A 1153433-nucleotide genomic window follows, 5' to 3' on the forward strand; every position below is an offset into this window, starting at 1 on the left:
GGAAGAAAAATGTGGAGGTTTCAGTTGATCTTATTGCCGAAGGAGGAACTAACAATATGTCTGATAAAGTGAGAGGTTGAAGGAGATTTCACACAGAAGAATGATAGAACATGGCTGGTTGTCTATTACAACGTGTTATACCATGCATGGTGTTTTTCGGTAAAGGATGGGCATGTTTTCTGCCTTCCCTGATGCACTGAGATATTTGTTTCCAGGATTTAAAGGACCTTTCGGGAGGAAGGAAATTATGGGAGTGCCGAGTTTGTGGGTTAGCCTTTCACTGGTGCCCACTGAAGACAATTGTAAAACTCCCATTGACTTCTTGGGTACAGAATTAGACCAATGCGGAGCTCTCTTAAAAATCCCACCTTTAATTGTTAAGAAAGATACTTAATAAGAGTCAGCTACTGAAAAACGTTAGGTGTACAGGCACACACTTAATTTGCACTTGTAGTTACCATGTAAATTGAGTAACTGCAACGGCCAATTGAGGTCATTTATGAGCTTGGTTGCCTGTTTTGCATACACAGCTATCCATTCCATCTTCACACTTACTTGGGCTGCACATCAATCACTCTGACGCGCTGTACAATTTAGTCATGCACTTGCACACATAATGTTCTTGAAGTTCTTCTTTGGAATGATTTCCATTCTCATCAGCAGGAATTCTCATGACACATACTAACCACGGCTTGTCTGTCTTTTAAGCAAATTTTGCCTTATTGATCATGATCCCTCATTTCCTTTTTTAGAGTGCAGTGTCGTACCAGTGAAAGTGGCCAGATTGAGAGCCCTCCAGTCTAGTTTCAATGAATCTATGGCCTTCTATATAGCCAGGGAATAAGCCCAACAGGGTCCATGTAAAGTTGCTTTATATTCCCAAACCGATATAATCCAGCCCTGATGGATTATCTCTGGGAGTTGGGAAGTTCTCTTAAGGTCTCACTCATTCCTCAGTGTCTCCTTTGACAATATAAACAAGGGGGCCAAATGGGCTCATCCATTTGTTATAGGGATCCCTCTGCATGAGGAACTATAATGAGACCATCAAATGATTGCACGTACAGCCGTTTAATTAAGTGCATTCAGATGATAACTTCATTACTACCAACTTGGGTTACAAGCAAAACTGTGACCTGTTGGGGAAAGGCTGTGTCCCGATACCATTTCCGCAAATGCAATCCAGTGTGGACAGGTGATTCTAAAACCTGACCCTCTCTGAGTCTTTGGGCTTTTTCTCCATGAACAGTATAATCCTGCACATAGCTTGGTTTTCACAGGAAAGAAGGCAGAACAAGGCGACCTTCTGCGTGACGTAGATTAAATGTGAACACTATCAATATGAAATGCGATGAAAAAGTACCCAAGTTAACCTCTTAAATTCATATTTACCCTGATTTTCAGAAGTGTGCAGCCCTAGAAATTCTTCACATGATATATTTTTGGGTGAAAAGTGCAAATTTGGCAAAACCAAAACATTTTTGTGAATTTGTCTCAGTTTGCTGCATTGTTTAAATAAATAAATAAATAATAAAAAACTTTTTAAAAAATGGAAATTTTTCATTTTCACATTTTCTGAATGAAATGTTTCAATTTTTCCATTCAAAATGACTTTTTTGTTTCAAAATTTCCTTTGATTTATTTTTAAAAAATCCACAAGCATTTAAAAATGGTCTGAATTGAAACAAAACATTTTGTTTGACCCTCAGATAATTTGTTTTGATGAATTTTTTTAAAAAGGGGTGGTTTTGATTTGATTTGAAGCAATTCCCTTCCCTGCCCCACACCTCACCAGTTTTTGGGACTTGCCAGTACACTGAAAAATCCGTTATTTGCAGAGCTCTACTCGGCACCCAGGAGCCAATAGAGGCAATCCTGTCCCGACTGCCAGGAACAATGGGAAAATAGACCCCCAAAGGTCACAACATGGACTTAGACTGGGGCTGAGTTTGATTCATAGTGACCATCTACACTGTCAGTGGAGTGACACAGTAACAGTTTTACTCCTCAGATGTTGGTGGCTCCCAAGGTCTTGATTTAGAAAAAAAAACAACCACTAGCTTGTTGTTAATGGTAACACTTTATGATCAGATGCTGCCCCAATGCCACCATGCTCATTGACTTCCTGAAGTGTCCCTTTGTTATAATCGGATACAGGTGCCCTTTTCTTTAAGAGCCATTAGGAAGAACTAGACACAAGGTGCTTTCTGACAATCCTTTCAAACCCAGGAATATGTGCTGTGATTCACTGGAGTGTTGCCATCTACTTTATGCTCATGCTTTCTTGTTTTTGGTCTGTCATGGTAAAAGTCCCCACTCTGAACCTTAGCGTCCAAAAGATGGGGTACCAGCATGAATTCCTCTAAGCTCAATTACCAGCTTAGTACTTGTAGCGCTGCCACCAACCAGGAATTCCAGTGCCTGGTACTCTCTGGTCCCCCCAAAACCTTGCCCGGGGACCCCCAAGACCCAGTCCCTCTGGATCTTAACACAAGGAAAGTAAACCCTTTCCCTCACCGTTGCCTCTCCCAGGTTTCCCCTCCCTGGGTTACCCTGGAAGATTATTGTGATTCAAACTCCTTGAATCTTAAAACAGAGAGGAAAATCCACCTTCCCCCTCCTTCTCTCTCCCCCTCCCAGACTCTCCCTGAGAGAGAAAGTAATCCTGGCACAGAGAGAAATTAACCTTTCTCTCCCCTTCCCTCCTTTCTCCCCACCAATTCCCTGGTGGATCCAGACTCAGTCCCCTGGGGTCTCATCAAAATAAAAAAACAATCAGGTTCTTAAACAAGAAAAGCTTTTAATAAAAGAAAGGAAAAACAGTAAAAATTATCTTTGTAAATTTAAGATGGAATATGTTACAGGGTCTTTCAGCTATAGACACTGGGGATACCCTCCCAACCTAAGTATACAAGTACAAATTAAAATCTTTCCAGCCAAATACACATTTGAACTCCTCCCAGCCAAATACACATTTGCAAATAAAGAAAACAAACATAAGCCTAACTCGCCTTATCACCTAGTACTTACTATTTTGAATCTATAAGAACCTGTATCAGGGAAATCGGAGAGAAACCTGGTTGCATGTCTGGTCACTCTCAGAACCCAGAGAGAACAACAACCAAACACTAACAGCACACACAAAAACTTCCCTTCCTTAAGATTTGAAAGTATCCTGTCCCCTGATTGGTCCTCTGGTCAGGTGACAGCCAGGCTCACTGATCTTGTTAACCCTTTCCAGGCAAAAGAAATATGAAGTACTTTTGTTCTGTTAACTCTTACTTATCTGTTTATGACATGGTCCCTGTCAGCTGAATTTTTTTTCTGGTTTGCAAATGCTTAAGGATGGCCAATAATAGGAAGCCGCTATGGAAAAGGTAACCTGGCTTCGGAGTTGCTGTTAGCCAGGATGGCCAGAAAAGCAATGCAGAGCCAAAGCTACCGGCACAACAGCACCTTAGTCTGTGACCTTGTCATAGCTTGTGCTGAGCAGGGTTGGGAGACTTGTGATGGGAGTCAGGTGGGAGAGGCAGTGATGTTAGCAATGATGGATAAGTGCCGTTCTTCCCTCTGACCCAGTATATAGCCAGCGTGTGCTGTCAGGAGTTGCAGTGGTTATTAAACGACCTGTGGGAATGTTTGCCGTCCTTCCCAAGTTCCAGTGTGGGGGGAGGGAATGACATTCTGCCTGCCTACAGAGCTCTGGCGAGGTGATGCAGTCTCACAGTGTGAGGTACCAGAGCGTAGGCTTGTTCATGGCACAGGCCACATCTTAAGAGACAGCTCATCTCATGGACGCCTGGCCAGGATCACTTCCCCTTTCATTTGCAAGCAGATAGCAACTCTAGCAAGTGCTCATTTGGACGAGTAACATTCGGCATGCGGTTAGGGCATTCTTCGCTTCTTTCAGTGTGATTTAGCACTTAAGGAGAAGGAGCTAGCACCATGTGCCAGCCAGCTCTCTGCAGAACAAAAGTTTGGACCCTCTAGGCTAGTTGTATGCTCCCTGTTGCTTTATTAACGTGAATGTTTGAAGCGTGTGACACCCTTACAGTCAAGCTAGGCCTCTGTCTTCTCTCTTGGTCTCTCAGATCCATGCAGGTGCAGGGACCTTTTGCCACTCACCTTTCACTGCAGTGGAATCCTGTGATTCTTCTGCTCTTAGGCTGAGACCAGATTATGCTGCCTTAAGTGAACAGACCCCTTTTCACGTACAGGACCCTTTCTGATGGTTCCTGTGTCGATTTTCTAAGCAACGAGCAGTTGACAACAAGTTTTATTTAGTAGATTTAGAAAGCATACAGAGAAAAAAAAGCAATTGACCAAAGAAACATATAGGTATTTTGGTACTTCCCTCCACGCTATCTTAGATGGGCTGTGTTCTCTTCAATTGCAGGAGAAGAACGGAACCGACTCACCTGCCCTGCAAAAATGTAAAGGTCTCTCCTGGTCAGTCTCAGCCTGTCTTACTGCTGCCCTCCTTACTCCCCCCACCCCCATTTCTCTTGCCAAAGAAGCCCTGCCTTCATGACAATTCTGGACATGATTCCATTAACATAGTCATCATCTCAGTTACATCTCTGGCAAGTGTCTTCCGGAAATTCAGTCTGGGCCATCAAAGTGAGTGGTCTTGGTATTGTTTTATGGCTCTTGTCCATTGCCCAACTTCTTCATCTCTAGCGGTGATCAGTCTTTCTCTGCTCTTTGCGGTACGCCTCAGACAGGACACAGGAATCAGAGGTCGGTTTCACGCCCAAATGACAATGAATTTACTCACTTTGTCCCAAAGGCCAATTCTTGTTGTGGGTTAGACCAGGGTGCACAAACTTTTTGGCCCGAAGGCCACATAGGGGAGTAGAAATTGTATGGCAGGCCATGAATGCTCACAAAGTTGGGGTTGGTGTGTGGGAGGAGGTGAGGGCTCTGGTTGGGGGTGCGGGCTCCAGGGAGGGGCCAGAAATGAGGAGTTCAGGGTATGGAAGGGGGCTCTGGGCTGGGGCAGAGGAGTAGGGTGTGTGTGTGTGTGGGGGTGAGATCTCTGGCTGAGGGTGTGGGCTCTGGGGTGGGGCTGGGAATGAGTAGTTTGCGGTGTAGGAGGGTGCTCTGGGCTGGGATTTAGAGGTTTGGAGGGCGGGAAGGGAATCAGGGCTGGGGCAGGGGTTGGGGTGCTGGAAGAGGTGCAGGATCCAGCTGGGGTTGTGGGCTCTGGATGGGACTGGGGATGAGTGGTGTGGGGTGTAGGAGGGTGCTCCGGTCTGGGATCAAGGGGTTCGGATGGTGAAAGGGGGATCAGGGCTGGGGCAGAGGTGTGGGGAGAGGCTTGGCGGTGCAGGCTCTGTGCAGCGCTTACCTCAAGCGGCTCCCGGAAGCAGTGGCATGTCTCTTCTTGGGCTCCTATGCGGCGGTGCGGCCAGGCGGCTCTGCACACTGCCCCTTCTGCAGACATCGCCCCTGCAGTTCACATTGGCTGTGGTTCCCAGCCAATGGGAACTGCGGGGGCCGTGCTTGGGGCAGGTGCAGCATGCAGAGTGGAGCCCCCTAGCTGCCCTTGTGTGTAGGAGCTGGAGCAGGGCCATGCTGCTGCTTCTGGGAACTACGTGGAGCGCCCTCCCCCCCAAACTCTGCTCCCCAGTTGGAGCGTGGCAAACCCCAGACCCCACTTCTAAGTGGGAGCTTGAGGGCCAGATTAAAATGGCTGGTTGGCCAGATCCAGCCCGTGGGCTGTAGTTTGTCCACCTCTGGCTTAGGCACTCCGGGATAAAGAGATTGAGTGACTTGGGTGGAGCTGTTATATAATTACATAACATGCAGCACCCAAAGTAGGCCCAAGTGACATGAGGGGTGTGTGCACGGGTAAGAGAGAGTAGGAGACTGGGAAGTCACAGAGGTGGGGTTGGTGGCAGAGGTGATCCATAGCATTGGAAAGATCATGGAATATCAAGGTTGGAAGGGCCCTCGGGAGGTCATCTAGTCCAATCTCCTGCTCAAAGCAGGACCAATCCCCAGACAGATTTTTGACCCAGATCCCTAAATGGACCCCTCAAGGATTGAACTCACAACCTTGGATTTAGCAGGTTAATGCTCAAACCACTGAGCTATCCCCAGGGCCAGCTTGGGCTTTTTTGCTGCCTCAAGCAAGCAAACCACCCCCGCCCCAAAACCCCACACCAGTGGGGCGGCTGGAGCGGCGAAGCAAAAAAAACAAGAACAAAAAAAAAAACCTGCTAGGTGTCCGGACCCAGGGTGCAAACTTTCAGCTAGCGGGAATCCCTGGGCTGCAGATGTGCCCTGGCTAGCAGGGGGAAGCGGGAGGGAGTGGGGGAGAGAGTGACAAGGGGGTGGCCAGGGCTTCCTTCAGCCAGGGCGCTCACCACTCAGCCCCTCCTGCCGTGTCACCTGCCAGGCGGGCTCTGTGCCACTCCGGTTGGCTGGGAGGGAAGGACATGGGCTGCCGGGCTTGCTGCAGATGGAGCGCGCAGCCGGCTCCCAGCAGGGCACTCCCCTCCTCCATGGCACCGCCCCCTACAGGGCGGCCAGAGCGGCGAACCAAAAAAACCAAAGGGTGGCCGTGCCACTCTAGGATTGGGTGGAAGCCACCCCGTAGAATCTGCGGCCCCAAGCCCGAGCTTGCTTGGCTGGTGCCTGAAGCCGGCCCTGGCTATCCGTCCCCTGAGGAAAAAGGGATGGAAGAGGGGCAATGATCTGTAGTGCCTCCTTTGTTGTTCCAGGTCTCACCAGCTGCACTAAAGTTTCCCCAAGTTTGTTAATAGCATGTTTCAGAGTTTGTGCGATTCCCCCCTTCCATTCTCAGACTGGTCAGTGTCTGAAGGTGAGGCGGCCAGCTGCTGATTATGGATAGGAACCTGCTTCCGTTTCCCATCTGCATCCGCACAGCTGTGCAGCGGTGAAGACAACCGGGTGCAGGCCTTTAAGCAGGAAAAGGGAGAAGAAGCTGATTGCCAAAGGGCCCTTCCTTGAGTGTCCCACACTAGGGCCAATCACAAGCAAGTGTCACCTACTGGTGAGTGTGTCTTACAGGTCCCACTCTGAGCTGAGCCACAGAGGATATGAATTGTCACAGCCTCAGTTGCAGAGCCTTGGCTCTGGGGGCCATCACATAAGGACTTATACCATTGAGCCCAGGCTGGGATCTTCTCTCTCTCTCTCTCTCTCTGAGTCAAGCTTGCCGGTTGCACTGATGGGCTCTCTAATGCAGCCACTGTCTCACTAGAGACTGAGTCCCACCCACGTACTTCCCACCTGAATTGGTTTTGCGCCAGTGATCAGGGTGGTGAAAGGCTTCATAGCTTATTACCCCGACCCAGCCTGCCGTAGCATGATGTCCTCTGCACCAGGAGGCAGAGCTGGAACCTGTGTGTGTTCTAATGTGCTGTGCATTCATCTTCATCTGAGGAGAAAATAACCAACCCTTTCCACATCCCTGAATAGATCTCTCATCTCCCTCCAGTTTCATTTGTTTCTTTCCTGTAAATAACTGGACCCATCAATAGCTATCAGTGGTGAAAAACACCACTTTCTACTTACACATTCTCATTGCCTCCACAGAGCACAAAGCCTGCGTAAGCCGCACGAGTCCCATTTATAAATGGAGCCATCAGGGTGCAACTTGCCGAAGTCCACAGGCCACTGGGAGAGCCAGGAAAAGAATGCAGATTTCCCGAGACTCTGCTGTGTGCTGGTCTGTAACTAGCATTAAAAATCATTTAAAAGCAGAGATGTGAGGGCTGCTCTGAGAAAAACTGAGCCTCATTCCCAGAGCCTGGTAAGTTTCACACTGTTATCCCAAGGCAGCGAAAGGAGCAAAGTCCTGAGCTTTAGCCCCTGTCCTCATCAGCATGAAAAAACCATAAGTGTGAATCAAACAACAGGCTTCAAATAGGAACGGCGATGCCTCTAATTTGTATGTACCATTATTTAATGTTCTAACCTACCAGGTTTAAAGTAAACCACCGTGGAATATCAAGGAGACATTAAATGAAACCATGTCATTAATTCAATCCAATGAGATATGTTTTATATAACAAAGGGATTTGTTCTGATACTCAAACAATGTATATTAATGAAAAAGTCGAAATAGATTCATTTTGTTCTCAACGCAAACACATTAAGGAAAGCCATCAAGAAGTAAAGAACATGGCTTTTTTTTTTTAAACTGTGCTTTATTTAGGGCTAAGCTGGAAAGCGTCATTCAATAATTACAGAAGATTACAAGGAGTTTTAGGGAATTGAGAGTGAAAGAGCAGTTGTATGGAACTGCAGCTGCATTACACATCTGTACGTCCTGGCTGTGGGCTCGTTTCTGCTGTCCTTACTCAGATGAAACACCTGCTGTCACCCAGTGGGAGTTTTGCCAGAGTAAGGGCAGTAAGATCAGACCCAATAAGGTGTTAAAAAAAGGCCAAGATAACAATAACATTGTTATTTAAAAAACAAACAAAAACCAACCCAAAACCAATTAAAACAAAGTAAGATTCAAATGAAGAATCAGAAATAATCATCACACTCTTCTTAGTTCAACTAAAACGAGCGAGAATGATGCAAATCAAGTCTGAATCCAGTGGAAATAAATTATAATAAATATGATATACTTTAAAATATATGTGTTCTTAAATAATTCATTGTTTTTTCTGATTCAGTTTTTTAAAGCAATGTCTTATTTTTTAACTGATCTAAAGTCATTTACCAAAGATAAATATCGTGCTTTCATTAAATAGTTTTCCTTGTTTTTTTCTCTATCATTACAATTAAAAGTCCTACAAAATATGCAAATTTATTTACAGAAAAACAGAGCCAGCATCTTTTTTTAAACATCCCCCTGTTTTTCAAAATTCCTTGTAAACAGTTTCAGAAATTCTTCAAAGAGATTGTTTTTTTATGTTATTTTTTATTTTTTTTAATATTATTTTTCTTTTTTAAGATTAAGGTTCTAGGCTAACCCCTTGCTCTGAAGGTTTCTAGAGCAAATATGGAAGCTACTGAAGCATAGGATGATGGGAATTTGCAGACAGCAGATCATGAAGACATGAAGCGTATAGCTGTGTTTTGTTGTTCAAGTTAGAACTACATCTGATAAAAAGACAGCTGTTTTGTTTCCCGTTTGCATTGTCTACAAGAATGGAGTTTCGTTTGTTTATTTTTGTTAATAGCTGGAATGCTTGCAGTTAAAAAAGCTGCCAAAATAGCCATTTCTCTTCTTTTTCTCCTCGATAAATAACAGCATCCAACAGCAATTGGCAGAGAGTAGGAATTTATGCTCAGTCTAAACTCTACAAAAATTACAATTCTACAACATCTTTGTTTTTAGCATTAACGCTAACTTCTATGTAGTATTTTTTTTTTTGCTTTTTGTTGTCTAATTTTTTTTTCTATTATATAGGTATTTTAAAGGTTTTTTCTTTTTTTTAAATTCTGTACAACTATTAGGATTTTAAACAGGGAGAGTTAGAAGCATTTACAAACCTTTTTTTTTTGTTTTTTACTATCAACCATCTTTCTTTTCTCTTGGCTATGCCTTTTTATTTATTTACTTTACTTTTTTTTTTTTTGCTTTTCACAGACATCATCTTACCTGCTTTGAGCAGCGCGATCCTTACGTATTATACAGAAAACCATATGAAAGTTTCATAGATTCTAATTAATGTATAACCAAAGAACCTCCCAAAGTATCAAAGAACTATTATCTTGCCATTTTAAAAGCATTTAAGCATTTTTTTTTAATTTTTACATATTTCATATAATTGCTCTCAAAAACTGTTTTAGGAACAGCTCAGAGAAAAGCAAAGAACTTCCATATTTTACATACAGCTACAAGTCTGCGATAAAAAGTTTTGTCCTTTGGTCCCTATATAGCTAAGGAATGACAGATAAAGATGCTCAGTGACCATTACCATGGGGTCAACATGGTAGCCGCATCCTTGGTGGCAAACAGGCACTCCTTTGTCCATATCCAGGTTTGCATTTCCTGTTTGGAGAAAAGCCGCTGTGGTGATATCAATGTCTCTTCAGAAATCCGGGTTGATCTTGTTCCTGTTCTGATTCATTTATTAATTTTTGTTTGTTTCCAGCCTGTGTCCTTCGAAGTCAGCAGACGTGATACTTTTCTTGAAGAAATGTTACGGTCTAAACAATCAAAGAGAGAATAAGTCTGAAGTCTTCAGCTTGATTGATATTTGCTGATATGTCAAAGGTGTAATCCAACAGTTCCTGTTTTTTTAAAATATATATATATTTTTTTCTAAGTGTGGCCCATTCAGCTGCTGCCCTAAAAAAATGAAGAAGATCATTGCAAATTAAACTAAAAAGGCAAAGTAAACGAATAAAAAAAGGCCTTTGGAAAAAAAAGCCTGTTCTTTTGGGCCTAATCCTACTCCCTTTGAAAGTGAATGTGTTTTGTTCTCAGATTCAACGGAAACAGAACTGAGCTCTTGCTCTGGAGTTTGCTTTTGAGGTGTGCTCCCACTAAAGTCAATGCAAAATTCTCATGGACTTCACTGGGAATTGGCTCAGACCCAAAGCGAGCAAGGCAGTCAAGATCATGATAAAAAAAATACAATTGCTCCTTCTGCATTTTTAATAATAGTGATATATATCTATATAAATATATATACTCACATCTATAGCTATGTGCAGATATATACTTTGTAAAGTGGCACTTAAAAGAAAAAGCCAGATCACAATCTTGCTTGGCTGGACTTTCTAGCGTGTGAAGCCTCTAGGAAAAATTGCTCTAAATTTTAACCGTGTGCTGTATATGACGATATATGAACTTTCCTTGGAGAAATAGCTGTCATTAATGTATATTCCTTTGTGAATGTCAGAAAGTAACACTTTGAACAGGCAATTCATGGGAGGTAAAAGAAAAAAAAATCAGTTGGAATGAACTTTTTGAAAAAACTAGTAAAGCTAACATTTCTTAAATAAAAAAGTTATTTAAAAAAATTTAATCATGATCCGACTAGACTTGACATTTAAGTAGGATGCTTAATCATTACGGATTAGCTCTTATCTCTTTCTAGCAAGCAGGTTCTTCTTATACACTCAGTGATTTATTACATCAAGAAACTTAGAATCTGCAAAAGGTCCACTCTGGTGGAAAAGTGTCATGCGGAATATCAATCCATGCTGGCAGGTTTTTCACACTGTTGGTTCAACAAACAGCAAACCGTACACAGCAGTCTAAACAATTACAACACCAAAAATAATAAGAATAATAGAATAAAAAATAAAAAAACACTCGTCAAGGACCCTTTTTCAGTTGTAAACAAAAAGATGCATTTTGCTTTTTGATCAGGATTATTTTTTTCCCCTCAAAACAATCCCTCCCTTACCCCAAACAAATAATTTGTCAGGAGTGGCTGTAATGTGGAACCTTAGAATTAGGAATTCTTGAAAAGGCACACAAGAGGCCGCAGGCTTTTCTCTAGGTTGCGTTTTGGTTGGACAGCTATAGTTTTTAAACTACTGTTACTATTATTACTTTTTTTTTTAATTTTGGAGAGTGATTTGAAATATCCTAAGGGAAAAAAAAAAAGCATCAATTGAAAAAGGCCCCCAATTCTCCGGAAAAAAATAAATAAAAATCACAATATTTTTCAAGTGCAAAAAAATCAACCACGCATTTTCTTTTTTCATTTTTTTTGTAAAATATCTGTACAGTTATAACAATCCCATTTTCTAAAGAATTAGGAATCCATCTTTTTTTTTCCTTCTATGTGACATCTAAAGAAGCATAAAACGCTGACAAGAAATTAAACGACAAATAAAGAAACCACTGCAAGCACCAAACAAAACGAAAATGAGCACAGCAAGAAATTGTGGCAGCACAAAGTCAAAAAAGGCACATGTGATCATGACTGGCCAATCATCAACTGATACAACATCCAAGAAAAATGCTTCAATCACGGCACCTGCACGAAACTTGACGGCATGTCATGCAACCAATTCTTAGCTTGTTACATGACGCCATCATGTCACACTTTCAACTTCGAGTTGATTTGAACTTACGGACTGGGGGACTGTATTCTCCACTTTCATGTCATTACGTGAACTTTTTTCCTAGCTCAGCTCGAGACTGTGGTGGATTTGACTGGCTCTTGGTTGGTTTTGTTGGAATTTGATTGAATGACAAAAGAAGAAAAGATTTTTTTTATATATATATATATTTATATATAGTGTGGAAAAAGGGAAAGGTGGGGGAAGAAGATATATATAAAAATAATAATAGTAATAATAATAAAAAGTACCAAACAGCATCAGTCAAAAAGCTCTAGTGAAAATACTTGCAATTAAACGATAAAAACAAAAGAAGAAAGAAAATGAAACGAAAGAAAGAGGAAAAAAAATCATGGTGGAGGCCTAGCAAAGTACAAAGACATACTACACACAGTTTATGTGGACACATGAACAACAGTGAACAGTAACAAAATGTTATGCAGTGGCTGCTGAGGAGAGCATGCACTGAATGGATGAGAGCACACATAGGTCGGTTTGCGTCTGGAAAATACATTTGCTGCCAACCGCAGTGGTTTTGTTCTTTCCCTGTGCCACCCCTCCCCACAAACTCCTGGGAAGTGGCTCTTCAGTAAGGGGTTGATTCAAAGAACATTGGAGCCTTTCTGTTGACTTCAATGGGCTCTGGATCAGGTTCTCAGCTGCTCTGTTTGCATCTGAAAAGCTGAAGGGGTGCTGGAGTAAAAGAAGAGGCACTGCTTTGGTTATTGAGAAAAAAGTAACTAGTGTCTGTCCCTTTAAGAGGTTGTAGGATGAGATGCTCAGAACAGCAGCCCAACTGGTGTGGTATGTGAATTTACTTCCCTGTTCTGATATGACCTAAAAAATTCAAAATTCTACCTACAGGCCTGATCCCACATCTTCCCTCAGGCAAAATGCCCCTGGACTGCCCATATCCTCCTGACTCTGCAGTCCTCACCAGGCAAAACTGCCTTTAACTTGCTCTGAGAGTTTTGCCTGAATGAACACTGCAAGGATCAAGTCCCTAAAAGTCATTGCACACAATGAAACATAAAGTAGTGGGCTCAGCCAACAGCTAGAACTACTGTACTTCAGGTGTTTGCTTCCCATCCCATCGGCGGGTTGATTTCTCACCAGCATGCCTAGTCCTGAAAAGTCACTGCACATCATTGAAATTTCACTGCACATTGGTTTGTCACAAGAACATTGTGTTAGACTCTAGTTCTGAAGTCACGCAAACAGGCTAGAGAGGCTTCTTTCCATTGGCTTTCGTTCAAAGCCAAACTATGTGTGCTGGCAAGGGGAAGGGTTTATGTTATCCAGCAGAGAGATGGCCCTGAACAAAACCCAGGATCCGAACTCTGGATTTGGCTCCAGCAGCCAGACTCTGCTCTCTTTTACAGCAAGGTAAATCTGGAGTAACTACATGGATTGCTGCTGTTACACTGGATTTATCTAGTCTGTGTCACTACCATCGGCCGACCAAAACCCCTGGATTTTGCATGCTCAAAATTTGAATCTGAACTTGTGTTTGGATGATGCCTGGTACAGAGGTGAATGTATGCACCCAGACGGGATTGTGGTTCAGCTCTGTTTGTGCTACAGAAAGAGACTGTAGCACTATAATAAACCTCCACTTAGTGCTGGTGAATGAGACCTCACCCTAAGAGGATTGTAGTACGGCTGCTGAATCTCACGCTCCACAGTCACCATTAAAAAGTCAGCGCTAGTTACACTGGGCCAGCTGGTGAATTCTGATAGACGTGCAGCAGAATAAAAAGCTGTAAGGAGTCACTGTATCTCTTAGGGCTTGCACCTGTATTGTGAGTAACACCAGTAGGGGAGAGCAGGTACTGCAAGGTCAGGAGTGCTGAACTGAGGCTTAGCCCTGGTCTACACTGGTGTGGGGGGGAAGGGGAGGATCGATCTAAGTTATGCAACTTCAGCTATGTGAATAATGTAGCTGAAGTCAACGTACTTAGATCGACTTACCATGGTATCTTCACCGCGGTGAGTCGATTGCTGCCGCTCCCCCGTCGCCTGCGCCTCTCATGGTCCTGGAGTACAGGAGTCGACGGGAGAGTGCTTGGGGGGGTCAATTTATTGCATCTAAACTAGACACAATAAATTGATCCCCGCTGGATGGATCGCTGTCTGCCGATCCAGCGAGTAGTGAAGACATACCCTTACATCTCCTTTCGTCCACCAAACATGCTGGACAGTGTGGCTAAGCTGGAGCAGATGGGAAAGGCTGACCTAACACAGCCCACACGCAGCAGCAGGGGCTGGACTGGGACTCTGAGAAGCCGGTCAATGCCTGGGATTAGCCTGTCCTCTTTGCAGGGCTACTCTAGTCAAACATGTTAGCTGAGAAGTTTCCCCTAATATACAGCGAGACCTGGTGGGTGATGTAAGATCTTTTATTGGTCCAGAGTCTGTTGGTGAAAGAGCCAAGCATTCGAGCTTATACAGGGTGCTTCTTCAGGTCTGGGATAGGTACTCGGAGTGCCAGACCCGAAGACAAGTTCTGTGTATGCTCAAAAGCTTGTCTCGTTTACCAACAGAAGTTGAACCAATAAAAGCTAGTACCTCTCCCATGTTGTCTCTCTAGTAACCTGGGCCGGACATGACCACACCAACCTACCCTAATGCATGGAATAGGCAGCAACTGTGTGTCAACTTTGGAATGGCAAGCACAGTACCTCTGCCTTTAGACTAAAATTTCAGACATTGTGAATGTGACAACAAATATATACATATATATATATATACACACACACATACCTATACATATATATGTATACACACACCTAGACATGTATAAATGATTAAAACTCACTGAAAAAACAAACAAATGCATTCAAATAAAAATCAACCAAATCTATTTAATAAGCAGTTCACTTCTCTGGGAGCAGATAAAAGCATTGAGTATGGCTCAGAGATAAGCCATCCCATTCATGAATAAAGATGTTAGGGTTATGAAGACAGGGATACAGCCTGATACAGAAATGGGGTCTTTGGGACTTGTGAGACTTAGTTACAAAGCGAGAGGGAGTGCACACCTTGCGTCCTTGGAGACGGGCTACAAGGAGTGATGGTGCAACTCGTCTCTGAGAGCTAGAATGCTGAGCCAGAGTGTGCCTCCACGCAACAGGCTAAGGCCAATGACGCCCTGTAATCTCACACCTGCCAAGCCTCTACTGTGAAGTCTTTTCCAGCAGCCCTTTGGCAATATTCTCATCGACTGTTGAGTCCCTAGTTACTGAGGATGTCTTTAATCAGGGCCCTGAGCCACAGCTGGACTGTGCGTGATTACAGCGGTGACCCTAAAAACATTTCCAGCTCTCTTTGTTATGGCAGCTTCCCCCCAGTATTGCCTGGACTCTGCTGTGGGAGAGAACACAGCACATTAAAGGCACCACTGGAGAACTTTCAAGGGTGGCCACTGGCTACGCTTTATTGTCCACAGCCGCACTATTAGGTGAAATTCACGCCCAGCAAAGACAGTGTGACAGCTATTCCAACCCCAGGCAGTATCTTTGGAGACCACGTTGTATTGTATGTGGGAATGTTCTGTGTAGCGTTGTGGGTTAGGGAGTTGCATTCTACTCCATGAAGGAGTTACCACAGCTTCCTTTTGATACAAGAAATGGCCCTTACCTTTGATCTCGGGGGGACCCAACCCTACAGGAGGGTCGGAAGGACTAGAACCTATCAGGGTTCCCATAGGAATGATGGGCAACTTCTGGTATGAGGGCTCAAGGAGCATTTAGACCCCATTATTGTTTTACATGTTTCCTTGATATCCTTGAATACATATGCGCTGCTTTGAAAGAGCTGGATGGGCCCTGGCACAGCACTGTCATTGGAGGTCAGGTCCCTGCCCAGAGAAAGGTGATGGCTAGGGTAGGCTTGAGATCCGAGTGGGTGTTTCTGCAGCAGACCACAGGGGCAGCAGGGCGGGGAGGCGGAAAGGGGGTTTAAAAGTCCAGTTTCCCACTGAAATGGTGCATGGCCCCTGCAGTGGGCGAATCTCACCTGGGCTGAGTCCTTATGCAGCCCACACAAAATGCCCCAAGTCCTGTCCCAGCATGCATGGGGGCTCAGTGTGCAACCTGCGAGGGAGACTCTGAAGCTGCACTCATTGGTCCTGATAGTGAGGGGAAGTCATGGTGGGTGTTATGTTCAACTCAGTGGGAGTTTTGCCTGAGTAAAGACTGCAGGATGTTAAAGTTGATGGAGGAAGTCTCTTGTATCTGAACAGCCCCCTCTCCTCCCCACCCCTTCCTCGCTTTTTATGCAGATTCCTTCAACCCAGTAGTAACACAAAAGCACTCTGCAGTTCTTATTCTCGGGGATGGTCAAGCACTTTTACTCCACACAATGCACTTGGCTTTCTTGCCATGGCAGACTCATATTGGCCTGGATGTAGAACCAGGACCCCCCTGCCATGCCCGTGCTTAGGACTATCCCATCTCCTATGGACTGCTGTTAAATCCAGGTTTATGACTTGCTCCCTTTGAAGTCAAGGGCAAAACTCCCACTGACTTCAATGGAGGAGGACCGTTCTTGTCAGTATTGAATATTTATGACCGAGGTGGGGGCCCTATTATGCTAGGTGCTGTACAAACAGAGAGGTAGACATGGTCTTTGCCCCCACAGCGTTTACCATCTAAGGAAGATCAGCTCTCACTTTTGCCATGCTGGAGAGGCCAGCTGGCCCCCTTTGGTCATCGCCTCAGACAAATCTCTCCACCTGCTGCTTTCACACTGTCCGAGCTGCAAGGGGCCCCTTCCCTGAACTGATGCACAGGCTGCTAGCATCTCCTCTACCAAACAGAGAACACCCTATGGCTGGCACCACGCTGCTTTATTAGCACTGGGCCCATCCCAAGCACTGCTGCTACAACTTCTATACCACCCCATAAGCACACAGCTAAACATCACACAGCCAGCTACACAGCCCCATTCAGATATACAGGGTCCCAAGCCTGCAATGCAAGCCCGTAGCTTTTGGAAATGAGAGTTGTGTGTGTGCATGAGAGAGACAGAGAGAGAGACGTACATGCTATATGTGTAAATACAATATATGCAAATATTGACTGCCTGTGAGGCTGTAGCTATAAAATATTGTCCGGGGTAGGGTTGGGGGTGGGGGAAGACAAACCAACAACCCAAGCGCTGGTGTGTTGCATGTTCAAGCAGGGAGAAATTACATTTTCTCCTGAGTGATGGTTCTTTATAGCTGTTGCTTGGGGGGGCGAGGGTGGGGGGAGGCAATATTTGTTTTATTACATCCCAAGATCTCGCACTCGCCTGGCCTATCGCTACACCTGTTTTGTCTTTTCTCTGATTTCCTGTAGCAATTTCGCTCTCCCGGGCCGTTTCTTTCTGGTGCTGGTGCCCTATTGTCACCCTCCCATCCCCCAACCTCGGCTTGACCAGGCTAGCTGTGCTCTACTCCTTGTCTTGCCACCGGCAAAGCAGCTGAGGTGTTACACGCTTGCCACAAGCTCTTGAATGGCCATAGCACAGCGTGGGCCAAAGCAGGTGTGTCTGATTGGGGGTAGGCTGGTGTGGCAGAAGGGTCCCAATCCCAGTGTTAAGTCCTGGGTCACCATTTCATGGCGACTGGCCATTTCTGCCAGACAATAAAGAATGTTAGCGCCTCACCTGGTCTTGTGTGCAAGGTGAGCGCTTTGTTATTTAAAAACACAATAGGTTTTTTTTTTTTGACATAAGATTCATTTTTAACAAATTAAGGACAAGGCTACAATAAAGCTGGGGTGTGTGTACATTTATATACCTGTATATGCACATGTATGCAAAATATATATGTACACCCTCCCCCCATAGGGCTACAGTCTACCATATATATTAGAGATGGTCAGAAAAATGCCAATGAAATGTTGTTTTCTTTGGAATTTGCTGATTTTGATGAACGTCACATGGAACGTGGGCAGGATTCCATGCTGGACAGGCTGTTGGCAATCCCCAGCTTTCCAGGGCAGCCCTCCATGCAGAGTGCGTTGGTGTCAGGGACCTCAGGGCTTCCAGGCCAGCGGGCTCCCGGGCTGGTGCCTTGGCTCCCCAACTTTGGTGAGTTGGGCAAGCTGGGAAGCGAGCTGCCTTGGGCTTCGGCCAGCCCAGGAAACAAACCGGCCTAGGAGTTGGGGAAGTGTGCGAGTCCCAGCTCCCAGCCTGGCTGCGTCAGGGGGCATATTTTGCTTTGACACGCCATCTTTTAGTGTTTTCAGAACCACATATTGAGGGATTCCAGACCTGTGAACATTTCATCTTGTCTGAAAACAATCTCCAAAACCTGGAAAATTGACACTGAAATGTTTCCTGGTCAGCGCCATAGCGAGACAGACAATTACACAGATACAGCCACACATGAACGTTAATGCTAAATCTAGTGCGCTTAGTCAGGTGATGAAAACCCAACCCTCTGGCGTTCTAATACTACCGCTCTGTGTCCTTGGGCAAGACAGTTGCCCTCTTTGCCTCAGTTTCCCCATCAATAAATTAAAGCTGATAATATCTATAACGTCTTTCATCCACAGATCTCAAGTAACCCTACATCTTTTGTGGGGATGTTGTGGGCATTTTTTTTTTACTTAATTATGTTACACTTAGAGATGGTCAAAAAAATTACAATAACTGTCCTTGGTCAACCTGCTTTGTTGGTGTGGGAGGGCATCACGGTCGGCTGTTTCATTGGTGTGGAGAGGCATTTAGAAGAAGGACTATGCAGAGGTAGGGCTTGAACCTGTCACCAGTAGGGGGAGTAGAGAGGCCTCCTGAACCCAGAGCCAGGACAGGCTGAAGAAGCCTGGCTGTGAGAGACCTCAGCTAAGCTCCATGCAGGCCTGACAGGCCTGTCCAATGTATGAGTGTCATGCCATGTGCGGGCACTTCCAGATGAGGAAGCAGGAGCTTAGGAGTGCCACGTACCCCAGTCACTCCCCTGTGGAATGGCCCAGCAGTGGGAACAACGTCCCGGCCCACAGCCAGCATTCCCCATCTCATGCAAAATCAGTCGGTGTGGAAGGCAGCGCATGTTTCCTCACTCATGGTTTCCCCAAGTGCCCCACAGATGCTACTTACGCATGGCCCACAGAGACCGTCGCAATTGTATGCGGCAGCATGTCAGCAGTGACCGTACAGGCAAAAGGAAGTGTAGCGGCTGCATGGACTGCCTAGGTGAATGGTACTGGAGGGCCTGGGAAGCAGGCAGCACTCAGCAGCTGGCCTCACCCAGCCTTAGTCATGTGGGCTGGGACAGCTCCTATTTTTGCAAAGTACCACAGATCTTGAATGTCCATCCGGGTAGCCTGGTGGGGACGGGTAGAAAGGGTTCTGCTTTTGTGTCTCATGGCAAACAGAGAGTTTGGTCCCAGGGCAATGCCTCCATTCATGGCTGCTGAGTGCTAGGCAGGAGATGAAATGTAGAAGCTGCTCTGCCACACCTAATAAGGGTTCTTTATTATGCCGGGGTGTTAGATCAAGGTGGCATCAGGGAGTTCATTAGCTCCCAAGCACCATGACAACATTTTAATTTAAAAAAGCTGCACACGCTTGAAAAGCAGTTCTAATTGGGAAGCTGGACGTGTGGCTCAGCACCTGCTCTCGATTTGTTTGTTCTGGATTGACACAAAATGCTGCAAATCCTGATGCTTTAATATTCTATTGTCGTTGCTAAGGGAGAGGCAGAGATGCTGCACCGCAGCTTTACCGCTCCGAGGATTTCAAGGAACTTGATACAGATCCGTTCATTGACCGCAGGAACCCCAGCTAGGGATGTGTGGCCACAGGTGTGGTCCTTGGACAAGCTGGGGCACTCTGGCTTTCATTCAGTTACATGGAATACAGTGGCCCAAAGCAGCTTGCCAGCCATGAAAGGGGAAGTGATTTACACAAGGGGACCCCCATCCTCCAAGCTTGCAGGGGAGGAGCTCTCTGTGGCTCACACTGCAGAGGTAGTGGAAAGGACATGTGGACGTGTCATGAGTGTTGCTGGTGGGTCTCTGCACGGCGTTGGATGTACAAGTCCACAATGAAGAAAAGCAGCAGCTTTGCCTGCAGTTCCTGCCCTAAACCTATACAGCTGCCCCCGACCTTGTGCCTCTCCTCCAAGCTCTCATATGCAGTATCCATGCGCAATGGTCTTTTGCCTGTGCTGTCCTTGCAGACTCGGGGCTTTACAGGGCCTCTGCCCTGGGGCTGAGGGATGGTAGGGTTGAGTGCAGAGGAAAGGGATTCCATTGTCTCCAATGGGAGCAGGTATAGGACCAATTCTCTTCCTATGTGAATGTCAAAACTCCCATTGACTTCAACGGGGCACAAATGGACCCAGTCCTGCCAGTGCTGGAGTCAGGGAACAGGAACAGGCCCATTAGTAATTGTCTTGCCTTCTTTGGGGGTGACACTTTGCTCTTCACTCATCCAGGACTCTCTGAACAGGGAACAATGGGCTGTCATCTGAGTGACTTTGCCAAGATTGGCCAGTAGCAGGGCTAGGAAAGGACCACATAATGCCTAGTTACCTGCCCTATCAGCCCAGTCCAGTACACACAGACTCTCTTGTCTGTGAGACACAAGGGAATCTTTCCCAGAGCATGAGGACTTCCGGAGCACCCAAACCTGAGCTATCCAGGTTTGGTCAGCTAAGCAGCCCCCCCGCCCGAACCATCACAGAGCCAGGAATATGCTACTGCTTGCAACACCCCATTACGGCATCTGATATTTTATTTTTCTGCCTGCAGCTTCAATTTACCTTCAAGGGGCACAGTGCAATTACCTAAAAATATTTCCTGCTTCGTTTTAATTGCTCTAAGACCGGAAGGCACCTCCAGCTACAAACAGTAAGGTGAAAATTAGTGCCCCAAATATTTCAAATTGATGAATGCGTGAGATGGCTCAACGAGCATTCACAGTCCTGTTAATTACTAAAGGGTACTCATTTTGGGGTTAAAAACACAAGAAAACAAAACCTCAAAGCCCCACTCTGTGATGTGTCACAAACATAGTCATTCACCCATGAGGCTTAAACTCCAACATGGGCTTGAGAAGAATATAACAAGAATCCTTCCTACTTCTGGAGCACCTTCCATCCCATCCTGTACAAATGGCCATGAATTAGGGCCTGATGCCAAACACACTTACCTATGTGAATAACTTTACTGATCTATCTAGGGTGACCAGACAGCAAATGTGAAAAATCGGGACAGGGGGTGGGGGGTAAAGGTGCCTATATAAGAAGACGACCCCAAAATTGGGACTGTCCCTATAAAATCAGGACAGCTGGTCACCCTAGATCTCTCTATGGTACTTATCTGGCCCCCATGACCGTTGGTCTCTGAAAGCCTCATGATCTTTACTGTATTTGCCCTTACAAACTCCCTGTGAGGTATGACAGTGCTACTATTTTGAGGCTGAAAGAAACTAGAGTTGTAAAGCTAGGTAGGCACCTAACACCCACTGATTTCAATGGGCATTAGGCACCTAAAGAGGATCTGGGTCTAACTCTATACTTATCCCGTGAGCTGCGGACTATGTGTTTTCCCGAGGCTGGTGGTTGTGTGCTTCTCATGCACTTTCACTGCCTATGGAGCTCCCAGAGAGTGAACTCTGTGAGCTTATCGGCTACTGCGGATGAAGTCCCACAGTAACTGTACAGAGGTACAATTTTACTTCTTTGTCACCACAATGAATCTCATCTACACTCAGACAGGAACCGCTTGTGTCAGAGAACTGACTGGTCTCAGAAAGGGCTTGCGCCTGCAAGGCTCCTCGGCTATTCCTGGGGAATTCAGAAGTGCTCTCCTGCTACTGTTGCAGGGACAAGCTGCAGAACAAAGAGCCTCACTGATGGTGTACAAGCTTATTCGCTCCATTACTAGACCTACCGCAAGGCAGTCATCGGCTCCTCCTTCCTCTATAAAAGCCTGCACTGCGCTTCTCTAGAACACACCGAAGAACATTCAAATAGCTATGGGCATGCTCAAGTGTGGCCCATCCGTCCTCCTGGAAAGCTCACCTCCAGCTGGCCAGCAGTGGGTGAGGCGTTGGTCTCCGCTAAGAGCATCGGGTTTCGCCATTTCAGAGAAAGGTTATGGGCGAGAATGTTAAGTTACTTGCCAAGTATGCACCACTTTCCCTCAGGGCCGACCCGACAGCTTCAGCTGCCTCCATCCCTCCACTTGCTTAGAGAAATGGCTCTCAATCTGTTTGGGTTCATGACCAGAAAAGGGCCGAAAACTTGCCCCTTGACCCACAGCTGAGACGAGGTCAAGGTTTTGCATCCCCAGCTCTGTGTGCAAATCGGAATCCTGCTGTGCACAGGTATCCTGGAGAGGTAAAGAGGGAGGGCCAAGGTGCTGAGAGGATAAATAACTTCTGATGACTCCTGAATGGTGAACATTATAGGCTGGAGTAGCCATTGTCCTGCTCAGAGTTTAGACCAATGCAAGTGCATCTGCAACATTACCAAGTCAGAATGGGAGCCTTTCACACACACTTTGCATTGATGTAAATGATTGACAAGGAATCAGGTTCTATCTACCCATGAATGCTGGTTACTGAGCTGCAGGAGAGGACTAGAGTCTCCATGATAATGCATTGGCTCTGCTATCTGTGCTGTAGCACATGCAACGCTGCTAAGCAGATTTTTAGTGGCAAAGAGACCATTCATTTAATCCATCTGTCCAGATCTTGGGATCTTTGTCTGGATTTCACGGTCGTGAGGATATGGCTCCCCTGCGTTGTTGGTCATGGGTATGGCACCCGGGGTAGTCTAGCCTGGGCGTGACTGTCCCTTCAGCAAAGCCCTACCTGCATTACTGTGTCCTCACTATTTCTGCTCTCCTCCCTGTGTGTCTGGAGGTATATCCCACAGTTTTTCATGCTGAGAGGTTTTAGGCTTCTTTCCCAGTCAATGTCCTCAATTGTGAGCGAACTTGTCCATCGAACTGTGGGAAGACGGTGGAAGACTGAGTAATTTAGCCTGTGTTCTCACTGCAAAGTGGGTAGGTTCTTGACTGTGTGAAAGCAGAGCCTAGGTTCTAACCCATATCTCCAGCCTGATAAGCTAGCCAGGGTTTAAGGCATCTCTAATCTCAGGTCACAGGGTTTTGTGTGTGGACGGGAGGGGGTCTGGGCTAAAACCTGGCTAAGTGCCTGGGTTGACTCTGCAGTGAAGATGTAGCTTCCATCTTCAAACAGCCCTCTTCTGTCCATCCTAACCTGGAGGTCATCTTTCTGAAATTAGGAAAAAGAAAAATGCTCTGTTCTCCACTGGGGCCTGAGAAACAGCAGGCAGAGCGGCAGCCTGTGCCTCTCTGATGGATTCCGCCTCAGCTAAATGAAATTAAGATTTCAGCAAACAAGCCCCAGTTCCACTGTACCAGGAGAACAAATGACATCTGATAATTGCTAACTCCTTTTGCTCATTCTTTGCTCTGTTCACCCCATCAGTCTCTGCAGATTATATTTTCAGCTGCGTTTAATGAACGTCATTTATTAAAATAACACCGGGGTTCTGCTCTGGCCTCAGACAGATGGGCTCGCTAATATGAATCATTTTGGTCAATTGGATTATTTTGATAGGGAACGGATCCCTGCCACTCTGTGGAACACAACACAAACAAACACGGATGCCTTGCCTCTGGTCGTGACTATACTCGGTTGGTGCTTGTTCGGCGGCAGCTTTGTTGCCCGCATTCGAGGTGGCATCATGGTGTTGCTATCGCTTCCTTTCTGCTATCTCAGGTAAAAATAATAATAAAGATGCACAACTCATTTTGTTCCTGATTGTTTAGATGGAGAGTAAATGCCTGGCTCACCCTGGGGTTCAGCAGGGGGACATGCATCATCACTGTCTTTTGTGTGCTTAACAGACGCACAGTCAACCAGATTCGTCTTCTCCTTTGTCACTGCAAATAGCACTTATTCTAATGTGTAACAAAGCAATCAAAATAAAATCCCCCCTCCCATTCTCTTCACACTGACTCCAGAAAAGACAGGCAAAGTTATTTGGCGAGTGGCCTTACGTCTCCCCTATTCCTGGTCAAATTAATTGGGGAAGGTAAAGGGACATTGTTTACAACAGCTATGTGTTGTAAAGGCGTTTGGTGCCATTTTAATAAAAGGAAACAGAGATAAAATCCCTCTGAAATCTTCCACATGGAGATGCGCCCAGCCTTTGTTTCAGGATTTTAGTGCTAAGAGCTTTTTAAACTTTAGAATAAAGTGTTATGTTCAGGGATCTATCTATCTATCTATCTATCTATCTATCTATCTATCTATCTATCTATCTATCTAACTATCTATCTATCTATCTATCTATCTAATCTAAACACACAACCCAATTTATAAAGAACAAACAAGCCAGTGGGGTTACATTACCAGTCTCCAATCCACCAAAGGATGTATCATGTGTGTTGACAGAAATCAGACAGGCAATAAGGTATACTAACACATAACCATGTGTGACTTCAACTACCTGCATATAAACTGGTCAAATGATGCAACAGGAAAGGTTTAGAAATACACCGGGCCAGGTCATCAGCTGGTGAAAATCAGCATAGCTCCATTAAGGGCTGATTTATACTCGTTGATGATCTGGCCCAACATATACCGGCACCTTCAATGGTTGCTATTCAGACCAGCAAATTCTAGTGCACATGCGTGGAGCGATTCTCCTCAGTTTAGTTCTCAGTTACACACAGGAGTTGGTTCAAGAAGTCACCACAGTGGAGTGCCTATATAACAGTGACCACAATATAATTAAGTTGAGCAGTCTTGAGAGAGGAAAGGTACCACATACAAGCGTGGTGTCACCAAACTTTCAAAAGAGGAACTTGACAAAAATAAATCACAAGGATGCTCAATTACAAAGGCTCTAAAAGCAGCAAAGAGTCCTGTGGCACCTTATAGGCTAACAGACGTATTGGAGCATGAGCATGCATCTGATGAAGTGGCTATTCACCCACGAAAGCTCATGCTCCAATACGCCTGTTAGTCTATGGGTACGTCTTCACTACCTGCCGTATCGGCGGGTAGCAATCGATTGCTCGGGGATCGATATATCGCGTAGACACGATATATTGATCCCCGAACGTGCTTATATCGATTCCTTAACTCCACCAACCCGAATGGAGTTGCGGAATCAACAGGGGGAGCCGCGGACATTGATCCTGCGCCGTGAGGACGATGAGTAATTCGATCTTAGATACTTCGACTTCAGCTACTTTATTCACGTAGCTGAAGTTGCGTATCTAAGATCGATTTTCCCCAGTAGTGTAGACCAGCCCTATAAGGTGCCACAGGACTTGTTGCTGCTTTTACAGATCCAGACTAGCATGGCTACCCCTCTGATAAAAGGCTCTAAAGCCAAATCAAAAGAAATTAAAATCCCTAGATTTGACTACAGAAATGGAAGGGCCCTCCTGGTTATAGAGTCTAGTTCCCTGCTAGCACAGGCAACCTCCATCATATAATAGGAACCCTGTTTGGAATGTTACAGACATTTCAAGAATTTACTCCCCAAAAGCTAATTTCCAAAACATTTGAAGAAAAAGGGGGAAAAAAAGGCTTTTTTGCCCTGCTTCCTCCCACCCCAACATACAGTCTGCTATGAAACAGCAACGTGTGACATGTAAGGAGGAAAGGAGCTTTCTCATGTAAGCACAGAGGAGAAAACAGAGCATGAAAAGCACATACTTATTGTATTTCACAGACAACAATGAAATGCAAAGTTTCAACATGAGTGGAGCGCTTCCTCAGAGATGGGTGAAGAAAAAGTTTTATCCAGCAACCTGAGTTAAATTTTAGCTGACTTACAGCCCATGCTTTGCATGGGCTACAAAACAATCTGGCCCACTCTGTTTGACAGTGCTTAAAAATCAGGAATAGTCTAGTCTCTTTCTTTTGGGGGGGGGGGAATGCAGCCTTTTAAAAAAGTTTTTGTTTTTTTTTACAGAATTCTACAGCCATGATCTGATGACCTGATCCAAAACTCACTGAACTCAATGACATGATGTCTGTTGGCTTAACTGGGCAATGAATCAGGCCTTAAAGATCACAACAGTGATCACATTATTGCTGTAGTGATTTTAATAAGGGTGGGACAGCCTTGAAAAATTCTGTGCCTGAACTCACTATGGGAGAAGGGTTTTTTTGGTTGTTTTTTTGTTTTTTTTTTTTTAATGAGCGATTTAAATATCATTTGTTTTTCATTGCTGGGGTAAAATACAGGGTAGCTGGTAGATGTCCACCACAACTTTGCCAGGACCTGTGGTCAGTTTATGTCATGTGTGTGTGGTGGAGAAGATCTCTAATTTTATTGGTTTGGTCCTATACTCGCAATAGGAGGGGGAACTCCACCCAGCAATGAACAGGGAAACCTGATTTCCAGCCATTGCCAGCTGAGTGTCTGGAGGAGCTCCAGGGATGGCCAAGGACGGAGCTCACACTTCAGAAATGGGTATATCACCTCTGTTAAAAGTGTGTTTCACTTAATCGCAGGAATCCATTGGGATGTAAAAATGTCAGTGCAGAGATGTTTTGGAAAGCCCATAGAATGGCTAGAACCCTGATGTTACATCCCAGTTAACTTTAGTAAATAACTAAAATACCCTTTAGCGTAATTTAGAATTGAAATGATAATTGGGCCAAGCTGGGCCTCAACTGGTGTAAACTGGTGTAGCTCCATTGACTTCACCCCCCCATTGACTTAGTGGAGTTGCCAGTTTACTCTAGCTGAGGAGATGGTTCCATTATCGAAATGGCTATTAATTTTCCGGGGCACGTGCACTCTGCTCTTATTCATTGTGCTGCTCAGTTGGGAACTACTTAACGGCTGCCATTCCAGTTCCCCCCTCTTGTTTACGGTTTGAGCCAGTCTTACAGGACGGTTGGGTGAAGCTCTGCTGAGTGTAAGAATGGAACCACTTGAAATAAAAGCTACCTTTTCCCCAACTATAGAAGGAAAGATATCTGGGAGACCCTGTTCACCCTGAAGTCTTCAGGTGTTTGCTACATCTGAATCAAATACTTCAGAGCCTTGAATATTGATATTCACTTGTAACCTGTCAAAGTTACCACCTTCATGAATAATTCAAATATGCAATTATTGCATTTGATATACCACTGGAAGCCACTGTGCGAATGAGAAACGGTTCTAGTGCAGCTGATTGTATGTGCCTTCCAAAACCATAAGGGCATCAGATGCTTATGTTGATGGAGGCTTCATTGCACCATCTTATTAAGATTCTTGCCAGTTCCCAGAGCAGAGTAAATTTCATGGAGTTTGTTACCCTCCTTTCCTTTGTAGCTACTTTTTAAGCACTAGCAACTACAGCTCTGCAGTGGGACTGGGACCTGTGGCACAGCCTGCCAAAATGTGCTGTGAATTGACTGGAGCGACGTAAATCACAAGTGGACCTGGAATCCTTTAAACGTCGACTTTATTATGAGTTTCAGGTTGTCCGCATTACTGCCCCTGCTAACTCACTTTTCTTTAGGACCAGCGCACAGTGCCCTGACCTTGGCATGTATTGTCAATATCACATTTTAGCTGACAAAAATAATGTTTGTGATGGAGATACTGTTATATTTCTGGAACCAGCAGAGAAGGAGATAGACAGGCAGAGGGAACTGATAGATATACAGCTGTCTGCTGTGGTGGATTTACGGTTCCGGCTGCAATACTAACATGAAAGTGAGGCTTTGCACTGGGGAGGGGCTCAAACTTTTAAAGGGACAGGACATCATATTCCTAAACCTTACTTTAAAAAACTTTCCAAACACATATACATTATCGTTTACATGGCTAACACGGAACACTATATAACCCAACTGAAAGTTGCGTGGACTACTGCAGACTCTTAAATTGCAAGATATTATTCTGTCCTGGAATAGCAACTCACTAACTAAACAATTTTTAATTTCAGGCACACAACTGATTTTCTCACTCTTTTGGGCTACATATGGTGATGCAGCAGTGTTATGAACAACAGGACAAGTTGGTGGCAAGAAATCAGCTGGAGCTGGTGTAGAATCAACTGGATCTGATACCAATGTTTCTTCCACAAACTCATCAAAATTAGGAGTTGTAATGGAAGGAGACTCAATTGGAGGAACAGAAAGTCCTACTGGACCATCCCCAGAGTCCGGTACTAGTTGAGGCTGCAACTAGTCCATATGTTATTTCCAGAAAGAACCAGGTCCTGTTCATTTTACAAGTTTTCCAGGTACCCCGTTTACTCCACAACCATAGCTCCAAGTCCACACTAAGTCTCCAACTTGAAAAGAACGATGACAAGTCTCATGTTGACAATCCGCTTGCATAGCTTGGGATTTGGCTACCTGTGAGGCAACATCAGGATGTAGCAAGTTTCAACAGGTACACAAAGATTGCTCCAAGAAAAGAATTGCAGGTGACTCTTAGATGTTAGCATGTGGTGTGTTTGTGTAGACAAGCAAGAAATTGTCCAATTTCTGCTGATGACTCAGAATAGACTTGTTAACTTTTAAGGCACTTTTAAGTGTTTGTACAAAGAATTCCACTAGTCTGTTTGCAGCAGCATGGAAAGGAGCTGAGCATATATGCTGAATTCCATTTGAAGCTAGGACCCTCTACAATTCTTCAGAACACAGTTGAGGTCCATTGTCACTCAGCAACTGTAACAGTAAGCCAAACTGGCCAAACAAGGTCTGAAGATGTCCAGTAGTAGCTGTAGGAGAAGTCATTCTGAAAACTTCTGGCCATTTTGACTATGACCAAAAACATATAATCTTCCAAAGGTCCAGCAAAGTCCACGTGAATACGTGTCTAAGGAAACTGAGGCCACAGCCCTGAGCTGGACCATGATCATGCTGAATTTGCTGACACTTAGCATAGCACTTCACCTTCCTCTCAGTCTCTTTGTCAATCTCCAGCTACCAGACATGACTCTTGGCTATGGCCTTCATTGGCATAATGCCAAGATAACCTTAGTGAAAAGCTTCGAAAACCTGCGATTGAAGTGATTTTGGAATGATCACTCAAATTCACAGATAATTCATGTTGACACGACATTAATTGTGTAAACTGGGGATTTTTTTGATCCAACACTGTACCCTGTAGTACCATCCCCTTCACAAGAGAAAGTACATTAAACATAGTAGTTTCATTGTTGATGTCAGTACTAGTGATGGGAACCCTACCCATCAAATTCAGATAAAACACTTTTTCTGAAGTTTCTTTGGGTCAATGACAAGTTTACCATGGTCGGCATGAAAGCCCATAATCATTCTCATGCTGAATCCTTTTATGGCACTGAAGAGTATAGGAATGAGCTGAAAATAGCGGTGCCCATTGTTGCATATGAGCAGCAGCTAACAATGAAATTCCATGTTTCAGTTCAAAAATTGAAAGTAATGGATGATGCTCCATCAGCAAGATAAAATGTCTACTACACAGATAGCTATGCAACTTCCAAATTCTGAAGCTAATGCTGAGACAGCTTCTTGCTCTATTTGTGCATAGTTCTTCTCTGGAATAGTGAGTGTTCATGGGGTAAAGGCAATTGATTTCTCCATGTCATTAGAAAAAACTGTGAGAAAGATACACACCCACTCCATATGGTGAAGCACCACAAGCCAATTCCAACGGTAGAGAAGCATCAACATGCATAAGAACTTCAGCTGATGTCAACAGTTTCTTGGCTTCCTTAAATGTACACTCTTCAGCAGGGCTGGATTTACACCTTACACAGCAACTTTAGCAACTGGATTTACACCAAGGCACATCAACTTTGGCGCCCCCACTCCTGCCTACAGTTGACCTTTGTGTTTTCTGTAAAATATGAGAACTTTTAAGCCACTTTTAACTTTTAGGCGCCTCTAGGCATGTGCTTACTGTGCCTAAATGGCAATCCAGCCTTGCTCTTCAGATAATTTCCATTTTTAATTTGCTTGTAGGAATTCATGTAAAGGTGCCAATACCGTCACCAGATTAGGCAGAAAATCACCATAGTAAAGTAGTCCTAAGAATGAATGTATCTGGTGATAGCACTTAAAGAACAACCTTCTCTTTCTCTGGTGATTTCCTTAAACCCAAGGCATCCATTACACGTACAAGGTGTTCAACTAAAGGCTTGAAAAATGTCACATTTGTCTGACGTACTCTGTCTATGGTCTTCCAAATGCTGCAAGACAGGATACAAATTTTGAAGATGATCCTCTTGATCATTCCCTTTAACAAGGATGTCATCCAAATTGCACTTTGAACTCCATTCAGTCCCTTCAGAATCTCATCCATGACTTTCTGGAACATGGCAGGTGCTGATGCAATACTGAAAGGCAACCTTTTGAAACAAAATACGCCTTTTCGTCTGTTGATTTGAGATATTTGTGAGATGCTGAATCAATCTCCATTTGTAGGTATGCATTGAGCATATCCACTTTACTGGAACACTGTCCACAGCTAAGAATATCAAACAAATCTTCAATATTAGGTGGTGGATACTGATCTGCACATAAAACTGGATTCAGCATCACTTTAAATCTCCACAATTTCGGAATGACCCATCCTTCTTGATCAGTGGTACGATGTGTATAGCCCACTCACTGTGTGAACCCAGTGACAAGACTCCAATGTTCACTAAGAGGTCTAAAGCAGCTGCCCGCAGAGGCTTCAGAGCATAAGGCACAACTCTGGGCTTCCAATACTTTGGCTGGCTCTCAGAGAACAGTGAGTTTTGCTGACATGTTGCTCATCTGTTCATATCCTTTTTCAAAAACTTTGGATGTACAGTATTTCTTGAAGAGTTGGCAGTGCTTTCATGATTGCCTTGATCTAGGTCCAGTTCACCTTGACTTTCTCAGGCTAAGATCTGCCAAATAATAGTGGATGCTTCCCTTCAATCATATGCAAGGGTAAAACAACTGACTGTCCATCTAGTTGAACTTTCACCTGCAATATTCCTTTTGGGACTAACTTTTCTTCTGTATAAGTCTTCAAAACTGTGACGATTCCTTCTAGGTGAACTTGAGACAAAGTCTAGTGATAGGTAGATGCATAAATCAGTGAACCAGCAGCTCCAGTATCAAGCTTCATGCTTGTAGGACATTCTTCGATCATGGATATATCCCAGATGACTCTGACTCCAGCTTCTGATAACATGTGTAGTGTTAGGACTTGGTGAATTTTCAGAGTGGTAGCCGTGTTAGTCTATATCAGCAAAAAGAATGAGGAGTACTTGTGGCACCTTAGAGACTAACAAATTTATTTGAACATAAAGCTTTCATGAAAGCTTATGCTCAAATAAATTTGTTAGTCTGTAAGGTGCCACAAGTACTCCTCCTTCTTTTGACTTGGTCAGTGTCACTAGAGCACTTGTACTTTCCCACATTATGAATTCCTGACTTTGATCCTTTCTTAGGTTCAGTCATCACAGGTGTTGTCTTGGATATATGGTTATTCCATGTTGCTGGTTGCTGAACTGTGTCTTTTCTTCTGGCACTTTCTTCAAATAATCTGACAAGCCCAGCGATTCTCCTCAGAGTGCGTAGTTTGCACACAACAGCCACATAGAAATTCCCCACATTTCCATGGTCTTCTGTCTCATTGATGTAGGAGGTAAACTCAGTTCACACTAAATTCCAGAGAATCCTTCTCTGTGGTCTCCATCACAACTGCCACTTCAGCAGCCTTCGTGAATGTGAGCACTGATACAGTCAGTAACTTCTTCTGGACCTGATCATTGCGTAATCCGTAGACTAATCAGTCATGCAGGGCGTCACTTAATGTTTGTCTGTTGATTATTTGTTAATGTGGTTCTGGGTGAATTAATAAATTGTTGGTTGGTTAAGAATAAGCAAGTGTCCTGATTTGAGCAATACTGTTCATGTTGAAAGATGATCTGGAAAGAACCCAGTGTTAGACTAGTAAGCGAATGCTTCCTGGACCCAATCCTTTTAGATTTTGTTATACATTAGCAAGCCTAGTTTGTTAGATTTCAGCTTTAAAATCTAATGGGCACCCTGGAAAATTCATAAATTGACCCCCTTTTTCATGCTTATGCGCTCTAGTGGCTGGACCACATAGAAATTTGCTTCTGCCTTCAAGCTAATGGATCTGATCTGAGGCAGTAGAAGCTCATGTTTTTTAGATCTAGTGGCATTGGGTTCAATTCATGCAGACGATCCCTCCAATCAGAGGCAATGTTACAAGTTTTGGCCCATATGAGAATTTGGATGAACTTCCTCAGTTTCTTGCCTGTGACTAAACCCTCTTGGGGAGCCACTACCATTGGGGTTTTGTGGCTGTTCTTGAAAGTTTGTTAAGAGGTATTCATGTCTATAGCAAGACCCTTGCCCAATTTCGCTTGGGGTGACCAGTTGTGAAATGTACTAGCGAGCCTGAGAGAGCTTATTTCAGGGTATCAGTGCCAACTGGATCACAAGAGGGTGAGAACTGGGAAGCTGCTTTCATATCTATTGTTTACCTCTGTATTATCTAATATGGACACATTGAAAGACACAGTTTTTAATGAGGAACTCTCTATAAAATAAAATGTTTGTTGTATTGCTTTATGTTGTTGTAGCACTCCCAAGACGAACAATATAGATGCTTTAGCAACCTAGCTGGGCTCATTTAGGTGCAAACACAGCAATGCTTCTGAATAGCTGCCCTGTTTTTAAGAGGAACCAGTTCTAAATATTGCTGAATGGAATTTAGCCTTGACGCTGTAATTACTGATTGTAATTTTTGAGCGAATGCAGCAATTAATTATTGTAGCTTTCCATCAGTGCATTATATTGTGTGCTAATTTTAATATAAGATTGGTATTGAATTTGCAGCTTGCAAAACAGAAATTAGTATTTTAAAATAATAAAGTGATTAGTAATTTGAAAGGACAGTTGGGTTAAAAAATGATAGGCCAAAAGAGAAAACATATTTCTTTACCACTTTTACTAGCACCTTAGATAATTAAAACAGAGAGAATTAGTCCCTCTTAGTTAATTTCACTTTCAGGTTCTCATGTGTTAACACAAAGCTTGGCTTGCAAACACACCGGGAGGGAATGTTTAATCCCAGTCATCACTGGAATTAGAAAAAGGAAGGAATTCCTGGAAACATTTTCATTGATCTAAGATTTTTCCAATGCCCAATGTTAGGCCTTTCCGAATGAAGCTTCATTGAAATAAGCTTTGCTCAACTGCATTGAGATTGGAGTTATTGCATTAACATAATCACACCAGTACACTTTATGTAATTTAGGCAAATCTTAAATGGTGACTAAGGGATGGATAAGATAACAGTCTGTACAGGAGGGAAAGGAATTGGTTATTATGGGCCTAGGCGGTATAACTACAAGTAATGGGATTAGATTGTACTAAGCAACTTTTAGGTGGATTATCATGATTAACATCCTAACAAACAGCAGTAAGATCAATGAGAGTGTGGAATACTCTCTTAAAGGAAGTGGTACAAGCCTCATCACTTGGGACATTTAAAGGTAGATTGGACAAATGAAAATTCAGTCAAAACTGCAGTTTCATGGAATCATAGAATCGTAGGACTGGAAGGAAACTCGAGAGGTCATCTGATCCAGTCACCAGCACTGAGGCAGGATTTAATATTATTTAGACCATCCCTTACAGGTGTTTGTCCAACCTGCTCTTAAAAACCTCCAACGATGGAGATTCCACAGCCTCCCTAGGTAATTTGTTCTGGTGCTTAACTATCCTGACTGTTAGGAAGTTTTCCTAATGTCTAACCTAAATCGCCCTTGTCGCAATTTAAACCCATTGCTTCTTGGCCTGTCCTCTGGGGTTAAGAAGAACAATTTATCACTCTCCTCTTTACAACTGAAGTAATCTGAAGTGACAAACAGAGTTGGTCAAAAATTTTCCATCAAAACTTTTTTTCAATGGAAAAATTGGGTTTTTGACTAAACAAACATTTCTGCAGATAGCGTCTGCTTTCCTCAAACTGTTCTTCCTGGAGAAGTGAAAACTGAACAGTTTTGTCTGGACACCAAAACATTTTGTTGGGGGGTGTGTGTGTTGGTTTTTTGATAAAAAGTTGAAGTTTCCTGCAGAATGCCCCCCTTTTCTGCCTAGCTCTGACCACAAGCATCAACTAGACAGTTTGCGAGTCTGAACCGTCCCAGCCATCTGTATATCCCCTGGTATATCAGATGGGGCAGAATGATCCCAACAGTGCATTTGCCAATGCTTTGCTGACAGGGTTCTTCTTCACTTCCCTCTGGAGACTACTCCACTACCAACACAGTATCAGCATCAGTAAGTTTTTTTCTTGCTACTCCATCAGCACTTACTTTTGCTCAGTTTCACTGTGTTACTCCTGGCTGGCCCACTCTAATCAAACCCTTTTAATCTTGGGCATTAATAATATTCCCAGCAGAGGAGGCTATAAGATGGTCAATAACAGTTTGCTGATGATTAATCATCACAATGAAGCCACGCTGTGGTAATGGACAGGTTCTCCAGTCATATGTACAGCTCTGGGTAACTGCTTTGCTGAGTTAGGGTAAAATTCACCCCCGCGCAGAGGGCCAGCATGAGACCTATGCACCAATTAATCAACCCTGGTCTAATTTGGGACTTAAGAGGTAAAATGGTTGTGTGTTAGTTCTTTACACAGAGCTGAGTATCACCACTAGTGTCCCGACAGGGCTGCTACACTAGGGCTGTATGAATGAGGGAGACTTACCAAAAACCCAAATCTTGGTGACATATAAAATATCCCATAGAAAAAAAACAGAGAGCAAAATGCTGCTTCACAAGAGGAAGATGCTGTACTTTAAAAACTGCCTGTGAATTAAGTGAGACATCCCTGTCCATACAAAGGTTACATGGCAGGTCTGATGGGTTCACCTTGTAGTGTGATGGGTATAATACGGGGGATATCAAGACTTCCTTTCTCCCCACCCTTTGTCTGTCTTGTCTATTTAGACAGTAAGTTCTTGGGGCAGGAATGGTCTCTTACTATGTATTTGTACAGAGCCTAGCACAACTGGGCCCTGATCTCAGTTGAGGTCTCCTGTATTGCCAACTTCAAGTGATTAAAAATTGCAACTCAGGCCTCAAAAATCATAAGTTTTTTTTACAATGACACATTTTGGGTACTTTTTCTTTGCCTTCAGGTTTCTAAGCCTGTAGGGTACACTCTGCTGAAGTTTCTTAGCTTTTCTCTGCAACTATGAGGGCTAGAAATGTACTTAAAAACAATACAACCCCCCCAACACACAAACAAACAAACAAATGAACAATCTCCATCCCCCAAAATGGAGATTCTCATATAATCACAGGACTCCCGGAGCTGGGGCTTTACCTAAGACCAAATATTGTAAGATTTGTGATGCAATTATGAGTGATGGTAACCTTGAGGATCAGGCCTCTAGGCAGTGTTGAACTGTTACTATTTCTCCTAACTTACTATGGCAGGGCTAGGGCAATGGGAGGTGCAGGTGAGGCTAGTCTGTGTCCACATGTCTGTGGCTGGATAATATGGAGCAGACACTGCTCTCACTATTATCAATGTGCCAGCAATGGCTATGTAGAGTTATATTCTAGCTCATACACTTGTCCCTTAGGTACTGTTATTTGCACCTATAATTTTGCGGTAATCTACAGTACACTGGTGCTCCTAACAATGGGCACCCATGTGAGTAGCAGATTCTACTACTTATTTTTTCATTATTTCATGCATTTACTATCTGACAGACACATAAAGTATCTCAGCCTCCCATTCCGAAGGGGAGATTTGTAATATAATATATTGATTTTGGCCTCAAATGATCCTCTTTTATTTCTTTTGCTTTCTTTCCCCTCTTCCTCTTGGTACACCCTTTTGTAATTAGAAAGAAATGAGAGACCAGAAGGCAGCCATTTTGGAAGTATTCCGCCATATGAATCCTTCTGGGTTTTGCTCACTGCAGCTTGTGATTTTATCTGCCACAGCAGAGCAATTTTTTTTCGTGTTTGACAGCTAGTTTAGAGCATTAGTGAGGAAAACCAAGGACTTTAAATCAATGTGGCCTAAACCAAACTGGGTCATAAAAGGGAGATTAGATAAAACATGAATCCAGAATGAAAGAGAGGATTTTTTTTTTTTGGAGGGGAGGGGGAAAAAAGAAAAGATTCTTCTGTTATCCTATAAGGCTGGATTTAGCTCACATGTCTTCTGGCAACCTCCTGATTTCATAAAGGAGGCTAATAAAACAAATGTTTCCCCTGGAAAGGTGCCAATTCAGAAAGGTTCTTAAGCACATGCCCAATTTAAAGCACGTGTAGCTGCACTGAAGTCAATGAGCTGACTTATGCGCTTAAAGCTAGGTGTAAAATTAAGTATCTTAATGAACTGAGTCTGAAAACACCCATTACCCAGGCTATTATATAATTTTCTGTCAGTTCAGTGTGTTGGTTACCTCACAACTTTGCAGTATCTATCTATCTTTGCCTCCCTGGCTTTTGGTCCCCATCATGGATGTCTTTAGGAACCTTGTTTCTACGTACGGATTGACCTCCAATGAGTATGCTTAACTGATGGTATCTCTTATTCCCCCTGTAGCAGAGATGGGCCGAAAACAGGATCTGAATGCCTCTCAATCTCCACGACACCTCCTGGTCTTCATGACAGCTCCTGGTCTTCCCCATTCTAGCTTGCCAAATTACCACCTTCATTTCATTCCAATCCCTCCCCAAGATGCACTTCTTCAATGATCACAAGGGGCCCCATTCTCAGAAAGGCAGCCTTCCTTTCCACCTGCGCCCACCTGCAATTCAACCACAGCTGCATATGAGGCAGACAGAGGCGCAAGTCACTCATATCTGCACCTGCTTTTCTTTCTGTTACACTTGCAATTTTACACCTAAACTGTGCCAGCGCAAACTTCTCCTGCTACAAGGGAGCTGGCCCTCAGCTCTGTCAACATGTACACCAAGGAATGATGCAATTAGAAAATAATGGTTGTTTGTTTATTTAGGAGGCATCCAATCAGGATGAGGACCCCACTGTGCTGGGCACCACACACCCCTATAATTACAGGCACTATAGGCAGAGGGTGGAGCAGATTGGATGGTGCTGGAATGGGTTCCCGAGGGCGGTGGTGGAATCTCCATCCTTAGAGGTTTTTAAGATCAGGCTTGACGAAGCCCTGGCTGGGATGATTTAGTTGGAGATTGGTCCTGCTTTGAGCAGGGGATGGGACTAGATGACCTCCTGAGGTCCCTTCCAACCCTGATATTCCATGATTCTATGATTCTAACAGCTGACTCTGTTTTACTGAAAAACCTAAGAGAAGCTCAGTTAAAACCTGTACTGCTTGGGAGGCTAAGGTACTCAGCAATTAGAATACTCTGTGCAGAATAGTTGCTTCTGCTCCACAGAAGCTAGGGCAGAAAATAAGCTCTGAAGGACAAGCAGATTTCTGACACCGGCTTGTTTCTCATGACTAGACAATTACTTTTTGTATAATTTATTAGTAAAAACCACTTGCCATACCCAGGAGCAGCCCTCTTATAATAAGTCAATGTATGCAGCTCAGCGCTCATGATTAGCCTTATCACAACAAACCAATGTATGCTTAAGAGCCACCCTACAATAACAAGCCAGCGTGTACAGCCCAGGGCTCATGATTCACCTATAACAAAGAAGTGTGTACAGCTCAGCACTCGGAGATACCCTACAATTCTAAGCCAGTGTGCAGCGCTCAGCATTCAAGGCGAGATTTTCAAAACTCAGCGACACTTGCACTCCTAAATCTCTTCGATGCAATGGAAAATCTCTTAGGAGCACGGGTGTACTGTGTTAAGAAATTAGCCTGCATGCCTCCAGCACCTGCAATAAGAAGCCAGCATGTGCACAGGATGATGAAGCAAAAAAGCATTTGGATATGGAAACATATTTCAGTTTCAAGCTTCCAAGAGGCCTTGTCATAAGCAAGGAAAAGAAAAGGTATTTTAAAAAGGGTGGAAGAATACTTTGGCTATCATCTGTGTCTAAAAGTATGCAAAGGAGATCCTAGATTACTGAGACTGCATCTTTCTTGAGCCATTATTGCTCTGAGAGATTCAAATGACCAGTGTGAAATTAGCATGTTCAACTAATGCATTTATGGAGAGGGAGTTCCTTAATCCACTTCATGTCTTGCCTCCAGTGCATTGATTGTAGAAGGAACAGAGTTTTGCCGCAAAGATTAGAATCGTGTACTTTCAGTGATAATCTACATATCAATTAAAGATGGGAAACTGGGACTAGAACACCCTGGAAGGTTGAGGAAGGTCAAATCTGGGCAAATGATGGATGACCCCTAATTCTGTGATGGCCTGAATCATAATCTTAGATCCTCAAACCCCCAAATGTTGGAAAAGTTTGGAAATCCAAAACGAATCTTTGCAGTCCAAGTACATCTCTGGTACTGGCCTTCTAACAGAACTTGCATATAGCTGTAACTATGGAATGGCTGGCTACCCCATCTCCATAATAAGCCACTCATCCATATATATTTTCCTAGGAACTGGGAAACCAGCCAAAGTATAACATTTTCGGACCAGCGGGAGAGGGGCTGAGTGGAGATATGTACGGTCATCAGGAAGAAGAGCAATATCCACTCACTAGATTGAGGACAATGGTTTCTACCTTACTGTGTGCTGACACACTGTAACTTGTTAAACCATACACCATGCCATGCCCTTTTTGGAAAGGGATGCCTCTGGCTTTTGAAGATAGGAACTGAACTATCATCAGTGATGTCTCAATGCCACCATGCTATGCAGTAGCCATCAGAAATACCAGTGTTCTACCAATGCAGAACTAGACTGGCTGCTTCTGCACCACCTATCAGCATGCGTTTCACCCTCGGTAGCTAAATGGTAGGGCACTATTAGTGTAGTAATGGCATCACTTTGCATTGGAGATGAGAACCAGCTGTTGCAGGAACAGAATGTATAAATTTTCAAAAGCACCTAAGTGACTTAGGATCTACTTCCCATTTTCAAAAACCACGTAAGGCTCAGATCCTTCTATATTTAGGTGCCTAACTCCCACTGAAATAAATAAATGGGAATTAGGTGCCCAAATACCCTTGAGGGTCTTGGTCTTAGAAACCTCCGTCACATTAAAAATTCTCAGCACGTATGGGTATAGCTACACTGCACACTGGGGTATGGTGATACAGGGATAAGAGCCCTGCAGCATGGCCACCGTTGACTCAGGTCAGCTGACTCAGGCTCATGGGGACTGGGCTGAGGCTAAAAATTGCTGGCAGTCATCTGGGCTCAGGCTGGATCCCAAGCTATGGGACTCCCCACTCTCACAGGGTCCCAGAGCTCAGTCTCCAGGCCAAGCCTGAATGTCTACACATCAATTTTTAGCCCCATGGCCCAATTCCATGTCAGCTGACCCGGGCCAGCTGGGTTTTTTTTATCCCTGTGTAGATGAAACCTAAGCCTGGGTTCTGACTCAGGTTTGAACCCAAGCCCTGCATCCATACACACACAAATTAGTCTAACTCAGGTCAGCAAGCACTCAGGACCCAAGTCATATAACCTCCACTGAGGGGGTGGTTCAGAACCCAAGTCCTGCTGTGACTTAGGTCCATGCCTGAGTGGACACAGCTCAAGCCAGAAGGTCTGCTTAGAGCAGTGTGGAGGTGTTAACATGGCTCTGAGACCCCCGGGTCCAGCAGTTGTAAATCCAAGTTTACAATGCAAAGTGGATGACCACGTGCAGGCTTGGAAGAGGACAGTCCACTAGCCTGGGTCCCATAGATCCATGTTTACGAGGCAGTGTAGACATATCCTACATGACTTTTGAAAATGGGACTCTTAGGATCTTTTGAAAAGTTTACCCAAAGCCTAGACTCCATTTTGCTGCAAGGGGCAGGCTTAAATTCCACCAAAACAAGTGAGTTGTGCTGATATTTTGGGCACTGCTGTATGTACTTAGAAATTCCCTTAGAGTACCAAGTTTGCTGCCTCCCAACAGCAAACAATTTACTGTCCATGAGGCTAAGCTTGACGTCATTATTCCGTTTTTAACCAAGTCCTCACTCCAGCAAAGCTCCTGTTGGCTTCAGTGGGAGTTTTATCCAAGTAAGGAATTAACAGAAGCTGAGTGAGAACATGAGCATTAATTCCTTTATCCATTTCTCTAGTTTAGCAAGGAGGATATTAGGGGATATTTAGGTGTCAAGGAGACCTATTTACAGGAACTTGTCATGCTGAGTGAAACTGGGTATGAACTATACCATATGAAGAATGCTTTGGAACATTTGTAACACAGAGCTACTGCTCTATACGCCAGACTGGTCTAACTGCCTGGAATTAAGCTGCAGCCTGATTCCCAACTCTTAATTACAGGTCTTCTTTGGCCTCAGAATCCTTTCTGTGGCTGAGCAGGTGATGGGAACAACTTCTATTCTCCATAGTGGTCAGGAAGACTCATCACGGTCACATGATGCCACCGGGAGGAGAAAATTGGCCCTTCCCCCATTTAGCCTCTTTCTGCCTCTCTTTCTACCAAAGTGCACACACAACCAGTTCCTATTTTGTGTGTGTGTGTGGTGGTGGTGGTGGTGTGTGTGTGTGTGTGTGTGTGGTGGTGTGGCTCTAGCAGAGATCTAGTGGAAAAGATAGAAGCCAGAGAATCGCAGAACTAATCTTTAGGGTCCACAACACAGACTCTGTACGACAACAAGTGACATCCCCTCGCCCGTGCAGTTACCTGTGCTAGTCATGTGTATCCAGCGGTTCCCACAACTCTTCAGTAGGGGCGGTTAGCATCCTTCGGCCTCTTCAGCTGCACCTTCAGCCTCTTCATGCCAATCTGGAAACCATTCATAGCCTGGATGGCAGCCTGGGCACTGGCGGGGTTGTCAAAACTCACAAACCCTGTCAAAACACGAGGCAATGCAGGGGGTTTAATGAACTGAAGAGGGCTGCAGAACTACATGCAAGACCACTTAGAATGAACGTGGGGTGGGGGCGAGGAAAGGCTTGGGGAGGTGGGTGGGAGGGAGGGTGAGGGGAAGATGGTTGCCAATGGGGTGGGTTGTTACAGATCACAGTGTCGGATCCAAAAGCAGTTCCAGACATCACACCACACAACGTCCAGGGTCCTGAGTGTTTGCACCCCAGCATTAATGCACGCAGCTCTGAGGCCAGGCCAGCTCTAACTGCGAGTTGGCACTTGTCATGAGTCATTTTCAAGGCACTTATTCTGTGTGTCTCTCTCCCAAGGCTGGGGTAAATCTGCTTCTACCACCCTTGATATTTCCCTCTTATCTTCTCTGCAGCGCCTTCTCCTCTCCCCGCTGCATTTATGAATGAGGGAACTTGATATGTCCATAACTACTTGCTTATAATGCCAAATTAAATACGGGGGAAACCCAATGACCTTCCCAGGCCAACCTGAGCTGGCTCATACCCTAGACCATCAGCACTAAAACCTTGAACAGTTACCACTTGAAGTGAAGGAGCAGCTCCATTAACTCCTAGCAGTAGTGGACTCTTATTCACACCTTTGAGGGAGGCAAATACCCCCAATTCCCTAATGGGGGTTACATGCGTAGCTCGGGTTACTTTGCACAGCAGCTGGACAGCACTGCGCTGTGCGAGCAGGCATGTAGAGCTCACTGGGATGGGATCACACTTAGTGACAGGACATGGAAATGGGGCAATTATAAGCGGCTCAGGGGACCACTTTGGGACCAGACGAGGGAGGGCAGGTCAGTTCCCAGCATGTTGAGACAGAGTCCGAGTGGAGATGCCACTAGCACAAGTCCATAGTGTGCTGGAAAAGCCAGATTAGTTTGCATACTTGGAAATGAGTCTTATTTATTATTTTTTAGTGGTGGAGGGTGGAGCTTGTCATCGTGGTCTCACCCCCAATGGCTGGAGGCCATTATAACAACATGGATGCTAACGGGATTAGCTACTACTTGGGGTCCTACTTTAGATCTAGCAATAGAAACCCATGCTTCTGAAGACTGCTGGGAGTTCTGTCCTTCCATCCGAGTGTGCATTTAGCTAGTGACTGTACTGTTCAGAAAAGCATGAGGCCACCGCAACATGCAAGAAATGTCCCTCATGCTCCAGCAGTGAGAATCCTCACGTGATGACCACCTCCCCTGGGTCTGTGCATGGATGCTGTGGAACAACAGCCTGTGCTTCAGACAAAACCTTTTAGCCCTCTGTGGTCATCCTCCTACACAGGGCTCTGCCAGCACAACCATTCCTCGGAGTCCAGGGTCTGCTGACAAATAGGGTGAGCAAAGAAGCAGTTTTAGAACCCCCAAAAGCTAAGGCTGAGCCCTTCTGACAGACACATGCCTGCCCCTGACAATGGAATGGAACTTGGTTGCAGCCCTGCACCTCCATATGCTCGGAGTCCTCATCAGTGTCTCATCTCTGATCTAATCCCAGGTTATCAGCAAGTCTCACACGCTACAGGACTGAGTTCTTTCATGAATCACATACAGACGCGCACACACAAACCAGTCTTAAACCCTCATGCTCTGCCTTTGGGTGTTAATGCAGCTCTGTGAGAGGCCAGGAAATGAAGTTACGGGTTACATCAAGGTGAGACGATATCCTAAATCAGTGTGGTAGTCACATCTTCAAGTGGTTATGCTGGGTCAGCACATGGAAGTAAGCTGGGCTCTCTTCCTCCGCACTGAAGTCAGTAATCACGTCTTTGTGGAGTTGTCCTTAGAGCATAGCACAGATGAGGGGGGTTCTGGTATTACGGTGGTGAAGATGAGAGCAAAGACCTTTGCTTGCCTCACATGGTAGGTCTCATTTTCTTGGCAGAAAACTGGAGCGCGATGGTAGGTGAAACTCATGAAAGAGTCAATCAGATCTTGGATGTTTTGTTAGATAACAATTATCCTGCCCCTGGGCTCATGGATCAGCCAATAAGAGGTCTGATAATGTGATGATCCTAGGTTGTGTTTGATTGGTTGACTGACTTGTCACTCAATAGGGCCCTGATCCTGCCGCCAATGAAGCAGCTAGCAAAGCTCTCATGGACTTCAGTGGAGCAGGAGCAGGCCCTGGGAGCTCCAGTGGGTGTATTTCCCAAGATCCCCAAGTTGAAATTGCTATTCACCTGGCCCATATCTTTGAATGCAGCTCTTAATAAGAGCTGTTTCCCCCCAACTCTCTTCTAGACTCTCAAGGCTTTTACTCCAGTCATGAGAAGAACATGCCTCATTCAGAGATGGGCTGGTTTCAGCTGGGTAACTACCAACAGTCATGTGCTGACCTACTTCTGAATGTGGGGTTCCATCCCCCCAGCTGTCTCCCTTGCAAAATACTGTGTGCCCACCTTTTCCACAGCCCAGGACCCATCTGTCTAGGACTTACATCATGATGTTACAGGGGTACTAATTAGTGGATGCCTGGTTAGGCACTCCTGAAGGTGGTGCCACAGGTGGGAACTTAAACTCTCAAAGACAAGAAACTCCAGCTGCGTGTCAGCAAGATGCTGTATTGTGCTGCTTTTCTACAGAGGCAGTGGGATTTAGTGGGATTTGTTTTGTACCAGTACATCTATGCTAGGGCTTTACACTGGAGTAACGACACTGATGTAGTTACTCCACCGACAGTTTCTCTATTCTGGACAAGCTCAAAGACTTATGATGGTGCTACTAAGCCATAGCTTTTACAGGAGATATCTAAGGGTGACTGCTCTGTGCAACACCACATGGAATACCAAATTATAACAGGTGGCACTTCCAAAGATGATAGAAAAGGTGGTCACCCACCATGTTGCACAGAGAGCTTAGGGAAGAAAAGCAGGGAGAGGTACCTGGATGTTCTTTGGTATTGGGTATGTACCCTGGGCCAGGCTTAGGCTCTTTAGAATGTCCTTTTTTCAGACTTCTTTCATCATGGCACGAAAAATGCTCTGCTAGCCAGCAGCTGGTGTGGTATTTCCCAGGAGCAGAGAGCCAGCCTCTCCAGTCTGAAGGTGATCGTTTTGGCTGTGAGTGGCCTGATGTGCCTTGGAGGCTCTGATACATTCAGCTCTACAAACCCTGTATTATTCCTGGGAGATGCTTTGCAGGCTGGTAAGGCAGTTACCTGGACTCCAAAGAGCAGAGATGCTCCGGTTCAACTTGAAAACTGAGATGCCACAGTGCTAGGCAATCGATTGTCAGACAGCAGTGACTACAGTGTCAAATCCTTTTCTCTTTTCAGGTCAGATGCCTGCTAGTGGATTAGATAACTGCCACCTCATGCCATTTTTCTTCTAAGGAGACTTTGCAAGCAGGATAATGACAATGAGCAACATTTTGCTCTCCATTATTCAAGGGTGAATCCAGAGTCACTCCACCAACTTCAGCAGATCTACTCCAGTTTTATACTGGCATCACTAAGAGGACAATTTCGCACAAAAATACAACTTAAACATTTTACTGAATGTCTTTAATTCTGGGCTTTTTTGCTATTGACTTTAAAGCACAACTTTAATGCACCACCCATTCCGGTAACACCTCCTATTTTTAACATCTCCCCTGCATTGTGGTATCCACTCTTGAAGGACAAAGAAAGAGAGGGAGAGGTTAAAAAGCTTAAAGCAGTTTCTGTGCATCAGTTAATTAATAATCAGAGAAATATATGTACCAGTCTGTAGATGGTTGGTAGGAGGACAAGATTTTGTGATAAATCTATTTTATGTTTTTTTCAGAGATTATGTAAAAAGGCTGCTCTAATAAATGATTTACCAAAGTAGTGAAGGATCAAGAAATTTGCTAGGACTGCAGCTTGGGGTGTTTAATCTCCCTTGTTCTGCACTTCTTCTTAGCATATGTGCAACGTGCCTCAAGTGGCACGTGATCAGGATTCATCACTAAATTTGATCTGCTGGTTGGATCATTAGCCCGGCCCAGACTGGGTACTGACGGGGAGTGCGATGTGAACACTGATCCATGCCTCCCTGTTTTGCACTGCACTTCCAAAAAGTTGTCAACAACAAAGTCCATGGCTTCTCCTGACCCACCTCTCCCGCCCTGACTGTGACATGAACAGTGGGCAGCAACAAGGCCAGAATAATGAGGAGCTGGATTTTGCCAATCCCCCATTTCTTCCCCTGGCTGCTGCTTCAGGCTGCAGAAAGCTGCGACTCTTAGGCGCTCTCAGGGCACAGCATGCCTTTCCCACCACAGAAACATGGTCTTGGATGGGTTGCATCACCGTGGGGTGCTAAGAAGGTTGCTTCCTGACTGCTCTTTCATTTAAACCACCCCAGATGGGGAGTGAGGAGAATGGGGAAGAGCAGATCACATGGCTACGTCAAAGGTGTACTTGAAGGCTGCTTGGCACCCCAGAAAAATTCAGCCTTGATCCTGTAGGTCTTTGCAAGGTGCTGACAAGCACCAGAGTAGATGTGGCCCTGTGTGGGCATGAGTCAGGATAAGCATTCAGCCCAGTCCTCAGTGGTTGTATGGTAAGTCTCAAAGTCTTGTGTGCCTGCTCTCTTAGTGACAGGGTGCAAGGAGAATGGGTGGTGTGAGGAGATACAGCCTCAGGCATAATCATCAACCCTCAAAGGAGCCTCTTGCCTATCTAGGGCCACTCCTAGGTTGCACTCTTCTGCTAGTCTGGATTACCATGGCGGCCATCGCAGCAGGCTCTCTTTAGCACGTGATCCTCTGGGCTTCCTGCTCAGCACCAGGCTTAGTGACTGCACAGGGCAGGATCAAGTCCAACATGTATGTTGCCATACAAACAATGAGACATCGCTCAGTTGCTATTAGAGATAGGCCCAAACCCAAACCAGTCCCATTGCTAGAGATCTCAGCAGAGAAGCTGAGGATGGAATGGAAATGGAGAGTGACCGAACTCATGCCTACAGATGAACCTTCCAGGACATAGCTGTAACATCGTCAGGGTGACATTTGGGGGTGGCTTGTACTTCTCATTGCTCAAGCTGTGTCTGTTTTGTGGCTAAGAGAGGACTTCAGTCTCTCAGGCTCGGCACTCTTGTCAACCACACTAAATTCGCTGCAATGAGCTGAGTGGGAAAGAAAAATACAGAACATATCCACTCTCTCAGCAGAGCCGATTCATTCAGCGTGGATAACTTCCAGGAGGTTTCTGCAGTTCTTTGTAAGCATATTGCTCCAGGGATGGCCGCTCCCTTAAGACCTTCATTTTCTCGCACTCTGTAGGCAGGAACTCAAGTGATTTCTGGAGCATGATTGTGTTACCTTAATATTTCCAACAAAGAGAAACAGGAAGCTAAAATGAGAACCAAAGTTGTGAAGGAAACATTCTGCAAGGGCCCGTGTTACACTGGCTGAGGAATGGACTGGATTTCTTAGCAGGCCTTTTCCATCTTCATTTACAGTTATTCAAATTTGGGTTTGTCATACCAATGAGCCAATGACCAGTGTTTGTCCTTTTTTCCTTCCAGTACTGGAAGCGTCTTCCATCAGCAGATGCAAGTTCTGCACATACTACCACTGAGCTGGGCACTGCCAAGAATCTAATCCAAGTCTGGGCAGCTCGGGAAATATTCTGTTGCCCTTAATTTCTTGGTGCTGGGATGGCCTCTGGAGAAAGCTTAGTCACAATGTAAGCAGCCCTTAGCTGTTCTCTGTCAGAAGAACATCTTGTGTCTAAGAAATTGTTTATCTCATGGTTAAAAGTGCTTTAAAAACCAAACCATGAATGAGTCACTATAAAAAAAATAGTGACCCCAATTCGATTTACATCCCTTTGTTTTCCGTGCATCACAACCAAGCATTTTTAAGAACTCTGTGTGCAGAGACAGAGATAGCAGCCTTTAGCCTCACATCAAAGTGGTTTTAGACTGAAAGCACATGGCTACACTTTGTGTGTTGGGGAAAAAAAATGTAACCTTCCTGTTCTCCAGCTCCATGTTCTTTCTTCCCCAAGGAGTGTCTCTGTTTCATCATGAGGTGGTCCACAGCTTCAGACTGATCTTGGTGACACTTCTCTTCACTCCAGTCCCCTGTTGAGTATGTTCTGACTTTTCCCATGTGACATCAGTGGCTAACTTGAACTGGCTGAGTCCAGCTAAAGTCAAAAGCTATTTGGGTTGAAATAATGCCCAATATGTAGATAATTCATCCCACACACTTTTCTGACAGCCATGCCAGAAAACAATGGTTGTTAACCTATTGTAGGTGGTTGTCAGAAGTAAATGGGAACTGGAACCCATTGTCATCTTTTGTTCCCTTTCCCTCTCCCTAATAATATGTTTGATTCACAGGTGAGGAGGTAGCAGCCTCATTGGAAGTGGGAAGCAACTCTAGTAGTTCAGGAAGGTTTGGGATTGGATATTTATCACAGTAGCACCTAGATACCCCAACTGAGACCAGGGCCTCACTCTGCGGGGTGCTGTAAATAGTCGTAATCATAAACCGTCCCCTGCCCCCAAGGGCTTACAGTCTAAATAGACAAGACAGACTGGAACACAGTGGCAATGTGACTTGCCCAATGGCATACAGCAGGCCAGCGACAGAACCAGGAACACAACCCATGTCTTCTGACCATGCATCCCATAACCAATCAACTCAAAGCTCCTCTGTCGGTCAATAAAAAATGATCAAGTAATTGCATGCTGTCCACAAAATACAATAGCTCGTTGGAGGGTCCCATGCTAAATTCCTTCCATCAGTGCTAAATGGACGGCATCATCTAGATGACTAAAAGCACAGAGCTACCATAGTCAGGACTGTCCAAATAGTGTTCTACATCAATCCTAGATGACCAAACGACCACACCCTCTGCCACTGAGCAGATGCACATCTATTGTCCTTTTAATGGAATACTCACAGGAAACCCACACTCAGAAACCTTGCAGCTTCAACTCACACGGCTGAATCATGAGGTCCAACTGTTGTATATTTCATTAGCACAGAATGACTACCACAGTCCAGACAAGTACTTTTGTTTAGGAAAATAAACCCAGATAGTCACATAATTTTTTGTTTTTGATTTTTGTGGTTCTTCCCTTTTGCTTCTTTCTTCCTTTCTCCCTTTCATTTGCTGTCTTCATGTTCTGCATCTGACCAGACTGTAACCTCTTTACAGTGGCCCAAATTTCAGAAGTGATGAGTGATTTTGGGTGCTCAACTTAAGACACCTGACAGGACCCTTATTTTCATAAAGATGCTGAGCCATTAAAAAATCAGGCCACTTTTTCGTCTCTTAAGCTGGGCATGCAGCAAAATGAGGCAATGAAAATCACTAGTCACTTTTGAAAAATTAGGCCTGTGTGTTATTTAGCGTCTATTATGTACCATCCAAAAGGTATGGCTGAATGTTATTTATTGATAATTAATTAAGAATAATAAGGAAAGATATATATATAGGCTGCCATTCCGTGTGTCTAGATTTGCTCTGAGAAAATAACAGGTCAGGTGTCAAGAAAACTAGATGTGAAAAATGAGGGAAGGTTAAGGACAGTGCATGACTACTGGCTACTGTGTACCTTTCCCTGACCCAAGTGGAGGGTGGATTGAGCCAGTTGCACAAGGACTTTTAAAACTGCAGGCAAAAATGTGCATGTAATTGGGTGCTTTATTTGCACATGCAGTTAACATCACTGAATGCATGATTGGTGTATATTGCACACACAAGTGACCTATTGGACACATAACTGCCCATTTACATGAGCAACTGCCTGACTTGTGCATGCTGTGCTGGTAATTGCACATGAAAATTAGGCGCTCACTTTTAAAAACACAATAACCAATGTCATGCTGACCATGCCAATGTTAACTAGAGCCAGTTTCCCACCCCTCAGTGAAGGGGAGACCCAGAGAATCATATCTCCTGCACTGTAGGGCTGGCACAGGTAGCAGGGTACCCTACCTGTCTTAAGTCCTTATATGGCCCCCATTACTCTAGTATCTGAGAACCTCACAATTGTCATGTATTATCCATACAGCACCCCCATGAAGGAGGAAAGTACGGTTATCCTCATGTTATGTATGAGGGTTCAAAGAGCAACTAAGTGACTTGCCCAAGGTCACACAGGAAGTCTGTGGCAAAGCAGGGAAATGAACCAGGGTAACACTCCAATCACTGGCCCATCCTTCCATCACTGGCCCTCTGCTGCATCTCTGCAAGTTCACCTGGATTTCAGGAGATCCATGGGTTTAGGGGGATAAACCCTCCCCATTCCCCAGGAGAGAGCACATCAATCCTTGCCTGCCCACATAATCATTAGGTGGGCTCTCCCTGCAGTACAAACTCAGGGAGTTTCCTGTTCCCTGGATGAGAAAGCCCTGCTTAGGGGACAATGTGCCCTGAGTGAAGATATACTGCTCCTAACGTTCTGACAGCTCTTTACAAAAAGTAAATAATAATGAAGAATAATAACATGCAATTGTCTGGCTGCTGGCCCACCTGCTGGGGAGAAAGTGCATTGCTTTGCCCTTGGTCTGTCTCAGAACATGCCTTACTTTGATTGCTAAAGCTGCCAAATTGTGAGGCACCAAAGTGGGAAGAATTTTCTGTGGGGGAGGAAATAGTCTGCCTCAAAACAGCTTCTTGTGTCAGTGTCGGAGCCTGCCCCTCTGCAGCCTGTCCCCTCCGCCTCCGCATTACCTCAGCCCCTTTCATTTCTCATCTCTTCTATTTACTGATGTCCCTTAATTTCTCTCTGCCCTCGTTTATTAATCCTATCGATGAATGGAGGGTTTAATTATTTTGCAAGGTCTTTACTTGGCCATGTTCCTTAAACCATGCACTAGTTGCTGTCTTGCAAATTTTTAGCACTGTAAAGAATTTCAGGATACACTTTGTATGAAAGTAGCTCTATAATGTACATGTGTATTTGAAGGCATTGTATTATAATGTGATTTATGGCTACTGAAGTCCTCAGTAATGGAGTCTGTCTGAAGACCAAGGACATCATTTCGGCTATTTTTCAGTGTCTAATGGAGTTGGATGACTTTTGGAATATTTAACCTTGTGCTGGAGTTTTACCATCTCTTGGTGCAATAGCTATATAGGTAAGAAATATTTCTGCTCTGCATTTGGAAAGAAGCAAGATGATGTATTCATATCTTAAAGTGATAATAAAATACATCTCTATTCCATCAGTTACTAGGGAGGATGCACAGCAACGATTAAAGTTAAACATGTTTAAATCTGCAGGACCAGCGAATTTTCATCCAAGAGTATTAAAAGAAGTGGCCAAGGAGTTCTCTGAACCATTAACTTTGATTTTTAACAAATCTTGGTACACGGGAAAGTTTCCGAGGACTGAGAAAAAGCTAACGTTGTGTCAAGATTGATAAAGAATAACAGGCTCACGTAGGAAACTATAGGCTGGTTAGTTGGACAGTGATATGGGGCAATGTTATGTAAAGGCTGATATGGAATGCAGTCAGTAAAGAATGAAGAGATAATAGCATAATTAATGCCAATCAACACAGCTTTATGGAAAATGGATCTTGTCAAACAAACTCAATTTTTTTCCTGAGATCACAAGTCTGGTTGATAAAGGTAACTGTATTGACATAGTACACGTAGCCTTCTGTAAGGCATTAGTCCCACATGACACTCTGATAAAAAAGAGCACTACAGAAAGTCAATGCAGCCTATATTAAAGAGACAACAAATGGGGCATGTTAGAGGGCTTTCCCTTCATGCTCTCCCCTGGTACTTGGCGAGAAGACAGAGAGCAAAAGGCCAGAAGTCCAAAGTGCAGGCACTGCAATGTTTATTGGGGTTTAGGTCCAAGCAAACATATTCTGAAGATCTTCACACTAGTCGGGCTTATCTTTATACGCCGATAGAGTTTTCACCTTCCCTTCTCCCAACTACAGTTCTATACGCCAACCCCCTAGCTCTGCACACCAATGGAGCCCCATCTTCCTAGTGTTCTGTTCCCAGCTCTGATGCCGCAGAGCATTTACCCTTGTCCACCTTCCCAGCTCTGACGCTGCAGAGCCTTGCCTGTGTCCCTATTCCCAGTCCTCCATTTTCCCATTCCCATTATCATTCCTCTTCCCACTCCCATTCCTCCTCAACAGGACCAAACATACCTGCAATGCACGCCCCTAGTCACACCCTTTATAACTTATGGTCATGGTCCATTCTGGAGGGTCATGAGTGGGGTCTTCATCCAACTTCTTTTGGGATGGGAGGGGTAAGGAGTGAGGTTGTGCTCTGGTCAGGGGCAGGCATTTTTCTGGTCTTCTAGTGTTTTACTTCCCCCCCCACAACCCGTCCCCACCTTGCCCCTCCAAATTGGTAGCCTGACCTTCCTTTCAGATAAGGAGTTGAGTGTGCGCTCATATATTACATTCCCACCATGCCCAGTAACACTTTAACTGGTCTATCTCTTATCTCTTCCCATTGTACGGAAAGCCCCATCTGGTTGTGGGAAATGCAACACGCAGTGTCTTTGTTCATTGTTATTCACACATATTAGTATAAGACATGGGTAGGCAACCTATGGCAAGAGAGCTGAGTTTTAGTGGCACGCACACTGTCCGGGTCCTGGCCACCAGTCTGGAGGACTCTGCAGTTTAATTTAATTTTAAATGAAGCTTCTTAAACATTTTAAAAACTTTATTTACTTTAAATACAACAATAGTTTAGTTATATATTATAGACTTATAGAAAGAGACCTTCTAAAAACATTAAAATGTTTTACTGGCACGCAAAACCTTAAATTAGAGTGAATAAATGAAAACTCGGCACAGCACATCTGAAAGGTTGCCGACCCCTGCACTAAACTATCCTTTCTCTTGCTAGACTGCAAGCTTTTGTGATGGGATATCCATCTTGCTCTATTTAATAATCCCACCTAATCCTAGGGAAAGCAGTAGCGGTCCCCATCACTTGAGAACGGACACATGTGACTGGACTAAGGCCTGAATGCACAAGGATTTAGGCATTCTAAAAACATTAAAATATATTACTAGCACGCAAAACCTTAAATTAGAATGAATAAATGAAGACTCGGCACACCACTTCTGAAAGGTTGCTGACCCCTGGTATAAGATATAAAAGTATCAAAAAGTCAAACCCAAAATTCTGACAGACAATCCTATATGTTAACAGACAGGCTGACAGACAATCCTATATGCTAACAGGGCATATGATAGAGGTCTATAATGTCACGAATGGTGTGGAGAAAGTGACTAGGAAAGCATTATTTACCCTTTCACATAACACAAGAACCAGGAGTCACCCAATTAAATTAACAGGCAGTAGACACAACACACAGTCAACCTGCGGAACTCATTGCCATGGGATGCTGTGAAGGCCAAAAGTGTTAACAGGATTAACAAAAGAACTAGATAAGTTCCTGGAGGATAGGTCCATCAGTGGCTATTGGCCAAGATGGTCAGGGACAAAACCCATGTTATGGATGTCCTTAAACTTCTGACTGCCAGAAGCTGGTATTGGACGACAGGGAATGGATCAATCAATAATTACCAAGTTCTGTTCTTCCCTCTGAAGCAACTGGCACCACCCACTGTTGAAAGGCAGGATACTGAACTAGATGGACACTTGCTCTGACCTAGTATGGCCATTCTTATGTTCTTCTTATTAAAACCCAGTTACCCGAGAGACCACAAAAAGTAATTATAAATGAGGAATTGCCATCCAATCAGGATATTTGTAGTAGGGTCCTGAAAGGATCTATTCTAGATCCAATGCTGTTCAATACCTTTATCAATGATCTGGAAAAAAATATAAAATCAATGCTGGAAAAATTTTCAGATGACACAAAAATTGGCGGAGTGGTAAATAATGATATAGATAGGTGAGCTATACAGGCCAATCTGGATCGCTTTCTAAGGTACATGCCATTTGAACAATATGCATTTGAACACAGTCAAATTCAAGGTCATACATCTTGGAACAAAGAGCGCTGGTCCTACTTATAAAGTGAGGGACTGTATCCAGGAAAGCAGTGACTCTGAAAACGAGTTAAGATGCACAATCTATTTATTTTATCCATGGAAAGGTTAAGTGGGACTTTCCCACAGTCTACAAGCACCTACATGGGGAAGAGATTTCTAATAGTGGAAGCCTACTCCAATGCTTGGAAGCTGAAGTCAGACAAATTTGGACTGCAAATGAGGCACAATTTCATAACCGTGAGGGTAATTATCCATTGGAATAACTTCTTTCGGGATGAGGTGGCATCTCTGGTACTTGAAGTCTGTGTCTTTCTAAAAGGTATGCTATGGCTCAAACAGAGGTTATGGGCCGGATATAGAAAATATTGATTTTTTTGGCCTATTGAGTTCTTTTGTCAGACTCAATGATCAAAATGGTCCCCTTTGCCCTGACACTCAGTCTATCTGCCTGTCTATCATTCATTCAGATACAGCACATGGTAACGGAGGTATCTAGCATAATAGCTCTTGCCTATTGATGTGGCATAAGTTGGTGTAGAATTCAGGGTGTCACTGATAACTGATGTCAGTGCCTCAGAACAGAAGGTCCTAATGTGTGGGCTGGGGACTACTGAGAGAGCTGGCTTCTAACATGATAACGGCTTTTCATCTTGTTGAAGCTGAGACAGGTAGAAAGGGGAGACTGAATGAAGAGTAAAAATAGACAGTATGATTAACTTCCTTCAAAAGGTCAAAATGCTTAGTGCACAAGCAGGCAGCTAAAATTGGATGAACATCTTCCTAATGTTACTTTCCCATGTCAGCAATTGCTCTGCTTGCCACATGGACACAGTGTGATCACAAAATAGAGGGGAAGTGGTCCGTACAGAGTAGATGTTCACCAGACACTCTCTCTAAGAAGCGGTCCTGTTAGGAAGAAGTTAGAGAACCCTGCTTGAGGCAGATGACCTGAATCCTGATGGTACAAGTGAGGAGGAATTTTTCCTCTTACAGCATCTTATTCTTCTCTTTCAGGACAAACTTTGTTATGTAGGAAGTGACAGCTTGGCAAGTAGGGAAGCCATTCAGACTCATGTACAAGTCTTAAGGTTTGGATTCAACATTGGATCAGAACCTGAACATTAACTAAATTTGGGCATGTTCAGATTACAGAGCAAGCCCTCAGCTGTGAAGTTTGGATACAAGGTTCTTGGTCAGGATCATCTTGAATATAACAAGAAACAAAAGAACTAGAAATCTGATATGGATGATTATAACAAAGGTCTCATTCTAGATGTGGTGTTCAGATTACTAGCGTTCCCCCTACCCCTGACTAATATGCATCTTTGCATTGAACATGGAGCATCACATGGTTCAGCATGCCCAAGATAGCTGATGTCTAGTGCACTTCTTTGAGAAAACTCACCAATCAGGAATCATTTATGCTCACAAGAGAGGAACTTGGTGGTTCCTGTGAAGGTCCAAGTCTATACTCATATCAGTCTATACTAAGATCAACAGAGGGAGTTTGACTTGCCATCTGAAAGCATGGCTCTTCTGCGGGTCTTTTCACAAGCTGTGGCTAGTGCTTGAGGCTGTGATTCAATAAATTGCTCAAAATGTGCATGAATCCACCCTTATTCAGCACAGCATTTTGGCACAAGGCTAACTTTAATGCAAATGGGATGTAAGCACATGCTTAAAATTAAGGCTGTGCATAAGGGCTTTGCCAAATCCATGGCTGAGTTTGCTTTGTAGGAGTAGCGTAATATTATCAAGATGCCAATAGCTTCTGTAACTCCCACCACCTGTCTTCAGCCTCCTGATCAAACTCCGACCTTCATCTATGCCACTGTTAGTTTCTCACTAGTGCTACTGGATTTCTGGATAATTGCAGAAGAGTCTAAATAAGATCATCATCATTTCCATGTCCAAACAGATCAATAGGCCATCTATATTGTCTCTGTCAATGGCCGGTACTGGACCCAAGGCACCAAATCATAATAATGATGCACGCAAAAGTGCAAGAAGATACCAAGGGGTGGGGCATTGCTTCCTGATTAATAAATAAAATGAATTAATAAACAAAAGCCAGAAAACATGAACTAAGGATGCAGTAAGGCCTAGGTTAAAAAATGGTGTCTAATTTTCACTGGCTCCTTAATGCTCCAGAGAGACTCTTAAATAGTTTGTGGGCATTAAAAAGCCAGTGAAAAATAAACAAATCCCCATCATACTGCTACACTAGATGCTGATCACAAGCTATCTGAAAGCTCCCCATTGTTATCCTATTGCCTTGTGCTTCATTACTGCCAGGTTGGGGCATCTCTTAATAAATGGATTAAAAGAGTCAAAGCTGCTTGTGGGGGTAGTTTAAAAGTTTCTGCTCAGAAGCTAGAAATATTGATTAATAGCTTTCGGTGAAACTTTCCAGCCCAATAAATAATTCTACATGTAGGTCACTGTGTGAAACACAGCAATTAATGCTAACAGTGTAATTGATGAGAAAAAAAAATCCCTGTAACGTAATGAACCATTAAAAAATTAAAAATGATCTTGGTTTTGGGATCAAGAGGTTCTCTATTGGCACTGAACTTCATTTAGTACCAATGGGAAAGATGGGAAGGGGGAACAAACAGAACCTCAAATGGAAAAGTCCCCAAATAATCCACACCGATCCCTGATCCAACCTGCTGTAGTTAGATTCCATCCTTTTAGTGTTGCTTGATATCCCTGTGCTTTCAAAGAGCTGTAATGGACAGAAAGATGATCTGTTTACTTCTTCCATAGTGAACACCAACTGAAGCTTAACTTCTCTTATGTCATAACCTAGCTGCGGATACACATACATGGATCAGACAATCATGTGCTGTCCACAAATGTCTCCTGTGTGATAAAGCCTGAATACCAGTGGTGTCCGTGATCCCAGGACTTGCCTAAAAGCCCATTGCAGTCAATGGGCATCTATCTGTTGCAGTGGGCTTTGGGTCAGGTCATCGGTGACAGACTGGGAATATGTTTGTTTGTTGTGCCTTTTAAACATAAATATTTTCTTAGACCCAGAGCCAAGGACAGCGGAAACACCACTGGACAAAGAGAAGTATAGGATGCTCCCTTTGCTCAAAATGTTGATACTTAGTAGCCAAGGAACGTACTGTGGCTATTGATAGTATAGAACAGAGATTCTGATCCAAGGGGACAGGATGGAGATAACCTCGTAGGGGGATTCCATAAGAGGCACCGAAAATCCCCTAATGCTCTCTGGAAGTGGGTGGCAGAATAGTATATGGGTTCTCGGAAATATGACTAATAATTATCACTCATGTAAATTCACCTGTACATGATCTGATTAGTCAAATCAGGATCACTTGACCAAAACTTAGATTAGTCCTGTTGTCCCAGAGCTAGTCAGTTGTGGCAGCTATTGACTGGCGAGCAGGTGATAGAAACAGGGTCCTCTTTCCTCTCTCCTTTTGTAATGATAAACACACCTGGGCTAAGGTTCTAAGGGCCAGATCCTCATTTGATGCAAGACAGTATAGTTCTATTGTCTTCAGTAGTGCTAGGCCAATTTACACCAGTTGAGGATCTAGCCCTAACTGTATATGGAGAAATACTGGCCAGCAGGGCCGGTGCAACCATTTGGGCGACCTAGGCAGTCGTCTAGGGTGCTAGGATTTGCGGGGTGGCATTTTCTTCGGCAGCGACCACGGCGGCCGGATCTGCGGCCACCCCGGTCGCCGCTGGCATTTAGGCAGAGGGAGCTGGGGCAGAGGAGCGCGGGGAGGGCCACCTGCAGCAAGCAGGGCGGGGGTGGCATGCAGGGGAACTCCCCACCCCAGCTCACCCCTGCCCCACCTCCTCCCTGAGCACGCCGTGGCTGCTTCACTTCTCCTGCCTCTCAGGCTTGTGGCGCTTGATTGGTGGAGGGCGGGGAGCTGCCATGGGCGGGGTGCCTCAGAGTGGGGGTGCGGGAGGTGGGGGAGGTCACAAGGTGAATGTTTCACCTAGAGCACGAAACATCCTTGCACCGGCCCTGCTGGCCAGTAGGCAATAAAGCCTTTTAATTACGGCTATAGCCACTAGTCACAATTGCGAGGTAACAGCCTTCAACTAAAACACTCACATTCTGAGAACAAGGCTGCAGCAAAATACTCTAGTGCTTGGAGGACTTTTCACTGTTCTATTCTGGCGCAGGGTGATGCAGGCCCAAGGGGCCTCCAGACCTAGGCTGTTCTGCCACAGGTGTCAATAGGATGCCACATGATGGAGTTTCTGTTTTATTTCAGTTTACTTTTTAAAAAACCTAAGAACTCATGCACCCCCTACACGAAAAGAACAGTAAGGTTGCAAAGTCATGCACTCCAAATTCAGGAAATGACAGAGTCAAGGTTTGGTTCCCTCCTTTGTATGCAGTATGATATGGTGTTTAATTACATTATCACATATTAGTTTTGATTCTTTCAGGGCCCACAAAGGACCAGCTCTGTGAATGAATTAGGATTGTATAGTGGAGGAGACTCTGGTTGGCAGGAAGTTGGAAGATGTGTAGCGAATGAGGTAGGGGACTGCAGGAAGAGAAGGTCTCAAGGCTCTGCCACCCTGGAGAACTGGAATCTATCCTTGCCTCTGGCAGAGTTCCTGTGTGATTCTGGGTATGCCACTTAAACCAAACTTTTCACAGGTTGTCACTAATCATTTAGTTCCTCATTTTCTGGGTGCCCAACCTGGGACCCTGGGGTCCAATTTGCAGATGTGCTGAACATTCACAACTGCAACTGAAGTCAAAGGAAACTGTGCTTTGAACACATGAAGTGCTATATAATGCTAAGGACTCTGAAAAATGAGGCCCTAGGCACCCGAAATTGGGCATTCAAAATTGGTGGATATTTTTTACTTTAATGTCCCCGTGCCTCAGTTCCTCGTGGGTAAAAAAAAGGAGGAAATCCCTTCGCTTCACAGAGGTGCTGTGGAGATACATTCATGAATGTCCGTGAAGCAAGCAGATCCTGTATCGATGGGGGCCACAGAAAAGTCCATGAGGACATTAAGAGTTTTGTCTTCAGAGCAGGGTTTGAATAGTGGGCAGTTAATGAGGCCGAGGGCCCCACAGCGAACAATAAGGATAAAACCAAGTATTGAATAACTGCTCATTAACTGAGCACCAACCCTCCTGTGCATGGGATGAAATGGGGGTTCTGTGGGAAAACCTTTTTTTTACATTAGTTGTTATAACGCTGGAATTTTTGTTATCCACATAAATGACCTTTTCACTCTCCCTGAATTCTTGTGGCTCCAAAGTTACCATGTGGCAATGAGTCCCCTAGTGCAGTGACTCTCAATCTATCCAGATTACTGTATCCCTTTCAGGAGTCTGATTTGTCCTGCATACCCCCAAGTTTCATCTCACTTAAAAACTACTTGCTTATGAAAATCAGATATAAAAATACAAACGTGTCACAGCACATTATTACTGGGAAATTGCTGACTTTCTAATTTCTACCATATAATTATAAAATAAAACAATTGGAATATAGTATCAGAGGGGTAGCCGTGTTAGTCTGGATCTGTAAAAGCAGCAAAGAGTCCTGTGGCACCTTATAGTCTAACAGACGTAGTGGAGCATGAGCTTTTGTGGGTGAACACTCACTTCGTCGGATGCATGCAATATAAATATTGTACTTACATTTCAGTGTATAGTATAGAAAGCAGTATAAACAAGTCATTGTCTGTATGAAATTTTCATTTGTCCTGACTTCGCTACTGCTTTTTATGTCGCCCGTTGTAAAACTAGTCAGCTATCTAGATGAGTTGATGTACCCTCTGGAAGACCTCTACGTACGCCTGCTTGAGAACCACTGCCTTAGTGTAATAACATATTAAGTGAAAATATTTTTAAGGTATGTGTTTTATACATAAGTATGTATCTCTGTGTGCACAAATATATAAATGGTATCTACAGTTATTTTGTATATGGTTTTTCCATATAGATTAACGTGTCTGTCATTTGTCTGTCTCGACAGAGATAGAAACAGACAAAGAGAAACAGATTGTTTGCGTATTCTCTTTTAATAGATTCTTAAACTACACAAGAAAGAAAAAGTCACGGCTTACAGCGTATAGATTTTCCTTAATAGGAGTTATTGTGGAAAGATACAGCTGTCCCTTTAACTGGGGAGCTGCACACAGCTGTTCCTTGTCCATACATGCTTGCTTGGTCTGAAAGTTTTGGTAAGTCAGTGCATAACTGACAGTTAGATTTATCTCCTCAATAAGCAATCAACATTATAATAAAGGAAAAATGCTTTCAGTGCACCTTTGAGAGTGCATCAGAAATTAATCTAAACATCACATTAATTATAGTTTGTAAATGAAAAGTGGCTCACAGCCCTAACACTTCTACTGCTCCTCTCCCTTACCGCCCCCTCCTTCCGAAACCTCCCCTGACCAACTGCAATGGCTGGGGAGGTCAGTGGGGTACAATATGTTTTCCGGGCGACTCTCTCATTCACACAGTCCACTCTCTATCAACTGGAGGGTGTTCTAAGCACACCACAACCTAGTGCTCTGTGATGGAACCTGAATTCAGATTTTGAGTGGGTGACAAAAAAATCCTCCTCGGCTCTGACCTGTAAGATCTTTCCTTCAGAGCTGCTGGTGCTGTATTTCCGCAGGCTTGTGTCACCTGCTGCAGCCCACATGACATCAGAATCCTTTCTTTCCCTCCAGTCCCCTTGGGCAGGCCCCTGAGCTACTCTCAGAGCATTCTGTTCCTGCCTCACCTTGCTTACTGCCTTCCATAAAATAGGTCTCCTGGGCACCCTTCCTCTGAGCATCCATGACATTCTTCCATCTGGCCAGAGCGTCACATGGGGTGCACCTTGCTCAGTGGGGCTGTCTGCTGACTCCCCGGCCTACGTTCTCAGATGTGTCCTGTCCTTCTAGGTGTCTTGATTTTGGGGATCTGACTTGATATGCTGAGAAGCTGATCTGCAGAGGCGCTTGTCGCTTGCAACTCATGCTAATGTCAGCTGGAGCAGTGGCTGCTCAGTGTCCCTGAAAATCAGGCCTGAAGCATTTAGGTTCAAACTCCAACATGATCCAGAGGAATAGGGGCTTAAAAATGTAAGTCCACAGGCTGAGGTACAATGAGAATTTTCCTAAGGAGGTGACCTGCCAAGTAGCTGAGGTCACAGCATGTGCTTCATTCCCAATTTCCCTGTTGGTGAGATCCTGCTTCATGCATGTGTTATATTCTGAGAGGCATCTGTGTGCGTATGGGGTTGCCTTGCCCCCGCCCTTCACCTTGTCAAATGTGTCCTTGCCGAGTTGTCATCTCTCCTTCCAGGGGGGGCCCAGAAGCAGAAGAGATGGAGGAGACAGCATGAGGAGATGGTGGCCCAGGGTTGTAGGATGCAAGGAGCTGGGTCTGGGACCTCTCTCCCCACTTCTCCCGTCAGAGAGAACAGGACTATGAATTTGTGGTGGCATCAGTCTGTGGCAAAGCAGGGGTTGGTTGGGGTCCCTGGGTCCCCACCTTCATTAGGTCCCTGCCCATAGGCACTCTGATTCCCTGTTGGCCTGGGAGTCTGGTCAGGACCTGAACTTGGATCACCTGTGCAGCCAAAGCCCAGTCTGCTGACACTGAGAGATTTGGGCTAAAGAGAGAAGGAGTATAAGGGGTGGGTTGGGACTTTACCAATGAAATCTGAAAGCAAGGTAAAGTATGATAAGCTTAATAAGAGTGGGGAGGTTGTTTCACATGTGTGGGACCTGAGGAGAGATGAAGTGACTCTCGCCCAACCCAGTGTGGGAGGGGGGATGAGAAATCGCCATTCCCCTAGACTGCACTGCCTGTGCCAGCTCTCAATTTCCTTTGTCAGTATGTGCAGGCAGAGCTGGATTCTGCTTAAATGGAGCGCCTGGGTGGAGGCACAGTGCAAACAGGTGCTGAGCAAAATTTTTCCACGCAGCTCTGCCCCTGTTGTTCCAGTCACAGGTCTCATGGAACTCCGTGAATGTGAGTCACTCCTGACCTACACTGCCCTCTGTTCTGGGCCCCCACATAGTTCTGCTAGTGCATCCCTCATCCTGATATGCTGCACTCACTGCTATTTCGGTTCTGGCCTTTCCAATTCCCCCGCTGAAACTTTGCCAATACATCTCAGCCATGCCCTGCATCTCCCGCTGCTGTTCCAGCCCTGGTTCCAGCCCACAACGCTGCAATAACGTTCTGTAAATAGAACCACTGAACCATAGTATCATAGAACTGGAAGGGTTCTCGAGAGGTCATCAAGCCCAGACCGTCCTTGACAGGTGATTGTCTAACCTGTTCTTAAATAATATACTAGCATTTAGCACCCCTCAAACTGTCCCCTGGGACCCAGAACCTCTTGTTCTCACCTTTAGCTCCCTTCCTCTCCTTTATCTTTAACTGGTCTCTTTCCTCTGGCTACTTTCCGTCTGCTCACAAACCTCTCCAGTATCTCTTGAGCCACCTCCTCTTGTCTGCTTATCATTTTGCTGCCTTCCTTTTTCTCTCCCGTATTCCAGAATGCTGTCCACTCCCTTCTCCCGCTCTTTCCTTGATCCCCTGCAATCTGGCGTGCACCACCTCCACTCCTCCATAACTGTCCTCACCAGTCACCAATGATAGATGCGATTTTCCTAGATACAGCAAAGCAGCACATCACTGTTCTTACTCTCCTTGTTTTCTCTGGTACCTTCAACATAGCCAATCAGTCTCATCTCCTTTGCTTTCTCTCCTCTTTTGGCATCCATGATTCGGTGTGCTCCTGGTCTGCCTCCCACCTCGCTGACTTGGTCCTTCCATATTTCCATTGATGGCTCTTCATCCTCCTCTCCTGCTCCAGAAATTGGATTTTCATCTGCAATCCCATCCTCTCCTCTCCTCATCAGCTCCCATAGTTTCAGGGAAGGGGCTCAAAGAAAAGCTACAAGGATGATTCATGGCATGGAAAACATGCCTTAAAACGATAAACTAAAGGAGCTTTACCTATTTAGAGATGGTGTAGATATCCGGTAAAATTTTCAAATGCACCTATGTGATGTGGGCCCTTTTCAAAAGCAACTTAGGGCCGTGGAGCCTACAGTTCATTGACTTTCAATGAGACTTGAGTTCACTTTTGACAAGAAACTAAGGTTCCTACATCACTTAGGGGCTTTTGAATCTAGCAAACAAAGGCATAATAAGATCCAGTGTGTGGAAATGGAAGCCATCAAATTTCAAATTGGAAATAAGATGCAGATGTTTAGCAGTGAGGATGACTAACCACTGAAACAGATTACCAAGGGATGTGATGGATTCCACCAAATGAAGACTGGATGTCTTTGTAAATTGTATGCTTCAGTTCGACCAGAAGAGGGGCTACTCACAGGAATCACTTGGTAAGATTTTCAGGCCTGTGTTTTACAGAGGGTCAGACTAGATGGTCATAATGGTCCCTTTACAATCTAGGAAACTTTCACAATGCATTAGCAAACCCACAAAACTCATTGCCACAGGATATTGAGTTTAGGATTCAAAACAGCATTAGCCATTCCTATGGATAATAACAGACTCCATCGATATATAGAATCGAATAAAAATTGATAGAGATAAACCCTCATATTTCAGAGCACAAGTCTACACCTAACTTCTTTGGGGCAGGGACTGTCTTTTTGTCCTGTGTTTGTACAGTACCTAGCATGGTGAGGTCCTGGGCCATGAATGGGACTCCTAGGCACTACAGATAAATAGATAATAAAAGAAAGGCATTAGGAAGGTAGTTTCTCTATGGTCTGGAGTGTCCAGGAGCAGGCTACTGGACTAGATGGATTCCTGGTTGGACCTGCTATGGCAGTTCATACGTTCCTCATTTTCTGTGTCTTATTTTATACCCCAAAATACTAATGCTTTCTTTGCTGCCCCATCCGTATCCATTGTCATGTATTCCTCATTCATATTGCCAAAATCTATCTGTTTTTCACAGTCTCCACTGCTAAAACATTAATCTAGAACATGACCATCTCTCAATTTTGTTACTGTAACCTCCTCGTCTGTGCACTGAAGGAGGCAGGAGTTCTGTGCAACAAATAGTATGTCATCATGTAATTAAGGGCTGTATCATAATACACACACACAAGATGTTTAATCGATGTAGCCAGTCTTTTTATCCTTCAATAGTTGTGCCGCCACATATTTTGAGATGTCGTCGTATACTACTGTCAAATACTGATTTCTAGCTGATGTTTCTGGGAATGGACATTCCAAGTGAATCTGTATGAATTCCCAGGGCTTACTGGGTTGGGCATTTCCCCTAAAGTAGTTCCTCTTCTTGCTAGCAGTTTCCTTTCTTGACTGGTAAGACAGTAAAGAATCCAGTCCTTAATTTCTGCAGTCATGCCCAATCAAAAACATCTGTCAGATACCCAGCTCAGTGTCTTCCCTGGTGGCCTGCCACTTTATTATCATGAAGACACTCCAGTGCCATTCCATATAATCTTGCTGGCAAGACAATCCTGTTACTTTCATACACCAGCAAGTTGGCAGTCAGATCAATGGATAATTGTTCCTGAACTGTGTTGAATCTCCCCAGTGTGGATCTCCTTCTGTAGATCTGTTGCCATCTTGAACACAACTCAGGTTCCTTGGACTGTTCTTGCCAGTTGTTCTCACAAGAGCAGGCTGAGTCTATTCTCACTGCTCTCACCAAGCTGACAGCATCCACAACCACACTTTGCTTGCCAGGCTTATGGTGACTGGTGAACGTTTATTCAGACAGTTTGCAAATCCACTTCCCCAGGTGTCCTTCTGGGTGGTGCTTCATTACACGGCACTGTGATCTGTGTATACTGTGAATTCTGTACCTAGTAACTAGGGATGATAGGACTCAAGGCCTCTCTGATAGCCAGGCACTCCAGTTCTGCAGCTGAATACTTGGTTTCCCTCTTATATAACCTGTGACCTCCACAAGCTTCCAGGCTGCACCTACCAAGCTCATCATTTTTTTCCAGTGCAAATTTGATAGCAGCCTTTGAGGCATCACAGGTTTTTATGAATGGCTAGGGCACATCTGGGAATTTAAGCACAGAATAGTGAAGAAGTCCTTCCTTCAGTGACTCAAATGCTTTCTAGTATTTCTCTGTCCAGACAAAACTGCTTTTTTTTTTTTTTTTTTTTTTTTTTTTTTTTTTTTTTTTTTACAAATTTCTTGAAGAATCTGCAGTGGACTACAAACCATTGTATGTCCTTCAAGTCTGTAGGAACCTTCCAGTACTTTATAACATTCAATTCCAACCCATTCTTACTGACTATATGTCCTAGGAAAGTGATGCGACTCCTTGCAAACTGACATTGGTTTCCTGCACATTTAAATCCTGACTTCTTAAAAAGTTTTAGAACCCTTTCCACTCCTACCAGAGGTTCCTCCTGTGTTTTATGGACACAAATTAAGTCATCTAAATATAAGGGGATGTCTTCAATTCCCAAAATTTGGGTTCAGTGATTTACTACCCTCTGAAACATGCCTGGCACCTTCATGCATCCAAAAGACATTCTGCAGAATTGAAACAGTTCATAGGGCGTCACAAAGGCAGTTTTCTCTTCATCCTCAAGTGTCTGTTTAATCTGATGGTATCCAGATATCACATCAAAACTACTAAAATATTTTTCTCCTAACATTTTATCTTGTGGGTCTGCTATGTGCAGATGTGGGTAGCTATCTGGAAACATCTGTGTATTAAGTCTCCTGTAGCCAGTGCATATCCTCAAGTCTCCGTTTGGCTTTTTCACAGTTACAACTGTCAGGCTATTCTCCAGCATGCAAATTTAGCTTCTCTTTCACTGTGGCCTGGTACACCAGGGGAATCCAGTGTAGGGGCTACTTCACAGGAACACTCTCTGGCCTAAACACAATCTGATGTTGCACCCCATCAGATCTGCCAAGCTCGTCATTATTCCTGGAAGAGCGGCTGTTCTAATTGCTCACTTTAATTGCCTTCTATGGCTGCTTCTGTCAAGTCAATTCCCAGCTCTTTTACTGATTGGGCTGCTTCACAGCTCTTGATCTCTGTCCCTCTGAAAGGCTTTGAAACACTAGTTACACTCTCCCCATGGTCTGATCTTTCACTAATTGAACTTCCTGGTCAGTCACATTAATTGGTCTTACTCCAGAACTCCCTCTTTGGTCCGGCTTGAAACAGAGTCCCACTACACAGCCATCCTGACTGCATATTTGTAGCTTCAAACACTCCTATAGGTTCACCACAGCAGTCCTTTATCCTTAGGGGTATTATTGCATGATGACCCGGCTTCACCACAAATTTATTCTGAGAGACCACCAGGAGCAGTTCATCTCTGTCATCCTGAAGGCATGGCGGAGACACCTCTAAGGCCGCAAAAGTTGCTTCCCAGAGTCCACACTTCCTCCTACTCACCTCCTGCAGGAGTATCTGAATATTGTCCAGGGACAAGTGTGTTCTGTTGACACCTGTGACAGGGTGGAACTCATCACTCTGGTGCCACCTGCTAGCTGTCATGGGAATTAGCTCATCTTGCTAGAGCATCCTCTTCTGGTGGTGCGTTGCTGCCGTCGCTTCTCCTCTAGGAGCCATGTGGTTCCCAGGACCACGGTGACATGACCCTCCATCTGTGCTGTACTCTGTGCTCCCCGCTTCCGGGGGAATGTCACAGTCCCTTAGTCCAGCCACTTCCTCAGTGGCAAGTGAAGGCGGCAGGTGGGAGGGGAGTGATTGAAGCTGCTCTGCTCTGTAGCCCTTCTTATATGGATCATTCCACCTCTGATTGGCTGCTCCTCGCAGCCCCTCTCTAATTGGCTGCCTCCTGTGCAGCCTCCCTAGGGCTCTAATAACCCCGTATGGGCCAGTGTGGGGCACATGCCCTATCATGACATCCCAGGACTTCTTATGATGCTCTCAGATGAAATCCACTTCCAGTACAACATCACTAGAAATATTGGTCACTACAACAAAAAATCCTTTTAGGATTCAGAGACCCCAAATTCAAAGAGATTTGAGTTTCTCTTGATATCAGCAGTGGCTGATTATTAATAGTCACTAATTTAACTCCTAGAGTACAAATTTTCTTCCCTTCAGCACTGGGTGTTCCCATGGATCAGACTTATCTCAGATCCCGAGTCCAACAGCATTGTGGTTTTTCTAGCTGTTGATGTCCCCAGACCCAGACTAACCAGCAGCTCTTCACATTTGCCATTCTAATAGCTGCTGATGGTGGCCCTACTGCTTCAGCAACTTCTAGTTTCCCAGGTGTAGCTTCCCTCTCCTCAGGCAAATCTGTCTCCATTGACCGCTCCCCTCAGCATCATGCCCCCAAATGTCATAGAATCATAGAATACCAGGGTTGGAAGGGACCTCAGGAGGTCATCGAGTCCCACCCCCTGCTCAAATCAGGACGAATCCCCAGTCAGATTTTTGCCCCAGATCCCTAAATGGCCCCCTCAAGGACTGACCTCACAACCCTGGGTTTAGCAGGCCAATGCTCAAACCACTGAGCTATTCCTCCCCTCCCCAGGTGTCACCTGGCTTGGGACCCACTCAGGAAACAGTCTCTCGCTTCTGACCCATTGGTTGCCTGTGAATAACTTGGGTCTCCTCCAATTTTTTACTCACTTCACAAGCTGTCATTTTTTGAAGTGCTGCATTTGGTATAAAGGAATCACCCTGAGGCTGGGAATTAACAGCTGATACCTTTTAGGAAACCTCAAATTCTGCTTCCACATTTTGAACTCTGTGTATAACCTAGTCCATAGTACATTATCCTCCTTCACCAGGAGGTTATTAAACTACATGAAGCTGTTCAATGTCTTCATCAATGATTTAGATCAGAGCTGGGCAAACTACAGCCCACGGGCCACATCCAACCCACGGGACCATCCTGCCCAGCCCCCGAGCTCCTGGCCTGGGAGCTTAGCCCCTGGCCCCTCCCCTGCTGTCCCCTCTACCCCACAGCCTCAGCTTGCTCGCTCCACTGCCGGTGCAATGCTCTGGGTGGTGGGGCTATGAGTTCCTGGGGCAGTGCAGCTGCAGAGCCCTGCTTGACCTGGTGCTCTGTGCTGCGTGGCGGTGGCCGTGTGGCCTGGCTCCAGCCAGGTGGCACAGCTGTAGTGCCACCAGCAAGGGCGGCTCTAGACATTTCGCTACCCCAAGCATGGCGTCATGCCGCGGGGGGCACTCTGCCGGTTGCTGGTCCCGCTGCTCCGGTGGACCTCCCACAGGCACACCTGTGGGAGGTCCTCTGAAGCCGCGGGACCAGAGGACCCTTCGCAGGCATGCCGCTGAACGCACTGTGCCTGCCACCCTCCCAGCAACCGGCAGAGCGCCTCCCATGGCACGCTGCCCCAAGCACGCGCTTGACGTGCTGGGGCCTGGAGCCGCCCCTGGCCACCAGCCACTGGTGCTCAGGCAATGAGGTAAGGGGGCAGGGATCAGGGGAGGTTGGATAGAGGGCAGGAGAGTTTGGGGTGGTGGTCAGGGGTCGGGGATGTGGGTAGGGGTCGGGGTGTTTGGGGGGAACATGGGGTTGAATGGGGCCAGGGTCCTGGGGGGGCAGTCAGGAAGGGGGGAGTTGGCTGTGGTGGCAGGGAGCAGTCAGGGGCAGGGTTCTGGGGGAAGTTAGGGGACAGGGAGAAGGGGTGGTTGGATGGGACAGGAGTCCCGGGGGGGGGGCTGTCAGGAATTAGAGGAGGGTTTGGATGGGGTGGTGAGGGTCTGGGGGTGCTCAGGGGACAGGGAATGGGTGTGTGTGGATGGAGCAGGGGTCCCAGAGGGGCCATCTGGGAACGGGGTGTGGGGGGTTGGATGGGGCAGGAGTGCTGGGGAGGGCAGACAGGAAGTGGGAGCCGGGCCACGACTCCTTCCCCTAACCAGCCCTCCATACAATTTATGAAACCCAGTGCGGCCCTCAGGCCAAAAAGTTTGCCCGCCACTGATTTAGATAATGGCTTAGAGTACACTTATAAAGTTTGTGGACGATACCAAGCTGGGAGGGGTTGCAAGTACTTTGGAGGATAGGATTAGAATTCAAAATGATCTCAACAAACTGGAGCAATGGTCTGAAGTAAATAGGATGAAATTTAATAAGGACAAATGCAAAGTGCTCCACTTAGGAAGGAACAATCAGTTGCACACACACAAAATGGGCAATGACTGCCTAGGAAGTAGCACTGTGGAAAGGGATCTGGGGGTCATAGTGGACCATAAACTAAATATGAGTCAACAGTGTAACACTGTTGCAAAAAAAGCGAACATCATTCTGGGATGTGTTAGCAGGAGTGTTGTAAACAAGACACAAGAAGTAATTCTTCCACTGTACTCCGCACTGATTAGGCCTCAACTGGAGTATTGTGTCCATTTCTGGGTGCCACATTTCAAGAAAGATATGGACAAATTGGAGAAAGTCCAGAGAAGAGCAACAAAAATGATTCAAGGTCCAGAAAACATGAGCTATGAGAGATTAAAAAAACTGGGTTTGTTTAGTCTGGAAAAGAGAAGACTGAGCGGGGACCTGATGACAATTTTCAAGTACATAAAAGGTTGTTACAAGGAGGAGGGAGAAAAATAGTTTTTCTTAACCTCTGAGGATAGGGCAAGAAGCAATGGGCTTAAATTGCAGCAAGGGAGGTTTAGGTTGGACATTAGGAAAAACTTCCTAACTGTCAGAGTGGTTAAGCACTGGAATAAATTGCCTAGGGGGGTTGTGGAATCTCTGTCACTGGAAATTTTTAAGAGCAGGTTAGACAAACACGTGTCAGGGATGGTCTAGAAAATACTTAGTCCTGCCTTGAGTGCAGGAGACTGGACTAGATGACCTCTCAAGGTCCCTTCCAGTCCTATGATTCTATGATTCTACACTTATAAATTGAGGTTTCACATAGGATTCTCTCATAGCAGACGGCAGGGGCAGTCCGTGTGCTGTTAGGGTTGCATGTGCGTTTGCGTGGTGGCGGCAATTCGGCGGTAGCTTCTGTCTTCAGCTGGAAGACAGAAGCTGCTGAATTGCTGCCGCAAGCAGCTGAACATAGAAGCTGCCACTGAATTGCCACTGACGCGGAAATGCTCGTGCTGCCCTAATGGCACACGGACTGCCCGCGTCGTCTGTGGTGGCAATTCGGCGCACTGCTTGGGGCAGCAAAAACACAGGGACTGCCGCCCCTTGCTGATTGTTGCCTGAAGCACCTGCTTGGAATGCTGGTGCCTGCAGCCAGCCCTGCTTATAGATTGTAATCAAGTCACCCCTTACTCTTCTCTTTGTTAAGGTCAATAGATGGAGCTCCTTGAGTCTATCACTATAAAGGTTTGTTTTCTAATCCTTTAATCATTTCTGTGGCTCTTCTCCGAACCTCTCCAATTTATTAACATCCTTCTTGAATTGTAGGCACCAGAGCTGGACACAGGATGCCAGCACAAGTGCCAAGTATAGAGGTAAAATAACCTATCTACTTCTACTTGAGATTTCCCTCTTTAAGCATCCAAGGATTTGCATTAGCCCTTTTGCCCGTAGCATCACCCCGGGAGCTCATGTTCAGCTGATTGTCCACCATGACTGATTAGCCACCTTTGGTTGCTGGGTTTAGTGCGTGGGTGCCGGGTGGGGTTGGTGGCCTGTGATATGCAAGCGGTTATACTCGGTGAGTTGCTGGTCCCTTCTGGCCTTACACTCCATGACATAACGAACAGGAGTTCTTGTGGCACCTCACAAGTACTCCTGTTCTTTTTGCAGATAAAGACTAACACGGCTGCTACTCTGAAACTCCATGACATGACCCCCAAAGCTTTTTCAGAGTCACTGCTTCCCAGGATTGAGTCCCCAACCTGTAAGTGTGGCCTACAGTCTTTGTTCCTCAATGTATATATTTACATTTAGCTGTATTAAAATGCATATTGATATGAAAGACCCCAGCATCCTTCTTCCCCCCACTCCAATGACTCTATTTATTCACAATGGAAGAGCTTCATCAGGAGCGATTGAGAAAGGCCCTCCCCCATCAGAATATCCAATAGCTCAGGGTTAGGCACTCACCTGAAATATAGCAGATCCTTGTTCAAATCCCTTTTTCCTACTTAGGTGGAGGGGGCATTTGAACCAGGGGTCTTTCACATCCTAAGTCAATAAACTAACCACTAGGCTAAACGTTATAGAAATGTAGGACTGGAAGTGACCTCAGAAGGTCATCTAATTCAGTTCCCTGCTCTGAGGCAGGACTACATACAATCTAGATCATCCTTGCAGGTGTTTGTCTAATCTGTTCTTTAAAACCTTCAATGATGGAGATTCAACAACCTCCCCTAGGTAATTTGTTCCAGTGTTTAACCACCCTGACAGTTAGGAAGTTTTTCCTCATGTCTAACCTAAATCTCCCTTGCTGCAATTTAAGCCCATTACGTCTTGTCCTGTGCTCAGTGGATAAGAAGAACAATTTATCACGCTCCTCGTTATAACAACCTTTTACATACTTGAAAACTGCTATCATGCCCCGCTTCTTCAGACTAAAAAAAAAACAACAACATTTTTTTCAATTTAGATCTTTAATCATTTTTGTTTCTCTCCTCTGGACTTCTATTTGTCCACATCTTTTCCAAAGTGTGGTGCCCAGAAGTGGACACAATACTCTAGATGAGGATTTATCAGCGTGGCATAGAGTGGAAGAATTATTTCTTGTGTCTTGCTTACAGCACTCCTGCTAATCCAGCCCAGAATGATGTTTGCATTTTTTGAAACAGTGTCACATTCTTGAGTCATTTAGTTTATGATCCACTATGATACCCCGATCCTTTTCGGCAATACTCCTTCCTAGACACTCATTTCCCATTTTGTATTTGTGCAATTGATTGTCCCTTCCTAAGTGGAGTACTTTGAATTTGTCCTAATTGAATTCCTCCTATTTATTTCAGACCATTTCTGCAGGTTGTCAAGATCATTTTGAGTTCTAATCCTGTCCTCCAAAGCGCTTGCAACCCCCACTGCCTGATATCATCTGCAAACTTTATAAAGGAAGTAGGGTGACCAGATAGCAAGTGTGAAAAATCAGGATGGGGCTGGAGGGTAATAGGAGCCTATATAAGAAAAAGACCCAAAAATCGGGACTGTCTCTATAAAATTGGGTCATCTGGTCAACCTAGAGGGAAGTTTATATAAGGGAAGTCCTCCTCCTTCCCCTGTAATTCATCCCAGCTCTTTCGTGGGACCTCACCTGAGGAGCCCGACTTGGTAAGCAGCTCAATGTCTATTTCCCCCTGGTTTGTGAATTGCTCTTAGGTGGGAGTTAGGCTCCTGGATATTGACAAGGATGCTGCTGTGTGCATGCTCAGAAACAGAAACTTAGGTGCCTAGGGAACTTTTACTGCAAAAAAGTAGGTGGCAATTGAGTTTAGGCACCTACAGGATTTCAGTGGGAGTTTTGTGCAACACCATGGCCCTGAAACGGGAACGTTGTGCATTCAGGCCTAAGTACTGAGGAATGTACACTGTGCACTGGTTACACTGGGTGACAGGGGAGGCAACCTAAGGGCATCAATCTCTATCTTCGGTGACAAGTATCAGAGGGGTAGCTGTGTTAGTCTGGATCTGTAAAAGCAGCAAAGAGTCCTGTCTTTTACTCTATGAGGTGCCACAGGACTCTTTGCTAGCTTCGGTGAATCTATGAAAAAGATGTAAACTGCTGTCTAGTGTTTCTTATTCATAGAGTATAAGGCCAGACGGGTCCACTGTGATCACCTAGTCTGACCTCTTCTATAATACAAGCCCTAGGACTTCCCTGAATTAATTCTTCTTTGAACTAATGCACAGCTTTTAGAAAAAGATCCAATGGGCTGAACAAATCTTGGCTCACCTCTGATCTGCTAAGATGCATTTCAGTTGTTTGATAAATGTTCCCTGCTTCTCACTTTGTCTCCTCTCCCTATGCCCAACATTGTCCCTTCTGCCAGCCCACATCTAACACTCGAGTTAGCCTCTCAACTAATTTTCACCAACTGCTCTTGAAAAAAAAAGAAGCTCCTGATGTCTCAAATGTTGCATGCAGTATTTCTGCCATCACGGTGATCTCCTCCCACCTTATATCCCTTCTGCTGTGCAGTGCTCTGGAAAGTTCTAAGCTACTCTGGGCAGGATGTCTGCTCTTTGTTCAGTTCATTTACGTCCTGCGCATCACTGCTCATCTGTATACTGCAACATACATATAATAATCATAGAGATGATGACAGATTTGCCTCTTCTATGCCAAACCTTGTGAAAAATACTGAATGATCTTACAGCAACAATAACTAGAACTGGTTGAGAAATGAAAAAAAATGTTGCTTTTTTTTTTTAAACTTTTCATAAAAAACGTAATCACAATTTTGTTTTTTTGATAAATTTAATCATTCTATAAACTGGTTAAACAGGACATTTTTTCATGCAAAATAAAATAAATTAAAAAAAAAAACCAACCCATTGGTCTCAATTTCAATTTTTTTGACCAGATTGAGGAATGACATTTTTGTCATATAAGCACTGAGTATTTATTATTATTTGTTTGATCTGGTCCCAGCAGAATCATATTTTTATTACAAGTGGAGATTTGAGAACCTCTTCATTCACAGGGAAAGGTCTGTTCTTGTTCATTGCACCATAAGAAGTATGGAGGGGCAAGGTAAAAAGAGATGGGTGAATGATCCCATATAGAACTCTGCTGGAAAAACACAACTGAGATTTGAGCAGGCATGTTTTTGCTTGGTGCACAGTAAAGAGCACAAAGCTGCTGCAATCCAATGCAAGTGGATACTATGGGAGAAATGTTGAGTGCTAGGCATAGCATCTTGAACTATAAAGTTAAACCCTCTCCACAGCCACTCTATGGCTTGTAAAAACACAGGGTAAAAAACGGGACACGGAGTGGCTGTTGCTGAGATATGGAGATAAATCAACATAGCAGCATGCAAATTCAATGGAAATTTTAATTTTTCAGTTTGGTTTTAATTAAAAAAAATCAGTTTTTGGCATCAAAAGATCAAAGATGTTTACCGAAAACCAAAATTTTAGTTAACCTAAAAAGGATTTTTTAAATAATAATCTTTCTCTCTTTCTTTCTTTGGAAACAGTTTTTGAAAAGCAAAAATGTTTTATTTTTTGTTTGATGAAAAAGTAAAAAAAAAATTCTCAGAAAGTATAAAAAACAAAAAAAATTCAGTGCAAAATAATTGTCATTTTCAACCATTTCTAATTATCATATCTAAATACTCACTACTCCCATATCTGTGTAACAACAAACTGCAAATCAGAGACCAGCAGAACTGCCAACTGCAAACATTCAAAAATCAAGAGGTTTGCTTAAAATCATGAGACTTTTAAAAATAACTATTGAATACTTTTTTTATTATGTCTGCTGTGGTCATGTTTTCAAGCTTTTCTCTGCAATGATGAGGATAAAAACTTACTTTAAAAAAAAAGAAAGTGGAGACATTCCTAATCACATGCCTCCAGGAGCTGGAACTTTAAGAAAAGCACCCAATATTCTGAGACTCATAATTAAATCACCAGGTTTGGCAACACTATAAGCATGGAAGCAAATTATCCATCTTGCAAAGACAGTGTGGGGGATACTAGGTATTTATCACCATGCACCAACTGTTTCTGACCAGCACTCTTCATGCTGCAGTTTTCCTCACCTGCATACCACTGGCTCCCACAAAAGATTAACATTCTTTCCCACCCTTACAGAAACAAAGGAAATCAAAGAAATCCCTTTCCAGTTAGTGCCTGATTTACTGTCTTGGTAACTTTCACTGCTGTACACTCCTCTTTATCACTACCCACCTCGCAAATGTTAGCGGGCTGACAACTTGCTCCAGGGATGTTTCTTCACATTGCTTCTTTCATCCAGGCGTACCTACGCAGGTTGGTTTTGTTGCTCTCTTACTACACATTGTGTTCACATACTATTAAAAGGATCAGGGTAGATGATCTAAGGCAAATTTTCACTACTAGCTTTCCAAGTAAACTGCCCTGATATCATATCCTATGGGTACAGCACAGGAGGATCTGGGATTTGGCTGTTGAGTCTTTCATGCAGTTGGGCTGTAATGAAAGTGCCCTGTACGTGTGTGTAACTTTAAGGTAAACCAATCCCTCTCCTTAGCATAGTGACCTCTGGCCTCTTGAGCTGGGTGTAGCAAGAAGAACTAAAAATCCAACCCAAAAAAACTTGGCCTACATGAAGTCTGCAGCAGGGGTGGAGTCTGAATAGCCCAGCCATTGGTTGCTGTTGTTTCCTATATCCCTTATCACCTAGATGTGCTGTTAAATTTAGAGGCCATTTCTGAATGGTGAATGTGATAAGCCTCAAGACCATAACCTGCTCTTTTCTGAGCATGACTATACAGGCAGCACATTGTTTTCTTGCTCTCTCTCTCTCATTTGGGTGCTAGGCCAGGAAATCAGCAGAAAGGGTGGCAACTGATGCCCTGTTCTTCATGACATGCACAAAAGTACCTTGCACACCTTGCGCTGTCATCACTGGACAAATCAGATAAAGCAACTGCCTTCAGCTGCTCTAGGCAACAAGTTGGAGAATTCAAAACTTTCAGTCCTAAAAGGTGAAGACCAAAAGTTTGATGCCACGGACCTAATTCACTGTGTCTCGTGTGGCTACGAAGATTTTCTCCATCACTGCAGGTGGTTTCAAGAGACCTGGCAAGGCGTCTTTCCTCCCCCAAGGCCCATAAGAGGGGGAATTAAAGGAAAAAAGGCTTGGTGACTTGCTGTGTACTCACCATATGTAAAAACGGCAAAAGGGCCAGCTCCCAGTAAGTAAGCGCTAAGCAGAGCTGTTTGGGAAGTGGGTTTTGTTCCCATGAGAACACTTGGATGATTTTTTTTTAACCAAAGTTTTTGGGCTTTTGTTGGGAAAAACAAACAAAACAAAATGCATACGTTGATTTGTTTTGCTTTTGTTTTTGGTATCTGAAAAGTGAAATGTTCTGTCAGAAAACCAAGAATTTTTCAATCAAATATAGTCAAAATTGGACATTTCCTGTAGGAAAACCAATGTTCTGTTGAAAAAAATGTTGCATGAAAAATATGGTCCAGCTCTAGGTCTACTGAAAGCAGCAAATAGACTGAGGACCTGATTCTCTGGACTTTTGCATTGCTGTAAAACTGGCAGATTTGGAAAGCTGGAAGTTCCCTATATATAGGGGCAAACCTTGTGTGGTACAGACCAAATGCAACTGCTGTATGCCAATGCCATACCCCCAGTTCCTGGGCTAAGGGGCAAGGCCCAGGGAATGGTGAAAATCCCTCTTTTTTGGCTATCACTGGCTACTAGAATGGCCTCTCTTGGCTACCTAGGCAGCTAAGTTTAATTTAGAGAGGATGTTCTAACTTATCCCAGCATTGTCTGGAGCTGAGAATTGGGTCCTGAGAGCCTAAATGAAGTTACCAAGCTTCTCTCCTTGTTTTTTGCTGGACTTGGGGACTAAACACCTGAGTGGAACCTTTTACTTGTAGGCTGGGAGAACCTCGTTACCCACAAGTATTTTGGTGGTTACTGTGCCAGTGGATTGCTAAGTGGGTTGTGGTTTTAGGTTTCATCCTCTCTATAACATACCATAAATAAATATTTGCATTCTCCTCCTATTGCATTGCAGTATCATCTTTTTCATCCTGCGATCTCCAAGCACTGCATAAATATCAGTGAATACCGGCACGTGAGCTAGGTGTGTGTGACTATCCCCATGTTACAGATTAGTGACTAAATCACAGTGCCAAGACTGGGTAGAGATGAGAAGAGAACAGAGAGAAATCTGAACTCTGCACTCTAGACCCCCAGATGATCCTCCCACCTCACTGGGCCTGATTCTTATCTCACTTACTCCACTGCCACACTTCCATTAACATCAACTAAGTTCCCTCTGCTCTACACTTCTGTCAGTAGGAGGAGAACCAGGTCCATTATTTCTCTATATAGAAGAGCATGGAGACAGCCATCTCACTGCCAGAGGCTCCAACTTGACCGTCCCATGCTATGGATACCATCAGAACGTTATCTATCGTTGACTCCTAGAAGTAAGCTGGTCCTCCCATTTGGGCATGACACCACTGGGGCTGTAAAACAAGAAGGAACTGGGACTGAGTCACAAGTGTAATGCTTATTTGAAATCCTCCAAGACGAATCCTCATATTGGGCCTCTCCAAGCTCCGTGCCCAAGAGTTCATGAAAGCAGAAGGGCGTGAAGCTAACAATTACTGGCTGAGATAAACACTGTGTTCCCTCCCATTGTGAGGCGCTCAATGGTCTGTCCAAAGTCGCATTCAGATGCTCTTTGGATGGCCAGGAAGAACTGTATAGACTAGCGGATGTTGGGGCCACGAACTCCTGGTAGCTAGTCAGTCCAAGCCAGCTGACTGCTATCAGCATGGCGCTGATTTCCAGTGGGAAACCGGCCAAGAGAAGTTGCCAGGATTGTCTGAGGGGGAAAGGTGGAGGAGACAAAGGAGAAAACGGGAAAGGGAGGCATGGTGTGGAGATTGACAGTAGCATCAAAACCAAAAGAAAATAAAATCTGACATGTGGAAGGATCCCCCAGAAGCTGGCTCCAGACCAGCGGCAGGCAGAGAATCCTCTGAGTCAGGGCAATTAAAAAAAATAGTTTGCCCCATTGCTCCTCTCAAAGGGCATGTGTGCAAAGAGCAAGGGACAGCAGGGAACCACATGGCAGATACCAGTGGTGAGTCCGGTGACATCAGAGAGAAAGTGCACCCCGAGAGACACGCACCACCCCTGGAAACTGCGGTTCGGAGGGAGGGGAACTGGTGAGGAGAGGTACATGGATGAACGTGGACAGTGTCCCTCTCTGCCCCACAACAGCACTGGAGTGTGACATTTACAGCAGCATGATAAGAATTTGAGATGGGGAGGGGAGATCCTGCAGAGAATTCAAACAGATATCACATGTCTGTCTGCTGGCAGGGCCCTGAAGCAAACCTCTCTTAGTGGCTTACACTCAGAAGGTCAGATCTTTAGCTAAGAGAAATAAGCATGGCTCCCCCACAGTCTAATGCATTACACCAGCCGGGGATCTGGCCCAGAGAGCCTTTTATTCCCCCCAGTGCCTGATTTTCCTCCCCCTAAGGCACTGTACTCTCTCGCCCAACCAACCCCGCTGCCACAAACCCATCCCCCGACCCCACCAGCTTCTCTCCAAACGCTCATTTATTTTCCCGATGCCACCCGGTGGGTGGGATTTTTCTCCCCTGTAGCCAGCAGCCAAAGCATCCACCTGCTAGCCACCTTCCAAACCTTTGTCTCTGAGCCGTGCACACAGTTCTGAGCATGAGACGATTAAGGGGAGGGGAAAGGGAGAAAATAGTATCGACAGAAGTAAATCGAGAAATCAAAAAACGTAAGCAAAGAGAAAGCAGTTCGAAAGGCAAAGTGTTCAGAGAAAGCCCTTTCCTGGATGAATCTAATTGTTTTGTTATCTTTACCCACCAAAGCATTTACTTTGGTTTGTCGCCCGATCCACAAACACTTTCGAGGAGATGACATTACCGAAAGGCAGGAACATCTGCATCAGCTCAGCATCCCCAAACTCCTGGGGCAGATGGTAGATAAACAGGTTACAGCCCTCTGGTCCTGCAGGTGAGATGGGAAAGAGAAGAAGGGAGGAGATTTGAATAAAGAGTACCTGGATTGGACACGCCTCTCTCTCTCCTCTCACCTACCCTCTGCTGGGGTGAAAGGCTCCATAGCAGCATATTCTCTAGCAGTACTTCTGTACAGTCTATGTTTTAAATGCTTCCACCACTTCCTTTGGCAGACTGCTAAGATCTTGCCACTAGACTTCCTCAGCAGAGGGGATCAGGCAGTGGGGATCAACTTCCACAGGGGTTTTGGCTAATCCAGGCTCTGACCCACCAAATGACCAAAGTGATATTTACAACAGCTGCCTACCCTCCCTCCAAAAAAAACCTCACCCCAAGCCAAGATTTTTATAACCAGAGAAGGGAGGAGACCAGGAGACCCCCATGGGGACCTTGCTATGCCAATCTAAGCAACATGCCAGGTGATCAAATACTACAGCCATGGCATTAGCATAGAACTGATAGCTAGGTAGCTAGATAGAGTGGCATGTATGGAGATGGAAAGAAAGCAGCTTTTCCCAGTATTCCGTTCAGAATTTTTCTTTGTTTCGTTCATTCTCATTAATCTTAGTTTCACCTCCCCCCCGCATCCATCTCCTTGGACCACTCTGAATGGTCCCCCTTCCTCTGTCCATCCCTCCCTGGTGTTCATAGGCGGAAGGTTGGTCATCGTTCTCAAACAGCTATTAAGGCGATTGGTGATGATGAGTGGGGACAGACACACAAACACATGGAATTCTATATTCAGCCACCTGACTCTCTGCCCAAACTCAGACAGAACCTGGCCAAGGCTGAAACCCTGAAGCATGACCCCCTGCCCAATACAGACATTCATATTCTACACATTGTTTCCAGGCAGGGACCCGCCATTCTCTTCCTGGGGCTGCAATAGATGCTAGAGCAAGAATTCCCGCAGCCTTTTGCAGTATGCAGTAGACTCTAACCTGGAGCTGGTTGGGAAAATCGTGATAGAGCAGTTTTCCATTGGAAAACGCAGTTCAGTCAAAATGAAAATGCTTTGAAAAATCACATAGATTTCGCTGAAATGTTGTTTCAGAAAAAAAGGAGGGGTGGGGGTGGAAAAGCTCCAACAGTGTCGAAACTTCATGTTGATTTTTCTCTTCAAAATGACTTTTCATTTCAAGTTATGTAATGTATTGTACTTTATATGATAGAATTAAAAAAATCAAAATGGAAACAAAACAGAAAATTTCATTTTGGATCGATCAAGACATTTCAGTTTTGTCAAAATGGAAAGTTTTGATTGATCTCAAATGAATTGAGTATTTTGGTATTTTCTTTCATGGACCATTTTGAAATGTTCAGGTTTAGTCCTGACTTGGAACCAAAATGTCGCAATCCCGAACTCCTCCATGAAATAGAATTTCTTGTTTCTGCCCTGTTCTACTCTTAAGAACATAAGAACAGCCGTATCGGGTCAGACTGATTGTCTATCTAGCCCTGTTTTCTGTCTTCCAACAGTGGCCAATGCCAGGAGCTTCAGAAGGAATGACCACAACGGGGAAATAACTGAGTGATCCATCTCCTGTTGTCCAGGCCCAGCTTCTGGCAATCAGAGGTTTAAGGACAGTGAGAGCACGGGGTTGTATCCCTGACCATCTGCTAAAGCCATTGATGGACCTATCCTCCATGAACTTATCTAGTTCTTATTTGAACCCCGTTATACTTTTGACCTTAACAAAGGTAGTTCAGTTTTGCTAATCAGTGTATGAGAGGGCCAATTCCTTTGCATGCTTCTGGGGATGCTCTCCTAGCACCCAGCTGAGCTCTCATTCCTGACTGTGAGAAAGACACAAAGGGTGAGGGGGAAGATCCGTGTGTCTCCCTTTACCACCACCACACACCTATCTGACCTAGCAAAGCAGGGCTTCTGTCATTTATTGCTGGAGCACAGTGCAAGTGGGGAAAGAAAAGGATTTTAATGCTCTCGCTTTCTTCATCAGGGCATAATTATAGTGTCATAACACAGCAAATTACAACTTTGCCTTTCCTGTTAGGGAGGGGAGTTCGCCTAGGAGCTCCCACCTTTTATTGGCCATTACTCATTCCCCTGGCTGGCAGGATAAGTACGGTGAAGTCAGGATTCTGACAGATGCCCATTTAAAGCTCATTAAAATTCCTGGGCCTCAGCATGATTGAAGTCACAGGCTCTCCACATTTCCTTTTGGATTAATGGAAAATGAAGCCCTAATGAATATTTGCTAAGCACAATTTTCCCCACTAATTTGCTAAAAGGACTGTCAGGAAGGAACAGCTGATCCTTTGCATTTCGTGCATTTCCTAGAGGTTGCTGCAGAGTTTATTCCATATGGGGGGATGCCAGTGCACCAGGGTAATTAACTAATTAGGCCCCCGGTCGTCTGCTTAGCTAAATTACTTTTGAACCTGAGTGGCCACCCTAATTCATACAAAGATTTACCCTACATCTGTACCTTCTTCAGGGTTATCCCCTCCCTTCTGCAGTGACTGCTGTTCAATCTCCAGGAAAGAGAGATGCAATTCAGTTCAGTTCAATAAAACTTTATTGTAGAGGTGGGCAAAAAAAAAAATAAATCAATTCAGTGTTTTTTGAAAAATGCATTTTTTAAGACTTGAAACTGGGTCACATTTGACAAATAGCTTTGGTTGAAATTTGTTTTTTGAAACAGTCGAAACCATGTCTTAACCTTTGTTTTGAAACATTTCGTTTTAACTTTTGGTTTCAAATATGACCAATTTTAAAAAGCCCATGCACGCCCCCAAAAGAGGGTGAAAAACACCCAAAATGGCTGAATCAAAATGAAGAACAAAAAAAAAATGTCAACTTGAAATCAATTTTAAAAACCTAAATAAACAAAAACAAAAACTAGTTTCAGTTCAACTTGAAATGTTTCAGCTCACTGGAAATACATATTTTTTTATTTGATGAAAAAAATTTTAAAAATTATTTTGGTTTAAATTGAACTGGATTTTTTTGAGCTCTATTTGCTCAGGAATCTATAAATGTTGCCAAAGCATGAGATGAAGACAGACCTCTTGGGTATCTGTTAGAGGTGGGTGAGACCTCCCAGGAGAGAGATATGGACAGATGCATTTCCTGAAGTCTTGGATATATTGTACTTGAGCGGGAATCCTATCCTGTTGTAATCTGACCTGGGATGTACCTAGCGAAACCTATGAAGTCTCAGAAATAGTTGGTTGAAACAGGGAATGTGGTCCTGAACATTAAACTTCCCCAGGTTTGAAAGTTGGACCCATGGTGTGAAAACCTTTATAAGTTAGGCCTGAAATCAGCATTGTCTGATTCTACTGCGGGATCAAGCACAAAAGAGGAAGATGGAAGGAAGCAAAGCCCCTGCTTAAAGTGCAGCCGTGTTCTGAACTGTGACTGTGACTGTGATACCGTGGAGGTCCACATAGAATCATAGGACTTGAAGGGACCTCGAGAAGTCTTCTAGTCCAGTCCCCTGCACTCACTGATTCTATCTCAGTGAATAAGATCCAATTTGCTCAGTTCTCAAGTCAAAAGAGTCTTTTCTAATTGCCAGCCCTGCAAACTGAAAAAAACTCAGCTGGGATTGTTTGGCTTGTTATACCATCACCAGCAATAACGATGTGGCAATCAGAATTTAAGTGACAAGCCATTTTTTATCCACCTGTCTGTCTATCTACCCATTTATCTATATGTCTTCCATCACAAATAGTAGTTAACCGCCTCCTTGTTGTTAAAGAGATAACAAAACCACCCCTCTCTCCTTTGCCTTATCTGCAGGAGTAAAACTGAAGTGTGTGTGTGTGTGTGTGTGTGTGTGTGTGTGTGAGAGAGAGAGAGAGAGAGAGAGAGAAGAACGTACTGAGAGCAAGCTAAATCAAAGAAATGAGTTATATGTTTATTTCTGAATGCTGTTAAGTCCATGGTCTTTATCATCTCTTGTGGCAATGAGTTCCACAGTCTAGGCCCAGCCACTTGGGAAGTTGTATCTCCCATAATCATGAGTTTCCTTCTTAATAGTCAAGAGTTCCATGGTTTCTATGGAAGGTAGCTATCATGGGAAATCAGGCCACGGAGAGAGAGAGAGGGAGAGAGAGGGAGAGAGAGGAGTTCTCTCCATTAGTTAAGGCCACTCTCATGGAGAGCTTTGAATATCAGGACAAAGAGCTTGAGATGGACTTTGTATTCAGTGGAGAACTAGTGCAGAGAGACACTGGGTTGTTGTGTTCCTGGAGACCTGTGTAGTTGCACTGAGAGTTTAGGGCCACAGAGCAGCTGTCAATGGCTCACCGTTATACTGGGAGGGTAAATCTGGTGGAATCCCGCAGGGGTCCCTCCTGGGTCCTGTGCTAGCCAATATTTTCATTAATGACTTGGATAATGGCTTGAAGAGCATGCTTGTAACATTTGCAGATGATACCAAGATGGGATGGGTTGCAATTACTTTGGAGAACAGGATTAGAATTCAAAATTACCTAGACAAATTGGATGATTAGTCTGAAATCAACAAGATGAAATTCAGTAAACATAAGTGCAAAGTATTACACTTAGGAAGGAAAAGGCAAGTGCACAGATGCAAAATAGGGAACAACGGGCTAGGCAGTAGCACTGCTCAAAAGGGCTTGGAGGAGACAGTAGATTACAAATTGCATAGGAGCCAACAATAGGTTGCAAAAAAGATGAATATCATTCTGAGTGTATTAACAGGAATGTCGTACGTAAGTCATGGGAGGTAATTGTCCGGCTCCACTCAGCACTGATGAGATCTCAGCTGGAGTGCTATGTCTAGCTCTGAGTTGCTAGAAAAGATGTGGATAAATTGGAGTGAGTCCAGAAGAGGGCAACAAAAATAATAAAAGGTTTAGAAAACCTGATCTATGAGGAAAAGTTAAAAAGCTGGGTATGTTTAGTCTTGAGAAAAGCAGACGGAGGGGACAATCTGATAACAGTCTTCAAATCTGTTAAAGGCTTTATAAAGAGGACGGTGATTAATTGTTCTTCGCGTCCACTGAAGGTAGGACAAGAAGTAATGGGCTTAATCTGCAGTGAGCGAGATTTAGATTAAACATTAAGAAAACTTTCTAACGGTAAGCGTAGTTAAGCTCTGGAATAGGCTTCCAAGGGAGGCTGTGGATTTCCTGTTATTCCTCTGGCTTTTTTGCTGCCCCAGGCAAAAAACAACAAAAAAACCCCATGCGGCATGGCTGGAGTGGCAAAGCAGGGGGAAAAAAATGGTGCAACCGGAGCGGCAAAGCAGGGGGGAAAAAAAAAACCTGTGGTGTGGCCGGAGTGGTAAAGCAGGGGGAAAAAAAACAAAAATGGTGCGGCTGGAGCAGCAAAGAAGGGAAAAAAAAACAAAACAAAAAAACCTGCGGCACGGCCAGAGTCAGGGTGCAGGGGGACTCCCTGTGCTGCAGACATGCCCCGGCTAGTGGAGGGGAGGGGAAGGGAGCGGGGGGGGGAGAGAGAAGAGGAGGATCCAGGGCTCCAGCGGGGCGCTTGCCACGCGGCCCGACCGCCGCGCTGCCTGCTGGGCAGGCTTCACGCCGCTCCGGTCAGCGGGGAGGGAAGGACGGAGCACGCAGCCGGCTCCCAGCAGGGCGCTCCCCTCCTCTGCGCTGCCAACCCCTACAGGGCGGCCGGCTTGGTGAACCAAAAAAAAGCGGCCGTGCTGCCCTAGCATTGGGCGGAAGCCGCCCGGTAGAATCTGCCACCCCTAGCACGAGCTTGTCGGTGCCTGGAGCTGGCCCTGTCTTGAAGTCCCTTCCAGCCCTTTATGTCTATGATTCTATGAATACTACCTTAGACCTTACACCCCAGTTGTTCCTATTCAGTTCAGTGAGGTTGCAAGTCAGTTCCTGGCAGTGTTAATGATATTTTACCAAGCTGACAGAATCAAGTTCACTTTCCCGTAGCTGCCCTGGCTCTGCTGTACTAAAACCTAAATGAGCCGATGTGACTCAAAGACACAGAGGGTGTGATTCTGATCTCACATTGGCGTAACTCCATGGACTTCAAAATTCTTAATTTATCTCTGCGTAAGTGAGCGGCAAATCAACCCCTCAGGGGGTAGAGATGCTGACATTTATACAAAGTCACTGTTATGACCATCAATGCACTTTAAGCAGAAATATCCATGATCCAGGCAAAAGGGAAAGCAATAGGACATAGTGGGAGATGAACGGATTCCATATCATATGCCAATATTTTCTTCAGTATGGAAACCTCCTCTTCTCATACAAATTCCACTTGTAGGGCATGCAGCAGTGGAAATTGCATATAGTTTAGAACTGCCTGATTGCAATGCTCCCCCAAAATGCATCCATGTCAAATGTTCTCATGAAATGAAAATGCCAAAGAACTTACATTTGAGACCATCAGAATGTTTCATTTTGATATTGTCATTTCGATTCGTTTTGTCTTGACTTTCATATTACGTTAAAATATTTACTGGTGTTTGTTATAGACAATGTTAAATGTAATATATAAAATGAAAGATTAAAATTAACATTTTAATATAGAATGCACGTTGACATGGAATGAAGCAGAACGATATCGTTGATACCAAATATTTTGACACTATTGAAATGAAATGTTTCAAATTTTGTCAGAATTGGCACATTCCCATGAAATGTTTTTGATTTGGATGAAACGGGACTTTTCAATGAACACTTTTCTCGACCCACCACTGCTGGCCTCTTCTGTACACAACGTAATCAAACCTTATGCATTATGCTGCCCTCTAGTGGCTGCAGCCCAGACAGGACCTAAGCACGTATCCCACAAGCGTGAACATTTCCATAGGTTACCAGTAACGCCTGATGATGTTACACAACAGATGGACAGTGGATGAGCAGAGGGTCCAAAGTGATGAGGCATCTTCTGGCTCTATGTAACTGGGGGGTTGGTGAAACACAATGTAATGGGGTGACTTGCTAGGTATGGAACAGGGAACAGTCTGTTTACTTACCTTCTCTCTGTTGCTGTGGGATCATGGGAGGCGGCTGTGGAAACGCTTGGCTAATCTGGCCATAAGCAGCAGGATAAGCAGCTATAGAGAAAGAAGGGGAGAGAAGAAAGATCGAAAGATTTCAGCAATGGGGAGTCCAGACCTTTCATCCCAATAACCACACCAAGCTGTATTTATGCTCAGACCATTCACTTTGGCTGCAATAGCCATATGGGGGAGAAGCATGTACTCAAATGGCAGGGATATCACAGGGCAGGTTAAAATGTCAGGCTTTGGCAGGTCTGGGAGTCCTTTGCTTTGGGCACTGAAAGTCACTTGGACTTAATCAACTGCAACACTTCAGGCCAGATCCTCAGCTTATATAAACAGGTGGAACCCTGTAAAGGTGAATGGAGCTCCCCCAGTTAAAGATCCGGCCTCTTGTTTGATTCAGGAGTAGACTGGTGAAGTTCTGGATTTACAACAGAGAGTCTCAAAACAACCTGCTCTGAAGAGCTCACAAGAAAACGAGGCACTTCTGCAGCCCCTTTAACATGATTGTCCTAATGCACATTACAAACATGAGCTAATTCATCCTGACTCAAGCACCAGTAGGTATTGTGTGTCCTCTTGTTTCCCAGATGGAGAGACTAAAGCACAAACAGGCTAAACTCGAGGTATCTCCTGTGGGATCACATGGATAGGACAGTCTTGCACTACAGCCCATGTTTGACACCTGAGACCCCTGAACAGTGGGACAAGATACACATGAAGATGCCTCCGAATTCTGACCTACATTGAGCCTGCTGACTCCATCAGGAGCTGTGTGCACATGTGTGTGTGTCTGTGGGGCAGATATGAAAGAAGAAATTGCCCCACATTGGGGCACTGCAGAGGGGGATGTATATTAAGAAGCATCAAGGATAGATCCCATTTCATTGTTAAAGCTTGAAGGAATCAGTTGTTAATGATATTAACCAAAACACCATTTTAAGAGACAGGAAGTGAATTCCAGGTAGATAGTGCCATGTAGCAGAGAATTTTCTAGGGTTGGATGGCAGGGGACCAGCTGGAGAACGCTAGGCTGGGGAGGAGGGACAACTTCTAGACAACAGGAGATGGAGACAGGTCGGGATTCTTAGCAGGAGTCAGCCCCATCTTCTTTCTACCTGGCCTGCCCTCCTGATATGACCCATCTCCCACTACAGCTGGTTCAGGTGGCTGACATCTCCCACCACAAAGTTCTGCTTTGCTCTCCCTATATTTTACTTTGAGTTTCCGGTCCAGGATGAGGGGATGCAAATCCTGTTTGCCCAGACAACAGGCATGCCCTCATCTACTGTTCCTTTGCCATGACATGCTCTGCATGCGAGAGAGGATGGATGGGTCGAGGACAAGCTGTTTGAGACTGGCCCATGAGGACTAGCTTGGAAAAGGAGCCTGAACCCATCACACGGATTTGCTGGAATCCTAGCAGTGAGGAGGCAGATTGGCTATGGGACTTTGAAGAATGTGCCCTATATTGTCTGCCGTGTTATCTCATCACTTCAAGCTCTTCCTACCATCTGATCAGTAGACTCCAGCCACTGAAAGGGAAAGGGTTGGTTCAGACACTTGTGGGGAGGATCTGGGGTGAGTATCTGGGGCTGTGGGCTTCCTAACACAGGGAAGGTGATTGCAGGATGGGGTTTGTTGCCTAAGCAGACAAGAGCAGCTCAGCAGGGAAAGGTTCGGACACAAAGAGGTCCCTCCTGCTGGGACCCCAGACTGACCTTCTCACACAGCACAACCACTGCTCAGGCTTTTGGGGCCTCATTTTGTCCTTTCGCACATTACACTGCCATGGTGATGGGGCCCCCGTCTGGCTAAGCCTCATGGACTGGCTGATGCTGCATTCCCCAAACTCCCCTTGGCATTCTAAGGGCATAAAGGTGGCAGGATGGGGCCACTCAAACACCCTTTCTACAAAGAGAGAGACTCACGCATTAACTCACACACATGCAGACACTCCCCCTCCCCCGGCTTTTTCACACAAACACATCCACTAGCCCAGCACGTTGACTCTCATGCCACTACACACTCACCCCACCCCCCGATGGTCTCTCGCACACTCACTCAGATCCTTTTACACTCTCAGACAGAAGACTAGCTCACATCTACTCCCCTCTAGCTCCACAGTGTGGAAGCAGTGCCTAGCCGAGGAACAATTTTGCCACGCTCAGCTCCCCCCCGAGAGGGCAAGGGGAGCCATTTGGCACTACAGTCGGCAGATTACATGCCTGGCTCTTGGAAACACAGCGTAAGGGCTGCCTGAGTCCCAGAGAGAGGGGGAAAGGGTATACTGTGTGCATAGGGGTTAATTAACAGCTCAAAGGGTTGAGCTGCTGCCCATCCATCAAACTTGACGAGCAATAAATGATAATAACTAAAACACCAGCAAATGAAGCTTTACATGGAGAATTAAATTAAGTTCCCAGATACAGCCCTGACATGAGATAATAGCCATTCCTCAGCGGGAGGCCGCAGCTGCCCTAGTTACCACAGGAAATAATGACTTCGGGGCTGCGGCTTCCTCATGGTGTTAGCTTGGGTCACCTCATGAGGGGATGTTGAACACGCTCTGCGCCCAGTCATCCCGGCTGGTGTCAGTCCATCAGTTTCAAAGGAGTGACTTTGCATTGACACTGGTGTGACAGGGAGCAGAGGCTGGCCTTGTTGGGGAGCTGCTGGGAAATGTAAACCAATTTCTCAGTGGGGGAAAGGCTGGGAGAGGTTGTGTGGTACTCTGCCATTGGCTTCCTCCTCCGGTCATGACACAAGGGAGAAATTTGCACAGTGACCACAGAAAGCAGGAAGCGGAGGGGCTTACGGGCCTGATTTTCCTCTTGCTAACAGCAGTGTAAATCTGCAATGATTCCACCACACTAATGTAAGGGCCTGATCCGTCTCCCACGGAAGTCAACTGAAGTCTTTCTTGGCCTCTCAAGGGGAGCTGGATTGGGCCGTAGAAGTGAAGCTAGGCCCGTATGTTTTGTTTTGGGAGGAATGCAATCTCAGACCGCTCTGCCCCAGCCTGGTGCTGTCCCTGGGAATGGCTCCTTTCACCCAACTCCCTCAGGAACGTTCAGAGGTTAAAGGCTTTGGGGAACTGAAAGGTTTATTGGGAGAAAGTGTTAATACTAACGACCTGCGTACTGCTGCACTCCAGCGTAGGCTTGTTGCAAGGGGTCTGCTGCAGTGGGGCTCTGTGCTGTGGAGACAGAAGAGAGAGAGAGAATAAAGGCATTAAAATATCACGTTCACACGGGCTTTCTCTCTGCTCAAGTGTTTTGGGTGCGGGATGGATTAACCAGGAGACAGAAACCCACAAAACAGGTGCGGCATGTGCATCCCACACAATAAATTACACCACGTTTGTTTTACCTATCCATGAAAGAAAAAAGATTTTGTCAGCCTTTTGTGGGGGAAAGGGAGGGAATGGGGGTCTGAAACGGAACAGAGCTAAATAGCTTTTGGTCCTGAAAGTGGGATGGACTTTTCATAAGAGATGTTTCTCCAGAGAGTTCTGCTATTTATGCATTCCTACCATGAGAACCCATCTTGTGGGATTTTGGGACTTCTACCTTGTGCTGCCTGGCAAAACGTGACTCCAGATATGCGTAGGTATACATGATTTATCTAGTTTGCAGCAACACTGCACACATCAATTGTTCTTAGGCTCAGCCCCACTCCCTGATCCTCGAGAGACAAACCTTTCTTCATTCCCCTCTGGAACGTCTCTCATTCCTCTCCCGGAAGTGGAGAGAGGTACAATAATAAAAGAAAAAACAAAGAAAGGAAGAGAATCCTTTCACAACCAGGCCTGTCCTTAATTTGTGGCCTCTAGCTTTAATGTTACTCAACCATAAGGGTCACAAGACAGACACCCGGGGGGTGGGGGGGTAGTGCACTGAGGCAAGAACCAAGGACTTGATGAGTCTCTACTTTTTCTTACATACAATGCATGTGTCAGGGTGAGGAGCTGTACGTGGGAGACAGAAGGTGTGAAATGAAAGGAAGAGCCTGGATTTGGAGGACACGTCATTATTTTCCTTCTAATAGTCAGCACTAGAGATGGTCCTGAACCAATCCCAAACTTGGGAGACAAATTTAGAGTCCTGGAATTTGTGCCCTTCTCTAACTACACCATTTATCCAACTTATTATTACTACTATTTATTTGTGTTATTTAGCACCTCAGGGCCTCACTGTGCCAGGAGTTGTACAAGCACAGCACAAAAAGTCCTTGCCCCAACAAGCTTATAATCTTAGCACAGAACAAGAGATAACTGCTGGACAAGGACAGATGGGGAGCAGAGAGAAACAAAAACTCATTTGCTCTCTGAAGCCTCCCAGGGCCCTTTTCAAAATTTTGCTTAACCCGCTGTGGAAATGTAACCACCTCTGTGGCAGAATACAGTGGCTGTTTCAAAAGGCACAGCAAGGCTGGCCAACAGTTTTAGAAGAGGAAGCAGCCAGTCTCTGGGTAAGCCAACTAGTCCCCTTCCTGGCTTCAAAGGGCATTTTCTTTCTACATAAACCTCCCTCATGCTCTCCTAAAAGTGTTTGTTTTTGTGAAACTTTGAAGTTTAGTTCAAGTACAGCCAGAGCTGGTAGGTTTTTTTTTTTTCTCCCTTTCCCCTCTGGTTGATGAAAAAAAATGTTGGATAAGCTCTTTCTTTATCTGCAGCCATAAAATATTTAAAGCAAAGCTTGACTGAACCTCCAGTCTAAATGTCACCTTGGCCCTAATATTTCACTTCTTGTTATGAGTTTAATTTGTATTTATTGGTGCTGTACAGTTTTACATTTATGTGGCCCCTCCAGGCTTTGTACTTTTAAGACAATCCCTTAGGAGCAGCTACTTCCACCCTCCCCTGTCTCCTTTCACTGAGAATGGAGGTGTGGCTGCAGGCAAGGGCTCAGATGGCGCAGTCGACATGGAGGTCTCGCAAGAAAGTCTGGTTGCCCCTGCTAAGGCTAAGGAGAGACACTGAATGTGTGATAGGGAGGAGTACAGGCCGGCTCTTATCGACCCACTGAATTTTGAGAGAGTGCAGTAGCTGCCCCGTGTGTCGCCCTTGCCATCTGATTTGAGCCTAAGTGTCGAAGAACAATATTAACCATAATGGAAGTCATCCTATTTGACTCGCCTCACCAGGGCTTGGGACAAGGGCAGAGGCAAATTGCACATCTCTTAGAGGGTAGAAACGGACTCTGGCCAGCTCTCAGAGTGAGTTTGAAGGATTTCTTTGACTGGTTGGGCTGCAAGAATGGGTCATGTGAGTAATGGCTTAGCGCAGGGACCAGTGTCAAGATTTACGGGAGCCAGCTTTGCCACAGACTGACTGAGGACAAGTTTCTAGGATGGGTCTACATTGAGATGTAAGGCAAGGGTTAGCATAGCTTGAGTTAGCAGACCCAGGTTTGATAACCTAGGGCTTGAGCAGCTACACTCATTTATAACCCCATCTTAGGAATTGCTGAACCCTGGGTCTCAACTGGGGGCTCCAGGGTCTATAGTGCATTATGGGGCCCAACTCCAACCATCTATGTAGCAGACTTCCTCGCGCTGTCCCAAAATGTGTCCACTTCAGCCCTTTGTTTGTGGTGCAGTGTAGGAAAACTTCTTGACTGCCCACCAAACTTGACTGTCCAGAGGACAAAGAAAGTCGGCCTGTGGGATTCTTTTGGTGGACTCCCAGCCCATGAGTCCAGTGGGGCTGTGTCTACATTGCAAAGCAATAGGGCTGGAACCCTGGATCCCCGATTGACTCAGGCTTAGGCCCGTGGGGTCCTTGGAACCCTGAGTCCAAGCCCCAGTTAGCCCAATTTATGTGTAGACAGAATGGGGGTTAGGCTTGAGGCTAAGTTCAAATCCGGGGCTTACATCGCAGTAAGTTCATACAGTACACTGTAGTCTTAGACTAGGCTTCTGCACATGGTTTTGCCCAACCCTCCTACCATCCACACACAACTTTCAAGAACATGCTAGTTTGTGCTTTGAACCCATGCTCAACTACATGGCTGAAGGTAGGGTTAAAGTCCGAGTTGTGCTTTAGCTTGGGCTGGAACCATCCCATTTTGCAGTGAGGACACAGGCAAGATCACGCGAGTCCTGATGGTCCTCCACTGCCTTCCCACAATTCCCCCTGAGGGAACAGACAAGCTCTCCTGTAATTGACAGAATTGCCTGGGAAAGAATCCTAGAGTGTTTCAGCATAAAGAACCAAGGGCTATGCCCCGTGGCATGCCCTGGGCGAGTATAGAGGGCACAGTTGTGGGACTGTGCCTAGCTGTGGGGATGCTCACACCTGGGCTAAGTTAACCTGAGTGCTTAGCTGCAGGTTTCGATCACCCAGGCTAATGGTGCAGTGCAGAAGTACCCTTAATTTATACATACCTGAGTTTATCTATATGTAAAACGGGTAAGTACTGTGTTATCATAACATTCATTTCCCCTTCCAAATATAGTTTAGTCCATGCCTTGAGTGCTAGGTGAAACCTCCCAGTAATAACAAAGCCTTGTGACCACCAGAAGATCTCAAGGTGCCAATTACAACACCATCTCCCCTCCTGTGTGCTGGATAAATATTTGGAGTACAGCTAGCTGGAAAAATTCCAGAGAAACATTTTTTTTGTCGGAATTTGCTGATGAATCAAAATAGAAACACTTTGCAGAGATGGCTCAGTTCTGACAACATTCCTTCAGATACCAGGCAAAGCTCTGATAAAACCTGCTGTCTTGCCCAGCAGGCTGCTGGAAGGAGGTGGGGGGGGGCATAGGCTTCCATTTATATGGACTTCTCTGTGTTGGGGACCCTAGAGCTTCCAGGATCTGTGGATCCAGGGCAGCTGGCCAGGGACCCTACATCTCCATCCCCTTTCATGGAGAACTTTGAAATTTGTAGTTTGGTTCCTAATCGGAACAAAATCAGACTTCGAGCTACCTAAATCCTCAGCTCCATGGAATTATCTTTCTCTACCCTACTGTAATTTGGAGCCTCCTTTTATAAAAGTACTAAGGCACAGAGAGGCTCATGATGGCTGGCTCTTGCAGAGATGACAAACTCTGGCAGCCTTACTGAATCTCATCCTCATCTCTGACAATTAGACTTTGTCCACTACTCAGTGGCGGAGGTAGGAACACTAGCAGGCTTCCGGAGTCCTAGGTCCCTCGGTCTGTCTCTAGCATCCGTGGGAAGCCCACCTAGCCTATAAGCCACATTCTCATCATCAGGGCCACAGCAATCCACTTAGGAAATTTAATTTTAAATTACTTTTAACCTTTTAAGATTAAATATTAAAAAACAGCAACATGTTTTATTTAAAGGGTTTGGAACAACAGGCCCCTAAATGTAGCTCTGGGCCCTTCCACGCAAAGCTTTTACAGCTTGTAATTTCCCTCTGCCTTTAGGAGACTTGTCACATGGGCGTTATCTAACCGTAAAGCTGTGGGTTTCTCACTTGATGCTGATCTCTCCATGGATCATGTGGAGAATTCCCCCTGGCCCATGGGAAGTTTCCCTATCTATTAAAGTAGGCTTTGGATCAGGCCCTGGAACGTTACTGACAGGTAAGGACAGGGCCGGCTCCAGGCCCCAGCACGCCAAGCGCGTGCTTGGGGCGGCATGCCGCGGGGGGCGCTTTGCCGGTTGCTGGGAGGACGGCAGGCAGCTCTGGTGGACCTCCCGCAGGCGTGCCTGCGGAGGGTCCGCTAGTCCCGCAGCTCCGGTGGAGCATCCACAGGCAGGCCTGCAGGAGGTCCACCGGAGCCGTGGGACCGGCGAGCGGCAGAGCGCCCCCCGCAGCGTGTCGCCGTGCTTGGGGCAGCGAAATGGCTAGAGCTGGCCCTGGGTAAGGAAGTTACAGGATTCTAATGCTTTTGCCTTACTGCTGGCACCTGGGCATAAGCTCATCTCCAGCCATTCTGTACAGACCTGCCAGGCAGGGAGTGGTGTCACAGTGAGAGCCAATGCCCTGTATCTCCACACTAGCAAAGCTTGGGGCTCCGGTAACCATAAAACCAGCTTCATTCAGTACCTCATTCCTTGCTCAGACCCTTGGGAAAAGATGATGAGGCTGAAGATTGGTAGTGTAATGATTCCCCTTGCTGAATCCTAATCTGTGGGGTTGAACCTGTGACTGGTGGATCTGAAAGCTTCTAGTGCTTGAGCTAAAGGACTCAGCTTCCTTAGCTCAAAAGCTGTAGCAGATTCATAAAGCTCTCAGCACAGAGTAGGCACTAGAGGGAGACAGAGTCATGCTGTGTTAATGTGTGTTGCAGCCAGCTTGTATCTCAATTTACCTAGAAGTGAAATGAAACAGGAGTTAGGATTTAAGATGGGCCTGAGCGACACAGTTGAGATCCAGATCCAAACTTTCCCAGAGTTTGGTTGTGTTTGGATCCTGGGTTTTGGCTGGGGTTCACAGCGCTAGTTAAAGTTCAAAGTGAAGGGGATGTCAATTAATTCTCTGTGTCCTAACATAGAAGTGGGTGCAGGGATTTGTTTTATCACTCACCACATACGTGCCCATTAATACATGATACACATTTTACAGGGGCTAGTCCCAGGGCATCCAGCATCCTTTCGTACTGGCAGGGTTCAGCTGTGGTAATTCGTGGCATTTCCCCTTCCCTTTCTGCATGACCCTCTTCTCTTTTCTGTAGCGCTATCTTCTCCTTTAAAAGCAAACTTAAGCTGAAGTGAGCCTGGCGCAAGGCGTTGGACTGACAGCACTGGAAAATGAGAGGCCAAATTCAGAGATGTTGCACACAAAAGTGTAAGTTAGACACCCTTGCAAACAAACTCCATTGCTGTCAGACTCGCATAGCTCTTACACCCATTCTGCCGATGTGCCAGGGCAACTTACATGCTGAGGATCTGGAAGGTGGTGTCAGAACAGGAGAGAGGCTACTGTTTACAGCTGATCTCAAAAGGCCAGATTGCTGGTGGAGGTCGCTTTAGCTCTGCTGAAGCCTCTAGAGCTACGCTGATGTACAGCGGCTGAGGATCCAGCCCAGTCAATGCAAGAGAAAGGTGCACTGTGCAAACAGATGTTAGTAGTAACTTTGGCTGGCAGCTCAGGGCAAGAGCCTTATCCCTGGACAGGAGACTGCAGGAAGAAGATTGCCTCGATATTAATTTGATCATTTCCATATCTCTACGGGAAAAGTCCTGCTCAGATACAATCATCTCTTTGCAAGATGACCCTGGCCAAGATGACACAAGGTGACCACAGCAGATAACCTTCCATAAACCTGGAGACATAAAGCAAGCCAACGACCTACTTTACGACCATAAATATAAATTTAACGAAGGCAGCACTTATTCATTAGGCAGAAGTCAAGAAACGACTCCCAAGTCCTTCAAAGAAGTAGATCTGTTAATGTCACTTTCTGAATCCTCTGCCCAATGCCAAAAAAACCCAAGGATGACTTCCCAAAGTCAGCATGAAATCCCAGCACTTTAAAATAAAGGCCAGGAAGCTTTCATACTAGTGTAACATTTATCTGCTTTTTAAAGGGACACCCAGCTGCTTTTAGGCCCAATATTTAGCTTCCCTAGGAACATTCGGGGATGATGGTTACAGAATCTAAAATGTTTTCTTAAAAAGAAATTCAGTGAAAATAGTGCTTTGAAAAAGATGTAATAAATGTCCCATTCCTCCTGGGACATCAGCAACTCAAACACAACAGCTGCAATTTAGCCAGTGTCTGGGTAACCAAAAGGTGAAACTGACTACATACAAAAAGGGCTGTATACTGCTCTCTTATATATCAGGGTAAATCAGCAGGAGCTGAACTGAAGTCAATAGAGTTACACTGGTGCAGATGAGATGATGACGATTAGGGCCTGATCCAGCTCCCATTGAAGTCAATAGGAGTCTCTCCAGCTCCCATCTTCAGTGGGATTTGGATTGGGCCCTGAGGTCCAAAGTATCCAGAGTATTGTAGTTTCACTGTCCTAGCTCAAGTTTAAACACATACAGCATACAGGCTACCAAGCAAATGTTATTGCTGAAATCCATTCAGTTTGATTTAAGAGAGGTCTTTGCGCCTGAGATGTGGAGCAGAATTCAGCAAAGAACTGATTTTTCAGTTCAGGGACTGAATTGAAATATCTGAAAAAAAAATTGGTTTAGTTCAAAATAAAACAGGTTTTTCTGTTTTCCCCCAAAATGAAAAAAAAATGGTTTTGAGTGGAATGAAACATTTTGTTTCACCCCAAATGATTCCCTCCCCCCCTTTGTTTCATTTTGAGATTTTTTGGGTTTTTTTCCCTCACACTTTTTTGGGAGATTGTTATAAATTAGCTACATATCTATATGAAATGCCGTTGCCAAACGAAAAGTCAAAATGTTTCATTTCAATAGGGCTAAAATGAATCCTTTTGACTTAAAAAAAAAATCCTATTCTGTTTTTGTCTGAAACTAATTGCTGAATCTGACCCGAACTGATGACTAGTTTTTCTGCCCCAAAAAATTCATTTTTCAATGAATTTACTATTTCTCAAAAAAAAATAAAATTCCCCCGGCTGTATTGCTGAGCACCGTTAGGTTGCCCTAACAGAGCTAGTGATTTCCCTTCCATGGACCTAGGGCAACTTTCTCTGATATCGCCGTTCTCTGCCTCAAAATGGCCAACAACATCAAGCACCAGGAATTCATTTCATTCAGTCTGTTTTTCTGTCCTTTGCACTGTCATGCCTTATCTATATTATGAGGTGCTATTGCCTCCGTCTGTGGCTTTGAGACCTTTCGTACAGCCTTGTCGAAACTTGTCAAATAACTCAGCGAGCAGAGCTAAGACAGTGTCACCTCTCACAGGGTTCTAGAAAGGTGGCTACTGAAAGTGTGTATTTGGGGTTGAGTATGGTGAAGCATGCGGGTAGGGTCAGAAAAGAAGGCCACACTGTTACCCACTTTTCAGTTTAGAAGGAAATAAAATAATCACAAAAAGAAAACCCTCTGCAAGGTCAGGATCAAAATAAATAAATAAATAAACGAGTGGGAGGACTCTAGTCACCTTCTCCTTAAATCCAATTTAAATCACTCTCTACAGCCCTAATCTATATCCATAATTATATCATTTCGTACAACAAGCTTGCGAGAGGTCTTAAGAAATTTATGTAGATTAAAATTCATGGGTGCCATAGTACGGATTCCATATTATTAAGATTGATTAGGACAGCTGATGCTGTGATTAAAGAAGCCAGCGTTTACTGTTGTAATTAATTAGGTATTCAGACACAACAATAACTGCAATAACAGAAAAAATGTGCTGATCCGGCAGAAAACAATGACCGATCCTGTGCTCTCTGGTCTCGTTTCGCCTTACAGGGGCAGGATGCCGTGCTGTCAAATGCATGCTATCCCATCTGCCATGCCCTCCACACCACGAAACTCCTCACGAGACCCAGGGGACCTATTCTTTTGGCTTTTCTCCTGCAGGGATGAGAATCCTTGTCACTATTCACATGGCAAGTTCAGAGTATGGTCACGTATGTTCAAAATAGAAAAATGAAGGGGTAAGAGGCCCCCACCTGCTCTAAATTAATAACTTGCCTCTGGGAATTCTTATCTTTACTCGCTGTTTGACTTATGGCAAAGCCTGTGTGCCCTAACTGAGATCAGGGCCCCACTGTGGAATATGCTTTTCAAACACACCATGAGCCCCACACTAAACAGACACAGCCCTACAGGGTCTGTCTACACAGCCCACGGCAGGATCCTCTGACTGTGGGTCAACAGATTTGGGTAGGCAGGGCTTGTGCTACAAGGCTAAAAATGACAGTGTGGCTTGGGCTGGAGCTCGGGTTCTGAAGGCGAAGGGGGAGAGGAGTGTGCTTCAGAGCCCCACATTCAGCCTGAGACACAACTTAAAAGCACTGTCCATGCAGCTGTTTTTAGCATAAGCCCCCACTAGTCGACTTGGGCTCGGAGACCCACTGCGGCAGGCGGCTACTGGCTAGGATGACCAGACAGCAAGTGTGAAAAATCGGGACAGGGATGGGGGGTAATAGGTGCCTATATAAGAAAAAGACCCCAAAATCGGGACTGTTCCTATAAAATCGGGACATCTGGTCACCCTACTACTGGCTGTGCTGACATACCTAAGGAGTCTAAAAGACACGCCTTGACTGGTGGATGAGAGACACAAGCAGGCCTGGGCACAGGGCGGGAGAGACAGGGTAAGAGATATCCCAGGATGGGGGCAAATCTGAACCAATCAGGAGCAGTGAGCCCAGCTTGTCACCTGCCTAACCATTATTAGGCTGCAGTTTCCTGTAGAGGAGAGTGCTGATGAGGGACTGGAAGGAGGACAAAGTGAGGGCTTTTTCCAGATTCTGACTGGGAGCTTTTCGCAAGTGTAAGAGGTGGGGTAGGAGAGAATGCCAGAGAACCTGGTGGAAAATGAGAGAATCAAGAGAGCCAGGATGACACCCTAGGCAGAGCACAGCAGGGAATCAACCTGGCAGTGAGATATGAGGGTGGATATGTGTGGCTGTAGCCAAGGTACAAGATGATCTTGGGTGACAATTTTGGCAGGTGTGAGCAGATTTGGGCTGCATTCTCCTGGGAAAGGTTTAAAAGTGCCCTCTTAACAACTGTGTGAGTGAAGGAACCATGAAGGGTGCTAGTTGTGATATCCTTTCCCTGCATGGTGATCCTGCCAGGTTCACAACACGCCTCCAAAGAAATCCTGCTGGAGTCATACTCTGAATCTCCATGCTTTTTTCCCCATGCCACAGGGTGTCCCATGTAGCTGGTGACCATCCTGCCTGTGTGTTTAATCCCACCCCTCCAGGGCTTGCCCTCAAGGCTTTTTATGTTGATTTCATTCTGCCATGTGGCTTTAATGCATTTATAGATTGACAGATTCTGAGGCCATAAGGGATTACTGTGATCATCTGGCCTCCTATATAACACAGGCCATAGAATCTGGAGATATTTAAGAGTAGGTTAGATAAATGTCTATTAGGGATGGTCTAGACAGTATTTGGTCCTGCCATGAGGGCAGGGGACTGGACTCGATGACCTCTCGAGGTCCCTTCCAGTCCTAGAGTCTATGAGAACATCCCCAAAATAATTCCCAGAGCAGATCTTTTAGAAAAAACATCCAATCCGGTTTTAAAATGTGTCGGTCATGGAGAATCCACCATGACCCTTGGCAAATTGTTCCAAGGTTAATTACCCCCTCTGTCAAAAATGTAGGCCTTATTTCCAGTCTAAATCTGTCTCTTTTCAACTTCCAGCCTGGCATCAAACCCACAAAAGCTTATGCCCAAATAAATCTGTTAGGGTATGGCTACACTTGCAAGTGCACAGCGCTGCCGCGGCAGCGCTTTGAAGTGTGAGTGTGGTCGCAGCGCCAGCGTTGGGAGAGAGCTCTCCCCTCCCAAGTGCTGCATGTACTCCACCTCCCCGTGGGGATTAGCTTACAGCGTCCCTGCGCTGGGGCAGTGTTTACACTGGCGCTTTACAGCACTGTAACTTGCTGTGCTCAGGGGGGTGTTTTTTCACACCCCTTAGTCTTTAAGGTGCCTCTGGACTCCTCGTTGTTTTCGTGGATACAGACTAACAGGGCTACCCCTCTGATCTCTGTGTTATGTAAGAATGTGTTTAAGACCAGAGAGCCTATCCTAGATAAAGGGGATAAACAGGTTTGTCCTAGACAAAGGAATGGCAGTTTCCTTCAATTTACATATTAGCAGTAAACAAAGCCATCAAGCTAAAAGCAGAGGGGGCTATCCTGAGAATGCACTGGAAAGACAAGAATTAACATGCCTCCTGCACCCAACAGAAGGACAGGAGACTGAATACCCATGAGGCCTTCCTGACTTTTAGAACAATGATAATTCCTTTGGGAATATAAGGGCCAGAGGGAGCTGTCATCTTTTTCCTACACCTTAAGGAGACAAAGAAACCAAGTGATTTGTTCACTGTGATGGGTCCTGGCCAGTAAAAAGCCAGAAAGGATACTGTGGGTGAGAGAAACTATCTTGAACAAAGCCTCTATCTTGCTAGATTAGGTTTTAGACCTTTAGGGGGCGTGTTTTCATTTATTTGTAACCATCTCTACCTTTATCCCTTTTACCTGGTATCACTTAATCCATGCTCTTTTGTTAATAAACTTGTATTGCTTTCATTAGAAATCACCAGTGCTGGGTAAGTTGAGTAACCCGTGTGTCCTTCCAGGAAGCTGACAGGTTGGAATGTTTTACTGTCTCTGGAGAGGCAGGGCCGGCTTTATGAGCTGCAGGGCCTGATTCGAATACCCAGCGGCGGTCCGGGGCTTCGGCAGCACTTCAGCAGTGGGGGGTCCGCTCCGGGGCTTCTGTGGCAGCGAAGGACTCCCTGCCACTGAAAGGCTGCCGAAGACCCCCTGGAGCGGGGCCCTCTTAGGTGCAGGCATGGGGCCCTCTTAGGCGTAGGGCCTGATTCCAGGGAATCGGTCTAAAGCCGGCCCTGTGGAGAGGCAGCAACTTTCTCTGTGAGGGCCCAGTGAGAGGGCCTGGTCCCTGCAGTAGGATGCTTTTGGGGTGGATTCAGAGCTGCAAGAGTACTAGCAGCAGCCTGCCAGGAGTAACCAGGTTGGGCAAAGCCAGGGTGAGGTTTGTGGGTTGCTGGCAGACTGCTGGGGTCAGAGCTCTGGACCAAAGCTGCACAGCTACAAGACACCCAGGGTTACAAGGCAGATGGCTACTGACCCCCTTACAGGCCTGGGTGAATCCCCAAACATCATGCATGGAGACTTTCCTTTGCATCATATGGGGAAAGCATGGGTTGTGAGAGACAAAGTGCATGATTTCTAGCCCCACTGTCATCCATTCAGCTGTAGCCTAACCAGTAACAATGGCATCTACGTGGTTCAGTAGCAATGGATCAGAATGGCTGCCTAAAGTAGGTTTGAAGGGCTCATTTGAATAATTCATGGGTCCATAACATGTTCCCCCTACGTATTGTCCTTGAGTATAAACGCTATCTAGCCCAGAAAGGGGGCAAGCAGAAACTTGATCACTAAGATGCAGGGCAAGAGGCCTATGATAAAATTTTCAAAAGCAGTTATGTGAGTCAGGAGCCTCGGTCCCATTTTCCAAAGTGACACCGTATTTGTGCATGAGAACTAGTGACAGAACGTGACCTGTCTGGATTTACTGTATACAGCAGAGCTATTAGTAACAGAGGAAAAGGGATTAATGGTCACTACCCGAGGCCAACTTCTGCTGTCCATTACGCGGTATAAATCCAGAGTAATTCCACTAGGGTCACAGGCTGCAATGGAGAACAGAATCTAGCCCATAAAGTGGTCAGTATCTTTCTTATTACATTTCTTACACGCCTGTAAATGAAGCATTGAGCCCTCAGCTCTCATCTCAGCTGGTAAGGCTTTGCCGGCCGACTGCAGTCCCTGTCACCACTGTTAACCCAGAGCCGGTGAGCACGCTGCGGTTGCTGTGACGTTGCTCACAATGTTGTGGTACAAAGGATTAGGCTTTTGCTCCTGCTATAAGTTATGAAACACCGCCGTGTTCAGTGGCGCTCTGAACTGAGATGCCGAAAGGCCAAAGGGCTGTCAGATAAAATTAATGCAACTCCCCAAATGGCCTGAGGTTAGTGTAAAGGGAAGGAAAATATTAGTTCCCTGGATGGAATCCCTAAGGGTATGTCTACATCTACAATTTTGCAGCGCTGGTTGTTACAGCTGTATTAGTACAGCTGTATAGGGCCAGCACTGCAGAGTGGCCACACTTACAGCAACCAGCGCTGCAAGTGGTGTTAGATGTGGCCACACTGCAGCACTGTTGGGCGGCTTCAAGGGGGGTTCGGGGAACGCGAGAGCAAACCGCGGGGAAGGAGACCTGCTTGCGTGGAGGGGGTTCGGGGAACGCGAGAGCAAACCGCGGGGAAGGAGACCTGCTTGCGGGGAGGGGGTTCGGGGAACGCGAGAGAAAACCGCGGGGAAGGAGACCTGCTTCCCCGCGGTTTGCTCTCGCGTTCCCCGAACCCCCCTGCAAACCGTGGGGAAGGAGACCCGCTTGGGGAGGGATTCGGAGAACACCGGAGCAAACCGGGGAGAAGGAGACCTGCTTGATTACCAGAGAGGTATCCTCAGGTATGCTGGGATACCTGCTTATTCCACGGAGGTCAAGAAAAGCGCTGGTAAGTGTCTACACTTGATTACCAGCGCTGGATCACCAGCGCTGGATCCTCTACACCCGAGACAAAATGGGAGTACGGCCAGCGCTGCAAACAGGGAGTTGCAGCGCTGGTGATGCCCTGCAGATGTGTACACCTCCTAAGTTGCAGCGCTGTAACCCCCTCACCAGCGCTGCAACTTTGTGATGTAGACAAGCCCTAACTGTGAGAGAATCTCAGAACAGTGAATTCTGGCCAGGCTTGGCAGGTGTGAGAGCAGGGCAAGCTTGCCTGCAGCTGACAGATCTGCAGTGGTATTGCCTGGGATCCGTTGGTAGGTCACAACAGCACAGTGCTGTGCAGCTGCAGGCACGGAGGCTGAGAACACACCCTTGACAAGCAGTATTTTCAAAACCATCTCAAACACGGTGGGTTCAAAAGTTCGACCTGAACTTGAATGATATTGGGTTTCTGTCCTCTGCCTGCCCAGGAGGAGAGAATGGTAAAAAGGAGCAAGGGAGGAGAAAGAAAAAGAAAGAGGTTTTCTTTCCAGATGTGTGTGCTGCACCTACTGTGGCTGCAATCTCTGGGTTTTGTTTTTCAGTTTTTATTTAATAAAAATGAACAGAGAAAAAAATTCAATGAAAAATCAAAGGAAGGCAAATACATGATGCCTTTGTGTTTCAAAGAGAGTGGTTTTTTGGTGGAATCATAGAATATGAGGGTTGGAAAGACCCTCAGGAGGCCATCTAGTCCAATGCAGGACTAATCCCCAGACAGATTTTTTGCCCCAAATCTCTAAACAGCCCTCTCAGGAATTGAACTCATGACTCTGGGTTTAGCAAGTGAATGCTCAAACCACTGAGCCATCCCTCCCCCTAGTTTATGTGTGACAGACAGATAGAGGAGGTGTCTGGGGATAGAGAGTGTGACAAAGTTCCTCCTCTACCTTGGTGGGTCCTGCACCTTTTGGCAGATTTGCTCACCTCAGTGATCTTTCCCACAGTCTGGATGAACTCCTCCTGTGTCTGATCAGGAGTTGGAAGGTTTGGAGGGAACCCAGGCCCACCCTCTACTCCAGGTTCCAACCCAGGGCCCTGTGGACTGCAGCTGTCTATAGTGCCTCCTGCAACAGCTGCATGACAGCTGCAACTCCCTGGGCTACTTCCCCATGGCCTCCTCCAAACACCTTCTTTATCCTCACCACAGGACCTTCCTCCTGGTGTCTGATAATGCTTGTCCTCCTCAGTCCTCCAGCAGCACACCCTCTCACTCTCAGCTTCTTGTGCCTCTTGCTCCCAGCTCCTCACACGCACTTCCTCTCCTCTGGCTCCTCCTCACCTGACTGGAATGAGCTCCTGTTTAAACTCAGGTGCCCTGATTAGCCTGCCTTGATCGGCTGCAGGTGATCTAATCAGCCTGTCTGCCTGAATTGGTTCTAGCAGGTTCCTGATTACTCTAGTGCAGCCCCTGCTCTGGTCACTCAGGGAACAGAAAACTACTCATCCAGTGACCAGTATATTTGCCCTCTACCAGACTCCTGTACCTCACTGGTCTGGGTCTGTCACAATAGATAGATGGGGTGTCTGGGGATAGATAGATAGGCTTCATGAGTAATGGAATTTACATTGATTCTGACACTCCGGACCACATGTATCTAAAGATAGCGGTTGTTCTCTGTTTTGCTATTTTCATGCAAGGAAGGCAGTGGGTCAAATTCTGCCAGATGTTACAATGGTATAAACCCACAATGGAATTGTTCAGCATTTACAGAAGAGTAACTGAGAGCTGAATTGGGTAACAAAGTGCTATATACGCTGCTAAATAAATAATAAATGTTCCTGGACATTTTTGTGCCAGACTTGTACTGTAAACCAGAAGCCGTGAAAGCTGGGAGGCGAGATGTTTGGGGCTGTGAACATATGTATCAGGGGAGATTGTGTTTGTTTCCTGTGCAATCTATGGGTGTAGAGGTGGTTACATACGCTGTTTTAGAATTTTATTACAATTGTTGTATATGGAACCATAGAACCACAGTGCCAATATCAGATATTTCAGAGGAGGGTGGAAGTTATCTCTTAATGGATAACGATAGAATAAACTGCTGAACTCTGAAAGTTTCTTCCTAACCTAGGCAGCTGGCTTCAGGCATGAGGGTTTGTGTCCTTCCTACGTTTTTATCCAGTCTAATATAACTGTAGATGTTCTCATTATCCATATAAGTGTCTAATCCTCTTTTGAGTCCTGCTAAGCTCTTGGCCTCAATAATACCTCATGGCAATGACTAAAGTTTTAGAAATTGCACAGAGCCTGAGACAAGTACAGAGAGGAAGTTGGAAGCAATACACACAATAAAATAAATCAATCCTATTTTGGGAATGCTTGGATCCAGGCTTGTTCTCTGGGCCCATCTCAAGCTGAGACAAGAAGCACTGAAACCGTAGGCTAGGATTTGACCCACTGAGATCTCTGGAGAAATGTCTGATTGACTTCAATGAGAGCAGGGTTAGGCAAAGGCAGATTGGTAATATTCTGCAATTTCCATAGCAAAGAGATCCACAGAGCACAGATAGTGTTCAAAGTTTTTCCATATCATATTGTTTGAATGTCGCTCCTCACTAGCTGGAATTGGCCAGCCTGGGAGCGATTTTGGTTTCTAAAATATCTCCAGCCGAAAATATTTTCATCTTTTAAATAGAGCTGGTGGGAAAACAAGAAGTCAGTTTCGTGAAAAATGTGCAGGTTTTGGAATGTGATTTCTTTCCCCATTGGAATGAAACTGAGACCCTTTTGAAATATTTTAGCAAAAAACAAACAAACAAACAAAAAATAACTCTCTCTTGCTCGCTGTCTCCTGATTTGACCAGAAATTCCAACCTGGAGCTGAGAAATCCTTCCCAATGAAAGTTTCATGGACACTGATATGTTTCTGCGAAACATTTCGGTTTTGATAAATGCATTTTCTGATGCAAAATGTTTTGTCGAAAAATTCATGGCTAGATCTAGCTTTAAGCTTTGGATTTTGTGAAACTTGGTTGAGTTCCAGAAAACTATTTTCCCTTAATGTAAGCCCTGAGTTTTCCCAGGTAAAAGAAATTAGAAATCTATTTCTCTAAGTAGCCAGAGGCCTGGGCTAGGCAAACAGTAAAGATCCTGATTTGAAAGGAATTCTTACCAGGGAATAAAACAATATTAATAAAAACCCGCCATGAAGCAGTTATGCCAGGGTTGATCACAAAGGCCTGATCCTGAAAACCTTCCTTGTTAGTCCAGTTGGACTAACGTGGGGAATGGTGGTAGGTTGGACCCCTTTAGTATTTATAACTCAAAAGGCCTAATCAAATCATTAGTCCAATTATTGAAGTTAAATGAAGGTGAATTTCACCTAGTACTACTAGGAATTGTAACTAAAAGTGAGTGGCATGCACTGCCTCAGATTTTAGGTGTTTGTGCAATCATTCCCTTTGCCTGGATTCACATATCTTGAGCTTCAGTTTGAGGGTTTGAATAAGCCCCCAAACTTACACAAAATTGGACAGATGGATGCCACCAACTTTTACCCAGTCTCACACATAGGTGGCAAGTTTGTAGAAATTTTGGTGGTCCCCAGAACCCACCCCCCAACTCCGCCCCCCAACTCCGCCCCCACCTGCCTAAGGGTCTGGGAGGAGGCGTGGGGGAGGAGGTCTGGGGTGCAGATCTGGGCTGGGGATTAGGGTGCAGGAGGGGTGCAGGGTGCAGGCTTTAGGATGGAGTTTGGGTGCTGGGTGCAGGCTCCGGGCTGGGGCAGGGGGTGGATGTGCAGGAGGGGGTGAGGGGTGCAGGCTTTGGGATGGAGTTTGGGTGCAGGCTCTGGGCTGGGGGTGGGGGCAAAGGAAGGGGTGAGAGGTGCAGGTTATGGGAGGGAGTTTGGGGGTGGGAAGGGGTGTGTGGGAAGGGGGAGGGAGTGCACCCTCTGGGAGGGTGTTTGGGGATAGGAGGGAGTGCAGGGCTGAGGGCTATGGGGCTGAGGATGAGGGATTCAGGAGGGGGCTCAGGGCTGGGGCTGAGGATTAGGGTGTGGGGGGATGAGGGATCTGGCTGAGGATGAGGATTAGGGTTCAGGGAGATGAAGGGTTCATGATGCGGGGGCGCTCAGGGCTGGGGCTGAGGATTAGGGTTCGAGGGGATGAAGGTTCTGGCTGGGGCTGGGGATGAGGGGTTCATGCTGCGGGGGGGCGCTCAGGGCTGGGACTGAGGATTAAGGTGCGGGGGGATGAGGGCTGTGGCTGGGGCAGAGGATCAGGGTGTGGGGGGATGAGGGCTCTGGCTGGGGCAGAGGATCAGGGTGCGGGGGGATGAGGGCTCTGGCTGGGGCAGAGGATCAGGGTGTGGAGGGATGAGGGCTCTGGCTGAGGATGAGGATTAGGGTTCAGGGAGATGAAGGGTTCATGATGCGGGGGCGCTCAGGGCTGGGGCTGAGGATTAGGGCACGGGGGGATGAAGGCTCTGTCTGGGGATGAGGATTAGGGGCGTTGGAGAGGCTCAGGGCTAGGGCAGAGGGTTGGGGCGTGAGGTGAGGGCTGTGGGGCTGAGGATGAGGGGTTCATGCTGCGGGGGGGCGCTCAGGGCTGGGACTGAGGATTAAGGTGCGGGGGGATGAGGGTTGTGGCTGGGGCAGAGGATCAGGGTGTGGGGGGATGAGGGCTCTGGCTGGGGCAGAGGATCAGGGTGCGGGGGGATGAGGGCTCTGGCTGGGGCAGAGGATCAGGGTGTGGAGGGATGAGGGCTCTGGCTGAGGATGAGGATTAGGGTTCAGGGAGATGAAGGGTTCATGATGCGGGGGCGCTCAGGGCTGGGGCTGAGGATTAGGGCACGGGGGGATGAAGGCTCTGTCTGGGGATGAGGATTAGGGGCGTTGGAGAGGCTCAGGGCTAGGGCAGGGTAAGGGCAGCCTGCCTTGCCATTAGTGCAGGGCAGGCAGTAGGACCCCGGGGCAGCAGACAGCAGTTCTGCCGGGAATCGCTCTACTCCGGCAGCACGAGCAGGCAGGTCGGGCAGGGACGCGGAGCGGCGGGGTGGGGACACGCAGGGGGAGCGGTGGCAGGCGGGGGCTGGGACCTGCTCCAGGCAGGGACGCGGCGGGACAAAGGGGAGACCCGTGGCGGCCGGGGCTCGATCCAGGCAGGGCCAAGGGAGAGACCCAGTTCCAAATATTGCTGGAGCAGGGCACCCGGCCCTGAATATTCCTGGAGCCCGAGCACCGCAAATGTGTATAATCCGCCACCTATGGTCTCACATCAAAACCATAACCGAGCTTGGAGACCTTTAGAAGCTTTCCTGGGGCTTGGGCTGAGACTGGAGTTGGGAACGAGATTTGGAGACAGACAGATTTCAGGTACGTGAGTACAGAAAGGTTTCAACTGCTCCAGACATGACAGTGAGGGGACGACATAAATACACAGACTACCTAAAATGAGCAGTTAGACAGCTAGATCACCTCACCAAACTATTTCAAAATGACATTTTGTTTTGAAATTTAGCTAGATTTGAGAAAGCCAAAAAACAACAACAAAAAGAGTGTGTGTGTGTGTGTGATAGAAAAATCAGAAAAAGGAACAAAATGAAGCCCCAAATATTTTCATTTGACTCCAAATAAAAACATTTTTTGGATTTTTCAGTTCAGCCACTGAACTGAAATAACTGATTATTTGCTCAGCTCTGCTTATATCACCTAAGTCTTCTCCTCTCTCCAGCACATCAGTAAAGTTCCCTGCAAGGATAAGCTCACCTAGTCCAAGGGAATCGCCAAAATGGAAGGAGTGCTTTTTGCATCGCATGAGGCAAACTCATTGGCTGAAGTACTGACTCAGTGCTCAACTTTCTAATGGGATACATTAATCGCCACACACTGTAGGATAAAACATTTCTACACCAGCTGGTGCTTAGCGTTAATTAGTAACATTTATTTAAATCTTTTTTTTATTGTGTATAAAATGGCAAGAAATATGCAGCTTGAAGAGGGATGGATGGTTATGCCGAGATAACCGCACCTCAGAGAAATCTAGGTGCACAGGTGGGCCTCGTGAGATGTTGCTGCATCCTTGGCTTGGATGCGCCTAGTAAAACACCACCTCACATCTGGCGCCCTTTGTGCCAGCCATAGCACACAGGCCATATGCTGAATGCCTGTGGAAACTGGTCTAATGCCTCAACCCTAGGGGCGGTTTCTGCAGTGCAGGGTTGAGGCATATTTGTGGTGTGGAGCTGGACCTGTTCTGTGGATACATAAAGGATTTCTGTCTCCAGGGCTGTTAAGTGAGTTGAGCAGGGATACCGCTGGTGGATCAGTGAATGGCACTGATCCACCACGTGAAAGGCCTTGTGTAGGCTACTGCTACAGCACATGGGTTGCAACACAAGATGGACAGGGCAGGCTAGCTGAGTGCTGATCACACCCCATCCCATCAAGGCAGACTCCTACAGTGTCCTCCTTCCACAGTCACTCTTCTGCCCATAACTCAATTCAGGGAGGAGATCCAGAAGTGGGTGTGGTAAGAGACGTAGCTGATGACCTTCAGCTGAGCTAGGCTCAGCACAGCTCCTACAAGATCATCCAGGAACAAGCCCCCTTTTGTTGCATCTGGGAGAACTACCACACGTGCACCATGTTGGTTTCAGCTTGACCTGGCCGCACGTATGTGCAGGGTGGACACACGTGCCTGGGGCCGGCTCACCAGGTAAGATCTCCTGACCTTAGTGTTCAGCTACAAGGTAGCTCCCATGGCAGAGAGAAACACAATGGAGCAGGAAATTGTCGCTCAGAGAGAGAGGACGTATCAGATAAAGTTCTCAGGACTGGACCGTCTTAATAGGACGGAAACCAGCTGGGTCTTAGAATCAGGATGGTTTGGCTTACCTGGGTAAGGGTGGATGCCATTAGCGAACACAGCTTCTGCGGTGGGCTGCCCATTAGCCTGCGGTGGGAGGCCAGTGAAACCATTCACCCCGATTGGGGACGGGATGCTAGGCACAGCCGGTGCAGTGATGCCAGGAGGTGTGCTCCCACCTACAGGAAGGAAGTAAACAGAAGAAACAGCCTTAGGATGATGAATTCCACAGGTGCTGACCACACACAGTAAACCCAGATACTACTGTGATGAACACCAGAGGGACACCTATAGATAACATAATGAATGAAGGTCAAAATCATCTCACAATGCAATGGGGAGTTGGCATCATCACGGGTAAGACTGTGCAACAGTTGCTCATGCTGGGGAGCGCTTAACATGAGAAAGGTTTGCCCAAGTTTGTTTAACCCCAGGAGTGGGCTTCTCCTCCAGTGATTACAACCTTTAAACTAGATCCTCAGCTGGTGTCAACTGGCATAGCTCCAATGATGCTAAGGTCTGGCCTAATTTACTGGCAAACTATCAAGGCATTTTTTTCTAACCATTGTTTGGCCTCAGAGGAGAATTCTGAGTCCCACCTTCATACAGCAACTCATGTAATTTTGGTTTAATCTTGGAGACGTCAGCCTTCTGATCTTATTGAATCCAATGACTGGCCTATGGGCATGACTATCATATGATGGCTCTCCAGTTTCAGAACATGCTGGGTAGATGGCTAGTCCAAGATGGAAAAAAGAACAGCTACAGTTGGTAGCATTATAACAGTTACCCCCACAAGGACAGCGTTTCATTGGTGCAGTTTCACCCAACCCTGCCATGCATCTTGCAGTTCCGGCTGCACTGAGAGAGGCAGAAAGACCAATGGCTAAATTCAGGGGTGAGTCTTGCGTGCTGCCTACATTAGAGAAATAGGTGTACCAGTGATGAGCCCAATGCGGGTATGCAGCACCTATGTAAAACAAATTCAGCACTGCTAAGATTTAATCTCATAATTTAACAGAATAAGATGCATGGTTCTCATCTCTTCTTGACATCACTACATCAGTGTATTTGCACCAGATTAAGTTTTGCTAATGGAAACAGGACCTAAGGAAGTCCAGGGGAAGTTTAAATCTCAGCAGCCCCCACAACATGTAAATTACTCCAGCAGATGCCTTCCAGACTTTGCAAGACTCACACCCACTTAATGTGACCAGGTGGGTGAGGTAATATCTTTTACCTCTGAAAAAAAGCTCTGTGTGGCTTGAAAGCTTGTCTCGCTCTCTACCATGTACATTGGCCAAACCAGATAGTCTCTACACAAAGAATAAATGGACAGAAATCTGACATCAGGAATCAAAACATTCAAAAACCAGTAGGAGAACACTTCAGGCTCCCTGGTCACTCAATAACAGACTCCAACGTGAAGCTGCAGAACTGGAATTAATTTGCAAACTGGATATCACCAGATTAGGCCTGAATAAAGACTGGGAGTGGTTGGGTCATTACAAAACCTAAACTTAATTTCCCCAGTACTAATTTCTCCCTACTGTTACTCACACCTTTTTGTCAACTGTCTGTAATAGGCCACTCTCTTACCACTTCAAAAGCTTTTTTTCGTTCCTTGGTATCCTGCTGTTAATTGATTTATCTCATAAGACTGACCTCACACTTGGTAAAGCAACCCCCATCCTTTCATGTATTTATACCTGCTCCTGTATTTTCCACTGCATGCAGACGATGAAGGGGGTTCTAGCCCACGAAAGCTTATGCCCAAATAAATTTGTTAGTCTCTAAGGTGCCACAAGGACTCCTCATTGTTTTCACCAACAGAAGTTGGTCCAATAAAATATATTCCCTCACTCACCTTGTCTCTCGAATATCCTGGGACCGACATGGCTACTGCTATACTGCGTACCCACTTAATGTGTCATTCACCCCTCCTTTTGTATAGACTCCAAGGCCAGGAGGGACTATTAGATTATCACATCTGACCTCCTGTACAGCACATGCCATAGAACTTCCCCAAAGTATTTCCTTTTGAACTAGAGCATATATTTTTCATTAAATATATTATATCTGAATTAGGATATTGACTCTAATGGCATGTAAGAGGTTTTAACTCATGTACCACATGTAATTTGCTCCAATGTAGACATTCTTACACAGCAGTAGGTGGGAATAAGTAAGGCTAACAGAATATAATTGAGTCTAGTTCCCTCTGCCTCACACATCACATCTGAATTTATTATCATGGTATTTTATTAAGGCAATGCTTAGAAGTCTGATCTGAGACCAGTGCCCAGTGGTGCTAGTCATGGCATAGACACATAGTGAGAAGACCCAAAGATTTTACAAAATAAATAGAGAAAGGGTGAGGGGGAAACTGAGGCACAGAGAGACAACACGACTTGCCCACGGTCATGCAGCAGAGACAGGAACAGCACTCATCTCCCCAGAGCTGCAATCCAGTGCTGTAATCACAGAGAACCCTGCCTCTGGGAAGCTGATCTTCAATAGCAATACCGAGCTAAGTGATAACCATCCACCCAGCAGCCATGCTCTGACGGAGGCTCCTTGCATGTTCTCAGGAGACCTTAGGTACAATTCCACCACCAAAGTGCTGTGAAAGTTATGGTGGGCTCCCTGCTTCTGACAGAGACACCCTCTATCGCACCCCTGCCAGAAGTGGCTCATTACAAATATATCTGGAAAGCAATTTTCTTTTTCCTTTAGGAAGGGATCAGCTTGTCCGGGTGACAGGTATTTTCAAAATATTTCCTGGGGCAAGAGTGATTGGTTAATCAGTTAACTGGCTGGCTAGAGGAAGCATCTGCATGAATTTCAACTGAAGATTCCTACAAGCAAGTGGAGGGAAGATGTTGTTTTAGACTCAGCAGACTGCATAGATTTGGTGATCAAAGACTAACCAAGATGACAAAATATAAGCTTTTGGGAACTCTCCGTTTCTTCTTACTGTATTTCTGTGGGAACTGAACTGTTTAGATTTTAATTTGTTTCCTTTATTTATGTTTATAACCGTGAAGGTAATGTCTGTGCATTATAAAATAGTCATGTTATGTTGTAAAAATTAGATTATTATTTGTTTCTTTATCATAAGATTTTATAAAGTTATTTAATTAAATTCATGTCTTTAATTCCTTCTGGGACTTGAATGTGGGGAGGCTGACCCTGTGCAATCCCTGCTGAAAATCCATAGAGACTGGACTCTGGGTCTCCAGTGACTTTCTACGGGAGTTCGGTTTTTTTTTTTTAAGGCACTGGAGATGGGAAATGAAGTGAACACTAGTCCACCCAAAGGTTACACAGACACTCCGCTTTCACTATATCATAGTGGATGCTATTTCAGTGCCTTCCCGCTGCCCAGAACAGACACGTTGCTTCTTCTCCTTTGCTTCAGATGTCGCTGGCCTGAAGAAATTCCCTCTATGCAGTCTGTGGGGCCCAGGGAACAAGAGGTGACATCCTGAGGTTCAAGGGCAATACTCTTTGCACACATCATCAGTCTGAATGTCACAAAACCTAGTTAGCATTTCAGTCGCTTTTCTTGATCTCTCCTCTATTTGCACAGGAAATGTGATTTCTTTACTTAAAATTGCAGTGAGGATTTTTTTTTGTTGAGGTTTATTTCCCTCAATTCTTTAATTTTCCTTTGCATAAACCCAGTGGGGCCAGATCCCGAGCTGGAGTAAGTCAGCGTAGTGCCGCTGAAGTGAGTGGAAGGAAACCACTTTACATCAGCGGAGGATTTGGTCCTATATGTGGACATATTTTAATGTGATTATACAGATGGTGAGAGATGCAAAACTCGCATAGAGCAAACAGTAGAAAGGTTCGGGGGCGGGGAGGAAAAAATGGCAAATTCTGTACAGCAGGGTGATCAAGGTGTGGCCTGTAAGTCCAAGGCCACAAGGATCAAGATGGAGCACTGCTATCTAGTTATCTACCATGCTAGCATAACACTGACAGACCTCAGTTGTCGGTGGGTGGGATTGAACCTGGGACCTCTGGAGCTAAATGCATGAGCCTTTACTGCAAGGTTTCTCAAACTGGGGATGCCGCTTCTGCAGGGAAAGCCCGTGGCGGGCTGGGCTGGGCTGGGCTGGGCCGGTGTGTTTACCTGCCCGTCCACAGGTCTGGCCGATCGTGGCTCCCACTGGCCACGGATCGCTGCTCCGGGCCAATGGGAGTTGCTGGAAGTGGTGGGCAGTAAGTCCCTCGGCCTGTGCCACTTCCAGCAGCTCCCATTGGCCCAAAGCAGCAATCCGTGGCCAGGAGGAGCCATGATCGGCTGGACCTGTGGATGGGGCAGATAAACACACCGTCCCGTCCCGTCAGGAGCTTTCCCTACAGAAGCAGTGACCCCTGTTTGAGAACCCTGCTCTACTGCATGAGCTAAAAGCCACATGGCTGTTAGCTAAGCCTGTAGCAGACTCCTTAATCTCTCTGTAAGTGGTCTTGGTACCACCAGAGGGCCAGAGCACCACACCCAGGAGGTGCATGGGTTACAGTAACCACATTAGCAGTACCATTGACAGACAGAAAATTAGATGCAGGGGCACATATGTCAGAAAATGGATACATGTACGTCTCTGTTTTCCCTCCCAGCTTTTGTCTGTCTTGCCTATTCAGACAGCAACCTGTGTGAGGTCAGGTCTATGTGTCTACACAACACCTAGAACAATGGACCTTGAGCTCAGTTGGGAAGTCTAATGCAGATAATAAATGATGATAATTAGAAGGGGTCAGAAATGTTCTGGCTGCCATCCCCATCGTTTCCTGGGACCCCCGTCCTTCTTCATCTTAATCCTGAAAATGGACCTGACCAGACTAGGCCAGAGAGAGGGACTCAGATGGCATCACCACCTCCACCGGCTCCAGCTGATTCCCGAACACCACCTGGTACGTGAGACTTTCTCACCCCCACTTCCCGTGTGTCGTTTTCCTTATTTCTTCTCTTTCCTAGCCTCCTTTTGCCCTCTCGCTAATAAGAATCTGGCTTAGCTGGTCAAGACTGTAGATTTTGCAACCCTGCTGTAAGCCTGTGACCAGGAAGAGGAAGTTAAATGGAATGTCCTAAGCCTGCTGCTAGTACAAGTTTGCCAGGACTCTGAGTGGCTGATAAGACCATGTGGTGTGCCTGCGTTTTCCAGCAGTGAGGTTGCAAATGAAAGCCAACACCAGAGACAGAAGGTGCATTTTTTATCTTTGCTGTTCTCTTCTTTTCCCTTTTGCGTGCGTTTGTCTTGCTTTGTCTTCCTGGAAACGTGATTGAACAGCAGCAGTTACAACATAGCCCCAGCCCATCTCAACTAACTTTTCCTCTTTTTGCCAAAAAGGACAGGTATTATCCTGCAAGAGATGAGACAGACAAGGTGGGGGAGGTGATCTCTTTTATTGGACCAACTTCCGTTGATGAAAGAGACATGCTTTCAAGCAGGTCTCTGTGTAGCTCAAAAGCAGAGCCGGCTCCAGGCACCAGCCCAGCAAGCAGGTGCTTGGGGCAGCCAAGGGAAGGGGCAGCACGTTGGGCTCTTCGGCCGCCAATTCGGAGGGAAGGGCCTGCCACCGAATTGCTGCCGAAGAAGAAAGCGGCATGGTGGAGCTGCCGCCGATTGCGGCTTTATTTTTTTTCCGCTGCTTGGGGTGGCAAAAACCCTGGAGCCAGCCCTGCTCAAAAATTTGTCTCTTTCACCAACAGAAGTTGGTCCAATAGACGATATTACCTCATCCACCTTGTCTCTCTAATATCCTGGGACCAACACGGCTACAACAACACCGCAAACATCCAACAGACTGTCAAACAAGAGTTTTTGCCTTTATAGACTCTCTCCGGCTAAAGAGAAAGGGAATAAGGGATGGTGTTAAAAAGAAAGCCTGGCTTAATGCTTTATGTTTCAAATGCATTAACTGTTTCCCCTTCTTTTCTGTATCTTTAAGAAAAAGCTAAAAGGCTGTTTAATGATGTGTTTGCCATAGTACTAAGCAGACTGAGGTCTTTGTGTACCAAACTCCAAATCTTGTTTAAAACTATTTAATGTTGGACAGCTTCAGAGTCTTGTTAACATCTTTGAGTCTCTGAGCCAATTTATTCCATCTAGATTGATACAACTTTTCCCTGGGCTGCCTATAGCCTGAAGATACAGATCCCCATTAGCCCACCTGGTAGAATTTTGCCTAGAATTTATCAAAATGAAATCTTTCGGTTTTTCAAAACCATTTTTCTCCAGGTTTCTGTTTCAAAATTTGTGGCTGGGATGGGAGGGGTTGTTTCAAATCAGAAAGAAAATAAAATATTATAATTTCAAAATCCTCCCTGAAGCAGAATCCCCATTCTTCTCCTAATAACAGCAGCCCAGCTGCACCGATAACGCATGTTGGGTCTGCAGTACCTCCTGGATGTGGTGGCTTGGATGTGAAAGTCATCCTCTACATTTCTTCCTAGCAAGTTTTGTGCCTGTTACACAATGCTGCGTTACTGGGTGGGAACATTTCCAAAGCTAGGCTTGTTGTAAATGAATATTAATTGGCTATTCATGAATGAATATTTTCATGGGATGGTCTAGGTTTACTTGGTCTTGCCTCAGCACAAAGGGCTGGACTTGATGATCTCTTGAGGTCCCTTCCAGCCCTCCATTGCTATGATTCTATGAATGGCTGTATAAGGTTTTCATGAACGGAGATACATAATCAGTGTGAAATTGGAGTAACACCTTAGTGGACTAGGCCCTAGAGTTGGAAATGTCTTCCCAAGGGTATACTGTATTACAGATGCTTGCACAGAAGTGGTGCAGGGTTATAGTTCATACACTGTATATCATGGCAGCCAAAGCATTTGGCTGTTATACTGGTATTTACACAACTAAGTTGCAGAACTCATTCAGTTTCAAGCCTTATTTATATGCAAAAGAGCTTGTGTTCTTTTGTGCCAGGGCCACCAAGCACCACACTGGATGGATTCAGTGCTTTTCAGGCCCTGAGAGCATTTGAATTCTAGGCATTTGCTGTTTGATGCTCTCTCCGCTCCCACCAACACAAAACAAATCTAGCTAATACAAATATGATAATCTTGTCAGCCGTGGGTTTAAAGGGTGCAGATATAATTAAGCCACTTTTCTATTTGGTTTTGCAGTAGCTCCATTGACTTGTTTATATATTTACCGTTGTGTAAACACATATTTTGAAATGCATGGGGTAAGATTTCCAAGTCCAGCGTTTCCTTGGCTTTCCGTAAACCAGCTTGGAATGAGATTTTTTTTTCTATAACAAGAGAAGCAAGGGGAGAGATAGGTAAAAAGGCCCTTGACTGAATCAGTAACTGCTGACATTGTCCCCAGATACAGCTGCAAGGAGATTTTAGGGTTTGTGTGAGCCAGTGGATTCTCACAGGCCCAAGGAGTTCAGCAGACAAATGCTAAGGCAACTTAGCTCTCTACTAAGTCCTAAAGGTCTACTCTTAGTTCTTGGGTTTCTTATCTTCTCCTTGCCACCGCACTTTCAAGACAGCACACCCTAGCTTAGGTCTTAAACAGCATGCCCCTTCCTGCTCCAGCCAGGAAGGGGGCACAGGCTCACCAACCACCATTAGCCTCCAGCTCCCTCTCTTCTTTCCCCAATTTTTATCCCCTAGCAGGCTGGCCTGGCTCCAGGGCACTTGACTCCTCATTAGATGACTTCGCTCATTGCCTTCATTGGGAGAGGCAGGCCCAAACTGGCACAGGTGCAGCTGAGCCCTCATGTCTCTTGAAGGGCCAGTTCACCCTGTGACCGGCTGCTTCTTCGAGTCCGGGTCAGGGCCTTGTCACCCTATGTCATTCTCAACCCTAGCTCGCCCACCGGCAGTCCCAGCTTTACTGCTTTTCCTTTTCATTCACACAGTGAGACTGTCATAGATCATGGCTGGGCTTCCCAGCCTTTCCAGTGCCAACTGGTCATTCAGAATCCTTTGCGCAGTGCTTTCGGGGCAGCACTGGGTTGCTTGGTGCCTTGACGATGACACTGGGGGAATTGGTACAATGGTTTGCAGGGTACTCCTGGTGTCTGAGTTACTGGAAATGGAAGGAAGGTCTCAACCCTCTTGGCCACCACAATTCACAGGCCAAGATTCCCTCTCTTGGGGGGTGCTCTGTGTACTTTGGCCATGAGAAAAACCAGGCAGGCCAGATGCAGGACACCAGACAATACTGCATTCATTATCTCACCTCCTTCCACCTGTCCCCATCGCCCACCTCTTCAGGAGAACTATGGAGAACATTAAACTGATATTGTGCTTCGGCCCGGATTTCAAACAGCACCTGCAGTTCCCACTGAAGTCAATGGGAGCTGAAGGGCATTGGTACCTTTGAAAACATAAGGCACTTTTGCTAATAAGAGCTGGAGCTCTCAGGGAACAAGTCAGAAATCATGCTCCCAAGACCGTGATTGCTGTGGGTACACTAGGCCAGTATGACAGATCTGGCAGAGTAAATGCCATCCAAGGATGATGCCCCCATGAACCAGAGGATATAATAAGCTAAGATGCCTCTGGCTAGTCCTGTTATAACTATAGATGGTCAAAAGTTTATATTTAAAAGTGGCTTTTCAAATTATATGAAAATCTCTGAGCATTTTTTTTAGTCTATCTAAATACTTATCTGGCTGCCATTACCATAGTATCTGAGCACCTCTCAATCTTTAATGTATATTTTACTTACAATACTCCTAACAGGAGGGCAGTGCTAGTGTGACCATAGTACAGATTGGAAACTGAGGCACAGAGAGACTAAGTGACTTGACCAAGTTCACTCAGGAAGCCTATGGTAGAGCAAGGAATTGGCCCCTGGTTTCTCAAGTCCTGTGGTAATGCCCTAGCCACTAGACAGTCCTTCCTCTCCACCAGGGTAGAGTTCAGAATTATCATGTTTTTAATCAAAATGAAAAAAAATAGTTTTGGTTCAATTTTATTCAAATCTAAATGAAAGATGTTCGGGTGTCAGTTTCCTTTCCCTTGCCTTCTTTCCGGAGGAAAAAAAGGGAATGAAAGGAGTGAAAACCAATCCTCCCTCCCCCCCCAAAAAACCCCAAACAAACATTTTTTGTTTTGATTCAGATCAAGTTGAACAAAAATGAAAATTGTAATTTCAGTGAAAAACCCGGAAAATTACAAACCTAAAAAAACGAGTGTCACTTCTCTCCAAACTTTCCAGGGGATGTCATTACTGTTTGCCAACCAGATCTATTCTGGACAATGACAGCCTGTGAGGAGGCAAATGGAGTCTATGACAGACATTGATCTCCACCGGAGATGTCTGGGAAGACGAATTCAGACTGGAACAGGTGCAGAGAAGGACTAATAGGAAAATCAGGGCGATGGAGGGCCTATCTGACAAGAGAAGACAAAGACCAGGGCTTGTTTAGTCTAGCAAAAAGAAGACTGAGAGAGGGTCTGATTCCCCTCTATAAATACACACTAGGTAAATACCAGGATGGGGGAAGTGCTGTTGAAACTAAAGGACAATGTTGGTGCAAGACAAAGGAAAAGCCAGTGGAGGTGGCAGAGTGGTGAGCAGAGGCAAAACGCCAGATTCAGAAGTGAGTCTAAAAGAGGAGTCCTGAGTTCCGTGTAAATGTGGAGTTAGTGCACAGTGGTGGGTTGTGTTGTGAGCATGCAAGCATGTTCAAACCAGATTAAGTCAATATGACTCATTTTAAAACCAGCGTGTAGACAAGTCCTACCTGACACCTTTTTGAAGCCCCTTCCCTCAAATGCATTTCACACACCTCCTAATTCAGCCCAAACTCTGGAAGATTGGAGTCAGGTTCATGGGACATTTTAAAAAATGAAGAGGATGATTGTGAAGTCAAATTAAAAAAGATGCAAGAATGGGCTTAACAAGTGCACACATGGTATTGCTGGGAACATAGTGGGTCCTGTCAAATGGAGTTGGGTGAATAATAGATTTGTTGGTTCACTGGCAATTCCAACTTTTTTTTTTTTAATTCCATTTTGGGGGTTGAAACAAACATGAAACTTTTTGAAAATTTTCATCAAATGGAAAAGTAAAAGAATAGAAAGAAAGTCTGAGTCAGGTTGAAATGAAAGATTTTATTTTGGCTCGACTTTATAAATGTCATTTTGATTTCAGCCAATGTGACAAAAGCAAAAGATGGCTAGCTTCACAAACCAACCAGTGGCAGTGGTGGTGATGCCATCACCCTTAGGAGTGTTAGCCCACTGGGTAGGCGCTCATCTGGGATTTAGGAGATCTGAGTTCAATTCTCCCCTCTCCCTGATGTAGAGAAGGGATTCTAATGTGGGTCTCTGAAAATCGTAGGAGCATGCCCTACACTGTGAGTGATGTGAAAACCCATAACTGCATATCCTAGTGTCTCCTGTTAAAGTTGTTCCACTTTGTATAATAAGTCATTGGAGCAGGGACTTGAACTCAAGCCACTCCCTCTCAAGGGAGTGTCCTGACTATAGGGTCATTCTCACCCTTTTCCCTGGACTCAATGAATGACTAGACTTGTCACTATGAATGACAATGAATAGTCATTGGGTAATGGAAAGGGAGTGGGAATAACTCTCCACTGGCTTCCCATGGACCTTCCATACACCTATATCTCACATCTATCTGATGTCTAGATTCTCTGGTGATACAGAGTGGGTATAACTATCATATGTGGCCAAGAAAAGAGGGTCATGGCTGGGATTCCACTGTGCCCTAGCAATCCTCCACTGTTGTACTCGCAGCAGGTGTAACTTAGAACAGCCTCCAGGCTGCTCTGCCATGTGCTTCTCAGAAGAACTGTGACCGCCTTAGCCAGACTTCCTGCTAGGTAGCAGCCCTCTGCAGCTGCACCCCTGCACACTCCTCACTCAACATGGGCAGCAGCTGAAAGCCTCCATATACCTCCTTAAGCTCCCTGCCTCAGTTTCCCCTCCCTTCCACAGCAGTCATGAGACCAGATTGACTAATATTTGCTCAGCACTTTAAACTGGAAAAGTTTGACCAGAGCCTCACCAGCCTCCGCAGGGGAGCAATCTCACACCACTGAGTGTGTGAAATCTAGATCCAAATTGTACACGTATTCCCCAACACCGTCTAAATAAGGCGGCTGCACTCAACACAAAGTGGCTCATGCCCATCATCTCCCCTTCCTGCTCACCACCCCTCCTTACACAACTCACAGCATTTGGCTTGTTCCTCTGAGCCAGAGAGCTCTCATTCTCTTTGCTGGGCAGCCAGAAGTGCTTCAGTGTAATGGTGCTGGCCGAAGGGCCTGGGGCAGGAATGCTCTTTGTTAAAATGTGTGTGTGCTGAAGGCCAGGAGAGCACTGCACTCCTACAGCCCAGTGATCTCCCAAATAACAGAGATGCCTACGGCAGGAACTGTGCCCCCCGTGAACTCCCTACTGAGCATTGTTTGTTCCCAGTTCCTCCCTGATAACCCTGCCATGCAGCTGTAACCTGCACGTGTCCTGATCTGATATCATTGCAGCAGTTATCATTTTGTGATGATGTCACTTGACCTCTCTGTCCTTGGCCAAGTCCCTCCCTCCTGCTCCAGTCTGGCCCTGCTCTGAAATGGACAGTAGTGGATGGTTCTTTGTTCTTCAATCTCCTCCCTTTCTTCCTTTGCCCTATCACACTGTGCTACCATTAGCATCTCTCCCCCAATGCCCTTTACAAACACACATCCAGACTTGCAATGCCCCTGCAAGCCACACTGAGTCTTATCCCCATTCACACTAGCGGGGAACTGAGGCACAGAAAGGCCATATTGAGGCCGGTATTGTCAAGCTCAGCTATAGGCATCTATGCCCACTTAAACAAGCGACCTGCCTCTGAGAGGCACTGACCACCCACAGTGCCTGCTAAAGTCAACGGGAAATGAAAAGAGCCTAGCGCTGCTCAGGATCTGGCCTGCTACATTCATGGCTTTTCTTTGAAAAATGGTGGCCCTCACCATTAAGGCCAGAGTATTAAAAAAACCCACAGAGGGGTGCAGGTGAGTTGCTGGGGCCGAGGTGTCTGTTCCTACATGCTCTGCTTGAAGCTACCCTGCTGGTGTGGAAGATCATGCTTCCTTGCGGTGTTATCCCCTCTGATGTCAGGCCTCTCCTGCAAATCAGTGCCACCCTCTGGCATATTTTTCCATTCATCCGTTCTCTTGGAGCATAGAGGAGCATGGGATGTGGGGTACAGGGGGGTGTTTTCTCTGGTTTGCCCCAGTCTGCCCCACATGCTGGCATTGCTTATGGTTTTCGATAGGCCAGGCCAAACCCATCCTGTTGTGTTTCCAGCAGTCACAGTAGCAGGGTTCCTGCTGTAGCTCTTCCCTGACATCTTAAAAGAGAAGCTGCGGCTTCGGGGGAGCAAGAAGATGGCTCCTTGCCTATGGCACGACAAAGGACGGCATGGACTTTGCTGACAGAGAAGGGCCTCAAACTGAAGCCCCCTCTTTCTCCCTGGATTGGTTCAGCTCCAGAACTGAACACCACGGCTCCAGTCTCTCTCTAGACTGTCTCAGACTGGAACACCACACGAGAGGGGGCGCAAAACTTTGGGCAAGTTCTGAATTGACTGCAACTCCAGATCTGGGACCTCTGCCACCCAATCTCACCAGGGCTCCCCCTCACTGCTGTCAGATTTAGGTTGGCCTGAGCGGGGTGACTCCCTGCAGATGACAGGACAATCCATGAAGAATGCTTTCTGTGTTGTTCTGCTACCCTCTGGGCCCGCCCTGTGACATTCCTTCCTTTCTCTGCTCTCTAGCACAGCTACCTCTGCCTGGGAAACTCCCTCCCTAGTCCTCTGCGTCCGACTCCCCCTTGCTGCCCTGTGGGCTCCTTACCTGAGGTTGGCGTCATGGGAGCTGCAGCAAGGCCGTTCATGTTCAGCGCTGCCATCTGCTGCATCTGGGCTGCGGCGAAGGCTGCCATGGGATTCAGGTAGCCCCCTTGCGCCACGGATGCCATGATAGCCGCCTGCTGCTGCATCAGCTGGAACAAAGAGAACAGGGAAAAAATATCACGCATTCACCAGCAGGGCAACTCCAGAGAGGAGCCGCTGCAGTCACAGAGTGGTCACTCGGGCTCTTCCACGGTATCGGCTCGACCAGAGGCAGTGATACTGCTGTCCATAGGGCCAGTGCTACCCGTGGCGCTCTGTAATGCAGCCCGTGCCTTGCTCCTTCTTGGTCTAAGGGGGTGGCTTCTCTCTGTTGCCAGCGTGGTTCTGTGCTAGACTTTGTTTTGTCCAAAGCCAGAAAAAGCCACCGGCAACCTACCAGACAGCCCAATTTGCAGGTCTTCAATAAGTATCTGAGGGCTTTGGATCGGCAACACCTTGCTATATGCGTGAGATGGGGTGATTTCCATTGGTCTTAAGTCACTGAAGTTAATACATGTATGGCCTAGGACAGGGGTTCTCAAACTTCTTTGCACTGCGACCCTCTTCTGACAACAAAAATTACTACACAACCCCAGGAGGGGGAACTGAAGCGTGAGCCCACCCGAGCCCTGCTGCTCCGGGTGGAGGGCCCAAAGTTGAAGTCGAAGGGCTTCATCCCCAGGCATGGGGCCTGTAAACTGAGCCCCGCCACCCTGGGCTGAAATTGAAGCATGAGCCCAGGCAGTGGGGCTCAGGCTTCAAGTTTGGCCCCAGGCGGTGGGGCTTGGGCTTTGGCCAGTCTATCACCAGCCTGGCAACCCCATTAAAATGGGGTCGTGACCCACTTTGGGGTCCTGGCCCACAGTCTGAGAAGTGCTGTCCTAGGAAAATCATAGGCTGAGGAGTCAAGTACTCCAGTCTCCGCTCCACCACTCATTCACTCTGCAAGCATGGGCTAGTCATTTTAAAGGAAACCTGCAGTGATTAAGTTACATGTCATAGGACATCTCTCGCTCTGTCTCAAATGCTAAGATGCTACATGGTCATCTTTCGACCTATATCAATAATTTCGTGATGGACAGTTTTCCACTGAAAAATTCAGTCTAACTGAAATGTATCATGGGAACGTGTCAATTTAGATGAATTTCTGATAGGCCAAAGTCAAAATATTTCGTTTCGAAAGTGTCTAAATGTTTCGCTTTGGCTTTATCATTTTGATTCATTTTGTTTAGACTTCTATGCTGTAGCAAATTGTTAATTTAATAGTCTCTGATGTGCATTATAGTTAATGTTACCTAGGTAACATTATTTAATGTTTTTGTATAATATAGAAGTCTAAACAAAATGAAATGCTTCAATGGTCCCAAATCACTTTTTTTTTTAAGAATTTTCATTTCATGGAAAATTTTACCTTTTCATTCTGATTCAGAATGATTTTTGCCCCCAAAATGTCAGAAATTCCAGTTCCCAACCAGGTCTAGTCATTGCTTCTCGCAATGAGCTGGTTCCCCACTTGTGCTGTTCATGAACTCTTATGCAGCAGGAGTGCAAAATGCATGTCAAATGTTACCGTTCAGGCGAGTAAGAGGAGAATTTTGATTGGGCAGCATTTTACTTTCTCTCTGCACAGATGTAAATGAGGACACAAGGAGCAGGGCAGGGCAAAGCCAGCACCTCTTGCATTATGAAATGTCTCTCGCTGCTTCACTCACTTCAGAGCTGTGGGGGGCGCTACTGACTCAAGCTGATAATTTGTTGCCTTCTCCGTCAGAACATGACAGCCTGAGGATGTAGTTTAGCATGTCGACCATGCATCTCAGCATAAGAATGGAAGGACGCTTTCAAAGCCATTGCAAGGGAAGGTTTGTTGTTGTTTACTGGTTAAATTTAACAGTTAAGTGGCTGCTAAATAAACCACAAACATAAAAAAAAATAGCAATCACTTTACAATGTTTCAAGCGTCCTCCCCAGGCATTCAAACACAGAGGCAGTCTGGACCAATGGACAAACAGTGACCTAGGAGCTAGACAATCTCAGCTCTGCTACTGGTGTGTGGTGTGACCTTGGCAAGCCATTTCAATTCTCTGTGCCTTAGTTTCCCCTGCTGTAAAATGGGGATAATAATATTTGCCTTCTTTGGTAAAAGTGCCTGAGATCAATGGATTAAAAATGCTGTAGAGAACCTGAATATTATTATTTCTTGCATCTTAACACATAGCATCTCAGTGCCAAGGCGGAGGCTTCCCTTATGACTGTTAATTACCCTTCCTTATTATATACTGCGTAAGACACTTTCACATTTTAATTAGTGATTTACTCTTCTTTGTAATTACTGATGGAGTGATTAGATGAGCTTTTTATATTACAGCACAATGCTGGTCCCCTTTAAGGAGCAAATTTGTTAGTAGGCATCAATTGGATTTATTCTCCAGATCAGGCATGGAGCAGGTGATTTTATTAAGTATTCCAATAAAGTGAGGAAGAGAGAGGGAATGCATTCATCTTTAAATAGGGATTGACTCTAGCTTTGGGTGTCTACTGACCCATAACTCATTTCCTATGCCAGATATTTATACTTCTGGCTGGCTGAGGACAAAGAGCTTGCTCCATGGCTGGTTATGTAAGTGATGGCTGAGGTCCAGGATCTGCTTAATACTGCTGATCAAATTAGTATTTCTCGGAGGTAAGGAGTGCTTCAAGGGCTGGGAGGGAGCTGAGTCTAGGCTGACTGAGTTAGACTTTCCTCTTATTCCTCCAAAGTATGTCAGAGATGGAAACACTTGTGTGATCTGCTTGTAAAGTGTTTATGGTGGTTAGTCTGCAGAGAGGCTAACAGTCTACTACTGGTTTCAGCTACTGGAGCTAATCCTTCTGCTCAAGTGATACGGCTTTGTGTTTTCGTGCTGACGGTTTCCAGTTCAGACACTACTTGTGACCTATGATGGGGATAGCATAACATTTGCTTATAACAGTGGTTAAGACACTGGACTGTGACTCTGCAGTCGCGCTCTGCACTGAAACTCTGCCACAGACACCATGGATGACCTTGGTCAAGTCATTTAATTTCTTTGGGCAGCAGTTCCCCATCTGTAAAATGGGAATGATAATTCTTCCTTTTCTTATTATCTAGACTGTATGATTTTCAGGCCAAGGACTATACACAATGGGGCCCTGATCTTGACTGGGGTATCTCACTGATACCATAATACAATAAATAATCATATTGTTCCAATTAGTTATCAGAGCCCAGAAAATTGTGTAAAGTATCAGAGTGGTAGCTGTGTTAGTTTGGATCTGTAAAAGAGGCTTGTGGCACCTCCGTCTGTTAGTCTATAAGGTGCTACAAGACTCTGCTGCTTTTACAGAAAATTGTGTGTAGCATTTAACTGACTGGATGATGTAACTTCTTGTCCTGCTCATGACACATCCGGGAGCTGTTTGCAATTGTTTCAGACATATCAGGGTGTTCAAAATGATCTGCTGAATCACGCTTAGAATAGGTTCTTGGTCTGTCAACAAGTATGCAGTGGGAAATGCACATGAAGTGGTGGCCTGATACAGCCCGGGGTTGAGGCATGCAGAGTTTTGCAACATACTGTGATTATTCCATCTGTTACATCTGTCCAGAGATACAAATGGCATTTTCCTCTCTGTGTTCATGCAAAAACCAAGGCTGCTCCTAACCTGCCGATTATGGCTGAATGCACTGTAGACATCCTAAAGTCCCACTGATTTCAGTGGAATGGCCATGTAAAATTGACTGTTTGGCTGGTAGTGGGAGTGGAGTAGGCTAGGAAGAGAGTAGGTTACATTTAACTTACATTTAGACAGGAAGGGTGGACCGGGGGTTAGAGCACTAGTGTAGCACTCAGAAGGGCTATGTTCAAATTTCTGCTCTGCCACAGACTGCCTAGGTGACCTTGAGCAAGTCACTTAGGACATGGCTACACTACATCTTTGGCTCTGCAGCTGTGCAGACATGGCCAATGTTGATGGAAGGGTTTTTTCCGTTGAGGTAGGTAATCCACCTCTCCGAGAGGCAGTAGCTAGGTCAATGAAAGAATTCTTTTGTTGACCTAGCTGTGGCTACATAGGTAGCCCTGACTACAGCACTCAGGCGGAGAGTGACATAGCTAGGTTGGTCTAAACTGTAAGTGCAGACTAGGCCCAAGTCTCTCTGTGCCTTAGTTCCCCACCTGTACAATGGAGATCATAGCACTGCTCTACCTCAGAGGGGTGGTTGTGAGGAGAAATGCACTGAAGACCGTCACACGCTCAGATTAGAACATGAGGACAGTGGGAATTTTCCTTCCTGAGACATTTTGGAGGAAAAAAAGTTCCGTGTCAGAAAAAAAAATCGAAACGTACATTGGCCAAACTGGACAATCCCTACGTAAAAGGATAAATGGACATATGTCAGATATTAGGAAGGGTAATATACAAAAACCTGTAGGAGAACACTTCAACCTCCCTGGACACACAATAGCAGATTTAAAAATAGTCATCCTGCAGCAAAAAAAACCTTCAGGACCAGACTCCAAAGAGAAACTGCTGAACTTCAGTTCATTTGCAAATGTGACACCATCAGCTCAGGATTAAACAAAGACTGTGGATGGCTAGTCAACTACAAAAGCAGTTTCTCTTCCCTTGGTGTTCACAGCTCAACTGCTAGAAGAGGACCTCATCCTCCCTGATTGAACTAACCTCGTTATCTCTAGACTGATTCCTGCCTGCATATTTATACCTGCCCCTGGAAATTTCCACTACATGTGTCTGACAAAGCGGGTATTCATCCATGAAAGCTCATGCTCCAATACTTCTGTTAGTCTATAAGATGCCACAGGACTCTTTGTAGCATTTTAAATTCGATGAATCTGTCTTTTCTGCCAGAAAATCTCTGAGCAGCTCAGATCCTATGGCAATGGAGGCTTTCTTCGAAAGTCACAGCACTGTAAGAGTAGAACTATACCATTGGAAAGAGAACTTGGTAACCTTGAAACAAGCGAACAGAATAGATGCATCTCCCCTCCCCTATGGTGAGTCAAAGGAGATTTATGAAAGGAGGGCAAGTGCTGCAAAGGTCATCAGTCTGTCTTACAAAATCCCTGGAGCGTTGCCTGGGGCATTCAAATAAGTCTTCCCACTCCTTCCCAGCCACCTCCTGAAGACAAATGTCCCATCTACCCTCCTTTCATTTAAAAGAGGCCCAATGTGTGAGTGAGCTTTTTCCTTTCTTGGCCAAAGGAGGCATTTCTTTTTTCTATTGTTCCTTCCTTGGAACGACCTCTGCCTGAGCAATTAAGGAGCTTTAGCCCATCCTATTTCCAGTAGAGATAAGGAGGTGTTAGTACCATTATACAAGGCACTAGTGAGACCTCATCTGGAATATTGTGTGCAGTTCTGGTCTCCCATGTTTAAGAAGGATGAATTCAAACTGGAACAGGTTCAGAGACAGGCTACTAGGATGATCCGAGGGATGGAAAACCTGTCTTATGAAAGGAGACTCAAAGAGCCTGCCTTGTTTAGCCTAACCAAAAGAAGGTTGAGGGGAGATATGATTGCTCTCTATAAATATATCAGAAGGATAAATACCAGGGAGGGAGAGGAATTTTTAAGCTCAGTACCAATGTGGACACAAGAACAAATGGATATAAACTGGCCATCAGGAAGTTTAGACTTGAAATTAGATGAAGGTTTCTAACCGTCAGAGGAGTGAAGTTCTGGAACAGCCTTCCAAGGGGAGCAGTGGGGGCAAAAGACATCTGGCTTCAAGACTAAGCTTGTCAAGTTATGGAGGGGATGGTATGATGGGATAGCTTAATTTTGGCAATTAATCTTTGACTATTAGTTGTAAATATGCCCAATGGCCTGTGATGGGATGTTAGATGGGGTGGGATCTGAGTTACTACAGAGAATTCTTTCCTGGGTGCTGGCTGGTGAGTCTTGCCCACACGCTCAGGGTTTAGCTGATCGCCATATTTGGGGTCAGAAAGGAATTTTCCTGCAGGGCAGATTGGTAGAGGTCCTGGGGGGTTTTCGCCTTCCTCTGCAGCGTGGGGCACGGGTCATTTGCTGGAGGATTCTCTGAATCTTGACGTCTTTAAACCATGATATGAGGACTTCAGTAGCTGAGACATAGATCAGGGGTTTATTACAGGAGTGGATGGGTGAGATTCTGTGGCCTGCGTTGTGCAGGAGGTCAGACTAGATGATTATAATGGTCCCTTCTGACCTTAAAGTCTATGACTCTATCCTTATTTGCTAGACAATTCCCTCCTCTCCCAGCCCTGTCATTGTCAGTATTCAAAGCCTGGGGTTATGGCGACCGGCAGATGGTTCCAGGGTGGTATATGCCCATGGAAAGCATCTGCTGAGCTATCTCCTATCTTCTGAGCCCTAGCTCCCAGTCTCTGAGCAGGAGGATCTGCTAAAGAGTCGCTTACATAGGGAAGGGTTGGTGGCAAATACCTGCCAGGAGGACAGCAAAGTGATTGGGATGGGATGGGGGAAGGGAGATGGATGGTGGGGAAAGGAAGGTAGATGGTTGGGCAGTGGAGACCGGCCACCCATCTTTTCCTCTGAAACCGCTGATCCTGTGAACCCACTGAAGGTTCCTCAAGGGGCTGAGCATGCCTCATCACCCACTGACTTCAGTGGCAGGGGAGAGGGTCCTTGCAGTCAAACATGAAGCACTTGGGCCTGGCTCCTAAATGAGAGCAGAATGTGTCTTCTGGACAGAGCTGAAATGCAGAGTCTCCCAGGAGCCTTTGCTTCCACTTCGTTTCATTCAACCCTGCAGCTCCGGAGTTGAACCTCGTATAGACCTCCTCTCACCAGTTTGCTTTGGGCATCAAAAATACTACAGTCAGCAGCGAGCAGACCCAGGAAAGCTCCCCCAGGCTGCCACTCATGCTTGGGAGAAACTCCCCATCAACAGCCGCAAAACAAAGTCATTGTCCTCCTTCAAACCCCTCCTCGAAACTCTCCTTTGCTCTGATGCCTACAGAAGCTTGACAATGGCCAGGCTGCTGGTGTGCTGAGACCACCATCTATCACGCTGACCAATATCGGCTTGTTGTTTCCTTGCATTCTGCCATCTGTATGTCTCCTGTCTTACACGTAGACTGTAAACTCTTTGGGGCAGGTGCTCTCTTTTCATTATCTGTTTGTACGGTGCCTGGAACAACGGGGCCTGGGCCATGACTGGAGCTCCTAGGCACTGTGATCATGCAACTAAATAGTAATAATAATTAATAAGTTGAATTTCCTGCATGATTCACTTCACTCTTCACTTCCTGTCCTAAGCCATTGTGTAGTGTGACTGGCTGCTGTTAAACAGCTTCTGTGGTTCCAGTTCAGCGATGGCGACATCATACGCTGGTTGAAACCATTCCTCTGCCCAGTGAATGATTATGGGTGAAGCAACTCTTACAGAGGAGATTGCACAGAATTTTCTCTTCTAGTCACTTGTTTATAACTTTTTGTTTTTTACTTTCCTGGCTGTGGGCAGATTTGTTCTCCACCCAGGAGCACAATTTCCAAGTAAGTCTAAGCCAAAATGGTTGAGAGGGACAAAGCAGGTGAGGTAATATCCTCTCACCAGCAGAAGTTGGCCCAATAAAAGATATTACTCCACCCACCTTGTCTCTCTAATATCTTGGGCCCGACACAGCTACCATAACACTGCATATAGCAGGACTCATAGACTCATAGACTCTAGGACTGGAAGGGACCTCGAGAGGTCGTCGAGTCCAGTCCCCTGCCCTCATGGCAGGACCAAATACTGTCTAGACCATCCCTAATAGACATTTATCTAACCTACTCTTAAATATCTCCAGAGATGGAGATTCCACAACTTCCCTAGGCAATCTATTCCAGTGTTTAACTACCCTGACAGTTAGGAACTTTTTCCTAATGTCCAACCTAAATCTCCCTTGCTGCAGTTTAAGCCCATTGCTTCTTGTTCTATCATTGGAGGCTAAGGTGAACAAGTTTTCTCCCTCCTCCTGATGACACCCTTTTAGATACCTGAACACTGCTATCATGTCCCCTCTCAGTCTTCTCTTTTCCAAACTAAACAAACCCAATTCCTTCAGCCTTCATTCATAGGTCATGTTCTCAAGACCTTTAATCATTCTTGTTGCTCTTCTCTGGACCCTCTTCAATTTCTCCACATCTTTCTTGAAATGCGGTGCCCAGAACTGGACACAATAGTCCAGTTGAGGCCTAACCAGCGCAGAGTAAAGCGGAAGAATGACTTCTCGTGTCTTGTTTACAACACACCTGTTAATGCATCCCAGAATCATGTTTGCTTTTTTTGCAACAGTATCACACTGTTGACTCATATTAAGCTTGTGGTCTACTATGACCCCTAGATCTCTTTCTGCCATACTCCTTCCTAGACAGTCTCTTCCCATTCTGTATGTGTGAAACTGATTGTTCCTTCCTAAGTGGAGCACTTTGCATTTATCTTTATTGAACTTCATCCTGTTTACCTCAGACCATTTCTCCAATTTGTCCAGATCGTTTTGAATTTTGACCCTGTCTTCCAAAGCAGTTGCAATCCCTCCCAGTTTGGTATCGTCTGCAAACTTAATAAGCGTACTTTCTATGCCAACTTCTAAATCGTTGATGAAGATATTGAACAGAGCCGGTCCCAAAACAGACCCCTGCGGAACCCCACTTGTTATACCTTTCCAGCAGGATTGGGAGCCATTTATAACTACTCTCTGAGTACGGTTATCCAGCCAGTTATGCACCCACCTTATAGTATAGGACGGTTCAGATATTTTCAAGAGTGAAAGAGGCAACAATAATACACTCTTCCATTCAGTGGAATATATATACACTCTTCCCTCTGAGGGAAGATTGAAAAAATTGGGTTTATTTAGTCTGGAGGAAGAAGATTGAGAGGGGACATGATAACAGTTTTCAAGTACATAAAAGGCTGGTACAAGGAAGAGGGAGAAAAATTGTTCTTCTGAACCTTTGAGTATAGGACAAGAAGCAATGGGCTAAAATTGCAGCAAGGGAGGTTTAGGTTGGACATTAGGAAAAACTAACTGTTGGGGTGGTTAAGCACTGGAATAAATTGCCCAGGGAGGTTGTGGAATGACCATCATTGGAGGCTTTTAAGAGCAAGATAGACAAACACCTGCAGGGATGGTCTAGATAATACTTAGTCCTGCCATGAATGCAGGGGACAGGACTAGATGACCTCTTGAGGTCCCTTCCAGCCCTATGATTCTATGCAATAATGACTCACAACTTATTTTGAACTCCCCTAGCTTGACAGTGGTAGATGGGAGACACTTGAATTTGGACAGTGAGAGATTCCTTTGATCGCAGATGCACCTTTCAGGTGTTCTGGTGAAAATTGCTTGCGATTTGTCTGAATTAAAAGATATATTTTGCAGATGCCAGATGGATTTTGTAATACAATCTGCTAACAGTTTGTCAGGGTTCTATTAGGGCACGCACAGAACCCCTCACTAATGCACTATGTAAACATGGCTGAGTCTGTGTGAGTACTATTATTTGTATTACAATAGCACCTACAGGCTGGAGCTGAGATCAGGGCTTTATTATACTAAGCACTGGATAAGCCCATGGTGAGAGACAGTGCCTGACCCAAAGAGAGTACAAAACAGACAAGACAGACAAAGAGTGAGAGAAAGGAAGTATATTATTCCTGTTTTCCAGGTTGGGAACCGAGACACAGAGAGGTTGAATGCCTGGCCCAAGGCACACAAAATGGCCTTCCTAGCCAATGTGGGAATTGACTGAGGGAAGGGTGCTATAGAAAAACATATCATGGGCTCATGAAATAAACATATTATTGTCTATCCCAGTCTTTGCACAGCCTAACATTTTGCTTGCTTTGTCTTCTTATTCTTTTGCTAACAATAATACCAGCCAGCGCTTTCCGCCTCCAAAGCGCTACCAAACACTTTGCTAATTAATTCACACAGCGCCTCCTATGGGAGAGCCAGGGAGGCAGTAATATCAGGATCTAGCTAGTTTTTATGGCTAAAGATCGGAACCCCCTGCTGGAGGGAATCAGAACAGCAGAACTGTGATACATGGGCAACTCTGGAGAAATAAAATTCATCAAATAATTTGACCCATTTTTCTGATTTTATATATATATATATATATATTAGAGAGTTTCCCCCTATTCCACAGAGCTAGCAGGATAATGAGTGAAAGTTGTGCTTGATTAATTTCACAAAATCTACTCTTGGTGGAGTAATTTCCCCTGTTATTCACCTAGTTCATGTCATGGATCCGACACCCTTAACCATGATTCTCCTGCAGATCAACTGGGTCGGGACGGAGCTTCTAGAGCAAAGGGATAAAAGTTCCAGCTCTGCTTCTGCCCTAACACTGCACTGCCCACAGCCTGTTGAGATCCAGGTAGTCCTGGGTGACCGGAGATTTGTTGCAATTCAATAATTGCCATTATTATCGCCACAGCGCAGCCAGGGGAACGGTGAGTCACTGACAGTAAATGACTCACCCAAGGCCAAACAGCAAAGTCAAAGTGCCCCTCCTAACCCCCAACCCCTTCCTTGGCCTGCAATCCCATGCTTTTTGCTGCAGAATCTAGTTACTACCCCCATCTGGAATTAAGCCAGGACACCGTGGCTAACACTCGCATGTTGTTTTTATGCAAACTTGATAGATGGCTTTGATCTCATCTTAAATAATTAAATAATTTATTCCATGGCTGTTACTTTCCAGGGGCTCCTTCCTTGTGGCTTGCTTTTCTTGTCTGTATTTTCCTACCTCTTCTGGTTTACCCTCAAATGATTTCTATTCTACCTGGCGGGCGGCAGCAATATAAGGGAATTGCTAAGGACTCAGTGGCCTCTTCATGAAGAAAAATAGGAGCTAAACAAACTTTGTTACGGTGGCTTACCTGGACCTGATCTCTAGCAGTGAGTTTAATATTCTGTGCTGGGTTTTATCACACATGGCTTAGATGCTGCTTGTTATGTATGCTTCTGAGTGTATTACATAAAATAAATAACTTCCCATTAATTTGTGTGTGTGTGGGGGGGTTAAATGGGGTGAGAAGATTCAGTTGGGAGACAAACACCCCTTAGGTCTCTGGAGTAAGAGATTTTATCACGCTGTGAAACTTGGCTCTCACTATATTGAGAGCAAATTGGGGTTGATACAACCTTCTGCCTCTTGAGTGACAGCGGCAACATCTATGTCATGAGGACCAGATCCACTGTCATGCACATGCCTGGTGCCCCACGTGGGTTGAGATGCAAAGGCCAGGTGTAGAAGAGAGGTTGAACCTTCACGTCTCAGCCCAGAGGACATAGAAAGGTGGCATGTTGGCTCAATGATGTGTCCCACTTCCCCTGACCCTTCAGAAGACTCTCCCTAGGGGCTTAAGCCAGCTCCCTTGAAGCTAGTGGAAAATCTCCCATTGACTTCAACAGTGCAGAATAAGGCCCTGGGTTTGCTATGGGGGTTGGACACTGCCAATGGGAAAGGGTGGGGCTGAGGGATTGGCCCTGTTTCTCTGCCTTCTCTCTGATCAGCCAGGGGATGGGCGGTCAGTGTTGAGGTGTAGGATTGCTGCATCAATTGGTTTGGCCTCTTGGAGCGTGCACAGGCCAAAACAGACCTGCAGTGGAATAGCTAGGAGGCAAGGCTGTGAGTACAAACTCAGTGTGGAGTCCCTTATGTAGGTCATGCTCTAGATGGGTATTAGTCATTGAGCCATTCGTATTGTCTGTTTAATGGTAGCATCTCGAGGTCCCAACTTAGATGGCGGCCCCACTGCGCTGTCCCTACCCCAGGGGTCTTTCGGTCTGAATAAGGATTATCGTTGTTTTGTAGAGGGGGGAAATGAGGAATAGAGGGAGATTAAGTGATGTGCCGAAGGTCACACAGGAAGTTGGTGGCAGAGCTGGAAAATGAACCCCTGTCCCCTGAGTGCTGGACACTTTAGGCCAAGCTTCTTCTCCCTTTAGCTGGGGCCTTACATCCAGGCAGCAGGCTGAGCTCTTAAATGTACATTGCATCTTCATGTGAAAAGAAAATGCCTCCTTCCGCTTTTTTCCTCTATCAGTCTCTTCATCTCTCTCTGGTATTTCTAAGGTGCCAATCACCCCTGGTATCTAAGAGCTGGCAGTCCAAGGCGGATTAACCGGGACCGACGGGACACCGCACAGCCTGAGTGCTTCACTCCCTTTCTTTTGTGGGCGATTCAGAGATGAAACAGATAGGAAGAGGCACAGATACCTCAACTGATTGAGAGACAGGCTCCGAGCCCGTCTTGGATATGCAGGCACCACACAGAAATGTGATCCCGTCACTTAGACAGCTCTGAAGTCTCCAGGGTAATTGGTGTCACCAGCCTGTCATATCAGAGGGCTTGAGTTCTAAAACATATCCCCACCTCCGTTAACATATTTATCAGCCAAAGATGGTGGGACCAAATCCAACTTCCACTAAAGTAGATGGAAAAATACCCACTGGGGTCACTGGAAGCAGGAGCAGGCTCAGTAATAGTTCTTCCTCTTTCTTCAGAGATGAATCCTCACTCAAGCGTCTTCCCACCCTGATTTCCTTTGCTTACTACAGAGGAAAACAGATTTAGGGGAACATTTGCGGTTAAACGTAAAGGGCTAGAATCTGCTGCTGTCAGTAACTTTGGTGTAAATCCGGAGGGATTCAATCACCATTGCAGTCAGTGCCTTTACAGCTACGGCAGAGCAAGTTTAGTGAGACCCCAGGACCATGGAAATCATCAGTTACATTGACGCTGGTGTAAATATAGACTCCACTGCTGTTGCAGTCAATAGAGTTACAGCAGGATTTGGTCTAGAGGGTCGATGCAGCAGAGTGGGCACCTCCCAAACTGGCTGCACTTCTGCTTGGCATGTTTTGTGCAATACAAAGCATTGGAATGTTTTCAGAGAGGGAGAGAAAGAAAGTGTGGGTATTAGGAAAGAAGGTGAGAAGAAAACAATAGAAAGAAAGAAAATGTGTGTAAATAGGGAGAGCAGAGAATAGGTTCCGCTTTGACTTTCCTTGCAGGATTTCTGCCTCGGAAGTAACAATTGAATCTCTCTGCCTATCCGCCCTTAGAGATGCTCCTCTTCGTCCCACATTTCTTGTGGTCCTGCATGTTCCACAGTTGATACCTCTACACAAGGGGGCATTAAGGCAGCATTCCTCAGCTGGGATGCCCCTGAGGTGCTGAGTGCAGCTTGACCTCCCTGCGGACTGGCAGCATGGAGTGTCAGTCTGCTCCCCTGCTGACTGCTGGGGAGGCTGGATAAATGCAGCCAGGCTGGGGGAAGGATGTTTCATTCATCACGTGGGGAGAGGAGTTGGGAAGGGTGGCTGAGGGCTCCTCTCCTATCAACTAGGGAGTAAAACAAACAGGAGGCTGGGAAAAAAAGATGAGCTTGCTTGATGGAGAAGAAATGAAAAAGCACAGCTATGTGGTTCTGGGGCTAGGGGGGCAATTTCTTGGGGCTCCCAGGATGTTTATAGAATGCTAAACTGTATTGTACTATTCTGCCCTTAGGTCTCACTGTATGTAAAATACCTTATTTAAAGCTAACCTTAACCCTACCTGGCAGAGCACTAAAGGATCTTATGATGAATGCATCTGGTCTGTACAAGCAAGCGCTGTAACCACTCCATATCTGAAACAGAAGTACATGACATGGTGTCAGGAGTAAACTAAGGGCAGGTCTATACTTAAAACATCGCAGCAGCACATCTGCACTGGTGCAGCTGTGACACAGTAGTGTTTCACTGAAGACGCTCCTACACCAATGGAACACCTTCTCCCAGCAGCATAGTTAATTCACCACCGTGAGAGGTGGTAACTATGCTATAGCGCTGTCTACACCAGAGGGATAGATTGGTTTAATTGCATTGCTCAGGGGTGTTGATCCAGACTAAGAACAGAAACAGAAGGAATAAAGTAACAAAGGTTGCAGACAGAAGGATCAGCAACCAATGTTGCAAACAGAAGGAACAAGGCAACAAAGGTTGCAGGATCTCATCAATATGTCATTCTTCAATGCCCCGGAGAATTTCAGCTTAGATAAAGCTTCGGCGTGGACAGACTGGAAACAGTACTTTGCTGGATTTCACATTGCTACCAAGTTGCACAAAGAAACTGTGGATATACAGGTGTCTTCTTTAATTTATGCGATGGGGAAGCAAGCAGAGCATATCTTTAAATGGGGGAAGAGATAGCTCAGTGGTTTGAGCATTAGCCTGCTAAACCCAGAGTTGTGAGTTCAATCCTTGAGGGGGCCACTTTGGGACCTGGGGCAAAAATTGGTCCTGCTAGTGAAGGCAGGGGGCTGGACTCCATGACCTTTCTCCCTTCCAATTCTAGGAGACTGGTATACCTCCAATTATTACCTTTGATTTACTGTAGACAGGAACAAAGATAACTAGGAAAGGATTCTGGCTATGTTTGATACCTTGGAGAAATGTAGTTTAAGAAAGAGCGTGTTTCCACCAGAGAATTCAATAACCAGGAGGCAAAGTGAAATGTTTTATAAGAATACTACATACATTGGCTAAAAACTGTGATTTTGGGAATGCAAAACTTGAAAATAGCAGAGACAGACTGGTTATTGGGTCAACAGATAAACTTAACCCAGATAAACCCATTCACAGCAACTACAACTGAAGAGAGATTTAACCCTAGCCATGGGTATACAGAACACAAAGCGGTCTGAACTAGTGAGACAGCAACACCCAGAGCAACTTGACACACTTGAAAAACCTGAATACAGCTTAGAAACAGTAAACAGACACTTGAATTAAAAGTCATTATCATAAAACCCCTGAGGCAAGGAGAGAGACCTCTCAGGCTAAGAGGGACAAATTCCAGTCTACACGCACAAGGTGTGGAAAAAGTACTATCCCAAGAGATGGTGCATGTTAAGCCAGAGGCACATAGCATAACTAATGAACGAAATATGGACATTTTGCTGTTGTTTCCCGCACCAAAGCAGCCAGGTAGTTAACTCACATTATAATCAAGACCTATTTTTTTCTGGGATCTATCACTTGTGATGACATAGACTCTGCCTGGAAAGTGAAATTGACTATGTATGGCAAGACTATTGACTTTAAAACTGAGACAGGACCTGACATCACAGTCATCTCAGAAGGGACTTACAATCATCTTCAACCTCTCCCAGCACTGAAGTCACCTGAAACTGACTATCCCCAGAGGGATTCTGAACTGTATGGGCCAGTTCACCACAGAAACAACTTACAAAGACAAAAGCTTTGCATTCAGAGTGCGAGTGATGAAAGGACCACAGCTCAACAGACCTCCTCAGTCACAGTGTGGTAGCCATGATGGGTCTAGTGAGAAAAGTGGAAGAACAACTCAGTGGAATATTTGATGAAATAGGACTTTTGAAAGGAGATCCAGTACAAATCACCTTAAGAGACAATGCTGAACCATACCACATACATACACCTTGCAAGATTCTTATCCCATTACTTCACAAAGTGGAAACTGAGTTTAGGAGAATGTAATGGGATTGACATAATCGAGAAAATCTCAATGCCCACAGCATGATGTGCCCTAGTGATACTGGTGAAAAAGAAAAATGGGAAAATACGAATATGTGTGGATCTTAAAAGACTTAATGAAACACTTGTGAGAGAAAAATATATCCTCCCAACTCCAGATGATTTCCTTCCTAAAGTGAAAGGAAGCACAATATTCTGCAAGCTGGATGCCTCAAGTGGATTCTGGGAAATTGTTTTAGCCAAAGAAAGTGCTAAACTGACTATATTTATCACACCCCTGGAGAGGTTTTGCTTTTGAAGATTAGCATTTGAGTTTGCTAATGCACCTGAAAATTTCCAAAGAAGGATGGCAGTATTGTTAATAAATACAGATGGAGTTGTAGTTTTCATGGACGATATTCTGATATATGGATCTTCAATGGAAGAACACACGAAAACCCTCAATGAAGTCCTAAGACTAATTAGTCATTCTGGATTGAAGCAACACAAGGAAAAATGTGTTTTCCACCTATCCCAAACTGATTTTTTTGGGAGAGACAATAAACAAAGATGGAATCAGTTCTAGCCGTGAGAAAGTACAAGCAATTTGAGAATTGAATGTACCAACTAATGTGCAGAGATGTATGTTGGAGAAGGTAAATTATCTTGGTCGATACCTACAAGACCTTTCCACAGTGAGAAAACCACTGAATGAACTGTTAGTGTCCAAAACATCTTGGCTATGGAGGCCAAATCAAGACATTGCCTTCAGAAAGGCACAATAAAAGGTACAGTACCAAAAGTGAAATCCCTGCAAGCTGTGTGGAAACTTTTTAAAGACACCATAATAGAGGTTCAACTTAACTGTATACCCCAATTTAAAAAACATAGTAAGAGAACCAAAAAAGAGCCACTGTGGTTAAACAACAAAGTAAAAGAAGCAGTGAGAGGCAAAAAGGCATCCTTTAAAAAGTGGATGATAAATCCTAATGAGGAAAATAGAAAAGAGCATAAAGTCTGGCAAAGGAAGTACAAAATATAATTAGAAAGACCAAAAATGAATTTGAAGAACAGCTAGCCAAAGACTCCAAAAGTAATAGCAATTTTTTTTTAAATACTTCAGAAGCAGAAAGCCTGCTAAACAACCAGTGAGTCCATTGGATCATCAAGATGCTAAAGGAGCACTCAAAGACAATAAGGCCATTGCAGAGAAACTAAATGAATTCTTTGCATCGGTCTTCACTGTTGAGGATGTGAGGGAGATTCCCAAACCTGAGCCATTCTCTTGGGGTGACAGATCTGAGGAACTGTCCCAAACAGAGGTGTCGTTAGAGGAGGTTTTGGAACAAATTGATAAACTAAACAGTAATAAGTCTCCAGGACCTGATGGTATTCACCCAAGAGTTCTGAAGGAACTCAAATGAGAAATTGCAGGACTACTAACTGTCATCCGTAACCTATCATTTAAATCAGCTTCTGTACCAAATGACTGGAGGATAGCTAATGTGATGCCAATTTTTAAAAAGGTCTCCAGAAGTGACCCTGGCAACTACAGGCCAGTAAGCCTCACTTCAGTACTGGGAAAATTGGTTGAAACTATGATAAAGAACAAAATTGGCAGACACATAGATGAACATAATTTGTTGGGAAATAGTCAACATGGTTTTTGTAAAGGGAAATCATGCCGTATCAATCCACTAGAATTCTTTGAGGGGGTCAACAAGCATGCGGACAAAGGAGATCCAGTGGATATAGTGTATTTAGATTTTCAGAAAGCCTTCGACAAGGTCCCTCACCAAAGGCTCTTAAGCAAAATAAGCTGTCATGGGATAAGAGGGAAGGTTCTCTCATGGATTGGTAACTGGGTAAAAGGAAACAAAGGGTAGGAATAAATGGTCAATTTTCAGAATGGAGAGAGGTAAATGGTGGTGTCCCCCAGGGGTCTGTATTGAGACCAGTCCTATTTAACATATTCATAAACAATCTGGAAAAATGGGTAAACAGTGAGGTGGCAAAATTTGCAGATGATACAAAACTGCTCAAGATAGTTAAGTCCCAGGCAGACTGTGAAGAGCTATAAAAGGATCTCACAAAACTGGGTGACTGGGCAACAAAATAGCAGATGAAAGTTAATGTTGATAAATGCAAAATAATGCACATTGGAAAACATAATCCTAACTATACATATACAATGACGGGGTCTAAATTAGCTGTTACCGCTCAAGAAAGAGATCTTGGAGTCACTGTGGATAGTTCTCTGAAATCATCCACTCAGTGTGCAGTGGCAGTCAAAAAAGTGAACAGAATAATGTTGGGAACCATCAAGAAAAGGATAGATAATAAGACAGAAAATATCATATTGCCTCAACATAATTCCATGGTATGCCCACACCTTGAATACTGCGTACAGATGTGGTCACCCCATCTCAAAAAAGATATACTGGAATTGGAAAAGGATCAGAAAAGGGCAACAAAAATGATTAGGGGTATAGAATGGTTTCTATATGAGGAGAGATTAATAAAACTGGGACTTTTCAGCTTGGAGAAGAGGCGACGGGGGATATGACAGAGGTCTATAAGATCATGAGTGGTATAGAGAAAGTAAATAAGGAAGTGTTATTTACTCCTTCTCATAATACAAGAACAAGGGGCCACCAAATGAAATTAACAGGTAAATAGCAGGTTTAAAACAAACACAATAAAGTATTTTTTTTGTGCAACGCACTGTCAACCTCTGGAACTCCTTGCCAGAGGGTGTTGTGATGGCTAATACTATAATAGGGTTCAAAAGGGAGCTAGATAGATTCATGGAAGATAGGTCCATCAATGGCTATTAGCCAGGATGGGCAGGGATGGTGTCCCTAGCCTCTGTTTGCCAGAAGCTGAGAAGGAGAGACAGGGGATGGATCACTTGATGATAACCTGTCTGTTCATTCTCTTTGGGGCACCTGTCATTGGCCACTGGCAGTAGACTGGATACTGGTCTTGATGGACCTTTGATCTGACCCAGTATGGCCGTTCTTATGTTCTAAAGGTAAAGGAAATGACCTCAACAGCATCAGTTCTGAAATACGACAATGTGAACAAACCTACAAAGGTCAGTGTGGAGCAAGCAGCTATAGCCTGGGTGATGGATTGTTGCAACAACATGACTCTGAGTGGAAGCCAGTTACATTTTGCTCTCGCACATTCACTGAAGCAGAAAAATGACATGCACGTGGTGAAAAGGAGTGCTTGGCAAATGTATGGGCACATGAGAACTTTTACCACTATCTGGGTGGACTGGATTCATTTACACTGGTAATAGACCATAAATGGCTTGTAACCCTCATCAATGGAAAAGATCTGGATCAAGCAATGCAGAGATGCCAACATCTATTGTTAAGGTTAATGTGACTAACCCAGTTACTAAACATGTTCCAGGGAAAAATGTAGTAGTAGCAGGCACTGTGTCATGGAGCCCAACATCACACTCAATTACCTAGGAGCTCGAAGACGACATAAAAGCATATGTGGGATGCTGTGGACACACACAGCCCAGAGACTACACCGGCTACAAAAAGCAACCTTGACAGACATACAACTTCAGGAATGTCTAAGTTACATTGGGGTGGCTGGCCCAAGTATCTAATAGACACTAAGGACGTGACAAGACACTATTTTATGGTGCATGAAAAATTGAGCAGTTCAGATGGACTCATGATTAAACGCAACTGCATCATAATTCCAAATGAAATGAGAGGGGAAATCCTAAATCTCTTCTATGAAAGACATTAAGGGCTTAACTAAATGCGGTGAAGGGGCCAACCAGTCAGTGCGGTGGTCGGGCATCAGCAAGGACATAAAGAGTAAATATCTGCATGTGAACATTGCAGAACTAACAGACTAATACAACAAGAAGTAACTTTAATAACAACACCTCTACCAGACAGACCTTGGAAGAGACAAGCTGCAGTTTTATGCAAATTCAGAGGACGTCATTACCTAGTCACAATGGACTGTTTTTCCAGATGTATAGAAATAATGTACTTGGAAGACATAACATGTTGAAGTGTAATCGAGAAACTCAAGTTCACTTTTGCTCATTTCAATATTTCAGACCAGCTAGTGACAGACAACAGACCACAATTTACTGTAGCAGAATTTAAGCTATTCTGAATGAAATATGATTTTGATCATATTCATAGCAGCCCGCATAACCCACAAGTTAATGAAGAGGCTGAGAGAGCTGTACAGACAGCCAAGAAAATCTTACAGCAGGAAAATCCATTCTTTGCTTTTCTCAGTTACAGAGCAGCACCAATACAAGCTAATGAATATAGTTCTAAACAACTCTTGATGAGAAGACAACTCAGAACTACTATTGCAACTTTGGAAAAGAATCTAGCTCCAAAGTGGCCAGACATTCAGAATGCAGCCAAAAAGGCTAAAAGAGCCTATGAACACTTTTACAACAGGCATCACTCAGAGAACTGTTGGGTCTAAAATCTGGTGACTGTGTACATGTCAAATGAATGGAGAAAAAGGATACACAACTCCAGCTGTCATGAAGAAAAGGAATTCAGCACCCAGATCATATGTGACTGAGACCAACAATGGAGAATTCAACAGAAACCATGAACATCTACAGTTTGTTCATCAAAAAGAAGGATCAACAGAGCAAACGCGACAGATGTCAGATGCAGACCAAAAAGAAGACTCAAGGATTCCAGACTGACTACACCCAGTCGTTGCAATTAATGGACTGCCAGATGACCAAGTTGTTATGTGTTTGGGATGTGTAATTAGAAAGCAAGTATGATTCAGAGACACTTAATAGACTGATACATACTGAACTTCAGTGATAGCATGATCATATAAATATTGTAAATGGCAGGAAAGTAGAATGTAAAAGGGGGAGATGTGATGGAACGCTAAATTGTATTATACTGTTCTGCCACGAGGTGGCACTGTGTAAAATACTTTATTAAAGGATCTTACGGCGATGCGAACGCAAGCTCTGTAGCCAGTCCATATCTGGTCCAGAAGTACACGATAGGATGTGTCCTCACAAACTCGTAGCTCCATGCATGCTGGGGAGGGAGTTCCCCAAAGGAGCAGGCGATTTGAGATAGACTGGGGTATGCATGATTCTCCAGGGCATTCAGTTACACTGAGAGCACTTAGGAGAGGCTGGAGTGAGTCAAGACGGGGGACAGAGATACTCTAGCTGATGAGTGTGAACATACTAGAGGAAGCTGATAGGGTAGAAAGCATGGTCTAGTGAATAGGGTACCAGGGTAGTATACAAATACACCTGATTTCAACTGCTAGCTCAGCAACGGCCTCCGGATATAACCTTGGGCACATCTGCCCCAAGTTCCCATCTAGAAAATGGAAGGAGTAGCCTCGCCTCACCTCACAGAATGTAAGGATCAAAGCCATTAACGACTGTGAGGAGCTCCCTTGCAATGGCACCGAGGGCTAGCTATGTGGCTAGTGGGATCTGTGCGGTTGTGTCTACACGTCGTGCCTGGGTTCACCCAATGTCGAGGCACCCAGAATCACCAGTCACTTTTACATCTGCCTACAGCAGGGTTCTTACACCTTCCTCTGAAGCATTTGGTAACAGCCACTCTCAGCGATGCAATACTGGACTAGATGGACTATGAGTCCAGTTCAGCACGGCAGCTCCTGTGTTCCTGTGTAGATACATCTCAACTGTTTTGCCTCTTTGTGACCCAGATTTAAGCTCCTTGGGGCAGGGACCATGTGTGAGTCTGCGCGTGTACATGTGTGTGTTACCTGGCATCTTTTGACGACCCTGAAGATGCAAAGACTAAGGATGCCGTTTTCTACACTGACCACTGATTTGGGGTTCCTGAATATGGGGGCTCACAGTGTGTTGAAAATATGGGCCTAGCTGAATAGATTTGAGAGCCATCTTACCGGTCAATCCGATGCAGTTTAGGGGTGAGAGCCTGGGAAGGCCAGAGGGCTAAACCAGGATGGTTTCCATTTCCTGAAACCAATCTGGGGTTGGATGTTGGTGACAGAAAACTAAAAACTGGTGTGGAATTGGATTTGGGCCCCATTTTATCCAAATCCTTGATGCTTGGTGGTGTCTGGCTTTGGTGGTTATGGTTTGGACCAACTGATCGTAGCTTAGTGGTGGCTGGATGCATGGTGATGGTTTGGTCATAACTGGAAGCCTCTGTTTTGCCTTCTGCACTGTCTGGGAAATATCCCAGCCTACAGCAAGCTGAGTGGCTTAGTGGCTCAGACTTGTCTCTGATATATCCTTGCAGAGCCGGTTTAATGAAGGAATCACGCAGTCCTCCTTTACTTTCCTCCCTGCATACTGTGCCACTGGCTGGCTGGTATCTGGCAACGCAATTCTCCTTAAAATGCAGAGAACAGTACCTATACTTACTGCCTGTGCGTAGGCGCCGTACGCTCCAAACTGGATAGCCATGGGGTTGAACATGCCCATCTGTCCTGCCATTTGCTGCATGCGCCTCATGGTACGCTCCTTGTCCGTGTCTGCAAACTTCACCACCAGGCTCGAGGAGGCCCCCTGGAGGTAGGGAAACAAAAAGAGAGAACACAACCGGGGTATTTTCCCATTAGTGCCCAGTGGGACCAATTCGCATCCACACATATCACAGAGACTGGCTGAGATTCGGCTTCATTTGGGCTTTGAAGACAACCCTGGGCTTCCTCCCGTGACCTTTAAGTTCCACACTGTTCTCAGCCTGCGGCAGGCTGGAGAGAGCAGCAGCAAAGAGGAAAAGGAATCTGTACCACGAGGGTGGGGTGAGTGGGCCATCTGGCCAACTCTCATTCTTCTCCGAGCGCCTCCTTTCTTTGCTTTGGTTTAAATTCTCTCTGCAGAGAGGTGGGCCTTGTTCTTTTCCACCTAGCAAAACTGCTGGTCTATTAGGGATTTAAACTGAGAGCTGGTGCCATCGCACTGCATGCTAGTAACTTCTGCACTCCACTTGGCCTGATTTATTTGTTGGACAGTGCAATGGGTTAGTTCTATCCCTGATAGATCCTGCCTGTGGGACCCCTGCCTCCTGCAATTGCTCGGCACTCACTATTTTTATGCTTGGGTGTGGTGAGAACACATTGGTCAGTTTTGGCTCCAGAACTTAGCACCTCACACTCTGAAGATGTTTAAGCATCCTGCAGCATCACCAGGTAAGTCAGGGAAGGGAAAGTGGTGATAATTGGATCAGAGTTTCCTCCTCTATCTCAAGAACTGTAAGAAGTTGAGAGGTTACCTCAGGAGCGGTCACGGGAAGATGAGCCCTGCCGTGAATGCAGAGTTTGTTAGCTGCAGTTAGGAAAGCTCTACTCATTTGGAGCAATGGAATTTCTCAGAAAGGAAAACAAGAACACAGCCCTTTTGTATAAACTGGCACAGATGGCATGCTCTAATGACAGTGGAAATGCAATAATTAGAGATGGGCAAACTCTTTGTGTCAAACTTTGAACCCACTTGGGTTCACATTCAAGAGACACTGACTTGACCGTTGTTGGGTAGGGATTTTCCAAAACACTCAGAATTGCCTTTTCCTTCTGCTCCTGCTGACACCAGGGGAAGTTCTCAGTCAGAGCAGAGATAAACCAACTCTGAGCACTTTGGAAAATCTCACCTAGTTGGACTTATTTCCCACTTATGAGAGAGTACATGGTAGGCACATTGATATTTTTCATGCACATTGTAACAGAACCACAGTATGGTTAACATATGGGATTTTCTGGTAAGCACATGTAATATATGAGTCATAACTACAGTAATTAATATACCTTTTTAACACATGCAAACTCAAACTTATCATGCAGCTAGACTTTCTTCCACTTGTTCCCTTGATGGAACCATGTTTTCTTCTCACTCCTAAGGCCTTGATCTTCTATCCAAATGAGGAAACCCAGCTCACCCTAGCGAGTGACTGGTAGGTAGCAATCAGCTGTGAAATGGGACAAGGTGCAGTGTTTTCCCTCTCACTCACTCTTCTGTCTTAAGCTCAACAGCCTGGCTTTAATTCACCTTGACTCTTGAGCCTCAGTCCAGCAACAGCCAGCAATCTGCAGCTATATCCATGGTAGAAGCAATGCCAACCTGCTCGGGCCCCTGTCTACAATAGCGACTCAGCATTGCTGCAGATGCCCAGGTGGTCCCATTTCCCTCCCATGGAAAATTTTGAAAAAATATTCATCCTGGCTTGGGATGTTTTGTGGGAGAGAAAGTTTAAAAAAATCTAGTTATGGGCGAACCAAAGCAGAATTTTCCCAAGGAGTCAGGCAGCCCAGGTAACTGGGGAGCCAGCTGTCCAAGTAGTCGGGATGTTTGGCAGCCTGGACAGCCTTCTGTTTGGAGAGCCCAGCTGCTGCAGAGTCAGCCTGGGAGCCTGGGAAGGCAGGTGAGCTGTTAGGAAACCAGGCAGATCTCCATGGGCAACCTGCCCGGTTTCCATCCAAATGGACCCATTCCCATGGAAAGGTCACTTTCGTCAAATCAGTCTTTAGCCACAGAAAACCATTCCATCCGGAAATGTCTGAACTGCTCCAGTGGGAGCAACGCTCTGGCCCCAGTTTAGCACCAGAACAGTTGCACTGTTGCTGGCTATTGCTGCAATGTGGGCACTAATTGTTCCAGTATAGATGCACCCTTAAGGAGACGGGGACTATAATTAACTGGCTTTCATTCCCGCCCCTCCCCCTCAACTGGGGAATACTATCCATTCCACTGAAGGCAGAGTTGCTTTGCTGCTAGTTAGAAATATCTTAACAAAATACTTTAAAGCACATACAATGCCTAGCACTGCAGGGTCCTGGTCTATGACTCCTGGGCACAACAATAATACAAATAAATAAATAATAATAATAATGATAATAGATATATCTGTAGGAGTCCCAGCATATGCATATGCAGCATCTTCTGCAGATCCCCGTAAGGATTAAAGAGACGAGGAATTAACTTGATAAAGAAACAGTTTGAGGCCACACAATGAGCGATGTTCCCCTGGATTAGTAGCACAGGAAGCGATTTTCATTGGTGAGGAATCTTTCTTTTTGACCTGTCACTCTCTCTCTCTCTCCCTCTTTCTAATAAATCTATAACCTGCTTGAACAATGTGGTGAAGAACAAGGGAGTGAAACAAATGGCTTAGCAAAACAAAGCGAGGGAGAGATGAATGCCCTATTCAAGGATGTAGAGTGGGATCCAGGAGTTATTAAAAGAGCAAAGCAGAATAAAATCCACATTTACCAGGGTTTCTGCTCAAGGCTGGGCAACTTCCCATTTTTTTTTAATCACATGATGTAGCTATTGATCCTTCCCCAAATCACATTCTTAATTGCAGCTCATCGACAAATGAATATTTTAATGCATACATTTCCTGCTAATTGTCGCCCAGACCATTCCTTAATTAGATTTCAACACTCATTTAATTAACTCTGATCCAAGAGGCTGTTTGGTAACCTGGATCTAATGATCTGAACCTATTTGCAGCCACACTGGAGAGAGGCTTTGGCCAGGGTAGACTGGGTGGCTCAGTGCAGCTCCAGTCTTTTGCTTGTCTTGTCTGTTCAGCCTTTGGGACTGTCTCACTGTGTTTTTGGACAGCCTAGTATAACTGGGTCCTGATCTTGGTTTGCCCCTTTAGGTACTACCATAATACAGAGGTAGAAACACACCAATCTACAAATAGTGGGGGATTTGGTATAGTAAATGTTATCCAAATTTTGAAAGAGCAGGAAGAAGGAAGTCTACTGGATGCCGCCAAACAGAAGAAGCATGTTACAAGATTGCTCTGTAAAACAGAGATGTCTGTATATATGCAAATATATATAGTATATATGCAAATATAGTTAATAGACAAAGTGCCAGTAGATGGCGCTCACCAATATGCAGTACTGTTGGTTTTATAGGTCCAATCAAATTGATCGCTGTGCACTGCAAATGGTGCAACTCTTCACACGCAGTGCTGAACAAACATAGTGGTGGAATCAAACAGGGCTTTGATCTGAGGATTATCAGGAAGAAAATGCCATGCAATATAAAGGAGACTTATCCTCCACGGTTGTTGCTTCATTTGCAACACAGAGTAACTTGGCATCTACACCTCTGTTTATTCAGACATTTAGAATTCTGTTAATTCTGAGAACTGAGTGTCGTTGTGAGTTGATGTGGCTGGTGCGGAAAAATGAGGCCTTTATCTGACATATCTAATGCTTGCCAAGGCAGGTAAGACCTTGGCAGCAGCGGATGGTTAGTTGGCAGATGTTTTCCTCCACCACAGCTAGATTTTGCCTTTAAACCTCAGAAAGAACAAAATTAATGCCAATGGGAATTTTCCACAAGGATCCCACTGTGTCATAAGTAATAGATGGCTGCTGTGTGAAAGGGAGGGTGTTGGACAAGTGGTTAGAGCAAAGGCCTGGAAGTCTGGATTCCTGAGTGACATTATTAGTAGAAGTATTACAAGTAGTGCTTAGAAGCCTCAAATGACATCAGCACCCCAGTGCACTACATGCTGTACGTGCACCAGCAAGAGACAGCTCTTGCCCTTCACAGTTTACATTAAAAAAGACCCCAATAAGACAGAGAGAGAACTGAGAGTCATTGTTGTTATATCCATTTTATAGCTAAGGAACTGAGGCCCAGAATAATTGGACCACCTACAGTTTACGTGTGGCAGAGTCAGGAATTGAACTCAGCTATTCTAAATTACAGGCTCATATACTAAGCATAAGACCACACTTTACCCCCAGCATCTGCCACTAATTCATCATGTGGGAGCATGAAGGTCATTAAATTATAGGCCATTGATTTAGTTGGGGTTGGTCCTGCTTTGAGCAGGAGGTTGGACTAGATGATCTCCTGAGGTTTCTTCCAACCCTAATCTTAAGAACATAAGAATAGCCCTTCTGGGTCAGACTAAGGGTCCATCTAGCCCCATATTCTGTCTTCTGACAGTTGCCAATGCCAGGTGCCCCAGAGGGAATGAACAGAACAGGTGATCCTCAAGTGATTCTATGATTAAATGGGTCAGATTCCCAATGGACATAGGTAGGGAATTATGTAGGGCGTTTGTGTGAAATATATATCACTTCCCAAGGCAGTTAAAACCTGAGTTGGTGTAAACTGGTGTAGCTACCAGCTGAGAATCTGACCTTAGTCTTCTGCAAAATGAGGATAATAGGACTGGCCCTCTGCCTACTGTTATCTACGGACAGGCTCCCACTGGACTCCCTAGGATTGGGCCCCCTCAGTACTTCCTGAGCCCACAGGGTGTTATGAGGCTTAAATCATTAATCTGTGAAAAGTGCTTTGAGATCCATGAGTGAAAGCTGCTGCATACTATGGATGGGGAAAGCTTATTTATGTCTCCACCTCATGGATTCATTGCTTTTAAGGCCAGAAGGACCATGATGAAGATCTAGCCTGACCTCCTCATCTCTCTGTCTGATTATTCCACACAAAGTATTATTATAGGCACACCCTAGTGCCGTTCGGAAAGGAGAATGTTGGAACATGAAGGACCACATGTGGGCCTCATCCAAATCTCATGGAAGTCACTGACTTCCACTGGTTTTGAATCAGGCCCTTAGTGAACATGAGGCAGTGCCATATAATTCCTTTGCAACAAGCTGGCTAAAATTGGAGCTCATCTCCTTTCTTCCTGACCTCCTTTATTAAGTGCTATGAGATCTACTGCTGAGAAGCACTATATAAGAGGTAGATATTATTTCCCATTTGCTCCTAGGCTGGTAAGTCTACTTAACATGACTATCCTTGTTTGTTCCTCTGGTGCAGCTGGTAATATATTGCTCCCCTTAGTCAGCACTGGAAGACATTCTGCAGCTTGGCGCTCTGAGGGAAAGAAAAAAATGGAGGTAAAAATACCTCTCCACTACACTCACTTTGTAATCCCTAATCAGAGTCCTCTGTGGAAAAAAACTAATTTCCCAGCCTGTCTTGACGTGTGAAATAAAGTCATACTTGAAAATGGGTGCTTGACAGGTTGCTTGTGAAATTTCATATTCAACTAAAAATAAAATATCCATCCATTGATATTTCATTAAAAGGGCACGAAAACAAATCTTTTCCCTGGATGTCTGGAGTGCTTCCCATTAGTTATGGCCCTTCAAATGGAGTGTATACACAAATTAAGCATAAACTTTACAGAAGACTAAATAATACTGTACTGCCCCAGGTAAACCTATGTCTTCTAGCACAATTTTCAATGAAAAAGTCTTGAGAAATTATGTCACTGCAAAGTACAATGCCGTATATATATATATTTAGTGGGACCTATAAGTGTAAGGACCTCTGGGCTCAGTGAGGCAACTCGCCCTAGTAATATTTAGATTATTTTTATAAACTCATGAATTACAGCCCTGATTCAGCAAAGCATTTAAGCACATTCTTAATTTTAATTATCTGAGTGGCCCCACCGGAGTTAAGCAAGGGTGATAGTGCTTTGCCGAACTGGGTCCTATATCTGGTATGACTGCAGTCAGCTCACTGGCTAGATCAAGGGCTGGGGAGTCAAAAGTTTATGGCTGCTGAAAGTTAGGCTGTGAGGCTGGGATTTAAATGTGTCCAAGAGATTTAGGTGCCCAAGTTCAATTAGGGTCCTTTTGAACTCTCAGCCTTGTGTCCATATTGAGGCACCTACGTCAGTGGAAACTGCTGGGTGTTCAGCACTTTTGAAAATCAGGCTACTTATTTAGATGCCACAATATGAATTTAGGTGCCCACGTTTGAAAATCTTGGCCTGCAGTTTTATTCCCAGCTGTGAAACTGATTTGGATAGGTGCCTTTGGGCAACCCATGAAGAGCAATATTTCCAAACCAGCATGCCTGAAGTTAGGCACTGAGCATCAATGGGAGAAGCTGGTTGCCAAGACTGAAAACAGAGCTACATCGGCTGATGTAAATCTGTGTAGCTCCACTGAAATCAAGGCTGCTGTATAACATCAGCTGAGGATCTGGCCCCAGTTTGTAAAGAAACTTGGGTATCCTTGAAGTTTTGGACAGGAAGTGAAAAAGAACAGTGTACCCAATTAGACCTTGAGGAGGACAGGGAACGTTAGATAGGCAGAATGTAATTACACAAGCTGGAATTAGGCCAGGACATCAGGATGAACTATCCTGCTCTTGTGAAATATGCCATTTTTTTTCATACTCAGGGCTTCAACTTCATGTCTCATCTGAAAGATGGAAGGCAGCCACAAGGAGCGATTTAACTTTAGAGTCCTGAGAACCAGTTTAGACATGCTCAAGCCATGGGTGACAGAGTTGGAAGGAGATAGGAGACATTCATCCAGCACTTGAGCGACAGAGGCTTTTGATAATGCTACTCCCTTGGTAAGGGAATGTCTAAGCAGAGATAGTAGCTGCAGGTACTTCCATCTACAGGTCTCCTGCGTTGTAATTGACTTGGAGTAGATTCTTGATTTAGGTCTTATTTCCCCACACACTTGTGAGTTGGTACCACTCTGAGCTAAAGTAATTGCTTCCTGCAGGGTAACTGAAGTTTTAACTAGTGGAGAAACTGCACCTGATTTTAACAAGGAATAAGTAGATACAAACCTCAGATATTAAAGAATCAAAACCCCAAGTCCAGATAACTCAACACTTTGGGAAAGGCTGGATCCCAATCCAGAGCTGGATTTTGTGGTTCAATCTATTTATAATAAATTCACACACGCCAGAGCTATTCCCATTGCTTCATGCGCTACTGGAAGGTGATTATTGTTTAATAATGGTCAAAATGTATTTTTTTCCATGAAAAATTTTGACAAAAAAGAAAAAAAAAGGTTTTCATTTAATTTTATTGGATTTTCATAGAAAAACTGAAAACTCCCAAACATTTTTTCTTTTCATTAGGTTTTTTTTGTAAGGTTTTATTTTTTCAAGAACCTTTAAAAAAAATGGATAATCTGAAAATAAACCTTGTTACTGTGAAAAAAACATTTTTCATGAGCAGCTCAATTATTTATTTTATGGGAGACCCAGCTAAGATCAGGACCCTTTGCACTAGGCATGGTACAAACACATAGTAGAGACAGTCGCTGACCTACAATCTAAATAGGCAAGATGGACAAAAAATGGGAGGGGACATAGTCACTGATAGGAGAAGTGAATTGTCTAAATGTAAACAGCAGGTCAAAAGCTCAGCCGGGAATAGACCCTAGGTCACTCCAGCACCCTATCCATTGGATGATACTTCTGCTCAGATACCGAAGTGATAGTTTGGTTTAAGAATTTCAGTAGACTAGATGAGAATGATTTTAAAAAGAAATAAAATTAAAGAGGGGCCAGCAAATTAGGGAGATATACAATTTTTAAATAGCTTGTTTTAAAATTGGAATAGTGCACAGGCTAAGGAATACTGCATTAACATTAGTTAGTTAGAAGTATACTGCCCATTAAAGCATATTACAAATCACTTCGATACTGTATCCATTCTGTATTAACACATTTCACTATGATAGCCTAAATAATAATAAGTCTTTGCACTTACACAGCACGTTCCATTTCAGGATCACAAAACTATGGACAACCATCACGCTGTTAATTAACCTGATGTCACCTTTGCATTATCATTTCCATTTTACGTATGGGGAAACTGAGGCACCGCAAGATGACAGCCATATGGTGCTATACCCTCAGGTGGTGTAAAATCAGTGTAGCTCCATTTACTTCAGTGGAGTGATGCTGATTTATATTAGCTGAGGATCTGGCCCTTTATATGCCAAAGAATCCGCTTCCATTTGGACTGAAACAAATGGGAATGAGGCATACATTGTTAATGGGGAGAGTAATTAACCATTGGAACAATTTACCCAGGGTTGTGGTGGATTCTCCATCACTGACAATTTTTAAATCAAGATTGAATGTTTTTCTAAAACACCTGATCTAGGAATTATTTTGGGGGCAGGTCTCTAGCCTGGGCTATACAGGAGGTCAGACTAGATAATCACACTGCTTCCTTCTGTCCTTGGAATCTATGAATGAAACATGGCAACTGCTGAACCGTGTACCACAGCACAGTGCAAGAGTTTAGGGCAGCAAATGAAGCAGAATATCATAGCTGATTGAAACTGCCAGGGGATTTTAGGAACCCAGAATGTCATTACTCACTGGCATTTGGCTGGGCCACCTGGGTTAATAAATCTAATTTTGCCAAAAATATTGTGGGATCTTTCACAACCACAAATTGCAAAGGTCTCAGCTTAATATCTCATCTGAGAGTTGGTGTTATGATCTTGACCTTTAAAAACGATCTCGGTCACTATTTGACCGCTTTGGCCAAAACCAACCAAGTCACCTACAACTAAAGGCCGTTCTGGAATGGGTAATCACATGCAGATTCCTGAGGATTATCTGTGTAGGCTATGGGAAAGGGGTTCATTCATTCCCGAAGAGACTTCATGGGAACTTCTTTGTTCCATCCAGTGAAGATATCGTGCTTTAAGAGTGAGCTGGCTGGAAGACAGGATTCAAGGAAAATAGGTGGAAGCATCCTGAGTGATTCAAACCTGGTCAAAAGCCCATGGAAAGGTCCCACTGACTTCAGTGGGCTTTGGAGCAGGATGCTAGTGAGAAAGAGGTGCAAGAAAGGAAAAGAAAACCATCAAAGTGATAAAGATCCAGTCCTGGGACTGTAATACCTTCTCTTCTACAGGAAGAAGGTGTTCTTAATACAGGATCTCCGTGTTATCCAATGGAATTCCCTCTATTGGGCTAGAAATCCCCCTGTGAGAGAGGGAATATTTGTCTCCAGGACCACAGGTTTATAAATGGTTGTGGTCCCTCAGGAAAGGTCAGTGCTTGGAAATTATTTTAGCCCTCCTAGGTTCTAATTTCATCCAAAAGAGACAGGTGTTGAGCATGGAATACCCTGTGGGGGATACTTCTGATGGCATTGAGACCTCTACAACGTTCCACTGCTGTGTCTTTCTTCCCCAACCCCCTGGCAACCTCCTCCTGTTGTTGATTTAGTTCCTTCCTCCCTTTGGAGCCATAAAAGGACATTATAGCGCCAATTAGCTCCTTTTGTCTAAAGTAAAGATGTGAGGCTCACTATCGCTTATCCCTCTTAGCCCATTTGGAGGTAATGAATTCTGCAGCGCAGAACAGTTTGAAGGGAAGAAAGAGAGAGAAAGACTGCAACTGAAGCCTATCAACTCCCCTGGGCCTCTTAGCTGTCCTGCCAGATGCCTGCACTGCTATGGAGATGTGACTAGAGAGGAAATGCAGCTCAGCTGAGTGCTTAGGCCCCAAAAGGCCATCTTCGGTGCCGGTATGATTCATACCCCTGTCAGGCAGCCGGTCTGCCTGGCATTCTATTTCGGGGCCTAGAAACAGCTGATTTATTAGTTCATTTATGAAACAATAGGGAAGGAAGGGAACGTTGCCCTGGGATTTGATTTGATTTTATTGCAGGACATAAGGGATATTATTGCTGGGGGGCCTACCAGAACCTCTGGCTAAGGAAGTGGAAGAAGTGATGATGGTGGCAGGAGTGGGGTGGGCCAAACTCTGAAGGTCTATCCCCTCTTAGGGGACCTGGTGACTGAGGGAAAACTGACTCTAAGTATTAGGCTGTGGTAACTTTTGATAGCAAACAGAGACTGGGGAACACATAAGTCTTTGGATGGGATTTTTCGACCAAAGGTTATTGTCAGAAAATGCTGATTCTTCAAAACGGAAACTTTTTGTGGGAACATATCAGTTTCGACAAAACTTTAATTGGGAAGGATTTCTCAGGAATTTGAGAGTGAAAGAATGAGACCAGTTCCTCCCAGATACAATAGTCCAGCAGCTTGGTCAACTACTGAGAGATGGGAAATTCAAGCTCTAAATTCCTTCTCTTTATCAGATACAGAGGAAAATTGACCCAGGGTCTCCTACATCCTGGGTAAATACCCTAACTACTGGACTAAAGGGTACATGGCAGAGGCCCACCTCCTTCTCTCTCCCTTTTGGTTTGGAGTTAGGCAAGTGCTACCACCTTTCTTGCAAGAAATGGCTTAGGTGCCTACCCACAGTTCCTGGCTGAGAATCCCAACTGGAGATAGGTGCCTCACTCCTAGAGAGAGGTGGGGCTGAGGCCACACTCCTGTCTTCAGCATCTCCCATTGACTAGCTTAGGTGGCTTCCCTCTCTGCACGCTGGCTTTTGTGGCTCCCATTCTTAGGCGCCTCACTCAGAGCTGTGGATTCCACGAGGCTGCAAGGGGCTATGATGCTGAATTCTGATGCACCTAAGTCTCTTTGTGGATTTAGCCCCAAGCTCTTTGGGACAGCACAGTGCCAAGCCCACTGCTGGCATTCAACAAATAATATGAAGTGCAAATGGTTCCCTTGAAGCACTTGATGATGCCGATGATTTACTCATCCGGCACCAGCAGCCCACTAAGTCCTTTACTCACAGGGGTAACGACAAGATGCCAGCCCTGAAGAGCTTGCAATCCAGAGAGATGACATATGAACACAAGCACTGGAAGGCGAGGGGGTGGAAGGGTGTTGCCATTCAACTTGTCTCTTGTTAATGCCATGATTTCTTTCTAATCACCCTCACTGTGTTATTAACCGTAATATTTTAGACATTCAAGGGTCCTTGAGTTAACTCTTCTCTGCTGGGGCTAGGGTGTGCAGCTGCTGTGACCATTTTTATCGATTGGCTTATTACATCTGTGAATTGTGCACAATGATCCTCTAGTTCAAACCATGCTGTTCTCACTGCCATCCTCCCTCCCACCTGTTTGTTTCACCTACATACTATGTCTTGCCTTTTAGCCTGTAAGCTTGGGGGACAGGGGCTCTCTTTTATGGTGTCTACCCAGTGCCCAGTAAAAAGAGGCAGCAGCTTAGCTGAAGTCTCTTGTGGTTACCACAATACAGTTAGTAGAAACCATCGGAGCCTAGTTGTGGAGAAGGAATCTGCTAGGGTGAATCCAACCCTGCTCCCACTGAAGTCAGAACATCTCTCGGCATCTAAAGGAGCGGGCCACATCCCTTGAGGCCGCATGCACTTGGGACCCACACCTGCCAAACTTACTCAAGTGAGGAGCTCTGCTGACTTCCCATGGGTGAGTCTTCCTGGCATGACTGGAATATGGCAGGATTTGGGTTTGGGTCAAATGCTCCCCAACTTTGCAGAAAATAACACAACTGCCTTTAAAAATATTAAAAACCAGGTAGCTGCCAGGATCTCACAATGGGAAGTGGAGTGTGTGTGTGTGGGGGGGAGGGGGGTCTGGGGAGGGAAGAGACAAGGAAAGTTTCTCCTACGAAAGAAATGATCCAATTTGAAGTAAGTCCCTTATGGGAAAAGCTGTGACAGAGGCTGCTCTGTTCCTGTTAATTTTCACAGTGCAGCTGTCAGCGGGTCTGTAAATAGTACTCCATGAAGCCAGCACTTCCTATCCACACATCAACCGTTCAATTAACAGAAGAACAGAAGAAAGAAATAAAGTGCACCACAGCCTTCTATCACGGCTTTGATGTTTCCCAGCAATTTATGAAAGTGTACACAAACCTAATTACAAGCCCCACTGCTTCCCATTTACATGGAGCTTCTCAAGTTCAGAGCTGTTTATATCAAAATAATTGTTAAAAATATCTCAGCTGATGTATGGCATTGTGGGCCTCTGCTCACCGCAGCCACCACGCCCCTCCTCCTGGGGAACTTCTGCCTACCCAGCACTTTGGCACAATAAAAGTAGCTTCCTCACCGCTGTGCATGCAAGTTGCGCAAGATACAACTTCATCAGGACCTCAGTAGCTTGTTTCCTCTCCTCCCTCTACTTGACCATCTCCTCCCACTTTCCTTCCACCTCTCTTGTAGTCTTTCTCTGCATTTGTCCCCATCCCGAACTTGGCTGAATGTTCCTCTGCTATGCTATGGTGGAATGACAACAGCTCTTTGTTCCCCTCTCCTCCCCACCACACTGTAAAGGAACTGTCTCAGCCTATGCTTTGTAAAGCACTGTACAGGTTAGTTGCACTGTAGGAATATATAATTAAAAAAAAACAATAGTACTAATACTGTAGATTACAGGTTAGTATTTTTTGGTATCACTGCCCTCTACTGGTTGGATGCAGAATCACTCAGCTGTGTGTTGTAATGCAGCATCTCCATGAGTTTACATGGTAGGGACCTGTGCTTGGGAGCGGGGATCTGAGTTTTATCGCCACTCTGACCATCAAGTGCCAGGTGGCTACTGACTGCAGGAGCATGACAACTAGGATGGCCCCAGGTGCAGCATGAATTTATTACACTAATAAATATTTTAGTAACTCCAATCCACTGACCTACATGATCTGATCCAGAGTTTTCGTCCCACCAGTCTAGTGAACAACAAAATCTGTTCCAGCCTGAAGAGAGAATTTCCACGTTGAGTGCAGTTGAGACTTCTGCAATGGGCTGCTTCTCTGGGTTATTGAATTCAGTAAAAGCTAGGAAGACCTCAGAATTTTCAGGGTCATGGCTGGGGTAAAGAGCAATGGGACACATGGTTGACAGTGCTGAATCAATACTTTTCTGGTTGTTTAAAAAACTCAAGTAAATAAAACCCATTGCAGAAGTCTCAACTGACTGTCAAGCTAGTTATAAGCAACTGGGAATTTCCCATTGCCTTCCTGGGAGAGAGGGGATACTGAGAAAGGATCTGGAGGAAGAGAGAGTGATGACTAAAGCTGGTTGAAAACTGTTTTTATTTTCAGCAGAAAAAAATTGGCTCTGTCAACATCCCCCCAAACTCAAAAGTTTTCAAGCTTTAAACAATTCCAATGTCAGCTTTGCCAAAAAAAGTTGACTGCTTTTGTGAAGAGGAGACTCTTTCCTCAAAGTGCAGCTGAAAAGCCAATTTTTTTCTTTCCTTGTAAGCGCCTTGGGGCAGGGACTGTCTTTTTGTTCTGTCTTTGTACAGCACCTAGCGCAATGGGGCTGTGACTGGGGCTCCTAGACACCATGGTTTTAATAGTATAGTAAAAAAAAACCAACCTAACTGTGTGACCTTGGGCATGTTACTTGTTCTCTGTACATCCTCTGAAGGGATGCTGAGGGAGCAAGCAGAGAGTTAGGAGGAGAACCAGGAAAGAACAAAGTGACAGAAGCCATGGATCCTAGGCTAACGGGGGCCATATAAGTACTACAGGCAGAGAAATGTGGATGAAACTGTTGGCCTCATATAGAATGAAAGGATTTAGAGTCAGTAAAATAAACTCAGAAAAAGATTGTGAGGTGCTTAGATACTATGGTAAAAGAGGCTGTAAAAACACCATCAGTCAACAGCTGTGGATGAAACTGTTGACCTAATACAGAAGCAAAGGACTTACGGGCAGTAATGCCCCAAGTCAGCTGCTTTGGAACAAAGAATGGAGCTTTTGTACCATCATTGCTTGCACTTTGCTGGTTTTTCTAAGGAAGAAAACAAATTCTTGCAGAGGTACAGGGTGCGTGATGAATAGCAGCCAGGCGTCTATCCGAGGAAAGGGTTTAAAAAAAAAAACTTTCACAAAAGAAAGTTGCTTTTTGAAACTATTAGGTAGCATATGTTGTGTGAACAGGAAGTCACAGCGGAGCAATAATCCTGGCAGCTGTGCAGAAACAGGAGCCTGCTGCAAGAATGAATGACTCGAGACCTGACAAGAATGATGATGGATGCCCTGTTGGTTGTACATGAGGATGAGGCACGAGCCATTTAAACTGGCTGAACCACAGGGACAACTTTGAGTTGGCATTGCAGCCAGACAAGCTGGCCTAGTGCTAATGGTGCTGAGGCAGAGGGGTAGCACAGGGACTGCCGGTTTTGGGTGTCCTGAGCAGAGAGTCACAACTGGACCTGCAGCCATTACGCAGCTGATTAGTTTCAGTGGCACTGATCTCGCAAAGAACCAGCCCAAGGCCCTAGCCATTTGGGTCATTAATGACTATTTTGCACCTTTGGTAAGAGCAGGAGTGATAATTCTGTGGCACTGGTCAAATTGCAGTCTGGTCATTTGGAAATGTATTGTTCCTTGCTTCCTACTTCAAAAGAAAGATTCCGAGAAAAAACAGGACACAGCAAGAAAACAGATGAGCTGTCTCCAAGGGATCTATGCTCATTAACACCAGCTGAGGATCTGGTCTTTGATCCATATCGTTCTCCCAGGAATGCTTTCTGCTGACCCTTTGCTCTCTGTTCACCTTCTCTCATGGTCCGCTTTCCTTTCTCATTGTGTTACCCATCTCATTCTGACTAAGCTTAGTGGGGTGAAATCCTGCATCCACTGAAATCAATGGCAAAACTCCCATGGACCAGAATGGGGCCAGGATCGAACCCCTGATGTTCTCATTTGCCTGAAAAATACATTATCCTCACCCCCCAACAATGCCATACAAATAATAAAGGCTAATTTTTCCTCCACTTTCAAGAGGTTGCAGTATACTTCTCCACTTCCTGTCCAATTTTTCAGTGTAGTATTGCTGTGTGCTGTTCAATAGCTGCTGCATTCTACCCCTGAGGTGCCTGTATTCTCTCTCTCTATGGCCCAATCCTGAGAGATGCTGAGTGTCCTTCAACTCCATTGAAATGGATGGGTGCTGAGGTTGCTTGTAGGCTTGATCCTGTGGGACTATGCGGTTGCTTGTGGGACTTACAAAGACTTCAGAGTCCTTGTGGATGCAGAGCACTGTACAGAGTAAAGCTAAAGTTATGATGCCTTCTAAGTAGCCACAGGTTTGGTTATTCAAGGATATTTCAATCACAAGTAGTTAACAGAAATGGTAATAACCATCTGGTAGAAGTGAACAGGAAAAATGATTGAGGCAAGGGTCCAAATTCTGTACTGACCTTCACCCTGAGAAACTCAGCTGATTCACTGGGGTGGCAGAGGAGCAATTCAGTGCAAATTCTGACCCCTAATGCACAGGAGATAGATCTGAGTGGTGAGGGATGGTGAGGAAAAAGGAAGATGGCAGGATAACAGCTGGACTGGTGGTGAACCATATTTTGTGCACAGTTCATCTACATGACAACATGTTTATATTACCCTTACTTCACCTTCCTCCTTTCCCCCAGCCCCCACCAGTGGTTCCCCCCACCCACCTCTTGCATCTTGTCTTTAACAAAGATTGTAAGGCCCTTGGGGACTGCCTCTTTGCTACATGTCTGTACAATTCCGAGCCCAGTGAGGCCCTGATCCCTGACTGGGGTCGAGGAGCGCTATCTTCAGAGATTCGTAGATTTTAAGACCAGAAGGGGACATTATGATCAACTAGTCTGACCTTCTGCATAACACAGATCAGAGAATTTCATCCAGTGGTTCTTTCATCAAGCCCATAACTTTTGGTTGAGCTACAGCAGGGCTTTTAGAAAGAGACGGCAAATCTTGATTTAAAGACTTCAAATGATAGAGAATCCACCACATCCCTGGGCAAGCTGTTCCAATGATTAATTACCCTCACTGTTAAAAATGTGCACTTAATTTCTTTTCTGAAGTTGTCGAGCTTCAGCCTCCAGCTATCGGATCTTGTTCTGCCTTTGTCTACTACACGAAAGAGCTCTCTACTTTCTAAAATCTTCTCTCCTCGTAGATACTTGTAGACCATGATCCAGCCACTTCTTAACATTCTCTTGGATAGACAAAAGAGATTAAGCTTTTTAAGACTCTCATTCTAAGGCAGGTTTTCTAGACCTCAAATCATTCTTGTCACTCTTTCCTGAACCCTTTCCAATTTCTCAATATATTTTTTTATCCTCGTAGTATTTATCCTGCTGGTAATTAGTAATAAAAGTCATAAACCAATAATAATAAAGCAAAAAATGTTAGGACACATCTCTCCCTAAGGTTAATTGTGCATTCTCCTCTGTGTGAGGCAGGTGTGTGTGTGTGTGTGTGTGTGAGAGAGAAAGAGACAGAGAACGAGCAAAATAAGCCTTCTAGATTTTACCCAAATATCAGGCTGGAACCTCAACTCTACTGGGCATTTGTCCAAATGGAGTGATCTGAGGTTGATGGCCAGGAAGACTCTCTAAATATCTTCACAGCTCTTTTAATTCTAAGCTGTTGAGATGAGGATAAGAACTGCATTTTGCACTTTTCGGTGGTTGCACGGAGGTGCAAATCACAGTACTGCTTGGCTCTAAATTCTGCTTCCATCATATTTGTGTGCTTTTCTCTGCTGAACACCAAAAAGGTTCCTCATTGTTCCCATACAGACCGTTATTCCTTGGCAAAGAAAAAGCATTTAGACACTGGCAACAAGCCTGAATCATTCCTGTGCAACCAGTGGGGTTACCCCAGGGATAAATCTGGCCCAGCTGGTACAACATTTGTGACTGTGTGTCTTTGCAGACAATCAAAACTCTATCAGTACTGCTCATGGGACACTGTGCCTCTTGAGCTCAAATATATGTGAAACGATATATTTGGCCTTTTAATTGAGTAGCTAAACAAACCCGAGGCCCCACACGCCTCAGCTGCTATCCATTTTTCCTGGAAGAAGATTCAGAAAGCACTAATAAATCATCAGCCCTTCCTCCCATCACCCCTTCATCAGGCCTCTGGGCAGTGTGGGCAGAATAGACCCGCAAGGCGTTCTCCTCCATTAGCCTGCTACTCACCGGCATTGTCTGGCTGCCATGCAAGGCGTTGATGGCTGCTTGGGCCTCTGCATGCGAGGAGTATTTCACAAATGCACACCCTGCAAGAGGAGGGAGAGGAGAGAGAAGGGTTTTTAAAAACAGAGATCCGAAAGCAGCAGGCGGCTAACATGGGCAACTGTGGCCAGCCACGTGAAAGGGATTTAGTCTATTGAAAACCCACATGGCTCTCCTAGCTACACAAATGATTTGCTATTTGTAGAGTGCTACAGATGGGAATCACCCATTACAGTCCATAAGTGCTCGTCTCTGCCCCAAAGAGCTTGCTGTGATGACTTTTGGCACGAGAGGTGAGAACAGGAATTGTATTTATGGAATGGCCACCACCTTGGCCAAGGCCAGTTATAGAACCATGGACATCCAGCACTAAACAGCAAGGGTCATGACAACTTGAGCTGGAGAGCCATTCCTTGGAGCTGTGGGCTGCAACCGAGTCATATCCCCTGTGTGTTAGACACAGCAAGGACACACAACACAGACAGGTCTTAGGGTTACATTTAGGCATTCAGAGGTCATTTCTCTTAGCCTCTGCTAGCCAGGTTTGGGGGCTGAGCAGTAAATTTGTATGTGCGCACATCAGGTTTTAGTGTGATGAGCACCATATCATAATTTTACCGAAGAGTAAGCCCTATGTCAGGGGCAGGGAGTCTCACATCATCAGTATGGAGAAGGTATCACTATAATTATTTGAATTGACACAGAAGAAGATAAGAAATGTGCTGACTTTCACATAAACAGTGACCGAGGTGAGAAAACCCCCAGAAGTCCTGGCTTTCAAACTTTTCTCATACTACCTGGCTATCCTCCCACACATACCCCTGAGGATTACAAAAGAGGCTATTGAAAGCACGGGAGTTAAAAACACTGTTTTTTTTTGGGGGGGGGGGAGGAGGGAACAAGTCCAACCCTAAAATGTAATTGGGAACCTGTACATTTCCCCCCCAAAGCTCAGACTGCCTCTCGGGGAAGTGTAGCAATTGTTATTAGAGGGATCTAACTTATAAGGGGCTAAGGGGAGACTATCATGAGAAAGTGAAGTAGATAAACCTCAGCTGGAAACAATAAGGATCGATTATCAAATAATCACAGACCAGCATTCCTGGACTCCTGAGATACTTCACCTTCCTCTTCACTAATCAGAGATAATTCAGAATCAGGGTGTTTAAGTATTTGCAGAGATTCTTTTGCACTTTCTGCCTCTAAAAAGAGGATGATTAGCAAGTATACAAAAGCTTTCCAGGTCCAATAGCCCCGAATTTTGGCTGCAGCTATCAAACTGTGTTCCTTTGTCTCTTGGAGTGAAATCCACCCTCTCTGCATAAAGCCTCCATCAGTGGGATCTTTGCACGAGTTGGAGGAGATGGAATTTACCCTGTTCAACCCACAGGGTGTCAACACAACCCCTGTGCCACTGTCATTCCCTGTTGGGTTTTGAGGTAAGGGTTAGCTGAAATTCTTGCTCTGGACAAAGGACCAGTGGTAGTTAGGCACCTGGAATGCAGATAGACATCTAGATGCATTTTCAAAAAGCAGCTCTGCACCCACCTCCCATTGAAATAAATAAGAGTTAGGCACCGAAGGCGCTTTTAAAGTTTGCTGCCTGCAAATTCAGGTGCCCAAATGTCTTAAAAGGTGCCTGATTTTTAGTTTATCACTTCCTAAAAAATCAAGGTCCCCCTCAAAGGTGTTGAGATCCTCTGCTAGTCCCTCAGAGGCACCCAATACCATTAAACACTTGAAAATGTAGGGCCAGCTACTCAGCCGGGGCTACACTGATTCAATGAAGCTGAGGATTTGGTTCCTAATATCTAAGCAGTATAAGAAACCACAAAGACTAGACTAGACTAGACTAGACTAGAACAGAACAGAACAGAAAAACAGCCAAAGCCAAAAGTACACCATAGGCGTCGTCAGATGGGTGACAGCAGCAGCGCACGTCCCATGGGTATCACCACTGGAGGTCTCTGCTGGGACAGCTCACCCTGACATGCGAGTGGGGAAGAAATGGAACAACATGCAGGAATTGTGGGTGGGGGAGATATTATGTACTCTTTGCCAAATGGGGTGAAATCTGCAGTGTGCAAAAAACTGCAACAACGCAATAGACCTTATATGTGGTGGTGTTTAAAAACATAAAATCAAATAAATACGATGATTAAATGCATAAAAATTTAACGGAGAAAAAGGCCCAGCGTATTGATTATTTGTCTTCCTGTAGCACCTTGAGAGTCCAGAGAAGATCAGGGCCAATGAGATGATTGCTAGACACCGTACTAACCCCTAGGAAGACTCAGTCCCTCCCCCGAAGGGGTGCACTCTAAATAAATGGGACAAGCAACAGGTGGGAGAAAGAAAGTATCATCAACTGCATTTACAAATATTGTTTACAGATGAGACCCTGAGGCCCAGAGAAATTAAGGGTCATGCTCAAGGTCACACAAAAACCCAGTGATAAACTGAAGCCAGATCTCCTGAGTCTGAGCCAAATGCCTTAATTATAAGCTCATCCATCTACTCTTAGGCCTTGTCTGTTACTAAGGGCTGGTCTACACTGAGGGGGGGTGGGGGTGGGGGTGGAGGGGTTCAAACTAAGATACGCAACTTCAGTTATGCTATTTGCGTAGCTGAAGTTGAAGTATCTTAGTTCGACCTGCCTGGCCGTCCCCACAGTGGTGAGTCGACTGCAGCGGCGCCCCCATCCACTGCACTTACTCCTCCTGCCGAGGTGGAGTACGGGCGTCGATTAGCGGCTCGACTGATAGCGTCCAGACGAGACGAGAGCAATCGATCCCCGATACATCGAACACTATGGGTACAGACGTACCCTTAGTATGCAGCAAGCGGGGATGTAAATCTCGGCACACTAGCTCACTGCACAGAACTGTCCATGTGGTCATGGACCCTGCTACTGCACATTAAGAGTTCACTGTGCGGTTTGACGTTCTGCTGTTGTCATAAACAGATAGCTAAGGGTTAATGTCTCTTTCACCTGGAAAGGGGTAACAAACAACACCTGACCAGAGGACTAATCAGAAAACAAGACTTTTTCAAATCTAGGTGGAGGGAAGTTTTGGGTGTGAGTCCTTTGTTCTTGGTCTGTTCTCTTTCTGGGCTTGAGAGTGACCACAGGAATCTCCAGGCTTTCTAATCTTCTGTTTCCAAGTTGTAAGTACAAGGATAGTAAGACAATAGGTTTATATTGTTTTTTTTTACATGTGTGTAGTTGCTGGAATGTTTTAAATTGTATTCTTTTTGGATAAGGCTGTTTATTCATTTTTTCCTTTAAGCAATTGACCTTGTATATTGTCACCTTGATACAGAGACCAATTTTATGTCTTTTTCTTTCTTTTTATATAAAGCTTTCTTTTTAAGACCTGTTTAAGTGTTTTTCACTGGTTAAGGCTAAGAAACGAAGGGAGGGGGAAAATCTCTTTGTGTTAGATTTACTAAGCCTGACTTTGCATACCCTCTGGGTGAGGGGGGAGAGAGATTAGATCTCTCGGTACTTATATTTCAAGGACTTGAAGCAGGGAATCTCCTAGGGAACCTAGGGCGGGGAAATCTGGGAGGAGGGGGAAGGGAAATGGCTTATTCCCCTTTGTTGTGAGACTCAAGGAATCTGGGTCTTGGGGTCCCCTAGGAAGGTTTGGGGGGACCAGAGGGTATCAGGCCCTAAAATTCCTGATTGGTGGCAGCGCTATCAGATCTAAGCTGGTAATTAAGCTTTGGAGGTCTCATGCTAGTTTCTCATGTTCTGAACTCTAAGGTTCAGATCTGAGTAGGAGAGTTATGACATGGTGGCAGAGGTGGGATAAGACAAGAATCTAGAAGCCAGTAGGAATATTATTTTCTTTTTCTCTGCTAGGGCTTTTAAGCAGAGAGAGAAAGAGTTTGGTTTTAAAAAGGAACCAGAGAGAATTTTTTTTTCTGTTCTCTGGTTGCAGTTTGGCTTGCATATTAAGCAAGGAACTATTAAGGGTCTTTTGTTAAACTATAGCACTCCCATTGAGAGTCAAGTACCCAGCACAATACACATGCAAATAAAGTGGTTTTTCTGGTTTACTTTACATTTAAAAGATTAGCTAGAGGAAGAAAAAAAAGGCACTGTTGCTAGGCAGACCCCAGGAGGCAACAGAGAGCCAGCAGTTCCAACAATAAACACCAGAGGGCACCCCAACACAAGAAAACAGGAACCATGACTTCTAAGGCAAAAATGGGGGCTGAGAAACAAATCAAAGACGCAGAGCACAAGTGAGATATGGAAAAAAAACAATAGAAACCTATTGTCTTACTATCCTTGTACTTACAACTTGGAAACAGAAGATTAGAAAGCCTGGAGATTCCTGTGGTCACTCTGAGAGCCCAGAAAGAGAACAGACCAAGAACAAAGGACTCACACCCAAAACTTCCCTCCACCTAGATTTGAAAAAGTCTTGTTTCCTGATTGGTCCTCTGGTCAGGTGTTGTTTGTTACCCCTTTCCAGGTGAAAGAGACATTAACCCTTAGCTGTCTGTTTATGACAGCTGTGAGGCCTTGTCTGGGTTAGACTAGAAGGCATGTTGGCATGTTTTAGCTCACATGTGCTAACCAAAAGTCTAGCGTGATCAGGGCCGTGTATTCTTTGACATGTGCTGAGCTGGTTGAGATAGAGCCCCGGCTCTCTTGATGACCTTGACCCGCTAACATGTGTTAAAACTACAGCTGCCTTGTCTAGCCTCTTTTTTCCCTAGGGTAGACATGGCCAAAATCCTACTCTAGACAAGGCCGTAGAAGAAGAGAACACTGTGAATGATTATGTACTGAAATAACTAGTTCTTCCAGGGAGATGTGCCACATTGGCAGCTGGCACGTGGAGTAGCAGTTTACCTGGAGTTCCTGCTAGCTCTTCCCCACATCTAACTGTCAGTTACCCTTCGCTTCCCTGTTGGCTGGCTGCTCTGTGTGTGCAAATCAGGAGCTTCCGTAAATAGCACCCGCAAATGGAACCTGGTAATATTAACTCTGTCAAGGCTCAGTATTGATCCTGAATAGCTTTTTGAAAAGCAAGGCTGAGACTTCAGCTCACTCGTGCTAATAATTAAACTGGTTAGCAATATGGAGCTGCCACTCAAGTTCAGGTTGTAAAAAGAGAGCCAGAGAGAGAGCAGGAGAGACTAACTCTCTGGGGCTGTGTCCTCCTTGGAACCAGCTGCTGACAGATCTCAGTGATTATTGCCTTTATTATTACTGAGGTTTGATTCCTTTGTGGTTATCTTTTATGCTTGACAGCTTTGGGTGAGTGCAGAGAGGCACTCAAATTTCCTGCTTTCCCTTATCCCAACTGTTTTTTCCAATTAATGAAGTGTTTAACCTCATAAGATCAGTAGGGGTGGAACCCTTCCAGGTTAGCTAAGTGGTCCGGCTGGCTTTTCCTTCCCACTTTATATAACATAGTTAGTTGAAAAATATATTCCCATTTTTTCCCTATTGAAATTCAAAACTTTGATGACATTTTTCATTGACATTTGAAATTTTTCAGCTGCCACTAGTGTGGGTCATATAACAGGGTGGAGTTTGTCCACGAATATTTATGTGAAAAAGGACTCCCAAACTTTCTGTTTTGGTCAAAACTTCAATGAAAAATTGAATTAGAAAATTGAAATTCAGAAAATCTTGATCGGCTGTATTTGTCAACCACCCATAAAAAACTGAACAATGGGATTGTCGGCACTTCGCTGCCTTGTCCTTTGGCATCTCCAAGCATGCAGTGACTGAGGTGATTTTTCAGCTTTCTCCACCTACACTAACCAACTCTGTTTGCTAAAGCAATAGACAAGAAAGCACTCATTTTCTATCTGTCAGCAAAACAAACCGTGCACTGAAGAAAAGCACTGTCATTCTTGGGATACCTGGGTTCAATCCCCTGCTCTGCCCAGACTCCCTGTGTGACCATGGGTATGTCACTTAGCTTCTCTCTGCCTCAGTTCCTCATCTGTAAAATGGGGGTGACAGCACTACCCTGCCTCACAAGGGTGTTATGATGCAGAGACAAAGGCCTGAGTCCAGTACCCTATTATCACAAGAAACTACTACATGCCTTACTGTATATCCTCGTAGGCCGCCTCTGCCCCAGCTTTCAATAGCTCCGCCAGTGGGGCTTCTTCAGAGGACTTTCCTTATTGCCAGGAAGTGTTTTCCTGAATTCCAGAAGAAATTTCCTCTTTGTTCCATTTCATCCCCAAGTTCCTCAACTAACTCACCCTAAAAACTTCTGCCACATACAGACTGTCAAGTACAGAGGGTCAAAAAAATGGAAACAAAAATTTTGACATGGAGAATTTCAAGCCAATTTATTTCAAACTTGTGAAAATGTCCAACCAGTTCTGCTGTTTGGCATTCTTTGGATATTTGTCACCAGGGATTACCATGTGTAGTTAACTTCACAGACATCGGACATACCATGTCACATGGCTGCTTGGACATCATCAGGAGGGAAAGAACTTAGAAAGAACCTTCCATTCTGCAACCACAGGCTCTTACTATCTGAGCAAATGGGAAATTATTTCAGCTGTATTCGTGTTCTGTGCTTTGTGGACCTCCAGCCACGAGACGGTGACGTCATCACATATTATTGATTAGTTCTGACATTTCATGAGAAATTGAAAACCTGTGGCACTTTCTCAGGAAGGGGGTATCTATGACAAGTCAATGCAGTACTGCCAATCTCACACATTTGAAAAACTCATGAATCGGCCCTAAAAATTCATAAGACTGGCTTAAATCATAGTATTTAAAAATAATAAATGTGTGGTTCTTTTTGCTTTCTGGGTTTTGAGCATCTAGATTACAGCTGAGTCATGTTTTTAAGCCTTTCCCTGTAATAGTGAGGACCAGAAACTGACTTGTTTTTTTAAAAAAGCGAAAGCGGAGATCCTCATGACTCCAGGAGTCAGGACTTTAAGAGAAGCACCAAACTTTCCAAGACTCAAATTATGAGAGCTGGCAATACCCTCAGATATATATTTACTCTGTCTTCCCCCTCACCACCCACCACCCCAATTCTATGGCCTTATATGATTAAAATATTGGAATGGCTCTGTGGTAAAGGGCAGAAAACCGGACAGAATCCGCCTCAGTCTTCCTGCTGTTCTTATTATGCCAGGTGAATCTTCAGAACTAGGAATGGGGAGCAACTGAGAGAAAGGGTGAGAACGTTCTTGTTTCTTCCTCAAATGAAGTGGTTCACTTCATACACACAGAAAAAGGCTAGAAGAGACGGGCTCTTTGCTTCTTTTTTCATTAGGACCTTCAGGAGTCTGGTGCCTCTTGTTCTTGCCAATGTGCTTAAGCAAGCGTTTAAAGTTAACCATAGGGCCAGATTTTTTAAAGGTATTTAGGTGCCCAACTCTCATTGATTTCAATAGGAGTTAAGCCCCTAAACACCTTTAAAAATCTGGCCTCACATATTTAAGTGCATTCCTGGTTAGAGATGGATTTCTAAACAGGAGCCTAAAATGCTGGGGGCTCGTGGCCATCTGACTGCCTTTTGGCGAACTCTGAGAAATAAATTGGTAGGTCTCAAGTTAATTCTAATGGACAAACATCCACAACCCATGGCTGGACTGAATTACCTCTAACCCCTAGAGCAGTGGTTCTTAACGTGGGGTGCACCTCCCCCCTGGGGGTGCGAGATGCCCTTTCTGGGGTTGCGAGACATGCCAGATTTTTTTAGAAGGTAAATCATCAAAAACACAAATTAAGCACAGGCACGTAAGTACAACTACTTTGTTTCATCAAACCTGTGTATTTATTAACATTATACATTTTTAACTATTACTGTAATATACAAACAAAAAAAATTTTTCAAGTTTTTAAGCTAATTGTAGTGAAATTATCTCACTAGAAAATACAGGGTATCACCATGTTGTGGAGTATTTCTTGACACATGCGCAGATGATGATGTGGTAGCTTCGCGGCTTTGTTTGAATTCAGTTAGCTGCTAACTATTAGCGCGTTGGTTACAGTTTACTTCCACAGCATACTAGATCCATTTCTTTTTGACCTGGATTCCATCAGCGATAGTGATTTAATGAAAGATGATCTCATTGAATTATGAGCCAATGGCCATATCGGAATGCAGTTTGAGACCATGACACTTGAGAATTTCTACAACTGGTGCCATTTGCAACTACATACTTGTGTGAGATAGGATTCTCATCATTCTTACACATCAAAACAAAGGCCAGAAGCCTCCTAAACATGAGCAATGACATGCTTGTGGTTATTTCAAAAAAAGTTCCTCGTTTTTTGAACATCTTTGAACAAAAGCAACAGCAGAAGAGTCACTGAGCTGGTAAACTTATAAAAAGTGTGTAATTTTTCATGTATTCTTAATTTTACTGCAGAATTAAAATAAATGTATAATTCTATCTCTTTCATTTGATAGTTATGATATATCTGGGTTTAAAGAACTGACCTACTTCAACGAATTTTGATAAGGGGCATGAGAATGTATTTTGAGAACCAAAGGGGTGCAGGCTGCAGTAAAGGTTAAGAACCACTGCCCTAGAGACTGGCCCTCTCTGGGAAGATACTGGCAGAATGGCAGGGAGGTGGGCAAGCAGTGGTGGAGATTATTGTTCTGTCAATCCAGCCCCATTCACTGGCACTACACTCGTTTAATTTGCTTTACAGTGATGGAGCAACAGAAGGATCAAACAGAACAGTAGGAGGAGCTACAAGGACAGAGGGAGACCAAGAAAATACTTTATCGAACAACACAAAATTAATCCAGGGAACTCATTGCCACGGCATGTTGTGATGGTCGAAAATATAACTGAGTTCCAAAAAAGAACTAGGTAAATTCATGGAGGATAGATCCATCAATGGTTATTAGCCTGGATGGGAAGGGATGCAAAACCATGCTTGGGGTGACCTCAAACCTCTAACTGCCAGAAGCCGGGAGGGGAAGATGGGATGGATCTCTCCAATATTGCCCTGTTCTGTACATTCCCCTGGAAGCTCTGGTACTGGACTTTGTGGGAGACAGGACACTGGGCTAGATTGACCATTAGTCTGACTCATTATGGCAGCTGTTATGTTCTTAAGTCGCAGCCGTTCAGGAGATGAAGCTGTAACTTACAGGCAAACCTTTCCAGCTCACCATGGGTCTGCAAAAGAGGTGGAAAAAGTACAAGAAGACACAGGCTGGCATTTGTGAGTGTGTGTGTGTCTTCTTCTCTAGCTACCATCAGGCTAATACTTCCATAATGAGTAACAGGGGGAGCAATGATGCATCACATGGGACTGTGAAAATGCTGAAAAGTGAGCCCTATGGAATAAGAGCTGGAGTCAACAGACATTCAGATCAGTGGATAGTATCCCATTAATTTCAATGTGCATTGGATCAAACCCTTAAAAAGTAGGTGGCTTGGAGGGAATCGTGGCTGGGAGAAAGCTGAGATCCTCTGGTGTGGAACAACCCCCCCATTCTGCTGTGATTGCTACCTCCCTGCACGGCGTTAGCGTCCAATTTCTGCTCTTGCTGTTAGACTTTCCCAGACACTCACCCCCAGAGCAGAGAGTATATCGGATGGCACACTCCCTTTCCCCTGGCTGTTTCCTACCACCTTGACAAGCTGAGGTCTGTCTGAAGATGAAGAATCTTTGCTGGCTGAGAGTGATTTTACAGGCATAGCAGTGTCTTTCTCAAATATGTCACTGTGGTTAGGATCCTTGGTCTTTGTGTTGCAGAAATATGCCCGTCAATGTTGTCACATGTCAAAATATCTGGTGACATATGAACTGCAACAACAGGACTGGTGCCTTCTTCACAGACGCCAGCACATTTGATGAACTATTACATGCTGATCAATATTTAATGGATGCATTTCACTGTCAAGAGAGAAGGGCTTCCTGTTTAAATTGAAGATACTTTTCTAGGAAATGGTTGGAAGAATGACCCTGATATTAGATGGAAAATTCTTGTTCAAATGCTGATGCTGGAGAAAAGGCTGTGATGTGCCACGCTTCAAGGACAGAACTCCCCCAGCTCCAGGCATCCAGGTGATAAGTACTGTCTCAAAAGGGCCAACAACTGGCTAGTCAATCCAATGAGATCAATTTTCAAATTTTAAGTATTTGTCTGTGAAACCCGATATAAGAGCTTTTAAATTGGGGAGGGCAAATACGGACAAGGCACACTGTTTAAATCAGGGCGCGACAGTGCACACTCAAAAATGTATGTGCATTTGTTTCCCTGCAGTTTGTGCAAGCTAGTGGGTATATGCACATGCAAAATGGCCCTTCTGTGTGTATTTACCTATCTTACAAGTGCAGGTTCCTATTTGTATGCAATTGTGAATCTTCGCATTGTGCACACCCATTATGCCTTGCTGCGAAAGTTAGGTCCATGGGATTATCCATTCCATTCTTCTGGGGAAAAATGCAAGATCATTTCCTTCGTCCTATACATTCTTCACCACCTTGCCCAGGCCATCTTTAAGTGACGGGCCTTCTACCATTTCCAGTGAGGAAAAGCACAGTACAAGGAGTTGAGAAATCTGGTTTCTCGGTTCAGCTGCACCAGTCTGCCTCCTTGGACACTGCTGGCTTCACTGATTTTAGACTCTGCCAATGGTGGGGTAAATTTTATTTTTAAATGTCCAAAAATCAAATAAGGAAACAAGTTCAGAAGTTCATCTCCATACTCAGAAGTCAGCATGCTTCCTGGAACCTGCAACACTGGTCTGCATTTTACAGCTCGTTGAAACATTTGGCTTTTTGATCATAGACTATTTTTATTTTGGTCAAAATTACCTGGCTTTTCTCAGGGGGTGCAGGGCACAAGCAAGCACTCTCCCTCCAATTTTTTGAGTAAAAGATTTTGGGTTTTGAAATTTTATTTCCCTTTGTAACTGAATCTCTGTCTCCAGATTGCCTCTTTGTGGCCAAGGGCGGCTTTGGCTCAGTTCCCCTCTGAGGTTCCTGGAACTAGTCCACAAAGGCTTTCCCTTGGCTAATAACACCTCTGTTTGGGGCTGGACTAATAATGAACAAGTTGAAACAAGGCTCAAAATTCCACAGTAAAGTCCATCAACCCACAACACAACAGTTCATTCACAGCTCTAGCTCTTCTTCAGGCCCAGTCTGCTCTTCATCAAGCAGCAAGTCCCAACCATTTCTAGCTGGAGTCCTTCCCTGCTCTCCAAGCAGCCACTCACAGGCTTTCCTACCTGGAGTCCTTCCTTTCCCAAGAAGAGGATCCAAAACTCTTCTCGAGTTGTCTTCTCTGTCATTCAGAGAGACCAGCAGGCAAACCTTTTCGGTTGCTCTGCTCTTTTGACTCTCAGCCTTTCCCAACTCTCTCTGACTCAGAGACCAGCAGGTGCCCATTTGCTCCACGCCTGGTCCTGGCTATTTCACGGTCTCCTGTAGGACACTTGCTGCTCTCTGCAGCCCTCAGTAACCTTCTCCAGACCTTTGCTGACCTTTCTCGCTCCCTCTCCCAGGCCTCAACCTTATTTATCCGGGAAGCCTGATGGAATCACATGATCCATCTTTATATTCCCCACCTGGGTAGAGGAGTTAATCATCTCGCAGATGAGGCTGAGACCCATTTCCCATTAAAGGTCCAGCCAAGAGTGACACCCCCAAATTTAACATTTTAACCAAACCTCTTTTGTGAAAATTGACATCTTGTCCGTTTTTGATTTCTTTGGAAATGTAGGGGAAAAGAACCATTTTAAAAACATGTTTTTCATGAAGAATAATAGGGATTTTCTGACCAGCTCTACTGAACATGCTACAAGAACGGCCATTCTTTTGATGTTTCGTTACTCTTGCAGAGACTGGGCCAAACTCGGCTGGTATACATGTTCTTCAATGGACCTTGGCCCATTTACAGCAGCAGAGAGTTTGACCCACTCCTTAGGGACCTTAATTTGAAAGTTTGGCCCTAACCAACCCAAGCGGCGACATTCATCTAGCCACCGAGTCACCTTAGTCTAATAGATACTGTTGTACAGAGGTTGGGACTGGCTGGAGGGGCCATGCACTGTGCATCATGAGCTGTCTTACCTTTGCTGTTGCCATCGGGTCCCCGGAGGATCGTGCACTCCTCAATGTTCCCGAACGCCTCGAATAGCCTGCGCACGTCATCTTCTGACTGCTGCTTGTTGAGCATCCCCACAAAGAGTTTTCTGTCTTCTGGAACAAAATAAAGAGATGCTTACCATATTTCAGGAGGAGTGTGAAAGCCAATATGACTCCACACAACATGCAAAAGAAAGAGGTGGGAGGGAGACGCCCCTCTCCCCTCCCTACCAAGGCAAAAATTTTCAGAAGCGGCTACGGATTTTGGATGCCAAGCTGGAAATGCCTTAAAGGGGCCTGGTTTTCAGAAAGGGCCAAGTATCATGTTGAGCCCTGGAAAACCAAAGCACCTAAAACCAATTAGTCACCTCTGAAAATTGATGCCCCAAGCCTCATGAGTCAGTTCTCTCTGCTCAGTCTTTGCAGGCGAGTCCCCGGAAATAAAACACTGGTATTTTCTAGACTGCCATTCAAAGGGAATGCATACAAGAATGGCATTTAGAACCAACCTTCAATTAGGCAGTGCCCTTTTTAGTAGCCGCCACTTTACCCTATAAGCTGCAGGAGAAAATAATTAAGTTGAACAGAAGCGGCACTGTTTTGAATTGGTCTTTGATTTAAAGCAGTGAGAGAAGTAATTAAACGAAATGGAAGCCCTGACTTGTAAATGAAGGCTTTGGTTTTATATAAATATATATAAACGCTCACATACACATTATACATATAAACACATTTATGTATCCACACAGATCTCTACATATACACACAGACAAATATGTATTCAGACTATTTTTGGAGATCAGCTGATTGAAGCCAACTGAATGGATTTTGCCCAAACTTTCCCAAACTTGCAGTGGTCACCATTTAAAGCCAAAATTTACTAATACAAGTATCCGAGATAGGACAGGTCCATACTATTTCAACTAAGGGGAGACCCGCTAGCATCTCTGATCCCACTGTGCTCTGTTGGTAGATGTTGGTTTTTTAATGGCAAGCATTGTATTTACCTTTGGGCTTATGATACGGCAATGTTTACACTACAGGCATGTCAATCAGGGGTGTGAAAAGGTCTGATCCCTGATCAACACAGCTGTGCCTGCATAACCCCCTAATGTAGACGCAATTATATTGGAAAAACTGCACTTTTACTGGTATAGCTTGGGTGTGGAATATGAATAATCACACCAGTGAAAACCCAGCTTTGCCAGGATAAGCAGCGTTCACACTAAAAACATTTTGTCATTATACTATACTGTTATACCTATATCGGTAAACAGCTCCTAATGTAGACCCGACTGTTAAAAGGAACCAACTTTGATAAAGCACCCAAAGACAGGGCCCAATCCAATGGCCACCAAAGTCAGCAGAAAGACTCTCATGGACTTGAGTGGGCACTGGATCTACTGTTAGAATGGATTTCTATTCATAGCACTGTGACTGGCCGCACCAGACAATATCACTGCATGAAGGGGAAAAAAGGAAATTTACATGGTTTACATTGTGTATGTAAATAGGCCATTTACACACACTTCATAAATGTGTAACTCATCATTCATTAAATACTATGTAAATGTGTGTGAACCAAAATGGGTTTTTTTCTCAAAGCAGTTTACAGAACAGATGCAAGCAATTTGAATAAATGCATGTTAGTAAATATATAAATACTTTGACTTTTTTTTAAACTTGCATGTTAATAACCTGAACCTGACCAGAATGCCCGTTTACAAAACCCCTTTTCTGGCTGAGAACATGAGTGATTTGCACCAGTTTTACTCCTTGAGAAAGTTGTGATTTAGGCAAACTGCGCCTCTTAAACTGGTTTGATCAATGTTCACATACCCAAGGGTCATCTGTAAATTAGCAAATTGCCTTAGAAATGGAGGTAAAAGTAATTTTTCATGCAGTGGATTAGAACTCTACCCCTACCCCGTTAGGGTGAGCCTGATGAACCAAGGGCACTCTGTGTATACAAAATGCACAGATGGCTAGAGTAGGAAGATGACCAGCCTTTATATCACCTTTAACTGCGTAGTGAGTGCTGAAATAGTAGGAACACAACACACTGGGTTATCCCCATTCTTTCTTTTTTCCCCATCTCAACTGGAGTAGCTAAAGTAATGGACAGTGCAAAGGCTTGTTTTCTAGAGGCATGCATCATGAAAGTGATAGCTTTGATGACTGTCTTAACCACATCTACTGTGAACTCTGGAAATAGGAGCTAGGAAGATTGGTTAGTGTAGTGTTGGACTTCCCCACTGTACGTTTTTCAGTGCTTTGTCTAGACTATTTTTCAAGTAATTGAGTCATTTAATACTCCACTGGCAAAGAATGGAGTAAATATTATAAATGTTCTCGATAGCCCTATGAGTCCAAGGAGCTTTCAGCATCCTCCTTGGTCACATCTCTGTGATGAACTGCATGTATCAGCCAATGAAAGAACATTTCCTAACAATTGGGTGGGCACAGGGAGAAAGGCAAAGATTCAACTGTAGAAAAGTCTTCCTCACAGCCAGATGAAACCAACTTCTTGGAGATGCAATGTGTATGGTCCATCAGAAAAACTTTACTCCCTGGGCAAATTGCTCTGTGCAATGGAATCTCTGTGATGGAGTATTAAACCTTTGAAAGGTAGCTAGTAACGCTAGTCTTATCCTCAATGAAGCACCTTTTTAGGCGTTGGCTAGACAAAGTCTTAGAGAAAGCAGTAAGTCCAAAACCCCACTGTGTGTGTAGGTGTCTGGGGAAGACTGGTTTGGAGAAGAAGGAGCTGCCCCAGATGGAGATGAGGTGCAGGGGAAAGAAAGATCTTTGAGCACAACTGAAGCCAAGTCTCCACTAGAAGAAAACTTGCTGGTGTAACTACACTGGCATGGGTATGCAAGCAAACCTTCCCGGTGTTGACATAGCTAATACTGGTAAAAAAGTGCATTTGCCAGTAAAGCCTATACTGCCTCCCTAGAAAAGCACTTTTACCAAGAAAAACACTTTTATACTGGTATAACTGTGTCTGCTCTAGGGTTTTTACCGGTATCGATGTGTCAGATAAAATTCTCACCCCTAATCAATGTTATAATACCAGCAAAAGTTCCTAGTGAGGACCTGGCCTGAGACTGCCTTGCCTAGTTTAGTTTATGCAAAGCATAAATATAGGTATGTTACACAAACCTTTAATTTTTTGGTTTTACACCCTTTTCTCTGACATTCAGTCATCCGCGTCTCACTGAAGACTGCGAGCAAACGGTGCCCATCTCTGCCAATTTTGTGACATGTCCACCAGATGGCCACATGACCACCAGCCACTGGACTGAGACCCTCTGCTCACTTACCCATGGCTTTAGGGCCAAGATTTTCAAAAGTGGCGTGTGACTTTGGGGCCCAAGTTGACCCACCTCAACATGACCTGATTTTCAGAAAGGGCTAAGCACCCGTCCCGCTGAAAATTAGGCCCCTTTAAGGTGACTTCAATTTGGGCACTGCAAATCACTTTTGAAAATCTTTGCCTAGTGTTTTTTATAACAGTTATTTATGGCAACTGCTATCTCAGACACCTAAATGTTCACACAACCGGCTGGTGAAATGAGTCGCTTTAACAACCAATGGCTCCCAGGCAGTGTTTGCATTCCAGACCTGCAAGAAAGCTCATTGCGACATTATAATAATGTTTCCCGTGCACTGAATGGGAAGAGCAGAGGTACACGGCAGCAGCTGGGAACATTCAGTGGGTTCCCGATCTCGACGTGCACCTGGATTCATTTGCATACGACTGAAATTACAGCACCATAATCCACTAACGAGCTCACATTGAACCTTTCACACCACCAGTGCCCCCAGATGCTTTGTCAAGTCCCAAACAAAAGGCTGACATGCCGAGCGCCACGGTAACTCGGCTCAACTTCATCAAATATGTCTGAGAGAGCACGAGTAAGGCCATTAGGCCACCAGAGCAAAATGGAGAGGGATTGCATTGGACACAGTGTGTTGTGCACAGGGATGAATGTACGCTATATACTCTCTCTATCGGCGACGCTTCCAGAGCATCCTGTTATGAGACTTCACTGCACTGGGTTACTGCCCCATCATGCAGATCATGCTGATTTTGCTGCTGCAAAGGGAAAGGCAATGTCTGCACAGTGGAAGTTTAACAGAAAGGGAGAGACATGTCTGGGCATGGACTTAAACCAATCCCCTGGATCAAACCATTCCGGAACATTGTGTGTGTGTTACTTTCCAAAATTGGATCTCAATTCCATGCTGGCATCTGTTTCTGGACTGGACCATGCAAGACTCTGGGGAGGGATAGCTCAGGGGTTTGAGCATTGGCCTACTAAACCCAGGGTTGTGAGTTTAATCCCTGAGAGGGTCATTAAGGGAACTGGGGTAAAAATCTGGGGATTGGTCCTGCTTGGAGCAGGGGGTTGGACTAGATGACCTCCTGAGGTCCCTTCCAACCCTAATAGTCTATGAAACTCTGAACTTGCCACATGCAGAGCGCTTTGCAAGCAGGGGCTAAGTCATTCTCAGAACAGCCCTTTGAAGAAGACAGATATCATCATCCCGATTGACAGAGCTGGAGAAAGAGTGGGGGGTTATGCTCTGAAAAGTGTCTCCCTACAAACAGCTCCACTGAGCCCCACGGTTATTATGTCTCAGTGATTTCAGATCAGTTAAGTTCGGTTTACAAGTAAAAGCTGCCAGTAGAAAAAACCCAAACTTGGAATCTGAGAGTCAAGCTGGTTTCTTTCCTTCTTAGGCGCTCTCAACAGAAATAAAGCTGGCACTGATGGACATTGGTAATATTTTCTACACCTTTGACTGTGATTTCTCTGCTCAGTGCTGATTGGCTGTTTGCTCCAGCCTCCTTTTCCTGCCCTCAGTCTTGCGGTCTCATTACCTCAGCCTCATTCTACGCCTGACTCTCAGACATTCCTCCCTCCCTCTTTTTGCCTGTTATATCATCCTTACCCCACTCCCTTCCCTTTGTCTTTCTGCTTAGCTGATCCCCTTCTATCTACTCTTCCCTAACAGGTCATTTTCAGCCACCACATTGATTGCTCTGCTCGACCAGCTGCAGCTATCATGTTGATTGGTCCTTTCCCCTATTCTGTGTCTGCCTTGCCTATTTAGATTGTAAGTCTTTGGGGAAGAGACTGTCTAGGGCTCTGTGTTTGTACAGCACCTAGCACAATGGGGCCCCAATCTTGGTTGGTCCCTAGGCATTACAGTAATAAACATGACGAATAAATTAAAATATATATTAACCACAAGGCCTCTCTGTAGAGTAACCGTAGGTAGCCTACATTTCCCATCCATTCCAGCAACAGTGCAAGGTACTTGGGTCTCTGCTGGGACACCAAAAGCTGGAGAAATGAAACCAAAAAAATAATATAGAAGATGTACCCTTAATGACACCTCTGATATTACAATGTAACAAGGGTTCCCACCTGCAGGCTCCTCTGCCAGCCCTGCTAGGGCTCGCTTGAGTCAGTGGCACTGGCTACAAGCCACCCGGGTGAAGAAATGTATCTTGTTAGCTAAATATCCAGTGTCTATAAATCTCCCGGGCTGTGTTTATATGAAGGCCTGGCACCTCCCTTGGTGTGAATAGGGGTTAAATTATTCCCTGTTCTATTTGTACTTAAATGTTATGTTTCTGTGATAAGCTTAAGGCAGAGGTGTCAGACAGGCCTAGGGAAGGAGACGGCAGGCAAGAGAGGTGCAATAATAGAATGTTATACACCAAGTGTTGAGTGAGGGGAAGTGCTAATTCAAGAGACAGAAAGGACAATGAGATGCAGGATGCCTGACCCTCTGCAGGGCAAAAGATGTGTATGATACTCGCCGAGACTGTGAAGGGCCTAGGGGAAAAATCAGGGTCACACATACATATATGTGTGCTAGCTTTCTCTCGCTCTCTCTCTCTGTATGCATTCTTCATACTAAACAAAGAGGTTGAATCCCTGCTCTAGCAGAAAAACAGACTCCGACCATATCTGTGAAATCGCAGCTAGCACCTCCATAATACAGAGAGAGATCTGGCTGTCTTCTGTGGCCTGTGTCATGCAGGAAAACAGAGATGATCACAACCATGCCTTTGGGCCTTAAAAGCTATGAGTTTGTGTATCTGTGTAACAAGCTCATTGCCATGGCATATGATATAAGTGGGTAGATTATGAGTGTGTATTCTATAGGCAGGTACAATACAGATGTGTGTACAGTCTGTGGTCAGGTACAATACAGGTGTGTGTGTATGCAATAGCTGGCACAATACAGATGTGTGTACATTCTATAGACAGGTACAATATATACCTTTTCAGATCCTGCCAAAGGCAAATGCATGAGGAAAAGCGATAAGGCAACTGCTGACTTTTTAACCGTCAGGCCTCAGCCTGCTGCATACCTTCATTTTAGCAATGAATCCACATATGAATTAATTTCTTATTAGTATTATTCATCCGTTTGTCTCACTACTATTTTTTTCTGCTTCTAAATGTTACCAGTTGTGACAGGGATTGCACATACAACTAGTGACTGGCTTCAGAGCTCAGATACATCTGCAGGGTGTGTGAGCCTGTGTCCTCCAGCACCATGGAAAAATGCTTCTGCACCCGTGCTTAGCTAAACAGATGATGACCGCCTGTTAAACTTGGTGTATCACAATGAGCAGAGAGGGCGCAAGAGATAGAGTGGCTCTCCCTGGCTATCTGCTACCCACTGCAGCAGGCTATGCACTTGGCAGTGAGGAGGGGCCCTGCTGCATTCAATGTGTCCTGGGAAGGCAGCTCCTGTTTTGCTCTCCTAGGCAGCCGCTAACACAGGCACCAAGGGCTAGTTTCTCCTCTTTGTTCCCAGAGGGTTGCATAGGTCTCCAGGTTCTTCTCTGCAGTGAGCAGCCTACAGGCCAATGGCAGCAGCTGGAAGGGCGGGTGTGTGTGGGGGAAGCTAGTGTCCTGTGACCAGCCAGCTCGCTGCAAAGTTCCCCGCAGATCATGAGTGACCCACATGCCAGTTTGGGAACCTCTGGATTACATCACAGGAAGCAAAAATAGCCCTCAACTGTGTTAGTTTTCAGAACAAAGGCAGTATCTACCATAGAATCATAGAATATCAGGGTTGGAAGGGACCTCAGGAGGTATCTAGTCCAACGCCCTGCTCAAAGCAGGACCAATTCCTAACTAATTCATCCCATCCAGGGCTTTGTCAAGCCTGATCTTAAAAACCTCTAAGGAAGGAGATTCTACCGCCTCCCTAGGTAACCCATTCCATTGCTTCTCCACTCTCTGAGTGAAAAAGTTTTTCCTCATATCCAAAGCATAGGGAGGGAACTCCAGATCTGAGCTACTGAACTCTGGGGAAGTTTGGAACCAGCTCCAGGTCTGAATCTCAATTTGCTGGCTCAGGCTACATCCCTCATCCTGAGTCTCTGTGTAGGAGCCCCCCTACCAACTCTCCCCCTCCTCACATTTGCTAATCAGGCAGCTTAGTAGGCTAAAAGCAGGGCATTTCCTGTGGTCCGAGCTGCGTGCTCCTACTGCCATTTTCACAGCAGTCCTACGGCTGCGTGATGATGATTATGTCCCTTTCCACAGGGGAAGCAATTACGAATTCTGTGGTAGCTAATTGTAAATTAGCTAATTAACTTCTCCGTGGTACCTTGCTGAAAAACACATGAACCTTGTAAAATGGAGCGGTTTCGGAAATTAGGACAGAAAACCCCAATCACTCCCATCAACTTAACTCAAAACAACAAGAACAAAATCTACCCTTCTCCTGCCTAGCCCCCTTCAAACAACACATCCTCAGGGGCTAATTCTGCTGCAGGCTTTAAAATGTTTGCTGAGTTCACCTGCTCATCACAACCCAGTGGCTTTTGGGAGCCCTAATCATATCTCAGCTGGAGCATTTCCTTGGGTGTAACTCTCCTCTTTCTCCCTTTTTTGTTCTGTTTAACAGATTCTTTATATCCCATACATTAGGAGTTATGATTGCACAGATGCCAGTCTCCTGGTGCTGGAGACAGAAGCTTCAGAGACAACCGGCTAGAGAAAATACCAGCAAATCCGAACAGCTGTGTGATGGGGACAGCTGCAAATGGGTATAAGCCTAGACGTGGGCTTTAATTCTCCCATGGAAGGGAGAGTAGATCCATCTTCCTGTAAGCATGCTACTCCCCAGTTACCCCCTTGAAAAACTTCTTTTGCAAGTTTTTTTTTAAACTGTGCTATACACTCCAAGTCCTGAATTTTAAAGGGATCCTGGCTATGCTGTACAAAGTCAGAGAGTTCCTATAAAATAATCACCATCGGAAATGCTAAAGGAAAGAAACAAGAGATGAAATGCCTCTCATCTTCACCTGAGCCTATAAACTCCCTTCTCTTCTTTTAGGTCAGGGAGTCAGGGTTCTATCCCGAGTTTTGCCGCAGACTTGCTGTGTTCTATTAGGCAAATTCATGTAACCTCTGTGTGTTTCATTATTCTTATTAAGGAGGAGGGATGGTCTTGTGGTGAGCTATTTACCATTACTCTTACAGTACAACTGAGGGACCCCAGTCAAGGATCAGGGCCCCATTCTGCTAAGCACCCTACAAGCAATGGAATAAAAGAGATAGGCTCTGTTTCCCCATTGTAAAATGAAGATGGGGGTGCTTCAGCCAGTCTGACAGGGACGTGCTGAGGATCTATTCATGTCCTTGCTCCTGGGACAAAGAGACCCATCTCTTTCTGTAAAGATCATGGGCACCTATGGAGCAGCAACAACAGTACTGACAAAGCCCTCAGAAGCTGAGAAGTTCAGAGCTCCGTGCTGTTATTAAAGCTTTCAATGCCACGTGCTACCCCAGCGGAGTCAAAGGATGTATAGCAGAGGTGAGTCAAGGAAGACTCTGGCTCCTCGTGTAAAGCCTTGTTGAACAATAGTCAGCAAAGCCCAGCTTCTCAAAGGTGATTAACTCCCCTGAGAGGGCTGGGACCAAGTACTGACTTCAGCGTGACTCTTGGGAAAAGGTCGTTGAGTGGTTGTGCATCTGCATCCTTCACTACTCGCAGCCTACCAGTGGTACGCAAGGATAACTGCAAACATAGTGATCTCACCTGGAGGTCAAGGCCTGGATCACTCAGAGCAGGCTATTGTGACGTTGCGCTCCATATGCTTTCTAAGAATATTTTATAAGTGTGAATATGATGTAACTGGAATATGCTTTATTCAAAAGATCTCTTGTAAGGTATCATTACAAAGCCTATAATTTACTGAGTGTGTTCATCCTATTTGTATGAATGTATCATTCTTGTATCTGAAATTAGGAATATGAAATATAATTCTGAGGTCCTACTGTAGTTATGCAAAGTGTGGGCCATTAATTGTGGTTTAGAATCTTGATGGCTCCCATTAACCAGGACAATTGGTTGTAAATGATTCTATTTACTTGTAAGCCTTCCTGTATATGTGTGTGCCAGCCAGGGAGTAATGAAGTCTAGCAGCATATGTGAAAATGTCACATGATACTGGAATCCATCTTAAACTTGGTGCTTTTTCAGTTAGAAGGAGGGATGGGGACCCAGAGAGAGACAAAGGATTCCCGCCTTGTGCCAAAGCTATAAAAGGGGGTGGAACAGAACGAAGGGAGTTTCCAGTCGTGAGAAAACCCCTAGTTTCCACCTAAGATGCCTGCTGGAACTAACAAGGACTGTACCGGGGAAAGGATTGGGCCCAGACTAGGAAGAATTCTAGTGAAAGAAGGTTATTGAAACATCTCTGGGGGTGAGATTTTATCTGTAATCAGTTTCTTAATGTATTAGGCTTAGATGTGTGTGTTTTGTTTTATTTTGCTTGGTAACTTACTTTGTGCTGTTTGTTATTACTTGGAACCACTTAAATCCTACTTTTTATGCTTAATAAAATCACGTTTGTTCATTTATTAACCCAAAGTAAGTGATTAATACCTGGGGGAACAAACAGCTGTGCACATCTCTCTATCAGTGTTATAGAGGGTGGACAATTTATGAGTTTACCCTGTTTAAGCTTTATACAGAGTAAAACAGATTTAGTTGGGGTTTGGATCCCATTGGGAGCTGGGTGCTGGAGACAGGAGCACTTGCTGAGCTGTTTTCAGTTTAGTCTGCAGCTCTGGGGGAGTGGTTCAGACCCTGGGTCTGTGTTGCAGCAGACTTGCATGTCTGGCTCAGCAAGACAGGGTTCTGGAGCCCCAAGCTAGCAAAGAAAATGAGCTCAGAGGTACTTTCAGCACATCAGGTGACTGTGCCAAGGGGATCTCTGTGACCGAACCCATCACAGCTATGATACCTTTACCCATATTGACAAGTAACTCACCCCAGTAGCTCACCTTCAGTACCCGCTTTGGTCAGCGAGGCGACTTTGGAGTACGGCACTGCTCAGTGTGAGTAAGGGTGTCACAATCTGGTGCTAAAGACTTGATCCAGCGCCCAATGCTGATGACGGAAAAATACCCAGTGACTGCAACAGAAAATGGATCAGGACCCAAGCCAAAACTCAGTATGTTCCTCTGGGCAAGATCGTGAGTTCAAGCCAAACTGCAAAACAGGCCCTTTTCTAGCTTTGTATTCACTTCGATCCAAAACCTAGCAAGTGAATTTGGAACTGGGGATTTAAGTCCGGAGACCTTCAGGACTTGGAGGGCCGGGTGAGGTTCCAGTTTGTCCTCTAGTAACAGCCATTTGTTCACTCCTTATCATCCTCTGGACAGGCTATGTCAGAGATGCAGCTTGTCATCTCTGAGCAACCTTCAGCAGAGACAGCCTACTGAAATAGCCCTCCCACCTGTCTGTAATAAACACAGCTGACAATCTCCTCGGCAATCCTGCTCTGCCCTGGGAATACAGCTGTCATTTCTTTCAGCACTTGGATCATATCAATATGACCTCTCACTAGTACATCACAGTGCTATTTTAATTGCATGCCTGGAATTGGTAATCTAATTAGTTGCTTTAATGTCAATAACCCGTTCCTTGCCCACAGTAAGTTTAACCCACCATGGCTCCCAGTGGACCATCTCAGTGCTTATCATAAGTCTGGTCTAGGCGAAACAAGAGGTAGTTTCAGTTCACCTCCTGTTCGGCAGATGTCTGTCTCCCAAAGCAACTCCACCACTGCTGACCTTAGGTGGTGCCTTTCTTGGAAGTGTCACAGAGAGGGACACGGAGTGTGTGGGCAATGGAGAAAGAGTTCCGCTCTCATGCCTAGAAGTGCTTTCACCCGGCTACACTCTGCCATTTTTAGGGATCAAGAGAAATCTTTGACCTCCAGAGCTTTCAGACCCAGTACCTTTCATCACTCCTGCAATCACTGAAATACCCTTTTAAAAGGAGTATCAACTCCCCTGTCCTCAGGTACTAAACAGAGCTGGGGGAATAACTGATTTCTCAGTTTGGTGGCAGCCCTGAAAAATCAGAGAAAAACATTAGTTCAAGTTGAACCATATCTGAATGTTTGGGGGCATTTTTTACTGAATCAAAAAAGCCCAGTTCAGGTCTGATCCAGAGCAAGGATTTGAACTTAGCTTCCCACATCCCTGGTGAGTCCCCTAAGCACTGGGCTAAAGATTCTTGGGTGGGGAGAGAAGAAGCAGAAAGACACCCTGGCACTTCCTCCTCTGGCCATTTTGTGAATGGCCGAAACTATTCATGTCAAATTTGCAGATAGTTTCAGATTGAAACTGCATTTTTTAGCAAATAAACTATTTTTCCGACAAATTTTGCCCAGCTCTAGTTATAGCTTCAAGGCAAATACCAGCCATTCCGAGTGGTTGAACCATGGCTTTAGGGCGGCAAAGAGGGGCAATTCCACATTTACGTTTTAAATGACAGGTTTCTTTATGGCCATCCGGGTGTTCACTATACAGCTGGGAAAAATAGTTCACCACAAATATTTTCTAAGGTGAATTTCAATCCTATTCCCCATTGATTCCTTCACAATAGAGTACAACACAGTTTCCCCTTGTCTGAATTGTCCACAAACAAATCAGGATTCTCCCCAGTTCATTTATTATCTGAAATTCTTCGCTAGAAAATTTCTGTGAATGGCTCTTGGCGTGTAGCTTTTTGGTGAGTATTTAAAATCTGATCTGATTTTCGATTCAATGTGCAGATCATGTGGCCTGTTTTTCTTCCTACCATCACACTTCAAATCAGTTTTCTGATTTTTAAAATCAATTTTCATTTTTTTGAATAGTCAGCAGCATTTGCCTACAATTCACTATTCCATGACCATCCCCGCTGGTAAACCAGTTCACTAGACTATTCATGGAAAGCAAACACAAAAAGAGGTGTGAACACCTTAGAAGTGATGTGTGCAAGTAGATATATTTTTCTCACTACTGAACTTTTTATGACTCTCTTAAAAAGTTGTGGGTTCAGTATTTTTATTTATCGGAATCTTTTCACCAATCCCAAATATAACAGAGCAGATTTCCCAATCAGAGAGATAAAGCCATCACAGCTTTAACTATGTTATTAACGTCGGATCCAGTTACCTCTGGATTGCATCAGTACACATAAGTGCAGCTTGGAGAGAGAGCTCAAAGACCAAATTCTGCTCCTGTGATCCAGTTCTGATATAGAACTTGGATGCGATGAATTTAGCGCATTTTAATTCTTATACTCTTCTGCACTGATGTAGCATGAACTGAGCCTACAGGGCAGTTCAGTTTTCGTGCTTGTTCAGTGCAAATCTTAAAAGATTCTTGACAAACGTTGCAGGGTCAGTGGTGTGAAGGCTGGTAGGTCAAGAAAAAAAGTTTAAATCCCTAAACTCATTTCTCAGGTAACCTGTAGAGTTTGAAACCCTCTCCAGAAGCCTAAGAGCCAGGATATTAATCCATTGCACCACTCAAGCCTTGAATTGCTGTAACAGCACAGACATGGGAAGCGGAGGCGAAAGGACATATTTTCTCTTGCAAGAGCTGTGACGGCATTTCAGATCAAATTAAACTTCAGTTTTTAAAGACTTCAGTGGAGGTAATTGAAACACTTCCTCACAATCGCCTGAACCTAAGTGTTATCTCTCTTTTCCTCTGTATATCATCCCTTTTCCTCCAAGCCTGAGACAGCCCTGCCTGGCTGTAGCCTCCTTAATATTAAAGACGGTGATTAAATGGGATTCGCCAAAAGACAAAGGGCTGAAAACCTGCCAATTGTTAATCCCTCTTTCGCCGTGCTTAAAAATTCCATTTCCTTCATTTGAAGAAAGGGGAGGAAAAAAAAAAAAGAATTATACGCCTATGTCTAATTTAAATTCTGGCATCGCGGGTCCTGTTCCCTTCTCCCTCTCTTGACGTCTGAATATATTCCTTTATTACCATTATTACAGCTTTCTGATTGCATTAAAATTCATCCACACGCTTCTCTCCACATTCCACTTTTCTTTTGCCAGTTTTTTTGCTAATTCCCTTTTTCTCCCCCTCCCCACTTTCAAATTATACAGAATGTCATTAAAGAGCTCCAGAAAATGCCTCAACTCCTTTCTCCCTCGCTTTTATAAACTCACCGGCTTCCTCTCTCTCACTACATCTACAAACAAAGAAGAAGAAGGAAAAGAAGAAAACAAAACAAACACAGCAGCACATCTCATCATTTTAAGTAAATCTTTCCTGCATAAAATGGCTGAGGACCCAGCGCTGATTTCACAAACAAAAGTGCAACTCCTACTAAAGTTATCAGCATTATTTGTATCAGGGTAGCACCTAGATGGACCAACTGAGATCAGGCCTCCCTTGTGCTAGGCTCTGTACATACACACAGGGTTTGTCTACACTACCCGCCAGATCGGTGGGCAGCAATTGTTCCAGTGGGGGTCGATTTATCACATCTAGTCTAGACACGATAAATTGACCACTGAGCGCTCTCCCGTTGACCCTGGTACTCCACCAGAATGAGAAATGCAAGCGGAGTTGATGGGGGAGCGCCAGCTGTCGACTTACTGCAGTGGAGACACCACGGTAAGTAGATCTAAGTACGTCGACTTCAGCTATGCTATTCACGCAGCTGAAGTTCTGTAGCTTAGATCGATCCCACATGGTAGTGTAGACAAGCTCACCGAGAGAGACAGATGCTGCTCCAAAGAGCTTGCACTGTAAGTAGAAACAAGACACACAAAAGAAGTTTTATTTTCACCCCCATTTTATAGATGGGGAGCTGACACAAAGGGAGATTAAAAGACCTGGTAACACAACAGGTCAGTGGCAAAGCTGGGAATAGAATCCAGAGAGCTGGTCCAATGTCTCACCCATTCTTCCTCTCAGCTCTTGGAAATCCATTGGAATTGTCTATTTGTAAATGAGGACAGACTTGGGCTGCTAGCCTCCTTTCTAACACTACATTGGTTTGCTTGTTACATAATCTAAACTATCTGTCTACTGCCTCGCTGTCCATTTTTCACCCTGCATCTCTTTCTTTTGTTACCCTCAGTTACACAGGTGCAATCAAATACCTACAGCTGGGCAGAAAACAGAATTTCTGTCCCATGGGAAATTCCAACATTCTAAATTTGTTTTCACTCTGAATGGGAACAAAGCATCAAATTTACATTTATTGTGGCATAGAAATTCCAGAAGATTTCAATTTGGAAACATCAATAATGTTTTCTTTTGATAATGTTGAATCATTTCATTTCAAGAGTGTCAATGCATTTTGTTTCAACAAGGCAAAACCATTTATTTTTGATAACCTAGAAATATGGTAATATAATATAAACTATTAAATGTAATATATAACAATAAATATATAACATATTATTAAAATTCACATTTTAGTATAATAATAAATTCAGAACTAAATGAATCAGAACAATAAAGTCAACACTAAACAGTTTTACCTTATGAAAACAAAATATTTTGACATTTTCAAAACAAAATGAGAAGGTCAAAATTATTTATTTTGAATTTTTTTTCTGGCAGAAGTTTCGTGGAACTCCACACATTCCCACAAATATGTTTAGATTTTGATGGAAGTGCATTTTCTGATGGAAGTTTACGGTGCTGCGGCCATATAATAGAGAGACAAGGTGGATGAGATAATAATAACTTTGTTGGTGAAAGAGAGAAGCTCCCGAGCCACACAGAGCTATTTCTTTGGGTCTTTCTTTCTTTCTGATGGAAAACTGTTTTGTCAAAAATGTTTGGACCAACTCTGCAAATGACCCACGAAATAAGTGGGATGGCATGAAGGAAGAACCTGGCCCAACATATCCACATACCCAGAGAGTACATATGAAAAGCAACATTCTATCCAAGGGACATTATACCAGTACTTGAAATAACACCAGGGATTCAGGGCTGGATCCAAAATGCATTGAAGTCAATGGAAAGACTCCCACTAGCTCCCATGTGCTATGGATCAGACCCTTAGCTTACATGTGTTGTTATTTGGTATATTAATTGTAGCTGATATTGCGTCCCTCCACCCTTCACCACTCTGATTGCCTTCCTCCTGCAGAATGCTCTATCGCACCTAGGCCAGCGGTGTTTGTTGAGGTCACACAGCAGTGAGGGGAAGGATGGCAGGAGGCTTTTTTCCCCCTAGGAGCAATGCTATTTTTATCATTGACGTGCACGGGTTCTGGAGTAGGGCGTGTGCTTGCCTCTTTCATGGACTTTGTTAATGTGTTAAGGAACCAGACAGAATAACAGCTCTATTCTTACCCTCGGTGCCTCAGGTCCGGGAGGCTGGATCAACCCAATCACCCACCCACCCAGCCAGTTGTCATTATTTAGCTTCACAAATGTCACAAACAAATGAACCCAAAGCAAGAATAAAAGCCTTTGGACCCTCAAACACAAGCACAACTAGCAAGGTGTCATAAGCCAGGGACGGCATCATGGGATTTTAATGAGAGAAAACATAAGAACATAAGAATGGCCATACTGGGTCAGACCAAAGGTACTTCTAGCCCAGCATCCTTTCTTCTGACAGCAGCCAATGCCAGGTGCCCCACAGGGAATGAACAGAGCAGGGAATCATCAAGTGATCCAACCCCTGTCACCTATTCCCAGCTTCTGGCAAACAGAGGCCAGGGACACCATCCCTGCCCATCCTGGCTAATAGCCATTGATGGACCTATCCTCCATGAATTTATCTAACTCTTTTTTGAACCCTGTTATATTTTATGTATAGAAATCATGCACACAGACACAATGGAATCCCTCTATAGTGAAATCACACATGGGGCCCTCATCCAAAGCCAACTGAAGTCAGTGGAAACACATACTGCATTGGATTTTGGATCAGGCCAATGTCTCTGAGGGCCTGCTGTTCCCATTCCACACCCCACCAGGATTGGAAGTGATCCTAAAATCAGGGCAGACCTTTCCCACTGTACTTTTTTTTTTGGCTAGGAAAGGCAAGATTTCTTTGATGCTACTTAGCATCCCCCTCACCCCATGACCATTTTATTAAAGATGATTTCCTTCTTCTCCCCTCCCCAACCAGCTTTAAATGCCACTGTCATTTCCAGCCGCTGACAGAGTTCTCTAACTGCTGCGTCGAATGGCATTCGCTAAAACCAACTAATAGAGGGAAATGAGGTTAACCTTTAAGAAAGGTGAAGACGAGCGGGGTGCTAGTCTGGCAGTAAAGAAGAGTTCATAAACAGGCCTCTCGCTGCCAAGACAGTTTAGCTCGGGTGCTGCTGTTCCTGATAGCCGAGTGTGCAGATTTTCACAGGTCAGTTTTGTGAGGGAGAAGCAAGAGCTGTTACGAGAGTGCTCTACAAAAAAAGACGTCTATAGGCACATCTTTAGTTAATGGCTAAGTGGTCGGAAAATTTTGGTCAAAACTGTTTTGACAAAACTTTCTTTCTTTCTTTCTTTCTTTTTGCTGCAGCATAGCGGTTTTGATCCAATTTTGTGTAGGGAACAAAAACTGAAAACAAACAAAAATCCCGACAGTGTCAACATGTCCTGGTTTCACATTTTTGGAACAAAAAAGCTTTGAATGTTTGGTTTGCAATTGACTTCTTTTTCTCAAGTTACTTTATTTTACATTAAAAGTTAAAATCTAAACGAAACAGTTCAATTGATGTGAAACTACTTTTAAAAATGTTTGTTTTGTGAAAAATGTTAAAGTATCACAATTCCTTGGTGAGATGAACAATCCCTTTTTGGACCAGCTCTATGGAGTAGGATAGATTTTAATTTTCAAAGGTCTCCACTAATCCCCCGATAAGCCTAAAATTCAGAGAGCACAGGAAAGATCTGCTCTAGGAATTATCTAGGGGAAGTTCTATGGCCTGTGTTATATAGGTCAGATTAGATGATCACATTGGTCCCTTCTGGTCTTGGAATCTGAATAAACTATGCTCCACCAGGACAGCGCCCCCTAATGCGGCTCATATGCTCAGGTTTTGTATAGCGTGCCTGACTGTTGACATGAGTAGGAGAAAAGAAGAGCTGGGAGCAAGGAATTAGGTTGCGTTTTCTTGCAGCAACTCAGGGAGAGGGACCCCTGACAGAAAGGACAGAGAGCAGCTGGCGGGAGCTCAGCATCTCACAGGCTCAGGCTCAGAAGGAGCTGAAGCCATGAGAGCAGTGCAAATGTTCGAACGAGGAGAGGATGCCCTGACATCAGATCTCATCCTCAAAGCCCAAATTTAATTTTACAGTTGGGTCCTAAGGAACCTGCAGAATGAATCTGCTGTTATCAACTGCATTAGCAGCAGCTACCATTGTAGCAGCAGGATGTGACTGTGTGTGTTAGGGAGGAATTTCGCTCTCCTATTCTCTCCATGTGGCCTGCATGTATACATCTCATCCTGCCCTTTTTACAAGCAGACATCTCCCATTTTAACCCTGTTGCCCCCCATTCCATGGGAACATGCTGGTATCTGGCATTTACTATGGCAAATTATTCACTCTAGAAATGCTGAAATTGATCTAATAGCCAATGGGCCAAATCCTCAACGGGTATAAATTGGTATAGTTCTCATTGAAGGAAATGGGCCAGCTCCCCAGCTGGTGTAAAATAGTGGCACTCTATTGACATCAATGGGCCAGATCCTCAGCTGGTGTAAATCAGTGGAGCTTCACTGAAGTCAATAGGTTAGATACTCTGCTGGTGCAAATCGGAGAAGCACCAATATTACCTTATGGGGATGTGACCTAATGAACCTTGTACTGGTGATGAAATTATTTCCTTCCCCAATAGGTCCCTAGCCAGACCAGCAAGTATAAAAACAACCACATTCACCCTGCCTCCGTGAAGTGTCTGATCAAAGTCACTTTTTTTGCTTGCTCCAGATCAGAATCTGAAAGTGCCTGTTTCTACCTGCCAGAGCTTCCCAATCCACATGGGCTCTCCAAGCCTGGCGGGGCTCTTTCCACCTCTCACCTCCTCACCATTAAGAAAGGGTCTGAGCTGAGGATGTTTTGGGGATGCAGGATGGGTGACCTGGACTAGAATCCAGCTCACGTTTCCTGGAACTGAACCAGCCGTGGCACTGCTGCAAGCAGGGCCATCCTTAGCCATAGGGAGAATAGGCAGCCGCCTAGGGCACCACTAGGTCTGGGGGCACCGCTCTGCCGGGAGCCCGGACAGATGGGAAGCAGTGGAGAATGTAAGAGCAGGGCTGCTGGGTCCTAGAGAGAGCCAAATGCAGCACAGTCTGAGGGAGGGGATTGGCTGCTGGGGTCTCTGGGAAGGGATGGGGGAAGGAACTCACCTGTGAGTCTGACTCTTTCCCCAGGCGTGAGGTGAGGCAGGCTTGGCAGCTCTGGCAGTATCCTTTGTTGTCTCCCATAACATCCATTCTTCTCTCCCCTGCCCCACAGAGCACCCCTCGTTTTCTCCCCCCCCCACAGAGCACCCCTCTCTCCCCCCTTCCCTCTGTCAGGACTGGGTTGGGTGGGAGGGGAGGCTGGCTGCCTGCCTGCTGAGGAATGACAGTGAAAGTAACTCACTTCCTCACAGGCAGCCAGGATTGGAATGGTCACAGAGGGCTGGGCTGGGGATAGCCAGATAGCATGTGTGAAAAATCAGGACAGGGGGTTGGGGTAGGGTGAGCAGATGTCCCACTTTTATAGGGCCAGTCCCAATTTTTGGGTCTTTTTCTTATATAGGCTCCTATCCCGCCCCCCCACCTCCTATCCTGATTTTTCACACTTGCTGTCTGGTCACCCTAGGTGGGGGTAATTGGTATCTATATAAGACAAGGAAAGCCCCAAATGTCGGGACTGGCCCTTTAAAATTAGGACATCTGGATCTGATCACCCCAGCTGGGGAGTGCATCTCTCCCCTGGGCTCACAGTGATCCATGTCATCCGGGGGGAGCTGCACAGGGCAGGATGAGCTGCTGTGGCTCCGTGGGTGCCCCGTCCCTGAGATCAGATGTTGTGCTAACTTCACCATGGTAAGTTGGGCTGGTGGTGGTGCCCATTGGTGTGTGATCAGACCTGAGGGTTTGCTGCTGCTGTTGCCACTCTGCACCCCAAGAGGTGGATTTTGGGGTCCTGCAGTTTTCCACCTATCTCCTCCTCTACTGCAGCTGTTGAACCAGCAGCCTGGGGGGTGAGCCAAGCATGAAAGCAGTACTGTGTTGCCATTTACATTGTCATTTAACAAATTTGTTCACCAAAAATGCTTGCTAACAATCCTGAATTCAATTTCAATATTTTTTAAATCAATATCTTAGTCAAAAACAGAAAATTAAGTTGTTGACAATTATTTGTGACAAGTTTGGAATGGGGAAGGGAGTGGACCAGTTTTCATCAGAGGAACAAAAAATGTTGACTGACTTTCCTATAACCCTGTTACTGCTAAATAGAGCCCTCCAATAACTGTAATATGCTTATCTCCTTACTAGTGTGTAGAGCAGGGGTCGGCAACCTATGGCACATGTGCCAAAGGTGGCACGCGAGCTGATTTTTGATGGTAGGCAGTGGCAGGCTGAGCGGCTCAGCCCGCCGCTGCTCTGGGGTTCCGGCTGCTGCCCCATTGCCACCCAGGGTCTTGGCCGCCAGCCCCACTCAGCACCCACTGCTGGCCTGGGGACCCCCAAGGAATCCCAGGCTGGCAGGGGGCTGAGCAGGCTGGCGGCTGATACCCTGACTGAGCCACTCAACCCGCTGTCGGCCTGGAGTTCCATTCACTCAGCTGGTAGTGGGCTGAGCAGGAATAAATTCAATGGTATAGGAAAACAAGAGCAACTAATGACAAAGTGCAAGAACCTAGAGCAGTGGTCCCCAACCTTACTATGGCGGCGGATGAGCATTCGCTGAAATTTGGTGGCATTTCAGTGGCGACGCCTCTGGATGACGCTGCTTGTCAGCGGCAAGCGGCGTCATCCAGAGGTGTCGCCACCGAAATGCTGCCGAATTTCGACAGCATTTCGGCGGATGCTCGTCTGCCGGCCAGTACGCAGGCGTACTGAGAGGCCCCTGCGGGCGCCATGGCACCCACAGACACTGCATTGGGAACCCCTGACCTAGAGAGCCTTCTGAAGCACGGCGATCATTTTGATTTAAATGGACTTGAACTGTATAAAGAATTGAGTACACTGTCATCAATGTTGCCACATGCAAAATCGATGACGGACATTGTACAGTTTATTAATACCAGTAAACTTGTTGATATATATATCCTAATGTGCACATTGCCACTCGTATTCTACTGACAATTCCTTTAACAGTAGCATCAGGAGAAGGGAGTTTCTCAAAACTAAAGCTCATTAAAAACTATCTCTGCTCTACAAGGAGTCAGGAACACTTGACTGGTCTTGCTATTCTTGCAATCAAACAAGACATCGCTTTGTCTTTGTCATACGATGACATTATTCCTGATTTTGCAGCCAAAAAAGCCAGCAAGATTGCTTTTAATTAAAAACAAATCCTTGTTTCAATACCTCTTCATATAAATTTCCAATAAAATGTTGACAAATTAAAAAAAAATATTATTTGCATCATTCTGTCAAATCAGAATTTTTTCTATAGTGCTACTTCTTTAGCGCTAGTCCATCAGCATTACAGCGTGCTTCATTAAGTTAAACTGGTTTTAATAACATGCATGTGGCAAATTTTCCAATACTGTAAGCTTATGTTTGTGTTGCTAAGAGCAAGACAGGCCCAGGGGCACCAGTTTAATAATCCCGCCTAGGGCACCATAAATCCTAAGGACTGCCCTGGTTGCAAGGAGCCATATCTTTGTTTTGTCAGTGAACAGCCACCAGTTACAACTCAGACACACACCTGGGGGGAAGGGGTTGTTTTACAGAGCCCCTTTTTTGTGCTATTATTTTCCCCATTTCCCATCTTTTGGGCCTTTTTGGTCCTGGGCAGGCTGAGAGATGTGTAGGTTGTAACTCTCACTCTGCTTCGCAAAGGCTTTGTTCTTTGCACACATGGCAGCAGCATACGTCTTTTCATGAAACGGGACAGCGAGTGGTAACACTGACGCAGAAACCCCGGCAATGGTATTGGCACGCTTCCTCTGGGAAAGACCCTTTCTAGTGATCTGCCATATCAGGAGGCAGGTAAAAATGAGCATTGGCCATAAAAACTGATAAGGACTAATAGATTTTAAGGCCTACATGGATCATTAGACCATCTAGTCATCTATTCCACAGGCCATTACACTTCCCCCAGTTATCCCTGTACTGAACCCAATAACTTCTTTGACTGAAGCAGACCTTCCAGAAAGGAGTCATAAGAATGACCATACTGGGTCAAACCAAAGGTCCATTTAGCCCAGTATCCTGTCTTCCAACAGTGGCAAAAGCCAGGTGCTCCAGAGGGAATGAACAGAACAGGTAATCATCAAGTGACCCATCCCCTGTCACCCATTCCCAGTTTCTGGCAAACAGAGGCTAGAGACACCATCCCTGGCCATCCTGGCTAATACCCATTGATAAACCTAATCTCCATGAATTTATCTAGCTCTTTTTTTGAACCCTGTTATAGTCTCGGCCTTCACAACATCCTCTGGCAAAGGATCCAGTCTTGATCTGAAGACATCAGAAGAAGGTGAATCCAACACTTCCCTTGGTAGTTTGTTCCAATTGTGCCTAATTTCTAATTTGAATATGTCTGGCTTCAGTTTCCAGGCAGTGGCTCTTGTTATGCCTTTCTATGCTAGATTATAGTTCCTGGTGTGTTCTCCCCATGATGGTACTTATGTTCAGGAGCTCATGCTCAGCTGCTTGTCCACTTTGTCCTCTAATACTTTGCAGAGTCACTCCTTTCCAGGACATAGCCCATCATTCTGGCTGGGTATATACCCTGGAGTTCAGGCACGTAGATCACTCTAATGTTCTTGTCTAAGCCGCACCTCACCATCTACACTGCTATTGATACCTGTGCTAGATGCCATCCTAACTGTAAACATCCCTTGAAGGCCAACATGCAGTACGGAAAGAATTACTCTAACTACAGGCGGCATACAAACTGCCAACATTTCAGCTGCTTATTCGACACTTTTTGGGACACACTTGGATCACGGAAATCAGTTGCTCTGGAATTCCCACGGGAACGTGGTTTTGCCTGAGATTTCTGACATTCCGTGAGGTTAGCAGTACAGAAAATGTCTGGAGAATGTGGTGGCTTTTGACCTGTTTGCATCTGGCCTCAGCTGATTGCATGAAGTGCAGGGTTGGTCAGTTAAACAAAAAACGGGGCTCTGAGGTTCAGGGTTCAGCCTAGGCTGAGATTTGTATGGGAGGGGAATATATATGCCTGTGCATGCATGCTGTGCCAGGCTGAGACTACCTGAATGCAGTGCAAAGTGTGTGGTGCAGTGAATACACAGTAAACAGGTTTATGGGCTGTAAGAAAGAAATCAAGACTAGGACAACCCCCCACCCCACAACCGCCAAAATTACAGAGCAATTGTGCGTGTAAGGAAAATAAAGCTTTGGCAATAAAGGGCTAAATGACATTTGTTTTTAGAGAACTCCCCCTCCCCCAAGTGATTAGAAAACGAGTTGGACTCGGCATGAACTCGGAGTTGGATTGAGGCAGTCAAAACATTTTCAGTTCAAGCTTGATTTGGCAGTGGCATGATTACCCCTCATTAAGCAACACTGGAGAACAGCCCTGATGCTGCTCCACAGCAGGACAGGGACCCATGGCGGCCAGTGGGGCACTAGGCGGGGGCCGACAGGCTATCCTTAAGATTCACCGACAAAATGGCACCCCCCATCCCAAAATGCAGCCCCCTAAATCAGAGCCAGACCCTGAGATCTTAATGCTGGTTAATTTCATCCTCCGAGAACCTGGAGCTGCTGTCAGCAGAACAAACTGGTAGAAGAGTTTAGCAGAGAAGAGAAATGATCAGAAATAGGAAAGCATGTGCTTCTATCAGTGAAGGCCCCTAGGAGCCAGCAGATGCTCTGATTTGTTTTGCAGCAGACCAAAGGGACAAAGGGGGAGGAGAGGGTCATCAGCTAGAACCAAGGGGTAGCTGAACCTCATCAAATAGATGTTGCATGGATTGAAAGAGTGCCATCAATGAGCTACGTTGCCACAACGGTGGGTGTCGAGTATGGGTAGCATGAACCAACCAAAGTATTTAACATGACACAGATCGACTTTTCCCCCATTCCTGGATATTTAACACAGTTTAGTGGAGTTCAAGGTTCAGCATCTCTTCTCTGTTCACATCATCTGTCCATCCTGACACAGCTGGATCCTGCCCGGTGCTGAGTGCCTCTCAAGAATGATAAGCAGCTCGTAGGACCAGTGCCCCTGAGTGAGGCTGGTTTTCCTCCCCGCAGCCGCTTGGGGTGGGGAAGATGGAATGATTGAGAGGAGTGGGGAGAGAAGAGGGGAAAAAAGACAGTCAGAAAAGCCCTGCTGCCCTCTGTTATTGTGCTGCTCGCTGCAAGGCTCCCGAACAGAATCATGGTGTCGCTTTGCAAGGCATACTGTAATAACTGAAAACACAGTGTCAAAAGGAATTTTTCAGGCTTTGACATCTCATAAATTACAGTTCGTTGACTTCTTCCTGGGCCTAGATTTAAATTAATTGGCAGTCAGGGATCTGTTTATTTCCCTCCCTCCTCTTGTGCAGTGGAAATGAGGGACAGTGCTAGATCCTGCCCTGCGGCTGTCTCCCCATAACCCCGAGCAGTGAAACTCCCATTCCAACTTTCATTCTCAGAGTTTGGGCATCATCCCCCAAGCCAGGCAAGGAAAGCCCCGGGGTGGGACATCGTTATCTGTTATGCCAGGAGACAGTTTTTCCAAGTTGGACCTTCCAGATGGGGCATGACAGAAGAGAAAATAGCAGGTCATAGGCAAGTAGTGGGTACCAGTGCCAGGGTGGTGGGGGCTGTATATGATACTACATAGAACAAAGCCTGTCTTTTAAATGAAGTGAAAATTCAAGGTCCTGAATGCATGTGGTCAAAGACCTGTTGCACTTTTCCAAAGAGTAGGGGTGTTCAAAGGCTGTTTATGGTGAGACGTATGATATAAACGCCTGGATGGACTGATGACTAGATAGACAGACAAATGGTGGTAACCCAAGTGCTTGACCAAATGCCAACAGGGTGATTTGGCCTTCCTGAAATTCCTTTTGTGCAGTTTTAGCTGGATACAGTATTAATCTGAGCTATTTTGTAGCATTACTGAGTCTTATTGAACAGCTGCCATGATCCATCTAAATAGTGGCCGTGTTTTGGTGCTGGGTGAAATGCTCCCAGGATACAGGAGTTTATAAGTTATATGTAATGCTCTGGCTAGCAAGCATGTGCACTGCTGCCTCTTCTGGATAGTCTCAAATGTCTCAATGGTGTGTCATAGAACCTACACAGGAAAGCTCTAATGGAGATTCTCCTTTATCTTAAGCAGTAAGGGGACTTGTGCTTTTGGGGCAGGAGGATCTGAGTTCTGTCTCTGCTGTTGCTATGAAGTTGCAACTGGTGTAGCACACAGCTGTGAAATTCCTTGGTGGCCAAGGGTTTTCCACATGTGTGGTTTGTAAAATGTGACAGATGCTTCTGGGACTTTCAGACTGAAAGGAACTCACATAAAAAGAAGCTATTAATAGTATTTTAAGTTCATCTTGCAGGTCACAATGCTGTAGGACCCCAGGAAGCATTGGCGAATCCCAGGTGCTGTGTGAGGCGCTCCTTTGAAAGAGAATTCCAGAGGCACATTTATGTCTGGGAAGGCTGAAGTGGTCAGAGAACTGGAAACGGAAACCATTTTCTCATTTGATACAACTAGGCGGTGCCTGGAAGTGATAAGAGACAAACCAGAGGAAACTTGTCTCTTAGCAGCCTTTATGGAGCTGCGCAAGGGGGAAGCCTCAGATAATCTCACATTTGAGCCATTTGCAATGTCTTTACTCTCAGTGCAGGAGACGTTCATAATGGGGTAGTAGGGGCAGTGCTGGTAGAGGTCCTTTGAGAAAGCAATTCCTTGCAAATCTCTGTCGGCTCCCGATTATAGAGTTAGACAACTAGCAGGTCACGCCCTGCTCACTTTCAGATTACCTCGGCTTTTCAGTGGTGCATCCATGTGAGCTGCACAGTGGTGCTCTCCATGGTAAGGCAGGGACAGGAATGACAGGATTGTCAAGGACGCCAGATGATGTTGCACCAGGCGCAACGCTGGATTGCAGCACAGCGCTAGTCAGCAGGATCTTTGGACATCTTCCGAGGGGGCTCAGCCTGAAAAGAGGCCATGCCCAGAAAGATACTGGGTGAAAGCAGCCCCACTTCTCAGAGTTACACCCACAAAAAGTCATCCAGTTATGCCTTTGGGCCCCAATCTCATAAGCCTGAGCATAACTTTTTGCAGGGTTCAGGCTTTAGGGTGCAATCTTGCTTTACTTAAGCCAACGGCAATTTTTGCCATTGAGCTGAATGGGAGAAAGATCAGGCATGAAATCCTGGTTCTATTCAGGTGAATGGCAAAATTCCCATTGACTTCAATGGGGCCAAGGTTTCACCTCAGCTCTTTAGGCTGTAAACTGCATTGGAGAGGGGCTGTTTCTTGCTCCTGGCTTTGTGATGCATCAAGCACAGCAATGATCATCCTCAAATAAAAAGATTATCACCAGTGAATATTTGTAACAATGTATTAAACAGGGCTATCCATAGTTGTTGTTTGCTGTAGCTAGTTAGTGGGTTAGTATTAAGAGAGGATTGATTATTCCATAGAGTGGCACAGACATCTGTGACAACAATATGCTCCCACTACTGGAAAAAGAGAGAAGAGTCTTGACTCCAGGAGATGCCCTGTGATGAACAATCTCAAGTCCTGCTGAATTCACAAGGAATTGAGGGAGGTCTGCAAGTCACAGGACGGAACCCCTGATCTACTGGTCTTGCATGTGGAGTAGGGAACCACAGAGATTAGGTACAGGAAAGATCTTTTAGCTGTGATTTATCTAGTCCATTTCCCTGCCAGTGCAAGATTGTTCCCTACAGTGCATTGTCCATGGGAGTATTAAATATCCCCAGTAATATGGTTTGGGCTTTTCAGTCTAGCAGCAAAAAGTCTAACTAAAATCAATGGCGGGAAGGTGAAGCTAGACAAATTCAGAGAGGAAACAAGGGGCAAGTTTTTAACAGTGAGAGTAATTAACCACTGGAACAATTTACCAAGGGTTGTGGTGGATTCTCCATCCCTGGAGATTGTTGAATCAAGACTGGATGTTTCTCTAAAAGATCTGCTCTAGTTCTAACTGGAATTAATTCAGGAAAGTTCGCTGGCCTGTGTTCTAAAGGAGGTCATGCTTGATGGTCACAGTGGTCCCTTGTGGCTTTAGAATCTATGAATCCTTAGGGGGAGCACTCTCTAATTCAACAGATCTCTCAGCCAGGAAGAATTATCTGATATTCAGCCTAATTTCCCCATGTCTTTATAGCAGGTCATTACTCCTAGTCGCACCCGGTGGTACCACCCCTAAACTGCCTCATTGGTGACCCCACATTTGGAATATCTGTAATCTGTTATGTCCACCTCTGTGTCCCAGCTCTTCAGTCTGATTAATATTTACTGCAATCCAGTGCTTTAGGATTACAAAAAAGCTTTGCTGCAAAGGGCACAGCAGCAGATGCGACAGTGAAATGAGACAACCTTTCAATCCATTTATCAACGTACTTGAAGTTCCTATTTCAAGGAAACAATAATAAATAGGAAGCAGAGAAATTGAATCCAAAATCCAGAGCATTTTAAATAAATGGAAAGGTTAAAAAAAAAACCCACAACAACCCAGCTCTACAGTAATAAAAGAAAATCAGTGCTGCGTCCTGTTGAGTCTGGCCGGATCTTACTTATTAGAGGGAACCAATTGAATGAGTCAGTCCAATAAAACATGGAAATATAATGTTTATTCATCTCCTGTTTCTGCTCCCTTAATTGAATGTTTTGCCTTGCAAAGTGTGAAAATGTTTCTAATGTTGTGTTGTAGCCAAGTGAAACCCATTTAATCACACTCAACAGGTCATACTCAACATTAGGCCATGCGCTATTGAGTGGCACCTGTATTCCCCTGGCAAATGCATCATTAGCTGGTGAAGCTCAGCCTGCAGTTACTGGAGACAGAGCGACAAAATGAAGCCGTGCCACCCCCGCCTCGGAAATGGCAATCGTTAATGGAACATTTAGACCGGAGGCTCCCAACTGGACTTGGTGCCTAGCCCATGCTGCTGTTAATTTACCGCTTATCTGATAAAGGGAATCAGGCCATGTTCATGGAGAAACAAAGTTATTTCAAGGCCATTTCTTCGGAGCAATTATTTTCAGACAAGAGACATTTAAATAATGAAGCTGGGAAAATGGAAAGCTCAGGGAATCGGGAATGGGGTCTGATCTCCCTATCTAGGTGTTTACACCATGCTCATCACTGTGATAGCTGTTTGTGGATCAGTGCACCCATGAGACCTTTGTGAGGACAGGTTATTCCATGTCTGCCCCACGGGGAGGTTTCTTGCACTTTGCTCTGAAGCAGCTGATGCTAGCCATTTGTTTGCAGGATACTGCACTAGCTGGACAATGGGCCTGATCCAGTCTGGGGATTCCTTGTTCTACCCCTGGAGATACGCAGGATTAGGGTGCTGCCAGGAGTGAATGGAACAAAGTTTTATCCCATCTGGATACCAAGCTGATTAAAAGCCAGCCAGGCCAGCAGTGAACAAAATTGTTGTTAATGCTTACAATTTCCACAGGAACAATAAGGGAATGATTGGCTCAGTGTCAACAGAAGTTGGTCATCTAACTCTCCTAGGCACCTTTGAAAATCCCAGCCTTTATTATTAATGAAGGGTGGAATTTTCAAAAGTGCCTAAGTGACTTAGGAACACGAGTGACTTTCAGTGGGACTTTGTGATCCTAACTGCCTTTGGCTTCTTTGAAAATCCAACCCACTTATTACTATTATGGTAGTGTGGCCTACTGGATAAGAATTAGAGGTTTCAGTCCAGTTCCAAGTGGACAGGTGTGCCCATTGCAGAAGACACCACCCAAGTCAGCACAGAGGGGCCGCCTTGTTGCAGGCTTCAGCTGAGAAGCCAAAGATGGGATGGGTCAAGGGAACTGAGCTCTCTTTCACCTCCTAGTCAGGGCTGGAGTAGGCTGTTCTGTGACTAAGCAGAGGGCCTGGGCTTCATCTGACATCTCTCACCATTGTGATGTCAGCTAATGGGGATTTTGGGTATTTTTAGCAGATGGTCCTTTAAGACTGAACCTGCTTTATGATCAGTCTGACCAGCCGAGGACGTGGGGAGTGAGGCTCAGCTGGACGTTGCTGCCAAAGGCCATGATAGCTCAGCGTAGTCAGTATGCTGTTTCCATCAAAATGCTTTGAAAGCTCAGAACACCTTCTGCGTGAGGGACAGGGATCTCTTTACCATGCAGGAGGCAATGCGGGAAAGCAAGCAGGAAGCTTTTAACCCCTGTCAGTCATCTGTCTGATTTACAAGCCTAGTCCCAGGGAAGCTCCCCTTCCAGCTGATGGTATGCCTTCACCATGACATAGCCCTGACAGCTCTTCTCTCTCCCAGCACTGAAACTCTTAAATGTGTGTGTGTGTAAATCCAGGCTGCTCAAAGGCAATCTGGCACTATTTACTCTGGTCCCTTTCGTTAATCATATCACAAAAACTGACCCCCATTTGCTCCAATAGACTCATGGAACATAGGAATGCAAAACACATGATAAATCTAAACCAGTCCCCCTGGGACCCTGTGCGTGATGGCTTCCTACAGGATCTGATTTAAAAAAGGACCAGGAATTTAGATGGGTAACGAGGACAACCAAAATTACAATACTCAGTGATAATAGGATACACGTTTGGGAAGAGATATAAATCCTGTTGCATCAGGACAAAAACCAACCTGTAATTAATGGAACCTAGCAAGGGGATTCCTTTATGGTCAGGTTATTCTCTCATTGCTGCTGCTGGATTTCTTGCACCTTCCTCAAAAACATTTGGTACTGGCTACTGTCAGAGACAGGTAACTGGAATAGATGGAGCATGGGTCTGATCCAGTCTGGCAATTCCTCTGCTCTATTGTTTCATCCAGTAGAGTCTTAACTGTCTCAGGTAATGGGGTCACCACCATTTTTCTTGCAAGGTTTTCCCACAGTCCAATAGAACACACATGGTTTGAAAAGGGACCTAATTACATTACCCGACCACAAAGTGTTTTGATCTTGGTGCCAGTCAAGCAAGGATGAGGGCAATGCGCCAGGTGAGCAGGAGGACGTCCCAAGCTGCACTTCTCCAAGAGTCAAGAGGAAACAAACAAAGCGTTTCATGCAAATTCACTAGAGTAGCCAAAGAACTGGTACAAAAGTAGAAAGAAGGAAAGAAAGAAAGAAAGAAAGAAAGAAAGAAAGAAAACTGAATGCAGGGGTTGGCAGATGAGACCTTTTTTCACCCCTGCGTTTTCAGTGCACCAGAGCAATTTTGGGCTGTAGATATCGGGGCAACATAGACAGAAACAGGCTCATACAGGCCCTCTCTCCTAAAGTTTAGATGAGACTAGTCAGCACCTAGGGTATGGTGTTGGCATCATATTGGTCCACATTAATTTACACATCATCCATGGTGATGATAGTAATGGAGAGCTGGAGATTCGGGTTCAGATAAGCAATTAAGAGTAAGGCTAAATTACCCATAACTAGCAAAGTATGCAAAACAGAGGTGGAAATGATACCACATGATTTTTCCTGCAATTATTATGCAAAGAGCCTCTTATACAATATACTGCTGGCTGGAAGCAGGAAGTGCTGATACAGGAGTAAATGGAAAGTGGTTATTGTAGGGGAAATGCCATCAGAACTCTTTCAAACCTCAGGAAAGGTTCAGCTGGAGTTTCAGGTGAAGGTTCATATCAACTCTGAATTTATCCAGACAGGTTTGACAGTTCACTCATGCCTAATTCATAGTAGTATATCCTGCAGCTACTTAGAAAGCTGGGATTGTCGGTATGGGTGGGACATCTTGAACTGATGCTTCATAGGTGTGTTAATGATTTCAGACAACCTGGGTTCTCTAATTGCTCTTTGATTTGGAATGTGAACTTTTAGACATCGTATCTATTTTGATGACTAACAGCAAGTCCTAAAAGAGAGCGAATACTTCCACCTATATTTGGTGTGCTGATGACAATGTGGAGAATTCACATCCACCAATGAAAATGTTTAGAAGATTAGAGTTTTCATTTTCCTTTCTGAGTCATGTGGTTCACATAAGCATTCCTGGGGCACCTAGATTGAACAGGTCTGCAGTAGGGCTGTCGATTCATTGCAGTTAACTCACGTGATTAACTAAAAAAAAAATTAATCGTGATAAAAAAAATTAATCACAATTAATTGCAATTTTAATAGCCCTGTTAAACAATAGAATACCAATTGAAATGTATTAAATATTTTTGGTTTTTCCTACATTTTCATATACATTCTATTCTGTGTTGTAATTGAAAGCAAAGTTTATATTATTTTAGATTACAAATATTTGCACTGTAAAAATGATATACAAATGAAATAGTATTTTTCAATTCACCTCATACAAGTACCGTTGTGCAATTTCTTTGTTGTGAATGTGCAACTTACAAATGTAGATTTTTTTTTGTTACGGAACTGCACTCAAAAACAAAATAATATAAATCTTTAGGGCCTACAAGTCCACTTAGTCCTACTTTTTCTTCAGCCAGTCACTAACACAAACAATTTTGTTTACATTTACAGGAGATAATGCTGCCCTCTTTTTGTTTACAATGTCACCAGAAAATGAGAACAGGCATTTACATGGCACTTTTGTAGTCAGCATTGCAAGGTATTTTCATGCCAGATATGCTAAACATTCATATGCCCCTTCATGCTTCGGCTACCATTCCAGAGGACATGCTTCCATGCTGATGACACTTGTTAAAAAAAGTACATTAATTAAATTTGTGGCTCCTTGGGGGAGAATTGTATGTCCCCTGCTCTGTTTTACTCATATTATGCCATATCTTTCATGTTATAGCAGTCTCGGATGATGACCCAGCACATGTTCGTTTTAAGAACAGTTTCAGTGCAGATTTGACAAAACGCAAAGAAGGTACCAATGTGAGATATCTAAAGATACAGCACTCAACCCAAGGTTTAAGAATTTGAAGTGCCTTCCAAAATCTGAGCGGGACAGGGTGTGGAGCTTTCAGAAGACTTAAAAGAGCAACTCCGATGCGGAAACCACAGAACCCGAACGACTAAAAAAGAAAATTGACCTTCTGCTGGTGGCATCTGACTCAGATAATGAAAATGAACATGCATCGATCTGCACTGCTTTGGATTGTTATCGAGCAGAAACCGTCATCAGCATGGACGCATGTCCCCTGGAATGGTGGTTGGAGAATGAAGGGACACATGAATCTTTAACACATCTGGCACGTAAATATCTTCCAATGCCAGCTACAAAAGTGCCATGTAAATACCTGTTCTCACTTTCAGGTGACGTAAACAAGAAGCAGGCAGCATTATCTCCTGCAAATATAAACAAACTTGTTTATCTGAGCGATTGGCTGTACAAGAAGTAGGACTGAGTGGACTTGCAGGCTCTAAAATTGTACATTGTTTTATTTTTGAAGGCAGTTATTTTGTACATAACTCCACATGTGTAAGTTCAACTTTCATGATAAAGAGATCACACTACAGTACTTGTATTAGGTGAATTGAAAAATACTATTTCTTTTGTTTTTTTACAGTGCAAACACTTGTAATAAAAATAAATATAAAGTAAGCATTGTACACTTTGTAGTCTGTGTATTAATTGAAATCGATATATTTGAAAATGTAGAAAACACCCAAAATATTTAAATAAATGGTATTCTATTATTGTTTAACAAGTGTGATTAATCACGAATAATTTTTTTAATTGCTTGACAGGCCTAGTCTGCAGAACTGCTGAGCATTCTGGGTGCATCCATGTAGAATTCACCTGCACAGCTGCTGAGTTCTCCAGGTGTATGTAGTGTGACAAAGTTCCTCCTGTACCTTGGTGGGTCCTGCACTTATTGGCAGATTTGCTCACCTCAGTGATCTTCCCCACAGTCTGGATCAGCTCCTCCTGTGTCTGATCAGAAGTTGGGAGGTTTGGGGGGAACCCGGGCCCACCCTCTACTCTGGGTTCCAGTCCAGGGCCCTGTGGATTACAGCTGTCTATAGTGCCTCTTGTAACAGCTGCATGACAGCTACAACTTCCTGGGCTACTTCCCCATGTCCTCCTCCAAACACCTTCTTTATCCTCATCACAGGACCTTCCTCCTGGTGTCTGATAACGCTTGTACTCCTTAGTCCTCCAGAAGCACACCCTCTCACTCTCAGCTCCTTGTGTCTCTTGCTCCCAGCTCCTCACACGCATTTCCTCTCCTCTGGCTCCTCCTCACCTGACTGGAGTGAGCTCCTTTTTAAACCCAGGTGCCCTGATTAGCCTGCCTTGATTGGCTGCAGGTGATCTAATCAGCCTGTCTGCCTTAATTGGTTCTAGCAGGTTCCTGATTACTCTAGTGCAGCCCCTGCTCTGGTCACTCAGGGAACAGAAAACTACTCATCCAGTGACCAGTATATTTGCCCTCTACCAGACTCCTGTACCCCACTGGTCTGAGTCTGTCACATAGGTATTATGCACGTGCAGGACTGCTGAACAGTCCAGGTGCATCCAAGTAGTCTGCACCCCTAGTGCTGCTCAATGTTCCCAGAATGTCTGGAACACTCTGATGCCTCCAGTCAAAACACAGCTGCATATTCCAAAATGTCACACTGAATGGAATAGAAAGAAATGGGACAGCATGAACTAGAAGGAAAAGGTTTGTTTGTTTGTTTTTTTAAAGACAACTAACAGCAATCATATTGAAAATACTCTCATTAGAAATAAGCTCCAATTTGCCACTCACTGCAGGGTTACAAATCTATCCCAGTTGGTCCAAGATACAGCCTGAGGAAGACCCTACCCCAGGACTTCTGCCATCCTGTAAATGCACTGGAAGGAATTAAGTACAGTGCAGTGTTCGGGTTTAGATTTGACAGATCTGGCACATTGTGCGGCATGATGGTGATTTCCCCCACAGATCTTGGAGGGTCAGAACCAATTAGCATAGCCCTGCCTATCCCCCCTCCTCCCACAGGGCAGGAAACAGTGTAATGTAGACAAGGAGTAATCTTGCCATGCAATAGCATTGGGGGTGACACAGCTGAGCCCCTGATGAGATGCTTGTTGACATCTGTCAGGATGGATCATGGCATGCTTCCCTACACACCCAGGTGAAATGTGGGTATGCCAAGAGACAGGGGACCTCGTAACATTTTGTAATATGGCATTTAAGACAACAAGGAATGAGCTGAGGCAAATTAATGCATGATGACAACTGCCTTAAGGACCATCAGATGTCTAGAGAGAACCAAGAAAATTCTTTCCAACTAGTCCCCAATGTAAATTCTGTCTTTCTGTCTCTCTCTCTCTCTCTCTCTCTGTATATGTGGGTATATATATAATGGGCCAGATCCTCAGCTGGTGTATATTGATGAAATTCCATTGAAAGTCAATAGAGTTTATGGCCCTATGTGTATGTGTGCGTGCATAAACTCACACACTACACACATGCATTCCATGCTTTCATATATGTATATATTATACATATATACCTGTCATGTACATGTGTGTGCATAAATACATGTATAATAAAAGTACCAATAAGTGATTGGGAAGAACAATTATAAGGAACAAGAACTGTAGTAAAGAAGCATCCAGGTAGGAATGTGGTAACCCTCTGTAGCTGCCTGAATGGTACAAGAACCAAGTAGGTGGAGGAATTGACTGGTGTCAGTCATAGGTCTACAGTTAGGGATGATGGGATGAACTTAAGGAAAGAAAAGCTTAGGCTGAAAGATTTCCTGACAGCGAGATGTATTACACTATGGAATTGTCTGAGAAAGGAAGAGGTAGAAGCCCCATTGTCCGAGACTTTTAGAATCAGACATGACTACACTAAACGATGTACAGTAAGGAACAACCCTACATCACCAGAGAGATGGATTGGATAGGCTGCTAATAATGTTTTCTATCTCTAACTCTTGTGATTCTTTGAAACTAGTACAAATACTGTGATGCTTCCATTATTAGACTAGATTAGTTAATATTGGCTTGCAGGAGCCATGTGGGTGCAACGGGACACAAACAGTGAGAACTCCTGAGCCTTTCTGATTTCAAATAGGTCAATATTCATCTTCTACATGAAATTAGATTTAGCCCACAAATGAACCATTTGCTGCTGCCAGGGCAAGAAGAGTCACTAGAATGGGATCCAGCCTCTTAAGCAGAGGTGGGTATATAGGTCAAAAAATGATACTTGTTTGGGTAGATGGATACATGGATACTTGTTTGAATATTTCAAGGGTTTAGAAAGAGATGTGGCTAAGAGGATCGTATACTGAACTGGGACTTAGTAGAGATAGGTTCTGTTTTTGGCTCCACCACTGGGTGACCATGGACAAGTCACTTCATCTCTCTGTGCCTCCGATTCCCCATCTGTAAAATGGGATACTACTACTGACCTGCTTTATAATGTGCTTTGAGATCTATAGGTGCAATGTGCTATATAAAACTGGGTATCGTTATTATATCACAGTCTGTTTGAATTCACTACCCGCAAACATTCATGTGATGGTGTTTAATTGGCACTAATGTTCACAGAACAGGAATTTCAAGGTTCCATTCATGGCAGCAATCTTCAGCTGATTTACACCGTCGACTTCAATGGAACTACTCACAATGCGTAAAGCTAAAGCGAATGTGTAATCATTTGCAGGATCGGGCCTACATTTGCCTGTATATGTATTCTGGCTGGAGGTGCTTGCTTGTGTGTTCACTCAGTCAGGGTACAGATAAAATAGTTTGTGTCTTAACTAACTAATCACTGTGAACCAACACGGCTTGGCTAGCTAACAGCAGATAACTATACTCCTGTATGCAAGATAAAATCTATAGAGGTTTAAAAAAAATTGTCCTCCACCCCAACATGCATCAAATAATAAACATCTGAACATTAATACATTTGAGAACACTCCAGTCTGCTTGCAGGTAATGCATAAGGAGAAAAATGAGGCAAAGCTAATCAGAACGAAATATTAATGGCAAATTATTTTATTCTTAATGCTGTATTCTGCTGTAAGCCTACAAAGAAAATTCCTAGCTTGAGGGCTGAATGATTCTAAACATGGTGACATTCTAGATAATTCTGCAGCTCTGAAGTTTTCAAAATAAGCCTACTTGATGGTAATAATACTTTTCATTGATACAGAATCTGCCACCTGATAAGCTCCAAACACTTTGCAAATATATATACAGGTTAATTATGCCTCACAACTCTTTGAGATGTGTACTGTTCATAGCACTGGTTGAAATACAGAATTTCCATTTCACGGGAAATTTCAACATTTCATTTGTGACTCAGAACAAAAACAAATATTTTCAAAATTTCCTATGCAATGGAACTTCCATTTTTTCCCCATTTCAGTAAGTTTTTCTTTTGTGGGAAATTGAATCAAAATCAGCAGGAATTCACAAAGCATTATAGTGTCTTCAAAACAGCTTTTTCTGATGAAAAACTCTGTTGCCGAAAACTTTCCAAAATCACTTCTAAATGTAAGTATCATTTTACAGCTGAGGACCCTAAGTCACAGAGCAGTGAAAACATTTCCCTATGTTCACATAGTGAATCAATGCAGTGGTGGGATGAGAACCCAGCTGTTCCGACTGCCACTCCCCTGGTTCAATCCCCCAGACAACAGTCCCTTAGGAAAATCTAAAAGTAAGTTGCACAAGGAGGAATGGAGTGGTTTGGGGCCTAATTAATGAATTTCTATAAAGGATTTTGAACTCCTTGAATAGATGACATGATGTATGTGTCCACTATTATTTGTTATTAATTGTTAATTGGTATTAGCATTATTATTACTGGAGGAATCTGATCAATAGATGTTGTTAGTTGTCAGGTCAGATCATATCACTAGTATCTAATGCTTATGGCTAAGACAGCAATCACGCTGCCTGCACATCTTTCGTCTTCATTTAGTCTGACGTCTGTGTTGTATTTTGTAAATAATCTGAGGCTGTCCCCCACTGGGTAGAAACACAGTTTGATATAATGTCAGCGCAGGATGAAATTGAGAAAGCTGAGCCTGGAGTGTGGGGGGAAGCTGCCTCCGATATTAAATCTGAAATCTTTAACCTACTCTTACCTTCGTAAAAGTCAACTTGCCAACATGTAAATGGCAATAAACAATAGGGAATGACATCTGACAAACATGAGCAATATTCAGAGGAAATGTTTATGTACAGTAGAGTAGCTTGTATTATCAGATCTGAGAGTTTCATGAGGAATGCCTGCTTCCCCACTGCCCTCCAAAGGAATAATAAAGCATCATGTTTATATGGTGGTACCTTTCATTGGAGGATCCCAAAGCATTTTACTATCATCTCTCTCTCTCTTTCTCTCAGTGTTTTCTAGCGTGCCTACACATCACAATAGTATCTAAAGATTTAAAGGGACATTGTCAATTTGAATTACATTTTTTTTATTTAAATTAACTACTCAGATGATTCCAGTTTCTATTCTATTCTATTCTATCCTATTCTAGTACTTATGCCAAGTACAATCAGTATCTGTATACATGAATTTCAGATAATTCTTTAACATTATGTCCTGATTTTTTCATTTGTATTTAATAAATCTTCCTTCCTTCCTTCCTGTTTGTTTTGCTCCCCTGGGGTTCACCAAGGTATTTTAACCAAGGAGGATACTGACTAAGACCCCCCAATTCTGCCATTAACTTGGCCTGGATAGACTTCAGTTGGAAAACCTGACCTAGTCTCTATAGTTAGTCCTGCTGGATCTGGAATTCTGTCAGGGAAGCCCACAAGTTCAGGCTGTCTCAGGAGATTCACAGTGTATCCCCATCAGGGCATGCTGGAAATACTGTGGGCCTAATCTCTTGTCTTCAATGGGCTTTTCAGACTGTATGAGAATAATGTTGGTACTGCTGCTTTCTCTCTTGGCTGAGAACAGGAAGGACAGTGGTGAACATGAATTCCATTAAACAAACTCAGAGATAATGGAAACTTTCAGAACCTTAAAGGTTCATTTCAGGCTCTGAGTCAGTTCTTATTTCACCCCAGCCCAACGGCTCAGCCCTAGTTCACAGGTGGATTGGATGCCTGGAGATCACAATAGGCCAATTCTGTTCTCAGTTATGTCCACACAACACCACTAGGGTGACCAGACAGCATATGTGAAAAATCGGGATGGGGTGGGTGGTAATAGGAGCCTATATAAGAAAAAGATCCCAAAATCATGACTGTCCCTATAAAATTGGGACATCTGGTGTCGACATTCTTCATTGGCTCTTCGTTTGGAAGTCCGTGGGGTTGTACTGAGGACAGAATTTGTCTTTTGATTTAGGCTTGTTGGGGCAAAGAGAAGAGACCTTTGAGACTCTCTTTGGGGTGCCTCTTTCAGGTCTTAATCTCTGTCTTCTGCAATGACTCCTTCACTCTCCCTTATAGTTACAAAGTCTACTTGAATGTGGCTGGTGGCTGGAATCGAGGAACAGACACACAGAGACTGTGGGCTGGTCTACACTAGGGGAGGGGATCGATCTAAGATATGCAACTTCAGCTACGTGAATAGCATAGCTGAAGTCAAAGTATCTTAGATCGAGTTACCTACCGTCCTCACGGCGTGGGATCGACGTCCGCGGCTCCCCCTGTCAACTCCACTACCGCCGTTCGCGTTGGTGGAGTTCTGGAGTCGACGGGAGCGTGCTTGGGGATCGATATATCACGTCTAGATGAGACGCGATATATTGATCCCCTAGAAATCGATTGCTACCTGCCGATACGGCCGGTAGTGAAGACGTACCCTGTGACAGGCACTGAGGGGCCAGACCTGGCCTTGGGTAATACCCATCCAGCTCTCTTAAAGTTGTGTAACTCCAGGACCGCTGTAGTTCCAGAAATAGTACTTTTTAAAATAGACATTTTCAAATTCAGCTCTCAGATGCACTTTCAGGGAAATCCCTACCGAAGCCAATAACAGATGTGCATGAACATCTGAAAGCAGAACTTGTCCCTTGTCTCTCTCCTGCACTCTGTCTCTCTGAGGCATTGACTCCTGCTGCTAGGCTGCCATTCAGGGTCTCTGCATGCAGCACATGTCCTTTCTGCTCAGTTACCTTTCTGTACATATCTCTAAAGGTGGGGTGAGGGAAAGAAGCCAAGTGAAGGGAAGCATATATCCTCAAAAGTCAAGCAAGAGATCTCCGGCAGCACTGTTTGCAGCATAATGAAGTTCCTTTCCTGCCATTTCTTCCTTAGGTTAGAAAGCTGCCAATGCCCGGAGGTGGATTTGCGGTATTTGCATGGATTTACTTGCAAAGGGAAAACAGTGCTACAGTGCAGACCTATGTTGCTTGCCACATTGTTATGGGCACCCAGGGGGCCCACAAAGAATGAAAAAAAATAATGCAAAAGTAAAAAATAATAAATTACAAACAACAAAAGCCATACTGTATTTCCCAGAGAGCCCCTGATATAAGACTGCCTCTGAGAAAAAGCACAGGAGTAAACTTGACACACAAACATAACTCTTGTTCTAGCAGACAACCCCGGACCTGCATCATATTCCAATTACCACCTTTATGTACCAGGCATTTGGTTCTGTAGCTGTGCAGATCCTTCCAACCACTTTAGCATCATTTCATTTTAGGGCAAATGCTGATAATCTGAAATCTGACCATGGGAAAAGATCTATTTAACCCTGAAAAGACAGCATCACTTTCCTAGTGATAGATCAGAACAAATACAGTACAGGAAGCACACAGACCACCTATAGTATGTGTTTCGGAGATGCTGTGTTTTGGATGAGACAAAATCAGAGAGGCTGACCATTTATAGCCATCAAAGATACCCCTGGACTTTTTTTCTAAAATAGGGCTGGTGTCTTACCCATACCTTTCAGCATTTTGAACGGAATTATGGCTCCATCCTGCCATTCCAGCCAATGCCATGGTCCATGGTGTCCAATTGTTCTGGGCATGAATAATGGAGCTATCATATCAAGGCCCTTTAAGTGTAATCTTAACCTTTGATTGGTTGATACTGGATCCAACCCCAGAGGTTCTTTTCAACACTGTTATGGGCTGTCAGCGCAACTTATAATATGTATAATATGTCCCCAGAGGTGAAATGAATTTTCTTGTCTTTAGGATAAATACATATACAAGTAATTTCTTAATTTTTGTCATCTCCTGATTTCATTGAACTCAGTGGTAGGTTTGCCAATGTCTTCAATAGCAAGCGGACTGGTTCCTGCATAACTCTACTAAACCAGTTGGATGGCTAAATATCTCTCGTTGCTGTTTCTGAAGGATATAAAGGGTACAATTCTGCTTCCATTAAACTCCAAAAGGAGTTTTGCTGGTGGGTTCAATAGCAGCAGGACTGAGCCCACCACAGATCCCTACAGCCACTGTATTCTGTCAGACACTTTACATTTTAGTTTATAGTTCGTCCCCAAGACACCCAAACCACTTCAAATAAGGAAGAAGAGAAATGCTGCAAACTTCTTCCCAAGACTCAACGTAAATGCAAATCAAACCTTTTTTTCAAGATTCTTGAAATGTTTTTTGTTATTTTTCACATCCATGGGTCTTTGCTTGCCCCATTTCCAAAGGGAACAAGGAACAGAGAAGTGGCAATACTTTGAATAAATTGGTTCTTGCGGTGTTCTATCTGAAAAGAAGTACCAGAAGAGAAGGAAGTCCCCGAAATACCCACAGAGTCTCTTCTCAGGAGACTCAGCTATGGCTGGTCCAAAAATTGTCATCAAAACTGATTTTCAACAGAAAATTGGGTTTTAGATTAAGCTAAATATTTCATGGAAAGTATCTGCTTTCATAGAAAAGTTTGACTTTTTTGACCAAAACCCCAAAACTTTTCTTCCGAAAATGTATTTGTTTGTTTTATCCTAAATTTTCTGTGGGAAAAAACACCATTTTTTGACCCATTCTACTCACAGCCCATGTTTGAATACTAAAGAATGTCAAGACTTCAGATGAGCATCTGAGTGAAAAATGTTGAGGTTCACCATTGTTAGCCTATACATGTATTAAAAGATGCTCAGCTACTATGACGTTTTATAGATTAGATAAGTACATAGATAGGGATTTTTATTCTTTGTATATTTTATACAGCAACCTTTTAAAGTAGATTAATATCCTGGCCATATATTTATTTATTTTGGCCCCCAAAATAAAATTAAAAAGAAAACCCTATTTCATTTATTTTCTAGCAAATTTCAGACAATGGTAGGTCGTTCTAATGCCTGAGACAGATCTTCCAGACAAACCAAATCCTACATTGAACTGCAGCAGCAACCACAAAGAAATCAGTTAAAATATTCACCCAACAGAATAAATAAGTAAATGTGTAATAAAATAAATGGATTTGATTTAAAAAATCCAAGCATAAACTGAACATTTAAGCATGGGGGATGGGTCAGCAAAGGGAGGTGAACTGAAAGATATGTCTATAGCGGTGGGGCTGATGGGATGATGTGGAATCAAGGAGCAGCACAGATGAAGCCTGACTTTTGAAGTCAATAACTAGGTACAGACTTAGCACTGTAGACAATTACTAAGATAAGATGCAGTTTTACCAATTGTACATCTGGATGTCAAGCAGAACAAACGAAATCCTTGACAGCCTCTTACAGGATTTCAATCCAATTTAAAGCACATGGTACAAGGATGAGCACGGTAGTCACAGGTTAAGATAAATTTCACCATTTTGCTGTAGTCTCCCAGCTAATTTATTCTGTCTTGTTGGGGGAAAAAATACAGAAAAAAGAAAAAGGAAAGAGTTTCTGGGTGTGCAGCTTCAACCATAAACCCAGGCAGGCAGGCAGGCTATAACAGAGCAAAGAATTGGTTCCACTTTTTGGGGAGAGTTTTTAAGATCAAAACAAAATTTGGTGGAGTGCCGAAGCATTGCTAATTTTAAATTAATATCCACCAGCAACATGATCTCTGGAAAGATCAAATTATTTGAGCAAAGAGCAGCCTGCCTGGACAAGCTGCTAGTACTGGTGCATTTGTACATGCCTCTGGGAGATGACCAATGCTGCCCAGTGATGAGGTCCTAGAAGTGGACATACAGCATAATCAGGGCTAAGCTAAATTCTCATCTCATGCTGGTGCAAACTTGGGCCTGATTCCAACATTACATATAGAAATGTAAACCTGGAGGAATTGCACTGATTCAAGTGAAGTTGCTTAGGTGCAATGGGAGGATAACCAGGTCTCATGTCAATGGAGTCACTCCAGATTTACATTGGTGTAAGCGAAAGAAGGAGGAAGCCCTCTGAGTCTGGTTTCACTTTGACATGAGATCAGAATTTAGCCTGGTGTAAACCCCAGGCTCTGAGTGCTTGTGATCATGCCAGATGATGGAACCTAGGCCAAGCATCAGGGTGTTAGTCCTCATATCTTTAACAAATGCCAAATGGGTGACTCCATTCTGTCCCCATAGCTTCCACCTGCAATATGACTTGGACCCAAGCATCTCAGAACTCTGGGGAAGTTCAGCTACAAACTCATAGGTTGCAGCTCCAGCTAGGGCCAGTGCAAGGATGTTTCACGCCCTAGGCAAAACTTCCACCTTGCGCCTCCCCCGTCCCCGAGCCCCCACCCTGAGGCACTCCCCCACGGCAGCTCCCCCCCTCCGCCCTGAGGCGCCCCCCCTGCCCCAGCTCACCCCTGCTCCGCCTCCACCCCAAGCATGTCATTGCTGCTTCACTTCTCCCACTTCCCTGGCTTGTGGTGCCTAAGCTGATTGGTGCCGCAAGCCTGGGAGGTGGGAGAAGTGAAGCAGCGACGGCGTGCTCGAGGTAGAGGTGGAGCAGGGGTGAGCTGGGGCGGGGAGTTTCCCTGCGTGCCGCTTACCCCCTTACTTGCTGCAGGTGGTCCTTCCCACGCTCCCCTGCCCCAGCTCTCTCCGCCTAAATGTTGGCAGCTACCAGGGCAGCCGAAGATCCGGCCACCGCGGTCGCTGCCAAAGAAAATGCCACCCCCCCAAATCCTAGTGCCCTAGGCAACCGCCTAGGTTGCCTAAATGGTTGCACTGACCCTGGCTCCAGCTCATCTTTCTTATAAACAATGGTTGGGTGAACATCCCAAGGGTTTAAATACCTGGAAAATCTCTTGGCCAAATCCACTAATGATGTAAGTTAGCGTGGCTTCATTGAGGTCAACACAGCTTAAAGAAATGGCCCCAGTTTCCTGCAAGAGTCAGGAAGTCATTTTTTCCCTGATGAATATTTGTGATTTGGGGCTTGTGGAGGAGTTCACTTTCCCCGGAGCACCAGAGATAGCCATGCCCACAAATGGGTTACCGGTTGGGGTGAACTGGTGCTCTGAAGTAGTACAGAGAATCCTCTTTCTCAATAGCTTGGTTGATGTGTCTGTCTCATGTGCTCAGAGTCTAACTGATCTCCAGATTTAAGCTCAGGAAAGAATCCCCCCCCACCCCCAAATCAGATTGATAGGGACCTTGGAGGTTTTTTGCCTTCTTTTGCAGCATAGGGCATGGGTCGCTTGCTGGGATCATCTGGACATATCCTACCTAATCAATTCCCTGCCATTGCAAGGGACTCGGGGATTGGTGGCACTGCAGTCTCCTGTTTGCTTGTGGCACACAATGGTTTGTTTTCCTGAGGACTAAAATGCTTTAGTTTAACCAAGTCCTTGGGCTCAACATAGGGGTAATCTGGGTGAAATTTAGGGTGACCAGATGTCCTGATTTTATAGGGACAGTCCAGATATTCAGGGCTTTTTCTTATATAAACGCCTATTACCGCCACCCCTATCCTGATTTTTCATATATGCTATCTGGTCACCCTAGTGAAATGTAATGGCCTGTGACATACAGGAGGTCAGACTAGATGATATGATTGTCCCTTCTGGCCCCAAACATTATGAAAGAGAGAGTTTTCTCCCCACATTGACTTTTCAAGAAGTGGGAGTCCCCTGTATTTTGATGACTAAAGACACCCGCTGCTGCCTTTCATTGAGACAAAAGACATATCTCATTTAGCTGCTTCCAAATTTTAATACATCTTCCACCTCAGAAATATTTTGGGCTGCCATCCCTCCATACATCACATATCCTAGGGCTTCACCATTCCTTTCCCTCATCTCTGCCTGGGAGTGTAGGCACAGGTCGGGGACTTTGGCTCAGAGGGACCACCATGGCTCTGGATAACTGCCGACCCACTGCCCAGCCTTGCCTGCTCTGACTGTTCAGTTTTACAATACCAAAAGCCTCCACCCCGACCCCCCATGCCCCTGTCTTGTAGATCCCCAGACACACTGCAGTGATAGATGACAAAGCGGTCAGATTAGATAAGTTGGCAGCCACCAATCATTGCAGGCCTCAGCTCCTGCTGCCCAGTGTGACCTGTTGGTATTGGCTGCCCACGTGCCAAATGCTGGACCTTTGCTTTAATGTTTAATTCCATGTTTAATTTTTAAAATTTGATTTGATCATTACCATAAACATTTAACAATATTTCCTGTTTAAATATGAATGGGCTGCATTATTTGATTGAAACGAGTGTTCAGATGGCTAATGTGTTTTATTACAGCCATAGAATTTTACTGTTATTTCCTTTCCAGCTGCTGCTGTTTCAGGGAGCTCGGAGGGGTTGAGTTTTCAATAGGCTGGGTCCCATCTGATGGCATGGAGAGGGAAACAAACTGCCAAGGGGAGACCTTCCTTATCTGGAGATGCCCCTGCTGGCAACAGTCAGCATGATTTTATAACCCAGAGCAGTCGCTGTCATGGTTCAGTGTCCAGACAGGAGCTCAGAAAGGCCCTTCACAACCTATCCCAACCTGTTGTCTCTCATTCACTGTTAGTGTGTCAACGGCCACCTCTGACCGGTGCATGGTGCCAGCTCCGAGCACCCGCTTTCTCTCCTGTGGCTCGCTTGCATTTCTGAAGCGCGCCCCGGCAAACATCCACAAATCTCACTCATGAGCCTCCTTCAGAAACTCTCCTTTGCCATGCTGCCAACATACAACATGGCGACACTTTGGCTAATAGTGTACTGGGACCACTGAGTGTGCTGACCGATATTGGCTCATTGTTTCCTTGCACTCCCCCATCTGTCTGCATCCATCTGGTGTCTCTGGTCTTCTATATAAAGGGGGAGTGCTTTGTGGTGGGGGCTTTTTTGTTGTGTTTGTACAGCGTCTGGCACAATGAGGTCCTAGTCCATGGGGGTAGGGTAGGAAAAATAGTGAATGCACAATTCTTCTGGCAGCATGCTGGATACATGCAGATGGAGCGTGTTGGGAAGATGGTGAGTGACGGGATTACAAACCAAGGGCTGCTCTTCCTGAGAACACAGTTGGCATATTCCATCCCTGGCAGGGGGAGGTATATTCTTGTTGGGCTAGCCCACTCTTTGTTTGCTGAGAACAGTTCACCATCTCAAAGCATGCCAGAAAGGCTCCATCATCCTCCATGTTTTACACAGGGGATGACCAAGGCAGAGAGCATCTCTTCAGTTTCCTGTTGAAGTCTATGGGAGTCCTGCCATTGACTTCAAGGGCAGCAGGGTCCTAAGTGATATGGCCCTGGTTGCACAGCTAATCAGTGGCAGAATCAAGACTAGAACTCTGATCTCCCAGCTCTCAGCCCCATGCTGACTCACTACCCCACCCTCAGTGGCTGTGCTAAGTTTCCCTCAGGAAATTCTGGACTGTCTATGGGTTTTCATTCTGGCATTTTGCAGCCACTTCCCTGTGATGGCATCTATCTATGACATTATGCTGATGCCTTGTAAAATGCATCTATAGTCTTCTTTTTAATGCACAAAGATAGAAAAGGTGTCAGATTCAGGGTGGGGAGGAGGCTGGGTTATGGGAGAGAAGTGTCAAGGTAAATCATAGACACCAGAGATGGAAAAGACCTATTAGGATATGCAGTCCTCTCCCTGCCAAGGTAGGATTGTTTCCTACTGAGCATTCATAAGTGTTTTGTCCATTCTCATTTTAAGTAATTCAAATAATGGAGTTACTGCTACTTCCCTTGGGATACTCTTCCACAGTCTGATAGATTTCACCATTAGGACATTATTCCCAATATCCCAGCCTAAATTGCTTTTTGCTTGATTTCAAGCACATGGTAGAGCTTCTACCACTTCCCTTGAGAGACTAATTATACAGTCTAACAGAGCTCCTCATTACAAAAATCTGAACATCACATATGTCCTGGCCCACCTGCATTTGCCAGCCGTGAACATCAGGCATTTCTTTAAGCAAATGCAGAAGAAAGGCAGATGTTGAATCTGGGGTGTGGTGGTCCACTTGTGAGTCTTTAATGCCACCATATTCTTCTACGGTAGCATGTGACAAAATCTGACCCAAACAAAAGCCCAAGTCCAGGCTTTGCAAGAGTTTAAATCAGGACCCAATGTCCCAGCTTGGGCCTGTCTAACTATGCATCCACTCACCCTCCGATCTGCCTCTATGGACAACATAGATAATACTCTGTATAAATAGATTTATTGCTAAGTGGGGATGGTTTCATTACTCCTGAAAGGTGCAGCCATGAGTGAGTTGCCAGGTCCTCTCTGAATCATTGCTAAAGCTTGCCCACCACATCACCACCCATTTTCCCTCTCTTCTAGACAGATATATACGGTTAGCACTTACATACCGACATTAACAGGACTGATGGAGTGTAAACACAGATCCACTCAGACACTGTCAGGCTGAGAATTCAGAGCAATACAAGAAACAAAGCAACTATTTTCTTAAGGCATATCCTGGATTCCTCGGTGAACCCCACTCAAAACACCTGAGCTAACAGTCAGTTTGTATTATTCCGTAAGCACTCAGTGAGTCAAGATACTTATATTAATATATAAAAATAGAAATAGGATTATCAATCCTGCTCGCACTCTGAAACGATCTTCTCCTTCATCTCAACAGTAGCAGCTGAAAAAAACCTGATTTCCATCCCACTCCAGTTTTTCTTTCTTCCTTCCTGTGTCTCTTACAAGGAGTTTAATGGAAAGACATTCAAATTGTAACCCTCAGCAGCCCATGAGAATCAATTATATCTTTTTCTTCAGTTGCTGGTTAACATATTATTTTGTATAATTTTTTTTGTATGTCTGGCACCTAAATTAGCTCTCAGGAAAGCGATTGTGAGCACATCTCTAAATAAAAGCGTCCCCCACACTCCAGCCCCAACCTTGAAAAAACATTCAGCCAGTTCCTCTGCCCAGAAAATGCTTGTGTATGGCGGATAAGATAGGTTTGATGGCAGGTGATCAAGGGTCAGGGTCTTGCACACTCTGAAAGGGTTTTGATGATTGCAATTACTCGCCCATGCTTTGACACAGAATACAATAAAGCACTACAATTAGACAACCATTATTCCTAACTGCTGATATCAACCATGTCCATAAAAATGAAGCTCACTATATCTTTGCATTATTCATACTTAGGGTACGTGTGTGTGGGGGGGGGAGATAGAAAAAAAAAGATTGGTATTTGTACTTATGGTACTGTGTAAATTATATATCCATCCACCAATCTATACATACACACACATTTGCACATTCTCTTTCTCTCTCCCTTTATATCAGTGGTTTTCAACCTATTTACTATTGTGGGCTGCATATACAGCTCTCTGAGAGTCATGTGGGCTGCATCCACACAAGATATATACTACCTGTTTGGCCCTGAGGATGTCACATGAACCGCAGCTGTGTGTTAATTGGGCTGCAAGCGGCCTGTGGGCTGCACATTGAGAACCACTGCTCAATACACACACATGACTTGATCCTTTGGCGTGCAAGTGTGTTGAGTTCCATGTATAAGCACAAAGGTCCTGATCACAGATGAGTGAAGTCAACGGAATGACTCCCATTGACTTGATTAGGCTTTGGATTAGGTCCAACTAGAGTGGAGAGAGGACATGGGGTACAGAGAAAGCAGATGCTTGATGTAACATGGTGGCTCTCAACCTGTCCAGTCTGATTTGTCTTGCGTACCCTCAAGTTTCAACTCACAAACGACTTGCTTACAAAATCAGACATGAAAATACAGAAGTGTCATAGCATACTATCACTGAAAAAATACTTATTTTTTTCATTTTTATCATATAGTTATAAAATAAATCAATTGGAATATAAATATTGTATTTACTTTTCAGCCTATAGTATATAGAACAACAAGTCATTGTGTGAAATTTTAGTGTGTACTGACTTAGCAGTGCTTTTTATGTAGCTTGTTGTAAAACTATGCAAATATCTAGATGAGTTGATGTATCCCATGGAAGATCTCTGCATATCCCCAAGGGTATGTGTACCTCTGGTTGAGAACCACTGACATAACACACTTAGCACATGTCTTCAGGTGATCCCATCCTCTGCTTGTACCACACATCTCCTTCACCCTGTGCTCTTGTGTAAAAAGGAGTAGGTGACCAAGAGTCTCATGATTTACACCCTCTCTGTGTACAAGGTTCTGTCCTGAACTACACTTTCCTCGTAACCTCCATTTGCCACAGGCCCTACTTGATATAGTATGTGCATGGGACCAGGCATGTCTTTTATTTTCCCTGCATGCAGAGATTCACTTTAACTGGAATACAAGTGCAATCCCTCAATCATTTACACTGGAGATACTTTGACTAACTCTTGCCCTGTATCCCACCAAAGCAGCAGAGAAGAGATAGCTTGGCTTTGTTCTCTGTCCTATGGGTCCATTGTGATTAAGTGGGGCTATTCTTTGGAATGGCCTTCAGTCTTTACGATTGCCAATCTAACACTTGTCACTAGTGCTAAGGCCTTGATCTGCTGAAATCAATAGAAGCTAGCAGCCTAAACACTTTTGTGGATGTGGGCCTAAATTCTTATGAACATAATTCACACCTGCCCACTACACACAACCTAGTGCTGTCTAAAGCCTTTTCTCAACCAGAAACACCAGGATTATCACCGAAGGCCTGATACAATAGTCACTGAAACCTAGTTAAGTCTTTCCCATGTAGTTAGATTTGTTTTATTCCCCAGTAAGATGTAGTAAAGGGAACTCTTAACAAATATTACCCAAGAGAGTTGAATCTTCCATGGCTCACAGGTTCATAGATTCCAAAGCCAGAAGGGATAATTTGTGATCATCTGGTCCGACCTCCTGCATAACACAGGCCATAGAACTTCCCCAAACTAATTCCCAGAGCAGACCTTTCAAAAAAACGTCCAATCTTGGTTTAAAAATTGCCAGTGATGGAGAACCTGCCACAACTCTTGGTGAATTGTTCCAATGGCTAATTACTCTCATCATTAAAAATTTATGCCGTATTTCCAGTCTGAATTTGTCTAGCTTCAACTTCCAGCAACTGGATCATATTATACCTTTCTCTGCTAGACTGAAGAGCCCATTATTAAATATTGTTCCCTATGTAGCTATTTATAGACTGTAATCAAGTCACCTCTTAACCTTAGAATCATAGAATCATAAGGTTAGAAGGGACCGCAAAGGGCATTTAGTCTAACCTTCTGCCAAGGTGCAAGATTTCTTGTGTCTAAATCATCCAAGACAGATGGTTATCCAGCCTCCATTTGAAAACCTTGAGTTGAAGGAGCTTCCACAATCTCCCTAGGCAGTCTGTTCCATTGTCCTACCATTCTTACTGTTAGGAAGTTTTCTCTGAGAATTAAACTAAATGTGCTCTGCTGTAGTTTGAACTCATTGCCTCTTGTCCTGCCCTTTGTGGCAAAAGAGAACAACTTCCCTCCATTTTTTGTATGGCAGCCTTTCAAATATTTGAAGACTGCTATCATGTCCCTCTCCTCTTTTCCAAAGTAAACATATCCAATTCCTCCAGCCTTTGCTCATATGGCTGCATTCCATTGTAGCTCGCCTCTGGGTCCCTTCCAGTGTCTCTACATCTTTCTAAACATTGGTGACCAAAACTGGACAGAGTACCGCAGCAGAAGCCTAACCAGTACTGAGTAGAACGGTACTATCACCTTTGTTAATGCAACCTAAAATTGCATTTGTTTTTTTTTTTTGTAATAGCATCGCATTGCTGACTCATGTTGACGTTGTGATCCACCACAACTTCCAGATCCTTTCTTGGCAGTGCGGCTGCTGCCAAGCCCGTTTCCCCCATTCTGTATTTGTGCAATTGGTTATCCTTTCCTAAGCATGTCACCTTTCGTTTGTCTTTGCTGAATTTCATTTAGTTGTCTATAGCCCCTTTCTCCAATTTATCAAGATCCCTCTGAATTTTAGCTCTATCTTCCAAAGTGTTGGCCACTCCTCCAGCTTTGTCTTGTCTGCAAACTTGATCAGTAAGCTCTCTATTCCTACATCCAGGTAATTAATAAAGATGTTAAATAACACCAGACCCCAAACAGATCCCTGTGGAATCCCACGTGAAACACCCCTCCAATTGGACATCATTCCATTAATAGTTACTCTTTGCGATTTTTTAACCAATTATGTATCCACTTCATGGTAGTTCTGTCGAGCCCATATATCTCCAGCCTACTTATCAGAATGTCAGTGGGACTGTGTCTAAAGCCTTGTTGAAGTCCATATATATTATGTCCACCGCATTCCCCCATCCACCAAATCAGTTACCTTCTCTTTGTTTAGCTCAATAGATCAAGCTCTTTGCATCTATCACTGTAAGGCAGGTTTTCTAATCCTTTATTAATTCTTGTTGCTCTTCTCCGAACCCTCTCTAATTTGCCATCATCCTTTTTGAACTGTAGGCACCAGAACTGGATGCAATCCAACCATGGTTACACCAATGACAAATAAAGAGGTAAAATAACCTCTTTACCCCCACCTGAGATTCTCCTCTTTATGCATATGGCTTTAGCTCTTTTGGCAACAGCGTCATATCGGGACCTCATGTTCAGCTGGTATCTGGATGCTCTTGTCTGTGCAGGCACTTGAAGGGCAGAGGCTTAGGAAAAACACAAGTCCTTGATTTAGGCCCTGATCCTGGAGTATATGTGTAACACTACTCACTGTTAACCCCAATGGGACTCCTTGTGTGAATAAATTTACACAGATGAGTAAAGCTACTAAGTGTTTGTAGAACCAGAGTGTTTACAGAATCAACAGCCACTTTCCCCACATTTTACAATGATGATTTTATGACGCTGGACTACTATTTTATCTTCAAGCTGAAAGGAAGCTCTTTGCTGACATTGTTCATGAACCTTTGGAATGAGACCTGTCATTCCTTTCAAGAAAGTGAGTGATGCCAAAATGAAGCGTAGAGGTAATTATTAATGATACAATGAAATAATAAAATACAATCCACGAATAATAAACCTCTCATAGGGATTTCATCATTGTTAATGAAGCATATAATCAATAGGTCATTGTTAGAAAGTATTGCTTACTGCATAATAGCATTGAGTGTCCTAAAAGAGATGGGCTGGTATGGAAAATTAGGCTCAAGAGATTATACTACAGTGAGGTGGGGGCATAACTGCTGAGATGGAGACAGAGGCAGAGGAACAGTAGCACTGAGAAAAAATTTGAACCCCTGCTAAAAGCAGACAGAGTGAGAGGTACTTGGGGATTATCCTGTAAAGTCTATTTGAAAGTCTAGAAAGGTGCATTGGTGACACTCGGCTGACTATATGCACCTGTGTCCTCAAACAGGGCACCTGGAAAAGGTTTAAATTAGGGCTGTCAGTTAGTTGCAGTTAACTCATGCAATTAACTCAAAAAAAATTATCACGATTAATCGCAGCTTTAATCGCACTGTTAAAAGAATACCAATTGAAATTTATTACATATTTTTGGATGTTTTTCTACATTTTCAAATATATTGATTTAAATTACAACACAGATTACAAAGGATACAGTGCTCACTTTATATTATTATTTTTATGACAAATATTTGCACTGTAAAAATGATAAAAGAAATCGTATTTTTCAGTTCACCTCATACAGGTACTATAATGCAATCTCTTTATCATGATAGTGCAACTTACAAATGTAGATTTTTTTTGTTACATAACTGCTCTCAAAAACAAAGCAATGTAAAACTTTAGGGCCTACAAGTCCACTCAGTCTTACTTCTTATTCAGCCAATCGCTAAGACAAACAAGTTTGTTTACATTTATGGGAGATAATGCTACCCGCTTCTTATTTACAGTGTCACCAGAAAGTGAAAACAGGAGTTCGTATGGCACTTTTGCAGCCAGCATTGCAAGGTATTTACGTGCCAGATATGCTAAACATTCATATGCCCCTTCATGCTTTGGCCACCATTCCGGAGGACATGCTTCTATGCTGATGATGCTCATTAAAAAATAATGCATTAATTAAATTTTGACAGAACTCCTTGTGGGAAAGTAGTATATCTCCTGCTCTGTTTTACCTGCATTCTGACATATATTCATATTATAGCAGTATCGGATGATGACCCAGCACATATTCAGTTTAAGAAAATGTTCACTGCAGATTTGACAAAATGCAAAGAAGGTACCAATGTGAAATTTCTGAAGATAGCTACAGTACTTGACCCAAAGTTCAAGAATTTGAAGTGCATTCCAAAATCTGAGAGGGACAAGGCGTGTAGCAGGCTTTCAAAAAATTTAAGAGAGCAACATTCTGATGCGGAAACTACAGAATCTGAACCACCAAAAAAGAAAATCAACCTTCTGCTGGTGGCATCTGACTCAGATGATGAAAGTGAACATGCATCGATGTGCACTGCTCTGGATTGTTATGGAGCAGAACCCATCATCAGCATGGATGTATGTCCTCTGGAATGGTGGTTGAAGATGAAAGGACATATGAAACTTTAGTGCATCTGGCATGTCATTATCTTGCTCCACTGACTACAACAGTGCCATGCAAACGCCTGTTCTCCCTTTCAGGTGACATTTGTAAACAACAAGCGGGCAGCATTATCTCTTGCTAGCAATGACTGGGCAAGATTGCAGTGGAATGATTGCTTATACACACTGATGCTTGAAGACAGTGGTTCCCAAACTTTTTCACTTGCATCCTCCCCCTCTTACCTCGACTGCGTCCCCTCTGGAAGCCGTGGTTGGGAGCCAGGGCCAGAGCCACAGTGGGGAGCTGGGCCTGGGAGTGGGGCTGTGACCGGGAACTGGGCCGTGGTTGGGGCCAAAGCCAGAGCTGCAGCTGGAGCTGGGGATGGGAATGGGATCATAGTCAGGGCCGAGGCCAGGAGCAGAGCAGGGGGCAGACTGGGGCTGGATGGTTCAACCATGGGGGCTGATCTGGGCCCTGCATGCCTGCCCGAACTTTCCTCCACACCCCTGCAGGGGCACATGCCTCACAGTTTGGGGACCACTGCTCTAAGATGTCTTCTGTGTCCTACCCATCCATCCATTGATATGGCTGCATGCCTCTCTGCCTACCTTTTGTCAGACTCTCCATTCAGCAGAGCCAGCCCACCGCGCAGATTTCCTAAATCACACACATTTGGCATGAGTCACAGCCGTTACATGTCATTCGTCTCTGGGGCTTTTTTCTGGAATGCTGAAGTTGCTAATAGCGTGTCTGGTTTGCCAGCTTTCAGCTTGGTTGTGTCGGTGGCACGTGACTGGGTTTGTCATTGCTGGTAAATGTCAATTCTGTGTGTGACCGAGAAGCAGGAGGGGGCTGTGCTATGCTGCCTACTCCGCTGCCTGCTCCAAAATTCAATTGGCCGCAACCAATTCAGGTTCGTTGAAAAAGTCGAAACATTTTTGTTTTGGCTCATCTCGACATGAATTTTGTTTTTTAGTTTGGCCATGGAACCAAAACTCATTTATTCACCCAGCTCTAATAACAATACTGTCAGAGGTCCCAGTCGGGACCAGACCTAGTATGTATGTGCACCACTCTACTGCATGGAATATAAACTGTTCAACTATGTGTGTCATGGGATCTATATTGCTATTGTCCAGTGGAGATTTTCCTTAAGCTCAAGTGGCAGAGAGGCTGTGCTGTGTGGGTCGGAGGTTCTATTCCTGCTGTTGCTGTGAAGTTCAGGGTAGCATGGCGCGTGATATAGCAACAACTATGAGATCCTATGCGGTCGCTGATTAATTATTGTATGTTTTTTGCATGAGTGCAGTGTGGATAATAATGTAGGCCTTTGTGGGTCTCTCTGAACTACGCAGGTCAGTTTTCCATTAAGCCAAAATCAAGGCTCTTGCTATGAATCTGCTCACAAATAAATCCTCACCTTTAATGCTGTTCTTACATGTTGGGAAAACTTCAGCAGCTTTGGAAGGAAGATGCACAACTTTATGGGTCAGCCTGTGCATGGAAGCGCCTCTGCATGTAACTGCTTTTGTGATGCCTTCCGTCAGTATATTAGCCTGCGTGCGCTCACAGATCACTGGGCTTGTCTCCTCCAGAGGATGTATTTCTCAAATCCACCTCACAGGGTCCTGGAGTCCGAGCTCCAACCTGAGCCTGAATAAACCTGCAATGAAACAGCCCTGCAGCGTGTGCGCAAGTTATCTTGCACTGGCCAGCTGCAGGTCTTCAATTGCAGTGTAGACAGACCCATTGACTTCCCTGGGCTTAATCTCAATTTCCTTAAGTTTATAGCCTTTGACCCTTGCTATAAATTCATCTAGCCTGCGAGCTGAATATTTTACTATGCTGTGCTTGAAATATTGCCAGGATAGAGCAGATTGGGTTTAACCCATGTTAGGCGCGCGCGCGCGTGCGTGCGTGCGTGTGTGAGAGAGAGAGAGAGAGATGCACACTGGAGTCTACAATTAAATGTAGCAGGAAGGAACCTCCTGCTGGACTTTCCTAAAATGTGGCATTCCTCCTCCCTAACCACTTTACATTTTAAGCACTGACTTTCCTAATCCAGAATAAAATTATGGGCAACGTGTAATAGTCAGAGTAGAAGGCAATTTCTCCCCTATGGTGTTCCATGCTTGTGAGCCCTGAAATTCAGGAGGACTAAGTAGGAAAGAAAGAATAAGAATACAAAAAAAAAAAAAAAAAAGCACATAGGCCACTTCCTACAACTGTTTCCTTCATCCCCCCTTCAGCTAATAACCCTCCCTAACCTCAGAGGTTGGCAGTAAAGAAAGATGAAGTTTGTCACATTGTTCCTGGGCAGTAAGTCATACATCCAGGTCACCTCCAATTTTTAGTCAGTCATTTGAGGCTCCCTTTCCATGAACAGTGCACGGCTGCCATCCCCCAAATACTGAGGCTATGAGTCTGTGTCACAGTGGAGGACACCATCTAAACTCCTACTGTCCCCTTCAATGCAGTAATATAATGGGCGAAGACAGAGACATGAAACTGGGGCTGATACAAGCATATAATCTTCTGAATAAGGACCCTACAGAAGGCAGTGAGGGGATGATCTCTGGACATCTCAGAGACAGAGAGGGCTGTGAAGAGGTTGAGGGTCACATCTGAGAGATGCTGGTTCGGAGGTTGGGGCTGGAAGATGGAGGCTGAGAGTTATTAGACATGAGAGTATGAGGAAAGAGAAGCTGCTTCTCAAACTGGAGGAGATCCAGGAGACACCTTCTGGACATCTCGCTTGCTGAATGTACCAGCTTGTGCTGTGTCTAGCTGGCAGATGAGAGACAGAAAAAGAAAGATCTCATAGACTCAGATTTTGGTGGCGAAATTTATAAAATCTACCTATGGCTTGTTACAAAACCCAAGAAACTTTGCCAGACTTTCTATTTCAAGACAATTCTGTTGTAAAATGGGTCAAACTTGGCCTACTAGAAATACCACTTCTATTGACTGCACTGTGGGTTGCGGCTTCTCACCAGGAGCAGAGTTCGGTCTCATATTTCTAGCTTTGATTCCAGGTCCACTGTTTTTTATCAGCAGTATCACGGACACCTGCAAGAAAACTGGATCTTGGCTACCCATATCAGTTTGCCTGCCCCTGCTGTTTGACCTTGACCAGGAGCTGTAATCCTGTTTGTGATGTCAAAACTGGCTGCTGTGTGAATCCTATTATACAAAGAGGCAGTTACAGCTGCATGGGGTGGATGAGGCAGTAGAAGCCAATGGAAGGGTAATTTCTGGAACTGGCTCTCAGGAAATATGGACTCAACTCTCTGTCCTTCCATAGACTCTGTGGTCCTGGAAAGTTGCTTAATATCTCTTTCTTGTAAAATGGGGACAGTATTAATTATTATTATTAATTATTTATGTTACCATAGCACCTGGGAGATATAGTCCCCGTTGTGCTAGGAGTTGTGCAAACACAGAACACAAGATGATCCCTTACCCTTCCTTTCTCCCACCCTTTGTCTGCCTTATCTATTTAGAATGCAGGTCCTTTGGGGACAGGACTCTCTCTTATATGTGTATGTACAGCTCCTAGCACAATGGGCCCTGATCTTGGTTGGGGCCTCTATATAAATATAAATAATAATAAATGGCCTCTCCATGTCAAAGATTCCTGTGTCATGAGACTCTCTTTCCCTGGTAATAAAGAACAATGGAAAGAGAATGATAGAGTCTTGATGATGGAAGCTGGAGATAATCCACAACGGAACTTCTGCAGCTTTGCACAGCTGCGCTTTGGGAATATTTATGCGTCCACCTAGATCTGAAGTTTGAGGCTCAGACTCATCTTTAGAATGAACACTCAGCATGTCTGCACTCAAGAGGTTTTCCGTGAATCCTCAGTGGCCTTTATTTTCCCTTTGGTGTGCAGGGGATTCAGTGCGGATCGTTTGAGCTGGCTTTAATGGGAGTCACCCAAGGAACTTGGTGGGTGAATCAAGCCTTTGATCATTCCACAGTGCCACTGAGCTGCAACCCTGGCTCTCACCTTTAATGTGGTCACGGTTTGCTTACTCCCCTCTTCACCTTGACTGACAATTAGCAAAGAAAGAGCAGCTGTTGTCTCCTCTGCTTTTACACCTTGTCCTGCTTTAAGCAGAGGGATGTGAGTTTGCCTGGAGCCTGTCAAAGCTGTTTTTGTTCATTTTACCCCTTAACGGTAATTGAGGAAAAGCTGTTGGCAGCGCTGGGCAAAACTTTTGCAACTAATTATGTTTTTTGCCAAAAAAAATGCATTTTTCGGGGACCAAAATTATTAGCTGAATTTGGGTTAAATTTGGCAATTAGTTTCAGTTGGAAATGTTTGTTTTCTGAAAGGGCCAAAATGTTGCATTTCAATTTTTTTATTCAAGACACTTATTCAAATTAGGCCAATTGAAACAAATAACAGAAAAAGAGTAAAATGCATCTTAAACAGCCAACACGAAATGAAAAAAAATGTTTTGAGTCAATGGAATCATTTTGTTTGACTCAAAACAAGTTGAACCCCCCCCAATCATTTTGAGTTGACTCAATCCACTTAGGTTGATTAGAAACTATTACTTTTTCTGTGTTTTTCAATTCAGTGTAAACATTTGTTTCTGGTTCAAATCATACCAGACTTTTTTTTCCTGATCTTTCAGATCAACCCTTTGCCCCTAGCAAGTGTGTTTCATCTAGCTGGTCAAACCATAGACTCACAGATTCCAAGGCCAGAACGGACCAGTGTGATCATCTAGTCTATAACAGCCCATAGGACTTCCCCAAAATAATTCAGGTTTGAACTACAGCATCTGTGTTAAGTTAGACATTTGCTAAGTACAGCATATCTGCCAGTTATGGAGAATGCACCACAACTCTTGGTAAAGTTGCTTCACTTGATAAAGACTCAACAGTTCTTCCAACGCCCATCTTAGGCAGGTATTATGCAATCTACCGATGAAGAAGTATTATACAGAAGCCAGCAATTAATTATTATTATCATATGCTCAAGATCAGTGGGAATAGGATTCCGGGACCCTTGGTGCTCTGCGCTAACCAGTAGCTTAACACTCCCTGTGCCTAAAGAACCTTTTCTACTTTATTCTGAGATTTTCTTTTTAGCAAGAAAAGAATTCCCCTTGCTCTGAATCCAATCTGGGAATAATACCTTATACAGCATCTTCCCATTAGTGACATTATCAGATCACAGGAAGGAGAGCATGAGAGGAAAGGGAGGCAGGCGTGGGGTGTGAGCTCAAGAATCGGAAATTGTGGGAGCAGTAAAGCAAATGAGTCAGATTGATTTCTTCCAGTTTATTTTTGTTAAGGATTGACCTTAAGTTGAGCTGTAATCAGAAAATCCACAACTAGAATCTCTCTGGTGGTTAACTCCACTTATTTCTTGGTGTGGAATTCTATGCGCTCAATAGTCTCCCACCTGCAGCCCATGAGAGCTGCTTGCGAATGTGGGGTAAGTCACGATGGCTGCAGGACAGTCTTTGAAAGTGGATTGAGTTCTGGATGCTGGAGAATTAGCAAAGTGGAAGTCCCCGGGGGATGCTTATGGGAAACAAGGAAGAGAGGGTGTGAAATAAAAGTCTGCCGCATGCTTCCTATGCATCTCCTCTGTTTCCTATCTCTCTAGGCCTGGATGCACAAAAGGAGTAGGGCATTATGATGCTGAGGGTCGGAACACCTAACCTTTAGGCGCCTAGAAAACCACGGTGATTCACAAAGCCCAGTTAGGTGCCTCGGCTACAATGAATGGTGAGAGATAGGTGCCTTAGCCTGCAAGTCACAAAAGCCAGCACACTAGACTGGAAGCTGCCTAAGCCAGCCAATGGAACACACCAACCACAGTGGTGTGTGTTACACCCTGCCTCATCACAAAGACCAGCACCAAAATGAGTGGTATAGCTGGGTAGAGCATTTGTGGGGATGCATGAAATATACAGTGTTGTTGGCTCTCACGGTTTTATTAAATGCTTTGTGACATTTGATGTTTCTTAAAGTCCCAGTTCTTGGAGTCATAGGATTATACAAGAATCTCAGCTCTCAGTAAAAAGAAATATAGGTTTCTAGCCCTAGCAGTTGCCAGAGAAAAGATTGTAAACATGATCCAAGGATGCCCTAAAGGCTCTGAAAGCAGAAAACAGATACCTCTCCTCCTCCAAAATCCACTATTAAAACACAAACATGATTTTCTGAGGCCTGGCTCATGAGTTTTGAATGCTTGAGACTGGCCATACTGACTGCATGATCACAGGAGTCTGAGCACAGGACAGGATTGGTTCTGCATGACGATATTTAAGAGACATGCTCAGGAAGAAGAGTGTTTCTCAGACTACTATTAGATAGTGCTGAACCCATCCAAACTCCCAGATTTGACCAACTTTGGGTACATCCAAAACAAGGATGTATTTACTGTTTCTTTAAATCTATAGAAAGCAGTCAGTGAGGAGGAGAGGCTGAGAAAGGTCCTAGGGAGAAGTTCTACAGTGAAGCAGAGAGAGTAGCTTTAGGAATCAGACTGTTTTCCATACTATTATTCTTATTTTAATAAAGTGCCTTGGAGAGAGATAGAAGAAAGCCACTTTTTCTGTGATACTCTCCCATTATCACATGGCTGGAACATCCTCTGAACCGTAAGACATTCAAAAGGTAGCTCCAGATCAGAACTTAGCATCTCTAGTGCTAACTAAACATGCTCAAGGAAAGCTTCTGGACTGGCCCTGAATAAAATGACTCCCATTCCTCTCCCTGCACATCATAAGGGGCAGACATTGTAAAACAGACGCAAGTCATTTTGTGCAGCTGCCACTGTTACCTTACAATTATGCAGTGTCTTTCAGAGATTCTCTGAGTATTTTGCAAATGTTAATTAAGCCACAAAATACCTCAGCTAAGTCGGGTATAGCATTTTTTATACCCACTTTTGAAAAAGGGTACATTGAGATGCAAAGAGTCTTGCCTACAGTAACACAGAAAGTCAGCTGTAGAGCCCGGAATAGAATCCAGGAGTCCTGACTCCTAGTCCCTGTAGACTACATTATCCTTCAGAACCAGGAATAGTACCCAGTGGTCCTGGCTTCCAGAAATTAAGTCTCCTACTCAAACTACTAGCCAACATCCCCTCCCCATGTGCATTGGACACAAAGCTTTTCAAACCTGAAAAAAACTGCTCTATGGTCAAAGGAAGTAAAATCCTGAAGTGTTTGAAGGTCTCTCTGTCTTAGCAGATTTGCATGGGCAGTCTGGGTAGCAATCACACATTTCCTGCATGCTGGATAGTTAGATGCTCTTCAAAGATTTGCAGTGGGCAGTTTTAGCCAGGCATCCTCTCATCTTTTATAGCCACACTCCTTATGTTGAAGCCATTAGCAATATCTCCAAACTCCCTTTCAATCATGTTTTCTAGTGGCTGTTCAGTGCATTGAGGTACCTTTTATGGTTGAGATGACACTTTCATTATCCGCGGCTATTTTCAGTGGTTTATCACTTTCCCCCAAAATTACCTTTGTGGGCTGAAATTTTCTCACGCTTTCTTATTCACAGTCCAAAAGTGAATTTATTTGGAAAGTTGGAAGATAATCTCGTAGGCCATTTTTGAATTCTCTGAGTTTGAAAAACCACTGGGGTTTTGCCATTAAAAAGAGAGTCAGCTGCTTATTTTTGTGCTCAGATCATTCAAACATTGTTTGGATGGAAGACTGTGTGCTTACCATGTACACGGGCCTCAGTGAGATATGCCTGCTAGATGTGCTACAAATTGGTTGAGAAATGAAAATGTTAGACAGGATGGGAACCAACAGACTGGCCATGCACAATGGGATCATATTAGTCAGAGATAGAAAATATCCTTCTAGATATGAATGTGAAAACACATCGCACTTGCTGTTGGCGCTGTTGCTTTGAATTTCCTGACTTTTCTGCACTTAACATTCCATCCGTAATACTGCATCAACCAATGTATTCTTTTTTGGTATTTAACAAACTAAGTAATCAAGTACAAAACAAGAATAATCAAATATGTAGGCAAAAGTAATACAGATATTTTTGAAATGTTCTAAACATGTTTCAGAGTTTTTCAGCTTGTCTCCTTTCAAATAATATATTCAATACTAATAATCATCCAGTTTATTTTGGCTGATTGACTACAGGAATAGCTGAAACTATGACATTTCCAATCACCTTTTCATTTAATTTTTAAGCAAAGAAAACACATATTGACATGTTTCTCATCTCAGTAGTTAAGCCAGTTAATCTTCACAACGAGTGTGCAGGCATTATCATGCCGGCCGAAAATCCTGTCTGGTTTATGATTTTGTACCTATCAAGAGGAAAATAAACATTCAGATTTATTCAGTTTAGGTTAGTCTCTATTAGCCTGATGCAAAGCCATTGAATGGATCTCTTTCTGTTAGCTTCAGTGGATTTTCAATCAGGCGCTAGGGGCTGATTTTATGTTCAGTGACCATGCTGCTTAGGTTATTGATGACAAGGTTTCAGATACTTTCAAGTAACTTGAGTTGCCAAATCCTTTAGGACACAAAATGATCACCTTAGCTCATAAACTTTTGTAAAACATTCAGCATCCAAAATAATGGCTAGAGTTAAGTGGATCCTTTAAAAGATGTTGAATATTCCCTTGGAACGTCTAAATGGATTTGCTTTAGCCCATCCTAAGGGCTTTGGCTACACAGAGAGCTAATGCGTGGCAAGCCTCTGTAATCTAGATTGCCGTGCACTAACTGGCTACACGGACACTAAAAGTTCTGTAGTGTACTTTGCTGGGTGAAAAGCAAATACATTAAAGTGCACTGCTGTCATAAACAGATAGTTAAGGGTTAATGTCTCTTTTACCTGTAAAGGGTTAACAAACAGGGAACCAAACACCCGACCAGGGGACCAATCAGGAGACAAGATACTTTCAAATCTCGGTGGAGGGAAGCCTTTGTTTGTGTTTTTTGGGTTTTGCTTTGTTCTCTCTGGGCTCTGAGAGTGACCACACGTACCTACAGGCTCTCTAATCTTCTATTCCAATTTTGTGATTACAAAGGTAAAAAGGTGGTATAGTCTTTTTATTTGTTTTCCTTTATTTGCAAATGTGTAGTTTACTGGAAGTATTTTAAATTGTATTTTGCCGCGGGGGAGGCTTCTTTCTAGTTTCTATAAGCTGACAGACCCTGTAACTTTTTACAATCTAAATTGCAGAGATAAACTTTTACCTTTTTTCTTTCTTTTTATTAAAAGCTTTGCTTTAAGACCTGTCTGATTTTTTTCTCCTAGTTAAGGCTCAAAGGAACTGAGTCTGTGTACACCAGGGAATTGGTGGGGAGAAGGGAAAGAGAGACAGGGGGAGAAGGGAAAAGTGAATTTCCTCTTTGTTTTAGATTCACGAAGTTTGAATCTGGATTGCCTCTGGGTGAAGGGAAAAGAGGAAGGGGGAAGGCATCATTCCTCTCTGTGTGGTGATTCAAGGAGTTTGAATCACAGTGATCTCCTAGTGTACCCAGGGTGGAAAGGAGCTGGGAGGAAGAAAGGAGGGGGAAGGGAAATGGTTTATTCCCCTTTGTTGTGAGACTCAAGGAATTTGGGTCTTGGGGGTCCCCAGGGAAGGGTTTGGGGGAGACCAGAGTTTATCAGGCACTCTACACTAAGTCCTGATTGGTGGCAGCACTAGAGGATCTAAGCTGGTAATTAAGCTTAGGGGAATTCATGCTAGTACCCATATTTTGGACGCTAAGGTTCAGAATTGGGAATTATATTATGACAACTGCAGACTTTCAGTGTGCGGAAGCAGGATCTGCTCGTGTGCTACAGAGTCACATCCCGGCTTGCTGTGCATGAAACCTCCACATAGACAAGCCATCAGTTTTATGCTGCATTCAGTGGAGGCCTCTCCTGATTTACAACAACATAAATGAGACAAGGATGAAGCCCTAAACCTACATACTGTGGATCAAGACCTGAGTTCAGCCAGGTTAGGGTGACCAGATGTCCCGTTTTGGGCAGGACGGTCCCTTTTTTAAAGGCCCTGTCCCGGCTGTCCTGACTTTTTTGACAAAACTGGGCATTTGTCCCATTTGCTCTTGCTAGCTGATGGGGTGGGGTGGGACCTCTAGGGGGGCACGGAGGAACATGCAGGGGGAGGAGCGAGTGGCAACGCCAGCCTTGCGCTGGAGGGAGGGCTAGGGAGAGCGGCTCTGGCCAGCCGGCCCATTCCGTGTGCAGGGAAGAGAGGGGGACCTCGGGAGGCCCCACGCATGGGCAGGGGGCTCAGATGTCTAGTCCTGCACACGAGCAGGTGGTCTTGGATGACCAGCCCTGTGTGCAGGCAGGCAGCAAGGGGACTCAGAGGACCAGCTCTGTGTGCAGGGGGAAAAAGGGCCATGTGGGATGGAGGGAGGAAGGGTCATGGGGGCAGAGGGAGGGCTTTGAGGACCAGCCCCCCACACGAGAGGATGGTGGGGTGGGCTGGGGCCAGCCCTGAGGGAAGGAGAACCTCAGTCCAGCTCTGTGCCAGTGGAAGGCAGGGAGGGCTTGGGCCTAGGGTTGGCAACTCTCCAGAATTGTCCTGGAGTCTCCAGGAATTACAGATTAATCTTTAATTAAATATTATATCCTGTGATGAAACCTCCAGGAATACATCCAACCAAAATTGGCAACAGTACTTGGGCTGGCTCTGTGTGTGAAGGGGGAGGGGGTATGGTTCAGGCTGGCCCAGGGGTGTCCCATTTTCCCTTTGGGAAAATATGATCACCCTAAGCAAGGTACTTGAACATGTACTTAACTATAGCCCTCTTCAACAAATCACCTAAGGATGTGCAAAAAGAAGGAGGAGTGCTTGTGGCACCTTAGAGACGAACAAATTTATTTGGGCATAAGCTTTTGTGGGCTAAAACCCGCTTCATCAGATGCATGGAGTGGAAAATACAGTAGAGAGGTGTGCATTTTAATTTTAAATCCATGGAACTTAAATGCTTGGCTGAATGGGGATGTTGGCTGAACTGGGGTCATAAGGGCCTTTTCCAAATCCCTGTAAAGTACAGAAAGTCTTTCTACTAACTTCAGTGGGCTCTGGATTAGGTTCTAAATTAGATGTCAGCTTACTCCATCCTGTAGTACGATATGGTGTATTTAACGCTTCCTTTTAAGAGGCTCTGAGCTCAAATGAATATAAATACCCAGTGGTCATTCTCTTTATTAAACAGGATCTACACAAAGGACTAATCATCTGGTTGTCTTGTTGTCCATTCTAATTATGGTGTCTGGTATGAGGAATCCCTGGTACCTCCTAGCTTGGGTTGAAAACAATTAGTCCACAGGTTTCTGTTTGTCCTTTTATTGTTATCATTACTGCAATTAATAAACTTTGCTTCCCTGTCGTGACACTCTACAGACGTGTGTGTTACAAGACAAAGGAGAGTAAAGGGGAATGGTGCATTTTATCTATATCACACCACTCTGCTGTTACCTCTTGGATGGGATTTGTTTTGTATATCAGGGCAGGGAGCTCAAAGATTGTAAAGCGGGGAAGGAGATTAAAAAAAAATGCTCAAAAATGTTTGTGGTAATAGAGGCTGCTGTCAACATTTCTCAAGAACAGGCCACGTAGAAACCTAGGAGAGGGGCCCTGGGGAGTGATTTATAGTACAGACTGATACAGTAAACGCAATTTGTTTTAATTAAGGCAATGGGTTATTGCATAATTCACACTGCGCCAGCTAAAATGACCGCACACGGCAGTTTTGGAGAATTACAAGTCGTTCTCATAAATTCCATTAACTGTAATGCAGCAAATGTTGCAGGAAATAGAGAGACACACACACACACACAGAATATTCCATGAAGAAGCATAAATGAAGCATTCTGGGTTCTCACAAGTTTACATTAAAACGAACTGTGCCATGTTTGTCTTCGCTGTTCAGCCACCTTATATTGCTAAACATATTCTCTCATTCGCCAACCCCAACCGTCCTACCAAACTCACAAATGTGATTAGTGGTTGAGACCCTAGACCAAGACTACAATGACAACACACTGCCTACCTCAAAGAATGGGTGGGGAAAAAAACCCCACAAGCTGGATTTCTATAGGTTCTAATTCTGAAGCCTGCCACCAGCAGACCATGTAATCCAACAAGATCGTCAAATGTTGATCAGTGGTTTTGGGTGCCCAGTTTGAGACACCTGTGCTTTTCAGAATGAATGTGCCAAATCTTTGTGCTTGTCTTTTTGTCTGTAACCAATAGTCTAATCAGTAGAGGAAAATGTTATGTGGTCATGTAATTAAAGACTGCATCATAACACATACATACATACAACTGGGCAAAGTTGCCTGAGTCACCTTAATTCTGGCATTACCTAATTTTTCCACCCTGACTTTGCAACATTATCTTTCTTTTTATGTAGGTTTCTTTCTTCCTTCCTTCCTTCCTTTCTTTTACAAAATATTTATCTGTGTAATGTTCTTTGGGATCCTTCAAATAAAAGATACCATTTCTCTCTAATCAGTTATCATTTAGAAATGGGCATTCAATGCTTTTGAACTACTGTTGTCCCAGAAAACTGAAAGATGAAATCAAATGCTTAAAAAAAATGACACCACAGAAAGAAAGAAAGAAAGAAAGCAAGAAAGAAAGGCTGTTTGAAATCTCAGATCAGGAGTGGAATTCATGAGTAGGTTTAACAATTCAACATGTTCAGTAGTGAATCAATAACCACCTAGGTGTTTGTTAGTGTCTGACTCCTAAGACAAATGGGCCAGTAGATAAGGGAGGATGGGTATAGCTGTACGTGGGGCTGTAAAGTGTCACAAATATTATATGGAGGCTGCTGATGTGTTGCTGCACACAACGGCAGCATCCTGTCAGGTATGTTCTAAGCTCTATGGGTCTGACCCAATACCCTCCGAAGTCAGTAGAAAGATTCCCACTGGGAGAATGAAAACATAGGACGGTTTCCTGCTGTAATTTGGATCAGACCCTAAATGCACTCACTGCTCCTGCTATAGAAGTACTAACGTAGTTGTCATGTTCTGCCAATACCCTCCATTTCTGGCAGTGTTGTGGAGTGGTGCAAAGGGACCATAGTGAGTAGGAAGATGATTGGGCAGGATCTGGCCATAATAATTTATATTATGAATGTCTTCATGATTTTTAGATTTCAGAGGGACAAATCCCACAGTCCTTACCCCGTCCGCTTGAGTTACAGTGGGACTGCAGAATGTGGACCAGATATGGATGGATGGAGTTTGCAGTGGTGTAGCTGTGTTGGAGGGAGTGTAAGGCTATGGCTACACTTGAAACTTCAAAGCGCTGCCATGGCAGAGCTGCCGTGGCAGTGCTTTGAAGTGCGAGTGTGGTCGCAGCGCCAGAGCTCTCCCAGCGCTGCACGTAAACCACCTCCTCATCGGGTGTAGCTTGCAGCGCTGGGAGCCGCGCTCCCAGTGCTGAGGCACTGTTTACACTGGTGCTTTGCAGCGCTGAATCTTGCAGCGCTCAGGGGGGTGTTTTTTTCACACCCCTAAGCGAGAAAGTTGCAGCGCTGTAAAGCGCCAGTGTAGCCAAGGCCTTAGTGACATGTTGGTAAGTGGGTGAGAGTCTAAGTAAGTCTGGGGGACTCTAAGTAAGTTTAAGTGAGTCTAGAGGATACCTTGCTGGTGTGAAATGTTTGCTGAGAGGGCTGCAAGAAGTGTTGATTCTCTCTAGACTGACTGTTATCTTTAGCGTCTGTCACTTCCCCTCCCTGTGCCTCTGTTCCCATGTTACCAATTGATTTAGACCAGGCTGGGCAAACTTTTTGGCCTGAGGGCCGCATCTGGGTATGGAAATTGTATGGTGGGCCATGAATGCTCTGTGGGGGAGGGGGTTTCTATGGGGTGTAACATGGGGAGGAGGGCTCTATGAGGGATGTTACTGAGGTAGGGAGAGGGGAGACTCATAAGGTGTGAGGCGGGAGAGTTGAGCTCTACAGTGAGGGTACTGGGGACTCCTAGGGGCCCTGCCGGCAGTGACACGAAAATGGCCATACTCAGCACTGCCACAGGCAAAGGCACCCTAACTGGGACAGGTCAGGCCCCTGGGTGGTTTCCAGGCTCTCGAGGCCATAGGAGACCAGGAGGGGACTGGGCGTGGCTGCTGCATGGGGGCGGGGTGGGACTGCTGCCTCCGGGCGGGGTCCTGCTCCTAGAAACAGCACAGTGAAGTCACGCCTGCACAGTGTGGCTCTGCGTGCCGGAAGATGGTGCTCATCAAGGGAATTGTGAGTCGGAGGCTGGGGAGTGCTGGGCAGGTGGAGCGGGGCAAGCCCCTGACCTCGCACCCCAGCCGGAGTGCTCGAGCAGGGCAAGCTCCTGAACCCGCTCCCCAGCTGGAGCACTGGAGTGGGGCAAGCTCCCGAGCCTGCTCTCCTGTGGGAGCTTGAGGGCCAGACAAAAACGTCTGACGGACTGGAAGCGGCCCGCGGGCTGTAGTTTGCCCATCCCTGATTTAGACTGTCAGCTCTTGGGGATATGGACTGTCTTTCAGTCTGAGTTTGCACAACGCTTACCACAATGGGGTCCTGATCATGACTGGGGCTTCTAATGCTACCATACAAAAATGGATAATAATAATAATAATAAATAAAAAGTAAACTCTGTGTTCTTTTCTCTCCTACCCCAGCCTCTCTTTGCTGCACTGTCAGTTTTCCCCTTGCCGTTGCTCTTCCCTTTTGGAATGTCCAAGCTGCAGCTGCCTTTGAGCAAAGTCCCCTTGCTGCATTATACATGAGTTTGGAAACAAGACGAGTTTGTTCTGAATTCCATTTAGCCTCGTGAACTTTTGCCGGTGAATTTCAGGCCGATTTGGCGGAATAAAGCTGAAGTTTGAATTATTGAAACTACAGGGGGGCACTTTGGATCTCCACTGCTGTAAAAGGCAGATAGAGAGAGAGCGAGTATTTTATTTTCAGCCTTATTAAAACTTGTCTATCGAGGGGAAGTCGATCTTTTCAATTGCTCCAAATCCCCAGAGAAATCTCCCTCTGATCCTTAACATGCCAAACTTGCAATCCTGGAACAGTTTTAAACCTGCAACATCTGAACGTTTCAAACTCCTCAGATGCCACTTAAAGGCAGTACAGTCCACACACTACCCTGCTAGGAGTGGACTCCCTGCAAAATCACATGGCACCACTACCCATACCACACAGACCTACATATTGGTACTGAGGGAGAAAGGCTATGCCAGCCGGAGGCCACCTCCCCATTGGTCATGGTTCAGTTCTAAAACTGCCTTGCGTTCTCAGTTGATGACTAGAAATGGGGTCTTGGGCTTCCCATGTTTTCCAATTGCAAGCCTGATATACCTGATGCTCAGGGGATAGGCTGATGATTACCAGCTCTTTTCTATGGGTCAGCTGAGGACAGGCAACAATGGAAATACTACTAAGGTTCCTGCTCTTAATTCTTAGATATCCTTAACTTCCCCATCTCCACTTCCTCACACAGCCCCCTGAAGAGCTCACTGTGGGGCCCAGTTCTTTGGGTGGACTCTCCACACTGTCCTACAAGCCTTTTAGCATGATGCATTTCTGGGATCCATACTGGTTCTGTCTTGGCTACTGAGATGGCTAGGAGATGCCCTCCCCTGTTTATTCCTGATGCCAGGCAAACGGTTGCAGCTGGAGGATGCAGGTTGAAGAAGTGGGGCTTAATGGCTGGGGAGGCAGCAAGGTAGGCTGAGATAGCTCCACCCTTAAGGCCCAGCCTGACTCCTCCTTCCTTACCTCCACGTGCTTCTCCAGTCCTTTGAAAACTGGCCAGTCCTGATGCTTTGCTTTAAAACACTGCAAGCTTTGGCCGCTGCCCTGAAACTTGATGCAGCCTGAGCAGAGAGAATGCCTGTGGACACAACTTCTGGCATGACTCATGGGTGTAAGCCAGCATTGCCTGCTTGCCTAGCAAAGTGGGTGCTTCTGAATGCACAATATGGGAATCTGAACAAAGCTCTTGGTCTGTAGGGGACAATCCTACCCAAGCTGATGATGAGTTAGATGGGACCTTGTACCAAATTCAGGGCCCCATTGCACTAAGGGCAATCCAAAGACACAGTGGGAGATAGCCCCTACCCCGAATAGCTTAACAGTCTAAATAGACAAGAAAGATAAATGGTGGGAGAAATTCCCATACAGGTGGGAATTGAAAAAAGAGATTAAGCAGCTCGCCCAAAACCACACAAGCACAATCAGGAATGAAATCCATTTCCCTGGACTCCCAGTCTAGCAACTTAGCCACAAGCACAATCCTTTGCTGGAGAGGTGAACAAGGCTGCTGTGTCGACTTAATTGTGATGGGGCCTTTCCTTTGGGTGAGTCATCTCATGGTTTGGGCAGGCAACTCCAGACATTTTGCAGCTGAAGTGCAGTGTGAGTTTTGAATCCCTCTGGATTCAACCCAGGGCAGAGGAAAAGGTTGGGACTCGGAGACGTGAGGAAACAGCCCTCTCTAGCGGGATCCACCAGGAAACTCTCAGCGGTTCGAAAGGAATTCTCTACCTATCTAAGCAATTCCTGTACAGACAAAAACACTCTGCTGGGCTGAAACACTCTCTCTAAGCCCAAGGGGACAGAAATGAATCAAGGAGGGGAATGCTGGAGGAGGTGCAGCCTGAGAGCCACAGAGACAAAAGACAACATGGAGTTCAGCAATCAGAAGGCATCAACTAAGTCTTACCTGGACTTTAGCATTAGCTGTTCAAAGATGATGAGCGCAAGATTAGCAGCCTTTGTTTTCAGATCTTAGCGGCCTCCATTCCCTGGCCTGGAGTTATTCTTTATCTCAATTGCCAGCTTTGCATGTCATTCAGTTCAACTTAATCGCAAGGATCCACAAATCAAGTGATTTCAGGCTGAGGGCTCTGGCTTACAAAGCCTTTTGCACGTCAGCAAATAGGATTTTCTTGCACTTCCTCCTGGACTTAACAAAGACATTTGCTCTGAGTTTACAGCATTTACATAGTGCAGCTTGGCCATTCCACAGGGCTGTTTGCATGCACATCTCTTTGATGTTAAAAGGCCCACATGAACATGTATGGATTAGTACTGCAAATGCAAACTACGCCCAGGTCAGAGGCTCAGCTGATTAAATTGCCAAGCAGTTAGAGAGTCACAGCCAGAGTCTCAGCTGGTACAAACGACTGTCACCCCAAAGAATGCCGATTTATAGCAGCTGCGGATCTGTCCCTCACAATCAGCTCTAAAATAGAAGGGAGCTCTGGTGAAACATTCACCTCACTCACTTAGCTTTCTGCATTGTCTCCGCTATACTCCATACTCATCGAAGAGCTGAGTAAAGGGGGGGCGGGGTCCAGCCATAGTGTTTAAATCTGGATGCAAATCCAGATTTTGAGCTCCTCCCTTCCCCCCAGAATTTGGAGTGTGTTTGGGTTTAGGTTTTTGTTCAGCCCATTATAAAGAAATGCACCGCTTCCGAACTTCAGATCTGGAAACACATCTAAGCACCCTCAGAATCCAGAGGGTTTGGGGATTTGGGATTTTGTTCTGGGATCCTCTCTACTGTTAAGTGAGTTCATGTCATGTTAGCACGGATAAGTAGTGAGACGCAAGCCTCAAAAGATTTGTTTTGTGTATGAAGCTAGAATATCAGCAGAACAATGGCCCTTCCAGTACAGTATTCTTATATCTCTAGCGGAAATTAATGCATCAGAGGAACGTGTAAGATTCCACAAAATGCACCATTAAGACCTTCACTTTTAACAGTGAGAGCTGAGATTCACCAGTGTTTCTACATATTTGCCATGTCTGAGGTACCACATGGCACCTGCTTGCTTTGCAGTGGTGACCTTTGTAAATGTGAAATACTGCATTAGGGAGAGGTGGGGCAGATGATTTACATAGCTGCCGGCATACTGTCCAACTGACTGGCTGTCTTTCTTTTAGAATTAATTACCCACCACTAAAATTCAGCCACTTCTGGGGTGGATTGTGGCAGCTGTTTACCACCTCACACTAACAAGACATGAGAGCTTAGGGCAACAAGCGAGGCAGGATTCTGTATCCAGTTGCCATGGCCACATGACAAAAAGGGAAATATAGGCCGGCAGGATAGACTCATCAAACTGGAATTTGGCCAGGACACGGGAGCTAACTCTCTTACAGTTCCCCAAAGTGCTATGATATTTTTAATGGCCACAAGCCCCTGTTTATGTGCTATAGTCCATTCCAACAAGTTGGGGATTGAGCTGCTACACGATATCTCTGAAAACTGCCTTCTACAAAGTTGGAAGCTTCATTTGTTGCCACCATTTGAGATTAAAAAGACAGAAGATGAGTTGTCATTGCTTCTGGCTGTCTTTGGAGAACGATAGCATTTTATTCTAATAGATCGGTTTGTCTGGTTCTGGTGATGTGTGCAAACAGCTCATCGGGAGCAATGCAACCCTGGGTAAATGAATGAATGACTGATTTAGAAACCCTCTGTCATGAACTAGAAAAGCCAACTGTTGCTGAACGTCACCGCTTCAGCCTCAGTAACTCAACCCAGCAGATGCACAGGCGAATCGGAGACTGAAGAAGAAACACGTCAGCGAAACTTGTTCACGTGACTCTCTGCAAACTGAAACTTCTCTGTTCCAGCCACCTCTAAAAGCTACCTCTGAATATTGTCCAGTGGCAACACATAGAACCCGAGGCCACAGATTGCTCGGGGTAAAAGCTGGTTTAAAAAAAACACCCTGATTGTCTTCATTTTCTATTCGCCTGCAATTCAAAGGGATGGTCAGCGGTTTGGAGGCTGAGGGTTCAGCGGTCAAACTGAAAGGAAGGAAACAAAAGCAATTGTATTTTAATAAAAGCTAAAGAGGAGTTCGAGGATCCGCTTCTCTTTGTGCCTCTGAAAATCTTACCCTGAATGGTTACATGCAGAGGGAGGGGTGTATGGACTAAGGAAGTGTTAATAGTTGATTCCTCTTAAAGAACGATTCTACGAGAAAACCAACCCATCCCTTTTATACCATGCTCATCACCATGTATGAAGAAGAATCAGTTGATTATCTCCTCTGAGCTCTCCTGCCCACTTATCTATTGGGAAGAATGAATTACAACAGACAAAATAGCTGATTAGTTTGTTGGGATTCATGTATATTCCCATCATTGAACTCCTTCTTCTTGTAACGCCCAAAGGCCAGAATCAGGGCCCATTGCGCTGGAGACAAGCCCTGCCCTGGAGAATTTACTACAAGGTACAGAGATCAGGTGTCTTGGCTGTATGCATGAGGAGATGCCTATGATCTCTTTAAAACGGCAAAGCAGGAAGCTGCCTGGGGAAGGTTCTAACCGAGTGAAGCAAAGAGAGCGAGACAGAGCAGCTTTAACAATCACACAGTTTTCTGCACACTAATAAAACTCCTTGTTCAGTGTGAGAAGAGAATACTTTCTGTGATTCTTTACCACTGCCACATGTTGCTTTCTCCCTTGATGCAGTGACTCCCTCTCCTAACCCATTGATGTCAGTCTGCGAAGCAGTCAGTTACAGAATGACATAGGTGCTAAGTGCAAACTGCCAGCCCTGATGCCTAAGTGTGTGTGTGCTTGAGATGAGGGTGGGACCAGGATAGCAATGCAGCACAATGCTGCAGACAAGTTCTGCTGCAACCCAGAACACTGCTGCAGACAGGTCAGATCTGGTAATGGAGGATTTCTCTTTTAATAGGAAAGATCTGTAGTTATATGAGATTAAAGCTGAAGTGATTAAAGCTGGAACTAAGAAGAAACCTCACTTGTATACAACTCTGTCCCATGCTCCTGGTCAGAACCTCCTGTTAGCAGACTAGATTCTAAGACATGCAGCTGAGCAGCTCTTTCCCCCTCCAGTAGGGGGCGGTGTCACACACACGTGTTTGCAATACGCATATCACACCATGTCACTTCAAAGTGGACCACTTTTACAAGTTGCATCCCTTCCTTTCCAGTCTGCAAAGGGAAGCGCTATTAAACATAATACAAGCTGCGCACACCCACTTATCGACCCACGCCCATTTATCCATACATCCGTGTAAACATCCCCACTAATACAGTAGTTGCCATACAGCGCTCCCACAGAAAGTGGTGGGAAAGAAAGTTTTGTGAGGGATTCATTTCTCTCCTGGCGAGAAGTCGGTTTTGGCGTTGAGAAAAGTTGCTTTTCTTTTACAAATAGGGCCCATTCGTTTAGGCTGGTTTTTGAGGAGTCAAACATAAAAATGAGAAGAGATGTCAGTCGGGTGCCCTGGGGGACGAGAGAGACAGAGAGCCTGAAAAATGCTCCCAACACAAGCGGCTTGGTTAAGCATGGAGAGCTTTGCAGCCAACCGGCTCTTCAGAGAGAAAGATGAATTTCTATCCATTTAAACGTGAATAAGGTGAGATGGTGGGGGGGGAGGAGGAAATCCATGAAGGTGAAGAGCTCCCCCACACTCTCCCCAGTCATGATGGATGGTTTTTGCTTAAAGTCCTGAGTCTCCCTCTGAAGAAAATATCTACAGTGATTCTGATGAATAAACATCGAGATCTTCCCATCAGTGGCTTGGTGCTTGAGAGGAAGAGCTTTGCAATTTAAAGTAACTCTTTGGCTGATGTCTCAGAATGCTGGATTGGACGTCCCACTCCCACTCTCTGCAACAAACCTGGGGTTCTGCAGAGGCAGGGAAGGTACAAATCCAGGCCTGCTGGGGCAAATCACCCCATGCTGGGGACAATAATAGAGTCTGAACTTGGGACCTATATTAGTATCAGCGTGAGCCTCCGCAACTTCCCCTACAGCCCTCCTAAAATTGTTGTGGACCAGCCACTATAGGGAGAGAAAGACACACTCTCTCCTCACGCTGGTTTAGATTGCAGGGCACCAGGTATCGAGGCTGTGGTAGTGTCTTAGTGCTATTGTGTCTCCTTGCTCTATGGGGGGTAAATGGCTGAGGGGGTGATGTCAGGAAAGATGCTTGAACCTGCCACAACACATCCCCGGTTCTGCCTCTCAAACTCCACGGGGAAATGCCGGGAGACCCTTTGGAACAGGGCTGCCCAGTGCACAGCTGGTGTGGGGACCCTACGCAACAGAAAAGGAAAGGTTCTACTATACATAGGGCCTTGGCTGTAAGCAGAGGAGGGAGGAAGTTTTAGCGGTATGAAATCAAACTATTCCAAGTTAATGTTCCATTGGGAGCGATCGTTAATCATGATGAATATACACTGGTATTGTCCCCATAGACCTTTACATCCTTTACTCGCTGTTTGTACACATTATATACTGAGGAATCCCTGAGCATTCGATAATTGCCTGGTTCTGGCCATTCCCTCTGAAGCACCTGGCACTGACCACCATTGGAAGACAGGCCACTGGACCATTGGACTGACCCAGTATGGCCATTCTTATGTTATGTTCTGAAGTGCAGCTGCCTCAGGGGTATAACAAGACCAACAGTGTTGGCAGTGCACAGTATCACTGCACCAACGATTAGGACAGTATGTGAAGAAAAATACTGTATCCAACTGGAACTTGGGTTGACAGAACATAATGGCTCAAATTGGATTATAGCCAGTACTGTAAAAAAAAACAACAAATGACTGATGCAGAACTGTAAAGGTATTTTTTTAATGCACACACAGAGTCAGGACTTCTGTTTTACATCTCATCGGAGAGATAGCATCTCCAGCTGCACATCGCCTCCTAACTCCACACCAGAGCGCTAGCTGAGTAGCCTAGAGGTGACTAATGAATCACCAGCACGGGTTTCTGCAGCAACCTGGTTTTCCCCTGCAACTCCCCCATTCCAGGCCTGGCCTGACTTGACATTGCTTAAGCTGACGAGATCTGACTGGCTCAGAGCTTGTGAAACTGTGCCATGGAAAAGCCAGGATTTGGTATTTCCATACACATCATAGACCTAAAATTAGACCTAAGATTTTCTTGATTTCCAAATCAACTTTCAGCAAGAAATACACCCTATAGTTGTTGGCATACTGGATATCTGCCATTCCTAAGGCTGGCTAGGACCCATGGCCACAATATTCCATTTCACATGAAGAGAATTTCATGTCAATTCAACAGGAAATGTCTTCGGAATGTCACGCATACTCTACGAGAGCAAACCACACTAGTCCTTCGAGTCTCATTTCCCAGCGGTGGTGAATACCTGATGGCTTGGGGGACATCTTACCAGTTATCACTTATATTTGTTTCTGAGGAATTTAGTCCTGGTTCCTCCATTTGTACTATAATTCTCACCTATCCATCACCGATCTTGTCCAGCAGAGTTGTGGAATGTTCCATATACAAGTGGAGGGAAAAGAAAGATGAGCTGATGGGAAGTATCGGGGCAATCTCAACTCTGCTTTAACAAGAACTTGCCAACCTGTTACACTTTTCTAGCAGCAAGAGCAACATCTAAGGAAGGAGGACACAGCTAGACACCTTATTAGCATGAGGTTCTAGCTTTCTGTGCATTTTGGCTCCAACTATGACCTAACTGTGAATCCAAATCTGAGTTTCATGATTGGCCCCTCTGTCCACACTGGACAGCATCAAAATCCTGGATGTAACCTCCCCTGAACTGTAGAAGAGGTGAGCGCCGCATCCAAACTTTGCAGCTTGGGCCTGTGTCTAGTTCAGCGAAAGCATCTGAACATCTGGATGAAGTTTGCTTTGTTTGAAGTTTGCTCAATGCGATCAGTAACCACAGAGTTCAGAGATTCTACAGATGCGCCAAAGCCACAGGATGAAAAAATGGTGGGGAGGAGAACTATAAACAAGATCTATATTCTATTTGCCCCCCTCTTCCCCCGCCCAGCAAATGGTGGCAGAGGCAGCAGCAGGTAAGGATGCAGATGTCCATGTCATTTGCTCCCCAGTATATCAGGAGAGTGACAAGTCAGCTCTTGGGTTTGAAATGATTTACATTTCCGAGCCGAGCAGGGTGACAGTTTGAGTCAGTGCGACAGCAGAAAACATTTGTAGCCATATTGGCCCTTGAGAAAACATGCACAGGACAGAAAATGTGTCATCTCTTATTGGAGCCAGTGGAGAGACACCCCTGCCAACACCTGCACAAGGTGTAGGGTATCTTCTTGTCTGTGAGTGGAATGGGTTAGAATAGCAAAGAAAGGAACAGAAAAAAGAATTTCACTTAATCTTGTCTGTCTATCCCTCCGCCCCATCACATCCCCTCTCTCAGTCTCTGTGGATGTGTATATTATACACACACTATTCAGTACAGTATGTTCTGAATTGATACAGACCCATGAAGACAGAGAGACATGTCAATTAAGCAACCATCCCAGGAGACTCATGGGAACACACTGTGCAGGGAGATATCCTTTTAAAAATTCCCTTTTCCTTCCAGAAGAAGCTGATTTGCACATTAGGGTCAAGCCATTGTTTCCATCAGCACTGGCGGCAGAGGAAACTTGTTGCACTAGCATTTTAAAAGGATATTATTTGGAAAAAAACAAAGGGAAGCAGGAAACAGGATTAATTCAGGACCCCTCCCCTTTTTTTCTTGCAGCTTCTTCTTATGTCTAATGCTGGTTTACAACAATAAAATTTGTTTTCCCACCTACTGCTTGTGTACACAGAGAGACTTGAACTGAGTGTGTGGGATGGGAAGATGGGAGGATAAAATTTAACTCTTCATGGGCCTGTTTTTTTTCTCAGCCCAAGCACATAGCTGGTTAAAAAAGGGTCAACATTTTTGTGAACGTTCCTCCAAAACGTCAACCACTTTTTTTTCTTTAAAATTCAAAATGCTGATGAAAAATTTCATCCAAATTTTGAAACTTTTCTACCAGCTCTACTCAAGAAAGACCCCCGATGTGAAAGAGTAAGTCCACAAGGAAGCAGATGGATGGCTGAATGACCAAGGGCCTTCTGGTTGGTCTTCAGGGTTGGTGCATTGTCAGCCAACATAACATAGTCTAAAAGAATGTCATTAGTCTGGTTGGAAAGACTTTCCCACTTCGATGTTCTTCACTTCCTGTTCAAGGGATAAATCTATTGCCTAGTGAAGTCAATGGGAATATCTCCATTGACTTCAGCGGACATTATATCAGGTCCTTGACCTGATGTGTAGCATTGACATGCTCACTTAAACTGCTGATGCATTTCAACCCAGAAGAAACCACCTCTGAGTATGGGATGACATAAATTCTGTAGATACATAGGGTCATATTTTGGAGAAGATTTAACTCAGGCAAAAATCCCATTGCAGTCAGTCAGAGTTTTGCCTGAATAAGAACAGGGAACTAGCTTTGTGAAACTCTTTGGGAAGCTCTGGAATGAAAAGAAGACAGATAGCAAAATACCTTCAAAAAAGGTGCTATGATGAATTTTGGGGCCAGTAAAGCAGAATGATGTGTGGAGAAGAAGATCTAATAAGGAACTGCAGGAGATCTATGAAGAACCAAGAAGAGTAAATGTAGAGAAATCCCAACAATTTCAGTAGGCAGATAGGTGTTTAGAATGACAGAAGACAGATCAGCTAAGCATCTCCTGATAGGAGCAGGGGGTTGGACTAGATGACCTCCTGAGGTGCCTTCCAACCCTGATATTCTATGATTCTATGATAGGACATCCTTTATGGTGTCTGATGTCACAGCTGACCAAGGAAATGAAGGAGGGATAGTACTGAGCAGGATTTAAGAGCTTTAAATTTGAAATACTATCTCTGGGGAAAATATGTCTCTGGCAGAAAGAGGTAGGTGCAAATTGTGAGAGCAGTGAAGCACCTCTATGTTCTACAGAGCCAGGCAGGAGAAGAAGAGGAGAAGTAATTTTAGTTTATTTAACTGTGGGGCAATTGCCAATGAAGCAGCAGACTGTAAGCTGGAAAGATGCATTTAATTGGAGGTGAATTGTTGAAGGTGTTGCAAAGCTTTGGGGAGTTTTGTGATGTTTTCTTAGCGTGGCTTTCGTCTTCTGAATTTGGAGAGGAAGAAAAAGGAAAAACAAGAGTTGAGGCTGCACGGAGCAGAGTGTGATCTAAACAGGGTCAGTGTCTTCTGAGCCATAGTCTCTTGGACCTGAGAGGTAGGCTGCAGCAACTTGAGACTGTAATGTCACATTTTGATGCAAACATCCTATCAGGTCCTAACCATTACAATAACACTACCGGTATGTCTACACTGTAAATGGGAGAAGTAATTGTAGCATATGTAGACATAAATGAGCTAGCAGCTGCTTGGATATATCCCCAGGGTCCTGGACGGTAGGGGCTAGCCTGTGCAGCCTTCCATTCTGCCATAGCTTCACTGCTATTGTTATTCAAGCCAGCTTTAATCTAGCTAGATCAAAGCCAGTTTGAGTCTGTCTACATGTACTGCAATCACACCTCCCAGTTGCAGCGTAGTCATACCCTAATCAATGGTCATCTTTGTCCATGATATTGAGGTATCAGTCTATGCAATCAGTTGGCTCTATCGATACAGGTGTGAGTGTGTCACAAACATTAAGTAAATTATCCTCACAACACCCAGCGAGGAAGGGCAATATTTTCTTCCTCCAGGTTTTACAGATGGAGTAACAGAGACAGAGTGAAATCTCTCCATCTGTCCTACACATTTCTATCTATGGTACCTGTTGCCAGAGTATCTAAGCTCATATATGAGGCTATAAAGACACTAAAACCCCATCTACAGCTTCTCATATTTCACCTCAGAGCCAAATTCTGAGCTTAGGTGCACCAGTGGAAATGCACAGCAACCCCACTGACCTCAGCAGTGTTCCTCTGGATTTACACCTGTGCAGCTGACATGTTCCATGGAGCGAAGCTCTTTTAAAGAGCCAATTTTGTGCTATTTAAAAATGCATTTTCCATAATGTCACCTAGTTAATTAGGCAGGTGACAGCTGCACAAGGCAGTGCCAAACCCTGCCAGCTACCTCCATGCAGGAGAGCACAGAGAACAACGTGGGTCTACTCTGACCTCCTCTGACAGTGCATAGGTAGCCTGAGATAGAGGGAATGGGAATAATGACAAACATACACTACCTCATTGACTTCAGTCCAGTGGGGCTGTGCAAATGCCTCTGCAAGAAGAATTCAGCTCTTAGATGAATCTACATTCCCAAAAGACCCATCATCATAATGGACATTCACAGTGCAGAGGCCAAGGGCTGAATGGCCAGAAAATTTACCTATCCAGAGGAGATTGTCAAAGTCAGGGTGACAGGCAGCAGTATGGGGGAGTTTGCACTGCCACTGTCCAGGATGTAGCTCAATAGAGGCCTTCTGTCTCTGGGACTGTCAGTCCAACACTTTCCACTAACTCTGAATTCACTGATCAAAACTGTATGGAAAGAAAATGTGCAGGCTATAAAATGTCCCCCCTTGTTCCTGCAAACAGGGGAAGGAGATTCAGATCCTGCTAATTCCACTCTCTCTCATTTGCAAAGCAAAAACATATACAGGCTTTTTCTCTCATCCAGTGGCAGCTATTTTTGTGTGAATCAATTTTATATTCCAAAAGGGAGAGAGAGAGAGCGAGAGAGAGAGAGAGAGAGCAGAAAGCTGAGTGCCAGTGGCCATCATCCAGATATTTTTGGCTTGCTCTTTCCCCCTATTCCAAGAAAGTCAAAGTAAAACAGCTTGTCAGCTCCTGGCCTCAGACTCCCCTTATATTCTGAGACTGGCTTGCTGGGAAATATGACTAGGAAGGGGATTAGCATCTGCAATGTCCATCTACTCTCCAGGGAAAGAGGTGGATTTTGCTTGGGAGAGGTAATGGTAGATAGGCCAATGTTTGTCTCCATCTCCATCTTCTCTGTGATCTGTCCTTTCAATGCTATCACTGAGTGGGATTTTCAAAACCCTGACGCTGATCCCTTGGAAGTCAATGGTAAAACTCTTGTTAACGTCAATGAGAGCAGAGTTAGGCCAGCATTGCTGAGTGCTGTTGAAAATCCTGCCTGCTTTCAAAATGAATGTCCCATTGCACATTTCCCTCTCCTGTCTGTTGAAGATGGGCAAGACAAAAAGCAATTCATATCCATACCCAACCACTGTAACTTGGACCCATCTATCCTGTTCCTCCAACCATCTTGTCATAGGAGTAAGACCCAAATACCGAGCCATAGACAAATCAATCTATTTTAGGCTTAGCCAACAACTCCAGAGGTAACAGTGCCTGAGGTTTAATGATGGCTCCTAGGAATAACAATTTTGATATGAAAAATATCTTCCTTCCTGGACTGATATGTGTGAAGCAAGTGGGGAAATTCCAGAAGTTAGAAGATTTAGGATACAATTGGACTTGACATCTTCATTTAGCCACATCTTGATTAACGAATTAGGGCCTGATAAAACAAAAGGTTACTTTTCCTTTGAAGTCAATGGGAGAACGCACATTCAAAATTAAGCATGGGCTTAAGAGCTTGGATGGATCAGGGACTAGAGAGCTCAATATCTTGCAGGCTTTCACTGCAATTGGAGGTGTGAAAAAATAGCAATGAAGACACGGCAGTCTGGGCTTCAGTGCAGGCTGTACAAGCCCAGCTGAAACCCTGGGTACGTACTTTATTTCTTTTAGCCCATGCTGAGATCTGTTTCATCTTGTCAGCTGTGCTAGCTAGATTAAAGCTAGAGAGGATTTGCCAGCCCATGCTGCAATCACATCTTCCAGTTGTGGGGAAGACAAACCTTCCGTTAGCAATGGCCTCCCAGCAGCTGATGAATGGAGAAGTGATGTTTGTTTGAAATTATTTCAGAAAGAAGAACTTGCTCAGAATTTAGTACAGCAAAGAGTTTCCCTAGGAAATGAAATATAATAGTCTCGGCTTTCAATATACTCATGCGCTCACACCAGTAGTCCTTGCTCACTATTCATTTTAATGAGACTGTTGCAGTACTCAAGTGAACAAGGGTTGAAGGACTGGGCCCTACAACTCTCTCTAAGAATGTGTTGGGGTTCCCTTGAGATCTCTTCCACTTGATTCTCCAAGAACTCAGTTCAAGTCCAAACTCGTCACGCAGGTTGCTTTGTTTGGCATAAAGCAAAGCAATGCTGAGTTGATCAGACTCAAGCATAGGCGATGGGGATGGGGTGTACCACACAGCCACATTTACATAGCAAATCTCTTCTTTTATATACGTTTACATATTATACTGCATTTACTATACATTACATAACACGTTTTGGGATTGGCTTTGTCACTTTGTAAGAACCAATCCCAGTACAGCACGTACTGTCCATCCATGACTTACTCGTTACCTCATCTTACGCTCCAGGCTTCTCTTACCTATTGTTATCTTGTCCATTGTCAATTATTCCCTGGATGTTCCCCCTTAGCTTAGCTAGTACAGACATTCTGTCTCCAGCCTGCTGATCCCTGTCTCCCAAGGAATGAGACCTCACTCATGGCCAATGACTCATGTCAAACAAGGCCTATACAATGCAGTGTATACTCAGTGCAAAGTTCATTAATGTAAATTTTCATGCAGCATAAAAGATCTCTGAAATGGCCAAACAACAGGAGGCTGAAAACATCTCTAGGGCTATACATAATCCTATAGTTCATGTGTATGTATTATGTATATGTGTGTGTATCTATAAAATACCTGGATGGCAAGCAGGATTTTCCTTTATACTTCTCCCACAAGTACTTTTTAAAATGTCCTTTGAAAACACCTCTAGCGACAGCACCTCAACCACCCCTTTAAACAGGTCATTCCTATGCCTAATTGGCCTTACCATGAAGATGGTTTTTTTTAAACGAATGTCTAACCAAAATGATTCTTTGTTAAGATTCAAGGCATTGCTTCTTGTTATGCCTCTCTCATGATGTCTACATAATATGGATTGATACAATATCCAGTAACGGCTTCAAGGAAAGAAAATACCATCCACTAAGGAGAGGGGACATAGAAATGAGTCACACACACACACACACACTCACTCAGTCACTCACTCTAATGGTTAGGCAGCTAATATGATGTGACTGCTGCTTTTCATAGATTCATAGAGTTTAAGGCCAGAAGGGACCATTAGATCATCTAGTCTGACTTCCTCTATATCACAGGCCAGTAGATTTCACCCAGTTACTCTTGCACAGAGTTTAATACCTTGTGTCTGATTAAAGCATATTTTGTATGCTGCTTATCATGCTGATCAGAATCATCTCGCAACTTTGTGCTTCCTGTCTCACCATAATAAATTATTTGCAAGGCTTTGGATTGAGGACTATTGTTTTGGGTGTATAGAACTTAGCATAATGGGTCGGGGGGAGCAGTTGCAATTGCAATAACAACAACAATTGGATCCGTGGTAAGCAATACACAAGACAAGTCCTGGCAGCACATATTATCAAAGCCCATCAAGTGTGCAGTATGTATAATGTCAGACTGTGGTGCTTTAATATTTGCCAAGTGCTTTGAGATCCTTGAGCGAACGGTGTTAGGGGAAGTGAATTATCATTATTGCTTCATCGGTGCCATGCGTGTTTTCTCTTTTCCTTAACACGGCTCCAAAACACTGATTTGTTCCATGGCAAGTGATGAATCTCCATCTCTGGAGATATTTAAGAGTAGGTTAGATAAATGTCTATCGGGGATGGTCTAGACAGTATTTGGTCCTGCCATGGGGGCAGGGGACTGGACTCGATAACTCGAGGTCCCTTCCAGTCCTAGAATCTATGAATCTATGACCCAACCATGCCAGCAGCCTTTGCTCAGATCAGCTGTGGTTTCATAAGAGCACAGTATGTGTGAAGTAGCTGCTACTGTTAGGAGGCACACTGGAGCTGCAGAGACCCCAGGTTATCTTCCCTTTTGGAAGGTGGGGTTTTGGAGTGCAGGGGACAGAACAGACAATGGCAGGCTGCCTCCTCTGCTAGGCTGTGTTATGCAAGGCTTAAGTAAAAATCACATTGTCACTAAATACAAGCTGTTGGTGTCATGCAAAACAGAGCATACAGTGAAGTCCAAACTAAACCACTGTTATCATTCCTGCTGTCCACCCCCTCTATCCATTCCTAAAACCCATTAGAATTACTAGTCCCACCTGAAACTGCAATACAAGATTGTTCTTAAAGGAAATTAGCTGGGGTTTTTGTCCAGTCCAGTTTTAAATCAGAGAACACAATCAATGGGGTTTCTGCCACATCATTTGAAGGATCATTCTATCATCAAAAATATCTCATCTTTCCTGATACTTATCCTAAAGTATCCTTTGCTTTCTGATTCCTCATTATAGTCTGCTTGGCCCTTAATAAAGTTACACTTTCGATTTATATACCCTTGAAATACTTGGACACTTATGTGCCCGCATTAGTCATTGTTTGCTCAAGTGATAAATACTTAAGTCTTTGCATCCTTCCTACTCTTTCTCTTTGATTATGTTTGCTGCTTTTCTCCGAGTTGCTTCCATCTTTTTCAGATGCCCAGACAGAAATATAGTCTTCTAAGTATGGCCTCACCACGCCAATATATAGATGAATGAACACTAAACAGTTCTATGGCCTGTTGCCTCTTGCAGGGGAATGTTAAACTTGAAACCACTGCCACTTTTACATTCAAGTGCTACAACTGACCTCAGTATAAGGAGCGGTGTGCAAAGCAACCCTCAAAAGTAAACCAGAACAAAATAAGATCTACATCTTTTCCTTTTAATCTGAGCCTCCTACAGGCCTTGCTACCAGCTGCTTCATCTCCTCCTTGAGCGCCTCGCAAGAGGGCTTAGAAATGAACTTTCGACAAATTACATTTCTGTAGATTACGTCCGCATACATCTGAATTTTAGATCTTAACATCGGGGCCATAAATTGATTAAAAATCCCTGAACTCTCGAGCCATATCTGCTGCCGTTGTAGTGAGTACTATAAAGTCAAGCAAAAAGGGTGACAATAGAGCAGAACCGCGGGGTGAATTTAACGCAGTTGGGTCTAGCAAACTGCACTTGTCATCAGGGCAATAATCTCTAAATAAACTAAGACAGAGACAAGCAGATTTATGGGAATCTAGAAAAGCAGGGAAGCTGAGATTCTGTGAAAGGCTACAGCTTTATTCCCTCTGCTGTCCTACATCCCTTCAGACATAACTCAGGCATGTGAAGCCATGTATTTGGCTGCTATCAATGAAGCACGTTGGGCTTTTTGATGGAGAATTATTTATCTAATATTGGAAAGAGGAGCAAGAAAAGCTAGCCTTGATCCTTTAGTATATTATATCTACCCATCAGGAGTCCAGCTTGTACGGCTGCATCATTGGTACCTGACAGATGCAACGGGCTGAAATACGTTTATCTCAGTGGCAGTGTTAATACTAAGAATGGCCTATAAAGCTAGAAGATGGAACCCATCTACCTCTGAATCCAAAGTCTGGTGCATTAACCACAGCTTCATCAGCTGGGTTTTTCTGTTCCTCTACCAAACCTGCTTTGGCCAGTTTCGCAAATTCCACCAGACCAGTGACATCAGTGGATTTAAAGCCAGGGGTAATCTGACCCTTTGCAATGCCTAGGAAAGATGTTTGGATGACTTTGGATGACTTTAGAAAAGATATGCTCTAGCTCCAGCACAAGGAATTCGGCTTGACACAGCACTCACTGGGTGAGATTCTATGGCCTGTGTCCCTCAGCAGGTGAGACTAGATGATCCGAATGAATTCTTCTGACCTTAAAATCTATGAATCTATGGGGAGAAGTCATTAAGAAGAATATCACTTTTAAATGGGAGGAATGTGTATGAGAAAAAGGAAGGAAGGGGGAACTAATGCTTTTTAATCAATGTGTCCCGTGGAAACCATTCTGCCTCTTCCATTAAATGAACTCCAGGCAGGATTTTCACAGCCTGGAAACAGCCCAAATAAAGCTTTTGCCTAATTAAAACAAGCAGTTGAAAGTACCAAGCGGCGTATGAAGAGGGAGAATGGAAAGCCTGTAAATGTCCCTTTTATGGCCTACTAGCTAAACTTCACTGGTCCTCCAGTATTTCTGGGATATTTATGCAGCAACAAACTTCCCTTCCTGTTTAATTTTTGTACGTATCTGAGGTTACTGCTCGTGAACGAGACTGATGACTGCCATTTTCTGCTGAGGCAGAGAGAAAGTCCTCACATTGCTCAAACAATGTGCCTCAGGGTGCTATGCTGAGGGGGGAAATATATGAACCTCGGTGGACAGTTAGCCAGACAGGTCGACTGATCTGGTTCACTTCCAAACATGAAGGATCATCATCTTTCTGTGTGGCCATTCACACCGTAGCCACTGGATTGGGACTGCAGGCAAAGCTGCCAATGAGTGGTAGTTCTTTTGTTTTGGACCCTTGTCAACTGGAAACTAGCCGGAGCTGACCCAAAATCACTTCACAAGCAGCTATCTTTCTAACCTCATCATGTGGGGCTGTCGCATCCCAGAGGCTATGCAAAAGCTGGGATCCTGGCCAGGGCTTAGGCTGTGCATCTGAGGCCTGACCCAAAGCCCACTGAAGTCAGTGGGAGCCTAGCCAATGATCAAACCACAGGTGCTGGGGGAGCAATGCTATAGGTAAAGAACATAAGCAATTTCCCTGACACAAAAGTTACCTGTGCATGCTGCCATGCAGATCCTGATGCCTGGATGTCCCCAGTAAGCTGGGTGCAAACCCAAATCACAGTACAGCGCCCACCAACAGCAGCGGATCAAAAGCGGAAAGAAGCGAGGAACTCAAATGTCCCTCTTCCAGTTCAACAGCAGACAGGCTTCCTGCAGTCCAGACTGAGGCATAACCCTCAACACAGAACAGATTGCTACAGCCGCATGTACACATTAAATAAGCAGCAGAGTCACTGCAGATGTAACAGCCATTTCCATGTAGCAGGCCAAACCTCGAGGAGCCCCATCATTGCTGGGGAGCAGTGAAACTGCTGTTAGTGGAAGGCAAAGGGGGAACAAATTGAAAGGGAGAAGCAGGACTTTGCTAATGCAAGCATTGAGTGTTGTCTATTCCCATGCTATTAATGCAGCATCTTTCAGATGGTAAAAATCTCCTCCGATCTGCACAACAAATTTCATCTCTCATCGTCTGTTCTCTCTCCACGCACATGTTCTGCTAAGCACTCTTGACATACAAGTAGTTCAGGACACCAGAGTCCACATGGGTCTGAGAGAAAAACTCTCCTGAGGACAGAAGAAAATGGGAGGGGAGAAGGAATAGCGGGAACAGAGGAATACTTTTTTCAAAGACATTTGGTCCCGCTCTGAAAATGAAGAGCCCAGTGTGATATGCATGGGCCAGCCTAACAGCCATGAAATGCGAATACAGCCCTAGCAAATCATTCTGGGTTGGCCGTTTTCATTGAATGCCATGTTCTGTCTGACTCCTTCCTGTTCAAATCTTGGCACCTTTTGGGTCTAGACAATATTTCTGTTGGGTAGACAGTCATCACAACTATTGAGATGATGGGCCACTGATTGAGGATGAAATGCCTTACTGATGGGAGCTTAGATGAGCACAAGAGGTCATGACGAGATGTTTTTCTTTAAACTACCTCTTGCTCTTCAGACTGAAGGGAGTCTTCACTGCTGACACCAAACGGAGCGCAGGACCCTGCTGAATGGTGCTGGACTGAAGGAAAATGCTAGAGTAAGACACCATCAGCAGCAGTGGACGCTCCCCAGCTTCCCACCCTGTTCCTGACTTGAAGGCGTCACTTGTAGGGGAGAGACACTTTGATGACAATTTGAACCTTAGCCTCTCCCCAGTTGGAGCCAATTGCTTGTCACACACCTTGTGAGGTGATGAGTAGCTACCTCACCCCAGAGGGTAGATCAGGGAAGGACTGTAGTCCTCATAGACTCCCTCTAGGATGCTGCAGCACGCTGGCCCAATGGGAAGACCTGGACCACAGTCCTTCCTCCTCCTCCTCGGGGATGCTGTACAAGGTCTGCAATTGCGACTGGCTCTGTGAAGGCCGCACCAGGAGCAGGAAGGCTCCTTGTTCCCGCCTCCCCACGTACATACCCAGCTAAGGCTACGTGGACCCTTACAGCGATGTGTCGAGTACTGGCGCTACCCACGTTGCTACACACCGCGATGAATGGCAGGCTGCATCCACGCTTGTCACGTGGCAGAGAGGGGAAAGGGTCTGGTAGGGGGAAGGCAATGGCGAAAGGCTCCGCTGACAGGGAGCAGAGGGGAAAGGCTCCGGACCCTTTCCACACCGCCTCTTCCTGCCAGAGCCTTTCCATGCTACTGGAGTTTTTCCGGTGGGTGGTGGGGAAAGGCTCCAGCAGCGGGGAGGCAGCGGGACACTACACTGTTAAAAGTAACGGTGTAGACATGGGAGGCATGGCTTGGGTGTGCAGAGAGCCTGTGTAGGGTATATAACCTAGGGGTCAGAGGTGCAGGGAACTTTACTCTACTCTATTTGCTATGTACACTGTTATTTTTATCCATGCTTACTGAGTGTGCAATGTCTGTACTCTGCACCCTCCCATAAATATACACATACCCTAAGGGATGATCAAAGCCTTGACTGTTGAATGTCACGCAGAACTTTGACTGCATGCTACTCTGTTGTGTATGTGACAAGGACTACTCTCGAGGCCATTAACAGCAAAACATTGCCCATCAATAGTACAAGTTCCTGTGATTTAGTAGATTGCCTTGTACTTCCCTGTCTGTATCTGTCGCTTGTACTTAGATTGTAAGCTCTTTGGGGCAGGATCTGTCTTTTGTTCCATGTTTGTGTAGCAGTGGTCCATGAGTAGGGCTCTGAGGAACTTAGATAATATAAATAACATTCACAATCGAATTACCGAAGGGTTATTCAAGGGCATGTGCTATTTGTTATTTGAGCATACTGGGATTCCCACATGGTTTGGGTGGAAATATTAACAAATCCCCCCTGCAAATTTCAAGAATATATATTGGAATATGCATCATTCACCATTCGATAGTCTCCTGTTAAAAAGAACGGATCCTGCACCAGGGAGCAAAAACAGTACCATGTGGCCAATCACACACCACAACTAATAGTCACTCAATGGCTAAGATGGAAAGTTTGCAAAGAGCCAAGGATTTAGTGAAGGGAAAATAAAGTTCACTTGACCTACTCTGCAAATGCTCATGGACACAGGATGCATTTGCAGTTAATGGGACTGCTTTGTAAGTGATTCATGTATCAAAACCATTGCATTGTGGGTTTGATTCACATTATTCAATCAACTCTAATAGACGGCTACAGGATAGATTAATTCTGTTTTTAAAGCTCGCTATAATTTATCTAATATGTTAGTATGTAGAGGAATCTATCTATTTTGGGTCCAGCCTGGCTTGCCTGGCAGAAGCAGTCCTAGTTAAGTGGCATGGGTAAGGTGAGTAGGACGTGGCTCAAACTTCCCATATTTCCATATGATGTTCACTCATTGTATGGAATAAACAGTTTTTGTTAACTTCATTAGCACCTTACACTGACTACAGAATGTCCTGTCATTTTCACTAGTATGTTACACTGGCTATCTCGGCGCTTGCCATCCTCACACTGAGTTAATATACTTGATTTATTTATACAATTAATTTTTCTTTATTTGTAGGGGTTTGCTGTGACCACACTGTGATGCAGCTACTGTGATAGCGATTGCAATACATAAATGCACTGGTCAATTATCTCCAGAATACTTCTTCATTGACACATTTCAATGCACCATGGTTCTTCTCTTACACTTTACAGCCTGTGGTCATGTACAGACTTTTAGGCTTGACCACCAAACTGACAGGAAGAACAATCAACCCACTTGTGATCAAAGCAGTAGAGAAACAGTGCCACTAGTAGTAAATCAGATGAAAGTCAGTTTTGTGGTGTGGGGCTGTGTGTAAACAATCTTTAGGGATATCTCTCTCTATATATATTCTTCCTGTTACATGGTGCCTAAATTCTACAATGACAGCTATCTATCTATTGTGACAAAGTTCCTCCTCTACCTTGGTGGGTCCTGCACTTATTGGCAGATTTGCTCACCTCAGTGATCTTCCCCACAGTCTGGGTCAACTCCTCCTGTGTCTGATCAGGAGTTGGGAGGTTTGGGGGGAACCCAGGCCCGTCCTCTGCTCCAGGTTCCAGCCCAGGGCCCTGTGGATTGCAGCTGTCTATAGTGCCTCCTGTAACAGCTGCATGACAGCTACAACTCCCAGGGCTACTTCCCCCTTCCAAACACCTTCTTTCTCCTCACCACAGGACCTTTCTCCTGGTGTTTGATAACGCTTGTACTCCTTAGTCCTCCAGCAGCACAGCCTCTCACTCTCAGCTCCTTGTGCCTCTTGCTCCAAGCTCCTCACACGCACTTCCTCTCCTCTGGCTCCCCCCTGCCTGACTGGAGTGAGCTCCTTTTTAAACCCAGGTGCCCTGATTAGCCTGCCTTGATTGGCTGCAGGTGTTCTAATTATCCTGTCTGCCTTAATTGGTTCTAGCAGGTTCCTGATTACTCTAGTGCAGCCCCTGCTCTGGTCACTCAGGGAACAGAAAACTACTCATCCAGTGACCAGTATATTTGCCCTCTACCAGACTCCTATACCCCACTGGTTTGGGTCTGTTACACGATCTATCTATCTAGCTAGCTAGCTAGATTTTAGCAAAGGGAAAATTGTTCTCTTGAAATCCTGTATCTCAAGTGAAAAGCTGCCTATTCCACTGGCTAACAGAAAATATTTGTTTCTTTCTGTCAATAAACTTCCTTTTTCACTGGGTGAAATTTCAGCCTCTGCTGATTTTATTTTGCTAATTCTTGCTGTGAAAAACTGTACTTGCTGGTTGAAGTGACTGCATTCTGGCAGTGATTGAATTGGCAAATTCCTGCAAATACTGGAGTACTCAAGTATCACTGAACAAAATTGTATACAAAAATAGGATTTGCCATATTGGATCAGGTTCCTGCTCCTGCTAGTCCAATATCCTGTCACTGTCAGATAGATAGTGTAACAGACCAGATACTTCAGAGGAAGGTGTGAGAAACCGGAAGGTGATGCTTATGTATATGGAGAAGTTTCGTGCTAACCCCATCAATCAGTGATTGGTTTATAATCTGAAGCCAAATGGATTATAACTTGAATGGGTTTTACCATGACTATATATTAATGGCTAGAAGCCAATGGCTTTGATAGCAAAAGTGATCCAAAATCCTGAAATTCCTAATCTTGCCCAGAGACCTTCCTGTCATCTTGACCTCTGTGTTCTGAACCATTTAATTCACACCATTGTGCCCAGCTGTTGTAGACGACTTTCTGAAAGAATGAGACTGTCCACTGGTCATTAGAGAGAGGGAGCTAGAAGTATTAGCTGACCTTTGTATAAGCTGGACTCTGTCTTCTGCTATGCACCTGCCAAAATGTTTGCAGTTATATTAATCTCTGGCCTACAAAAGAGATAAAAGACCTAACGCTACTATTGGCAGTGAATGGAGAATTTTCAGTTGGTGGAGGTTTTGGAGCAGAACATCTTCAGTTGTGTTCCCCATGCTGCTGTGCATGCAGTTAGCTTTGTGTGCAATTTTGCTGAAGACTGGTGTGGGTGCAGGAAAGTGAACACAGATTGATCACGGTGGCCCATGCATACCATATCTACTGCAATACCAATGCATACCAGGGCGCAGGGCGAGAGGATGAGATTTCAAACTGATCTCTGAGTTGCCTCGCTTTCCTGGGTTTATGTCAGGGCCTTACCGTGATTTGAACATAGTTTTTGTGGTTTAATTTGCATAATTGATGAGATGGAAAATTATCTCTATGATTGATGGATGTTCTGAACGCACCATAGTTTGTCACGAAATATAATGCAGCTGTAGATGAGTGAGCTGCTCCTGCCATGTTATTTCCCAGCAGGGCTATAAAATGCAAACTTAACCCTACTGGGTTGTTTTTTTTTTGTTTTTAATTTGTTTCCAGCATAACATGCAGCACAGTAAGCAAACACAGCATCAGCTAAAGTTGCCACCTTCCTTCATTGACCTGCAAGGACGTGGTTGAGGCAGAAGAACAAAAGATGTATTTCTGGAGCTGTTCCATGGCATCCCTGTCACACTCAATGAGCTGCCCACTGGAAATTGTTTAACTATATCACTGGGTTGTATTTTGTATCCACCTGCTTTGAACACACTCCTGTCTTACTTACACAGGCAAAACACCTCTTTGAATTCCAGGATTCTCTTTCAGTGATTCCATTGTCATTTGTCCCAGCATGGGCCTGATTTGGCAGTCCATACCCATACAGTGAAGCGCTTAAGTGCATGTGACTTAACAACATGCGTAAGTGCTTTGCTGTACCTCAGTATGCACTCAAATGATCTGCTGAACTGTGGCCTTGAGGAGGAGGCGTACCATGAGTGAGCTGGTGAATTGGAAGATATCTGTGATGTTCTGTTTGCCAGCCGGTGGCCAGACACGGGAAATCTCTTTAGACCTCAACCCCAACTGGCGACTGGACTCACTTTTCAGCATATGTCTTCCACATTAGCCTCAGCTGAGACTTGGACTGGGGACCTCCTGGTAAGCCAGCAGAAGATTTATCACATAAGCTAAGGTACTTGAGAGATCTGAGAACATGTGACTCCCGTTTCACCCCACTGGCCACAAGAGGAGCAGACATGTTCTGAACCTGTGATCCACAATTCAAGGGCAACCTGAGAGCAGGATTTGTGGTGAACAACAGCATGGGTCAAGTTGACAACCCTATCCTGCCATTTGAGGCATGATTGTGTTTGCGTCTTGCTGGAGAGCTGAGCACAAATTCGACTTTGATAAAAATGGGCACAACTCTGCTGAAGTCAATGGAGTTATGGGAGCTGAATATCACCTAGTTTTCCCCCACCCAGAACCTTAGAAAAATCAGAAGAATGAAGGGTTAACTCTTGAGTGCCTTGTTATAACAACTCTTTACACTGGGCCAAACTGGTCTCATCTGGAGATCACTCATATGCTCTTTCAAGGGATAGCTCAGTGGTTTGAGCATTGGCCTGCTAAATCCATGGTTGTGAGTTCAAGCCATGAGGGGGCCATTTAGGGATCTGGGACAAAAATCTGTCTGGGGATTAGTCCTGCTTTGAGCAGGGGGTTGGACTAGATGATCTCCTGAGGTCCCTTCCAACCCTGATATTCTATGAAGTGAAAAACACACTGAAATTTGGTCCTACCCTGTAGCATCCTTTGGAAGTAATTGAGTCAGGGACCTTCCCTTTCATCAGAGATACTCTGTTAGGTGTTTACTGAGGGGAAAAAATCAGGCCATCAGGCCAGAAGAGGAAAATAATGAAGAATTCAAGGTAAATCGTGATCATGTCTTATCTACTCCAAAGGCAACTCCCATGGCTCTTTTCCAACAAAGAAAATGAAAGATATTCTCTCTCTTCCCCCACCCCACAGCAATGCTTGCTGCAGTCTGAAGTGACAAAGGGTTGATTAGTTATGATTGGCTGCTAAAGCTGAAGCGATAGACTGCTCCGATCAATTTCTCTACAATCAATTTGTTACACTGAACTCCCTTTTCCTACGTCCTCAGCTGCCTGACAGCCATCAGTTCTTCTCTTTCCCGCCTCGTAAGTTTCAGCGAGCATCCGAAGAAAACTCACTGAGCTGAATTGGAGATCGCTTGGATTGCATGCTATTGGACAGTCACATTAACTGCCTGAACCCTCCGGAGCTGAGCAGCTCAGCTGCACACTTCAAGCTTCCAGTACGATATTATATTTGACATTCAATTTGAAACCCTGAACTCCTTTAATGTAATATCTCAGCACAATGATAGTAATAAGGCAGTAAGGCCTGCTTTCTATTTAACCACCCAAAGGAAAGTAAATAAATAAATAAAACCACTCCAATTATGTTAACCCCTTAACTGCTTTGCTGCTATCGTATGGGTACAGTCAATCATATTTAAATAAACTGGACATTAGTGAAAAAAGCATGGTTTCTGGGTAGCCTCAAGGTGTGGTCTTTCCCTGCCAAATTCCAGGTGTTGGATGTGTAAAATCTGCAGAAGCCGTTTCCATGTCCCATGAAACTTTTCAGAACTCTACAGGAACTACGCTGGTTGCTGGTGAGCCTGTGTCCATATTGCACATTTGGCAGAAGTTAAAGGATTTAAGAAATGTTAGCCCTCCTGTATAATGTTCAAAGCATTGCTTGTGCTATTAGTGCCATGGTTTCCATTAAAATGACATGGCTAAGCTTCCATTGATGCTGCAAAAATGTACTTGTGTGGGACTATCATAAATCCATCCCCACATTCAGATGATGATAATATTTATCGTTCTTGGCACCTCTTTAGTGCTTTTCATCCAGAAGTCTGAAAGTGCTTTACAGTGGTAGGTCTCATGATCTCCTGTTTTACAGATAGAGGAAGTAAAGCATAGAGAGATGAAATGACACACAAAGGAGAATTATGGTTCTGGTTGAAAATCATGCAAAACTAGGAAGATTTTTCATACAATCGAAGTGTAGGACTGGAAGGGACCTTGAAGGGTCTTCTAGTCCAGTCCCCTGCATTCATGGCCGGACTAAGTATTATCTAGACCATCCCTGACAGATGTTTGTCTAATCTGCTCTTAAAAATCTCCAATCATGGAGATTCCACAACCTCCTGAGGCAATTTATTCCAGCACTTAACCACCCTGGCATTTGGGAAGTTTTTCCTAACGTCCAACCTAAACCGCCCTTGCTGCAATTTAAGCCCATTGCTTCTTGTCCTAGAGAGAGTTCCAGCCTGAAACCTGGATCCAAACACCTTCCAGGTGTAGGATTTAGTGGCCTGTGATATACAGAAAGTTAGACTAGATGAGCTGATGGTTCCTTCTGACCTTAAACTCTAAGGTTTGGATCTGGTTCCATGGACTCCACAATGGTTTGAACTGCCCACCTCTCATCCAAACATTCCTCCGAACTTTGGGGACTTTAGGATTGGGACCTGAGCTTTGCAGAACAGACTCGTGTCTATTTTGTAGCCTGAGACAAGGCAAAACTTAGCGTTTTGCTTTGATTTTCCAAACTCTTAAGTAAGACTCAGGGAAGCACGGATTCTCATGAGTCAAAGCCAGAAAAAAGCATTTCCATGGCTCCCTTGGAATAAAAGCCACAGAGCCCAACTCTTCCCCCTCTGACAGGATCTCTCAGGGTATGTCTACACTTTGAGCTGGAGGTGTGAATTCCAGCTTGAGCAGACATACCCACGCCAGCTGTGCTTGAGCCAGCTGGCATGCTAAAAATAGAGTGTGGCTGCAATGATGTGAGCAGTGGGCGAGGCTATCCTCTTGACTATGTATCCAACGTCTCAGACAGGATTGTAATTGAGTGACTAGCCCCTCCCAGTGCTTGCATCACTACAACTACGCTCTATTTTTAGCATGCTAGTTTGAGCAGAGGGAGTGTGGGTATGTCTCTTCAAGCTGGAATTATGCCTCCAGCTTGATGTATAGACATGCCCCACTGAAGTCAATGGGAATTATTTGTACCTTGTGGGATTGGAGGGGAGCCAACTCCTGTTAGTATCAATCAAATGTTTTCAGTTAACTTTAGCAGTAGTTTGACTGGACCCTACATCAACACATATCCATACTCTTGTGGTAGGAGTGGGGGTTGCAGGGGGGAGGTCTAGGTTGGATATTAGGAAACACTGTTTCACTACGAGGGTGGTGAAGCACTGGAATGGGTTACCTAGGGAGGTGATGGATTCTCCATCCTTAGAGGTTTTTAAGGTCCGGCTTGACAAAGCCCTGGCTGGTATGATTTAGCTGGTGCTGGTCCTGCTTTGAGCAGGGGGTTGGACTAGATGACCTACTGAGGTCCCTTCCACCCCTGATATTCTATGATTCTAGGATAGACAACTTTCTTTTGCTGTGTCTCTTTCTGTTTATTCTCTTTGTTTTTTGCCTTTCCTTCCCTCTCTCTTCTATTAGTAAAGCAGGCGTTAAGTATAAATTTTTCTTTTGATGTACATTTCAGTAACTATACTACATGTGCGGCAGTGTTTAAATATAAAGCTTTCTCTCTAGGTACGTTCCTATCCTTATTCAACATGTACTGTGGTGAGTGGGTATAAAACTTCTCTGGCTCCCTCTTCCTGGATTATCCTCAGAAACGGACTGAATGCCAGAGATGTAGGCTCAAACTATTTAAAAGCATTTAGACAGCTTTACTTGGCAACTCTCCGGTCAAACTTTCCCCACTTTAGGAAAGGATATATCGCCCCTCTTGACGAATCAATTATTCAGGCGCTGTGATAGTCCAAGGCATCGGATCAGTAATAAAGTGGTGAATTATTAATCATGGCTTGTGCCATTTCGATTAGATTTGGGAAATTCAGGATTAAATTTCCGGCACCCTGTGTCTCGGACTGAGCACAGCCCAGCTGGGCTGACAGGCGTGAGATGGCTTTGTACTTCGTAGGAGGCTGCTGGATGAAAAATTACTTGAAAAGCCTGAGAACTGCAATTATTATTAGTAGTGTTTTAGTTGGCGTTGGAATGACTGAAAATAGATTTGCAATCTGCAGGGCAGTTTCAGTTTTGTGAAAATCTTGTGCTTTAATAGCTCAGTTTTTTTCCTCTTTATTACCTACAGACTCACTGACATGCTGCTAGAACCATGGCGTCAAAGACTAGCCACTCTCGTGAGTACTGTGTGTCTGTGTATACAGTATTTACACTTCCCACATTTTATCTCAGCTCCGAGAATACTCAGGGAGGCTGAAATCATATTAATTGGGAACACAGGGCCAGAGCTAAAGTTGCTAAGGCGCTACTGGTTTGGAGAGGGGAAGATGGAGAAGTGCGGAGGGAGCTTAATGGAGGTAACAAGAGCCTTGCAGTCCATCAGACCATGCCTGGAGCCCACTCGAGGTCCAGAGGAAAATGATTCTGGTATCCTCTATTCAGTCCCCAGCTGACTGTCATGCCCTCTAACAAACCACCACATAAATTCAACCTAATTTTGCCCAATTGATTTTGTTTAGCTTTCTCTTGCAGCTGCTGTATACTGCAGAGAATGTGCCTTGTGGTGCTGCAGACCTGCTTTTTGCAGGCAGAGAGGCTCTTGCAAGCCCGCTGCCATTTATGATGATGATAGTAAAAGCAGGTTTAAATCACAGTTCGCAACCGGGAGATCTGGGAGGAGAGAATGGGGGAGGAGAGGGATTTACAGACTTTGGTTCTTCCAAGTGGAATCCGACCTGCTGCCATCCATATAGTTGTGTCTCTTTAAAACTGGTTTTGATGGGGGAAAGGAGCATAAATATCAGTTCACTCTCCCTTCTATAACCAAGTGTCATGGATGGACTAAGGCCGGGGAAGAAGAGTGAGGGGATGGGGTGGCATAGCTGGGACTGCAGAGGGTGACTGCAATGACTGCTGGCATCTCGAGTAGAGGAGATTGGTTCTGGAGTTGAGTCAGCATGGGCTAATGGGCACCATTCCACCCACAACCCTGAATCCTCTTAAAACCCCGGAAGGGTCAGCGGGAAGGGCCAGTGTGCTGTCAGAACGGCTGTTTCCCAGCCCGAGGAGAACAAATGTGTGACGAAAACCCATTTCCACACCAGATGAAATTCAGCCCTGATGCACAAGGCCACACCCACAACTTAATTCTATTTAGAGCCTTAACATGGGGTATAGAAGGACTGGAGCCTTCACAGTTCTGGCCCAAGCTCTCCTGCCTTAGAGGTGGACTTGCCTTGAGTTACACTGATTCCCCGTAAAAAGAAGAACCCTTCCTTCCTACAGTACAGAAGGTATTTGAAGGCCTCAGGACTCAGAGAGTGGTGCAAACAGTGCACAGAGTGTTCTAAGGGGCCCTCTGAATGTCACCCAAGACTGTAAATTTACCAGATGTAAAAAGTGAGAAATGGAGACTCAAAGAGGTTAGGGGACTTGGTGAGGCAGCAGCAGACACATGATTAGAAACCAGGGTCCCCCGACGCTGACTCCCACCTTGTGATCAATGAGAAAAGGCAACTAAGGTTTAAAATCAAACCTGTCCTGTGTCTATTTGTGTCTATTGAACAAATAGTTCAATGGCTGATGGAAGAACGATCACCTCAAATAAAGCTCCGTACAAATGCTGAAGAGGACTTCACAGTGACGAGGAGGAAAATCCCGGATATGAAGGCAATAACATTACTTTCGGTGCCCTTTTCATTTCATCCATCTCCTCTGAAGTCAGAGGTTCTCAGCTGAACAGGGAGTATGACAATATTGGGGGAGGGGGCTGAGGTATTGCATACAGAGAGTTTCTTACCCATGGAAGCCTTCATGACTTTGGGGGAAAGGAAAGGGGAAAAAAAGATTTTAAAAGAATTATTTTTGAAAGAGGAGCTGAAAAAGACATCAAAACAGATCAAAGAAACTCATGGAAGTTAAGGGGGGGGGCAGAAGGAAAAGCTCCTGCAGTAACATAGGATGAAAATTGAGCTTCTCAGATCTGTTTAAAAGATATTCTGTTTGATCTTTTCTATCTTCTGCTCTGATTATCCAGGTTCCTTTTGATGTTGCTGAGCCCTATAGAACTGATATGTAAAAATACACATACATATGTATTAACACAGATGGCACACACGTGCGCTCACGCATGGATGTGCTAGCCGGCTACAAAGGGGAGGTAATGAACCAGTAGAGAGGCAGCATCACAAAGGACGGATTTCCTCACTCTGGTTCCTAAACTAAACTTTGGCCGCTTTCATGTTATTAGTTAACGAGAAGCCCCCATGGCAGGAGTGAGAGAATAAATTATTTTGATGGCAAAATTCTTGCGATGAGTCACAAAATGTTCCAAAGGTATTGCTGGGGATTTTGAATTGGGAAACTAAAGGTTTTAATATCTCACAAGTAAAGATGCCTTTTTTCCCCTCTCTGCTTCATCCCTGTCATATATCTTGGTGTCCCTTCAGAGACTGGAGCTCTTGAAAACATCTAGATCGACAATCCTGAAGACCAAAGTCCTCTATTAACCCACAGAACAGATAACGGCACTGGGAGCAGCAACATAAGAATCCTCAATGCTACCCTTTGTCAATGTGCCACATAGGATGGACGTGGCAGGTAAACTCAGTCTTTCTGAGTGCAGACCGTTAGCTTCATGGTCAGTGGGTATTTGTGATGTTGACACGTAGCCAATAGGAAATGGACTATGCTCACTAATACATTTGACATAGGCTGCTAAATTGCCATTGGTTACTATTGACCTGAGCAGATTCAAACTGATAGCACCCATCCATTCAGTAGTAGGAAATAAATTTAACACATAAATACTGTTGTTTCCATCACTGAAGGTATACATTCATTTTCTATCAATACTTATGTCCAAATTGCTTCTTTAAACAAGCTGTCTCCTCAATCTCTCCCCAACTACCAGCTTTGGCTTTGTGTAAATTTACCTTTTAAAAAAGATGCCTTCAGAAGAATTTGCAAATATGAGCTGGGACAAAATGCTGCTCTGTCCACCAGCAAATACAACTTCTCGGGGGTTCCACCTATGACATCACATCTAAGAATAGACCTAAGACTTCTGTGGAGATCACAAATGTGGCTGGTTGTTCCCTGAAAGCCTGTTCCAAAGCCCCTGGAGTCCATGAAAGAGATCCAACTGCCTTCAGTGAGCTTTAGATTAGACCTCAATATTCATATGATTTCTACAGTAGTAGCAGATACTGACCCCAATGAAGGATCAGGGCACTGTGTAGACAGTCACTGCCCCAGAGAACTCACAATGCACATTACAGGATGCAACAGGTGCATGAAACAAACAAATCCAATGGGAGTGGATTAGGAGCACAAAACAACAAAATGAACAAAATTTGGCAGAAATGCAGAAGGCAGAGTTCATCCCTGGCCTAACCAATGCCAGATAGGAGTGATTTATAGACACCACAGAAGAGGGAGGTGTTCTTTCTGGCTGTTTCTCAACATCTGCCCCCCATTTAAAAAAACACCCAACAACAACTATCCCTGTTTCTGCTCAGCCAGGTGCAGCAGCTGCTTCCAGATCTCAAGTCTACCCCCGATCAATTGCATCACCTCTTCCAAAGCACTGTCCAACTGGTGAGAAGGATTCCAGGCATATATGTGGGAACTGAACGCACCTCCTTCATACGGCTATCCAGAAAGTGCAGCCTTATTTAGAAGGAAATTATACAGAAGGGAAGAGGTGTAAATAGTGGAGAGTTAAAGATAAAACTTTCAAAAGTACTTAAGTAATTTAGGAGCCTCAGACCCACTGGACTTAGGTATCTAAGCATCAGAGTGACTTATGAAAGTGGGTCACAGGTGCTTAGGTCACTTAAGCACTTTTGAAAAGTTTACCCCAGAGCTGTTGACATTTTTCAAAATTTCAAAAAAGCCAGTAAAACATTTTCAAGCCATTCTGATTATTTTTAACAAGCTGTAGTGGATAACATCAAACCTCATGGTGTCCTAGGAAACAGCACACCTCAGATTCCAACCCTTATTCAAATACTGTGAATTTTCATTAATTCATCTCAAGGAGCTTGGCTGCTTTTTCATTGCAAAAATTAGTTTTTTAATGAAAAAAGGTAATTTGTTGGAGAGAATGAAAACACTTTTTCTTGAAAGCCACAACATTGTGTTGATTTGTCTCTGGTTTTGCAACTTCTTTTCCTCTTCAGAATGCTAACTGTACAGAGGCAGACACTATTTACTCATCTGAAGATACTAGTCACATCACTCAATGCACTACTGGAAGGTACTGTGATACAACAATGGTGAGTGTGGTATAAGAACCAATTATAGAATAGAACAGAATGCACTGACTGAACTATTGCAAAAAGTGATCAAGTGGTGGGAATGCCAGATTTGGTTTGACAGGGATCATGAAACAATTTTCACAGAGTTTCACTGATAGGGGTTAACAAGATTAGCTTGGAACTGGGTTTTTTAATTGACCCTCTAAACTCAAAGCAAAACTCTTCCTGAAACTACCAAATTGGATTTCACCCTTAAACCATGAGCTATTGGGAATTCTGATATAAAACCATATGTACGTATATAGGTCAATGTGCAGCTGACATGAGTGAATAGATGCCACCCAGGACAGCCCATGCTCCAATATTCCATACCCAAGGCATAGCTAGCAGCAAAGGGGGGGTTGTCTGAAGAGATAGCCAGCTGGGAAGACTTCATAACCTCTGGGAGACCATCTTCTTAGAGGATAAGAGGTGGTCAGCCTCTTCCACAGGTGGCTGTCTCTCTTTGGCTACCTCCAGCTCCATTCCTGGAGCACAAGCTATTCTGGGACACATATCGAGGATACAAACAACAACATTTTGAATGTCCTTGTTCATCCTTGTTTGCAGCTTATATCACTAACTGTGAAGTCTGCACCTTTCTAGAAGAAGGCTTTTCTGAGCTGCAAAGTTTGGATTCGGATCTGGATCCAAGCTTCACCAAAGGCTTGTGAGTGTTCACGCGTGAGGTGTTGGGTTTGTTTCATGATAGAGAAAGGAGCTGAGCTGTGAAGAGGCACCTCCCTTTTACCCCAGGCAAAACTTCTGTCAAGATCGATGAGAGTTGTGCCTGAGCAAAGATGAGAGGCTTTGGGCTGCCGTTTACGTGAGCTTAACAGGACCTAATCACAAAGTTTAACTAAAAGCATCGTTTGAGAGACACATTTCCTGACCTCTCCTGGCTGCCATTAAATTACCCTGCGCTGACATGCACAAGGTGAAACTGAGGCGATAGATGTCTTTCTCTCATGGAATAGTGGGTGACAGAGGAAACGTGATACGGTGGATTGAACCTTGTGAATATTTAATCTCTGATTCAGGAAAGCCCTGAAGTACATGTTTAGTCCATCTTTACTTAGCAAAGTATGCAAGCACATTCATGAGTCCTATTGATATCAATCAGGTCTTAAGCACATGGTCAGATTTCAGTACATGGTTAAGTGTGTTTCTGAATTGGGCTCTGGGTCTCGTTCTGACCTAGTTCTCTATGCCCTGGAAAGGTGATTTTCTTTGCCTCAGTGTCACCATCTGCAATACTTCTCAGGGTGTCTGGAAGTTTAATTACTTACAATCTAGAGGGCCAGGTCCTCAGCAGGTGCAAATCAGCATAGCACCATTTAAGTCACCCGATGTACAGCAAATGACACCAGCTGAATATCCAGCGCACGCTATCAATCATAACTACTTATCAGGGCCCCGTTATCAGAGTACCTGAGAACCTCACAATGCCCCTGTGAAGAGGGCAGTTCTGTTATCTCCATTTCACTGATGGGGAACTGAGGCACGGAGAATCCAAGTCATTTCTACGGTCACGTAGGAAGCCTGTGGCAGAGGAGGGACTTGAGCCCACTGGGCCATCCTTCTCTTTCTGTATTGTGCTGTATATTATTCTACCACTGGAGGAGGAGAGGAGACGTGCACGCTCCTGGTGAATACTAGTTTGCGGGTTTGTGCATGTGCTTTAGTGCAATTTTAATAGGGTAAAATGCTTGTAATTGTTACACATGTTTGGAGGGGAATTCAGTATGGCTGGGAGCCGCTTGTACGGTATTTTTTTCCCAGGCTTAGGCCTGTGCACTTGGTCCTTACAGCCTGCGGGCACCGATAGTCTGTTTTTTTCACCAGCTGTGATTTTGTATTTATTTTCTCCTCTCTCTCGCCCTCCCCTCGTTTTTCTAACGTTTCTATTGTGCTTTGTCACCCAGAAGTCCAGCCCTCCTCCCAATTCCCATGTTTGCAAAAAGACAAAACCTAGTCAATTATTTTATTTTCCTAGACAGCAGTCAAATGATCAAAGGCTTATTTGGAACTAAGAGCCCACACACACATGCCATGCAATGAACTGGGGCAGGGGGAATCATTTTCTTCATTATCTTTCAAACGTGTTCCTTTAAAAAAAAAATCAATGGAAGTAGATTTTTAATTAAAGCAGATGCTGATCCATCCCCAGCCCTAGCGCCGTTAAATAGTTTTTGGTTGTGGTTATCTAATCTAGGATTTGTATCGCGAACAGTGGGAAAGCATGGCTTTGATTTCCCGGCTAGAATAAGGGGAGCAAGGGGGAGGAGACAGGTTGTCAAGAGGAAAGCGATTTTGTTTTGTCTCAGGCTGCATTGCTACGCAAGTGAGGGTCAACAAATACAGCACCAGTGACAGCTACAAAAGCTTAGCTTGGCTGTCTCCTTCTCGCTGTCCTTTTTACAGATGCAAATCCCCAACGCTGGGGCTCAAACGTGTCTTGGGGAATGAAATGTGCGGTCCGGAAATGCCTTCATGTGAAAGCACTATGGAGCCGTGGAATTGAACCACTGAATGGCCAGCTTGTCTTCCAAAGAAATAGCCAATTTAGAAGTCTGAGGCAACAGCCAAGAAAATACAAATGTAAAGCATTTGCCCGTCTGCCTAATCCAAGAGAACTGAGTCGCCGTGTCCCCGCCTCCCTTCACAACTGTGTGGAGATCAAAGGGTTTAGTTATGAGTCATCAAGACAAACAAGTTTGCTCTGGATGTGCCGGAGTGAGGAGCAGGGCCTCATTCTGCATTACAGACCAAGGATGTTCTGCAGTTTATGCTCCCCAAAAACTAAAAGAGGGATGAATCCTCGGCTGGTGTAAATCAACATTACTACATTGACTTCGATGGAACATGATGATTTACACCAGCCGAGGGCCAGTCCCAGGTGTTTTTCCCCTCAGGACATGAGAGGACCACCACCGAGTCTGTGATGGAATTCCCCGCCCAACTTCATCACTGCACAGTTGTCCAGGGGCTATATGGGTGGGTTATCTCATTCCTCTTAAGCACCAGGCACAGACCACTGCTGGAGGCAAGATACTGGATTGAATGGATCATTGGTCCCATCTGTTATGACAAATTGTAGGCTTGTATGTGGAAAGAAACTGATAAATAGAACTGTTCATAGTCTTCTTCATCTTATGCATGTCCATCTATCATCTACCTACATGCCTGATCAATTGACATGCCTAGTTTTAAAAGGTGCTGAGCATCCACAACTTTCATTGACTTCAGTGGGAGCTGTAGGTGCTGAGCACTTTTGAAAACGCACGGACCACATTTTGATACCCATACTCATCTACTGAGCAGTAGTTTAGTTATCAGGCAATTCCATTGATTTCAATAGAATCATTCACAGGGTAAGGTACTACTTAGCGTGAGAAAGGGTGGCAGAATCTAGTCCTGTGTCTGTGTCTACATATTAGGCACATACACAAGTAAAAACAAAAATGGGTTCAGGACTTCATGCCAGAATCCCAGTGTCCTAGAATGTCCCAGAATTTGGGAGGTTTGAGATCTAGGGATTTGGATTTGGTTTTGGTATTAATAATACCAATTGTTTTGTAAAGTTCTTTCCTCAAAGTTCTCAGGACACTACACAGGAAATTAGGACCTGATTTTCCTAAGTGTTAGGTCCACGGCATCAAATTGCACATGTAATTTCTGCAAGCAGAGGACCTCGACTGTACACACAAATTTAAACATTTCTCATTTAAAATTTAAACATGCAAATTCCCACTTTGCACACAGAATCATGTTACCTCCAATTAGATGTGCAATTGTGAGCACAATTTTTCCACACACAATTGTACACTTTATTTTTTTTTTTTAATAATCAGGCCCTGGAAATACAGTGATAAATTAGAATAAGTGAGGTATACATAGCCACGTGCTTACTTACATAAGCACACACACTGAAAAGGGGTAAAAAAATAAAAAAGATCAAATCAATTAAAAAAGCTAGCATATAACCCTGTTCCAGCTTTTGCCTTTATCAGATGGTGAGTAAAGTCTTCATGCCAGTGGAGTGTAAATTCTGTTAATAAATTCTGCTACAGTATCTTTGAAAGTGCAGCCCAGATAAAATGTTATACAAGGAGACTAAATTATACCCAGTTTCAGCAGAAAAGCACAGAGCTCCTTTCAGTCAACTTTGGCTAGGATAAGGAATTTTAGGCATCTTTCTTTCCCTTTCAAAGGGAGCCGGGGAAGAACACTTTATCTACAGCACCCTGGGATAGATGCATCACATCACTACAACCCCTTAACTATCCATGTGCAGTTGTCACCCTGGGACTACCGTGCTCAGTGTATGCATCTTTTCTCAGTTGTGCAGTTTCAACTGATGGTCTAGCAAAGTTTTTGAGTGATAGCTCAACACTGGAAAAGTTCCAGCATCTCTGTTTCAGTACAGGGGAAAACACTTTATCCTCATCTCCAATCTAAATATATTGAGCATGAGCCTGCAATGAAATCCATGCAGCATCAGACTCATTCACCACATTCCAACCTTCATAGCCCCTCATTGACTGTATCTGTATTGCGTTCAGAAATGCTGGGTAAATACTCATACTTACTGCACAGAAGTCAGTCAAAGCCTTTGGCCCTTCTATAAAATACGTGGACCTGATCTTCACATAGATACTACATGTAGGTCTGTTGAAGTCAGTGGAATTGCACCAATTTACACCATCTGAGGGTCTGCTCTTGCAAAGAGTGATTTCCAGCTGAGACAGGCTAAGTCCCTTTTGGCTCACCGGAAAGTCCTGCTGTCCATGCCCCATTGGGTCACCAGTTCAGCTCTTAGATTCACTAATGTGCAGTCACTCGCTTGTGCTCCAGGCCTCACTTTGCTGTTGTGCACCAGCTTCGGTGGGAATTTTGTCTGTCTAAGAGATTGCAGGGTGGGGCCGATATTGCCTACTGGATGGGGTATACTGTCACATGTTCCAGTCCACTCTAGTGTCTGGCCATCAGTCGGCAGACCCCAAACTGCCACTCCCTACCCTCTGGTTCTGCTTTCAAGCTTCTGCCCATATTGCCAATTAGAGACCCATTCTTGCCTTCATTGACTTCAATGGGAGCAGCATGGAGTCCTAAAGGGCAACCATGAGTGCAGGAGACTGGACTAGATGACTGTTCTCTTCAAGAGCTGTTCAATAGCAAACACGATACACCGTGCTCAACACAGAACCTGCCTTCCTGACGGCATGCTCCCAGTGGTCCCTGTCTACAGAGACTGCACTGAGAATTCTTGGGTTATTTTCTTTGCGTTCACCAACCCATCTTTGCCTTTAAGGATAAAGCATTTCCTGCTGCCCCCTCCCCCCCACAGTTGTGTGCTTATACATGCCTGTTTGATCAACCCTTTCTAACCACAACAGCATTTATTTCCCTGACATGCTGAAAATCAGAGTTGACCTTGAACGAACAGCACAATTGGAAGAGTGTCTGCAGGGAGAGAAGATGTTGGGTTGTTTTTCCTTCACAGACTGTGCAAGAGGGTAAAAGCGGCACAAGTTACTGGGCAAAATAATACCTACAAAGGGAGAACCTCTTCTTAGGACGTTCTCGTTCACATCCCACTTGCAATAACAACCATGGCCTCAGTCTGATTTTGAAAAGGAGAATGGTTAAGATGTGAGGATGGGAAGGGCATGAATTACAGCCTTGTATTAATCAGATGGAAATGCTCTGTCTCCTAGAATTCCTTCATTAGCCTGCAAGGCAGGTGACCTTTAACCTCCAATATCACATACTTCCTTGGTAACAACTACTGCTGGCAGATCATCCCTCTTGTAGGCTTCATCCATATTCAAAGAGTTGTCACATCCAACCAGAGCTAACAGGCTAATCAAGTGGAATTTTCTTTTTCTTTCTGTTTCTCTTTCCCCCTTCTGCATCTCCCTTCCAGCTCAGCAGGATACCTTCACTACATGCAGTCACATTCTTTTCAAACCTGGGCAAGGGGCAGATACAGGGGGAAGGGAAGAAGCTACCCATTATTCAGTGCCTCAAAAATCTGCTGATTTTCCTTTTTCCTTTCATGTTGCAGAAGAATGTGTCTCACTCCTGTTAATAGAAATGATGACTGGCCACAACAAGAGGGTTGACTGAACCAGTTAAAATATTCCAACCTTTTCTCCTAGGACTGAGTGAATTTTTAATTTTTTGAATGGAACATTAGGTTTTTGACAATATGATTTTTTTTGTTGACAGAAGTGTCTGCTTTACTCCAAAATTGTTGATGTTTCACACCCTCCACTACCATTTTCTGACCAGTTCTGCTCCCCACACATTTTCAGAACCAGATATTTTCTTGAGGTTCTGAAATTTCATACCACCACTGGAACTAAAATAGCTGAGATACATCAGATTCCCTTAATATGACAATTGCCGGTATAGGACACAGACTCCTCCTGTCCTAACTGTAGGTGGGGGGAAAGCATGGCAATTTCAGATACCACTGCAGACAAAAGATGACTTCGGGATGGTGACCACTGGTGCATGAGAAAATCTTCCCATGTTTATCCTAATGGGACAGGAAGTATTGGAAATCTAGTGAAGAAACTATTTCTCACATTGTTTCCATCCCAATTTGAAAGATTTCTAACACAGTAGTTTAGCTATACATCTGGGGGAAGTCCATGTCTCAGTGAAGTCAATGGAAAAACTCCTTTTGACTTGGATAGGGCTTGGATTTCACTTCTAAACCTCTATATGGTTATCTGAACAGGACTTGAATTCTGAACCCAGGATGGGCATTGCTATCCAGGTTTGAATTCAGATTCTGTAGTCTGAGGGTGTCTGAATACAAATAGATTGTTTCTGCACCCTCTCTCCCCTAAGCCTTTTGAGCTTTGTCCATCTGTTCAGAAGACCTTAACTCCAGAAGTCAATGGAGACAAACTTCAGCTACTTATTGACTCTTTGTGGGTCTCTGCACTAAGTTAAACCAGCTGGCAGCCAATTGTGGATATTTAAGCAATATCTCTGGATGTTTACGCAACATGGCTTGAATATAATTCATATTTTTTAGCCAGAATTCTCCAATAGGGTCAGTAAGATACTTCCCCCCAGAGGCATGTTGTTTCAAAGATATCCATAGACCTCTGAAGGATTTGGAACTAACTATTCTCAAAGATGGGATACTGGAATAGCTGGACCATGGGTTTCCTACATTCCTATTTCTGTTTCAGGTAGGTAATGAATCACTGGCCACAGACTTAAACAGAGATAACCATCAGCGAGGCTGCACACATACAGCAAAGGAAACAGAAGTCTGGACCTTTGGCTCTGAAGACACAGGAATCCACAATTTGAGTTCAATAAGAAACTCCAAAATAACTCAATAGATATACTTCAGATTTCTGAGAACAATTCACTTCTGGGCAGAGAATAATCACAAAAACCACCAGGGATTTTCCTGAGGAAATTTTTACTCCACTAAATAGAAAAAACTTATGATAAACAGTGTCATCTGAAGTATAATCCCAGTCCTGTGCCACCGATTAATTTAGGGAAAATACATACCCTCTCCATTAAAGCTTTGGTTCCAAGCCAATGAAAAGTCTGAATTTTTGAACTGAAGGGGAATAGATATGAGAGAGAGAAGCAGGGGCAGGAGAAGGAGAAAGAAAGAAAAGAAGAAAGCAAGTCACTGTGGTACCCACTGTTACGTACCAGCACAATAAATCTACTTATTTCCACTGGCCTCTGCTAGGGTTCTCTTTGAAATGTGAGACCCATAATTTACTTCCCATGTCCTTCCTTTTCTAAAAAAATTCTGTACAGACTTCCACAAGTATCTTAGGTATTATTGGAATGCCAGTCACCGGTGTAACCTGATGTTGGATGGTTAGCTCATGGGTCTGTTGATATAAATATGCTCTCTGTGTGATTGCTGCGGCTCCTGCTTCTCAGCAGCCTCTGTCTTTACCTCGCTATTTTTGGACCCTCCATCTCACTCTCTCTCATTTAGCAGTGCCTCATCTCATGGAGAACAGAGAGCAACATTCATTAAAATGGAATTTTGTGGGTTATCACACAAAATTAACTCTATTTACATCTGCTGCCTGTCACTTTCAACGCTCTTCTCCTTTGATCACTTTATTCTTCCACTAACTGCCCAGGCCAGCTTCCCAGTGGGCAGCAGTTGTATGCTCGAGTTAGCATTGTTTGCTGCATTACTCCCTCCTACACAGACTACATGAGCTTTCCTCGTGGCCAAGCATATTTCTTCATTGGTAAGAGAGCTGCAGCTGCGCTGTTATCTAGAAAGACCAGTAATGTCCACAAGGATTTTACAAGGCTGAAATAAAAATCCCTACACCTTTTTAAACTCCTCAACTGCTGCAAAACATACTAGGTGAATCCAGCTAAAATAAAATAAAATAAAATAAAATATCTGTTGCGGGGACTGAACCTGGGTCTTTCCCATCCACACCAAACCACTAGGTCTCTGATTTTGCAGTAAATCCGTTAGCTGGTCACAGAACAAGGTTGTTATCAAGTGATGAACCTGACAGGACATACAAAAGCTACATGTTACATAAACCTTGCATAAGATCCTGGTTGTCCTGCACTGCTCAATGTACCAGAGAAGCCTGGTAGAAAACACCCATTGTAGTGCCCAATGTCCCATGTACTTATCAAGTCCATGATCCTGCAAGCATCTATGCACTGCTTACCTTTGCTCATGTAAATAGTCCTGTTGAGATTCTCAAATGGAAGGTGCCCTAAATACCTTATCCGATGCCCACTGAAGTCACTGGGAATCTTTCCACGGATCTCAGTGGATGCTGGCTTATGCCCTAGGCATAGGCTATCAATATCAATACATTTTCTTCTCCAATGCTGTTCAAAAGCATTAGGGAATTTTTTGTCTACATTACATTTTTGCATACACCAGCTCTTATGCAGCTCAGTCCTGGGGGTGCTGATTTGAAACTGTGTTTTTAAAAGCTTCCTTTTCATGCAAACTTCGCGTCCTTTTGTCAGTGAATTAACACAGCATCAAAGTGCCTGCTTCCCTGATCTCCGACCTGGAGGCTATTAAAATTGCATTTGAGGTTAACAATGGAGACTGAAAACAAAGATCAAATGAATAATACATAAACAAAGCACTTCAAATAGATATTGGGGTAAATAATATAAATATATTAAGTGGCAAAATCCCTTGAATTATAAATTAGATAAAAATGCTTTTATTATAAAGGAAAACAAAGAAATCCTGGACTTTGATTGGTTATTAGCAGAAATTGTCAGTATATTTATACATTCTGGCTGCTCAGGCTTAATAATTTCATGTGTTCTTGCAAGATAACACTTAGGTCATGTGATTTCATCAACCAATCAAGCTTCCAGGCTCTTACTTGACACTTGGTAATGAATTGATATGGTAGCGTAGGACACATTCACCTTATCTTTTTATAAATGCATTGAGTGGCATTTGGGATGCCTTCCACTTCTCTGGTTCATTTGCATTACATAAGAAACCTCTAAATGTTAAAGCTTTCACTCCCAGCTAAAGTTTGAGTCTCCCAACCTCATTTCAAGGATATCTGTCTTGGGCTGGCACGGAAATAATCAGGTGTGGTTGTGAGTGAGTGAGTGTGTGTGTGTGTATGCATGTAGCAGCCAGATGAAAAGCGACGGAGCTGTCTCCTGCACCCAGGCACACACATGGGCCCCATCAGAACTGACAGGCCTACCCAACCTGAAATCATCTGAGTGCAGTTTTTGAAATCATTTGAAAGTGGAGTGTCAGGAAGATGTTTGCATGGAGGATGACATCTCCTCTCGGCATGGTTTAATGACATCCCTCGCTTGTCATCATTTTCTTCATGCTTCACAAATAACAACAGTGGAAGAAATTCTTGGCAAGGCAGAGGCAGGGGCCAGAGGCGTTGGAGGTGGGGGAGGGTAGAAGTAAAGTGTAAATAGCCATGCACAAAGCCAGCTGGAAGAATTCAGAGGGGTCCAGAAATTACTATCAAGAAGAATCAGGGGCATTTGAAGCCTCCTGGATCATTCTACAATGTTGTTAAACAGGGAATAAGGATTAACCTCCGTTAGGTCACTCAGCCCATTTAGAGAAGTAGGACATAATGGAATCTTTACCTTGGTCTATCAATGCATTCATAGAAGGGCCAATCATCGTGACACAATTTACATGTGTTGCTGGCATGAGAGGACATGGAGGTTCATGCCACAACTTTCAGCTGGGGTAGTTCGGAGTAGCTCCTCTGAAGTCAGTAGTGATGTCCCAGTTTACACTGGCACAGGGAGATTGGCAGGTGGCATATTTTGGGAGAGAGATGGGTAATGAAAGTCAGAGGCAAGGGGATCGAATGGATTGAGTTTGGAGCTAGAACTCCAGAGTTCGAAGACCAGCTCCCGCCACAAGGCTGCTGTCTGACCTTGAGCAAGTTGCTTCACATCTCTTTGTCTCAGCTTCCCCATCCGTAAAATAGGAATAATAATATAATTCCTGACTCAAAATGGTAGTGTGAGGGTTAATTAATGAAGGGACCATGTTTATCCCCACAACCCAATTGACATAAAAACATTGTACCTAGGAGAAACTCATTGTGTGTAAAGATCTATCAGTGCTAAGTGTTCTTAATAAAGTCTGGTATAGCCAGAAAAATATCTTTGAGGTTCTACATTGATTTCCTATTGCAAAGAAATAGGGTCATTTTAGACTTGTTGTCTAACTTCTAATGCCTCATACTCAGCCTAAGAGTTGAAAGCCAAACTCTGCTCTCTCTGCCTCTTAGGCTACCACTAGCAGGGAAGACCCTGGATCTGGAATTCTGCTGGTGAGTGGTGACACAGGCAATATAATACACACCGTCACATGCTCCCATAGTTTCAGTGTCTATGCACTGCCAGCTGAAGACGTGTTCTTTTTTGTTTTTTTGTTAGGCTTGAAGGCATGCAGAGAGCAGAGAAGTTGAGTCACAAGTTACACAGTCGCTGGATGGCTGGATGAGCCATCTCTTCAGCAGGGAGAGAGAAGTTGTGGGCTAAATCCTGAAAGGTGCTGAGAATCTGCAATTGCTGCTAAATCAGTGGGATTTTGGGGGTGCTTAGCTTCTCAGGATCTGGCTGAATGACAATTAATAATAATGGGTCAAATTGTGAGGCCTTTACTCAAGGCAAAACTCCCTTTTACTTGGGCAAAACTCCCTTTTAAATTAGAGAGAATTGTGCCTCTGCAAGAACTGAGTTAAAAAACCAAACAATAACCTCAGGATCTGGCTCAATATTATCAATTGTATACATTATTCATCTGCAAAGACCCACCACTCCTGAGCAAATAGATTAGATACACGAGTTGCTTATCTCCTGTAAAATGTACTGAGTGAAATTTGTCCCCGCTGTAACTCTCCTGACCTCATTCAAGCTATGTGGAGAAACATGGCCCACTGTGGCTGGATTGCCATGGGCATCGCAGGAAACACACACACACACTCTCCACATCTGGAGAAATGTCATAAGCCCATTTTTTCTCTAGGTTTGGCCATAGGCCAACTGATGTACAGTGGGTACATTTCTCTAAGGATGAAGGGCCTTTCCCAAAGGGCTTGAACAGGCGTTTATGACTTAGGTTCTGATGACCGACATTGTGGTAGACTCTCAGCCTTACATGTGCTTTTCCAGCCCTCTGGGAGCGTATTTACAAATTAAACAAAACAGTCAACAGATGCTTTCACATTACTTTACAGGGAGCTGAATGGCAAGGTCAAGGAAGAGGAAGAGAAGAAAACAGCTTTATCAAAAGGAATGAATACCTTGGTGGCCAGAATTATGTTAAATGGGCTCAGACCAAAGGCAAGCCAGTATCCTTCTGCTTGTCTCTGTAGGCTCTCCAGCTGGAAGATAAAACGTCCCATGGCACTTTTCAAAAGGACTCAGAGCCCTATTGTCCCAGTCATTATTCCGTAGTTCAGTAAAGCAGCTTCCAGTGTTCAAGGTGGTGTATAGACGAATGTTTCAGCATATAGTGATTGGCATATTTTCCCAACCTAGTCACTGCCTGTCCAGCAGCCAGACTTTATATAGAGCTTTGAGATACTTTAAGGAAAGGAGCTACACAGAAACAAATTCAAATGTATCTCAGATTAGACCTCTATGCTTAATGGAGGCAAAAGATACCCCCGAAAAACTGTGTGCATGGTGAGGGCACTCCAATGTTATTTTGTAGAACTTAGAGTAGAAGAGATTCCTAAGAATGATGAGCTCCCAATGTGATGCCATGGTCAAAAGAGTCAATGTCATCCTGGGATGCATAAACAGAGGAATCTCCAACAGGAGTGGAGAGGTTATTTTACCTCTATATTTGGCACTGCTGTTATCACTGCTGAAATACTGTGTTTGGTTTTGGTGTCCACAATTCAAGAGGGGTATTAAAAAACTGGAGTGGGTTCAGAGAAGAGACACAAGAACGCTTAAAGGCTTAGAAAACATACCTTATTGTGATAGACGTAAGGAGTTCAGTCTATTGAGCTTAACAAAGAGATGGTTAAGGGGGGACTTGATTACAGTCCAGAGGTGAAAGTGGGCTGGTACAGCGTACTGGTAAGAGGGGGCCGCCGGTACGGGCCCAAACACAGCTGATGCTGAAGCGCTGCTGCAGCCATGACAGCGCTTTAACATTGCTGCTCCTTTTGCCCCACCCCCAGGGCCGCTGCGGGAGGTGGGGGGAAGAGGAAGCTGCTGTGGGGCCCGGCGATTTAAAAGGCCCGGGGCTCCCGCCACTACCACAGCAGCAGCTGGAGCCCCGGGCCCTTTAAATCACTGCTGGAACCGAGTGGTGCTGAAGAGCTGGATAGGGGAGGCTGACCCTCAGCCCCACCCCTTCTACCTGACGCCCTGCCCCTTCCAGGGGCCCGGAGCCAGGCCCTCATACCAGTAAGACTTTTAAGTTACTTTCACTCCTGTTACAGTCAATCAGTATCTACATGGGCAACAAATATTTAACAATAAGTGTGTCAGTTTACCAGAGAAAGGTATAACACAAGCCAATGGTAGGAAGTTGAAGCTACACCTTCATGAAAAAGGCCATGGGATCTTTAATGACCAGAGAGTAGTCAGGATGTCTGGTTTATGTCTCAGCTGAAAGACAATGGGAGAATGGCAATGTGAGAAAGGCAGTCAGCAGTGAAGAGAAATTTTCAGACTTTTGAGCCCCTGGGTTTTTTCTTCCTTGAGACAGAGGCTTATAATGGTATGTTCCTAAGCAAAGCAAAGAGCCCTGTGTAATGGAAGAGAACGGCTGTTCACGAAGCTCGTCTGAATCAGGCAGGGCCGTGGGGACGGTTCCTCCTGCTCATAAGGTCTGTGCTGGCACTAATGAATTTCTCAGCGATTGATTATGGAATCCAAGCTCATCGTTTCTCCTCAGTGGGCCTCAATATCATTGTGTATGTGTGTTAAAGAAGCGACTCATCTTTGTTGATACAGATTAGGATTAAAACACACAAGGGGAGGTGGGCAGGAAGGGGGGCTTTAAGCTTCCACCTGTATCTTCTCATCTTTGGAGCTTACTCTAATAAACAAAGAAAACAGATGCAGGTGGCTGGCTCATAAATGCTCTGCCAGAATAGGATCTGCTGAAAAGCTTCCAAAAGCTCAAGATGTTTACGAACCAGGGAAAATATCCATCTCCCTACCACCACCACCCACACTGCTGTACCCAGTCCCTCAACTAAGAAAACAAACCAACAAAGAGCACTGCATTTGGATGAAGTTAGAGGGCCTGCCCTGCTCTCACTATTACACCATTCACTCTAGGGGAGTTATTCCAGATTTCTGCTGGCATGACAGAAAGATCAGGGCCTATCAGATAAGTATCTTGATCTTGCTTTCCTTTCTCAAAAGCAATTATAGAGGGCTAGATTGAGGCTTTAGGAGCTCAGATGCAGTGGTGATGGGCACAGCATAAGAACCCAAACAGAGCAGAGTAGCCCTGAGTATGAGGCTTCCAGCCAAAGCCCACTTCCTCCAGAGGTCTTCTTTCCCACTAGCCCCACACAGCCCTGAGATAGCCAGCCTTTTGCAAGAGACAGGAGCCATGATTCTACTGACAGGTTCCTACCAGCATATCTCTGCCTACTCCCCATCTTGTCCCTGCTCACTTGCTTGTAGTGGGGAGTATCAGCCAAGTAGCACTTCTGCTGTGTCCAGAGCTGCTGTAGTCCATGTTGATCTTATGCAGCCATGCAGTGGGGAGGGTCTTATCACCCTGTATCGCTATGTGGCATGAGGGAACAATCTGGTCTATGATTTTCATCTATACAGATATCTGTAAAATGAGAGAATGTCACATAATAAAAAAAATCGGAAGAAATATCCTGAAGCTCTCTCTCTCTCTCTCTCTCTCTCTCTCTCTTTCTATCTATCTGTCTAGTTATAGCACTATAGGATATTTCTTCTGGGTTTTTTTCTGCCTGGTATTCTCTCATTTCCTTCAAAACTTTTCAAAACTCTTCCCCTTTGCAGAGAAAATAGATAAATAAACCTCCAGAACCCAAAGAGTTCTTATTAAAGTCCTGAACATATGCTACTTAGGAAAAAAAATGAAAAATGAATTTAAAGTGAAACTGGCTGATAAAGAAAGAGTTCCACAAAGGGCTGGTCTTCCAATCATCCTGTATTTCTCCTTTAATTTCCTCAGAGATTGTGGAATGATTTTCCAGATGTCTCTGTTTCTTCCAGGTGGCATGTTCAACATGATTTGGAGCATGGCCAACGTTATGCTGCTTCTTCCTTTTTTTTTTAAAAAAAGTGTGCACGAACGTGTGTATATACACACACACACACACAAAATTTTCACCCAGAAAACCCAATATTTGGCTGACCCGAGCAACTCAAAGGAGAAGATTTTTTTTTTATTTAGTAATTTACTTATGGTTAAATAGACCACCATGATTCCAAGCCCTCAAGAGGGGTGGTCACTTTTTCTGCACAAGTATGAGAAAAGTCAAAGGGGGTTATTATTAGAGTCATAGACTCATAGACTTTAAGGTCAGAAGGGACCATTATGGTCATCTAATCTGACCTCCTGCACAACACCACAGGATCTCACCCATCCACTCCTGTAATAAACCCCTAACCTATGTCTGAGCTATTGAAATCCTCAAATCATGGTTTAAAGACTTCAAGGTGCAGAGAATCGTCCAGCAAGTCACCCGTGCCCCATGCTGCAGAGGAAGGCAAAAAAACCTCAGGGCCTCTGCCAATCTACCCTGGAGGAAAATTCCTTCCTGACCACAAATGTGATCAGCTAAACCCTGGGCATGTGGGCAAGACTCACCAGCCAGACGCCCAGGAAAGAATTCTCTGTAGTAACTCAGATCCCACCCCATCTAACATCCCATCACAGGCCATTGGGCATATTTACCGCTAATAGTCAAAGATCAATTAATTGCCAAAATTAGGCTATTCCATCATACAATCCCCTCCATAAACTTGTCAGGCTTAGTCTTGAAGCCAGATATGTCTTTTGCCTTCACTGCTCTCTTTGGAAGGCTGTTCCAGAACTTCACTCCTCTGATGGCTAGAAACCTTTGTCTAATTTCAAGTCTAAACTTCCTGATGGCCAGTTTATATCCATTTGTTCTTGCGTCCACACTGATACTGAGCTTAAATAATTCCTCTCCCTCCTTGGTATTTATCCCTCTGATATATTTACATAGAGCAATCATATCTCCTCTCATCCTTCTTCGGTTAGGCTAAACAAGCCAAGCTCTTTGAGTCTCCTTTCATAAGACAGGTTTTCCATTCCTCAGATCATCCTAGTAGCCCTTCTCTGTACCTGTTCCAGTTGAATTCATCCTTCTTAAACATGGGAAACTAGAACTGCACACAGCATGCCAGATGAGGTCTCACCAGTGCCTCATATAATGGTACTAACACCTCCTTATCTCTACTGGAAATGCCTTCCCTGATGCATCCCAAGACCGCATCAACTTTTTTCACTGTCATATCATATTGGTGGCTTATAGTCATCCTGTGATCAACCAATATTCTGAGGTCCTTATCCTCCTTTGTTACTTCCAACTGATGAGTCCCGAGTTTATAACAAAAATTCTTGTTATTAATCCCTAAATGCATGACCTTGCACTTGTAAAAATTATGGGAGGCTGAGGTTACTAGGGACATAGCTAGTGGCATGGATCTCAACTGTCCTTCATTTTGAAATATAACATTCATTTTTCTGTCTCAGAGTAACCAATGTTCTACACAAATTTTAACACCCTCCTCCCACACACACTTTTATTGTTCAAAATTATTGACAAGAGAAATGCAGCATCATGGAGTTGAGGCTACAGGGAGAGTGACTTATGCTAGAGGAAGGAAACCCACAGGAATTTTAAGTTTCTTGCATGAATAATTTTTGAGTGTGCCCCCCTCATTTTAAGTCTCTATCACATACTATGTCCCATGTTTGGACCATGGCAGGATGAGAGGCCTGGATGATGATACTACAAAATTTCTTATTAAAGTCAGAGAGAGGAAGAAAGAGAAGGATCTGCTGGTTCTGACCTTTTGGTCATCAAACACGGCATATCCTGCCTCTGGCATATCACTACCTGACGATTCAAAGCAAGGAGATTTACTTATGTCTCTCTTAGGGGGCATGATCCTGTGAAGTGTTCAGAGCTTCCTGCAAGGTGCTGAGTGTCTTTGACTGCTACTGACTTCCATGGGAGTTGAAGGCACTCAACACCCAAGAGGTGGCATGATCCACTCAATGCCTGGCATGCTCATGGAGAAGGACAAACGTGTTTTATCATAAAATTAGTTATCCTGATCTAAAAGTATAGTGCCAGCATTTGCCTAGGACTCTATTGTTCCCTGTCCGCAATTTAACTGCTACATTGTAAATGAGAAATGTCTTGATTTTTTAACTGCCCAGAGGCTCTTCACTGAAATAACAATGATATCAAGACCACCAAAGCCATTAACGTCAGACTATTTGAGATTGTAGGAAGTGGTGTTTCCTGTGTTTTGGGTGGTGTATCTAATACTGATGACTCTCAAGTGATAAAGATAGCTCCTCAGTGGTAAGAGAGAATAAATCAAAACTCACTGATAGCTCAGTTCACAGACTCAGCATTGACTGGAGGAGGAGAAAGATTGGACTGTAGGTTCTTTGAGTGAGGAAGACGGGCAGATGTTTCCTATGTTGTTCTCTATGTTACATCCAAAAGCCTCCCGCTTGCCATGATCATAAGTCAAGCACGAGTACTGGGGCTTGGTTCTACAGTGGTCCAGCTCCATATTTAGCTGTTGCAGTTCCCCAAGCACAATTCTCATATACAGTACATGCTTTTGTCATTTTCACTTATGTTCCACAATAAGCCCACCATTTTAATGTAAACATTTGCTAGCAGAAAACAACTGGATGTACTTGAAAAGGCATTTTTCAGCAAATGACTTTTTTTTCAATGAAACTGCTAAGTCATTCATTCAATGAAAACTTTTATCACCTGGGAAAGCAGAATATCCATCAAAGGGGTGGATCATAGGAAGTATTCTAAATACCAGTGATCTGATCATGCTATGGGGTTTTACTGGGAACTGCCAAATAGATCCATAGACATTAGGCATGAAAAAGACGCGTTACATAAAGCTGTGTGGGAAATTTTCTCTCTCAAATCAGAACAAGTTGAAATCTTGTAAATGCTCATGAACTGATAAGTCAAAAACTTTTTGGATTGGGTCAATCAAAAAGTTCTGTTTTGATAACTTCAGATGAGTTTGCTTTGATTTTCATCTTTGTAATTTGTTAACCCTTGTTATTGTTATTTAGAATAATCTACCTACAATTTAAAACAAAAAGTTATTTTGAATAAGAAAATTAAAATGTTCATTTTGAAAATGTCAAAACGGGATGCTTTGACAATTTCAAAACATTTTTGTCAAAAAATTTTTCAAATTGGGAGATTCATCCAAACCAACACTTTCTTGCAAACAGTTTTGTTTTCAATAAATCAGCATTTTCTGATGAAAAAACATTGTCAGAAGATTCCTGACTGGCTCCATTATTAGGCCATCGAGTTCATCTCTCTTCCCTAGAGGGTATCACCAAATCATCAAAACATTTGCCTCTGAAAATCTCTTTTTTATAACCACAATTTATTCCCTGTGAATTTGCACAGGGTTCTGGTTAGTGTCCATCTCTTCCTGAGACAGTGAGCAAGAACATGCAACTGACAATGACTTTTTGGGTACAGGGATCTGCAAAAATTACATTTTTGAAAGTAATTTTGAACAGTGCTGAATGCTGCAAACACTTTTGCCTGAATTGAGACAGCCTTGTAAATAAAAACACCAGCCTTGAAGAAAAGGACCTTCTCTGACTGGAGGTTGACTGGGTGGCTGAGTATAGCAGTAAGCATTATGGGTAAAAATATGTATGGCTTGGATAACAAGAGAGATGTTTCATGGTTGGGGGTGGGTGGGCGGTGACACAGGGATATCTGAGTTATCCTAGGACACTGAGATCTTAAAGGAAAATGGAGAAGATGTTCAGAAAGATGAGGGAAGAGCTCATAAAACACATTGAGTTTGACCTCAGTGAACTCAGCTCATTGGTCTTATGAGAAGATTCTGAAGGCTGACTGAAGACTGGATATTTCCAGATCTCCCCCATCCCATACTGCAGGGCAGAGAAGGAAGAATAGTATGCAGGGTGGGTGTAAGGATGTTTCGTGCCCTAGAAGAAACTTCCACCTTGTGCCCCGCCCCCGAGCCCTGTGGCAGCTCTCCGCCCCCTGTGCCCTAAGATGCCTGCCCCGCACCTGCTCCCCCCCTCCGCCCTGAGGGACCTCTCCCCCGCGGCAGCTCCCCCCAGCCCAGGGAGCTGTGCGGCAGCTCCCCGCCCCAGCTCACCTCTGCTCCACCTCCTCCCCGAGCACGCCATCACCGCTCCACTTCTCCTGCCTCCCAGGCTTGTGGCGCCAACCAGATGTTTGGAGCCGCAAGCCTGGGAAGGAGAGAAGCGGAGCACGGCGACGTGCTCAGGGTAGGAGGAGGAGCAGAGGTGAGCTAGGGTGGGGAGCAGTTCATCATGCGTGTTGCGCCCCCGTTACATGCTGCAGGCGGCCCTCCCCACGCCTCCCTGCCCCACGTCCCTACGCCTAAATGCCGATGATGACCGGGGCAGCCGCCATCACCGCCGAAGGACCTGAAATGCCGCCCCCTCAAATGCTAGTGCTCTAGGCGACTGCCTAGGTCACCTAATGGGCTGATAATATGATTGGTGTTTTCGCCCCCTTGTTTTACTTCTCCAAAATATTCTTTTCCTCCTGCACACAATAGTAAAATCCTTAATCTCTCTCCCCTTCAGCTTGGATATTCTGTAGCTTTAGAATCATTCCTTTCTAGCAGGACTAGGGTTACCAGATAGGAACTGAGAAAAAACAGGACAGGGGGTGGGGGGATAATAGGCGCCTATATAAGAAAAAGTTCCAAAAAATGGGACTGTCCCTTTAAAATCGGAGCGTCTGGTCACCCTAAGCAGGACTCAGATAGGGATGACCTTACGGCCTTGGGGCCTTTATGGGAGGATTTCCCCACCTTAACCTAAATCTGCTCCCCTTGGAGTGAATGGTTAACACTCCCATTGACTTCAGTCAGGGCAGAATTAGGCCACGGCTCAGCTCTATTGAAAATACCACCTTACTTACAATGCAGTTACCCTGCAGGAAAGGAATATCTTCTGGCATGAAAAGACGGTTACTCACCTTTGTAACTGTTGTTCTTCGAGATGTGTTGCTCATATCCATTCCAGTTAGGTGTGCGCGCCGCGCGTGCACGTTCGTCGGAAGACTTTTACCCTAGCAACTCCAGTGGGCCGGCAGGTCGCCCCCTAGAGTGGTGCCGCCATGGCGCTCGATATATACCCCTGCCGGCCCACCCGCTCCTCAGTTCCTTCTTGCCAGCTACTCCGACAGTGAGGAAGGAGGGCGTGTGTGGAGTGGATATGAGCAACACATCTCGAAGAACAATAGTTACAAAGGTGAGTAACCGTCTTTTCTTCTTCGAGTGATTGCTCTTATCCATTCCAGTTAGGTGAATCCCAAGCCTTACCTAGGCGGTGGGGTGTTAGTGAGAAGTCGCGGCATCGAGCACTGCGGAGCCGAAGGCCGCGTCATCTCTGGACTGCTGGACCAGGGCATAATGGGAAGAGAAGGTGTGGACGGAGGACCAGGTCGCCGCCCTACAAATCTCCTGGATGTGCACGCGGGCGAGGAAAGCCATCGATGATGCTTGTGCCCTGGTGGAGTGCGCAGTCACATGGCCTGTAGGGGTGTGAGCCAAGTCATAACAGGCCCTGATACAGGGCGTCACCCACGAGGAGATCCTCTGTGAGGAAATGAGTAGTCCCTTGATTCGGTCCGCTACCGCCACGAAGAGCTGGGGGGATTTGCGGAACGGTTTGGTCCTCTCCACATAAAACGCGAGTGCCAGGTGGACATCAAGCGAGTGGAGTTGTTGCTCCCTGCTGGACGAATGGGGCTTTGGGAAGAAGACGGGGAGAAAGATCTCCTGGTTGATGTGAAAGGCTGAGACCACCTTGAGGAGAAAGGCAGGGTGTGGCCTCAGCTGCACCTTGTCTTTATGGAAGACCGTATACCGGTGATCTACCGTGAGGGCCCGGAGCTCTGACACCCGTCTGGCTGAGGTGATGGCCACCAGGAAAGCAGTCTTCCAGGAGAGATAGAGCAGGGAGCAAGTCGCTAACGGCTCAAATGGAGGGCCCATGAGTCGTGTCAGAACCAGGTTGAGATCCCAGGTAGGGGCAGGGGGTCGAACCTGGGGGTAGAGACATTCTAGTCCTTTTAGGAATCTAGTCACCATAGGGTGAGAGAAAACCGAATGGCCATCTCCCCCCGGATGAAAGGTGGAGATAGCCGCCAGGTGAACCCGAAGGGACGATATCTCCAGGCCCTGCTGCTTGAGGGACCAGATGTAATCGAGAATACTGGTGATAGAAACCTCCATAGGGAGGGAACCCCTCTCCGTGCACCAACAGGAGAAACGCTTCCACTTGGCTGAGTACGTCGCTCTAGTGGAAGGTTTCCTGCTGCCCAGTAGTACTTGACGTACAGGGGTAGAGCACCGCAGTTCCGACCTGGTCAGCCACTCAGGAGCCACGCTGTGTAGAAACTGGAGGTCCGGGTGACGGAGCCTGCCGTGGTCCTGGGTGATCAGGTTCAGGTAAAGGGGCAGGGGAACTGGGTCGGCCAGAGACAGGTCCAGCAACATCGGATACCAATGTTGTCTGGGACACGCTGGAGCTATCATAATCAAGCTGGCCCTGTCCCTGCGCACCTTCAGAAGGACTTTGTGGATAAGCGGGCACGGAGTGAACGCATAGAGCAGGTGCGTCGTCCACGGGATAAGGAAGGCATCCGCTACCGACCCTGGTTCCCGCCCTTGAAAGGAGCAGAACATCTGGCATTTCCTGTTCCCTCTGGATGAGAAGAGGTCCAGCCGGGGACAACCCCTCCTCTGGAAGAGTGAGAGGGCGACGTCCGGGCGAAGGGACCATTCGTGCGAAAGGAAGGATCTGCTCAGGCGGTCCGCCAGCGTGTTCCGTACTCCAGGGAGAAAGGAAGCCATGAGGTGAATGGAGTGGGCTATACAAAAGTCCCAGAGCCGCATTGCCTCCTGACATAGGGGAGAGGATCTCGTGCCGCCCTGCTTATTGATATAGTACATGGTCGTCGTGTTGTTGGTGAATACCGAGACACAGCGACCTTGAAGCTGATGGGAGAACGCTTGGCAAGCAAGGCGGACCGCTCTCAACTCCCGTATGTTGATGTGGAGGACCACTTCCTGAGGAGACCACTGGCCCTGCGTCCTCAGGGTTCCGAGGTGGGCCCCCCAGCCCAGGTCTGAGGCATCCGTTGTTAGGGATACCGAGGGCTGGGGTGGATGAAACGGGAGCCCCGCACACACTACAGACTGGTCTAGCCACCACCGGAGGGAATCCAGTACCTCCTGAGGGATGGTGATAACCGTGTCCAGTAGATGCCTGGCCGGACGGTATTGAGTGATAAGCCAGGACTGGAGGGGCCTCATGCGAAGCCGTGCATAACCCGTAACAAAGGTGCAGGCCGCCATGTGGCCTAAGAGGGTTAGGCACGTCCTTATAGAGGTCAAGGGAGCCGTCTGTAGACGCCGAATGATGGCCGACAGCGTCTGGAACCTGGACAGCGGCAGAACGGCCCTGGCCAAGGTGGAGTTCAGAATGGCCCCGATGAACTCTATCCTCTGCGTGGGGAGCAGAGTGGACTTGTCCACGTTGATAATGAGGCCCAAAGCTCCAAAGAGTCTGCTGATCTTGCGGATGTGGTTGCGGACCTGAGACTCTGACGTGCCTCGAATCAGCCAGTCGTCGAGGTAGGGGAATACGTGTATGCGACTGCGTCAAAGATATGCAACGACGACAGCCATGCATTTCGTGAATACCCTTGAGGCCGTGGAGAGGCCAAACAGGAGGACCGCAAATTGATAATGGCGGCGGTCGACCACGAACCAAAGGAAGCGTCTGTGTTGCGGAAAAATGGCTATATGAAAATAAGCGTCCTGCATGTCGAGGGCGACGTACCAGTTTCCAGGATCCAGAGATGGGATAATGGTCCCCAGGGATACCATGCGGAACTTCAACTTCACCATATGTTTGTTGAGTTCCCGCAGGTCGAGGATGGGTCTGAGGCCTCCCTTGGCCTTGGGGATCAGAAAGTAGCAGGAATAAAACCCCTTGCCCTTCTCGTTCTCCGGAACCGCCTCTATGGCTCCTTTGTCGAAGAGCGTCTGCACCTCCTGAAGGAGGAATTGCTCTTGAGAGGGGTCCCTGAAGAGGGACAAGGGTGGGGGGCGGGAGGGAGGGTGTGAAATAAATTGCAGACGGTATCCCGTTTGCACAGTGCGTAAGACCCAACGGTTGGAAGTTATCTGAGTCCACGCCGGGAGGAAGAACGAAAGGCGGTTGGAAAACGGGGGGGACGGATCCGTGGGGGAAACTGGTACAGCGTCCTCGGGCACACCTTCAAAACGAAGGTTTTGGGCCAGGTGGGGCTTTAGAGGAGCCCTGATTCTGCCCCCCTTGGTTGCCCGATTGTCTGCGCCGGCCATTCCTGCTTCGGCGTCTACTAAAGTCTTGCCGCTGGCGGTACTGGGGATAGGGCCGGCACTGCTGTTGCTGTTGCGGCTGGAAGGGTCTGCGCTGCGTCCTGGGCGTGTGCATCCCTAGAGATCGCATGATGACCCTATTGTCTTTCAGGCTTTTCAGCCTGGGGTCAGTCTTTTCTGGAAACAGGCCCTGACCTTCAAACGGGAGGTCCTGGATGGTGTGTTGGAGCTCCGGAGGAAGGCCAGACACCTGTAGCCAGGAGATGCAGCGCATTGTAACCCCCGAAGCCAGAGTTCTGGCGGCCGAGTCTGCCGCTTCCAAGGATGCCTGCAATGAAGTTCTTGCGACCTTCTTGCCTTTATCAAGAATTGCCGCGAATTCTGGAAGCGCATCCTGAGGCAACAACTCCTTGAACTTATCCGCTGCTACCCAGGAGTTATAGGCATAGCGGCTAAGGAGTGCCTGTTGGTTAGAGACCCTGAGTTGGAGGGCGCTTGCTGAGTAGACCTTCCGGCCTAGCAGTTCCATGCGCCTCGCCTCCTAGGACTTCGGTGCTGGGGCCTGCTGCCCGTGGCGCTCCCTCTCATTCACAGACTGCACGACGAGGGAGCACGGGGTTGGGTGGACATGCAGGTATTCATATCCTTTGGAGGGTGCCATATACTTGCACTCCACCCCGCGTGCAGCAGGAGGGATGGAGGCCGGTGATTGCCAGATGGTATTAGCATTGGCTTGAATAGCCCTGATAAAGGGAAGGGCGACTCTGGTGGGAGCATCCGCTGAGAGAATGCTCACCACAGGATCTTCGATTTCCGAAACCTCCTCAGCCTGCAAGTTCAAGTTTTGTGCTACACGCCTGAGGAGGTCCTGGTGCGCCCTGAGGTCGAGTGGGGGAGGACTGGAGGATGACGTTCCCGTCACTGCCTCATTGGAGGAGGACGATGAGGAAACCCCTGGTAGGAGCGGGTCCACGGGGGGCTCCGTCTGTACCAGCGCCTCTGATTCTGGAGGGAGCTCAGGGTCCCGCTGGTTAGATCGGTCTTCCCCCGCTGGAGAGGGGGGAGGGCGAGACAACGAGGCCTCTGGAGCCCTGCACTCAGATGCCACTGGTTGAGGTGGAATGTGTTGAGGGCCCTGGGCTTGATGGTACGCCCAGGGTGTCCAGAAACCCCACTGCTGCGGTACCTGATCCTGAAGAGGAGGGTCATGTAAGAGGGCCGCGGGTCTGTCCGCGTCCAAGGCATACATGCTGTCTGCCTGCGATGAGACAGACGGCTGCCAGGAAGGCCATGGTGGGGCCGAACATGGCTGATAGGGCTCCCTCGGTCTCGACGTCGACGATCTTCTCAGTGCCAGGGACCAGTACTGGGAATCGAACCGGTGCCGGGATCGGGACCGGGACCTGCTGCTGGCGCGGTGCCGGGAGGTCGACCGGGACCGGGACCTGCCACCAGCTCTGTGCCGGGAGGTCGACCGAGGTGCTGACCGCCGACGGGAACGACTCCTGGAGTCTCGGTGCCGGTAGCGGCGACTCGATCCAGATCGGTGCCGGGAGTAGTGAGACCGTCTGGAAGATGACCGGCGCCCCGAGTGCGACTGGTACCGTCGAGGGGAGCGGTGCTGGGACTGCAAGCGGCACCTGGAGCGAGAACGTCCACGGTGCCGGGACCTCGAAGGGGATCAGTGCCGGCTGGGCGAGTCCGAAGACAGCACTCGCATTGTCGCAGGCTTGCCTCTAGATATAACCCGCACCGGGGGTGCCGGGGGTTGAGGCTGGGTAGGCTCCATGAGAGCAATTAGGTCCCGCGCCGAAGTGAATGTCTCTGGCGTCGAAGGAACCAACAGTTCAACCCCAGATCTTATAGGGGAGCTAGGAGGGACCGGACTCGACGGACCTCCGGGACCCAGAGTCAACGGAATCCCTGCTGGTGGTGCCACGGCAGAGGTAGGTGCCAGGCGCTCTGCTCGAGTCTGCGAGGATGGAGTCGCAGACGTCGAGGGCCTTGCATCGGGTCCCGGTGCCGGGGAAGGTCGGTGCCGGGGCGTCTTTCCGGTGCCAGCGCGGTCCGGTGCCGGTGCGGAGCCGGTGTTCTGCGTCGGGGCAACAGGGTTAAGTGCCGCTTCCATCAGGAGAGTCCTTAACCTCTGGTCCCTCTCCTTTTTTGTCCAAGGCTTAAAAGCCTTACAGATGTGGCACTTATCTGAAATATGCGATTCCCCCAGGCACTTCAGACAGGCGTCGTGGGGATCGCTGGTTGGCATCGGCTTTTTGCAGGCCGAGCACTGTTTGAACCCCAGCGAACCAGGCATGGGCCCGGTGCCGGGTGCAGGGAAGGGCTACAGCCCAAACCCGCTAATAAGTATATACAGCTATACTACAATTAACAATAACTAACTACAATTTACAACTATCTACAACTATCTACAACTATGAGAACAGTGAAACGAAGGAGAGCTAGGGATGTGGAGGACAGCTATGCCGTGCTCCACAGTTCCAACGACCGACACGGCGGTAAGAAGGAACTGAGGAGCGGGTGGGCCGGCAGGGGTATATATCGAGCGCCATGGCGGCGCCACTCTAGAGGGCGACCTGCCGGCCCACTGGAGTTGCTAGGGTAAAAAGTCTTCCGACGAACGTGCGCACACCTAACTGGAATGGATATGAGCAATCACTCGAAGAAGAACGCAGTGTTATTCAATGGCACCCAGCTTACAAAGTAGAACTTCCCCCAGTATGGCAGGTAGAATTTTAAGACCATTTGTTCATAAATCTGCCCTTCATAAAGATGCAAAGCCAAATGTGTCGGTGAAGGAAGAGAGGATTTACTGCAATGGCTCAGACCTTTGGTCCATCAAGTAAGATATCCTGGCTGTGACAGTGGAAACTACCTAGCCAATTTGATTGTGCTGCACACAAGGGAATTAAAATCAGCCCTGACCTCTGCAGACAGCCTACTTATGCAACAGAGCCTGAATTAAAACCTACCTCTGCTTTGATGCCTGCAAATCACTGCTGTCTGGCATTGGCCAGGGAAGTGAGGACACAAGATTCCATTTTCCGCCTAAACTTTATTCATTGAGTTATTTTATCCATCCCGTTTGTATACACTCTCTGTGGAAAGCACTGTCTTCATTACCTGTCTGGACAGCCACCAGCACAATGGGGTCCTGAATGGTGCTCCTCCACGCTACCCTAATAACCTAAGGAACTGATATGATCCCACCCATTACCACAGCATTGGAGCACCTCATACTCTTTAATGCATTCATCCTCTCAACACCCTGGGAGGCAGAGCAGTTAGCCCAATTGTATAGAAGGGGAACTGAGGCACAGAGCAGCTAAGTGACTTGCCCAAGATGCATAGGAAGCCTGTGGCAGAGCAGGGACTTGAACCCAGGTCTTCCAAGACCTAGTCTAGTGGCCTAAATACTGGTCCATCCATCTCTGATATACTGCTACTACTAGAAATTTTGAATGCTGGCTACTGAACTCTCTCACAGAACTGTCTCCGATCAATCAATTGAGTGAAAAAATATGAGGGAGTGAGCGGGAAATGTATCAAATAAATTCAAATAATAAATAAACCAGAGGAAATCAGGATTTGCTCATGGATATTCAGCAAGCCCGAAAAGAATCAAAATCTCTCAGATGAATTATTCATTCCCAATTATTTGCTACAGTCATAAAATTATACAGTCCATTTAAAAAGCCCAGTCACAGTATTCGATTCAATTGCACAAAATGATGGTCCACTACCAACCTAATGCTATAGTCTTTGCTCAGGCAAGACTCCCAATGGGTCAGCTCCTATAGGGAGTGGCAAACCCTCAACTCCTTCTGGTACTGATGGGAAGTGAGGGTGCTCAGTGCCTTACTAGATCAGGCTGTGAATGAGGAGTACTGTGGAACTGCATAAGTACTGCCTACAAAGCAGATGGTTCTCTTTGAGACACTCCTTCCCTAACTAGAGGGCTTAGGAGACTCAATGCCCCTAAACTTTTGACATACTGAAGTTACACAAACTGTTAGATCTGAGGACAAGGGGAGCAAAGTTGGGTCAGAATATAGAATATTGTATGTGATTATATAATACCCTGAAAAGTCATGGTGGGGTGGAGGTGGGAAGTAGGGAAATTAGACCCATGAAAAGTCCGCGGGCGGCTGAGGGGGCAAACTAAGGTCTTTGGTGGGTTGCAACTGCCCCCCTTGCTCCACAGCAAATGATGCCCCGTCTGAGAATTGGAATGAAATTGCCGGCCGTGACTCACGGGCTATATCCAGGGTTGGGAGTGTTCTGGTGTTACAGTACCTGCCTCTTGGGCACATCCAAGCATCTTTGTCTCTCTCCTATTCTGGGGCTAGCTGGGGAATGAATTGACCCTGACGCAGATTGCAGTAACCTCAGGACCGCAAGAACTTATGTCTGGCTGCCTATGGCCATGAAGGGCTGCTCCAGCAGTCAAGAAAAGGCAGCGCACAGAGCCAGACCAATCACACCTGGACATGCCCCATACATGCCCCCTACATCCGGAGGTGGCATAGGGCCATGACTACAGCTCTAAGACATACTGGGACTGTCCCTATACTGGCCTGTAGGTCTATGGCCCCTTTTTGCGGTGCTGCCAAGCGTGGGTGGCTTGGACCCAGGGTGATAAACGCTGATCAAGTGCCTCCCATCACCCTTCTGTAATTCATCCTACCTGGAACCACCCTGCAGAGTCCTTCACACTGCATAGAGAGACAAGCAATGCAGCCCTTATCAACATACAGCAAAGCCAGATCCTAGGAGCACGTGCTTTGACTCCAGCCAGTCTCGTACTGGGCTGTTATGACATGCCAGGCAGAGTGTGAAACAAGCAGAGATGCCTTTGATTACATGCACCCACCCACACATATATATTTAAACAAAGGACAGTGAGAGCTGACTAGCAGCGGGAAAAGATGCAGACCTCAGAGTGAAAAATGCCAGTTACAAAAACAAATAGAGAATAATAGAGTTTCTATTCAGGATCTTATATCAACCTCATCACCTTGGTATCCCTCTCTCCCTCTCTCTCTGTGTGCTTTTCTTCTTTTTAAGGCTTGATCTGAGGCCAGGTTTTCTAATGAGTTTAGAGAGAGGATTAAAGGACCAGAATCACCATCTGCCTAAAGAAAACAATAGTATTTCCAATTGCATGATGGTATCTGGCAGGGAAAAGAGGGTATTAGGCTTCTTAACTGTATCATAGGAGAAAGAGAGTAAGGGAGAAAGAGCAAGGGAGAAGGAAACCTTATCTAACCAGACACCACAAGATTTCAAGTCTTTCCTAGCGCCTATTGATTATTTTCTTTTGGCATCGGGAAAGAGAGAAAATACACTTGTGATTAAACAGAACCCAAACAAAGCTCCCAACGCACATGTAGCAGGGCAAGGAGCGAATGCATTTACCTACCTTCCAAAGTGAGCATCAGAGGTGCAGGGAGGGGAATCCAGGCAGGAGAGAGATAGAGAGCTTATTGGAATGAACTTGTATGTTTCTTTCCATACCTTGTTTGTTGCATCTCTTGACAGTTCCCATTAAGCCAAATGGTGAGCTAACTGGTTTGCAGAGGGAGCGGCCAAAAGCGATCATTTGCTTTCTTATAGCACCTTCTTTTTGGGAATCTCAGAATACTTTTGCAATCAGCAATGAAATGACAGGCCGAGATGCTCAAAAGAGGCAAGTGATTTCATACGCCCCACTGGAGATGCCATGAAGGGGCTTGGTTCTCTTGACGTGACGAGATCTCTCCTTCAGAGAAGCAGGCCCCTTTACAGCATCTCAAACTTGACACTCCAAATCACTTGTCACCTTTGGAAATCTTGGCCTAAGCCTCAAACTCCGACCCTGCGCTCTGGGGATTATCATCATTCCCATTTTAGAGATGGGCAAACAGAGACTATGAGCTGGATTTTCAAAGGTATTTAGGTGCCTACGGGTGCAGATCTGAAAATCCCACAAGGCACCTATCTCCATCTTTATATGCCTACCTAACTTTGAAAAACTGGTCTCAAGGGATTTGCATGAGGTGGCCCATCAAGTCGGCATCTGAACGGGGAATAGGAGTCCTGACTAAAACTCACGGCACTAATCAATGGATCTCAACCTACCCACAGCTATTGCAAGCTGGAGTCTTTTGGACCAGTCTTCTTTCATAAGAGAAAGAAAATGAGCGTCTCATCGAGGATCAGTCTGGTTCTGCGTGTGGGGTAGTACTGTAGCTGCAAGGCGTCAAGAGGTTGTTTACGAAGGGTCTGATCCTAAACACTTTGAAGAAAATGGGAGTCTTTCCACTCACCTCAGGGGGGACTGGATCAGGCCCTAAAATAATCCTGGGTCCATTTTTACATAGATAATCTTTCCCTGTATTTATAAGAGCTTGTGCTGGGTTCTAAATATACAAATATTAAGTATGGTCTATACATCCAACCACTGGATAACACTGCATCAACACCCGTATGCTAACTTCAGTTAAAAGCAGTGCAGTTTCCCTCCACTCCAGCAGTTTGTTTCATTCTAGTATCATGCTCTTATGCCTGTGCGGCTCACCCATGAAGGTGTGTAGACAAGCTGTAGGGCAACGGAGTGAGACTAAATCCACCAGACAACCCATGCAAGCTAAGCAAAGAGCGACACACCCGGGTCTCAGGAGCAGCTCCATGATTGGCCACTCCACATTCCAAAGGGGCTGGTTAATCCTCTGCCTTTGATTAATCTTTAATCTCAGCACCTCTGACTGAAGCCCGCACTAACTAGCAGATCCTGACTATCAAAGTCAGGCACTTAAATATTTCATTTATAAATAAAAAAACTAAGGACTTCAATAAGGGCAATAAGGCAACTCCAGGGGTGTAGTTATCACCAATTAATCGCTCTCCTGGGAGAGCAAAGGAGATCTGCGGCTCCTTGTACCTTCTAATTTCCCTATGGGTGCAATTATCCCCTGATAACCATAACTCCTCCTTTATCCCCCTCCCATCCACCCATCCCTTACAGTGTAATTCAACATCATACTTCCTGGGCTTTTTTCTCCTTCATTTCTCTCCGCAATCCCTAAGGATAGTTTTCCCCTCCACATTTCAGGTTGGACATATACAACGATAAGAGCGACTGATCATTTTTCCTTGTGTATTCATTCATATGGACTGGCTGCAGAGGGTGATTCTGCAGTGGATTCTTCAACTCCTCTGCACATGAATGCACACACTGTACACACACAAGGGTCATAGAAATCTTAGAAATGTAGAACCAGAAGGGACCTTGGTAAGTCATCTAATTCAGTCCCCTACACAGAGATAGGACTAAGTATTATCTAGACCATCTTTGATGGGTGTTTGTCAAACCTGTTTTTAAAACCTCCAATGATGGAGATTCCACAACTTCCCCAGATAATTTGCTCCAGTGTTTAATTACCCTTACAGTTAGGAAGATTTTCCTAATGTCTGAACTAAATCTCCCTTGCTGCAAGTTAAGCTCATTTTTTCCTATCCTGCCCACAGTGGACAAGGAGAACAATTTATCACCCTCTTTACAGCAACCTTTTATGTACTTGAAGACTGTTATCATGTCCCGCCTCGGTCTTCTCTTCTTCAGACTAAGCAAATTCAATTTTTTCAGTCTTTCCTGGTAGGTCATGTTTTCTAGAACTTTAATAATTTTTGATGCTCTTCTCTGGACTTTCTCCAGTTTGTCCACCTCTTTCCCAAAGTGTAGTGCCCAGAACTGGACACAACACTCCACTTGAGGCCTTATCAGTGCTAATTAGTGTAGAAGAATTACTTCTCGTGTCTTAGGACTTGTCTTCACTACCAGGAGATCTACTGAAGACCCTCTAAATTATAGACTCATAGACTCATAGACTCATAGGTCAGAAGGGACCAATCTGATCATCTAGTCTGACCTCCTGCACAAGGCAGGCCACAGAACCCCACTCATCCAATTTTATAACAACCCCTATTCCAGGGGACAGCAGAGCACTCTCCAGTTGACTCTGGAACTCCAGCTCCCGGAGAAGAGTAAGGTAAGTCGACCAGAGAGCATCTCCTGTCGACGCAGCACAGTGAAGACACCAGGGTAAGTCGACCTAAGCTATGTCGGCTCCAGCTACATTATTCACATAGCTGGAGTAGAGTAACTTAGGTCAATTTACCCAGGTAGTGAAGACAAGCCCTTGCTTACAACACTCCAACCAATACATCCCAGAATGATCACTTTTTTTGCAACAGTATCACACTGTTGACTCATATTTAGTTTGTGATCCACCATAACCCCAGATCCTTTTCTGGGGTACTCCTTCCTAGGCAGTCATTTCCCATTTTGTATGTGTGCAATGTGTAATTGATTGTTCCTTCCTAAGTGTAGTACTTTGCATTTGTCCTTATTGGATTTTATTCTATTTATTTCAGACCATTTCTCCACTTTGTCAAGATCATTTGGAATTCTAATCCTGTCCTCCAAAGCACTTGCAACCCCTCCCTGCCTTTATCATCTGTAAACTTTATAAGTGTACTCACTATGGCTATGCCATTATCCAAATTGTTCATGAATATATTGGATAGAATCAAGAGTACTCATGGCAACTACCACTCTGCACATCATCTGAGCGTGTTCTGAATATCCAATGGTACCCGACATGGTTATAGACTAGAATCCATGTCATGCTCCTTGTACACCTTTGAGTATTCAGCAAAAGCTAGAACTAAACCTTTCCAAATGTTCTGATCCTTTGTTTAAACAATTATTTATTTTTGCATACTTCTGTGCTTCTTGGATCCAGCCTTGGACCAGAGTGAAAGATGCCTAAACCTGGGGGGAAATGGCTCAGGGCATTTCATAGATTCCAAGGTCAGAAGGGGCCATTAGATCATCTGGTCTGACCTCCTGTGTAGCTCAGACCAGATAATTTAACCCACTTACCTCTACTGAACCTGGAAGCAGGGATTACCAGAAAACTTAAGTTGCAACCTGCTCATGAGATGTCCAGCCTTCACAGTTTAGGGGAGTAAGATTAGGGAAGTTATATTGCATCTGTATCTGGCAATGGTGCAACTGCTGCTGGAATACCGTGTCAAGTTCTGGTGTTCAAACTTCAAGAAAGGTTGAAAAATTTGAAATGGGTCAGAGAAGAGCCATGAAAATGATTAAAAGATTGGAAAACCTGCCTTATAGCGAGAGATTCATGGAGCTCAATGTATTTCACTTATTAAAGAGAAAGTGAAGGGATGGTTTACTCATAGTCTATAAGTACCTACAGGGGGAACTAATATTTGATAATGGGCTCTTCAATCTAGCAGACAAAGCTATATAACAGTATTCCAAAGGCTGAAAGTTGAAACTGGACAAATTCAGGCTAGAAATAAGGAACCCATTGTTTAACAGAGAGGGTCATTAACCACTGAAACAATTTACCAAGAGCTGTGGTGGGTTTTCCATCACTGGACATTTTAAAATCAAGAATAGATGTTGTTCTAACAGATCTGCTCCATTTCAACTCCAGCTATTGGATTTGAATAAGGAATTAATTCAGGGAATTCTATGGCTAGAGTTACACAGGAGGCCAGGCAAGGTGACCATGGTGGTTCCTTCTGGCCTTAGAATCTGTCCAGACACTAAACCTCCGTGACTCCTGAAGCATGTCTGAACTGAGGGCCAAGTTTTAAAAGGTTCACAATTACTTGCAGGGTTGATCACCTTTGACAGAAGAAACAAAAGACTCCTAATTCAACTCTTATAAAAAAAGGGCTAGACTGTGAACCCCTCACTCACATTGGTGAGTACTTAACTAAGTAGCTGGTTCCATTGACTTTCTTGGAACTAATGGAATGAGTAACTCCACAGGAGCGTGACTAAGTGGGGAGGGGCAGCCTGGCCCAAAGTAATTACTCAAATATAACAATAATAAGAACAATAGCAACAATGATAATCAGACTCAAACTTGAATGCTGGAGCCAACAATTGAGGGCATTAAATTTGTTTCCAGATCCTGACCCAAACTTTACAACTTGGTCCCAGCTCTATAAGTGACATGAAATGGAACCCTGAATCCAAACTCATCAACCTGGACAAGAGCTTGGATATTAATTCAAACTCCAAGGGAAGCAGAATCCCTAATCTGAAAGCCTTCCGAGCCATGGGGAAATCCAACCATTGATCCAGGTTTGAATATCGTGGTGTAGACCAGTAACTGTTAATTATACTTAGCGGTTTTTATAGAATGTGGTTTTCAACTTCATAGCAGAGCTCCATTGAGTTCAGTAAAACTATGCCAGTTTACACCAGTTGACAATCTGTCTCCATTCATCTCTCCCTTCACTTGATGGGACCATATTCAGGCGCAACAATGATTGCCAATCACACACAGACACACACTTACAGAATCTCCGAAGCTCTCCTATGAAGAATATGGCCCATCTTTCATAAAACACACATATTGAACTCCTTCTGTGCCTTGTACTTCCCTGAAGAAGAGCTCTGTGTAGCTCGAAAGCTTCTCTTTCACCATCAGAAGCTGGTCCAATAAAAGATATTACCTCACCCACCCTGCACTTTCCTTTAGCAGTTAAGGCATGACAAGCTTGCTGCTTGTGTTGTAATCTTATCCAGCTACAGGATATGTGACTGTGTTGCTTATTCCTCCCCTGCGTAATGTAGACCTCCATGCTTCACATGAGCCGGAGTTTTGTATGAGTTATATGGCTATTATGTTATAAGTAGGACTGATGTATTACAGAACGCTGCCATAGATCCTATTAATGGCACTTGGGTTCCATTTTTTTCCCCTTGTAGTAAATTCAGAGTTTTTTGGCTATGGATAGATGCACAAGGAGGCAGGGAGACCTGTGTCTGGGAGGGGATTAGGGAAAGTTAGAGGCTTATCAAGTAAGATGGATCTGCTAGTACAGCATCTAGCCTAAAGCCCTTCCTCTATGCAGTGACATAATTTACGTCATTATCCTCAAACCTCTTCTGACAAACTGGTGCCTTGGCCAGCCTTGAATACTTCCGCTGACTGTGATTCTACCACTTCCCTGGGCATTTTATTCCATTGCTTGGATTGCTGTTACGGTGACAAAGTTTTCTCTGATTCTGAATGTGCATGTATCCCTGCCCATCACTACCTGTTCTAAGACCAATGACCTATGAATTGCTCTCTTTATAACATCCTTTCACCAGGGACTGAGAAACAGCCTGATATTCAGATCCAGATGCTGTTCACACTTGGTGGGCTTGGTTAGAGATGAGCCTACACTTCAGAACACAGACATGTGTCCAGGGTCAGCTCCTCCCTCTACCAAAGTCTGAACCCAAACCCAGCTTCTGTGCAGCTGTTGGGTTTCAAAATCTGTATCTGAATTTGGATATTGGGGACTGGCTCTGCTCTTAATATTCAGCTCCCCCCACCCACAGTGTAACTCAAATCATTTCCCATCATCAAAATGTCATCCCATAACTTCTGGGCTCCTCCCCAGTTTAGGACTATCTGCTGGGGTGGTGAGGATGTAACCAGATGAGGGCTTTCATTGCTTTCCCATCCTGTGACATGGGCCCTAGGGGCATTTTAGAGGGCTTAATGAGCAATAAAATCCTGAGTGTGTCTTTGGGGGTCAGAATCAATTGTTTGTCAACTACTGTACTCAGAGGGTACACACAGTGATGAGCTGCCAAAATCTTAACAACCAGTTCCCTAGAAAAAGTTCTGATTTAAGGGGGGAGGGAAGTGGGGGAGGGGCAGAGGGAGACATACTCATGGGGCCAGGGGCCCCTGCAGGGACTGGGGAAAATTGTCCCCCCACAGCAGTCCTGGAGCACACAGCCCCTGCCCCTTACCTTGCCTGCAGCTCAAAGCAGCAGGACGACTCAGGAGCTCAGCTGACCTGTCCAGCTGGTGCCGGTGGCTGGCCAAGCTACAGCTGGGGGGAAACAGGGGAGGGGCCAGGGGAACCTCAGCCTCCCCAGCTGGGAAACCTGGGAGCAGCAGGATGGTCCGGCCTGCGGACCAGCATTCTTTGCCCACCCCCTGGCCCTTTAACAACCGGTTCTCCACGGAGGTCTAATTTTAGCAACCAGTTATTGGGAACTGGTGGGAACTGGCTCCAGCTCACCAGTGGGTATACAGCCACTAGCACTTCGGGGGGGGGGGAGGGATATATCTGCCCCACGTGATTATCCTACTAATGGCCTCTTCAGTGAGACTGCAAATATCCTGCAGTCTCACACCTCATTCCCTCGACCCCTCCTCCCATCTCAAACCCAGTCAACAGGTCCTGTAGCTACAATACATCATTTCTCTTTGAACTCTGCCATTTCCACGGTGTGTTTGAAAAGGGCTCAGTTATTTGCTTGGAGGGTTTGGGGTCATAGGGGAAGGGGATCTAGCTAATGTGGTCTCTGTTCAGCACAACCAAACATTCCAAAAGGAAGGGAGTGAGTGAATAAACCCATGATGCAATCCCTGCCTGTCACTTCTGATTTAGTAAATGAAGTCGGATGATCTTACAAAAAAGAAAAACAAGTTAGCGTAACGGGTGCTTTAATTCATCCGCATGCTGCCGTGCTGTAGCTGAGGCATTAGCAGTCAGGGGAAAGTACTGAAGCTGTACAGAATGCACATCAATCTTTGCCGCATCAGACCAAATGGAAATCCACAGCCAGCAGATACAAGAAGTCTAAATACCTAGAGGTGGGTGAGACAGACTCGCCCTGACTATAGAGAGCCAAATCAGGTGCCAATCTGGAACTGCAAATCTGAACTGTGCAGCTTGATGAGTGGAACTGGTTTAAGGAGGGGGTTAGGTTTGTGTAGTGCCAGGGGCTCAGATTCACAAGCCAGGGTTCTGTCTTATTCCACGTAACATTGGCCTCTAACCATTCTTAATAAAGATCTCTTTCCTGCAACTTTGGCTGGCCTGCCCCTTCACTTACTGCTAGTGAAACAAATTACATTTTGCAGCGAGTGGGGTGGAAGGGAATTTGCATTCACATACCCTGAGCCATACTCACCCTTATGGTTTGGGTCAATGGTAGAACAAAGCACCCAGAGCCTAAGATGGGGCCTAAAATAAATGAATCAGAGAAACAAAAATGACCAAGAGGCCTATATTCTGGTTCCAGTTTGCCTCAAGGTGGCATAAATCTGAAAAGAAGAGCTGATCTCAGGAAGTTGCCACCATGATCTCAAGACATCTCTGCAACTTTTAAGATTTCAGTGATGCCAAATCCTGCTGTGAAACCCTTTCCTTAAATCCAGGTTCAGCTTCAACCCTGAACCCTGTACCAATGTCTAATTTAGATCAAGACACAGTTTTCTTTGCCCTTTGAATGAACTGAGGATTCTTTTCAGCCTTGCACTTGTATAATAACCAAGTGCCTTACACTGCATTACAGATATGACCACATGAAGCTTCACAACACGCTTTTGAAAACAATCAATATCATTATGATTTTGTCTTACAACACATTTTCTAGTCTTTCATCTATATTAGTATTAAAGAAACACAAATTCAAAGCAGGAATTCATATGAATTTAGTTTCAATTTTAGTCCCTGGGCTAAATCCTCAACTGGTGTAGATCAGTATTGTTCTAGTATGTTCAATGCTGCTACACTGACCTACACCAGCTGATTAGAGACTGTTGCCTAGTGTTGTTGTGAATCATTAAAATTGCTGCTGGCTACTCTCTCAGGCTGGTTGTATTTCAGAGTTGGGAAAACTTATCCCTTTCTAAACAGTCCCAATACACTATAGGAATCTTCCATGTGTAAGACGTTACATGAATGTAATATTAATTCAGACATCAGGAATTATGTTGCCGATTGTCCATTGGCCAACCCTCTTAAACCATGTCTCATAATATTCAGTGTTATTTCTTACAGCCCCAGCTCCCAGAGTCATGTGATTATGTGAGAATCTCAGTTTCTTTTTTTTTCTAAGTAAGTTGCTAGCCCTCGCAATTGCAGAGAACATTTGAAAATGTGAAGCCTGCTGGTGGTAGGGAGTGTTTAGAAAAACAGAAGGCAAATAAAAAAGAATCCCAAACATATTATTTAAAAATACCTCATGATTTTTAAGCCACTCTTATGAACCTACGCAGCCTGACTCCTGATTTTTGAACACTTGAAGAATTCCCATAGAAGCTGGGAATGAGTGACAGCGGATAGATCACTTCATGATGATTTGTTCTGTTCATTCCTTCTGGGGCACCTGGCACTGGCCACTGTTGGAAGACAGGACACTGGGCTAGATGGACCCCTGGTCTGACCCGATAGGACCATTCTTATGTTCGTATATAATACTGCCATAGTGTCATTAAATGGATGCAGATTGGAGGGAAAAAACTAGTGTTATCTTTCTTCTTTCAGATGCAAAATGTGAAACAAACATAAAAACCCAAATTCTCTCTCCAATGAGCATGCACAGCTTCTGCTGAAATGGTTGGCAGCCCCATGGATGCATTTGAGGGCAGAATTTGAAGCTCATTTTCTAGCACCGGAGAAAAAAGAAAGGAGAAGGTTAATAGTAAAGCAGGAAACAAGAAAGCCTTCTGCTCACATCTGACATTCTTTGTCAGTTTTATTTCACTTGATAACATGACACGGCTTTGGGAAAAAAAAATGATTAACTTTGCCATTTTTAAACCTCAGTTGCTATGACTGTGAATGTTGCTCCTGAAATGCATGTCCTTAACTTTCCTTGATTCTTAACACACTCCTTAGTTTTATCTCTGTGAACGTGTGTCTTGGGAAGGAGGGAGAGCAGTGCATGGGGAGGTGGTAATGGAAGGCACAGTTTGGGAATTTAGTGCAAAGTAGATTGTGTCACTGATTAGCCTGGTTAAAAGAAAGAAAAAAGTGTATTGAAAATGAGTTAAGGAAGAGTATTGTAATCCCTCTTATTGCATTCCCGAGATGCTTGACTTAGCCTCATTATAACAGCAGGATGATGTGTACCCTACGAGTGTATAAAAATATATGAACTCCCGGGACAATATAGCTCAATCTGCTCTGCTATTACCCATCATGCACATCTGCACACTACTGCTATTAGATCTGTTTGTGGAACAGCTGAGCCCATGGTTGGATCTCCTAAAAACAGAGCCTGAATATACAATTGAGACAGGCCCTGCATGTAAAATATATGAAGGGAGAGGCACAGTGGAAATGAATGTACAATGAGGCGGATGCCACAATGGGAGGGACAATAGGGATGAATCTACTCTGGCTGTGTATGTATGATGATAAAACACAGACAGGTTGCCATCTATAATTCATGGTGTTTGCTTCCCCCTTCCCCTGGCCGAGATAACTGGGACTCAGTTTCAGTTGGGGAAGCTATTCTTCCTTGCTGTGTGGTGTTAAAAAGCTGGTTGCTGCCCCAGAGATAGCTGCATTTCAGAAGTGGGTGAGTTGGATTCTATATAAACATGACATCACTGCCTTACCACTAACATGCAGCTACCTCGCAGGAGGATATCAGCAACTGTCTAACAATTCACAGCATGCAACAAAGAATGGCACGCCCAGAGAGCTTTAAAATGGAGTTAAAGGTGAGAATATCTATCAGGAACAAAGTTTAAAATCATTACAGGGATGTTATAACTCAATTGGACATGCACATTAAAGGTGCCAAAAAATATTAATTTTCGATAATGACAATGCACAATAACTGTAGGATTACAATATGTGGAATGTGTGTAATCCCAGATTAGAATAAACTAATTCTTAAAAACATATTTGTTTTCTTTTTCCACATCATTTTGCCCCTTGTGGTGACACCATGAGACAAAACTAAGGTTGTTTGAGTTACAAGGCAGTTTTAACGTTGTTTGGGCACCTTAACTAAGTATTTCTATGTCTTAACATGTTTGAATTTCTTTTAAGCGTAATCGTAACTTTGAATTTAATAGATTCATAAATTCCAAGATCAGAAGGGACCACTTGTGATTTAGTCCCGGATATGTAATGTTTGGGTTTGGAATACTGACAACATTCCTGCAGTGTTCTTACCATGAAGTTACTGATATAGACTCTCCTCTTTAACAAATTTGTTGTGTCTTGGAATTTCCTTCTTTGTTTTTTAAAGTAAAATTTTCGCTCTTTAACACCTATCAAGAAACTTAAAGAGAAGGCTACTGTACACCTTTTCTAATGTTTTGAAGCTATGTTGGGTGAAATCCTGGCTCTATTGAAGCCCAGGTGAGTTTTGCCAACGATTTCACCTTTTCATGACAAATTTGCTGGTACATCAGATCACCACAAAGCAGCTAGAGTACACCACCTCTTTACAGGGCCGGCTCCAGGGGTTTTGCTGCCCCAAGCTGCCAAAAAATAAAAAAAGCCGTGATCGCGATCTGCAGCAATTCAGTGGGAGGTCCTTCGCTCTGAGCAGAAGTGAGGGACCCACCACTGAATACCTGAAAGTGCCGCCCGGCTTCGGAGTGGCTGCCCCAAACACCTGCTTGATAAGCTGGTGCCTGGAGTCGGCCCTGCCCCTTTAGCTGCTTTTCATTATCGGAGCAGTGCAAAGAAGCTGACTTGTCCTGGTAAAACTGGTCCTTAATTTGCAGTTGATTGATTGATTTGGACAGCTATGATTGTGAGACCAGTGTTATGTAAAGGGTGGAGAGAGTCCAGTCCATGAACCTCAGTGTCCTTCTGCTTTAAGACACTTGTCTTAGCTTTTCTGGTAATGCTACTTTAACGCACAGTGGATCTGAGGCAGCAACAGTATGGGGACTGATGGCCAAGCTAACAGGCAACCCAGCAGTGTTTAAAGAGCAGTGATGTTGGATCAGGTAATCTACCAATGAGAACTCTTGAAACATGTCCAGTCCACCTCATACTATCAAGGCATTACAATCATTTGAATGGTTGTGTGCAAATTAGCTTTAGAGGAAAGGTTATGGTTTGTAGAGTTACCTCCGATGTCACCACAACCCTACTTAAGAGTGAAATGAGCTGTAGACCTCACATTTGTGGCTTATATAATCATGGCAATTAGATATAACAATTGTTAATAAGTTAGCTTAATTATATCCTAACTTCTTCATGTGCAGCCTATGCACAGGAAAGACATTAATGTTAACTGTATGGAAAGCCTGTATTACTCTGTTCTTACGATCATTTGGGACAAAGGAAAGGCGAGCACAGACACTATGTTTCTTAAAAGACCGTTTTAAATTAATTTAAACTCAACCTAATTAAGGGCTGTCCTTGTAAACACTCAGAAAATTCCTTCTGTGCTCAAAGGCAATGGCTACACCTGGGGCTATGGGTGTGATTCCCGGCTTGGGTAGACACACTCACACTACCTGTCACTGAACTACTGCCCTAAACATAGTGCGGGTACGGGAGCATGGGCTGCAATGCGTGGTGGCAGGGGCTGGCTGCCTTGAGTACAGATCTATGGAATCCAGGCAGACTTGTACTAAATTAGTCCTACAGGCATAGGTGCCTAGCTATTGGTAATATAATCTCTGGCACATCTAGCACTGACCCTGGCTACTATTTTATGCACAAACTGGGTCACTAGAATTCAGGAGCTGGCAAACTGATCCTAACTGGATAAGTCTCTGTACACACACAAACACGCAGCTATCTTTACATCCCTTCACTGCCTGTTTGTGACAGCCTGATAGGGTCTCTGAGGAGGTATCTACACTCCAGTAAATAACCCATGGCACTGAGTCTCAGGGCCTGGGGCAGCTGACTCAGCTTCGCAGGCCTTGGGCTGCAGGGCTAAAAATAGCAGCATAGATGTTTGGGCTCAGGCTGGAGCCTGGGCTTTGAGAGTCCCCCCGCTTCACAGGGATTTCAGAGCCTGGTTCCACTCCCAAACCCGATTGTTTACATTGCATTTTTCAGCCCCGCAGTCTGACACCCACTAGCCCAAGTCAGCTGCCCCGGACCAGCCACGGTTGTGCCACGGGGCTTTTATTGCAATATAGACATACCCTGAGAGCGAGTTTTGATAACTGGGTGGCTGAAGACTCATATAATTACAGTCAGCTTCACTTTCAGTTCGATAACAGGGAGCTGGCTTCAAATTAAATATGGGGGAAAGAACAAAAGGAGAGCAGAGAAATAATAAACGGTGCTCTAATTTCAGGGAGACAGCAGAAGAGGGCCATAAAAACTGACTGGGGGCTTGAAACTGACCCCCTCACGAGATTGCTTGGTTAAACACTGCATTAACATCTGGTTTCTTTGAACACAGCATTGCTTAAAAATACAAACACACACACACACATACACACACATATACAGAACCATTTAAGAACCATACTAGCTGCTATATTCAAGCCTGACTTCTAACTTTCACTTTCCTCTCCCTTTTTAAGGTGTATGTGTAGACACACATAGGATATTTTAAAATGCCTACAGCACGGTCTACGCACACTTTTCTTATACCAGGGTAACTGTGTTGGTTACTAACACGGCTACCCCTCTGATATATGCTGGTTAGGAATGTGATTTTTTTAACAATATAGTTATATAGGTGCCTTATATATAATGCACCGATGTTGTTACATGGGTATCAAAGTTCCTTATGCTGGTACAACTTATTTCCCATCACTTATGGGAATAAGCTATAGCATATTAAGCACATTTATACTGGTATAACTACGTCCACCCTAGGGGTTGTACTGCTTTAACTATGCCTGGTAAAAGCAGCAAAGAGTCCTGTGGCACCTTATAGACTAACAGATGTATCGGAGCATGAGCTTTCGTGGGTGAATACCCACTTCGTCGGATGCATGCATGGGTGGGTATTCACCCACGAAAGCTCATGCTCCAATATGTCTGTTAGCCTATAAGGTGCCACAGGACTCCTTGATGCTTTTGCAGATCCAGACTAACACGGCTGCCCCTCTGATACTTTATGCCTGGTAAGGCAACACAACTTTTGTGAGCAGACAGGGCCATAATGACTTAGGAGCACAATGCTAACTGGAAGTCAAAGTTGCACTCCTAAATCACATAGGCACTTGTAAAAATTACACCCATGTATATTTGTAGCCTACTAGCTCTGTTAAGACTTAGAACAGTTTCCTTTCTAACCCCCAGTCTCATACATACAAAACATTCTAAACAGTCATGTTTTGCATAATTATTTTCCATGCTTGGAGCTCGATCCTGAAAGGTCCTGAGTATTTCAGTACTGAGTAGAGATGGGTGAGAAACGGTTTTCCCATATTGCAAATTTCTTTTGAGAGTTCAGAAAATTTTCCTGCCCCAAATGGAGACAAACATTTTTGTGAACCAAAAATCTTAATTTTTTTTTGAGGCTTGAATCAATTGAAACATTTTTTTCCAAAAATTTTAAGACATTTCATTTTGATTTCAACTATTTTACTTTTTTTAATATAATTTAAGTTTCAAAACAAAAAATCATTTTGAATTGGAAAAATTAGAAATTTTCATTTAAAAAATGCTGAAACAAAATATTTTGACAGTTGGGGCGGGGGCAGGGAGGAATCCACATTGAAAATTTGTTGAAACAGAGACTTTCCCACTCAAAGCTTTGGTTTGGACAAATGGGCATTTTCCAGGAAAAAATGTTTCATTGAAAAATTCCTGACCAGCTTCAGTGCTGACCACCTTTGACTCTTATCAATTTAAATGAAGAGAACATGCAGTGTTCAGCATCTTGCAGGATTGAGCTCATAGGTTCTCTCCAAGGGTGGTAGTTGTTTCAAGTATAATGAAGGGTTGTTTGAAAACTGCTAACCATTATTTTTAAACATGGATACAGAGAAAACAACTTGTTATTTTCACTGCATTCACACAAAGAAGTTTGATAAATACATAAATACTCTTGTTGGAAGGTTCCAACGTAATACAACTTTATTTCTTAGCATTCAGAATGATAACACACAAGAATCTCAAAACAAAGAGAGATAAAGCAGGCTGCTCTCTAAGACAGAGAGAAGCACAACTCACCTCACCTTACAAGAGGCTGGCTGTCTACTGACTGATGGTTGCTTGGCCCAGATCACACATTCCCCCTAGACCCCTAGTCTGCAAGCAGGACCAGGAAAACACCCTGAAATGTAAAGGGACAGTCTACAGTTTTAACACGTGTTCAATACACTACACAACTACTCTTTGAAACTTGGCATGGATATATTTCTCACTGAGGCCTAGCTAGTGCCTTTGGTAGCCAAAAACAAAGGAGCAGAGGAGAGGGTTGATTTAACCAACTTACAAGCATTTCAAAATTGTATACAGAGAATGCTCAGAAAATGCATGTTAGAGCAATAAATGTACACTAAAAAGGCATTTACACTCATTGAATGCTTCCTTTATCCTGTTAAAATGGTATAAAGGGGCTTTAATATAAATGAGAATTGGGCCTATGCGTGTATGTGGACACACACATTTAAGTCCAGATCCTCAGCTGGTGTAAATTGGTATAATTCCACTGAAGACAATGTAGCCACCATATGCCTGTGGCACGTGTACACACACACACACACACACACACACACACACACAGTCTTTAAAAATAGTAAGCTTTTTTTCTGGGCGCCACTTTCCATTACAGAGGACTTATAGCCTATGAAAATTCATAAACTCTGCAGGCGTTTCCACGGCGATTTGACAGCGTAATCTCCTGTCATCTCAGCTTCTCAGTGACAATGACAAGAGGAAGATGGATTTATCAAATACACAGTGACATGTTTATGACCCTGTTTTGCATAAGCAGGAGCCTGAGCCAAAGGCTGTGGAGCTTGCGATAGCAAGAGGGTTTTTATAAATATTGTGACAAGCAGGAGTGATATTTGGAAAAACATGAAAAAAAAGAAGATATATTCTTCCCGTTTCTTTGAGCCAGGCTGCATTTGAAGGGAAAAAAAGCTTTTCTCCTCTGCTTCGCTACAGGGAGAACGAAAGCTTATTCTGCTCTCTCGCACACTGAAAAGTTTCCTATTAACCCTTCTTTTCTCTGCCAGTGAAATTCCTACCCTGAAATTCACTTTTAGGAAGAGAAAACAAAAATACCCTCTCTCTAGTGTGGTGCCTTTTGCTCTTTACATACCAGATAACACGAAAAAACCAACAGGAGCACAGCTGGATTCCAAATAATCATATTACTAAATAGATAAAATCACACCATGCCTAGCTACATATATATTGCTGCTCTCACTGGTTTCTGTTGGCTTCTGACTCATAGAACACAGTGAGCGCTACTAGAGGGTTCACAAACTGTTTAAAAGTGATGCTACCCTATTCCGATACACTACAGTGTATTGTTGTTATTACATTACATTAGCCACTAGAAGCACCAGTTAAAATCAGGGTCCCATTATGCTGAGCACAGTATAGAGCCATAAGTATGAGACAAACTTCCCACTAACTACTTTTAATGTAAATAGACCAGACAGGGAAAAGTTATCCTCCCATTATATGGATGAGAAACTGAGGCACTAACTGGTCAAGGACCAAATTTTCAAGTCCTCAGCCGTCACAGGCAGATTTTCATAAGAACTCATCACCTAATGCACTTTTGAAAACCAGGCCCAAAGCAACCCAAGGTCACTCAGTGAACATCAGAATGACCATACTGGGTCAGACCAATGGTCCATCTAACCCAGGATCTTGTTTTTCTGACAGTGGCCAATGGCAGATGCTTCAGAGGGAATGAACAGAACTGGGCAAATATCGAGGGATCCATCCTGTCATCTAGTCCCAGCATCTGGCAGAGCTGGGAATGGACCTCAGGCTAGTATCTTACCTCTAATTCATCTCAAAGAAAGTATAGAAGAATTCTGCAAATACTATGGATAGATTATGTAACCAAGAAAGAAGTACTGGAGGTGACTGGAACTCAGCAAATGATAGTCAGAGATCGTATGAAAGGAAAGATTGGATGTGCAGGATTCAGTAAGCAACGCATATTCACAGACACTGGAAGGGACAGTTGTGGGCAGAAAAAGATGTTGGATGAATGATGGGGTATCCTGGGTGGATCAGAAGGAGTGGTGAGCTGAGGATTACACAGTTGCAAACCTCCGGTCATGGTTGCAAAATTCCGGTTATGGAGATGCCACATAAGAAGAAGAAAGTATTCATGTCTTTATATTGTAGCACTCGGAGGAATCATCCATAATCCAAGGCTTCACTGTTGTGCCAACACCCAGAAGATACAGGTCTCATGCCATACATCTTACAATCTATTTCCTGGTGCTCTATTTATCCTATTTTTTTGTGTATCCAATCCTACAGTACCTTCCTCTGGTTTGCATGAAAATGATACTTTGCACTTTTGTGGTGCCTTACACCTCAGCATCTCAAACTGCTATCCCGACTTTTAATTGTAGAGTGGGGAATCTGAGAGGCTACCCTGCACTTGGAGGTGGGACTGCATCTCAGGTAGGCAAAGTTGTGCTAGCTTTAATTTAGTGAGTATGGCTAAAAATAGCAGTGAAGGCCTAGTGCAACGGGCTTCACTGCAGGCTGTACGAGACGGTCTGGAACTCTGGTGTTATTAGCTTTCACTGGGGTCCAAGTTACAATCTCACCTCTGGTTACCATGTAGAAATACCCCCAGAGGCTGATTCTGCTCTGACACCAGTGTGAATCAGGAGTAACTCCAGTGAAGTCAGTGGAATTGCAGTGACGTAAAACCATGGTGAAAGCAGGCCGCTGGTCCCGTGACTTCCCCTCCCTCTTCCGGGTTCTGTCATTAGTTGACCCATGGTAAGAAACAGAGATGCGTAAAACACAGTGAAGCCAGTATAAATCCAAAAGTGACCTTGGAATGTGTCCTGGATATGGTCTAAAGACACTGATGGAGAAGAGCATATGATGTGTGTACAGATGTGTTTGTACCATACATGATCATCCCATAAAATTATGAGGACCAAGTTAGAAACACATACAGTATGGGAATAACAGGAGCTCAAGGAGAGAAAAACAGAAAGAGAGAGTGTAAGCAGTGCCTTGAATGTGTCTCTTTTCTCTCTGATTCCATATTTTTTACCATTATTATTCATTACATACACCACTAGAAAGAGAGAATAAAAAAGCAAATGTGTGGGTGGGAAGGAAGGATAGATAGATGGATAGCTAGATAGATAGATCTGGAATGCTGAACATGAACTACGATCTTTGTTTTAAGTTTGTTCTGTTTTTATTCCTCCAGATATATGTATTAATTAAATGACCCTTCTTTAGAATTACATAGAAAGGAGAGTTCAGGCACCTTTATTGAACCAGCCTGTAAAACTAGAGCAAAATCAGCTTCTCTGTTGTTCTCTCTAAATGATTTTTCCATTGCATTTCACATCTTATCGAGGACTTGTTTGGGCTTGAAGCTCTATAGCTTTTCCTGTAGGTCAGTTCAATAAGGTGCTCAAAGCTGCTTTTCTCCTCCCTTGATTGGGTTTTTGGGGATTTTTTTTTTTGGTAGCAAACGTTATACATGCACACACAATTATTTATTTAAGGGGAAACAGAAATGGTCTCATTCTGAGTCCATCAGGAGAATGCTCTCTCTTACACAGGATCCAGTCTGTTGTATAATTTAACATAATACAAATAAATAAAACAACAGCTATATCCAGAACTGGTCCCATCTTCTCCAGTGAACTTAGATTGGACTGGGGTAAAGGTTTGGGTGAATATTTAATCTTTGTTGTGGTATCAATGAGAAACTTGCTTACTGACAAAATTACACAGGAGGGGTAAACTTGAGTAGAATTTACATGTCTGACACCTGCCCGTTGTTCTACCTCTTCTCTTTTGGCTTATTCTTTTGTTTGTTTTCAGACTGTGAGCTCCTTAGAGGAGGGTTCATGCTTCTTTTGTGTTTGGAATTCTCCATGCACACTGTGGTTGCTGTTTTATTACTATGACTTATTCTTAGCTTATGGTAGCACCTACAATGCCCTGGATGCTTCCAGACATTCAGGGTGTGCCTACACTGCAGCTGGGATCACACATCCTGGATAAACAGACTTAAGCTAGCGTGCTAAAAATAACGGTGTGGATTTTACAGCATGAGCAGCACGCATGGTGTCTCGGACTAGCTACCTGAGCTCAGACCGAGGGGTCGGCTGGGCTTGTACTCAGGTGACTAGCTCAAACTGCCACCTGTGCCTTAATGTCCACACTGCTGTTTTCAATGTGCTAGCTCCAGTGAAAAGAGAATGCATCTGTCTAGCCAGGCTGGGAGGCACTCTCCTAGCTGCAGTATAGACATTACACAAGGAGCTCAGAAATAAGGACAGACAGGCGGCCAGAGGTTGGGTGACAGGGAACAGCAGGTGCAGACTTTTATACAGGTGAATTAGATTAACTGTGGGCACCACCGGGAAATTAATAAAAAATACCGAAGATGAAATATCGGATCAAGCGCATCCCAAAAGTTCAAATTTAGACCCAAGCTTCCCATTGAGCTCTTCTTTCTAAAATGATCCAAGCCAAATTTTTGGCTCCACGCATACCAAGATCTTAACCCAAGCTTTACAGCTGGGACACATTTTGAACCAGTTTGTGGCATTTTCCTATTCAATGCCTCCCATCCTCCGGCCCCTGTTCTCATGTAGGATCCACCAAGCTTGCCATTGCTTCAGGCCCTGAAGCAACGGGTTGGATTGCGCAAGACAGCCACGCAGGTGGGAATGGAATCTCCCATCAGGATGAAATCCCAGAGTTCCGTATGCAACATTTGCTTCCCCTTGCCTTTACATTGCGGACTTTTTTTTTCCCATTCAAGTTGGAGCCGGCATTAAAATATCCCAAGTGACCAAATCTGAAATTGCTGTAGCTCTAAATGGAAGTCACCTTTCTTTTTAGGCATTTGTAAAAATTTCATATCTCCAGTTGACTGATTATACATTTTATCTGTTACATTATATTCCCCCCCCCACCCAACTGCTTTATTCAAGACCCCTAAGATTTCTGTGGGGAATGCTTTTGCAATAGAACTCTGTTGTCTAATGGGATTTCCACCAGCATTTGGCATATTTCCTGGCATTTCACCCTTCATATTATAATTTATAGTGTAATGTATTTTTTTCATATTGCGCTATAACATAAATTATTGCCAGTTTGTCCTTAGCTCTCAAGGAGACAATCTAGGGCTGCAAAAAGAGAAAGGAAGCTCCCAATGTATTGAAACAGCAGAGTGGGGAGCTGGGGAAGGGAGAATGATTACAAGCACCATTAGCAGGTAAAGGAAATCCATTTACAGGACTAAAAAGTCTGCCCAGAGCAAAATAAATAAAGAAAAATAAAAAAGAGCAGAATTTGTCCTATTCAGTGTGTAACTTGGTTGAATGCATTGCTTCAGCCTAAGATATATTGGTGAGGCTCAAATGCCTGAGACATTCAGGAAAGTCTGAAAAGGAGCCAAAAATATTACATTTTAAAGTTTCCTTATCTGTGCTGCTAATAACCTCTCCAGTGATTAAGAAATTAAAGCAATTTAAATATCGCTTTGGGGCTCTTTGTCCCATTTCGAATCTCACTCAGCCCGGAGGTGAAATTATCCTGGACAGTTTCAGCCACGTGATCAATATAATGGTAGTACCTGGATGACCATCATACTGATCATATCTATGACCAGGGTGCCAGATGCTTCACATGTACTAAGGGACAGTCCCTGCCCCAAAGAGTTCACAATCAAGCATTATTTCTTCCATTTTGCAGGTGGGACACTGAGGCTCAGAGAGATCAGGAGGCAGACCCTCAGCTGGTGTGAATTGTAATAGCACTTCTGAGTCGAGTGGAGTCTGATAATTTCCACCAGCCGAGGATCTGCTCCTAAATGGGCTGCCACTTCCCCTGAGTCTGCGGCGCCCTCGCTTCTCCCTCCCCCCTCCCAGAGCCTCCTGCATGCTGTGAAACAGCTGATTGTGGTGGGCAGGAGGCACGGTGAGGGAGGGGGTGGCGCTGATCGGTGGGGCTGCTGACATATTACTGTGGCTCTTTGGAAATGTACATTGGTAAATTCTGGTTCCTTCTCAGGCTCAGGTTGACCACCGCTGCTTTATAGGTTTAAAACACATATGACTGTAGGAGTAAAAACCTATGTTCGAAAACTCTTTCCATTAACCAACAGGGGTAGCCAGTGCGGATGACATAAGTACTAGTGGTGTGTTCTTCCGGAATGAAATGCCATGCACTAGGTGACCATTTTGCACTAAGATGGTTTTGCGATGTAACCTCAAGAAGAGAACAATAGAATAATCTAGTCTCCAGGGGTCCGTCTTCACTGAAGAGTTAGTACAGGTGATTGGCACGCAGGTTAGCCCAGTCTAGGTTTGAGCTAAGCTCTACCTTGTGTCCTCACTGGTGCTGCAATCCTGTGTGTGTGGTGCTGGCGCTTCTGAGGGCACATCCCATGGTTCTTTATGCTGCACTCAGCTGAACCACTCTAGGATGGTTTCCCACGGAATTGTGGGAGAACTTTATCTGCCTTTCTGGGCACAGATGGGAGGAATTGTGGGACGGCACTGGAGGATTATCAGCACGCAGGTGGTTTAGCCTGTGTCCTCATTGCAAAATAGATGGGCATCAGCCTGAGGGAAAGGAGAGCTGGGGCTCTAACCTATACTCACAGCTGGGCTAGCTAGCCAGGTCTGAAAGCACCACCAAATGTGGATCAGAAGTTTTTGTGTGCAGACAGGAGAGCGGTTAGGGGCAACACCCGGGCTAACTCTGCAGTGACAAGATACCCAAGGTGACTGAGGCTTATGGTCAGCCGAACGGAGGTCCTGAACAGCTGGTCTGGCCTGCGTGGAGAATCAACATAAACAGGTCATGCATTCCCATAAGGGCCCCATCCAATTCCCACCCAAAGCAATGGGAGTCTTTCCATTGGCTCCACTGGGAGCTGGACTGAGCTGACATACAGGAATGCTCCCCCTCCACCCGCAATGGCACGATAGTCGGCCTAGGGGGTTGGTTTGTTAAGGAGGTGTCCTAACATCTCATGTGATGGGAGGTCAGAGTAAGTGACGGCCCCTTCCTCCATTCCAAAGAGGCCAGACGGTCGTGCCATCTGCCTCTGCAGATGATGCACAATTAGGACCTGACCCATAGCTCATTGAAATTAATGGAATGAGTCCCATTGACTTCAAAGGCTTTGGGAAGGTCCTTTCCGAGCAGGTTTCCCACTTCACCCCCCTCCCCTTCTGCAGCTGAAGTGAAACCAAGAGGTTAAAATATATCAGAAACCTTCCAGCTGCAATAATCTCTGCCACTTGTGTAGGATTTACACTCTGCAGTCGCTGGATTACTCCTATAATCAGCTCAGAGAAAATAAAATAAAAACAAACAGGCGTTTTCCCTTCCTTCTCCCCATGCTCTCGCATTTCACTCCCCTGTTGCCACTCTACTTCCTCCTGGACTACTCAACTGTTCCTAATCTCCAGCATCCCTCTAACCCTCCTGCCATTTCGCCCCCTGCCGAGTGCCACTCATTCCATTTAGCAATGGTGCTCTGTGCCTTCTGGAACTGTGACTGTTTGACACTTTGCACTGGGCCTGCTCTGGTGTCCCCCCCCTTCCTGCCCTCCCCTACATCCTTTACCTCTATATTTCCACTTCAAACCATTTTCCATTTTAGGGGATCTCTTTCAGCCTGAAAACCCCAGATCCAAATTCTGGGTGGATTCAAAATACGAAGCCAGATCATTTCAACTGCAAGTGTCTCAGGGAGAGACTGTACTTGGCTGTGTGTTCTTATATACAGGCTGGGCATGTCTGTGCTTAACAAACAGAGGTAAAAAAATAACAATATAATAATCCGCCAGATACACATATTGCCGGTGACATCTTTCTTTTATGATGGATTGACCCAATTTCCCCAGATCCAAACACCTCCAATAATAATAAGCACCAGTTCTTATATAGCACTTGTCATCAGTAGGTCTCACAGCACTTTACAAGGGAAGACTCATTATACCCATTTTACAGATGCTGGAAACTGAGGCACAGGTCAGTGCAGCAACTTGCCCCAGATCACCCAACAGCAGAGCCAGCGACAGAATTTAGGTCTCATGAACCCCCGCTTAGTCCTCTAGCCCCAAGGCCATGCTGCTTTCAAAATGGTGAAGCGTTCACATTCGGAGTGTGAAGATTGCTGCTTTCAGTCACAGAAGGCAATACAGTCTCCTGGTTAGGACTCTGTTCCTGGGCAAGTCACTTAGGTTTGCTCTGTGCCTCCGTTTCTCTCTCTGTAAAATTCAGACAGACAGCGCTTATCTATGCACGGGGTGGCTGGTGAGATTTAATGAACATTGGTAAAATGCTTTGAGATCCACGGAGGAGAGAAGGACTTTCGACGCAGGGAGTGGAACTTCCTTTTAATTTCTGCTATGGTCAATTATTTAAATGGATGCGACAACATTAGTTACGCTACAGAAAGAAATCTCACAGTGGTTTTCCTCGGCTGGCCCATCTTTGTGGACTGGAGTGAAATCTACCTTATTTCGTAGGTGCCAACTCCATGGGTGCTCTGGGGCTGGAGCACCCACAAAAAAAACAGTGCATGGTCAGCACCCACTGGCAGCTCTGCTAATCAGCTCCCTCCTCAACACCTCCTACCTGCTGGTGGGCCCCGCCCATCAGCTTCTCTCCATCTCTCCCAGTGCTTTCCACTCACTGGCGATGAGCTGTTCAGTGGTGTGCAGGAGGTACTGGGGGGAGAGAAGGGGAGCAGGGGCAGGAAGAGGTGGGCGGCGGAGGCAAAGCAGGGGGTGGGAAGAGGTGGGTGGGGGTGAAGGCTTGGGGGAAGGGGTGGAGTGGGGGCAGACCAGGGGTCAAGCACCCCCCGGAAACTCAGAAAGTCAGCGCTTCTGCCTTATTTCCTTCTTCTCCTACCCATTGGCCCATTACCCCAGATTCTTCACCATCCCCATAGTCCTCACTCCAAGTTTTTCCATCTGCCCTCATCTGTCTTCAGACTCTGAGTGGTATTTAACGCAGTGTGTTTGCTTATACTGTTTTCGTCAGCCAGCCGAGCAGAACGCATGGCATTACAGGGATGAGCGTCGGCCCTGCTCGGTCTCAGCCCACTCTCCGTGTTTTTGACTTGACGGCTTCAAATCCAATCGATCGGTAAATGGCTAAATAGTGAGAGAAATTGCTTTCTCTCATTACTCCGCGTGGCTGTGTCATTACCCTTTAATATTGCATCGTTATTGACTGCTGCAGCCTGTCAAGGCATGGCTAGTGGGATATAATGCAGCTGAGAGATGTGCGAAATATTTCATTGGAAGTTAACTCCTCTATTGGGTGGATGGTGTATGGGTGATCTGAGCAGAGGTATAAAACTTCAGCTACCTGGAATGGAGACACTGGTTCTAAGGATCTTTTGTCTTGAGCTGGGTTTGTAATAAGAAACTCAGTGGAGGGACACTTGTCACAACCGGGGGGATTGCGTGGGGGTTTTGAAGCACTGATCAATACTGCCTCCAAGATGGAACAATTTCTCCACTACTGCCTGGCTGCAGAAAAGCACACACTACCCCATAGCCACCCCGTGATCTTTCCCTTTGAATAATACCCTGGTTGGAGTGATATCAGATGGATTGGGGCCAAGAGATAAAGGCCAGCTGAGCAGGATGGTTTACTCCTGTTGCTGAGACTCTCATTTCCCAGGGATCATTTTTTTTGCCCCTAATCTTTCTTCCTGTTTAAAAGTGCTTCTTGTGCACATCCCAGTGGCCAGCACCACTCCATTGCACTCTGGGACAGACCTTGGCAAGGTTGTCAGAGGGTTTGACTCTCCCCGCACACAATGCTGATGGTGCCAACTACTCCCTCACCAGACAGATATGGTCTGGGTCAGCTTCTTGCATGGTAGGGCGATCCACAGAGGATGGAAGAGAGAAAGAGCTGAAAGAAGGCAATGGGTAAAAGCAGGAGGGACAGAAAGAAAGAGCATGTATATGAGAGAAGAAAGGAAACCGAAGAAGGTGGAGAGTAAGAAAGAGACAGAGAAGAGCAGATCAGTAAACAAATGAAAGAATAGAAAGAACAGAATGAGAAAGATGTAGGCAACCCTTTTAGGCTTTAAACTAGGAAGTTGGGGGAGATGGTTGGGAGATGTTCGGGAGATCTCCACGCCAGAACATAACCTGGAGAGGGAAGTAAACAAAGTGAGCGGGGATACCCTTGTGGCCCCAAGATTTGATCCAAGGAGGAATAGTGGAGTAGAAACCAGAGTAATGGGTGATGCTGGTGGCAGACAGTTTGTGCACGACGGGGGAAAGAATGTCACTGACGGCCAACGCCGAAAATTAAAAGGTTTGTACACTAATGCGAGGAGCCTAGGTAACAAGATGTTGGAACTGGAGTTACTCGTGCAGGAAGTCAAGCCGGATATTATAGGGATTACCGAAACCTGGTGGAATAGTACTCATGACTGGAGCACGGGTATTGAAGGCTATGTGCTGTTCAGAAAAGACAGGAAGAAAGGCAAAGGTGGGGGAGTAGCCTTGTACATCAATGATGAAATTAAATGTAGCGAAATAAGGTGCGATGGAATGGATAACACGGAGTCCGTCTGGGCAAAAATCACGCTGGGTAAAAAAGCAACTAGAGCTTCCCCTGAGATAGTGCTTGGGGTGTGCTACAGACCGCCGGGATCGGATTGGGATATGGATAGAGACCTCTTTAATGTCTTTAATGAAGTAAACACCAAGGGGAAATGTGTGATTATGGGGGACTTCAACTTCCCGGACATAGACTGGAGGACGAGTACTTGCACGAATAATAGGGGTCGGATTTTTCTGGATGTGATAGCGGATGGATTTCTTCATCAAGTAGTTGAAGCACCTACGAGAGGGGATGCCATTCTAGACTTGGTGTTGGTGAGCAGTGAGGACCTCGTAGAAGAAATGGTGGTAGGGGACAACCTTGGTTCGAGTGATCATGAGCTGATTCAGTTCAAACTAGATGGAAGGATAAACAAATGTAGATCTGCGATTAGGGTTTTTGACTTCTCGAGGGCTAATTTTAAAGAGTTAAGGAAATTAGTTAGGGAAGTGGATTGGACGGAGGAATTAGTGGATTTAAATGTGGAGGAGGCCTGGAATTACTTTAAGTCACAGCTGCGGAGACTGTCGGAAGCCTGCATCCCGAGAAAGGGGAAAAGAACCATGGGCAGGAGTTGCAGGCCAAACTGGATGAGCAAGCAACTCAGAGAGGGGATTAGACAAAAGCAGAAAGCTTACAGGGAGTGGAAGGAAGGCAGGATCAGTAAAGAAAGCTACCTTGCTGAGGTCAGAACATGTAGGGATAAAGTGAGGAAGGCTAAAAGCCGCATTGAACTGGAACTTGCGAAGGGAATCAAAACCAATAGTAAAAGGTTCTACAGCCACATAAATAAGAAGAAAACAAAGAAAGAAGAAGTGGGGCCGCTATACACTGAGGATGGAATGGAGGTTAAGGATAACCTAGGCATGGCCCAACATCTAAACAAGTACTTTGCCTCGGTTTTTAATAAGACTAGTGAGGAACCTTGCGATGATGGAGGGATGATAAACGGGAATGTGGATGTGGAAGTGGATATTACTGCAACTGAGGTAGAGGCCGTACTTGAACAGCTTGATGGGTCGAAGTCGGAGGGCCCGGACAATCTCCACCCGAGGATATTAAAGGAACTGGCGCGTGAAATTGCGAGCCCGTTAGCGAGAATTTTTAAGCAATCGATAATCTCGGGTGTTGTGCCGTATGACTGGAGGATTGCTAATGTAGTTCCTATTTTTAAGAAAGGGAAAAAGAGTGATCCGGGTAATTATAGGCCTGTTAGCTTGACGTCTGTAGTATGTAAGGTCTTGGAAAAAATTTTAAGGGAGAAAGTAGTCAAGGACATAGAGGTCAATGGTAATTGGGACGAACTGCAACACGGATTTACTAAAGGTAGATCGTGCCAAACCAATCTGATCTCCTTCTTTGAGAAGGTGACGGATTACTTAGATAAAGGAAATGCGGTAGATATAATTTACCTAGATTTCAGTAAGGCGTTCGACACGGTTCCGCACGGGGAGCTGTTAGTTAAATTGGAAAAGCTGGGAGTGAATATGAAAGTTGTAAGGTGGATAAGGAACTGGTTAAAGGGGAGACTCCAGAGGGTCGTATTGAAAGGTGAACTGTCGGACTGGAAGGAGGTCACCAGTGGAGTCCCTCAAGGATCGGTCTTGGGACCGATCTTATTTAACCTTTTTATTACTGACCTTGGCACAAAGAGCGGGAATGTGCTAATAAAGTTCGCGGATGACACGAAGCTGGGGGGTATTGCTAACACTGAGAAGGACAGGGATACTATTCAAGAAGATCTGAACCACCTTGTAAACTGGAGTAATAGAAATAGGATGAAATACAATAGTGAAAAGTGCAAGGTCATGCATTTAGGAATTAATAATAAGAATTTTGGATATACGTTGGGGGCGCATCAGTTGGAAGCGACGGAGGAAGAGAAGGACCTTGGGGTACTGGTTGATAGCAGGATGACTATGAGTCGCCAATGTGATACGGCTGTTAAAAAAGCAAATGCGATTTTGGGATGCATCAGGCGGGGTATTTCCTGCAAGGATAAGGAGGTGTTAGTACCGTTGTATACGGCGTTGGTGAGACCCCATCTGGAATACTGTGTGCAGTTCTGGTGTCCCATGTTCAAGAAGGATGAATTCAAACTGGAACAGGTTCAGAGACGGGCTACGAGGATGATCCGAGGAATGGAAAAACTGCCTTATGAAAGGAGACTCAAAGAGCTTGGCTTGTTTAGCCTGGCCAAAAGAAGGCTGAGGGGGGATATGCTTGCACTATATAAATATATCAAGGGGGTTAACGTTAGGGAGGGAGAGGAATTATTTAAGCTTAGTACTAATGTAGCCACGAGGACGAATGGGTATAAACTGGATATTAGGAAGTTTAGACTTGAAATTAGACGAAGGTTTCTGACCATTAGGGGAGTGAAGTTCTGGAATAGCCTTCCGAGGGAAGTAGTAGGGGCAAAAGACTTTCCTGGCTTTAAGACAAAGCTTGATAAGTATATGGAGGGGATGTTATGATAGGATTGTTAATTTGGGCAATTGATCTTGAATTACCACCAGACAGGTCTGCTCAGTGGTCTGCGGGGAGATGTTGCATGCGATGGGTACTGAGTTGCTGCGGAGAACTCCTTCTTGGGTGCTGGCTGGTGACTCTTGCCCACATGCTCAGGGTTTAGCTGATCGCCATATTTGGGGTCGGGAAGGAATTTTCCTCCAGGGCGGATTGGCAGGTGCCCTGGAGGTTTTTCGCCTTCCCCTGCAGCGTGGGGCACGGGTCGCTTGCTGGTGGTGTCTCTGCAGCTTGAGGTCTTCAAACCATTTTTGAGGATTTCAATAACTCGGTCCTGGGATAGGGGTTGTATAAAATTGGATGGGTGGGGTTCTGTGGCCTGCCTTGTGCAGGAGGTCAGACTAGATGATCAGATTGGTCCCTTCTGACCTATGAGTCTATGAGTCTATGAGACAGCAGGAAAGAAAGGAAGAGGGACAACGTGTGATGGACAAAGGAAGATCAAGACAAGGAGGGACTCAGCTCAGCAATCCCTGGTCTGTGCCATATTTCTCTGTCTCCACTCCCTGTGCCATCCCAGCCACAGGAACACAAACCTTTACCCTCACTTGGGAAAGAAGACCCGTCAAATTAAAGATGAATAAAAACTAATTAGGGAGCAACAGGTTTAGTCAAAACTGCTGCTAGGATTACACCAATCATCCGTCCGTCCGTCTGTCCATTCTTTCTTTCTAAGACTGCAAAACACTTTATCCTCCGAAGCCTTTTGCTCCACGCTGGCCCTGGCTAGCTTCACTCATAAATGAACCCGTGAGGAGAAAGGGGTACGCCTGTGTGTTAGGATAGCAGTTTAAGATTCTGCCTTTTGTTTTTAATTAACCTCCAGTTCTTTGTTTGCCTGAAGAGATCTATGCGTCTTTCTTTGCCTGATTTTTTTTACACATGCCTGCACTCGGACAGAGGGGGAAGAAAGAACAGGCAAGAGAAAGAGGTGAAAAGTGCTTCTCCATGAAAAGACAGAGCGTTATGGGGAGGGAATTGTGGTCTGTGAAGCTTTCCCAAGATGCCCTGTAATTACAAATCCAGCTTTCTTCATTGCACGGAGGTTATGTCTTTTCACACCCTCGGTTGAAAGGGGAATGCAGCCGCAAACAGATCGTCACAGGGAGCACAGTATATTTCACAAGAGCTTTTGGATTGGACTTTAAATTCTTTGGGCCACTGACTGTCTTCCCTTGTGTCTTGCTCACAGCATTAAGCCCATCATTGGCATGCAACAAGCCAAACAAAGATAGATGAATAAATGAATAGATCAATAATAATAATAATAATAATAACAACAACAACGGGGAGTTGCCTGAAGGCCAGACTTCTCCTGACCACAGTGCTTGCAGCATACTACACTGGGGATAGTCCCTGCCAGGGAAATCAGACTCACTTGCCTCAGACTTTAAGAGAAAAAGTCATAACATGACCCAAGCATTTCTATTGCCCAGATGATGGGTGCGTCTCCGACGTTCTAGCCCAGGCACTTCCGAAGAGAGACTAAGTCTCACAGCAAACCCCAACAACATAAAATCCTCACTTAAACAGATGGGAAAATGCTGTGGCATGTTCATAAATGAACACCGAGGCAGGTAGGGGTAGCTGTGTCCGTCTCCCATCATGCTCTGTGACAAGATGGCCTGAGACGGCCCACAGAATATCATGTCAGAACCCAGAATAGCAGGCAAGGGCAGAAAGTACGTCAAGATATAGCACAGGGTACCAAAAGAGAGGAAGCAGAATGCCACTGTAAATCATAGAATAGCAAGACAGGTGCCCCTAGCTCCATTATACCAAACGGAGCGGAGCTCCTGTGAGAAATAATAATCATTTGTGATCGACAGCATCATTACTGGTTATGTTTCATATGTCTAGATCACCAAAGGAGCCCTGGGCACTAAACATACAATGCCACAAATGCAGTAGCTTGGAAGGAGTTAATCTGAGCTGGCCAATCTTTTCCCACCAGTACTTGCAAAAAGCACACACCATCTATAGGTGGCTCAAATGGAAAGCAAGAAGGGGCTAGCACAGTGTTATAAAATCCTCCTGTTATTTTACCAGCCCAGGCACAAAGTCTGCTCACCCATCTCTGACTCTGAAGCTTTCGAATAAAACAAAGGCATATTTTGCTTGCCCATCAAAAGAGTTTATTGCCGAGATGACTGGGCGGGTAGTAGTTTGCATGGCTGGTCTAAAAATGAAATCAGCCTCATCTTTATTTTTCAAACCTTCATTCCATGCAAATGGAATCTGAGAGTCTCTACAGAAACCAAAGGACAGATTTACCTTTATTTGCATGGACTTGTTCAATAACAGCACAGTCTAGTGTTATGGGGAGATTGCTCAATTCAGCACCCTGAACCTTTCCCTTTGCATTAGCCTCCTCATCTTTTCTGGTCTCTGTGCTTTGTTAACAGTGCCGTTACATAAGAAAAACAACCTACTGGGCAACAGCACTGCTGTGAAAAGCGTTATCTTTCCAAAAGAAAGCAAGTCCAGGAAAAGCTTTCTGTCATTTTTAACACAGATTTGGGGTTAGATCTTCAACTGATGTAAATTCACCCAGCTCCACTGAACTTCAGTGGTGCTAATCTGATTTACACCGAGGTTCAGTCCACCATTTCGATGGGAAACTTTACCCTATAAGGCTATGAATTTCTTTTTAAATACAAATAGAGTTTGCTAAGGGGCTGTTTGAAAGCCAAGTGCTATAGGAAAATCTAGGGGTTTTTCACATTCAAAAGTGGGCTCCTTTCTGTGAAAAATACATCACTAATTTCACCATTTTTGGAATTAAAAAAAAGAGGCTTGTTTCAGAGCAAAGCAAACTCTTCATTATAACGAGAAGGAAAGTCAAAGGCTCACATTTTCTCTGAGCAAATAGCCATTTCAGTGCCATTTTGCAAATATATATATATATACACACACATAATTTGGGGTTGGGTTAAACTGGACATTCCATTGAAGGGAAATAACAGAAATGTTCCCATGAAATTCCCTGAAATGAACATTTCAGATTTTGGACAACTCTGCTTGAAACATGGCTGCAGACTCAGGACTCAGACTGATCTGGCAAATCCACATTGCACAGATAACAAAGAGAATGAATGTAACAATCACAACCCATCTCATGGGGAACTGGTGCTCTGGGACTCTTGTTCGTCAATTCTCAAATCCCAGGCTTCTACTAGCTCAGTTCAAGGAGCGCGCCTGTAGGTACTGTACTAACATTTCTTTATCTTTTCTGTGGGACAGCCACTGCGGATGATGTCACTCACACACCAATTCAGAAAATCAGTACGTTTCACCAGCGTTGCCTGCAGGGGCGGCTCCAGGCCCTAGCACACCAAGCGCGTGCTTGGGGCGGCATGCCGCGTGGGGTGCTCTGCTGGTCGCCGGGAGGGTGGCAGGCAGGGTGCCTTCGGGGCATGCCTGAGGAGGGTCCTCTGGTCCTGTGGCTCCAGTGGATCTCCCGCAGGCGTGCCTGTGAAGGGTCCACTGTTCCCGCGGCTTCAGTGGAGCTGCGGGACCAGCGGACCCTGCGCAGGCACGCCTGCGGGAGGTCCACCGGAGCCGCGGGACAGGTGACCGGCAGAGCGCCCCCCACGTCATGCCGCTGTGCTTGGGGCGGCGAAATGTCTAGAGCCGCCCCTGGTTGCCTGAAATTTTCCGAGGGGCATCAGATTCACATACCTTAATAAGCAAGGCCCAAATTCCAGTTTTATAATGAAAACAGAAATAAGGCAAGTTTCATCAGGTCCCTGGTTTCATTAATGGAAGTTTTATGCAGCTCTATCTCCTTTGCTCTTTGAATATGAAGCAAGCCCCCAAAACTGCATGAGTAACTAACTCCTTTAATAAAACATTGTGCACGATTAGCATCAGTGAAGACATTTTGAGCCCAAATTCCATGTCATCTCATAAACGGAGTCACTTGTTAAGTACGGCACTCTACCAGCCAAACAACTGGTGTCCTACTACCACAATACACAGATACAAGACCAAGGTGCAAAGTTAGGATGATGGGTATAGCATAAAAAAACACCTAGGCCTCCCACCTGCAAATCAATTTTTCTGAGAATCAAAAGTGGAATATTCAACATTCGTTTTGAGCCCCTGCTCATAAACTTGGCAGACCAGGCTATTTTTTTTTAAACCATGCTGTTCACTTTCTCTTTTCATTCTTAATTGGCCCATCTAAAAGCAATCAAGTGCACATTTAGCTGCAATGTAAAGAACTCCGGGAGACCTCTCATTCAGACTCCATTATTCAGGAGCTCACAGGGGTGTGCATAAGGGCGGGAGGCACTTTGCGAACAACCTCTCAGGATTTGGTGAGGGCTCAGTTCTGCAAGGTGCTGAGTGCCCTTCACTCCTCTTGACATCAATGGGAGATGAGGGTATGCCTCTTCTTGCAGGATCAAGGGGGCTGAGACTCAGCTGGCATAACACCACTGAAATCAACGGAACTCAAGACAATTTACCCCTGCTGAGGATCTGAACCAGAAAGGTTAACTGGCACTGAACTGTTCTGGCTTCATCCTCTGACCATTTGTGTGGGTTTGAAATTCTCTTGAACTCTCCCCCATATTTAAATTTTTAATTTTAATTGCTCATCAAAGACATGGACTGACAACCCCAGAGGCTGAAGCTCTGTTTATCCATTGAGTAGGGGCAGTATGGCTAGCGCAAGGGGATACCGCCAATGAGCCGCAACCTTCCACCTCTAAGGGTATGTCAACACTACCCGCCGGATCAGTGGGCAGCGATCGATCCAGTGAGGATTGATTTATTGTGTCTAATCTAGACATGATAAATTAACCCCTGAGTGCTCTCCCGTCGACTCCGGTACTCCAGCGCCGCGAGAGGCACAGGCAGAGTCGATGGGGGAGCGGCAGCAGTCGACTCACCATGGCGAAGACACCATGGTAAGTCGATCTAAGTACGTTGCTGAAGTTGCATAACTTAGATCGATCCACCCCCGCTACTGTAGTCCAGGGCTAAGAGTGAGAGGGTGGTTCTAGCCACATGTCCAGTTCAATCCTTGTCCTCCCTGTTGCACCTGCCAGCAGGGGGATCAATTAGCATTAACAGCTATGGGGCCAATGCTGTACTGACTTTGGTCAGTGGAAGTTTGGCTGGTGACTTTGTGCCCATCAAAGTCAATGGCAAAACTCCTTTTGCATTCAAGGAAGTGCAGGGTCTGGGTCTTAAGTGGAATAGCAGTGGGACCCTAAGACTTTAAGAGGTGGGGCACTTATCCACTGGGGACACTTAACCCATTTCACATGGACAACGAAGTTGCGTTGTTTGGGTTTGGTCCATAGTGTGGAAAGTATCAGGTGTCCATGTCCCGTGAATACTCCAGAGCTTTTCACAGCAGCTAAAACAATTTCGAGGAATACACACACACACACACACACACACACACACACACACACACACACACAAATAAATGTGGGCGAGGGCAAGAATGGGATTTCAGTACAAGATCCATACCGAGAGCATAATTATATTTTGCATTTTTAATAGACCATATTAGCATAATAATGCATTAATCTAATAGAATATTAATGCGATGCGGAAATATTAGCATATTACAGATCCTTATTCATTAATATATTAGACCCTTACTGTATTAGTGGCACAATCTAGCAGACAAAATGCAGCTTTGTGTCTGATATTGCAGTCTAAGAATAACACTAGCAGGCAAATTGAGAGACTAATTGTGCCATTGGCCTGTATGGGTTCTGTTGTTATGAATGCCAACAGTTCTTATATGGACATATTTCCCATTGATTTCAGCAGGAGTTCTGTCTAAACAACATTTGAGCAAACATTAGAGACCTTGGTCCTTAAAGGTGGCCTGTGAAGGAATTTTTAAAGAAAATGGGACTCTGCCTAGATTTTGCTCCGTTGTATTGTAGTGGAGGCAGCGTGGCCTATCGATAGGGGGCTGGACTGGACCTCAGGAGAGTTGTGTTCTCTTATTAGATCTGACCTGCTGAGCTGTCATTTTTCCTCCCATCCTTTGTCTGTTTAGATTGTATGTTGTTCATGGCAGGAACTGCTTCTCACTCTGGGGCCATGGATGGCAGGTATCAATGGCCAGGACAGGTTAAGCCTCCTTTAACCCAGGCCATGGACAGGTCCATATACTGTCCCTAGGCCCCATCTTCCCTCTCACTCTCCTCTGAAGTCTTCAGGTGCTCAGCTCCAGCCAGTGGCCTGGAGCTTGGGCCTACTAGTGGCTGGGGCAGCCATTGGGCTAGCCCGGGGTGATCTGGGGCCAGCAGCTTAGCCCGATGCTGGTGCCGGCCAGCAGATCAGTGCTGGGGCCAGCAAGGCGTGGCTGAGGCCAGTGGGCTGGGCTCCTCCGGCCACGGGGTTTGTGTCTCTCGGGGCTCCTCCGGCCACTGGGGGTTGGGGGTGGCTCAGGGCTCCAGCAGATGGTGGTGGGGCCTTGTGCAGAAGGGGGAGGGCCAGTGGGCTAGGCTTCCCAAGTGGGGGATTCACCCACTGCCCGTGTCTTGGTTCTGCGAGAAAATGGTTTCAGAAAATGTATGTTGTGAGCTACCGCGCCTTTTTTTTTTTATGTGGTTGGAAGTGCTGCAATTTTAAAATGAAGGCTCCCTGTCTCCAAAATGCTTGTTAGCCAGTGAAGTCAATAGGTATTCATAAGACACAAAGAATTTGGGGCCACCTGTCTCAGAACCTCTGTCCCATTCAATCACTCAACTTGTACTCTTGTGATATCACCATTCTACTTTGAGATTCGTCTGCACACAAAAGATGTACCAGCTTAGCTAAAGTTGTGGGTTTGAATCAATGTGACAACTGCGAGCCATGCTGACCAACAGTGCCTCACTGGTTCCTTGTCCTCCCCAGTCTGTCTGTATCCATCTGTCATCTCCTGTCACATACTTGACTGCAAACTCTTTGGGGAAGGGACCATCTTTCTGTTCTGTGTTGTATAGTGCCTGGCACAAACGGGTTCTGGTCTATACATAGGGATCCTAGGTACTACAGTAATAAAATAGTAATAATAATATAATTAAACTTATGCAAAGCCCTGTGTGGACTCTCTTCAATCAATTTAAATCTGGCTTAAATTGGTAAGAAATTATTTGACGATAAGTTGATACATGAGGTTTAAAAGTGATGTGCAAAGAAAAATGATTTTTTAAAGACTTTAAAGGCTTGTGAGGGATAGTAACAGCTGATTCTCCAGAGATTCTGAACAAGCCTCAGTAAAGAAATACAATCTATCTGTCTAAGCTTACACCTATCACTCTCAGGCTATATCTGCATAGGACCCCTGTACCATCCAGGAAAACTGATATAATATACTGGCAGAGCACTCAATTGCAGCTATCTTGGCAAAGCTCCCACCCACTTCCCTACCCACCTCCAAAGAGAGAAACAAGTTATACCAGTAACAGCGCAGTGTTACCAGTATAACCGTGTCTATACCGGGGGGTTTCTGTTAAGATGCATATGTCAGTCAGGGATCACACCTCTTCACACCCCTGCCCAACATAGCTATGGTGGCAGGATCTGCAGTGTAAACATCGTGACAGACAGACAGAAAGAAAGAAAGAAAGAAAGAAAAGAAAGAAAGAAAGAAAGAAAGAAAGAAAGAAAAAGAGAGAAAGAAAGAAAGAGAGAAAGGCAACATTCCACAATTTTTTTTTTTTTTTTGCTGTAAACATTTGTGCTCATTGAAATCACTCATGGGCTGGGTTATTTATTTCCTTTAAATGGAGGCGAAATCATGTGTCAGGAAGGAAAGAAAGCAAACAGAGAGAAGGAAAAAGAATTTCATTAAAGAATTGCTATGGACTGAAGGTTTTTTTTTTTCTTAAGGGATAACCGGAACTTATGAAAGCGTAAGTTCTTTCAGAGGGGGATTTCACATGTCTCCAGGTAACCCTCTACAGTAAGAAGCACAAAGGAAGTGTGAAACTCACATTGTTTGGTCTCCAGAAGCAGCATCTGCATCCACCGGGCAGCTTCATGACATAAGGATTGTTTGAAAATCCTGTTAAGAAGCTCAGCAAAGTGAATATTTTGCTTTTCAAAATGTTTTACCAGATCCTGGGTAAACAAAGCTCTTGAACTGAACTGATCCATCCCTAGTGTGATTTCCCTTGGTCTGTCATTAGATCCTGTGGGCTGATTCTCTTTTTCCTTGATGCACTTAAACAGCAGCTTTTCTCTTTTCCTTACAATCATGTTAAATGTTTAATTGCTCTTTGCATTTGCTTGTGGCACAACATAAGCCACTGCAGTAAAAGAGATTTGTGCTAAAACGCCAGTGCTCAAGACAGAAGGAGAGAGGTTATTTTGAGTCAGTTCAATTATCTCTGTATTTTTTTATATTATGTATTAATTTTAATATACGTTTCTGCCTAGAAGCGCAATTAGTATTCATACAATGCAAAGAAGTCTGGCATGAAGTTAAGCCATGTGTACATTCCAGGCAAGGGATTCAGCAAAGCAGATCACCACCAGAGCACAACCCAGCCAAGTCCTCAGCTGCTGTAAATTCGTGTAGCTTCACTGACTTCAAATGGAGATACGCAGATTTATACCCATTGAGGATCTGGCTCAGCCTCCATGCTTGGAATTGAGATGACTGAACAGGTATCAGCATAAGAAAATCAGGCCTCGTCTATGCACTGACTTGCACTCAGTTTAATGTAACTGGTTTGGTTAACTCAGGTTAGTGAAACCTCTGCAAACCCCCGTGTGGACACTTACTTTGAGTACGTCTATACTATCTGCCTGGATTGGCGGGTAGTGTTTGATGTATCGGGGATTGATTTATCACGTCTTGTCTGGATGCAATAAATCGATCCGCTAATCGACGCCCATACTCCACCTCGGCAGGAGGAGTAAGCAGAGTCCACAGGGGAGCTGCGGCAGTCGACTCGGCGCCGTGAGGACGGCCAAGTAAGTCGAACTAAGATACTTCGACTTCAGCTACGCGTGTCTTAGTGTGAACCCCCCTGCTAGTGTAGCCCAGGCCTTTGGCTTAGTTTGAACCTACTCCAAATCGACTGCAGGTGAAGTAAAATATGCCAGGTTTAAACTGGTGTGAGTGTCTCCACCACCTTTTGCAGCACATTAACTAAACTGGTTTAAAACCACAGGTTAGATGTAAACTCTGCATGAGGACAGACCCGTTAGGCTAAAATGTCACCTGGTGCCTAGACATCACACTTTACCAGACGCCCTGGGTGGCCCCTAATTTTGGGTTAAAAGTTCTCCCTTACTCCCAAGTGTGGAAGACCATACACACAGCAGAGCCCTGAATTAAAATCTCAGGGGCTAAAAGTGGCGCTACACAGAACAGCTGCACCCTTCACACATTATTGTATTGTATGGTGTCCTCTGAGTCAGATGAAGTAGCATAACTGGAGGAAGGAGATTGGAAGAGGAGGGAGCGCTCTCTCCACAGGAGAAATGGAGCTGTGGGACAGCACTGCTTGAGACCTGTGCTACTCCCCACTCCCCTTACTGTAATGCCTGGGGATGACGGAGATGCTACCACATGCAGTTTCTATCCCTCCTGCCCTTGATGGCAAAGGGGCTGAGATGGCGATTTCCTTGCAGATCGTTGAAACGTGTTTGTTCTCTATGTCATTTGGAGATTTGAATGCCAATGGACGATGGATGCCCATTAACTATTTTAAGAACATAGGAAAGGTCAAGCTGGGTCAGACCAATGGTCCATCTAGACCAGGATCCTGTCTTCCAACAGTGGCCAGTGCCAGGTGCTTCAGAGGGAATGAACAGAACAGGGCAATTATCAAGTGATCCATCCCTGGTGTCCACTTCCAGCCTCTGGCAAACAGAGGCTAGGGAACTCGGAGCATGGGACTCCAAATGTCCCGTGCTTTTATAGAAAGTAATATGCATGCTCCCTGTTTACTACCCCGAGCTGATACTTGATACCCTACACTGAATGAACAGCAGAAGCAACATCAACTCTCCTTTTAAGCAGCAGGCGGTGGGACTTTGCAGTCAATATGGATTGGTAGGCAGGGACGGCTCCAGGCCCCAGCATGCCAAGCGCGTGCTTGGGGTGGCAAGCTGCAGGGGGCGCTCTGCCGGCGCCGCGAGGGCGGCAGGCAGGCTACCTCCTGCAGCAGGTCCACCGAAGCCGTGGGACCAGTGGACCCTCTGCAGGCAAACCGCTGGAGGCAGCCTGCCTGCCGTGCATGGGCAGCAAAATCCCTAGAGCCGCCCCTGTTGGTAGGCAAAGACTTCTGGCTTGCAAAGCCCTTCCCTGGATCTCATCCTGTAGTTGGAGCCACTCCTGCACCTGTGCCGCTCCCCTTTCCCCCCTCCTGGGCCCATGAGAAGCCCTGTTGAAGTCATAGAGTGCAGGGGCTAGCACTGGCCAATCTGATTGCAGGAGTGAAGCCCTGGCTTGCAAAACATATAGCAGGTGTGGGCAAACTTACCTACCCTTGGAGCCGCATATGACAATCTTCAGAAGTTCAAGAGCCAGGGCTTGGGGCTTCAGCCCCGTAGGAGGCATCTGCTGAGGCTCGGGGCTCCAGCCGCACTCCTGCCGAAACCCCAAGCCCTGGCAGGAGCGCCCTGCAGGGCTGAAGCCCCTACCCCACCACCCTGCTGCAAGGCAGATATCCCAAGCTCCCCCCTAGTCTGGAGAGTCGGGGGTATTGGGGCTCCACAAGCCACGCTTTATCGATAAAAGAGCCCATGCAGCTTGCAAGACACAACCTGGTCACCCCTGTCATATAGCAAAGAAATGGCTGCATCTATTGATTGAACCATCTTTCCCTCGCAGCAGAAAAGGCAGTGCTGTCTAGAAGACAGAGCACCTAGATATGACAGTGATGGGTGCTATGGAAAACCATAAGATAGGTAAATAGATAGATCAAGACACAGGGAGGTTGCAGTCCTGTTTTTTTTCCCTCCTGGGTCTGCAGCTGACACACCGTGATATCATAAATATACCCCTTAATAACAATACCTAGCTCTAATACCGATTTTCACCAGCAGTTATCAAAGCGCTTCACAATTTCTAATGCATTTATCCTCCCAACACCACTGTGAGGCAGGGCAGTGCTAATACCCCATTGGACTGAAGCACAGAAAGGTTAAGTGACATACCCAAGGTCACACAGGAAATTTGTGGTGGAGAAAGGAACTGAACCTCTTAACTTCTATTGACCAATACTTTGCATTTATAGGGGCTCCATCATCCTAGGATCTCAAAGAACTTTCCCACACAATTAACCCTAACCCCTCCCAATTTTCCCCATCTGTAAAATGGAAGAATAAGAAGGGAGGGGCACATAATTAATTGTTTGTGCAAAGTGCTTGGAGATCTTTGGATAAGAGGGCCCCTATAAATGCAAAGGATTAATTAGTTGACATTTTTGTAAAGTGTTTTGAGGATAACAACTGAGATATAAACTCTCGGTATCAGCATTATCATAAATTATAAGTCATCTTTTCGTTCACGGCACCTAACACACTGGGGTTCTGGGCTAGAGCTCTTCAGCGCTGTGGTAATATAAATAATAAATAACTTGGACCAACCATAGTAATTTATTGTCAACATCTTCCTCGTTTGTAATCCTGAATTATAGCCATTCATCTTCCAAAAGACAGGTTTCTCCTTTACCCACTGCTAGAAGGACCCACTATTAGCACGATGCTTTTGCTTCCAAAGCCCCGTTCAGGGAGTGTTTTCTAGAACAAAACAAGGTCAGATCATCAGCAAAATCGGAAAGTTTCACAGGGTCCAAGACTGCCGCAATCTATGGAATTACTTTTTAACACGTTGCGAGTTAAAATTACCCTCTTGGAGCCAAATGCAGATTGACAGCCAAACACCAAACAATCACATTTTGTTAATCCATTTACAGAGGTGCAAATGGCTAATCCAACTCCATTGCCGGTGCCGGCTTGTTCTGATGCCGCAGCAGCTCTGAATTTCACACCAGCTGGTTTTTATACAGACTTTGGAAAGATATATTCATTGCTAACACAAAAAAAAAACAATAAAAATTTCAGTAACCCCCCGAAGCTGTGGAATCGCTCGTCAGCACCTCAACCCTGCCATGGCTGTTTATAGTTCAGAACACGGTTTTCCGTCAAAAACTGAAGCCTTTAGCATTTTCAAAGCCTGCCTACCTCTCGGCTTTGGTGCGCACACCGATAGAGAAAACAAGGGCACCCAGAGTTCAGGTTGTTCTCATAATTGGACCTAATCAATTTTTTTAAGGTCAATTTGAATATTAGGCGGCAGGTGCCATTCAGGAATGACATGGTGGCCCTTTGGGAGCACACAACATTGCAGAGATAAAGAGCAGTAATGTAGCAATGATCAGGCAGCTTTGATAGCGGAAATGTGCATTCTGGATTGCGTAGCTCTAGAATAAATGATTGATCTAGATCATAAATAAAAGACAGGGAGACCCTAACCCTCTAGATAAATGTGAGAAAGGGTGTAGAATTCCATTTCAGATACAATTACATCCTTTTGAACAATTTTCTATTTTGTCTGGTTTTCTCTTATTTGTGTGTGTCTAGCTACAAAGTTGCCTATAACTTTGATCTCTAAATACTGGAAACCAGAAATTAGACTAATCTCAAATAATAGAGATAGATAGATAGATAGATAGATAGATAGATAGATAGATAGATAGATAGATAGATAGATAGATAGATACTATTTTTGTCTCTCTACCCATACTTCTTAGATGATTTAGTGTTGGTGAAATTTGGCAGATAGAAATTGGAGTCCTGTACCCAGACAACGTGCACAGCATTGCTAGTATTAGTTCAAGCTTCTCTCATTCACTGTCCTCACTAGTATCTCTAAACTCTGAATCTTCATGCTTATTCAGTTCCTGGCCTGCGACTGAAGATGTCAATGAAGGTGGCTTTTCGTGGTACGAAGATTTCTCTGCAAACTGGACAGAGGCGACCCATCACCCAATTTAATATAAGAACATAAGAGCTGCCATACTGGGGAAGATCATGGTCCATCTTGCCCAGTATCCTGTTTCTTATAAAAATACAGGTTGGTGAGCAAATGACAATCAAACAACACTGATTTCATGTGCTGCCAGCCTCTTCTGAATTTGAAACAGAAAAAAACTGGATGGGTTTTTATCTTGAATCTCAAGTAAAGATACTTTGTTCTCAGGCTTGCTCCGGAGATCTGATGAAAATAGGTTTTCTTAGTGAGAATTCCAATCCTTTCTGGGGATTTTTTTGTTCAGCCTTGAAATTCTCCTGAGACTGGGATGATTTACCTAGTGTTCGTCCTGCTTTGAGCAGGGGATTGGACTACATGACCTCCTGAGGTCTCTTCCAACCCTAATATTCTATGATTCTAACCTTTCCTGTGGCATTTTAATGCTTCTTTTTCTGTTCCTGGCCAAATCCAAAAGTGCTAAAGAATGAGATTTTTTTAAAAAGTAACATTGTATAGATAAAAAACCTCCACAAAGTTTCAGACTTGAGTCTGTAAAAGCAGCAAAGAATCCTGTGGCACCTTATAGACTAACAGACGTTTTGGAGCATGAGCTTTCGTGGGTGAATACCCACTTCCTCAGATGCATGGACATGCATCTGAGGAAGTGGGTATTCACCCACGAAAGCTCATGCTCCAAAACGTCTGTTAGTCTATAAGGTGCCACAGGATTCTTTGCTGCTTTTACAGATCCAGACTAACACGGCTACCCTCTGAGACTTGAGTCTGTGTTTTGGGTGAAGATAATAATTTAACCACATAGGTTCACCCCCAACCTTTTTTGTCTCTATGGCCCTACTGCTATAAAATACAAGCACCTCCAAAATGTGTATCCCCACAAAGCCCTCTGTGAAGGAGGGAGGTTTCATTAGACCCATTTCACAGATGGGGAACCAAGGCATGGAGAGATGAAGGCCAACATTTTCAAACGTGGCCACTGATTTTAGGTGCCCAAAGTGAGACACTCTGGGCTTGTTCTGTCAAGCATTCATGACTGTGGTTTCTCAGCATCTCTGGAATGGAGCACCCAAGTGTATCAAGTTGGCCATTCAAAATCAGTGACCACTTTTGAAAATTTAGCTTGACCCAGGTCACATAGAGGAAGCCACAAATTGAGCCCCAATCTGCTGAACCTCATACCAGCATCTGAACCACAAGACCACCCTTCCTCCTTAATTAACCAACCCTCAAAGGATAAAATCCTCATAAGGCATTTGGACCTACCCACTGTCCCAAGGATTCAGACGCTGAGCTAATCTCATCACACTAACAGAACATAACAATGCGCGTAGAAAGTACTTAGTACATTCCTTGAAATTGAGGAAAGTTGCCTTGGTTATTAGTAGCTCTTAATGATATTTGCATAGATTAACAGACTTTAATGCAATCACGAATGCTCCAATCCTGGGGAAAATAATGAAGAAATCCATTACAAAGTAATAAAGTAACTAAGTCAATACAGTAATAATTTGATCCCATATTAGTAATAATTTCATCTCCTGCTGCAAGCAATTTTAATGCACATACCATTTCTGGGCAGTTTTATAAATATCACCTTTGTCTGAGATAATTAATTAGCAAAATCAAAAAATATATTGCTGGTATTTTATACAATAAATTAGTCATTAGGTTTAAACTGGCAGGCTGTAATAAAAGTTATTAAGATAAATGTGTTGGGATTCTTAACACTTCAGAGGAGCTGTTCTCCTCCATCTTAAGGCACTTCTGGTGCAAAGCTATTATCACTGCTGGGTAGTTTCTATGTATGTTAAAACCCAATTATGAAAATCATGGTTATAACCCTGACTAGCTTTGCAACAGGAGCCAAATGCATTACCCAGGCCTGCCCACTGGACAAGGCTGAGGTGAGGGTCAGGCGCTGAGGGCCCTATTACCTTTCTTCCCATAGTCATTTAAAGCTCAGTGACTCCTGGAAAGCTTAAGTGAAATAATTTACCTATGGGGAACTCATGGGTTAGGTCACTGAGGGGAGGTGGGGGGAATTCTTACTCCAGGAGGAGGGCAAGTGGTGTTTCCACTGCAACCCAACCTGAGGATCTCCTGAGAGAAGGCAGCTGTTATTCTGTGGCTGGGGAGGCTGCTGAGGGGATGTGCCGAGCCATTCTTTGTATTACAGTAGTGCCTAGAGGCCTTGACTGACCTGGATTCTCGCCTCACTTCAGCGCACAAAACAAATAGCCCCATGGCTGCTTTCTCTCCTGGCTGGCTGTTATGAAATGTCTGCTGGCAATGCCGGGCTCCATCACTGTGGGGCTCTGCAGAGTTCAGGAAAGGCTCTGTTGTGGGCATGGAGAGAGATTCCAACCAGATGGCACATGCTGGCTGAGCCAAGACAGAACTGGACGGGGATCAGCATCTTGTAAGGAGCATAAATCTTGCCACATAATGAGCTTGTCGTCAGAGACTCTGTGAGGCACTGGCCAAGGCAAAGGCTGCAGACCTGGGATTTGTGACACCACCTTCCAGCAGTAGCATAAACGCATAGATCACCTCCACCTAGGGCAATCGTGCTCGCTTGGGAGCCCCCCACAGCCTGCACATTCTCACCATCCCAAGGCATTGCATTTCTGCATTAAATACAACAAACCATTTCATTTCAGGCAGGTTCCCTGCAATTCCCATCTAGCCGAGGCTTCCAAAACTGTGTCAGTTCAAATTTGGAGCTACAGAAAACGACGCAAGGCGCTGAACTGATGATCCAGCACTTGTCAGTTCTTAATGTGAAGTGGTAACGTTCCCAGGATCCCCCCTTGATTTATCAAGAAATCATCAGAGAGCTTTACAGTTTTGTTGGTAACAGGCCAACAGCACTGCTGCTAACAGCTATGAAACTTGCATTACAGCTAATCAACCCAGCAACTCAGAGAGAAATTGCGACAATACTTTGATACCCCATCCAAAGCATCAGCATTTAAGACTTGTGCAGTATGGCCAGGGCATGCAATAAGGACATTACTTAACCGGAATTCTTGACGTGCTCCTTGTTCTCATATTCCATAACTTGTGGGCATCATACAGATGAGCAGATGGACAGATTGGTCACACTCCTTTAACCGCTTTGTGGGAGAGGCTGCTGCTAACCAACCAGCCATGGCGTCACCCCAGGGTTAGTTCATACCCTGGTTTTCTGTTCAGTCGCATGCTACCCCTCCAATTTCATATGATGATCTATCACTTAATTTAGCAGAGAGAAGTCACACCCACATTTTCATTTAGGCCTTGTCTAAACTTGATTTGTCAGTCTTGGTGTAACACATGGCAACTGGCAATCAATTAACAAGTGTCACAACAAGAATTAAAATTCAAGTCTAGGCAAGGCCTGATGGATTTTAAAATCAGCCTTTTATTTTGGGAAATTTCCAAGCCCCCTCTCCCTACCCCCGGTGTCCTTCCCTTCACTGGCTTGGCAGTTCGTATGATATCATGTGTCCTCTTTAATTGCTTAGAAGAGGCGGTGGTGCAGGGATTCTGGAACGTGGAGGCCTTTCTAATTACTCGTTTAGGCTAATCCCATTGCCGCTGGTTTCTGCCATGTCTTCTGTGTGGCAGAAACAAGTTGTAATATTCTTCTAAGTTTTGATGTTCCATTAGCACATTGGCACCTCCAAGGTGATGCATCAAGTAAATGTGGCTTTTGTCACCTGATGTCCCATATACAATGAACATATTCTATGCATCCAAAGAAGTGAGCTGTAGCCCACGAAAGCTTATGCTGAAATAAATTTGTTAGTCTCTAATGTGCCACAAGTACTCCTGTTCTTTTTGCATATACATAAAAGCATTCTGTGAGTACTCCTGTAGGGAGGATTATTTACCATCTCTTAGACTTCTTGCCCTGCCTCTGAGGTCTAAAAAAGTCAGGCAGAGTCATGCGCCCTTGGCAGTCCCATGACTTCTCTTGATTCCCACAACAGCTTCCAAGCCATGCAGAATGAGGCAGCGGCTAATTCAGTATTCACTGAACAGGGTCCAAAAGCAGGACTCAGAACTCAGCACCGTTATGCCCTGATTCTCAGTTCGACCCAGAAAAACACCTCCAGGCTGGGCTGATTTCAGTTTCAACTCAAGCTGCTCAAGAGGCTATTTATCAGGTCAGAGAGTGGCTGCATCGTTACTCAGGCTTCTCTTATGCCAGGGAGTCTCAGCAGCTTGGACAGACCTTAGCAGCAGTTAAATCAAGACACCCAAGGGGGCAGGGGCAGGAGGCATGAATGTGATGTCTTCAGAACATTCACTTCAGACCTCCCGGGTAAGCGGTGTTTGGTGACAGGCATCTTGCAAAAGACACATCCTCATGATCGTTCCCCTTGTCAATACGATGACCTTTCAGAGGTGGAAGAGCCTTTTTATTACTCTGTGCACTGGGGTAAGCCAGACCAAGGCTGTGTTATCTACCCAATTTATCAACACTCTATTTACAGCCAGTCCATTCCACTGTCTGGCTTAACTGAGCGCCCAGAGACCCAGCATTGAGAGAGGAGGCGGCTTGTGAAAGGAAAAAATGTCAATTTCAGCTTGGTCCCCTAAAGTGAAATAAAAGAAACAAAGTAAATATGGAAGAAGTAAATACAATACCACCAGGGTGACTATCTTTATCTGTCCAATACAGGCCAGTGTGAAAGCCAGTGGAAGTATAGCCTTATCCATCACACACACACACACACACACACACACACACACACACACACACACACACACACACACACACACACACACACACACACACACACACACACACACACACACCCACCCACCCCCTGCTGGTGGTCTAGGAAGAAAACAGGATCCAGCATCCATTCTTAATGATTATAACAACATAGCTTGCACCATCTCATGTTATTGCCAACCTCACAAGGTTAAAAAATAGGAGTCAGCTCCAACCGCAAAATCCTAGGAATGGCTTAAAAATCATCAGATTTTTAAAAACAATAAATTTTGGGTTGTTTGATTTGCCTTCTGGTGTTTGAGATTTATGGGTTCATGTTTTCTAGCTTTTCACCACAAACATGAGGCCTGGAAACTTATTTAAAAAAAAAAAAGAATGTTCTCACATATTCACATGATTCCAGGAGCTGGGACTCTCAGAGAAAAGCATCAACTATTGCAAGACTTTCAAAAATATTGAAAGAACTGGCCACGCTGTTCACATTGTCTGGTTTAAATCACCTGAACTGTGACCGCTTTCTCCATTAGGGTCCATAATAATCTTTTTCAAACTCCTTTTATCCTGCAAACTACACTGTGTGCATTCACTTACTACCCAGATACCTTGTTCTCTCTTTACCCCGGATTAGTATCTGTCCCTGATAACTATAACTACATGGAAACACCGAGTTCTTCTTCGAGTGCTTGCTCATATCCATTCCAATTAGGAATGGATATGAGCAACACATCTCGAAGAACAACAGTTACAAAGGTAAGTAACCGTCTTTTCTGATTTTGCCTCCTTTATTTGTTAGCTTTCCCTGGGCTTGTATGGATGACCTAGGGTGAGCCTGAAGAACTGCAAACTTAATTGCTCCCCCAATGTCAAAACAATGCCATCAAGAACGTAAAGCAGGCATGGCCTGATGGCTGAGTCTGGCAAGAGTTCTAAATGAGACCTATTTTGGGCATTTCACAAACAACGGAAGTAAACAAAGACATGATCAGGAGACCAGAAGACTGTTTTATTTATGATATTAAAGAAGTCCAAAACATGAGACTGGACGACAGGGGATGGAGCACTTGATAAATTGCCCTGTTCTGTTAATTCCCTCTTAAGCACCTGGAACAGGCCACTGGGCTAGATGGTCTCATTCAGCATGGCTATTCTGATGTTCTTATATGAAATTAAAAACCATGTGGCAACATTTTTCTCTTGATGAAAGAAAGGATTTCAGGTACTAAGAGTAATCGACAAAGATTCAACAGCACACATGAAAATTCTGCTTGCACATGTCTTTGAACCAATCTCTCCCAGTCACAATCAGGCACTTCCATAAAGGTGCCTTCAGTTCCGAGGGCTGGAAAGGCAACTTATGATCAGGAAGAAGCCAATAGAGAACAGGTCTTGCTTACGCTCCTAGTAGTATCTCCTCCAGCAAAGACCTGAGGATCAACCTTTACCACTGTCAGCTTACACAGGTCAAGTGACAATGGAGCTAGGATGCTAGAAAGAGTCCCTGAAATTCTTCTCTGGCTCATTCACTACGTGGGAATAAACTCTGCTGTCAGATGCCTGGCCTGGGATTCCAAGTGATTTCAGTGGATGCATCCAAAGGAAGCATATTTGGCATTTAACGGGGTAATTTGGCAAAGGTTCTAAGTTAATCATCCTGTGTATGATCTCACTTACACCATTATAACTCCATCAACTTCAGTGGAGTCACTCCTGATTTCCCCTACATGTGAGAGCAGAATCGTGTGCATCCAAAGGAAGAATATTTGGCGTTTAATGGGGTAATGTTTTATAGGTTCCTGGGATATATTTGGAGCCCCTCTCTGACCAGACTTGCACTGGCACTGAGGCATAACCTGGCTAGTACTGAATTTTCTGTGGTGTCTGTTGGAGATAAGAAAAAAAAAATTGAATAATTTATGCAGTTAATTTAATTTAAATAATTTATATGCTAAGCATTGCAAACAGAGCTGGAGTTGATAATGAGTCCAAAAAGCACATTCTGAACTCAGTTGCAACTTCAATGGTATTGTAATTCTTACAGGATACAGGGTTTCGTAGGACTGTAAAGGAAGGGGAATGTAAACAAGGTATTTTCTGGGAGAAGACATCTGTACAGACTCCTTTTATTTTTTATTTTTTTTTAACTAATTATCACGAGTATCATCTTAAGCTCTCAACGGCTTGTTCATTTGGAACCGTCTTAAATTATCAAGACTGGCATGCATTTCCCGGGGCGGCAGGGAGGACGCCTGTTCCATTGTTCAACAAATAAGAGTTTGTAACTTGTGTAATCTGTAATCAGGAATCAATTAAAGAGATATCAACAGGGAAGGAAAGATAAGGGAGAACCAGGGAAAAAAAATCAATGAACAACGTCAGGGAATTGATCATTCAAAAGGTCTTTCTTAAGCTATGGGGGCCCTTTAGGATGGTTCTTTACTTCAGCGCCCCACAGGCTTTGGTTTTTCTCCCTTACCGTCTTTCTGACTCTTGTAAATGAAAAAGTCCTTCTGTTTGGGAAGAGCACAGGGTTCATTCAGCTGCTGCTGCTTTTCATGCTACTTAGATGCCAACGAAATAAGTTTTACATGTTGTGTAAAGCTACCTGAAGTCATGCTCATCTCTTTGTGACTATTCCTAACCCCAAAGCTGAGCTCCAGGAGCCTTTATGCTGCCAGACCTGACCTCTGTGAGCAACTGGAGTGACAAAACTCATCATCGGGTCATACGTTCTACAAAAATCTTCCATGATTACTTGCACAGACCAGACCATCTCTTGTTCCCACGTGATCTCTGACACTGTTCACCAGTTTTCTCTATTTTTCCTTTTTGCAGTGATTGGTTCATTTTTAAAATCTACCTGTTTGTTTCAAAGAAGCCAACAAAACAGTAGGTACGGATGGCGTAACCCTGACGACCTCATCATGAGTCTCTGGCTACTGGGGAGTCTCTGGCTACTGGGGAGTTATAGGTGAGAATCCCAGCTTTCAGTTAAAGAAGGGAAAAAAAAGTTGGTGCTCTGTGGGGTGCAGAGATAATATTGAAAATGTGAACTGAGTGCACCCCAATGGCTCAAAAACCAAGACGCAAAGACAATGAAATCCAAATGTATTCTTTTTTTAAATCTCATGACTTTTAGAATCAGAGAAGATTAGGGTTAGAATTATAGAATATCAGGGCTGAAAGAATATCAGGAGGTCAGCTAGTCCAACCCCCTGCTCAAAGTAGGACCAATCCCCAACTAAATCATTCCAGCCAGGGCTTTGTCAAGCTGCCCTTAAAAACTTTGAAGGAAGGAGATTCCACCACTGGCCAGGATAACCCATTCCAGTGCATCACCACCCTCCTAGTGAAAAAGTTTTTCCTAATATCCAACCTAAACCTCCCCCACTGAAACTTGAGACCATTACTCCTTGTTCTGTCATCTGCTACCACTGAGAACAGTCTAGATCCATCCTCTTTGGAACCAAACCCCCATTCAAGTAGTTGAAAGCAGCTATCAAATCCCCCCTCATTCTTCTTTTCTGCAGATTAAACAATCCCAGTTCCCTCACCCTCTTCTCATAAATCATGTGCTCCAGCCCCCTAATCATTTTTTGGAAGAGACGTCAGGAGATCATCTAGTCCAATCCCCTGCTCAAGGAAGGACCAACGACAACTAAATCAACCCAGCCAGGGCTTTGTCAAGCCGGACCTTAAAAACCTCTAAGAAAGGAGATTCCACCACCTCCCTAGGTAACCCATTCCAGTGCTTCACCACCCTCCTAGTGAAATAGTGTTTCCTAATATCCAACCTAGACCTCCCCCACTGCAACTTGAGACCATTGCTCCTTGTTCTGTCATCTGCCACCACTGAGAACAGCCGAGCTCCATCCTCTTTGGAATCCCCTTTCAGATAGTTGAATTCTATGTTTCTTCTGTCTAGCTTACAACACTCCTACTAATACATCCCAGAATTACATTTGCTTTTTTTGCAACAGTGTTACACTGTTGGCTCATACTTAGTATGTGATCCCCTATGACCCCCAGATCCGTGCTCTGCCCCAGTCCATACTCCACTCAATCGGAGCCAAAAGGCATCATGTCTAGTTGCAGGAGGATCTCTGCAGGCCAGACTTGAATACCATCATTGGGACTTTGCATTCCCTGAGCTCTTCTTGGAAAAAAAGACAGACTACTTCAATGTCAAATCCATTCATTTCACTGCCATCTGCCACTTCCAATCTGAGAAGCATTCATGCAAGGGATGAGGTAGCAGAGGGAGCATTTATTTTTTTTTTATTTTTAGAGCGAGCCTATTCTATAGCTACCTCAACATGCTGCTGGATATGAGACGTTGAAGCTAATACGATACCAAGCTGCAAACCAAAACAGGTAAGCGTAACTAGGTTTCAGTACCCTAGTTATGGTGGTTTATCTTTGACATCAAAGACACACCCCTATAATAATCGACCCCTTTGCATTGTCTGTAGGAGCTCAGGAGAAAAAAAAAAGGAAAAACATCCAGATGTAGCTCACTAAGCATATCCCACAGCATGCTGCAAATATGGCTAGTAGTAACATAATAGCTAAAGATGAAAAAGACTTATTGGGCCAGAGTCTACTGTCACCCACTGGTGTAAAATCTGAAGGAATTCCATTAGGCGCCTGGATTTACAGCAGCGTAAGTGTAATTAGAATCTGGCCCACTCTGTCTGGCCCTTTACAAGGGTGAGATACAGTCCATCAAAGGAGAAAAGATATTAAAATTCAATGGACAGGGCATTTTATCCCAGAGGGTTGTTTTAGTTTGCTAGCTCAGTGCCCCAGTCTATTGCAGTGAAAGAGATGTCAGTAGTAAAATAAGAGAATAGGATTTGCAGCGCCAGATCAGATGACTTTGGTCCAGCATGTCTGACATCCTGTCTGGACAACATCCTACCCTATAACCTGGCCAGTTGCATAAAGCTATACATAAATGTAGCTAGAAATTCCCTCCTGGCCCCATGAATGAACAGTTTATGCCTTGAAGCATGATCCCTTTGCTGTTAGCTAACAATGAAATCAATACGGACCAGAAGCTATTATCATTGTGGGTAAAACAAAGTGTTATAAATCTACTACAGTGAGAATTTAATGGGTTTTCTTTACAACAAGGTCTCTTTGTTCTGTACAAAACACAAACTGGAGTGAGACATTCTCCAAAGGGAGGGTGGGAGCAGTCTGAGGGTCCTTGACCTCCTTGCATCTGACAACTCTCTCCCTCTGCTCTTTAGGGAGCAGGAGGTTAGATGTCACCAATGTCTTTCTTGTTTCCTTCCTTTTTGCTCTTTGAGAAGAAAAATTCCCGAATTCATATCTGTGACATCAAGTATGGGCTCTGCTGTACTGGTCTGAAGCCGCTGCACTGTCAAATTAACACAGAATCAAAGAACTCTGCTTTCACTACTTCTTGGCCTTGCCCTGAGGCATGAGAGTGGGCATTTTGGTAGCTGCCCAGTCCCCATCACCCACAGGTGCCTTTCCTTCTCAAAGCCAAGCCTGACCAGGGCTTTGCTCTGGTGGTTTTCACCCAAGGTTGGAGTGCACCATCTAACTGCCTCAAAGCATGTTCACCCACTGCCAATAGGGTATTAGGGATGGGGCAGAAACTGAGGGTGTATAGGAAACACACTCACATCTATTTGAGATGCTGCTTAGACACAGACATAGACACACTCACACACCAACTGCACCTCATGCCACTCAGACTCATTCTCCTTCCAACGTCCTCCTCCTATACAGATGACACCTTCCCACCTCAACCCTTTACACACACATATCTCCCTAGACACATTCGTATAAACATACACACTACCTACTCCTCCCTCCCAACATCCTCCTTTGCCACACAGCCCCTCAGACACCACAGCTGTCGCTCTAGACACCTCACACAAGTCAACGGTATGCTCCTCCTTAAAACACACAGACATATCCCACAGCCTTCCCCACACACAACTCACCTCCACAATCAGCCGTCCCCCTGGCAGATCTACCATGTAACTCTTTTGAGTCACAACACACCCCTACCATTACACCCACATGCCCCGAGACTGTGCACCCCCCGGCTTTTTCCCCTTCCCCCTCAGCCAGCTCCCCTACACTGCTGCTAGGGGTTGCTTTGAAGTCAAGATGGAGCTAGCCTGTCACAGAAACCAGGAACTGTATACCCCCATCCCCAAGCCATGACTTTTTGGGACTATTGTCACTTCTCCGCCAGTGCATCACCAGAGCCCTGGGTCAGCAAAGGAAAATGAACAGGGAGGAAAGGAGACAGGAAGGATGGAGAAAGGTTCTTCACGCTCAAGAAATCAGGGCTTGCTAAGCTAAACAGCTGGGGCTCCTCTTCTGCGAGGGATTCAAGGACTCCCCAGTCATAAAGTTTAGCCTCTCTGTTTTTCCTGAAGTGGAATGTGAAATGAAGTTCAGGGGTGACTAATGCATTTCAAGGCCAGCTGATTGTGCGTAATTTACATATGCAATTGTGAAGGGACAGTTTTGAGAAAGCACAGTCATCTCTGTTCTCATCTGCACTTGATCCTCATCACTTGACGTGTGGAATGAGGTGGTCTACTCTCCCTCCTTCCTTTTTCCCGCCTCACCCCACAAGCTATTTCAGAATCCTAAATTAGTTTTTCACAAGATTTATACAGGGACTCTAACCCAAGTAACTAGAGCGGCTAGTCATTGAATTCACTCCAGCCTGAGGACTGCATTAATAATTATTTTGGCATTTAATTAATAATAATAATAAATTCAGTAGTACTAAATAAGTCATGGTCCTTGCCAGGCACCGCTCATAATCTAACGCAGGCTGGACAAAACAGACAGCAGCTTTTGAATGGAAGCATAATCGTAGAGCTGGTTGAAAAAGGCATATACTTTTCACAAAAGAAGTTTTGTTTTGTCCAAAAATTTGCACAAAATACTTTGTTTTTAACTTAAAAAATAGTCTTGTTTTGGTGTGAAGGACCTCATTTCACTTAAAATTGTCTTCCCCTTTAAATTTTTTCTACAGTTTGAAAAGTATGAATATATTTTAAAAAATGGACTCTTTTGGTCAAAACTTTCCATTTCAAAACATCATCAAAAATTGAAATTTTCAATGAAAATGAAATTTCCCCACAAAAAATTTATTGTTATCTTCCATTTCTCATGGGAGTTATAGTTGAACTGCATCATGCCAACATTCTTTTCTATAAGCTGGGCTTCCTGCCTGAAGAGCATCTGAAGCACTGTGATAGGTTGGACATTACGAAAAACTTCCTGTCAGGGTGGTGAAGCACTGGAATAAATTGCCAAGGGATGTTGTGGAATCTCCATCATTGGAGATTTTTAAGAGCAGGTTAGACAAACATCTGTCAGGGCTGGTCTAAATAATACTTAGTCCTGCCATGCGTGCAGGGGATTGGACTAGAAGACCTCTCGAGGTCCCTTCCTGTTCTATGATTCTATAATCAGGAAGTTTTTGTTTAATGTCAAATTAAATGGTTCAACTGGGAATGTTTAAACATTTTTGGCTCAACTGGAAAATGTCAAAATGAAATGTTTAAAACATTTCTGAATCGACATTTTTTGGAACTTTTTCTTTCTATGAAAAGTTTCCATATTTTGACTTTTAACTTCTGATTCATGATAAAAAAAAGAAATATTGAAATATTGGCTTGAAATTCATATTGTAGCTCAGCTCTATTAAAAATGGATTGAGTCAAAACAAAGCAAAGGGCCTTGTGGATGCTCTAATTTCTGTTTAGCTTATGTTATTTAGGAACAGATTTAAGCTAAATGGAACTAAGCCACTCACATGGAAATAAGAGTGTCTGGGTAGGGGTTTGCACTGGTTTAACTAAACCAGTCTAACTAACCAGTGCAAATTTCTTGGGGACAAGGTCTTAGATTCACCTCTGAATTTGGCCCGATGTGCAATAATGGCCAGAAAAGTGCCTCTATTACAGTGAAATTGAGGGCTTCCTAGTTACAGTCAGTCAATGTTGATTTTTCTAACTGTCAACCCTGCAAAACCCACCTCTGATCTGGGCTAACCTGGGCTCTTACTGCCTTTTACATCATCTGTAATAATAAAGGTGCTGTGTTGGGAACTTTCCTGATTATTGTGTTGATGTTGCGCTCAGCAGAATGGAATCCATTTCCATTTTTCTTAAAGGGAAAGCATCAAATTTAACCACTGTACTTCTGTCAGTTTTTCACGTGGCGACAGAGGAGAAAAAACATGAAAATATTAGGAAAATGTGCTTGTAGGACAACAAAAGTCAGCAGAGAGACTCAAGGGCAGGCACAGTGCCTGAAACTACTTGTAATTCATGTTTTGTAACGGACTAAATTGGAAGTGTGGCCATGCCTATTTAGCTGCATTGACTCTGCAGTGCTAACAGGGATAACAACCTTTTCCCACCAGTAGATAATCAGCTGTGACACCAAGATGCACAGGGATCAGACTGTGTTGAGTAAGAATGTACTGTTCTTCCTTCCTTTTCTGAGCATTCCTCCACTTTAATAATGCCTTGCCCTTCTGTGGCACCTTACAGCTCAGATCACTTTCTAAACATCAGTCATTTTCACCACAGCCCCCCTCAGAAGTAGGGAAGTTCTACCCCATTTCCAAATGGGGAAACTAAAGCAAAGAGATTTACCCAAAGTCACAAAGTTACCTGTGGCACCAACAGAAATACAACCCAGATCACCTGATTTAACCAGGAGCTAAACTACACAAGCATTCTTCCTCTCAGTTAAGAACAATCCCATTGCAACTGAAGTCATTCCACCTTGTGTTACCAACTCTTTTAGTTGATCCTGACAGACGAGAGCTGCTCAATAAGCAAACAGCAAGAGAACTAACATTGATAGGGTTTTAAAATAGACTATTTAAGGCAGGTGTGTAAGACTGTCCCCATTTTACAGATTGTCAAATTAAGGGACAGCTACATTGTCAGAGTCACACAACAAGTCAATATCAGAGACTGGGATTAGAACTCCTGATCCCTTGACTCATGTGACAAACACTAGATGATCCTCTTGCCCATATAGGGATTGATGTAAAAGCCACTGAAGTTAAAGGGAGTCTTCCCATTTACTTCAGGAGACTTTGGATCAGGCCCATGGCGAAGAGCAAAAAGCGTACTTCATAGACCTTGAGGTTTCAGCATTAGTTCTCCTTTCACATTGTGCAGATCTCAATACTCTGGCACTATTTATTATACTTATCTTATTGTTTGAAATACCATATGTCTAAGAGGCAAGAATTATCAGCTGGATCCAGCTGCAATCTGAAGGATAGGCTAGCTCAAAGAAGACCACCAGATTAATCTCACATCAGTGGTGGAAAGTTCGTTTTATGAGAAAGTATCCACAGAGGCATGTTCGATGTAATTGACAGAAGTTATGGCACTTCCTCCTCTTACCCAGCGGCATCACTATGAGAACTACATATTGGCAACTTGTCATGAGGCTGTCATGATCACTGCTGATTTGCTCGAACATGAACATCATCACATGACCAACCTATCTGCTTACACTTGGCTTGAGATATGAACTCCTCCTTGAACTTAAATGGCTCATGGGTTGAATTAAACTGTAACCTAAAAGCATACAAGTGGATCAATCTTGTCCTCATGCCACAGGTAGTGTATGGAGGGCAACCATACTTCAGCTAGGCTGCATTTAAATAGGACTTGTGGGCATCCTGTCCAGTCATGTATACTTTGGAAGAAGCTTTGGTTAACTTCTCCTGAGAGACCCGATGGACGATGAAGCTTCACTAACTTTAAAAGTAACCCTTGAAGCAAACAGTGGGGTCTACATTCTACCTGGAGATGGAAATGGCTAGATATATGTTGGGGGAGAAAAAGAAAGAGTTTTAGAGAGACCAGGGTGCCCATCAACACCTCTTTCTTTCTTTCTTTCTTTCTTTCTCTTCCCCAAGTTGCAGAGAAGCAAGATACATTCTCGGTTGAATGTATGTTGTTCCCACTAGGAAAATCAGTGCTCTGATTGACAAAACAGGGAGAAGGATGCAGAGCCAGAGCACAGTGGCTTTTTCTTTCATCCCCTCAGCTCCTGAACTGAAATACCACAAGTGTTGCAAGGCACATGGGCTCAGAGGAAAATAGCTGTAATTTGTGCGAAGAAGGCATTTGCAGCAACTCATTATAATTCCTTGCTTGCTGTCACCCATCTCTAAAGTCACTGGCAATGCAGTACTTGTGTGAAGTTATTAAGGCCAGCCTCTTTTTAGATTCATGGCAAGTGCCGAGTGACAAGGTGAGAGCCCAGACTGTGATAAAGTGAACTGACATGCTATACTAACCCCTACCACACACACATCACCATCATACCAAGGATGAGAACACTTGATTTCATAAATGATATCTACTTCCTCAGCCCATACCCCCTACACTTGGTCTGCCTGTCATAATAATAAAAGGGTAGTATGTTTGTGTGTATGTGGGGTTGATTTCCCGCTCCTTACTCTCACTATATACTTGTATATTTCCCAAGCTGCTTAAAGGGATAAAGAATGCATTCTTTCAGATCAGACAGAGTTCTGTCAAAGGGTGCCCAGTCATATAACAGCTTCCATGCTGTCTGTGTGTGTGTGTGTGTGTGTGTGTGTGTGTGTGTGTGTGTGTGTGAAAGAGAGAGAGAGAGAGAGAGAGAGGGAAGGAGAGCTGATGCTTAGAACTTTTCAGCCATCCCAGATAAATGTTCCTCTTAAAAAAATTGATCGCTAACTTATCTAAGGCTCAGTTTATCCCTCTAGCTATGTTTTTCTATTCAGTCCAGTAACCCCAAAGACTAGAAAGAGAGAAAAGAATTTCTTGCACCTGGCTGGACTTTTGCAGGATAGAATGTTTAGGTCACAGATGATAACTCTAGAGATCAGGGGGCCTCTAATTCTATTTCTTCTTTTACCTTCCTCTTCCCTTTTGCCTCTCTGACTTCTACTACATTTTTCCCCCTCTTCCCTTCTCTTCCTAAGCTGGGCAGAAAAATCAGCTTAAAGGATAGTACTGCTCAGCTTTCAGTGGGATAATACAGCCAGCCCACAGGGAAGAGAAAACCTCAAAACCCACCAGTACGATGAAAACAAGCAGGTTGTCGCTCAGCAGCAAGGATTCGGGGTGCAAATCCGAGCACTGGTGCACAGCAGAGATTCCAATGGAATGACCATCCCCCTTTGCACAAGCGCATCCAGACACCATTCAAGAACACCCGTCCTTCTCCAAAGCCCCTGCAAATGAAGTAACAACCTCCAAACAGCTCAGGTACATGATGAGTTCAATCAGTGGCAAAATCCACATTAGTAAGATTCAAGGTGAGGAAGATGATGAAGGCAGTTTGATGGACAACACTATTTTGGTGCAGTTATGGGATTAGATATTTAACCACAGCAATTCCTGATGACATGCGCAAGGTGGAGTTGATCACCGTATCACCTAAACTAGCCTTCACACTCCCACCCCTCTGCCTATGGCCATCTCAGCCTCCCTTAATGCCTCGGAAAAAATGTGTGTGTTTGCAGTGTGCCCAGAAGGTTAGCAAATCTGGACTCTAGGCAGTACAGGGATGGATGAGAATTCCAGAATCAAGGACTCCTCCCAGATAAGGCCCTGCAGGCAGCACACTTGTATCCAGTGGGGACACAATCTCAAGTGTCTTTGCTGATCACAGCTGTGGCTATGCCACATGAGGAGAGAAGTATCTTTTGGGTAGCCATGTCCTGCATAACTTACACTTTTGGGGGCTAACACCAGCACCTTGAGCTCGGCCCATTTTATCAAAAGCCAGTGCAGCTGTCTGGATAAGGGTGCTATATGCTGCCTACATGATGTACCACTCCACATCCACTCAGTAACAGCTGTGCCTGAAGGAGGATGTCAGTACTGGGCCTACAGAGGTACGCAAACGCTCTGACATCAAGGGCCATACTGGAGGCCTGAGGAGATGCATTCAATGCGTCTGGCGCAAATCCTCGCACTGGGCCTTGCTCCATCATTATCGCAGATGAAATTCACATTGAAGTCAATGAGAATGTAGGCCATGCAAGGACCCCGTTAACAGAGAGTATCCGGATTCGGACCCATACGAATGTCCACGGTTTAATTTCAAATGGCCCATAACCGTACATGATGGGATGCAGCGGGTATTTGCTGCCCCCTACTGGAAGATATGCTGCCTTGGTGCACCCCACCCTATGAAGTTGTCCTGGAAGAGAAGGGCAGCTGATGCTGGCAGCCCTTGCTTGGTCTGAGCTCACTGCTCTTCTCTTTCAAAAGGAGAGCTTCATAGGGTGGGGTGTGCCAAGGCAGTGGAGCCTCTAATAGGGAGCAGCAAATGCCTGGTGCACCCCATCACACCCTATTATTTCCTCGAACCTGATTTGTCCGTGTTAGCTGACAAGAAATTGCTAGTGGTTTGGGTGTTACTTGCAATGAAAAGCCACAGTCAAACAAGTTTTCTCCTGATTCTGCAACTACAGGGAGAGAGGGTGACTCTAGGTTATATTTTTCAGACTTCACAAGTTGCATTTAGCCCACACTGGGTGCTCCCCCATGCTATAAAAGATCAGGTCTCTCTCTTATAAAACTGTTCTGGCATTTCTATTATCACATGCGCCTGAGAACAGGGATGCGATTGTACTGAATGGTGTGAAAAGAAGACAAAAAAAGAAAAAGAAATCAAAGCACAGCCGAGTTGATTATTTAAAGAGCTGGGTGAAATTTAACATCCTTTTAAGGCATTCTGGGTTCTGGAATATCACTGTGTCACTTAATGTTTGCAGTTAAGTATTTACAGATCTGTTTCTATGGCAACCAATTTTTCAAAGTTACTTTTACAATTCTGTTTTCTAAAATGTGTTTCTTTGGTTGATTGCACAGGGATATCTGGAAAGCAGCCAGGTCTAAATCATGATTTTTTTCCCATTAAGGAGAGGTCCTTTCTAATCATGTTTAGTTAGTTCTTTGATGGCTTTATCTTGATTCGACAATGTATTTTATTTTTGTTAACAGTGAGAGAAGGGAGAGAAAAAAACATGATCAAGCATCGTAGGGCTTTAAAAAAGTGTGTTGGAAATGAGGGATGTGAAATAACCTTGTCTGGGTTGATTTTATTTATCTTTTATTGTTTGGAAGAGTAGACCTTTAACCATGCCAAAAAAAAAATTAAAAAAACCCACTGACAGTTTGAATGCACTTAGCGGCCATCGGAGAGGATGATACACTTATTAATTAGGTGAGGAGCTGAAGGGGAAAGAACAGAAATTGGAGGCAAATGGATAATATAGAAACAAATGTGGGATGGTCTGAGATGTGTTAATCACTGCCCTCCTGCAATCCCAAGAAATGATCATGAAGGATGGTCCTGTGATTTGAGAAACCTGGCTTCAACCCTTTGCTCTGCCAGACTTCCTTGGAGAAGTCACACAGGCTGTGTCTGCACTGCACACTAAGCCCAGGTAAGTCAGACGCGTACTTCTGGGCTCAGGGTTACCAAGCCCATGCTTGATCGGACTCACACTGTATCAAAAAACTGGTTTACATTTTCTACACCCAGGTCTCACAGCTGCGCTAACACGTCCATATCGTACTATGCAAAGATTCTGCCTCAGGTCTGCACCTTGCCATGTGTCCACACTGCCAAATGAGAGGGCTTGGACCCAAGTCTCAGCAGGGCTCAGGCTGTGACCCAATCCATTAGCAGGTCCTAGGACTCAGGTCTTGAGTCCTTGCTGACCTGCAGCAGATTGATTTGTGTGTGGACAGATGTGGGGCTTCAGCTAAAATCTGAGTCAGAGCCTAGGCTTAGGGTGCTGTGTAGACATATCCTTGGTTTCTCTGTTCCTCATCCTGAAAATGGAGAGAATAGCACTTCCTGAGGATAAACACATTTGAGGCTGTGAGGTGCACAGATACCACGGTATCGAGGGTCATGTAATACCTAAAATAGATAGGGATGTGGCATATATGCGCCTAATCCCAATACATTAGCCCCGCTCATAGCGTCAAAGGAAGGTTTAAGAAACCCAGAGTCCGTGGGGGGAAATTGCTTGCTGATGCTGATCTGGAAAGCAGTTCAACGTTGTGAATGAGATTCAGTGTGATTAAGCATCTTATCTCACATACAGCTCTAGACAGGAGTGATGTCCACACACAGTAAATCACCAGTTTTTTTTTTTTAATTTTGGGAAAAGAGGTTCTGCTGGAACCTATGGGCAGAGAATGACAAATGCTGATCATCCGCTGGATACAGGTGCCCATCTGGGTATATAACCTCAAAGTGTGGCAAAAGAGAAGAGTGCTGAGCTCCGTTGTTCAGCACCTGTCAGAGAGCATCCTAAATGTTACCCATTAAACCAGTGCCTGGACAAAGGGCCCTTGCAAGTGAAATGAAAGAGCCCTTTTCCATCATTGTCAGAATGACATCTACAACCTCTGCAACCCACTTCCATCCTCCGGGTCCACCAAATAGCAATTCCTAGAAACAGGGAAAGATAAAGAGCAGACGACTCCATGAAGTCTAGTGGGGAGCTCACTAAGCCAGTGTATTAACCTGGGAGAAGCTATGGGTGACTAGTGTTAGATTAAATGAAATGAGATTAGATTAGATAAACACTCTACTTCAGTGCTTTTTTTTACCTGGCAGGTGATTCAGTGGAGCCAAAGGTTCAGCACAGGGAACTGAAAGTCAGGACTCCAGGTTCTATGCCTGGCACTGAGTTGACATGCAACCACTTGGCCACCCTGTGCCTCAGATGACCTAAAACCACATGAGTGCTGTGAGGCTTAGTTATTTAATGTCTGTAAAGAGCTCATAGGTGCACATAGAGAAGTGCAAAACATTGTCATAAGCAGAAGTCTGGATCTGAAACTGAACTAGCAAAAGCACAAGTGATCCAATAAAATGAAATACAGATGGAGCAGGAGGAATAAAGGCAAGACAATGAAGAATGCCAGGTAACTGAGTGGAAGGAGAATTTCAACTGGCTAAGATAAGATAACACTTTTTAAACTTTCTCACTCTTCCTCCCCCTCCGCCCCTTGCTGCAGAAATGCTCCATTAACTCTCAAGAAGATGATTTACCATTTGCCCTTTGTAGACAAAATTGAAGTAGTGGGAACGTCATAACAAAACATATGATCCAGCTTTAGGCTCACCCTGTGGCTGCAAACCTTTAATGCACAACACAGGGAGATCCTTTGAATCTGAATGGGAGATGGTGGAGAGGCAATGCCCTACTATGATACTTATTAAAACCACAACAACAAAATAACAGGACTTGGGGAAAATGGAGGACAGATTCCTTAGCTACTGGCGGTAGCAGTAGCTAAAAGGCAAACCTTGTTCTGATGAGACCCTTCTGGCCAATTTAGCAGGAAAGTTGATGGGTTCTGAAGGAAGCTCCCTTCAATCTGTTGTATAAAGAATAATCATCCTGATATATGGCCTTGAGAATGGTGTGGAAGAAGGAGAAATCAGGAGGCAGGAATGCTTCCCAGAAGGCTTTCAAAGAGAGAAAGAAAGTGAAGTTGGCAGTGACCAAAAGTTGCCGCTACCTGGTGTCTATTTGGTAGCCTGTGTGGGATGTGCCGGTGGTCTTAGCTAGGGTCCCAGTGAAAATGGTGCCCACATTACTAAGGTCATTGGCAACAGCTTCAGCCCTTCTTGGCGATCATAGTTGAGAGGCCAAGTTGTGAAGGGCCCATGGAACTGAGGATTTGTCCAACTCCAGTGGGAAGATCCCTCCAGTGTAGGGTTGAGGCATGCAGTTGGAGGAGTCGGGGAAAGCTTGCAGTGACCTGTTCTATGGATATTAACAGAGATGGGGCCGGATTGTCAGTGGAAACAGTCCATTGAAGTCAATGGAGATACACTGATTTATGTCAGCTGAGAATCCAGATCATTGGCTACACATCCAGCAGTTTTCATCAGCACTAAATTCAACTGAAAACCCCAATGGGACGAGTAGCTAGAATTTGTCAAATGTGAGATTTGGGGAGATCATTGCGAAGTTGTGTATTATTATTTCATTAGGATACAAGTAAGAGCTTTTATTCTAATTTGTATGGGAAATATGTCAGAAAAGAGTGGAGACGAACTGTACTACTTCTCATAATCTATACTGTATAACATGTTCATTAGCACTGTACAGCCATCCTGGCAAGAAAAATTTCTAAGACAGCAACTGTTTAAGAGTTTCATAAGGCAATAAGTCTTTGTCTAATCCTTCTGGAATGAAACAAGCTGACTTCACTAATAGTCTATTGAGTTCTTGCATCTCTTATAAATGATTTCAGTTGCAGACATTTAATGAATAGTATCAGCACAATATTGGTGAGATAGTATGGGAAGTGACAATATTTTATTAATAAACATCATGTTTTGGTTTATTATTGTACTTTGGATTGGCTCTTGTGGCCAGGTATCTTACAGAATCCATTACACAGATAGCACAGGCTAAATGCTCAAGATGGGAGCTGTCTCGTGTGGTGCTGTTGGGATTCTCAAAGGAACCTAAAGGAGTTAAGAACTTTGACTGGATGATAGTGCCTATCATCATTGGGTGCTGCTGAAAATTTCCACCGACATCTTCTAAATAAACTCATTTGGGTGGTGGGTTTATTTCACATGCTGGATTTCATACAAGAAGAAAGATTACAGCAGCCAGTCACCTAATGATTTTTATCCAAGGATCAAAAGGCACTTTGAAAACATTATTTCAGCCTTAAAACACCCAGATGAGGGAACAGAGCAATAGTATTATTTTCAGTTTTATGGATGGGTAAACTGAGGCACAGAACGTTTAAATGACATTTTGAGGGCCCTATGAGACCTTGGCTGAGTTGGAAATAAAACCAATAGATAAAGGATGATCTTGTGGTTAAGGCTCCGGACTGAGAATCAAAAAATTCATGATCAGTTTCCCGCTCTTCCACAGACTTCCCATGTGACCTTGAGCACGTAATTTAATCTCATTACACCTCTGTTCCAATCTGTAAAATGGTGACAATACTCCTCCCTTTGTCTTGTCTGCATAGGTCTGATCTGGCAAAGCATGTAAGCATTTGTTTAACTTTAAGCATGAGTAGTCCCACTGGCCTTACTTTGTATCCCTACAGTACCTAGCACATGGTCTTCAGAGAAGCCTCTAAGAGTTCTGTAATTCAAAGTAATCATATTAAAAAAAATAAAAACAATCATGAAATCCCTATCCTAGGCTAACAACACTAGAGCATACTTAATGCACACATCCGTTGATATCAGTGGAAACTCTATCCATGTGAAAAGGATAGCAGATTGCCTCTACACTTGTGAAAACTGTTCTGATACAATGATGAGTGCTCTGAAGTTTCACTTACAAACACTATGGCACACACACACGCATGCACACACACACACACACAAAGATGGAGGCTTCTGCCACTTTCCATCTGGTAACATATTAATCTTGTGTTTGGCATTCTCAAAGAGCTTCACCATTATAACATAATTACTGTTGAAATTGACCTTTAACTATATATTTCAAATTTCAGTGTCTTTAAACCCCTCAGTGAGCACCATTTTTTAATTTCACATATTGTTTTTTCTTTCTTTCTTATGTGTGGACAAGATAGGGAGGGAAATTAACAAAATAACTGTTTAATAGGTTCAAGTAATGATAAAGCAAAACATTGCTAACTGTGTATCTTAAACGCCAACCATCAGGCATTTACAGTTTCTAGAAAGGTAAATGAAAGTTGTGTCTCACACTTCCTCAAAGTAACTCAATTAATTCATTTAGCTTCACTAATATTCAAATATTAGGAGGGATAGCTCAGTGGTTTGAGCATTGGCCTCCTAAACCCCGAGTTGTCAGCTCAATCCTTGAGAGGCCCATTAAGGAAACTGGGGTGAAAATCTATCTGGGGATTGGTCCTGCTTTGAGCAGGGGTTTGGACTAGATAACCTCCTGAGGTCCCTTCCAACCTTGATATTTTATGATTCTAAATAAGTTCCTCAGCTTCCAAATAAATTTCAGTCATATTTATTAGAACATTCACTTCTCTAAATTTACACTGGGACCATTAACTGACTTGTGTTTCCAACTCTTCTTAAAAGAAAACATAACCTTGCCTGCAAATGAGATGTCAAACTGTGTTGGGAGACAGATTTCTATATCACTATGTCTAAGACTGCATAAATGTTGATATAATAAACAGATGATCTTGTGCATACTTACATTATTGTGCAAATCAGGAAGCATAAAAGCATGTGGTATAACTTCCATCCAGAAATACTTTCAGCCACCTAATAATGCAGTTCTGCTGTCCATGGTGCTGAAATGGCGGGCACTAAAAGCACTGTTCTTTACCACATACCATGTAAATGCTCTGATTTCTGGTGAGAAACCAAAAGGTTTCGGAAAGGATATATGTAGCATACACTGGGGTCTTTCCACTTTGTTTGGTCAGTGAAAACTATGCAATGGTTTATTCTTAGAGCCTAGAGACATTTATTATATATGTGTTTTTACCATAAAATTTGAGATGGAAAAGACCTGTTAGGTCATTTATGTCTATCCTCCCCCGCCCTCCCACACAAGGAAGGGTATGACATATATGCTTGCATTCATGCACACACACACACATACACACACTCACAGAGTTATATCATGCCAGTCTGCAATCCCATGCTGATAAGCCCTAACAGAGTGAACTGCGTCTATGGTTGCATTTGGTCTGGGTAAGCCCTACTACACTTTGAAAGCTAGATTGTGTGACAGCAATGGACCAAGAATTTGAAGCCAAGTAAAGCTTTGTCTCTAAATTTTACAGCTCAACAGCCAGAATGCACTAGCAGATCGCAGCTCCTTCATAGCAGCACGGCTGTCTGAGTTCCATGAACAATGTGAGAGGTTTGGCCAGTGTTGGTTGATTAGATGAGTTTTTTCATGTATGCTCTCAAATCTTTCCTTGTGTTTAGTCTTCAGACCTTTACTGAATGCAGGCTACATACCTAAAAGAACCCTAACATTGAAGAGAAAATATTTTAGAGGGTGAACTCAGATACTGGGGTACACTTAGATACCTATATGATAGATAGATAGATAGATAGATAGATATGAAGTTGAAATATGTGTATTCAATATATATAGTGGGCTAGATCCTAAGTGGATATAAATTGCTTTAGCATAATTGAAGATAATAGTTCTATGTCAGTTTACACCAATTGAGGATCAGGTCCATTATTTCCAATTAAGTTTGAAGGGAGGATTAATCTGAACTCAGGTGTCAATTTTCTGCCCCATGACAGCTGTTTGTGGCATGAAGTGTGTGAAATAACCTGCTGGCCCACCTCTAGATTTCTCTTCATGAAATAATGCCCTGCAGAGAGAGCCACGCTGGCTAGAAATGAAGACAAATGAAAATAATCCACAGTCTCATTAGAGATGATCCAACAGCATTGATGATAGGTAGAAGGGTTTCCTCTCCCCTGTTGTCCCAACACCATTTTAGCTTTTCTCTGCAACACAACTAGATAATGCAAATAGATCACTTAGTCTTTTCCATACAAAGGTTTACATATTGTTCTTTCATACCATTACTGGTACACGAAATAGATGTAAGACAAAAATATCTGACTGCATCACTTCTAAAGTTTTTCATTCTCTAACAAGCTTATACTGCTTTAGAGGTTTTAAGCCCTACAAAAGAAGTCCTTTGCTTGTGACTCTTTTATGTTATACCTAGGTGTCCTCATTATATGGGCTCTACTGTTTGACAGCAATGCTTGTTCCCACAGTCGGTGATGAACACAGCATGACAGGCAATGTGTGCCTCTGTCCAAGGCACTGAATCACAATAAAATGGTAAATTAATGTCTGTCATTGCTAGAAACTGCTGTGACTAATGTTCAATTCCCTATTCTACATGAGGGTGTGTGGTGGGGGGGAGAAGAGAGTGTGGGGGTGTGGGTGAGTGAATGAATGAAGGGAAAGCTAATGTCAGAATAATTTCCACAGAACCCACGTTGTAGGAAGATCAGGGGCATCGAAAGCCAAAGACTGAAAAGGGGATCGAGTGGGAGGCGATGGAACAAAATGACAGCAAATAATGTTATGCTTGAAATATTTTTGGAAGGTTTGGGATTTTTCTTGTTTCATACCTGCAAAGGTGATTTATTAATTTCAGTCTGTGGCATAAACAGTGAATTTGGTTTTCATTTTTAAAAAAACATGGTGTGGAATGTGTGCTTTAGCCATTTCGAGAGACTCCCCATTAATGCAGACTACATTTGAAACCATACCATTCATCACTGGAGTATAATTTCCAGTAAACATATTGTTTATTCCACAGTAATGCTAGGAATAATGTTTAAAATTCTCCACTCACATCTCATTATGAAGTAATTGATAACAGCATGGGCATTTCTTTTCATTCTTGGTTTGCCTGGTTTTTTCCCCCTCTTCCTTTAAGGCAATCTCTTGAAAGAATCAATATCAGCAGTTTCAAAAGTGAGATACAATAAATAAATCTCTCAGACATTGACAAAGAACATCCTTATTATAAATTTACCATAAATAAAACTGTGGTATTCCTAAGAGCCATTTTTACACTAAAGCCTCCTAAGTTGGCGAAAGAAAGAAAGAAAAAGAAAGAAACTTGTATTCTAACAAATTGCTTCATTCTTAAGATGCATTAAATTTAGCATGGAATAAATAGCACACAGAGAACATCCTCTTCCCTGTAAAAAAAATAATCTTGCCCATGTACAGCTTGGGGAATTTTTCAGAACTTCTGTTAATTTCAGTTTTGATGTCACTTGAACTTTCTGTGTTCCTTTTTTTTAATGAAGGGCTGAATTCCTACAGCAGAGCTCAGAACTCATTGGTTGTTTCACAGACCACTTCAGGAATCTTTTGGTTATGACATTTTTAACGCATTTCACTTAGGTAAGGACTTGAGCCAAAGCCATGTAAGCCTTTCCATAGATTTCATTCAACTTTGGATCAGGTCCTAAGAGATTCATCAAGGATTTAACAATATTATCCTAAAAATCAGTGCAGCCTTAAACTAAATTTAGTCAAGACTTTTCTTGGTATAACAGGTGACCCCATTCTTGTGCTTTTCTTTCATTATATTGGCCATGAGTCTACAAAGCACTTAGCTAAGAATTTTCCAAAGAAATCCAGAAGAATTAAGAATCCTGTTCCCATTGAAGTCCAATGGGAGATTGGCACTTATCTCTCTTCGGTTTTGTTGGAAATCCCAGCCTTAAGTGCATGCTCAACTTTAAGCGCATACTTAACTCAATTCCTGTTCAGCAACACAAATACCTTGAAAAGGAGGTATGGGCTGGAGGAGGCTTGAGGATCTGGGACAGTGTAAGGGAGCCCAGGCTGGTGGAAGAGGTGGGCTCAGTGGTACCCTAGTGGCACCCCGGGGCAGGGGTGAGGCAACCCATCACAACCCTCTCCTCTGGGCTTCCCAGTGTGCCCTGTTAAAACAATGAGGAGCCCGGTGACACCTTAAAGACTAACAGATTTATTTGTTGATGTGTCCTATGTACTCTGTATCTATCTTGCTGAGATGGTAAGCTCTAAGGGGCCAGTCCTGCAATTGTATCTGCATGCATGGCTCCTTACAGCAGTGAAGGCCCCACACTGACTTTCCTGTTTGCATGGATCTGATTGAAGGATCAAGGCCTTAGATAGCCCTTTGCAAAGACTGTCTTCATTGTGTATTTCATACAGCACCAAGCATCTTTCCAATTCTTACCAATCACAAGAGTGACAATGGGAAATATGTAGGTTTAGTTAGCAACCGTATTTCCTGACATGATTTCTTTTTCCTAGGGAACAAGGAAACTGCATTTCCTTAGGGCCTGATCCAAAGCCAACTATGATCAGGGGGTCTTTCTTCTGTCTCCAATCCAGTCTTAAGGGCCCAATGTAACCACCCCATCTCTGCTTGAAATACACTTACTGAGCTGAACAGTCCCATTCAAGACAAAGGATTTGATACATAAGCAGGGCTGGGTGGGAAACCTTTTTCCATCCTGTAGCAGGGTGGACCCCTGCTCTTGCTCTGAAGAGGTAAAACAGCCCAGGAGAGGGCTGTGGCTGGGGCAAGAAGCCTGGGCTGATTGGGGAAAGGAGGCTCAGGTGTGGCCATGCCCCAATCAGGCCCAGCTGGCTCCTATAAGAGGCTGTGAGCCAGAAGTTCAAACAGTCTCCCTCTGTTTGTAGAGGGAGAAGGGCCTGGCTGCCGGGAGCTAGACACAAGGTACCTGAGTGAAGCAGGGCTGGGGAAAGGCAGAGGAGCTGGGGAGCTCCAGCCTGGAAAACCCCAGGCTGCAGCCTAGCATTGGGCTAATAGGTACTGGGGGTTGCAGAGGGCAGCCCAGGGGTAGGCCAAGGCAGCAGGTCCAAACCCTTCTTGTCAGTGATGAGTAGGATGATACTGCAGTCTGCCCCAGGACGTGGGGCTAGACAATGACTGGCAGTAGCCATATACCGAGGCAAAGTGGGGATAGAGGATGGGGGTTCCCTGGGGAGGGGAGACCTTGAGAAAAAGGGGTTACTGCCAGGATGCAGCAACCCAAGTAAAAGGGCACCGGGTCCAGGGAGAGACATGGGGGCCAGAGGACAGGCAGATCACCAGCCTGCAGCGGGTGCTCCGGAGCTGAATCGAGCTAATTCGCAGAAGTCACCAGCAGGAGGCACCGCAGGGGTGAGTCCGCTCGTCTACACATCCAATAAGAATTTTTCCCATCTCAAATTAAAAAAAAGTCAATATCTCATATTTTCACAAGCTGAAAATTGAAAAAAAAAGATGTTTGGTTTGGGTCAATCAAAATGTTTCATACTGATAATTCCAAAATGTTTCATTTTGATTTTGACCTCCTCTCCCCACTCCCTTTTAAAACCTATTTTTAGTGTAAATTTACTAGAATTTCTAAATTTCATTTTGACTTAAACATCAGAAGATTTCTGGTTCAACTATGTTGATACGGGCCATTGTGACACGCTCAAGACTATTACTTAAGAACAATTTTTCAAGTAGGGTGTTTCATCTAACCTGCTGCTAATTCATAAACAGTTTTGGCTTGGAACAATTGGCATTTTTGGGGTGAAAAATGTTTCATCGAAAAATTCCTGACCAGCTCTACACATAAATGGTACTCAGGTGGAATAAAGGTCCTGAGGGGCTTATGCTATACCATACATACTGATGGGAGTTTTGCCTTTAACTTTAATCGAGTCCATAGGCCCAAATTCAGGAAAACATTTAAAGCATGTGCTTAACTTTAAGAACCTGCTTAAGTCCTGTTGAATTCAATGGGACTTTAGAACATGCTTACAAGCTTTGCTGAACAGTGATGGAGTGTTGAACTTGAGAATTAACAAGGACATAATTAGCACTTACTTTTCTCTTGTGCATATGCATGCGCATATGCATAGGGGAGGGGACATGTAGTGGAAGGGCATTTGTTAGAACTTGCTATGAAAGTCAAACTGTGCAATTAGAGGAAGTTACTATATGTAAGAGAGAGATGTAGAACATCCCAACACTGGCTGGGATTTATCATATTGAAAGAACATAGTCCTATTTATACGCAGTTGCAGTTTTTGATAAACGGCCTACATTAAGACACCTCAAAGGTGTGCTGCATCATTAACTATGAGGGTATATGCTGAAAAGGAAGTTAATAAAACTTGTCTCCTGCATGGAAGTGAGCAATCTTGCTACCTGATGATTCCTGATGGAAGAAGATGTTTCTGAAGCCACATGTGCAACCGTGCACAGGTAATAACAGCAAAACACTCAGGGGAGTCTTTTAAGTTTAAGGATGTAATTTTTCTTTTTGATTTATAGGATACTAATGGCTTTTTTTTTCTGGAGCCATGGCAAAAATCATGTGATGATACTCAGATCTGAAGACAAAACAGAAAATAATAAATAATAATAATAATAATAAAAAATAATAAACAAATAGAAGGGACAAATACATGGCTTCCTTTGAGGAACGCTAGCTGCTAGCTTCGGGATCATTGAACTGGAGAATCTTATAAAATTCCAGCCATTAATAGTGGGCTGCTGCCAGATATTGATAATTTATTCCAGTGGTAGGTCTGGATTTGAGGGAGCAGATGTTCTTCAGGCAGACACTGTCATGAAATGAATTCCAGAAAAACATCAGTAAAGAGGAAAGGCAGCCTTTCCTTACACACTGTCAACATCTGAGGCTTCCTCTACTTTTACTGTCCAGCCTCTTCTCTTTGTCAACTGCTGCACTGGATGATTCTGGTGCTATTCTCTTTGCTTAGATGTCAAAAAACCCAAGGCCCTGGTTCTGGTCCTCCTTACATTAGTGTAAATCAGGAGTGGCTCCACTGACTTCAATGAAATTACACTGAGGTAGAACCACTGTGAATGAGAGGAAACTCCAGCTAAAGGGTTTTGTGAGGAGGGATTGCTGTGGAGGTAATTTTTGATTGACAATCAATTCCTTAAGCTGCTTCTATATTTTGAACTCTCCACCAAAGAGTACTTAGCATTTCCTTTCTGCAAAGAGACACACATTCTCTCTCTTACTCTCTCTCTTCCAAAACCTTTGCCGTGCTGGAAGAAGAATGGGCTTTCTGACTTCAAAAACGGCACTGGAACTGAAGCTCAGAAATGAACCGAGTTGTTATGTCATCCTCTCTGTTTGCTCAATACGGGAGTGCACCAGACTGTATAAACACATTGCCATGGCCACAGTGACTCCTGCTGGTGAAGGCAAAGTCTACCTCTCTCCATCTTTAACCCCAGCTAAGAAGCCTGAGGTCAAGAACCAAATTCAGAGGTGATATATACAGTACCGTAGGTCAAGCCCTGCCCCTTTGCTTTCACTTGGCTTCCCACAGATCTACCTGCTACTACTCTGCTGATAGATAAGAGAGTCTAAGTGAGAGTAGCCTCCCTGATATATCGACAATGAGGGTGTAAGGAGGTCAAGGGACTCTGCATGAATGGAAGAGGGTCTAGGCTGGTGATTTAACTCAGTGGCTCTCAATCTTTCCAAACTACTGTACCCCTTTTAGGAATCTGGTTTGTCTTGCGTACCCCCAAGATTCACCTCCATTAAAAACTACTTGCTCACAAAATCAATCACACATTTTTACCACAGCATTATAAATAAATAAATATTGTACTTACATTTCAGTGTATAGCATCCAAAGCAGTGTAAACAAGCTATTGTCTGTATGACATTTTAGCTTGTACTGACTTTGCTCGAGCTTTTTATGTCGCCTGTTGTAGAATTAGGCAAATATCTAGATGAGCTGATGTACCCCCCTGGAAAACCTCTTTGTACCCCTGGTTGAGAACCACTGGTGAAACTTGTACCATCTTATGCAGGACTTCTGAATCTGGCCCTCCATCTGCATCCAACATTCACTGCACTGACACACCACAGAATCTTCTTTCCCTTTCCCTGGTGTCGCAAGGATTGCCTGCAAACAACCGGCATAACCCTGCCAAATGGATCAGTCCATAGAACTGTCAAGCAGAACCAACTTTGTCCAAAGATTTGGAATAGTCACCTTAGGGGAAGAGAGCAGCTGAAAGCAATTTGATGATGAGGGATACAAAGGATGTATTCCTGTGCAGCTGCACAAATCCCATGGTCCTAAGGGTAGTTCTGACCCCCACACCCATTCTTGACTCTCTAGCACCGTCCTCTGGGTAACAGCGTGCATAAAACAAAGGTTCTTATATAGAGAAGGGGACTGGGCTAAAACGGTCAGAGAGCAATGCCATCTAATTTACCCCAAAGGTCCTGGCTTGACCCTGAACGATGAACTCTCACTAACTTCAAGGATGCGGGGCTTGTAGGATGGTTCATTTGTGCAACAAACACCAGCTTCTGGGAATTTTCATACAGCTCTCTGGGCCAGCTTCTGTTCCCCTGTTGGTTTAAACAGGTGCAGGTGAGAATAGCATTTGGCTTGATCCTCTGAGTTTCATTTGGCCTTTGGCAGCATTTTATGGCTAAATATTGGAAAGTGAATTTGATCATTAGATGATTTCTAGCCCTTTCTGTTTGCTTCACTCCTCAAAGCTGCAACTGGTGCTGCAGGGGTAGCTGTGTGCAGGAACAGGGATCTCTCCACCCAGAGCTAGTGAAAAGATCAGGGCTACCATTTTTGCAAAGCTCATTTACTGGATGCTATTAACTTCGGAAACTTCACTGAACCATGTTCCTTCCACTCAGTGCTAAGTAACTTTAGACTTCATTCCAAGTAAAGGAAAAAAAATCGAGGAGCAATCAGCTAGTTCCATGATGAATGAAGCCCATGCCACTCAGAGAAAATTAATATTTCTTTGCAATAATGACCAGATGGTAGAAAGACTCAGATCCAAATTAAAACATGCATGATAAATGCCAAGAAAACACAGAAAGACAAAAACCCAAACTGGAGTGAAATCTCTCTATAAATCTTTTCCCCCTACAACACAGGCACTTCTAATGGGAATTAAATTATTAAGAGATGCTGCAAGGAGAATACAAATGTCAGAGACTTCCTCCTTCTTGGAACTCTTTTGAAAGAGTATTGCAGCGCAAACAGCTGTCCTTTCTTCTACTGATAAGGCAGGGCTGGCTGAACAGGACCTTTTCATGCAGAAGCACAGGGAAAAAGTACGCATCTAGCAAATAAGTGGTGCCCTGTAGTTTATGGCAGAATACCTTTTTACCTGCTGCACAATCAAGTTGTGGAACTCATTGCCACAAGAAATTGAGGCCAAGAGCTCAGCAGGATTTAGGAAAGAAACCCTCAAGCCACACAATAGAAGCCAGCCACTAACTAAGAGGGCTAGGAAGAAACTCCTCCTCCGAGCAAGTTACCCTCTGCACGTTTCTTCCATCTTCTTGAAGCATTTAGTCCTGGACAATATTGGGAGAATGGACTTTGTGGACCATAGTGACTGTTCTAGTTCTTATGCTCTGTTCCAGACATCAGACCCAGCCTCTGGAACTGCTTACAAAACATCAAAACAAAAGACTACAAATATACTTTGACTTGGTGATCAAGAATCCAGTTATAGTTCCAAAGGTCCAAAAGAGGGGATGTGCGATCCAAAATGAAGGACGCTAGAAAAAGAATATTGCAAAAAAGTGAGAATGGTAAGGGAGTCCCCACTTTTCTAGCAGGACTAACATTTTTAATTACCCCATATTCCTGATGTCAGAATGAATGGAACCCATCTGTAGCAAAAGTCATTCCTTTCCACAGAAAAAAGAAAACATCAATAGTATAAACAGAGGCTCCAATGAGGCCCAAAACCAACGTCAGTGGTTCTCGTATGGCGCCAGTCCAGCAAAGCACTTTAACCACAGCTTCGAGCACATGAGTAATCACATTGACTTCAATGTGCTCTGCTGGATGGAGGATGAAAAGTGGAACTAAAATATTCACACGATGAAGCACAGAAGTAACTTTCAGCCAAAGTCACTGTAAATTGGGTCTACTGTACTTTACAGTGATTTAAAGTGAGATAACACCAAGGCCTCTGTGAGATGGAATTTATTATAGATCTACAGGGTTAAACCTGGACCCACAGAAGTCAAGATTTCAGTGGGTGCAGGATCTGACCCCAAATGAGAGCCAACTGAAAGGTGCAAGGATTGTGTCTTTTGCAGAAATTACAAACAGCCTAGTTTGCTTATTTTAAAAATAAAATGAAACAAAGATTTGATGACACCACACACACAGGGATTTGTGGCCAAATCCCTCAGCTAGTTTAAATTGGCAGAGCTTCCCTGAAGTCAAGGGATAGCATGTCGATTTACACCAGCTAAGGATCCGGGCCTTTTATTTGTGTCAATGCATATTGGTTTCCACTGGATGGCTAAAGGAATTGGCAAGGGTCTATGGAGTCTTGTTGCCCTAGGTAAGTTTTTTCGATCCAGCCCAGCCATGGGGTAACTATGCCAGCTGGTAACTTTATACACATCAGCAGTCCCATTGACGTCAACAGGGCTTCTCATATGCACAAAATTGCCCATCAGGGCATGTGTTTGCAAGAATGAGACCCATGTGGTTAGAAACCAAAAGCCATTATTATCTGAAGGGTGTACAGTGGCATGCTGGGAATGAAGGGATGCTCTCCGGTCAGTTTCCAATGGCTGGCAATCTACCACATGCAGCCATCTCATCTCTGGGTGCTGTTGTTGGCAGGAGAAAGGCCACTGAGACAGAACTGCTCTCTGAGCCCATAAAGGTGGGTCATGGGTGGAGAATGGTGGGCAAGGACAGTGTGAAGGAAACCTACAGTGCTGCTGTACACATTCTACCTGCTTGGTGGATAAACAGAGAATGGCACCCTACCCAACAGCCAGTCCAGCACCTTTCACTTCACTGGCCCTCCCATTGGCCCTCTCCTTTTGATCCTTCTTATTGACCATGCCCCTTTTTGCCCTCCGTTGACCGCATTTCCTTTCAGGCCCCTCTACTCTAATCGAGAGTGTTGTCATAGTTACACAAAAGCACAAGACCTCTTGAGAGTGTTGCCGATTCCTCCCTCTGGTTAAACAGATCGTTACTTTTCATGGGCCCTAAATTAATGAGAAATATTAAATCACACACATCTACTTCAAATGACACTCGATGCTCCCCTCCACTCCAAATCTGTCAAGCTCTACTTAAAACCTACCAGAAATGTTCTTCCCTGGCAAGATGTGATTAGCTTTTATACCTGTGCAGATTGTGCAAACACACAAGAGGGAGCTTTTAAATATCATTGATTTGCCTATTTGAAATTATTAATTTCAAATTCTACTGGAACAACCTTTGCTAAATTACACTGTGCCAGTGGGAGTTGGAAGAACCACAAGTCTAAACTTAACTTAATAGGGAGGGAGAGGGGTGTTTGAAGAAAAAAAAAGAGAGAAAAAAAAAGAAACAACTAAAAGTCCATTTAAACTCCACAGGTTTTTAGTTAATTACATTTTCACACCTATCCCAGTAGCTACAGATGTATTTATAATGTACGCCTGCCTCTGTGGATACAAAATGCTGCATTCTCCATGGACTCTGTGAGCTGGAATTTCTTTCCTACATCTACAAGACCTTCTGTTTTAATTGCAGTCACATCCAAATACTGTCTCGGTTCAATTGTGCTGGCTCAAAGTAATTTCCCCCTCCTCCCCCCCACGCACTCTGTGTAAAAGAAACAACTGGTTGTGGTGCACGGAGGCATCTTTCACATACAGGGAAGCTTGTTCGAGGGCATGCCAACCAGTCGGTGGCCTGGTGGAACAGTCTCACTTCACTGATCCCATCAGCACGACACCACTTTGCAGTGCAATGTCCCCACAGGGCGCCTTGACCAATGGCAAGTGCAGCATCCACTGATTCAAAAATATAGCATGGCTCTCTCAGATAAATACTTGTCCTCTGTTACCATAGTAGCTGACAACCTCACAATTTTTAATGAATTTATCCTCGCCCCTGTGAGGTAAGGCTAATTATCCCCATTTTACAGATGGGGAACTGAGGCACAGTGAGGTTGACCACAGTTCCACAAGGGGCTGATGGGAGAGCAGAGGATTAAACTCAGGTCTCCCATGTCCTAGACGAGCACCCTATCCACTGTACCCCACTCTTCTGGGAGGCACTCTAAAGAAAAATTATCTTATTTTTGTGCAACTCTGATTCACTGTGCAATTTCATGAGGAAAATGCCCACTCCTGCCCCACTGTATCTCCTCTCCCTATCTCTGCCACACAGCTCTGTATAGCCTGATCTAATCCGCAAGGACCCTATCCTGTCCACATGTAGGACCCTCTTAAAAACACACTTGACTTCAATGAGATTATTCGTGTCAAGGTTACGCAAAATGAGTAAGCGAAGCAGGATCCTTCCCCTCAGTAGCACAGCAATGTTTTTTCAATAACCAAAGAGGATACAGCTTTGTCTATTACTAAATGTGGGCTGTAAAAAAGGAAACACAGAAGCGAAGCATTACCCCAAAGGATGACGCTTTGGGGCCCCAACAGGCAGATTCTTCTCGGCAGCCTGTCCAGCACTGGTTGAGGCTATGCAGTGCATGAACAGATAAGAAAAAAACATACCTGCATCAGGCAGCTTGCCTGTCAGAACTCCCGGAGAGGCCGTATGGTACACGAGCTACAGGCACTGGCTAAGGAGTCCTGAGTTGTAGCTTCTCACCTTTGCCATTGACCTACTGGGCTGCATTGGTATCTTGCTTCACCTCTACTTCCCCTCCTAATTTTTGTCAGCTTAGGCAGCAAATGGTATTTTTTAATGATTTTTTTCAGAATGGCTAGTGAGTCAAAAAAAAATTCGTTATTTGCCCTTCTAATTGTAAGCTCTTCAGGGAAAGAACTCTCTTTCCGTATGCGTGTGTAGAGCCCTTAGCATAAGAAGGCCCTGATATCAGCTGAGGCCTGTGGATACCATGATAATAAAAACTGCAGAGCCCCTACATGATTTACAACTGGTCTACTGAAAATATTGAATGTGATGGGCCCATTCTTAGCATCTTGGTGCCTAAAGTTTCCCACAGCAATCTGGTTTCAGTTCCAGTGGCTTCCCTTCATCTCGCCCAAAGCTTCCTCTGTTTCTGGGCTGCCCGACTGGGCCAGGAGTCTCCAGGTCTGCTAAGAAGCACAGGAGAGGAGCCCGGCTCCTGTACTCCTTGGCCGGCGTGTGTTTGGCATAGATGACTGCCCTGCAGATCTCCTGTGATCTATGGGAGCAGGTGCTTTCCTCTGGTCGAGTTAGAGGCTCTGAATCACCTTGTCAAACTCTGTAGCAACTAAGGTTCATAACAGGAGCTGGGGCTTTCTCTGGGGCTCATCTGGGTCTGTGGAACACTCCCCTGGCTGGAACCAGGGAGCATCACAAACCTCACCATCTTCCATTCCAACACTTCTCCAACCCACCTTCTTTAATATAAACACAGAGCAGCGTGTGCAAAACAAAACCCTCCCCAAACACTCCACAGCGCGCACAATTCTCCCCCCAGAGGAGAGAATGAATCATACATGACTGAAGTTAGTCATGTCACTTAATAAACTACTGGACGGTGCTCAGATACTACAGTAATGAGGATGCCATAAGACCCTATACAGAATAGAACAGTGCACAACACATTACGTAGAGCAGCAACATAAAATGATAATTAAAATTTACTGGTGTACATAGGCCACCTAAATGTGCAGCTGTATGAGCTTTGAAGTAATGGAGCTGTCATATTCCCCTAAGTAAAGTTGCCCTGCTAGTTAAAACAGTAAACACAACCTACATGGTAGCAGCCCAGATTATTAAAATACAAACCATAGGAAGAAGATAAAGTGTCTAAGTTAATGACAACCAACTGGACGAATACCACAGTAAAATAATGTAAGTACAGGAGGCATGTGTATGAAAGTTTGTAGAGACAATTATATGAAGTTATACTGTATTACCTAAGAGACTGTCTGGGGTCAGCTCCCCAGCTGGTATCTATCTGCATCGCCTTCAATGTCCTTTAATTGTACTGTTGCTTCGATAATACAATACAATGCAATATAATTTCTTTTCAACTTCAGTGGGACTACATCGATTTACACCAGCTGAGGATTTGCTCTAAACTGTTCATTGTGATGCATACTAAGAAGAGGGTACAGTTAAAGTTACAAAGCCTTACCCTCATGTCTTGCCACTTGGGTGTTTAACTGCCACAAGCTTATTCCAAAGCGGTTTTTTTCTTCCTAGAATTCATAAAAATGTACTTTCCACCTGATAACTGTCTTCCACCCAAGATCTGAAAGGGCTTAATAAACATTAACAAATGAAGCCCCAGAACACCTCTGTGAGTTAGGGAAGTGTTGTTATGGCCAGTTTACAGGTGGGGAAACAGAGGCACTGAGAGGGTAAGTGACTTGCCTAAGATCATACAGGTTCCTTCATCTATTCTACTCAGGCCTTGTGTCAAAAACCCAAGCCTAGAATCCAGATTTTCTGATTCCCAGCCCTCAGCCTTAACCACTAGTGCTGGGTGAAATTTTTCATCCAAAACGTTTATTGAAAAATGCTAAAATCGACGACAGAGAAACATTTTGCAAAATTGGGAAAACCCACCCTGAAAGAGTGAAAATATCTCAGTAGTTGGTTTGAAATGACTTTTTGTTTCAAAGTTGCCTTTAATTTTTGTATTTAAAAAAAGATCCCAAACCATTTTGAAATGTTGGAAATCAAACCAAAGTGTATGCATTTTGTCAAAATGAAATGTATAATTCCAACCAAAGCAACTTTTTTCAACTTTCTGACTCACCAAACATTTCAAAATGTTTCTTTTCAGTCTGACCCCAAACAATTCTTTAGTTTTACTTTTTGAAACTGTCAATGAACTGAAATTATTCACCCCGCTCAATTAACCACCCTTCCTCTCTGCTCATTGCCTTTCTGTTCCCACAGTCCTTCCCTGTGTTCGGAGCTGCTAAAGAAGCTCACACAGAAATGCAAAAAGTTTGGATATTGATTTGGGGGGGAGTCACCACATTCTTTCCTATATGCTGTTGCATCCAGAAGAAAGCTTTCCCAAGGCATGACCTCTGCTCCCTTACCGGGTTTTGTTAATGCACTTTGTATCCCCTCTGTGAAATTCAGTTTTGCTGATATCAGACAATATTTCAGCCTCCTATATATATTTTAACACCTCTTGTCAGTATCTGATGGGGGCACACTGGGTCTCTTTCACTATGCACAGGTTGTTATTATAACACTGTTTCTTACAACAGCATCTACAGGCCCCATCTGAGATCAGGACCTCGTTTTGCTAGGAGCTACATGCACAGAGAGTTGAGAGACAGTCCCAGTTTACAAACTAAATAGACAAAGCAGACACAGGGTGGGAGGAGAAAGAGGTGCACACAGAGGGGCAATGCTCAAAGTCACACTGAAGTTCAATGGCAGAGCCGAGAAGAGAAACCAGGTCTCTGAGTCTTGGCCTCTGCCTGCCTGACATTCCTCTAGTCTGTCTCCTCTTGGAAGTGGAGCGGCCTGAGTGGTGACAATATTCTCTTGCACGTGCTTTCAGATAAGCACCTCCAGCCCAGATGCTCATTGCGTTCAGTGGATTTTAATGACTGTCGTTTGTGAGCGCCAAGCATACACCAGGCCTGAATGCTTTCCAGAAGACTGGGCAGTGGGCACCATCTCTCAGAATAAAAACAAATCAATGGGCGAAGCATGGGCCCTGGGAAAAGACAGAGGGTTGATCTTCCCCAGTTTCCTTTGCTCAGTGAGAGAGTTTGGGAGCTGCAGCGAAGTTGGGGATGAGGCCTCCATGGATGTGTCTATACTGCATTGTAAATCTGGGTCTGTGGGACCCGGGCTCGTGAGCTCAGTGTTTCCAAGGCCATGTGTGAGCATCGACACTGCATTGTAAACCCAGGTCTCACAGCCATGCTAACGCGTCCATACTGCACTAAGCAGACCCTCTAACTCAGGTCTGTGGCTTGAGCTGTGTCCACACTACAAAATGACAGGGCTTGGACCAAAATAGTGTTGGGACTCGGCTCTGATCTACATAGCAGGGCCCTAAAAACCCAGATCCCGAGTGCTTGCTGACCCGAGTCAGACTGTTTTGTGTGTGCATGGTAGGGGGCTTGGGCTCAAACCAGAGTCAGAGCCTGGGCTTAGTGTGCAGTCTAGACATACTTAAATGTCCTGGAACCTGGAGGGACAAAGCACTAAACATCTCTGCAGTGCTGCCCAGCCTCCTGTCTCCCATGGACATCATGGCTTCCAGGCTGGGACTGGCTCCTCCACCCCTGCCCAGCCCAGAGGGATGCAGTGGAAGAGAACAGCTGCAGCAAGCTGCACCCTTTCCCTCCTCCCCCAGCCAGACACAGAGAAAGCTGCACTGGACCCATCCAGACCCAGCTGCCAAACCCGGATCCCCAAGGGGTCCTGTTTCACCGTGGTGGGAGGCGTCTCAGAAGCTGGCAGGGCTCTGACTCCCTCATGGCTCCAGTGCTTGATGCTGGCTGAGAGCCCTGTGGGCAGGGCCGGCTCCAGGCCCCAGCGCGCCAAGCGCGTGCTTGGGGCGGCATGCAGCGGGGGGCGCTCTGTCGGTTGCTGGGAGGGTGGCAGGTGGCTCTGGTGGAGCTGCCGCAGGCGTGGCTGCGGACGGTCCGCTGCTCCCTTGGCTCCGGTGGACCTCCCACAGACACGCCTGCGGCAGCTCCACCGGAGCCGCGGGACCATCGGACCCTCCACAGACAAGCCTGCGGCAGGTCCACCGGAGCCGCGGGACCAACGGACCCTCCACAGACACGCCTGCGGCAGGTCCACCGGAGCTGCGGGACCGGCGAGCGGCAGAGCGCCCCCCGCGGCGTGCAACTGTGCTTGGGGAGGCGAAATTGCTAGAACCGGCCCTGCCTGTGGGGAGAATAACTGGGGTCCCCGGGCATCTCTGTCTTCACTCAGGCCTGCCTGGGGCCACAGTGTAGGTCAGGAGGGCTGGGAAGAGCAAAGGTGGTAGCAGGTTACCTTTGTGGCCCTTGTATGTTAGTGCTGGCCAGGGACTGCTCTGGTTCCTGGTAAAGTCATGCCCAGTTTCCCATAGTCTCAAGAGTTTGTTCCAGCAGCAGAGAATAGCCACAGCCCAGGGATGCTGTAGCATTCTCCTCTCGGGTGGAGTTGCAGGGTTGCAAGCCCTTATGTCATCTCTGGGCTACCAGGAGCTCCCTGTTGTGCCAGGGAATTCCATGGAGGCCAGTTAAACTGGCATTCTGGCTGCTTCACATTGCAGGAGCCCCTGAACTGGATTGCATTCTGACCTCAGTTATACCAACATCAATTCAGAGTAACTCCATGGGAATAAACAGATTCACTCCAGATTTATGCTGGCATAAACCAGGGCACAATCTGTTTCCCTCCTTGATGTGGTGCTGTGAATTCAGTATATGCATATTCAACAGAAAAAGGGGCGGGGAAAAAAACACCCTCCCCTCCCCGGAATGTTCAGCCCCTGTCAGATTGATAATGACACAGAGTGACCATTCATTGATTGTCTTCTGTCATGGCCATAAAGTAGGTCCTTCCAACCCTTCATGCTTTAAAGTTGCGTGGGCTTCTTAACATAAGGTCCCTGGGCTATCCTCCCAGTTCTTCTTCTTTTTATTTTATTTTTAAAATAAATAACAGTTGTTTTCACATTAAATAACATAGGAGGCAAGCCTGCCACAGTCAAAAGAATGAAACTGTCTTCTCTAATTTGCCTAGCAGAAGCTGCATTGACAGGAAGTTGTCTGTGGCTGTTTAGAAATAAAATAATGCTCTGAGGAGAAGGGGAGAAACTTAATAGGACTTTAAAAACAACAGGAGCCAAGGGGACTGCAGATGGTTCCTGGGCCTAAGGACTAAATAAACAATGATTTTATAGGCAAGAATGTTGCCGACGGGAGATAGCCTCTAAAGAGATGTTCACACATATTGTGTCCAACATCATTAGTCTGCCCAGTGGGAGTGAGCGCTCGGCAGTTAAAGACATTTTGAAAAGGAAAAATAAGCCTCAAAAGATCCTTTAACCGAACAGGAGGTGGAAAAGCAAACTGTTTGAAGAACTTCGTGCAGCTAAATGACTCACCAAACATCTGTCTCTGGGACCAATAATTTGAAACTGATTGACTTACTGGATATATTAAAAAAAAAAGCGGGCGAGTGGGAATTACTGGGGAAAAAACGGAGGGGGAGGAATTGATAGTTAATAGTGGTAGGGGTGTGAGAGAAGAGCAGTTTCAAAGATCCGGAGCACTGTTCTCTCTGAGGTCTCATTTAAGCTCTGGCACAGCCGAATGCAGAGATAGAAAGAGACAACCTGACATTTGCTGATTGAAAAAGCAAACACAGGGACCGGTTTGAGAAGGCTCCAGAGCTGTAATTTCCAACATCAGCACCATGGTGCACCAAGTGCAATCTTCTACGTGGGGCTACTAAACCTTTTCTCCCAAGCCAGAGACATTTATAAGGCCTTCACTCATGGATTTTGCTTCCCTCTTCTCCTTTCTTTTCGTGCCGCAGAGCACTCGTTTCGTTTGCTCTCTTTGGTTACTCCAGTTGGTGAGCTGATATTTTAGCGTTCATGCTGGCTGGCTTCTTTGGGGGGATTTCAGTGCACCGCAGAGCTGGAGCGCTGCCTGAAGTTGTGTGTTGAGTTTTCTTTCAAGCTTTCAAGAGCCACTATGGCAGGGCACACTCACCCCTGGAGTGTCCCCTTGTAACTGGGCCTAATGTTGCCGGTACCTTCGGCTTCAGTGCCTTCTGCTGGGTGGCTGCCTCTGGCTCCAGGTCTTCTGTAGCTCAGCCCCCCATCCCAGTCAACTTTTATGGTATGATGAACAATTAAAATGAGTCTGCATAATTTGGCTGCCCCTTTGTGCTACTGAAGTCATAGAATCATAGAATATCAGGGTTGGAAGAGACCTCAGGAGGTACCTAGTCCAAAGCAGGACCAACACCAACTAAATCATCCCAGCCAGGGCTTTGTCTAGCCATACAAGTACAAGTCCTCTCCTTGTACTTGCAAAACCCTATCTTGGGGCTTCCCCTACGCAGCCCCTGTAGCACACTGCCCCCCTTTGCTCTCTCTCTTACCCTAACCCTGGGCTTCTCACAGTCACAGAGACCTGTTTCCTCTGCAGTATCTCCCCAAACTGAGTTTCTTTAGTCTGCTTATTATGGCTTAGTTCCATCCCCTTTGGCTAGGAGCCAATTAGATACAGATGCAGGTGCAAGTAATTGGGTGCATCTGCAAGCCTTGCAGGTGACTGGGGTTAAGCCCCATCCAACAACCTCCCTGGGACTTTAATAGTGAGATCCTTCCTTTTGAATCTCATTAATAATAATAATTATTATTAGAGATATACCTATCTCTTAGAACTGGAAGGGACCTTGAAAGGTCATTGAGGCTAGCCCCTGGCCTTCACTAGCAGGACCAAGTACTGATTTTTGCCCCAGATGGCCCCCTCAAGGATTGAGCTCACAACCTTGGGTTTAGCAGGCCAATGCTCAAACCACTGAGCTATCCCTCCCTCTCTTGCTATCAAGCACATTATTATTATGGTTACAGCACAGGATTGGCACCTCTGTGTGTTAGGTGCTGTACATACAGAGAGAGAGAGTTCCTGCTGTAATGCAGATTCAGTCTAAATTGACAAGACAAAGGGAGTGACAGGAAACAGGCACAGAGCGGTGAATGACTTGATTGAAGTCATGCAGTCTGCCAATGGCAGAGCCAGGAATAGTACCCAAAGCTTCTGAGTCGCAGTCCAGTGCTTTATCCAAAGGATCAAATGTAAGTGCTGCTCCATTGTCTCTCACTTACACCAAGTTTGAATCTGGCCAGTTGAGTCATTGAACTTTTATAGGTACTTGGCTGCTATGGAGACAGATAGGGGCATCTAAGTACCTAGATGGCAAGAGATTCGTCTTACTGAGAGTGTTTCAGGGCAGTCCTACATTACTGCTTAAGTCGATCTAACTTACGTCACTCAGGCCTTGTCTACACCACAAAGTTGCAGCGCTGGTGAGGGGGTTACAGCGCTGCAACTTAGGAGGTGTACACATCTGCAGGGCATTACCAGCGCTGCAACTCCCTGTTTGCAGCGCTGGCCGTACACCCGGTCGAACCTTGGGTGTAGAGGATCCAGCGCTGGTGATCCAGCGCTGGTCATCAGGTGTAGACACTCACCAGCGTTTTTCTTGACCTCCGTGGAATAAGCAGGTATCCCAGCATACCTGAGGAAGCCTCTCTGGTAATCAAGCAGGTATCCTTCCCCGCGGTGTGCTCTTGCGTTCCCTGAACTCCCCCCCCCGCAAGCTGGTCTCCTTCCCCGCGGTTTGCTCTCGCATTCCCCGAACCCCCCTGCAAACCGTGGAGAAGGAGACCTGCTTGCAGGGGGGTTCGGGGAACGCGAGAGCAAACCGCGGGGAAGGAGACCTGCTTGCGGGGGGGTTCGGGGAACACCGGAGCAAACCGCGGGGAAGGAGACCTGCTTGCAGGGGGGTTCGGGGAACGCGAGAGCACACCGCGGGGAAGGAGACCTGCTTCCCCGTGGTGTGCTCTCACGTTCCCCGAACCCCCCTGCAAGCAGGTCTCCTTCCCCGCGGTTTGCTCTCGCGTTCCCCGAACCCCTCTGCAAGCCGCCCAATAGCGCTGCAGTGTGGCCACATCTAACACCACTTGCAGCGCTGGTTGCTGTAAGTGTGGCCACTCTGCAGCGCTGGCCCTATACAGCTGTACTAATACAGCTGTAACAACCAGCGCTGCAAAATTGTAGATGTAGACATACCCTCAGAGATATGAAGAAGACACCCCCTGAGCGACAGAAGTTACAGGAACCTAAGCACTGTCCACACCGCTGCTAAGTCAGGGGGAGACATTCTCCTGCTGACACAGCTTCCGCCACTCGTGGAGGTGGAGTAATTATGCCGACGGGAGAGCGCTCTCCCGTTAGCACAGAGTGTCTTCACCAGATGCACTACAGTGGCACAACTGCATTGATGAAACTGCACTGATGTACGGCTTCTAGCGTAGACCTGCCCATAAATTGCATCCATTTCTGGACAGTTGAACAAGTGTGTGTTCCCAAGTCTGTCTCTCTCTCTCAAACCCATACACACAACTCAGAAAAGAAATAATCCCAAACCGAACCTTGAGGTTGTAACATACCCAGGCATTGAAAACCTGAATACAGAGCTGTATTCAGATTTGAACCAAGTCGTGTGAGAAATTATACAGACATGATAAATTATATACTTCGTACATCTCACCTGCCCTATGCCTGAATATTCTGCTTTCACCAGGACACTTTCAAACCTCTGACCCTTCTTAGCAGCCTTGACTAGCCGCCTTTTAATAAATAAATAAATACCCGTTGCCAGAGAAGCGTTTCTGCAATTCCTCTAATTCCATTGAAATAACTTTGGTGTGAAATGCAGGACGGACAACATTCTGATTAGGACCATTGATGGGTTTAAGGTCCTACAATCATAATAATACCTTGAGACCCTGCAGGGATAACAGAGGGATCAGAGAGTACATAACTGGAAAGGTAGATTCCCAGCTTCCCAGTAGAACATCCAACATTTACTTCTTCCCCTGGAGGGTCTTGAGTTAGTGAACCTTAAAATGGTGATGTTATTATCTGTGTGAAAGCTATTTGAGGTCATTTCTACAGGTTTCTCAAATGTTGTTAATTATAGTGTTTTACTCCCTCCAAGCCCTGCATGCCTGGACTCTGTACTCACATTAAGGGTCACTGCACATTACAATTGCATTCGTCGTTAGATATCTTTATCTTAACTGCAAAGCACATGGTACTCTTCCTCCCAGGCAAGCCTTAAACTCTTTCTTGTCCTACCTTAAGTGTCAGCATCCTTAATTAAATACCTTAATATTGATGTAGGAGCTTATCTTTAGGTTCCTGAGTGTGAACTTTTTGCCCTGATCTGTGCCTTGTTTTACGCTTCCGTGAAATGGGCATTGTGTCACAGGGGACCATGAATCTTTAATGCATTCACATCTATAAAACACTTGGACAGCCTCAGTTGAAAGGTGCTACAGGAGTGCAAAGGTCAAGGAGAGCAATGAAATTAAAAGTGTTACACCATGACATACATCTTATATGGTGCCAGGCCCTCGCAGGGCCTATGTTGGTTTCCTCTTATAAGACTACAAACATATAATTGAATTCTAATAATAGGAAATGACACCACCCATGCAGAGCAAAGATAATACAATCTAGCCATGCAGTGCATTTGAAAGGCCAGGCATAGCAGGTGCCATGCACTGATTCATGATTTAAGGCCAAAAAGGACCATTGTGATAATCTAGTCTGACCTCTGGAATCACCCAGATCGCAGAACTTCACTGATTAATTTCTGTATCAAGCCCATAACTTCTGTTCGATCTATTCAAGTGCTTCTCCTTGAGATAGAGCTCCAGTCCTGACAGATCTGGGGTCTGCTCACAGAGGGTGGCTAGGTGCCCGGTTTTCAACTGGAAAGTCTAGTAAAAAAGGGGACCTGATTTACAAAAGTCCAGTTGCTGGTGGCGGGGAGGCACCAGGTCATCACCCATGCCAGCCCCTACAGAGCCAGAGCAGCCTCTTACCTGCGTCAGGCAGCTGCAGATCCCAGCCCCAGCTCCACAGGCAAGTCCCTCCTGTCCCAGGCAGTGCATGGGGGAGAGCAGCAAGTCACAGGGGCAGGAGGGAAGAGGAGCAAACAGAGGGCAGGGTGACGGGGGAAGAGGTGGGGCAGAGGCGCAGCCTCGGGGGAGAAGAGGTGGGCTTAGGAGGTTCCAGAACTCCTGCTGGAGTGTCCGGTTTTTAAATACTACAGAGTTGGCAGCCCTGTGCCCATAGCACCTTACATGTGACGATCCCAAAGTGCTTTTACAGACGCTGCTGAATTGAGCCTCCCAGCCCCACCCCCTTCTCCCGTGAGGTTGTTAACTCTCACAATAACCATTTCACAGATGGGGAAATGGTCCCAGGATGGCTCAGCGCTCAGCCCAAGCTCAGCAGAGCCAGGAACAGAATTCAGATCTGCAGATTCTCAGTCGTGTGGTTTGACCATTAACGTTTCTCTGGTGGGTGAAACTGACCCCTGTGCAGACGGCCAGCACATGGTCTATAAAGCTCCTGAACCTTATGATGGAACTCATAGTGCACATGACTTGGTGCTTGCCATCTGCGTCTTGATCAATTTCATCCCTATATTACCCTGGCTGCATTAATCTACACTGGAGAAGCTAACAACAGACCATATATGACCAGCAGCACACAAACCTCCAAAGGGTCAGAATTCTGGTCCCATTCAAAGGCCCATCTTAAAGCTTGGACCCATATCCAAACCAGTTGGCCGAAGTTCTGGCTTCCTCTTTGTATACCCCATACTGCTCCCAACCCCAGAGAAAAAAATGCCTTTTCTTGCTGTCTCTGGATCTGACTGAACCCAACAAGTGAAGAGACCTGCAATGTGGAAATAAATAAATACACAATTTTATTCTGATAGATTTGAAATGGTGGGGAGGGGGAGTCTGATTTGGGGTAAATTCTTATTCTAGCCCCATTCCCACTCAGGCCCATGAAGGAAATTGTATCCTGTCCATGCTTCCCGTCCTCCACTCATTTCCCACCCCACACGAAGATCCTTTCTCAGATTATAAAAAGTGTCCTTTTGATGAGCAGAGAGGGTATGAAATTGCTGCATGTCAAATGGCTGCTTCCACCAGGCTTTGCGGTTTGCACAAACACACACCTACTCCCTTCCCTGTTTAAAATCTTCCCCAGCCCATGAAAAGAGAGAGCGAGAAAGCAGGCCCTTCCTGGAAGCCGTAAGCAGACTAGGCATTTTCAGTGTGGTTCTTTCCAATCCCATTCAAAGCAAAACTTGTGCTAAATTATTTACCAGTCAATTGTGAGAAGGAATCAAATCTGGTGGCACCCACATGCAGCACACACACACAAGCCCACTAACCGTATTAATGCTTCTGAGGTTTAGAGGAGATTTGAATCAATGTCAGGGAAAGAAATCATGTGCTGAAGTATTTCGATGTTGCCACTTTCCATGCTGCCTTGATGCCTACAGGCCCTTCTTCTCCCAACCAGAGAAGTGGCCGCAGGCCGGCACCAATGGCCGGATCTAAAGACTTGGACTGTGCCAAGCTTCCGTTTTGCATACAAAATTGCAGATATTCAGCTGGGATCTGAAAAGCCACCAGGGAGTGTCTGGAACTGACCAATTCTTGCTGCAAGGAGAGACAGACTCACTTATTGTGTACGTGCAGGTGTGTGTGTACATATACATGCATGCATATGATTATTTATCTGTGTGTGTAATAGATGTCTGTGTGTATATATGTACAGGTAAATACACATACGGTGCACTCCCCATTATCCGAATAGCAGGGGGGATGTGGATTTTATTTGGCTAATCAGGAGTTTGGATAATCAGGAGAGCGGGAGCCATTCAGCACTCGGATGGCCTCCTCCATGGCAGGGGTTCAGCCTCCTCTGCCTCGCAGCCCCGTCTCTGCTCAGCCCCGCTTGCTCATTCCTGCAGCAGCCCAAAGTGCAGAGAGGAAGCCCTGGTCCTGGTGGGGCAGAGCAGAGACCCTCAACCAGGACTCTACTTTGCCCTGCCAAGGCCGCAGCCTTCCCTGCACCTTGCGCTGGCAGGCACGGAGTGTCGCCGGCCCTGCAGCAGTGCAAGGAGGCCGGGGCAGCCTGGCTGTCACAGCCATCCTCACTCCGGTCCTGCTCGCTCCCGTGACAGCGGGCTCCCTGTGCCGCTACACCAGCCATACAGCGGCAGGGTGGCCTGCCACATAGCCAGGAGCTCGCCTCCTCCTTGCAGTCCTGGCTGGGGGGTCTCTGCTCTATTATACTAGCCTCTGCATGATCCAAATGCCATCCTTGCCCCCCACCTCCCAGCATGAGACATGCTGCAGAGGTCATGTATCTATCTCATGCTGGGGGACAAGGAAGGCTTTGGCTAATGCAGAGGTTCGGATCCTAGGGTTTTGGATAAATGGGAGTTTATTGTATAGCAACAAAAATTCCACATATCTGCCCCACACCTGGCCAAATCCTGTTTCAAGACTTTAGCCTCCAGTATACTGCTGTTGATATCAATTATTACTAGCAACGCTTTCATGCTTTCAGCTCCAGAACATTCCATTCTCAGACAAGGGCTCACAAAGATTTTAAATATCTGGAGGTCTTGGACTGTTTGTCCGATGTCAATGAATGTGCAAATGCCACGGCATCTCAGCACAGCCTGCCTCTAAAGAGCTTATGTCAGTGGAGCTCTTCCTTAACCCAGCCAGCCACAGATTCGCCCTTCGTAAGTGGTTAATCACTTACTTAGCAGCTCTCCTCGTTTGGGATTCTTTTTTAATAGTTTTAAGTGTTATCAAAACAGGAGTCCAGAATAAAATTCCTCCTGATAACCACCTGTTCTGGAAAGGACAGACGGTGATGTGAGGCAGATAAAGCACATCCCTGTTTTTTAGAGATGGCTTTGCACTGATAAAAAACTCATTGGGTATTTAAAATCCCAGCTCCTTGTGCTTTCTCCTTACAGACAATCTGATCAAGATTTTACTCTAATTCATACATAAAATACTGATGACAAAAGGAGGCCAGTTCAATTAGTAATATTTTTTTTAAAAGCATTTGCGGATATCTTCTTACCCAAAAGAGACACTTGACTTCACACAGAAATTGATACATTCCACTAACCTCACCCCTTCCAACTCAGGCTATAAGAGAAACTTTTTTTTTTTTTTTTTTAAAGGCAGAACAACATTGTCCTTTATCCTGGCTTTTAATCACCCCATCCGACTGATTAAACAAACGCAGGAGGCAGAGATTTAGTGGTTGGAGTGAGGAGGGGACAGCGAAACTTCAAAAGCATTCAGGAATCTGGTGCCATCAGGAGCCCAGACTGTCAGAGTGAAGGCTCTGCAGCGTAAATTCACCATGCTACATGCCTGAGGGGCTGTATTGGTCTAGTGCGAGAGGTGGCTTGGCCTATGCGTGCAGTGAACGTTGGTGCATTAGGAGTGGTTAGGGTGACCAGACAGCAAGTGTGGAAAATTGAGACTGGAGTGGGGTGTAATAGAAGCCTATATAAGGAAAAAGCCCCAAATATCAGCACTGTCTCTATAAAATCTGGACATCTGGTCACCCTAGGAGCGGTGCATGGTGGGGTAATTTTTCCTGCTTAATGCCTGGACTCTTCCATTGCTACATGTGTATATTGAATCGAAGTGGCATCCACTCCCTGCCCCTTGCTAGTTTCTAACCCAAATTATGCTAAGGTCTGCCAATGGCCTAGGGCGAACATGCCAGGAACAGGGAAATTTTTGGCAGTGAGCATGCAGGATGGGTTGAGAATCCTCCATGTAAGAATCCTGATCTGACCTGCTGACATAACTTGTCTTTTCTCCCCAGACTAATGCCACCAACAGAGCCAGCTGCAAACTCTAGAAATAGCCAGTTCCCCAGCCCAGTCATGGAAACTTTTGGGTTAACTAGATTCAGTCCAGCAGAAGCTACAAAAACTGTGGAAGGCCACCAATTTTAGAGCCACCTTGCCTTCCCTTCAAACTGCAGGTCTGTTTTCACAGCATGGACTTCCTCCAGGATGTCTCACATTCAGGCACCCTGTCTCTCCTCCATTCCTCTGCCAGCCCTTTCCCACTTATTTAACGTCAACCTCCTCTCCTTCCCTCATCCCAATTTAAAAAAATGTTTTCCCTCTGCATCTCCTGCCATCTGGAACAGCCCTGCTGTGCAACAGCTCTTTACTTGACACTGGCTCCAGACCAAAACCTGGATCCAAACCCAGATTCTGCATTCACAGCTGAGTTCAGGGCCCCAGCCTATGTCTGTGAGGCCCAAATCCTGAACTCTGGGACAGTGTGGAACCGGATCCAGATGAAGGGCCTACCTGAGCTCTCAACGTGGTCAAATTTCCATCTGTTTTCAGATCTCATCTTTTCTAGTTTAATCCTAGGATTTGAGGGATTCAGTTTATATAACAGATGTTACACAAAATAAAAATGCATTGAAGGGGTTGGGTTATGGGTAGGAAACTCCAGGTATCAGTCATAGAAGCTTGAAGAACAAGCATTGGTGCATTCTTTGCCACTGGTTGGAAAGAAAGTGGTTGGTAAGAAAGCTAGTCCATGAGGCTGATTAAAATAATGTATTTTTAGATTTATTTGTGCTAAGGTCACTCGATCATTACCTGTTAGATTCACTCCCTCTGGGGTACCTGGCATTGGCCACTGTCGGCAGACAGATACTGGGCTGGATGGACCTTTGGTCTGACCCAGTATGGCCATTCTTTTGTTCTTAAGGGAGACAGTGTGATCTAGTGAATAGTGCACTAGATGGAGACTGAGGATTCTTTTTGTGACCCTGCCACTGATCTACATTATGTTCCTGGGCTAGTCACTTCACATCTCTCTGCTTTTGTTTTCAAAGGATCAGGAGCTGTCTCTGACTATGCATATATGCAGCACCTAGCACAATGGCTCCCCAACCTCAGTTTCAGCCTCTAGTGATACTAGAACACAAATAATAATGCCAAACATTTCCATGGGCATGTGTATTACATGTGATCATGGAAGTCACAAGGCTAATTTATGTTTTACCTTTGAGCAAGTAAAAACAAAACAAAATCTCTTTTAGAGAAATTTCACTGAGCTTAATTTCAAAGATCCACTTTTGGTGGAGGGAATAAGACCAGGTACATCAACCTGGAGAAGGAGAGAGGGGGAAAAGATTACCAAACAACCGCCCTTGCCGCCTACTGGGAAGCAAATACCATTCCAACTAGTCACGGGACTTGGGACAAAATGTCTTGGACTTGCAAACTGGTAGTAACTACACGTGATGGGGACTGAATACAAAAGGAAGGCCAGAAGCAAGAAGCTCATTAAGCCGTAAGTGTAAACTAAAAGAGTCAAATCAATACTCTTTCAAGTACCCATCTTATCAACCCTGGCGTGTGATTTCAGCCCAGGAAAAATGACCTGCTGTGAACGGTTCCAATCCCCTGCCTTTTGGTTTATTATTATTATTACTGTCCTCAGATAATCCTTTGTTGATATGATTTAGCACTTTTAGCCCAGTGCTGCAGGGATAATGGGCTTACATTGCTTCATTGGCAATGTCACAGTCAGGGCACGTGTGTCCGGTCTACCAACAATATAGATACACGAAGCCTGGGGTTATCAAAGGAGTTTAAGGGAATGAGCTGCCAAATCCCATGTACTTTCAACAGGAGTGGGGTGCCTAAGTCTCAGAAAATAAAATTTAGCCTTTGAAAATATCAGGCCAAACAGTGACCTTTATCGAGTACAGGTGTATACCTCAGGAGGTCAGATTAGATGGTCACAGTGGTTCCTTCCAGCCTTATAATTTATGCATCTTTTTGCGCATACACCAATGCAACTTATTTTGACCAACTATTAAAGTACTACAGCACTGGTGAGAGGAGGCTTTTTCAGAGATGTTAAGCCACATTCTGTCCTCAGGTGCCTGCCTGGAATTATGGCCATGATGCTCCTTGTTCCTGGAAGTCTCTCCTGATCCTAGTGCACCAGGCACTCCCCTCCTTTTCTGTCCCTACTCATCACTATTTATTTTTTAAAGATGCTCTAACACACAATCTCTCCATGCATCTGATCTGCAGCGCCTGCCTATTTCAATATGAGGTGCCTTTCGTGGGTGGGGGAACCTATTCTTTGGGTTACTCACCACTGTGCCAGCACTTACTTACCCCACGAGCTAACATTACGCTGAACAAATCCTGCTTAAATGGAGGGACTTGTCTCTCCAACGTGAAGTAAAAGAGATGGAACTGAGTCTGGATTGAAAGGCTCCAAGTGCCTGGGCATGGTAACACAGGGGTAAGTAAGCTGGGAAATGGGACAAGGATATTAGCAGCTTCCTTTTCTCAGTGTGGGATAATCTTGGAAGGAACTAGTAGGCCTTTCTAGTAAGGTCACTAGAAGGAAACCAAAGGGCCCTAAAAGTGCCTGAGAGGCATTTAGAAGATGCTGGAGGAAGAACTTTTGGGAGAGGCATATAAATACAGCTGGGTGGCTTGCTAATGCACCTTAAAGAGGGGGTGTCTTTTGGCCAAGAGCCAGCCAGACCAGTCTTGAGAGGCAGGCAGATTGATTGCAGTAGAGCCAAAGGATGCACTCTTTGGGAAGAGAAACAAGGAGAGTTTGGGACCAGATCTGGTGCCATTACATGGAGATAGACATAGGCACTGCACAGAACTCACACTGCTAGCTACACCTCTGCCCGAGGTGGACACTTGGAGAAGGCAGGAAAGGCCCAACAAGAGGTACACTCCACAGACTGTGGATCTTAAACTAAGTCAACAACATCCCTTTAAACAGCTATAAACACCATCCAGCTGTCAAGTGCATTCAGCGAGGACAGGACATGGGCACAGAGCTTTGAATCATCCCCGACTGAGGTGGTATCATCCTCAGGCTGTCGTCATTCCAAATATAGACTGGGATTCACTGGCAGCCTCGAATTCTTATCTCCGATGCTAACCTTTGCCACATTATGCTACTGGCTCCCAGCGCTGACCAGAGAGGACCAGGGCTTATGGTTTACCATGCGCCGGCTGTCTCCACTTTTATGGTTTGCACTTTTACATTATTATCTTTAATTTTCTTCTTTCAGCTCTGGAGTGGGTATTAGAAAGTCAATACAAAACCTATTCTGGCCTTTTATTCTAAAATAACAGCATTAAGCTTGTTTATTTACAGTGAGACAAGGAGATATTTGTGACAGCCTTGTCAATAGTTCAATGGGAGGATGCTAACTTTTTCTTTTTAAACTCAAATGCACTTTATTTGTATGTGTTTGTCTGTCTCTTCAGATTAACTCTTGTTTCCCACAATCAATATTCTCCCAACTGCCTGAAGAGCAGGAGACGGGTGTATGACTTGAGTTACTCAACAGGGTGGATGCAGGTATAAGATTCCCAAACCCTCATCCAATCTGGAACTGCATATTTATGCTCGGCTATTTGGAGACTGAGTTCAGAGTTCTCCACTCACTTAGCTCAGGAATGTCTCTGGCACAGTTAGCCATGACCAGTAACCCAGCTAGGGAGAGTCCTGGATACCTCATGGAGGTAAGGCGATACAATTGCTTCTCATTCCCAGTAGGGTTGCCGCAAATGCCATCTTAGGCCAGTTAGCCTTTCAGTGCCTCAGTTTCCCACCTGTAAATGATGAATTCATTGGTTAATGAAGTTTAATTCATTCTGCCAAAGTTTTCAAAGTTGGTTGCTTAAAGTTAGGTGCCTAAATACATACGTAAGCACCAGAGTGAGTGGCCTGACTCAAATGCTGACACTCACTGCTCTCATTTAAACTAATGAGAAAGATCCTGAAGTCAACAAGATCTGTGGGTGGATAACAACCTCCCACAACAAGTTGTCATTAGATTTGAACCTTGGGCCTGTAGCGCAGACTTCTACTCCTTGACCTAGAAGGGTAACTCCACCATCTGGTTGCAGCAAGAGACTGTTATCCTCAGTAAACCAGCCACTAGGAGAGGGATGAAACACCCACTCAGCAAGTGTCCTAGAGGTGCGCAGCACCTACAGGAATCCCAGCATTGACTGAAGTGCCTAGATATGGATGTCAGTGCCTAACTTTAGGTGTGCAAGTTTGGAAGATTCTGCACAATGTTTGTGAAGGAATGTAAGTTCTTTGGGTGGAAAGCCCAGTGCCCTTTGTAAGATCAGATGCCCTTTCTGAACCTTTCCTGTTGGGGGTAACAAACACAGCACAGCCTACAACATTCTACAAAAAACATAAGGGGAAAAAAGCAACCCAGAATAAGATGCGCACGGCTGCTCTTGCTATTCCTGATGGAGGTGAGTCACTATCTGTGCTCCACTCACCAGGACGTTTATAAAGTGGAAGCTCAAGACCCTGGTTTAAACAGATTAGCAGAATCAGAACAAAGGAATATAAATTGCACTTCAGCAAGTCCTTGTTTTGGCTGTTGAAATAGTGTCCGTCAGCCCATGTCCGCTGTCATAGAGTTAACTGGGCAGTGTCAGTGCTTGTGTAACCTAGTGGTTACACCTTCCCAAGAGGCTGTATTTCTGGAGATGATTAAAGAAAGTGAGACTCAAGATCCCTTCTCCCAAACGTGTGAGTAATTTCAAACTGGCTAGTTTCATAAAGTTATTCTACCCTAAAGTCGTGGCAGGCACAGAAGGATGAGAGCTATGAGATTATTCAGCCAGCTGCTTGCCAAAGCCAACCACCCCTGACAGCCCACAAAGAAGAGAAAATGGATATAGTACCATGGGCTTGCTCCATATAAGCAGCCAAATGTTAGGCTGCTCATCTGAAATAGCCAAACCTCTGGGATCTGCAGAACTGGAATGGGAGTCTCTGAGTCTAGGTTGCCCTAGAAACTTCCTGCTTTCACTCAGGCTAGGGAATCTCCTGAGAAAGCTGCTGATAAATAGTATAATCAATTGCTTGACCACACTTTGGTTTGTTATGAAATAGACTCAAGAGGCCAAATAACCAGCGACCGTCAGGTTCATTAATACGGTGCAGGGAAAGGGTTCTATTCAATACCCATCTCCTACAAGCAGTCCCATTACATTCACCTCATGCAGGAACTGTGCTCCCCAAGTTACACATTTCAGCTGGTATTATTGGTACGATTTTACTAGTTACGCATCTCTTTACATGGCACTAAAATCCAACCCATCAATTTGTCCCAGTTCCCCAACTTCTTGTTCTGTTCCTTATCTTAACTCTGGGTATATGAATCCCAGGTACTAAGAGGCATGAAGACACTTCCTAGGCCTGTACTCAAATAAACAGGATTGTGAGAGTAACTCTTTTTCTGTTGCTAGGAGGATACAATTATGTCCAGATATGACAGTTTTCCTATCTACTTAAGCCGAAGCTTACTGCCAGGTGTTTTGGTATACTCAGCAGATGTGAACACGATGATAATAAAGGTATAGGCTCATTTGGGATATAGAACTGCTATGTTAATCCTTTATATAGCTACTTAATGCTTAATATATGTGTATGCTATCCAGAGTATATTAGATTCTTTCTCCAAGCACCGAGATGCTGCACTTGGATACTAAGCTACACTGGGATGCGGTTTCAGTTTCCCAAAACCTGGATTTATTCTTATTTTTTACCAAATAGGCAAAATCAACCCCCCAGGGGAATGGCTTGTTTATAGGCTTGGAAGGGTTAGATTTGTATTGCAGAATGTTGATAAACAGCGATTTCACTGCACACATACAAACTGATGAAAAAAATTTTCCCATCGATGATAATGGAAATTTGTAGATAGGCAAACTAAGAGAAATGCTGCTTGAGAACTTATGAGAGGCTGATTTAAGGATATATGTTTTGATGTGATGTTGACAATTTGTGTTTTATCAGTTATAAAGCTTTGCCTTTTTGGATCTCAACATCTGTGGTCATTAAATAATTATTGTGTGATTCCCCCATGTTTGATGCCCCCCATAATTTCTGAAACTGAAAATTTAAACCAATGAAAACTTTAAAAAAAATTCTTAAAAATAAAGTAGCATTATCCATTCAAATGATAAAAGATCATCAAATTCTGCCAAGCCTACCCATTTGAGAGTAGAAGGGAAAGGTTTGAAACCAGACCTGCATGGGCTTGGAGAATGAGCCTAGTGCTGATGCATCTGTTGGGGTACTACCCTCAGTGCCGTGAGCAAATTACTGCTAAGGCCTCACGCGCTTGTGCACGTACTTAACTTTACTCATGTGTGTAGCCCCATTGAAGCCAATGGTTCTGTCTGCATTAGTCATGTTATCCATGTATTTAAGTGTTTCCAGAATCTGGCCCTGAAGCTACGGGAAACAGCAGGTTTGGCTCCCAGTGGGCTAGGCAGCAATGGTTCAATCTTCGACTCCCACTCACACATGCTCCCCATACTGAGCTTGGGTTTTCATGAACTCACAGTCCCAAAGCAAAACACATGCATCAAAGTCATCAAGCTTTGCCTGATCTGGGGGCAGAACATGAAACCAAGTGTAACTACCACATTTTACGTGGCTCCAACCCAAAATTTAAAATCTTTCCCTAGAAATCATAGGAAAGTCATGGCTTGTACCTAAAGCCCAGTGCCCTTGCCTTTTGGTCCAGATCATGGACCTTGCCTGCAATTGGGGTTTGAAACAGTACTCAATGGACTTTACTTTCTTCAGCAAATGTTTCACACAGCTGCTGTGTTCCACCTCATAGCTGGCTGCAATTCGGACGTAGTTTGCTAAGTGCTTTGGGATCACGTGGGGGTAGGAGGGAGTTATGCAAGTGCAAAGGTATATCATTAAATAATACCGTGAGTGATGATTAATGATAAAGTGGTTCCCTGGAACCAGTGGTGAGCTGGAGCTGGTTCGCACCGGTTCACGCAAACCTGTTGTTAAATTTAGAAGCCGGTTTAGAACCAGTTGTTAAAGGGGTGGGTAAACTATGTGGCCCGTGGGACTGTCCTGTCCAGCCCACCTGAGCTCTTGGCTGGGGAGGATCCCCTGTCCCCTCCGTCGCCTTCCCTCCTCTTGCAGAGCTTTGAGTAGCATGGTAAGGGGGTGGGACTGTGAGCTCCAGAGGGCCGCATGACATCCATACACGCTGCCCTGAGCAGCATGGTAAGGGGGCTGGGCTGGGGCTGGGAGGAGGGGTTGGATAAGGGGCAGGGAGTGGTTGGAGGGGGCAGAGGTTCTGGGGGGGGGGCAGTCAGGGAATGGGGAGGGTTGGGTAGGCGTGGGAGTTCTGGGAGTCTGTTGGGGTAGTGGTGGATGGGGTTGGGGCAGTCAGGGGTCAGGGAGCGGGGCAAGTTGGGTAGGGGGTGGAGTCCTGGGGGGCAGTTAGGAGTGCGGGGGTCTCAGGAGGGGGTGGTCAGGGGGACAAGGAGCGAGGGGGTTGGGTAGCAGGTTCTGAGGGGGGCAGTCGGGGGCAGGATATGGGGGGGAGGACAGGCTGTTGGGAAGACACGTGGGGCTTGTACTCACCGGGCGGTTCCCTAGTGGGTCGTCATCGGCACTTTGGCAGCGGGTCCTTCACTCGCTCTGGGTCTTCGGGCAGCACTGAAGGACCCGCTGCCGAAGTGCCGCCAAAAACCCAGAGTGAGTGAAGACTCCTTGCCGCTGAAGACCCAGTAGTGAAGCGGTTATTAGGATTTTGGGATGCAAAATAAGGAAATTTAGGTCTGGCGTGCTGAATGGTTCCTTTATCCTGTTTCCCTGATGAAAAAATAACACACCCACACACCCCATATCTCAGATTTCTGTTACCATCAGATCACATTGTGACTGAAATGCCCGCTCTCAGCCCCAGACGTTACAGAGTATTATTTCAGTGGTGGCGCTCACCCCTTCCCCATGGATTTCTTGGCTTTGGCTGTCAGCCAGTCAAGGCTTCAGCAATCTGATTAGCTGTATAATTTAATGAACCCTTTTTTCCTGGGGAAGGTCCCATTCCTTTATAAATGCTGGAGAGATATCACATTTCACAGGATGATCTCTGCTTTTATAAGATGATGGGAGAAAATTGGTTTTGGAAATCGAGGAAGATTGCATCTTGTGAAACAGAATCTGGAGAGTGACCCAGAGACCACCTTTCCATTCCGGTCCATTTCATTTCAGTTTTTGGTTTTGATGAGTAACTAAAAATATCGAGGGTCGCTTGACCAAATGTGCAAATAATTAGCCAGCAAAATAACACCCCTTCTGTCCTCCAACTCCAGTGCATGGCACTGTGGACTGGAGAGCTAAGAATCACTTGTCCACCATGAAAATGCAGCCATCTCTGGAGTGGAGCGGGGCCACTTGTTCAACAACACACTGCTGTACTTCTACACACCGATTGAGGATTTGAAATAAATAAATGCTCTCTCCAACTGAAAACACAAAGGGTAAATTGAGGCGGGAGCATGCAGTGAATGGAATTAGGGTTTGGCCAAGACAGTGTGGTTAACACACTTATGAAAAGAAGCATGGGATTTTTAATGTCTGGGACAGATGGAGAATAACTCCTAGAGATATGCAGATAACTTGAGAACTGTTCCCTTTTAGGAGGTAATAACCACTATGCCCCAAATAAGCTCTGCCACGCCCAGGATACCTTTCTTACTGAGTGACCAGGAAGCCAGCCTGTTTACTGTCATGAAACGCTTTATACTGAAAGAGCAGAATGAATGAAACAAGAGATTTAAGTGGTAGAAGGAGCTGAGCAGCAGCCTAGTTTGTTGCGGGAACATGGTGGTGAGTTGGGCCTGAGGTATTCTGGGAGTTGTATGCTGTGTGTTTGCTGAAAGCTGTGCTGCAGTTGTTAGGCATCATCTGCAGAGCATTTCTCCCTGCACATGTGTGTAACAGACTGGCAAAGGGCACTGATCCAGTGAGGCATGGAGTGCCTTCAGCTCTTAAGAGATCCAACCGCAGTGCAGTCATGTAATGGAGTACGTGCGAGCAGCTCAAGCATGTGTTGCTGTCACCCTCTAGTAGTTGGCTTGTAACCCCTAACTCTCTCCAGGAATCTCCCTTAGTTCGGTGCTGCTGGAGCTGAAGTGAGATCCTAGCTCCATTGTAAGCAGTGGCAAAGCACCCACTGACTTCACAGGGGCCAGAATTTCTGGTTTCTTCCCCTAATGCTACGTACGTGCAGATTCGCTGACTGCCGTGATACCATCATTCCCGAGAGTTGGGTCAGAGGCTTAGCTAGTGTAATGCGGTGTGGCGCCACTGAGGTCAATATGCCAATTTACACCTGCTGGGGGACGGGAAAAGGGAGAGCTGGCCCATTTTGTGGGGTTGGGTACATTGCTTTTGACTGAGTCTCCAGGAAGAAGAGGTGCACACATTTCATCTTGAAAAGCTTCATATTCCGTGTCCCCGTCTCATCCACTCTCCTGACCTTCCATCTCTTTCCCACTTGGCATCTTCACTCAGGACATTACGGCACGAGGATCTTTTCCCTTCTATACTACAGTAATCAGCACAGAATGGTAAAAAGAACCGATGGCAAATCTTTGAAGGGAGCAACACCAAGAAGTGAGAGGAATTGCTTAGGGTGGTTCAAGGAGGTCACCACTAGGAGTATTGGGATGACACTGAAAGAGGAGGAAAATTAAAGGGCCAGATCCTCAGCTGATGTAAATCACTCTCTCTCCTCCTCTGTTCCTTAGGATGGATATCAGGAAAAACTTTTCAACAGTGAGATTTACCAGCACATGCAATAAGGAAAGTAGTGGATGTTCCACTGAGTGGCACATTTAAACACTAGGATACACAATATAATATACTAGTCTAGGGGATGGGTTAGACATCCTAATTTGTCTATCCCACTTCTAAAATCAGTTCCCCTGATAATATTCCCCCCCCCTTTGTCCTTTTCTCCAGTGAAAGCAGAGAGCGCTCTGATTACAAATGGGACTGAAAAGAAAAACCCAGCCAAAAAAATCAGCCTCCATGGGTCCTTTCACCTGGAAACTCTTCTTTGTGTTTGTACATGGCTACATGCGCTGCAATTTTATAACAGTTCTGGGTCCCCCCTGGGAGTGTCAAACCCTCTTCATGCTTAAGACAGCAGGTCAATTTCCATCCAGAAATATCTGCCACAGAAGAGATGCACAAGAGGAAAGGGGAAAACATATATTCATTGTACTGGGAGTTAAAAGAGCATCAAATCGATTGTACATGTGTAAAAGGCCAATAAATTGAAAGCAATGCTCGTATTGATATTGTGAGATGTGGCCCAAAACAACATGTGAGATGTGCCCCAAAACAACATGCCATATGGAGCGATGGGCTATGTTTGGGCTTAAAATACATTGCTTTCCCCACTCTTCCTCCAAAAAAAAGGATACTCCTGTTTTTTGTATGGTAATGACTAAATAACAGAAAACTGAAAAGCAAGAGACATTAGGCAGTAGGAGGAATAAATAAGGAACATCACTGGTGGCTGTAAATAACCAGCGCTGGTTTGAGCACAAAGCAATACATCTGGTAATTATTCTCAATTCTGCTCCAATTGCTTTGATTCACCAATGAAGGGGGGTACAATGAATTCCACTTTTATTTATTTATTTTTTTGCAAATCAGTGTTTAATTGTAAATTGCCTTGGAGGAATCAATGGGATGCATTACTCCTGCCATGTGAGGTGTGAAGCGTTTGTCATTATTACACAATGGATTATTTTTTAATAATCTTTGCCTGAGTGTCCCATTTCCTTGTAATAGGGTTGGTTTGGGACTGGGAGAAGTTGCTGTAGGTTGTTTTTATTCTCTGTTTATAGTTTTATTGTGGCTGTTACTTCATTATATCATTACGACTTCTTTCTTTTTTAAAAGCATAGTTAAAGCAAGGTAAACTGAGCCCCGTGGTTTCATAATAGACTTGTTGGAGAGCAGGGATGCGTTTGTGGGTAAGGACTGGACTGGACTAAGGACCTGGCTTCACTTCCTTGTTCCACCACAGCCACCCACTGTGACTCTGTGTGAACTCCTTTGACCCAGAGATTTGCAGAAGTGCTTTCCAGAGCTACTCAACAAAAGGGAAGTACACCTCCACCCTGATATAACGCTGTCCTCGGGAGCCAAAAAATCTTACCACGTTAGAGGTGAAACAGCGTTATATTGAACTTGCTTTGATCTGCTGGAGTGCGCAGCCCTTCCCCCCTGGACCGCTGCTTTTCCACATTATATCTGAATTCGTGTTATATCGGGTCACGTTATTTCGGGGTAGAGGTGTATATTTCATAACAAGTTTAGAAAAGATGGTAAAAATGGGTGTGGGGTGACATTTTTTAAATTTTTCAATGAAAAATGACACGGTTTCCTTAGGAAAATAACATCTTCCTTAGGAATATGTTAAAAGGCCAGGACCCATGATCCCATTATGTTGATATTAATTTCTATATGTCTACATCGCCATGATGTATAGCTGTCCAGTCCAAAATAGAGTATTGTCAGAGAAAGTGATTCCACATTTCTCCATGGGAGCTTCTCTTGTTGCACATATTCTTTTAACAGCAATAACATTTTTTTTCTGAATAGTTACCCTGAATTTTGCTATGGTTCAACCTAGGGCTGTCGATTAATCACAGCTAACTCACATGATTAACTAAAAAAAATTAATTGTGATTAAAAATTATTCGCGATTAATCTCAGTTTTCATCGCACTGTTAAACAATAGACTACCAATAGAAATTTATGAAATATTTTGGATGTTTTTCTACATTTTCAAATATATTGATTTCAATTACAACACAGAATACAAAGTGTACACTGTTCACTTTACATTATTTTTTATTACAAATATTTGCACTGTAAAAATGATAAAAAAATAGTATTTTTCAATACACCTCATACAAGTACTGTAGTGCAATCTCTTTATTTAGAAAGTGCAACTTACGAATGTACACGTTTTTGTTACATAACTGCACTCAAAAACAAAACAATACAAAACATTAGACCTACAAGTCCACTCAGTCCTACTTCTTGTTCAGCCAATCACTAAGACAAACAAATTTGTTTACATTTACAGGAAATAATGCTGCACGCTTCTTATTTACAATGTCACTGGAAAGCAAGAACAGGCATTTGCATGGGACTTTTGTAGCCAGCATTGTAAGGTATTAACGTGCCAGATATGCTAAACATTTGTATGATCCTTCATGCTTCAGTCACCATTCCAGAGGATATGTTTCCATGATGATGACATTCATTAAAAAAAACGCTTTATTTAAATTTATGACTGAATTCCTTCGGGGAGAATTGTATGTCTCCTGTTCTGTTTTACCTGCATTCTGTCATATATTCCATGTTACAGAAGTCTCAGATGATGACCTAGCACATGTTGTTCATTTTAAGAACACTTTCACTGCAGATTTGACAAAACACAAAGAAGGTACCAATGTGAGATTTCCAGAGATAGCTAAAGCACTTGACCCAAGGTTTAAGAATCTGAAGTGCATTCCAAAATCTGAGAGAGATGAGGTGTGGAGCACACTTTCAGAAGTCTTAAAAGAGCAACACTCCGATGAAGAAACTACATAACCCAAACCACCAAAAAAGAAAATCAGCCTTTTGCTGATGGCATCTGACTCAAATGATGATGATGAACATGAGTCAGTTTGCACTGCTTTGAACTGTTATCGAGCAGAACCCGTCATCAGCATGGACACATGTCCTCTGGAATGGTAGTTGAAGCATGAAGGGACATAGGAATCTTTAGCATATCTGACATGTAAATACCTTGTGACTCCGGCTACAACAGTGTCATGCGAATGCTCGTTCTCACTTTCAGAGGACATTGTAAATTAGAAGCGGGCAGCATTATCTCCTGCAAATGTGAACAAACTTGTTTGTCTGAGTGATTGGCTTAACAAGAAATAGCATTGAGTGGACTTGTAGGCGCTAAAGTTTTACATTGTTTTATTTTGAATGCAGTTATTTTTAAATATAATCCTACATTTGTAAGTTCAACTTTCATGATAAAGAGATCACACTGCAGTACTTGTATTAGGTGAATTGAAAAATACTATTTCTTTTGGTTTTATACAGTGTGAATATTTGTAATACAAATAAAGTGAGCACAGTACACTTTGAATTCTATGTTGTAATTTAAATCAATATATTTGAAAATGTAGAAAACATCCAAAATATTTAAATAAATGATATTCTATTATTGTTTAACAGTGCGGTTATTTGCCATTAATTTTTTTAATCACACAATTAATAACAATTAATTTTTTTAATCACTTGAAAGCTCTAGTTTAAGCCCATTGCTCTTGTGCTTAGTGGCCTGAAGAGCTGGAACAGCACTGGAAATAACTGACCCCTGTCCTGTCTATTTTTATAGTGTTCATTTTATTTACCTATTTGGATTATTATAAATATTGAGCCAACTTTTCATACTTCAACATAAAGAGGCAGAGGCCCTTATTCAATCAGTTTCTGTTGTATTCAGTACTTTTGAGCTCTGGCCCAAAGAGACAGGTTTCAGAGTAGCAGCCGTGTTAGTCTGTATCCGTAAAAAGTACAGGAGTACTTGTGGCACCTTAGAGACTAAATAAATTTGTTAGTCTCTAAGGTGCCACAAGTAGCCCAAAGAGAGAATCCTTCTGTCCCATGTGCAGTGCAGCCTCTGTTTGCCCAAGGATAACTGGAAGGCTGCTGCCTAGAAAGCCAGAGTCTTTTGAAGAACAGCAAAGTCACTGGGGCCAGTCTCTGCTCCTTCGATGACAATCATCACAGATTTAGCTCTGCTGAGTGGAGCAGGAGAGCTAATTAACACAAAAAGTCATAAAGAGATTGTGCCAACGGGGAGAAATAGACTCATGCGAGCTGTCTGTGTCGGTATCCTTTATAGCCCAAGTGTCAGAGGATTCTCACAGTATGATTAAGAATGACAAATGTTAACCCTCCCCATCAGCGGGTTTCTCAGCTCTCCTGTTGCACTGGCCTTATCACATTTTCTTTCATGGAATGAAAGCAATTAGAGATAGAAAAGACACATTAGTTCATCTAGTCCATATGCTCACTCTTCTAGGCCAGTGCAAAATTATCCACGATATTTTGCAGTGCATTGTCCAATTTTTAAATGACTCGAACACTAGGGGTTCCATCACTTCTCGTATGGAGCCATTTCACTGACTAATGTGTCTCTCGGGGTCTGACTCTCCCCTTTACACACTACCACAATCCCTGCTATTTGGGGGAAAGGAACCTCTTCCTGGAGCAAGTTCTACCAGATCATTTGGCAATACCCTGGCAATGATATGTTCACTTGTAGTATATAATTAAATCACTACACGTCTCTGTGTGCTGCAGAACGATCCAGACAGGAATCTCTGTGTCATCTCTCATCCAAGACTCACTTTTTCATCATCTCTTTGCAAGGTCTTCAGTGGAGAGGGATTGATGGCATATAAGACCCGTGAGCAGAGTCCCTGCCACTAGGGCTATGTTTCTTGACACAACAGAGGAAACCCTTTTCCCTGCTTCCATTGTTAGTTCAGTTCCACTACCCTCACCAGTTCAGAGTTCTTGTGGAGTTCTGGTGACTCCCCAGAATGTCACCTGGGGGATTTCTGAATAGAAACCTTATGCAAATGAACTCTTTCTTTAGCCATTTCACTTATAGATGATAGCAGAGATCGCCTTCCCCTATGGAGCTTCTGTCTTTTTTTTTTTTCCTGGTTTATGAACAGATGGCAGTAGCAAGCTCCTTACCCTATACAGCTTCAGGCCAGAGGTCTTACATAAGAAAACTTCTCTGGCTGGAGTCTCTATACTAGATTCTGCTTTCATTTACCCTAGGGTACATCCAGAATGACTTTTTAAAATTTATTGGTTAGATACGTTTATTTAACTGAGAACAACAAAACCTGACTGTTCCTTCACTTGCTTGATATAATAACATCTAGATGACAGTTAAAAGAAAGAAAGCTGGATTAACCAGCAAGTTGGAAATAGAAATCTGGAAAAATTGTCATTGATTTTTTAACAGCAGCACAGAAGTATGGAGGTTGAGAACACACATACAATAGGGGTTTTATATGACGAAGGGAATAAAACGGAGTTATTCAGAACAGCTCATAGTAAAATTCTAAACTGTAACTACATATATTTTAAAAAAATACCCGAAAGAAATAAAGAGTAAAAGAAACCCTTACATTTTCTGATATCCATGAAAAGCAATAACACTGACTTGACCTTGGTTTCTAGTAGCCACTCTCTGAAATACTGGTTGCAGTAGCATTGGTGCCAATTGGTGGGCGTATTCCAGTTGTCATTCCATGCCGTCCTTGAAAGAATAGGGTTTTTTTTTTTTAACTTCACTGATTCTCTGAGGTTTGTAGCCAAGGTATATCAGCTCTCTATCAAAGAGCTGTGACAGAAAGCTTCGCCCATATATGAAACCCTACACTGTACACACCCACACCCAAACCCATGCACAGGATTTGACTTCTGTGCGGAACAGCAAAGGGATTTCAGAATTAAAGATGAAACTCCATTCCTCTGGTGCCTAGAGATAATGCCAAGTATTTGGATTTTTAAAAGCCACTTCAGAACGTGCTGCCCACACTCTTAGAATAATGGCAGAAATGCTCTGATTCCACATGACAAGCCTCTGAACTACCAGGGCAAAAGGCCAGTTGGAGTATGAAGTTTCATGGTAGATGCTGGATCCTGTGAATAGAATGAAGACATCTTGGCACCGGCTTATATAGTAATTAAGGAAGCTAACTTTTTCTATTCACTGCAAAGCGCTGTTGATAACATGACATAAAGACTGTTACATATCTTACAGTTAGTAGCACCTTTCATACTCCAGGCTCCAAACGCACTTTACGCACGAAATAGATATCACTTCCACTCTCCAACAGATTCATCTCTTCTCCCACGGTATGCAGCTACACTTCCCCTTGGTTCTGGACAGGAAGTGAAGAAGAAAACAAGTGGGCCAAATTCCCTGATGGGTGAAGCTCTGTCAAAGCCACTGGAGATGAGTCTATTTACAACAGCTGAGACTTTAGTCCAATATCCAGTTAAAACGACGAGAAATCAGAAGGAAACCGACAGTGGGATTCTGCCCTGACATCAGGACTAACCACCTCTACTCAAAAAGTGCCATTGGATCTTCACAGGTGGGATGTTGCACCAGATAGTCAGCACCTCTGCTGGCCCAATATCCCCTAGCACCATGTGGAAGTAATACTCCAATGACATCTGACAAGGCAGAGCACCAGACTGTAGGATTTACAGGACTCCCTTCCAAAGACTGGCCCTGCTGAGCTGATGTCATCTCTGCCCAGGGAGTTGATAGCAAAGGCCTAGCAGAGGAAAAGTGCTTTTCCTAAGTGTGCCCTTCATTGTAACGAACAAGGATGAGGCTTCAAGGCACTGAACAATCTCTCTAAAGCAAGTGTGTGTTTGCGCTGTCGGGGTATTCCCTGTTCTGACGCTTGCTGGCATCTTGGTGCTGGAGGTAAAAAGGAAAACCCAAGCCTTCAAAGGAGCTTTGAAAGGACGAAATCCCGACCCAACATTTGTTTGTGGGATCTGAGCTGGCTTGAGCTAATGCTGAGACTTCTGTGACCACCAGGCAGCTGTAAGCGTTTTATGAGGCATTTCCATGGCAGCATTAAGGAGAGAATAGTATTGGGGGGTAGCCGTGTTAGTCTGTATCCTAAAAAACAACAAGGAGTCCGGTGGCACCTTAAAGCCTAACATTTATTTAGGCATAAGTTTTGTGGGTAAAAAACCCACTTCTTCAGATGCACGGAGTGAAAATGACAGATGCAGGCACTGTTATACTGACACACGAAGAGAAAGGAGTTACCTCACAAGTGAAGAACCAGTGTTGACAGGGCCAATTGGATCAGGGTGGATGTGGTCCACTCCCAGTAATAGATGAGGAGGTGTCAATGCCAGGAGAGGCAAAGCTGCTTTCGTAATGAGCCAGCCACTCCCAGTAATAGATGAGGAGGTGTCAATGCCAGGAGAGGCAAATGAGCCAGCCACTCCCAGTCCCTCTTTAGGAGAGAATGTAACTGACTGGCTAGCGGCGACAGCATCTCGTCGCACAGAGTTGGCATGGAGGTCAGGATTGGGGCCTGCGCCTGTTCAACATTATAAGGGGGTCTTTTCCCTAGCAGAGGCAGCGGAGAAGTGATCCTCTGCCACAGTGACAATGTCCTAACGGTCAGGAGAGGTCAGGCTAGATGGGACATCTTTTTGCGCCCATCAGGGCTGTTCCAAGTTCGTCCAAAGAAGCAGCTACTGAGCAATATGAGGCATATTCTAATGCATGAAGAGAGGCTGAGTGCACTCTCTTTGCATGTTCCTATTAGAACCACAAGCCCAAGGGTAGGGGAGAAAGGAGTACAATTGAGCAGCACTGGAAGTCAAAGGCAGCATGCCCTAGGGGCTAAAGGAATGACTTAAGACTCAAAAGACCTGGGGTCTAGTCCTGGATCTACTACTAGCTTCTGACCGACCGTGGGCAAGTCTTTGTGCCTCAGTTTTCCCATCTCTAAAATGGGGGATAACAATAGTGATCCTCCTTTATGAGGCAGATTGAGATCTACTAATGACATATGCTGGATAAGTGCTAGGTATTATCATCTCCCATATGGCAGTGTCATGGCTAGCTGATCAGTTCTATTCTATCCTAACTGCAGCCCTGGAAATGCACAGTCAAATGCTCAGCATGCAGCTCATTCCAAATAAAACCCCACAAAGACTGGATTGGGCTAGTCTCCTTTTACACGCCATTTAAAAAATATTTGTGACCTTTCTTAACCAGTGGCGCACCGCTGTGATGGTAGAAGGACTCTGATTTTCTATATTGTACACCAGACCAGATGCATTGTATGAAATCAACCTCTCTTCTGCCCTTTGCCAGGGGCCTGGCAAGGGATCGGAAGGTCGGGTTTGCTGCTACGGTTTAACATTTGAAGATCATTCAAAGTTGGGAGTCTCTCGCTGTGGAGATCACCATGACTTCAAAATTTAAAATAAACAAATAGCGCCTGGTGGGCATTGCATCTCTCTCAAAGGAAAGGGCAGGATGGATTCCTTTTGTAAAACCTGGACTCAGCCCTCCGCAGCCCTGGGCTAATTCTTCAGACAGTCTTGTTAACACCGAGTCACCAAAACAACTCCCAGTTTGCATATGCAGTGGCCACGCTTTCAGAGGGTAATCTGCCTCAGCTCACATCTCGGTTCCAACTAAATTAGCAGGTGGTAGGTTCCCCGGTGAAACGAATGGATACATTCAATGGTAAAACGTGCTAATTGTCTGTACGTCTCAGCTGGCCCTGCTAAGGCACGCATGACAGCCTTTGTGCCCGGAAAAACTGTCTAGAATAAATCTTCCCATTTGCTCACTTTGTAACCATTTTGAATCCCTTTGTGTTATTTCGATGGTTTCACATTGCAGACGATGCCTCAGGCTTTTTAAACATTTGGCTTGACACCTGGCAAAGTGACTATAAGCAAATCTGTATCACGCTGATGGATATTTGAAGGGTCCTTTCCTTGTGTTTCTCCAAAGCAAATCTTCAGTAGGGGGCCAGATCCAGCCCCCATTAAAGTCACTGGGAGGCTCTACATTGACTCTCAATGGTTTCATATGCCGAGATTGTTTTCAGTTCTACACCCTGATCATCTCTGTACCCATTCCATTCATGGTCATGCAGAGTACTTTCCCCTGCCATTCTTGATCACAAAATGTTCCCTGGGTAATTACAGCACTTGCCATGGAAAGGATACTGTTAGGACAGGGGTCCCCAATGTAGTGCCTGGCAGGCATCATCGAGATGCTCCACTGCCACCAAGGTCCTTTGTCTGGCGCCCACCAGACGAAAAGGTTGGGGACCACTGCGTTAGGAGACTATTGAATGTAGTTTAGCTATTTGTCATGGAAGGCTGACGAGCCATGACCAGATAGTCACAGGGCTCTCTGCTGGTCACCAGCAAGTGTTCCATGGTTTGAGAACCCCGGGTCCAATCTAATCCATCTAGGCATGTATAGTATGCTTATCACTGTGGTTATAAATAAATGGAGATATACCTATCTCCTAGAACTAGAAGGGACCTTGAAAGGTCATTGAGTCCAACCCCTTGCCTTCACTAGCAGGACCAAGTACTGATTTTGTCCCAGATCCCTAAGTGGCCACCTCAAGGATTGAACTCACAACCCTGGGGTTAGTAGGCCAATGCACAAACCACTGAGCAATCAGAGTGCCCAAAGTTTGTCCAACTTGACATGACTTCCTTTTGCAGCATTTAACTGGCAAATGGCAGCAGCTTCCATCTTCAATATAAATGTACAGCCCATGCAGACTGCAGGCTACAATGTCTAATACAAAGATGCTTGGATCAACATGAAACATGGTCTGTAGTCTGCATGGCAAGATTCTCATTCCCTGAAGCTGGGAAGGGATGACAGGGAATGGATCACCTGATGATGACCTGTTAGGTTCACTCCCTCTGGGGCACCTGGCATTGGCCACTGTTGGAAGACAGGATACTGGGCTGGATAGACCTTTGGTCTGACCCAGTGTGACCGTTCTTATGTTATGATCTGACTATAACTAGCCCCAGAAAATTCCATTCAGCAGTTGGGAATTATTTGTCGACATAAAGCCAACAGAGCTGCCTCCTGTGCATACACCTCTCTCCCTAGCAAAGGGCACCATTAAGGCAGGATGAGGTTGTGTGGCAACTCAGTTACACCTGCTGATCACCAATCTAACATATGTTAGAGCAGTCCTAAGGCTGCTCTAACTCATCCTGGGGCTGGAGCCAACATAGACCAGGATCAAGGACCCATAACCAGCTTGTTGACACTCCCCTACTCTGCAATGACTGTGGCTCAGATGCAAAGGAAAATCTGGCTCTCCTTGGGTTGTGTCTGTAAACTATAGATAAGGGAACTCTTAGAAATCTGTAGGATGCAATTGTCTAATAGACCACACCAGTGAATTAGAAGGACCAGCTTATCACAGTGTGGGTTGTGTTCAGAGCCAGTACATTTTAGCATCCTGTCTTTTCACTAATAAACAGTGGGAACAAAGTTAATTACAGCAAACCCCGTGAGCTATTTTATTTCCCTCTTATTTACAAACTACAGCAATGGATTTTCAATCATAATTGTTTATAAAAGCCCTTAACTAACAAACATCCAAGAAGCAGAAATGTGCACACCTTGGCGTCTGCATTCCCCTTCCTATTCATCAAGGGATACTGACGCTAATGGTAGCTACAGTGGCGTATCTATCCATTAATACAACACAATACAATATTTGTACTGCAGCGTTACCATAGTATCAAAACATTCCATATCCAGGGAAGAATATGCCAAGCAAAATGACTCTCTCTTTTAATCTTCAGAAACCAACGTGTTGACTAGAGAAGGGCCAGAAAGAAATTTTTTTTATCTGAATAGCCTCTGAATACTGAGAAATTCCTCATGACCTCCATTTCCCATTTTACAACTGACTGAAAGAAAAGGCCAGATTTAAACATCCTCTAACTTGGGGAAAGTTTGCAGCCAGGCCTGGATCCTAAATTGGCAGCTGTGTCCCATCTTAAGTTCTTTACATAATTACAGTACAATAGAATCAGGGATGAATGAAATGACTTTGGAGAAAAAAGCAGCCACTTTTTCTATTATACCTGAGCATTAGACCTGGGTAGGAGCAACAACAGCAACAACAAAAAAGATAAATAATCCCCATTATTCCCGGACTTTCTAACCAACATACATAACTGAGGTACAGTCACATTCAAATAGCAGCCCATAAGTGCCACATGCTCTATGGCCAGTTTGTTTTATACACACTGAACCAAAATTTCAGGTCTCTGAAACTTGGGGTGTCCGAAGTCCAAGCTCAAAACCAAATCCAAGTTTTGTGGATCCGTTTTCAATAGACCTGTCCCTCTTCTAACAGACCCATCAAGCTACATCTGTGCCTTCTGAGTCACTTGATCAGACAACAAGGACTTGGCCATAATATTGTTCTCTGTCCCTTCTTTTCCCTCTTATTGTTATTATGTGTATTACAATCGCGCCTAGAGTCCCCAGCTAGCACCAGAGCACCACTGCACTCGGTGCTGTACGAATGTACAGAAAATGCTTCATAAGTACATAGAACGGGAAGGGAGCTGCTGGGCCATCAAGTCCAGCCTCCTGCTATTGCAGTAATCCCCATGCATCATTCTGCAGACACTAGTGACACACGGTCCTTCACCAATGTCCCAACGCGTACCAACTCAAGGTATATTCACACCAATGGGTTGGGTTCTTGGCCAAATTGGGTCAATTTCTCTGGTCCCTCCTCTCTCCACTTGATTTCTTGTGACTCATGCTTGTTGCATTGGGTTCGATTTAGATCACAGGCCAGGAAGTGCATTTTGACATGGTTTCTGAGCTGCCTAGCGTGTTTCTTGGCACGCAAGCCAAAAATAACTATTCTTATGAATCCTGAGCTGGGTTTCCATGTCGCAGATGAATTGGATTTTGGGTACATCTCTGATAGAGCTATCTGCCATGAATGAGGAAGGCTAACTCGTCTGTATATAAAGTAGAGAAGTGGACAGGGATAAGTATTGGTAGCTCAATCTTGTCTATCTAAGGTACTTATATGGATGGCTCCCATTTCCACAGCATCTCAGAGTCCTTATCCTGACAACACCCCTGTGAGGTAGGGAAGTTTCCCCTTTCTCAGTCACACAAGAAGCATGTGGTAAAGTCCAAGGTAAGTTCCCGAAACACTAGGCCATCCTCCTTCGTGAGTCTTAGTGAAGGGAAGGTGAGGTAGAAAGGTAAGAATAGCAGCAAGTCATGCAACAGCTTAATCAAAATCATTACGATGCCAGGAGACTGGATGGATAATGCACTCCCAAAGCATGGGCATGGATTAATGTCATCAGCATTGATATAAATAAGGTGTCTGCCTTTTTAATTAATAAATAATAGGCTGCAAAGCTAATCCCCTTCTGCTCACTCCTTTCTAAAGGTGCAATCTGTTAATCACATGTCACTGCCAGCCTGGTCACTTCTTTTTTTAGATTTGAGATTTTTTTTTTTAAAAAGGCTAGACATAAATGGATCCTAAATCAGTCAAGGCAATTGAATAGCATAGCCAGCCTTGTGAGCCACTGCTGATGTCAACCCTTAGCCACGTGCTTTTTCCCCAAGGAAAAATATAATGCTTTAAAGAGAGTGAAGGCTTGTGATGTTGTTAAAGGTCAGTTTGTTACTAACGTCTGAGAAATGAAGCCTTTCCTGGTTAGATGGCCAGGTAGAGCTCAATGCGATGCAGGATTTCTTCGTCATGGTTCCTTTCTGCACCTGTGGGCCCAGGCTAACCTTGGCCAGAAATTGCAGTGGGAAGTGATGGGGACACCACACCTGTCTCAGGGTACGTCTTCACTACCGGCCTTACCAGCGGGTAGCAATTGATTTCTTGGGGATCAATATATCATGTCTCATCTAGACGCGATCTATCGATCCCTGAACATGCTCCTGTCGACTCCGAAACTCCACCAACCCGAATGGCGGTAGTGGAATTGACAGGGGGAGCCTCAGATGTAGATCCCGCACCGTGAGGACAGTAGGTAACTCGATCTAAGATACTTCAACTTCAGCTATGCTATTCATGTAGCTGAAGTTGCGTATCTTAGATCAATCCCCCCGTCCAGTGTAGACCAGCCCTCAGCTGAGTTTGTAAAGGAGGCAGGAAAAGCACTGCCCAGATGTTATCATTGGCAAGTGGAGTGAGGGTGAGCACATCTGTGTTGTTAGCTTTTGAGCATGCAGAACAAACTGTGTAAACTGATGCATGCAGCTATAGAAATCAGGGTTCAGTGGAGTTGCTATATTCATGGTGATTCATACAAATCACAGATATTAGACATGGAAAAAATCATCCTTGGTCTGTCCCCATATGCCAGCCCAGGATTATTCCCCTACAGTACATTTTCTGGTGCTTTGTCCAGGTTAGCTTTAACACAGCAGCCCACACTGGATACCCCTACTGCTACTTAGCCCTATTCTTCATCTGTGTTGACCTGCTATAGAGCTAAAAAGACAAGATCATTTATAGTGGTGGAGCATGTCAGCCATTAGTCATACATTTCCATCACTTTCTATGGTTGGAGTCAGAAGAATCATAGAAATTAGAGATCAAAAAGACCTGCTGGTTTGCTTAGCAAATAGAATTTCCCCTACATTGTCTGTTCACCAATTTTAAATACTCTGGTGGTGTCGAGAAGGTGTTAGTTCTCTTAATATAGTAACAGTGCCATTCTATGGAGGGGAGGGAGGAGGCAAAAGAATGGTTCTGTGTTTACAGCACAAGAGTGGGAGATGCGATCTGGGTTGTATTTTCTGCTCTGCTCACAGACTTCCTGTGTAACCATAGAGAAGTCCCTTAATATGTTTGTGCCTTAGTTTTCCTATCTATAAAATGGGAATAATACTTCCCTTCCCTAGCATATAAGCATATTGTTGAGTTTAATTCACCAGTGTCTGTAAAGCCCTTTGAGATCATCAGATGGGAAGGCTAAAGGATTATTTTTAGGGCTGGTAGAAAAATACCAATTATTTTTCACAGGAACTTCTGGAAAATGTTGGGTTCTAAATTTTCCCTTTGCTTATTTGTTGAAAAACTGAAACTGAAAAAAATTATGTTTGTTTTCGAGAACCATTTTTGATAAAATGTTCAGTTTTTGAAAACTAAAGACCAAACATTTTGAATGACGGCTGAACCCAAACCTGAATATTTATACTGGAAACTCACAATTTTCACTGAAAACATATTCCTGTTTCCACTTTCTGGACTTTTTTTGTTTGTTTGTTTTATGAAAACCTGGACAAATTTTGACCAAAATAAAGATTTGGAGAGAAAAAATGCTACCGGCTCTAATTGTTATTCAGCTTTCATCACTAAAAAAAGCTCGTGATTAATCAAAATGTGTGCTAGGTGCGATGAGTGTGAGGAAAAGCTTTCGAGAGATGGTTCAAAGAAGCAACCAAACTTCAGCTAAAGTTCATCTAAACTTATTTCAAACTATGTGATCTCCTAGTTGAGCAGGAAACCTCAGAAGAGTAGTTTTCTAACTAGATTTCTTTATGCTTTAGTCAAATGCAAATTTGACTATGTAATGCAGGAAGTCTGACTACATGATCTACAACGTTTGTCAACATTTTTTATACCAGGAACCGGCTTGCTGCCTTCCTAAACTGTCTCAGGGAGATCTCAGGGACTGGATAAGAAACACTGATCTACAGATTCCTTCTGGCCTTAAAAGCTATTAATCTAGGAATTCTGTGTTCCTCCAGTCCAGAGAATAGCAATGTTCTGGCCCTTCCGCTTAGAAACATAGACAATTAGGGCTGGAAGAGACATCAGGAGGTCATCTAGTCCAACCCCCTGCTCAAAGCAGGAAAAACCCCAACTAAATCATCCCAGCCAGGGCTTTGTCAAGCCGGGCCTTAAAAAACCTCTAAGGATGGAGATTCCATCCACTTATAGTACTGGCCAAGAGCAGAAAGCACAGAGTTATGTGAACACAAATGTGGAGGAAACCAAACTGCTTTGAACTTCAAGAAACACTTTTGTTCCGGCCTGGTGGTGGTAGAAGTTCCCAATCAGTTATTGCCTGAGCCAAACCATCTCTTGATCCTCCCTAATCAAAAATCTGGTTTCCTATAATGTCTAGAGACAGGTCCTTGATCCCAGGTTTAGTTCAGGATCTCAAGCCAAATATTCCAGGGGAAAAGGATAAATTCAGCTCATCACAGACATAGAGAAAATGACCACACTTGGATCAGGTTTTGAACTTCGCCATAGTTCTAAGGTGTTCTTGTATTTTGTGCCTTCGCCCAAGCTGCTTCAGACCTCACACTTGAGTGGAGCTCCCTGTAAATATTCACTACACTGCCTCAGTATCCTCCTTCACAGCCCTTCTTAAAACTCTCCTTTGCCATGACACGTACACAAACATGACAAAGGCTAGGTACATGGTGTGTTGAGACCACTGCCTCTCCCACTGACAGTTCCTGACTCACTGTCTCGTGTTCCCTCATCTGTCCGTCTCCACCTATTGTTTCTTTTCTTAGACTTAGATTGTAAACTCTTTAAAGCAAAGACCAACTTTTTATTCTGTGTTTGTACAGAGCCTTGCACAATAGGGTCCTGCTCCATGTCTGGGGCTGCTAGGCATTACTGCAATACAAATAATACAGAACAATAATTCTGATGCAGAGCATGGGAATAGTAGTCTGGTTTAGACCCATCTCTAATGAGGCCTTATTTAAATCATATCATTTTCATTCCATCTGGCTGGGATACCTGGGCTGGTCTCCCACCCCTTGTCCTTGTTATTCATACTTAAAATAAAACAAAATAATGAGCATCAGGAGAAACAAATCAAATGTGTCTTACATTGTGGCAGCATAATTTCAACTTAATTGAATGGCTACTTGCAAGCTTCATTGTTTGTGGTTTACAATCAATGCATCTGGCCGTTCTTCAGTGACTCATGAGATGGATAAAATAAAGATTTGGGGAATTAATTACCAGTTAGACAACATTTTCATGGGCAGGAGGAACTGTGCAGGTCATGCATTCCTACAAAAACCATTCAGCGCTACAAAAGCCCCCCACTAAGGGTTCAGTCCTGACGCATGTGAGTAACTTTACTTATCTGAGTAGTTCCACCGGGCTATATTCTAGTCTCAGTTATGCCAGCAGCAGCTCCCACTGGAGTTACTGGGATTTTACATTTCCAAAGTGACAACGTGGCATAAGACATTAAAAATAATGGAACAGAAAAAAAATAGAAATTGCAACTGACTTTAAAGGGAAACTGACCAGTTTACTTTCATTGCTCAAGCTGAATGGGATGCAAAAATTACACATCACTAAATAAAAGCATTGATAGTGAAAATAAATATGATTATTATGATTTTTTCAGCTTGGATAATGCAAGGTGCTTTGTAAGTAACACAGCTGAGCATTTCTTATAAACAAGATGTGATTCTTTGTGTCAAGAACTCAATGTCTCTAATGATACCTAGCTCACTCAATGAATTTGTATTGGCAGGAAGAACGGGTAAGATCACCCCTTAGTTAAGGCTAACCTAACTTATTCTCTACCTGCTTTTTAAAGCTGTGGACCATCTGCAGATCTCAAAGCACTTCACACAGATCAGTATCATTACCTTCATTCTATAGGTGGGGATACTGAGGCACAGAAAGAAGTCACTTGTCCAGAGGCACCCAGCAGGCATGTGACAGAAGCAGGAATAAGAACCCAGGTTTCATGATTCCCAGTGCATTAGGGATCTGTAAAGCCCAGACTGTCTTTGGGTAAAAGTAATACATGATGCTCATAAAACTATCCAATTTATCAAGGAGCTAGGAGGGATACATTCTAAAAATCTGCCCCAAAATAAGTTCACATACACTCTGCAGATTATAGAGCAACTGAGATCTGCAGTGCAGACCATGGGGGAGGGGGGGAGTATTTTTGTCCTATGGCACCTTGTGAGTCTCAAAATTTGTTATAAGCCCTGATCCTGTAATCTAGGATCTGAACAGGTATCTGTCATTTGTAGCGAAGGGGAAAGACTCTTCAGTCATCACACAGTAAAACCCTTATTCAAATTAATGACAGTTTAGCCTGCTTTAAGGTTGCAGGACTGAGACAGTCTTATTTTAAATTGCTCAATTCTAAATCTCTTTGCAAACAACAGAGGGCACCAAGTACTGTTCAGATATTTCCTGGTGTCTGCACCATATTAAAATGCACTTTTAAAAAAGAATGTGGATTACCCAGGAAAGTTAAAGGTTTGCACCCAAGCAATGGCTCCAGGAAGAGCTCAGCACCTGGTACAATGGCCTGAATTTCAGAACTGTCTATACACAGCTTGAATGAAGGCTTGAATATCTGTAAAGTGCCAGATTCTACAAGGTTATGTTTATTTAAGGCTCAGTAAAACAATTCTGAGTCCTTCCCACTCAGTTGCACTGGAAGACAGAAGCATGGAAATCACAGCACCATCCAGGTTCAAGCAGGCACATCTCCCTGGTTTCCATCTAACAGACTTGTGACCAGGCCCTACAAGTTCTCACTATGGAGAGGACTCAATCCTCCTCATCAAGACCCCACTTCTGCAAAGTTCTTAGACACAAGCCTAACCGTAAGCATGTGAGTGGTCCCATTGACTTCAGTGAGACTACTCAGGTGCTTAAAGGCAGGCCCATGCTTAAGTACCTTACTGAATCAGGGTCCAAAAGCACATGCTCCTTAGTACTTGACTTTAACTTTATAAGCGGTGAGCATCAGGCTCTTGGAGTTATAGGAGCAAGACACTAGAGAGAGACATAACCGTGTGCGCTAAGCCAGGGTGTGACTTTCAGACTTGGGATCTGGGTTCAGGCCCTTCTTTAACGATGTCCACGTTAAACTCACATCATTGTCAAACCTGCCTAGCAAGGAACAGGCTGGTGCTTCCAGAGAATGCACAAAGCGCTGGCTACTTAGCTTAGTCAGATACTGGATTGGAGGGGCAGACTGCACTACACCATTTTGCTGTGTCGGAGAAGTGTTGGGGGGGAAAAACCACACACCTTCTCCAGCATAGTGATACCAACAGAACCCCTATTGTGGACACAACTAGGCGGACTGAAGAGAGTTTCTGTGGAGGTGGTGTAGCTATGGCAACAGAACGGCTACTGTCAGCTTACACTGCATCTCTACTAGGGGGCTCCGCTGGCAAAGCTGTACTGACAAAGGTTCTGTACCCAGATAAGGTCAGTTTCCCTGATGAGTTAGGGGAAGCCATATGTATGCCAAGGAGGAAACACGATTACATATAGAGTCAAAACCAAGCAGCTATGAATGACAGGGGCTATAAATCAGTTGTGGGGCCCTGGTGCTGTCAACTGCGAGAGAGAAGCATGAGTGCTTCACTAGAGCTTCCTGAAGGAATTAGAGCCCCATAATTAATGCTTCAGTTGGTGGGTACTTTTTAAAAACATGGATCCAAAGTCAAAATGGATTGTCATTTTGAGAGCTAAGATATCTTCTTGGGAGAAAAACCAGATGGTGGAACTGCTTGCGTTACCTTTGGATTTGCATGCGTAGAACTACACCACACCCTCTGCTGTGTCATCGTTAAGAAATCAGCCCACCATCAAACTGGTTTGTTCTCCAGGATGGTGCACAAAGTTTGCTTTGCATAGAGTTCAACAATATTATCTATATTGATTAGTGAATGGGTTAGGCATGAACATAGCCTCTGAGGGCAAATATGGGGCATTCATTACCTAAAAATCCTTCAGCGCAAAAAGCTGACTTTTTCAGTGAATATGCTACTGTTTCCGAATTGTTCCTGTTTTAATTAATGTATTCAGCTCATGCCTAGAGGGGAGAGTGCTACGTATTCCATATTCATGTTCAGAAAAAAAGAAATTAACTGTCAGGTAAATTAAAGATTTACTTTAAATAGCTACCTCAAAATAAATAATACACAAAAGTAAAACAACATTTGGTCATCTTTTTAAAATTTTTTTTAAAAATAACTCTCTTTTTTCTGAACTGTGTTTTCAAAAGTTTTAATATGACCACCCATTGGAGATGATAGCTTCATGCTGTTGGTGAAAATTATATTTACCAAAATATTTTGTGGATGCAAAATCGTTTTTTTTTTTAAACTGTAAAAATTTTTTTGCAGAAGATGTTCAAAGTAAACATTTTCCAGTTTTTTGATTAAAAAAAAACTAAAAATGATTCACGAAAAAAATAATTTTTTTTCAGATTTTTTTCAGTTTTCAAAACAGTTGAAAATCAAAAAATTTAGCTGACAAATCAAAAAATACTGTAGAAGTTTTGGATGGAATGCTGATCTTTCATGTCATTCATTTTTGTTAATGGAAAATGTATAGCATTTTTCTACTAGTTCTACGGTTGTGGTTTATACCATGGCAATGAAAGAGACTGTATGTGAGAAAGTATAACACAGGAAGTGTGTATCTGCATTTCTGCCCCTTATTAAGTGGAATGTCTGGTCTGCTGTAGTGTTTGTGGTTGTATCACGTCCTAGTGGCTGGTGAACCACAAAGGCTATGAGCCTCAACACTACTAAAGCGAACAGAGATTCTCCTTCAGCTCAAGTGTCAAAGTTGTATTTTGGAGATTAGAGATCCTGGATTCTATCTCTCACTGTGGATCACCACCTCTTGTGCAGGTATAAAAGAATACATTAATGATAGATATACATATATGCCTAAATGACCCAGTTCCTATGAAGATGCTTTGAAAATTTCAACCCTAGTCTTGTATTTGTAAATTACAAGGAAAAGCCAAACAAACCCTCTCTCTTGAGCACTGAAAAGAAAAAAAACTACACCCTCCATTGTGCCTTTTCATTTTTAAGGGAAGACTGCTGTAACCATAACTACAATTATACCTCAGATAGCAAAATATATAATAACAGGTTTGCTTTTTCAACTGTTTAGGCAGCCAATTCATTAGCAACCTCATTCATCTACAAGGATTGCACTTATTTGGCTATATTATAATAAAACACACATCACTTCCAATAAAGGGAATGCGTTTGCTATTGATGTGCTATAAACAACTATGCAGAGAGGGGTTATTACATCTCTGTGTAATAACAAGCCAATTAGAATGAGGAGCAAAGCCCTTGCAATAAAGCCAATGCACTCGGAGTGATTATACTAATGCATTCTAACTGTTCTGTGCCATAAATACTTTGCAAATTAATTGTATATAATGCATTATTAATGCTGAATAATAACTCATTGACAAACAACCTTTACATTACAAAGTTACCAGGATTGTAATGTGTCCCCAAGTTCAACTGTGGTGTTGAGTTGTGTTTACAGAGGTGGAATTTTATAAGGTTACACTTTTTTTTCACTTGAACCTCTGTTTTCGCCACCCTCAGTAGTTTGTTATTGTCCTATTGTTAAAAAGACCTCAAATGTCACTGTATGAATTGCTGGCCCACATTGCTCCACAGATCTGAAAAGCTGGCCATTCACAGTCCCTAACTCCTAGTCCTATGGCCATTATTTTCAATATTATTTGTATTATGGTAACACCTAAATGCTTCCGCCAACCCTGTGGTGCTGGGAGCTATGCATCCATGAAGTATGAGGCAATCCCTACCCGTCAAAACATTATAATAAAAATAGACAAGAAATCCACAGGGTAGGAGGTTACGTGACTTGCTGAAGGTCACTCAGCAAGTCAGTGGCAGAGCCAGGAATAGGATCCTGGTCTCTTAAGCATGTAATACCCTGGACCATGCTGCCTCCGTAAGTTCTCTTATGCAGACTGAGAGTATGTTTACACTGCAAGTAAAAACCCACAGTTGACCTGTGTCAGCTGACTCGAGCTCACAGGGCTCAGGTTAAGGGGGGCTTTTTAATTGCAGTCTAGATGTTCAGGCTTGAGCTGGAGCTGAGGCTCTAAGACCCTGGGAGGTGGGAGAGTCCCAGAGTTTGGGCTGCAGATCGATCTCAAATGTCTACACTGCAATTAAACTGTCCCTTAGCCGGAGCCCCTCAGCTGACATGGGCCAGCCACGGGTGTATAATTGCAATGTAGACATACTCTATGTTCCCTCTTATAAAGCTACTTAAAATTCATGAAAAATGTTTTTATTCCTTTATTCCTTTAATATTTGGTTAAAAAATACACTCCTTAGTACACACAACTTTAATGTACAGAAATGTATGTGCTATGGGTCTGATTCAGTCACCATTGGTAAAAACATCGAGGAGTCCTTGTGGCACCTTAGAGACTAACATTTATTTGGGCATAAGCTTTTGTGGGCTAAAACCCACTTCATCAGATGCATGGAGTGAAAAATACAGCCCACAAAAGCCTATGCCCAAATAAATGTGTTAGTCTCTAAGGTGCCACAAGGACTCCTCATTGTTTTTTCTGATACAGACTAACATGGCTACCACTCTGAAACCTGTTACCATTGGTAAGAATCGATCTAACAATTTCCGTGGTGATAGAATGCACCCATATGAACAAAACTGCTGTGTCTCAAGACATAGCTTGATAGGTGAAGGTGGAATGCAACGCACTGACCATTACAATAATCCAAACTGCATCAAAATATCAGAGCTCTGCATATAACGCTTTTCAGGGCCTGCTATCTCAGACACGCATATGACGTTGAGGAGGTTGTGAAGGCTAGGACTATAACAGCGTTTAAAAGAGAACTGGATACATTCATGGAGATTAAATCCAATAATGGCTATTAGCCAGGATGGATAAGGAATGGTGTCCCTATCCTCTGTTTGTCAGAGGGTGGAGATGGATGGCAGGAGAGAGATCACTTGATCATTACCTGTCATTCACTCCCTCTGGGGCAGCTGGCATTGGCCACTGTCGGTAGACAGGATACTGGGCTAGATGGACCTTTGGTCTGAGCCAGTACGGCCGTTCTTATGTTCTTATGTTTTAACTAGCAGAGAGGCAACTGGAGGCACCAAAAAGAATCATCCAGAGGCATCCTGAGCCAGCTGAATAATACGCATACACAGGTACCTGTTTGCTCTTGTGTTCAGCCTGGTTTTGAGAATTCGGTCCTGTGTGTTTAGCAATAGCTCCTTCCCAGCCACGAGGATCTACTCTTAGGTTTCTACAGCAAGAAGGGAGATGTTTGTTGCCAAAGGACCTTAATCAAAGTCCCACGGAAAGCCACGGGCCACTAGAAATAATTTCTGTGCAAAATGGGATACTGGGTCTGGGTTATCCTAACTCTACAGGGAAAATACCACAGAATCTCTGAACTTCTCTTAGGCAAAGCGAGTCTCCTCCATAGCTCAATGACATCAAAAGAAAGATTCCCTTTGATTTCAGTGAGTTTCAGATCCAGAAGTTTCAGTCATTTTTAGTGGCATGATCAAGCAATCTAGGGTCTAATCCTGGTTCTACCTTTGGCTATGTCTACATTGCAACTGGGAGGTCTGATTGCAGCACATGTAGACATATCTCCAGCTAATTCTGATCTAGTAGCAATAGCAGTGAAACCACGGCAGCATGGGTGGCAGCATGGGCTAGCCCCGCTCACTCAGGGTTGTGGGTACATAGACACATGCTGCTGCAGTTTCACTACTGTTGTTAATTGAGGTAATTGATCTCACTAAATCAAACTAGTCTGGGTGTGTCTACACGCGATGTCCTCACAACTCCCAACTGCAGTGTCCACAGAGCCTTGGGCGAGTCACTTAGCCTTTCTCACTACGGGATAATGTGGCTGAAAAACCTGATGGCCCGTCACAGCACTCAACAGCGGCCAAACACTGAGGGCAGGGACCTTGGTTTAAACTCTCTGCAGAGTGACACCTCCGCACTGCCACAATCCCCATTAGTGCTGTCTCCACTGTCCCCACCTTGCAAATGGGGTTTGGCCCATGCCCTACACTAGAGACCGGATTGCTGCCCACTCAATCGCACCCAGAGCCTAGTATAAGGCTCCTTTTCCCCTGTGACTCATTATTTTATCTTCTCCCTTCATCCCACTGGATTTCTTTAAGCAGTTTATTAGATTATTTTTAAATAGCTTTTTCTTTGTCTTGTTTTCTCCCCATTATGCAGTGATACTGCAACTCAGCACCATGCTATTGTTTAATATTGAATATGCAATTAATAGATGTTTGGGTTTGGACTTTTCTTTTTTCTTTGCTTCCTCCTGTAAGAAAGTCTTGGTTGGGGCAAATGTCAGGAGGAGGAGATATATGGGAAAAAGTAGATGCCATTTGCAAAGAGCTGGGAAATCATCTTTCAAAGCAGTGAGCATAAGAGAGTCAATTAGATTTTGTTTACACTGATATAGCCTGTGATGAGGATCCAGGGCACACTGAGGCCCAGGGATGTTACGTGTCCAGGGTCAGACAGCAAGTGGTTGGCAAAAGCAGGCATGGAATCCAGGAGTCCTGATTACCAGCCCCAGAGCTATTACCAGTTCTTCATACGTGTACAAAGCTGATGGTAATATTGCTCCTCAATGAAAGTCACTCTACTGGTAAGAGCAAGAGACAGGGAGGCCCTAACTCACTGGATGGCCATAGGCAAGTCACACTGTGCCTCAGTTCCTCTAGATGTAAAAGGACTGTGAGGACTCTTACTGAGCTTATGGGGGTGTCATGAGATCTGCTCAGCATGGATCTCCCTCACCATGCATGAAAAGGAGGCGTAGCTAGCTCCCGCGTCAGAGCTTCCTCTCTTCCCCCAGATGGCTCTGTGTGAGTGTGGGGATCAGTGTGAGAGGAGTGAGTGGTCAGTCTAGGAAAGAAGTCTGTAAGCCAGGTACTAGAATTGGAAGGCTTGCCCCTCTGTGTTCACTGGCATTATGGGACAGTGCTGAAACTTCCACAGCCTCCTACCCAGTTTGCCAAGTGGCTTCTCCTTAAGGAAGTCCAGTGGGAAGGTGCACATAGGCACCACTCACCCTCAACAGAACAGAAGATTTGCCCTGAGATTTCCTCCTCTTTATCTCTTATTTCACTGGGTTTCCCATGGCATGGGGCAATCAGGTCCATAAGTTTTGCCAAGTGGTTGAGATCCATGAGTGAAATTGCACGAACAAGTGCAAATTATTCTTCAATGTTATGGTAATATTCCACCTGCATGCTCAAAACTGTACTGCTTACCTGGAATGAACATGGGTAGCTGTAAAGACATCTCATCCAAGAACTAGGATGAATCAGAACAAAGTATAAGGAAAACTAAATAGTTCATAACCAGGCTGCTTCAAAACTAGTTTATGGAAAGGAATCTACACCCCCCACCCCTATTTTCCAGCAGCTGTTTACAGGGAAACCATTCTGATTAGAGGGGCATTTGCCTCCCCAAATAATGAAATCATGCAAGTCGTTGGAAATTCATGACAAGCAAAACTTTACAGCAGCTGCCATCACATCTTTCATCCAGGAAAGCCAGAGAGAGGGAGGGGTGGTGGTGGTGTTTGTTCTGTGATGCCTTGCCTGCAGAAAACACTGTAATGGAATTAAATGGAGACTGTCTTGCAAAACCCTCTAATCCCTCTCTGCAGGGCATAGCTACCTTTCAACTCTCAACCACCTTTGGACTTTATTTAACATGCTTTTTGTTTTGTTTAGTCTAGCAATTTCCTGTGAATCTTACATAAGGCCCGGGAGATCTCCTGACTTCACTCTCAGGGTCTTTGCATTAAGAGATTAACATTGCGTCAGTGTATCCCATTGTGTATGTATCTCTTAGCACATCTTCCTATATGGATCTTCTCTGTTAGCTCTGGGAGGGAACAATCCATCTAAACCTCACTAACAGAACAACTGGAGTGGAAGAAGAGTCCTTTGTGTATAAAAATCTTTTGCCCAATACAAGCCAGGGGAATCTAGAAGCTGGGTTTATTCCAAGTTAACAGCAAATGCTGCAGCCAAAGTGTCTAGTCAGTGCTAGAGATGGGGGGGGGGGGATGGTCAGGATACAACAAGAACTGATTCAAAATGTTTGCCCCAACTCACTTACCAAACCTAAAACCTTTCCTGAGATTTGGAAAACTCTGGTTAACTTTGCCATTTGAACCACAATCTCCTGTCTTAACAGAAAAGTCCCATAGAAATGAATAGAAAATACTAACACTTCAGTAGGGATGTTTTCACAATGACAGAACTTAGCAAGTAATTATACCTTTTCTCTGGAGAATTACTTAAGCTATGATGATGATCTCCTATTACAATCTCTACTATGGGGTGAAATCATGACATCACGGCTATAAAGGTGAGTTTTGCAATTGACTTCTATGAAACCAGAGTTTTGTGCTAAGTTTTTACAATAATGTCTAGCCCGACTAATTTCCTACAGAGATCTATTGATTTTATCCTGGATAAAACCTGATAGAGAATGTAATAAAAATGATAACCTTTCAATTAGTTATTTGACCCCTCATTAAGAATTCTATAGAAAGGATTCCACTCTCTGTTAAATTGTGAATGGCAGGAATTTCTTAAAACTCACGTGAAATTGGCAAAACACTTTCCCCCTGTAATGTAAACCATTGCTTTCCCCAGAAAAATAGAATTTAAAAAACTCATGTATTTCTAATTCAGTGGGCACTTAGGCTAATGAAAATAACAAATAGTACTGAAAAGTGCTGTCATCTTCCAAACCAGACACCAAAATATTTTAGTGGGAGTTTTTTTTTTGAACACAGCCAAATAAAGGAACACGAAACAAAGAGGCACAGAGGTTGGAATGAAAAATGCAAAACGGACGCAATACGGTAAGAACCAGACTTCTTCCTCTCTCAGAGCAGATTCTGGGTTCAGATTTGTTTCAATTTTGGGGTGAAGATTTGGGGGAAATCTGGGGCTTCTTATTTGATCTGAACTTGTGTGTCCATCACTACAAAGGACAAGATCTCATTTCACAGGGATCGCCTTCAACGACCTGGTAAGACAGCACTTAGTGCTCCCTGTAGTGCTGTGACAGGGCATCAAACGCTTCCCCACAGGCAGGGGAAGAGGGAGTGGCATGTATCTGGCGGACTTTGGGAAAGCCAGGGGCTTTTGGTATCCATCTGTGGCTTAGAGCCAGTCCCTCCTCCTCAAATAGGACACACGTGCTGTGTATAATAGCTACAACTTAAGTTTCTTTGTCGTTGAAGTTGACCTTTATCTTGCAGCCCTAAAGAAGTCTTTTGATGTGCTCCTAAGATACACGGACTCCTCTTTAGCATTCTGCTTGCTGTGCCTGCTTTAACCAGTGGGCTCTCGAGGAGGGGAAGTTTTCACACAATGCCTCCCCTGGGTGCCAATTGCTCTTTTTTCCCCATAGTTGCCCTTGAGTCATGCTGCCCTGCAACTTCCCCAGTCCAGAAGCAGCTCCCCAGCGGGGAATTGGGACAACGTGGCTTTCATTTCAATGCCACACGCTTGGGCCCCGTCTTGTGATCCTGGCAGAGAGACGCAATAAACAAGGATAGTGGGTGGGAGAGGGGAGATAATTAGCTAAAATACAGCGGGGAGGCGAGTGTCGGTGTGCTGGGGAAAGATGATTTTAAACAGCCACCGATGAGCTTTGCAGTTCAAACCCACCTTCCTGAAAGCAGCTGCTGGCAAGAGAGGCTTAAAACCCATTCTAGAAAGCCAGGCACGTGTCTGCTATTAGCGATCTGCATAAAAGGGAGTGATTTGGAGGCACTAAGCAAACTATCTGGCCTAATTATTATTTGTTGGTGTGTCTAATTAAGCAGACAAAAAAACACCCCTTCATGCATGCTGCCATCATGGGCTGTGCCTGGTATGTGCGGCTGGCCCCAGCTGTCTGTGAGGCAGACCTATGGGGTAATCATTTCACAAGTGCCCTGGGCGATTCAGACAGAGATATGGGCCCAGATCGTCAGCTGGGGCATAAATCGATGTCTCCATTGAAAATCATGGAATTCCATTGTGCTACACTAGCTGAGGATCTGAGCTGTGGTTTTTAAATTTGCCTTTGCTGAATGAAGGAAACGTGACATGATCATTCCTAATCGATACCATCAGAACACGCCATTCCCAAATCTTGCTTGGGTCATATGAGTAGCCCCTCAGACTTCAGTAGTGCAAGGCTGATCCCTGAATTTGATTACAAAGTAGAGGAGCTATTCCAGAGACCCCCGGCCTACACAAATACACCTAATAACCAACCTTATGGAATCTCGGTCAATGCACCAGTTCCACCCTTTCATAATGCCAGGTCTTCATCTATACCTTCCAACTGAATCCAGACACCAGTGAATTTCAGCTGCTGGTTATATTTGATCAAACCACTGGATCTCTCAATCTTTTGACTAAAAAAGAAAACCACCTCTGTTCTTTTACTGTGATTTGCTTCATTCACTCAAGACAACTGTTGTTGGATAATTCAGCCGTTGCCCATAGAAAGATGCAATTCACATTAATGAAAAAGAGTTTTTACCCAGAGAAGAACCAGATTATTATTAACAGAAAACTCTGGCCTGTTCAGACACTGATACTGATTCTATAAGCATGAGCACGCGCTGTGAAGCTGTCCTTGACACACTTATTGGTAGTGTGATCAACAATACCCACCTCTTATTTCAATCAAAGGACTAGGAAGGGATTTCACTGGAATATGAAGAAACCACCATGTAGATAGAAACATAGAGATGCAGCCACACCATAGAATCTGATAAATAAATAATACTGGATAACAGAGTCCTTGGCCTACATAAAACTCCAGTATAGGGACCACATCTGACAGACAACGTCCTGTTTCAGGGAAGCCCACTGAAGCATCTCCACGCTTTCCAACACAATTTTGTTTGAAAACCACCTAATGGAGGCAGCCCACTTGGGGTGACCCATTGAGTGGTCTCTAAATAAGGGGCTTCAACATCTGTGTCTCTAGGCATATGGATACGGGGGTGCGGGGTGCAGATTCTGATCTCAGTTGTGTGCAAATCCAGAGTAACTCCGTGTCGCTGAGATGAGAATCTAGTTAATATGGTATGTTCATCGGGCTATACGGGTACAGATACAGGAAATATCCTAGAGCAAGTTTGCTTTCTCCAAAGGCAGAGAAGCTTCAATCCACGTTTAGTCGCTGCAATGAAACATGAGGGCTGGAGATACAGTAAAACATCCCCCCTGAGTTCTAACCCAACTGAACCATCACTACAGTTTGGCCTACTGGCGGCACATGGTCTGCAAGAGACAAGGTGCTGTCAATGCTGTTAAACTTTGATAAGTCAGTGCCTGATGCTTCATTTCTTAACAAGGCAGTTATTTGTTTCTCAGGCAATCGCTGGCACCTGCCTGCCTTTTAAAATCAAATAATAATTGAATATGAGGAAAGTGAGACGAAGGAAAGGAGATTTAATAAAGAGAATCTTTGCTGCAGAGGGAATTTCTTTGGCAGTGATTACGCTGCTAATTGATCAGTGCATTGCCTGAGAGAAGCCAGAGACAACAATTAAACTTAGCGCAGTGGCTGAGAGCAATGTAGTCAACTACCTCCTCGGCTTTCGCTGTCCGCTGGCTTCACCTGGATCGGTCTGTTCATCTGCAAGGAAAAACAAAGAGAGATGGGCAATTAACAACGGATCCCACAGATCCCCTACTTGTACTGCTGGGTTTTTAGCGTGCACCTTTTAGCAGCAGGGTTTTCTGCATGTGCAGAACACAGTAGCTATTTAAGAGCAGGCAACAAGAATGCAGAACAGTTAAGAGAAGGAAGTAATAGGGGTGGGGTGGGGACACGGAGCAAGGAACCCTCGCCCCCTTATTTCCCGACCAGGGGCCAACAACCATGTGGTTGAGGGGTGCAGTGCTGGTGGAAGCCCAAGGGGGGCGGAGGTGAGCCCTACACACTTTGCACCCAGCCAGCAGAGGTCCCCAGGCAGGCCCAGAGAAGAACCTGCTGTGACAGTAGCATGACTGCTATTGTAGCTTTTTGCTCCCAGGGAGAACAAAGGACAATGTCTGAGATAGCCAGAATTCCTCCTAAAGGCTCTGCTGCAAAGAACAGCCACTGCTGCTTCCTTCCTCTCTCACGCGCACTGTGGCATACAGAGAGAGAGATACTGCTAGCATCAAACAGGTTAATGTTAAATCATCTGACCTTGTAAGAGGGACATACAGCATGCTCCTTTGTTTGTCTCTTATATGGCTAGCGCTCCCCGTTCTTGTCACTCCACCCACCAGTGGCTTGAGTAGTTGTATATTTAGGAGCTCCATAACCCTTTCCTCTAACCCACCCTGGTCTCCTTTTACCCTGCAGTCCAGCCGGGCTGAGCCCCTCCCCCGTTATTTTTGGTTAATCTCGGTTGAACAGCAAAGTAGGCCCCATTCCCCCACGTTCGGAAAGTATTTCATAACTATCTAGATTTATTCTAATTGCTCCGCAAACATATTTAGTATTAAAAAGCTATCAAAGTGGCTGACAAGTAGGTTAACATGATGGAGGGCCTAGAGGATCCTGCCGCATTGTTGTCTCCAGGGGGAAATGTACTTAGACATAAAGAGACTACAGTTATTATCACACTCACATTCAACAGAAGAGAGGTCTGTCTTGCAGCTCAGTGCCTCCAGACCCTAGAGGACAATATCTGCCCACTCTTATGCCCATGCAAGGCCAGTGAAGTTAGGGGATTTGAACCAGCAAAACTAGCAGCAGAATTTGGCCATGGGAGGTTACTCGGTCATTCGCCATTCTCTGGTTTTGGAGTTGTGAGTAACCTTGGCCATGTCTATATACTGACACATTAGCTGGGACTAAGCCCAGGATCTTCAACAGCCAAATCACAGGACTGACTTTAAGGGGAGTAAGTTGTTGCAGTCGGTGAGGCTAGCCACTGGAGAAAGACCTGATCGAACATTGGTGGGGGATGATCCAAAGCCCATTGAAATCAACGTAAAGACACCTGTCAATTCGACTGTGGGCTCTTGGAGAGCCATGACAGCTGGAGTGAAAACTCCTTCCTATCACTCTGAGAGAAGGGTCTGATGTGATCAACTGCAAGGAGTGTAGGGAAGTAGCCAGAGTCCCGGACAATGGGGAAGGAAACTGACCCCACTGGTCACTACTTTCTGAAAATGGGCAATCAGGCAGGATGGAGAGAGAGGGGAAGGAAGAGAGAGAGAAGAGACGATGAGCATAGGAGAGAAAGAGGGAGGGAAGAAGCATCCAGTGGAGGGGAAAAAACTGGGGAAATTAATAAGTAAAAGGCTAGTGTAATTTAATGTGCACTATGATTTATACACTTGACAATTTCTTTATAGACCAAAGAGAAAGTGCTGTGTGCATGGAGCCCATAATACAAATTGAGATTATCTTGACATGAAAGACACCAATTATAGGGAGACACATTGAGAGGGAAATAATTGAGTTTCCTCTCTCCATTCATAAAACTTTCTTCTAGTGGAGAAAGTCTGGGAGCAGGGAGGCAGCTTAGGGAAAGAGGAGGGGGGATAAAGGCAGAGGGGCTCTTCCCTAATGGAGGAATAACCTACCTAGAGGGAAGGGAATTCAGAGAGCTGCACCACTCAGAGTTTCCTATGCAGCGTCTACCTGGGGAGAGAGATGCAGACAGGCTTTTCTAGGGAGGAAGCCAGGGTGCAGATCCTAATCCAGGGATCTCAGGGGGGTCTGCCAGTGGCAACAGGCATCTTCAAGGAGCCCCCTTGTCTCTGCACCTATTAGTTGGCTTTGTTGACCCCTGGAGAGCATGGTACCTTCAGGAGATATACTTCCATGGCTCTCTGTGTTGTAACAACTTGCAATGAACTCAGAGGAAGGATCGCAGGTTGCAGGAGGGAAGAGTTTGGAGTGGGTCCCAGGAAGCCAGTCTGTGTGCACATGGCTGGAATGCTAGCTGCAGCACCTCTGCAATGAGCTGTTTTACTAGAGAGCCAGTTTAGTTTTAGAAACATGGAGTCCAGTCACAGCTAGCACACGGGGTACATGAAACAGCTGTCCAGTGAGCCCTCTAAAGGAGGAGAGCCCATGGAATGGAAAGGGAAGAGTATATTAAATCAGCTTTATTAACTTATAATCAGCTGCCTCCCGCCGAGCACTGGGAGGGTTTGAGATTCAGAGGTGGCAGCCTGGGTCCTTTGACTCCCAACCTCCCAGGTCACCCTGTGGGGCCCTCCTGGAGCATCTTCCATGGGGGTCAAGTGACTTCACTCCATGTGCAGAGAGGACCATGGGCCTGGAACGTGTGGGCTGCTTTTCAGGGGAGATCTTGTGGCCCTTTAGGCTCACATCCCAGTGTACTCGGGTTACAGCTGGAGAGACTCTGTGCCTTGAAGCCTGGATCTGAGATTCTCCAAAGTATGTAGATGATCAGATCGGACATTTCCATTTAGCATGTGACAGAGATGGGCATGAGCTGAGAACCTCCAGTTGATATCTGAATCCAACAGGATCCAAATGGGTCTGGTTTTCCACCCACTTATACTAGTGTGAGGGGGAGTAACTCCACTGCAGTTAATGTAATGATGCCCAGGCATAATCAGTATAAAATTGGATGTAGGACTAAAGCTCCAGCAGGACATCACTACAACATTCATGTAACCACGGGACTGCCAGAAGCCATCAGACAGCACAGATGAGTTACCCAGATAGTTTTCCATGGACATCTCACTAGCCCATCACATTTTCCTTCAAAGATACAGATGAGATTCAGGTTCTGTTTCACCCCTCTCCATCTGCCCCAGAACATCCTGGGCAGTTGCTACTGTGTTTCCTGATAATGCCCACCTCCTAGGCAAAAATCCTTTGAGATGCAACCTGATTCCTAACACATCTGCGCCAGAAGTGGGCTCAGTGGCAGGGGAATTTTGTCTCCTAATCAAACATGAAATTTCAACTGGGATTCGCCATGTGAACAGCAGAGGGATCGTGGTGCTGAGCAGGAAAAGAAACGTCCAGCACCGGAGAAAATAAAACCATAATGTTGTTAATCCAATTAACAGTTGCCTTTACTCACTAAAGGAAAGAAGTTGGTAAAGAACTGATAGAAGCTAGTGAGAAACAATCAAATGTAAAAGTCTCATTTAAGTATAACACACAAAGGCAAACAGCTGAACATTGACAACATGTACAAGTGCTTATATACAAACACTAGAAGTCTAAATACTAAGATGGATGAACTAGAGTGCCTGGCATGAAATGAGGATACTGATATATAAGGCATTATGTAAACTTGGTGGAATGAGGCTAATCCATGGGGATGATAATACTAGGGTACCAACTATCGGGGGATGACAGAATAGGTTGCACTTGTTGGGGAGTGGCGCTATATGTGAAAGGAAACGTACTGATTACTCCAGTTGTACCACAGAACCTCAACGGATGGAAATTTCATGTCTGAACAATCGGTGTATAGTAGCAGGAATATCCTACCAACCACCTGACCAGGATGGTGACAGTGAATGTGAAATGCTTGGGGAGATTAGAGAGGCCACCAAGGCAGAAAACATAATAATGGGAGATTTCAACTATCCTCATATTGACTAGGCACATGTCACCTGAGGACGGGATGCAGAGATAAAATGTCTAGACACCATAAATGACTGTTCCTTGGAGCAGCGAGTCCTGGAACACATAAGGGGAGGGACAATTCTTGATTTAGTCCTAAGTGAAGCACAGGATCTGGTCCAAGAGGTGATACAGCTGAACCGCTCAGTACTAGCGACCAGGAGGTAATTAGATGTAACATCTCATGGGTGGGGAGGGGAGAATACCAAAGAAACCCATCACAGAAGCATTTAACTTCAAAAAGGGAACTACATAAAATGAGGAATCTAGATGACAAAGGATGGATCGAAATTGCCCTGTTCTGTTCATTCCCTCTGAAGCATCTGGCACCAGCCATTGTCAGAAGACAGGATCCTGGGCTAGATGGACCATTGGTCTGACCCAGTGTGGCCGTTCGTATGTTCTAATAACACAGAGCAGCAGCATTTATAGAATCACTGGACCACAAGAATTAGGGATGGGAATGACCTGTTCATACTACGAATCCAATTCGCCTTTGCCCAGGCGGCGTTAGTTTCCTGCAGTGTTTGTGGCTCTTTATTCTAGATGATCCTTGTTGGGCTGACACTAGTGAAAGAAATGATTTCATCTCAGCAGTGAACTCACCACAGACTAGCAAACACATGGATTTATCCCAAACTCATTCGGCGACATGTTTCAAAGACAGAATGGCTCCCTTTGATCTGATTCATTGAGAAAGGACCTCTTACAATCCACCTGTTTGGGGTACTTATATGGCCCCAGATAAGCAGCATCTGCGTGTCTCGCAATCTTCAGTGTACTTCTCCTCTCCCAATCCCTGTGAATGAGGGCAGGGCTTTTATGTCCCTTTCACAGATGCATCGAGTGTAAGGCCAGAAGGGACCCTAGTGATCACCTAGTCTGACCACATTGGCTGCTCTGGGCTCCCACTCTGTGAGGCTGTCATGACAGCGCTTTGTTGTAGATGGAGACTGTGGTGCAGAGAGATTAAGTGACTTGACTAAGGTCACACAAGAAGTCTGTGGGAGGAAAGAGAACTGAACCCAGGTCTGAAGCGATCGCTCTAACCACTAGGCCATCTTTCCTCATCCAGAAACATTGCACCTGAACACCTGCATATTACAGACTGATGTATATCACACCGTGCAATCCTCCTTATTGCAGGCTTTATTCCTAACTCTTTCTCCAGGCAGGAGACCCAAGGCGTATTCCCAGCTCTGCCCCGGCCTCAGGCAAGTCACGTCAGTGCCCCGGGCCTCAGTTTCCCCACCTGAGTTGGGACTTCTGTGGGTGCTGTTGTTTTCCAACTCCCATGCCCATTTGATCTGGCTCCATTACAGGAGGGAGCATTGGGCTCACTAATAAATAAAACATGTAAACAGGCAGATGGGTGATTTGAGAGTTTTTACCTTGCTCATACAAATAAACTCCCATGGTACAACTCTGAGTAAAGTTTTCTGTCTCCCATGATCCTTTGCACCTTGCAGTTTCAGCCTCACCTGAGAGATTGCACTGCAGGTGCTACTAACACTTCTGCATATCTGGGTCCACAGGCAGATGCCCCCCAGCCATTCCCATCCCCCGCATTGCTAATACTGACACCTTAAATACCAGCCAGAACTGCCATCCCACTTTAGCCCACAACTCGCCCCACCCAGCCTCCAGCTGAATCTTCCCCGCACGTACAGACACGACATCATTTTTCATGTCCAATTACAGCAGCAGCGGTGCCACTGTTAAAAGACAGTGCAGGTACTCCTGTCAGAAAGGGTTTGAGTTACAAGAAGCGATGAATTACAGCAAGCCCTTTTTCAATTCTCTGCAGAAATGAAATGTCAGAGCTTGCTGCTGTATATTTCACAGCACCATCGGCTACAGGCCAGCGCAGGAATTAGACAGGGGACAGACGCTTCTCTGCATTGTGATTTTTTTTTAAGGTTCTTTCCCCCATTCCACTCCCCTTTCTGCTCCCTCTGGCTTTGAAATTAATTTAGAGCAAGTAGAAGGATCGCCTGGGAATGGAAGGTGGAAAGAGAGAAAGCTGATTTCTTACTGATTCCATCTCTCTCCATTTTCTCTCTTCCTCTCTGTCTCTTCCACCTTCTTCTTCCCCAGCCTCATTCATTCATATTTCTATTGCCATGGTGTCCAGAGGCCTCAGTTGGGATGGATGCCTCATTGTGCAAGGTGCTGTACGACACCACAGAAAAAAATTCAGACCCTGTCCCAAGCACCTGGCAAACTGATTTGAGACAGGACACAAAGAGCAAGAGTGACAAGCGCCAGGAAAGGAAGGGGAGGACAAGAAGATTATTGGAATTTGATTAATAATTATATTGATGATGCACAAGCCAGAACAGAATCCAGCTCCTTCACCCAGAGCTGGGCTGCAACCAGCCTGATAACTAGCAGTATAGGGCCAAGTTGTTGGACTCAATGCAGAAAACTTTGGGTGGAATCCTATGGCCTGAATTGTGCAGAACATTAAAGAAGATGATCTCAGAGGTCCCCTTTGGGCTTAAAAATCAATCAAAGATTTATAGACACTAGTTAGAGCTTTGAAGGCACAGGGGGAGTGGATCGGACAAGTAAGAAGGCGTCGTTTCTATCTAGTCACTTTTCTGCCCAAAGCTTCACTTTTAAACCTAGGAGGAAGAAAAGCCTTCATTCTTCACATCCTGTTAGGCTTAGAGGAAGGCAGTGTGGCCTAGTGGGCAAAGTACTAACCTGGGGCTCAGGAAACTCCCAGCTCTCCAACTAGTCTGCTGGGCAAGCCACTTCTTACTGCTCTGTGCCTCAGTGTCTCTAAACATAAAATGGGTATAATGCTACTGACCTCCGTGGAACAGCGCTTTGAGATCTGCTGATGAAAAGTGCTAGATAAGAGGTAATAGGTATGATGATGATTATAATAATTTATAATAATTATTATAGTTTCCTGTGAACAAGTAACAAGCCTGAATCTGTAATTTTCACTTCATGCATCTGAAGAACTAGGTTTTTTTAACCCATGAAAGCTTATGCTCAAATAAATCTGTTAGTCTTTAAGGTGCCACTGGACTCCTTGTTTTTGTGGATAAAGACGAACACAGCTATGCCTCTGAGAGTTGAGAACAACTCGTCATTTCCACCCCTGAAGTAGATTCACAAAGTGGAAATTAGCAGCTTTCCCTGCTCAAGTAGAAGCAAAGCCTCAATTCCCCCAACATGGCTTCAGTTAACACACAATAGATCACCTCAGTACAGCTAGCTCTGTCCTTTCCAACCACTTCTGACTGGTGAACAATTAGGGGAGCTTGCAGCTTGAGGTATCCATCGAATGGAACTTGGAGTTATGTGAACGCACAATGTCATGGTAAAGACTAATTGGGAGGGTACAAGACAGACAGACTGAGGCAGAAAGTTGCCCAGCAAACAGCATGGACCCCACTGCAGAGTAGGGTTAAGGCAGGTCAGTGCTTGGTATCTGATCCTGAGCCCACTGAAATTGATGGAAAGATTCCCATTGACTCCAGTGGGCTTTGGATCCTGCCTTTTCAAGAGACCTCCAGAAACACTCAGATGCTGTGTGAAGTGGAGTTTATGGTTCAGCAGGTAGCCCTCTGCCTTCTTAGACAGCACTGAACCAATGCCCCAGCCATTAATAGGCAAGAGACACTTGCCTTTGGAAACAATGTATTGTCAAATGCTTTATGGCTGTATGTTCATTGCTAATAGTGAGGCCCAGGTTGAACTCCATGTTTTGCCACAGACATTGTGTGTGACCACGGGCAAGTCACTTAGTCTCTTTGTGCCTCAGTGCCCCATCTGCAAAATGGGGATAATGGCACAGCCCTACCTCGCAGAGGCGTTGCAAGGAGAAATATAATAACGATTGTGAAGAGCTTTGAGATCTACTGGAGAAAATGGCTATATAAGAGGTTAGTGTCATTACTATAAAAATCACTTGTGGTTATTAAAGGTCTCATGGCATTTTGCAAGAACTGGGGTGTTAACTGAGAGCCAAGACCAATTCCAATGTTTGGGTAACTACCCTGCGTTTCCACCAGATGCATTATTTACCTTCACTTCCTGTTCCAAATGGTTGTATGGTGCTGCTGGGTGCAATTCAACTGCGACTACATCACTGTGACGAACTGGGAATGTTTGCTCTGAATACTGTGTTGGTGCCTCAGTGTCCCCCCTGCAGTTCTTAAGTATCTAGGCGGTGGAATAAGGGTGTGTGATTGCTACAGAGCAAAGGGCTAGTGCACCTAAATGCCTGGCACTCTGTCTCCTAGCAACTGATGGCCTGGGCCCCTCCCCTGCAAAGGTGCCAACTAAAGGTGTTGGAGACAAAGATCAGGTGACCTTCTGGCCCGGGAAAGGAGCTGAGCAGAGAGGAGGAGCTGGAGGGGGTTGTTAGTCTGGAGCTGGCTGGGGACGAGGAGTGAAGTGCAGACGTGGGGGTCTGGCTCACTGCCCCCCAGAATGGACCCGGCCGAGGGGTCCCGTTCGCTGTATCTACAAGCTCTGTTTTAGACCGTGTTCCTATCATGGAATAAGCCTCTGTTTTACTGGCTGGCTGAGAGTCACGTCTGACTGAAAAGTGGGGGTGCAGGACCCTGTGGCTTCCCCAGGACCCTGCTGGGATGGGCTGGCTGTGGGAAGCGCAAGGAGGGGCAGAGGATGCTGAATGCTCCAAGGAGAGACCCAGGAGGTGAAGACGTGTGAGCTTCTTGCCTTGAACAAGTCTGCTCCAAGGGAGAGGAGGCTTCCCAAAGTTCTGACTGGCTTCGTGGGGAATAGTTCCAGAGCATCGCCCGGTGACTCCGTGACAATCACCCCACAGAGTTGGCTTCATTTCACTAGTGGGCAAATGGCAGCTCTCCAGCGATCAGCAGGAATGAAGCCCAGGGGACGACTCATGTGCTTAAAGTTAAGAATGTGCCTAAGTGCTCTGCTGGATCTGGGCCAGCGTGCTCAGCACCTCTAAAGATTGGTGAGTGAGCCCATAACATGCAAAGCATTTGGGGATTCAGGGCCCAACATTGAACTTGTATATGTGAGTAACTTTACTCCCATGGATAGTCCCATTAAAATCAACAAGACTACTCAGGTGAGCAATGTTACTCACATTGCTAAGTGTTTGTAGCATTGGGCCCATAGCTATTGTGTGATCTTTCAGGATTAAAGGCACCAATGTAAACTATATTAATGTCAAGGTTGGAAAGGACTGGAAATTAACTTGCAATTTTACTGTATTTCATATCTGACTGCAAAGTTCTGGGCCTGATTCTGACTTACACTAGTAACTCCACTGACGCGAATAGAATTGCAGTAGCATGAACCTGCTGTCAGTGCCAGCAGATTCAAGCCAATCCTTTTATCCTTTTACCGAAATCAGATTTAGGATCAGATCTTCAGCAGGTGTGAATTGCCGTTGCTCTCTTAAAATCGTCAGAGCTACATTGATTTCCACCAGCTGGGATCTGACCCTTAACTTTCTGATCTTTTAGCTACAACTCAGTGAAAAAAATAACAACTCCAACGGTATTGGAAGAAATTGGCCTGACTGTACCAGCAGCCTTACGACAAACTGGCAAGTGTGCGGATACTTGCTTGCAAAGTAAAACAGTTCGAGCTGCCTCGGTTAATTAAACAACAGTGAAAGGCAACGTGATAAAACAGTTATGGAAAATACCATGGCAGCATCCAGGGGGTAAGTGCTGGTAATGAAGAATGTTTCTGAGATTATTCTATCCCAAACCTTATCTGTCTAGCATGGACTCTTAATTCCATTCTCCCCCTCCTAGATGAGACATGTGTCAGAGCCGTGTACACAAATAGATGAGAAGATCTGAAATGGGATTGCATGAGATATGAAAAAAAATATCTTGAAGGGTTTGACCTTTACAAATCACTCACTGCTCTGGCGCCTACCTTCGAGAATGATTGCTACTGGCCATCCCTGCACTCCAAAAGTATTTTCTATATATCATATAAAACACATTATAATCCATCCATCTAACTATCGATTCATCTTCCCACCTGTCTTGTATATATAGATGAACCTAGAGGGGCTTTAGGTTCAGGGCGGGTTCATGCACAGAAACCTTTGGCTTGAAATCCCCAACTTCTCAACTGAGAAGTGTTTTGGGCTGGGTTGGGAGCACTTGCTGACCTGGTTCATACCAATATAAAGTCTTTACAATTCAAAACATGCTACGATATGCTCCTTGGAATGTTAAGCTGCCGGGGCTCAACTATTGAGCGCATCAACACCTAAATGAAGCCGAAGGGCATTGGAAGGCTTTCAGCACCTCACTGGAGCACTCAGTGCCTGGCAGAATTAAGCCCTGTATCGCCGCAGGCCTGGAACAATAAAGTCCGATTTTTTAGAGCGAGAGGGATGTCACCAGCTTTGCTTAGCAAGAGATGGTCACCGAACATGCCGCTAGTTTATAGGCAAATCCATCTCTGAAAGAGCCAAGGATCAGCTCATTCTGTGAAACAGCCTCACAGCACTGTGCAGTTACCTGGCACAAATGACTTGGGGGCTGCGCCTGAAAACGCCCTCTCATGCCAGCAGTCCCTTGGAGGCCGATGAAGCTACTCCGACAGAGTCAGGAACTGCAGGATCAGGCTCTTAATGGTCAATTACAAAATCCCATTTGTTTTAAGATTCCAACTGTACTGCAGTTAAATGGCAATTGTGTTCTATGCTATTCTATTCAGATCCATAGTTTGCACCTGTGACCCTGTGCAGAACCACTGGCAAACCCCTTGCCCACGTGTAAGTATTTTGCATGGCCACACTGCTTAACAATCAGCCGTGCAATTAGAGTAGTGTAAATTATTTAGTCAATTTCACCCAGGGCCAGACGCAGCAGGTAAAATTCTGTTCTCCCATTGGAGAACATCCTTCTTGGAGAGCACTTTATGCCTGTGTCCCATTTCCAAGATGTGCTCTCCTTTATGCCAGGACAACTCCATTGCAAGCCATGCCCTAGGACTTCCCCTGTGCCTTCACACCCTCTTTTGGGAGGCTAACATTGCTGGCAGTGCCATTGCCCTGAGCATGTTTGCATTCTCTTACTTCTGCCGCATCATGCCCCTCTGCAGGGCCAAGCAAAACCTTGACCCATCTTTGCTCGATTTACAGTTAGAAGATAATGGGCCATGTCATTGGTTCTGCAACGTCCTCTTTGCACTGCTCTGGCAGAACAAAGGGGACGTAAGGTCACCCTAAGGGAGTGGGGATGGTGGTGAATGGCAGCTTGTGTAGATGTACTCATGCTGGCCATAGTCAGAGAAGAGAAGGGAAGACACTGTGGTGCACAAGTGAGTACATACCCAGGGGTGTCAGGCAGGTTTGGGTGCTGATGCCCATGTCACCCCATCCTCACTTCTATTTTTATCAAGCTAGCTAGAGTACAGCGAGCACAGGTAAGTCTACGGGAGCTGCCATTCACACGCTCGGTTGCAATGCCAACAGACCGTAAGTGAGCGAACCACGGTGGGAGAGGTAATATCTTTTATTGGACCAACTTCTGTTGGTGAACGAGACAAGCATTCGAGCTACAAGGAGCTCTTCTTCAGGTCTGGAAAAGGTAAGCAGAGTGTCAGAGCTAATTACAACGTGGGACAGACTGTTTAGCACGAAGGTTAAGCACATGTTCTAGGAGACCATTTAAGATGAAGAGGCCAATTAACACCTCTGCAGTCTTAAGACATAGGACGGTTAGTGGGTTACAGAGTGTTATTATGAGTCATCAAGCCAATATCTCTGTTGAGTCCATGGTAGTCCATGGTTTTTAGTGTCTAGCAGAGCTATGAATTGAAACTCCCAGGCTCGCCAGGTGTTGTGTACGTTTCCTTTGAGGATGAGGACTGTTAGGTCAGATATGGAGTGATTGTTTTGTGAAAAATAGTTGCCCATGGGTGCGAAGATGTTTTTGTCTTTCATTCAAGAGCATAACGAGTGTCTAGTTTCACCCACATAGTTGCTGTTGAGGCATTTAATGCGCTGGATGAGGCACATCACATTTTGTGAGAGGCATGTGTAAGACTCATGGATCTTGAAAGGTGTGTTGCAGTGGGAATTGATCACCATAACAGTGGAGACATGTCTGCAGGTTTTGCATCTGTTGTTCTGGCCGGGTCTGGTGCTGCTTTGAGTTGTTGTGTCCTGGTGTGCGGGGTGCTTGCTTCTGAGAATGAGCTTGGCCAGGGTGGATGGCTGTTTGAAGGCCAGAAGAGGGGGTACCACAAGAGGGCAGCTGACTGTTCCCATGACACAAAGGAATCCTTGGCTGAAGTATGCCACGTCCTGGCATAGATGGCATGGCTGGGCACATGGCATTCCAGTAATTCCCACCCACAGAACAGGAAGTAGATGCAAGTTGTATCAGTACAGAGCCACACTTAAAACCACACCTTTAGTTAAATCTGGGGAACTTTCTCATGTGCACAAGGCCTAACTGACATCAGCTAAACTGAAATACGCCTGGTTTGAACTGAAATAAGCCTCCTCACAGTCTATTACTCTGTGATTTCAAACCACACCTTAAATTAAACCAGCGGAACTGCACATAGACAAACCCCTTAGCAAAGCACAGCATCGGGCCTCTGGTTACTGAAGGTGTGAGCAGTAAAACAAGAAAATCTTATTTTTATAAAATATCCGCTCTTGATGGTATCCCTTTAGTGGAAGGACTCTGAGCACTAACTCAAATTTCCTCATCTCTTGCAGGATGGAAGAGCTTATTGAAATCCATCATGTGTCCAGAGAATGGCCCGCTCTCGCCCACCAGGTAATGTTTGTGCCTACTTTTATATAATTATAAGAGCCTTTGTCAAATGAATGTTACCAAAGCAACCCAAGTGCTTCTTTCTTCAGTTGGTGAGGGAGTAAGGGGGGAGGTTTTAAAAAGCTCTACAAAGTCCAGTGTAAAAGAGCATCTATCCTGATCTCAGTCGATGCTAGGCCTAATCTTCAGCTAGGGTAGACTGGCATAGTTCCAGTAAAGTCAATAGAGTGATGTCGATTTACATCAACTGAGGATCAGACCCATTGATCTGCAAGGAGCTATTCCCCATTTGCACCACTGTGTAACATCAGGTCCTATGTTTTGATAGTGAACAATGCCAGAATGACTACAGTGATGAGTAACCCCAAAGGATTATACCATCCTTCGAAGCTGATCTGAGTAAACAAACACCTGATTGAGGAACAAAGGAGGCTCTTTGATCCTGCCCCAGCCAGCAAAGGGTTTACTGTTGCATGCTAAAGATTTTGTTGTGCCAAACAAATGGACAGATAGGGCGATATTCAAGGCTAATGGGGATTTTTTTCTGATCTGTCATTTGCAGGGCTGGCTCTGCTGCTGGTTTGAGGCCACACCCCATTCCCCCGCCTCCACCCCCTAAATAAGAAATATTTCCTATAATAACTCCACTGAGAGCCATCCAGCATGCTCTTATCCCCAAGATTAATGCATCCCTGATGCTTCCCTCTTCTGTCTAATTATACCCAAACATTGCCTTTCTTTCTTTTTTCTGAACACCACGTTTTTTTCCCCCTTGCATCAACATGTACCAATGCATTAAACAAGACATTCCATTAATTTCTTCATCATCATAACTTAAACCCAGGACATACCCTTTAAATATTCATTCAGCTATGAAAACTGGGCATTAAAATTTTAATAATGTCAAGCTCATTTGAACTGAGCTCCTGGGGGACTATTACGACACAATTAGAATAAATATGATGATTGATTTGGTGTAAAGGTTCACCTGTCCACGTCGGCTAATGGCCGGAATCCACCAGACACCCTAGCATCACAGCCGAGAGCTCAGAGTTATTTACTCCCTTCTCCCTAACTCCCACTGGCTTTTCACTAGGTCACTGGCTCAAACCATTAGTTTGCTGTGTAACATTTTCATCTCTGGTGATGCCCCAGAGTAATGCTGGGGTAAACGAATGGGCAAGATCTCATCAAGAAGAGAAAACTCATTGGCAGCATATATATGTATATTTTGCCATAGCATTTGATCAAAGATCAGAGACAGTAGAAGTTCAGCAATAAACTTTCAGGCAGTATCAGCCATTAACCTTTTAATGGTACATGTCTGAACTCACAGGGTCTGATTCTCCTCTCACATGAACCAGAAGTAACTCCAGCTGAAGTCAATGAGTTTGAACCAGCATAGAGGTGAATGAAGTCCATGGAACAGCAACGTTTGTTCTAAACAGCAGCAAAAATGGCTTGATAAAAATACACAGCATGATGTTTGAAAGAGTGCTGGCAGGATCAACACCATTACAGGAAACCCTATGCAAGAGCTCACTCTTTTAAAATGACATCTGTTTCAGTCCCAGTGAGTCCTAAACATACAGTGAGATTTTCAAAGCAGCTTAGTACGCTGTGTGTTTTTGAAAATCTGGGCCTGATTCTACATATGCCAGTGTAGATTAGGGGTAGCTGGGGTAAAACTGGAATGAAAGAGATCAGAACCAGACTCACTGAGTACAATTATATTTTGGGAGACCACCTCCTTTTAGACAACAATGTTTGTCAGTCTCTTGTATAATTAACACGGGTTGATGTGTATTTAAAAGCTGTCCTGACCAGGGCATATTTATAAGCATTTTCAATGCTGCCAACTCTTATGATTTTATTGTGACACACACAGAAAACAAGCTTGAAAGCACAAACTCTAAAGGCTTCAACCCCACAAGGCAAATAGAAGACCCCCAAAGTTTACATTTTAAAATTCCCCTGATTTTTAAGACAATTTTGTGAGTTTTGCATGCTTGGAGTTGGTAAAATTAATTCTGAAAGTCTAATTAGCTTTTCACTCTTTATGTAGTTTCAGAGTAGCAGCCGTGTTAGTCTGTATCCACAAAAAGAACAGGAGTACTCGTGGCACCTTAGAGACTAACAAATTTATTTCAGCATGCGCTTTCGTGAGCTACAGCAAGAAGTGAACTGTAGCTCACGAAAGCGCATGCTGAAATAAATTTGTTACTCTCTAAGGTGCCACGAGTACTCCTGTTCTTTTTATGTGGTTTGTTTCCTCTTTGGACTTTGCTTAGCTTTGATGGGGAATCTAGTCTAGCCAGTTTCATTTTCCATTTCCTGTGTCTGACCTCACAAGATCCTAGAGTTTATGGGCTCAGGCTGCTCAAGAAAATGTTTAAACTCGCCCCCAAACCTGTTTTTGCTGAAGATAAAAAACCAATAGTATGGAAATATTTTGACTCATATTGTTTGATAAAATACGTTTGTTTGTTTTTAAATCAACTCCCCCTAAACATAGGGTCCAATCTACTTCACATCAACTCACTGATGCTAAAATTTGGTAGGAGCCTAAAAGCCAGATGCTGCAAATGAAAGTAAATGTGATATTTTATGATACTTTATTATATCCTCTCTCCTTGTTTTAATATTATGTAGTCACTGCCATAGTTGTTCCCGGTGCCTTATTTACCAAGGAAACAAACAAAAGAAGTGAACTCAGTGTTGCTAATAGTTACACTAATTTGATGAAGATGGATCAGCATAAGGCTCGGTAATGGAATATTGCATTCCAGACAGTTATTTTTTGTTACCAAAATACTTTCAACAATAATGCTTCGCATTTATAAGTGGGCTTTTCAAATAGTAACCAATTAAACCCTGCAAGTCTTGTGGGAAGGATGTTTATCACTATTCTACCAATGACAGAAATTGAGGTAGAAGGGTTAGGCCCGAATTGTTAAAGGAGCCATTTATGGGTACCCAACATGAGGCACCAGTTGCTTGATTCTGTGAGAATTCTATAAGCTTAGTTCCCATTTAGGGACCAAAACATGTGGCCAGATTTTAAGAAAAGCTCAGCGTGCTGGGTGGGAGTTGCTCAGTTCTGAGCACTCCTTAAAATTTGGTTCTAGTTTACCTGAAATCTTTTGAAAATTTGCCCCTGACTATGGGTTTTAAGTATTTAAAAATCTGGCCATGGTCTGGGATAATTTTTTTTTTGGAAAATCTGGGCTATAGTCACCTCCCTGCCTCAATTTTCCTAGCTGTAAACTGGGGATACTAATTCTTACCTCACAGGGGTGTTGCGAAGATTAATTTGACAGCATTTGTATAGGATTTTGAAGTTGTCAAGTGCTATATAAACACTGAGTGTTGTTATAATGTAACATACTCTGCATAATGTATATTGTTGGAATATTACACCTCAGGTGTACAAGACTACAGAGTTACTTCTTCTAAGTGAGTTAATGGTTTCATAGGTTGGTAATGTAATAAAACAGACTGTTTAAACAAGCAAGGTTTTGATTAAATGGGGTGTGTGCAAAGGGGAACTGATATTAATTAGAAGCATTATAAATCCAAGATATCTAGACACAGATAATGCCGGTATGATAGTCCATTGTACAGAGTGGAAGAAAGGATTAAGTGAGGATTCATTTGGGGAATGTGTGTCACCTACAGCTGTTGTTGGATATGATGGACTGGACTGAGGAGCATATTATATACACACCAGCCACTGCACTGCCCACAGTGCACCGCAGTTCCTCAGAACAAAGGAAGCTACTGTGTAAAGGTTATCACCTACTATAATGAGAAACTGAAAAGCCAGAGAAGTTCCTTTCAACTGACCCTATGTCTGGGGTTTCTCTCTGGCACCTGAAGGGGGAAAGAAACCCAACACGACAGAAATAACACATCATCTTTCTGCAATGAATGTAGACATTGATGGTGGCTCAAGAACTATGGGCCTGATCTAACATCCACTGAGGTCAGGGCAAAGACAGCTGCTGACTTCAGTGTGCATTGGAGGGAGGCCTGTAGCCTTCTTGCGCAGCGCCCAATTTCTGTTGTATAAATGCCACATTCATGGGTACTTTACCTTCTTCAGCACCCATGGCCCAGCACCAGTGGAAGCTCAGACATTTTAGAAGCACCAATCCTGTGATATCCCTGAGGTTAGGCAGCCATTGAGCTCTATGTCAACACTCTCCACTGGGCTCCACGGCAGCAGGAACAGGTGCTGAATGCTGCTAGAAAGAAGCCAGACATACGTAACCTAGCATTGTGCCTGATTAAGAGCAAACAAATACAAGCGAATGAGAGGCCATACCGCTATTTGTCATGAGCCCAAGCTGCGAAGTTCAGATCTGTTGAAAGATGGACCCAAAGGTTCCAGCTGCCAAAGGATGAGGGCATATGGCATCTGGATTTGTGGCTGGGCTCATCTGAGAAGTCTGGCTCAGCTGAAGAGCCATGCATTTGGATGCTTATCTAAACCAGCCAAGCTTACTAGTCCTGAACAACGCACCTGTGCAGAGTGCCACTGAAATAATCAGTCGCCAGGGTTCCACATGGATCTACGGATGCCCCTGTTAGCAGATCCAATCAGGATCTTACACTGGCTATATGGTGAGAACAGGCTTTTGGCATGGGAACCAGTATTTCCTGCTTCCAGAAAGGTGAAGGCAGCATTTCCACTTGCGAGTGGAACTAGGAAGTGATGAGCTGGCTGAGCTGACATGAAAAATAACAGTGGTAAAGGGGTCAAGTTTGGATCTTTTTCTAAAAGACACACTCTAAGTTCGACTACCCTTATTGGACCATATGAAGGAATTCTTGGTTCTATGATGTGTGTGAAATATGAGGTCAGACTAGATGATCACAATGGTCCCCTGTAGCCTTAAAAATCTATGACTTGATGAGCTCTTCCAAAGTTTAGAGAAGGCTTGAGCTCACATAGGCTGTTGGGTAAAGGTTCAGGTCACTTACTCCAAATAGTTTGCTTAGTTCCCCAAAAGAACCTTACCTGGGCATCATCACAAATGTTGCCTTGATGAACTCTAAAATGCCCCACCTGGGCATAATGCCCATCTCCCCATCTGACTGATGCTTGACAATGAGAATTCAAGATTCAGTTCATTCACTTGAGATGCTGTGTGTGTGTTTAACCAAACCATTTATGGTCAATAATACCATGTTATCATATGACAATAACTTTCAGTTATTCACTTATTATTATTCAATTATTCCTTACGTCACGTAGTACATAGGTCAGCTGGTCTTCGAGGAGTGAACAGTTCGTGAAGGGAGCTTTGGAAAAGCAAGTACGAACACAGCTTGTCCAGAGAAAGGAAGAAGGAGATCAAGAAGTTATGGTAGCTCAGTAGGATTATCATTAGAGGAAGCATAGCTCATCTCATCTCTTATAATCTACAGTTACTGGAAAATGGAACCTCTCAAAGAAACAAAAGTGAGTGAGGAACAAAAAATATAATTGTGTGGTTAAATATCTGAAGGAACGGTAACCAACAAACCCATTGAGTCATCTGCAAGAAAACCTTTCCACCCTCTGCTGGGAAGACCATTAGATATTACTCCTCATGGGGAACTAGGCAGGATTCCAATCCACTCTCCATGGAGTAGCACTGCACAATTCACTGCATGAGTGGGATCAAGAAGAGGGGAGAGAGATGTTGCCTTCTTCTGCAGCATCAGCTATTGGCTACTGCCATGTCAGACTTGGCTTGATCAATTCCTGCGTTCTGTCTGGTCTCTTCAGCCACTGTGGGCAATAAGGAGTTAAAAGGAGTTCTGAAGAGCCAGTGGGTTTTGAATGTGAATGGGAATGCTCGCCTTTAATCATGTATTCAGCACAAGAATGTACAAAGGTATAAAGTTAATCACTAGCTGGGCCACCCCTATTTCCAGAAAAAGAAGTTTAATACCTCCTTTATCCAATGAAGTACCATTGTTATACCTGCATATTATGAAGGGTTTATTAAACCTGTGATAATCTATTCAAGATAAAGTGATCTGTATGGCCAACTGAGCACAGATCAGACAGAATGATGGGAGGTTATTGTTAAAATATGCAAATTCACATCCTATTGAAATGCAAACCCTCCAGATAAGATTTTTTAATAAATCTGGTCTTTTTTCACTGCATGAAGGTAACCTAATGTTTATTGACTTCAAGATCATATAATGGAACGTAATATCTATTAGTCAGATCCTTGCCTCTCTTTCCATTACTGGAGGTACATGTGGCTTACACAGAATTTTTGTTTTATGGTTTTGTACAAAAGAAAAGAGATTAAAAAACCTGAAATTAATTAACTCGCCTCGAACCCCGCACCCCCAACCAATCCTCACCACTGTCATTAGTTCCTCAAGTAAAAAGAAGCATTTCCCTTTAACTAGGAAGCTTATCAAAAGAGTCCAAAGGAGAACATATCAGTAATATACAACAGTCCTGTATGTCATCGAGCGGAAGTATGGACTAATGGTTAGAGTAGTGTACTGAGAGTCAGGGTTCCTGGTTTCATCCTTGGGTTTATTTCTTGCTTACTCTGAGAACTTGCTTGCTATCTCTCATTTTATGCCTCTGTAAAATGGGAATAAAAATAATATTCATCTCCATCACAGGGACTGCCAGACTTCATTAATGTATATCTGGAAGTGCTTAAAGATACAGTGGGTTGGGAATTTTCTGTTGAAGTGTTTTCTCCTCAGAAAATGCTGTTTTGTTGAAAACAAAATGGTTCTCTGGAAATGGCTGGTTTCAACAAATTTCTCATTTCAAAACTTTTTTCAAAAACGTTTTGAAATTGTCACAATTCCCCTGCTTTGACATTTGCTAAAGGAAAAAGGCATTTTTGTTTGTTTGAAACAACTTTTCATTTAGAAATTTAAGTTAATTTATTACAAAATTCAATGAATAAAAAATGTCAAATTATCAAAACAAAATGTTTCAATTGACTGCATAGAGACGGGAAAGAATTATGGCCATGAAAGTTTTATGACTCTTACAACTATATTTTGGCTTTGGAGTAGTTCAGGTTGAACTTTAAGTTTATACCTTTGAGTCTATTGCAAACTGAGATAAAACAGCAAATTTTTTGGGTTTAATTGTAGGCTTTCAGAATTCACAAGAGCTCCCCCCACACCTCCTCGAATTCTAGCACTTCTGCTTCTGGATAGAACTAGGAAGTGTGTCTAGCCATCAGCTCACACTCAAGGTGGATAAAACAGAGCTCTTAATCTTTCCCTCTGCCCCCAAGTCCTCCTCCTCACCGCCTTTCTCAATCACTGTGGACAATACCATGGTTCTACCTGCAACTCAGCTCCCTGTAACCTGGGACCTCTTGCTAAATCCTCACAGCCAGGCTGTGTCTAAGTCCTGCAGCTTCTTTCTGCACAACATGGCTAAGATATGACCTGACCTATCCATCCACCCAGCTAAAACTCTCATCCAGGCTACAGTTAGTGTTGAACTCGAGCTGCAAATCACAGTCAAAAGCCAAGTTGCAGCATCTTCACTGCTATTTGAAGCCAAATCAGCTTATGAGGGATAATAGCCAACACCAGTTAAAGCCACATTTTTTTTTTTTTTGCAATGCAGACATACGCCATAAGCTCCAACTCTGCAAACCCTGACACACATCGAACTGAAGTGAACTACTTCTGTGTGCGAAGTGGAGCACATGGGTAAATGTTTACGAATTCAGGACCCTCTCAAATGTCTCCGCCCCAGTGCAGGCAGACTCAGTGTCTAGAGAGCGAGCAGTGCCAGTGTGAAGTCCACTGCACGAGATGGCATCCTTACCCCAGATCCTCCATATATGCAGCCAGGTAACTTCCTCTGCATTTTGTAGAGCACAGAGAACACTGCTAGCGCTCAGTAACGAACGGCAGCACTCAATTAGCTTATGAATAAGGAGGAAGCTTTTCTGAGCTTCATTTTTTACTTTAAGTGTATTTGGGGTGTTGCTCTGCTCTGTTCTGTCCTCTTCAGACATCGCTTCCTTCCTGTAGCGCAAACCAGGTACCAGTAAGTGGAGCTCTCGGCCAACCAATCTAGTTTACTAACTTACACCTCCCGCTTGCCTCCCCCTTCTCCATAGTCCAGTCTCCTAAATGTCAAAACTTGCTGCTTCTGATCATTCTTCCCTTGTTTTTTACCCCCGTTATCTGCCTTGATCTGATAAAAATCAGCCCACTTATTAACCCAAAATCAAAACAGAGATGGCAGCAGGGGGGAGTTTGTCCATGAAGAACAACTAGACAGCAAGAGAAAGTGGCTGTATATGGTCATCCCCCTCTGCCCCTTTCTCTTGTTTAGGGGGTTGGTGATATGATTCAACCAGCCACAATCAAAAATAGAATTCTAGCCAGGGATGCACACTAATGAACCAGCTAGGAACTACCGAAGCAGAGGTGAGCTTATCATCACTATGACTTTTTCGCTGCTAGACAGCCCTTTAAGTCACACATCAATAACAGGACGGCTTGTGCGTGACTTATATAAGGGTCCCATGAATCTTTATTTACCTCACCTCTAAGATAACAGGCCAGCCACTGCCAATTCACCAGAAAGAAGTTTGCTTTGTGATTAGGGATTGAGATTAAACTGGTTTATGGTAGTTAATGGTGCTAGTTCTGGAGATCCATATTGCATTGAGGGAATAGTGTGTGTGCAGAACACGTCTAGATTTATTGCAAATCTACTTGAGCACCGTGGATTTGAAAGTTTGACCCAAACACAATTGTGTTCCTGTTACACTTAGAAGAGACTGTAGGAAAAAAATTGCAGAGAGAGGAAATAAGGCAAAATCTGGAACGAGAACAAGAGAGTAAAAATCAGAAAGTGGATGAATAATGGAGCTGGAAGAGGGAGGGTGAAAAATTCTCATGAAAATATAATAAGTCCTATCATAGATCGTTATCAGGGTTAGAACCTGTTACCTTAATTAGGAAAAGCATATAGGGTGACCAGATGTTCCGATTTTATAGGGACAGTCCTTTTTGAGGTCTTTTCTTATATAGGCTCCTATTACTCCCCACTCCCGTCCTGATTTTTCAAATTTTCTGTCTGGTCACCCTAAAAGCATAGGCCTTTACTACTTGAGTGACATTGCTCAGAAGGGAATGGGTTTCTCACTAAATATGTGGCAAAAGATTGGACCAAGATATTTTGCTTATCTGTTCATTATGCTTATTTCCCTCATATGAAAATAAAATAAATGGATCCCATTTAAAAAGAAGGCATTATCTAATGCACATGAATGGGAGTTAAGAACTAGAGCTGTTTAAAAAATGCTAATAATTTTTTGGGTAAATTTCTGTTGTTTTTTTTTGTTTTTAATTCTCAGATTTTCAACAAAAGTCTGACACCAAAAGACAAAAAAAAATCAGTTTTAAATTGACTCACGCTCTACATCTGCAAGTGTAGCCCTCAGATTTGCAGTGGGTCTGTCTATTTCTAGCACCATAGCCATGGCTCCATAGAAAAGCATCCCTGGCTCCCTCCCCAGGTTAGAAGCAACTATCCTGAAGGAAAGTGACAGACAAATCTGCCTTTCTCTTAAAGAGTTAGCCAAACAAATCACCTCTTTGGCAGGTGACCCTCTCCCCTTTCCCCAGTGCTGCTCTTTTGTCTCTCTCACTTCGTGCTGTAGTTAGGAGCCAACATTTTGGCACATTAATTAAAAATAGTAATAGCTGCAACAGAAGAAAGAAGGGGAGGGAAAAGCTGAAGGGGGAAGTTTGCAGCAGCCCTAATTAATAGAATTACTCTCAGCTAAAAGCCTGTCTGATGAGGACTGTTGTCCCTGGATAGAAAACACAGCTACTCTGTTGCTTAGCAGCCAGCAATGTCCTTTCATGAGGAGGGGGGGGAAAAAGTTATGTGACAAACCATCTCAAACAAAGTCCCATGAAAATATTTCTTTATCACAACCTATTCAGCCTAGGCAAAGAGTGGCCCTGAAATGAATGTTTCATCTAATGGCTGAAGGAATAAATAAGCTAATTGGATTTCCATCTGTTCCAAAACATACTGCACAATAACAGCAAATCATATGGTAATTATTACTAATAATGCATCTTTTCTTTTAGGGTTTGTTGGTTTGTTTTTCAAAAGGGGTAGGTTGGATGGATTTGGAGTGGTGTGTCATTTACGGATCAGAGACAAGACATTTCTGACTTGCCGCAGCTTATGGATGAGAGGGAAAATAGTAGCCCAGGCTAGAGCTAGTGAAACTTTTTATCAAAAACATTTTTGTTGAGCAAAAAATGTAGATTCACTGCACCAAAACGTTTCACAAATTCATGTCAGTTTTGCCAAACTGGTGTCAGTTGGGAGAGACGGGGGGTGGGGGGGACTCAAAATGTTTTCTTTTGACCTTTTTGAAATGAAATGTTTATACTTTTCAGTTCAAAATGACATTTCATTTAAAAATTCCCTTTAATATTTTTTTTAAAATCACACTGTTTTAAAATGCTCAAAATAAAAATGTTTTGATTGACCTGAAGCTATTTTTTTCTTTTCAATTTGCCAAAAAAATCATAAAAGTGTTTTCAGTTCACCCTGAAACCAAGTCGTTTTGACTTTTCAGAATTGCCAGTGAACTTAAACACCGATGATTCACCCAGCTGTAGTTCTTACAACACAGGGTCATTAAAGATCTTCTAGCTCATTATCAAGGAGTAGGAGCTGGTCTATGTAAATTCTAACTTCAGGTTACCTGCCTAAAATCTCACCTGCATAGCATGCTTCATTTAAGGATTTTCAGATGCTAGGTAGGTTGATCAAGTGCAAATACCCCTGTTTTACCAAGGAGAGGTGGAAGACGGATGCTTATCACACTGTTCATAATGGTCTGATTCCCCTGCATGTTGAACTATGTGGTTGTGAATAGTGGGGTAATTGCCCATTATGATGCTGTGAGCATGAACTAAGGAGTTCCTAGTTCACATTAATGTAGCCAGACCGGTGGGGCAGTGACTAGCCCCTTGTCACCTTGTGCTCCTTCTGTCTGTCTGTCTGTTATATCTGCCTGTTAGAGAAACAAGGTGGATGAGGTAATATTTTTCACTGGACCAAGTTCTGTTGGTGAGAGAGACTAGCTTTCGAATGACACAAAGATCTTGAGGCCTAGATCTGAAAAAGAGCTCTGTGTCGCTCTAAACCTAGTCTCTCTCATCAACAGAAGTTGGTCCAATGCAAAATATTACTTCATTTGCCTTCCTTCTCTAACATCCTGGGACCAACAACTAGCACAACACTGCAAACATCTACTTGTTGTCTCTTGTCACATGCTTAGATTGTAAGCTAGTCAGCTCAAGTACCATCTCGTTGTGTGGGCATACAATGCATAGCACAATGGGGCCCTGATTCTCTGACTGGGGTGTCTAGGAAGTACTACAGTACGAACAAACAAATGAAAAAGGCAGCCCAGTTACTTACCCAATGACACATAGCTAGTCAATGGCAAAGGTGATTCAGAACCTATGTCAAGTGACTCCCCCTTGTTTATCATCACCACTGGGAAACCAATCCTCTGGCTATTATTTATTTATATTACGGGATCATATCAAAGTCCCAACCAAGATCAGTGCCCCATTGTGTTAGGTATTGTACATGGGCATAGTAACCACTAAAAATCCCTACCTCAAAGAGCTCTCACATCAGTCAAAGTGGGGAAATGTTTTATGATGCTGTTCGTTAGCACTGTTGTGTGCTGTTAAACACCTGCTATGTCCCAGCTCAGAGTTGGCTGCTCGTCAGCGGTAAGGACAGTTCTCTAAAGCTCGCGATAGATACGAATGGATGGATAGATACAGGTGATATATAGAGTTTGAACGCTCAGCTATTGAAGTTACAAAGTACTTTGGAATGGGGTCCTTCTGGATGGAGAGTGCTATATAAATGGAAGATCATTATGAGTCCATCCTAACAGTATCACTCACCACATCCTGGATGGACAGCTAAAGTAAAAGAAAATACTTAAAATATATGCTTCAGTGGATATTTTATCCCAACACTTTTACATGCAGTGGAGGAGCTTTCGGCTTTCACTTGCACAGCACATCCCCATTTGCAGGCAGGGGGGAAAAGTCTGCAACAGTTCAACTGATGAAGTTGCTGATTTTGACATGTGTGAACAAGGGTGCTTTCCAGCCCCTAACACAAACGAGTGGTTAGGAACACACTAGAGACAGGTCTTGAAACTGTGACGGATTGGCTTGCCAAGAGGATAACAACAGGAGTGACAGGGTGGTAGGATGCTGCTTGGAATTGGTGAAATATTATTACCTTCTTCTAGTGCTGATGTGAGTCTGTGTGTGAACTGAGTTGGTGAGACTCAGTCCAGAGTCTGCTGAGGTAGGTGTCCACTTTACAAAACCCAATATCTTCACTGGTAACAAATGTCCCTTTCTTGGTAGCCTCAGCTGTGAGGCGGTTTGATGATCCCTTGTAGTACGAAGGGTGGAACTGGAGAAAGAGGATCAAGTTTCAGAAGGGACATATACGGGGGTGGGACTAGAGGCTGGAGATTAAATGCAAAACCCCAGCATGCATTGGCTCAGTTTGGGTACTGAACCCCTGTCTTAGAGCCTCGCTTGTCGCTAATGAGACAGTCCTTCTCGAGGAGCAGTGGGACACTCTGAGGGAAGGTTACCTTGCAGCTGCACCTATTTTCTTACTAATCAGTAACTTCAGTCATGAGCACTAGAGTTAGGATGGTTCATACATTTTCCACTGGAATAGTTTTTTGGCAGAAAACTGAATTTTTGACTAAATGATTTTTTTTTTTGGCAAAAAGTGTCTGCTTTCTGAGGGGAAAAACAGGTGGGGTTTTTTGGTTAAAAATCAAATGCCCCCAAATCAAAATATTTCCAGTGATATGTTCCACCTGGGTGCCTCAAAGGAGGTGCAGTTCTGGATCTTTACATTTCCACTCTTCTTCATGAGCTGTACTACATCTCCCAGGCTACATCATGCCCAGAGTCTCCCATGCTGCATATTCTCCCTTCCCCAAAAGGGAGACCATGATGCATCACGAAGACACAGTCCAGTCAAGGATCCCAGCTAACTGAGGACAATGGGAGCATGAATATTCCAAACTGCAATGCCCATGAGACACTAAGGTGGAATTTCCAAACTGAAATATCCATTTTGATTTTTCACTGGAAAGTAAAAATAGTCCATGGAAAAATTTGAAAAAAAACAAAAACTTTTTTCTCAAAATTTTCCATGGAAAAAAATCAGTTCTAGGTGGAATAACTTACACATTTTTTTTTTTTTACAAAACCAAATACTCTGCCTTTATGCTGCTATTGAGTTTCAAGTCCTAGTTAATAGATATTATTGGAATAAGTCCTTCCTTACTCAGGCTGACCTCCCATTCACACAGGACCTAGGGACTGATTAAGGACTTGGTCCTCAATTCTAAAGCCCTCCTGAAGAGGTAGGACCAATCTGCTTAAAGCACCACCTTCTGCCCCAAGCCACCCCTAGAATACTATAATCAACAGTATGAGGCAGCCCCCAGAACTCTGGATGAAGCTCATTGGAACTTCACCACGAAGAGTTTGTGGGTGTGGAACTCACCATGAGGGGAGACCGGGATGAACTGATCCCTTGCCTCCTTAAGAGCTATCCATTTCTCTTTCCTTACCAGTGAGTGGGAAGAGGGAGAAGGGGTTATAAGTCCCCTGAGGATGGGGGAGAGAACACGGTCCTGCTGGGTCAATGCTGAGACTTATAGGTCCCATGCTTGGCACCCAGATACCAATGGGAGTGATACTGTATAGACAGATGGCTAGATGGGTGACAAGCAGCTTCACGATTTGGCCCATTTCATTATTCTAGTGTTGTAGATGCATTTGCTCTAGGTAATGAAATGGTAGATGGGGAGTGGGTAGATACAAGTATGACTGATTTTGCCCACAATCCCATCGGATGGGCCAGGGAGAATTCTCTTTCAGCTGCTTGGCTGGCAGGTCTGGCTCGTGTCCTCAGCATCTAACTCATCACCTTGGTCAGGAACAGGAAGGAATTTTCCTCCTTAGTTAGATGGGCAGAGAACTTGGATTTTTTCACCATCTTCTGTAGCCTGGCTCACTTGCTGGGATCATCTGGCCTTATCTCACTGAATCAATTTCTTGCCATTGCAGGGGATTCAGGCATTAGTGCCACCTCAGTCCCTCCTGTTTTCTGCCAGTCACAGGCAGGGGTGGCTCCAGGCACCAGCACGTCAAGTGCGTGTCTGGGGCAGCAAGCTGCGGTGGGGGCTCTGCCGGTCGCTGCAAGGGCGACAGGCAGGTTGCCTTTGGCGGCATGCCTGCGGAGGGTCTGCTGGTCTCACGGCTTCGGCAGACCTCCCACAGGCGTGCCGCTGAATCCGCGGGAGCGGGGACCTCCCGCAGGCAAGCCGCCGAAGGCAGCCTGCATGCCGTGCTTGGGGCGGCAAAATATCTAGAGCCGCCCCTGGTCACAGATAACAGTTTAGTTTCCTGAGGGCTGCAATATTTTGATCCAATTTTGGTTGATGGGCTTGATGTGGGGTGGTTAGTGGCCTGTGACCTACAGACGGCCAGATTAGATAATCTGGTGGTAGGGTTGCCAATTTGGTTGGACATATTCCTGGAGATTTAATCACATCAGATCATTTAAAATTAAAGATTCATTTTTAATTCCTGGAGACTCCTGGCCAATCCTGGAGGGTTGGCAACCCTATCCGTGGTCCTTACAGGAGATGGTAAAACCCAGTGAGGTTATATTGCTCCCCTAACTGCTGCAAGCAGGAGGAGGAGTGGCAGCCTGTATACAGGACGTCTGTTGTATCAGCAATTGCCTTCAAACAGGACTAGGATGGAGAGATGGACGAGGACATCAAGGTCAAAGTATTATTATTTTTTTTGACAACAGCAGCCAGGCGGCTCTCAAGTGGTGGATTCGAACAGCTTTAATAGAACAATGTCATTAAAACCCAACAGTCAGTGCTTGGGGAATGACATTGTTGAATGGCTACCGAAGTTCATACCGTTAATGTCTAGCATTTGTAATGACTGTTCTATTCCATTTCAACAAATGCTCTGGTTCCAGAGGAGCCCTGAGACAAGGACAGGGAATTGAATCAACATCCATTTCAGGCTCCTACAAGCCAGCAGCCTTTAGCTAAGTCACAGGAAGATCGAGAAGAGACCCCCTTCTGCATTATCATTAACCAGCTCCTTAATGCTGCTCTTTCTAAGGATACAGCATACGCTCTGTTAGTATCACAATATTAATCACAGTCTGATCCCTAGCGTGCAAGGCTCTACATAAACCACAGGTGTGGAGACAGCCCTTGCCCCACATAACTTACAGCCTATGACCCTGATTCAGCAAACCACTTAAGCACATGCTTGACTGGCTGAACACGGCTGGTTTGCTGAGTTGGGGCCTGAAGGACAGAAGGACAGACTGTGGTTTGGGGTGGGGATATAGTAGATGGCAAATGGACATGGTGGTGCTGGCTGTAGCAATGTGCTTACTAGGGATGGCGGTGGTGTGAGAGGGTAGCAGGAATGAGACAGGTACTAAGGAATGGGGAAAGGAAAGAAGGGGAGGAGGGGAAGTCACAGGTTGCCACATGCCCGGGCAGAATGATTGAGAATGGCTCCTTGAAGGAACAGATTCTCGTATCAGATTCTGGCCTCTTTGAGCCACTCCAGTATAAAGAGGCCTGGAATTTGGTTGCAACTGAGCAGAAAGGAATTTCCCCATCAGAGGGGGACTCCCTGCGGATGCAGATGTCCTGGTCCCGGCCGCAATGCAAAGGGGAAGAAGTGGGTGTTTTGGGGCATGTCAGAGTGGGCTAAATTGCTTTGAGCATCAGTACGTTGGATCTGTTCCTTCCTGCTTTTTCTCCTTTCTTGCATTGACCTATACAGGGCTGACCAGAGGAAACAGGGGGCCTGGGGCAAAGCGGGGGAGCTGCAGCGCTTGTACTCACCCAGTGGTGGTCTGGGTCTTCGGCGGCATTTCGGGGGTGGGGGGCCATTCAGTCGCTCCACGTCTTCAGCGGCATTTCGGCAGCAGGGGGCCGTTAAGTCGCTCCACATCTTTGGAGCCATTTCGGCAGTGGGGCGCCCTTCAGTGCTGCCGAATACATGGAGTAACTGAAGGGCCCCCCGCCGCCGAAATGCTGCCAAAGACCTGGACCGCCGCTGGGCATTTCAGTCGCTCAGTGTATTCGGCAGCACTGAAGGGCGCCCTGCTGCCGAAATGCCAGCCAAAGATCCGGACCGCTGCCGGGCCAAGGCTCACGGGGTCCCTGGCAAATTTCCCCACTTGCCCTCCCAGGCAGCCCTGGACTTATCCTAGGTATAGGAGAGAATCTAGCCCTAAGTGGTCCCTTCTGCAAGGCATGCCCATTGACTTCAAGACACTCAGCAGATTGCCCTTTTGCACCAAGGCTAGGAGAGTGCAGGTTAGAATCCCACATCCCCAGATGTGGGCAGTGCATGGGCCCCCACCAAGAACTGTCCTACACAGGGCATTGTCACTGGCATCCCTTCTGCATTACTATTACTTGCATGACAGTGGTGGATAAGACAACCAAGATCAGGGCCTCATTGTGCTAGGTGTCTCCACACACCACAAGAGACAGTCCCTGCCCCAAAGAACATACAGTCGTGTGTGTGGTGGGAATAGAGGCACAGAGAGGTGACATGACTTGTTCAGAGTCACACAGCAGCTCAGTGGCAGAGCCAGGAATTGAAACCACGTCTCCCAACTCCCCAGCCAGTGCTCTATCCTTTAAGCCATGCTGCAGCTTGCAAAGCACGCCCCATAAAGAGCTGGGCAATGGAAGCCATTCGCAGAATGCAACAACTCTAGTGCTAGAACACCTATGGAAAATGCTGCAGATTCTTGAGTGCCATCTACTGGCACATCATCCATTAACTATCAGCCTATATACAGACATCTCTCTTGCAGAGCACTCTCATAACACCTCTTGCGGCTACAGACCCTGTGGCTCTTTCAGAACAGACTACAAGCGAATCCCCCCAGACAAAGGAAATGTGTTATTTTACTCAAACAGATTTTAATGACTGGACATGAGCCGCCGCTCAGGGCGTAGTCACTCAGCTACCAGCCTCTCACTCATTGCTCTGCATTGCCCTGGGCGATTCAAAAGCCCCAGTCCTAGACTGTAAAATTCCAGTGCCTCTTTTTAGAGATGTGAATATTTCCAGGGTGAAAACCTGCCTGACATTGATCACCTCCATAAACATCATGCCACCAAGCTCATTCAATAAATAAATAAATGCAGATTAACTCCTAATGCCCAGAAGCCATGCAATTCACACCTCTTCCTAAATATTATGTTGGCTGAAATAGACCAGCGTGCTAATGGTTACGAAACAATATGGAGCTCAGATTCTGAGCTCCATGTCCTACTCTGTGGGGTCTATAATAAGAGGCAGGGGAAGGGAACACTGCCTGGAAACAGCTTGTCTCCACTTTGTTTAGCTGCTGTCAGATGCTGCAGCTGCAGTTATCCCATGCAGCGGAAGTGAAAAGAGCTTTCAGTTAGATGTTTGGCTTTTAAATTCCGTGTACTGGATTCCCTGATGCAAAAGCTTGCCAGTGTGATATCAGGGGACCAAGCCCCAGATGCAAAGCCTGGGCTACCGAATGTGGGACTCTGAGCATATTCAGATTGCCTAGAAGCTTTGGATAACTCCAGCAAACCTGCAAATAATCAGTAACCAGGGGTGCATTATATATGGACTCCACACCAATAGGTTAACAGGCAAGAATTTGCTGACATCATAATTTTGAATGTGATTCAAACTAGAGGTGCAGTTCCAAGCTCCCTTTCCTTCCTGTCAGAACTCTGGACAGCACAATCCCAGCCCACATGTCTGCTTTCTCATCTCATCTGACACCCCTAGCAATAGCTCGATAGCCCAGGGGGTCCTTCCAGTCCTTTGCTCCCCTGCCATTCCCTGTACTCCTCCATATTACCTTTCCTTACTGTTCCCTTTAGCCCCTTCTCTCTTCTGTATCCTCTACTGGGAAAAGCTTCTCATTTCTTATTCCTTCCTACCTAGGTTCTTATCTGGCTCCCATCACTGCAGTCTCGGAGTGCTTCACAGGCAGTCATGCATTTACCCTCCCTGTCCAATTGAGAAGCACTATTATGCCTACTTTGCAAAGAGGGAAACTGAGGCACAGAGTGTTTAAATGACTTGGCTTGTGGGTTACTAGCAGCAATGGAAATTGAATCCAGTTCTTCTGTGTCTCAATCCAGTGCCTTAACCACAGGACTAGCTGTCCTCCACCATGTGCCACGTACAATTGCCTTCTCTCCCCTGCTTTCATAAAGCCTCTCTATGCTGATCTCCTCACTGACAAAGCTTCTGCAGCTCCAAGCACCTGGAGAGTTGTGCCCTGTGCAGCATGTGTCCAAGTAAGAACCGGATCCTGCGAGGTGCCGAATGCAGTCAATTGCCGGTGCAGTATGGAGCGTTGATGGCATTCAGTCCCTCTCAGGAACTGCTCAGCAGAACACACAGGTTTTTCTCAGGGCTTGATTTCCCACTGTGTTCCCCACGGCTCCACTTTGGGGCTACATGAAGACCATTATTTCTTATTTGTCTTATCGTAGTGTTGGTAGTGGAAACCCCAGTCCTGGACCAGGACCTCATTCTACAAGCAAAGAACAGAATCAGTCTGTGGGGCAGGGACGGTGTACTACATGCTAGTACAAGCGGGCTGTGGTCTCTCTCTTCTCTACCACAATGCAAAGGACAAGCAATAATCATCAAACTAATGGGACTTAGCATTATAGAAATAAAGAACAATAAATAAATAAGTTACACAGCTTTCAGTGCTTGCCATATCCCAACACAACCAGTTCAATGTTATTTGAGAGAATCCCACATGGCAAGTAAGGGGAATAAGGTAAATATCGGTAAAAGCAGCTGGTGTATAAGGGCACCTGCCTTGAGTACAATATACATTGTGGCTCCTTCATTGCTTAAATTCTGTTGCATTGTGTGTGGCTTGGGAAGTTGTTAAATGGACCTGGCCAAGTGATCTTAAGGCTTTGGCCATGGATTTGATAAAAAGAAGGGAAAACAGGGGGGAGAAGGTAGGAAATGGAACATGATGAGAAATGTTTTCTTTTTTTTTTTAAAAGACACATGCCCATCCCCGCATAATACACTGAGGGCAAAATTTTCAGACCGAAGTCCAGAGAAGTTACAGTCCAAAATCCTGCTTTGAAATACCGAGCATCCTCCAATCCCTTTGAAATCAGACCAGGTTCAGGTTCTCAGGGGGCTGAGTGGCTAGAGAGTTTAGTATGAACGTTTGGGCCCCAGCTCATTTGCGCTGCCGCACACCAGCAGAGAAAAGCTCCTTCCTGGCCCCGGGGAGATCAAACACGCTCCCAGGCATGACCCACCATTGTGAGATGTTGTCTCCTAATGCAAGGAACTGCATGCTTTCTTATAGGTCTGATCCTGAGAACTGCTGGAGACCTGAATCTCTTCTCACCCCAATAGGGCTTACGGGTACTCAGCAGAACCTATTCGTAGAGGTTTGGCCCTCTGGACAGGGCCTTGGGCTAGGTCTCCAAAGATATGGGCTCTGTTCCAGTATCTGCCAGTGTATTGCTAATGTAAACTTAAGGAAGCTACTTTGCCTTTCTTTTCCCTTCCCACCTGTGGTCTGTCTTGTCTCTTTAGGCTGTAAACTCTTCAGGGTAAGGATTGCTCTCACTAAGTGTATGCCCAGGGCATACTCTAATATAAATAATCATGAAATAACAGTAACTATGAAGCATTGAAGGGGCAGCTCTACAAGGCTCTGGGGATGATAGTCCAGGCTAGATATGGGAAGACCTAGATTCAAGTCCCTGCCTCACTCCATGTGTCTTGCATCACCTTGAGCCACATCATGTAGCCGTTCTGTGCCTCATTTCTCCATCTGTACAATGGGGATAGGGCCGCTTACGAGGATAAATACATTAGAAATTGGGTGATACTATGGTAATGGATTAAATGACCTAGAAAGGTGTGAGGATCTAGCTCTTTTTTTTTTTTTTAGGGGAGAGCGCAAACACAGTCCCCCACTTCCACAAATTATGAAGTTGAGTTTCCCGCGTTTGGGGAAATCGCAGGGGTCAGCACACCCGCAGTGCAATGGATGAACCTCACTCGGGGAAAACTGCCTTCGTGATCATGGTATCTCCCCTGCCAGGTAGAACAAACAGCCACTGGAAATAGAGAGAGAATGCAAGAAACCCCGGAAAAATGCAGCTGTTCGCCTCACATCCTACATTGCCGCCACGTATTTAAATTGTTATTAAATGAACTTTAAGTAAGGCATTCTCCATTTGTCATCTTCCCCCTGGGGAATTCAGCTACCAACATTGATTTTTTTTTTAATCTGAAAACTTGGCTATTAACTTTTCAAAACTTATTAATCTGTTTTCACTCCATTCCTAGCAACTCCCCCCCCCAACCTTCTTCTTGGCTTGTTAAAACTCAGAGTTGATTAAATATGACACAACAGTAAAATATTGCATAAGCTCACGAGCAAATTTTTATTTCATTATCAGCACAAAGTGAGTCATCTTGAAAACAACACTGACTTAGGCTCTATTTTCTCTTACTTTTTTGTTCTCTTTTTTTAATTTAATCACCCCCCCTTTTTTTTTGCCTTCGCTCCTGTGATTTTTCTCCCCCAAATCCACAGCAGAACGAACCAATTTTGTTCTTGAGCTATTAATTAACACCACGCTCTAGCCTCCAACATACTTAAATGATGAATAAGGTTAAATTCCAGACAGTGTTCTGTACATGGCCATCAATTAACAATTTTCGAGGTACCGCTTCATTAATAAACATTGATCAGCAGGGCCTTTGCATGGAATGCACCAGGGCTGTGAGTTTTTCAAGACACTGTTTTGTGTGTGTGTGTGCGCACGCGGGTGTGGGTGAAAGAAATCAATGAGATATCCTAGGAAACTCATCAGCACATCATATCCTTAAAGGTTAATTAAGAATTTGAGGAAGAACGTAGGGCTGAAGTAGAGGTGATGGACATCCGTGTCTCTCCAGATCATTAAGTACTAATTAGGTTTGGAAAGTCTATCGAGCTCTCTTGGTCTCATCAAGACATGTGATGGTCCCAGGGTACCTCAGTGTGAAATGCCACTAGCACTATATCTTTCTTTATGAACATGAGACACTTTCATCTCAGGTGTGTGTGTGTGATTCTCGGTATGTGTCTGATTAAGTTATTTTATACACTTCATAAAAACAGCATGGAGGAGAAAGCTTATTTCAGACTCCTGTTTAATGCAGCGTTTTCATTGACAGAGCAAAGAGAAACTCAGGGAAAGCTAAAGCAGGTCCCTGCAAGGCCTGAAATGAGAATGAGCCAGGGAGAAAAGCTGGAGATTTCATGTGGATCCTTTTGTTCTTGCTGGAGGTTTGTTTGCTTTGAGAGATGGCTCCACACTGGCTTCCTTTCCTTCTGAGCTGTGGGTTCAGGCTGGAGGTGGGAGATGACGACGACCTTGGGAGGCAACTGACTGCTGCATGAAACTTATAATCAGACCAAGGGCCTGCCATACAGCTTTAAAAAGCTGTCCTCACACCGACTGCCCCAAGTTTATGAGAGGACTGCAGAAGGTATGAAAAACCGGGTCCTTTGAGGAATTTAATCAGCTGGGTTCTGCTGAGAGAACCATCTGGAGAGACGAAAAGCATTAGAAGGAGCACCATGCACTTCTTCCAAGAGACTCCTGGCAGAGCCGGGAAAGGGTCTGGGGAAGGAATAGAGCGAGGGCTACTACAAGTCCCGACTGAAGCACTTTGGCGGAGTTGTGACTGGAATAGCAGGGGAGGACGTAGGTCAGAATTGGGGAGCACTGGCAAAAAACAGATGGGGTCAGGACTGAAATGCCTGGATCTGGGACTGTAATAGCAGGGGGTGTTCCATGTCAGGCAGAGGGGTGTATGTCAAGATTGCACTGCTTCTGCTGGCACTGTGCCTGGCTGGTGAAGAATGCCAAGGCTCTTGGAGACACACAGCAGACCGAAGGGAAGAGAAACCCCTGCTATGCTATTATGATTATCACGGTAGGATCAAAATATTTCAACTGGAATCAAGGACCCATTATGCTAGGCACTGTGCTTCCCCCCCACCCCCCAGTCCGTGGCTATGGTGCAACATACTGGGGACATGGGCCCAAAGAGTCTACAATCCAAATAGATAAGGGATGAGGAGAAAAAGAGGACGTGACTTGCCCAAGGTCACCTGGCAGGCCAGTGGCAGAGCTGGGAATAGAACTCAGGGTGCCTGACTCTCAGATTAGTGCCCCAATCACTGGAGTCAACAACATTGACTGGAAGTATCACAGGGAGAGGCTTTTGCTCAAGATGTTGCATTTCCCAGTCAGGCTGGGAACACTGGATCCTTAGCTGTGGCCCAGGAGCATTCAGTGCAGTTCAGGAGGAGGGGAGCAGTGGTGCCTTTAAGCCATTTTTGCAATCCCCAGCTCTGGGGCCGAGCCAGCCTACACCATAAATGGGTGCTCTGATTTACACTGGTTGGCCCCCAGTGGCCCATACGGTTTGGTCTGGCAGACTGGGATAAAGAACTCTTGGCCAGGCCCAGATGCCATTTCAGCGCTGCCGGTCCAAACTGGTCCAATTTTGGAGTGTAAGTCTGCAGGGGTGGAGGGCTGATTTTACCCAGAATAGTTGTCCCAGACCAGAGCCGTACAGCCATTCCCTCTAACGGGGAGGGGAAATGAGCAATGGGCAGTAAGCAGCAGCCACACCTGTCAGAATAACAGCGCCGGGGAAGAGGGGCTATGATTGGAGCTGGCAGTTTCAGCGGTTGCGCCGATATAATTAAACGTGTTGGCTACAGGGACAGTATCTCCTGCCCTTTTAAGTCTGCGTCGCACCTTGACTTGATTGCACTTGATGGGACTGATGATGTTAATGGCTCACTGGCTCAGAATGTTGCCTTCCCACCAGTGCACTATTAGCACTTCTAACTTTAAAGGCAAGCCTGGTTTCATTGGAAGAATAAAGGAGGTGAGGGGTGCAGCTTGGGGAAGGAACGGCTCAGCTTTGGGCTCATTTAGATGCCTCCAGAATGAAAATCAACAGCATGCCACCACCGCCACCAAACCCTTGGCTGGAGATGGAAGGGCAGAAAGGAAAGCTGTTGATAATGTCGCATTCCGCACGTCTGCTCTGGACTATGAAGGACCCTTTTCAATGCCTGGAGCACTTCATCTGCGGGCGACTTGCTCCCTGCAATATGGAGAGGATTGCCACTAATCCTGTTGCATTACTGTTCGCTTGACAGAAGTCGCCTGAAACAACTTGCGTCTGTTCTTGTCCTGATTTGCTGTCGGTGTTTATTAAGAGCACTGTCTTTAAAAATGGCACACAACGTAGCCTGAAGATAACATCTTAAGCTTCAAGCATTTAAAAAAGAAAAAAAAATACAAAGTTGTCCCTCATCTCCCTCTTTGGCCATGTCACAACCACGGCCTGCTCCCCAGTTGGTCCCTGCGAAAACAAAAGTGGCACTGGGAGATTGCAAATCAGAGGCCATCTTGTCTTGAGGGCATCACAGATGTACGCCAACAAGAGAGGGTTTCCGTTGGTTTAGCTAACATTGCTCAGAACGTTCCTACACAGGGCAGAACAAATCCTCCTCTCTGTGTATGTTTGGTCTACACTAGTGGACTATGTTGGCATAGATGTGGTAGATCAGACAGGCCCCAGTTGCTTGAAAACAACTTTTAAAATCTTTGTGCCACATGCTGAATAGGATCCAGCAATTAATAACCTGGATTTATTGGGTATGGTTGTAATGACTTTCTTATTAGTGAAAGGTGCTGGATTGATAGCACTGGAGACTGAAAGCCTCTATTAATCAACAGACGCTGCAAGTCTCCCCACACTTTTCCTTGTTGGCAGATCTCAACATTAACCTCCAATGATGGAACAATAGTTTGGCTTTCATGGCTGCTTCAGCTTCACCTTTTTGCTGAGATGCCAAGAAGAGTCACCAGTCGGTGCCATTTGTGGTGGTGGTTTTGTGCTGTGGACACTTGCTAACTAGGAACCAGGTTGAAACCATTGGCTAATTTGACAAAGAGCAATTGGATGGCAGCGGCTTATCAACCTAGCTGGATTCATATCTTTTCAGGCAGAAGGAACCATTATGATCATCTAGTCTGCACAATACAGGCCAGAGACCTTCCACAGTAAATTCCTGCAACATGCCCACTCGTTTTGTTGAATTAGAGTCTGTCCTCTTGGAAGAAAACTAGTGACCTAAAAGTGAAAGGCTCAGAAACCCAGTATCAATTTCCTGGCCATGCAGTCTCCCAGTCTGGCAATACTGAAAGTGTTTCAGCTGGTGCCACTTTGTGAATGCTGCTCCTCCACTTGGGAGGTGCTCCTCATAAACATCAGCGAAGCTACCTCATTATCTATCTTCAAAACCCTTCTCAAAACTTTTCTTTGCCATGATGCCTACCAAAAAACCCCACAACTTGACAATAACTGGGCTGCTGGTGTGCAGAGACCCCCATCTATCACACTGACCAATACTATCTGACCGTCTGCATCCATCTGTTGTCTCATCTTATACTTCGATTGTAAACTCTAAGGGGAAGGAACTGTGTCTTTTTGTTCTTTGTTTGTGTGGTGCCTAGACCACTAGGTCCTGGATGCTATGGTAATACACATAAGAAATGATACCACAAATCACCAGCTGTCTGAACAACAAGAGACAGCTCTCAAGACCACCAGTGGAGAGAATTTGATGTTTCAAACTCCTCCCGTGGATTACAAACATGTGGTTCCTTCTGAACCTGAATCAAACCAACTCATGGCAAAGGTACCATAGAGCAAGTAAGACTCACAATGGCTGTTCAGTCAATGTAAAGTTATAGGACAGTAAATGAAATGCCATTCAGCTGCCTGGAATATTTCTCTTGCTAAATTAAGAAATTACTTCTGAGATTTGATCCTTAACAGCAGAGATTTTCATCCCCGGTCCATGCATTGCTGATTAACTATTAGATCCACAGAGGCCTATTTCCTGAGCTCTCAACTGGCAGCTATGGACTGTACTTAAAAAGTTAGCGTCAGTCAGGCTATATAATAGGATTTTTTCCCCCCTGCTAAGGAACTTTTCGTAACTTATGTGTGTGCACGCACAAGCGTGCATGGCAGGAGGACTGAGGTTGTAGGCATGTGTGTTTGTATGTGGGGTTTGTACATTTGTGTGGTGTTTAAATGTGGTGACGTGTCTGGGGAATATGTACTTGTTTGCCTTCTAGGTGAGGTAGTTTTGGGTTGCATGTGGTATGGCAAATGGTACATGTATGTATGGGTGTGGTGTGCATCCCCAGCATCTGAGACTTTTAATTCTGGATTCGTTCATCAGACCTCTTTCTTCCCAGCCTCCCTGGAGCCGCTGTTAAACTTTTCTAGATGCAAGAATGGTGACACGTTGTTGGAGTTCCTTACGGTGATGGTGTCGTTTGTGAATGCATCTGGCAAGTCTAAACAACATCCAAGTGCACAGAGTAAATCTCTCTAGGAAATGAGTGCTTTGTTTTTATTCCATTGGTATTGTTTATTAATTTTTCCAAATACAACGAATATATGAAAATACCAGCTTCATCACAGCACTCAAAGTAAATAAAGATGGTTAGAATAAAGGAAGGGGAGGGGAGCGACGTATCTATCGTCAGGGTCTACATTAATCATAGACCTCTACAAAATCAGGCCAAATTGCTTTGAATTTTCCAGGTATTCTTTTGTGGTGGTGGCTGGGATTTTATTTTTGGGGGGAGAGAGAGTCTTGCGTGCATTGGGGAGCGAGGGGAGAGGAAGCTTTGCAGGACTGAAAATGCCACCCAACCCCTGACATGAGATCACAGAGCGTCCTAAAGAGAAAGACCCAATGACTGACCAAGACCCACCTCCTGCAGAATACAGGTGAAAATGCCAAATCAGAGAGGGAAACAGGTTCTTCACAATCACTGAGCCTCATTCATCACGGTCCTGTGAGGACCTGGGGGATACAGTGGAGAGGAATGATGTGGCGTCTCCCCCTTTCTTTTACCTCTTTAACCATCCTTGCAGCTAGCGCAATGCAGGGATCCTTTATAAGTTGAGTATTGCAGCAAGGGGCATTCCTGCAAGCTGAACACAAAGACCTTGGAGATAAGCCCCACCCTTACACAACTAGCACAGGCTCCGTTGTACATTTTTGAGCACTGCTCCTCCCTTCTTGGGAAGCCCCATCATGAGGGCCCAACCCAGCAAGTTGCTGAACGTTCTGAGATCCCACTGAGACAAGGGGAGCCTCTTCCTTTGGGTCCCCCCTTGCCTAACATGAGGACAGGGGCAAAATCATCTCACAAATATTTTCTGCTCTGCTAGTTCTAAGCTGGAAGCATCGGTGGAAACAATGCAATCCAGGTGGAGTTATTCACGGATGGAGTGAAAAGAGGAGACTTACTCAATTCCATCTGGTCCATCCTGCCTGCACTGGATTGTTCTTTATAGTATAGTCCCCAGGCTGATCACTCGGCTGCATCAGGTACTGCTGAAAAGTCATCCGGCTTGAAAGCAGACTGAGTCTTTTGGTGCAGCCATTCAGATGAATTCAGATTCAGGCAGAACAACATGAAAATAACCCCACTTGCTTCTGAACTACCTGCCCTGTACTACAGCAGCCACGTAATCACTCTTTCCCAAGATATCTCTCTCCTTTTTTGTCCAAAGGCAACTGAAAACACACACCTCAAATCCAGTCCATGAACATTGGTAGGGAGGGGGGAGAGAAAGTGAGAGATATCTTTGTGTATCTACTTTATAATTGCTTGGGGAGCTCTCTTCTTCTTAGGTCCCTATAGATTTGATGCAGAAATTACTGGGTGCAGTTCTATGGCCCATTTTATGCTGGAGGTCAGAAGAGATAATCATAATGGTCCCTACTGGCCTTAAAATCTATGACTCAATTAATGTATTAGAGCACATTGATCCACATGGGCTTGGAGCTCAAATCCTAAGGTGTTGGTTGAACGTTGCATATGAATCCAGATAGCAAGACAGTCCTATCTTATAGTGGAAAGGAAGAATGTATATGGGTATCCTGCCTTACCCCAGCCATGGAAGAGCAAAAGGCAATTGACACAATCAAGCAGTTCTCAATATGTGGCTTTTCAACATAACCCTACATGTGACTATAAGAAAATGGAGGTGATTTTTATTAAGAGGTTTGAGTTTAGAGACCTGATTCTGTGTGAATTATCTTACTCATTATTCCCCTCTGTTGCCCAAAACTTCAGCTGGACCCAACTAATTTTTTTTTTAATTATTTTGAAGTTTAGATGGAATTGGTTGAAAAATGCCTTTTTCCCTGGAAATTTGAAAAGACCCCTTCCCCAAATCATCCTATGATGTTTTTGTTTGTTTTTTATGAAAAGACATAACTCAAAACTGGTTTTCAGATTTTGATTTTTTCATTGGACAATCAGACAATTTCAAAGGAAACAAAAAATTTCCGGTGAAAATATTTTCAGCTTGAAAAGACATTTTTAATAAAAAAAAGTCTCTGTGATAATTTTTTGGCCATTTCTAGGTTTGAATGAACTAATTCCCCTCCCTGCCCTTCATTGAATCACAAGCTTTGTCTTTAAAGTACCTCACATGCTGTGGTGTGATACAAATAATAACTAAATATTCTTCTTCATTTCCCCTAAGAGAGACTGCACCATATGGAAGGGTTTTTGCCAGTATCTCCTCCATCATTAGCTATAGGAAGAACTGTGGTGACATTTCCATCCATACCAGCAGAACTGCAAGATACACATCTGTGTGCGTCAAGGATCATGCATGAAAAATGTAAGAGAAACTTCAAAAGTCATGCTTCTTGCATGAAAGCTCAAATGATCAATCTGTGCATGGAGTCTTGCATCATGCATGCATGGGCTTTGCACTTTTGCTAATGCAAGCAGCCCGATTTTGCAGGACTAGAGATCCTGTTACATTAGAAGAACATCTCAGCTTTCAGGGACCAGAACCCAAACCTCCCAGCCTTCTGACGTTTGCCCATCACTAAATTAGAATGATGGGCGAATTCAAATCTTAACTGGTATAACTCCACTGACTTCAGTGAGATACTCCAGATTTAAAACTGAGTCAATTAGTAGAGAACCACTTCCATTGTTTCTTTCACCTTTCCACTGGGAATACTGCTCCCTGCAGGAACTTGCTCTTCTCACTGCAACCAATTTTGGCTTTCCTATCTTCTCTCCTCCTTCCCTCTCTTACTGTTCCACCATCGTTCAGCAGTGGGCAGGAGAACATTCCCAAATTGTCCTGTAGACTCAGACTTCAGGACGTGCATGATGTCACCCTGCAGGGACCTGAGGGTAGACAGGCCACAGCAATCAAAATGTGCCCCCATCCACCTCCCAAATTGGGGCCTAATCTCACTGCAGGGCCCCTCCACGTATCTTGCCACAATTTTTTGGTGGAAAGTCACCTACGCGATCCACGAACATTGTTGGAACAGCCCAATTTTACAAGCATAAAGTATTATGATTGCATTGATTTCTGTCATAAATCATACTTTCCATCCTCTGTCTCTTTCCCCGCACTGACTGAATTAAGCCTTGGTGTCTTCTTTAGCTGCTGCTCCAGCTGAGGCTTGAGATGATATTAGGGTAATGATGATAAATTTTACCCTCAAGCCAACCCATTTCCACATTACTGATAATGTTTTTTTCCAAAGAAGTCCTGTTATTGGACTCTGGGACTGGCCACATCTGCAGGCTCGGAGCACTGGCTCTTTGCTGTAATGGGTTTATAGCTTTGAAAATTTGCTCTAAACAAATACAAGAGAAGAGAGAAGAATGAATGAATGAAAGAAAAGAAAAATGAACAAATAAACTAAGGGGGAGAGGAGAGAAAGCAGAACAAAAGAAAAATGACAAGAAGAAAGGATGGACTAAGGGAAGAGAGAGGAAAGAGAAAGCAAAAGAAGAGACCAAAATCTGAGAAAGGCAGCGAGTGAAAGAATAAAGAGAGCGAGAGGAGTAGCAGAGCACAGCAGAGTATTTGTTTGCTGGATCCAGCCAGCAGTGTGTGTCTCTAAGGAGGCTTGGAGCTATCTGAGGACAAGCACATGTACCATACACCCATGAACGCATGCAGCTCTCCAGTTGCATGCGTCTGAGTCATGGATTCCCCTCTCCCCAGCAGCACAATCCCCAGCATAAAAACAACCAGGAGTCCGGTAGCACCTTAAAGACTAATATTTATTTGGGCATAAGCTTTCGTGGGTAAAATCCCTCACTTCTTCAGATGCGTGGAGTGAAAGTTACTGATACAGGCATTATATAATGACACATGAAGAGAGTACACACATCAGGTACTCACAAGTGAGGTACTCCCTTCTCTTCATGTGTCATTATATAATGCCTGCAGCTGTAACTTTCACTCCATGCATCTGAAGAAAGCTTATGCCCAAATAAATCTGTTAGTCTTTAAGGTGCCACCAGACTCCTGGTTGTTTTTCTGGATACAGACTAACACGACTACTCCCTGATACTTAACCCACTAGCATGTCATCTTGGGCGACGGAGTGAGAGCATTCCTGTGCCATACTCAGTGAATTCTGGACTCGCGACAGGGTGGGAAGGAGAAGGAGAGGCCACGGGATAGTCACCCCAGGGGACTGAATCGATATATTCTCCTCCTTTCTCCATATTCGGCCTGTTTAACTCATTCTCCTCAAGCCACTGTGGCAGGCGAGATGACGGCAGATGGTGAGACTTGGACAGATGCGCTTCTTTCTCTCGCATTGATTGCCCACTTCTGAACACAGCTCAATCAATCCCACCTCTCCTCTGCTGCCTGTAACCAGCTCGCTGTCTCCTTAGACAGCTCCTGACAATTACCAACCCTTCCTGCTTCTCCTCTTCATCTTAACTGCCTTCTCCTATCCCGACGCCTGCTTCTTGTAACCCTGTCTTCCCTCAGCGGTAGCTGCTGTGGTCCCTTTGCTGGATCCAGTGAAAACCCCCCTGGCTTTTTTGCAAACCCTCCCTGGACCATCATCTGCATCTTGTCCCTACCTTCTCCATTTTCCTCCCCACTCCCTCAGCATCTCCTTCCACCTCCTCTTGGGGGAGGGACAGCTCAGTGGTCTGAGCATTGGCCTGCTAAACCCAGGGTTGTGAGTTCAGTCCCTGAAGGGGCCACTTAGGGATCTGGGGCAAAAATCAGTACTTGGTCCTGCTAGTGAAGGCAGGGGGCTGGACTCGATGACCTTTCAAAGTCCCTTCCAGTTCTAGGAGATTGGTATATCTGAATTTTTTTTCCCCCTTCTTTGCAGCTAGTGCCAGCTCTGTGGCCGCAGACTTCAACCCCTCCAGCTTATCAGCTCCCCCGATCAGTGTTTTCATTGCATTAGGTTACTCCCCCATGGGCAGAGTGGATGTAAGCACCTACAAAGCCTGCCTTTTAGACCTGCTTTGCATGGGGGCAAATGACCACAGAAAGGCAAGGCAAAGGGAGAACGATGGTCTCCAGCTCATTTCAGCCCCCCTTGGGAAACCTCCCTTTCCCCCCTTCACCTACTCTTATTCTTTTGGATTCCACACTAGCATCAATTTTATCTGTGGGCTGTACTTTGGGATACAGGGTTTCATAGAGGATTTTATGTGAAGCAGAGCTGTGTCATTAAGTGACTTTGGAAGGCATCCTATTGTAGTATACAATGGACTAGATGGGGATAGATACAGTACAAAAAATTAAGAAATATTGTAACAAAAGAAATCTGTGGCCATGCTGGACTTTGTGGCTGCTGCTCTTTCATACACATGAAACATCCCAGGGGCAGCAGGGATACAGCTCAGACACCTCTGCTTTAGAAGCACAAGCCCCTAACTTTTTAGGACAAGGTGGATCTCCACAGTCAATAGAGGGGCTACGACACAATGTAGCCATTCTGAAACCATCCAGTCGGAGGCATCAAGTGCCCATAGGCACACCCACCCACCAATTCATTGCACTCAATCTCAATTCAGGGGGGTTGGATTCGGCCCATGGTAAAACAAAGGTTTGAGTTGTCAATCAGGATCTGAACTGGATGGCGATGCTGGGTTTTGAATCTCTCGGGGGCATGTACGGGTCTATGCACGCATGCATTCTGAGTGTGTTTAAGTGCATGGCTGTGTGGTTGGCTAATGACAGCTAGGCAGTAAAGGGCAGAGCTCTGCCCATCCCAGCATTTCCTTACTGGCACAGAGAGGTCTAGGTCTCTGACTGGTCCTGTCTAGTCAAGCCATCCCTTACCTGCATCATTTTGTGTCCTACCTCTCTGCCCTTGTCCCTAGCTTCAAGGTTCTTTTTCTTCTTTTTAAGAGTGTTTTGGGTTCTTCTGCATTTCATTCAAGGGACTGAACAGGCTCTCAATAAATGCCGCACCAAGAACGACATGAGACACGCACCAAAAACTTTCTTCTGTTGCCGCTGCTGCTAACACGCCCTATTGCTTCGCAGCCTGTGTTTGGTTTCCCCGCCGTATAATCTGCCAGCTGCAAATGAGAGCAGGACAGCTATGACTAGCAATCCCTATAAATGATTTTGTCCTTGATGTTTGTTCTCACTGGAGAGGTGCCAAATTCCCTGCAGCGAATTTAGGTACAGGTGGTAAATAGGCTTCTTGGCCACTGTGCAGGTAATTCACAGGTAATTTGCTGCTCATGCCAGATTTCTACCCATGGAGAAAACAAAACTGCTCTAAAAAAATGGTCAGTGGCTGGGTATGTTTGATTATGACGCAAAGTGGACAAATGAGCTATGTTCCTCATTCGAGACATATTTGATGCCTCCAAAATATTTCATTGCTTTCTGTTGAACAACAACAAAAAGGTGTGTTTCTTTAAGCATGGACCTGGGCTACATTGCATCCACTTGCATCAGGGTAGGGGTGACTCCTGAAACCTCACTGGGTGCTTCCCAGTGAAATCAGTTGCATTTCTTTAGTTCAACAGCGTTTGCTGATACTTGGAACAAAGACATGGTCCAGAGCCAACTGAGGTCAATGGACTTCAGCTGGCTTTGGGTCAGTCCTATGCTACTGGCTGATCACATCTGGCCCCATTCCTGCAGGCCTTACTGAAGGAAAAAGTCCATTGGGATAGACTCTGCTCACAGCTCCAGTGGTTAAACCCAGAGCTACTCCACTGAAGTTATTAGAGTATCTTTGAGCATCTGCTGGTGTAATGGAGAGCAGAATGTACCCCAGTGATTTGAATGGGAGTCCTGCCTGAGTAAGGACTGCATGACTGGGCCTTGTTTGCATATTTATACTTCCTAGTTGCATCATTTTTATTTAATGATTTAATGGATTATTATTAATTAGAGATATAGACTTAGGTTAGCTGGGCTTCAGCACTGAGGATGAATGAGGACAGAGGATTCTTCCCAAACTGTTCTCACAAGGTTTTGGCCCTGAACAGTGTTTTTCGAGAGTCCCACCAGCCCAGATAGGAGACATCTCAGCAGTTCAGCTGTGCTCATGAGACTCAGCTGACAGCTCATGAGAAAAGCTTTTCTTGAGAGATCTCAGTCACTTCCAAATGGGAAATGGGTAGAGGGGGTGCTTCTAGTTTTGGAGCTGACCCTCCAGAAAGGAGAGGGGCAGGTGTAGATCCAGGGGATCTGAGTCTGAACCTATGTGAAATACAGACAACCACAATCCATTATTCGCACGGCTCTACCTCCAACAAAGGGCCAGGAGATTCTAAGCCTGGTTCACCTCTCACTGCCACCCGGGTTACACAGGTGACATCACACTGGCTTCAGCTGAGCTGCTCCTGATTTAGAGCAGTGCGAGTGAAACCAGAATCAGGTTGCTACCTCTTCAATTCCTGAGGCCATGTCTAAACAGCCAGGGTGTGAATCTAGTGCGTACCAGCTTGGCGTGCACTAACATTCCATGTGGACGCTGCTCCAGCTCAGCTTACCATAGTGCATTTTCAAGAAATAGTAGTATACGAAGCGGCACTTTCACTGCACTGGAGCAGTGTCCACATGGGATGTTTCTGCACTGGAAGCTGGTGTGCTGTAGATTCACACTGTGGCATGCCATGCAATCATTGGCTCATAGACACGCCTGTAAAAAACAATTGCTCTGCTTTTTCATCTGACATGAGAGCTAATCCACTGCCAGAAAGCAGATAATATTCCAGGGCCCGATCTTTCATAAAATACAACCACAAACTCATGTGTCTGAGGTTGGATTCCTGATGACCCCACAATTTCTTTTGGAGGGTCTGATGAGGTTGGTACTAGAACTGGTCAGGAATTTTTCCAACACAACTTTTTCTTCATCAGAAGATGCCAAGCCATCAAAACTGAAACATCATGGGAAAAGGCTGATTTTGACATGTTTTTGGACTCAAAAAAGTATAGGAAAAGAAAAACGGGTTCGAAATTGTCAAAACAGGTAGTTTTTTTGACATTTTCAAAGTGAAAAAATTACAGTTTACTGGTTCAGAATGACTTTTGAAATTTAAGCTAATTATAAGTAAACAAAAACCAAAATAGAAATATTTCATTCTGAAACAAAACAAAACTTTTCAATAATGAATGCAAGTTTTTTTTTTGGAGCAGGGGAGGAGGGTTTTCAGTTTGTGAAAATTCTCAAGATTTGGACTTTTCATCCCAATTTGGGATGGGAATTTCTTTTTTCAAATTTTCACAACTGTTCAGGGGGTGGGAAAGCTGTTTCCTGCCCAGCTCTGGTAAGCTCTGCTTTGTGGCTGGTGAATGCCAGTAGATGCATGTCATTGCCAGCACCTATCCAGAGCTTAGCAATGGCAGCTAAGGAGAAACTCCACCCCTCCTCCGATATCCCCCTCGCTCTGCTCCTTCTCTGATTTCTTTCCTGTGCAGATTGCATGATAATTGCCTCATTTGGAGAGTAATGTGACAAAGAGGGAAAGATTAGATGCATGTGTCTAAAAGCCACAAGATGGCATCATAGAGCAATTAAACTCAGAGCCTGTGCTGTAATTTTTTTTCACCCCCCCACGAACGAAGGAGAGAACCCCAGAAGCTGATTTGTGCTCCCTAGCAAAGGGGACACATGCTTTGGAGCAGATTTCAGTACATCCACTATCTCGTCTGTTGATGGTCTCACCTGTTAACTGTTATTTAACATTTCCAAGACTTCAGAGCCCATCAGGACACTGAACAGGGAACTCACCGTTTCATCTTGAGTTTTGTTTTCTTTAAATCCATCCCTCTTCTTTTTCCTTCTTTGTGTGTGTTGCGTATAAGCTTATTGTGTGTGTGTGGGTGTCGTGCAGCGGCCGCCTGATGAGTGGCTCAGGGGTGTAATGTATTCACATGCATGGGATAGTTAAGCCCTGCATGTGGTAAGTTGTGTGTGTGTGTGGTGTGTATAGTTCATGTGTATAATACAGGTGTGTGCAACAAGCACTGTGTGTAAGTGTGTGTGTGTGGGGAAGGGATCAAGTAAACAAACTGTCAGTGGAAAGCTGTGTGTAGTGTACTGTTGTTTAGGAATTTGTACAATGTATTATTTTGTCTCTTGTGTGGTGACTCACAAATATGTAAGTGTCCCTGTGTTGTGGTTCGCCGTGTGTGTCAGGGAAGATGTGTGTACTCTGTGCGTGTCTGTGGTGGGGTGGTATTTGGGCCTGTGATGGGATGGGGTGCGTCTGTGTTTCAATCTTTTGTGTGGTAAGCCGTGTGCCTGTGTCTGTGACATGGTGGGGGGCATGTGTGTGTCAACGCGTGTGTGTGTTTTTTCCAAGTGTCCATGGTGTGTATGCTTGTGCACATGTTACAGTGATTGTGGGGCAGGCTACGTTTTTTTTAAGCACTCTATTTGCAAAATCATGGGACACTGCGACAGCGAGGAAAAACAACAACAAAATACATTCGGTTGTTATGGCAACTAATGGCCTAAAGGGGAAAAAAATAAGGAAAAATCAACCCCCTACTTGACTTTCCCTGAAGCTCTGAAGAGCCGGCTGCACTCACCAGCATCACTGGGCCACTACTGAAATGTGACATATGCTGGTGCATTTTGGTAAATAGTATAATCAGGCCTCTTTATTTAACACCTCGCATTGTTACAAACTAGTGCAGGGAATGAATCAAGACTGATTCCTCGGCCTCCTGCAAATGAGACAAAACACAGACCAAGTGCACTTTAGAATCTGATTGCTCTGAAATAAAGGCTGCGGATCGCCATCTCTCTCTCAAGCATACGCATCTTTTCTCTTTCTAATCGTCTGAGCCGCTCTCTGTGGGTTGCCACTGAACAAAGACATGAAAAATTACTAATGTGCTATTTATTTTGGGGTGGTTATTGTAAGGTATGTGTGGAAGAAGCCATCTTTATTAATTTATTATTATTATTAGCTTAGTATAATGGAATTAGTGAATCATAGGTTTTTGAAATGGAAAAGACCTATTAAGTCACTTCATCCATGCCCCCAAGATTGTTCCCTATCAGATAGTTTCTAGTGCTGCATCATTTTAATATTATTATGTATTCTTTGTATTGTAGTAGCACTTACAGGGCCCAATAAAGGATCAACACCCCACTGTGCTAGAAGCTGTACACACCTTCAAGTAAAAAGCTGCCCTTCTCCAAGAACACTTAAAATCATTGCACATAAAAAACATGACCATGGTTAGGCTGCTGAGACCACTGACTGTTGTGTCACTGATTCCTTGTACCCCCCGTGTGTCTCGACATGTTGTCATAGGTTCTGGAATTAGAGGGGCCGGGGGTGCTGCCACACCCCCTGGCTTGAAGTGGGTTCCATCATAGACAGGGTTTACAGTTTGGTTTAATGGCTCTGAGCACCCCCACTATACACATTGTTCCAGCGCCTGTTGTCTCGTCTTACATTTTGTTTGCAAGCTCCTTGAGGCAGGGTCCATCTTTTTGTTCTGTGTTTCTACCGTACCCATCACAATGGGGCGTAGGTCTGTGTGGCTCCTAGGCACTAGGAAAAACAACAGTACCATCCCTAAATGCAGTACTGCACCTACAGTACCATCCCTAAATAATAATAAGCAATAATAGTGTAACGATGAGTGACAGAGCAAATCAGCAAAGGTAGGATGGCACAGTCACAGTAATACGATTGCTTGGTAGATGTTAGTGGGTGTTGGGCAAGAAACTTCTAACACTTCCCTTGAGCGATCCAAAAAGCAAAGAACACAAACCGTACCATTGTGAGGTGTGTGACTTGACTAGAGAGAGAGAGATGGAAAGAACACTTAGCCAGCAGGTAGGAAGGCAGAGTATTGCAGGCGATTGTTGTGGAATACTGTAATACTAGAGGAGGACAGATTAGAGAGATGGAAAATCCTGAGATAGTGTGGGGAAGGAAACATACTATATAATTCAGGATGCAGCCAAGCATCCAAAGGATGGTTGAGTGGGTTAATAATGTCACAGCGACATAATCAAATTAGTAATGCTACCTTGGCTATGTGGTCTGGTCTATCAAGGCATTTACCTGGTTACGTTGTTAGAAACAATGCATATTGAAAAAAAAAAACCCTTCACAGCCTGGCGCTATTATGTAAACTTCGTCACTGCGGGGAGATGGGAATTAATGGGGCAGAAATTAAGCCCTCCTAATTGCCACACTGCTTAACTGCCACATTGTCAGAGCCCTGACGGCCTTTATAGCACGACGCACAGATCAGGGTTTACTTGTTCTGATCTACATCCTAACGGCGGGAGTGAAATCCACGGCTTGCTGCCTGTGACAGCCTGTCTCGCATTCAGCAGTACAGGGACTGCTCGACAGTGGAATGCACTTGTGAGGACAGTTTCACTAAGTGATGCTTATTTGAATGAAACATAATCAGCCCTGTGCCTACCCCAAGCGACAAATAAAGCCATGCCACTAGAAAGGACTATCCTTTCTGGAATCCAGAGATTTAAATGCAGGGACGGTCGGGGAAGATCCTACCACAGTCCTGGGATGTAAATTCCCTACCGCAGGAGACCAGTTTGTGTCCCCTACCCGCCTACTCTTTCAGAGCACAAAAAAAAGGCACAGCTCTTTGCAAGATAAAGGCAGCTAAGGAACGGTCAGCAAGATTATCCCCTTTCTTAAAGAAGCCGTGTAGAGAGAGGGGGTAGGAAGATGTAGAAAATATCCTGTTCTTGGACGGTGATAGTGACTGCACTTAAATGATACATTTAGAGCCTAGGCACCCAAACGGACATAAGAGAGAGAGCGAGAGAGAGAGAGAGAAATGGTAGATGGGTAGGAAGGTAGGGAGATTAGATTAGATTAGATTAAAGGACAGACAGATTTCTTGTACAAGACCAGAAGTCCAGAATAAAACCAGAACCTCTCTTGTAACACTAACAAATATTGTAGGAAAGGAAACGAAACAGAAACAGAAACAGAAACAGAAAAAAAAAAAGCAAGCACTTCCTCTAGGGCAGCTGGCATTGGCCACTGTCAGTAGACAGGATACTGGGCTGGATGGACCTTTGGTCTGACTCAATATGGCTGTCGTTATGGCATTGATTCCCTAAGGAGATGCTTGACCATGGATATTCTTATAGTTTCAGCTAGCTCCTGAAGCTGATACCTGGGATGAAATTCCCATATTGTGTCCTAGTGATATTAAAAATAATACTTAAAAGAGAATGGAGGGGAAGGGGGAGAGAGAGACTGTGGGAGTTATAACTTCAAATTCACCTCACCCTGAACACAATTTATGGCAGGCAGTGGAATGAGATGGGGTGTTAGAATGACTGCTCTGCTCAGCAAGGAAGACCCTGTGGTCCATCCCCTCCCTTCAGGACAGCAGGAGGAGAATGAAAGAAATGCAATTCTCACCGTTCCACTTCAGTGAGGAGGGATGGCAGAGATTCCCCCTGTCCGTCTGCAGCCTGTGGAGCTCGAAGACGGGTCGGGGAAAGAAATGAAATGGAAAAATAAAATGAAACGAGGCTTAATCCAAAAAGCAAATGTTTGCTGGGACAAAGGCACTGCAGGGGTTATTATTTCATAAATTGTATTAATCTGGGCAAACAGTGCTTCAGAAACAGGACCCACTTTGTTTATGTTCAACCCCGGCCTTTTCTCGTCGCCCCTACCCCCAACCCCTGATGCGATCCAATCCTCACATTAACAGCCCGTGATTAGAGAAGGAAATTTGGAATTTTCAAATGAATATGAATTAAAACGAGAAGTTGCAAAATGTACTGTGTTGCTTCAAGTGCCATGCCAGGTGAATTAGAGGCAATTCCTCCTGGGCTGCTAGTCGGTGTTTGGGGTGCTGATCAATTCCCCCGCAGTCCTTGCTTGCATGAGTAATCCTCACTCACTCCAGGTGTGCTGCTGAAGCCGGCTGGGCTAGGTGGAGTGCAGATTACTAAGGGAGGGTTGCAGGACAGGGCCCATGCTTTGTAAGAGGATGGCAGACTTAGAGTTAGCCTATGAGTTGGGATACCTCACTACACCTCTGCATGGGCTGCCTGGATCTTGGGCTCAGGCATGATGAAGCGAGTGAGTGATAGGTGCCCACTGACTCTCTCTCCACAGCAGATGGGTGGTATCTTGGCTCAGCTCCAACCCTGAACTCACTGACCTTGGTTGCTGAGCCATCAGATGAGGGCAGGGGAGTGCATCATCATCTGCCACAGGAATAAACCAGGAGTGAATTACCAGCTCCCCCCGCCATTCCTTGGAGCAAGGAGGAAGCAGAGAAAGAACTGGGACTGCTCCTGGGATAGTGCTATTTACCCCTCTGGGCTGTGCCCCAAGTCACTCTCCATCCCACATCCAGGGGAGCCCCTCACTCCAGCCCCTGCCTGTTCCATCCCAGCTGAGAAGTAGGGTGAGAGCATGTTTTTTTCCAAGCACAGTCACAGGAATTAGCACAGTCAGAAGGGTTCCGGCCCCCTCCAGCCATCTGCCTGTTGTTAGTGCTCCCTGTGATCACCATGGTATCAAGGCACCTTAGGTTCCAGGTGTCAAGGTGCCGATTGTCATTATATGGCCACTTGTCAGACTATGCCTTGCAGTAAAAGAACGTGCTCCTTGCATTGTAACTCTGTGTTTTATCTTTGTAGTGATGATGCTGTAACAGGAACAACCAGGTGAAAGCAGCCCCGTCTCCTACAAATTCTGAGTCAGGACAAGTCCGGGGGAAGAAAGCTTTATGGCTTGTTATCCGATGAAATCTGCAAGACCTATTCATGAGCTGAGCTGGTGGGGGAAATTCTTCTGCCTAATTTCAGAGTCACCAGAACATCACGGACTCGAAAATTTCAACTCTCATGTTATTGAGTTCATGTTCCTATTCAGAGAGGCAGTGAACAAAGGAACAGAGAAGTGTGTGTGGAGAGGGACACAAAAACAACAGGGTGAAAAACAGAGACTGTGAAAGGTACTAGAGCGGAGAGAGAAAAATCCTAATGAAAAAATACCCACAGTACTTACCTATGCATCCATCCAAATCTCATCCAGCCTACCAATTACCAGAGTTTGCTGTCTATAAATTATACAAAGAGGTAGGGGTTTCTGCCAATCCATATACAGCACACATAGTTCCCTCTTTAGCTGGGGAAACATATTTTTCAATTTCAGCAGCCTCAAAATGAGCTAAATTGCAGGAAAGAAAGGTTGGCAAACTCCATCTGGTTTTTGAGAAGAAAATAGAAAAGGTTCCCCAAACCCTAGAACTCTGGGCAATGTATGCAAAAACCCTGATTTGTGCTTACTAAGCCCCCTGCCCCCACATGAAGGGTTTACCTTCACTGCATCATTAGCTTTAGCTATAACTTGAGTGTTGCCCCTAACCCGACACCCATCCACACACACAAATCTCCAGCTCAAGTTACGTGGTGCTTTAAGCTCGCACTGACTGGCTCATGTGTCTCGGGCTGTAGGGGGTGGTTGTGTTTGAACAATCGGAATGCAGCAATTTGAGTTTCAACTCATCGACTGCTAATCCAATCACTCTGCTAACCCAGCTACTTTGTGTAGCTCCAGTGTTGTTTCATAGCGTGGTCACACTCAGGCCTGGTCTATACTGGAGGTGGAGTGGGGGTCGATGTAAGATACACAACTTCAGCTATGGGAATAGCGTGGCTGAAGTCCACGTATCTTATTTCGACTTACCTCCCGTCCTCACGGAGCAGGATCGACGGCCGTGGCTCCCATGTCGACTCCGCTTCCGCCGCTAACCCTGGTGGAGTTCCGGAGTCAACGGTAGCGCGTTTGGGGATTGATATATCGCATCTCGATGAGACGTGATATACTGATCCCCGATAGATCAATCGGTATCAGCCAATCCGGCGGGTAGTCTGAACGCACTCTTAGGTATAACTGCTTTGCATGTGAAGGGGTGCCTGCGTTGTGGGCATGCTAGCTTTAATCTACCTAGCGTGGGTAACAATAGCAGTGAAGACACAGCAGAATGGATCCTTGCACGGGCCAGCAACCTGAATACGAACTCAAGGTCCCCATCGGGCTTGCACTTGGGTGGCTAGTCTAGGCTGAGTCCTGTGCCACCGCGTCTTCACTGCCATTACCCGCACTAGCTAAATTATTGGTAGCGCGAATATGACTGTCCATAATATTGTTATACCTAAAGCTACATCTACGTTTGGAGCTGGGGGTGTGAGTCCCAGGTTGTGCAGATGTGTTCATGCTAGCTCTCATCGGGCCATTGTGCTAGGAACAATCGTGCAGCTGCAGTAACAGGCAGCACTGAGGAGGGGCATGGGTTGGCTGCCCTGAGCACATACCCACACAACCAGGACAGGGTGGTACTCAAGGTGACTGACCTGTACCACCACTCGTCTCTGCCTGTGCTAGCATGGCGACACCACTATGCTATGAGCTAGCTCAATCAGAGCTCTGTGTGTGTGTGTCCATGTGATCGGGGAATCGGACCCCTAGCTCCATGTGTAGAAGTAGCCTTCTTTTGTGGTGTAGATGTACCCCAAATCCACTCTCGCTGCCTCACAGAGCTGAGAGAACAAATGCTTTTTTTGGTTCGGTGACTGAACTAAAAAATCCAAGGGCAGGGGATCGTTTAGAACCCAACCTTCTTTCTTTCTTTTTTCCTCGATGAAAGGCAAAACGGGAACATTTTCACTTGGGTTGGACAAAATGGTTCAAAAGTCCCTTCACAATGACATTTTCAACACAAAGTGTCCACCTGAGAACAATATTTTCTCAATAAAACCGTGTCCACATTTCCAAAATGTTTGTTTTCAGGCTTTTTCCTGGCTGAAACTAGTCACTGAATTCAACCCAAATTTATGAATCATTTCAGGGCCCTGGAAAATGCCAGTTTCGGCAAATGTACTATTTGCAGGAAAAAAAGTTACCCCGCTCTACTCCCTAGGTTAGCTGCAGTGCAGCAGCTCACTGGCGCAGTGACATAAGCTCATAGTCTTCACCTCCTTCAATGGTCTAGTTACAGGAGATTCAGTTGTAGGATCGAGGCCGGTCTATGTGGTAAAAGCTTTGATTTCATCAAGACCAACATAGGACACTTACAGTGAAATTAGAAATCCAGAACCCAGGGCATTCTTTTAGAGTCTTTGCAATGTCCCAGGCAGTGACCCTCTGCTTAGCTCATTTTTGGCTCTGTGGATATGTTGCTGGGGTGGCAGGAAGGAGTTAAACCGTCCCTTTCTCCCTAGCGCCTCTGCTCTGTTCAGTAAGTTGCAATCCATAACTGAAATTTTAGCAGCTGCATCAATATCTCTATTGTGCCTTCATTAGCTTGTGATCTCTAAATAAGAGGCAGCCGGGCCCATAATGCATTATGCAGCATTGTTCTGCCTGACATAAACCACGGAAGTGCCATTTCCAGGAGAGGCACCAGGCTCTCCTCACCCTGCTTCAACCACAAAACCCACTGCAGTTTAGTTTGAAATGGGTGTTTCCACTCCTCAAGCACACCTGGCTCCAAACATACAGGAGGTGGCTGATTCATCCTGCGTGCGTTAGACTACAATATTACATTGCTGGAAGCAAAGAAACCCCTTCATCATAGTGCTGGTTATGCCAGTGGTCTGTTTTCTCTCCAGTACATCCCATAAAGAGCAATCTCTGAGCTCCAGCGTCATCCCGCATTATTGTTCGGGTCACAGCACCGCACACGGGTGGTTTGGTTCGGTTTTTAGTGTCTGGTCTCCAGACCAGCTGTAATTAACCTTCAAAGACCCATTGATACCTTCTGCGAGAAGACCGGCAGATCACAGTTGCAGGATGGAGAGGAGAGCTGGGGATACATGGTCCCCTGTTCTACCCCGGCCCAGCAAAAGGTGCCCCACTGCTGGAGATGGCTGTTCTCAGCATCATCATGCTCCTCCAAGCCCTTCAGGGACACGGTTTAACTCTAACCATGTGATCATTAATGTATGTTACCTCTCCTCACTCCACTGCACTATGGAACTGCTTAAAGGCAGGGAGCCCATGGCAGGCATGGGCAGCATGGCTCCCATCACACGGTCTTAGCTCAGGGGAACTGAAAGTTCTGGAATCCAAACATCCTTCCCCAGGGAACGTGTTCAGAGGGAGGCCAGGACAAACTCTGCCCTCCTGCTGAATGTGTCTCTACACAGGGAAAGCCTGTGTGTATGGAAAAGAGAATCTCCTACTCCCAAACCCTCTGCATGGCAACAGCAGTAGCACTATTGACACTAGATTTCGCCTGGCGCCCCAGGCAGTCTCCTTATGCCCCCTTACTGCTCTGCAGGGCTGCAAAGTGGGGCTCGTCACTGAGCTTCTGTGAAAAGATCCTCAAACCCTCCCCGGCCAAACAACCAAATAAAATAATCCCACCTGCATGGGAAATGCTGCCAGTCTACAGGACAGTTACAGAGACGCAGACAGCTCTGGTGACAATAAAGAATGTGCCATAAAACACAAAATAAACAGGGAACAGAAAAGTCTAGGGAAGCCTGATTATTCCACCCAACATGGGAGGGGAGGACAGGGAAGAAGGAAAAGGGACTGGGTTTGTATGAGCTGTTTTGGACTTTCCCTTTGAACACATCCCTGGGAAAAGGGGCCACTGAACCTGTCGGCCTTTTCATGGGAGCATGTGCTCTGGCTCCTTTCCCAGCCGGGTGGTGTCTATGTACATTTGTTGAGTTGAGATGTGCCATGGGGAGGAAGGCAGGCTAGGCAGGGAGCACAGTGCATGGCATAGAGGACTTAACACCACATCGACAGCAGCAGCTTTAGCTTTTGCATGGCTGTTTGTTCAGCCCTAGCAGTTGCTTCAGGGTGGTAGCCTCATTTTTCACCTTCTATGGAAATCCCAAATGCATTTGGTTCTAAAATGTGAACACGATGTAATGGGAGTTTCAGGGGGCATAAATTGGTATTTTCAATTTTATGGTATTCTTCTTTTCCCACAAGCATCTGGAAATCAGAGCTGAACAGCACTGGCCAACACTAGGTTTTGGTGGGTTTCACAGCACATTATACAGCTTGGAGTTCATAAATACCCCCTACTCCTGATACCCCCTAGATACCCATTCCCCACAACTTGTTATGGAATCCTCCCACACCATTATCCTTAAGAGTTCCCCTAGTTTCTATGTCTTCTGGGTAAGATGGTGCAGTGGGAAGAGTTCCCACCACATCATCCCTGCAAGGAAGTTCAAGGGACACATGGAGACCTCTGCTGCCTCCATGCCTGCAACCAACCAGGGGAGGATTAATTGAATAGCCCCATCTGCTACCCATGCCCACTAAGGCTACGTCCAGACTACCCGCCATATCAGCGGGTTAAAATCGATTGCTCGGGGATCAATATATCGCGTCTAATCTAGATGCGATATATCGATCCCCGAGTGCGCTTATATCGATTCCAGAACTCCATCAACCCCAACGGAGTTCCGGAATCGACAGGGAGAGCCGCGAACATCGATCCCGCGTGGTGTGGACGGGTGAGTAATCCGATCTTAGATGTTCAACTTCAGCTACGTTATTCACGTAGCTGAAGTTGCGTATCTAAGATTGATTTCCCCTCCGTAGTGTGGACCAGCCCTAAGAGACCTTAAAATACTCCAGCTCCTGAAAACAAGTGGAGTCCAGACTTTGCAAACATTACCCTATGTAGTGACTATTACTGGACCTACTCCTGTTGATTTGGACTTTAGACCCAGTTTTGAGCAGTACCCTCAGCAGGATCATCCTCTAAGGTTGGAGTGTGAGACACTGAGAACCCGGAGAGAGTTACAGAGGTTGGTGTGAGTGGTCTGCACAGTTCTGCAGGACACAGTGATGGTAATGGGGCTGAGGGGATAGAGCACTGGAAAACAGCAGCAGCACATACAAGTCAAACCCTTTAGGCTGGAGAGACAGAAAGGTGCTGCTAATCCATCTGAGGTCGCATACAAGCCAGTGGATTGGCTTAGCACAGGCTGAGAAATACACTGGGATAGCTAAGATAGAGTTACAGTAATGTTCTTTCCACTTTCCCCATTTTATGCTCGCTGCATGTGAAATCCTCCTGAAGGACAAGTGGGGCATGCTCTGTCCATGGTGCTGAACAACCAAAAAACTAAGGCTGGCGCACACAGACTCTCCATGGTGTTGAATGATGCAAGATGGAACCTAGCCACATTCAGATCTAATTGGTGTGATTTACAATTATCATAGGTTTAGCTCCAAAAGTTGACTAAAGTGTCACTTTCTTTTGAATAAGAACCAAAGGAACCATGGAGTGTGTGGACGTGTGTCAGGGCATGGTAACAAAGATAGTAAGAAACTGGCACTGCCAGATCACTTGCATATCTGACTTGCAACCTGATCATTGCTAGGCAGATGGCAGAATCTATGCCCCATGGGAAGTGGAAGGGGAGGAGAAAGAAAAAACTGGTACAGAAAGGAAGTGATAGCTCATCACACTGGAAAAGTGCAGATTACTTGGGAAACCCAGCCGGAGAATCGTCAAAGGATCAGGAGGGAGACAGAAGACCTGAGTTGGCATCTGCAACTTTCTCCCAGGCCTTATCTGTTGCTTACTTGATTCTGATTGTAATGATCTCATTTGGATGAGAACATATCCTTAGAAAGGAGAGAAAAGGAGACCAGAGATTTCAAGAGTGTGTGCGCATGCGCACGCGTGTCTGTGTGTGTGAGAGAGAGAGAGCTATTTTTCTAAACTTCTTGGAACAAAACACACACAAGGCAATGCCAAAAACTTGAGAAGGAGAGTGGTTACACACTAATTTAATTCCCTAATCCCCCTACTCCTGTCACTGTTTACTCACTGATAAATGTGCAGTAGCTCAGCGAGACAGGCACATTTGCAGAAACTGACAGCCTAACACAGAGACTATTTACCTAAAGACCATGAATATTAAAACAGGTTTCCGAAAAGGCCCCATCTTGAAGGAGAAGATTAGCATGGGGCCTTTTGCTGACAACCCTCCTCCCCTTTCCCTCTCCATGATGCACTGCTTGTGCAAACACTCCAGAAGTAGCACATAGCTGAAGAACCGAAATGTTGGAGCCAGGCCCTGAAGCTTGAAATTCAGCTTGAACTTGACAAAAAACACACTCAGCCATGCGAGGAGGCAGTTTTGGGAGGAGGGTGTAAATGACAGACAAGCGTGTCCACTGATGAAAACATCTGGGGAGCATGAGGTGCCTGAATTTCATTACTGAGGTGGTAAAACTGTGCCACAAAATTATGATGGTTAAATGAAGATCGTTATTGGGGGCTGGAGGTGACATGTGTGCTTAATCACAGACCCAGAGTGGGCATTGTCATGAGGGACTGTGGTACAATGGACAGGCCTGAGTTGTGGGAGTCAGCAATACTGGGACTACATTTTCAAAAAGGATTTGCTTTTGGGCACCCATTCTCTGAAATTTTGGTCCTCTCTAAATTGCCTCAATCTGGGCCTCCAAAAACAGAGGCATCCAAAATGATTAAGTACTTTTGATTAAGTACATATATCTGCGCAATTGCATAGGCCAACATTTCAAAAGCAATGGGAGATGTTCAGAAACCATCAAAAGTAGGCCTTATTGAGAGATTCATTTTGGATTTACGGGGATAATTTTAAACATTCAAGGTTGACATTTTGGGCCTTAGTTTCTCTGAGCCTCAGTTTCTCATCCTGTAAAGCGAGAATAATAATGATCACCTCCCAGAGCTGGGAGAAGTTGTAAAGTCTTATTTCATTAACATTTATAAAGTGGTCCTGAGCAACTCCTTGCTCAGGCAAAACTCCCACTGATTTCCTACCTGAGACCAGAGATCTAATTCTTCCCCTAGTTACACCCAGGCAATCCCCTTGACCTCTTGATGCTGCACTCAGTACAGGCTTCAGGTCTGAGCCTATTGTTGGAAGGAGCTAAAGACTCAGGACAAAACCCCACCATTTTGTCACACATTTCTCCCCCTTAAGCCTGCCTAGGCTTGTTTCCATCTGTATAACATCTACTTCCCAGTTCGAAACAACAGAGCTGCTATCTTTTCCCTTGAGTGATTACCCCATAGTCTATTGGAGTAGAATTTCTGTCTCCTGAGTCAGTAAGTTGCTTTTGGAAAATGTTCCCCTATACTAAAAGAATTGTTTCCCTGGTAACCTATCTGAAAGCAGATTTTTATGAACCTGGGTTTCACTGACTTTCAATGAGACTTAGATTCCTAAGTGCCCAGGTCACTTTTGAAAATGGGATTTTTAAAAATGTTACCCTTAGTTAATTTCCCTGGCAGGGCTTGTCATGTAAGAAGAATTATTCACACGAATATATAGTGCCCTGCCTCTTCGAAGAGCTGCCCAGACCCTTGAGAATCCCCACAGCTCTCCGCTGAGGCAGGTTTCACACACGGGGATCTGAGGCTCTGGCTAAGGTGAGTCACTGAAACAGATGGGATTAGAACTCCCTCTCTGGGCCAGATCCTCAGTTGGTGTCAAATAGCAGCACCCCAATGAAGCTATGCTGATTTACGCCAGCTGGGGATGCGGTCCCTCGTTTGCCAGTGTCTGGGGATTATTCATGCCTGCAGTGCAAGTGGAGCAGGGACTAGGCTGGGACAAGGAGGAGCACCTCCTGCTGATCGCCTTCCTGTGCGCACTCCTCCAGCATCCCCAGAGGGACTCCATCTGTCATAGGCCCCTCCATGGGAGCTGTCCCCTGGCATGGCCTGGAGCAGAATATTGGGTTTCCAAAGCCATAACAGAGGGAGGCCCTGTTGTCTGAAAAGCACTTGAAGATCCTCATGGGGAAGTCCACAAAAGGGTTATATCCACTCACAAATCTAGCCATCAGCTCCTTGTTGGCGATTATCAGGACAGCACATCCTCGCCAACCATAGAAATGACCCTCTTCCCATCCTCATTCAATCTTCCCTGATTCCACTAGGCTAAAAATACATCTAACTAATCATCAGAGATGCAGATTAAGTCCCCCTGTGAAGACACTGAAGGCTAGTGAAAGACACCTCACACCAAGATTTCAGGAGGGGGCGGGAGACAGGGGAAGACGAGGGTGGAAATGTCTCCTGGCACAGATAAAAATCCTGATTGAGCCTTCCTTGTAGGCTGGATTTAGTATCTCATTAAAAGAAGGGTTTAATTATAACAGGAGTTGCCATTATGAACGGCCTATGATGGGGCACTAAGTGGAATTTCGCTAGAGAACATTTCAGACTAAGCTCAGCTTCCCATGGTACCACAGTGCCCTGCTGACCCGTACCACAGCGCCTCCCTCTGGCTCCGCACCACAGCACCTCCCTCTAGGCCCTACAGTGCCTTCCCTCGTCCCTACATCAGAGTGGCTCTCACATAGTCTCATCTAAGATGGCTCACTGAGCTCTGCCCCACATAGATAGATAGATAGATAGATAGATAGATAGATAGATAGATAGATAGATAGATAGATAGATAGATAGAGCGAGTGATCCTGCAAGGAAATGGTATTTCCATACAAAAGAACTGACAAGGAAAGAGAGGTCGAGAGGGAGAGAAAGACTTATTCACAACAGCATAGGCAATTTTTCACACTCCACACCCCTCTAGCACTGGAAAATGCATGCCTACATCCCTAAACATACTGTGTGTGTGTGTGTGTGTGTGTGTGTGTGTGTGTGCGCGCGCGCATGTGCGCGTGTGCATGCAGCTCAGAACTGCTGCAGAACTAATACTACATACATGTTTTTAGCAATAAGTCAGAGGTTAAGGAGACACAGCTATAAGGTGGTGTGCATTTCTGTTTGTTTTCCATGGACAGTAAAGTGTGCTCAGGTGTCCATAGTTGTCCTTTTTGGACACACTGGGCTCTTTGTGGCAACTTAGACTCTACCCCGTTACGAAACCACGTAGCCTTTTCTGTGTCATTTTCTCTGCTCCTCTCAGCACGCTTTTGACTAAATGCAAAACTCACGTCTCGGCATAGCTTTCCCTCAATAAATCTTTCACAGAGAAAGAGCTAGAGAACCACCCCCCATCACTCTGCAAAGACACAGCCACTCTATCTAAGGCACTTATATGTCTCTCCCTATCCTAGTATCTGAGCATCCCCAATCTTCACCTAGGAGATGAAACAGTGCTATTATTCCCCACATTCCAGAAGGGGAAACTGGTCACACAGAAAGTCTGTAGAAGAGTATGGAATTGAATCCAGATGTCTAGAGTCCCAGACTAGCATCATAACCACTGGGCCATCTTCTCACTAACACAAGTATCACCCCCCCCCAACACACCCACACACACATATCCCACCATGACAAAACCTAGAAGCTCACCAAACTTCTCTTCTTACAGTCTGAGAAGTAGAGAGATTGTTACTGTAATTTTTACTTTTAAATACTGGGGATGACTTTGATATAAGGGTAGAGTGGCCATATAAGTAGGTTGGTCAGCAGAGATCATTTTTAAGAAAAGACACAGCATTAAAGATGACTTGGTTATTTAGAAATAGCTAAATACCAAAGAGGAAAAGGGATACTGTATTTCATAATCTATTTGTAATCACCCGGGGCTCTGTTTCCTTTGACATTACATCCCTGCCCCAGCGCATCTCATAGAGAATTGCTCAGTGGCCAGTGTTCAGGTGGTGTTGGACAAGGCAGCAGAGATCAACCCGACCCAGCCCCTTGCAGGAGTCACTCAGAGAGGGAACATGTGATGCCCACTCTACTGAAGAGGATCATACAGTGTTTGTAGTGGTGGTATGACTGAGCAGTAAGAGAACTCGAAAACTGACTGCTGTCATCTGAACAGTGCTTGCTCTCCACGATTCATACACAAAAGCAAACCCCAGAATCACACACCTGCCACATACACTGTACAGGCAGCATGGGGGTGTGTCTGGATTTGTATGACTGTTTGTTTGTGCAGTGTATTTTTTGGTGTAGCATTTTACACCCACTATGCATAGGGGATGACAACACCACCTAGCTGTTACATGGCACTTTTCCTCAGTAGATCTCAAACCACTTGCAAAGGAGATCAGTGTCATTATTGTGATTTTGTGCGCCGGAGGGTGGGGTGGTGCTGAGGTAAGTGACTTGCCCATGGTCATCCAGCAAGCCAGTGGCGGAGCTAGGGAATAGAATCAAGTTCTCTTGAGACCCAGTCCAGTGCTCTATCCGCTAAGACACACTGCCTTCCATGGTCTGGTTCAAGAGGCTGGTGGGTATTCAAACTGAGCAAATCATCCAGAGAATCATTTATTGGAGTATTTTGCTGCATTTAAATATATCCATATGTTATTCATGAATCATCCTTGAGCAGCTTCTAATTCTCCCAAATGTATTATTATTTGAAATAATTCACTGAGCAATATATGGGAATGATTTCTGGCCCTCAGAGGAATACATATCCCAACTTCAAGTTGCATTGGCTAGTGTTGATCGGATCCAAGACTTTTGCTATTTTACTAGTATTTGGTTGGAAGGATGGATTGGGGAGCAGACTCAGGTTTGATTTCCAGCTCAGCCACGTAATCCATGTGTGACCTTGGTCAAGGCATCTAATCTCGCCGTGAGCTTAGTCCTGGCTCTTTGCAATGGAAATATTTCCCTCTTTCCTGGGGGAAGAGGTAGGTGTTGAGAGGATATATTTAATCATGATGGTGAGGCACTCGCATAGCATGAAGAGGAAGGCCATGCAAATATCTACATAGATCTATTGTTTCTGTTCCCTGACTGAATGAGCGCAAGCTCTGAAGTCGTGTTTCCAGTGTGAATGCTCGTGATTAGGAATTCAAAAATTCACCGACCTGTGTATATTCCACAATCGTTCACTATTTCTGTGAATGCTCCTGATGACTAGCACGTTCACTGCAATAGCCATGGAAAGTGAATGCAAAATGGGCATCAAGACAATCAAAGCAAGTTCAATCCAAGAGTCACAGAATTTCCATGATGCACCCAGTTCCCTTTTCACGGAGCTCTGCACAACATTCAGATACACGGGCAGGTGTCTACAAAATGATTATGCTTTTCTTTTTTTCTCTTAAGCTTTCCTGGGTAAGTGGATGGAGTTTATGGTCGCTTCCCCCTCCCAATGTCAAATAAAATATTTATGAATACATTGAGATGGTCTGGTCAAGCCAGGGGATTTAGACATACATCTTCCATTTGGTTTAATGGTGAACATGTGTCTAAATGCCCTAGTCTGATTTGAAAACCTCCGCTCAAGGTGCTGTCCTGCAATGCTGAGATTTTGCATTGTACTCTCATCCAATTGTGGCCCTAAACTGAATTAACCAGCCATGGGATCATTAGCCAACTTTGGGGAATCCTAGAATAATGTATTTCCTATGCCACCCCCCATGCCCTTGCTATCCCTGCATCATGCTGAACCAATGGCCGTTTGTTCCTGGTACAAGCTATAGCTGGCATCTCCACCCTTACCACACCCCCCAGAGAAATTCAGTGCACCCCTCAGCCTCAAAATGGGCTAGTTCAGTGGTTAGAGTGCTGGCCTGTGACTTAGAAAACCCAGGTTCAGATTCCTACACTGATCACAGACAAGTCATTTGAAGGTACGTCTTCACTGCAGCTGGAGGTGTAATTTCCAGGTTGAGTAGAAGTACTCACACTAGCTCTGATCCAACTAGTGTGCTAAAAATAGTAGCGCACCCAGGCTGGGACAGGCTTGCTGCCCTGAGTACGTACCTAGGGTTTCAGATAGGATCATACTTCGGGTGGCTTGGACACCCTGCTGCAGCTACATTGCTCTTTTTAGCATGTTAGGGCCATCAGAAATGATGCATCCAGCTTATACATACCCTAAATCTCTCTGTGCCTCAGTTTCTGCTCTCTGCAATGTGGATACAAGCACTACCCTTCCTCCCACAGGGGTGGTAAGGATCCAGTGATTGTGAGGGGCTCACTAGGTTAGCCATCAAAAGTTTCTATTATAGATTGTCCTCCCTTCCCCATGAGACAAAACTCACAGAGGGGCCAAGCTGCCCAGGCCAGAACCTCAGCTGGTGTAAATCAGTGTAATCCACAGAGATCTGATCATTTACAACAGCTGAGAATCTGGTCCCCCCTGATTCTAAGATAAAAAGAGGTAAGCAGGCACAGATCTCTTTCCTCATTTTCCTCTTTTCCTTTCCAGTACTCAGCCAAGACCTGGGATTAAGGGCAACACGTGCAAATATTTTCTTAATAATAATTAAGACGTGGCTGATAGAAATGGATTCTGAAAATAAATGATGATAAGATGCCTCGCTCACCTGCGTGGGGATAAAAGATGCTGAGGCACCTGAAAGTTGAGAGTCCATTACTAAGCATTTATAAAGTAGAGTGCATGCAAATATTTATCCACGTCACCCTAAAACATGCTCTAATGTGTCTTAGAGCAACTTATCTGCTAAAAACCAATTTTCATTAATCACGTATTAATTATTAATAAAGTGTTTGTAAGTGTCACCTTGATTTAAAGTGTTTCTGACTCGATATGCGCTCAGACATTATCCAGGGAGGAGAGCACGACTTCCAGAGTTGAGTCTTTCAGGAGCTGGTGACCTTGGTACACCCCCGTTCACCCTTCCCTCCCCAGGCTTCTGCCTGTTAGGCTTGCAAATGGACTAAATCATATTTTTGGAAATCACAATTTGTCATTTCGGAAGGAAACTTGATCAGATCCTCTTTCTCCACTCACAAAACCAGGCGCTGGGACTTGGGAACGCAACATTCAGATGTTTCCATTTATCATTACAGTAGAACCCTGAAGAGATCACATCTGCTAGGACTAGAAATTGGACAAGATCCTAATTCATAAGGCACAGGCTCTGCTAGCTATCCCATTCTTAAACCAGGGACCAATTAGCTAGTCTTATTTACCTGTCAGAAAATGAGATGCTGGCTGGTGGTGGAACTCACGTAAGGACAACACTACAAAAAGTCTCTCTCATCTTTCTGTTAGAAATGGCCTATTCTAGAAAAATAATCACATCCAGGCATCCTTCCTTCCTTCTCTTTCTCATCTTCATTCCTCCCTTTCTTTCTCCTTTTAGCATCCCCCTATTTTCTCTTATCATTCTTCTTCCCCTCTCTGTCTCTGCTCTCTCTCCTTTTTCTTTTCCTGGTCTTTTCTCTACGTCTTCTTTTCATCTCTCTCTCTCTTTCTGGTCCGATACAAGATTTAATTTTCATCCAGGATGTCTTAATGGTTTTTTAAATTCTAGATGCTCATGACCCACATCTCAGAACAGGACCCAGGTTACAAGGACACATTTTTTCCTTTGCAAACTCTACACTCCAAGTTAGGGTTTACTACTTGGCAAAGACTAAGTTCAGACCCCTTGAAAGGGGAAAAACTTGAGATTTAAAGCAGACATTATCTGCCTCTTCATGTAGCTTGAATGCACCTGCTAAGCTCTCCCAGACAGATAACGTGAGGGCTCCCGAATCGGAAGCAGGGTAAATTGCCTCCATGATCTAGAGTTTGTTTATATAAATAAATAATAATCAAATTCTTCTGAAGAATAAATAGCCTGTGGATTGACTAGTGGAATGACTCCCTTCCCCCACATCTATCCCAGCCTTAATTTGAAATCCAGAGATGGGATCTCTCAGGGTTAATCCCTATCCAGACCTAATCCATTTCAGACACCCGCACAGCAAAGGAATTAAGGAATAAAGCTGATTCATCTCTTCATTATAAGCGAGGGAATGGTGTGGGAGGGGGGATCTGAAAGGCTATTTCTACTCTCTCCTTCCATTGAAAGGACTGCCAGGAATCGAAATCTTGTGCTGATTGTCTGTAGCAGCCCCTGATTTTTCGATATTCTCTCTCTTCCAGTGTAACTGGGATAAAATCCTACCTTCACTTACAGACAGTGACCACCCCCCTGGCAGGGTTGCATGGGTGTAATCCCTCTCCCTGTTGATGATTGGTATTTCCAGTAGAACCAAATTACCCCTTCAGCAATCACCTGTTCAACTTCTGGCATGTGCCTAAATTCCACTGACTTCAATTGGATTTATGTATAGATTTAATCACTTTACTAGATATGGACGTAAACATGGGCATAATAGCATTGATGAATTGGGGTCCAAAGGAAGGGAGGGGAATAGTGGGCAGGAAGTGGGAGGAGAGAAAAAGCAGGAAGAAGAAAAACAGATGGAGTGGAAGAAAACGTAAAAGATACTTCCTGTCCCAACATACCCCATGCAGAGCCGCTCTACAACTTGGAAGGAAAGTGAGCGTACGATGTACAAATTCCACTAGAACCCTGCCATGCAATCCTTACGTCCATGGAAGATGTTCAGATAATACAGTGATGGATGTAAACTGATGGATGGACAGAGAGATGTGACCCTCTTCTAATCTTCCTGCCTTTGTTTTCCTTAAAGGGATCGTTTCCATTGCAGACTGGGAAATACAAAGCAGTACATGGGTTTGGTTTTCTTATAATTTCTTGGTCTACTGGAAAAGTCCTATAGAATCTAAGGTAAGAGGAAAAATCATTCAGCTTCTATAGAATTTGATTGGGTGCAATAGACATCCCTGTAAAATCCAACAGAATATATGGAATGGTCCAGTAGGACTGCTGCAGCTTTGATGCTGACCACTACTGTCTCCTGGTACTCCTCCATCTGTCTGTCTGCCTATCCATCTCTAGTCTCTTTTCTTATACTGGTAAGTCTCTGGGCAGGGGTAGTCTTTTTGTTCTGCTTTCAGAGTGGTAGCCGTGTTAGTCTGTATCAGCAAAAAGAATGAGGAGTAAGTGTGGCACCTTAGAGACTAACACAAGTACTCCTCGTTCTTTTGGTTCTGTGTTTGTGTAGCACTGAACAGAATGTGGTCCTGGTCCAGGTCTGAAGATTTTAGAATCATAGAATCAGCATATTAGGGTCAGAAGAGACCTCAGGACGTCATCTAGTCCAACCCCCTGCTCAAAGCAGGGCCACTATGGAAATAGAAATAATAAATAAAAATAGACAATTTAACAGAAACACACACACCCCATTTTTTTAAAAAATGGAACAGGGATATATTTTTCTACAGAAGGGATCTAATTCTTAACAAATGTTATAGGAGGACTTAAAAACAATGACGCATCCCTAACATTCTCTATCCAACCTTCATGGACTTTTACCGGTCATTCTACTATTTCCTCCTTTATTTTCTCAGCAGCTCGCCAGCATTCTCCATGCTTTTCCTTCACTTCCTTTTCGTCTCTAACACAAAGACCGGGTTGATCCCAGCTTTGGCCCTGGAAATGTCAGGCTGGAAATGTTACTCTTGGAGTGATTTGCATGCATTACGAAGTGACAGGTGACAGGAGCACACAAGCTCGGCTAATAGATGATTAATGATGTGATCTTAGCCAGCACTGTTGACTCGTTTGCCTGCTCTTCGGGAACCTTCAAATGCAGCTGGCATTTCAGTTGCCTTATGACAGGTGTGTGTGTGTGTGTAATTGTTTACTCGATATGTGCATTGCATAGGTGGAGGTCGAGTGAACAGGTCAGTGTGCGCGAATTCATGGGGGCATGTTTGCGGGGCTATGAGTGTGTATATATGTGGGTGTATGAGTGATCACATGTATCTTTGCGTGTGCATGTGAGCACCTCATAAATAAATCTGGTTCCAACGTGTTACTCAGATCATCTCAGGAATCTATATTCTGTATAAAAGATTTACTAAGCCCCATTCGAGGTTATGGTCTATAGGAATGAAGCAAACTGTCTGGAATTTTAATCTGGATCGAGAGAAACTACCCCAAATGCAAACAGTATGTTTGGAAGGGAGCCCAGTAGCTAGCAACCAGAACAGGAAACAGAGACAAGGCAGGGCTGCAAAACTGGGCTCTGGATTTCAAGTCCCCTCTCCCTCTTCCCTCACAAAGCTTGGGAGGGTGTTGATTTGGGCTGTTATAGAGGTAAGAGTTAGTGGTGAAATCTGGATTTGGATTCCAAACTCACTCAAAGTTAAAGGCACCATCTCTAATTGATATGTCATCAGTCTGGAGATTAAATGGAATCCAGGTGAAGAAGTGTACTGGGAAAATATCCCTAGACCGATATCCCACAACACACAGACATTCCAACCTCTTATGTCTCCAATGTTTGACTCTAAAATCTTTGCGCCGCGTGAAAACATCAAGAAAACCCTACCCTGTACATTTTCATTTTCCCTTCGGCAAACATGAATCAACCAAAGACCCTGAATATGAGAAGTTTGCTTACAAATAAAAGTTGTGGCCGGCAGTTTTGAGGATGGATGCATCAAATGGGTCAGTTATAGTAAGAACTGGTTCCGCCTCAGTCATGAAACAACTTTTTTGCAGTAGTTCAAAAATGTTTGGATTAGGATCTCTCCTTGTACCAGATCAAATACAGGTTCCCAAGTCAGATCACCTAAGGAGACAGCACTGCATGATCCTGTTAAGCTACCATCCATTTCACAGAGGACCTGAGTATGCCAGAACACTTTGATATTACTCTTGTGATGGCTGCCATTTTGGCTTATACACCAGAGATGGAACTGGGTATCTCCAGAGCTAAATCTACACAGACTCACATCCTCTATTGATCAGGCACAAAGGGGTACCTGTAACGCTCATTGACCAGTGGCTTCCATGCTTCCTCTGGACAAAGGAAGCTTGCTGAAAGCACCTGAGGTCTATATGAATTTGAAACCCAGCCAAGCCTCCACTTATGTGATGGATGCCATTTTGACTGCTATCTGAGACTCAGCTGAGGACCTCCACAGCTAAATACATGAAGCTGTAGAGCTTGAACTAAAGAAGCAGCCTCTACCATGACAGACTATAACAGATTGACATCGGAAAGTCAGTTACACAGCAAAGAGGATTAGCCTTGGGTCTGAAACCATCCTTTCTCGCATTGTCCTTCCCCTAAGCCCACTCAGTTTTTTGAACCAATTTAAAGACTTCAAAGAATCATAGAATATCAGGGTTGGAAGGGACCTCAGGAGGTCATCTAGTCCAACCCCCTGCTCAAAGCAGGGCCAGTCCCCAACTAAATCATCCTAGCCAGGGCTTTGCCAAGCCTGACCTTAAAAACCTCTAAGGAAGGAGATTCCACCACCTCCCTAGGTAACCCATTCCACTGCTTCACCACCCTCCTAGTGAAAAAGTTTTTTCTAATGTCCAACCTAAACCTCCCCCACTGCAACTTGAGACCATTGCACCTTGTTCTGTCATCTGCTACCACTGAGAACAGTCTAGATCTACCCTCTTTGGAACCCCCTTTCAGGTAGTTGAAAGCAGCTATCAAATCCCCCTTCATTCTTCTCTTCTGCAGACTAAACTATCCCAGTTCCCTCAGCCTCTCCTCATAAGTCATGTACCCCAGCCCCCTAATCATTTTTTTTGCCCTCCGCTGGACTCTCTCCAATTTTTCCACATCCTTCTTGGAGTGTGGGTGCATAAGGGGATTTTATTCAAGGCAGAGCTCATGGGCTACTTGCTGGTCTGGACTGGGCAGGACTGGGCAACATTACTACATTCTGAAGCTGCCTGTGCTTGAAAATCCAACAGGCTCCTCAATATTCAGCTCTCCTGCCCAGTCCCCTTTCTAATTGACAGCCGGTGTACAAGGTGGTGTTTTGTTCAATCAACATTTTCAAATCATACTCTCTCTTTATCTGATTGTAGTTTACAGTTTCTGCATGTTTATTGGCCAAACATGTTGAGCTTCCCAGATTGACCGCAGCAGGAAGATCTGGCTGTCTCTAAACCAGCTGGTTGGGACCTAGGAGAAAGGCTTTCTTATGCAATCGAATAACAGTTTAGTTTTCTGACAATGAGCTGGGTGCAGCAGAAACTGGATCTGGACTAATTTGGGGAGGGACTAACAGGCTCACAAGCATTGATGCAAACCCTTATTTCTGTTTTCATTACACGTGGATTTTCTCCACCCCACTCCCGGTGCCGAGTTGTGCCTGGTGTTGACCCAAAATCACATCAGCCCACATTCCGTCAAAGTTCATGCCACAGGCTCTTTCAAGTCCAGTGGCAAAGGAAGCCTCCATGGAACTTCTGGTGATGCTGGCCCGATTTGCAAGTTTGTGACAAAATCTGAACCCTGGTTTTGCTACAAAAGTTTCACAGAGCTCAAACAGAAACCAGTTCCACAAGTGTCTCTTCTAAAGATATGTCTAAACTGCAACCATGGGGAGCAATGGCAGCTCCTGCAGACATACCTGAGCTAGCTGTCATCTAGCTATCTCAGTGTAGTGGGGCGGTTGCCCCACACCAGGAACAGGAAGGGTTAAAGCAGGCCAGAGGGAGCCTGCACAGAACCCTCCAATTAGAGGAGGGCTCACTAAGCAAGCCAGTCGGGAAGTGGCTTGTTGCAGTGGCCAATCAGGCCAGCAGGGGCCATATATAAAGGGCTGCTCAACAGAGCAGAAGGCAGTCTCTCCCTGGCCTGCTAGGGAGAAGGACTAGCTGCCTAGAAGCAGCAGAGCTAGAACAGTATGGGGTGGGGTACCAGAGCAGAAGGAGTTTCTGGCTGACCGCTGCCAGACCAAGGTCCTGGAGGAAGGGCAGATAAAATGCTAGGGCTGCCCGCACTTGCCCTGAGAGAGGTGGCCAACACAGACTGCAGTTTGTCCTGGAGCAAGGGCCTAGACTGGTGACTGCAGGAGTCCATTGAGATGAGCAGCTGGACTATAGACTACTGGTTGCCCCAAAAGCGGGGGTGTGTGTGGGGGAGAGCAGAGCGGGGCACAGCCAGAGGGCTGTGCCGAATAAAGGACACCACAGTCTGGGCAGTGATGCCGGTCCCAGAGTGGTGGAGACAGCAAAGCAGGAGTAACGGCGCACGAGACACCACTGGAGAAGGGCGTCCTGCGGGAGGACTTGAGCTAATTTCAGAACAGCCAGCAGGAGACACCACAGCAGCGAGTCCTGTGCTCCGTCACACTCAGGGACCAGTAGCAGCAAAGTTAAAGCAGCATCATGGGTTTCAGAACAGGCTGAAGAAGCCCACAAGGAACTCTGGGTAATTATTCTGGATGTTCGCCCACACCGAAGCGCAAGCTGCTGCAGCTTCACGGCTATCAGTACCCAAGCTAACGAGATGAAAACTAGTTTGAGTATGTCCACATAAACTGAAATCACACTTGGTGACTGCAGTGTATTACCTAAAAGCAACAGGTTTCAGAGTGGTAGCCGTGTTAGTCTGTACCAGCAAAAACAATGAGGAGTCCTTCTGGCACCTTGGAGACTCTTCAGATTGTTTTGCAAATATGTAACATTGGAAAAGAGTGTATTGTTTTCTTCACAGGACTTGCATAGTTCAAATGTGGCAGATCTGAATTTGCTCAGTCCTCCTGGAGGACACCAAGAATGGAAATATTCAGTAAAAAAGAAAATTGAGAAAGTTTTGGGTAAGTGTAAAAGGGAGATTGTATGATGACACTAGAATTCAACCTCTGCAATAGTGATTGCTACTGACACTTGCTATAATATTGGAATCAGTTCTCATCCCCCACCAAAATGCAACTGCTTCAGAGTGAAGTTAAACTGCTCTAATTGGAATGAATGGGAGCAAGATTGGTTCCTAACCTTGCACAGAACAGTTTAGGACAGAAAGTGAAGAACAATCTCTGTCTCATTATTTTAGGATTTCTAATTCGGGTCCTGACTGAAAAAAATGAGATGGAGAAAGGTGCTTGAAATTTAAAAACTTGAATTAAAAAAAAAAGTTCTTTTGACTTTTGCAAACCCAGTCAAAGTTCCGGGTTCAATTCATTTCATGAGCAGAGTGAATGTTTTTGTTTTATCTAAGGCAAGTAGCCCAACCTGGAAACAAGATAGGGAACACCTCCAAATATGACAAAATCTGCACACAGATCCTGGTGGAGTATAAGTTGGTCAATTCCACAGGGCTCCACTGGTAAGGCCTACTATGTAAAAGGTGTAACTGTAAATAAATAGCAGTAATTTCATGGCGTGTCATAAGACTCAAAAACCTTACAGTCTGCTGCACTGGACACTCCCAAGAGCAGATGGTCTCTCCATCACTGGCATGGTTTCAAGAGCAAAAGTGGCACCACTGTTAAGTAATATAACTAATCATCTGCTTCTTAAATAAACAGGCAGGGAGAGATGTCATATCCCAGAAAGATCCATTCTATGCTTTGGACCAAAGCATAGTCCCTTCCATAATCCTGCCCAGGTCTTTCAATGAGCCCCTCATGCAATCTAGGAACTTCAGGAGTTGTAGTTCGTTTCAGGCAGGGGGTTTTTCCCAGGGGTCGGCAACCTTTCAGAAGTGCTGTGCCGAGTCTTCATTTATTCACTCTACTTTAAGGTTTTGCGTGCCAGTCATACATTTTAATGTTTTTAGAAGGTCTCTTTCTAAGTTTATAATATAGAATTAACTATTGTTGTATGTAAAGTAAATAAGGTTTTTAAAATGTTTAGAAAGCTTCATCTAAAATTAAATGCAGACTCTCCCCACCCGACAGGTGGCCAGAACCCAGGCAGTGTGAGTGCCACTGAAAATCAGCTTGCAAGCCGACTTCGGCACCCGTGCCATAGGTTGCCTACCCCTGGTGTATCCAATCGACCTATTCGATCTGTATGTTAATACCAAAGCTCAGAGCCAAATTCTGATTTCAGTTTTGCTAGTATGAATTCAGAGTACCTTGACTGAAGTCAGTGGAGTTGCTCTCAATTTGCATATATAACCAAGAGCAGATATTAGATTTTCTTGTATTAATTAAAAAGGTCCCAGTAACCTAGGGGATACAACAAAATTCTTGCAAGATCTCTGTGTGATCGACCTTCTCATTTGGGGTGTTGTATCTGTCATGGTGAGAAACTTCAGCCCCACAACTGGATCTACCTTTTGCTACCTTTCCCTCTACTTTGGAGTCTGGTCAGGCGATTACCATTATCTCCTTTCATTAATATTATATTATCAAAATTGGGAAAGGGGAGAGGTGTTGGCGTATGCTGAATAATTAGCCCATCATCTCCTCCAAACTGTCAATGATTTCTGCTCATTGACAGTTTACTTTAAGTGGCCCAATTAGCATAACAAATGATTCACCAAAAGTTCTGAAGGCATCCTGTTGATTAATGTCATTTATTTTGTGAGCCGGCAGCAGACGGCTGAGTCGCTCCTAACGATTATTGTATACCTTTATACACATTATGTATCATTCTTGGAGAAGTGATACAGTTTATGAGTTACCTGCAAGACTTGACAAGCAAGAAAGAGCTTCAACACGTACATAGACAGAAGGAGGACCACTTCCTGACCAAGGATGAAATGTGTTAGAGAGACAGGTGTCTTTTTCTCTTTCTCTCAAAGACAGAAATATTATGGGCGGACCTAGGATGACCAGACAGCAAATGTGAAAAATCGGGACAAGGGGTTGGGGGGTAATAGGATCCTATATAAGAAAAAGACCCAAATTCGGGACTGTCCCTATAAAATCAGGACATCTGGGCACCCTAGGCGGACCTTTTAAAGACTGTGTCTACACCATGAGGTAGAGGGTGCGATTCCCTGCTTATCATGGGAGGTAGCACAAGCATAAATAGCAGTGCAGCCACAATATCACAGGCTGCAACAGTGGGGGCACAGCTACGCACCCTTAGGGTTCAGGCGGGTTGGTACTTGGCCTAGCTGCACTCCACTGCTATTTAAACTCATGCTAGTTCTCATCACCTACCACGAAGCGTACACAAGCAAGGGAATCACATCCCTCATTAACAGCGTGGGTGTAGCTCTAGAGGGTGTGGCCTGGCTTTTCAGAAAGAGGCACCGGGGCTGATCTAAAGCCCACTGGAGCCTTTTCATTGACTCTTGTGGGCTTCGGGTCATGGAAGAACAATGCTGTACCTTGACCTAGCCTGTTGCCAGAACAGTCTCTGCTCATGCGTCACCTGTTCGGTGGCTATCACTAGGAATTTGTGGTGGAAGTTGCAAAAGTGCCTGAGTGACCTAGAAGCACAAGTCTTGGGGCCTTTTGATGAGACCTGTGTTCCTAAGTCACTTAGGCAATTCTGAATACCCTACCCTCAAGTCCTCCAGGACAGCTTCATAAGTACTGGAAGGAGTTACATAAATACAGAGGGCTATGAGTGTTGATTTCGTATTAAAAATAGAGAGCCCTGAATGAGAAGTCATATGACCCAAGGGACTTGGGTTTTATGTTCAGTTTTGCCACTCGTCTGTCACGTGACCTTTGGCAAATCACTTTATTTCTCTGTGTTTCTGCTTCCCTACTCATCCTTTCTCTGTCCTGTTATTAAGACTGTAGGGCCCATGGGGCAAGGGCTCTCTCTTCCTATGTGTCTACACACTGTTTAGCACAACGAGGCCCCGATCTCAGCTCGGGCCTCTAGGTAATACCATAATATGCATAATAAAGTTTCAACTGAGACCAAATTCTAGGTATTTGTCACTATGGGATATTGGAGAAGATGGATTTAAATCAGACCCACTCTGAGATTGGCTATGATCAGATCAGATCATATGCTAAATCTTTGCAGGTAGAGGTTTGCTATTGATGAAATCGCCAATGGCGAGAAAACTGGGCAGGAAATGGTTTTGCCATCCTGTGAAAATTTTTTGAGATTTCAAATATTTTCTCATTCTGCATCAGGATAAAACCGAGACCTTTTCAAGCTTTTCATGGTGGGAAGGGGAGGGAAGGAGATGATGAGAGAGACTCATCCATCCAGAATAGACCAGTGGGTAGAACACTCATGTGGGACCTTTGACAAGGTCCCTTACCACAGGCTCTTAAGGAAAGTAAATAATGATAAAGAGGTATCAGAGGGGTAGCTATGTTAGTCGGATCTGTAAAAGCAGCAAAGAATCCTGTGGCACCTTATAGACTAACAGACGTTTTGGAGCATGAGCTTTCGTGGGTGAATACCCACTTCGTCAGATGCATGTCATGTTCAGTTTTGCCACTGACATGCATCTGACAAAGTGAGTATTCACCCTCGAAAGCTCATGCTCCAAAATGTCTGTTAGTCTATAAGGAGCCACAGGATTCTTTGCTGCTTTTAATGATAAAGAGGAAATGTTCTCTTGTGGCTCAGTAACCGATTAAAAGAAGGAAGCAAAGGGTAGGAAGAAATGGTCAGTTTTCACAATGGAGAGAGGTAAACAACAGGGTCCCCCAAGGATCTGCACTGGGACCTGTGCTGTTCAACATATTTATTAATGATCTGGAAAAGAGAATGAATAGTGAAGTGACAAAGTTTGCAGATGATATGAAATTATTCAAGACAGTTAAGTACAAAGCTGGCTGCAAAGAGTCACAAAACTAGATTAACTGGACAAAAAAAAAGGCAAATGAAATTCAGCACCGATAAGTGTAAGGCAAAGCACATTGGAAAAAATAATCCCAACTCCACAAACATAATGATAGGTTCTAAATTAGCTGTTACCACAGGGGCGGGCAGACTTTTTGGCCCGATGGCAGCATCGGGTTTCTGAAATTGTATGGAGGGCTGGTTAGGGGAGGCTGTGCCTCCCCAAACAGCCAGGCATGGCCAGGACCTCGCCCTCTATCTGGCCCCACCTGCTTCTTGCCCCCTGATGGCCCCCTCCGGTACTCCTGCCCCATCCACCCGCCCCTGCTCTCTGTCCCCTCATTGCCCCCAGACCCCCCACCCCTAACTGCCCCCCACCACGCCATCCATCCCCCCCTCTCAATCCTGATGGCCCTTCTGGAACCCCTGCCCCAATTCAACCACCCCTTCTCCCTGTCCTCTGACCGCCTCCAGAACCCCCAGCCCTGACTGCCCCCTGCCACCCCATCCAAACCCCCCTCTTCCTGACTGCCTCCCCGGTACCCCTTCCCCCATTCAACCCCCCTGCTCCCTGCCCTCTGACTGCCCTCTATCCACACCCCCCAACCCTGACCACCCCCCAAACTCCCCTGCCCTCTATCCAACCCCCCCTGCTCCCTGCCCCCTTATTGCACTTCCTGGAGCCCTGGTGGCTGGCGACACTACAGCCATGCTGCCCAGCTGGAGCCAGCCATGCCACCGTGCAGCACAGAGCACTGGGTGGAGCTGCTCTTCCCCACCACCCAGAGCCTTGCGCCGGAGGAGTGACGAGCTCAGGTTGCAGGGAAGGGGGCAAGTCTTCTGGGCCAGGAGCTCAGGGGCCGGGCAGGAGGGTCCCATGGGCCGTAGTTTCCCCACCTCCGTGTTACCACATAAGAAACAGATGTTGGAGTCACCATGGCTAGTTCTCTGCAAACTTCATCTCCGTATGCAGTAGTGGTCAATAAGGCTAACAGAATGCTAAGAACTATTGAGAAAGGAATAGAAAATAAGAGAAGAAAATACACTAATGCCACTATTTAAACTGATGGTGCATTAACACCTTGAATACGATGTCCAGTTCTGGTTGCCTCTTCTCTATAAGGATAGAGCGGAATTGGAAAAGGTTCAGAGAAGGGCAACAAAGATGATCAAGGATATGGAATGGCTCCCATATAAGGAGAGACAAAAAAGATGAGTGTTGTTCAACTTAAAAAAACAACAACAGATGACGGGGGGAGAATATGATAAAGGTCTATAAGGAAAATGTGAATAAAGAAGTTTTATTTACTTTTTCCCACAACACAAAAACCAGGGGGTCACTAAATGAAATTGATGAGTAATAGGTTTAACACACAAGAACTTTTTCCACACAATGCACAATTCACCTGTGGAACTCATTACCTTGGGATGTTGTGATTGCCGAAGGTATAACTGGGTTCAAAAAGGAACTGCAGGTTCATGGTGCATAGATGAGTCAGTGGTGTTAGCCAAGGTGGTCAGGGATGCAACTTCATGCTCAAGGTGACCATAAACCTCTGACTGACAGAAGGAGAATACAGGGGTGGATCACTCTAGCTACCCTGGACTCTCCCCCTGAAGATCTGGTACTGACCACTGTCAGAGACAGGCTGCTGGACTCAATGGACCATTGGGCTTATCAAGTAGAGCAGTTCTTAATGGGGCAACTGAGTCTCAGCTTGCTAGCCTGAATCAGACAGAGCAGAGACTCGAACCTGCATTACCCACAACATAAATGTGTGCCTAACCCATAGTGCTATTGTCTGTTCTGGGGCAAATACTATTCTCTTTCTGTGACCTTCACCAGAAAATCCATACTGGACCTGGGAAGCCTTTCACAATGAAAGTTGCACCAACCCGGTATGTTCCTGCAAAAAGTTTTGGTTTCAATAAATCACCGTTTTCCAATTGAAAAATATTTCACCATGAAATTCCCGATCAATGCTACTGATGACCCTTTCTATCCCTGAAAGGCACTGGTATGCAGGCCTCTATAATCATTATGAAAAGTATATGTGTGTATTTCTGTTGTTTCAGAGTAATTCTCTGGCAGCAATAGGCTTTTAACACTGAACTCTTTAATAAGGGCTCTTCCCCAAGCCCCAAGAGGCAAGCTTTAAAGAAAGTACAGCAAGCGCTTTCACCACTGAAGCCACTAGAAATATATTTCATAACACAATATTAAAGAAATACTCAGAGCCAAATAATTTAATCAGATTCATGAAATCAAATACCCCCAAGGCAGCGATGAAGATGCAGCTCAACAAGTGCCGGCATTTTTGTTCTATGGGAAAGCAAAATTCATCACCTGCTTATTTATTTTTTTCATAGAAATAAAATGTGATACTAAACAAAACTAAAGTCGATGTTCCCTGGGATCTGATGAACATACCCTACCCACCCTACAAAAGACAGCTCAGCCCTCCTTTTTGGTCATATTTTGTCCTCTGTTATTTTCCTTTACGGGAAGCAGGAGTTAGTAACTATCTGGGAGCCAGTGTGATCTGGGAGCTAGGCTACCAGGCTGGAATTTAGAAGGTGTGGGTTATACACACAGTCCTGACACTCATCTGTTGTGTGACTTTGTGTAAATCAATTCATTTATTTCCCTTGCCTCTGTCCTATCGATTTAAATAATAATCTCTTACATGTACGTACAACGGGCCCTGATCTTGGTGTGAGGTCTACAAGAACCCAAAACAATAATAATACCTGGAAACCAGATAAAAATCCAGGAGCACAGGGGCTTCTTACTCTTCACACAGAGAGGGCAGTATCTACTGAGAGTCAAAACACCTCTGTGAACTGAGATTTTAGTTCATCGATTATCTCTGATGTTTACTGACCGATCAGTGGATACTGATGCTTATTGAGTCAATTCTTGATTTGCAGAGTCATATCTAGAAAGCAGCATCCCAGAGGCCATGTGGCTTCCACAATGGGTAGTAAGAAAGTAGCAGCTAAAGAGGGCAGGAGGAGAGCATTATTTCCAAAGAAACTTTGCCCTACTGAGCACAGAGTGTAAATATATTTATGGGTGTAAAATATTGGGTGTGATTAGGTGGGTGAATGGATTTCGAGGGAAGCCAGTGGTCACTACCCAAGCTGTAAAATTAACTGTGTGTGTCTGGAGGGTGGCATTTGAGGGGACTTCTCTTTCTGAGTATAAAAAGATAGGCAGCAGGTTTAAAACAAATAAAAGGAAGTATTTTTTCACACAACATCAACCTGTGGAACTCTTTGCCAGAGGACGTTGTGAAGGCCAAGACTATAACAAGATTCAAAAAAGAGCTAGATAAGTTCATGGAGGAGCCAATGGTTATTAGCCAGGATGGGCAGGGATGCAAAACCGTGCTTTGAAGTGCTGGGAATGAGTGATGGAGCATGGATCACTTGATGATAACCTGTCCTGTTCATTCCCTCTGAAGCACCTGGCATTGGCCACTGTCAAAACACAGGATACTGGGCTGGATGGACCATTGGTTTGACCCAGTATGGCCCTTCTTATGTACCTAAGACCCCATTATTGTTGAATCTGAGCACCTTATAGTGTATTTCAATGTATTTATCCTCAAACATTCCCTGGGAGATAAAGGAAATGTTTGTATCCCTTTGTACAGATGAGGAGCTGTGATTTGCCTGGAGTCATACTGGAAGTCGGTAGTGGAGTAGGGAATTGAACCCAAATCCCACATCAGCACCCTAACCACTAGACTATCCTTCTTCATAACAGAACACAAACTATTTCCTCAGAATACGGACGGGGGAAGCATATTGTTTAACCATACCCAAGCTCTCGAAGAATGCAGCCCACAAGCATGCATGTATTTTGGAGCAGGTGACAGATTGCACTGGAATAAAATAAAATGCATAGGCAATATATGATCCTGACAGGTGGCAAGGATGTAACCCATGAGACAGAGTGACACAAAGAACATGTAGTAAATCTCTCCGTTTATGATACAGGTGAAACAGTCTGGACATCAAAGCATGCTATCTTTGGCCCCCTCCCTCCCTGCTACCCTCCCTGTGCCCTCCCATTTCTATCCCTACCAGCAAGGCCATCATAAATTCTGCTTTGGGCAAGGCAGCGCTGGTTGGTCTCAATTCATTCTTCTTTAAAACACAGACACACCCCGCAGCAGAGAAAGGACACAAAAGTTCTAGGAAAAGCCATAACTCACTAGCCATTGTAGAATAGAACAATAATTAAGGAAAGGTTGGCAAAGAATAGCATCAAACAAGCCTCGCTGAATTGGCTCTGTTTTACTTTGCCCTTTCCAGAGGTGGCTCCTCCTTCTCCATGTTCCCCTGCCCTAAAGCACTTTGGATTGCTCTGCTTTTCTCTCATTGTGGATGCTTGTACCGCTTCTGCTGGTGGCCAGTGGGACAGGTCACGGAAGCCAGCAGTTAACCCTTCTGCAACCAGCTGCTTGCAACTTTGGAGAAGTCAGGCACTTAGATGGTATAGCTTGGATCGGAGATTAGTGACTGCGGACAGCACAGGCAGACATACTCAAGCTACCTTTGATGTAGCTCAAGTCACAAAAGCAGTGAAGCTACAGCAGCACTGAAGGCTGCATTGGCCAGCCCCACTCTTCCAAGCCCCTGAGTGCATACTTGTGCATCCATGCACCTCACAACTGCAGTGTGGACAGAATCACTCACATCTACAACTGAGAGTATCAAAGGGACTATGCAAAAATGATGATGCATTAGAAATGTGCAGGCAGTCCAGGAATCTAACTGGCTACTGCTCATCTCCTAGTGCTTTGTGACAGGAAAAAGCAGGATATTTTCCAGGTGCCTAGTAAACTTCAATTATACTCGGAATATTTTCATTATGGTTACATTGTGGCACTAAATGTCATTTATGACCCTGAGTAAATGCAATTCCCTCATACCCCCTGCCCCGTGCTTTTCCAAGGATCTTTTTTTTACCAGACATGCATCTGACGAAGTGGGTATTCACCCATGAAAGCTCATGCTCCAAAACATCTGTTAGTCTATAAGGTGCCACAGGATTCTTTGCTGCTTTTTTACCATAGATATTATAAAACCAAAGGCCCTGGGGCCAGAGCTCTGGATTGTTAGGGAGACACTAGCGACCGCTAAGTAACAGCTCTCTGTTTTTCATTTGTCCCAAGCGGTGATCCATTGTGTTTGTGGAGTTTGGCGTGGTTTATGTTTGGAATTTATCATGTGGGTTATCGCTGACCAATAAGTTAACAGAAAATAACAATAAGAAAAAAATGGTGAATCTTGTACAATCATGAATTAGGATGAGAAAGAGGAGAAGAGCAAATCTAAGAGATAAACGTTGCATCAATGAGGCCTGATCCAAAGTTCATTGAAGTTAGTTGGAGTTGGTCCTGCTTTGAGCAGGGGGTTGGACTAGATGACCTCCTGAGGTCTCTTCCAGCCCTAATCTTCTATGATTCTATGACTTGCAGTGGAAAGACTCACAACTGACTTTAGATCATATCTATGGACCTTTCTGGGCACTTCTTTCCGCTCACTATAACAGACACAGAGAGAATGACAATCACATACTTTTTTACATACATCCTTTTCACATCTTCATAGAAACAGAGCTGGAGTTATCTGCCAGTACAGGTCATCCAAACTGTCCATGCAGGATCATTCCCTACAGTATATTCTCCAGAGCTTTGTCCAGTCTGGCTTCTTTTTGAATTAGTCCAAAGTATTTTATAGAGTGCAGATATAGAATTATGAACTAACCAATGAAATGCAGCTACTTCTCGGGTGGAAAACAGCTGATGTCTGTCAGCAACACGCTGCTTTTTAGGATGATGACAATCAATTTGTCACTTCCTCTGATACCTCTCATCAATTGAATTTTAATGTATTTAATGCACACTAATGACTTTAACCTCATAGCACCCCTGTGAGGGAGGAAAGTGTTGCTGGGCCTCTTTGCAGGGGAAAATTAACACAAGCAAGAAATTTGTTCAAGGCCAGGACTAGAACCAGTCTCCTGATTCCTATTCACTATAAGACCATCTACTTTGTTTGCACAAGAAACATATAATTAAGGATACGACCTCTGTAAAGGGATCTTTAGGTGAGCAGAAGGCAACGATCTGAGTTAGGCTATTCCCAGGACCCTGGATTGATATACTTACTGTTGCACAAAGTGTCATAGGATATTTTATGATCGCTTGAGTCAACCTCAACAGGTTTCATGTCTTATCTAAAACACAATCTGCAGCCACACAGCTCTCTCCTCTTGTATTGAGATGGAAAACGGGCTCAGTTAGAAGAGCGCTTCCTACTGAATCACCACCAACACTTCCTACAGCCTCTGAATCTTCCTTGGAGGTCTCCTATCCAAGCAAAGACCAGCCGCTAAGAGGCAAGATGAGACCTCAGCCTGAAGTGGAAGGTGTAAATAGATAAAGGAAACAAGAATGTTTCTGAAATTCAATGGTCCCATTTACAGAGGGGGACCTGAAGTGCAGAAACATTAAGTGACTTGTCTAAGGTTAGACAGAACATCTGTACTACGGGGTGATCTTGGGACTAATTGGGGTAGCTACTGGGGTATACAATAAGGAAAGCAATATAAAGGTAACGTACAGATTGCTGCCTCCCCATATCAATGGCAATACTGATTTACTTCCCTACATCTTCCTTCACCTTGAGACAGCTGCACTGCAACCTTCTTTGCTACTGTGGCAAAACACGTCACCAGAGAAACGTCTTTGGCTGCCAAGTGACACGTTAGCTTCCTAATAACAAGGCCCTCTAGGCATACGTTTCATAGTAATAAGGTAAGCTAGAGAACAGGTGAGACTTTGCCCAAATAAAGAGCACCTGTCACCCAGTAGAAGAGTATGAAGCCCATTCTGATGAGGAGCCATTCTTTCAGGCTGGAATTTAATTTGTAATCTGCTGTTTCATTTTATCTATCTCCTTAAAGCATTTGGGGACACAGTCCACATAGAAGGCTACCTGGGAGGTAGAGTGGTGGAGTGATTAGAGCATTGAGCTGCATTGTGTCCCTTGCTTTGCAACTGGTACATCAGATTTGCAGTATTAACAGCACAGTGTGGAAGCCACTTCATCTCTCCGTGCCTCCATTTTCACATCTGCATATGGGGTTAATGAGTCATAGAATCATAGAAGTTTAGGGTTGGAAGAGAATTCAGGAGGTCAGCTAGTCCAACCCCCTGCTCAAAGCAGGACCAACCCCGACTAAATCATCCCTGCCAGGGCTTTGTCAAACTGGACCTTAAAAACCTCTTAAGGGTGGAGATTCCACCACATCCCTAGGTAACCCATTCCAGTGTTTCACCACTCTCCTAGTGGAATAGTGTTTCCTGATATCCAACCTAGACCTCCTCCTCTGCAACTTGAGACCATTGCTCCTTGTTCTGTCATCTGCCACCACTGAGTCCTTCCCTTGTAAAGCACTTACAAAGACCCATACCTTGTAACATGATATACAAAGCAGACATGCATCTGATCCCACAAAGCCACGGGTTTGGAGCTGAACTTTCCCAAAGCCCAAGGGCATTTGGCTCATGGATGCTAGTCCAGGCCCATCTCTAGTGCGAATAAAGATCCTAATTCAGGAAAGCATTTAAGCATCCACTGAAATCTGATTGCTTCTGCCCCATCCATCCTGACTTTCCTGTCGCTCATTGTGATCCACTTTTGTGACATCAGACTCCCTGTCCCCATCTTTTCTAAATAAGTTTTGGGCAACCACATCTGCCCCACACTCCCAGGCTTCCTCTTGGAGTTGTGAGCTGCAGACTTCAGTGTGTACCAGCCTAATTAAGCACCAGAAAAAAATCGAGGAAGTGCCTGGGTTTAGCACAGAAGCAAGTGCATCTCACAATCTGTCCTCAAAATTCTCAGGTGCAGAAGATAAATATGTGAGCGATGAGAGTGGGGAAAGAGACTTACGATAGAATCGTAGACATTTAAGATATATGAGAAATGAGATACTTTCAATAGTGGACAACTGACCAGTCAATGGTGGATTGGAGAGCGGGACAGTTGGGCACAGCACTGGATTGAAACTGACACTGAGAGAACGTGATAGGTAGATGGATATTTTCACAGGCTGGCTAAGCTTAGCATAACCATCCAGTGGATGGATAGAACCAGATACAGGGGGTGAAATGATGGTCCACTGAAGTATGGGATTTTTTGCCATTTACTTCAATGGAGCCAAGCTTTTCTGCAGAATGTCTAAGCTTTGGATGTTGCCACTGCAGGTTATCTAGTTTGGGATGGGCACCCAAAGGCTGAATAAGATCTCCACAAGGGGTCTAAGCCTCAGATGAGCCCCAGTAGGTGCTTTCTAGTGGTGAATCTCTGAATCTGAGGCGCATTCATCACATTTTCTTAGTAAAGAAGAAACAAGGGAAAAGATTTGCCAGAAATCTAAATGATTGATCAGCCAAATTGTTTCTAAATGGTACCTTAGTCAGAGTTCTCCACGGGGGGTCAACAGCCAGCTGCACTACAGTATAGAGTAAATGCTATTGCATTGGGGGAAAAAATCACTGGCAAGTGATTTGCATTAAACATTTTTGTCTTCTTCTTTTGTTGTTGTTATTGATGCTATTTTTGGCTAACACAGAACTGCATCAGCATGTGAAATTCAGAGAGAAAGTGCCCAATTGCTGATTTCCAGTATTTTTTTTGCCTGTGTGTTTCGAGATTTCACTGCCAACGAAAAGGGGGGTAGGGAGATATTCAAAAACACAAACAACCAGAGACCATCCACAGCCAGAAACAGCTTCTGTTTTCCAACATTTTCTTTCGAGCTTGTGAATAAACAGAAATCTGTGATTTCTGAACACCTGCAGTCAGCTAGCCTTGGAAAGAGAGCAGGAAAGAGAAAACCAGACCCATACCGAGAGCCATTGAACTCATGTATATGAAGTGGAGACACTGTGTAAATAAAGTCCATTTACTCAGAGATATGTTCATGCTCTAGAAATATTTTAAGCATGTGGCAGTTTGTTTGCAGCATATTTTAGTCACTTGCTCTCAATGCAGTCTGCTTATACAGTGCTGCTCCACTATATTTCTCAATTTAGAAGGGGCATGTGTAAATTATATTATATATTATATACAATCAAACACACACAACATACATTTGTGTGTGTGTGTGTGTGCGTGTGCATACACACATACATATGGTACAGCTGAGCAAATAATGGATTTTTTAATTCAATGGATTTATTTATTCAGGCTGAACCGAAAAATCCGGGTAAAATATGGTTTGATTTTAAACAATTTTTTTAATTGTTCATCAAAGCGAATAAATTGAGAAACTTTCATTTCTAAGCTTCCAAAACATTTCAGATCAACTTGAAACAAGTTTATCTTTGAGGTTTGCTGAGGTTTTTTTATTTGATTTAACCATTTTTGTGTGTTGTATTTTTGTTTGTTTGTTTAGTTTGGCCAAATTTGAAAAAGAAATTCTGTTTTGAAATTAAAACTTGAAATATTTCAACTTTTTTGGATTTTTTTTTCAAATGAAACTATTTGTCAAATTCAAATAGTTCCAGAGCCCTGGAAAATGCATTTTCCAGCCAAAAAAAAAAATATCTATTTTTTGGAAATTGTTTTCCCAGCACTAATATACACATCTATATATAATATATACACACACATAAATATAGCTATACAAATACATATTTCAGACATGCACACACATACATATATAGCAATATACATAAACTCATATGTATGTATGTTGTAAATGTAAACTATTTTAATGGAATGTCAATAGATTAATAGATTTCAAGCCAGAAAGGATTATAAGATTCTCTAGTCTGACCTTCTGTGTAGCACAGGCTAGAGAATCTGACCCACTAATTTCTACATCAAGTCTTTAACTTGTGTTTGAGCTATAGCGTATTATTTAGAAAGAAAATCCAGTCTTGTTGCACAGCATAACAAAAACAAACAATGGAAAAATAAAGTTCTATAGTGACATTAACTCAGGCTTGAGGTACAGGTAAAGCCATATTTGAAACCTGTTGCACCCATGAACACACCTAACGCAAGTGGCTGGATTTTGACAATGCAAGATGCTGGGTGTTGACCATTTTCAAAAATATTGTATGGTCAGATTTTCTAATCCTGTTTATACAATTAAGGGCCTCATCCTGCCCCCTTTTCCAATGTAAGTAGTTTCACTGCAGTCAGCATGATTCCTTGCATACTAAACTTCAACAGGATTTGGGCTTAAATGTGCAGTTTAAAATATCACTGTTTATGTTGCAATGTGCACAGCATATCCTAGATGGGCTGTACAGTACGGCTGAGCTAATCTTGCACCTGGAATGTATAGATTTCCTCACCTTTTTGGGTTATGCACTGTGCAACCATATCCTATTGCTCATACAATAGAACGATTTGCAATTAATTTAATTTTTTTGTTTTAGAAAAAAAATAGTTATATTATTTAAAACTTCCCAGTTAGTCCTCGATGTTCTCTCCTCAAAGAGGGGAGCAAAGAGGGTGAGAATGGCGCAAATGCCAAATTTAGCTGTGGCTTTTGGCCCCAGTTCAGCAAAGCATTAAGCATAAATAATAATAAATAATTATCCAGTCCCTACACAGCAAAGCACTTAAGCAGATGCTTAAGTCCCATTGAGGCAACATGCACTTAAGTGCTATGCTGAATCAGGGCCTTTGCCTGGAAAGGTTTCTGTAGGACAGTTTACTGAAAGGGGTAGCACATATTTTACCCTTGGGATGATTGTATTTGGGCAAAGGCAAAAGAGACACTTTAGGATTTGCAGAACTTCTAGGGCGCAGCACAATTAAGTTGAACTTGTGAGATCTGCCTTTTTTTCTCCCACACTCCTTATTTTCTTGCATCCTCCAGATCAGGTCAGTTCTATGCTGTGTGTTTCACTGATGTCTTTCACAATTTCCTTCATGCCAAGGGCAGCCCTGGGACCTGTCGATCCCTGGTTCAGTTCACAAAAGGAAAATAATGTCAGAAAGAGGAAGGGACTTGGGCCTCTCACATAAACACACATCTCTCCAGGCTCCATATTCCTGCAGCTCTAGGTGAGTGGGATTTTCCCCCCCCCAATAGTCCTCAATGGAACCCACCCAAAGAGCAAGAATCCAGCATAGAACAGGGAGACATTTAAAATTCCAGGACTATAATTCCTAGCGGAATATAATCCCCCCTCTGTACTTGCATTTGAATATTTTCCTGATGACAGAACCAAGTCCTCTGGTACTCACCCTAATCAGACCTAATGCAGGCTCAGTTCTGGCTTTTTTCTTGGTGTCAGCATTGTGTGTGTGTGTGTTTCATCGTGTTAATTAAGCCCTTGAAGTGAAATACATCAAGTGTCTTGATGGCACATGCCATTGACCCATTGTCGGATATGGCTAATATGCAGATACGGGGCCTTTATGGCAGGGTTGTCATCAAACACTTCAAGCTCAAAGCATCTTTTGCAAAAGAACTCCAGTGCTTAGATTGCAAGCTGCAGCCAGGGGCAGGAAGCCACAGGGGACGGCCTGCCGGTCGCTGTGAGGGTGGCAGTCAGGCTGCCTTTGGCGGCATGCCTACGGGAGGTCTGCCGGTCCCGCAGCTTTGGTGGCAATTCAGCAGTGGGTGCGCCAAAGGCGTGGGACCAGCGGACCTCCTGCAGGGATGCCACCAAAGCCGCCTGACTGCCATGCTTAGGGCGGCAAAATACATAGAGCTGCCCCTGGCTGCAGCCATGTCTTCCTCTGCTGGTTAGGAAATGGATAAGGTATGTAGAAAGCCGACTGAGCCAAAGGGAGAGAGAGACACAGAAATACAAATAGGTTCCTTTCTAAATAGGCCGTGCGGTTCAGCAAATAGGCCATCAACATTAGAGTCAAGGGATGTGGGTTCTTGTGCCTTTGATTTGCCTCCTACCCTTTGTCTATTTTGATTGTAAGTTCTCTGAGGGCAGGGTCTGCTAATGTGTTTCTACGGTGCCTAGCAGGACAGGGCCTTGATTTCAGCTGGAGCCTACAGGTGCAACCGTCAAAGAAATAATTAATAAATTCATATATGAAGCTGATTCCATTTTAAACTCAACAGTTTTGGAAGAGGAGTGTTTTCCCCTTAATCCCTAAAATAGTGTTGGGAAGGGAGCTTCTGCCCTTAACCATGCTCCTAAATTCAATGATTTCCCACCTGGAATTACTCTACCAGTCCTCAGCTGAAGTATAAGGGTGGTACCACGATGTACCAAAATACCACGTTTACCAGGCCACCTTTTCAGTCTGTGTTTGTTCAGAACAAATGTATTCAAATGGAGGGGAAAGGCAGTGACAGCACAAACTCTGTCATACCCGTCCAAGGGAACATCTCTAGAGGGAAAGAGTTGTTGAGATTACCTTAGATTCTGTGGCCCCTTCAGCCGCAGCTTCTCTGCAAAGATTATCAACAAGGCCAATTATGCTGGAGTTTTGAGGTGGTATTGACATCTCACAGGAACCGGCCTGTGATCACTATTGCTAGGGGCCACTGAACAGCTACCAGATGGCAATGAGTCAGAACTGATGACCTAGACAATTGTGTCTTTGTAGCCAGTCAACAAACCTCTGAACCATTTGATTTCCCAGCCTTGTCTTCTCCCCTTTCTTTGGTGACTTGCCTGATGAAGTTGTGGCAGATCCTCAACTTGGGTAAATTGTCCTAAACCTTTCAATTTCAGCAAAACTATGACAATTAAGGATCTCCCCCTACATTACCCGTTGCAACATTCTGACATTGATGGAGTAGGAATTCATCAGTCATGCCTACAGCACAGCTAGGATGGAAAGGAGGCACGTCAAAGTCAGACTACACTTATCTGGATACGTTCCCTCAATCACTGCATTAGCTTGTCCTGATCCCATAGTTAAAAACAGCTATTTATGCTATCACTACATGCTGGCGAAGATATATTGCACCAAGTCAGCACCTACAATTATTATAGTACAGAAAAGCTTTGCTGTAGCACGTTTAGTGCTGCTATTTATCACACACAAGGCTATTACATCTTGGCTCCCAACAAGGCTATACAATTCTGGCACCCAGGAAGACAGCAGGTGCTCTGAATTAAACCAAAGCCCAAAGACTTTCTCTCCCCCGCTCCCCCGCCTGGCTTTTGTAAAAAGGCTAACATTGCCGGTGGCCCAGCAGAACAAAGGGTTTGCAGGGGAGCATTCTGCTCCTCTGTGTCATGTCTCTACAGGGAAAGGTGTTGGAAAAAAAGAGTTTGCACTCATTCCCTGGAGATCCTAGAATTCATCAACATCAGAGATAGAGAAGCTCTGCTAGGATACACTGTTCATCCTCATGCCAAATGCACAGTAATAAATGACCCAAGGGACTGAGTTTCCGTCATTTTCCTTTGGGAGACTATTCCACAAGGAAATAAATCTCACCATTAGGAAGTCCCTACATCCCATTTGTCTTAAGGTTCCATATAACACTCATTGCTGCTGTACTTAAGCACCAAACAGAGCCATTTCTAAATGGTCCCTCTGGCCACCCCCTTCATATTCTCTGGTTCCTGGTGTTTTCAGCACCAGCATACATTAAAGGCAAGCTTGTTTTTTGTTTTGCTCTCTTTAAATCAAGTCTTTTTTCTTACTCTTCTGTGAATTCTGTCCAGTTTGTCAATACGGGGGTTGGTCGAAAACAACAATCCCATTCCATGAAAAGACCGAGGTTTCTAAATTTGCGTCTGATTTGATGCACAATGAAAACCCTTCCAAAAGTGAGAGACATCCTAAAATAACCAAGTGTTTAGGATTTTCTGAAGGGATGTTGGAGTCAAAGATTCCCAAGTTCCTGATCTGAACCACCAAGGGAATAGAACCTGGGTCTTGTACATGGCATGTGAGCAGCCTAACTGCTAAGCTTTTCTACGTGTCTCTAAGTGCTTCCTGGTGTTGACCAGAAATTTTATCCAGGACCTGAGGAAACTTCCAAATGAAATCTTCATCAGAATCGATACGTTTCTTGGAAATGTTTTTATTTTGAAGAGATGGAATTTTTCATTTGGGAAAAAAAAAAGTTTTGTCTAATTTTTTCCACCAGCTCTTATTAACATTTTTCCAATACCAAATGTTCCCATAGTTACACACTGCATTCTAGCTCTGGTCTAACCACATCTGTCCAGAGAAGAACTATCACTCTTCATCACATCTGCTCAAACCTCCACAAGACAGTTCTGGGATGTCAGTCTGCCAATCCATCAATCAGGTGAGTCCAAAGCTTTATAACCAATAGAAGCCAATGAAAAGGACTTTTGATTTCTAATAGGGATCAAAATCGAGGAGGATCTCTGGCAGGAATATGTAGCAATATAGAATAGGCAAATGAAGATATGTCTAGATATAGTAGGTGATATAATAATCTTCACTATGGGCTAGATCCAAAGCCCACGGAAGTCAGTGGGAACCCTTCCATTGACTTCAGCATGCTTTGGATCAGGTCCATTATGGACATTTCCATGACACTTTTTTTGGCCACTTTGAGACGAGTCTGATTCAGCGTGATTCTCACCACATTCCAATCGGAGGCACTTTTGCAAAGTGGCTCCTGAAGGCTGCAGGATCCGAGGCCCCTCTAAGCAGCAAGATCATCGTCTGAAGCAGTGTCTCCTCGTATCATGGAGCCTCTAACAATGGTCACTGGTTGATTGATTTGGCTGCATAACATGATACACCGGTAGCAGTGGTGGGGTGTTTATGGTGGGGCTTATTTATTTATGTATGGTTCTCCTGGGCAGCAGTATCATCATGATGACAAAGAAAACAGTAGATCAAATCAAAGTGACAGAGGAGTTTTAAAAAAAGAAGTGCAAATATTTCTCATAAACAGTACAATAAAAGAAACCTCTTGCTTCTGGCAATCCCCTGGATGCATGAGACATCATTGGATGGTTCGAATGACCTGGTATTCTTGCTTCCTGTTGAGGTGCGGTTTATGTTAGGATGACTAAATTAAAGAGACAGAACCCTGGAGGAGGCATCATCTCATGGAGCTGCAGACACCACCAATGGTTCATGGTATAGATTATGGGAGGGACAGTGCCGGTGGAAATAATTTGCTTAAAAGCACATTGACTTGGACATCTCCATTCTAAGCATTGATCTCTGCCAGTATTAATGTTGCTGTTAAAGCAAAAAACTAAAGCTGGGACAGCCACTAGTTTTATAGCTACAAAATAGGGCATTGTCCTTGGCTTCAAGACCTCAGTTGATTTAGCTCCTGCCAACTGCTCATGGATTTTTTTTCTTTTTCACTCCTCCTTTCCCCTGGCCCAAGATACATGCTTTCTCCCCCATAGGCAAGTGGGCCTGGAATATCTTTAATCTGCCTCCATCCTCTTTCTCTTTGAAATACCTCCTCTTCTATAAGGCCTTTACAATCCCAGCTGCACACCTGAATGAAGTGAGGAGAATGAGACTCAGAGACCAGGAAATCAAAACCCAACAACAGCCAAATGCACAAAGACTTCAGATCACACTTACGGGGCGGGGAAACAAGGACTCTGAAAAGGACGTCAGGGCCATAGTGGATAATAGACTGAACATGAGCTCCCAGTGCAACGTTGTGGCTCAGAAGGCCAACGCTGTCCTGGGACGTATAAGCAGGGGAATGTTGCGTAGTAAAGAGGGGGTATATAAGCCTATACCTATATATATAGCATTAGTGAGATTGTTAGTGGAACATGGATGTCTCGTTCATAGAATCATAGAAATGTGGGTGTCACAGGGTGCACCACTCATCATGGGTCTGATGCCTCCTCCTGGTCACTCTGGGGATTAGCTCTTGAGTTCACTGCCCCCACTTCCACGCCTTGCATGCCGTCATTCTCTCTCTCTCTCTTTGGTCTGCGGTCCCCCTCTTGCTCCAGGAACCACAGCATCCTCTTTCTGACTCAGCCCTCCGAGTCAGAGGGTCACTCATTTTTCTCCCCCCTTCCAGATCACAAAGTCCTTTCCTCCCTAGCAGTCCTAGGCAGTCTTCCCTCTCACTGTCCCATGATACCACTCCTTGAGTGGCTGCCAGTGGAACACAGGCCTGCCCTCTATTCCAAGATCCAGTTCAGGGACCCTCAACTCAGCAGTTCCGGGCTTTCCTGCCTTAGCCTTCACTGCTCCTTCCCTGGACTGCTTCCTACCATACCTGGTTCTCCTTCTCTCTCTGGGTGTATCAGCTCTCAAACCTTCCTTCCTTTTCCAGGGGAGTAACTGCTGTCTGCATTCCTGAAGCCTTTCCAAACAGCCCCGGTCTATTGCCAGCTACCTTGCTTCATACACTCCCTGTTTGTTCCTGCATAGCTGTACATGCTTCCAGTTAGTTCTCTGCTCCCTGGCTCTTCCCCCAGGTGCAGCCTGCCAGGCCATCTTAACCCCCTTTCAATCCTCTGTGGGGTAGACAACCCATCACAGAAGGGTCTGTCTGAGTGCTGGTGTCCATACTTCAGAAAGGATATTGAAAAATTGGAATGTTCAGAAGAGAGCTACAAGAATGATTTGAGGCCTGTCTCACAGAGAAAGACTTAGGAAGCTTGTCAAAGAGAAGGTTAAGAGATAACTTGATCACAGTGTATACCTCAATGGAGAGAAGAATTATGATAGCAGAGGGTTCTTTAGTATAGGAAGCAAAGGCAGAACAGGACCCCACGCTCAAGCTAGACAAACAGACTAGAAATAAGGCAAAAAAACAACAACAACAGGAAGAAGGAACTTCTGACTTGAAGTCTTTGAACCAAGACCTAGGTGTCTTTCTAAAAGTGATGCTCTAGAACTGAATCTGGAAGATAAAGGAAAACAGCAGGAGCAGCATTTCAGACAATAAGTTAAGTAATGGAAGAGTGCTTAACTTGCCATCTGGAGGATGGTTTACAATGCCTAGCCTTCCTTACTACAGAGGCTATCCTATGGTTACGGGCCGGGGACATTATGCTGTGATGTCTGCATACGAGAAGAAAAACAGGCCTGGAGAAGCAGGGGGGGAGTAGGGTCCCATTGTGCTAGGGGCGGTACAAACATAAATGTAATCACAGTCCCAAAGACTTTACAGTCTAAAAAGACAAGTGACGTGATGGGTGAAGGGAGCAGAATGCAATCAAATATACAAGTATTATTTAATAACAAAGTAAGCACCAACTAATCTCATCTACCTTGGAAGCCAACATTAATTGACTGGGTTGGTTTATGGTCATCGTAGCAGAAGTGGGTCTAGAGAGATCTAATTGAGCGAGGGCTTACTAATGGATTTGGGGAAGATCTCCCATGGATAAGCGGGAGCATGGAAAGGAGAACACATCGGAGACATCCCACCTGCCGACCTGTCATAATTTACTTGGGAATGGGGCTGTTGGCTGTGTGAAACACAGTAAGTGATGAGAAAACCAGAGGCAGAGCCTCTGGAACCTAATGCATCATGGGACTTTTTAAGGAGGACACCCCATGAGAAAGCTGGGACAACGTGAGTGTGAGCATTCCATTGCCATCTCCTCGTCAGAAAGTCCTCAGTAGAAATTCCACTGCAAGAAACAGCGACTCATCCCCCTGTTCCTCAATTAATGTCTGAATTATAATCAACCACAATGCAGCTGAAGGATCGTCAGATAGACAAGAAAATGAATGTTGTTTTTCAAGCTCAACATGAAAATACAGTAAAGATAGCTGGATTATAATGGGAATACATGTCCAATAGGGAACTTAGAGGGACTTGTTCTATTCCAAATCCAAATCCCTTTTGGTTTCTTAATCCAGAAAGCTTACTACAGAAGTATATTATTGCTAAATTGGTGCATTTAGGATTTGCAGCTGGATTTCCATATACAGTTGTCTATCAACATGAATCTGTCAAAGCATCCTCAGTAATTACTTTGCATTTCTACAGTGCTTTTCTTTATTTAAAACAATGATGTATATATTAACTAATTTCTCTGCACACGAGCCTAGTGACCAAGGGACTGTTATTAACCCATTTTACAGATAGGAAAACCAAGACACAGATAGGTTAACTGGGCCCACATTTTCAAAAGTGACCTTGTTCCTTTGATCCACCCCATTTGGTCTTTTGTTTATAGGTTGTCTACTTTGGTCCTCATCATCAATTTTTAATGTTCAATTTGAGATGCTTTGGACCTGATTTTTCAGAGGTGCTGAGCATGCAATATTCCCATTACACTTCACTTGGAGTTGCAGATGCTCAGCCATTCTGAAAATCAAGCCCACGGTGTCTTAAACTCGGCACCCAAAATGTGAGATCACTCCTGAAAGCATGGGCCTTTGTGACTTGCTCTGGGCCAGAGAGGACACAGAAGAACTGGGATTAGAATGCAGGAATTCCCACTATCAGGTCCTATGTGCAGACTGCTAGATTATGACTAACTAATAACATCGTTTGGCCAAGTAGCTTGTATAAAAGTATCTGGGCACACATACTGTAAGCCATGCATATGTATTCAATCACCATTTTTATATTTATTTTCCTACATGAGTGTGCACAACTGACTAAATATATGCCTATTGAGAGTATGCTGTGTGAAATGTTATAAAAACGGCTCTCTCGATCCAAGTTTCTACAGGTAGGTAATCTTTGCTGTTTACCATAATTTCTATTTCAGTCATGAAACTAGCTAACGACAACTTACTTTTTCAGTCAATTACTTTATAATTGTGTTTTTCAATGTGTGTGCCTGTGCCTGATTTTAGAAAATCTCTTGCTTTTAGCATTGCTAAATGAGAGAAAGAGTGCATCATTAAATTGTAATCATTAAAGCGAAAAGGTAGCCACATACAAGGAAGGTCAGAACCTGAGGGTGTCAGTCCATGCTTAACTCATCCTGTTTGGCCAATGTGCGACTCTCATTCATATAAGAGTGGCTGTAGCACATTGCTCAGTCACACTAAGGTGCATGTTAAGGACTGAGGTCTTAGCTCTGAACTTGCTCTCTGGTTTTTTAAATAGGTCTGGATCAGACCCTGAAGCATTTGTTTCCAAAGTGGTGCATGCTGGTTAACCCATGTGTATCTCCATTTACCGGGCATTCATGTACTCCTGTTCACTGCTTTGAAAATTTACCCCGATGTTATTCTAATGTTGCTGTTTGTCTCCTCATGAACGTATAATGATAATAATGATAGTAATAATCACTGACATTCATATAGTGCCTTTCAGCCAGAAGGATCCCAAAGTGCTTTGCAAACTGATTTACAAACGACTGCATATCCATATTAAATGCGGAGCCCTACGTTAATGCAATGTTAATGTTGCAAATCTGAAGCCACAACATGCCAGGAAATGCAAAGGTTAAGGTTTCAGTAGTGTCGCTAATGCAGACACATTGTGCCTCGTGCATATTAAGTTAAACGTTTCACAACATAACTGAGCAGATATTTTGCAGCAAAAACCACTCCGTGGGCTGTGATAAAAGTAATCAAAATCTCATGCTTCTGGGCAGAAATGTAATTGCTTGTGTGGGTCAGGCAGAAATTCCACCCCACCACATTGTCACACAGCATTATGCAAATACTTGGCTGCATTATGAGATATTTCATCTTCTGCTGTTATTTGCCACTACTGAAAGGAAGATGTCGGGGCAGTTGATAAATGGTCTAAACCAATATGACAAATCCTGCTTACTTAGGGGTTTGATGAAATGCCCATTGAAAATAAAAAAAAGACTCCTATTGCATTCAGTGTATGTCGGATCAGGCACTCGTTGAGTTACATGAACACTTACTATTGATATTTTGGGCTGCTGCCACTTTACAGAGTGGGGAAACCAATTCTTTCTTCTTCAAAGGAGGAAAGGTCTATTTTGGACTCAGACGGCAAGTTTCAGTGGCAAGGTGCATCATATCTATTTGAGCCACATGCCTCTTTTTATATGACAGACAAGCCAAACTTCAGGGGTGCAAATGGTGCCACTTTGCATGAATAATTAACAAATTCAGGGCCTCCCTGAATAAAAAATAAAACCAGCATAGGTGGGGGGAATCCTACAAATCAATCAGGTAAGGATCCATCATCCCCCAAACGGGCTGATTTCTAAATAGTCTTGACAACCCCACTTCTTCACATGAGATGAAATGACCTGGATCAAAAGGCTGAAGCAGAAGAGAGAGTTTGAAGAAGGAAACGTTGCTACAGGAGCGTGAGAAGTTTTAAATAAAGCAAAACCATAACACACACACACACGACAACCAAGCAAACAAATAAAAACCTCCCTGATTCCAACCAGTTGTGAGTTTGATTTTGATTTTTCTGCAGGATGGTCTAGTGTGCTGAAGGAAATCTCTCTCTCTCTCTCTCTCTCACACACACACACACACGACTGCAAATATCTCCAATTCTTTGCGGCTTCTTCTTAACATATATATAAAGTCCAGTCATCTGTTGCTACTATGGCCATTTCCCGCAAGATGGGAGGAGGATTCCAGTTATGCAAATCATCTGTTTTGATGAGCTGCTACAGCAGGGAAATATGCTGTGTCTGTGATGACCGCGTATGACTGATGGACAGACAGACAGACGGATTTCCTCTCTTTCCTTTATGAGAGATGGCCTGAGCTACCATATCAACTTTGCTCATCACTGATCTATTCCTGTGCTTAAATGGGCCAATGGATTGCAACAACATAGACTGTCCATCAAGAGAGCCAATTCCCTCCTCCGACTCTCTGTCCCCTGGACAAACACGTTGCATTGAATCTCAAGGAATCAACATTCTTTATCAGCATGTCTCCCATCTGTTTAAAGAACCCCACCCTTTACCCTAGCTCCCAGTTAAGCTACTGCCCAATCTCGCTTCTCTTCCAAAGACCTGGAGTGAACCCTCTACAACCACTGGCTGAAGTCCCTTTCTTCCACTTCTGTTCTTGGCTCTCTCCAATCCAGATTCCACCCTTTGCTCTCCATTGAAACCAGACCTTCCAGATCCTTCGCATCTTAGCCCCACCCAACATAGCTAACCTAGTAACCTACAGCAACCTCAGGCCTCATCTTCACTTTGTCACCATTCCCAGCCCAGCTTCTCTCTGCAACACATGCATGCTTTCCCCTATTCTGCCCCTTTCACAGAGGAAACACTCTGTGATAAATCCAGACAGCTACTAATTTATCTTCCTCCAAAGCCCTCCTTAAAGCTTACCTCTGAACTGAGAGGGCCAGGACTCCGAGATGGAATGAAGCATTCTCTCTCCCTCTCTCAGGCACTTAGCTGGATGGTTCTTGCTCACATGCTTGGGTCTAACTGATCACCAGGAAAGAATCTCCCCCCCAGTAACATTGGCAGTGACCTTTGGTTTTTTTCGCTTTCCTCTGCAGTGTGTGGGTCACTTGCTGGGATTATCTGGGTATATCTCACTGGGTCATTTCTTTGCTACTGCAGGGGCCTCAGGTATTGGTAATCTCGACTCCTCCTCTTCTCTACCTGTGGCACCTAATAGTCTAGCGTCAAGTGGGCAGTAATATTCTCATCTCTTTTTGGTTGTTGGGTTTCAGGTGTGGGCGCTGGTAGCCTGTGAAACACAGAGTCAGACTGGATGATCTGCGAGTCCCTCCTGGCTTTAAACTCGATGACTCTGCCATGATGTCAACAGAACCCAGCCTGCCAATCCTAGTTAAGCCGGTGAAAAACTGTAATTGTTACTCTTCTCTTCTTCATCCTAGTCCCTACCTCTGCCTCAAATAAAATCAACAAACAAAACCCAATTATAACATCCGTACCTACCAAAGCCGAGCCACTCCATCATTATATTCATTTGCTTGTATGTTGTACCCTCTCGCCTACCTTCCCTTTGTGTGTGTCTTTAAATTGTAAACTCTTCAGAGCAGGAGATTTTTTTGATGACCGTACAGTACCGAGCACAATGAGACACCAATCCCAGTTGAAGCTTTTGGGGCACTTCCAGAAAGGTTGACTATTACTACTGCTATGATCACTGGACCCTGCTGCCAACTACCAGGTTTGATTCTAGTAAATGTTTCTGTAATAAGCAGTGACAGTAAATAGAAGGTTTTAAATTGTAATGATTAAATTCTTGTATTACAGTTCTGAGCTCAGGGGCTCCTTTACTCTATGGGCTTGTATCTACATCCTCTCTTCCCTACTTCTTGCATCGATGGAGCTCATGGCTAATTCACCTAACCTGAGGGTGTGAAAAGAATGTGGTGCTGCTTAGGATATAGATAGTGGGGCTGGGATGGTTAGGTCCCTAAGGGAAAGCAGGAAACCCGATTTCAGGTCACAGAGTAAGCTGGAGAAAAAAAAAATCAAGCTGTGCCTCCCAAAAGCTCCCCCCACCCTGCCCTTGGAAGGATCATTAATGTCAACTCCGCCCACTTCCCTACTATGGTGATGTGAGCCATAAGGCATTGCCTTGGCCCAGGGCGTGCTTCATAATCAATCTCAGCACACGATGGGCCCATTGGAACTCCACGGCAGTCAGCCTAGGTACTTTTATGGTTCTCCAACAGCATCGCATGAGACACTGGCGTTAGCCTGGGGATGATTTTAGCCCATTGTTTCAACATTCCATCGGTATTAACTTCAGCCTCTGTCCTGCCTATGGTAGTGCTTCGGATTTGTATCGCTTAGCTCAGCTCCTGGAGGAGAGTGGTTAAACATGTCATTTTGGGACTTCTTATTAACAGGCCAGCAAAACTGCAAGGTTGACAGCACTATTAAATATGACAAAGTCTTCTTTAAAACACTGACTGTTTGACTGGTGGGAGGGAAAAAAAAGTGGCGTGATTTATATACGGCTGCACGAGTCACGGGCTAGGCTCTATATCTTGTGTCCAAGGAATGATCGTTCAACCGCTGTCTGCAGTGTCCTCAAGCAGCTTGTCTAGAGTCTCCTTTGTTCACAGATGGCTCATCTTGACTTTCTAACATTGAAATACAAGCTGCTGCTCATTCCCACCTTGCAGCTTCCCCAGACACACTTTCCCTGAGTGAGGACGCTCTCCCAAAATACAAGAAAAATGCTGAAATTAATAATTCTCTGCCAGCCTTAGCCCTGGCAGGGCAGTGGAGCTTTTGAATGAGCAGAGCTGTGCAAGGCAGCACAGTGGATATGACAATGTCATAGTAATATAGCACTTTTCATTCAAGATGATTCCAAAGGACAGAAGGATCCTTTAAAATGAGATTCACATTTTTTCCAGGACTTTATGCACATGACTACTGGATGCGAGAAGCATTTGAAAAATTCATTAGATAGATAGATGGATACTGGATTAGACCAGCAGTTTGTCTAGCCCAGTAACCTACCAGCTCATTCTCTGGAATTTGCAAGACACCCTTCAAGTTGGAAGATCTGGGATAACATACTCATAGGGCATCATCTTCTTAAACCCCAGCTCTATGTGCTAAGCAGGAAAGCTTACATCCCTTGCAAAGAGCTGATTTTTTAAAAAATTCTTATTACTGTAACTCTGGATGTTCTTGTAACCCAATAAAGGTCTAACCTATTCTTTCCCTCACCCCACCCCTTGATTCTGCTCAGTTCTTGGTCTAGATAAGGCTACATTAGGATCAAAGTGTTTTCACACCTGGGGCAGAACGTGGAAACTGGTCAACAGCAACACGGCACAAACATTTAGGAAAAGTGAAGACAAATGCCATAAGCAACTGAAAGTAAGGTAAAGGGAGATGTCACATTTTTAGTAGGCAGAATGTAATGACTAAAACAGACTGGAAACTTCTTATCTCTTCCCATACATTTCAAGGAAAAATCCATACCAATTTTCACAAATAGTTCTAGTTATTGCCCAGGGCATGGAGGCTAACTCCCTGCTTCTTAGATGTATTATGTAGCCAAAGGTTCTTTAATGATGAGTGGCTGGGACATCAGTCTTATGTCTTGTTTGAATGGTGTAGGGGTTTATTAGGAGGATGAGGAACAGGCATTTTCCATGTGGGGAAAGAAAGATTTCAGTTCCGGCTCATTTCCAATGCAGACTGCTTTCTCTTTTTACTGGATAAGTTGTACCAGGTCATGAATACAACCTCAGGACCAAGGGAGCATAGAATGCTGGTTATACTTCCACAACTATTCTCAGTGGTATTTGATGACAGAACAAGGAGTAATGGTCTCAAGTTGCAGTGGGGGAGGTTTAGCTGGATATTAGGAAAAACTTTTTCACTAGGGGGGTGGTGAAGCACTGGAATGGGTTCCCTAGGGAGGTGGTGGAATCTCCTTCCTTAGAGGTTTTTAAGGTCAGGCTTGACAAAGCCCTGGCTGAAATGATTCAGTTGGGAATTGGTCCTGCTTTGAGCAGGGGGTTGGACTAGATGACCTCCTGAGGTTCCTTCCAACTCTGATATTCTATGATAACTGCAGGGAGGTTCAGATTATGTTGGTTCTTTTTTATAATCAGGGTTGGAAGGGACCTCAGGAGATCATCTAGTCCAACCTGCTTCTTAAAGCAGGACCAATCCCCAGACAGATTTTTGCCCCAAACTGGGTCCTCCAAGGATTAAACTCACTACCCTGGGTTTAGCAGGCCAATGCTCAAACCACTGAGCTATCTGTTCCTGCCCCCCTCCAGTTTAGGTGTGACAGACAGATAGATAGAGGGGGTGTCTGGGGATAGATAGATAGATAGGCTTCATGATTTCTGTTTCTTCATTTGCTGTTTGCACTGCATCAGATCCATGCAATGGGGTATTTAGTGATTGGTGCAAGGGATGAAGAATCACAACTATCATATGGCATTCCCAACTCTGGCACTGAGTCAACATGTGGCTGTGGGCAAGTCATTTAACCTCTCTAGGCCTTGGTTTGCCCTTCTGTAAAATGGGTATAATACATCACTGGATTTTGACATTGTTTTCCCGAAAAAGCATTTTTCCATGGGAAATTTTGACTTGGAATGTCTGTCAATGAAAAATATAAATATGGTAATTCAGGTATGCCACCAAGGCACTCCCTGGGAATTGTAGTTTGGTTGCATCATGTCCCCATAGTCCTCTATGGGCTGTGCTCCCCAGATGGACTTCAACTCCCATGATACACCACTGCCCTTCACCAGGAAGGGAAGCTATGATGCATCATAAGTAACTAGTCTGAGCACAGAGCATGCAGCACCTGGACTACAACACCCATGAGGCACCACAGAGGCATTTCCGAATAAGAAATTTTTCAGTTTTCAATTGTAATACTTCTCTTTTTGATATTTCACCCAAAAGTCATTGTTTTCCATGGGAAAAAAAAAACTTTTCCATTAGCTCTTCTTATAATGTTAGCATGCTAAGTCCCAGCTTTTGGAGGTTGTATTTCCTGGGCAGTCATAAAAGTGTGGTGGTGGGTGGGGGGGTTCTAGTACCTCTCCATGAAGGCATTAGGAGGGAGTTGAATACTTTACATCCAACAGGTCTCTGAACCACAGTTCTTCTCTACTTACCTATGTGTGGCTTTTTTTAACAAGATCTACTGAATAAGTGAGAGCATTCTATTAAGGACAAAAGCCTGGGTAAAGCCAGCAAACTATTCACTGCCAAAATCTGCCCAGAAGTATCTGTGTAATTGAATTTGGCTGGCTCTAGCAGGTTATTTGATTTTCGATAATTGGATTGGCTAATGGGAGAGCAGGGTGCAGAGAAAAAAGAACGAGAATGATATCTGTCTCTCTTGACCAAATGATGCAGCAACTTGGGAAATTTCTCATCCCACAGGGAAACATAAACCCAACAAACAGATTCCCCCCGCCCCCCCAAGGGTATGTCTACACAGGGATAAAGGACCTGCAGCACGGCTGTGGCTGGCCGGGATCAGCTGATTCATGCTCGGGTTGCAGGCTAAGTGCAGACATTCAGGCTCGGGCTGGAGCCTCAGCTTGGAGACCCTCCCACCTTGCAGGATCCCAGAGCCCTGGCTCCAGCCCGAGCTTGGGTGTCTACACTGCATTTTATAGTTCCGCAGACTGGGCCTTGAGAGTCTGCATCAGCTGACACAGGCCAGCTGCGGGTGTTCAGTCGCAGTGTAGACAACCTTACATATATATACGCCTTTTGAACAACCAGGTAGCCATGGCAGGAGCTGTGCCTCTCCAAGCTGCGCACTGCCCTTCATTCAGGGCTGGGCTGCACACAACCTCGCCCTAAATAAATAGCAAAAATCACGTTTTGCTCCTTGTATTATCTAAATCCATAACTCAAACTGGGGTGCATTTTTTTCAAAAGAAGATCTGCAGGCCCGTGCGGTAGAGCCCAAAGCCAAACCCTGGATTCGAGCGTCAGATCTAAAGGTCTCATCACTACCGGGTCGCTTGGACCTACACTGTGGAAGGCTTTACTTGGCTGCATAAAGGAATACAGCTCCCCTTAGCCCCCTGCTCAGGTTTGCTCAGATTATAACTCCACCTGCTGAACAGGGAGTGCAGGGCTCCTTTCCCCAAATTCCTAGACTGGGGCAGGACAAAGCGTTGTAAAACACTGGCTCTGCTCTCTCATCTGGCAGCTTGAGTGGCAGGCCAAGTCCACAAGAAGGAGAGTAAATTGCCTCCCACAAAAGGGGAAAGAATGTATTCCTCCTTTCAGAGTAAAATATAACAGTGATTCTCTAAAGCACGGTCTGCTCCTGGGGCAGCCCACCCTCATGTTCCTCCTGACTCAGGATGGAGTGCAAAACTACCCTCTAGCCCCTCAATATTACAATAACGGGGAAAGACATGGCTTAGATCACAAAGAAAACCCCAAATGCTCAGATTTGGGATTTCAGCTATCCAGATCCCAAACTAGACTGCCTGAGATTTAGGGGTAATTCAAACTGCAAATTTACATGTGAACAGAGATACAGACCAGGGATTTCCCTCCGGAATGTTTCTAGTGAAAGTCGTCCCATATTTTTTCTGCCTGGCTTGTAGAAGACATCAGATTCTTCTCAGCTCTATTACATAAGCTAGGTTGCTGACGTGAAGCACACAGCAGAAGTTTGAAATGAAAATGTTGCTTTTTCGCTGTATAGATGGATGAGCTATTGCTGAGGCTTGTAACACTTTGTTTTATTAAAAAAAAGATAAACAAGCAACCCCCCTCCCCAAACCTTTCCCTTAAGATTTAACAATGACTTATTTCTTGGAGCAACTTGTTACAAGATCTTGTTTTATAGTCCTTGCAAACTAATAGTCTGGACTACCATTTACCTACTCTTCCTTGGCGACTGGTTGCTTTGTGTAGGAAAATGTACCAGTACAATTTCAATATACATGAAGTAGACTCCCTTAATCAGTTTAAAAGCCTTTTGAAAATGTATTTTGCGGGTGTCTCACTAGCTAGATCTTTATTTATGGGCTTGTACCGAGATGGTTATTTGAATTTTTGTTGTGAGTCCATATTTTATCAGGCATTTTATTTGGTTTGTATGGAAAGCTTTTTGAAGCGCCGTGAAGGATGCTGGCTGTGCGATTAAATAAAAGCAAACTCATTTTGAAATCCCTCACTGACCCCACTCTTTCCCTGGATCCCAACATGAGCACACACAAACTTTTGCTCTCCGTTATGTGACATGTCCCAAAATGTTTCCTCTGTCCCTGGACAACCAGAGGTTCTTGTTCTGTTTTCATGAATTAGAAACCTCAAAAATGCAGAAGCATGAGCTAGAGGTTCAGCAATGCTATTTTGAAGGAATCCTACAGAATCTAGTAAGGCCCCTCATTTTTCCTACAGCTGTTTGAAAATTTTCCATCAAAACTGGTTTTCGATAAAAAACAGCCTTTTTTTCCCCCCTAAATGAACATTTCATGGATTTTATTCTTGTTTCATTCAAAATTCCCTTTATTTGGTAAAAACTGAAACCCAACATTCTGTTTTTTTTGAGAAACAAAACATTTTCAATATATTTATTTTCAAAAACTAAATGCTGAATAATTTTACTGACCAAATGTTTACTTTTTGTCAAAAACTCTAAAAAATTACACTTAAAAAAACTCCAATCTAACACACACACATAAAAAGATTAAAAAAATATGGAAAATATGTACACTTTTCTAGTTAGCATTATATTTTCCTGTGTGATCCCCTGTGTCACAGCATGCGGCCAATACGGTCCAATTCCCTTGGTGTGAATCTGAAGTAACTCCAACCAAGTCAACAGTGTAACTCCATATTCACATTGGTGGGATATGGTCTACCTTCCTCCCCACTTTTAGCTATGGCAGATTCATAGAAACATAGAATATCAGCATTGTAAGGGGACCTCAGGTGGCCATTTAGTCCAACCCCCTACTCAAAGCAGGACAAATCCCCAATTAAATCATCCCAGCCAGGGCTTTGTCAAGCCTGACCTTAAAACCTCTAAGGATGGAGATTCCACCACCTCCCTAGGTAACCCATTCCAGTGCTTCACCACCCTCCTAGTGAAAAAGTTTTTCCTAATATCCAACCTATACCTCCGTGAAAGGTAGAAAGCTGATGGATGTGCTAAAGGACCCATTACTCTTAGGGAAGAATGATACAGGACGATAATTTTATGTAGAGTACAATTTGCCCTCAGCTCTTGTACAAAATGTCCACATGCTGATCATGTTATATCTATATGGAAATATGCAAAGTAAATTGTAGGCTTAATATCAGGGAGAATTTTCCTAAGAAGAAAAATACATTAGCTAGTACCTACCAAAGGAAATGGGAAAACTTCATTGCTTTTGAGATTAGATCATACAGAACAACGGAAAATGTACATCAGAGGATGCTCTTGCATTGGTAGGCTCATGAGGTAGACCGTCCGTTCCAGCTCTGTCTTCAGTGATGTTGAGATCATGGAGTTATCCCAGGCATGGATACCGATTTGGCTACAGTATCGGACTTTTACTTATCGCAAGCCCCCTTCCTCCCACAAAATGATCATTATTCAAGATCATCCAGCTTAGAAATGAAAGAATCTCCTTATGTCTGGATTTTGCTTAAAAGGTTTAGTCAACATTACTTGGCAGGAAGTATATGTGTATATATGTGTATATCCAACTCAAACACCCGAACAAAAAATGAACATGCTTTTCAGGTTTCTGACCTTATTACCCCGAGTGTGTGGATGTTTGTGTATAGATTTACGGTGGTGATGTGATAAATTGCAGCCCCACATGATAAACAGCAGAATGGTGTGATAAATCGCATCTATCATGTACCTTTGACCACGTCACCTGCACTCTGCCCACTGATCCATCTCCTCTAGGTGGAAAAAACAAGGCTGAGATCACAGGAGAGTAATATAATTGCTGGTGGGCTAACTGACAAGTATATTCAGAAATGAATACTTCATTCAGCACGTTGTGATGAAGGTGCACATACCAAACGTATGCAGATTAAACCCTTACACCATCTTCCCCCGTCACGTGTTCCAGGCAGGCGTAGATAACACCCAGATGTCACACACATGACTCCAACACAGATAGATTGAAAGGCATTATAGTGATGAGCAGCCAGGGACAGGCTTGACCCCTGGATTCGATTCAGTTGAACACTGGAAAGCGCTGAGGAAAAGTGGTTAAGGTACTAACCCGGGATACCTGGGCTTGCTTCCCATAGCTTGCCTGTGTGATCACGGAAGTGTATTTAAAAGGTATATAGGCACCTAATTCCATGCAACCAGTGGCAGTTAGGACCTAAATGCCTTTAAACATCTGACCCTTAGCTTCCCTGTGCCTCAGTTCCCCAGCTGCAAATGGAGAGAGTACACTGCCCTCCTCCACAAGGGTGTGTGAGGATAAATACATTTCAAGACGGTCAAGAGCTCATGTAGTACAGTGAGGGAGTCCATACAAATACCTTAGATCAGGGTTTCTCAAATGGGGGCCCACAAGGGTACTCCAGGGGATCCGCAAGTCATGTCCAGGGCTGCCAGCCCCATTGATCAACTCTTCCCCCTCCCTCTCAGGGCCTCCTGCACACCACAGAACAGCTGGGGCACGCTCGGGGGAAGGGGCAGAAAAAGCCAGGGAAGAGGTGGAGCAGGGGCTGGGGCTGAGCAGGGGGCTGGAGGGTCCGAGAAAAAATAAAATAAAATGGGGCTTCTCGGGTTGCTAAAGTCTGGGAAACGCTGCCTTAAATAGACCAAAGTCTGCAGAACCACCCAAGAGACCCAAACCTTTTAGTCCCACTGAGCTGGAAATTTTGCAAGAACAGAGTTCCCTGCAAGCTGCGTGCTTGCGCCAGGGTCAGCAGCAGCCTTTCCTCAGGCTATAATGTAAAGGTCTGAAGAAGAGGAATCCTAAGGCAGAGCAAGTGCAACACAGAACGTAAGCATGCTCTGCCTAAGAGAGGGGAATGCCCACTGTCCACTCCCAGCAGGAAGGGGAAGGAGAGAAATAGCTAGTGGGAAACCCACTTGGAAGAGGCGAGACAATGGAGTAGCTGAAAATATAATACATCTCATCAACCTTTGCTCAGAAACTGAATATTGTAACTTTGTAAAGTGACTGAGCAACAACCATACACAGAATTAAGGAGACAGTGGGGAAAAAAAAACCCCACAACCCTGCTCTGAACACAAGTCCTGAGTCCAGTGTATAAGGATTCTGCTGTGTAAAATGTGCAATGTCAAATTGACATAATTTGAAGGAGACAGTGGGCATTATCCGGGGGGCGGGGGGGAAAGAAGCCTATTTGTAATTTGCATATTCATATTTATTTATCAGCTATAGCAGAAAATTCTGTTGTTCTCTGAGCAGCACCTTTGCAACTTACACATTCCTCCCCATTTGCACAATTAGTGCTGGCTGAGAAATGCCTTGGTTGGCAAAGCATTCTCTTTTATCCTCTCCCCTGCCAAGATCTCTCCCTGGGATGCAAAGCAGGGAAATATTAGAGATAGGTTTGCCTGCAAAACTCAGATCTGGTTCGGGATTTCAAACATCCTTGAAGTTCAAGGGTCTCCACAGGCTCAAAACTGTATGATACACTGAATACTATTCCCCCAAATGGTGGGAATGTAAAAGAAACACATTAGGAAAGAAGATACAAGTGAATTAGCATCATTGTTTGCGGGGCGGGGGGGGGGGGCGGCTTTGGAAAAGGATGAGGATTTAGAAAATCTGAGTTCTCTTACACTTCTGTTTAACCCTGGGAAACACTTTCATCCTGATCTTGCAAACTCTATGCATATGTTTGGCTTTTGTATGGACTCCAATGATATTTCATTAAAGCACATGCATAAACGTTTGCAGAATTGGAGACTTAACCACTTTATCAGTCTTGTCAGTTTAGATCGTGAACTCTTTGGGGCAAGGAATAAAGCTTTCATGCTAAACTCATAACGTTATTGTGGACACGTCTCGGAACCAAACGTAAGAACGGAGGATTGGGAGGGACGCCCTCAGCCACTGAGTCTAGCTTTCCTGCTTTCACAAGCAGCCCCCTCCTATAAACTCATCAGAAATGTATCAAGCTTGAACATACAGACATTTTGAAGGTTCAGCCATTACTAATTAATGCTATCTTTTCACTATTTGGGGTTCGGGTTCATTATGATCATGGAGATTTGGGGATTATTATTTCCACTACATGAACTGGATTTCTTTCTTTCTTTCTTTCTTTCTTTCTTTCTTTCTAAAAAGGCCCTGATATGGCAAAGCATTTAAGCACATGCAGAACTTTCAGCAGTAACAGCTCAAATGAAATCAGCAGGATTACTCACGTGCTTAGAATTATGCACATGATCAAGTGCTTTGCTTGATCAGGCACTATCTGTCATGTGCTGGGCTGGGGCCTTGTGAAATAGCCACATTTGCGTGGAGGGTTCATAATTAAAGACTGGGCTGAGGGGGGAAGTTTGGATCCAAATTTTGATCTGACTCTTAACTGTTCCCAAATTCAGATACAAATACATTGCTCTCCTTGGAGACCATGATGCTTTCTGCATGGTCCTTGATGGCTGAGGACTCCTGAGTTCTGTTCCTGGATCTGGCTCTGATCTGGTACGTGAACAGGAAATTTACTTAATGCCTCAGTTTCCCCTTTTTGGATTCTGTGAATCTACTGTACACCATGCCATGAGGCTTAATTAACGTTTGCAGATTACTGCTCAATTTTTGCTTCATAGAGAGTTCTCTAGAAGTGCAAATCCTAAACATTTTTGTTTCCCAGGCACACTCATCCCTTTAACAATACCTTTCCCTCCCACTCACTCCTGTATCATTGACCCTGAAATAAAATAAAGGAAGCTTGGCTTAATTGTGATATCACCTGTAAGGGCCATGAGTTACCACTTCCCAAGCTCTCCACCCACGCGCGCACACAAATCTCATAGCCCCCTTTGACCTCCCAGGAATAAAGGAAGGATTTTCAATTAGGCATCAAATTAATAAGGCACTTCTGATGCTTCATTCCTGCAGGAAGACATTAGTAATTTGTTTGTTCCAAAGGCACCACTCATATTCACACAAAATGGCATTTAAATGTTAATCGAGTCAGGGGATGGGGAGCGCTTGCCAATCACTATGCAACTTAAGGTCAAGGTTTTTGTCTTAAAGGAGGACTCAATGTTAATTTTAAATTTAAAATTCTTGACAGATAGCAGGTTTTCAAATGCCTGCTACAATCTGGCTTGTTTGATTCATTTTAATGAGTAAGTAACTACTGGCAAAATGAAGGTTTCCCATGTCTTCAAGGAAATGGAAGGGCAAAGAGGCACAGTGGACTAATCCTGCATCCACTACAGGGAACAGGAAGCAAAACCAATTTAGACTCCTATTCATCTCCTTGCTCTGCATATAGAGACCAAAAAAGAGTAATTTACATTCCCACAAACGTGAGGCAATTATTGGAGGTTTCAGTTAAAAAAAAAAAGTTCTGAATATGGAATTCAGCTTTGACTTTTAGTGCAGGAGGAACATTTTGTGTGTGTGTTTCTTTCAGCTCCTTTGATGCATTTCTTTTTAACCTTCAGAGTCTTTCTTAGAAACGGGATAAGGAACCTGTGATCTCTCAATGCCTTGATTCCAAACTCATGAGCCAAAGAGAAGATAGATCTCAATGCATCAGCTAGCAGCGCACAGAATGAAATTGTCATTAACATATATGTGTGTGTGTGTACATATATACACACATACGCACAAGGAACTAGGCTGTCCCAATCTTTATGCAGTCAGGAAGGCTGCCCTTTACTCTCTTGTGGAGATTGTGATTTGAAGCATGGAAGGGAGAGCAGGGGCTGCTCACCTGATAATCGTTATTGCAAGTATCTGGATAAGGAAGGGGTGAAGAGGGATGGAAAGAAGCCAAAGGGGCCATCCGGACAAATATTAAGGAACAAAGTAATTTACTCTCTCCACAGAGTTATGGGAGAGGTAATAAAGAACTGTGCTTCTGATCTGCTCCTAGATCAGTGCAGTTATGTTCTGTCCCTTACTCAGAGCAGATTGTAGAATTACAATCTACCCCATGGTAATTTTCAGAGTGTGCATGTGTGTGTGAGAGAGAGAGAGAGTGTATAAAACAGGCCTATGTTACCATTTAATTTTAATGAATTGTTACCCTTCATAATAAGAGAAGATAACATTTTATAAAGGCTAATCATCATTATAAGAACTCTACATTGATCGTTACAGTCTTTCATCTGAGATCTCCAAGCACTAGCAAACACTAGTCCAAGAAGGTTCCCGATCCTAATCTCTCCCCCGAAAGCACTTTGACAGACAATCAAAGTGTCAGTGAACCCTCAGTTCAGAGCACGTCATTGAAGCTACACAGACGTCCACATTTAGACATACTCTACTTTAACACTGGCTTTAGAGCATGCTAACCTTGGAGGTGGGGGAAGGCAGGAGAAAATGGAAATAAGGAGAGCAGAATCCAGACTGAGCCAGGATTTTAGATTCCAACAAGTCCGCTGTTCCATATGCTGTGTCAAACACCCCTGCAGTGCAGAACAGATTAAGGATAGTCATATGCCTATAATAAATGTTTAAGAAAGGTAGAAGTTAAACCTAGATTTGTTATGAATCAATGTCTATATCCACAGGGATAACCCATGTAACTAGAGATGGCCTTTAGCTGCATAATTTATATTCTGGTGACTCCCAGAAGCCCCAGGCAGGGTAGAGGCTCCATTGCGCTAGGTGCTGTACAAATATGCAGGAAAACAAAGTCCCTACCTCCAAAAGATGATCATTCAAGATAAATAGAAAAAGGTTTATTAGTTAGGCCCCGGTGGGACATCACTGGGACCACTCCTGGCAGTACAGTTGAGCAGGTTAATAAAAAGGAAGGGTGTTCTCATGGTCAAAGCACTAATGTAGGACTTGGGGAACTGGGGTCCAATTCTCAGCTCCATCAGAGACTTCCCATGTGACCTTATACAAACCATGTAGTCTCTCTGTGCCTCGGTTCCCCATGTAAAAAGGAATAATAACACAGCCCTGCATAGGGGCTTGGTGAGGATAAATATATTTAAAGATTATGAGGCGCTCAGGTACTCTGGTGATAAAGCCCCTGTACGTACCATAGTGTTTGCAGGACTGGAGTCTGAGATTGTTAGCTTCTGGGGAAACAAACTACAGCCCCAGCACAATGGCACTTGACCCAGAACCAGAGCCTCTACATGCTACTACTAATAATTTGATCATAAACCAGCATCTTCAATAGAGGCGGGTGTTCCATTCACACTTCACCACCACCACAGAACAGACACGTGCCATTTCAATGATCAAACCGTACATTAGCAGCACTCTGTAGGGCAATATTAAATGACGTCATTTAAGACTCTGTGATGCTGAACATCCATATAACTGCCACTGATTCAGTGAAGGTACTAAGCATCCCACAGACCTTGTAAGGTCAAGTAAATCAAGTCATAAGGAATCATAGAAAGAAGAGACAGCAGATACCTGCTAAGTTAGCTAGTCCAGCCCTTTCCTAGTACACAATGGTTCGCTACTGTGTATTTCCCAGCTTTGTGTCCTCTATAGTTCTACAATGAATCAAGCGATAGAGCTTTGATACTTTCCTTGGGAGATGGTTTCAGAATCAAATTGACTCCAATGATCGGGAATTTTTCCTGCGATTCAGCCTAAGCCTCTTTTTCAATTTTATCTCGTTGCCCCTGTTTATGGAGTTTATCCTAAATGCTGGCCAGTTATTAATCTGTAATGAAGTTGGCAACTTGAGCTATTCTTGCATTTGTCCATGTTAGGAAATCATGAAGGTAGTAAGTCGCTGAGTTCCTTTCTTCTGTATAACACTCTCTCCCTCTCTCTCTCTCACACACACACACACACGTATGTCACAGCGGGTGTGACAGCGCGAAATTGATACAGAGCGGGTATGTGACATAGTAACTTTTTTTTAACCTACCAGAACAGACCGAGTTGATTACAGAAGAGTATCCCATAAGGTCAACCTTCCAAGGAATGGCACCAAATTCTGTGATTAATTGGGAATGGGAAAAATAGCCCCAAACCATCAGACTGGAAACAAATCTAAACTTTTAGGTTTGATGACATTTAACATAACACAGTGACTGGCACACAATGGACACAATGGGGCCACGGTCTTGATTGTGGCCTCTTGGTACTACTGCAATACTAATAAATAATAATAGCAATAACAGTTGTCCCCTTGCAATAGAAACAAAAAACAAACAAACAAAAAAACACCCCAAGCACAGCTTCTTATTGTTGCAGAAGAGCCAAAGACTGGGGCTGGCTGGAAAACAACATCTCTATTTTGTGAAAGATTTCAAGGTTTTGGAATTTATTTCCACTCTGATATGGAATGAGCTGAACCTGGGTCTACTCCATCCCAGGGTAATGCCCTCACCACCAGGCTGTACTGTGGTGGGTGGGTCTGTTGGTCTGTCTAGCCAATTCCACATTAGACCTGAGAAAACTTCCCAAAGGAAATGTTGTTGCAACCGACATGTTTCCACTAAATGTTTTGGTTTCCGTGAAATGGAATTTTCCAAGGGGGGGGGAGAGGTTTGTTGAAAGTTTTTCAGCCTGCTCTACAAAGGCCTTTTAACGTGGGACTTGTTCAGGTATTGTGGGGATGGACACCCATAGAAAACCCAAAGACAGAAAGATTTCCAACCTATCCATAAGAAAGAAATATTGGCCATTAGAATTCCAACCTGACAAAAGATGCTCGGTTGAGTTTGGGTAACCATTGGATAAGCATCAATCCATTGCCTTTTGTGGTTTATGCATTTTTATGAGTCCCCTACTGTGCAACAACATGAATTGAAACTATACCATTGACCAGAGAAGCAAAATACAATGGCCCTTCCATTGACGTGGAAGAGCATTCATTTCTATCCTGTCTCTTTCTGGAAAGGCCAGGGAAGGAGTTACAGTTCAGACGAACCAAGCACACAAATGCACTGTGCATGCCGGGGTCTGGCCATATATTCATTATATTATTCGCTTCCATTCCTCTTTGCGCAATTTGGATAAAGTCACCACACAAAGCATGACCTTTCCATGGGACAAGCTCACTGCCTCCTGACACGTGGCAGTAAATGGGTGTGTAATTAAACACAGTGTTCTGACAGGCTAGGTCTTCGCAGTGACCTGGCCTCCCCCCTCTGGCTGACCTTTCAGACTGAATTCGGCACGGACCACCGAAGCCGGGAAATGGCTAGTGCTGCAGCACAACACAACAAAGGAGGACAGATCTGAGTAAATTAAAACGCATTCCCCCATCCCCATCCCTTTGTGGCAGCACAGACCAGCGGAGGCTGCAGTCTGCCAGGTCACTCTATGTTTGAAACAGAGTCCGAATATGTAGCATTTGTTTATTCTTTAAATAGAACCTAAGCTGTTCCTAAGGAAACTATATTTATATGGTGGCAAACAAAGGCCTCGCGAACAATCAGCACCCATTGTGCTTGGCACCGTGCAGACATATAGTAAAGGAGAGTCTCCACCCCCAGAGAGTTCACAGACAAAGGCTGGGAAACAGGGGTTGTTGTTATTTTACAGATGAGGAACTGAGGTACAAGGACGACACATTAGGTGCTTGTAGCACACCAAGGAATTAAACCCAGGTCTCCCGAGTCAGAACCGGATGCCTTAACCACAAGACCATCCTTCCTTTTTAGAGTAACTTTGATTTTGAATAGGTTTAAGCTGCTTGGTTCTCAGGGTCGGGTGGTGAGGTAGGGAACTGCTCTGTTCCTCCTTCCCCCCACACCGAAATAATCAGACAATCGACACACCAAGCAATTAGATTGAAGGTTGCATCTTGGTCTTCTCCCAGTTTCAGCATCTACAGGATATTCTGCGTGTATTACTTACATCACCTTTAAAGCACAACTTTAGCATATGCTGTTCAACGTTAGCTCTGGGAGGCATCCGTGTTCTGATCGGAAATAATTACCCCAGACTTGGGGTTACAATAGGCCCGTGTAACTCCCACAAACTCTGCGTGAGGCAGCGCTGGGTTATCAATAGGGCAGCAGGTTCAGGGGTGTAATGATAAAATACAGTAGGCGACAATCTGTGGAGATCCAGGCTGAAAGTGAGATTTGTGTATAGGGAAGCTCCACAATACATCTGAATGAAAAACAAAATCTCAATTAAATGTCTCTTATTCTTTATGCCTTTCCTTGCCAAGTATGTTAATTACTGTTCAAGGGACCCTAGTAACAGAAGTGTTGTCTCCTGGGTAAAGCAAGGGACTGGTGGACAGGACTCTGAGATAATGGGCCAGATTCTCATTTAAACTTTGGTACATTTACACCATCCTAATAGTGGAGAGGGGCCTTAAAATGTAATGTGACTGACACCCACATTAAGGCCCCTTTACACTGTGGTAAAGGAATTTCAGTGGAAATGAGAATCAGGCCTTTAATTCCCAACTCTGTCATGGACTCACTGTGGCACCTTTGGCAAATGATCAAACCTCTTAGTGCCTTCTCTCCTCCATTATAATAGCAGCATAGGAATTACCACACTGGATTAGAACAGTGGTCCATCTAATCTGCTGCATTCTGCTGACACCAGATGTGTCCAGTACCAGAAGATGCAAGGAACTCCCTAATGGACAGTTTTGAAATAACCTGCCCTTAAAGAAATGCTCTGCCATTATAACAATCTTTCTAGGTTCCTGTGTGCTAGATCCTGTCTTAGCGAGTGTTCAGAACTCTGCTTAATTTAGTATAGAATCATAGATCAGGAGGTCACCTTGTCCAACCCCCAGCTCAAAGCAGGACCAATCCCCAACTAAATCATCCCAGTCAGGGCTTTGTCAAGCTTGACCTTAAAACCTCTAAGGATGGAGAGTCTACCACCTCTCAAGGTAACCCATTCCAGTGCTTCACCATCCATCTAGTGAAATAGTGTTTTCTAGTAGTATCAACTATCAATAGTATCAACTACAAATGTCATAACCAGTCTGTTTACTTCCTCTTCCACATCACGGATGAAGACATGAAGACAGATAGACTGCAGTCTTTCTGTAGACACTTCTTCTCAGTTGGATACTCAGTGGTTGATCATTACCCTTGTCCTGGTCCTTCAATGGAAGTGACAGTATCTAAGTCAATTTAAATGTCCTTTTGAGGGAAAGATTTTGAGATGCCGCACATCAAATTCTTTACTCAAATCGCAATGGATTATCTTTCCTGCATTCCTTCATCCACTTATCGGATTGTGGTTAAGACCATCCTGTTAATGGCTCGTAATTCTATTGACCACTAGAAGTTTAGGGATTTTGTCTCTCTTTATATTCCATTATTTGACTTTGATAGAAGTTAGATTTATAGGACAGTAGTTGACAGGATCAGAAAGAAGAAACAAAAATGATCTATTTCTGCAGGTTATCCAGTCATTTTTCTCACCGATGCCTGAACTTTCCTCCCTGTATATATTTTACTATTTTATCTAATACACTTGTGAATAGACCAAGCTGTGGCTCTTCCACAATTGGGAGATTGTTCCATGGTCTTATATACTTCACTAACAAGTAGCTTTTTATTGCTGATCTTCATCTTAATATTTCCTTTGTTTAATTGTATCCCATTCCTCTTAGACATGTCCCCATAGATCATGTTAAAGCAGGGCTGCCGGGGGGGCAGAGGGGAAGTGGAGCAATTTGCCCCAGGCCCCAAGCCCTGCAGGAGCCCCCATGAGAATATAGTATTCTATAGTATTGCAACTTTTTTTTTATGGAAGGGGCCCTCAAAATTGCTTTGCCCCAGGCCCCCTGAATTCTCTGGGCAGCTCTGCATTAAAGAAGTCCCCTCAGTCATTGATGCCCATACTCCTCACATGGTGTGTTTAATTCTCAGCCCCTTAGTCATCTCTCAGCCAAACAAAGACCTTTTATTGAGATCCTGATTCAGCAAAGTTCTTATACACATGGGTCCTCAAAGAACATGGACACTCCCATTCAAGTTAATAAGATTATTAGCATTCTTAAAGTTCCATGTGTGTTTAAGTACCTTAGTCCTTATAAAGAGAATGTGTGTGTGTGTTTGTGTGTGTGTGTGGGGAACATCCAATCTTGATTTTAAAATGGTCAGTAATGAAGAATCCACCATGTCCCTTGCTAAATTGTTCCAATGGTAAATTAATCTCATCATTAAAAACGGATGGCTTATTTGCATCTGAATTGATCTAGCTTCAACTTCCAGCCATGGGATCATGCTGCTAGACCTTCTCTGCTAGACTAGAGTCCATTATTAAATATTTGTTCCCTAGGTAGGCACTTATAGACTGTGATCAAGTCACCTCTTAACATTCTTTTTGTTAGGCTAAATAGATTGTGCTCTTTGAGTCTCTCACAATAAGGCAGGTTTTCTAATCCTTTTATCATTCTTGTGTCTCTTCTCTGATTCCCCTCCCATTTCTCAACATCTTGCTTGAATTCTGGGCACCAGAACTGGACCCAATATTCCAGCAGTGGTCTCCAGTATCGAGTGCTGAATATACAGAGGTAAGATAACCTCCCTACTCCTACAAAAGGGTCCCTTGTTAATGCACCACATTAGCTCTTCTGGCCACAGCATTGCACAGGGAACTCATATTCCCCTAACTTTCCATCATGACCCCCAAATCTTTCTCAGAGTCACTGCTTCCCAGGATATAGTACCCTGCCCTGAAAGTATGGCCTGTATTCTTTGCTCCTAGATGTATACATTTATATTTAGCCATATTAAAATGCATGTTGCTTGCTTGTCCTCAGTTTACCATGTTATCTGGATCGCTCTGAATCACTGGCCTGTCCTCTTTGTTATTTACCACTCCCCCAGTTTGTGCATCATATGCAGATTTTTTCAGGGGTGATTTTATATTTTCTTCAACGTCATTGGTAAAAATGTTAATTAGTGTAGGGCCAAGAACAGATCCTTGGGGTACCCCACTGAAACACACTGGATCAATGATGATTCCCCATTTGCAATTACATTTTGAGATCTATCAGTTAGCCAGCTTTCGATCCACTTACTGCATGCCACGTTAATTTTATATCATTATAGTTTTTTAATCAAAATGTCATGCAGCACCAAGTCAAACATCTTACAGAAATCTAAGTGTATTATATCAACATTATTACCTTTAACAACAAAACTTGTAATCTCATCAAAAATATAGCAAATTAGTTTGACAGCATCTATTTAACATAAACCCATGTTGATTGGCATTAATTATATAACCCTACTTTAATTCTTATTATTCAAGTACATGATCAGCTGCACCATTATCTTGCTGAGATTGATGTCAGCCTGACAGGACTATAATTACTCAGTTCATCCCATTTACCCTTTTTAAATATTGGCACAGCATTAACTTTCTTCCAGTCTTCTAGAACTTCCCTAGTGGTCCAAGACTCCTTGAAAATTGACATAAGCAGTCCAGCTATCTCCTTAGCCAGCTCTTTTAAAACTCTTGGATGCAGGGTATCTAGACCTACTAATTTAAAAATGCTGAACTTTAGTAGCTGCTGTTTTACAGCCTCCTGAGATACTAGTGAAATGGGAAAAGTGTTGTGAGACACCATCATCTATTTTCCCCCCAAATACAGAACAGAAATATTTATCAAACATTTCTGCTTTTTCTATTATTATTATTAATAATATTCCATTTTTATCTACCAATGGACCAATACCATTGTCAGTATTATTTTTGTTCTTAATATACTTTAAAAAGACCTCCTTTTCATTGTTTCATTGATTAATCTTGTTCTCAACATCGTGATTCTGTGCTAAATGAGTCCTCATATCTTCCCTCTTTGAACCCTCCCCTTTAATGGCTTGAGAGCTGGAGTCTCCAGACTTCTACACCTGGCTCTGTCATTGATTCTTTGTTTGATCGTGAGCTAGTAAATTAAATTCTCTACCTTACAGAACAGGCCCTTTCAAATTCCTTCTGCTCTGGAGAGTGACTTCCATTCAGCAACACTTACAATAAAGAAAGGAAAAAAGACACCTCCTTTCATAGGGACTATGACACATTTTAAAGGGTCAGGTTTGCAGCCTTCCTGGATGTAGAGATGAGTCTGAGCTAGATCCGGCTGGGATTTTGCTGATGTTTATTTTTAACTGGAAAATGTTGATTTGTCCAAACCAAAATGGTTGGCATGACACTGGTTTTGTCAACCCTCCTGTTTCGCAACCTTTTGTGAAAAAACCCTTTCCAAATAGTCGATGTCTCGTTTTGACACATTCAAAACAAAAAATAGTTCTGCTTTTTGATTCGCAATGACTTTTTGTTTTGAAAAGTTTGTTAAGTTATACTAAAGAAAACATTAAAACAATTCAAAATGGTCCGAATCAGAGCAAAATGTTTTGACTGGCCTTTTCCTTTCCCCTTTGTTTATTATTTACTTATTCAAGTACTGGATTATGGGGCCGGTGAACATTTTCAACATTAACCTTCTGTCCCATTCTGGGATGAGGGAAAATGTCAAAATCTCCAAAACTCTCCCGGGATGGGAAAAACATTTCCTATTCAGCGGCAGTCTAAATGATAGACCTAGCCCAAACTTTCTAAAGATCTGGGATTGTTCAAATCCAGGGTTTCAGTTCAGCTCATTATAGAGGAAGGAGCCAGCTTCATGACACTGGAACACTGAAGTCAGTGGGTTCAGTTCTGACCCACCTATAGCCAAACAGAGACCATGCTGCCTATGCCATCAGGGCACCATGCAGATTACTTAGTAAGGGTTTGGGAGAACGGTATAAATGTTATGCTTATGAGCCTTTCCAATTCCTTGGGCTGGTGTCGGTCAGCTGAAATTGTTGCTAATGCTTTTTTGATCTTTCTGCACAGCAACCTTTTTAGCAACTAACCTCCCTTTGCAGACTGCTGCTACGTGATCCGTTTGACCCACCCCAAGCCTGGAGCAGGGTTATTTACAATCAGAATGAAAGCAGGAGACAAAGGGCCAGAGAGTTGGTTCTGAAGCCCGGGACAGGGATCAGTGACATGAAAACCAACAAGAGAGAGAGACCCACTTTCCAGCAGCCTCTTTCTGCAGCTCTCAGCGTAAGAGGCGGGGATGGAGGGGGAAATGTAAATCAAATCAAAAGGAGTTCTAGATAGAGCAGAAGTGACATTTGGAGCTGTAAAACCTTAAAGTCAATATCATTACCTCTGATATTTACTGTAGCATACAATGCTCAGATGAAATGGTAAAGTTCATCTATCTTCCAATATGTACTACATCAGCATGTGCGCTGTTTTCTGTTGGACTTAACTTAATTGTCCTGTGTGATTGTCCACCTACATTCCAGTGAGTGCTCATGACAATTCAAACCCACTTCATTGGTGGGGGGCACATTTTTGCTAGAACCCAGCCTATGGACTGGTAACCTCGTTCAGCAGCCTTCTTTCAGGAAGATAATTATACCTGGCACTAAGAGGGGAAAACTAGAATGTGTGGGGTCAGATTTAGAGTTGAGGGGCAGGGGGAGTGGGAGTCAGGATGAAGGAAGGCAGTTTAGTTTCACGCTTAGATAGGGAAACTGGGAATCAGGGCTTCCTAGGGTGAATTGCTAATTCTGGAAGGAAGTGTTCTCTAGTGCTTAGGGCAGGTTGGGCTGGCAGTCAGGATGCCTGGATTCTAATCGTAGCTTTAAAAAGGAGTGGGGTCTAGTGGTTAGAGCAGGAAAGGACTGGGAGGAAGGATAACTGGGTTCTTCTCTTGGAAGGAGTTCAGAGCAGGGAACTCCTAGGGACAGTCATACAGAACTGTGTATTCTGAGTGCTCTGAGCATGTTTTTTTTAACTTGGCATCATACCCTTGACAACCCTCCTGAGTTTGGGACTCCTTTGTAAAGCCTAACCTGAACTGGGACAAAAAGCCAAAACTTTGAAATTTGTCATAAACACAAAACTTGGGGGAAAAAATTGTTTGGGGTTAATCAACAATGTTTCATTTTTGAGCCTTTTGATTTTTAACATAAAATACATTTCAAAATGAAAAATCAAAACGTTTCATTCCGAAAATGCCAACATGGGAAGTTTCACCATTTTTTAAAGCCATTTTTCATTTTTTTGCCCCCTAATCCAAATGCTGTGGAAATCAATGTGCTTTCATGGAAAATTTTGGCTTCATTGAAATGGCATTTTCTGGTACGAAACTGTTTTGACAAAAATGTTCCAACCTGCTCTGGTACAGATCACATTACAATGATCCTCCCCTCCTCCAGGAAGGAATATGTAGGAGACTAAAAAGCACATTTGCCTAGTGGTTAAAACACAGGACTGGAAGCCAAGAACAGCTAGGGGCACATCTCTCTTGTGGAACTATGATAATTTACACCAGGGGAGGATCTGCACCGATATTTCTAATTACATCTCAGATACTGACTTGCTCTGCGGCCTGGGTCAAGTTACATAACTTCCCTTCCTCAGTTTCCCCATCTTTAAATAGGGATAATACTACTGACTGACCTCATAGGGGTGCTGAATGCATCAGTTACTGTTTAAGTGCCACTTTCATGATGAAAGGAACCATCCAAGTGCTCCATTTTATTATTAATAAAGATGGAGTCACTTCCATAAGAAATGACCAGCAAGATGACTCCAATTGTCTTGACTTCAAAGGGGTCCCTGCTCATTTTCATGCCTTTGTAATTTTACCCGAATGAACCCCTTTGATGTGATCAAGGGATGTGTTTGCCAGGTATGGCATTATCTTAAGCAGGAGATCAAAGCACTTCCTTTCTCTGGTCTCTCTCTTTGGAAAACTGTCATCTGATGACTTGGCCTTTGAGAATGATTACGGTTATTACTGCAGCACATACTAATGCAGGAGTAAGTGAGACCAAGACAGAATATGGAAGTTAACACTAGTGCTTTCTTCCGAGCGGAATGCAGGGCAAAGCGTCTAAAGTTCCTTAAAGGAGAATTGAAAAGCTGTCACTTTCCTGCCAAGATCTAATCTCATTGTTTCACATTCCCCCGGCAACTGCTAATTATAATCATAATGATGCTTTCCGCATGTTACTAACTGTTCCTAGGCGGTCAAGCACCTTAGAAGGCTGCCTAGGTTTGGTTGGGTTGCTGCTTCCTTTCTCTTCTTCACCCAGGGTTCATTTCACAAGGTTAGGCCCAAAGATGTGCACCTGGAAGGCAAGAGTTAATGCTATTGTAATGCCAACAGACCCCAGCCATTGGTGGGCAGGATTGAACCTGGGGCCTCGGGAGCTTAATGCACGAATCTACTGCATGAGCTAAAAGCCAACTGGCTGTTAGATAAGGCTGTAGAGCAAACTCATTTTCTCTTTCTCTTTAAGTGGTCTCAGTGCTACTAGAGGGGACAGGACACCACACCCAGTAGGTACGTGGGTTACACTATCACAGCACTTTTCAATCTAGATCACAATGCCATCACCCCCTTTAACAGACAAGAAAACTGAGGCATAGGGCGGGAAGTGACTTGCTCAAGGTGACATAGCAGGCCAGTGGCAGAGCTCTGAACTGAATGGCGCTCTCCTGAGTCCCACTCCAGTGGCTTACCACCCTTACACGATACTTAAAGAGAAATTGTGGAACTGATGCCTCTTTTGTAGCAGGGAGCCAGGCAGGTGCTGAAATGATGTGCTCCTCCCAGGCCGGGAGTGGGAAGAGGAGGGGAAGTTCAGGCCCAGCTCGGCTCCTGGTCTAGTCTTTCCCTTTGCCTAAAAACTGGCTGCCCTGCCTTTGTCTACATCCTCTGAAATGTACAAGGCTCGTCCCCATCAGCCACCTCCACTGACTCCCCTCTTCAGATCTCAGGGCTCTGCTCAGAATGGGGCTGTTTTGCATTCCATATTTGCCACCGGCCTGCTGCCACTTATTCTACTATCTCTCTTCCTTCCCCTCTAGCACCAAGTCCAACTCTCTGCTGGCACTGATGGTGAGAGAGCCTTCTCCGCAGCAGATTTCCTCACCCTCTTCATCTCAGAGACTGTCTTCTAAAACCTCCCCTGACCAATATGCTCTTTTCACTCTTGCACACACCTCTCAAACAATAGACAAGTAGGCATTGGGGTGGGAGCAAGTGTTCCTGGGGCTGGGTTCTCTGTTCAGCCCACCAGCTTTAACAGCAGCAGCAGAAGGAAATTGACACTGACTCTGCAGAGGTTTGAACTCTGTTAATTATTTGCAGATGCTGTGTTTGTGCAAGGCCCTGTACAAAGTATGGGCATTAGAATGGTTCTCTCCCAAATCAGGTCCCATTCTGTAGATACGTAGCCAGATTCTGATCTCAGGTACACTGAAGTGAATCGACTGGGCTCAGTTATTAGTGACACTCAGGCCTTTTAATGCCACTTCAAGAGCACAAAGGGGCCTTAAACTGAGTGGAAACATCTGCCCAGGAATAGCTCCCCAGTGTCCGGGATTTACGTCAGCCCTGCCCCCATCCCCCAGGGTAGGGTTAGAGCAGGAGGCACTAGGGGCGTGACCAGTGTGTTCTACTCTACAGCTATTTCTCTGCTGCCCTGGGGGACGTAGGAAGCAGAGGACAAGTTAGAGCAGACCAGAGGTGTCTCTAAAATACACAGACTCCGAACTCAGGAAACACAAAGGTGGCTGAAATCCTGCCCTCCCCCTCATCCCTGTCCCAAGTACAGGAATGGAGGAACCAAGAACTGGGCTGATGAAGGTCAGTGGAGTTGCTCTGATTTACATTGGTGTAACAAGGCCAGAATCAGGCCCACCATACCAAGCTGTCTGGAATCTCCCTTACAAAATATTTCCATGGAGTTTTCTCAGGAATCTCTCAAAGCCACTGACACCTGATCTGAAAGTCCAGTATGTGGATTACGGGTCCAAAAACAGACCGTATTAACTCCTCCCAGGCTGGCCCCTAAGGAACTGGGTTGAAAGCTTCGTGTCTGGGCTTGCCAGAGAAGATCTAAGTGGTGCAATTACAAGGCACTCACTTGGTGTCCATTCAGGCATCCAAATGAGAATCAACTCCCTTCTGAAGCCAGGGGGGAGCTGAATGGGAGAGAATGCCCGGTCCATCCAGCTGCTCCTTGCTGCTGGAATCTCCCCCAAAGGAGAGCAAAGGGGAGCTAAGGTGACACACTAATACATCAGGTATTTCAATACCAACAGGTCCACTCACCCAGCCCACACCCGCAGAGTCTGAGATGGATCTGAGCCCTCAGAAAGCGAAAAATGCTCTCTCTCTCTCTCCGGTAAAGCTGTAAAGTTCAGGTAAGGGCATTAGAGATCATTTGTACAGACAGTTTTCCATGGGCTGGAAGGAAAGTGGATGGAGCTGATTGCATCTGGCAGGCAGGGTGTGCCTTTGTAAACTAGAATCAAACCTTTGATGTGTTGCTACCTTTAAAAGATTCTCTCTCCTCCCACCACCCCCACCGGCACCCCCAATCTTGTTTTAGGCACAGTCCCCTTCTCTCAAGATTCTGCTGGAAGAAGACAGCATCATTTTTTGTATCGCTCTAGCACTCAAATCAGAGCACTTGTTGGGTGAGGTGCTGTGCAAACACAAAGGATAAACAAATGTGATTGTGATAGTAGACATATATATATATAGACCTTTTGATCCATAGGTCTCAAATGCACATTACAAAGGAAAAATCATTAGACACATTTTACAGGTGGGGAAACTGAGGTGCAAAAAGGGGAAGTAACTTTCCTAAGGGAGGCAGAGTGGCATAGCAGAATGAGCACTGGACTCAGGAGATCCACATGCTATTCCCGGCTCTGACACTGGCCTACTGGGTGACCTCAGGCAAGTCACTTCACTTTGCAGTGCCTCGGTTTCCCCATCTGTGAAATGGGGATAATGCTACCTCCTTTGTAAAGCACTTTGTAAAGTGAGACCTATATATTTTTGTCAGCAAATCATGGGCAGAGCTGGGACTGGAAACACTGGCCCTCTGAATCCTCAGCCTGGAATTTAATCATTGGACTATGCTATCTCCCTCAGATACGATGCTAGTTTTGGGATCCCGTTGACCAACCTTTTTCTGCTCAGGCATTCACATAAAGGCAGATTCTGGCCACAGCTAAACCTTTATCCTATGAAATTCAATGGGAATTTCACAGTTTGAAGGGAGAGCTGAATTTGACTCATGTGTCTATTTTCCTAATACTACTAATAAATTATATTAAAAACTATAAGGGATATTTTCTTTTGAACAGCAAGAAAGAGTGTGACTGAAGGAACTAATTATCATTCACAGCCTGAGAAAGACCCTAAACAAATTCCAGGTTTTCCGCTCTGGTGGCTACACAAAAGGAGATTTAGGTGAAAAACAAACAAACAAAAAAAACCCCATCCTTAGCAGCACTTTATTTACCCATTTAATTGATATTTCCTCTCAAAACCAAGCTGGTTTTATTGTCCAAGCTGGGTGATCTATTACTCAGCAAATGGAATGATCTAAGCTAGAGATGGGAGAGATCTTTGGGGACAGATTTCCAGGCAATTTATAGGCACAATTACACAAAACGGGAGCACTGTTGCACACCTAATTTGCACATGCAGTTAACAAAGCAGGTAACTCTGCAGGGTAAATACCCAATCAGCTATTTGTGCAACCAGTTCCTAGCCCCAACTACAGTAACTGGGGATGCAAATTAGTGCAATCGCACTAGTTTTGCACTAGCACTCCTGCGGCAAACTGCTTTGTAAATCTGGCCTGTTCCAATTCCAATATCCAGTTCAGATCAGTGCACAATTGTGGTATACTTGAAAGTACAGAACACAGCACTGAAAGCATATTTTCTCCCCCTTGTTTTAAATACCACAAGCAACACGGTTCCACCACTGCCCTCAGAATGGCCATTGACATTCACAGAGTAACTGTTCTCAAAATCAGGAAGAAATTTCTCTTGGTAGTCAGCCTAATTTTTTTCTTTGCTTAACTTAATCACATTTCTCTTAGTCATAGTCTCACCCTGAACATAATTTCTTGCTGCATCATAAAGCTGCTGCTGTGTTTTCCTAACACAATCACTGCATTGCCAGTAGATGTCTTACTGCTGCATGATGAACTCAGAGCGAGCACAAGCAAGGAAGGGGGGAAATTCTATTATGCTTCCCCCCACAGAGTGTGTGGAAATGTAAAGGTTAGTGTAAGTGTCCACTGTTCCACAAGCCTGGGAGGGGACAAAGAAAGGAAGTTATCAGTAGATTGCAAAGTACTTTACAAGGAAGACAAGGATCATTATGCCCATTTTACAGATGGGGAAACCGAGACACAGAGCACTGAGGTGACCAGCCAGAGCTCTCATCCCCTCCTGCACCCCAACCCACTGCCCCAGGTCAGAAATCCTCCTGCACCCTAACTCTCTCCCAGAGCCCATACACTCCCTGCACTCCAACCCTATGCCCCATCCCCGAGCCCCCTTCTGCACCCAAATTCCCTTCTGGAGCCTGCACTCCGCACCCCTTCCCATGCCCCAACCCCCTGCCCCATCCCTGAGCCCCCTCCTCCACCGCAAACCCTTCATCCCCAGCCCCACCCCAGAGCCTGCACCCCCATTCAGAGCCCCCACCCCCTCCTGCACCCCAACCTCCTGCCCCAGGTTGGAGCCCCCTCCCGCACTCTAACTCCCTCCCAGAGCCCGCACGCCAGGGCCGGCTTTAGGAAGTGCGGGGCCCAATTTGAACATTTTTGGCGGGGCCCTGTCAGGAATGACTAAAAAAAAAAAAAATGTAAAAAAAAGCCTTTCATTTCTTCCATGTATTATTTACTTTCCATAACTATATAAATAATACAATTATATATTATGTACATTGCGTCATATATGCTGTTGATTGCTTATTAATGACCGCCATTTCACATGTGTGGGTCCCTGCCACTCTCTGCAGGTGTGCACATGTGTGGGTCCCAGCTGCTCCCTGCCCCCCTCATTGAAGCAGGTGTGCAGGGTTACTGCCCTGGGAACTGCAGGGGAGCAGTGGACATGGGGCTGGCTGGAGGCAGAGCAGGGGCTGACTGGAGGTAGGGTCTAGCTGCAGGCAGGGCAAGGGCTGCAGGGCTGGCTGGAGACGGGGATGTGGGGTGGGCTGGCTTCAGGCAGGGCCGCAGGGGGATGCAGCAGGGGTTGAGAGGGCTGGAGACAGAGGAGTGCAGAATTGGCTGGCTTCAGGCAGGGGAGTGCAGCGGGGTTGGCTGGAGACAGGGCAGGGGGTTTGGGGCTGGGTGTGGGCAGGGTGTGCAGGGCTGGTGCGGGCAGGGTTGTGTGGGGGCTGGCTGGCTTTGGGCAGGGCCATAGGGGTGTGTGGCAGGGGGTGGCTGGAGACAGGGCACGGGGTTTGGCAGAGGCTGGCTGTGGGCATGGAGTGCAGAGCTGGCTGGCGGCAGGGCAGGGGGTGCAGCAGAGGCAGCTGGAGCCCCTGCCCTTTAAATGGCCCCTGGAGCCCCCCGCTATCCCAGGGCTATGGGGGCTATTTAAAGGGCCCGGAGCTCCAGCAGGGGGAGCGGGGCTGCGGGGCAGCTTGCCGCTCTCCGACCGCGGCTCCGGCCAGGAGAGCAGGGCTGCAGGGTGGCTTGCCGCACTCCGGCAGGGAGAGCGGGGCTGCTTGCTGCGCTCCAGCCGGGGCTCCTGCCGGGAGAGCGGGGCTGCTTGCTGCGCTCCGGCCGGGGCTCCGGCCGGGAGAGCGGGGCTGCTTGCTGCGCTCCGGCCGGGGCTCCTGCCGGGAGAGCGGGGCTGCGGGGCTGCTTGCTGCGCTCTGGCCAGAGCTCCCGCTCTCGGCACGGGGCCCTCTTAGGCACGGGGCCCGATTCCTGGGAATCGGTTGAATCGGCCTAAAGCCGGCCCTGCCGCATGCTGCACTTGATCCCACACCTAACCCCCTGCCCCATCCGTGAGCCCCATCCCACACTCTGAGCCACTCTGCCCCAGCCCAGACTCCCCTGCTGTACCCCAAGCCCCTCATCCCCAGCCCTACCCCAGAGCCCACACCCTCAGCTGCAGCCTTCACTCCAAGCCCCTACCCCAGCCCATTGAAAATTAGGCTGGGGAAGAGTGAGCGATGGAGCGTGGGGGGATGGAGTGAGCGGGGGTAGGACCTCCGAGAAGGGGCAAGGCAGGCGTGTCTGTTTTTTTGCGATTAGAAAGTTGGCAACCCTACATATTGGTACCAGTGAGGCTACACCAGGGAACTGTGCCCACCTGCTGTAGGGTTTGATTCTGGCTTAACCCAGCCCAGTGCTAGGCCTGCTTTGGCCTGAGGTTTCTATGCAGCAGACTCTGTTATACTTATATAATATTGTGTGTTCTGGATTGCATCTCTTACAGCTATTCTCGGAGTACTTATCCCATACTCAAGGTCCCCTTTCCAATATATCAAAAACCACAATAGTCAAGAATTACACTGAACTGCTAAAATATTAGAGAGAGAGAGAACACTTTTTTGCAATGTTTTGAGCCTCCTGTCACTGGGAATTTTTAATGCATAAGAGGCAGAGTAATTTTCCTCCAGCTCCACATTAATTCCTACACAATATGCACTGGGGATATTTTTTTTACAAGACATTTTAAAACTAGGCCTGGAAACAAGCAAAATCCATTACTGAGTTGCAGTAAATTCCTAGAGGATTCTACTCACTTCTGCTTCTACTTCAAAATGGCTACACACACACACACACACGTTCTTTGAACGTGGCTGTCGGTGTATTTGAAGAGCCACAATTTTGAAGAAAGGAAAAGAGGTGCAAGAAAGCTTACTCAGCAAATTTATTTTACCTCTAGCTTCACACTCTAGAAGCAGAAACGGACATTTATGGCACATCCTCGTTTTTAAGACCTAGAAATTGACTTCAAATGTGGACGCTCCGAAGAGAATGGCACCCTTAATATAATGCCAAGCCCAGCTTTATTCTCAGAATTGCAGCCACTAGAAAGACTCTGGGTCCACCAGATTTCTCTCTTCGAGATGTGCCTAAATCAGATCCCTAGATCCAGCCCGTGCCCAGAACTTTGGTAAAGTTAGCCTCCAGATCCATAATGATCTGAAACAAAACCCTAAACCTGAATAGACCCGTAAACTTCGAAATTCAGATGCCAGACAGGCTCAATTTTCTGTCTCTTTATGATATCCTTTTCTTCTTAACAGAGAGAAAAAAAATTAAAATGATTGAAGGTTCTTGTGATTGTTTAGAGTAAAAATATGCTACATAATATTGCAATAATAGAAAAGATGAGTGATCGATCGGGTCATCTCTAATGGAAAAGGGAGAGGGAAATAAGGAAAGAGATGTAGTGTTACAACTATCTGTAATTAGATAGACAGATCAGATAGCTGGACGGTAGTACATAATAAGGCATGGTCCAACGCTCACTGAAGTTAACAGAAGCCTTTCTATTGACTTCCAAGGGCTCTGAACCCGATCCCAAGCAACCAAAAATCAGTGAGGGTTGAACATCAAACTCTTTAAAGGTTTAGATCCGGCATTTGTTCAATCTGCTGAGTTTGCAACAGTGGCATGGAACTCTCATAAATTGGTATTTCCCACTTCCAAGTAGGGTAGAAATACCTCAAGAGTTCAGATTATACAATACTTCCCAATTCTTTAATAGCCCAGAAATGCATAGGCAGGTGAGGATGAAAAGTTGCAAAATATATCCAGATATTGTCTTAAAGGTTTGACTCAGGTTCAAAGACCAGCCAGAGAACTGGACTGGTTCTGATGTTCTCGAGGGATTCCCCAGACATCCTTACCCATAACAACAGTAAATAAATAACACTGCTTAGGACTTTCCATGTTCACAGGGCTGCACACACATTAATGAACTCCTCACACGGCCTCTGGGAAGGAGAAGTGGGGTGTATTCCCATTGTATAGTTGGAAAAACAGCCTGAAAAGTTAAAGCCAACATTTTCAAGAGAGCCAGTGGCTGTAGCTACCCCACTCAATCCATGCTGGATCTGAATTTTCAGAAGCTGCTGCACTGACTTCTGTTTGGAGTTCGAGATGCTCATCACCTCCCAAAATCCAACACTTGGTGTGTCAGGTCAAAGCACTTCCAAACGGAGGCACCTAAAATCAGAAGCCACTTGGGGAGACTTTGTCATAAGTAACTTACCCTGGCCACCTCTTGAGTCTGTGGCAAAGCTCGGATTAGAACTCAGAACTTTGTGACTCTCACCTCAACACTCCAGTTGCATGCAGCTTCCTGGATGATCAGGCATCATTTAGGGTTGTGGCAACTAGGGTGACCAGATAGCACGTGTGAAAAATCGGGATGGGGTGGGGGGTTAGAGGCCTCTATATAAGAAAAAGCCCCAAATATCAGGACTGTCCCTGTAAAATCAGGATACCTGGTCACCCTAGTGGCAACAATTTGGCTGGGCAACAGGTAGGATGGGATTCCTGCATCACATCAGTCCTTTTACTGGAGAAAAAATACACCCTACATGCTCACATGACCTCTTTGCTGCTTTCTTTCCTCCGTATATGCTGTTCAAGCCAGCACGCGTCAAGATCAGGAAGAGCAGCAGTGAATTCAAGTGGCAAGTGTGGAATGGCAAGGCACTTTGTTGTCACAGCTGAGGTTTTTGGTCTCTTTCCCACAACTTCCTTGTGATGTTTTATTAACGCATACGTACAAAGTCTAAACAGACACCGAGACTCCCCATCAACACAGAAGGCGAAGGCATCCGCTAGCAGGAGGGGGGTGGAGGAGGAGATTTCATCTCTGTTCTATTTTTAAGGCCAAAATAATGATTTTATTTTTAGACTTTCAAACAAAACCAGAGGAAAGAGAGCTAGCGGTATGTGTACCTTACAAGCGTGGTTTGGGTTAATGACTGCTGAGAAAGCACGTCCTGGGCCTCGGGAAAATAAAAGATCCATTCTCCTCCAATAAATTGCTCCTGTCTTTAACATATAAATGACCCCCCGCCCCCCCCCTTCTCTTTCCCTTTGGACTTTGTATCATTGTCATCTATTCTGCCAGACAACAAAACAGCTGAACTCATCAGCAAAATTTATAGGCCAAGTATTTGCGCTGGTCATCAGTCTGGGCCGATGCTACAAAAGGGGAAGTAGGGCTGTGGGGTGGGGGAGAGGAGGGGCGAGGGCAGAGAAACTCTCTCGTCTTGTGTGAGAATCTGTCCATGTGCGTTTGTAAGTTTGCCGGTATGTGATTAATAAAAATCTGTATCTGACTGTAGGAGGTATGACTGAATCTTGCCTTGCGTGAGTGTGGGAGTGATTCTAACTTGCTTGAGAAATTGCATGAGAATGTGCGTATGTAAGCAATGGCTTGTTTGACTGAGTGTGTGCGTGTGTGTTTTCATTGTAGACGTAAAGGTCTGCTTGTATGTGCTAGATCAGGAGCAGGCGACCTATGGCACAAGTGCCGAAGGCAGAACGTGAGCTGATTTTCAGAGGCACTCGCACTGCCCGTGTCCTGGCCACCAGTCCGGGGGGCCTCTGCATTTTCATTCAATTTTAAATGAAGCTTTTTAAACATTTTAAAAACCTTTTTTACTTTACATACAACAATAGTTTAGTTATATATTATAGACTTATAGAAAGAGATCTTCTACAAACGTTAAAATGTATTACTGGCAAGCAAAACCTTAAATTAATGTGAATAAATGAAGACTAGGCACAGCACTTCTGAAAGGTTGCTGACCCCTTTGCTAGATTATTGGACGGTCTTGGTGAAAGGCAGCATGTGTTACTGGGATTATAAAGGTGTGTACACGCTTGCTTCAGAGCGTGTCTGTGTTCTGGCCTGACTGCCTGCGTATGTTTGTGGGAGGTTATGTTTGTGCTGGTTCATTTGAAAGTCTAGATGTGTCTCTAAAAGTTGCATATATGTGTGTTATGGTTTGAGTGTCTCTCTCTGTGGGTCTGGTGCATGTGAATGTGTAATATATGTGTAATGTGTGTTTAACAGTCTGCATGTGTATGTTAAAGCGCAAGAGTGTGTGTGAGCGCACACGCGTGTGCACAGACATGGACTTGCGTTAGAATACGTTAAAGGGCGTGCAAGAGCCTCATTTGAAGAGGCTCCATGTGATTGTGTATATCTGCCCTTAAAAATTGCATTGCCGCAGCATATAAATATTTATATATGTAACTGTCATAAATCTGTCAGCTTGGCAAACGTATGAGTCGCCAAGGTAACTTTGGGAGATTTTTATTGAAGAACTCATAAGCTGGAGTTGAGGAATAGCTGAAAGAAATGAGAATTAATGGCTACTCAGCATCACTATCATAAAGTTAGTTATCCCGAGTTTCAGAAGATGAAACAGACAGGATGTTGGCCAATGTAGGTGTAGCTTCAGTATGCCAGACTCACTTAAAGCTTAATACTCTGATTAAAATGGAATCACGATAGCGGGTCAATATGTTCCCTGGGCAGTCAGCATTGGGAGGCTGCCTACTGAAGTCCTGACTTACACTGTGTGGTTTTAGTTGATGCTAAAAAACTTCAGAATTTTCTAAGTGACAGCTTATAACTGCCCTCTTGAAATGAAAACCAGTTCCCTCAGTGAGATGTCCCTGCCTTTCAACTGTGCACAAGCACAGGTTTGTTATTGTAGGGTGCACTGGATTGCACGCACCAGTTTGTTATTGTAGAGTTAAGATGGAGCTTAATAGCTTTACCAATGGGATTATATGATGAGGTTGCCAGCAGTAGCAGTGGGCTGGACCCAATGATCCAGGATCTCCCTTCTAGTCCTAGTTTTATGGGGAATCAGAGTGCATGGTGGTTGATGACCGTAGAGCTGGTGAAGGGGACCAGAAGGCATGCCTGGTTTTCTTAGTGCAGTTGTTTATGCGGGTCACACCAAGTGATTTATTATTGCAGGGTTGCTCTTGTGCCCTGGGCTTTACCCACTGGTTTGTTATTGCAGGGTTGCCCACAGGCACTACACGACATGCTCTGCTTTATTAGCACTGGCTGCTTATGAGTGCTAAGTGGCAAGCGCGGTTTTCTTTTTGTAGGGTTGTTCACAAGCCCTGAGATGCATACAGCACTTTACCAGTGAGGGCTACAAAGGGGCAATGGGCAGCATGCTCTGTTTTGTTAATTTAGGGTTGCTCGCGTGCGACGGGTTTCCAGTGTTTGGTGGTTTATTTGCTTCCCAACAAAAACCACTGTTATTTGCTTTGAACCGAAAAATGAGTCAGATGAATTTGACAAAGAACAAAACTGAGTCATATGTTGGGCTTGCGAAACATGCCAGTGTCCCTTTAAATGTGGCACAGTGGATGATGTCATTTCTAAGTGAGCCTGGCTTAAAGGAACATACACACCATTTTGATCTCAGTTGCATTAGTGCAAATCAGTAGCTCTTCTGGACTACGTGGAGATATCTGAGTTACACACATGTAAAGCCAGAGTCAGTCCCATTCACATGCTGGGACTGAGTGGAAATTGTCACTTCACCTGAGGGCTTGTCTCCACTTACCATGGATTGACACTGCGGCGATCGATCCACCGGGGGTCGATTTAGCAGGTCTAGTGAAGTCTACAGCCTACACTTAAAGTGATGGCAACATAATGCAGGGGTTGGACTAGATGATCTCCTGAGGTCCCTTCCAACCCTAATAATCTATGATTCTATGATAATTATGGCACTCAGGGATGTTAAAAATCCCTACTACTCGAGCACTCTAGCTATGCTGATCTATCCCATGGTGCAGATACAGCTAGGGCAACAGAAAATACTTCCATCAATCTAGCCACTGTCACTCGGGGAGGTGGTGCTCCTACGGCAATACATAAACTGCTTCCCTCACTATAGGCTACATCTACACTATCTGGTAACGCCAATGTAGCTGTGCTGGGACAACCTCTATAGTGTAGACAGAGTTTCGTTACACACAAGTTTAGAACTATATAATTTCACAGACACAAGTGTAATTAAATTTAACTCAATTTACATCTCTCCTTCTTTCCATTTTTTCTTAAGCTATTTCATATTCAAACCAAACTCCCATTTTGAAATACAAGTCTATAGGCCACTTCCTTTTTTGAAGACATTCTCCTCTTCATTTACCTTGCAATCACTGTGGAAAGAGTCCTAAACTCTCTGAGGTTAAGTTTAATTATTTAGGCTCTGCCTTGTATGTCATCACTTTGAAAATAGAGAGATAGGATTCCTAAATTTCAGTGCCGGGATTTAAAACTGAAGCAGAGGTTCTGGGTTGGGTGAAATGGTTACCTGCTATAAGGAAGGGGTTAATTTAATATAATCTACAGATTCAGCGGCAGGAGAAGCTGGAGAGCAACCTCATTTCTCCCGCAGCAACAGAAGAGCTTTTCGTTTCAGAAGCCAGACAGACTCTCACCCTAGTCTTAGCAGTGACTCATATCTCCTGCACCCCTCCAGAATGAGCTCAGAACAGCTTTGGCCTTTCAGGAGGATGCATCACTGGTCTTCTCTGCCCTACCACAGACAATGGGTTTACACCAGTATAAATGAGAACAATATCCGCTATCCAAGGATCTGGTGATGGGGGAAACTCATGTAGAAACATAAATTGAATTTGAAGACCAAATCCCACCTTCCTGTCTGCCCTGCTGGACTTTTTCACACGTTTGTAAGTATCACGTTTCTGTTCCCATCCCACCCTTTGTCTAGTTAAAAAGTGAGCTCTTGTGGCAAGGCCTTTCTCATGCAGGGTAGGTCTACCCTGCAGCTGGAAGGTGTAATCCTACGTTGGGTAGACCTGCTAAGAATAGCAGTGTGGCCGCAATCCTACATATGTACTCAGGGTTGCCCTGCCCTGGTGATACTACTGCCGTATAGATGTACCCGCTACACTTTGTACAGCCCCAAGCACAATGTGGCCCCGATCTTGTTCAGAGCACCTAGCTGCAATAACTGTGTCTAAAGGGCATCGGAGCATTTGTCGGTATTCCCAGGTAGGAAGCAACTTTTGTTTACTATTCATCACCCCCCCCTCCCTTTTTCCTTGGGGATAATTGGCCTCTATTTATTTGCACATCGGCAATTTCTAACTTCTTTGAAATAGTGGCAACATCCCTGTGCACTCCTGTTCTGTCTCTCCACACTGCAGCCAGGGGTGGGAATGGCAGCTCATGGAGACGGATCCACACTAGTTGTAGTCTAGCTAACTTGCTAAACATCCAAGCAAGGATACCGCAGTGCTTGTTCAGTGTCTGTTTCAAGAGTGAGTCTGTATCCAGGGGGGTCAGGTAGTGCCTGCGCTGCCACAACCTCACTTCTGTCTTCAGCAAGCTAGCTGGAGTACAGCTAGCCTAGCATGGGTTCGATAATGCGAACTGCTCTTCGCAAGCTGCTCCTCTTTGGTTACAGTGGAAGCCAACAAACAAAAGCAGAAGAGGCGTGTTTCAGCCAGCTATTGAGCAGTGCAGCTCTGCATCAGGCAGAACTGACCACATCCCGGAAATGCAGGACGCTTCCTTAAGATGCACTTGCGGCCAGGAAAGCCACTCAGACTAAAATGCCATCGTGGGGTTTTGATATTTCATTCGCTCACTCTGTTTACAACTCCAGGTCAAATTTGTTCAAGTCTAGAAGAATGTTTTTCCTAACTGCTAACCCCAGCAAATTCCCCCGGGACACGTTGTATGTTATCTGCCTCTTGTATCATCACCAGTTGTAAAGATTCCTCAGTCAGAACTTAGCTGTCCTGTTTTCACTCCACTAGGCCACCATGCCCCCTTCATCAAATCCTAGTGGACGGTCTGTCCCTGCATCTTCCTGTTGCAACCTTGTAATGCTTGGGACTGGCACTTTACCAGGAAAACAAACAAACCCTTCTGTGCAGCCCAATGGAAAAAAAATCCCATTTCTTAATTAAAAATTATGAATGTGACTTTTGTTGTGCAGAATTCCCAGCAGAATAGCTGAGATCTTCCTCGCAGTGTCTTCCATTAGCTGCTTAGAAAGCTGGCCCTGACATCAGTACAATTATGATCATGCTGGCTAGCTAAAGTGAAGTGAGAGGCATCTCTTTGTGCATGGAGCCTTTAATTAAGCAATAATAAATGAGATCTACCCATAGTTCCCTGTGTCAAGCTCTGGCTTAGGAAATACAAAGACCAAGGAGCTGTGATTCATGTTCAAATATAATGCATGGTTAGGTAACATCCAAAGTGATCGAAGAGTGGGGCCAAGGTCCTGATATAACCCCCCCTACATATTACATATCAGCTCTAACTTCTCAACAAACAGGGCTCCCCTTCCGCTTCGGTAATAGGTTAATTAATTACCAATTTAGAAGCAATCTTACAAATCAGCTGTTGGCCTTGATAAGAATTAATTCCAAATACTTAAAAAAAACATATTAAATGGACCTTTCTTTAAAAGGAAATAGCATTAGAAAAGAGCAAGGAAAAGGACTTTCTCAGAGCACCCCAAGAGTCAGAAGAACGGCTGAGATCCTATTCATTAGGACCACAACGAGTGCAGGCATTTACTAGAGGGCTACTTTTATTTATTCTGGAGGCCCCATGGACCACCATGCTACTTCTATGCCTTCTTAAATGTTGCACCTTGTCCATTGCATGATACAATCACCTTTTTCTCATTCCCCAGTCCCCAGCCCTAGCGGCATTTAAATCTCTCTCAACACTTTTGCCATTGTGTGTACAGTGCCTTCTGCTGACTTTGACATATGTTGCCTGTTGTTTTCCCTTTCCTCTAGCCTGTCTGCTTGCCTGTCCCTATATGGAGAGTTCCTCAAAAAATGAACCCAACGCCTTGTTTGGAAAGTGCTTAGGACACAGCGACTGCTACTGCATATACTATTCCACTGAATGTAGGCAACCCTTATGAGAAATACTGTGGACACTTACACTGAACAAGCAGGGCCTTGCCCTGGGGGGCATGACCTGATTTCAGCACAGCGTATAGCTTCACGTTCATTCCGAACAAAGCAGTGGTCAAGCTGCACAATTCAGATCCAAGGTTGGATCTTGAAATCTGCTTCCAGCTCCCTCCAGATTTCAGATCTGTGATAAAAATAGTGGCCAGCTGTGAAGTTTGGATCCAGGTCCAAACTTCCCTGCTGTGAGGAGGTTTCCAGTTCTGAGGTAGGTGCATCTTTCATAAGAATCAAACTTATCCAGAACTACCTGACGTTTCTCCATCACTAGAAAACGTATGCCCTGTTTCCAGCCTCCACTGACGTGACTCCATGGAACAAAGGAGTACTGGAACCAGTGGATTTATGGATTTGCAGCCATATAAATCAAATTCTTTGAGGGTGAAATTTACTCCTATGCATAGAGCTAGCCCAAAGTCCTCTGCAAACTCCCGGTAGGGCCCCTCTCGTTGCCAAAGCAAAGAGATTAGAATGCACAATGAGTAAACCTCAGAAGGTCCTGGCTTGAGGTTTGAGTGATCACCCAGAAACCTGGATGATTATGCAAAGTTTATCCAAACTATTAAGTCTACAAAACTGGGTTAAATACCTGAAGAGTTGTGCAGAGCTCCCTGATTCCAATCAGGCTGGGAGTATGATGGGGACCCTCACATTATCTCAGCATTTCTAATACTGATCCCCTGCATGAAAATGCCATCATGTGCCAACAATGCCATGTACATGGGCCAAACCGCACAGTCTCTAGTGAAAGGATAAATGGTCACAAATCAGACATCAAGAATGGTAAAATACAAAAGCCAGTAGAACAACACTTCAATCTCCCTGGACACTCAATAACAGATTTAAAAGTTGCTATTCTTCAACAAAGAAACTTCAAAAACAGACTTCCAAGAGAAACTGAAGAGCTACAATTCATTTGTAAACTTAACACCATCAATTTGGGCTTGAATAGCGACTGGGAGTGGCTGGCTCACTACAAAAGCAATTTTCCCTCTCCTGGGATTGACACCTCCTCATCAATTATTGGGAGTGGACCAAATCCACCCTAACTGAATTGGCCTGGTTAACACTGGTTCTCCCTTGTAAGGTAATTCCCTTCTCTTCATGTGCCAGTATATATTTATGCTTGTATCTGTAATTTTCACTCCATGCATCTGAAGAAGTGGGTTTTTACCCACAAAAGCTTATGCCCAAATAAATCAGTTAGTCTTTGAGGTGCCACTGAACTCCTCATTGTTTTTGCATGAAAATGAAATGTAGTCATAGTTGGGGCAGGGGAAGGTGGAGTCAACCATTTGTTCCCAAAACAGCCAAAAAAGTTTTGTTCAAGATTTGGACAAAAGTTTGGAGAGAAACAGCTCTTATTTTACCTGTACCTGTTTGCTCATCCTTAGTTTAACATGGTGTATGTCGGAGACCTAATTATAGTTGAACATGGTATTTCCTAACTGGAAACATATTGTAATAGACTGAGAAGTGTGGGTGTGTGAGGCTGCCCACTACTGAAAGGAATCAGAACTGTCCAACTGTGTTTCATAGACCCTCTACTGCTAAAGGTGATTCTCCTTGAGCTCAAATGCTAGGGGCCTATGTTTGTGAAGCAGAGGCCTGTCTTTGTGGAGCAGGAAGATCCAAATTTTATCCTTGCTGTCATCATGAAATTCTACGCGGCCACAGAATGCAGCATACCAATACTCATGAAGCACTAGGCAGCCATGGATTTGTAGCAATATGATTTGTTGTTAAGCACACAAACACTGTAGTCTCTATTTCCAACTACAGCAGAGTTCCTAAAGAGGCTTTCCCTGACATCATACAAACCTGTTTGCAAAGACAATGTGCACAGGCTTGGTTGTGTTTACTTGTTTTGGCTGGTCATGCTACAAATCTGAGACTCGGGCCCAGCTTGTTTAAAGGGACGGATTCATCATTCCATTTCGAACCAGCTAAACTCTGTCAACTCGGCTGAATTTCACTTCAAGTTTCGGAGACAATCAGAATGTGAAATGCAACGTGAATCTTCTTCTGGGAATGGATCCAAACAAAATATTGGCCTGTCTCCTCACTAAAGTTCAGTCTGTCACCACCATCCCTTCACCTCCATGTTCCTCACCAAACAGAGTCCATACATCACACCAGAAATCCAGAAAGCAACCAGGAATACCCAGCTGAGAATGATCACTTCCTGCCATCAGGGGTACATTACTCACATAGCATCTACACCGCACCCACCACATCTTATGCTTCTCTTTTACCCTGAAGAATCCCCAAGAGACGGCTAAAATCCCACAGAACAAGCCAGAGAATGCATCTTTAATTGGGTCCAGAAGAAACTTTATTACCCGGTAGCTAGCTCCCTTGTTTTTTTTTTTCTATAACAAATTATCCTAATGATCTGACCCAGGACCAGATGTTAATTGCAATGGAAAGTAATCAATTTCCTTTACTGAGCATGAACTGATTTGCAAGGTTAGTCAGTGAGCAGATATGGAGTTCTTAATGAAGCAAGGGTATAGCAGACCTTCTGGGTTCCTTGCATCGATTCCAGGTTTACTGCATTGCACCCATTTTCACCCTACCCATCTTTCGTGAGGCCACCCTCTGAAAAAAGAGAAAATACTCAGTCTACCGAAAATTGCTCATAAAGGGGGACAGTAAACACACACACACACCAACATAGGCATACGAGCATGGTTGATTCTCAGACAAAGAAATCGCTCTCTGTTTATATGTGCATAAAATACAAATCATAAATACGTAAATAACTTTGGAAATTATGGCTAATGGCGTGTTGTTTAATAGAGGGCATTATTATAAATACGGGAGATGCTCCAACAACAAAGTAAGCCTGCAGTATTTCAAGAAAGAACTCAGAGGACATAACCTAAATTCTAACCTGGCTGCTGCCTTCTGCGCTTCCGTCTGGGTTTTATATCACCATCGACACAGCGTTAAGAGGGAAAGGCTGGGCCATCCAGAGAGATAAAAATGTAAAGAGGGGAGGATGGGAGCAGAAGAAGGTATTAATCTTCCAGAGAACATCTTGATAGTTTTCCAAGAAAAGAAAAGAGCCCTTGCTGGTAGATGTCTAGATGTGGATACCAGCCCTATCACCACCACCATAGCTGCAAATCCCTAGTGTAGACAGGCCACTCTGCAATATGAACTGGTGGAGTTGAAAACGGGAGTGAGCACCACCAATGCAGAGAGTGGTGTTGCCTGTCTACCTAGTGTTGCAATGATGCAGTTACACCGATGACTGATCGGGGCAAGTCCCCAGTCTACACAAGGCTTATAAAGTGTCTGTCTATTGTGATGCGGTCTACTCTTGGCCAGTGGGCGGAGCGTGCATCAACTATTTCCTTTGATCATTTCTCCAAACAGCCACCTCAGTCTGGCCTGAGTGTGGTGCTTCGAGGAATGACAGTACAGCATGGTCTGAAACTAATTTCCTGATTTCATGCCTCGGGATCACGGCTTCTCCAGAGATGACCCTTCTGAAAACAGTTTCAAGGCATGGTTGCCCTCAGAGTGAACCCCAATACTTTCAGGGGTGCCAGCCAAGCCTCTTGGTGTTTATCTTTGCCCTTGCCTGTTGGAGTTGACAAAGCCCTGATTGGATGACTTGGGAAATTGCATTAATGGACAAAGCAGCCAATGTAATAAGTAGAGGTAGTGTGGCCTAGTGGATTGAGCACTAGACTGGGATTCAGGAGACTATGGGTCTATTCCCAGCTTGGCTGCTGGGCACCCTTGGGCAAGTCATGTCCCCTCTTTCTGCCTCAGTTTCCCCAGCTGTAAAAAGGGATAATGATACTGTCCACCTTTGTGAAGCACTTTGAGATGCACAGATAAAAAGCTACAAGGTGGATGACATACCGTAATTGCTTTTATTGAACCAACTTCTGTTGGTGAGAGCGCTTTGGAAATTGCATTAATGGACAAAGCATTAATGGATAAGAGCTAGGCATTATTAAATGAAGGATATTCCCTGGTCTATTGGAGCCTTGTGCTTACAGCTATGGTTTGGGGTTCCTGGGCCTATCACAGATTTCCTACAACTTTGGGCAAGTCACATTGCCTCAGCTCGTCTTTAAAATGGGGATGATCATAGGGGCACAGGGAACAGCTACTCAGGGATGTCTGTGAGGTGCTTGGGTACCACTATCCTGAGGTCAGGGGCCATATACATATCTAACCAGACAGCAGAAGGGTCCCTCTCGCCCTTTCCCAGCTCCAAGTGGGAATGACTCCTCGAGCCATGTTGGGCAAACAGGTCTTAGGAACACACACGCACTAAGAACTTCAGTGTGGCAGGTCGGCCCATCAGCTCTTAGACTGGGGGCACAATCCAAGCTTTGCCTGGGAGTTGGATAAAAAGAATAAAGATGCACCTCATGGAACTGTCTGACTGAAGAAGTGATACACTGAGAGGTGACACCTCCAACCCCTTTTCTGAGTACACAGTGTCCCACATCGCTGCTTGAATTTACAATGTGGGCACTCGATGCAGTGCTGCACTGCCAGACAAGCGGGCATGGGGCCATGCAAATGGTGGCGAGGAGTCCAAGGAAGGGGAAGGAAGCAGGGATTAATTAAGGAAGGGAATCTTACCTCCCCAAAAAACCCTTCTCCACAATATTTTTTTCCAAAGTATTATAGCAGCTAATTGCAAGACAGAAATCTCTGTGGCCCTGTCATAACATTTTTCCCAGATCTGGACCTTAGCGTCCAAAATATGGGCGTTAGCATGAAAACCTCCAAGCTTAGTTACCAGCTTGGACCTGGTAAAGCTGCCACCAGCCAGGAATCTATACAGTGCCTGGCGCACTGTGGTCTCCCCAAAACCTTCCCTGGGGGACCCCTAGACTCAGATTCCTTGAGTCTCACAACAAAGGGGAATAAAACATTTCCCTTCCCCCTCCTCCCCTCCAGCTGTTCCCTCCCTGGGTTCCTGGAGAGATATACAGAAGCAAGCTCTGTGAATCTAAACAGAGGGACTCCACCCTCCCTGTTTCCAGTCCTGGAAAACACATGTTCCGAGATAGCTAATCTCCCTTCCCCCTTACCCAGAGGGTATGCAAAGTCAGGTTTAGTAAATCTAACACAAAGAGATTTTCCCCCTGACTTCTTCCTCCCACCAATTCCCTGGTGAGCTGCAGACTCAATTCCCTGGAGTCCCCACTAAAGAAAAACTCCAACAGGTCTTAAAAAGAAAGCTTTATAAAAGAAAGAAAAATACATAAAAATGGTCTCTCTGTATTAAGGTGACAAATACAGGGTCATTTGCTTAAAAGAAAAAAATGAATAAACAGCCTTATCCAAAAAAGAATACAATTTAAACATTCCAGCAACTACATACATGTAAATACAAAAGAAAACAATATAAACCTATTATTGTCTTACTATTCTTGTACTTACAACTTGGAAACAGAGATTAGAAAGCCAGGAGACAGAAAAATCACTCTCAGAGCCGAGAGGGTCAGACACAAGACAAAGGACAAAGAACTCACACTCAAAACTTCCCTCCACCCAGATTTGAAAAAGTTTTGTTTCCTGATTGGTCCTCTGGTCAGGTGTTCAGGTTACTGGTGTTACCCCTTTACAGGCAAAAGAACATGAACCCTTAGCTATCTGTTTATGACAGGCCCCCAGCAGGGTCACAGAAAGCACTGGGGATTTCCCGTGCATTCGGTAGCAAGAGTATTGGAAGGGGCGTTCTGCATCTGTCTACATTAATAAAGAGAGGTTCAGTAAAAGGCTCCGCCAGTGAAGAGGTCACTCCCAGGTAGTGCCTTTCAAAGCGCACACCACAGGTTGTTCTGCTACATTAAGCACAGGTCTCCACGGAGCTTCCCAATTTGTCTAAGTTTGATACAAATTTCAGAGGCGAGAGAGGGGAGGAACGTGTTTGTCTCGTCGTCGTACTGCGCACGCTTCTGGGGGGAGAGTGGGAAACGAGGATCAAATTCAAATGGAGGTGTTAGTGGTGTGGATGATAGGCTACCATAGGACGGGGGGAAATTACCAGGTCCCAGTGTCAGAGACCAGGATGTGGCTGGTCATCCCAGTGGTTAGAGCGGGAGTCAATCATCAGGGATCAGAACCCAGGATCAGAGGCCAGATACCAGAGCCATGGGCCAGATATGCAGTCAGAAGCCAGGAATTGGAGTGGAGGATCAGAGCCAGGTTACCTGGAGTGAAGCCAATGCAGGAGCAAGGCTGGAAACAAGCAAAGCACAGGAGCAATCGGAGCCACGGGCAAATGCTTTGAGCATTTGAGCAACTGCTGCTATAGGGCTTCAGAGCTGGTCTGCTGCCTCTTCCCACCAATCAGGTAAGTGACTATCCACCAGCTGCATTTGTTAGGGTGTCCGGACACCAATTCTGCTGCACCCCAATTCCTGACACCCAACAGGTACGGGATGAGAAAAGACCATCTGAGGGGGAGAGAAAGATGGGTGTGTCATCCCTGGCAGTGGCACAATTAAGGATGCTCCTTCGGTAGCCTACAAGCAGAAATAGCCTGGATCAAAGTAATAAATCCAAACTCACTTGAAAAGCTATCCCGATTTTTCTCTTCTCCAGCTCATTTCTGCTTTTAAAGCAGAGGCAGCAGACCAGTACTCATCATTAGGCTCAAGAAAAATGACTCTTCAGAATGAGGAGCAGCAGAAACTGAGCTGGTTGGGAATCTCTCAACACAACTTTTCTGGTCAAAAAATGCCAATTTGTCAAAAATGAAACTTCTCAAGAAAGGGAGAGTTTGACCTGATTTCCAGTTTGGAAATAATTACGGGGACAAAAAGGTTTAAAATAGTCAAAACATCGCATTTCAATATTTTTTAAATGAAAAGTTCTATCGGTTCCAAAAGGCTATTCTTTTTTAAATGAAAGTTAATATTTAGTAAAATATATTCACCTCTACCTCAATATAACGCTGTCCTCAGGAGCCAAAAAATCTTACCACGTTATAGGTGAAACTGCGTTATATCAAACTTGCTTTGATCCGCCGGAGCGCACGCTGCTTTACCGCGTTATATCTGAATTCATGTTCTATCGGGTGGCGTTATATTGGGGTAGAGGTGTATCAATAAGTGGTCAAAATCAAAAAAGAAATATTTCAGAATGAAAAGTTTGGAGCGACCCATTCCATATTTATTTCAGATTTTTGGTTTGTGAAAGCTTCTGAGCATTTCATCCTGAGTTGGAATAGGAAAGGGATCTGAAACTCATTTCTCACCCAGCTCTAATCAGAAGGCTTGAGTTCTGCTTCTTCCTCTTCTGCCTCATTAGACCACTGCTCCCTCAAGATCTGGTAGCCTGCCCCACCAGTTGTCAGTGCTCTGATGCTCCAAAGAAAGGTGAAAAATCCCTTCACACAGCATTTAGCCAAGTGTACAGTGCTGTGCATGAGGAAAAGAATGGTCTTCCTGACCCCTGAAGGCAATAAGCTTGTGCCCTGAAGCATGAAATTTGATTAGCCTCATCATCTCAGTTTATATAACTGTACATGTTATTGATGGTACTAAAATTATCTAACTTGTTTTAATAATCCAGCCACAGTTTTTCTCTCAATGACCTCCTGTGGCTGTGAATCCCACAGGGGACCGGTACATGGCATAGTGTATCTTTTCATTCATTCTACTTCAGGGTTGGCAACCTACGACACGCATGCCAAAGGTGGCACGCAAGCTGATTTTCAGTGGCACTCACATTGCCCGGGTCCTGGCCACCGGTCCAAGGGGCTCTACATTTTAATTTCATTTTAAATTAAGCTTCTTAAACATTTTAAAAACCTTATTTACTTTACATACAACAATAGTTTAGTTATATATTATAGACTTATAGAAAGACACCTTCTAAAAACATTACAATGAATTACTGGCACGTGAAATCTTAAATCAGAGTGAATAAATAAAGACTCGGCACAGCACTTCGGAAAGGTTGCCTACCCCTGTTCTACTTTTACCAGCCATTAATTTCATCAAGTCATCCCTTGTTCCCCCATTACTGGATGCAGTAAGAAGGAGGAACAGATTAAGTCTCACTCTATTCTTCATAATGCTGAACACAAACAACTCCCAACACCCATTAATAAGCTCAGTAGGAAACATGACTGGACTTTAGAGGTTTGGAATTAATCCTCTGCCCCTTGCTGTCACCTAGCTGCTCTCCATGGTATTGTGGGACTTGGCCTAGGCTCTTTAAAACCAACCTCGGGAGATTTAGCAGATTAACTCGAACTCTCCAGCCTCCAGCAAGCTGAGCTAGAATTCTGGCTGAAATGAATACACACACCTGACCTGATCTCCTCAGGGAGGTCCCATCATACAAATCATTCACTCCACCAGAGAACATCCAACCCACTCTCAGATGGTCAACTCCTCTCTCCCTCCCCTAAGTTCCCCCCTCTTCCAGCTCTATGAGGGGAGGAGGGATAGCTCAGTGGTTTGAGCATTGACCTTCTAAACCCAGGGTTATGAGTTCAGCCCTTGAAGGGGCTATCTGGGGCAAAATCAGTACTTGGTCCTGCTAGTGAAGGCAGGGGGCTTGACTCAACATCCCTTCCAGTTCTGTGAGATAGGTGAGCAGATCTAAAGTCTCCCTTCATCCAGAAGACATCACTCTACTGGAGTTTCCACAGCATCCCTTTACATGAGGAAAAAGGAAAGAATGGGGTGTCAGAGGTGGATTGGATCTGAAATGTCCAAAGGGCTAGATGCCCTTTCCCCATCTGCATATGGCAAACAGTAATCCCCTCCCGCTTTGTTTTGTGCAGAGAGATGAGATAAAGAACAATAACCAATTGCTCTGCCAATAGTAGTTAGAAAGTGGTAGTGGCAGGAGGTGTGACCTACTCAATGTAAGTGCAGGGGCATGTTCTGATTCTGTTTCCTGTGTACTGCACCTTTAAATGTACGATGTTTCAGAGCAGGGTGTGGAGTGGATTTCTGAGCATCAGTTCTAGATGTCTGGTAACAACTGAGTAACAAACACACAATGATTTTTCTCTTTGGGACTTGGTCTCATTTACATGGCACAATTGTATCAATTTAACTGAACCAGTTTGAGTTCATAGCTTAGGTTTAAAGCAGTGCTACTTTCTCATGTGGACAAGCCCTTACATTGGTTCTTTCTTGATTCCTTGCTTTTTCTTAATCAGAGTAAAAATCAGTGAGACGCAGAGCAAGTAATTGGTTACTGGTAAATGGTCACCATAACGCACAGGATCCCATCCCATCCCTAAGCTCCCGCTGAAGTCAATGTGAGCTGAGGGTATTCAGCACATTACAGGATCAGGCCCGCATCAAAACCATATGCTCCACCGTAACAAAATAGATGATAGGGTCACCAGTCTATGGATCCTGCCTTCAGCAGTGGCAGAGGTGTAGGGTCTCATTCGTTGTTGTCCAGCCCTTAGTGTAGCTGATTCTTCCAGTGCAAAGCTGATCTAAAATGCCACCAAATCCTTATGGAAGCATTTGAATTTGCACCGGCATGAGAGGACAAAGTGACGGTCAGTCAGGCCACTAATGCTTCCTGAGAGCCAGTCTGCCTTTGGAAAGGGGCCAGGGGCTTTGTAGGCTTTCTTAAGAGCACCCGCATTCCCAGCTCCTTCCCCGGCGCAAATGCCACTCCTGGTGACTGCCATGACAGCATAAGTCTGTGCAGATAAACTCTCCGCACTGATGGCAGAGCTGAATTCCCAGGCCACCCCATTGACCTACTAGTTAAGCACCGCAGAGCCGGCTGCTTGATTCCCAACGCAAACATATGCTTTCAAACACAAATTGGGATTCTTCTCGCAGATTAAAGCTGTTTTCCTTCCCTGGAAAACAGCCTGTGAGGAGAGTTTAAAGGCTCCCGAACTTCTCGACACTCTGTGGCTCAAGAGGGTTTGATATTCATGTCTGGCAGCATCCCCCCTCCCCACCACTGTCTCCATGTCTGGTGCTTTCCTCCTGCCGATTTCCCTCAGGTCAGAGGAGCTCTGTCATCAATCCCCCACTGAGACTTATTTCCAAAGATCAGCACTGACCCAGAAGTCACTTGGCACAGCACCATTAGAACAGTATGTGCTGCCGTGTCTGAGAGGAGCCTCTCGCAGAGACCCGATTCAGGATGTCGGGGCGTCTGCTAAGCACTTGTCAGGCTCTCGTATTTCAGAGACAAGTCTTTATGCTGCTGACCCAGTGACTGGAGGACGTATTTCTAAAACAACACACAAGGGCTGGCTTGTTGATCCCTGCTGCTAGACAGAGGCGCCCGCGTGGGATTCTTAATCCCGATGGCTCAGCCCAGTAAACGGCTGTGGGGCAGAAGGCCATTCCTGCCTGGATGTGAGCAGGAGATGGGGTACCCCATGCAGAGAAAGATACAGTGGCGCTGGAAGAGTTTTCAAACTGGGGGTGCTGAGCTGCACATCCCCCCCCGTCCATGCCCCCTCTACTCCCTAGAGCTGGGGCCAGGAGCAGGCCTGTGGCTCCAGAAGTGGGGGACGTGGGCAGGTGTGAGGTGTCTGAGGCTGTGGTCAGAGCTGGGGGGGGGTGGGAGCCTGAGGACAAGGCTGGCAGCCAGGACACCAGGTGCAGGGCTGGCAGCAGAGCCCCTGGGTGCAGAGCTGGGACCCTGTGCAAAACCTGGGGTTACTGCAGCATCGCCCCATGCCCCTAGTTCCCACGCCTCTGAGCAGGGGTGAGTGCTGACAAGGACGGGGCTGGGTGCCTCTCTGATCAGAGGAGTTATTAGAGTAGACAAGCCACATAAACATTACTCTGGGCTCTCAGGAGCACACAAAGCTAGCACAGGCCCTGCGAGAACACAGGTGAAAGGAGGCAGGAGAAAACCCTGTGCTGCGAACTGAGGCTAGAAGAGCTGCTTCCCCCAAACTAGCTCAACACAAGAGGGTTGGGATTTTAGTTTCGATCTGCAGACAGTTTGCTGATCATTCCAGCCATCAATTAAAACAACATTAGCTCTTGCATATAAAATAACTCCCTCTTCCCCACCAAACCAATGAAAGTTTCCCGTCATCCCTCGTACAATCTCCCCGGTAAAAGTGTGACCAAACAGATACCTTCTTCAGCAGCACCTACATTTGCATACACGCAGGGGTGGCTCTAGACATTTCGCCGCCCTAAGCACGACGGCATGCTGCAGGGGGCGCTCTGCCAGTCGCCGGTCCCATGGCTCCGGTGGACCTTCCACAGGCGTCCACTGGTCCCGCGGCTTCACCTGTGGGAGGTCCACCGGAGCCGCGGGATCAGCTAACCCTCAGCAGGCATGCCGCCGAAGGCAACCTGCTTACCGCCCTCCTGGCGACCGGCAGAGCACCCCCCACAGCATGCCGCCCCAAGCACGTGCTTGGCGTGCTGAGGCCTGGAGCTGCCCCTGCATACACGGCCTCTGTTGACCTAAGGGGCATGGTGATTTCCTGAGTCAAAGCCTTTACCCTGCCTCCTTCGTACCGACCTCGGGGCTGCTAGCACAAATATCCCAGCTGAGCCCAACTATCAGAGCAAGGTCTGTAGAGAAAGGGGCCAGCTCTAAGACACACAAAACCCAAACCATAAAGGGATCTATAGATCTAAACCAATGCCTTGAATTGCATTGAGAAGCCTGCTGGAAGTATGTAGAATCTCTGGAGCACAAGTATAACATACACTAGGTGAGAAGTATCACCACATTCAGGGACGCCTCCAGGCACCAACATCCCAAGCAGGTGGTTGGGGTGGAAATCTGCAAGGGGCAGCAGTCCCTGTGTTTTTGCCCCCAAGCAGCGTGCCGAATTGCAGCAGCAGATGGCGGCGGCAGTCCGTGTGCTGTTTGGGCGGCTTGCACGTTTCCATGGTGGCACAATTCGGCGTCAGCTTCTATGTTCACCTGTCCTGTTCAGCTGGTTGAAGACAGAAGCTGCTGCCGAATTGCCACCACCGCAGAAACGCACGAGCCACCCTAACGGCGCACGGACTGCCCCTGCACTCCGCTGCGGCAATTTGGCGCACTGCTTGGGGCGGCAAAAACAGTAGATCCGTCCCTGACCACGTTTTGCATATGCTAGCTGCAGTCTCTGAGTGTGCAGGTGTGGAAGAACATCAACATCTAGTTGACCAATTTTCAAATTCTTCACCCTATGGACTGATGGCAAATATTTGAAATTCAAACTACATTGTTTAATTGTGACTGGGCACATTAAGTCACATGGTATTGTTCCTGCGCTCGGGTTGGGTGAGTGGCACACATTTTTGCATGAGAATCTCCAAGTCAGTTTCCACAAATGGTCAGGCACGTGGCTTTGAAATTTGCTTTCTGTGAATATTCCTGCCAGTAACCCCCAAGGGCATAAATGTTAATGAAACGTGAACATAAAAGGGTTATTAACATGGGAGACAGAATGAACTTAAAAACCTATTAAAAGAAGCCAAAAGAAAAGTCACCAAAATAATATTTGCTCAGTTCTAGTGTTAATGAACAACAATCCTTTCCACCACAGAACTGGCTGGGTGAAATTCTCTGGTTTGTGCTATGGAGGAGATCAGACTAGATCATCATAGTGATTCCCCTGACCTTAACTTCTAGAAGACACCACTAGAGCCCTGAGCTGCGCTTTAAATGACTAGCTGTCCTGCATGCTTACACAGGGTGGCTTTAGGTCCTGGTTTAACGGCTGGACCACATTTATGAGTCCGCCAGCGGCTTTGAGTTCACACGGCTGGGACATTTTAGCTCAGGCATTAGAGATTCACGCTTTTAGATCCAAGACTTTCCAGGCTCAATGCTAACTGCAGATGACCCATCCAGGGGTGTTCAGCTCAGTCTCATTGTGAGGAGACAACAATGCAGTGCAGAAGCACTACTGCCTAGTGGTTAGAGCACTGGAGGAGGCCTCTGTTCTGTTCATCTCACACTGATCTATTAGGTGACCTTGGGCAAGTCCCTTCATCCCTCTCTGCCTCAGTTTCCCCATATGCCAAATGAGGACAATGCTATTGACCTCCTTTGTAAAATACATTGAGAGTGAGGGATGAAATTTGTTATGTAAGCACTATTATTAATCAGTCCTTACCCAGAAAAAGTTCCCATTTATTTTCATGGAAGTTTGGTCCAAGCAAGGACTGAGTTAAAAGAATCTCAGTACTTATCTCACAGTGCAGATATAATCTATCAAGCTAACATTAATTCCCCGTTATCCTGATTCAATGCTTCTATTTAAGGAGCTCACAGTAACCTGGGATCCAGGTCTTACACAGTGAATTTAACCCATAGAGAAATACTGTGCATGAACTCACTTTGCCCATCTCTCTTTAAAAATATCTCTCAATCCTCACATCAGTATGCAAAGAAAGCCAAATTATACAGGGCATTAAGCATGCAGTATAAATGAGGCTACAGGAAGAGGAGAGTGGATGGTGAATGTTTATGGAATAACTTAATAACTTGGAATGATGCTGCATTTTCCATGCAAGCAGACAGACAAATATAACATGGTCCCAACAGGGAAGAGTAAATCCCTGTAGTTTGTGGCCTACTTTCAGCTTCATTAATGGAATAAAGGCCAAGAGGCACGATGTCATGAAATTAGCATCCTAATTAAACATTGCCTCTGACTCTGTTTCTCTCCCTCGGCCCCTTCTTTCCTCTCTGGATGAAGTCCGTGGCTTTGCTGGCTCAGTGCACTGCTGTTTGCAGAGGGCTGCAACTTCTTCGGAGTTGTGTGTTATAAGGCTGTGCCAGCACGTCGACAGCAGCTTGGTCTGTTGGTGGCAGCCAGGGGTCAGGCGACCTGGCTTCTCTTGCTATGAGAGCCTACAGCAGGAGGTTTACCTCTCAATACCTGGAAGACGGTGAATACTGCCTCACCCTTGCAAAGCATTTTGAGATCTTCAGAGGGTGGGATCTATGTACATGCAACCACCGAGGGGGCATGAAGCAAGCTCCGTGAGCTGCACATGTCAAAACTTTGGTGTGTCTGTGTGGGGTTCAGATCTGAACTTGCATCCCAAATTTGCAAATGGGTCCTGCCTTTTGGGCAGGACCAACACACCAGATAACAAACAGTCCTGGACTTGAGAACACAGAATCATAGACTATCAGAGTTGGAAGGGACCTCAGGAGGTCATCTAGTCTCACCCCTTGCTCAAAGCAGGACCAATTGCCAACTAAATCGAGAGCCAGACATCTAGAGCCAGAGTCCAATTTGGCACTTGAGCCTGCCTCTATTAATACAACACACTGTTGTCTTTCCTCCCATTGTACCATTGTCGTCGTCATAAAACCACAGCCCGTTGTAAAGAGGAGGGGAGGGTTAACAGTACTTTCCTTCTAGGACAAGGGGCCTGCAACATTGTGGCTGGAGAGCCAAGGCTGTGGTGCCTCTGCCTCACTCCAAGCGAGGCAGCAAAGCAGAGGTCAGATACAGTGGGGGAGCACATGCGGTACCCATTTAAAGGGTGGCAGAGCTATCATCGCACTCTTTGGGGAGTCCCCCAAAGGAATTCTAGCTGAGTCAGCTACAGCTGCCCCACTTCCTTGTGCATCTCAGCAGGCCTGCCCCGCGAAGCCAGGCAGCACCTGAAGGGGACCATGCAGCCTATAACTTGTACAGCATTTTGGGATCCCCGACGGATGAAAGAATGTAAGATCTCATCGTAAAGATTTAATAAATGAATAAAGACACCCAAGAAACAATGCTAGGGAAAGGCCTTGTCGTGAAAGACCATTAAAAGCCAGACCCAGGAAGAGGCGGAGCAAAGGGAAATGATATGTCAGTTTCAGAGCAACCTTTTATGTACTCTGCATTATCACTAGAGACAAGCCAAATGCAGAACTCCTAACTCCACCCCCTTTGGATTTCACGAGGAAGGATGGTGGGATCTGAGTCCTCAGACACTGACCTGTCCCCAGACACTGTTTTTCATGTCAAGTTTCATCCAGAAATGGAAGGAGCCTCTAGCTCAGCTCTGTTTTGGCTGTGCACGAGAACACAGCTGGATTTTCATGAGATTTCAGCCCAACATTCTGGAAAACTCCTGGGAAGAGCTGATCTCATGAGATTTCCACCATTCAGGATGTCTGACGGATGACAAGATCCACTTGCACATAATTTCAGCTTCGATCCGGCTTCACACTCCAGCATTGGCCTACCATCCAAACTAGGCGCATCTCTGCCTGGTGCCATATTCCACACCAGCAGGGATGGACACGAACTGCAGGCGTGCACTGGAAGTTCCCTAGCGCCCATTCCTGTAGTCCCATTTCAAATAGTGCCACATTCAGGCACACCAGCAGGGCCCACAATGAACACTAACCCCAGGGTCTGACTCAGGCTGGAGCCCAAGCCCTGCTTCCATCCACACACGAGTCAGTCTGACTCAGGTCAGCAAGCACTCAGCAGCTGGGTCCTAGGACCCTGCTAGCGGGCGTGGATCAGAGCCTAGTCCCGCTATGACTCAGATCCAAGCTCCATCATTTTGCAGCATGACTACAGGTCAAGCTGCATACCCAAGTCAGAGGGGCTGAGTATCACAAACTGGGTATGTTAAGGCGGCTGTGAGACCCGGTCCAGTGACTGTAAACCTGTTTCCGTTGCAGTGTGGATGCTCAAGCACAATCATGGGAGCACCAAGCCCACAAACCCTGATCCCGCACAGACCCGCACTTAGTGTGCAGTGTAGACACACCCCTTGGTGCACCACATGTGTCTGTGCATTAAAATTTACACTTCAGCTTGTGCAGACCAATGCAACCTGTAGACAAACCCACATTTGGATATATTGCTAGTATTTACCATTTTTATTACGGTAGGGATCAAGGTACCATTGTGCTGGTGCTGTACACGGGAGAAGGAAAAGAGAATCCCTGCCTCCCAAGTGTTTATCCCCAGCAGAGATGGAGAACTGAGACAGAGAGAGACAGAGGCCCAGATTTTTAAAGATATTTAGGTGCCTGACTCCCATTGATTTCAATAGGAACTAGGCACCTAAATACTTTTAAATATTTGGGCCTAAGTGACTTGCCCAAGGTCACATAGGAGACCTGTGGCAGAGCTGGAAATCGAAGCCAGTCGAGTGTCTTAACCACAGACCAGTCTTCCTCTCTAACTCATTCAGTTCCTTTCCCCGTGGCTTTCCATACAACTCCCTGGTGAAGCTACACCGGGTCATCCCTGTAATGTCCGTGTCTCCGTGTGCGTTTGTCTCCAATAAAGATGGAGCGATTTCCCTCGCTCTGCATCTTTTGTGCAGGTGCACGTTTTAAAAACACAACATCAGCACTCTGCAAAAGTGTTTCTGTTAACATTTATCACCCTTTCCCTTAGTCATCACTGCCGTTGCCCTCCCTGGGGAACGGGGATGCTAATTCAGAGGAAGATTTAACGCCGGCCCACGGGAAGCCCTCGCATTAAAACACCACCACCACCTGCAGAAGAGAGTGGGAAAAGAGACAGAAAGGGAGAAAGAGCCCTCTAAGAAAGAAAGAATGGGAATCTCAATCGCCTTTTATTGCAGCCCCATGCTTTTTAATTGTTCCGCCTGAGCAAGCCCTTTCTTTGCGAGACCGTTGTTAATGAAAAAGTCCATTGCGGTCATTCTGCCAGCTATAAGTTTATTCTTGTCCAGTAGTTTCTTGGAATCCCAGAGCTGTTAATATACCTAGAGTGGAGCAGCTGCAGGGCAACCTATTTCTATGATAATGTGTCTACAGAGTTTTTATTGTCCTTTTTTTTGATGCCTAACTGCTATCCTTGCCTCCCCTGCCCCGACACACTTCTCCCCTAAATTCTTCCATAAGGTCTTCCCGGTGGTCCAGATGGGACAATACAACTTCTATTTAGATTGCCAGCTTTTGAGGGCCAAGAATGTATCTTCAGCAGAGTCAGTGCTTCTCTGGCGGCTTTTAAACATAAATACTGTTTACAGGCAATGGAAGCTGCTTGTAGGGAATTGCTGCTCGTAGAAAGTCATTTCAAAGCATTGTCCAGTTGCAATGAAACCCTGATCCTAGGTACTAAGGAGAAAATGATTTTGCCCACAAAAGCTTATGCCCAAATAAATCTGTTAGTCTTTAAGGTGCTACCGGACTTCTTGTTGTTTTTGTGGTTACAGGCTAACATGGCTACCCCCGATACATTGACCTCATGAGGTTCCAATGTATATATCTACAGGGCTCAGCTCTATGCCTGCTTCTATGCTGTGTAGCATTTGGTCAAAAACTTTCAATCCAAATTTTTCCTCCTGATTGAAAATTGTGGTTTCAATTAAATGATCGCACTTTCCTCAATATTGTTCATTTTTTGTCAAAAGAACAGAAAACCTGGAAATGTTTCTATACAACACTCTATCAAAAAAAAAATTAAAGAAAAAATCCAAACTTTTTTTCTGGGAGAAAAACAAGAAACAACATCTGACCAGCTCTAATACTGTACAATTCCACTGATTTTAGCAGAGTACCCATTAGAGGGAGAATTTCCCAGTAAAGCTGGAGATGATTGAGGATAAATAATCAAAACATCCAGAAGAAACAAAAGCCTCACAGTGTAGAAGCTAACAGAGACATTAAACTCCATACAGTGAGAGTCTGATTCTGTCTTCAGTTACACCCATGAAGCTATATCGAAAGAGATAATAAACCCTAAATCTTCAGAAAGGTGGCACAGAATGTTAGCCCCATGACTTCTGTTAGTGGGAAACGGTGTTTGCACTCAACATAGTTCATATCAAAGCAGTTCGATTATTGATGAATCAAGGGTTGGCATCACAAGTTCAACCTGGAATCTGGGGGTGGGGTTTCTTTCTCTCTTCTGGCTTCTCTATCACACTAAAAAGAAAGATCCTGCAATGACAGGGCAGCTGACAAGGCTGCCGCTAAAGGAGTAAGCTAAAAAGAACCCACCTCACTCTCCTGTTGTTATGTTGGCGCTGCAGAGCTGACAACCATAAAAACTTTCTTGGGTCAGTAAAGTGCTCAGATGTGACTCAGACAGGTGGAGACCAGAAAGGGTTATTCTTAGTCACTTCTCTAACTAAAATTGCAGTCTAGATTTCCTATACCTAGAAGGGAGACATTTCTTCTTAGTGCATCTGGAAAATTGGATACTAAATTCTAAATATCATGGCCCTTTAAACTTGATCATTATTTCCTTTCTTTAACGGGAATATGGAGAGGGGGCTGGTTTAGCAGCTGTGGAGTCTAGAATTTTGTGTCTATCCACAGAACAGGAGAACTCACCCCCCTGCCAACGGGATCCACTCTAAAGGTGAGAGCAGATTTCAGCCTCCAAGCCTGTTCAAATCCTTGGCCTCAATGCTAAGGACAGCAGTGACTCTTTTTAATCTTGTGAAATTGACCTGTTTGGTCTCGTTGCGGCCAACTAACGATCCTGAAGAGGCTTCTACCTGGCCAGCTGTTGCAGATTGTACTCCACTAATCATTCCCCATATTGAATGAAACTCAGATTCCACTTGCCGTTAAAAAAAAAAACATGGAGAAAGGAAACTATGAAAGGGAACTATTGGGGAGCAGTTGTAGCCAAGTGGTTAAGGTGCTAGACTAGAAATCAATTGGGGTCCCCCTGCACAGGTTTGAATCCTGTCAATTACAGAGGAACTTGTCATTCTTTAAAAAGGGGGAGGGATAGCTTAGTGGTTTGAGCATTGACTTGCTAAACCCAGGGTTGTGAGCTCAATTCTTGAGGGGCCATTTGGGGCAAAAATCTGTTTGGGGATTGGTCCTGCTTTGAGCAGCAGGTTGACTAGATAACCTCCTGAGGTCCCTTCCAACCCTGATATTCTATGATCAGTAGGTATCCCAAAATTCCGCCATGTCAGGCACATCTGCTTTATACATGAGAACAGTAGTTCTTTGGAAATGATTTGTCCAGGTCCCTTTTCTATTATTATTTGTATTATGGGAACACATAGAGCATCTCCACTGAGATCAGGGCCCCATTGTGTTAGGCACTGGACAAACCCATAGTAAGAAACAGTGCCTGAGCCAGGGAGCTTAAAATCTAAATAGACAAGACAGCCAGAGAGTGGCAGGGGAAAATGAGCCACAGAGCGGTGAAGGATAAAATGTTTAACGGTGCCTAAGTCCAATTTTTAAATGGGATAGGGAATACATCAAGGCTGCAAACAAAGGTTTGCAACAGTGAGTCTCAGAGCCCTGGGTCTACAGACTTGGGCTCGTGCTACATGGCTGAAAATAGCAGGGTAGATGCTCCCACTTGGGCTCTGAGCCCCTCCTATATTGCTGTTTTCAGCTCCACGCCATGAGCCCAGGTCTGTAGACCTTGGCTCTGAGACTCACTGCTTTGGGGTATTTTGCAGCATAGACATACCCTTACATGTTTAAGAGCCTAAGACCCATTGACTTCCCATAAGACTTGGGCTGCAAAGTGCCTGAATCACTTTTGAGAATAGAATTTAGGCTCCTAAGTCACTTATATGCTTTTGAAAATTTTACCCAGAATGATCACCAAAGTTCACAGTCTGAGACAAGATTAGAACCCAGCTCTCTTTAGCTTCAGACCAATGCCCTAGCTACCAGACCACATTTCCTCTCTAAAAAGAGTCTCAGTCAAAACTGCCATATTTGACTTCATTTTGTGTCAAAGCCATGAACTTTGCATGGTTTTCATTAGGGATGGATCTGAACCTTCTGTTAGTAAGTTCTGCTCTGCATTTGCATCTCAAGACTATGTAATAGGATGAACATTCTGAAGTTTGGGATCCTTAGGATTCAGATCTTCATTTTGAAGCCAAAATTCAAGGCATGTTTTGATCTTGGGTTTGTTCTGCTCCTTGGGAAGATACAGATCTAGACCCAAGGAGTTTTAACCTGAGTTTTGAAACAACACCATGAATCTGTCCCTCTTTTGCTCAAGGCTGGTACAGATTGGCCACCCTGAGTGCATCTGGGCTGAGCAAGACCAAAAGCCTTTGACAGGATTTGGCAATGAATTTTTGCCTCACTCTGCATGGGTCTTTCATGAGAATAACTCTGCACACCTGAAAAGTGCAGCTCTGCATAGGAGTATATGGCTGAGAGCATGGAGTGCTCAGACTTAATGGCCCGTACCTTTTCCCCGACCATCCCCCAACAAGGTCTAGTGACTCAGGCAAAACAGAAGTTGGATCCAAGCTTGGTTTCATCAAACTCCCCACCAGAGAAATGACAGAACAGCTCCCTCTCCAAGGAGTGCTAGCAGTTCATATCACAGTGGTATCAACCAAGCTGTAGATGCTCTGCCGTGAGCATCCCTCAAGGATCTGTGAATCCAGCCCACCTGCTTATTGAGCCGTTACCTATTCTGTAAACATTACATTTACCAATCACATTCCTAGCAGAGACCCGGCTATTACTTCCTTGGCCCTGAGGTACAAGTGATTTCTGCCAGCCTCTCTGCTTTGGGGTTTTTGCCCTCATTGTGTTTGAGTTTCTTGGCAGAGGGGAACAGAGGAATTTACTCTTCCAAGCCTGGCACAGCCTCGCCATCAGCGCAAAGCTGCTCAAGGAAGCTGTTTTCACGTGTCAACTCTGGATGAAGAAAGGGAGACCTGGTCACTTCCAATGGTAAACTCTGAAACTGGATTAAGGCAGGGAATTCACACTTTGCCTTTACAGTCTGTGGGTGTCATTTACCCCTGTCATAAACAGATAAGTAAGAGTTAATAGAACAGAAGTACTTCATATCTCTTTTGCCTGTAAAGGGTTAACAAGATCAGTGAACCTGGTTGTCACCTGACCAGAGGACCAATCAGGGGACAGGATACTTTCAAATCTTGAGGGAGGGAAGTTTGTGTGTGTGCTGTTAGTTTTTGGTTGTTGTTCTCTCTGGGTTCCGAGAGTGACCAGATGTGCAAACAGGTTTCTCTCCAATCTCCCTGATACAAGTTCTTATAGATTCAAAATAGTAAGTACTAGGTGATAAGGCGAGTTAGGCTTATGTTTGTTTTCTTTATTTGCAAATGTATATTTGGCTGGGAGGAGTTCAAATGTGTATTTGGCTGGAAGGATTTTAATTTGTACTTGTATACTTAGGCTGGGAGGGTGTTCCCAGTGTCTATAGCTGAAAGACCCTGTAACATATTCCATCTTAAATTTACAAAGATAATTTTTACTGTTTTTTCTTTCTTTAATTAAAAACTTTTCTTGTTAAAGAACCTGATTGTTTTTTTATTCTGGTGAGACCCCAGGGGACTGGGTCTGGATCCACCAGGGAATTGGTGGGGAGAAGGGAGGGAAGGGGGAGAGAAAGGTTAATTTCTCTCTGTGTTAGGATTACTTTCTCTCTCAGGGAGAGTCTGGGAGGGGGAGAGAGAAGGAGGGGGGAAGGTGGATTTTCCTCTCTGTTTTAAGATTCAAGGAGTTTGAATCACAGTGATTTTCCAGGGTAACCCAGGGAGGGGAAGCCTGGGAGAGGCAACGGTGAGGGAAAGGGTTTACTTTCCTTGTGTTAAGATCCAGATGGACTGGGTCTTGGGGGTCCCTGGGCAAGGTTTTGGGGGGACCAGTGTACCAGGCGCTGGAATTCCTGGTTGGTGGCAGCGCTACAAGTACTAAGCTGGTAATTGAGCTTAGAGGAATTCATGCTGGTACCCCATCTTTTGGACGCTAAGGTTCAGAGTGGGGAATTATACCATGACAACCCCTCACATCAAAGCTTCCCTGAGTCTTGGCAGGCCTTCTAGGCGTTGCAAAGAACAGCTAATCAAATGGTCTTACAAATTATGAGTAGTATTATTGTTTAATACAGTTGCTGCTAGCTCAGACAAAGTGAGTAGGGGAAGGGAGGAAAGGAACCTAAAAGGATGCTGGGTATTTTTTTCCTTTTACTTCATTAAGCTTTGCTTCCAATTACATTTTAATGATTCTTGATGTGTTCTGTACGCTAGCATTTACCGCAGTCTCTTTACATTTAATTGTCTTGATAATGGGTAACTCTGACACTGCAAATTAGAGGCTGAAAGAAACCTTTTGCCATTTACAGAAAAGATTCTGTGTGTCCACACTACAGCTTGTTGCTGTACTCAGCAGGTTCACACATTCCTTCTGGCTACGGGATTCCTAAGAAAGCAGCCTAGGGCTCAGCAAACCAGCTGGGAGAAAACAAGATGCTCCCCTTCAACCACAAGTTATTGGCTTGAGGCAGGAATGATGGGATAAAATGCGATGGCGTGTATTATGCATAAAGTCAGACTAGATGATCCCAACAGTCCTTCCTAGCCTTATGAAGCTATAAGAACCCATCAAACTTCAAACCCAAGCTGATATTTTGCAGGATCAAAGTATTCAGTATCTAACTCCCTTCCCATCCTTTCATTATTTTTTCATTTTACATCCCTCCGACCTTCCTTTTCACAGCAGAGATAGGCAACACTGACATATCTTAACCGTGGTGGCTGTTTTTTTGATATTTCCAGCCAAACAAGCCTGTTCTTGTGACTTTTACAGTCAAATGTTTATGGCAGACCAAAGAAGTTCCAATCCATCTTTAGAACCAATTTCTCAAAGGCCCCAAGGACCATCCCAGTTGAATCTCCAAAAGTCTCAGCAATGGGATGGAAATCCCGGAGGATCAGACTTCCTCAAGTGGTTTCAAGGAGAGTTAAATGAATAACTGTTTTTTCTGTCCACTGGCAGTCCCAAAAAATCTTTTGAAAATTATTTTGGATCAATCCAAAATTTTTTTTTTTTGAAATTCTCAGACCCCCGAGAAGTTGAAAAAAATTGCTCTGAATTGAATGAAACACTTCATGTTTCTGTTTTGATATGAGACTGTTTCCGAAAAAAAAATTTCTTGAAATAAAATGGAATGAAAATTTGAAACAAGTTTTTTTTTCAGATCATAAATTTTTTTTTTCATTTTTTTTTCAGAATTTTTGGAGGCTTTTTCCAGTTAAAGCAATTTGGTAAATTTGACAAAAATTTGCAAAATGTTGCAGCTGAACTGAATTTGCATTTTTTGCAAAAAAATTTAAAAGTTTTCAGCCAAAAAATATTCACTCAACTTTGGTGTCAAGTACCCACTGATTTAGGCTGGCTCAGAGTTACTGGGAAAGTTGGTTCTTCTCCTGGGGTACACTTCAGGGCAATACCAAAGTGGCATGAAATTTAACACTCTCCACCCCTATGCACACACTTAAAAATAAATTGCTTTTTTTCTAGCCAATCGGTCAGCTGGCTAGCTGCACAGTCTGTGAGAATGGTGAATGCTGCTTCTATGTGGGCTGATACAAGTGGGTGAAACCACACTTAACTCAAGACAGGTGAGCCTCCATACACCAGCAGAGAACTTGGGCCCATGTGAACTTTTCATCTGCATTTCTCTAAGGCAAATAAGCATTCTCATCCTGCAGGTAGGGAAAGCAAGATGCAAGGAATTAAGTGATTTGCCAAAGGACACATAAGAAATCAGTGACAAAGCCGGGACTAGAACTCAATCTGCCCATCTTGCTCTCTATCCACTGAACCATGTTGGTAATAAACCAATCTCCTGCCACTTGATAGAAGGTTTTAATCCGCTTACCACATGAGTCAGGTCTAAAATTAATAAATAAAGAGGAAAAGATCTGCTTTTCCCCCCACCCCTCCTGCACATTTATCATCCAGGGAACATAAATAATTGAGAAGAATAGTACATAAAATTAATTGTCGAAAATAGAGGCTTTTAAAGTCTCATCTGCATTAAAAAATAAAACAGGGAACCCTGAACACTCTATTTTGTAAAGTCACTTCCAGCAGACTTTCTGCATCTGCATAGAATTAGCCGCAAGACTGAGCAGCACCATTCATCCTGCTAGGATGTGCTTATCTGGCACCCATAGATCTTTATCATATGAAAACATTAATTGAATATTTATTGACGAACACTAGAGAGAGGCAAGAGAGAGATGCACACTGGGTGGGGGTGGGAGGAGGGAAGTTGGAAAGATGGTGACTGCGGGTTTGTACTGTTGCTGTAACTATAGATCGTCCTTGCTGGTTTCCTCATTCGCCCCCACTGTAATCATGCATTAAATCATAGCAAAAGAAAAAAAATGAATTAATGAATACAGAGAGCTTCCCTTCTCTCATCAAGAACCTTCTGCAGGCACGACAACTCAGAAGACATGACATAACAAATAAGAGAGCTCAGGCCCTGCCGCACAGAGATAGAAACCACAAGCTCTTGCTGTGAAGGACTTTAATAGCTTGAATACTGCTTTCAGCAAATCCAGGAAGAACGTCCCCCAATGGGATGCACTGCAAACATGACCACGGTCCATGGTAGCCTACTCCATCTCCCCTCCAGCTGAGGGATATGTGCAGGGGACAAACAAGACATGAGTTTGCCAGGCAATGTCAGCTTCCAAAAATTAGCCCAATGCAAGACTGGGTTGCACCCTGTTCACTTCTGGTCCTTTATACTGTCTATAAGAACATAAGAACGGCCATACTGAGTCAGACCAAAGGTCTGTCAAGCCCAACATCCTGTCTTCCAACAGTGGCCAATGCTGTGATCTTGGGATTACTGCCATGACCTCCCTTCTGAAGCTGCCTGCATTTTCAGAGGTGACAGAGGCTAGGTTGGGTTTATACACTTTGTTCCACCATGCACACTGGAAGGAACATTTGTCCTTGAAGTTGTTCATCAGGGTTGTGTAAGATTCATTCCTGGGCTGACCCTTGTTAATCTGCCATTGTACTTAGCCATGGGACAGAACAAATCTGACAATACACACCAAGACTGCAACAGAAGACAGACATAGATGTTGACATAAAGAGCCCCTTTAAGGGCTCAGCCAAAGATGGCACTAAAAATTGTTAGTTTCATTGTGGGGGGATTTTCTGCAAAGAAGATGGACAATCTATCTGGCAGGAAAGCAGACATCATGTGCTTTCAATGGACACATGCAGAGAGAACAGCACCAAACATTCCTAGCATGTGCATATTGTTGCAGACATTAAGAGTAACATCTACAGCTGCATGACACTTGTATGTGACAAAAGACTGGTGAAAGACACTGCTATGAAACACCCTGGTGCAATGGAACTTAGAATGATTGAACTCAAATAGTAATAGTTTCTGTTTACAAACCACCAGGTGAACAGTTTGCACTGCCAACCAACTTTTCCCTACCAGGAAAAACTGCTTTATTACAGAATCACAGAACTGAAATTGAGCCTCGAAGAGTCATCTAGTCAGTCCCCTGCACTCATGGCAGGACTAAGTATTATCTTGATTTAGTTGGGGATTGGTCCTGCTTTGAGCATGGGGTTGGACTAGATGACCTCCTGAGGTCCCTTCCAACCCTGATAGTCTATGATTCTATGATCTAGACCATTCCTGACAGGTGTTTGTCTAACCTGCTCTTAAAAAATCTCCAGTGATGGAGATTCCACAACCTCCCTAGGCTGTCATTATAGGTGACTTCAAAACCATCTGGGGATACTCCAACGATGGGGAAGAAGTTGGCAGCAGCAATTCGACTGCTCTACTTGGGGATAATGCTACAGATCTGCCTCTCAAGCAGGGGGAAATGCCTTCAGATCCTCGGATGGAAGCAGTGTCATTGCACATACTGACAGCAAAAGCTCTCACTCAAGGAGATGCTCAGAACTGAGCAGCTATAGAATCAGTTAGGCTAATGCAGGAATATAACTGGAAGTAATGGGATGAAATTAAGAAAGATAAAATATAGACAGTGAGATGAACCTGGTTGTAAATAGCATCTCAAGGAACATCATGGATGCTCCTTCAGTTGAGACATTAAAAATTAGACTGAACAAAGCACTAGAAAATGGATGTTAGTGGACAGTCTTGCATTGGCCCCAGGGATAGGGACTAGATTGGATCATAGTTTAGGCTGTCTCATTACCCAACTCCAATGAGTCTAAGAATTCAGCCTCCCCATCCCTTCTTTTACTGGACTAGCTCCCAAACTTCCTTTCAGAAGAAATTGTTATTCTCAGCTCACGCGCTGCTATTGACAGAAGACATCAGGCTTGTTTGCAGCTTGACTGGGAGTCAGATAATCCTGACACAAACATTGCAGAGACATGGCGGCTTCACTCTTGCCAGCAAACTCACTGGTGTATGGCCCCAGTGGTGTCTGTGCTTCCGCTATGCTTCTTTTAAATCTCTGTTTTGTTAATTGAGGAAGAGAAAAGACACGCCGTCCTAATGCTTACCCAGGGGCCAGCTAACTCCCCTCTGTCCCTCCTGCCCTCAGTGTCTGCAAGAAAATGAGGTCCTCTCTTCTAGAACCCCCCCAGAAAGTAGCACCATCCCTGTGGTTGCTGTCTACAGGTAAAATGCTGCAGCGCGTGTGGTGAAGACACTGCATGCTGATGGGAGAGAGCTCTCCTGGCAGCATAAAAACACACCCCTGCGAGTGACAGAAGCTGAGAAGTTCTCCCACTGATGTAGCATTGTGCACACGAATGCTTATGCTGGCATAATGTATGTCACTCGGGGTACGGTTTATTCATACCCCTGAGTGACATAAGTTACAACATCATAAGCTGTAATGTAAAAATAGCCTCAGTTTCTATTCAGTATTATTACAGATTTCCTATAGGTTGCTTGGAGGAAGGAGGCTCTAAGTAGCTAAAGACCCAGAAGACCTCAGTTCAATTCCTTGTGTGACCTTGGGCAGCTCAGTTAGTCTCTCTGTGTGCCATCTGTCAAATGGGGATAAACAGCCCCCTATGCCAGGGGAGTTGGGAGGATCAACACACGGCAGATGGTGAGTATTACGATCACGGCATACCCACAAAGAAGTCAGGTGAAAATACTCTTACTGGAAGGTTGCAATGGAACTAATTCACAATCCTAACCCGCAAAACCCCCAAAGAAGGGACAGGGTGAGGATCCACAGGTCTTTAACCTGTGTCTGCAGGTTACTGTTCTGTTCCAGCTGCTGTCTAGTATGGAGTGAGGTGAGTGGGTTATGAAGCCCCTGCCCCACCCTGGAGCAGCGCCCGGCCCCACTGATTGTTCCGTCTGCGCAATTTATGCCAGAAAGAGAGACAGGAAGTTGTCCATAAAAGTGGGTGAGCAGCTGGCTGTTACATCAGACCCGGCCTGTTGGCCTGACTCCTGAGCCCTGCTTCCCTGCCTTGTCCTGGTTCCTGGCTTCCTGCCGGGTTCCTGACCCCTGCCTCCAACTTCAGTCCTGACCCTTGGCCCTGGCATCCAGCCTCTGACTCTGGTTCCGACCCTTGGCTCCAAGTCCCAGCTGCTGGTTCCAGCTCCGACCTCTAGGTCAGACCATCCACGGCCCAGTCCTGAAGAGACACTCCAAGCAGGCTGTGCTCTAACACAGAGAGAAACAACTCATCACACCTTACTCTAGGCTGGCTCTTTGCAGACTGCCTGCTGAAAGAGACAGATCTGATGCTTCACTGCAGAGTTCCCTAGCCTAAATGCCGCACTAGGGGACCCTTTACAGACTAAAGCGATAGCTTCACTTTTTAATGCACTTTTTCAATACGCCACGGTGAGGTGCTCAGATAAGACAGGCCACATGAGGACCTTGGAGAGAGAGAATGCTTGTGTCCTTGCCAGTTTCACTGCTCGGCCACTTCTTACACAAGTCTGGATCCACCATAAGGTTTCTAGGGCTAGGGGACATGGTTCCACTCATCATGTGGATCTATGGGGCATGATCTGGATCCAAGTTAGTGAATGGGTCAGTGCTCAGCCCCTAATTAAATCCCCCACAATAGATGGAAGCTGGTCTTGAGCCCCCACTGCAGCATGTTTCATATACAGAGATTTCTTTGGTTGAGAAATCATGGGGGGCCGTGGCTTTCCCGCTCCCCTGCATAGCCCTTTTTAAACAATGATTTTAGGGTGAATGTAGTGGTGGTGAAAGATGAAGCCAGACTGACAGCCCTGGAGACCAATGGCAGCCATTTATTCACAGGATGTGTACACCGGCAGCAAGAGCTGCCCATGGCTGTGCCAGGCTCAGCAGTGGTTTGATGGAACAATTTTATGGTGGAGTGGGCTTTTTGGAGCAAATGGTCAATGTAACAGAGTCTCAGTGATGCCTGGCGCTGCCAGCCTTGTTCCCTGGGAAATGGACTGAGAGCACCACATTTATTCCATGTGGGACACCGAACAACTTTTGATCAGCACTTAGAGATGGGTTTGCATCAAAACGTAGGCCGCAAGTCCCCCTGAACTTTGTAGTGGCTGAGCCCACGGATGCCCCCTATTGGTGTAATAAGTTGAACCACAATTTCCACATTAGCACCCCCCGGAGATTTGGAGCAGTTGGGATCCCGACCCAAACCCTGCAGTTTAGGTCCAGCTTGTTCTTGATTCCAAACAGTGACCTGGGATTAAAAACGGTTCCATCCTATTATGGCTCATTGAACCGATCGTTCTCCTGAGAATAACGTATCTCGGCCAATCTCCTCCCCTCCCACACGCCAGTGCCACCAGCGAGGCTCTGAGGAGAAACAGAGAATGTGAGGACCTGAGAATGCTGCTCAGGGATATCTTCTGGTGCTAACTGGTGATACAAGTCCTGACTGATCATACCAACCTGATACAAGCGGGATGGGGGAACAAATTCCAAAGGGGCTTTTCATTTTTATTCAGTTTCTTAGTGTGTGGAGACAGCCGCAGCTGGATTTGCAACGGTGCAGAGAGCACTCACTGCTCCCATCGGCTTCCGCTGGAGTTGTGAGTACCCGGCATCTCTGAGACCAGGTAAATACCTGAATCACCAGATAAAAGCACCTTCAGTGTGCAGGAGGCAGCGAGGGCTCTAGTGGTTTGCACTGGGGGAATGGGAGAGAATTCCAAGTTGTTTTTTAGCTGCTGTTGTTTTTAAATCACAGATACATGAAAGTTAATCGGGAAGACAAATCTCCTAGGGCTGAGTCCCTCTGAACGAACATGCACGGCAGAGATTTCTGAAATAAAAGTGTCTGGCAATCAGCCAGCTTGCTCTCCCCCAAGACAGATGTGACAAGTAATTAACCGAGAAGGGGAATATATCCTTAGTGCGGCGGTTATGTATGAGTTGCCCTGTTTATGTATCTGACTTTTTCATTTTCTAACCACGTGCCCGTGAGACAGTTAGAAAGTCCATCAGCTGGGAAAGGTTTTGATCGCAACTTTCCTGGGATGGTGAAGAGCCTGGGAAGGCCATCTGCATTTGCTACACTAAGCATCTGAAGAAAGAGGAGGAAAAGAGAACGACAGAAAGGGAGAAGTAAGGAATTCAGAAGAATGCATTATTCAGCACACTGGGAAATAACTCTTTTCACTGACTCTGCTAAGCCCAAATGCCCTGGAGGTTTACACTATCTCCCTTTTTCCAGCGCAGCTCAGAAAAGGCTCACGTCTGTCAAGATCATAGTTCCAAGAGTCCTAGTTTATTCAGTTGAACAGGATAAAAGCGCCTATTGGAAAAGATTTGAAAGAGAGGGAAAAATGTCCGGTTCCTATACACCTCCTCCCTCCACACACACACCCCTCATTCAAATGCACACACACAAAATCAAATCTGCTGAACTCCTGCCAGCACAGAGCTGTTCGTCCGTCTTCATGCAGGGCTGTTCTGCAAAAGCTCACATCTGTCAAGCGCTGGGTAGATTTATATGCATTGACCTATACATATGCAGCTTAAGCACATATGGATATGGTATAAGCAGATATGGATAGATTTGGGAGGGTGGGAGTAGGAATATAGGGAAATATAAGGGAAAAGCTTAAAAATCTTGTCTCTTTTTTAAATCTCTGTCTTTTTTGATTTGCTAAATGCTGTCACAAAAACATTTATTAATATGCAAATTCTAAGTAGCAATCTGGAGCCAGTCAGGTTGCGCTAATTTGCACATTAATATCCTTCTTCTGGTTTGTCTTTGCTCTCCAGAGGAGGACAGGAGACGAAGGAACAGCGTGCCATATCCCTTTAAAGGCTGCCACGACGGTGGCCCAAAGTTTGATCTGAAATGCTGATGCAGATTTGGAGCGGAGCAATAAGAACGTATCTAATGGGGCTGTGAAGAACTGCACAAGGAGATTGAATGGAAATGGGGGAGGGAGAGATTGTGTCTATCAAATGCTTTCCTTCAAGATACCGGAGCTCCATAATTGCAAGCAGCTAAGACAGAACCAGAAGGAAATCACTCTCTGAAACTGGCTTTGGCGATTCGGTTGCTTTCCTTTTGTAGGCGGATTGGTTCTTGCTATGGTTAGAATCGCCTGAGGGGCTGGATTCTCCATAGAGTTTAGGTTCTGCTTAGACTACAGAGAACACAGGCTGCGGTCTTTAGAGAACCCGGCCATTTCCCAGTGACAGCTGCTCCCCTCCTTGAAAATCTGGCCTTTATTTCAGGGGCTAAATGACAACTGAGGCCTTTTGAAAAGTTAACCCCAATCATTAGAGATGAACCCTGGATTGAAAATCTGGCTTCCCATTTGAGGGATCAATCTTGCAACTCACTCAAGTAATCTTTACTTGTACTGAGCATACTGCAGTCTCATTGACTTCCATGGGGCTCCTCAGTTGAATAAAGATCCCTTGTGCAAGGAAGGGTTGGTTGCAGTTTGTTCATGTGCTGTAGTTTGTTTATGTCATTTTATTAAGGCATCCGGCAGCCTTGGGGTAGTTGGTGCTGGGAATTTTTGTATGTAGAGCTTGTTCTAGTAGCCTCACAGACAAGACTGGAGACAACAAAGATCAGGTTTTCATGTGCTCACCACCCCCAACCTGGGGAACAGATTTTCCAAAATTGCTCCGCTTCCATTTGGGCATCTAGATTGTGACACTTATGGTGAGGTCAGATTTTCAAAAAAGCTCAGCAGCCAATGTGCAGTTCTGGTCTCTACTGACTTGTGTCAGATTCACGCCAGCGAACCAGAGGCAAAAGAATTGTTTCTGTCTTGCTTTTCTCAATGTCCTAAGCCTGGTTTCAAAATTGTCATGGAGGTTTCCCAGCCAGGCCACCACATTTGTGTCCCCAGCCCTTCACCTATGTTGATTGTAAATAAAAAATAATAATAATAATAATGATATTTTATTTACTGATTACAAAGAGTGGTGAGTGGATGAGAATTTTGCAAAACTGCCTGATGCCATTAAGCCGCTCCTGGCAGAGCCCTGCATGGGACTGGGATCCTGTGGGTCCCACTGGACCCACTGCCATGTTAGCAGGAGCAGGTGGGAGTGGGATTGAAGAACAATCCCACACAGGGCTCTACCTTCTGGCTGAGGGTTTGCACTCCCCAGGACTACCTGGAATTCTGTTAAATAGCTACAGTTTCTCTAAGTATTTATGTAGCCCCATCCCAACAGTATCTATCATCAATGAGTTTATTCTGGGAGGCAGAGAAATATTGTTTTCCCCCATTTTACAGGCAGGGAAACTGAGGCACAGAGAAAAAAAAACCCTATCTTGCCCAGGATCACAGAGTAAGTCTGTAGTAGAGGTGGGAGTAAACCCAGGTCCCTGAGTCCCAGGCCAGTGCCTAACCCACAAGGCAATTCTTCAACCTCTGGATCACCCTTTCGCTCCAGTGATTATGTGAGTGTGTGCATGAGTTTCAGGGAAAACTATACTGCGGCAATGGAGAAAGTAGCTTGGAAGTAAGCTACATCCAGCCAAGTAAGCAATCTGAGAGTCATCCTCATGCTGTTCTCTGCCCATACAGGGCCAACTTATCCACCCCCCTGCACCTTGGGTCGATATAGACATCAGTGCAAAGTCAATCGGACTGGTAGCTTACAACCACTCTGCAACGGAGCTGCACAAGTCATAGGGCAATGAAGAATCCAGCCCATTCTCTCCATCTCCGGGGCAGGGTGCTGAGGTGGAAAGCGGGACAAGACACTTCAAGCTGGGCCTCTTGATAACAATCGCAGACAAGTCGAGGAAGGTGCAAGGTCAACCTGCAGATCACTGAAAACTAAGCACTTCCAATCCATTAATTAATTACACAGCTGGAAAGAGGGGACCGTGAAAAAGGTGAACGCAATGACATTGCTGACGACGGGAGCCCTCTATTTATCAGTCATAATGAGCTTCCTTTCTCCCCCTATATCCTCCCTCCCCCAGCACGGCAGCTGCACTGATGTGACTGAGCACTGGACTACCCTCTCCCAGCCCCTCCACCCTCCCCAGTCAGTCCCCCTTCTTGCTGACATGAAGGTGACTCAATCATTTAGCATCATTTAGTCCTGGGGTGCTTCAGGCTGTACCAGGCTGGTGGTATAACACGCAGCGTTCCGCCAATGCATCACTTCTGCTCATCACTTCACTCCTGATTTTGCACTAAACATCTCCTTCCTCCTCTTCCTCTCCATCCCAGCATGCTTTGCAATCAGCCCCTCAGCAAGAGATGGGACATACAGAGCAAAAAGCACAATGACTTGCTCCAGCACTGGAAACTAACCACTGAGTGACCTGACACTTTAGACTCTTTATGCAAAACCACTGAATACAAGATATACAGACCAGGGCCTTCAATCTGAGACAAGCCCAGCATGGCTCCTACCGCCACGTTAGCCTGCGGGAGGATTTTGTGTGGATCTCTTTTCTGTAGACCTCAGGAGTCCTGGTTCTCAGCTGTGGCAATGCACAAAATCCACCCTCCAGATTCTATCCTCCTTTTCACACAGGGAATGGATAAATCTCAGGGAATGGACAATTCTAAGAGGGCTGTCTCTCCAAACGAATGTGCATGACAGAGATTCCAAAAGAGATTAGAGAGCAGAGTCTATTTGCCAATGAGTAAAGAGTGTCTCTCGAATGGGTGAGGAGTTTTCTGTCATGTTCCCCCTCCCACTGCAATGGAAAATGTGGTTTTTGCAAAATCAAAATTTTCAATGGGAAAATTTCAATTTGGCTGAAAATTTTCAATTTTCTGTTGGGGAAACTGAAACGAAATGTTTCATTTTTGATCAGTTCAACATTAATCTGGAAGTAGGAGGCACTTGAACTACAACTCCCAACTTGCATTCTGGGGGGGGAAATGGTATTTAGGCTTTTTGTACCGATTCATGACGATTATCAAAATATTGGAACTTCCCACAGGATGGAAATTCTTATTTTCAACCAACTCTAGTTCTTTCTGATGCCTGGCCTTTGCATTTGCTGTAGCTCCTTTCACCCAAAGGTCTCCAAAACCCTTGGTGAACATTACTTAACCTTCAAAATTACCCTGTTGTCGCATTATCCCCATGTTATGGCTGGGAAAACTGACACAGAGAGTATTTACATGACTTGGCAAAGGTCAGTAGCAGAGAATCTTGAGCCTTAAAGTGACCAGTGAGTTTGGATGCCAAGCCCGAGACATATCAAGGGTTGTTTTCAGAACGTGGGTGCTTAGCATTTTCTGAAAATCAGGCAATTCAAGTCGGGCATCCTTAATCATTAACCACTTTGGAAAGTGTAAGCCCTGGTCCCTGTCCTCTCCTCTAAATACTAGACATGACTCCACAGATATGACAAAACACTGGTTTTAAAACACCTACAAATTCCACCATCTCTGCCATTTAGATGCTGCTACCTGAGACTATCATTGAGAATGCTTCTCCCTCTCCTTCTTTCATGGCACTTTTAACTGAGGGGGAGGCAACACCGGATCACATGCATCATGGTCTACATAGCAATTAACTACACTTTGAGTAGCCAAGGGAGAAACTTCTACGTTTGGCAGGTTCTGAAAAAATTTCCCCAAAGGTCATATGTATCTCAGGACTCATTTGGTCAGGTTAGATAAATCACAAGATCAGGTTTTCTTGATGGGGTTTATAGACTCTCCTCCTTTTGTTAAGAAATTCAGGGTCTAGAGGCAGGAAATATTTCATGAGACAATCTGCTTGCATGAGTTTTTCAGCTCACCTGTACTAGAACCAATGGATTTTGGAGAGTTCAGGGAAGGATCCAGATCAAACCTCCAAACTTTTCACACCCATTAGCAGCAATGGGACAGCAGGAGAGAGTGCTGCTGACCCTTTAAAATTCATCCTTTCTTTTAGGGTGAACTCCAGTGGATAACACTAAGTTTCTATTTTTTTGTATAGATAGTGCTGGACAGGAGAATTTTTTCTCCAAAAGCAGGTTTATGTGGTAGTGCTTCGGGAGAAGGGAACTTCAGTCTATAATGAGTGGTATCTCTTATGATCAGTTAGAGCTGGGAGGTGTGAACCTGTCATTTGGGAGGAAAGAATAAGGAGGAAGTTGTTGCACCTTAAACAACATGCTCCCAATTTGCAAAGAAAGGAACAATGCCCATTACTGTTTCCTGCCTTACTCCACACTAATGGTTGCCTGTGAACTAGTAGAAGTCATTCTCATTAAATTCCTGCATTATCAGGCCATTACTTGACAGTGCAAAGATTAATCGCAAACTTTCCAGGGACCATTTATTCCATTTGCCAATCTCTCTCTCCCCGTTCTGCTACTTTGGTCACATTGTCAATTTTTAAAGCGCGAACAAGTTTGGTCAGATCCAGCTTTCTGTCCATCCATCTGTCACACAGCTGTCAATCTGGTTCGATCGGAACGCGCTGGTTTCTTTGGAAGAGGGGGAGGGGAAGAGTAGGTTGGTTAGATGGAGTGTTGAGTAAGACGTGAAAGGACCATGTTCGAAAAATAAACAGAGAACAGATCAGCTGAAAATGTAATGTATAGACAGGAGAATTTAAAGGAGCAGCACTAGTGATGCTGACAATATAATGTCCTTGTCCTCCAGTGATGTGGTCTGAGTCATATCCCTTGGCTAATAGCTTGTGAACCAAGAACCTCAAAAGATGCCCAGCTTTATGGTTGATGCGAGTTTCACTTAAAGCTTGGTCTAAGGCAGACAAGATTGTGCAACAGACTGTGTGTGAGAGCATGAGTGTGCAAGAGGAGATTTTTTTAACGTCATCTTTTAACAATCATCTAAATCATCATTTATCATCTTTAGTACGAAATTCTGAGCAAGCTCAGGAAACCTAGTGAAGGCAAAGGGAAACGTACAAACACCCAAGAGCAGAGTTAATTATGCTGTACACTTTCAATTGAATAAGAACTCTTTATGATCATGAGCTTGTCTGCTATTACGCTGTCTATAGACTGAATTAAACAAAATCACTTAACCTGCTTTTTGACTGTTCTCCTCCTCTGCCCCTGATGCATTAGCCAATCACTTCAATTGCACTTACAGGAGGGAGAGTATCTTGCAGTTTGGCCCAGTTAGCCTCTGCACCCAAAGTCCTGGAGGTGCGACCTTAATAAAAATGTGGCAAGGAGATAGGATTTGGATCTGAATTAAGGTCAAGGTGAGATTCAGGAATTGGTTTCAAGGTTGAATGAGGGGAAGGATTTGGATTAGATAGCACCAAACTCTAGCAAGCTATTCTCATGACATACTGGGGTCAAAACTTGCAAAAATCACCACAGAGGCCAGACAACCTCTCATCTCGAGACAGCATCTGAGGATAACAGTGGGTCTCATGCATCTGATTCAGAACCAGAAGAAATTGGAGCTTTCCAGTTTGGGATCGGACCAAGAACTAGAATGGTATAAGTGGATTCAGAGGATACAAATCTGAATGCTGCATGGTCCCAATAGGTTTGGACTCAAAAGTTCCAGTAGCCCAAATGATGCAAACCTCCTACAAGACATGAAATCATAGCAATCCCATGATTTCAGGCTGTCTTGAGATATTTGCAGAACAGCTGGAAATACAGCAAGCAGACCTCTGGTGTTTCCTACTAATTCTCTCCCCTTCTTGCACCAGTATCATGAAGAAATCAGACCTGAAGGTACATGTGAAAATGAAAAATAACTTTCCCCCTTCCTCTCCCTTAAGTTAACCAAACTTTTCAAATACCAACAAATTTCAGCCAAGTCAGGAGTGATGACGGACATATCTCTAGTGGACTCTCTCATCCCGGAATGGCAGCAGCAGCAGCATTTTGGCTGTCTCTGCACCAGGGTCACCGAAAAGGATGGAGATGCCTGCAGCCCAGTCATTGATTCTGAACCCTTGACACCTCAGGCCTGGGCTTTTCCAAAGTGCTAGGAGATGCACAACACCAAATCAAGACAACAAGACTCAGCACTTTAGGGGAAAAAAACCTGGCCCAAGGTGTCTCCTGGTGAGCAGCTAGTATTGAAATCAGACCACTTTTGAAATATTGGCCACAGCGTATTTATTCCAAGATACTAGTGGTCTTGGACATGAAAATTTTCCTGACTCTTTTGCAGAGCTTGTTGTGATTCCCACAGCATGCACTTGGGGGTGCCATTTGGTTACGCTTTCCTCCTCCCTCATCCGCATGCAGAAGTGCAGGCGACAGAACTTTGATTTAAAACCTGCCTAACAGTAAATGACCTCCACAGAGTTTATGCTTATGAAGATCACTGTAGCAAAATTAGCCATTAAACATCTTTATTCTCCCCCTACACCCCTGTCTTTTAAACTGAAGGTTAAAGCTGAGATGCGGCAGAACGGCATTCTTGGACAAATATGAAAAATCAGAATGGCCAGGGTTCTCCCATAGTGCTGCAGAGCCAATTCCCGCCTCAACAGCCTGCGTTAGAATCCTCTCCTCCTCCTCTCATTCCATCAGGAGACAGCAGGGCATGCAGGGCTAGCAGCACAGACTACCCAGTAGCCACAGCACTGAAAGGGAGAGTTCTTTTCTAATTAAGCCACAGGAAAAAAAAAGAAGAGGCATCCTCACTAATAACCACCCAATCCTCCCCCATCATCCATGTACAGCGTTTGTGCTGAGGAAGAAGGTGGCATGTCCACTCTTTTCTTCTTGCACCCCTGTTTCTCCTGTTCTCTGCCTGTGGCACACAAGAGCGTAGTCTCTTGAGGATTGAAATGCTTGGGCCTAACCCAAGTTACTGGGCTCACCACAGGGGTGACTGGGTGAAATTTAATGTCCTGTGTTACACAAGATGTCAGAGTAGATGATTTAATGGTGGTCTTAACTCTATAAAATCTAGGAGAAAAGAACCACGTGAAACACAGCAAGTGGGCCAGGGACAATGGGTCTTCAACTTGAGATACCTCGGACTTCCTGTTGAATCTTTCACCTGTAGGTCACTGGTTCAACTGCAGTCTAGATCGGTAAATACGGCAAGAGACGTGACGTCTGTTCAGGTGGCCTCTCCAGAATGAGTTGGTGGATTTCAGTGCAGTTTCTAATGGAGAGCAGACTGCACGCCCCAACCACCCACAATAGTTCTAAGTAACTGGCCACCTTGTTGGGAGTCACAGCAGAGACAGGGTGAATTGGTGTGGAGAAGCAGATTGATATATTGTCTGTGCTACACGTGGCCCCACCAAGACAGGATTCTGACATTGCCCAGGGCAGCATGGGAAGCTTGGCATGGTTACTGTCCATGCTATGCTTGTTTGATGAGGGGGGACATCAGCCTCTGGGACTGAAGATTCTGCATCTTTGATTGACAAGAAAGATAGATAGATAGATAGATAGATTGTTTAGGCAGGTAATGGTCTGTCTCTTGACAAACCATTGGTGCGGCAAACATGTTATTGGCACCATATACAGGTAAGCTTTGCATTGTTGCCTGACCACAAGCTGTGTGTGTCCCTCTTTCTCTGTCCTACACTCAGGGATGCAACCAACCATGCACCATATTGGACAAGACTCTCAAACACACACATGCTTGCATAGGTCTCTCTCTCTCTTTCCCTCTCTACAACTCTTCTCTTTTTACACTTCCTGCTGAGTTTCCCCCCCTTCCCAGACAGCTTTTCTTAAGAATATTTTCTTCAAAACAAAAGAGTCTGCTTCTGATGTCTGACTACCCCCACTACTCCCTTTCATTGGAGACCGTCATACTGTACCTTTCACTCAGACAGATCTTTTAAAGCCTTTAACTCATCTCCAAGCTATTTCACGCCTTTGTTTCTCCAGGAGCCGCTCTACTCCTCTCCATCTAGCTTTCTGAGCTTTTGTTATTTCAGCAGAGATGTTAAAACTTTTGCATTGGAAAAAGAAATCCCGAAGGGGACAGTACAATGGTAATCTGAGAAGAAAGTCCAGAACAAGAGTGTAACATAGAACACCCCGTTAGTATAAAGATAGGAGATTCAAATTCCTTCCCCTATCCAAAATCTAACAATGCCTTGTAATGGAAACCTCTATCCATTGTAGCTTCCCATACTGTCGTAAAACTCTGTAAGTGGTAGCGCTTAGAGCCGAGCGTCTAAAAAAAGCAACACATTTTCTGATCCAATAGTCTCTCTCTTGTTATTTATATTCTGACAGAGCCTAAAGACCCCAGCCTACTTGGGTCCTCATTGCACTATATGGAAATGAGGACCAAAAGGCAGATGAGAGTAGGGCGAACCACTGGGGTGTGCTCATGGCTCTAGAATGTCCCTGAAATCCGGCAGAAGAGGAGAGCTCCTCCTCCTCCTCTCACCTCCTGAGAGGCCCCTGTTACAGGGGAAGAGGGAATGAGATTCCCTCAAGTGAACAAACAAGGATGATGATGCAGATTTGGCTGTAAACTGAACCATCGCTGGGCTGGTCTCATTTTCCAGCTGTTGTGGTGGGTCATGGCATGTGGGGGTGGACCCGCTAGACCTGCAGCCCTGAGGAGAGGCATCACACAGAGCCAAAGAGAGAGAGGTGGACAGATGGACACAGAGAAGAGGGGCCAGGGCTGCTCCATAGTGGAAGACTCAGAAGCAGGAGTTCGGAGCAGCAGCTCCCATACGCCATATCATGTACTCACAGTAGCGCTGCTTCAGTCTCAGCAGCTGGAGAATTCAAGCAGCTGAACCACAGCCTTGCTAACGTTGCCTGTTTTCCATCTGCCCACCCGGTCGCAGTAGCACTGGCCATGGTGGATAGGGTGAACGGAGAGCAGGTCACTCTTCGCCAGTGCAATGCTGTTTGTCCTGCTTAGCCATAAAGTAATGTAAATCAAGCATGCCATCTGATCTAATTGCATGTTCATATAGGGCTTAATTGGTAATATTCCTGCAACTGAGATCCTCAACCTTCATGTTGCACTGAGCCCCTCTCAGAAACTAATGAGCTTTATATAACAACAAACATTTAGGGCTGTTGTTCTAATTCATTAGCATAATGGGCAATACAATGAGCAGTTATGATAATAAACACTAATAAGAGGAACAAGCAACACTTATCCTCAGCAATGCCAGGCCATACAGTGTATGGTTATACAGGCTGCAGGGATGGTAAAAAGGGTCAGGGAATCCTTTTTAGGGAAATTCTCTGGCCTGTGTTATGCAGGACTAGATGGTCTTTTTCGGCCATTGAATCTGAATCTTTTTTGAGATCTCCCCCTATGATATTAACAAGTCTCTCACCACTGAGCTCATGTGAGAAAGGGCAGTGGCTCCCATTCACCTGCTTCTTCCCACTGTAGAACGTCCCATGATACATAACGAAGGAGTGGTGTCTAGTGGCTAAATCACAGGACTGGGGCTCAGGACCCTTGGATCTGCTGCTGACCATGGGCTGTGGGACCTACTTGAGTCATGTACCCTCCCTTTGCTTCAGTTCCCCTTCTGAAAAATATTCATGATAATACTTCTTTCCACAGCAGCGTCAACACATTTTTGAAGCACTTTGTGACCCCAGATGGACAACAAGTGCAAAGCATCATTATTGCATGGTTTGTCCTCCATGGATTTGAAAGCAAAAAATTCCCAAACCCTCCAAAGCTGGTATCCCATGTACTGAGATTTCAGTGATCTATGGCTTGATTGTTCATAGCCAAGAGGAATGCTGCTCTTCATGGGACAGGTTTTTAGAAATTTGCCATCACAGCTCAATGACAGTAGGTTGGTGCCCTTCGCTGCTGCACAAGAGTTCAGCTCTGAGCTCTTGCTGCCGGAGATGGAGAGGGAACCTTGGTGCTCGCAAAGGAAGACAGGGTAATCTGAAAAAGCCCACTTTGGGGATGTCCACACTGCAATATAAGCCCAGCATTGCAGAACTCGAGTGAGCAGACCCAGGTTTGTTAACCTAGAGCTTGAGCATCTATGCTCATTTGGAACCCCAGGTTAGGAATTGTTGAATCCTGAGTCCCAACCAGGGGCTTCCATTTCTACATTGGATGATGCAGGCCCACATCCAACCATAAATATCCCAGATGACCTCATGCCCTCCCAAAATGTGGCTGCTCTAACTCTTTGTGCTGCAGTGTGGGAAAAGTTGACTGTCCCCCAAACATCATTGTCCAGATGGCAAAGAAAGTTGGGCCACATGTGATTGTGGGATACTTTTGGCAGACTCCCAGAGCTCGAGGCTAGTGGGGCTGGGTCTACACTGTAAAGCAGTAGGGCTTAAACCCTGGGTCCCGGTTTGACTGAGGCTTGGACCCTCCACCCCTGAGAGGTCCTGGGACCCTGAGTCCGAGCCTGGGTTAAGTGCATTTGTGTGTAGACAGAAGGGGGGTTGGATTTGCTCCTGAATTTGAACCCTGGGCTTCTATTGCAGTGTAGACATACCCTTTGTGACCACAGAAGCCAGTCTACCAAATTTTCAGTAAACACCAGGGATTCCTCTAACCATTCATGGCTGAGCACTGCAAATGTTTCCCCCAAAGCTGGTGCATTTTCTAAGTGCCTCACTGCATGTGTCTAAGGTCCTGTACAAAGCCTATCACATCCACTGAAAGTTAAGGGGTGTAATTCTTGGGGAGCATTATATTACTTAGATGTAGTAAGAGCAGACTCAAGCCTTCATCTACCAGGGCCGGCTCTATAAATTTCGCTGCCCCAAGCACGGCGGCACGCTGCGGGGGGCAATCTGCCGTTCGCCGGTCCTGTGGCTCCGGTGGACTTCCCACAGGCATTTCTGCAGACGGTCAACTGGTCCGGCGGCTCCAGTGGAGCTGCCGCAGGCATGTCTGCAGGAGGACCACCGGAGCCGCGGGACCAGCAGACTGTCCACAGCCACGCCTGCGGCAGCTCCACCGGAACTGCCTGCTGCCCTCACAGCAACCAGCAGAGTGCCCCCTGTGGCGTGCCGCCCCAAGCATGTGCTTGGCGCGCTGTGGCCTGGAGCCGGCCCTGTCATCTACTCGTTTTCCAGAGGTCAAGTTTCTTTGCAATTTTTTCCATACATGTGTTGACTTCCTGATTTTAGCTGAAGTTGGCAGTGGAAACCTCAGCCCACCACCAGAAAAATTCACCCATGTACTTAATTCCAGCCCAGCTGAAGGCAGAAAGTACTGGAATCCTCTTGGAAAAGCCTGTTACATGATTTTCAGAGCAGGGATCTGAAGAAGGTGAATGCTTATGCCGGCTGAATCTTCCAAAAATTGCCCATCTCTGCTTTATTCCCTGTTTTTGTGATGTGCATAGACCTGGTTTAATCTAATGGAGATAATGCAGATGGGCTGTAGGAAAGATAGGTACAGTATATAGGATAATGCTCCACCCTCAATTACACCAAAACAACCATACTGACTTTAATAGGATCAGGTAAGCGTGAATGAGGGCAGAATAAAGTCTGTATCCTTTCACTTTAGTTGACTGCAATACCAAATCTCTTGGTTAGGTGAGGAGTATTTTTCCCTATTAGTTCTCCTAGCAATGGAAGCACGTTCTTTCACCCACAAAACCACAAGCATGCACATTGAGTGATAAGCATTCCACAGGCTGAGAATTATAAGGCCACAAAAACGTATGATTTCTAAAATTTATGGCCAACTTTCCTACAATGGAAATATTTTTCTAATTGAGGTTTACACTGCCATTACGCTGCTAATTTAATTATCCCCTATATTTCATCCATCATAATCTGATCTTCTTGAAGAAGGAAGTAGTTCATCCCCTTGACAAGAGCTGAATTGACTAAGAAGGGAATGGAGGAATTTGCAGCTCTAACGGGATCATGCCGTAATAAAGAATGTATAAAGGGGGTGTGCAACTGGGCAGCATCACCCCCGCGGCACCTCCTACTGGTCATCCTCAGGAATTAGCTCAAACTCCAGTTCAGAGAGCCCTCTGCAGGCTGGTGATCCGCCTTGTTCTCAGCTACTGGCCCCGTGTCCCTCCATGGACCCCGGTGCCCCTTTTACATGGTGTTCTGCCCCTCTGGCAGTGACCCCTTTCTCTTTGGGGTTTCCCCCTCCTGGGAACCCCCCACCCTCTATCTCTGCTTTGCTTCAGTATTGGCTACTGCCAGTCATTGTCTAGACCCACGCCCTGGGGCAGACTGCAGTATCAGTCACTCATCATCAGCAAAGGGGTTTGGACCTGCTGCCTTGGCCTACCCCTGGGTTGCACCCTGCAACCCCAGTACCTCCTGGCCTAATCCTAGGCCGCAGCCTGGGGCTTTCCAGGCAGGAGCTCCCCAGCTCCTCTGCCTTTCCCCAGCCCTGCTCCACGCTAGGTACCTTGTCTGTTTTCTCAGCAGTCAGGCCCTTCTCCCTCTACAGGCAGAGGGAGACTGTCTGTGCTCCTGGCTTCTCTACCTTATATAAGGGCCTGTTGCTCAGTTTGAGGCATGGCCCCAGCTGCTGCCACTTCCCCCAATCAGCCCAGCCTAAAAGGCTGCTTTCTCCAGCCCCAGCCCCTTATCCAGGGCTATTTTAACCCCTTCAGGGCCTGAGGAGAGATCCACTCTGGTACAAGGTGTTTAAAAAAAAAAAAAAGAATCTACTGGGATAAATACAGTGAGGTAGCCCAAGTCAGGCAATAAGCAAGAGCCATACAGAAAGCAGGCGTATATGGCATCTGTGAAATCCTGTGCAGTTTGTTCTCATGCAAGAGACTATAAGAAATTTGCAAGGGACAAAAACAGAAAAGATAGCAACATTCTAGGCTGTTTGTGAGTTAATGCAACAAACAAGGAACCATTCCCTCTTTCAGTGGGGTTAGTAGCTGAGGTCCACACTGTCCTTGGGGACCCTATGCCTCAGATTCCCTCCCGGGCAGCCAAGTAAAGCAATCGGCCTTTTGTTTACATAACCAGCAGATGTAGACCAAGACCCACCAATTTGTTTCACTTTGGATAATAAAGATCCACTTAGGCCAGCACTTTCCTCTGGGTCTCTCAATAAGTCCTAGTATTCGTCTGATAGACTATCAGCTCCCCAGGGTAAGAGTTATCTTATTATGTGCACTGTACAGCACCAAGCACAGTGTTAGCACATCACAAACAAACAGCAACCACCAGCAGCATGCTCTGGATTGGACTGGGTGACTCAGCAGATACTCAAAAACAAAGTGGAGTCTGGTGGCACCTTAAAGATTAAGGCCATGTCTACACTACCCGCCAGATTGGCGGGTAGTAATCGATCTATTGGGGATCAATTTATCGCATGTCTTCTAGACGCGATAAATTGATCACCGAATCGACGCCCATACTCCATCTTGGCAGAGTCAACGGGGCAGCTGCGGCAGTCAACATGCCTCCATGAGGATGGCCAGGTAAGTCAAACTAAGATACTTCAACTTCAGCTACGCGAATAGCGTAGCTGAAGTTGCGTATCTTAGATCGATCACACCCCCTTCCCAGTGTAGACCAGCCCTAACAGATTTATTTGGGCATAAGCTTTTGTGGGTAAAAAACCCTCACTTCTTCAGATGCATGTGAAGAAGTGGGTTTTTCACTCACGAAAGCTTATGGCCAAATAAATCTGTTAGTCTTTAAAGTGCTACCAGACTCCTCGTTGTTTTTGTGGATATAGACTAACATGGTTACCCCTCTGATACTTGGTACCGGCAGATTCTGTATCCCATTCACACTGTCTCTGCAGCTAGCGAAATGACCACACCACCTTCCCCCACACACACCAGCAGCAGGGAGTCATCAAAACATAGGCACCAATCTGTCAGGAAGGTTGCCTGTAATCCCTTAGTCGGAGTGTGTATTTGGTGACCTACAGTGGTAGCAGTACCACGATTCAGGAAGAGAGAGAGCAATCTCCAGCTGCTTTCAATGAATGGGATATCACGATGGGGGAAGACATGGTCATTTGAAGCCTACCTGAACCTAGGGATCAATACCACTGGTGCTGAGACAATCTGGACCACAATGGGTATCACGTGCCAAACAATGCTTCTCTGTTTTCTTTCTTTCAGGCCTAGTCTCTCACACCAGGGGCTGCTAAAAGTCTCATCATGTTTGAACTCTCCTCCACTCACTAAGGCAATACATATTAAAAGCTTGATATGGTGCTATTCTTCTTTCTCCTTGTCTCTGCTGGCTTTTTGATCCACTAAAACTTACACTTCCAAACCTCCAACTATTGGATTAAAAGCAACCGATTGGATGAAAAGCAATGACTATTAGTTTCGAAAGGAAAGGTGGGAAGGAAATGGGCAGGGGTCTCATTGACAACCATGTGTCCCCCCCATCAGCAGACAGCTCCATCCATTTATTTACAGCTCGTCTGTGCAAGATGGAATGATGGAGCCTCACTTAATGACTTCAGAACTAGTGCTACTGTTACTCCAAATCAATTTGCCATTAAATAGCAACGACTTGGAGCATTTCCACTGCACAGTCTGATTTTCTGAAAGGAGAGGAGACAGGAATTAGTTTCTCTGTAGGTGCTGAAAAGTTGATTTTCTCCAACAAAGATTAGAAATCTTAACAGATCTGCACAGTTTTCTAATGTGTATTTCTGTGACATTTGACGGTTTTCAAAGTGCAAATCCCAGGCACTTAGAAACAGAAAAGGTTTTGCTCAGTGAAAGCCTTATCTGCCATGAAAGCTTTTTTTGGAAAGCTAAGCTCCAGAGTTGCTTGACAGTACACACCACAGATGGACATTAATCTCTTCAGATTCCCATATAAAAGTCTCACAGGAACATGGCCCTAAACATATTCTTAGCACAAAGTAGATCATCTTAAATTACAAATGAGAAGGGATGGTGTGTGGGTTGGTCTAGTGTCTAGGATGTTGAACTGAGAGGCAGAAGAACAACTGAGAGGCAGAAGAACAAGGCTCTATTCCCATCAAGTCACTTCATTCATTCACGGATTCATACGTTCTGGGACCATTAAATGTTCAAGTCTGACCTCCTGCGTATCACAAAGCCATAGAATATCACCCAGTTACCCCTATACTGTGCCCAATAACTAGAGTTTCTTCCCGAAAGATATCTAGCCATGACCATAAGACATCCAGAGCTGGGGAATCCACCACACCCCTTGGTAATTTGTTCCAATAATTAATCATCATCACTGCTCAAAATCTGTGCCTTATTTCTAGTTCAAATTTGTCTGGCTTCCGCTTCCAGCAGTTGGTTCTAGCTATGCATGTTTTTACAAAAAGTAATTTTCTCTCTGTTGATATTCACTCCTTCTTTTCAACTGTTGAGAACAGGCCACTTCCACCTTGATTGAATTGGCCTGGTTAGCACCGACCCCCCCCCCACTTGGTAAGGCCACTCCCATCTTTTCATGTGCTGTAATATATATGCTGCTTACTGTATTTTTCACTCCAGGCATCTCATGAAGTGGGTTTTAGCCCATGAAAGCTAATTTGTTAGTCTGTAAGGTGCCACAAGGACTCCTCGTTGTTTTTGCTAGATTGAAGAGCCCTTTAGGACATGGTATGTTCTCCTCTCCTTTTTCTGTATGGTCTATGTAGATTATAAGGTCTGTCCCTTACTACGTTTAGATATAACATTTAGCATCAGGGGGTCCTCATCTTGGTTGGGGTTTTTAGGAACAGCCAAGTATCTATCTAAGTAATTATGTAGCGTCCGTCACCATAGAGACAGTGGCTACTGACTGGGAATCAAAATCCCTTGGATCTATTCCTGGTTCTCTGTGTGACTTTGACTAACTCGCGCAGCCACTCTATGCCTCAGTTTACTGATGTGTAAAATGTGCATAATAAATCATAGCATCGAGGCCTGTGTGAGGATTAATGCACCAGTGGGTTTCAAGTGCTTTGAGATCCTTCAATGTTCAGGCTCTGAATAAATGCAATGTGTTGGGGTTTCATAACCAGATGCTGTAGCTTTACAGTCTTCACTCTGCTCCATGCTACCATTTGCTTCCCCCCCATGTAGTTATCGCATGCATTGCAGCCATAAGGTCCCACCACTAAGGGACTTTTGCATTGAAGGGGAGATTTTCAAAGACACAAATGAGAATTAGGTGCCCAATTTCCATTGATTCCATTGAGGAATCAAACTTGGTGTCTTTGGAAATCTGCTTCCTGCTTACAAACAGAGCTATGTGAACTCAGGTGTAACTTGCTGGTTTCAACTAAGTATTGCTTTTGAGTTTTGTTGGCTTATTTAAGCCTGAAACTGACAGCTAAAGCCAGGTGGTGTCACCCCCTGTGAAATGAAACAGCTGAGTTTCACATAAGCTCGGGTTCCGATCGCCATAGAGCTTAAAAATAAACTGCTTCAAGGGTCTCACTAGCTTATTTTCTCATTTATAGCAGGGAAAGGGCTCAAGACACAAATATTGGTTCCAAATTTTGAACACTTCAAAGTTCAGGGGTGCTCAGATCTGTGGTTTTCGCTAAGGTTCATCTCGAGCACACTGTGATTGACGTTCTCTTGAGTGCCAGAGCTGACAGTTCATTCTTAACCTGGGCATCCTGGTCAGGCAGAAATTGCCAAGTATTCAAAAGATACATGCAGGAGAGACCCAGTCAGAATAAGAATTAGGACTGGGAGAACGTGGCGGTATTTTGAGGTCTTGCAAAAAAATAAACCAACCTCTTTCTACCCTCCCCTGCTCCCCAAACAAACAAACCTCCAGAGCTTTTTTCTCTCTTTTTAAATACTAGGGATTTACAGAATCTTTTCAAGCTGCTCTAAATCCTCCTTTCCTAAAGGAAATGACTAATTTTCAAGGGGGACCGTAAGTCCAGAAAATGTGTTTAGAACTAGATAGACATCTGAGCTCTGCACTTCACTAATTCCTGTTTGAAAGTGTGGAAATTCTTGTCCTGCTTCTTGGATGATGAGATGAATAGAGTAAAGAACCTCCAAATCTGCCTGCTGCAGGATTCTTACATCTTCCTCGGAAGCATCTGGCACTGGCCACTGTCAGAGACAGGATACTGGATTAAATGGGCTTTTGGGTTTGCTCCAGTCTAGCAATTCCAGCAGGAGACAGTGATCCCTAGTGGACAAAGTCTTAGACTGGGACTCAGGAAATCTGGGTTCTAGTCCCAGGACTGTTCTTGGCCTGCTGGGGATAGCACTGGGGAATCACTTCATGGCTCCATGACTCAGTTTCCCCATCCCTAAAACAGAGATAATACTGACCCTATTTGTAAAGCACTTTGAGATCTACTAATGAAAAGCATTAAGAGCCAAGCATTATAATTCCCCAGTCCCCACCACACAACAGTTCAGAACGCACATTTTGACAGATCTCGAACCTCAAAAGTTTCAAGTTCTGCTTTTGATCCCACCCAGACCAAACAAAATCAGGTGACAAAGTTCACAGAGAACAGGCTGTTCTAGAGAGATTCCTGAACCCATTCCGTGGATGCCATAACATCCAGGCATACTTTGGGTGTAGTCCAGAACTGAGCCAATCGAACTTTTAGGATTTAGGAACCCTTTGAGTTTTGCCCATCACAGAGCAGACCTGACCTCAAGATTGAGCAGACACATAGAAACATAGGAATTGCCGTAATGAATCAGGCCAGTGATCCATTGAATCCTGTATCCTTTGCAGTGGCCAACACCAGCTGCATCAGAGAAAGGTGTAAGAAACTATGCGGAGGAGGTGAGGCATAATATACCCCCAGGGAAAATTTCTTTCTAACTCCCAATAGTGAGCAGATGGCTTATGCTTTGAAGGGAGAGGGATATCCAGCACTTTATCATTATACAATTAGGCTGGACACTAAGCTTATCTCCAAGACTTATCTGGATGAGGCCATGACTTGCCAGAAGAGAGGCCAAATGATGAGTTGCCCATATCTTTTCTGGAACCAGAAGGGGATGTTGAGCCAGTCCATCAGACATCAAATCTAAGCGAGACCCCAAGAGTGTCTTCTGTTGCTCTGGGCCAATCCTGCTCATTTCCCCTTCCCCACCTATATCTGAACCTAGGTGCTACTATCTCCAGACTGTCTGCAGAAACAGGGAAGGTTTTGCTGCTTGCAACTATCTTGCTCCTAGATTGAGCGGTGGAGGTTGGGAGGAAAAGAGAGTTGAAGTGATACTGATGAATGAATTTCATTTGTTGAGTTATAAAGTTAACGCACCTGGTGGGAACATAAGGGGAAAAAGAAAGAACAAAAAAAAAACCTATATAGCCCTTAGTATTTTTCCCCTTTCTTTTAAAGGCATGCCTGTCATTAGTCATCATGAAAGCTCCTGGTGACCACTGAAACACAGGAGGGACCTTTGACACAACTTGATCAATCCTAATTGAATAGAGCAGAGGGACACCAGCCAAAAGGAGGAGACCCATTCTTTGCTTTTGACAGTCCCGTCTTTTTCAGTTTGTCAGCTGTCAGAAAACATTCAGGCATAATGAGGATGGAAAGAGGTGCTTCTGGCTACCTTGTGACTTTTTTCCTCATAAAGGAGATTGTTTTAAGGGTTGAGGGGTTTTGTTTGTAATTTATTTGGGGGAGGGGGGTGAGGCGTTATTCTAGGGCCATTTCCTGAACTCAGACCTTATTCAGGCGAATGCCTCCTGAAGTCAATGAGTCAGCCAACAAGGTAAATAGGAATTTTGCCTGGGTACTGACTGAATAAAGACCTCAGGATATGCCCCTTAATGAGCTCGGGGCATGATTCTCCACTGCCTTTCCCCTCCTTATTTGCCCCACTGCAAGATGACTGTCAAACACTGCCAAAGCGGAGAGGAGGCCTTTTAAAGACCCTGCTTTGCATACAGGTAAATAGTTACACAAGCTGCAGGGAAAAAGGGACTCTTAACTCAGTCCTCGCTTACAGACAGCCCCCCAACCTGATGCAGATACTCACCAGCAACTGCACACCACACCACAGAAACCCTAACCCGGGAACCAATCCTTGCAACAAACCCTGGTGACAACTCTGCCTGCATATCTATTCAAGAGACACCATCATAGGACCTAACCACATCAGCCACACCATCAGGGGCTCATTCACCTGCACATCTACCAATGTGATATATGCCATCATGTGCCAGCAATGCCCCTCTGCCATGTACATTGGCCAAACCGGACAGTCTCTATGCAAGAGAATAAATGGACACAAATCTGACATCAAGCATTGTAACATTCAAAAACCAGCAGGAAAACACTTCGATCTCCCTGGACACTCAATAACAGACTTAAAAGTGGTTGTTCTTCAACAAAAAAACCTTCAAAAACAGACTTTAATGAGAAACTGCAGAATTCAAATTAATTTGCAAACTTGACACTATCAAATTTGGCCTGAATAAAGACTGGGAGTGGCTGGGTCACTACAAAAAGTAATTTCCCCCGTTGATACTCACACCTTCTTGTCTATGTTGGGAATGGGCCACATTCTCCCTGATTTAATTGGCCTCATTAGCACTGACCCCCCGTTTGATAAGACAACTCCCATCTTTTCCTGTGCTGCATATTTATGCCTGCTACTGTATTTTCCACTCCATACCCTGGTGAAGTGGGTTATAGCCCACAAAAGCTTATGCCCAAATACATGTGTTAGTCTCTAAGGTCCCACAAAGACTTCTCGTTCTAACCCTGAAGCCATGTTTATGCTACCACTTATGGCGGCAAAACTTATGTCACTCAGGTGTGTGAAAAAACACTCCCCTCCCCCAGTCACATAAATTTTGCCAGCACAAGTGGTAGTACACAGTGTTAGGTCGGCAGGAAAGCTTCTCCTGCCGCTCATTAGGGGTGGCTTGATCAGGTCAGTGGCAGACCTCTCTGTCGGCATAAAGCGGCTACATGAGGGATCATACAGAAGCACAGTTGCATCAGTACAGGGGTGCCACTGTAAGATATCTAGTGCAGACACAGCTTAAGTTTGCAATCAGAATTTCCTTTGAAGAGTTGCAAGCCTTCTTTAGAAATGTTGAGTTAACCAGGGCTTCCCCTTGAGAAGTTATTGCTGTGTTGGTGTAAGAGAGACTTCCAGCCCAAGCCAAATGCAATTTGCTGGGCCAGATGCTCATTAAGGTTACACTGGTGTTAATCTGGTGCACTCCCATTGGTTTCAGACAAGTTTGGTCTACATTAACCCTGGGGTAACTAAGGCCAGACCCTGGCCTAAAAGGTTTAAATATAAATTTGCCCAACTTTCACATGCTTAGCATAAATGCTCTCACTGAGACTAGTGCATTTAATGGCCAAAAAGATTTGCTTGCAGTGATGGACTTTAGCTGCAAAATTTGGATCTTGAGAGGAATGTTTACAAACCTCAGGGAATGCTCCAGCTCAGGGCTTTGCTTTAGGACAATCTCTAATATAAACACACACTTTATTTCAGGCTTATCCCAGTGTCAAAGTCCCTTCCTTCAAAAGGCTCTGTCTTGTACCCTTCTAACTGTGCATAGCTTGATTCCAGAGTAGAGCTCCTGTGTGAGTTACACACAAAGCCACTGCAGATCAGGGTGCCTTAAAGGTCACTTGGCCCCTCTCTCGATGCACTGCATTGTTTTATTGATGCAAAGCAGCTGGAAAGGCAGTGGAACCAGCTACTTGATGACTCCCTGGTGTAAATGAATTCCTGGGTGGTTTAAAACCAGAGTAATGGGCCTTCCTTGTGGCTCGCTGTGTAGGGAGTTCATCAGGGATGAGATCAGGGGAAAGGGGTTATGACCGGTGTTCTGAGGGGCTCCAGCAATACCCAAATGCTGTTAGGGCAGGCTTTAGGTTACCCCAGAGGCTGAACAAGCTCTTGAATGGCTCCAGGACAGAGGAAAGGTGTAAAGGTGACCTAAAAATACCTTTGTCCTTCCCCTATTGCTTTCTTAGCTGTACAGCACATGATACTGGCACAGCTGAAGAACTGGCCCCAAATGAGAAGGGGGAAAGATCAACAGGCATCGGCAGTGAACAGAAATACCCAAGGATGATGAAAAACAGTTCAGATTGGAGAACCAACAGCCAGGACCTTCCCTTCAAACTCACAGGGAGCCCAAAACTTGCGTGTTTAGAACTGAAGGAGTTTGGCTTCCCTGTCAAATCTGCGGCACCACATTATATTTTGTTTTCACAGCCATCTTTGCACCCCCTGGCTCCATCCCGAATTAGAAGTGCCACAATATTAATACAACCTGGCTAGAAGTTTGAAATACTGGAAATCTCACCAGAAACCCTGGTGAGATCTCCAGGCCAGCTATGCAAATCCAAGCAATTAAGAAGCTCTGAGATACTTTGTTCACCCCAATCCTCTGCATTATTTAAGATTCAGCCACTAGTGCTTCTCTCTCCCTCTGTATCTCTCCAGGCGAGAGGCAAAGAAGAGCTTAGGAAGATTTTACAACTTTTTCATTTTCCCCTTAAATTATGTGTTTTGCTTATAAATCACTTTGCTTCTTCTGTTTTGAAGATCATCTTCCACAGGTTATTTGACTAGTCAAGAGAAGAAGGGCGTCAGAAAGTCACAGTTCCTCTAGCCTTTACTGTACAGAGAGGCTGATACCTTCTTTATGGCCATAAAGGAAGTGAAAATTGTCACATTGCCAACTCCCTTGGGTGAGTGCTTGGAATCACGTATCCACCTGTGCAATGAATAATTTCTCTGCAGACTCTCTCCCTGCTCTGTATAGATCATTCTCTAAAGGGGCCAACTCTAAGCAACAAACATGCCACGCAATACTAAAATAATTAAAGCAAAAGACCAACTGCTCTAACAAAACTTGGGCAGAAGAAATTCATTCTAAAAGGAAGAACCAGTGACTTCAGGGAGGCCAAATGACCAACGAGGCACTTGCATGAATAAAAAAGGCCTTATACAGTGCCTAAATGGCCACAGAGAGTGTTACAGAGAAGGAGTTCCTTAAATAAGATACCTAAACTCAGAAGGACTTAGTCCCTGTCCCAGTCTGGAAAGAACCCCAAGGTTGAAGGGTTGGACAACCTGAATGACTTCAAATGCATTGGCAGGACCATGGTGAGCTAAGAACAGATGCCACTAGCTCTCATATCATGCAGCACTGTCAGGAATTCACTGAGGGTAGTTGTAGAAAGGAATGTGGTCCTCACCTCACTGCACCAGCTAACAGCCCTGGCAACCCAGTAGGGGTTCACTTCAAGGGGCAGCAGGTAGCTACAGTCTTCTCAAATTGTACTTTTACCATCCCACACTACCCCTACTTTGGGGGTTTCACTAGCAGCCTACGTTTCACCTAGAGAGAAGGAGGTTATGACTTCTTCCCAGCTCAGAGGCTAACTCAATTAGCCCCAAGTCCACTTGATCCCGCTGGTATCTGGGTTCCTACTACTTCCAAAATCTCATGCTTTGCCCCAAGCCTTGGTTTCCAGCCTGCGTTTGCTTGCATTTACATCTCCAGCACAAGGCTTTTCTACTCTCCCAGGGTTCCTGGAGGATTTTTTTTTCCCAGTGAATTTAAGATTTGGAGCCATGACAGCCATGTGACATTCAGCCAGCTGCGTGCACTCCTGCCATTGCCATCACGTGATGGATGAGTAACGGTCAGCAGTGCTTCGGGATGATTTTGCAATTCAGAACATCTTGGCTTGACCCGGGATGGCTCCTCACCATGATTTATGGCATTTTACGACAGTGTGCACAGCGCCTGCTGTCAGTTTCTCTGATTTAAAGCATAGCAATGGTTGCTTCATATTAGGAGAGAGAGAATAAGAGAAGGGGAAGGAAGGAGAAAGGTTTGGGCTTGCCTAGTGTTAACAGAGATTGAACATACGTAAGCTGCTGGGGTAGTCTCTGAAACACTCATGGCCAATAGGCATGAAGGTCCTAAAGATACAAAATATCCACGATGTGCTGGGAGAGGATCAAACACCCCAGCATGTTTTGAACCTACCCAGGAAGGTTCAGAGGGTTTTGTGACTCACGGAGGAGGGTGACTTGTGTTACCCAGTTCAGGTATAATGGAAGCAAGAGAGATTTTTCTGGAATGAGGAGGATAGAAAGGAGCCTTTAATTGTCATCACTTGGTGCCACTGTTGCAATTACTAAATGTTTAGCCAACTCTCCATGGAGACTGGGTGCAGTGAGGACAAATGCAGGAATCACTGGGTGAAATTCTCTGGCCTGTATTATAGAGGAGGTCAGACAAGATGATAACTGGCTGTCAAGGTTCCTTCCCCACTCTGAACTTTAGGGTACAAATGTGGGGACCTGCATGGACACTTCTAAGCTTAATTACTAGCTTAGATCTGGTACACTGCCACCATCCAGAATTTCAGTGTCTGGAGCACTTCCTGTCCCCCCAAAACTTTCCCCTCCCTGGGTTGCCTTGAGGGACTTCACCAATTCCCTGGTGAACACAGATCCAAACTCCTTGGATTTTAAAACTAGGAGAAATTAACCATCCCCCCTCCTTTCCCCCCACCAATCCCTGGTGAGTCCAGATCCAATCCCCTTGGATCTTAAAACAAGGAAAAATCAATCAGGTTCTTAAAAAGAAAGTTTTTAATTAAAGAAAGAACAGTAAAAATCATCTCTGTAAAATCAGGATGGAAAATACTTTACAGGGTAATCAGATTCATATAGCCCAGAGGAACCCCCTCTAGCCTTAGGTTCAAAGTTACAGCAAACAGAGGTAAAATCCTCTCAGCAAAAAAGGAACATTTACAAGTTGAGAAAACAAAAATAAGACTAACACGTCTTGCCTGGCTATTACTTACAAGTTTGAAACATGAGAGACTGATTCAGAAAGATTTGGAGAGCCTGGATTGACGTCTGGTCCCTCTTAGTCCCAAAAGCGAACAACCCCCAAAACAAAGAGCACAAACAAAGACTTCCCTCCACCAAGATTTGAAAGTATCTTATCCCCCTATTGGTCCTCTGGTCAGATGTCAGCCAGGTTTACTGAGCTTCTTAACCCTTTACAGGTAAAAGAGACATTAACCCTTAACTATCTGTTTATGACAATGGCCCTATGAAGTGATGAGATATTGGGATCCCCTAATGGCACCAGAAAGGAGCACAGTGCAGTTGGGAATAAAATGAGGAGAGGCCCTTTGTACCTATGGAGAGATCACTACAGAGAGAGATTTAGGAGAGGGAACTATCTGTTTGAGTAAGACACGGAGAATAACTGGACGGGTGTGGACAGTAGAATACCCTGAAGCAAATTAATAGAGGTGGATGAGACTCAAAAAAAGTTTGAAATACATTTTTGATCTTTGCATTCAGACATCTCCTTAAACAAAGTAGCTCTTACTGCAGGATTCTTGAGACCTCCACTTCCATACTCATGGCAGACCTGTCATGTAGTTAAACCAATCTCCCTTCTACACCAGCCAGCTACTTGTATACTCATAGGCATTCACCCGGGCACACGATTGTATAAAATGAGGAAGATACAGCCTCAGAGAAAAGATAAGCCCCAAGAACAATGGCAGAGGTTAGAAATGTGTTGTGATTAAAAGGTGACCCTCATGCTTGGCTTGGAAATCCCAAATCTCTACAACCTCAAGACTGGTTTTGTTTCAACAGGCCTATGCAGCTTCATTAACATCCTTAAGAGCTCTGTGGCAGCAACTCCTTCACAGATAGCAGTTTGGGAAACTGGGTTTTATGAAACTGGTGAATAATTATTGTAGATTTTATAGTGTGCTGGTCCTTCATTAAAATCAAGCCATCACGCCACTCAACCTCAACTGAGGAGCAGTAAAATTTGGTTTAACTGAGAGACAGTTGTGTAGCTCATTACAAAATCAGACATGCTTTTTTGGAAATTAATGTGAAGAGAAAGGGGGAAATAGACTAGGGCATTAGCACATGGTTCATTACAAGTGAATTTGAGTCTGTTCATAAAACCCTGAAAATAGCAGTGTTTGAGTCAGCAAAATGCAATGCTTGGCCAGGGCCTAGGAACCAGAACTACTAAGTCCTAACCTTGCTGTTGCACCTCACTCAGCTTATGGCCAGGAAGAAGTTGCATGGAGAAGGTCAGTGAAGGAAGGCTCAGCTCTGGTTTACAATGAATTAGCCACCTCAGGGACTGGACCGTGTTAGTGTCTCTTTGTTCCAGCTTAGATGTTTCTAAGTGTATGTTGACACTGCAGTGAGAGATGTGATTTAGCTGGGGATTGGTCCTGCTTTGAGCAGGGGGTGGGACTAGATGACCTCCCGAGGTCCCTTCCAACCCTGATAGAATCATAGACTATGTGTAGACGTACTCGAGTTAACTTTGATCTAGCTAGCTCTAATGACAATAGCAGTGAAACCACAGCAGCACAGGCTGTCCAAGGCTGCCCAGAACCCTCAATTAACTAGTCCATGCTGCTGCAGCTTCACTGCTGTTATCTGAGCTAGCTAGACCAAAGCTAGTTCTGCAACATCTATGCATGCTGCAATCACAGCTTGGATGGCAGCACATGCCTTAAGGCAGCAAGGGTTCCAGAAAACTCTGAGGAGCTCTGTAGAGCAATGAGACTAGGGGAGGTCTTCTTCAATGATGCTCCATGTCACAGGATAGCTCTTTGCTGAATGCCATTTTGCAGAGTGAAGATCACAGAATCACAGAATATCAGGGTTAGAAGGGACCTCAGGAAGTCAAAGATGTATCTGGTTCACTTGATTTTAGTGGTTAAGGAGATCTATTGGGATTTTTAACTGGTTCAAAGCAACTGGGGGCAGAGTCGGGTGCCATGTCTCCACAATCCTTATGAGAGTGGAATTACAAACTAGAAGTAATGTTTTTGCCTAAAAGGCTTGTTACGCAGGACCAAACCCGCCCACCGCAATCACATGATATTGTCTTGCCATGTTACAATGCAATATTATCCTGCTGTGGCACATCACTTTGTAACAATGTAAACGTCAGAGGCACAAGCTTATCAAGCTTCACCCCAACAACTTAACAATCAAAGCACTAGGAGGTCCTGCACGCTGACCAGTTACTATTATTATGTATTTGCATAATTCCCCAGCCAAGTTCAGGGGCCCAAAGCACACATAGCAAGAGAGCTCCTCCTCTGAAAGGCTTCCAATATAAATAGAAATAAAACTAGAAGAAAGAAAGTGTTATCTCAGTTTTATAGATGGGGAACCGAAGCACAGAGAAACCAAGTGTCATGTCCAAGGCCACTTAGGCAGTCCATGGGAGAACCAGGTATTGAAGAGGTCTCCTGAGGTCCAGTCCAATGTCTTAACCAAAGGACCATAACTCTCAGAGGTCTTGGTAATTTATCCCACAGGTAAATGGAAAACAATATGTCTCTCTTTCTCCCTGCCTCTCCGGACTACAGTTCAAGAAGTTGCAATGAGAGAATCAATTCACGAGGATTCAAACATGGTTTCCAATGGATTTGCTATCACAAGGATTTGTGTGTGTCTGCCAGTGTTTAATTGCCCCAGCTGAGAGGTTTCTCAAGCAGAAAGGGCTCCAGAAAATTCTAATGAGTTCTGTAAAGCAATGAGACAAGAGGGTGCCGTCTTCCACCCATGATGTTGCCTCTCAGGAGGAATTTCAACTGTCCACCCAGTGGAGATAGGAGTCAGCAGAAGGGAGCTACCTAAAGTAACAGCCAGCACCCTCAAGTACATATCTTGCACTGATGTCACCTAGTTTCAGTCTGAGACCTCACTTGTGCTCTCCTCCTCGGAACACAAATCTCCGGCTCACCATGCACTTGTGTGTCTCACAGAGCTAAGAAAATTCAACTTTTTTTTTTTTTATTACTTTCAATATGTCAGAAACTAATGTGATCTAAATGGCTTCCTGCTCAGGAAATACCACATGGATATTAGCTGCTCATTTGCTTTGATCCCTGTCTACCCCAGATGAGTCAGTGGCATTTCAATGGGGCTTGGTTTATAATTCTGAACGTTGTAAGAGGAAAGCTGCCCCTCCCCTGTAAGCTGCAGCTGCTGCTTCTCATCAGAGCTTCCAAGAAACAAGGATGATCTGCACCAGTCACTCTTGGAAAACTAGCTGGTGAAGGCCTCAGCACCTAAATGATACTGACTCTGGAGGGAAGGGAATGGCTAGTCTCTAGTGAAGGCATTTCTCTGTAGCACTTGTTGTTGGCAGTGCAAGATCTGAATTAGGGATTCACCAGGGGAGCCCTGGATATGGCAAACAGCCGCCTCATTGTTGTACATGCACTGGCATTTGTGACCTAATTTTTGGTAAGCAGCACCGGCCATGTGCACACTGTGCACAGAGCTGGAAGTGAAGGCAAATCCTAGACTTACACCTCTGCTTACTCATTAAAAGTACTAGAAAGAACCAGCTCAGTCCCCATACTAGGGGACCTGAGATCTAGAGAACGGCTTGACTCCTTTAAAGGCACAGACAGGAATGGTTAGAATTCCTGGTCCCACTTTGCACACACTGACGCAAAGCTGTACTCGGTGTAACCGCAATAACGTTAATCGAGTGGAGACACTGAGGTCGATGGATTCACACTAGGGACAAGTTGGGCACGGTCTTCTGGAGACGTTACTTATTTATCCTGGCCAGCTGAAGGTCAGATTGTGAAATCTTCTGGGGGCATATGTGATGGGGTGGAAAACACAAAAAGCCTGAGCTTGTAATGGTAGAAGGTGACCACAACTGCAGGTCTCAGGTGGATCTGATTTTCATGTCACTTCCCTGAAACACTAAGAATCACTCTATGCCCAACTAGAGGCAAACCCACAACGCCTAGTTTAGATGCAAACTTCCCCTTGAGTTTGGTCATAACTGGAGTTTTGATTCAGGAGCTTACACGGAGATAGGGGGCAGCTGCAATACTTGGAGCCAGCTCTGAACTTCCCAAGATGCTAACTTCTGGCTTGGGCCATCCCTACCTCCTACCACTGAGGAGACATCAACACCTTCCTCATTTTAGAATTCACAGGTTTAACAGATCCATAGGCACAGACCACGGTAAACCTTCACATTACGGTAACTTTTGTCCAGAGCAGACGGTCAAATAAACCCAGCAACACACAGTTAAAAGGACACACAGTGCAAACAAAGGGATTAAAGGATCTAAACAAAACAATATATTCATTTCCCTACAGATTGTATTGCTCACTGCTAAGAACAACAGACACAGTGAATGGCACAATGAACAGTAAATAGTACAAGGGCACCTAGACTCTACTCACATGACAGCTGCATGGGCAACTTATCACAAGCCCCAGGGTTGTTGTGCAATGAAGCATGTTGCAGTGACCTTTCACTTGATTATGAACGGGCAGCTTGAGCAGGCTAATGTTACCAACATGGCAAATTACAGGTCAGAAGGATGGTCTAGCAGATAAGGCACTGGGCCAGGCCTACATTTAATTCCCAGCTCTGCCACCAATTTTATGTCTGATGCCGGGCAAGTCTCTTAACCTACCCTGTGCTTTCATCTATAGTCCCGAGATGAGGCCTGTATGAGGACCACGATAGAGCTGAATGCCCTGCAGCTGTGCTCAGGCAGGAATGTACAACTGACTTTGTGGGCTGCATATGGCCCATGGAGCCCACTTTGGCCACCCCAATATGTGCTATGATTTAAGCCTTTGGAGTCTTCTTCACTGGCCATTTTCCAACACACCCTCGCCCACATCCATATCTCCTGAACCAGACCAATAGATGATCTTTCAGAATTCCCATGCATACAATCATGTGCAGTAAAGAGAGATTCTCTCCCAAAAGAGCTCTGTAATAAATACCCAACTCTTAGATCCCATTTGTCCTGTGTGACCCGCCAGGTTGCCTTGTGTGTTGTCAATGTTAGATCATAGGAGTTTGGCCATGGGAGCAATGTTGAGGAATTTGTAACCCTTTGGGTGCATGATTTTTATGCAGTGAACCAGATTCCGCTGTTGTGTCAGTTTAAATCCAGACTAACTCTACTGACCCAATGAAACAACATCAGATTTATGCTGGCGTAATGGAAAGCGGAATCTGGCCTCGATCTCTAATAAAGGAGAGAACTGAATTAAGCTGAGCTCCTTTGGATCCCCTTCCATCACAAGAAATGTATGAGTCTGAACCCACTAGGACCTAGGTTATGGGTCAGATAAAATGAGAACGCTGCCCCATCACACTCAAAACCTGTCCTGAGGTTCAGAAAAATGTCTGTCTGTTTTATGTTTTTCTAGGTTATCATAGTGCCTAAGTGATGCATTTTTTCCCCTTGATTTCCTTTCTTCTTTTTCTTTTATTTACATATTGTGCCAGTACAAAGACTGGTCCTACTGCATTTAACACTTGGCTGAAAGTAGAGAAGAGCAGAAACCAAAAGAAAGCCTGTTCTCAATCCATTTCCAGCTCAGTTTTGTGGACTCACAAGGAAAGAGAAGGATTAAGTTTCCTGGGTGCCTTGGGACCTGGGAGCCATTTGAGATGTGGACAATAAATATTTCCTACCTCTACTTAATTTCAAATTGGAGAGATATATAGATTATACAAGAAATGGACCATAACCAAGCAAGAGACCACAGCACCACAAAACTCTGGAGAAGTCCCTATTCTGAAAGTTGTGGCTTGGGCCCATGTCTCTCCATTATGCTCTTTTTATTCTCTTTACTTTCACCCTGGTAACTTTAAGGCTTATGCAGAATGTTAGCTGATTGCCTTGAATATCAATGCCTAGACTATTAAAAGGCGAGTTTAAGAAACTAGACTCGTAAATCATAAAAGGAGCATAAATTCTGTGTTTTAGTGGTGATTTAAATTCCTAAATGGGTTTTATAGGAGCCACATAAGACCTATTGACAATACCCCTTTATGATAAAAAGTAAATAGAAGTGACAAAGTCAGAATTCAAAATACTGTTGCTCGACTCCCACTGGCCTGAAGGAGACTAAAAAATGGCTGGAAGAAATCTTAGAGGGAAACAAATGATAACATGAAATTAAATGTGTAGTATTCCTTTTTATGCTGTGCGAGGGGGAAAAAAAAGCGCTCGGAGAATGAGCCGGCATATTTGCATAACAAAGGAAATCAACAACAACAACAAATTGCCATCTTGTTCAAAGCTGATAATTGCACAGATGACAACAAGAAAGTGCCTTTCTTCTTGGCTCTCTAGGGGACAAGCTTTGTCTAGATGAGGAAAAAAGGTGGAGAGTGACCCCACTTGCTTTCATGGAAGATTAGCAAGCTTAGGAAATGTCGTCTGTGAAAGGGAGGTGGCTGCTTCCTGGTCTGAATGAGAATGAAGACAACAAGGGCAGAGAGGTCCAGATCAACCCTACCAGATGATCAACAAAACAGCAGCATCTGTTCTAACCACCATTGATACCACTCATCCGCCCTCTCAACAAGCGCCTTTCTGCACATCACAATTCTCCTCCTACACTGTGTGCTTTGCACCTCCATTGAATCCCACCATCCCCTCAGGCATGTCTGCCAGGCTCAACCATTCACACATCAAGACAGTCCCCTCCCATACAGCCAGGATCGCTCTCCCATTTAGCAATATGGAGACAGCGGTGGAGTCACAACCTGTTGACACCTGTTGGTCTCATAAATCCCAGGCTGAGAACCCCTGCCTAGGGGACTGTGCATTGGATTGGCTATTAACAGGCTGTGTGTCCTATCCCCAGCTGTGACACTCAATTGCTGTGAGGCCTTGCACAAGTCATTTTGCTTTCCTGTCTCAGTTTCCTCATCTGCGAAATGGGGATAATAGTAGTTACTAAACTGCATTCTTGGGGTGTTCTGACTCATGAGGATCAGTTAATCCCTGCAGAGAGCTTTGAACAAGTGCTACAAAAGGCTAAGCATTATTATTCCATTAAGTATCCAATGGACAAGAGATCCCTGACAAAATCTTCTAGAGTGGTTTGAAAGAAGCTGGCTGCTGCCAAAACATGGCGAGGTGGGCACTTTTGGAGATTGGGACCAGCCAATGATTCTATTACATCCCTGTTTATCTCCCTACTTCTCCCTTACCTCTTCCAAGGCCTGCATTAATTCTGCCACAGCCAATAGAAACCAAACTGAATCACAGAGACGCTATTATTTTAGGACAAGAATCAGTGAAACAAAAATAGCTCTCATTGGCAAGAACTTCTCCATATGTTCAAGGCTTTAAAATGCTGGATTTGTCTGGTTTCCATTTGGAAGAGTCCTACAGAGATTAACTGTGATCAGACCAATAGGGTTCTACAGAAATTACACTTAAATTACTAACAACTTTAATAGAGAAGGAGAACCCATCTAGACAGTTTACTTTTAATCTCTCCTATGGAATTTTATATCAGAAGAATAATTTTCTAACAAATTCTACGGGTTGCTTAAAAAAAACAAAAACCAAACCAAACCACACAAAACTAAACAATAAAAATCCTACCTAAAAATGAGCATTGCTCTTTTAAATTCTATAAGGCCTTCTCACTTTTTCTCCTCTTTGGAGGGGATGGGGCAGGAACGAGAGTGTGTAGGAGAAGGCAAAAATATGCCATCCAGATTACTAGCATACACACATCACAGGATGTGTCAGCTTCTCCAAGCTAACCCTTCTTTTGAACAAGTGATGAAGGGTAATTTGGAGGGGGCAGAAGTATGAATTTATCAGAAAAAGCATGTTCCTCATGCTTTCCATGAGATCTGTCTGGACCTTTGAATAGCTAATCTTACCAAATAGCTGCTGGCTGTCTATATCTATAGATATCTAAAGCCTGCAATACAGGCATGCACCAAGTATTCCATTTGAACACTGGGTTGATCAAATTGCTTTGCAGACCTAATGAGCACTATTCCCTTAGTGAAGTCTGTATGCAGTAGCCACGTTGGTCCCTAGGATATTAGAGAGACAAGAGGCATAAGGTGATATCTTTTATTGGATCAACTTCTGCTGGTTAGAGAGACAAGCTTTTGATCATACACGGATTTAAAGAAGAGCTCTGGACAAGCTTGACTCTCACCTCAACAGACATTGGTCCAATAAAAGAAGGTGCCATACCCCCCTTGTCTCTATAACTTCTCCTGGGCATAGCTCATACCTTGGCTGCCTGGTGGTTTGCCAAAGATCAGCATTACCCTCCTTCTCATAGACTCATAAACTCATAGGTCAGAAGGGACCAATATGATCACCTAGTCAGACCTCCTGCACAAGGCAGGCCACAGGACCCTACCCATCCACTTTTATACAACCCCTAATCCAGGACTGAGTTATTGAAATCCTCAAAACTGGTTTGAAGACCTCAAACTGCAGAGAATCCTTCTATTTAGGACCACCCCTGGACTCAATCAACTTCATGGATTTCTGCTCATTATTATTTAGTTGTGTTATGGAAGCACCTCAAGGCCTCCATCAGGGATCAGTGTCCATATTGTGCTAGGGACTGTATACACATAATGAAAAGACTGTCCCTTTATGGAACTAGGCTCCTGTGTGTCCTTTAATAGACTCTGGACGGTCTTGGGATTAGACCCTTTCTATCTGCAGCCTCTCTCCCCTGAAACAGCCTCTTACTATTTCCATAGCACATTGATTCTGCATCACTTTTCAAATCTCGTCTAAAAACATCTGCCCCTCCTCCCATCCCGTGTACCTTGAGCTCTGTGTCCCTTTGCTGTTATGTATTATTTAGCACAGTAACTACATTATCTAACTCCAAAAAGCATTTGGGGGGTGCACTGGCAAGGACAGGGCAGATATTAGTTGACCCAAAAATATACTAACATCTACGAGTACCGGCTTATAGGTCATCTTTGGAGAGTTTTTGGAGAGACTCGTGCATTTGAAAGACTGGCCTCCATCCTGCCTCAAATACCCTGAGCTCAAGAGAGAACTTGATCAATGCCCACTCCCAGAAGCAAAGAGAATTTACTCCAAGAGCATCACTCACAAGGCAGCAAAGATGATGTCTGCTGATGTCACTGCTCTGTCTGGAGCATGGTTGTAGCTATCGCATGATATCAGTCAATGCCACATGAAAGCGAAATAGAGACCTGTTTCTCATGGGACTGTGGGCACAATCTGAGATATGTATTGGTTCTACAGCTGATATACCAATGAATAATATGAATTTGAATTGTTTCTAAAGAAGCCAGAGTGCAGGAAGGAAGAGTTCAAGGGTTTTTCTTTGTTTTGCTTTTTGTTTGGGATAGACTGTCAGAACAGCAGATTGTTGTTTGCAGCCTGTAAAGTGGCTCATGAAGACTTAATTAGGTAAGTGGGCCCTTTCTCTGCTGGTTTTCCTGAATGGCTGATGAGGTGCAAGACCTGTTTGCAATGGATGAAACACCAATCAGCACCTCTCTGGGTCTGGGTTTTGTTAGATGCATCTTTAATGAGTTATGCCTGCCAGGTTCTGGCTGTAGCAATGAGGCTGGAATCTTCAGGCAGATGATTCCTCCAGCTGAGGGCCGCAGGCACACAGGTTGGACTATGCAACTGAAAGGAAAAAGACTGGTTTGCTTAGTTCAGCTGGGACTGATGAAATCTGAAATGGAGACAGCCCTCTCTAATGGGCTGCAGGAGGTGCTCAGTATTTGAGAAAGGGGCCGACAATAAGAATCTGGAAGCACTTTGAAATGAATGTCCCTGGGTTAGTTTCATCACAATGAGTAATCAAGTATGTAAGTAAAACTTGTCTTAAGGGACCACCTACAGGCTCAGCAAAATCAGTTGCCTATAGAGTTGGTCTTTTAAAAAGGTCAAAGTAGTATATCAGCAATGTACCAAAACATTGCAATTTACAGTACTTTTGCTATGAGGGCAAACCTAGAGGTCCTTCCTCAATGTTTAACTCAGTACCTACACAGCAAAAAAACTCTCACTGAAGTTGGACAGAGTAAAGATGTCTGTCTGTTTATACATCCATATGGGCCCCGCCAGAGTGTCATCTGTGAGCCTCATAAACATTAATAAATTTAGTCTCACCACAACTACCCTGCAAGGGAGGTAAATAGTATTAGCCCCATTTTGCGGGTGGCGAACTGAGGAACAAGGAGATTAAGAATACATTTATGAAACAAGCAGAGGTGTGACTACAGCATGTGTAGACATAGCTGAGCTAGCTTTGATCTAGCTCACTCCACTTATAATAGCAGTGAAACCATGACAGCACGGACTAGCTACACGAGCATATACCCAGGGTCCCAGGCGTGCACTACCCATGTTATTGTAGCATCACTGTTGTAGTTCTTGAAGCTGGCTAGATCAAAGCTAGCTCGGGTACATCCACACATGCTGCAGTCTCACCTCCATTTGCAGTGTAGACATACCCTTTGTCTCTCCCCCAAGGTCATGTGGGATTCCTATGGCAGAGCCAAGAGCTGAAGCCAAGTCTCCTAAGTTCCAGTCCAGTGCCTTAACAAGTCCATCCTCTACCTCCTTGGCTTGCATCATTATGTTACAGCTCCACAGGATTCTTTTCTGAGGGCCATTCTCTCCGCAACCATGTAAGGACACACTGAAGTGATAATTTACAGCAGAGGGTGGCCTATTAGTGCCATGTTGTTTACTCACTAGTTCACCCAGCTAACAGCACTATCCTGCCAGTTCTGGGGCAATTTAGCTCCAGCCTGGCCAAAGCCACAAACCCACCTCCTATTGACTTACTGTGGCACCTGTGAAGGGCCAGGAGGAGAGAGCCAGCAACCTCCCGCGTCCTGTGTGCCCGTTAGCGTTTGACATTGGTGCTCTCTCTCCTTTATTTATTTCATTCCCCTAGCCCAGCGCTCAGGGAGTCTCTCTGGGTCCGTTCATTCATTTAACTTTGGCAGCATGTCACTGCAGGGACAATCTATAGAGGATGAGATGAAAATAATATTACACCACTGAGCTGATAATACCAGGCTTTAATATCTCTGAGCAGCATCTCCATTGTGCTATGTCAGTGAAACTGATCAGACAGCTTAGGCCCCTTGTGCCTAGACTGAAAAAAACTCTTCAATATTAAAATTAAACTTCTTATACATCAGCAAAAAAAAAAAAAAGGGGGGGGGGAGGTATTGCTGCAGCCGAGCCAGTGGCCCTTTGAGCTGTTTTCCCTAAAGTACTGCCTCAGAGTTGGTAGTTAATAAACATCTGTATTTAACTCAAAGCACTCCACCCCCCTTCTCCTCACCCATCTCCTTGTCTCGTCTGCTCCCGCTAATACACTAGGTTGGTTATATATAGCTCATTTTAGTGACATCATAACCATTCTGTCGGTCATTATCATGTTCCTTAAACAGATTTACAGTCTTTCCATTTGAATGGAAAAGGACAAAGGGGGATGCTCAAGGAGGCATGATAAGATATGCAAGAAGAGTGACTTCCTGCTTAGACAACTCTTGGCACCTCCCCAAGTAGCTGAGCCAGAGGTTTGCTCTCTAAGTCAGGGTGGAAAAGCATTGGCTTGTAGATAGGACAGATGACTTGGAGGGCCTTGATTTGTCTCTAGCTCTGGTACTATACGGCTGTGCGATCCTGGGAAAATCACATCACCGCTCTGGGCTTCAATTTCCCCAACTCTAATATGAAGATGACGCTGCTTAACCTCCTTTGTAATGTGCACTGGCATCTGGCTGGATGGTATATAAGAGTTAAGCGTTACCATCATAGTCTCTTGATTCAGCTGTTACAGCAGCTGTCCAAGGACCATGAGACTCTTGGTTGAGTCTTGGCCATTACAGTAAATGCCGAACGCAAAGCAACAAAGGGTTAGGTTCATCCCTGGACTCAAGGAATTTAGACTGAAGATGTAGATGTCCCAGACGCATTCTACAGACAGAACGGAGGGAACCAGCCTGTGAGCAGAAAGAGCAGGCACCAAGTAATTCCAAACATGTATTTATACCCCAGAAAAGGTGTCCGTAAAACCCCCCAAATTTTCAACCTATCACATTGCCGAGTGGGCTTCAATGGTCACAGGCAAATTTCCCAACAGTTGAAGGGTCAAGTCCAGATGCATCTGGGCTTTCCCTAACTCGCAAGATCCCAACCACACCCGCTTTTCTCCAAACCACTCCCTTCTCTTAGCCTCTCCACCAAACCTTTAGACCACTGTCTGGTGCAACTGCTCTGATGGCCACATCACATCCTTCCCAGCTGGTATACTGCCCTGCTGGTGGTGGGGCACACAGATCGGCTGCTTTCACTGGGCTAAAATCCCAAGAGAAGAGGGGTGAGTACCAGAGTTCAGGTCAGAATTCAAACTCCCGGCCCCCAGTACTCAGACCACAGCTGTTTCCATAGTATCACTGCTCTTCCAGCAGAGCAAGATAGAACTACTCACCAATCGTTACCACCTTACCGCCCCTTTGGCATAGTCCTTGTGACGACACGACACTAAGTAGCCAAAGAGAGATTGCTGGGTAGGAGCTGTGGTAAGGCAGAGATGCTTACACCAAGGAAACAGCCAGAGCAGTACAATGAGAACTAAACTTTCAAATGGATTTCTAAACTTTCTGGGAGGCAGCAGACACAGCATCCTAGTTATGGAGATCTATGCGTCGACATGGCCTCTCCTTTCTCTTTTGTTGCTAAACTTCCTCATGCAGCCGAAATCAAAGTGGTCCCCAGGTACCGATTTATATTATTTTTAGAGCTGTGCAGGCAGCAACAATTTTAGGTCCTCAACGCCTAATACTTTTTTTTAATAAATAAATGATCTGCTGCAGCAGCCCTGGAGATTGGGGATGGAGCAGGCGGCCGAACGTTGGGGCTGCGGAGACAGACTGGGCAAGGCTTAGCTCCGTGCCCTGGACTGATAGAAGCTTTGAATTAATGACATTGTTCTTATGGAAGTTCCTGTCCTGCCAAATGCACATGCTGAAGAAAGGGGAAAGAATAAATTCATACTCTTGCATATGGGACCCCAGTGTATATATACGTTGCCCACATTTTCACCCCATAGCAAAGGTGAGCCCAGAGCCAAATGACATACACCCAGCTAAACACTCCCCAAGTGGCATGGCCCAGTACAGACTGAAGAAGGCTGGATTGTTATAAGGGTACTAGACTAGCACTCAAGAGGTCTCAGTTCAGTTCCCAGCTCTGCCACAGACCAGCTGTGTGATCTTGGGCAAGTCACTTCATTGGTCCATTAAATGTGTCCAACAGAGAGGATGACCCCCTTTGTCTTTCTTGCTTATTTAAACCATAAGAATATTGGGACAGAGACAAATACTATGCATTTGTACAGCACCTAACACAATGGAGCCTTGATCTCGTTTGCCTCTAGGCACCACTAGATAACTGGCCCTGGTTAGATTCTTCAGGGGCCATTGGAACTCTGATTGCGCATATGGAGAAGAACTTCCCAAGATGAGCCATGGCTGTTTGCTTGCACAGCCATGCCCTAGGTGAATCCCCAGCAATTATATTCATCATGGCTTGTAGAAAGCCAGCTCAGCACCTATCAGCAGCTACAACTTTGCATCGCTGTAAGTGGTTGCGTTGTGCTTTGATACCATGCGACTCTGCTTTGAATGCACGGCCACCTGCAAAATGGGTAGTAGGATGGACACACACCCACACACTCAACATTTGTCACTCCACCACCCTCCATTCTGCTGTAGAAAAAAAAAAGGACAAAGGAAAAGAAAACCCAGACCAGAAACCACCAAGCTGTCACAAAGAGAGCCATTCATTTACATTCGCAAGGAACCCAGAAGCAGCTGGAAGTGTCTGGGCACTGCAGATTCCACAGATGATGTCGGGCCTTCAGAAGATTTTTCAATTAATCTCTCTTGACCCCATGTCTTGAGCCCTCATTCCTATTTTTAACAAACCCATTCTGTTGGGTGACCTCCAGACCCGGTGACCAATAAGACCCATTTAAGTAACTGCGGGGGTGTCTGTAAATATGCAAGGAGAGTTTGCAAGGGGCTCATTATAGAGAGGCTTAGTTACCCTGGCCAAACTCTCGCTCTTTCACACTCCTTCCCACAGTCTGAGACCTTGTTACGAGATGTTCAGATGCTAAAGACAACCAAAATTTTCCTGAAAATGCCATTGATTGTGTGTGCAGGAGGATGTGAGTGACAGAGGGAGAAAGGGCTATGCACAATTTACAAAATCAAACAGAAGAACAATATCACAGGAATTATTTGGAACACTTAAACTTACTTTCTTCTTCAAATATTAGGTAGAGGTGCATTCAACCCAAACAACTCCAATCCAGATCCTATTTCACAGCTCAGATTTGAATCTGGACTGAATATCTACATACAGCTGAAACATCCCCTTTAGAATACAGGAAGATTTTTGGATTCAGAGCCAAATTTGAACCCTCAAGTTTGGGGAAGTTTGGTTTGGCTCATGAAAGAAACAAGGGGCCAGATTCTCAGCTGATGTAACTGCATTGCTCCATTGGCTACAGGGAAGCTACACAGGTTTACACTAGTGTATCTGGGTCATGATATTCAGATCATAATTCAGGATCAGGCCTGGAGTTTGGCTGGAAGATCATCTCTAATATTGGGATGTAAATGTTTTGGGGCGACTGTCATATATTGCAAGGTTGTGAATTTGTTTTCTCTATTCTTCAGGCTATGAATTTAGCAGGCCAGAAACTTAGACATTTCTCTGTGTTAAAAAAGGTGTGTTAGCTCATTTATTGCTGGAGAATGGTGGTAGGATGGCAGCCTCAGTAACGAACAGAACACATGCAGCAAAAGCTTCTCCATGCCGCCTTGCCAATGGAATGACCACAGTCCTGGCCAACAATGAATCTTGAACCAGAGAGCTCCAGAACTAAAACCATCTGCCTCTTCAGCTTGACGTAGAGAACCAGGATCAGCAACTGAGCCCTACAGCAGATTCATAGTCTGTGTGAATCAGGCACAGAGGGGGATGTGCCGTATGTACAGATCAGTGGGTTACACCTGACCCCTGTCATGCAGGAACCCCACTGTTAGTGGTGAGAAGATAACAGTCATTGCAGGCTCAGTCCGGTCTGGGCCTTCTCAGCTTAGACTTTCAATTAGGGGCCAAGTGTGCAGCTGTTTATTGTGATGCGGACATTATTGGACTAATATCACTTGGTTTGTTTCACAAAAGCTACCGAGCTACCACCAGATGGTTCTCAGCTTCCAGTCAACTGAACTGGATTGGGACAGGCAACCTCGATGAACTGAGGAATGGAAGACCTAGAAAATATTAGTTTCTGTACGGTCCTGGAATCTCAACATAACTACGTCTTGCAGGAACGGTGCACCTTGTTTTTATAGGGTGTCAATTATACTCAGTCTATCTACATACCTATTAATGTAGCATCCAAATGCTGGAATTGAATGGAATCTTCACTGCAGGGAAGGAAATATCATGCCAGAGAAGTGACGTTTTAAAGCTCCGTGATTCTACATTACACATAAATCCTATAGGAAATATCCTTTCACTAATAATTTTCCTTGCATCCTTCCTTTTGGGTCATCCTCTGACATCATGCCCCACAAGTTTGGCCCTAGCAATGTCACACAAACCCAACCACAGGCAACAAAGGGTTGATGCAAGGGGAAACGTCAGGGCAAAGCGTCAGTGGGCAGATGGAGAAAAGCCCAGAAAAATCTATAGACATTTAGAATGTATCAGATGCATCGAATACCTAAAAGAGAACAAAACATATCTCCAAGGAGGATCAGATAAGGACTTGCATCACTTTTCTTGTACATCCCTCTGAAACTGCACTTTAATAGCGTGAAGCACGGCTCCATCACTCCAGTGCTACAGCAGCTCCACTCATGTCCCCATCACGCAGGAGCCAGTTCAAAATCACCCTCCACAATTGTTAAAATTTTCTAGAGACACTTCCCAGTCCATCATCTCAGCTCTCTCTTATCACCCAGTGTTCATCTGAAATTGGTCTTCCTTCTTCTCCTGCTTCCAGCACAAACTTGCCACTGATCCTTAAAGACCCGTCTCTTCTGCATCTCTTCATATCCCTGTTTTTTTTCTCTCCACCACAACGACTTTCTATCCCATCTGGAAACATCTCTTTTTTTCCTACTTTGCATGTACCATCATTTCCTCTATCTCTATTTACTGGCTGTGCACCTGAATTAGTATACTCCAGGAGCTACTTGGGGATATGCTTGGTAAGAAAGATGTTCATAGTATAGCACCAACCACATACCGTATTTTGATCTAGGCAGTTCTGTGTTTCCCCATCTGCCCCTCAAGTATCAATGAATTTTACCTTCCAGAAGCCTCTCTGCGGAACCCAATATCCCGACTCCAGTACTGTCAACGCCAAGAGTTCAAAATCATGAATTAGACTTTAAAAAAAAAATCATGATTTTTTGAAGAATGAATGGGTACTTTTTCTTTGCCTGCTGGTTTATAAACGTTTCAGGTGCACTTGAGTGAAGTTTGTAGGATTGTTGGCACAAACACAAGGGCTAGAAATGTACCTTTTCTAAGGAGAAAACTCAGATTCTCATGGAATCCATTGACTCCAGGAGGTGGGGATTTAAGAAAACACTCCTAATATTGTACGACTTGTGGTAAAATCTCAAGAATTGGCAACAAACTGCACAAAACCATCCTTGCTCACCTTTGCATCCTTCATGACTCTGAGCCTCACAGATGTTGTTCTAGCAAGAGACACTATTTATCTGCATTTCAACAGCTATACAAAAGGGTCTTTTTCCCCTGGAAAAGCTCTCCAAAGTGTAGCACTCCAGATGTGACTGTAGGAAGAAATCACCCCTCCACTCAGGATTTTCAACTCCACAGTCCCTTTCCTTCGAGTCACATGCTTCACTTAGCTGTAAAAACTTCCAGTAAACATGAATCAGACAGTCCGCCTAATACGCTCGAATCAAAAGCTATTATTGACTTTGCCATACTGATCAATCAGCCTTGTAATAGATTACAATGTTTCTTTCTTAACATCACCGCTGCTCTGCTGTTCCCTCTCTGCATTAAATGAATGTGCCTCTGTCAGGAAGTGCTAAAATGACCCTGTTTGGAGCCTTTTGCTCAAGCCTTTGGCCTTTCATGGACTGCGTGCGAGCTGTATTTCTCAGCACCCTGCAGCACGGAGGAAAATTTCCCAAGTAGCGGGTCACGACTTTTGTTTGCTAGTGTATTTCAGCTGATCCTTCACCATCTCCATTTTATCTTTCTTTGGTGCTTATGTGGCCACCATCACTGTAGTACCTGTGAACCTCTCAGTCTTCAAGTATTATACCTGGACAATCCCCCCATTGTAAGTGCTTTGATCCCCATTTTGTAGATGGAGAATTGAGGCACAGAGAGGCTAATTGACGTGCCCAAAGCCACACAGAATGTCTGTGGTGGCACAGGGATTTGGAGCCGAGTCTTCTATAACCTAAGCTAGTGCCCTAAACACTGGAGCATCCTTTTACTCCTATCATAAAGCACCACACGGACTGTTCTAGGGAATAAAGTCCTGTCTTTGTCCACAGGAAAGAATACCTCTCCATCCCACCAAACTGCCTTAGCAGCATCATGGAGAAGTTACCACTGGTTATGAGACAGTCATTCCGATCCTGTGCCTCTACCAATCCTTGGCCTCATCTCAGAATGCCATTAAAACTGTGATGCAGAAACCCACCAGCTGGGAATCATACAGATCTACCCATAAGTTATAGCAAACAATCAACTGGATGGCACCTGCTTTATTTCACTAGTGGTTGGTGCTGGGATTTGTATCAAAGACAAGCTTTTTTAAGTTTCTAGACAACACATCACTTAATCTGGAGTAGAGCCATCTGGAAACTGGAATTTCTGTCCTGCAGGCCATTCTGATATTTCTACATCTGTTTCCATTCTCAAATGGGGCAAAATTTGCAATATTGAACATTTTCATGGAATGAAAAGTTCTGAAAAATTTCAATTTGAAATGTCAAAAGGAAAATTGCAACCCACCTTTTTTGATCAAAATAAAATGTTCCTTTTCACAATGTCAACATTCAAAATGTGGAAATCTTGACTTCGAACAAAAACATTTTGTCTCAAATGTTCCCACTGAAAATCAGACAATTTCATCAAATTGACACCAAAAATATTGATTTCAGTAACCCCCAGGAATTTTTGTATCAGTTGGGAACATTTCCACAGGCTCCAAGCAGGAGAAAAGACAAGGATCAAAAGGGCATGGAGGCTGGATTAGCATCACACTTCCTAGCTGGATTCCCTCTGCATCAAGACCAAGGCATGTTAGTGGCAACATGGGTGAAGTTACCACTGCTACTGCCTGTGCTATACCTGTCCTGTGAGAAATTAAATTCTCCATTTGTGAGATCTGTTAATCCAGTACCTTTCATTCAATCTAGGAGAAAACTTAACCACACAATGAGGCGAACTAGAGACGTGAGTTTTAAATTAAGAAGACGTGGAGAGCATGACAGTGTTAGAGCAGGTGGCATCAAACCATTCCTGTGAGAGTCAAGGGCTCAACCAACTATGCAGAGAGTTCCCCAAAGCAATCTATTCTGCACTCTTCTGTAGTATGTAAATTTATTGAAATGCAAGTCCCTTTTTCCTACTGGGAGATGAGCTCGCTGTGATCTGTACTTTCAACCCACACTGACACAGGCAGCTGACATTGTGCTTTTGAAGCTTTCTCTTTTGTTTTAGCTGCCAGCTTTGGGAGAGAAGGGAGAACATGCGTACGTAGGCAGACCAGGGATCTGTGCCACTGAACACCCAGATGGCAAGAAAAAGTCACCTTACGCTGACTGTTTCAGAAGCGGATTTCGGTAACGTGTGTGTGTGGTGGGGGGAACTGTTAGAGGATAGAGGAATGGACAGCATGTAAGCACATACATGTCGACACATGGGCGTACATGTATGAGAAGGATTCTGCGGTGCGTGAATGTGCTTGCATTTACATGCATGTACTAGGAGAGAGTTGTGCAGGGCTGACCAAAAAAAAAAAAATGAGGAGGTTTGGAAATGTGGTTTCATTCCTCACTGGAATGAAAATGAGACCATTCAAAAGTGCTCAGAAAAAGCACACGAGATGTCCCCCACCTTGGCAGAGCCAGTCATGTGGTGCTTAGGGCACAGACCTGGAATGTGGAAGACACCAGTTCAAGTGTCTGCTCTGTTAGGGTCAGTCCTGACGCTCAAACCTGGGTGTTCGGTCTCCTAGGTCTGTGCCCTAACTAGCAGGCAGTTGGCTATTCCAGGGTGAACCCTCCTGCCCTCCACCCCCACATCCTGGAACGGAGAATCCTTCCCAACAAAACAGCATTTTGGACATTCTAAAAAGAGGTTCACTGAACATTTTGCAAACAGCTCTATTGAATGTTCCTTCCTTCCTTCTTCCCCCACCGCAGAGAGGTCAAGAAAGACTTCCTGTTTTCTCTATCCCTGCCAAGGTGCATTATGGGATTTTAAGGTCTTCTTAAACATCAAGTATTGTTTGATGCAAAGGCAAGAGATCAGACCCTCATGGACCATTGATTTTAGCCAGACAGCATGTCCTTTAATGTGTAAACTCCATCATTTGAGACATTTATTCCTAGGCTGGAAAACAGACTGCGGGGGAAAATCCTGTCTCAGCTGAAGGTGGGTGGGATGGATACTAAAGGCCTGATTTACAAAGGTAACTAAAGATGCAGATAAGGGCATAGTGGGATTTTAAAGCATGCCTAAATAAGTTAGGCACCTATCTCCCATTGACATTCATCTTTAGGTGCCTAAATATCTTTTTTAATCTGGCGCCAGGTGCAGAGGCAGATGACATGTTCACAATGAAACCTGAGCCGATGCCAGATGCACCCAGTTTGGGGATTTTGTTGCAGACTGGAAACAGCAGGCCCTGCTGAAAGAGGTGGGAATGTTTCCAGTGACGCTGCCCGGACTGATGGCTGCATGATTAAACCAGATGAAAATCTGACTATTTAGTTGAATTTGGGTGGGGAGAGGTTCATTTGAACCCCCAAACTGAAAGCGACACTTGGAGGAGTGTGAACCATGTGATCAGCATCTGGAACAGAATGTTCATAGCAGCCTTCTGCAGAGAAACCAAATCATTCCCCCACCATTTGGCAAAAGCATTCCCAAACTCTAAGGTCTAGGCATCCAGGTGTTCTCTACTTCCTTGATTTTTAAAACCAGAAGGAACCACTTACTATCAGCTACTCTGATCATCTGCCTGGCACAGACACTGTGATTCCTGCATCAAGCCCAACAGTTACGGTTGAACTAAGCCGTACGTTTCTCTGCATCCCTTCCCACGTCCCAGGGGAACGTCTCAGGAGTAGCCCAGTGCCCCTGACCACAGCAACTGGGATTTTGCCTAGAATTTTTGCAATCTGAATGAGGGAGGGGAGTTCCTTATTCCTGCTTGCATCCTCACCCTGTGCATCTACAGCAGGGATGTCTTGGATCTGGCGCCCAGAAAAGAACACAAGGGCGTACATTCACAGACACACGCTATGTTGTAATGTCTCTACTCTGACCATGGAGCCGGCCTTTTCGCTGCATTCAAAGGAAAGGCAAAGCAAAAGAAAGGAAGAAAAATCCCCTCACGTCTTCCTCTCCGAACACAGTGGATTCTTTAAAATTCACCAGCCGAGGTCTGCGGCGGAGCAGGCAGCGAGGTGGAGAGGGGAGCTGTTCTGTATGGCACGGGGGTGCTCCTCACACGGGCTCCCAGGGATTGCATCTGCATGTGCAATTTCGGCATTTCCATATATTTTGACAATTGTTATGCAGCTGTTAGGTCCAGGGCACTGAGTTTGCTCCCCTGCTCCTGTCCCCCTCCTTCTCTTTGGCGAGTGAGGTCTCACTGCAGTTGGTAAACAGCACACTGTGTAGACTATTAGCAATCCACAAAGTGGCCAGATACCAGGAGCTGCTGCAAGCAGCATTCCAGCTGACTCTGACACTTTAATTGTGTGCTCTGGCTTAAACAGAAATGCATTTCTCTGTCTCAAGATCACAGACTGACGCCTCATTCCCCTCCCCTGCCCCGCATTTGATTATGTCCTTGACTTGTTTCTCTCCCGGTGAAGACACTTTGTGGCATGACTTACTGCGACCATAGAGGGGAATGCAAGATCATCCTTATTAACTGAGGACTTGATCCCGCTACCCACAGTCACATTGGGTGGGACTGACTTTGAGCTAGATGCTTCCAAGCCTGATGCTTGATGAGTTGAACCTGACCTAGCGCTTAACTCACATCCCATCGAAGTCAATGGACAGACTCCCACTAACTTCAGAGGCACTGGATTGGGCAATAAATGAGTAGACGCCAATGAAATTGGCCAGATCCTCAGCTAGTGCAAATCAGCAGAGCGCAATCAATTTATGATTTATGCCAGCTGAGGGATCTATACCGATGGGACCACCTGTAATCAATACTCAAGTGTAACAGTGGCAGATTTGGGCCCATTAGATTGTTACTTCTTTTGAGTCATGGCTGTGTCTTTCCAGGTCTTCTGGGATGCACCTAACAAACTTCAGCATGTAAGAAAATAACATAGATAAAGACTATCAATGCACATATGTGTGGGCGTGATCCTTCTGTCCTTCCCACATCGAAGTACATGAAAAGTAACGACCATTGATAGGATCAGGCTTCCTGGGATGAAACTAGCTATTTTGTCTAACAGGAGGAATTCTCATCTCCTCCAAATGGGCACATGCAACTGCTACAAAAGCAACATTACAGGTGCGGGTATTCAGGCCATGAATAGCCAGAAAGACTCCCCCTTTGAATAGTGTCTTCTCCTCTCACAGTATAAATATATTAAAGTGCACTAGACAATGGCTTGACTGGGACTGCTGCTGTCTGCTGAGGGTACATTAATTTGCATGTGTATATTAATATGCAGACCACACCCCCAATCCACTGGCCACACCCCTCCATCATTCTTGTTGTGATGCTGCAGACAGGGATCACGATGGACTTGCAAGAGAACTGCATTATGGGTATCCCAGTTCCTCTGCATGCTCCTGCAACTGCTGCATTGGTCTGTGCTGTTTCATTGGCATGCACAGACATACGTCTGCCTGAATTTGACATTAGGGGGTCAGTTTTCCTCAGGGCAGCCTCCCTTTTACTAGATCCAATTTGCCCTCTCTATTGCAGGCCAAATTGTAACTGAATTCAGGCACAAAACGCACACTCAGAGGACCAGGAACTCAGGTCTCTACTGCTGCAGGTGCAAAGTGAAAAAAACTGGACATTTTTCCATCAATATGCAGGTTTCCTTTACCCCCTCCTGAAACAGGGAGCTCTCCATGGATTTGAGTCAAATTAATAGATTTTAAGGACATAAGGTACCATTAAATCATCTGTTTTCGACTTCTGTATACCAAAGGCTAACAGTTCCATGATTTTTCATATGTGCCACCAGGGCTCCTTTGGGATTTGACCTTTGACACTGTAAGGCAAGAGCAGACCATTAGGCCACCCATGGTCAAGTTTTGGGGAAAACAAACACATAGACCAAGTTTCAAGAGAACCTAACCCAGCAAAACTTTTATCTTAAAAAAAACCCAAAAATCAAAGTAGAACCTCCCCAGGGAAATGCAACACACACAAGCAACATGTTCTGATTGGAGCAGGTTTGGGCAGGTTTGTTTAGAAAAGCAATGAAATGACAAGAATGTATTTTCCAATACACCACAGAGAGGAATCCCACTGCCATCAGCTCAGCTACTCAGAACACAAACCCCCCAGGATTTGAACCTTAAAACGTAGAGTGTGTCCGTTCACCAGCACTATGAAGGTGAGCAATACATAAGTGTTATTCTAACTCCCCCACAACCCGATTGCACAGTCGGGATCCACAAAGAGTGGGAATAAGGCAAATATCTGGGCATTACTCTGTATGTGTGTGTTGTTCAGTTTGCTTGTTTCTTTCACGCCTTGGGAGTCATGGATGAAGCAAGTATAAAATCATGATACTGAAACACCTTGAGCAGAGCAGGTTCTCCCATTATTTCAACCTAAAAACATCCAGGACAAATCAAAAGAGAAACAGACACAAATTAACACAAACATGTGCAACACAGACACCAGACCCTATGCACACACCCCTACCACACAGAGCCTTCAAATGGTTTTGTCTAGTTTTTCCTCTCCTCCAACTTATGTGGTTTATTAGCCACCAGAGGGAGCCCACGAAACCCCCATGAACTACAAGATAAACAGACCAGCTCTGGTGAAATAAAGGGAATCAAACATTATCTATCAGGGGGTTGCAGGGTTCAGCCAACTTGAGCTTCTTTATATCTCTCTAAGCTCTGCATCCCGACAAGATCTCCTGGAAATGCAAGATCGGCTTTAATTTACTGCTTAACGTGGTTAAAAAATCAAAGGGAAGAAAGAAGCAGGCTGATTTTGGGGGTGGGGCAAGATGAGGTGCTGACAACCTGCCCCCCCTTCCCACACCCCTCCTTACTCTAGGAATATTTAGTGTTTGTGGGTCCAGGGAACAGAGAAAAAGAGGAGCTGAGAGTGAGATCTAAGGACAAAGTAAGGCTCAGATAAGAATTCGGCCAGGTATTCTATCCCGCTGGGAACTTGTGGTTGCTTCCTCTGCTGTTCTCACTGCTCAACTGTGGAGGTGAGAGCAGAGGAATCATACTACTTATCTTCTCCCTCTCCAGTCCTGAAGACAAAGGGTGGATGTGGGGTGGAAATCAGGACCTCAAAACTGTAGGACATCACAGGCTGCTGGTTAAGCCATGCTGGGTTAGGGGGGACGTATCACCTGAGCGCTGCATGAAGTGAATTCAGGCTACCACAGTTACATTAAACAGAGTCACCTGTATAGGCAAGTGATGGAATGAAAGAGAGGCAACTTGGGATCCATGATACAGCAGCCACAGCGGGACAATCAGGCCAGGAAGCAGGGCTTGAACACTCAGCCTCAGCTCACCCCCGGGCCCCGGCACCCCCAGTCCAGACAGGGACGTGTTGCCAATTGGTGTGAGCACAGGACTGGGAGGCAGGAACTCCCATGTCCTTGCTGTGCGAGTCACTGACTAGGCAGCATTACACACAAGCCACACCTGAGACTGGGGCTTGTGCTGAGACAATAGCTCCCAAAGGACAGTCCAGCCCCGAGGAGATTACAGCCTAACGAGATGAGGCAGACAAAGGTAAGGGACTTGCCCAAGGTCCCACATGAAATTGGTGGGAGTGTAGGGAATAGGACCTAGATCTCCTGAGTCCTTGACCCACTGGACTATGCGGTTTCTTCCCTCTCTGTCTTTCAGTTTCCACATCTCTTCAACAGGGCTGATCCTGCTGACCCCATGGTGGAGCTGGTTGGAATAATTAATGTCACTACAGCGCCATGCAAGAGCGAAGGGCTCAGGCACGCGGAAGGACAAGGAGCAATGGTCTCAAGTTGCAGTGGGGGAGGTCTAGGTTGGATATTAGGAAACACTGTTTCACTAGGAGGGTGGTGAAGCACTGGAATGGGTCACCTAGGGAGGTGGTGGAATCTCCATCCTTAGAGGTTTTTAAGGCCCGGCTTGACAAAGCCCTGGCTGGGATGATTTAGTTGGTGTTGGTCCTTCTTTGAGCAGGGGGTTGGACTAGATACCTCCTGAGGTCCCTTCCAACCCTGATATTCTGATTCTATGATTCTAAGGACACACGGTAGAGTGCAGGGACGATCTGTCAGGTGGAGAGGGGCTGTGGGGAGAAGGAAATGAATGACTCGGGGAACACCTCCTGAAACAAATCAGCCCAGAGCGGGAGAATGAGGGTGGGGGTGGAGGTGGGGAAAGAGTGTTGAATGTTTCCTTCTCTGCACTGGGAGCTTGAGTTAAAATTCCTTGGTGCACTGTCTGTTCTCTGGATCAGCAGATTTGCTGGCACGATTAAAAAGAATAAAGGACAATTTCCCCTCGCAGGATATTTCCAAATAGCAGCCAACAAATTACCGATCAGGCTCAGAGCCCAGCACATCCCATTCCTAGGAATTTCCCCCTCCCTGTAGCTCTCACGTCCTCATACACAGACAGGACCAGGTTCACGTTTAGTCCCGTCAGTCAAGGCTAGATTTCCTGAGGAGAACGAAAAGAGGTGGAGAGTCTAGAGCGAGTTTTTGTTGCTTTGTGGCAATCAGTTTCTGTAGTTATGTATTGGGATAACTCTGTCCTGGATATTAAAAGAGGCAGGTGGCTCCAGGAACTTAGTAAGAACCCAGAAGTTCTGTGCTCAATTCTGGCTTTGCCACTGACTCCCTGTGAGACCTTGGGGAAGTCTCTTAAACTTGGTGTGCCTCTGCTTGAGGCTGTGAGGATAAAATCCTTCAATAGCAGTGCAGCACCCAGATATGACAGCAGTGAAAGTCACCTGAGTATGTAGGCATGGCAAAGCTAGGCCTGAAATAGGGACAGCATCAGAGAAAGGGAGTATTATTATCTCTGCTTTATAGGTAGACAACGGAGGCACCCAGTAGATCAAGTGATTTGACTAAGGTCACACAGGGAGTCTTGTGGTTGAGCCTGGAATTGAATTTAGATCTTCCGAATCTGAGTCCAAGCACCTATCTGCTAGGCCAGCCTTCCTCCACTTCCTACCCCATTGATTTCTGTGGCTCTGTCTGAGAACTAAGACACTCAAGGAGAGTAAGGGGATCAGAATCTGGACCTTAGATTGTAACACTAGCACAAAGGGGCCCTGATCGTCTTCAGGATCTCACGGTAGCACAAACAGCAGCAAGAACTCGAGACATTCCAGGCCAGATTCTCAATTGGTGTAAACTGGTCTGAGTGTCACTGAAATCAAGGGAGCTAAGCTAAATAACACCAGCTAAGGTTCTGGCCCGACTCCAGTTTATAGCCCACTAGTAACGGTCACTTGTGCATTATATAATTCCTATTTTATTTTGTAAAGAAAAATAGAATAGATTTTTTTTTTCTGGCATAGCTGGCAAGAAGGTAAGAGTCAGTATCCCTCTGAGTACCAGCTGTTTTTCATGGGGGATATATGAGCAGTTTTATACAGTTTTAATATCCACCAGAAATTACATCTCGCTGCCTTTAGGGACTGAACCTTTAAAATTCAATTTCAAATAAATATAATTATAAAATAAGAAGGAAAAGGAGGAGAAGGAAAAAGGAACCAGAATTCAGTTCCCTGGTAGAAGAGCTTCAGGGCAGAGCTAGTGGGGGCTGTGTTCTCTAGCAACAGTAAGAAAAACAGCCTGGGGCTCTGAGCTCAGTGTGTTGATGTTTTGGTCGCTAGTCACAGGTCTCTCTGTATTAAGCAGGAGAAGGCAATATCCCACAGTGAGTAGAGAGGAAGGGGAGGAAGAGACGAGGAAATTTTTAAAGGATTTTTTGCCCTGCAGAGAGGATCTTTCGCTCAGAGTGCCAGGAATGTCTGAAGATGAGTCGGTCAGAAAGGGTGAAGGGAAAACGTGCTATGGAAAAAAGAAGTGGATGGAGTCCAGAGAAAACGAAGGCAGCTTCTCAGCCTACTGAAATACCACCTGAGATATATCCCTCCATACCCATGAAGCCAAACAGACAGCTTGTGAAACTAGATTTCAAATCTAACAGAAAAAAAGTGGCAATCAAGTTACACTCTTGGATAAACTGGGTCTAACTCCACTGACTCCAGAGGGTGTTACACTCATGAGTGGGCACAGTCTGATGCCCATATTTTTACACACTTCAGCAGATTGTGGTTCCCGGCTTCTGAGGATATCCTTCGCACTCAGATCAGTCATTTCTCCGGCTCGGGGTGGTAACCTGGAGGTGGGTTACAAAATTGTTTCCTGGAGCCAGAACATTTTCTACAGAAGCTTCTATTACAAAATGAAATCACCTAAGGGTGAGATCAATGGTAATTCAGCTGGCCAGCACAAGATTAGGATGTATCTGCATTGTAATCAGAAGTGTGCCTGGAATGTGCGTAGAATTAACCAAGCCAGTTTTGATCTAGCTAACGCTAGAATAGCAGTGAAGTCAGGGCAACACAACTGTACAAGCCTGCCGAGACCCTGGGTTTGTACGCTAGTGGCAAGCCCACACTACTGCGATTTCACTGATTGTTATTTGCTAACTATAGTAGAACCTGAGCGTTATGAACCCCTCGGGAATGGAGGTTGTTCGTGATTCTGAAAAGTGCGTAACTCTGAACAAAACATTATCGTTGTTCTTTCAAAAGTTTCCAACTGAACATTGACTTAATACATCTTTGAAACTTTACTATGCAGAAGAAAAATGCTGCTTTTACCATCTTCATTTAAATGAAACTAGCATAGAAAAAGTTACCTTACTTTATCATTTTTTTTATATTTACCTTTTTTTTTTAGTTGTTTACATTTAACAAAGTACTGTAGTGTATTTGTTTGGGTTTTTTTTCATCTCCACTGCTGCCTGATTGTGTTCTTACTGTTCCAAATGAGGTGTGTGCTTGACTGGTCAGTTCTTAACTTTGGTGCTCATGACTCAGAGGTTCCAAGGTAGATCAAGGCTGGCTTAGTGTGTCTCCACAGCACGCCTCTCACTGCAGTGTAGATACACCCATAGGGTCTATGTATGCAAGTACTATTTGGAGTGTTTAAGTGGAGTCGAGGGCTCATGTTGGCCTTCAGGGTGGAGGTGAATTTCCTCCATCATATCATTACTTGTTTATTGGCAACATAATTTATTGGAGTTCAGGTCCCTGAGGAAAAAGAGTGCCTGCTCCAAAGAACTCGCCAGTCAAGGTGCCTGGTCCTGAGAGATGATGAATAGAGCTAATTGGGGATTTTCCAACAAAATGTGTTTTGTCCAAAAATAAATAAATAAATAAATAAATAAAAATAAATAAAAAAAGGCAAACCAATTTGTCAAAACCAAAATTGAAAGTGTTGGCTTTGACAAACCTCTCGATTCAAAAATGTACGAAAAAAAGTTTCAAAATTGGGCAAATATCCTATTTTGACATTTTTGAAATTAAAAAAACCCACGTTTATGTGGTTTGAAGAGACTTTCCATTGTGAAATTTAAGCTAATATAAGCTAAAAGCTTAAAAAAACCTAGTAAGGTCAAAATCAAAATGAAATATTTAAATTGACCTGCTCCAACATATTTTTTATTTGCAGTTTGCTTAAAAAATTGCGATTTCAGCTGTTGGTCCAGTTTGGGACACGAAAATGTTCAAAGTCTCAAACCCTCTTGTGAGACAGGAAAAAATATTTGTTGCCCAGCTCTAGTGAAGAACCCATTCAGTGCTCTATGGGAGACGAGAATGCTCAGCACCTTGCAGGATCAGGCCCTAAATACACTACCCAAATATTATTATTTACTGTTTGCATTACAGTAGTACTTTGAAATCTCAATAAACATCAGGGCCCAACTGTACAAACACACAGTAGGAGACAGTCCCTGTCACAAAGAGTTTACAGACTAAACAGACCAAGGGTGAGAGGAGAAGTGTGTCCAGGGTCACACAGCAGGTCAGTGGCAGATTGGGAACAGAACTTTGACCCTCTGTAAAATACCCTAGCCATTCTGATTCCTGCAATAAGACACATAAATGCACCAGGAGGCTCATTCGGCTGGGCGATGGTGGTTAGCGCTCAAGGCGGAAATGGGTGCTGAGGCAGAATTTGAATGGAAAGAGGCTGGCCACCTGACATGTGGGTGTGTGGAAGCGCCAGGGACCTGATGGAGTATCATGGAAGATGCCAACCTCAATGCCCTGTAAAGGTCTCCATGCCTTCCTCCACACACCCCCACATGGAATGCATGCCCTTCCCTACCCCCTCAGCATTTAAGTCCATCCTGAAAACCAACCTCTCCCATGCTTCCCACAGGGAACCCACTGATTTTATCCTGAAGAATAACAAACACATTAGAGGGGTGGGGTGTGGGGGAGGGAGACTAGAGGACCTTATGTTGCCAAGGCCTGACAAAACACCGCCTTGACTACTCATAAGTCGTACCTTATCTGTCCAAACTCCCATTGTTTGGATTGAGACTGCAGGTGCTTTGGGGAGTTCCTATTCTGCCTGGAAAATACTTAGCATGTCATAGGAGTTACCACAAATAATTAACAACAACAACGAGAGGCAACAGAGCCTGTCTTTGGAATCTCCCAAATTCAAGCCCAGCCAACTTGGTTGTGACACCTGGGCCTTCCTACTAGAGGGATATTTGGTGGCTTATGCACACTGAGGTAGAAATCAAGCAATGGAAACTGTGAGATGGGATTCACTAGGTGCCTAATACCTAATATGGGTGGAATTACAAGGCCACAGGATAAAAATCAAGGTCCAAACCCTGCATCTGACTACACTAAGGCTCCGTGTGGGCTCAGGGGTTTGCCCGCACAGATCTGGTTGCACGAGCTGCCTGTAAGAAGTAAATACAAACTCCAAGCCATGGGGTAGAAATTCTCTCTTCTCCTTCAGCCAGTGGCTCCTGTGCACTTTGGGGACATTAATAGAGGATCAGTTGCAGTTGAATTCCTATGTTATTGCACAGCACACCTCTGTGAATAACAGAATTCACCATGACCTGGGTTATTGCCAGAGGACACAGTAATAGTCAGGTACCATTGATAAAGTTCCCTTTCTATTACCTCGCCTCTCTTGCTCCTTGCCCAGCCCTTTCCTCCAGAACCTGTACATCATCAGACATTCAAGGAAATATAATTTCTGTGAGCTGCCCCCTTTGCCACACGTCTGAATAATCAGTGGGTTTGCAGTTATTTGTTTAACCACTCAGCTGAACAAATTAAACCAACACAACACATGCAGCAAGGGGGCTAACGGAGAAAGGAAGGATGCTTGGGAAGCATTGTCATCATGGCAATTAACCCTGCCTCGGCAATGGGCATCCATCATGTCACCAGAGACCTGCCAGATAATCTCCCCTCCTCTGCCTTTCTTTGCTTACATCTCAGGATCAGGGCAAAGCTGGAGTGCATTAAATCTCCACTCAGAAGTTCAGAAGGTTCTGACAGTCACACCTGTGCTAGAGAAGATGGGGAGAGCTTCCCTCAGCTATATTCAGTGACGCTCTCAAACTGTGAACAAGACAATGCAGCAGCCTTTTTTTGGAGTCCAAAGAGACTTTTCATTACATTTCAAATGTATTTTTTAAGCTGCTGTGAAATTCCCTTTCTGCAGATTCCTTTGCTCTTCTCTTCTTTCAATTCATCTCATAAGCATCACACTCTGCCGTCTCGTTAGACAGGAGCCAGGCAGAGTGTGGGGCTTTGGCAAAACAACTAGCTAGCCTCAGCAGAGATGGGCCAGCCTCACAAAGGGCCACTTCCTCAGAAGATTCTGATAACCCTCAACTTCCCAATAACTTAAATGAGACTTGAGGGCACGACCCACCTCACAGGACTGGGCACCAGGCTTGGAGTACAGTCAGATAGACTTTCAGGGCCAAATCTCAGCCAGTGTAAATCAGTGTAGCTCCAATGAAGTCAAAGATCTTATAGTCCAAAAAGACAAGACTACTGGGTGCGAGACAAGTAGGAGTGATAGTATCCTCACTTTACAGATGGGAGAAACTGAGGCAGAAAGTGATTAAATGATTTGCCCAAGGTCACACATAGGATGTCAGTGGAAGAGCCCTAGATCTGCTGAGTCCTAAAATGCAGTGTGTGAACCATAAAACCAAGCGTCCTCTCTAGCTCCAATGACTTGCTCAAGTCCTCAAACAGACAATGGCAGAATCAAGAACTATGCTCCAGAGACCCCTGTGCTTGCCAGTGGTAAGTATTGGAGAGGTCATTTGAAGAATACTCCACACAAAGCACTTGACAGCACTGTGTATTGCAGGCAATAGTTCTGCACAGATCAGAAGATGGAATAGTTGAGCTAAGAAGTCCTTTTCATTCCAGGACTATGTTCCAGAACCCTAAGATAAATACTTCTCTCCCTCTCGCACGTACTTTGTTCCATTCTCGAGGGCTCCATAAGCAAAGCCTTGTTCTCTCTACCTCAGAGAGAGAATAGTTACATGTGAGTGCCTGCCTTTTGGAAATATGATTCTGCTGGAACAGGACAGAGTCCCAGACAGACAAGAACATTTAACCGACACCGTCCCTTCCATGGAAATGTGCATGAAGGAACTGGGGTAATTTGAAAGGCGATGCACCTCTTTGCAAGAGAAGCTTTACTGCATTAATCAATATAATGTCAGCTCTGATGGTTCTTGAAGCAACACAGTGAAGACTGTCAGGATGTCTTGACAATCCACACTAATCAATGGTTGTGGAGAGATGGAAAACGTCTCGCTGGTGGGTGCTGTTGTTACAAAATATATATGGGTGAGGAATTAAGCAGGTGTTTTCCTTTTTTTAGTTAGTTAAGTTAACTGAGTCTCCATGAAACACCAGCTTGACAGACGTGGGTCTGAAAGTCCTCTAGTTATCCATCATTTATCTGCTGAGCTGGAATAACATGGGCAGTTCCACCTGAAGTTCCTCATCACACTGCACCCTGCCAGCACTCTTCAGCCCTGGTTTGGAATCTAGAGGCCACACTATGGTTGAAAAATGTTTTATCTCTCTCCATCTTCCCCCTGGCAAAAATGGCCAATGGCAGTTCTTTGCTATGACCACAAAACTGCTTTCACATCTACAGTGGAAAAAATAACAACAACCTCCAGTCGCTCAATATAAAATGTTGAGAGAAACAAATATGGAAAAATGGCCTTATTAATTCTGGGGGTTCACCGTGAACTTTTGCTGTTGGTCAAATTCAGTAGTGCAAATGTCTATGCCTTTTAACATGCCAGTACTGTCAACAGTCATGCGCAGGTTTATTAATGGAAGAGAGAGAATGTGCTTAGTGCGGGGGAGTGGGTATCCGGACCGGGTTTCAGGACTTCTGGGTTCTGTTCCTGGCTCTGCTAATGACATGTAGTGTGACCTTTGTCAAGTTACTTGAGGCTAAAATATTCAACCTTGAATGTTTGGAAAGTCAGGGACCTAAATGAATCTCCTGGGTTTTGGGAGGTCTGAAACCTCAAATATGAGGCCACTTATTTTGGTGTCTAAATATGATTTTAAGAATCTGTCTTAAGGACCCAGGGTTGACACTTTAACCTCTCTGTAGCTTTGTCTTGCCTAGCTGTAAATGATACTACTTACCCACAAGCACAGTTGTGCAGCTTCAGTGCTCGCGAAGGGCTTTCAAATCCATGCATGAAAGGTGCAGTGTAAGTGCAAAGTATTACTAGAGCTAAAACATTTAACAGTTTGTATTCACTCTGTGAGCAATTCACCTCTGCGCAGAGAAGCCCAAGGCAAGGCTGCTATATTTCCACGCAAAAGTGAAGGAGCCAGACACAGGGAATTGATTTAAACACAGCTGTTTGCTGTGGTGGTATTGTTCTGGGAACAAATGGAACTGAGGATCTGCACTGAGGACAGAGTGCTCAGCCATTTAAAGGAGCTGGGCATCATAGGCCATGTCCTGGAATCCCTATAAAGGCCTCAAGTGGTGCATAGGCCATGTCCTGGAATCCCTCCAGAGGAGTGAATTTTACCCTACATGTCAAAGACCCAGCTGCAATTTCCACAGCAAGACCTAGAATCAATTTACAATCAAACTCAAAAGGCCTATTTTTCACTCATTGGCTTTTTCTCATAGTCAAACTAGCTGCTGAATTTGGTTACGTTATCAAATTCAGCAAGAAACAGACTGGTAGCAGCAAGGTTCTCACTGGTTAGGTGGACTGGAGTTCAGTAGAGAAGACAATGGGGTAGCTTTTGCAACGCAAGCAATCACATGTCCTTGCTAAAGCAATTTCCTTCCAGTTTCAGGAGAAAAGAAGATGGAAGTACTTTTAGGGAAGACATTTAAACAAAAGAATATTTTTGGGTAACTGAGAAGGTCTTAGCTTAACACTGAGGACAAATGAGGGCCAAAGAAAGGAGGTGTAAGGGCTTAATATGAAAAGACAATCTCAAAGTTTGAGGCAGAGAAATAATTTTAGAACCACAAAGTGCTGTCTGGGAGAAATGGCATATTTTCCAGTATACAAATATTTCCGAAGCTGAGGTAATAAGAAAAATCCTCCAGGTTAATGGGAGGTTGGAAACATTACTATTTCTCTGATTCAGACCAAAACAAAAATAGCAACTTGGCTTTTTCCGTTGACCGGGACTGCCCAAATCCCAATCTGACTGTATTAAATCCTATGCCGGTTGGTCGAGACCTCAAACATGAGGATGAAGTGGGTTGTGGCTTTTCCCTTTTGCCACTGCTGATGTTGGCTTGTGGTTTTAGGTTAGGCGGAGCTGAGTTCTGTGTCCCTTCAGATAGAACATTAGGGCTTTTGCTGAACCACAAGTTTCTGAAGGACTAGCTATAGATACAGCACAGGCAGCATGCCTTGAGTCAAATAAAATTTTACATTCACACATGAAGCACCTTACATTCGTATAGGGTGAATTTCATGCCTGGCCAGAGAGCCAGCCAAATGCCTGCCTATGCACTACTGAAATTTCCCTTTAAACAGGGTTGGAGTGGGAGATAGGTGGTGCACAGCCCTCATGTTGCCTTTATGCAGAAAGATGAATTGTACCCACTGTGCTTTCCATCCCAGCATGCCACATACACCGCAGTCGCAGCAGCCATACAATTCCTTATGTTCATTTGTGTGTTTCCTGCCCTGCCAGGAAAAATCCGTTGAAAGACACTGAGTTCCTGCAAAAAATAGAACTCTTCCTACATGCGGGACAGGTGGTATTTTAAGTCTCCAAGGCTGCACAGATACAAAATACCCACTGGAGTGCAGTCACCTCTAGGACAGTGGAGGGCAGGGAAATTTGGCTAAGGACACCAAGGCAAATCAGGACCATTATGCAAATTGCTGAGGGGAGGGAATCTACTGTACCCTTGGGTGACAGAAAGAAGCTGTCTGAGATACTTATCTGTCTCCATTATCTGAGCATCTCACACTTTTAATGCAACCTCCCTGTGAGGTAGGGTGGTGCTATTATCCCCATTGTACAGATGGGGAACTGAGGCACACAGAGGCTGACTTGGCCAAGGTCACACAGGAAGCCTGTGGCAGAGCAGGGACTTAAACTCAGGTCACTCCAGTCCTACACTAGTACCTTAACCATTGAACCATCCTGCCTCTTTGGGATTTGAGGCCATGGCTAAAAGCACCCGTAGAGTAAATCACATGGAATGCCTAACTTAGAAGGCTGAAACACTCATCTAACCCTACTGGGATTCTAACTCCTCATACACCAGTGACACAAGCCCTGTGAGACGTTCCCTCTGTCATTAACAGAAGCAAAGTTTCAGGAGGAGTAAAAAATATCACCACCACCACCAGTCATCGATGGTAAATCTGAATATATGGAGCCAGACACTGTGTGGCTCCTCTGCTCTAAATGCATTTTGGACTGGCAGATGAAATATTGTAATGCCTTATAGGCCAGCCCCATCAGGAGACAGCCCTGACACTCCACTATATTTAAAATGCCACTGTTTAACTCAAACTCCAGTATGAATTACGCTGCACAGTTTTGGCCAGGGTTAAATTGATTCATAATGATTTGTGCCTCTCTCCTGCCTAGTAACTTTTCATTAGACACACAGATGTCTTAATAACACTTTAGTTTGGCTTTAGTTTCTCCTCTAAGCAACCTCAGTCCCACTATTTGGAGATGGGTGGTGGATTGGAATGGCAAAGAGATTTATTTCTGACTGGTGCAGATGGAAAGTATTAGTTCAGAAAGTCTCCCTTGCTGTCACACTAGACTCCCTCACTCTCTCAATTCTTTTGGCATAATTCATTAACTCAATTTTTCTCTATCAAGGGATAACAACTGATCAGTTCCAAACTGGTTTCCCCCACTCTCATCCTACGCAAATTGACCACGGCCCAAGGTCACGAGATGCAACACGTGTATTGATAACATTGCAGAAGGACATTAAAATTCAGTGTGAATGCAGGAGCTAAATATTATCCACTCAATTTTCAGGAAAGACACAATGCCAATTCCCACAAAGCTCTTACTCAGGACCATGGCATGTGTGTGTAGATATATCACGAGACACAAACCTCCAAAAGTTTGGAATTATCCCAACTGGATCAGGTTATAGGATGCTGCCGACTCACCTGACCAGAGAGACCAGCTGGGACCTCTTAGATACAAACAAGGAGTTAAATGTCTCTCTGAAGGAAGAAGGAACTCAGGTCAGGGATACCAGTGGTCCAACAGGGAGAAACACTTGAAACAACCAGCCTTAGAAAGGAGCTCAAGCTGTAGTTTCTTTTTCTTATAATTTTTTTATTTTTTTTTTAATTTAAAAACCATGGAAAACCCCAGGAAGAGATTCTGTTTAGACAACATTCAGCACATGAGTGCACTGTGGGAACGCTGTGTTCTTATAGTCATCAAACCTTTTGGATTTGCTAAGTTAGGATGGATTTCTCATGGAAAAAAAAAAGGCTTCTTGGGAACTTATCAGCACTGCCTGCTTCTAGTGAGGCCAAAAACCACCACAAGAACATTTGTCACAGTATTTTAGCACATCTGCTTCAGGAACCAGGAAGCACAGCGGCAAAGTGAGAAGGGAAATGAAATAATGATGAAAACATGCTGCTTGCATTCCAAACAAGGGTCAGTTTGGGTTCAGACTAAATTTGGTGTGTGTGTGTGGGGGGGGGGGGGGGGGGGGGTTGGGGGGCTTTTTTGCTCTAATTCCAGGGAACCCATCTTTTTCTCAGACCTGTCTTTGCTCCCTGAATTCCATCACATCCTGAAGCCTTCTATCAAATTTTAATATGCCCTTGGAAACCAAAAAGACAATGTATCCTAAGCCACCCCAACACAATGGGCTGTAGCAGGATCTGCTCTTTAGTGTACCACCTGGGAAGAGGTAGTGGCAGCTCTCTGCAATTTGACAGCTAAATGTGGGGGTTTCCCGCACCACACAAAGGATTCAAAGCGCCTCCAAGCATCTTGGGATTGCAAAATTCTCGTCAAGACTGACAAATCTTTTGAAGCCGGTTCAGAAGTACCTTGGTGTTAGGCCCTAAAGTACCTAACAGTGAAGCTGATTTAGCTAAAAATCTCTCTTGGAGAAGTGCCAAAAGCCCCAACACTTTAGTCATTTAAGGGAGGTCTGGATAAAGCACTAGAAAATAAGCTATAGAGAAAAAATCCTCCAATAGCATAAGGGTTGAGAGGAAGGATGGTCCTAAGGCCAGGGTGTTTGTCTCAAACACAGAATCCCCAAGTTCAATTCCCTGGTTTACCACAGACTACTTGTGAGCCCATGAGCAAATCATTCAGTAGGTCTCTGCCTCAGTTTCCCATCTGTAAAAAAATAATTAGAAGTTGCCAAAAAATATGTAGCATATTTAAAATAAAATGTTCAAATTCTGTGCATTTTCTCTCCCCACCCCCTGATTAAAAATATCAAATGAGAATGATTGTAAACACTTTGGGACAGGGATCATCTTTTTTTTTTCTGTTTGCACAGCACGCAGCACACAGACTAAATTCTATGGTAACAGCAATAAATGATGATGATGCGTATTTTGTTTCCCCACTAAATCGAAAGGACATGTTTTAAAAAATCTATTATTTTCATAGAAAAACTATATTTTGACCAAAATAAAAATGTTGCGTAAACATTTTCATTTTGGCCCAAAAGGCATATTTTTTTCTTTTCTTTCTTTAAAAAGAAATCCATTTTTTTTCAGCCACTTCTAATGACGACGGGAACTACTTTTTCCCCCTAATTTTCCACTGTGGTTCAAAGAGTACTCTAGAGACAGCCTCCATATTCTGCTCTCAAATCCAGAGGAACTCCATTGACTTTAACAAAGTTTGGTTAATCAGGACCGGTGTATGCAAAAGCTAAACATGGTTCTATATACTCTTCTGCACAGGTCCCATGGTTCTGGTCTGCTGATGGCCTCTCAACTCAACCAAGCTCCCCTTTTCTTTCTAGCACTGCTAATGTATCCCTGGGCTTCACCACAATAAATTCCCATGATTAGTAAAACCCCATTGCCCGCCCCCTCTCTCAATTAATGTATGCATCTTTTTTTGCAGGAAGATGTCTGATGTCCGCTTTGATGATTTAGTGGCTGGAGGGATGGAGGACAGTAACGAGATTAGCCTTACAAAAAAAAAAAAAAAAAAAAAAAGGCCTAGTGGTACAAAACTATAAAAGGTTTAGATTAGACTTTAGCTGAAAAGCCTGTGTGATAATTACTGTTATCTGCTGATCCATAAACTCTTCACACAAACTGCAACAGTAAACCAAAAAACTGACACTTTAATAGCAATGTGCTTTGTAGCGCGGGGACATCTCTCCTCCTCCTTCCCACGTCTCTGTGCCTCCAAATGCTTCATTTCCTCGCAGCCCTCTGACAGGTGGAGCTGACAACCAGAATTCGGAGCGAGAAGTGAGCAGCCAGAGGTCAGCACTAATTATTGCGGAACTTTTGCAGATGCACACTCTGACTGGGTTGGGGAAGTAGGAGGGGGCAGTGGGAACCACAGACAGGCTTTTGGGGTGGTAGGAGGAAATCAGAAGGTAGAGGGAGAAAAGAATTAGGATGCACATTCATAGAATGGCTGAGTCCCATCATTTCCCACAACCCCCCCAAAAACCTTGTTCCTCAGCTGGTGTAAACTGGCAGCACTCCACTGACTTCACTGGCACATGGCTGATTTGTACCAGCTGGGGATCAGGTCCATATGCTAAAATGTCAAAGGAAAGAGCTAATTCGAGCGGTTCTAGGGGACCTCTTTGGGCTTCTACACACACCAGCCAGGAGCAAATCTGTCAACACCAATTTAGGGACGCGACTCAGGACAGGGAAATTAAGTGCTTCATTTGCCAGGTTTGAAAGAAGTTTCATGAGGGGCAGCATTGCAATGCTGCTGCTGTTTCACACAAGATTAGATGTTTTCGATCACTACATGGGAGCGCAGACAGGTGCTGGGGGAAGAGGATTATGGCTAATGGGGAGCGAGCCTCAAAAGAGAGCTGGGTTCAGAGAAGCACCCAACTTGTAGCTAAGAAGGGTGCCCTGGGGCTGACAAATCTAGCAGGAAATTAATAGGAAATTGCTAGTATCAATTATGATGAGATATTATGGGCCAGATCCTCAGCCAGTGTATATTAGACTAACTCTATTATAAAAATCACCACAAGCTGAGGATCTGGCTCATTTCTAACCCTTGTGGAAAAATCCTATATAGTTTTATAGGACAAAATAATCTCTCTATAATTCCTTAGAACTATCCAACAAAACTCAGTCAAGATTAGAATCTATTTTATACAATTCTCTAAGGTGGTTTCAAAAAATCCAAAAAGGATCTGGTTTTGCTTTTCGATTCCACAGGCTTTTCTAATGGACACTTTTAAATTTTAATAAAAAATTATTGGGTACATCCCTATTACACTTCAAAAGAGGAATCAATCCTGAATTGCAACTGCTGTAATCATGAAATGGTGATTCAAGACCCCATTTAAAAAAAAAATTAAAATACTCTGCACTATTAAAAAACAACAATAACAACAACCGAGCCACTAACAATTGAGATACAAACCCCACAGCAATTTAGAACTAGAAATAAAGATAGAATCATAGAAACATAGGGCAGGAAGGAACCTCAAGAGATCATCTACTCCAGTCCCCTGCACTGAGGAAGTACCAGGTATATACAGACCATCCCTGAGAGATGTTTATCTAACCTGTTCTTCAAAAACATCTAATGACAGGGATTATGCAACCTCCATTGGAAGCTTATTCCAGTGCTTAATGATCCTTAGAATTAGGAAGTTTTTCCTAATATCTAACCTAAATCTCCCTTGCTGCAGATTAAGCCCATTATTCCTTGTCATACCTTCAGCACACATGGGGAACAATCACCAGACTTCTTTATAACAGCCCTTAACACATTTAAAGACTATCAGGTGCCCCCTCAGTCTTTTTTTTCCTCAAGATTAAACATAGAATATCAGCATTGGAAGGGACCTCAGGAGGTCATCTAGTTCAACCCCCTGCTCAAAGCAAGACCAATCCCCAACATGTCCAGGTTTTGGGTTTTTTTTCCCCAAACCTTTCTTCAGATACCAGGTTTTCAAAACTTTTTATCATTTTTGTTGCTCTCCTCCAGACTCTCTCCAATTTGTCCATCTCTTCGGACAAAATGATATTAGCCTTTTTTTTTTTTTTTACAACTGCATCCTATTGCTAACTCACATGCAATTTGTGATCCCCTACACCCTGCTGCCTAGCCAGTTATTCCCCATTTTGTAGTTGTGCAGTTGATGTTTTTCTTAAGTGCAGTACTTTGTGCTTGTCTTTACTAAGTTTCATCTTGTTTGATTTGCACCAGTTCTCCAATTTGTCAAAGTTGTTTTGAATTCTAATCCTGTCCTCCAAAGTGCTAGCAACCCTTCCCAGCTTGATGTCATCCATAAATTTTATAAGCACAACCTCCACTCTGTTATCCAAGTCATCCATAAAACCGTTGACTACTACTGGACCCAGGACTGATACCCACAGAGATATCTCCTCCCAGTTTGATAGCAAACCATTGATAACTATTCTGAGTACAGTCTTTCAACTAGTATCAATTGGATGCAAAACTGATGTCACCTAGAATACATTTCCCTAATTTACTTACAAGACTGTCATGTGAGACTTTGTCAACAGCCTTGCTAAAACCATGATATGGCACTTCTACAGCCTCCCCCCCATCCACTAGGCCAGTAACATCAAAATATCTGTCAACATTAACAACAACAACAACAAAAAATCCTTCCAGCCCTGTTTGCGGCTGACAGGAACATAGATTCACGATTTTTAGGGCCAGAAAGGACCATTATGATCATCTAGTCTGACCTCCTGCTTAACACAGGCCAGAGAACCTCACCCAGCAGTTTCTGCATTAAGCCCATAGAGCATCTCTCTTAGAAAAACATCTCATTTTCATTTAAAGACGTCAAGTGATGGAGAATCCATTAGGTATCAAGGCAAGTTGCTCCAATGGTTAATTTGCACCTTATTTCTAGTCTGAATTTGTTCAGCTTCAGCTTCCAGCTGCAGTATCTTGTTAAGACTTTTGGTGCTAGACAGTGCATATTATGTATAAACATACACGTCATAGAATTTTAGCAGTGTACGCTTGGAAGGGACCTCAAAAGATCATCTAATCCACCTCCCTGCACTGAGCAGGATTAAATCTATCCAGGGAATATATGGGCAAACACATATGCACACATGTACAGTGGAAATATCTGAAAAGTTTCCCCATTTTTAAAAGTTATTACCAGCTTGAGATATAGTCCCTATAAATTTAAAGAATACATTTAAAATTGCCAGAAAAATTGCATATTTTGTGCATATATTAACCTGTGCAACTGATTGCCACAAGGTACCATCAAAGCCACGACATCAGCACAATTCCAAAAAGGAGAAGACATTCATATGCATAATAAAAACATACAGAGTTAAGCTAAGTAGAATAAAAATTGCTAGGGAAATAACCCCCATGCTTCAGGGAATACATCAATAATAAATGGCAATGCTTAGGAAAAGAATTTGACAGGTTATTCCATAACTGTCCTTTACGTGGATTTTAGTATTTCTTCTGTGGCATCTGGTAATGGAGGCAGAAAAGTAAATTAAGTAGAGCATTGATGGAGATTAACAATTCCTATGTTCCTATGGAATTCTTCCAGAATGGGTAATAATGTTCAAACCAGTAGATCTATCAAAATCTAGGTCTCTTTGTCATACACACACTTTATTTTATACAAATGCACAATATGGATATATAGACACAGATGATATAGACACACACACTCACGTACAGGATTGAACGAACCATCATAATCAACTGTATGATTCTTTAGGATGCTTCAAAACTCCCCTGAAATTGATATTCTTTTCGAATAAATTCTGTACATTTTAAAATCATTTCTATCAAATCCTAGGGGTTTAATCTCTCCCATAGTCTATAGGACTCTTCCATAAGAGACTGACAGATAAGCTTCCAGCCGCCGTGCATTGCCTATGAATCCATCCTGTTACGTCTTTAGTAGTCTAAGACGGTATTTGTTTTTTAGTCAAAATTTTATTTTTCTTTCTTGCTGGAAAATCAAAATGTGAATAATTTCAACCATCTGCAATACATGGGCGGACAACGTTAACTCAATGTAGGGCTTCCACTGCATCTGCTGGCTAGCCCACAAAAAGAGGTTGGTGAGTCTATTGTTGCCTGCAGCTAATGAACTAAACCCTTAGCTCAAGCAACTGATATTTATGTTTTTAGACATAAAGGTCTTGGGTTCAGTCCCAGCAGATGACTCAATCCAGGGTATCATAACTGACATAAATTCAATGTATGCAGTGTAGTTGTAGCCGAGTCTGTCCCAGGATATGAGAGAGACAAGGTGAATGAGGTAATATCTTTTATTGGACCAGCTTCTGTTGATGTGAGAGACAAGCTTTTGAGACCCACAGAGCTCTGCTTCAAGTCTGGGGAAAGTACTCCCAGGGTCACAGCAAAATGCAGTGGTCCCTTACAATATGTGCTAACTACCTATACTAAACAATCTCTTCCACCGCGCATGTTGCTGTGATGCTGGCAGTACCTTTCCCAGACCTGAAGGAGAGTTCTGTGTGGCTCAAAAGCTTGTCTCTCTCACCAATGGAAGGCGATCCAATAAAAGATATTACCTCACCTGCCTTGTCTTTATAAATTCTATAGTTAGTACCGGGCAGGCGATCTGCAAAGCCAACCCACTGTCTTCTTTAAAACTTTTCTTCTGCTGTGATGTCTACAAAACGCACTTGACTATGGTTAGGGAGCTGACTTTCTATGGTCACTGTTTTGACATGACATAAGAATGGTCATATTGGGTCAGATCAAAGGTCCATCTAGCCCATATCCTGTCTTTTGACAGTGGCCCATGCCAGATGCTTCAGACAGAATGAACAGAACAGAGCAATTATTGAGTGAACCATCTCCTGTGATCTAGTCCCAGCAGTCAGAGATTTAAGGACACCCAGAGCATGGGTGGTATTCCTGATCATCCTGATTAATAGACATTGATGGACCTATCCTCCATGAAGTAATTCAATTAATTTTTGAACCCAGTTATACATTTGACCTTCACAACATCCCCAGGCACAAGTTCCAGAGGTTGACTGTGCATTGTGTATGCCAACCATCATCCTTACATTGTTTCCTTGTGTTGTATCTACCTCTTGTCTATAGTCTTACACTTAGATTGTAAATTCTTTGAGGCAGGGACCAACCTTTTCTTACATGTTTGTATGGAGCCTAGCGCCCTGGGATCCTGGCCTTTAGGCATGAATGTAATACAAATGATAAATAATAAATAGAGTAGTATTGCAGGATAGGTAGATAGATAGATAGATAGATAGAATGTGCACATCATAAGACTGTATTCAAAAATTTAATTTTCTTTCCTAACCACCCGATTATTTCCTAAATAGACTTTTTTTCAGCAAAAATGGTGTATACCTTCTCCCCTTCCTGCTTCCATAGCCATCTGCCAACCTGTCCTCACCCTTGCCTCTAGTCATCTACCACTGGAGCATCTCAAGCATCTCATTAGTCCAGACTGAGACAAAGGAAAACCACCCAGGACCAGCAAAATGCTTGGAGAGAATGAAACAAAACAAAAAATAAGGTGGGCAGGAGTTAAAAATATCTCAGTGTCTCAGACTCTCTCTTTTGGACAATTTTCAGTCTAATTAAAATTATTTAAGCCAGGAAACAATCTCTGGAGATGCAGCATCTCATTTGTATACCTTTATCTTCTCAGAGTATCCTGGAATGATAGGCAGGAGGTTTTAAAACAAACAAAATTAAGTATTTTTTCACACAACACACAGTCAACCTGTGGAACTCCTTGCCAGAGGATGTTGTGAAGGCCAAGACTATAACAAGGTTCAGAAAAGAACTAGGTAAGTTCATGGAGGATAGGTCTGTCAATGAATATTAGCCAGGATGGGCAAGGATGATGTCCCTAGCCTCTGTTTGCCAGAAGGTGGGAATGGGAGACAGGGGATGGATCATTTGATGATTACCTGTTCTGTTCATTCCTTCTGGGGCACCTGGCATTGGCCACTGTTGGAAGACAGGATACTGGGCTAGATGGATCTTTGGTCTGACGCAGCATGGCTGTTCTTATGATCTCCATGTGCAGCCCGAGGGAAAACACAGCATTAGCAATACCTGGAATGGTTTAAAAAAACCCAAGCAAAGTTAGAGTCTGCTTAGGGGCATCTGTTTGGTCTGCCAAACCTGAGTTCAGGCCTAATAGGAAGACCCTCTTCTTCTCAATCTCTTCCTCTGGTCATGGGAATGGAGGAGGTGGCATCTGAGCTCAATGCCAGAAATGGAGTCCTGGCCTGAATGAAACCACTGGCAAAACCATACCCTTGCTCTCCCTGTTCCTGATAAGGAATCAAAAGAACGTCAAACTTGTCCTAAGCCCAGCTCCCCCATCATAAAATAATTCTTAGGCATGCTGGAATTAGGTTGGTGGAAACGGTGAGAGGTTTTGGCTGAAGGACATGGTAGCGAAGCCAAGTAGCTAAATTCCTGTGATGCTGGACAGGCTGCCATGGAGAGGAGACAATGTAATTCAAATAAAAGGAAGGAGACAGTAAAACACACCAGATGACAAAAGACTCAAGATCTAGGGCATATATGACTGTTAATGTTTAGTTTGCAGCTTCCTGGTTCCTAGCTGTGTCCTCCGCTCTCTGTCAGTGTGTGAGGAATGGGTCTTTTGGGAGTAAGGCGCATTAATGAAAGCTTTTTATTGGGTGGTATTCCCAGCAGAGAGAGCCTGCTCTGCCACTCTGGCTTCTGTCCAGTCAAGGAAGAGAATTCACTTTTTTTTCTTAAACATATGCACACCAAAATAGCAAACCCCTGTCCCAACACACACATGCATGTACACACCCCAAAATCATGCACACTCTACACAAGCTCACCCCCCCAACCCAACACACAACCACACTTCAAAATCACACCCCCGCCCCTATATACCCCCTTCCACAGTCATACCACCTATCCCATCACATATACACACTAGAACAAGGGTCAGCAACCTTTCAGAAGTGGTGTGCTGAGTATTCATTTATTCACTCTAAGTTAAGGTTTTGCGTGCCAGTAATACATTTTAACATTTTCAGAAGGTCTCTTTCTATAAGTCTATAATATATAACTAAACTATCGTTGTCTGTAAAGTAAATACGTTTTTTAAAATGTTTAAGAAGCTTCACTTAAAATTAAATTAAAATGCAGAGCCCCCCAGACTGGTAGCCAGGACCTGGGCAGCGTGAGTGCTGCTGAAAATCAGCTTGTGTGCTGCCTTCAGCACGCATACCATAGGTTGCCTACCCCTGCACTGGAATAATACATCCCCCCTTCAACATCTACCCAAAAATAACATATTAACACCGCACTCATCCCCTCCTAGATAACACACTGCCCAACTCCATACACCAAAACAATACAGCCTGACGGGTACACAGATCAAACTAATGCACCCGTCACTCCACCACATGCACAGATACTGTACAAAAATGTGGTTCAGCTCATTGGGCCAGATCCCCAGCTGGTATAAATAGATCCTCTTCTATTCAATCCAGTGGGACTATGCTGATTTACACCAGCTGAGGATCTGTCCCTTTCAGTCTACCTCAGCAGCAGCAACTATGGGTCCCCCTCCATACCAACCAAGCCAATGGGAATTTTACCATTCACTTCAGTGGGCTGTAGGTATAGCCATGAATTTCAATGACCAGAGCTTACTGGGCTCTGAATAAACACGGGCCCCACATTGCAGTAGTCAGGTCTGAATTATCAGGAACATTCCAGGCTTGCCCTGTTTTCAGGGGTAGGATCTAAGTTAATAGTGCAGACCATTGTAAAGACAGGGCTCAGTGTGCAATTCAGACTCAAAGCCACACCCCGGCGTGCGGAGGCTGCTTGGCTCCAGGGGCATTCTGCCTCAGGCCCTAGATGTCTAGTTATTAATAAAAGCCCATTCCTTTTTCTCATAGACTCAAGGACTGGAAGGGACCTCGAGAGGTCATCGAGTCCAGTCCCCTGCCCTCATGGCAGGACCAAATACTGTCTAGACCATCCCTAATAGACATTTATCTAACCTACTCTTAAATATCTCCAGAGATGGAGATTCCACAACTTCCCTAGGCAATCTATTCCAGTGTTTAACTACCCTGACAGTTAGGAACTTTTTCCTAATGTCCAACCTAAATCTCCCTTGCTGCAGTTTAAGCCCATTGCTTCTTGTTCTATCATTGGAGGCTAAGGTGAACAAGTTTTCTCCCTCCTCCTGATGACACCCTTTTAGATACCTGAAAACTGCTATCATGTCCCCTCTCAGTCTTCTCTTTTCCAAACTAAACAAACCCAATTCCTTCAGCCTTCCTTCATAGGTCATGTTTTCACACCTTGTAGATGAGAGCTATGGCTAGAAGTCAGGGCAGACACTGCATTCCACGTGACCTGTCTGTGCCTCTATTCCCCCTCTTATCCATTCTCTGTTGGTCCGTTTACACTGTAACCCTCTGGGGCAGGGACTACCTTTCACTCTGGGGTCGGACAGCTCCTAGCACAACAGGCCTAGCTCTCAGGCAGGGCTTGAGGTGTTACTGTAACGTTAATAACAAAATCTGAACTCCAGACCCCTGCTGCACACCCAGTGTTCATCGTCTGGTTTATCTCCACGCCAAGCCTCCCCCAAACAAACTTAAGGGCCAGGCTTTAAAAGTGATTTAGGTGCCTAACTCCCATTATTTCAAAGGAAGTTAAGAACCGAAATACATTTAAAACCTGGCCCTTAGTCTTTAGTCAGGTGACTAGCTCTTGCTGAAATCAATGGGAGTTATGTGCTTAAATACCTTTAAAAATCTGGCCTTATCTCTTTTGAAAGACCAAATAGGTGGAGCTAAAGATCGGTATATTTCTAAGGTTACCAGTGGGATAACCTATAAGCTCTCCCTTCCTATAATAAATTCACCCTGCTTTAGCTCAAAAGCTTGTTTCTCTCACCAACAGAAGTTGATCCAATAAAATATATTACCTCCCCCACTTTGTCTCTCTGTTTAAGGCAGGTTGGTATCGCATTCCAGATGGGAAAACTGAGTCATGGAGTGATGGACTTGCCTGAGGTCATTCAGTGAATCAGTGACAGAGCGGGGGATGCGTCCCGTCATTCCCAACTTGCGGTCCACAGAACCACTCCTTCCTTCAGCTGGGGCATGCCCCCTTGTTCTATAATTAAAGCCTTCCTTATTTGGTTTCACGATGAATGCTACATAATCAAAGTCACGACTGAAACATCCACTTCTCTGGCATACAGGGATGTCATGTCAAAGTGTTCCATGAAGTCCTCTCTCGGCCTCTCTTTCTCCAGAGCCCCTCACATTAGTCATCATAATCATAAAACATTCATTTGCGCTCCTGACCAATTGGAAGGCCCTCAAGGGAGGCCATAAAGGGGGTGCCATTGGGGTTATAATGAATGTAAATGCCAGGTGTTTAAGCTGGATAATGTGCAATTTGCAACTCAAGCAATCTGCACAATAAGCAAACCTAACGTTATGGTACCTGATAGGGGCACGATAGCCATTCAGAGAGAATGAAACATTTTACGACCTCTATGTTGCCCTGATCTCATGATCTAATAATAGTCCAAACAAAATTAGTTCCTGCTATAATGTGTTAGAGTGTTGGTGGGGGGGCACATGAAGGGGGGAATGAAAATTATATATCAGGTGGCTGAGCCAGAGTTTCAAAGGATCAAACAGGGAATTGCAAGCTGGATGTTCTATTTAAGACAATAGCCTGCTGAAAGTGAGGAGGTCGGAGCCAGGGCTTTCATAACCATCTCTCTCTCACACACACATACCCCTGCTCTCCAGAACTCAGACGCCAACCTCCTAAAAATAGGCTGATCCCTGTGAAAGGGTTGTTTTACAGGCAGTTCTCAGCTGGATAGACCATTCTCCAACTACCTTGTAGTGCATCAACTCTTCTAAAGATCAACTAAAATCGGAGCTAGGGAGAACTGCAAGAAGGAGCATGTTTTCTCCCCAGGAGGATATTTTCTTTTTCTATTCCCCTTCCCTGCAATGTCAGCCTTTGGTATGTGAGAGAGGAGGTGGGTATTGCTTGGTACAATGCACCGTTCCTCCTGTTGTAGAATTAGGGTGACCAGATGTCCTGATTTTATAGGGACTGTCCCGATTTTTGGATCTTTTTCTTATATGGGCTCCTATTGCCCCCCACCACCTGTCCCGATTTTTCACATTTGCTGTCTGGTTACCCTATGTAGAATATGGTGTAATGAACAATCCTGGCCTGGCCAAATGGGATGACCCAAATAAGTTCTCCCCCAGCTTCTGCAAATTCTGCGCAGCGCACTGTGAAATGCTGTTCAGATTGCAGGGAATATGGGGGTGGAAATCCTTCAAATGCGGGCTTGAAAGCTTCTGAACTCACTGATCCCCCTGGGGGAAATCAATCAGGTTTGTTTCTCTAACAACCCACGTGATACAAATGCTTTCCTCCTATGATACCCCAGCTCCATAAGCTTGCATGGCAACTCCACAGAGCAGAAGACGAGTGCAGAAACTAACCTAAAGACCAGGCAGACCTGTCAAAACCTGAAAACCAGATCTTCCGTCCCCCACACCCACACTACCTCCTCTTTCCATTGCTCTCAGAGCCTCATCAGTTGGTGCATCTCCAGGACCAGGTTAACACCACATATTGGACTAGTTGGAATACTCATTACTTTGCTCTTTGGGGTGGCATGATGCTATACACATCTCGTTGCTTTGACTGTCCCAGTGGAAAGCAATCAAACCACATTTCTTTAGCATACTATGACCCCAGGAATAGATTGCTGGGAACTAGCCACCAGCTGAACAGCACTGAACAATCACTCCTTGTCCATTTTATGCTGAAACGGTTTCTTCAAAGGAGAGATTGAAACAGTTTCAGAAAAAAGTTACTTGGTTACTTTCTCTAAGGAAGTAATATCAGCTCAGCATAATTTTCAGAGGCGATTTCCACGAGCAGGTCAGCTGAAACTTGTCAGAATCCCAATATGTTTCAGATGATAATGAAGCCATCTCTTGGACTTGAATCCAGCAAAAGTGCATCGAGTCAGCAAGTCTTGAATTTTGCTTAATTTTCAGGAATTCGTAATGGGATCTTCCTTGTCATCCACTAATTGCCCCAGTGTTTAATCGCAACTAGTGAGAGAACAAATGTGAAAGAGAGAAAGAGCTGGGTGGGTGAGTGTCATAAACATATAGCTAAGGGTTAATGTTCTTTTACCTGTAAAGGGGTAACAACAGTAGCCAAACACCTGACCAGAGGACCAATCAGGAAACAAGACTTTTTCAAATCTGGGTGGAGGGAAGTTTTGGGTGTGAGTTCTTTGTTCTTTGTCTTGGTTCGGTGACCCTCTCGGCTATGGGAGTGATCTTTCTATCTCCTGGCTTTCTAATCTTCTGTTTCCAAGTTGTAAGTACAAGGATAGTAAGACAATAGGTCTATATTGTTTTCTTTTGTATTTACATGTGTGTAGTTGCTGGAATGTGGTAAATTGTATTCTTTTTGGATAAAGCTGTTTATTCATTTTTTTCCCTTTAAGCAATTGACCCTGTACATTGTCACCTTAATACAGAGACTATTTTTAATGTCTTTTTTTTCTTTTTTTATATAAAGCTTTCTTTTTAAGACTTGTTGGAGTTTTTCTTTAGTGGGGACTCCAGGGAATTGAGTCTGCAGCTCACCAGGGAATTGGTGGGAGGAAGAAGTCAGAGGGAAAATCTCTTTGTGTTAGATTTACTAAGCCTGACTTTGCATACCCTCTGGGTGAGGGGGAAGAGAGATTAGATTCAAGGACTGGAAGCAGGGAATCTCCTAGGGTCGTCCAGGGAGGGGAGCCTGGGAGGAAGTAGCAAGGAAACAAGGGGAGGGAGTTATTTCCCTTTGTTGTAAGACTCAAGGCATCTGAGTCTGGGGGTCCCCCAGGGAAGGCTTTGGGGAGACCACAGTGAGCTAGGCACTGTATAATTCCTAGCTGGTGGCAGCAATACCAGGTCCAAGCTGGTACCTAAGCTTGGAGGTTTTCATGCTAACACCCATATTTTGGACGCTAAGGTCCAGATCTGGGAAGAAATGTTATGACATAGTGTGCAGTGTTGTGGGAAAGATAGAATCCAGAAGCCAGTAGGAATATTACATTTTTCTTTTCTCTGCTAGGGGCTTTTAAGCAGAGAGGGTTTGGTTTTAAAAGGAACCAGAGAAATTTTTTTTTCTGTTCTCTCCCGACAGTAGCTTGCATATTAAGCAAGGAACCATTAAGGATTGACAAAGGGTCTTTTGTTAGACAATATCACTCCGATTGAGAGTCAAGTACCCAGCACAATACATATGCAAATAAAGTGGGTTTTTCTGGTTTACTTTACATTTAAAAGATTAGCTAGAGCAAGAAAAAAGGGTACTGTTGCTAGGCAAACCCCAGGGGACAACAGAGAGCCTGCAGTTCAGACAACACACATCAGAGGGCATCCCAACACAAGAAAACAGGAACCATGACTTCCAAGGAAAAAAGGGAGGCAGAGGAACAATTCAAAGAAGCATACCACAGGCGACAACTGGAAAAAAGAGAAAAAGAGGTGGAGCTGAAAGAAAGGGAAGAAAACATCAAACTGGCAGCCTACAAAAGAGAACAAGCAGCCAAAGAGGCAGCCCACAGAAGGAAACAAGAAGAAGAAGAGGCAGCCTACAGAAGACATATAGAACTCCAGAGAGTAACCCACCGACAGGCCATGGAATTAGAAAAGGCTAATCAACAAAACACAGCCAATCCTAACAACTCTGCGCCAATGATTGTTCCACAGCACAGGAAATTTCCCACCTACAAGGCAGGTGATGACACTGAGGCCTTCTTAGAAAATTTTGAAAGAGCCTGTCTTGGGTACAGCATCCCTGAAGACCAGTACATGGTGGAATTGAGGCCACAGCTCAGTGGACCTTTAGCAGAGGTGGCAGCTGAAATGCCACAGGACCGAATGAACGATTATAAACTGTTTCAAAACAAGGCCAGATTAAGAATGGGGATAACCCCGGATCATGCCCGTCGGCGTTTCAGAACCCAAAAGCGGAAACCAGATGTGTCATTTCCCAAACACGCCTACTACGTTGGAAAGAATTATGAGGCCTGGATATCAGGACACAATGTTAAATCCATGGACGAACTGCACCTCTTCATACAAATGGAGCAGTTCTTGGATGGTGTTCCTGAGGACATAACATGGTACATACAAGATGGAAAACCCAAAAATCTCACCGAGGCAGGGGAGATTGGAGCCAAATGGATGGAAGTGGCAGAAAGCAAGAAAGCTACTGTCAAGGGGAACGAATACCCCAGAGGGCACACCGACAATAAACCCTACAACCGAGGGCAACCAAAGACCCCACCTACAACCCAAGGAAAGCCACAGACACCCTATTCTTCCACCTCACCAGTCTCCAGTAACTCACCTCGACCCAGTGACCAGTCAGCTGTAAGATGCTTTAAGTGTAATGAACTGGGACATATAAAGGCCACCTGCCCAAAGAACCCAAACCGAGTGCAAGTCGTTACACCACCATCACACCAAAGATCCCCAGGCCCAGATGCCTCTCAAATACCCTTGGAGAGAAGGGAAATTTTGAGAGTGGGCAGAAAGAAGGTTACTGCATGGAGAGACATGGGGGCGCAAGTGTCAGCTATCCACCAATCCTTAGTCGACCCCAAATTCATCAACCCAAAGGCCCAAGTGACAATTTACCCCTTCATGTCACAAGCTGTAGGCAAGTCTACAGCTGAACTGCCTGTCCAGTACAAAGGCTGGTCAGAAATGTGGACTTTTGCAGTCTATGACAATTATTCCAACCCCATGCTACTGGGGGAAGACTTGGCCAACCAGGTGAAGCGGGCCAAGAGAGTGTGAATGGTTACACGTAGCCAAACCAGGCAAGCTTCCAGACCCATTCCTGTTCCTGAGCCGTCCACAGGGGCCCCGTCTGTGTTACCAGAGACCCAGACAGAAGTAGTGGACCCGGATTCCATGCCAACCACTGAAACAGCCACAGCGCCTCCAGTCCCAGGCCCAGAACTGGAACAGCAACCAGCACCAGCAATTGCAACTACATCTTCAAACTCAACACCAGAGGGCGCCAGCGAGCCAGAACTGGCAGAAGCAACAGACAGCCATACCCAAAAGGCTCAGCCAGAGCCTGAAATACCCTCAGGTGCTCCAGCGGAGAGCGGTTCACCAGCAACGGAAAAAACCCCATCACCTACATCGCTTCCAGAGGGACTAAGCCCAAGTCCACAGTCTGAGGAAGAACTGGTAACCCCAGCCTCAAGGGAACAGTTCCAGACTGAGCAGGAAGCAGATAATAGCCTTCAGAAAGCTTGGGCGGCGGCACGGAGCACCCCACCACCTCTCAGCTCTTCTCACCGATCCCGGTTTGTTATAGACCAAGGACTTTTATACAAGGAGATTCTTTCTGGTGGACACCGGCAAGAATGGCAGCTGCAAAAACAGTTGGTGGTTCCAACTAAGTACCGGGGGAAGCTCTTAAGCTTAGCCCATGATCATCCCAGTGGCCATGCTGGGGTGAACAGAACCAAAGACAGATTGGGGAAGTCCTTCCACTGGGAGGGGATGGGCAAGGACGTTGCCAAGTATGTCCAGTCTTGTGAGGTATGCCAAAGAGTGGGAAAACCCCAAGACCAGGTCAAGGCCCCTCTCCAGCCACTCCCCATAATTGAGGTCCCATTTCAGCGAGTAGCTGTGGATATTCTGAGTCCTTTCCCAAAAAAGACGCCCAGAGGCAAGCAGTACATACTGACTTTCGTGGACTTTGCTACCCGATGGCCGGAAGCAGTAGCTCTAGGCAACACCAGGGCTAACACTGTGTGTCAGGACCTAACAGACATTTTTGCCAGGGTAGGTTGGCCCTCCGACATCCTTACAGATTCAGGATCTAATTTCCTGGCAGGGACCATGCAAAAACTGTGGGAAAGTCATGGGGTGAACCACTTGGTTGCCACCCCATACCACCATCAAACCAATGGCCTGGTGGAAAGGTTTAATGGAACTTTGGGGGCCATGATAAGTAAATTCGTCAACGAACACTCCAATAATTGGGATCTAGTGTTGCAGCAGTTGCTGTTTGCCTACAGGGCTGTACCACATCCCAGTTTAGGGTTTTCACCATTTGAACTTGTGTATGGCCACGAGGTTAAGGGGCCATTACAGTTGGTGAAGCAGCAATGGGAGGGGTTTACGCCTTCTCCAGGGACTAACATTCTGGACTTTGTAAGCTACAAAACACCCTCTGACACTCTTTAGCCCTTGCTAAAGAAAACCTAAAGGATGCTCAGGAAGAGCAAAAGGCCTGGTATGACAAACATACCAGAGAACGTTCCTTCAAGGTAGGAGACCAGGTTATGGTCTTGAAGGCGCAACAGGCCCATAAGATGGAAGCATCATGGGAAGGGCCATTCAAGGTCCAAGAGCGCCTGGGAACTGTGAACTACCTCATAGCATTTCCCAATTCCTCACTAAATCCCAGAGTGTACCATGTTAATTCTCTCAAGCCTTTCTATTCCAGAGACTTACAGGTTTGTCAGTTTACAGTCCAGGGAGATGATGCTGAGTGGCCTGAAGATGTCTACAACGACGGGAAAAAAGACGGTGGTGTGGAAGAGGTGAACTTCTCCACAACCCTGGAACATCTGCAGCAGCAACAAATCAAGGAACTGTGCACTTGCTTCGCCCCATTGTTCTCAGCCACCCCAGGACGGACTGAACGGGCATACCACTCCATTGACACAGGTAATGCTCACCCCATTAGAACCCCACCCTACCGAGTGTCTCCTCACACCCAAGCTGCTATAGAATGGGAGATGCAGAACATGCTACAGATGGGTATAATCCGCTCATCTACCAGTGCATGGGCATCTCCAGTGGTTCTGGTACCCAAACCAGATGGGGAAATACGCTTTTGCGTGGACTACCGTAAGCTAAATGCGGTAACTTGTCCAGACAACTATCCAATGCCACGCACCGATGAGCTATTGGAGAAGTTGGGACGTGCCCAGTTCATCTCTACAATAGACTTAACCAAGGGGTACTGGCAAGCACCGCTAGACGAACCTGCCAAGGAAAGGTCAGCATTCGTCACCCATGCGGGGGTGTATGAATTTGATGTCCTTCCTTTCGGGCTTTGAAATGCACCTGCCACCTTCCAGAGGCTGGTAGATGGTCTACTAGCATGACTGGGCGAATATGCAGTTGCCTACCTCAATGATGTGGCCATTTTTTCTGACTCCTGGCCCGAAAACCTAGAACACCTGGAAAAGGTCTTTGAGCGCATCAGGCAGGCCGGACTAACTGTTAAAGCCAACAAATGTCAAATAGGCCAAAACAGAGTAACTTACTTGGGAAACCAGGTGGGTCAAGGAACCATAAACCCCCTACAGGCCAAGGTGGATGCTATCCAAAAGTGGCCTGTCCCAAAGTCAAAGAAACAGGTCCAATCCTTCTTAGGCTTGGCCGGGTATTACAGGCGATTTGTACCACACTACAGCCAAATCGCTGCCCCACTGACCGACCTGACCAAAAAGACCCAGCCAAATGCAGTTAAGTGGACTAATGAGTGTCAAAAGGCCTTTACCCAACTTAAGGCAAGGCTAATGTCTGACCCTGTGCTAATGGCCCTGGACTTTGACAAGCCATTCCTAGTAACCACAGATGCATCTGAGCATGGTATAGAAGAAGTTCTCATGCAGGAAGCAACGGATCACAATTTCCATCCTGTCATGTTTCTCAGCAAGAAACTGTCTGAGAGGGAAAGTCACTGGTCAGTCAGTGAAAAGGAATGCTATGCCATTGTGTATGCCCTGGAAAAGCTACGCCCATATGTTTGGGGACGGCGGTTCCAGCTACAAACTGACCATGCTGCGCTAAAGTGGCTTCATACTGCCAAGGGGAACAACAAGAAACTTCTTCGTTGGAGTTTAGCTCTCCAAGATTTTGATTTTGAAATTCAGCACATCTCAGGAGCTTCTAACAAAGTAGCTGATGCACTCTCTCGTGAAAGTTTCCCAGAATCCAGTAGTTAAAAAGTGTTCTTAAAATGTAAAAGCCTGTTAGTTATATACTTAGTGGTATATGTAAAGGTGCATATGTTGTATTAATCTGTTTATTTTAAAGTTCTAGGAAGAAATCGCCGCCAGTGAGATTCCCCACTGTCTGCAATTTGGGGGGCGTGTCATAAACAGATAGCTATGGGTTAATGTTCTTTTACCTGTAAAGGGGTAACAACAGTAACCAAACACCTGACCAGAGGACCAATCAGGAAACAAGACTTTTTCAAATCTGGGTAGAGGGAAGTTTTGGGTGTGAGTTCTTTGTTCTTTGTCTTGGTTCGGAGACCCTCTCGGCTATGAGAGTGATCTTTCTATCTCCTGGCTTTCTAATCTTCTGTTTCCGAGTTGTAAGTACAAGGATAGTAAGACAATAGGTCTATATTGTTTTCTTTTGTATTTACATTGTGTAGTTGCTGGAATGTGGTAAATTGTATTCTTTTTGGATAAAGCTGTTTATTCATTTTTTTTCCTTTAAGCAATTGACCCTGTACATTGTCACCTTAATACAGAGACTATATTTAATGTCTTTTTCTTTCTTTTTTTATATAAAGCTTTCTTTTTAAGACCTGTTGGAGTTTTTCTTTAGTGGGGACTCCAGGGAATTGAGTCTGCAGCTCACCAGGGAATTGGTGGGAGGAAGAAGTCAAGGGGAAAATCTCTTTGTGTTAGATTTACTAAGCCTGACTTTGCATACCCTCTGGGTGAGGGGGAAGAGAGATTAGATTCAAGGACTGGAAGCAGGGAATCTCCTAGGGTCGTCCAGGGAGGGGAGCCTGGGAGGAAGTAACAAGGAAACAAGGGGAGGGGGTTATTTCCTTTTGTTGTAAGACTCAAGGCATCTGAGTCTGGGGGTCCCTCAGGGAAGGTTTTGGGGAGACCACAGTGAGCTAGGCACTGTATAATTCCTAGCTGGTGGCAGCAATACCAGGTCCAAGCTGGTGCCTAAGCTTGGAGGTTTTCATGCTAACACCCATATTTTGGACGCTAAGGTCCAGATCTGGGAAGAAATGTTATGACAGTGAGTAGTTAGATAGGACAGAGACAGTTATATACTGTAACTACATATGATTTAGATACTATGGTAAGCATGATGGAGCGGATTATAGTTAAGGTTATAATGAGGTTTCCATTATAAACTGACTTTTTCAGGGACTTCTAACTTTGAGAAAGAAATTCCTTTTGGGCTAAAAGTTTGCATGGTCAGAGGTATATTCAAACAGGCCTATTTGAGCAAAATCTCATGAACATATTTGGAGTTTTAGGAGATCGGCAAAAACAAACAAACAGCATACTTGACCTCATAGAAATCTCCTGGATACATTAATTCAATGTGATCATATTTGGCTTGTTCAGTAGATCTCATTGTGATCAAAGGAGCAAGCTGAGGGAGAAGGAAATTGGGTACTATTATTTTAAATACTTCCTAGGAGAAGAAGTGTTTTTCACCCATCCCCTGTCAGAGCAGTTGGTAGGTTCTTTTTTAGCTTGATCTATAACTTACTAAACAAGAGCTGCAGCTTGTTTAAAACTTCCAAACGGCTTTTAAAGCCTGCCAAACCTTCTACAGTTTGGAAGTCTGTGGCACAGGAATGTCTCTTAGACCAGGCATGGTCAAAAGCATAAACATGGGAGTGGTGGCCCAGGACTTCTATATTCTTTTCCTACCTCTGCTGCTGCCACCTATCATTTATGGAAAACTTTACAAACCTGATTTCACGTAGGTCACACAAAGCCCTTTTGAGATAGCTGAGCATCATGGTCCCCATTTCATAGATGGAGAAACTGAGACCCAGAGATAATAAGAAATTTGTCCAAGGTCACACATCAAACCAGGATTCAAATCCATTTCACATCACTCTCAGCCCAGCCCAGCTCCCTACCCCAGCCATCATGAAATGACGCAGCTGGGCCAGGTGCATTCATGATTTCAGGTGAGCATTAAAAACAGCTTTGCTTAGATCCCAGCCTCCCGATAGCTTTGAAGGCTATAACATCCCTGAAAGCTCCTATCTCCCCATACCTTCTCCCTCCCCTGCAATCTACACACAAAAGGCTTTCAAAGAAATCTCAATTCACTTCCAATGTAAATCTTCACATCAGGCAAAACCTTCTATCAATGAGTTTTAAGGCCAAAAGGGACCATCATCTTCTCTGCCCGCCTGGACAGTAGAAGCCATACAACATCCACCTAGTAATTTTTATATGAAGCTAGAAGAGGAGTTGTTTTTGTGATGCTTCAAAGCTCCATCTCATACCTCGAAGCCAGGTGCCTCATTTTTTTTTGATCAGCTACCAGCATCCACCAAATGCTGCTGATGGGATTTGGCTCCAATGAGGCAGAGCTCGGCAGGTCTGAGCAAGTCTCTTCATGTTTACCTATGTTTCAGGATAGCAGCCTGAAGCTACTTTCATTTCTAAAGGACAGGGATGCAGAGTAGTGAGTTTAATTGATGTATGGGAGAGTTTATGGATTGGGTTTTTTAACTCTGGACTGGTGAAATAAAATCATATCTTGGGGAAACATCCTCCTCCTCCACAACCCAGATTCTACTGATTTTATTTTCCAGAGCAGATGATTATCTTTGTTTATGAGAGAAATCAAGCCAAACCGAACATTTTCACAGATGGAGAAGCCTGAATTATTTATGAGAGGATCATTATTTTTTTCCCCCTCCTGGTAAATATCAAGGCCTAAAAGGCTGATATTTATTTCAAAACTAGGATAGCCTCAACATCACCTAACCTAAAACAATTGTATACCCTCTCTTGGAACATGGAAATTGCCAAAATGGATCAGACCCATGGTCCATCTAGTTCAGTATCCTGTCTCTGGTCAGCCCAAACTGCTTCAGATGAATGTACAAGAAACTTGGCAGTAGGCAGTGACGGGCTAATCTGTCCCAATGGAAAATTTCCTCCTAATCCCTAAAAGATACAGGTTGACATATGTCCTGAAGCAGGCAAGTTTAGATCCTTTCCAAAAGTCTTTGTTTCTGCTCTATATTTAATATTTACCATTCTATCTCTGTATAGTTTTGTTATTTATACAAGGGCTTGTGTTGAATCCTGCTAAGTCCTTGGCCACAGGTGATATCATGTGGTAATGAGTTCCACAGGATAACCTAGGATTTAGTATGGAGAAGAGTGGAAGGACAAAGGGTGCTTCAGACGGGCAAGGGATGGAATTTTGAGAGAAGGGGAGGGGAACTAGAGCTGGGCAGGAAATGATTTTTCCATCTTGGGGGAATTCGTGAGGTTTCAAAAACTTTTCTCATTTCAAATGAGAATGAAAAGACAAAATCTCGATTTTTTCTCACAAACGGAAAGTCCTTTGGGAAGAGGTAAGTTTTAAAGCAGGATTTAAAAGAAGATATGATTTATAGATTCAAAGAGTTTAGGGCCAGAAAAAGATCAGTAGATCACCTAGTCTGCCCATCCTATTGCTATTGCATTTCACCCAGTTAGCCTTGCATTGAGCCCAATAACGTGTGTGGCTAAAACACAGCCCAGAAAGGCTTTCGCTCTGGATTAGAAGCCACCAAGACATGGAGAATCCATCACTTCCCTTGGTTCATCACCCTCACCATTAAACCTCTGTGCCTAATTTCTAATTGGAATTTGTTTGGTTTCAGCCATTGGTTCTTGTTCCTCCTCCCTCCTGTACGTAGATGATGGCTTTACAAATGGTAAAAAGCAGAGCTGGGCCTGGGAACCAGAGTTCAGATTGAGATTGGGATAAGAATTGTCCCGAGAGTTCAAGGGGCAGTCGTGCCTTTCCACACAACTCAGAGCCCTGAAGAGTGAGATACTCAGAATGGTTTCAATCCCGGTATGATTTTTTTTTTCCAAATTTGGAGCTGGGGTTTTGATTTTAAAGCAGCATTCAACTCGAACTGAAAGTGGGCTCCACTGTTTTATTTGGTTGAAAGACCCCCTCCCCCAAAAGGGGATATAATGAACAAGGACATGTTTAGTTTATCCAAAGAAACAAAACAAGCACGGAACTGACAACTAGTTCATGAGCTGTAACCTGTTATTTAAAAGGGACGTTGTCAGGTAAAAGCCCCACATTACTGAAGTACAGTCTCTACACACATCACAGGCTATTAGAGAAGTAGTGCGGTATAGTAGATAGAGCACAAATGTAGACTCCGGAGACTGGGGTTCTAGTCTCTGTTCTACCATTGGTCCATTTGGTGTCCTTGGGCAAGTCACATCCCCTCTTTGTGCCTCAATGTCCCCATCTGTAAAATGGGGATAATAATACCAACCTCCTCGTAAAGTGCTTTAAGATATATGAATGAAAAGTGCTAGACAAGAACTATTATTATTAAAACTGAAAGAATGTTAAAAATATAATTCACTTTTCCATTAATACTGTTTGCTTCACAGACTCAGACTTTAAGGCCAGAGGAGACCATGATGATCATCTAGTCCGACCTCCTGCACGCTGGAGGCCACAGAACCTCACTCACGCACTCCTATAATAGGTCCTAACTTGTAGCTGAGTTACTGAAGTCCTCAAATCATGATTTAAAGACTTCAAGTGACAGAGAATCCACCGTTTACTCTAAATCAAACCAGCAAGTGACCCACACGCTGTGCTGAAGAGAAAGGTGAACCCTGCCCAGGGTCTCTGTGTATGACCTGTGTGAAAATTCCTTCCCAACGCCAAATACAGAGATAAGATAGACTCTGAGCATGTAGGCCAGACCCACCAGCCAAACACCTGGGAAAGAATTCTCTGTAGTAACTCAAAGCCCTCCCCGTGCAGTGTCCTCTCTCTGACCATTGAAGATATTTGCTAACAGTTGTGGATGGGGCATATGCCATTGTAGGCAACCTCATCATACCATCCCCATTACAAACTTATCAAGCTTAGTCTTGAAACAAGTTAGGTTTTTTCCCCACACTACTCCCCTAGGAAGGCTGTTCCAGAACTTCACCTCTATGACAGTTATAAACCTTCAACTAATTTCCAGCCTAAACTTTTTGATGGCCAGTTTATATCCATTTGTTCTTGTGCTGACATTGGCCCTTAACTTAAACAACTTCTCTCTCTCCCTGGTGTTTATCCTTCTGATATATTTATAGAGGGCAATCATATCTCTCCTCAGCTTTTGTTTCATTAGGTTAACCAAGCAAACTCCTTGATTTTCCTTTCATAAAGTAAATTCTCCCTTTCACTGCTTTCCTAATAGCCCTTCTCCTCACCTGTTCCGTTTGTATTCATTTTTCTTGAACATGAGAGACCAGAATTGCATACAATATTCCAGGTGAGGTCCCACAAGTGCCTTGTACAAGAGCAATGACACTTCCTATCTCTACTGGAAATACCTCACCTGATGCATCCTAGGATTGCATTAGCCTTTTTCACAGCCACATCACATTGGCAGCTCCTAGTCAACCAGTAAACACAGGTCTTTCTCCTCCTCTGTCATTTCCAACTGATAAGTCCCCAGTTTATACCAAAAATTCTTCTTGCTAGTCCCTAAATGCCTGACCTTGCAATTTGCACTATTAAATTTAATCTCATTTCTATTGCTCCAGCTTTCAAGATCATCCAGATCTCCTTGTATGATATTATGCTGCTCCTCCATATTGTCAATACCCCCCAACTTTCAGTTCTCCCCCCTTGCGCCAGGGAAACAGACTGATTAATTTCACTTTTGCTTCTTGTCAATTTCACTTCAAAGCGCTAGACCACTAGCACAATCATCATTGTTGTTGTTTGATTTATTTATGAATGTTGCATACCTGCAATGGTGTCCTGTGAGCTGAGAACTTGCCATCCAAATAGACAAGGTACAAATTAAGAAAGGGGACTCTGATGCAAGGAAAAGCCATGTGTGGATTAATGGGGAAGAAGACGTCATGTTTTGTTAATATCATTACTTCTGTGCTTTTTCCCCCTTTGGGTTATGTTTGCTCTTGTGCTTTTCAATGTATTATTTATATTACAGTAGCACCCAAAGTAGTTCAGTGCTTCATTGTGCTAGGCACTGCACACACACTCACAGAGACAGTCCACACCAGATATTACAATCTGAATAGACAAGATAGAAAAAAGCAAGATAGACAAAAGGTGGGAAAAAGCAAATGTTGCTCCCGTTTGTTTTCAGAAGGGGTACGGATGAACTCAGGGATGTCCGTTGCTGAAGGCCCCAGAGGGAGTCCATGGCAAAGCCAAGAATTGAACCAAGTTCTCATGAACGCCAGTGCCATAATCACAAAACCATTCCTTCCTCAATCAGTTAACTTCTGGCATCTGCAGGCCTTTGGAAGAGGTGTCCCATACGGAGGAACCCAAAGAAGGAAGTTCCAATGGTTGAGTTACAAACAGTGCCAGGGAATGTGCAAAGTCAAACAGGATTTTTCTTATAAGTCAAAGGAATGTTTCTTTTGAACTTAGATTTTTTACAAAACTATATTGTTGGGTCTAGAACCATCCCTTACAATAGGAATCAAAGGCAAGCAATATACCCCTTATTACCACTCCAATAGGAACTGCTGAGCCACACACTCCTAGGCATAAAACAATTCCACTGAGTCCCCCTGCACTCAGGAAATTCTTCACAGGTCACTGACCATCATTTAAAGGGCATATCGTGTCCCACCGTCCAGCATGAATTTTTCAAATTAGCTTTCAGTTGCTGCCTCTGCAGTATACATGACCACGTTTAGAAGGCCTGAGCTTTACAAAGTGTTCTTGGCAGACTTAATGAAAAACACACTGTATATGTTATATGACACACAGACGCACATAGACTCTACAAACTAAAGACACCAGCTCAGATTCTCCATCACTTTTTAAATTGAGAAGAGACCTGCTGCTGCTCAACCACATGGTATTGGGGCTCTATGCAAGAATCTCTGCATGAAATTCTCCCCTCTCTGTTATGCAGATAGTCAGACCACATGATCCCTTGTGGCCTTAAAATCATTGAACCTTTCCTTATGATGATGATGATTATTATTTTGGACTGACGTAGGTTTGGGAGAACCTCCCTGAAGTCTAGTCCAGACAAATATCTTGCCAATGATGATGTCTCGACTCCCTATATATCTTGCAGGTGTTTCTAGTATTCCAACACCTGAGCTTACTGAGCATGTGACAGAGGCTGTAGCAGGTTGGTTTCGCGTCTTCCCTAAATTCCCTCCTTGAAACTCACCTTAGTCATGACATCTACAAATCAAGCAACAATCACTAGGCAGCTGGTGTGTTAGCACTGCTCCTTACCAACCCAATTGTAATGTGCTCCCTTCATTTCTTGTATCCACCCATTGCCTCCCATCACATGCTTGGACATAGGCCCTTTGGAGGCAGGGATCACCAATTTGTTATGTGCGTACAGCAGCTAGCGCAGTTGGGCTCGAACCCTGATCTGGGCCTCTCAGCGCTCTCATAATACATATAACTAACTAGCCTGCATTCCACGTCCATTTTAGACCCTGCTGTAGGCCTGGCCCCATTTCCCTGTTCACCTCCACAGACACCTGACACTCCTTATACTCTCGCCTGTTGCCAGGAGGATGAGACAGACGCAGCGACGATATAGATCATCTCGATGGGCAACCCCCAGCCTGAAACATGAAAATGCGTCTGGCGGGCACAAACGGAACAGATTCCTTCCTCCTGCATCACATCCATTTCCTCAGTCCTTTCACACATAATTTCCATCAGCTCAGTGCACTCCGGATTGGAATCCCTGGACGCACTCCAAGAGTGAGTGGAAAAATCCATCAAACAACTAATGTGTTTTTTAAATAACTTCCACACACAATTTTAAAAAAGCCAACAACAACAAAACCTCACTACTCTCCTATTTTTTTTCTGTCTAATATCTGATAATCTGCAGTCCTAGCTTGCTCTCTTTTTTTCATATAATAAAAATACTCTATAAATCTTTTCAGTCACCCAAGATAAAAGCCACTGGGTGTACTACCTCTGTGAGGTTACTCTACCTTTTTTCAGTAGAATTCAAACTCAATTTTCTTAGGCGATGTAGATGAAATGAAATGGACCCTTTTGTTTGTTTTTTTTTAATTGAGCCACTGGCTTTTAACACAAAGATCAGAACAGGGCAAGAGCCTTACTTTGACTTAGCACCATCCCTGAAACACGCTGTAAATGGCAGGGATCACTTAATTTCTTGTAGAACTTTGGTTTCTGCACACCTCACTTGTCCAGCTGCAGAATGGTGATAACACCTCCCTTCGTCTGTCTTGTCTGTTTGATTATAAGCTCTTTGGAGCAGGAAACATCTCTTACTATATATATGTACAGTCCCTAGCACACTAGGTTCCTGCACCTGGCTGAGGCCAGGCCGCTAAGTGGTCCTGTAATATAATTAAGGGCTGAGCAGCATGGAATACGACGCCACCTTCTTGCAGAAGTTGGCTATTTCTACATCTCTTTGGTGGTCTCCCATCCAAGTACTCACCACAGACCTAGCTCTGCTCAGGAGCTCAGACCCCAACATGGTATATCTGCATAGATTTAGACACTTTAAGGCCAGAAGCAACCATTAAATCACCTAGTCTCGCTTCCTGTATGTCACAGCCCATAAAATTTCATCCAGTTACTCCTGTACTGAGTCCAATAACTTTTTGAGTATGGTGCCCATGGAGGCCCTAGTTCAGCAAAGCACTTAAGCACACACTTAACTTTACATAAAGCATATATTTAAGTGATGCCCTAAACAGGACTGCCTTGCATAATTTGTAAACACCACCAGTGTTGCCCACTCTGGGGATCCTATCATGGTTTCACAATATTTGGGGCTTTTCATAAAGCCCTAATCCTGGAAGGCAGAAAAACCTGACAAATGCCTGAAAACATGAGCTGAGTGTACCCTTGAAGGCACAGAACCCTGAAGGAAAAGGAATCTAAAGTTTAGTATTCTTATTTTTAATCCTAGGATTTTTAAGCCAATCTCATGACATTCAGGAATCTGTGTCATTCTGTAGCCCACTGGCATCAGCAACTAACCAACTGCCAGGCTGGTGCTAGGGATCATTGTGCTACTGAAGGTGTTTTCTTTCGAGTGAGATATAAAATTGAGACGTGACCACATGAGGGTAAGAAGATCCCAGATCCCTTTTCACGAGTACTCCCCCGTCATCAGGAACAAATTGCACACACATTTTTATGTCTGAGTATATATCAATATTTTTGGAGGAGAAAGGTGGGAGAAAGAAACCAAAAAAAAATATCCTAGCTAGCAAAGACAGACCCTCTCCCCTCCCCTCTTTCTGTCACCTTGTGGGCTTTTGCAATAGAAGAGATATTTTATTTGTATTTAATAAAGCCCAGCAGTGGGACTGCTTATGAATCAAGCTACATCATGCATGGAGCTAGAAAAAATATATATTGGGATTTTCTAGCTCGCTAGAGTTATTAATCTGGCTCAAAGCCTATAGTTGGATTTAATATATTAAGTGAAATTGCAGGCCTTTGCCCCCTGTCTCTTCACTAAGACAACAACATACATACGCCATATTAGATTCCATTTTTTTGTACATTTCAGATAAGAAGTGGATTAAATAATGAATGAGATTCCCATTAGCTTGAAATTTTGCTTATTTCAGGCAACCTCCTTTTTTTTTTAATAATCAAAATTACTCCACCGTGGAATATTTTTGCATTGATTTGAAGGGATTTCCACCCCCCCCCTTTTTTTTTTGTTATAAACCGCTTATGAAATTTTCATTTACACATCGGATGATACTTTTTGTCCAAGACACCACGCATGGCATAAAAGAGACTGATTTCCTCTTGACTGGTGTGAAACGCTTTCCAGACACAGCAAGAAAGATCACAGAGATTCCTGGCCTGACCCAGAGCTTGATCAAGTCAACTAAAAGACTCCTCTTGACTTGATTCGGAATTGGATGAGGTTCATAGATGTTAACGGCTATGTCTGCAGTGAAACTGAAAGGTATAATTTCCAGCGCAGGTATGTATGCTAGCAGGGTAACCACAGTAACATGGGCAGAAGCTTAGGCTACTCACATGAATGCAATTCTGTCCAAGATGCTAGATGTATACTGGTGGGGTGAGGGAGGCTACCCTGTGCTGTCATCCACAGTTACACTGCTATTTTTAGTGTGCCTATTTGAGCAAAATTAGTGCATGTCCATCCAACACAAACTGGAAATTAATTCTCGAGCTTCAGTGTAAACGTATAAAGAGATGGAAAACACCTAGTATTGGCTCACCTTGTCCAGTTCCACTAGGTTGATATGGGATTGTTCCTTACAAGCTGTTTGCTAGGGTTCTGTCTAGGCTACCAGGGAATTAGATGTCCCAAGCAACAAGACTTCTGCCTCTTCCCTTAAAGACAAGCCCATAGCCCAATGGAGTGGGAGGCAAAGTGGTGCATTGGATTGGTCACTGTGCTACAAATCAGGGTCTCGAATCCCAGATTTGCTCCTGGCTCACTGTAAAACTCCTGAGGAAAATGATTCTCCACATGCCTGGTAACATCACTCATGCCTGCAGAGTTGAATGGCAGTATCTCATACTTACCTTGCAGAGCAGGTGACTGAGCACAAGCTGCAAAGAAGGAGAAAATCAGCCCCTTTAGCAGCAATGGGCTTACCTTCTCTCGGAAATGTCACAGAGTTTGATTGGTCACAACTGAGTCAGGTAACCGAATGTTCTTCTCAACTGACCAGTCTGTGCAGAAATGGACCAGTCATGTTCAGCATTGAGTGAACTACTCATGGTGAAACGGAGTTCCCAATAATGTTTACCCATGACTAGCTGACACGATGCAGAAGACAACTCGTCCTTCTCTGCACTGACCAGGCATCATCACTTTGGTGAACTCGGATGATAAAAATAAAGTTAAACTTGATTTTCTAGTGAAGACAAGAGTCAATGGGAGCAGAAAGCGTCCCATGGTAGTTAACGTTGGGCAAGCCCCTTAACGGGCCCGATTCTTCTTTTGCTTATAATTCAGGAGATACCCTACTGAAACCAACATAAGCAAGAGAAAAATCAGGCTGTCTGTGACTTAATTTTACCATCTGCAAAAGGGAATAAACAAGAACATTGTCCTAACTACCTAGAAATGTTGTGTGTGAAGGTTAGTTAGCTTCTGTTTATTACAGCACTTTGAACATGTTATGAGGTAATTATTTATTTTCATCATCTTACCCCTTAGCAAACTTCTCTTGAGGTTCAACTGAAATTTTCCTTTGTTTAATTACGTATAACAATTCCTTGTAAATCTCCCCTTGTACCAGTATGAGTGGTTCATTTCCTTCCTTGGAATTTATGATCTTGTAGAATATATGTATATAAATATCCTTTCCTCTTTAACCATATTTTGGCCAAGCTATATATATTTCATTCTTTTAATCTCTCCTCATAAATCAGTCCTCTCCAGCCCTACATCATATTTGTTGCTCTTATGTGAACTCTTCAATTTGCTGACATCTTCCCGGCAAAGCAGTGCAAGATCCAAACACAGAATTAGAATTGCTCAGCTTTGTGTCGCAGACTTCATACTGCTGACATTGGACCGAAGATTCTCCAAGTAGGTTTCAGTTGAGCTGGTTGAAAATTTCCCATCAAAACATTTTTTTCAATGGAAAATGGCTTTTTGACTACCTGGAAATTTATCAAACCATTTTAATCAAAATCTTTCAGGTTTTCATAAGAGCAAACAAACTTTTTTTCAGTTTTCAGCAATTGAAATCATTTAGGTTTTCAGCACAAACTTGAAATAAGTGGATGAAAATGAAAAAAGAAGTGCGGTTTTGTCAACATTTTTTCACGGGGGAAAAAGGTAAATGATTTCCCAACCAGGTCTAGCTGTCAGGCTCTCTTTCTGTAGCCAGGGGATGTGCATTCAAGACCTACTAGTTCTGTAGGCTGGGGCTCGCAGCAGCATAGTGACAAATGAGTCCGAGGTTACTGAACTACCCTGCCTCCTGAGGTGTTCTGGACTGTGTTCATTACCATGCGTAAAGTGCCGAGATACTGGTATGCAGGCATGACAGAAGTGCAAAGCTTTTCATGGCAGTTGGGATGCTGGCTTCTCCCAGGCTGTCCAAACAAAAGGTGCAATCAGCAGTGTAGTTATTTCTCATCTCTACAAAGTGTGCTAGAGTTGGATTTACAGCTGTTTGAAAACTATTTTTTAAATTGCACAAGTAAGAAAAAAATACCACAAGGCTTTTTCTTCCTCCGCTTTCTGCCACAGTGATGTTTGGTTTATTAACCCATCGTGCAACAGGTCTTTCTGGATTTTATTTGATATGTTGGTTATTCACAGACACAATTAAATATGAAGGGGAGGAACAGTAAATCCCAAGGAGCCAAAAGAGGAGCTACCAGCCAGCCCCAGCTTTGGAAGTTTGTTTCACAGTGTAAAACTGAAAGCACATTAGACATTCCCACATTTTGGGGCAGAGAAGGACCCCTCCCCTCAAAGTTACACAGAGTGGTGAGGAGAGCAGGTGGTCTAGTGGTTATAGCTGGAGAACAGCATCAGGGATTCCTGGGCTCCTTTCCTGACTCTGTCACTGCGTGACTTGGGGCAGGCCATTTCACTTCTCTCTGCTATAGTTTCCATATCCAAAGCAACCACATCATGATACTTGTTTCCTTCACAGGAGGGTTGGGACCTGCAGGAGAAAATAAGTAATATCATCTGTTTTCCCTCTGCAGCTATCTCCTCCCCCTACAGGACTGGAGCAGGTGACAGGCACATTCAGCAAGAAATCCCACAAATCGGGGTAAGTTCCTGTGTCAGAAGCCAGAGCTAAACAAATTTACGGTATTTGCCTTCACAGGATTGAACTCTACTGCTCTCTACCATGAAGAACGCCATCTCTTGCCATTCATGTGCTCATGTAAACCCCTAGATACTGGCTCTTAGTTAATAAAAGCCAGAATACCACAACAACTAGTAGTGAAGTCCCTTCAGCATCAGAGCCCAGACCTCTGCCAATTGAGACACAAGTATAACCTCACTAGAGGGTAGTGGTAGTAGGCTGTTATCCTCTACGTGGACCAACCACTAGAGGGAGACACAACACATATTACAAGCATGTTACATTACACTGCCTGTTGTGCAACCATGTCTTTGCATTACCCAGAGGGCCCTACATTTGCAGGGATGGCATCCCAGTAGAGTAACCAGGACCAGGAGAATCAAACAGCCCTTCCTAAAGGGCTCATTTCCAGTAGATCTACATCATTAGGAGCAGCCCCTGGGAACCTGCATCTCTTGACAGACAAACATATGAGCATCAGAGCGGGGCGAGTATCCATTCTCCATAGGTCCCTACTCCTCTCTCATCACTCAGGATGGTGGGCTGACCTTTACAGCAAGAAAACAGACAGGCACAGAGGGACAGACAGGGAATAAACACAGGATGGAGATTGGGGAAAAGGAGAGGAATGGGAGTTTTCCTGCCCTTTCTTCTTCCAAATCTTGAGCCAACAGCTTGGCTGAGATTCCTCCCCTGCCCCGGCCTGGAAAACAAACACCACCCCAAAGCTCAGCAGCAGCAGACCCCTTCCTGGAATAAACCAAGAGGCAGGTGATAAAGAACAGTGATTGTATCACTCAGGGGTCTGAGCAGACAGTCTGCACTGTGGATGCTAGCAACTGGCACTAACAGATTGCTCAAAACCTTCTATTCAGCCAAAAGAAAAGGGTGGGGTGGGTGGGGGATAAAAACCCCTCTGAAATGGAAATGAAGCTGGTGTCTGCTTTCATTTCATGTTCATGACAAGCTCTCTTTTTGAATGTGGGGTCCTAGCCTACTGGCTCACTTTCAGCCTACGCTGTGTGAAGAGCATTGCTGTGACAATACCTCGCAGTCCACAGGCCTGCTGGGAGGGCTAGCCGGAGAACAAGTGACGTGCAGGAAGAGTTGTGCAGGTGAGTGAGGCTGGGACCAGGTGGAGGAAAGGCACTGTTCTCCACCAGCCTCCTGTCTCATCTGAGGGCAGCACTGTGCCTATGCCTCGGGCATCCTTTGATATTCAGGGGTGAGGACTTAGGAGAACGGATGGAGGAAGAAATGGCAGGACTTTCTCCTTCCAACACAACTGTCTCCTACAGAAGAAACTAGCTGCAGTCACACCAACGCAGGAGCATGGGTTAAAGGAGTCTTCTGGAAACCTGGCTGCCTCTCTCGTGCATCCAAGGCAGATCTCATAGCTCTTGAAACCAAGGTGGTCAGGATCATTATCACCACTCTACAGATTGAGGAAACTGAGACACTGAATGGTTACATGATTTTCCAAAGGTCACCCCAGGTCAGTAGCAGAACTGGGAGCAGAACCTGGGTCTCTTGAGTCACTGGCCAGTGCTCTATCCACTAAATCACAGTGCCTATCCTATGTCTCAAATGGCAGCTGACATGCTCATAAACTCCAGGGTCACAGATGGTTATGGGGATGGTGACAATTGTATTCATCGGCCACCCAACCACCCTGGGATCTGCACGTCTACTTGCGTAATACCTAGGGATTCTATCACGGAAGAGAGTCACAGAAAAGATGTATTTGGTCCTCCAGTCTGTTTCCACCAATCCCCAGGGTATCCCCCACCTCCAAATCCCTCCATTATCTTGTACAATCTATTTGTGCATCCCCCAGACTGTGGTTTCCATCACTTCTTTTAGGAGACTACCCCACACAGCAGCACAGAGAGAGAGACGACCTAGCGGTGAAAGGACACAATCAGGTGTCCAAAGACAAAAGCTCTGCTCTGCCAGAGACTCCCTCCATGATCTTGCAACAAGTCCCATCGTCCTTCTGTAGCTCAGTATGGTGGGGAGAATAATACTTACTGGGTGTTTTGAGGCTTAGTACATTAAAGTTGACATTTTTAAGGGAGCTTAAAGGAGTTAGACTCCCAATTCCCATTGAGTTGGTGCTTGCCTCCCTTAAAAGGTTGCAGGCTTTAATGTTTATAAAGTGCTTTGAGATCTTCAGCTGGACAGTATTATAGAAATGCAAAGTTTTCTAACAGAATATCTAGCTCGCAGGTGGTTCTGCTGGCTATTCAGACTGCATTTGGCCTCAGTTTCACCAGGTGAAGGTCATATAAACCGTTGGGATAGATCTTCAGATGTATATAACTCAGCATCACTCCAGTGACTTCAATGGCGCTATGCTGGACTACACCAGCTGAGGATCTGGCCCCTTATATCTAATCACTGCCACTTTCCTTTAACCTCCCTTGTTATTTTTGTTTTAAACACACCTCCGCAGATCCTTCAGGGATGCCCATCTCTGCCTCCCAGATGGAATGTTGTCCTGCTTTTCTTATGTGTGAAATCTGCTCCTTTCGCCACACACTTGAGCTATTATTTGGAGCCTAAACTGCATAGGGCTACACAGCTTTTCAAATCAGACCACGAGGAAGGGACGGGGAGAAGAGGAATGCTTAGCAAGGCTTAGAAGTGCACTGTAATGTTGTTTTTAACCTCTGCAAAGAGGGGATGGTTTGTGATCACGTATAGCTTCCCCACTGCACTCAACGTTCTGCTCTCCACTTGCAAAGCTCACCATAAGCTTCCCCCAGCCTACACCTCTCTCCACTTCCTCCAACTCACCCTAGTTCTGTCTGTCAGCCCGGGCTCCCCTTTTGATTATGCCTTTTGCCTCCAAACCTCACGCCTTTTATTGTGTCGCTCAGAACACCTTCCCATTTATATGCCAAATCCTCACCTTTACCTCTGCCAAAAACATTGCAGAGCCCTACCACCTCTGATGCATCCCAGACAGCATCTGTTCACATCATGACTAGGGTCTTTAAACTGTAAGCTGCTCGATTCTGGGAGTTGGTATTTTCCTGAGGTATAGTGCAGGTTACATACTCCATTATTATTTACAGGGAGCCAATGATTGACCTAAAAATCAGCTCAAAGAAGAGCTCAGATTAAGGGTGGAGAAAGTGATTTTACATTCAGAAGGATCTCCCTCCCTCACCAGACCTCCTCCCCAAATGTGAATCAACCCAAGTGTTTACTGAGGTTGGAAAAATGTTGGTCACATGTGGTAACAAGACCCGAACAAGAGGCTGAGAGGCAAGAATCTCTGCCTTCCAATCTGGTAAGCTACTGGCTTCCTGCCTGGCCATTGGCACATCACTTAATGTCTAGCTGAGCAGAGGAAGAGGGGCAGTAGAGAATCCTGAGCTCTCCCTCTTGCAATGGCTGTTTCTCACCGACAGCCTGGCTTGACAGATGTTTCCTTCCATTAATTACAGCTGTTTTTGCTTCCTCCCACCAGAAGAGAGGGCCTGTCAGCATTCCTGGGCTGAGGGGATTGCTTTTATCCCCTCTCCTTGTTGTGGTGAAACTCCACTCAGAGCCAGTTGGGAAATGTACTGATTTCTCATCAATAATTTCAAAGAAAACATTTCCCCACCACCACCATTTTTTGATTTTCCCAAGATTTTGGGGTTGTCAGTCATCCCTGCCCCCCTCACCTCCCCCCCAGAAAAGTTTGAGGTCCGGGTTTTTGCTGAAATCCCAAAACATTTAGACAAAATTAGATATTATATTGCAGTAAATTCCATCTGGTTAAAAAGGTGTCCTGGGGGAGGGGTCAAAATACTCGTTTTTAGCCAACTCTAACATTGTAGACAGGAACTCACTTTGCTATGGAGCCTGAAGCAGAGAGGTGCTGAATGGCATTGCACTTTATGGGAGATGGTAGCAACCAGCACCTTACAGGACTCGCCCCTCTAAGATGCATTGGGCTATTACGGTAGCATTTCTATTTAATGTGTTCAAAATGCATGGAAGAAGCTGGCTGGGGGACGAATGGGAAGGAAAAACAGGAAAAATCCCTCTCCTCTACCACTGGACAGGCAGCTTTATTTGAGTGAGGATAAGAGCGTTATCTCTAAAGCTACTCTGCCTCTCTCTTTGCTTCCCAGCAGAGCTTCTTCCTAGCATCTTTCCCAGCCCGACTTCTCACTACTCATTTAAAGACACAATGCACATATCCCTTCAGGCTCCTTCTTCCCTCTCCTCCTGCTGGAAAATTGCCTCCCCATTTCAGCAGTTCAATTTCTGTCTCCTCTCTTTCTGCCGTACCCTCTTTCCTAGCCTTTCTTTCTCATCAAGTGTAAAAGGAGAGCCCTCGAGGTCAAAATCTTGTGTTTAAATCTCTGAAAGATGAGATTCTAAATGGATTTTTAAAAGGTCAGAGATCTAAGCCTCCAATTCGCAGGGAACAAGAAAAAGTTTGAGTCTTCTCCAAGATTCTGCTGAACAGAAAAGCATGCTGGAAAAAAACTGTGCGTGGCCATGATATACTTCAATCCAATTTACCCACACCCTTTATACACAGGTCTCTAAACTTTCCTTTGCAATTCCCAAAAATCATGTTTGCTATTTGCTTTTCTGTAGTGACAATAGAGAACACCCCATAAAGGATCTTGTCTTTAAAGTCAGCTAAAGCTATGGGGAAAAACAATCGAGCCAGCCCCAACCGACAGAGAACATATTTCACAGGTTTTAAAGTGTTCAAATCACAATTGTACCTGATTACCACAAAGCACATCACTCACTTTAGAACCAAATTTACCCAAGCAAACTCAGCATTCGCTTGCTGTATATTGCTGTAAGTTACTGCCCTCAGAAATGCTGACTCATGAAACGGAGCTTATGGAAAATGTTCTACTTGTGAAAGCAGTAAACCCCTGCATCCCTACCAGGATGCCTGGCTCACGTCTCTTCCACTGGGAAGGCGTGTCATCTAGCAGTGAAAACAAAGGAGCTTGGACAGCTGAGTTCCAATTCCTGGCTCTACCACTGATGGTTGGCATGAACTTGGGTAAATTCTTTAACATCTAGGCCTCTCTGGTTTTCTATGTGTAAAATGGGAATTAAAATTCCTAGCCGCCTCAGCCCCAAGCATTTACACATCTTGGGTGAGCCACCCCTCAAAAAGGAGAAGATTGGCTGAAAAATCATGAAACTTTTAATATTGTCTTAAGTTCCTTTTAGGTGCCTTCTGGCTTTTGAGCCTGGCAGGTTCACATTTTCAGTCAGCTTTGCAATAGTGAAGGCTAGATACATTTTTTGTTTGTTTTAAATAAATCACAAAATTCCAGGGGTTGGAGCTTTAAGGAAAACATCAAATATCACTAGACTTGTGAACAAATCACGAGAGTCAGCAATGCTGAATACGTGGCCTCCACAGAGGAGCTGTCAGGCTTAATTACTTCACAGCCATAAAAGTACTCTGGAGAATCTTGGAGGGAAAGTGAGGAAAAAGCACAGTGGGGTGGTTGCTTGGAATCTGAAAGCTCTGTGTCACATTTTAAATTCCAGGGGTGCACAACGAAGTCTGTAGGGCTCCCTTATGGGTGTGACAGAGGAACCTGAACAGGATATAACAGAACAGGGATGGCCCTACTGTGAGCATCCAGTGTATGGTCTTTACTCTGAAAATTAAGCAGCTCTAGCATAGAACCCCCTGGCTCACAATACCTAGCAACACATGACTGGAAGGTCACAGAATTCAGCCTCCTGATATGATGGGCAACTTCATCAGTACAATATGCTACAAGCCGTGGTCCCAAATACCAGGCTACAGCTCAGAAGAATGGCTGGCTCCCGCAAGCACTTCTGCACACGCTTCACTATACTCTCATTGAGTTCATAGAGCGTACTCACATGGGTGATGTTATTCATGCGATTGAGTGTTTGCTGGGTCGAGACCCAGAGCAAACAGTTCAAAAAAAAATTCCCAAGAATCCCCCCAAAGCGTTGCCTAGCTCCATAACTAGCCCGTTTCAAAAGTTTTGAATGTTCAGCACTCTTTGTTAGTCACTATCATTCTGATGTAGTTTTCAATTTTACTATTTGGCTGATGTATTTATTAATTTTTTCTGATGCTGAATTTGCCCTTCAGAATTCCAGCCTGGAGCAAAAGCACTGAAATACCATGAGGAAGGCTATTTTCATATTATAGGCCTGGCCCAATCAGAAGCAAGAAAGACCACAAATGGCACAAGAGAGTCATTTTCTACAGGGCTTGCAGCCGCAGGAGGTTTGGATTAGAGATGGTTGTAATTCCTTCTCCCTCAAAAAACATGAAAAAGAAATAGTTTTCACTGACATTTTCTCCTGGAACTTTTTGACTATTGTTTTAAAATCCAAAATTTTTTTGCACACAAATTGAAAACGTTTGGGTTTCACTTTTTTTTTTTTTTTGAGTTTTGATACTAAATTGGTATTTTCTGCAGAAAACAAGCCCTTCCTTCAAACACGTTCATGTTGTCAGAACCTCAATTTTCCATCAGCAAGCAGTTTTAACAGAAAACATCCAACTGGCCCTAATGTGGACAGACCTCTCAACTTGCAAGCAATCATCTGCGCCCCTCCTAAAATCCCTCTGTCAGTATCGTGGCAGTGCCTTTCAGCTGCAAAGACATGGGCTGCTTCATAACACCTTAGATCTGAGGAGAGGATGGATCCTTCTGGAAGGGACTTCAATCCCCCGGTTTCCCCAGGCCTAGTCTGCATTCCCATGACACTCTCTAACACGTACAACATTTCAGGTTGAACTCGCCTGAGTCGCTTGTGCCCTCATATACCGTTCAAAATCCCTTTCAGAGCTCTGCTGTTCTTCCAGCTGCTTTGGAGTCCCCTACGGGACTGGGATACAGAGCCCTCACCTAGCAGGTGAAGAGCGAGATACGAGCTGGGTACTATTATTATCTAGATCAGCGGACCCCTAAACATTTTTGAATGGAGGTGCAGACCCCATTGGAAACCTATTGTTTGTAAATGTAATTGAATTCTGTTGAGTCTGTTTTCAGTCCAAGTCTTTCGCAGAGGTAGTCTGCGGACCCCCAGGGGGGCCATGGACCACAGGTTAAGAACCACTGATCTAGATATTTTTATAGCCACCCCAGCCATAAGATCGGATCACTTCCAAACCAGTAATGTGTCCAGCCTCAGAACACCGCTGTAAGCTGGGCAGAACCATTCCCAGAATCCTCTCTGCCTTCTTTCCCCATCCCCATCCAGAGGTATTTCTTGTAGACACTCCACACTGGGCAAGGCCTAGCAGAGCTCACAGATGGTTAAATGCATTTGACATTTCACTGCAGGGCCTGCTGCACAAACCCTTGCCTGCCGGAGCCCCGGATAGGAGCGAATAAAGGCTCGTGGCTCCGGCGTTCTGTGTGCACACTCTGCTGTGCGTTAATATTATTGGCTTGCTCCTCAATCATGCCTTTTCCAGCTAGCTGCTCCTGTCAAAGCACATCTCATTAGGCCTGAAGGCTCAATGAAATGGAAATTCATGTTTAAATTTAAAAACAACATATTGACCCTGGGAGCCAGTGATGGCCACGTTTTTAATAACTTACTGAGAATAAAAGAAGAGTATGTGCATATGGGGAGAAAGTGGGAGCAGGGTGGTGGAGACCCAGGAGGAGTGGACAGTGCCAGATGACCAGCCCAAGGCCCCACCCATGCACTTTCCTCCCATTTAACTTCTACTTTATCTATTCCCTTCCTTATAGGAATAAGGGCTCAGGATTCACTCAAAGGGACCTTGCATCCTCATCAGCAGAGAATGACCATTGCCAAATAATAAAAGAGGGGGAAGCAAAGGGAAGGAGCGTGGTCTCTTTAACATGCTGTATTTTTCTTTTCCCTTACCTCCTGGTCCTGAACTGTCCAAGGGAGGTGTGTTTTATGTACACAGAGGGGAAGTATGCAGTGCAGTGTGAGTAAACACAGAGCCTTTAGGAGGAGCAGATTAAGGCAACCCTGCTGCATGTGCCTTGCCATGTGGAAGCAACCTGACATCATTGCCCATCAGAGAAACACGCCATCCCCTTGCTCTCCCCAGCAAGTTGAGTGGATTATTCAGATGGAGGCAGGGAAGGCAGGCTTCTCTGCCGTGATTAGAGAGGAGCTGTTCTTCTTCAGGCCACCGGGCTTGGGTGTTACATTCCAGATGCCAGGACCTTCAGGATAGGAGAGAAAGCCAAGGTCCCAATCCTTTGGGACCACTACAGACCCCATGGCTCCTTTCTTAAGAATGAAGGCATGACAATGCTATCTGGGCCAAATTCCAGCTCAGGAAATTATGTACTTCTTGGCTAAACTCTCCCTGCAGTTTCAATTAGCTGCAGCATTCTTCTCCACTTCCTAGACTTAAATATTGGACTGCAGGCTATTAAGTAGCTGCAGTTTTCCACTCCAGAGAAGGCTGCATTTCAGTAGGTGGGCGAGTTCCTATGTACATCATGGGAACACCCATGCATCATGTTTGTAAAGGGCTTTGAGATCCTTGGAGAAAATCACTAGAGCAGTGCAAAGTATGACTATTTGTAAGACTAGAGAGTTGGGGAGGGCTGCAAAAGCCCTCAGTCCTGGTATAAATGCATGTCCTCCCCCCCTCAGTGTGATATCCCCTCTTTGTAACGAGTCCTCTACTGAATACTGGAAGTGTGTGTGTGGGCCCACACCTCTGGAATTAAGCTGCTGTCTGGCTCAAGGTGAGAAAGCCCCCAGCCCTTTCAACCTTCTCAATCTAACCCTAGACAGAGGAGGGATGTTGCTTCCCCAGGTCAGTAGCCTTCTTCCGTAGAAGTCCAGGCTGAGGCAGCTTTCTTTCATTCTACCTTTCCCTCAGGTAGGCCACCTGCCCTCTTGGTTTCTAACCCACCATTTTTCACCTGCCCTTGATTCTTTCTTGGCTTCCCAATGACTCAGTTTAATCCCTATGGTTCTTCTGACTGCTTTCCTAGGTTCACCAGCCCTTTTCCATTCTGCTTTCATCCACTATTGTTCCTCAGTCACCTTCATCCGAGATTTTAAGGCCAAAAAGGGACCGTTAGATCATCCAATCTGATCATCTGCAGAACCCAGGCCACAGAATTTCACCAGTTACCCAATAACCTGTGTTTGGCTAAAGTACATCTCCCAGAAGCACATCTAGGATTGGTCTGAAGACATAAAAAGATGGAGACTCCACCTGTTAATTTGGTAGGTTGTTCCAAAGGCTAATCACCTTTCCTATTAAAGCCACTAGTTCTTGTGATGCTTTTCTCTGATAGATTAATGACATTTTAGTGCCCAGTATTTCCCTGGTATCCCAGGCTTTCAATACTCTTCTATCCTTTCCAACAATCCACCATCTTCCTCTGGCCCTCTCTAGTGTTTAATGACTGGCTGCTCAATAATTCCCTGCCTATACAATCTACATTTTCTCCAGACTTCTCTCGCTGCTTTTCCTCATCGATACTGCAGCAGGCCTCCCATCTAGCATCTGTGTTCCCCTTGGTGAAACTAAGAGATAACAGCAGTGCATAGGATTTATACATGGGTCAATAGCACTCTACAGGCTTGATCCAACAACTGTTGAAGACACTGGAAAGACTCCCATTGATTCTGGCCTGTAGATCTGATCCAAAGTCTACAGAAGTCAATGGAAACACTCCTGCATTGAGTTTAATGGCCTTTCCATCAAGTCTTGTGTGTGGACAGGGGTACCAAAAGGGATCAGACATTCTGCCGGGTAGATCACATCTGCAGGATTTTTGAGAGAAAGAGTGTATGTGTGTGTGTGTTTTACTTAAGCCAGAAGGAAAGTGGGAGAAGGGATGGAGGCACTTTGTTTCCCAATTTGTGTCTATTATCTATGGAAATTTGACATAATGTCTCCGCAGTTCCCCTTAATATTCCACTGTATATGAATGTGACTGGCTCCACCATCTAATGTGACAGCTTAGGAAGATTAAACAGAAAAGCTAAACTTGCAGTAGTTGGAGATGAGGAAAAGTAGCACATTTATGAATAATTTCAGCTGAATTCTAACAACATTGCATTCCCTGGACAGGACACATTTATTATCTTATTCACCATGACTACTGCAACATTAGTGATTTGTTACTGAATCAATTATTAATTCATATGAGTGAATAAGGCTCTGTCACTTAACTCTTTGGTGAGCTCTTCTCACCATTTGCTCACTGCATTTTTAACTCTCTGTTTTCTGCTAGCCCTGTGTTATACTCTTGTTCCCTTCACTCCAAATACTAATGGTGGGGGAAAAGGTAGCTCTCCATTTTATTAAGCAGTTCAGCAAAGATTAATTTTTGAAAAGATATTTCCCCAATGCCCAGTCCTTTGGAAACCATGATCTCTGGACCACTGAAACACAGTGGCTCTGCATCCAGAAGGTTGTTTGAGATATCACAAGTCAAAGTGGATCAGACATGGGTTATTTAAAAAGAATTGGGAAAATAAACACTATTTGACTTATCCCACCCTGTCCTCACAAATGGGGACACTTAGTTCGTCTGTAGGTAAATCTCAAAGCACGCTACAAAAATGGGTTAAAAGTGTGATTATGTCCATTTTACAGATGGAGACATTGAGGCATGGAGAGGTTAAGCGATTTGCTTGAGGTCACACAGCAGGTCAGTGGCAAAGATAGGAACTGAAGGTAGGTTTACTGGCCCCAAATCTTCTGCTGCTTGCACTGAACCATGGTGTATTTTCCTGTCTACTGGTTAGATCACAGGGCTAGGACTCTGGAGACCTGGGTTCTAACCCCACTTCTGCCACTGATTCACTAAATGGACAATTTTTTTTAAAATGGGGATTATGCCGCCCACATTGTTCCAGGATCAATACTGAGCTGTCCAGTTAAAAGAAGTACGCTAGTCACTCATTAAAATCTTCCCATTAACCGTTTACAAGCTGTTAAAATCACAGTCATGTTCTCTGAGTAAAGTACAGAGAATAGCATGAATATCAACATTCCTTCGGCAGAGGGTGAAGGTGTCACCATTTCAAACATGACCACTATAAGTGAAATATATTGTGGTTAAGGACTAGATTGTGCATTGTCCCTACATGTGGCAGATGGGAGACTGCAAGGAGGAATCTACCTCCTGGCAAGGACTAGGCATAATCACAATCTCTCCTAGCACCTCCAGGAGAACAAATGCACCCACTGCCTTCTCCCCCCAATCCACAGGGGACAGGGGTGTGTTACAGCCCCCAGCTGCAGAATTGGTCCCTTCAGCTCAAGCTATAGCAGCACATGCTTTTAGTTCTGGAAGTCCCTGATTCAATCCCTTGAGTTGGCCAAGATGGTTGCAGACACACAAGCCAGCTCAAAGAGAATGGGACCATGGTCCTGCCCCTCCTTTGAGCCAGTCAGCAGCATTGTCCAGCTGCAGAGAGATGAGCATGCTGCACCATACTAAGGACCTTTTGGTGCATGTACTTCCTGGAACGCCAGGAGGGCACAACCCGCCCAAAGCTCTCCGTCTGGCAGTATAACTGCCTCCCACGCATGTTTGGAGGTTATAAAGTACAAATTCTGCTCCTAAGCATCCACTTCTCTGAGCTGCGGTAACCATGGGAGATTATTGGCTTTGCCTGGAGAAAATCTAGCTTTCACGATCCAGCGCCTAGGAGTGAATTGCTGTGGGCCCTTGGCAATGTCAGCAGAGGAAAAATCCAGCTGGAGATGCTCCACCCCTGTTTCTTTAAAGCCCCATGAGGTAGTATCACTGGCACTAGGGTTTGCTTTGAAAGAGAATGCAAGTTTAGGGTTCAAACCAAGGCCAAGGTTCTCAAAGTGACTATTGGTTTTGGGTACTCGATCTGACATGCCTTAATAGAGCCTGATTTTCAGACCATGGGCGCTCTGCACTTTAAAATGGTTCAAGATGGGCACCCAAAATTATTAGTTACTTTTGAAAATCAGGATCTTAAGCTTCTCTGGTTTTGCAAAGACAGAGCTGTTCTGACGAGATCAGGAAAAGAACATTTATTTTTGGTTTGCAATTTAGCAGTACTATCTTCATCTTTGGTTTCCATAGCACCATGCATCTCACAGGTGCACATGCAAACAGCAGACATGTACTGCAGTTATTTCTGGAGTGGCAGGCAGACAACAGGTGCACACCATGCTAGAGGAGGCTGCAGCAAAGGGAATTGTGATGAAGGGACATCAGGACACACTTCTTGCAGGCAAAATGCTTGGGTTCCATGCAGAGTAGAAAGGACATTGGACAGAGCAAATTGTGTGGAACTGCCAATGAAAGACTGCACTGACCTCCATGGGATTCATGGATGCATTTGCAGGAGGTGTAGGTAAAGTATTGCAACTCTGACACTTAAGGCCAGATTCTGATATCAGCTGCACCGGCAAACACCTTGAGGGACTCCATTCAAGTAAGGAATTATTGTGGAATGGAGATCAGAATACGGCCCTTCCACAGAAAGAATTCAAAACCCATTGAAATCATTAGAAGCCTTCTTACTGACCTCATTGAGATTCCAATGAGGCTTTAAGAGCTCAATCCTACAAACACTTCCTACCAAATATAGTGCTTACTGCTGGATGGTTTCCATAGCATGACTCATGGAAGCAAGCCCCTCACTCAGAAACATTTAAAAGGTCGGGCCCTAAATCATTAATCCATCTTAAAAAAAATCTGCAGTCCTCTAAGTCTGGAGACACAAAACACAACAGTAGAAGAGGCCCAAAGGGCAAACGGATGATGATCAGAAGTGCCCCCTCTCCCACCCCCAACTGTCACTGCCCAAGCTGAGAGCAGGCCAAGAACAAACGTAAACAGCCTCAACGGCGAGAGGTCAATTAGATGATTGAAATCATGTCCAAATTAATAATCGGAGGTGTTAGAAGTAACACAGGACAGCTTTGTGTGCACGCGCACGGGAATAAATATTTGATGTTTTATCTTGACATTGTCCTTTCCAGGAAAGTCAGTGAGGGGGAAAAGACGGCGATTATAAAGATGCTACTGGCTGCGCTCAGCGCACGAGTGCAGCAAGTTATTTATGGCTGGGATTAGGTAGTGCCTAGAGACCTCAACCAACTCATCGTGTTAGGTTCTGTACACACCCGCGCACATAGAGTTCTGTACACACACACAGAGGCATTGCTCCCAAGAGCCTGTAATCTCAGTAGAGAAGAAGAGCAACAGATGGGAAAAAGGAGGTCTTAACGGCCCTGTTTTACACATAGAGAATGGTAGCACTGAAAGATCACATGATTTTCCCAAGGTCACTCAGGGAGGCTGTGGCACAGCTAGCAACTGATCTCCTGCGTCTCAGTCCAGGGACTTAACCACTAGACCAGCTTTCTTAGGAACATAAGAGAGGACTCGAAGGGACTTTCTGGGTCATCAAGTCCAGCCCACTGCTAGTGTATGCAACTCCATCATAACTTCCTCTTCAGGGTATCCCCAGATATTTCGCTATGGTTTGTCCTATGAACGTGTTATTGTTCTGTCAGTATCTCCAGCTCACTCGCTCTTTGGGACGCTTTTTGGAAGGGAGAGGGCAGTTCTTGGAAGTTGTTCTCAAGAGTGTCACTCCATGCTTTAGAAACTGAAATAGTCCCACCACACACAATCTTTAGCCCTATGATTAACTCCTCTATAGACCAGAGAGACACTATCCAATCAGCAAATAAGGCAGCTCCATGAGGAAGGGGGAAGGAGAAGCTGCTCGTGGAAAACGTGGCTTACACAAGCCTAAAAGGATAAAAACAAACCCAAAAAACCCCTACACAACCTCCATCACTGAAGCCTGACCCTAAATCTCATGAAGATGGCAAAGCTACAGCTTGCTAGGCTGAGATCTTGCCAGCTTGGCTGAAGTTAGCTAGGAGGCAGGGGAGACCAGAACGTTGAGACTGGGCAGATAAACATTTCTATCCCCCATGGGAGTCTCAAGCTTTGAGAGCCACCTCAGATTAGCATTGCCAGGATAGGAACAATGTGAGAATCATCTGTTTTAAATGCAAGTGACAGGAGGGCACTGGAGAGGTTGGGCCCCCTCTGTAGATACAGTCCAGGTGCAACAGAAACTCCTCTCCCATCCCAGCAGTATCCTCTCCTCTGCACTTAAAGCAGACGGAAGAAAACCTATCATTTCTCTTCAGCCACACATGTCTTTTGTTCAGAGCAGAAGCCCTGAATTGTGCTGAACTATATGAAAAAAAACCTAGAGAGGCTTTTGTCCTCTGGAATCTCTCACCAGAAGTGAAAGAGCTCAGACTCAGCATTTTAATTCACTTAGGACCTTTGGGTCTTAATCCATGAAGCAGGGTTTTCTATCAACCTCAGGGAAGGCTCATCTTATGCTTCCAGAGAGGGGGCAGTGGGTGTGCTTTGGTGAGGGGTCGATCTGCCCTGAGCCACAGGGCTGCCCCTGCCCAGGAGGTGAAGGGTCAGCTTTGCCTTATGCTACATAGTGATAGCAATGCAGATCAGTAATCTGTCTTGTTGCAGGACATTTCAAGACAAGGCATGATGCACCACATTACTGTCTAGGCAGCTGAGAGTGGGTGGGAGGTGTGCGGGCAGGGTGCTTTGAATACAGCCCCATTCAGGATGAAAGCTGCATATGAACACAGGCTATAGAATCATAAAATATCAGGGTTGGAAGGGGCCTCAGGAAGTCATCTAGTCCCATCCCCTACTCAAAGCAGGACCAATTCCCAGCTAAATTATCCCATCCAGGGCTTTGTCATATTAAAATTCCTGGAGAGGGGAAGAAAAAAATGGATGGAAAAGAAAAAAAAATATGAGAGAGCTGGGGAAAAAAGGAATTGAGGCTGAAGAACAACGATGCTGCTGGCAAGGTGCATTTGGGTCGAGTGGATGAGAAACTGGACAAAGCCTGAGAAAACGACATACTGTAGGGAAACGCAGCACTGGCAGCAAGATGGACTCGATGACCTAATAAGGAATCGTGTCTGAGTGAGCGTGAGGGGGGGAGGATCCGTACATTTTGCCATCACTCCAACGCGGCATGTCCTATGAGACCCTATCATGCCAGACGCAGACTTGCCAGGATGGGTTTGGAAGTGCGACTCTGCTGTTCATTTGTCACAAGAGATTTGCCTCCTTTGGCTAATTGGGACAGGTCGGTGACTGGTGGAGCAGCAGGGTGAGAGGGGAGAGAAATAGGGACAAGCATGGCTTGCAGGGATGTGAAGGGAGCTAGGAACTACTTGAGACATGGCATGGCATGACATGCATCCACAAAGTGGGTATTCACCCACGAAAGCTCATGCTCCAATATGTCTGTTAGTCTATAAGGTGCCACAGGACTCTTTGCTGCTTTTACAGATCCAGACTAACACGGCTACCCCTCTGATACTTCTCTCAAGAGACGCCCAGTATTACCTTATTCCAGCAACTGCCTTTTCTCGTGGTATTTTGGTATCTCAAACTTTGGAAGCAAGAAGCAGGCTTGGAAAATAGAGAAATAAAATGCTTCCTTCCTCTCCCAGAAATAAAACCACTGTAAGTGTTTGAAGCTTGAAGAGGTTTGCTTCTGATGTTTAGGATATGGCTTGGGGAGGGGAAAGCGATTGACCCTGGTTTGTGTACCACTAAAAGTTGTGCATGGCTCTAAGACAAAAAAGAATGAACATGGCATGGAAATCTCTTCATACTGGAGTTGGGAAGGAAACATAAAATCCCCATCTGAGGTTGTTGTAAATGCATTCAGTGGATGTATGTAGATGCTCTGCTGTAAGTTGTACATGGCCATTTTAAGTTTATAATTTTTTTTATTTGTGATGTTTTATATTAAACAGTGAAGATTAATAAACACCTTAATTTTAAAAAAAATACCCTTCCCCCCTCTTTGCCTCCTGCAAACTGAATGCAGCCCAGAATTCACTGCCAGAACAGCAGTATCAAAACCAACCCGTGATGTGTTCTGGGGCTCATTTTGTTGCACTTTGGGCAACTTCACAGCAACAGTGGGGTTGGAACTTGACTCCTGCTTCAAAAGCAACCTCCATGCTCTATTACATCACAGGGCCTAGGAGACACACCTGAGCAATTCTGATTCTATCCAGTAGGAGGCTGCATTACACATACACATTAGCCGCTCCGCATGCATCAGTAACTCCCCATTGATGCTAATGGGTGCTATGCACACATGCTTACTAAGGAGCATGCTGGACACCTGGGTGCCAGATGATATTTGCACAGTGGAGGGAATTCAGAGAAGGGAAATAAAACGTAAGGTAGCTGGAGAGAGCGACAGGAGAAGAACTAAGCACAAGCTGTTTGGGTTAACATTGCTTGGTGGAGATGGGAGAGTCCCCTATGAGTATTTGAAGGTTACAAACACAATGGAAAGAGAGAAATCTGATCCTGGCAGTGCTGGAGGAGGCAAATGAGTTAGCCACTCCAGCAGCTTTTAAATAACATTAATACATTTGAAAAATGGGATAGCACAGAGTAAGGGAAAAGTCTGAATACAGGAGATCAGTGCAGGGAAGGATTGTCTGGTAGATAAAACGCTGGCATGGGACTCAGGAGGACTGTCCAGCTTTGCCACAAACTACTTGTGTGACCTCAGACAAAGCACTTCATCTCAGTGCCTCAGTTTCCCATCTGCAAAATAAAACTAAAGCATGTGTTCTTCCATCTTTTCTCTGTCAGACCATTGCAATATCTTCATGGCAGGGGCTGTCTCTTACTAATGTCAGCATCTTGTTACCTGAAACCAGTGGTTCCCAAAATTTTTACCTTGCCCTCCCCACCCACCGGAACCAGGCCAGGAGCAGGACCGCAGCTTCGGGGTGGGGAGGATGCAGACGGGCGGGGGCAGGGTGGGGAGGCTAGGCTAGGCTGTGGTGTGGCATGAGGGGGGCAGGAGTGGATCCCCAAGCATGGGGCTGGCACCTGGGGTTGGGAACGGAGCTGGGTGGTGCCCCTCATGAGGGCTGGCCCAGGTCCCAGCTGCACCTCCCTGAACTTTGCTCAGTGCCCCCTTAGGGAGTGTGGCCCAAAGTTTGGGGACCTCTGCTTTAGACGTTAGTTTGAAAGACATGCTAACTGATGTACCTGCAACGGGCGAGAGCAGGGACTTCAGAGGTGTGCCCTAGCTGCACATTTGATGCAGTGGCCAGCAGCAGGTGGAGCTGGACCTAGCATGTGGCTCCCCTCTGTACATTCTACGAGAACACATCCCAGCATGCACTGAGAAGTTGCCGCTGGTTGGACCTCAGCTGGACTGTCCCATGAAGCGGCCCTGCTGGAGAGGGATGAGCAGGACCCAGGGGGCTGGACAGGAAACCAAAGCCCTGCTGAGCCGAGACAGTCAGCGAGCGCCTGATCGGAATTTATGGCAGCCGGCACCGGGAAGGTAAACGCCATTTTATGAACTCCACCATTTATTGACTCGCCAATGGTGTTTGCTTTTGGGGCAGCCAGGGAAGCTTTTAATGCCTCTTTTTCATCTCAGTCTCGCTGCAAGGAGACACCTATTTATTCATCTGGCTGCACGGACATGACACGGTGCCTGCTGCCTTTCTGTTCCCCTGCTCCCTGCCACGGATGCTGCTCCGTTTCACCTCTGAGCTTGTCCCTTTAACTGTATATCTCATCCCTTCGCAAGCCCCAGAGTAATTCCAGACCTGAGGGGTAAGAGGGTAAATCTTGTTCTGTGTTGAGCACCTGAACTGAGATGCACCCAGAACTTGGAATACTTAAAGGGGCAGCAGCGGCTTCTAGTTCCAGTTGCCCCGAGATCAAGATGATGTTTCTGCTAGTGTGTGGAAGCCACTGATTGTTTCTCTGACCCTCAAAGGAAAGATGGGCCAGTGGTGGTGAGGGTGCCAGCCTGGAATGAGATGCAGCTGGCTTCAGACTTCCCATGTGACCTGGGGCAAGTCACTTAGTCTCTCCATGCCTCAGTTTCTCATCTGTAAAATGGGAATAATAGTCCTGCTCCACATCCCAAGGGTGCTGTGAGGTGCTCAGATGCTATAGTGATGGGAGTCAGATAAGAATCTAAGAGACAGACACAGCTAAGGAGCTACTGCCAGAGTTGAAGGCAGGCACAGGGAAGATGCTTAGGCCTCACTAGAGTAAGACTGGAGTAATCCCAGACCATTTCAGCACAAGGGGATTGTTACAAGAAAGGTGTCCCAAGACAAGCGGGAGCACGATCAAAATGTTAGCTGAAGCCTCTCAACCTTTAGCAGTAAATAAATATAAATATATGGAGATATACACCTCTACCTCGATATAACGCTGTCCTCAGGAGCCAAAAAATCTTCCTGTATTATAGGTGAAACTGTGTTATATTGAACTTGTTTTGATTCACCAGAGCATGCAGCTGCCCCCTGGAGCACTGCTTTACATCCAAATTATGTTATATTGGGTCAGAGGTGTACCTATCTCATAGAACTGGAAAGGACTTTGAAAGGTCATTGAGTCCAGTCCCCTGCCTTCACAGGAGGACCAAGGACTGTCCCTGACAGATTTTTTGCCCCAGATCCCTAAATGGCCCCCTCCAGGATTGAACTCACAACCCTGGGTTTAGCAGACCAATGCTCAAACCACTGAGCTACCCCTCCCTCCTACACTTCTCTGGTATGGAGTGTTGGGTGGGGAACCTGGCTCTTCTGTGCTGTGGTGCCACTGCCTAATTACTCCTGCCTGGTGACAGGAACAGGGTGAAAGAGGGGAGCAGGGAGCTGAGCACCTCACAAACAGCCCCCACCTGGCCGTGTTGTTATACCCTGCGCTCAGACTAAGGGAGCAGGCACAGAAGGGCGGGGAGAGTGAGCCATCTGGGCACTCCGTGCAGAGGGCTAATACCCAGTGCTCAGCCTGGCTTATAACCTCCATTCATGCTGAAGCTGTCATGCCCCAATCCCGCTGTGCGACGATGCAAGAACTGGCAGGGATGAGGGCCAGGGTATAATGAATGAATCTCTGTATTAACCACAGAAGCCCAGAACAGTCAAATGAAAGGGTAAAAGTGTAGTTGTGAAAGACAAGCAGTCACTCCGACTGTGTGCTGGAGGTAATTACTGCTATATAAATAAACCAGAGGAAAAAAATCTTTTAAAAATCTAATTATCATGCAGCACTGTGGGTTTCAACCTTGGTCAAGTACAGGCAGACCTGATTTACGCTCCATCATAAAATCCCAAGCATGAGACTAGTCTATTTCTCTCTCTGTGTCTACTGTATGAGCCAGGGAAGTGGCACAGAACAGGGGAGCTCAGAGAGGAGCTGCCTATTAGCTTAATACACTCACAACTGAGTTTGGTTCAGCTGGTACCCAGGCCTGCTGCACCAACCCGGCCAGTGAAACAGCTTGGTTTGTGCTTATCACAGCAGTCCCACCTCTTAGGGGATCTTAGTGATGGCATTATAAAAAGCCATTATTTCTCATTTCTCCCCATGACTTTAATAAGACTTCACCTTTCTACAGGTCTTTGCCCTTCTGTAGATCTTTAAGTGCTTCACAAAGGTGAACGTTGGTACATAATCTTCATTTTACAGAACAGGTCAGGGGCAGCATAAGGAGTAAATTGCCCAGAGACACCTACCAATCCAGTGACACAATTGGGACTAGAATCCAGGTCTCAAGTGCCAGTCCCATGATATAACCACTAGACCATGCTGCTGCCTCCTGCTGAGGATTCAGATACAAATAAATCAGAATCCAAACCCCTCATTATGTCCCAGCATAGCAGTGTGCACATTGCAATGCTGATTGTAAAGACACCTCTAAATTTCATACTGGAAATATGACCGACAGGCTGAGATGTCACAGGCTTTGAAAATCTCAGCCATAACCAATAGCACTTTTATAGCAGTGCTTCGCAGAGTGAGCTTACCAAGTCCATGAACTACGCTGCTAAATTCTATTGATCTGTCTGAGGCCCTTTCTATCAGGTCTCATGTCAGTAGAGATAGACTAGAATATAAAATAGAATATCAGGGTTGGAAGGGACCTCAGGAGGTCATCTAGTCCAACTCCCTGCTCAAAGCAGGACCAATTCCCAACTAAATCATTCCAGCCAGGGCTTTGTCAAGCCTGACCTTAAAAACCTCCAAGGAAGGAGATTCCACTACCTCCCTAGGTAACCCATTCCAGTGCTTCACCACCCTCCTAGTGAAATAGTGTTTCCTAGTATCCAACCTAAACCTCCCCCACTGCAACTTGAGACCATTACTCCTTGTTCTGTCATCTGCCACCACTGAGAACAGTTTAGATCCACCCTCTTTGGAACTCCCTTTCAGGTAGTTGAAAGCAGCAGCAAATCCCCCCTCATTCTTCTCTTCTGCAGACTAAATAATCCCAGTTCCCTCAGCCTCTCCTCATAAGTGCTCCAGCCCTCTAATAATTTTGTTGCCCTCCGCTGGACTCTTTCCAATTTTTCCACCTCCTTCTTGCAGGGTGGGGCCCAAAACTGGACACAGTACTCCAGGTGAGGCCTCACCAATGCTGAATAGAGGGGAACAATCATGTGAACTGAGCAGCCAGATCTGGGTCTGCCACCAAATTAGCTGACTTCAAATTTAAAAAGAAACAGAGACTACAATTAAAACATTTGTGCCTGACTAGAAGGAGAGAGAAAGGACCTGAAATAGCCCTTGGGAAACACACAAGTCTCTTGAATACGTTTCACACAACCTTCTATAAAAAAAAAGTGTTTTCTTTTCTCTATTTTCCCCACAAAATGAAGTAAACACACCACACACACTCTCCGCTTTACGTTGTAATATACAGAGGGGGTTGATAAGCCCAAGGAATGCTGTGTGTGTTTTATATCACGACTTAAGGAGAAGTATGTGCCAGCATCAGCTCCACATTTGCTGCCTTTAGTAAGTCTGTGCCACATACTAAACATTTCTAGATGGATCTGCAACTCAGAGTGCACGACAGCCCTAACCCTGCACTTGCTGGATGAAAGACATGGTTAAAAGACAAAAATGCAGGAAAGTCAAGAGGAGTTCAGATCTGTCTCTTCATTAGACAAACAAATCTGCTTCTTTCACCCCCCACCTTCAATATACTGCTCTCCATCCTCACCTTTCTATCTCTCCCCCCCAGCCAAGCAGGCCGCTATAGCATTTCCTGTCATTCTCCTGGACAACAGGCTGCCTGGCAGAGAACTTCCCAATTTAGCACTGCAGAGGAGACGAATGTTTTTGTTTGAATACCACACAGCTGCCCTGGATGAAGATGGACAGATGACTTCCCAGAATGGAATAACCCCGACATCTGCGTCAGCTCTGGACATGAGGATAGTCAAGCAGTAAAGGGAGCACCATGCTCTCATGGCAAGATGAGCTCTCCCTTTATAAGACTCTCTCTCTGACATAAGGCGAACAGCTGCAATAAGTCTGTTAGCATGACTCAGAGAAGGGTTCTCTAGCGGTTAGAGTGTAGGGCTGGGAGCCAGGAGCTCTCTGAGTTCGAATACTGGTTCTGACTGCCTTTGTGAGGGGTCAGCATGCACAGAGGCCAAGCTGTCCACACTGGCTCCCGTCCATACGCAGTGGGGATCATGGGAAACTGTCAGGGCTGCAAAGTGCCTTTGAAGAGTGCTAAGTTAGAGTACTATTCTGAGTCCACATTTAGGGCACATCTTCACTGCAGAGCTGACCCAGGCAATCAGCAGCCAGATCTGAGCAAAGCCTTACCTGACTTACTGGGTTCACACTAGTGCTGCCCCCCATGTGTGTCGCTAGGAGTCATGGGGGGCACATCCCAGGGTTCTTTGTGCTGCATTCGTCTGAGCTGCTGTATGATTCTTTCCCAATTAACTGGAGGAAAACTTATCTGTCCTGTGCACATGGGGGGAAATTGTGGGATGGCACTAGAGAATCATCAGCACCTAAGTGATTTAGCCTGCATCTTCACTGCAAAGTGGATGGGTTACCAGCCCAAGTGAACGTGGCACCTTGGCTCTAACACACACCCCATGCTGAGCCAGGTAGCTTGGATTTAAAGAATCACAAAAGTCAGCTGAGAGGGTTGTGTGGGGGGAAATGAGAGTCAAGGACAACAGTTAACTCTGCAGTGAAGACGTAACCTCAGACACAATTGAGCCACTTCATAAACCAAAACAGGTAGTCAGTTCCCATTCCCCCACTCTCTTTTATATTTCTCCACAGGAACAGAATAGAGCAGCGATTACTGCTAATTCGAGGGCCATTGCCTGCCGCTGGACCCCTCTGTTTTCAAAAAGCTGGTAGGAGCACACAATCAACCCCTCCAGAGTTAGTAGCCAGATATAAAAACAAAATAAACCATAGTGCATTAAGCCACTTAAAATAAGCAGATAGAACCTGTGCAGAAAAGCCTGGCTACCCACTGTAGCTATTTTATAGGAGGATCTGGAATGATCAAGCAAGAGGCACCAACATATCCAAATCTCAAAGGATGCAGTGTTCAGACCTGTTTTGTTGTTTTTGTTCATTTAGCCCATAAGAGAATCAAGTCCTGGTGGTGATTTTGTCTTCACTGGTCTAACTCCATTAGCTTCAGGAGGCTTACTTCTGATTTGTGCCAGGGTGAGAAAAGTCAGGCCCACGGGATCCAGCTGTGAAATTCATTTAGTTCCAGGGGTTTTGGTTTGGTCCATATAGAAAGAGGATATTCCAAACTCACAACTGTAACTGAATGCCCTTTGGGTTTAGGAGCATTGGCAAATCTTGAGAATAGACGAACAGTCTTTCAAAGCGCTTAGCTCTTATTTTGGACTGAAATCAAGAGACCAGATTGGCAAAAGCACTCAGACCCTGGCAAATCCAGAACAATGGCAGCTGCTGTCAAATAGACAAGATGCAAGGAGATTGGTCTGGTGGATAGTACACTAGTTTAGGACTCAGAAGACCTGAGCTCAATCCTAGGCTCAAACGGAGACTTCCAATGTAACCGAGGAAAAGTCATTCAAGCTATCTAGTGCCTCAGTTTCCCCATCTGTAAAGTGAGGCTAATAATGCCCTATCCCACAGGGGGGTTGTGAGGATAAAACCCAATGATGATTAGGAGTTGCTAAAATACTGAAGTATCTACAAATTCATAGAAAGATAAAGGACTTTTACAAATTTAGCCCTTTTTTCAGATTGCTCTGTGGTTTTGGATATGCAGCATGCCGGAAAATCCTTGAATTTCTTAAGAAAAAGCCAGGTGTCACTGGTTTTCTTTTCTCTCATAACAATAATAAAAAAAATACACTTTATTTTATATAATGCTTCTCCCTGCCCGCAAATCTATCTCCAGTGTTTCACGGAATTAATAATGGAGGTTCCGAATTGCATCACAGGGTTAGAGAATTAAATTATAAATAAGGAGATAATGAAAAATAGATAATAATAAATAATTGAGGTACAGAATTATACTATAACTGTTCTACTCCAGGAGGAGGAAGGAAGGGCAGTCTAAATCTAGTGGGTGAGATCCCAGCCACCGTGTCACTAGCAAACCTCAAATTTACCAAGCCATAAAACGGCTATCAATGTTATAATGAACATCTCCTGAAAAACTTCGGAGCAAACAGTGGATCCTGACACAGCACACAGCTGGGATTTCTACCTTGAATTTATGGTCCTGCCCTGACGATGGATATTGGGAAGAGTAAAGAGATGGTTCTAGCATGCACATCCTTTCTTAGGCCCTGATCGAGCAAAGCACTTAAGAACACTTTGCCAGAAGCTGGGAATGGTGACAGGGGATAGATCACTTAATGATTCCGTTCTGTTCATTCCCTCTGGGGCACCTGGTAGTGGCCACTGTCAGAAGACAGGATACTGGGCTAGATGGACCTTTGTTCTGACCCAGTATGACCATTCTTATGTTCTTATGACATGCTTAACTTGACTTCAGAAGGGTATTGCTGGATTTACACTGGTGTGACAGAAATCAGAATCAGGCTATTTGATTGGAAAGGTATTTGGGGGAAGGAAGTCACCCCCCTATACACACATATATGGACATACATAAATTAAAGATCATCAGAATGCACCCAATGGATTTATCAGCACACGCCCCACTGAAAAACGTGTTCCTAAATTGACAGGCACTTTCCAAAAAAAAGAGTAGATATTTCCTTTATTGTAGCTTTAATGTGACTTTAATAATCATAACCTATTTATATTATACACACTCACAAGCACATTCATTGTATGGAAAATGTCAGCTTCCCAGCTGGAGTAAAAACCCAGAGATCCATTAAAGCTGAATAACTCCAGCTGAGGATCTGGCCCTGGAAGCTACTGGAACTCTGTCAGTTTACACTAGCTGAGGATCCGACCCCCTAGGTCTTAATTAGGCATGGAACTTCTAATTTGTGCTATAGCTTCACAGTATTGCATCAGCAGGGTGCCCACGTGGATTTATGGATGCATCCTACCAAGGAAGCCGGACGCTGGAAAAGGCGGAATGGAATATTTATTGTGCATCATTTAGGGGATGCATGGTATTGCTTTGACACTTTAGTAGATGAATGAGTGTTAACTGATTTGCTCCAAGGTATTGCATGCTAATCAGATGGGTGCACTACATAAGGTCACATTAATGTTGTAATAAAGGAAATCTCTATATGTACTGTAATGTCTTTATGATTAGCTTTAATTTCAGATAGCTAGTGAAAGAATACATGTTCAATACTTGGATCTGCTGTCTAATTAGCTACGACATAACAAGAACCTAATGTACGATAAAATGCCAGATTTTTACTGGAGATTGCTGGTGACATAATCTATGAGAAAAATTTTACGATCTGTGCATGCCACTGGAAGCCTGTGATAACGCAGCCTGATAAGCATGTGTAATTCTGTAGGTGTGTTTGGATTTCTTTTCATCTTTAGCTGGCAACCTGAAAAAACTCAGACACCTAGAGGTACATTTTCAAAGCCACTCCCAGAAGGATTAAATACACTAGTCTAACAGATGTTCTACATTTACTTCTTCAAATAAACACACCCACAATTCTGTCATTCAATTCAAGTCACCTCTTATGCCCGCGATGGTGTAACTTCAATTTGGAGACTAAGTCCCTTTCTCATGTCCTTCAAATGACTCATTAATACTCCCCTTTTCAACTCAGCTACAATCCAGACATACCTGGAACTGTGCAAATAATAGATGTGTCAGATCACTAGCAAACACACAAAAAAATTGTTTGGGGTCAAATAACAATTTTCAATTTTTTCAGCAAACTGCAAAGAAGGAAAAACAGTTTGAGGCGGAACAAAATATTCTGTTTTGACAATATAGAAATGTTTTGTTTTGATTTTGACCATTTTTTAATTTTTTGGATTCTTTAAAAGTAAATATCAAGGAAACGTTGAACTAAGAAATCGAAACATTTCACAGGAAAAATGACACAAGGTTTAGATTTTTCTGGATTTTTTTTTAGTTTTTTTTCCAACTGAAACAATCCAGCAAAAACAACACAAAGTTGCAAAATGTGTTGGTGTAATTGAATCTGCATTTTTTGCCCCTCCACAAAAAAATTACCTGAAAAATTTTGCCCACTTCCACACTTTCCACTATGGATTTGTCTATATGGTTCTTGGGTGTATTGCTTCAAAACCATTCAGGTTTTAATACTACTACTCTGGTCTTATATAGTGTTTTACATCCATAATTCTCAAAGCAGATTACACAGGAAAAGAAGTAACATTATCTCCATTTTACAGATGGGGAATTTGAGGCACAGAGATATTAAGAAACTTGCTTAAGGTCATGGAACAGTCTGGAGGCATCACCAGGAACAGAACCCCAGGCATCCTGACCATTGTCTTAGCAGTGAAGCTCTTTGGGGCAAGGATTCCATGCACTCCATCAGTGGGTGCAAAGACTAATATAAACAAATATTATTTAGGGGCAAATCAGCTCGCATAGCCAGGGAAGGTCTTGGATGCACAAGAGTTTTTACAGTTGTGTTTACTGGGATGGGGGAAGTATTTAGGGATCTAGTGCAAGGGTAGCATAAGGTAATTTCCCTTTCAGGACCTGCTCCAGTGGATGTGGTGGATTTATACCCATCTACCCACAATCAATCATTTTGGCCTAGGTTTTGTAACTCCTTGCAAACCAACCACTTGAAGAATCTGAGCTGCTGACCCCTAAGAACAGGCCAGCTGAGCCTCTGAAGGACCATTCCTCTCCCTGGACACGTGATTGACCCTCCACACCTTCTAGTGAGTCCCCTCACTTTCACATAACTGGAATTCACTCTTTCTCAATATGCAGATTTAACAGCCTGTCATTAATGGAGTTACTCCAGACTGACCCTGGTTTTACTGAGATCAGGATCTGATCCCATTTGGCACCAAAGACGGACAGATGGGAGATAGCTGTCAGTTCAGAGGTCCTGATTCTAATCTTGCTTACAGTGGTACGAACCAGGAGTTGTTCTTGTCAGGTCAATGGAGTTACACCAATATAGAAGTTAGATGAGAATCAGGTCGATAGATTAGAGCAGGTCCAAAGACAAAGAAAGAAATCTCTTTGATAGAGTAAAATCCTCATACACTGTGCAAAGCAACCTGCAAGTAAGTGAGTTCTCTCCTAGCATCTGTAATGCATTTCCCAAAGCAGAAATCAGATGACTCTTTGCAGGGGAGCAAAACCATAGAAAGAAACTCCTGTTTAATGACCCCAATGCATGCAGGTTGTGTGGGTGAGGAAACTGCTTCTTCATGTCTTGGTTCTACCAAAGCCACCCTGTGTGGTTTCCAGGGCTGAACAGTGTTCCGTTGAATACCCGGCCATTTACAGTACGCTTGAATGGAAAGTTCAGTCTAAAATAAAGAGAGCTACTGCATTACTCTGTGGAATATGAAAGTTGCCAGAGATAGGCCTATGATTGGATAGAGATCTGGGAAGAGGCCAAACTTTGGCTGGAGAGCAGGGATGGGTTCCACTCATTGCAAAGACAGGAGCTAGATGTGGACTTCAATTCTAGGTCCCAACTTCCTTGGTGTTCACAAGCTCTTTGATCTGGTGCATTGGTTCAGGCCCATCTCGAGAAGGCACTGAAGCAAAATGCTAACCTGAACAAAAGATCCGCCTTGCTTTTCATTGAGTCCTCTCTTCTAAGATTAGGGCTGCGATCAATTTAACTGTGCTCCTAAAACTCACAGGCAGCTCTGAAATGCCCATCATGGAACTTGAATATTGCCTACAGATGTGCTAATGTATCTAGATGGCACCTTCATTCAATATAACAGATAACAGGCTGGCCAGTCACTTACATGATTGGTGAAGAGGTACCATAGTACAGTGGGCAGAATGCTGGCCTAGGAGTTACGCAGCCTGGGTTCTAGTTCCTTCTACCATTGATCTGTGACTCGGAACAAGTAAAAGCTTGATCCCCTGTGTCCACCTATTTAGACTGCAAGATCTTCAGGGCAGGGACTGTCTTTCCCTGTGTGTTGTACTCTGACTAATAGGGTGGAGACCCCATCCTGATGTCTACAACCACGATAAAAATTGTTGTTAATGATGGAGACCAGAGATTCAAATGGCAGCCCGATATCCCACTCACATTAACATTCAAGGGGAAGGTGCCATTTGTGCCTTTGAATATCTCATCTGAGTAGCTTTATGAAAGTGTGAAGTATGGGCTGAATTCTGCAGGGGTCAAAACACTCATCTACTCCCTCTATTTCTCCCTTATTTTTCCAGGCAGTTCACTTGTGGGGGTAGGGGCATTTTCCAAGTTCCTAAATCGTCCTCAAATATATCATAATTTAAAGAGTAGCAAGAATCATGCCAGAGGTAAGTGTCCCATTGTTTGGGGTGGCTGGGGCTGGGGAAAGAGTTATATGAAAGTTGCAAACCTCAGGACTAGGATGTCCCCTCTCCAAGTGCAAGGGCTAGAAAAAATTGTCCCCCGCAGGGCAGCCTGGACTTCCATTTAGCCTATTAATGCTGCTGCAGCAGAGTCAAAAATTGCACCCACACACACACACTCCATCCAAACTCTGGCTGAAACCTGAGTTGAACCTGAATAGTTCTGAGTTTGCTTAACCTGTATTTCTAATGCTGTTTGCTCTGAGTCAGCAAGCCCGTTTCCACAGGGAATGTTTGAACTTAAGTCCTAATCCATATGAACCACGGTGAGAACACATGAGAGGGGGAATCGTAAATCTAAAGCTTTTTATTTTATTTTACTTTTCATTTCTTGATCGTTCTATGGCTGTAAGCAGTGAGCTTTCCACTGAGGGCAGCAGCACACCGCCAGCAGCATGCTTAATTAATTTTACCTTACATGTTCCATGGGTTTTTTTTTCCCCCTTCTCCTTCCATTTCTCTGCTGGAAGGCCTAAATGACTAAGGAATAGAGGAATCTTTAATTCTGGTGAAGGATCAAAGCTTACATGAACCCAGCATTGACTAGGCCCCTTGGCGTTTTCCCTCTGGGCCTCCCTCCTCCCACTGAAATCAACAGGAGTTTAACATGGTCTTCAGCGGATTACCTTCCACCTCTTGAGAGGTACAGAATACTTGGCACTTACTCTGTGCAGTGTCTTTCATGAGAGGCGCTTGAATTCTCTCACTTCATTAAGTCTGGGGGTGGGTGGCAAGTAGTATCCCCCTTCAACAAATGTGTAGGCTGAGGCCCAGATATGAACTGGATCCTGTGAGGTGCTGAGCACACTGAAATCCCAGTGAAGACAGTGAGAGAGGAAAGCACTCAACACCTTGCGGGATTAGGCCTATGCTTGAGCGATAAAGGATCTCCAAGTGAGTTCCAGAATAGAGTTGGTCTCCTAATCCTTCTACCAATAAGCATCGCTCCAGCGGAGCAGTGAGGGAAGCAGAAGGTTCTAGTCGAAAAGAAACGGCACTGGAGCAATTGCATTCTATTCCTAGCTTTGTATTAAACTCAGCTGCGATATGGTAATCAGAGATGTTTACATAGGCCCCATCTCTGTTGTATCTGAGTGCCTCACCATCTTTAAAATATTTATTCTCCTGTGAGGCAAGGTATTGTTGTTATCCTCATAGCACAGATGGGAAACTGAGGCACATTTTATAGACAGAAAACTGAGGCACAGAGAGGCTAAGTGACTGGCCCAAGGCCATACAGGAAGTCTGTCCTGGAGTAGGGAATTATAAGACCCGGGACAGTGTCCTAACCATTGGTCCATCCTGCCTCTTCAGGCATTGCTATAATACAAATAATAAAGGGCTGGTCATGGGAGTGCAGTGATGCTAATATGCCTGCTGGATGCTACCCCTTGCCACGGATTACAAAATGGCTGCTTTTCCCTCACTCTTCCTTTCTGCCCACAAAGCTGCATGTATTTATCACATACTAAACACTTCCATTCTTTCTTTACAGATGAGGCAAATCTGCTGGCCTCATTAAGCCAAGGCTCATTACAAACACCCAGGCAGGCAAGCGCCCTACCCAAATTAATGAACCTACCCAGCGAGATGCATCATTATAAGAGGAAAGGAAGGGAATAAGGACAAACACTTTGCCACAATGCAGGCTGCACTGAGAGTAAAACAGCCAGCTCTCTGTTGAAATCAGGCATGGTTTTTCAGTATGGCAGCTGTAAAACAGAGAATGAAGTTAGCACGTCACTGAACCTGGGAGCTCTCCTATGGAGGATAATCCATTTCATCACAGCATAGCCATTTCCTGCTGCAGATTCAGGGAACCGCTGAGCTTCTGCAATACGGCCATTTAATTGCAAACACTTGGTGTTAATGTTAGATATCTGGGTGCAGAGCAATGCTAAGATGTATTTCAAAACAGAGTGAACAAAACGCTTCCTTTTACTTTGGGAGCTGTGCTTCATTGCAAGGCATGTCCACTGGAAAGATCAGTCTGTGACCATAGCGGGATAGCCTCGATGACCATAACCAAGTAGACATTAGTGATTAAGAAAGTCTACTAGATCATCTAGTTCATGGGTAGGCAACCTATGGCACATGTGCCAAAGGCAGCACGCAAGCTGATTTTCAGCGGCTCTCACACTGCCCGGGTCCTGGCCACCAGTCTGGGGAGCTCTGCAGTTTAGTGTAATTTTAAATGAAGCTTTTTAAACATTTTAAAAACCTTCTTTACTTTACATACAATAATAGTTTAGTTATATATTATAGACTTATAGAAAGAGACCTTCTAAAAACATTAACATTTATTGCTGGCACATGAAACCTTAAATTAGAGTGAATAAATGAAGACTCGGCACACCATTTCTGAAAAGTTGCCGACCACTGATCTAGTTCATCCCACTTGGTCAGTGCTGAAAGGTTCCACCACAGCATTATCCCCCAGTGCTTTGTCTAGTTATCAACTTCTAGATTTCAAGACCAGAAGGGACCCTACAATCATCTAGGCTACACTATTTCTATCACAAAGGCTATAAAATGTCACTCAGTAATTCCTGCAGTAGAGAGAAGTATTCTTTCCTACTTTCTAAGTAACCAGTATTGAGCCCAAGAAATTGAGATTGATCTAGAGCATACCTTTAGAAAGATATCAAATTTAAAGACTGCAAGCAATGGAGCATTTATCATATGCCTTGGTAAGCTGTTTCAAAAGTTAGTTACCATTAAGGCTGAAAGTTGCATGTACTCTCCAGTTTAATTTTTTTCTAACTTCAACTTCCAGCCATTGGATCCTGTTATGCATTTGTCAGCTAGATTAAAGAGCTCCTAATACCAGATATCTTCTGCTTGTGTAGGTACTTTTAGTTCAAAGCAAGGGGACTTCCACCACTCTATCTATAGCCTAAGAATTTTTATGATAGGATACTTTCTCCCTGCTAGTTAAATATCCCTTAGCATAGTTCCACCCATCATTCCTAGTTACAATGTTTAAAATGACCCTAACAAATTCCAGCTCTACACACCCTCCAAATACTAGTGTAACATCGACAGACGCCAGTCATCGGCATGCAGGACGGCACCTGGGGCCTCTGGAGCTTAGTGTATGAGTTGCTACTGCATGAGCTAAAAGCCACACAGCTCTTAGCTAAGGCTGTAGCAGACTCATTAACCTCTAAGTGGTCTCGGTGTCACTAGAGTGGACAGAAAACCACACCCAGGAGGTGTGTGGGTTACACTAGCACTCTGTTTTTTTATTTTTATGTATTAGTTATTTCATTCTATTATCACCTCTCTCAAACTCTGGATATTTTACAGTGTTTAAAATGAAGGGATTTTTTTTTTTAAATCTATAGTAAATGTACTGGCCTCCTCATGCATAAACGACCTAAGATGAACAACCCATATTATAATGACCTCAATATCTTCCACTCCATTAATCTATTTCTTCCCCTAAACACTTGAGAGAAAGAAAAATATATCTTCCCTTCCTCAACTACAATTGTAATATTACTAGACATACACATTGTCCTCCTATCTCCCAGACACATAGATAGATAAAATTAGATTAAACAGTCCCACTCTTGCTTTATGTACTTTTCACTTTAGAACTATTGCTATCAGTGAGAACTTACATGTTGAGTTTAGATGTGGACCAACCTAAGACCTTTGCCTCAAAACCTCCAACCAAACCTCAACTTTGAATCTTGAAGTCAATTGAACTTTCTTCCCTTGTTGCTTGTTGTTTTAACTTGACACACTACTCTGAGCTTCCTGTTTTCCATTAGAACTGGAGCCCAAGCCCCATTAAGACAGGGTATTTTGTAGGCATTTCCAGGAAACAATGGAAAACCATAACAGAAGTCTATCCTCATGAGACGTCCAACCCTGACTGTGGACATGTTCTGTGAGAATTTGAGATGTGCAATACTGTACTGTCCTTAAAGTAAAATACCACTTCACTTTCTATTCAAACAAGTCCTGTTTCATTCTTATGAGGAATAACAAGAGGCAACACACTTGAGGGAGAAAAACAGGAGGGGAAAAATGTGACAGATGGATGCTCAGATTCAACAGTGAAGCGCACTGTATAGGAACCTGACTAGAATAGGAACCTGACTAGAACGTCATAGCTTGAGACTGATATAAGAATCTAAACAGGACAGAATAAGAAGCCGATAGACATCAGGAGGCTGCTTTTCAAGGAGCATTTACTATTGCCCTTAAAAAAAAAAACACATGCAGTCGAGCTACAGAAACAGAGAAGTAAGCCAGCTTCCCAGGACTAGTAAAGAGGACTTCTAAACTAACTTCCAAGAAGGTCATCTGAAGTCCTTTCCTTCAGCAACGGAAAACAAATGGGTGACACTATGGTAATGAGGACAATTCACTCCCAGGATGTGTCATTCAGTAACAACAAGGTCCCCTTGTCCTGCCTGTTGATTTATATTTTTTTTCCCTTTAGCATCACGAAGACTTAAAAGGGTTGGCTGGGTGACCTACCCGCTAATGAGTTTGGGTTTGATTGTGTTATTTATTTGGCATTAGCATAGTGTCACCCCCAAAATATTTCCCTTCAGCAATGGAACATCCTCTGGATTATTTTCTGAAGGGTGGGGACAAAGAAAAAGGCAGCAAGTTAAAATGGACTACAAAGGAAAAAGGGAGATTCAGAGATGAAATGTCTGCAGGCCAATTTCATTTCCAGACAAAATTGCAAAAAAATAAGATTTACATTTTTCTCCTAATTTCCTTGCAGTGTCATTGCTGCCCTGTGAATCATTTTGAAACAATTTTAAAAACATTTTTTCATCTAGTCTGGTGCATCGGAGTGATATTTTTAAACAGACAAGGTAACGGAGGTAGTATATTTTATTAGACCTACTTCTGTTGGTGAAGGACCTGAAGAAGAGCTCTGCGTAAGCTCAAAAGCTTGTCTCTTTCACTGATAGAAGTTGGGCCAATAAGACATATTACCTCACCCACCTTCTCTCTCTAATCTCCTAGGACCAAGTTTAGAACAGGTCAGCTATTTGTACAGATGTTCATCTAAATCGAAACTAACACCCATTATGGGATACCAATCTAATTCAGCAATGCTTGTTTAGACAAAACTCTATAACTAACTAACTAAATCTTACACGATGATAATGATGGAAGTTATGCCTGAGACAGTTTTTGGCTTTGACAACAGTGAAATCAATTCTCTGCATTGTCCTTAAAAAGTATAAATGTATACAATATCTTGTATAGATTGAATTAAATATGTATGGCATGTTATTTAAATAGCAAGTATTAAACACGTTATTTTGTATGTTTTTAAATTTATTTTGTGGTGTCTTGGTTTTATTGAGATATTATGGTGCAGATCCTCAGCTGGTGTAAGCGGGTATAGCTCCACTGACTTTATTGAGCTCTGTGTGCCAGATTAGGTTAAATATTTGGATATTATGTTAAGAAGAGAGGTTCTGCCTTCAGTTAGATTAGTGTCAAGCCCCAGTTCTAGATGGACACATGGACAGTTCCACTGAAGTTAATAGGGTCATTCATATTAATAAGGGTCAGTGGGATTGGGACCTAAATCAGGAGTCACTTAAGTCGAATTGCACCTGATTTTCACTGGTGCACCTTTGAGCAGAATTTGGTCCTGCATATTTATTTTATGGCCAATAAAGCTCAATAAAACACTCATTAATTATTACAAAAATAACTATTTTGATTTGTTGTTGATATTTGATTGTCCCTAACAAGGTGGCCAATGACATCAATATCAGAAATTATCTATTTAGGAACAATAGTTAGAAAGATGCTTCAGATGAAATAGGCAATAATTAATAGGACAAGAATAAAATAAAACACAGACAATCAATTGTTAATATGATATTAACTGGGTACTCTGTACAATTGCTGTGCATTGTTTATCTTACACAAGTTCTTGAACCTCAGTAAATACATTTTTACTAATGAATTGTGGTTTCCTTAACGCATAACAATGTTCTGTTGAAATCAGAAAAATATATCTATCTATTTAAAGAACTGCATTTGAAAATGTCATTTATTTCCATACTTCAGATATTATTTTTTCTTTAGATGGCATGCATTGATGGGACAAGAAATCAGCACACACCTTTTGTCACTTTTTCTGCTTTAAAGGCTGGGGATTTTCTGAGAGCAAGACTAGAATCCTGCTCCATTGGAGCCAACAGCAAAACAACCATTGACTTTGATAGGAGCAGAATCTATAATGCTACTTTTATTTTTTTTTTTTGGGTAGCCGTGCGATGCCACTTCTCTTGCTGCATTCATGGGTAAAAACTGAAGGAGAAAGGGGATCTCCAGAGAAACGGGGTCAGATTCTGATCTCAGTTACAGCAATGCAAATCTGGTAACTCCACCAGACTGAATGGATTTGCACCTGATTAACACTAGTATAACTAAGATAAGAATTTGGCTCTGTGGATTTTTTTTTAAGCCAATAGAGGAGACAGGAGACAGTTCATCTGTGATTGACAATAGCTAGTGAGCTTCAGAAACTTTTTTCCCTCTTCTGCGGAATAGCTCAGGCTGCCTGCAGCTGCTACAAAGGCAACCAACAGATACTACTCCCTTATATCATCATTAGACTGAGAGAACATGTGATGTGCACTCCAATTTACCAGTAAGGGTTGGATGGATGGCTCTGTTGAAGGTAGTGATATCCTGGCAGCTGTGCTACAGGAACAATGAAGGGCATCTTCCACTCAGTCTGGATCAGCAGATCTTTTCCCTGTTAAGGCTGGGGATGTGCAGGAGATGAGTGACGCCTGCAGAACGGCTCATTTATTGTCCGGACGGTGGAGACGCACTTTGGATGCAGAGAACCTTTATCTGCAAGTCTGTCCCCTTGAAGGGTAATTATTTTCTGCCTCCCTTAACGTTCCCCCTCTTCCAGCTCCAGCTGGGGTCACACTGTTCTGGCTTACACTGTTGTGTCATGTTGCTGGTGCTGTTAACACAGCTGCCATGTTCCACTCCAGGGTTATACTATAAGGGTATGTCTACACTGGAATAAACCACCTGCGGCTAGCACAGGTCAGCTGACTTGGGTTCCGGGAATCAAAAATTGCTCTGTAGGTGTAACACCAACATACCCCCATTGTCAGCGGGCGGGATTGAACCTGGGGCCTCTGGAGCTTAGTACATGAGCCTCTACTGCATGAGCTAAAAGCCACAGAGCTCTTAGCTAAGGCTGCAGCAGACTCATTAATCTCTAAGTGGTCTCAGTGCCACTAGAAGGGACAGAGCACCACATCCAGGAGAATGTGGGTTACGTAGGTGTTCGTGCTCAGACTGGAGCTGGAGCACTGGGACCCATGAGGGTGGAGGGCCCAACAGTGCACGTTCCAGCCCGAGCCCAAATGTCTACACAACAATTTTTTGCACTGCAGCCGGAGCCCTGCAAGCCCAAGTCAGCTGACCCAGGCCAGCCATGGCCACACTGCGGGGCTTTTATCCCTATGTAGATGTACCCTAAGGGTGAAATCCCAGTCCCACCAAAATCAGTGGCAAAGCTCCCATTGACTCCAATGGGTTCAATATGTCACCCAAAACTTCTGACGCTGCAGGCCATCCCATGCAATTGGCCTTTGCACCTGTGGGGAACCCTGCTGACTTCGGTGGCTCTGTGGGCATGCAGCTTGTGTGTATAGAATAGCTTGCAGCATCCAAGTTATAAACTTTGGTAATGTTTGTAATGCCACATGGGACACTTCCAGATTACTATGAATGTGTAAGACTGTTGTCCTTACCCTGAATGTGCTTTATTTGCAGTCTCTCCAATTTTTCCTCTAAGTTATATTTCGACTTTTCATCGGCTGATTGTCCAAGAATAATAAAAAGTCTGATTCTGGGCTTTTCACGGGCAGATTTCTGAAATCAAACAATATATGCAACCTTCCCACTGTAGCCCTTATCTTGCTTGCTGAATACGTACTGCATTTATTGTTGGATTTTTTTTTGTTTTGTTCAGTAGATCAAATAAAAAGTTCCTGCCCTTTAAACTAGGCAACATTCTGAGTGTGAAAATAAAGACAAAAGGAAAACAAAGAGGAGGAAAGGAGGAAGAAAAATAAAACAATGAATCTGGTTTCAAGATGTGTGCACTGGCAGCCACAGAATCTTGTTGCTGTTGCTGTAGCCTTCAGCCTCCTGCCACCTCACTTATCCCTGTCTTTGTCCACATCCTTTGTCATATGTCATGTTAATTTAGACTATGATCTTGTAATTCCACCCACGTGGCTGGTTGATTACAAGATATTCTATGTAATCAATCCATGTGGAACTCCATTGAAGTGAATGGTGCTCTGCTTGCATATGGCCCAGTTCTGATCCCTAGAATGGTGGCTTAGATGGTACACTCTAGTGCTCTGATCAAGATTTGCAAACGTGACAAGTGCCTCAGTGTTTGGAGGCTCAACTTGATGCACCTTTAAGGAGCCTGGTTTTCAGAAAGTGCTGAGCACCCACCTTCTGAAAATCCGGCCCTTTGAAGGTGTCTCTCGCTAGGCATCTATACATTTTAGCATTCAAGACAGCTAGTCACTTTTGAAAATCTTGGCTAATCATCATAATATCAGGCCTTCAACTACAACCATGCAGCCTCACTGAGAATGATATAAGTGAGTAGTGATATATTAAGTAGCCTGTGAGTCAGATGGAAAAATGCCTGTGATGACTAGAAATGAGGATTATCATCCAATGGTCCAGAGTAAGAAAGAAAGAAGGGATTCAGAGCTAGTTTCTGAGATAATATTTCTATTTTGATTTTGTTTCTTATTAGTGTATTTCTCCATGACTCACTTTAATCACTTAATGCTCTGGGTCCAGAGCCCATTCGTGGATACTCGAATCTTTGTCTGTTGGTCACATCCAATGCCAATATTCTAGGCAGTCAGAAAGGTCAAAACTTCCTGCCCGTAAGTAAAGAAGGATGGGGAGAAACACTGTTAGTCTAGGCACAGGGCAACAAGAGGAGTCGATGCATCACTGAAGCAAGGGCAGAGTATGGCCCTATGCTCAAAACTTCCCTGCTTTCAAGATGGAACCGCCTCTGGCCATATGCAGTGAGTAGTTAGTTCAAAGTGGCGCATAAACACCTACCACGCCAAGCTAGGCTTATCTCTGTTAGATCAAACCAGTCCCTGGTCTCAGTGAAGATACAGGAGGGAGGAATTGGGCCCATTGGTGTTTCTCACCAAACTGAAAGCATAAACCACTCTATTTTTCATATGGTGGAGAGGGAAAAAAATATATACTCATCCTCCCTCAATAGAAGCCTTTGGGTAAAACATTGTGATTTCCCACACAATGTAACGAAATCCACGAAAGTTGCCTGTTGTTGTCAATTCTGTGGCATACTATGGCCACTCGGGACGTCAGAACGACATTGGGCACAGAGCTTAGAACTGCCTGATCCAAAAGCTTGCCCCCCACCACTTGATCTGCAGAAGAATCTCCCTCTGTTGCAGGTAGCACAGCCATTCACTAGCTGCTGAGACAGGGCCACATGGTGCCAAACAGGCTGATAATTCAGCCAGATCGACACCAAGGCCTCTAGAGTTGGACTGAGATCCCCTAAGTTGTTACTGAAACAAAACTACAGGTTAGAAGAATGGTCTTGGGATTCAAGCACTGCCCTGGGATGAAGGAAAGCTTGGGGTTCAAGTCCTGAAGAAGAGAGCTCCACGTAAGCTCAAAAGCTTGTCTCTCTCACCAACAGGAGTTGGTCCAACATCCACCTGGTCTCTCTAATTTCCCAAGACCAACCTAGCTCCGACAACGCTGGAAAATATACAGTTTGATGAGAGTGACCTGACTCGTTTTTGGCCTGGCAAGCAACGGGTTAAAGGGTAGTTAAGGGTATGTCTTCACTACTCTCTGGTTCTGTGGGCAGCAATCGATCCAGCAGGGATCAATTTATTGCATCTAGTCTAGACGCGATAAATCGACCCCTGAGCACTCTTCCATCGACTTCTGGACTCCATTGCTGCGAGAGGTGCGGGTGGAGTTGATGGGGGTGCGGCAGCAGTCAACTCACTGGGGTGAAAACACCACGGTAAATTGATCTAAGTACGTCAACTTCAACTACGTTATTCACAGAGCTGAAGTTGTATAACTTAGATCAATTCCCACCCCCACCCCCCAGTGTAGACCAGGGCTAATCAAATACCAAACATAGAAGATTATTTTTTTTTTAAATAAATGTGCTCAGCTCTCATTCCAGAAGGCAGGTTTTTCCACCTCCACATTTACTGTCTCCCCCTGCCCCCAACGTAGCTGCTGTTTGTTGGTTTCCAGCAAAGGTGGGATAAAGAAATAAAGCAAACACAGCTCCTTTATTATTTCTAGTGAGTGCACATCTAATCATGACACTGAATCACATTGTCTGTGCAGAGGGGCCAGAGGAGTAACTGTAGCATGTGCATAATTTCATTTACTCTGTTATCAGGTTTACTAGGAATTACTGGGAAAAACAATATTGTGCAGCTGCAAAGGTGCTATGTGGTGAGAGAAGCAGACAGGTGCGCCGATCTCTGGCTCATCTCCAGCTTTTGCCCCTGATTTAATGATAGTTTTAGACTCGTCTACATTTCTATACAGAGTTTCCAATATAGTCTTTTCATTAGCTGTATAGATTAGATTTTCTGGGGCTACCAATGGGGCTGCACATGAAGCAGCTGGCAGGACCAGGGTAGCACCTTCTATACAAAGCATAAGCCTAAATCCTAAGTAGTTTATGCTGCATCAACCACTCTGGGATCAGAGAGCTTAAATCATGCCAATGGACAGTGACTTCCAGAGGCAATGGACAGATCACGGGACTGGGGCTCAGGACACATGGTGCGACTGCTGACCTGTCGTGTGACTTGGGCAAGCCACCTCGCCTCTTGGTGCTTCTGTTTCCCCTCCCTCCTTTTGTCTGTCCTATCCATTTACACTGCCAGCTCTCCAGGGCAAGGACCGTCTCTTAACATGTGCTGACACAGCACCTAGCATAATGGGGACCTGATCTCAGTCCGGACCCCTAGGCACTACAGTAAAATAGTCATTTTACAATCTAATAGACTGAGTTACCTACTGACTTCAGTTCTACAAGGCAACAAGCCAGGATAAATAAAAAGAAGTGCCTGGGATTTCTTCTAATGTAGATACAATCATCACTTAAATGTTAGCTTTTCCTCTTAGTGTCTTTGAAATAGTGTCTTAACGTTCAGTGAAACAGCCAATATGTTATTTCTAATATTTCCAAAGCATGTTGATCTAGAATAAAGAAAACCAGAATGACCCCAATGGAGTATTTCAAGCCCCACGTTCCCCATTCCTCCTCACCCCCACAACACACTCCCCCCCTCCATAGTACTGAGTTGCTGCTCACACTCTAAGGACTAAAAGATCACACTGCTTGCATTGCATGCTGAGGCTTTTAATTACCAGATGCAGAGGAACAGCCCAACATATGTTCATATGCCATAGCATGGAGTTCCATATAAGGGCCAGTCCTGGTAAAACTCCCATTAACTTTAGTTGCTCGAGACTCGGCCTTAATCACAGCCAGGAACAGATCAAAGGATCCTGGGGACTGGGAACAATGTTGAATGATGGGGGAGAGATCAAGAACAAGATACAAAGTGGCTTGTGCTCTGGCATGTCATCCTTCTTGGTTACCAAGGAGTGTAACAGGTGAGGAGGGAAAAACTGGACATAGGCCTATTGGTATGAACAGCTGCTCCTGCTAATTGCCTGTCAGTTACTGAAGTCCATTGTCAGAAGGCAGGGGAGTAGCGTTCCCACCAATGGAGCTCTTTATAGACAATCAGTTTCTATCATCCGCCTGGAAACAGAGGCTCCACTCCCCAGCAAGTTTAGTGAAAGAACATAGTAAATCAAACAGGGCCTGGTTTATGTTCCTACTTTCACAACAGGGTCAGAACATGAGGTTGTAGAGTCCCCTTCTGTGAAGTGAGCATATCCAGTGTTTAAGGAAGGACCCAATGGAGGCCCTGCAAATGAATTATAGGGTGAAAAGGCACAAATCCTCCATATGAACAAATGCAGGGGTTTGAGACAACTTAGTCCAAACCTCAGGATGCCCCTGCCTCCGCACAGGAAAAACGCCACAAAGGGAACCTCACAGAGCTTGCCTTCTCTAATCCCTTTCTGCAAGTGTTTCTTTGGGAAGTGGTGGCCCAGACCATACATTCTACCTCGTCCATTCAAACTCTCTATCCCTTTGCTGAAACTGCCAACAGTGCCAACTGGTTTGGTGGGTTTCTGTAATGTGAATTGGCCAGAGAATGAAACATTTGTTTGCAGAACCAAAAAACCTTGAGTTGAAAAAGAAAATCTACCTGGGCAACTAACTTTCTCTTTAGAGAAAGCAGCAAAGAATCCTGTGGCACCTTATAGACTAACAGACGTTTTGGAGCATGAGCTTTCGTGGGTGAATACCCACTTCTTCAGATGCATGTGGTGGAAATATCCAGGGGCAGGTATATATATGCTAGCAAGCAAGCTAGAGATAACGAGGTCAGTTCAATCAGGGAGGGTGAGGCCCTGTTCTAGTAGTTGAGGTGTGAAAACCAAGAGAGGAGAAACTGGTTCTGTAGTTGGCAAGCCATTCACAGTCTTTGTTCAATCCTGAGCTGATGGTGTCAAATTTGCAGATGAACTGAAGCTCAGCAGTTTCTGTTTGAAGTCTGGTCCTGAAGTTTTTTTTGCTGCAGGATGGCCACCTTAAGGTCTGCTATAGTGTGGCCAGGGAGGTTGAAGTGCTCTCCTACAGGTTTTTGTATATTGCCATTCCTAATGTCTGATTTGTGTCCATTTATCCTTTTCCATAGAGACTGTCCAGTTTGGCCGATGTACATAGCAAAGGGGCATTGCTGGCATATGATGGCGTATATTACATTGGTGGATGTGCAGGTGAATGAACCAGTGATGGTGTGGCTGATCTGGTTAGGTCCTGTGATGGTGTCGCTGGTGTAGATATGTGGGCAGAGTTGGCATCGAGGTTTGTTGCATGGATTGGTTCCTGAGCGAGAGTTATTATGGTGCGGTGTCCTATCTCGGGGACTCTCTTTCTGCCCTGCCATCCCCACCAACATGATACAGTTCTGTGGCGATCTGGAAGCCTACTTTCGCCGTCTCCGACTCAAAGAATACTTCCAGGACAACACTGAACAGTGCACTGATACACAGGTGCCCTCCCACCAACAGCACAAGAAGAAGAACTCCACATGGACTCCTCCTGAGGGTCGATATGACAGTCTGGACCTATACATTGAATGCTTCCGCCGGCGTGCACAGGCAGAAATCGTGGAACAACAACATCGCTTGCCTCACAACCTAAGTCGTGCAGAACGCAATGCCATCCACAGCCTCAGAAATCACCCTGACATTATCATCAAAGAGGCTGATAAAGGAGGTGCCGTTGTCATCATGAACAGGTCTGACTACCAAAAGGAGGCCACCAGACAACTCTCCAATACCAAATTCTACAGGCCACTTCCCTCAGATCCCACTGAGGAATACACTAAGAAACTACAGCATCTACTCAGGACACTCCCTACACCTACACCAGAAGATATCAACATACCCCTAGAGCCCCGACCAGGGTTATTCTATCTACTACCCAAGATCCACAAACCCAGAAATCCTGGACGCCCCATCATCTCGGGCATTGGCACTCTCACTGAAGGACTGTCTGGATATATGGACTCTCTACTCAGACCCTATGCCACCAGCACTCCCAGCTATCTTCGTGACACCACTGATTTCCTGAGGAAACTACAATGCATTGGTCACCTCCCAGAAAACACCATCCTAGCCACCATGGATGTAGAGGCTCTCTACACAAACATCCCACACACAGATGGAATACAAGCTGTCAGGAACACTATCCCTGATGATGCCACAGCACAACTGGCTGCTGAGCTCTGTGCCTTTATACTTACACACAACTATTTCAAATTTGATGACAATATATATCTCCAGATCAGTGGCACTGCTATGGGCACCTGCATGGCCCCACAATATGCCAATATCTTTATGGCCGACCTGGAACAACGCTTCCTCAGCTCTCGTCCACTCACGCCCCTTCTCTACCTATGCTACATTGATGACATCTTCATCATCTGGACCCATGGGAAGGAGACTCTGGAAAAATTCCACCATGATTTCAACAGCTTCCACCCCACCATCAGCCTCAGCCTGGACCAATCTACACAGGAGGTCCACTTTCTTGACACCACGGTGCAAATAAGTGATGGTCACCTTAACGCCACCCTATATCAAAAACCTACCGACTGCTATGCCTACCTTCATGCCTCCAGCTTCCATCCCGGACACATCACACGATCCATTGTCTACAGCCAAGCACTGAGGTACAACCGCATCTGCTCTAACCCCTCAGACAGAGACCGACACCTACAAAATCTCCACCAAGCATTCTCAAAACTACAATACCCGCACGAGGAAATAAGAAAACAGATCAACAGAGCCAAACGTGTACCCAGAAGCCTCCTACTGCAAGACAAACCCAAGAAAGGAACCAACAGGACTCCACTGGCCATCACATACAGCCCCCAGCTAAAACCCCTCCAACGCATCATCAGGGATCTACAACCCATCCTTGACAATGATCCCACACTTTCACAGGCCTTGGGTGGCAGGCCAGTCCTTGCCCACAGACAACCTGCCAACCTGAAACATATTCTCACCAGTAACTGCACACCGCACCATAATAACTCTAGCTCAGGAACCAATCCATGCAACAAACCTCGATGCCAACTCTGCCCACATATCTACACCAGCGACACCATCACAGGACCTAACCAGATCAGCCACACCATCACTGGTTCATTCACCTGCACATCCACCAATGTAATATACGCCATCATATGCCAGCAATGCCCCTCTGCTGTGTACATCGGCCAAACTGGACAGTCTCTATGGAAAAGGATAAATGGACACAAATCAGACATTAGGAATGGCAATATACAAAAACCTGTAGGAGAGCACTTCAACCTCCCTGGCCACACTATAGCAGACCTTAAGGTGGCCATCCTGCAGCAAAAAAAACTTCAGGACCAGACTTCAAACAGAAACTGCTGAGCTTCAGTTCATCTGCAAATTTGACACCATCAGCTCAGGATTGAACAAAGACTGTGAATGGCTTGCCAACTACAGAACCAGTTTCTCCTCTCTTGGTTTTCACACCTCAACTACTAGAACAGGGCCTCATCCTCCCTGATTGAACTGACCTCGTTATCTCCAGCTTGCTTGCTAGCATATATATACCTGCCCCTGGATATTTCCACCACATGCATCTGAAGAAGTGGGTATTCACCCATGAAAGCTCATGCTCCAAAACGTCTGTTAGTCTATAAGGTGCCACAGGATTCTTTGCTGCTTTTACAGATCCAGACTAACACGGCTACCGCTCTGATACTCTCTTCAGAGAATTATTTTCCATCATATTAATTCATAGCAATAAGGTTCTCTACAGCTTTAAAAGATCTACCAACATTTTTGGGGTGAATGAAGACCCGGGGGGCTTGGATCCAAACCCACTGACGTGAATCAAAAAATCCCAATTGACTTCAATGGGCTTTGGATCTAGCCCTTAGGTGCTCACCCACTCTGGACACCAATGATGCATTATGGCCCCAATTCAGGAAACCAATTCACTACACGCACTGAGATCAATGGGACTCAAGCACATGGTGAAGAACTTTCCTGGATCAGAGGCTTAAATGAATATCCAGTCATACCAAATTGTTTAAATAGGCACAAACATCATGCAAGATTTGATAGGTTCAATGCCACTTTCTTTTTAGTACCAATAAGAACATAAGAACGGTCATACTGGGTCAGACTAATGGTCCATCTAGCCCATTATCCTGTCTTCTGACAGTGGCCAATGTTTGGTGCTTCAGAGGGAATGAACAGAACAGGTAATCAAGTAATCCATCTCTCTAAACCCAGGGACATTTTTGTTTGAACAAGTGGCATGGTACCCAACTGGGGGGAAAAAAGACATGGGACACACAGAATGGATTTTTCACACAGCTCAATCATACAGACAGCAGTTAATTTCTCCTATAAATGAAACACTTTTCACGTGATTTTATCGGGGAAAGAGTGACTTGATATCACTAGGGACTGTTGGCAGTGTAATTTATACACTTTTTTTTACCCAGCTGTTAGCATAAAGCTTTCTGTTGCATGCTTTTGTTTTTCTTCACTCTCCAATTCTCCTCAAAAATTGAAAGGGATTAGATTTGGATTAGGTTAGTGTTTTAAGCAGAAAGTCAAAAAGATGGATGAAGATATTTTCAAATGGTTAATACACTGGAGAGCCTCACTACCAATTGTCTCTGGGTGGGAGGGTGTTTTGTTTTACTAAGTATGGTTTGCAATCATTTTTTGTCTCTTCTCTCAAGGCAGAATGACCAAAGTACCACAACTTCATTCCTTGAGACCTGACCAAGGGTCAACAGCTACCTTGAACTGATGCCTGACATTAGCAAATAGGCAATCTTCTCTCATTTCCCACCTGGTGAATCAGCAGTCCTCATGCTAATCAGGTCATCGTATTTTGCTTCGCTGTGGTTGGGAGAGAGAATTCCATGCTAACAAAAAGGTCCCTGGAGAGGTGCACCTGTCAGATGTGAGAAGATCTACATGCACCACATAAACAAAAGCAAGAGCGCTGATCTCTGCCATTGAAAAAGAAATTAAAACTGTCTTCTTATGTTTTCACGGTGATACAACGGAATGGATTTACATGGCTTTCTTGAGGGAAATGAGGGTAGGAAGGAGAACACTCTCTGCCAATGCTGCCTGGTGGTTGGGTGGGGTGTAGCAGGTTGTCTTCCTCCAGGGCATTCCCCTTTCAGAGTACCACTCCGCCCTGCAGTGGTCTGTCCCTTCACTGACACAAGCTCTCTGGCCAGACTCCTCTTTCTGGGGTATATACAGAGAATCTCATAATGCGGAAGTCTTTGCAATCAAGTGAGGGGCACAGGACTTACCTGTTGGGTCAGGGGGTCTAGTATCTGAAGCCCTGTAACTTCAGCATCACTCCCAACTAGGTTCCCTGCATGTAGGACAGGATTCTGTCACTGTCTCTTTTTAAGGGGAGGTAGGAGAATCCAGGCCCACTCTCCCCATCTGGCTCCAATGCACGGCCCAATGGTAGGTAGCTAAGTCTTGCACCTCGGAGTACAATGAGGCCACCTCCCTGGATCTCTTCCTACCAGTCTCCTCTCTTCCCACAGGGTAAAGTAAAGAGTTAAGCACCAGGATAAACTCTCTACCTTCAGAGAATCACTGGTCCCTTCTTTGTTGGCTTGGTCAGGTCACTATAGCCCAGCCTCAGGCAGCAAATGCTACTGTGGATGTTCTTCCCAGGAGCTCTGAGCACAGGTCAGCTCACCTCTACTGTCTTCCAGCTGCTGAGCTACTCTGTTCCTCTTTCAAAGCTCTTCTTCCAACCTGTGCAGGCATTGACAGCTGGGTCCAGAGCTCTTCCTTAACCCCTTCTTTCCCAGTTTGGGTTTTGTACACCCCATCACAGAAGCCAACAGACTGTATCCACTACAGACAGACACACCCAAAAATAACAGAAACATTACAAAAAATAGATAATGGTCCATTACCCTTCCTATTGTTTCTTGCTTAATTCTTCTCCACCTTGCCTCTCTCCTTCTGTCTTGGTTTGTTCACTTAAATCTAGATGTTCCATCATTTTAACCAAAGCAAGAAGTTATGTCCAAAGTACTTGCCAACATATGACAGCATGACTATGCTGTATGTTTAATTCCCAGTTCACAGAGGACCAGTGTCCTTCATACAAGAACTGTTCCCACGACTGAGAATTTCAGCCAAAGGAAGCTGATATACCTCTTATTTACTTAAGTAGAGGAGTGTGAAATGTCCACAAGAGGAAACATAATGGTTTGAAGTGCAAGGTTTTTCGCACTTTTTTTTTTACAAAGATTCAAAATGGGCACATTTTGTGTAATATTTTGACACATTGCTTTCACAAATAGGGCCAGTTTTCCCAGTGAAAATGAGACCATTTTTTCAGCCCCCCTCCAATTGCCCCAATCCTGACAGGAAGATGGTTTTGGCATTAAAAATTTACAAGTCTACACTGAAAATTTGGAATTTGGGCATTTTTCCAATGAGAAAAAAAAAACAATTCTCGGGCAAGTCAAGTTTGAATGGTGCAAAATGGCCTGACAGACATGATATACATTTTTGCATGATTTTTTTTTTAAGCATAACCTTTTGCAGATCTCAACACCAAGCATTTCTGTAGAAAAGTTTAGGGCACATTGGCTGAACAGTGCTGGTGAAACTCAGTGTTACTGCTTGTGCTGTAGCTCTTCTGCAGGATCCCAGTCAAATCAACTTGAGTCTTTTTGCTGACTTCAATAAACTCTGGCTTATCTCCATTGCTTTCAAAGGAGCCCCTTTCCCCAACCTTAAATGCATTCAATTAGTTCAAAAAATGTCACACTTTCCCTTATGGAAACAGAGGTATTTTGGGAATCTACTTATGGAAACATTAATACAATTTTACTCATTGAAAGCATGGATGCTTTAAGACAGCATTGAATTTCTATTTTTCAGGTGACCGCCGAGGCCCATCTGAGCTGTTTTGAAGCCATTATTAGCAGTACTTTATACCTACTTTACAACTAACAAAACAGTTTTATATTAACACAGGGGCCCGAACAGATTTGCCAATTAGATGCAAGTACATTAGACCCCAAGGTGTCCCTTGCAAGTTTCCCAGCAGAGTTTTCTAACCAATTGTGGCTAGAGCAACCATGGCAAGGCAACTTTACTGTTGCTATTAATAAAACCCTTCCAGAGTTTGAAATCCAGGGGCTAACACAGAGCTGTCTATGCGGAGAGCATCCTAGCAGGAAAAAAAGGCAAGCTACGGAGAGTGAAACGGGAATGACAGAAGAACAGTGAGGAAGAAACAAACCCCAGCAGCTAATAATATGATCAAACATTTAGGTTTGAAATTTATACAGTTAAAGGGGGGTATTTTTATTTTTGTTGTTGTTTTGGCATTTAAAAGAATATCCCAAAAGCAACAAAACTGTATTCCTGACAGATTAAAATGAGGTGTTTATCTCCAGGTGGAAAGATCTGTTTATTTTTGAGTTGTGAGGAGTAATGGCTGAGCAATGAAATTAATATTATTGTAATGATTAATTTCTTCAGTAATGTGATAAATCTCTGGGTATTTTACCTATTGGCTACATCCTTTCATATTATTGGCAGAGCAATTTCATGTCTTGTCTTCTCAGAGGAAAAAAAATCTGAAGAGAATTAAAGATTCGAGAACCTATCTAGCAACATGAACAGAGACAGAGGGAGAAAACAGAAGCATTTCCTTGTTGAGTTAGACCATATGGGAGCATGTTGAGGAGAATAGTTCATAATGTACATTAATGTGTCTTTACTGGGCCAGATGCTCTTCCCTGATCCAGCCACTTCATCATTCAGGCAGTGCAAAGGGACTGATACCAGCCAGGGATGAAAATTACTGTCTGGATGGAAATTTCCCTGGCACGAAGGAAACTCACAGGAGGTATAAAGGTGGGTTCTGCACCACCGCAGTCTTTGTCTCTAGTGCAGAGGGTGGCCCTAGGCATGGCCATAGCATCTATGTGCTTTTGTGATTCTCATCTGAAAGACTGACAGCTGATACAGGTTACAGCAGCCAGGGGTCGCTCTAAGCTACTGGTTTTCAACCTTTTTTTTTTATTTGTGGACCCCTAAAAAATTTCCAGTGGAGGTGCAGATCTCTTTGGAAATCTTAGACATAGTCTGTGAACGCTCAGGATTCCATAGACCACATGTTGAAAACCACTGTTCTATGGTAATGACAACCTTTCTCAGACCTCTTAGACACAGTCTGCAGACCCGCAGGGGTCCGCAGACCACAGGTTGAATGCCACTACCTTAAGCTACATAGAATCATAGAATCACAGAAGATTAGGGTTGGAAGAGACCTCAGAATCATCTAGTCCAAACCCCTGCTTAAAGCAGGACCAACCCCAACTAAATCATCCCAGGCAGGGCTTTGTCAAGCCTGACCTTAAAGGCCTCTAAGGATGGAGATTCCACCACCTCCCTAGGGAACCCATTCCAGTGCTTCACCACCCTCCTAGTGAAATAGGGTTTCCTAATATCCAACCTAGACCTCCCCCACTGCAATTTGAAACCATTACTCCTTGTTCTGTCATCTGCCACCACTGAGAACAGTCTAGCTCCATCCTCTTTGGAACTGCCCTTCAGGTAGTTGATGGTTGCTATCAAATCCCCCCTCACGCTTCTCTTCTGCAGACTAAATAACCCCAGTTCCCTCAGCCTCTCCTTGTAAGTCATGTGCCCCAGCCCCCCCTATATCAGGACTAGAACTGCAAAAAAGCAGATAGTCCGGAAGCCAGTGCCAGAGATAGACCATCCTCCCTCTGCAGCTCCAAGCACACCTTGACACAGATGACCACCTCACCTACTAGATCCCCATTCACTATTTTATCCTCCTGTAGAACCAACAGACTAATTTTCCCTATTAACCCAAGAGAGCTCTGCAAAATTAGCCACAGTGACTTGAATATATTCAGCCAAGTCTTGATAGTTTGATCCAGATATTACTGGGTGGGAGGGGAGGAGGAGGGCAAAAACGCAGTAACTTCTGTTGGCTCTAATGGGTGTTTTGCCTGAATAATGGCTGAGAAAGGACTTCAGTAATTGGCCTGTTGTCTTTGGACTGAAATAGAATCCCCAGCTTGCACCCCACAGTGAAGTAAGTTCAGCTGGGATGTCACAATGGGGAAAGGTAAAGATTAGACTGTCTGTGAAAAGTATTCATTAGCATACTGCAAAAATACAAGGGCCTGCGCTACCGCCCTGCCCCGATCTCTAGGGCAGTGCTTCCATTGACACCAATGGGAGCAGGACTAGGCCTGTGACCTGAAAAGGATTCTAATTAATGAGCTGGAGCACACAACTATGGAAGTCAATGGAAGTTTTGTCATTTCTGCCCCCTGGATGCAGGACTGGGTCCTTCCCCCAGACCATATCACATTTCACCCCACCATGGACACTGGCTTAGCAAAAGGAAACTGAAGCTGTGCTCTCTTACTCACTCCCCCACCCCATAGCTACACCACTACCACTATTGTTGGCTTTCCCCCACTTCCCCCATTTCTTCATTCTGAGACATGTGCACGACCCATTTCCCTTCTCTCCGCTGTTATCTGCTACCACTGCTTGCCCCGGGAACTCATTTGATTGGCACTGCCCATTACATAGGCATTCCACCAGGGGCAAATACATTGTAACAGCACTCGAGTGTCATTCACACCGTGCAGCACACTGGTCACAAAGCACATGTCTACATAGTGAAAATTCTCAGGCGTGATGCCTCAAAATAGCAACTGAACTTTCCATAGCTCTACTTAAGTCCACTCACACCCCCAGAAGACAGGGAGGAAACTAGGAGTCACTTCCTTACTCCACTACAGATTTCCTCTGTGAGCTAGGGAATGTCCCATGGGGAACTGAGGCACATAGAAACTATGGGTAAAATGGGTCTAACAGTATTTCCTACCTCACAAGGGTCATAGGTACACATGTAGATTAAAGATGGTGAGCTGTTCAGGGCCACCCTAAATAGAAGCTGAGGGGGAGTGCCCTTTGTACTAGCATTAGTCCAACACGAGATATTCCTCCCAAGCAATGATACCTAGTATGACCCCTCCGTTCCACTGACTCTTCTGATTCTTCTTCTCATTAAGAATCACTCAACGAACTCCCGCTTGAGAGATGCCAGCTTCTCAGAGCCACGGTGCTCTTTTGGTGTCATCAGAGGTTCTGTCGTGGCTTTCTGGTCCCCTTCTTTGGTCTCAATGCACCAGATTGGGATGCTAATTAGAGAAGCAAGGTTAATTGGAACCAAAGAGGCACGGCGAACTAGGGGAGGAGGGTGAAAGGAGAGCAAGAGAAAGCACATAATAAAGAGGAATGTCTCAGCCCTGCTGTTCCTAGGAGGAATCTTATAACAGTGGTGCAACAGCCAGAGGGTACAAGAGAAAAAAAAATGCTCTATATGTATAACAATGAAAATATCAAGCCCTGTGTGTTCTGGAGAAATGGAAACCAAGAAATAAAGTTAAGATGCTAAACAAGTGTTTGAGGGGCACTGAAGCAGGCAGCACGTATTTGACTTCCACCCTGTGTAGCAAGTACAGAGGCATGATTGTGATCTGTTAAGTACTGCCATGGCCGAATGCTCCAAAGGGGAACAGCTTCAGTCCGGACAGGTACCCAAAAGTATATCTGATCTATCCAGGCCTCTGGAGGGGGATCCTACTGGGCAGAACTCTTCCTTCCCTTCTGTCTCTTGACAAGGTCCTTGGCCTTCCTGCCTAGCTGGAGATGGCAGGTGTACTAAGAAACACTGCAGCCCTTTAGAATGTCACATTCCAGGCATGAATCCCAGGTCACCTGCCAAAAATGCCAGGGGACACTGGGGCTGAGAGGGTCACACAAGGTATGGGGCTTACTAAGAGCACTTTGCACTGGATCTAGCTACCAGTACATATCTAGCACCCACATAGGTGGGCACTTGCACCTCCCCAGGATACTGTACTTTGGGCCCTGCCCATCCGATCTGGGACAAAACCAGATCAAGTTTTGTCTCAGTACCAGATGGGGGATAAATGTAGAAAAGCAGGACTGTCCGGCTTAAAGCTGGACGAATGGCCTGCCTGCCCCAGCACTGTAGTATCTGAGTGCCTCACAATCTTTCCTGCATTTACCCTCATGGCAGCTCTGTGAGCTAGAGGAGTGCTACGATCTCCATTTTACATATGGGGGACTGAGGCACAAAGAGATTAAAGACCAGGTTTTTTAAGGCATTTAGGTACCTAACAATGTAGATAGGCACCTAGTGGGATTTTTAAAAGCCATCCCACTAGGTTCCTATTTTCAACTTTAGGTGCTTAAATACCTTTACAAATCTCCACTTTAAGTGACATGCCCAAGGCTGCATGGGAAACCTGTGGCAGAGCAGGGAATTAAACCCATGTTTCCCCAGTCCCAGGCTAGGACCCTAAGCACTTGACCTTGCTTCTTGCCTAAATGGACAGCCAGTTCTTAGCATGAGGTAGCAACGTTCTCCATCGTCTCATCAAAACAGGTGAAATGGAAGAGGTGTTAACAGAAGACTCAGGTAAATTTGTTTTATTTCCAAGCCCATGTACTCACCCTTCATTAAACCCTATGGACTTCAATTCTTTTCAGGACAGAATAAAAGTACCTAGCAGTTTTTAACTCCTTTGGTGGCTCTGATTCATTGAACCGACCTGCAAGCCACAGAGTACACATATACTTCTAAACTGCGATATGATTCCAGAGGGTGAAGTTAAAGGCAACCGTCTACTGCCAGGCAAGGGGGACAAGGAGGGTGAACCTTAAGAAAACTAGAGATGAGCTCATAACTCAGTTACTTAGGTCTCCTCCTTCAGGTCTGCACACAGAATGAGGAATGGATGCCCCATGGTGCTTAATTTCAAGCCCACTCAAACATACTGGGTTAAAAACTCCACTGTGGTGTCAGTGTTATTGGGTTTGCCATATGCTTTGGAGGAACTGCAAAGAAAAAGGAGCAGTGAGGAAAACAAAAAGCCAATGGAGAAAGAGGTCAGAGGAAAAATCAACGAGACAGAGAGACTGGGGAGAAAAGAGAACAGAGAAAGGAAGTGAAAAATTCAAATGAAAAAATAAATACAGTCTACATACTTTATATAGGTGTCAGAGTAGCAGGCGTGTTAGTCTGTATCTGCAAAAAGAACAGGGGTACTTGTGGCACCTTAGAGACTAACAAATTTATTTGAGTATAAGCTTTCGTAGGGCTACAGCTGAAATCATCGGATGCATAGAATGGAACATATAGTGAGAAGATAGATATACCTACAGAGAACCTGAAAAGGTGGGAGTTGCCCTATCGATTCTAAAAGGCTAATTAATTAAGATGAGCTATTAACAGCAGGAGAGAAAAAACTTGTAGTGCCAGCCTAAATTGTAGGTGAACCTGCCACCCTTGACTTTTCACTTGTCATGTCAACTGCCAGTCCTAGGGAAAAGGAGCAAACACCACTCTAAGAGTTCCCAAATGCCAACTCATTCTGCAAGTCCAAAAAGTGGCATGAGAGATTTGTAAACCCTCATTCTCCAGGAGGTTCAGCCACCCTTATACGTAATTAATGGATTCAGCACAAATGAGCACATCTGGAGGGACCTGTTTGGAGCATCTAGGGAGTCCAATGCATGTCTACAGCTCAGTAGTTATAAAGACAAGTCTCTTTGTATGACAGACTCTGATTGATAGCTGCATAGTGACCCTTTTGTGCCACACAGACCCGTTTGAATAGAAGGGCCTTCCTTGCTAGAGCACCTGGCTTGCCCAAAGCTCAGTCATTGAGTGAGAGGAAGGATGATCCCAAGGTTAGGATGCTCCTCTGGGACAGCAGAGACCTCAGTTCAAGTTCCTGCTCTGCCACAAATTTCTGTGTGACCCTGAGCAAGTCATTTAATATATATGGAGATATGCCTATCGCACAGAACTGGAAGGGACCCTGAAAGGTCATTGAGTCCAGCCCCCTGCATTCACTAGCAGGACCAAGTACTGATTTTGCCTCAGATCCCTAAGTGGCCCCCTCAAGAACTGAACTCACAACCCTGGGTTGAGCAGGCCAATGCACAAACCACTGAGCTATCTCTCCTCCCAACTCAAATCCAGACTCCCAGCCCAGTGTCCTGTTGCTAAAACTGTGTTCACAGAGAATACTGCAAATGCCATGTAAATCTGTGATTTTGAGGCACCTGGTGCAGAAGGGGAAGACGGGATGTATAAAAACACAGAATTTCCGTTCCACACCACAACCCCTTTCAATTCAGCCGACGCAGGCAGCCAACACCAAAAAGGCATATATGATCCCCCAAAAGGCTGAAGAAAAACCTGAACATGCAACCAATTATAATTTTTACCTTCTCTCAAGCTAACTTTTTTTTGTTAGCTTAAAAATTAGCAAGTTAATTGGCTGGATAGAGGGACAGTGTTTACATTAATGAGGCAATTAGCTGCCAGGGAAAAAGGAGGAGGAAAGTAAAGGAAGAGATGTCTGGGATTTGCACACAGTGCAGCAGTACAGAATGCTTTGGGGAGTGTTAATATCCCAAGCAGAATGTTTTTCCAACCCTTTCCCTCCCTCCCACCTTCCCGCTTTACAGGCTAAAGTCTCCTTGGAATGGAGGCTGAATTCTTCCCTTGGCTTCCCAGGGACTGAGGTCAAACTGAGCGTAGTAGGACCTTCAGGACAAAGAGGGAAAATAAATAAATAAAAAGACAAGGACAAAGATCTTACAATCCTAAGCATAAGATAATAGGAAACGGATACAGACAGACCAAGAGGGGAATACAGGAAGCAATAAAACAGGCTTGGTCAGCATGATAGAAAGCGGTCTCAGCACAGTAGAGGCCTAAACTCTAGTCAAGATATTATCAGTCGGTCCTTTATGATACCTGTAGTCTGGTCAGAAATCTCAAGATGGTTAATTTAGGAACAAAAATGGTACTTCTCTGTTCTTTACTCCACCAGTCCCCTTTCCCCTATTATGCCAAGGGCTCTTCTACACGGATGTTCTGACACTAGTGTAGATATGACAGCCACCATTTTGGCCAACGTTAGGCACTGAATCAGGTACTCTGTGAGCCTTCACAGCTCGAGTTCATTTGCTGGGCTCCGTGGATCGAGGAAAGGCAACACACACTCAACAATGGCTAAACGTGTTACACAGGGGTAAGAAGTGACTTGTACTTACCCTGCAGTGAATCATTTATTTTTTTTTTTACACAAGCACCAAGAGTCCCCAGGCCAAAAAAGAATATTAATTAACAATACCTCACTTGTGCAAGATAGTTTAGAAATTCTTCTTCCATCCAAGAGGTGGCAGTGATACACACACACACAAACACAAGATCTCGTTAATTTGGTTTATTTTCTGATTGGACTACTCAGCAGGGTTCAGCTGACTAAGACAGGGTCATTTAGGTCTAAAATAGAACATATGTGCACTACTGTTCTTCTGAATGTATGGCATTAAAATTGTAATTTCAATGGTCATTAAACATTGGAACAATTTACCAAGGTTTGTGGTGGATTCTCCATCACTATTAATTTTTAAATCCAGATTGGATGTTTTTTTTTCCTGAAAGATATTGGTCTAGTTCAAACAGGAATTAATTCAGGGAAATCCTATGGCCTGTATGATTCATAGATTCCAAGGCGGAAAGGGACCATTGTGATAATGTAATCTGACCACCCGTGTAACACAAGTTGGAGAACTTCCCCTAAATAATTCCTTTGATAGGTGAGGTCAGATTAGATGAGCACTATAGTCTCTTGTGACCTTAAAATCTATGCAATGCCCATTTTATTTTTTTCACTAATCCAAATAAAAAGAAATCAGTAAATTGTGTGTGTAGATGGGGATTTACATAAATATGGAAGTATCTTAGGTATACTCATTATCACTCCCATTGGTCATTGGGGCACCATCATCGATGAGCAACCAACCAATTGTCTCCACCCTTGACGATTGTGTGTCAGTGCTTGAGTGTCCGCAAAGTTCATTCCTATCCACAAATTTATGTTGTCAATCCATTTCTTCTTCAGTCTACCACTTCTCTTCCCCTATACTGTCCCCTGGAGGATGATCTTGAATAGGGCCAGATGATCTTGTTACATTGCCATACCACCTCAGCTTGTGCTTCTTCACAGTCGTCAGGAGGTCTTCATATGACCCAGCACATTGGGTGATGATGTTACGGACCTCATCATTAGTGATGTGGTCGAAGTAGGAAATACTTCTGTATATGACCGTGCTATTTTTTTCAGAATCTTAATGCCAAATGGCCCATGGTATTACAAAGAGACACTCATATTAATTCCTCAAAGAGCATACCTTCTTGTGCCTGAACTGCTTTCATGCACTTTGACTGTATTCATCTAAGTTGGACTGTACACAACATAGAGCTGGATTCCTGTCTTTTCCCAAGTGCAATGTATCTCCATGGCATTTATACAAAGCAGACAAAAAGAGGTAGGTCTAGACCAAAAAGTTTAGCTCTCTAGCTGATCCTCCTCCAAGTTCAGATTTAGAGTTTGGTTTTGATCCAAAGTCTAAATAATAGTGATTTATCCAACAAGCTTAGACACAAGACTAGGAATCACAAGACCTGGGTTCTGTTCCTTGCTCTGCTGCTGACTTGCTGTGTGACCTTGGAGAGGTTACCAAACTGCTGTATGGTTCAATTCACCATGTGTAAACTGGGAATGAAGATATTTACCCACCATTATAAACTGATTTGAAAAGAAGAGTGTTATAGAAATAGGTCTTAATAAAATTAAACCAGGGCTGAATTAGATACAAAGGCAGTTTTAGTTCGAGAATCTTACCCTAACGTTTATCTTAGGTGAAAAAACTTAGCAAGGGTATGTTCCCCATTAAGGAAGAGTGAAAGAAAGGAAAGGAAAAAAAAAAAAGGTTAGGAGAGACCAGGAGGAGGGGAGAATCCAAAAGAAAAGAAGGAACACGGGAATTAGGAGTCGGAACTAGGAAAAGAGTTACAGAATCTAGTGGAATAAGAGATCAAGTGGCAAGAAGAGGAACCAGGAGAGACTTTGTTTTTGATGTTTTTAATTGATGCAAAGCAGGCTTGATGCCTGAAGATTTGCTACCAGTTTTGATATTCTAATTAGCAAAGCGTAAAGACAGGAAAACCAACATCAAAACTCCTGATCCCTCGCAGCCAACCTCAAGCTTCTTCAGCAAGGGACAAAGGAGGGTGAGCAAAGCACAGTTGCACCAAACACCTCCACACTAATCTAAGAGATATATGGGCTGGCATGAATTCATGAAACACTGCAGAGAAACAGTCCCTGATTGTAAGGGACTGAGGCATCTGTGTCAGGTTAAAAGGGGAGCAGCACAAGAAAGGCTGAGTATTAAATAACAGACACATAGCCATTAGCTTAAACTTATACTTAAAAGATTTTACATATATAGCGAGAGGTTCATGAATATGTTTGATATGGATATGTGGATTTATATCAGTAAAGGTAGACTAGTTACTGGATAAGAGGCTAAAGAGAAGTTTGGTTAGGGATTAGAGTGTGATGAGGAATTACTATATACTTTTCATAATTAAAGCAAATCTTGTGTTAAAAAGGACTGGAGTCTGTTTGATTGGTAGATGTTCCTTGGCATCTATTCACAGTCAAATGGAACTTTTAAGCTGCTGAATCTGTACGCCATCCCAGAGCCTGTAATTGTCTGAACTCTAGGTCTGTGAATTCCTTTTTCCCACCTACCCTTTCCTAATCACACATAGCACTCCTACCTTCTAAAAAGTCTGATTTATTTTCTTTCTGATCACATTTTCCAGATATAATGTTTGTATAAATCTACTGGTCCTGCAAATATTGGTCTTGCTCTCCTGTTATGTTTCCCTACACATGATGAGCAAGCATGTCTTTTCAGATGGCATGGGTTGTAGATTAGACCAACAAAACAAGAAAGGTCTCCCTGAGAGCACAGTGGGTGCATTTTCCTCTGGGAGAGTCTGCAAAGAACAGTAGACAAAATGGCAACCCTGGTCTATAGTTATCACAGTCCTGAGAGATTTAAATATGCAACATATAGAAGAAAAATGGTGAAACAGCTACATAGTTAAATCCATTACAGTCCCAACCCAAATGTTTCCAACTCTCATAGCTCACTAGAATTCTGACCTCAATATCCTATCCTTCTGAGTACCCTGGTTATTTTTTATTTCCATTATCTCATTTTGATTCTGAGAGGATTTTACCAGTGAATCATAGAATATCAGGGTTGGAAGGGACCTCAGGATGAATCTAGTCCAACCACCTGCTCAAAGCAGAGCCAATCCCCAGCTAAATCATCCCAGCTAGGGCTTTGTCAAGCCTGACCTTAAAAACCTCTCAGGAAGGCGATTCCACCACCTCCCTAGGTAACCCATTCCAGTGCTTCATCATCCTCCTAGTGAAAAAGTTTTTCCTAATATCCAACCTAAACCTGCCCCACTGCAACTTGAGACCATTACTCCATGTTCTGTCACCTGCTACCACTGAGAACAGTCTAGCCCCATTCTCTTTGGAACCCCCCTTCAGGTAGTGGAAAACAGCTATCAAATTCCCCCTCATTCTTCTCTTTTTCAGACTAAATAATCCAAGTGAACAAATTACATACTACTGGAATTAGAGATTCATGTGAAGTACGCATGGAATATTGTGACTGCATGAAATACCAGGCCTTTAAAGTGTTGATAGTCCTTGAGAATAAGAAGCATTTTCAGTTTCAAACATTCTTGAATTTCAAAATATTTGGATAGAAAAGGACAAATTTTTCACACTTATTTAGGCAAAAAAATAAATTCCCATTTTCTGACCAGCTATAGACCTGGTAAAAAGACATAAATAAATAAAAAATTAAAATAATCAGTGTTTTCACCTATAAAAAAGGACACTTTTTTTTCTTTCCAAAAAAAGTGTTCGCAATGTTTCCTCATTTTGAAATCACCCTTAATTTTTAATACTGTTCCATGGAATTCCAGATCCAACTCTATAATAAATAATAATAATAATAATAATAGGATAAATCCTCTCCCCACAAAAAAGGATTCCCTTGTCACAAATATCTCCAAGTATTGTTCTCCCTAGATTCCTTCAGCCCTCAAAATAATATACAGCCTGGCCTCTGGGTTGCAATAGTTGCCTGTGAATTAATTCTGTCACTTGCTGCACTGTCATTCAAAATGTGTTACCAAGTGTGCATTGCAGTTTTCCTTAGCCAAATGCCTATCAGGGATCGATGGCAAAAAATCAGTACAAATATATCTTTCAACTGAAGATCTCAAAGTGCTATGCAAATGTAACCGAGGCCTCACAATATGGCTCTAAATAAAATAGCATATTACAGAACTGCCAACTAAGGTTAAGTGACTTGCTCCTGGAAAGAAATGCAGTCAGAAGCAGAGCTGAGAAGAGATCTCATGTCTCCCGCTCTCCATTCTCTAACTACTGGAAAACACTCATTCCCACATAAGGTCAATTTTTCAAACCATGGCTTTCATTTGTGCACACGCTCTTGCTTGTGCAAATACAAAATTTACAGGCTTTCTTGCACAAATAGGTAGTGAGAGTGCACGAGTCAAAACAGGTGATTTCGCACACATGACATAAGCTGGCAGGAAGGAAGGCCACGTAGAAACATCTTTCAAAACATAGCCCTTCAGGCCTGCATGCATTTTGGTTGTTACATATCTAGCGATCCAATTGGCACACAGAAACACTGCCTGAATGTGCATATGCATACAAATTATTGCAGGTGCAAACCTAGAGGCCATTTAAAAAAAAAATCTGACCTGTAAAAGGTCTATCTACAGCTAAGTTTCTTTTGAACAACATCATTGCCTTGATTGCATGGCATTCTCTTTGTGAGTAATCTTCCCCAAAAGCTGCTCTTAACTCCATACCCTCCTCGGCTTTCCCTTTCACACAGATCAGAGGCTTAAGATCTTGAGTGCTGGTTCATACCAGAACTCTAATAATCTATGCTGCTTTGTACAACTATACAATGAGAATAGACATTCATGATTTTGCTTTCTGAGCTTCACTGCATTACCCCGCGCTCAAAGAAGAGTTAACACTTTGTGCTAGAAATGGTACATGTGTCTATAATTCTGTGTGCCCATGTCAAATACACACACATATATGTCGAGGGACATACATTATATATGCCCTCACAAAAAAATTCTGATCACTAAGAATCAAAGTAGTGGCCAGTGTATTTCCTTTCACCACAATCACTAAAAAACAAGACAGTTGCCAGTTAAGTGACATTTGTGTAACCGTGTTAGTCTGGATCTGTCAAAGTAGCAAAGAGTCCTGTGGTACCTTATAGACTAACAGACGTATTGGAGTATGAACTTTTGTGGGTGAATACCCACTTCGTCGGATGCATGTCAGATGCATTTGTGTAACCTAAACTAACACAATGTATGTCTTTGGTTCCCTTCTAGTGGCTAGACCACATATAGTGGTTTAGCAGTGTTAGTGCCTGTCAAGTGAGGGTTCTGGTTCTTTAGCAGAGGATCTTCTTTTAAAACCAGAGGTCCCAGCCTTAGACCTCACAGGTGACCTTCCCAGGAGGGTGGTGTTACAAGATCAACCACAACTCACATACCTTACACATTTCAAATACATGAGCCAAGTGGGTGGGAAGCTGTTGGATGGAGGGTTTCTTCAGCATGGGGATGCCATCGGAAGGCACAAAGAAGTTAAGTGACGTATTTCAGAACTCTACACATTCTCTACAGCCACTGAGAGCTACAGAGTGTCTTCTATTTGCCATTCTTAATAGGAAGGAAGTTTGCAGGGGCTAAGAGCACTTCAAAGAGGTGTTTGAACTCGAACCCCTGAAGAGGGCTCCTTCTCTGGCTAAGTGCATTTCTTCACACTTCATAGTTACAGAAAAGGAGAGGTGATTAAGAACTCTGGTGCCTTCAGTCACTCCTAGAACAGGACAAACTCTGAAAATGACTGCATCTATATATCTACTGATATAGAGAAGCAGCAATTTTAGATATAGGGATATATGCAGAGATATAGATTCACACAAACATATATCCACAGCACATAAAATTCACACAGCTGTTAGCAGCTGAAGCAGGCCTTAATTACACCGAGGTTGCCATGGTAACACTTGACAAGCGCTGTGTTGCTGGACTAAAATACTTGCCCTCTTGGAGTTTTCTTAAGAGCACAGTGAGAGGAATTAGAGAAAGTAAAAATAATCGCACAACTTCACTCCACCTTTGCATCCTTACAGCAAGGCAAAAACGTTTCAGACCCCCATTGATCACAATGAGTAGAACAAGGCAATGGTAAGATAAATACAGGAACAAACGGGGCACCAAAATGGGTTTCTAATGGCTCGTATTTCAGCCTATCTGGAGTTTGAGCAAGGGATCTCAAAGCATTTTACTAAGATTCATTAACACTCTCGAGAGGTGGGTAAATTTTTCTGTCTGTCCATTCATCCAGGTGGAGTGACAGAGCCAAGAAGAAAACCGAAGAGATCTGGTCTAAAAATTTTATTAAGATGATGTTAAGAAAAAGTGGACGGTACAGAGTTTAGGCATAGAAGTTTCTGGTTATCAGGGAATGACATACAGATTATCGAGGGTGCAAAGTTTGGTTTAAGATCGGGTGGCATAAGGAATACATAATCTGCAATACTAGCCCCTACATCCTGTTTAAACGCAGCTGCTTTCATGTGTGTGTTCTGGAAGTTTTGCCATATTTGATTGCTCATGGTGATTTTGGCTTATGCATATTTTTGATGGGTGGCAGTTTGAGGGAGAGTGACAAATAAAAATGACAATTGGTTCTTCACAAAAGAAAGAATTTTGTTTTCAACTGTTTGCTTATTTTGACTGACAGGTTGCTGGAGAAGGTGGAGAGAGTGTAAGCCTTTTCTGTCCGCTATGGATGAGAATGGCAAAATCCCCTTGGGCTGAAAGCTGCAGGTGATGCAGTAATGCAAAACTTTGGCATTTAAAGCAAATATTTTTATTTAGTTTTCTAAGTCTGCAGAAATTAATTCTCTCTCTGAGCAATGAGACAGGTGGTGGCTCTTCCTGTTCGTTAGGTTCTTTATGTTTCTTAATCTGGGGGTGGACCCTTTTCTAGAGAGGATTTCATTATTAACACTGATTTAATTTCTCTGGTTTGTACACAAGTTTCCTGAATAGGTGAAAAAATTAGTGCCATGGAGTTACTTGGGAAATAAATGGGGGGGGGGAGATTTCTGTCTCTATCAGACACACACACATATTACTCTCTTTCAGCTGAAAAAAATATATCTGCCTTGCCTCCAGACAAACCCGTCCTGTTAGAACAAGTTAGAGTTGTGCTCAGGAAACAAGCAAACAAACAAACCCGCCCCTCCTCCAAACAGCACATGAAAAGACCTATTCATAGGCAATAGCACAGCTAAGAACACAGACCCGGCTGCTTGTAATCTAAAAGCCTATTTCCCGTTGAAACATAGGTAATGCCGTAGCAAGGGTGCTCAGAACTTGAGGCCTATGGTGGAGAGAGGAAAGGAATGCCTGGGTTGAGGATATAAGAGCCACAGACTGTCCAGCCGCATTGTAATGAGACATCTATCCATCTCCAAGTGTCTGGGCTGTTATTCCTTAATCAAGGAGAGGGTAGAAAAATCAAAGCATGAGAAGCATCAACCGCTGTCAGTTTCTGCTTTGCATAAATGGCTCAGATGTGGCTGTGTGCATGCACTTGGCACTTAGCACCTTTCATGACAGATCTCAAAGCACTTGGCAACACTGAGTTAATGATGTCTCGATGGCATCCCTGAGATGTGGCTATTACCACCCTCTACCTTGCAGCGATGCAAACTGAAGCACATCTACGCTAAGTTTGTGATACGGGTAGGAGTAGGCAATAGGAGATCTGGGTTCAGTTCCCACAGACTCCCTGTGTGATCTTCTCTGCCACTGGTCCCTGATCTGAATTGCTTCCCTTTCTCCCATCCCTTTGTCTGTTGTGTATTCAGAAAATAAGCTCTCCAGGGCAGGGGCTATCAGTATGTGATTGTCCACCGGCTGGCACCACAAGGTGCCAGTCATGGCCAGGGCCTCCGACTGCCACTATAACATCACTAAGAATCAGGCTCCTCATCAAAGGAAACTTGTCTACAAATTAAAATGATTTGTTTTTATCTGCAGTCAATTCTCACCTTCAGTTTCACCCTCAGTCCTGATCCTCTGCAACAAACAAAGTACTGGGAAGCAGAGGGTAAGATTTGTGCTTTGACTCCCTAGGCCTTACACATATTGATGGGGAGTCTTTTGCATGATGCCTTTCCTGGCAGCCTGTTTCCATGTGCTACTATCCTCCTCCTTCCCTCTCTCTAATTTTATTATTATTATTTCTTTCATTTCATAAGCTTTCAGCTTTTTAATATGAAAGCCTTTTATTTCTATAAAACTGCAGCTGCTTTCATTTAGTTTTATGGATTTAATGTATTTAGAGGTTCCAAGAGCAGCACAGAACTGGCAGTATTACCGAGACGTTTGCTGCTTAGTGCCTTTTCTAATGACAAGACTTATCTGATTCAGAGTATTTCATATCTGTATAAAATTAATTTCCCCTCCTTTTGTCTTTAGGCCTCGAGATTTAATTTGTTCAGGGTATTCTTTCAAGCACTTTTCTTTCCCCTGATGATTTATTTCCAATGCTAAAGTTTTTTTTCTGCTGGCATTTGGGTCGGTAGCATTTGCAACTTCTTACTTATAGGACACCCATTACCATAGCATCTGAGTGTCTTGCAGTCTTTAATGTATTTATCCTCCTAACTCCCACGGAGTCTCCTGTTGAATTTGACAGATGGGCTACGGTCACTTATTGGGAGACCAGGGACCAATTTTGGACCTCCAGTCCTATCCGCAAGTGCCACAGTTGAGACAATTGTAGATGAACATGCATTACTTTTAGCTTTACATCTTGCATATCTTTCCTGGACTACAACAATCCACAAGCTCTCAAAATCTTTCAGTCCAAGATGATAGAGCTGTTGCCATCAGATCTTGCCACAGGCTAAGAGCTCCCAGGTGCTGATGGCAACATTACAAGACTGGAGGTTGACCTTGACCATATTCAATGTTCTTTGTGTGTGATGTTGCTTTTTGTGGCACAAAAGGATGACCAGATAATCATGGCATACGAGGAAGTCAATAATGGAGTGAGAGACGTTTAGAAATCCCTTTCTATCTCTTCCCCAAATTGGGGAAAGCAGCAATGAAAGAGACAATGCTGACTTCTCCATGTCAACATTAGGCTTTACAGTGAACAAATGAGATTAATGGAGGTTTGAAAACTCTCATTTCCCAGAGTCGCTGTTTCAGGCTCTCTTTAGACACAGGCAGAGATCACTAGAACACTTACATTCTGGTTACATGCTCAATGTTGTCTTTACATCCCTGGCTAGAAACTCATTTTAGTTGGAGGGGATTGAAAAATAGAAAAGATTTTTCATTAAAAAAATTCCAACCAATTTTTGTTCCACAGATTTAAAAAAAAAAAAAGAGCATTAAAAAATACTGAAAATTTTTTTGGCTTCCCCATTTTCCTCCTCCTACACCACCATTTTTCTAGTTAAAAAAATGGGAGTGGGAAAAGGGAGGGAGGTAGAAACAAAAAAATTGAAGAAGCAATTTTTTTTTAATTGAATATGTGGAAAATGTAGAAAAACAAAAACTTCATTTTTAGGCAAAAAAGCCACTGGTAAAAAAAAAAAAAATTAGACCAGCTACTTTTTGATTTTTTTAAAAATGAAAGTTGAGATTCTGCAGAATCTAATTATTCCAAGTGACCAGTTAAGGGTATGTCTACGCTGCTACCAAGAGGCATGATTGCAGCACATGTCAACATACTCTAGTTAGCGTTGATCGTACTAGCTCACTAAAAATAGTTGTGTAGCCAGGGTCACATGGGCTAGCTTCCTCAGTACATACTTAGGTGGCTAACAGTGCCACCACTCATGCTGCTCTTTTTCATGATCTAGCAGGGATCACCTACATATGCTGCCCTGATTGCAGTGTAGACATATCCAAAAACACATCGGTCAGGTCTGGGCCTAACCCCAGAATGCAGTCCTGCTTCCAGAGAGGCTGTGTAACCCACCCACCTTCAGGGTGTGGTGTTACGTCCCATCTAGCGGCACCAAGACCACTGAGGGTAGGGTCTACTCTATCGCATGGATCGATGTTCTGAGATTGATCCGCCAGCAGGAGATTTAGCAGTACTAGTAAAGACCTGTTAAATCGACTACAGATCGCTCTCCAGTCGATCCCCATACTCTACTCCCGATGAGAAGAGTACGTTAAGGCGACGAGAGCTTTTCTTCCAGTGACCCCCCACAGTAACTCAACTTAAGGTACGTCGACTCCAGCTATGTTATTCACGTAGCTAGAGTTGTGTAGCGTAGGTCGACTTACTGTGGTAGTGTAGACATAGCCTTAGAGAGAGAGAGTAATGAGTCTGCTCTACAGCCTTAGCTAACTGGGATATGGTTTTTAGCTCATGCAGTAGAGACTCATGCACTAAGCGCCAGAGGGCCCAGGTTCAATCCCGCCCGCCGATGGCCGGGGTCTATCAGTGTTGCAACAGAAGGTGATGGAGTGCCGGGGTGATGATGCCTTCATGAAACACAGATCACCCTTACAACGGGCAGCAGAGGAACAGACCAATGCTTCAGGACACTACATACGGCAGTTTCCCTCCGTGTGTAAGAAGCCTGTCAAAAGACATTCACTTTAATGTAGCATGACATTCCACAAGCCTTATCCTGAAGCCCTATGGATGGGCTTGAAGTTGACAGAAGTCTTGCCCTGCAAACCAGAGGACCAGGCCTTAAGAGAGTCATTAGAACAACAGACATCTCAATGGAATACAATTATTTGCCCTCCTTCACCAACACATTCTCTTTTGTTTGACTCCCCATCACAGCTGCACAGCTGAGTCCCCTCCATTTCACAGCCTTCCCTTATAAACCTTTATTAAGGCTTTATGTTACACAACTACCAGCGATACAGAACTATTGCGTTTCGGCTTCCAGGCGACCGAGTGCATTAAAACGCCTTTTGTGGAATGGCAGGAGCTAATACCTCATTTTTACTGGCTGGGAACTGAACCTTAATAGACTGCAGAGCACAGAACTCATAAACCACTACGGGTAACGGGGGAGTGGTGGGGAGAAGTTTGTTGCCGAGGTTATGAAATTACAAAACGAGAAGAGAGATCTAAACGAAATGGCAGCAAGGAAACCACCCCACACATGGTGGAGTTAACCTCGCCTGCATGATAGCAATGTCACGGCAGCTGAAACGGGGCTGTGCTTTGGCAGAAACAAAGCATCAATCCTAGATACCAGAACAGAATCAGCCTTCATCTGTAGCCTTCAGTTCTTGGGAGGCGCTGTGGAATGGTGGCTCAGGTGAAAGTTAATTTTGCCTTGCTACCAGTGTGAAATCCGTCTGTCAGTATTTTCCACAATCACCTCTGTGCTTCCTTCTCCCCTGTGTAATATACAATACCTAGCTCTTATTAAAAAAAAAAAAAAAGACCTGGTTTAGAGGAGAAGTGAAGGCTGCTATACAAAATAAAATAAAAAACAACACATATAACAAATGGAAGAAAGGGGAAATTGATAGTAATGAATATAAATCTGAAGCTAGGAATTGTAGAAAATTACAAGGGACGCTAAACAGAAATGTATGGCCAGGAAAGTTAAGGACAATTACAAGGAGGGCTTTTTTTGTTTGTTTGTTTTAAAGTATATTAGGAACAAAAAGAATCCGAACAATGGTATTGCTCCACTACTAAATGGAAATGGTAGAATTATCAGTAATAATGCAGAAAAGGCATACTTGTTCAATAAATATTTTTGTTCTATATTTTGAAAGCAAACAGACAATGTAGTCATATCTTATATGATAAAACTCTTTCCACTACTATCTCTGGAAGATGTTAAACAGCAGCTACTAAATTTAGACATTTTTAAAGCACCAGGTCTGGCTAACTTTCATCCAAGAGTTTTAAAAGAGAAGGCTGAGGAGATCTCTGGACCACTAATGTTGATTTTCAATAAGTCTTGCAACACCAGGGAAGTTCTGGAAGACTAGAAGAAAGCTAAAGTTGTTCCAATATTTTAAAAATATAAACAGGATGACTCAGGAATTACAGGTCTGTCAGTCTGACATCGATTCCAGATACAGCTTATATGGGACTCAATTAATACAGAACTAAAGGATGGTAATATAATTCATGCCAATCAACATGAGTTTATGGAAAATAGTCAAACTTAATTTGAGAATTTTTTTTTGATGAAATTACAAGTTTGGTTGGTAAAGGTGATAGTGTTGATGCAATATACTTAGGCTTCTGGAAGGTGTTTGATTTGGTGCTGTACAACATTTTGATTAAAAAATAGAATATAAAAATCAATATGGCACATATTAAATGGATTAAAAGCTGGCTAACTGATAGGTTTCAAATTGTCATTGTAACAGGGAATTATCATCAAGTGGATGCGTTTCCTGTGAGGTCCCTCAGAGCTCTGTTCTAGGCCCTATGCTATTTAACATTTTTACTAATGATCTGAAAGAAACCATACAATTATCACTGATCAAGTTTGCAGAAGACAAAAAAAAATAAATAGGGAGAGTGGTAAATACTGAAAATGACAGGTCACGAATACAGAGCAATCTGGATTGCTTGTTAAACTGTGTGCAAGCAAACAGTATGGGTTTTAATATGGCTAAATAGAAACCAATAGCGTACAAAAAGGAACAAAGAATGTAGGTTACATTTACATGATGTGGGACTCTATCCTGGGAAGCAGCAACTCTGAAAACTATGTGGAGGTTCATTGCGGTGGATAATCAACTGAACATGAGCTCTCAATGTGATGCCGCTGTGGCAAGGAGCGCCAATGCAATTCTTGGATACACAAACAGGGAATCTTAAGTAGGAGCAAAGAGGTTATTTAACCTCTGTATTTGGCACTGGTTCAATCACTGCTGGAATCCTGTGTCCGGTTTTGGTGTCTACCATTCAGAAACGTTGAAAAATTAGAGAGGGTTCAGAGAAGAGCCAAAACAATGATTCAAGGATTAGAAAACCTGCTTTATGGTGGGAGACTCGAGAAGCTCAAACTGCTTAGCCTAACAAGGAAAAGGTTGCAGTCTGTACCTACATGGGGAACAAATATGTAATAATGGGCAGTTTAATCTAACACAATCCACTGGCTGGAAGTTGAAGCTAGACAAATTCAGTTGGAATTAAGGCATATAATTTTAATGCTGATAGTAATTAACAATTGGAACAACTTACCCAGTGCTGCGGTGGTGTCAAGGTTCCTCCCCAACTCTGAACTTTAGGGTACAGATGCAGGGACCTGCATAAACACTTCTAAGCTTAACTACCAGCTTAGAACTGGTTTAGTTGCCATCATCCAGATTCCTCCGTCTGGAACACCCCCTTTCCTCCCAAACCTTCCCCTCCCTGGGTGGCCTTGTGAGACTTTTTTACCAAGTTCCTGGTGAACACCAGTCCAACCCCTTGGATCTTAACACAAGGAGAATTTAACCTTCCCCCCTCCTTTCCCCCACCAATTCCTGGTGAGTCCAGATCCAATCCCCTTGGATCTTAAAACAAGGAAAAATCAATCAGGTTCTTAAAAAGAAAGCTTTTAATTAAAGAAAGAAAGGTAAAAATCATCTCTGTAAAATCAGGATGGAAAATACTTTACAGGGTAATCGGATTCATATACCCCAGAGGAACCCCCTCTAGCTTTAGGTTCAAAGTTACAGCAAAGAGAGGTAAAATCCTCTCAGCAAAAAAGGAACATTTACAAGTTGAGAAAACAAAAATAAGACTAACACGCCTTGCCTGGCTGTTACTTACAAGTTTGAAATAATGAAAGACTGGTTCAGAAAGATTTGGAGAGCCTGGACTGATGTCTGGTCTCTCTTAGTCCCAAGAGCGAACAACCCCCAAAACAAAGAGCACAAACAAAAGCCTCCCCCCCCACGATTTGAAAGTATCTTGTTTCCTTATTGGTCCTTTGGGTCAGGTGTCAGCCAGGTTTCCTGAGCTTTTTAACCCTTTACAGGTAAAAGGATTTTGGTGTCTTTGGCCATGAGGGATTTTATAGTATTGTACACAGGAGGGCTGTTCCTTTCCCTTTATAGTTATGACAGGTGGATTCTCCATCACTGACCACTTTAAAATCAGAATTGGATTTTTTTTTTCTGAAAGATCTGCTCTGGGAATTACTTTGGAGCAGTTCTAGGGCCTTTGTTATACAAGATGTCAGACTAGATGATCACAGTGATCCCTTCTGGCCTTAGAATTTATGAATCTGATATAGAGCTTTTCCATCAGCAGATATCAATGCATGGTACAAACCCCCTGAGCTTATTTACCAGGCTTCTGCCCTTTCCACATGCAAGCTCCTCTTACAGATACATTTCATCCCTGTTGGCTACAGTGAAGCATGGTACCTTGAGGTCTTAAATTGGGGCCGGGACCTTTTTATTGTTCTGTATTTGTACCGCGCCTAGCACAATGGCGTCGTGCTCCATGGCTGGAGCTGCTAGGCACTAAGACAATACAACTAATACATCAATTGCCTATCCTGTTCCCCCATTCTCTGCCTACTTCTCTGTCCCTACACTCTGAGCACATTAGAGCAGGGACCATCCTCTTCTGGCACATCTGGAAAGCATCCAGGTCAGCCTGGGTAACACCCTAAATATGCAGTAACGACAGGACATGTGGCACGTCCCTTCCTGTCTGTGTACTGGCATTGACCTGAAGAGACCCAGTCCTGCTCACAGACACACACGTTGGTTGCACAACATATAGCTGGGAATAGGATTTGAGGACAGGGGAGAAGTGGATAAAAAAAAAGAAAAAGGAAGCTGATTGCTAGGGGATATTTATTTTTCAGGGTTTCTTCATTTTCTCCCCTTCAATCAGATTCAGTAAATTCAAAAGTAACATCACAGATGGAAGGGTTAGAGGGAGAAAAGGGAAAACTACATTTCAAAACATTTCCCAGTTTTGTCAGAGAAGAATTTGGAATACGGCTCTGCAGCCACTTTGCCTGTTGCTGACAAAAGTTGATGCTGGTCCCCTGCCATGCTGTATCACTCCATGATCTGGACTCACTGGGAATGGGCTGATATTGCTTGCTGGTATAGCAAGAAGTCACATTGCTGCCTGGCCCAAGAAAGGAAATTATTAGGATATTAAGAAATCTAACAATCCATAAACACAGTTGTGCTCCAGTCAGCATTAGACTGACTGGCTATATTCCAAAAGGTGAGGTAAGTTAGTCTGTGCATCCGGGGATGCTCAGAATTGGAGCTGGAGATAATTGTCCATTCTAGGCAGCAAATACATCATGTATTTTGATGTCAGAAATGGAAGGATTATCAAATTTACAACAAGCAACTAATAGCAGATACCTTTCCCCTCTTAACCAAGTTATCTGATCCTACTTTGATTAGGATCTAATTATAGAATCAAAGGACTGGAAGGGACCTCAAAAGGTCATTTAGCCCAATCTCCTGCACTCATGGCAGGACAAAGTATTACCTAGTATTATTATGGGCCAGAGTCTCAAATGTGGGAGCAAGTGGCAGTAACTGGCCAACTTAGAATCCCCCTGGCAGAGGGGAATTCTGAACTGGCAGAAAGCTGCCCCTTCTGCCAGCCCCAATCCCAACTTGGGAACAAGCCAGGAGCACCGCTACACTGATCTTCAGCCAGTGTATCGTCCCTTAAGGATCACATACCAATGGTGGAAGTTAGAGTAACCTCTAACTTACATTGATCTGACACAGACCTTCCTATAGGTCAGTCGGCTCCTTGATAACCCCATCACTCTCAGAGCCGGGGTGCAGGATGGAATCAAGCCCTAGACAGACATGCACTTGAATACAAAGACTATTTTCAATTTACACTACACCCAGGACAAAATATTAAAGGAGATTTCCGCCTCCTGCTCCAAGATACAAGCCAAGCTGCCAAGGTCCAAAAGTTCATTGAAGTCAATAGAAAACGTTCCATTAGCTTTAATGGGAGCTGGTCCAGACTAACTGTCCGGGATTAGAAACTCCACTCCTCTCCATCTCCTACCCCGCTGGGCATCTTGTTGCATAGTTGTTCTTTGTGAGGGTTTTACACTTGGCTTAGAAGTGTTTGGCACTGGCCTCTTTCTGAAACAGGTTGCTAGACTAAGTGCGCTGTTTGTCTCATCCAGACTAACATGCCAATTCCCATGTGCCTGAGGGTCTGGCTACATCTGGAATTTCAAAGCGCTGCCGCGGCAGCGCTTTGAAGTGTGAGTGTAGTCAGAGCAGCAGCGCTGGGAGAGAGCTCTCCCAGCGCTGCATGTAAACCACATCCCTTACGGGTGTAGCGTGCAGCGCTGGGAGCCGCGCTCCCAGCGCTGCTGCCCTGATTACACTGACGCTTTACAGCGCTGTATCTTGCAGCGCCCAGGGGGGTGTTTTTTCACACCCCAGTTGCAGCGCTGTAAAGTGTGAGTGTAGCCAAGGCCTAAGTCTCAGAGGTTGACGTTGAAGCTGAACTCCTCTCTCATTCATAGAAGGGTCCTTCCAGAAAAAGGTCAAGTAGACTTTGCCATCTGGGTATTTTCCACTCATAGATTCATAAACTTAAGGCCAGAAGGGACCATTATGGTCATCTAGTCTGACCTCCTGCACAATGCAGGCCACAGAATCTCACCCACCCACTCAAGACACTCCCTGCCACTACAGAGGCCTCATGCACTGGTGCACCTCCCTCCCTCCCTGTTCTCCATCTGTGGCACACAACAATTTAGTCTTCTGAGGGCTCATAGACTCTAGGACTGGAAGGGACCTCGGGAAGTCATCGAGTCCAGTCCCCTGCCCTCATGGCAGGACCAAATACTGTCTAGACCATCCCTAAAAGACATTTATCTAACCTACTCTTAAATATCTCCAGAGATGGAGATTCCACAACCTCCCTAGGCAATCTATTCCAGTGTTTAACTACCCTGACAGTTAGGAACTTTTTCCTAATGTCCAACCTAAATCTCCCTTGCTGCAGTTTAAGCCCATTGCTTCTTGTTCTATCATTGGAGGCTAAGGTGAACAAGTTTTCTCCCTCCTCCTGATGACACCCTTTTAGATACCTGAAAACTGCTATCATGTCCCCTCTCAGTCTTCTCTTTTCCAAACTAAACAAACCCAATTCCTTCAGCCTTCCTTCATAGGTCATGTTCTCAAGACCTTTAATCATTCTTGTTGCTCTTCTCTGGACCTTCTCCAATTTCTCCACATCTTTCTTGAAATGCGGTGCCCAGAACTGGACACAATACTCCAGTAGAGGCCTAACCAGCGCAGAGTAAAGCAGAAGAATGACTTCTCGTGTCTTGTTTACAACACACCTGTTAATGCATCCCAGAATCACGTTTGCTTTTTTTACAACAGTATCACACTGTTGATTCATATTAAGCTTGTGGTCCACTATGACCCCTAGATCTCTTTCTGCCATACTCCTTCCTAGACAGTCTCTTCCCATTCTGTATGTGTGAAACTGATTGTTCCTTCCTAAGTGGAGCACTTTGCATTTATCTTTATTGAACTTCATCCTGTTTACCTCAGACCATTTCTCCAATTTGTCCAGATCATTTTGAATTTTGACCCTGTCCTCCAAAGCAGTTGCAATCCCTCCCAGTTTGGTATCATCCGCAAACTTAATAAGCGTACTTTCTATGCCAACATCTAAATCGTTGATGAAGATATTGAACAGAGCCGGTCCCAAAACAGACCCCTGCGGAACCCCACTTGTTATACCTTTCCAGCAGGATTGGGAGCCATTAGTAACTACCCTCTGAGTACGGTTATCCAACCAGTTATGCACCCACCTTATAGTAGCCCCATCTAAATTGTCCTTTCCTAGTTTATCTATAAGAATATCATGCGAGACCGTATCAAATGCCTTACTAAAGTCTAGGTATATCACATCCACCGCTTCTCCCTTATCCACAAGACTCATTATCCTATCAAAGAATGCTATCAGATTAGTTTGACACGATTTGTTCTTTACAAATCCATGCTGGCTATTCCCTATCACCTTACCACCTTCCAAGTGTTTGCAGATGATTTCTTTAATTACTTGCTCCATTATCTTCCCTGGCACAGAAGTTAAACTAACTGGTCTGTAGTTTCCTGGGTTGTTTTTATTTCCCTTTTTATAGATGGGCACTATATTTGCCCCCTTCCAGTCTTCTGGAATCTCCCCTGTCTCCCATGATTTCCCAAAGATAATAGCTAGAGGCTCAGATACCTCCTCTATTAACTCCTTGAGTATTCTAGGATGCATTTCACCAGGCCCTGGTGACTTGCAGGCATCTAACTTTTCTAAGTGATTTTTTACTTGCTCTTCTTTTATTTTATCTTCTAAACCTACCCTCTTCCCGTAAGCATTCACTATATTAGACATTCCTTCAGACTTCTCAGTGAAGACCAAAACAAAGAAGTCATTAAGCATCTCTGCCATTTCCAAGTCTCCCGTTACTGTTTCCCCCTCCTCACTGAGCAGTGGGCCTACCCTGTCCTTGGTCTTCCTCTTGCTTCTAATGTATTGATAAAAAGTCTTCTTGTTTCCCTTTATTCCCATAGCTAGTTTGAGCTCATTTTGTCCCTTTGCCTTTCTAATCTTGCCTCTGCATTCCTGTGTTATTTGCCTATATTCGTCCTTTGTAATCTGACCTAGTTTCCATTTTTTATATGATGCCTTTTTATTTTGTAGGTCACGCAAGATCTCGTGGTTAAGCCATGGTAGTCTTTTGCCACATTTTCTATCTTTCCTAACCATCGGAATAGCTTGCTTTTGGGCCCTTAATAGTGTCCCTTTGAAAAACTGCCAACTCTCCTCAGTTGTTTTTCCCCTCAGTCTTGATTCCCATGGGACCTTACCTATCAGCTCCCTGAGCTTACCAAAATCCACCTTCCTGAAATCCATTGTCTCTATTTTGCCATACTCCCTTCTACCCTTCCTTAGAATTGCAAACTCTATGATTTCATGATCACTTTCACCCAAGCTTCCTTCTACTTTCAAATTCTCAACGAGTTCCTCCCTATTTGTTAAAATCAAGTGTAGAACAGCTTCCCCCCAGTAGCTTTTTCAACTTTCTGAAATAAAAAGTTGTCTGCAATGCAGTCCAGGAACTTATTGGAGAGTCTGTGCCCCGCGGTGTTATTTTCCCAACATATATCTGGATAGTTGAAGTCTCCCATCACCACCAAATCTTGGGCTTTGGATGATTTTGTTAGTTGTTTGAAAAAAGCCTCATTCACCTCTTCCACCTGATTAGGTGGCCTGTAGTAGACTCCCAGTACGACATCACCCGTGTTTTTTACCCCTTTTAGCCTAACCCAGACACTCTCAACACTTCCATCTCCTATGTCCATCTCCACCTCAGTCCAAGTGTGCAATACTTCGGTCTCATTCTGGTTATTGTGTTCGTATGTGGATGGCTGGGTGTTGTTGGTGGATTATGATAAACAGATCAGACTAGATCATCTAGTAGTCCCTTCTATGACTATGATAAATTTCTTTACGATTCTATGAAAATAATTTTATTTTCCATTTTGTTTAAATTTTCCATTTTTGACATGCCACTCTCTGAAAAAAGGAAAAAAAAAAAAAGCTAAAGGATTTTCAAATTTTGAAAACCATAAACCAAAAATTCTGGCTGAAAAAAACCTGCAAAGCAATTAAAAAGAAATGAAAAACCAAGGCTTTAGTTTCAGTGACAACTTTCTTTTAGAGAAAAAGGTAATTTTCTTGTTAAAAAAATGTTTGAACAAAAATGTTTTGAGCAGCTGTAGGGTCAAGGAGTGAGCAATGCTGAGGAAGCTTTCCAGATCAACACCTGCAATAAACCGGCTTCTGGGCATAAAAAGCCTTAAATTCAATCGGATCTTGAGCTGAAACTTGTCACTGAATTCAGCTACATCACTCCAGGTTGACCAGGGCGAGATGAGAATCTTGCCCTTGTTCTTCAGGGTTTGCAATTCCAGCACCAAATTTGCTCATCAAAAAGATTCCATCTTTTAAAAAAAAGGTATAAAACCAACATTTTAAAAGGTTTTAATGACACCAAATTCCACTGAAATGAGCTTGTTTGTCATCACAGCTCATTATCGATTGGTATGCGAACATTCTTTGCAAAACTGGAACAGATTGGGAGTAAATCTTACATAAAAAGCATTGTTCTATTGATTAGAGCACTAGCCGGTGACCCTTCCACCAACGTAAGTGCCAGCCACTTTAATAACAATGTAATCCTCAGATAGAGAGGAGTCCGTCTGCCTTTCAATCCACTTTGAGTCATCCTGTATCTGTTAATGAGAAATTGAAACAGAACAAGACGCCCCATGAGAAAGCAATGTTACTACTGAGAGGCTCCTCCACACTGATTTAACTACATCTGGCATTTCTACATGTAATGCCCAAAGCAACAACATTAAAACAAAAAACAAAAACTGAAGAATCCAACTAACACCTATGTGTGAGCTATTTAAGTTACTTATATGATCCCTTTTTCCATAGTATCCGAGCACCTCACCATCACTAACGTATGTATCCTCACATACCCCCTCGGAGGCATGGAAGTGCTGCTTTCCCCAGAGGGGAACATGAGGCACACGGAGACTAAGGCCTGGTCTTCATGTGGGGGGGAGTTCCAGGCAAAGCAGGGATCTGTACCCATGTCTCTAGAGTCCCAGGCTAACACCCTAACTACTGGGCCATGCTTTCACAGAAGGCAGAACTGGGGGCATTGGGATTCAGTCGATACAAGAAATGAAGAGATCATTACAAATGTGCACACACAAGGGGCTTGATTCTGATCTCATGTACACTGACTCCCCTGCGATCCATGGAGTCCAGCCAAGGTGAGAGGATGTTGGGCCTGATCCTGTTGCCCACTTACACTGGCGTAAATCAGGAGTAACTTGATTAAATTAAACTAATCCACACCACACCAGAACCTGGCAGGAAGGACACACCCAGCTTCCCAGCTGGCCAGGCAATGCTGGGAAACCTGGAGACTGCAGGGCCTCTGCTGAGTGAACGGAGGAGTTAATAGAAGCAAAACAAATCCCTTTTATTTGCCTTGGGGTCAAGGGTTAGTGTAAGTAAATCATTAATTAACAGGCAGCACCACAGCACTATTGACAAGGGTTTGTGTACACAGCGGGACAAGAGCACCCCCTGCAATTAAGCAGCCAGTGAACTTTTCTCCTCATGCTGTCTCCTGTTCAGCTCAAGCGGGCTCAGTGACTCCCTCGTTATTATGCAATGGAGCTCTTGATATTTCCTTTCACTGCTGGTTACTGAATGTCTCTCTCTCTCTCTCTCTCTCACACACACACACACACACACACACCCCTTCCCTCTCCGCCTCTGAAGAGCCGCCTCCAGGAGTCAGTCTCCTTTCCTCCTTGCTTCCCTAATTCATGCAGCACCTGTCCTATTAAAACCCACAAGCTACGAAAGCTCTACCATATTTCTTTATTCTACTGCCATGCACAGGTAGAGCTGCGCACACAGTCTCAGGCTAGAATAGCGCAGAAACCCAGTGAGCACATTTCTGATTTAAGAAATCACAACAGATTTGTCAAAAAGAAGATTTGTCTTTATTTTTCCCCTGGAATTTTAACAAAAATCAACTTTCCTAATTTATTCCTGGATTGTTATTGAGTTTACATAAACATTCAGTTGAGAGCCAGCCTGACTGACTTGTATAGCCTTCGGGAAATGATTTCATTAATCTTAGTAATTTCAGGGTTTGATTATCAGTGCTACTGAGTATCCAACTGAGTCGAACAGGAGCTGGGAGTGCTCATCACTTAACACTAGGCCTGCAATTTTCAAGGGTTTGTACAAAATATTTCTTCTGGTTTCCTGCGGGGGTGGATCACATCTCTTCTGTCTTACTTTTTACTTCAGGTAGAGAAGGGCTTGTGCCAAGAAGGGTTGAACCATCTAGTACCATCTCCTGGGATCCATAATTTAGAAATGGACGTGAGCAGAAAAGTTCAGATTTGGATCCAAATCTGAATATTTCTTGAGTCCCAGAGGACTGAAGTCTGAAGCTCGAATTCAAGCCTCATCACTAGCCCCAGGTTTGGATGAGACAAACAACCCAGTCCAAAGAACTTTTATGTTGATTTTATGTTGTAACCACAGAATTTTGTTCTGTTTCCATCTGACACTATTAAACAGTCCAGGCTTGCTAACTTTTCACCAAGATTCAGTGATGTTCTTTACCTAATCTGTGATGGTGTTCTAGCTAAATCCTCTATTAATGAAAGTACCTTGAGATCCAGCTTTTCTCAGCCCCACACAAGGTTCAAAAACATTATATTAAAGCCTCCAACCCAAAACTAGTGCTGGTCATATCATTATTAGCCCAACTAGAGCCTCTCTAGTACAGTATCTAATATCAAACTAGTTAATATTGGAGATGGGTAAAAGTGGTTCCTTCAGTTATCTGTGGGCTAGTCTACACTACAGGGGAAAATCGATCTTAGATACGCAACTTCAGCTACGTGAATAACGTAGCTGAAATCGAAGTATCTAAGATCGAATTACTCACCGTCCTCATGGTGCGGGATCAATGTCTGCGGCTCCCCCTGTCGATTCCGCAACTCCGTTCAGGTTGGTAGAGTTACGGAATCGATATAAGCGCGTTCGGGGATCGATATATCACGTCTAGATGAGATGTGATATATCGATCCCTGAGCAATCGATTGCTACCCACCAATACGGCGGGTAGTGAAGACGTACCCTGTAACTCTAGGCTAGTTTGGAAACCTACAGGAGACAGATGGTCATTTCCTTTATCTAGCTCACCTTAACCAGCCAGGGGAGCAGTCATTTCTACAGTATCTTTGTAGCAAATTGTTGCTTCTGGGAAATAGCATCCCTCTGTGTCGAGAACAATTTTTAGGCAGCACTGATTTCAGTTCAGGCAAGTGTATGCTTCCCACTGATGTTGTTATTAGCTATGAATGCACACCTAGGACAGAATTAAGCCTAGCACTGGTCCACCAGCATGCTGCCCGGATTTCAGAGGGATACCCAGGCAAGGTGACTGTGCAACTCATGTATCTCTGTACTGCTAAACTTTATAACTAGCTCATTATAGGGTACCCCCTCCCCACCCATCTGAGACATTTTAAACCCAGATTCCCTTGTATGCTTAAGGGACCATCCTGTCCCACTAATTAGCTTCCCTTTGATGTACTATTGCTATCGTTATCGCTCGTTTACGGGTAATAGCCCTCTCACAATGCACTTCTTCCAGAACAGTGTCCCACAGCAGGTAATGGTGTTCCATGCAGCAAGTGTGTGCATTCAGCTCTCTCGTCATTAAGCCCGGGGTTTGGAGAACCAAGTCCCCACAAAGATGTCCAGTCTGCACTTGGTTTCTGCACCTCTTCACAACCCCATACACCCTGAGCAACCGGCTTACAGCTAAATGGAAATACCAGATCAATGACTGTTAAATGCAGAAAGCTGCTAGCTATCAAATTGGCAGTGCTTAATTAGTCGGATGCATAAGCCTCTTAAAACTATAGGGCACTTGGCTTTGAGATTAGGCAATTAACTTTGTCAGTGCACAGGACAACAGGTGAAATGCTCATATTTGTATTTTAGTATTAAGCTTGGAATTCTCCCTGGGACTCAGGTGAATAAATACTTTAGGCCAAAACTCTGCCATCCTTATTTATTTATTGCTCGTCAGGGTTTTGCTCGAGTAACCACTGTGTGTCACCAGAGTGAAGACTTCAGGGGCTGGCTCTGCATTTGACAGCATATCAAAGGGTGACTATGGAGTAAGCAGGATCAGCAAAGTAAACCTGAACTTCCATTGAAACCAAAGGTATCTCACACTGAGGCCAAAGCAGGATTGTACCATGCAGCATCTGTGTCATTCCTCTGTCCAATCTAGGCTTAAATGGCTGCCACTTCCCCTAAAAGAGAATTGCACAGCCGAACAGATCACTTTGCCTTCAAATATTCACTGATGTTTCATCTCATCCTAGGGTGATCTCCTTCAGATCACAGCAAGGATCAAGAAGCTTCTTTCCCTGGGGGAGTGGCAGATCGGAAGAGATTAACACCTGTCTCTCTCTTCTGTTTATCACTGGCAGGTGCTTACGGGAAGTGAGATATCAGCTTTTCCAAGCAGAAGTAAGCTCCCAAAAGATAAGATGAATGTCTTTGGCCACTGAGCCAACTTGCATTCTGAAAACAGGAGCATATGATTCTGTTTGCTTTGCAAACAACAGTTTTGTGCTAATAGGGACATGTATTAGCCCATTAATATGGTCAGAATTAAGAGCTAACAAAGTGTTGCCTACAGGAAGCCATTTGCAGTGACACAACAAGTTTTATTGGCCCTACCAAACCCAAAGTCCATGCTACACAGTCTTGAGTATCACCTACCAGCGTCTTCGCCATTAACCAGTTAGTTACATACACACAAACATACAGCTCCCTTATCAAAGTAATTCATCATCTCACATAAGCACAAGGTGCTGGGTACGTTCAATAAAACAGCAGATTCAGGTGTATCCAAGAAAGCTCTGAAATTGTCGTTGTTTGTATTATAGAAGAACCAACAGAGCTCTGGGCTAAGTATTATACAAACATAGTTAAAGATAGACCACAAGTTCTTTAGACAAGACTCTCAAAGGTGGGAGAAACAATAATAATAATAATAATAATAATACCATCACCACCTACTCCAGGCACCTGTGCTCCAAGCACCAGAGCTGCAGGCAAGTGCTTGGAGTGGTCAACAGAAAGGGGCGGCACGTCCGGCTCTTTGGCGGCGGGTCCCTCAGTCTCTCTCGGATGGACGGACCAGCCGCTGAATTGCCGCCAAACAATGAGGCGGCAGCAGTAGAGCTACCACCAAAGTGCCACCAATCGCGGTTTCTTTTTTTTAGCAGTTACTTGAGGCAGCAAAAACACTGGAGCCAGCCCTGAATATCTAGCTCTTATACAGTGCTCCTCATCGGTGGATCTCAAAGAGCTTTATAATTGTTATGTCGGTATAATTATCCCCATTTTACAGAGAAGTGGAGTGACTTGCCCAGGGTAACCCAGCAGGAGCAGAACCAAGAACAGAACCAAGCTTTTCTGAGTCCTAGTGCTCTGCCACTACACCACACTGTAACCCTGGCTAGCTCCACTGTATGTGTGAGGAACAGAGGCAGAGAGGCAATTGTCAAGTATAATTCCCAAATCTGGACCTTAGCATCCAAAATATGGGTACTAGCATGAATTTCCCTAAGCTTAATTACCAGCTTAGATTTGATAGGCTGCCACCACCCAAAAATATAGTGTTTGGGGGCACTCTGACCTCCCCACCTTACCTGGGGACCCCAAGAACCCAGATCCCTTGGGTTCTTAAAACAAGGAGAAATAAACCATTCTCTCACCTCTCCCCCTCCCAGAATTTCCCTCCCTGGGCTATCCTGAGATACTAATCTAACCTCTTAAATCACCATACAGAGAAGCATCTCCCTTCCCTTCCACAAAGAGGCAAACAGATTCAAGGAAAACAGAGAGAGATTTTATCACTTTCTATCTCCCCCACCCGTCCTGATGAGTTATCCCAGTCCCCTGGGATAAAACAAGGGAAACAGAGAAAAACCAATCAATCAGGTTCTCTAAAAAGAAATCTTTTAATAAAAGAAAGGAAAAGTGAAGAATTATCTCTGTAACTTCAAGATGTAAATATTACAGGGTCTTATAGCTTACACAAGGACAAGACCAAGATCCTTAGGATTAACTCCATCAGCAAGGACCCAGTCACACTGAATAGAAGCCCCCTGGAAGAAGTGCAGTCCTTCACCTACCTAGGTAGCATCATCGACCAGCAGGGTGACACAGAAGCAGACATCAAAGTAAGGATTGGTAAGGCAAGAGCAGCCTTCTTACAGCTCAAGAACATCTGGAGCTCCAGAGAGCTGTCTTTGGCAATAAAAATTTGACTGTTCAACTCCAATGTGAAATAAGTCCTACTGTATGGAGCTGAAACCTGGAGGACAACCAAAACAACCATCAGGAAGATCCAGACCTTCATTAATAGCTGCCTCAGAAGGATTCTCCAGATCCGCTGGCCAGACACCATCAGTAATATCCACCTCTTGGAGAGGACCTGTCAACTCCCAGCAGAGGAAGAAATCAAAAGGAGAAGTTGGGGTTGGATAGGACATACACTACGTAAGCAGCCAACTAACATCACCAGACAGGCACTGCGGTGGATCCCCCAAGGCAAGCGGAAAAGAGGCCGTCCAAGAAACACCTGGCGACGCGACCTTCAGGCTGATAGCAAAAAAATGGGCTATACCTGGAACCAGCTAGAGCGAATGGCCCAGCATAGAGGACTCTGGAGATCTGTGGTTGGCGGCCCATACCCCAACTGGGGTGACGGGCATGAGTGTGAGTATGAGTGCTTATAGCTTACAGACACCAGAAAGAGACTCTTCCCCTAGTACCAATACAAATCAAAATATTCCCAGCAACTACACATATAAAAGTTAACCAGCCAGATCCACAATTGCAAATAGAGTAAAACAATTAAAAAGCCTAAACCGCCTGGTTTTTACCTTCTATTTGAAAAGAAACTTAGAGAGCCTGTAGTAATCTGGTCTCTCTCAGATACTCTGAGAGAAGAACAAAGAACTCACACCCAAACTTCCCTCCACCCAGATTTGAAAGTATTTTGTCTCCTGATTGGTCCTCTGGTCAGGTGTTGCAGGTCACTGTTTGTTAACCCTTTACAGGTGAAAGAGACATTAACCCTTAGCTATCTGTTTATGACACGCCCCCCAAATCGCAGACAGTGGGGAACCTCATTGGCGGCGATTTCTTCCTAGAACTGTAAAATAAACAGATTAATACAACGTATGCACCTTTACATATACTACTAAGTATATAACTAACAGACTTTTTACATTTTAAGAACACTTTTTAACTACTGGATTCTGGGAAACTTTCACGAGAGAGTGCATCAGCTACTTTGTTAGAAGCTCCTGAAATGTGTTGAATTTCAAAATCAAAATCTTGGAGAGCTAAACTCCATCGAAGAAGTTTTGTTGTTGTTCCCCTTGGCAGTATGAAGTCACTTTAGCGCAGCATGGTCAGTCTGTAGCTGGAACCGCCGTCCCCAAACGTATGGGCGTAGCTTTTCTAGGGCGTACACAATGGCGTAGCATTCCTTTTCACTGAATGACCAGTGACTTTCCCTCTCAGACAGTTTCTTGATGAGAAACACGACAGGATGGAAGTTGAGATCTGGTCCCTCCTGCAGGAGAACTGCTCTTATACCACGCTCAGATGCATCTGTGGTTACTAGGAATGGCTTGTCAAAGTCCGGGGCCCTGAGCACAGGGTCAGACATGAGCGTCGCCTTAAGTTGGGTAAAGGCCTTTTGACACTCATCAGTCCACTTAACTGCATTTGGCTGGGTCTTTTTGGTCAGGTCGGTCAGTGGGGCAGCGATTTCGCTGTAGTGTGGTACAAATCGCCTGTAGTACCCGGGCAAGCCTAAGAAGGATTGGACCTGTTTCTTTGACTTTGGGACAGGCCACTTTTGGATAGCATCCACCTTGGCCTGTAGGGGGTTTATGGTTCCTTGACCCACCTGGTATCCCAGGTAAGTCACTCTGTTTTGGCCTATTTGGCACTTTTTGGCCTTAACAGTTAGTCCGGCCTGCCTGATGCGCTCAAAGACCTTTTCCAGGTGTTCTAGGTGTTCGGGCCAGGAGTCAGAAAAAATGTCCACATCATCGAGGTAGGCAACTGCATATTCGCCCAGTCCTGCTAGGAGACCATCTACCACCCTCTGGAAGGTGGCGGGTGCATTTCGCAGCCCGAAAGGAAGCACATTAAATTCATACACTCCTGCATAGGTGATGAATGCTGACCTCTCTTTGGCAGGTTCATCTAGCGGTACTTGCCAGTATCCCTTGGTTAAGTCTATTGTAGAGATGAACTGGGCATGTCCCAACTTCTCCAATAGCTCATCGGTGCGTGGCATTGGATAGTTGTCTGGATGAGTTACCGCATTTAGCTTACGGTAGTCCACGCAAAAGCGTATTTCCCCATCTGGTTTGGGTTCCAGAACTACTGGAGATGCCCATGCACTGGTACATGAGCGGATTATACCCATCTGTAGCATGTTCTCTATCTCCCGTTCTATAGCAGCTTGGGCATGAGGAGATACCCGGTAGGGTGGGGTTCTAATTGGGTAAGCATTACCTGTGTCAATGGAGTGGTATGTCCTTTCAGTCCGTCCTGGGGTGGATGAGAACAATGGGGAGAAGCTAGTGCACAGCTCCTTGATTTGTTGCCGTTGCAGACGTTCCAGGGTTGTGGAGAGGTTCACCTCTTCCACGCCACCGTCTTTTTTCCCTTCATAGCAGACACCATCAGGCCACTCAACGTCATCTCCTCCCTGGACTGTAAACTGACAAACCTGTAAGTCTCTGGAATAAAAGGGCTTGAGAGAATTAACATGATACACTCTGGCCTTTAGGGAGGAATTGGGAAAGGCTATGAGGTAGTTAACAGCTCCCAGGCGCTCTTGGACCGTGAATGGCCCTTCCCATGATGCTTCCATCTTATGGGCCTGTTGCGCCTTCAAGACCATAGCCTGGTCTCCTACCTTGAAGGAACGTTCTCTGGTATGTTTGTCATACCAGGCCTTTTGCTCTTTTTGAGCATCCTTTAGCTTTTCTTTAGCAAGGGCTAAAGAGTGTCGGAGGGTGTTTTGTAGGTTGCTTACAAAGTCCAGAATGTTAGTCCCTGGAGAAGGCGTAAACCCCTCCCATTGCTGCTTTACCAACTGTAATGGCCCCTTAACCTCATGGCCATACACAAGTTCAAATGGTGAAAACCCTAAACTGGGATGTGGTACATCCCTGTAGGCAAAAAGCAACTGCTGCAACACGAGGTCCCAGTCATTGGACTGTTCATTGATGAATTTACGTATCATGGCCCCCAAAGTTACATTAAACCTTTCCACCAGGCCATTGGTTTGATGGTGGTACGCGGTGGCAACCAAGTGGTTCACCCCATGACTTTCCCACAGTTTTTGCATGGTCCCTGCCAGGAAATTAGATCCTGAATCTGTAAGGAGGTTGGAGGGCCAACCTGGCCTGGCAAAAATGTCTGTTAGGGCCTGACACACAGCGTTAGCCCTGGTGTTGTCTAGAGCTACTGCTTCCGGCCATCGGGTAGCAAAGTCCACGAAAGTCAGTATGTACTGCTTGCCTCTGGTGTCTTTTTTGGGAAAGGACCCAGAATATCCACAGCTACTCGCTGAAATGGGACCTCAATTATGGGGAGTGGCTGGAGAGGGGCCTTGACCTGGTCTTGGGGTTTTCCCACCCTTTGGCACACCCTACAAGACCGGACATACTTGGCAACATCCTTGCCCATCCCCTCCCAGTGGAAGGACTTCCCCAACCGGTCCTTGGTTCTGTTCACCCCAGAATGGCCACTGGGATGATCATGGGCTAAGCTTAAGAGCTTTTCCCGGTACTTAGTTGGAACCACCAACTGTTTTTGTGGATGCCAGTCTTCCTGGTGTCCACCAGAAAGAATCTCCTTGTATAAAAGTCCTTGTTCTACAACAAACCGGGATCGATTAGAAGAGCTGAGAGGCGGTGGGGTGCTCTGTGCCGCCACCCAAGCTTTCTGAAGGCTGTCATCTGCTTCCTGCTCAGTCTGGAACTGTTCCCTTGAAGCTGGAGACACCAGTTCTTCCTTAGACTGTGGACTTGGGCTTGGTCCCTCTGGAAGCGATGTAGGTGATGGGGTTGTTTCTGTTGCTGGTGAGCCGCTCTCCGCTGGTGCACCAGGGGGTATTTCAGGCTCTGGCTGAGCCTCTTGGGCAGGGTTGTCTGCTGCTTCTGCCAGTTCAGGCTCGCTGGCGCCCTCTGGCGTTGGGGTTGAAGATGGATTTGCAAGCACTGTCGTCAGTGCTGGCACTGGTTCCTGTGCTGGCTGCTTTTCCAGTTCCTGGGCTGGGACTGGAAGCACTGTGGCTGTTTCCGTTGTTGGCACGGGATCCGGGTTCACTACCTCTGTCTGGGTCTCTGGTAACACAGACAGGGCCCCTGTGGACGGCTCTGGAACAGGAATGGGTCTGGAAGCTTGCCTGGTTTGGCTACGTGTAACCATTCCCACTCTCTTGGCCCGCTTCACCTGGTTGGCCAAGTCTTCCCCCAGCAGTATGGGGATGGAATAATCGTCATAGACTGCAAAACTCCACATTCCTGACCAGCCTTTGTAGTGGACAGGCAGTTCAGCTGTAGGCAAGTCTACAGCTTGCGACATGAAGGGGTAAATTGTCACTTGGGCCTTTGGGTTGATGAATTTGGGGTCGATGAAGGATTGGTGGATAGCTGACACTTGTGCCCCCATGTCTCTCCATGCAGTAACCTTCTTTCCACCCACTCTCAAAATTTCCCTTCGCTCCAAGGGTATTTGAGAGGCATCTGGGCCTAGGGATCTTTGGTGTGATGGTGGTGTAATGAACTGCACTCGGTTGGCGTTCTTTAGGCAGTTGGCCTTTATATGTCCAAGTTCACTACACTTGAAGCATCTTCCAGCTGACTGGTCACTGGGTCGAGGTGGGTTACTGGGGACTGGTGAGGTGGAAGAATAGGGCGTCTGTGGCTTTCCTTGGGTTGTAGGTGGGGTCCTTGGCTGCCCTCGGTTGTAGGGTTTATTCTCGGTGTGCCTCCTGGGGTATTCGTTCCCCTTGACAGTAGGTTTTTTCTTTTCTGCCACTTCCATCCATTTGGCTCCAATCTCCCCCGCCTCGATTACCATTTTGGGTTTCCCATCTAGGATGTACCTCTCTATTTCCTCAGGAATACCATCTAAGAACTGCTCCATTTGAATCAGGAGGTGCAGCTCGTCCAGATTGTTAACCTTTGTTCCTGATATCCAGGCTTCATAATTCTTTGCAATGTGGTAGGCGTGTCAGGGAAATGACACATTTTGGTTTCTGAACCACCGACGGGCATGATCCGGGGTTATCCCCATTCTGTATCTGGCCTTGGTTTGAAAAAGTTTAATATCGTTCATTTTCTCCTTAGGCATTTCAGCCGCCACCTCTGCTAGGGGTCCACTGAGTAGTGGCCTCAATCTACCATGTACTGGTCTTCAGAGATGCTGTACCCAAGGCAGGCTCTTTCAAAATTTTCTAAGAAGGCCTCAGTGTCATCACCTGCCTTGTATGTGGGAAATTTCTTGTGCTGTGGAACCATTATTGGTGAAGAGTTGTTAGGATTGGCTGTGTTCTGTTGCCTAGCCTGTTCTAATTCCATGGCCTGTCGGTGGGTCTCCCTCTGGAGTTCTATCTGTCTTCTCTAGGCGGCATCTTCTTCTTCTTGTTTCCTTCTGTGGGCCACCTCTTCTTCTTATTGTTTCCTTCTGTGGGCCGCCTCTTCTTCTTCTTGTTTCCTTCTGTGGGCCGCCTCTTCCTTGGCTAGTTCTGCATTAATTAGTTCCATCCATCTCCTATGTTCATCTTCTTTGTCCATGGCTCGTTGCCGTGCTCGTTCCTGTCTCAGGCTTTCCTTGGAATTCATGGTTCCTGCTTTATTGTGCTGAGGCGCCCTGTGGTGTTTACTGCCTGAAATGCAGGTTCTCTGTTGGCTTCCTGGGGTTGCTTAGCAACAGAGTCCTTTTAACTTCCTAGCCTCCCCAGAAAGAGTTAAGAAGCAAAAGAAATTGTCTTTCATTTACAAATGTGTTCTGGCTGGAGTGCGTTGCTGACCACTTAAGGCTGCTTTGTTTAACAAACGACCATCGTTAAATCTTAATAGCCCTCCCTATGCACAGCTAGATGGAGCAAGAAAAAAAAATTCTCTAGCTGCAGTTTTAAAAAAACCAAAAAACAAACTCCTTCTCTCTGCTTACAAGCAGCTACCAGAGGAAAGAAACTTAATAATCTTACTGGCTTTTGGATTCTACTCTTTCCCACACGCTGCACACCACGTCAAGTATAATTCCCAAATCTGGACCTTAGCGTTCAAAATATGGGTACTAGCATGAATTTCCCTAAGCTTAATTACCAGCTTAGATTTGATAGGCTGCCACCACCCAAAAATATAGTGTTTTGGGGCACTCTGACCTCCCCACCTTACCTGGGGACCCCAAGAACCCAGATCCCTTGGGTTCTTAAAACAAGGAGAAATAAACCATTCCCCCACCTCTCCTCCTCCCAGAATTTCCCTCCCTGGGCTATCCTGAGATACTGATCTAACCTCTTAAATCATCATACAGAGAAGCATCTCCCTTCCCTTCCACAAAGAGGCAAACAGATTCAAGGAAAACAGAGAGAGATTTTATCACTTCCTATCTCCCCCACCAGTCCTGGTGGGTTATCCCAATCCCCTGGGATAAAACAAGGGAAACAGAGAAAAACCAATCAATCAGGTTCTCTAAAAAGAAATCTTTTAATAAAAGAAAGGAAAAGTAAAGAATTATCTCTGTAACTTCAAGATGTAAATATTACAGGGTCTTATAGCTTACAGACACCAGAAAGAGACTCTCCCCCCAGTACCAATACAAATCAAAATATTCCCAGCAACTACACATATAAAAGTTAACCAGCCAGATCCACAATTGCAAATAGAGTAAAACAATTAAAAAGCCTAAACCGCCTGGTTTTTACCTTCTATTTGAAAAGAAACTTAGAGAGCCTGTAGTAATGTCTGGTCTCTCTCAGACCCTATTAGAGAAGAACAAAGAACTCACACCCAAACTTCCCTCCACCCAGATTTGAAAGTATTTTGTCTCCTGATTGGTCCTCTGGTCAGGTGTTGCAGGTCACTGTTTGTTAACCATTTACAGGTGAAAGAGACATTAACCCTTAGCTATCTGTTTATGACAGCAATGTTTTCCAAAATACTAAAGTTCCCATTTCAAAAGTGATTTAAGCACTTATAAACCTAAGTCCTGTTCACTTTCAAATACACTTGGGCTCCTTTTGAAAAGGGGATTTTGGTTGCTAAGGCCTGTCTACATAAGAAAGTTTTCCCGCTTTAACTATGCTGGTATAGATAAAGTAGCTGATTCCCCTGGTTTGGATGCAGTTAAACTGGTACAAAAGTTCTCCTATGGGTATAGCTTATTCCTGTTGTGGAGGTAGAACAAGCTATACTGGTATAACTGAATTATCCACTCTAAAGCTTTCACCAGTTTAACTATGTTAGTAAAAACTCCCACCCCAAATGACAGAGCTACACCAGCAAAATATTTTGGATGGAAATCAACCCAAGTCACTTAGGAAAAATTACCTAGAGAGATTAAGTGACTTGCCCAACATCACTTAGACAATCTATGGCAGAGTCGGGAACAAAACCCCCATGGCTTAACTACAAGTTTTCTATTACATTGGGATAATTCTTATAACATCAGTGTAAGGCTATGGTTGGGGGCTAGGGGGAGTTCCTTATGAATTTGTTTAATGTAAATAAACCCTCTATTTATCTTTGGCTGTTAATAAATCATACATTATTAGAAAATCCTCTATATGAGAAGACCCGCTGAGCTATATCATCTCATTTTAAGAGATTTCCTGTTGGTGGAATACGAAGCAGCCACCTGCAATCGCATAGTGCTAGAAAGGATTTAAATAAACACACACAGATAATTAGATCAGTTAACCTTGCAAATTAAAACAAGCACATTGTATTATCTCCAGTTTATCCTAAAAGAAAATATGAAGTTCTCTCAGATAAATAGTTTAATAAAGAGAGTGAGGAGCACACGTGAGCATCGTAATATTAAGTCCTCAGAGTATATAGGCTAATAGCGTGAGGGTCTGATTCTGATCCGTTTTACACTGGTGGAACTTCACTGCAATCAATGAAGTTACTTCTGGTTTCTAATATCATGAGGGGGCAGATTCAGCTCTAATATAAAGATCATCCTATACTGAGAAGTGTGAAATAGGATTCTACTTTCTTCTTCTAGAGTTAAATACAGCCTTCACTTTAAATACGAGGGACTTTCCCGTGTAGCTTGAAAGCCATATATAGCCCACTTAGAACGCAGAGAAGAGAGGTTTAGACCAAAAATTGTTCTAGCAGCTGGTTATTGCCAGATATCCATTAACAGCAGTGTTCCCAACCTAGAGTCATGGAAGGACAGCTAGATTCTTTGTGCTTTTCTCCTAAAGTTGAACAGCTCACGTATATGGCACATGAGCAAACCACACTAGTACAATGTAATTGGCATACTAGCCCCAAATCTGAAAGAGGAGGTGATAGACAATAGACATCTCCCTGTAAATAAGGCTGGCTGGAAAGCAAAAGTTTTGCTTTACAAAGGATTGAGGTTTCAAAATTTGTTTTTGTTCCACAAATGAGACTTTTATATATATATCTTTTCAATGGAAACAGAGAAAAAGTACCGAGGACTTCCTCTGTAGCCTAGTGGACAGGACAATGCCTAGGAAGTCCTCACTCTGCCTGATTCAAAGCTGAGTTTTTCATCCTAGCTCACTCCAAATCAAGCAGTAAAGAGGTTCTCCCTCATTTGGATGGAAAATGTCATCCTGGGGAGAAAACTTTCTGATGAAAATTTCATTGGAACCAACATGTTTTTAAGAAACATTTCGTTTTCCACAAAGCGGCATTTTTTTTCTATTGGAAAAAAAGTGATGTTAAAATGTTTTCAACTAGCTCCACCTACAAAGTTCACTATGTCTTTGTTTTAAAAGCCACTTTTTTTGTCCTGACTTGGCCAAGGAACTGAAACTAATCTGCAGGTGTCATAAATGCAGAGTGGGTCACATATGTAATCACAGTATAATAATTCTGGGAGTCAGTGCCGTAAATTAATGGCCTAAGTCTCCTCTTCAGTCACACGCATGCTGAAGTCTATGACAATTGTTCTCCTGTAACAGACGAGAATTTGACATAGGGTAAAATTAAGTTAGCTGGCAACGTCCTCATCAGCAGTGGCACTGACAATGAGTAAGATAAGGTAGAGAATTCTAGCTCTTGGCAAATATGCCCAAACATCTTCTCTATCTGAAAGCTGGCTGGTGGCTTTAGTGATATAATCTGGCATCTTATGTCTCGATTCTAGTGGACATGCATCCACAGCATGGAGTCACAGGGTTTGAGGCTAGAAGACATCATTAGAACTAGTATGACCTTCTGTATCAGAGAGCCAAGGATTGAATGGGCCTTGGGAAATCAACTCTTTTCACTCCCAGAGCTCGACTGCTCCAGAACAGGGTCAAGGTATTATAGGCAGTAGCACCAACCAAAACCATGCCTCTCCTGTGAATAAACTTAGCACTTCCCGTTTCCGGGCCTGCGAAACCAACACCTTTTATTGGAGCTAAAAGCACTTAGGGAAACAGAAAGAAAATAACCAGACAGAAAACAACAGGACTGCTTCAATCCTAGCCAACTGATCCTCCTTCTATTGTACAACCCCCTGTATTCTTCCACTGCTGATCCCACTCCCTGACCCTGAGTTTCATTTCATTAAGTGAAGCAGCTAAGCAGCCACCAAATAACCTTTGCTTCTCAGGTGAGTATTTATGACAGGGAACACATACATCAACCAAAAAGAAAATCCCCCAGTAAAAAACAGTTTCTGCCGGCACAGTGCCTGCTACAAGTTTAATAATCAGATTAGAATTGCATTAAAGTAGGCTGGAAAGCCAGGGTGAGGGCCTTTGGCTTGTTCCCATTAATATCCTACTCTTCAGATCTGGCTGTGACAAACTAGCTTTTTAGATATATTATTTGGTGTTTTGAAAAGAAAGGCGTGGAAGTCGACTGGTGTTTGCTCAGTTTACTGTACCAGCATCTGACCTCCGTGGAGTGGAGGAGCAGAATGCACGAGCCCTCTTGTGCATGGTGATAGTGATTATCTTTTAAATCACTAACAACAATATCTAGCTCTTAGATAGCTTTGCAAAGGGTGGTAAGTACCATTATCCCCATTTAAAGACAGGGAGACTGAGGCACATAAAATGAAATGACTTACCCAAGGTCACCCATTGGCTGATCCAGAAGTAGAGCCCAATTCTTCTGAGTCTCAGAACAGTGTGCTATCTACTAGGCCACACTGCCAGGGCCAGCACAGGGCAGATTTTCAGAAGAGCTCTGTTCCTCTCATCTAGGCCTCAAAGTGAGTGGTCAGGATTTCAAAACAGCCCCGCATGTTGTCACAATGGGAGCAGCTGGGGATGGAGCACTTTTGACAAGCTGGCCACTATTTAGGTTGCCTGGAAGGAGGCGCTTTTGAAAATCTCGTTTGATCAGGGGGTACTGAGCCCTGACAGCCTGGTGCAAGCTGTCTCTTCCACACACTGTCAACTTCTTACCAACTTTCTTTCCTACTGTCAAAAGCCCAAACTACCCTTTATTTTTTTTCTGGTAGTGGCTAAAATGGGCTTTCTGCACTAAAAAGAGCCTTTTCTAAATGACTAATCTACAGAGCCACTCTAAAAAACTCTTGAGGATACACCTCACCTTGTTTCAGGAGGAACTGCTTCCTCACTGAAATTCTGTTTTGATCCAAGCTCAAGAGAAAGCTTGTTTTCCATCCATGCACCCACACTGCTTCATGCCATTAAGTCATCAAATCTCACCAACTAGGCAGCATTGAGCTTCACCACATGGATAGGAGACCTCTACCAAATGCAAAGGTTTTGCATGAAGAGGTGTAGGTGAGATCTCTTTTGGTCCCTTTGAACGGATACCAAGCACTGCTCAGCTGGCTCAGAGAATCTGGGTCATAATTTAGACAGCATCCTTTGATTAAAGCTGGCCAAATATGCTTTGGAACATAACTTTGATACACGTTTTAACAAGAACAACAAAAAGGTGACTGATGCATCATGTGGAAAAAAAAAGGTTCATTTCTATCCACGTGAAACATTAACAATAATGGGATTTCTCATAAAACTGGTTTCCTGGGTTTTGACCAGCTCTAACTGTGACCATTTGATGCTCAACAACTGTCTGATATTATTATCTGAAAGAGTTTTCCAATGAATGGCTTACAAAGCATTTTTAAAATCTTGATAAACTTTTGGGGGCTCATCTGCTGTGAAATCTCCCCTCAATCTCCTGCCTATCACATACAGTCTCCCATGCCAAAGTCACTATCAAGATTCATTTAATTTAACCAATTTACTCCCCAGTGGAAATTTGGTCTCCTTGAGCCAAGGGCACTAATGCACAATTATTTTAATGATTTTTATCATAATTTGCAGCTGTTCCTGCCTCAGCTTCTTGCAATGGGAGGAGGGGGCCTTCTTGGGGAAGATAAATTTAATCCCCAGTGAAGTTTCCTGGAAAAATAAGGGTCTGAATGAATTGAAGGAATTAAAATCAGTTGAGGACAGCATCCCTCCCCTGCTACACGTCAGAAGATGAGCGAATGTTGATTATGAGACTCAGAGCCTAGAAATATTGAAGATCCATTAATGCAGAAAACCACTCTTCTTCCCTTTAGTCAAAATGAAAGAGAATAAATATTATCTAGCAGGCAGAAGAGGAGTTATTTCCTCTGCATGGAACTTGCAGAAGAGAGCATGGGGACAAGGGTCTGGTCTACACTACGCGTTTAAACCAATTTTAGCAGCGTTAAACCGATTTAACGCTGTACTCATCCACACTACGAGGCCCTTTATATCGATATAAAGGGCTCTTTAAATCGGTTTCTGTACTCCTCCCCGACGAGAGGAGTAGCGCTAAAATTGGTATTACCATATCGGATTAGGGTTAGTGTGGCCACAAATCGACAGTATTGGCCTCCAGGAGGTATCCCACAGTGCACCACTGTGACCACTCTGGACAGCAATCTCAGCTTGGATGCAGTGGCCAGGTAAACAGGAAAAGCCCCGCGAAATTTTGATTTTCATTTCCTGTTTGCCCAGCATGGAGCTCTGATCAGCACGGGTGGCAATGCAGTCCAAAATCCAAAAAGAGCTCCAGCATGGACCGTACGGGAGATACTGAATCTGATTGCTGCATGGGGAGACAAATCTGTTCTATCAAAGCTCCGTTACAGAAGACGTAATGCCAAAGTGTTTGAAAAAAAAAAAATCTACAGGCTACACAGTGCTGCATGACAAGCGTAACGAGAAGCCAGAGACTCAAAGGGACGCTCATGGAGGGAGGGAGGGGGTACTGAGGACTCCAGCTATCCCACAGTCCCCAGCAGTCTCCGAAAAGTATTTGCATTCTTGGCAGAGCTCCCAATGCCTGTAGGTTCAAACACATTGTCCGGTGTGGTTCAGGGAATAGCTCGTCAATTTACTCCCCCCCTCACGTGAAAAAAAAGGGAAATAAATCATTTCTTGACTTCTTTCAGTGTCACCCTATGTCTACTGAATGCTGCTGGTAGATGCGATGCTGCAGCAGTGAAGAGAAGTATCCGCTCCTCTCCCCTTCCCTGTGGCAGACGGCGCAGTAGGACTGGTAACCGTCCTTTTTATCAACTCATGAGTGCTCCTGGCTGGCTTTAGGTGAGGCTGGCCGGGGCGCCTGGGTGAAAATAGGAATGACTCCTGGTCATTCCCAGTAGATGGTACAGAACGGCTGGTAACCATCTTCATCATAGCAACTGGGGGCTGAGCTTCAATCAACCCCCTCCCTTTCATGTGAAAAGAAAAGATTCTGTACTGCCTGGACTATCATAGCACCAGGAGGCTGCCTCCCCCTCATTTTATGTCACTAAAAACTCAGTGTTTCTTATTCCTGAATTCTTTATTACTTCATGACACAAATGGGGGGGACACTGCCACGGTAGCCCAGGAAGGTTGAGGGAGAAGGGAAGCAACAGGTGGGGTTGTTGCAGGGGCACCCCCTGTGAATGGCCTGTAGCTCATCATTTCTGCGGGATCTGACACAGAGCAGCTGTGCTCTCTGATACACTGCTTCTCTAGTACATTTGCCCCATATTCTAGGCAGGACTGACTATTTTTAGAAACCATAAAGGAGGGATTGACTCCGGGAGTCATTTCCAGTTTTGCTTTTGCACCCCCAGCCGATCGCAGCCAGGGGCACCCATGATAGCAGCAGACAGCACAGAAGGACAGATAACCATCATCTCATTGCCAAATTACACTGGCAGCAGACGGTACAGAATGACTGGTAACCATCTCTGCTATCATGCAAAAGCAAATGAATGCTGCTGTGTAACGCTGGAGTATCGCCTCTGTCCACGGCATCCAGTACACATACGGTGACTGTAAAAAAAAAAAGCTGAACAGGCTTCATGGCTGCCGTGCTATGGCGTCTGTCAGGGCAATCCAGGGAAAAAGGGTGCAAAATGATTGTCTGCCGTTGCTTTCCTGGAGGAAGGAATGACTGATGACATTTACCCAGAACCACCCGCGACAATGATTTTTGCCCCATCAGCCACTGGTCTCTCAACCCAGAATTCTAAGGGGTGAGGGACACTGCGGGAACTATGGGATAGCTATGGAATAGCTACCCACAGTGCAATGCTCTGGAACTCGACGCTAGCCTCGGACCATGGACGCACACCGCCAAATTAATGTGCTTAGTGTGGTCGCATGCACTCGACTTTATACAATCTGTTTTATAAAACTGGTTTATGTAAAATCGGAATAATCCCGTAGTGTAGACGTACCCAAGATCTCAACAGAGTGATCCATGGGTGTTAGCAATGCCAATGGGAAATAGTATTGTCTCCCCAAATTTGCTGACCATATGGTCAGTGTGATAGATAGCATGAATTTTGAGCCTTATTTTTCCACCTTCAAAGACAAGGTGCCAAATACCTGTGAATACTGGAGTTGATACGGAAATGAAATTCACAAGACTTCCACCAAGAACTCTAGTTCCTTGAAGACATAACCAAACACTGCAGGAGTGGGGATTGGGGGTGCATTTTTATCTCTAATTTTCCTTCTAGAAGTAATGTACTTGACTTTGATTTCACCTACACCAGTGATAAACTCAAGCAACATAAGTGATCTCAATAGTCACTTGAAAATGTAAATCAGCATAGGTTTAGGAACAATAGACTTAAGACCTAGTCTATTAAATTGCAACATGGCTGCACTTAGTTGTCAACAAGAAAGCTGGTCACAATTTTTATGATGAATATAAGGGGTTTAATGCTAATCTTTATGCGTGCGCACACGAACAGGCACACACAAAAAATACAGAGTTTGGCAAAAAAAATTGACAAAATTTAATGAACAAATGACATTTTTGGTTTGAAATACTGGGGGAGGGAATTCCACTCATCTTTTTTTCTTTTTAAAATTTCTTCAGTGGTAAATATAAGGAGAGAGGGAGTTAAATAGAGAAAAGAGTTGCAAATCAAACAAAAACTTGTTACTTAGCCAGCTCTGTTCTGCCAGGCGCAGATCCCAGGTTCAAATCCTGGCCCCGCCCATTCCCTCTCTGAGCTGGCAAAGGCTACTCTGCCTGCCTAGCTCAGGATCCAGTTCAATGGCATTTTTTAGATAGGGAAATGGAGGAAACGAGATAAGAAGTGACGTGGACCAAGCTCACAGAACAAACCATCGCAGCAGCTAAGAACAGAAGGCAAGATACTGGACTCCTAGTCTCCTGCTCCTAACCACTAGATACACTTCCCCTCCCCATCCTATATAAAATAATGTCCACAGCTTCCGCACAAACCAGTTGCACGGTTGTATTAACAAAAGTCTCTCTCCAAAGTCAGTGAGAAAAAACGTATTCTCCCTGTTCCCTGCATCCAAAGAGAACATCCTCTGCCTTCTCTGAGGGGGAGGGCGAGAGAGAAAGTTTCCTTGTGGAATCAAAAGCTTCCTCTGAGTCAAGCCTGATAGGCTGCTGAAAATGCAGCAGAGCAGTGCATTTCTGTCAGTGAAAGACCCCTTGTTTGTTACCGTATGGATTGCACACGGCAGATTGTTTGATCCTGTGAGGACTTTGATCTGCGCCAGCACCTGAAATACAGCAACAAATGTCACTAGGCTTTGGAAATTGAAAGGGAAAGGGGAAAAAAATATATACAGGTGTGAGACATCAAATGAAAGTGACTAAATTCCGGATGTGTGAGCCAGCGAATGTAACCATTTTTCAGACGGAGGAGAGCAAGTATTGCAACCCTGGCGGGGCGTGATGTCAATTTTTCACCTACAGTAAAAAAAAAAAAAAAAAAATACAATCACTCAGGACAGGGAAGATTCAATAAGCAGCAGCAGAAGCTATTTGGCAGACGTTAAGCAAGCAAGACCATGAGCCCTTCACCTATGGTAACCTGGCTTCAAAGCCTGCCTTGGATCACAAGTGAAAATGAGTTTGCTGGTCTCCCCCTCCCAGCTTCCATTTGTCTAGATCACACAATACAGAACTTGGTGTGATTGAAAGCCGATGCTCGAGCCGCACTCAAGGACCGGAATAGCAAAAGGTATTGATTAGCAAAGGGAGGCGAAGTTCAGGACTCAGGTGCACTGGCATTGCTGCGGGCAGAGGTCCAAAACGAGAATAGCAGCGTGTGGGGCAAAGGCAGGGCGTTGCTAGATGTGTGCAGAGCACAGAGCATGCGGAGAATAGCAGAGAGCATGCAGGTCAGGTCAGAGGTGCCTGGGCAGAGCAGCACGCACGTCTGCCACAGAGGCATTATGCAGAAAAGGGCTAAGTCTGCTGTCTTTGTGCGGTGTGTGTTTACAGTGTTTAGCACAACGGGGCCCTGCTACTTAATGCTAATGCAATACAAATAATGCACAGTAATAATAAATAATGTAAGCCAGGCCACGGGACTGGAATAGCAGGGAGTGTAGCAGGTCAGGATCAAATTGAATTGGCAGATCTACATAAAGGGCTACAGGGCTGGAATAGCAAGAAACGTGGTCAGGAGCAAGACAGATTGGCAGAGTATCCCCTGTTTACATTATTCCTAGTACAGGATAATGCCATGTTACCCCATCACTGTCGAATTCAATCACAGAAAACAAAAACATGGCGTCTCTAGAGAGAGCAACGTTAGGGGAAGCCAGATTCCACTTGGAAGATGCCCTCCTCCACTCCCCAGAAGCATCCATTCAAACAGGGAGAAAGGACAGAGGTGACCCAACAAAGCAATCCACCTCCTCAGATTTTTCTTCACCTGGGGCTGCTGAAGAAGGTGGTAGCAAGCAGAACGACACTGTCAAGCCCTCATTACTGCTAACCAGCCTCTGCCCGCTGCCCCTTGGCAAGATGCAGAAGAACCCGATAAACATCTTGCATTATGTCTGGGAGAGGAGCAGAAAGGGAGGGGTGCGGGGAACAATACAAAGCAGGAGGCTGAATGCAGTGACAACAGTTCTCTTTTTATTATTCTTGACATGACCCTAGTACTAGTGCAGAGTTGTTTGCGGGATGCTTCTTTTTATTGAAAGATATATCCGACCCGAGTTTTATTACAGATGTCAAATACAGTGTATGGAAGTGTAGTAGGAGTCTACAAGCAATTCTCCTTCTCTTTTTTTTTTTAAAGTAATACTAAGAATGTCACTCTTACCTTATTTATTTTCAGTTCAGTCATGGGGAAGGGAAAGGAGACAGAGCTCCTTTCTGAAAGGCAAACATCACCCTGAGACTTCACCTTACGTTCAGGGAAAGGTGCACTCCAGCAACCATTTTTAATTTTTTATACCATGGTATTGTCTAGAAACTCAACTGAGACCATGGTCCGTCCATTTTAGGTGTTGTACAAACACAGAGTGAGAGACAGTCCTGGCCCTGAAGGACTACAATCAAAATAGACATGGCAGACAGAGGGTGCAAGGGAGGAAGATTATCTCCTCATTTTACAGTCAGGGAACCAAGGCATAGAGATATGAAATGTCTTGCCCACTGTCATTCAGGACATCTGTGGCAGGAATTGAACCCAGCTCTCCTAGTGGTAGTTTAGTGCCTTAGCCCAGTGATTTCCAACCAGGGGTACACATACCCCTGGGGGTACATTAACTCATCTAGATATTTGCCTACTTTTACAACAGGCTAGATAAAAAGCACTAGTGATGTCAGTACAAACTAAAATTTCATACAGAGACTTGTCTATACTGCTCTATACACTATTCACCAAAATGCAAGTATAATATTTATATTCCAATGGATTTATTCTATAATTACAGGAACTCCTCACTTAAAGTCGTCCTGGTTAACGTTGTTTCGACGTTAAGTTGCTGATCAGTTAGGGAACATACTCGTTTAAAGTTGTGAAATGCTCCCTTTTAAGTCATTTGGCAGCCGCCTGTTTTGTTCGCTGCTTGCAGGAAGAGCAGCCCGTTGCAGCTAGCTGGTGGGTGGTTGGAACGAGGGTGGACCAATAGCCCCCGATCAGCTCCACACTCCCCTAAGTTCCCTATGCAGCACCTGTCCCTCCCCCACTGCCATGTGCTGCTCCTGCCCTCTGCCTTGGAGCTGCTCCCAGAGACTCCTGCTTGCTGGGCAGGGAGGGGGAGAGGAAAAGAGGGGGGGTAATGTCAGGGTGTCTCTCCCCCCCGCCTGCTCCTGCATCCCACTTACCCCATCTTCCATAGAGCAGTGGGGGGACACAACAGAGGGAGAGAGCTTCTAGGCAGTAGCTGCTTTCTCAGGTCTCAGCAAGCTGATTTAATTAACAAGGCAGTGTACTTAAGCCTGGGGTCGCTACTTAAAGGGGAAATGCACATTTTTTCTCTCACACACAGGGTGTGTGTCTCTGTCTGCCCTCCCTCCTTTCCTGCTGCCTTGTAGAGTGTTGTTAGAGTTAATCCTTGAGGGTTCAGTCAATTGCTAGTTCATTTAGCAGTAAGGCATTCCCTGGGAAATATCCCACCCTCTGACTCCCCCACTTAAACCAAACTTCACAATCATCATCACTGTGTACCAGTATTAAATTGTTTAAAACTTATACTCTGTGTGTGTGTGTGTGTGTGTGTGTGTTTAAAACTTATACTGTGTGTGTGTGTGCGCGCGTGCGCGTGTAGTCTTTTGTCTGGTGAAAAAAATTTCCCTGAAACGTAACTCCCTCATTAACATTAATTCTTTTGGGGAAATTGGATTCACTTAACATTGTTTCGATTAAACTCGTATTTTCAGGAACATAACTACAATGTTAAGTGAGGCGCCCCTGTATATGGTAAAATGAGAAAGTCAGCAATTTTTCAGTAATAGTGTGCTGGGACACTTTTGTATTTTTTATCTGATTTTGTAAGCAAATAGTTTTTAAATGAAGTGAAACTTGGGGGTACGCAAGACAAACCAGACTCCTGAAAGGGGTATAGTGGTCTGAAAAGGCCGAGAGCCACTGCATTAGCTGACAAGACCATCCTTTCCCTCAGGCTGGATTGGCCAGTGGTTTACTGCCATGCTTTCCCTTTCCCATGTTTTGCCCTAGGGCGGAACTTGGAACCTACCCAAGGAGGCAACTTAAGAGGATGCACAAATTCCACAAGTGACATGGCTGAGACAGTTTCTTTTGAAAATATTCACAAAAAATGCTTCCCATTTTCTAACCAGCTTGATTTGTTAATCATCCTCCTTTAGCCCTGCTGGGACTACCCAACAAGGATCAAATTTTCTTCAAAACCAGGAGCTTTTATTCCCTAAATCTTGTGCCCAAAGGAGTCATTGAGCAGGTCCATAAGGGCAGGACAAGCTAGAGCAGCAATGTATCCCCCCAGCCTGGGGGCCAAATTCAGATCTGGTGTCAGTAAGTGTAACTGATGTGGGGGGAGTTGCAGCCATTTTTCACTGGCTCTGAATCTCATTCACCAAATAAAATGAGTTTTGACTCAGGAGAGATGCCTTCTTTCAGCCTTCTGGGTAAGATATAGCAATGCAGGGATGGCCAGAAAAGACTTTCTAGGACACCCAGCAATTCCTTCCAGAATCTAAGCAGAGAGCCCTCCAGTGGCTCAGCTCTATCACCACACCATTCCGGATAGGCCTAGACTTCAAACGATGCCAGAGAAGCAGTTGCGGTGAACTGGCCAGGCCATGAATAATAATAAAAGTAACAATAATAAAGAGTATTTGCACATCAATGCAAAAGAATGAGGAATAAAGAGGATAAATGTGGCTCTTAATCTTCAGCTATCTGCATGGGAAAGTTTGATTAATAACTAGAGGCTTAACATAACCTCCTTGGATAACGAGTGAGGTGGCCTTCTCAGAGCCCTGATTATCCTCTTCTAATGGGCTTCATTTATTGTGTAAACTAATAATGGAAGTCTAAGCACTGCGCACTCCAGGGTCTATAGGAAAAACACTGGGCCCAAATGTGATTACGTTGGTGAAGATTGCCCGACAATACAGCACGTTGCTGTGGGGGTCTGTGGAGGGGAGGAGGGAAACAGAGTACATATTGCAAAGAAATAAAGATAAATGAAAGCTATGGAGGTTTAAAACAGAAAGGTAAATTCCAGTCTCTGCAGCACTTGTGTAAATCCACTGGGATCATTCTGGGTTTACACCAGTGTCCACTGAGAACAAGAATGTGGCCCTGAGCTGCTACGAATGGGAAAGACGGGTATTAGTAATGAGGGAGTCTCATTGGAGTGCTGTCCAGAGAATCAGCAGCAAGGCCAAGACCCACGGAGTAACTTGAATTGTCAGTCAGGCTTTCCATGCTGGAGAGTAAAGAGATGCTCAAACAACAATGGATTCCCCAAAGCAAGTATGTTCAACAGCACAGCCTCGGTCCAGGAAATGAAATAAATGACCTTCCATATCCCCTGGCTGAATCTCTAAAGTGCAAGCCCTACTGAAGGGAGGTGGCTTTTCAGGGCATCTTAAAGGGACACTGCCAGGATAAGCCTATTTGATTCTGACCTGAGTTATATCGATGTAAATCTGACTTAAGGCAATGAAATGTCTCTGGGTTTACATCAAGTAAACAGAGTGCAGAATTAGGCCTGCTCTAGTGAAAAATCATATTTCTTAAGCTGTATAATGAACATCACATTAGATTATCCAAACTGAAATAATTGTAAATATACCCGATCTGAGCCTGTTTAACTGTTGCACTTCACTCAACAGGGACAATGGGATGAGATTGACAGACTCACTTCGAAGGCATTAGCTCTAGTCTCTGGTGTTTGGGTTCACAGCACTGAGGGAAAATGTTTAAAAGCTTAACACCAGAAATACAGAGGGACGCAAAACAAAGCTTCAGATTTGAAAGATCCCTTTGAAGATGTTCAGATCTGGACTGCAGGATGGAACTTTCCAATTTCCCTCATTATATATTATTTATTTTACAGTAACATCCATGGATCACAATCATGGATCACCATGTAAGGTACTACACAAACTTGCCACAAAATGGTCCCTCCCCAGACAAATTATAATCTAAGTATAAGAGACAACCAGTGAATATAACAAACAGATTGGGGGAGAATGGAGCATATGGAAAGGATGTGACAATGGTGGCTAGCCAGGCGAGCAATGGTCACAGACTGCCAGATGCTTAGCCAGCGTCCAAAGGTGAGTATTAAGGAGGAATTGTGAAGGGGGACTCTGAAGTGGCCCTTGTGGATGTTTATGGGGAGCTCCTATAAGGCCAATATGGGAGAAAGTGTAAAAGAGAAGCAGGGAAATGTAACAAATGGTTGAAGAAGGCTGATATCATTGGCAGGGATGGGGGCTGGAGTGGACAGCTCAATAGCAAACAAAGAACGTGTGGGGAAGGGATAGTTAGAAAGCAACTTAAAAGAAAAGGTGAGTAGTTTGTGAATAGTAGGTAGACAGATGTGTCTGTCTATTTACACAAGTATCAATGGCCTCAATTCTGATCTCACACCAGTTTTACAATGATATAATTGAGACTTTTTTGTTCATTTTTTTTTAATACAACATTTAAAAAACTCTACTGATACTAATTTTTGTGAAATATTTTATTACACACTAAACTCTAAATTTTGGGGCTATTGTTATTCAGTAAAGTTACTTTAACAACAACAACAAAAAAGTACAAAGAATTTACCTGATTCCAATCTCGCTTATACTAATGTAAGTCAGGAATGATCCCATTGAACAAACTGGTGCCGTGTAAGGGACATCAGAAGCTGATCCCAACATGTTTTAAAATACACCAATTTACCAGAAATGGTTTCATAGCTGCAGAGCAGAGTTGATCAAGCCATGCACAGAACAAGGGACAAATAAACCCAGCACATCAACACAAGAGTTAAGCAACAACCTGAGCATCAGCTTGGAAGAGCTTCGTTACCACTGGACAAAATTTGCTTTGCCAGTGCCTGGCCAGGAAACAAATATGCAACACCACCATCCAGGTGGCATGCTGAAGAACAAATTAACAATGGTGGAAAGCAGACAGAAGCAGCAAAGGCTTATGGGGGTTTAGCTTCCCATGCATAATGGGGCAAGGAAGGAATTTGACTTCATTCCCATACCACTAAGGAGCTTATTTGGAGTGTGTATCCAAGATCAGAATTCAACGCACAAAATTCACCCCTGAGTTCTAAAGTGCTTTTTAAAATATACATTAATAAAACAAGACTTTTAAAGGGGGAGGGGAGGAAGTATGGGAAACAAGATACAAGCACGTTTCCATTACAGAGAAAAAGGCACATTTCTTCTTTGAAAAATAGGTTAGGTTTAATTTTGTCCTTGTACTTACAGAAACTAATCAGAAAGCTTTGACATTGCTGGGAATCTGCCAAGTGCAGCCGCTCGTACATGCAGTGCCACTTTAAGGTTTGCACTGCAGCTACTCAGCAGAACAAAGTCACTTCGGATACCTACTTGCCTGAACTGATAGCACAGATCCAAGTCGAGTCATTCTCCACCTCTCCTTCACCCCCACCAAAAGAAGAAAAGAGCCTCTGAAGTTAAGTATAGATATTATATAGGTCATGTTATGCCAAGTCACATTAGAAGTTGTTCTGAACCAGAGGACTATGATGGGAGATTACACTATCTATTAGCACTAAAAGGCCCCGATTCAGCAAAGTATTTAAACACATGCCCGTCTTTGAGCACCTGAGTAATTCCATTGACTTCAAAGGTACTGCTCCAATGCTTCAAGATAGTCACATGTTTAACTACCTTGCTGAATTGCAGCCTGAGATGAAGTGGGATTGTTCTTAATGTTTCCTCTGAATACTGTGTGGGTGCCTCAGTTTCCCCTATGCAGTTCTTAAGTCTCTAGGTGGTGGGATAAAGGCCAGTGTGCATAAATCACTGACACTCTGTCTCCCTGGCAACAAATGGCCAGGGCTCTTCCCCCCTGCAAGGAAATAGCTAAAGGTGAACAAAGAGATCAGGTGATCTCCTGCCCCGGGAAAGAGACAAAGCCCAGAGAAGGAGGGGCTGGAGGGTTTTTTTTTCAGTTTGGGGCTGGCTGGGGAGGGGAAGTGAGGGCAGATGTGGGGGTCTGCCTCACTGGGCCTCAGAATGGACCCGGCTGATGGGTCCCGTTCACTGTACCTACAAGCTCTGTTTTAGACCGTGTTCCTGTCATCTAATAAACCTCTGTTTTCCTAGCTGGCTAAGAGTCACGTCTGACTGCGAAGTTGGGGTGCATGACCCTCTGGCTTCCCCAGGACCCTGCCGGGACGGGCTGGCTGTGGGAAGGAGGCAGAGGGGCAGAGGATGCTGAATGCTCCAAGGAGAGATCCAGGAGGTGAAGCCATGTGAACTTCTTGCCCTGAAGACAGTCTGCTCCAAGGGAGAGAAGGCTCCCCAAAGTCCTGTCTGGCTTTGTGGAGAGCAGTTCCAGAGCATCACCCGGGGATTCCGTGACACAGCCTCAGATGGGAGAGAGTTTCATGCAAAATAGGTTACTCCCTTGAACCTGTTCAGGTCAATGGGATTTTGCCAGAGTAAAGACAGAGGCCTAGTCTAGCCTAGGAAATTAGGTTGGTATAACCATGTTGCTCAGGAGTGTGAAAAAGCCACACCTGAGCGATGCAGTTAAATTGAGTTAACCCTCAGTGTAGATGGTGCTAAATCAATGGGAAAATTGTCCCATACACCAAGCTACTACCTCTTGTGGAGGTGAGTGTACCTATACTGATGGGAGAACCACTCTTGTTGACATAGGTAATGCCTTCACTGGAGCACTACAGCTGCACCCACTGCAGGATTTCAAGTGTAGACAAACTCTAAGGGTAAAATTTTCAAAAGGTGTAAGTGATTTGGGAACCTAAATCCCATTTTCAAAAGTAACTTAAGTCTCAATGAAACTCCAACTTTCACCTTTGAAAATGGGACTAAGTCACATAGGTGCTTTTGAAAATTTCACCCTAAGAATAAAATAATTACTGCCAATTTTGGCTCTATGCCTCCAGCTACTCAGAATTACCTATCTGTCTAGATACACAGAGAGAAAAATATCCAAGGTTCTCTGCATTTTTCCTCCCTCGTTCTTTATTATTGAGAGATGATTGCATGATTGCTTACTAATAGAGATGGTCCTGCTTTTCCCTTGAAAAATTCATGCTCCACAGAAGAGTCATGGCTTAAAACTCTAGGGTATTGCAATTGGCAGCCTTAGGGTTATGGGTCCATTAACGAGTAAAGGCCTGACCCTGAAACGTGTGTATCAACTTCCCCAAGATACCAAGCGCCTTCAGCTCCCATGATCTTCAACTGGAGCTTGCCTGATTAAAATGTAAAGACCGCATGATATGGTCCAGCAGGTCTTGAGGATGCTCAGCATTTTGCAGGATCAGACCTCCTGGCTGTAGAATTCTTAGTAAAGCTTTACGTCCACATTGCAAGTCCTGGTCTCTGGTTCACCATCATTTTAACAGCAACAGATACAGGGCTGACTTCCCTCTTTCTCACACCATGTGACTCCACTGATCTCTCATTGAGATTACTGCTGATTTACACCGGTGCAAATGAGGAGAGAATCAAGGCCTTGGTGTGTACAAACATAGGCCAGGGTGAAGGTAGCTCATAGAGAAGAGAAAACCTTTTAGGGTGAAAAAAGAATTTTCATGTTAATTCCCTTAATAATAATAAACAATGGATGTAAAATAAGAGCATGTAGGAAATGGAACCAAGAGGTCAGATTTGTTTCCAACCTTAGATGTTGCATCAGCTTCTCTTTCAGTAGCTTAAGCCCAAAATATGACCTATATTAAAGTTGTGTGTGTGTGTGAGACACAGATAGAGACACACACACACACACACTAATCAGGGATCTGAAAGCCTAACCCAATCTCCAGGTCTGGCTTTGACAGAAGCTAAGGGCACCCAACCTCTCACCGGATGAGTCCCCGAGCTGAGCTGATTGCTGTGCTGCTAAGAAAATGGAAACGTTTTTGCTGAGATCCAGGTTTGCCCTCAAATCGTTACACATTATCTATTTATTTATGCATAAACAGTGGCATTATGGTTTGGAGAATAGGGACCTTTTGATGGGAGGTAAGCTTGACTAGCCTATGGGAGTTTACTGTTATGCATATAAATGAGGCCATACATACAAATATGCACAGCAGACAAGTGAAAATATATAGCGTCTCTTTAAAATGAAATACTTTGATTGCTCCAATCACAAGAAGTTGTAAAACTACCCTGAAGAATTAACAGTCTCAGTACATGCTAACTACATCCATCATGAACTCGTCTTCAGTTTCTGTTATCATATCACTGTCTCCTGGGATCCCCAGCCTTGTCATCATTTGCCCTTTATAATTTATTCAGCTTCTACTTGCCTGAATCCTTTCTACTTATCATTCATCTTTACAGGTGTACATAAAATTAGATTGATCCTCTTATGGAATACATGTCAGAAAGAGACAAGTTGTCATTGAGTAACACAAAAAGCAAAGGAAGGTCCAATGGCTTTTGTTGAATTGCTCAGCAATTGTCCTTTGAGATCCAAATGAAAAGGTGTCAAATAAAAAAAAAAGATAATACAATCTTTGGAATTTAATTTTAATTTTCCTGTAGATGTGTGTGTGTGTGTGTCTAATATAATATATATAAATTGTATGTGTGTGTATTATATATAACATATATGTAATAATATAACTATATATTGTTATATATTCTTGTATATATTAATTTCCTCTAAAGCTCAAAGAGAAGCAAGATCTCATTGTTCAAATTCTGCAAATCTAAAAGGGAGCTATTTGGAAGCTACAGACACAATGAGTGTGCCGGTCTGAGGCGAGATGGCAGCATACAAACACACTGGTTCTGATACAACACTTACACTGTAGCCTTTTCCTCCAAAGCTCTTTGGACTGGAACATAGAGAAAGAGTTTACTTTGTATTCCTGTGGTTGCAGGAGTAGGGCTACAGAAGCCAATCTTTAACTAGTGAAATGGAACTTTAATGTTTACAAAGCAGATAGGACCCAGGTGTTTCATCTCATCTGGTGAACAGCACAGCACTGCCAAACTACAGGGGTTTTTAGTAAATGGAAAGTGGCTTTACTCCCTCCACACCTCTCTCTTCCCTGAAGTAAGATCCAAAAAGCCTTTGACCTTCTGATCAGCCTGAGGGAGGGAGGGGAAGAATCTTTTTTAACCATGACGTGGATGCCCAAAGATTTCAAGGAGAATTTCTACAGGCTCAGTGTTTGCAAGTCTCTTCCCTCAAATCTGTTTTTGCTCCTTTTCATCTTCATTTTTTAACTTTGGAAACAGGCATGTTTCTCCCAGGGGAACAATTAATTTTGTTTTCTTTCAAAATCGAAAGGGCATGGTGAGCAGCTTGTATGTTCAGAGGGCTACGTTAATCAATGGACTCCTTCCAGCCTGCCACTGCTGACCAAATTACAATTTACATTGGTAGTGAAAACTTTTTGGAGGGGGTGTGGGGGGGATCTAAATCCAGCTTTTGGCTTAATGCAGTATGCAGGGCAATATGTGATTTTATGGTTTCCTAATAAGCTTCTAGGAAACCCACTGAAGCGTTAAAAAGTGAATTAATATTGTAAAATTACAGCACATCCTACTAGACTGGATGAAATTTATGCTCTGTGCACAGGACCCTTGTGAGGTCTATGCACCACTTGAGTCTCATATAAGCCCTGTTGTGAGGATTTCAGTAACTAAGGGCTGAATTTCACTCCTTATACATGATGAATTTCACTGGGCTGTGACTGGTAACATGCACATGCATTTCATCAAAGCATGATTGGTAACACGCATGAGAATTTCAGGAAATTATAAAAGAGGAACCAGGCCTATGGACTCAATAGCTGTTGTTCCCTCCCAATTTTAAAGGAGCTTCAGAACACCTAGACATCCCTCCTGTTTGCTGATATTATTGCAACACATATTTACACTCCTTTTCTTTTACAGAAACACTCAATTAGATGTAATACAGGATGGCATATGTTGGTTTGGGCAGCATAAGAGATATTGGGTGCCACTAGCAAAATAGTAATTCTGTAGCTTGCTGAGAAATATCATACAGCTGTAGTACTATTTCCTCCCTCTCAATAAGACGACAAAATAATTTTTGATGGATTTCAAAGTCTGGAAAGGTAGCTAAAATTTCTGAGGTTAACAGTTTGCCAGCTACTCATTTTTATATTTATTCTTTGGAGCCTTGCTGGTGAGTTCTGATTTTATACAAAACAGGCAGCACCCTACAACCAACAGCCTATTCAGTACCCGTGTCTGAGAGACCACAAAGAAACAGAAAAAATGTGACTGTGCTTATCATACATGAGCTCAGTTTATTTGTGCCATAAATAAAAGTCGATCTTGATAGCCTAATTACATTTCTCAGCATTATCCTCTGACGTTAGCCTCAGAAAGAAAGAAAGAAAGAAAGAAGGGGAAAAAGTTGGCTTCACTATAATTTGTAATCAGAATGACTATACTTAAAACAATTTTATTTCCCTGATTTCATTTCTCATGGAGCTTTGTGGGGCCAATAAATAATATTAAACCGAACGGGCAGGGACATAATTCGCATGTCCCCTGCACTGTCATTGATGGGGTCATATTTTTGCCTTCTCCTAGATTATGGACTGCATTTCTGATATTGCACTTTCATCATGGGGAGATTTACCAGGCTCAGAATTCCCAAAGGAGAATCAACTTTTACTTTTTTTCTACTTTCTCCCATCCCCCTCCCATTAAAACACTCCACCTTGCCTAATTTGCCTTTGAGATGTCTAAAAATGCCAGTGCTTTTCCCAGCATGAAGGATTAGCACAGATTATGGTGAACAGTGTTAATTATAGGTGGGGAAAGAGAATAGTGCATCTCTCCAATCTGTTCTTGATTTCCCTTGTGTCTGTCTGGCTGGTAATAAGCCTCCTTTAATCTGGCAGTCCCCTTGGTGAAATCAGCACCACGGACAGCAATATTGATTGCTTCTGAGAAACCATCACAGCTGCTCACCCAAATTACCTTTGATATGTGACCTTTAATGTAATTACTGCAACATCAAAGCATTTCTATAAATTATTAAAGAACTAATATACTTCATCATTCAGCTATTCTATTATATGTAAAATAAACAATCACAAGTAAATGTTAGAATTTGAATCGCCTGGCACTCACAATAGTGTTCTAACACACACATACACGCACGCACACCCAGTCCTTCCATTTTAGGCAGGAGATACTTTCCAACTGTCCCAAGCAGTCGGCTGAAGAAGATTCAACAAGCAATTTGATATTTTACATTACGTTCAACTTCCTGCAAAATATTTATCACAATTCTCCCCTAAAAGAAGTACCATAAAGACTTTATTAATCAACACACACCTGCTTAGAAGTGTTTTGATTATTCCACAAGATGACTTTATATCTCACATATAACAAGAAAATATGTAAAACATATTTCTGTCATCTTACAAAGCATATCCAGAAAGTAATTACTGTAAAATATGTGCATGTAACCACTCCACCAAAAACACAGTGATACATAGCTGAGAGGCAGAAGCTTGGATCTATGCACAAAATACTGGTGTCTCAACATTTCCATACATTTGCATTTATGTGCATATTATTACAAATGACTCAGTTCTGTGTTTTATAATAGCAAATATGCATGCAGTAGTAATACAAGGGCAAGTACTGTATAATTTACGGGGGGGGGGGGGGAAGCCTCGATTCAGTGATCTACTGTATGTATCACTTTCCCCTTTCTATACCTGGCTTGTTAATTATTTTCATGCTTCCTTAGTAGTATTGTTTGTGTCACAGAAACTAGCAGGTGAAGGGGATGTATTATATATATATTGTTTGTGAACTCATGTGAGAGAGGACTTAGACCCTTAACCTAAGGGGTGCTCCTTATTTTATGGTGATGAACTATGCTTGATATTTCTGGTGCATGTCATCAAGCACAGTTAGGTATGTCATAAATACTCCCCTGCTACTTGCATAGGAGCCATAAAACAATACCCAGGCATGAGAGCTTATCATATAGGCTGGTTCCCTGAAACAAACTAGAGAAATATCACCTAGAGGATGAGTTCGGGAACTTGATGGAAAGGTGTCTGCAGCCAGGTCGGGTGGGAGAAAGAAGGGTTTGATCCTGAGAGGAATAATTCGCACTGAAGCCAAAGGGCTTTGATGGGTGCTCAGGATATTTGAAATTCTGGTCACTTATTTCAGCACAGAGCCTTCATCATTGCCCTCTGGGTCAGATTCTTCTCACTGTTACAGCCAGTGTTAAACATGAATAACTCTTCTGAAGTCAATGTAGTTAGAGAATTGCAAATGAGGTCAGAATTTGAATTGATAAAAGAGTCAGATACAAAACCTTACGGGTAAACTCCGACCCCTGTTGCAGTCAACACAAGCTTTGCCATTGACTTTAATGGGGCCAGGATTTCACCCTCAGAGCTATGGTGTTTATAAAAACATACAGACATATACCTTGGCCACTACAAATCTGGCTGTCTAAAATAAGGCTCTCAAACTCCATATTTAGGCAAATCATTTTTGTCCTGATTTTCAAAAGCGCCGAGCATCCAGCAACTCTCATGGACTTCAGCAGAGTTATTCCAGTTTTTACCAGCCTCACTGAGACATGACTTTGATCTCCTGGGAATGACATGAGTCTGGGCCTGAGTAAAGTAGCCTGCTTTTCTATTCCTGAGTGTCCAACAACTCCTAGTGAACGGTTCCACTAAATAAACATCATTTTTGAGAATCAGACCCCCAATTTAGCCACTTAATTATGGATTTGGGTTTGAAAATCCTTGTGTTTTCACAGGTGTATGCCTCTAAAACATGCTCAATAAAATTTAAACTAAGAAGCTGTTATTTGAAACATCCCTGTGCTAAGTATCTGCCTTTTATTAGCGTGTGCACATCCACTCTTTAGTTGGCAGCCCAGGCGCAGAGAGGGCATGGATCTAAAACAAACAGGAAGGAATCACCCCTTAGTAGCAACAATGCAACCAGAATCACTCATATTTTGTAGAAGAACTAATTTGGTGGAGCTGTCACCAGGTATGAAGGTATTCGTGGTGAACAATGCACACACACAAAGCATGCCCTTTATGACAAAGATCACACCAAATGTGTAAGTACATAGGCATCTTAAGGGGATGAAAAGATAAGTAAGCAGAGACTGATACAGGACCATGGGAATATCAGGAGATGCAACAATTTCTCAGCAGTTGAGAGTAACTTGAGTATAGTGATAGCAACTCCCAACTTGCATACAGGGGTAGATTTAAAGTCATGCAGAGCCTTGTCCAAAACTCTGAGTGTATAGACTTATGGGCAAACATTTTCTCACAACCTTTTCATTCCACACATAGTCTTTGCCCCCTAACCTTTATGGATGCATCTTCCTCTCCCTCCTGAGTCTTTGATCCTTTATCCACATGAGACAGAGCAGGCAGAGATGCTCCCTCCAGCTGCAATCAGATCTGCACTGTGTTGCTTCCTGTCCCTGTACACCAACTACACCCATGTCTCCCACCGCTCACCCTTACTACTGGCCTGAGAAACCCAAGGACCTGTCTCAATCCGTCCCTGTGGGGCAGGTCTTCCCCTCAGAGTGATGTTTCTATTTTTAGTTCTGCTTGTGTTGTCTGAACCTCAGATCTTGCTCATGTGAATAATTTTCCTCATTATCTCATGTTCTTCTCTTCTCTCTCTCTCTTTTTTCTCCTTGTCTCGCTGCCTTTCCAATCTGCTACAGCTGCTTGAATACTAAAGCAATTGAGTCAAACCACTTTGTCATCAGGAATATGTTTTCAGTCTGTGATAACTCAATAATTCAATCCGTTTCTTTTTGCCGTCATGACTTGCTTTGTTGAGGGGGGAAGCGGAGGTGTTACCTCATACACACGTCCATGTACCAATCAGAAGGCTCAGCCCTAAAGCCCCTTTCTCAAAGGGTGGCAGAATCCAGCCCCAAATGGGTTGTATTCCATTGTGGGCTTCTGAGTATAACAAGCAGCTGGGGTTTGGTATGTCTGGAAACATCTAAGCTGGATTGTGGCACCTTGATTTTATTAGCTTGATGCAAATATGGACTCATCTGAGCAATAACAGTCATTAATCATCCTACTCCAAAATGGGAATGTAATATACAACCCAGTGCAGATGAAAACAGCAATCTGGACTCACCCCTGGCAGTGTCTTCTGTTCATGCAGTGCACTCTGGGCCTTCAGGGCAGACTCCCTTTCGCAGTATGTTAGGAAGGCACAGCCTGCAAATGAAAGACAACCCTGCGTTAAGTACAGAGCTTCAGTGTGGATCAGCTTAGGAGCAGGATGCAGAACAATGCTAAGCTTCTTCCCTTTCCAGCGAGGGAGCTGCAGACTCCCTTTCCCTAGAATAGAATGAATCCCTTTCCCCAGGCCTTCGTGATAACAGGAAACTGTCCAACGTGTGCTCATCAGAGGGTGATTCTGCCTCACTGCATTTATCAGTGCTGGGTAAAAAGCGCAGAGCAGGATGGGGAACAGAGAGGAACCCACTCCCACACTAATGAGGCTGTTGATATGGGACTGACATGTTATTCCTACCAAAATGGAGCAATGCGGACAAGGAGTGGCGTGTGGAACCAAGATCTCCTCAGCATACTGAGGACCATGATTAAATCCTCATGCTACCCTTTTGTACCACACACCCAGAGTAAGGGAAGCACAAGGACTTGGGGTTTCCAACTGCAGAGGATGACACATAGCACTTAACCTGACTTGCATTCCCGTGTAGCACCCCGTTTGCATACACACTGGAGAATAACCACCTTGCGCTCCCTGCCTGCTCAAAGCCAGGCACATGAAGGAAATCACACTGAGGCCCAGATGAACAATCCAATCATATCACTTTAGAAATCATTACAAATTCAGAGCTGCCACAGTCAATCAGATCACTGGTCCATCTAGTAGGACAGCCTATCAACTGCAAGGGCCATTGCCTGCCATGGTAGAATGGTAAAGGAAAGTAAAAAACCTCATTACACAACAGGCCAATGATGCAATACCCTAGTTGTGCATGCGATGTGACCTGATTATTCCCCCTTACTGGAGTATACAGAAAGGCTGCCAGTCACTGCAGCACAAGAACTGCTTATTATGCACAGGTCACTTTCCCAGCAAGTTACTACAAAACAATTACAACCTGTCTCCCCCCTACTCCCACAGCTTCTTTGACTGGAGATATCTGACCGGAGATATCTGACCAAGCTTTAGATGGTTTGTTCATCAAACCGTGAGCTTCTTCCAAAGCTGGGAAGAAGGAAAGGGGAGTCTCCTCAACAACTGTCTATTTGTGTTCCATTACCTTGCCTTAGAATCACATAAATATAGGGTTGGAAGGACCCTAAAGAGCGCATTTTGTCTATCCCCCTGTGCTGAGGAAGGATTAAGTATACATAGACCCACCAGCTCCTCTTTCTTTGTTTATTGACCTGTCGCACTTTGTTTAAATCTTAGATCGTGAGCTCTCCAGGACACAAATTGCCTTTGTATTATTTGTGTGGTGTTTAACACAACAGGGCCTTGATCTTTGACTGAGGTCCTTAGGTGCTAACCCACAAGAAATAAAATAGGTCACTTCTCTCTTTTAAGAAGTTCTAAATAGAATACGTTAGAACAGAGACTCTCAACCTACTTACTATTGCGGGCTGCATATGTGACCCACGATATATTATGTGCGCCGCATCCAGTAATACCCGTATGACCCTGAGGATTCTCATGGATTGCAGCTGTGTGCTGATGGGCTGCAAGCATCCCATGGGCCATGGGGTTGAGAACCACTGGGTTAGAGGATGAAATAAGTTAAAAGGTACTTTTCTAAGTATTTTCCTGAAGGACTCACCCACTACCTCCCACAAACTGGATGATCATTAGAATCAGGAGATGAAAAAGACCGACTGGATCATCTGATCTAATGTCTGTGTCTGGGGGTGCGGGGGTGGTGGTGGTTCCTTTTAGTATATTCCAACTGTTCACATGTATCATGCATCAGTGACTGTGCACGTCGGAAGCAAATCAACGGTGAGGTAAGCAAAAGAGGCAGGAGCAGCTCTGAGCAGCAATGATTTTATTCTCTCTAATTGGTACCATTCAATTCTTCTTTCAACTTTCAGTGGCTCTGTCTGTGCGTGTGTGTGTAATTTTATTTATTTTTGCATGGGGAGGAGTGGGGACAGTGGCAGTGAAGGCTCAAGGGTGGAGAGTGGGGGGTTAATGGATTGAAAAGGGTTTTTAAAAGTCGCTTGTAGCTTGATAATCAAATGGGAAACAACGCCTAAATTTAATTTCAGTGATAAATCATAAGCAGAGAGCTCTCTGACCAGACACAATAAGAAAATATCCCTTTGGTAGCAGAACTGGACCAGTTGATACAGTCTAATTAGGCACATGATAGCACACTGTTATAGAGATAAACTATATAGTGTAAAGCTCCCATAATGGTAGTTATATATTTCCTCTTATTGTGATGGCCATGACGACAGCTTGGAATAATGAAGCCCTGCAATGCTGGCCACACTGTGACCATAATTCAGATCTCTCAGGCAGAAGGCTCCTCCTTTCATTATAAAAGCAGCGTTTCCTTCAGAGATCCAGCCAGGGTGTGATGAGTTATCAGGAGGAAGCAACCAAAATGAAATCCCTTCCACAGCTGAATGTGCCTGCGCTGGAATTGCAAAGAACTCCCAGGTACGCTGTATATAACAGAGGGCATCAAAATGTCACCAGCTCCTCAAACAAGGCAGTCAGGGCATAAAGATTTTGAAATGGAAGGAGGAAATTTAATCAGCGACTCGCACATGGCGCGGCACCAGGGAAGAAAGGGAACAAATGTTTCAGGTAAAACCAAAAAAGACTTTTGTTGAAGTAACTTTTCAGCACACTCCATAATACGCAGCATGCCTGAGAGTTATAATTTATGTCAACAGCTTCTCATTAGGGAAATGGATGGCACAGCCTCAGTGGTACCTTTTTCAGAAACAAATATTTAAGTGAGTTTAGTTTTGCCAGATTAACAGCACCAGAGAGGGTTATCCCATTCCCACCAAACAATGAAAGAGAGCAGGCAGCAGCAGCGCAAATTTCCCCATACTGGTTGCCAATGTGCCACAAACCTGACTCAAAGTTGAAAGAGTCACCCCATGGCTGTCTGTAGGCCTTGGCTTCTAAATCAGTGCCAATTGTGAGGACGTTTTTTAAATGTGTTAAGAAACTAGACTGATTCAAAAGTAGAGATTCGCAAAAAAGGAATTTCCCTCTTAGAGGTAATTTTGACATCTCAACATTTGTTTTCATCCCAAATTGGGATGAAATATCAAAATACACTTTTTTCATGGAATTAAAAGCTATGAAAAATGTCAAACCAGAAATGTCAGAACAATCAGTTCAACATCACACGACATCTACCAATGGCACTGTGTCGTCTCAGGGGAGTTGCGATTCTGGTGTCTCTTACCACCATTCTCTCCTATGGGTTGTGCTTCCCGGCCAGACTACGTCTCCCACAATGCACTCACAGTCATGTGAATACACCCATGTAGTCTGGCCAAAGAGTGCAGCCCATAGGCAACAATGGCAGCATTAGATATTCAAACACATATGAAATGTCGTGGAAACATAGGCCGGCGTGGTCTAATTTTGAACTGATTCAAAATAAAACATTAAGGTTCAGTTCAACAAATGTTTCTGAAGATAAACATTTCTTTTATTTTCCAGACAGAAAAATTGAAGACAAGACAAAAACAAAATTTTCCATAGGAAAATTTCCAATTTTGCAGAAACTACATTCTGCTGAAAAATAATTTTGATGAAAAGTTCTGGAGCCACCCTACTCAACAACACACTTCACAGAACAACTTGCCTACAGCAACCTGGGCTGGACGTGTACCTGACTTATAGATAAAGGCTTCATACCCTATAACACCACTTGAGCTATCCAGCATTCTCACTTAATGGTATTTTTGAAGCACATCTTATAAAGAAAGGAAGGCTGAAGGCTGTGCCTTTTTCTGTCAGCTAACTGTATGGGTGACAATGAGAATACACAACTACAGTGCATAAGAATTATATCTGGGTCTGAAAAAAAATTAATTGACTATTTGTTGATAATGAAGGGTTTTTTCTTAGTTATTCCTCATTTGAATTTAGTTTCTCTGGACCATGCTGAATTTTCCAGGCAGATGTGAATTAACTGAAGGATGCTCTGTTTGGATCACCTTTTTCTGGCTGTTTATTTGCTACCAATGGCCAGCTCTTTGGGATAGTACATAAACATCTGGAAACTCCCAGATGTTAATTAACTCAGCCTATTGAACTGCAGTCTCTGGGAACCATGAGGATGTATCAAGTGTTCTCCTGGGAGACTGGGTTGTTAAAGAGAAGGGGAAACAAAAACAGAAGTGGAGATGGAAAAAGAAAAGCTCTATTTTAATTTTACCTCCAGAGAATTCAATAAAATAATAATTGCATGGAATATATGTAGATAATAGTTGCAGTGATGGTGACACCAACCCTATAATAAATCCCCTGAAGAATCTGCAGAAATTGGGGGTGAGACACAGTCATGGGCACAGATTCTGATCTGAGTGATGTCCATGGAAACCCAGAGTTACCCTCCACCTGAATTATGCTTGATTTATGCCTGTGTCACTGAAATCAGAATCTGGCCCACAGAATCTAAATCCATTTTGCTTGACATCTCGCCATGGACTGAACTGAATTAGTTTGCTCACATAGCCAGTAGTGTTCAGCTATATATAGGCAGGGATCTCTTTTCTATTTTCTCTGTTCTTCTTCAGCTACCCAAGGGATTATGCATTATCTGGACCTCTGGTAATAATGCAGTGATATATTTGTGGGATGAAGATGACGCATATTGGCCAACTATTAATAGTTGTAATTAAGGGCTTTTTTCCCCCTTCCTTGCTTTATTTTGGCAAAGAGCCACAAGTATCCTGGCACAGTCTCTCTCCTTTGCCCACTGTTTAAACCAAAGGACAAGCACTTAGCAACTCCAGACCGTTTCTTTGCCTGATTTATGTTTGATGACATCTTATATGATTTTCTCTATCTCTGTACATAACCTCATACAGAATACACTTGTAACTATGCATCTGATGCCTTATACATGCTTGTCACACCTTTATTTCTGGATGAAGAAGTGCTGCCTAGTGGCTAGAACACAACCCAGCATCACAGCTCTTCTACTTATTTGCTGTGTGCCTGTGAATAAGTCACTTAAAGTGCGTCTCCCAGCCAGTAGAAAGACGCTCGTTGACTTCAGTGGGTTTTGGCTCAGGACCTTAATCTTTCTGTGCTTCCATGTATACATTAGTTCTGTGAGGGGCTTTAAGAGCCTCAGGTGAAAGCCATACACGAAAATCCAGATTCTGATCTCTGTGGCACAGGTGTAAATCCAGAGAAGCCCCATAGAAGTCAGTGCCATTAGTCCGAGGATATGCTGGTGTAACTGAGTTTATATCATCTTGCTTCACACCTGAGATTCTATGGGTCTGATTCTGATCTCAGTTACACCAATGTTAAATCAAATCCACCATTTTCACCTTACTGGGGTTACTTCAGATTAACTCAGATCAGAACTGGAGCCTCGGTAAGGGAAAAATCTTATTAACAGAACTTTTAAAAGCAGCACCGACTGAGGCCGACTAACCAGCAGACTTGCTGAGGCAGTTGCTATCAGGTCAGACCTTTTCCTGTGATGCATCATTGTATTTGAGGCTGATTAATTTCTCCTGAACCATACGCTGTTTGCACTGCTTCTTCAAGGATTTCATATCAAAGAGAGGGTCACAAATGTAACCTATTTATGTCCTATATCAGTTTGTGAAAACTGCATAAATTATTTGTGTGTGTGTGTAAGTACATACACATACACACACACTAAAGTTGTCATGTTTCTATTTAAATAATAATAAATAATAATAATAATAATGAAAAAACACGTTACTCAAGCATCCCTGAGCGTCCCTGTTTGATGTATATATTGATATCTCCTACAGGCCCCAAGCAAGAATCAGAGCCTTATTATGGCAGGTGCTCTACAAAGAAGCAAATAAGGAAAAGTCTATCTGTCTTAGGTACTTAAATGGCCCCCATAGTATCTGGGCACCTTGCAATCTTTTACCTATCCTCGCAGCAGACTTGAGAGGCAGGGCAGTGTTATTATGTCCGTTGGACAGATGGGGAACTGAGGCCTAGAGAGACTAAATGACTTGCTCAAGGTCACACACAGAGTCTGTGGAGGAGCAGGAACTTCAACTAGGTCTCCCAAAATCCAGGCTAGTGCCCAGTCTTTCCTTTGTCAAAAAAAATTAGATTTCAACTACCAACACAGAGAAAAAAGATGTTACTAGTTAGGTAACTTATTAAAGTTGATGCCTCAGATGATGACTCCAGTCTGGGAATTCAAAGAGAGAAAGGACCTTTTTCCTTTGAGCTATCCTGGATCTTTGTCTCTGTGTTTAAAACTATTCTAATTTGCTCAGTCTAGAGTGTATCCTCCAAGCGTTGATCACCGGAGTGTTCCTGGGATCGGAAATAATGTATCTAATTTCTTTGTGTGTCACCTCCTCTGCCTATTTCCACCCCGCCACAACCACTGAGCACTAACTGTTTGGAGGAAATACAGGCATATAAATCTTCCTGGACATCATCTTCTCCATCAGATTCCTCAAAAGGCAGATTAACATTTGAAAGGCCCTGTTGTGTGGAATGATCATTTTTTCCTCTTGAAATTGTTTGCCATCGAGTCTTAGAAGGCTAGCATTTCCCATTCAATTGAATTTATATAATACTGTATATAGTCGTTCATAAGCCAAATATTTTTGGTAAAAAAGTGACGCATCAAATAGCAGAGGTCAGCTTATAAACGGGTCTACACCAAAATTTGATGATTTTAAACTCTATGGAATCATTGAATTGAATATCTAATACATTGTCATTTTGTTTACCTGGAGCATCTGCAGACATGGAGCCCCCTCAGCTCCCTGTGGCCACGGTTCGCCATTCCTGGAGAACTGCGGCCATAGGGAACTGAGGAGGCTCCATGTCTGCAGACGCTCCAGGTAAACAAAACTTCCTGACCTGCCAGCAGCTTACCCTGACGAGCCAGGAGCCAAAGTTTGCCAACTCTTTAAATAATATAGGGTAGGCTTATGAAAGGGTCATACAGTTTTTGCTATTTTTACTTAACCATCTTATAAATGAACAGGCTATTGAACAAGCATATACAGTATATATGTTATATTACATTTATACACACACGCGCCAAAATTTATATTAATGCATCACATTAAGAATCAAAGAGTCAGGAAACACAAAAGTTAACATTTCTATGAGATCATTAACTCACCTAACATTGAACTTATTGTCCTTTAAATTACACATTAATAGACAAAATGCAACCATGCAAAATCCTTCCTCAGGTTCAGCAACATCTAACTTCTATCGGTAGCCGCAATGAGAGGCTCCTCTCTTAATAATGAAGTTGTACTCTGATCAGTAATAAGTGAACTGCCTTAGCATCAGTTTGGCTTCACTTTGAAGAAGCATCCAATTGCCCAGATGTATATGCAAAAGTTATTATTTATACTGCCAGCCTGAGAAATTTGGCCTGAAACCTCACAAGAAGAGTGTCTCCCATGCTATCAACAGTACTTCCTGCTTCTAGTGGGGTAAGCACTGCTCTGCAAGAGCTTTGCTTGCAGACTTTTGTACTCCTGCTTCCAGCTACACCCTTGTGTCTGATCCATCTCTGTTCAGCTCATCATGTGCTAAATCCTTCTCTAAGTGTGTGCACAAATTAATTAGGCTCTGAACCGTCTGTTCTGAGTCCTGCCTTTGGAGTTCTCTCGGCTGTTAGTGGCATGTGAATCACTCGGTGGATTCTGAAACATTCCTAGATGCTTCTCAAACTGTTTTTCCCCTCCTCTCCCCTTATTACTGATCATCAGTCCCACTTGCTTTTCAGGGACTCTTTCCAATTTTGCTTCCTATGTTTCCAGAAATCTCAAATAATCCATCAGCAGTCTCATTATCGTGACTTGGAGTTCAAAAAATTGGCACTTTCCATCTTTTGGGCCCTCCAGCTGCCTTTTCAAATGGCACAAATCAAATGGCCCTTTCTAAACACCACCAAAACTTTAATCCCTCTCTCTGCCACGTCTTGCTTCCTCCTAGCCTGGCATTTTAGTCCCCAGACCAAGAGCAAAGATAACAGTAGTTTGCCCAGGTGAACAGCGCAGACGGCTTGCGAAAGAATATTAAAGTTTTGACCCAACTTTAGTTCCCATTATTTCTCAGAATTTGCTACACAATAGGAGTTCGGATTTTCATTCCATGATGCAATGAACAATGAGAAGTCTGCAAGGATCATTCATGCAAGTGTAGGAACTGCAGACCACATACGTACAGACTTTATGGTCAGACGGAGGTTAGTAATTCAGCATTCAATGCCAGGAACACATAAGGATCAGACCTTACGGGCACACAAGCATTTTCCTGGCACTTTTGCTACTGTGAGAGCAGCAGCTCTTTCTCACAAGATTTTTTCAGACCAAAGTGGCAGACGTTTTCTGAGAACAACTGAACCCACAAGATTCACAATTCAAGCTGGTTGAAATCTCACAGGATCCGCTGACTTCAAGAGATATCCAATTTGGGACTAAAATCTCAGGAAAACAGCTTGTAATCCAGATCCCAACACTCTTCCTTATCTCACCTCATGCACGTACTCACTTAAGGCCAAATCCTGCCCTGCATTTGTTTCTTGGTCTTTGCACTGGAAAGGATATGAGGAGCTCGCGGTGTTAACCTAACTACACCCAGTAGTAGTACCAACTCGCACATGTAGTTTCTGGCCTATTAATAATGCACTTCCCTCTGCTGTAAACACATGTGCTCCTTTCATCACAATAGTGTTTACTCAATTTTGTCTGAGATACTGACCACAGGATCTGGCAGTGAGTGAGTCTGAATAAATTCTACACTGACCTCCGGGCCTGATCCTGGATGTTATGGTCCCAGTTTACCCAGAAGTAAGATTTGCCCTCTATGCCGAGGAGAGAACAGATTGAGGTGTTGGCCCAAATGCTTAATTTCTCCTCCTTTAAATAATGAGCTTTCAAAAATAAGCCAGGTCTAGCAAAGGAGCCTGAAAGGTGAAATGCAGAAGTTTTGATCAAAATATATAGGGCAGTATAAAAATGCAGCTCACTCTCCCTCTAACAAAAGTTTGAGATCATACTTACCTCCTTAATAATGCTAAGCAGCATTCTCCATGGTCTGTGTCAGAAAAGTCAACATCAAAAGGTACCAGAAAAGTAAGCTGCTTTCTACAGTTGTGACTGTGGCCACTTTTTCCCTGCTGCTCTTCGGCTGTTTCCTCCATTTCACTCCTGCTATCACCTCACAGTCATTTCACGTCAGCTTCATTTTACTCCTGTCCCTTCTACCACACTGCTTCCTCTCCAATCTCTACTCCCCTGCCCTGTTCCCCTCCATCCCTTCATCCTTCCAATTAGCTAATCGTCTCTTAACAAAACCTCAGCCAAGGAATTAAACCCCTCCCAAAAAATCCTGGCACTAACATGAGGTTTGCCAGTCATCCCTGCTTGTATGTTCTATCCCTTTCCTTAACCCCAGGTCTACCTTGTCTATTGTGACTGTAAGCTCCCTGAAACAAGAATGGATCCTCACTGCGCTAGGGACGGTTTATTACTCTATGCCTGTACAGTACCTAGCACAGTGAGGATCCATTCTTGGTTCATTCCTTGGCACTACCTCAATGCAGATAATAAATAATCATTCCCTTTACACACCCTGATTTTCAATCACTGGAATCTTTCTCTAACTGTCTTTAAAAGTTTCCTTTTGGGAAAGAAATTTCTCATGTTTTAGTCTTAGCCTAAGATGACCTTTTCCTCACCCTAATTGATAGGTTTCAGGAGAATAAGGTGATTTACACTCTGTACCTCTGTCTAGTCACTGCCAAACTGATGATTTACTAATGGGTCAAGATCATCAAAAGGAAAGTCCGTCCGTCCATCCGTAGCTAAAGGTATCTCAGCTTCTGTGAAATACTTAAATTAGGCTTCGGCAGCAAATCACAAAGTGCTTTGCAGTCAGTGCACTAACGAGGCCTCATACAGAGGTAAAACCATAGTAAACATTCTCTAAGCCTGTGTAAAATGGGGCACAGCAAGCGTCCTGGGCCTCCCCAAGTCAACACAGAGAATGACTGGAAAGACTGGTAGTAAAACCAGAAATTGTGATTCCCACTCTGGCGCTCTACCTAGCAATGCAAGTAAGAAGCCAACAGAACAAAGTTTGCAGAAAATGACATTCTTCAGATTACTTGTTAATTATTAAAATGACAGCAGCACCAAAAAAGGTCGACGCCCCATAGTGCTAGGCCCACTCCAAGCCCATAACAGCAGCCAGTCCCTGCCTCAAAGAGGGTATAATTGTGCTAAGGCAAGACACACAGCAGGCAGGAGACGAAAAAGATGTAGTGACTCAGGAGAATGTGGCAGAGGACAGAACTGAACCCAGTCTCCCATCCTTCCTCTTAAGTGCTGAAAATGTGTGGTACATGAGCGACAGTGCCCCAAAGAGCTTACAGTCTAAATTACTATCATGAGCTAAGACACAGACCTATCTGTCTTAGGTACTTAGATGACCCCCATAACTGTAGAACCTGAGTCCTTAATCCTGTGAGGCAGAGACCGGAGAGATGGCATTGTTGTACCAACTTAGGTATGTAGGCCATGCCTATCACCATAGTATCTGAGTACCTGCTCTGCAAGCTGAGCAGAGAGATGTAAGAATTAGGCTACACAGAGAGAGGTCCTAAGGCTCCCAGTTTCCACAAAGCTACAAAGCAACATTCTTTCTTTGGGGGTGGGGAGGAGAGAGAGACAGTGCCATTAATTGTATGAAGATCTGTGTCATTTACAAACCCTCTGTCTCCTAAGTTAAAAAGGGTTCTTGTCCATTTGAAAGGAAGGAAGTACAATTTTCGGATGAATGGAAAAGACGAGTTAGAGTGTCACTAATGGAGAGAAGTTTCAGAGGCAGCCGTGTTAGTCTGTATCAGCAAAAGCAATGAGGAGTCCTTGTGGCACCTTAGAGACTAACAAATGTACTTAGGCATGAGCTTTTGTGGGCTAGGGCCCACTTCATCAAAAGTGGAAAATACAGGAGCAGGATGGGGGTTGCTACATGAAAGAATGGGGGTTGCTTTACCAAGTGTGAGGTCCGTCTAACAAGATAAATCAATTAACAGCAGGATACCAAGAGAGGAAAAATAACTTTTGAAGTGGTAAGAAAGTGGCCCATTACAGACAGTTGACAAGAAGGTGTGAGTAACAGAAGGGAGAAATTAGTATTGCAGAAATTAAGTTTAGGTTTTGTAATGACCCAACCACTCCCAGTCTTTACTGAGGCCTAATCTGATGGTATCCAGTTTCCAAATTAATTCCAGATCTGCAGCTTCATGTTGGAGTTTGGTTTTGAAGTTGCTGTTTTTGGGGTTGGTTTTTTTTTGAAGAATTGCCACTTTTAGGTCTGTTATTGAGTGACCAGAGAGATTGAAGTGTTCTCCTACTGGTTTTTTAATCTTATGGAGAGATCTGAATGGCGCTTATTTTTGAATGAATTATGAAATTCGCTAATGAACGGAATGGAGCAGATGGGACGCAGCTAAACTGTAGTCAAGCATTTGATATAGCACCTCACAAAACAAAACAAACTGGGTTGGCTGCTGAGAAAAGTTGCATGTGCTCTGGCTGGAGGACTACCTGTGATAAATGACAGTGTATCGAGGTGGGAAAGGTAGCTAGTGGGGCAATATATCTGCTCTTATTTAACATTCATGATCTGGGACAGGAATTAAATAGCACGTTAATGAGATACACAGATGACACAAAACTGGGTGGTGTTGCAAACCCCAGTGATGCAAAGGAACCACAGGCTGTATCCTGTAAGGGGCTGAGCACTGCAGCAATATATTCAGCTCATTTAATCTATAGGGTGGGGGGCTGACAGCTCTCAGCACCTTAAAGGATTCAAACCTTAGAGAGGTTAGAAATATAGACAGGAAATACCCAAGGATAAAACATCTGGAAATTCAATGGGAGGAAGGAACTTGAAAAGCAGTAATGCCAAAAGACACCTATAGGAGACAGTAGCCCAGCATGATCTTGCAAATGTAGTCTGGGGGCTGTGGGGAGTCTTGAAAGAGGCATCACATCATGGAGCAGAGACAGCCTTCATTTCTGAGCACCTGGGCACCAGAAAGACACTGAGGGGAAAAAGGGAATGTAGAGCAGAGCAATAAACATGGTTAGTGGGCCAGAAGGACTGATTTCTACATAAGAACAACCACAATGGGCCAGTCCAATGGCCCACTTAACTCACTATTCTGTCTCAGAGTGGCCACTGCCAGATGCTTTGGAAGGAATGAACAGAACAGAGCAACTACTGGATGAGCCATCCCCTGTCACCCAGTCCCAGCTTCTAGCAGTTGGAGATTTAGGGACACCGAGAGCATGGGATGAGTCCCTGACAGTCTTTCCTAACAGCCACTGATGAACCTATCCCACATGAACTTATCCAATTTGTTTTTGAATCCTGTTCTACTTTTGACCTTTGCAGAATCCCATGACAATGGGTTCCACAGGTTGACTGTGGATTTTGTGAAGTACTGCCTTTTGTTTGTTTTAAACCAGCTGCCTATTAATTTCAACAGGTGAACTCCACTTCTGGTGTTATATGAAGAGGTAACTAACACTTTCCTATTCAATTTCTCCATTCCATTCATGATTCTATAGACCTCCGTCATATCAGCCCTTCCTCGTCTCTTTCCCAAACTGCACAGACCCAGTCTTTTTAATCTGTCATCATATGGAAGCTGTTCCATACTTCTGATCATTTTGATGCCCTTCTATGCATCTTTTCCAATTATAAGTAAGGTCAATAGAACTAAACACATCTAGCGTGGCTAAATGATGACTCAGGGGGATAGATGCTAGCCAGCTACAAAGCTTTGAAGGGTGCAAACACCACATATGGAGAGGAATTGTTTGGAGTGGTTCTAGGGAATAATAATTAAAGTAATGACATGAAATTCAACAAATTAATATTTAGGCTGAACATCAGCAAAGCTTCCTAGCCTAGCTTCTATGAAGTGGTGGTTTCAGTGCCTGTTTTTTGATGTAAGCTATTCTCTCTCTGTTGAGTCTTTAATCTTTTGGAGGCAGTGATCATGCTGGATGTGTGTACATTTGTATGGTATATAGCACAATGTAGCCCTATTTCCTGATCAGGTCCTCTAGGGCCATAATAAACAATTATAACAGTAGAAGAGTCTTACAAAGGAAATTCCTCATCCCATGGAGTCTTTACATCACGGCTGGATGTCTTTCTAAATAATATCCCCTAGTTCAATAGTTCTCAACTTTTCCGGTATGACTCCTGTAGAGGTGCAAGGACTCACCCCTGCGGCTCCTCCTGCTGGTTGTCCTCAGGAATTAGCATCCAGCCTCCGGAGCATCCTCTTCAGTCCGGTGTCTCACTGCCACTGCTGGCCCCCCATGTCCCTTCCAGGACCCCAGTGCCCCTTTTACTGAGTGCTGTCCCCTGGCAGTACCCCCACAGTTCTGAGTCTCTCCCTCCCAGGGGACCCCCACTTCACTTCAGTCTTGGCTACTGCCCAGTCTCCATCTAGCCCCTATTCACTGGGGCAGACTGCAGTACGAGCCACTCATCACAGGCAAAGGGGTTTGGACCTGCTGCCTCTGCCTCCCCATGGGCTGCCCCATTGCAACCCTGCACCTATTTGGCCTATAGTCATGCCTGCAGCCTGGGGCTTTCTAGGCCGGAGCTCCTAGCTTCTCTGGCTCTTCCTCAGCCCTGCTCTCAATCTAGGTGTCTTGCTTAGGTCCCTGCAGCCAGGCCCTTCTCCCTCTCCAAGCAGAGGGAGACTGTCTGGGCTTCTGGCTCACAGCCTCTGATAGGGGCCATCTGGGCCTGATTGGGGCATGGCCACACCTGAGCCAACTTTCCGCAATCAGCCCAGGCTTCTTGCCCCAGCCACAGCCCTCTCATGGGCTGTTCTAAGCCCCTCAGGGCAGGAGCAGGTGTCTACCCAGCTACAACCCCATATTTACAACGGGAAAAGAAAGGGCTCTCTGCCCTCTAGCCATATAAAAGGGAGCATGGTGGCAACTGTCTGAACCTATTCCCAACCTCGCTGGGAGTCATGACCTCCCTGATTCAGAACCTATGTTGTTCAGGCTTCAGTTATTGGGCTCTATGCACGAATTACTGGGTGAAACTTTGTGACCTATATAGGACATCAGACTAGATTCCCATAATGGCTCCTTAAAGTCAATGAATCAATAAGGGAAGGAACGGATGTTCCATTCCCAGAGACACTGAAAACGGCACTATGCCAAGCCATGAGTTCTATAAGGCAGAGAGCAATCCTGCACAGGCTGATGCTGGACCTAGTGACCTAATCGTCCTTTACCCACGTCTGATTTTCATGATTCCCTCTTGCTGCAACTTCAATACACTCTTCCATCCAAACAGAGAGACATTTTGACTTTAAATACAAAAGCACCTCTCTCAAAAAGAACAGCCCTCCTCTAAACAATCACCGCGTCAAGTGACTGGAGCGGAAAGAGATCTTAAGTGACAATCCATCAAAGGCTGACTGGTCAATCTTCTACTCCGTTTCTGGTATCGTCAGACTCATGCAGCTGGCCATTGAGTCCTTTTCTGACTGAGATTGATTCCAGCAGACAGGAAGTGATTTCAGTGACATGGCTGACATGTTAGGATAATCTCACTAGTGCACCAGAATGGCTAATACAGCTTCCTGATTGGTCACGTTTTCCCCTCCTTCACTGTCATTCAGGGTGGTCCAAGGGGACATAAACTAGGAAGAAGGGCATGAAAGCAAATAAATAAAGCTATAGGCTGAATGCCAGCAAATATTTCTTAATGGCTGAGATCTATAGGAATGTGGTTAGTCTTCCCAACAGGTCTGGTGGAAACCTTTTTGCTTGAGTCATTCAAAACTGGACTGGACAAAGCAATGATAAGCCTACCACAGGGAACAATATTTTACTGGCTGGAAGACGGACAGAATGACCTAGTAAGTCTTATCCTTCTATCTCTAAAATGAACGAATGCCTGAATCATTGGCTAGTGAATGCTTGGAAACAAACACACATGAATGATGAAGTTTTCTTTTATTTTGTTCCATTGGTGAGGATAAAAATAGCAAACAGCTGCTGAGTGACAGAGGCTGAAACTCACTAGAGAACCCCAGCTGACGTCAGAAAGTAGGAGAGCAGAGCTTAGTCTGTTTAGAACAAACAAGATAAGAATTCTGGGCCATGATAGTGATCTACAACTAGCAAAAGCTGCATCTCAAATGGTTAGGTTGAGTCATAGCTATACGTTCAGGTGCTTCTCTGAATTTAACCTTAATCAAGCCAAAGCTTTTTGGTAAGGATATTGATAGTGGTTCTGAGAAACAGCCAGTTATGCATAGCATTTTAAGCAGGGGATATGGCAAAGGGGGGCTAGTGTCCCCACAATAGAAATATTTTTTGGGAGGACAATCTATGTTTCTGCAACCTGGCCACACAATATCTCGTCAAGACAAGAGTGGTGCCACATGCAGCTATGGTTCCACACTCATGGAGGTGGAGCGACAAATGAGAGCGGGAGAGGAGGAGGGGCTGGAGCAATTAGAATTCTTTGAGGGGTCAAACATGTGGACAAGGGGGATCCAGTGGATATAGTATACTTGGACTTTCAGAAAGCCTCTGATAATGTCCCCCTCAAAGGCTCTTAAGCAAAGTAAGAAGACATGGAATAAGAGGGAAGGTCCTTTTATGGATCAGTAACTGGTTAAAAGACAGGAAACAAATGGTAAAAATAAACGATCAGTTTTCAGACTGGAGAGAGGTAAATAGTGGGGTCCGTGGTGGATCTGTACTGAGACCAGTGCTGTTCAACGTACTCACAAATGATCTGAAAACAAGTGTAAACAGTGATATTGAAAAATTTGCAGATGATACAAAATTACTGAAGATAGTTAAGTCCAAAGCAGACTGCAAAGAGTTACAAAGGGATCTCACAAAACTGAGTGACTGGGCAACAAAATGGCAAATGAAATTGGATAAATGCGAAGTAATGCACATTGGAAAAACATAATCCCAACTATACGTACAAAATGATGGGCTTTAAATTAGCTGTTACCACTCAAGAAAGATCTTGGAGTCATCGTGGATAGTTCTCTGAAAACACTCACTCAATGTGCAGTGACAGCCAAAAAAGCTAACAATGTTAAGAACCATTAGCAAAGAGATAGATAATAAGACAGAAAATATCATAATGCCACTATATAAAACCATGATACACCCACACCTTGAATGCTGCATGCAGTTCTGATCACCCCATCTCAGATAAGATATATTAGAATTGGAAGAGGTACAGAGAAGGGCAACAAAAACGATCACAGGTATGAAACAGCTTCCATGCAAGGAGAGATTTAAAAGATTGGGATTTTCCAGCTTGGAAAAGAGACAACTAAGAGGGGATATGATAGAGGTCTATAAAATCTTGACTAGTGTGAAGAAAGTGAAAGTGTAATTTACTCCCTCACATAACACAAGAACTAGGGGTCACTAAATGAAATTAATAGGCAGCCAGTTTAGAACAAACAAAAGGAAGCATTTCTTCACACAACACACAATCAACCTTTGGAACTTGTTGTCAGCAGATGTGAAGGCTAAAAGAATAACTGGGTTTGAAAAAGAACTAGCTAAGTTCCTGGAGGATAGGTCAGTCAATGGCTATTAGGCAAGATGTCAGGGATGCAACCCGATGCTCTGGGTGTCCCTAGCCTCTGACTGGCAGAAGCTGGAAGTGGACAAGAGGGGATGGATCACTCAATTATTGCCTGTGGTGTTTATTCCCTCTGAGGCACCTAGCTTTGGCCGCTGTACGAAGACAGGATACAGGAACCACTGGTCTGACCCACCGCGGCCATTCTTATGTCCACTGCAGCACATGGGATAGGGCCGGCCATTGGGAAGCAGGTGGGACTCCCTGGTCCAGCTCACACTTGCCTTGCAGTGGTCCCGGTGGAGACACCTGTCGTGGGGGAGAGGTAGGAGCATGTCTGTGAGTTGCTGTGGTAGGGTGGGGTACGGGACACTGACATCTGGGCAAGGAGTCAGAACACAGCCTTCAGTCCAGGGGATAGGGTGGGGGCAGGGCTCCAGCCACAGAAGAAGTGCCTTGGGAATGGCAGTCAGAACTACGAGGAAGCCCCTACCCTCCCCCCCTAGTCTTAATAGCTCCTCTTGGTACCTCTTGTATCCCTCCACCCTCCATTCACAGGAAGCTTCCACCACCCCCCTTAAGGAGTCTATTCAGGTTCCTATACCATATCATCAGTTCCAATGTGGAACCCAAATCAAACTTTGCCAGCTTCTCTGTGAAAGGAAATGGAGCCCCAGCTCCAAGCTACCCTGGCAGCCTTCAAGTCACTGGCCCAGGGCCAGTTCCCCTAGTGGTTTGCCGCAGAGCTGGGAGCCCATGCTCTCATGTCTTCCGGGGCTTCCTCGTCCCACCTGGTAGGCTGGAGATGAGCCCAGATCCTGGAAACCCTAGCTAGGCTGGCACCTTGGAAGCTTAGGTGGGCTACTGAGAAGCTCAGTGGGCAAACTGGCAGGAAAGCCAGGTGGTTTCTTTGTCATAAGAAAACTGGCCCCACAGAACACTGAGGATATATCCACACTGCAGGTTTCTTTAGGTGGCACATAACGTACGCACTTGGGTAGCCCCCATAACTCAGGTATAAAAAGCAGTGTAGCCAGTGGGGCACAATTTAGGAGAATAAAGACATGCCTGGAGGGTGTGTCTATTCACCCTCTCCAGTTATCCTGCTGTTTTTAGCAGTGTAGTGTTTCACTTCCTCTCTCCAGCACAGGGAAAGACTCTGGCTGCTGGGAAAGTCTCAGGAGATGGGAAGCAGCTGGGAAAGGCACCACCTTTCCCCACTTCCTCCCCCTCCCCACCCCTGGCCAGAGCCTTGCTTAGCTGCAGTGAAAGGCTCTGGCCTAAGGGAACTGCTGAGGACCTCCTCTGCTGTCTCCCCTCTTCCAGACCCTTTCACTGACACATGTAGCTACATGCCACAGTGTGTAGGCAGCCTGTTTTTCACTGCAATGTGTAGATACACAAAATCTACATGCCACTACCACCAGTGTGTAATGTAGACATAGTGTTAGATTTTGATGAACTGGTATTGTTTGATGGAAAGACATTCTGTCCTGGAACTTCAGACCAGCTCTAGTCTGAACCCTTCTGATGATCCGTGCTTGAGGCAGGAGTGGTATCAATAAAATTCCACATGATAGAATTTCTGCTTTTCCAGTTTTTTTAATTTTTAAATTAGGAAATTACATCTAAAACAAATCATAAAAGTAAGTTAAGATTGCAAAGTCAATCACTCAGAAGTTAGGAAATGCCAGTACAGACACTCCCTGACTTGCGTAAGTTGAATTTTGCATATGTCAGGTCTGTATACCCGACAATTATTGTTATTATTAAAAAAAAAAGCGTACAGAACTTTTCCATAAGTGCAGATTTGGTAAATCAGGTTTGCGTAACCCAGGAAGCATCTGTATAAATGTTGCCAATTCACCCTCAGTTTGGCCCTTTGTGTATATAAATTATAATCATCTTCAATTACATGATCACATACTATCTTCCCCTCACAGGATCCCAGCCTCACTCAAGAGACTCTCTCTTTGTTGTGTTTTTGTACAGCGCCTAGCACAACTGGGCCTTGATCAATGACTGGGGCCATAAGGCACTATTACAAATAATGAAGATATCTCCTGCACTAGAAGCAAAAAGTATTGCTCTGTCTCTCAGCACCTCTCCTTCTTTCTAAATCTCCCAGTCACTTACCAGTTACTCTCTGATCCTCTTTTCACAGCCTTGCCTGTCAATCTCTCAATGCAACTGGTGCCATTTCTGACAGGAACCAAACATTATTCATTTTATTTGTATTGCCATTTGATTTAGTTGCAAGAGATCGTGTTTCTACTGTTACAAGGAGAGCATCCAACTTGCAGATGGAGGAAGGTTCCCAGGCCCTCGATGGGGACATTTCCTGCTGAAGAGATCTCCTCCTGTATACATGGCTAAACCATCCTATTGCCAGAGAGGATTTTCACCCCTAGGCATTTTTCCCTACCTTTAGGCATCACTGGATTGCACACTAGTACCTGGTATTTTCAAAGATTCTTAACCAGAACTGAACAAGAGGAGTCTTTTACCCATGAAAGCTTATGCCTAAATAAATCTGATAGTCTTTAAGGTGCCACCAGACTCCTCATTGTTTTTGTGGATACAGACTAACATGGTTACCCTTCTGATACTTAACCAGAGGTGGAGACTTCAAAGATCAATCTTACAGGAGCTTCATGTCCAAAAGAGCAGATGAGGCTATCCACTTTTTGAACCTTCATCAACTCCATTATCCAACAGTCTAAATACCTAATTTGCTGTCCACTAAAGGGTCAAGAAACAATTTCCAGGGCCCATCAGCACATATGTTACAACACAAGCACATATCACAACACAGTGGCACAATAAATGCCCTCATGCACAAGTCAGTCCAGCAGATGAGCTCTTTTCAGTGGTGGCCCTACCATACAGTCATTTTGGGGTATCCGCTTCAGATAATTCCTTTGAAATTCCATCTCCCTCCATTTCTCCACTGTGATGCAGCAAGTGTCCCCAAAGCCTTGCTTCTGCCGTGCATTAGCATGTCTAAGGCCGTAGCAGTTTTTGAGTGAATACCCCTTTGCTTCTGAGAGAACTGGCAAAACTCTGCGTCCTCAGAAGAACTCCACTCACACAATGTCAACACTCAGTTCCGATTCCCAATCTGGAAGGGTAACATACCATCAGTGCACCTCGTCATTCTTACTTCCACAGCAGCAAGCAGCATAAAACCATGTCCAACCATTCCTTCTCAGTCCACGTTTGGGTCAGCTTTCACAAGCCAAGCATGGTTAGGCCAGAGCAGCATTTAGAATCGTATCATAGAACCACAGATTATCAGAGTTGGAAGGGACCTCAGGAGGTCATCTAGTCCAACTCCCTGCTCAAAGCAGGACCAACCCCCAACTAAATCATTTAGATGAGCGACATTCAAGCAACAACCATGATGTGTTGATGACTCAAAAGGTGAGCTACTACTGAGAGCACTATGCTACAAGATGTGCTTCTCCACATTGGGACATAAAACCAAGGATCTAACTACCCCAAGTGTAGTCATTAAAGATCCCATAACATTGTTTTTTTCCATGTGCCAAGAAAGGATCGGGAAAGCTGAAGGGTTAGTTTATCACAGGGCTCTGCTTCAATTCCATCTCTGACAATTGTATCCATAAGAACAAAAGAACAGCTATACAGGATCAGACCAATGGCCCATTTAGCCCAATATCCTGTCTTCTGACCATGGCCTGAGTCAGATGCTTCAGAGGGAATGAACAAAACAGATCAATGTAGAGTGATCCATCCCATGGTCCAGTCCCAGATTCCTACCTACCTAAATTCATATAGTTTCAATTTGATATGTTGCTCTCCACTTCCTGTACTAATAGAGCAGGACACTGAAAGAATCTGCCACATTCCAACTCCGAGTTGGCTGCTAGAGCTGTTTGGAAAATGGATATTTCATCCTGTGGGAAATACTGACATTCCAAATTAGAACAGAAAGTCAGAATATTTTGCAGGACCAAATTTTTTCTTTAAAGTTTCAAATTGGAAATGTCAAATAGAAAAATTTCAAAATTGTTGCTTGAAATGAAAATTATTGCTTCATATTGACTTAAAACACCATTTTATTTGGCAGATTTTAAGTCAAAGTGTAAAAATTACATGCCTTTTTATGTCAAAATGAAACAAATTGCTTTGTTTCAAAATGTTGACTCAAAAATATATATTTGCTTTGACATTTCTTGCAGGTAAATTGATTTTTTTCTTTTTGATGGAATTGACATTTTCTTGCCCAAAACGGTTTTGACAAAACCATAATTTTTAGGTGGAAATATTTTCTCCACTAAAAATTTCAACCAACTCTATTGGCTGGGCTACCATGGGGGGTGAAGAGACAACTGTATGTAATCTGTATCAAGCCTTAATCTGAACCCTGGTCTTTGGATAACACTGAACCTGGACCAAACCACTCCTGATTTCGCACAGCAAAACCCTGACCACTCTGCTTTTGCAAACTCAAAACTTGCCCAATGGAAGGATTGCCTAATGGTAGTCTGTATATTATTTTCATTTATTTGTATTATGGTAGTGTGCCTAGAGGGTCTCCAATGAAGATCAGGGCCTCTATACATGGACACACCATACACATACAGTAAGTGACAGTCCCTGCCCTGTTTAGACAGATGAGAGCAGACAAAAAGTGAGAGGAATGTAAGGTACTTAGCATGGCTCCATTACCGTAACAGCTGAGTGAGCGTACTTATCCTCACGACATCCCTGTGAGGTAGGGCAATGCTATTATTCCCATTTTGCAGATGGGGAACTACCCAGATCATCTCGAGTTGCAACTCAGTGGTTTAGCCACAAGATCATCTGTTTTCTCTACACCTCTTCTGTGGTTAGTCACTCAGGGTTATTTAATCTAGATTCTGACTCCATGCCAGTACAGAGCCTGTTTTGGCTGTTCCCAAATTGTAGACCAGGGGTTGGCAACCTTTCAGAAGTGGTGTGCCGAGTCTTCATTTATTCACTCTAATTTAAGGTTCCGTGTGCCAGCCATACATTTTAACATTTTTGAAGGTCTCTTTCTATAAGTCTATAATATAAAACTAAACTATTGTTGTATGTAAAGTAAATAAGGTTTTAAAAATGTTGAAGAAGCTTCATTTAAAATTAAATGCAGAGCCTTCTGGACTGGTGGCCAGAAGCTGGGCAGTGTGAGTGCCACTGAAAATCAGCTCATGTGCCGCCTTCAGCACCTCTGCCATAGGTTGCCTACCCCTGTTATAGACAGCACATTTTCCTTCCTCCCAAATCAGCTCATAAAGTGCTTTGGGATCTTTTGGGAGGAAAGGAGCTACACAGTGACAAGCTGTTATGGGACGCAGCCTGGTAGACAACCCTCCAGGGCATCAATGTTATGGAAAGACAATAGCCACACTTTGCAGTTTGGAGCGAATCTCTGAGGAATGCAGCAGGCACACATAGGCAGAAGGAGGAAAAAGAACCAGAGGTGGCTCTAAATCACAAAGTTCAGCTTGGAAGCCAAACTTTTCCAAAAGTTGAGGTAGTTTGGAGGCAGGGTTTTGATTCAGGCCCATCTCTAGAGGGAAAGCAGATGCACCAGAAGGGACAATGGAAAAATGCTGTGGAGAAAAGGAAAATAGCAGAAACAATCAACTTACAGCTAGTGAAATCTTGGCTGTAGGATTGTTTTGTTTTCCGGGGGGGGGGGGAGGGAGGCTGCCCCCAGGATTTTCAGAATGCTGGAGCAGCTCTTACTCAGCAGAAAGCCCCAGCTCTCTTAGACTCTAAGGCCACAAGAGACCAGCATGATCATCTAGTCTGATCTCCTGCACATCGCAGGCCATAAAAACTCACCCACTCCTGTTGTAGGCCTCTAACCTCTGGCTGAATTACCGAAGTTCTCAAATACTGAATTAAAGACTTCAAGTTATAGAGAATCCACCATTTACTCTAGTGACCCATGGCCCAGGCTGCAGAGGAAGATGCGCCCCCCTCTCCCCCATCTCTGCCAACCTGACCTGGGGGAAAATTCCTTCCTGACCCCAAATATGTTTTCCACCAAGATACCACATGAGACACAGCGGTTTCAATTCCGAGGCTGAGCAGACCTAAAAGTGCAAAGGAAATTGGGGATGGGGGGGGGGACACAGGAATATGAACCCCACACAGATCAAACCCAGAGGGAAAGTCTGTGCAAAAGCCCTAAAAAGCAAAATCTCTGTTTCATGCCTTACTGGCAAGTAGACATATTGGTTAAAAATCCCAAAAGCATCTAATTAACTGAGGAGTCCAAGTGCCATTGGCACTCAGGGTATGTGGAAGCAGTAGCTTATCCGAACTAGATTCCATCCAGCTAGTGCCGGTAACAATAGCAGTGGAGACAGTCCAGTGCAGGTAGTTCAAGACCAGCTGGCCAGTTCTGAAACCCACATTGCACTGGTGCCCGCTCTAGCTGGATTCAGGTTAGCCTGAGCAGAGCTTTTGCTGTGTACATGTATCCTTAGGCTCCTAGGTAATTTACGCACTTTGGAAATTTGTTTACCGATGTCCCATCTCACAGGACTAAGCTCTGGTGTTTGCAGAACTGGATCCAGATTAGCTGGCAGTGATTGGATGGGTGTGTGTGGTTCACCTGTTACAGGTTAGGGGACAGACATGAAACTTGGATTTGCACTTTCCCCAAAGTCTGGTTCTCCCCCTTGATGGCCCCATTCCTGCTGCCGAAGCTATGGGTGCATGAGTCTACGGTTCAGCTATACTTCTTGACTAACCTTTCCTGGCAGATCCATGACAGGAGAGAGCAATAAGGACATGCTTTTTAATTTAACGTCAGTCAATACTAGGACACGGTTAGTGGACTTAGACATTATACATTCAATAATTGTTTTTACTTAAAGACTTTACTGTTAGCCCACTGAGACACTCCATGTCAGCAGCAGCCATTGGCTATTGATAGGCACCAGTGAGACATTAATTCAGGCCCCTCTGTTTATGTTTAGGTTCTTCTACAGCATCCATCACTAGAATATCTAAGCACTGAGATATCAATTCATTTATGTATACACATTTTGGCTCAGCTACAACAGCAGTGGGGATCGTTATAAGCATCTAGGCAGGGAGCTAGATCTGGACACCTCGTGAAAGCACCTTATTTTTAAGAGTGTAACACCGAGGGGCTCCAACTGAAATTGGGCACCCTTTGTACAAGATACAGTACACGCACAAGCGACAGCCAGCCTCTGGCCCAAAGAGTTTCCAACCTAAACAGACAAAGGATGGGAAGGGCCACAAGGGGACGGAGCGACTTGCCCAAGTGGACTTGCTGAGCTCGGAGCAGAACCCAGGTGTCTTTATTCCCCTTCAGAGCACAGTCCACTAGACCATGCTGTCTCATCCACCTCAGAATTAATTGCTGCTCCAGCATCAGCTGAATGCAACATTTTCAATCTCATTTGGAGCCAGGCAGCAGGTCACCAGGGTTAAATTAGGACTGAAGCCACCAGAATTGCAAACATTAACTTTTTTTTTCCCTGTTTCCTTTCCTTTGGCAGGGGCACGAGTGGCGCTTAGTTAGTTAGTTATTCCAAAGGCAGCTGCCCTGGGGTTACATTGCTAAAAACTCCCTTCTCCCACCTAGCTCTCCTTGTTTCAACAGCAGGATTAGGTTCCTCTCATTTTATGTGGGGAAGATAAATGACCCAGTGGGGTCTAAATTACAGCCCTTTGCATGCTGAACTCCTCCGCCACTTACTCTTGTCACAAACAGCACCCTGCTATCCATTTAGGTTCATTTACAGCAGATTCATTTCTCTTTGGCCTCTTGTTCAGCTGTCAAACAAGTCCAAGACAGACAAGAGCTTAGGAACAGCAAGTGCACTTGATGTCAATCACCGCAGTCTGGGACTAGTCTTATACTGTCTGGCCCAATCCACCGCACTGCCCTCTTTTCTCTTTCCTTTCCAGAGCTCCAAGCCAGGCTTTCCTTCAAGCACCATGTCTCTGAACAAACCCTGCCCTCTCCTCCCCTCCCCTACTGCTTACAAACAGACAAAAAGCAAATCTTTTTGACTTATTTTAAACATTTTCAAACCTTGCTTCACTCCCATCCATCAATTAGATTTATTTTCTTTGGGTTAAGTCTTAAAGGCCAATTCCTTAACATAAGGGTCATCCTGATCAAATGGCTACTCCAGCAATTGTATTGCCTGTCTTTCATTTGCATATCATTATCCATCATGCTTAGTGGCAACATTACTTTGCTTTTAAGACTCTTCATCCTTCTCTCTTTTTTTTAACTATAGCCACTCTGCGTTAGGAGGGGAATGGCGAAACACAGTCCACTTCCATGCCACTAGCCTGCCACTCGAGGAAGAAAAAGACACCCACTCTTGTTTCAGCTATTCGTCTGGTGGGGGCTGGAGTAAACCCTCCAATTGAAAAACCTGTCTTATGCTACATGTCCAGAGCATGTGGGCTGGAATCAGCGGCAAAGGAGAAGGGCAGCCATGTTGTGGGGCACAGGAATTGACAGTCAGGGCTCATGATCATCTGGCAGACATGCTCACATGTTCTCCCCACCCTCCCCCCAGGAAGGCGAGCACTGACTTTTGACTCTCATGGCCAGTTGCTTGTTGTTGGACTTGAGTGAGACAAGAAGATGAGACGGTTGTGATGGAGAATGAAAGGAAAGAGTTAATCCCAAAGCCCAGGTGGGCCTATCTTGCAGCACTCTGCTTCCAACACAGGCCTGCCCAACAGCATTATGGGAGCAAACAACCTGCTCTGTCTTACCCGGAGATTTGCTCCTATCACACTAATTCCCACGTTACCCCGCCTCTTTCTGTGCTTTGCTCCCTGGCTCACACCCATGCTGCATATATTATGCAAGTGCCCGTGTTTCTCCTATCTCCCCTGTGCTTCGTGCCCATGCTCAGAACCATGCCACAACATTATTGTAGTTTGCATCAGCGGAGCACTTCTGGCAGACTCAGAAACCTCCATAGAGATCCCACTGAAGAAAGTTCTACCACTCTGCTTTGCGCACTGTCCAGGGAAGGTAACTATGCATAGCATATCTATCCTGGTACTAAATGGCATTTGCCTGAAAAGCCTGAGAATTTTTTCTCCCTCCTGCAGTTGGGAGAAATTCACTCAGGATAAATTCAATCTGCCATTTCCCACCAGAAAACACTACACGCAGTTGTCTTCTTTTGTTGTTTTCTTGTTGCCGTTGCTAGCAAGATGGGGATAGTCTGCAAAGTGCAAAATCATGGAGTCGACCAAGGGTGACATTTTGGCATTCCAGCCTTTAAAACAAACACAAATGTCTTCAGCAAAATAGCAGCAGATATAGACCCCCCAGATCATGACATTTTCCCCTGTGGAACAGCTCTTCTACCTTAGCGTCACAGGTGTCTAATTGTTTATTATGATTTTTAATCTCCCTCTGAGATCTGAAGGGTTAGACTTCTCATAGCAACAACATTGTGTGTGGTCCAGTGGCTAAGGGACTGCACTAGATGTGGGTTCTAATCTAGATCTGTCACTAACCTGCTGAGTAGGCAACACACTTCACCTCTCTGGGGCTCCCTTTCCTCATCCTTCCCTCTGTCTGTCTCATGTGGTTAAATTGTACATAGATTTGGGCAATAATTTTTCAGACAAACCTCTTTTTTGTGTGTATCCTAAAATGTAGATTTCAAGTCAAGCAAAATATTTCACATATTCATGTTGAATTTGACAAATGGTTTTGGTTAAAGAAAATTCCAAACAAATCAAAATTCAATGGGCGGAGAGCCTGGGGACAGGGACATCAGCCAGGGGCTGCTAGGGTCCCCTGCGGGATGGTGGAGGGCCTGTACCTACAGCTGCCCAGGCTCCCCGGCTGGGCTTCACACTGGCCTCGCCAAGGGGGCGGGGCCTCAGGGGGAGGAGGAAGGAAAGGGGCAAGGTCCACCCTGGCAAAAAGTAGGATGGCCCTGTCTCCCCCCACATTGTGATCCCACTGGTCAGTAGGACTACATTGCTCAGGGGTGTGAAAAATCCACACCCCAGTGAGACACAGTTACACTGATGTAAGTTTGTAGGGTACATCTGGCCTAGGTTTTTGTACAGCACCTAGCCCAATGGGAACCACCAATTAATATACAAAAATACCATAACATTTTTAAAACTAAGAAAAAAAACACCTTCTTAAATATTGTCCTGTAATAGATTTTGTTGCATGTGGAATATGTGATCACACTGTGTTCGATTGGGGTTATTTATGTAACTCAAGAGTAGCTTTGCCACACATGAAATCCAGCCATTCCAAAGTTCTGCCAATAAAACTATCCCGCCTTGCTGCACCATCCAATAAACACTGGCCTTCATCAGGAGTGAGAGGGTTGAGCTCCTTTTTGTTTGTGGTTATCATGGATGTGATACGTGAGACTATATGAAGGGAGCAATCAGGGAACGTGCCATTCACTGATGACTTAATGATGTGTGTGGAAAATTGTGGAATCCTGCAAAACAGTTTTGAACAGTGGCAACATAGTTTTGAGTGGACTGGGCTTAGAGTGAATGCTGGCTATTTCTTTAGACTGAAGATATGACAATTAAGGCAGGAGGACATACCATGAAGGATATCACATGCAAAGAACTTGAAGGAGGGGAAGAATTCAAATAGTTAGGGTCTATGATAGATGACAATGGTTCCCATTATATATAAGAGCCAGATATTATTAAATTATTATTATTACTAAAGACTAATGCTCTAAGAGTTAATCAAACTTCTACCAAACAGCTGTCTCATGGCTCTGCTTCTGACATACACACACACTCTCTCTCCTCACATTCCTGCCCCCAAACACCTTACTTCAACCAATGCTCAGAATGAATGAGGCTTATAAAACCATCTAATGTCTCAGGCATGTGTATATGCACTATTCCTTTTACAAGGCCGTCAGAAAGTAAAACAAGACATTGACATGAAATACTGATGTGCTCTTCCCAAATCTCCCACATCATATTGGCAGAGGGGTTTTTCACTTTCCTCTGCAGCATGGGGCATAGTTCACTTCCTGGTTTAAACTAGAGTAAATGGTGGACTCTCTGCTACTTGAAGTCTTTCAATCATGATTTGAGGACTTCAGTAATGCAGCTAGAGATTCTGGGTCTATTACAGGAGTGGATGGGTTAGGTTCTGTGGCTTGCAATGAGCAGGAGGTCAGGCTAGATGATCATGAAGGTCCCTTCTGGCCATTTGTCCAAGGTCTTGCTGGGAGTCTGTGGTAGAGACAGGCTTCCTGCATCCCAATCCATGGCCTTCTGTACAAAACTCTCCTTCCTCTCAAGTTGACGGAACTTAGCATGCTGCAGAATCAGCCCCTGCCTGTTTTATCCTCCTTGCCCCACATTGGATTGACCTATCCTGATTGAAAATGAGTCACTTATGAGGCACAAATTGAGGGTTACTCCTTCCTCTTGGCAAGGCTGCCATAGGAGTGCCTCCACTTGCAGATCTCTCCTACCGCTACCCCTATAGCAATCCATAGCTGCTACTGACACACTGCTCCAGCCCCAGTGGAGCTTCCATCCCTTTTGCACTACTGGCCCTCTCCTAGGCAACTATCCAGCACTGATGATGCTCCAAGCCCTTGCCCTCCCTCGCTGCTCCAGCCCCTCTCTCCCTAGGGCACCTGGAGAGACCCCGTCTGTTTTCATTGGGAAGATCCCTGAGCCCCAAAGGCTGTAGACTTTATATTTAAATCTACATAATTGTTTAAAAAGAGAAAAAATAGGAACAATTTTAAGGGAAGGTGGAACTGGCCTCCTGCCAATGTGCTTTATTCTATAATGAACTCTTCTGTTTAAGTCACTTTGCAGACACTTTGGTCTGAACCCAATATCAATAATATAGGTTAAATTGCTCTTGCTTAACAACATTTAACTCTCTGTGACCATTAGACACCAGCCAGACAAAAGCGAGAGGTGCTGGGTTAGCAGTTGTGCGCTCGGAGACCAGCACCCTGCTGGTTAACTGAAAAGAGAAAAGAATATCTCAACCTATAGCCCAAGATTTAGCATTGCTAGTGATAAGGCAGTCTTCCTCTTTCAGACTGTTTGGATTCCTATTTAAATAGTCAATAATTCATCACTTACAGGGAGCTTGTTAAATGCAGAAAGCAGCAGAACAGAAATTGAAATGACTAATCCCTTTTAGTTTAATCCATTAACAACAAAATATTAGAGGCAAACGGGAGGGTGGGGAGGTACTTCAGGGGTTAATCTGCTGCAGTTTTCCCCCTCCATGATGCCTCAGGTCAGAAGTATAGATGGGTTAGATGAATCTAGTGAATATTTGCCCACATCACGAAATCACTGACACCATTGGAGGGCTGGTCCCATATTTAGGGATGGCACCTAGAGCTTGGGAAACTTGTGTTCAGTTCTCAGTGCCACCACAGACTTCCTGTCCTTGCAAGTCCCTTATCCTCTCTGGGTCTCTGTTCCCCACCAGTAAAATGGGGGAGAATGGCACAGCCCAACCTCACATGGGTGTTATGAGGATACATGAAGGGCTGAGAAGTGATCAGATACTCTGGTAACTGGGGACCTTAGATACCAAGATACAATTGGGTGCAAAGGGCACTGGCTGTAATTTGAAAGAACTAACACTGGCATAACAGGTGGCATTGTAGATCAGGACTGAAATGCACTGGCGAAGCTACATGAGGGTACGGGAATGAAGCAGCAAGACGTGTTGCAGTCCAGGACTGAGGTGCACTGACAGAACTTGAGGTCAGGGCAGGGCTGTCATGTTGTAGGTCAGGACTTTGCTGCTGTTGAAAGCAACTTGTTTATCCACCTATTCTCCCTCAGATCCATCTCCAAAATGCACTTCCCTCTTCCTACCAGCAGTTCAGCCAGCTCTTTCCACAGGTGCTGATTGTGAGTAGGAACTGAGAGAGCAGAGTGATGTGCTGTTTCCAGTGAGTGTCTATGAGCTATAGAGGCTTGGTGCCTACTATAGACTGCTTGCACACCCAGGGTCTCACAAGCTCTCCCAACAGTTTCACATAGATGTCGAACAATACATGGGAAAGACTGATCCTTGTGGCCCTCCATAGGTGGGTCTTTGGCAGTGGAAGAGCCACCATAATCATCATGACCCTTGGTGTTTGGTTTGAGCCACTTTCAGGCACGTGTGTTCACACAAGCAAATTTTTGGAGGCTGGACAAATGTATTTGATGATCAGCAATATCCAGTGGTACAGAGAGGCCCAGTAGGGTGAGGCTGGATGGAATTCCCTTGTCTATGAACAGGAGTAGAGCTGGTTGGGAATTTTTCAATTAAACTTATTTTGAGGGAGAGAGAAAAAAAAAGGTTTTTTTCCTGAAAATTTGAAAAGTGTGTCATTTTGGTAAAATTTTGTAGTGAAAAAAACAAAATAAAGCATTAAAATGTCCCCCTTCAACATTTTCAGAATGAAAATTTTTTATTTTTTGTTTCAAAGGGACTTTGGGAAATTATTTTTTTTTGTTTTTATATACTCTTAAAAATATAAAGATAATCAAAGTCAGCATGAAATGTTTTGACTTTAACCACAATGAAACGTTTTCATCAACCTAAAACACTTTTGGGGGACAGGAGAATATAATTTCATGGGAAATTTTGAATTTTTTCTATTCTATTTGGCAACAGAAAAAAAAACAGAATAAATGGAAAATTAGGTCCCTGCCCTGCTCTAGACAGGAGAACCTCATCCGCCAAGACACCAAACATTGTTTCTTTATTACTCCTTAGCCTCCGTTACAAGGGTCTTGGACATTAGCAGCTATAAAGTGACACAGTGGGCACATGAAGCTCCAACGGACTTTGGTTAGAGTTGAAGGTACTCAGAAGCACTGAAAATCAGCTCTTAAGCATTTTAAATAGGACATCTCCAAATCAATGGCAATGCCTGAAAATGTTGACCTTGGCCCCTCTGTGCCTCAGTTTACCTATCTGTAAAATAAGAATTTATGTTACATTACCTACCAAAAAAGGGGCATGTGTCATGATGATCAATTAATGCTTGCAAAGCTCTTTGAGATCCTACAGGGCTAAAGAAGTGATCAGTATTAGCGTCAGAACGATATGGTAGAATGGAATTTGATGAGGTTCTCAGGATTTAAAGCACAATATTGGGGCGAGCTTTGGGAAATGAATAGTTCATTTCCTCCCTAATAACTGTTGTGTTGGGTTTTTGCTTTTTTGTTTGTTTGGTCTTTTGCCTGTGAAATCTATGCTCTGATGCCATTCCAGGCAGTGCTCCAGAACGTAACATTTCTACGGGGAAATGATGACCGCAGACAACCATAGCGTCTACTTAGCAAGAGAAAGAAAAAACAGAGAAGTGAGTTTTCTCTTAGTTTTTATAAAAGGCACAATAATCTCTCACTTAAAGAGTCGTATAAGTGCTTCTCATAAAACACCATAAAACAAAACAGTCCTGTAAAACCAAACACACTGTCAAAGTCTCATTTTTTCCTTTCATTAATTTGATCTATTCCCAAGAAGTTTGTAATGGAACATGTACCAAATGGAGGAGTCTTCCCCTGCCCCTCCTCCTTCCCCCAACTCACCCCGAAGAAGCAGAACAAATATACACACACACACACTGCACTCATTCTCAATTTGTTCAAAGCTGGGAAGAGCTTAAAGACCCACCGGTGCCTCATGGAAAACTGACAAATATTCTATTTAGAAGAATTTTGGCTGCTTTTTCATACATTTTCTGTGATTTTCCCTTTCCCCTGCTCAGTATGTGTTTGTTCACTACTGGGGATCATAGAATCAATGCAGCTGGAGATGGAAAAGGCCCGCTGGGACATGCAATCCAGTTCAGTGCAGTCCTTTCACCAGTGCTTAGAACAGTCTAGTAATAAGCATCCCGAGAGAGAAAGCGCTTTCCCTTGGGAGGCTATTCCACAGACCATGCCATTAGGAAGCTTTGCCCTCATATTCAGCCCAAGTTCTCCTTTGTCTAATTTCAGCCCACTCCCATATCAAACAATATAAGCAAATCCTTCCCTTTCTCAGTATTTACACCCTTCAAATACTAAAATAGCGACCATATCTTTGTCCACCTCAAAACTACCCTTTTGTCACAGCATGGCCCAGCTCTGCCTATTCATTCATTATAAAATCAGTCTTCTCCAGCTCTTCGTTATTTTGGTTGCCCTTCTCTGAACTCTCTCCAGCACAGGAAGTTTTTGACCTTTGCTGTAGATGAGGGTGAAGCCACTCTTGTTGCTTGTGATAAACAACAGTACTTTGCACTCAGAGATAGCACCTTCTGTCCAAGGATCTCAAAGCACCGTATGAAAATTAATTGATTGGGCCTCACAGCGCCTCTATTTTGCAGATGGGGAAACTGAGACTTGGAGGGATACATGAATTGCATAAGGCAGCTGAGGAAGTCTACAGCAGAGCTGGAGTTGAACCCCGTTCTTCTCTTTGTTCTGGTACTTAACCACAAGCCCATTCCTTCCAGCCATGACCCTGCTGATATGCCAATCATTGCTGGGAAGGACAGTCAGAATGTCACAAACAGAGGCGGGGGCTTACACAGAGGGGAACAATCCCCTGGGAGCAGCTGGAATCTTTAGCCAGAAAGAACCTCTATGACACAGGTAGTCTCTGAGACAAGCAAGCTGATCTGCGCCCACCCGGGAAGGGGAAGCCTGCTCCAGGTTACACTCTACAGCCTTGTATATGCTAGAAAAATTAGTACCTGTACTACAGCAAATGCCAGCAGAAGTGCAGCAACATAGTGTGAGCAGCCAGTGCCCAGGCGCTTGACCATGACCATCTGAGCATGACATAGTAGTAAATACATCAGAGTCCTGCTTACACTAGCAGTTTAGCACAAGTCCAGCTGCTGCTGTAATACTGCAGTAATTTTTCCAGTGAGTAACCCTACCATGGACAGGACCAGGGAGGTTTACACAACTTCAGTGGCACACAGGAGTTGAAAGTACCAGGGCCAGGTAGGTGGATAGGACCCGTGAGCTCATACTGGACCCACAGGGACCTCAGAAGCATCTAGGCCCTATGAGACTGCTGGGCCAAACACAGCACATGAAGGGCAGACTCTTTTTGCAATGGCCAGGGAATGGGAGCCTGTTGTAACAATGCAGGATGGTATCTCACACACATGCCCCCCACGGTCTTCAGCTAGCCACATATACAAGGCATGAGGAGGAGAGCGGGTGATCTCCAGCTCCAAAAGTACAAGTCCCCAGACACATGGAAAACCATAACTGATGTTTTAGAGGGAGTTAATCCCATGCATCCAAAGGAGGGGACAGAAAGAAGTGGGAATGGGAGCTATAGGGCTAGAAACACAAATGGGGATAGTATTACTCGGCTCTTCGAGACAGGAGCATTCATCTGAGGATCTGGGAATGAACTCTATTACATGCTGGTCTAAGCACACCTCTTTCTTGGGTGAAATGGGTGGCAGGGACAAACTGCTCTCTATTCCGTTTGTAAGACCTCAAATTATGATCTACCAGAGCTGGATCAAAGCTTCCCCTGATCCCCAGGTGTCTTCAGTTCTTCTTAACACTGCTGAGCAAATAAATAAATAAATAAAACAAATCAAAGTTGCCTTGCCATCCTGCTGCCTGCAATGCTCCAGCAATGTGATCCCTCGCCTCCCATTATCTACCCCAATAACTCTTTTATATGGAGTGTGAAATAATTAGGAGCAGCAAAAATAATTTAGGAAACAAGAAGAAACTAATTGTATAAGCTTGTTTGGGGAAAACACAAAGGACAAAAGCAAACCTGGTAGAGATGCTGACAGATACAACACTGGTATATTAAAGCCCACACATGTATTAATAATAAGCTAACTAATGGTCCCCTGCACAATACACAATGAATTTACTACACAGCAGCCTGCTGTTGCAGAGCCCCATGGCTCTGTGGAAACGCTAGGATCACGCTTTGTCAAGCACCTGAGTTTAACATGGGATCCAATCCAATGACTTTGCCCTGTGTTTGGGGAGAGGGAGAGCTTTCATAGTGCTGGAATGGGAGTCTGAAAACCCTAATCCCAGCTCTGTTACCGACTGATTTCGGAGTCCTTGGGCGAATCGCAGCCTTTCTGCCCCAGTTTCCCGTTCCCTACTATTATTCACCATTGAGGGCTATTTCTTTGCAGAAGCACTATATAAGTGTTCTAACAAACCCTTAGCAAGTTAGGCCTCCACAATTGCTGCTCTGCTGGACACTGCAGCCAGTCACAAATAGTTGAGACAAATTAATATTCTCCTGCTTCTAAAGCACAGGACTTTACCACTTGGAGGCTCTCCATTAGCAATACTATGAAACATCTATGTACATATAAGGCCTTCATTACCAGAGTAGCCGAGCAACTCATAATCTTTAATAGATTTTATCCTCAGAGCCACCCTGTAAAGTAGGTCATTATTGCCTGCATTGTACAGAGGGGGAACTGAGGCACAGAGTCATAATACCGAGCACTTACAGAGTGTTTTTCTTTAGTAGATCTCAAAGGACTTTACAAGGAAGATACTATTTCCCCATTTTACAGATGGGGAAACTGAAGCACAAAGAGGCGAACTGACTTGCCCAAGACCACTCAGCTGGCCTGTGGCAGACTGGAATAGATCCCAAGTCCCCAGAGTCCCAGTCCAGTGCTCTGGCCACTGCTCTAGATTAAACGACTTGCTAAAAATCACCTAGCAGGTCTGGAGCTGAGCTAGGAATTGACCACAGGTCTCATCACTGCCCTATCTACTGGGCCTGCTTCCTACTCTACCAAATCCTTGCGGAGGATGTCCGCTTCTATCCAACAAAAGTCAGCAGTGCATAGACACACTACTGTGTGTATTAATAAGATGTATTCCTGCAGCACGGTTATGAAGTCAACCCTCCCCCAGCCCAGCATACAATGTCTACAAATTTTTATGACATTGCTCATGATCAAACACCTCCTGGGTACTTCTTCACTGTGGTACAAAGACAACCATTTCCTGAGCTGCATTTTATTTGCACTGCCAGAGGGGAAGATCCCGCAGAGTTCTCTCACCTTCTTGAAGCTGGAGGAGGAGACAAGGGGTTGCCTAGTGACAGACAGAGCTTGCACTGGACAGTTGGTGCTCCCCAGTAGCCCACGAAGCCAAATGTGTATCCTGCACTTAAGGACAGCTGTGAGGGCTAGATCATGAACTCAGCAACCTGGGAAGTGAAGTATGTTGTAATCATGCATGACCACAAATGCCAAGAGGCACCATCATTCTGTCATACCACAAGGCATGGCAAAGAGGAATCATGTGTGATACGGACGTCCAACAGAAGAGAACTTGCAGTCTTGGCTGATGCTTGGGTACTACGATGAAGGGCATTTTATAAGAACTTGGATAGATTACATCAGGGCTTCTGAAGCTTTTTGGTAGCAAAAACTGTCCTAATGGTGTCTATGAACGGGCGTGGAGGTGTCCACAAGGGAATGGTATGGACCATCTCCCCCAACCCCTTTACAGTGACCTAGCTTTCCTGAGGCAACTGCAGCAATTGCTCACATAGAAGAGAAACATGGAGGAAGTATTTCTGTATTTTCACAGTTTCTTTTCATAGCTGAAAACAAGGAAGAAAAGCCAGCACCATGTGACCAGCCAGTTCTCTGCTGACCACCAGTGGTTCATGTACCACAGTCCGAAAGCTGCTGGATTGGGCAGATATACCTAAAGGTGACTCACTCATATATACTCAAACCAGGTTGTGATACCAAGTAAAGATCTTGGACTTTATTCAACACCTCTTTGCACAGATATCAGAATAAATAGGCAAGGTGTAAAGTGGGTGGATTGATGGGTCTGCGTATATATGCACCACCTTGGGAGGTCTAGTTGGCAGCGATACCTCTGAAGGTGGCTATACAATCAAGGAAGCATTCACCTTAGAAATACGTGGTTTGAAGAGTTGAATTGTATCAGAATGCAGGATGCCAAAAAGGAAGACAATCCTGGGCGGTGTAGTCTTGTGTTTCATGCTAAACAATAGGAACTAGATACTGGGACTGAAAGGGAATTGTGGGAAAAAACTTCCCCACAAATGGGCAGATTGGGGGGGGGGGTTGTACAACTTTTTAAATCTTCATTGATTGCTAAAATGATCAGTTACTTGCATAGCTCATGGTGGGCTTGTTTGAGAGCAGTCTCTTATTCAATTCCATGGCTTGCTTGGATCTTTTGTGTCTCATCCATAGATATTTTATGCCCTCTGCTTTGGTAATTAAAACAGTCCCATATTTAAATCTTGAAATCACCATCTCAAGGAAATTTTGCGTGTACGATAGATCTCTTTACCCATCCTGCCTAGGTCTTTAAATCTATATGCTTTTTAAATTACGTGTTTGGGAAGAAAGTGCTTAGAACACTCTGGGCACCCCTACAATAGTAAAGGATATTTTCTCAAGAATAAAGGACATTAGTCTAGATAACCCAGCCAAATTCTAATTTGAGTTTGCCTACCTAAATTCCTCATGTGGTTTTAATTGGATACAGCACCCCTTTTCAGCGCTCTTTCCAAACTGCTGGGTAATGTTGCGGTTTGCTGCTAAACAGCTATAGCCCATCACCTCAGCGGTGGCTGAATGTCAGTAGTGGGCCAGAGATTTCCTTTGTGTATACATAACAGTTTTGTAATGCATTTTGGGATCAAAGGTGCCAGAGAAATGTCTGGCTATTATGAAAGCCAAGCATTTCCTCAAAGATCACTCCCTGTCTAATTACACCTCTGTGCTCTTCTGAGAAAATCTGAAAGGTGCCCAGAGCAGAACCTCATGGCATTGTCTGACACTGGCAATGCTGTTGCTATTATTTATCTTTTCAGGGCTGGCTTCAAGCTGGACATGAACTTGCATAGATATGGGACGGAGGTGCAAGTGCACCAATGCAGTGATCCACCACACCTTCCATCACCTTACAAGTAACTGAACAGTAAGTCTTTATAAATGATACTTACCACTTTCCAATCTGAAGAGAACCCAGTCGACCTCAGCTCTTGCTCAAGCCAGAACCCGGAGTACAGGCGGAGGTTTGGATGAAGGCATGTTCACTGGAAGCTTTTCCTTCTGAAAGTTTTGCCACTTGCTTGCTTCTATGTTCCCCTCCCCTGAAAGGCTGCAGGTATATTGCAGGATGGGTGGACTGGTGATACAGGCACAGGGTATATTAAGTGACATATCAAAGGCTACTCAGAAAATCTGTGGCTAAGTGGGGAATAGAACCTGGCCACTTGAATCTCAGTCCACTAGACCAGCCTTTCTCCTGGGTGAGGCCTGCCCTTTTGTAACCAAAGGCCCCAGGTTCAATACCTACTGAGGGTTATGGTATCTGTACGTATGTGGCCACAGATTGTTAAATCTGTCAGTGGGCAGGGAGTGGGAGTGAACTCAAAGCCCCATGTCCTGGACTCTTATTTTAACTGTTCTAATAACATTTCTCCTTCCAGCTTCTTCCTCAGGGCACCACAGAATTTTCTTCCATCAGCACAAAAGAGATTCTGTGGGCTTTTACTAGGGAGTTGACTAAGGTCAATAAAAATCACAGCCTCCCAGCTTTTAAATACAGGCAGGAGGCTGGGAATCAAATAAGAAAATGATGAGAGAGTGAGACGCTCTGAGAAAACCCAGAAAACCCAGTCAGAAAAAAACAAATATTCTGACTCTGACTAAAAGGTGACTTCTCAGGCTGCTCGTTTCCACCCAACTCCTATGTACCCAGAAGGAAACAGAATGTAAGTCTCCCAGCCCTGGTTATGTAGGTAATCTGACAAATTGTTTTCTGTACTGCTGCCACCTTCCCCCCAGAAAGGGAAAATGTGTCATTCTGCAGAGCAAAACATTCAGATGAGAACTTGACCCTTAGCTCAATGTCAGCAGCTCTGCAGGTAGGAGGTGAGACTGAGGAGAGCTTCATCAGATTCTAGAAACCTCCTGGAGTAATTACCCTCTCCAAAGCAACAAAGCAGTGATATTGGAGGTGAGGGAGGGAAAGACCAGGACTAAAAAGTGCACAAGTTCCCACCTACATGCTTTGTTTGGCTGTCAAAGGGACACAGGCAAGTGCTTGACAGCCTGTTATGGTGAAAGGTGCCTTATGGGCAAGCCTTGGATACTCAATTTTTCTCATTGCAGAGCAGGCAGCAACAGCATGAGCATCCTCAGGAGGCCGCACAGGACCTAGGCCCTGCAAGGGAAAGAGCAGTCATTTTCCCTGGCTGGCTTTTTGTCAAGGACACCAAGAACAGGAGAGGGAGGACAAAGCAGGGGAGTGGCTGGCTGTCTGGCCTGGACACCTCATCCACTAGATTCCAGATGGAGACCCACCAAATTCATCGCACGGTAAGACATGAATTCACTTTAGTTGGATTCTAGCTACTCACCTAGAGCTCTGAGAGGCTCCACAGACCATCAGTGGCTCCCCTGTATAATACATTACATTTTCCCATCTGCAAAGGGCAAAGCCCAGGCAGCGTCTCTCCAGCTCTGTGACCTTTCACACACTGTCCCAGTGGGAGTACCTTCTCCTCAATAGCAGCTTAGATATTCCTCAGCTCCTCCAGGCCACCCCATCCCAGGCAGTGACTCTCCAAATCTCTACCAGCTGGGCGGCTAAGGAGCTGGGCAACAGGGGAGGTGGGAAAGTGGCAGGAACATTTAAATGCCCTCAAATCAGCATTTTCCAATGGAAAAAACTATTCCAATGGAGATTTTTCAACCTGCCCTAGGTTTCATCTCTGAGTTGGGCTGGCCAAAACTTGGTACATCATCTCTGGTCATGAGTTTAGATGCTTTCTGATCACTTGGCCCCGGCTTCAGTATAGACACTTTCATCAAGAAACAGGGGACGTGGCTTGCATGACTCCTATTCAATTTCGGAGGCCTGCCCTGTCTTGCCCACACTGCTGCAATGGCCTCTGTGGGTATCATGGGGCTGCAAGATCACAGGAGTATCCTGGCCATGTCTCCTCCTGTCCCTGATCTGCCCCAACCTATGCCAGAATGCGTCCTGCACCCTGGGGCCTGTTGTGGTTGAGAGGGGACTAGCAGCCACAAAGAGGCTATTGGGCAACACTGATTCAAGCCTAAATCACAATTGTATGTATTTGATATTTCATCTATTTGCAGAATTCCTTCACAGTGCCCTAAAGAGCTACTAGGGGGAGTTAATGATTATTTCCTTTATGATGCTAAGGTTGAAGTGGACAATATTTTTAATCTCAGCCCAGGGTGACAAATATGTGTCAACCCTCAGTCCCAGGTTTGGGATTGTAAACCATTGCCCCGTGATTTTTATTTCACTTAAAAAAGCTGTTCAGTTCTGTTTAATTGGACCATGTGGAAACAAAGAAAGTGCCTTTTAAAAACATATAAAATTTTTTTCTATGTTACGGTCCAGAGAAAAACACATCAGAAATATCTTTCTGAGCCCACACGATGAATTCACTGTTCCAACACTGAGCTCTAATTTTAGAGATGTTTACAAATTTCCATCTTCTAGAACTCAAAAAACACAGACATTACAGCTGCATTTTGCTGCCTCTCCCATTGTGAATTCTTATGGTTGGAGAACTGGAGGTTTTCATCTGTATGCAAAGCAATTAGATCAGTCATGAAACTGCAAAGATGTAGTCTGTACAGTTTATCCAAAGATCTTTTCACCAGAGAAGATTTTTCTCCTGTCTCACCCACCTCGCTGCCTTTGACCATCGCACATTTACATTTTTTGGAAAAAAAAGTCTTAAATTTTACTTCGGAGTTTAGTGCTCCTGACAAGTGACAGAGGTTGGATTGACAGCCCAGGAGAATGTCGTCGTATTTCTCCAGAGAATAGATACAGTCTAGGCAGTCACAGAGCAAGTTACCATAACACTAATACCTGGCGGTTATACAGCACTTTTCATCAACAGCTCTCAAACCATTTTACAAAGGAGGTTGGCATCATGATCTCTATTTTACAAGTGAAGAAAGAGAGACCCAGACGGGAGAAGTGACTTGCCCAAGATCACCTGGGAGGCTGGTGGCACAGCCAGGAATAGAACCCAGTTGTTCTGAGCAGAACAGGGTGGATAACTGATTTTTCAGTTCACTGCAGTGTGGTTGTAGCCAGGCTGGTCCCAGGATATGAGAGAGACAAAGTGGGTCCATCTTTTATTGGACCAACTTCCATTGGTGAAAGAGCTCGAAAACATGTCTCTTCTGCCAGCCAAAGTTGGTCCAATTAAAGATGTTACCTCACCCACCTTGTCTCTCTTTTTCAGTTCGCTGGCCATTCCCAAAAAATAACTACGTCAATGGCAGAAGCTCTTCTGCTGGCACATTAGTGCCGTCACTAACGGATTAGAGCAGCCCTGTAGTGGTGGATATGCAAACAAGCTCCTAGTGTTAATTACCATGTGTTCGCTAACATGAGGCCAGAACACACCTTTTTTTCTTAGAGCAGATGCACCCATAACTAATCAGGGCTGTTCTACACAGAGTTTATGCAATGATCTAAATAGGTGCAATCCCCTCATAAGGACACACTTCTATTGATTTTAAAGAGTTTATTTTGGACTAGCTTACTTCAGTCAATTGAAATCAATAGACGTGTATGCACAGGAGGTGGGTACAGTGAGTTAATTACATCGGTTTTTAAACTGTGTAGGTTAAACCCTGAGTCTCTCAGCAAATCAACATTCTGGGCAGTAGCATTAAAGATGTTATCTCTGGTGATCAGCAGTTGGGTTAGCATCGCCTGGGTTTGAATAGCCACACTGCAAAGCCCTACCCACATTCCCGTGTTTCCGCACAGACCTGGGAGCCTTTCCCATGGTTCTGTGTGCTGAGACACTCTAGGATTCCTTCCCAGTTATTTACATCAACTACAGGAGAGCTTGGACTGTCTTCAAGGGAAACAGTGGGAAGGATATCAGAGGACTATCAGCTTTTGAGTGATTTAATTTGTGCTCTCACTGCAAAGTGAAATTCCAACCCAAGTTAAAGAGGAGCCGGGTTCTTACCCACACCTCCAGGCAGGTCATCTAGGCCAGGCTTAAAACACCTCCCAAACTCAGGTCAGAGGTTTTTTCTATACAGAGAAAAGTGAGTCGGGGGGGATAAAAACTAAAACCCAGAGTCCATCTTAAGTGTACAGTGTAGACAGAACGAAAGGGTTTGTCTTCACTGCACAGATAACCAGGGCTCCTACTCAGAGGTTGCCCCTAACCCCTCCTCCCTTCCACACACAAAATGCTCTCACCCAAGTTTAATGGAGCTTTTAACTCAGGCTAGCTGATCCATCTGCGGCTACAGACTAAAGTCGAGTGAGACTTTCTCCCAGGCTGGTAACCCACCCACTTTACAGTGAGGATGTGGGCTAAATCCTGAGCTGCTGATGGGTCCTCCAACGCTCTCCCACAATTCCACCTGTGCGCCCAGAAGAACAGACAGGTACCCCCACAATCCACTGGGAAAGAATCACAGAGCAGCTCAGCTGACTTTAGCGCAGAGAACATGGGACAGAGCCCTAGAAGTCTTAGTGACACACCAATAGGCATGGCACCAGGGAGGATCCAGTAACTCAGATAGGGCTTTGCAGTCTGGCTGCTCACACGCTTACTAGGATTAGACAAACACGCCTTCTAGTGATAGACTCAAGGAGCTCCATGTATTTAGTTTAAGAAAGAGAAGGTTGTGGGGTGATTTGATGACAGTTTATAAGTAGCTAGCCGGGGAACAAATGTTTGATCACGGGCTCTTTGATCCAGCAGAGAAAGGTGTAACATGAGCCAATGAATGGATGCTGAAGCTAGACAAATTCAGACTGGAAATAAGGCGTAAATTATTGGTAGCGAGGGTAGTTAACTACTGGAACAATTTACCAAGGATCATAGTGGATTCTCCATTTTTAAATCAAGACTGGATTTTTTTTTTCCTAAAAAAGCTTCTCTAGGGATTCTTGTGAGGCAGGTCTCTGGCCTGGACTATACAGGCGGTCAGACGAGATGATCAGAATGGTCCCTTCTGGCCTTGGAATCTATGACTCTATGAACCCAGGTCCTCAAACATGAGTGCTAATCAGCCGAGTTCACTCTGCAACAGGGCCATACCCAAGGACTCCCTGCTTCAACCTGGAGGGTCACCATCAGAAGGAAGCTCATGCTTAAGTCAGGACATTGTAAAGGAATAGACAGAGACCATCTAAAAGAGCCGGAAACTGATTATGGGTAACATTACTTCACAGTGGGTGTGAGGAAGGATATTAATGAAGACGTGCAACTGCTCTAAAGCTGGTCAGAAAAAAGAAGACATTTCACAAATTTCACCCACCACTCTAAATTTCATGTTCTTTTTCTATACAATAGTCATGTTGTTTTTCCCTGAACAAAATTTCAAAATGTCAGCAAACTCTATAGTTGGTTACAAATATTGTCAATGTTTCCCCCTAATTATTTGGGGGAAATTCAAACTTTTCAAAAAAATTTAAACTAGCTCCAGCCCTTTCCACTGATCTTTCAGCACTTTCCATGAGAAACCATTGCACAGATTTCATCATTAGGTAATCCCCTTCTCCCCTCACCCCCCACAAGACCACCACTAATATTCAGTCTAAATTTTCATTGCCTTGATTTCCTCTAATTTATGGATTGCCCTAACCAATTCCTCTCTTACACTAATCAAATACATGTGGAAGGCAATTTAGGGGGATGGTAGGATGGAAGAACAATGTAAATAAATACTTTACTTTTATATAGCGCTCTTCATCAGTGGATCTCAAAGCACTTTACAAACAAGGTCAGTATTATTATCTTTGTTTTACAGGTGGTGAAAATGAGGCATAGAGAGGGGAAGTAACTTGACCAAGGTAATCTAGCAAGGAGTGACAACACTGGTAATAGAACTCAGAGCTCCTGGGTCCCCTCCAGTGCTCAATCCAATAGACAATGCTGCCTCTATACTGTAATGGATCAGGCATTGGTCAGGGATGCAGCAGAACTGGGTTCAGTTCCTGCCCCAGCCACAATCTTCTTGTGTGACCCAACTTGCTTTATCAAATCTCCATCTGTAAAATGGGGATAAAACTTTCCTTCCTCACAGCAGTTTTGTGAGGATAAAAATCCACCCATGTCTGTGAGCTGCTCAGACACAGAAAGGGTTGAAATGTTCTATTGCAAAAAGTGATGATGCACTTCTTTGCTTTTTTTTTTTAATGAAAAGTGGCTTTAAAAAAAATCCTCATGGAAAATGTCCATTTTCCTCTAAGTTTTCTTAAGTTTTCATCGTAAAACCAATTCCCACCCACCACAGTTTTCCACATCTGAAAACCAAACATTTTCCAGCCCAAACCAAAAAGAGCTGGGTTTCAAATTTTCAACCACCCTTCCCAAAAAAAAAGTACTGTTTTTTATTCCTGTGCAACGACAATGCAGCCAAATTAAGTCTTTCCACTGCTTTCTGTCTTGTAGCAGCTTGCTTCACTGCTTTTTCATCTTTGAACATTTTATTCTGGGGGTTTCCCATCCAAGACCAACCTCCTGCCCCCCCCAAACACGATTTTCATATTTTCATTAAAAAACAAAACAAAACTTAGAAGGAATTTTTTGGCCAAATACAAAATCTTGGGGTCCCCCCCCTTTGAAAATAAAATGATTTCTGACTAACTTCTGTAGTGATAAGGGCCATAGGAGTAACTAGATAGGACAGAAAAGATCATGCCATTTCCACATAAATACATTCCATTCTAATCATCTGAAGGTACTACAGACAGTTGGTTAAAAAAAAAAAACATTTCACCTCTTCTTATGATTGGGAGAAAATGTACAGCCCAGAGATAATGAGTTCCAGCCCAAATTACCTGCACGTCAACCCTGTGAGCCCTGGAAGCACAGAGATAAACATTGGCATCTTTTCTTTCTTACCATCATGCAGCAGTTTGTACCAATAGATGTATTTTTGAGCGAATACAGCTGCCTTCTTCACTAATTAAGGCTTCGGAGAGTGTAATGCAAAAGTGTGTGATTTCATTGCATGGCAAAGGGCCAGCGTAATTTGTTCCAGATACACAAAAGAGATTTGAGTTGCAGATTATCTGAGTATAGATAGGGTGCGACTCATGCAGGTGTGCAGAACTGGGAGGGGAAAGTATATTCACAGAATGCTCAGAAATCAACCCATTGGAATTTCTTCCAGTAACTGAACCCCATGAAATTTAAACTCCATTTACACCCTGCTCCATTGTAGCAAATATTAGCTAAGCAGAACAGGAGAGAGCAGATGCAATACATACTTAGGGACACTAGAGGGAGCTTCAGAAAGGAATCAGAGAAGAAGAATGGAAAGTGACATGGGAAAGAGTTATTAAAATACCTAGTTTAATCCAGCTGACAACAGCTTAAAACACCCGTCCCACTAAACCTGGTTGGTGGCAGGAGAAAGAATTTGAATCATATCCGTCCTCTCCCGTTTCCCCTGTGTGCAGCATCCAGCCAATTAAATTATAGCAGACAGATTCTCTCCTACCCAGAAGAAAACCTGCTTGCAATCATAAAAGGGGATCATTCACAAAATAGCTGCTCCATACTGAAAAGTGGGCACACGGTTTGCATGTCAATGAAATACCTCCCAGACCATCACCTCTGTGATAAGATACATCTGAACAACTCAGAAGTAGAAATATTCACCACTCTAATCAAAGACATAGCCCTGGACAGCAAGCCAATCACACCACCCACCCACCCAAGTGAACAGAAGGTCTCAAGTACCCCTAGCAGAATGTCACGTACACAGAAAAACACCAGAACTATTGGTTCCAGAACATCACTCCAGCCCCACCATCAGCAAAGGTTCGTTGCCTATGCAAACAGAGAGAGACACACCACCCAAATTACACAGATCAACAGGCAGACAACCTGACAAATGTGAAAAAGCTACTAAATGTAACAGATAGGTAACTCTCAAATCTGAATTCTGGACATACTGGAAGTCAGTATTTATAACATTAGGAACATGACCTCTTTTATTCTAACACAGCTGGACCACACAAGGTTTATTCTCCTCAGTCTTTGGAAACAAGTCCCAAATTTCAGACTTTGTTCAGGAAATATCATGATGTGACATGATCATATTACATGAAGCCCTGGTAAGGCAGAGGTGCCCTTCCATATTGCCTCAGTGGGGCTACTAGGTCACTAAAGACACAGTAAAGTGTCAATACTTTGGTGTTCTTTAATTTCTCTCAAAGATTTTGCAAAACACATTGGCCCTGCAAAGAAAGGCCAAAGATACCTGTGAGTCAAAATATTCAGAGACGTCCTACACCTGCGCTCTGATGTGTACCATTGTGCTCTCAATACACCACCCACCTATTCTGTTATTATGACCAAAATTATTTCACAAGCATCCAGTCAGAAATCAGTTTTCAAGAACTGGATAGAATTCTTACTCATGAAGACGAAGGCCCACACAGACTGAGAACCAGACTTCATCCCCGCTGACAGAAATAAACATACTATGGAGATGATGTAGACCACAAAAGCAGATCCACAGCTTTGACATCATCATCATCCTCTGGCTCAAATGGAAAGATGATACGAAGTCGGTAGAAAAGCCTTGGGATATACGTTCTCAATGGGAAAAGAGTCCTTAGGCTGGTTTACGCATAACTATGCAAAGGGTGACTGGATGACGGACTGTTGCATACTGAACCTAGATTTCACTGAAAAATGCTCTTGTAAAACTGATCCAAAAATGTTGACAAATCATTTTTTTGGAGGGAGGAAAAAGCTTTTTTGACCAACATGTATTTTCTCTGTGGAAAAAAAAATCATTTTGATCAAAATGTTTCAGCTTTGTGTAAAAAATAAATATGAAAACTGAACAACTGCTGGTTTTGGTTCAAATTGAAATGAACATATTTGCTTTATTTAAAAACTCAAATTTCCATGAAAATCATTTAATGATATGATTTTTTGTTTTGTTTCTTGCAAAAATTTTCACTGAAAATACTTACCATTTTCCACCCAACCCTAACTAACAGCTAGTTATACTTACCAGACCATAGCCAACTTGTCTTGTGTTTCAGCAAACAGCAAATGCCATCACACTATTAAAAATCTCTAAACATTACCCAAGAAACAAACATATCTGGACACAAGATCCATAGGAACAATACATGAAAGACCATCAAAGAGCAGTTATTGAAAAATCTAATGAATATGTTTCAAAATACTATGACCAAACAGCAAATGACATCAACAGTGCTATAAAAGACTTCCATAGAGTTCACAGCAGAGCAGCAAAGCAATTCCTACCCACTCCAAGAGCCACACAGGATTGCAACTCAAAGAGGAAAAAAAGGGAAGACAAATGAACCACTACGCGCTAAGGGAAAAAAGGGAGAGAACTCTCCTACTTAAAACACAAAGCCCTACGTGACCCTACCCGACACACATCTTACCGTGACACACCGCAGAACTAGAAATCAATGCTTCAACAGAAAAAATAAGCAGCATGATTTTCAAAACTGATGAGCAATGAAATGTCCCTATTGATTTCAATGGGAGTTGCTGGGTGCTTCATATTGAAATGCCTAAATATAGACCTAAGAGTCTAACTTTAGGTACCTGTTTTTTTTCTTTTTTTAGTATCTTGGCCTTTACTCCTGAAGGTACCATCTTACAGACAAGATGTAAAACCCAGAGGTCCAGATTGCCTCTGCCATCAAAGATCCCATTGCATTCTTTGCAATAGAAGCTTATTAACCCCGAAGGCCTCACTTTATCCTTTTATCTATTCATATTTGTACATCATCTCATGTGTGTCTAGGCCCTAGCATAGTGGGGCCCCAATGAGAAACTGGAGCCTATAGGTATTACTGAAATATTAATATTCATACAGCTATGCTAAATATTAAATAATAATTTATTCCCACTGCATTTTCAATCCAGTCTGGCATTCATCTTTATTCCCAGCACTAAACTAATGAGTGTATCATGATGCATTGTTAAAGAGCTGCTACATTCCACCCCAGAGGTAGATGCATTTCAATACTAGGTGAATTTATCTGGTATATAGCTTAGATCCTTCCAGGTGAAAGGAATCCTGGAAATGTCAAATTATATTACTACTTAGCACCCACATGGCACTTCCCTCCCCCATCTTCTAAGTGATTTAAAGATGGTAACGACTTACATTATCTGACTGAGAATCGCCTATCGCACTATGGGTGCTATGCAAGGAATACATAAAATTATTAATAATAACAACAGCTAATTAATTGCATTGTGTATTTTAAGACATCATCACATTCAGCGATAAGTATTTCCAAACAAGCGTGGTGTATTATTTGACAAAAGAGGTTCCAACCAGCCTTCATTTACCTGCATGCAATCTCACTAACTTCATTGTAAACAAGGGCAGAACTGAGCCCCATTCCAGCTCAGGAAACCATCCCTATTCAGCACAGCACATAAGCACGTGCTTCACTTCAGGCACATGCTTAAATCTCATTCAGTGGAAACCAAGAACATCATGAAGGATTTTCCTGAATCAGGGCCCTGTTGAGAGGTTAGGCTGCTCTAAAGTCCAATACTGAACAGCAGCAGAAGGCATAGAAGATATTACTAGAGTTGATACTCTTCTTGATGGACAACCTGGGGTGGTTTAATGAAAGTGTCCAGTTTTCTTAGGTATTTGGCTTTCCATTACCGATGAGGCAGGGGGCACGAGCTACATACATACTGCCTTGTCTCATGGCACTGTTAGTTACTTTACAGCATTTGCCATCCTGGATCTTAATCATTTATACTGCAGTCCTCACCCACCTTGAATAAAGAGTAGACATTGACAAGCCAGCTGATGTGAAATAAGAACCCATCCGAAACATGCCCAAATTAAGTTCACTCTGAGGTTCAGAATTGCATGGGTAACTCTGTGAAAAGGATTCTAGGTTTTCACATTGTGTCTGGATACCATCCCACAGCAAGATACCAGCAGGTATTGCTGGAACCAAAAGATATTAGTTGCATTCTAATTACTGAACTAGCAATTAACCACTTCTTCGGGACCTGACACAATAGTAACTGAACAGTGTACAAATCTCCGGAGTCTCAATCCAGTGAGTGAGCGTCAATCAGAAGACTATCCGTTCTCTTAAAATTCCCAAACCATTTTACACACCTTAGGGTATGTCTACACAGCAAAAAAAAAGAACAAGTCTGCAACAGCAAGGCTGAGACCGGGAGTCAACTGGCCCGGGCTTGCATTATGGGGCTAAAAACAGCAGTATAGATTTTCCTCTCCAGCTGACTTGGGTTTCAGAGGCCCAAGCGGGAACGTCTACACTGCTGCTTTTTATCTCTGTACGAGAAATTTGAATCATTTGTCCCAGGCGCTGAGACTTGTTTGTCTGGGTTTTTTTTAGTTTTTTGTTGTTGCTGGTTTGTTGTTGTTGTTTTTGCTGTGTAGACATACCCTTAGTCAGTCAGTACTAATCCAAATCTTGGTCAGAAATCTTAAATTCTCACTCAGGATTATGTCAACACTGGAAAAAAACTGAGTTCTTAACACGGCTTTGCCAACATGAGTTGAAATAGCAGTGAAAACACAGAAATTCTGCTTTTAACCCAGGTTAGCAGCTCAAATCAACCCCAGGTTGCCCTAGAAGCTTGAACTCTACCTGCTAACTCAAGTTAAAAGCAGAGTTTCTGTGTTTTCACTGCGATTTTAACTTGAGTTAGGTAACCTGAGTTAAGAACACACTTGATTTTTATGTATTTGTTTTTTTTGTTTTCCAGTGTAGACGTATTGTACCCTCACGGTACCTGCTGAGATATTGATTCCACTGACACTACTGGACTTTCACTTGAGTAAAGACTAGGTTGAAACTTCATGCTTCAGCCTCTCTCGAGGTTCACTCCCCCCCTCACTAATAAAAACACAACTAACAAAAAAAGTAGGACCTACAATATCTACAAATCAAATGCAAAGGTACATTGTACTGTATGCCCCAGGCATTCACATAGCTCTGGTTGGGAAATGATTTTTGCCCCTTCATGTAAATTAAGATGAAACACCAACTTTTCATTTTCAATTACTTTTTTTTTCCAAATTTGTTATGACTAAACCTCAAATATACTATTTGAAAATGAAACACATGCATGACAATTTTGTTTTCAATAAAACAATCAGTTTGATATTCATAATCATATTTATCTTCAAAACTGGACAAGGATTGTAGCTAGTTAGCTGGATACCATGCCCATGGATCTACCTGTAACTTCAGGGGCTTCCTGGAGAAAAAAAAGAATTGTAGTCCAAAATTCCTATCTCCAAACATATACAGTAATCCAATAAGTGGTTATCATACTGTCTATTTAGCTTGTCTGCTTGATACATTGTTGTCTAAGCTGCATTACCACTGAGATACATTTGGTGAAATCACAGCCAAGATCATGTTACATAATGCGTAATTGTTTGATACTGAAATACATGGCATTCAATCTGCCTCTATATCAGACAACAGGAGGCTGTTTATTTTAAGGACTTGAAATATAATATAGGCTAGGAGTACACCACCACTGATTTTCTCTCTCTTTCTCAAGCAGCACGCCAGTGACTTTTGGACTCCATAGACCATCTGTAAAATGCAATGTACTGCAAGGACAGTGGATAACATCTGTATACCAGCCTTCAACTTGAAAGATCCCACAGGAACAAAACTGAGGTAGAAACAGATGACTCCACCCATCACTGAATTGTGGGCATGCATGAGTTGAAACACGGCAACAGTACCCAGCACAAATAATAAAGTATTTTAGTCCAGGATCTGAATAGTCTTATCCCACTGACACAGCCAGAGGAATTTAGATAGGCAGCATCTAAAAACATGAGATGGAATTCGTTCAAGACTAACATGCTGAGACAAAGTGCCATTGCTTCTTCAGCGGCCACTGATTGTCATGGCCTTGTTTAACATATCACCCAGAGAAGGGCACTTCCAGGAGCACTGCGCCGGGATATGGAGGGAAAAGTACTATCTTTTCCATCACCGCCACCACTTCCCACAGCATTCCTTACAAGTCTCCCATGCAGGCACTGACCCAGCCCAATGCTTCTTAGGTTTGACAAGCTGGCATGGCCGCAGGCAGTCAGAAACACAGGTACCTACTGTGGGGCTGCAGAATATACACATTCTGCATGTGAGTGCTCATGTCTCAGCCTCTCCCAGTGTACCGCTGGCAGCATGGATATTACCTCTAAGATAAATGAATAAGAGTTTAGGTCTTATTGGATTACAGTTTATTGAACTTTATAAATTCCAATTAACAGACCCCTGAGCAATAAGAGACATGTAGTGTAGTCTTCATTTTATAGTGCAATTATTACTGAGTTTATCCTCATCTGAACAGGAGGTATTAATGGATAAAACATGGGAAAGAGGACACACTAATAGATAGAGGCAGATATTGGAGACAAGAGATCAACAGATACAACTAGGACCAAACGTGCAGGGGAAGGAACAGTTTGCCAGGCTTTCTTCATTGCTTATATTACTAACCAAGACAACTACAGGAAACAGATGAGAGACAGGTATGCATGGGAACAATTGCCCTAGATATATTAGCAAGGGTGGGGGGAATGATAAGATTCATAAATGGAGTTTTTTGGTTAATTTCACAGCTGCTCTAAAGACATGGGCATCAGATAAAGAATTCTCCTGATTCAGTGTTTTGCCATTGTGCAAAGAGATCCAGGAAATTCTTCGTAATCTTACCAGAATGAAAAAACATTCAAAGTGTTCATCCATCAGCTTATGGATGTAAATAAGATGGAAGGCGATTGCTCCTCCCGCCCCACCATCCGAGCCGCTAATACAAAATCCACACCAATTCGGCTCTGTTAAAAGTCACAGTGAAGGGAGATTGTTGAAGTAGTGCCGGTACAGTTCTTTCATTTCCTTCCCTCCTTCCCACTTTTTGATTTATTGAGCCTGTTCTGACTTTGTCTTTTTCATAGATAAGAAAAGTATGTATGTATATAAACTCCAGCAGTAACTAACTACATTGATTGAGTCTTCATGATTTCATTGCTAAGAGTCTGGGCTCTCCCTGCTCTGACTTTCATTTGTTATATATTTATAAGAGCTCCCCAGCCTGTCTATTTCTGGTATTATAAAGTGCTCTTATGCACATCTGTTGCCATGAGCTGTAACGAGACGACCTTTGAGATGTTTTCCCACATGCCTGACTATGACGCTGTTCTGATGTGGTCGTGGCATTATGGTAGCACTTGGGGCTCTGATCTCAGTTGGAGGCCTCCATCGTGCTAGGCGCTGCACAAACACATAGTGAGAGAGAATGCCTTCCCCAAAGAGTTTACAATCTATACGGGCAATACAAGGGGTAGGAGGTAAAACAGGCAACAAGAAGTAAAGTGACTCACCCAAGGCCATGTAGGAAGTGAGTGTAGGAGCAGGCATCAATGAAGAAATTATTTTAATTTTGATAGCACCTAGAGGGCCCAACCAAGGTGGGCACCCCTTTGTGCTAGGTACTGTATGAACACCTATTAAAAGATAGTCTCCGCCTCCAAACAGTTTACTGTCTAAATAGATAGGGCAGAGCAAAGATGGCAGAAAGGAAGTATCATTAAGCCCATTTTAACAGATGGGTAACTGAGGCACTGAAAATGATTGACTTGACTGTGGTCTCACAGAAAGATTGTAGAAGAGCTGGAAACTGCACCCAGATCTCCTAAATAGCAGCCCAGTGCTTAATCCACAAAACCATCCTTCCTCGTCTGACTACAAACTCCCCTGTAATAGCTGAAGTTAACTATGATAGACATAAGAGTTAGAGAAGAACCATCTAGGACCTGACTTACCAGTGCCGGGTGCCTTGTGTCATCGTCTACACTTGTACAGAGTGTAACATGCTGATTTGATTGCCCTTTGTACAGATGAAAAGGACGGGCCAAGATCCAATGCAGTGGGAGAATGAAGCCTTTTGTTTCTTGCCTAGGTCAGTGAGGTGCACCTACAGAACATTCTCCGCCACTTGGCCCAGTTCTGTTATAAAGGAGCCACTGTACAAGCATTCGCCTCACTCCCCCTGGGGATATTATTCCGCTGCCTAATACATCTCAAGTTTAGTCAACTTTCCTTGATCCCAGCCTGTTTTCCCGGGCTCATTTGCATCCTGCTACACTTCTAGTCATATCAATCACCGGGGATCTCTACACGTTTTCCCTCCTCCTCGGTATTTACACCCTTCAAGTGCATGGAGGTTGCTATACTCACCTCCATGATGCTACCGCATTTCTTGTTGATAAAACACAAGCTGCTTATGCAAACATTGACATGACAATGTACATCCTTCAGTGAAGTGAGAATCCCATTCCAGGTTTGAGTGGGAATGTAGTCTAAGCAGTGCCACTTACAAACAACAAGTTATCAGATGCCAGAGTTCACCAAGGATTAAGCTCTGGCAGAAGTTAACATTCAAAGAAGTGTAGTAATGGACGCCCCTACTTCCCCACACCCTCGTCTAACCTCCACCCCCTGTAATAGATCATACAGAATAGATTACATTCATTTTCTGTAAACTATATCAACCTGAGGGACATGTCCTTAAGGATTGGGTGATTGATATCCACAATGAAGTCTTATAATCTAAAATCATATTAATATTAATATTAAAGATTTTCTGTCCTTTATGTGCATCATTAAATTCTGAGTATAAGGTGAAATTGACAACATATATTTTGACAGCTTATCTATAATACATATGCAAATCTTGATACTGGCATGTCATCACAGACTTTGCCGCTCCTTGAAATATCAGAGAGATCCTTTCTTTATATGACAATTACAATGAAAGATCAGATATCAAACATTTTGTGTGACTGAGATTTTCATTGGTTTAGTCTTCAGATGCCATGATATTGGTTTCATATTCCATGCCACAAGCAACTCCCCCCCATCTCCTCTTCATGGTACTACAAGAAATGCACCCCTTTCCCACACCCCCTTTCTCTTCCTAGCAGGAATTTAACATTGGAAATACTCACAAAGGGCACACCCTCAGCAGGTGTAAATTGGAATAACTTCACTGGCTTCAATGGAGCTACCTTGAGATATACCAACGGAGGATGCAGCCTGTAGAACTGGTGAAGACTTTTCCCCTAGTTAATTATTGTCAAAACAAGAACAGACAATGAACTGACCGGGGACTGTGCCAAATAATCTACCCCAAAAGGTTGTCTCTGTGTTCCCTCACTTCAACCCAGCTGACTGTTAGGGACACCAGCACCCATGACAAGTAAAGCTAGGTGAAGTTTTTCAGACAAAACTGTTTTTCACCAAAAAAAATTCAGATTCAGGTCAACTGAACCACTTTGCAAATTCGTGTCAAATTCACCAAATTGTTTTGGCCAGGAAAAAAAAAAAAAAAGAAGAAACTGAAAAAGTCAAAACCTTCTGTTTCGACATTTTCTAAGTGAAACAATAGCCCATCTTAACTGATTACATTTGGTATGGCAACATCCATTTTTTCATGTTGTGTGTGTGTGTGTGTGTGTGTGTGTGTGTGTGTGTGTGTGTGTGTGTGTGTGTGTGTGTCTTCCTACTGTATTTTCCACTGCATGCATCCGATGAAATGGGTTTTAGCCCACAAAAGCTTATGCTTAAATAAATTTGTTAGTCTCTAAGGTGCTACAAGTACTCCTGTTCTTTTTCCTGATACAGACTAACACGATTACTACTCTGAAACATTTCAATTTTTCTATTCAAAATCTCTTTCTATTTCAACTTTTACCTTGATTTTATTTTAAAAAGGTGAAAATTTAAAAATACTTAATTTCTGGTCAAAAACATGTTTTCCAATCCAAAATAAAATAGCGTTGACTTTTTTATTTTGCCAAAACATTCAAAAAAAATTCCACTTTAGATTAACCCACAACAATTCACCCGCTCCCACCCAATTTTTTGGTTAGTCATCAAAGTGAGAAATTGGTTATTCACAGAGCTCTAATGACAAGAGGAAGGAGCAAGTGGATGGGAACGGCTTGGATTTGTGTGCACGCTTGGGCGTGTATAATTAAACAATGTGGGACACAGTGTAGTTAAGGGTGTATCTACAGACTGAGTAGCAGGCAGTAAGTTTCAAAGCTCGGACTGGCAGACTCAGTATCACAGGGCTCACACTACAGCACTCAAATAGCTGTGTGGTCATCGTAGCTTGCGCTGGAGCTCAGGCTCTGAAGCCTAGAGAGCGTGGTGGGTTTCAGATCCCAAGCTCCAGCCTGAAAGTCTACACGGCACTAGTTTTTAGCACCGTCACGTGGGCCCCCAGGGGCCTGAGCTCTGACACTCACTGTCATGGGCTGCCGCTCACTCTGTAGACACACCTTAAGTGGCTAGAACACTAGGCTGAGAGTCAGAAGCTGTATGTCGTATTACCAGCTCTGCCACTGTCCCACTGCGTGTCACTTACCATTCTTTCTCAGTCATCGCATCAGGACAGGGACTCTCACTATGTGTTTGTACTGCACCTAGCATAAAGGGGGCCTTGATCCTGCCTGGGAACTCCAGGCACAAATTAACTCTAAATAATACCTAACCATATAACTTACACTACATCAGATAAGTGACTTGTATCATCCTACAGAGACTTCTGTGCTGGACTACTCACCCACATAATGTTTAACATGTGTATATCACTATCTGAGACAGCCATAGAACTGAGGACCTCATGACCCTATAAAACTCCAGACCCCTATTCCTGTGCCTTGGAGACCATATTGGCCCCTAGCACACAGCTCTGGTTGAACTATATTTTGGGAAGAAACAGAAGCATGGAGAAGCTCATATGGCCACTGCTTCTGCTGCTGGGTTTTTGTGAGGCCAGTTAATTTCAAATTTATAATTATTTCTTATTTGGATTACAGGAACATCTACAGGCTACTATCGCTATCAAGGCCCCATTGTGCCAGGTGCTGTACAAAGACTTAGCGAGCGACCATCCCCGCCCCCGAAAGCTTGCACTTTAAATAGACAAGACAGACAACGAATGAGAGAGGCAATAGAAGCAGAGAGATGGGATGTGTTAACCAACATTGTGTAGCAGGTCAATGGCACGGCTGGGAATAGAAAACAGAGATCCTGCTTCTGTCCTGCCCCCTGAATCAATCTACCTCTGAACCTGGCGCTTTCCAAAAGCATTGAATACATATATAAGAATGAATAAATACATAAATAAAACCCTCCAGTCCTATGCACCAACTTCACCCATTTTTAAGTCAAAAACCCATTCTAGTGAATTGACGTTACATAAAACAGAGCGGGAGGTTAGCCTGGATTCCCTGCATTGGGGATGGAGTGGAATTAGCTAGCAGGTGGGGTGTGGTCAGACCTGAATATGATTTAACAGAAAGTGGTCATCAGCTATTTTTCCTCCAGTCCAAATCGCAGCCCAGGTGGGGATTAGACAATAGCACTTACGCCGGTCTCTCCAGCAGGGTTGATGGAAAGAGGAATTGAGGCGGTGGTACTGGCTTTCTTTCTCAATTCATTCTTGCATCCTTTTGACAGCGGATGTAAAAGGTTGATAGGAAAAAATGAAAAGAGCCATTTTCATTGAGGACATAATTCCTGGGACACTGACCAGAGGCTATCACATGTATTGTATTATGGCCCATTATGGCCATTTACTCCTGATAAGGCCGAAGCGTAGGCAGAACAGAGGTGGAAGGTCAACAACGCTAAAGCCATCTTTATTTCTGTCATCGCCTCTCTACAGCCCAAAGGCGGCTGCAGTCAGGCCACCTCCTTCAGCCTCCTCAAATGGGGGGAGTGTGTGTGGAGGGGGTTGAAAGTCAGGCCCTTAAATCCTGATGTTCACAGTAGCACAAGTCCCACAGCTCCAAATATCTTCCATCTGGGTCGAGCACCCCCTTGTTGAAAAATCTGTCCTGTTATTGGTAGTGCACATACCGTTGGTATTACGGCAGCACCGAGCTGCTCCAAACAAGACTGCAGCCCCACTGCATGAGGTGCTGTATAAACACCTACTAAAAGCTTATCTCTTCCCCGAATGGCCGATCATCTAAATCAGCAAGGCAGACAAATGCTGTGAAGGAGGGAAGCATTATTAGCCCCCTGTTATAGCTGGGGAGCTGAGACACAGGGACACGAAGTGATTTGTCAAGGCGGTTTGTGTTAGAACTGGAAATTGAATGCAGATCCCGTTAGCACAGCGCCTTAACCAGTAGACCATGCTTCCTCTCCTGCATCTTGCTCCACATGCTTGATGCAGAATCTCACTAGCATGGGCAAAGCTGGCATGGGTATGTCTACACCTGCTACCGTCGCACCTCAGATTCCAGTGCAGACATACCTCCGCCCATTCAATGCCTCCAGCACTAAAACCAATCTACCGCTTGAGCTAACGAGCCAGGTGGTGTCACGGACTCATGTCACAGGTTGAGGTACAGAGTGGGACACAACACACTTGGACCAGTGGGCTACACTTGGAGGCACTTATGGTTGCTACTCAGTGGGGCAGGATGCTTCCCCTTCTATATAGCCCCCTGATGGACCACCATTCCCCCTGATACCAACACTCAACTCTCCATTGAGTGGCAGAAGGGAACGCGCAGCTCGAGCAATCACTGGCATGAAGGGGGCAGTGAGATGCAGAATCCTCTAGCTGGGTGTCTTAAGAAGCTGCCACTGCTCTAGGGAATGGCACCCTCATAATACCACGGCATATATGGTGTATGCTGCCCAACTACTAGCCAGAGGAGAGAGAACAGGAGCCTTCTTCCCTCGCAGTTAACACCCAGCCCGTGTGTTGCATTCATCTCTGACTAATCCTCCCTGACTTTTTATTTGTGTTGACTTGACATGCCTTAATCCCTGAGTCAGCTCCTATTTCTTGTTACACCGAAGGTAAATTATACCAAGCGTACCCGGCAGCGCTAAGCCTGTAGCATTTAGAATGCAAAGGACCTGCTAAAAATACCCAGGCAAATGCCTTCCGCAAGGCAAGAGAGAACCATGACATGGCACTCCTGGCTTGTGGGGCACCTCACTGCAGCCAAAGAGCTGACGTGGACCTCTCCCCACCACCAGCAGGGTGTGGGAGGGGACACTTGGGAATAGGAGGGGAGAGAAGTGCAAGAACAACAGATGGAGGGAGGCCTCCCTGTGTTTGTTTCTGTTTGCATGACTGCCTCTCCCTGGGCACCACATTCACATGCTCACATGCACAGTCACGCCTTTTCCCTCTCAGCCACACAGCCGAGCATGACACACACTCTCTCCCCCATATATACCAGGCACCAGGGTTATGCCCTCTGATACACATCCATCCCAGGTGCCACACTGATGTGTGTGTCACACCGCCATGGCACCACGTTCAGCCTCAGTCTCTCTCATACTTGGTCCCGCACTCCCACATGCTCTCTCCCAGTCCACTGGGTACGACAGTCTCTCAATCCGTGTCATGCTCTGCATGTCGCAGGCTGTGCGTGATGCTCACTGTCACCGTGCAGTGCCTTCTCTCACACACACACTGTGTATAATGCACAGTTTCGCGCGCTCTCAGTCCACACACCATGCTCTCCAGCTCTCTCACACACAGTTTGTCTGTCCCACCCCCCTCTCCCTCTCCACCTGTGAGAGCCCATCTGCCAGCCAGGAAGATGGCTTTTGATTCATCCACATTATCAACAAAGTGCATCCTGATTATCCGGATCTGAACAGCCTTGTCAGCTCTTGAGAAATGAAACAATAGCTAATATCTGGTGAATTTCATGGTTATCAACACTCCTAATCATGCAGATGAACTAGGAAGAATAGCAAAAAGCTAATGACTCTTTAACATCTTTGCTTTCTAGTCTTGAGTTCCCTGGGGTTTCTTCCTATATATGTAGTGGTTAATATATATAGATGTAGATATATGTTAACATATGTAGATATAGATATATAGATATAGATAGATATATAAATAAGTGTGTGTGTGTGTATATAGACACACACACACACAAAATGCTAGGAAGATTTGATTTTGCTTCTTGAAGCAAATGGCTGGGTTCCCTTCCCTTCCCCTCCCTCCCCCTTCTGATTTGTGTGTCATTATGTAAGGATGTCTCTGTCCAGCCGGCAGGGTTGCATAGCAAAGCATGTTAACCCGGTGATAACGGAGCACTTACATTTTTTATCATGATCTATTGCCTTGCTAGCGGGCTGGGCCACTTCCAATAACACGGTGCACGCGATGAATTAGCGCTCTGGCCTAGCACCCGTGATGGAATATTGTTTGGATTTCTGGTGACTCTGCAAGTAATCGTATTTTCCCGTCGGTTTGCGTTTCTTTGAATCAGGACTGTCAGCGGGTGAACGAGGGAGAGAGCCTGGGTGTGAGATTGTCCCTTGGCATTGATTGTTCAGGCTGCTCCTTTGATTGGCATAATCCCCCCAACCCAGCTTTCCATATGTAATCCTCAATCTGGGCCCGCTCCTGCCGGGTGCTGAGCACCCTCACCACTGGATTCCTGTTAGATTCAGAAAGAGATGAGAATCCCCTGGGGCTGCTCGGCTCTTTGCATTATCAGGCCCTTTGTGCGGCCCTGATTCTGTGAAGCCCTGAGTTCGCTGAGCTGCCACTGCGATCAGACGGATTTGCAGCTGCTCCACTCTTTACAGCTACAAAGTACGGTCCCAGGGTTGGGCTCTGTTATAAATCCCTATATATCAAACAGGGTGAAGATTTTAGCCTGAGATTTGGGAGACCTTGGTGCAATTCCCTGCTCTGTCACAGACTTCCTCCACCACCTTGGCCAAGTCACTGAGCCTCTCTCTGCCTCAGTCCCCCTTTTCTACCATGGGAATAACTGCACAGCCTGACCTTCTCCCAGGGGTGTTGTGAAGCTAAATACTTTAAAGAGTGTGCTCAGATACTACCGTAACAGGAGCCACAGAAGTAGCTAAGACATGTTGGAGGAACCTTTCCGTGGACTTAAAGTGGTCTCTGCATAGAACAGGATTACCCAGGCCTGGAAATGTGTATTCAGGGCCACAGCAGTGGGTGGGATGACTGGCAGTCACTACAGCTGACCACAGAGCACAAGCCCTAAAGCAAAGGAAGGCTTTTACCATTTCCGCCCTCTCCAGTTCAAAGGGCTGCTGCATCCCATTAGCCTTGAGTCTCTCAGTTCTACACACCTAACATCTGGCGCGTACTTTACACTGGAACCATCTATTTGTTTTCAGTCCACACAGCACAAAGACATTTAAAAAAGAAAGAAAGGAAGAAATGTTCCACCTCTGTTTATGTAGGGCCTACATGGACAAATTGGACCATTGCAAATTATACTGAAGACCAAGAATAGCCCTCTTGAGACTGCAAACCAAGCTAGTCATCTCTGGCAGCTAGAGTCAGCTAGCCACCTGAGGCCCAGATACTGCAAACACTTAGGCAACACTTAACATTCAGCTCTGGAGTAGCCCCATTGACTTCAATGGGCTGCCATAGAATCATAGAATATCAGGGTTGGACGGGACCTCAGAAGGTCATCTAGTCCAACCCCCTGCTCAAAGCAAGACCAATCCCCCTCATATGCTTAAAGTTAAAAAACTCATTTAAGTGTTTGCAGGATCAGGGCCTATTTTCCCCAGTTGGAGATTGTGATGGTGGTAAATAAATGCAAGAAAATAAACAGAACAGAGACAAGTTGGTTTGCACAGCCCAAGAAGCAGACAAGGGAAACCAGTTCTATGTAGCTGCAAAATCAGGACATTGCAAAGAGGGAAAGAAATGACAGTGTTTCCAGTTTCTCTGGAACTGTGAGCTGCAAAGGAGAGAACAATAAATCAAACAATCATGCCATACATACCCATTAATTGCCATTAAAAAGTACTTGGAACTTTTAAAGGAAAAATGCAGCCATTCATCAGAGTAGCTCAGAAACCTAAATAAATATTTACTGTTATGTTTGCATATCTTATCTACCCACCTATCAAATGCTGATGCTCTGTTTTTCTCCAGTGAGGTTTATTACCATGCTACAATGAAAGAACAGTGTTCAAGGACTGTAGGACAGAAAGGAATATATCTATCAAATACTTATGTAGGTACCGAAGCACCAATACTGCAGAGATAGGTGCACGTGCTGATATTTACAAATGCAGAGTCCTCTTTTATTATGGGTATCAAAAAAAAACCCAGTTGAGATCACTGTGCCAGGAGCTGTACAAACACTTAGCATGACAGGTCCCAGTCCTAAAGCACTTACAATCTAAAATTAAGTCCATGTGAATGTCTGCAGGTTCAGGGTTCAGTGTATTCTAACACTTTACTAATGAGCGTTACTTGTATCCTACTGTGGGAGAACAGGACTTCATTTTTTTTACATGTTCACAGCTTTCTGAACAATTCTCCTATTCGCTTGAAATTGCCCAGGCTTAATCTCAGGTCAGAAGTGAATCTGGGGGCTGGTGCGGTTTCAGGAAAATCCCTTCAGATTCATATGGAAGAGAAACCAAACTTTGAAGCTTTAAAGAAAGAGAAAGACACAATTTGGGCCCAGAATCACAGAGGTATGCAGCCTGCTAACTTCCACTGATTTCAGTCTACCTTGTAGATCTGGACCTTACTTCCTTTTTAGCAGATGCAATCCACCTCAAGGAGAAGAAACATTACAGAAGCTATGATTACTCACCAGCTAGGACAGAGAGATGCAGGAAGCAACCACCATTTGCAAACTAGGCCTTTAGGGATGCAGCCAGCGCTCTCTGCCGAATATAAAGGGCCATCCCTAGAAATGCATGCTGGGAAAAAGGTCCTATAAAGGGGTGGCTGTAGCTAGGTAAGATTTAGTGGAAATTAAGTAATTGCAAAGGGAGGTGTTGATTATATGCTGCTTCTAATTTTGCACTTGTCAGTTATAGCTGAATATATAACTGCCCTGGCCTAGGAGCTTGTTTTCTATGGAGACATTTATAAACAACTGATAAGTATGTGAAAAAAAAAATGATCCTGAGCATGCTCAATGGGCATGGGCTAAGATTCTTAGCAGTATCTAATGATGCCTCATCCCATGTGTGAGATCCCCAAAGTGGGTGTGAGAACTTCTCATTTGCCTTACCTAGCCAGCCTGGTACAGCTGGGACAATCTTGTGTGAAGAAGATTGTAAATGTCTAAATGAAATACAAATTGCTGCTTTGATATCCTGGTCCAAAGGTCCCCTGCACACATTGTGATTAGGTGCTATTACGATTCTCTGGATTTCACAGTTTTATAAAACTGCTTCAGACTGTAAATCTTAAAAAATAAAAGGATCTTTCCACCATGTACATAGAGTTGTTGCATTGTAAACCAGCATGTTTCTGCCCCATTAGCCCAGGTTGCTGCTCACCAAACAGCCAGAGCAAAGGGATGTTTATACCTCCTCTGCCTCTTTCATCTCAATGACATTCAAACTTTGAAGCCTGTATAGTCTTTAAGTGGACTAACTTTATTAAGCAGAGGCAATTTGACCCAGCTGGTCAAAGGAATGTAGGCTCCTAACTTCCACTGAAATAAGTGGAAATTACATATCTTTGAGGAGCTAAGCCTTTCTCCTTATCTTAGAGGGAAAAAAGTCAAGGAAATTAAATGTAATGAAGTTATGAATTTAAACTGACAAAAGTCAGGAAGTAGAAAAGCTATTGTTCTCCTAGTAACATTAACTTTCTTTTAGTGTATCTTTAGTCTGAGTAAACAGACACTTAATAGTCTGTCTAGTAATAAAATACACTATATGGCCAGATCTTCAACTGCTATGAATCTGTGCCGCTCCACTGACTTCAGTGAAGTGACACTAATTTATACCACTTGAGAGGTAGCTTCATAAATGCAAGGTGGGGAAATTGAGCCCAAATCCTGCACTGAGCTGCTGCATCCATGGGAAGCCACTTCAGCTTCACTGGGGGCTCTGAGTAGTTCCAGAAGTCTGTTTTCAAAGAGCTCATTGCAGGACCAGGTCCTGCGCTATTATGAAAAGTATATTACTTTCTAAATCCCGACAGTATGTGTAATTACATCTCCAATCTTAACCCTACCCCACTGTCTTCTGCCAGCTACTTTTGATACACCTAAAAGCAACATTTATAAAATATTCTGTGCTTTTCTGATCTCTCTGTAACTGTGGGTCATGCTTCTGTTTCCCTCCGTGGGAGCTGTCATTTTATTGATATGCTCCAGCAAGTGAAATGAAGTTAACCAGTTGTTAAAAAATAAAATGGTCCCATCCTTGGTTGCACCTGAGTGGTGGTTGGCATAGCTGGGATGGTAAAGAGATTATACTAGCATGCATTCCTCAGTCCCAGCCCTGGGCTGTCTACATGCCATGGATATGCCCAGTCAGCTGCCAACAGCCCAAAGGGACAGCTATAAGCAGTAGGGGTTGCCCCAGCCAGGCCATGTTTTAGCTGGCCAGGCCTCCAATGCAGTTGCTGCACAGTGACTTTATACCTCCATCCCAGACGGAGCTATGTGTTGAAGCTGGAACTGGTTATGCTTTAGTGCTGTTTTGGGCCAGTGGAGTGGCATAAAGCAGGCTTGATGCAGTGAGAACTACGCCAGTTGTGACTTGGTCTTTCAGCCACACTAAAAGCCTCCTGCCTGTCTCAAACATTCAGATACTGAGTTGCATTTCCTGTGCTGCATTTTCAAAATTGCATGCGCCTGACTGTGCCCAAAGTGTGCCCAGCCGCATGCCTAACTGATGTAGGGTGACCAGATGTCTTGATTTCATAGGGACAGTCCTGATATTTGAGGCTTTGCCTTCTATGGTTGCCTATTACTCCCCCACCCCCTGTCCTGATTTTTCACGCTTGCTTTCTGGTAACCCTAAACTGGTGTGTGCGGTTACCATGACCGTGTGCTTACATTGGGTATGTGAGCTTGGAATTGGCTTGTCATTGGCAGAGGTGGCTCCAGGCCCCAGCACGCCAAGTGCGTGCTTGGGGCAGCAAGCCGCGGGGGACGCTCTGCTGGCACCACGAGGGCGGCAGGCAGACTGCCTTCCACGGCTTGCCTGCGGAGGGTCCGCTGGTCCCGCAACTTCGGCGGACCTCCCCTAGTCGTGCCTGTGGGAGGTCCGCCGAAGCCACAGGACCAGCGGACCCTCCGCAGGCAAGCTGCCAGAGGCAGCCTGCCTGCCATGCTTGGGGCGGCAAAATCCCTAGAGCCGCCCCTGGTCATTGGCTTGTCATGTATCACATAATCACTTGTTTATTTGCATGTACAAAACCCCAGCCGGCATGCACAATCATGGCAACTGTGCATGCTTTTTTGCATGAGCAATCTACCTTGCATATGTTTGAAAATTAGATCCAAACTTGCATTGAAACACTATTAAGACAGGGGAAATCCTGTTTGCTATTCATTTTTTCTTAGGTCTCAATCAGTTGTTTGTTTAAAGTAGTGTCTTACTCCTTTTTAGAGTGCTTAGAATAACTTCAGGGCCAAGCTGGATGTCTCCATTTCATAGAATATCAGGGTTGGAAGGGACCTCAGAAGGTCATATAATCCAACCCCCTGCTCAAAGCAGGATCAACCCCCAGACAGATTTTTGCCCCAGATCCACTCAAGGAGAGAGCTCACAACCCTATGTTTAGCAGGCCAATACTCAAACCACCGAGTTATCCCTCTGCCATCAAAGAAGCAGCATTCTCTCTTTTTGTTAAAGAAAGCACAGGCTGTGTGCTTCCATGACCTAGCACAACTTTATTTCCATCGTAGCTTTAACAAGAAAGCCTAGAGGAAGAGACTTTAAAATTTAAATGTATTTCTGTATCCCTTTTGTGCGTGTGTATATGTGTGCACAAGGTGGCTGGTTAGGAATCACTGGCATAGCTGAGGGGAAGCAACTGACTTGCTGATGTGGATGTGCTTAGCATGGAGGGATGGCTCTTTGGAACAATCTGGGTAACTGCATACATCACTGAGCACATGTGACTGATTTGACCAGACAACTACTACAGATCCCAAAATAAACAATGTGCACCAAAGAGAAACCCAACCAGTGTTTCGGTGATTCTGCATTGGCAAGGGAAACAAGCTATGGCTATTGCTGTCTCTAATGTCTTGATTCTGAAATCAGGGCTTTGAGCCAAGCAACCGTTTTAATTCATTTTGCTTCTCTTTGTGCAAGGAAATTTCTTTTCTTTTCTTTTCTATCTCATTGCAAATTAGAACCCAGGAGCAAATTGTCACAATGGTTTCTTTCTAATGTATGTTAGAGAGGAAGGTAGTTAGGAGCTTAGGATTTCAAAGTAGAGCTATGCAAAGAACCGATTTTTTTTTCAGTTAATTGATTAATCACAAAAACAAGCAAACAAACAAACAAAAAACAGGAAAAAATATTTTGGGTCAACTTTCCACTGAACCAAAAAAATTGAAAAAAGAAAGTCAAATGAAATATTCTGGTTTTGAGTTTTTTAACCTTCTTAAAAAATAATAGGCCTGTGTCAGACAGAAATACATTTAAAAATACAACAAAAATACATTTAAAAAAAAGAATTTTTTTTAACTTGAAACAAATTTACATCTTACATTTTGAATTTGGCTTCAATTTTATGACATATAAAATTCTGTATGACGCAGGCCAGAGAACTTCCCCGAAATAATTCCCAGAACAATGGTGAAGAATCCACCATGACCTTTGGTAAATTGTTCCACTGGTTAATTACCCTCACTGTCAAAAATTTACCCCTTATTTCCAGTCTGAATTTGTGTAGCTTCAGCTTCCAGCCATTAGATCACTTTGCACCTTTCTCTGCTCGATTGAGAGCACACTATTAAATATTTGTTCCCTGTGTAGACCCTTAGCGACTGAAATCAAGTCACATCTCTATAAAGGCTAAAAACAATATTGTGCTCTTATACAGCTCTTTTGATCAGGAAATCTCACTGTGCTTCAAATAGTAGGGCCTAGATCCTCAAAGGTATTCACATTCCTAACTTTAATTTAAATTAAGAGGTCTTAGGTATCAAAGACACCTTGTGGAAAAAAGTCTAGATCTCACTGCACTTTATGACGAGGTCAGTATCATTATGCCCATTTCACAGATAGGAAAACTGAGGCATGGAGCTGATGAAATTACTTGCCCAAGCTCACACAGACTACCAATAGGAATTGAGCCTAACTCTTTGCTGGTTCTAACCCAGTGCTCTATCCACTAGACAAAACTACTTCCCCTACACAGTGTCTATTTTCAGGGACTTAAGTGGCACAGAGCACTTAAACTGCCCATTTGCACTGGAGTGACTTTCATCATCTCTGTTCTGTTACTGTCCTGAGTCCCTCAAGGTGGAGAGTGTATTGGTGATGCCAGACAATGCTGTTCAGGTAATATTCCAAAAGTCCAAGGCCAAACACAGACTTGCTGTAAAGAGTTGAAACATTGCTGACCTCAGTGGGGCTCTGTCTGCTTGGACTGCCTCTGAAATAGGCCCTGGAAGCTTATGTCAAACCTATTAATTCTGGAAAGTCTGAATGGGAATCTCCTTGTTTTTCCTTTTTGCTGCCAGGATGCCAATATCAAGAGGCCATTTTTCCCTTGTAGCATTTTGACCCCATTGCTTCCCATTTTAGAGCTGAGAAACACAGAGTCAGCACAACAATTAAAACAAGCAGCAGGGCAGAGCATATCTGGACATTTCAGGTAGTCAGAGCCTGAGGCAGTGGTATTTGGGGTTCAGTCTGGAAACCTTTTCGGCTGGGTTTTGCAAATACACAGAGCGGGGTGGTTTGGACCCTAGCTGACCCACTCAAGTTCAGAAGGAATGGGGAGAAAATATTCTGAGTTTGCTTCACCCCTACCATTTGACACTACGACTATTATTTATGTTGCAGTAGTACCTAGAAAACCCAGTCAAGATTTAGGCCTCATCATGCTAGATACTTACAAACACAGAGACAGTCCCTCCCCCATACAGCTTCCAGTCTAAATAGGCAAGAGGTGGGAGGGGAAATTGAGGCACAAAGAGGTGATGTGGCTTGTCCAGCTTCCCTCAGCATGCCAGCACTGAAGGGAGGAACAGAAGTCACCTCTCTTCGTGAACAGTCCAGTGCTCACATCACAAGACTACCCATCACTGTGCCAGAGCAACAGCAGAAAACATCCTCCATTCAGTGCGCTGTATTTCCTGACAACAGTCAGAAACAGCATGTCATGCCATGGAGATGGAGGGGATGACTAGAAAGCCGTGCATGGAAAGGATTTTCCTAATTTCTATCTGGCATTACTCCTCCATACAGCTGTGTGAATAACCATTGTTTCGGCTTTGTGGCTGAACAGAAAAACATTTTTGGGCCAAACAAAATGTTTTATTTTGGTTTTAAGGGGTTTTTTTAAGTCTTTTTTTTTTCCAGAAAAAATAATGAAATTGGAAAACTTGAAAAAAGCAGTTATTTGGCTTCAAAATGTTTCATCTTGAAAATTTCATCGTTTTGGCTTGTCCGAGTTTTTTTTTTTAAATCAAACAATTTGGCGAATTCAACACAAATTTGGTTGACCCGAATCTGCATTTTTTTGGTAGGGAAAAAAAAAGTTTGGTCCAGAAAATGTTCCGCAGCTCTATATCTCCCCCTTCTATCCCCAGGGAGAAGAAAAACTTTTATTTCATTGGATTCACCACCTCGCCTGGTATATTCACCTGCACCGGATGGCGTCTGAGCCTGTAGGAAGCAAGCATGGCCTTTGGAACAGCTTTCTTGTAGCTGTTGACTGCCCAAGAGCACCAGGAATAGGAGAGGAGGCAGCTTACAAAGCGCCACGTTGTACCACTCATGGGAATTTAAACTTCGTATTATGCTCACTTGCCTGTGACAGCATCCTACTGTGCACTCCTAACAGGGTTTAGCTGTGTGCTAAGCCTCTGTGAGTCCGTCCTCAATAAAAATCCCTGCTTCTTGGATCCCTCTCCAGACTTTATCCAACCCTCTGCTACTCCCTGCATAGCACATGGCTTTTATTCCCTTCTCTTGTGGTGGTGTTGTGGTATTTAAATTCATTCTCTTGTTCCAAGTTATAATGTGAGACTTCAGCGTTTGCACTGGAGTCTCTGCTTTCTCCGCTGGGGCTGCGTGACAGACCAATTAAGAAACAAAAAGCAGCCATAGTGGGGTGCCCCACTGCTTTACAATTCCCCAGAACTACCATGTCCAGAGCTGCACAGCCCTTTGTGAAAGGCTCTTTTGGTGCCTGATCCTTCGGCTTACAGGGGCTCCTTTCATGCCCCATAAGGGCTGTGTATTCTGCTGGTCAAGGAAACAGTGTGTGGCTTGATCACACCTCCCTCAACACAATATTAAAGACAGAGGCCAGAATGAGCCACGTAAAGGCTCCTTAAGGCAATCAAGCTGGTGGGTTGTTGGACCTGACTGAGAAGGGGAAAGGATGAAGTTAATTCCCACACCCTAGCGAGGGAATCTGCTTAGCCTCTGGCATCAGTACGAATTCCTCCAGGGATATTAGCAGGGGCTGGGAGTAGTTCAATCTCAGTGAGGTCATGTCCAAAGGGCCACTGGGAGAAATCTTCCTTGCCTGGTTAGGCTTAAAGAGAAACTTAACGTGAGGTGGATGACTACAGTGCATTTAGAGCAAGTGATTTATGTAAAACTATAACCTTTATAAAACAGGATTAAGTGCCAATGTGCTTACATTTGGATGGGGAACGCTTGTTATTTGCCCTGAAAGAGTTATGGCCCATAGGTCCCTGCAAAGGAAGACTGAAGAAGAGACGGCGAGTCTCAGCTGCTTTCTCCTCCCCCTCATCTTTCATTAAAGCTACACATCACATGAAGTGGCACCGTGCTCTGAGAGTCTCCGACAAACCCATCACATGCAGCCTAAGCACAGATCCCACTGCAGCTCTGTCTCTCTGCCCTTCCTCTGCCATTTTTTTTGTGTGCACCCCAATCCCATTTGCACTGTCTCTAAATCTTTCTTTCTTTCTTTCTTTCCCTTCCTCTCCTGCCTTGAGTTGCTTGGTTGTTTCCCCCACGCCTCGCAAGATAAAGTTTTACACAAGCACTTTTTGACTTATCTCTAATCTTTTCCTGGGTCAGGATTAATCGCCTAGTTTGGGATCAATACGTATAATAAGGGAAAGATATAGCTTGGGGAGGAATAGCCAAAGGTAGGTGGAATAAAAATGCATTGATACGGATCAGTCCATATTTTATGACTCTTAAATTGTTGAATGGGCTGTTTTTAAAAAGAGGACAGCTTTCCTCTTTGTTTTAAGCCCCGCAGATACCAGTTGCCTGTTACTTCTGATCAGATGCTCAAGAGCTGTCTTGATGATGGATATCTTGGATATAAGCTGCATGCTGTCAAGTTAAATGATCAGGCGGGCTGGTGCGATGGTTAGTGATGAGGTGATATCAAGAGGCTCAGTTAGATCAGGCCCCAGCATTCAGATGGCAGAGTCCTGTGAAGGCTGAGATTTTACAAAGCTTTCTAATTTTTTGAGAAACCAATTCGGACTGAGCTGGGCCAGGTCAGTTTCTTACACCATTAGAACTGGTTTGCCACCCTGGCTTCGGAGCAGCTTTCACACTCTGGGCCCAGGCCCTCAGGGTTGTTTAGGTGTCTAATTCCCATTGATTTAAATCCTGACTATTGTGAAATCTCCTGCCATGCTGCTGGCAGAGTTAATGTAACTGTGTCTTTAAGATGGGCAGCATGGTGTTTCAGATCTAATATAATTATCTGGCAAAGGTATGGTCTGATCACTGAACTGCATGCTGGGAACTCCACAGTTCTGACACTGAATTGCTTCCACTTTCTTTTTCGGGAAATCACTTGTTTTCTGCCTCACTTTTCCTATGCGGAAAATGGGATGAATACTTGCCTACAGTGATTGCCATGAGAAAGCCAACAGCTATTGCATCACAGTATCTGGGACCAGTTATTTCCTTTTCTAAGCATGAGGATAATACTGCGGTATCTCTGGTATTGCACTGTGGTGGGAGAACTGTGGGTAAACATTGACTTTTAATAGCAGCCAGTGTATTTCACAAGGCTGTTGTGAGTATTAATTAATGAGCCTGAACCTGCTCTTCACTTCCCTAGAACTGTGTCAGCACAGGTTTACATCACCAGGAGAGGACAATCACGCCCATTATTTGTAAGTCAACATAAAGACCATGGACCTGATTCTCATCACACGCCTGATTCTGATTACACGGGTGTAATACCAGTGAGTTCGCTGCAGATGCTCCTGATTTATATTGGTGCACATGAGGACAGAGTCTGGCCCAAAGATGCTCCTAGATATTAACAGTAGTAATTAATTTCTAGGCTGAAACCTAGCATGGCAGGTGTCAGTTGGCAGATAGATGAGTAGCAAAAAGGGCAGAGGCTCCATTCAGTGTGAATTATTGCTTAGCCAAAGCTTTCCCAACTAATCTTTAGGCCTGATATTGCAAACCCTTCCTTACACGACTAGTCCTTACTCGTGCAAGTCTTTCAGTTGAAGGCGGGGGGATGATTCACGTGAATGACTACTTGCGGGAATAAGGTTTGCAGCACTGGTCTCTAGAAATGAGGCTAGGAATCTCAAAGGACTTCGCTTTCTCCTGAGGTTTTCAACCCTCCCCACTCTGACTGGGCTGAACAAAACATGGAAACAGATTGTCTTTTGGTGGATCTGCTTCATGACCTACCCTAAAAGGCAGAGGGTATACAGGGAGCTCAGGCTAGAAATAAATTAACCAGATCTTATCAAACATCCAGTCATTTTGATTTGAGATTTGGCAGAAGGCTGTTCTCTGTGCCCCTTTTATTCTAAACAATTGTCTATTTTCATAGATGGATTATTCCAAATCCTTGGGGGAAAACAAAAACAAAGGTCTAGTCTACACCTAAAATGTAGGCTGACTTAGCTACATCACTCAGGGCTGTGAAAAATCTCACATTCTGGGTGCTGTAGTTAGGTCAACCTTTCTCCCGCTGTAGACACAGCTAGACTGGCAGACTAACTCTTCTGTTGACTGAGCAACCGCCTCTCAAGGAGGTGGATTTCCTACAGTGATGGGAAACCCCCTCCATTGCTGTAGTAAGCGTCTACACAGTAAGCGTCGGTAGACAGATACTGGGCTAGCTGGACCTTTGGTCTGACCCGGTACGGCCGTTCTTATGTTATGTTCTTATGTTCTTACATGCATCCGACGAAGTGGGTATTCACCCACGGAAGCTCATGTTCTAATACGTTTGTTAGTCTATAAGGTGCCACAGAACTCTTTGCTGCTTTTACAGATCCAGACTAACATGGCTACCCCTCTGATACATGCAGCTTATCTCGTGTCATGTAGCGGTACCCAAAACCAAGGACGATCATAGGAATACCACCGATGCCCCGGCCACTCTGGCTGTGGGACCCAATAGCAGCCGCTGTAATGAAATCCCCATCGGCGGTGCATTACCGACGTCCAGTAGGTGGAAACATTTGCATTAGCGTTAGAAGAACAGTGAGCCTTCACTTATTCACATAGTTAAATTTGTTATCTGTATATAAACCCCAGAGATGATATATCTAGTTGTCAGCAGTGACCTGATGATAATAGCAGTACAATTTAGTTACAATATACAATATCATTAATCATCTCACTGTAGTATAAACAGACCAGACCATTTCCTAAAGTTTCTCTAGGGGTGGGAGCTGGGGTGAGGAAGGGTCGCTTGCTCACAGTCATCACGTAATCCAAAGGTTCTCCAAAGGGAGGCGGGTTGAGTGGAGGGAGGGGAGAGTTATCGAAATCAGAATCACCTTCAAGGGTGCTACATGCCTCTATTTATTAGCATTATGGTACATATGCTAATAGCAGACTGTACACTATTTCTGAGCATTAACATCTGCTCAAAGCCACAGACTTTCACTTACAGAAACTGATTTAAACTCAGTGAAGCAGATAAACACAGAAATCTAAGCAGGTGGCTGCAACTGAGGAAGAATTCTCAATTCCTGCATTCAACCGATGAACTTCACTAAAGCCATAATTAATATTCAGATAACTATATTCCAACATGTAGAATAAACAAGATCATTTAAAGGATGCAAACGTATTCTGGGGTGGGATGGGGAAGAAGCAATGTGGTGGTGGGAGACTGGGGATGAAGAATGATTTGAATATAAAGCTAAACTAGCCCATAACTTTGCCTGGGTGCCTTTGATGGGCATAAATAAGACAGTCATAATATTACAGCAACCCCAGGTATAGAGTGGGAAACTGACTCCTTTTGTAGCTTTAAAAGGACCATAGAGATAGTGATGAAGAAATGTCTTTTCAAGGGCTCAGTGTTGGCCTGAGCCCAAACCCACTATCTTCAATGGGTTTTGGACCAGGACCTCTGTGTATTACATGCAGGGCCCTTAGAATCATAGAATATCAGGGTTGGAAGGGACCTCAGGAGGTCATCTAGTCCAACCTCCTGCTCAAAGCAGGACCAATCCCCAGACAGATTTTTGCCCCAGGTCCCTAAATGGCCCCTCAGGGATTGAGCTAATAACAATGGGCTTAACAGGCCAATGCTCAAACCACTGAGCTATCCCTGCTCCCAAGCTACTAGCCTATCCTGCAGTCCTTCTAAATGCAACACTTTGTGTAGCTTCAGTGGGAAACCCCATGTGCAGAATGACTGTAGGACTAGGTCCGGTGTGTGTTTGTGTAGCTAGATTAGATCTCAAAGTGCTTTACAAAAGAGACCAAGATCATTATTGCCATTTTACAGATGGGGAAACTGAGGCACAGAGCAGTGCCATGAATTGCCCAAGCCCACCAGCCAAGCTAGCATACATAGACGGGACTAGAACTCAGGATCCCTGTCCAGCCACCTAGCTGGGAAGTGGTACATAAAGGGAGAAAATAGCAGAAGAACAGGAAGGAATAGAACAATAAAAGTGAGAGCTTGAAGGGGCAAAAGGTAGAAATAACAAACAAAAAGAGAGTAAGAAATGCTGCACCAATTCAAGAGCAGGATTTGTTTCATTGCCTCCTACTGCCTACCCTAAATTCTGGGCTCTACCTCTTCATTTGCCCCATGGGGCATTTTGTCTTTAAATCTGCCCCTGAGCAAGACCAAAGTTTGTTGCCCTTCTGGTCATGCGGTATGGCCTCTCTTCTTTCCTAGGCTTTCAAGAGGGAGGCAGGTTCCGGAAGGCAGGGATAGGGATTGATCATTCCCGACAGTCTGTTAGCATGAGCAGAGTAAATAGCTGGCTGTTGCTGTATTGATAAGATTGGTTGTTATTGTTAATCGCCTAGCGGTGAAGCCTGGACAAAGCCTATACTCCACTTAGCCTGAAGGGGCTCCCTACACAGCAGCACATTTCCCCCCGTGAGCAGTCAATAAGAACTTTTCTAAAACTCCAGATAAAATGGAGACATGAGCCTTGATAGCTACTCTCAGAGGGAAGCATCACTGTCAGCTCTCTGCAAGACCCAAGTTTTACATGTTGTAAAACCAAACATCAGGACAGTTTCATTTGAACAAGGGTCTGGGCTCAGCTGAAGGAATGGATGGGCTTTAAAACTAACCTGGGCCTGAGTTGCCAGTCACTGAGGAAACATGAAACCAGGGTGAGTTATACATCAGTTTTAATTGTGTGGCAGACATTTCACACAGCTCCAGCTGCTAAAGGTCTCCAAGGAGCTGCATATGTCATATTTCTCTTTACCTGTAGGGGGGTAAATGGCACTATTACCAACTCCAACTGCTCAACAATCATCAGTCTGGGAACCAAAATCCTGAGACTGGCTTCAAATTCATGAGGGTTTTTTTAATAATTATATTTGAGGTTCTTTTTATTTACCTTCTATTTTCTCAAGCCTTTAGAATTAGTGTTCTCAAGCTTTTCTCCACACATGTGAAGGTTAGAAACCTACTTTTTTTTTTAAAGAAAGCTGAGATTCATTGTCACATGACTCCAGGAGCTGAGGCATTAGGATAAAGAGCAAATAAATCAGGAGAGAGGCAATGAAACCATGAGAGGTCAGCTTCAGAATACCTCCATACATTGAACAAATAGTCAGTCGACTCCTTTTGTTGTTCCTTCACCAGTATTTCTAACTCTTGGGATCCAACTGGGAGTCTTGTGTAATATGGTGTCTTTTAGGGTAGCTCCAGTTCTTGGGAGCATGTGAATGTGTGAGAATTTCAGCTTTCATTAAAAACAGTAATTTTCTAGCTCTTGTGCTGGCTTAGAAAAGCTGGAAAACAGGAACCCTAAAGGATCAAACTCCAGAAGGCAACTAAAAGACCTCAAAGTTATTTTTTTTTAAACTCATGATTTTGGGGCAGTCTGAATCACGATTTTTGAGTGCTTGGGGGGGAGGGGGGCTAGTAATACTGCATTATTAAACCTTTGAACTGCAGTTTCCTGCAACCCATATACACCTTTCCAGAGCAAATCTGGCAACTCTATGGCCTTTTGAATAATAATATGTATGTAATATGTATGTATGTATCTAACATAACAAGGTGCTACCATGAGAACTGAGGAGGGAGTCCCAGATCATTACCAATAGTAAATTGGGTACCTTGAGATTTGCTGCTAATAATCCACCTTTTTTTATTTTCTCTGTTCAAACACAAACACACTTACATTCCTGAGAAGGATTCTGGGTAGTGCATCCGACAGGCATTTCCTGTACCAAGATATAAGGCTGGGAACATAACAATTTTCCTATCCTGTGAGAACTGAACAGAAATTCCTTTTCCGAATCAGGACAAAAAGTCAAAAATCTCAGAAATGTTCACAAACTGAGAACCAAAATAAATTGTTTGGCTCAGGTCAACAGAAGACTTTTGTTGAAATAATTTGGAAACATTTTGTTTCCATGTTAACCTTTTTCTTTCTTTTTTTAAATCTTTCTTTACTCTAGATGTACTAAAAATTCAAAACAAAGGTAGTTTCAACTCAAAAAATCAGTTTGAAACTGTGACAACAGGATATTTTCATAATTTCAAAACTTTCTCTTCCAAAACCTTTTTGTCAGGAGATATGTCCAAACTTACCCTGTTTCATGAACAGTTTCTGCTTCAATTAACTGAATTTTTTTGGTGAAAAAATCTTCAGTAAAGAAATCCCAACCAGGTCTACTAAAAAATATTATAATCAGAACTATATTAGAGCACAAATTCTGCCCTAAGTTACTCCCGTGCAGCCTATTTGAATTAATTGAGCTTCCACACAAGTAAGGACTTGATCATATGCACACTGAAATCAATAAAAAAATCTCCTATTGACTTTAATTGCTCAGAATAAGGGCCTAACTGAAGATAGATTGTGTGATCATTTTAGGACTTTAAAATTATTTGCTTTCATAAGCTCCTGTGTTTTGCGGGTATTTTAAAACACTGCTAGAGGCATGCACAACTTTTTGTAAATTTATTCACAGGCACTGGTTATTTAGGAATATTAACAGCGTGCAAGGTTTTTCAAACACAATTATTGAGCTGTTTTTCCTTGTGCTTAATTGTATACATATGAGTACTTCCATTGTCTGCTTGGTAGATGTGAGAAGAATTAGTCTGAAAAAGTGTTTAATACGCAGTCATGAGAGGGCAGGGGGGAAGAATGCTTTTAACAGATTCCTACCAAAATGTGTTGCAGCAATTTTCAGGAAAAACATCTTTTACAAAAGCTCTTAATACAGTCCTAAATTAGTCCTAAATGACAAATTAGATAGTTTTTCTGGGAAAGAGCTGAGTGAAAAGCATAAAACCTGACTAAGGACCATATATGTAAAAGTAAAATTTCTTCAAAAGAGCAGTAGAGGTGTATTTTTTGGAAAATCATCCACCATCTGAGGTGTCTGTTGTCAGACATCTTGTTTTCTTGAATTCCCTTGTACATTTGCACATGTGCCCTGTTTTTCAGACACTAGAGCATGATTATCTGATGGTATTTTATCCAGTCCAAATTGAGGAGGAGAAAACAACAACAGTATAGCAATATAGACCTCAATCCTGCCAACTTTTACACGTGCTTAAGTCCAACACGCAAGCAGACCCATTAAGTTTAATGGAAGCATAAATGTGGTTAAAACTACACACATGTATAAGTGAGTGTTTTCAGGATTGGGGCCACAGATGTAAAGGGGTGGATGGAATGGTTAGAACAGCTCTGTCACTGAATCATTGAACAACCTTGCAAAAGTCAATCTCGCCTTACCTTCATTTGCCCATCTGCAAAATAGGGATGATACTACTTCCCTAACTCATATGAACATTGGGAGACTGAGGATACGTCTACACTACTACCTATCGCAGCAAAAATTAGATTGCTCAGGAGTGTGAATAACCATTCCCCAGTTCCAACCCCCGAGGGACATAAGTGACATCAACATAAGCACTGGTATGCAGACATAGCTTATGCCACTCATGGGGGTGTTTTTTTTATGTTGAGAGGAGAGCTCTATCCTGTCGGAACAGAATGTCTTCACTACACTCACTGCAGTAGCACAGCTGGATGGATACAGCTGTGCCCTGCAGTGTTGTAAGTGTAGATGTGCCCTTAATGCTTATAAAGCACTCAGAAATCTTTGCTTGAATGATGCTGTAGATGTGTCAGGTAGAATTGACATATATATGGCAAATATACCAGACTAGAATCAGGACATGAAAAGATTAATGCTCTCTCCCAAGTATTTATCCTTTAAGTTTCTTTCTTTCTTGTTCTGTTGACTGCCTATTGGTGTGCTAATCCCTAAGGGGAGATTACCGAACAAATAGATGTTGGACAAAAATAATGAAAAGGAAGGAAGCCATTAAAAAAAATACCTAATGGATAGGGGGGAAATATTTGGAACTAGTACTGTGTGAAATCAATTACAGATGTAAAGACGAGGGAGAATAAACCCAGGCATCTCAACTTCCCTGTAAGTCAAAAGAAGATGAAAATCAGTACCTACTAGAATAATAAAATCATAGAAATGGAAGTCTGGAAGGAAGCACAAGAAGTCATCTAGTCCTACCCTACCCCTCCTCGCCCTGAGGTAGGTGTAAGTATACCCAGAAGGCTCTCCGCATCCTTGCAGAATCAGTCCCCCAAAGAAACATTTATAAATGCTCGTTCTTTGTCCACACACTGACAGGCAAGGGGCAATTTCCTGTTTGCCACTCTTCAAGGGTGATAGCTGCCATCTTGGCCAATACGTGGAATTGACCCAGGTACCTCCTGAGCTAGCCAGCCAGCCCCTAAGCTGGAGCGCTAAGGGTATGTTTACACTGCAATGAAACACCAGTGGCTGGCCCACATGAGCTGACTCAGGCTTGCAGGGCTGGGGCTGTGGGGCTATAAAATTGCACTGTAGACATATGGGCTTGGGCTGGAGCCCAGGCTTTCAGACCCTCCAGCCTTGCAGGGTCCCAGAGCTCTGGTTCCAGCCTGGGTCCAAATGTCTCCAGTGCAATTTTTTAGTCCTGCATCCCCAGCCCTGCAGGTCAAGTCAGCTGACACTGGCTAACCACTGGTGTTTTACTGCATTACCATAGAGCGTCACTAAAGTCAATGGGTTATCCCCAGAGAGTTCATTGCATGACCAGCACCTATTTCTATCCACTACTGGTTAAATAAGGAGTTTTGGTTAACTAACCCTCTTTAAAGTAGATATAATTTTACTATTATGCTTTGAAAAACAAAACACAATGTTTAGTTCCCAGAAACCTCTCTATTTATATACACGTTTTGCCTTTGATTACTTCCACCGTGGATTTTTATCTCATTTCCATGCAATGATTAACACTTGGCTACACAGTGAACAAAGGAAAATAGCTTGGAGTGGGCTGGTTTAAAAATCCCCTGTACTCTGGTAATGCTACAGCCATGGGAAGGTGTACTGTAATTTGGGAACAGTCCTATATATAGTAATATGCCTGAGTGCCTCCAGGGACCATAACCACTTACACATTTCACGTATCACACGGAGGCAAAGCACAACTATCTCTCTCTGTTCATGTGGGGATGGCTCCATTTCTGGTCCACGCCAGCGTGTGTCTCTTGGAGGCATATCCCAGCATTCCTGGCTGCTGCTTTAACCTAAAATGCCCTTTTGTGAGAACAAATCCCTTTCCCTATTATGCTGACTCTCCTTCCTGGGAGTTTGCTTAAGCCTTTCTAGTTAGATTTTCCCTGATTTCTATTCATTTTGGGGCATGGAGGAAGTGAGGGTAACTGTTATACAACTCCTCATTTCCCTCTGGCTAAGGCTCTGGACTGGGAGTTAGCAAACATTACGTTATAGTCCCATCTCTGTCATTGAGCTGTCTTGTGACCCTGGGCACGTCTCTTCATGGCTTTGTTTCCCCTCTCATCCTTTTTATGGCTTGTCTATATAGATTGTACATTCTTTGGGGCAGGAACTCTTTCCTATTATATGTATGTACAGCCCTTGGCACAACGAGGCCCTGATCTTGGTTGTGACTTGCGGACGCAACTGTAACACAAACAATGGGAATAAATTATTATACTTTCCTGGTTTCGTAGCTACACTGCAGTGACAATGAGCATGAAAAAAAAACCACTATTGTTATAATGCACAGTTTTAGCACTTAAAAGACACCATCATTATTGACCTAGTTATGTCAATATTTATTCCTTAGTTACTCATTACAATGGCAATTCAGCTCCCAATGCTGCTTTCACTGAAATCAGTGGCAAAAGTCCCATTGATTTAGCTGGTGCAAAATCCAGCCCTTAATCTCTAATGTAACTGCCAAAATGGCTTTGTTTTTGTACACAGATGTAACCTCTACAATGTAAAAATACATCCATTATGTGCACTTTGCTCCAATATCTGTAACTGAACGGAAATCACACTTTATTACTATTTACTGCTTATCAACAAGTCATTCCTCACCTGGGAAGCAACAACAACAACAGTTGTTAAGAAAGAGTTATAGTTAAGAAAGTTAAATGTACAATAGTTTAGAAATCCCAGTTAAGACTGCCTCTAAATAATAATTCTTCATAATGTGTAATGGTGCATTCTCCAACTAGAAAATTCACTCTGACAAATGCAGTCTTAACCCAAGCAGTAAAAACCACTGTATGCAAATACTATGCCTTCTCTCATTTGCGTTGCCATTCATGATAAAGTAAGTATGATGCATATATTGTTCGTTATGCTGAAACCAGTGATGCTGGAGTAAACTTGTTTTTCATGTCTACTTTATGTGCACTGCAACCATAGGTTAGGTAGGGTCACACTGTGAACAGTTTACTTGCAGTTATTCACGGAAATTGACTTTAGTGGGGCTACTCCCGTGAGTAGCGGCTGATCAGTAGGCGTAAAGGGTTCATATTTTGGCCTCTAATTAACAAGAGTTGGTGATGAAGGGACAACATCAACTTCAAAGTCACATTTGTGCCTCCTGTTGTTACGAGCTATACCTACATGTGTTTGGCTAGATTGTCAGCTGATGAAAATCAATGTAGCTCCACTCAATGGAGCGGTCCCAAGTCCCGCCCGCTGAGGATCTGGCCTGTTATAACAAAGAAAGAGAAGGAAAAAAAATCTGTAATATTTTGAGAATGTTTATCTTGTATGTGTGACAGCACTATGTGTATCATGTCTTACCTTTCACCCTGTGTATTCACACCCTGCTGGAGCAATCATCTACATACACAAATGACATCAGTGAGATGACAGTCAGCACATGCATGTTTGCAGGATCATGGCTATCGTCTGTCATTTTCCTGTGTTATTTGCATGGGCCTGAATGGGCAGGTTGGCAGAATGACACTGGTGTTCCAGTCAGGTAAAGTGACTTTTTTTATTCTCTCCTCCCCACTGTGGGCTTTCCTGGATTGGAGTCTGAGTCCTCATTCCTCTGAGCTGATTACTGAACCACACGTCTTCTCTCCTGTTTTTTTTCCTGTCTTTCTTTCAATAAGAGCATTAATAATTCCAAAGCTATCAAAATCGCTCCAGAAGATCTCATTGTGAGAGGTGCTTCATGTGGTTTTATGCAATGTAGGACAGGAAACCAAGCTGCAGTGGAGACGGGACAGTTCATGTGATTAGTGATGAGATACAGAGCCTCTATTCAAGAACTGGATAAACTCCGGTCTCATTCATCACCTACTCAAAGTTGTTATGACCTGATGGTTGTGTGGTGACCTGTGTGAAGTGACTTCTTGGCTCTCAGTCCAGGTGTCCACACCACAAACCTGATTGCAGTGCATGATGTGAGGCGCTTGTGTTGATTCTGGCAGTGGTCCGCTAGTCAGAGGCCAGTGAGGCTGTCAAGTGACACCTCTCATGAGCATGAATGTGTAACAGCCCAAACCTGAGCCTATAGCCGTGTTTCAAGAATGGCGAGACAGCCCTGGGTAGGAGTATTGGGGTCTTCTTGGTTGACTCTGTCAGGAGCTGGTGGGGTATTCACCTCTGAAATATTACCTGGCCTCAATATGCATGGGATTTTTAAAAGCACACTAATTCGCACTGCACAGTGGCTCTATATACTGCAAAATTGTGCTGGCATAGCTATGTCAGGTAGGAATGTGAAAAAATCACACCCCCTATCCAATGCAGCTGTGCCGACAAAACCCTCAGAGTAGACACACCTGACAGAAAAGTGCTGCTGTCCGCTTAGCTAACATCTTTTGCGGAGGTGGCATTACTGTATCAGCAGAAGAGTGCCTTCTGTCAGCATATTGTGTGTCTACACAGATAGGCCAGCACAGAGCCTGTAGTGTAGCCATGGTCTCAGTGGGATGCAGTTTCCCAAAAGACCAGACTCGTCAGATATTTCAATACATACAGGCAAATGGCTTCCCAGCAGAGAACACCGAGGATCTGAAAATAAGCAGGGAACAGAGACATCCAGGCTGTACTGGAATGTCTCTGGCCTGGCAAAGCGAGAAAGCTTTGAGCAGCCGAGGGAATGGCTCTGTGTGGCTTGGAAACAGCCTTCCTGGACAGCTCATTCATTTACTCCCTAGGTTTAAAGCAGCCTCCAAACACATTGACGATACTCCAGTGCACCTAGCAGTCACTAACATCAGACATAGGCACAGCGCTGGTAGGGAAGGGTGCAAAAGGGACATCGCCCCATCAAGTGATCTTCAAGATGCCCCCAATTATTGTAAGAAAGGCCAAAATATGTACAGAGTTATCCAGTGTTAAGCAGTGGATGCGACAATGACAAAATACTGACACAGTAGCCAAATGTTATTTTTCTGAACTCTTAAAATCCAAGATTTTCCAGGGATCTAACTAGCCCCTGAACTCCTGGAAGGTTGTTTTCTAAAATAGTGACATCCAGGCCCCTCAGAATACCCTCCTGGCTCCCCACTAATGGGCACCTAGAATCAGCCCTGAGGCGGCACAATGAGGATATTAATACGAGGTGGAAGCTATGATGTTAGTGATACACAGACAGACAGTAGCAATTCCCACCTGACACGTTTATTTCATGTGAGCGCAGCCGGTTGCTTAAAGGCTCATCTGAAATGGAACTTCCTTGTGTGCAAGAGGGAAAAAAGGATTCCTATAAAATTAATAAAGTAACTTTCTTCTCCCTGCCCAGCCCTCTTCACAAAATAACCACTGTACGAGTGTGACACCAAAGCTTCTTTATGGAGAGGTTTAATTTCCTGCCCTGCTCTGGGATTTTTCAGAGGAAGGAAGGAAGTGGGGAAGGGGAGGAGAAAAAATTGGGAACATGGCAGTAGATTAAGAGATAAGGGGTTGATTTTTTTAGGAAGACCAGAGGCCTGATCCAGCGAGCATTTCATTGGACATGTAGACCCCTGGTAAGCAACTCCTCACCTGAACAGGAGTTTGGAGGATTGAGTCCCAAGCACCATCAATGATTACAATGAGCGGCTTTGTATCTGAAACTGATGGAAGTCAAATCCTGCCTGCCCTGATCACGCACAATTCTTTTTTACTTTGGATGAAGCCCAAACAGACATGCTTAAAAAAAGCTCTTGAAACATCAACCTGTTTGTAATTTACAGTCATTGGTGCAGGGTCTTTTTGTTGGCGTGTGCGTAAAAACATCAGGCTGGGTAGTGTGTGCAAATGAGAGGCGTGTGAGTCATCAAGTGATGCATCCTCCCTGGAGAGACAGTGAAAATGCTCCATTCCAGGAGGCAAGCATAAGGAGTGTGCATCATGTGCGGCAGAACCGATAGGAACAAGCCACAATGTGGCAGCATTGTATCTGGTGTGTCAGAGAGACATAGCGAGTCAAGCTGTGCTGACCTTTGTCCTGCCTATAGCAAATCCAGGCTGATTAATAACAGGGTCAGAGCTCAAATAGACGTCCTAGGAGAAAAGTTTATTCTCAGGCATCAGTTGTTCAATCGTGATCCCCAGCAGGAGAAGACTGAAATAGGAAAGGAGTTTGGTGATTTCACAGGTCATTCTCCAAGCTAGGCCTGTCCCCCTCGTGATACAACAGCCCAGGACCAGTTCTGGATACTAGGGAATATCTATTCATTCAATATCTACAGTACTGAGAAGACACGTTTGTTCCCTGTGCTTCGATGGCATAGTAATAGAACTCCTAGCACACCTAGAGGATCTCAGCACTCATAGACTTTAAGGTCAGAAGGGACCATTATGATCTTCTAGTCTGACCTCCTGCACAACGCAGGCCACAGAATCTCACGTACCCACTCCTGTAACAAACCCCTGACCTATGTCTCAGCTATTGAAGTCCTCAAGTTGTGGTTTAAAGACTTCAAGGTGCAGAGAATTCTCCAGAAAGTGACCCGGGCCCTATGTCGCAGAGGAAGGTGAAAAACCCCCATGGCCTCTTTACAAAGGAGGAAGTATGATTGTCCCCATTTTGCAGAGAGGGAAACTGAGTCACAGAATGATTTTTTTTTTTAAACCAGCCAAATTTGCAAAAGTGTCTGCTCATTTTGAGAGCCTAACTGGAGACACCTACCCATCTCAAGCTAGGCATCCAAAACACTGAGGCACCAAAAATTTTAGTGGCCACATCTGAAAACTTTCTCTGGAAATGATGTGCCCTAGGCCGACATAGTGAGCCAGAGGCAGGGCTAGAAATAGAATGCACATCTGCTGACTTGCACCTCCTGAGGGTACGTTGCTGCAGCATTGGGAATGTAGAGAGGAGTGGGTAAAATAGAAGAAACTAGTGATGAGAGAAATTCCACAACGGTCCCCAGATGGGTCAGAGGTTGCCTACGCACCAGTAAGTTGGGATGCTCATCTGATATGAACAGAACAATCTATCAGAAAAGGCAGTTTCTCATAAGACTCACAATTCTCTCTGATTCTGCAGAAGAAGCCCAATTGTCTGATTTTTCCTCCCCAGGAGAGAACAGTCCCCCAGAAATGAGCATGAGGAGAAAAAAATATTGTCTTTGTGTAATTTTAGCACACAGCAAACATAAAACACTTGCTGCAGCATCTGGAGGGTGGGCTGGGGGGAGAAACAACAAGCTGATCTCATCTGAAGTATTGTTTAACACTTTACTGGAGAAGGCTGACAGCTTCAGAACAGCTGTGGCCAGTGTGGAAGCACCCTGCTGGCAAGCTGATAATGTCTTAAGAGGAGCATATATCTGGGAAAAACGTAAAGGGACAGGGGTTCCTTCCAGCTGAATTAAGACAATACAGACAAAGTAAATGGCCTGGTGAAGGATCACTTTGATGACAAAGTATTTCGGCTTGATTTCAGGTCCCGGAATGCTGGCATTTAGGGTAACATGTTTGGCATTTTGTCTGGCATTTAGCTGCCTGAGTAACATATTGGTGCCATTAAAACAGGCACTGTGCTGCCTGCTTGTAAGTAGATAAGTTTGAAAAAAGAAACATGGATCTGTGCACCCTGAACACTGGGGAAGATCCAAATCTGAATTTGGTAGCTGGCCTCTGTCTCCATAATATGCCAAACCAAAATCCCAGATCGAAATAAGGCTGCTGGTCTTCGTAAGCAGCGTGAAAGCACATCTAGATCTCAGCTTTGCAGCATGAGGCAGTTTCTGTTCTTCAGAAGTTTTTGGTCACGTATCTCAAGAGGCTCTGGGACTTTTCGTCTACAGACAGTTTTTGATCCAGTATAACTATATCAGTTAGGGGTGGGTTTTTTTAAATCAAAATAGTTATACCAGTATGCAGTTATACCAGTTTCATGTCCCTTCCCTATGGGAGTAAGCTAGACCACTATAAGCACCTGTATGCCAGTAAAACTGCATGCACACTAGGGCTCTATATCACTTTAATGATACTCATCCAGTTAAAGCGGTGTATCTTTTGTCTAGACAAGCCCTGATTGTAAAGGGCTCAATCCTGAAAGGTGCTGATCCCCATCAGCTCCAGTGGGAATAGAAACTAGTACCTCAACAGGAGATGAGGGGTCTGAGCCGTTCAGCACTGGCCCTCTAGTGAACAGAAATTGTGGCTGTTTCATTTTATCTGCTATCTGAGATGGTGTCCTGCCTTATGTGCAGACCACAGGTTGGTGCCCAGATACCAGGGGAATGGGCAGCCTAGTTGTATCTGAAACAGAAAAATAGTTAGGACTGGAAGCCAGGTGCTCCTGAGTTGTAATCTGTGCTTTGACCCTGACGCTGATGTACCCCTGAGCAAGTCATTTTAACTTTCCTGCCTCAGTTTCCCTCTGTGTCAATGGGGGGAGAGTGCTACTGACTTACCTCAAATGGGCGCTACAAAGCTGAACTTGTCGATGTTCACGATGAGCTGCTACGTCGGATGGTCTCCCTACAGTACAATCGTGTTGGCTGTGATGGACTGGTGTCAGCTTGTCTTTTCGATGTCCCTGCCGGCACCCTCATGGAAATGACCAGGCAGCTCCTGATGCTGTCCCAGACAACCTACTTTTTCAATAAAAGCAAACTTTCTTCCATCTCTCTCTTTCCATCTCCCCCAGAAGGGGCCCGATTCTGCTCTCATCTGCATGCGTCTAATCCCAGAAGACATCAGTTACCCCAGATTTACATGATGTAACCGAGAACGGAACTCCTGACAGAGGGCTCCTGAGTAGGGAGAGATGCTAAAGGGACCTTTATCTTGATGGAACCTTTTGATTCAATAAATGTAAAGCACACGCGCTATGGAACAGTAGAATAATCTATGGTATTGCAGACTCCCAGACAGTGTAAGATTTTCCATTTGCAAGGGCATTTTTTTAATCAGTATCGAAATGTATATTTTCTGAATAAAGAGCTTGTTGTGGGATTAAAAAAAAAAAACCGCCAAACTGTGAAACCTAAAGGAGGGCAATACCCTTCCCTTCAACAATACCTTGACTTCCAACAGTCAGCAGATGCAATATGCATGGGATTCAGAATGATCCCATTAAAATTCATTAAACCGTGTTTCTAGCTATTTAGTAAATTTTGAAGAAAAGAAACCTATTGCCTCTTCTGCTCCCTACTATGGCCTCTTTGAATGTAATTAACCCTTCATTCATGGGTCTTTCTATCCAACTAATCTCCCACCTCGTGCTTTCCAATGCATTTTTAATACCACGGCTAATACCGCCACCTAAAATCCCCTAGCGCTCGCTGCGCAATGGAACTCTTTGCAGAGGTGAGGTATTGTAAATCTCCATAAACAGTGCTTGGATGAACAGCAAATTCAGATAAGTGAGACGTTCTTTTTCATGTCTTCCAGTTACAAACAGGGAATGCTCCTCATTCTTCAAGGTAGATTTTTGTCAAGGATGAGGCTGCATTCGTACCACCCCAGGAGATTTAGCTGGTAAGTTCGGGGATGGTTGGTTGGGGGGATAAATAAATAAACCAGGGCAATACATTAAAAAGCAAACAAGTCAGAAAGACATGCAAATCAGCTGGGAGACGTTATACACTGTGTCACCCTCTCTCACGTGGAATGCAAAGAGTCCGTCTCCTGCACTACGGCAAGCCAAGGCCCCGTCCTGAAAGGTGCTGAGCCCCTCTCATTCCCTCTCATTACAGGACTGAGTCCTTATTTAAGGATTTTTGTGGGCAGAAGGAGGAGGAGGAGAATGGAGGGAGGTTATTTAATCTTCAATAGAACTGGTCGAAATTTTATAATACAAATTTTTTCTTCCCTCTATGATACAGGGCTTTTTCTTCCAGACAAAATGTCTAATTTTGATGGACTTTGGGGAGGGGCTTTGGTTGACAAAATGAAAACTTCGGATGAGACTGAAAACTGTTTTGTTGTTTTCATTGCCACATTTTTGCAGGAACCAAAACCGCTGCCCGATCCACTCTGACCTGTCACTCTCTCTAAGAAAAGCCAGAAAGAAGGTCTATTAAGAGGCAGGAAGCACTGTGGAGACTGTAAGATGGGCCATATCACGCAGTCACAGGGCTGAGGCCTTCCTTTACAATCGCAATAGCTTGCAGTCTAAAGTGCATCATTTCTGGTGCTTTCTCACCAGATCTCAGAAAACTTCTACTAGTTTAGATCTTCCTTATATACCTTAGATAGGCCTCAAGGTCTCTGATCCAGCAAAACACCCACTGATTTCAAAGCGGCTACTTACATGACTAAATTAAGCATGTGCTTTGCTGGATGGGAGCCAATGTGCTACAACTCCATTTCATCTTAAAGAGACAGGTATCCATCCCCTGGGTACATTGCTGTATAGTACGTTGATCGGAAAGTACTCTGTGTGTGCACAGGTGTAGGTACTTTCTATTTCTTGATTGTATTTTAGTTGATCGAGCTCTGGCTATGTGCTCATGTTCAGTGCAGGGCAAACATAGAAGAACCAATCCGAGCCCCGTTGGTTCAGTTACAGATATTACAGTTTATGTGCTGGATGAATGTCCAATCTTAAAGAACCAGGATGCCAATTTTTAAACACAGTATTTAACTTGCATGTGTTATCACTGTCAGGCTTTGCAGAATAAGTGTGCTCTCAGGAGAAAGCAGGGATTGATATGTCTATAAATTGTTCTGTCAGTTGGAGGTTTAGGGACACCCAGAGCATGGGGTTGCATCTTTGACCATCTTCGCTAATAGCCGTTGATGGACCTAGTCTCCAGGAACTTATCTAAATTTTTTTTTAACACAATTGTGCTTTTGGCCTTCACAACATCCCCTGGCAATGAGTTCCACAGGTTGAATGTGTGTTGTGTGAAGAAATACTTCCTTATGTTTGTTTCAAACATGCTGCCTATTTTCACTGGGTGTTACATGAATGGGTGAATGTCACCTCCTCATATGGAAGCTGTTCCATACCCCTAATCATTTTTGTTGCCCTTCTCTGTACTTTTTCCAATTCTAATATGTCGTTTTTTTGAGATGAGGCAAACAGAACTGCCTGCAGTATTCAAGGTGTGGATGAACCATGGATTTATACAGTGGCATTATGATATTTGCTGTCCTATTTTCTAGCCCTTCCCTAATGGTTCCTAACATTCTGTTGGCTTTTTTGACTGTCGCTGCATGTTGAGCAGATGTTTTCACAGAACTATCCATGGCGACTCCAAGATCTCTTTCTTGAGAGGTAGCATGTAATGTAGAACCCCCTCATTTTATATGGATAGCTGGCATTCTGCTTTCCAATGTGCATTACTTTGCACTGATCATTTCTTTGGAGCTCAGGCTCCAGAGGTGGAAACTAAAGTATATGTATGTGTACATATGGATGGTATATATATGTTCCGACATTTATTTATTCTGATTGAAGGGGTACTCTGGGATGGAGTGCTTTTTAAGGACTTGACCTGCAAAACTCTCAGCACTTAGTGACTTGATGAATGTTACACAGCCAGCTAGTGAAAAAAACACACGAATAGAACCGAAGAATCCTGCCTCCCAGTCTCCACCAAATCATTTACCAAACCAAAGAAAAGGGATAGGTACAAGGGTACTATAGAAAGCTATAGATTAGATGTGTGTGTGTGTGCGCGCGCACACACTTGCAAACAGTTCAGCACATTTTTGTGACGAACAAATTGTATATGAAGGGATCCATGTGTGTATTTACAGCATAATGCTGTAGTTCAATTAACATACATCTCTATTGCATGGAAAATACACATATAAATTCACTTGTGATTTAAATGTTAGGCACCAAAAAATTAATCTGGGAAATAGTCAGGCTATCTGACATAGTGGGTTATGAAATTGCAACAACAACCTATTTGGAGTGAAGCAGTACATCTGGAGCTCTTAGCCTGATACCAAAACCAAAACAAAAAAAGGCCCAAATTATCATTCTTATTATTTATGAACACAGCTGAAAAGCTAACGGGTACACTGCAGTGCACACAGATGCTGATTATCTGGAGATTATATTGATGATGTAATAAAAATTCACTTTGGCTATTAAGCAGCACCAGGACAATCAGAGAGAGATTAGATAAAAATCAGAGAGAATGAATAATAGAAGGGAGAGGGAAAGTCATAAACCATAACTCCCTGCAAAGCACTCCATCCCAGAGTACCCCTTCAATCAGAATAAATAAATGTCGGAACATATATATACCATCCATATGTACACATACACACTCACACAGGATTTAGATAGATTTGTGTGTATATACGTACACCTATAGGTAAATATGTGTATATATAGAATATACACACACAGTTCTATCTACCTATGTGTTTGTGCATAACACATATACACACATTATTTCTTTCTGCGTGTGTATGTATGTGCATATATCTCACATTTAGGAATATACCTTATGCACACAGACTCACAAGGAGATAGATAGATAGATAGATGTGTGCATGTCTAAAACAAGCTCCCTTTGCCCGCAGCAAACCCCAGTCAGATGGCGATGAGAGAAAACTTTCTCCTCCAGAGTGCTTGCCTGAAAGAGAGCGGTGCCGCTGCACAGCCAACATTGGTTCAAGTTTACTGACCATGTTTAATATCTGATTAAACCTTTGGCGTAGCTGACTATCCTGATCTGAATAGATGATCCGACACTTTCCCTGGTAGTAAAGCCAAGCATAAGTAATAGCTATCCTCTGACTAGCGCTGCCTTGTGCATGCAACTTGAATTTTGCCCTCTCTAAAGAAGCTGCTAAATGTTTCTGGATTCCTTTCAATTGCTCTGTGTTTTCAGCTGGCCTCTGCAAAAACAAACAAGAAACACACCAGGAAATGTATTCATTTGCCCCAGACAAAGGTGGGGCAGTGATTTATTGGTAATGGAGGAGAAACCTCCCTCCTTCCAAACACTCAACCTTCCCTGGCTCTAAGTATTTTTCCTCTCCTCCTCTGTACTTTTTGCCTGTGGTTTGCATTATCCTTTGCATTACAACATGCTCCACACCTTGCTCGGCAGCTTGGAGATGTTTGTGCAGTTGCCCACCACAAATGCACACAAATATGCACACAACCAGCAATTTTACAAATTACCCATGCTGGCAGGGGCAGGGGATAGGCAAGCAAGTGTTCGCAAGAGAACATAGATAAGGGTGGCAGAAAACAGCAAGCAGATCTGAGGATCAGAGCGCATTGACTGCCATAGCTTATGAAACAGCCACTGATGCTTTCAGAGTGGAAAGTAAGAAAGGTGATTTTAGCTTCGGTGTTCTGTGCACTGGCCTGCTAGATCAAGAAATGCCCAGTCCTTCAGCACAGACATAAGCTAGACCTACTAAAAATAATAAACACTTTGAACCCAGGCAGATGTTTTCTACACAAAGATCGGTGCAAAGCAGAGCATCATGGTTCTTTTTCTTACACACAGAGAAATTGAGGCACAGATTGGTTTAACAACTGTGCTCAAGATGACACAGGATGCTAGCTGGGAATAGAACACAGCTTTCCTGGCTCCCAGTCCCCATTATCTCAGACTATGCTGCATCCCTTCTCTGAGATGTTTTCTTTGTTTATTGAGGGGGAGTGGTGGTGGGGGGGAATAAAGGATTTAAGATATGAAAAAGCTTCAGAACTACAGGAAAATCTGCTTGTAAGAAGCAGCATTCTTGCCCTGCAGAGAAAACATAATCCTGTGGAAAATACATGTGGGATCATTGCTCTGGTGGGAGAAATCTGGTGTTGATTTGACTAAAAAAATGGTGAAATGATATAGCCTTTGATATATTGTATTGTGTTTTGATCTTCAGAGGAGGACACAGAGCCTTGATCCTTTCTCTACATCCCTTCCTTCCTTCATTGAGATGGCTTTCTTTGGCTTGGATGGACTAGGGTGACCAAACAGCAAGTGTGAAAAATTGGGATAGGGGGTGAGGGATAATAGGAGCATTTATAAGAAAAAGCCCCAAATATTGGGACTGTCTCTATAAAATCGGGACATCTGGTCACCCTAGGATGGACAGACTCTGATCCTTTCTAATGCTTGCCATGGCTTTTACCTCACCCGGCCAGAGTGGCATGTCTTCTGCACAAATACTGAGCATGCGTCCAGCCCTGCCTGTTTGGTGAAGGGCAGACAAGCAAGAGGACAGGCTAGAACGATGGGGGTTAAACTGGAGATCCAAGGAATGGACACGGAGCATGCACAGTGCCTGACAAGAGCACGAGGCGAGAACTTAGCGTGGATTAGGGAACCTGGGCAGCAACAGTGGGGAGCTAGAAATCTAGTCAGGACAGTGAGAGTCTGGGAAAGGGGAGCACAGGCCTGGGAAGTGACAAGCGAGCAGGTAGCTATGAGAACTGGGTCTCAGAGGCAAGCGTGGGGCCCTGGGAAATTGAGCCTGGAGTTCGACAGAGAAAGTCTGAGAACTGTACTCCTGGAGCAAGAGCTGGCACTTGGACACTTCATCTCGGGGGCAAAGACTGGGCCTGAGAATGAAGCTTAAAGAGCCAGGCCTTGGAACCAAAACTGGTGAGGAAAAGCCTGGGAACTGAACTTGGAAAGTGAAAGCATGGGCCTGGGTCTGAGAACTGAGCTGGAGCAGCGAGCCGCTCACCCAGCAATGAAAACTAGTTCTCTAGTATAGCAGGGTCACTGAGCCAGTTGCTCGTTGTTTGAATGATAGACTTGCTGCCAGGAATCCTGCCACTGGATCTAAGTGGGGAGTGGGTGTGGGTGCGGGGGAGGGTGCAGGGATGAATCCTTTTCTGAATAGTCAGATTGAGTCCCAATTCTACCGGCACTTTTGCAGGCCCCACCTATAAACCGGTCAGTAGCGCGTGATCATTACTGGGGAGACCAGACTGGAGAGAACACAAAGCCCTTCTTTTCAAACAAGAACCCGCCATTCTTCCCCTGCATGCTGCTGGTAAAGCTAAGTAAATATATAAATAATTAAACACCGACTTTCCCTGCTGCCCCAAGGCCTGTGAAACGGAGACTAAGTTGGATTTCAGGCCGTCAGACAACATCATGTTGCACACACACACAAAACCTGCCTTCCCACCTTCGGCAGAATATCAGCAACAACACCGGACCATCCTAACTGCAAACAAGCAGAGGCTGAAAAAGCAGGACGGGCGGGTTTATGTCACCAGCAATTCAGAGCCACCCTTCCACCAACCCCACTTCCTCTGCATTGGGCTGTCCAAACGATGAGAAATGATAAACATGCTATTGATGTAGTAACAACAACAAAAGTAAAAATAAAAAAAATCCCACCCCAAAACCAAACCAAACCCAAACCCACCTGTTTTATTTGCTAGTATTGGTTGCCAGCTGGTTAGTGTCGGAGATACCCTGAAAAACCCCTTTTCACTGAAATGATTTTCAAATGGGTTTCAGGCTGATTTGACAGACTGGCCACTGGAACCCTCTGTTTATCCACACAGCGAACCCCTGAAAGCCCCCTCCACCCTGCCCCTGCACTGGACCACTCTGCCATGGAAGGATAATGGGAGTTCACACTCCATGACCTCCTTTCCTGTCCTCTCATGCCCATAGTGGTGGTAGTTTTTTGTGAAGTGAACCTCTGTTCACTAGGCACCTGATCCAAAGCCCACTGAAGCCAGGTGGGCTTAATTCCCATTGACTTCAAAGGGCTTTGGGTCATGTCCTAGCCAATGGACAGAGAGCACCAACACTATTAACCTAAACCATTGAGAAGCCATCAGACAGGAGCAACTTCCTGTCACCACTGACCCATGCTTGCTATGGACCCAGTGGCTTAAGCCTGATCCAAAACTCATTGAAATCAACAGGTTTAGCACCAAGTCCATAGAGTAGAAAGGCCTGGCATAGCCCTTTCCCAAAGCCCGGAGCCAGACAGTTCCCTAAGGAGCAATAATAATGACAATTATATGATTCCTTTTAAAATATTCCATTCAAGATCCGGAGTTAGTGAATGAGGACTTCTCTGTAGGCACTGACATTACAAAGAAAGGGTCTGCTCCTGCTTCCTGCTGAAATTAATGGCAAATCTCCCATTGGCTTCAGCAGGCCCAAACAGATGCTCAGACAAAACATTTGAGAACCATTTCTTCTTCCTGTCCCCATGTTTGAAAGCCTGAACTCAGGTGTGGGCGTTTCCCTTGCTCCCAATAATTTGCCCTGATTTTGCATCTTTCATCTAAGATCCTCACAATGATTTACCAGTCCTGTTAAGCCTCACATCATACCCCAGCATCCCTCAGAAGTCCAATCCTTTCCATTCGACAGATGAAGAAGCTAAGGCTATGATCCAAAACCCAGGGAAGTCTTTCCACAGCTTCGGATCAGGCCTCGGGGTTTAATGACCTGCTCAGGTTGTATTGGTGAGTCTTTCTCATAGCTAACATTAGAACCCAGGAGTTCTGGTTGCCCATTGTGAGCCCATAACCTCTAGATCATACTTGGTCCCTAGCTGGAAAACAACAGAAAGCACCGGCAGCATTTTGAAGAGGGCAGCCCTGCCATATATTAGCCAGTAGTGAATAGTAAAGAATGAACACCAATGTTTTCCTTTGTTTTGTTTAATATGGCATTAATTTTTAGTGTCCCCATGAGTAGAAAGTAAAAACTGTCACCACTATATCACCATTATCTCCAGCAACATCTTTATGTGCAAATTCCCCTGCAATGTATTGATTGGTTGGGTTTTTTTTGTTTTTTTTTTTAATCCTTTATGCTTATGATGGACTTGGAATGAAATCATTTGTAAGACACTTATTTGCCGGGCCTCTAAATCAGTTATGTACCATCTCTTGCAACAAACACCAATGTAATAATAATGTTTTCTAAAGACTTTTGCAAGAGTGTTTAGCTTCCCTTTCCCACCAAAGTGTTTTTTGTTTTTGTTTTTGTTTTTTTTTTCTGCCAGCCTATTGAATGAGACCTACATTTCTTCATCTTCTTTTAAAAAAACAAAACGCAAAAACATTCTGATGTAAGGAGGGGGTTGCATAAAAGAGGAACTGCATATGTCACAGAAGAGAATGAAAAATCAGACGCCTGATCCATGTATTATGGAAGACTGAATGTGATCAAATAAATAGCTTTCAAAAGCAATTAACCCCCTGCAAAAGGAAAATTCTTGCCCTTTAAACTGAAACAAGGAATAATGCAAGGCAAAGCTACCCTGAAACTACCGTATGGTGACTGGAATGAGACACTTTGAGCTGAATGGTATAACTGAGTGAATGAACTAGCAAACCTAGGTAAGACAGCATATAGCTGAAGTAGGAGTAGTTAGGAGATTCTGAAGCAAGCCGGTCTGCGTGTCTAGATTTATACGATTAACAATCTTAAGGCAGTCAGATTCCATATTACTGGGAGTTCCTGTCTCATGAGCAGCATTCTGCAAAATTGTTTCTAACTTGAGGCCTGATCCGAAGCCCCTTGAAATCAGGGAGAGTCTTTCTGTTGATTTCAACGGGATTGGGATCAGGCCCTTTTCTGCTTTGTAGAGAGAGAGAGAGAGAGTATTCCTTCCCCCTTGATTCTTTTCACAATAAATTAAAATATTTTAAAAATAGGAAAAAAACAAAGTAAAATAACAAGACAATAACCGGACACTTTTTTTCTGCATCACCACATAGGATAACAAAGCAAAATTGCTCTTAGGGATCAATCCTTCACTGATAAGGGCTAGACTAGGTGGCCCAAAGAGTTTTTGCTCTTTCTAATGTTTATGATCCCCTTGCTACTGTGATACAATCATGCAAAGATCTTATGTGAAAGAAAGATACAGATAGATGTGTGATAGCAGAGAAATGGGTCACTTTCTGTTTGGATAGGGTGAAAATTCCTTTCTCTGAATAACGGGGAAGAGATGAGCCCTGCTTTTAATAGGCAGTGAAGCAGAGTTTTCACTGTGTTAGCTTTCAAAGAGTTCCAAGCCAACTCAATCTTCCCAGGAATGGGATCTGTCTTGCATGCAGTGTTTTAAAGAAGTGCTTCAAAACGTCTGTACCTTAGTATAGTAATAGAATCAATCCATGTTATTAACATTACAGGACAATTTTGTAAATTCTGCATTGTCCTCCTACCCTGATTGTTACAGCAGTTACTTTATACAGTCTCTGTTTAGATTGGTCAACCAAGCTATCGATATTATTAATGAAGGATATCTACATTGTGACCTTTGCTCATGGAACAGAATCTCTCCTATAAGGCTGTCAGTTTCCTTAAAGAAGTATTGATAACTCATTACTGTATTGCTACATATAATTTAGGTGTGATTTTCACTCACCCTCAAGCATCTTAGGATAGTAAAGTAATGCTCTTCCCGCCCCTCCAAAAACACTGGTCCCCTTAGAATTAATCAAATAGTGAATTAGAAATTATGTAAAGGAAACATAATCGTGGGAGCTCTACAAGCATTCTCTGATATATATTTTGATCTTTTGAAAGCCTTCATCCCTCTGGGTCCTGGTAAGGAAGCACTGTTTTATAGGGCTATTAGGCTGATGCTGCTTTATTCGTCTACCTGCAAGAGCTGTCGACTCCAACAAAGATATTTGTGTTTTTGCAGTGAGTGATGCCTGTTGTGTGACGTGAATCTATCCTTAGAGATTGAAACAGAGAGGAACTATGTGCAAAGTGAAGTCTGTCCTTTACGTACATGTGCATGCATACTCTGTGTGTGCACTATATGTGTAGATATTTGTATTAGAAATTGTCCAAGTATGCAGCCAGTTCTCATCCGACCAACACTGTCTGCAAAGCTCCATTTTTCTTCCGTCTGAAGAAAACTCATGTCAGGAGCCACACGTTCAGCCTGGTTATTTTTAAATATTTTTGAGACCCAGACACGCTACGCATAAACCAAACATGGATTAATTAGGTGTGACCGTGTCATTACATTAGCACAATGAACAAACAGCTTCATATCACAGTCAACTCTTCATATACTGATTCCATGAAGTCAAGTCACCTGTCACTTTCACCTAAGAATAAGCTTTCTGTAATGTTACATTTGAGAAGTAAAATATTTAGAGAGATATGCGACTGTGTGCATATTGTACACACACATATAAATACTTATCCATGTGTATACTGAACGTGTGTTTTCATGAATATGTACGTATAATATATGTATGATTGTGTATGCATATAGAGACATATGTGTGTGGATATATATATGCACTAGTATATCTCTCTCTATAAACATTATATACACAACTCTATTAAGTACAGCACCTTCCATACAAATGATATCCCATTATGTTTTCCAGAGTTAAAGAAGAGAGTTATAGATTTAAACAGCAGTGAGGGAGAAAAGGGATTGTGTGGCATAAGCAAAAGAGAAAATTTCTGTCTGTCTGTCTATCTGCAATGCACATTGGTATGATCCACTATCTGCAAAATACTCTAATTTATATCTTTACAGCCCATCTCTCCGGACAACAACAGACTCCTAGTGACAAGAGCATCAACAATATTCCCATCCTATGAAATGGTTAATGTTAAGCAATGATTGACCCTGTTCGAATAAAGGAGGGAGAAATAAACAGATAAGGGCCAGGGAGATCGAAATCTGTATGCCTCATTGGCTCAGCTGTCGGATATTTCTAATGCATGTTAAGGGTTTGTTACTAAGAACCTGTTAAGTATCTTTAAACCTTTGATCTGTAGCCAGTCTTAACAAAGGTGACAATTAATTAAAGGAGAGTGCCTTGCAATAAAGTTCCATTGTGGTCAGTTTATATACACTGTCCAAAGCTGGCTCATGGAAGTCACTGTCAATTAAAATCTTGCTGGAGTCCAGTTCATTATCAATTTTTCCCCTTGCCTTGATCAATATTTTTGGCTGCTCCTGCTTGACAAACTTAACAAAATGTCTATATCTATATGTCTTTCCATTCATTTCCATGGAATAGATGCCTGTATATTATTTATTTTAAGCCACTGCATATGGTCAGGCACTTTATTTGAGTGGCTTAGTGTTCCCATCCATCTTTATGTTAAGCAGCCACAATAATAAGACTTCTTTTCCTTAGAGAAGATGTCAGTTGTGTATAATGAATGCGTATTAAAAGCTGCATTCACCTGCATGTTGCATCCGGGCTGGGGCTCAAAGTGACAAAAGCAAACAAACGCAAATCCCACGATGACACCCTGACTTCAGCTCACACCAAGTATTGCAGCACAGAGCCTGCAGAATATCATGAGATCTCAGTTATGCCACAGAGGACTCAGGAAGAAAAAGATCCCTATTATACAGACCACAGCTCAGTCCACAGAGCTAGGGTGAGGTTTCTACCTGCCATGATTCCTTCCCCTCCCCATCTCCACTGCAGTTTTTAATAGATCAGGCTCAGTCCTTCACAACTATCTCTGGCACAACTCCCTGTGGCATCAGAAAGGAGGGAAGAGACTAGTAATAGGAATTGTTTCTCTTGTTGGTTTTCCTTCTTCCTTTGAGCATTACTTTGTTCCATTGAAGGGAATTGAGGAAAAGAGACAAGCTCAGCCCTGGAAGTGTAGGACAGCTGATAATATCGACCGGAGATATTGTGGTTTAAGATGTAAATCCACCACTCACAGCTTTTAAAAATCATGTGGCCCGTACAGCTAGCACAGGGGTCATGTGAAGAGGTAACTGACTGCATGCAAACTCTGGGCCCAATCCTGATCCCCCTGAAACAGATGGTAAAACTCCTATTGACTTCCATGGTGGGAGGAGAGGGCCAGCCCTTGGTGCTAAAGAGAGAAGGATGCTAAGATTCATCGTCCTGTTCTCTGTGAGGACTGTGCTCAGCTTAGCTCATGTAACTGTTCACCTGCTTTGGATAAACACAGGGACAAAGTATTGTAGGGCATGAACACAAAAGAGCTGGCAGGTAAGCCATTATGAAATTCGTGGCCTTCTGCTGTTCTGGACTATTACTGTAACTTTACAGCCAAGACATATTTAAGTTGCTGGAATTGTTGGGTTTTTTTTCCCAATGCAGATATCATCTCGCCCAATCATTTCTCCTTTGAAACCATAACTGTCTGTTGCAGAAACCCTCCGTTAGTCACACTCGATTGACGTGAGGGACCGTAACAGCTCCTTCAGAGTCGTCATGGTCTGCCAGGTCAATGCGGCGGGCCTGCATGCGCATACGGTACGCATGATAAAAAACCCTCTTATGCCTGGCTGAAAAAGGTTGCTTCATATTTGCAGCTCTCAAGGCCAGAAGGGCCCTTTCTCCATCTTTCAGCCCCTTCGCCCTGAGTCCACCTGCAATACACGGAGAAGTTCCTAAATCTGCCCTCCCTCTCGAAGGGTTGCATCCAAATTCCTGTTGAATGCGGCGCAGCTCCTGCTGCTTTACTCTCTTTTCACTTAGGCAAAATTCCCCGTGACTCTGTCAACTTCTCTAACAAGACTGTTCCATTTCCTGCCTGACTCTGCTAATATCCAGTTTGAATCATCCCCCACAGAGTGCCCTGCACCTGCCTTTGAAGCATCTGGCACTGGCCACTGTCAGAAACTGTAGAGTGGACTAGATGGATCACAGGCTTGGTCCTCACTGCGACAATGTTTCTAGTGTTTTCTACACCAGTACTGTCATTTCTGGTCAATTCCTCCAATGACCACGCTCAATAATCCTTCAGGTATTTGAAAGCGATTACAGCCTTTACTGCCTTCCTTTCATGATGCCCATATATGTTACTCTGTTGGCCTCACATTAAAAATAAGTCAGCGCCTTAAAAAACTTTTTCTTCCCAATAATACATGTTATTACTGACTGCCATGAAGAATCTCAGTTTATAAACACATATGAAATGTAGGTTTATTCTGTAGAAATGAAAAAAAAAAAAAAGCACCTTGAACTACAAATTTCTTTCTTCTCACCCACCCCACCCTCAGTTATATAACTATAACTAAGCATGTTATGTTAATTATTATTATTTCATTTGATAAGGGAATGGAGAGGAAAACAAGTTTGCAGCTAAGTGCAAAACTTAACAGTCAGGTGAGAGACCCCTGAAAATTGGAGGTTGTATTGGAAATGCTGACACGACGGTAACAACCATAACAGAACCGGGTGCAGATGCTATACAAAACCAGAATTCATGTCCAGGCCACTGAAAAAAAGACTTAAAATCTAGCAACCCAGGCTATTTGTTTGACATAAAATGTACATAGATCTAGATACATCTATATGGGGTGTTGTTAATGCATAGAGGCTTGTTTGAGGTTTTTTTGTTCGTCTGTCTTTTGCTTGTTTTGTTTTCCTCTCTTAGCTCAAGCTAGCCAATTGTCTTTCGCCTGTTTTCAGGGATTGTTCTTCAGACAGCAGGCATAAAGCCTCCACTCTTTTGTTCCAGTTTATTTGTGCATTCTCCTCCCTAAAACTTGTCTGCTTTACTACCGCACTGAATACTACGTGCATTGTGTTCAACCGGGCAAACCTTATGTTTCAATTATGGAAATGTCTATTCAGCACCTGTATTTAGTTGTGTTCCTTTTTGACTAAATCTTCATTTCCAAAAATCTTTATAATCTATCTGTCTATTGTGCCTTTTAATTTAATAGTCATTGTTATTATTTTGAATTTCTGAGGTATATTAAAAACTAATATCATGCTGAACAATATCTCTCTCTCTCTCTCTCTCTCTCTCTCTCTCTCTCTCTCTCATGGGAGAATATAAATAAGCCTTACATACCTTTACCCCAGGTGTCAGAAATTCCAAAATTAGTCATGTTTTTGAGAAAAGGGTATACCAAACAGGGGAAATAAACTGATATTTTGGTACTGCATCTTGCTAGCTGCCTTTCCTGATTTGTTGAGTAAGATTTGGGTCATTTGAGTACATCATCCTAACATTGTGGCTTCCACGGTGGTTTTATCTGAGTTCATTTTTTTTTCCAGAGGCGATTTGAGAGGACATTGTAGCTTTCAGGACTATGCTGTACCTACCAGCCCCCACAACCTCTCTCTTTAAGTGCACTAATCTGGCCTGTGTTTCACTGAATCGCAGTTGAGAGTGGGATACACAGATCTATTCTGACTTCCTAAATAGAATATTATGCAGGCCTCTGCGCTTCGAATTAAAACCCACTCCAGGCTTTGGGTACAAGTATGCATTGGTAGGAAAGGCTGCTTCAGTCTGTTGGGACAGTTCTATATTTTGATTACATTAATTCATAAATATTATACTAAATACCACTAAAATTGGCCTTAAATGACTTCAAATAATGCATTATAATATGGCTGTCCTGAGAGCACTAACCTTTATGTCTCCCAGTAACTCAATCTTTAAGCATACTCTGCTACTAGACAAGAGGGGGGGAAGTTATGAATGGATGGCTTGCTAAATTGTTCAACTGTGATTAGTTGACTCTCTCTCTCTCTTTGTGTGTGTATATCAGTGTGGGTGGGTCAAAGCTGCCTAGATTTCTGCTCGCAAAACATCCGCACAAACCTCTCCCAACAACACAATAAAGTAGCAGAGGATATGAATGTGTGCTCCTGCCCCATTGGGAAGGGCGGGGAAGGGGGGATTAGGGGATGGAGGGGACATAAGGGTTAAGATCATGCCATGAAAGCCTTTCTGTGCAGGGATAAGGCTATTCTTACACTTACACACACACGTGCCTGCAAAACAAATGTATTTCTTTCAAGTATCTGGGCTGGATGTCAGAGGCTGAATCACTGTGACAGAGCCTGGCAGTTCATAAGCTTTTGAGGTGGATTTTTTTGAGGGAGGGGGAGCAATCTCTGACTTTACCTTTAGATCTATTCTTCTCAATTTCCCCTGTCATCCAGAAACACCCTACAGAGATCTCTTTACTGTTACTGAGAGTCACACCTCCACTCCATTCATATCAGTGGATTTACACCTGAGATGACTGATCTCCATGTTTTTACTCTATGAGTTGTTGGGTTTTTTTGTTTTTGTTTTAATAATCCAATTTATTTATTAAAGGGATCACTTTCCACACGGTTGAATAAATCACAGCTCCCATTAACCCTTGACATCCTTCACTGGGATACCCCCATGGCTAGGTCTGCGCGTGAAATCTACTAAGGGTAAGAGATCAATTCATGCACACTCTTATGCAGTAGTTGTGGAAAGTGTCTGGGGTTTTTATACTGTCACCCTATGCTCTTGGATCTAAGTTGGAGGATCTTTATGCCATTCTTCAACCATGCCAAGAACAAAAAGGGGAATCAGAGTTAATAGTCAACTTTATGTTGCTGACTTAGATGAGAAGAAAACAAAAGGGGGCGAGGGAGTGAGAAAGAAATAAAAAAACCTAGAAGCAAAACACAATCCTAATTTTTCAAAGCCCGCCATGCTTTTTGACTTAATAATAATTAAATCACCCGTGGCAAGAAAGTAATTTTTTTTTCAGGTAGCCAGAGGCACATTTTGATCAGGATTAGCTAAGAAATCAGCCGCGTCACCCGAAAGGAGTTCAAACACTTCTCGGACGGACTACAGAAAACCGATCTCCCAAACGCTGGCGTCTGGGCGCCCAGCCCCGCTCCCTGACAATAACCATCAGCACCCCCCCCCCCCGCGCCCCACTCCGAAGTGCAGAAGTTCGAAAACGCTGAAAATGAGCTAGGTTTCTGGAGCAGCCTGGTCTGATCCGCCCTGACCGATTCCCCATCCTAGGTGGCAGCTTTAGCTGGAGTTGGAGGAAAATGAAGTCAGGCGGCTTGCTTCTTTCAGGACTATTTGCTCTACATTATTCAGTCAGCAAGAGAAGTGCTCGCTCTCTCTATGCGTGTCCACACAAACACACATCTCCGCGGACCATGGCTGATCCACAGGGCGAGATACGGATTATATAAAATAGGAAGGCATTAAAGTTTGCCCAGAGCTAGAAATAATTACAGATTAAATACAAGAAGAAACCTCTAGCCAGATCCCATCGCCACATGCCCTGGTAGCCTGGATTTTGCATCCAGGCGCAGCTATGTCGTAAAGTTTGTATTTTCATTATTATTGTTTCCGCTTTCTTAAGAAAGAAACCCGCATCATTCACACACACCGCCCACTGGAACTACCCCTCATCTGCTAGAAACAATCTCCTAGGACCTCGCCTTCCTGCTGCTTATTTTTATCCACGACTTGTTTAAACGATAAACATCAAACACTAACCTTGATGTGGTTTCTAGGAAGCCTGACTGAAAGGTGAAAAAGCTCCTAGGTTATACTGATTATTTGGGAAGAGGGAAAATGCCCTGTAATTTATATGCCCTCCTCAGTTTCTTTGCTCTAGATACTGCTTTCTTGGATATAGGATTATATTTGCATGCTTTGCGGAGGGGGGGGGGAGCTGACTGCTAAACATGCCGTTAACTTTAAGATTTACAACTCATCAGGCAAGCTGAATAGATATGAACCCAATGAAATTGTTCCCTGGGACCCTGTCCACTAGGAGTCTTCTGGGTTAACAGAAGTTGATATTTAAACCCTAATTTCATAAATCTGACTTCCCCCAGCGCTGGATCTAAAGTGATCACACAGTCGTATTTCTGCTCTGTTTGATCGAGGCTGCGTCCTCTTTTAAAAGCAATACTCCATAAACTAAAATAATCATTAATAAACAAGAATAATAATAATTAATAATAATAATAATAATAATAATAATAATAATAATAATATCAGGAGTTAAGAAGGTCGTTCATTTGGGCTACCAACAGCATCCTGTTTGTAAGCGGGTCTTCTATGTAAATTACCTCCAAGTTACTCAGTTTAGTCCTACTTTTCGGGTGGCAAGCACTAAACTCCTGCTCATCTCAGCTACACAGCCGAACATCCCAGCCCCGAGGATGAAACATTTGCAGACCCCACTCCGCCGCTACAACTAAGACCTGGGGGAGGAGGGCGGAAGAAAATCCTACATGAAGGCGGCTCCAGACCATTCATAGAAAATCCCCAAAGTTCCTAGTCTCGTCCAGCATGCCCGGGGAATTGACCATCCGCGCTAAGGAAAGTGTCTCCGTGTGTGCATGCTGTGTTTGCCCGGGATGCTCCTTCTTAATGAGCTCCGCTGCCGTCTACTTTGCAATTGTCTAGGACCCTGCCTGCGATTTCTTTTATTGGTTTTTTTTCTCTTCCACCCTTAACAAAAAAGGAACTCTGCCTCTCCCATCCCTTTATTTTAAGATCCCGCATCTCTCATAAGGAATCGCTGTCAAATACACCCCATCCGTGTGTGGAAATGTGCCGCCAGGAAAGATAAATAAATAAGCCCTCTCAATCTTTTCAGCACCACCGGTCTGTGGACAGCTGCCTCTGGCCAACCCCGGCGCTCTCCGGCGGGTTTAAGCGATTGCATCGCAGCGGAAAGCCAAAGCAAAAGCATGAACAAAAAATAAATAATCCGCGTGCGATGTGTGTCCCCCCCCCTTGCCCCGCCACCCCCTTTTCTCCCTCTCTGCTTCTCTTTCCAGGGTCTGGCGGCCCCTGCGCCCCACCGCGCCCCCCAAACTCGCCGGCTCTCCCGGGACAGTTGGCGGGGAGCTCACCTTTGTGCATGCCGGTGAACCTGTCCTTCAGCACCGTCAGTTCGTAGATCTTGCCGAACTCCTCGAAGAGCGGCTTGAGGTCCTTCTCGTCCAAGTTGCGGGGGATCTGCCCAATGAAGAGCTTAATGGCATCGTGGTCCTTCATGGGGATGGTGGCTGGGTTTCCGGGACTGTGGGTTAATCCGTTCATGTGCCCGTTGGTGCTGGGGTTGGTGTGATTGCTACTCAGGCTGCTATTGTCTGCTTGTCCGTTTGCTAACGTGGCCATCTTTATATACATAGAGAAAATCTTCTTTCCCTGTTCCCCCCACCCTCGCTTCTCTTCTCTCGCTCTCTCTCCCGCGTTCACACACACATACATACACACTCACACACACACTCCTCCCTCTCTGCCTCGCTCCCCGGCTCTGGGCTGGCTGCTTTTTTTTGCCTTTTTTTTTTTTTTTTTTTTTTTTACATTGAGGATCTGTGTTCTTTCCGTTTAAACAGGCTGGAGCGGTTCAAATTCCCAGCCAGACTAGGGGGTGGTGCGCGTGTGGATGAGCAGAGTAGGGACTGGTGGGGGGGGGGAGGCATCTGCTTTTGCCACTACCCTGGCTAAACCCCCTCCTCCCATCCAGCCAGCCCCCCCTCCCCCTCTGCCTGCCTGGGAGAAGCTCAATGGTACCTTCCAGCCCAGCCCCTGGCTATAAATAGCATTAGGCGCATGGCTATTGGAGAGAGAGAGTCAATTTCTATTGTGCCAAGTGAGCAAAGGGGAGCGATTGCATTTTTAGGAGCAATGATGATCCCCCCCCCTTCCTTTGCAAACCCTTCCGATCAATCCCTGTCGTGTTTTCATCTCAATCATCCCCAGGAAAACTGCCTTTTATTTGAGGTGGGGGGGGACCCAAGGTGTTCTGGCTTTATTAGTCTATTAACTATGATGATGATGATGAAATTGATCCTAAAGGCAGTTCAGAGAAGGAGGAAGCCTCAGCATCACAGGCTGCTCTTGCTGTTGTGGCTGTATGGTTTCTCTCTCTCTTACTCTGTCTGATCTAGTTGCCGCTGAAAAAAAAAATAATACTACCCGGCTTGCTGTTTAGTTATGTCATTATGCCACCCAGCCGGGAAGGGGGGAGTGTATTGCTGTACATCTTGGGAGAGGAAGGGGAAAGCGGTAGGACTGTTGAGGAGGAGGATGCTGATTTCACATACAATCCGTGCCGGGAGTGGGCTGGAAGGGAGTGGATGTGCCGGGGAAGAGACGGCTGAGATAAGATTTCCTGGTTCGGCTCCCAGGCCATCAGACTAGTCTGTCTCTAGCTCTGTGATAGAAACATTAAACGTATTTTGTTCTCATCAGGGCTGAGAGATGCTTGTCCGAACAATGCATTATAGACAATTAAATTGGACTCTATCAAATAAATAGGATCTCATTTCCTGTCGTTCTGAGAGGGGGAGCCCAAACCCCCATAAGCAGAAGGGTTTTTGTTTTGTTTTGTTTAAATAAGGGTATTGCAGCGTTCAAAGCATTTTTTTTCTTAGACTCCAGTGAAATTTGTTGAGGCTTGCTGGGGGCCTCTGCTAGCAGCACAGAAAGGGAAACATTAGGAGGAGAGATGAAAGCTGCTTTGCAGACTTCAAGTTACCCGGCCCGAAAAAGAAAAGCACCTTCTTGGTCGATCCCTCTCTCTCTCTCTCTGTTTCTCTTTTTCCCTCTCTCTGTGTGTGTTTCTTTCTCTCTCTCTCTCTGTCTTTCTGTGTATGTGTTTCTCTGTGTCTGTCTCTCTTTCTGTCTCTGAGTTTCTGTCTCTCTCTCATTCTCTCTTTCTCTGTGTGTGTGTGTTTATCTCTCTCTGTTTCTCTCTCTCACTCTCTCTGTGCGTGTGTTTCTCTCTCTCTCTGTCTCTCGCTCTGTGTGTGTGCGCGTGTGTGTGTTTGTCTCTCTCTCTCTCTCTGTGTTTTTCTCTCTGTATCTGTGTGTCTCTCTCGCTCTGTGTGTGTTTCTCTTTCTCTCTTTCTGTGTTTCTCTCGCTCTCGCTCTCTGTGAGTTTCTCTCTCTGTGTGTGTGTGTGTGTGTTTCTGTGTGTGTCTCTCTATCTCTCCCGCTCTGTGTGTGTGTGTGTGTGTGTTTCTCTCTCTCTCTGTCTCTCTCTGTGTCTCTCGCTCTCTGTGTGTGTGTGTTTCTCTCTCGCTCTGTGTGTGTGTGTGTGTGTGCGTGTTTCTCTCTCGCTCTCTCTGTGTGTTTCTCTCTCTCTGTGTGTGTGTCTCTCTCTCGCTCTGTGTGTGTGTGTTTCTTTCTCTCTCGCTCTCCCTGTGTCTTTCTCTCTCTGTGTTTCTCTCTCTCTCTCTGTCTCTCGCTCTCTCTCTCTGTGTGTGTTTCTCTCTCGCTCTCTCTGTGTCTCTCTCGCTCTCTCTGTGTCTCTCTGTGTGTGTGTGTCTCTGTGTGTGTGTGTGTGTGTGTGTGTTTCTCTCTCTCTCTCTCTCTCTCTCTCTGTGTGTGTGTGTGTGTGTGTACACACACAAAACTATTATTCGTTCCTCTTAGAACGGGGCCATAAATCGATTCATCAGTCATCTAATCTTCATCTTGCTTGGACTCAGATTTGAAGCAGAGGAGGGAGCTGTCATGGTTTTACATGATCTCCCCCCTCCCCGCCACCCCATCATTTCAGGGAGCAACAGTGAGGGGAGCAGAGAACCACTGCAGTTAGGCAACCGCATTGTGCATCAGCTCCAGTCTGGAGACAGGGTCTCTGGAGGGGTGTGTGTGGAACACGTGTTACTGTACACGGAAGGGAGAGGAGTAAGAAGGCTATTCCTTTAAAAAGAAATTGCCTTTCTAAACGGCAGTTGACAGAACTGGTCTCCCAGTGTGGTAGAGGGAATTTTTTTTGGTTAAACTTTTTTTTTTTAAAGGCAGGAGGGAAAAAAACAACAACGTTGAATTAAACAGTCCTTAGGTTCGTTTGATGCATTAAATGAGCCGAGGCGGCATAGCCCGCCCCGGGGGTGTGAGGAAGGGGCCCGATCCTGTATTCCTGGGAAATCCCCTCGATTTGGGATTGGGAAAAAGGTTGCAGGATCCGGTCAGAATTTTTTTTGCAAATAAAATAAACTCAGGACCAGCCAATGAGTAGTGAAGCCGGGCTCAGCCTCAGCTCTTATGCGCTTGGGGGGTAGTGAGGGATCAGAGCCTTGCTTGCTAAAATCCCCTAAAATCCTGCTTGCTCCTACACTCAGCTCTTCAGCTGGTCAACATGCCAATGCATTGTCCACACAAGCACCCCACCGTGGGTAGCAGGTGCAGAAGAGGGTGGGTGCAGCATTGGATACCCTTTCCCTGGTATCATCCTTCTCCCGGTAACTCAGACATACATTACAATGCCTTGCCTGTGCCAGGTGCTTCTCCTTAAATATCTCACCCTGGTCAGGAGAAGGAGCTTCCTTTCAGAGAACTCCAAAGCTCTGATGGATGGCATCCCATTTTAGTGCCTCACTTAAATTATGTAGTGCTGTGTGTGTGTGTGTGTGTGTGTGTGTGTGTGTGTGTGTGTGTGTGTGTGTGTGTGTGTGTGTGTGTGAGAGAAAGTTTGCATTCTTTTCCTAGAGAATTTCACAACAAAATGCAATATGTACACAAGTGCTGCATCCAACTCTTTGGGAAACTGATGGGGCTAAGAATCCTCTTTCCCCCCCCTTTCATCTCCCTTTAATTACTCACTTTCAGTGTTTCGTTTGTGCCAGCACTGAGCTCTGACACCTCTAGGCTCAGCCGTTCATAGCCCCAACACTTCTGGGCTTGGCAGTTCATAGCCCCTGCACTTGCTGCATCAGTTATGAATGTAAAAAAAAAAATTGCTTGAGCCCTGGCACCTTTTTCATTACAAATTAAGCAGTGCTCGCCTTCAAATGCTGATTGGGGCCCATATGTGAGGCTATGTATAACCACACAGAAGAGCTCGCTGAAAAGAATATGTGAAGGAAGAGATCTGGGGAAAGACTGTGATTTAAACCAAATATATGCCAAGAAGCCATGAAGACCCTTTGAATTAATACTTGTTAAGCCCTGTTAAAAGAATAAACATTCACCAAACTCAAAAAGTGATACAGATTCCAACAGTGACCTGTTCAAAAGGGACAGATCTGTTAACACATTTTACATGTGGCAAACCCCTGTGCATACAACTGCTATTACAAATGCATGTCAATTTAAAACAAACAAACAAACAAACAAACAAACAACAAAACAACAGGCTGGTGGAAAGAACAATTTTACTGCTTAACCAGGGTGTCCCTTTGACAGTTTTCTACCTAAGGCTGGTTCACATACAATTTTTGTATGTCTATACCTGTCGTGGCTTAGAAGCAGATATAAAGTGATAAACCCTCCTCCTGTTCAGATACTATGGTATCCTAAAATGCTGTTGCTGCTGATATACTGTTTAAAGGTGCTTATAGCAATATAGCATATTAAATGTATGGAAATAATCAATATCCCCATAAGCACCTTTATACAGTATAAAGGGTTGTATTACTTTAACTACATTGGTTTTAAACCATTATAGTTAAGGGGGGCAAAAAGTAGGTATAGACTGAGCCTACTCCATAGTTCCTAGGTGAGACCTGTTCCCAGGTAATCCTGCTTCTCCAGCCCTTAACCAGGCAAAACTATCTCTGCAGTCCATGAGAGTTTGGTCTGACTACAGTCTTCAACAACAAGCTACTATTGCTCGTAGGGAGGGGAAAGCAATCCCTCCTCAGAACATAGAAATAAAATAAATAAATAAAAAACTAAATCCAAGTATTATTACTTATTATTAAAGTTTCTACTTTCAAACAAACAAATATCTGTGATCCAGTTGTCCTCCCTTTCTCATGGTCAGTAGCATCTTACTCTGCAAGTAGCTCCATTTGTTTCAATATGGGTCCTCACAGAGTAAGGCTCTGCTCAGCCGAAGGGTAACAGATTCTGACCCATAATGCAATGCCACTGAAGTCAGTGGAGAAGCAAAATCAATGGAACCACTCACACAGGTGAGCACTACTCATGTGTGCAAAAGGTTTGCAGGATCAAGCCTTTGTTTGGGAATGTTACTTCATTTTTCATTTTCCTTTCAATGGGCCCAATTCTGCAAACTCTTGGGCCAGGATGGTACTTTAATCACATGAGAAGACCCATTAATGGTAATAACATTACTAAGATAATTAAAGCTACCTATACACATAAATATTTTTGCTGCATTAAGCCTTAAAGTATATTGTGTGTGGGGGGGGAGCCAAGGATAATCCTAATATTCATGAAGTCAATGGGAGGCTTTCCATTGACTTTGTGGGGAGGGAGGACTAGATCAGGCCCTTGGAGTGAACATGTTGTCATAGAACAACATCTGACGAAGAAAAGGTAAAATCCCAGTCCCCACCACCTGTATCCCATAAAAAAACTCACATAAGCAGGTAGAGAAGAAATAAATGAACTGCAATTAAGGGTTAATGAAGGGAGGATTTATAAATAGAACTGGTATTTGTCAAATAATTTATCTGACAAATTTAACAATGTCAGGTAAATCATATCAAAAATAGACATATTTAAAAACAAATAAGTCTTCACCCAGCTAGAGATCTGGGCTGATAATTCAACACACATATTCACGGATTGTTTACTTGATTATTTTCCTGATTTATTTCCAAACAAACTATGAGATCATTTAAAAAAAAATCAAGTTCAAATCTCAGACCAAACCTATACATCCCCAGTTATTATGGAAGGGCCCAATCCTGGAGTGTCTACCAAACTAAGTGGGAATACCACAGTAGCATGCACTACACTTGGTAAGGAATGTCCAGCCGTATTCTCATTAAAATAAAATCAATGCTAGCTGCATCTGGGCCCTTGATACATGTAACAAAATGAGAACAGCTTGTGTCTTCTTAAGTCAGGCAAAAATGTGTGCATCTGGTTATGGGCCCAGTCATGAAACCCCTTACTCATGGCAGTAATCTGCATTCTTGGGAGTGGTCCATTGAGATCAGACGGATTATTCATGTGAGGAAGGATTACTCACATGAGAGTTTGCAAGGCTGAGCCCTGAATGAATACAGGAATCAGTGCTTTTCTGCATTAGTAAGGATAGCAAAGAGTGGCTGAGGGGAGGAACAAGAAATATCTGTGGCTGAACGGACTTTGGATAGGGCTCAGTCCAAAGGCAGGCAGCAAAAATTCTCATCACAATCAAAGGGAGCATTTCTTAGCTCAGCCTTTGCTTATTAAACTAGGAATGGTGATTTTTAGGTGATAAAACTGTGTTAATCTCTTATTAATGACTGAAAACTGGGAGTGTGTGTGTATGTGTGTGTGTGTTCACCCGCATAGGCATTTGTTTACACACACACAAACTAAATTCCAGTCCGTGAATTCTATTAAACAACCATCTCTCCGGTATTCCCATTATCGATGCTGTATCCACTGCAAACACGTTGTTTTAGCCCTTTGAAAGTGGCTATCAAGTAGATTATCTCCTCATTTCTTTTCCATCATATGTTCTGCCACAATTTCTCTGTACATAATCAGTAATGAAAGCAGGCAAGGCTGCATTGCAAGAACAGTGATACTTCACATTCCTACTGCACTTTTCATCACCAAATCAGTGTGCAATCTTTAGCAAATTAAAGCTCACAGTACTTCAGTGAGGTAGGGAAAAAATAGTGTAGTAGGAGCCTGCTATTAAGGTTGCGTGTTATTGCCCATTATAAGACCCTGTTTTCAGTTACTTATAATAATTTCGTCATACTTTAACCGCTTGGTTTGAAATCTTCCATGGTGGGTATCTGACTCAGGTGATTTTTTTCTTTAATTTGCAGTAAAATTGTTGAGCTGTTTATGAGAATAAGGCTATGGAAAAATATTATTTTTAACATGAGCAAAACAACACATGGCAATCTTGATTTTTGAAAAGCTCTAGTGCCTCTATGCTTTGGGGCTGGAAACTGACATTTGGCAGGGCAGTGGTCTTTGTGGCAAGGATGTGCCTTTTGTTTCCCTGTGTAAATCCATTTCAGCAGCTACATTTCCCAAATATTCCATCCACACTAGGCACACTCCACACTGGGGATAAGCAGAACAATCCTAGCAATAAGAGCTCTGGACTACAGAAGGCCATATCAGAGCCTAGGTCTGGCCACCAAAAATTAAATCCAGAAAGGGGAGAACCAGGACTGGGTGGACAAGGACATTGACAGTGAATGGGGAAGAGACTGAGACTGGGATGAGGAAAAGTCCAGGGTGGTAAGGCTAGGCTTTGCTGGGCAAAGGCTCAGTTGAGAAGCCTGAGTATGGGAGTTTGGGACTGGCTAGATAAGGAGACAAGGAGTCAGATATGGGGAATTTGCAGTATTAGGATAGGGGCAGGTAGGAGGGGACAGATCAAAAGGGGTCATGCTTGGGGGGTGGATGGGCAGAAGAGTCTATGTCCATTAGAGCACATTTCCCTCCAGAGTCTGAAATGGAACCTGAGATTCCCAAGCCTCATCATTCCTCTGCTGTTAGCAAATATTATTAAGTGAGCATCATCCATTGTATGCACAGAATGAATCCTGGGTTCTGTGAAAAAAAAGTGTGGTCATATAATTCAAGACTGTATGATAATTAGGACTGGGCAACTTTTTTCAGCAAATAGTAAGTGGGCAGAAACTTGAATTGGGGGTGGCTGAAACTCTTCATGAATTTGGATCAAATTTGGCAAATAGTTTTGGCTGAAAGAAATGTGAAAAGTCTAAATGTTTGTTTCAGTCATTTTGAAATATTTTGTTTTGGCTTGTCATTACAAGCCAACATTTAGCTTAGACATTTAACCAATTAAAAAAAGAAAAGGTGAACAACAACCTAAAACAACTCAAAATAAAATTAAAAATTGGGGGGAAATAATTTTGGGTTCAACAAAACCTTTTGCTTGATCCAAAATGTATTTTTTTGTTTTGATAAGGAAAAAAATCAGTTTAATTTTGAACTGAGCATATTGTTCTTCAAATTTTTTAGTTTAGCTCCTCACATGAAAATTAATTAATTGCTCAGTTCTAATTGTAATGGATATGCACAAAGGGGCTGAATGGAGATTGCACAGGCAACCTTCATGCTGGCATTCCCTAGCTTTTCAATGCTTGATTCTACAACTTTAATAATGGTCTTTTAGTGTGTGTGTGTGTGTGTGTGTGTGTGTGTATAAAGATCTTTATTTTACAGGAGAGGAAACTGAGGCACAGAAATACAAAGGGACACATTTCACTGCTTGAGAATGAGTCCATTTTTGGATGCCCACTTTAATTAGGTTATAATGTCAATGACCACTCTTGGTATTCAATAGCTTTAAAAATTAGACCCTAAATGTCTCAAGGTGTCCTCCAAAGATCAGTGGACACTTTCGAAAATGTTGGCTCAAGAGATGAAGCAGAAGAGCCACTGTGAATAGTCAGGACTTCCCAATATTCCATGCATTGCTTCAGCTACTAGGCAGTCTGCCTCTGACATTACTTTATCAATGCAATGAGCATAACTTCAATAGCTGGTATATTTGCATGAGTTCAATGCTCACCTTGCAAGATCCATTCATGTTTCTGTTTTACTCTTCTGCTCGTGGGTTGTGATATCAAGTAAAGGTGGATATTAACACTGTTGGCTTCATATATCCTCATTCTAGTGCAGTTGTATGGCAGATTACTAAGTGTTGAAAGTGCATGTTTGTGTGTATATAAATACTGTAGACAGAGATGAAAAGAGAAGCTACAGCCAAGCTTCAAAAATGTTTCCTACAAACTGAGTTTCATTTTAAAATCTGGTTGCATTGTTAAAGAAAAGGTAGACCATTTGCTTTTTAAAATTTGTTTCCCTGATCATCTATCATCAGACTTAGCACCACACTGTCTGACCACTGCATTAGTTTATCTAGCATTACAAATGATTTCTGGCTCAATCCCTCCTAATATTTATGGGCCTGATCCAAAACCCTTTGAAAGTCTTAAGAGTCTTCCCTTTGACTTTAATGGACTTTGGATCAAGCCTTATATCTTTACTTTTCACTCCCCAGGGATCCTGTCCATTCCTCTCCAACATAAGAAATGTGAATGATCTTTGGGTGAGTCTTTTGAAGGCATATGGAGACTGGTAAGCAAAGAAAAGGTGTAATGCAAGGATTTACAAAATGGTCAAGACCACAGGAGCAATGTAATAGACCATTGAGGATTCTCACCCAAGCATATGGTCAGGGAAATATCACACTCCTGTTAAACGGGGGCAGGAGACTGTTTAGCTGCTATAACTGTGTGTGTGCGCATGTTGGAAGAGAGTAGAGTCTTAGGCCTGGTCTACACTGGGGGGGGGGTGTGGGAATTGATCTAAGTTACACAACTTCAGCTATGTGAATAGCATAGCAGAAGTTGACATACTTAGACCTACTTACTGCGGTGTCGTCAGTCGTCGACTCCGCCTGCGCTTCTCGCTTGGGCAGAGTACCGGAGTCAATGGGAGAGCACGATAAATCAACCCCCGCTGAATCGATAGCTCCAGAAGTAAGTATAGAAGTGCCCTTAGTCTCATTACAGTGTTTTAAAATTTTGGGCTGTTCTCAGCTCCGGCATCCTGAGATCTTTGGGAAACTGCACGTTTGAGTTGGTTCAGGCTGATCTTTTTACAGCACTTGTTCCTCTATGTTTAAATATTTGGGAAGCACTCTTGTGGGAAAGGGGCTTTATTGATATAGGGGACATATAGATAGCTAGTTCCCTGTGTTTATCAGTATGGAAATTGAAACAGTATGCTGGTAACGGGTAATATTGAGGGAAGAAAAATACATAAGAAGATCTCAGTTCTTCAGTATTTATTCATTTTTACTGAATCATAGAAATGTAGGGCTGGAAGGAACCTCAGGAAATAATCTAGTTTACCCCGCTCCCCTGCAATTGAAGCAGGTTCAGGTATACCTAGAACGTCTTGTGACATTCTGTACCTCAGGGGAACACCCTGCACCCCCATGTTCATCCTTATAATATGATTGTGTGGTATCTAATGCAAAGTTTGTCATGTCGGGTGTCTTCGGAAGGCTCATGAGTGGGGGTTCTCACAGCAGAGCAGGGTAAGGCTGGCTCCGAGAGTCAAGAATTGGAGTGACCTAGCAGATCATCGGTCCAGCTAACACCAGGGGGAATATCACACATCCATGACAGGTGTTTGTCCAACTTGTCTTAAATGTGACACTGCTATTACATCCTAGAATGATATTAGTCTTTTCTGGAACTGCATCACACTGTTGACTTATATTCAGTTTATGATCCACTGTCACCCCTAGCTCCTTTGCTGCAATACTACTGCCCAGCTCGTTATTCTCCAGGGTGTATTGGTGCATTTGGTTTTTCCTTTTTAAGTGCAGTACTTTGAACTTGTCTTTATTGCATTTCATTTTGTTGATTTCAGACCAATTCTCATTTTGAATTGTAATGCTGCCTTCTGAAGTGCTGGCAACCCCACTCAACTTGGTTTTATCCACATAAGCACACACTGCACTCCATTATCCAAGTCATTAATGAAAATACTGACTGTAGGCCAGACCTCTGCGGGACCTCACTAAATAAATCCCCCCAGTTTGACAATCAACTGTTCATGATTACTCTTGATGATTCATCATTATTATTTTTATTATTTGACCAAACCAAATCCTCAGACCTGAACACTCACCATCTCTACAGATGTTTAAAATCCAAACCCCGATCCAGAGTCATAATTTTAAGGCCAGAAGGAACCATCAGAAGATTTAGTCTGATCTTCTATATATCACAAGCCAAAGAATAAATCTGGAAATGGCTCCCCTCCTTATAACAAATCAAAGCCAAACCATGAATGTAAATGTCCCCAGTGGGGCACTCAATATCCAACCCAAATTCTGCATTTGGAACAATCACTCATATATACTCATTTATTAGCTTGTTCATTTATAAGCTGGCCCCTCAAGATGGATAAGTAAAAATAGCAAGAACTGTATGACCGTTTCATAAGCTGACCCTATATTTAAGGGGTTGTCAAACTTTGACTCCCGGCCAGTCAGGGTGAGCTGCTGGTGGGTCAGGATGTTTTGTTTACCTGGAGTGTCCACAGGCACGGAGCCCCTTAGCTCACAGTGGCCCCGGTTTGCTGTTCCCAGCCAATGGGATGTGCTGGCCGCCACTTCCCACAGCCCCCATTGGCTGGGGATGGCTAACTGCAACCACTGGGCGCTGAAGGGCTCCGTGCCTGTGAACACTCCAGGTAAACAAAATGACAATGTATTAGAAATTCAAATTCAATAATTCCATAGAGCTTAAAATCATCAAATTTTGGTGTAAACCGTTGATAAGCTGACCCTTGCCGTTTGATGCTTCACTTTTTTACCAAAAAAATTCGGCTTATGAAGGAGTATATACGGTATATGGTGCCATTAACTAATCCAACGCTGTGGAAGAAATGTGCTGACAATATAACAGATCATTGCCCCAAGGAGTTAAGGGTAAACTTCACCCCAGTGCAGACTAAATTATACACCACTTACCATCACTGAATATATATCTAATAGATGATTTTGATATATTTCTATATCTCTGTGCAAAACCAATTCTGTTCTGCTCTTCACCCTTCCATCCTCAGCTAGCCTACCTCTCTGTTATAGGCAGGGCTGGGAGCACCACCTATTATTAAGGTTGACCAACACTTCCCATTATAAGGCCCTTTTCCAGTTGCTTAGAGCTTTGCCAAATGCTAACATTTTGTATGCCAGGTGTCTAGCTCAGGCTGCAGTCTGGAGGAAACTTTCAGTAAAAATGGTTCAGCTCTTTCTGAGAAACAGGGGTGACCTTTGTATCAGGAATGTGCCTACCGACTCCTCTGTGAAAATTTGCTCAAATTGGGCCTATTTATAAGCCATTGAAACATTGCAGTTCACACATGATCAGTAAAGACTTAGATTTTAGCAACTAAATTACATTTTGTCCCTGGTCATGCTCCACCTGGGGCTGAACAGGATTTTCCCTGCAATGACAGATCTGGGATGCCATAAGGTGTGCCTAGGGCCTGGCTCAGGGGCTGAGAGCAAGGAAAGAATCTCTCCTGCATTCTCAGTGAACTGCATGCTGGGCCCAGGGGAGAGCGGCTTGATTAGAACATAGGGCTTCTAGATGAGGACTCTGGGCCAGGCGTCAGGAAGTTGCAGGACTGGGACAGTTTGGGAGGGACAGAGCAGAAGGGATCAATACTTGAGGAGAGGCTGGGCCTGTGAGAGTACATTCCTCTCCAGAGCTCAGTATGGAACTGAAGAATCCCAAGTCTTACCATTCCTCTGCTGTCAGCAAATATCTATGAAGCCCACTGGCAAAGTGTCACATCTCCCTCTAGTGCTCGACTGCATGGAGGATGACAAACTACTAGGGGTATTTGTTATTCCATTGGATCAAGGGACAGAGGTCAGTGAGGCTGTCCTAAGGGCTCCAGGACCCAAGTGGGTGACCATGCAATGCCATACAATTAAAAAAAAAACCAAACCACATTCAATTACACACACACACACACACACACACACACACACACACACACACACACACACACACACACACAATGTTAAAAAAATATTATTAAGGTTGTAAAATCAAGCTCTCAAAAGACAATATTAAGGTAACCTGTACAACTTTAATTCAGCCCATTGTCTGAGGGAAATGAGACACAGGGCCTTAAATGTCCTCCCACTGAAATCACTGGAAAAACCGCTATTGATTTCAATGGCAAAAAGGGTCAAGCCTATCAGATATCTTCCCCAAGTCCATAGATGGAGTCAGTTGCAGGGTCAGACTCATAGCTAATGAGCTCCTGGATCGCCGTCTGATGCTCCATCCACAAGCACATGCTGTGATTCTGCCTCGGCATAGGCCTGAGTTATATGGGACAATTGGCACATGTAAGTATGATTCAGCATGAATGTGAAAGAATCAGGCCTGGGTTTGCAGGAGCAAGAGAGGAGTCTGATTTTGGAGTTGAAGGGATTGTTTCTCTCCTGTGCCGGAGATCAATGCAGCTGGGATGACTGTCAGGGGATCAGTCCCATATTGATTCTCAGGTCTGACTGAGGTTGGTCAAAAAGATTCTGTCAATATTCATTTTTTATCCTTAAGCAATTTTTTCAATTTGTCAGAATCAGACTGTTTTGTGAAGTCAGTTGGATTTCAATAAAGGTCCAACAGAACCCAGGAATCTTGTCTGCCAGGCCTATTCTGAAACCTTCCTCCTTTCCTGCAGGTCACCCGTGCAGCTCTGGGGCAGCCATCCAGGCAAACTGCCTCAGAGTCAGAGACCCCAGCGCTTCCAGAGTTCAGGAGCAGCCCACTATGTGGGCTGCCTCAGAGCTGCAGCTCCATTTTCTTTGGCAGAGTATTTGTATTTTTTCCCCTGTCAAACTAAAATCAAATTTCACAATACAAAAAGCCTGCATGAGACAGAGTTACCTATCTCAGGCCAGCCTAGGCTTCCAGGAGCCTCCAACTCATGAACACAGGGTCCTTAATGGACTCTACATGCATAGAGCATAGCCTATGCTATGCCTCTCTCTGTCCAGTCTCACCTCAATAAGCCGAGATGAAGGATGAGCAGGCGCAGGGCTCAATGCTGGCACACTTGCCTTTCCCCTCTGAGAGGAGAACCTTCTTCTATGCAGCAGCGGTCAGTTTCCCACCCATTTGTGCCTCCTGAGTGGGATAGAGAGGCCAGCTGTGATTACAGCGTACACTAAGCTGAAGAGAACAGCTCCTTACAGCTAACGTTATAGCAGACAACAGCTGCAGCTCACACTACAACAGCTAAGAAGGCAGATCCTCTGCAGCTGTAAACAGTCCTCACTTACACCAGCTGAGGATTTGCCCTTGTATTCCAAACAACTACTGTTTAATAAACCCCACAGCCAGTCACTTCCCCGGTTATAATTTTATTAGGACCAAGGGGGAAAAACACACAGCCCAAACTTCAAAACACACAGTCCTCTTCAGTGAACTTATCTCACCTCACAAATCTTTGTTTTGATTCATAAAGTTCCCCTCAAACGTTTACAGATGTTGAAAGTTTTCCAATGAGTTTTTTTTATTAAAGTCTCCCTGAGACATTTTTGTTTTATTAAAAAAAAAAGAAAGAAAGAGTTTAACTAGTTGGTGCAGCTCCCCTGACCCCTTTTCAAAGTGCTTGACTCGGTCAATGATAGATTATACACCACATTATCCCCAGTTATCGTGTCTCATTGATTTTGCTATTCTTGCAATATAGCACTTTGTAGTTTTGAAAATCAGAAGTCAATAAGGGAAGGGAGGTTGGGGAGGGCAGTGCGCCGCTGCAGGAACCAATTCATCAATTTAACAGTCTCCGCTTATTTCCCAGTAGTCTGGGAATGGCCTTAATAGTCTGGGACATATTTTTGCCACATGCTGCTTTTGACTTTCCATATTTCTAAACCTAGATTGGAAGGAACAGATTTTTGTCTTACTTAAACCTGGGAGTAGCTCTGTTATGATCAGTGGGTTTACCCCTGGGTAACCCAGCTCAGAGTTAGGCCCAGAAGCACCTAAACTTAGTTAGGCCCTACACTTATTTCAGAGCAGACCAGCCAGTTGTATTTGGGCCCTCTCTAAACCCCACTGGAGTCAATCAAGGGTCCTTCTATTGACTTTGATTGGTTCCGATCAGCACCTAGGTGAGTTGGGTTGGATTGGGTATTATTCCTAGGTTGGGTACTTTTTGCTTTGGTCTGAGTAACCCCTCAAAAGTCCCGAATCTGGATTTGTTATTTTATCGAAAGGGGAAGGATGATCATGTGGCAAAAACACAGGGCTGTGAATCAGGAGAACTGGATTCCCATTCCCAGATCTGCCACTGATTCACCAGGTGGCCATGGGCAGGTCACTTATGCATTCACTGCCTCAGTTTCCCTCTCTGTGAACTGGACTGAGTAGTACTCAGTGCAGTGGTATTGGTAATAGAACTGGGCAGGAAACAGTCTTCCCATCTCACAAAAATGTTCGAGATTTAATTTTTTTCCAGTTCTGCAGCAGACATAAACTGATACCTTTTGATTTTTTGGGGGAGGTGGGGGAAACCAGAGAGAGAGAGAGAGAAAGACCACAGAATAACCCTAACCACAGGACTGTACAATCACACACACTGTTTCTCTCTCTCTGGCCCAATGAATATTTAAATATTTAATACAGTGTGGAACAGATACAATTGGACAGACTGTTACCCTGCAATGTGACATCTCTGCATGTACCACAGAACTTGACAGTACTGTAGTCAGCCATTTTGTATACAGTCAGCCACTGCCAGCTGAAAACCAAACATTACATCGCTAGGAATAATCTTAGGCCTTTATGAGACAAGGTCAGACAGCTGCATACTTGCAGTTTGTTAATCAGAATGGGAGGATGGGACAGAAAGTTATGGAGGGGAGTGAGTGAATAGCAACCTTTGTTTTAGGTGCTGTCTGACATAGTGTTGTTATGGCTAGAAACACTAGAAATGTTCTGAGGTAATTAGTAGTTTGCTGAAATTAGGAGAATCGGTGACTCAGTAGAGTCACTATAGGCTACGTGCTTTGTTAGAGTTAGCTATAAATGAATAGGTAAAGTAAATACCTTTGAGTATTCTGAGGGAGCAGTTCTTCAGGCAAGGAGCTGACATTTAAACTCCCCGTCAGCTGTATGGAAAGAGGGCCCCTGGAAGCCCTGTTGGTGATCACTAGAAACCATCTCAAACTGTGGGTATTCGGGATGTCCTAAACTATTGCATATGTGTGTATGTGCTTAATATCTCATAAATAGTAGCTTTAGATAAGAGCATGCTGGCCTGTATCGATCGTTTATCAGATGGAAGCGCTGTGTTCCCATTGATTTATTCCTGACACCGCCTGGAGAGAAACACTTACGTTTCCACTGCTTTGGGTTCTGAAAGAACCCAGCTAACAAGATGCCCACCGCCAAAGACTTGAACCTGGGTCATGTGAGAGTCCTAATCACCTGGTTATTTTGTGGTCTGCTTTGCTCTGCTTTTAGAAAGACATTCTAACCTGGGCCTGCAAACCCTTCCCAACAAAAATGCAATCAGATCCAGTCCTTTCTTGTGAAAAATTCTGGTTCTGATGAGTCAGCATTTTCTTGACAAGACAGATACCAACCCCCCTGCAAAAAAAAACAAAAAACAACAAACTCTTTTCTTTTGAAAATTCCCAACCAGCTCCAATTAACACCCTTAATATAGTGTTATGTGTAAAATATTCTGAGATACGATGATGTAAGACATGGGAGAAACAAGATAATAACGTGACTATTTTGGAAGTAATGGTCTTGAAAGTTGTCTTCAAGTGACACCACAGATTTAGACCAACTGCAACATTACACTTACTTCCAGAACAGCACCTGCAGAAAGAGATGAAGTGACATGCCCAAGCCTACACAGATAGTCTGTGGCAAAACTGGGAATTTAACTCAGATCTCCTGAGTCCCACACCAGTGCTTTATGTGCAAGATCATCCTTCTCCAATGGTTGTCACGTGCTCAAGATGTTCAGACTTCACAGGTGCTTTTTTGAGCATCCCAGCTTTTCAGGATTTGTCCCTGGGGTACAACTGTAAAACCTTTACTCCCTCTGATGAACACTTCCTCATGCTGCCATGCTTGTGTGAGTGAGCGCTCACCGATGTGTGTGAGTCATTCCTTCTATTCCAAATTAATTTTTTAAACATGATGGTCCTAATTCTGACACCAGGGTAAATGGAAGAGTAATCCTAATGGAGTTGCATCATTGTATTCCTTTGTCTTCTGGCATCACGTGTGATACAAATTGTAAAGAAATCTATTACATCCCAGGTGGCAAGCCAAGGTCCAGTTAGGTTGAACACTGGCTGTGCATTTTTTTAATGGAGGGTGTGACTCTGTTCCCGTTGAACTCAAGGGAGACTTGCTGGTAACTTGAATGAGAACATCAGGCTCTTAATGTTTCATCAAATCTTCTTGTTTTTATGACCATATCAATGCAGGAAGGAAATGGGGTTATAATTTCTTACACGGCTCCCCCAGCACTATGCAGCCAGTGCAATCACACTCCAGCAAGATGATGCTTGCCCATTAAACTTGGAAATGCCAAGTGTAATTAAAAACTCTGTTTTTAATTACACCCACAGTTTTTGGTCACTTAATGGTGTAGCTCTCACAGCCTCAAGCATTTTTACGTTCTGATATTTTCTGATTTATCCATACAAAAGTCACTTCATCCACCATGGAAATGCAGTCACCTCTGAAGAGACACAGAGCATCTGTTTAACAGTACACAGCAATGCTGCACAAGGGCTTAGAATGAGAAATGGATAAAATATTATAGCCAGTTATTTATTATTAATAATCCTTTATACCAGTCTGTGTAACATGCTGTGTTACAGACATGGGGTAAGACCAGTTCTCTGTCTAAAAGGATGACAGCGTAAAACGGACATAACAAACAAGGACAGGTTAAGGTGAGATCAAGCGAGGAAGGATCCATGGAAGAAACCATGGTTGAAGATGGACTCTGGAGGAAGAGAAGGAAGGCTGTCATACAGACAAGCAGAAGCAGATGCTGATCCAACATTTATGTCAGTCAGTAGAAAGACTCCCGCAGTAAATTCATGAAAGGTGTGTAAGAATGGATGATTTCAGGCTAGAACATAAGCAATTGTGGGCATTATAGCTCGGCCCCTTACAATTCCATCAGAAGCATGCAGACATTCCACAACACACAGCAACAATTTCCCAGAAGGCAGTGCCCCTGTGTGTGGTGCAGAGGACATTGGGATGCCTACTTAGCTGGCAGGCAGGGGCTATCCTAGCATGATGGTTGGTGTTGGTCCTGCTTTGAGCAGGAGGTTGGACTAGATGACCTCCTGAGGTCTCTTCCAACCCTAATCTTCTATGATTATATGATGGGGTCTTGAGCCAGGACTGGGGCCCAAGCACTACGATCATACAGATAATAAATAACACATTCAGTGCATCGTGATTCTTCTGGTGCAGCTTGGTGAGGTGCAGATGCACTGCCCCAGCCCAAGCAGCTGGGCGTGAGCATGCTCTGCTGGAATAATTATTTCAGTGGCACTCTGCTGGCAGAACTTTTGCTTGTAAAAACTTTCAATGTACACAAAGCCATTGACTCCAATGAGCATAGGATTGTCCCAAAGCCAAGAATAAGGGAAGTAGAGCATGGGAACAGTCCAGACCAGGGATCGGCAACCTTTGGCACGCGGCCTGCCAGGGTAAGCTCCCTGGTGGGATGGGACAGTTTGTTCACCTGCCGTGCCAGCAGGTTCAGCTGATCGTGGCTCCCACTGGCTGCGGTTCCCTCGGCCCGAGCCACTTCTCACAGCCCCCAATGGCCTGGACAGACAAATCACAGCTAGTGAGAGCCATGATTGGCTGAACCTGTGGACACAGCAGGTAAACAAATCGTCCCATCCCCCCAGGGTGCTTACCCTGGTGGGCTGCATGCCAAAGGTTGCCAATCCCTGGTCTAGACAGAAGGGAGGCCTGGGACTTATTTAGGCAGCAGGAGGGAAAAATGTAGGCCAGGGCCAGATTACAGTGGTGTCTTGCTAATGAGGATGAAAGACAAGATTCTCTTACACTGAGTCATTCTCTTTGTGCTCCTCTCTGGTGACAGCCCAGATGAGAGTTCAGGATCCCCTGGCACCTTCAGAAAGGAGGCAGGGTTCACGCCGATCTCAAGGCCAGCATTCTCTCTCTTTCTCATTAAAGCAGATTCTAATACATAATGCTACATGCAAGCTATTTCTGAGCACACAATGACTGCTGTGTTTGCTTACACAGCCTCTGCACTACCAGCACCATGCTCATTGTATTGTATGTAAAGCATCTGGAGACCCACTGGGTATGAAAAGGAGTTCAATTTATAAAACCAAATTCTTCTCTATGCCCAGGTGCTGCACCCTGAGCTAGGTCAGCGCTGCATTCATTTTGTTCCTCTATTCTGTGTATACAGTTCCTGCTTCCCTTCTGGGTTACCCAGTAAGTACATACGTGATTATCTATCTATAAAAGGATTCTTCAGAAATGGTTCATAATAGAAGACGAAAGAAAGAATATAAAAATCCATTCATGTCTTTCTTCTCCTGAAATTTTCTATTGCCATCCTGCTGAATGGTTTCCCTCCACTGTATGTGTAATGAACACCTTCTCTCTAGATAATTAAAGAGACATTGTCAGTATTCAACTCTCTCTCACACACACGCACTCCTATTAATAAACACGTTAGATTATTAAATCTGAGCAAAACCTTCAAAATCTTATTTTTATTCCCATCATTTATGCTGTCACCCTTTTTCCTGTGACTGTTGTGCTGGTGAAATATACCATGTGAACAGCCCTGTGGGCTGAAGTCCTTCCTTTGTGAAAGGCAGCATGGTCCAGTGGATTGGGCGCACGGTGTTAACAGATGTGGGTTCTCTTCTTGGCTATGACCTTGAGCATGTCACTTTTCTGTGCCTCAGTTTCAAGCTATGTAAAATGGGGATCACAATACTTACCTTCCTTAGTGCTTTGAGAGCTACAGATTAGGGCCACCCACAGCATGACAGTAGTAGTTCAAGCCTCCTAAAACTGTCTCCACTGTCTTTACGTTGACAAGCAGAGACCACCTTTAGTGGAGAGACTGGCAGTGAAGAATGCTATTTTGTACCAGTCTGGGGAGAGCTTTTACTAGTGCAGACACTAGGATCTGGACAGAGACCACCAGACCTGTGTCCCGAAGGCCACCAAACAACTGCACCCACTGTTGGATTCAGTCTGGTGACTGAAGTTGTGCCAGTAGTTTACTTTGCATTTCACTGAGCACAAATGATGAAACTTGATAAAGCCCCCGCTGGGATGATTTAATTGTCGACAAGTCCTGCTTTGAGCAGGGGGTTGGACTAGATGACTTCCTGAGGTCCCTTCCAACCCTGATATTGTATGATTCTATTCTAAACTGGCCTGGTCAGTTTCACCCATGTTTTTAGACATTTCGCTTCCTGGTGGTGGATACTTTGGGGCCTAGGTTTGTAACACTTCTGAGGCATGATTATTGGCCAGCTTCTCTTCTTGCTTTGTGTAAATCAGGAGTGACTCCACTGAAATTAATGTAGACACACGCTGGTGTAAAGCTGAGAGAAGAATCAGACCACAAACTATTCTTTAAATGGAAATTTCTTCTTTTTTTTTTAAATCAGGAAAATATTTCTACTCATTTTTGGTCTCCCTTCCTCCCAATTTAAATTTGTGGTCAGCACAACTTGACTGTGTGTCTCAACTATCCCAGCCTCCCCTGCTCTGCTGTGGAGAGAAGAGGAATCAATTCCTTGGCTAATCAGGGGTAAAGATCATTTGCATTTGCCAAGTATTTCACCTCTCAACACATTCTGCACTGGTTTCTGTGTAGTTAGGCCTGCACCCCCTTATGGTCACAGTCCCTCTCCAGCCATGACATCTCTCCTGCCTCTGAAACTTGCCCACTCCTGAGAACAGCATTAGTTCTACCATTCAAAATACCCTACTCATTATTCATGGACCACAATGCACTGTAAGGTCTCAGATTACAGGTGTATATTTGTGCTGGAAGAATGAACATGGTCCCAGTATCCACTCTAACACTCCCCCTCCCCATCCACTGTCCATCTCTCTCTCTCTCACATACACAAGGGAGTAGAAAATCTTTTCCTCCACTGTCTATTTATATTTACATGGCTCTCACCACAATAGTATCTGACCCTCCCACAGTTCTTTAATATATTTATCCTCACAACACCTTTGTCAGGGTGGAAAGTGCTGTGACCCCATTCTACAGATGGGGAACTGAGGCCTAGAGAGGGTCCTGGTCACACAGGTAGTCTGTGGTGGAGCAGGGAACTGATTTCAGATCTCCCAAGTCAGTGCTCTAACCATTGAACTATCCTTCCTCCCCAATCTCTTTGAGCCCCCAAATATTGGCCATTTACTATCTCACCACAGGCTTGATCTTACACCTGTTGATGTCAGTAGCAAAGCTTCCATTAAGTCCCATATTAACTGGTCTTTTCTGATCCACCATCACGCTGGGGGGAGGGGGGCATGACCCTGAACAACCACGATAAAGATAAATGAGGCTTTCCCTTCTGTGGGCTACATACACACACACATTTACACTGTATCTGCCATCTTCCCTCAGCCCCTAAGTTACATGGTGCATTTAAGTTGGAATTGGTGAGGTACCTGTAATTCTCTTTTCAGAGCCATTGGACGTGGTTGATCCAAGTAGAAATCCCTGGTGCCAAGCCGAATAGCTGAAAGGTGGGACGCGTTCTTCAGATGTAAAGCCTGCATCTGTTGCATTTCTGGCATTTATTAGCAGGAATAAAAGCAGGAACAACAAAATAGATTTTACAAAAAAAGGAGTTGAATTCACCACAGATCTAGACTTTATTCTTCAGGTCCCTGGATAAGAAAATATATACGGTTTCATTCCCAGCCTTCAGCTCCTGTCATTTTACTTTATCTCATTTCATCCATTGCTCCTGTTCCCACTCCACTTCTAGGTAATTTGTCTTTTCTACTGTGTTATATTCACTTACAATCATTCCTCTTTCTTCTCCCAGGTCCTTGGATTATTATTTTGCTGACTGCTTTTTTTTTTCTCTCCCACTGAGTATCCCCAAACCTTGTCAACCAACATTTACCATCCCCAATAAATCCTGTTATCTCTGTCTGCTTTTCAGGCCTCTCAATTACTCTCATTATCAGCTATATCCTATTTGCCCTAATCTGGTTATCTTGTCTCTTTACCAGCTTATCTTTCGAACCCCCACTCATGTGCCACTTCTTACTTGTATTTGACAGCAGGCAAAAGACAATTCAGCTTCCTAAGATTCGGTACTTATATGGACATTTATCCAAGAATCTCAAACCTTTCTACAGATATTAATTAGATGTCACTGCATTGGAAAGATAGGAAGTATGGCAAGAGACCACTCTGGCTTAATGACTGTACTTGGTCAGACCAATGGCCCATCTAGCCCAGTATCCTGTCTTCTGACAAGTATCAGAGGGGTAGCCGTGTTAGTCTGGATCTGTTAGTCTATAAGGTGCCACAGGACTCTTTGTTGCTGTCTTCTGAGAGTGACCAATGCCAGATGGTTCAAAAGAAATGAGCAGAACAGGGCAGGCGTCAAGTGATCCATCACCTGTCATCCAGTCTCAGCATCTGGCAGTCAGATGCTTAGGGTCACCCAGAGTATGGGGTTTTATCCCTGACCATCTTGTTGAATAGTCACTGATGGACCTATCCCCCATGAAATTATCTAATTATTTTTAAAATTCAGTTATAGTTTTCATCTTCACAACATCCCCTGGCAATGAGTTCCATAGTTGACTGTGCATTGCGTGAAGAAGTACTTACTTTTGTTTGTTTTAAATCTGATGCTTATTAATCTCATTGGGTGACCCTTGGTTCTTGTGATATACGAAGGGGTAAATAATATTTCCTTATTCACTATCTGCACTCCATTCAGGATTTTATAGACCTCTGTAATATCCCCTCTTAGCTGCCTCTTTTCCCATTCTTTTAAATCTCTCCTAGAATGGAAGCTGTTCCATATCCCTAATCATTTTTGCCCTTCTCTGTACCTTTTCCAATTCTAATATATCGTATTTGAGATGGGGTGATCAGAACTGAATGCAGCATTCAACGGGTGGGAGTATCATCGGTTTATATAGTGGAGTTGTAATATTTTCTGTCTTATTATCTATCCCTTTCTTAACGGTTCCTAACATTTGTTAGCTTTTTTGACTGCCAGTGCACATTGAGCTGATGTTTTCAGAGAGCTATCCAAGATGACTCCCAGATCTTTTTCTTGAATGGTAACCGCTTATTAAGACCACCTCATTTTGTATGAATTGTTAGGATTATGTTTGTCAATGTGTGTTACTTTGAATTTATCAACATGGAATTTCATCTGCCATTTTGTTCTCAGTCACCTAGTTCTGTGAGATCCCTTTGTAACTCTGCAGCTTTGGACTTGACTATCTGCAAACTTTGCCACCTCACAGCTTATCCCCTTTTCCAGCTCACTTATGAATATGTTGAACAACATGATCCCCATACAGATACCTAGGGGCAGGGCCGGCTTTAGCAAGTGCGGGGCCCAATTCAAACAGTTTCAACAGGATCCCGGCAGAGATGACTAAAAAAAAAAACATGTGGGGCTTGTACTCACTGGGCAGAGCTCCGAGTCTTTGGCGGTGGGTCCTTCACTCGCTCCGGGTCTTCGGTGGCACTGAAGGATCTGCCACCAAAGTGCTGCCGAAGACCTGGAGCAAGTGAAGGACCCGCCGCCGAAGTGCCACCAAAGACCCAGAGCGCCGCTGGGTGAGTAAAAATTAAAAAGGATCCTCTATCCAGGGAAGGGATTCTTGGCCACTTGTCCCCTCCCATCCCCCCGGCGGCCCTGCCACTGGGCTCGGGGCCCGATTCAGGGGAATTGGTGGAATTGGCCTAAAGCCGGCCCTGCCTAGAGGACACTGCTATTTACCTCCCTCCATTCTGCAAACTGACCATTTATTCCTATCCTTTGTTTTTTTGTCTTTTAACAGTTACTGACCCATAAAAGGACCTTCCCTCTTATCCTCTGACTGCTTACTTTGCTTCAGAGCCTTTCATGAGGGAGCTTGTCAAATGCTTTCTGAAATTCCACTTACACTATACGCACTGGATCATCCTTGTCCACATATTCGTTGACCTCCCTCTCACAGAATTCTAGTAGACTGGTGAGGTATGATTTTCTATTTACAAAAGCAGTGTTGACTCTTCAACAAATCATGTTCATCTATGTCTTTGATAATCCTGTTCTTTACTATAGTTTCAAACAATTTGCCTGGTATTAAAGTTAGGCTACTAGTCTTTAATTGCCAGGATCACATCTGGATCCTTTTTTTTTTTTTTTTAAAGTGGAACCACAATAACCATTCTCCAGCCAACTGGTACAGAAGCTGATTTAACTGCTAGGTTATGTACCACAGTTAATAATTCTGCAATTCCATATCTCATTTTTTTCATAACTCTTGGGTGAATAGTATCTGGTCCTGGTGACCTATTACTGCGTAATTTATCAATTTGTTTAAAAACTGTCTCTATTGACACCTCTCTCTGGGACAATTCCTCAGATTTGTCACCCAAAAGGAATGGCTTATGGGTGGAACTCTCCCTCACATCTTCTGCAATGAAGATCAATGCAAAGAATTCATTTAGCTTTCCCACCATATCCTTGTCTTCCTTGAGTGCTCCTTTAGCACTTCAATCATCCTGTGGCCCACTGGTCATGTGGCAAGTTTCCTGCTTCTGATGTACTTTTTTTTTTAATGTTAGTTTTTGATCTTTCACTAATAACTCTTCAAATTCTTTTTTGGCCTGCCTAATTATACTCTTACTTTTGACTTGCCAGAGTTTATGCTACTTTCTATTTTCCTTAGTAGGCTTTGATTTAAGAATTTTTAAAGGATGCCTTGTTGCCTCTAACAGCTTCTTTTACTCTGATTAGTCATGGGTGGATTTTTTTTTTTTGGTCCTCTTTCTATTTTTTTTTTTAATTTGACGGTATACATTTAATTTGAGCCTCTGTTATGGTGTTTTTAAAAACTTTCCATGCAGCTTGCAGGCATTTCACTATTATGACTGTTCCTTTTAAATTCTGTTTAATTAGCTTTCTTTTTTATGTGTAATTCCCCTTTCTGAAGTTAAAATACTGCTGCGGTGGACTTCTTTAGTGTTTCCTCCCCTCCCACAATGATGTTAAATTTAATTATATTATAGTCGCTACAACTGATTGGTTTAGCTATAACCAGATCCTATGCACCATTTAGGACTAAATCAAGAAGTGCCTCTTACCTTGTGAGTTCCAGGACAAGCTGGTCCCAGAAGCAATCATTAATGGTGCCTAGAAACTTTACATCTGCATCCTGTCCTGAGGTGACAATGCCTAGTCAATATTGGGATAGTTGAAATCCCCCATTATTACTGAGATTTTTGTTTTTCTAGACTCTCTAATCTCCTTGAGCATTTCACAATCCCCATTAAATCCCCATCACCATCCTGGTCAGGCGGTCAGTAGTGTATTCCAAGTGCTATACACATATTATTCAAGCGTGGAATATTTATACATAGAGATCTATGTTATAATTTGATTTTTTTCTAAATTTGACTCTATGCTTTCTTTCACATTGTAATGCCAATCTCTCATCAGCACGACCTATTCTGTCATTACTATATACTTTGTACCCTGGTATTACAATGTCCCTTTGGATTGTCATCATTACATCAAGTTTCTGTTATGCCTATTATATCAATATCCTCACTTAATACCAGGCATTCAAGTTCACCCATCTCAGTGTTTAGACTTCTAGCATTTGTATACAAGTGCTTACAAAATCTGTCATGTTTTAGTTGTCTGCTCTCAACTGATGTAATCGGATGAGACTTTTTCATTTGACTGTTTCTCTTAAATTCCTACCTGTACTTTATTAACTTCTATCTTTGCATCTTTACTATACAACAGCCCCATAAATAGACCCTCTCCAAGGGATGTCTCTGTCTCAAATGTGTGCTCCTCTGGACCTGTTGCCTTTATATGAGCCCTTAGGTTAAAAACTCCTCTGAAACCATTTGAAATTTGCATGCTAACAGTCTGGTTCCATTTTGGTTTAGGTAGAGTCCATCCTTCTTGTTTAAGCAGCAAAGAGTCCTCTGGTACTGTCATAAACAGATAGCTAAGGGTTAATGTCTCTTTCACCTGAAAAAAAAAGTATTCTGAAACACCTGACCAGAGGACCAATCAGGAAACCAGACTTTTTTCAACTCTGGGTGGAGGGAAGTTTGTGTCTGAGTTCTTTGTCTTCTGCCTGAATCTCTCTCAGCTAGAGAAGGATTTTTCTATTTCCTGCTTTCTAATCTTCTGTTTCCAAGTTGTGAGTACAAAGTTGGTTTTTTGTTTTGTATTTACATGTCTATAGTTGCTGGAGTGCTTTAAATTGTATTCTTTTGAATAAGGCTGTTTATTCATATTTCTTTTAAGCAATTGACCTTGTATTTGTCACCTTAATACAGAGAGACCATTTGTATGTATTTTTCTTTCTTTTTTATATAAAGCTTTCTTTTAAGACCTGTTGGAGTTTTTCTTTAGTGAGGAACTCCAGGGAATTGGGTCTGCAGCTCACCAGGGAATTGGTGGGAGGAAGAAGTCAGGGGAAAACCTGTGTGTGTTAAATGTACTAGCCTGACTTTGCATTCACTCTGGGTGAGGGGGGAAGAGAGATTGACTCTCGGTAATTCTGTTCTCCAGGCTGGGAACGGGGAGGGTGGAATCCCTCTGTTTAGATTCACGGAGTTTGCTTCTGTGTATCTCTCCAGGAACACCTGGGGGGGGGAAGGGAAAAGGTTTATTTCCCTTTGTTGTGAGACTCAAGGGATTTGGGTCTTGGGGTCCCCAGGGAAGGTTTTTGGGGGGACCAGAGTGCCCCAGAACACTCTAATTTTTTGGGTGGTGGCAGTAGTACCAGGTCCAAGCTGGTAACTAAGCTTGGAGGTTTTCATGCTAACCCCCATATTTTGGACACTAAGGTCCAAATCTGGGACTAAGTTACTGACAGGTACCTTATAGACTAACAGACGTATTGGAGCATGAGCTTTCATGGGTGAATACCCACTTTGTTGGATGCATGACGAAGTGGGTATTCACCCATGAAAGCTCATGCTCCAAAACGTCTGTTAGTCTATAAGGTGCCACAGGATTCTTTGCTGCTTTTACAGATCCAGACTAACACGGCTACCCCTCTGATACTTGACACCTTTCCCAAAAGGTTTTCACGCTCCAAATAAACCTAAACCCCTCTTCCTTACACCATCTTCTTGAGACCCTGGAGTCTCCCTAACTGGCCTCTGCATGAAACTGGAAGAATTTCAGAGAATGCTACCATGGAGGTTGGATTTCAGTCTCTTATCTAGCAGCCTAATTTTGGCCTCCAGGGCCTTTTTCCGAATCTCATTGGTACCTACATGTACCATGACCACTGGCTCCTCTCCAGCACTGCACATGAGTCTGTCTGGATGTCTTGAGAGAGATCTGCAACCTTCTCACTCAGCAGGCAATTCACCATGTGGTTCTGTCATAACTTTCCTACTCAGATCTGAACCTTAGAGTTCAGAACATGAGAAGCTAGCATGAAACCTCCAAACTTAATTACCAGCTTGGATCTGATATCGCTGCCACCAGCCAGAAGATTCCAGTGTCTGGCTCACTCTGGTCTCCCCAAAACCTTCCCTGGGGTGACCCCAAGACTCAGATGCCCTGAGTCTCACCATAAAGGGAAATAACCCACTTCCCTTCCCCCTCTTTACCTCCTCCCAGATTTCACCGCCCTGGGTACTTTAGGAGATTCCCTGCTTCAAGTCCTTGAAACACCACACTGAGATATCAAATATTTCTCTCCCCTCACCCAAAGGTTATGCAAATTCAGGCTTAGTAAATCTAACACAAAGAGATTCTCTCTTCCCCCCTGTCTTCTTCCTCCCACCAATTTCCTGGTGAGCTGCAGACTCAATCCCCTTGAGTCCCCACTAAAAAAAAATCCAACAGGTCTTAAAAAGAAAGCTTTATATAAAAAGAAAGAAAAAGACATAAAAATGGTTTTTGTATCAAGGTGACAATATACAGGGTCAATTGCTTAAAAGAAAAAAATGAATAAACAGCCTTATCCAAACAGAATACAATTTAACACATTCCAGCAACTACACACATGTAAATACAAAAAAACAATATAAACCTATTGTCTTACTATCCTTGTACTTACAACTTGGAAACAGAAGATTAGAAAACTTGGAGATATAGAGATCACTCTCAGAGCTGAGAGAGTCACCGAACCGAGACAAAGAACAAAGAACTTACACCCAAACTTCCCTCCACCCAGTTTTGAAAGTATTTTGTCTCCTGATTGGTCCTCTGGTCAGGTGTTTCAGGTCACTGTTTGTTAACCCTTTTATAGGTGAAAGAGACATTAACCCTTAGCTATCTGTTTATGACAGGTTCTCCTAGTCATCACAAACCCAGCTATTTATACTTCTAATGTTCAAACCCCTCATTACTGTAACCTGGCTCTTCCTAATATGTGGGATTTCCTCCTCCAGAGAGGTATCCTCTGTGTGAGAGGATGTCATGACATTGTTTGGAGGGAGGGTCCCAACTATGGGATTGTTTCCCTCTGCTCCAGTTTGATGTTGTCCTTCCTTGAGGCTTTCATCCTCCTCAGCAGCACACAGGCTGTCAGATGGGGGACGGAAGCACTCTACTTTGTCCCAGTATGTCTCCTCTATATACCTCTCTGCCTTCCCTAGCTTCTCCAGTTCAGCCACTCTGATCACCAGAGCCCCTACTTGGTCTCTGAGGGCCTTGCACGGAATGCATGAAGATGCCACTTGCCCACAGGGCAGGAAATCATAAATGCTTCACTCAGTGCAACAATCTGAAGAGCCCCAATCTATTGTTGGACTTCTGCCTGCATTGATTTTACTCCCACAGCTTTTTTGTTTGGTATTGTTGTTTGAGATTTTTATGGGGGGGCAAGAGGTCATTGGCCTATGTTAGAGAACTTTTTAGGTGTATCTGTCTCTCTCTTTCTCTCCTCTCCCACCAACACTCCTGTTTGCAGCTCCTATTTGCTAGCACCTCTGGTTGTTTTGGAGCTAGCCTTTTAAACTCCTGTTGTCCCTGAATAGCCCCTCCCCTTGGTTAATCTTTAATGGATCCTAAAGGGATTAGGGATCAAAGCCTCATTAAGAAGCTCTCAGCCTTGCCTACCAGACCTCTAGGCTCAGCACAAGTCCCCCAAATAGACCACTTTATGTACTACCATCAAGCAGCAAGTACTCCTCCTTCCTCTGGTACAACTGCCTCACCCAACCCCCCTGTTTGCTGCTCGTTTGTGATTACCATAGCAAGCTTTGAGGAAGCAATAGGCCAGATATCCAGTTGGGCCAAATCAGTGTCATTCCCATCAGTTCTATGGGGCTACTGCTGATTTACATCAGCAAAAACTTTGATCCGCCATCACACTATTTAGGTGCTTTTATGGCCCCATAGTATCTCAGCCTCTCACAAACATGTGTTCAGAGAATTCCAGTGGCCTTCCTCCCTCAGCAGTGAATCCCTTTTCTGGTATAAGATACCATTCCCTGCCCAAGTCTTCGATCTCTGTTCTCATCCCGCAGCTCCACAGTTTTGCCACCAAGTAACTGTACCTTGAAGATGTTAAACTTTATCCCTGTCCTCTTGATTGTTCCTTCCAACCTTGCTAATAGCTGACCAACTTTCCACTGTGCTGTAACATAGTATATAATAACCTACAGTTATTGTCCATTTAGACTTTCCCTAGGGCTTACTTTATTCTTGCCAGCACTGGACCTGTGCACTGCCTTTCTGCTGATTTTACTACCAGATTCATTGCTGATGAGAAAGCAAAAAAAAAATCACTGATGATGTAGAACCTGCTATTATAATTTCCCCATCTGCTGTATTTCATTTTTTTTAAAGTTCTATAGCCTACTGCAGAGACTTCATAAAAATCACTTTATAATAGGCCTTCCTCAGCTGTTGTATCCTGTGACAACTCCTTGAATTTGCAGCTGCATTCTATACTAAAGTCCCAACGTATATTTTGTTCACTGGTCAATCCTCATATATAACCAAGCTACATTCTTACCCTCTTGATTTTCCTAGTGGAAAAGTGAGGACATTCTTCCCACTGTTCAGGACAATTAGGGCAACTTGAATCCTGTATTGTGTCAGGAAGATCTCATTTTGCGAAGCGACTTAGGAATTGAGCATAACTTGGCTATGTAAACAGGAGAGCCTTGAGTAGAAGTAGAGAGGTTATTTTACCTTTGTATTTGGCTCTGTTATGACTGCTCTTGGAACATTGTGTTGAGTTCTGGTGTCCACCATTTAAAAATAATGTTGATAAATTGGAGAGGGTTCAAAGAAGCCACAAGAACAATTAAAGGCTTAAAAAACATGCCGTATAGTTAATGATCTCTTTGAATCTATCTATTCAGCTTAACAAAGAGAAGGTTAAGGGGTGATGATTACAGTCTATAAATACATACAAGGGGAACACATGTTTGATAATGGGCTCTTCAGTGTAGCAGAGACAGGTATAATACAATCCCATGGCTGGAAGTTGGAGCCAGACAAATTCAGACTGGAGATAAGGCATCATTTTTTAGCAGACAAGGTAATTAACAATTTGCCAAGAATCATAGTGGTTTCTCCATCACTGGCAAACACCGTAAATCAAGATTTTTTTTCCCCTGAAAGCTCTGCTGTAAGAATTATTTTGGGGAAGACCTATGGCCTGTGTTACAGAAAAGGTCAGGCTAGGCCATCACAGTGGTCCCTTCTGGCTTTGGAAGCTATGAGTCGTAGAAGTCTAAGTCTCACTGGAAATTAGTTGGACTTAAGAGTTTAAGTGCCTAAATCCCTTTTTGAAAATGGGATTTAGGTTCCTAAGGCCCTTAAATGATTTTGAAAATTTGACCCAATATGAATGATACTACTGCTAGTAGTAGCTAATGGTGAGCGTGAAGGAAGGAGTGCTGGACTTAACTCAGGGTATCTCGGCTTGTCAGTCAAATTGTGTCACAATCTTAAATACAAATTCAATTTTTTTTGTTTGTCTTTTCACTTCCTTAGTTCATCTTGGTTTTGTTTATGTTAAATTATTTATTTATTTTTACACTATGCTAAAAAAAAAATGTGGTGATGGAGGGGGAGGTAGGGGGAAGCTGTCCTGGAAATTTCTTGTAAGTTATTTTTTTCCCTTTGAGGAAGGGAATAATGATGGTGATAGTCAGTCATATTCTTTGCTGGCATAATGCTCTGCAAATCCATGGAGTTACAGCCATAGAAGAATTTGGCCTGGTATGTTTCCATAGCTGAGTGACTGGGATAACACTGGCCAATATGCTGCAAAGCAGAGATATGGCCTTATTCCCACTATCCACTGAAAGTTATGGAACGCAATGGAATGCTGTGTCCTTTGAGTTCACCGAGGGCCTATTCCAGAGTCCACTGAAGTTAATGGAAAGACTCCTCTTGACTTCAGGGGGCTGTTGACCAGGTACAAAATGGGTGTTGCTCAAGGGGTTCAACATACTTTCGCAGATCATTCAAAAAACAATATTTTGTCAATGCCACACGTCGTCGTTGCAGCGTTCAGTACTGTTCCCAGTGAGACCAATGAGCAAAACTCATCCTCAGTCCAACTCTGCAGACTTCAGCAGCAGTTTTGCTGTCAAATTTAATGGGCGTGGGCCTTTATTCTCCCACCAGTCCTTTGTACACATGGCCATTGTAGCACCGCGGCAGACTTGTGTGTGTGATGCCGTTGTTCCCTCCCAGGGAGAATCAGACCTGCTTTCACAGTTGTGGTTCTGTGCCCTCTTGTGGCTGGCACACAAAGCTGAATTAGCTGACCAATAGGATTTCTATGCCTTTGCAACCAGGGAGTGGTTTCATCGTAAAATCAACGCAAGCTATCATGGCCATAGTAAAGCAAGTTTAATCTGGCTGGAGCTAAAAGGGAGGAATGGAGAGCATCATCTGAAGCTTGTGTCTCCTATGCGTTTTAACCATTCCATAACTCAGTACAATTTGTAAGAGGAAAACAATGATCGTGTAGTTAAGGCCTCTGACCTAGGATCCAGAAGAGCCTGGCTCTGCTGCAGAACTCCTGAGCTACCACAAACAAGTTGCTCTGAGCCTCGATTCACCATCAATAAAATGGGGATAATAACCATTCCTACATTCTGCGTCTATTCAGTGTCAGCTGTTGGTGACAGGGACTCTTTGTCATGATCCAGGGTGTGGGTAGTCAAGCCTAGTGGCTGGAGCAGCAAAGTCAGGAGCCAGGTGTCAGAGCTGAGGGTTAGGAACCAAGCAGGGCTGGAGCAGACTGCAGCAAAGCAGAAGCAAGGCTGGGAGCAGAGTAGCAATTATAGCTGCAGACATAAGCATTGAGTAGCTACAGGCCTGGTGCTGGAACTAGGGCTGATGCTGCACGCTGACTTGAAGTGGTTTCCATCATATACAGGGTTTACAGCTTGATTCAATGGCTCTCAGCACGCCCTCCCCCCTATAAATATTGTTCCAGCACCGCTGGCCTGATGCTGCTGCTGGACTTAAGAGCAGATATGGTGATGTCTTTCAGCTAGTTGGGGGCCTGCTGAATGGGGGTGCTCAGCTATAGGTCAACTAGCTGGTACCAAGCTCAGTGGAAGGCCCTGACTCCTGACAGTCTTGCTAGGTGTTTGTGCAGCACCTAGCGCAATGAAACCTGGACCTTGGCTGGGGCCTACAGGGAAGAATACAAATAATCAGTCAATGAAAAACACTGTTTTATTTGTGACAGGATTGTGGGAGAGGGCTTGAAATATATTTCTTCTATGGTGAGACCCCTAAATGGAAACGTCCATGTGTGACTACGTAGCTTGAGTCCTTTCAGAGTGCTGGCAGTGAAACAGGGAACTGAGTAGAGGAATCTGGGAGAAGAAGATGGGGGCTAGGGTTGTGATTTGAACAATATCAGTGAGTTCACTGTGGGACACAGATCAGGGTTCATGTCATACTCCTTGTCAGCACCTGGTTGGATCATTCACTTCCCCAGCCAACAGACCAAATTCAGTGATGAATCCTTGTTACTTGCCACCTGAGGCACGTTGCGGACACGCTAAGAAACATGAGTTCACTCACTGCTAGGTGCCCCCCATGGCCAGGCGAGGCCTGGCAGCTCTTTCTTGCTGGGCTAGCACCCCTCACGATGGTCACGCCAACACTGCAGCATTTTCCCTGTCAGCGACTTGGCCCTCCGGCCAGGTCACCAGCTTAGCTCCACTCCTTTGGGAGTCACCCTACCCAAAAGTCCCAAAACATTTTTAACACAAACAAAATCCTTCCCCCTCTCTCTGGGGCTACACCTTATCCTAGAGGCAGGAAAACTTTTTGGCCTGAGGGCCACATCGGGTTTCTGAAATTATACGGAGGGCCGGTTAGGGGATGCTGTGCCTCCTCAAACAGCCAGGCCTGGCCTGGCCTGGCCTGGCCTGGCCTGGTCCCCATCCCCTATCCAACCCCCTCTGCTTCTCGCCCCCTGACGCCCTCCCCCCCCGGGATGCCTGCCCTATGCAACCCCTCCATTCCCTGATGGCCCCCTACCACCCCATCTAACCCCCCCTTCCTGATTGCTCCCCCAGGACCCCTGCCTCAATTCAACCCCCCAGTTCCCAGCCCTCTGACTGCTGCGCCCTTTATCCACATCCCTGCCCCCTGACCACCACTCTGAACTCCCCTGCCCGCTATCCAACCCCTGCTGCTCCCTGCCCCCTTACCGCACTGCCTGGAGCACCAGTGGCTGGCGGCGCTACAGCTGTGCCATCCAGAACACCGGGACAGGCCACCACTATGCAAGAGCCTCGCTGCCCAGAGTATTGTGCCCGTGGTGCAGCGAGCTGAGGCTGCGGGGGACGGGGAACAGTTGAGGAGAGGCCAGGAGCCAGCCTCCCAGGCCAGGAGCTCAGGATGTGGCCCATGGGCCGTAGTTTGCCCACGTCTGCCTTATCCTGTCTTCTGCTCAGCCTGTAGTTCTCTTGCTGGACTCAGTAACTCTTCTGGTGAGCTTGTAAGATTTGTAAGCCCTCTTTGGGGCTAGTAGGGAAACTCAATACAACCCTCTACCCTGGGCTCCGTCCCAAGCCCTTGAACTGAACAACTAGGTCTGTGGCTTTCCCTGTGCTATAGTTTTCCCTGTGCTACATCCTACTCAGCCTCTTAAGTTCCATTTTGGGTCTCTCCAGCTCTTCCCTGCTTAATGAGGGTCTCTCCCTCCTGGAGAGCTTGCCTTACTCTCTGAGCTGGCCCTGGCCCTCTCTCTCTCTCTCTCTCTGTCACCAGAGCTTTGCCTAGCTCGTGTTTATCAGCACTTAAGCTTGGCTCTCATTCCCTGTACTACAGCCACTTTCTGTTCTTTCTGGGGAATTTGCCTAATTCCCCTCAGCCGGGGCTCATCTGTAACCAGGTTGGCTTAGCACCAGTCTCTCCAGCCCCTGAGGCAACCCACCCAGGGGTTCTGTAACAGACCACTCCTGATCCCCTTCAACTTTCCCCACTGCTGCTGTGAAGTTGCCACCACCTGCTCTGCTCTCCCTGGCTACTTCTACCTCTCTCAGATCCAGCATGGGGAGCAGTGAGTTGGGACTCAGAGACCCCAACCAGCTGATTTCTCCACCAGCACAACAAAAACTGATCACATTGTCCTACATTGAGCATGCTGGAGGATTCTGGGGAGGGTTAGCAAGGTGACCCTGGGTTACAGCAGAATGCAGCTGACTCATTTCATATCTATAAGAAATGGGCAATTAAACACATGAGGCAGGATTCTGAGAGCTGCTGAGCCTCCAGCTAACGAAAGGTGAATTTGAGTATTTTCAAAATTTAGTTAATCACCACAGCTGTGCGCCACCCTGCCCCTGCAGAGGCAGCCATTATTGTTGCCATTGTAGAGATGGGAAAACTCTGGGCCTAACCTGACTCCCAAAGATACCTGTTGACTTCATTAGAGGTTGGATGGGCCTGAAGTGAGAACGGTTTAATGGCCTGACAAAGATCAATTCAGATGTCAGTGTCAGAGCTTGCCAAAATCACTTACTTCCAATACCACAATCAGCTCCATAGACTGCTGTCTCTATCACTATCTATCTCTCTAGCTTGAGGTCATATTGGCTGCTAAGCAGAAGACCTGGCTCAGCTGCAAACAGCCAAATGAGGGGTGATTGTGGTACGCATAGTACCGTCTATAGAAGCCTAGAGGGCATTGTCTTCTACACTTACAGTCTGATCTGCTGTCTTCTCAGAAACTGGAAGCACCATGGCAAAGACAATTTACGGACAGCTCCCTCTTTCTGGGGGCGAGTGGGAGGAGACTCTGAATAACTCACTGGGTAGGGTTTTCAAAAGGGGTTAGGTGAACTTAAAAGCACAAATCCCATTGAATTTTAGTGGGACTTGTGTGACTCAAATCCCTTTTGGAAATCCTAATCATTTAGGAGTATGGGGAAATGGATGAACACATTGTCAGTCCCATTGGTCAGTGTATATTTTCAAGGTTAATTTTCCAAGAAGGGCTAGAAATCTACTTTATAAATGGAAGTTGAGATTAACCCTGGCATTTCTAGCTCTCACTGTTCAGGGAGGACCTGGGGCTATATACTTTCACCAGCCCCCAAAGGCCAGGTCTGTGTTGATCATGGAAGCGATGATACACAATTCAGCAGCGCAAGTAGTGTTGCTACTCCCTACACTGCAACATGTCTACAATTAAGAGTGTTTTTGCTCACTGTCTTACTAGATATGTTCTGTCTTGTCTCTCTAAAGCAATCTTATACATCATTGACGAGAAGAGTGCTATTTTGGTCTCAAATATCCCAGCCTAGGAAGTCTTATGAATATTTTCCAAATTAGGCCTTCACTTTAGCAAGCTATTTTATCATTTCCAACAGGCTGTTTTGTTTTCTTTCCTTGCCCATACTCTGGTGAATAATAGCTCCTAACCGCCCTCTCCCTAAAAGGGATCATCATGTAACTAGCTAATGTCCTTCACATTTGTTGCAGAGCAACTATCTCTTCTGGTTTCCTCTATATTCCCATCCCCTGGGGCTGCATATTATGGTGAGATAGGCCTTGTCTTCACTAGAAGGAAAAGAGGTGTTCTGAACTCTCATTAGCTCAGAACTAAAACAAGGTAAATTCCTAGTCAACTCTAGGCAGATCGACATAAGCCCTAGGTTTCCCCCTAGTTAGACCTGAAAGGACTCAATCTGAATTTGTAAATGCAAGTACACTTCTAATTCATTGTGCACACACGAGCTGATAATAAATATTTCCATCCACAATAATCAACATTTCAGACAGGCAAAGTAAGAAAAATGTTGCTGGAGAAATTATTAGAGTTTGAGTTCAGGGTGTTTACTTTATATATTTTGATATGTGATCTTGACAATTTGTGCTTCAAGAGGTATAAAGCTTCAACTTTTTGCAACTGAGCATCTACAATCATTAAATAATTGTCTGACCCTCCATTTTCTGACCTGATCCATAAATTTCCTGCAACTGTGAAAATTTAAATAGATAAAAATTGAAAAAAGTGTCTAAAAATAAACATGAAAATTATAAAAACATAAAAATAAAATTCTGCACAGACTACTCATAGCCTTTACCTTGACCTGCTATATCACGTTCAAACTGCCAGCTGCCTTTTCCTCACTAGATATTTACCTTTTGTTAGTTACCACATGTTGGTTAACTTGAGTTCAGATTAAAACAAACATTTTTCTTAGTGAAGTTGTATCTTCAATAGTTTCACCAAAGTTTAACTGAAATCATTTAAAGCCTGCTTTCAGCATAATTTTGCCTTGAAAATTTTGTTTGGTCTAAAATATGCCAGATTTATTCTCAAAGCATTCTGAACTTCTAATACAATTTAGAACAAAATTCACCAATGCATGTTTTCAGTAACATGCTTTGAGCAGGGGATTGGACTAGATGACCGCCTGAAGTCCCTTCCAACCCTGATATTCTATGATTTTATGATTCATTAAAGCAAATGACCCTGATTTGAAATTTTGACTTTCTTTGTCTCTTTCTGGTTAAAAAACAGCTTGTTACTATCCCTTTAAACTTTACAGACAACTAAGTCTCCTTGAAAACTCATGCACTACCTTTGAGGAGCATAGATTATAATTAAACTAAGTAATTAATTATTTTTGTTGTGGATAATTTGGGCCCAATCGTGTTCGCATTGATTTCAATTAGACGTAGTTAGGCAAACAACATTTTGCTAACCATTTGGGGCACAAACATTCCTTTTCTATTTCTGAAATTAACAGTTCAAAGTTTCAAAAAGTCAAAAACGTGGGGGGAAACATTGAATGTTTTGTCAATTAAAAATAATAAAACTATTGAAATCTGAAAGATGGGTTAAATCCTAGAAGTTGAAATGTTTCAAACACCTCTCATTCTAATTGAAATTACTAGCCCAATCCTGCACTTACTGATGTCAGTGGGAGCCATGTTACCATTGATTTCAGTGGAAGCAAGATCAAACAGTACCTATTAGCGCATGAATATGTTGCCCTCTACTGGCTGATTGCAGCTTAGACTAGACATTCTTTACTATTATTAGTTATTTATCTTAATGGTCTTTACTTAGGTGACAGCTCATAGTCCTTCCTTTAATTCTTGAGCTAGTAGAAGCTTGCGTTTTGGAGCTGTACGTTCAGGAATCTAGACCTAGCTCTGCAGATATTTGTCTTTACAATGCAGAGGTAGTTGCCTCCCCATGATAGAGATGGCAACCGTGGGCCCCAGTTTTACCTTGTCCAACTGGCAAGCTGACTGCTGCATCCACATGGAGCTCCACTGACTGCATTTGGGCTCTGCACGGGTGCCTCAGTCTGAATGCACCTGTAGATTAGTAGATGGAGAGATGCCAGCAACTGAGAAAAAATGGGTTAAATCCCATGCTCTGTGGGTGAGTGACGCAGTCTATGACTTTGCTGCCCTGCAGTTTGCAGGACAGGGCTGTGAATAGCAATGCACACCCAAGGGCTGTAACTCCCCCATGTGGGCACAAACTAAAAGGTTCCTAGTTTGCATTCATGTAGTCCTGTTTGAAGGAGTCTGTGTGTCATGGAGTGTGGGGGATTCAGGACCCTGCACCTCCCCCACTTCCTGTGATTCACCGTGACTCTCAGCCAGCCAGTAAAACAGAAGGTTTATTAGATCACAGGAACTCAGTCTAAAACAGAGTTTGTAGGTACAGAAAACAGGACCCCTCAGTCAGGTCCATCTTGGGGAGTGGGGGAGCCCAGACCCAGCCCCTGGGCCTCTCTCCATTTCCACAGCCAGATCCAAACTGAAACTCCTTCAAGCAGCCTCACTCAGCCCCACTCCAGGTTCCTCCTCTAGCTTTTGTCCAGTTTCCTGGGCAGAAAGTGTCACCTGGCCCCAAACCCCTCCTGGGCTCAAGTTATATGCTGGTTGTCAAGTATCATCCCTCAGTGAAGTCATACCCTTATATCCCACCACCGTCTAGTATTAATGCAGACAATAAACTAGTAAAAGTCCCATGCATCACCACCAGGTTAATACTCACTACTCCATCACACTATGTTAATATGAACTAGGAACATTTTAGTTCGCACCCCCCTCTGTAAGGGACTGGGGAGTAGGCAGTCTGGCCTAGTAGTCACAGCTGCCCTGATATTACCAAGTCAAGGATAGTCATGGAGCGGCAGTCAGCATGCAGGAATCAGCATAATCGCTAGAGCCAGGATCAATAGGCAAGAGCCAGGGTCAGACTGGAGTCAGAGACCAAGCAAGGTGATGTGTGGCATCACAGCAAACCAGAAATCTGCATGATTGCCCAGACAACTTCCTGGGCCAACCTCATTTTAAATAGTGAGCATGGGCCAATCAGAAGGCCAAAGGGTACTGTCACTCTGGATCCTTTGGGCAGTACTTCCTGTGGTATCTAATCTCCACGGTGTTTCTTGGATAGGACACTGCGTGGCTGCTCATTGGTGACATGGAAATCTAAGAAGTCTCTACTGAGAATGTGAGAACTGTTACTCAACAGCTTATAATGTGGGAAAATGTGGACAGATTTTCCCAGGAACAGCAAAAGGCACATCCCTAACGGTTCATTTAGTCAGCGCCGGAAAGCACAGGAAACTGTCTCCTGAGTTCCCCAAAGATTCCATCCATAGTGGGCATGGTCTAGCCCAGGGCTAAGTGGGACATTCCCTGCGATTGCAGCTCTGTGCTGCTGCAGGCCATGCTGCACCTGGAAACCTGAAGTGAAATCTGAGGGACTGTCTCTGTGTGTGTGTCTGCACTGTCATTAGACACTGGCAGCTGGCCTCTGCCAGCTGACTCAGGCTCACAGGGCTTGGGCTATGGGGCTGTTTAATTGTGATGTAGACATTTGGGCTTGGACTGGAGCCTGGGCTCTAGGAACCAGAGAGGTGGGCGGGTCCCAGAGCTCAGGCTGCAGGCCAAGCCCGAACCCTACACCATAATTAAACAGCCCCTTAGCCCAAGCCTCTTAGCCTGACTCAGCTGGCATGGGCCAGCCATAGGTTTTTAATTGCAGTGTAGACATACCCTCTGTCCTCTCCATGACCTGCCTTCTGGGCCCAGGCAGCACAGAGGAGAATGCTGCCTGATTCAAATACAGAGAGGACAAGAGCCAAACTTATGGGGGTGGTGGGAACAGATTGGAACAAGGAGACTCGGATGGGGGGAGACTGGACCTGGAGGCTGGAGGGCGCAGGGGGAGAGGGAAATTGTGATTGGGTGGGATGGGGAGACTCGGACTGGCTGGGTAAGGAGATGATAACTATGAGTCAAGGCTGGAGACTGGGAATGCTGTCCAAGGATACTGGAACTGGGGTTGAGACTTGGAATGGGGACATGGAGTCAGGAGGGATCAGAGCAGAACGTGTTGGGCGAGGAGATTGGAGTTGGGATGAGCAGAGGCTGGGACTCGCGAGATGAAGAGAGTGAGACTAGGGTGAGGAGCTTAAGAAGGGGAAGAGGCAGGATTGGGACCAGGACAGGGACAGGGACAAAGTGTTATGCTTGGGGGAGCAGAGAGGCAGAAGAGTCTGTGCCCACTAGAGCATGCATCTCAAAAGTGCTCTGGTGTCAGCAAATATATGGAAAACCCACTGGCGAAGTATCCCATCCCCTTATAGTAATCCCCTAAAAGGATAAGCTCTACCTACTACTGCTGTACTGACGTGGATCTAAAGGTTCCAACCCTGCTAAGGACTCAAGTGAGTGTTAATTTGATGCCACATCTGTCATTTTCAGGTTACTTTTTAATAAGTTTAGGAAATTATACTTGGGGAGGGGGAAGCCTACATTAAGATGATATTATGAAGGCTGCCAAGTTGACTACTCACAAATCAGGACATGGCTGAATAAAGATTTCCTTTTTATTTTGCCACTTTGTAAATGAACTGTGAGGACATTTCCAAAAGTTTTGTGTTCAGGATTTTTTTCAGCCAAAATTATTCACCAACTTCATGAAGAGTTTCAGTGCCACCAAAACACATTTTTGGTGAATTAGTTGAACAAAATTTGTCCCAGTTCTATTCATGGCACAAAAATAACCTGGCATTGGATTTTGTTACCTTCTCTGATTGTTTCCCCTGAAGTCACATGAGAAGAGCAAGAAGTAAAGTTTAGATCTGGGCAGTGGCCCCTCAGTCTTAAATGACGAGACTGCCAACAGAGCACCCATTGGTGCAACTTATTGTCCTGACACAGAATCATAAAAATGTAGGTCTGGAAGGGACCTCAAGCGGTCATCTAGTCCACACTCTACTGCTGAAGCAGGATCAGGTCCAGCTCCAGGCACCAGCATTCCAAGCAGGTGCTTGGGGCGGCAATCTGAAAGGAGCTGCAGTCCATGTGTTTTTGCCCCCAAGCAGTGTGCCGAATTGCCGCTGGACGGCGGGGGCAGTCCGTGTGCCATTAGGGCGGCACGCGCGTTTCCACGGCTGCGGCAATTCAGCAGCTTCTATGTTCAGCTGCCTGCAGAGGCACAGTTTCTGTCTTCCAGCTGAAGACAGAAGCTGCCACAGCAGAAACGCACATGTCGCCCTAACGGCACATGGACTGCCCCCGCCCTCCGCAATGGCAATTCGGCGTATTGCTTGGGGCGGCGAAAACAGTAAAGCTGGCCCTGAGCAGGATTAGGTATACCTGAGTGTCTGTCTAATTTGTTCTTATGAACTTCCAATGATGAGAATGCCACAACTTCCTGAGATTCCAGTGCTTAACAGTCCATAGAGTTAGAAAGTTTTTTCCTAATATTAACCTAAATCTCCATTGCTGGAAATGCAGCTGATTCCTTCTTGTCCTACTCTTGATAGACATGGAGAAGAATTGATCTCTGTCCTCTTTATAACAATCTTTTATATATCTGAGGCCTATAATGTCGCTCCTCAGACCTCTAACTCAGTTCATGTAGAGCACCAAGCAACTATGAAATAGTAATAACGTTTGGTTGCCACCTACCAGGGACTAGCTTCAAACAGGGAACTCAGAGAACAAAGTTCCCAAGTCCCCAGAGCCACCCTGTTTCCTGTCCACAGTGCTTTGACATTAGCAATTGTGGGGACTCTAAAGCTTCAAAGCTCAATGCTAATAACAGTGTGGTAGCTCCAGAAACTGCAAAACAATCCTCTCTGAGATGCATAGATGTATGAATGTGTACATGAGCAGACAGATAAAACAAGGGGAATGTAGCTGCCCTGTCACTCTTTTGTCTCTCTACTTTGGCTTGCTGCACATACGAGGAAGAACTTTTAAGAGACGTCAAAAATCCAGAGGGTGGGGGGAATAAAATAGAAATTTGGAACTCTGAGTCCAACTGTATTTTATTTTTTAGGGAAATCCATCTACAACTGCAAAAAAGTAATAGGAAATTCCAGTAGCACATAGGGGCCATTAGTTTAGTACTAGGATATTCCTCCATTGAGCACCCAGCTTTGGGCCTCAGCTGGTCAACTTACAAGCCTAGGCACCAGATCATGCTGGGAGTGGCAGTAGTGCATGAACACTAATTACTGGCTGCTCTAATGTATGTCATTTAAGCATCAGAACAGCCCCAAAACCAGAAAGTACAAAGATGCCTCAATCTACCGTTGACCCGGAAGGGTATGCTTGTGTTCATTTTGGATAAAATGTGGTTTGCAAGGTGCTTATGCACAGGGAAGCAGGCTGTGGCTCACCACCCTGGGAACATTCTAGGGAAGGCCGGGGGGGCGAAGTTGAGCTCAGCATGTGGAATGGAGAACTACGAACATGTGATAAACAAACCCATATATGGAAAGGTTAACTGATTGGTTAGCAGTTCATGTTATGTAAGTGCCATGTGCTATAAAGTAGCAAGGGGAGTTGCTGGAGGGACTCTGCCTGATTTTTTGTACCAGGGGCTCTCCTTTTGTACATATTAAATAAAGCCTTGTTGAATCGCCTCACATCAAATCGAAGTCCCTTGAGTCTACCCAGCATCAGACTCATTGGGAACCACAAAATCCCAACAACCCTCAGCTAACTGGGATCTTCCTTCTAGATCACACTTCCTCAAGGGACAAGACAAGAGCAGACCTGATGAGTTTAAAACACACTTGGAAATGTGTACTCTCCACTGCCTTCCCATATGTTTCCAGATCCAATTAAAAGTTCTAGTCTATGAGAGCCAGAGAAGGCTGTGACCTGTTTGTGTTTGAGACTGGCTCTCCATCCCTAGCCCACACAGAAGCAGCTGTGCTCCACAGATTCTGCAGGTGACAGAGCCTAAAGCAGAGTGATCGAGGTGGAACAGCCTGTGGAATTCCTACCTGAAGAAGTGAGGATAATGCTCTGATGGAGCATTTTCAGAGTAGTATGCAGCCCCACCTTCCCATGACACTGCCGTAACACTGTTTACCAGATAAAGAATTGGAGTTGGCGAGAGGAAAAGTGTGTGTGAGTGTGTGTTTTGAGGGAGTAGGAGGTATTTGCAAAGTTTTCATCCCTGTTTATTTTTTTCTTCATTTTCTTCAACATCCCACAGGGAGTCCATGGCACAGTAAGGAAGTGAACCTAGGTTTCTAGAAACCTAGATTAAGCCCCAGCTACCAGGCCATCCTTCAGGAGATGCTAGAACACCTGAACTAGGGGTAATCTGTTGCAATCAATAGGCAGGAGGTTTAAAACAAACATAAGGCAGTACTTAAGACAATGCAGCCAACCTGTGAAACTCATTGCCAGGGGATATTGTGAAGACCAAAAGTGTAACTAGGTTTAAAAAGAATTAAATAAGTTCATGGAGAATAGGTCCATCAGTGGCTATTAGTCAAGATGGTCTGGGATGCAACCCCATGTTTCGGGTATCCTTAAACCTCCAACTGCCAGAAGCTGGGCCTGGATGATGGGATGGATCACCTGAAATTTCTGTGTTCTGTTCATTCTTTCTGAAGCATCCAGCACTGGCCACTGTCAGTAGGCTAGATATTGGCCTAGCTAGACCATTGTTCTGACCCATTATGGCTGTTCTTATGTAATACAATCCATGCTGTTTTTAATATAATAAAAAACGGAACATAGGAAGCTCCTGGTTTACCCGTTGCCCCTCTCCCTATGTCCAAATACTATCATTGCCCCCAGAGTCAGTCAATTCCCTTTACAGGAGCCCAAGGACAGTGTTGATATCCTAGGGCTCAGGAGGCACACTGACATCTGGGGAAGCTGGAGCTTCCACGGCAGGGTATGGGGAACACCTGGGGGGTCTTATTCCCTCACATTGGTCTGTGTAAGAGATAGGTGGGAGCACCCCAGGAAGGACACCCTGCCTCTGCCTCCCAAGGGCAGACTTTCTCCCATCAGATGCACATGGGTAGTCACATTGAAGCTAAGGGCAGCTGCACACGTGCTCAAGAGAAAAATTTGGCCATTGGTCATTTGGGATCCCAATTGCATCTTTTATCTGTGACTTCTCCTATCAGTTATAGAAGACCTATGCACAGGGGAGGGTGAGTACATCCGTGGGTCCTACTACCACCCCTACAGGAGCAAAATGCATGGGGGAAAGCTCTGAAATGCATGGAAAGGAAGAGCAGAGGCAACGGCTCCATGGGCTTTGGGTGGAGAAGCAATTAGTGGAAAGGGGGAGCAGTCATTTCCAATGTGGAAAATGATGCTGGTTGGACCAACATTTTCAGGCCAGAAGGGACCATAATGATCATCTAGTGTGACCTCCTGAACAACAGAGGCCAAAGAATTGCACCCAGCCTAGTCCCAACAACTCATGGTTGAATTAATGCGTGCCTTTTGGAAAGGCAACCAGTCTTCATTTAAATTACAACTGTCACACCACCCCTTCGAGGGTTGGGGGAGTACAAACGTGGCACAGGGCAAGAACCAGTGAGTAGACCTGAAAATGCCATATGCACTCTTAGACCCCATTCTATTCCAAGCGATGGGGCATGACTCCATGTTTAAGCCCCTCTCCCTCTTTGAAAAGCCCAGCTGTAGCGCTCAGCGCACAAGTAATATTACAGCATCGGTTGGAGCAAACTTGGTGGAAATGGTATTCTTTTGACTAACACCAAGAAAAACACCAGCTGATATATACTAGACCCTGTTTTTATTTTAGCCATTTTTTATGTAGCTGATAGGGTGGATGACTAACATTTCTTTCTCAATGGAGAATAAAATAGGGTGGATGGAACGCAGTGAACAGTTACTTCAAAAGGCAGCTGCGGTCCCTGAAAGACAGAATACATCAGTAGAGAAGTGCTCACATTGAAAATCTGGAAGCTCTTATTCCGCTATAGTCTGTTTAAATGTCACACTGCAACATGAACTTGGTCTGAATCTACTGAATGTGAACTCAGAGCTTTTCTTTTTATTAAAAAAAAAAGAACCCAAAACTTCATATAAACTTGTTCATTCAAATATTAAGGCCCACACACGCTGCCCTCAAACTGGGGTAAAGAAGAAGGAACACTGTTGAAGTCAATGGACTTACACCAGATGCAGAAGAATTATTCATTTTGAAGAAATTGCTAGGACATGTTTAAATAATTCATGCTATTGCTCAGATACCAAAATGCTGCTCTTCCTTAAACTGGCATTATTCAGTGGCATGCCACTAATGTAAAGCAGAGTAGAATTTAGGTCCAGTCAACTCTTCTGGAAAGATGGGCCTATGGTTAAGGAAGTAATGTGGTACCCAAGTCACATGAGTTCAACCCCCAATTCTGCCACTGACTTCCCAGATCAACTGGGGCAAGTTCCTCTGTGCCTCAGGACCCTGTCCGCAAAACAGGGATAGTAGCACTGCCCTATGCCACAGGGGTGTTGTAAGGAGGGGAGAGCTCTGTGGTTTGAGCATTGGGCTGTTCAACTCAGCATTGTGAGCTCAATCCTTGAGGGGGCCACTTAGGGATCTGGGGCAAAATCAGTACTTGTAGTGAAGGCAGAGGTCTGGACTCAATGACCTTTCAGGGTCCTTTCCAGTTCTCTGAGATAGATATATCTCCATACATCAAGGATGAATGTGTTAGTGAATGGGATGCACTCAGATTATGCCAGCAGGCAGAAAAGTGAACTGTAGGAACTTCTGTGTGTTTGCAGGATTTCTGTGAGTGCTTGCAAATATTTAGGGGCTAAATTCCATACCTGCTACACAGCCCAAGTGGTCTTTGAGCAAAGATGCTGCACACCAGGTGTGATCCTTTTCCCGCAGACCACATCCTGTGGCCATTACTGCAGGGTCTGGTGTGGATCTGTTGGCCACAGTGCAGTCTTCCATGCTAATAGATCGACATACATCTCTGTTCAATCTCTGCATGTTCTTCGCTCTCCCTGGACATACACATTCCCTACCGTGGGCCCTGTTGCCACTGGCCAGTCATAACTACAGAGGGTTGGGATAGGATTGGCCCCTTTGTGGGTATATGTTTGAGAACTTGATTCACGGAACCAGCTGAAAAGGACATGCTGAAGACATCCATCAGGAAACTCCTTGTGGGACTGGGAGACATGCTTTTAAAAGCAGATATGAGACATTCATTATAAAGCAGAACAATTTGTATTGCTTTCAATAATGTTTTCAAAGCATTGTCAACAGCTGCAACTATGGCTGCAGGTACTTTTCCTTGCAACACATAATATATAGCACTCATTTTTTTCTCAATAGCCATATAACAGTGATATGCATTACAGAAAATGTGTATAGGTTTGCCTCTATTACAGTCATGATCAAAAGGCTATGATATATTGAAATATTTGCTTTGTACAAATACATCTGCTATCAGAGGGCTCCTTAACATAAATGTATTTTCTATAATGTGCTCCATCTAATGAATGGTTCAGCAAAGGCATGAGAATAGAGCTATGTGGAGAGAATGCAGTAATTTCTCTTTAACATGCAGGAATTCTGAATACAAGTAAATGCATGCCAAATTTTATTGCTTCTAAATCTGAATAATTGTATTTCTGAGCTGTGCATCTGGGTAGATAATAAAGCCACAAAACAATTTAATGAAACATATAAAAAATCAAATGACATTACTAAATATTATAATATGCAGAAAATATATTTTGCATATTGTCACCCAATTTTTCATCCACGTACTTACAAATAATGCAATAATAATTGAAAGTCTTATTATCCATCTACGTAAACCGAGCCCAAATTTACCTTGTTTCCTTTTCTTTGTGTGTGTGTGAACATAAAAACAAGACTGATATTATTGTTTTATGTTTATGGTATATTTTTCCATAATAAGTAAGGTGACCAACATAAGTCTTTTTCTGATCAAATCACTCCTTATTCCATACTATGATTGTGCTACTTCACCTAATACTTACGAAGGTAAGACTTGGATGTCTGGCCTGCATTGTTCTCTGTTAGGATGTACTACCTCTGCAGGAGTAAGAGAAAAGGGAGAACCAGGAAAACCACAAGATTAAAATACTTGCTAACTAGAAAGGAGTGAGTGACTTATCCAGGTTGTTATAATAATTCAAACTCTCTACTACTAGGGGTACCCACTAGGAAACCCAAAAAGAGGTTACTCTAGAGCTTCAGCTAGTTGTCTTGTTCAGATTTAAAGGATTAGCTATTTGAAAAGCATGCTGGGAAATGCCATTAAAAGGATAAACCTACACTGGTAGAGACCAAGCAGTTAGAAGAGAAAAAGGCTGAATTCCCCTAGGTCCAAGGATGTGGCTGGACAACATTCAGAAGTTGTTTGTGCTGGAATATGGCATGCTATGGATTAAGGACAGCTTTATTTCCATTCACTTTTGCTAGGAGATCATGGCCTAGATTTTGATACCCCTACTCACACTGAGTAGTCCCTTACCCCATGAGTCAGTGGTCCCCTTTGTGGAAGATGGTGCACCATGAGGAAGGGTGTCAGAACCCAGTTCTGTGTCTCTAGAGCAAAAATCCAGATCCTTTTTGATCAGTTACTTCCTCTGGATAAAGACTTCCATCAAACCATCCATTCCCTTGCCAACCTATCTTCTGCTCTGTACTCTAGTTTCCCATACAATATGAAGTGAAATTCAAGGCCTCGATTCTTCTATTCAAGGCGCTCAAAGGTTTTAGTTGAAGGTACCTAAAGGATCACCAAAAGCTCCAGATTGAGGACTGCAGTCAACAGCTCCACACCTCAGGAGAGTAAAATTGTCCACTACAAGGGTAAAGCTCATTGGTGGAGGAGACAGAGCTTTCTCAGGAGCCAGTCAGAGAACATGGAACAAATTCCTGGAGGAACTAAAGACCATCACAAACCTCACCACCTTCATCTCCAAAGGTACAATTCTTCACTCTTTTTCATATAGACATGTAGCACAGTGTACAAATTGTGCTTTAAATTATAAAAAAATCATTTATACAACTTTCATCTGAGGGGGAGGAAGAAGAAAGAACCACATGACTGTTGCTTGTCACTTTGTTATTGAAAGTTGCTAAGATTGTACATGAAAAGGATGGCATGAAAACCTGAATATTATGGATGAGAAAGTTCAGGAATCACCACAAACAAATTTACTAAAGTAAAAAGAAACAGAATAACCACAGCATGGGAGAATGTTCCTGTTTTTCTTGATTTAATAATTGAATCTCTGGGGTGAGATTATCCTCTTATATGTACCAGTGCTACTTCATTGAACTGAACACTGGGCCACAGAGGTGCCCCGGTCTGTGATGTGTAGTTTGCAGGATGAGGAATTTGATTTGACTTCAAAGACTATGGACGGGTTATACCCTTCTAAAGGAGCTCCCCTTTTGGATACAACATTTGCTGTGTTCAGGCTGAGCTACAGGTTCCATTGTGGTCTTGCTGGATTCATCGGTGCCTTCAGGGATAAAAGAAACAGCTTTTATAACAGCTTGGTTGATACCAGAATTGAACTAGGGATGTCCAGAGCTAAAGGCATCAGGAGTTACAGTTTGAGCTAAAGAGACAGACTATATAAGAGATGCATCAACAGACCTAAATCCTTTGGATCAGGCACGGCAGGCTGCATATACCCACACAAGTCAGCAAGGATTTACAGTTGTGGTATTTTGGAACAACACTTTCCACCATGTCCTTTACTGAATGTATTCCTTTTCTCCATGAACTTTGTATTAGCTGACAAGACTATATTATAATAGGGTGCTTCTAGCAATTTATGTTCGTCGCAAATGTTGTGTTCTTTATTGCATATGCTGTCAAAAAAAAACCCTGGAGAAATAAAGCTTCCGAGGATGATAAAGATCAGGATTTGTACAAGTGTCTTTTTTCCTGAAAATATAGTACATTTTTACAGTTTTAGATCACTGCAGTTGGCTAATTTCTAGGTTTAACTCGTTATTCAAAAGAGTGATGGTGTACGCATAGTTTCCTTGTGATAGGCTCATTAGCTTTTTATATGCTAACATATAAGGAGCTAGGCCCTTCAGCCTTAATTTAGGTTCAAAATATGATACAAAAATGTTCTCTAACAATGTAAATAATTTCCCCACTCCATGAAACAGAGAGCTAGAGAGAGAGCATTTAAAAGCACGCAGGGTTTGAGAATTTAAATATCTCCGTAAAATGTCTTGAACTCAACCACAGAGCACTGTGTATATAACTTATAACCAGGAAGTGGAAACTGACTGTAAACACAAAGTAAAATCTGACCATTCTAATTTCAATGTCCAGCCAACACACAGGAAGTAAAACGATAGTGAAAAGCAAATTGGATTCTTCCTTTCAATAAACTAAAGCATGGGTTCTCAGCTTGAGATCATGATGAAGGGGGGAGCGGGGAAAATTGAAAACAGGTTTCAGGGGTCAAAACTACCTTCTATTTCCATATAGATGGGAAAAAAGTTGTGAATTTTTTTCTGTTGCATTGGGGTGGTCATGTCAGGAAAAAGATTGAGACTCACTGATTTAAGGTGTAATTTATACAGGCCTGCAGATGTGGTTTTGGATACATTTTTTTTCTCTCAGGGGTCTCCACCTTTAACGTTAAACGGGTTATGGGAGTTAGAACCTCCATGTGTGTTACATTGTTCTTGATTTCTTCTGCTCTCTGTGATAACTGTCAACTGTTATAACTACTTAACATTTCAGGCATCTGATTTCTTAGGTTGAGTCGAGAGAACTGCGCAGCTTATTGGTAAGCAAAGCAAGCACCACTGGTCTCACTGGTAGCAGAAATATGTGTGGGTTAGCATCAGACATTATATAATGTAGGAAGGAATAAAAAAAATCAGGAAAAATATAAATAAAAAAAGAGTGCAAAGTTTTATTGTCAAGCACGGCTGTCACTTCATGAAACCACAGTCGTATATAAGAAATATGTGACATACTAATAGGAAGTAATTTAGCCAAGGCTGTTTTTGTGCCTTGAAGTGCCTTCTACATTTCTGCTTTGAAAACTTTGAAAGTGTGTATGCATCAGAGCAGTTCTGAGGCGCTGAAGTTCCCAATTTGTGCACAATGTGACTTTTATAATGCCATTAAACTCCTCTCATGGAAAGTGGTGTGCACAAAACAATGATACATGAGATCTCAAGGAGGCTGCAGAGAGGGGGAGAGGGATGAGGTGGGGAGAAAGCTTTTGTAAAGTCACTTTGACAATGCACCTCAGCTGTAAATCTTCTGTTTGTTCATGCTGGAAATTATCTCATATGCTTTAGGCTTAAATTCAGGCTGCTTGCATTTCCATCCTCCATAAAACAACCCCCCCCCTCACTACATTTTGTGGGTTTTTTCCCTCCCTTTCTTTCTTTTGGGTAAATTTAGTGTTGATGAAATGCACCAGATTGACAGCCCTGGTAACTGAACTTATCTATTTATCTACAGCACAAGATTCTTTCCTGACGTGCCATCAGCTTAAATGGCCTGAGATGATGATGAGTCGGTATCTCCATCCTCATTGGTTGGACAAACAGCTATCTAAGCCCATTTTTCTGCTGAACTCTGGGCACTGTTTCCTCTCTCCCTCTGCTTTGTCCGCCTGTCTGATATCTAGACTGTGAGCTCTCGGGGGAAGGGACTCTCTTCTTTGTTACTTCTCTATACAGCATCAAGCACCCTGTGGCCCTGAGACATGATTTTTCCCTTGTAATACAAATAATAAAATTATAATTCTTGGTCCTGGGTTTTTCCTCTGCTGAGACTCCCATCAAGGGGGCTAGGTGTTCACTTTGGATGGGTGATTTTTGTCCATTTGGTGTCCCCAGTTCAACTCCTAAAAAGTAGGATATGGTAATGACTTCTAATTACTTGACTTAGGGCTAGATAGTGACTTAGCCTACATGCCCATTCAAGGATGAGTAAGAACTCCTCTTACATCCTATGCTTGGGCTACCTGAAGCTTGCAACTAGTGCACCGGAATAAGAAGGCACTGACTGATCATTTACACCTCATTCAGAGCAGGTGGACAGGGAACGGGCAGAGTCCTAGCTCCAACATCTTCACCCACTAGCCAGCGTAGCTGCTGTAGGACAGCAGCAAATTAATACCCCTCCTACTGGAGGAAGCAGGGAAAGAATGGTGCCTCAGAATCACAGTGCCACCTGGGCTTGCTCAAGGATCCTGTGGCTAAAGGTACAACCTTGTCCTTCAGTTGGATTTGGACCTCCAAGTCTCCATATACCACCTCCAACCTCTTCCTCCTTTTATTTCCTTAATGGCATTCAGGGATAGCTAGGGTCTTTATTTTGACTTGATCTCAGGATACCATATTAAACATAGGATTCAGGGCCCTGAAAAATCAGCCAAACACACTGTATCCCTACAGAGACCAAAGAGGACTCAATCATTTTGCCAGATGGCACACACACAGTGGTCATCCTCCACAGTCAGAGGATTGCCTGCTCTGTTATTGGCCCCACAACAGGAACTAACTTACTGCAACATTCATTTACACTTTCCCATCGCCCATGGAAGTCATTTTGGGGAACATTCTAACGAAGGAAAACACAGCACAGGGTTCAAGCCTCTTATTACCCTGAGATATTTATATTTGTTGCCGGGAAGAAGAAAAAATTGCAGGTGGGGAAAAAAAAAGGCTCCCTCATTATTATTTAAATTGTATTTGAGGGAAAACAATCACCAGTATTATGAAAACCAAACTTTTATTCCTTTAAGTTTTTAGGAACCTGCTGTTCAGTTAATACACCCCAGATTCACTTTATGCCTGGCTCTCTAACCTTCTTCTCCACTGCCCTGTCCCCTTTGCCTGCTTCCCATTTAGCTGACCCTTCCGACCACACTTCACCCTCACCAAAAAAAATCAGGGCACTAGCAAGACACTTGCCTCAGTTACATTGTTTATTCTGCCCAACCTGTGCCTGCCTGGTCGATCTGGTCAGCTCTTTGGGGCAGGGATCATCTATATCTGTACAGCACCTGACACAATGCGGCCCTAGTCAAAACTAGAGTTCTGAGATGCCACAATAATACAAATAAGTAATAATGATAAAACAGGTGAAAGAATGCTCTGGCTACAGACAGCCTCTTTTATCCAGGGATCTCAAAAATCTTTTTGAGCATTAATTAAGCCTCTTAGTAGAGAGACACTGTTTTCATATCTGTCTGCCTGTCATCATCTCCTTTCTCTCCCTCTTTCCTATTATTCTCCCCAGTCTAATCTGCACTGCAACAATCACCATAGTACTCAGCCACAAAATAAAGGAGCTATGCTTTATATTCTACTGAGGATGGTGGGGGAGCACAGACAGTTGGCTTCTAGTTTCACTTGGGTTAGATCTTCAGCTGCATCAATCAGCACATCTTCATTGGCATCGGTAGAGCTACAATTATTTATACCAGCTGAGAAACCAGGCCTATAGCTTTTGTGTCTGTTTGTCCTGAAGGGGATTGCTGAGCCTGTTCAAAATATTCAAAATAAAACTAGAAAACCCTAGAGAACATGAGGGTTCCCCATTATTGCTCTGCAATCACAAAACAGGCTCAAAATTAAAAACGGTTAAATTTTACCATATTTAGCTATCTTAGTGAATTTTTTAGTTGGAAATGCCTCTCCGCACCAAAATAATAAAAAAAAAAAGCGGAATTTTTTGAAAACCACACCCACAAAGATAAAAGATGGATGAAATGTCAAAAATTGGCATTTTTTTAAAGTAACACTTCTAAGAATACTCCTGCATATTTTAAACTTTTTTTCATTTTCTTAGGCCAGCTGGAGTCAAACTTTTATTGCTAAAAAATGCAAATAGCTTGTAGTAAAAACCTTATTTCCTCATCCTCTCCCTTCCAAGCCACACCAGCCCACACTTTAGGTGGAGTCATAGACCTCCTGTAGCTCCTCATCCCAAAAACACCTTTCCACTGCCTACATGTCTGCTTTTATTTCCCCCTATTCTACACTTACTTCCCCTGCCTTTCTGTTCCTTATGACTTCTCCCTCTTGCCTCTGCAAAGTCCATGAGGTTACCACCTACACATGGAGCGTGAGCTGGGTGAATAACAGGTCGTGTGGTGTGTTGGCATTTTCAAAAATTGGGGAAAACTACAATTATTTTGGTTAAGACTGAAAAATATTTTGGGTAAATTAATAAGTAAAACAAAGTTTGGTTTGAGTTGAACTAAATGTTTTTTTTTCCTTCAAGAAGATTGCTTTGTTTTTGTTAATTTTGGCCATTTTTTACTTTAAAAAAATAAGATGGAAGGAAATTGGAGACAAAGATTTCGTTCAGCTGAAAAGTCAAAAGTTTCATTTCCAAAGTGTCAAAACAAAAATGTTTGAATAGTTCAGAGCTTTTTTCCTAAACAAGCAAGTCAGCAAAATTGACATGAATTAATAAAATGGTTGTGTCATCAAATCTGCAGTTTGCAGAGAAAAAGTTTTGCCCCAGAAATGTTGCCCAGCTATATAATGAATACTCCATGTCCTGACCTGCTGAGCACCCCTCTCTGTTCTCCTCGAAAATCATCTCTTCAAACGATTACTTCTGTGCTGATCTTATGTACTCTCCCTCTGCTGAATGGTTGCACTGTGTCTTTTCTTACTTGTGCCTTGTTTTATGGAGATTGCAAGTTTGTTAGGGACCATTTGTTTCTTTATGCATAAAAAGTTCCTTGCTAGAGCTGGTAGAAATTCCCCCAAGTTTACAGTTTTTGATTAAGATTTGTGATAATTTTTTTCATCCAATTAAAAATCTGGGAAGATTCCATCAGATCTATTTCCTTGCCTGTTCCTGGTTGTCATAACCTATTCCCAGATTTGGACCTTAGCGTCCAAAATATGGGGGTTAGCATGAAAACCTCCAAGCTTAGTTACCAGCTTGGACCTGGTAAAGCTGCCACCACCCAAAAAATTAGAGTGTTTTGGGGCACTCTGGTCCCCCCAAAAACCTTCCCTGGGGACCCCAAGACCCAAATTCCTTGAGTCTCACAACAAAGGGGAATAAACCATTTCCCTTCCCTTCTCCCTTCCAGGTTCCTGGAGAGATACACAGAAGCAAGCTCCGTGAATCTACACAGAGGGATTCCACCCTCTCTATTTCCAGTCCTGGAAAACACAAGCACTTCCCTCTTCACCCAGAGGGTATGCAAAGTCAGGCTAGTAAATCTAACACACAGAGATTTTCCCCCCTAACTCCTTCCTCCCACCAATTTCCTGGTGAGTACAGACTCAATTCCCTGTAGTTCCCCCCCCCCAAAAAAAAACTCCAGCAGGTCTTAAAAGAAAGCTTTATGTAAAAAGAAAGAAAAATACATAAAAATGGTCTCTCTGTATTAAGGTGACATATACAGGGTCAATTGCTTAAAAGAAATATGAATAAACAGCCTTATTCAAAAAGAATACAATTCAAAACACTCCAGCAACTACACACATGTAAATACAAAAAAACATATAAATCACTATCTGATCTTTTGTACTTACAACTAGGAAACAGGAGATTAGAAAGGCAGGAAACAGAAATCCTCGCATAGCCGAGAGAGAGACAGGCAGAAGACCAAGAACAAAGGACTCACACACAAACTTCCCTCCACCCAGATTTGAAAAAGTCTGGTTTCCTGATTGGTCCTCTGGTCAGGTGTTTCAGGTTACTCCTTTCCAGGTGAAAGAGACATTAACCCTTAGCTATCTGTTTATGACACGCCCCCCAAATTGCAGACAGTGGGGAAGCTCACTGGCGGCGATTTCCTTCTAGAACTTTAAAATAAACAGATTAATACAACACATGCACCTTTACATATACCACTAAGTATATAACTAACAGACTTTTACATTTTAAGAACACTTTTTAACTACTGGATTCTGGGAAACTCTCACGGGAGAGTGCATCAGCTACTTTGTTAGAAGCTCCTGAGATGTGCTGAATTTCAAAATCAAAATCTCGGAGAGCTAAACTCCAACGAAGAAGTTTCTTGTTGTTCCCCTTGGCAGTATGAAGCTACTTTAGCGCAGCATGGTCAGTTTGTAGCTGGAACCGCCGTCCTCAAACATATGGGCGTAGCTTTTCCAGGGCGTACACAATGGCGTAGCATTCCTTTTCACTGACTGACCAGTGACTTTCCCTCTCAGACAGTTTCTTGCTGAGAAACACGACAGGATGGAAGTTGTGATCCGTTGCTTCCTGCATGAGAACTGCTCCTATACCACGCTCAGATGAATCCGTGGTTACTAGGAATGGCTTGTCAAAGTCCGGGGCCCTGAGCACAGGGTCAGACATGAGCGTCGCCTTAAGTTGGGTAAAGGCCTTTTGACATTGCCACCATGTCATAACCTATTCCCAGATTTGGACCTTAGCATCCAAAATATGAGGGTTAGCATGAAAACCTCCAAGCTTAGTTACCAGCTTGGACCTGGTAAAGCTGCCACCACCCAAAAAATTAGAGTATTTTGGGGCACTCTGGTCCCCCCAAAAACCTTCCCTGGGGACCCCAAGACCCAAATTCCTTGAGTCTCACAACAAAGGGGAATAAACCATTTCCCTTCCCTTCTCCCTTCCAGGTTCCTGGAGAGATACACAGAAGCAAGCTACGTGAATCTACACAGAGGGATTCCACCCTCTCTATTTCCAGTCCTGGAAAACACAAGCACTTCCCTCTTCACCCAGAGGGTATGCAAAGTCAGGCTAGTAAATCTAACACACAGAGATTTTCCCCCCTAACTCCTTCCTCCCACCAATTTCCTGGTGAGTACAGACTCAATTCCCTGAAGTTCCCCCCCCCAAAAAATAAACTCCAACAGGTCTTAAAAGAAAGCTTTATGTAAAAAGAAAGAAAAATACATAAAAATGGTCTCTCTGTATTAAGGTGACAAATACAGGGTCATTTGCTTAAAAGAAATATAAATAAACAGCCTTATTCAAAAAGAATACAATTCAAAACACTCCAGCAACTACACACATGTAAATAAAAAAAAAACATATAAATCACTATCTGATCTTTTGTACTTACAACTGGAAAAGAGGAGATAAGAAAGGCAGGAAACAGAAATCCTCTCATAGCCGAGAGAGAGACAGGCAGAAGACCAAAAACAAAGGACTCACGCACAAACTTCCCTCCACGCAGATTTGAAAAAGTCTTGTTTCCTGATTGGTCCTCTGGTCAGGTGTTTCAGGTTACTCCTTTCCAGGTGAAAGAGACATTAACCCTTAGCTATCTGTTTATGACACATGCACTGGTAGATGAGCGGCTTATACCCATCTGTAGCATGTTCTGGATCTCCCGTTCTATAGCAGCTTGGGCATGAGGAGATACCCGGTAGGGTGGGGTTCTAATTGGGTGAGCATTACCTGTGTCAATGGAGTGATATGCCCGTTCAGTCTGTCATGGGGTGGTTGAGAACAATGAGGCGAAGCTAGTGCACAGCTCCTTGATTTGTCGCCGCTGCAGACGTTCCAGGGTGGTTGAGAGGTTCACCTCTTCCACGCCACCGTCTTTTTTTCCCGTCGTAGTAGACACTGTCAGGGCACTCAGCATCATCTCCCTGGACTGTAAACTGACAAGCCTGTAAGTCTCTGGAATAGAAAGGATTGAGAGAATTAACATGGTACACTCTGGGCTTTAGTGAGGAATTGGGAAATGCTGTGAGGTAGTTCCCAGTTCCCAGGCGCTCTTGGACTGTGAATGGCCCTTCCCATGATGCTTCCATCTTATGGGCCTGTTGCGCCTTCAAGACCATAACCTGGTCTCCTACCTTGAAGGAACGTTCTCTGGTATGTTTGTCATACCAGGCCTTTTGCTCTTCCTGAGCATCCTTTAGGTTCTCCCTAGCAAGGGCTAAAGAGTGTCGGAGGGTGCTTTGTAGGTTGCTTACAAAGTCCAGAATGTTAGTTCCTGGAGATGGCGTAAACCCCTCCCATTGCTGCTTCACCAACTGTAATGTCCCCTTAACCTCGTGACCATACACAAGTTCAAACGGTGAAAACCCTAAACTGGGATGTGGTACAGCCCTGTAGGCAAACAGCAACTGCTGCAACACTAGGTCCCAATTATTGGAGTGTTCGTTGATGAATTTACGTATCATGGCCCCCAAAGTTACATTAAACCTTTCCACCAGGCCATTGGTTTGATGGTGGTATGGGGTGGCAACCAAGTGGTTCACCCCATGAGTTTCCCACAGTTTTTGCATGGTCCCTGCCAGGAAATTAGATCCTGAATCTGTAAGGATGTCGGAGGGCCAACCTACCCTGGCAAAAATGTCTGTTAGGGCCAGGCACACAGTGTTAGCCCTGGTGTTGCCTAGAGCTACTGCTTCCGGCCATCTGGTAGCAAAGTCCACGAAAGTCAGTACGTACTGCTTTCCTCTGGGTGTCTTTTTTGGGAAAGGACCCAGAATATCCACAGCTACTCGTTGAAATGGGACCTCAATTATGGGGAGTGGCTGGAGAGGGGCCTTGACCTGGTCTTGGGGTTTTCCCACTCTTTGGCATACCTCACAAGACCGGACATACTTGGCAACGTCCTTGCCCATCCCCTCCCAGTGGAAGGACTTCCCCAACCGATCCTTGGTTCTGTTCACCCCAGGATGGCCACTGGGATGATCATGGGCTAAGCTTAAGAGCTTTCCCCGGTACTTAGTTGGAACCACCAACTGTTTTTGCGGCTGCCATTCTTCCCGGTGTCTACCAGAAAGAATCTCCTTGTATAAAAGTCCTTGGTCTATAACAAACCGGGATCGATTAGAAGAGCTGAGAGGCGGTGGGGTGCTCCATGCTGCCACCCAAGCTTTCTGAAGGCTGTCATCTGCTTCCTGCTCAGTCTGGAACTGTTCCCTTGAGGCTGGGGTCACCAGTTCTTCCTCAGACTGTGGACTTGGGCTTGGTCCCTCTGGAAGCGATGTAGGTGATGGGGTTGTTTCCGTTGCTGGTGAACCGCTCTCCGCTGGTGCACCTGAGGGTATTTCAGGCTCTGGCTGAGCCTTTTGGGTATGGCTGTCTGTTGCTTCTGCCAGTTCTGGCTCGCTGGCGCCCTCTGGTGTTGAGTTTGAAGATGTGGTTGCACTTGCTGGTGCTGGTTGCTGTTCCAGTTCCGGGCCTGGGACTGGAGGTGCTGTGGCTGTTTCAGTGGTTGGCATGGAATCCGGGTCCACTACCTCTGTCTGGGTCTCTGGTAACACAGACGGGGTGTCTGTGGATGGCTCAGGAACAGGAATGGGCTTGGAAGCTTGTCTGGTTTGGCTGCGTGTAACCATTCCCACTCTCTTGGCCCGCTTCACCTGGTTGGCCAAGTCTTCCCCCAGTAGCATGGGGATGCGATAGTTGTCATAAACTGCAAAAGTCCACATTCCTGACCAGCCTTTGTACTGGACAGGCAGTTCAGCTGTAGGCAAGTCTACAGCTTGTGACATGAAGGGGTAAATTGTCACTTGGGCCTTTGGGTTGATGAATTTGGGGTCTACGAAGGATTGGTGGATAGCTGACACTTGTGCCCCCGTGTCTTTCCACGCAGTAACCTTCTTTCCGCCCACTCTCAAATTTTCCCTTCGCTCCAAGGGTATTTGAGAGGCATCTGGGCCTGGGGATCTTTTTGGTGATGGTAGTGTAATGAATTGCACTCGGATGGCGTTCTTTGGACAGTTGGCCTTGATATGTCCCAGTTCATTACACTTAAAGCATCTTCCATCTGATGGGTCACTGGGTCGAGGTGAGTTACTGGAGACTGGTGAGGTGGAAGAATAGGGCGTCTGTGGCTTTACTTGGGTTGTAGGTGGGGTTTTTGGCTGCCCTCGGTTGTAGGGTTTATGGTCGGTGTGCCCTCTGCGGTATTCATTCCCCTTGACAGTAGCTTTCTTGCTTTCTGCCACTTCCATCCATCTGGCTCCAATCTCCCCCGCCTCGGTGAGATTTGTGGATTTTCCATCTTGTATATATCATGTTATGTCCTCAGGAACACCATCCAAGAACTGCTCCATTTGTATGAGGAGGTGCAGTTCTTCCAAGGATTTAACATTGTGTCCTGATATCCAGGCCTCATAATTTTTCCCTACGTAGTAGGCGTGTTTGGGAAATGACACATCTGGTTTCCACTTTTGGGTTCTGAAACGCCGACGGGCATGATCTGGGGTTATCCCTATTCTGTATCTGGCCTTGGTTTGAAAAAGTTTATAGTCGTTCATGTTTTCCTTAGGCATTTCAGCTGCCACCTCTGCTAAAGGTCCACTGAGCTGTGGCCTCAATTCTACCATGTACTGGTTTTCAGGGATGCTGTACCCAAGACAGGCTCTTTCAAAATTTTCTAAGAAGGCCTCAGTGTCATCACCTGCCTTGTAGGAGGGAAATTTTCTGTGATGTGGAACCATAATTGGTGAAGGGTTGTTAGGATTGGCTGGGTTTTGTTGCTTAGCCTTTTCTAATTCCAGTTCATGTTTTCTCTGTTTTTCCCTCTCTTCACTTTCTTTTTGTTGTTTTTCCATTTCTCGGCGGTGGGCCATGTCTTCTTCTTCTTGTTTCCTTCTGTGGGCCACCTCTTCTTCTTCTAGTTTTCTTTTGTGGGCTGCCTCTTTGACTGCTTGTTCTCTTTTGTAGGCTGCCAGTTTGATGCTTTCTTCCTTTTCTTTCAGCTCCACCTCTTTTTGTCTTGTTTCCAGTTGTCGCCTGTGTTCAGCTTCTTTGATTTGTTCTTCTGCCTCCCTTTTTTCCTTGGAAGTCATGGTTCCTGTTTTCTTGTGTTGGGGTGCCCTCTGGTGTTTATTGTCTGAACTGCAGGCTCTGTTGCCTCCTGGGGTCTGCCTAGCAACAGTGCCTTTTTCCCTTTCTTCCTCTAGCTAATCTTTTCAAAGTAAAGTAAACCAGAAAAACTACTTTATTTGCATGTGTATAGTGCTGGTATTTGACTCCTAATGAGAGTGCTATTGTGTCACAAAAGACCCTTTTGTCACAGCTTAATGGTTCCTTGCTTAATATGCAAGCCAGAAACTGCAAGAGAGAGCAGAGAAAAAAAATTCTCTCTGGTTCCTTTTAAAACCAAACTGTTTCTCTCTACTTAAAAGACCCTAGCAGAGAAAAGAAAAATATAATATTCCTACTGGCTTCTGGATTCTATCTATCTCACCACTGCCACTCATGTCATAACCTATTCCCAGATTTGGACCTTAGAGTCCAAAATATGGGGGTTAGCATGAAAACCTCCAAGCTTAGTTACCAGCTTGGATCTGGTAAAGCTGCCACCACCCAAAAAATTAGAGTGTTTTGGGGCACTCTGGTCCCCCCAAAAACCTTCCCTGGGGACCCCAAGACCCAAATCCCTTGAGTCTCACAACAAAGGGAAATAAACCATTTCCTTTCCCCCCTCCAGGTGTTCCTGGAGAGATACACAGAAGCAAGCTCCTTGAATCTAAACAGAGGGATTCCATCCTCTCTATTTCCAGTCCTGGAAACAGAAGTACTTCCCTCTTCACCCAGAGGGTATGCAAAGTCAGGCTAGTAAATCTAACACACACAGATTTCCCCCTGACTTCTTCCTCCCACCAATTCCCTGGTGAGCACAGACTCAATTCCCTGGAGTCCCTCACTAAAGAAAAACTCCAACAGGTCTTAAAGAGAAAGCTTTATGTAAAAAGAAAAAAAAATACATAAAAATGGTCTCTCTGTATTAAGGTGACAAATACAGGGTCAATTGCTTAAAAGAAATATGAATAAACAGCCTTATTCAAAAAGAATACAATTCAAAACACTCCAGCAACTACACACATGTAAATACAAAAAAACATATAAATCCCTATCTGATCTTTTGTACTTACAACTGGAAAACAGGAGATTAGAAAGGCAGGAAACAGAGATCCTCTCATAGCCGAGAGAGAGATAGGCACAAGACAAAGAACTCAGACACAAACTTCCCTCCACCCAGATTTGAAAAACTCTTGTTTCCTGATTGGTCCTCTGGTCAGGTGTTTCAGGTTACTTCTTTTCAGGTGTAAGAGACATTAACCCTTAGCTATCTGTTTATGACACTGGTGCTATATTATTTTTATACACTATTTTTTATACTAACAATAGCATTTCCTTCAAAAAGACTGGAGGCACCTTAACCTGCACGACTCTTATTAGTCCAATCTAGAGCCCACACCAATATGTCTCTATGACTCACTCCTGATCTTTGGCAGTGACGTCCTCATAATGCAGCCATGAGCAGACACTGCCAAATTTCCAGAAATTCTTTTGTGTCTTTGGGACAAGGACAACCATTCCCTGAGGACACTTTGGTGATCCTATCACATCTACACTTTTCCTCTTATCCCAGGAGAATGAAACTTAGATTTGGAAGATGAACGTAAGAACTGACATAAGGGGCCAGACCATTATCCATCTTGCCCAAAACCCTGTGTCTGATAGAGGCCTGTGCCTGGAGGGCAAGAGAAGAGGAATGGAAATCAGGAGAGTGGAGATATATTTTTTCCCACTAACCCAGGTGATCTTGGGCTAGTTGCTTAACTTCTATATACCCCAGTTTCTCTCTATGGTGAATCATAGAATATCACTGTTGGAAGGGACCTCAGGAGGTCATCTACCCCAATCCTCTGCTCAAAGCAGGACCAGTCCCCAAATAAATCATCCCAGCCAGAGCTTTGTCAAGCCTGACCTTAAAAACCTCCAAGGAAGGAGATTCTACCACCTCCTTAGGTAACCCATTCCAGTGCTTCACCACCCTCCTAATGAAAACGTTTTTCCTAATATACAACCTAAACCTCCCCTTCTGCAACTTGAGACTATTACTCCTTGTTCTGCCATCTCATACCACTGAGAACAGTCTAGCTCCATCCTCTTTGGAACCCCCCTTTCAGGTAGTTGAAAGCAGCTATCAAATCTCCCCTCATTCTTCTTTTCTGCAGACTAAACAATCCCAGTTCCCTCAGCATCTCCTCATAAGTCATGTGCTCCAGCCCCCTAATCATTTTTGTTGCCCTCCACTGGACTCTTTCCAATTTTTCCACATCCTTCTTGTAGTGTGGGGCCCAAAACTGGACACAGTAATCCAGATGAAGGGAATAGAGGGGAAACATCACGTCCCTCGATCTGCTGGCAATGCTCCTACTTATACAGCCCAAAATACTATTAGCCTTCTTGGCAACAAGGGCACATTGTTGACTCATATCCAGCTTCTCATCCAGTGTAACCCCTAGGTCATTTTCTGCAGAACTGCTGCCTAGCCACTCAGTCCCTAGTCTGTAGTAGTGTGTGGGATTCCTTCGTTCTAAACTGCAGCAAGGGAGATTTAGATTGGACATTAGGAAAAAGTTCCTAACTGTCAGGGTAGTTAAACACTGGAATAGATTGCCTAGGGAAGTTGTGGAATCTCCATCTCTGGAGATATTTAAGAGTAGGTTAGATAAATGTCTATTAGGGATGGTCTAGACGGTATTTGGTCCTGCCATGAGGGCAGGGGACTGGACTCGATGACCTCTCGAGGTCCCTTCCAGTCCTAGAGTCTATGAGTCTAAGTGCAGGACTTTGCACTTGTCTTTGTTGAACCTTATCAGATTTCTTTTGACCCAATCCTCTAATTTGTCTAGGTCCCTCTGTATCCTATCCCTACCCTCCAGCGTATCTACCGCTCCTCCCAGTTTAGTGTCATATGCAAACTTGCTGAGGGTGCAGTCCACGCCATCCTTCAGATCGTTAATGAAGATATTGAACAAAACCGGCCCCAGATCCGATCCTTGGGGCACTCTGCTTGATACCGGCTGCCAACTAGACATGGAGCCATTGATCACTACCTGTTGAGCCCAACGATCTAGCCAGCTTTCTATCCACCTTATAGTCCATTCATCCAGCTCATACTTCTTTAACTTGCTGGGTGTAAAGTGGTTGTAACACTTACCTACCTTACCAGGATGTTGTGGTTTAACATTTACATTGCAGTGGAACTTAAAAGTCAACAAAATTTGGAGCCCAGTTGCACTAGGTCCTGCACAAACATACAATATGTGAGCATCCCTGCTACAAATGTGTGTCAAATGTATAACAAGTGGAGTAGTGGAAGAGCTGGGCTTGAGATGGAGTAATAAAAATCACAGCATGTACAAATTGTTAGCCAATCAGCAGTATGTAATCACACCTCACCACCTGATGTTGGTCAGGGCTTTAAGATCTTTGGAGGGAAGTCTGGAGATAGACAGATGATAGTATAAGAGAGCCAAGTATGATTCCAGGGGAGAAATCTGTGTTTTAATTAACATGATGTCTTATTTTTGTCTCTCTGAGGATGAGGGAATAAATGTTTGTGGCATTAAAAAAATATCGTATTTGCTTTGAACTCTCTGGAACAAAGCACCATTTGTATTTAGTGAAAGTCATTGTTATGGAAATGAATTTGTTTCATGTTCTTTTGGTCAAGCATCAGAGAAAAAAATATATGCCATGACAGGATGAGAAATGGATTAGCATAGGGGTGGGGGAATCTATTGGATTAGATCAAACAAAACAATATAGGTTGCTTTAACGCACAGCCTGTTCACTTAGTCTTTGATCTGAGAAAGACTTATGAATGTGTACATAAGTAGCCCCACTAAAGTCAATTGGAACAACTCCCAGTACTTAAAGTTAAGCATATATGTAAATCTTCACAGAATCAGTTCCTATTGCCTCATTTCAGCAAGGTACTTAAGTGTGAGAGACTTAAGCATATGCTTAATGTAATTGTTTAAATGCTTTTCTGAATTAGGACCCACGTCACCAATCCTGCAATGACATTTGCAGAGATATGTTATAGGAATATGGGCCAAATAAAAATGTATTAAGTCTGCCTATGCATATATGAGTTTCAGTGACATCACTTCCAAAACTTTCCTTGGTTCACTGTCCTTGTGTCTCTTTAGATGGAAAATGTATTGAATAGGTTACAAAAAATACAAATAAAATAAAAAATTAATCAGCTCTAAATTCTTGCTACACCTGCAAAACTAAATGAAAAGTGTAACATTACGTGTTGATTATAATGACAACAAGTGCAGTTGTTTCCAAGACCTCACTGCTGGCAAAACCATGCCTGTTTAATGTATTTTAACCGTTACCATCATTGCCTGCTGCAAACACCTGTGCTGAAGTCCAGACTATTGAAATCAATGACAGTTTTGCCATTGACTTCAAGGAGTGTGTGTACACAGCAACTAGACACCCGTGGCTGGCCTGTGACAGCCAACTTGGGGCTTGGGCTGTTTCCATTGCTGTGTAGACTTCTGGGCTTGGGCTGCAGCCCGAGCTCTGAGACCCTTCCACCACACAGGATCCTGAGCCCAGAAGTCTACATAGCAATGAAACAGCCCTGCAGCCCAAGCCCTGTTAGCCTGTCAGCTGGCACCAGCCAGCTGCAGGTCTTCCTTTGTTGTGTGGACATACCCAATGAGGCCAGGATTTCACTCAGGAACAGCAGTCAGCAACTTCAATTGGTTCAAAGAGCTTCACAGAATCAACTGTGTTTTCCACTCTATGTTGCAAAGCTGGCTCTTGCACGTTATAGGACATCTATGCCTCATAGGAAGCAGCTGGTATTTCCCAGCCCCTCCTGGATGTGTCAGTGATTTCCTGAATGAAACCAAACGGCAAATGTTTGGCCCTCACTGTTTGAACTCAAAGCCCATGTATTTACTTACCCCTGCTGCAGCAGGTTCCCACTGAATGAAGATAAAGCTGTTTCTTCCACTCGGTCCATTGTAGTACCTATAACTGTACATGTTGCCAATTGAATAAATATTCACTGAGATCAATGAATATTTTTCACAAACCATGATATTTTTAGTGTAGCCACTCAAATGGAAGATATATGATAACCACTGGGACAAAGCCCTTTCTTACTTTACTGAGCTATCACATGGTTTATATGCAGCATCTATATTATGTTTATGTAATACACGTACACAAACAAATCCACTATATATAATGTCTCCTTTCTCTTCCTGGGTTTTCTAACCACCATCCAACACACACTCCCACCCAGAAAGTCAAACAAATAAAATAAAATAAATTAACACAAATGTAGAACTGGAAGACTCATACAATTTTAGGCCAGAAGGGACAATCATGATCACCTAGTCTCACCATTTGTGCTTTGCAGGCCACAGAACCTCATCCAATCACTCTAGCAATAAGCTCATAACTTCTGGATGAGTTACTGAAGTCCTCAAATCTTGTTTTAAAGACTTTGAGTTACAGAAAATCATCATTTACTCCAGTTCAAACCAGCAAGTGACCCAGGCCCCACGCTTCAGGGTCTCTGCTAAAATGACATGAGGGAAGACTCCTTCCTGACCCTAAATATGGTGATCAGTTAGACCCTGAGCATGTGGGCCAGACCCACCAGCTAGCTAGACACCTAGGAAAGAAATGTGGAACTAGTAAAACATTAACAAGTCACCACATTGTTCACTCTACTTTTATGTTATATTTCTTTCCCCTCATCCTCTGAATTTCTTGTCTATTTCAATTGTAAGCTTTTTGGGGAAGGGGCTATGTTTCATTCTTGCCTAGTTCAATGAGGCCTCAATCTGGCTTCTTTACTAGGTGCTACTGTAAGACTATTAATATACAATAATAACCTAAACCACATACACAGCGGAACATATGACTGGAAAGAACCTCCTGAGTCATCAACTCATCCTCAGGCTGGGATGATTTAGTTGGCTGGCTGGGATGATTTAGTTGAGGGATTGGTCCTGCTTTGAGCAGGGTGTTGGACTAGATGACCTCCTGAGGTCCCTTCCAACCCTGATATTTTATGAGTCTCCGCTCTCATAGGAAGTCCCATCATAGATTCCTTTTAATAAACAGAGTTTTCAAAGTTGCAATGCTTACTACTGTTACTTTAAGACCATTGTCCCCTGCACCCCTCAGATTAAAAAGGGACAAAACCTCAAACAGCATAGAAATTGAACATGACCAGAACTGGGTTCTGCAATTCATTTTTCTTGTTTACTAATTAAGATTAAAAAATGCTAATGATTAAATAAATTAGGTAACAATTTTTCAGGGCAGCATCTCATTGGATTTGTTAACTTTTATCTATCTTGATTTTTATTAACTCTTTTTCTTCTTGTTCTTTTCTTTTAATTTCACTTTATTCCTTTCCTCTCTCATACATTTCTTTACATCATCTTTTGTTTTGTATGTGTACATATCAGAGAGTAGATCTGTGATTTGTGGGCAAGGGCATGGGGGAATTCCAGATACCTGTATTATATTCCCAGATCAGCTATTGCATAGATACTAAGTCACACAGGATAGGATTGGCAAAAGCTGTCAGCATTGGCCTAGCTCTACTCACATTAAAGTTAATGATAAATCTACCCCTCATTTCAATGGGACCAGAGCCAGGTCAATTGTGAACACTTTTGAAAATCACATCTTTAATCTTTAATAGACTGTAGCTGCCTTGATGAAGTGCTTTGAGATCCTTAAAAGGAAGAATGTAAGTGAAAAATATTACCACTAGAGCTGGGGGGAAAATTGACTGTTTCTTTTTTCTGTAAAAATTGCAGATTCAAGTCAAGCAAAGCATTTTGCAAATTCGCCAAACATAACATTGACATTTTCCAAACATTTCAGTTCAAAAGCACATTGTTTTGAAGCTGTCTTCAATTTTATTAACAGAATAAGAAACCTCAAAATCAAAACAAAAATGTTTTGTTCAATTCTCTTCTTCCCACTTTTTGTCTTAAAAAAAAACCCAAAACTTTTCAGTTAACTGTTTTTTTGTTTGTTTGTTTTTAATATTCATTTGTGGTCACCCCGAAACACATTTGTTTGTTTGAGAACAGCCAGAAAAAAAAAAAAGAAAGAAAGAAAGGAAAGTTATTCACCCATCTCTAATTACCATCTACTTGCTAAAGGCCAAAATTTACACTCACGGGGATACATCCAGCTATGACTGCAGACACTCATTCCAATCCACACACTTGCGTGAAGACAGAATGTAGCTCTAGAATTGTATGCTGCATGAAGGTCTGATGACTAAAGGGACTGGTATTGATAGAGTGACACTGTCACTAGCAGGTCACTGGTTTGCAGCCAGTCCACGATGCCATGACTGAAGGTCAGTGTCATCTTCCAGAGATGTTTGTACTACCTGAATCAGCAGGTTCAAATTCTAGTGGAGAATGTCCATCATACTCATTGCTTCCCTGCCTTGTTGGCAGTCTCACTAAAGAGGACAAGGATTAAATAGACTGTGGAGGCTGCTCTACTCATGCCTGGGATTGGCTCCTGGAGGTCAGGCAAAGCACCTTTTGAAGGAAGCTTTCACTCCCACCACCTTTTCTGTGAGAGATGACTTAAGTTTCTGGAGCTGTCTGTCTGGCTTCAGACGACCCACTGCTGGGGACTAGAGCTGTGCACAAAATTTCATTTTGGAGGATTTGGACTTTTGGTGTTGTTTCTGCTTTGGAATAAAGCCCCCAAAATTTCTAACTTCTCTAGGAAAAGAAACTGAGCCCTGGCTCCAGGGAATTCCATCTTGGAGCTAGAGGCCCAGGAAACTCTGGGGTCCCCAATTCAGAGGAAGTCTGCAGGTGGGCTGCTCCAGAGCTGTGGATGCTGGAAGCCCAAACTGCCATGAACCTGGGAGCTGCAAGTCCCAGCTGATCGAGGAGCTTCAGAGCTCGGAAGCCAGTGGTTCCATGCACCCAGCTCCTCAGCTGTCCCACTGGCAGGCTAATGGAGAGCAGCAGCTTGACCATGCAGTCAGGTGAGCTGTAGAGGAGCTGGGAGCATGGAAGACCTGGGTTTCCAAGCTCCTCAACAATTTGCCAGGTGCTTGCTGAGCGTCTGGGAAATCTGTCAGAAAACCAGGCAAGGTTCTATTGCGACTTTGTCAAAAAAATCAAACCATCTCAGTAAGACACTTCAACAAACCAGCATTCTCTGACAGAAAAGCTAAATTCTGCTGGGGAATTTCTGACCAGCACTGCAGGATACTAGGCACCTGTGGAACTTGGGTGCCTAAATATGGGCTCTAGAGCCTAACTTTGGGGACCTATTTTTTGAAACTCTTGGCCATATTCATTACTTTTCAGAACACTCAGTACTTCATTTTCTTCTAGAATCCTTTATTGGTAAATGCATCTTAAGTTCTCCCAAGTTGGGTCAGTAGCTTTGAATCAATATTCCAGGCCTACATTTCCCACGGTTAGCTACCAGTTTGCATTGTCTCCTATTTTAGGTGCTCAGCTGTTTCTGAAAATAAGACTTCTTTAAAGTTTCTTACCTTGGACACACATAGATTAAGACTTTTACAATCGCTAATCCCTTGTTAAAACATTGGCCACTCTGATGCCCATTTTCTTCACCGGCCAGTGCTGTCAGGGACTGGTACGTAGGCAGTCTGACCTGGTGATTAAAGATAGCAGCCAGCACTGGTGGTCAGAACTGGATTCAGAAGCCAGGCAAGAGAGCAGGGCTGGAAGAATTCAGAGCAGGACAGGAACTAGGTAGGAGCAGGGCTGGAACAAGGCTGGGAATGAGGGAGATGAGACAGCAACCAGTGGCCTAGACACTGAGCTGCTGATGACCTGCCCTTGCTGACTTTACATGTAAACCTGTTGCCTGCTTGCAGTCAGTCAGGTGAGCTGGGCAATCAGGCAATTCTTTCCCAGCCCAGCAAGCAACCTGAGGATTGAGCCAGCTAGCCCCAGGCTCAGTTAGGGGGAGTCAAGCCTTTAGTTTCTGGCAAGCACATCAAGGGAATCTCAGCAGCCCCAGCATAGCATCCCCTTTTCTTCAGGGCCTGAATTTTATTTCTTCACAGTGAGACAGTTCAGCACAAGCTCCTCACGTAACCTCTGTCCTTTCCCCTGACCTAGGGGTCTCCTATCTACTCTCTGCATAGCTCATTTCCCAGGTCCTGTACTTGGGAGTTAGAGAGTGCTTCTATTTCCTTCTGCTGAGACTCTCCTCCAACAGGCTGGCTTCTAGCCTGCTCCCTGCAGCCTTGCACTCCCAGGCAGGGGTGTTAGAACAATGTGTGTAGGGGGGGTGCTGAGATCCAGTGACCCAAACTGTAAACCTTGTCTATAATAGAAACTCCTTCAACCAGGGGGTATGACAGCACCCATACTCCCAGGCCAGCTGTCTGCCTCAGAGCTTAAGGAAAGCACCTCTACTTGCTCCCTGTCCTTGTTTCTGGACTCAGACTGTCCTCTCCATCCCAGCTGTCCTAGCTCTGAATTGCCATCATCTCCATGTGATCCCAGGATTTATTCCCTTCACCTGGGAAGGTTGCTCAAATGAGGCATAGTTGAACCTTTAAAAGACCAGCTCACCCTGTGACACTTCCCTTTAGATTAATAGTGTTTCCTTTTTCTTCCATCTCCTTCCATAGCTTGTTTCCTCAACCATTTCTTCACTGCAACATATTTTTATCTCTGTCCTCCTACTATTTCCCCCCCTAAATTTACTTTATTACAGTCAACCCTTCAATTAATTTTTCTAAGTAAAATGACTGCATTAGGCAAAAGTTTGTGCCGTAGCCAATAAAATGTCAGATAATATTGAACGTGGAGCCAGGCTAACCTTGAAACCCAATAAGTTGTTATTTGTAAATGTTACAACTTTATTTCTAAGAGAATACACATGTATGAGGGAACCATTTTATGGCTAAGCTGAGTGATTGATTAAAGCATTCTGATCCATCTCGACAAGATAAACTCAGATAAAAGAATCTACTCATATTTAAGATGCTGCAATTTATTATCCAAAGACTACTGTAAAATGATTTTATAATTCCCTTCATTTAAGTGATTTTTTTGTAAGTAATAAACCATTTTTCGTGTAACTGATTATGATCAGGAACTCTCACTGCTGGTCCGCAGTAAATTCCAAAGGAAAGAAACAACCATATTGGTTAACACAGCAGCCCCATGAAGCTGTAAGGTTGGGATCTCTGATAGAGTCACGATGCTTTTCTGCTGAGATTTTAAATCATCTTCTTTCACAAGTAAAAAAGTTTCTACTGACTCAGGGAGATTTATAAGATGCCATGCACTTTTCCTTTGGGGCCCTGACAACCAAATATCTAAGCACATAGCTAGTTTGAAGCATGTGAGCTGCCCCATTGACTACATGGAGATTAAATCATGTGCTTAAATATTCTGTTGAGTTAGAGTCAAAATCTCTCCCTTTTTAATGGGCTAACACCAGCCCCGCATTCAGCAACTCTCGCAGCAAGAGGTATGTGGTGCAGAGTCCTGCTGGAATGAGTACATATTAGATGTAAGGTGATGAATCAATCCTGTACTACACGCTAGCCAATCCCCAAGATAGGAACTAGTCAGGTGACTCCCAGGGCAGGCATATAAACCTCACAGTAGGAACAGAAGTCCAGTCTGTTCAGGGTCATCCCACGACTTGGAACGCTCTCCTGTCACGTAGTGGCAACAGAACTCCCCAAGCATTAGCCTGCTCCAGCCTTGCTCTCACTCTGGCCTCATTTCGCCCCTGCTCTGGACTGTTGATTCTGGCTCTGACCACTAGGCCTGACCAGTCCCATCCTGGTTTCTGAAAATTTGCACAGACTGATCCAGGCCTCCCTCTGCCATTCACTCCACTTCTTGGTTACAGGTTAACTTAATACAAGGAGTGGGTGTAAGTTCTCTGGTGCAAGGACTGTATTTTACAAGGTGTTTGTACAGTGCCCTGATCCAAAATGGGGCATCTCATTTCTAATGACATACAAGTCATTAAATAAGTGGAATAGTTCCCTTTTGGTCAACATAAGTTTCAAGGCTCTTTTTCCAAGGGTTATGTTGTTAACCCCGGGATCCCAGCCAAAGTCTGGTTTGGGAGATTATATTTTGCCTATGTACATTAATCCTGCAGCTTCAAATGACCTTATAGTATCTAATTACTAGATATCAACTCCAATTGTTTAACTTCAAGTTCTAGATTGTTGAGTGAAGTTGCTATGAGTAGTTAAAAAGCTGCTATAACCCACCCTTGAGGTGAGTACATTTCAGTGATAGGTGAAACAATTCCTGTATATAGCTCCCCTCCCCCTACTCTCACCCTCCAATTTATAAAGATTTTTAGAATCTTTCAGACGGGAAGGTGCTTTAGAAATATAAGGTCTAGATGTGGCAAATACATCTAAGGATGTCCAAATGCAATGAGGTGCTATAGACGACTATTCACTGGCACCATGAATTGCCACAATGAATGGCAACAAATAATCATGGGCTAGGAAAAAAATGTGGATGACTCTCTAGTTTTGTAAGTAGGGCACTCACCTACAATGTGGGAGACTTAGGTGCAAGTGATAGGGCCTACCAAATTCACAGTGAATTTCTTGGGCACAGAATTTTAAAAAATAATAAATTTAATGATTTCAGCTATTTAAATCTGAAATGTCATGTTGTTATAATTATAGGAGTCCTGACCCATAAAGGAGTTGTGGAGGGTTCACAAGGTTATTGTGTGCATGTGTGGGGGGGTGTTACTTATTTCTATGATGCTGCTGGTGGCAGCGCTGCCTTAAGAACTGGGCAGCAGGAGAGAGGCAGCTATGGCCGGGAGCCCAGCCGTGAAGGCAGAGATGCTGTCAGCAGCAGAGCAGATGTAAGGATGGCATGGTATGGTGTTGCCACCCTTACATCTGTGCTTCTGCCTGCAGAGGTGGGCCCCCCGTCAGTAGCTGCCACTCTCCAGCTACCCAGCCCTGAAGGCAGCAGTGCAGAAGTAAGGATGGCATGGTACTTCTGCGCTGCTGCTAGCAGGGCTGCCCAGCTCTGACATTCCTAAAATAGCCTTGTCACACTTCTGCAACTCCATTTTGGGTCAGGACCCCTGTTTGAGAAACACTGGTCTCCCCTGTGAAATCTGTATAGTATAAGGTAAAAGCACACAAAAGACCAGATTTCCTGGAGGGAAAGCAGATTTCACGGTCTGTGACACATTTTCTCATGACTATGAATTTGGTAGGGCCCTAACAATAGAATAGTTTTAACATGGGAGTTTCAGACAAAGACACACCTCAGAAAATCCCATATAGCTCACTAGCTAAGCTGTTTTCCTGTGTATGGATCACCCAAGTTCAAATCTCTTCTCTGCACCAAGCAGAAGGGTAATTGTATCAGGAACCCTGACTTCTCAGAAAAGTACCCTAACCACTGTGCTAAAGAGAGGTGGCTTGCTTCCTCCCCCATCCCTGTTTTGGGGAGCTAGTCTTCCTGTGCTTTTGTTAAAATGCCTAAACTCAAAACAAACAAAACATTGAGTTGGGTCAAGATCAAAATGAAATCTTTTATTACAACCCCCTTTTCTTGATCCACTGAAAATTTAGAAATGTTTCCATTTTAGTTTGACTTGAAATAATTTTTCCCCATTTTTTGGAATTGTGAGTGAACTGAAAAATCCAATATCTCCCATTTCTACTCTCCTGCAATGTATTCTATTCTCTCAATTTAAAACCCATTCTCCACAGCAGGCAGAGGGGAGAACTGAACCTTTGTCTCACGCAGCCAGAGTGAGTGCCCTAACCACAGGGTTAAAAGTTACAAGGCTAGCACTGCCTCCTTCTGGCCATTTTGTGAATGTACCTCTTAGAAATCCCCAGAATGTTTTGTTGCACATCGAACATTGTGTTTCATTTGACCCACGACCGATTTTTTAATTTTGCCAGCATTTTGCACAATGTCCAGATTCAGTTAAATCCAAACTTATTTTTGGGTGTTTTTGGGACTGCCAGTTGTTTACCAGCTGTAGTTAGGAGAGGGCGTTCCTCATGCTGTCCCTGATTTGAGGGCTAGGTTGGACCTACACCACCATCCCATGTTCCACCTGGACACTCAAGCTTTAGGTGCGTGGAGTGAATTCCACCCTGAATAAACAGAAAGGTGAGGAAGCTTATGTTTCCAGTTCAACAGATTTCACCTGCACTACAAATAATTAAAGAAGAGAGGTGCACCTTAGGAAGCAAGCAGTGCAGTTTGCACCTACCTCTAGCATCTGGTACATTTCTATCATTAGCATCAAACTCACCTCCTAAGTTCAATTTAAGAGAGAGTGAAAACCAAACCCTGTGTTGCAATCAGCACCCTAACTCAGCCAGGCTTAACACAGCCTTTGCTTTCCAGGCTGCAGTTAATATGTCTTTTTATTTACTCCAAGGCTGTTTCATGGACGCTTAACTCCTAAGCAGTCTCTCAGGAAATAAACCCTCTTTGCAATAAAGATCAGATAAATATCTCCTCATTTTTCCACTGAATGCCATTCCTTAGATATGCCAATACGTGTCACTTATTTATTTCTGACAATGACTCTCTTTAAAAGCACCTTTTATTTTCTCTCTTACAGGGACAACATATCCAGAGCACCACGGAAAGGGAAATAAACTTTTATTCTCTTCAGTTACTAAAGGGGCAATGCATAGACCGATGATGTCAGTTGAAAGACTCCCATTGACTTCCTTGGGATTTGGCTTACTCTCTCTGGAAGTGGTCGCACCAACATTATTTTCATAGAATCATAGGACTGGAAGGGACCTCAAGAGATCATCTAGTCCAGTCCCTTGAACTCAGGACAGGACTAAGTATTATCTAGACCATCCCTGACAGGTTTTTGTCCAACCTGCTCTTAAAAATCCCCAATGATGTAGATTCCACAACCTCCCTAGGCAATTTATGCCAATGCTTAACCACCCTGACAGTTAGGAAGCTTTTTCTAATGTCCAGCCTAAATCTCCTTTGCTGCAATTTAAGCCTATTGCTTCTTGTCCTATCCTCAAAGGTTAAGAAGAACAAATTTTCTCCGTCTTCCTTGAAATCTGTTATCATGTCCCCTCTCAGTCTTCTATTCTCCAGACAAGACAAACCCAGTGTTTTTAAGTCGTCCTTTTCGGCATGTGATAGGGTATATCAGGCCTTCTCTGCCACTTCCCGCCACCTGCCTCCAACTAGAGCTGTTACTGCCCTGACACCTCTCTGGTCAAGGAAAACCCACTCAGACCAGAAAACCCAAAACAAAACAAAAAAACCCAAAACAAAAGAAAAAAAACAAACCTCTTAGTCCTCCAGAGGCCTAGGAGAGCCAGGAGGAGAAACTGGCCAATCGGGGACAGCAGACCAGTTAAGAAGGCTTGCCTGCTTCTCCTCAGCGCAGTGTGATGTGAGCCTGGGATGGCGATGGAGTACCTAAATGCTAGCTGAGAGCCTTACCCTCAAGTGCTGCAGTGATTTGCTTTCCTTTGGATTTTGTTTGCTTGCTTAAGGTGCAGGCAGCCAAATTCTGAGCCTTGTTATCCTTAGTTAATTGTATGGTGATTGTCACCAGGGTTACAGCGCAGATCACAGTGCTCCAAGGAGGCAGCCAAAGCTGGTGGAGTAAGGCTGGGAGTGATTGTAGCACCACAGTTGGCCCTGCTGTGGGTATGCCAGAGTAGCCCCAGTTGTGATACTTCAGTACTTTGGGGTTTTGTAGCTGGATTTCACTCAAGTACTGGCCTAGGTCAATTTGTTGAGACAAGACTCCTAACCCTGAACAATTTGTCCTCTTCCCACAAGTCCAATGGGTCTTCTGCTTCCAGAGAAGAACTGTCCAGTGGTTACAGCAGTAGCCTAAGAAGACTTGACTTAATTTCTCTGCTCTGCTGCAGACTTCCTAAGTGATCATAGGCAAGTCATTTAGCCTTTCTGTGCCTCAGTTCCCCCTCTGTAACACTGGGATACTACTGTTTCCCTACCTCAAAAAGTGGTGGCAAGAACAAAGAGTGTCAGGCACTCAAACACTACAGGAGTGAGGGCCACTTAAGTACCATAGATAATTCCCCATAATTTTCTTATGGATTGTACTTTATACACAACAGGAATAAGAAGTATAATAATGAGCGATACATACAGCATATGTAGTTTCATGTTGGACAAAGACAGATCAATAACACTAACTGGCAGAAATAAACAAGCATGACAATAAAATTAGTTTAAAATTCCAATTCAAGTATCATTATAAGGTGTTATACAAATCAGTGTGAAGTTTTAGCGAACAAATGTATGTTGTTGTAACTAGAGCCACACAGAGGGGGGAGGTTTCTTTCAGAAAGGATTTCAAGATTTTAAAATTTGGCTTTATTCTGAATCAGAGCGAAAATGAAAAAAATCAAAATTCTCCATGAAGAAATACTTCAACTGTCTATTTTGTTTGTGCGTCAGTTGCAATGTTTTATTTTTTTTCCCTAGGCTGACTTTAAAAAAAATAAAAAAAATTGCGTATTATAATCCAAAATAGAAAGGTTTCAAAATGAAGACATTACAAAATGAACATTCAAAATGTTTTATTTCATAGTCATCAGAATGTCCAATTTTGACAGTGGCAAGGATATTTTTTTTTTCAGTTTTCTTCCAAAATGAAATCGACCTAATTTCATGAAGCATTTTGAATTCCATAGTACTCCTAGTCCAATAGAATATGGTTCGATTTGCTCAACAGCTCTAATTGTGATTCCCAGTTCAGTGTGTGATACATGTCCCTTTTGTCTGCCTTATGCACATAGCCTACAATTCTACTGAAGCTCCCAGTGAAGGGAATTAGTCTTTTAGCTCAAGTTTTAGAGGCATATATGCTTACTTCTAGAGGTGCCAGGTTCACTTCCAGCAGCTGGTGATTACTCCGTTGTGTTATTTGAGAAGGGATATATGATCATGTAATTTAAAACTGGATTTTGATGCACAAACAGAAGTAAAATTGTGCCAGTAACCACAATACTGTGATTATCTAGAATGAAACTTTAAGAACTTTGAATTGTAGGGTTTTTTCCTACTCACTGAGGGATATATAGGTATACATGAAAATAAATTAGAGATAGATGATATAGATAGACAGATGGACATATATATAATAAAACCAACATAAACAGAGGATTTTTTGCTATTGAACTTGGGAAAAACAAGCTGGGACTGCAGGTATCACTTTATTACCTCTAATTTAAAAGCTGTTCCTAATAATTTTTTTAAGCACTTCCATATAATACATCTGTTCAGTTCAAATTTATAATTACATTTTACTGCAGGCTGGGAATACACATAATGACTGTCAGATAACATGCACTTTGTGTTGTCAGATTTTTACTTTATTTTGAGACACATCATCTTCCATTTAAAAGTTCTAACACAATTTTTTCTCCTTCTGCCTCTCAGTTTAAAGTTGTGCTGCATCTATATTCAAGTGCCCATCATGTTAGGGTACTACTTGGAGCTCAGGAGACCTATCTTCAGATCTCTTCTTTGTCTTGGACTTCCTGAGCGACCACAGGCACGTCAACTAATTGCTCTGTGCCTCAGTTTTCCATCAGTAAAATGGTCATAATAGCACTGCCCTACTTAATGGGGAAGTTGTAAGGATAAATGTTATGGTAAGATGGGTCATATAAATACCACTGATGAAAATGGATCCTGGGAACATCCTCTGAAACCCATGCTTCTCCCTCTGCCACCTCCAAAAAAGGTAATAATCCAAAACATGTTTAATTGATTGGCCCCACAGATTTAGGGTCAGTTTGTCAGTTTTACTCATTTGGTTGATTAAGGAATTAACTTGAAGGGAGGTTGCTTATCCTAAGTTTGGATTAACTTATTCAAAGAAAATAAACACCAACCTAATACTTAAGGTCCAAGAACAAACTACACAGATTCTGAGAGTAGGGCAAAATAAAACTTCCTTTGCCTTTTCTTTAATTTTCCCACTCCTATGTGTGGGTTCTGGCTGAGGAGCTCAGTCTAAGACAAGGTAATTTTAGAGGCTGGCAAACTCTCTGAAGAGAGTAAGGGAGTTAAGTGGCCAATTCTCAACAGGCCTGTAGGCCCTTTGGAAATTGCAACCTGACATGGGTTCTCATGCAATCCTTAGCCTACTTCTTTTTGTAGATTGAAGATGATCCAATAATTTGGATGCAGTTCCCACTTTCTCTAAGTTACCCAGCTCAAATGAAGATCTCTCACTACCACCAGCCATGTTTACCTCCTCTGGGATTAGCCGTTGTTATCATTCTATCCCTGCTGTGGAATGATCTCAAAGTCACAGGGTAAAAGAACATAGCTCGAGGCCAGGGTAACACAATGTGAACATCCACAGTTATCATAATTGATCATTACATTTACTGTTCAAGGGATAATAAATTTCGTGCTTCAAGGCTTCGGCCAATTTCTAGCTACTAGAGATCAGGGCGAGTCCTAATGTGGGGAGAAGATTATTGTACATCTGCTGCTGTGGAATTCTTACACAAGCTTCTGGTGTTGGTCACTCCCTGAGACAAGACACTGGCTTAAATGGACCATGGGTTTGACCCAGTCTGGCAATTCTTATCTTCCTATGGTGCTTCACTTTAAGACTATGTCCACATGGCCCCAGAATTTAGATTAGGGATGTGTGAATTGCAGGGTGCACTAGAATTCTGTGAAGTAACTCCCTCGTGTAGACACTGCAGGTGAGAATTAAAAGGTGCCTAGTTCACATTAATATAGGCCTACATGAGTACAAACTAGGTACCTTTTAATTTTTGCCCAGAGTGTTCACATGGGGGAATTTACTGGTCCTGTAGATAATCCCCATGTCCCATGAAATAAACTATAGTTCTCATTGTGCAATGAGCTTTGAGTGTGAAGTCCCATGTGCCCAACTAGGATTCACTGGGGCAAGAATGGTCCCTCGTGTTTGTATTGAGTACAACTGAGCCCGAACCTGATTAAGGCTTTATACGTTGCCATAATAAGATGAGGATAACAATGATGAATTCTCCTATCATTTCAATGGACGAGTGTTCAGCTAGTATTGACCTAAATTTTTGGATTATTTGTTTTTATGGTTTCTCACATGGGAAGAGAGTCCAATCCTGGATTTAGAAGTGTAGTCATTGTTGAGGGGAGCGTTTGAGGAGTTGGCCTTATGATGGGCTCTCTTCTCCTGGAAAGACCTCACACAACATTTCTTAAAAGTGGGCATGGCCTCATGGCACAGATCTCTGCTCCGGGGTCTATTCAGTACAAAGAGTTCCCAGGTTTTAATATCTATCTCTCATGCTGTGAGGTTGGTCTTGAAGGTGTCTTCATATCTGAGGATGGGTTGACCTTTAGAGTTGGTTTCCATGCTCAATTGATTGTAAAACACCACTTTTGGTATAGGGGAAACCTCCATATGGACTGACCCAGTGTTCGACCTAGTGAAGTTGAGCCCTGATGAGCATGCTTTCGTTACTAGGGATTTGGTACCTGTCAAGGTCTTCAGTGTTGGAGATCCTGTCTTGCCACTTGGTGTTGCATATGGGTCTTAGGTAGTGAAGGTAGAAGCTCTCCAGTTGTCTGATGTGGCGTCAGTACAGCGTCCATGTCACACAGCTGTAAAGGAGTGAGGTGCGTACAACCCTGCAATAGATTTGTATCTTTGTTCTGAGGCAGACTCCACACTCGCTCCAGAGCCTGTGGGTGAATGTAGGCGCTGAATGATCTCATCATTCAACATGGCATTGCTGGAAAGTATGCTACTCATGTAGCAGAATTTCCTGACCAACCTGAGGAGCATAAAGTTAATTGTGACATGGGATCATGATACTCATAATGCTGGTATCTGATGCTTTTTCTAGCTGACTGTGAAACTGAAACATTTTGAGGAATAAGCGAAGCACTCCACGATAAGCTGAATGTCCTGGAGCATGTGTGCAAAGAGGACACAGTCATAAGCAAAGAGGAACTCTCTTAATAGCTGTTTGATTACCTTGGTGCAGACCCTAATTCACTGTTAATTGAATAGACCTCTATCCAATCTAAACAGGAAGTTTACACGTCTTTGAAAGTCCTGGAATGGAAAGAAGAGCACGCCTGGAAAAACTATGGCAAAGAGGACTGGAGCCATTACACACTCTTCTTTGGTTACCATAAAGTAAATGTTAAATAACAGCGTGATCAGCATTCAAATGAGTAGAAGTCATATACAAAATAATTAATAAGCAAATCAGGAGGAAAGGACTTATATAAATTTACAGTTTAATCTCTTTCCCCAAAACAATCTATACAATTTTACTTCAGATCTGAACTGAAAGAAGGCTTGGATGGCAGGTATTGTCTGGACTGTCTGCATGGAAGCTAGCAAGCTAATTCTACTCCTCACACCTCCTTGAGACCCAAGCCAGACAGCAAACTACTGCACACATCCGAACCAATCTGGAAATACATTCCCATTTCCTCCCCAGCAACTCAGTTGCCTCTATCTGCCCAACACCATACCACATCTAAATAGTTCCCACCATCTGAAAATCCTTCCTCCTTTACTCTGTGACAAGCTAAAAGCACTGTAGCCTGTAAAGAGTTAACGGGTTCCTGGTGGATATGCAGTTGCTCAGGGCAGAGCATAAAAGGAAGGGGAAGCCAGTCAAAAGGAAGGGAGTGTTTTCTCCCTTTCTGAATGGCTACAGCAGTGGAAGTCTTGGAGAAAATATTGTCCATAATTTTCCAATTGATTTGGTTTTGATTTTGTGATTGTTTGGTGGCTAACAAAGAAGCCCCGAGGAAAGACCTTTAGAGGACTGAGGTTTGGAGCTTTATTTACATTCCCTGGTTGGTGAGACCCTCTGCCAGCTTAATTAGTCACCACCCAGTGAAAACTGAACTGAGGTGAGGAATTGTTGGAAGCTTAGAACATCTACTGTTTAACAGGCAGGCATACAGAAAGTGGGCTCCTGAGCTTTCCCCCAAAGCAAGGAAAATATACCCTGAGAACCGCACATGGGGCCTGCAGGAGATTTTCAAAGGATTCTTTGAAAGTCCATGGGATTTGGGTGCGTCACTCCCCTTCGTGCCCTTGAAAATCACTCCCTTCCTCCAATATCCTCAGACACCAAAACCAGCTGGTCAGATTTGGAAGAGAGTGGCAAAGCTTCCATCGACTTCCACAGGTGCAGGATCCAGCTTTCTGGTAGATTAATTTCATTTCTTTTTGGCAGCTCCTACACTCAGCTCAGTATATAGCTGCATGCTTACTCCCTTTGACAGGAGAATGGGCTCGCTAATGATAGAATTTGCTCTGTTTCTGGAAACTATGACTCCCTCTTTCAGGTGTATGAGGGCTGTTGTGCCCTCCTTTATGTTGGTCAGTCATCTGTGGGCACACTCCTTCCCTCCTGAGGCAGGCTCAGTCTCTACTGCACCCCTTTGTGGCTCACCAGGGCATTACTCACTTTCCCTCAGTTTCGCTTCAGAATGGCCATCTTCCTCCTCCAATGTGGTCCACTGATGTGCTAGCTCAGCCTCCTAGTTAAGTCACACCAGAGTTCCACCCCCTTTAGAATATCAAAGTTCTCAAAGAAGTATAATGAACTGAGAACTCTGTTTCTGGCAACTCTCACAGGGATCTTTAGTCACCCGTGTATAAAGGCTTCTCTGCTTCTGGGGGCTCCTCACCAAGGCTGTACCACCCTTCCGCCTCACTCTCATATCAAGTACTGGCCCTCTGGACTTTCTCCCTGGAGGCCCAGTTCCTACCCAAATCACTGACCATCAGGGCCTCCTGCCTGGAGTCCTTTCCCCCATGTATTCTCCTCAGGATGGATCCTTATTCTGAGTCTACTACTAGGCTGAATGCCTGGGGGTTGGACTGCTCCAGGGCCTGCCACAGACACTTTCTTCTCTCCGGCTGCCCATTCCCTTCAGGACCAGTTCCAGAAGACAACCTCCCTCCTGCAGCACTCCTCCCAACTCAGGCCTCCCAGCCTTTTAGAAAAATCACCCACCTCCTTCCCAGATGTGTCAGATAATTGAACCAAGCCATCTGCTTCCCAGTCCACCAGGATCAGCCGAGGGGCAGGGGTAGCTAATCCACCACAGGTGAGGACCCAACTCCACTTAAAGGGCCAGCAGGCCTGTGAGACAGGGTCTAGCAATGTGCTCCATATGCAGAGTCAACTGCTGAGGCCTAGGACCTCTGTAATGTTTTCTAACATCAGCATATGCTGTCGGCCACAGCTATAACATATTTCAGGCACTGAATGTACTTTACTGATGACGTCTAGTGGCTTACAAAACATTGACATAAAACAAACAAAAAATAACACCTGCACCACTATCACCATTTCTTCCAAGATCTAGCTGCCTATACGTTCAGTGAAGCAGAACTTGTAAGATTTGGTGATACCTCATAATATTATACCCACTCCCTGGGTTACTCAGAGCATGACTGTGACATGACTTCACAGGAGAGGGAAGGACCCATTCCCATGATGCTTGTCCTTATTATTGCTATTCTAGCCACTCTACTCAATTCCTTTGCTGTTGCAGGTAGATGACTGGCAACACATAGCAGCCAAACATTCTGCCTGTTGCTCTCCCCGCTTCTCCCTTTGATTACAATATAAGGAGATAAGAGGCACTGAAATTGAGGGGGAGGAGGAGCATACTGCTCCAAGCTCCCAATCCAAGTTGGCCCATCCACCCCTCCATCTCCATCAATGAAGGGGGGCCAGGGTGGGGGCAGAAGGGCAAAACTTGAATGGATGGGCTGCCTGTTTTAGCCACTTGAAATGTTGGGAGGTCTGATGTTATACCTCATTTACCATGTTACAATCCAGGAAGGCTGGGCAGAGATCCAGCACTTGGGAATTTATATCTGAGTCATAGAGTTTAATGCCAGAAGGGCCTGCTAGCTCATCGGTCCGACTTTGTGTGTATCACGGGCCACCAGCTCCACCCAGCACCCACGCTCTAAACCCAGCAAGTGAAATGAACCAAAATATGGCAGCCTGCACTAGACTAGACTGTTCTGTGACACAGGCAGAGAAAGGAGGGACCCAGATGCACCAGTGCTTGGGGCCCCTATAATGGCAGGGAAAGAATTCAGTGAGATAGATCCAGATAATCCTGGCAAGTGACCCACATCCACACACTGCAGAGGAGACTAGAACCCCTCCCATCCAATGTCAGTGCCAGTATGATCTGGGGTGAATTTCCTTCCAGACTCTACCTATGGTGATCAGTTAGACTCTGAGCATGTGGACAAGACCTGGCCAGCCAAGCAACTGAGAGAGAATGGTCCGTGCCACCTCAGAGCCCTGGCCATCACCACCCATAATCCCATCTCCAGCTATGGTTATCCCTGCTACTTCATAAGAAAGAGATTTAAAAAAAAAACAAACAAAAAAACCCTCCCAGAATACCCTGGGAGAAAAGTCCCTTCCTGACCCCTGCTGGTGGCCCGCTGAAATTCTGAAGCACGAGCTTTAGGAATATAAGACATAAACCATTGAGACCTGCCACCGACTATCACAAGCAACACCATCATACCATTACACTCAGAAATGTATCCAGTTCTCTTCAAACTAGCAAAGTTGTTTGCTCTGACAGCTCCTATTAGGCAGCTGTACCAGAACCTCACCCCTCTGACGGTTGGAAATCTTCTAATTTCTAACCTGAATTTGCCCATGAGACTCTGTCCACTATGGATTGGAAATGCACTAGGAACAACCACAGTGGTAGCTACCACATTTGTAGTTTAGCACAGACGTTCTCCCACTGGAGCCAGATCTTTATGTAGTCTTATCAGGAAACCTTGCTATTGCAGTTCCTTTTTAGCAGATAACAATTTTTGCTGTTCTGTTCTTTTTTCCTCCATTGTTACCAAAATAATAATGATCATAAACATCACTTTAAAAGCATGCCATGCTAGAGCCCACTGTGCTGCAATACATCATCCTGAACTCGACTGTACTCACTTACAGAGAAGCATTTTATATTAATGTTTCCATTGCTTATCACAGACACTGGCATTATAAGTGCTTAAGTCAACTTGGCTCAGTCATTTATTAAGATGGGTTTCACTGCCATTTCCTTAAATAAAATGTTTGCTTTCCCTGCGCAGGAGGACTGTTTTATTCCTGCCAATCACTGCTAGTCATCTCTCTTTATCCATCATGCAATTACCATCTATAGGCATTAAACAAATCAATCATAAAAGAAATAAAATTAGGCTAATAGTAATTAATCATTTTGCCCTCTGCTACCATCCTCTTCCCTCTCACTCCCAGGTCTTTCTGTACAACAGAATGAGAAAATTAAATACAATTATAAATATAATAAAATCTAGTCTCTGAAAATACTGACAGACTAGAGATGAGTTTTCATGGTTTATGGGCTGAAGCTTTAAGCATGAGAGATCTCGACTCTCTGGAATCCCAGGTTCAGCTTTTCCCAATATGTCACCCCCGCATGTTTGTGTATGTCCCATGCACTTTCCTGTAGTTGAGTTTTTCAGATGAGACTATAAAACCTGAGGCCTTGGTGGCCATCTATGGACATTAACAATCCCAGAGCGTTTTCCATAAGAGGAGGGGTTCAGCCTGGTTTACTTAGCCAAAATTCCACATCCCTATAGTGCTGTGTGCCAGCTGGTTCCTTCTCTTCAGCCATTTTCTGTCTTTACTAAAACATGACTTGAGCTTCCTGAAGCTGACTCTGTGAGCGTGAGTGGCACACACTGCAAAAAAATCTAAAGCGTGAGAGCTGAGTCAACTGACTCAGGCTCCCAGGGCTAAAAATAGCAATGTAGATGTTTCCAATGGGGCTGAGACTCAGGCTCTGAAACTCCCCCCTTGTCCTCATTGCAGGGCCTGAGCTGCCTTCTCTAAGCTTCTTCTGAATCTGAGTCATGTACCCACCTCCATTCCACTGCTACTTTCTTGAGTCTCTCCTGCTTGTAACCCAAGCTCATCTTCCTCCTATCAACTTCTCCCCCAGCTGCTTTCCTTCCACCACCTGTGGGCCAGAGACCCACTTCTCATTGGGCCCCTTCCTTCTGCTCAAATCACACAACCATTCCCTTTCTGCCAACTCCTCCTACTGGCAAACATGGACAGAGGACAACACAGGGAAGGAAGAGGAGGAGAGTGGAAAGAGAAAGGAGACGACTGTAGTTCAACTCCTTAGCTGATGTAAACAGGAGCAGCTACATTGAAATCAATGGAACTGTGTTTCTTTACACCAGCTGAGGATCTGGTCCTATATATTTACATAGGGAATATCCTCGAAGGTATTTAAGTGCCTAATTACCTTGGAGAAATCTAGATACCTTTTAGGAACTTGGCCATGTTGACTTGCATGGCTAAAGCATGCAGCTTGGACACATTTTTTATTTAGTAATTATTTGAATTAATTGATGTTCAAATGCATAACAGGCTGCACTTTAGAAGCCTCCTAGAAGAAGTGAGCTTTAAGAAAGGATTTGTATCTGTCGGCAAGAAAGAGGCAGAGAAGCATCGTGCATAAGGCTTAGCCAAACTAGAACTGTGTAACTTACAATATTTCTTGACCTTCAATTAGCTTCATGCCAGGGAAAATATCGAGCCTGACTTCAGGATAGTCAGCGGAATTCTTTAGTGACCAAACAAGATTCCATTAAATGATGAGGTCAAAGGAGATTCAACTTTGAGGTTTTATTTAAGGGCAATATGAGTCCTGGATTTTGTAAGGCTGTCTGAGAACCATGCTCTCCTTCCCCTCCCACCTGCAGGACAGATTTTCAAACTTATATGTGGTTGGACCTATTTTTCTTTTCCCTTTCTTCTTTTGCATGCATCTTGAAGAGCTTTGTTAAATATTGCTGCTGCGACTAAAGCAAACAAACAAAAAAAGCAATGCTGGTGTAAACTGCGTGATACCATGCTCCTGGGGAGAAATGTAGCTACTGAGATCTATGTATTGCTTGGTATGACTACAAACAAATATGGCTCAACACAGAGCTTTCTTGTGTGCCACCCAGATCCCTTTATGACTGGAAACGTGTGGACACCGGGTAAAGGAAAAGTGAGAAAATTGAGAGTATTAGGGGATAATTGCCTTTTGAATTCACCGTGGTAAGTAATGCAGCAGGACATAGGTGTTCAGTACAGATTTAGCAAAACACTTAAGCACATGCTCAGTTTTCACCATGTGGTGCAGCACCATTGAGTTCAAAGACTACATATGTTTAAAATTAAGCATTAGGTTAAAGACGTTGCTCGATAGAGCCTTTGGTATTAGGAAAGGAAATGTTGAGGAATTAAGAAAACTAGCAGTAGTAGTAAGTCTGATTGGAAGAAGTACTAAAAACTCTCCAACGTGGAATAAACCTGAGACATGTTAAAACTAGGGTTGGGCAAAAAATTGTTTTCACATCCCATGAGACTTGTCAAGATTTTGAAAATTTTCCCATTCTGATTTGGGACAAAAAGGTAAAATCTTGAAATATTTTGCTGGGCAAATGCAGTTTATTGGAGCATTATGACTTTTTTTTCTCAAGGGTCCATTGGAATTTGGCTCCCTGTGTTGTATGTATAATTGATAAGATGAAAAAATAATTAAAAAAAAGATAGGGAAAAGAAAATAAAGAAGAAATAGAAGCATCTGTTGTGGGCCATTCAACCCTTTTCAATAGCATTGTAGCCCATCTTGCTGACTAATCAGCTGCCATCCCTCACGAACCTAGTAAGCCAGATCCTGCTCTCACTGAACTCAATCGGAGTTTTTTCACTGGCATCAGTGGAATCAGGATTTGGGCCTTGCTAACTATAAAAGGGGGGCCGGGTGGGGGGAAGGGGAGAGGAAAACCAATGCAAACAATTAGGAGCCCGTCTCAGAGACACTGGGAAGATCATGAAGGCTTTTCACATCCATAACTCCCGTTAGAGTCAATGAGACTTTGGGGCTCTCAAGAACAAAGGGATCATGCCCCACTCCTGCGAATAAAAGCATCAAATGCCAGGAGAGCTGCAGGAGGTGGCAGAGTGAATTATTATTTTTCAAACCCAACCTGTGTGTCTGAACAGAATTACTAGTGAAGCACTAGCTGGTTATTGCTGATTTGGAAAGAAAAGCAAGTGTGACATGATGTAAAACTTCATGTCGAAATTAGGGTGTACATGGATTTGCTTTTAAGCACAGCACATTTAGGGACTGTGTAGTTCAGGCTGCGAAATTCCCCAGGGAATTATTAGCCAGCATCGTGTCAGCCAAGCCTCTCTTGATTGACTAGGGAGCCAGGACTGCAGAGCAAACAACAGCACTTTCTCTTAGTCTGATTCCCCCTTGTGATTATGAGTGAATATACAGGGGTGAGGGCATGAGTCCTGGCAAAACCTCTTAGTGCCTAATAATAGATGGTTCTGTGCACAGGCTAGTGCTGTCCTATGATTCACTAAGTTCTCTATGGGGGAGAGGAAAAAGGCGAGAGAGTATCAGAAAAAGTTTATGTTCATTATGGCTTGGCCTTAAGAAAATCTGCCCATCAATCCATCAAAAATGAATTTTATTCTTTAATATTAACGTTTAAGGCTATGCTCTTCTGGCGTATTGATTCTCCGTAGTCAGGAGGAAGCTGAAATGGAAACAATTTTAGAAATGTAGTTTTCAGTTTCCTTAATATTGTATGTTCATCTTATGAAGGAAAATGGTTTTTCCTCCCCTTCTCCACTATATATATATTAATCATTAGAACACTGGGCCAAATACATCCCTAGCACAAGCTCACGGATGGGGTAAATATAGAAATGTTATTTCTAAGGCATTAGAGGGCTGAGTCGAGGGGGCCTTTCCACACTCACTTTGTTTCTCAAATAATCCTAGGTCTGAACAATTATTATTAAAAAAAATATTGGAGTAAACTGCTGGTCCCATGAAGTCAGTGAGAGTTTTGCCCTTGTTTCCAAGGGGGTCAGGATTCTATCCACTCCCTTAGGACTCAGTAAAGGACCCTCTCCCTGCTCAGGGCAGCACTTAAACAAGTGTCTACCTGTGCTTGGGGCAATGGCGCTCAAGCAGGTGCTTGGTGATTGTCCTGAAGAGGGATGGATTTAAACCTGTGCTTAAGCGCTTGCCATAATGTATGTGAATTGGGGAAGCTCTGGTGAAAGAATCAGTGACCTTGCCAAAGTAGGAGTAAAAAACTTGAAATCCAGATTAGTCGGGCCCAAATTGTCATTGCTGCGGGGTGGTGTAAATGAAACAAATATTATCTGTTATGCAGTGTTCATCCCACACCAGCACCGAAGGGGTTAAGGCAGTAATTGTTAAGGGCAATGATACTCATTGAGAATGAAGCTCACCTGGTCAGGAACCGTCAGGGGCTTCTATGAAGCCCAGGAGTTGAGGCTAGAGAGGGTCCTGCAGTCATACCCCCGATATAAGGGGGAGAGTAGGAGCGTGAAGAAAGCAGTGTAGGAAGCAGCCCAGAGAGGAGCAGTAAAGCATGAGAGAGTATAGACTTGAACTGCTTGGTCGAGGGTCCCTGGACTGGAACCTGGAGTAGAGGGTAGGCCTGGGTTCCCCAACCAGCCACTGCAGGAGTGGTGCAGTTAGCCAGATATGGAGACTGCCTGGGACTTTGTGAGAGGAGACTCTGATGAGACCCCAGAAACAGAAAAGGATTGTGACTTGGCTGGAGAGCTAAGCCATGAAGAAGAGGCAGTGCTGCTCCTCACAGAGCGAGAGGCTCAGGCAACAGGCTGAGTGACCACAGGACAGGGTGCTGATAAGCCATGAGAAGGCACAGCTGAGTGGTGAGCAGACAACCCTGTTACACCATCTCAGGCCAGGTTCTAGCATGCAAATGTCCACATTAGGAAATAACCACCAGTCTCTGAAGCAGATGATGGTATGGGAGATAAACTTTCCTCTTATCTCTGAAGTTGGTGCCTCCATGTCCAGGCTAAAACACATTAATGTTTATAATGCCAGTGCGTCTACTATGTGATGTCACTCCAACTCGGTTTTTCCTATTGCTGCAGAGAAGATTTAGGTATCCAGCTCTGTCAATCTGATACCTACCTCGATCAAATAGCACACAATTCCTTAGAACAGTTTTGTGGCCTTTTTTTTTTCTTTGCTAACAGTTAAGTCAAATGTCTCCTGCTCTTCAAAGAAAGAAATCACTTTATTTGGTATGGCTGAAATTTACAAACATATGACCTCTACACCTTAGCTATAGACAGGGAAGTCCAGCCTACATCCTTAAAATAGGAAGTAGGAGGCTTTTAAAAGGTGCACAGGCCTCATGCTGGACCACTCCACAAGTGTAAACTGCATTTTATGTGAAATAAGCAAATTTGGGGGAAAATATATTTGGCTTAAAACACTATTATTTATATAACAATTATTTTACTTTACAGTGGGTCTCTGAGCACAGCCTACCATAAAACAATCTGAGTAATCAGGAGTAGCTGACAGACAAACTGCCTTCTTGAGCCAATAAAAAGAGAGAGATAAAAATTGAACCTAGCATGTTTATAAACTCCAGTAAAGCCAGATATAAGTGGCATTTAAAAAACCCCTAGCCCATTTATAAACTGTGCTTCCACACTCAATAAACGTTTGAAGGCTAAAAGCGTGAAAAGCCTTCTTCAATAAGGTGTTGCAAAACAGACAGAAAATAACTAAGTGCATTCACAAGCAATGCCCTGAACTTTCAGTTTGCTCCCAGAGCTCAGGCAATGACCACACTTGTCAGATGGAAGAGCATTCTGGGTGTTGCCCTGCAAATCAGTATGCCAAGCATCCATCTTTGCTTGCAGAATTTCTATCTCAGCATGGCCATGAAAAATCTGCACTACAGTCTGTGTTGTACTTGATTTTGCAACTCACAGACGAAGGAAGTGGCTCATAAAGAAGGCACAATAGTCACATCCAGGGGGGCTGTGTTCTAATCTCTGCTCTAAACTTCATCTAGACAAGTTGCATAATCTCTTTGTGACTCGCCATACCCATCTATAAACTAGTAACTACCTGTCTCAAAGGCTTAATTAGTTAACATTTGTTAAGTACCTCAAAATCCCAGATAGCACTGGTGGGTGAATTGGACAAAATCCTCAGTATAGAAAAAGTGCTAATGCCTATGGGGCTGATAGTGTTGTCCAACTGCAGCCATCCTTGGAGATTTTTAAAAACAAGTTAGACAAACACCTGTCAGGGATGGTCTAGATAATACCTAGTCCTGCGATGAGTGCAGAGGAATGGGCTAGATGACCTCTTGAGGTCACTTCCAATTCTATAATTCTATGATTTTTAGCATCACGACATCCAGAATTGCTTCGAGCAAGATTACGGAGGTCAGAATGCTGCAGGTTCATCAACACTAGCAATCCCAGGGTTGCTAGAACCAGGACTAGCAGAGCAGGTTAGCAAAAGGGCAAGTTTTCGGTGGAGTTATGACAAATTATACCAAGTGAGAATCTGGCCCTGTGTGTGGAAGTGAAAAGTGTTATTATTCATGACAGAATTAAAACAGTGCAATTTCCTTATGGGGTCTGTTGGACAGAAATAATCTCCCCCCTACCAAAAAATTAGTTGTTTTTTTGTTTGGTTTTCTGTGAGATGTCACAGAAAGGCATCCAACTTGACTGACATTTATCTCACTTAAGTGAAGTACATTGTACAACAAAACCTTCTTTAAAAAAAAAACCAATGTTGCCAGCACTAAGGCATAAGGAAGTTGAAATCCCACCCTTAACCAAGACGACTGATTATTTGCCACAGTACCCCAACTCAACTACATTTTACTTCACAGGGTGCTGTAAGGAGAAATATATTAAAGACCGTGAAGTGCTTTGAGATCTATTGGTAAAAAGTGCTATATAAGAACATAAGAACGGCCATACCGGGTCAGACCAAAGGTCCATCTAGACCAGTATCCTGTCTACCGACAGTGGCCAATGCCAGGTGCCCCAGAGGGAGTGAACCTAACAGGCAATGATCAAGTGATCTCTCTCCTGCCATCCATCTCCACCCTCTGACAAACAGAGGCTAGGGACACCATTCCTTACCCATCCTGACTAATAGCCATTTATGGACTTAACCTCCATGCATTTATCCAGTTCCCTTTTAAACATTGTTATAGTCCGATCCTTCACAACCTCCTCAGGTAAGGAGTTCCGCAAGTTGACTGTGCGCTGCGTGAAGAACTTCCTTTTATTTGTTTTAAACCTGCTGCCTATTAAACAATGCATTATTATTTGGTGGAATAAATTTTATTTAAATTACATCAGGAGTAAGTAGATGTCTTTCTTACTTTTTTTTCTTCCTCCTCCCCACCATGGAATTTTACCAGAGATCCGATGCTGTCATAGGTGCGGGAACTGGGGTGGAAGTGGGGGGTGCTGGAGCACCCCTAGGTTTTACATGGGGCTCTGCTACTGGCCCTGCACCCAAGTCCCACCTGCCAGCCCTGCACCTGGGACTCTGTTCCTGGCCTCGCATGTGGAGCCCCAGCTGCCAGCCCTGTGCCCAGGTCTCTGCTCCTGGCCCCACATGCAGGGTCCCATCTTCCGGCCCTGGGCCCAGGTCTCTGCACCCCGATACCAGCCCCACGCCCGGGTCTCTGCACTCACCCCCATCTGTGGCCCAAGCCTTGCCCTTCCCCATCGGCCTTCCACATCCCCCATCCCAGAGCAAGGTCCCTGCTCCTGTCCCCAGTTCTAGGGGGCATCGGGGGATGCAGACAGGCATAGGAGGGCATGCAACACGCCCATTTGAAAAAGTGTTCCAGTGCCACTGGATGCTGTAGCTCCAAAATCTATGGATCAGATTCTACAATCCTCACTCACGCTGAGTACCACGTAGGCAGGCATTGAAATCAATGAGATGAGTGAGTAAATGCTACCCCACCAGATGTAAGGGTGGCAGAATCTAATCTTGTGGTAGAACTGCTTTACTGACTCATTAACATTCAGTGGAAAAACTCAAGGTGGTTTTACTCTCCTGGCCTAGAGATACATACCTTATATCACCATCACTGCAGAACCTCTGTGTAGCACCATATGATAAGTTAACTCTTGTTTCGGGCAGGCAAAAGTGGTAGGTGCCTGAAACTGGTGTGTGGGAATAAGAGTTCCCCTTAAGAAAAGGAAAGCAACAAGAAGAAATACATGACCTTCATTTTCCTTCGCCTCAGGACTAGATGATCATGGGGACTTGAAGAACTAGGTTTCAGCTCTCGCCTAGCTTGCACAGTGTTCCGTATTGTTGTATGGAGAGGATACGGTGCTGCTCAGCTGTCTGTATGAACTGACTTCATGATGCATCCCCAATACGACACTGTTCTAGGAGTTTTAAACCCAGCCCTGGTGTACACTGCAGGGGCAGGGAGATCGATCTAAGTTATGCAACTTCAGCTATATGAATAACATTGACCAAACCGGTCAGTCTGTACGTAAAAGAATAAATGGACACAAGAATTATAGACATCAAGAATTATAATATTCACAACCCAGTCAGGGAACACTTCAATCTCCCTGGTCACTTGATTACAGACCTAAAGGTTGTAACATTACAACAAAAAAACTTCAAAAACAGACTCTAACGAGAGACTGTTGAATTGGAATTAATTTGCAAAATTGACACCATTAAATTAGGCTTAAATAAAGACTGGGAGTGGATGGGTCTTTACACAAAGTAAAACTATTTCCCCATGTTTATTCCCCTCACTCCCCACACATCGTTTCTCACAACTTCATGTCAACTGCTGCAAATGGACCATTTTGATTACTACTACAAAAAGTTTTCTCTCTCTTGCTGGTAATAGCTCACCTTAACTGATCACTCTCGTTAGAGTATGTATGGTAACATCCATTGTTTCACGTTCTCTGTGTATATATATATCTTCCTACTGCATTTTTCACTGCATGCATCCAATGAAGTGGGCTGTAGCCCACGAAAGCTTATGCTCAAATAAATGTGTTAGTCTCTAAGACCTGGTCCACACTACAGCGTTAAATCGATTTAAACAGCGTTAAATTGATTTAACGCTGTACCCGTCCACACTACAAGGCACTTAAAATCGATTTTAAGGGGTCTTAAAATCAATTTCTGTACTCCTGCTCAACGAGAGGAGTAACCCTAAAATCGATATTACTATATCGATTTAGGGTTAGTGTGGACAGAAATTGAAGTTATTAGTCCCATTCTTTTACTGAGCTACCCAGAGTGCACCGCTCCGGAAATTGATGGTAACCTGGGACCATGGACGCACACCACCGAAGTAATGTGCCCTAGTGTGGACGCGTAAAATCGATTTTATAAAACCTGTTTTATAAAATCGATTTTATTAATTTCGATTTTACTCTGTAGTGTGGACATGGCCTAAGGTGCCAAAAGTACTCCTGTTCTTTTTGTGGATACAGACTAACATGGCTGCTACTCTGAAACCTGTAGCTGAAGTTGACGTTCTTAGATCGACTTACTGTGGTGTCTTCACCGCGGTGAGTCGATTGCTGCTCCTCCCCCATCGACTCCGCCTGCGCCTCTCACGGCGGTGGAGTACAGGAGTTGATGGGAGAGTGCTCAGGGGTTGATTTATCGTGTCTAGAGTAGATGTGATAAATTGATCCCTGCTGGATCGATCGCTGCCTGCCGATCCAGCCAGTAGTGTAGACATACCCCTAGTTTCCTAGCTTCTTACCTTCCTTTGTCTAGTAGTCACTCCCTGAAATGAGAACTGCTTTGACTGTGCAGCTTATTTACCAACAGGCATAACTGCTGGAAGTGAAGCTTGAATGCACAAATACACCAGTTGGACTCTGGGAAAGGCCTGCTGGGACTCTCACTCTACAGAGAGCTGAGTAATGGAATGGTTGATTATGATTCATCAATTATCATTTTCAGAACACACACACACACACACACACAACAAAATGTAAAAAAAAGACAGTAAATGATGCGCATCAGTACACTAAATATAGGCCTTTGTTAGATGTGATTGTACTTAGGGCAGGATTTTCATAGATGGAATGTTCACAACTGCAGCCGACTTGAATGGAAGCTATAGATGCGGGTACCTTTGAAAATCGGGCCATTGTAAAGCCCTGTTGTGTGACAGCTGATGGAGTCTGCCTGAGTTATTCCCCATTAAGTATTACATTGCAAATGGGCACACAATCCATTGCCACTTAAGTGTGAAAAATATTTGTAGACAGAAAAATCCATCATTCAAAGCAGAGAATCCCTGAAGCCAATTGTTTTCTCCTAATTCAAAATTTCCAACAGATACTTCTTAGATGCCTTTGGGATTTTTAAGCAATCTGTGTTAATCTACATAAATGCACATAGATGCAATATTTCAGGGAGACCTTTGACATGCTATGAGATATGTACTAACCGAGGTTTTGCCACACAGTCTCCACCTGCTATCATTCGTGAGTGTAGTTTGTGAAGTGTGTGGGAATTTGGGCTCTTCCATGTTTCTGCTGGTACAAGACAAAAGTCTTCCTACAGCACTGAGAGTCTTACTCTATTCAGCATCTTATATTTCATCTAACCACCACGAAATCCAAGCACCAGCATGTTTATCAAGTCCTTGGACATAGTGGCTGTATCTCAAAATCATTAGTGAACCCATGTATAAGAACATAAGAACAGCCATACCAGGTCAGACCAAAGGTCCATCTAGCCCAGTATCTGTCTACCAACAGTGGCCAATACCAGGTGCCCCAGAGGGAGTGAACCTAACAGGCAATGATCAAGTGATCTCTCTCCTGCCGTCCAGCTCCATCCTCTGATGAACAGAGGCTAGGGACACCATTCTTTACCCTTCCTGGCTAATAGTCATTTATGGACTTAGCCACCATGAATTTATCTAGTTCCCTTTTAAACATTGTTATAGTCCTGGCCTTCACAACCTCCTCAAGTAAGGAGTTCCACAAGTTGACTGTGCGCTGTGTGAAGAAGAACTTCCTTTTATTTGTTTTAAACCTGCTACCTATTAATTTCATTTGGTGACCCCTAGTTCTTGTATTATGGGAATAAGTAAATAACTTTTCCTTATCCACTTTCTCTACATCACTCATGATTTTATATACCTCTATCATATCCCCTCTTAGTCTCCTCTTTTCCAAGCTGAAGAGGCCTAGCCTCTTCAATCTTTCCTCATATGGGACCCTCTCCAAACCCCTAATCATTTTAATTGCCCTTTTCTGAACCTTTTCTAGTGCTAGAATATCTTTTTTGAGGTGAGGAGACCACATCTGTACACAGTATTCTAGATGTGTGCATACCATGGATTTATATAAGGGCAATAATATAATCTCAGTCTTCTTCTCTATCCCCTTTTTAATGATTCCTAACATCCTGTTTGCTTTTTTGAGCGCCTCTGCGCACTGCGTGGACATCTTCAGAGAAGTATCCACGATGACGCCAAGATCTTTTTCCTGACTCATAGCTAAATTAGCCCCCATCATATAGTATGTATAGTTGGGGTTATTTTTTCCAATGTGCATCACTTTACATTTATCCACATTAAATTTCATTTGCCATTTTGTTGCCCAATCACTTAGTTTTGTGAGATCTTTTTGAAGTTCTTCACAATCTACTTTGGTCTTAACTATCTTGAGTAGTTTATTATCATCTGCAAACTTTGCCACTTACTTTTTACTCCTTTGTCCAGATCATTTATGAATAAATTGCATAGGATTTGTCCTAGGACTGACTCTTGGGGAACACCACTAGTTCCCCCTCTCCATTCTGAGAATTTATCATTAATTCCTACCCTATGTTCCCTGTCTTTTAACCAGTTCTCAGTCCATGAAAGGACCTTCCCTTTTATCCCATGACAGCTTAATTTACGTAAGAGCCTTTGGTGAGAGACCTTGTCAAAGGCTTTCTGGAAATCTAAGTACATTATGTCCACTGGATCCCCCTTGTCACCATGTTTGTTGATCCCTTTCAAAGAACTCTAATAGATTAGTAAGACACGATTTCCCTTTACAGAAACCATGTTGACTATTGCTCAACAGTTTATGTTTATCTATATGTCTGACAATTTTATTCTTGAGCTATTGTTTCGACTAATTTTCTGGTACCAACGTTAGACTTACCTGTCTATAATTGCCAGGATCACCTCTAGAGCCGTTTTAAAATATTGGCGTTACATTAGCTAACTTCCAGTCATTGTGTACCAAAGCCGATTTAAACGACAGGTTACAAACCTTAGTTAATAGTTCCACAACTTCACATTTGAGTTCTGTCAGAACACTTGGGTGAATGCCATCTGGTCCGGGTGACTTGTTAATGTTGAGTTTATCAATTAATTCCAAAACCTCCTCTAGTGATACTTCAATCTGTGACAGTTCCTCAGATTTGTCACCTACAAAAGCCAGCTCAGGTTTGGGAATCTCCCTAACATCCTCAGCCATGAAGACTGAAGCAAAGAATCCATTTAGTTTCTCCTCAATGACTTTATCGTCTTTAAGCGCTCCTTTTGTATTTTGATCGTCAAGGGGCCCCACTGGTTGTTTAGCAGGCTTCCTGCTTCTGATGTACTTAAAAAAACTTTTTGTTATTACCTTTGGAGTTTTTGGCTAGCCGTTCTTCAAACTCCTCTTTGGCTTTTCTTATTACACTCTTGCACTTAATACTCAAATCTGGAAGACTAGCTTGTTTGGGCATGGATGTGTCAGGATTTAGAGTCCGTGGAGGGAATATAAACCCTGTTTCTTTCCCTTGGTCTAAAGAGAAACTATGGAGAATCCGTCTTGACCCTCAACCAGAAGATATCCTTCATCAAGGCGATTCTGATCCCTGTATAAGCCAATACTTTTCTTCCCATGGGTTTGTGGATATTTGCTGAGCCAAACTCCTTCAGAACAGCAAGATTTTCCTGGCCAGATGGGTCCCATGGCCCCCTCTACTTCTGTCATACCTCACACCTCTCAATCTCCTTTTATTGCAGCTATCACAGATGTATCCAGTCTGCACTGAGGGGTTCCCAGCTTCTGTAATCTGAGAACTCCATGCTCCCTGTAAACATCTATCAGTTGAGCTCTCCTGTCTGTCTATCCTTAATTCATGGCCATATGAGCAATGCAGAGCGCGTCCCACTCTCCATACATGATGGACACACAACTGCTATCTCTCACCTTGGCTTTCAGCTCCAGTGTTTGATTTGGAAGAGCAGTTCTGCACACTTTGTTTAATCAGAACTCACTCAGCCATTTTCCTGTCACCACAATAGGGAGTATATGGAGGCCTCAGGTACATTCACATGACTGGTATCCCTTTCTCCTCTTCCTTGGAATTCTACTCTCATAGGACCATGGGGTTTAGCAGAAGGAATTGCTACTGGTGGGAGCTTCAAAGTTCTTTTATCACCTCAGTTCTCAACACTGTGTGCCACAAGACACCGTTCATGCTGCCCCACTGGGCCTCGCTGTCCCCAGGGCTCAGCAGCTCTGACTTATACACTTTCTTTCCTCCACTGTTGGGCACTATTATCAGAACATGCTTGTTTGAGTAGAGGAATGCCCTAATGTAACAGACATAGCCCATGTACAAATCCAACACTGGTAGCTGAACATCATCATAATAATGAAAAATATAATAATCAAACATCAAATAATGGGAAAATGCATTTTGTTTGAACTGTTCAACCTCATAAAAAAGATGCACACTTGGGACATTTATGCCCCAGATTGTTATTTTCTGATAATGTACCTGGACAAAGTAAAGTTTTCTCACTGGATGCATATATAATGTCTAGATAAGAACAATTCACAAAATCCTATTATGGTGGCTTCATATACAAACACATTTTTGGATGCTCCAGATAGCATCAGGTACATATATACAAGGGGAAAAATGGTATTTCCAGGAATATCTTTACTGGTGCCATATCTGTCTAAGTCACCACACACGTTGGGGGTTCTCTACTCCAGCTGGACATTTAAAATATCAGAAATAGATTTGATTTTGTGAACTGACATTCTTTTTTTTAAATTAAAATTAGTATTCTTGCCCTCTCCACCCATTAATTGCCTTCAGCTCTTCAAAGCCGGGTCTCTGGTAGTTCTAAGATATGTTAAACTCAGTATAAGAGGAGTACAATCCATCATGAGAGTGCTGAGCTGCCTTGTAGCTTAATAAACAACTTTGTGATGGTTTCTTTCTCTTGCAACCTGGAAACAGTTCTTCTTCTTTTGCTATGATTTTGCTGTGGGGCCACGTTGAAGAACTCCACCAGCTTACACACACAGAAAAGAAAGATAGATGTGGTTAAGGCTCTGACTCAAGACACCTGAGATCAGTTCTCTCCTTGGGCAAGTCATTTAGGACCGGATTTTCAGAAGTATTTAGGTGCTGCTGTGCTCAGTGTTGCAACATCTCATGTAAGAGCCTAAATATCATTTTCAAAGGTGATTTACTCACTTAGAATCCTAGAACCCAGCAGTACTATGGTAATGTGCATGAGGGAACTTTTAGTGCATGCCAGCAGGGTCTGCATAGGGCAGGTATGTGGAACATGTTGGGATGCTTTAGAACTCACACCCTTCTAGTGCACATGGCCGCATGGTGTGTAGACAAACCTGGAGACTTTACTTATGATGAATAGGGAATATGTCAAGCGGGGAAACAAAGCTCTATTTTATTCTTCCAGAGTTTTAAGTGACACACAGTATAAGGACAGAGTGAACTGGATTGTAATCTCTATTCCACCAGTGCAAATACAGAGAAAATGCAGTGAAGTCAATAGACTTACTCCAGATTTACATCAGCAAAGCAGAGATCAGGGCCGAGCAGCATGAGGTTTTGATCCTCCCAGATGAGAACTTGCCAGTATAGGCTTCTGGAATAAGAAATTAAAGTCAGGTGACATAAACTATCTTAAATTTTCTGACATTTAAATGTCAGTAATTAAGAGTTCAGATTGGTTGGAGGATCAATAATCTCTTGCAGCTATTGATCAGCAAATGCTACCCTGCCAATCACAGAGCACAGCTGACCTTACTAAAAGCTGATCCCCCTGCTGTGTGTTGTCCTGCAGCATCTTTAACAGCTTACACACAGCAAAGTTTTCTAACAAGATGCATAGGAGGCATCATTCACCACCCAGGTCTGCTATGACAGAGGGTTTACTGGGAGCCCAGAGGTGTCTGGCTATCCTCACACACAGCAGAATCATGAGAAGACCAAAGGACAGTGTCACCACAGGTTTGTTCTATCTGAGGTACTTACACAGCTCCCATCACGGGCCAGCTTTAGGGCTATTCCCTCGATTCCTGGGAATCGGGCCCCGTGCCTAAGAGGGCCCCGCAGCGTCCGGAAGAGGGGCCCCACACCCTCCGTCAAAGTGCTGCTGGAAACAGCAGCAACCAATTTAGCTGCTGATGAATTATTGCGGCTATCTTCGGAGGCAGCTCAATCGCTGAAGCATTTCAGTGGCAGCTCTTTCGAATCAGGCCCCGCACGACCTAAAGCCGGCCCTGACTACAGTGTCTGAAAGCCTCACAATCTTTAACGTATTTTGCCTCACAGCACCTCTGTGAGGTAGGGAAGTGCTATTATTGCCTTGGTTTTATATTTCATCTGAAAGGAAGCACCTCAGTGTCTCAGGACATGATGCTGGGACACAGGGTAAGGTATTGACTAGGACTGGTCCAAAATTTTCCATTGGAAATTGGTTTTCATCTACATGACATTTTTCACAAAAAAGTATTTGCTGTGGCAAGGTTTTTTTTTTGTTTGTTTTGTCAAAAAGAAAATCAAATGCCTGAAAAATGAAATATTTTCTCTGAAACTGGAAATTATTTAATTTGGATGTGGGACTGCAATGCATCATGGGAGTTGTAGTCCAGTTGCCCCATTTTCCTCTATGGGCCAGGCTCCCTGATTGGAGTGTGTCCCAGTTCTGGAGACAACTGCCTCTCTGGCCTCTGTGCCAGCATCCAACTCAGGTCTCAAGCAGTCACCTTTCTCAGTGAGGCAACCAGAACTTGTCTCCCTTCAGATTGGAGATTTAGGTTCCAGTTGCCTCTGCAACTCACTATGATAACCTTAGCAAGGTTGAGTCTAGATCAGCACCTGTTGTCCTGTTCTCTCAGGAGAATGATAAGGTTAACCAGTGACCAGCCAGCTTCATAAAGTGCAGTATTTATGAAGGGCCAAAATCTATGTGCTGTGTATGTAAAATCCTGACACAGGCTATGTCAGCAATTTTTACAGGCCCAAAGTCCAGAGTTTGGTCAAGAAGCTGAGAGGCCTAGCAAACAGTGAATAATATTAGCTAAGAGAAGTAGAACAAACAAGAGACAACCTTGCTTTTTACTAAGAAAAACATGGTCAGAAAAATGCCAGATGGGGAGCAGTAATTGTCTGCTTATCTGAAGTTGCAAACAGACCAAAGGATTGAAAGGAGCCCTGTGTCTGTCTTTGTCCACTGCTCTGCAAGAAAAGACAGCCGTGCTCTCCCCACATACCAACTTTGAGTTCATGGAAGAGGTTCAAGCATGTCAGTATGAGATATGACATCCTCCCTCCAGATACTAGTATCTGCCTTTAGAAACAAATGAGAAAGGTGAAAAATGATTTATATTGCCATATACTTTTCAATGTCTTTTTGTTTTAGCCCCCAGCAATGTACCTGTTGGACAATCAGAAGGGCTACCTCATTTCTATGGACTCCACATCAGAATTCAACATATATATTTTATACTAATACACTTTATACATTGTTTAAAGAAAAACACCTATGTGCTAACAATATGTCATATGTTAACCTAAAACCATTGGCGGAGACATTATGTAATCTTTAGACTATTGGCTACTGTGCTTGTCTTATCTTGCTGCTAGACCTTTCCAGGGACTTGGGCCCTCTCACCCCATCACTTCCGTCCGCACATGAAAATTCCATATAATCCATTGTAATCAATTGTTTGGCAGTGTCTCTGAGCCTAATAAGCAAAGTGGCACTCCGCCAGCACTGTGAGTAATAAACCCACATACTTGATTCTACACAATGTCCATTTTGTTCCTTCAATTTATTCAGAACCAAAGCATTACAGAGAATGCACAGGCTGAAACCAATAACCAGCCTTTATGCATTCCTGCCTTATCATTTCCCACAGGGAGACCCTGATAGGTTTCAAAGTCTTCCAACCCCTCTCTGCAGGGTCTGTCCCTCTTGGTCTCAGTTGCTTATCAGTTCTTGGAACCAGTGGCCTCTGTATCAGGCTGATGACTTCATACAGCTCTCAGTTTTTGTTTTCTGGGTCTCTGAACCTGGTCAAAACCTGTCTTTGTAATTCCTCCTAGGGGATGGTATTTCTCCAGGCATATTTACCTGTCTAGGGATTTGGATTCATTACCTTCAGTGACATTAGTTCCTCGTAGTTCATCCATGCTACATGACTCCTCCTCAGTTACCTCTTCACACTCAACAGGTAGCCATATAAGGTGAGAGGTGAAACTGAGTTACGTTTGTCATAAAACAAATCAGAAGGTTCTTATTTCTCCACAGGTTGCATTTCCCTTGATGAACCATGGTCAGAGATTTGTATGATGCATTGCCTCCCTCTCCCAGAGAGGAGACTGTGCTGCATGCTGGGAGATGTAGCCCAACCAGAAAGCCCCAATGACAGAAGAATGGGATCATGAGGCACCAGGACAACAGCCCCTAGGAGGCACCAAGGCAGGATTTGTGAATCTATATATTTCTGTGGGGGGCTGGAATTTTCAATATTTGAGTGTTCATTGAAACATCAAAACCCTCAGGAAAAAATTATTCATTTTCTGTCATGCTTTAGTATGGCTCACAGGGAACGCTCTCGCTACCTTTTCATTCACTAACAGTGCTTCTTGAAATACTTTATTTTTATCTTTGGAAATCTCCCACCCAAGTCCTGAATAGGTCCAACCTGTTTACCTGTGAGGTTTAACAGGATCTTGGGTTGAAATGGGAAGGCATCTGGCTAAAGAGTTGACATCCCTTCTTTTCTCTAATGTATGCATTTCTTCTCTGAAGCTAAGCACAGGTGGCATAAAATGGGCCTGCCAATCTTACTTTACTTGCTTACAGGATGGCTCTGTCCCCTGCCAGAGGATAGTCCTTGTGGCAGTTTATGAGTCAGTTATAGCCTTAGTCCTAACAGCAGTGGCATATTTCAGCTCAGGCAGTAAAGCATTGTATTATTTTCTAGCCAGCAGTTCAAAGTTCAAACCCCACAGCCAGGCCATCAGAGGCATTCACGTCACATATGGCTTTGGAGATTAAAGGAATGTCTGACCATCCCCTACCAAGACTATTAAATTCCTAAAGGAGCAGGTGACCAAGGGTAGGGGGAAAAGAGAGGATAGGTGCATGGGACAGTTTTAGGGCCAGATCCTGAAAATATTTAGCTGTCCCTGATTCTATCTAAGTTCAAGAGGAGCCAAGGGCTCCCATCAGCTCAGCACCTTGTAGGTTTATAGGCACCGTATACAGCCAACAGGGCCAGTTTGAAAACAGAGGAATAGTGCCAGGCATTCATGATACAATCAGCCAATAAACATTTGTTCTGATGATGCAATCTTCAAGCCAGGCATGCTATTGATTGAGCCTAGGAAAAACATCTAGGAGAAGAGATTGGCTGAGTCTGTCTTTGGTATCTCATTAATCTAAACTATAGCCCTAATGCACTCGGTCATATATATATCACACTGGTGAGGCACTGGTGAAGAGCTGTCAATATGTGGAAAACCAGGTGCAAGCAGTAAGTCCACCTGAAGGCTGTTTCAGGGTGATGTGTTAAATGAGAGAAAGACTTGTTTTGTGGCTAAGTTCCTGGACTAAGGTATAGAAGAGATAGGTTCAATTCCGGGCTTAGTTACAGCAGTGTTATTACTTACATATGTAAATATGTAGTTAATAGAAAAGGTACCAGTAGATGGCTCTCAAGACTATGTAACATAGTTCCTGACTTTTGTTGGACCAATCAGACTTGCTATGCTCTGCAAACGGCTTTCTCTGGCTGCTCTTTGCATCATCTCTTCACCCCACAGATTTTCCTGTATGACTGTGGACAAGTTATTAATGTCTCTGTATCTCACTCTTCCTTTCTTCCCCGAGTATCCATCTTGTTCATTTAGACTGAAAACTCTTTGGGGATGGGCATATCTCTTGCTTTGTGCATGTACAGCTCCTCGCACAATGGGACTCTGACTGGGACATAAAGTGTCACCATAATCTAAAACAAACTAAATATTAACAAATTTTATAAATGCTTGTATACAAATGCTAGAAGTCTAAATACTAAGATGGTTGATTTTGAGTGCTTGCTATTAAATGAGGATATTGATATAATAGGCATTATAGAAAGTTGGTGGAATAAGGATAATCCCTGGGACATGATAATACCAGGGTACAAAATATAAAAGAATGATAGAATAGATTATGCTGGTGGAGGAGTGGAAATATTATGAAAGAAAGCATAGAGTTAAATATAGTAAAACTCTTAAATGAATCAAACTGTAACATAGAATCTCTAGATAGAGATATTCCACAATAGAAATTCCATGCTTGAATAATAACACTGTAGAGTAGGAAAATACTATTGACTATAAGAACATAAGAATGGCCATACTGGGTCAGACCAAAGGTCCATCTAGCCCAGCATTCTGTCTTCCGATAGTGACCAATGCCAGGTTCCCCAGAGAGCATGAACAGAACAGGTTATCATCAGGTAGGTGACCAGATGTCCCGATTTTATAGGGACATCTCGATTTCTGGGTCTTTTCCTTATATAGGCTCCTATTACCCCCCACCCCCTGTCCTGATTTTTCACACTTGTTGTCTGTTCACCCTATCATCAAGTGATCCATCCCCTATCACCCATTCCCAGCTTCTGGCAAACAGAGTCTAGCGACACCATTCGTGCCCTTCCTGGATAATAGCCACCGATGGACCTATCCTCCATGAATTTGTCTAGTTCTATTTTGAATCCTGTTACAGTCTTCTCCTTCACATCGTCCTCTGGGAAGGCATTCCACAATTTGACTGTGCATTATGTGAAAAACCTGACCAGGATGATGACAGTGATTGTGAAATACCCCAGGGAGATTAGAGAGGCTACAAAAATAGAAAACTCTCTAATAAGGGGAGGATTTCAACTATCTCCATATTGACTATTTATATGTCATCTTAGGATGGGATGAAGACATAAAATTTATAGGCACCATAAGTGACTACTTCTTGGAAATCACAATGGGAGAGGCAATTCTTGATTTCATCCTAAGTGGTGCATAGTATCTCGTCCAAGATTAATATAGTTAAACCACTAATAATAGCAACCATAATGTAATTAAATTTAATATCCTTGTAGGGGAGTGAAATAGCAAAGAAACCTACCACAGGAGCACTTTAACTTCAAAAAACTGAGGAAGCAGCTAGTTAAACAGAAATTGAAAGGAAACAGTAACATGTGTGAAATGCCTGCAAGCTGCATGGAAACTTTTTAAAAAAATCATAGAGGCTCAGACTAAATGTATACCCTAAATAATAAACACATAAATAATAAACAGTAAGAGGATCAAAAATGACACTATGGCTAAACAACAGAGTAAAAGAGGCAGTTAGAGGCAAATAGACATCATTTAAAAATTGGAAGCCAAAGCCTACTGAGGAGAATAGAAAGGAGCATAAACTGTGTGAAGTTAAAAGTAAAAGTATAATTAGGCAGGCCAAAAAAGAATTTGAAGAGCAACTCACAAAAAACTAACAGCATTTTTTAAAGTACATCAGAATCAGGAAGCTTCCCAAACAATCAGTGGGGTCCCTGCATGGTCAAGCTGCTAAAGGAGCACTCAGGGAAGACCAGGCTGCTGTGAAGAAGCAAGATGAATTCTTTCAATTGGGCTTCACTGCAGAGGATATAAAGGAGAATCCCCCACCTGAGCCATTCTTTTTAGGTGACAAATGTGAGGAACTGTTCCAAATTGAGGTGTCAGTAGAGAAAGTTGTGGAACAATCTGATAAAATTAAACAGTAATAGGTCAGCAGGATCACATGACATTCGCCCAAGAGTTCTGAAGGAACTCAATTATGAAATTGCAGAACTGTGGCATTTTGCCTGTCACTTAAATCAGCCTCTACACCAGATGACTAGAGGATAGCTAATGTAACACTGATTTTTTAAAAAGGCTTCAGAGGTGATCTTGACAATTACAGGCTGGTAACACCAACCTCAGTACTAGGAAAAATATTTGAAATTATAGTAAAGAACAGAATTATCAGACACATAGAAGAACATGATATGTCGGGGAACAGTCAACATGGCTTTTGTAAAGGGAAATCATGCCTCACAAATCTACTAGAATTCCTTGAGGGGGGTTAACAAATATGTGGACAAGGGTGACCCAGTGGATATAGTCCACCCTGAGATTTTAGAAAACCTTTGACAAAGTCCCTCACCAAAGGCTCTGAAGCAAAGTCAGCTGTCATGGGATAAGAAGGAAAGTCCTCTCATGGATCAATAAATGATTGGAAAAGAGGAAACAAAGGGTAGAAATAAATGATTAATTTTCAAAGTGGAGAAAGGTAAATAGCAGCATTCCCTGGGATCTTTACTGGGACCTGTGCTGTTCAACATATTAAAAAATGATCTGGAATAAGAGGCAAAGAGTCACAACGGCTCTGACAAAACTGGGTGACTGGGCACCAAAATGGCAGATGAAATTCAATGTTGATAATTACAAAGTATTGTAGTATCTGCCCACCTGACAACCTGAAGATTGAAGATCTCCCCTCCCTGAACTTTTGGGTGCTGGTCTAAACCAAACCTATGAACCTGTTCCAGGTGGCTCATCATTGGTTGTACATTTTTCTCCTCTATTCTCCTTCCCTTTGCATTTACTCTGCACCTCTCCCATCACATATTTGGATAACATCCTAATGCTGAGTCAAATACGAGGGTAGGCAGCCACTACCATCAGTCTCACATGACTTCATCAGGAATGCCACTTTTCGCTATCTGGAGATGTCAATCACAGAGCAAACATGACTTCGACAGGAGCAGAAATCTAGCTGCCCTATGCTAGAGGCTCAGTCCTGATAACACTTAATCAATGACCATATGTAGGACATACAAATGGTACTCGACTTGCCCCAAGATAATTATTCAAATGACTAAAGATTTGCAAGATCAGATGAAATGTTCCTGAAATCTAGCAGCCTGATCCAATGCCCTTGAAATGAGCAGCTAGATTGTCAGGAAGGATGGCACCCTGGGTAGGGTACTTGGAAGACCAGTGCTCGAATCCCTGCTTTCTGAATGGCCTTGGTCAAATCACTTTACTGCTCTGTGCATTGGTTCCCAGCCTGTAAAACAGCGATAATAGTTGGCACTGCCCTCCCTGAGAAGGGTCTGGTGAGGATAAATAGATTAAAGATTGGTGAGGTGGTGAGATACTATGATAAGGGGGATGAGGCATGTAAGTACCTTAACTAGATTAATGACATCAAGAACAGTTGCCTTTTGAGAGAGTGACACATGATTCTGTTGATTACTTTGTGACAAATCCTGCAGTCCTTGCTCCTCTGGGCAGGAGTTTTGCCTGATGGAGACCTCTCTAGGAACTTCCTTTAAACAGTGTCTGTTTTTATTTTAGCACCCAGACAACTTCTTTTAAATAATGGCAATGTATCTCCAAGGCAAGAAAATTTAGATGTATGGATTTTGGCTGTGGTTTAAAGCCTGCCATAAATATTCCCCTCTTCCATCCCCCAAAAAATCTACAGACCTTTCTGCATATTTTACAACATAATCTAATAGAGAAATAGTCCAAAGTGGCACCTGCTAAAAAATACTTAGGTTATTGAAATATGAGTGTAATATAGACGAGATAGTTGTGCTACCTAGCTCCTGGTGTGTGAAAAAAAATCTTTAAAGCTAATGATTCTTTCTAATATTATTGCAGAGGGTGGGGAGAGAGAGCTGATTTAAAAAAAAAAACCCACCAACAACAAATTCAGCTTGACTTTCTCTTTTTCCTACAAGGAAAAAAAAAGAATTTTTCATAAACATTTTCCCCTCTGGCTGGAATATTAGGACAGTATATTATATTCCTCCTCCCAAAAGGAGGACCTAGAAACATTTACATAATAATGTCCCCACTGTGATTTTGACAGATGGCTTTCATCGACGCAGACATACTGTTAGGGTCTTAGCAATAGATTAAAGAAACAACAACAATACAGCGTAACATAATAAAAATGTATTGTAATGGACATCATAACTTGTGGCCAAGTTTAAATTTCCAGTTGGTGTATGAAAGTCGCATCCCATTAGACAAAATAGATGTCACGCTGCAAAGCATTAAAGATGAGTTGACTGAGCCATTTATTTTTACTTTATATTTTATTCTATTCTGCTAGACTCTATGCAATACTTGAAAAAAAACATGATCTCACACTGTACTACAAGATTATTATTGGCACCTAGAGATCCTATAAGAATGCTGCAGAAGAATAAGATATTATTATTTTCAGTGCCAGGTGCTGTACAAACACAGAGAGAAAGAGACAGTCCTTGGTTCCATCAAGTTTACAATCAAAGTAGGCAGAATAGATAAAGGGTGGGAGGGGAAACCAAGGGGAAGTGAGTTGCCAAGGTGAGATAACAGATCAATGGCACAGGTAACAATAGAACATAGATCCCCAAATCCCTGTCCAGCTCCCTAACCCTCTGGAATGCAAGTCTTGGTATATAATGACAGCCTCCCACAATCACTGCAGAGTAAAGAGATCTGAGTGTGATTGTTTTTACCTTTCTCCCTCTATTCCTGGGCTGCAGCGAATGTGCACCTCTCTCCAGTCATGACTTGATGCAGCTCCATGATAAAAGACATCCACAAACTATATTGACTGGTTTTCTCTGGCTATCTCTCGGTTTTGAGAGTTTCACTGACCCAAGTGCTATTATCGCTTTAACATCAAGTTTTGGGAGCTTCCTCACTTCAGTCAGACCCACTTGCTGTCCAGACACTTTGAGTGGAGCAGTAAGGACTGAGCTTATCAATTGCAGTCTCCTTGGATGCTGGACTCTCTCCAGTGGGACAATAATGGTCTCTTCAGAAGGGGATTTTAAGCTCTGTATAGAAATGGCATTTGGCTAGGTTGTGTTAGGCAAAAGGTACAAAGGGCTGGATGATACAGTGATTCAGGAGATACCAACCACGTCTGTGTACTATCCTTTCCCCAGCAACAGACTCTCATGTGATGGCTGAGTTGTGTGATGACTCCAGTTGACATGGCATGTACCCAGTGGGGCTCACTCTGCCTCAGAGGTGCTTGTACTGCCCTATTAAGCCTGAATACATACCCTAACAACAGCTTGTGCAAAGCACAGAAGCAGGAAGTATCTTGGAGAAGAGAAACAAAGGGAAAGGCAAACATATCAAGCAGCTTATGGAGCACATCAGACAGATAGTCCAACACCTCCCATATCCCTGGTCAGGCATTACCCAAGGTTCACTTGGCATGTGCTCATGGTACTAGACTCTCACATGGTGCTAGATACTGTGCAAACACATGGTGAGATGATGGTCCAAATTGCTTACAATCTAAATAGGGAGGACAGCCAAGGAGTGAGAGTATTGTTATCCTCACTTTACAGATAGGGAACTGATGTACAGATTAAGCAACTGTCCCAAGCTTGCACATGATGTCCAAGGCTACATCCACAGGGGCGACTGGACATGGGTCCATGCATGTGGTTGTGCCACAAACCCCTGTCTGTCCACATTAAATCCCAGAAGCACAGGTTTCAAGGTGTATATGGGGGAAGAAGGCTAACATGCCTGAGGGTTGTGTGTATCAACATGCCTCTGGCCCCATACCCATGCCAATTTGTACAGTGGATGAGGCTAAATGGCAACTACCAGGTCCAGAGTTCAACAGTCCTCCAGCCCTGTCCCCCCAACACACTGATCCTTTCCTGTCTGACCTTTACTCAAATCTCTAAAAGGTCCCAGTTTTCACTGGTAGCAGCGAGCTGCACTGACCCCGTTAGAATAGTTTTGCACTGCAATCTTTTCACAAGCACACATGAACATGGAACATGGTCTGAGGGCTGCCGTGGGTGCTTATCAATGTGTGGTTGGTGTACACTGGCCTCTACAACTTCTGTCACAGCATCAGGTGTAAGTTCCTGTACAGAGTAGTTTTGGGGAGGATGGCACAGGCAGACATTCACTGAACTCCGGCCCAGTGGTGGGAAGGGATAAAGCACCTCAAGCTCTGGTACCAGAAGGCAAAAGACTCCAGCTGCAGGAAGAATCCTGTAGGAAGAATCAAAGATCTGAACTGCATAAGAACATAAAGACAGCCATACTGGGTCAGACCAAAGGTCGATCTAACCCAGTATACTGTCTTCCAGCAATGGCCAATGCCAGGTGCCCGACGGGAAATGAACAGAACAGGTCATCATCAAGTGATCCACCCCTTTTGCCCATTCCTAATTATCTACAGGGCTTCCAGTACTTTTCCTGAGGTAACTCATGACCTGCTCCTCAAGCCTACTGGTCTCCTTATCTGACAGGCTGGTGATGAAGGCCAGGGCAGAGAGTCAGTGGGGAACATGGATGAGGTGGCCCTGGTAGACCCAGAGCAAGAGAATCAAGTTATCCTGCACAGCTACTCAGAGGAGTCAACTCTGCAAGCCCCTTCTTGATGACCCTGAGACTCAGCAGGAACCAGGACCTGAGGCTGCTAAATTAATCCCCACCTTCCCTGCTAATGTCCCCTCCCTCTTTCTCCAGGTCTAAATGCAGTACTGGAATTGGGGGAGGGATAACTCAGTGGTTTGAGCATTGGCCTGCTAAACCCAGAGTTGTGAGTTCAATCCTTGAGGAGGCCATTTAGGGATCTGGGGCAAAAATCTATCAGGAGATTGGTCCTGCTTTGAGCAGGGGGTTGGACTAGGTGACCTCCTGAGGTCCCTTCCAACCCTGATATTCTATGAATAAGGCCATCCTCCCCTTACTCAAATGGTCTTTGTGACAGAATGAGGAGCCCTAGGCTGACTCATCACTCTGGAAAATTGGTCAATGACTCCACATGGAGCAAATGAGGGAGATAATTGATCAAAGACTAACCAATTAACCAGGTGGCTCAGCTCTTAAGCTGGGGATTGACAGGCAGAGGAAGAGAAGAGAGGGGAAGGCTGGAAGGAAGGGCCAGACAAGTCCAATGTCTCAGGGATATGAAATCTCTCACCTTGGGCCTAAGGAGAATGTCAGAACCTTGAGCCCTGGGGAACTTGTGTTGAACTTGCCAGGAGAGCTGTGTGAGGACTGCTTGCAGAAAGAAATCCTGGGTGAGGGAACCCCTCCCTGTGACAAGTGGGGGCTTGACTGCGGGCTTCCACTCTCTGGTGTAGGAGAAGGATTGGAGACAAGAGACAACAAGAAGGCATGGTGGACGGAGCAGCATGGAGCCACTCATGTGATGGATAGTGGAATAACAGGAGTAACAAAAAACCCTCCAAGAGTTCCTACAGATCCAGGGACAAGAAAGAGTATACTTGTTATCTTGGCAAGCTGGACATCAACAGAGCCCACAACAATTTATTATAGGCAACAGAAACTACAGAAGAGATTTTCAGTGAACTATCATATTTTCAGTGAACTATCATATTTCCCTTGAGTCTGTGTTTGATGGCCAACAGGCTGACAGCAAGGGCCGGGGTGGAAAGGTCTGTTTTGGGGACAAGACATTTGTATTAGATTAATGCTTCTGCAAAGTTACAGTTGGTTGCTGCTCCTTTCAGGATCACAAACTTTCAGTACAGTACCTCCACCAGCCCACCTTTATAAACAGCAGCCATGTGGAAGGTATAGGAAAGGGGTAGTATCAGGGCCGGTTATGTACAGGAAGGAGAAGGGTCTTTGCTTCTCAAGCATTACCTGTCCCAGATGTCTAGGATCTCCCTACTCGAAGCCATGCTGCGGAAGCCAGGAGAAAGAGGAGTGGTGGATCTGTTCTGGAACCTATGCAAATCAAAGCGGGTGGTTTTTTTGCATTTGAGAGGCAAATGGTTTGAGGTCTTGATCTTAAAGTTAATAGAAAAAAGTACAGTTGCCATGTGACTCTCTTCCCCTGTTCCTTTCTTTTCCCTTCATTGGATGAAGGGGCCAGATTTTCCTGATTCTTCAGGGGATGGTTTGAGGACTGGTGGCTATTTACAATCGTTTTCTTCTCCCATTCCATGCAGGCCCCATGCACTGACTTAGGATATAGCCCATTTCCATTTGGATGGCCTCCCCTTCTCATAAACATGTTTCTGCAAATGTCCAGTGCAGCAGAAACTCCAACTGGTTCTCAAGGTTTTTGGCAGCAAAAATGTGCTTGGTCCTCCTCCACGGTTCACCAAATCCTCCCTTCAGTGATAGGTAGAGGGTGACAAGCAACATAAATATCTCTCTGGCAGTGATTGCCAGATTCCCCACCACAGGAATGGAAAGTCACTTCCTGTTTCCAGTCTAGTACTTTCAAAACTGTTATGTTCTTCAACTGATGGCCTGCCTTTAAAGGAAGACATTGGGAACTGTTAGCATTGCCTCTTAAATAAATGCACCCTCCAGCCCAATCACACACTTAAACATAATTAAATATATATATTTCATGCTACCTACCTCCCACCGCCTACCGTGCACTCTGGGACTGTGGTGGGCCCACTGTGCAGCCCTGACTGACTCCCCTCTTTGTCCCTGCTTTCCCCTTGTCCCTGCTTGCCCCCCTGCACCTCTGCTTGCAGGGAGCCAATCAAAAAAAATGAAGCAACAAGCTACAAGCCAAACAAGCAACAAGCTACAAGCCAAAAACTAGCCAACAAGCAACTCACAAGGCAAGTAAGCCAAAAACAAGCCCAATTTCTGCTTTTTTTCATGGATTTGTCATGTCTGAATTCCAGGTTTCCAAGACAATGTGATCCCACCTCATTGTGCAGGTTCTCCGGTCTAGAAGTGGCAATCCACCCCTGGACATACAGTCACAACATTGTGATGCATGTACATGCATCTGACTAAGTGGGTATTCACCAACGAAAGCTCATGCTCCAAAACTTCTGTTAGTCTATAAGGTGCCACAGGATTCTTTGCTGCAGTCACAACATTGGCAGTCTCCTGCGTCTCTGGGTCATGGTGAGGCAATGGAACAGCCATCATCACGGTCATTAATCTTCATCTTGTGAGTAAAGTCCAAATCTATTCACCCAAGATTCTCACTGGTTGTGTACTGCAACACACAAACACATTGTCAGTCACTAGTTCCATTTCTTCCGCCAAGTTGGGAGGGAGAGAGGGATGAGTGAGAACTGATATCGATAAATGAGTGAAGGTCGTGGTCAGTACTAACAAAACACAGCAAGGTGGTTCCAAGAGTGTCTTCTGTGATACACAAAACCCTTGCACACCAGCCCTGAAATGCTAACGCCAAACACATGTACCAAAAAGTGGCAGTGCGGATGTGTTTATACCCTTACATACAGCTTGTATCCATGTCCAGCACAGTATATGTGACACTTAGAATGAGTATGGGGTACATGAATGTGCATATACATGGATAAGTACTAGAATAGGTTACATCTACATTGGTGCACATGAGGCAGAGCTAGGAAGATAATCCAGATCTCCTGAGACTTATTCCAGTGCCTAAACTACAAGATTATCCTTCCTTTTCCCCAAGCCTCTGAAATCTCAAAAATTGTCTTGAAACTTTAGGAGATCAGCTATTATCATTATGCTAGCATTTGTGCTTGCAGTTCTATCTGTAACACACACGTAGAAAGCATATATCTACATGCTTTATTCAAACAAGTTTTGGGGCTCAATATAGAGGTAACTGGTTGAAATTCTCGGGCCTGTGTTATACTGCAGGTCAAGCTAGATGATCTAATGGTCCCTTTGGGCTTCAAAATCTATGAATCTATGAGTTTATTAACATTTCAGAACCTTACACAGTTTGAGTCACATTTCATTCTAGAGAGGTACAATGATTCCGGGAAGATCTTATTTTCTGAAAACCTGTTTGCTGCCCTTACTCTTGAGACAAACAGAAAATAGTGTTTCCAGATGGCTATAGATAATCCTGTACTAATTCTGGAGAGCAAATACATACAAACAACAATCTTTAAAAAAAAAAAAACTCTGTGCAGAACACGTAGTACATGAATTGCAGATACAGAAGAGATGTTTACTTTTAAGCAAACTTCTTCCCTATTAATTCTCATCGCCTCTAGAGACACCTGATTTTAATTTCTTATTCTTAAACTTTTTTTTTTCCTGGTTGCAGTCATGTTCCAGCCTCAGATTACCAAGAGAAGTGGGGAAATCACAAACATCATGTTTCAAGCATTGTAGAAGGAGAATCAACGTTAGTTTAGGTAAGTATCGACCCAAGGCTGTCACCAAAAGCTGGAAATAAGAAGGATTTTAATGATGGGCTTCCAATGTCCCACAAGAACAGTGTACCTTAGACAAATACAGTAGAGGTGTGTGCTTTGACAGAAAGAAAGGAAAGGGACTGGAATCTAGGCCTTTGATTTCCCATTTGAACAAAAAAAATATTCACGGCCATGACTAAGGAAAGAAGCAAAACCCCTGGGAAAACAGACTTCCTTTAATTGCATTTGCTGAAAAATATTTATAATTTTTTTCCTGATTAATATACTCAGATTCCCAGTTGATGTAAATCAGCCCAGCTCCATTGACTTTAGTGGAGCTTCTTCAATTCACACGAGTGGAAAATCTAGCCTAGTGAGCCAGTAGCACAACAGTGTAGCCCAGGGTTCAGATTGTTTATTGCAGCCTGATCTATAAATTATGTATTAATTGCATTAATTGCTTAAGAATTCCCAGTTATCACTTTGAGGGTTGACAGGTTCTTGTCCAAAGATTGGATCCAGTATTATTCAAATTATTGTATACTGGAGAACCCCAGAGCTGCAACACACACACTATCGGAACACTTCTATATTTACAAATAATTTAATACAAGAACCCAGTGACAAACACTCCAAATCAGTTAGGTAAGTAGAGATGCTACAGAACATATATCTGAACATAGAACTGTAGAACTGGAAGGGACCTCAAGAGGTCATGTAGTCCAGGCCTCTGCACTCAAGGCAGGACTAAGTATTATCTAGAGCATCCCCAACAGGTGTTTGTCCAAAGTGCTCTTAAAAATCCCCAATGATGGAGATTCCACAACCTCCCTAGGCAATTTATTCCACTTAACCACTTAACCACTCTGACAGTTAGGAAGTTTTCCGAATGTCCAACTTAAAATGCCCTTGGTGCAACTTAAGCCCATTCTTTCTTGTCCTATCCTCAAAGGTTAAGAACAACAATTTTTCTCCCTCCTCCTTGTAACAACCTTTTATGTACTTTGAACATCAATATACTCACTCATTCCATCCCTTGCAGAACAACCTGAAATGTTAGCCACCATCTTCCTCATAACCATCACCTTCCCCATCAGTGGCCGACATTCTGGCACCTCCTCAGGGCTACAACTCTCTCCTCCTGCCCATAGGCTGGGATGCCACTTTTATAATATGTTACGCTGATGCCACTATGTCTGATACATAGTCAAGAGGGGTTTCTCCCCTCTTTCTTATTTGCATTTCCTCACTATTTCCTCCTTACTAATGTTGAAGTGTCCTGCTCCTATAAATTAGTATATCAATGATCTCAATTTATTGTCATCTATGTCAATTTGTTGCCATGGCCCTCTGGTGGTTGAATTCATGTTCCTGTGGCCAAAAATTCCCTTTAACCACCCTATTTTCTGCTCCCCAATACTTGAGGTTTCTGTTGGGCCATTTATCTGTGTCAAAATTCATAGGCCTCCAGCCTTACGCTAACTTGCAGAAGCTAATGTCTTACAGGATATAGGCTCGTAGGTTCCTTGTGTTACTGCTGAATATAAGAAAGGCAGAATATAATGCAAAGTAGTGAATATAATAAAGGTAAGCTAGCCCTATGTGCTGCAATATCTGAAATGGAAGTGGGAGAATATTTTGGTAAATAAAGAGGACATTCCTATGGCATTCTTTGAGAATTCATGTAGGATGGGTGAGTTCCCAGAGGAATGGAGAAGGGCTAACATAGTACCGATCTTCAAAAAGGGGAACAAAGAGGGTCCAGGGAATTATAGACCAGTCAGCTTAACGCCCATACCTGAAAAGATACTGGAACAAATTATTAAACAATCTATTTGTAAGCACCTGGAGGATAATAAGTAATAACCAATACGCATTGGTTAAAAACAAATCATGCCAAACCAACCTTGTTTCCTTCTTTGACCAGGTTACTGGCCTAGTGAATAGGGGAGAAGTGTAGATGTGATAGATCCTGATTTTAGTAAAGATTTTGACATAGTCCCACATGTCATTTTCATACTCAAACTAGGGAATTGTGGTCTAGATGAAATTATTATAAAATGGGTGGGTGCATAACTTCTTGTGAAACCATACTCAAAGAGTAGCTATCAAGGATTCACTCTCAAAATGGAAGGGTCATATTTCATGGGGATCTGCCGGGGTTAGTCCTGGTTTCTGGACGAGTCAATATTTTCACTATGACTTGGATGATGGAGTGAAGAGATCAATGAATGACAGAAGCTGGGACACTAAGCAATTCAAAATGGTCTCGATGTATTGGAGAATTTGTCTGAAACCCACAAGAAGAAATTCAATAGAACCCAATGTAAAGTACTACCCTTAGGAAGACAAAACCAAATTCAAACTACAAAATGTGGAATAACTGGCTCAGCAGCAGTACTGCAGAAAAGGTTCTGCAGATACAGGGGATCACAAATTGACGATCAACAATGTGATGCAATTGCAGAAAGGGCTAATATCATTCTCGATGTATTAACAGGAATTTCATGCATAAGCTACAGGAGGTTCCTCTCTAATCGGCATGGGTGAGGGCTCAGCTGGAGTAATGTGTCCAATTCAAATGCCTGAATCTGTAACTTTCACTCTATGCATCTGAAGAAGTGAGGTTTTTTACCCGTGAAAGCTTATGCCCAAATAAATCTGTTAGTCTTTAAGGTGCCACCAGACTCCTTGTTGGTTTTTTTTGGATACAGACTAACAAGACTAGCCCCTGATACAGTTCTAGATGTACACTTTAAGAAAGATGAGGGACAAATTGGAGGTAGTCCAGAAAGCAACAAAACGCATATAAGGTTTAGAAAATCTGTCCTTCAAAGAAAGGTTAAAAAAACTGGGCCTATTCTTAAGTAAAGAAGACTGAGAGGGATCTGATAACAGTCTTCAAATGTGTTACGGGCTGTTATAAAGAGGATGGTGATCGATACTTCTCCATCTCCGCTGATAGCAGGACAAGAAGTAACCTGCAGCAAGGTTAGGTATTAGGTTAGATATTAGAAAAAACTTTCTAACTCTAAGGATAGTCAAGTACTGGAACAGGTGACCAAGGGAGGTTTTAGAATCCCTGTCAGAGGTTTTGAGCAGGTTAGACAACCCTCTGTTAGAAATTGTCTAGGTTCACTTGGTTCTGCCTCAACATAGTGTGGTGTACTAGAAGACCTCTTATGTTATGTCTAGGCCATGATAAAAACCCGGCAGCTCTGAGTACTGGTCAGCTGACTTGGGCTCACGGTGCTCAGGTTACGGGGATAATAACTGCAGTGTAGTCTTTCAGGCTTGGGCAGAACCTGGGCTCTGAGACCCTCCACCTCTCACGAGGTCCCAGAGAGTGGGCTCCAGCCCAGGCTCGAACATCTATCCTGTAACTTTATAGCCCTGTAGCCCAAACCAGCTGACCCAGCTGTACTTTGTGGGTTCTTCCCTGGGTCACTTCCTATCACTTACACTCCCGCTTGAATCTCTCTGGTCACTCAATAACAGACCTCAAAGTGGCAATTCTTCAACAAAAAAAACTTTAAAAACAGACTCCAACGTGAATCTGCAGAACTGGAATTAATTTGCACACTAGATATCATCAGATTAGGCCTGAGTAAAGACTGGGAGTAGCTGGGTCATTACAAAACCTAAATTTAATTTCCCCAGTACTGATTTTTCCCTACTGTTGCTCACACCTTCTTGTCAACTGTCTGTAATAGGTCACTCTCTTACCATTTCAATAGTTATTTTTCCTCCCTTGGTATCCCGATGTTTATTGTTTTATCTCATTAGACCGACCTAACACTTGGTAAAGCAACCCCCATACTTTCATGTATTTATACCTGCTCCTGTATCTTTTACTTCATACATCTGATGAAGTGGGTTGTAGCCCACGAAAGCTTATGCACAAATACATTTATTAGTCTCTAAGGTGACACAAGGACTCCTGGTTTAGTTTACTTGGAGACATCAGCAAGCAAGATGATCTGATTTGTACAATGGCTTGTCTTGTGCTGTCAAGAAAAAGAAGCAGAGCCCAAACTGAGAATTTAGAATCCTGGAAGAGAGAAGTCAAGAATTAAATAGGCCATCAACAATTATTCCCCCTTTTCATTGCCTAGACATTGCTTTTCTAGGTCAAATTGAGGCATACTGGTGGGGAAGCTTGTGCTGCTCCTCATGTTGTGGCTAACAAGCCATGCCAGGACTGTTAATTGAACACCATTCCTGGATCCTAAAGGAGATGGAGGAAGGATAGTGTTATGGTCAAGACAGTTGACTAGGGAGTATGGAGACATGGATTGAATTCTTGGTGTGGGTACAGTCTTGTTGTGTGAGTCTGGGCAAGTCACTTCCTCACTCTATTCAACAGGGATAATAATATCTCCTGTGGTGAGGCTGGGCTTACTGGTGGTGACAGCTAGTGGCTGGGTCACTGGGTCCCAACTCTGCCCTGTCTCCAACAACCCTTCCCAACCGTCACTCTGATGCTGAGGTGGTGTGCCTTTCAGTATGTAGCGACTTGGCCCCCCAGCCAGATCAGCAATTGAGTGCACCCCAGTTCTGGGGGGAAAGAGTCCAACACAATATATAGAGTCCAGTGTCTCCATAAAAAAAGGTTCTTCAGCCCACCTCTGGGCCTTATGGTTGCACACCCTTGCATTAGGATTTACAATGTCTCTGTCCTGCCTCACTCTCATCTCCAGGGGAAGGGGCTTTGTGACCTCTCTTAGGGGTTGAAGTTGGGAGGGGAGCTCAGCCCACCAGGCCCAACCCATGGCACTATGAGAGGCAGTGGTAGCAAACACTCAAGTGTACTTTGTGGTTTCTTCCCTGGGTCACTTCCTACCACTTACACTCCCAGTCCAAGACGTGGTCAAAACCTCGCAAATGATCTACCCAACGTTAGCATGAAGGATTCCTTAGGGCTAAGAAAATACCCCTAGGGCCTGGGGTAGCTACTACTTGCAGACCTCTCCTCTGCAGCCAAGACTGCTGCTGTACCTTTACTCAGGACCTCCCAAGATACGTGTCTCATCCTATCCTGTCTGCTCCCCTTTTGAGCTGTCTGGCTCTCTTTAAGCTCCTCCGCTAGCTGCAGCAGGCTCTGTAAGTGTGGAAGGATGGAACTACATGGGACTAGAACTGCTCCTTAACTCCTTCTGTCCCAGTGTGAGGTTTATGCATCCCACCACACTTCCCTAGCACAGAATATTTTCATGAAATTAAATGTATGTGATATGCTCAGATAAGAAGGTGATAGGAGATCTATAGACAGCACTAGAACTATGGAGGCAGTGTTTTCTAGTGGCTAGGGGACAGGACTGGGAGTCAGGGGACTTGGGTTTTGGTTCTTGTTCTGCCACTGACTTGCTATATAACCTTGAGCAAGTCACTTTACTTAGCTGTGCCTCTGTCTATCTTGATTCTTCAGAGTGTAAGGTTTTCAGGATAAGGACTGTCTCTCACTAGATGTATATACAGCACCTAGCACAATGGAGCCCGGATTGCATTTGGGGCCTCCTGGCACAACAGCAATACACATGGAAATCAGAAAATAAACTCAATTTAAAAATAACCCAGTTTTAGATCTTTGGTGGAACACTGCAGACAAATTCCCCCCACTCCCCGCCTTAATGAAAAATGACTCTGGATGTAATAACAACAAGGTGTTCTAATTAAATAGATTTGTTTACATCTTGTAGCATGAAAAACTAATTCTGTCTGATATACTGTATGTGCCTGCGCTATCTCTCTCCCACTTTGTGTAAAATTACCCATTTTAAGTAGTATTTTATTTAAGAATATTTAACAGTCTCCTTGGTTTAAGAAGCAAGTGGTTTAAAATACAAGGTATTTCTTTGTCAAAGTAGAGATTTGAGTTGTGTTAGGGAGGGGGAGGGAAGAGAAATCATAGGCAGTGCTATTTATCACAATATTTCCTCCCCATTTTATTGTATAGCAAAGGTCCCTGGCTTTACTAGTCACAAGGACTCTGAAATACTCATAGCCTGTGGCTAGAACACGTTTTTATTAAGTGAAGGTTAGAGTCAGGAGCAGTGAAATTGGTAGAAGGAGAAGCGGACGCAGTGTAATACAGTTACTTAGCTGATATCCTAACCCATAGCTAAGTGTAGTGTCAGCTTCAAAGGCTTAAGAGGATAGACCTTCCACCTTGATTGCACTTTGCTCCACCTAGCCGAACAATTCCTTTATGTGCCCCAGTCAGAAGCATCATTAAAAGCACTGTTATGGAAATGATGTGTAAGCATTATTGATAGTCTAGATGGAAAAAAAAAAGATGCAAAAAATGAAAGCCACCAATGAATTTTGTGTCATGCCATTTGTGTTGAACACCTTTTATCCACAGCTTTCAAAGCCCTTTAATATTTGCCATGCCACTCCAAGATAGGGATGTATTAGGAGCCCCATTTTACATATGGGCCAGTATCAAGGTTCAGTCACTTACCCTTAATAACCCTGTGAGATAGAGACAGAGTGGAGTACAGAACCCAGGAACCCAATCCATCCCTTTATTGGAAACATGTCCATTCTGATATTCAATACTGGGCCTAAATAACCAACCTCTGTCTAGTGAGCAAGCAAGCAGCTTGCCAGCAAGTTAAAGAAGTACGGGCTGGATGAATGGACTATAAGGTGGATAAAAAGCTGGCTAGATCGTTGGTTAGTGATCAATGGCTCCATGTCTAGTTGGCAGCCGGTATCAAGTGGAGTGCCCAAAGGGACGGTCCTGGGGCCGTTTTGTTCAATATTTTCATTAATGATCTGGAGGATGGTGTGGATTGTGCCCTCAGCAAGTTTGCAGATGACACTAAATTGGGAGGAATGGTAGATATGCTGGAAGGTAGGGATAGGATATAGAGGGACCTAGACAAATTAGAGGATTGGGCCAAAATAAATCTGTTGAGGTTCAACAAGAACAAGTGCAGAGTTCTGCAATTAGGAAGGAAGAATCCCATGCCCTGTTTCAGACTAAGGACCGAGTGGCTAGGCAGCAGTTCTGCAGAAAACGACCTAGGGGTAACACTAGATGAGAAGCTGGATATGAGTTAACAGTGTGCCCTTGTTGCCAAGAAGGCTAACAGCATTTTGGGCTGCATAAGTAGGAGCACTGCCATCAGCTTGAGGGACGTGATCGTTCCCCTCTATTTGGCATCGGTGAGGCCTCATCTGGAGTATTGTGTTGAGTTTTGGGGTCCACACTACAAGAAGGATGTGGAAAAATTGGAAAGAGTCCAGAGGAGAGCAACAAAAATTATTAGGGGGCTGGAGCACATCATTTATGAGGAGAGGCTGAGGGAACTGGGATTATTTAGTCTGCAGAAGAGAAGAATGAGGGGGGGGATTTGATACCTGATTTCAACTACCTGAAAAGGAATTCCAAAGAAGATGGATCTAGATTGTTCTCAGTGGTACCAGATGACAGAACAAGGAGTAATGGTCTCAAGTTGCAGTGGGGGAGGTTTAGGTTGGATATTAGGAAAAACTTTTTCACTAGGAGGGTGGTGAAGCACTGGAATGGGTTACCAGGGGAGGTGGTGGAATTTCCTTCCTTAGAGGTTTTTTAAGTCAGGCTTGGCAAAGCCCTGGCTGGGATGATTTAGTTGAAGATTGGTCCTGCTTTGAGCAGGTTATTGGACTAGATGACCTCCTGAGGTCCCTTACAACCCTAATATTCTATGATCTGTCATCCTCATCATTGTGGCATATGAGCCCCAAAATAAATGGCTGTCGGAAGCTAGGCTTTTGGTGTTTGTTGAATCAGGATCATTGCATGAAAAAATCCATTTGTGGAAGTCTTAAGGAGGGTGGTATTCCAGACCCTGCTACAGCATCTCTATGCCACTGTAGCAGCAGAAGGGGGCCACAAAGGTCCCTTTGCTGGCCAGTGGAGAATTCCTCTGGCTTGCAGATACTGAGTACAGCTGCAATAGGCTACCTTGAGGCTTCCCTATAGCATGTTGATGGAGGAGGGATAGCTCAGTGGTTTGAGCATTAGCTTGCTCAACCAAGGGTTGTGAATTCAGTCCTTGAGGGGGCTACTTAGGGATCTGGGGCAAAAACCTGTTAGGACTAGTACTTGGTCCTGCTAGTGAAGGCAGCAATTTGGACTTGATGACCTTTCAAGGTCCCTTCCTATATGAGATAGGTATATCTCCATATATTAACCTGGGGTCCTAAAGACCATTTCTCAGAGTTCCAAAGGCATCTGAACCTCCATTCAGAATTTTTTAGGGGTCTGTGACTGTAAATAAAAGCTTGAAAACCAGTGCTCTAGCGCTGATAGCTAGAGAGATTCTCTTGTGTTGCCATCTGCTAAGCAGCCCTTAGGCAGCTTTGGTGGGGTAGGTGAAGTAGTGCATCTTCTGGGCCCTTCCATCTAGCAGAGAAAGGAAGAACAAGGACCAAGGCACAATTTTTTTATGGTGAGGGCGATTAGCCATTGGAAAAAACTATTCAAGGAAGTGGTGGCTTCTCCAGCTCCTGCTGTCTTCAGGTCAAATTTGGATGCCTTTCTAGAAGACAGGCTTTAGCTACAGAAAGGCTATTGGGCTCAACACCTGGTGAGTGGCTGAAACTCCCAGGCTTGTGCAAGCTAGAGGTAAAGGTCAGCTGACATTGCTTTTCCATTCAGAGAAACTGGGGAAGCCAGAATCACTGCCTGGTTCCTGCTGTACTCTCAGGACAGTGAAAGTGTGACAGCCGCCATCTTGGCCAATGAGTGGGGAAAGAATTGGGGAACCTCCAGAACTAAAAGCACAAGCTGCAAAAATGCCACCGCTCTGTAGTTGGGTGGTGCAGCAACTCATCTCCTCTTTGGATTGGCACAGAGTGGAGGGCCAGGAACAAGCCATCACTGGTAGTTTACGAAAGCATGGGCCGACCCTTACTTGGGGTTCAATGAAATGTCACAGCTGCAGCCATAGTAAACAGCACATTATTATGTAAAGTCATTCCTGTCTATAGCCACTGATAGCTACTCTAGCTTACAAAGATCCCAAAGCCTTTCTGCTCCAGGCATGATGGAATCAACCCATCCATCACTGAAATGCCTCTAGAGGGGAGAAGCTGTTTAACACCACAGAGTAAAACTGTAAAAAGGACAAGAGAAATATGGTATCAAACGGAAAGGGCAAAGTGTCTATCAAAAGGGAGAATGTGCTGATCCAGGCTGGAATCTGACCAGCATGCTGGGGTTAATCCCCCTGTGCCGATGAAAAGAATCATTCATGACTATAGGATGTTGCCTTTTAAATTTAACACAACAGCATCGCTCCTAGAGAAGTAGGCTGATACTGACTTCGAAGGGGAAGAAACACCTACTAAACCACCATTGTCACTTTTTATAGTTTCCCAGCTAAGACTCCCATCCATGCACAGATCCACTTTCACTCTACTTTGCATGTGTGTGGGAGCCACCATTTTTGCTGATACTAGGGGTCAAACCAGAGACCTATAAACACGTATCTGCACAGCTTGACCTGAATAGCCAGCTGCCAGGGTATGGAACAGACTAATATCTTCTGGGGAGCAGACTTGGGGGAACAACTGTAGCACACACTGACCAGTTATACATGTGCTTAAAGAAATGAGAAAGGTGTATTTTAAGATCTAAACAAAGAAAACCCTAACATCGCTTTTCTCTGGAAAAAAAAATAAATTACAATTTTAAACGGCAATAATGTCATGTGACATATTTGCAAGAAATTTGCTTCTGGGGTTTTCATTTGTTTGACTAAAAGAAAAGGCAGTCCTGCAGCAGTCCCCAATCAAACAAGTATATTTTGGGGCCGGGGGATGAAGCTAAGCAAAAGGAACTGGTGAAAATGTGTTTATCGGGACCAAGCAGACCTCGATTCGGTTCCCACCAATTCCAGTACTCTATGCTGTGGAAGTTCTCATACTGTCCCCACTGTGGGAGCATCTGAGTGCCCCCCAGCAGTGCATTCCACACCATGATTAACATATATCACAAGTGGTTTGCTAATCTGTATTGTCTATCTTGCCTATTTAGATTGTAAGCTTCTCAGAGCAGGGACTGTTTTTTGCTCTGTGTTCATCTAGCACAGCTAAGCCCTTCAGTGCTGCAGTAATACAAATAATAAAGCACATTTAATACGCCAGGGTAAAGCAATGGGACCTGATCCTGAAAGCTGCTGAGCATATAACCGTAGAACTGGAAGGACCTCAAAAGGTCACCTAGTCCAATCCCCTGCACTCAGGGCAGAACTAAATTTAATCTAGACCAGTGGTTCTCAAACTAGGGCCACTACTTGTTCAGGGAAAGCCCCGGCAGACCAGGCTGGTTTGTTTACCTGCTGCATCCTCAGGAAGGGCGGCCAGTATGTCCCTCGGTCCACGGCAATCCCTGCAGCTCCCCTTGTCCTGAAGTGGTGAACCACGGACAATGGGAACCACAATCAGACAAACGTGAAGATGTGGCAGGTAAACAAACTGTCCCAGCCCGCCAGGGGCAATTGATTCCAGTATTTAACCACTCTGACAGTTAGGAAGTTTTTCCTAATGTCCAGCCTAAACTACCTTTGCTGCAATTTAAGCCCATTGCTTCTAGTCCTATCCTCAGAGGTTGAAAATAACCTTTTTCTCTTCTCCTTATAACAGCCTTTTATGTACTTGAAAACTATGATCAGATACCCTCTCAGTCTTCTCTTCTCCAGATTGAACAAACCCAGTTTTTTCAATCTTCCCTCATAGGTCATGTTTTCTAGACCTTTAATAATTTTGGTTGATCTTCTTTGGACTTTCTCCAGTTTGTTTACATCTTTCCTGAAGTGTGGCTCCCAGAACTGGAAATAATACTCCACTTGAGGCCTAATCAGCATGGATTAGAGCAGAATTACTTCTTGTGTCTTGCTTACAACACTCCTGCTAATACAGCCCAGAATGATGTTTGCTTTTTTTGCAACAATGTTACACTATTGACTCATATATAGACTCACTATGACCCCTAGATCCTTTCTTGCTGCACTCCTTCTTAGGCAGTCATTTCCCATTTTGTACTTGTATAGCTGATTGTTCCTTCCTAAGTGTAGTACTTTGCATTTGTCCTTATTGAATTTGATCCTATTTTCTTCAGACCATTTCTCTGGATTATTCTGAATTTTAATCCTATCCTCCAAAGCACTTGCAACCCCTCCCTGCATGGTATCATCTGCATACTTTATAAGTGTACTCTCTATGCCACTATGTAAATTATTGATGAAGATATTGAACAGAATCGGACCCAGAACTGCAGGACCCCACTCAATATGCCCTTCCAGGTTGACTGTGAACCATTGATAACCATCTCTGGCAACAATTTTCCAACCATTTGTGCACCCACCTTAGAGTAGCTCCATCTATGTTGTATTTACTTATAGTTTGTTTATGAGCTGGTCATGTGAGACAGTAAAAAAAGCCTTACTAAAGTCAAAGTATACCACATCAACTGCTTCCCCCTATCCACAAGACTTGTTACCCTGTCAAAGAAAGCTATTACATTGGTTCGACACAATTTGTTCTTGACAAATCCATGTTGACTGTTACTTATCAACTTATTATCTTGTAGCTATTTGCAAATTCATTGCTTAATTATTTGCTCCATTATCTTTTCGGATACCGAAGTTAAGCTGACTGGTCTATAATTCCCTGGGTTGTCCTTATTTCCCTTTTTATAGATAGGCACTATATTTGCTCTTTTCGAGTCCTATGGAATTTCTCCCATCTTCCATGACTTTTTGAAAGCAATCACTAATGGCTCAGATATCTGCTCAGTCGGCTCCTGAAGACATCTAACTTGTCTAAGTAATTTTTAATTTGTTCTTTCCCTATTTTAGCATCTGGTCTTACCTTATTTTCACTGGCATTCACTATGTTAGACATCCAATCACCACCAACCTTTTTGGTGAAAACTGACATTTAAAACTTCTGCCATTTCCACATTTTCTGTTATTGTCCGTCCCCCCCGCCCTCATTTTGTTACAGGCTTACTCTGTCCTTGGTCTTTCTTTTGTTTCTAACATATCTGTTTTCTTGTTACCTTTCATGTCTCTAGCTAGATTAATCTCTTTTATGTTCCTTGGCCTTTCTAATTTTGTCCCTACATACTTGTGTTAATTGTTTATATTCATCCTTTGTAATTTGACCTAGTTTCCACTTTTTGTAGTACTCTTTTTTGAGTTTCAGGTCATGGAAGATCTCCTGGTTAAACTAAGGTGGTCTCTTGCCATACTTTCTATCTTTTCTATGCAGTGGGATAGTTTGGTCTTGTGCCCTTAATAATGTCTCTTTGAAAAACTGCCAACTCTCTTGAACTGTTCTTCCCTTTAAACTTGTTTCCCATGGAATCTTACCTACCAACTTCCTGCATTTGCCAAAATCTGCCTTCTGGAAAACCATTCTCTTTATTGTGCTATTTTCCCTCCTACCAATCCTTAAAATCATGAATTCTGTCATTTCACGATCACTTTCCCCTAAGCTGCTTTCCACTTTCAAATTCTTAACCAGTTCCTCCTTATTTGTCAAAATCAGATAAGAACAGGCTCTCCCTTAGTAGCTTTCTCCACCTTCTGAACTAAAAAGTCATCTCCAGTACATTCCAAGAACTTGTTGGATAATCTGTGCCCTTCTGTGTTATTTTGCCAGCCAATGTCAGGATAGTTGAAGTCCTCCATTACCACCAAGTCCTGTGATTTGGATGATTTTGATAGTTGTTTAAAAAAAGCCTCATCCACCTCTTTTTCCCGGTTAGGTGGTCTGTAGCATCAACCGTTTTAAAGCCCTTTTATCCTTACCCAGAGACTTTCAACGAGTCTGTCTCCCATTTACATGTTAACCTTGATCCAAGTTTAGGCACTTTTAATATAGAAGGCAATACCTCCTCCATTTATCCTCCACCTGTCCTTATTAAGAGAGCTGTACTCTTCTATACCAATATTCCAGTCATGTGTACCCAAGATGCCAACTATATCATAGTTTTGTTTATTTACTAGCATTTCAATTCTTCCTGCTTATTCCCCACTTCGCGTACTCGCTTACAGACATTTAAGATATTGATTTGATTCCCCACTCATTGTCTCTCCCTTATCCCTGCTATAATGGCCTGTGCCCCCGGAGACTCTGACCCTTCTCTCAGGTTTCCATGTTTTGCACTTACTTGTGGTATTGTGTCACCTGCCCCCTTCAAACTTAATTTAGAGCCCTCCTACTAGGTTAGCCAGTTTTTTATCCATATATGCTTTTCCCCTTTCTGAATTGTTCGACCCCATCTCTGTTTAGCAATCCTTCTTACTGGAACAGCATCCAGTGATCGAGGAAGCCAAAGCCCTCCTGGAAACACCATCCTCACAGTCAGGCATTCATCTCCAGGATGCATCTATCTCTGCCTTGACCCCTACTTTTGACCAGAAGGATCATAAAGCGCATCCCCAACTCCTTCACCCTTACTCCCAGAGCTCTGTAGTCACTTCTGATCAGCCTGGGGTCAGATCTTGAAGTGTCATTAGTGCCCACATGGATGAAGAGCATGAGGTAGCAATCAGAAGGCCGGATGGTCCTCAACAGTCCCTCGATAACATCTTGGTTATGGGCCCCTGGCAGGCAACATACCTCCTGGGATGCCATGTCAGGCCAACAGATGGGCACCTCTGGTCCCCTCAGAAGAAAGTCACCAACCACTTCTACCCTACATTTCCTCCTGGGAGTTGTGGCTGAGATCCTCTTAGCTTTGGGAGTACAGAAATTGTCTTCCTCCACCTAGGGTCCCTAGTTTGCCAGGGCAGGATAACGGTTCTTCATCACTATAGTGGGTGGATTGGGAGTAGGGGTGGAGCACTACCTGCTGTCAGACATAACCAACAGCCAGTGTCCTCCCTGTGACAGAGCCATATGCTCCTCCCCCAGTGGCATGAAAGCAGTTCTTTCTAGCTGGACAGCTTCCTCAGCCTTGGACGTCTCCATGTGAATATTCTAGAGGAATTCCTCATGGGCACAAATGTTCCTCAGCCTATACACCTCCTCCTGTAGCTCTCCCACCTGCATCCTGAGAGATGCCACCAGCAGGCACCTTTCACACTGGATGGTCCCCCCAGCCTGGCTCTCTGAGAATGGGAAATGCAGGCCACAGTCTCTGCAAATCCACACCAGGATCTGGGTAGAGGCATCCATGGTCACGTTCTCTGTCTGGATACAGGTGGAGGAGAAAGGAGCAGTGTTGGCACTGGTGATGCAGCCCTTCCTAACTATAGCAACTATATTATAACTCAGCATCTTGTAGGAATGCTGAGTGCTCAGCAACCTGCAGGAGAACACTCATTCTGTACTTTCCAATAGTTGCACAGCACCCTAGCAGGATCGTGCCTTAAGTTTGGGGTAACATATGGGGCAACAGCTCCAGAGAAGAGTGATTTTCATCTTTTGCGTGCTTACAGCATGATAAAAAGCATTCCTCTGTGCTTTTGAATTAATTCCTCAAAAGTTCCAGTACCTGCACACCCATTTGTTTCTTCATTGTTTTTATTAAACAAGAAAGGCGAGCTTTATTACTGCGCAAATGAAAGCAGCACTAGAAGATAGATACTTGCTGGATTCTTATTAATCTCTAAGAGTTATGAGTCCACCCAAGTCCCACAGAAATTAACATACTCTACTGCGTTCTTTCGGCAAATCACAGAGCCTGTGACACTCTGCATGGAGAAAAAAAAAATAGAACAGATCTGTACTGTGAGGAGGGTGGATGAAGTCAAAATCTGTGTGTGTGTGTGTGTGTGTGTGTGTGTCTTTATTCTCATATATAAATAGTGCCAAGTTCTGTTCTGATTTTTACCCTGTCCAGCCCTATTGTGTACAGTCCATGGAAGAATTTGACCTTATACAATTCAATGGTGCACCATGGAACACTAGCCATGATCAGATTAATAACTCAACATTATTTGGGACTGATCCCAGAAAATGTAAATAGTGTAGAAATGTACTTATATTTCAGTCATATTTTTTCTACCCTGCAATATAAGAATATGCTTCCAAAGCTTTGGGCATCCCTATTATTTGTATTATGATAGTACCTAGATGTAAGCATCAGGGTGCGGGCAGTCAGGCCCAATGATTAGAGCCTGGCACCAGAGTGGGAGTCACAGCTGGGAGCCCAGCCAAAGGTCAGAGCTGGAGACAGAGTGAGCCGTCAAAGCCAGAGTCAGGATCAGAGGTAGGGCATAGGAACGGGGATCTGGAGCGAGGCAGGAAAGCAGGAACCGGGAACAGATGGGGGTCTGGGGTAAGGAGGATAGGAAGCAGGGTGGGAGGCTGGGCTCGTGTCAGACAAGTAAGCAGGATTCAGAGTAGCAGCCAGACAAGCATGCATGTAGATGCTCAGACAACTTCCTGTGTCTCTTTGTGGCTTAGGTAGTGCGCCACGGCCATATGGTGAGGCTGGATGTCTCCCCCATTGTGGGCAGGGCCCTTTGCGAGTTAGAGCTTGGCTAGCCTCCTTCTCCACTGATCTGGGTGAGCTGCCAGCCTGAGCATTTCCTGGGCACCCCCGATCTTGAGTTTGAGGCACATGATTCCTCCCAGTGGAGGCCCCAGAAGACAGCAGGATTCTGTTGTGGAAGGCACAGTCAGAAAGCGTTTCTGCCCCCAAAGAACTTCCAGTCTTCATCAGGTTTGCTTGCTTGCAAGGGGAAACAGCAGCATCGTTAGGTGAAGTGATTTGCCCAAGTTCACTTAGCAGCTCAGTGGGAGACCACACTTGTCTTGTGAGTTCTAGTCCAGAGCGCTATCCATTAGCCTTTTACAAAATATACCACCAAGTTAACAGAGAAAGCAACCATTCCAAGATCAAAACTCCCCAGCTAGAAACCTGCTACCTATCACCCATCTCCTCATGGGCAAAGGAAGAGCTCAGCATCATTGGTCTGTTTTGTAGTAAGCGAGGGAGAGAGTTTCAAGTGCCTGTTCTCATGCTAACCGTCCAATGTCTTTACAGCACAGTTGAACCATGGATGCAGATCATGCAGGTTTTTTCGCTAGGATTCTTTCCTAATGAATTGTGACAATTGCGAGAGAACTTGTTTGTTCTTTAGGGGGAATTGTGGGAAGGACATAGGAGGACACAGGAGGACATAGGAGGACTGTCTGCATCCTCATTACAAGGTGGACAAGTTCCATCCCAAGTTAAACCAGACCCCAGGCTTACTCCACACCTCCAGTGGGCTAGCTTGGGCTTAAAGCATCTCTGAAACCATGTCAGATGGGAGATGTTGGTCCACGAGCAATTCCTGGACAGTGTCCATGTGGAGACAGCTGAGTTAGCTGTCCCAGTTCACAGAACTGCTGACACACCACTGGTGGAGGAGGAGATGGCTCAGGGTGGGCACTGGCAGCTGGTTACTTCTGGCAGCGGGCAGTGCTCCACTCCTGCTGCGAACCCTCCCTTTGTGGTAATAGGTAACCGTTATGCTCTTCTTGATACAGGAGAGAAGCAATCACCCCCTACAGTAAAGGAGGAGAAGCCTTGTACCCCTAAGGCTGGGAGGTCTGCTACCACCACTGAAAATAGGAAATGTAGGGTAGTGGTGGTCGGAGACTCTCTGCTGAGGGGGATGGAGGAGCCCATCTGTTGCCCTGACATTTCATCTCTGGAGGTATGCTGCCTGCCGGAGGCCCGTATCCGAAATTTTACAGAGGCATTGTCGAGGATTATCAGGCCTTCTGACTACTACCCCATGCTACTCATCCATGTGGGAACAAATGATACTGCGAGGTGTGACGCTGAGTGGATCAAGAGTGACTACAGGGCTCTGGGAGTATGGGTGAAGGAGTTTGGAGAGCAGGTGGTATTCTCTTTGATTCTTCCTGTCAAAGGTAGGGGCCCGGGCAGAGACAGATGCATCATGGAGGTGAATGCCTGGCTGCGAAGATGGTGTCGCCAGGAGGGCTTTGATTTCCTCGACAACGGGATGCTATTCGAGGAAGGACTGCTAGGCAGAGATGGCGTTCACCTTTCGAGGAGGGGAAAGACCCTATTTGCACACAGACTGGCTAATCTAGTGAGGAGGGCTTTAAACTAGGTTCAGTGGGGACAGGTGAGCAAAGCCCACAGGTAAGTGGGGAACATGGAGACCTGGGAGATGGGTCAGAAACAAGAGGGAGCGTGGGCTATAATGGCAGAGAGAAAGGAGGGTCAGGACAAAACTGGGAGGCAAGATCAAACCAGTATCTTAGATGCCTATATACAAATGCGAGAAATATGGGTAATAAGCAGGAAGAACTGGAAATGCTAATAAATAAGCACAACTATGACATTGTTGGCATCGCTGAAACTTGGTGGGATAATACACATGATTGGAATGCTGGTGTGGATGGGTATAGTTTGCTCAGGAAGGATAGACAGGGGAAAAAGATAGGAGGTGTTGCCTTACATATTAAAAATGTACACACTTGGACTGAGGTGGAGATGGACATAGGAGACAGAAGTGTTGAGAGTCTCTGGGTTAGGATAAAAGGGGTAAAAAACAAGAGTGATGTCGTGCTAGGAGTCTACTACAGGCCACCTAACCAGGTGGAAGATATGGATGAGGCTTTTTTTAAACAACTAACAAAATCATCCAAAGCCCAAGATTTGGTGGTGATGGGGGACGTCAACTATCCAGATATATGTTGGGAAAATAACACCGCGGGGCACAGACTCTCCAATAAGTTCCTGGACTGCATTGCAGACAACTTTTTATTTCAGAAGGTTGAGAAAGCTACTGGGGGGAAACTGTTCTAGACTTGATTTTAACAAATAGGGAGGAACTCGTTGAGAATTTGAAAGTAGAAGGAAGCTTGGGTGAAAGTGATCATGAAATCATAGAGTTTGCAATTCTAAGGAAGGGTAGAAGGGAATGCAGCAAAATAGAGACAATGGATTTCAGGAAGCGGATTTTGGTAAGCTCAGAGAGCTTATAGGTAAGGTCCCATGGGAATCAAGACTGAGGGGAAAAACAACTGAGGAGATTTGGCAGTTTTTCAAAGGGACGCTATTAAGGGCCCAAAAGCAAGCTATTCCGATGGGTAGGAAAGATAGAAAATGTGGCAAAAGACCACCTTGGCTTAACCACGAGATCTTGCATGACCTACAAAATAAAAAGGAGTCATATAAAAAATGGAAATTAGGTCAGATTACAAAGGATGAATATAGGCAAACAACACAGGAATGCAGGGGCAAGATTAGAAAGGCAAAGGGAAACAAGAAGACTTTTTATCAATACATTAAAAGCAAGAGGAAGACCAAGGACAGGGTAGGCCCACTGCTCAGTGAGGAGGGGGAAACAGTAACGGGAGACTTGGAAATGGCAGAGATGCTTAATGACTTCTTTGTTTCGGTCTTCACTGAGAAGTCTGAAGGAATGTCTAACATAGTGAATGCTTATGGGAAGGGGGTAGGTTTAGAAGATAAAATAAAAAAAGAGCAAGTAAAAAATCACTTAGAAAATTTAGATGCCTGCAAGTCACCAGGGCCTGATGAAATGCATCCTAGAATACTCAAGGAGTTATTAGAGGAGGTATCTGAGCCTCTAGCTATTATCTTTGGAAAGTCATGGGAGACAGGAGAGATTCCAGAAGACTAGAAAAGGGCAAATATAGTGCCCATCTATAAAAAAGGAAATAAAAACAACCCAGGAAACAACAGACCAGTTAGTTTAACTTCTGTGCCAGGGAAGATAATGGAGCAAGTAATTAAAGAAATCGTCTGCAAACTCTTGGAAGGTGGTAAGGTGATAAGGAATAGCCAGCATGGATTTGTAAGGAACAAATCATGTCAAACCAATCTTATAGCTTTCTTTGATAGGATAACGAGTCACGTGGATAAGGGAGAAGTGGTGGATGTGGTATACCTAGACTTTAGTAAGGCATTTGATACGGTCTCGCATGATATCCTTATCGATAAACTAGGCAAATACAATTTAGATGGGGCTACTATAAGGTGGGTGCATAACTGGCTGGATAACCAGCCTCAGAGAGTAGTTATTAATGGCTCCCAATCCTGCTGGAAAGGTATAACAAGTGGGGTTCCGCAGGGGTCTGTTTTGAGACTGGCTCTGTTCAATATCTTCATCAATGACTTAGATGTTGGCATAGAAAGTATGCTTATTAAGTTTGCAGATGATACCAAACTGGGAGGGACTGCAACTGCTTTGGAGGACAGGGTCAAAATTCAAAATGATCTGGACAAATTGGAGAAATGGTCTGAGGTAAACCGGATGAAGTTCAATAAAGACAAATGCAAAGTGCTCCACTTAGGAAGGAACAATCAGTTTCACACATACAGAATGGGAAGAGACTGTCTAGGAAGGAGTATGGCAGAAAAAGATCTAGGGGTCATAGTGGACCACAAGCTAAATATGAGTCAACAGTGTGATACTGTTGCAAAAAAAGCAAACGTGATTCTGGGATGCATTAACAGGTGTGTTGTAAACAAGACACGAGAAGTCATTCTTCCACTTTACTCTGCGCTGGTTAGGCCTCAACTGTATTGTGTCCAGTTCTGGGCACCACATTTCAAGAAAGATGTGGTGAAACTGGAGAGGGTCCAGAGAAGAGCAACAAGAATGATTAAAGGTCTTGAGAACATGACCTATGAAGGAAGGCTGAAAGAATTGGGTTTGTTTAGTTTGGAAAAGAGAAGACTGAGATGGGACATGATAGCAGTTTTCAGGTATCTAAAAGGGTGTCATCAGGAGGAGGGAGAAAACTTGTTCACCTTAGCCTCTAATGATAGAACAAGAAGCAATGGGCTTAAACTGCAGCAAGGGAGATTTAGGTTGGACATTAGGAAAAAGTTCCTAACTGTCAGGGTAGTTAAACACTGGAATAAATTGCCTAGGGAAGTTGTGGAATCTCCATCTCTGGAGCTATTTAAGAGTAGGTTAGATAAATGTCTATCAGGGATGGTTTAGACAGTATTTGGTCCTGCCATGAGGACAGGGGACTGGACTCGATGACCTCTCGAGGTCCCTTCCAGTCCTAGAGTCTATGAATCTATAAAAAAAACCCTGGTAAGAGACTGGATTAAATGTGCAGTGCAGACATACCTGGTGAGTCATCCACTAAGGGTGAAGTCTGGCTAGATTCTCAGCTGGCATCAATTGGTATAGTGACATTGACAATGTGCAACTTCAGTGAAGCTGTGCTGATCTACATTAGCCAAGACTCTTCCTTTTTGACAACTCATTTGACAGTAATGGCTGCCCAGAGGAATGAGACTCGACCGTTTTTTATTTCGGGTTGCAGAGGTTAGCATTTGCAATATTCCTCCTTTAACAAACCAGTCCAGCACACACACTCTGTGATTCTCATTTATGCTCCCCCACTATCCAATTAATGTCACATTAAATTATACAACTGCAACAGCTTTAATTTCAGACCACTGCACTCTAGCTTTAACCCTCTACGTGAGCCTCCACTCCCTTTATGGGAAAGTTGTATAGAATTTGCTAGCTGCTGAGAGCGTTCTATAGGTTTTGGACCCCTCTATGCCATTTAATAGAATATTAGAAAGCTGGAAGAATTCTGAGGGATGGTTAGTCATATCTAGAGGAGGAACCCATTCTCAGCCCCATTTGGAATTTTTTTAGAGTATTTTTATAGACCCCTATTACATTTCTATGGAATAAAAATGTGGTTAAAGTGCTATTCAAGGATCCAGGTACTTCCTGTGTGACCCTGGGCAAGTCACTTCATCTCTCTGTGCCTCAATTCCTCTAAAATGGAACTAATTCTCTTCTCTCCCTCAGGGAGGTTTTGTTACGATAAATATATTATGGACTGACATGTTCAGAAACTATGCTAATAATGCCCATATAAATACGGTAGAAAGACAGATTAAACCCTTGTTGGTTTGTACTCTACTAAATTCCAGAGACCTTTCTGATCAGAGTATTACAGTTTAAACAGAACCAAACCAAGTATTAGCAATCTCAGCGCTTACACAGTTCTTTGAAAATGCCAACATTCTACCATTGGCACTTTCCCCAGTCAGTTTAAGCTATCAGTATAGCGTTAGCATTTATTCTTTTATTATACTTTTACTGCCAACTTCCCCAGCATGCTGTATCTCTTCCATTAATTGAAATTCACTCAGTTTTATTTCCTTCATTTAGCTGAAAACTAGAATTTACACCCAAAACATTTTGACATTACTTTTTTTTTTTGACCATCCTGCGGTACAGTCCCCAGGGGGCCTAGTGGCTAGTACAACTGGATTCCAGTCTCACACCTCCTAAGCAAAAGGGATAGAGCTGCCTGGCCCCTAATCTTAAACTGAAGGCATCACAGTCTTGGTCTGCGTTGGGGTCTTGCCGTCAACTGGGAAGGATAGGGGCATTTGGATTCTCCCTCTCCTCTGGGTCCCAGTCCAGGAGTCTCTTGGGCAGCAGCATTGAAAGAGCCCTCCACACAGAAACTCTTCATCTGCTGCCTTGAGACACTTCCTATTTGTACTCTCTTTCAGTTTGGGCCATAGCCCCTATTGTCAACATGATCAGGAGATTGACAGTTCAAAGATGAGTAGATCCCCTCAGGGCGTCAGTTCTCCATGCGGGTTGGAGAAAACACTTCCTATGGGATTTACCAGAGGGTAATGTAGACAAGCCCAGAGATGCTGACGACATCAGCCAATGATTTTCAGTGACAATTGTAGTAAGGAAAGAGTGTATTAAGTCCCTACTATTTTTTGGCCTCCTCATTGACTACGTCATGAGGAAAGTAAGTGCAGAGGGCAACTGAGAAATTTTCTGAGCAAATGATAGAGCACATTTGGATTACCTCATTTTTGCTGATGACATTTTCCAGCTTAGTTCAACACATTGCTCAATAAAAGCAAAGATCTGCATTTTGCAGATACTGCAAAACAAGCGGGTATGTTCATTTAAGGAGGAAGACAAAATATATGGCTACCAATGTCCCCAAAGTGACCACAAGCATGGACAAACAAACTATTGAGGGAGTGAGCTGTGCAAGGATGGTGATACCATGCCATATGTCAAGCAAAAAATATCAAAGGCTGCCAACATCTTACATAACGTGAAAAGATTTGGAAAAGTAGCATGTCTGGCACTGACACAAAGATATGAATTTTTAGTCATCATGTCTGTTCTCCTTTGTAGAGCAGAGTCATGGAAATCTATAAAAGATTGATAAGAAAATCAATTCATCCAAAGTAAATGCCCGTGGAAGATCTTCAGAGCTCATTGGAAAGAATTTCTGGCCACATTGGAAATTCTAAGTAGAGCAAACCAATCTAAAGCATCAAATATGGTAAAAAGAAGAAGGAGGAGAAGAAGAACATATTTAGGATATGCTTTAAGGATGCCACTGACACAACTTCCAAGGCAAGTGATAATATGGACAACACCATCTGGAAAAAAATAAAGAGTGTGATCTAGAGAAACATGACACCAACCAACAGAAAAAAATGCCAAACCCATCAACGTTACACTCAGAAGCCTGAACAGACCAGCACAAGACCAAAATAAATGGTGGAAACTGGTGGATGTCCTGTGCACTGGATGGTGTGGAAGGATATAGAAGCAGCAGCAGTAGGGACCAGTCTGCCAGTAACTAATAGAGTACTCAAATATACCATGTGTATTTATACTGCCACTATATGCCTTTCAAACTCTATTACTGAAAAGAGTGGCATACAATGTCTATTACCAATATTTATATTAGGACTGAATCCCTGGGAGCGATGCCCATCAGTATAAAAACGAAAAGCACATCTTGTTTTCTGAATAAGATCCAGTGCATATATTGCACAGGACAAATTGCAGACAGCTTGTTTATGACCAATAGGCTATTCCTCCATGTTTGCTTTACAAGCTAATATAGTTATATGGAGCCTTTCTCCGGGAATGATCCCAAAGTGCTTTACAAACTGTACAAAGGCAAAAAATTAATTCACCTCTGCTATTGAAATGGAGCCATTTTTGGGGTGCAAGGGTAGGAATCAGTCAGACAAGAAATTGCACAGAACATGTGACTAGTGAGGAAATGGTGACCATAGACTACATGGCAAACCCCAGCTCTTCCAGAAAGTGCCAGTGGATCTTTAGGGACAAATCTGTGCCTGCTTCTTGCATGGGAGTGCAGGAAAGGGTGGGTGGGGGAGGCTTCAAGGAACCAGGAATATTTGAAGTCCTTTTTTTTCCTCCTTGAGCACTGGGACTGGAGACAGGGAGAAGTGGGAGACATGACCCAGCACAACTCTCCACACTGGCCATGAGAACTGGCTGGCTGCAGAAAGGAGCACATGCTGTAGGCACAGTGAAGAGTGTATGTGTAACCCATTGGCCAGTGTTTGTTACATGTCCCCCTGTCCACAGAGGATTTGAGTCTTTATTGCCCCATCTCCAGAGCTTGCTCTTTAACTCAAGCTGTACAGACTCATGTTCTTGTTCTGGAGGTCTGTGGTGCTGGCTAAGACAGTAGATGTTGCATGCACACTCTTTTGTGCAGGTAATGCACTAACCTAAGGCCCAATTGCCCCCTAAATGTCCACCTGGGTTGACACAGCTCTTCAGTTGCCAAAGAGGGCTAGAGCCTAATGGACAAAATCTTGTCTTGAATGTCTGCCCCGACCAGGCAGTCCTCCTGCCTTGAGACGCCCCAGCATATGTACAGCTATGCTGAAAACTGGCAAAGGTTGCCAGTGGGTGACTCTTAGATCCACCAACAATCATAGATCTTGTTACAGCCAATCGCTGTGCCAAGCCCCTTCTTTCTGAAGAAGCAATCGTGCCTCTTTGTGTAGTAAAAAATAACTTGCGGCTGTGGGGTTACTACCCAGGTATTAGATCACCTGGCAGCTCAGGGCCGAGTCATGTGGACTAAGAGGTTTTCCTGATTGCAGAGGTAGCACTAGTATCAGAGGGGTAGCCATGTTAGTTGGATCTGTAAAAACAGGAAAGAATCCTGTGGCACCTTATAGACTAACAGACGTTTTGGAGCATGAGCTTTCGTGGGTGAATACCCACTTCTTCAGATGCATGTGGTGGAAATTTCCAGGGGCAGTATATATATGCTAGCAAGCAAGCTAGAGATAACGAGGTCAGTTCAATCAGGGAGGATGAGGCCCTGTTCTAGCAGTTGAGGTGTGAAAACCAAGAGAGGAGAAACTGGTTCTGTAGTTGGCAAGCCATTCACAGTCTTTGTTCAATCCTGAGCTGATGGTGTCAAATTTGCAGATGAACTGAAGCTCAGCAGTTTCTCTTTGAAGTCTGGTCCTGAAGTTTTTTTGCTGCAGGATGGCCACCTTAAGGTCTGCAATAGTGTGGCCAGGGAGGTTGAAGTGCTCCCCTACAGGTTTTTGTATATTGCCATTCCTAATGTCTGATTTGTGTCCATTTATCCTTTTCCGTAGAGACTGTCCAGTTTGGCCGATGTACATAGCAGAGGGGCATTGCTGGCATATGATGGCGTACATGACATTGGTGGATGTGCAGGTGAATGAACCAGTGATGGTGTGGCTGATCTGGTTAGGTCCTGTGATGGTGTCGCTGGTGTAGATATGTGGGCAGAGTTGGCATCGAGGTTTGTTGCATGGATTGGTTCCTGAGCTAGAGTTATTATGGTGCGATGTGCAGTTACTGGTGAGAATATGTTTCAGATTGGCAGGTTGTCTGTCGGCAAGGACTGGCCTGCCACCCAAGGCCTGTGAAAGTGTGGGATCATTGTCCAGGATGGGTTGTAGATCCTTGATGATGCGTTGGAGGGGTTTTAGCTGGGGGCTGTATGTGATGGCCAGTGGAGTCCTGTTGGTTTCTTTCTTGGGTTTGTCTTGCAGTAGGAGGCTTCTGGGTACACGTCTGGCTCTGTTGATCTGTTTCCTTATTTCCTCATGCGGGTATTGTAGTTTTGAGAATGCTTGGTGGAGATTTTGTAGGTGTTGGTCTCTGTCTGAGGGGTTAGAGCAGATGCGGTTGTACCTCAGTGCTTGGCTGTAGACAATGGATTGTGTGATGTGTCCGGGATGGAAGCTGGAGGCATGAAGGTAGGCATAGCGGTCGATAGGTTTTCGATATAGGGTGGTGTTAATGTGACCATCACTTATTTGCACCGTGGTGTCAAGAAAGTGGACCTCCCATGTAGATTGATCCAGGCTGAGGTTGATGGTCGCATGGAAGGTGTTGAAATCGTGGTGGAATTTTTCCAGAGTCTCCTTCCCATGGATCCAGATGATGAAGATGTCATCAATGTAGCATAGGTAGAGAAGGGGCGTGAGTGGACGAGAGCTGAGGAAGCGTTGTTCCAGGTCGGCCATAAAGATATTGACATATTGTGGGCCATGTGGGTGCCCATAGCAGTGCCACTGATCTGGAGATATATATTGTCATCAAATTTGAAATAGTTGTGTGTAAGTATAAAGGCACAGAGCTCAGCAGCCAGTTGTGCTGTGGCATCGTCAGGGATAGTGTTCCTGACAGCTTGTATTCCATCTGTGTGTGGGATGTTTGTGTAGAGAGACTCTACATCCATGGTGGCTAGGATGGTGTTTTCTGGGAGGTGACCAATGCATTGTAGTTTCCTCAGGAAATCAGTGGTGTCACGGAGATAGCTGGGAGTGCTGGTGGCATAGGGTCTGAGTAGAGAGTCCATATATCCAGACAGTCCTTCAGTGAGAGTGCCAATGCCCGAGATGATGGGGCGTCCAGGATTTCCGGGTTTGTGGATCTTGGGTAGTAGATAGAATAACCCTGGTCAGGGCTCTAGGGGTATGTTGATTTCTTCTGGTGTTAGTGTGGGGAGTGTCCTGAGTAGATGCTGTAGTTTCTTAGTGTATTCCTCAGTGGGATCTGAGGGAAGTGGCCTGTAGAATTTGGTATTGGAGAGTTGTCTGGTGGCCTCCTTTTGGTAGTCAGACCTGTTCATGATGACAACGGCACCTCCTTCATCAGCCTCTTTGATGATAATGTCAGGGTGGTTTCTGAGGCTGTGGATGGCATTGCGTTCTGCACGACTTAGGTTGTGAGGCAAGCGATGTTGTTGTTCCACAGTTTCTGCCTGTGCACGCCGGCAGAAGCATTCAATGTATAGGTCCAGATTGTCATTTCGACCCTCAGGAGGAGTCCATGTGGAGTTCTTCTTCTTGTGCTGTTGGTGGGAGGGCACCTGTGTATCAGTGCACTGTTCAGTGTTGTCCTGGAAGTATTCTTTGAGTCGGAGACGGCGAAAGTAGGCTTCCAGATGGCCACAGAACTGTATCATGTTGGTGGGGGTGGCAGGGCAGAAAGAGAGTCCCCGAGATAGGACAGACTTTTCTTCTGGGCTGAGTGTGTAGTTGGATAGATTGACGATATTGCTGGGTGGGTTGGGGTACCACGGTTGTGGCCCCATGTGGCAGGACTGTGCGACTGCATTGCCACCTGTATATGTTGAAGCAAAAAGCCTGAAGCAGGAGCTGGGAGTGTCACCCTGAGAAACACAGAGAGAGAGAAAAGGGCTGAGTCACGTCTAGACGAGAGAGCATCTTGCAGCATGGCTGTATCGATGCAGCTGTGCAGCTGTAAGATCTCCCATGTAACTGTGCTATGGCGGCAGGACAGAACTCTCTATCAACACAATTATACCACCCCTAACGAGCAGCAGTAGCTATGTCAGGTGGTGGTGAAGGACTGGAATGGGTTACCTAGGGAGGTGACAGAATCTACATCCTTAGAGGTTTTTAAGGCCTGGCTTTACAAAGCCCTGGCTGGGATGATTTAGTTGGTGTTGGTCCTGCTTTGCGCAGGGGGGTGGACTAGATGACCTCCTGAGGTCTCTTCCAACCTTAATTTTCTATGATTCCATGTCACTGGGAGAAGCTGTCCTGCAGACAGCGCTGTTCACAGCGGTGCTACTGTTGGTGTAACTTACGTCGCTCGGGGGGAAGGGGGGGTTCACACCCCTGAGCGACATAAGTTATACTGACAAAAGTGCTGGTGCAGACAAGGCTTTGAGCACAGAGTTCACTGGAGTGGCAGACTTGGGGATTTCTGAACAAGGAAATGTTCTGCTGATGTTTTTGCCTACTGTGTTCAGAGAAAGAGGATTGTGTGCACATTTGTTGTAAACAAACAAGATTACACTGATAATAGAAATGACTCTTCTCGCTGATTTCTCATCCTATCAAAAAGAACCCTGCAAGGCCCCCAAATATTGGCTGACTGCTTAGGGCAAAGAGGCAGGAATATCAGGAGTACAAAGAGCACTTTCCTGAATCCAGCTGACTTGAGTTCCAAAAGGATTGCAGCAAGTCTTCTCTCAGATGGAGCATAAAAAGTGTTAGCTCCCACCCCAACCCCCCATAGCCATTGCAGCTCCAGTACAGAATCTATACATCGCTGGAGCGATATATAGGGGCCACAGTGGGTAAAATAATCTGTCCCCTTGGACCTAACCTCTGTATTGAACAGGCATGTTGAGAAGTTTACTTACTGCTTGGAAATTGCATTAAAGTCTTCAGATGAATGATGCGCCAGAAGTTGAAATTATTGTTGTTGGTGCTTGTGTTGGTGTGTAGTGGGTTTGAGCAGGAGAAAAGAGCTGGAAGAAAGAACCTGTGGTAACATATGATCCCTTTAACTCAGTCAGACAGCCTGACCTAGTTTTGACATTCTCCAGAGGAAGACCTCACTTTCTTTCCCCACTGCCAAGTGGGTTGTCTAAATAGAAAGGTCTCTAGAGCCCTCCCGACTTAACCCACATCGGAGCTCAGGCGTGAGCAGTGAACCAGTCAAATCGTAGATTTTAGCAGGCAGCCCAACAGACACAGCTCTGCAAAGATGCCAGTGAAGCCAGAGGTGAGGAGATGGGAAACGTGCAATTCAAAGAATGCTACATTCTTGGATCAAATCAAATCTATCTGTGTTTGTTATAACATTTTTTCCCAGATCTGGACCTTAGCGTCCAAAATATGGGTGTTAGCATGAAAACCTCCAAGCTTAGTTACCAGCTTGGACCTGGTATCGCTGCCACCAGCTAAGAATTATACAGTGCCTAGCTCACTGTGGTCTCCCCAAAATCTTCCCTGGGGGACCCCAAGACTCAGATTCCTTGAGTCTTACAACAAAGGGAAATAACCTCCTCCCCTTGTTTCCTTGGTACTTCCTCCCAGGCTCCCCTCCCTGGACGACCCTAGGAGATTCCCTGCTTCTAGTCCTGGAAACACAAGTACCGAGAGATCTAATCTCTCCCCCTCACCCAGAGGGTATGCAAAGTCAGGCTTAGTAAATCTAACACAAAGAGATTTTCCCCTTGACTTCTTCCTCCCACCAATTCCCTGGTGAGCTGCAAACTCAATTCCCTGGAGTCCCCACTAAAGAAAAACTCCAACAGGTCTTGAAAAGGAAGCTTTATATAAAAAGAGTGAAAAAGGACATAACATATAGTCTCTGTATCAAGGTGGCAATGTACAGGGTCAATTGCTTAAAGGGAAAAAATGAATAAACAGCCTTATCCAAAAAGAATACAATTCAAAACACTACAGCAACTACACACATGTAAATACAAAACAAAACAATATAAACCTATTGTCTTACTATCCTTGTACTTACAACTTGGAAACAGAAGATTAGAAAGCCAGGAGATAGAAAAATCACTCTCAGAGCTGAGAGGGTCAGACACAAGACAAAGAACAAAGAACTCACACCCCAAAACTTCCCTCCACCCAGATTTGAAAAAGTCTTGTTTCCTGATTGGTCCTCTGGTCAGGTGTTTGGTTCCCTGTGTTAACCCTTTACAGGTAAAAGAACATTAACCCTTAGCTATCTGTTTATGACAGTGTTATTATACTGTGCCCATCACTATGGCATCTGAACACCTTAAGGCTATGGAGCTACACTGATTTACACCAGCTATCACCCTATTACCTCACCAGCCTTATATTACACAGTACAATATTTTCTTCTTTATTAATTATTTGGACTGCTTTGTTTTTTTCAAAATATTAGTGCCATTTTTGGTTGATCTATTTTACAGGATTCTGACCCCCCCACACACACCTCTCTCCCCTGCCCCCAGCAAAATATATATCCGTTTGTTTTCTAAAATATCAGGAGACTGAATTTATTGTTTTCACTGAGTTAACTTAAGGGAAAATTCTGACTAGGATGAGAAGGATACACTTTCAAGCAAGACAAAGATGAGGAGATGGAAGTATCCAAAAACCTCATGGTCCCTAGAGAGGCAAGATGGTCTCCAGTCCCTGTGATGGGATGCAGTCTTAAAGTTGGCATGGCAACAAGGACAGGTGGAGAGGAATTTAGATTTGTCTAGCTTCTATTCAAAGAATCTCCTGAAATTTTCATATTTACCTTCTCAACCTTAACTTTGCCTCATGGAGGATTTTCTCCGTGGAGCTATGTACATTGAGATCTGCCTGTACAGACCTTTGCAACGAATGAAACACTTCATGAGTACAGGGCCTGTACTGCTGTACCTTGATGCAGGATTGGAACCAGCACTTGTATCTCAGTTTCTCGAATGTTTTGGGAGCCTTTGGGTTTGACATAAAAAGTAGGATTTAATCTCCTAATCTCAGAAGCACTTCTCATTATCTGGGGTATGAAAAAGCTCCAAGTCTGTATTGGTGGGTCCCGCGCTTCCTGGCAGATTCAGTGGCCTCAGAAGCTCACTAAGGCCCTTAATATGATCTCCTTTTCCCAGTATGGTGGCAAAGGTTACAACTTATTGAGCTATTTTCATCACAGGTAGGTATGGGAGCTGGGAAGGTGGAATACCCACAATCTCTGTTGCTTCTTAGAGCTCCATAGGCACTGTTTGGTCTCCTGCCTGGACCAAGGTCTGTTTTCCCTCCCAAAGGGATCTCTGTAGATCATGCGGGGAGGAAGGGGAGAACCCTGGCCGAGTTCCAGCCCAGGGACCCTAATGATAGCAGCTATTAGTGGGCTTCCCTCCTCCACTGATGCTGCTTTGATTCCCTGGGCCACTTCCTCGTGCTCCCCTTTCCCAAGCTTCACCCTTACTTCAGGGCTCAGTAATGCTTCCTCTCCTCCAGCTCCTTTCACCTAGGCTCCTCCCAAGAGAACTGGCAGGGAGAGCTTTTTAAAGCAGTATAAGTGGGACCTTAATTGGTTCCAGCTGTCTTCATTAGCCTAATAACCTTAACTGACCCTTTGTCAGTTAATTGAGGTCAGGTGCTGGCATTAGCCTAATGACCTTAACTGGTTAAATTGGCCTCAGGTGTCTTGATTGGCCTGGAATAGCCCTTGTTTGGCTATCCAGGGAACAGGAACCTGCTCCTTCTGAGGCTGATATACCTGCCTTCCACTACCCTCTTATATCTCGATGTCTTCGAGGAGCAGTGGGCACTGTCCGGGGTTCTCTGCTCGATGTCCCTCTCCTTTAGTTTTGGCCCTTTGACCCCCACGCCTGTTCCTGTTGTTGCCTTTGTTGTCCCCCGAACTCAGTTGGGTTCTGGGTTTTGTGGCCCCTCCCTAGGGTGGAGGAGGGGCTTTCAGTAGTGGGCAAGCTAGCCCACGTCCCGGTACTCAAAAGGACTACACTCTTATATCCTTCTGGCCTGAGTTCATCACAGGGGTCAATCCCAAAAAGGCAAATCATTCACATTTATGAACTGGGGATTAATAATACTCCTGGTACCTCCTGAGTGCAGCATGTGGCCTATTCATCCCCATCCCATCCTCCACTCCCAACTGCTAGCTGAAGAAGTGAGTTGAGAAACAAACTGGAAGCGCAAACCACCCATTGTTCAGTGTCTTGTTTTGCTGTAAACTCTTCCTCCGCTCTTGTCTGCTTATTGCTAATGCAAAACCCATTCTTTCACATAGTGTTTTCTTCTGTCTATAGCCTTCATGAAGTCACTAGGGGTACTAGCAATAGGACATTTTATGACCTGATCCGAAGCCCAATGAAGTCAGTAGGAAGATATCCTTCCCCTAGGCCCAGCAGCATTTGCAGAATTAGGCCATTGACTGTAAATTGTTTGGGGTAAGAACTTTAAGGAAATCAGAGCTCCACTGAAGTCAAGGGGAGTTTTTTTTCCATTGACTTCAATGGAGTCTGGATTTTGCCTCTTGTGTTCTTATTGCACATCTATCACTGAGAAAGGGGTGTAGTGGGGTTGTTTGTTTAGTCAGCAGGCCTAGTCCTAGGGGCTTCCAACTCTAGACTCTATTTTAGTTCAATGTGTCCTGGACCTCATGGATGGGGTCCCAGCTAGATCTGCTTCCTTACTAGTTACCCCTTGTCCTGCCAAACCCAGGCCCAGGAGTAGGGTAATTTAGGGTGGGTAGGGGGACCTGGGCCTTCCCACTCCATTGGGTCCCAGCCCAGGGCATAAAAGTGTCACAGCCTGGATTTGTCTCATCTCTTGATCATTTCCTAAAACACCTGATGCCACTGTTTGGGGAATGGCTGCCATTGGGTTAAAGACCTTTGCTTCAAAACCTCACAGTCTGTGGGTGGATGCAGGTGACTCCATGTGCAGTTCTCTTTCCCACTAAGGTAAAGTCAAAAGTGGGGTGGAGGTTCACAGCCAGACTTCCTCGGAGGGGCTTCTTCCCCTCTTGCTATAGAACAGTGTTCCTCCAGAAAATGGATTATCTCTTCCTTTCCTTGCCTGAGCTGCTCTATAGTAGTTTTTCCCCAGGAGCATGCTTGGCTGTGCCTGAAGGGTGGAGCTTTCCTGGCCCAGTACTGCTTCCACCCTTCCCCTGTCTCAGTCTTAGTGTGAGGCCTATAAACCCTATTACAATGGGCCACAGAAGTCCATAGCTAGGCATATGCATTTAGGGCACTCCGACTAGAATTTTCAAAATGCTCAGCACCCTCTACCAGGGCCAGATATTCCATGGAGCTGAGCACTCTGGGGGCATGATGGGTGCTGATCTCACTGGAAAAAATCTTCCATAACTAATATATAATAACAATGATAATCAGTAATGGTGATGGGCATCTCTCCATGGCCAGTGAATGCCAGCAGCTAACCTCTTGGGAGAGATGCAACCCAACTGCAAATGTGGCAAAAAAAATCCCATCCTGGAGCCTTTTCTTCCTTTTCTTTTCATGAAAGTGAATTTTAGGGCCAGATCCATCTCTGATGTAACTCTATGGAAGCCACTGGACTAATGCCAGGGATGAATTTGTCCTTTAATCTCTTTCACTCCAGTCAGTGGTACACTCAGCACTTTGCTCATTGACTTTCTCCCTGTGTTAATATACAGCATTTGATTTTCTCTGTTGATTTTTATTCCTCCTTTATGCGGACATTTGGCTCTCTCTTTTTTGTTAATTCCCTTCATGGGTCCAGGCATAAGTGTAATCACCAAGACAGCCCCTTAAAAGTTGCACTCAGATCAGTACTTAAAATAAAACAAGATGGTTTTTGGTTTTTTTTCAGAATCCTGGAGAGGAGTAGACCTCTACCCTGATATAATGTGACCTGATATAACACGAATTCAGATATAACACGGTAAAGCAGCACTACTTCACACTCTGGCAGATCAAAGCAAGTTTGATATAACACGGTTTCACCTATACTGTGGTAAGGTTTTTTTGGTTCCTGAGAATAGCGTTATATCGGGGTAGAGGTGTATCATTTTATAGGTGATAATTTTTGGTGTTTATGTCATTGGAATTATTAGAGGCAGGAAGGCACCAAATAATTGTAACAGTGTAGATGGAACTGGTGAAGAAAGACTAAGAATTGCAGAGAGAGAAGAATAGAAAAGAAGAGTGAGCAGGAGAGAGAGAGAAAATGGGCCTTATCTGGTGTGAACAGTATATCTCCATTGGAGCTACACCAATCTATACCGGGGTCTGGGTCCATTTTCTCTGTTTCTCCTATTCACCCATTTGATATCTGATCTCATTTGTAGTGATGTAAATCAGAGTAACTCCACTGCAGATTTGCATCAGCATAACTGAGATCAGAATCTTGCCCTGCAAGAAAAGGTGGGAGAAACTCATGCCCTCACACATACCCAGAGCCTCATTTTTCTTTGTCCTGCACCATGTGCAATCAATTGCACCTGTGCAAATTGAGTGCAGTGTGGTAGAGCTATACCTTTCTGAGGCTTATTTAATTGACATTGGTGCTTGGGAACCATCTACTCTCTCTAGCATCTTCTTTGCTGACCAGTTCAAACCCCAAAACTATCTGATCTCACACCCGCTTCACATTGGTGTAGTTCCATTGACTTCTGTGGAGCTTCTGTGGATTTAAACTGATGTGACTTAGATCAGGAGTCTTGTCTGAGAGCCCCTAAATACAGTGTGATTTTAATTGCTGTGTGCAACATAATAGGGGTGTCTTTTAAATCATGGAATAGTGGTGTATACACATCTACTACAGACATGTAACCGAACAGCTGAATATTTATACTGTTTTATATATTGGACACTCAGAGAATATAGGGATGGAAAACAAAACAAGAAAACAAAACAAAACAATTGTCTATTTCCATGCAAACAGATGATTGTTCCCCATTATATATTTACTAGTATTTTTGTCCGGTCTGCCTTTGCTAGTACAGCTGGATGGGAACTGGATTTCCTATTTCACAGGAAATCCCAGAACTTTTTCCTGTTCTAAAAAGAAACAAAATGAAAAAAAAATCCTGAAACAAAACACTGGAAAAAAATATCTGGGGTCAAACAAAATATTTCATTTTAGTAGAACAGCTTTGATTTTGGACATTTTACTTTATATAATGTTGTAAAAAATGAAATGAAAAGTCATATTGAAATGGAAAATGAAAATATTCTATTTCATTTTGGAATGTTCTATCACCCCCACCTCTCCCCCAAAACTAAATTTCTGTGAAACATTTTGCTTTTGAAGAGCTGACATTTTCTGATGGCAAAAGATTTTGTCAGAAAATTTTCTACCATCTTTATTCAGAAATCACAGTGATGAGGGTGCCATCACTTGTGGGGCCAAATGAGTTCATACACCTCATACGGATTCTCTAGGAGGACAGTTTATTCTTTGGTTGTTCCTCAGTCTTGCTCAGTAATATGAAGGTAATATTAGAGGTAACTTGTTATCCAAGGATCTCAAAGTACTGTGCAAACATTAGTTCTCACAATACCATTGTAAGGCAGGGAAATATACCGATTACCATTTCCTGAGAGGTGTATTGAGGTACAGAAGCTTTGCACAGGCAAATCAGCAGCAGAATCTGGAATAGAACCAGGTGTTCTGTCTCCCAGTCTGGCACACTAACCATTAGACTACACTACCCTCTTTTAGTGAAGTCCACTTCTTGTAAATAAATGCTGCAGCTCCGTCATGAGCAGGAAGAAGGTGGCTCTATCATGTATAAGGATCAAATTGATAATTCAGTGAAAAAAACTTTATGCTAAAATAGCCCATTTATGCTTCTCCTGCATAAATAATGCAACCTCAAGACAATTAGAGTTTGGAGAGAGCTTACTTGTCATATCAAGCACTACTTCTGAAGCCTAGAGAACTCGACACATCACTTTTACAATGGAAAACACGGTGGGACAAAGTGAACTATTTCACTTCAGTGGGTAAAACCTTTATTTAAAGGCTGACTAACAAAGAGCCTATGATCTTTGCTCCCACACGCCTACCAGCCATTAATGTAAAAGTTCCACTGGAAAAAGACACACACACACACACACACACACACACACACACACACACACACACACAACTTGGACTCTAATGAGGGCTTTGCTGTTAGATGACGACACATCCAGAACACCGTTAGAACTTTGCAGTCCCAATTATAATGCCATCCAGCAGGAGAGACCATTATGGATCTGAGCTGCCAGACCTTCGAAATGAGGTTGAAGAGAAAAAAAGAAAAGGAAAGGGAAAAAAATAGGCAGGCTGGAATTAAAGAAATGGACAGCAGGAAAGCAAAATTGTTTCCAGAGCCCCTATAAAGTGGAAGAGCTAATTAGTGCCTTCAAAGGTCCGGTGAGGCAGGTGGCATTGAGGTTACATTTGGCACAGACCATGGGTGTTTGAGAGGATAGCTCAGGAAACTTCCGTCCCTGTGAAAAATTAATGAGATTAACTCTCTGTGGATTTGCACACACACATACACACATGCTCTTATTCTCTCAACCAAAAAGTAGTTCTTTGAGTTTAACTGGTCAACAGTGCTAAGATAGCCAGCATTTTCTATTGCATATAAGCTTATCTGATGCTGCAGGCTTGTGCTGTCCTGTTGATGTAGTGGGGCTGGTTTTCCTCAACACCCCTCCCCACACCATCCTTTTTTGTTTACTTCTGACTTTCAGCAATCCCCCCCTTCAATATCAAATTTCTAAAACTTTCAACCAGCTCTTATTATTTGCATTGCTGTAATCCCTAGAGCCAGACCAGGAGCCCATTGTGGAAAGCATTTCAACGTCACACAGTGAGAGGCAGTCCCTGTACAGAAAAGCATGCCATCAAAATAGACAACCTGTGGCACAGAACATTAAAGTGATTTGCCAATGGACATGCCAGGGATCTGTGGCAGGACCTGACCCCAGATCTCTTATGCGCCAATTCAGCATTCCACAACAAGACTATCCTTCCTCTCCTGTCCACCCTGAACAAGTACAAGCCAGATCTACAGCTGATGTATATATTGTTGTCGCTCCTTTGATTTTCATGGAGCTTTGTCAGTTTGTACCCTTGGACAATCTGGTGCCTGAATTCATTTTTCCCCTTGGTGTTTACATCCTTCAGATGATGACCTCTACCTTTGTCATCATTTTTCAGTACCACACATCCCCTGTAAAGGGGGTTGAGGGGAAACAGGAGGCATACAGGAGGCCTGGGAGTTTAATCGCTCCCCTTTTTCATCTCTTAAGATAATGTGAAAACATTTTCCTCCAGAAAACATGTTTATGCAGCATCAGCATCAAAAAGCCATTTTCTGGTTTTCCCTAATGACTTTATCAGACATGCAGCAACACAATGAAAGATGTTGTTGTTATTCCTTTTTCTTTCCTTGATCTTTATGTTTTCATGGAAACATCATTAGTGAGGATAATAGTTGTGCCAGAATATATTCAACGCATGGGTCTGACACTTTCATTCTAATGCATCGCCAGGATAATCTTTCTTTCCTTTAAGCTCTCTGGCATACATCATAGGCCATTTCTGAAGCACAAACCTTGAGCTCGCATTGCAGCCACCCTTGGGGGGCAGCGCACAAGGAAATTCAAAGTTATAGACTTTTTAGGGAAAGCTATTCCCCACCCCCACCCCTGCACTTCAATTCAGTGAGGCTTTATTAGCAAGACAAGCTTGAGGAAGTATGAGAGAGAGAGCAGTCCCTATATGAAATGGATCTGATCCAACCACACTCTGTTTTGGGTTTGATCCCCTCTGTCTATTCACCAGTAAAGTCCATTTCTAAGCTGATGGCTGGTTGGTAAATAGCATTAGGCCATCTCACTCCTTTCTTCCATGGTCAGGTGATGGCCTAGCGGCCATCTGAGCATGAGGTTCAGTCCGCTTCCTGTATGACCCCAGGCTAGTGATGGGGTCTCCTTGTGCCTCTTTTCACCATCTGTACAACGAGGATAATAGCAGTGCCCTACCTCGCAGAGGTGTTCTGAGGATAAACGCATTGATTTAGTTGGGGATTGGTCCTGCTTTGAGCAGAGGATTGGATTAGATGACCTCCTGAGGTCTCTTCCAACCCTGATATTCTCTGAGTGTGACATGCCCAGAGAATGGGGGCACATAATTACCTAACATAGATAGCTACAGAAATATGCCTATTTCTTTTCTAGCATAAACAGTAGAGGTTGGGGAGATAGAACTACATAATCAGTGAGGAATGACTATTTCTAATTGCTCCTTTGTTAGGTGAATTTCACACATTACTGTTTGTGCCTTCTCTACGTATAGATCACAGTTCCTTCCAATTTATCTTATTCAGTTAGGTTCAGCAAATAATTTCGGAGGATCCTCCTTGGTGTGTAGTGTAGTTGGAGTAGTTCTTTCTGATTCTTTTGCAGCTCTGATTCCATGCAGCTCTGTCCATGATATTCTACCTTAAAATGGCCACTAACAATGTCTGTCCTTGTATTGGACAGGTATTCCGATAGTCATCTAGTGGCAATAGAACAGCATGAATAGGGAATGCCGAAAGGAAACAACCTTCTCTTAAATTTGCAGTAGGACTGATGATACCTACATGCTTATCATTTGCAGACAGTAGCTCGTGGAGGGGCCAACTGAGATCATAACCCATGGGTCAAGCACCCAATGAGAGACAGTCCCTGCCCTAAGCACTTACTCTCCATATAGACAACTGAGACAAAGGATAAGAGGACTGGCCCAGTGTTGCACAGTGGATTTCTTGACTCCAGTGCAGAGTACTTCCTGCTAGGCCCTCCTGACTCCCAGGTTCGGGGTATATCACTGTACCAGCACACTAAGCAGAGGGCCAGCTATAGACTTTTGAGGACACAAGAGAATCTGAACAGTCTGATTGCATGTTATTAAGACAATGAGATTATGGTCCATGGTGAGGGCTCCTAGATGTTATGGTAGTTATAATAATTAATAAATAATAATTAATTAATAATAATTAAGTGGTGGGAAAATCTTTAGGTGTTCCCCACCCCAGGCTTCTGCAGCAGATGTTTATAGCCCAGCTTCATGTTCTTTTCAGCCCTACTGATCAGGTTGCCTGGCATTTCTAGGCTACTTTCTCAAGGAGAAGGGCTGCAAACACAGTTTTTATTATTATTTTTTAACCTGAGGTTCTCCTTTATGGGCTGGCTCGATTAAGGGATGGCTCACGTGAGCGCTCTCCAGCTCAGCCATCCATCTGCCACTCTGTGAAATACAGAGAGTCTCATTCACAGTTCATTTAGGATAGACAGAACTAACCAGCTTTCTGTCATGACATTATGGTCCAGAACAAGAACGATCCATGAGATGCCCTATAGCACAAATAGAAGGACCCCTCAGGGCACCATAACAGTCCCTAACAAACAGTAATCCATTCTCTCTGTTGCATGCAATGACTCTTAAAAAAGCCGGTGGAAACATTGGATGGGAATATAGAACCAGAGGATATTACAGAAGGCATTAACTCACTGTGGACTGTATCTCTTAGTAACAGGATGGCCCCCATCACCGCAGCATTTGAGCAGCTCACAATCTGTAATGCATTTATCCTCACAACACCTCTGTGAGGTAGGTCAGAGCAGTACAGATGGGAAACTGAGGCACAAGGAGGCTAAGTGAATTCCCCAAGGTCACGCAGGATGACTTTGGTGGACCATGGAATTGGACCCAGATCTGTACTAGTACCCTTATCACTGCAGCATCATTCCTCTCTGGCTCCTGCTACCTCCCTCCCCTACTCAGTCTCTTAGGACGTAAAGGAGACAAAAAAACTGGTTGACCAAGCTAGATGGAGATCCGCCTGGCACAAGGAAACCTCTAAAGAGTGTGAAGCCACCATAAGTAGTGTTATGCCCCAGGTTCCTGCCCTGTTGGGGACTGGCCAGAGAATACTGTGCTTCTGAAACTCTTGGGATTGAAAAATGGCCCCTAATGGGCTAAGCCAGATGGCATAAATTAGAGCAGACAGGAATATTCTAATCTGTGTAACCTCATCTGTCCCAGAGGCTGCTCTAACTTGAATAAGCAGCCCAGCAAGTGCCCTGGTATCCCAAATATCACTGGATGGAGAGGAGATGGAGAGTTATCCCTTCGTTAATGCTGAGCCTGGCTTCAGTGCACTTGAGATCTGGCCTGTTATTTATTTCTCTATGCCACAAAGACAGACACCTCAGGCCAAACTCAGCCTCAATGAAACTATGAGAAACTCTTTTGAAGCCAGTAGGGTTTCATAAGGGTTGAATTTAGCATCCCAGAGTAAAGCTCTCTCTGAAGCAAATATGCAGGGAACAGGAAAATCAATATATGGAAAGAAACTCCCTCTCATCACCATTAATCCTACTAAGGATTCAGTCAGACTTTGCACCAGAGGAACAACCTGTCGCCTGTAGATATGAGTATTTGCTAAGTAAGGCATAAGTAAGGTATAGATATGAGTGAAAGCAGTAAGTCAAGAAACCTGCAAGGTTCAAGGCCTGTAAGACAACAGCTTAGCCAACGTTGAAGCATGAGGCCCAAAAGTGTTAACACACATTTAGCATAAGCAGCTGGCTGGAAGTAGCCCTGGTCATAAGATATCATAAGACAGACTGCTGTCAGAAACAAGTCTGGCTAATCTTCTGACAGGTAACCATAAACTACGTTAGTACTAGTTTTGAATCTTTTAGGATAGGAACATCCTCAGAAGTTCAACTGCAAGAGTGCTATGGTAACCCATTGAAGTATATGATAATGACTTTGAGGAAAGAGGGCCCCAACTTTAGTAGGGTGAGAAACTTTAGATAGGGATTAAGGAGGCCAAACATCCTTATGAAATATTCATGGCAGCCACAGAGCCCTAAAATAGAGCTATCCATTGATCTTCTTGGCATGCCAGAGATAGAACCACTTATGGATCACCTGTCTCACCACTTTAAATGTCCCTGCAGGGGATGGTATGATTAGATGGATGCTCAGAGGCTGGGTGTTTTGACTATTCAGTATTCTCTCTCCCTACTTTGCAGGATTGGAGAATTTGTGCCTTTGCTAACAAAAATAGAATCATAGAGTATTAAGGTAGGAAAAGACCTCAGGAGATCGTCTAGCCCAACCCCCTGCTCAAAGGGAGACCAATCCCCAAATGGCCCCCTCAAGCATTGAACTCACAATGCTGGGTTTAGCAGGCCAATGCTCAAACCACTGAGCTTCCCTCCCTCCAAGGGTGATATCATGAGGGCAAAACATCTTTCCTAAGTGTGATGATCTCCCTCAAGAACACGGGTCCTCAAAGTAACGCTGATATTTCTGGGTCTGATCATGAGGCAAGACCCTACCAAATTACAGAGTGCTAATTGGTATTTCTGACTGAGTGCTATACCTCATGCACAACTAATAGACCAGGCAAGCAGCCTGTATCCAGAGATTATCCAAAGTTCCTTTGTTGAAAATCTATTCTAGGAATAATTTATCGAGAGATTTCTAGTAGGTTTGGCAAGGTCTGTTGTACCCTGGGAATGGCTTTCATCAACAAAGACCAGCGAAAACAGTTTATTGAAAAAGTTGGGCCAAGATTTTTGAACCTCATAACAGCCCCAGCACTGGGTTGAAGTGGCAAGACCAGAAAAGCAAGGGGTAGCCTGTCACAGTATTGCCTACTCCAAGCATTCAATACCCAGGCATCAAGCCAAAAAATATCCCAAGATTTTCTTAAAATTATGTATATATATTTTAAAATAATAACTATGTGGTTCTCTTTCTTTTTTCTTTTCTGGTTTAGGGCGTGTTTGGGTCACATTCAAGCTTTTCTCCATAACCATGAGAGTTAGAAACTTATTTGCTTTTAAAATGAAAGCTGAGGTTCTCCTTACTCCAGAAACTGGGGCTTTAACACCAAATATCACAAGGTGAAGTGGTGAGAGTTTAGGAGCACTGGGCAGAGGTTTCCTAGGGCTGGAATAGCTTGTGATACTGCAAGTCAGAAATGAGAGTCATTGACAGAACTCTTTAGTGAGCCAGGACTAGAGTAGTAATGAGTGTTGTGGATCAGGATTGAGGGGCCCTGGCAAAACTGGACAGGGCATCAGCACTGTAGCCCTCATCCATAGTTCACTGAAGTCAATGGCAAGGCTCCCGTTGACTTTAATAGGCTTTGAATCAGATGCAGTGCTGCAAGTCTGAACTCAAGTGAAAAAGCTTCTGGGAGGGGCTGAAAGAAGACTGGAATAGCAGGGAATTTAACACTCCCATGGGGTGACAGGGCACAGCTAGTCCACACTGGAACACAGGGAGTTTGTACTGTAGTGCAAGAGCTGAGCTGTGTGTGTGGTAGGGTGACCAGACAGCAAGTGTGATAAAGTGAGACGGGGTTGGGGTGTAATAGGAGCCTATATAAGAAAAAGACCCAAAAATCGAGACTGTCCCTATACAATAGGGACATCTGGTCACCCTAGTGTGTGGGAATCTTGTGCAACATCCATCCATGCTACTTATCAACCCCTCTCCTTTTTGAGCAGTCAATTTACCCACAGATTTTTTAGGAACAGAAAAGCATGCTTTAGACTACTGGTGGCTCTGGGATGCTGACTAAGAAGGTAATGATTTATAATACATTATAAGAGTGGGCATGATAAAAATCTACAAAAAAGATTCTATTGCTTTCCAGCCCCTGGTCTCTGCATAACTTAAGCAACAAGATTTCTCTTGCAAATGGTGAGATTTTAACCCACAGCGATTACCAGTGTATGAGATAACATATTGTTTAATCCTTCCAACTTCAACATGAATCATTCAAAGGACAGCGAGGAGGGGGAAGTTTCATAAGAGTTATGAGTGTGAGCTTCAGTGTCTGGTGATAAGGCGGAAAGTGCCACTGAGCCAACTGTGATGGGAAAGTGAGACATTATCTGACAGCTCTCTGTGGTCTGGGGGGCCAAGCAGAATAAACTATGCTGCAGCACCTAGGATTCAATCCCTGTAGGGGGCTTGATGACAATGCCTGATTTTGGAGACATTTCTAGTCCTGTTGCAACATCCACTACTGATGTGGCTGCATCTATTCCTGACAATAAGGGACTCAATGCAGACAATAGAACATCCCTGAATTAATTCCTCTTTGAACTAACTCATCTACAGGGTCCTTTATCCAAAGTTTAAATTCAAATTTTAAGGTTTGGGCAGGAAATATACAGAGCTAGATATTTATTATTTATTATTATATTTTCATTTATATAGATGATAAAAAGGTAAAATCATTCTAATTTGGAATACAGAACCATTCAGTCTCTATTGTTATTAATGCCTAGCTCTTATACAGTGTTTTTATCAGTAGATTTCAAAGCCCTTTACAAAGGATGCCAGGATTATTATCCCCATTTTGTAGAGGGGAAAACTGAGGCAGAGAGAGGCAAAATGACTTGTCCCGGGTCACCTACAAGAGCCAGGAATAGAACAAAGGTCTCCAGACACCCAAATCAATTGTGCTGTTCACTAGGACACACTTCTTTGTATGAGATGTAATAAAAGAACTTTGTGGGCTGGGTGGGGAGGGAAAACACCTACTTTTTGAGCTTAAAGCACTTTACGAGAGTCCCATTTAACAGGGATGAAAGTGTGATGCTCATTGAAAATGTTTCAAGCCTTGATTGTCTGGCTGTCTTTTCAATGCCAGTTATTAAAAAAAAAAAAAAAAACATGCTGCCAACTCCACTGGTATCAGTAACAAATGCTTACAAGGATTACAGCACGGTAATGAGCTTTTGTACTAATGGTACATCTTGTAATAACTGCTATCTGCACTTCCAGTTGTAAGTGATAAGTGAGGCTATATTGTTAATGACAAAACACCTCACCTTTCCCCTCTCCGCCACCCATCCCCCTCCCTTCTTGAGCTTGCTTGGAATTCCTCAGCCAAACCTTTGAGAGGAATTAGTGTTAATTCTCAAGCTGTTGCCTGGCACCTGATGCTATTACATATGGCCAATGCCTCCCATCCCCATCACATGGTACACATACTGTCACATTGTTTGCTTTACTCTGGGCTAGAGACCACCCAAAGCAGGGCCAGGTATGGATGCCCAAAAGCATGAGCTAAAAGGATATTTTGAATGGTAATAATTGACAACTGAGGACCAAAAATAATTGACGACCCTCCAGTTTCACAAACAGCAAGCACAGTTTGGTTGTGCTGAGAGAAAAGGTGTTTCGGGCACTAACCTAGGACTCAGGGAAGTTCCCTCGTGCTAATACTAACCTCTTCTTTTAGAGGAAGCTTGATAGTCAGGAAAAAACTTCCTAACTGTAAGAGTAGGACAGTGGAGCAGACTGTAGGGAGGGTGTGGAAGCTCAAAAGGAGGCTGGATGGTTTAGATACTAGCAATCTTGCATCGTGGGCAAGGCGTTAGACTAGATAATTGGGGATTGGTCCTGCGTTGAGCAGGGGGTGGGACTAGATGACCTCCTGAGGTCCCTTCCAACCCTGAGATTCTACGATTCTATGACCCTTGCAGTCCCTTCTAACTGTATGGTTTTACGAGTCTATGATTAGCTCTGGGTTTGACCTCTCCCTATGGGATGCAGATTCCCCTCTGACATGCAGTCAGTCAGCTCTGCTAGGGGTGGTAGGATCCATAGTTCTGTGTCCTACTCGTCCATCTCTGCCCCATTTATGGGGTTGGGAAGGAAGCAGTCCGAGTTCCCCATGGACTGTAATCCTGCATAGTCCTTATACAGGCTGCATAAAGGGGGTCCTTCATACCCTAACTGTGCACCCACATAAGGGAGAGACCGATTTTCCCAATCTGCATTTTTCTGTAAGCAGTTACAGGGTGAGCTGGCCATTTAGAAGGGGGTTGGGATCAGCTCTGGAACAACCTGTGTGGAACTCAGAGGAAGAAGCACACGTTGCAGGATAGAAAGTTTGGAAGAGGACCAGGAAATCAGTCTGTGTGCACATGGCTAGAATGTTAGCAGTAGTTACAGCACCTTCGTAAACGGTTCTTTTAATTAAGAGCCAGTTTAGATCCTCTCGTGGTATTACCCAGAACACAGTACACGAGACAAGCTACATCTGTGCCAGGCTTAGCCCAGCTCTGCAGGTGGAAGGAAGAAATACAACTCTCATGTGATGGAGAGCACCATACTAAGAGCCACGATTACTCAGGGATATGAGTGCAGCCTGAATTCAGTCAGAGGACAGGCTCCAGGGTTGGAAACAGTTTTCCTGAGGAAAATTTTGAAAAAAATATTCCTGTTCCCCACCAGGCCAAAGGCAAGACCTTTCTCTCTGACCCCATAAGTCTTTAATTATTTATACAATATGCAACAGCTCCAAAAAGAGGGTCTGATGGAGTCCCACCCCTCAGTAGCCAAAGCACTCAGCTGGGCTATGGAAGACTACCATTCAACTCCATGATATGAATGAGCAGAGGAGGGACTAGAACTGGGTTCACTGAGGTTTTCCTGCCTCTGAGGTCACTGTCTAGCTCAGCTATAACAATCTATACAAGCTGTAATGATAATCAGCCGTACCAAAGAGGATCTTTCTCAGAAACTCGACCATGGATCTGAGGAAGCTGCTTGACACAAGTTTTATCGAAACAGACACTTTTGCAGAAAAAGTTGGGGGGTTGACTAATCAGCATTTTCCAATGAAAAACAGGTTGGTTGAAAAGTTCCCAAACTGCCCTACCTGGGAGCGAGTGCTCCATTAAAGTGCAGGGCTATAACCAGAAAAAGGCCAGTAAGGAGGCCTAGGCTGAGTAACTATCAGAGCTCTTTACTAGAATACTGGGGTGAGAGGGAGCAGGAGCCTGAGAGGAGGAAAGCCTTAGTTGGGACAAGACTAAGACTCGTGCCCCAAGGGTATGAGCCAGCTATAAAAGCTAGGGGGAAGATCTGCGGTGTTTTGAACTTTATGTTAATAAACCAGACTGGCAAGAGGGAAGAACTATGGAGAAAACACTCACTGTGTGAAGTCTGATTAACAGGGGAAGGAGAAGAAACGGAGGCAGCAGAGAGGCGCAAAGTCACACAGAGTGAGCCCTCCTATGCATTTATGCTTCCCCATATATGTTACAAACCACTGCCCTGGCACTGCAAGCCTTAGAGGTTCTGAGATGAGGAAAAGAAATGCCATCAATAACTCCCTGCTTTGCGATGTGAAAGCAGCAGAGAGACACCTATAATCCCCCAGTGTTGACAGCAACAGAACTACACTCAGCTGACCACCAAGGAGAATCATATAAAAATACCCAAACCCATCTCTCCATGATGGATGGTCTATATACAAGCACTTAAGTTTATTCCCTTTAGCACTGCTATCTATTGATGCTGAGCTCCTAAGTAATCTGAGGGAAACTAGTAAGCAATCACCATGGTAAAAATAAAATGCATTGGGGACAAAGAAGGAATTTCATCAAAACCCTCATGATCAGAATATTATTGTATGAGAATGGTGACCTTTATGTTCGTCAGCCTGCAAGAGTTTGTACAGGAAACTAAACCCATGGAGACTGGTGTTAGCAGGGGGATATTTTTTCCAGCACCAATGAAAAATATGAACCCAATCCTGCAAATTGTGACTCATGTAAGTAGCCCCTTTGACATGCTGAAATCAATGAGACTATTCATATCTTCCCAAAAGCCTCAGGACTTGTTGTGTTCATGGCAAATACATAAAGATGGTAGATAAAAGCACCTTGCTGAAAGGTTGCAATGTAATACTGCTCTTATTCTTAGGGCTTGTCTACATTACCCGCTGGATCGACAGGCTGCAATTGATCCAGCGGGGGTCAATTTATTGTATCTAGTCTAGACGTGATAAATCGACCACCGACCTCTCTCCCGTCGACTCCAGTACTCCACCAGGGCGAGAGGCACAGGTGGAGTTGACGAGAGAGCGCCAGCCGTCGACTTACCGCAGTGAAGACACCCCGGTAATTAGATCTAAGTACGTCAACTTCAGCTAAGTTATTCATGTAGCTGAAGTTGCTTAATTTAGATCGATCCCCACCCCTAGTGTAGATCAGGCCTGAGACTCTAGAACAATACCATGTAGTAACTAAAAACAGAGAGACAAAACAGGCTGCCCCCTAAGGCAGAGAGGCACTGCTCACCCCACCTTGTTCTAGGGTAAGTCTTTCCAGACTGTCTGCTGTTCCCAATGGCATGTTTCACTAAAGAGGCCAGTAACCTGCAACAATCTTAAAGTGATAGCTTGCAATTCCAGCACAGCCCTCAATACACCGCAGGGCCATTTGTCTGATTGACTCTCATTGTTGACTCAACCCTTACTCATTCAAAACTCCCATTAAACTCAATGGGGGTCCTTACCTAAGGACCTCAGAATTAGTTTCTTAGTGCTAATATAGGGTCCGACCCTGCATGCCTCAGATGAGTCATCCCTGGAGGAATGATTGAAGTCAATGACTTGCATGATCAAAAGTTACTGAAATGAATAAGCCTGCAGTAGGAACCAAATCCTGAGCTAGTTGAAAGATGGAGTAAAAACATCATGAAAACTTGACTGATATCCCCCCCCCACCTTTTTTTTGATCAAAGTTCAAAATATCAACAAAAAATTGCTGAAATGTTGAGATATGAACATTTTTGATCATTTTTTGCTCAGGACCACATTCTTGGTGGCCCTGACACAGCCGCACAGTGTGGGGAGGAGGAAGATGGACCTGCGATGGGGCAAACTGCCATTGGGGGAAAAGGAAAGAATGCCAAGGAATAGATGTCTATGCTTGATAACGAGCTAAACTTATTTTTCCTGTGTATGTTTGTTAGGGCCCCAATGCTGGATGTCTCAGCGTGGCTCAGAGCTCCTCTTTTCTCAAGGACTAGCACATTAGGTTTCAGGAGATGACAAGACCAGGAAGAAGGAACTGGGAAATTTCCATGCTTTTAATATGTTGGTTTCAAGTCAAGTGCACAGCAGGCTTGCTCAACTGGAAAGAGCATGGGAGGAAGCTGTGGGATGCTAGCTGAGCCACTCTTATAACAAAGAAGAGGAAGGAAAGCCTAGCTGTCAATCTCTTGGCAAAACATGATGGGAAAGGGGAGAAGATTTGTGCCTTACCAATGCATTCAGGTTGATGTGTCAGAGCAAGGCCTATGCACCCTTATATATTTTGGAGTCTTAAGTCAAACATAAGTGGTGCCTGGGCTGCGAGCCGACTCTCCACACTGGGGTGAATTTCACCATCTGGTTTGTAAAGAGACTGCTCAGTGCAACAAAAACTCTACTCACAGGACTGCAGGCTGGGAACTGGCTGCTTTATTTAACTGCATCACAAAAGTATGTATGTCAGGGGTCGGGGGGGGGGGGCTGGTGGATGAGTGGAACATGGCTCCAACCCATCACATGCTGGATATTCAAGTTAACCCTGTCATGCACACTTTATTGCTCTCTCTACATAGGCAAGAATCCCATTGCCTTTCATGGGAATTTTGTGTGAGTGAAAACTAAGACCCTTAGGAATGAGGCCTAGCAGTTATAGATGCTTATTAAACTTTCTGGGGTGATAATGGGAAATCACTTTCGGTGACTCAAATTTGATTCACTTGCTCTCAGCCCAAAGCAGATTTTTGTGTGTGGCAAGTTTCAACCCCCCAGTGTTATGATATCTGCCAGTGGGGAATTGAAAGTACTTTTCATGCCTGAAGACATATTTCAGAGGCTTTCATTTTGCAGAAATTACTCCCCTTAAAAAAACGACCCCCCAACCCCACCCCAAAAAACCCTCAGACTTGACATGGAGATAGTCCTCATTGAGGAGAGAGCAATTTGCTTTTTAGGGGTAGGGTCAAATGGTTTAGAAATAACAAAGATCTATGTGTAACAGGATGGATGAGGTTATAATATTTTATTGGATCAACTAATAAAGGATATTACCTAACCTACCTTGTCTCTTTAATATCCTGGGACCAGCATGGCTACAACAACCCTAGAAACAAAAGTGTTAAGGTTTTATTTACAGCTTGGTGTTAGATTGCTGTACAGCAATCCATTGCTAGTGCCACAGGATCTCATTCAGGCCAATAATTTAGGAGATCCAAAGGAGAATTAGCCATTTATGGATGTCCAGATATGGATAAACAGAGTTACAATAGTCATTTGCCAGCCTCCATCTCTTAAAGGCTAGGAGAGTGTGTTCCCTGGGAGCAGGTTACATCATAATTGATTACTGCAAGGTTTTTTCCTCTGAGGCAGCTGGATCTGGTTGCTATTAGTGATAGGATACTGGATTTGGTGGACCAATCGTTTGATCCAGTACGGCAACTCCTATGTTTTCCTATTGTGCAGCCTTCAGGTTGGTGAGCGGCCCCAGTTAAACCAATGTGAGCAAGGGTCGTGCAATCTAGGCCTAAGCCTTGCAGGTGGGTTGTAGCACATTTTTTATTGCCTGAAGCATGTGTGAACTCTACACTGCAATGAATGCAGAGGGCATGTGTAGGTAGACGTGAATGAAGAATTTTGCCCATAGGGGTTGGTTTCAGCATGTGATCCTTTGTGTCTCTCATCGTTCATAAGGGTAAATGCATGCTGTCCTGCTCAGTGCATGATGCTTATTTGAATCTCATCTCTGTGAGCCGCATACGGTCTTGATTTCAGTGTGTCTATTTAACACACACAAAAAGTGGCTACATCTTGCACCCCTCACTCAAGGCAAAATTCTCACTGAAGCCTTCAAAGGCTCAATGATGCCAAAGAGAGCTTTGTTCAAGAACACAACTGAAATAGTATGGGCCTGAATCTTTGTGTGGGGTGGCTGTCAGACAGGTGATACAGCTGTGTGGTTCTTTGCCCTGGGGCAGGTTAGAGCAATCTGAAGGACTGTTTTATCTTATGTCACCTGGCTATGGGCCCTGAGGGACCATTTGTCTTCAGGGGATAAGCGGAAAACAGAAAGCTATCTATCTAATCTTAAGACTCACACTGCTGCCCAGCACTGTTGTTTCTGAGCACCCTCCATGTACAATCAATAGTAAGAACAAAGTTCCTAGTGGATTATATGGAGTAGTTCCAGTTCTCCTTCTGCCCAATCACTGGACCAGGGGCTGCAAGCAGAGAGGCACAGGAGTCAGTTTTTCCACCCCATTCCACTACTGGGGATTTTTCCTCGGCAGCTGATTTCCACCTGTGCATCAGAACAGATTCTGCCCTTTTGATTTTGACCTGTCCAATATGATATAGTCACTGAGGATGAAATTCACATCTAAGCAGAAATCCAGCACCAGGCCTGTGCACCATTACGTTTCATCTAACCCTGGTACACAGGCCTTTTTCAAAGGGATGGATATCAACCTGATAGAAAGTCAAAGAGGTGAAGAGGTGATCACAATGGTACTGATCCTGCAAATACTTACAAAGCTAACAATTATCAGAGGGTTACCCATGTTAGTCTGTATCCACAAAAACAATGAGGAGTCCAATGGCACCTTAAAGACTAACAGATTTATCTGGGCATAAGCTTTCATGGGTAAAAAAAACACTTCTTCAGACCACCACACTCCTCGTTATTTTTACAAAGGGAAGTAACTTTACATTAATGGCTAGTTCCATTTATTTCAATAAGGTTACTCAAGTGGTAAGTAAAATTATTCGTGGTTACAAGTGTTTGCAGGATCAGGATCTAAAACCAAATCCTCTTTACAAATTGGTGGCAAAATTCTGCTCTTGGACATAAAAACATAAGAGCAGCCATACTGGGACAAAGATCCATCTAGCCAAATAACCTGTCTTCCAACAGAAGCCAATGACAGGTGCTTCAGAGGGAATGAACAGAACAGGGCAAACATCAAGTGATTCATCCTCTGTCACCTATACACAGCTTCTGGCAAACAGAGGCTAGGGACACTATCCCTGGCCATCCTGGCTAATAGCCATTGATGGACCTATTATCTAGCTTATCTAGATTTATCTAGTTCTTTTTTGAACCCTTCTATAGTCTTGGCCTTCACAACATCCTTTGTCAAGGAGTTCCACAGGTTGGTTGTGTGTTGTGTGAAGAAATATTTTCTTTTATTTATTTTAAACCAGGTGCCTATTAATTTCATTTGGCAACCCCTAGTTCTTGTGTTATGAGAAGGAATAAATAACACTTCCTCACTCCCACTCCGGCTCTTTCCGCCCCTCCTTCCGCCTCTTCCTTCCCCCTCCTCCAGCGCCCCATGCATACCGCAGAACAGCTGATCACAGCAGGCTGGAGGCGCTGGGAAGGAGGAGGAGGAGCTGATCATTGGGGCTGCCACTGGGAGGGAGGCACTGGATGGAGGGGAGGCTCTGACCCATGAGGCTGCCAGTGGATGCTGAGCACCCACTATTTTTTTTTCCATGGGTGCTCCATCACTAGAGCACTCATGGAGTTGGCGCCTATGTTTGTTAGCGCTTTGACTGCAACTGCTCATTGAGTGGATGTTTTCAGAGAACTATCCACAATGACTCCAAGATACCTTTCTTGCGTGGTAACAGGAAACATGAGTTCTTAGCTGGTGACCTTAGAAAAATAGCTGCGCCTCTATTTCCTCTCCTACCCTTTTTCTGTTTTGACTGTAAGAGCCTGCTGGCTCCTCCTCACTTAACAACACAGTTAATCATTACTGGAGTCTCTCAATGCTACGGTAATAACAAGGACAGAGACTGACTGGGCAGATCTCAGCAAAGAACTTTGCTTTGAGATATGACGTTACATTTCTGGGGGACCTCTGGGTTCTTGCTTTTTGTGCATATTAAATCAGACCTACAGTGTGGCTTGATTTGGGGACTGAACATGTCTGTTTTTTATATTTTGAATTAACTTTTAACTCTGAGTTTGGACTCTGAGTGTAATATACACATAATCAGCTCAGGCAGGGTGGCATGACCATTATCCGTGGAGGATAGGTTCAGGAAATCAATATATCGAGATTTCATATGTGCATACATACAGATTTCCTCATCTGTAAAACGTGAACAGGAGTTCCCTGCCTCCAAAGGGCTTTGTGAAGATAAAAATCCATTAACCTCAAGTTGCAGTGGGGGAAGCTTAGGTTGGATATTAGGAAAAACTATTTCACTAGAAGCGTGGTGAAGCACTGGAATGGGTTACCTAGGGAGGTCCTGGAATCTCCTTCCTCAGAGGTTTTTAAGGTCAGGCTTGACAAAGCCCTGGCTGGGATGATTTAGTTGGGGCTTTGAGCAGGGTGTGGGACTAGATGACCACCTGAGGTCCCTTCCAACCTTGATATTCTATGATTTTAATGATTCTTAGGTGCTCAAATAGTGTGGTGCTGAGAGCCAGATAAGTACCTAGGTAGATAGCAAGGAATGGTCAGCCTGGTGAGATATCAAGAAATAATCTACTCAATCAAACAATAGGCAAAATAAAAATGCAAATAAGCCACAGAGATATAAATGGTTCAGGAAGAAAGAATGAAACGTTTCTCTAGTACTTACCTGTATTGCTTTGACTTCAAGTAGCTCTTAAGTGGAACTGACGGTATTACAAACACAATAAGCACTTCTAGACAAACTGGAATAACAATCACTTCAGGAGCCTGGAAGCATTCAGAATTCTGCTGTTGTCAACTCTTTCAGTGGCTTTAATTTTCAATGGTAAGCACAACTCCTATATAGTGTTGTCAAAACCGCAATGAAGTTATGTCATTGAATATTAAAAACGCTGGCCTGCAGAATGCCAAACACAGAGATTTGAATTTCATGCTCTCTCCTAAACATCAAGACAAATATGTCTAATTTCATAAAAACCTCACCAGCCACTGCGAGACTGACAGTCAGCCCCAGGGTTACCGCTTTCCCAGTGCAAACAGGAGTTCATATTGTAATGAAGCCCCATCTACCAGGCTGGGGAAGTGGAGGAGAACGGAAGAGGACTGGGGGTAGGCTTCGGGATGCAACAAGACATGTATCAGAGGGTAGCCGTGTTAGTCTGGATCTGTAAAAGCAGCAAAGAATCCTGTGGCACCTTATAGACTAACAGACGTTTTGGAGCATGAGCTTTCGTGGGTGAATACTCACTTCCTCAGATGCATGTAATGGAAATATCCAGGGGCAGGTATATATATGTGTGCTAGCAAGCAAGCTAGAGATAACGAGGTCAGTTCAGTCAGGGAGGATGAGGCCCTGTTCTAGCAGTTGAGGTGTGAAAACCAAGAGAGGAGAAACTGGTTCTGTAATTGGCAAGCCATTCACAGTCTTTGTTCAATCCTGAGCTGATGGTGTCAAATTTGCAGATGAACTGAAGCTCAGCAGTTTCTCTTTGAAGTCTGGTCCTGAAGTTTTTTTGCTGCAGGATGGCCACCTTAAGGTCTGCTATAGTGTGGCCAGGGAGGTTGAAGTGCTCTCCTACAGGTTACAAGACATGGGGAGTGAAGGACCGTAGTGGTAATGTTCACTGCTGGGCAGATTGAACTCTCTGTTCAGCGTGTGTTACACGGTTCCCCTGTGCCAAACTGCAGAAGATATGAATCTGTTACAGCCCCAGGTAAAGAAAGCTGGTTCTTTAGCTCATGCTGGAGCAACGCCTGTGTTTCACCTCTGGAAGTCCCCAGCTCAAGCCCCCATTATTGACTAAGATAGTGCCCACCCCACAGCGGCCTAACACTGCACCCTCCAAATAGAGCTTAAGGGGTGCATAGGCCTCCTGTGGCTTTTCTGCACTGAGCTGAATTTCACTCTATTGGCAGAAGTCCATAGGCCGGGTCTAGCAAAGGCCCTGAAAGTATTAACTGCTTGCAGCAGCCACTGGGCCTCATCTCTGCGGTTGCAGGATATAGCTTCTCCTTCCTTTTAGCGCCTTGAGAAAGGTGCTGGGTTGACTCTGAAGGCTGAAAGCTTGTATCTGGTCCCAGACGATGACGTTCACTCTATGCAAAGGGCCAGCAAAAGGCCTCATTTAAGTCTTTGAAATCGAGCTTACATGGGGCACAGTCCTTGCCCTGACCCTTTGCACAGGGCAGAATTTCACCCCAAGTAGGTAAAATGCAGGAAGCAACTGAGGGAATTTTAGTCCTCGGGACCTGCTCAGTCCAGAGTCTCTTTGCTAAGACTGCTAACAGGAGGGCTGACTAGTGCTAAGTGTGTGTATGTGGAGGGGGCAGGGTGCTATTATGTTCTTTCTGTACCCCGTCCACTCAGTAGTTGACTGAGACCCACCAAACTCATCTCACATAGGTCACCACAGGCTTTGATAATTAAAAATCATCCATCAGCCCCGAGTGCACTCTTCCTTCCTAACAAATAATACACAATAATGAGTGTTTCCTGAGAGAGCACCAAAACCAGATTAGATACACAATGTTTCTCCCAAAGTTACACCGGCTGCAAGATGTTTCCCTCTGATTGGATCATTTTATTTTCTTGGAGGGCCTCTATGTGCTCGCAGAAGTCTGAAGATGCTCCATTTTACCAACGTTTATACCCTCTGAGATCTTGCATTATTAATAGTACTAATTATTACAATTATTTATTAGTAGTTGAGGGATGAGAGAGCTTTCCCCCCTGCACAAAGTACAGAAGATGAGACAAATCCCTGTCCCATGGGGCTTTTAGTTCAACTTCCAAATCCTGTGAGAATGCAGAGGACGAAGGCTGACGGCATTTGGTGACTCACAAAACCAGCTCATAAACGGTGAAAGAAAATGACCTGATGTCAGTTTCTCAGGAGGGTTAATATTGGTGGGGGTGGCAGAAGAAGTGTCCTCTATGGCTCAGTCCTGCAGAGTGCTGATCAGTTTCTGGTGACAACGAGTTCCTCCGTCTGCCACTGAAATCAAAGCAGATGCTCCACAGCAGGCCACAAGAGAGGATGGTTATGAAGATTGCAGGGGTGCAGGGTGGTGCATATTGACCTGTGCCCCAAACTGGGTTTTATGTCTAGAATTTCTGAGGTGGTGGGTGTTGCAGATGCTTTCAGTGCATGCCACTGACACAAGTCCTATGATTTCAAGCCATGAAGGCTGAATGGGTCTAATGGCCAAACAATGGAGCCACCATCAGAGTGCCATGCCCTTGAAGGGCCATTTAGGGAAAGCCAGTCTGAGGCAAAAAAAAAAGACTTCAAACCTGGATCTTTTAATAGCAGCCACAGAGCAAATGGTCTTTGGGCTAAGCCTCAGAGGCAGGGTGTAGATTTGAGATAGGGGAGTTCTCCATAGATGGACATGCTCTCTGGAAGGGAACAGAGAGCAGGCTAGGTCCCAAGAGTGTCTGGGATGGCTAGAAGGATGTGAGTTGGGTCTACTCTATTCCTGTAACTGAAGAGGGAATCCCATCTAGTTGAGCTTTTGAAAAGTTCTGGTTTAGCCAAATCTGCATTTTCCAGTGCAAAAATAGTTTCACTGAAAAATTCCTGACTAGCTGTAGCCGTAATCCTAGCAGTGGTGTTAGCAGTTTGAGGCAGTTAATCTAGGCAGTGTTGTTGTAGCTCTGTTGGTCCCAAGATATTAGAACGACAAGGTGGGTGAGGTAATATCCTTTATTGGACCAACTTCTGTGAGTGAAGTAGCTTTCGAGTTAGACAGAGCTCTTCTTTAGGTCTGAGGCAGGTATTAAGAGCGTCACAGCTAAATACCAGGTAAAACGGATTGTTTCGCATAAGTAGTTAACACTTATTGTAAGATACCATTCTTGTAAGATGAAGTAGCCAGTTAACACCTTTGCAGCATAGGACACACAAGCAGGAGTCAGTGAGTTACAGATTGTTGTAATAAGCCATAAATCCAGTGTCTTTATTAAGACCATGATTTTTCGTGTCTAGTAAAGTTATGAATTTATGCTCCTAGATGCATCTGTTGAAGGTGTTGCACTGGTTTCCTTTGAGGACAAAGATTAAGAGGTCAGATATGGAGTGATCAGTCTGTGAAAAGTTTTCAACTGCAAGTGATATGGTGTGTTTTTCATTTATCATTTTTCTGTGTCAGTTCGTTTACGAACACAGTGATAGTCTGGTGTCTCCAGCATGGTTGTTATTGGGGCATTTACTTCATGGGATGAGGTTTACCACATGTTCTGATATGCATGTGTAGAATCCAGGCTCTTGAAAGGTGTGTTGCAGGGAATATTGATCATTGTAGCAGTGGAGATGTGTTTTCAGGTTTCACATCTGTTGTTATGGCATTTGCAGTGCTGCTTTGAGTTGGAAGGCCCTGGTCTGGGGGGAGTTTGCTTTTGATGATGAGCTTGGTGAGATTGGGAGTTGTCTGAAGGCCAGAAGAGTGGGTTAGGGAAAGATTTATTTCAGCATGTAGTCCCTATCGAGTATGGATTGTAATTATTTAATGATACCCTCTATTGGTTGCAGTGTGGGGAGGTAGGTGATAATTAGGTGTATGCAGTTGGAGGGGTATTTTGTGTCCTGTTTTAAAGCAGTTTCTCTCCGGGTATTTATGTGGCCTATTCTACGATGCAATCTACTTCTCTGGTGGAGTGTCCTTGTTTGGTGAATCATAGAATCATAGACTATCAGGGTTAGAAGAGACCTCAGGAGATCTTCTAGTCCAACCCCCTGCTCAAAGCAGGACCTAATCCCCAACTAAATCATCCCAACCAGGGCTTTGTCAAACTTGACCTTAAAAGCCTCTAAGGAAGGAGATTCCACCACCTCCTTAGGTAACCCATTCCAGTGTTTCACCACCCTCCTAGTGAAAAAGTTTTTCCTAATATCCAACCTAAACCTCCCCCACTGCAACTTGAGACCATTACTCCTTGTTCTATTGTCTGGTACCACTGAGAACAGTCTAGATCCATCCTCTTTGGAACCCCCTTTCAGGTAGTTGAAAGCAGCTATCAAATCCCCCCTTGCTCTTCTCTTCTGCAGACTAAACAATCCCAGTTCCCTCAGCCTCTCCTCATAAGTCATGTGCTCCAGCCCCCTAATCATTTTTGTTGCTTTCCTCTGCTAGACTCTTTCCAATTTTTTCATGTCTTTCTTGTAGTGTGGGGGCCCAAAACTGGACACAGTACTCCAGATGAGGCCTCACCAATGCCAAAGAGAGGGGAATGATCACATCCCTCAATCTGCTGGCAATGCCCCTACTTATACAGCCCAACACGCCTTTAGCATTCTAGGTGGTTTTAGGTGTGTTAAGGTTGTGTACCCTGGCCTTAGCAGTTCTGATTTTGTCCCTGCAGAGGAACTGGTGCACACAAGCCCCACCTAGTCACTTTATTACACTTCACCTCCCTGCCACTATGCAGAAAGTGATTTTTTTATATAGACCATGTTCTACAGAATAGTAACCCATGCACGACTGGAGACTGACCAGATCCAAAAGGCTGAGCCTGAACAACTTCTGGGAATGGAATGGGATGGAAATCTTGACATGGGAATTGTTTACAATCAGCCGGGATCACAACTGCCTTTCCTCTGTGCTCAGCCAAAACCCTGTATCAAATATCTCCACTCTCGGGGGCGGGGGAAGGGGTGGGTTAAGCTCTGGCTCCCAAATGACTTCATTTCTGCAAATTATCTGTTATGTATTTATTTTAAGAACAAAAGAACAGCTCCACTGGGTCAGACCAAGGGTTCCTCTAGCCCAGTATCCTGTCTTCCAACAGTGGCCAATGCCAGGTGCCCCAGAGGGAATGGACAGAACAGGTCACCATCAAGTGATCCATCCCCTCTAACCCATTCCCAGCTTCCAGCATACAGAGGCTAGGAGCACCATTTTATTGCATATATTATGACGGCACGTAGAGTATGTCTAGGTTGCAGATGGGAGTAAGTCTCGCAGTCCATGTAGACAGACTTGCTCTAGCTCTGTTCAGGCTAGTGCGTTAAAAAGAGCACTGAGAAAATTACAGCTCAGGCCCTCCGGCTCACCTGACCCCCTGCATCTGAGCGTGGGTGACTAGCCTGAGTCTGTGCCACAACCGCAATGTCCACACTGCTATTGTCAGCACGCTAGCTCCAGGAAAACTAGTGTGAGTCTCTCTATCTGGGTTGGGAGGCGTGCCCCAAATGAAGTGTAGACACGCCCCTCAAGGGCACAGCCCAGACTGCCACTCTACAAACACATAACAAGAGGCAATCTGTGCCCCAAAGAACTTACAGTCTGAATAGACAAGACACACAAAGGGTGAGAGAACGGAAGTATCATTTCCCTCATTTTACAGAAGGAGAACTGAGGCACAGACAGATTAAGATCAAAACTCTTAGTATTGGCCTACTCTGCTCCAACTGTTGCCAATGGGAAAACTCCATTTGACTTCAGTGGGAATAGTGTTAGCTCAATCATGAGTGTTTTTGAAATTCACACCTTAAGTGACATGGTCCAGGTCATACAAAGAGTCTGTAGTGGAGGCAGGAAATGAAGCCGTATCCCCTTAGTGCCTACATCTCCTACGTGCTATTTACAAGACCGTCCATCTTCCCCCAGTACCGTGGCAATTTCTTCTGCAGAAGGCGGGCCAGTTTTGCCTCTAGACAGTTTTGTTTACAAAAGCATAGCCCTCCCTGTATTAAAAGCACATGAAAGAGCTTTCCCAGCACAGCGTGCTGTTGTGGAGCAAAACAAGCTTACCTTTGCTTCATGAGTGAAGGTTCATGTTTTGACATTGACTAACTCATCCATGCTCAGGGCACAAGCATTCAGACAATCTGCATCAACAGTTTCCCTTTTGGAATCTTGATCTCTCCTGAGGAAGCCAAGAAACAAGCCCAATTCCTTTCATTAGGCCTTGGCCGGCAGACAACTTCAGAGGGAGGATATTACAACTGTCACTCTCCGCCTCTAGACAGGCTGCAGGTGAGAAAAGAGAGAGGGGCGCAAAAAATCTTTGTTTATGTGGCAACTTTTTCATGTGTTTGTATCCAAGTGGCTTTTATTGAGTACTTCTAAACTAGTTTGCCTGTATTACGTGACTGGGAAATAATGCAGCAGAAATACCTTTCTCTCTCTCCCCCTGCATTTTTCTTTGGCAATAGCCAGTTCACTGCATGAAGAACCTGAGAATGTAGCTGGCACTTGGGCATGAAGAGTTAGTTCATCATCTGTTTGGAGTTTGGGAGAGGCACAGAGTAGCAAGGGCGGACTGTTAGTTTGGAGAAGGATGATATTTTGGTTACTGCACAGGACTGGGAGTCATAAGATCTGGGTTGTATCCCAAGCTCTGCCATGGACTTCTTAGAACAAAATACTTCATTTTTATTAATATTTGTTTTGCAGTGGCAACTAAAGGCCAAGAGCAGGGTCCCTTTCTGCTAAGTGCTGTTCATATGCATAATGAACAACAGTCCGTTACCAGAAGAACTCTACATAGGCAACACCAGGAGGGGAAACAGAGGCAGAGAGGGAGCGGTCAGCCCACAGTCACACAGCCGGTCTAAAACTGGAACCCAGACCTCTGGAGTGTGTCACTATCTTTTAGATCACACTGCCTCCACTTCCATGCATTAGCTCTAAATTCCTATAATATGCTGAAAAAAAAAAGAAAATCAGTATCATTGTTTTGTCTTTGCGCCTTACACAACATAAAGAATATGGGGAAAATAGACTGGCATCTCAGCATTCTAAGTAACCATGTTTGCTAACTATATATAGATATACAAGGCCAATCTACCTATATACACAGTGAGACCTTAAATTACATCCCATAAACATGATTTGGGCTAGCATGAACTGCACTCCTATAGGGCAATAAAAAAAATTGGCAACATTGTATTGTGAGCTCTCTTCATCTGGAGTTATAGCTTGAATCGCTTGCTTGAATGTCTGAATAAATTTTTCCACTTATCCATTTGGGGGAGGATGTTGAGAAGCTGATATGACATGCCTGATATTATGATTGTAGGCGGTATTGTTGTAGCTGTGCTGGTCCTGGGGTATTAAAGAGACAAGTTGGGTGAGGTAATATCTTTTATTAGACCAACTTCTGTTGATGAGAGAGACAAGCTTTCAAGAAAGTCCTGAAGAAAAGATTTGTGTAGCTCGAAAGCTCGTCTCTCTTACAACAGAAGTTGGTCCAGTAAAAGATATTACCTCACCCACTTGTCTCTCTAATGTCTGATATTATTTCTTTTAACAAAGTACTAGAACTCTTCAGATGTGAATTGTGTTCCATTGTCACTTAAAATCTGTTCAGAAACTCCTGTCTTTGGAAACAAGGGTCTTAACACATCCACCATCTGTGCTGAACTAGTTGTGTTCATGCAGAAAAGTTCAGGCCATTTAACAATTTAAGAGCTATAAAATATGGACTGATCCGTATCAATTTATTTTTATTCCACCAATCTTTGGCTCTTCCTCCCAACGTTATATCTTTCCCTTTCTGTACGTATTGATCCCAAATTAGACTATTAGTCCTGACCCAGGAAAAGATTAGAGATAAGTCAAAAGTGCTTATCGTTAGACAGAGGTGTAAAACTTCATCTTGTGAGGCGTGGGAGAAACAACCAAGCAACCCAAGGCAGGAGAGAAAGAACGAAAGAAAGAGAGAAAGAAAGAAAGAGATTTGGGTGCACAGAAAAAAAAATGGCAGAGTAAGGGCAGAGAGACAGAGCTGCAGTGGGATCTGTGCTTAGGCTGTATGTGATGGGTTTGTCAGAGACTCCCAGAGCACGGTGCCACCTCATGTGATGTGTAGCTACTGCAATCCAAAACCTATGCTCCATAAATGGTCCAGCATAGCTTATGTGGATTTGCTGCCCTGGGGTAGCTGGCCACTCCCAAAGATGCAACATGTTTAGGCAGGCATGCGTTGCGTTTGTTGACAAGCTTGGCACTGTTTTGCCATTTCCTCTATTTGTGTATTAATCCCTGGCCAGGACTTTTATTTTTACAATTCCCAAATTGCCTTCTGGTAAATAGTGGAGTACGTCCGACCTGAGCTTCATGGGAATAACCATTCTGGTGCCACACAGAGTCATCTTGAGATACGCTTAACTGTTGAGCAAAGGACTCTAGACACTATTCTTTGTGTCCATGCCTGCATCCGCACATCGCAATGTCATACGTTTTAGCCAGGACTGGATCATTTTTAGTCCCATGTTGTACCACAACATTGTTTAGTGCATTCCATTCCTGGATTAGGATCCCATCCTCATTGCCAGTTGTTGTGTCTTTGCTGTCTACACAACATTAAGAATATGAGGAAACCAGTTTGGCACAGCTGGATTCTAAGTAACCCTATTTATTATTGATGTACAAGTATAAAAGGTCTAGCTTTCTGTGCACACTGCTGCTGTGGCAGGATTCTGAATGGGAGACAGAGAGGGCTTCCAATCTTTTTAAAGGAATTTTCCCCAATTCCTGTGCACTACAATCATACTATCTCCATACCACTTTGTGAGAGAGCTGTCCATTTCTGAAAAAAAAACAAGAAGCTCTAGTGTAGTGGTTTTCACTCAGGGATCTGCAGACCCCTGGGGGTCTGCAGACTATGTCTGAGATTTCCAAAGGGGTCCACACCTCCCGTCAATTTCTTTTAGGGATTCACAAATGAGAAAGGATTGAAAACCACTGATCTAGTGTGATGCTTGTGATGACTGGGGTTAAGGCGTTCTTAGTCAAGTGTGCCCAGCTTTGGAATGAGTTCTCTATACGACTAAGTCAAACCTGGCCAGCTTCCAAAGATGTTATTTCCTATAGATCTCTCACCACATAGGAGAGGAATATGTGGGCATGGAAGCCATAAAAACTAGAAAAATATTTTATAAAAATTCCTAATACTCGGAAGAGAAAAATCTAATATGAAGTCCAATATGCACAATGCTATACAGATATTAGTTGTCCAGTACTTAAAACACCATGGTGACAGGACAACAACTATACAGAGAAGAACTGGCTAAAAAATGGGGAGAAGGAACATTACAAGATTTCCATCAACATTTTTCTTTTTTTTGCTGAAATTCAAAATTTTGATTAAAGCTTTCATAGAAAAATCAATATTAAAAAAATCCATTCTCTCTAATGGACACAAAAATCAGTACCACCAACAGACTGGCATGGAAATATGTTGTTGTTGTTGTTGTTGTTGTTTTTTGTTGTTTTGACGTTGGAGTGATGGGTAATCCAGATGATGGAAAGGATAGAGAAGAGAAGAGGAAAAGAAGGAGAGGGTGAAAAATGATGCCAGGGGAATAATATCTGAGAAATCTACTAATGTCCTACTGAGCATTATGCAGCTGGGAGAATGGAGAAGGGGCTGTACTGCATTTCTATGGAATGCACTAAAAGAAAACTCTATCATCTGTCATCTTCAAGAAACTGGTGTGCTCTAGCATGGGACAGCTTTGGGCGTACTTCCATTCTGCTAGTCACTCATCACTGAACATTTTTTTCCACATCTCCCACACAATTGTTATTTTTATCATTATTATTGTTTTTAATTGAGTTGGATCTTGTTCCATTACATTTTCAAAGCTTTTAATCATACAGGCAACCCTGACTTCCACCCCAAATGCCATATTCCGCTTGATTTTTTCTTTCAGATGCCATTAAGATAGATTCCTTAAGTGGGTTAGGTTTCCCCAATCCACTCTTCAGATACAATGATAAGCAAAATGTGTCATAACAAACCCACATACATAGAATACAAATGTTGCATCAGATCTTATTGGTATGAAAAGCCTGAATTGACTAGCATATTTGGATAGCTAATTTTTTAATGTATGGAGATATACTGAGAACTGGAAGGGACTCTGAAAGGTCATTGAGTCCAGCCCCTACCTTCATTAGCAGGACCAAGTACTGATTTTTGCCCCAGATGGCCCTCTTAAGGACTGAACTCACCACCCTTGGGTTTAGCAGGCCAATGCTCAAACCACTGAGCTATCCCTTTCCTTTGATTAGGATAGGAATGTTTCTACTGGAGACTGTATGAAAATATGGCAGTTAGGGCTTAAGCAGTGCTTTACTTGTAATGAAAGAGGTTTTGGGGCTCAAGCCATTTTTTTTTATTTTCATAAGTGATGCGGCAAGCCCAGACGTGCCGTGGCTATGAACTGCCAAGCCCAGAGATGCCAGAGCTCAGTCCTGGCAACCCCTGGCACAAATTAATCACTGGGTTTAAGAGTTTTAATCTTAGCGAGGCCATTGCTTTGCTGAATGACTTTGATTGGGCTAGCCACTTAGGTCAGTACTTGGGACCTGATATTAACTTCCAGTGGCCTGATTTTCAAAGTTGCAGATCCAACTGGCTTCATTAGAAGCTGGCGGTTAATCAACTTTTATGTAATTCAGCACATAGGTGACTAAATGTGGATTGAGGGATTTACCTTTAGACTCTGCCATTAAAAAAAAGTTGTCTTAGAAGTCACTTCCTACTTCAAACCCTGGTCAAGTGACTGACTGAAGGTGACTTGTAGTCTCATCTTCATATTTATGACCATGCTGCCTAAAAAGCAGAAGCCTCAGGGAAAATCATATGCTTCTCAGCTGAGATTTCTACAATAAATACATAAATAACTTAAGGGTGAACACAAACACTTTGTAGAAAAAGAATATAGGAATACAAAATAAATGATCCTAATACTGAATTGCTGAAATAAGCAGGCTTAAAATGACATATAAATACAGTTTGAAACAGTATAATTAAAGCTCAGTCCCTCTCTGTTAATACCATGGTCTGAATTTAGGTTTCTGAGCTTATTATTAGTATTAGCGCTCCAGATCTTTATTTGATGTAAATTGATTGATCGCCATTTACTTCAATGGAGCTATGACATTTTACACCAGATGAGGAGCTAGTCTGTTTTCTCTATCATGACATACGTGCAAAGCCTGGCAGGCAAGGATGATGACATGGAATTTGAGAGTCTGCGAGGTGAACAGAAGCCAATGCAGGGCTGGAGAAGAGCAGCCTGAGAGTTGGGAAGGCCTGAGAGCAGGAGATGGGTAAGTGGCGTCATTCTAGACCAACAAGCCTGTAACTCACATTACAATCTGTCCCACTGCATAGATAAGATTCATTTTGCTGACATTAAATGTTCAAAAGAATATTCTTTAAACTTTGCAATCTTCTACCATGCCTTCCATCTGTGGATCTGTAATTCTGAGATGTAGCAGAGAACAAAATTTGGGCAGTTTATAGTTCAGGAAAAGTTGCTGTAAACTAGATTTGTTTTGTGCACGTAAAAAAGTAGATGACAGAGTTGCGATCTTCAGTCCAGTTCTTAATGAACAATGGTCCACATCATGAAATCCACCATCCCAATGTAGCACCTTTCCAAGTGGAAAGGTCAAGGACTGAATGAACATGGAGACTGAAATATCCTTAGATAGCTTAAGGTCATGAAGCACATGCTGGGGCAGTATGGAGAACCAAGTGCTGGACTATACCTGTCCTTTTCATGGAGGATTACAGTGTCCATGGCTGTCACTCCAGCACCTTTCCCTAGCACTAAATTTAAAATAAAAGAATAGGTAGTATGAAAGCCAATACACTATTTGTTTGGCATTTTGTAGGATTCTCGGCTACTTACAGTCACTCAGTCATTAACCATCAGACTCTGGCATCACTAGCGTATGAGCTGTTAGTTCACTCAGGATCAAAGATAAAGAATATTTTGGGCTGCATCTGATTTTTGCTGACATTTGCCATAGAGGGAGAAAAAACAGTTTATCTATTTCATTTAACTGATCTCCATCAGAAGTTCTGGATGGGCAATTTTGTGTCGTTACTTTGTCCCCTTCTCATAAAGTTTCATTTACTGCCTTTTTAAGCAAATGATGACTTCAAATCAATTTGTCACACAATAGCTCTCAAACACGCCAAACAAAAACTATTACTATTCCTGGCTTGTTTGATCCAACTGGCATTTGCAGACTTTATTCCTCCCTTCTTCTCCATATGAGTTGAGTAGAAACCTTTAAATAAATAAAGCAAACCCAGACAAACTTCAAAAACAATAACCCAACAACCCTGGAAAATAATCACAAAAACAGTCTCTGGTATTGTTGTAAGTGGGGAAATCCAATTATGAGATGTCAATATTTTTTCTTTCCTTTCAATTGCTTCAAAAAGATTTGTATGTGTATAATTTTTAGGTTGATTTCATAGGCTTTGTCAAAATGAAACAGAAATTATGTAGCTGGGAGGGGACTTAACCCCCAGTATCCCTCCACCACACACACATACTGTGATCGATATCAATTTTCAAATGTACTATTGATTTCAGTAGCCCTTAATTTCAAGGCAAACAATAGTTTCTTTTGTAATTTCCATGATGCTGATATTACTGCTATCGTTGCTGACCTGTGTGTTGTCAGATAATATTGATTGGATATAAAATGAAAGAAGAAGGGCGGGAGGAGGACAGGAAGGATGGCATTGTCCCATTAAACAGGCTGGAAGAAAAGATCTTGCCCCTTGTATAGACCAAACAGCAGACAGCATGGTCTAGTGGGTAGGTCTCAGGACATTGGGGTTCTATTTCCAGTTTTCTCACTGATGTGACCTTAGGCAAATCCTTTTGACAGTTTCATCTCTCACGCTCTATCTGCCTTGTCTATGTAGAGTTGCACGCTTTATTGGGCAGGCACTGTCTTTTATTGTATATCTGTACAGCGCCTAGCACAGTATGGTTGGAACCTTTAGGTGTTGCTGTACAAATAATACAGCTGCTCTCCAATTTACGCAAGCGTTCCATCCTGGAATGCCTTGCGTAACTCGAATTTTGCATAAGTCGGAAACGTATACCCAGTAATTACTCAAAAAAAACCCCAAACCCTCCTATTCTTAGTTTATGGAACTTTTTCCGTAACTGTGGATTTGCATAAGTTGGGTTTGTGTAACCCAGGGGACATCTATAATAAAAATAAAAACATGCAAGCCAAGATAGGAACTCAGAAGTCTGAGGGTCAGATTACGCCTCTCTCATCTACCAAAATCAAACCACTTTCTGCTCTCTTACTGGCTCTGTAAGGACTTAATCAGTCGAGCCCCCTTCTGTGTGACACATCAGTGGGGGAAGGATGGTCCCTTGTCTAAGGCCTTGAATTGAGATACGGGAAATCTAGCTAGTTCTGTGACCACAGGCTAATTACTTAATCTCTCTGTGCCTTAGTTCACTATTTGTAAAACAGGGATAATAATCCTCTCTCTCTCCGTCTTGTCTATTTAGATTCTAAATTCTTCAGGAAAAAGGCAGATTCTTACTCCTAGAACCATGTGGCCCTGACTTTGGTTGGGGCTTCTACATGTGAGTGAGATACAAATAATTATTAATAAAAAGCACACTAACTGAAAAAAGTGTTTTTTTTGCAAATCTATGAGCGGCATGGCAGTGGTTCTATAGTCTACAGACCAATGCAAGAGCATAAATGTATGCATTGATTCAAGGATTTACTAGGATAATAAAAGAACTCAGTTGACTTGAATTTCTGGATTGTCAGACACATCCTTGGAATTTGTTATATTTAGATGGAACATATGGACCCAAAGAGTTAAAGGGGTTAACAAGACCCTGTCCCTGTCCAACTTAAAACAGTATTAAACAAAGTTTCAGGTTTGGTATACAGAAATCTCAGCCTGCTTAATACCATGGCAAGCACATCACTAAACATCATGTTAACCTTCTATTAAAGATACAGAAAAGAAGAGAAAAGAGTTAAAATCTTTGAAATGTAAAGTATTAAGTCAGACTTTCAGTTTATCAACATTATTCCCATTAGGCGGAAAGAGATTTTGGATAGAACCTCTCTACCCCCACTTGTTTGACAGTCTGTTAGATGGCATTAAAGATGTTAATAACTATCCTTTTGGGGAAAAGAGAAGTGGGTTGACATGGGCTGTAACTGTTTTTGTTTGAATCTGATCCCATTTCCTAGAAGGCAAAACAGGACAAACGCACAAAGGGGGAAGAAAAGAACAACAAAGATAAAAAATTCAGCTTTTCTGTCTCTGGCATGGACTCTCACTTGCAACCTCACAGCTGGAGAAACCACAGGCACAGCACACGGTCTTATCAGCCATACGGAGACCTTGAAAACTTGTACCATTCAGGCTGCTTAGGGCATTGCTTTTAGTTATCTCTACCTGATCACGGGTTTACAGCACTGTTGGCCTGCTAGCCAGACTCTTATTAGAAAAAAAGGAAAAAGGAGAGGGATAGGAAGAAGCAAAAATAAGATAGGGAAAGAAAAGTACACATGGGGGTCGGAGAAGAGAGAGACAAAGTCTGACATCTCAGGTGGTGTCTGGGATTCAGCCAGAGCTGGTTGCATTGGGGATGTCACCTGGGTCCCTTTTTCTCATCTTCTCTGGTCAGGACATCTCTCATAATCAGGAGGATGAAGGCCTGGGGTCCTAGGAGATGGCCGGGGAGGCAGCCATGATGGTGAAGCTCACTTTGGTAGCCATTTCCCCCCGAAAGTCACTTTCTTTAAGAAACCCAAAAAGGAGTGGAATAGCCCATCCCCTCATTATTTTTTCTACCTATTAGGCCTAGTTTCTGACGCACCAATTTTGGGTTCACTAATTTTTGGTTCCTTGCTTTTCAGGCATGATCTTAACACAGTCCTTGTGTAACGCTAACAAAGCCCAGTTATTGTCAGGCAGGATCAAACCAGGGAACTTCTGGAGCTCAGTGCATGAGCTTCTACCTCTATAGGCTGTAGAGCAGACTCATTTAACTCTTTCTAAGGGATCTCAGTGCCACCAGATGGGACAGAACACCCCACTCAGGAGATGTGTGGGTTACACTTCAGTTATATCAGTAGCCCCTTTTTTTTTTTGGATTAATTCAGTCTTTCTGGCTGTCTTTTGTACTGTTTTCCATTGACACCTATTATTACAGGTTATTCTCACATCTTATGAACTTTCACTTATTTTTTACAATTGAGCTCACAATTAAGATAAATTTGTAGACCCAATAGTTACACCAGATTCCCATTTCCCTTCCAATAGCTACTGCTGAGTAGAGCAGTGCAGCAGTCAGTTTTCATGTCCTCTGAGTATTCTTTAGAGTTTGACATTTTCCCCCATCTTAAAAAGAGCTTAAAAGTCTAAATCATGCAAATTTTCATGAACTGATAATCTAAAAATAAATAAATAAATAAAATGGGGTCAAGTGAAATGTTTTATTTTGATAATTTTGAAAATTTGCATTTTAATTTTGACCTTTAAAAAAACACAACTCTTTTCAGAATAACTATTTCAAAACAAAAAGCCATTTTGAATAAAACCCATATAATTTTTGTTTCAAAAATGTAAAAATGCGATGTTTCAACAATTTGAAAGCTTCCTCCCCCCCCCAAAAAAAAAAATTGGGAGATTCCGGAATTGAGAGATTCGTCAAAATTGACCCTTTCTCAAGAACAATTTTGATTTTGTTGAATCAACATTTTCTGACCAAAACATGTTTTTTTCTGAAATATCCCAACCAGTTATCATCCTGAGCTCTCATCCAGTATGTTCAACTCTCAATCTATTTTAAAGTGAGGTCCTGACATCGTATGTGGGACCAATATTCTTCTGGGAATGCTGTCCTTCAGATGAGACTTAAAACTAAGGTCCTGGATACTTCTAACAATTAAAAAGCCATTTCTACTTTTCACAAGAAGAGGGGTCTCCATTCTCTTGTCTTGGTCATATGCTTACAAGTGTCATTTTTTTCTACCATTCAAATTCCATCTGCAGTTTTAATTTGCTACAATATTATTCCTCGTTCCCTGTCCTGAATTTTTGAATAGTGATGTTCTGTGCTTTTAAATCATTTGTTTTATCCATTCTGAAACTCTGCATCTTGTAGGACAGTTTACTACGTCACTCTCCTATGCTTTTGGGTATCTGCAGCGATGGTACATCAGCTGATTCCAGTAATAATCTACTTACTTCAGTCCAATTGTTTTCACTACTAGGAATTTTTATTCATAATATCTTATGATTATATGTTGCTAAGGATCTTACAGTGTCCTAAGATGCTTTGCTATGTGATATATAATATTAAAGGGCCAGATTTGGATCAGAACCATCAGGATATTCAGATTCTGTGATTTTGACCCTGTGATGGGGCTTACAAGCCCCACACTGGGCCCGAAGAGATTAAAAGGCAATATTGGGCCCAGGTAGCCCTGCCTCTCCAGACCTGCCAAGTATGCTCTGACTGGAGGAGTGGGTTAAAAGTAGCTCAGAAGCCCAGGCAAAGGGTGGTGGATGGTCTGTAGGAGAGAGCAATCCTTACCTAGGAAGCCAGGCAGAAGGTGGCGCTTGAGAGGGGACCACAGAGTGGGTAAGGCCCTCAGGCAGAGCCTTCTATAACCATCACCTCCTTGGAGAACTTGCAGGTCCATGCTTCTTTGGACTCTTTTGTTGCAAGGTTATTGACCGTTTGTACTATAGGGGCCATAGTGCAAACTGAAGGGTTCTACAGGTAGAAAGAAGTCCAGGGAAGTGACTTAGACTCACTGAAGGGAGGCCCTGCTGATGCCACTTCCCACATGGCCCGGGGCTGAGACCTGGTGGAGACGGAGAGCCTGGGTTCCCCTACAAAACCCCCTTAAGTGCCTAAAACCTGAAGTGGTTGGAAAGTGAAGATCCCCAGCTTAAGGTCAACAACATGTATCTCTACCACCCTTACAGAGAGGCAAGGCCAGGAAGCCCTGTGCACTAACCACTAGCCTGCCCTCTGAGCTCCCTGTCACAGAGCCATTATAAAGAGAGGCACCAGCTTCAAAATTTGGATTCCAGTCTGGACCTGAACTCACCCAGACTCCAGGGAAATTTGAATTCAGTGCCCCAGGCTAATCTCTAGCATAAAATAGATATTATGGGGAAAATTCTGGCCCCAGTGAAGACAATAGCAAAACTGCCAGTGACTTCAAAGGGACCAAGATTTCACCTTCTATGACTAAGAATAATTCCCTCTACCACTGTAAAGCACCTTGTTTGGGGTGGCAAGCAGCTGCAAAATCACAGTACACAGTATTTTATTGAGAGAAGACTACAATATCCAGATAAAACTAGAGTGGAAATTATAAGTAGGCAAATCATTGAGCAGTCACTCAAATTTAAATTTGGCCAGGACACTGGGGTTAATGACTAGATTATGGACTAGTCATTTAATATTTTATATTTAATATTACTTCATCTTATTTTATTACCGTATTTACTCATTCATAAGCCGAATATTTTAGATTAAAAAAATGACTCATCAAAGAGTGGGAGTCGGCTTATAAACGGGTCTACACCAAAATTTGATGATTTTAAACTCTATGGAATCATTGAATTTAATATCTAATAGATTGTTGTTTTGTTTACCTGGAGCGTCTGCAGGCATGGAGGCCTTCCCGCAGCTCCCATTGTCTGGGAACAGCGAACCATGTCCACAGGGAGCTGAGGGGCTCTATGCCTGCAGACACTCCAGGTAAACAAAATGTCCAGACCCGCCAGCTGCTTACCCTGACGGGCCAGGAGCCAAAGTTTTCCAACTTCTGAAACATAGGGTCAGCTTATGAAACGGTCATGCAGTTTTTGCTATTTTTACCTATCCATTTTGGAGGGTCGGCTTATAAACAAACGGGCTAATGAACGCGTATATACAGTGTATTCAATATTAGTTTTTTTTGTTACTTTGTAGAACTAGAATATTAATGATCACTAGCATGGTGAAAAATAAGAAGCAAACATCAAACCTTCACCGTCTACTTAGATCTAGAGTCAATTTCTAATTCTGGTGAAGACTGGTCCAGATCAGAACTCCTTTCCTCTCCTTTCCAACTCCTTACTTGAGGGTGATAGATCATGTGTGAGTGTGAACGTGTGTATGTTACCGAAAGATCATGGACAGACCCCCAAGGCAGAAGTGGAGGCAAGGAAGCTATATATATATAAATCATATAATTCTGGCTACAAATTCTTCTCTGAATTGCCTAAAGTGTTGAAATTTGACCACCCCCACCACTCTGTGTTGCAGATATTTTTGCAGGTTAGCCTTTATTAGACATCAGCAGTGTAACCATAAGCAACATACAAGTGAAGAGGAATGCTGGCACATTCTGAATGAGGTAGCAAGTGCAGCAGAAGCTCAGAACAATTATTTCAGGCTAGGGTCCTGGCCACTAGAAAGCGGAGTTTTGGGATAATTTCACAAAACAACTAATATATCTTCAAGGGTCTTGATGATTGCAATGATGGAACTGCTACATTTCCTGGAGATCCAAGGGCCTAAGCATTCAAAATATGGGATTTCTTAATACAAATGTCTTCGGATCCTGGCAAACTTCACTGGGCTGGCTTTTTGCAAGATCAGATTCTTCCAAAAATTCCCCAGGGCTTCCTGGTTCTGACAGGGTCTGGAATAGCTTTAGGAGGAAAGCAGGAATACAGAAGCATGTGACTTTTATTTGTAGTTAACTCAATTGTTTTCTCCCAAAATAAGAGAGGCCATGTTTTGGTATAAGGCAAAGGTCATCGTGTCAGCTGTTAGTTAATATGACACCATTCTAAGGTCTCTAATCACCGCCTTGGGTGCCGAGGTACAAGAAATGCATGGCCAAATTAGATTAGACTGATAGGCAAAGAACTAAATGGTTAAATGAATAAAAGGAAGATGGAGTGGAAGTGAGTGTGACTGCAAACATGAGGTTGTTCAAATCCCTAGAAATGACTGACAACTCAGGAAAAATAATATTCTGTGGACAAATGCTTTTTTCCCCAACCCCTCACATGATGTGGTCGATAAATGGCATTTCTTCACAGTTTTATCAATAGAATGTAATTCTGGCCAGATCATTCTGTCAACAAGGAACAACATCAAATCATTGTGTCCACACAAATAAATCACTTGGTGTTTATTACTTCTTTTCTTTGTTTGTGACTGAACTGGGGTCATCACCAAGTCTTCTCTGGTCCAAGCAAAGAAAGGGAAAAGATGCTTTTTCATGGGCAATTGTTGCCATGCAAACAACCTCTCAATGTTACCGATGGCAACCCCAAGGGCAACGAGATTAATGCACATGAGACTTGTGTAGCCATATGCAGTTGTGGAAAGGGCTATATGGAGCCTCAATGCCCAGTGTAAGGAATGATGCATTGCAGATTGTTAAATCTTTTGGGGAGGGACCATCTTTCGGTTTTCGGTTTGTACAATGGCTACCATGAAGGGCTCCTGTACCGGGACCATGACTCCTAGTGTTATCAAAAGACAAAAATAATACTAGCTGCAAGCTCAAGGAGGAGCCCTGGGAGGGAATTGTGACTCAGAGATTCACTACTAGGGCTGGTCAAAAAATTGGGCTTTCGACTAAATGGAAATTTTCACAGTAAATGGCTGCTTTCTTAGAAAAAATATATATTTTTATTTCAATCAAAAATCTCTATAGGGAAAACAATCAGTTTCCAGCGAGCTGTATTCCCCTTTCCTTCTTTTCTCCCCACTCCCACTCAGCCACTCCCTAGCCCCGTTCATTCATGCCCCACCCACTTCTTCATGGGACCTTCTATTTCCCCAGCCCTTTAAGGGGTGGTCTGGCAGGCCATGACTCCCTGAGTCTCCCCTGTATTGGGCAGAGCCACAATCTTGCCCAAAATGAGGCTAAGGCGTAGTGATTGGTAGCATTCGCCGTCCACTTTGCATAGGTATACATAATGACATAAGGTGGCACAAAGTTGGAGAATGGAGCCCAATATCTGGTCCTGAGGACACTCAGAACAAATTTGACATTAAATGAGATGACTTTCTAGCTAGGGAGAAGTCACCACAACATCTAAAGCAAATAAGATCTAACTTTATTATAGTTCAAACCTATGTACAGAAAGACCACCTAAGTTCTGAATTACCACTAGTCTTGTCCACAGACTCACTGACCACAAAAGACCAGCTGGGGGGTTACAATTATCTGGATGATTGTTTCAATTGCCACAGTCAATATTATTTAAGAGCAATGTGAGAGCTCAGTTCAGAAGTGTGGATCCGCAGATTCTAGGGCAATCCTAAATTTGCAAAGTAAAGCAATGCAAGGACACAGTATCAGACTACACAGTCACACAGCCCAAGCTGCACCTTATATCATATTCAATAAGCAACTTTCTTATTTGCATAGTTAAATGAGAAGTTGCATGTGATCACAAAGACAATAGGTGAAATCCTTTCACTTCAGTGGGGCTAGAAATATTTACACCACTGATGAGGTGATGCAAAACAAGGAACTGAATCTGGGTTTCCTGAAGCAGCCCTCAACTGCTGGACCATTCTTGCTTCTGCCCTTTGCTGCATGCTAGAAGACCTCAGAATATAGCTTCCCAGGAGTGGAAAGCCTTTCATCTAAAGGACTAAGCTTCTCGAAGGTATTTAAGTGTCTAGTTGCCAGTTGGAGTTAAGTGTCTAAATATCTTTGAGGATCTAGTCCTTAGTCTTCCAGCTCAAGCAGTAGAAATTTTAACACTGAAGCTCCTATATTCAAACCACACTATGGGCCTAAGTGAAGTCAGTTATACAAGCTGCTTGCAACCCTGCTCCTCTGATGGGCCTGGCTGGTGTGGTGGGCAGAACTATCCTGTCTAGGGACAGGGCCTGCAAGGCGATCGGACAATGGATGAGTGTCTGTGTCAGGCAGGGAGTTTCCACCGGAGCTCTGGATTCATTTGGAGATGCTCAAGGAAGCTAGCATCCCAGCCTTCCTCTTGCCTGCTTTCTCACTAATCCTTCATCCCCCTCGTTTTCCCCTGACTCTGTTGACAGGCCTGTTCCAAGCAAAAATATATTGTAAATGCCTTTGTGTTTGTTCTTCTTTTTTTTTCAAATTTGAGTCCCCAAAGAAACATCAAAGTACAAAGGAAAGAAAAGGATAGCGAGAAATAAGAGTGAAACCAACCAAACCAAATCAGCAGTGGCCCAGGGGAACTTTCTTCAAGGGGGTTAGGCTTCCTTCAGAGAAAGTTTAGATCTCTTCTTGTTTGTTTGCATTTTCAAATTGGTACTGTTTGTGAAAATTCAGAGGAGAAGAACAAAAGCAATGCAAATTCCTCAGGAGGCATTTATCCCAGCATACCGCTGGCAGGGCCACCTGCATACTGTGAGCTGTGTGCTGCCTGCTTTGAGAGCCTGCTTAAATATTAAAGATGAGGAGAGGTGGAAGTGTATCAATAAAATATTGGGTCCCCCTGAGCAGAGAGATGGATAGGCTTTCAAAGCAAGGTGCGAGTAGCTGCATGCACCTTTGTGGTTGTGCACATGGGCAGTTAGGTATCTGAGGGAGCATGGGGCCTATGCTTGACCGATGCAGGCACATTAGGTATCTGTGCACTCAAATTAGGCACACAAGACAATATTCATGTCACCACATGCAGCTAGAATCTGTTTCAGAGAGGTCATTTAGAAAGGCACAGGGTACGGCTAGGAGTTTTAGTAAGTGCAGAATCAGAGCCATGGACTTCAATGGGTGTTTTGTCTGCGTGAGGCTTGGGCAAAAGCAAATGAAGGCCATATTCTCTGAAGGCCTAATAGCTTCTGTTTTCTAAAACAAATCCTGTCAGATCCTGTCCCTGATCTGATTTCCTCCAGGAATGGTTTTGGTTTGAATTTCAAGTGATTTAAAGCAGATCATTTTTACCTCTTCAGCTGCGCCATTTGAATTGATTCCTGCTAGTTCAAATCTGCAGATAATTTGCTCTCCTCTTATTTCTAAAGAACTAATTACATGCACATATAAAATGATGAAATCTCATTATATTTTCTTTAAAAAAAATCTGCCATGCATTTCATTACATTACCCAATTATTGCTGCACTTGTACAAAGTTATGTTACTGACCGAACAGGCTATTTACTCCGTAGACATGTTACCTTAATTAAACAAATATGATTAACGACATGGAGCCATGTTTATTTGGGCCAAATTTTTCAAAAAAAAAGAAATGCCCATTGACTTTGAGGGCCTCAATATTTTTTGACCAATATGAGATACCTTGGGTCTGATTTTTCAGTGCTTCTGAGCACCTGCAGGACCTATCGGCTTCTACTGGAGTTCTGAGTGCTCTGTGCAACTAAAAATCAAGGCCAAGGTTATCAAGCTGGGAACTGACAACTGATAACTGTTTTTGAAAAGACTGGCCTTAACGGATGTCATTTTAAAATGTCATCTTTATGGTGGTGCTGTTATATTTGTATTGCAGAAGTACCAGGAGGCCCTGATATGATTAATTTAATACATGGTGCAGTACCAACCCATAACAGGAGAAAGTCCTTGCCCCAGAAAGCTTCCAGAAGACAGACAAAGGTAGGAGGGAAAACAGTGATAAAGAGAAGTGAAGTGACTTTCCCAAAGTCACATAGCTAATCAGTGGAAGAGCAGGAAAGAGAATCCAGATTTCCTCAATCCCAGCTCAGTGACTTATCTACTGGACCTAGCTAAAAAGTTACACCAAATGCACAGTGATTTATCAAAGCTTTATTCATTTTAATGGAGTTAGTCCGATTTACGCCAGCTGAGGATCTGGACAATGACAATATCTATTTGCAACAATGTGTAATGGCTTTTATGGGGCTTGATTGACTTTGTGGGTTAAAACTTGTACCCTAGGATGGACACAAGCGGATGTTTTCTCTCTGTCAACATAGCACTGAACTTATTAGCTCATTAATAGTTTTCATGCTGCTAAAGGTCACTGGGTGGCTCAGGATAATGGGAAGCATCTACGGCGCCTTTCAGCTCAGGATCACCAGTTTAAAGCAGGCTCTATGTGCTAGTGACAGCAAGTCTGCTAGCTAGGAGTGCTGGCACTCTGGGCAGCAGAGCCTGTTCCTGATGGGCTCTAGCTGTCTGTCAGATTTAGCTCTTTGCGTGCTTTGGACTCAGACAGAGGTACCCCATTAGTCCTGGGACGCCTCGGAGGATATTGATACAGCTATCAAGTACGAGCGGGAAGAGACAGTCCATCCAAATGTTGTGTGGTCTTCTCTCATTATCCTTCCTCTTTGAGCTAGACATGTCTACCTCCCTCCTCTCAGCCCAACCCCATTCTTCCCCTTTCATGCCACTCAGGTCTTTCCCCAGCAAAGCTCCTAAAGCTTTAATAGTGGCCTGTGTGAGTGGCACTCAGCTGTGGCCATGTCCCCTGGTGGCTGGGCACGGTATAGCAGGCTCTCCTCCCTTTGTGCCCCTTGCAGATGGCTGCTTTGGCCCTGCATGATTCTTACGACTTGGCCCTGCGGCCACATCACAAATAGTCCCACCCCTTCTGGGGCAAACCAATAGTTCAAGAAACAATAGCCCCCCCCCCCCCCCGCTTTGGGTCTTTGATCTGATGCTGGTATTGGGGAGTTCAGTAGCCACGGTGCCTTTTGCTCCACTTTCCTTAGTGGGTGGCCGAGGAACCCAGTTCCAGACCCTCCATCTCCTCTGAGTTCTGGTCCAGAGACCCTTTAATAAACAGATGAGGCCTGACTACACAGATCCATTGCTTCCTCCTTGGATCTCTTCTTACCTTGTTCTGTCTTAGGCCCTTCCCACAACTGGGCTTGCAGTGGGGCAAATGTAGCCTCCAAATCAATAGGTGCCCTATACCACATCCATTCCTGCTCCCCACCTCCCTCTGTGCCCTCCATCCAATCCTCCTTCCTCCACCCTCTCCATCCTCCATCCAGCCCTGCCCAGCCCAGCATCCTGCTTCTCTCTCCCTGCCCCACAACCAGCCCCTCTCCTACTTCCCCACCAGGAGGGAGAGGATAAACCCGTTATCTTTCCATAGAAACATACAAAGCTAACGTCATAGATTCATAGATTCATAGATTCTAGGGTCAGAAGGGACCAATGTGATCATCTAGTCCGACCCCCTGCACAAAGCAGGCCACAGAACCCTACCCATCCACTTCTATAACAAACACCTAACCTATGCCTGAGTTATTGAAGTCTTCAAATTGTGGTTTGAAGACCTCAAGCTGCAGAGAATCCACCAGCAAGTGACCCATGCCCCACGCTGCAGAGGAAAGCGAAAAACCTCCAGGGCCTCTACCAATCTGCCCTGGAGGAAAATTCCCTCCCGAACCCAAATATGGCGATCAGCTAAACCCTGAGCATGTGGGCAAGACTCACCAGCCAGCACTCAGAAAAGAATTCTCTGCAGTAACTCAGATCCCATCCCATCCAACATCTCATCACCAACCACTGGGCATACCTATCTGGCGATAATCAAAGATCAATTGCCAATATTAGGTTTTCCCATCATACCATCCCTTCCATAAACTTATCAAGCTTAATCTTAAAGCCAGATATGTCTTTTGCCCCACTACTCCCCTTGGAAGGCTGTTCCAGAACTTCACTCCTCTAATGGTTAGAAACCTTCGTCTAATTTCAAGTCTAAACTTCCTAGTGTCCAGTTTATACCCATTCGTTCTTGTATCTACATTGGTACTAAGCTTAAATAATTCCTCTCCCTCCCTAATATTAATCCCTCTGATATATTTATAAAGAGCAAGCATATCCCCCCTCAGCCTTCTTTTGGCTAGACTAAACAAGCCAAGCTCTTTGAGTCTCCTTTCATATGACAGGTTTTCCATTCCTCGAATCATCCTAGTAGCCCGTCTCTGAACCTGTTCCAGTTTGAATTCATCCTTCTTAAACATGGGAGACAAGAACTGCATACAGTATTCCATGTGGGGTCTCACCAGCACCTTATATAACGATACTAACACCTCCTTATCTTTGCTGGAAATACCACACCTGATGCATCCTAAAACCGCACTAGCTTTTTTAACGGCCATATCACATTGGCGGCTCATAGTCATCCTGCGATCTACCAATACCCCAAGGTCCTTCTCCTCCTCTGTTGCTTCCAACTGATGCGTCCCCAATCTATATCTAAAGTTCTTATTATTAATCCCTAAGTGCATGACCTTGCACTTTTCACTATTAAATTTCATCCTATTACTATTACTCCAGTTTACAAGGTCGTCCAGATCTTCCTGTATGATATCCCGGTCCTTCTCCGTGTTAGCAATACCCCCCAGCTTTGTGTCATCCGCGAACTTTATTAGCACATTTCCGCTTTTTGTGCCAAGTAATAAAAAGGTTAAATAAGATTGGTTCCAGAACCGATCCTTGAGGAACTCCACTAGTAACCTCCTTCCAGCCTGACAGTTCACCCTTCAGTATGACCCGTTGGAGTCTCCCCTTTAACCAGTTCCTTATCCACCTTTCAATTCTTATATTGATCCCCATCTTTTCCAATTTGACTAATAATTCCGCATGTGGAACCGTGTCAAATGCCTTACTGAAATCGAGGTAAATTAGGTCTACCGCATTTCCTTTGTCTAAATAGTCTGTCACCTTCTCAAAGAAGGAGATCAGGTTGGTTTGGCACGATCTACCTTTAGTAAAACCATGTTGTACTTTGTCCCAATTACCATTGACTTCAATGTCCTTAACTACTTTCTCCTTCAAAATTTTTTCCAAGACCTTACATACTACAGATGTCAAACTAACAGGCCTATAGTTACTTGGATCGCTCTTTCTCCCTTTCTTAAAGATAGGAACTACGTTAGCAATTCTCCAGTGGTACGGTAGAACCCCTGAGTCTATGGATTCATTAAAAATTCTCGCTAACGGGCTTGCAATTTCATGCGCCAGTTCCTTTAATATTCTCGGATGAAGATTGTCCGGGTCCTCCGATTTTGTCCCATTAAGCTGTTCAAGTTTGGTTTCTACCTCAGATGTGGTAATATCCACCTCCATATCCTCATCCCATTTATCATCCTTCCATTACCCCTAAGCTCCCCATTAGCCTTATTAAAGACTGAGGCAAAGTACTTATTTAGATATTGGGCCATGCCTAGGTTATCCTTAACCTCCTTTCCATCCTCAGTGTGTAGCGGTCCCACTTCTTCTTTTTTCATTTTCTTCTTATTTATATGGCTATAGAACCTTTTACTATTGGTTTTAATTCCCTTTGCAAGGTTCAACTCTACTTGGCTTTTAGCCTTTCGCATTTTATCCCTACATGTTCTGACCTCACTAAGATAACTTTCCTTGCTAATCCCACCCTTCTTCCACTCCTTGTAGGCTTTCTGCTTTTTCTTAATCACCTCTCTGAGATGCTTCCTCATCCACCTTGGTCTACATCTCCTGCTTATGGTTTTTTTCCCCTTTCTTGGGATGCAGGCTTCCGATAGTTTCTGCAGCTGCGACTTAAAGTAATTCCAGGCCTCTTCTGCATTTAGATCCACAAGTTCTTCAGTCCAATCCACTTCCCTAACTAATTTCCTTAATTCTTTAAAGTTAGCCCTTTTGAAATCAAAAACCCTAGTCCCAGATCTATTTTTGTTTATCCTTCCATCTAGTTTGAATTGAATTAGCTCATGATCACTCGAACCAAGGTTGTCCCCTACAACCATTTCTTCTATGAGGTCCTCACTGCTCACCAAAACCAAATCTAAAATGGCATCCCCTCTTGTCTGTTCTTCAACTACTTGGTGAAGGAATCCATCAGCTATCACATCCAGAAAAATCTGAGCCCTACTATTCTTGCTAGCACTTGTATTCCAGTCTATATCTGGGAAGTTAAAGTCTCCCATGATCACACATTTCCCATTAGTGTTTACTTCCTTAAAAACATTAAAGAGGTCTCTATCCATATCCAAATCAGATCCCGGCGGTCTGTAGCACACCCCAAGCAGTATCTCAGGGGAGGCTCTAGTAGCTTTCTTTCCCAGTGTGATTTTGCCCAGACAGACTCTGTCTTGTCCATTCCATCACTTCTTATTTCTTTACAGTTAACCTCCTCATTGATGTACAATGCTTCTCCACCACCTTTGCCTTTATTTCTATCTTTCCTAAACAGCACATAGCCTTCAATACCTGTACTCCAGTCATGACTACTAATCCACCACGTTTCGGTTATCCCTATAATATCTGGTTTCACTTCCTGCACCAGTAGCTCTAGTTCCTCCATTTTGTTCCCTAGGCTCCTCGCATTAGTGTACAGACATCTTAATTTTTGCCGTTTGGCTTCACTCACATTCTGTACCCTGTTAGGCACAGACATTCTACCACCAACATCACCAGTTAGTCTGTTATCTACACTACCCTTCCTCCTTATGCCAATTCTTCTGTCCACGGCTGTATCCCCTCTTACTTTGTTTACTTCCCTCTCAAGGTTAAATTCCAGCGTGGAGATCTCCCGAACATCTCCTAACCATCTCCCCCAAATTTCTAGTTTAAAGCTCTCTTAATCAGGTCGGCAAGCCTCCATCCTAGAAGACTATTTCCCTCTTGCTCAGGTGAAGTCCATCCCGAGAGAACAGTCTTCTGTCCGTAAATGCTTCCCAATGGCCGTACATCCCAAAGCCCTCCTTATAGCACCACTGCCTGAGCCATCTGTTGATCGCCATAATCTTGTCACACCTTTGTCACCCTTCTCTAGGAACCAGCAGAATCCCACTGAAGATCACCTGAGCCTCGATTTCCTTAAGCATCTTCCCCCGTCTGGCATAGTCTTCCTTGATACATTCCAGAGAGTATCTAGCCGTATCATTCGTTCCCACATGAAGGACAATCAACGGATTCTTCCCCGCTCCTGCTAGTATCCTTTTTAGCCTCAGGTCCACATCCTGTATCTTAGCACCCGGCATACAGCACACCCTTCTGTTCTCCAGATCAGCTCTAGTCCCAGGCCTGTCTATTCTTCTCAGTAAGGTGTCTCCAATCACGTAGACCTGTCTTTTCCTGGTGACAGAGCGCTTCTCCGATCCACTCCCGCACCCACCGGCTGCAAGTCCTCTCGATTCCTTTTCCCCCTTGCAATCCTCCTGGGGCTCATATTTGGTGTTGCCTCCATTGACTCCTCCCCTCCTCTTGCAGGACTATCAGCTCTTCTCTTTTTCCTTGCCCTCTCTCCTTCAGTGACCACCTGCTGTGCCCCTTCTTCATTTTCCAACTCTGTAAACCTGTTCCTGAGTTCTGTTTCTCCTTCACTGGCCCGTCTTTTCCTCTGCCTGGTTCTCTTAGTCACATGCTTCCACCGTCCACTTTCCTCCCCCAGCAGTCTCTCCTCTGAATTCTTTGGTCCTGCTTCCATCTGCACATCTGAGCTTATCCCTTCAGCCCCCTCGTGTCTGTCATATGAAACAACATTTTCCTTCTTATCTATGGTTCATTCAGCATGCTCACTGCTGTACGAACAGAAACATGATCCATTCTACAACCACTTATCAGACTAAAAGCCTGATCCAAATCCCATTGAAATCAATTGGAGTGTTTGTATCTGATGGGTTTGGAATCAGACTGAAACTCTCACACCGGCCGTTCTGTTCAGTTCCATGTCATAAGTGACACAGTTTGCGGGATAAATATTGTAGCAATATGGGTTTTGTTCTTGGTTGTATATGCATCAAATAATCATGCCCGTTACTGGGGTTTCCTAGGCACTGATGATTTTTGCAGAAGCTGGAAGCACAATGCCTGATGGAGCTCTCTCTGCAATGAGGTGACTGCATTGCTCTCTATCAAGGTTTTCCCTTATGAACAAAATTCACCTATGAGCATGAGGGTCACAAAAGACCCATGCACCATTTACATCTCACATAAGAGAGAGGAAGAATGATTTTGAGGGGAAAGCACTGGAATCAGGAACCCAAGAGATCTGTGTTCTTTAGCTCTGCCACAGATTTCCTGGGTGCAGGGTTACCAAACATCCAGGTTTTCCCAGATCTTGCCTTTTTTTTTGATCCTCCGCCCTCTGTTGGGGCACGTTTTGCAAATAAGAGCCAATGTCCAGATTTTAATTGTGGAGTATACATTTCATCTCAGAGAGAGCCCCAATAGGGTCCTCCCTTGCACCTGCATCTGACTGGTTCCTCGCAGCTGCCAGATCCTGCCCACCCAGGTCCTGGCTCCTTGGGGACGGGAAAAGCCCTGCAAGGGGGTGCTGACTGACAGCTGTTGCCATGTTCTGGGTCTGCGCCAGCCACCCTGCCACAGTGACATGGAGCGACCCTACATCCCACCTCAAGAGAGATGCCAGGTATCCCCTCCAACACACCCCAAGTACTTCTGCCAGTACACACACACACACCCAGGATCCCCCAAATATCCTCTCCCACTACACACACCCCTCCAGCGCCCCCAAATAACCCTTCCCAGTACACAGACCCCTCCAGAACCCTCCAGGTACCCCCTCCAACACCCCTCAAATGCCCTATCTCACTACACAGGCCCCTCCAGCACCTCCAAATACCCTCCAGCACCCCCAAATCCTCCCTCAAATCCCCAATACCCTCTCCCAGTATAAAAGCCTCTCCAACCCCCCCAACCCAGTATACATACACCTCTCTAGCACCCCCCAAATTTCCCCTCCAGCACCCCCAAATATCCCCCAGTACACACACACTCCTCCAGCACCCCCAAACTGTACCTCCAGGCTCCCTTTCCCTCCTCTCCAGCAGTATCCTTTTTTTATGAACCTAAAACATGGTACCGCTAATTGTGTGACCCTGGGGAAACCATCTGACCATTCTGTGCTGCAGAAGTGGGAATCACAATACTGTCTTTGTCTTATCTATTTAGCTTGTAAACTATTTGGGTCGGGGGCTTTAACTTACTGTATGCTTGTTTCACATTTAGCACAGGAGGTCCCTTATCTCAGCCTATAGACACAACTGTCATTCAAATAACAAACCGTAATGATAAGTGAAATCTTGTGTTGAGTGAAGCATAGTTCCTGTGCAGGTTCTATGCACAGGGCTGTTTTCACCTGAAAAGCACAATAGAACCCACAATTAAGATGCATTTTCAGTGTAAGGAATTACCTGCATTGCATTCAACCATTCTAAAAAGACATGATATGTATTGCAGCATTACCCGGAAGCCTCAGCAGAGATTAGGGCCTATTATGCTAGGCGCTGTACAGACACGAAAGAAGATCATCATAATGAATCAGATATAGTCTACTGCGGACTGCTGCCCCAGCAAGAGTGACCACTGCTGATGGCATCACACCAGGAATTGGGTAGCGAAGTTTGCAGATCTGGCTCAATCCTGCAAAGCCACCAATCTCTGGGGCAGCCCCAAGCAGCGTCAGGGCATGCACCCCTTCATACATTGATACAGACGGGGGTTAAAGTAGTGAGGGGTGTCAGGAGCAGAACTATTTCTCCTCCCTCCCAATATAAGGAGGAGTCCCCCTGTCCTCACCTGGTCTGGGGAGGTTAGCTCTCAGCCACAGCTCATCCTCCTCAGTGGCGGGTGAGTGAGAGTTATCTCTTCTCTTAGAATCTACCTCCCTTGTACCAGATGAACCCTCTCTGAAAGAGCCTCCAGTCTGAACAAAGACAATGAAGAAAGGAAGGGCTATCATCCCTTTTTTACAGATGGGGATTTAAGGCACAGAGACATTAAGGGAGTAGCCTATAGTCACTCTCTCTTTCCAGTGAAACATCAGTGACAACATCAGGGCCAATCTTTTTCTCTCCCCCATGTAAGGGTAAAAACCTCCCTTGCTTTGTCCCCTGTCCTGTAATTAAGGGTCAAACCCCAGCTCCAGGGGTATCAAGCCCCTGTGAGCGACTAACTCATTAGGCATTCCTTCATTGTTTCCTATGCAAATTAAGTTAATGAGAATTAGGAACATAATGGAGCCCATTCACCGTTCTAGTTGGTGGAAAATGGGTTTGACTACCAATTTTCCATTACAGCTGTTTTGTAATTACTCTGGAGCACTCTGCATTCTAATAGAGATCCTGAGCTGCTCTGACAGTTTCTTAGCTCCCCCCTCCCCCAGCCCTTTTAAAACAAGCATTTGTCATTAGAAGGCTGGAGATAGATTTCTGCTGGAGAACAATTCCCCTGGTTATACCCAGGAACTGCCTGCTCTCTGGGTCAGAGCTGGGGACTGCTCTTTGTGGAAGCACAGGGTTTAGTTAGCTGCCAAAAAACAGCATGAACTCTCTTCTTCTTTTTAAGCAGTTTATTCTAAAACTGCATTTAAGGCTGCAGAAAAGTTCCAGTTTCCCTGCCCTGGAGACTACTATCAGCTATTTAGCTATAGAGCAGGTCCACTTTTAGCTAGGGTGACCAGACAGCAAATGTGAAAAATCGAGATGGAGTGAGGTGGGTAATAGGAGCCTATATAAGAAAAAGACTCCAAAATTGGGACTATCTCTATAAAATCAGGACATCTGGTCACCCTACTTTTAACGGCAGTGCTACAGTCAATGGATCGCTAGCTCAACCTTGTTCTAAAGAAGGCACTTACCAGGGGCCAAGTTGTCCCCTATTTTACATGGATTATTCCCATGCTGGAAATGCCTCATCCTCTAAGGGAACACATGGGGCTAGATCTTCTGGAGATCTGTCCCATGGTTCTTCTGTGATCCTCTGGGACCTCCATGGAGCACTAGAGATCAGGGCCATCCATCTGGATGTCGGTATTATTATTATTACCACAAAAATTAGGCAACTCAGTCATGGACCAGGACCCCATGGCGCTAGGTACTGTACAAACTCAGAACAATGAGACAGTCCCTGCCCCAAGGATCTTATAGTCTTTTTTATCATCTCTGCTTCTGAATTGTCCTCTGGCTTAGTTCTAGCCTTTCTGATGGAGTTCAAAAAGCTAGCTCACCTGAATTGCCGGTTCAGGTTGCTTAGGCCAGGTTTGCAAAGATGTTCAAGGCCAGATTTTTGGGTGCTCAACACCCAACAACAAGAGCCAGATTTTCAGAAGAGCTCGACTCCTATATAGGCACTAAAGTAACTCAGATTCACAGTATGCTGAGCTCTTTTGAAATTCTGACTGTATATGACTTGCAGTTCTAGCACTGTCCAATTATACTTGTTTTCATTTCTGATGCCTGATGCCATTCATGTGGAGGTGTAAAAATATAGGACCTGAACTTGCTCTGCTTACAGTCAACAGCAAAACTCTCATCAAACTTCAGTGGAAGCAAGATCAGACTAATGATCAATGAAGTCGGTGAATACCACATGGGAGGAGGTGCCAAGAATCCAGTCAGATACGTACAAATGGGGCTCTATCCACTGCACTATGAAAGAAGTTTAATTGAAATGCAAAAAACAAAAGGTCAAATTCATGTAAAATTTAATGGCCATTTTTATTATTTGATGTGGAACAAATTGTAACTTTATCTTGCCGTTAGATGCAATTTTGTTCAATGAAATTAGATGAAGCTAAAATAAAACACGCCCTTTAAAGTGTTAAGATGAAATATTAGACTATATTATGGGGGGATTTCGATTTCTCCAATAAATACCAAGGAAAATATTTGGTGGAAAGAACAGCCACCTAATTTGCATTAATACAAATGAGAACTATTAAGTTCAGCTGATTAGCATATTCATATGTACTGTAGGCGCCACATATTCAAAATAGACTCTGATTACTAACCTAAAATATTACATTTAAAAGCAGAGTCTTTGAAACTCAGAACACGCCATTCATTATATTTGGAACATGATGTAAATGCAAACAATTTACAAATTGAATGCAGAGTAGGACTTTTTTTTTTTTTTGATTTGCACAAAGGCTACAATTTAAAGAACTTAAAAAAAAAAAACCTAAATGAAGGAATGTTGACAGGAGTTTTCTGCTTTAAAAGCTGCATGTCTGTGCGAGGAGGGAGGAAATAACATTGACTTACAGGCCGAAAGGAGGCCAGAAACCAGATATTACCTATGTGCTTATGCTGCTCTCATCACGATGCACCTGAGCACCTCTTAGGGTACCTCTGAGATGGGCATGTAATTCCCAGCCCGAGGAGACATAATCACTCTAGCTCTCCTCCAACTAGCACATTGCACATGGAGTGGCCACCCTATGCACCCATCCAAGACTTATCCTCTCCATGGACACATACTTGGGGAGACTAGTCTGGCTTGCCGCTCGCACAGCTGCAGCTACGCCCTGTAGTAAGCGAGCTATTGTGATGAGAGCTAGTGGGGATATGTTTCCGAGAGCTGGGAATCACAATCCGAGCTCAAAGTGCACATATCCCCTTAGTCATTACAGGATTTTACCCTGGAAACACTCCTAAGAGGTACCAATTTTACACATGTGGAACAGGCTCTATTAAGTAATTTGCTCTAAGTTACACAGGAAGTCTGTGGCTGACTAGGATTTGAATGTAGATTTCTTGAGTCCCCTCCTATGCCAACTAGAGACATCCTTTCTACAAGATACCTTCACTAGGCCAGCCTTCATATTATGCCTAAGCTCCCCATCCAGCAACACACATAAGCACGTGCTTAACTTGAAGCATGTTGGTAGTTCCATTGACGTCTATGCCTATGTATTTTGCTGGACCAAGGCTAAAGCAGTTGCAGATTCTATCTCACCTTCCATCCAAGGATCTATTGCCACTTTGCAGTCAGCAAGGACCAAATTCTGCACTCCACTGAAACCACTGTAAGAGAGAGTAGAGTTTGGCCCTGATGAGCTAAGCCTCACAAATATTTGCATCTCAGAAAGCTGAGGCACAAGGAGGCTAAGTAAGTTACCGAAGGCCACACATCAAGTACGTGGCTGAGAGAGGAATAGAAACCAGTTCTCTTTGGGCCTGGTGCTCCTCCTGTGCAACTCAATAGTAACTAAATTGAAATCAGTGGAATCGCCTAAGTGCAGTGCTAGAAATAGGAAAAGGATCAGATCCACTGATTGTATTTGCCTCACTCGCTTCTGTTATTTTATTCACTTCAGCTAGATTAGCAGCTGTGGTGGGGCAGGGCCTGAATGGCCCTAGCTGAGAAGAGTGCAATCAGATCTTTGTAATAGCTGCTGAGTCAGCATTCTGATCAGGGATCTGAAGAATATTTCAATAGTTCTGTCCCTTGCTTGTGTTAGTTAAGCACTGTTCTGTTCAGATCTCTATTTCACATCATCAACACACTTCGGTCTTGATTCAGCAAAGCACTTCAGCAGGGGCTTAACTTTCAGCATGTGAGTAGTCGCTCTTTGCTGGATCAAGGCAGAGTGCTCAGCACCTGGCAGGATCAAGCCTTCAATGAACAAACAAGATAGCAGCGGAGAGAGAGAAAGGGATCTGTGTAAAAGACTCATTCAGGTACAGTGCAGTCCCCTCATAGGGGTATCACTCCTGGTCACAACATTAGAGATAAAAGTACCAAGAAGGTGACATGATAACTCTCCAATATGCTGTGATGCAGGAAGTTTCTGAGTACATGTAACCCACTGGTGAATGAGAGTGACTGGTCCCCCTCTGTGCCAAGCTGCAGAGGATGTGAGTTGACAGCTACAGAGGTGGGGCTCTTTAGCTCAAGTTGTAACCTCTCGTATTTAGTTATGGAGGTTCAGTCCCACAGGGTCAGCCAAGACAGCAGCTATCACATACACACACAAAGGGCACAGACTGTACTATCCATATGTAAACAGGGTCTCAATAAAGGCTTCCTTGACAGCTAGCTGGGAGGGGAAGAGACTTGGGTGTGTTTATGTAAATACAGTTTGCTCCTGCTCTGCTTACATATTCAACAGATACAGCGGTGTCTAAGTGATCAACTTTGGCTGGTGTTGGGTACATATCACCTTAGTGCTGAATGCAGGAGAGGTGAAATATGGTTACTAATGTTGTAATTATTGTAGGAATACAGGAAAGCAGGATTGTGCTTAACCTGTCCCAAATGAAGGGGCCATCCTCAATCGGAAGAACCTCGTTAAGCCAGGGGCTTGAATGTTAGAGCTCTGTGAAAGCACGAGGGGTGGGGACAGACTGCACATCCTCAAGACTTCTCCCTAGACTGGTTTAACTGTTCCTTCCCACTGTTCAAATAATAGAGCTAAATAGGCTTCATTAGAAGCCTCTTTGTTATGTTAAATGCCCAATCAGAGCTGAAATCAGTTGTGGTAGGACTGTGTTTCTACCCAGCCTGCAAAGAGCAAAAAATCACTGAGAGCTGAAATAATCTGAGATGGGGGAGTGTTTCTGCCCAGCCTGCAAAGACCTGAAAATCACTAAGAGACTGATGTGCAGGGGTCACAGCAGAGAGGCAGTCAGCTGGTGACAAGTGGCTGATGTGGTGGAGAGGTGCGATGAGCAGCCAGCAGGGCGACTGGCGGAGAGGTGTGGCGAGAGCAGTGAGCAGGTGGCTGATGGAAGCAGTGAGTAGATGGCTGGTGAGCAACCAGCAGGGTGTCTGGCAGAATGGGGCAGCGAGCAAGTGCCTGAGCAGTGGAGTGAATTAGATACCTCTTTACCTCACCCAGGGTAGGAAGTGAACTCTGCAGATGCATCTCTGAACTCTGGGTCTGCACTGACCAAGGACAGCAACTGTGAGTGGGGTGCAGAGAAAGGACGGGCAGGTGAAATGGACTTTTGGTTTGCTGGAATTAAGAACCTGAGGGGAAAAGGACACTGCCCAACTTACTTGGGGGTCGGTCTCTTATTCATGGTTTATTTTTCTGAACTCTGTTTGTGGCATTTTCCCAAATTAATGCCCGGTTATTGTCCTCCTTTCATTAAAAGTTTCTTTTCTATGCTCAGACTCTGTGCTTGCGAGAGGGGAAGTATTGCCTCTCAGAGGCTGTGTAAATTTCCCAGATTACGGGATGGGGGCTTGAGCCGATTCTGTGTTGTATCAATGGACAGGAACCCCTAGATATTGAACCCGGCCCTGGCTGCTGCCAGCTCCAGCTGGCAGAAGGGTTACACATAGATGAGTCAGCAAGGCCTTATGTGCGTCCTGGGTTTCAGCAGCCTGCCATCCAGTCCTGTCGTTGAGGTGCTACATGAACTCAGATCAGACGGCAACTTTGTTGGAAATAACAGGCTTGATAGTCACTTACCTTTTGTGAACACTAATGAAAAGCACCTGCCTTATTACTATTCTGTGCTAAAAATATTAGAAACAACATTACACTGAATGTCTGACTCAGGCTGACTGTTAGCCACAAAGTTTGGAGCAAACTCCAAACTCCATTCATAAGATCCCACTGAGTTTCCCTATGGCAGAAGATCGCCCTGACTGGTGGCTGCTTTTCCGTACCAACAGGAAACAACAGGGTTTGTTCTTCAACATTTTGACCATAACTCTTGAAGCACCTGCCTTCTTGATAAAAAAATCTCATCTCATCACCCTATGTAATGGAGTTTGTATCAGTTTCTTTTTTCCTTGTTTGTTTATTACTTTTTTTTTCTTTTAGAAGCAGGAAGATTTAAAGGCCTAGTCCCAAATTTGAGTGAGAAGGTGCCCCTGTGACTGACTGCTCTCCCAGCTTCCACCTAGTGGACTGAGAGGTGCGCCACACTGACTAGCCCTCACTCATATGGCGTGCTCCTTGCTGGCGTCAAAAGAGTGTTTTAGAAAGAATTTAAAAATGAAGGGGGAAGGGAGAAATGCCTCTCTATCCCTCACACTACAATCCACTATCCGACTCCACTTTTATCAGCTGTTGCCACTAGACTGCCTTGTAAACCTTCTGTGTTGCATGTAATGCTAACCATGTCTTTTTAGCCCCAGGTCTTCCTTGGAAAGACGCTGCGTGAGCTTCATGTGGTTTCCTTGATGAAACATTATAAATAAACTGGAGTCCTTGTGGAGTTTGATGTAGCTTCCTTATTAAGCATGTAGCACTTGGTGATGGGTTAAGCATAAGAGAGGCAATTTGCTGGTGCGTCATGTACACTGTGTTATCACAACACACTTTGGAAAGTGAATGCTGAAAATCCTTTTCAGCATCTGGTTCTATCTTTAATCCACCTATACCCTTAGGTTCTTAATGTAAGCCTGAGAGCTCTCCTATCTTGATCGCACGAGCCAAACATTACAGCATTGCATTCACAGACCTGCTGAACGAGGAGAGCACAACTTTTGCACAGCTACCGAGATCCATTCAGCCACTGATATCCGATGTACCATCAGAGCTGCAGTCCCTGAATTTGTATTTTCTCCTTCTTTACAGTACTTATTTTCAAATATGGCAGTTCCCATCTGAAAAATTGGCTCTCCAGCTGTCATAGCCAACTCAGCTCTTAAACTATGGGTCAAGACCCCAAAGTATGTCATGATTCTGTTTTAATGGGGTCATCAGGGCTGGATTAGACTTCCTGGGGCCTGGGGACAAAGCTAAAGCCCGAGCCCCACTGCCTGGGGCTGAAGCCCTGGGTGCCAGGGATCAGGTTACAGGCCCTTTGTCTAGGGCAGAAGCCCTGGGCTTCAGTTGTGCATCCACCCACCCCCGCCTTGCTCAGGGTGGTGGGGATCAGGCTTTGGCCCCCACACCTCTGGTGGTGGAGCTCAAGCAGGTTCAGGATTAGGTTCCCTTTTGTGGGGTCATATAGTATTTTTTGTTGTCAGAAGCAGGTCGCGGTACAATAAAAGGTTTGTGGGAGTGGGATGGGGCGGGAGAAGTCTACTAGTGAATTGCCAGGGTTCCACTTTTCTGCCCAGTGTTTTGGAATCTAGATTAACTGCTTAGGTAAAGACTGCCAGGGTGTACTGCTGAAAAGCACTTGGCAGACAGCTGCAGCGGCACAGGAGGCGGCGAACCGAGCGGCTAACAGGGGAGTTTCAGTGGGAGTTTCCAGGGGGAGGTTACAGGGGAGACCAAGGCAGAGGAACCAGGAAGGCAGACCAGGGAAGAGGCAGCCCTGCGCTGGTCGGTGGCCTGCGGTGCGGTGTGAGGCGTGGATTGCCAGGCACAGAGTTGCAGCGCTACGATGGAGGCAGAGGCAGCAGGTGCAGACACACTGAGGATGACTGGGTGCGGCAGCTGCGGCATGTACATGGTCCTAGAGGGGGCACCTGAAAGGAGTTTAATCTGCATGAAGTGCCGCCTGATAGAGCTGCTGGAGGAAAAGGTAAGGGGACTGGAGATGCAAGTGGAAACTCTGGCTGAGTTTAGAAGGGGATTTGAGCAGATGATGGAACACAGACATGATGAGGCACAGGGGACAAGCTCAGGCGAGCGGATAGAAGCAGGACCAAAGGACTCTGAGGAGGGGCTGCTGGGTGAGGAAAGTGGACGGTGGAAGCATGTGACTAGGAGAACCAGGCAGAGGAAAAGACGGGCCAGCGATGGAGAACTAGAACTCAGGAACAGGTTTGCTGAGTTGGAAAATGAAGATGGAGCACAGCAGGCTGCTGAAGGAGAAAGGGCAAGGAAGAAGAGGCGAGCAGCTAGTCCTGCAGAAGGAGGGGAGGAGTCAATGGAGGCGACACCAAGTATGAGCCCTAGGAGGATTGTAAGGGTGAATACAAATCAAGAGGAATTGCAGCCAGCTGCTGTGGGGGATAGACCGCAGAATCGCACTGTCGCCAGGAAAAGGCAAGTCTATGTGATTGGAGACTCTTTACTGAGAAGAGTAGACAGGCCTGTAACTAGACCTGATCGGGAGAACAGAAGGGTGTGCTGTCTGCCAGGGGCTAAGATACAGGATGTGGACCTGAGGCTGAATACGATCTTAGCGGGAGCCGGAAAGAATCCGTTGATTATCCTTCATGTGGGAACGAATGATACGGCTAGTTACTCGCTGGACTATATCAAGGAGGACTATGCCAGACTGAGGAAGACGCTCAAAGAAATCGAGGCTCAGGTGATCTTCAGTGGGATTCTGCCAGTTCCTAGAGCGGGGCGACGAAGGAGTGACAAGATTATGGCGATCAACAGATGGCTCAGGCAGTGGTGTTATAAGGAGGGCTTTGGGATGTACGGTCACTGGGAAGCGTTTATGGATAGATGACTGTTCGCTCAGGAGGGACTTCATCTAAGCAAGGAGGGAAATAGAATTCTAGGATGGAGGCTCGCCGACCTCATCAAGAGAGCTTTAAACTAGGAAGTTGGGGGAGATGGTTGGGAGATGTTCAGGAGATCTCCACGCCGGAATATAACCTGGAGAGGGAAGTAAACAAAGTGAGAGGGGATACCCTTGTGGACCAAAGAATTGATCCAAGGAGGAATAGTGGAGTAGAAACCAGAGTAACGGGTGATGCTGGTGGTAGAAGGTCTGTGCATGACGGGGGAAAGAATGTCACTGACGCCAAACGCCGAAAATTAAAATGTCTGTACACTAATGCGAGGAGCCTAGGTAACAAGATGGAGGAACTGGAGCTACTGGTGCAGGAAGTGAAACCAGATATTATAGGGATAACCGAAACCTGGTGGAATAGTACTCATGACTGGAGTACAGGTATTGAAGGCTATGTGCTGTTTAGAAAAGACAGGAAGAAAGGCAAAGGTGGTGGAGTAGCCTTGTACATCAATGATGAAATTAACTGTAGCGAAATAAGAAGCGATGGAATGGATAAGACAGAGTCTGTCTGGGCAAAAATCACACTGGGTAAAAAAGCAACTAGAGCTTCCCCTGAGATAGTGCTTGGGGTGTGCTATAGACCGCCAGGATCTGACTGGGATATGGATAGAGGCCTCTTTAATGTCTTTAATGAAGTAAACACAAAGGGGAAATGTGTGATTATGGGGGACTTCAACTTCCCGGATATAGACTGGAGGACAAGTGCTTGCAAGAATAATAGGGGTCAGATTTTTCTGGATGTGATAGCGGATGGATTTCTTCATCAAGTAGTTGAAGTACCTACAAGAGGGGATGCCATTTTAGATTTGGTGTTGGTGAGCAGTGAGGACCTCGTAGAAGAAATGGTGGTAGGGGACAACCTTGGTTTGAGTGATCATGAGCTGATTCAGTTCAAACTAGATGAAAGGATAAACAAATGTAGATCTGGGATTAGGGTTTTTGACTTCTCGAGGGCTAATTTTAACGAGTTAAGGAAATTAGTTAGGGAAGTGGATTGGACGGAGGAACTAGTGGATTTAAATGCGGAGGAGGCCTGGAATTACTTTAAGTCGCAGTTGCGGAGACTGTCGGAAGCCTGCATCCCAAGAAAGGGGAAAAAAACCATGGGCAGGAGTTGTAGGCCAAACTGGATGAGCAAGCATCTCAGAAAGGGGATTAGACAAAAGCAGAAAGCTTACAGGGAGTGGAAGAAAGGCAGGATCAGTAAGGGAAGCTACCTTGGTGAGGTCAGAACATGTAGGGATAAAGTGAGGAAGGCTAAAAGCCGCATTGAACTGGACCTTGCAAAGGGAATCAAAACGAATAGTAAAAGGTTCTACAGCCACATAAATAAGAAGAAAACAAAGAAAGAAGAAGTGGGGCCGCTATACACTGAGGATGGAATGGAGATTAAGGATAACCTAGGCATGGCCCAACATCTAAACAAGTACTTTGCCTCAGTTTTTAATAAGACTAGTGAGGAGTCTAGCGATGATGGAGGGATGATAAACGGGAATGTGGATATGGAAGTGGATATTACCGCAACTGAGGTAGAGGCCATACTTGAACAGCTCAATGGGACGAAGTCAGAGGGCCCGGACAATCTCCATCCGAGGATATTAAAGGAACTGGCGCGTGAAATTGGGAGCCAGTTAGTGAGAATTTTTAAGCAATCGATAAACTCGGGAGTTGTGCGGATTGTGTGGAGGATTGCTAATGTATTCCTATTTTTAAGAAAGGGAATAAAAGTGATCCGGGTAATTATAGGCCTGTTAGCTTGACGTCTGTAGTATGTAAGGTCTTGGAAAAAATTTTAGGGAGAAAGTAGTTAAGGACATAGAGGTCAATGGTAATTGGGATGAATTGCAACACGGATTTACTAAAGGTAGATCGTGCCAAACCAATCTGATCTCCTTCTTTGAGAAGGTGACGGATTACTTAGATAAAGGAAATGCGGTAGATATAATTTACCTAGATTTCAGTAAGGCATTTAACACGGTTCCGCATGGGGAACTGTTAGTTAAATTGGAAAAGATGGGGATGAATATGAAAGTTGTAAGGTGGATAAGGAACCGGTTAAAGGGGAGACTCCAGCGGGTCGTATTGAAAGGTGAACTGTCAGGCTGGAAGGAGGTCACTAGTGGAGTCCCTCAAGGATCGGTTTTGGGACCGATCTTATTTAACTTTTTTATTACTGACCTTGGCACAAAGAGCGGGAATGTGCTAATAAAGTTTGCGGATGACACAAAGCTGGGGGGTATTGCTAACACGGAGAAGGACAGGGATACTATTCAGGAAGACCTGAACCACTTTGTAAACTGGAGTAATAGAAATAGGATGAAATACAATAGTGAAAAGTGCAAGGTCATGCACTTAGGAATTAATAATAAGAATTTTAGATATACATTGGGGGCGCATCAGTTGGAAGCGACAGAGGAGGAGAAGGACCTTGGGGTATTGGTTGATAGCAGGATGACTATGAGTCGCCAATGTGATACGGCTGTTAAAAAAGCAAATGCGATTTTGGGATGCATCCGGCGGGGTATTTCCAGCAAGGATAAGGAGGTGTTAGTACTGTTATATAAGGCGTTGGTGAGACCCCATCTGGAATACTGTGTGCAGTTCTGGTGTCCCATGTTCAAGAAGGATGAATTCAAACTGGAACAGGTTCAGAGACGGGCTATTAGGATGATCCGAGGAATGGAAAACCTGTCTTATGAAAGGAGACTCAAAGAGCTTGACTTGTTTAGCCTGGCCAAAAGAAGGCTGCGGGGGGATATGCTTGCTTTATATAAATATATCAGGGGGGTTAACGTTAGAGAGGGAGAGGAATTATTTAAGTTTTGTACTAATGTAGACACGAGGATGAATGGGTATAAACTGGATATTAGGAAGTTTAGACTTGAAATTAGACGAAGGTTTCTAACCATTAGGGGAGTGAAGTTCTGGAACAGCCTTCCGAGGGAAGTAGTGGGGGCAAAAGACTTTTCTGGCTTTAAGACAAAGCTTGATAAGTATATGGAGGGGATGTTATGATAGGATCGTTAATTTGGGCAATTGATCTTGGATTACCACCAGATAGGTCTACTCAATGGTCTGCGGGGAGATGTTGGATGGGATGGGAACTGAGTTACTGCAGAGAATTCCTTCTTGAGTGCTGGCTGGTGAGTCTTGCCCACATGCTCAGGGTTTAGCTGATCGCCATATTTGGGGTCGGGAAGGAATTTTCCTCCAGGGAGGATCGGCAGGGGCCCTGGAGGTTTTTCGCCTTCCCCTGCAGCGTGGGGCACGGGTCGCTTGCTGGTGGATTCTCTGCAGCTTGAGGTCTTCAAACCAATTTTGAGGATTTCAATAACTCAGTCCTGGGTTAGGGGTTGTTATAAAATTGGATGGGTGGGGTTCTGTGGCCTGCCTTGTGCAGGAGGTCAGACTAGATGATCATATTGGTCCCTTCTGACCTATGAGTCTATGAGTCTATGAGAAAACCTTCTTGCTGGGCAAATCCAACCATTGATAAGGAAATCAGCATCCACAGATGTACACTGAACATTTCAGTTAGGCTGATAGCAGTAAGAGATGGAAAAGACCTGAGCAGGAAGCAATCCCCTGATAGAAGTGTATTGGTTATTAAGAGGACACTAGCTGGATCTTTGCTAAAAGTTCAGGCAGGCAAGAAACAAGCAAGCTGAATGAAATAAATGTAATCTATCTTAGGTATTTATATGGCCTCATTTCCATAATCGCTGAACACCTCACAGTCTTTAATATATTTATCTTTACAACACCCTTATGAGGTAGGGCAGTGCTATTATCCCCATTGTACAGATGGGAAAACTAAGGCATAGAGAAACTGAGAGACTTGCCCAAGGTCATACAGGATGTCTGTAGCACACCAATGACTTGGACCCAGGTCTCCCAAGTCCTTGGTTAGTGACTTAAACTCTGGGCCAGCCTCCTTTTCTAGCACCATGGAATACAGGCTCACACAACTGGCAGAGGCTCTAAACTAGTGGAGAGGTGACATCCCAACAAAGGATCAAGTTCTGGGAGGTATTAGCTCTCAGCTGGGCACCTATATGTCCTGTTTGCTTCAGTGTAGGTGATCATCATCTTTTAGGATCTGACACAGAGTTTTGTTGACAATTGTCATCCTCAAAAACCCCATCCCCCACCCACTCCCAACTGATTGTCTATCTTGTGCACCCTCATTCACCACTTCTTTGCTGGGTTAGAGGAGAATAAGCAGAAGAATTTCAGCCTAGTGCACTGAGCATTGGCCTTACACCCAACAGGCCTAGGGTAAAATTTGGGCCCCAGTTAGGGTGACTACATGTCCTGATATTTTCCCATGTAGGCTCCTATTACCCCCCTGTCCTGATTTTTCACACTTGCAATCTGGTCACTCTAGTGACAATGGGTATGTCTACCTTGCAATTCATAGAATATCAGTGTTGGAAGGGACCTCAGAAGGTTATCTAGTCCTACCCCTTGCTCAAAGCAGGATCAATCCCCAGGCAGATTTTTGTCCCAGATCCCTAAATGACCCCCTAAAGGATTGAACTCAGAACCCTGGGCTTAGCAGGCTAATGCTGAAACCACTGAGCTAGCCCTCCTCTCCCTGTGAGTTTATGTCAATCAGACACCCCTGGCTGGCCTGTGCCAGCTGACAGGCTCGCTGGGCTCGGGCTGTGCAATAGCAGTGTAGATGCTCGAGTTCTGGGAGCCTCCCACCTTGCAGAGTCCCAGATCCCGACCTCCAGCCCCAGCCCGGTTGTCCACACTGCAATTAAACAGCCCTGCAGACCAAGCCCAAGTCACCTGGCCCGGGGTGTCTAATTGCCGAGTGGCCATCCCCAATGAAAGCAATGAGAGTTTCTCCACTGGTTTCAGTGGGGCCAGGATTGCACTCCAAGAGTTTGACGCTGGGTTGGATACCCAACTTCAGTTGCTCAGATACCAGGGTGAAGAGTCTGGTAGGAGACGGGCTTGCACTGCTCCAGCTAGCACAATAACATTACCATTGTAACCAGAGCTACATGGGCAGTGGCTCTAGCTATCTGCCCAAGTCCAACCCCACCCCAACCCCTGGGGATGTAGTTGGCTGTCTATCCCAAGCTGCTGTCCCGGGCGCTGTGACCACACTGGTAATTTTAGCATGGTAGCTCAAGTTGAGTGAGTTCATGTATGTCTGCCCAAGGTAGGAATTACACCTCCCAGCTGCTTTGTAGACATACCCTGAAAGGCATCAGGAGGCCTCCTACCTTCCTATCTTCCATGTCTATGTTTTAAAGAAGAAGACGCTGAGTTGGATTTTTTTTTAAAACAGTTACTTGTTAATTGTTGGCAGTTTCTTAGGACAGCTGCACCTCACCCCCTTATTAGCACGCCAGCAGAGATCTTCAGGGACAAGCCAAGAGGATAGTCAGGCTTTAAACCAATTAGACTCAAACTGATTTTTGAAAAAAGAAAATCAAATGCATTTAGGAAGATAACTTCAATGGAGCTTATGGGAGAGTGAACAGCTGTTTTCCACCCCCCCAACCCCCTTTGTTTTAAGAAAAGAAACAAAAATAAGTTACAGGCAGTAGATTTTTTGGGGTGGGGGTGGAGTCATTTGATGTGTATTGCAGAGACCTGCTGAATGGGCAGTGTGAGCATAATGGATTCTGTTTTTCTTTGACATTAACTGGCCTGGGATTGGAGACAAAGAAAGTTAATTTACTGTAGGATAGACACAGACCATAGGTCAACTGTGAGTAGGATACAGCCTGCAGTCATGCATTACAGATTACGGAATGAGGGGAGTGGGACTCTTATGTTTTGAAATAGATGTTTGGTGCTGGCGAGTAATGTCAGGTTGAAATTCTCAGGGCCAGTTCTTCAGTTGGTGTAAATCAGCATCGCCTCATTGACAAATGGAGCAACACTGATTTACGCCAGCTGAGGATCTGTCCCAGTCTATGCGCTCCCAGAACAGCACAGCAGAGGCTGTATCAGCCACTCCTCCCCACAGTATCCTAGTGCTGGTACAGAAGCCCCGCAGCCGGAGGATGACAGAGTATTTTAGTCCCCAGGCCTGTTTAGTCCTTTGCTCTGCTTCCGAGGCTGCCAACAAGAGTCACTTTTGTTGGTGGTTTCTGAGAAATGGATATGGGTGGATGAGTCCCCTGATAAGACAAATAAATACTTGGTTTGTAAACTCAGCATGTACTGAGTTCCGTGAGCACAGTCTCCTTAGAACAGAGGTTTCCAAACTTTTCTTGTTGCATACCCCCTTCCAGATCTCCAAGCTGTCCATGTACCCTACCCTTCTCACTGATGATACTTTGTGTATTCTTCTGAACACCATCTGTCTTAGCCACCTGCCCATATTTCACTGTTACGTACAAATATAGTTATAGTGCTACGTATACAACTGAAAAAAATCCTTATGTTCTGAGCTCAGGTAGACTGGCAGTCACTGGGAAATGAGCCTGGGCAGTACGATGATTGGAGGTCAGGGCTCTGTACTCAGCGTCTCTGTGTATCGGTGTTCTCATTGGTACATCCTGAAGTAAATTAATGATTTTATTTTATATAACAAATTCTTAACGAGTTTTAAAACTTTATCTGAGTAGGCTATTATGAAAATGGAATAAACAAAATAATTAACAAATACAATCCACCGTTATACAATTTCTCCCATGTACCCACCCAGAGATGTCTCGTATACCCCTAGGGGTACGTTACCACAGTTTGGGAACCCCTGCTTTAGAATCTATATTCAGCCCATTAGCATAGCATATAAGCACCTCACAATCTTTACCGTGTTTAACCTCACAGTATCCCTGTCAGGTAGGGAAGTGCTGTTGTTTCCATTTTAGAGATGGATCACATCCTCCTAGGAAAATTGTCTTCTCTCTGCTACTCCTCCCATTCTCAAACACATAACTTCCCTGGGACAACCATTGGAGCAGGGACTTGAATTTGAGTTTCCTGGGTGAGTGTCCTAACCACTGGCTATAGAGTCAGTTAATCTGTCTCCTTTGGTGCAAGACTATTTAATTATATAATACAGACAGGAGAGACTGAGGGCTTGTACACATTAGTGCATACTTCGGTATAACTTAAGTCGCTCAGGGATGGGAAATGCCTCTCCCTCTCCCCCACCCCGAGCGACGTAAGATACACTGACCTAAGCCCCAGTGTGGACAGCACTATATTGATAGGAGAGATATCCACTGCTTGGGAGGTGGAGTAATTATGCCAACAAGAGAGCACTCTCCTCTCTGCATAGAGTGTCTGCACTACATCTGTACAGCTGTGCTGCTGTAGCACTTATAGTGTAGACACCCTGAGAAAACCAAACCCAAAATAAGCCTATAGTCCAGTGGTTAATGCACCTCACTTATAAGGCTAAAAGTTCTGGATTCGAATCCCTGAGCCGTGTTCACTGTGCTCTGGTAAAGCTATTACAATGCTTCATCTTTCTACAGCCTAATAAACTCAGAAGTTCCCAAAGGGCTCTACAGATATGAATTCATTTGCACAGCATTTTTGTGGAACAACATCATTTAGAGGATACGAATACAGAAGTTGATAAAAGGTTGAATGCTTTTCCCAGTGTTGGATGCTGTATTGGGAAATGAACCCCGGAGTCCTGAGTGCCTGTCCTGTACTCTAAGCCCAATACAGCACAGCTCTGTTGCATACTTAAGACAGTTCTCTAGTCCATGTGAAAGAATGGAAAACATATTGTAACTCTGTACGCACAGCGATGTGACTTGGTAGGCTGTGTTGGGCTATCGTGTAAAAGCCAAGAGACTTGGGTGTTCTTCCCCATTCTGCCACTGACCTTTCGAAGAACATTGAGCAAGTCCCTTTACCCATCTATAAAATCCCTTGCTCTGTCACAGGCTCTGAAATCTACAAAGGAAAAATGCCATATAAAGTCCTCCAAAGGGATGTTTAAACATGAGTCTCTGCTCTCTAGAAGGCCCTGCTTGAAATCAGGGGTCAAGGCAGGGTCTCCTTCAAATATATCATCCCCTTTGAAAATCCTGTGCAACTGTTTCCTTTTGCTTAGCACTCTGTAAAGACTGGGATATAGGCATAGATACAGATTTTGAATTGCAGGGTGTGTGGTAGACCAGCTAGACAGCTGTACCAAACAGTTGGTCCGTCACGGTATCCATTTCTCTGAATTCTTTGGCATGAAAATTCCTTGGTTTCCCAAAATAACATTAACTACAGGATCTCTTATCCTGTAATTGAACTGTGCATTGCTAGAGTCAGCTGTTTGACGCAAATGGAACTAGACCTTACTGTACTCCATAATTTGAACTTATTATTAAGTCACATAGTAGACAGCAGACTAACAGCTCAAACTGAGGTTAACCCTCTGAGTACAGGCCACTTAGCTAGAAGAGTTCTGGATCAGTCATGCCAGGGATTATCAGTGGAGTTGCGCCATTATAGCAGCAGAATACTACAACCTTCATATCAATTCACTATATGTGGTAGTGTGTATCTGAGTGAAAAAGACAGACAATATCGATAGAACCATCCCCAGCTGATGTGAAGTGACATAGCTATACAGAAGACAATAGAGTTACTTTAGTTTACACCAGCTGAGGATCTGGCATATGATATATAGAGAGAGTAAGAGATCTGGACTAAAACATATACATCTATCATACACACACACACATTTTGTTAGAACATTCTGAAAGCTGAAAAGTCAAGCACACAGAAGTTAAGAAATACCTAAAATAAGGTAGCCTGTGCAACTCGAATTTGTTCCCCTCTCCTTGTGTGATATAGTCTTTAATTACATGATCATGTATTGTTTTCTCCATAGGACCCCTGCCTCCTTCAGTGCACGGGATGGACTGTGCTCACTTAATGAGCAGCTATTCAATATTGTGTTCTCCTCCTTGGTCAATGTGTGGTGCCAGGCTTTATTTACTGTGTACTATTCAAACCTTGCTCTCAAGATAGAGTTATTAATTCCCTCCGGGTTTTTCTGTGAGTGTTTCACAAACATTCATGAATTTATTCTCACAACAGCTCTGTAAGATGAGGGGATATCATCCCCATTTTACAGCTGGGGAACCAAGGCACCAAAAATATCCACTAATTTTGGGTGCCCAATTTAAGCAGTCTCAGACTTGATTTTAAAGAATACTTAAGATTATAAAGCACTTTAGATGTTCAACGGACGGCTTTCATTGATGTCGGTTGCAGCTGTGATGATCAGCACTTCTGAAAAATCAAACCCCAGGGTCTCGAGTCAGGCACCAGAAAAAAATGAACCATGGAAAATGAGTGACCATGTGTGAGCAGTTTGGTTAAAGTACTTGATAAGCATCACCTAGGAACTCCAGGGAGAGAATTCAGTTCTCCAGGGCAGCATTCAATGGCCTTCATCAGGAGGACCATCCTTCGTCTTCGTTCAAGACTCTGTGGCCTTGCCTCTTTCACACACACCTTCCAACTTCTGCAAGGAATGAAGCAGGGAACCTACAGATGAAAGTCTCTTTCACTGCACAACCCTGATTTGTCCTTAAGGCTGCTCTATTCTGTGCACTGAATGAGGCCGGGGGTGGGGGGGTGTCAGTGGGAAAAACAGATCCACCAAACAGATTGCTGCTACTTTAGCTTGTAGAGTAACTGATAGCAACAGTAGGTTGGCATGACTTATTTGAACAAATATTAGCGGGGATGAGACACATGCTTTGCAAGTAAGTTTCACAGATATTTCCTGGTACCAGAGGAATAGGGCGACTCAGGAATCTTGAGTTCTATTTCAGTTCTGGCCAGCACAGACTCTTCTGCCCATTCCCCCAAAACACGACTACTTCTACCCCCTCTCCTCCACCCTGTCTCAGTCTTGTTGCTTCACCATCCCTGGTCCCAGTCCCATTCTCCTCACCTAGCCAGAAACAGCTTGTCCTCTTTAGGATTCTCATCCTAGTCCCTATCTCCTGGCCCAGCAAGTCCGAATCTCCCCCTCTGGACACTCTGTTCCAGCCCCACTCTCCTTCTTATTCCCAGACTCAGACTTTTTGCCCATTCAGTCCCAGTTTCCCCACCCCCATCTTGTTTCTCATCCATTCCCCCACCACCTCCAGTCACTCCACCATTAAATTCCCCATCTCTGCTAGCACTCAGCCCCAACCTCCTTCCTGGGGACCTTCATTTAATCTTACTGTCCCCCTGCAGATCTTTGTCCCAGAGTCTTTTCCCAACTGCAGGGGTGGGCTCCAGGCACCAGCGCTCCAAGTGCGTGCCTGGGGCGGCAAGCCGCGGGGGGCGCTCTGCTGGTGCCACAAGGGAGGCAGGCAGGGTGCCTTCGGCAGCTTGCCTGCGGGGGGTCACACTGGTCTGGCGTCTTTGGTGGACCTCCCGCAGGCTTGCCTGCAGAGGGTCCGCTGGTTGCACAGCTTCGGCGGACTCTCTGTACTTGGGGCGGCAAAATGTCTAGAGCCGCCCCTGCCCAACTGGTCCCATTTCTCTTCCCACACACTGGTCCCTTGTCATACTTGTCCTCCCTCATGCTTCCCTTCCTTCCACTGCCCCACTCCTTTTCAGTCTGAGTCTTTTTGCCCAGCCAGTCCCAGTCTCTTCATGTTCCAATCTACTCCCCATCCCCAGTCTGGCTCTTGCCCGTTCTGCTTCTGAATTAGGCAGCTTCCTTCTCTACATCACTTGGACTCAGCAGAGAGCTAATTGAGGAAACAATCTCTCTACTCTCAGTTCAAGTGCCCAGACCTGGACCCTGCATCAGCCCAGAGTGGCAATTTCAGGAGAAGTAAAGCTCAGCTCTGGGATGGAGCATGCTCAGTGTGGACAGAATCTTCAGGGATTTTAGCTGCTAAAATCTAAAAAGTCTCTACTGAATGTGTGCGACGATGATGTTTCAGAGGCTCATAACTTGGCCAAATTTGGGCAGGTTTTCAGGCAGACAGCAAAAGACACAACCCTGGCCAAAAAGGCACTCTCTTGCCAAATTTTAAGCCCCTGCTCCAAAACATGGGAGCATTAAAGCTTTCAAAAAGAAATCTCCATTTTTTTTAACATGGACAAAACAATGTGTTTATGCCTTCCCTCATTCTCAGAAACAGCAGAACCATTTTGGCTGAAGTGTCCTAAAAATATTTCAGCCTGCAGCAGAAAATTTCAGCCTGAATTGTTTACGCTGGGCAACAGTATAAGCAACTGAATGCATGGTCTTATAATGGGAAGTGTTGGGAAACCTTTATAACAGAATATTCCTATAATGTTCTCCTGGGAACATCTCCTCCAGGCTCCTGAGCAAGACTTCATAGCAACCAAAGAAACTCTTCTCCAGAAATCCATTCATGGTTTTTCAATGAGTCCAGTGTGTTTTGGAACAGGTCTATGAGAGTTTAGTTAATGTTTTGTGAATGCTCAGGCAAGCCAGACATAATCAATAAAGCTCCTAGTTATATACCTCACTACTGAGTCTGCTAAGGAGCTCCGGGTATCCTGGGACACAACAGTACAAACTGCTAGACTCAGGCTTGTGAGCCCTGAAAATCGTAACGATCATTATTTCAACTGTGTTTGTTCTCAGGAGAGAAACGTAGAGAAGATTGCATCAGTATATTATATTTTTCTTCGAATATGGAAATAAAGCAACAATGTTTTTGTTGGTTAAATATAAATGGTAAATCCTCAGTGGGGGTAAGTCAGTGGTATCTCATTGGCCTAAGCTGAGTTATCCTGATTTTTGAGGTTCTGGCCCAATATATTTTTAGAAAACGTAAATAGTTTCCCTGTGTTAACTAATGCAATCTTAGATAAAGAGAACATAAAGACTTTGGAAAACAGGTCCTATTTTATCTAAAACTGACAATGCAATGAGTGAGTTTCACTTTTTCTTGGTAATTTTTTTCACTTTCTGGTTCACATGCGCTAGCCTCACGTTGTGAAATCTGCTAGTGTAACCCATTGGTCAGTGTGCATTATTCATGCCTTTGAGTGCAAAGAGCACATGAGTATGTTACAGAGGTTGGTATCAGTGGCTGCTTCTTTAGCTTAAGCAGTAGTAACCAGTGTTTTAGATCTAGAGGAGCCTGTTTCTACCCCTGGAATCATCTGAGGTGGTGGTCATCACACAAGCTTTATGTGTATGATGGAGTGTACACACTCTGCATTGGGCAGGAAGGAGTTAAGGAGAGCCTGTGGGCTCAGTTAGCCCTGTCCTGCTTCAGTTGTGAGAAGTCTCGAGTCTGGAGGGAGGGACTGGAAGGGGAAAAGCTCAGCTCAGTCGTGGGCTGACTGAAATGGAGGGAATCTCTTGTTCTATCCCTTTGAAAGAAGTCCTGGCAGGGGCCAGAAAGAGAACCAGATGCCAAAGCCTCCCTTGTGGGAGGTAGATCTGGAACCGGACTTTCATAGGTACTTCGTTCCATAGGACTATGGTACATTTCCTTTTGGGATCTGCAGAAGAGTGAGCCTGAGAAGAGGCTGGTGGAAAGGCCCAGAGACAGTCCAGGTTAGGAAGTATCCCAAGGAGGAAGCGGTAGCTCCTTAGCTGTTTATTACAGGGTCTCTGGGCTAGAACCCAGAGCAAAGGGAAGGCCCAGCAATGACAAGGATTGCAAAGGACTCGTAAGTCTGAAATTGGGCTGAAGACCTGGTGTGAAGCCACTGGACTATAGCTGTACACAACTTGGCTTACCCCAGAAGGGAGGGGACTGCAAGTGACCCGAGTGGAGGGCCAAGTCATGAGAAGGAGTAGGCCCAAAGCAGCTGTTGGTAGGGAAGGTGCTTAAAGAGGAGACCCCGCTACACCAAACCATCCCATGAAGGGGTGCACCAGCTGGTGAGTCATTATCACATTGTGTTCTCTCGAGATGGCTTTCTTTCCATATGGCCAAGTAGGATGCTGAATGTTATCAAGCAAGTCTTCACTCCAATCTTTTAGGCAGCTGAACCACAACATTTTCAGGAGGGGTGGGAGGGTGAGAGGCAGATATTTGCTGGTAGGTTTGATTACCTGTTCTTACCCAGGTTATGACAGGAGGAGAAGGGAAAAGAATTGTCTGGAAATAGGAAATATTGGGCCATACTCAGAGATGATGTGTAAACTGGTACACATTGGATAGAAGTAACAACACCCAGCACTGGGCACGCCAGGGGATGGAGGGAGTGCATCAAGCTCCTAGTTACAGTTCCCTGATTCTCTGCCCAATAGCTGCTGTAGGCAAAGTTTAGAGCATCCCCTAAACCCCTTTAATTTGTGCCAGCTGACAACAGTCTCAATGCATCAACTAAGGATAGCCTAGCTTGCCTCCACCACAGCCCATGTGCCAAAGACTGATGGGAGAAGGAATAAGATCTGGTTCTGCTGGCTTTGTGCCTGGTGGGGAGTCTGTCTGGGTAGCCCCAGAAAGCTAGTTGTGGCCTGTATCTCTTCTCCCTTTACACTGCCTGAGTGGCACAAAAGGAATGAAGAGGGGTAAAGCATCCACTCCAAAGTTGGTATAGCCAATATGCTGAGGAAGCTGGAATGAGGTCAAAGTCTTCCTTAGTTTCACCTCCAAACTTGGTTCATTGACCCTTCTTTTCATTAAAAAAAAAGGATTAATTTCCTACACAATCTTTGCTTTCAACACTACTGTTGTTGGGAACATCTAAAGAATACACGAAGAGTTAACTGCTTTTCCCCATACATGAATGTGAGTCCTTCTCACTCTGTCAGATATCACTCGAGGCATGAGCAAGGCTCCGCTATGCCTGGCTTTCATGCTGTTTGTGTCAATGACTGAGTCATGGTTAGTCTTGCCTAATGGTTGAAGCAAAAGTCTGGCCTACCAGTTAGAGATGAGTCCAGACAGGACAGTCCATGAGCAAAGTCAAGGGTCATAGCCAATGGCAGAAACCAAAGCCCAAACTGAAGTGTTAACCGGAGTTGTAGTCAGAAGGCAGAGCTGAGGGTCTAAGCCAGGAGTCAGAAATCAGGAAGAAGATAGGGGCTAGAACAAGGCTAGAGACAGCAGAGGCTAGGATAGGACCAAGTGTGGCTACAGGCTAGGAATACAGTAAGCAACCACTGGATGGTGCAGCTGCTGACTTTACATAGCAGCCTGATGACTTCCCCAGCCAATGAGGTGGCGGAGTCAATCAAGCAGCTTCTATCAGAGTCAGCCACGCTCATTAGGTTGCCAGGAGATTGGCTTGCTGCAGGCTGACCCATGGCTGTTTGCTAGAATGGTTATCTTGTTGTGTCTCTCTGGCCTAAAGTTTTATGATCATAGGTTGCTAGCCTATTACACTCAATCCCCAACCTTGAGGGCCAGTGGGCTGCTTTTCATCTATGTCCTACCTTTTGACCTATCTGGCTTTGACAACCCTACCAGGAATAGATGATTTGGGTCATTGGAACACACAAATCTTCCCAATGGGTCAAGGAGCAGTCCTCAGGGAAGGGTTATCCCATATCAAGCATTTTATTTAGGCACAACACCGTGAATGGCTTCCTGAAGTAAATGGGGGTTTCCAGAAATTATGACTGCACTACAGAGTATTTCAAATGTAGATGGCTGGTTCAAATCCAGCACAGGCTAATGCTATAGTTATTTGCACTGTGATCAGGTCAAGAGGCCCCAGTCAACATCTCCTCATTATGCTGTACAAGCACATAGGGAGAGGAGATGGTTGGCAATTTGCAAATGGAACCTTTTTCCAACAGAAAATGCCACTTCATCGCAATGAAAACATTCTGCAGGAACATGCTGATTTCAGTGAAATTTGGACTGAACCTTGAAACCTGCCTGTTTTCCTGACAGCTTGCTCACCTAGTGGGCTGAAAGGGAGCCAGGTGCCTGGAAGTTTTAAGAGTCAAAACAAAATGTCATTTTGGCTTTTTCAAAATAAATTTAGGAATTCCTATTTTGCAGGAAATTCCATTTGTTTGTCTCATTTCATCAAACTATTCCAAAGAAAAATAATATTTCATCAAAATATTTTTTTTCTTAAAAGAAATCATTGTGCAAATCGAAAGCTTGGAAAAAAAGATTTTTCATTTGAAGAAAACCAGATTTTAGTCAAAACTATATTTTTTGTTATCAAAAAGGTCAACAAACTCTTTTGGCACAGAAAATCAGTTTTTCAAACAAAAAAGATTATTTTTCCTGCCAAAAGTTGATTTTTTTCCCCTTTCAACAATATTATTTCTCTTTGGAAAAGCATTTTTAATGAAAAGAACTATGTTTTTTATAATAAGCCTCATAAAAAAAAGGGACTGAATCATTTTCTCCCAAAAATTGATTTTCCAAGTAAATGTCTTTTTTGAAAAAATCATTTTTTTTACATCCAAAAACTTGTTTGACAAAATGCTTCCCTTTTTTAATCAGGAGTTTTCAGGGCAAAATTCTTTCTGCAACTAAAAATCATTTAAAAAAAGGGATTTTTCATTGGATGGAACCAAATCAAATTTTCAGCCAAAATCCTAGTGTTTAAAGGAAAATATAAATAAAAAGTTGCCAAGAACAATTTTTCATCAAACTATTCATCAGAGACATTGCTACACCCACCTAGTGTCTGTAATATCCTGGGACCAACATGGCTACAACAATATAGATACAATAATCTGGAATAAATACTGCAGCTGGCTGGCTGATTGATTGGTTGATTAGCTCCACCCCCTGCACCTGAGAAAAGAGTTGGACCTGCATTAGCTGATTCTTATAAAATAGAGTAGCAGGGAAATTGCAGGGGAAAGGAGGGGGACACTGTAACTACAACAACTTCCAGAAAGTGGAAGGGGCCTAGAGCCATGCTCCTATTGGATTGCTACTGGAAGCTACAGCACAGAGAAATTACACCAGATACCAAGTGGACAGAAGGGAGATTGTATTAAGGCCTTTATTACTGCGACTCCGAGGTAAGAGCCAGGATATTTGGGGTTTCTGGATTTCCTGCTGTGAGAGACAGATTTGGGGAAGATATTACTTGGCTTGCACAGACTTTTGAAGGAAAAGACTGAGGTTTTGATTAGTTTTGTTAAGAAGGCTTAAACTAAAACATCTAACCCTGCTGAAAACAGCTCTCCTGGATTCTGTGAGAGAGCGCTGAGAGAATTACCCCAGGGAGTGAGCTGGCTCAGCAAGAGCAAAACCTGCTCCATTAGGAGGAGGTGCGCTAAGATAGGACCCAATCCTTTGCTATATCCAGACTTGTGTTCATTTTACCTATTATATTCCTGTCTTCACTAATTTCAATATATAATCACAGAAATGTAGGACCAGAAGGACACTTGAGAGATCATCTACTCCAGTCCCCTGCACTCATGGCAGGACTAAGTATTATCTAGATCATCCCTGGCAGGTGTTTCTCTAACCTGCTCTTTAAAATCTCCAATAATAGAGATTCCACAACCTCCCTAGGCAATTTATTCCAGTGCTTAACTACCCTGACAGTTAGGAAGTTTTTCCTAATGTCCAACTTAAACTGCCCTTGCTGCAATTTAAGCCCGTTGCTGCCTGTCGTATCCTCAGAGGTTAATGAGAACAATTTTCAAGTACATAAAAGGCTGTTACAAGGAGTAGGAAAAGAATTATCATGTCCCTCCTCAATCTTCTCATCTCCAGACTAAACAAACCCATTTTTTTTTCAATCTTCCCTCATAGATCATATTTTTGAGACCTTTAATCATTTTTTTGCTCTTCTCTGACTTTCTCCAGTTGGTCCACATCTTTCCTGAAATGTGGTGCCCAGAACTGGACACAATACTCCAGCTGAGGTCTAATCAGTGCCTAGTGTAGTGAAAGAATTACTGTGCTTTTCCTGTCTTCCTTGTAATACTCTTGCTAATACATCCCAGAATTATGTTTGCTTTTTTTGAAACAGTGTTACAGGTGTTGACTCATATTTAGCTTGTGATCCACTGTGACCCCCAGATCCCTTTCTGCAGTACTCGTAGACAGTCATTTTCCATTTTATAAGTCTGCAGGTGATTGTACTTTGCATTTGCCTTTATTGAATTTCATCCTATTTTCTTCAGACCATTTCTCCAGTTTGTCCGGATCATTTTGATTTTTAATCCTATCCTCCAAAGCACTTGCAATCCTTCTGATCTTGGTATTGATCACAGACTTTACAATTGTACTCTCTGTCATTATCTAAATTATTGATGAAGATATTGAACAGAACCGGACAAAGAATTGATCCCTGTGGGACCCCACTGGATATGTCCTCCAGCTTGACATGAACCACTAATAACTACTCTCTGGGAATGGTTTTTCAAAGAGTTATACACCCACCTTATAGTAGCTCCACCTAGGTTGTATTTACCTAGCTTGTTTATGAGAAGGTCATCTGAGACAGTATCAAAAGCCTTACTAAATTCAAGATGTACCACATCTACCACTTCCCCCCATTGACAATGTTTATCACCCTGTCTCAGGAAAGCTAATAGGTTGGTTTGACACAATTTCATCTTGACAAATCCATGCTGACTATTACTTATCTCCTTATTATCTTGTAGCTATTTAACAATTCATTGTTTAATTATTTGCTCTGTAATCTTTCCGGATACTGAAGTTAAGCTGACTGGTCTATAATTCCCTGGGTTGTCCTTATTTCCCTTTTTATAGATGGGCACTATATTTTCCCTTTTCGAGACCTCTGGAATCTCTCTCATCTTCCATGACTTTTTGAAAATAATCACTAATGGCTCATATCTTCTCCGTCAGCTCCCTGAGTATCCTAGGATGTATTTCATCTGGCCCTGGTGACTTGAAGACATCTAACTTAACTAATAATTTTTAACTTGTCCCCTCCTTATTTTAGCTTCTGATCCTACCTCATTTTTTACTGGACTTCACTATGTTAAATGTCAAATCACTACCAACTTTTTTGGTGAAAACAAAAACAAAAAAGGCATTTATAACTTCTGCTATTCCTACATTTTCTGTTTCCCCCCCTCATTGAGTAACAGGCCTACCCTGTCCTTGAACTTCCTCTTGTTCCTAACATATCTGTAGAATGTTTTCTTGTTACCTTTTATGTCTCTAGCTAGTTTAATCTCTTTTTTTATTCCTTTGCCTTTCTAATTTTGTCCCAACATACTTGCGTTATTTGTATATTCATTCTTTTTAATTTGACCTAGTTTCCACTTTTTGTAGGAATCTTTTTTGAGTTTCAGGTCATTGAAGATCTCCTGGTTAAACCAGGGAAGTCTCTTGCCATACATCCTATCTTTCCTACGCAGTGGGATAATTTGGATTTGTGCCCTTAATAATGTCTTTTTGAAAAACTGCCAGCTCTCTTGAACTGTTCTTCACTTTAGACTTTCTTCCCCTGGGATCTTACCTACCAATTCCATGAGTTTGTTAAAGTCTGCCTTCTGGAAATCCATTATCTTTGTTCTGTTTTCCCTCCTACCATTCCTTAGAATCATGAACTCTACCATTTAATCGCCACTTTCACCTAAGCTGCCTTCCACTTTCAAATTCTCAATCAGTTCCTCCTTATTTGTCAAAATCAAATTAAGAACAGCCTCTCCCCAGTAGCTTTCTCCACCTTCTGAAATAAAAAAAAAAATCTCCAATACATTTCAAGAATTTGTTGGATAATCTGACCTGCTGAATTATTTTCCCAACTGTTGTCTGAGTAGTTGAAGTCCCCCATCACCACTAACTCCTATGCTTTGGATTTGGTTAGGTTTTTTTTTCAAAAAAGACTCATCCGCTTCTTCTTGTTTTGGTGGTCTGAAATAGACCCCTACCATGATATCATAATAAAAAAGCTTTACTTAAAAAGAATATCCCTATAGGTCTTTTGTATCTGTAATTTGTGCATTATCTAGGATCCAGGTATGTAGCATTAAGATGAAGTCTCTGCTGTACAGCCTCCAAAATACTGTTCTTTTTTTCCTTTTTCTTTTCATCCATGGTGTTCAGAGGAGCTATAAAGATGCACACCTGTTGCCACTGTTACTGGGAAAGCTTTGGATGTGAAGGATCTTAGTGTGGATGCGGATAGGTTATCCATTAGCTAAATAGGTGCCGGTGTTACAATATAGACTGAACAAACCTATCCAGTATGTGATAAAGTTGATGTGATTAAAGGCAGCAATGACTTTGTTGTATCTTTGTCTTAAAAGCAACTTGTCTGAGATGGGAACTTCTTATATCATTTTAAGGGCCTTTTAGAGACTATTTCCAAAGTGTACCTTCCCCCGCCCCAGTGCTAGATTTTTTTTCTTTTTCTATGTTTAGATCCCTTGAATAGGAAGAACAAAAGCCCCATGTGGGCCAACTTGAAAGAGATGTTTTCTCACCTTCACATGCTATGCACTGGGGAGAATGGGAAATGCACATCTGTGTGTGTGTATTTGTTTGAAAGCTTTGTGAAGCTTTATTTGCCTCTTGTTTATTCACGAACCAGGAACCTGAAAGTATTTGGTTTGATCAAAGCAGTTGTGAAGCAACCTGTTAAAGTTAGCACAAATTCAAGGCATTTGGGGAAAGGGAGGGAACGGGACAACAGGCAAATGCACTGTGCTCGGGAAATATCACCTTTAAAAAGTGCACTGGAGTTCAGCAGCATCTGTAACATGAAGGGAGGGTCTGAGCTTTCCTTTCCGTGGGGAGATGTTCAAGGTGTGAAAACACCATCTCATAGACTTTAAGGTCAGAAGGAACCATTATGATAATCTAGTCTGACCTGCTGCACAACGCAGGCCGCAGAATCTCACCCACCCGCTCCTATAACAAACTCCTAACCCATGTCTGAGTTATTGAAGTCCTAAAATTGTGGTTTGAAGACCTCAAGCTGCAGGGAATCCTCCAGCAAGTGACCTGTGCCCCACGCTGCAGAGGAAAGTGAAAAACCTCCAGGGCCTCTGCCAATCTGCCCTGGAGGAAAATTCCTTCCTGATCCCAAATATGGTGATCAGTTAAACCCTGAGCATGTGGCAAAGACTCACCAGCCAGCACCCAGGAAAGAATTCTCTGTAATAACTCAGATCCCACCCCATCTAACATCCCATCACAGACCACTGGGCATACCTACCTGCTGATATTTAAAGATCAATTGCCAAATGAATTGCCAAAATTTAAGCTATCCCATCATACATCCCCTCCATAAACTTATGAAGCTTAGTTTTAAAGTCTGATATGTCTTATCTCAGCAGGCATTCCCACAACCCGTGCCAGCAGAGGGGGGAAGGATGGAAAGGAACTGAAGAATCTGATTCTCCTCTGGCATGCACCAGTGTGAATAAGGTCTGGGGAAGGTGATGCTGGAGTTCTGAAACAGGAAGTGACAGAATACAGGGCATTGGGAAGTCCTGGGGGGAGTTGGGAAAGCTGGGGGGAAGATGAGAAAAAATGGAGAAAACCTCAGCGAGCAGGGGATGAATCTGCAGAACCTGTCCAGTCCCCACCTCCCCACTACTTGTGCTCTTGCTCCTGTTTCCCACAAGACATTTCACTGTGCAGGCATCCCCACTACCAGGCTCCCTTTACTGCCTGGCTCGGGGCTCTGCACTTCCCCACTCAGTCTTGGCTGAAGCATCCCTGGTGCTCTCTGCTGACCTGCCACCAAGCCCCGCCCAGCCCTGGCACCAGCACCTGCCAGCTGGGAGGATTCTCTGCAGTCAGAAGGGAAAGGAGCAGTCTGGCCCAGGAGTGGCAGAAGTGCCAAAATGCTGTTCAGTCTCCTCAAACAGCGGTTGTCAACCTGTGGGTTGGGACCCCATTTTAATGGGGTTGCCAGAGCTGGAGTAGACTTCCTTGGGGGTGAGGCTCAAGTTACAGGTCCCCTGTCTGAGGCTGAAGCTCTTGGGCATCATCTTTGACCCCTTCCCTTCCCAAGACAGTGGGGCTCAGGCTTTGGGTCCACCAAACAGGGCAGTGGGAATCAGGCGGGCGCAGGCTTCAATCCCCCCTGCAGGGGTCATGTAGTAATTTTTGTTGTCAGAAGGGGGTTGTGATGCTATGAAGTTTGAGAACCCCTGGCCTAAAATGAAGTGCAGGAAGAATATTCTGAATCATTCTGGCAGAACTCAAGCACTGGAATGTTGGGGGGCGAGGGGGGAAGGTGAGACCTCAGAATTAGAATCCATGATGACTGGATGATACCCTCACTCATGGAGGACTTGTTCAACCACAAGTCACTGTGCATGGTGCAAGGATTACTGGGCTAAAATCCACTGCCTGTGCTATGGACGGAGAGCCGAGTAGATTTATAGCGTTGCCAACTCTCACGGTTTTATCAGGGTATTGGGTGTTTTTTTTTTTCTCTTAAAACTCCAGCCTTTAATCACATCAACTTTATCACATACTGGATACATTTGGAGGCACGTGATTAGGAGAGACTCTCAGTTTCATTAAGAAAAAACATTTCTAGCCCTTGTGGTTGCAGAGAAGCTTGAATGTGACACAAAAAGGTTCTAAAACCAGAAGGGAAAGGAAAAGAACATGGCACATACTTTTAAATCACGTGATTTTTAAGATCTCATGATTTTGGGGAACCTGACATGATTTTTGAATGTCTGGAGCTGGAAATATTGTAGATCACAGTGGTGCCATCTGGCTTTAAAATCTTTGCCCATATAGTTGGTCCTTCTAGGTCAGGATTGAAGAATATTGTGGGTGGCACTGGTGGAAATATGTGAGGGAAGTTTGTCCTACTCCTGCTGAATCTGCTCTGTGGAGAGATTGAGGATATCAGACTCCATGCTGTCCTTCCAGTACCTTTTTACCAGCGCTAAATTAACTTTGAAAAAGGAGTGGAAAAAAAGCTAAATGAAATTATCATTAGAGTAGGGGGGAAAAAAAAGCTCAGACTCCTGCCTTCCCAAATCTGATTAACTTTGCTTTGTAATTAAATTGCAGAGAAGTGGCCTAAACACAGTTAACAAGGCATTTATATTTTAGGTTTAATAGGTTAATTATTATTGATAAACTCTGAGAGCCAGATTCTGGCTTCTCCGCGGAAGAAGTGGTTATTGCAATGCCTATCCTGGAAAAGCTAGTGCAACTATGCAAGGTGAACTTTGCTTGAAGTGTGGGACTGGCTATTTCTCGCCCTGCTAGAACTCTTCATATTTAATCAGTAGAATCTCAGATGGCCTCATGGGAGCCCTGTGTTAAAATTCTGTCCCCAAACTGAAAAGAAAGTTGGGGCATCATTTCCTGATAGTGGGGACACACACACCCCCAAAATCTCTTCAAGGTCCTCACCCCACGTTACCTCCATTCAATCACAAGGAGACCATGCTGCCGTCCTAGTATCCAGAGATTCAGTGGAGTTGGATTGTCCATTGAATAGGTGCATGGGGGATGAGCAAAGACACTTTGTTTCCCCCCACCCTTTGTGATCTCAGTGCAAGGGCTAGGGAGAACATAAGTCCTTGAACTCAGGGTAGCACAGAGACTGTGTCCTTCGATGGGTCCTGGGATACAATCCACTGCCAGGGACTGAAAAGGAGGTGGGGCCATGGCCACCCATACACAAGCCCATGGAGCTGGTCAGACTTAGAAAGAAGGGAAGATTGCACTGTGTCTAAACAGCAGGGAGGGATTGTGCTTTTGAGGCTGTGATGCTTCTCAGAGTATCCAGAACTGATTCACCTTGTTCCCCAATGCCTCCAGCTAGAGGAAGAACTGTTTGTGCTCAGCGAACACCAGCAGTCTGTTAGCCACCCAAACAATCCTCTGAGGCAATGCTAACCCTTTCTATCCTTTGCAGGTAAACACTAGGTGCATCCCACTCAGCAGTGGCTCCAGGCACCAGTGCTCCAAGCACGAGCCTAGGGCGGCAAGCTGTGGGGGGCGACCTGCCGGTCCCTGCGAGGGCGGCAGTCAGGCAGCCTTTGGAGGCTTGCCTGCAGTAGGTCCGTGGATTTGGCGGCAATTCGGCGGTGGATACGCTGAAGCCACGGGACCAGCAGAGCTCCGGCACGCAAGCCACTGAAGGCTGCCTGACTGCCATGCTTGGGGCGGCAAAAAAGCTAGAGATACCCCTGATACCAGTCCCTTTGGAAGCCTTCCCCTGTCATATCCAGCCCTTGTCACTGGTTACTGCTACCCCCAATGGGACAGCTCACACACTACCTTGATTCAGCTAAGGATCGGATCCTATATAACATCACAGCCCTGAAATCAATCCTATACGTATTATCAAAGATTAATATTTACAAGATAGTGAGTAAGGATAATGATGGAAACATCAAAGTTGCATATAAAACAAAATTATAACACGCTTTCTAGAAATTAAATGTAACAGGCTACCCTCCTGTCTGAAGTCTTATCTCACCCAGAGTCTTCTTGCAGCACTTCTGACCCAGGTTGGTTGGGATCTTATTTTCACAAATGTAATCGTACTGCTCAATTACTTCCTCAAATGCAGGATAAAAAGCGTCCTTTTGCCTTTCCACATATACCACAAACTCTTTGTCCTCAGTGGTTTATTTCCTGGGGTGCTGGCTTTATGAGGACTTCACATCCTTAGGTTGACTTTGTATGTAAACGGGACTTCTGTTGTGTTGGCAGACAGTCAAGCTTGCACCAAAACAAGACACTGTGCTACACATGCATGTCTACCCCTGAGAAGTGGATGAGAGGACAAACAACACGAGACAGATGTGAGTCATTTTGCTTAATGCATTACTGGAAGGGTCTACAATGCTATGGTCATGCACATAGTATAAGTAACATAGGCATTACCAGTGCACTGTACCAGTGATCAAAAGGAATGTTACTGTACAGCAAGCTGGTTCATTGTAGATTCACAGCCTGGCTTGCTGCGCTCTAATTCTCCATGTAGACATGCCATTATAATCCCTAAAAGGGAGCTTGAGACTTAAATCAGAAAGGGTCTGTACCAGAACAGCCTTATATGATGGGAGCAGTTCAAGATCAGCAGACCAGTGGCTCTTGTTTTGGTTTTGCTGTTTGACAGTTTACTGATGCATTGAAGGCCTGTGTCCACTTGAGTATTTCAAGGCTAACGTGGAGGTGGTCTCTACATTTTGAGTGAAGCATGGTGGCAGGTAAAAGGTGATGCTAGTTCGCCCAAGCTGGCAGTTAGATAAGATGTTAATGGAAGGAAGCACTGAATGGAATCTGTAAAGTCGTTATAATCAGGCCTTGTTGTAATTAAAACTATCAACAAATTGACAAGGACTCTTAGCAAATACTGAAAGCAGTAGGAAATTCTGGAATGTGGAAGCACCTATTGAGAGACAAGGTGGGTGGGATCTTTTATTGGACCAACTTCTACTGCTATTACATCACCATTTTGTCTCTCTAATATCTTGGGACCAACACAACTACAACAGGGGAGCATCTATCTGCATAGGAGAGCCATTATCCTGAGCATTTTCTCCTTTTGGGATTTTGTTTATCTTGGAACTCTTAGTACATGGGGCTTTCTACTCACATGCCGCCACCTTGGTTGGTGCATGGCATCCTCTAAAGGAGCTCTGCGCTTTTCACTCCACATCACTAAAGTACCTGACTGCTATTTACTGCACGTGACTTTCTTTTTTTGCTTTGTGTCCAAACTCGGTGCACTTAAATAGCTGCTGCAGCTCACCCTAGGTGAGAATGTGTCTAAATACTGGGGTGATTCCTGTGCATAATCCTTCATGTTTGTAAAGTTCTTCAGGGTCCTTCAGGACGGTAAGATAACAACAATAATAATGATGCTATTACTCCAACCTTAAACTGCAGCTATTAACTGAAGAATCCACAAGATGACCTTCAAAGTCTCCAAGCCTAGCAGTGCACTAATAGGTTAGGATGTTATTTCTGATTTACGTATTGCTAGAGGTGCTCTGTGGCTATAAAACAAGGTTTGTGCCCCAAGGAGCACCTCCCTGCTCTCACTCAGACAAACCTCAATTAGGGAACAAAGACAGTGCTCTCAACGTGTGTGTGGACAACATGGGAGCATAGAAGTGTGAAAAGAAACTTTTGACCCACAAAGCAACTAACCCAGTTTGGACTAGAGTTGTTGTAATAAGAAGAAATAATGAGAATATTCCTAACCAGGTAACAAAATGTTTGTACAAGGGAAGAATTATTGACTCCGTTGCACGAATCACTGGGTGGAATTCGCTGGCCTTTATTATGCAAGAGATTATACTAAATGATAATGGCCTTAAAATCTCTGACAGAGCCTGAGCTGGTGTAAATTAGGGTAGCTCCACTGAAGTTAAGAGAGCTCCAGTGATTTACATCAGCTGAAGATCTAGCCCTAGGAATGTGCGAATTTCAGATTCCAAGGCCAGAAGGGACCAGTCTGATCATCTAGTGTGACCTTCTGTATAGCAGAGGCCAGAGAACTTCTCGGGAATAATCCTTGTTTGAATGGGAGAATCTCCTTAATTCCAACATTGTCAACGATGGAGGATCTACCACAATCTTTGGTAAATTGCTCCAACCTACTGTCAAAAATGTGCAGTCTTATTTCCAGTCTGAATTTGTCTAGCTTCCTCTTCCAGACATTGGATCTTCTATCTTAGTCTGATAGATTGAAGAACCCAGTATAAAATATTTCTCCATTAGGTACTTATAGACTATAATCATGTCACCCCCCACACCCTTAGCCTTCTTTTTGCTAAAGATAAATAAACTGAACTCCTTAAATCTATCACTATAAAGCATGTTTCCCAGTATTTGGGGATTTGAAGGGCAAGTTTGAGTTGGGTTAATTGGCCAGGGTACAGTGTGGATTAAGGAGAGTTCATTGATTGCAGTTTGTTATGGATCTGTCACTATAAGACATGTGTTCCAATCGTTTGGGGTACTTTCAGACCCTACATAATGGGTTGATTTGGCAAGGATGTGGTGTAGTTGTGGAGAGTTGGTTGCGATGTGTTCTGAACTGGATCACCCCTCTTCAGTATAATCTTTTTTTCTTCTCTCCTTACATCAAAAGTTCATGGAAAATCATTAGCAGTGGTTTCAGAATCTTCAAAAGGTATCACCCCTTTTAGTCTGACATGGAGAATAATACACTACGTACCTCTCAGCCTTTCATCCTCAAGCATTTGCCACTTAAAAACAATCTAGTAAGCAACTTAAATGTACAAGCCATCATATATTTATAAGCCAGGGAAAGAAATCAAGCAGTGTGGGAGGGATGGGGCAGGGAGGGAGAAATAACCCAAAGCTATTTCTATACAGATTTCTTAGCACATGGCACATTATCTTTGAGTCAAGAAAAATATTAGCGTGAGGTATGGGATAACTCCTTGCCTTTGAGTAGGACCAATGCAATGTGATGTGATTAAAAGAATGATTGTAATATTGCATTTCCTGTAACATTAATAAGATGGCATTATAAATGCTCCCAGGTAACCATTTTTGACATCAGCATTATTAAATGTTAATCAAGGAAGTGGAATATCACCAGATAAACATTAAGCATTAGTGATCACAGATTGTTAGTAAACATGGAGCCAAACATTCACACACCCTCACAGGCGGATAAAGAACTTTAGTCTGAAGTGCACTCATTTCTAAGGTCTTTATTGCTATAAAATATATATGTGTGGATGATTGTTTCATTGCACTGGAGATTTGGGGATCTTCTTTTGCCTTAGTTTTGTTTTGTGCAGGCTGGAGTCATGTTTTGAGTTCCAGCTTTGAATTCATCTGATAATTAGTCTAAAAATAGCTGAACTAAGATGAGAAATATCAGCAAAAAGGTCATTCTCATTGTACAGCTGGCCTGGCTAAGAATGAAGAGACCCCCTGCTCCCCCTGCAAGAAACCTCTTTTCACTATATTTACATTAGAGTTGACTGAAATTTGAGCCAACATGTTCCTTCAGGTGAAAAATGAAGGTTTGGCAACACCAAATGTCTTGCAAATTTGGGTCAATTTTATTGAACTGTTCCATAACAATAATAATAAATAATATAATTAGTAATAATAGAAACATTTAACATAAGAATGGCCGTACCAGGTCAGACCAAAGGTCCATCTAGCCCAGTATCTGTCTACCGACAGTGGCCAATGCCAGGTGCCCCAGAGGGAGTGAAGCTAATAGGCAATGATCAAATGATCCATCTCCTGCCATCCATCTCCATCCTCTGATGAACAGAGGCTAGGGACACCATTCTTTACCCTTCCTGGCTAATAGCCATTTATGGACTTAGCCACCATGAATTTATCCAGTTCCCTTTTAAACATTGTTATAGTCCCAGCCTTCACAACTTCCTCAGGTAAGGAGTTCCACAAGTTTACTGTGCGCTGTGTGAAGAAGAACTTCCTTTTATTTGTTTTAAACCTGCTGCCTATTAATTTCATTTGGTGACCCCTAGTTCTTGTATTACAGGAATAAGTAAATAACTTTTCCTTATCCACTTTCTCCACATCACTCATAATTTTATATACCTCTATCATATCCCCCCTTAGTCTTCTCTTTTCCAAGCTGAAGAGGCCTAGCCTCTTTAATCTTTTCTCATATGGGACCCTCTCTAAATCCCTAATCATTTTAGTTGCCCTTTTCTGAACCTTTTCTAGTGCTAGAATATCTTTTTTGAGGTGAGGAGACCACATCTGTACACAGTATTCGAGATGTGGGCATACCATGGATTTATATAAGGACAATAATATATTCTCAGTCTTATTCTCTATCCCCTTTTTAAGGATTCCTAACATCCTGTTTGCTTTTTTGACTGCCTCTGCGCACTACGTGGACATCTTTAGAGAACTATCCAGAATGACGCCAAGATTTTTTTTCTGACTCATTGTAGCTAAATTAGCCCCCATCATATTGTATGTATAGTTGGGGTTATTTTTTCCAATGCGCATTACTTTACATTTATACACATTCAATTTCATTTGCCATTTTGTTGCCCAATCACTTAGTTTTGTGAGATCTTTTTGAAGTTCTTCACAATCTGCTTTGGTCTTAACTATCTTGAATAGTTTAGTATCATCTGCAAATTTTGCCACTTCACTGTTTACCCCTTTCTCCAGATCATTTATGAATAAATTGAATAGAATTGGTCCTAGAACTGACCCTTGAGGATCACCACTAGTTACCCCTCTCCATTCTGAGAATTTACCATTAATTCCTACCCTTTGTTCCCTGTCTTTTAACCAGTTCTCAGTCCATGAAAGGACCTTCCCTTTTATCCCATGACAGCTTAATTTACATAAGAGCCTTTGGTGAGGGACCTTGTCAAAGGCTTTCTGGAAATCTAAGTACACTATGTCCACTATGTCCCCCTGTCCACATGTTTGTTGACCCCTTTAAAGTACTCTAATAGATTAGTAAGACACGATTTCCCTTTACAGAAACCATGTTGACTATTGCTCAACAGTTTATGTTTTTCTATGTGTCTGATAATTTTATTCTTAACTATTGTTTCAATTAATTTGCCCGGTACTGACGTTAGACTTATCGGTCTGTAATTGCCAGGATCACTTCTAGAGCGCTTTTTAAATATTGGCGTTACATTAGCTAACTTCCAGTCATTGGGTACCGAAGCCGATTTAAAGGACAGGATACAAACCTTAGTTAATAGTTCCGCAACTTCACATTTGAGTTCTTTCAGAACTCTTGGGTGAATGCCATCCGGTCTCGGTGACTTGTTAATGTTGAGTTTATCAATTAATTCCAAAACCTCCTCTAGTGACACTTCAATCTGTGACAGTTCCTCAGATTTGTCACCTACAAAAGCCAGCACAGGTTTGGAAATCTCCCTAACATCCTCAGCCGTGAAGACTGAAGCAAAGGATCCATTTAGTTTCTCCTCAATGACTTTATGGTCTTTAAGTGCTCGTTTTGTATCTCGATCATCAAGCGGCCTCACTGGTTGTTTAGCAGGCTTCCTGCTTCTGAAGTACTTAAAAAACATTTTGTTATTACCTTTGGAGTTTTTGGCTAGCCGTTCTTCAAACTCCTCTTTGGCTTTTCTTATTACACTCTTGCACTTAAGCTGGCAGTGTTTGTGCTCCTTTCTATTTGCCTCACTAGGATTTGACTTCCACTTTTTGAACAAGTCTTTTTCTCTCTCACTGCTTCTTTTACATGGTTGTTAAGCCACGGTGGCTCTTTTTTAGTTCTTTTACTATGTTTCTTAATTTGGGGTATACATTGAAGTTGGGCCTCTATTATGGTCCCTTTAAAAAGGGCCCATACAACTTGCAGGGATTTCACTTTAGTCACTGTACCTTTTAACTTTTGTTTAACTAACCCCCTCATTTTTGTATAGTTCCCTCTTTTGAAATTAAATGCCGCAGTGTTGGGCTGTTGAGGTGTTCTTCCCCCCACAGGTATGTTGAATGCTATTGTATTATGGTCACTATTTCCAAGCGGTCCTGCTATAGTTACCTCTTGGACCAGCTCCTGCGCTCCACTCAAGATTAAATCTAGAGTTGCCTCTCCCCTTTTGGGTTCCCGTACCGGCTGCTCCATGAAGCAGTCATTTAAAGTATCGAGAAATTTTATCTCTGCATTTCATCCTGAAGTGAAATTCCCAGTCAATATGGGGATAATTGAAATCCCCCACTATTATTGGGTCCTTAATTTTGATAGCCTCTCTAATTTCCCTTAGCATTTCATCATCACTATTACTGTCCTGGTCAGGTGGTCGATAATAGATCCCTAATGTTATATTATTATTAGAGCATGAAATTTCTATCCATAGAGATTCTATGGAACATGTGGATTCGCTTAAGATTTTTACTTCATTTGAATCTACATTTTCTTTCACATATAGTGCCACTCCTCCCCCTGCATGATCTGTTCTGTCCTTCCGATATATTTTGTACCCCGGAATGATTGTGTCCCATTGATTGCTCTCAGTCCTCCAGGTTTCTGTGATGCCTATTATATCAATATCCTCCTTTATCACAAGGCACTCTAGTTCACCCATCTTATTATTTAGACTTCTAGCATTTGTGTACAAACACTTTAAAAACTAGTCCCTGTTTATTTGTCTGCCCTTTTCTGATGTGCCAGATTCTTTTTTATGTGACTGTTTATCATCTGATCTGGCCCTTACATTATCCTCGCCCATCCTCTGCTCCTGACTATAACCTGGAGATTCCCTATCATCAGACTCTCCCCTAAGAGAAGTCTGTGTCCGATCCACATGCTCCTCTGCAGCAGTCGACTTTCCCCCATCTCTTAGTTTAAAAACTGCTCTACAACCTTTTTAATGTTTAGTGCCAGCAGTCTGGTTCCACTTTGGTTTAGGTGGAGCCCATCTCTTCTGTATAGGCTCCCCCCATCCCAAAAGTTTCCCCAGTTCCTAATGAATGTAAACCCCTCCTCTCTACACCATCGTCTCATCCACGCATTGAGACTCTGAAGCTCTGCCTGCCTACCTGGCCCTGCGCGTGGAACTGGGAGCATTTCTGAGAATGCCACCATAGAGGTCCTAGTTTTCAGTCTCTTCTCTAACAGCCTAAATTTGACTTCCAGGACATCTCTCCTACCCTTCCCTATGTCATTGGTACCTACATGTAGCACGATCACCAGCTCCTCCCCAGCACTACATATAATTTGTCTAGATGCCTCGAGAGATCTGCAACCTTCTCACCAGGCAGGCAAGTCACAATACGGTTCCCCCAGTCATCACAAACCCAGCTATCTATGTTTCTAATGATCAAATCTTCCATTACTAACACCTGCCTTTTCCTAGCAACTGGAGTTCCCTCCCCCAGAGAGGTAACCTCAGTGCGAGAGGCAACCCCAGCACCATCTGGAAGGAGGGTCTCAACTATGGGAAGGTTTCCCTCTGCTCCCATTGACTGCTCTGCTTCCCTGGGCCTTTCTTCCTCCTCAACAGCACAGAGGCTATCTGAGCGGAGGTGGGACAATTCTACAGTGTCCCAGAAAGCCTCATCAACATACCTCTCTGGCTCTCTTAGCTCCTCCAGTTCCACCACCCTGGCCTCCAAAGTCCTTACATGGTCTCTGAGGGCCAGGAGCTCCTTGCACCGACTGCACACATGCCACCCGCCCACAGGGCAGGTAATCATACATGCTACACTCAGAGCAATAAACTGGATAGCCCCCACTCTGCTGCTGGGCTTCTGCCTGCATTGTCTCCTAGTTAATGAAAGGGTGGTTTTAAAAAAAGAGGTTTTGGAATACGGTTTGGATTATAGGTTTAAAGGGGACTACAGGGGACCCCCCTTCCCTTCCCACTCCCCTTCCCAACTCCCTTGCAAAACTCCCTGTTAGCAGCCTCTGTTCGCAAGCTGACATTTTCAAAATGAAATATTTTGGTTTGAAACAAATTTTCACTTCAAAATGTCCTTCAATTTTTTTTACAAAGAAAAGTAAAAAAAAATAATTAAATGGTCAAGATCAAAATGAAACATTTCAATCAATCCCAAATGATTTTTTCCCTAGTTTTTGATTCACTGAACGTTGTAATGAGGGGGCGGAGGTATAGACTGAACCGTCCACCCACCCTGAATTATTTTGACTTTTCAAAATTTCAGGTGAACCAAAAAATCCATTAGTCACTCTAGTTTACAAAGGGTTGGCTCTACAATTACATTCAGCATAACTAAGGAGGCAGGGAGACTAAGATGCCTCTAAATTACTGTTGTATTAATTTAGATAGAATATATGAACTTGTGACAAAGTGGGAATTTTTCATATTTTTTTGTGAATCCTATGTATCCCTCAGCTTCCCATATATGGTGCATTGCTACACAGTAGGGGAAAAATGACTGTTTGCTCTTGGGACAGCTAAGAGAGATTGGGGTGTGTGAGAGAGACCTCCCTGTCTGGGTGGAATGCATAGAGTCATTAAGGAACTGGCTGAAACTGACCCCGATCAACACATGAGCCAGAGAGACAATGCAACCTCCAATGATTCATGGATCGTCATTCTCAGCAGGGAAGCTGAGCAGAGACCCCAGCTTGGGTACAAAGGACTTTAAGGTGAGGAACAAGTATTGAGTTCTGGAGGAAGTTGGAAGCTTTCACCTGGGAACTGACTAAGGGGTGTCAGACTGAGGGTATGTCTACACTATGAGATTATTCTGATTTTACAGAAACCGTTTTTTAAAACAGATTGTATAAAGTCGAGTGCACACGGCCACACTAAGCATATTAATTCAGCTGTGTGCGTCCATGTACCGAGGCTAGCGTCTATTTCTGGAGCATTGCACTGTGGGTAGCTGTCCCGTAGCTATCCCATAGTTGCCACAGTCTCCCCCCGTCCATTAGAATTCTGGGTTGAGATCCCAATGCATGATGGGGCAAAAACAGTGTTGCGGGTGATTCTGGGTAAATGTCATCACTCAATCCTTCCTCCGTCAAAGCAACGGCAGACAATCATTTTGTGCCCTTTTCCCCTGGATTGCCCTGGCAGACGCCATAGCATGGCAACCAGGGAGCCTGTTTTGCCTTTTGTCACTGTCACCGTATGTGTACTGGATGCTGCTGACAGAGGCGGTACTGCAGTGCTACACAGCAACATTCATTTGTCTTTCCAAGGTAGCATAGACGATTACCATCCCTATTGCACCGTCTGCCATTGTAAATTGGTGATGAGATGATGATTATCAGTCATTTTGCACTGTTTGCATTTGGAAATTGGCGATGACGGTTATCAATCCTTTTGTACCATCTGCTGCTGTCATGGGTGCTCCTGGCTGGCCTTGCTGAGGTCGGCCGGGAGCACATGCAAAAAAATTGGAATGACTCCCTGGGTCATTCCCTTTATGTTTAGTCTAAAAATAGTCAGTCCTGCCTAAAATATGGGGCAAGTGTACTAGAGAACCAGAGAGCACAGCCGCTCCAGGTCAGAGCCCCAGAGATCCCACAGAAATGATGAGCTACATGCTATTCTAGTGGGTGCCCCTGCAACTACTCCCCCATTGCTTCCCCCCTTGCCCAACCCTCCTGGGCTACCATGGCAATGTCCCTCCATTTGTGTGATGAAGTAATAAAGAATTGCAGGAATAAGAAACAGACTTTTTAGTGAGATAAAATGAGGAGGAGGCAGCCTCCAGCTGCTATGATAGTCCAGGCAAGACATTAAAGGGTGGGGGCCAGAGGAGCGCAGCCTCTAGCTGCTATGATAGTCAAGGGAGTACAGAATCTTCTTTAGACATGAAAGGGGCTGGGGGGGGGAAACTGATGGAGCTCAGCCTCCAGCTGCTATGACGAGGACAGTTACCAAGCTTTCTGTACCATCTGCCAGGAATGACTGGGAGTCATTCTCATTTTTACCCAGGCACCCCTGGCCGACCTCATCAAGGCCAGCCAGGAGCACTCATGGGCTGATGATGATGATGATGGATACAGTCATTTTGCACCATCTGCGACCGGGAAGAGGATGCTGGTGTTCAGCGCTGCAGCACCCTGTCTACCAGCAGCATGCAGTAGACATAGGGTGACATTGAAAAAAGGCAAGAAATGATTTTTTTCCCTTTTCTTTCGGGGGGGTGGGAAGGGTGTAAATTGAATACATACACCCTGAAACACCTGGGAAAATGTTTTTGACCCTTCAGGCATTGGGAGCTCAGCCAAGAATGCAAATGCTTTTCGGAAACTGCGGGGACTGTGGGATAGCTGGAGTCCTCAGTACCCCCTCCCTCTCTCCATGAGCGTCCATTTGATTCTTTGGCTTTCCGTTACACTTGTCACGCAGCAATGTGCTGAGTCCCTGCTGTGGACTCTGTCTATCATAACCTGGAGATTTTTTTCAAATGCTTTGTCATTTCATCTTCTGTAACGGAGCTCAGATACAACAGATTTGTCCCCCCATACAGCGATCAGATCCAGTATTTCCCATACGGTCCATGCTGGAGCTCTTTTTGGATTTGGGATTGCATCGCCATCCATGCTGATCAGAGCTCCACGCTGGGCAAACACGAAATTAAATTCAAAAGTTTGCAGGGCTTTTCCTCTCTACCTGACCAGTGCATCCAAGTTCAGATTGCTTTGCAGAGTGTCACAATGGTGCACGGTGGGATACCGCCTGGAGGCCAATACCGTCGAATTGCGGCCACACTAACCCTAATCCAACATGGCAATACCGATTTCAGCGCTACTTCCCTCATCGGGGAGGAGTACAGAAATCGGTTTAAAGAGCCCGTTATATCAATATAAAGGGCTTCGTTGTGTGGACAGGTGTTGGGTTAAATCGGTTTAACGCTGCTAAATTCGGTTTAAACATGTAGTGTGGACCAGGCCTGAGATGCCTGAAAATGGAGTCATGAGAGCTTGGCTCGGGCTCTGGAGTGACCAGACTGGTCTATGCTTTAACCTTCAGTTCTCTGTACTAACTGACTTCCTGTGTTAAGTTCCAGTCGACTAATTAATCCAACTGTTTTGAAGACGCTGCTTGAGTGTCCCTGTAAATACTCAGGGAGGTGCATTAGTCCCTGAAGAGTGGACAGGTCTCTACCAGAAGTCTGTCTGACTGAACGGAATCACGGTGTGAAGCAGGAATGCTGAAGTCCCAGGGGTTCAGTCTCACGAGGTGGTGAGGCCTGCGTAGCCTACTGTGAAGGAAGAATGCGACCCATTAGGGGTCTGGGACATCAAAATGGTTCTTCCAAGAAACAGTTCAAAAGCTGGGGCTGGGGGTAGCACTGATCCTGTGGATCCATGACAGCGCCTGAAGATTGAAAGGTGTTGCACAGTAACAAGGTCAAATCAATATTAAACAGTTTTCAACAAGGTTCAGGATTTAGTACACAGAGACCTCCCCTGGCTTAGCACCACTGCAAACACATTAGCCATTTTTTTAAGCTTTTATTAAAGATACCGAAAAAGAATCCTTTACATTTGCAATGTGCTGATGCTTTCTTTTTAATAACATCCCATTTTTCCTGTTCCCTCTAGCTGGAGGAAGTTCATAAAAGGAAACCTCCCCTATCTGGCAGTCTTTTTAGATGGCAATAACTGTCCTTTTGGGGAGCAAGAGAAAATGTTTGTTTAGATGGGCTGGAATTGCCGTTGTTGCTAAAGTCCATGCCCATTGCTTAAAAGACAAAATATGACAAACACACATACAAAAGGGCACGGAAAAGAAAACCCATGACAGAAAAGGCAGCTTGTGTCTCTGGTATTGGCTCTCACTGCTGGTAAGCACAGGCACAGCAACTGGTCTTGCCAACCACTCTGAGACCTAAGAAATTTGTACCAGTGTTGGGCTATTTAGGGATTGTTTTTACCAGCCTCTGGTAACAGGTGTAGCAATGCTATGAAACATAGTCTTGGCAGGCTAAGCCAGATTCTTATTAAATAGAAGGGAAAAGGTGAGGGTTAGGAAAGAGAAGATATAAGATGTGGAAGGAAAAGTACACCTTGGGGCTGGGAAGACACACGCAAAAAGTCTCACATCCCAGGTGGCATTTGGTATTCTGATGTAGACAGTGGAGGCAGAGAAGTCAGCTGGATCTCTCTCTTGGCCCAGTCTGATCAAGACATTTCTCAGTATTAGGACAACAAAGGCCCAACAATGTCACAGTAGATCCCAGGGTCCTAGGAGATGGTGGAGGTGGCAGCCATGATTGTGAAGCTTGCCCCTTCCTATTGTTTCAGTCAGCCATTGTTGCACTTACGTTTCCCTTTTGCATCTTCTGCTGGTCTATTGTCCCCCCCAAAAATCTTTTTGAGGTCCCCAAAAAGGGGAATAGCGGATGGGAAAACCCACTCCGTCATTATTTTGTAACAATTAGGTCTAATATCTGACACATTAATCTTGGTCCATTGATGTCCGGTCCCACACTTCTCTTGTTTACCAGGCATGATCTTAACACTGATTTTGAGCTATATGAGTAGTTCTTTCTGTTTAGATTAATTCGGTGTGTCTACCTTTTTGCAGCTTTTCCCATGAACATTTAGTGTTGTAAGTTTCTGTGACACCTTATGAACTTTCACTCCTTTTTCACAGTTGAGATCACAATTAGGATACATTTGTAGCCCCAGTTATCACACTATGCTCTCCCTCCCTCCCTTGATCTTGTGGCTGATCAAGGCCAAACTATTCGTTCAGTCCAAGGTAGAGCACCCAACAAGGCTGCTTTAATATAATGCTGATTGGAACATTTCTGCCAGCACAGGTCACCAGAGGGGCATTGTACTCCTTCTCTACTTCCTCTGCATCCCAACACATCTTCCCTTCTCTGCGTATCTCTGACATGTCCCCTACAGTGGATGAGCAGGGGCGGCTGACAAGAGATTTGCCAAGCGAGTATTCCTCCCTGCTGGGGGAGTACTGATCCAACTATACAAAGCAGCTTTAGGTGCCCATGGTACCAATGGAGATGCAGAAAGGACTTAAGATCCTTCCCAAATTTAGCAGACAGATGTCCATATATCCATCTATTGGTTCTGGTTTGGGGGATGGCGGTATGAGGGCAGGTATTTTCAGAGGATGGAATAACAATTTCTCTTTCTAGTTGTGGAATTTTCTTAGTGGAGGAAGAACCAAGCCCGTAATGCTATACTGTATTGAGGACTGTGTTTTTGATGCATGAAAATAAACAGAACTAAAGCTAAATATTTTTACTTTCCAATTTAACCAGCTTTGTATCATAGAGCTGTGTGGTTTATGATGTCGTAGTGGAATGAACATTAAATTTGTCATAACATTTTTAAAAATTGCCATCCAGTGTTCCTAGACAAAAGCTTTAGACAACAAAATCAATGTGAAATGTATGTATTTACTTTGCACTAAGAATATGTAACCATGATAGGCAAGTGACATATGATCTTTCCTTTGAAGATGTGATTTTTGCATTCAGTGCATCTAGTGGATGTTCCAAGGCCTAAGCATTGCATTTCCCCTTACTCTTTCTAATATAATCTATTCCTGAAAGCTGGGCAGGGTTCTTGCTCCAACTCCACGTTTACACTTGTCTCTTATTTAAAGGAACTGATTCACATTTTGTACCTGCACTCCAGGTGAGGACCATATCCAAGCTTAGGAATGAGGGAAAAGTTATCTTTATGCAATCAATGCCATGAACACAGGAAACTGATGACTTGGCATTCACATACTGAGTCATCAATCATAAAAGAATCAATCTTTGCTCCTTGAGGAGCTGGCCTCAGGCAAACATAATTCTCTCTCACTGCCACCGTACTGAAAAGCTCTTGTCCCATTTGAAGGGATTGTATTTGTTCTTATTTCAACATTGATTCACTTGGCATTCAGGAGTATTTTCCAGAATCCCAGAAAATATCACCTAATTTATCCTCTCTACAGGGGAAGGTGATGTCTGTATATAATAGTGTAACATACATAGGGAAAGCAAGTGTATAGGTCACTACAAGTTGATGGGGAAACAGCATCAAACTAGTTTACGTAGGGCTTTAGGTAACCCAGAATCTTTGTAAAGAAAAAGAAAGTCTTGTGGTTAAGACTCTGGCCTGGCATTTGGATTTCCAGGGCTCAATCTTTGCTCTACCAATGGGTTTCCTGTGGGACTTTGGGCAAGGTATTTAATTGTTGTTTACTGTTGTGGTTGCATCTTGAAACTCCAGTTATGGGCCAGGACTCCAGTGCTCTGGGCAATGTGCAAACAGAGCAAAAAGATGATTCCTGTTCCAAACAGTTTACAATCTAAGGCGATGTCTCGACTTTCGCAGTAAGTCGACCTACGCTATGCAACTCCAGCTATGTTATTCACATAAGTGGAATCGACGTACCTTAGGTCGAGTTACTGCGGGGTCTACACCACTGGGGGTCGACGGGAGAAAATCTCCCAATAACTTACCTTACTCTTCTCATCAGGGGTAGAGTACAGAGGTCAACTGGAGAGCGATCTGCAGCCGATTTGGTGGGTCTTTACTAGACCCGCTAAATCGACTGCCAGTGGATCAATCTCAGAGTGTCAATTTCTGCCGTAGTATAGACCTGCCCTCAGTAATCTCTCTTAATATCTATGTGACTCAGTTTCCCATCTGAAAACTGCAGATAAATAATACTTCCTCTCTCCCACTCTTTGTCTCTTTAGACTGTAAACTCTTCAGGACAAGGGCTGCGTTACTATGTGTATATATAATGTGGCATATTGAGGGCTGTGTCTAAATTGTAAGCTATTACTTTAAGAGTGAGAGGTTTTCCTTGTCTTGTTCTCAGGCCGCAGTGATCTGTAGGTATATAGGCAATCAGAGTTAATGTACAAAGAGTCCTCATACAGCAAGATGGGGTGAGTTGTGCCTCTGCCTGAGGGAGCAGCCTGTTTGTCTCTCTCTGGTTTTGGTTACTGTATGTTATGTGTATGGATTCTAAGCTTAAAAGTAGTGTTACACTGCAACCTTCCAGCAAGAATTTGGTGTTTTTATATAACTTTGATGTGTCTGCGCTGTGAACATAACATGCAGTGCCTAGCTCAATGAAATGTTCACATACTCCTGCAATAATGGAAATCCTGAAACTGTTACTGGAGGTTAGGTAAACAGTGCAGGCAAATTCACAGCAGGTCCTAAGGCTCTACTCACAGTGCAGTTGCTCCTGATGCTCCATTGATTGGGGGCGGGGGAAGGACCGGGAATGGCAGGAAGCCCACGTGTTTTGTTTTAATGGAATAGGAAGAAGGTGGAAGAGGTGAAATGAATGGAAATGAGCCACAGAACCCTACTGGTACAGGGAAGGCAATTAAAGAAACTGATACCCGTGCCTAATCAATTCTCTCACTTCCCCTAAAGGCATGCAAGACTGGTACTGCAATGATAATCCACATAGCAATTGATAACATACCACTGTGCTCCCTGGAATATAACAGAGGGAAAGGGGCCCAGGACATGAGAGTTTGAGTAGCACCTAGAGGCCAGAACTAAGGTCAGGACCCTATTGTGCTCGGTGCTGTGTAGACACATAGTATGATAGCCCCTGCCCTAGACAGTTTAAATCAGACTGGGCAAGACAGACCAAAGAAGTGTTTTTAGCAAACAGTGAACTGAGGGACAGAGAGATTATGTGAAAGAAGATCAGAAGCTTCTCTTTTCCCCTTCTCCCAGCACCAGAAGAAAAGGGACAGTGGATGTAATAGAAAGGTGGCAAATTCAAACCTGGTAAAAAGGTACTCCTTTTCACAAAATGTGTTACTAGACTGTGGAACTCATTGTCACAGGATGTTAGGGAGACCGAGAACATGGTAAGACTCAGAGAAATTGGACACTTCTATTGATATCAAGAATGTCCAGAGTTAGAATAATTAATGCTAAAATTTGTTTGGAAGAGAGATTAAATCTTATGTTTCAGGGCTTAAATCAATCTTTAAAAAATAGAGGTATAGAGGTTTCTTGCATTGTCCTCTGAAGCATCTGGTTCTTACTGCTACTGGAGATGGTTTACCAGAGAAATGGACCCGGTCTGAGACTGGTCTTGGTTACTGTGTGTTATGTGTGCGCATTATAAGATTAAAAGTAGTGTTACATTGCAACTTCCAGCAAGAAGATTGGTCTGATCCAATCTGCCAAATCCTATGTTTTTCCCATGTTCCGTAAAGTTGTTTGAGTTCTGTATTAAACCCGGTAGATCTGGATTATGTTGTCTTTCCTGTTTGAGATGAACAATGGGCAAATAGAGAAGTTTAAAAATAACTGAACACACTTGCTCACATATTGGAAAAAAAACTTGTTGTGGTTGTTGCTGTTGTTCAAAGGTGAGGGGTACTGAAATATCACTAGAAAGTCTTGATTCATACGGTCAGATTCAGGCTGGGTGAAATCCACCGAGGTGAAGATTGGCCAGCAGAAGACCTGGACAGTTCAAAGGTTTTCCTAATAGGACCTGGTGTGGCCTGTTTGCACAGAACGGAACGTCACCTTCCACGAATAAACTGGTGCAACTCCCACCGAAGTCAATCTGAATTACACTGTGCTGAATTTCAAGCCTATGTGGACCCAGGGATTAGTATTTGAGGCCCATTTAGAACCACTTTCATGCCCATTGTGTTTCAAAGTCACCCTGAATAAGTAATTAGTTACAGGGAACTAAATGACAAATCATGGCCCAGCAAAAGCCGTTCCAGACACAAGGCATTCATGATACGTTCTTATAAAGTTTGGTCGAGTCTCCAAACGGAACCGCTGAGCCATCAGAGTTTTGCTCATCCCAGGCTTTAATGCCTGGAGAAGTGATCAATCAGGCATAAAGCAAACCTCATTGCTTCATCAGATGGTGAATGCAATTTATGATCTACTGACAAACCCAGCAGAGAATGCCGAAATACTGTGGTCACGCCTAATAAATACCAGATACAGTATGGAGATAGGGGCAAAGGCTGCTCTCAATTGCATGTGCACTGCTTTGCTAAAGCCAGTGGGACTAGCTTTGGACCCAATTCAGCAAAGCACTGCAGCATGGTCCAACCCTACTTGGCAAAGCACTTGAGCAAATGCTTAAATCCTGTTGAAGTCAATAGGAATACTTCAAGTTAAATATGTGCTTATGTGCTTTGCTGAGTCAGTACTTGAGTCAGATTGTTTCTGAGATTGTAGTGACTAGCTGGTGATCAGGAGGTTCTGATGGATGGACATTAACAGCCCAGTGTGCAGAAAGGGGTTTAATTAGCCAGAGAGTTATCTAGGAGTCAAAGGCCTCTGAAAGAATCTCCTATTCTTTGTGATGTTACAAAGTCAAAAGTGCTCGGAATCATCATTTCGTACATGACCATGAGCCTGCACGCGTGATGATGCTATGACTATCTTTCTCTCTGAGTTTCTATTTGTCCTTCTCACCTAGTTTATGAAAGCTTCTTTTCAGAGAGAATTCAAGAGCTGCTTTATTTGTTAGGAGACAAGGAGGCACTAATAAATTCCTCTGTGTGAGGTATTTAATTACATAATAATGTGTACACTAATCAAGGTAAATGTGTTTGTGAAAACACCTTGCTATGGGAACAGTTAATCATCCAAGGCATTGCTTCTTAACACACCTTGGAAGTTAACTTAATTTAATTAATTAGAACAATATAAAAATGAACTGTTTATTGGTCCACAATGGCCCGAAGCGAGATCTTTTCCACCAATGCTAGGAAATATCCCAGACTGAAACCGTTTTCCCCCCCCCTGAGCTTCCAGTTCTTTCTTTCAGGGCAGCTCACAAGGAGCCTGAAACAGACGAGATGACATTCCCTCTGCAGAACTCATGCTTGCTGGAGGCACCACATGAATCCCACACACATTATTTTCAAGTTCTGTATATGCCATCAAGACCTAGAAAATAAAACTAAACTGTGCCCTGAAATTTAGACACTGTGACAGTTGCTGTCTACATACAGAAGATATGGCATATAATATTCAGACTACATATCCCACTACATGCATCCAACGAAGTGGGTATTCACCCACGAATGCTCATGCTCCAATACGCCTATAGTTAGTCTGTAAGGTGCCACAGGACTCTTTGCCAATATTCAGACAATGTGTCTGCAGCAAGGGACCAATCCAGAGTTCACTGAGACCAGTGAAAAGATTCCCATTGACCTCCATGAGTTTCTCATTGGGCCTCAAATGGATAACAAACATTACATCTTAAAAGCTCCAGTCTGCAGTTAGCAGGGAACCGAGTGAGGTTATGGAATCCCCCTCACTGGAGATTTTTTTAAGAACAGGTTAGACAAATATCTGTCAGAGATGATCTAGGTTTATTTGGTCCTGTTTCAGCTTGGGGTGTATGGGACTAAATTATCTTTCAAGGTCCCTTCCAGTCCTACATTTCTATGAATACACAGTTATATGTTACATTTTCTTCTGGAGGACCATTGTAACTAGAGAATCATGGTGCTTGTTAGAGAGGAATGGCTGAGTGGTCCAAGCATAACAGCTGGAATATAACAGGGTCTTCTCAGCCATGCACATTGCTGCAACAGAAAAATAAAAAAAGATTCCCATGCACTTTCCTGTGTGCTCATCAATTGGAGGAGACCTTCAGCCTTGAATCATCATGTCTACACTGAATGATTGTTACTGTTCCTGGGCCAAATTCTTCCATGGTGGCATGGTACAGTCTTTTAGGGATGAATTTGGTCTCCTAGATCACTTTTAATCAAAGTGTGTGTGGTAGGCTTCCCATAGTATTTTTGGCCAGTCCTTTGCCCCCCTGGTGTATAGGCCACTGCTGCTTGTGCTCCAGAGCATGCTGCATTCAGCAGTATATTAAGTGAATCCTGTGTCTATATAAAGCTAGGCTATGCCTGAGAAAGGGCTGATGAGGAGACTCACTACCCTGTGGATTGCCTCATGGTCCCCTCTTAGACCCACAATTCCTCCCAGTGCTCCTCTAGGAAGGGAAGTACTTTGTGAGACACATTTTATGAGGTGCAGCATACAACTGGGGAAAGAGGAAAGACCTATTGATCCATGACCACTCCCTGCTCACTTGTGTCCAGGGAGAAGAATGTGCAATGCTCCAGGAGCTGCAATTACCATGAAGCCATAATGCAGCTATGCAAGGGCTGGATGAACCTCGTCTCCACCATTGGAGGTAGGAACCATGTAATCCAGGGATTCTAAAGAGTTGTATGTATGCACGTGGCTCATTAAGACACTTTATAAATATTATTGTCCTACAATAATACTTCACACTTACATTCATAGATTTTAAGGGCAGACAGGGCCATCAGATCATGGAGTCTGACCTCAAAAGGTCAATGTTCTTGTCTCTTTGCCTGCAGTGGTTTAGAGGAAATTTGAACCACTAGCTGCTTACACACAAGGCATGACCCTTTCCAAAGCACTATATGACATTTCAAGCAGGTCATCCCTAAGATGACCTACCAGTTGGTCATCCCTAAGAGCTTTACAAAGGCAAGTCAATGACATCGTCTACTATTTACAGTCAAGGATACTCAGTTACAGAGGTGAGGTCACTTGGCTAACGACCCAGAGGGAGGCAGTGGCTGAGTCAGAGATAAAAACCAGTGCCCATCAGGGGCGGCTCCAGGCCCCAGCACGCCAAGCACGTGCTTGGGGCAGCATGCCGCGGGGGGCACTCTGCCAGTCGCCAGGAGGGTGGCAGGCGGCTCTGGTGGACCTCCCACAGGCGTGTCTGCAGAGGGTTCGCTGGTCCCGCGGCTCCAGTGGACCTCCCATGCCTGCGGGAGGTCCACCAAAGCCACGGGACCAGCGGACCGCAGGACCAGCGGACCATTCGCAGGCATGCCTGTGGGAGGTCCACCGGAGTTGCCTGCCGCCCTCCCCGTGACCGGCAGAGTCCCCTCGCGACATGCCGCCCTACGTGGGGCGGCGAAATGTCTAGAGCCGTCCCTGGTGCCCATATTTTCAAAAGCAACTGGGCTCTGATTCTCAAAGATATTAGGGTACCCAAATACTCCAAAGGGGAGTTGCACACCCACCCTATGAAAACCAGGACCCTTTAAGATGTCTAAAGCAAGACAGCCAAGAAACCAGGCAACCAAGAAACCAGGCACCCAAAACCACTAGTTACATTTCTCCTCCAACCCCCAGTATTGGCGTTCAAATTCCAAGTCTTCTAATTCAGCACTTGACTGCATGACCTCCCTTTTACTTATGAGGTAGGACATCTATAGGCTCCATCATCTGGCCTCAGTGCAATAGTTAAGACATTGCACACGAAGGGGGGAAAAAAGTCAGACCTTGAACACACAGCACCACTATGTTCTGCTTTTGTGTGGTTTATTGCCAATCCTTTTACTTCCTCTTCCTAGTTTCCTTGCCTACCTTGGCTCTTTATACACCATTTATTAATTTTCTTCTGCCTATGTTTTGTTACCATAGTTTTTCTTGTGTGTGTATGTAATTTTCTAGGAATTCTTTCATCACAGTCCATTATCCCAGTTGTGTTGTTGCTATGTAACGAAGCTGTGCTGCTGTTCCTACATCTTTCTTTGCTTTATCTCTATGCTCTTTCAGTTCTTAATTCTCTGTATCTATCAAATGTTTTCTCCCCAAAAAAGCGTGCACACACATACACATGCACAAACCATGGGGAAAATATTTTCTCCCATACTGTTTTTCCTTTTTCGGAGTGAAGAACTAAGACGCGACAAGGCATGTGTTGCTGTGAGATAACACATGCCTTAGGGGATATGTGAAGAATAAGGCAAGGAGGAGTGCCTTCAATGACCCAGGATGAGAGTTATCTTGTGGTAACACACACCTAGATGTGTCTCATTATGGCTGCAAAGAGGGAGGGGAAAAGGGACCTCGAACTAAGAAAGTTAGCCTGTGATGTGTCCTTCTGCCAGCAAAAGCACGGTAGGATTCCATCCAGTAATCCTATGGGAAATCCATCATAATCTGGAATACATATTTTAAAACCAGAAGGGACCATTATTACAACATCTGGTCTGACTTCTTATATGACAGGCCATTACATTTCTCCCAGTTTCCTCTGTACTGAGTCCAATGCCTTGTGTTTGTATGAACCATATTTTCCTGAAATGTATCCAACCTTGATCTGAAGACATCAAGAGATAAAGAATCCACCCCTTCCCTTTGTAATTTGTGCCAATGGTTAATCACCCTCACCGTTTAAAATAAAATAAAGACACGTTTTGTTTATTTCTAATCTGAAGTTATCTGCCTTCACTTTCCAGGTATTGCTTCTTGTTATGTCATTCTCTGCTAGATTAAAGAGCCCTTTAATACAAGGTATTTTCTCCCCACGAAGGTACTTATACACTGTAATCAAGTCATCCCTCAATTTCTTTTTGATGATCAAAACAGATTGAGCTCTAAGTCTCTCACTGTAAGGCATTTTCTCCTGCTCTCAAATCATTACTGTAGCTCTTTTCTGCGCCCTCTCCAAGTTTTCAACATCCTTTAAAAAATATGGACGCTAGAGGTGTAGGCATTCATTCTAGTATCATTTTCATCAATGGTGAATGCTGAGATAAAATCACTTCTCATGTTTATACATACAAGGATCACATTATTCCTTTTTACCACTGTATCACATAGGGATCTCATGTTGAGCTGATTGTCCATTATGACCCTAAATCCTTTTGAGTCACTGCTTTCCAGGATACAGTTCTCATTCTGTAGCTGTAGGTTCCTGATCCTACTCTTTGTTCATAGACCTTTCATTGGGCTGTATTGAAACACATCTCATTTGAAAATGACTAGCTTTCCAAGCAATCCAGATCTCTATCTGTGATTGCCTGTTTTCATCATTAATCATTCTGGCAATTTTTGTGTCATCCACAAATTTTACCAGCAGTGATTTGATATTTATTTCCAGCTCATTGATTAAAATGTTTAATACCGTCAGGCCTACTATCAATCCTTTTAGATACCCACTGGAAACAAACCCTCATTTGATGATGGTTCACCATTCAGAACAGCTTTTCAAGCTCACTGCTGGTCAGTTCTTAATCCATGCTTAATCATATGCTGTACTGATATTACACAGTGCCAAGTTTTATCACAACATCCTGTGGTACAAAGTCAAACACCTCTAAAGCTGAAGGTACTTACTTTCATGGGAACAAAGGGATCTTAAGTTTTATTACACTATCCAAGCTGTGGCTAAGCTTTCGCAACCAATCATAGAAATGTAGGGCTGGAAGGGACCTTGAGAGGTCATCAAGTCCAGCCCCCTGTGCTGAGGCAGGCCCAAGTAAACCTAGACCATCCCCGATAGGTGTTTGCCCAACTTAAAATCCGCCAGTGATGGGGATTTCACAATCTCCCTTTGAAACCTGTTCCAGAGCTTTAACTACACTTGTAGTTATGACATGACATCCCATGTTCTTCATAAAAATATTATTATAATATGAATATGGCATAACTAAGATATGTTTGATGCAGGATGGTTCATGTGAGAGATCAGTGGAAAGGTTATGATGTACTGACTATGATTATCCTATTTGTATGCATGTATCTTTTTTTTTATCTGAAGTGAGTAATATTGACTATGTAACAATTACAGTTGGGTTTCCATCTGGGGAATGCCCACCAGACAGAATGCATTCAGTCTGGATTGGCCATAACGGAAAACAATAGGACTTTGAAGATGCTCATCTCCCACCTTCCTGAGAAGTCTTCCTGAGGATTTATGCCTGCTTTGACACTGCAGGGTCATGTGATCATGTCACCTGGTACTGGATTCCATCTTGGACTACTAGTATTTTTCAACGAAGGGGGTGGGGAGCAAACTGGGAAACAAAGGATTCCCAACGTATGTAAATCCTATTTAAAGCAAGGAAGTGAGTTAATGAGGGTTGGTTTTTCACTGACTCCCCACCCAAGATGACTGCTGAAAACACCTTAGATTGATTTTGGGAAGAAAAGACTGGACCCAGGCTAGAAGGTGTCTGGCCTATGAAAGAAATACCTGGAATTCTAAACTGCAAGCAAGAACAGTTTGTCTTCAAGAAACTCTGCAGTCTGCCATTAAACAACATTTAGTGTAAGAAATTACTCCTTGTAGCCAGTTTATTTAGTGTATTAAGATGAGTTTGTGTGTTTGCTTTATTTGCTCAGTAATCTACTTTGATCTATTTGTTATCACTTAAAATCTATCCTTTGTAGTTAATAAATTAGTTTTTGTTTTCTCTAAACCAGTTTGTGTAATTCATAACGGGGGTGGGGGGGAGGCAAAGAACTGTGCATCTCTTCCTCCACCTTGAGGGAGGGAGCGAATTTCATGAGCTTATGCTGGACAGTTTTCCATGCAGTGCAAGAAAATATAATTTTGGGTTTACATTCCAGAGGAGATATGCACTTGAGTGCTGAGCAATCCCCAAGCTGAGTCTTCCCACACAGAGCTGATCTCAGTGTCTGTTTCTTTCGGCAGCTGGGTGTAGCCCTACCTGTGTGTGTGCTGGAGGAGGCTTGAGGGCCTGGCTCAGCAAGGCAGTGTAAGGGAACCCAGACTGGTGGAACTGGTGGGTTCAATGGTACCCCAGCACATCAGGTGGCACCCTAGAGGGTGGGGGAAACCTGTCACAGCAGTTAGGAAGTTTTTTCCTTGCTGCAGATTAAGCCCATTACTACTTGTCCTATCTTGAGTAGACGTTGACAGCAATCGCTCTGTTCTCTTTATAACAGCCCTTAACATATGTGAAGACTTATCAGGCTCCCTTCACTCTTCTTTTCTCAAGACTAAACATGCCCAGTTTTCTTAACCTCTTCTCATTGGTCAGGTTTTCTAAATCTTTTATAATCTTTGTTGCTCTCCTCAAGGAGTCTCACAATTTGTCCACATCTTTCCTAAAATGTGATGCCCATAATTGGATACTGTGCTCCATCTGAGGCCTCACCCGGGCCAAGTAGAGTGGGACAATTACCTCCTGTGTCTGACATACGACACTCCTCTTAATATACCCCAGAATATTAGCCTTTTTCATAACTTCATCACATTGTTGACTCATATTTAATTTGTGATCCACTATAAAACCCAGATCCTTTTCAGTAGTACTACCACCTGGTTCAGGGGTGAGCAAACTTTTTGGCCCAAGGGCCACATCTGGGAATAGAAAATGTATGGTGAGCCATGAATACTCACAAAATTGGGGGGGTGGGAGAGGGAGATGGCTCTGGTTGGGGGTATGGGCTCTGGGGTGGGGCCAGATATGAGGAGTTCAGGGTGCAGGAGGGGACTTTGGGTTGGTGGGGGAATGCAGGGGGTTAGGGCTCTGGCTGGTGGTGTGGGTTATGGGGTGGGACTGGGAATGAGTAGTTTGGGGTGTAGGAGGAAGTTCTGTGCTGGGACTGAGGGGTTCAGAGGGCAGGAGGGGAATCAGGGCTGGGGCAGGGGTTGGGGTGCAGGAAGGGGTGCAGGTTCTGGCTGGGGGTGTGGGCTCTGGGGTGTGGTTGGGGATGAGAGGTTTGGGGTGCAGAAGGGTGATCTGGGCTGGGATTGAGTGTTTGGAGTGTGGGAGAGGGATCAGGGTTGGGGCTCGGGGAGAGGCTTACAGGTGCATGCTCTGGGCAGCGCTTACCTCAAGCGGCTTCCGGATGCAGTGGCATGTCCCTTCTCCGGCTCCTACACGGGGGCATGGTCAGGCAGCTCTGCATGTTGCCCTGTCCACAAGCACCGCCCCTACATCTCCTATTTGCTGTGGTTCCCAGACCCACAACCTGACACTTGCTGGACCACACTATATGTGCTCTTTCTGTTTGACAGCAAATGAAAAATGGGTGTATAAAGTTAGAATCCTAAATTCATAGCTATTTAAATATGTGGCCTGATTTTCAAGAGTTTCACGTCTTTCTAGTCAGTGGTAACTGCTGCAGGCTCAGGAATTTTGAAAATCAGGTTGTTACTAGGAAATGTTTTTTGAAAATGATGGTATGTCTCTTTTTTAGACAAGGTGCCATGTTTGACATCCTCCATAAAATATAGCAATTCTCCCATTGTTCCTGGGCTAGTGTTCAACATGGTTGTTTAACTGGTGTGGACAAGGTCAGTTGAATTCACAATTCATTGTAGCAGACTGTGCTTTTTGCTTGATAGAAGCAAATCTGTAGAATTGTAGATTTTAAGGCTGGAAAGGACCATTATGATTTTCTGCTCTGACCTCTTGCGTAGCGCCAGCTATATAATTTTACCCGGCAATTCCTCCCTCAAGCCCAGTAACCTGTGATGCATAACAGGCGTTACAGCAGTGAGTGTTGGCCTTCTTTGACCCTGTCTGCATTAGAGGGACATCTGTTTTCAACATCAGTTTGGGAGCGATAGAGGTGAGGAATATTGTGAGAACACACACATTGTGTTTCACACTGAGTGTCAAACATACCAGCTTTTCAAGTATAGATATGCCACCACTTGCTGAGCCACAGTTTTATATTTCCTCTGCTAATTTTTTTTTCTGTTCCTTACTGGCATGTCTAATTTCTTTCTTTTCTGCTGCTTCTTTCCTCTGTTTCTCCATCATGATGTAGTCCGTACTAGAATACATGCTCCCCAGCAACTGTCTTTCAGCCACCATCAGCTTTAGCATGCCACAGAGAGGAAGATAGACCTGGCCAGTACATAATCTGTACAGACACAAACCTTTATGGAAAATACTTGGTCTTGCAGATCAAGATCTGATCTTGCAGAGCCGCAGTGACTTGCAACATTGAGAGCCTCCCTCTTCAGAGTTGCTTCCATCTAGCTTATTTGGTGTAAGGGGAGTGGAAGGCTTTGGAGACTGGAAAGGAATAAAGAGCTTTTATCTTTAGGGCTCTGAAGGTCATTCCTACATCAGCTGACTGGTCAGGACCCTACATGAAATGTGCTGGGGCTCTCTGTCTATTTCCTAATAGACAGGCATATATGTCACATTTGCCATCCTGGTAACAGTCTCAGCAGAAATGTCTAGGAGGCACTGGGCACAGACGTTGAACTAACCTCTCTCCTGTTAGCAGGCAAGGCGTAGAAAGTTTTGCATAAGCAGCTGCCATGAGGCACTTGGTCTATAGGTAAGTAAAGATCTCAGTTTTCAGTGCTGCCAATCTTTCATGTGCCCAAGTTGAGGTGCGTGTTATAGGCCCTCTGCCATGACCCTGGCTCAGAGGTGATGAGTCCATCACAGCCTCATCTAGGGCGCTCTCACTTATGCTGTAGCCCATTATGCTCTTAGTTCTAGAGGTCCCTGGTTCAATCCCTGCTATGTCAGCCAAGATGGTGGCCATTGCACATGGTGGGAGAGACAGCGGGAATATGATGAAAAGAGACGTCCTAACGAGACTGATTATAACAGGTTTTTTCTGTACTCCCGAAAACAGAAACAATCTTACTATGTCACAGTCACATGGGTGTGAGTGCGAAAAAGCACTGTTCATAAAAAAAGCTGGTACGAGCACCGTGGAGAATGAAGCTAGTACAGAGAAGGGCTTCTCCCCAGCTTCCCAGAAAACGCTGCCACACCAAATCTCCTTATTTTCTTAAAACAGGCAAGTAAACAAACAGAAAACAGTCTTATCTCATCTATAGCCTGATCTATAGATTATGAATAAGAATTCCCAGTTATCACTCTGAGGGTTGACAGGTTCTTGTTCCAAGATCAGGTCCAGTATTATTACAATTATTATATAGTTGGGAATCCCAATGTGCACAGTTGCAACACTCACATGATAGGAACTCTTTTATATTTACAAATAAATAATCTATTAATACATTTGGCAAAGTTACACACACTAACTCATATGTAGATAGAGATAATGCAGAAAGTATGTTTGAACATTCATAGTCACACCATCCCTTGTAGAACAACCCTCAATGTTAGCCATTATCTTCCTCATCACCATCACGTTCCCCATCTTCACCAATGGCCATCATTCTGGCCCCTCTCTCCTACTGCCCAAAGGCTGGGATACCATTTTTATAATATGTTATGCTGATGTTACCATGTCTAATATGTATTCAGTAGAGGTTTCTCACCTCTTCCTTATTTGTATTTTCTCCCCTGACCAATGTTAAGGTGTATTTCTATAGGTTAGTATATTTATGATTTCACCACATTGTCATATACATCAGTTCGTTGCCATGGGACTCTTGCAGTTGGATGTTCTGTCCAAAATCTTCCAGAAGCTGGTGTTAGGTCATGTCTCTGTGGTTGGCTGATGTCATTATGGACAACATTCTCTCCTACACTCTATTTCCAGTTCCCCAAAACTCATGGGTTACCTAAGTTTATCTATGCCAAAGATTGTAGGCCTATAGTATCACGCTAATTTCTGAAGCCAATGTCTTACAAGATACAAGTCTGTAGGTTCCTGGCATTACTGATAAATCTAAAAAAGCCAAATATAATGCAAAACAGTGAATACAATAGAAGTAAGCTGGCCCACAAAGTGGGACGAGGATAAAGGAAAATTTGTTTTATTTTGGTGGTGAGCCAGTCTCCCAGGTATCCCAAAGGTAGGGCAGCCTCTGTCAGGATTGGTCTGAATTCTGAGCTTGAGTCACTTCTTATTTATATCTGACTGCACTGCTTATTGTCCAAGTTTAGGATATTTTATAGAAGTGGGCAGAGACCACAACATTCAGATCTAGATTTGACTTTGGGTGCTCTAGCTGGGGTTTTGGTTACAGCCCTTGTCTGATATTCAGTCAGAGTTCAATCCTGATACCCTCATTCATGCTGGCAAGTATTTTTTTCCACCCAACAGGAATAAAGGTAACAGAATCTAGTCCTTAGTTCAGGAGTCTCAAACTTCATTGTACCATGACTCCCTTCTAACAAAAATTACTACACCATCCAAGGAGGGGAGACTGAAACCTGAGCCCGCCCAATCTTCACTGCCTCAGGTCGGGGTGGGAGGGAGGGGGCAAAGCCGATGCCCAAGGGTTTCAACCCCAGGCAGGGGGCCTGTAACCTGAGCCCCACCACCCAGGGCTGAATCCCTGAGGCTTCAGCTTTGGCTCTGGACCCCAGCAAGTCTAAGCCAGTCCTGGTGACCCCTTTAAAATGGGGTCCTGACCCACTTTGGGGTCCAGACCCAAGTTTGAGAACCATTGCCTTAGTTAGTTGCCTTGTTCATTGTGTGAGAAGTGTCACCTTACAAAATCACATTTCCAAAAGGTGGTCTCAATTGAAGCCATCAAATGGGGCAGCTGGGTGTTCACCAGATATTTTTAGCAGCAGGTCCACATCTCTAAATAGCTCCCTCAACAAAATGTCATTAGACACATACCCAGCCACTTCTAAATTATGGTGCTGTGAGACTTCGCCTCTCTGCCCAAGCTTTCCCAAACAATAAAGACCCTGATTCAGCAAGGGACTTGAGCATGTGCCTAGCTTTAAGCATGCAAATATTCCTATTGGCTTAAAGTTAGGCATATGCTTCCATACACCTGGATGATTTGGGACCTAAAACCTGATTTCCTTAGCTGAGGAATAAAGTTGCAGGCAGCAGGGTGTTGGGGCTCACTTAGTGAGATCTTGAATGTGTTGGAAGCCATTCAGATATGACGGGTGATGATAAAGGCTTGTAGTAATAATAAATAGTAATAGTGATACCTGATTCATGCATGTGTAGCTGTATGCCCCAATCCAGGATTTTGTGTGCACGAAAAACTGCGGTAACCAGTTTCCGCAACAATTTTGCAAGGTGGAAAATTCCACCCTGAATGCGACCTTAGCATTTACTACCATATCCACAAAATGACTGAGACAGGAACCCATTGACTGTTCTGTGTTGGACATAGCGTTGGAAGCAGGACATCACAGACAGGGTAACATTCTACCTCCTTTATCCAGCTGTATCCACCAAGTCTCCAAGTGCACCTTTTAGAACTTTGCTGATCCTGTTGAATACTCTGGATAGCTGAGTTTTCAAAACATATTCATCACCAGCGGAGCTCTATGCTCTGTTGATTGGGCTGCCTACTTTTTCTGATCATGCTGTGAACTTTAGTGGATGAAATTTTATACATAATCATGCTGCATTCTTTGCTGATTGAGCTGCCTGTTATCACTGTTTATATAGCTATTACATTCTGTGCTTGCTAGTCCAGTTTCTGGCTGGTTTCCCCCTCCCCTTACCCCAATATATTATGCAAAATAAACTGAACAGGAATTAGAGTATTTCCAACCTGCTGTGTCTTCAGAATCTCAGATAGCAAAATGCTTAGGTTTTCTTTCAAACAGTAGGATAAACGTTTCTCCAAAGATTGACGCCGCTGGTTATGGAGAGCTTGTGTCACTTACTATATGCAAAATAGAGAGATTTACAAAGCAACTGATTGCATCTTTATTTGCTTTATCAAAGAATCTAAAACCATAGCTAAAACTACAGAAAATGCACTTTAATGGTCTTAAAACAAATGATATCCTCAACAGATTTGTCGACAGCTTAGCGCATAAGCTCAGGCAGCTGAAGTAAAAGCATCTGGAATTTCCACCGCTAGTCTATGCACCTTAATAAGGAAAAGATTAAAAAGTTCAGTGCCTGAATTGCACAGCTTGGTCAGCGGAGTTTTGCAGCTGAACAAGTGTTGTCTAAGCAGCTGGCTTTGCCAAAAATAAATAAATAAGGGGAATGAATAAGCGAGAGCTGCAAAATATGAATCTTCCCTAATAATAAAATATGCAAAAATGATAGTAAACTCGCTCCATTTATTAAATTAAATTATGCATCTCAATCAGCAAAGTGTGCAACAACCGCACTCCAGAAAGGCGTCGCTAAATCAAGGGAAGACACAGCCCAATCAGGAAAATTTAACAACTTGATCATTAAATTAGGCAACGCTACCAGCACTGAGGTAAATAAAAAAGTAGCAGATAAAATGTAGATACTGATCAGTGCAGCCCAAAATAAAAGGAGAAGAAAGCTGGAATCGCTAAACAGCTGTTTTCCCACTCAGTCAGATCCTCAGCTGATGTAAATTGGAGGAGCTCCCATATAGTCCATGAAGCAGTGTCCGTTTATATAAGATGAAGATCTGGGCAAGTGATTTTTCTTGTAACTGATTTTTCTTATTTATTGTCATGATAGTGCATAAGGACCTCACTCAAGGATCAGATCCCATTGCACGAGGCGCTATACAGATAAGTAACAAATAAACCAGTTCCTCCTCTAAGTTGCTCGCAATCTGTCTTTTGTCTTTCTACAAACTATGCTCTAACTCCATCAAAAGCTTGATTCAGGGAGCCACTTGGTGAAATTCTATCACCTATGTAATGCAGGAAATCAGACTAGATGATTGTAATGGTCCTTTCTGGCCTTAAAACCTATCTGTCCACATGACATAGGGTGTAAGGCTGGAATAGGAGGCTGAGGAAACATAATTTAGCAGAGAACCTTCTTTCCCCATTCTGTGTAGGGGTTATACAATTTCTGGCTCCCTCAGTTAGTCAGGATGTGTTGCAGGGGGAGCTTAATAAATATAGGAACTTGCTGGCCAGGGAGTTCTCTAGTTGCTGCTTAAGGCATGTCTGGTTTTGTTTGCTCTCATACTGCTTCATTGCCTTCACTCCATTGTAGCTGTTGGCCCTCTTTTGCTTCATGCACATCTAATCCTGTGCCTGAGATGGTGGCAACGTTCCATAGTTACGCAGCACCCACACTAGATTTCCAGGAAGAGGCCGAATTTTCACAGAGTCCAAAGGGAGCAGGAGCAGGCGCTTTGTTATTGCAAGACCAATACTGCTCTGACCAAAGCCAATGGGAGGTTTTCCATTGGCCTCAGGAGGAAGAGGTTCAGGTCATATAAATCAGTCGGGGCACAATCCTGCAATTTAAGAGGCTCTGTTTACTTCACTGGGACTGCCCACATGAGGAAGGACTGATTACATGAATAACAGCTTGTCGGGTGCTCAGATACTAGGGTGAGTGACAGAGTATCCCTACCAGTAGATTAGATAGCCCTCTTAGAGCACGCCAAGTTTACAAGGAGCAGTACAAACATACGGCAAGCCATGTTTTTCTGTTCATAGTACCTATAGGCCTCAGCTGAGATCACACACCAACAGTCCCTACTCCAAATAGCTAACAGTCTAAACAGATAAGGCAGAACAAGGGTGGAGAAGAACACAGAGGCACAGAGAGATTAAATGACTTGCCAGAGGTGGCACAACTGGTCAGTGGCAGAATCATGGGTGATGGCAAGCCCAGTGTCCTATCTGCTGGACCACGATCCCTCTCCATGCCATACCTGACTCATTAGACCATGATGCCTCCTCAATTATCCTTGTCTAGCACTTAGCGGTTTCACCCAAGAGTGATCCTCTCTTACGGGGGGTCAATCATAAAAATAAATAATCTTTGCTGTTGGCAGAGAAAAGCACCAGCCAAGCTGAGCAGCACATAGCGCTCTTCCATGCTTGATTGGCATCGCACCTCTTCCTTGTGATTATTAACTTCATAGCATTCTAGAATACTCTCCTCATTATCTCGACAGTCTCTGAGCCACAGGCTGGAACTCCTGCCCTCTGTTCTTCCCTTGGTGACTGGATAGGTAACTCACTTCCTTCCCGCTGGCAACAGGCAGCTATTGTTTTTCTCTCTCTCTCAACAGTGTCTTAACCGTTCATATCTATGCACTACTTAACTTGACTTCAGCTAATTAAAACGAAGAACTTTAGACTGAGCTACTCCTCGTGTGGAGCTGCAGCTTCTGGAAGAGAGACACGGTGGGAAATGGCTCAGCGCTGGCTCATGAGCCTAATCAGCCTCCTGAGTATTTCTCAAAAAGGTGTTTTTGTTTTTTGGGTTTTTTTGCCTTCTCACTAGGATTGCATGTAGCCTCTTTCAGTTCAAGCCCTGACCTTTGTCGGGAATTTCATGCCACTGGGTTTTATTTTGACTTCAGTCCTTTGGCCTGACATGTCCTTTCCTGGACTGAACTGGTCTGCTTGGATCCTAACTCACCTGCCCGCTTCCATCTATCTCCTTGTAGGTCCCTGAAAACTTCCACGTAGCAACTCCTTTCTACCCAACACAATGCAATTTAAGTGTTTATAGTGCATTCATCAATGTGGCATTTAGGTCCTGATTCCTCTCTCTTCAGAATGAAAACACTGCCTGATGAAGGACTGTGCCAGAATATACCCCTATATCCAAACCCTACACAGTATTGTAATAATCTGTGTACAAATTATGCCTTCAAGGAATCATTTGAAAAAAAATATAATTTGCTTGTCAGTATTGTCCTGGTAAAATATGTGTAATAACATTGCATATGAAGTTATAGGATTCTCCTGTGTTGTGTTAACAACACAATCCAAACCCCACAGCCCTGTCCAAACAGAAATTGGCAAACAAAGGAATGTGTGCTCTGCTTTATTTGCATTTAGCCAGTGTACAGAGTCATCAACCAGGTAGGGAAACTGTGGAGGCTCAAACAGGTGGGGAAAAGCCAGCGGGGAACATCCTTCCCCATAGACCTTTTGTCTCCTACCTCCCAGCTGGAAATATTTTTTCAAGAGTGGGATTGAAACTATGAAAAGAAGGGACAAACATGCCACAGGACCCCTCTCTCTCTTCCTGCCTATCACAGTCATTGCACCTGAAGAAAAAACGGTGTTGGAGTCTGGGGAGGGGTCCTGACCTGAGAGTTTGGTCAATAATCTGCTGGAGAATGTGGTGAGAAACTTTGCTTGAATCATAGGGGACCATAAGAGCCATCTTCTAGTCTACCACCCTGCCAGGATGCAGGATTTGTTGGGTCTAAACCATCCCAAGACAGATGGCTATCCAGCCTCCTTTTCAAAACCATAAGTGAAGGAGCTTCCACAACCTCCATAGGTACTCTGTTCCATTGTCCTACAGTTCTTGCAGTAGGGCAGATTTTTTCCTGAGATTTAATCTAAATCGGTTATTCTGTAGTTTGAACCCATAGCCTCTTGTTCTGCCTTCTGTGACAAGGGAGAACTTTTCACCGTCCTTTTTATGGCAGCCTTTCAAGTATTTGAAGACCAGTGTCATATCCCCTCCTTAATCTCCTCTTTTCCAAACTAAACATACCCAGTTTCTTCTCCACTCTGAACTGTAGGGTACAGACATGGGGACCCACATGAAAGACCCCCTAATCTTATTTCTACCAGCTTAGGTTAAAAACTCCTCAAGGCACAATTTCTTTCTTACACCTTGGATTAAGTAATGCTGCCACCACCAAGTGACTTAAACAAACATTTAGGGAGGGCCACTTGGAGTCCTACCTTCCCCAGATACCCCCCCCAAGCCCTACACCCCTTTTCTGGGCAGGCTTGAGAATAATCCCCCAAGCTCCTACACCCCCTTTTCTGGGGAGATTTGAGAATAATATCCTCATCAATTGGTACAGGTGAACACAGACCCAAGCCCTTGAATCTTAAAACAATGAAAAATCAATCCGGTTTTTAAAAGAAGAATTTTAATTAAAGAAAAGGTAAAAGAATCCCCTCTGTAAAATTGGGATGGTAAGTAGTTTACAGAATAAGAAAAGACGTAAGAACACAGAGGATCTCCCCTCTAGGCAAAACCTTAAAGTTACAAACC

At 44.2% G+C, this 1153433-nt stretch overlaps 1 protein-coding gene and 1 non-coding gene across 15 annotated transcripts; both read right to left on the minus strand.

The window, feature by feature from the left end:
• Positions 1–9533: 9533 nt before the first annotated feature.
• CELF4 (CUGBP Elav-like family member 4) lies at positions 9534–895145 on the minus strand. 14 transcript variants are annotated; one of them, XR_007773108.1, is made up of 14 exons: positions 894579–895145; positions 793004–793086; positions 426905–426953; positions 171642–171770; positions 159545–159624; positions 142342–142485; positions 120367–120514; positions 107538–107687; positions 87643–87708; positions 84480–84560; positions 77366–77509; positions 40736–40902; positions 12025–12112; positions 9534–10140 (listed from the first exon to the last, which is right to left on the minus strand). XR_007773108.1 is itself a non-coding variant. In XM_050943604.1 (13 exons), exons 1-12 carry the CDS (start codon positions 894937–894939, stop codon positions 40775–40777), a joined length of 1563 nt encoding a protein of 520 aa, XP_050799561.1. In that variant the 5' UTR covers positions 894940–895145; the 3' UTR covers positions 9534–10140; positions 40736–40774. The 14 variants fall into 14 exon arrangements, 12 of the variants coding, with proteins under 12 accessions (XP_050799561.1, XP_050799563.1, XP_050799562.1 ...); XR_007773107.1 differs by having other exon boundaries at positions 9534–10282; XM_050943604.1 differs by lacking the exon at positions 12025–12112.
• On the minus strand, positions 459816–459979 carry LOC127048545 (U1 spliceosomal RNA). Its single transcript, XR_007773724.1, has one exon. It is a non-coding gene; the product is annotated as a U1 spliceosomal RNA (small nuclear RNA).
• Positions 895146–1153433: the final 258288 nt, after the last annotated feature.

The sequence above is a fragment of the Gopherus flavomarginatus genome, chromosome 3 (assembly GCF_025201925.1).
Source record: "Gopherus flavomarginatus isolate rGopFla2 chromosome 3, rGopFla2.mat.asm, whole genome shotgun sequence".
Classification (NCBI taxonomy): Eukaryota; Metazoa; Chordata; order Testudines; family Testudinidae; genus Gopherus; species Gopherus flavomarginatus.

Coding starts and splice junctions, on each gene's coding strand:
- CELF4 (XM_050943604.1), bottom strand. CDS start 894,939: ATGTATGTGTGTGTGAACGCGGGAGAGAGAGCGAGAGAAGAGAAGCGA. Junction 793,087..894,578: donor GTTCACCGGCATGCACAAAG/GTGAGCTCCCCG, acceptor TTTCATTTGCAG/GCTGTGCCTTCCTAACATAC. Junction 40,903..77,365: donor AAACCAAAGTAAATGCTTTG/GTGGGTAAAGAT, acceptor GTGTTTTGACAG/GGTTTGTGAGTTTTGACAAC.